The sequence below is a fragment of the Drosophila biarmipes genome, chromosome 3R (assembly GCF_025231255.1).
Source record: "Drosophila biarmipes strain raj3 chromosome 3R, RU_DBia_V1.1, whole genome shotgun sequence".
Lineage (NCBI taxonomy): Eukaryota > Metazoa > Arthropoda > Insecta > Diptera > Drosophilidae > Drosophila > Drosophila biarmipes.
Window position 1 is genome coordinate 27,631,866 of NC_066616.1, and position 935,192 is coordinate 28,567,057.

At 44.4% G+C, this 935,192-nt stretch overlaps 123 protein-coding genes, 1 long non-coding RNA gene and 4 other non-coding genes across 215 annotated transcripts; 54 read left to right on the forward strand and 74 right to left on the reverse strand.

Annotated features, from left to right (window-relative positions):
* The first annotated feature begins 11,675 nt into the window (after positions 1 to 11,675).
* On the forward strand, positions 11,676 to 12,742 carry LOC108024460 (tabinhibitin 7-like). Its single transcript, XM_017094378.3, has 3 exons — positions 11,676 to 11,832; positions 11,886 to 12,283; positions 12,341 to 12,742. The coding sequence occupies exons 1-3, from the start codon at positions 11,701 to 11,703 to the stop codon at positions 12,609 to 12,611; spliced, it is 801 nt and encodes a 266-aa protein (XP_016949867.1). The 5' UTR covers positions 11,676 to 11,700; the 3' UTR covers positions 12,612 to 12,742.
* An 81-nt stretch (positions 12,743 to 12,823) lies between these two features.
* LOC108024331 (uncharacterized) lies at positions 12,824 to 15,255 on the forward strand. The gene is made up of 2 exons (XM_044092457.2): positions 12,824 to 13,252; positions 13,896 to 15,255. The coding sequence occupies exons 1-2, from the start codon at positions 12,824 to 12,826 to the stop codon at positions 15,240 to 15,242; spliced, it is 1,776 nt and encodes a 591-aa protein (XP_043948392.2). The 3' UTR covers positions 15,243 to 15,255.
* Positions 15,256 to 15,648: 393 nt separating this feature from the next.
* On the forward strand, positions 15,649 to 17,537 carry LOC108024332 (uncharacterized). The gene is made up of 2 exons (XM_017094234.3): positions 15,649 to 16,122; positions 16,176 to 17,537. Exons 1-2 carry the CDS (start codon positions 15,649 to 15,651, stop codon positions 17,535 to 17,537), a joined length of 1,836 nt encoding a protein of 611 aa, XP_016949723.1.
* A 1,361-nt stretch (positions 17,538 to 18,898) lies between these two features.
* On the reverse strand, positions 18,899 to 113,405 carry LOC108024817 (TPR-containing protein DDB_G0280363). 6 transcript variants are annotated; one of them, XM_017094943.3, is made up of 4 exons: positions 86,768 to 88,166; positions 67,796 to 67,874; positions 22,528 to 23,033; positions 18,899 to 22,241 (listed from the first exon to the last, which is right to left on the reverse strand). In XM_017094943.3, exons 3-4 carry the CDS (start codon positions 22,960 to 22,962, stop codon positions 20,367 to 20,369), a joined length of 2,310 nt encoding a protein of 769 aa, XP_016950432.1. In that variant the 5' UTR covers positions 22,963 to 23,033; positions 67,796 to 67,874; positions 86,768 to 88,166; the 3' UTR covers positions 18,899 to 20,366. The 6 variants fall into 6 exon arrangements, with proteins under 6 accessions (XP_016950432.1, XP_050744739.1, XP_016950431.1 ...); XM_050888782.1 differs by lacking the exons at positions 67,796 to 67,874; positions 86,768 to 88,166 and adding an exon at positions 113,396 to 113,405; XM_017094942.3 differs by lacking the exons at positions 67,796 to 67,874; positions 86,768 to 88,166 and adding an exon at positions 42,220 to 42,878.
* On the reverse strand, positions 37,005 to 37,158 carry LOC108024818 (uncharacterized). The gene is given in 2 exon segments (XM_017094945.1): positions 37,005 to 37,079; positions 37,114 to 37,158. Coding segments are annotated over 2 exon segments (120 nt in total).
* Positions 100,008 to 101,681, forward strand: LOC108024491 (uncharacterized). The gene has a single exon (XM_017094416.1). The coding sequence runs from the start codon at positions 100,008 to 100,010 to the stop codon at positions 101,679 to 101,681; it is 1,674 nt and encodes a 557-aa protein (XP_016949905.1).
* Positions 101,990 to 103,627, forward strand: LOC108024495 (uncharacterized). Its single transcript, XM_017094430.1, has one exon. It carries the CDS (start codon positions 101,990 to 101,992, stop codon positions 103,625 to 103,627), a length of 1,638 nt encoding a protein of 545 aa, XP_016949919.1.
* Positions 105,616 to 107,292, forward strand: LOC108024494 (uncharacterized). Its single transcript, XM_017094428.1, has one exon. The coding sequence runs from the start codon at positions 105,616 to 105,618 to the stop codon at positions 107,290 to 107,292; it is 1,677 nt and encodes a 558-aa protein (XP_016949917.1).
* Positions 113,406 to 125,593: 12,188 nt separating the features above from the next.
* Positions 125,594 to 126,063, reverse strand: LOC108024471 (E3 ubiquitin-protein ligase TRIM50). The gene has a single exon (XM_017094391.3). The coding sequence runs from the start codon at positions 126,028 to 126,030 to the stop codon at positions 125,722 to 125,724; it is 309 nt and encodes a 102-aa protein (XP_016949880.1). The 5' UTR covers positions 126,031 to 126,063; the 3' UTR covers positions 125,594 to 125,721.
* Positions 126,064 to 133,080: 7,017 nt separating this feature from the next.
* Positions 133,081 to 137,921, reverse strand: LOC108024650 (G protein-activated inward rectifier potassium channel 3). 5 transcript variants are annotated; one of them, XR_001768173.2, is made up of 6 exons: positions 137,574 to 137,921; positions 136,878 to 137,125; positions 134,331 to 134,605; positions 133,492 to 134,274; positions 133,321 to 133,435; positions 133,081 to 133,262 (listed from the first exon to the last, which is right to left on the reverse strand). XR_001768173.2 is itself a non-coding variant. In XM_017094708.3 (5 exons), the coding sequence occupies exons 2-5, from the start codon at positions 137,123 to 137,125 to the stop codon at positions 133,165 to 133,167; spliced, it is 1,404 nt and encodes a 467-aa protein (XP_016950197.1). In that variant the 5' UTR covers positions 137,574 to 137,921; the 3' UTR covers positions 133,081 to 133,164. The 5 variants fall into 5 exon arrangements, 2 of the variants coding, with proteins under 2 accessions (XP_016950197.1, XP_016950198.1); XR_001768174.2 differs by having other exon boundaries at positions 133,321 to 133,432; positions 137,574 to 137,919; XR_001768175.3 differs by lacking the exons at positions 136,878 to 137,125; positions 137,574 to 137,921 and adding an exon at positions 136,477 to 136,705 and having other exon boundaries at positions 133,321 to 133,432.
* Positions 137,922 to 138,595: 674 nt separating this feature from the next.
* On the reverse strand, positions 138,596 to 139,835 carry LOC108024334 (serine/threonine-protein kinase GG21441). The gene has a single exon (XM_017094235.3). The coding sequence runs from the start codon at positions 139,731 to 139,733 to the stop codon at positions 138,618 to 138,620; it is 1,116 nt and encodes a 371-aa protein (XP_016949724.2). The 5' UTR covers positions 139,734 to 139,835; the 3' UTR covers positions 138,596 to 138,617.
* Positions 139,836 to 140,815: 980 nt separating this feature from the next.
* On the reverse strand, positions 140,816 to 149,237 carry LOC108024649 (juvenile hormone esterase). Of its 6 annotated transcripts, none has more exons than XM_044091135.2 (9): positions 148,960 to 149,200; positions 147,153 to 147,402; positions 146,919 to 147,089; positions 143,625 to 143,729; positions 142,983 to 143,119; positions 142,021 to 142,919; positions 141,782 to 141,951; positions 141,439 to 141,719; positions 140,816 to 141,382 (listed from the first exon to the last, which is right to left on the reverse strand). In XM_044091135.2, exons 3-9 carry the CDS (start codon positions 147,069 to 147,071, stop codon positions 141,193 to 141,195), a joined length of 1,935 nt encoding a protein of 644 aa, XP_043947070.1. In that variant the 5' UTR covers positions 147,072 to 147,089; positions 147,153 to 147,402; positions 148,960 to 149,200; the 3' UTR covers positions 140,816 to 141,192. The 6 variants fall into 6 exon arrangements, with proteins under 6 accessions (XP_043947070.1, XP_050744400.1, XP_016950195.1 ...); XM_050888443.1 differs by having other exon boundaries at positions 147,153 to 147,497; XM_017094706.3 differs by lacking the exon at positions 147,153 to 147,402 and having other exon boundaries at positions 149,145 to 149,237.
* Positions 149,238 to 151,872: 2,635 nt separating this feature from the next.
* On the reverse strand, positions 151,873 to 154,288 carry LOC108024408 (UDP-glucosyltransferase 2-like). Its single transcript, XM_017094323.3, has 2 exons — positions 153,886 to 154,288; positions 151,873 to 153,816 (listed from the first exon to the last, which is right to left on the reverse strand). Exons 1-2 carry the CDS (start codon positions 154,145 to 154,147, stop codon positions 152,462 to 152,464), a joined length of 1,617 nt encoding a protein of 538 aa, XP_016949812.1. The 5' UTR covers positions 154,148 to 154,288; the 3' UTR covers positions 151,873 to 152,461.
* Positions 154,289 to 154,381: 93 nt separating this feature from the next.
* LOC108024382 (UDP-glucosyltransferase 2-like) lies at positions 154,382 to 156,169 on the reverse strand. Its single transcript, XM_017094286.3, has 2 exons — positions 155,879 to 156,169; positions 154,382 to 155,743 (listed from the first exon to the last, which is right to left on the reverse strand). Exons 1-2 carry the CDS (start codon positions 156,138 to 156,140, stop codon positions 154,413 to 154,415), a joined length of 1,593 nt encoding a protein of 530 aa, XP_016949775.1. The 5' UTR covers positions 156,141 to 156,169; the 3' UTR covers positions 154,382 to 154,412.
* Positions 156,170 to 156,425: 256 nt separating this feature from the next.
* LOC108024335 (uncharacterized) lies at positions 156,426 to 160,263 on the reverse strand. The gene is made up of 4 exons (XM_050888760.1): positions 160,008 to 160,263; positions 158,576 to 159,945; positions 157,816 to 158,095; positions 156,426 to 157,760 (listed from the first exon to the last, which is right to left on the reverse strand). Exons 1-4 carry the CDS (start codon positions 160,261 to 160,263, stop codon positions 156,454 to 156,456), a joined length of 3,213 nt encoding a protein of 1,070 aa, XP_050744717.1. The 3' UTR covers positions 156,426 to 156,453.
* A 16,898-nt stretch (positions 160,264 to 177,161) lies between these two features.
* LOC108024395 (uncharacterized) lies at positions 177,162 to 179,483 on the reverse strand. Of its 2 annotated transcripts, XM_050889010.1 has the most exons (3): positions 178,678 to 179,483; positions 177,735 to 178,372; positions 177,162 to 177,665 (listed from the first exon to the last, which is right to left on the reverse strand). In XM_050889010.1, exons 2-3 carry the CDS (start codon positions 178,365 to 178,367, stop codon positions 177,240 to 177,242), a joined length of 1,059 nt encoding a protein of 352 aa, XP_050744967.1. In that variant the 5' UTR covers positions 178,368 to 178,372; positions 178,678 to 179,483; the 3' UTR covers positions 177,162 to 177,239. The 2 variants fall into 2 exon arrangements, with proteins under 2 accessions (XP_050744967.1, XP_016949795.1); XM_017094306.3 differs by having other exon boundaries at positions 177,162 to 178,372; positions 178,678 to 179,482.
* Positions 179,484 to 188,907: 9,424 nt separating this feature from the next.
* Positions 188,908 to 201,489, forward strand: LOC108024847 (uncharacterized). Its single transcript, XM_017094985.3, has 6 exons — positions 188,908 to 189,377; positions 194,721 to 195,412; positions 195,795 to 195,930; positions 197,477 to 197,610; positions 199,987 to 200,215; positions 200,313 to 201,489. Exons 1-6 carry the CDS (start codon positions 189,323 to 189,325, stop codon positions 200,417 to 200,419), a joined length of 1,353 nt encoding a protein of 450 aa, XP_016950474.1. The 5' UTR covers positions 188,908 to 189,322; the 3' UTR covers positions 200,420 to 201,489.
* Positions 201,490 to 208,570: 7,081 nt separating this feature from the next.
* On the reverse strand, positions 208,571 to 211,224 carry LOC108024879 (nose resistant to fluoxetine protein 6). The gene is made up of 9 exons (XM_017095023.2): positions 210,954 to 211,224; positions 210,526 to 210,892; positions 210,401 to 210,474; positions 210,138 to 210,340; positions 209,968 to 210,080; positions 209,696 to 209,906; positions 209,454 to 209,635; positions 208,928 to 209,393; positions 208,571 to 208,867 (listed from the first exon to the last, which is right to left on the reverse strand). Exons 1-9 carry the CDS (start codon positions 211,222 to 211,224, stop codon positions 208,655 to 208,657), a joined length of 2,100 nt encoding a protein of 699 aa, XP_016950512.1. The 3' UTR covers positions 208,571 to 208,654.
* A 362-nt stretch (positions 211,225 to 211,586) lies between these two features.
* LOC108024872 (nose resistant to fluoxetine protein 6) lies at positions 211,587 to 214,189 on the reverse strand. Its single transcript, XM_017095017.2, is given in 11 exon segments — positions 211,587 to 211,871; positions 211,934 to 212,118; positions 212,121 to 212,392; positions 212,456 to 212,575; positions 212,577 to 212,596; positions 212,653 to 212,863; positions 212,933 to 213,045; positions 213,102 to 213,304; positions 213,365 to 213,438; positions 213,500 to 213,857; positions 213,919 to 214,189. Coding segments are annotated over 11 exon segments (2,070 nt in total). The 3' UTR covers positions 211,587 to 211,628.
* A 3,253-nt stretch (positions 214,190 to 217,442) lies between these two features.
* LOC108024336 (nose resistant to fluoxetine protein 6) lies at positions 217,443 to 220,110 on the reverse strand. The gene is made up of 9 exons (XM_017094237.1): positions 219,870 to 220,110; positions 219,489 to 219,813; positions 219,352 to 219,425; positions 219,092 to 219,294; positions 218,919 to 219,031; positions 218,651 to 218,864; positions 218,276 to 218,457; positions 217,742 to 218,216; positions 217,443 to 217,676 (listed from the first exon to the last, which is right to left on the reverse strand). Exons 1-9 carry the CDS (start codon positions 220,108 to 220,110, stop codon positions 217,443 to 217,445), a joined length of 2,061 nt encoding a protein of 686 aa, XP_016949726.1.
* Positions 220,111 to 220,266: 156 nt separating this feature from the next.
* LOC108024337 (nose resistant to fluoxetine protein 6) lies at positions 220,267 to 222,980 on the reverse strand. Of its 2 annotated transcripts, XM_050888650.1 has the most exons (9): positions 222,740 to 222,980; positions 222,311 to 222,680; positions 222,177 to 222,250; positions 221,916 to 222,118; positions 221,742 to 221,854; positions 221,471 to 221,684; positions 221,232 to 221,413; positions 220,702 to 221,173; positions 220,267 to 220,639 (listed from the first exon to the last, which is right to left on the reverse strand). In XM_050888650.1, the coding sequence occupies exons 1-9, from the start codon at positions 222,978 to 222,980 to the stop codon at positions 220,433 to 220,435; spliced, it is 2,076 nt and encodes a 691-aa protein (XP_050744607.1). In that variant the 3' UTR covers positions 220,267 to 220,432. The 2 variants fall into 2 exon arrangements, with proteins under 2 accessions (XP_050744607.1, XP_050744608.1); XM_050888651.1 differs by lacking the exons at positions 221,916 to 222,118; positions 222,311 to 222,680; positions 222,740 to 222,980 and having other exon boundaries at positions 222,177 to 222,233.
* A 2,632-nt stretch (positions 222,981 to 225,612) lies between these two features.
* Positions 225,613 to 225,731, reverse strand: Trnal-caa (transfer RNA leucine (anticodon CAA)). Its single transcript has 2 exons — positions 225,694 to 225,731; positions 225,613 to 225,657 (listed from the first exon to the last, which is right to left on the reverse strand). It is a non-coding gene; the product is annotated as a tRNA-Leu (tRNA).
* Positions 225,732 to 226,800: 1,069 nt separating this feature from the next.
* Positions 226,801 to 229,832, reverse strand: LOC108024364 (uncharacterized). The gene is made up of 6 exons (XM_017094267.3): positions 229,745 to 229,832; positions 229,120 to 229,333; positions 228,090 to 228,164; positions 227,612 to 228,020; positions 227,227 to 227,363; positions 226,801 to 227,168 (listed from the first exon to the last, which is right to left on the reverse strand). Exons 2-6 carry the CDS (start codon positions 229,328 to 229,330, stop codon positions 226,849 to 226,851), a joined length of 1,152 nt encoding a protein of 383 aa, XP_016949756.1. The 5' UTR covers positions 229,331 to 229,333; positions 229,745 to 229,832; the 3' UTR covers positions 226,801 to 226,848.
* Positions 229,833 to 230,038: 206 nt separating this feature from the next.
* LOC108024611 (extracellular serine/threonine protein CG31145) lies at positions 230,039 to 301,535 on the reverse strand. Of its 3 annotated transcripts, none has more exons than XM_017094637.3 (16): positions 301,447 to 301,535; positions 299,976 to 300,098; positions 285,122 to 285,153; positions 264,430 to 264,473; positions 261,586 to 261,765; positions 260,561 to 261,264; positions 255,490 to 256,308; positions 248,763 to 249,041; positions 241,008 to 241,132; positions 240,002 to 240,080; positions 239,235 to 239,327; positions 236,472 to 236,715; positions 233,117 to 233,197; positions 232,780 to 232,892; positions 231,944 to 232,084; positions 230,039 to 231,314 (listed from the first exon to the last, which is right to left on the reverse strand). In XM_017094637.3, the coding sequence occupies exons 5-16, from the start codon at positions 261,607 to 261,609 to the stop codon at positions 231,116 to 231,118; spliced, it is 2,901 nt and encodes a 966-aa protein (XP_016950126.1). In that variant the 5' UTR covers positions 261,610 to 261,765; positions 264,430 to 264,473; positions 285,122 to 285,153; positions 299,976 to 300,098; positions 301,447 to 301,535; the 3' UTR covers positions 230,039 to 231,115. The 3 variants fall into 3 exon arrangements, with proteins under 3 accessions (XP_016950126.1, XP_050744365.1, XP_043947043.1); XM_050888408.1 differs by having other exon boundaries at positions 301,480 to 301,518; XM_044091108.2 differs by lacking the exons at positions 230,039 to 231,314; positions 231,944 to 232,084; positions 232,780 to 232,892; ... (4 more) ...; positions 241,008 to 241,132; positions 248,763 to 249,041 and adding an exon at positions 254,948 to 255,433.
* Positions 301,536 to 310,381: 8,846 nt separating this feature from the next.
* On the forward strand, positions 310,382 to 311,569 carry LOC108024390 (GILT-like protein 3). Its single transcript, XM_017094301.3, has 3 exons — positions 310,382 to 310,687; positions 311,040 to 311,342; positions 311,405 to 311,569. Exons 1-3 carry the CDS (start codon positions 310,442 to 310,444, stop codon positions 311,516 to 311,518), a joined length of 663 nt encoding a protein of 220 aa, XP_016949790.1. The 5' UTR covers positions 310,382 to 310,441; the 3' UTR covers positions 311,519 to 311,569.
* A 664-nt stretch (positions 311,570 to 312,233) lies between these two features.
* LOC108024400 (GILT-like protein 2) lies at positions 312,234 to 313,466 on the forward strand. The gene is made up of 4 exons (XM_017094312.3): positions 312,234 to 312,482; positions 312,544 to 312,708; positions 312,910 to 313,203; positions 313,260 to 313,466. Exons 1-4 carry the CDS (start codon positions 312,420 to 312,422, stop codon positions 313,362 to 313,364), a joined length of 627 nt encoding a protein of 208 aa, XP_016949801.1. The 5' UTR covers positions 312,234 to 312,419; the 3' UTR covers positions 313,365 to 313,466.
* A 506-nt stretch (positions 313,467 to 313,972) lies between these two features.
* LOC108024799 (eukaryotic translation initiation factor 3 subunit D-1) lies at positions 313,973 to 316,529 on the forward strand. The gene is made up of 4 exons (XM_017094919.3): positions 313,973 to 314,308; positions 314,429 to 315,064; positions 315,415 to 315,707; positions 315,796 to 316,529. Exons 1-4 carry the CDS (start codon positions 314,110 to 314,112, stop codon positions 316,348 to 316,350), a joined length of 1,683 nt encoding a protein of 560 aa, XP_016950408.1. The 5' UTR covers positions 313,973 to 314,109; the 3' UTR covers positions 316,351 to 316,529.
* A 117-nt stretch (positions 316,530 to 316,646) lies between these two features.
* Positions 316,647 to 319,042, forward strand: LOC108024338 (spaetzle-processing enzyme-like). The gene is made up of 3 exons (XM_017094240.3): positions 316,647 to 317,290; positions 317,963 to 318,569; positions 318,628 to 319,042. The coding sequence occupies exons 1-3, from the start codon at positions 317,218 to 317,220 to the stop codon at positions 319,040 to 319,042; spliced, it is 1,095 nt and encodes a 364-aa protein (XP_016949729.3). The 5' UTR covers positions 316,647 to 317,217.
* A 951-nt stretch (positions 319,043 to 319,993) lies between these two features.
* On the reverse strand, positions 319,994 to 321,257 carry LOC108024339 (spaetzle-processing enzyme-like). The gene is made up of 3 exons (XM_017094241.3): positions 321,168 to 321,257; positions 320,468 to 321,065; positions 319,994 to 320,408 (listed from the first exon to the last, which is right to left on the reverse strand). Exons 1-3 carry the CDS (start codon positions 321,232 to 321,234, stop codon positions 319,994 to 319,996), a joined length of 1,080 nt encoding a protein of 359 aa, XP_016949730.1. The 5' UTR covers positions 321,235 to 321,257.
* A 922-nt stretch (positions 321,258 to 322,179) lies between these two features.
* LOC108024657 (spaetzle-processing enzyme) lies at positions 322,180 to 324,688 on the forward strand. The gene is made up of 4 exons (XM_017094718.2): positions 322,180 to 322,303; positions 322,667 to 323,062; positions 323,872 to 324,181; positions 324,242 to 324,688. Exons 1-4 carry the CDS (start codon positions 322,228 to 322,230, stop codon positions 324,666 to 324,668), a joined length of 1,209 nt encoding a protein of 402 aa, XP_016950207.1. The 5' UTR covers positions 322,180 to 322,227; the 3' UTR covers positions 324,669 to 324,688.
* Positions 324,657 to 330,962, reverse strand: LOC108024656 ((E3-independent) E2 ubiquitin-conjugating enzyme). 3 transcript variants are annotated; one of them, XM_017094717.3, is made up of 10 exons: positions 330,819 to 330,962; positions 329,719 to 330,186; positions 329,261 to 329,523; positions 328,998 to 329,202; positions 328,556 to 328,808; positions 327,760 to 328,492; positions 326,753 to 327,701; positions 325,737 to 326,697; positions 325,456 to 325,674; positions 324,657 to 325,399 (listed from the first exon to the last, which is right to left on the reverse strand). In XM_017094717.3, exons 2-10 carry the CDS (start codon positions 330,169 to 330,171, stop codon positions 325,191 to 325,193), a joined length of 4,245 nt encoding a protein of 1,414 aa, XP_016950206.1. In that variant the 5' UTR covers positions 330,172 to 330,186; positions 330,819 to 330,962; the 3' UTR covers positions 324,657 to 325,190. The 3 variants fall into 3 exon arrangements, with proteins under 3 accessions (XP_016950206.1, XP_050744349.1, XP_016950204.1); XM_050888392.1 differs by having other exon boundaries at positions 329,719 to 330,356; positions 330,819 to 330,950; XM_017094715.3 differs by lacking the exon at positions 330,819 to 330,962 and having other exon boundaries at positions 329,719 to 330,442.
* A 417-nt stretch (positions 330,963 to 331,379) lies between these two features.
* On the reverse strand, positions 331,380 to 332,469 carry LOC108024441 (outer dense fiber protein 3-like protein 2). Its single transcript, XM_017094359.3, has 4 exons — positions 332,307 to 332,469; positions 332,030 to 332,248; positions 331,780 to 331,966; positions 331,380 to 331,715 (listed from the first exon to the last, which is right to left on the reverse strand). Exons 1-4 carry the CDS (start codon positions 332,323 to 332,325, stop codon positions 331,451 to 331,453), a joined length of 690 nt encoding a protein of 229 aa, XP_016949848.1. The 5' UTR covers positions 332,326 to 332,469; the 3' UTR covers positions 331,380 to 331,450.
* A 156-nt stretch (positions 332,470 to 332,625) lies between these two features.
* Positions 332,626 to 335,162, reverse strand: LOC108024340 (synaptic vesicular amine transporter; the record flags this gene model as incomplete). The annotated part of the gene is given in 8 exon segments (XM_017094242.3): positions 332,626 to 332,828; positions 332,883 to 333,007; positions 333,063 to 333,279; positions 333,337 to 333,938; positions 334,250 to 334,768; positions 334,830 to 335,056; positions 335,058 to 335,110; positions 335,112 to 335,162. Coding segments are annotated over 8 exon segments (1,887 nt in total), but the record flags the coding sequence as incomplete, so codon positions are not given.
* A 1,124-nt stretch (positions 335,163 to 336,286) lies between these two features.
* On the reverse strand, positions 336,287 to 336,875 carry LOC108024468 (outer dense fiber protein 3-B). The gene is made up of 2 exons (XM_017094387.3): positions 336,712 to 336,875; positions 336,287 to 336,548 (listed from the first exon to the last, which is right to left on the reverse strand). Exons 1-2 carry the CDS (start codon positions 336,731 to 336,733, stop codon positions 336,328 to 336,330), a joined length of 243 nt encoding a protein of 80 aa, XP_016949876.1. The 5' UTR covers positions 336,734 to 336,875; the 3' UTR covers positions 336,287 to 336,327.
* A 147-nt stretch (positions 336,876 to 337,022) lies between these two features.
* LOC108024864 (lysosomal acid glucosylceramidase) lies at positions 337,023 to 339,066 on the forward strand. The gene is made up of 4 exons (XM_017095006.3): positions 337,023 to 337,179; positions 337,238 to 338,250; positions 338,333 to 338,675; positions 338,744 to 339,066. The coding sequence occupies exons 1-4, from the start codon at positions 337,125 to 337,127 to the stop codon at positions 339,007 to 339,009; spliced, it is 1,677 nt and encodes a 558-aa protein (XP_016950495.1). The 5' UTR covers positions 337,023 to 337,124; the 3' UTR covers positions 339,010 to 339,066.
* Positions 339,067 to 339,449: 383 nt separating this feature from the next.
* Positions 339,450 to 341,166, forward strand: LOC108024423 (sulfhydryl oxidase 2). The gene has a single exon (XM_017094340.3). The coding sequence runs from the start codon at positions 339,469 to 339,471 to the stop codon at positions 341,152 to 341,154; it is 1,686 nt and encodes a 561-aa protein (XP_016949829.1). The 5' UTR covers positions 339,450 to 339,468; the 3' UTR covers positions 341,155 to 341,166.
* Positions 341,167 to 341,670: 504 nt separating this feature from the next.
* Positions 341,671 to 344,895, forward strand: LOC108024825 (lysosomal acid glucosylceramidase). Its single transcript, XM_017094955.3, has 9 exons — positions 341,671 to 341,764; positions 341,833 to 341,975; positions 342,089 to 342,248; positions 342,309 to 342,456; positions 342,511 to 342,831; positions 342,889 to 343,018; positions 343,097 to 343,210; positions 343,276 to 343,799; positions 344,511 to 344,895. The coding sequence occupies exons 1-9, from the start codon at positions 341,713 to 341,715 to the stop codon at positions 344,608 to 344,610; spliced, it is 1,692 nt and encodes a 563-aa protein (XP_016950444.1). The 5' UTR covers positions 341,671 to 341,712; the 3' UTR covers positions 344,611 to 344,895.
* A 2,130-nt stretch (positions 344,896 to 347,025) lies between these two features.
* On the forward strand, positions 347,026 to 348,161 carry LOC108024458 (alpha-tocopherol transfer protein-like). Its single transcript, XM_017094376.3, has 3 exons — positions 347,026 to 347,318; positions 347,467 to 347,839; positions 347,907 to 348,161. Exons 1-3 carry the CDS (start codon positions 347,026 to 347,028, stop codon positions 348,159 to 348,161), a joined length of 921 nt encoding a protein of 306 aa, XP_016949865.1.
* A 277-nt stretch (positions 348,162 to 348,438) lies between these two features.
* LOC108024860 (alpha-tocopherol transfer protein-like) lies at positions 348,439 to 349,832 on the forward strand. Its single transcript, XM_017095001.3, has 3 exons — positions 348,439 to 348,761; positions 348,970 to 349,342; positions 349,453 to 349,832. The coding sequence occupies exons 1-3, from the start codon at positions 348,460 to 348,462 to the stop codon at positions 349,711 to 349,713; spliced, it is 936 nt and encodes a 311-aa protein (XP_016950490.1). The 5' UTR covers positions 348,439 to 348,459; the 3' UTR covers positions 349,714 to 349,832.
* LOC108024859 (myogenic-determination protein) lies at positions 349,728 to 355,814 on the reverse strand. Its single transcript, XM_017095000.3, has 5 exons — positions 354,797 to 355,814; positions 353,261 to 353,383; positions 353,108 to 353,182; positions 350,120 to 350,198; positions 349,728 to 350,054 (listed from the first exon to the last, which is right to left on the reverse strand). The coding sequence occupies exons 1-5, from the start codon at positions 355,319 to 355,321 to the stop codon at positions 349,861 to 349,863; spliced, it is 996 nt and encodes a 331-aa protein (XP_016950489.1). The 5' UTR covers positions 355,322 to 355,814; the 3' UTR covers positions 349,728 to 349,860.
* A 942-nt stretch (positions 355,815 to 356,756) lies between these two features.
* On the reverse strand, positions 356,757 to 361,821 carry LOC108024341 (phenoloxidase-activating factor 1). 10 transcript variants are annotated; one of them, XM_044091633.2, is made up of 12 exons: positions 361,622 to 361,765; positions 361,249 to 361,363; positions 361,039 to 361,169; positions 360,946 to 360,981; positions 359,835 to 360,033; positions 359,207 to 359,374; positions 358,996 to 359,151; positions 358,774 to 358,938; positions 358,389 to 358,544; positions 358,167 to 358,331; positions 357,395 to 358,115; positions 356,757 to 357,329 (listed from the first exon to the last, which is right to left on the reverse strand). In XM_044091633.2, the coding sequence occupies exons 5-12, from the start codon at positions 359,983 to 359,985 to the stop codon at positions 356,921 to 356,923; spliced, it is 2,091 nt and encodes a 696-aa protein (XP_043947568.1). In that variant the 5' UTR covers positions 359,986 to 360,033; positions 360,946 to 360,981; positions 361,039 to 361,169; positions 361,249 to 361,363; positions 361,622 to 361,765; the 3' UTR covers positions 356,757 to 356,920. The 10 variants fall into 10 exon arrangements, with proteins under 10 accessions (XP_043947568.1, XP_050744337.1, XP_050744336.1 ...); XM_050888380.1 differs by lacking the exons at positions 358,774 to 358,938; positions 358,996 to 359,151 and having other exon boundaries at positions 359,207 to 359,389; positions 361,622 to 361,768; XM_050888379.1 differs by lacking the exons at positions 358,389 to 358,544; positions 358,774 to 358,938 and having other exon boundaries at positions 359,207 to 359,389; positions 361,622 to 361,768.
* Positions 361,822 to 362,113: 292 nt separating this feature from the next.
* LOC127011501 (uncharacterized) lies at positions 362,114 to 363,797 on the reverse strand. The gene is made up of 3 exons (XR_007764487.1): positions 363,662 to 363,797; positions 362,483 to 362,834; positions 362,114 to 362,427 (listed from the first exon to the last, which is right to left on the reverse strand). It is a non-coding gene; the product is annotated as an uncharacterized LOC127011501 (long non-coding RNA).
* Positions 363,798 to 366,105: 2,308 nt separating this feature from the next.
* Positions 366,106 to 374,755, forward strand: LOC108024721 (glutathione-specific gamma-glutamylcyclotransferase 1). Of its 4 annotated transcripts, none has more exons than XM_017094813.2 (5): positions 366,106 to 366,367; positions 371,661 to 372,172; positions 373,195 to 373,230; positions 373,865 to 373,943; positions 374,016 to 374,755. In XM_017094813.2, the coding sequence occupies exons 2-5, from the start codon at positions 371,864 to 371,866 to the stop codon at positions 374,450 to 374,452; spliced, it is 861 nt and encodes a 286-aa protein (XP_016950302.1). In that variant the 5' UTR covers positions 366,106 to 366,367; positions 371,661 to 371,863; the 3' UTR covers positions 374,453 to 374,755. The 4 variants fall into 4 exon arrangements, with proteins under 4 accessions (XP_016950302.1, XP_016950303.1, XP_050744341.1 ...); XM_017094814.3 differs by lacking the exon at positions 366,106 to 366,367 and adding an exon at positions 371,367 to 371,530; XM_050888384.1 differs by lacking the exon at positions 366,106 to 366,367 and adding an exon at positions 371,578 to 371,594.
* LOC108024720 (26S proteasome non-ATPase regulatory subunit 13) lies at positions 374,752 to 376,272 on the reverse strand. Its single transcript, XM_017094811.3, has 4 exons — positions 376,046 to 376,272; positions 375,877 to 375,990; positions 375,290 to 375,820; positions 374,752 to 375,230 (listed from the first exon to the last, which is right to left on the reverse strand). Exons 1-4 carry the CDS (start codon positions 376,153 to 376,155, stop codon positions 374,837 to 374,839), a joined length of 1,149 nt encoding a protein of 382 aa, XP_016950300.1. The 5' UTR covers positions 376,156 to 376,272; the 3' UTR covers positions 374,752 to 374,836.
* A 745-nt stretch (positions 376,273 to 377,017) lies between these two features.
* LOC108024527 (3-hydroxy-3-methylglutaryl-coenzyme A reductase) lies at positions 377,018 to 396,406 on the forward strand. 2 transcript variants are annotated; one of them, XM_017094492.3, is made up of 6 exons: positions 377,018 to 377,620; positions 392,306 to 392,756; positions 393,070 to 393,157; positions 393,457 to 394,032; positions 394,093 to 395,715; positions 396,169 to 396,406. In XM_017094492.3, exons 2-6 carry the CDS (start codon positions 392,354 to 392,356, stop codon positions 396,239 to 396,241), a joined length of 2,763 nt encoding a protein of 920 aa, XP_016949981.1. In that variant the 5' UTR covers positions 377,018 to 377,620; positions 392,306 to 392,353; the 3' UTR covers positions 396,242 to 396,406. The 2 variants fall into 2 exon arrangements, with proteins under 2 accessions (XP_016949981.1, XP_050745052.1); XM_050889095.1 differs by lacking the exon at positions 377,018 to 377,620 and adding an exon at positions 391,894 to 392,212.
* Positions 396,407 to 396,778: 372 nt separating this feature from the next.
* LOC108024529 (ran-binding protein 3) lies at positions 396,779 to 398,586 on the reverse strand. Its single transcript, XM_017094495.3, has 2 exons — positions 398,478 to 398,586; positions 396,779 to 398,348 (listed from the first exon to the last, which is right to left on the reverse strand). Exons 1-2 carry the CDS (start codon positions 398,491 to 398,493, stop codon positions 397,000 to 397,002), a joined length of 1,365 nt encoding a protein of 454 aa, XP_016949984.1. The 5' UTR covers positions 398,494 to 398,586; the 3' UTR covers positions 396,779 to 396,999.
* A 65-nt stretch (positions 398,587 to 398,651) lies between these two features.
* Positions 398,652 to 400,275, forward strand: LOC108024530 (26S proteasome regulatory subunit 6A-B). Its single transcript, XM_017094497.3, has 3 exons — positions 398,652 to 399,012; positions 399,077 to 399,497; positions 399,556 to 400,275. Exons 1-3 carry the CDS (start codon positions 398,803 to 398,805, stop codon positions 400,209 to 400,211), a joined length of 1,287 nt encoding a protein of 428 aa, XP_016949986.1. The 5' UTR covers positions 398,652 to 398,802; the 3' UTR covers positions 400,212 to 400,275.
* A 114-nt stretch (positions 400,276 to 400,389) lies between these two features.
* On the reverse strand, positions 400,390 to 403,413 carry LOC108024528 (protein sel-1 homolog 1). Its single transcript, XM_017094494.3, has 7 exons — positions 402,972 to 403,413; positions 402,173 to 402,918; positions 401,933 to 402,107; positions 401,719 to 401,867; positions 401,319 to 401,653; positions 401,054 to 401,258; positions 400,390 to 400,994 (listed from the first exon to the last, which is right to left on the reverse strand). Exons 1-7 carry the CDS (start codon positions 403,411 to 403,413, stop codon positions 400,575 to 400,577), a joined length of 2,472 nt encoding a protein of 823 aa, XP_016949983.1. The 3' UTR covers positions 400,390 to 400,574.
* A 106-nt stretch (positions 403,414 to 403,519) lies between these two features.
* LOC108024532 (phosphatidylglycerophosphatase and protein-tyrosine phosphatase 1) lies at positions 403,520 to 405,435 on the forward strand. Its single transcript, XM_017094498.3, has 5 exons — positions 403,520 to 403,663; positions 404,186 to 404,355; positions 404,600 to 404,743; positions 404,803 to 405,120; positions 405,180 to 405,435. Exons 2-5 carry the CDS (start codon positions 404,344 to 404,346, stop codon positions 405,306 to 405,308), a joined length of 603 nt encoding a protein of 200 aa, XP_016949987.1. The 5' UTR covers positions 403,520 to 403,663; positions 404,186 to 404,343; the 3' UTR covers positions 405,309 to 405,435.
* Positions 405,436 to 405,451: 16 nt separating this feature from the next.
* LOC108024533 (succinate dehydrogenase [ubiquinone] cytochrome b small subunit, mitochondrial) lies at positions 405,452 to 406,551 on the reverse strand. Its single transcript, XM_017094499.3, has 4 exons — positions 406,394 to 406,551; positions 406,186 to 406,301; positions 405,931 to 406,118; positions 405,452 to 405,748 (listed from the first exon to the last, which is right to left on the reverse strand). The coding sequence occupies exons 1-4, from the start codon at positions 406,434 to 406,436 to the stop codon at positions 405,544 to 405,546; spliced, it is 552 nt and encodes a 183-aa protein (XP_016949988.1). The 5' UTR covers positions 406,437 to 406,551; the 3' UTR covers positions 405,452 to 405,543.
* Positions 406,552 to 406,687: 136 nt separating this feature from the next.
* LOC108024807 (uncharacterized) lies at positions 406,688 to 409,272 on the reverse strand. The gene is made up of 4 exons (XM_017094929.3): positions 409,078 to 409,272; positions 408,552 to 408,979; positions 407,564 to 408,375; positions 406,688 to 407,503 (listed from the first exon to the last, which is right to left on the reverse strand). The coding sequence occupies exons 1-4, from the start codon at positions 409,124 to 409,126 to the stop codon at positions 406,921 to 406,923; spliced, it is 1,872 nt and encodes a 623-aa protein (XP_016950418.1). The 5' UTR covers positions 409,127 to 409,272; the 3' UTR covers positions 406,688 to 406,920.
* A 1,141-nt stretch (positions 409,273 to 410,413) lies between these two features.
* LOC108024789 (lipid storage droplets surface-binding protein 1) lies at positions 410,414 to 413,027 on the forward strand. 2 transcript variants are annotated; one of them, XM_017094907.2, is made up of 8 exons: positions 410,414 to 410,577; positions 410,645 to 410,943; positions 411,009 to 411,219; positions 411,371 to 411,448; positions 411,811 to 412,001; positions 412,251 to 412,441; positions 412,496 to 412,673; positions 412,733 to 413,027. In XM_017094907.2, exons 1-8 carry the CDS (start codon positions 410,469 to 410,471, stop codon positions 412,880 to 412,882), a joined length of 1,407 nt encoding a protein of 468 aa, XP_016950396.1. In that variant the 5' UTR covers positions 410,414 to 410,468; the 3' UTR covers positions 412,883 to 413,027. The 2 variants fall into 2 exon arrangements, with proteins under 2 accessions (XP_016950396.1, XP_016950397.1); XM_017094908.3 differs by lacking the exon at positions 411,371 to 411,448 and having other exon boundaries at positions 410,415 to 410,577.
* LOC108024790 (probable oligoribonuclease) lies at positions 412,877 to 414,138 on the reverse strand. Its single transcript, XM_017094909.3, has one exon. It carries the CDS (start codon positions 414,049 to 414,051, stop codon positions 413,392 to 413,394), a length of 660 nt encoding a protein of 219 aa, XP_016950398.1. The 5' UTR covers positions 414,052 to 414,138; the 3' UTR covers positions 412,877 to 413,391.
* A 117-nt stretch (positions 414,139 to 414,255) lies between these two features.
* Positions 414,256 to 415,618, forward strand: LOC108024724 (dnaJ homolog subfamily C member 8). 2 transcript variants are annotated; one of them, XM_017094817.3, is made up of 3 exons: positions 414,256 to 414,424; positions 414,559 to 414,879; positions 415,092 to 415,618. In XM_017094817.3, exons 1-3 carry the CDS (start codon positions 414,356 to 414,358, stop codon positions 415,464 to 415,466), a joined length of 765 nt encoding a protein of 254 aa, XP_016950306.1. In that variant the 5' UTR covers positions 414,256 to 414,355; the 3' UTR covers positions 415,467 to 415,618. The 2 variants fall into 2 exon arrangements, with proteins under 2 accessions (XP_016950306.1, XP_016950307.1); XM_017094818.3 differs by having other exon boundaries at positions 414,271 to 414,424; positions 414,629 to 414,879.
* On the reverse strand, positions 415,542 to 419,451 carry LOC108024723 (helicase SKI2W). The gene is made up of 3 exons (XM_017094816.3): positions 417,054 to 419,451; positions 415,927 to 416,994; positions 415,542 to 415,862 (listed from the first exon to the last, which is right to left on the reverse strand). The coding sequence occupies exons 1-3, from the start codon at positions 419,373 to 419,375 to the stop codon at positions 415,659 to 415,661; spliced, it is 3,594 nt and encodes a 1,197-aa protein (XP_016950305.1). The 5' UTR covers positions 419,376 to 419,451; the 3' UTR covers positions 415,542 to 415,658.
* Positions 419,452 to 419,718: 267 nt separating this feature from the next.
* LOC108024643 (uncharacterized) lies at positions 419,719 to 420,962 on the reverse strand. The gene is made up of 2 exons (XM_017094693.3): positions 420,741 to 420,962; positions 419,719 to 420,557 (listed from the first exon to the last, which is right to left on the reverse strand). The coding sequence occupies exons 1-2, from the start codon at positions 420,873 to 420,875 to the stop codon at positions 419,874 to 419,876; spliced, it is 819 nt and encodes a 272-aa protein (XP_016950182.1). The 5' UTR covers positions 420,876 to 420,962; the 3' UTR covers positions 419,719 to 419,873.
* Positions 420,963 to 421,066: 104 nt separating this feature from the next.
* LOC108024642 (nuclear pore complex protein Nup98-Nup96) lies at positions 421,067 to 428,329 on the reverse strand. The gene is made up of 9 exons (XM_017094691.3): positions 427,769 to 428,329; positions 425,171 to 427,708; positions 424,591 to 425,109; positions 424,344 to 424,526; positions 423,791 to 423,966; positions 423,448 to 423,730; positions 422,383 to 423,394; positions 421,916 to 422,325; positions 421,067 to 421,852 (listed from the first exon to the last, which is right to left on the reverse strand). The coding sequence occupies exons 1-9, from the start codon at positions 428,046 to 428,048 to the stop codon at positions 421,371 to 421,373; spliced, it is 5,883 nt and encodes a 1,960-aa protein (XP_016950180.1). The 5' UTR covers positions 428,049 to 428,329; the 3' UTR covers positions 421,067 to 421,370.
* Positions 428,330 to 429,494: 1,165 nt separating this feature from the next.
* LOC108024386 (dedicator of cytokinesis protein 1) lies at positions 429,495 to 449,785 on the forward strand. Of its 4 annotated transcripts, XM_017094293.3 has the most exons (16): positions 429,498 to 430,065; positions 438,019 to 438,130; positions 440,114 to 440,270; positions 440,337 to 440,606; positions 440,952 to 442,254; positions 442,316 to 442,604; positions 442,664 to 443,014; positions 443,070 to 443,244; positions 444,396 to 444,509; positions 445,124 to 447,290; positions 447,352 to 447,583; positions 447,651 to 447,737; positions 447,961 to 448,051; positions 448,111 to 448,281; positions 448,345 to 448,489; positions 448,552 to 449,785. In XM_017094293.3, the coding sequence occupies exons 1-16, from the start codon at positions 430,017 to 430,019 to the stop codon at positions 448,869 to 448,871; spliced, it is 6,033 nt and encodes a 2,010-aa protein (XP_016949782.1). In that variant the 5' UTR covers positions 429,498 to 430,016; the 3' UTR covers positions 448,872 to 449,785. The 4 variants fall into 4 exon arrangements, with proteins under 4 accessions (XP_043946884.1, XP_016949783.1, XP_016949782.1 ...); XM_017094294.3 differs by lacking the exon at positions 447,651 to 447,737 and having other exon boundaries at positions 429,497 to 430,065; XM_017094295.3 differs by lacking the exon at positions 444,396 to 444,509.
* Positions 449,786 to 449,840: 55 nt separating this feature from the next.
* Positions 449,841 to 467,235, reverse strand: LOC108024389 (shootin-1). 4 transcript variants are annotated; one of them, XM_044090950.2, is made up of 8 exons: positions 456,396 to 456,540; positions 456,126 to 456,331; positions 455,870 to 456,056; positions 455,488 to 455,806; positions 455,058 to 455,170; positions 454,804 to 454,999; positions 453,903 to 454,275; positions 449,841 to 450,380 (listed from the first exon to the last, which is right to left on the reverse strand). In XM_044090950.2, exons 2-8 carry the CDS (start codon positions 456,310 to 456,312, stop codon positions 450,196 to 450,198), a joined length of 1,560 nt encoding a protein of 519 aa, XP_043946885.1. In that variant the 5' UTR covers positions 456,313 to 456,331; positions 456,396 to 456,540; the 3' UTR covers positions 449,841 to 450,195. The 4 variants fall into 4 exon arrangements, 3 of the variants coding, with proteins under 3 accessions (XP_043946885.1, XP_016949789.1, XP_043946886.1); XM_017094300.3 differs by lacking the exon at positions 456,396 to 456,540 and adding an exon at positions 467,098 to 467,235 and having other exon boundaries at positions 449,842 to 450,380; XR_006367352.2 differs by lacking the exons at positions 453,903 to 454,275; positions 456,396 to 456,540 and adding exons at positions 454,469 to 454,704; positions 467,098 to 467,235 and having other exon boundaries at positions 450,241 to 450,380.
* LOC108024385 (eukaryotic translation initiation factor 4 gamma 1) lies at positions 456,617 to 467,239 on the reverse strand. 2 transcript variants are annotated; one of them, XM_017094289.3, is made up of 6 exons: positions 467,098 to 467,239; positions 463,745 to 465,561; positions 463,233 to 463,376; positions 462,302 to 463,177; positions 461,069 to 462,207; positions 456,617 to 460,968 (listed from the first exon to the last, which is right to left on the reverse strand). In XM_017094289.3, exons 2-6 carry the CDS (start codon positions 465,540 to 465,542, stop codon positions 458,662 to 458,664), a joined length of 6,264 nt encoding a protein of 2,087 aa, XP_016949778.1. In that variant the 5' UTR covers positions 465,543 to 465,561; positions 467,098 to 467,239; the 3' UTR covers positions 456,617 to 458,661. The 2 variants fall into 2 exon arrangements, with proteins under 2 accessions (XP_016949778.1, XP_050745059.1); XM_050889102.1 differs by lacking the exons at positions 463,745 to 465,561; positions 467,098 to 467,239 and adding an exon at positions 463,448 to 463,574.
* A 2,516-nt stretch (positions 467,240 to 469,755) lies between these two features.
* LOC108024388 (protein Skeletor, isoforms B/C) lies at positions 469,756 to 495,118 on the forward strand. Its single transcript, XM_017094298.3, has 13 exons — positions 469,756 to 470,885; positions 480,209 to 480,285; positions 480,937 to 481,088; positions 488,833 to 488,944; positions 490,522 to 490,655; positions 490,719 to 490,803; positions 490,881 to 491,081; positions 491,322 to 491,646; positions 491,720 to 491,934; positions 491,990 to 492,261; positions 492,364 to 492,494; positions 492,556 to 492,719; positions 492,777 to 495,118. The coding sequence occupies exons 1-13, from the start codon at positions 470,678 to 470,680 to the stop codon at positions 492,936 to 492,938; spliced, it is 2,238 nt and encodes a 745-aa protein (XP_016949787.1). The 5' UTR covers positions 469,756 to 470,677; the 3' UTR covers positions 492,939 to 495,118.
* On the forward strand, positions 476,720 to 476,884 carry LOC122817834 (U1 spliceosomal RNA). The gene has a single exon (XR_006367405.1). It is a non-coding gene; the product is annotated as a U1 spliceosomal RNA (small nuclear RNA).
* LOC122817813 (U1 spliceosomal RNA) lies at positions 478,159 to 478,323 on the forward strand. The gene has a single exon (XR_006367384.1). It is a non-coding gene; the product is annotated as a U1 spliceosomal RNA (small nuclear RNA).
* Positions 495,119 to 495,398: 280 nt separating the features above from the next.
* Positions 495,399 to 495,563, reverse strand: LOC122817812 (U1 spliceosomal RNA). Its single transcript, XR_006367383.1, has one exon. It is a non-coding gene; the product is annotated as a U1 spliceosomal RNA (small nuclear RNA).
* Positions 495,564 to 496,168: 605 nt separating this feature from the next.
* LOC108024387 (protein pellino) lies at positions 496,169 to 528,648 on the reverse strand. Its single transcript, XM_017094296.2, has 10 exons — positions 528,641 to 528,648; positions 528,021 to 528,155; positions 501,772 to 501,864; positions 499,187 to 499,418; positions 498,638 to 498,829; positions 498,384 to 498,572; positions 498,229 to 498,327; positions 497,904 to 498,057; positions 497,656 to 497,833; positions 496,169 to 497,583 (listed from the first exon to the last, which is right to left on the reverse strand). The coding sequence occupies exons 2-10, from the start codon at positions 528,029 to 528,031 to the stop codon at positions 497,457 to 497,459; spliced, it is 1,275 nt and encodes a 424-aa protein (XP_016949785.1). The 5' UTR covers positions 528,032 to 528,155; positions 528,641 to 528,648; the 3' UTR covers positions 496,169 to 497,456.
* Positions 528,649 to 530,031: 1,383 nt separating this feature from the next.
* On the reverse strand, positions 530,032 to 530,712 carry LOC108024413 (transcription initiation factor IIA subunit 2). The gene is made up of 2 exons (XM_017094328.3): positions 530,519 to 530,712; positions 530,032 to 530,448 (listed from the first exon to the last, which is right to left on the reverse strand). The coding sequence occupies exons 1-2, from the start codon at positions 530,588 to 530,590 to the stop codon at positions 530,200 to 530,202; spliced, it is 321 nt and encodes a 106-aa protein (XP_016949817.1). The 5' UTR covers positions 530,591 to 530,712; the 3' UTR covers positions 530,032 to 530,199.
* A 450-nt stretch (positions 530,713 to 531,162) lies between these two features.
* Positions 531,163 to 532,859, reverse strand: LOC108024401 (bromodomain-containing protein 3). 3 transcript variants are annotated; one of them, XM_017094313.1, is made up of 2 exons: positions 532,762 to 532,859; positions 531,163 to 532,693 (listed from the first exon to the last, which is right to left on the reverse strand). In XM_017094313.1, the coding sequence occupies exon 2, from the start codon at positions 532,655 to 532,657 to the stop codon at positions 531,233 to 531,235; it is 1,425 nt and encodes a 474-aa protein (XP_016949802.1). In that variant the 5' UTR covers positions 532,658 to 532,693; positions 532,762 to 532,859; the 3' UTR covers positions 531,163 to 531,232. The 3 variants fall into 3 exon arrangements, with proteins under 3 accessions (XP_016949802.1, XP_043946890.1, XP_043946891.1); XM_044090955.1 differs by having other exon boundaries at positions 531,163 to 532,690; positions 532,762 to 532,816; XM_044090956.1 differs by having other exon boundaries at positions 531,163 to 532,690; positions 532,790 to 532,801.
* A 192-nt stretch (positions 532,860 to 533,051) lies between these two features.
* Positions 533,052 to 534,631, forward strand: LOC108024629 (venom protease). Its single transcript, XM_044094933.2, has 4 exons — positions 533,052 to 533,272; positions 533,353 to 533,573; positions 533,627 to 533,807; positions 533,879 to 534,631. Exons 2-4 carry the CDS (start codon positions 533,504 to 533,506, stop codon positions 534,471 to 534,473), a joined length of 846 nt encoding a protein of 281 aa, XP_043950868.1. The 5' UTR covers positions 533,052 to 533,272; positions 533,353 to 533,503; the 3' UTR covers positions 534,474 to 534,631.
* On the reverse strand, positions 534,502 to 566,936 carry LOC108024630 (uncharacterized). 12 transcript variants are annotated; one of them, XM_050888502.1, is made up of 10 exons: positions 566,809 to 566,936; positions 565,074 to 565,256; positions 563,344 to 564,178; positions 556,042 to 556,165; positions 544,013 to 544,373; positions 537,864 to 540,283; positions 537,710 to 537,803; positions 537,300 to 537,650; positions 536,644 to 537,064; positions 534,502 to 535,870 (listed from the first exon to the last, which is right to left on the reverse strand). In XM_050888502.1, exons 3-10 carry the CDS (start codon positions 564,132 to 564,134, stop codon positions 535,378 to 535,380), a joined length of 5,055 nt encoding a protein of 1,684 aa, XP_050744459.1. In that variant the 5' UTR covers positions 564,135 to 564,178; positions 565,074 to 565,256; positions 566,809 to 566,936; the 3' UTR covers positions 534,502 to 535,377. The 12 variants fall into 12 exon arrangements, with proteins under 12 accessions (XP_050744459.1, XP_043950824.1, XP_043950803.1 ...); XM_044094889.2 differs by having other exon boundaries at positions 565,074 to 565,289; XM_044094868.2 differs by having other exon boundaries at positions 565,074 to 565,324.
* A 430-nt stretch (positions 566,937 to 567,366) lies between these two features.
* On the forward strand, positions 567,367 to 568,294 carry LOC108024786 (elongation of very long chain fatty acids protein F). The gene is made up of 2 exons (XM_017094901.2): positions 567,367 to 567,640; positions 567,703 to 568,294. Exons 1-2 carry the CDS (start codon positions 567,425 to 567,427, stop codon positions 568,246 to 568,248), a joined length of 762 nt encoding a protein of 253 aa, XP_016950390.1. The 5' UTR covers positions 567,367 to 567,424; the 3' UTR covers positions 568,249 to 568,294.
* A 102-nt stretch (positions 568,295 to 568,396) lies between these two features.
* Positions 568,397 to 570,461, forward strand: LOC108024785 (nucleoporin Ndc1). The gene is made up of 2 exons (XM_017094900.2): positions 568,397 to 568,929; positions 568,991 to 570,461. Exons 1-2 carry the CDS (start codon positions 568,532 to 568,534, stop codon positions 570,330 to 570,332), a joined length of 1,740 nt encoding a protein of 579 aa, XP_016950389.1. The 5' UTR covers positions 568,397 to 568,531; the 3' UTR covers positions 570,333 to 570,461.
* On the reverse strand, positions 570,364 to 571,649 carry LOC108024787 (putative OPA3-like protein CG13603). Its single transcript, XM_017094904.3, has 4 exons — positions 571,431 to 571,649; positions 571,206 to 571,374; positions 571,007 to 571,149; positions 570,364 to 570,948 (listed from the first exon to the last, which is right to left on the reverse strand). The coding sequence occupies exons 1-4, from the start codon at positions 571,570 to 571,572 to the stop codon at positions 570,638 to 570,640; spliced, it is 765 nt and encodes a 254-aa protein (XP_016950393.1). The 5' UTR covers positions 571,573 to 571,649; the 3' UTR covers positions 570,364 to 570,637.
* Positions 571,650 to 571,812: 163 nt separating this feature from the next.
* LOC108024450 (putative OPA3-like protein CG43998) lies at positions 571,813 to 572,532 on the reverse strand. The gene is made up of 2 exons (XM_017094367.3): positions 572,130 to 572,532; positions 571,813 to 572,070 (listed from the first exon to the last, which is right to left on the reverse strand). Exons 1-2 carry the CDS (start codon positions 572,438 to 572,440, stop codon positions 571,929 to 571,931), a joined length of 453 nt encoding a protein of 150 aa, XP_016949856.1. The 5' UTR covers positions 572,441 to 572,532; the 3' UTR covers positions 571,813 to 571,928.
* On the reverse strand, positions 572,503 to 573,336 carry LOC108024449 (putative OPA3-like protein CG13603). Of its 2 annotated transcripts, none has more exons than XM_017094366.3 (3): positions 572,969 to 573,331; positions 572,749 to 572,917; positions 572,503 to 572,695 (listed from the first exon to the last, which is right to left on the reverse strand). In XM_017094366.3, exons 1-3 carry the CDS (start codon positions 573,108 to 573,110, stop codon positions 572,503 to 572,505), a joined length of 504 nt encoding a protein of 167 aa, XP_016949855.1. In that variant the 5' UTR covers positions 573,111 to 573,331. The 2 variants fall into 2 exon arrangements, with proteins under 2 accessions (XP_016949855.1, XP_050744541.1); XM_050888584.1 differs by having other exon boundaries at positions 572,596 to 572,691; positions 572,969 to 573,336.
* An 11-nt stretch (positions 573,337 to 573,347) lies between these two features.
* On the forward strand, positions 573,348 to 574,071 carry LOC108024772 (uncharacterized). Its single transcript, XM_017094885.3, has 2 exons — positions 573,348 to 573,520; positions 573,625 to 574,071. The coding sequence occupies exons 1-2, from the start codon at positions 573,431 to 573,433 to the stop codon at positions 574,006 to 574,008; spliced, it is 474 nt and encodes a 157-aa protein (XP_016950374.1). The 5' UTR covers positions 573,348 to 573,430; the 3' UTR covers positions 574,009 to 574,071.
* Positions 573,908 to 575,598, reverse strand: LOC108024769 (26S proteasome regulatory subunit 4). Its single transcript, XM_017094882.2, has 2 exons — positions 575,439 to 575,598; positions 573,908 to 575,377 (listed from the first exon to the last, which is right to left on the reverse strand). The coding sequence occupies exons 1-2, from the start codon at positions 575,439 to 575,441 to the stop codon at positions 574,061 to 574,063; spliced, it is 1,320 nt and encodes a 439-aa protein (XP_016950371.1). The 5' UTR covers positions 575,442 to 575,598; the 3' UTR covers positions 573,908 to 574,060.
* A 90-nt stretch (positions 575,599 to 575,688) lies between these two features.
* LOC108024770 (uncharacterized) lies at positions 575,689 to 577,008 on the forward strand. Its single transcript, XM_017094884.3, has 2 exons — positions 575,689 to 576,265; positions 576,327 to 577,008. The coding sequence occupies exons 1-2, from the start codon at positions 575,984 to 575,986 to the stop codon at positions 576,921 to 576,923; spliced, it is 879 nt and encodes a 292-aa protein (XP_016950373.1). The 5' UTR covers positions 575,689 to 575,983; the 3' UTR covers positions 576,924 to 577,008.
* LOC108024427 (40S ribosomal protein S19b) lies at positions 577,005 to 578,018 on the reverse strand. Its single transcript, XM_017094345.3, has 3 exons — positions 577,888 to 578,018; positions 577,519 to 577,832; positions 577,005 to 577,456 (listed from the first exon to the last, which is right to left on the reverse strand). Exons 2-3 carry the CDS (start codon positions 577,822 to 577,824, stop codon positions 577,295 to 577,297), a joined length of 468 nt encoding a protein of 155 aa, XP_016949834.1. The 5' UTR covers positions 577,825 to 577,832; positions 577,888 to 578,018; the 3' UTR covers positions 577,005 to 577,294.
* A 435-nt stretch (positions 578,019 to 578,453) lies between these two features.
* On the forward strand, positions 578,454 to 579,777 carry LOC108024800 (28S ribosomal protein S22, mitochondrial). The gene has a single exon (XM_017094920.3). It carries the CDS (start codon positions 578,534 to 578,536, stop codon positions 579,713 to 579,715), a length of 1,182 nt encoding a protein of 393 aa, XP_016950409.1. The 5' UTR covers positions 578,454 to 578,533; the 3' UTR covers positions 579,716 to 579,777.
* LOC108024801 (zinc finger imprinted 3) lies at positions 579,674 to 580,984 on the reverse strand. The gene has a single exon (XM_017094921.3). The coding sequence runs from the start codon at positions 580,821 to 580,823 to the stop codon at positions 579,792 to 579,794; it is 1,032 nt and encodes a 343-aa protein (XP_016950410.1). The 5' UTR covers positions 580,824 to 580,984; the 3' UTR covers positions 579,674 to 579,791.
* A 271-nt stretch (positions 580,985 to 581,255) lies between these two features.
* LOC108024359 (protein FAM50 homolog) lies at positions 581,256 to 582,535 on the reverse strand. Its single transcript, XM_017094263.3, has one exon. It carries the CDS (start codon positions 582,453 to 582,455, stop codon positions 581,382 to 581,384), a length of 1,074 nt encoding a protein of 357 aa, XP_016949752.1. The 5' UTR covers positions 582,456 to 582,535; the 3' UTR covers positions 581,256 to 581,381.
* A 117-nt stretch (positions 582,536 to 582,652) lies between these two features.
* Positions 582,653 to 583,790, reverse strand: LOC108024372 (pre-mRNA-splicing factor SPF27). Its single transcript, XM_017094275.3, has 2 exons — positions 583,611 to 583,790; positions 582,653 to 583,527 (listed from the first exon to the last, which is right to left on the reverse strand). Exons 1-2 carry the CDS (start codon positions 583,683 to 583,685, stop codon positions 582,757 to 582,759), a joined length of 846 nt encoding a protein of 281 aa, XP_016949764.1. The 5' UTR covers positions 583,686 to 583,790; the 3' UTR covers positions 582,653 to 582,756.
* A 439-nt stretch (positions 583,791 to 584,229) lies between these two features.
* On the forward strand, positions 584,230 to 586,664 carry LOC108024565 (60S ribosomal protein L4). The gene is made up of 4 exons (XM_017094560.2): positions 584,230 to 584,378; positions 584,571 to 584,751; positions 584,818 to 585,188; positions 585,916 to 586,664. Exons 1-4 carry the CDS (start codon positions 584,376 to 584,378, stop codon positions 586,564 to 586,566), a joined length of 1,206 nt encoding a protein of 401 aa, XP_016950049.1. The 5' UTR covers positions 584,230 to 584,375; the 3' UTR covers positions 586,567 to 586,664.
* A 274-nt stretch (positions 586,665 to 586,938) lies between these two features.
* Positions 586,939 to 595,133, forward strand: LOC108024564 (glycerol-3-phosphate acyltransferase 1, mitochondrial). Of its 2 annotated transcripts, XM_017094558.3 has the most exons (8): positions 586,939 to 587,797; positions 591,353 to 591,470; positions 592,083 to 592,247; positions 592,305 to 593,299; positions 593,512 to 593,816; positions 593,874 to 594,211; positions 594,269 to 594,581; positions 594,639 to 595,133. In XM_017094558.3, exons 1-8 carry the CDS (start codon positions 587,685 to 587,687, stop codon positions 594,845 to 594,847), a joined length of 2,556 nt encoding a protein of 851 aa, XP_016950047.1. In that variant the 5' UTR covers positions 586,939 to 587,684; the 3' UTR covers positions 594,848 to 595,133. The 2 variants fall into 2 exon arrangements, with proteins under 2 accessions (XP_016950047.1, XP_016950048.1); XM_017094559.3 differs by lacking the exons at positions 586,939 to 587,797; positions 591,353 to 591,470 and adding an exon at positions 591,866 to 591,998.
* Positions 589,255 to 590,828, reverse strand: LOC108024566 (RING finger protein nenya). Its single transcript, XM_017094561.3, has one exon. It carries the CDS (start codon positions 590,423 to 590,425, stop codon positions 589,766 to 589,768), a length of 660 nt encoding a protein of 219 aa, XP_016950050.1. The 5' UTR covers positions 590,426 to 590,828; the 3' UTR covers positions 589,255 to 589,765.
* A 40-nt stretch (positions 595,134 to 595,173) lies between the features above and the next one.
* Positions 595,174 to 600,090, reverse strand: LOC108024563 (probable histone-lysine N-methyltransferase Mes-4). Its single transcript, XM_017094557.3, has 5 exons — positions 599,689 to 600,090; positions 598,337 to 599,594; positions 595,808 to 598,262; positions 595,616 to 595,744; positions 595,174 to 595,546 (listed from the first exon to the last, which is right to left on the reverse strand). Exons 1-5 carry the CDS (start codon positions 599,987 to 599,989, stop codon positions 595,376 to 595,378), a joined length of 4,314 nt encoding a protein of 1,437 aa, XP_016950046.1. The 5' UTR covers positions 599,990 to 600,090; the 3' UTR covers positions 595,174 to 595,375.
* Positions 600,091 to 600,516: 426 nt separating this feature from the next.
* Positions 600,517 to 604,644, forward strand: LOC108024665 (histone-lysine N-methyltransferase SETD1B). Of its 2 annotated transcripts, XM_017094733.3 has the most exons (5): positions 600,517 to 600,867; positions 600,923 to 601,605; positions 601,667 to 603,874; positions 604,176 to 604,221; positions 604,321 to 604,524. In XM_017094733.3, the coding sequence occupies exons 1-4, from the start codon at positions 600,644 to 600,646 to the stop codon at positions 604,181 to 604,183; spliced, it is 3,123 nt and encodes a 1,040-aa protein (XP_016950222.1). In that variant the 5' UTR covers positions 600,517 to 600,643; the 3' UTR covers positions 604,184 to 604,221; positions 604,321 to 604,524. The 2 variants fall into 2 exon arrangements, with proteins under 2 accessions (XP_016950222.1, XP_016950221.1); XM_017094732.3 differs by lacking the exon at positions 604,176 to 604,221 and having other exon boundaries at positions 600,518 to 600,867; positions 604,321 to 604,644.
* On the reverse strand, positions 604,536 to 610,117 carry LOC108024666 (mitoferrin). 2 transcript variants are annotated; one of them, XM_017094735.3, is made up of 7 exons: positions 610,023 to 610,117; positions 609,236 to 609,931; positions 607,261 to 607,349; positions 607,071 to 607,195; positions 606,774 to 607,009; positions 606,547 to 606,708; positions 604,536 to 606,197 (listed from the first exon to the last, which is right to left on the reverse strand). In XM_017094735.3, exons 2-7 carry the CDS (start codon positions 609,350 to 609,352, stop codon positions 605,784 to 605,786), a joined length of 1,143 nt encoding a protein of 380 aa, XP_016950224.1. In that variant the 5' UTR covers positions 609,353 to 609,931; positions 610,023 to 610,117; the 3' UTR covers positions 604,536 to 605,783. The 2 variants fall into 2 exon arrangements, with proteins under 2 accessions (XP_016950224.1, XP_016950223.1); XM_017094734.3 differs by lacking the exon at positions 610,023 to 610,117 and having other exon boundaries at positions 609,236 to 610,016.
* A 461-nt stretch (positions 610,118 to 610,578) lies between these two features.
* LOC108024804 (ras-like protein 1) lies at positions 610,579 to 613,086 on the reverse strand. The gene is made up of 4 exons (XM_017094926.3): positions 612,814 to 613,086; positions 612,159 to 612,494; positions 611,748 to 612,004; positions 610,579 to 611,687 (listed from the first exon to the last, which is right to left on the reverse strand). The coding sequence occupies exons 2-4, from the start codon at positions 612,295 to 612,297 to the stop codon at positions 611,514 to 611,516; spliced, it is 570 nt and encodes a 189-aa protein (XP_016950415.1). The 5' UTR covers positions 612,298 to 612,494; positions 612,814 to 613,086; the 3' UTR covers positions 610,579 to 611,513.
* A 197-nt stretch (positions 613,087 to 613,283) lies between these two features.
* Positions 613,284 to 614,938, forward strand: LOC108024578 (triadin). Its single transcript, XM_017094577.3, has 2 exons — positions 613,284 to 613,424; positions 613,482 to 614,938. Exons 1-2 carry the CDS (start codon positions 613,398 to 613,400, stop codon positions 614,922 to 614,924), a joined length of 1,470 nt encoding a protein of 489 aa, XP_016950066.1. The 5' UTR covers positions 613,284 to 613,397; the 3' UTR covers positions 614,925 to 614,938.
* Positions 614,930 to 616,036, reverse strand: LOC108024579 (39S ribosomal protein L47, mitochondrial). The gene is made up of 4 exons (XM_017094578.3): positions 615,883 to 616,036; positions 615,519 to 615,804; positions 615,188 to 615,465; positions 614,930 to 615,131 (listed from the first exon to the last, which is right to left on the reverse strand). The coding sequence occupies exons 1-4, from the start codon at positions 615,984 to 615,986 to the stop codon at positions 614,981 to 614,983; spliced, it is 819 nt and encodes a 272-aa protein (XP_016950067.1). The 5' UTR covers positions 615,987 to 616,036; the 3' UTR covers positions 614,930 to 614,980.
* An 89-nt stretch (positions 616,037 to 616,125) lies between these two features.
* Positions 616,126 to 627,371, forward strand: LOC108024576 (F-BAR domain only protein 2). Of its 4 annotated transcripts, XR_007764683.1 has the most exons (14): positions 616,126 to 616,261; positions 621,185 to 621,479; positions 621,539 to 622,099; positions 622,155 to 622,350; positions 622,422 to 623,036; positions 623,714 to 623,983; positions 624,389 to 624,494; positions 624,555 to 624,895; positions 624,959 to 625,131; positions 625,192 to 625,928; positions 625,994 to 626,329; positions 626,393 to 626,622; positions 626,684 to 626,865; positions 626,925 to 627,371. XR_007764683.1 is itself a non-coding variant. In XM_017094572.3 (13 exons), the coding sequence occupies exons 2-13, from the start codon at positions 621,450 to 621,452 to the stop codon at positions 626,779 to 626,781; spliced, it is 3,693 nt and encodes a 1,230-aa protein (XP_016950061.1). In that variant the 5' UTR covers positions 616,126 to 616,261; positions 621,185 to 621,449; the 3' UTR covers positions 626,782 to 627,371. The 4 variants fall into 4 exon arrangements, 3 of the variants coding, with proteins under 3 accessions (XP_016950061.1, XP_016950062.1, XP_016950063.1); XM_017094572.3 differs by having other exon boundaries at positions 626,684 to 627,371; XM_017094573.3 differs by having other exon boundaries at positions 622,422 to 622,841; positions 626,684 to 627,371.
* LOC108024577 (lysine-specific demethylase 3B) lies at positions 616,139 to 621,071 on the forward strand. Its single transcript, XM_017094576.3, has 2 exons — positions 616,139 to 616,261; positions 618,368 to 621,071. Exon 2 carries the CDS (start codon positions 618,385 to 618,387, stop codon positions 620,947 to 620,949), a length of 2,565 nt encoding a protein of 854 aa, XP_016950065.1. The 5' UTR covers positions 616,139 to 616,261; positions 618,368 to 618,384; the 3' UTR covers positions 620,950 to 621,071.
* Positions 627,372 to 628,204: 833 nt separating the features above from the next.
* LOC108024735 (tensin) lies at positions 628,205 to 632,925 on the reverse strand. The gene is made up of 2 exons (XM_017094831.3): positions 630,641 to 632,925; positions 628,205 to 628,845 (listed from the first exon to the last, which is right to left on the reverse strand). Exon 1 carries the CDS (start codon positions 632,915 to 632,917, stop codon positions 630,719 to 630,721), a length of 2,199 nt encoding a protein of 732 aa, XP_016950320.1. The 5' UTR covers positions 632,918 to 632,925; the 3' UTR covers positions 628,205 to 628,845; positions 630,641 to 630,718.
* A 2,842-nt stretch (positions 632,926 to 635,767) lies between these two features.
* LOC108024546 (E3 ubiquitin-protein ligase RNF38) lies at positions 635,768 to 652,797 on the reverse strand. 8 transcript variants are annotated; one of them, XM_044090912.2, is made up of 10 exons: positions 652,752 to 652,797; positions 650,114 to 650,693; positions 647,431 to 647,944; positions 642,203 to 643,595; positions 641,577 to 641,930; positions 640,927 to 641,518; positions 640,398 to 640,863; positions 640,149 to 640,333; positions 639,543 to 639,655; positions 635,768 to 639,482 (listed from the first exon to the last, which is right to left on the reverse strand). In XM_044090912.2, the coding sequence occupies exons 3-10, from the start codon at positions 647,811 to 647,813 to the stop codon at positions 639,282 to 639,284; spliced, it is 3,687 nt and encodes a 1,228-aa protein (XP_043946847.1). In that variant the 5' UTR covers positions 647,814 to 647,944; positions 650,114 to 650,693; positions 652,752 to 652,797; the 3' UTR covers positions 635,768 to 639,281. The 8 variants fall into 8 exon arrangements, with proteins under 8 accessions (XP_043946847.1, XP_043946845.1, XP_043946846.1 ...); XM_044090910.2 differs by having other exon boundaries at positions 652,639 to 652,768; XM_044090911.2 differs by lacking the exon at positions 652,752 to 652,797 and adding an exon at positions 652,268 to 652,425.
* An 86-nt stretch (positions 652,798 to 652,883) lies between these two features.
* On the forward strand, positions 652,884 to 654,775 carry LOC108024549 (RNA-binding protein with serine-rich domain 1). Its single transcript, XM_017094528.2, has 3 exons — positions 652,884 to 653,051; positions 653,120 to 653,281; positions 653,703 to 654,775. Coding segments are annotated over exons 1-3 (1,122 nt in total). The 5' UTR covers positions 652,884 to 653,049; the 3' UTR covers positions 654,661 to 654,775.
* Positions 654,707 to 656,972, reverse strand: LOC108024548 (probable tRNA (uracil-O(2)-)-methyltransferase). Its single transcript, XM_017094526.3, has 3 exons — positions 656,865 to 656,972; positions 656,133 to 656,420; positions 654,707 to 656,075 (listed from the first exon to the last, which is right to left on the reverse strand). Exons 1-3 carry the CDS (start codon positions 656,896 to 656,898, stop codon positions 654,778 to 654,780), a joined length of 1,620 nt encoding a protein of 539 aa, XP_016950015.2. The 5' UTR covers positions 656,899 to 656,972; the 3' UTR covers positions 654,707 to 654,777.
* LOC108024748 (2-oxoisovalerate dehydrogenase subunit alpha, mitochondrial) lies at positions 656,822 to 658,877 on the forward strand. The gene is made up of 4 exons (XM_017094855.3): positions 656,822 to 656,970; positions 657,031 to 657,565; positions 657,635 to 657,800; positions 658,041 to 658,877. Exons 1-4 carry the CDS (start codon positions 656,902 to 656,904, stop codon positions 658,588 to 658,590), a joined length of 1,320 nt encoding a protein of 439 aa, XP_016950344.1. The 5' UTR covers positions 656,822 to 656,901; the 3' UTR covers positions 658,591 to 658,877.
* On the reverse strand, positions 658,812 to 660,644 carry LOC108024750 (AP-1 complex subunit mu-1). The gene is made up of 2 exons (XM_017094856.3): positions 659,543 to 660,644; positions 658,812 to 659,470 (listed from the first exon to the last, which is right to left on the reverse strand). The coding sequence occupies exons 1-2, from the start codon at positions 660,362 to 660,364 to the stop codon at positions 659,012 to 659,014; spliced, it is 1,281 nt and encodes a 426-aa protein (XP_016950345.1). The 5' UTR covers positions 660,365 to 660,644; the 3' UTR covers positions 658,812 to 659,011.
* Positions 660,645 to 660,885: 241 nt separating this feature from the next.
* Positions 660,886 to 662,681, forward strand: LOC108024604 (methyl-CpG-binding domain protein 3). 2 transcript variants are annotated; one of them, XM_017094619.3, is made up of 3 exons: positions 660,886 to 661,160; positions 661,413 to 661,769; positions 662,066 to 662,681. In XM_017094619.3, the coding sequence occupies exons 1-3, from the start codon at positions 660,955 to 660,957 to the stop codon at positions 662,553 to 662,555; spliced, it is 1,053 nt and encodes a 350-aa protein (XP_016950108.1). In that variant the 5' UTR covers positions 660,886 to 660,954; the 3' UTR covers positions 662,556 to 662,681. The 2 variants fall into 2 exon arrangements, with proteins under 2 accessions (XP_016950108.1, XP_016950109.1); XM_017094620.3 differs by lacking the exon at positions 661,413 to 661,769.
* Positions 662,682 to 662,714: 33 nt separating this feature from the next.
* On the reverse strand, positions 662,715 to 664,841 carry LOC108024606 (metaxin-1 homolog). Of its 2 annotated transcripts, none has more exons than XM_017094621.3 (5): positions 664,604 to 664,841; positions 664,358 to 664,504; positions 663,976 to 664,254; positions 663,333 to 663,728; positions 662,715 to 663,158 (listed from the first exon to the last, which is right to left on the reverse strand). In XM_017094621.3, the coding sequence occupies exons 1-5, from the start codon at positions 664,688 to 664,690 to the stop codon at positions 663,084 to 663,086; spliced, it is 984 nt and encodes a 327-aa protein (XP_016950110.1). In that variant the 5' UTR covers positions 664,691 to 664,841; the 3' UTR covers positions 662,715 to 663,083. The 2 variants fall into 2 exon arrangements, with proteins under 2 accessions (XP_016950110.1, XP_016950111.1); XM_017094622.3 differs by having other exon boundaries at positions 662,715 to 663,269.
* Positions 664,842 to 664,969: 128 nt separating this feature from the next.
* On the forward strand, positions 664,970 to 667,168 carry LOC108024603 (vacuolar protein sorting-associated protein 45). The gene is made up of 3 exons (XM_017094618.2): positions 664,970 to 665,162; positions 665,235 to 665,433; positions 665,483 to 667,168. Exons 1-3 carry the CDS (start codon positions 665,070 to 665,072, stop codon positions 666,913 to 666,915), a joined length of 1,725 nt encoding a protein of 574 aa, XP_016950107.1. The 5' UTR covers positions 664,970 to 665,069; the 3' UTR covers positions 666,916 to 667,168.
* A 133-nt stretch (positions 667,169 to 667,301) lies between these two features.
* Positions 667,302 to 670,179, forward strand: LOC108024602 (IQ and AAA domain-containing protein 1-like). Of its 2 annotated transcripts, none has more exons than XM_017094616.2 (5): positions 667,302 to 667,541; positions 667,599 to 668,599; positions 668,660 to 669,568; positions 669,626 to 669,796; positions 669,860 to 670,179. In XM_017094616.2, the coding sequence occupies exons 1-5, from the start codon at positions 667,302 to 667,304 to the stop codon at positions 670,032 to 670,034; spliced, it is 2,496 nt and encodes an 831-aa protein (XP_016950105.1). In that variant the 3' UTR covers positions 670,035 to 670,179. The 2 variants fall into 2 exon arrangements, with proteins under 2 accessions (XP_016950105.1, XP_016950106.1); XM_017094617.2 differs by having other exon boundaries at positions 667,475 to 667,545.
* LOC108024607 (U6 snRNA phosphodiesterase 1) lies at positions 670,091 to 671,540 on the reverse strand. 3 transcript variants are annotated; one of them, XM_050889145.1, is made up of 4 exons: positions 671,084 to 671,419; positions 670,691 to 671,032; positions 670,508 to 670,634; positions 670,091 to 670,451 (listed from the first exon to the last, which is right to left on the reverse strand). In XM_050889145.1, the coding sequence occupies exons 1-4, from the start codon at positions 671,179 to 671,181 to the stop codon at positions 670,242 to 670,244; spliced, it is 777 nt and encodes a 258-aa protein (XP_050745102.1). In that variant the 5' UTR covers positions 671,182 to 671,419; the 3' UTR covers positions 670,091 to 670,241. The 3 variants fall into 3 exon arrangements, with proteins under 3 accessions (XP_050745102.1, XP_016950112.1, XP_016950113.1); XM_017094623.3 differs by having other exon boundaries at positions 670,091 to 670,634; positions 671,084 to 671,406; XM_017094624.3 differs by lacking the exons at positions 670,091 to 670,451; positions 670,508 to 670,634 and having other exon boundaries at positions 670,802 to 671,015; positions 671,084 to 671,540.
* Positions 671,541 to 671,647: 107 nt separating this feature from the next.
* On the reverse strand, positions 671,648 to 672,817 carry LOC108024608 (uncharacterized). Its single transcript, XM_017094627.3, has 4 exons — positions 672,656 to 672,817; positions 672,404 to 672,574; positions 672,308 to 672,348; positions 671,648 to 671,966 (listed from the first exon to the last, which is right to left on the reverse strand). The coding sequence occupies exons 2-4, from the start codon at positions 672,546 to 672,548 to the stop codon at positions 671,712 to 671,714; spliced, it is 441 nt and encodes a 146-aa protein (XP_016950116.1). The 5' UTR covers positions 672,549 to 672,574; positions 672,656 to 672,817; the 3' UTR covers positions 671,648 to 671,711.
* A 506-nt stretch (positions 672,818 to 673,323) lies between these two features.
* Positions 673,324 to 675,663, reverse strand: LOC108024609 (mitochondrial pyruvate carrier 2). The gene is made up of 4 exons (XM_017094628.3): positions 675,556 to 675,663; positions 674,780 to 675,503; positions 674,680 to 674,720; positions 673,324 to 673,891 (listed from the first exon to the last, which is right to left on the reverse strand). Exons 2-4 carry the CDS (start codon positions 674,946 to 674,948, stop codon positions 673,637 to 673,639), a joined length of 465 nt encoding a protein of 154 aa, XP_016950117.1. The 5' UTR covers positions 674,949 to 675,503; positions 675,556 to 675,663; the 3' UTR covers positions 673,324 to 673,636.
* A 760-nt stretch (positions 675,664 to 676,423) lies between these two features.
* Positions 676,424 to 679,492, reverse strand: LOC108024763 (importin subunit alpha-4). The gene is made up of 6 exons (XM_017094876.3): positions 679,319 to 679,492; positions 678,884 to 679,064; positions 678,274 to 678,654; positions 677,383 to 678,213; positions 677,141 to 677,317; positions 676,424 to 677,077 (listed from the first exon to the last, which is right to left on the reverse strand). The coding sequence occupies exons 2-6, from the start codon at positions 678,941 to 678,943 to the stop codon at positions 676,982 to 676,984; spliced, it is 1,545 nt and encodes a 514-aa protein (XP_016950365.1). The 5' UTR covers positions 678,944 to 679,064; positions 679,319 to 679,492; the 3' UTR covers positions 676,424 to 676,981.
* Positions 679,493 to 679,728: 236 nt separating this feature from the next.
* Positions 679,729 to 682,946, forward strand: LOC108024779 (protein Son). Its single transcript, XM_017094895.3, has 2 exons — positions 679,729 to 681,936; positions 682,002 to 682,946. Exons 1-2 carry the CDS (start codon positions 680,017 to 680,019, stop codon positions 682,716 to 682,718), a joined length of 2,637 nt encoding a protein of 878 aa, XP_016950384.2. The 5' UTR covers positions 679,729 to 680,016; the 3' UTR covers positions 682,719 to 682,946.
* A 567-nt stretch (positions 682,947 to 683,513) lies between these two features.
* LOC108024535 (zinc finger protein ZFP2) lies at positions 683,514 to 688,897 on the forward strand. Its single transcript, XM_017094503.3, has 6 exons — positions 683,514 to 684,166; positions 685,866 to 686,703; positions 686,759 to 686,845; positions 687,474 to 687,944; positions 688,084 to 688,233; positions 688,292 to 688,897. The coding sequence occupies exons 1-6, from the start codon at positions 684,029 to 684,031 to the stop codon at positions 688,375 to 688,377; spliced, it is 1,770 nt and encodes a 589-aa protein (XP_016949992.1). The 5' UTR covers positions 683,514 to 684,028; the 3' UTR covers positions 688,378 to 688,897.
* LOC108024280 (uncharacterized) lies at positions 684,905 to 685,563 on the reverse strand. The gene is made up of 4 exons (XM_017094178.1): positions 685,552 to 685,563; positions 685,344 to 685,499; positions 685,115 to 685,282; positions 684,905 to 685,060 (listed from the first exon to the last, which is right to left on the reverse strand). Exons 1-4 carry the CDS (start codon positions 685,561 to 685,563, stop codon positions 684,905 to 684,907), a joined length of 492 nt encoding a protein of 163 aa, XP_016949667.1.
* A 207-nt stretch (positions 688,898 to 689,104) lies between the features above and the next one.
* Positions 689,105 to 692,013, forward strand: LOC108024536 (dnaJ homolog subfamily C member 3). Its single transcript, XM_017094504.3, has 3 exons — positions 689,105 to 689,600; positions 689,670 to 689,783; positions 690,407 to 692,013. The coding sequence occupies exons 1-3, from the start codon at positions 689,504 to 689,506 to the stop codon at positions 691,693 to 691,695; spliced, it is 1,500 nt and encodes a 499-aa protein (XP_016949993.1). The 5' UTR covers positions 689,105 to 689,503; the 3' UTR covers positions 691,696 to 692,013.
* LOC108024537 (LEM domain-containing protein Bocksbeutel) lies at positions 691,896 to 693,433 on the reverse strand. The gene has a single exon (XM_017094505.3). The coding sequence runs from the start codon at positions 693,355 to 693,357 to the stop codon at positions 692,155 to 692,157; it is 1,203 nt and encodes a 400-aa protein (XP_016949994.1). The 5' UTR covers positions 693,358 to 693,433; the 3' UTR covers positions 691,896 to 692,154.
* Positions 693,434 to 693,889: 456 nt separating this feature from the next.
* LOC108024534 (uncharacterized) lies at positions 693,890 to 729,263 on the forward strand. Of its 2 annotated transcripts, none has more exons than XM_017094500.3 (5): positions 693,890 to 694,722; positions 711,519 to 711,572; positions 725,756 to 726,689; positions 726,744 to 727,048; positions 727,445 to 729,263. In XM_017094500.3, exons 3-5 carry the CDS (start codon positions 725,819 to 725,821, stop codon positions 728,900 to 728,902), a joined length of 2,634 nt encoding a protein of 877 aa, XP_016949989.1. In that variant the 5' UTR covers positions 693,890 to 694,722; positions 711,519 to 711,572; positions 725,756 to 725,818; the 3' UTR covers positions 728,903 to 729,263. The 2 variants fall into 2 exon arrangements, with proteins under 2 accessions (XP_016949989.1, XP_016949990.1); XM_017094501.3 differs by having other exon boundaries at positions 726,747 to 727,048.
* A 139-nt stretch (positions 729,264 to 729,402) lies between these two features.
* On the reverse strand, positions 729,403 to 730,724 carry LOC108024538 (gamma-interferon-inducible lysosomal thiol reductase). Its single transcript, XM_017094506.3, has 4 exons — positions 730,465 to 730,724; positions 729,904 to 730,194; positions 729,699 to 729,836; positions 729,403 to 729,594 (listed from the first exon to the last, which is right to left on the reverse strand). The coding sequence occupies exons 1-4, from the start codon at positions 730,564 to 730,566 to the stop codon at positions 729,484 to 729,486; spliced, it is 642 nt and encodes a 213-aa protein (XP_016949995.1). The 5' UTR covers positions 730,567 to 730,724; the 3' UTR covers positions 729,403 to 729,483.
* A 970-nt stretch (positions 730,725 to 731,694) lies between these two features.
* On the forward strand, positions 731,695 to 733,561 carry LOC108024710 (zinc finger protein 664). The gene is made up of 2 exons (XM_017094803.3): positions 731,695 to 732,467; positions 732,525 to 733,561. The coding sequence occupies exons 1-2, from the start codon at positions 731,872 to 731,874 to the stop codon at positions 733,159 to 733,161; spliced, it is 1,233 nt and encodes a 410-aa protein (XP_016950292.1). The 5' UTR covers positions 731,695 to 731,871; the 3' UTR covers positions 733,162 to 733,561.
* LOC108024711 (calreticulin) lies at positions 733,466 to 735,428 on the reverse strand. The gene is made up of 4 exons (XM_017094804.3): positions 735,232 to 735,428; positions 735,037 to 735,141; positions 734,280 to 734,752; positions 733,466 to 734,144 (listed from the first exon to the last, which is right to left on the reverse strand). The coding sequence occupies exons 1-4, from the start codon at positions 735,317 to 735,319 to the stop codon at positions 733,593 to 733,595; spliced, it is 1,218 nt and encodes a 405-aa protein (XP_016950293.1). The 5' UTR covers positions 735,320 to 735,428; the 3' UTR covers positions 733,466 to 733,592.
* Positions 735,429 to 736,115: 687 nt separating this feature from the next.
* LOC108024675 (spermidine synthase) lies at positions 736,116 to 737,572 on the forward strand. Its single transcript, XM_017094745.2, has 2 exons — positions 736,116 to 736,312; positions 736,778 to 737,572. The coding sequence occupies exons 1-2, from the start codon at positions 736,179 to 736,181 to the stop codon at positions 737,505 to 737,507; spliced, it is 864 nt and encodes a 287-aa protein (XP_016950234.1). The 5' UTR covers positions 736,116 to 736,178; the 3' UTR covers positions 737,508 to 737,572.
* Positions 737,573 to 737,873: 301 nt separating this feature from the next.
* On the reverse strand, positions 737,874 to 742,146 carry LOC108024674 (polycomb protein Scm). The gene is made up of 4 exons (XM_017094744.3): positions 741,133 to 742,146; positions 740,157 to 741,074; positions 739,051 to 740,070; positions 737,874 to 738,989 (listed from the first exon to the last, which is right to left on the reverse strand). Exons 1-4 carry the CDS (start codon positions 741,658 to 741,660, stop codon positions 738,852 to 738,854), a joined length of 2,604 nt encoding a protein of 867 aa, XP_016950233.1. The 5' UTR covers positions 741,661 to 742,146; the 3' UTR covers positions 737,874 to 738,851.
* Positions 742,147 to 742,615: 469 nt separating this feature from the next.
* LOC108024601 (histone-lysine N-methyltransferase PR-Set7) lies at positions 742,616 to 746,830 on the forward strand. Its single transcript, XM_017094615.3, has 3 exons — positions 742,616 to 742,771; positions 743,037 to 743,446; positions 743,523 to 746,830. Exons 2-3 carry the CDS (start codon positions 743,170 to 743,172, stop codon positions 745,322 to 745,324), a joined length of 2,079 nt encoding a protein of 692 aa, XP_016950104.1. The 5' UTR covers positions 742,616 to 742,771; positions 743,037 to 743,169; the 3' UTR covers positions 745,325 to 746,830.
* On the reverse strand, positions 746,746 to 753,299 carry LOC108024600 (uncharacterized). 2 transcript variants are annotated; one of them, XM_044090808.2, is made up of 5 exons: positions 752,741 to 753,299; positions 751,358 to 752,679; positions 751,142 to 751,280; positions 750,442 to 750,831; positions 746,746 to 749,757 (listed from the first exon to the last, which is right to left on the reverse strand). In XM_044090808.2, the coding sequence occupies exons 1-5, from the start codon at positions 752,883 to 752,885 to the stop codon at positions 748,256 to 748,258; spliced, it is 3,498 nt and encodes a 1,165-aa protein (XP_043946743.1). In that variant the 5' UTR covers positions 752,886 to 753,299; the 3' UTR covers positions 746,746 to 748,255. The 2 variants fall into 2 exon arrangements, with proteins under 2 accessions (XP_043946743.1, XP_016950102.1); XM_017094613.3 differs by lacking the exon at positions 750,442 to 750,831 and having other exon boundaries at positions 752,741 to 753,298.
* Positions 753,300 to 753,523: 224 nt separating this feature from the next.
* On the forward strand, positions 753,524 to 754,331 carry LOC108024599 (ATP synthase subunit e, mitochondrial). 2 transcript variants are annotated; one of them, XM_017094610.3, is made up of 2 exons: positions 753,524 to 753,690; positions 753,818 to 754,331. In XM_017094610.3, the coding sequence occupies exon 2, from the start codon at positions 753,855 to 753,857 to the stop codon at positions 754,098 to 754,100; it is 246 nt and encodes an 81-aa protein (XP_016950099.1). In that variant the 5' UTR covers positions 753,524 to 753,690; positions 753,818 to 753,854; the 3' UTR covers positions 754,101 to 754,331. The 2 variants fall into 2 exon arrangements, with proteins under 2 accessions (XP_016950099.1, XP_016950100.1); XM_017094611.3 differs by having other exon boundaries at positions 753,625 to 753,751.
* Positions 754,332 to 754,435: 104 nt separating this feature from the next.
* Positions 754,436 to 756,795, forward strand: LOC108024598 (DNA repair protein XRCC3). The gene is made up of 4 exons (XM_017094609.3): positions 754,436 to 754,897; positions 754,957 to 755,118; positions 755,246 to 755,589; positions 755,707 to 756,795. The coding sequence occupies exons 1-4, from the start codon at positions 754,843 to 754,845 to the stop codon at positions 756,169 to 756,171; spliced, it is 1,026 nt and encodes a 341-aa protein (XP_016950098.1). The 5' UTR covers positions 754,436 to 754,842; the 3' UTR covers positions 756,172 to 756,795.
* LOC108024596 (homeobox protein B-H2) lies at positions 756,167 to 799,013 on the reverse strand. 4 transcript variants are annotated; one of them, XM_017094605.3, is made up of 4 exons: positions 798,876 to 799,013; positions 774,042 to 774,992; positions 769,536 to 769,915; positions 756,167 to 757,804 (listed from the first exon to the last, which is right to left on the reverse strand). In XM_017094605.3, the coding sequence occupies exons 2-4, from the start codon at positions 774,973 to 774,975 to the stop codon at positions 756,926 to 756,928; spliced, it is 2,193 nt and encodes a 730-aa protein (XP_016950094.1). In that variant the 5' UTR covers positions 774,976 to 774,992; positions 798,876 to 799,013; the 3' UTR covers positions 756,167 to 756,925. The 4 variants fall into 4 exon arrangements, with proteins under 4 accessions (XP_016950094.1, XP_016950095.1, XP_050745031.1 ...); XM_017094606.3 differs by having other exon boundaries at positions 774,042 to 774,989; positions 798,876 to 799,011; XM_050889074.1 differs by lacking the exon at positions 798,876 to 799,013 and adding an exon at positions 780,649 to 780,859 and having other exon boundaries at positions 774,042 to 774,989.
* On the reverse strand, positions 790,012 to 799,008 carry LOC108024595 (dynein axonemal assembly factor 5). 2 transcript variants are annotated; one of them, XM_017094603.3, is made up of 2 exons: positions 798,876 to 799,008; positions 790,012 to 793,255 (listed from the first exon to the last, which is right to left on the reverse strand). In XM_017094603.3, the coding sequence occupies exon 2, from the start codon at positions 792,683 to 792,685 to the stop codon at positions 790,145 to 790,147; it is 2,541 nt and encodes an 846-aa protein (XP_016950092.1). In that variant the 5' UTR covers positions 792,686 to 793,255; positions 798,876 to 799,008; the 3' UTR covers positions 790,012 to 790,144. The 2 variants fall into 2 exon arrangements, with proteins under 2 accessions (XP_016950092.1, XP_016950093.1); XM_017094604.3 differs by lacking the exon at positions 798,876 to 799,008 and adding an exon at positions 793,333 to 793,355.
* Positions 799,014 to 812,363: 13,350 nt separating the features above from the next.
* LOC108024433 (male-specific protein scotti) lies at positions 812,364 to 813,419 on the reverse strand. The gene has a single exon (XM_017094350.3). It carries the CDS (start codon positions 813,267 to 813,269, stop codon positions 812,823 to 812,825), a length of 447 nt encoding a protein of 148 aa, XP_016949839.1. The 5' UTR covers positions 813,270 to 813,419; the 3' UTR covers positions 812,364 to 812,822.
* Positions 813,420 to 819,359: 5,940 nt separating this feature from the next.
* LOC108024342 (uncharacterized) lies at positions 819,360 to 820,005 on the reverse strand. Its single transcript, XM_017094244.3, has 3 exons — positions 819,811 to 820,005; positions 819,592 to 819,756; positions 819,360 to 819,530 (listed from the first exon to the last, which is right to left on the reverse strand). The coding sequence occupies exons 1-3, from the start codon at positions 820,003 to 820,005 to the stop codon at positions 819,360 to 819,362; spliced, it is 531 nt and encodes a 176-aa protein (XP_016949733.3).
* A 7,703-nt stretch (positions 820,006 to 827,708) lies between these two features.
* LOC108024520 (rho GTPase-activating protein 7) lies at positions 827,709 to 921,660 on the reverse strand. Of its 7 annotated transcripts, none has more exons than XM_017094471.3 (17): positions 921,588 to 921,660; positions 920,669 to 920,942; positions 891,452 to 891,500; positions 870,937 to 871,451; positions 869,995 to 870,687; positions 864,805 to 865,460; positions 853,481 to 854,101; positions 846,576 to 847,237; positions 845,358 to 846,234; positions 844,828 to 844,870; positions 835,966 to 836,037; positions 831,803 to 831,954; positions 829,985 to 831,632; positions 829,434 to 829,920; positions 829,093 to 829,365; positions 828,850 to 829,029; positions 827,709 to 828,789 (listed from the first exon to the last, which is right to left on the reverse strand). In XM_017094471.3, exons 4-17 carry the CDS (start codon positions 871,424 to 871,426, stop codon positions 828,675 to 828,677), a joined length of 6,969 nt encoding a protein of 2,322 aa, XP_016949960.1. In that variant the 5' UTR covers positions 871,427 to 871,451; positions 891,452 to 891,500; positions 920,669 to 920,942; positions 921,588 to 921,660; the 3' UTR covers positions 827,709 to 828,674. The 7 variants fall into 7 exon arrangements, with proteins under 7 accessions (XP_016949960.1, XP_050745243.1, XP_043949308.1 ...); XM_050889286.1 differs by lacking the exon at positions 891,452 to 891,500 and adding exons at positions 877,911 to 877,985; positions 915,126 to 915,152 and having other exon boundaries at positions 920,629 to 921,654; XM_044093373.2 differs by adding an exon at positions 915,126 to 915,152 and having other exon boundaries at positions 920,629 to 921,654.
* On the forward strand, positions 855,649 to 859,361 carry LOC108024522 (uncharacterized). Its single transcript, XM_017094477.3, has 3 exons — positions 855,649 to 856,718; positions 857,998 to 858,362; positions 858,451 to 859,361. Exons 1-3 carry the CDS (start codon positions 856,192 to 856,194, stop codon positions 859,212 to 859,214), a joined length of 1,656 nt encoding a protein of 551 aa, XP_016949966.1. The 5' UTR covers positions 855,649 to 856,191; the 3' UTR covers positions 859,215 to 859,361.
* Positions 921,661 to 935,192: the final 13,532 nt, after the last annotated feature.

Genomic DNA, 935,192 nt, shown 5'->3' on the forward strand with positions numbered 1-935,192 from the left:
TCGGCCATAGCGCAAAAACAAAAAGCCCCGGCCAGCAGCAGCACACCAGCAATGAAATTTTTTCGTACATGTTATTGTCCATGTCCCAGGTTCAGGTCCGCCGTTGTTGGCAGAGCTAAGGCTAGAGCCAAAGCCAAAACCACCGCCACCCATGGCGGGTTCAATCGGGTTTCGTTACAGTTTTACTATAAGCTCTACATTGTTGATCCGCTGCACTGAGAAAAATGTTGTGGGATAACTTATAACACTAAACTCAACTTAAACTAATATTAATAAGATTAAATTAATTTTTTTATGATTTTATGAGAACTTTTTATAACTAAACAAATGTCTCTTAAAGTGGTATATGAGCAAATTTTATGAGTTACATAAAATAAATTTTATAAAGTAAAATACAAAAAAGTTGTACGTTTAGCGGTTGTATTTGAACTATGATTTTTATTCTATGTTTTAAGTAATTTATGTATTTTTTAACATTTACATTCAATTTTTATTCGTCAACAATATATTCATTTATCTGCGATTATATTAAATTGTTTTTTATGCAGCAGTGGGTAACGAACCTTGCATTAAAAAAAATCTCTTTTGATAGTTAATATTTCCTTACTTTTCTTTTGTAAAATATTTTTCATCCCTTATTTTGTAAGCAATTTAAAGAATGCTCATATCTCCATGATAATTTGAAAAATTTGATAAAATTTGTCGTATTTTTTCTTACAGTGTGGAGGCGGAGAAGGGTTGGGTACGGTCTGTCTAGTTGTCTTTTAGCGTTTGGCATTTTCAATTTCATGTTTTGTGGCCGCTGCTGTTGCCGTTGCCGTTCGTATTGCTGGATTTCTTTGAAGCACGATAAGCATTTCTCTTGAATTCGCTTCGTTGAGGGCGTGTGCGACCAAAAAATAAAAAAACCAAAAAACAAAAAACCCAAAAAGACAAACGAAAAAATCACAGTTACATCAAATTGTTAATTCGTTTCATTTTGCACTGTCTGCGAATCGGAATCGGCATCGCCGGCTCCATCCAGCATCTGGGCAACTCCTATGGCGGCTACCGTGGCTCCGAGCCCCAAAACAGCAACATCAACTGGCGGTGAGGTCAATTGAAATAGTGCAGAAAATCAATTGACAACGTTTTCTGTCGCCGTTGTGTTTGTTGCTGCTGGTGCCCCTTGTTGCTCGGACTATTTCCCCAACTTGTTGCCACCGAATTCGTTCTGGTTTAGATTGAAATAGAAAAAAACCGAAAGCATTTCAATTGTCGCATTAACGATGGTCGATCTATTAGCCAGCATCTGACAAGATGATTGGAAGGGAAAAGTACGCGAATCACGCCCACATCTGCTCCATTTATAAAGTGGCTCGAATGCACTTGACAATGTTGCATGTCATTAAATGACTTCCTGGAATGCTTGGCTTTAGTTCGACAAATATATGATAATTTAATGTGATCCATAGCCAATTTCAATGAGGAATTTTAAGATATTCAAGGTGGCTACTTTTGTTCTTATACAACTGGCGGTTTTCCGTCATCTACAATGATTGATTAACCATTGCTAAAAAATGGAGGTGAAAATAAATTTTCTTAAGCTCATATTATTTAAAAAAAAATTCTTTAGGATCTTGTAATTACAAAACTAGTACATATAGCCCATTGCATAACTTTAAGTAGTATTGATTTATGAACCTTGTGAGCCTAGAAAAACCGACAAAGATATCTAATCCTCGAATCTCCCGTCGTTTCATGTCACCACATCCATCGGCGCTCCAAGAGATCCGATAGCATAGGCAAATTAAATGCAGAAGATACACACATGCGAATTCAATTAATTTCCTCGAAGCCATTAACATTCTGATCGGTTGCAGCTGATAAAATAGACTTTCAGCATCGTCTATTGGTGTGCTCAATCAGTCAGGCTGGGTCTGCGATTTGGCTGAAGATTCCGCTTTTCCCATGGCCAAAACCGAACAAACCCAGTCTGCCCGGGCCCGCCCACTGTTGCCACCGTTTTGGCCATGAAAGCCAGCCGTGTGGCGGAGCTTATTGTTTTTGCCGTGTTTTCCTCCTTGCCATTGACTAAATTATGAGCGAGTAAATTTTGCCGCCGACTAAATGGAAGCCGGCAGATGTGCCACGAATTTTTCTCATAAATAAGGTTTGTGTGTGGTGTACGCGAAAGAAAGAGAGAAATTTCGCCAAAGAAAGCGAGGCAATAGCTGATGGCCAAAACCACCAACGAACCCACCGAGCCAACCCATCACCCACCCACAGACCGTTTTAATTAAGCCGCCATGCAAATGAGCTGCAACTGGTTTTCTGGCCAGGATGGCACACACATAGATGCCACAAGATAGGTGGCAAGTGGCAAGTGGGAAGTGGGAGGCAGGTGGCAGCTGGCGAGGTCTAGGATGCAGTTTGTTGGGGGCGTCTCTAGATCAGACTCGGCTGTGCGATTAATTGCGCTGAAATTGGCGCGGAATTTCCATGCAAATGCGGGACAAGTGAAAGCCACAGCCGGTGGCTTCTTTATTTTACCCATACCCTCCCCGTTTTCGATGATAACGATCGGTTGGGAAGGCCTACACGTCCTCACCCCCATCGCCATCACCATATCCATATCCATCTATCTCTGCGTTGGCAGGGCCCCATTGGAGACCCATCAGTAAACAATCAATAGCACAACGGGAACAACAACCACCATCTGCGACACTTTGCCAAACAAGTTCCACAACAAGATGTTGGGAGTGCACTGCAAATAAAACCCTTTCAATTAAAATAATGTGGCAAAATAAATAAAATAATAAATCTTTTAGGCAAATGAATTGTTCAATTTAGAAATTACTAACTCATGAAAAAATCTAAATATTATTATTTATCTGTGATAAGCAATTTTTAATCTATTATCATCATTAAAGTGTTAAAGAACGAAATCATAAAATGAAAAGAGTAAACCTTCCTTTAGATGAATACCTCCAAAATATTGAGATATATTTGATTTGCAAATTTCATAGCTATTCTCCCGTATTAGTATCTAATTAAAAACTAATAATTGTTATCCTCAGTGCTCCATATGTGACTGGGCTAGTCAACGCTCTTCTGTTCGCCAGCCGAACGCGTTAGATTAATTTCCAAAGGCTGTCATTAAAATTCCAGCGCAATGCAATTTATATGCCACACACATGCCAATGCGGCTTAGGCCAGGTCTCGGGCATCAGGCAATTTTTAATAAAAACAGCTTCATATTTATGATATCAGAATATGGCCGAGAAAACGGGCACGGAGACAGAGTCTTTGGGCCAGACCACGCGCCGCTCGTTAGCGGTATGTAATGGGATGGGGATCTGGGTATATGGGTATCCGAGGAGCTGAAGAAAAAGCATGGCGATCGGCGGGGAGTTGGCGACTCCGGGAGACAACATCATCATCAGCGGACCGCCACTCGTGGGCTGTTGAAATTTGCATGACAAACTCAAACTCATCCATCAATCATGCAGCCAAACTCCAGTTCGAGTGCGGCTCAAATTTTTTCGTTCGTCTGTGTGGCCAACTTGCAGTTGCATTTAGCAGCTGCAGCAAACTCGTTAGGACCCCACAATTTCACTTTTAATTACACATACTACGGCCCGGCTAATCCCTCAAGCCGATTTTATGTAACGCATACAGTATGTCCCATTGACAGCGGGAGATGCTTGAGGTTGCACAGAGAAAAATATTACATTAGTTTAATAAATGCACAGTTAAATTCTGAAATTATTTTTTTTATATGCCTTTAAATTATAAGAAAAAATTAACCAAGATTTAATGACATATAGAAAGTGATTTAACTTATATAAACAATTTCTCAATGATTTTAAACCTTTTTGGGAAAATTATAAGATCCCAAAATTATTTTACACATTTTCGATTGAATGATTGTTAAACTTTTCTTATTGCTGTTTTGAAGAATTGTAGTATCTGAAAATTAATATATAATTTATTGAATAAACAAGTAATTAAATTTCTTCAACTGAAAATGATTCACTTAAAATAAGTAAAGGTTATAAATCAGAAGTTCTAGTTAAAAGTGTCAGTTAGCTAGACGAAACTGGGAGCAAAAAGTTCCTTTTATCGGGTAGATAGACCGAATTTCGTGTGAGCAAACGAATAACCCAAACAATTTAACAGATATCCAACTATAATAACCTGACATTGAGAAATCGTCCCCTATACGAAATGCTGTCTAGTATGCCTAATTTCCGGTGTGTTCGAGCTTCAAAATAAAATACAAAATTAATTTTAAAGCTGTTCCTAATTATGTTTGTTTTTATAATTATTTGTTGAGCTTGTTTTTCCGCGTGGAGGCGATAGCTCCGCTTAGCGCAAATTTTCACTTGTCTTTTGCATAATTTAGACAAGCTGACTGGGCGCTGGAGAGATGGGGCTACGGATCGCTGGATCGCTGGATCGCTGGATCGCTGGACTGGTGGATCGTCGGATCGCTGGGGAGACGGGGCTGTGGAGTGACTGCCTGGGGCTTCAACACGGGCGGCGCCGTAAAATCAATTTGCAGCCACGCACTGCGTTATCACAGGCTGCGAGCGGGATGGGCTGGCACCGGAGTGCGTAGCGCCACCTGTCGTCGCTCGTTAGCGTCATCGTAAATAATTTGAATCCTCCGATTTTTTAACCATTTTTTTTTTTTTTTGTTGTGGGGATATACAACATGGTCTTTAGTTTCTTGAGGCCGTTGCAAAACCTATGCAAATTTATGACTGTCAGCGGATCACGGACGGCGGCGTCTGCGTTTCCTCGTTGGTCTGGGGAAGTGATAACGAAATGACCATAATGGCCATTAGGGGCACTTGCAGTTGCCTTTTGTTGGCGGGCACGGGCACGGGCACATGGACATATCCCCATATTCATATCCCACTGTGCCACGAAATGCATTTGTGGCTTTTCTATTTTCCTACGAGGCCGAAAACAAAACAAGGCAGAAAATAATTGTAAATCGCTAGATTTATGACCAAAAACATAGCCACGAATTATGACGCCGGCCACAGGTGGAAATCGCATGCTGATTTCAACTTGATTTGCTTGCCATATAATTGCAAATTGTATTTGTTTAAACACGTACGTCGTACACACATGTTGGCCGTTGGCTGAATTTTCGCCTGTTTTCTTGGGCCCCAAGAAATCGGCGTACAGGCGACGAGTGTTGCATGTTGCAAGTTGCTGGTGTGCCCGCAAATCTTTTGTTGCCCCACGCCCACACGGCCAGCACAATCCAAAATGCTCCGAGACAACTTTGAACGATTGCTTAACGTGTTTTCCTTTGGCCAAGAGCATTTGAGGCACATCTCCAAGTGCCTGCTGTTAAAAAATTATATTTTATTCATTTCGGATCTGTCTGCTTTGCAATGAAATAATCAACTCGTGGGGTTAAGTGTGTAATTTTGGACATTTGGCCATGGGTGCTTAGCTCTGTCCTTATAAAGTGATTAAAGGAAATCGCCGAAAGGTATTGCTGGCATTTGCTTGATTGCATTGCCAACTTTTGGAAAAAGACCTTTGGTTATAATGGTTAATCAATATGCAACTGATTTTTATAATCTTGGAAAATGTAATCGTAAGGCTTAAGCAATTTCTAAAATACAATAGACTTTCTGATCTTGTGAGTTGCTGTAAAATATATTTTAAAAATTCTAAACTTTTTTAATCTCTTATAAAACTAAGTTAAGATCTTTCGTGACTGCAAATTAAACCCTAACCCCTGGTTATTATTAAGATTGAAAATAATATTGCACTTTCTAGCAATCCCAGGGGAATCTAAATCACCTAAACTATCCCATTACACATTAACCGCCACTTGGGATTGCTCCCGAAAGTAATCATAACTCGAGGTGGCCGAAAAGAGTCTTCAAATTATGATTGGATTCAGCTTCCGCATAGCCGAACTGCAGCTGCGACCCCAAATGGAGGAGTCCAAGATCTCCAGATCGCCGGACCAAGAACTGCATCCAATTTCGCCCCGGGGCATTTGCCACGTGCGTGCTCCATTTCTTCTGCTTTCGGCCAAAAGGTGCCAATGTGGCAAATGTTTTGTGCTTAACATTTTTATGGCTGCCATAAGTTGGCCGCAGTGTGGTAAACGCTGCTCCCAAACGCTGCCACTGCCACTGGCCAGAAGCCACTGACCGCAGGCCAAACCTATGGCAACGCGAACCGGATCGTGTCTTGACACTTGAGGTATCGGTTTCATTAGCGAAATGTTTCCGTAAGAATGCCAAAAGGTCGCAATCGATGCCATTTACAAGGCGATTGCCATGGCCACACCATATATGTATTATATGCCATCTCGGAGGAGTAGCGGATTGCCTGGCATCGGTTATTACTCTTGTATTAGGTTTCCCCCGAAGGCCTCATCCTTATCCGCGGCAGGCATCGCCGGGCGATTTGTTAACCCGCCGCGACTCAATAAATTTATCAAATTGAAAAATGCGCAATCGAAATCAAATCAAAGCGAACAGCGAACGGCGCTCCGAAAGGAGTGTGTTGATTTTTATGGAATTGTGGGGGAAACAATTCGGCAAATCGCTTTGCAATCAGCAGCCCCGGACTTAGCCCAGCCCAGCACTAGTCCGCTAACCCTGGTGCTCAGCTACACTTTCAGAAAATTAATTAATTATTATCTGATGTTACGAAGAATTTCAAGAAATTTAAAAGAATAATTTGTTAAAAAATTTGGATGGGAAAAATAGTTTGTTTTCTTAGACTACATTTTGTACTGTTATTTTTATTTATACTACTATAGATGCATTTAAAAACTTCAAAGAAAAGTGGAACCTATTTTAAAAAATATTTATTATATTCAGAAACGGATATTATACAATTTATTTTTAAGGGAAGCGGCGTTAAGGACCTAATTTATAAGTTAAAAGTTGAAGAATGAATTGCAGTCAAATGGAAGCTTTTTAGAAAAGAATATTGCTTGCTATTATATTGAATAAATATTTTTAAAGGTAATCTTTTGTTTTGTATAATTCTAAGTGTATTTCTTTCAGTACAAACGACTTGTGACAAAATGACGAAATTTATGTTACTTTTTTGCATCGGCAAAGTGCAAACCGTTGCCGCTTTCCGCGGGGCGGCCAGGTGGGCAGTCTGTCAGCAACAAATGCAAAGCGCCAAAAACTGCGACACTTTGTATAAATTGTGTTGAAAACAGCAGCAGCACAAGCAGCAGCAGCAGCAGCAGCGGGAGCAGCTCAGCTTAGAGCCAACCTGGTCGTCTGTCCAAGGCAATTGCCAACTGGACTGAGTCGAGCTGAACTGGCCAGTGCCACACCCCCTCGGGCAAATGCAACAAATTATTGTCATCAATTTTTAGATGCAAAGCTTGAGGAGTGACATTTATTGAAGTTTGCTCGGAGTCCGGCGGTCCAGAGAGCAGGGGCCGCTGGCCAGGCTCAGTTCGGCTTTGGTCCAGGACGTGATTGCTCCACATTGCAGGCGGCTGGTAATGTTGATGATGATTATAGGCACGGTCCGGCATGGTTTGCTCCAGTCTACACTGCAGAATATTATGAGATGCAGCTAAAATAATCCAGGTAATCCTTTTTAATGTAAGTATTTGTCAGATACAAATCGTAAATCACTTTGGAATTCATAAAAATAATTTTAACTATTGCTATAAAAATATTTAAAAATGTATCATTCTTCCCCTGAAAAGAGAGGATAAGAATCTAGAAAGCGCGAATTCTTCAGAACTCTTCTGTTGTAAAAAATATCTCATAATTTCAACAATTTTAAAATCAAAGTACTTTCTTTGTAATATTTATCGGCTGTTTGAAGCTTAACATGTTTTAAATTTATCTATCCACAAATTTAGTCCTGTGTACCTCGATTTTCTCAGTTCCTGGCCAGTTAGGAGTGACACGTTCGCCGCTGATTGCTAGGAAATGATGGCAACAAGTGGCCATCGGCAGGCCATCCACTTAAATGTGTTTCAGACCAAGAGTTTTCTGCCTGCTTTTGTTTCGCTTCGACTAAACCTTTTTATTTAGTCAGATTTTGGTTTTCAGTTTCTGGCGGCAACGGGCGATGCTGCTTCATTAGCAGCTCCCTGGCCCCAAAAAGTAAAAGCCAAAAAGTTATGACCATATTTGTGCTAAATTATGAGGCCCTTTCATAAATCAGGCACTCGGGCAGCGGCGACCTAGCGAAAAATGCCAAGATTATGGCTGTGGCAATGTTTAGTGTGGCACCATTAGCCGCAGCTTCGGGAGAAACTGGCGCAAATGGTCAGCGGTGGAAATTTACATTGTGTGCGCCGGCTGGACGTGGACAATTGCAAGTGCTCGACTTACTTTAAACTGTGCCATTTATCATATGCGAAAATATTTTGTCAGTCCGCTTTTGGCCTTTTGCCATTTTCACCATTTCCATTTGGCCATCTTTCGCTTTTCAATGGACTGAATCTCTGTGCTGGTGGTTATGTCGGGACCCGTCCCCCAAAAAGGCTACCGTTTTGGTTAGGCTTTCGTTTCGGTTTATGAGGGAGTTCGGGGCACTTTGGGGGAGCAGTTACAGTTGGCTCGTGCATGTCTCGTGGCCAGCCACAATAACCGAAAACAACTGGACAACAAAAGGCCCCAAAGAGTCGGATGTACGATCACTTGCATTACGGTTACGGTTCCAGTTGGTGCATTTCAGCCACATACCCGAATATGAGTTACTTTCCTGGGGGCAGTGTCGCTGCCTCTATTCGAATGGAACGGGGCCATGATCTGTGGCTGAGCGGGCCAGGAAGTTTCGGGGCTGAGAAACAATTACCAGGGTGCCGGTGTCAGGAGTAAGGACACTCCAGGCGATCTGCGACGGAAAGTGGGTCGTCGCCTCGCTATGCAAATGAGTTATCGCTTTTACGATAGCCACTAATCATAAAAAAGTTTTTCTCCCGGCTTTATGGCATTTTCAACAAGGGAAATTAAAAGAAGTGTGTTAAAAAATCTTTTTCATTTTAATTATTCATTTGTTGTTGCCAAGGGATTTAAGGAACCTCTGACAACATTTTATCAACATAACTGAGCAATCTTTGATAACAATAAAATACCATTCTTAAAAATTTCAATTTCCATTTTACAAAATTTATCCGTGTAAATCCGTTTTTTAAAACCCTTAAAAATATTTAAATTAAACCTAAACCGCCTTTGTAATGTTTTTGATATGAAACCTTTTAAGATGTACTTGATGATGTACTTTTATATTATTTTTTGTAAGTTCCAAAATCCACATTTTTACAAGTAACCTCCAGTTGTCGCCATTTTCTGCAACTGGGTTAAGTGAAGTTTCTGCATTGCAAAAGATTGCTATATAAGAATGCGCTTGGGCACTTATGAACTTTGGGGCTCTTCTCGCTAAATTGACATCGCATACGCAGCCCAGGCCAGCCAATTAAAGACTCTACGTGACCTCCAGATGAATACAAAAATACAGAAAAATAAAAAACATAAAGACCGATGACAAAAAAATAAGAAACCAGCCCTGCCATGTTGAGCTTTCCACGCTGCCACTCTTTTTGTGCGAGATACGCGGTATGTGCAGCTAATTGACCAGCCCCAGACGATGATGCACTTCATCAAAAAAATACCAAAAAGGCAGAAGCAGCAACCAGAAATGATAAAAGCCAAAAAAAGAGCCAGTGAGTGAGACTTACTCAAGTGGCGGGGCATTACGTCAACGTCAACTCAATTTGGCGGACAACAGCATGGGACACAGTCTACTATTGGGAATCGGAGGATGGTGATCCGGGGGATCCACCACATGGGGCCGAGTGCGGGTCAAGTGCTGACGCATCAGCCAAATCCAGTGAAGTGCACCAAAACATATAATATGCTTGAAAAATATAATGAGCGGAGTGGATGCCGTTGTTGGCAGCATCATTAAAAGCGATCATCTGTCAGGCGGATTGCATATGAATGAGATTTGTGTCTCGGTTCAGCCTCGCTATTGTTTCGCATTCATTGAAACTTACAACTTATGGACTTGTTATAACTTAAATGTCATAAAAGTAATTAAATTAAAGAATTTATATTCCATGATTCATAGGAATTTCTCATGTAACATTCAAAACCAAAAAAGCAATATAAGTCAATAGTATCCCCAAACTTACCGAGCAAATAACAGGATTTCATACCGTATTAGTTATGGAATATAAGACTTCCTTTTTTGCGGGGGTCAAAATTTTACCCATTTTCATGTCCGAGACTTCCGAAATCCCAATGGCTCTCAGACTGGGTACCCAAAGCTGAACTTCTAGATTCCATAGTTTGACTTGTTTTAATCCGATTTAGACGTAAGATACCTCTATGAATTGGTGCTTTAATTCCCTAAATTTCTATATTTAAGATTTTCTTTTCTGCGGGGGTCAAAATTTTGGCCCATTTTCATGTCCGAGATTTCCGAAATCCCAATGGCTTTCAGACTGGGTACCCAAAACTGAACTTCTAGATTCCATAGTTTGACTTGTTTTAATCCGATTTAGACGTAAGATACCTCTATGAATTGGTGCTTTAATTCCCTAAATTTCTATATTTAAGATTTTCTTTTCTGCGGGGGTCAAAATTTTGGCCCATTTTCATGTCCGAGATTTCCGAAATCCCAATGGCTTTCAGACTGGGTACCCAAAACTGAACTTCTAGATTCCATAGTTTGGGTTGTTTTAATCCAATTTAGACGTGGGATACCTCTATGAATTGGTGCTTTTATTCCCAACATTTCCACATTTAAGGTTTTCTTTTTGACGGGGGTAAAAATTTTAACCCATTTTCATGTGCGAGATTTCCGAAATCCCAATGGCTCTCAGACTGGGTACCCAAACCGGAACTTCTAGATTCCATAGTTTGAGTTGTTTTAATCCGATTTAGACGTAAGATACCTCTATGAATTGGTGCTTTTATTCCCTAAATTTTTACATTTAAGATTTTCTTTTCTGCGGGGGTCAAAATTTTGACCCATTTTCATGTCCGAGATTTCCGAAATCCCAATGGCTTTCAGACTGGGTACCCAAAGCTGAACTCATAGATTCCATAACCTGAGCTATTTGATTACGATTTAGACGTGGGATACCTCTATGAATTGGTGCTTTAATTCCCTAAATTTCTACATTTAAGATTTTTTTTTTCAGGCGGGGGTCAAAATTTTGACCCATTTTCATGTCCGAGATTTCCGAAATTCCAATGGTTTTCAGACTGGGTACCCAAAACTGAAATAGATTCCACAGCTTGAGTTGTTTAAATCCGATAAAGACGTGGGGTACCTTTATGAGTTTGTGGTTTATTTCTCTCAATCTGTACACTTAAGAATTTCTTTTAATTGGGGCTCAAATTTGAAATTGTTGGTTCCATATCTTAAGTTATTTAAGTCCATATCTTAAAAGCCCACAAAGTCGCGGGATAATTTTCTGTGGCCAGAAATTTATGGCTTAAAATACTAGCAGCATTACATTCAGCGAAAAGTTTCGAGTCATTTGACTACCAGATTTTCCCCCGTACTCATTACTCGCCACTGAAATAACTTTAGTTTATTGCAGATATCAAATAACCAATAAGCGAACGTTTTTATGCAGATATCGGCTTCGAGGAACTTAATACCCACTTAGGCAGACTTTAAAAAGCCAAACGACTGTGTGGGCGTATTTAGTTGGTTTTAGAGGCCCAAACGAAGATGTCTTCATCAATGTGGTCGATGGTGGTGTTGATGGGATCTATAGTGGGTTTTGTGGCTTTACAAATTGACCACAAAGCCTACTGTAATCTGCCCTATTGCGGGATGAACAATATTGTGTGCCAGAAAGCTGTAATAAAAAGTTGTATAAGAAAAAATAATGTAGTAACGTCTCCCTTTCTCAGAACTACAGTTTCATTTGCCGCCGCAGCACAAGACTGGTAGATTTGACCAGTAGCCAAAAGGATAATTTGCTTCACATGGTGAATGACTTTAGAAATAGAGCGGCCAAGGGACTGACCCGCACCCTTCATCCCGCCGGGAGAATGGTCAGGATTTCCTGGTCCGATGAACTGGAGCACTTTGCCAAAATGGACGTGATGAGCTGCATGCCCACCCCACGTCCCTGCATGACTTCCCCGAATTTTCCCAACATTGGCAGCATCTTCGATACCGATGGTTACATGGGACCCAAGCAGAAGAGCTTTAGCCGCATAGTAAACATGGTCTCAAAGTGGACAAAGGAGGGACGGTATGTGACCCGCCAACAAACTATATTCTTAACAGATCGCAGTGATCAGAGGTAAGTAGACTTGACCATAAGATTGGTTAGATGATGATAAGGTATCAATTTCTATAGATCCGTTTTCCGACCTGCACTTTTGATGGCCGATCGTAATACCCACATGGGATGTGCTGCAGTCAAGTTTTCCTATCAGCGGTTTAACTACTTGTATCTAAGTTGCACCTTCGCGACAGTAAACATACTGGAAGCTCCCATCTATAGGGTCGCTGAGAGCCCAGGTATATTCTGCAAGGAACGCGATGAGGTTTACACAAATCTGTGTTCCGTTAGAGAGGAATATCCCGAGAACAGAAAATACGTTGAGTTAACCCGGTATATGACTTAGCTAATAGGAAGTTCACTTTGATTTCAATTGAATTACATTGTTTGTCAGTTAAATGCCATGGTAATCGCATTGTTAGCGAATGACAAAAACCTCTCGTGTTGAGTGAAATAAATCAAAAGTGTGACCCGTCACCTCATTCCCTCGGGAGTAGTTAGTCGAAACTATGGAACCACCATATAAGGTGGAAATGGAAAATCTTTGCCTCATTCAACATGGGTCAGTTGCACCTTCTGCTAGTCGCCTGGCTTTTCTTAAGTCCCGGCACGGATTGCTTTATTCATAATTTACTTAATCAACTAAGAAGTGAGCTTCAATTTGAATATGCTCTGCTATTGGGCAACTTGGAACCTATTTGGTTGGACACTTTGTGGCATTTTCCAGTTCCCGTTCTCCAAATAAAAGAGCATAATCAGGTAGACTTTAATTTGGGAAACTATCATTCCCGCAACCTTCTCACAATAGCTTTCGTTAATGATTCCCCGGAGGAAGTACTCGGTGTCTTACACATAAATCTAAGAATGTTGAATACTCGACCAGTTCTCCTGGTTCTTCAGAAAAAGAAAATGAGAGTATATTCCATGTTGGAATGGTGTTGGAACCATCAATTACTTAATGTTGTGGCAATTCGACCAGATTTCAAGGTGAGTAATATTTACTTTAACTAATTAAATAGCTTAAAATTGAAAAGGGTAAAGGTTTCTATTGGTTCGATAACGTTTTCTTTCAATGTTGAGGTCTCTATAGGTTTTCCCATATTCGGCTTGACTGATATTTCTGATGATGATGGAGTCACACTTGTTTCTGATATTGTACTATTTGTATTTGGATTCTCTGTCACAATTTTCAATTTTTCCGTTGGCATATTATCCTCATCTTCTTCACCTAATAGAGCATTACAAACTATTTGACACTCTTCTTTTGTTTTAAAGCGATTTGGATTTCCACCGCAACCGCCGTAGGTGAATTGCTCACAAAGATCGTTTGTAATGTCATAGGCAAACATTTCAAAGCTTCCTTCGCAAGGGCCAGGATTTGCCATAAATGTACATTTTTCTTATAATACATTAGATTGTAATACAAATTATATTTTAAAGAAGGGAAAATATTACCTTGGCGGCGTGTTTGAGAAGTTCCAATGCCTGTCAAGCAAATTAATACTTGGAAAAGATTATTCAAATACATTATTGTAAAACTATTAATTTTTCAATGTGTTTAGAAAACATACGTACATGCTTTTGACATATTAATCACACGCTCTGTTGCCTTTTTCTAACACTTTTTCAGGAGTCATTGATTGTCTACAGCTACACACCGTTTCCCATCTTGCAATTCATTGAAAGACGATTGGATGGAAGTACGAAAATATTCGAATCACGTTTGGAAAACCTTCAAGGCTATCGAATGCCCTTTGTTTTGGGAGGATCTACCCCACGTTTGATTGTCTATCGTGACAAGAATGGAGAATTGATATTCTCAGGTCCTGTGGGCAATTTCATGCTCAGCTTTGAGCAGCGGTATAATTGCAGACTGGTTCAGCCGTATCCTTTTGATGAGACAGTAACTACACCATCTCGGGAACTCATTGGAGCCGTGAGAAATGGTAGTGCCCAAATGGCACTGGCAGCTACCTATGCTCTACTTCCGTTTACCGGATATTCGTACCCTTTCGAACTGATGAGCTGGTGCCTAATAATGCCATTGCCAGCGGAGGTTCCTCACAGTCAGCTCTATAGCAAGGTATTTAGTCCCGGGACATTTTGGATCACTCTCCTTGCCATGGTGACGATTTCATTGACTTTATCCATGGCTCTTCGGATCCATGGCTATAGAGTTACCTTCAGTGAGTACTTGCTGCATGACAGTTGCCTAAGAGGAGTCCTGTCGCAGAGCTTTTACGAGGTCCTACGAGCACCACCCTTGGTGAGGGGTATATACCTTGTGATCTGTGTACTTGGCCTTCTGATTACCTCCTGGTACAACTCGTACTTCTCAACCTTCGTGACCAGTGCTCCAAGACTACCGGCCTTCAGCAGTTTTGAAAGCATCATGCGATCGAGTACAAAAGTTGTGATCTGGAAACCGGAATACGAAATGCTGCTCCTTTTGACGGATAATATGAAGAAGTATTCGGCCATCTTTCAGTTGCAAAAGGACTTTGAGGCGTTTTTGCATCTGCGAGATTCCTTCGACACCAGATATGGTTACATAATGCCACTGGAGAAGTGGTCACTGATGAAGGAGCAGCAGAGGGTGTTCAGTTCGCCATTGTTTAGTCAGCAGGAGGATCTGTGCGTCTTTCATATGGTGCCTATAGTGTTTCCCATTGCCAATAACACGATATTCAAGGAACCCTTGGATCGCCTTATTTTGGATGTGACTGCAACCGGACTTCTCAGCCACTGGCGTGAGATGGTATTTACGGAAATGATCAAAGCAGGACGCTTGGGACTTGTTGATCTAGGTCATCCCAAGGAATTTAGGGCTATGAAGGTAAAGGACCTGGAACAGATTTGGCGATGTTGGGGCTATATGCTTGGCCTGGCCACATTCATATTTCTGCTTGAGTGGATTTGCTTTAGCCGACAAAAGATCTGGTTACACATTAAAAATATTTTTTTACGTTATAAGTGAAAACAAAAATTAAAAATGCTTAATCAATAAAGATATTTATGTCCTTTAATGTTTCTAAAAATAAAAATGGCTTTGTGATTTAAAAAAATGTTTTTTTCTTTGACTATAAACAACATTTTTAATTTTAGGGACTGACACCATACCCTTTTATTATTATTATAATTACCAAAACCCTGTACTTGGTGTTAATTTCCCAGCCAAACCTGTCCCATTGAGGTGAATTTACATGGTTTTTCCGTAATCCCAAGGGAATTGTTTTTCGGTTTTCTGTTTTCGCCCGCGGCTTGTTAACGTGTGCCGCTAATTGGAATTAACCATTAGCCACGTCGTCGACGGATTCATTAGCAACCCTTTAAATGTGCAGCGGCATCAATCAGTGTCATGCAGTTGTCCCTCGACCATCGTGATGGATTGCCCAGTGTGGATCCTGAGCGGCCTTTGCCTGATTAGCCTGGTCGGTGGCGCAACGGTAATTGAATTAGTGGCTAGGATAAAGCTGGAATCGGACTTCGAGTACGTGCTGCTCATGAAGAACAGAAACTTTAGTCTGCCCGATGAGGTTTGGAATGCCAGTACAATGGCGATGGATATTATGGAAACAATAGAAGTGCCTGTCCTCCAACTGGACGAAAATGTGAGCTACTTCTTACACAAAAGCATCAGCAGACATTTGGTGTCCTTGGTGTTCTTGAGTAATGAAAATCTGGACGAGCACAGAGGTCTGCTCAAAGCTCTGGTCGGGAATCTAAGGCATATGACCACTTCAAGAGTGATTTTTCTCATACAATCAGTGGCCTCAAACGATGTGCTTTATATACTGTTTAGAGATTGTTGGCGGAAGAAGCTATTAAATGTTGTGGTTATTTTCCAGGATTATGAGGTGGGTGAGCAGATATAAATTATATTTCTAATAATACTCCTTTTTAATACCAGGCTACCTCAACCTTCTACAGCTACTCCCATTTTCCCATACTACAAATAGAAGAGCGGATCTACGAGTCCAGTCTGTCATCTTCTTTAATTTTTCCGGATCGCCTGAGGGACTTCCATGGCTATGAGATGCCCGTGATTCTTGGAGGAACCGCTCCTCGTATGATTGCATACCGTAATAAGAAGGGTAATGTGGTCTACGAGGGAACTGTGGGTCATTTCATGATGGCCTTTCAACAGAAGTACAATGTAAAATTTGTCCAGCCATTGGGGGCCAAAAATCAATTGGAATTTGCGCCCTCGATGCAAACAGTTGCTGCAGTGCGAAACGATACCGTGGAGATTTCCATATCACTAACTTTTCCAACAATTCCTCCATATGGATTTAGTTACCCTTATGAGCAGATGAACTGGTGTGTCATGCTGCCCGTGGAGGCGGACGTGCCACCTCTCGAGTATTATACCAGGGTGTTTGAGCTGGCTGCCTTTCTGCTGACCTTGGGAGCCCTAGTGATAATATCCTTTCTCCTGACCAGTGCTTTGCGCCTCCATGGTTATGCAACCAGGATAAGTGAGTTCCTGCTCCACGACAGCTGCCTGAGAGGAGTGCTGGGGCAGTCCTTTGTGGAGGTTTTCCGAGCACCCACGCTGGTGCGCGGTATTTATCTGGAGATCTGCGTGCTGGGCATCCTGATCACCGCCTGGTATAACTCATATTTCTCCAGCTACGTGACCACTGCTCCAAAGCAGCCTGCCTTCAGAAGTTACGATGATATCTTGGCCTCCAAAGTGAAAATTGTGGCCTGGAAGCCGGAGTACGCGGAGCTGTTTGGTCGCCTATTGGAGTTCCGGAAGTACGAACCCATGTTCCTAGTAGAACCCGACTTTAATCGGTATCTTGCTCGTCGAGACGCGTTGGACACGCGATACGGTTACATGATCACCACTAATAGGTGGGTGTTGATCAACGAGCAGCAAAAAGTTTTCTCGCGACCTCTTTTCCAAAAGCGCGATGACTTTTGCTTTTTTAACAACATACCTTTCGGTTTTCCTCTGCACGAAAACTCTGTTTTTATGGAACCCGTGCTTAAGTTGATCATGGAGTTGGCCGAAACTGGACTAACTTTTCACTGGATGGCCACGGGTTTCTCGGAACTCATTGAGGCGGGCGAAATGCACTTTGTGGACCTAAGTCCTCATAGGGAATTTAGGGCTATGCAGGTTCAGGATCTGCAGTACGTATGGTATGGTTTTGCCTTCATGGTGGTATTTTCCTGCCTGGTTTGGCTGCTGGAAATCCTGGTCTATAGACTCAAAACAAAATCCCTTTTCCCACGACGTTTAATCTTTCGAGAGCGAAAATAAAAGAGAACCGACTGTTTAAAACTACGACTTTATGACCGTAAAATTATAGTTGGTAATAGTAAACATAAATCGATTTTAGCTAGTTGTAAAGGGTTGGCCCACCGAACGCAAAGGGAGCCTTTGCTTCTTTTTAATGACTAGAGTAAGGCTGGAGTAGTTTCGCAGTACCAGCTGCTTTATGGTTATTTGTGTAGCCATCAAATATGACTTTCCTTTCGGTTCGCTTAGCCCACTCGGGGATCGGATGTTCCCAATTTCCATTGTGCAAATATTTGCACAGCAGCTCGCCGGCTCAAAGTTCAACATCAAAAGCAATTAAGACGCGTGCTTGCCGCAGTGGCAGCTGAACACTGAAAACTGAAGACCGAACACTGAACACTGAACACCGAATACCCACTGTTTGAGCTCCCCCAAAGGTGCGCTGATGTTAGCCACCTGTGCGACGGCAACTGGCGCCTCTTGAAATTCCCTAATCGACATGTTTCGATCTCAAACGACTTGGCCGGCAGTGGAGGCATCACCATCAGCGGTGCACAGAGAAAAATAATTAGTTCATAGTTGCTTTAAGAGCAAAATCTTGGTTACTTCTTCGTTTCCTAGGAAGCTAAAAAATTGTGGGTCTTATAAATCTGGTACATGAAATCAGACCATGTTCATAGAGGATTTTATCGGAAATCTAAAGAATTCGCTTTTTTTTTACATGATAGGAAACCTTTGAATGTTGGATTACTCATGCAAGAAATAATACAACTTTTAATGTGTTAGTTAACGTTTATATCTGGTTAAAATGTTTTTTTTTTCAAAGCTCTAAAGAATTCGCGTTTTTATTTTTGAATTATTTAAAGAGGAGTACATGCGTTGGGTTGCTTAAATGTGGATTTTAATAAATCGGAATTGTACCCCCAATTTGTAGCAGTGCACAAGTCGTGTTTCACCGATCGTGGAGTGAAAAATTTTCTCTAATCTGCGCTGATGGCACGCATTTGTAGCCCCCCGCCAAACGATGCCGGCAGTCTGGGGCCGGGTACTTTGATTTTGACTGACAAGTGCCGCCTGCCTGCTGATGCCGCTGCTGTTGCTGCCGCTGCTGCTGGAGTTGTTGTTGCTGCTGCAGTTGTTGTTGCTGCTGCAGTTGTTGCTGCTGTTGCTGCTGCAGTGTTGCTCCTGCAGTTGCAATACGTTGTTGACATGCACAGCTGCATGCGCTTTCATGTGAGCTCAGCTCCTTTATTGGAGAAAATTATTTCAGACCTCGGCCAAGACCCATCTGCCAGCCCCATCTCCATCTCCATTTCCATCGCCGTAACGAGCTAAAACTAATTAACCCACGACAGACCCAAGCAGTGGACACGGGGCGCATCTTAATTGTCAATAAAACGTTTTAGATTTCTTTATTTTTAATGCTTGCAATCCTAAAAAAATTAATGCAAAACTTAACCGCAGATGGATGTGTGTGTGTTGTGTGTGTGTGTGGCTTCTTGTTTGTGTGTGTGCATAAATAATAACTAACAAAGATTTAACTAAGATTTCAATGTGTGGCTTAGCCTAGGCTTGGATATAAACAAGGTTCGTTCTCTATGTACATAAACTATGGAGTTCAATAAATTAGCAGAAAATACTCGTATTGCAAAGTGTACACAGTTTATAACAAATCGTTAAAACGTTACATAACCCAAACACCATTGAAGATATTTTTTGCGTAATCTAAACTATTGTCCATTAAAAACTATCACAAAATAATTGGCAGTTTAATTAACCACTAACTACGGCTGATTTATCAGTTAGCTTAGCCTAGGCACTACACTAGTTGGGGGGAATGTGGTGTGTGGTGTTTAATCTTGAATTATAGGGAATTCGCCTTGTGTTTATCGAATACAAAAATAATGGCAAGTGCAAGTTGAGTTTGCTGAACATATGCTGTGTAAACGTACTTAAAGATGGTAATGCTCCCCCTTTTGTTTTCTTGAATGCCTTCGAAGTTGGCTAACACTCGGCCCAAGAGATCAAAGAGATCCTTGAAGGAGAAAGGAGCGGGAATTTTGCATAGGATAAGCTCCGTTTCTGGAGGATGCGTTGCGAATTTTTAGCGCCTCAGGTCAGTGTTCCTCCCTCAAATATTTGGCATTCCCTCTGCTTTTGTATATCATTAAAAACATAACTAATTTTATTTAGGCAAACATTTATATATATATACATTAACACTAGCAAACAAATTTATGCTAATTTGGGCAGAGCAACTAAGAAAACGAATACTTTTTAATTTACAGGAAACATTCTGAAGAACTGCGGGTGATCAGGAGACTCGGAATAAAGATCATTTTATTCTAGTTTTGGGGGACTTTAAAAACAAAATTCTCTCTTTTTAGCAAGGAAGCGTTTGGCCTCTTTTTGATATCACCACTCGTGGAATTGCTTCGTTAGCATCGTTACACTTCTATTTCTACACGCCTAGCATACATATTCATATAGTTTAGTAGTAGGTATTTAACTTTAGTAATTAAAATCTTCAAAATTTGGCACATTTAAATTTAATTTGTTTGTGTAAATGTACATTTAGTTGAGTATTGTATTTGGAAGTGCTTCGAGTGTTTGTCCGTCTGTCTGTGTTTGTGTTTGGGCATATAGGAATTGCACAGAAAGCTGAAATAGGAATTCATCAATGACGTAAATTCGAGTTGGGTGTACGAGTATTTAGGTATTTCGAGTAGTATTAAATAGTTTCTCTACATTTGTTCATATTTTGAGTTGTGGTATTTTGTATTTTTTTTTGTGAGTAAGGAACAAGAAATAGTTTAGTCGGGGGGATAACCCCGCTGTCAGTGGTGGTCACTACCGATTGGCGAGCAGTCCATTGGCAGGTGGCAGTACCACTCCTCCAGGTGGCGTATTGGGATTGCTGATCATCACGGGCAGCGACGGCGGCACCACTCCTCCGCCGCTGAGCTGTTGCTGTCGCTGGTTGAGTGAGGCACTGGCCGATCCCGCCGAGGAGCCACTGGATCGCGGGTGCTTGCCGGAACCCCCTTTGATGAGGTTCCCATTGTTCTTCTGGGTCATGTGCGTCTGGTAGTGCTTGGCCAGATGGGCCTTCTGGCGGAAACTCTTGCCGCACAGCGAACAGGCGAAGGGCTTCTCCCCCGTATGAGTTCTTATGTGCACATTCACGGAGTACTTGTCCTTGAATCCCTTCGAGCAGATGGAGCAGTAGTGCAGTGATCGCTCCTTTCGCTGGGCACTGCCCGACGAGGAGGACGAACTGCCGCCGGAATTGGCCGGCGGACTATTGCTGCTGCTACTGGCACTTCCGCTGGACGAGGAGCTGCCACTTCCACTCCCCCCGATCAAGGGATTACTCCCACTACTCTGGTTATTATTGGCCACATTGGGATTATTGTTATTGCTACTGCTGCGCTTGTAGGCCTTCTTGGGCTTGGTGACTCCACCTGCTCCCCCGCCGGATCTCACATGGCTGCTGGCGGCGGAGACCACCACCGCTGAGGGTGGAGATGTAGAGGTACTGACCTCCGGCTTCAGTGGTTGCGGTGGTTGCAGTTGACCCGCTGTTGTCACAGCCGTGCTGGGTGAGATTTGCATGAGGACATCACTGGGTGGGCAATAGTCCCCTGGAGTGGGTGTTCCTGCCGAGCCGGCACTGCAAAACTGCTGCACTTCGTTGGCTATCCGCTTGATCTTCTCGAAGTCATCGCTGAAGGCATTTTCCAGCGACAGGAACATGTCGTCCACCAGGGTGTTGGCATTGCCATTGTGCTGCTGCTGCTGTTGCTGCTGCTGCTGGGAGCTGAGGTGGATGCCCTGGGCCTCGTCGAACATCTGGGCGGCACTCAAGGTGGAGTCAGCAAAGCCCAAGGCGGCTGCCTCATCCGCAAAGAGCAGTCTCCGCATATCCTCATCCTTGACCACCGGCATGGTCAGCCCGTTCTGCATATGCAGTCCCTTCGCATAGCCCTTGCCCTGCAGCGCACTCCGCAGCAGCGACTCCGCCGTACTCTGCTCCGTTTCCGTATTGTGATCCGCCATATGCCAGTCGTTGTTGTTGTTCTGGAACTGGGCCAACTGCTGGCCCAGATCATTGCCACCCGCCAGGGAAATGGCCGTGACCAGCGAGGGCAGCGTCTGTTGCGTCTGCTGACCCTGCTGATTCTGGGCCTGGGAAATACTGCTGAGACCATCCGTGCCATTGCCGATCACATCCTTGCCATCCGTACTGAAGCCACTGTCGTCGTAGGGATACTCCGACTTGATGTAGCCCGGAAAACTGCCCAGCAAACTGTCCAGGTCCAGCGAGGTGGGCAGCTGCTCCGCCTCCGAGCGCTTCAGCCAGGGCTCGCCGCCGTTTAATACTGTCAGGGTGTAGATCTGGCCATCGGTGGTGTCCAGGCTGCTGATCGTGTCGCTGCTGCTGCCCGCTCCACTGGAGGCAGCCGAGGAGCTGCTGGCATTGGGTTGCTGCTGCTGCTGTTGCAACTGCTGATGTTGCTGCTGCTGCTGCTGGTGTTGCTGGTGCTGCTGCTGCTGCTGCTGGAGGTGGCCCTGCGGCGATGTGGGACTGGGCTGGTTGGTGCTGGCGGATCCACCATTGCTGGCGCTGGCGGTGACCGGCTGCTGTTGCCAGCAGTAGCGGTCGAGGTCCTCGAAGATGGAGCTGGAGTCCAGGCGACTGCTGTCCTTGTCCTGGTGCCAAAACTGTAAATTAAATTAAGAGAGTTTTATAGAAGAGTTATTATAATTTCCAAATTTTATTATAGATATTATTTTATTTTTTAAAGATGTATTGGTATCTATTCTGATAAAGACATTTAAATGTAAATTTGTTTCAACATGATTTTTTTTAAATTTTGATTTTTAAATATTTTTCTAAAAATATTTTATTAGGATTAATTATTTTTTTTATTTTAATATATTTATATAATCATTCTATCATCCAATTTTCGAACCCAATATTTGCAACTCCCAAACTGCAGTCTCTCACCTCGTAGCCCTGTAACGTGGGATCGCCGCCGTTGGTGGTTCCATTACGATTGCCCACGGGCACCACGACACCACCGCCGCCGCCTGCACCGCCGCCCCCGCCGTCGTGGATCATGCTGCTGTTGGTTCGCGCACCGCCACCGCAGAGGCTCTGCTGCTGGGACTGCGACGTGATGGGCTGGTGAACCACCTGGATGTGGCTGTTGTTGTTGTGACTGTGGGGCGACTGTTGGTGGCTCTGGTGGTGCTGCTGCTGTTGCTGATGCAGACTGACGCCCAGGGCCTCCACGCCCACGCCCACACCCACGCCGATGCCAATGCCCATGTCGGGACCGGTTACAAAGTCGAAGAAGTCCGCCTTCGAGAGATCCTCGGCACGAAAGGACTCGCTGATGTCCATGCCAGCCGCTGCGGACATATCCTCAGTGCCGATCATTTGCTGAGCTTGAAGCGCCAGAGTAGCGCCTTGAAAAACCAGGTACTGGTTATGTTTTAGTTATGGATGAGCTGGGAAGGAGAAAAAAAATAAGATAAGTTAATTAATGTTTGGCATACAAATATTTTAATAAATTTGTAAACTTTTTAAATGGTTTTTATAAGTAGAGAAAGTCAAGGCGAACTTAATGCTAACGCGAATTCTTCAGGAACACATTTACATAGGCGTCTTATTTTCAATCTATTGATAGCGCGAATTCTTTAGAACCACAATTCTTGAGCCGCACATAAGAGCTAAAGGCTGAGTTTTTTCGAACAACCGTAAACCAAATTACGGGTAAAAATGTAAATTTAAAAGTTAGGTAACACAATTTACAAGGCCCGCTGCGAGTGCAAAATTCTTAAGATACCCACAGCCTGTTTATAAAAGTTTCGATTTCGCCTCGGGTTTCGCTTTCGGTTTCTCAATTTCTCCGGCGCACTCACACACGCGCAGACGCCTGCATTAAAAGTCACACCAATTGATTAAAGCCACTTGTCAGTTGGCCACTTAAGTCAATCAGTCATTCGCATTCGCATTGGCTCATTCTAGCCACATGGCCCGGGCCTGCATTCCGGCCATACTTGCATTTTAATTTGAGGCAGTCTCGGCCGGCTCTGCCTCTTAGCCGGCTATCTGCAAATAAATAAATCAAACTGACAGAAGGGTGACAAAGTGTAAACACATTTGGCGTGCTCGACTCGTAAATCTCTCGGACTTTGGCTAATGCCAAATTCTGCCAACCTGTCGCTGCGACAGTTTGGCTCTTTTTTTCTTGGTTGTCTACTCTGTGGCCAGCACTTTTTGTTTCACTCCGGGCTTGTTTCATTTGCATAGATTCGGCAAGTGCCCGGCATTTAGAATAGTTGCAAAAAATAAGTGAAATAAGTGCGGCTACCGTGTAGCCCATATCGCGCATACCCCTGAGGTGATCGAACTGCCAGTCTTTGGCCAGTTCAGTTAGCATATCGCTAACGTACCCCCGAGTCGTGTTCTGGCTAAATGTGCCAAATGTTCAAATTGTCAAATTGATTCTACTCTTTTGGTGTTTTATTTGTTTGATTTTTTTGTTTGTCTCCCGCCACACTGACACCGACATCGAAACCGACTTGGGCTTATGTGTGTATGAAAAATGGACCTTACGGCCTGGCAGCGTGAGAACCACAAACAAAAATGACTTAACAAATTTGCATGGCCCGCTCGTACGTAGAGCTGGCTGGGGCTTGCATACTTTAGATAAGGGCAGAGCGTAGAGAAAATGCCGCTGCTGGAAAATATTTCAGATGCTGCTGCTGTGGAAACTTTAAGTGCAATATCTGGGGGGAAATCAAGTTGGCAGGGGATCTGGAAATGGACAAGACGGCAGCAGGCACTCGGAAAAATGATTAGCTATTCTTAGATTAAAAACAAATATATATTTTGTATCAATAAAAGAGTGCACAGCATAAAGAACCTTATGAATTTATATTTTACATCATAAACATTTATATTTTTATAACATCTGAAGGTCTTTGTTAAGGCTTAAATATTGCTAAATATAGTTTAAACATTTTGAAAATATTTCTAGGAAACACACTTATTATTACTTTATATAATGCACGAATATATTATATGGATTTATGTACCTTAAATACACAAGTCTAAAGTACACACTTATTATTACTTTAGAAAACGCTTTTTAGCTAATTTAAGTAAGGCCAAACATGTATTCATTCACCAAGAATTTGAATATATTTTTGTATCTCCAATATAAGAACATCTCTATTTTGCTCAGTGCCAGTCAGCAGCATCAACACTTGATCGCCAAAGCCACTCAAAGGAGGCAAAGGCTGCCAACAAGTGCAGGCCATTTGGCAAGCGGTCAGTTAACATTTTTAAGGCTCTCGAGGTGAGCTCGTTTCCCGGCATTTCCCTCGCCTTTATCGCAGCTGCATCGGCAAAGGCAAAAAAGAAAAAAAAAATGGAAATTTCACCAAAACCGAAACGCTGCGTAATCATTTGTGGTCATTTGCCTGCCAACTGACAGCCGCACCGACCTCTGCCTAGTAGTTTACTTAATAATCATGTTTAAAATGCAGAAATTACTTTATATATACCTTATGGCCAGCAGCGGGGAAAAGCGCCAACAGAACGGGGCAAGCAACCGAAAAGGAAAAAAATATGAAATAAAATAATAAGCCTTTGTTTGAGCATTTTGGCGCTCAAATATTGACTAATTTGAGCACGATTATTGTGATTTGGATGCGGGACCGAGTCGGGAAAGAAAGTTGGCCATCCAGTCGTTCGGGCAAAGGAGACGTGCTCATATAACTGGCGGCCAGCCAATCATGGACGTGGTCGCCATGGATATATCTCTCGGTATCTGCTGGATGTGGATGTATCTGCTGGATGTGCATGTGCATGTGCATGTGGCGGGCACATGCATCTTCCCAGCGGTGCCGTGATGAAGATGCATGCGAATGCGAATTCGAATAGCAGTGGTATGGGGGCTCGAGATGGCATAGGATGCTGCATGGTAATCGCAATCGTAATCGTAGAAATTGTTAGCGCATTTTGGCCAATGCAAACAGCCCGAGGCGGCATCATTTAAAAAACATGATAGCATGATGGGTTTTATGTTTCGCGGTGACTGCCACAGGGGAGGGGGCACACTCGATTATGGGCCATAAATAAAAACGATTCAATAATTTAAATGTTTTTAATTAAGCTCTGCTCTTTGGCATATTTATTTACACATTTTGGTAGTCAGGCCGTCAGGCAGCCAGGCAGCCAATGATTTATTCGACTATGCAAATTGCGGCAGACAAAGGAAAATGCTTAGGAAATATGTATGTGCAAAAATGTGGCAATTTTCGGCACAATTTCTTTGGTCTAACCTGAGCATTATTAGCGTCTTTGTTGCGGGCGTCAAGAGGAGAAAACAATATATAGAGAGAAAAACCAGCACCACGGTAGTCAAAAGGCAGCCATCGTCTGGGATTAGTTTTTGTGCAGGAATTTTTATATTGCGGTTACACAATTTTCTTCAACTTTGTTGGCCAGCAGCCCCCTCGTTCCACGTCCTCCCCAGACAATCAATGAAAATCACATGCTTTAGCTGCTTCTGCTTTGGCCGCTTTTTCCTAGCGAGTTTTGTCGCTTTGACTGCACGATTTTCCACGCATTTTTAACCCAAATACCGTGCTAAACGATTTTTTAATGTCTTCACTAACAAGTTTCAATTACCAATCGTCAAATGCGTGCGCATAAAAACCGAAACCAGTTGCACTTAAAACCACAGCACCCCCTCTCTATCGCTGGCTCAATCAATTAAAATAATTCGCCTGATTTAATGAAATAAAAAAAAGAAGACCAAAGCGCAAGGAAGACAATGCGGTCGAGGAGCGGGCTAAAAAACCTGATGGTTGAGGACTTTGAGCCAAGTTGTTTCACGTACCGCAATCAAATTGCACTTCGATTGGCCAAAATGGAGCCATCAGTGGAAAGCGGCAGTCGTCTCATCAGCTCATCGACTCATCGTAATCACATTTATTGAGATAAACGATGGGGCGTTCCGCGTTGCGTATACGCAGTGTGTGTGCGTGCCCAATGTGATAATTGTGTGCGCTGGCGAAAATGGGTTAATCATCTTTTGGCACATATACTTCATGCTGACAAAAGAAAGCAGCTGCTGCATACTTTCGGGATCCAGCTGTTGGGTAATCGTCAGTTTTCTCAGTATTAAGGCGGCAATATTTACAACTCTGAATATGGAAATTGCCAAATTCCTCGCCGACGCATAAATTACGATAGTCATTCGCTGGCCGCTCGTAAAACGCACAGAAAACGCATCAAAAACGCACGGGAGCTCGCAGCTGCACATTTCATATTTCTGCACTGCAAATTGTCATCGTTAGCCAAGTGAGACCGCCGGCCATTCGGCAGTCGATCATTTCTCACAGCCAGATAATTATCGCCCACCAGTTGAGAGGCTGCCCCCAAAAAGCCAACCAGCCGGATATGCCAGTAGTTGCTAGTTGCTAGATGGTAGTTGGTCAGTTGGCAGTCAGTTGCTGACCAATTGACCAATAGCTCAGCGCACTGGCAGCTGATAAGGAAAATATATGCTGCAGCTGCTGCTGGGATGCCCGAATGCCGAAACGCCGAAATGCCGAAATGCCTCAATTGCATGCAAATGCATAATTGAATCAAATGGTCCTCCCGGTCGCAGCAACTTTCGAGCCCCGCCTAATGAAGTAATCAACGGCCGGCATCTCAGGCTTTTTGCTGCCATTGTCAATCAAAAGTCGCGTTTTTATTGCGCCTGCGTTACAAACCAAATCGCATCAAGATGTATTAATCATTTCGGCCGCTGCCTGCGTTGGCGTTAGCCACATCGAAGTTGGCAGTGGGACACTGGGGAAAATACTACACTCCTTTTAGTGTAGTTACCTAAAAAAAATGTATATTTTCCTAACTTATACTAAATTATATATTATTCAAAAATTTAAAACATGATTTTTAAAAAAGGAAGCACTATCATCTTTTATCATCATTTTTTTAAACGAGTATTTTCAATTTATCATTGTTTTATATTTGTAAATGCCTTATACACTCTAAATTTAAAAAATTGTACGGTAAAGATATTTTATGCTATAATAAAATATTACTTAATTTGTTTCTTAACGAAATCATTTACATTTTTATAAACTGAAATATAGGAAATGATAAATATGTCATTATACACGATTTCAATGTGAGTTGAATCTTAGTCTTAATAGGTTGAAACCCTTTTTCAAAAAGTGTTTTCTAGTTTAAAAAAAAAATAAAAATTCTTAAAATTTTTAAGTTTAAATTTTCTTAAAAAATAATATATCAATGAGAAAAAAAATTATTTCTTAAATCACTGTTATTTTTGTTTTAAATTTTCTAGTTGGTAGAGGGAAGTGCGGAAAACCTTCAGAGACAGGCAAAGAGGGTACCTTTTAACTCGGCCAATTTGAATGAAACTTTTTTCTCAGTGCAGGGGCAGCCGGCCACAGTTAGCAGCAACAACCGACGAGCAACAACCGGCAACAACGGCAATGCCATTGCTTTATCAGCTGGCGCAGATCTCTTTGGCATAGCCTGGCGTATGAAAAAACGCCAAATAACTACAGGCGAGACGGGCATGATTAAAATGCGCAAAAATGGCAAACTCCAAATGGGCGCTGCTCGGCGGTAACGGCAACAACAACAACTACAGCCACTACAGCAACGGCGTGTGATGTACACGCGGCGCATTTCAATTCCATTTGATTAATGACAAAGCCGTAAAAGCAACTGCATGAAGGGGGCAAGCAGCTAACGAAGATGTTGCTGATTGGCCCGTTGTCCGTCTTGGCCACAATCCCATTTGGCTTTGAATTCGAAGTGTTCCGTTGCCTGTTGTCAACTGTCGGATGCAACGATGCTGCTCAGGATCGCACTTCTTTTTTATATGCTCAGCCATAAACATTATGCGAACATTAGGCCAGGCAGGCAACCAGAGCCACGGATCAATAGGGCCAGTGACTGAAGCTGTTTCGAATGCAAAGCGGGCAAGTGCAGGCGTCTGCGAGAGTAGAAAGTGTTTGCCACCCACGCGGCGAATCTGCATAAATACTGTCCACCAAATAAGGCCAAGAGAGTGCCTAACGGCCTTGCGCCAGTGGGTGCTGCTCCCGCTGTTGCAAGTTGCAAGTTGCCAGTTGCGCCTGCTGCTGCTGCTGCTGTCGTGCCTTGCACCGTAGCAACATGGCACAATAAATTTCAAATTTGCTATGAAACTTGTATCAGAACATGTCCATCTTGGCGGCCCACACTCTCCCAGCAGCCCCCTGCTGTTGTTTTGGGTGAAAATTTTCGTGTGCCTGCGACTTTCACAGCATTTGAGACATTAGTGAAACGGAAACACCAACAGTCAGAAAAAAAAATATACTAAAGTGAAAAATTTGAATTTTGTAAAAGATTCCTTAAAAACTGTTAAGGCAAAATACAATTCAAATTTTATTAAAAATATTTCAAAATTTGCCCTTTTATTTTGTTTTCTATCAATGGAATTTTTTTGATATTTTACCAATAAAGATTTGTTGGTAATAAGGTATGATCTATTTAATCAAATATTTTCTAATGGTCATTCTCGAAATATTCCAGAATTTGGGTTTTATTTTATAAATATTAATATTTACTTTCTGATCATCTTCCCATTTTTAACGAATTTATTTTTAAGTTATAAAATATTCTTGTTAAGGTGAAATGCTCTGATCCATTATTTTTCCCAGTCCACTTTTGGCCTACAGCCAGCTCGTCATACATTCTCCTGGGCCACGTGATTAATGCCTTAATTAGTGCAGCGCTCAATCAATTTTGGGCCAGTTAGTCAGAACCCAACCCAGAAAGCTAAGAAAATATGATTGGCAATTGTTCGGCGCGGGGTCATTTATCAAAATCAATACGGGAACGGTGCCTGCGCCTCAATGCCGATGCCATGCCAGGGTAATAACAAGGCTAAATGCCGAACGGAGCGGACAGCCCCCCGAGTCACAAAAATTTGCATTTTAACAAGTTAATTTTTTCAGCTGCCGCACTGCTGTTCTAAGTCATTGCAAACACAAAAAACAGTAGCGCACGAATTTTGGCAGCCTTTACTTTCAGTTGCCGTTTTTTTCCCCCCTTTTTGACTGGCGACATAATAATAATGACAAACCAGAAACAAAAAACTTTAACACAAAATCTGGAAAGAAACACGGTCGGTCACAGGCTAAACAACGACTGCATTTGGTTGCCCAAGCGTGACATGTTAATTGAGTTTATTTTCCTGAATTTTTGATTATGTTGGGTGGGCGTTCACCCCCGGCTCGAGATTTTGACAGTCAAATTGGATTGATATGAAAATATATATGTGTCCGCCTGCTATATAGAAATTAAAGTATTAAGGCATTTACGTGGAGAGACGCCTCTGCCCGGAATCATGATAACTTTATTGATTTTGCCAAACGAGCAACACAGCCGCCGTCGCCGCAGCCGCCGAAGACATTGAAACCAAATCGTGAGCTCTGGGCTAACAATCAAATCGGCGAAAGAAACCAACAATTGTGGATGTTTTTTCTCCTTTTTTTTTTGTCTGAGAGTCTGTGACGTGATCGCTGCAGGCGCCACTTGGCAGCCAAACAAAGGGGACCAGGAACGGCCAGAAATTCTGGCTAATCAGCACAGACAAAGGGGGTGACGCTCCCATGTATTTAGTTTTGAAGGCTGACTGCTCGCTGCCATTCATTAAAGCCATTTAACATACAAGGTGTGTAGGAACCTTAGGAAATGCATTCATACACATCCTACCCAGCAATTTGGCTGGCTGTCATGTCAGAGTGCAATGAAAATATTTTCACTTGCCCATCAAACGACACACGGCACTTGACATGAGACAGGCAACGTCAAACATTCCGCAATGCCACCCAAAAGGCATCTTCATAAAGATTTTCCAAGCGGCAACAGCAGCATCCAACACTCCCACATCCCAAAAAACCAGACAAGAAATGCCTTCAACAAACATCGTGTGCTGTCTGTGGGCTCCTTGAAGTTTCTTTTTTCCCTGCCTCGATCAAAATGATTTTTCCCTCTGTGGCGTCTTTTTCATCATCATCATTAAATTCGTCAAGATGCAAATTTCTAGCCCGTTGTTTGTTGTTTGCTGTTTGCTGTTTGCCAGTCGTGCTCATCTTCCCGGTGGCAAAACAAAAAAAAAACAAATGGTAAAAAGGGGAGGAGTGGGTGTGGGAGTGGGCGCAAAAGGGTGGGAGGCCATCAGCCATCAGCTATCAGTCTGGCATTTCTTGGCTCTGACATTATTTGCCTGGCTAAGCACAATTTATTGTTATGGCCCGGCTCTTAGGGCCACCTGTGGGCGTTGATCTGGCCATATATAGCGATCCCATGAGATCCGAAGCGATATAAATATAAATATAGCCGACATGTGGATATATATAACTCATAGCTGAACGAGGTACATAAATTGCTCGTGACTGCAATTAGACAATTGTCGCCGTCATCCGAACTCACTCAGCTCAGAAGCTAATGAATTTTTATTTGTATATGTCTTACAAGAGGCAAACAGTAGGGCAACAACACAGAGTCTTTGTTGTGTTGGTGGCTGTGCCGCGGCTGCTGTGGCTGTGGCTTGTATAAATTACCATAATAACAAATTACGGATCATTAAGATTGTCAGCTACTTCGTTTCAATTAATTAACCATTAATTACAAACCGCCTGGGCTGCAGAATGTGTGGTAACAACGACAAATGCTGCACATGCTGAGCAACAAAGGAGGCACTGCTGCAGCAGCAGCAGCAGCAGCGGCAGCAACAACCATATTAGCCACGACAACGATGACAACAAGAAGAGGCCGAAATTAATGCAACAGAAGACAACCGCCGCGGCAAGTGAAGAAAAGCGCCGGAGAAATAGAAAAAAGCAGCTGTGCGCAAATATGCAAATTTCACAGAGTAAAACAGCAGCGGCACAGCGAATGCAGCAAATATGCTAAGAGACTTCACTTTCAATATATAGCAAAGGATGCTTAGCCTGTTGTTGTTTGTCGCTTTTGCCAGTTGCACAAATTGCATTTTACCATATAAAACAATTTCAGCTGCTAGACAAAAGAAACTCAACTCGATGCGAGCCAAACAAACACATTGTCATATACCCACATAGCCAAAACCAAACCATACAATGCACCAGCCGAAACTGTGACAAAAGCACCGAAAGCCATACAAATACAAATTGAAAGTGAAACTCCAGGAAAAAATCCAAATGGAAACAAGAAATTTGCATAGAAATGAATTTGCAAGAGTTTGTCGCGTCTGGCGAGTGTGTATGGTTATGGCTGGATTATGTTGGATTAGTTGCTTGGGAATGGGAAAGGGAGGCCTACGAAAATTATTGGGTTTGCCGGAGCAATTAATTGAGGGAAATATCCCACTGACAACATTGTGTGCTCCTCGGGTTCTTGGGAAATCCATTTGAGTAATATGATTAATTACTAACAAATACGGTACGAAACAAAGACTCGGGTCTTACAACTAGTATGGCTTTTATGATAGAAATTATTATAGTTTTAAAATCCACTGCCACATTATTCCCTCAGCTGGCCTAATTAAATTTACGGCTTTATAGGTCTAGTTTTGTCATAAATTTCCGAAGAACATTTAGCCACTTCTATAAAGTGCCAAAGTCTATTGAAAGTCAGTTAAATAATTTGCTCAGACCACTATCGAACACCTTATAAATCCATTCATCAAGTTAAACATATCGTTAATTTTACAGATTTAACCATTTGTTTTATTAGATTTGCCCAACACCGTGTAAATCGGCCATAACTCTGTGGCCCCGGCAGCCCAACTCATTGATCGCATGTACTTGATCTATAAAGAACATCGGCTTAGTGCCCCACGCCGCTCGCGCCCCTCCTGCAGGCGCATGACTCTTTATGACAAACGCTCTAGGTAGCCAAGTTCGTTGCCTAAGTCTTTTGTATTGCGACTGGGCATGCAAATATTTGCATATAGATTTACACACCCACGGGCCGCCGTCGCCGTCGCCGTCGCCGTAGCAGTTGGCAACAATGGCCTGGCCCAGAGCCTCCTTTACTTGTTTAATATATGTAGCTTTATAGATACGATGCCAAACTTTAAATATATTACACTCTAATGCCTTTTAAGCCGAAACTATAAATTTCTTATCGCCGATCGAAAATCAAGCGTGCTCACCACAAGTCACTGTGGCAGAAAGCAAAGCCACTGGGTCTCTGGCGGTGGATAGTTGGTTAGTTGGATAGCCGGGGATAGCTGGATCGGAGGCACACACCCTAGTTGGCTCACTCGTGCGTCATATTCAAATGCGGCCAGATCCAGCTTTTCAGCTCCGGCTCCAGGTCGCAGATTGCGTCCGCCAGATAAGCCAACGCCAGCGCCACTGTTTCGATGACTACGGGAGTACGGGACTACCAAGACTACGACTACTTCATATGGCATATGGTCTGTGGTCTATGGTCTTTGGTCTATGGTCTATGGCATTCTTTCAAAGGCCGTTCGCTAACGGATCGGGCTGGCAGGAACCGAGGCAGCCATAAATGGCCAAAATGCATGCGCTGCCTTAAACAGTCAAATGTGTGGATAATAATTTTGATTTATTGCCACAGCATCGCGGCCAACGAGCCACCGCAATCGGCAATCTGGGCTAGATAGCTCTTTGGCCAGGGTATTACAGCCATTATCAGGAAAGGCTCACAACCTGCCGTTTGAACTGCGTTTTTTTTTCGTTTCTAGCTTTTTTGGGGCGTGTATTTTGCGGTGTGGGGCGTGTGCCAAACATGCTAATGAGCCCAGAGCCAACTCTCAGTGGACCAATCGGCGAGCGGCTAGGCGGCTGGGCGTCTAACAATGCCCACGTTTGCTAACAATATGAATTTTAAGGTCTCTGTTTCGAATACCTTTTTTGCATAATTTATACATTTTGCGGTAGCTCCCGGACTGACCGCAACGCTTTCCCGTTTTGCCTGCATTTTAATTATGAAACCAACTCGTGCCAGACGCCAAAATCGAAGCGAATCGAATCGATAATTTGCATGAGCAAACGCCCAAATTTTGCACAATCAACACAATAATTACAATTTTGTTTTGTTTTCTTGATTTGTAGCTAGCTAAAGAAGTTTTCTTTCGGCTGAAAAGAAAAGAAAGTCGCCCCATGCCTTACTTTCTCGATCGGCAGTTTATCAGCCCGCTCGGCAGCTGCAGAGTCATTCATCTTGTGGCCGGCAAATGAATCCGCAAGTCCGCAAATCTGAATATCTGAGTATCTGCAAATAAAGATGTTGCCCCGGTGATCTGTCAGTTGTGCTGCCGCAGCCTCTTTTAATTGCAGGCCAAATTGAAGCTGACATTTATGCCTGCACTCCATTTCCATTTCCATTGCCATTTCCATGGCGAGTCCCCTCCCCTTGGCCTGGCTAATTGCCCAGATGCTGAAATCTGAAATCCTCCCGAAGTGAGGTCCTCCTCTAACGGGAGACGATCACATGCAAATTGAGCTGTTCGGGGGATTTGTAGCTGCAACGCCGGAGTTGTACGCACAATTAGTGTTAGTCGTTTGCCCGGGACAACACTCAATGGCAATTAGGGTCGCCTGGCGTACGAATCCATTGCAAAATGCCAACAGTTGTCAGTGTGTTTGCTGGCCACAAGTGCTGTTGGCCACTCGACAGGGGCACGCAAATTGTAATTTATGTGACAAATTTTTATGTACCACTAGCGGAAATTTATTGGCCAATGTTTGCCGAGATTCTCTCGCGAGGAACCTGCAGTTTATGATGAGCCGGCCGCTAAAAGCTCCTCGTATTGCTCGTTAAATGATGGAATCGTTTCGGAAGTGAAGCGATTCGATTGAGATCGCCTCTTTATCTGGGCCTTCATCAGGGGATTTCTTGCGGAGCTTGAATTTTATGGCTAGTTAAATTCCGTTCGGTTCTTTTAGTGCTCCTCTAGGACAACAAAATAACTACGTCAATGAAAACGAATTAGAGTTGAATAAGTTAATGAGTGTAGAGGTACTATACGCAAGTAGGAGAACTTAGCGGTGTAATTAGTAGGAATAAGTGAGGTAAGTACTTTGAAGAGGCTTATATGACTTACAGGTAAAAAGTATATAAAACTTTTATAAATATTGTAGGGTAAAATGTCCTTAAATTAATTTGATTAAGTATGATTTTTATGTATTTCTCCCTACCATAAAACCTTTTTCTCATCTGTAATGAGTTCTTAGCCTAAAAATAATAATAAATTTCTATTCTGATGCTCATCTTCCTGGAGCAAACACCTTCGATTGCACTCGAGAACGAGCGATAGAGATGGACCAGCACTCGAGGCTGGCGAAGATTCCGAGATTCCGAGATTCCAAGCCATTCATGCCGGAAGCGATTCATTCACAACGTGTTGACTCCAAACAGGTGTACGCAGACCATAAGCCAAGTCACATTCGACTATCATTTATCACTTGAGCCGCGGCAGCGACTTAAGCCAAATCTACGAGTATTTAAGCTGCTAAAGTGTTCGAAGCGTCTTTGTCCAGCGATTTGTCAATGATGCAAGCTTATGGCTTCGGCCGATAGAATTTCCCAAGCGAACCCATTCATTAACTTTGCTGTCCGTCGCAGCGGGACGGCTACCAAATAGAAATCAATATAAATAGTTCGAATTTCGCTTTTCGTGCTTAAGACAAAACATACAAATAAAAAAAAAAACAAAACGAATTAGACGCATTTAAATACACCGATCGAAATCGATTTGCATTTAAAATCGAATCAGAGATTTCTAATTTCGTGCTACCACTGGCCAAGACAATAAAACGCCCACGCTTGGGCAATAGATGCGAACCAGTTTATAGAGCTGGCTCATCAGTCATTTTGATTACCACAAATAACCGGAGCTGGGCAGGCTTTTATTGGCCTCTGCCATTGATGTCAAATAAATTGATCGCGTCCGAATGCCTTTTTAAATTCCACAACTTACAATTTGTTTTATTTTGTGGCCGCTACTGTGGCTCTCGGGCTTATGCCATACGATGGTCCAGTTCGAGGCACTGACTCTGACATATTGCCTGACAATCTCAGTGAAACAATAAACACAAGACGACTCTAGAATCATGCATAGCATTAAGACCAGCAAAAGGTCAGCGCGGAGAACTCGTTTTGTCATTTGCCAAAAAATACAGACACATCAAGCGAGGCAGAAATAAATTGCTTCAATATCGAATTAATAAAATTCAAATTATTAAACCTGGCCATTTCCTGATCAAACTAAAAACGAAATCAAGCAAAAATAATAAAAGCAAGGAGACATACAACGAATTCCAGCAATATGTGACCCAATTTTTTCTTTGAAAAGAGGAAAATAAAATAAAATCCAAAGTAATTTATTGCATGTTTTGCTCATTAAATTGATTTTTCCCCTTTGATTTTTGGTGCCAGTGCCAGTGTCATTGTCAGAAAAGGGGAAACATGGACTTGGACCCGGTGAAACTGGGAAGCCAAGGAGTCCAGAGGAGCACGAATGTTTGCTGGCTTGTTTGTTTGTACGCCGAATGCGACTGCTGCACTTTTCGGCACGCTCGGGTTTCATAAAAAATGCCAATTAAGCGTGAATATAAGTGCCAGATAATTTTTCAGACAGCGGCCAATGTAACCCAAATTGCCAAAAAACGCGAAAGAGTTACAACAAAGCCAAAACAAGCAACAGGAGCCGAAGGTAAAAAGTAAAACCGAAAAGTAAAACTCATTTTTCAGGGGTAAAGTTCTCTAACCGAAACGGAGTTAATATTCTTTCGCATATCTGGTGATTGAGTTTAAAATTTAATTTTGAGATTTTCAGTTCGATTACCACTGACATTTCTATTAAGTGAAATTCAGTTTTCCTAGAATACTCAAGACAACCTAGTTTTATTCGTCGATAGACTTGCCTTTGAAGTGACCTGCTGACAGCCGGCAATGATGACTTCAAAAGCCCGCCGCTGACCTCATAATAAGCCAGGCTCATCGCCACTTCGGCTTTTGGGGGGTTCATCTGCCTTCAGGGAGGGCATTCGAGATTCGTTTCGGCCTCAAGATCCCTCTGCCAGGCAGCCTTAAAAAATATTTACAGCACTCAAGTGCAATTCAAGTGCTGGGCCAAATCGAGCGATATGCCATGTCCCCATCCACAGCCACATCCACATCCACATCCACATCCACGTCCACGTCCAAGTCCGAATTCGAATCAGGCAAAAACGAGACCGACCCCCGAAAAAAGTAAAACCCAGGCCAAGAATAACGAGCCAAAGTGTTTATCCGCTTTTTTTTCTCTGTTGTGTCGGATTTTGAGCATTTTTCATTTCGGAACGACAGGCGAACTGATGTTGACGTCCACGTCTGTATCTTGGAATTGAAATTGGAATTTGTGGCATCGTTTTCGGTTTCGTTTACGATTTTGGCCAAGAGTCTCTCAGCGCGGCATTCGTACTTTGACTAGTACAATGACAAGAGTTAAGCCTTCAGTACCCAACAAAACAAAAAAAAAATAAAAACAATCCCCAAAACAATGGCGGTCATGCTCATAAAATGCCCAAATGTCATCGGGCTTTATTTTATTCCGTAATATATAAACCGATCTTCGCTGTTATCGCCGGACCCTGGGAGGCGGCGTTGATTTTGATAAATGTTTAATTAATTTTGTGCCTCGCTCGAACATTAAACCTGGCTATTTTCTGACTTAATGAACAGAAATTAACAACACACTGAGATCACTCTCCGGGGAGGGAGATGATATGTGGGTATATATATAGTATATTTCTTGGATCCAAGGGGCGGCCGAGAGACAGAAGCCAGCCATGCGGAAGATCATCAAAGTCTGCGCTTTTTTGGTCAAGTCTCCTCTCGTCTCGCCGGGCTTTTCTCATTTACATTACATTATGCTGGCTCTGGGGCTCCGTATTATGAATGAATGTTTACCTACACACATGTGAAAAATGTTGTAATTAGTTTTCAGCTCTTTTTCCCTTCCTCGCGCAGTGAGTGATTTTCAACAACGACTGCAAATTACAAGTTATTATTAATGTTAACAAGCGAAATCTCCGTGTACTTATGTGTGTTTATGTATATTGTATGGTGAAAACTAATTTAGCAGGGGGTCGCTCCTCACCCGGAATCCCCTTGATTTCGGTTTCTCGTATTTTGTTGTATTTTCAACCAAAAAACTTATGCACATGCCACGTATGTGTATTGTAAAATTAATGACTGTTCTTGATTTATGCGAGGCGATCAGTGGGGAGCAGGAGGCACCTTCCGCGGCAAGTGGGTCACATGTCCCGTGGGTATTTGTACTTACAGATGCGGCTACACGAGGCACTAAATGCGGTCATAAAAAAGAGAGAGAGAAAAAAAAGGCAAGACAAACTCCCCAGTAGCGCTGACATTACATAGAATCCGAATCAAACACAAAATACGAACCACAATAATTATGCAAAGAGCTGCAGCGAAGAACAAAAAGCTCGTTGCACAAACGACATCGACACGAACTCATAAAATATGCAAAATGTGTGCCAGGCAGCCAGCAAAGCAGCAAACCGGCAAACCAGCAGAAGTCGCCACTCAGCCAGCAACTTGTGTCAATAAAAATCAAGCCAAGCACTGCAAATGCATCCTCCAACTCTCTGAGCCCAATCCTCTGCACTTGTTCCGTCGGCTCGATCCTAGGCAGCTGGAAAACTGTGAGTGTGTCTCGAGTCTAGACAGCAGACAGCCAAAGTCACTTCACATTGCACATTGCGCTTCCTGACTCCGGGATTCAATGAGCCATGGCCGCGAAGGATGGAGATGGTGGTGCACTGGATGCTGGTTTTTATGGCCCACCGATGCACCGATTCCAGTGTATATCTGGGTTGAGTGTGTGGGACTTAGTGGCCGTACTATAGATATGTTCGGGGGGTACAATAAAAAATTCATCTCTGCCATGAAAACGGCCGAGCCGAGAGCTAATCAGGGGTTAAATTTATTGTAAATCCTCGGGGGAATTTGCATACACCCGCGGTGATCGGACGATCACATGGCATCATCGGCTGGGATCAATGGACAAATCGGTTTATGTACTGGCCCCGCAGAACGACAGGAGCAGGAAGCGGCAAAATTCCGGCCAGCTTTATGGGGATCGTTAAAATGGGGAGGTGTTTTGGGGCAACATTGCTCAAATTAGAGTAGAGCTAAGGCCAAAGCACTTAAAGTGCCTGCTGCACTAATAAAAATTTAAGGAAATTTTTAAAAATTCGTTAGTAGCTTAAAAAGCAAAATTAAAATTGAGAGCCTCCAGATATACTTCCCCAAAAAACTTCTTTAGATAAAATACAAATTGTAATATTTTTTAAAAATCCCCCCTTCAAGTTACCCTTTTCTCCGCATGCCGGAAAACTCTCTGGCATTTATGGCTGGCAGTAAATAAATAAATAAGTAAAGCAAACGAAAATCAAACGGGAAAATGTCAGAGGCAAAAGTTCTCAGCCCGGGCAGCAGACAAATAAATTTATGACACATGACGTTGTGGAGTACGAGTACGGAGCAGCCAGCCACATCGACATCGAACGAGAGTCGTCGACTGAAGTGTAACTTCCCACTGACCCAATTTACAAGCACTTAATGCCAAAAAGGAGAAGTCGTAGAAGAAATAAACAAAGACGAAAGCCAGGCCGGGGTAATGCATATCAAATAAAGTTCAAGCGACAGCGGCAACAGAAACACCAACAAGACGACAAAAATTATGACCAAAATAGACAGCACTGCCAACAGCAGGAGCAACAACAAAGAAATTTAAATTAAAATCCAAAAACTCCCACACATAAAAAGTCGAGAAAGAAACACGCCAAAGAAAAAATGTACGCACATGCACAGGGCAAAGGGGGTGACCAGAGAGAAAAAAAGGTCTGTCAAAATTAAATCATTTCGGTGGCAAACAACATAAACCGATGGTTAAAAGTTGATAATGATGATGCTTGGATAACGCTCGTTATTACTAAGGTTGGTGTTGTTTCTGCGGGATTTGCTGCTGCCTGTTTTTTTTCTTGTTGTTGTGTGTGGCTTTTTGGCCGTCCAGTGCGTTGGTGGCTGGCACTGACAGCGTAACAAATGCTATTTTGACAAAGTGTCTGACATGAGGAGCGTGGAAGCGCAGACCCAGAAAGATACAAGCGAAACGGCGAGGGCACTACCATCTCACCATCACAATTATGCGAAAGTGAGAAGAAATACACTGCGAAACGGTCTTGTATGCCATAGCATGCCATACCATACATGGCCCAAAGAAGAAGAAATTTATGAAAATTTTCTACCGCTGATAAACACCCGCTAAGAGTTAAGCGGACAAACGACCCAGAGTCCATTCCACTTCACGGCCAAGCTTCCGGTTTCTTTTTTGGGTGAAATTTTCTAGGCGCCTGTGGCAGATTTATGTGAGAAAAGGCAACAACGAGCGGCACAACATTTTTCATAGAAAATTATAAACACCGAAGCGCTGAAACACCGATGGCGCGAACTCCACTAGAAAATTTGCATATTCCTCCCTTTTGGCGCTTTGACACGTATGGCATGACACGGGCAACAGTGTTTTAATTATTAATATTAGACATTAGAAAATTAATACCAACGAATAAGATAAACAAAATCAATCGGTCGGTGGTTTCACAACCCATGGGGCTTCACAGACAAATTAACAGCTTTTATTTCACTCATTTGTCACCGTGTTTCTGGGCAAACAAACTAGATTTGCCGTTAATTGAAGAAAATCCTAGTCTGTGATTTTGGGCATGTTAAGTGGTCAAATGAGTGACTAATTTAACGTCAAATAAACAAACACAATGCGTAGAGAAAATTATATAAGTTTAACAACAGTTAGCGGCAGAGAAATTTGTATTTCTTAAAGAAAAACTTCTATGCCCTGACGGGTTATTAAATGAATCTGCCTGAAACTAGTTTTCTTTTCATGTATTTATAGTTCTGAATTCTATTTTTAGTGGACGTAAGCTTCCACCAAACGATTATGACGTTTTAACTTATTCTTAGAACTCCATCATATTTTTTAATCATTTATCTCTTTTTTGTCGCACACCATAATCAGTTTTTCGTTCATTCATAATTTTTGCCTGAGAGCGTTAACAAGTTCGTTGCCTAAGTCTTTTGTTCCTGCTCACCAAAAAAAAAGCAGTGATCAAGAGTTAATACAAAGTTATTCACGAGTGTAGTTAAGTAAAGCTTATCTCCGCCATGAGTTCGTTGCTTGAGTCTTTTGTTTGCATTGCTGAATGCGGCGTTGATTTGGAATTGCTTTTTTAGTTTTATTTTCCGTTTTTGTCGTTTTTAATTTCAAGTGACGACGTTTCACTTTAATAATTTTAATACCTTGAGTTTTTTATTGCCTTCATTTTAATGAAATGCCATTAAGGTGTTTCTCTTTCCCTGAGCTTGGAGCCAATTGTATTTTTTTTCTGTAATAGCCATTGGATTTTTCCTGTGTGATAGGCGGTTTTGGTTAAAAATTGTGTTGCTCCCATTCAGGATCTTATCTGAAATTGATTTCGTTTTAATTTACTGCCTGCACACACTTAAACTTGGCTTTATGGTTTTTTTGCTCTCTTCTATCGTCTGCGCCCGCTTGTTATTGATTTCATTTTTATACAACTTAAATAAATAAAACTGATTAATATTCATTGATGGCTAATTTATAAGCGTTGTATGTGTCAGCGGATCTGGGTGCCTTGGTTTTTTGGTGCTAAAGCCACTGCTACCGCCAAGTTCGACTAACTTTCTTCCAGCAACTGGCAAAATTATCAATTATGAAGTCATTATTATTTACAGCAAGCCAAACATGCGGCCAGCCGCTTTTGATTAATAGCTTTTCAAGCCACGGCCTTGTCAAGGGTTCGCCGTTTTCTATTTTCGCAAGCTAAAATTTTGCGCATTTTTCTTTATTTTTTTGCACGGAAGGTGTTGCCGGAACATTTTTTTGTGCGTTTGAGTTTTTGGCTTTTGCGGCAGTCGCTGCGCAGTTCTAATTAGCTAATTATACGCTAAATTAGTATATAATTATTGCTGGCTTGCACACGCCGAGTGACTAATTTAGGCAAGCCAAAAGTGGCGCTTTGGCGAACCTATTGGCGCTATTTAAATTTGAGGAAGAGAAATACTCAAATGGCAGATAAGGCTTAAATGCCGTTGAGATGCGCTACCAGCGCTTTGTGAAATTTGTAATCAATTTGCCAATTTCGGCACAAAAGACCAAAGACAAAGAATTTTGTATTAATAGTTACTGGCTTGGTCAAAATCCTTTATATTTTTGCTTTAATTCTGCTTTGTTTTGCGGTTTTCTAGTCGTGATAACTAGCTGGGAATTTCTAAGACCTGTGCGTCATGACTTTCCAAATACAAAACAGCAGCGATAAAACTTGAATTTATATGCCAGCGATAAGGCTGGCACGGCTTTGAAGACTCGGACAAAACTATTAAAAAATATACAAATTTGTATATATATATGAACTACCAAGATTTGATTTTAATATGGTTCTGCTTTGCATAGATGTGCGACAGGCAAGAAATATAGAAATAGCTACAAAATAAACTTAAGTCTAAAGACTTGGCAACCAAACTTGCACTTACCGGTTTGAAATTGGTCAAAGTGGTCGGAAAGTTTATCCAATTTTAACAGCTTAATAAATCCACATAAATATGTACGTTTATAGTATATGGATTCTTTTTTTTTTGTATGCGTATTAAATTTGTTGGGCAACACAATATGATTTTTAGCAGTTTTTCCCAGGCCTCAGCCCATAATGACCATTATTTATGGCTAACGATTGTTGAAGACACACTCTCACACACATTTATCATGGCATCGTCTTATCAGACGAAGCATAATTCTCGGCCTGCATTCATAAATTTGCCAGCCACAACTATTTCATTTGCATTTGTCGGAGGTGCGGGAAATATTCTTTTAACAAAACTAATTTGCCGGGCTTAATTAAAAAACTCCGAGCTCCGTAACGCAGTTTCCGTTGGCGGTTTCCGTTTTCTATGGGTTGGGTGTTTTGTGTTTTTCCTCTTTGCTGGGCGACAGGAATCGGAATCGCGACGATAGATGGAGGTTTTTAACGCTGGCCGACGGCAAATGAACTTATACGGAAGTCGGCTGAGGTGAGAAAAGCAGAAACAGACGAATTCCGAATCGTATTCGAAATCTCCGCTCGAAGCTCCGAAACGCACGCAACGCTCAAACACTTGAAACTGAACTGAACTGAACTAAATCTGGCTCTTGGCCAGCTTGTCCAAGAAGTTGTTGGCCAAAAGCAGCGACGCCGGCGTCGACTTCAGCCGATCCGCCGAGAGCGTGACGACAACGCCGACAGAGCAGATCTTTCCGATTTTTGTTTGATTTTTTGGGGGTTTTCGATTTTTGTTTCAGCTATTATAAGATCTGTTTGTTGTGGCCGGAGCGGGCCCAGCGGTAAATGATAATAAAAGTTAGCCCGCCTTTTGGCCTGGCCAAAAAGCAAAGCGCTCTTCGCGCTCTATTAGCGATTCTGATGCTGATTTATGCTCTTAATATATTTGTCAATTATTTTTAGGATCGCCCAATGCTTAATTCTTTTGTCCGCTGGGGTTTTCTATAGATTTCTATGGGCGGTTTTGGGATTATTTTTAGAATTTGCATAGGATGGCAAAGCATTGAGCATTAAACTGTCAGCATTTTGATATCGTTTCGGCCCATAAATTGCACGCTTTACGACCGTCTCTTTGGCCATCTTAATCAATGGAGAATTGTGCAAAAATTAAAACCTTTTGACCTCTGTCCGGTAGAATCTGGTTAGCTTATTATCTGGGGAAAGGCTGTGACGGACACGCCCGGTCTATTGAACTTTTCCCATAAATAATCTAGATGTTTTCTCACAACAATTATGCGGCTGCGACGGCGACGGCGACGGCGACGGCGACTTCTGCTAGCCATTGATAGAAACGCTCTCATTCACATCGCCTGGCCCCCCTTGTTTGATAATTTATCAAAAGCTTTTAGTCAATGATTTCGAATTTACGATTTCGATTCGCCTCAATGGCCCCAAACTGCGACTGTGTTTTCTTAAAAGCCTTTCCACTGTCTCGCAGTAAACAGTCCATTGAGTGGAGTGCCGCAACGACCTGACCCCCATAAGCGTTTCACTAATTCATGCCACTTATTAGCCACAAAAACACAAAACAGCCAGGCCGGGCCAACTTGCACCTGCCTCGTGGAGCCGTGCTCCATTTGGGTCATTTCAACGTCAATCAATATGCATTTGAACTCCATCAATCGTTTCTTCGGCTGTGGGATTTGGCCTGGCTTTGGCTTCGAGCATTTCTCTTGGCTCTTTCTCTTTCGATACGATTTTATGGCTTAATGCCGTTTTCTGGCCATTGAGCACTTAACGCTACATTTTCGGGCGGGACGGGTTGGCGAGGGGGCAGATATTACCCGGACTTATTGGCTGTCTGGTATCGTGTATCTGGTATCGCTATCGATGTTCATCTGCTTTGCATTTTATGGCGTCCCTGCTGACTTTTCTCACATTTCTACGGCCGAATTTCAATTTGGTGAACATCTATTTTCGGAACCAATATACATAGCATATGTATATGCTGGCGTTTTATGAATTTTTAATAATTTCTTTTTATGTTTGATTTGACACCCGGGCAAACGATGAGAGCGGTTCCAATATATTAACGGTTTTTTAATTACCCACTGTCGGTGCCCCAAAACAAGTTCGCTGCCCAAGTCTTTTGTTCTCCGCTCGGACAGCATGACGGCCTGACAACACCAGGCTCCGCATCCAGGTCGGAAAAGTGAAATTGAAGTTGTAGTTGCCGTTGTTGGCGGGGGAAAAACGGGAGGCGGGCACCTACATACGTATAATAATGTATAAAAAAAAACCTAGTAATCAGGGGAGCCACAAAGATCGGGGGCAGCTCATTAACTTGCCGCTTTCGTCAACCAGCCCCAGATGCCGAAAATAAAAAAATAGCGCCACGTCATGTGAGGCAGTCTGGGCTTTTTTTCGTCTATACTTCGAGTCCCTCTCAAGGTGTTGCAGCTACCAGAGCTACCTGACTCCCCGTCTGGAGCTCCGGATTCCGGAATGCAGCGCCCACTCGGCCAGCGTTTATTATTACATCTTCTTGGGAGCCTGGGCTCGCCGCCTAGCCTGACCCATTTTCTTTATGGATCGTTTGGATCATGCATATATCTGTACGTACATAAATCTGTTCGCGGCTCCACTGTCCCCTGGTCTCATTGTTAAGTGTAACTATTAGTTTGCTACGTTTCCAGGTCAACGGGGCAATCAATCATATTATGTACAGAAGGAAATTTGTATAGTCGCCGCACAAGGAGTGGAATTTGATTTCTCTTTTTTTTTGGCACTTTACATGCCCTTGCGGCTGACTTTGTATTGTTAAACGGTCGGTCAATGGCGGAAATACCTCAAGCGGCATAGTTTCTTGTCAACTATAACGAATCGCCGAGTGTTGGGTCAGGAAAAATATAATATTTCATTCTATTTGGCGATAAATTGATATTTATTCGTAGGCCTTTTTGTTTATTGTGGGTAGAGAAAAACAATTCTAATTTAAGGCTCATACCTTATTCAAATAATATTTATTAATAGATTTAAATCCATTTTATTCCAATACTATTTTTTGATTGATCATTTATAGTTATTTATAGTTTTTCTACAGATGCTTTTTAAATAAAGATAATTATAATTTCAAGAAATATTTAAAAAAAAAATTCAAATAATAACTAAATATTCTAGTATGTTTACTTAATTTTCCTTAAATGTTTTAATATCAGCATTGTGATATTTCTTAATTATAACTATACCTATATTATTGAAACAAAATAACACACATTTAAAATTCTCAAGAGATTACTAACTATTTTAGTATCACTCACTAAAAGCATGCTTCGAAAAACAAAAAACCCACTAATCATCTGTGGTCTTCGACGACATTCGCGTCAAGAAAACCAACAAACGGAAGTCCGCACACAAGAATTGAAGATGACTAAAGCCAAACAACAATCGGCAAATAAATTATGGTTATGCACTAAGCAAATATGACTTAGAAATTATGGCTCTGGTGTTTGTTTTGCCAGCGGTATCTCGTCTTCCTTATTTACGTATCTACGAGTGCCTATTTGCACCAGATTTGTTATACATTTTTGCTCGAAATTCCTTGCGGACAATGGCTTCTGCGAGTATTTTCTCCACTTGCCGCCAGATTTCCCAGCATATTTCTACACAGAAATGGGCGCAGGAAGCGCATACCGAAGACTCTGGTGTTGAAAGATAAATAAAAAGCTGCACATTCACGATGCTGACCGGTGGCGCGGCGGGCTGTTATGAAAATGAGTTTAAGTTTTTGTTTGTTTATTTTCTAAATGAACTTTTCACCAAGCGGATGTCGAGTGTTTAGCGGAAAGTGAAAAGTGCTGCTTAAAATGACTTAGTTTGCAGGTTTGCGGGTTTTTTTGTTTTTGGCCGGGGCCCCGGTTACGGAAGTCGGCAAAGTCGGTAACTAACAAGTTGTCTATCATGGAAAAGCAATTTCCATGCCAATGATTTATGAGCCGCTTAACCGGCCCATTACAATCTTATCTCTGGGCTATTATGTACACCGTTTGAGCTGACAAAATATATTGTGCTCGAAATCTAAAGCTGCCACGCTAAACTTCAAGTTGAATCTGAATCTCGAGCCTGGGCTGACGCTGACATGTCGCGCTTATCGCTGTTAAACTATCAAGAGACCAGCCAGCAGACAAAAGCCGCATAGACCTGGCCAAAAATCGGCGAAAAAAAAACACAGTCAAGAAACCAAAACAAAACCCAGGTCCCGGCCACAGTACCATACAATATATACGTGTGTACACAGTGTGTCTCAATTGTTTGCCACCACGCACGCGCGCAATTACTTAAACATGTCCAAGTCCGCGTCCACGAGTGGAGCCCACATTTGCCAGCCAGGTGCACTGTGGCCAACTGTGTGTGTGGGTATCTATCCTAGGCTATGCAAATGCGAATGCAGTCTCAACTCGTACTCATTGAATGACCCTCGTTAGGCGCCCCCTGCCCACCTTGCAACCCCGTTCCCCGTTCCCCGTTACCCATTCCCCATACCCCGGCCCTCGTGCCCCTAATCTCCTCCTGACTCCGTCACGCTTTGTTTGGCCTGTCAAGATGACAAGTGTTTGCTTTGCTTTTGCCTGCTCCTCGACGCAGCTGGCGCTCCGGCCATGTAAACTTGACATTTGATAGCATTTTAATTAAAAAGAAGTCGATGTCGGAGTTGCAGGAAAATTTATGACGGCGCACTAAATCCCAGCGCATGTGCGTGGTCTCTGGAAATGCCTTACTTTTTTCCTCTTTTTTGGTCCACTCTAGCGCCAGATCTGTCTATAGATCTTAGAAATTATATCACGCAGCGTTTCGGATCTGTGGAGGTGGCTAGCCGTATCTATATACTCGGGGAAAAAAAAACGTATCTGAGGTGAGGCGTTGTCCGTGACCGTGTGGCTAGCCCAGCGAAATGAGGTCGAAATTATTTGCAATTTATTGAAGGCAATCACAATGCCTATGAACTATATTTCCAAGCCATGGCATGTTGGGCTCTTGTGGTTGTTGTTTATTAGTTCTTCAGCTGGCCTTTTCATTGAGCCATGAAATTCCGTTTTCTCGCCCTCCTCCCAGGCACCTCGTCTCTATTTTTCCAACTTAATTTTTATGTTTACTCTTTTTTCCGCAAGACATTTCTGCAGATCGTGTTGGCTGGCTTCGGTTCGGTTTGCTTTTGGTTTTGGTTTGGGGAGCTGTGGCAGAAGTGCCGCGGAGATTGATAGGAATGCAGCTGGATGTTCGGTTGATTGGAATAATGGCATGGCCGAGAGTTATGTGGGCACATTTATCTGCTTTGATTGCCTTTATAAAATATTTTACGGGAAAATGTGTAAAGTAATCTTAATGCAGTTGCCAGGAATCAAGCGTTCTTCGGGGAAATCTATTTGGGGATTGGAAAAGAGATATTTTCCCCTAATACATAGATACTTGAATGAGTTAGGGCAATTTTTTAAAACTCCCATATTTTTTAATTACATGTTTATGACCCCCGTAAGAGTATTCAAAATTAGGTTATACCGCCAAATATTCGCTACTCACGACTCCAAAGTCAATTCATTTCTCTTCTTGTTTTGGCATATTTTTTTTTTGACTGACTTTGTGAATTGAGTTAATTTCGCTGGTAGCGGGTGGTTGATTAAAACGGAAATGTCGTGCGTTTAGCTTAATGATCTCCAACGCCTCGCCTTTAACTCGTTCGTTTTCAAGTGCAAAACAATTTGCATCCCCTGAGGGGCAAAGTCTCCAGGCCAACTAAGAAGCCTCACCCATATTCCGTCCGAACCCTTGAATTTTTTTTTTTTTCCATTATTTTTATGGGATTTGAAAACTACGAAACGCTTTTCATGCTTTTCATGTTCAACGTGATCTGCGCTGATCTCTTCGCATCTCCATTTTCATTTCAATTTTCCAGCTCTGAGATATTTCCCGTTTATTTTTTTGCGCAGGTGTTGGCTGCATTTGAAAATAGTGCAAAATCGTGCTGGAGATATTTGTACGTGATGCCATGTTGTAGGTGTCGGATAAGGATTTCGTCTGGGTTTTGGTTTCAGTTCGGCAGACTCCAATTTGGCAAAGAAACCCAGTGAGAGCCCAGAACCCAAGGATAAAGTCTGAAGCCGAAAAAAATGCGTGGTTGTGCCCTAAGCCCATTCAAATTGCCCAATTCTGGCTCAAGCTCACACTGAAACAATTGCAAACTCATTGACGTCATTAAAAAACGTTTAAAATAAAGTTTTGCGCCTTTATTAAGACTGACATTCGAACAAAGGCTCTTGTCAGCTTTTTGTGGCTGTTGTCTATTGTTATGATTAAAATATCCCAAAGAGTGGTTTATTTTTGTTCGACTTGATGCCGCTATTTTTCATTATCCACACCGCCCCCCAACCCTTGGCACCACTTCAGTCCAGAGATCTCTGTTTATTTAAGTAGCCACCTCAGTAGAAAAAATTATTGTTGATCTTTTTTAGGCCGTTTCATTGTTGTCTTTACGAAGCGGGGCGTTTCACAAAATCAAACTGCTCCACATACACGGCATTTAACGCATAGCCCCAAGAGCGGGGGTATACATAGGTATATGTCTCTGTCTCAGTCTCTGTTCATTGTTGTTTATTTTTATAAGGTCTCGGGCCGGGACACACCTTAAACGAGCCACCGAATGCCACCGATAGATAGCCACTGTAAGTCATTGGGCAATGCCCCGCGTTCCACTACTACCGAGGGAAACTATGGATTTACCAAACTTCCAACATCCAGCTTACCAACTTCAAACAGCTATAGGCGGCATTTAAACAATTTCGATTTGTTTTAAATAAAAGCAATGACATGCCGCAAAAGTATTAACAACAATCAATGCAGCCCATAATCACAAAGGCGCAGCAGTGCCTGATCGATATTGGTTTTTGGCTTAGGAGGTGTCTGGTATTGGTATTGGCTTGGCATTAAAATCGGTAAATAATTCACGCCATTAAGCGTGCGACGATCTGTAAGATACCAGGCGATGTCATACGATTCGATGCGATCCATTACCCCAAATCGGTATCCGAATCTTGTTTGCATCTTGGGCTGAGGCTGAATTGACGGTTATAATTTTTACATTTCGACTGGCTTATTTATGGTGCAATTTCGTTTTGATAATTTGCTGCCTTAAATGTGTCCACACTCGATCTGGCTACGTCATGGCAATAATCAAATGTAAATTATATATATCACCATATTTATGCGTGGTAATAAACTAGAGGTTATTTACATATGTTTATATTGATTGGCAGCCCATAAAGATAGCCAACAAACTAATTTCCCTGCACAGCAGGTGCTTGTCTTTGCATTGTTATCAAATCAACATTTTCGATGGTTATCTGGAGTTCGAGTTGGAGTATATATATGTGAGATGGTATTTTAAAGAAATTTCTTTGGAAATGCTTAGAGATCGACTGGCCTTCGAAAGGTTACACCAACGTAAATCTGGCAAGTGCAAAGGAATTAATCAATGTGACATTTATGGGCAGTATGCTAAGTTTTTCCCCCATCCTCGGAATGATTTCCCAAATAACTCAGATAAAGTCGTTAGGGCTCGTTAATTGAATTAGCTATCTGAGCATGCATATTCATTCTCAATCAAAAGCAACACCGAACTAGTTTTGGATCGCCATTAGCAATGCCGTATGGCCAAAGCGGAAAAATATAATTTCTTGTTTCAGTTTTAAGGCTTCTCTAGGAATGAGATTCAAATTTGGCCTGCAAGTGGCCATAAAATCTGAGAAACAACAACGAGCATGCCCGAATTTAAAATCAATTAAGACAAATTTATGCTGACATGAGACAAATCTAAGGCAGCAGCGGATTTTGCGTAGGCGATCATAAAACGAAACGGACTACAGAGTACGGGGGGAAATGGGTCTTTGATGCTGTAACCCAACCGTTTTTGGTAGCCCATTTTTTCAGGGTCCAAAACAAATCATTAGGTGATGTAGTTTTTTGGCTGCCCGTCTTTGCCCGATACTGATGCCAGATTTATGCGACATTAGCACGCGATATAGAACAGCCACCAAGAGGGCATTATATATTGGATGGTGATGAGGCCACCTACGGTGCGATGAATAACAATTAGTGGCATAAATCAGTGACAATCCTCCATCGAGGGGTTGAGTGTATGTTTGTCTGTCTGCCGGGGAAGGCAAACAGGCGCATAAATAAAGCAGATACATTGGTAATACAACTTGGCTGGCTAGATAGCTCTCGGCTCCTCGCCGGCCAGAAGACTCTCTTCCACTTGCCAGCCTGTCTCGTCTCGGGGGCTCTAATTGCTCCGCGTCAATGTTTACCCAACTGTGGGTGTTCCACACGCACTCGCTCGTTGACCGCTATACGATTTATACGATACTTCTCGCTGGCCGCCAATGTTTGCTTATTCTAATGAACCCACACGATACCGCTGAAGTAGTGTGCAGAGGAAAAAAACCAACCTAAAATATACATTTCAGTTTTGCATTTGCAGCCGCCTTAGTTTTGTGTAAAATCATATAATCATAGCGGGGATTTTTTCGTTAAATATAGAAATTCTTGTGCGTCAATTAATAAGAGAGAAAATTTCTGCTGAAATTTTTGCTGAAATTTTTTTCTGGTTTATCTGCAAAAATTTTAAAGAAAACCCTATGGAGAAGTCAAAACAAGATCAATATTTATTATAATATTAATGAGCCGCCCAACCGGTTTGCTGGTTAAATCAAAGTGTTTTAGAAACCCACATTTGTTTAAACTATGTTGATCAATTTAGTTAATAAATTACTAATGCAAAGTTATTCAAAAAACGTATACCTTCATTAAAATTAATATCTGTTTAGGCATTTTTCCGCCATATCTGGCTTTATTAAGTGGTGAATAAACGGTGTTAAAGGGTTTGTAATATGTGGTTATGGATATATTTAAATTTTTTGAACATCTATATAAAGTCTTTGATACCATTTATGCTGTGCAAATTATAACGAGACGGTGAGAGTTGTGAAGCTGCTCCATTAGCGAGGAAAATTGCGGATTCCCGAGTGATGTCATGATGATCATGTAACTCAATTTCAATTTACATGATCGATGCTCGCATGCCAACGGGCAGCTGTGAGAAAAATTGATTGAATTAAAAGATACACTGCTTCGGAGGGAAGTGGTGCACGGATGCGGTGGTTTAGAGCGGCTCCGAGTGGTGCAGATTGGCGGGGCAGGTGCCGCGGGGCCAAATGTGTAACTGTGCAGGCGTTCGATTTTAATCGCTTCATTTAAAATGCCGCCGATACGCATCAGTTGGCTCCTTGGCAGCAGCAGCGGCAGCAACATTTACTGCAGTAGCCACTGCATTGCGTGCCACTTGCTGCGATCTCGTTTTGACCAAAAACCGACTGCAAAAAGCGCCGAGCGCTTGTGGCCAAAATCGAAACACAAATGGCCGCCGCTTGGCAGCAACTGCCACTGCCGCAGATTGGCTGACCATTTTCATGCTGGGGGAAAATCAAACGAAATTTTTAATTAAATTGTTTGCCGCACTTGGCCATTCGGCCGAAGGCGCATAAAAAATCTTTTCAATTTTAATTAAATGGCCTGCGAGCTGCCCGCAGCATTTGGTTATCGCTGACGTATGCATCGCATATGTGCGAATCCCCCGCTCGATGGACCGCTTTCCAGCCCACTTCCGCGCCCCCTGACACACGTGTGCCGTAAATCAAGCCGCCTAATGATGCATTTAGCGCATGAAATATGCCAATGCAGCCACGCCGGGTCACTAACTGCGGCTAATTTACGGGCACATGGACATTCTAGCCGGCAGAAACACACCCGCAGCCCATGGCCTATCAAAGTCAAGGTGGGCATTAGATGCGGCGGAGTATCCGAGCACATGTGCACTTTGCAACATCTTTGCAAATAGAGATCTACCGGCACTCCCCTCGCCTGTATTTACATGCGCATTTAGCGATTCTCACAGTCTGCCACACTCACACCGCCCGGCGAATCAGAAATCAACACCCATACAGCCGCGCACATCATACTAATGATGCGAAATTACTTTAACGGCTCTTTCCTCTGCAGGTGCGATCAGGTGTGGGTATATGCAACTGCATAAAAAGATCTTTAAGAGGAAGTAGCTACTAAAAAGGTTGGAATGAATTTCAGACTCAATAAAAATCGTTCTGCAACTTATGGTGTAATCAAGAGTGGTTGAAGGAAAGTAGAGGCTACAAATTTTACATTCTTAAGCCACTTACAATAATCTTAAACATTTTTAAATGTATCTAAAGTTTCTGATTCTTTTCCTTTAAAAAAAATATTTGACAAGAATTGCTTGTACAAATTTATACAACATTTTGAGTAATGTAAAATAACTTAAAGTTTATGTTTAAATTAAAAATAATAAACAAAATCCAGTTAATAATATTTTTAAATCGTTTTTTTAATTGTTTTTTTTTTTTTTTGTTTTCGAATACTACATTTTTAAATAAGTGAACCTGTAAACTACTATGCAATTAAATGAATTAACCGGAAATAGATGTACGAGTATGTGTAAAAGGAAGGAAAGTTGAGATAAATACTTTTTAGATAAAGTTCTTCGTTGTTAATAAAATCTTGATATTGAGAACAGCTAAGAATTTTCTTGGTTAGGATTTGTTTTAGCTACTCATCAAGTTTACAAAAAATATTTTGTCTTTAATAGATAATATAAGCCCATTATAAAAAAGTACTTTTAGGTCAAAATAATTACGTAGACTTATCTGAAGATAAATTTACTTTTATAACTTAGGATACCAGTTCAGAAATAAGCTTTTTTAATACTTATCCAGGATTACAGGGTACCCCCTTGTGAACTCTTTTTAATACCATACTAACACCATATTTACCAGCAACTACAACAAGGCCGGCAAGACAGGCAATGGCCTGATCGCCGAGCCGGTGTTGGTATCAATGGTCTGGGGCTCTTGGCAACATGGCTTAAGGGGTACTTAGGGGGCGGAGGGCGGGAATGATCAATGGCCAACTGGTTCTGTGCTCTCTCCCGCAATTGCAGACGGCAAATGCAGACATCGACGCTTTTTTCTATGAAATAAAGGTCAAATGAGCCAACAAGACGGTCGACGGCCACAAAAACAGCAACAAGTGTTTTTTCCTAATTCTTTTTTTTTCACAGAGCCCCACTTGCAATGTCTGGCCGTAAAAATAAAGATTTATTGTATAAAGATTCTCAAGTGTTTTTACCCCTTTTGTATGGCTGCCGCTTTGGCCTGACATTTGTTCAACTTATTTGGTATTTTTGACTGTTCGTGGCAAAAACGATTTCGTCGCCTTAATTACGTGTGTGTAAAATGTTTCTCTTTTAATTAAGTAGTTTCAAAGGCAAAGGTGAAATGGGTGAACCAATATGGCCACTCATTACAAGAGTGTAGGAATGCAAAAACACACCCAATAGAAAGCTGGCCGAAGACCATTTCCTTGGTGGACAGCACATTCCATTGCCCTGGCCATTTCTCGATTTCATTCACAGAAGTACCACAGAGTCTTAATTCGAATCGTTTAGCAACGGAAGCATCGGCTTTGCCGTCGAAATCTTTTCTGCTCCACTTAAACATTTGCCGCAGCAAAAAAGGAGAAATACGAAAAAAATTAATCAAAACAAACAATGAAGAAATGGTCAAAAGCAAATAAAAAGTGCCGGTCCAGAAATTGGGTCCAAGATTTATGCGCCGCAGGCGATTTTCGCCGATTTGAATGATTCAAAAGAGGAGCAGCAGCAGCCGCAGCACATTTCGCCATGTAATCTTGGGGTGGCCCAGAAAGTAGAACGAACCATTGAACCCGCTTAGGGCCCGAGAGCCAAAGAAACCGAGCCGAAATATTCATAGAGCAATGAAAAGGCCAATTAATACGAAACTCGTTTCGATGGAATGCCGGGGTCTCATTATTATTACACTTATTTGTTGTCTTCCTCGGCTCAATGTATTTGCACTCGAGCACATTACTCATACGCCCGGTTAGCCGGGTTAAACTTGGTCAGGTAGAAGCCACCGTGGCCACCGCAAATGCCACACGTTACGCATACGCCGGGCAGGCCCGACGCGGCTCGATTCGCCTTACATTTTGTCGTGGCTCGTGATTGATATGCGCTCGCACAATATGATCGATCTCTTTTCTTCATCATCAATTACAGTTTGGCCAGCTTTTGGCCCGCGCCGATACCCATTGTCCGCCGGCTCTTGGCCGTTGTTGGTTTTATAATCACTTGTTTTTTGCTTTTGTTTTCTGCCTTGGCAATAATAGCTGGTGTTGTCTTGGCCGTTTTTCTCTTGGCTCGGCATTTTGTGGGTTAACTGCATATTAGACGCTGCTCGGCGGGCCACACACAGTCATGTGATTAGCCGGCAGTGCTCCCTCCTGGTAGTGAGTCATTAGCAGTCTCGATCTGGGCTGCCCAAGAAAATTCTGCAATTTACTGCTGGCCTGGCCAAGAGTAAAAATCATGCCAACGCTTTTGCCTTTTTATGCAAATGGTGTGGAAATTTTCGATCCCCGAAACTATGGGGCCCGCCCCTCGAAACGCTCGCTTCGATTTTGTCAAAGCTGTCAGGGAAATTTGCATAAATGATAACTTTATCGCGCCGGGCCAATGAGTTGGATAGTCTGGGACCGCAGGGGGCGTGGCCAGTGAGCCGCTGAGTGACTGGCCTACGTGCGTGTCACCTGCGTGTCTGTCGCCGTCCCGCTCTGTCTCTGGGCCTGCGAAATTAACATGTCACTCCGCTCCGCACAGGTGGAGACTCGACTTGGCCTGGCTAAAATGCCTCGATTGGCATGCCATCCAAGTGGGTTTCCAGCCGGCAGAGGCGTGGCACAGATGTGATGCAATTCGGCAGATGGAGAGGTACTCTAAAGGCAGGCTATTGAAATATGGGTGTCTTTTTTCGATAGATCATTTTTCAGTCTAATAAAACTTTGGTTGGCTTTAATGATATAATGAAAATACTTTAAAGCAGCTCCTAACTTTATTATCTAGTCAATTCCATATTTAACTTAGAAAATAAAAATAAAATACTGATACGCCTTTTATTGCTGTGGCCCTTAATTTAATCTTGATTAAATTGCAAAAAAAAATAAAACTTTAAAACAATAAAAAATAAATAAAAACTATTAAAACAATAATTACTTAATAACTTCCATAGGTACCATAACCTTTTAAAAAACAATCAAATTGTCAAATTTGGGTGACTTATTTGTGGCATTTAAAATAAAAAATGTTTAAAATATTTACAGTACTTTAAGGTCAGATTGATTAAACTACATAAAAACTTAAACATTACTAATCCTAATTAAAAGAATTGTATCCTCCGCTAAACCCATTAGCTTTTAATAAACATAATTGAATTAATTTCCACCCATCCCAGCTCAAGCCTTATCAGCTTGGTAGCCTGGTTATTATATAATACAATTATTCTTAGTACAAGTCGCCGGCTGGCAATCGAAGGCAGCGATCTACAAGTGAACCCAGCCTTTTCCTGTCGTTTGTCATCCTCCCCCCGCTCGATATTGTTTCGAGTCAAGGCAATGTTCGTGGCCTAAACAAGCGCTTAAACAACGACGGCAATGGCTAAAACAGCCCGTGGACGCTGGACGGTGGACTACATGAAGTGCCAAATTTATATAACCATTAGATACGGCGGTGGCTAAGCCGCTCAGCCTCTAGAGTATACCCTAACCCCATTTGCATGCGCCGCCTTCGTCGACGACTGACATCGCAACATTTTGTTGCAGCGGCTACCAATTCCGCAGTCTGCCTGCCGTCCGTCCACTTAGTCGCAGCTCGTTTGGGCCACGTCTTTGGCTCGGGCTCAATTTTGTGGCAGCCACTAGCTGCTAGTTACTAGTTGCTGGCTGCTAGTTGCTAGCTGCTAGCTGCTAGTGCTGCAGGTTGCAGGTTGTTCTTGTTGCCCGTTGTCGGTCGGTTGTTGGTTGTCGGCTGTTGGCCGATGGTTGTTGGTTGTCATGTACGAAAATTGTAGCGCGCATTGCTGCAGGAAATAGTTCAAACATATCAATTTTATTTTTATTTATGCTAATAAACCGTTAGGCCGCCCGAGTGAATTATTGCCCATATACATAAACTTTACAAAAAATCAAAAACAAAATAAAATGAATAAAAAAAAGAACCCACGACCCGGCGGCACATGTCGAATCTCTGTTGTGGGCACCTCGATCTCGCGGGTGAAATCTGTGCATGCACTTTGATTAATCAAATCAAATTAACGCCGCATTCCCACACAAATCAATGCAATTTGCGGTGCAGCCTGCCAAAGAGCCAATTGACATCGGGGATCCGACTCTGGCGTATGGAGTATGGTTTTCGGTCTTTGGAGCATGGTCTTTGGTGCTGGCGAAAGTGTTGAGAGCACAACACCCACCCAAAATGGCAGCCGTGCCCATTTCAACGCCTGGTGGGCGTGTGGGCGGGTGGTGCCGGTGGTGCTGGTGGTTTTTGGTGGTTATTGGTGGTTTCTGCCGGTAATGGGCGAGGCCTCTATGCAAAACAAGTGCGACCAAAAGCAAATATTCCATCTACACTTGCCTTTCGAGGAGCTCAAACTATTTTCGGTTTTATTGAAATTGATATATTATTATACATAATGACACTGTTTATTTCAAACTTGCTCTTCAAATCAAAATTACTATGATTTTATTTTAATAAAATTTGTAAGCCGTACATATATAAAGAAATAAATTATTTTTAGCATCGTTAAAGTGTACACTATGATCAAAGTAAAGCCAAAATCAGTTCATCAGATTTTTTTTTTTTAATTATTAATAAAAAATATTATACCCCTATATCTTAAGGGATATTTCTGTACCCTCTAAAAATATTAAGCAGAATGGTTTGCATAAATCATAAATATCTTATAATACTTTTTAGAGACATCAATTTCCACCCAGTAGTAAAACCACCGCAGCATGACAAATCGTATCGTACTGGGTTTTACCTGGCATTTTGGGTTTTCCAGCTGCAGACTCTTAAGGCGATTTGACAAACGATAGACAGTCCTGGTCGACGGCAAAAAATAAATAAAAAGCTAAAAAGCCGGGCCATGTTGTCTGTGCCATTTTTGGGCAACCCCCGACGTCATTATTTGCCGGCCTGCGAGTCCACATAATTAAAATTGACTCAAGTGTCGCCGCTGTCGTCACACCCAGTTGGAAATGTTCTGGCTCAGATGGATGGGAATGTTGGCCAAAACGGGGAGTGAAGCGGCGCTGGCTGCATAAATTTCAATTGGCAATTGACAGCGGTTTGTTGTTGCCACAAATCTCTGTCAGCTGCATAGTAAAATGAATGTTTATTGTTCGGTAAGTGCCGCAGCCCCGCTGGTAGGCCCAAAAAAAAAATAGTCACATTTAATGCATGGGCCGCAATTTATAGGAGCCATTTTCGGCCATTTGATTGAAAGACCCGCAATGGGCGTTCACCCATTGCCAAAGTGCTCCGTGTGTGTTTTTCGAGATTTCGCGTATTTTCGCCTATTAATTTACAACTTTTGAAGCAATCGCCTTAGCAGTCGGTAGCGGACAACAACTGGGCAAACAATTTGCCATGGCCAAAAATGGCAAGCAGCTGAAAAATTTCGCATTTCGCATTTAGCTTTTTTTTGTGTATCTTTTGCATAATTTCCTTCTCTTGTTTGGAATGGCGCATGCCATGGACAAAAACTAAAAACAAAACTCCTCTGGCAAAAAGTGAAACTTTCATAATTACTTGAGAATTTCTGGCAAGCCACTAACTCTCTTTTCAGCTTATTTGCTGCTTTCTGGCCAATTAGCAGAGGCCCCCGGGCCGGTGGCTAACGGTAGCCCCTGGCTTTGGCCCCAACTTCAGTCCCGACTTTGGCTGCAACTTCAGCTTCGGATTCGGATTCGAATCCGAATACGAAGCCAGCTCCTGAGCAGCTGCCGGTGGTCCCCCCGAGTGTTTGCCGTACGCATTAACGCCGTTTAGGCCCAAAAGACAAACGGCAAACAAGCAGCGGGCAAACAAAGCGACAAACTGGCCAAGAGGCCGGGGGACAGCTGTCCACAGCTGGTGACCAGCTATTAGCCAGGGGCTATCTCGCGGATCGCCTCTTGTTGACTCTCTGGTCAAAGATCTATTGCCTGCACACACAAGCCACAAAAAAATGTCGTCAAATGTGTGCTGTTCTTACATTGTATTGAGGGACTGGGTATCATAAGCTATTTTTATTAGACTTACATAGTTTTTAAAAATACATTTTTTCAAAAACTTAATACATTTTTATTTAACTTTAAAATGGGTTAAAAAAAATTTCACCATTTTTGATATTTTGTGAAATTGATTTTTATTAAATTGTTTATTTTTTAATATTATTTAACACACATTATATATTTGCTACACTTAAAGGCCGCCTTATAATTTACTGACTTTTATTTGATTCGAACTTGAGATTTTTAAAAATACTTAAGGTGCTTCAGATCTTCTTAATCAAAACCCTTATTAATCAAAGGCAATAAATGTATTAATAAATATTTATTTACTTACTAGTATCGAAAATTATACATTTCCAGAAAACATGTATATATAACTATTTCTCTGCTATTTTTCAACCACTAATTTGTGACTTGCTTTCACAGGGTATCTGAGCTTCGACTTGACCCGCCTCAATGCTGTTTGCCCAATGCCAATGTGGCATTTAAAACTAATACGAGCGAGACAACAGCGCCCGTGTTGGCTGCCACCAAATTGGTATTGAAAACAGTCAACAGACTGCTTGGCGGCAGTCGCTGCTGGCTGTTGGCTCTTAGCAAGCTAGCAACTTGGCTCAGACTCGGGAGCCAGGCTCAAAGTCAAAGTTAGTTGTTTGCGCTGGGCAAACAATCCGCTGACTGAGCGACTCGGAAGCGACTTGAGGAACATTCTTGAATGTGTCAGGGGCGCAACTAAACAGCAAATGGGCTGCCACGGCGACTGGCAGGCATTTATTTATGCAGACTGCACTCCAGCTCCTCCTCCGCCCAAAATGCAATTGCCAACACGACACTCGAGCTCATCGCTCAGCCCACATGTGGTCCAGTTTGGCACAAAAAAAACGCTTTGGCTTTCCCAACTGTTTATCTGCATGAGCGCGTTACCATTTTGCTAAAATAAAAATCAACTCCCCTTACCATTGAAAGAGCTTGCCAGCACCTGTCCGCGAACGAAAAACACTGGCTTATTTATGCGAGTTTTCCTAGACCATATTTTCGTTTTGCAAATTAATTTCTGCGCCTTTTGCCTTCATTAGTTGGCGCGCTGGTGAAAATCGCTGGGAAAATCTGCCGTATCTGCAATCCTCGCAACATGATCTCCTTGTCAGATGACGACTCGTTTTCGTTTTCGCTTTTGGTTTAGGCTTTGCGCACTCCGCGGAGTTTGCCAAATGTGACGTCTAATGAAGCATGAGGCTCTGAGCCAGTTGTCGTCGACTTGGGGCTCCGAGATCTCGGAGAGTCGGCAACCGGTTGGGGGATTTGAAAATCTGGTAGTCATAAGGCGATGCAGCCTTGATAGCCGGCCAGCGGATACAAATGTGAGATAACTGGCCGCAGATCCGATGACAGCGAGAGAAAACACAGGTAGCCACTGGGAGGCGAACGCAATGGCACCGATGACAGCCAAATGCCCGAGAATCGCCATGAAGATCCATGGGATCCATTTGGAATCAGAAGAAAAGAAAATATTTCTTTCCGTAGACTGAGCGAAGAAGGGTGGAACTATGAGTTGGGATAAGAATTGTAAGATAGGAGTAGTTAATTCGATAAAGAATAGGTAATTTTATATTCAGCTGAGGCGAACTCCATCAAGAGACAGAATTATATGATGTATTTCCAATACTTTTCAAAAAAAGTGTTCATTTTGATCTGAAAACAAATTCTACTTAGTTTTGATTAAATCCATATGACTGAAAGACTGAATTTCCTATACAAATTAAGGTATGTGAAATATGGTACGATCATATGATATGATGTATAGAAATTTGATAGGATGTTTTTCCCTAGTGCCATAGAGCTCTAATTTTTCTCTGTGTAAGAAAAACTGGAAAATTACAGATGCTCCGTTCTCGAATGTGGATTCAATTTGGGTTTTCTCACTCTCCCGAGTCGCCAGTCGTCTGCACTTGCCGTTGAGCATCTAATTCTCATTCGCAATCGCTAACAACCAATTATACGTACTTAATAGCTGAATCCTAACGATTTCCTCCATTACCGGGAATCGCATTCGGGCAGCCTGCCTTAATTTACAGCATGCAAAATGAAATGGAAGTGGAAACAGAACGCGAACCGCGGCACCGCCGCACCACCGCCAGGAGAACCACCATCAAACACAACCACCGAAGCCTGGTCGCCCGCTGTGCGCAGGCAATTTATTGTGTGTTTGTTTTGGGCTCCACATATGAGTACGAGAACGAGTATCTCACAGATGCAGCACAACGGCGGTGCCTAACTGCAAATGTGAGAAAAACACAATTAGCTTTTGGCGGCGGTGCAGCGGCGGGGACCACCTGCTGGTGCCCAGCTCGCCACGAAATCCGAAAATAAGAAAAGCCCCCGACTTTCCACGCAGACCAAGCTGACTGAACTGAGGAAAGCCAAAAGGCAGAGAGACAGATACGCGGGAAAACTAATTGCGCATAGAAGTTGACCGCTGTAAGGTTTATTTAAGTTCTCCACAACAAAAGCGGCCCGGCAAGTTTAAGGTCAGCTTATTTCTCGAGTGTGTGCGATATGCAAGTGCCGACTGCTCGGTCTCTATAAGCATGGGGGTTCCATAAAAACAGCATGCAGATGTATAAAATATATACTCGTACACACAGCGACCGGGCCAACAACAATGGCCATAAAGCAAAAGCACCGCACACAAACGGCAAATTGAAACTAATCGAGTTTCGGCCAAAAGGCAGCTGCCATAAACATGAAAAATAAAATAAAACTGCGGCCAGAATCTAAGCAACGTTTGCAGAGCTGGCCGATTGTAATAAAAATCACTTTGAATATGGCATAGGTGTGGTCCTAATTACCGATATTAAAGCGGATCTATTTCATCTGGTCGGGGACTGGCTGCCATACGATTCGATTTGATTTGCCACGCGCGGACGGGGAAATCAATATGATTGAGCCGTGGGCTTAGCAATTGCAGATGCCTAAATTTCCGCTAATGGCATCAAATATCGGTAATTTCACCGCTGCACTGCGAAAGGAACGCCCTGGCCAGAGGTCTGGCCGGTTTTCGAGCTGGGTAACCAGATAACCAAGCCCTTGTTTTAATTAAAATGGGTGCACATTAAACCCAATACACTTAAGCGGGACTTAAAGAAAAAAAATCGAAAAAGAAGCTGTGCGAAGCAGGAAGTGGTGGCCATCAAAGCAGTTGGCTTAGTTAGCGCTTGCCTACTTTCGTTATATCAATTTCACTGGGCCAAAAGCACGGCCACAGACCATCAGTGTCAGGCTGTCAGTCAGTCGGCAAGACTGGGCAAACCATTCGGTCTCGGGCAGCCAGTCAATCTGACTGTCAAAACGCACGCCCATTCACGAGGCCACCAGCCTGAGCATTAAAGGCTCAATTATGGCACACTTAATGAACTCATCACTTGGACAGCGCATCAAACAATAACTGCAGACTGTCAAAACAGTCCAAATCAAATTGGAGCACCGCAGAGATCTCTAGCGGGGGCGTGGGCGGTGCTTGAGCCCGAAACACTGGCCTTAAAGAAAGCAATTAACAATTACAATGAGCACTAGCATCTGGCCGACATAAGTGAACCACAAGCCATTAGCTAAGGCGACACTAATCCAGATACATCCATCGAAAGCGCTTTCGAATGGCCATTTGGGGACTAAATCGTTTATATTTCTTGGAAAATTGTTAATTGACCAAAGGTATTTAATCTGGCCTTTATAATACTGGCCTGGTTTCTGCAAATTGTTTTTGAGTACTAAGTAAATTGAAGCGGATTTGGAAATTTCAATAAATTGCTCAGTTTTCTTTATAACCTCTAATAAACTTAAGTACAACTTCGCATAAAAGCAAATCACTTAATAAAAATATAATAGGTGTAATTACGGCAAAGCATATGTTTAAATAAAGTATTTTTCATGAGCTATGTATGAAGTATCGATGAATGGTTATTAGCCAATGCGTCACACACAGCTAGCATTATGATTGCTTGTTAATAAAATATTAAAGTTGTTTATTCACAAAATAAAGGAGTAACTTTCCAGGGCTTTTGAGTGAAATACAAAACCCTAGTTCGAATACAATTTCCTCAGCACACCCGGTTCCCAGTTCAATCCAGTCCAGTGTCACCTTGATCTTGGAGTGCGAATGCACCGGCACACCCATGTATTCGTATTCCTGATCGACAGCCATGCGAGTTTGCATGGCATTATCCACTGGCCGTGTTATCTGGTGCACAGTGCACATATGGATTTTACCGTTTTAGGCATTCAGTCTAATTGATTGTTTGCAGTCGCTGGCCGCCACCTACTGACCTTCACATTGAGCGGTGGCAGTATCCGCAAGTCGATCGATCCAATCCGGACAAACGTCTCGGCGTCTAGCTCGTGCGCCATAGCTTTGGCTATATAACGCTTGGATCGTATGGGGGTACAAAAGTTAAACAAAAAAATAGAAAACATAGAAAAACAAGAGATCCGATACGACCACACAATGGGCGCGTTAGATCGCTAATCGATTTGCTGCTCATTCGATTTTATTACGTATTCAAATTGGTGCAATTACCACTTGGAACTCGGACGGCATAAAGTGGGTGTGGCAGCCCCAACATTGTTTTTTCTTTTTTCTGCTAAATTGTCTTGTGATAATTTTAAACTCTGCTTCAATGTATACACGACCAGGGTGTTTTTCTCATCCACTCGACTATGGGCAAAAAGCTAATCTCTATCTTAAGTATTCTTTTTTCTTATTGTTAATTGGAACAAGCTACTTTAAATGAATAACAAATATTTTAACCAACTAAAAAAAATACTGCTGTGTAACTTAGTTATCCAAGTGTATTTTATATTGATTTTTAAGCAAGTGTACTTTAAGATTTATTTTTTATACTTTGTTATAAGTGGCTTTAAAACTTGTTTTGACTTTAATAAAATATTTTATCAATCTGTCTGTCTAAATAAGACAATAATTTTAATGTAATATTGAAGAAAAACCCATAGATACATCTTTCTGAATGGTTTAAAAATATACCAATGTGGTGTAAGACACAGAAAGCATTATCCCAAAAAGTTAATACCAAATTCTTAGCCAAAGGTTCTTAAATAAAATATTTTTTCTTCGGTACTTATAGGACTTTTTGCCCACAGTGGCCTGCCACTGTTGTCATGTGCAATGGAAATTTCTCCCGGGCTTGAATTACGTGCCGGATTTGGAGTGCGACAGCAACCTGCAGCGGATCGCTGTCGAGGGTAACTCGAGACCTTCTTTCACAACGATTTTCATTCAGTTATTCGTGGCCCAGTGCAATGGCAGAGACGGCGACAGAGCCCCTGGTATGCAGATATTTGCAACCGTGGTATACCATCCACCATCGGATCGGCATGGAATACTGCCCATAGAGCGACCGCAGTGGGCAAACACTTGCTGCCTGGTTGGCTACCGGGTCCAAAAAGCGACCCAGTCCGCCGAGGACCGAAGACCACGTCTTGTTGCCAATCACTCAATCAAAACGTCACTTGGCGTGGCAGTTTTGCGTGGCGTTTGTTGGAAAATTGAAATAGAAACGTCAGAATTTCTGCTCTAATTATAAGGCGGTATGTTTTACGTACTAGCCAAGTTTCTTGACTCCTCGGTTTGTCTGTCTGCCTGTACGACTGTCTGTCTGTTGGCTGGCTTTTTTCTTCAATGAATATTTTTCTGTGTTTTGTTTTACAGTCTGCGCTTTGGCTTCCATCCGTATCTGTATCTGTATCTATATATCTTTGTATCTATAGCTTTGCATCCGTATCTGTGTCTCTGTTGCAAGAGAGATTATGCTTTGATGCACTCACGTTAAGCTCACTTTACAGTTACAATTATTGTTTAATATCGTGTGGCCGGCTAAGACGAAGACCCTAGAGACTTTGTGGCCGGCAATCGCATTTGCAGTCGCATTCGCAACACTTGCCGCGATTTGTGGCAACTCGATTCGCTGGCTCGACTCGGTTTTCGTTTGCAATTATTATGCATTAATTGCGGGTGGGACAACCTGGCTCAGATGTCTCCCAGTCCAGGCAGAAAAAAATGAAGAAAAAACCGCTGCACTGCACCCACTGGACAGCGAAGTTGCCCAATCGCACAGCACGCAAAATGCTGAGACCCAAACTGCAATCGTTTCTCGTAGTTTTTCGGTGTTTTTCGGTCTTTTTCCCTGTCCGATACACAAAACGCAAATTGTTTTAGATTGCCCAAAGCGGCGAATTATTTGCCGTATGTTGCCACGTTTTGTGTCGCTGCTGATTATATAAATCGGTTCAGTTCCCCGCCCCTCTCCTTCGTATAATCTCAACTCTAATGCACGACACGTCGGTGGCAGCCGCTGGTCAATTGTCTGCCGCACATTTGCTGGGCACGTGATTGTTGTCAGGTGGAAGCTGCGATATCCCCTTCCTGTATTCAGCGCCGCGGGCCAGTTAACATGTGCACATGCGCTTTTCAGCAGATTTTGCTTCTTGGCAGCCGAAACTCTTGGTTCTGTTTTGTTGCACTGCAAACAAAAATTCAGTCTGAAAGCCACTGAATTTACGGAAAAATTGGACATGAAAATGGGCTCAAATTTTGACCCTCCTTTAATTGAAAGTTGTTAATGTAGAACATCAGAAAATGCGACCACAAACTCATAGAGGTATCCCACGTCTAAATCGGAATGGAATAGCTCAAGTTATGGCATTTGGAAGTTCATATTTGGGCTCCCAGTCTGAAAGCCACTGGAATTACGGAAAAATGGGACACGAAAATGGGCTAAAATTTTGACCCTCCTTTAATTGAAAGATGTTTATGTAGAACATCAGAGAATTCGACCACAAACTCATAGAGGTATCCCTCGTACAAATCGAATTGGAATAGCTCAAGTTATGGCATCTGGAAGTTCATATTTGGGGTCCCAGTTTGAAAGTCACTGGAATTACGGAAAAATGGGACATGAAAATGGGCTAAAATTTTGAACCTCCTTTAATTGAAAGATGTTAATGTAGAACATCAGAAAATGCGACCACAAACTCATAGAGGTATCCCACGTCTAAATCGGAATGGAATAGCTCAAGTTATGGCATTTGGAAGTTCATATTTGGGCTCCCAGTTTGAAAGTCACTGGAATTACGGAAAAATGGGACATGAAAATGGGCTTAAATTTTGACCTTCCTTTAAGTGAAAGATGTTAATGTAGAACATCAGAAAATGCGACCACAAACTCATAGAGGTATCCCACGTCTAAATCGGAATGGAATAGCTCAAGTTATGGCATTTGGAAGTTCATATTTGGGCTCCCAGTTTGAAAGCCTCTGGAATTATGGAAAAATGGGACATGAAAATGGGCTAAAATTTTGACCCTCCTTTTATTAAAAGATTTTGGTGTAGAACATCAGAGAATTCGAACACAAACTAATAGAGGTATCCCACGTCTAAATCGGAATGGAATAGCTCAAGTTATGGCATTTGGAAGTTCATATTTGGGCTCCCAGTTTGAAAGCCTCTGGAATTACGGAAAAATAGGACATGAAAATGGGCTAAAATTTTGACCCTCCTTTAATTGAAAGATGTTAATGTAGAACATCAGAGAATTCGAACACAAACTAATAGAGGTATCCCACGTCTAAATCGGAATGGAATAGCTCAAGTTATGGCATTTGGAAGTTCATATTTGGGCTCCCAGTTTGAAAGCCTCTGGAATTATGGAAAAATGGGACATGAAAATGAGCTAAAATTTTAACCCTCCTTTTATTGAAAGATGTTAATGTAGAACATCACAAAATGCGACCACAAACTCAAAGAGAAATCGGAATGGAACAGCCCAAGTTATGGCATCTGGAAGTTCAGTTTTGGGCTCCCAGTTTGAAAGCCATTGGAATTACCAAAAATTGGTTTGAAATTTTGACCATAGAAACATTTAAGTGTAAAAAATTAAAGAATGCAAGCACATACTCAAAGATATCTCCCACGTCTTAATCGGAATTCAATAACTAAAGTTGTTGTATCTAGAAGTTCATTTTTGGGTTCCTAGTTCTCCAACATGTAAATGTGTTTTACGCTTTTAAAAATGGTAAAATTTAAAAATAAAACGAAACATAAAATGTTCCCTTCCTTCAAATCAGTAAAGCCAAGTTTTAACAGAACATGTAAAACTAAAATCGCCGGGGCAACAATTCCGTTCGTTATGCTTAAAATTGTAAACCAAAAAAAAAACCAAGTTAAATTTCCTTTTATTCTGCAGCCAAAACTGATTAAACATGCATCAACTGGCGGCCAGACACAAATCAGCGTTTTGCGCCGCTAAAGTTGCTGTTGCACTTGCTGCAGCAATATTGCTGCTGGCAGTTGTTGTTGCAGGTTGCTGTTGTTGCAGGTTGCCGCTGGTTAAATCAAAAAAATTTTGCGCGCTTTGCAAGCGTGTCAAAAAATTGGTCATTGTTTGTAATTATGAAAATTGCTTAATTGTTGCCTAACCCCAGTGGCAGCAGCAACAGCAGCAGCAGCAGTAGCAGCAGCAGCAACAATTGCAGTTGCTAATGCGGCAGACAAAAAATTTGGACAGACATTTTTTGCCATTGCTGTTGCAGTTTTTTTACCTTTTTTTGCTGTTGGCATCTGCCTAAGTGGCAAGGCTTAATTGTTAATCGCCGCTGTTATAATTCCAGCGCCTGGTGCTAAATTTAATTGCTAAATTATTAATTGCAATAATATTTAGCTGCAATCTGTTTCTCGGATCTATATGTTTTTTATTTTCTGTCTCGCTTGGTGGCAAAGTGCTGCGCCCAGTATAGTATTGTGATTATTATTATTTCATTTTTTTGGGGCGCCGTTTATGGCCGCTTGACTAAGCAAATTCATATAGTCGGGCACCTACACACATATGGGGCATATGTTTATAGCCCAGTTAGTTGTTGTTTTTACGGCCCAGCCGGACCAACAAACGAGGCGAAAAATGAAGAAAAAATCGGTTTTTAATTATTATTATTGTTATTGTTATGGCGGCCAGCTACTGGCAGCTATTTCCGAGGAATGGCCCGATCGTAATGAGCAATTCCAGCTGAAATTCTTTTCGAGCTGCCAGTTGCGACTCCGCTGGCCTGCTGCCTTTGTTTTGGCCTGCAATTAAACGTTACTCATGCGACCCTGTGGCCGCCCGCAAATTAAGCCAAATTAAGGCGGCTTATTAAGCTAGCTGGTTCAGTGTGGCAAAACAGGTAATTAAAAGCGCCCCCCGTTCGCAGTTTGTCATATGATTTATAATAAGTTTTGCATAGATTTATTGACTTACTTTGGCCCGCTGCTCCGGCGGAGCAGGAAGAATGTGTTAGCGCAGGAAATGCCAGCCGCTTGCGATCTCTGTGTGTGCACTGCAAATAGTTTCAAGCGAAGCGACATTAAAGCGTTATAATTAATACAAATCAGCACACTTAACATATAAGTACATATAAGTACGCCCCGTTTGCCGGAGACAAAAAGCAGCACCAGTTTAGCAGTCTAGCGTTTGGCACGCCCGGCACGCAGATCAATTTTAATTAGACATAAACGACGATCCACATTTTCTGAAAATGGCAGGGGAAATGGTGGAAAAGGGGGGGGCCGGCAATTGCGATTGCGGCCGAAAGTGTTTAGTTGGCAATTACATAAAATAAGGAGCAGCTTCCAGCTTCCAGCCAACGGTCTGCCATGTAGCGTTACTCGGTTTTCCCTCTTTATGCAACGTTCGAATTAACATGTTCCACAGGCGAAGCCAACGCACAAGTCGCTGTCATCACATGGATACAAGTCGGTGGAGTGTGTATGCACACTATACCGGGGCTCTGGCTCTGCGGAGCCAACTCACAGATACAAAGATACACCTTGCCTTGCTCTGATTTCAGCGGGCGACAAGAGCAAGTGCTGCCTTTGCAGCAGGTGCCTGGCGACGCCCATTGCGTGTGTTGTGGCGGCTGGAAAATGGCCAAGTCCCCCAGATAAGCAATAGAGGATAGTGAATAGAGGCTGGGGGACGGAGGCTGGATGGCCAAAAGAAGCTGGCCAGTGCGTGAGCAGGCCCAAAGCAGGGACGTGCCGGAGAGGGGGTTCGTGGGAACACTCACTAGATGGCCACAATTGCATCGCCGGGTGAATATATCATTGGTAGTATCTGATACCAGACACTTTAGTCATATATTCAACAAAAAATGGCAAATAAATAATGGTTTTAATATATTTAGTAGTTAATCAATAATAAATAAATAAAATGCCCAAAATATCCGTATAATAGCTGATTAAATTTACCATTCCCCTGGATTCCCAGGAAATTACTTGGGCATCCCCGAATTTTACGATGACTTTTGAAATCATAAGAGAGATATACGGAACATAAAAAAACCGTGGCCTTAAATATTTTACCATTTTTCTATTACAATAAAATGGTTTTTGTGAATTTGATGTGAGATGTGATGGTAATAGGAATTTAATATTTAGAAATGCCAAGAAAATGAAAACGAACTTTGTTTAATACTTATTAAAGTAAAGTGGTAAAGGTTTTCCAAATATCATACTTAAGATTTTAAAGGCACTTAAAACTGATGCGGTACTGCCCCTGGGGCCTCACCTACGCTCTTATCTCAGCCATGGTAGCACTCAAGACCCCCCTGGGCCACACCCCTGACTCGAACAACCGCTTCTGGTGGCGCCAAAAAGAAGCGTCAACGACAGCGATGCCGGCGCTAAATGGCTTTTGCCATATAAATGTCTTCATTGCGTATGAGTGATGAGGCAGCCATGGCCACGGCCACGACTCTCTGCAAAAAACCCCCTCGAAAATCCCACGAAACTCTGCCACACGCAGCTCGCGAGACGCCTGTTGACGCATTTGGGTGTTGATTTTTAATTTATGCGCTTTTAATGTGCGAGAAAACATGCATTTAAAGTGAATTTATTATGAATAAAAGTGCGGCATTAATTACGCAGGCCGCGGAGAGGGAGTAGCGGGGTCGCTTCCGATCAGAAGTGCTTGGGCATATTGCTCAACATGATCTGTATCCCCAGCCGACATCCTGCCTCTTCGAAGGGAGTGGGGCACGTTGGCTGACTTAGCTGACTTGGCTGACTGACGTTGCAACACTTTGGCACGCATGCGCGGCATTTTAATGCGCAAAGTGCGCTGCCAACAACGAAACACGCAGCACGCCCACTTTTTGTGAATACCTGCGAATATCTGCGCACAAGTGCACTCACACTCACAATCGCACTCACACTCGCACTCACATATCGACTTGGCTGCGACTGGGTCTCTCGAAGATTTATTATTGTATAATGCGCCGTACGCAGTTTTATTTATTGCTCTGCACGCCAAAAACTTTAAAATCAATTGAAAAGCTATAAAAACGTTCGTTTATTTTTTATTGTTGTCGTTACTTGTGGATTTTGTTAAGTATTTCAACATTTCTTGCAGCCTGCTCTGCTCCAAATTGCCAAAATGGTTGAGCGTTTATTTCTGTGTTTTTTTACCTGTGTTTTTGTACATTTTCCTTATGGGTTTCCCAATGGGTGGGGTCCCTGCCTTCGAAATGCGGGCAACTAAGTTGCTTGGATCGCATTTTAGGGGCAAAAAGTAGAGAGAAATCTCAAAGGGTTCACTGAATGAATGGTGAATAGTAAAAGCATTTCATTCATGGCTACTGTTCATTCACGATTTCTCCGCCAGCCCACTCACATCACCAGATCCTAATAATCGTATGCAGATCTTTCGAATACAAGCCGAGAACAAGTCTCAACTAATGCCTAATCCCCTGACAATAGTTAAGTCGGCTCACGAGCTTGGAACCCTTTTGTGGACCGTCTTCGCACAGCATTATCGAGATGCCAGCTCTTAGATTCCTTTAGACGAGAAACGGAAATGAACGTTTTATATATTTTGGCAACTTCTTTGAGGGGCTTACGTTTTACGAGCATTTATTGATATTTTGGCCTATAGATGAGGTCTCCAGAGTAAAGTGTCAACACTTTTTCAAAGCTAACAGCCATTAGCCGGGCCTAAACGATGGGCCATAAAACGCTGACCGCCGGATCGTAAACCACCCAAAAGGTGGCACAAAGTGTAAAGTCATAATTGTATGGGATGGTACCAGTCGTCGGGCCCGCTGATGTATGGCTCAGCATAAAAACCATTCACTTTTTTTGTGGCCAGTCTTTTTATTTTATTCGGGAGGGCCGAACGCACGGGCACTCAGTGACCATAAATAGATATAAATAAAGGTGATTAACGCATCTCCGAAGCAATGCAAGCCAGGATTGTTTCTTTTCTACTTTTATTGTGTCCCATTGTTGCTGTTTATGTGATTTTGCGCTTGTTAAGTGGCCTGCTGCTGGCCCATAAATTGTGGCCAACTGTCAGGTGTATGACGAATAACTTGTCCATCGGCTGATTGATTTGCATGCGCCGCTGATTGACACAAGCCATCGATATCCACATCTCGGCATCGACTTCAAGTGGCTTAATTTATGCAAATGCGCCACTCACACACTCAGTCATTCGTCGTGCGCGAGACTGCATTTAGCCCCGATTTCAGCATGACAATGGAACATATAAGCCATATAGTATAACCCAGCAAGATATCGGGGCAATTAGGCCCCACTATATACGCCCTCTGACATCCACTGCGACATGTTGGGCGTGCTCGGTTTTTTGTGGCATTTGACGTGGCTCATTTGCATAAACGACACCTCCAAAATGTTGGGGCAGATCCGAACAATCCACGCATGAATGAAATGAATGCCGCCCCTCCGGGTCCAATTGTGTGTGGGGTCTCCTTTGAGCCGGCTGATTTATGCCTGGGAGCCTAGTATTTGCTCTGCTTTGCATATGGGAAATTTATGAAGGTGGGAAACCCCAGGCTGGACCAATCTCAAAGCCCAGACGCATAATTCAATTAAGGAGTAAATGCAGATGGCTATGGGAACCGGAAAGGTGGCCATAATAATGTAAAAGGAAATGGGAGTTACGAATATGTCATCCATTTAGGAACTCTTTAAGTAATCAACAATAAATATATATTAAAAGGATAGTTACGAATTAAAAATTAATAAAACTGTAAGAACAGAAAAGATAATTTAGTTGCCTATTCGAAGAAAAATATTTTAATATTATATATTATCACCTCGTACTTATTGAAGTCTCAGCTAAATATAAGAATAAAACTGATAACCCACTCAGCGCAAGCATCAAAAATTTCTTGCTTGTTTTGATTTTTCATTCTTAAGTTATGTAAAGGGGTTATTATGATTTTTGTTTTAAATTAATGCACATATTTTTTAAGCACCTCTTAGCCATAAAATATTTTTTAATGTCTTTTGCCGAATCTCCGAGCTCACTAGAAATCGATTTTGCATTAATGGGCTTTATTAAGTGCTCCTTTGCAGCTGCATACAAAGATATTGAAATTCATTTTTACCAAACCCAATATTTACTCTAGAAACCATTAATAATTCGGCTGTTATTTCTTTGTTTTTGCGTTGCGGAAGCCATATTTTTTCGGTCCAAGGACATGGCTCGCACGGCGAATTAACGGTTAATAAAGCAATCAGCAATTGGCCTGCAAATCAAATTGGCAGCAGCAGTGCTAAAATCCAGCAAAATGCGCTAAATTAACTAATTTTTGTTTGGGCAATGGCAGCGGCAGCAGCGGCAAAAAAACCAGGCTCCAGCCGAGAGTGGGAAAATAAATTTGTTGCGCTAACAATGGCAAGACCTATAGAAAAAAGCACTGCCAACTTGGCCTGCAATGACTGCAGATTGTGGTACTGAGCGGCGCTTTTGGCCGGGCTTTGTGGGCGCAGCCGGGTATTCAGCTTTAGGTTTTCTATTTCTTGCAGCCCGGCTGACCGTGTATGCCATAACTATTTATGAACAGTTAGTTAACTTAAATGCTAGGTGGCAATTAAATGGGCGTGGCTGCCGCTGGAGGAGCACAGCCAGGGAAGCGAACGAGAAATCATAACCTTGCCCAGCGTCGAGAATCAATAAGAGCCTCGTACTCGCATGGAGGGAAACGTACTCTCGGTAGCCATATAATTAGCATTTGTTTCTTGGCAGAGCCAGGGACTCGCCCTGGTCCACACCCCAAAAAAATAAAATATAGGAGAATAAAACCAAAAAATACAAAAAATAAAACACAAGACAATGAGAGCCCGGTCAATTTGTGGTTTCTTTGTTTCCTGACTGCCTCCCAAATGGCCATGCCAGTTGGCCGCTAATTCGGCCAGCATTTAAGCCAGTCAGTCTTTAATTAACAAAGGCCACACTCTAATTGATAAATTAAACAGGGAATTCAATTAAATGAGGAACACCCTCCGCCAGCACCCGCGGCCATCCAAAAGGTGCCAAGTTGTTAACATAAACATTGAACTTCGCCGCGCCGCGGCTGCTGCCAAAATGCTGAATGAATCCATTAATTTGCACCAGCGCCCCCAAAAATACGGGCCGCAATTGAAGTGCAAAGTTGAACCGCAGATCGGGCACTCAGAAAAATAAATCTACCATTGGGTCCGAGGAAATAAGTAACATCCATACCTAAGAAATTATTTATATACAGAAAAATCAACTACTTCCTGAGATTAAAATAGTTTTTCAAGTCAAAATTGTTCAAATCAACTTGAACTTAACAAATTTAAAATATAAATGTAACCCAGATTTAAAAAAATATTTTTTTAATACTATTCTTGAAATGATTGTTCTATTTTTTGCATTTTTATGAGTGCACATGTGGGCAGTAGTTTTGGCCGAGTACTTGGAAAAGCCAGCCGGGGCCCATGGGTTGGACCTGGTCCTGGCTGCTATCTTGATCGCATTTTTTACTGCACATAAATATATGCCAAAACACCACAATGAAAATATTGTGCTATACCAAAATGTGGCCGCCACAACCACAACAACAGCAATCGGGTCTGGGCAACGACGAGAAAACTGTGGCAAAAATATGAAAACGTTTTCAATGAAAATTAATGGGCAAACGCTGCAAAATTTTGGGGTGCGCACTGCGCATGCTCAAAAATGTTAAAATCGTGACCAGAGCTCTAGCTTTGGACCCAGTACCCAGTACCCACTACCCAGTATGCTGCACTCCCCCCCTGCCGGATTACTTGGAATACGCCAAAGATTGCTCTCCGCCAAACTGGACGACGGCATTGTCTTTGGGGGACCGTGTGGCGTGTGATTTGGCAAATACTTAGACCCTATATGGAGCGGCAGCGGTGGAAACTATTTCCTGCGTTGCGAAAAGCCGCCGAAAAAGACCAAAAGCGGCTAACGGCCAGTAACAGTTCACATTGTGTGTCATCCGCGGGGCGGCGGCTCCATATTGATAATTCATAAAGTGCTCGAAAATAAAAAAGTAAACGCCTGCCTGGCCAAAAATGGTGAGCTATTTGAAATTAACGCGGCGGAGTTGGAGCTGTTCAAATGTCAATTTTAATTTGCCGCGCCGCAAGCGATTTGACAGAGAGGTAGATTGCCTCAAAAAAACACAGCAGAGCAAAAAAAAAATAACAAAAAAATGATAGAAAAAATACGAGGCTGCCAATCTTCGCTGCAACATGTTGGGGCAATTAAAAATGCGCATACGCCGCGTTGCCGCCGCATTTGCACGCAGTTAGCGACGCGTCGGCGGCACTGGCGGCACAGTTGAAAGCCAGCAATTTGGCAATAAGGAAATCGAAATCAGTCATCAGCTGGCGGTGCAGAAATATATGGCATCGCTCACACCACGAGATGCACTCGAAAAGAGGTGAACAGCTAGATAAAAGCCGAAAATCTGTGTGGAAATTGCAGTTGCTGCGGATTAACCGGGGGTTTGGGTTCGGATTCATTGAACGGTTTGATTATGCTGGCTCTTTAATTGCTTAATCTCGATTTTGACTTGTGTTAGATAGAACAAGTTTGGGGTTTCGAATGAATAGATGCCGATTAGTTAAGTTGATGCATCAACAAAAAATATATATTTATATTCAAATAAACTTAGTTAAATAAACTAACTCATAGACTGTGAGTGGTCGAAATGATAGACCGCTTTGAAAAGATTTTATTAAAATTTGTTGTTTAACTTTTATGGTTACTAAAAAATACTAGGTAAATAAAAGAAGTAATAAACTGTACAGCCAAGTTGTTTAAAGATTTTAACGATTTTCTTGGCCATTTTAACTTTTGTGAAAATGCCCCTATGCAGTTGATTTTAATTTCTGCAGCTCTAAACCAAATGCACTCCAGTTGGCACCACACAACGCCCACTGCTCAAGGAGTTGAAGAATTAGCCAATAGTTCGGTGAGAAAAAAAACCAAGACTTTTGGCAAGTCACGCAAATCTTTTCGGCCCGCTCATTAGACTAATGCACCTCAAACTCAAACTGAATCCTATTCGCATTCATAATCGCGCTCGGAGCAGGGAGCCGTGAGTTTTATTATTCAACTCGCGTTCCGCTAGAGCAGATCCCGGCCGAATCACGCACTTTATTAAGCCATTATATAAAAATATTTATTAGCAACACTTTTGCTTTTAATTAGCCACCGACGGCTGGTTTCCTTTGATTCAATCAATGTCGCTTGCGTGCCGAATGCGACCCCAGACACACATATCGATATTCAAATGTATTTCTGTTAATTAGAGTGCGGTTAATTTCGATGTTTATTAATGCCCTGGCCAGGTGTGAACAGACTTTTTGGGTTGGGTATTCGGCTTGTATTGGCTTGGATTGGTTAGGAAACGGCCAGAAACATGGCAAACGCCAGTTGGCCAGTGAGCATAATCAATCAGTGCGGCAGCATTCCCACACACACGCCCCACAGAAATAAAAGTGAAGCAAGAAAATAAAAATAAAAAATAGATTTAGTGTGCGGACTCCCTCGAAAAGTCAAAACGACCCCAGCCGATGGCGTTAATAATGCCAATTGCATGTTTTATGTGCCGCAACGATGCCAATAACAATAATAAACTGCATATTATTAAGCGCTTTAAAATATTTGTAACAAGCATCGCCCAGTCGCGAAGTCTGGCCTGGTCTGGGCCAAAGCCCGAGCCGGATCTCCAGCGCAGCACTCTGGACGACCTCTCGCGGGGGCACACACTCTGGCCGGCAACGCGGAGCCACAACTTATGGCCAAGTCAGGCCAGACACGACGACGTGGTCAAGACTGCGAGACTTTGCGGCTTTGCGACTTTGAGACGCTAGGACTGGGCCTCGAGTGGAGTCGCTGTCGCAGCTAGCAGTCTCTAATCATTGCTCTCTTTTATATGGTTTATGGCATTTCCGTTGCCGTTTCTTTTGGGTGTCCAGCTATTGCCAAATTCATTGCGATTGCGATTGCATTCGCAGTTTAGTCTCTGGACTGGGCGTATTTTTTTCCATTTTTTGTTAGCCCAACTTTTGGCCACGCAATCGGAGAAATACATCGCGGCGTGGCTAATTGATTGATGAAGCTGTTGGCACCTTTTGCGAGCCTTGGCTAATCACTAATCACCAATCAATTCATAAAACGGAATAATAACAAACGCCTGCAACAAATCAATTAGCCGCTTAATTATGACACTAAGCCCAGCTGGCCAGAAACGGAATGAACAAATTACCACCGCCGCGATTAGCATAATAAAGCGATGCAACCACGGGCTGTGTCTCATAAATTATGCATAGACTATTTTGGGGACAAAAGACCCGAAAACCGTTCCGTTGATGTTCGCTATAAGAAAGAGGAATGTCGTGACATCAGGGGGGCGACATCAGACGAAGGGGAACTTCGAGAAATATACAGGCGGCTGATAACGGGGCAAAGTCTTTAGTTTGATTTTTTGCATATATGTATTTCATTAGTTGGCGAAAACTGCACGCCAGCTTGGGGTGTTCAGAGGGGGCTATGGAGATCCCATCTGAGCTGCCGCAAACTGGTTCGCATTCCACTTTCAGTGGTAGACACACGATCCCGAATCCAATCCGGGGACAGGATGATGCAGCAGCAGCGGCAGCAGCAGCGGCAGCGGCAGCAGCTGATGATGATGATGATGGAAATCGTTATTGACAACGGAAGACGACGAGGCGATTTCCATGCAAATGGCCATGAAATGGAATTTGCCCGACGTCAACGAAGGAAACGTACTTGAACCAGAAAACCAGGCCGACACATTAATGCAGCCTGACACCGCAGCCTTGGCTGCGATCGGTCCCCCAAGATAGGGGAAGAGCCAGGCGGACACGGAGCTCCGGCTGAAGCATTTTTGGGCGATTGCTCCGGTTTCAATTAAACTGCAGCTAATTGCAATGGACAGCGCCGGCAAACACAAGCCAAAATAAATCATTTATTACCCAAGCCGAAAGAAGTACAAAGAAAAAAGTTCGTTGCCTAAGTCTTTTGTTGGGGCGACGGCAATTTTCGTAAGAAAAAACCTATATATATATAATAATCATAAAATAAAAACCAGACAGGCGGCGAACAAACAACCAAACAGCTCTCGAGCGATAAAAAAGAAATCTTTTATTTGATTTCGCAAGCGAAAAACGTTGAGAAAAAGTAGTCGAAGCCAGAGCGAAATCAAAGCAGCCAAAACCGTAAAACTCCCCAGAGATTTTAATGACATTTTCGCAGGCTGGAGGAGCAGAGAACCACCACCGAACCACCATCGCCAAGCCACGGAACCACCGAACCACTGAGCCACCTTTTGGGTGTGGGAGCGGGCAGAGGGTGCCTCGACTACATGGCAGCCGTCTGACAGACGCGTCACTACGTGAGCGACGTGTTTAAAACTTTAATGAGCCGCAAAATAATTGCAAATGCGACTCATGTCGCCCAAACAAACGTATCGCGGTGAGAAAATACAGATCCAGCGGGGGTCTGCCGGCTCTGTTGGCCAAGAGGGACTGAAGCCAACACCCCTCTGGTTCCATTTTATCGAAAGGAGCAGCACCTGTCCGCCGGCCAGGAGGCCACACTGCCTGCACTCGCTCGGTGTTGGGGCACTTAATTGCCAAAAGCGTGACTTAAATTTTTAAAAATCATAAAAGCCACGAGTCGAGCTATGCGGCGATAAGCCAGCGGGCACTCGCAGAAAATGCGGAAAAACTAAGGTATCTGCAAGATTCTCAAACGGGCTCGGCAAGAACCCTTTTTGCCAGTGTACATCCCCGGCAATTTGGCAAATTAACGAGAAACCCGAAGGCTTAGGACGAGCTCCTCGTTCGGTGGCACATGGCATGTGGCCAATTAGGAGCAGTTGCAGTCACTTAGTCACGGCTCTAAGGCCGCCGGATGAGTCGGCAGGTGGCTGGATGAGTTCGGCTGCCTGTATTTTTATTGACTTTTAATTAGCAGAGCTTTAAACGGAGACAAAAAGCCGCAGCCATAAAACTCTGCGAATTTCTTTGAGTCAGTGAGACAAAAATGTGGGAATTTCCGCACGAAATGCGCTGCCAATATCATCAAAATTGAAAATCAAAAATCAAATATCGGCTTGTGGGCGTAATTGCCTCCGAGAAAAAAGGGGCACCCACACGCTTACATGCGTTAAATGCCTGCCAACGACAACAAAAAGTATCTAAATACGCATAAATCACTGGAGCCGAGTGTCGCCCGGCTGACAACGCGGCAATCGATTGCCAGATCTGGACTCGGATTCGGAATCCGACTCAGATTCATATCCAGATCTGGAGCAGCAGATAGGCGATGCGAGCCAGTATTGCGGCAGTGTGTGCGAGGCATGACTCCAGCCCACAAATATTCAATAAGCACTCACTTATCGGGGGCGGTGGCAAAAAGGGGGGCTTACACAGTGAGATGGCGCGTTGATTGAACTCGGCTCAGATCGATTTATCAACGTTTTCGGTCTCTAAACGCTTTAGCGCGTGCCCAGCGCCGTGTCAGCTTAGCGCTCTCTCCATCGCCAGCCAACTATCTGCCTATCGATCCATCTATCTATCTGTATCTATCGTAATCCCATGGCAAACATTTTCATTACACTCAAGCTGAGTGAATAATACGCAAGCCAGGCCACTGCGTAGATGTCTGTAGCAAACTAAAAGATGTTCTTCCCCTGTTATGCTCTATATAAATTCGTGGTAAAAGTGACAAGACAAATTTTGGTACTCAATTACAGTTTAAGTCGGAGCAATTTGAAAATAATTGGGTTTTTATCTTAGTGTATTTAAGATTTAATAGGATGTTAAGGGTTAAATGGGAAGTTACAAATTTTATTTTTAGGCCTTAAAAGAGCTGTAAATTATTTCCTCTAAACTTATCTTATAAATTAAAGCGTAGATGGCACGTATGAAGCTTAAAATTGTTTAAAAAAAATAAAATGTTACTTTGTTATATTATGTTATTATATTATATATTATATTATATATATTATATGATATATATTATATTATAATCTTTATTAAAAACGCTATTTAATAAGCTTTTGTTTAACTAAAAATAGATCCTACAAAACACAAAACTCCTTTGGTTATTTCGACCTAAAGGGTGTCTTATCTTCGCTGCTCGGGTAAGCTATGATAACTCTATCCGAACCGTATGTATTTTTGGGGATTAGCGCATTATTGACATCTTTGTGGCTGCCCTGGCCCAGCAGGTGATGTGCGCTAACGAAGCGGGCGGAATTCGCTTGGCCCGATCGATCGGGCGTAATCAAGTGGTCTGAGCGCTGAGAGCTAGTTTTTGATTTATTTGCTGGGCATTTTAATGACTCCCCCGCCGCCTGGAGGCCCCTGATACGGACGGAAAACACGATTGAGCCGCTTTTTCATTAAACAATCATTGACTTCTAGACGCGACTTTTATATGACCGTCATATAAACATGCATAAAAATTCATCAGCGGTGGACTGTTGTTTTTTCCATCGCTATCAGCTCGACTTTATGGCCTTACATTTCTGGTCTCTGGTCTCGGAACGCTGGTGTCTTGGTGTTCATTTTATTGGCCCAATTTGTAAATATAGCGCAAAAGTGTTGAGCATAACAATGAGCCTTGGATCGCAGGGCATGGGCCAAGGAACGAACGGTGTGCGGGGGCGGAGGGGCTGTGCAGACGGCAATTCTGGACTTCTCGATCATGCCATCAAGTTCGTTGCCTAAGTCATTCGTTTCGTGCCGCATGATTTGTTGTTTATTTGTCATTCCTAATCGGAGGCAAATCAAACACGCACCTTCGAGTCAAAAGTGTGCAGAAATGTTTATGAATTACAGCGAATCTGAAATGCACCCAAAAATGATAGGAAAATGGAAAAACAAACGCAATCAAAGTGTATGCATCAATAGCGCTTGGTACTTTTTCCAGCGTTTTCCAGCTGATTTCTGCCTCCTGCCTGAAACACGCATTATTTATGATTGCAAGGCATGTAATTCGTATGCTAATTGATAAGTATCGCGAAATTTATTAACCAGCCGGGCTGGACAACAACAAATAAATGCGTGCTAGCCGTGCGGCGTCAATTTTCAAGTACACAAAAAGCACACAGACACACACTGGCTCGAAACCTCTAATGCAAAAATCTCGAATCTTGATATATATAAGGCAGTTTTTGTAGTGTTCGTTTGCTGTGTGTTTTTTCCCCAGCTAGTTCTCACGCACAGGCGCAGCTGCATTTGGTCAGCGGGTTGTACTTGACCCCGCGCCCCCGCCCCCGTCCCTCTGCAGGCCATGGCCCGTGACTTTTGTCATGCCGCCGCAAAATCAAGTTCAAAAGCCCGAGCGCACACATATTGAAAATGCGATTTGCAAGGCAAATTTGTGTGGCTGCTGCTCCGTTTTTAATAGCGTATAACAAAAATATTTGTGTGTAACATAAAACCGCCAACAAGTGCGGCCAACGCCGAAATCGAGCAACTTTGTAGCATCGAATCGCAGCAATATCCACAAACAGCCGACAACATTTCGCCTATCAGCAACATTAATTATAACAGCCACAACAACATCGGCGGCAGCGGCCACAGCAATATAAGGCGGTGAAAAAATGCGTTTATTTTAAATTGAAAATAAATTTACGGTGCACTGGCAAAAAGCCAGCTACCTTGTGGCCTATGAAAAACCATCGAGCGATAAAAAATTATAACATGGAAAATGCCAGAGGGAAAATGCCAAGATCAATAAAAAAAATGGTGAAAGTCAATTGAGATTAGGAGTTTCTTGTTTTTACATTCTGGCATAGGGCATAAAATTTAAGGTGCCACTAAAAAATAGATGTGAGCTGCGTGTACTTGCGAAGGATGATTGATGTGTGGCCATTCAATTTGCCTTCGTTGTTGCAGCTGTCGGCTGTGGCGGTGATGTAATAATTCTCGTTAACGTCGTGCTGTCTGCGGCGATAGATCCGCACAATCCGCGATTCGGTTTCGGACTCGGAAAATTCCCGGTCCCCCATATCTACAGAGCGCGCGCGCGTCGATCAATAACAACACGCACGCGTGTGCGACATTTTTGTCGATTTTCGCCTTGATCTAGAATTTTGTTCCTATTAATTGATCTCATAATGACAGACACTTCAAAAGCGACATCACGACGTTTATTAATTAATGCAAGACCGAGATCGAGTCAGCCTCCTGCGTATGTAAAGTGCGTAGAAAAAAGCACACACAAGGTATGCTAAACAAATGCCGGCAGCTTAATTAGCATTCTAGATTACACACAAACAAGTGCGTAACAAGAACTGAGGCAATAATGGATTTATGGGGTTACAGCGAAGGTTGTCCGACTGAGTTATAGATAGATACTTCTACGGCCAAATGATTGTATGAGCTGGCCAGGGGCTAATAATGGGTTCGGGGCAGAGCCCAGTCGGTCATTAGCGAGCAATGCTAAACGGAGGCAAATTGCTGTCAGAGCATTTCCCGCTTGCCAATATCTCAATCAGTGGCCAAAGTTGGTTGGCATCAAGTGCATAAATTAATGAAATTATCAATTAGCCAAGAAACGCTCCCAGCTGCCGTTGGTGTTTTTGTTTTTTTTGGCCTTTGCCACTGGTGCTTCCCATGGATGTTGCTGACTATCGGGAAAATCATTGCGCAAATGCACGCAGTTCATGTCGAAACTCAATTGCAATTAAAACCTTAAAACTAAAGCCAACAAACGGCGGGCCAAGGAAGTCCCCGGACTGTCCCGACTCGTTAGGCGAGTGGAAAATGCTTTAATAGAAATTGCCGGGCTGGCAAAATGTTTGCAATTGTTGTCTGCCTGCCGACTGCCCAAATTGACATTATCAATGGCTCCGCAAATGCGTTATTTATTTAATGCCACATCCAGCAACTTCTCGATTGTGCAATCCGATTGCTACCCTGCATGTTTGTGGGACTGAACAGGTATTTTTATAGGGAAATTGATTATTGAATTGGAGAAGATAGAGGGTCTCTGAACTCTTGAATCATTAAGTACTTATCTGATTTAGTTTGTTCTTAGTTTTGGTGGATAGAACTTTCAGTAAAAATTAATTAAAAATATTGAAGATCCATTTACCTCAAATGAAGATTACAAATATATTTAAATGTTTATACATAAAAAAGCCTACCGCACCATTATTTTGTTTTGTTGGCAGCAGGTATTAAACCTGATTTTGGTTAGGTATAATAAAATTGTGTAAAACCAGAATAATAAAAGTTAATATGAATCTGCTTTTAATACAACATAAAAGAACAATATAAATATATATAAAATGAGATTAAACGGATTCAGACAAAAAATGGCTTTACAGTTTATATTTTGTGAACATTAAATTTCTTTTTAACGTTTTCCAGCTAATTCTCAAGTGTTAAATGCTGCTATTGTTCGAAATCTTTGCAAATACAGTCATAAAATCCTTCCTACTCTGCATAATATTTATATAAATAGGGTATTTTCCGTTTGATTGGCCATCTCGCCTTTGTATGATTTTGGCTTTGTTTTGGCGTCGTTTCGTTTCTGATTTCATGCAAATGTTTGCAAATTTCTCAAATTAACGCGTAGGCGAGCCAAATCAAGCCGAAAGCGCTGGAAGTGTCGCCGTCTCAGCACCACCGCACCACCAGCACCACCAGCACCACCAGCTCCACCGCAGCCGCCCCATCTAACGACGCCCCCACCGGCACGCTGCTCCCCCGCGGACCCACAGCAAGTTCATTGAACCACCTACGAGAAATATGCAAATCGCAGCAGCGATGGATGCAGGGGAAAATAAATCAAATGAAATGGTCTGGACTTGGCGAAAAAAACAAAAGGAAATCTAATTTCGATTCGATCTTTTGTGGCCTTTGTCTGGCGCTGAGCTTGTAGGACCTAATAAACAGGAAAACAAAGCAATAATTGTATCATTTTTCTTATTTTTATTGCGATTTTTGCTGCAAGCCCATTAAGGCGATATTAATGGCTGTCGCCTGCTGCGGAATTTTGGCCAAAAGCCTGTGTGTCGAGAAGATTAATGCGACGAAAACTTCCTCACAGCGGAGATTTGATATTGGACATTGAGTGCCGAGCTGCGTTTCTTCTTAATTAATAGCTCACAGATTTTTATTGCCGCACATCTTTGTCAAATCAATATTTATAAATTATTTATAAACGAGCGGGGCTCGAACATGCGACTAATTAAAATGATGAATGCGTAGCGTTTCAGCTCGAAAATTAATTAAGCAAATTATCCATTTAAATAAACATAGAATGTGGCCGCTCGCCTGCTCGATGGCTTTGCGCTGATAAAGTCGAAAAAATAGTCGATTTGGGAAGCCAGCGGAATTCGTGGGGACAAGTTCGCGGCTGCCAATTAGGGGAAGTTGAAAAAAGCGCATTTTTAATTGCAATTAATTAGCGCTGTCAGTTTTCCCCATTGTTTCCAGACGTGTGACAAAACACTTGCCAAAACTGAATTTCTGATGACCTCCTTTTCGTCGGCATCATTAGCGCTTTAATATGTAACTAAATTCGATTTTCCCTTGGATTCACGCCCAGTTTTCTGCTCGATTAAAAATATTCATTAGGCCTTTTGGGAATTTCTCACTTGATTACAGACCAAAACCGATTTCAAAGGGCTGCCCCTGCCACATGCGGCGTAATTAAATTTCCTTTGTTGCCTGGGAATTCGCTACGATTTTAATTGTGGCGGCCCACGGCGTTTTTCTGCCTATATTTCTAAGTATACATCTGTTAATATTTCTGTTTTTGTAGGCTCGGCCTGGGCCCTTCATTCGCACAATTAGCAATTTCATGGGTCTTTGTGTCTGCGGCCCGAAGTTCGAATTTCCGTGGCCTTTATTCGATTTCGTTTCGATCTGTTTCTGTTGTAATGTGTGAAATTGATTTTCGTTTGGCAATTGGGCTTGTAATGGCCAAAAGCTGAGTTTTTCTCACCCGGCGGAGGTCTCAGATCGGAAGACAATTAACCGAAATAGATGGGAATGTTGCTTCCTACTGTTCAAGTTGAACTTGTGAAGGTTAGCTGGTTTAGCTGGGTGTAAACTGGGTCAGTTTCCGATGGGTTATCCTCTACCAAAATGCCTTGTCGGCTCTATCAAAAGCCTGTATATGTGTTTTTCTGGCGGCGATTTATGGAAGTGGGGACACCTTCCTTGACAGCATCATCGCCAGGCACTCGTAACATTTGCAACACTCGCATTCGAATGACACTAACGGCTTTGTCATCTACTGGGCCACATGGAACTCTACGGTTTGTCTCCTCTTCTGGAGAGCCAGTAATCATGCTCTAACGACACAGGCACACAACACGTATGTGTACATAATTTGTACAAGGCGCTAGATGGCTGCTGCTATGCTAGGCGGCGAATCGTCAGCGGGCTCATATAGAAATCTTGTAATCTGATAGGCATGACAAGAAATATTTTGCTTGTCATTAAATTTACTTTTATTTATGCAGCACTGTCTATCATTGTTGATGTTGTTGCTGCCGCTGTTCGGTTCGATTCGCGTGTTTTGTTTCGGCGGCGGCTTGAAATTAGTGAAAACTCTTCACATCGAGAAGACTGTCTAACTGACTGACTGACTGCATGGTTGGTATGGCGATGGCGATGGCTATGGCTATGGGTATGGATGGTTTGGTATGGGGGAAACTTGAAAAAGTATGCATGCATAAGTTGGCGCCTGCTAACGTCTTATAGTCATCGATTTTCGACCATTGTTGGGTGCCGTGTTTGCTTGGCTGGTTTGGGGTTGAGTAATAGGCAAAATATTTGCGCATGCCTCATTACGGTTGCTTTTTGGGTTGCGGTAATCGGTGTGCAAGTGTAGGCCAGAAATGCGAGGGAGTGGCGAAACAAAAGACTTAGGCAACGAACTTGCTGCAGCTAGAACGCTGCCGCTCGGTGATTCCATGCGATCGGGATGCGTGACATTTGCGATGATGACATCACAGCTCGGCCAGCGAATCAAATGTCAGTCAAGTGCGTCATCGATGGCAATCAATCGTGTGGACAAAGGGCAGCCGGTGGTGGCTAATCGGCAGCCAGCTAGATTGACAGCTCCACTGACTAAACGACTGTCGAACAGACAGACAGACATATAGACAGACATTCGGTCTAGACAACATGTGTAATGACGCGATCGACGTGGAAAAAAATGGAAAAAAGCCAGAATAGCAACAACAATGGCCCGGCATAATGAGCACAATTACTGGCCAAGCAAATCAAATGCAACGCGCTACCAACGCTTTGAATCAGTCACATTAATTGCAGCCAACAGCGGCAGGCGCAGGCGCAGCCGCAGCCAGGCAGGCCGCAAAAAATGATCATAAATTATAGCAGCGGCGGCGGAAAAAAGTATTAATTAAAAAAAGGAGGAAAAAGCTGCAACGGTAACAACAGCTATTAAGAAAATTTCTTGTTGACTCATCCGAGTCCACAATTAACAACTCGCAGACTACCAAGAATCGCTGAGGCTGCAGCATTTCTTGCACTCATTTGTCGCATTTTGTCCCAGCCACTTGGCGATTTCTTTGTCAGAGCTCGGCAATTAAACAATTGTTGTTATCGTAGCCGCGTTTTTGCTGCCGCCGTGCTGTTGTCGTCATCATTGCTGGCCATAAATTTTATTTAATTCCTGCTGGCCCCCGTCCCCCTAAAAGCACACGCCCTGCTGGCTGGGGATCTCGTGACTTGCGTTTCGCAATTGTGAGAATCGAGAATTAAATAATTCTTTGCATATTTATTTATGAACATTATTCCTGCCTCTTCTTCACTCTCCAATTGCGATTTCCTCAAAGCTGATTAGGCTTTTTAATTTGCGTGCTGTTTCGGTGTAGGGTTGCAAGTATTCAAATGAATACACTGCAATGCATAGAAGTGTTCTAATAAAGTACCAAAAATTTGTAGATATTCCACACCCTCCTTACTGAAAATATGTTCAATAGTAAGCCGTGTTGAAACCTCATTGGAGAGCAAACAAATTAATAGCCTTAATAATTTTGTACATCGTTAGCATACTTGAGAATTTCAAAATCATTTTTTATGCCCCCATAAAAGTACAAATGAATACCAGTAATTACTAGCATTAAGCATCGTTTAGTCAAAGCGAGACATATACCGCCATTTGATAAATCATTAAAAGCCCCATTATTTGCCAAACATCAGCAATGACCAACATCCCCAGTTCCTCTCTATTCGACACCAGACCAATGCCTCATGCAATTGTAATTATCCATGTAAAATGAAACAGAAAACAGAAAAACTCCGTTTGCTCACAGCTGTATTTCCTCTTAATTGAACAGGAGGAAAGAAAAAAAATAAATAAATCGCTTTTCCAATAAATTGCATCACAAGACTCTCAACAAATCCCACCGCCGACAATGTGGACGACGCGTCAATTGTTAAAGTGTTGAAGTGTTTTTATTTAAATTGCTCAACTGAACTTGTAATTATGGCGCACTCTGATTATTGTTATTGCTGTTTTTGCACTTTGGCTTTAGCATAAGCCAGTCCCGACAGGCTGGAGATAAATTATTTTTTAGAGCCATGCTGGAATTTTCACTCGCACTGTTTCTCACTCGAAACCATAGCAATTAATTGTAGTTAAAAATGCTTTAACTAACGGCTTTATGGCCGAACAACAAAAGCGGCAGCTGACTTGTCAGTTAATTGTATTTGAAATCGCTGCCTCTGCTAATTGATAAATCTTCGTTGGCTTTTGGCCAAAAGCTAAAAGCCAGCGCTAGATGGGCGGCAGTTGCACATAAAATGCAATTACAAACGCGTAAAACCGAGGAAAACGCTTCGACTTTGGTTCAACTGACTCAACTTAACTCGACTCGACTCGAGTCTCAGCCTGACTCACCTGCGGCAGGGCAAATACGCTTTTGACGGCTCTTTGCTCGGGATTGGATGCGGAATCTCCCCCAGAATCTCCTTGGGATCGCTGAACGCAGAAGTAAGGCAACGAAAACACACACGCGATACCAGCACACTCACACACTCGGCTATCTGCTGGCCAGGCTCAATCTATATCTATGAAACGCGGATGTGGCTGGCAGCAAAAAACTGGCAAGTGAAATATTTATGTAAATTTATTTCAGCTTCTTTTTTCGTTGTTGTGCGGCAGCAGCAGCCAGGCTGTTGGGTTGTTGGTGAAATGCATTTGAAGATATTAAGCGGCACACTTGGCAATTGTCGTCGTTTGGGGCAGCGCAGCGATTTGATTGAAGTGCGGCTGCCGACCAGGTCCACAAGCCGACAAACTGACAAACTGACAAACCGACAGTCCGAGTGGCAGGCGAAACGTTGTTTAACAATTGTTTTTTGGCTTTTTTTCTGCTATTTCGCCTTTGCGGTCCGGCAGGATTTGAGTTGTCAATTAGTTTGTTACGGCTGCTATCACTGCTCGGCGATTCGGAGGCGCCCGAAGCGCCGTTATCTGCCGCAAACAAATGACACCACAAACTGGCAGCGCGTTCGTTGCCTAAGTCTTTTGTTTTCCAGCCCGTCGCGAAGATTGAACTGAAACCGAATCTCGTCGGTTAGAGTTAGAGCCTCTGTTTTTTTTGTGTTATTTTATTTGTGTGTCTTTAAAAGACCGCTTTATTGCAACATGTTTTTCTATATACAATATAATTAATTTACTGATACCAATATTTTATTGCACGCTCTTTATGTGATTTTTTGGCCAGCGAGTAATTAAAAACGAATTTAATTTAATTTACCTTTTTTTTTTAATTTATTTATACTCTCGTTTGTTTTTGGTTTATTTGTTTGTGGCCGATCGAAACGAGTTTGGTCTTTTGTTAATATTACTTTATATGTATGCTGGTCTTGTCTTGGCTTAGGGCATAGATGTGGCTACAAACTGGCATATATGTTTTGATTTGGTTTTATGGCCGCACTGAATGGCTTTTTACTGTTGGCCAGACTTTTTACGAGCACTATTTTTCTGTAGGTAGCCGCACAGTAACAGATTAAGTTTGAGTGCCAGCTGCAGGCGGGATTTTCGTTTTCATTCGCCCCCCGCAAACGAAAAAAGCATTTCCATTTCGTTATAGAAAAGCCGCGCAGTTCATTGGCCACAGGCCCCAAAACGCGATAGCGACGAAAATCGCACACAAAACGCCCTGGAAACGCGCGCACGCGACAACGTACGTAAAAACGCGCACGCGATTCGCCAGCGAGAAAACGAGAAAATCCAAGTTTTTTAGCGAACGTTTTGCGCAGTCGCAACCAGCTCAAACAGTCCCGTAAGAAAGTCGCACAGAAACTGCAAGAGGATGAAAATTGCAATCGGCTCGCAGCCCGCCTGCAGCAGCAGCGACGCGGCAGCAACAGCAACAGCAGCAACAGCAGCAGCAGCGACAGCAGCAACACATTGCAATTGCCGGTGCAGCAGCAACATCGGCAGGAGAAGCAGCAACAGCCACAGCAACAGCAACAGCGGCAACGGCAGCGTTGCAAAACGTTCGAATCTCTCGGCAAAAACAGGCAACAACCTCTCGAAGACCGACTGACCGAGTAATACAGTCCAGCACCCCAGCAGCAGCAACAACAACCTGGCCCGAACTCTCTGGCTGGCGCGGCAACAACAAGAAAAAGCCGCTAAAAGCGCTTAGCCAAGAAAACCTGTTGCCCACCACCGATCGCTGCCAGCGTCGTTCGTTGCTTCGTGTTTATCGCGAATCTCTCTCGCTCGGTCTCTCTTAGCCACAAGCTCTCCGGGCCTTCCAGTGGAGAGCCCACTGGCTTAGCGGTTCATTTCCAGTTGGCTGCAATATCAGTTGCCGATCAGCTTTTGACCAATAAAAAAGGGGTTCCAAGTCGGGCGTCTGGAACGACGTCGGCTGCGCAGTCGGCAGCGTTTTGGCCACCAAAGAGAATTTGAGTTAAGAGAAAGAGAGAGCCAAGCTGCTCTTTCGGGCCACTTGCTTAGGGCCAAAACGTACTGATAAGAAATTGAATAAAATTATATGAATTTCATTAGGCCGCCTCAAAAGGCGCGCACACATTTCCTGGCCAGCCACGCCTGGACATTAAAGCTATCGCTGCTCATTTATCTGGCCGAAAAGGAAGCGAAAAGTGCTTGTGAGAATATACTTTTATTTCAAATTTCAGATATAAATCATAATTGAAAGGAGCTCAAACTGCGAAAAGAGAGAGGGGCAGGATGAGCTGTGGCCAGCGGACAGGCGACACTTGCCACACGTCCAAAGGTTGCGACTTTGACAATTTAATTGTCACACGCCCGCCACTTTTGGTCAGCCGCCAAGGCAGCGCGGCACGAACTTGCCGCCTCGAACTCTATTAACGAAGCCAATTGACGGACACTTGAATGGCCAGCCGCTGTCATTGGCCAAAAGGGGGGAATGGGGATGCCCCCCAAAAAGGGGCTCGGGTGAGGGGGGGAGACCCCAACGGACCACCGAACGGCATTAACATAAACAAGTGTTGCAGGAGTCGCGAGCTGCAAAAGGGTAACAGAAACATCCCGAACATTGTCATAAATAACGCGACAATGACAACTTGTTTGCGCGGAATCGGAATTGGAGCTGCCATTGGCAGGGGTGATGGTGCACTGGCAGAAAAACTATAAAGCTCAGTAGGTCAAAAATAGGAATATTTAAAATACTTCCTTAAGATATCTATAAAAACCCATAAAATATTTATACATAGGGAATAGTAAATAAACGTTTAAGATTATTTTAAGCATGCAACGTTTTTCTATTTTATTGTAGGATTCTTTACTTGAACGCATTTATATAATAAATCGAATGGTCCTTTACATTTATATATCTTCAAAATATGGTAATGTGTTTTCACAATGATTCTAAATTAGTTTTACTTGAGGTATGATACATTTGCCATTGAGGGATGAGTGTACCTCTAAAATATTTTATAAATTTTAATTCACCATATTTTCTTAGCAATAAACTTAGCTTTAGAAGAAACTATATCTAATAAATTTTATTTCTTTACCCATGAAATAATTTTAATTATTTCTTTATAGTATTTTATAATTACTTAATGAATATATTTATTAAGAATTAAATTAAATTAAGAGTAATTCAAGTTCTAAGTCTTATATATTTTTAAATATTTTTAAAAGTATTTTGAAATCGTTTCTTCGGATTTTATATTTAAATGTATGTGATTGATTTTTTTCAGTGCAGCGGTACTGCTATCGCACTCGGAATCGGAATCGCGGCCTAATGCAGCAATTGACGTGCGGCGTTTGCACCTAGCCAGTATTTGATGCGTCCGCAGGTCCCAGAGGCGGAGGCCACATAAAAGTGGCGCGGCAATTGCCAACTTTGGTCACTGCCGGCGACAAGTGTAAAACGACTGTCTCCAGGAGTTGGCGCTGGGATCTCGGATATTGTAGTTGGATCATGGAGTTGGGAGCTTGGATCTCTGGCCAAGTGCTCCTCCTGGCACAGAATCGCGATTCGCGACTCGGCGATCGCGACAGTGTGTTTGTGTGTTTATGGCAGCTGCCGTTTGATACTCATTCAAGTGCCGCCTAACATGATTTCGGTGTCATCTGCTTTTCAGCTTTAATATTGCCTGTTTAATGTGACATTTGCTGTAGCCGTTGCCGCTGTTGGGCTCCTGCATTATTTATGAGCTTTGGATCGGATAGGATCGAATCGAATCGAATTCGGAATCGGATTCAATCCCCACATTCACCTCCCATCCCATTCGCTCTCACCATAGAGGCCTGTGGCCCCTGGATGGCATCTTAAACGTTTCCCATTTTTAATTTAGTGATGATTGATGTCTTGTCCACGTCGCCTTGACAACGACACACTTGACTCTCCACTGGACCCGTCTGCCCCACGTCGGACTCGCATTTGGCTCTCTGGTCCGCCTGTGGGGATACGCAGCTGTGTCTTTGGCACAAAAGTCAATTAAGCCGCGATTTAAATGCTGCCAGGGTCATGCCTTGGGAAAGGCATGCCCGTGCCAGTATCCGAGCCCATCCATGGGAAGCTGGTATTAGCCTGCTCTCAACTGGCCAGCAAATGGTCCTCGGCTACGTGCGGCTGACTGGCCACAAAAATGGGGCCCAGAGAGCGCCATTTGACCTGATTTTATTTGCACTATTTTACTTTTATTGCTCACTGTTCCGCGTGCACTGAGAGAAATCGGGTGATGGTGCTTAGATACAAGAATTCTGGAATTTCATCAGGATATTATAGTCTTGTTCTATAATCTACTGATCAAAATTAAATAAATAAATCATTATTGATGGCCTACTGAAATGTATTTTATTTAAACTATACAGGTGTCTTGATAAATATGTTTATGATAAGTACTATAAAAGGATTTGTATAAAATGAATTGTAAACTGTTGTTCAATTACTAACATTCATATTAAATAAATGGGAAACTTAACTCGAACTTCCCACGGTGAACTTGATTCTATACATAAGCCTATTCAATTCCTATGATAGAAAGGGAATTTTAAAAATTTTCTCCAGGTGTTTGATTGTATTTTGAATGAATGGGAAGCCATTGCGGACTTCTCCCGGTGCATGGCAATGATGCGGAACCGAATACGAAATGAAATTGCATCCACAAATGGCCAGGGCGACGGCCATCGACAATTTCATTTCTTAACCGCCGAGTGCCGCTGCTCCTGCTCCTGCCGGCTGCTGGCTGCTTCCATTTGGAAGCCGAAGTGCGGTTCAAAAGGTTTGCCAAATTATAAATTAAAAGTAAATCGAATCGAATGCTTAGCCATTTGTCTATGAACTTGAAAGTGCCTGGCGATGTGAAAGCCGCGGCTCAGGGGTCAGCTCCAAATACAAATACCCATCGAGTACGATGCCAAAACGAAATCCCCAACCGGAGCATTGCAGGTGCATGTCAAATCCGTTTGTCAGCGTCAGCATCTCGGTCGTGTGTTTTTCCAGCTTGTTCTAATTTGCATGCAAACGGATCTGCGGACCGGACTAGAGTCTAGAGTGGACTTTACAGCGGCGACCTGCCACAAGCCATGACGAATTACTTGACACCCGGACGGGCCATAAAAACGGCGATCGCTTTTTGGCGGGGGCGTTCCATCTGGCCCCGGCTCTTTGGTCATGGCCAAAATCTGGTTCTGCCGGCCATTTCAATTGCTATTGATGGGGCTTTCGGAAAGGCAGGTTCAGTTTCCCCCTGCTAATTGCAATTGTCGCTTGATGGCTCGATGGCGAAGACATCTCTCTTTCGGCTGATTTACGGCCAAACATCGACGCTTGATGAGCTGGTCGTCAGCTTTTAGTGCGTGCATCACTCATTGTTACAGTTAGAGAGCTGGCAGCTCTAATTTAATTTAAATGCGGCCCGCCAAAGCGACACCCGCCGCTGTCGCTCGTTTGTCTGCCCGGAGCTTCGGTTACCAACTCCATCTCCCAGTCCCAGTCCCAGTCCCAGTCCCAGTCGAAGCGGATCTTGCTCCACATCCACTGTAACATCCACATCCACTTGGCTGCAGGTTTTCGAGTGTGTTTGCCTTGGTGGCGGTGAAATTTCGCCCGCCTCGCGTGGGCGTTTTGGCTCAAATGCCTTCAGCCGGTCTTTACGGCCGCCGTTTCAATGCGCTTTAATTTCTATGGCCCCGGACAAGATTGCAATTCATTTCCCTGCCATTTGGGGGCCAGCGCTGACACACAATTAAATTCTCACACGCAACAAAAAACTAACTATGATATTATAAAATTCGCATCAAAATTCGACCATCGGCCAAATCACCAGTTTTGGGCTCCCAGTCTGAAAGCCACTGGAATTACGAAAAAATGGGACATGAAAATGGGCTAAAATTTTGACTATCGCCTAAAAGAAAGTTTTTAATATATAACATCAGAGAATTTAATTATAAACTCATAGAGGTATCCCACGTCTTAATCGGAATGAAATAGCTCATGTTATGGAATCTGGAAGTTCAGTTTTGGGCTCCCAGTCTGAAAGCCACTGGAACTACGAAAAAATGGGACATGAAAATGGTCTAAGATTTTGACCCTCGCTTAAGAGAAAGATTTTAATGTAGAACATCAGAGAATTCGGCCACAAACTCATAGAGGTATCCCACGTCTAAATCGGAATAAAATAGCTCAAGTTATGGAATTTAGAAGTTCAGTTTTGGTCTCCCGGTCTGAAAGCCACTGGAATTGCGGAAAAATGGGACATGAAAATGGGCTAAAATTTTGACCCTCACTTAAGAGAAAGATTTTAACATAGAACGTCAGGGAATTTAACCACAAACTCATAGAGGTATCCCACGTCTTAATCGGAATAAAATAGCTCAAGTTATGGAATCCGGAAGTTCACTTTTGGGCTCCCAGTCTGAAAGCCACTGGAATTACGAAAAAATGGGACATGAAAATGGGCTAAAATTTTGACCCTCGCTTAAGAGAAAGATTTTAATGTAGAACATCAGAGAATTCGACCACAAACTCATAGAGGTATCCCACGTCTTAATCGGAATAAAATAGCTCATGTTATAGAATCTGGAAGTTCAGTTTTGGGCTCCCAGTCTGAAAGCCACTGGAGTTGGGGAAAAATGGGACATGAAAGTGGGCTAAAATTTTGACCCTCGCTTAAGAGAAAGATTTTAATGTAGAACATCAGAGAATATTACCACAAATTCATAGAGGTATCCCACGTCTAAATCGGAATGGAATAGCTCAAGTTATGGAATCCGGAAGTTCAGTTTTGGGCTCCCAGTCTGAAAGCCACTGGAATTACGAAAAAATGGGACATGAAGATGGACTAAAATTTAGAACCTCTCTTAAGAGAAAGATTTTAATGTAGAACATCAGAAAATTCAATTACAAACTCATAGAGGTATCGCATATCTAAATCGGAATGGAATAGCTCAAGTTATGGAATCCGGAAGTTCAGTTTTGGGCTCCCAGTCTGAAAGCCACTGGAATTACGAAAAAGTGGGACATGAAAATGGGCTAAAATTTTGACCCTCGCCTAAGAGAAAGATTTTAATGTAGAACATCAGAGAATATTACCTCAAACTCATAGAGGTATCCCACGTCTAAATCGGAATAAAATAACTCATGTTATAGAATCTGGAAGTTCAGTTTTGGGCTCCCAGTCTGAAAGCCACTGGAACTACGTAAAAATGGGACACGAAAATGGAAATAAAGTTCAAATGGGCACTACAAGAAATGTTTTGGGAATTTTTTTCGAGTGCTGAATATTTTTGGGGACTTTAGCCTTTGACAAGCGGGCAGAGAAACGCCGATCATCATCATAACTCGTGCGGGGGCATTATCAATTGTCATCGCCGGATCGGATCGCGGTTGTCATCGGGCCGGGCTTATGGCTGTTAATCCATTCTGCCCGCTCTTATCAACATCGCCATCAGCGCAAAAGCGAACATTTGTTAAACACTAAATGCACTTATTTGTTTTGCGGCAGCGGCAGCCCCAAGAATGCAATCAACGTTGGCCACACAGCAACTGCAACTGCAACTGCTGGAAGTGCAGCAAAGGCAGCGACGGCAACTGCGGCTCCCTGGCTGACTTGACTGACTGACAGTGGTTTTTGGCCTGGCTGGGAAGCTACTAAAATGAGGCAGTCTCGGGAGCTCCAGAGTTGGGTTTTTTCCTATTTTTATTTTTTTCCATTTGACTCCCACGTTTGCGATGGCGCATTGCACAAATTGCATTATTTGCACGCCGCGCAGTTGCAGTCTGGCTGACTGTTGTTGTTAGTATTATCATCAACATTGTTCTTGTTTTTCGGCCTCTTCCTGCGGCACTTGACGCCACGAGAACATAAAAATGCTTTTCAGCACTCGAAATGATGACTGTCCTCCGCCCCCTTGTTCGGCTAAACTACTCCAGTCAAAATAGCGTTTTAATAGACGCAACAGCAACGGCAAAGAAGCGGAAAAAGAGAAGCCCAACACGACCCAGAGCCAAAGTCTGAGCCAAGTCAGTGAACATGTGAAAATACTTTGACCAAAACCGCCGCGGAAAGGGGAAGTCACAGGAATTGCCAGCACACGCTTTTCTAATTTAAGAACCTTTCGCTGCATGTCCAGAAATTTGACATCAACTTGCCGCTTGCCGGCCAAATTTGTTGTTATCTAAGCCACAAACGGAATCCAGTTAGCTGCGTCAGTCGGAAGAGCAAACAAAGGGGGCTTCAAGGGGGCCACAGGGGGCAAGCGGCTAGACGCCCTGTTGGCTTAAACACTTGACTTGCCTCATTTGCTGCCGGGGTGGTGGGTGTTGCTATTGCCGTTGATGTTGCTGCTGCTGCTGCTGCTGCTGGTGCTGGTGCTCTTGATGTTGCTGGTGTAATGAGCAACCACTGCAACTGTTGAGCTGGCAAGTGAAGTGCTCATCATGACAGCTGCAAAATGCAAGGCGAAGATGATTTATAATTGTCATAGACTTCCTGGTTTTGTTGTTTAAGCGGGCGATGAGTGAAAAGCCGAGCACTGCCATCACGAATCATATCCATGGCAGATACATTTCAGCACCTGCTGCTCATGATGGCACTGCCCCTCGAAGAAGGGGAAATCTTTCGGGGATTCAACTAGACAGGCAGATGGTGACTCAGAATTTCATCAGTTTAGTTATTCTTATATTAAAGTTGATTTGGATTCTTTTTGATATTTTACAAAGTATACATTATTTATTTTCATATTAAACATTCAAGTATTTAATAGTATTATTTTTAGTAATACCTATATACAAGAAGTATCTAAATTTGTTTTACCCCAGAAAATATTTAAATAAGATTTACCGGAACAAAATTAGCTTTGTTCACTTTAGCCTTTTACGAGTTCAAGTTATGGCGAAATCAAGTTTTCTCTTAATGCTTATATTCATCAAAAGCAGCTTTGATTTGTTATGTTTATGTCAAAATAAACATTTTATGGATGCTGTTATGAATGCTTTTATATTGAGTTTAAGGTTAAAAACACTAGTCTCTTGAAAGATCTTTATTAGAGCCATATAAAACGATTAAGGAGACACGCGTATGGTCATAAATGATAAATCAATATGTAGTTCGAACTGTTTTCTCTGTTTCGTTCGCTAATAAGAATAATTATGCTGCAAAAATTGTAATTTCAGTGTCTCATTCCCGGATTTATTACGCCACTGGAGCAGTGGCTCGAATTCCGTTTCCTTTGCTCGAGAGCAGTTCCGCATCCAACAATAGCCACCGCAAATGGCCAAGAGGCAACCGAGTTATGCAACTCCAGTCGGCCGACGACGGCTAGGCAATGGCGGGCAATTAATTTAATTGCAAACGGCATGAGAGCTCGCCACGCCCTGAATTTATTTTAATTAGCCCGATATTCGCTTCATTATATTTACATACATCAACTGCAGCCCCGGCGACCCGGCGAAGCGAAGCGCAGCGCTGCCCAGAAATAGTGCGGTCTAATAAGTGGCATTTATAATTTTATTGACTGCCAGGCCAGCCCAATCGACAGCCACAAAAGATTGCGGGGCGATCGATTGATGGCGAGTTCTGAGATTCAGTTTTGAAATCCGCTGCAGCAGAAGCGCCGGCGGCTCTGAAAAACTTGGACATATGCCAGGCTGTGTTTTTTTTGTGTTATTTTTTGGCCAGGTCGATACTAAATTTTTCGACATTAGTTGGCAATTTTTGCCGTGGCCCAAAGCTGTCACGCCGACAGAACGTCAAGGAGAGATCACAGAAATGGGAGAAACTTTAGTTTTTAATGGGGAAGTTCAAGTGCTCTTACATAAGATTCCAAAAAGATATCCATAAATTGTAATTAAAAACGTGTTTTATTTTTTACAAATATTAAGCACTTATGTTGTAAAAAATACTTAATGAGACAAAATGTTCTACCAATATTATTTAGTTTGGTCATCGTCGTTTACTCAAGATTTTCAAATCTAATCTTTTTTCCTAAACCTAATTTATATGGTAAAAATATTTATAATAATATTCAAGGGACCTATGGTCAAACTGTTTTATAAATTTTTTTAGTTACTTGCAGTTTTCGCCTATGTTATACGAATTTTCGAAGGAATTTTGTGAAGACTTCAAGAAACTGGAACTGGAACCCCCTAGAAAGGGTACAAACCCCCAAGAGCCACAACACATTTGCCACATTTTGACTTCTCGTCAGAGGGCGATGTTGTTCCGCTGGCCGGGGCAGTGTTTGCTAAACAGGCACACTTCGAGCCGGATCGGATCTGGTCGAAACGGAACGGATCTTAGAGGAATGGAATAAGCCTGGCTGGCTGACTTGCTGGATTGGCCCCAGACCCTGACATATTCCTCGTTGACGGTGCACGACTTGGTCGGAGGAGGCGGAGGAGCTGAGGGAGGGGCTCCAACGCCCTGGAGCTGATCCAAGGCGGATCGGGGGCATCATTATGATGTGACTGTGACGGGCGGGCAACCTTTCGGGAGGGGCTGTGCTCGCCCTGCATTTGCAACATTTTCATTTTCGTTTGGTGGCCCGGCTCGTTTCGCTGTCATGTGGCACATTTATCAGAAAATGCCCACTGACATTTGGCCAGCCACTTGAACTGGGTTAGCAGTGCAGCCCGGCTCGGCGCTCATTAATTTTATTTGTTGCCAAAAAAAAAAAAATGGTAGGAAAACCCAAAGAAAAAGATTGCTTTGCTCGACCCCGGGGCATCACTACAATCCGGATTTCTCAATACGCAATTTCTGTACGAGATTTGGAGATTTACAAAATTGAATGGGCCAAAACACATCGGTTTTGATCGGATCGATCAGAATGTGTAATTAAAGGGCGATCGCGAGTCGAAGGGCGGTCCGGGCCCTAATGAATGCCGGCCGCTAATTAAGTTTTTAATGATCCACATTTGACGCATACAAGCTGGCAAATCAATTAGCGCCCGCAGCCGCCTAACAATGTGGCCAACAAATGGCTTTTGGCCCACACCGAAATGGCTCTTGACAATTGCAGCCGAACTACGCCCAAACGCGGAGCGCAATCTCTGATGTAATCTGCGGCCAATTGGCGTCGTTGGCCTGAAATATGTTTTATCGCATTTATTATCAGCTGCACCAAATCGTCTATAATTGAAAAACTGTTAACTAGATTAGCTGCCATTAGGTGGAGCGATCGGGGGGCCAGCCAGGCCAAGTGGGCCTCCAGTCTCCGGCTTCCAGATCCATATCCAGTTTGTGGTCCGCCGCCGCTGTGGGAGATAAGTCTGTAATCGAGTGCATAGTCTTGGCCAAAATGGCGCTGACCAGGTACATAAATAAAGTGCGGCTGCCCCAAAGGGACATGCCATCCATTCTCCGTTTTACTCAAATTTTCTTTATTTATTTAAGTGCCACCAAATCAGACTGCTCTTTGAGATCTAATTAAGTTGTTTAAGTGGAATTTGTGGCCATAAAATTATGCAAATCGTCCGCTGGTGCTACCCCACTCGCATAGGACGCATATTTGCATTGGTAATTTGCACGCCAAAAGCCCACAAAGCCTCGGGGGCCTCGGCTCTTGGGATCGTAAATCATAGGTGGGTGAGTTACGGTTACGGTTACGGTTCGAATTTGTATGTTTTCTGCCTCCCAAGCGCCACTAAAATACTGGCCAGGAAATAATTGCATTTTATTGCAGAACTTAAGGGTGTGATCTGCGGAGCGGAAAAGTTCTCAGGCCCCGTAGAAAGCCATTAGTTTTCGTCGTAAAATTCGACTTTTACGAGTGTTTATCATTTCACATGATTTCTTATAGAGAATACCCATGTGCCCATGCCCACACAGGTGCATAAAGATGTCAACGCTTAACTTATCAAGCCAGAAAAACACAAACAGCGAAAACGCCAACGACGATGATGCGACAACGTTGTTAATACAATAAAACCGCTGTAATTTCTGCTTTCGGTTTATTTGCGTGTCGCTGCTGGTCACAAAATTTAAAAAAGAGGGGAAAAAGAATCGAAAAAATACAAGTAGCGCCCACCGCTGACCGTTTATCAAACAACAATAAACTGTAATTTATGAAAAATGCCTGTAAAATGACGATAAAACAAGTGCCACGACCACGACGACACCACCGAAAGCCAAAGCAACAAAATGCTGCTGTGCAGACGATGATGATGACATGGACATGGCTGCCAGTCTTGGTCTGCTGCGCATCCAGTGGGTGGTGTGGATGCATGGAGGCGCGCTGGAGTCATGGTGCACCCATGGCGGAGTGGCCAGGAAGACAACAATTCATTTGGCTGGTATGCACCTCGGGGGGAGGCCGAGCGGCGAGAGGCGGGGGTCGTGGGTTAGCGGGTTCGCCGATCCCCAGCTGCATCTTCACATTTGGCCCGGCCATTTGACCATTGTCAACACGCTGGTTTCTTGTTCGGCTCGCCGGCAATTGTCTTTGTGGCCAGTTGGTGAAGGTGTGCTGGGGTATATCCCATTATGACTTATAAAGTATACGTTATTTATAATTTTCTGTTATTAAATTTAACTATGACAATCTTAAAACCTTCTAATTTATGAAACCTTAGTATTTTTTGTCAAAGTATTATTTATTTTAATAATGACATTTTTAGAACCTTCTAATTTATTAAACCTCAGTATTTTTATTCAAAATGTATGGTTTATAAAAACAATTTAATATATTTTAGTTTTGTCTTTTATATGTTATTAATATTTTTAAAAAATGTTAAACCAAAAACACTTTTAAAAAGTCTTGTATTTTATAAAATCCGTGAGCAAATTCTTCTGCTTCCTTCCATAAGAATTAAGCTCATTATTTTCTTGTAGCTCTTACCTGAGATTCACGGCCTTAGGGTATCTGCTCTTCGAGTACCCCCACCTGCAACACTCTCCTCTGCTTATTTGGGTCACTCTGGCGACAGGTCAGACAAGCCACAATTTTGTGCGTCGCAACTTTTGCTTTCGAGCGTTGGCGCGAGCTTCTTTGCACTCGCCGTACTGTACTGCATTGTATTCAGAAACGCTCCTGCACTTGCATTCGAAATGAGTGGTCGAAAGGGTTCTGCAAGTCAGCCCTTAAAAACGCTGACTCCTGAAAATTGGACACATAACAATGGTAGTTGGGTCTTAAAAGCCAGGTCCAACCCTCCAGTAAGTCACTAGTTTAACACTCAAGCATGTGGCAACAAGTGGAGTTCCTAAGGACACCTAATCGGACTCGAGCTGAGGTTCTTCAGCGCTTCTGGACACATTTAAGGGTGGAGACACGATTCCGAACCCTTCTGTACTATCGCCTGAGTTTCTGTGACTGCTGGTTCGAGGATGTTCTGGGTTCCGATAACTCAACAACTTTGCTGTGGAATGATCGCACATATGCACATTATCTAAGACATCGACAGGATATGGACATTTTGGCAGTGACCTGCCTCAGATTTACCCAATATAAGGAAGCTTTGCGCTCATTAAGCTTAATGTTGGATCAAATACTTAGTACGCCTGTGGTATTGCAGCTGTGTGGGGAGGAGGATCCTATTCAAGAACAGAAAACAGCCTGGTTAATATTGAAAATAAGTAGGGAGCTAAAGATGTCCAATGTGCTGCTGCTTTCATGGAACTTTTTCAACTCCAGGACTTACTACTCCTTTGATTTATTTCCGGAATTTAAAGTTACCAAACTAATATATCAAGGGATACTTACCCTTTTTCCCTATAAACTGGGAAACCTTCAAGGACATCCCATACGCACCTTGCCAGATAATTCTCAACCACATACCATAGTGCAAAAAAGGGCAAATGGTTCCTTTGACATTTCCGGTCCCGTGTGGCAATTCATGGTCAATTTCGCTCGACATATTAATGCCACTCTGCAGCTGCCCATGGAGCCAGTTGCTGGCAAAACCCTAAGATACGTTGAGGTCCTGGACTTGGTGATGAACCAAACCGTGGACATAGCGGCCAGTTTGAGGCCCTTCCGTCATGTGCAGCGTTCCAACAATCACATCTATGGCTATCCCATGATGGTGGGCAACTGGTGCATGATGTTGCCCACGGAAAGGGTAATAACCAGCCATGAGGCATGGCTCAGGTTGATGGAGTCCCCTTGGCTATGGATCTTCTTGCTGCTGCTCTACATCCTGCACAACTGGATGATCCACCGGATACGTGCAACCTATCCCATCCTTCAGCTGATAAGACCTCTAACATTCCTGGCGATTATCTGCTTTCTGCAAGCCCAACTTTCGGCCTACTTCATTGAGCCCCAGCAGGTTAGTCACATAAGCAATATGGATGACGTAGTGCAAGCAGGTCTGAAAATTAGGGGAATGCGTGGGGAGTTCATGGATTACCCCATCGATATGAAGAGCAGGTACGCCTCCTCCTTTCTGCTGCATGATTTCTTCTTCGACTTGACCAAATACCGGGATAGGTTCAACACTTCGTATGGCTACACAGTAACCTCTGTTAAGTGGAACTTGTACAAGGAGGCTCAGCGGAACTTCCGGCGACCCTTGTTCCGCTACTCGCAGGACCTTTGTGTGCAGAAGCTTTCACTTTTCGCGCTAATAATGCAGAGCAACTGCCTATATCGCTATCAAATGAAACAGTTCATCCACCGATTGGACGAAGCAGGACTCATTCGCCTGTGGTATCGACAATCCTACTATGTCATGGTGAAAACAGGACACTTCCGTTTCGGGGACATCGACACTTTCCACCAAACACACTCCATTCGATGGTCGGAATGGCTTTATGTGGTGGCAGTATTTGGTGTTGGGCTTTTGTTTTCAACGCTTGTGTTCGTCACTGAGCTCACTGTTCACTATGTAAATGTTTACTTGCAGAACTTGTAACTTCGTCGTCGTATGAGCAAATAAAAATCGTACCTATGACAGGGTAAAAGAGGTATAATGTTTTCAGGAAAATTTTACTCATTTATTAGCTATACCAAATTAAACCAAAATAAATGATTTATTAGGCAATGGGTATCTCAGAAAAGAGTTGGTAGTCTCCGGAACTTAGTTATTTTTACTATTAGTTCAAATGTAGTCCATAAATAAAAGTCAGTTCTGACGCCTCAATAACGTTCATAGTAATTAGGTAAATACCGTAAACCCTATATCAAATAGTACCATCTCTAGGCCAAAGTCAGTGCTCGGAGATGTCTGCAACTAGTAATACTATTCACAGCAAGCTCGTCTCGCTGATAAGTCGAGGTCAAGACTTCACCAGCATTTTCTTCTACGCTCCTGCTAAAGAAAAGTGTCACTTGGAGGATACCCTTTCTTCAGCCACTAGGGGACTGCCTCTAGTGATATGGCGTTCGGATAGGACAGTGATCCTGAATGGATTCCTCGGCGAGGGACTGTTGGTGCTGGCCTGTCTTCCAGAATTCCATTGGAGAGCTTTTCTGGGCAGTCTGTCTAGGAGTTTAAAGTATCTGAGGCAGGCCAGAGTACTCATTGAATTTATGGAGGACAGGGACGAATATCTAGCCCACCAGGTGCTATCGTTTTGTCAAAGTCAGGATATGATTAATGTCAATGCTATTTTTAACGATTTCGAGGAGACCCAAGTGGTGAGCAGCTTCGAGGCCTATCCGGAGTTCGAAATGGTGAACAAAACTTTTGGAGAAGGCACCCAAGTTACCGAGCTATACCCGAATAAGATGGCGGACCTAAGGGGCGGTAATATCCGTACCATTCCAGACTACTCAGTTCCAAATACCATTTTCTACCAAGACAAGCAGGGCAACAAACATATCCTGGGCTACTTGTGGGACATCATGAAGGCCTACGCCCGAAAACACAATGCCAAGCTGCAAGTGGTTAATAAGTACGCGGAAGGCAGGCCACTCAACTATATCGAACTTCTGGACCTGGCCCAGAACGGACTTATAGATATTGCCGCCAGCATTCAGCCCATGTCGATGGGTGGCCTAGATCGGGTTCACGAGATGTCCTACCCGCTGAATCAGGCCAGCTGGTGTACCATGCTGCCGATGGAAAGGCAACTCAATGTGTCGGAGCTGCTATCCCGAGCGATGCCCTATGCAACCTTTGCTCTATTGATTTTTCTCTGGATTTTTTATGAGCTCTTGAAGGGCAGATGGCGACGTTATCAGCGGCTCCAGAGGATTAGCTGGCTGATACTGGCCACATTGATTACCTCGAATTACCTGGGCAAGCTACTCACTCTCTTCGCAGATCCTCCTTCCTTGCCACCCATTGACAGCCTGGCTGCTTTGATAGAGTCTCCAGTGCGCATTATATCCATTAGATCTGAGTACTCCGCCATTGAGTTCACCCAGCGCACCAAGTACTCTGCGGCATTTCGCTTGGCTCTGAAGGCCTCCACACTGATTGGCTTGCGAAATGCCCTGAACACCTCCTATGGCTACACACTGACCAGTGAAAAGTGGAAAATGTACAAGGAGCAGCAGAAGCGCAGCTCCAGGCCCCTGTTTCGGTACTCCAAGGATCTGTGCTTCTACGAGATGATTCCCTTTGGCCTGGTCATTCCTGAGAACTCGGCGCATCGAGCTCCTTTGCATGACTTTACCCTGCTGCTTTGGCAGTCTGGGCTGCATGATTTTTGGGTGGCTAGGGGCTTCTACTACATGGTAAAGGCGGGTAAGATCCACTTGGCGGACTTCAAGGAACGTTATCGGCCTGAAAAACTAACTATCTCGGATCTGAGACATGTCCTTGTCCTCTACGCTTCTGGGGTGCTAATTAGCATGGTTCTGTTTGCGTGCGAGCTATTTGTCAGCTGGGTAAACTACTGGCTGGGGTTTTAATTATTCACGGGGCAATTTCGGCGATGGCGTTCGATAAAACCACCCGGTTCCGGTAAAGCTTCAGTTCAAATAATGGAAACAAGGCAGGATAAAAGAAAAAGAAACAAGAACTTTGTGTTTTACTTCGTGACGGTGACAAGGGTTCCAGGAGCTGGAGTTTCGGGCCAGGAGACAGTAGTTAACAATGCTGTTGAACGGTTTCCTACCGTCTTACACCTTCGAGCCGGGGCTGGAAAATAAATGCAAATTGCCTCCTACGAAGTCACCGCAGCGACACGACGAGCACCACGAAATGAGACCCCAATCGAGGGGAGATGAACCACCGAACCACCGAACCACCGAGCCACTGAGCCATCAGACAACCGCAGCAGATCCAACAAATTATGTAAAAAACCTTGGCAGCAAACACCAGCAAATTGTGGCCTAGTGTCTGAGTTGTCTCTGTTTTTCTCTATCCATTTCGGTGGGACAACTGGCCCGTTTTGATTAACATAAAGCGAATAATAGACATCGACTGGCAGCAACGTGTACAAATTTGAGTTCACGATTTTGCACTATTTAGCCAAAAGAGGTTGAAGCCAAAGACAACCAACACCTGCAGCATCGGGCTTTTTCGCTTTTTTGGTAATTTTGACAGCTGAAGATGCATTCGCGCTTCGTTGCCATGGCTGTCAATGATGTGTTGCAACATGCATATCTCAATTCCCAATGACGTCTAGTTAGGCAAATGAATCCGCTCTTTTGGGGAGAATATGAATTGGCCCAGTTCGATTGTTTACTTTTAGAATTTAGAATCTGGCCTCTTGGAAAATCGTTGTTTGGACTGAGTTTTCGGGCACGCCGGCGCAATTTATGACACACAAGAAGCGCCACGATTCGGTTGACAAATTTCCCCAAACACGAAGCCTGGGAAATGAATTATGTGGCCGTGATCGGCGGGAAAATCAAGCCGAAAAGCGCCGATCGAGCGGGCCAAGACCCTCACGACATGTGAGACAATTTCCAGTCGTCGTGGCCAATCGACCATCGAGATTCGAGATTTGCTGCAAATTATTAAACGATCTGTCCCGGCGAAGGTCAGCGGAGGGAAACACGCGTGTGCAGACCGCAAAACTTTCTCCGCAAGACGGATGCGAGGGTGTTGTCAGCTGCCAAGAAGGATCAGGCTTAAGTCAGCCCGGCCATAAAACCGAAAAACCTCTGGCCGGCCAAAGAGACGCCGCCTGAACTTTGAATGGCAGCCGAAACAAGTCGGGAGCTGCGATGGGTAGAACCGAAGTCTAGAGACCCTTTTATACTAACCTTTGAACAGAAAATACTCTCGAACCTGTGCTTCTTGAAACTAAAAAAGAGAGTTGTACAACAAAAATAAGAACTTCCTCCATATTTTAAATCAAGTTCAAAGTAATTTAAGAAAAACTTTCTGTAAAAAAAGGTCAGGTTATTTTACCTAAGGCGAGTTCTTTGGTATTTAATGCTTTTATGTTTTAAAATATTATTTAATGTAATTTAAGCTTTTCAAAAACCCTAAGAGCCCTTTGTGAGGGTACCCACGTGAAGCCAAAAAATATTTTGGCTTAAAAATTCTACAGCTGCAGCTGGCCCTCTGGGCTCGGCCTGTCGTATTTTCTCTCTGGTTTCTTGTTTTGTTTCGCTGCATTTTGTTTTGTTTTCGCCTGCGTTGCGGTTGCCTTGCCCACAAGTTGAAAGGTCAGGAATTTATGGATTTTACATGGCTGCAGAGACATATTTCCAGTTACGAGCAATCGTAACTTCAGCAAACTGGGCGCCCGCCTTGAACTCTCACTATTCCCGTGGTGAAGTCACCGTGATTATCGCTGGGCAAACTCTGGATTCCCGTATTGCAATTGTGCCCCGAACAATTACGTGCGATAAGCATTTGATTTCCAAAGCAAACACTGGGGAGCCAACAAACGCTTCCAGTCGAAGGTGTTGTCCTTCAGTTGATGTCGGTTGCAGTGTGGGCCATGTTGTCCAACCTTAGTTTTAGTCCTGCTCCTGAGCTGGTCGATCTATATGGCCTAGTTCTGCCTTTTTTAATACCCACGGAGACCACAATGTTTTACTTCAATCCCACGGCACAGAACTGCAGTTGGGAATCGCTTCAGAGGACTTTGCCACAAAATCCCCAGATCATCTGGCATCGCGAGGAGGCTTATCCAGAATTGTACAAACGACACAGCAGCAATGTCTTTGCGATGGCCTGTCTTGAGAGAACCTCCTTTGAGTGGCAGTTGAAGCTTTTGGCCACCAGTTTGACCAGATTTAGGTCGGTTAGAGTCCTCATCGAGGTGCAGGCCAAGGAAAGCTCCTTCCTGGCCTCCCAAATCCTGCAACTCTGCCTGCAACACAGCATGCTGAATGTGGTGCTGTACTTCCAGCCTTGGAATCGCACTATAAATATCTATAATTACCAGGCCTTTCCCTATTTTACGCTTGTCAAACAGCGCCTAATGGGAATATCTCCACCCAGAATTTTCACCAACCAGCTAAAGGATCTCATGGGATATAAACTGCGCGTTCAACCCGATTTGTCGCCTCCCAACTCCTTTCCCTATAGGAATAGCCAAGGTGACTATCGTATAGCCGGCTTTTTGTGGGAGATTATAGAGCACTTTTCGGAAAGCTTAGGAGCCGGCATTCAAGTTTTATACCCCACTTGGCCCAAAGCCAAGGTGGCGGCTACGGAATACATGCTGGAGTTTACAAGGAATGGTAGCTCGGACTTCGGACTGACCACCACCATGATTATCTTCAAGCACGAGGAGAGGTATCGCGACTATAGCTACCCCATGTTCTACACCAGTTGGTGCACCATGTTGCCCGTGGAGAAGCCCTTGAGTACGCGTACCTTATTCAATCACGTACTGAGTCCCGGATCAGCGCTTCTCCTGACTTTGGGCTCCATCCTGTGCTTTCTGGTTATACCTCATATTATAAAATACTTGGGTATTACTTGTAGAGGTAGTATAATGGGAATGGCTGCGAGGATCTTTGCTTTGGTGATGCTCTGCGCCAGTTCTGCTCAACTACTTTCCTTACTAATATCACCACCGCTCCACAATCGAATTGAAAGTTTTGATGACCTCTTGGCTTCGGATTTGAAAATCTTCGGAATGCGCAGTGAGTTCTACTTTCTGGATGGCGACTTCCGGGCCAAGTATGCGGCAGCTTTCCACCTGACGGACAACCCCAATGAGCTGTATGATAATAGGAACTATTTTAACACTAGCTGGGCCTATACCATCACCTCAGTGAAGTGGACCGTGATCGATGCCCAGCAGCGGCACTTTGCCCATCCAGTTTTCAGATTCTCAGAGGACTTGTGCTTCAACTGGGCCTCACCCTGTGGACTTTTGATAGCTCCAGAGTCCTTTTATAGAGATTCCCTGCAGCAGTTTACCCTGCGAATAGAACAGGCTGGCCTGGTTAACCACTGGATGACGAGAAGTTTCTATGACATGGTGAAAGCTGGACGAATGACCATCAAGGACTATAGTCTTACGACTGTGTTGAGTCCCCTGCGGATCCAGGACCTTCGAATGTGGTGGTCTAACTTCGTAGTGGGTCTGGGCACCTCCTCCGTCGTATTCACCATCGAACTGCTTCTGTTCTACACCAACGTGTTTCTCAATAGCTTGTAGTGCCTTTGGCTTTGTCATTTTCGCCAGCAAATAAAATAAATGCAAATTGCTCACCAGGAAGACACCGCAAAGACACGACCGGAGCCACGAAATAAGACTCCGAGTGCGAAGCGCGGAACAAGCCAACCACAACAGATCCACCAAATTATGTAAGGCCCCAACACCAAAGAAGCTGTCTAAGACCAACAATTTGTGGCCTACTGACGGAAAAAGGGGGTGTACACTTTAAAAAATATGTAAATAATTTGAAAACTTAAGAAAATATTTCACTTAGCAATCGGAAAGTTTAATAGATGATGCTCACTTTAAGAACTTATTAAGTTGATATTTTTGGTAACGAAATAGTTACCATAAAAAATTTTAAAAATATAATTTAAATAAATGTAATTTATTAAACCCAATTTCGAAAACAAAAGGGATAATTTTATAACGATTTTCTTCTAGTGTAGATGACTGTTTTTTTCCTATTTTGTTAGGACAAACGCAAAATCTGGCTGAGTCTGAGTTGCTGGCCCGTTTTGATTAACATAAAGCGAATAATAGACATCGACTGCCAACAACGTGAACAAATTTGATTTCACGATTTTGCACTATTTACCCAAAGAAGCCAAAACCAAAGCGAAAAGCAACCAACACCTGCAGCATTGGCAACAGCGACAAGCGGCTTTTGGTAATTTTTGACAGCTGAAGATGCATTTTCGCTTCGTTTCGGCTGTTGTCAATGATGTGTTGCAATATTGCACATCTCAATTACAAATGAGGTTTAACACTTTTTTGTATAAAGTCTTCATGGGTATTTTTTGAGAAGGAATTGAGAGCATTGGAGTTAGCTTTTGATTTTCTTCACATGTCGACTGACAAGCAGGCTCTCTATTTGACTTGGGTTATTGGTTGTTAGTTCGGAATCAAATAAAAAGTATTTTTCAGTTCTTGAGAAATGCATTTGGCTTCCCTGTGTGTATTTGTTTTTCCCACTGACTCGATTTACTCTGAAGTGGATATCATTCTGGGCTTACCTTGGGTCCGTCTTATGACTCACCCGGCAGACCTGCTGACCCACCATCGCCACCACGGTGGTTTCGACTGTCCAGGTGTTCAATTAAGCACTGACGTTGACCTTAATACTCGGCGCGCTGAAAAACGGATTGAAAAAGTGCCAGAATTTCTGACAAATTGTCGCCGAATGTGCGCAGAAATCAAGTTTATGGTCAATGGAAGGCAGCAATAAATACGGCACAGCAGCAGTATGGATGTCAACCGATTCTGCGCGAACGCTTAGAAAGTAGCTGGCATTAAAATGCCAGGGAAATACCGATGCCGAGGTGCTAAAATATGCATTAAAATTGCTGATGAAGCGGCTTGTTCGCTGGCAGGATTACCAAATATTTGCGGCTGCCAAAAGTCAAAAGAAATCAATCAAAATGCCACAATCGACGACGACCAACCGCAAGGCGCCAAAAGGCAACAAAAGGCAATAAAAGGCAGGCAGATCGGCCGACGGAAGCGACAGACTGACGTGTGCCCAAGACGCTTAGTGGCTGCTGCTGCTGCTGCTGCTGCTGCTGCTGCAAGCCAGGTTTGTGCCTCTTTTTCCTCTGTTTCCCTGCAACATTTGCAGCATGCAGCGACAGACGGACGGCCCCATGTCTCTAAGTGGACAACAAAACGCCTCCAACACTTTTGGGGCGCGAAAAATGTGTTTGCCAAGCTAAGCCGTGGAAAGCCAAGTCGGAGTTGGAGTCGGAGTTGCTGTTTCCCTGGCCAAGAGTGCTTGCCATTCGGGCCAAGAGTGCTTGGCTGAATGCCTAATGCAATTGCAGTTGCACTTGCAGGGGGCGTACTAGAATACTGAGGATCTCGGGAACACCGATGTATTCGCAAGTGTACATAAAAATAAAATAAATAAGCCCGTGCTGATCTTCATTTGTTGTTGTCGCTCAGTTGACATCGCCTTTGGCATGGCATCGTCATCGTCATCTCCATTTCCATCTCCATTTCCCTGACATATATTTGCATAGTTTGGTCGAGAACAAAATGGCAGCAGCGAAACAAAAAGAAATTCGTTGACAAGTGTCTGTCAGGGACATCGTGCTGGGCAAATTTGCATGTGGTCGCATCTCACGCTTCAGACACAGCCCAAAAAATACTAAAAAAGAGAATTCTTAAGAAAAGGTGACATTACAAGGACTCCGACAGGTAAGTACTCTCATGGAAGTAACATTAGTATCAACAAAATATTTTTAATACGGGAAATACATAACAAGCAGTCCTAAATCCTTGAAAGTTTCTCTTTTTTTTTTTTATCAAAATTGTAAGTACTTTCTCAGCTCGTAAAACAATTAAACTTATTTTTAGTAAGTAACCGCATTTATTAATAGCTTGAGTGAAATCCCACAAGGGGATGTGGTCTGCAAGTAATGATTGATAAAAATAACATCCATCACAGTGCTGAATAAGCCGGAAATTAACCCGAATATGGAACACCAAGCGGGCACATCATCATAAGTGTTTGTACCATTTTCGAATACCTTCTTCAAGGGTATAAACCGAAAGCTGAGATCCGACTTGGCTTATATATTGTGGTGAAATTGTTGTTTTTTTTTTTGCTTTGCTCTGCTGTTTCCTTGTCTTTATTTCTGCCGTCTTGTGTTTTGTGTGTCGATCTCAAGCGCACCTTTATGGTCTATTATACTAACGGGAATGCCCCGAGAGCAACGACAATAATAAGCAAATTGATTGAAATACGCGATATCATGGTAACCGCAACTCAAACGGAAACGGCCGCTCCCACCGCCCAACTCCCCCACTACTGCCACTTTTTACCAGTACTACTACAATTGTGTGGTAGCGCATTAAATGTCGATTTCGTTTTGCACCCGCGGCGCAGATACGCAGCCAGTGATACGGGAAGTACGCAGTGGTGCTATATTGTGGAGCTGGTGGTGCCTCGGTGCTGCCGGTGGTGCAATCCCGGGTCACTGCCAATGCCACGGAGCAGTCGAAGCTGGGGTGCGGCCCCAAAAAAATCCCAGCGATGACGCCCACCCAGCCGGCCCAGTGGGCAATCTTGGCCAGCTTTCCGCCGCTTTTTCGGCTGCCAAGCTGCTGAATGCCGAATTCCGATACCGATACCGATGTTAATGTGCTTTAAATAAATCATTAGCGCATTGTTTGGGGCCATAAAGAGCACGAAGGACTGTGGCCAGTGTTTAATGGCCCCAACGGAACCTGGAATTGCCGTCTAGAAAGGGGAAGTGAAGGCTGAAACGCAAAATATCATATGATCTTACTTTCTTCAGGTATTCGGCTTATAAGGTGGCAATTATCACCTGGCGACACGCGGCTAATTAGCATGCGGTAAGCTCAAAAACTGGGTGCAACCTCATCTCAAACGATCTCGTAAAAAAAACACGTTGCCTTTGCTGGCCGAAAAGTTTAAGACTCGCTCGTAATGATAACTCTTTTGGCTCGTGTGCGTTCGTCTGTCGAATTTTATTGACTTTTCATCGATTGCCAATACAAAGACACGCACACCAGAGAAAAAAAAGAGAAAAACCAAGGCAGAATTCTTTTTGAGCTCGCCGTCTGTTTTTGGGCGTCGAGTGTAATTAAAACGCTGTAAAAACTTGCAAAATGTGTTAACCAGTTTAGGCCGAGTTTAGCCTTTTTTCGCTCCCTTGTGCCATGCGTTACAATTCACGGATTTCTTGCTTCTTTAGTCGGTCTCCCCGGTGATGCAATGCCTTTTAATGTCCCCACCGAGTTTTATATATCCATATATCTCCCGCCTGAATGCCGTCTAATAGATACTTTCCATTCGGCACATGCAAATGTATGATTTCCTGCCCAAGTCGAAACGGCCATAAATAGGCAATTTGGCGCTCTGGCCGTTTAACGCCAACTTCATCGGACCAGACTCGCAACGAATCGAATCGAATCGATTATCGTGCACTTAACACCAACAGCTCTTTAACCCGCAACCAGCTAGTATACCCTTAAAGGTTTTTCTGTTGCTTGCAACAATTTGGGGAAAATGTTTTCAATCAGAAACGGGGCGGTAAGTGCCGCAGGAGGAGGGCAACTCCGCCGATTGAGCCTGGCTCGGTGGCTTCCTGCCAACAATCAAGGCCAGCTCGCAGCCAGAGTTTTGAGCCCCGGCATCATTATCAGCCTCCGTGCTGATTATCAACATGTGCCGCATGTGCTTTTGCCCTCGATCCATAGATCAAGATCATAAATAGCAATAAGCCAGCCAGACAATGTCTGCTAACTGTTTCAGGCAATCAATCAATCCATCTGCCGCTGTTTCTTCGGCCAACTTGCAACTTGAGTTTCGCGAGCGGCCGTTTGGAAAGTTCATTCAGCTGCGCTTCGGACTCGGGCTGACTGGACTTGGGGAAAGGGTATAGCGTGGCATCTGGGCGCTTACAGGGTACCAGCCAGTTGATTGCGGCAAGTGCTGGTCTCAAAACGTGATCGATTGATTTGCGCGATCGCTGCCAGAGCCACGGCAAACGGCAAGTTCAACGAGCCCGATTGACTGACTGACTGACTGACTGCTGACTAGATAATTGTGGCGTTCTGCGGCTGATGCCACTATATTTTCTACTCTTTTTCCTGCACTAAACAGCTGGGGCAGACCGCATAGCTACACAGCTGCATTCCAGATCCCGGCATCGGATCTGTGTGCCAAACTGGCTGGCAATCTGTCAGGCTGACAGTTGGCCCAGTCGCACAGCTCTGCCGGCTTTGATGATTGATGATTGTTGAAACGCGAACGAAATTATGATTAAATAAGTAATTGTGGCTAAACAAAAAGCAGCAGCAGCAGCGGCAGCGGCAGCGATGAAGACCACGATCGGCTAAATGCTAAGCGGCATGGTAGCTTGGCTTTTTTTGTTTTTGGCATTGGCCAAGTGCAGTTAGCCGGCAGCATCGGTGATTTGAGCTTGGCTCAATTGCTTGGGCATTGGCAAAAACGTCAATGTCAAAGTCGGCGAGCCAAACTCTCGACAAGGTCTAGTTCAAAGTGGTCTTTTCGAATTCTCCGCCGGCTAAGGTCAAAGGTTGAAAGGCCAATCTCAGTGCGGACCACACACACACACACACCCATCGTTTTTAACGCGTGAAATGTTAGCGCAGGCCAACTCCAACTTGGCACTCGTAATAAATTCAAAAGCGTTCGGCAATTAAATCGTAAATTTTTACAACTACAAATTTACAGTTATTAAAAACATAATTTGTTGTTGTTGTCCGCCGTTATTAATTACTACAACAGTCGGGTGTCACGCTGTAAAACAACAGGTGGGCAGCTAGGGGGCGGGGAGGCGGCGGCGGGAGTCGGCCCAAACGAAAGACTTAGGCAACGAACTTGAGTTCAATCAACATTTTCAATTAAAATGCATTTGTTGTTGCTGCCCCACGGCTGCCGCTGGAGCAAGTCATGGGTGTAGTGGCACGTTTTTGTGCACATTATGCGGCGACCAGGTGCGAGGGTCGCCACACGAGTTGATGGAAAGGCACCCCTCCTGTTTGAGCCGATCCCTCGAGCCACCCACCCGCCGTTTCCCATGGAGATGGAGCACGTGTTCCGGCCAGGTTTTAATTTTTTTTTCCTTTTTTCCAGCAAATGCCACGATCGACTCTCAACCCCGTTGCTAATCGTCCATATTTGCCAATGTCGTTCGATCGCCTGCTCGCTGGCTAAACTCAGCCATTTGGCCAGCCGATGCTTATCGCCCAAATGTGTTGAGTGTGCACTGGCATAGGAAAAACCATAACAATGCCAAAAACCCAGCCGAACAGATGAAGAAAAAATTAATTAGAACAAAATGCACAGCGAAAAGTTATTTACAAACAATGGGCGTGTCGCGTCGGAGCAAACGGAAAAATATAACAAAAAAGAAATAAACATTTACAGCTCGTATTTGTTTTCGGCCGAGACAACAATTGGCCAACAATTTGTGGCAGTCCGCAAGTCACAATTGCAGCCGCAATCGCAGCCACAATGGCAGGGCCTATCGCGATTTGTGTTCCTATGAATTATTTGCTAAATTGGCTGGCCAACGATTGACGAAAAGGTTTTCCATCTGCACGGACGAACCGGTTTGAAACTTTACGACAGACAGTTTCCAACTAATTAGGCGTGGTGGTTTTAATCAAAACGATTAAAATGCTTTCGGACAATATTTTTCCACGCCTAATCAAAGACTTTATGCCATTTTCTGCCTGACAGCTGCAGTGGCCAACGTTTCTGGACTCGGAAATGGGGGAAGGGGCTGCGGGGGCGGGGCGTGGCCATATCAAATTGTGGTACAATTTATTAAAAACGAAATATGTGTGAGCCGGGCTAAGTCGGGCCAAGTCGGCTGGGGCAGCCTGCGGACGATAACAAGTTGTCGAACCAGATGTCAAAGCGATTTGCAAATATTTGACAAGCACAAAACACCAAAACAAGCAGGAGAAGCCGACGGGTTTGCGGAAGATCGCGCGATCTGTAATGAAAAAGGGGGCGCAACCGGGAGATACTTTTGGATTATTGGTGGGAAAAATCGTTGGGACCACCGAACTTGAAAAGTTGTAGTATAGCAACAAGAATAAGGAGAATGGGGGTGCCCATTCCAGAATTATAATTAAGAGAACATAAACTTCGAGGCAATAAAATATGTTCAACGAACAATGAAATAAAATATCATATGCTAATGCCAATAAAGACATAAAATAAATTCCCAACCGAGTGCGCATGTTCCCCCACGTGGGCCATTAAGATCGAAATCCCAGCGTTGAATGCATTTTCGTCCGCTTATCGCGGCCCCAGCATCATCCTTCGAGGGCCACAGCTTCGCAGAGGCAGCGTCATAATAATAATAACATAAAACTTTATTTTATTTTTATTTTCAATTTAATTTTATTGAAAATCATCGCGAAACAAAATCGAGCGAGCGGGCCAGGCGAAAACCGTATTAAATATCCAGTCGCGTGGCCGGAGAGGGGCCCCCAAAAAAACGAAAAGAAAATTTAATACAACAAGCGGCAGCAGCGCACGCATTAAAACCGCAAAAGCCTCCCCCTGTCACTCACCTTCACGACCATTGCCATCGGCTGGAAACGGAGATCTGGATGGGGATGGGGCTTCAAGGGGGACTGGAGCTGGGTCCAGCCACTTTTCGGCCATTGTCAGCTTCGAAAAATCTGATAAGTCGCATTATAAGAACATAAAAACACCCAAAACCAAAAACCAAAAGCCCAAAACCCGAAAACAAAACAAACCCGAAAACGAAACATGCACGAGGGAGAGAAAATAATTTCAGTCGAGCATCGCCCCGATCCCACAGGGAAAAGGAGTGCAGGGCGGGCCAGGATCCCCGTCCCCGTCCCCAAGCCCATCCACACCCCCTCCCCCGAGTTAACAACTGCAGCAACAACAAGACCGGGCCAAAATATGCAACATGCATGTTGCTGCGACCGCTCTTGTTGCTTTTGCTGCCGCTGTGGTCGCCAATGCAAGCCGAAGGGGGAAAATGCATTGCAGATTTGGCCACTTCGCTTTCTGAATATCCTGGCCGTTAACTTTATACATTAAAAAAAATATAATTAAAAAAATATATTTAAGTTCCATTTTTAAGTTTTCAAAATGATACATTTATTAACTGACGAAAATACAGTTGTCAAATTTATATACACATCTTAATGTTGAATTTTAGTCCAGGAAGTTAAAGAAATGTAACATGTAAAAATCAAATTTTCTAAGATACTACCATTTTCCATAATGACTAAAAATATTTTCAAAAACTTAGAGATTAAGGCATAAAATTAAGTATTTTGAATATTTATTTACATATATTTGCTTTGGTATAATTTCACTTAAAGTAACTACCCTCTGCCAGGGTATTCGCAGGCAAAAAGAGAAAGAAAGCGAAAACGAAGCGAAATATTTGGGGGCCATGCAACGAAATGAAGTTGCAACAAGATACTTTACTTTACTTAAGGGCAAGTAGATGCACAACTGATACTCGGACATGGGAGAGACTTGATTCCGAGCCCACTGCACTCCACTCCCCGATTAATTTCTTGTGCAAACTTCGGGCCACTTGATGTGGGGCGTGTTAAGACACTGCCTGGCCTGGCCTGCCGCATCTTGGCCAGCATTTCTCGGTCTCTCCTGGCCGGCATCTGCCCTCATTTGGCCAACATCGCTGGCGAGGACATGGGGTATATTGGCATTGTTTTTACGGCCTCATTGGCGTCGTTAAGCTGCGTTACGTGCGCATCATTTTGAGGTGTTCAATTAAAGTTTTGCCGTCCCCGGCTCGTGCTTCGATTCCAGTGCTTTGCTTTTAATTACTTCAGCTTCGACTCGAACATCAGCGCTGGCATGGTAGATGGAATATGGGTTGGGATGGGATCAGATCAGTTCAGTTCAGTTCGGTTCAGATCGGCTTGGTTAGAGTGGCGTTGCAGGGTCCATCCATCTCGGCCTGGTGTGGCAATCAAGGCCCGGCCCAGTCCAAAAGAGCCGACACAAAATTTAATTGTAAATAACAATTTCGACAAGTACGGACAGCGAGGAAAACACTCTGCCAGGGGGTCCCAGAAATGAAATAAGTACTTCTGGGTAGCTCCGCTTTTAGATATTTTACTGAGTATTACCCTCATATGTGGGTAAAAAGGGCAACTAACATTCGTGGTAGCCATTACCAAAACGACTCGGTTCTCTTGGCCACTCATTTTGTGGCTCATTCACTTGACTCTTCGCCTATTTATAGCCGATTTCATTTGGTGAAACTGTAAAACGCCTTTGGCCTTGCCAACTGATTGATGGCGTTTACATAGCATCGCATTTTGTTAGATTTATTTTCGGCTTATTTATTATTACGCCAGTTGGCTTTGATATCGCTGCGCCAGCATGATGGGGCATTTTGAAGTGCATTTTCGAATCGTTTCGCCTGGCATTTCTCGGCCGAGAGCCGTTTCGGGGGCCTATATCATAGGCCTAATAAGTGGCCAATGCGGAACCGCAAGCCTGCCCAAATTATTCGCCGTCAGACTAATTACTTTGGCACTCGCTCGGCGGGCTTTCATCTCGTGTGGCATGCAACTCATGCAAGTTGAGCCTCTTGGCCAAATGCAGTCAACACTTGGGACTGTGGGACTGGCTGTGCGGCACATTGACCGCGGGCCAGCGAGGATTTTTCTGGCCACCGGTCAACTCAACCTACTTACCACACAGCGTAGAAAAAGCCACAAAAGGTGATGATGGGGTTGATTACTCTGAGCGCGCGCGACTTTCCTTCTAACCCAACAACTGTACAAATAATCAAAAAATTTTTGGCGCATTTAATTTGATCGCCAGCACGTTTCGGTTGCGACTTTAATTGAAAACGATTTTCGGGGCGCCGTTTCGAGAGCAGAGAGCACCGTCATTAGAAACTGACTGACTGCAGTCCCAGATCCTAAGTCCCAAATCCCAATCCAAATCCTAGGGTCCACCATTGCCCATTACCCAGTGTCAAAATCGGTGCACGTTTTCGAGCGGCTTTCACCCATTTCGCTGGGCGTTGGCAAGGGCAAGAGAGTCTCATTTTGCTGCGGCTTTCCGACTTGATGACCAACTCGATCCGGCATTAGATGGAGCAAATTATAATCGTATTTTTGGGGTTGAGTTCGGCTCAATTACTGATTAAATTAAGGGCAAGGCTGGGGCAAAAGTGTTTGACAATGGGCCAATATCGCCGATTGATCATCAGCCTTAAGGAGAGTTTAGAACCTGACTGGCTGGCCGTGAGGAAGTGAAACCCGATCTGCGCTGATGGTAGAATCTATTCCTATCTATTAATATTCCGTTTTTGGCAAGCTTTTTACGAGTAAGACCCCCCATAAAAAACGGTGTGAAATCGCCTGATTTCTGAGCACGCGCCCCGTTCATAAAATAAAGCTCGGCCGACGTCTCAGCCAGCACTTGACCCAATGCACAGACAATAGATTTAATTTCCATTTGTCCGATCCGCAGCTTCGACCGCCATGCGGGTGTGGCGCATCTCCGGCCACGTTTTCTTTTTCGTTTTGATCTCTGCGCCTCGATTAGGGCGACTCATCGCCAAACTCAACCGAATCGGACAACAACGGCCACAAAGGGTAATAATAGAAACAGAAATCGGGCAGGCAAATTGACTGATGCCAGCCCCGCCACCAAATCTGGACCTCCGTCGCTCCCTGTGCCCGTTGCCCCATGCCCGATGCCCTCCCAAGAGATGCCCTTCCAATCCGTTTTGTGATCTTTCAAGAGGTATCATCACTTTCGGAAAATGTCTGCATGATATTGTATCAAGACCATGATATTCTATCTTGTTTATGATCTTAAAAAAGGAATCATAAAGGAGATCGGACCATAAGGTATGAAAAGCAGAAGTTTTGAATCTTATGGATATTACAATATATCTTATGGATAATATTAAAGCATTACATATATTTATATACTTTTTAAAGCACTTCACTCATTTTACTAAACTTAGCCATTGCCCCTAATAAACTCTTAAAGCGTTGTATAATTTCTTAAGTCATTTTGAATACAGCCTAAAAATCATTCCAATCACCGCCTAAATTAAGCCATTTAAATAATGGCACAATATAAAAAAGAGACCCAAGTTAATAGTGGCAATATAATAACTTAAAGGGTAAAACACACTTCGCTGTGCCGCGCCTGTCTCACATGAAATTTGATTATTTTTCCTTTGTTTTCTGCTTACTTTTGATTCAGTTTTCGTTTTCGTTTGGGGAGAGGTCAGCGTTTGGGGCGTCTTGACCCGGCTTAAATGAAAAGCCATATTTCTGCGGATGCCTGGCCCCAGTTTCTGACGTGCGATCGATTGCGCCTGTCCGAGAGCGGGGCCCTCGCAAATTTGTAGCTGTCCGCGGCGACTCCTCCGTTGCCAAGATTTCGGTTTTGGCCTGATTTCGATTTTCGATTTTAGGTTTTCGGGGTTAGGCAGCGGCAGAAGTCATGCACTTGCCGCGCTCGCTGCTCGCCGCCCGATGAGAGCCAGTTTCCAGCTGCCTTAGCCGGAATCGGAATCGGAATTGTCTTCTAATTAAGTGCATTTCGTTTAATTAATTTAAACTAACTGTAAATTGAGAGTTTGACTGCGAGTTTTGGGCGCGGTGGCGTCGTCTGCAAAAAGTTCGCCTCGCTTTTGGTAGTGGCTCCTTGGACTGGGCTTGGGCCCAGCATTTGAGCTTGTTAAGGCTGCCGACCGGGGACGACCAAGTTTATTAGTTCGTGCCTTCATTTCGTAATTACTTCAATTGATTCTGCGCTGCTGATGGCAACGGTACTGCAACTGCGACTCTGAGGACCTAGGACTCTTGGCCAACGGAACTGAGCCGGGCTCAAACCGCCTCGTTGCCTTTGATTGTAAATCAGTTTACTTTGCCATTTAGAAGCCTTTTGTGCGGCTGTGTATAGCTGTTGGTTGGCTGGCTGGCTGACTGGCTGGCTGGCTGACTGGCTCTTTTGGTAGTTTGGCGGTACAAAAGGTGAAATCACGATTTTCAAGTGCATCGCCATCGATACACAGCGACTCCGACTCGCCTGGGCCGTTGCAAATTGTAACTCTAACTGTACAACAGGTTCAAAGTATCTCCTAACAGGTACGCCTGCCCCGAAAAGGAGATCGGATTGGGACTTGGACTTTGCCATGGAGTCTTTAATTATCGCCCAGCTATGCCAGCGATTCGGGGCCCCAGAGCTCACAGAGCTCTAGGCACTGAGCAAATAAACATAGCTTAGGGTAAAAAGTTAATTAGGCTTTTCTTATTTTTCCCCCACATTGGCATTCCGGAAATCACTCAATTAGATCGCAGGCGAGGCGAAAGGCCGCCAAATTGTGGCCATAAACCAGGTCCAGGGCCTTTCCAGATCACGTGATAATAATCATGTGCGGAGTTTGATTTAATAAAGTAGCTGGCAACCCTGGCGGGCAACTATAACCATAACTTTGGGCGCCTTAATCGCGCCTAAACGACGGAGGAGGATCTCTTTTCTTCGGTGGAGGAGGAGGAGGAGGGGGCCCAGCTGGCGGGGTCAGGAGGCTTCAACACCTAGCTGGCTGACCCATGGCCAGCTAATTGACAGTATCGTGACTAAAATCAATTTGTTGTGAGCAGGCACAGCAACAAATTTCATAGGCCCCAAAGCCCCGAGTCGGGAGAGGCAACTAACTGCTCCCTCTATGAATGATTTACGATGCGTCGTTGCCGCGCTGACCCCAGAGTTCGACGTTGTTGAAACATCAAAAACACAGAAACAAAGACCCCGGCGACCATCAGCGACGCCCGCTCATAATCAGCAGCACATAAACAACATTTCGCCGACCACCGATCGCAGATCGTCGGCGATTTCCTTCCAAAAAATAAGCAAAAGTCCCCCCTGCCCAGGCCCATGCATCGCCATCCATCCTATACAGACATTGGCCAGACGAACATAATCAGCCGGGGCAGTGGGTGTCCAACGGAGAGACGTCCCGAACCGATCAGCATCTTCAACATGATCATTACGTTTGTTTATTGGCGAAAATTTAGAAATTTATTGCTCATTCGTTACGAGCCCGAAATGTGCGTTATGGCACCATGGAAAAAGCCAGCTCTGTTCTCACACTTTGGGCCACTGACAGGTAAATAGTTATAACTAGCCGCACTTTTTCCCCCTTTGTTAAATGTGCATTTAGACAACATTATCGTCAATCAACGGCTGGCTATGGCTATCTCTCCGGGTGAGATTAGGCCGAATTACGGGGCCCCCACAACGTAGGGTTAACAGGGGGCTTCCACCTCGCCGTTGCGGCTGATTGCAGCCAAAAATAGACGCATTAATTACCCCGAAACACAGATAAATAATGGAGACCTTTGCATTGTATAATCGGAGTTTATTTTTGGCCTAAAAGAGAAATATTAAAGCTTTATGGGTCAAGTGCCCTAACGGTATGGGTGATTAAACTTGCTCATTAGCCAATTAGAGAGTCATGAACATAGGCATTCCTTGGACAGAGTTCAGAACATGGTCTAGATAAATTTGAATGGCCCACAAGGGGACTTCCGTGCGGTGGGCCATAAATCGGAGATTAATCGCCTCGCAACCGCTGGGCCTTCAAAACGCTCCTGCAATGACGTGATAAAGCCGCGTAATTAAAATATGAACAGCGTTCATCTGTTGGCCCAAACAACGCGGCCTGGCTGGCGGTGGAGAAACGCCGCTTGCTCCATTTTAAATAAATGTTTTATGGCAACCGAAGGCACACAAAGCCAAGAAAAATGCCAGTATGCCAGTCGCATTAGCCGAGGCTCAAGGATAGAAAACCGGGCACGAAGAGCGGCTCTCACGCGGATGTGGTTATATCTGTGTGTGTTGGTTGTGCACTGCCAAAAGGCCAAAACACATGGCCAAGATGTGAAGCTAAGGCTGTGCGGCTATATGGGTAAAAATGAAGCCAAAGCTGCGGGAGCTAATAAATTTTCCAATGTCTGTTGTCTGCCTGCCTGCCGTTTGACGCTATTGATCGTTAAGTAAATTGTCTGCAATTATGCCAAAAGGGAAAATAATAGAAATTATAACGAAACCGCTCTGCTGGCTGTTGACTTTGCTGTGCAGCTTGGTGGGAATTCGGATTCGGATTTGACTTTACCCAGTGACAGCCGCATTTGCGCATAAGTCAGGCCGCCTTATGCTGGCGATCATAATTCTCGGCTAGGTGGCAAATTGCTGGCAGTTGCCAATTGCATGTGGGTCAGGCCACTCACGAGTGCCAGGGCTCCAGACGTCCTGACATTTGTATATATTTATTTATAACTCGTGCGCCAGCCGTTAATTGTTGTCGCTCTTGATAAGTGAAATTTACCGACTGCCTGCGGCCGTATAGGCCATCGTATAAGCCATCTCATGCTCCAAGTTCTCTGGGATTTAGACCACTGCCAGGCCGAGCAGGCCGCTGAATGACAACTGACTGACTGGCCAACTAACTGGGCCCGTGTCAGCCGGAGCCGACGGCTATCGCAATGTTACATCCGTGCGTGCTGTCAATTAACATGGCCAACAACCGAATCAATTAAGCACTGGCCGGCGATGCTAATAATGGCCACGCCCCAAAACCAGAAGCCTGTCATAAGCCAACGGACAATCTGCATTCCGAGGGCAATTCGATTCGAATAGTATGGCTGTCCAGACCAAAAGCGAAACCCATGCCGAGACCAAGCCAAAAAGCTTGTCCTCCTGGCCATTTGATTGATGCTTGTTGCCGGCCAGCAGACAAACTGTTTAATTGGTAAAAACAAAAAAAAAAACAGAACTCTACGAATCTGCATTGTCGATTATATAAGCGCCGCTGGGTTGACAAATGTTTAGGCAGGACTCCGATCCTGTTTTCACACATTGTGCAACACGTTAGCTGGGCTTAGCGTTTTTTGTTTATTTATTTTTATAGCATAGCATTTGTGTGCCCCGCCCGCGCATTGTCACTTTCCGCTGAAATGTTCGATTTCAATTGGAAATCGCTGGTACGTGTAAAAATATTTGTGCAACTGACTGCGTTTTTCTTTTGGGCAGTTTCTGTGTCTGTAACTGTTACTGTTTCTGTTTCTGATTGCTGCCTTTGATGCATTTCAAATGAGTTGATTTATGGCAAGTTTTTGGCCGACTGAATGGCTGGCCAGCTGACTGGCTGACTGACTGACTGACAGAATGCCAAACTGACTAACTGACGGAGCTCTGCTAACTGGCTGGCTTGTGGCTGTCGCAGAGCATGAATGAAGGCTTGCTGATGTTGTGACAGCTCCAAAAACTGGCCAAAACTCACGGCCCAGGCACAGACATGTTAAACTGCTTTAATTACTCCAGCCAGCATGTGTACGTACCTATCTACATATGTACATATGGCTGATTTTTGGGCCATAGATTTATGAGAATTTAAGCCGCACCCAAATGGCAGTCACAGTTGCAGTCCCAGTTGCAGTCACAGCAATGTATCTGTGCCACTTTTGAGGAGAACTGCCCTTAGCCAAAAGGAAAGTTGGACAGGGACACACAGGGAACTTATCTGAACTGACCTGCAAATAGTTTTATTTCGACCATGGGGAAAACAGCACTTGACGCCCACGCGAACATGGGCCTACAAGAAAAAAAAAAAAGGTAGTAAGCAAGACAACTGGCCCACATGCTAACCTTAGCCTTTATTTTCCCTACTTTTTGCGGGAGGACTTTGATAAATTCCGCACAAACACACACGAGTACTTTGAATAATGAGGCGGGGGCCTTAACTGAGTTAGGGGGCATCAATCTGTCAACGCCGCGACGTCGTCGCATTCTGTTGCATGCGCATGCGCACAGTTTGAGTTCGATGGGCTGTATGCCACCGGCGGTCGGCCGCCAAAGAGGCGAACAGTCAAGACATCGCGTGCCGCCGGTTTCGCTCCTCCAGATCCGCAGCAGCAGCTCCGCAGCGGCAGCCTCACAGCCTCCCAGATCCGCAGCAGATCCGCGTGGGTCGTCGCAGTCATCGTCGTCTATCAATTAAACAAAGCGGCGCGGCGGCAGCAGCTTCCACATCAAATGCAAGGCCGGCACGGCTGCCAGGTACTACAGTATGTTGAGTAGGACTCGAAGCAGCAGACTCCAGACCCCAGTCTCGAGACCCCGGGTCCTAGTCTTGGACCCGATCCGTCCGGCCACCCAAAACGCTGCTCCAGTTGCCATTTGAGCAGCGCTTCCGCGCTCTCGGCCAACCAGTTTCCAGTTTATTTGCTGTTGTTTGCCGGCACTGCAAAAACTAATGCTAAGCATCGTTTTTTATGGCTGGTTAACATAAAGTGGGCATTATTCGTAAATGGATTTATAAGAAATTTGAAAAACAGGTGCCACTAAAAATGATGAGTGTTTCTTGATTGAAGAAGATGGGATTATTATCAACTAATGGTTTATGATTATTTTCACGAGTTTTTAATGCTTCAATATTAAATGTGCTTATTCATAGGACCTTAAAATTGTACAACATTTTTTGTGAATTATAATTGGATAGAAATTTATAATAAATTACGTGAATTTCATTGTAAAATGGGATTTAAATACTAAAATATGTGACATTCAATATGAAAATGGGAAAAAGTACTTTTGGATAACTTATGTAATTGAAGATAAGACATTTTATTTGAACGTTAAAATGTAAGTAAATAAAGGGAAAATTAAATACTGTCAAATATTTTAGTGCAACTTATGTAGTTTTAGAATCTTTTTTTTTAATTTTTTAAATTTATTGGATCCCTAAAACTTTGAGTCCTCTTTCTAATCCCCGATATTTTCCCCAGTGCACCCGTTTTGTTTGACTTGGTTTGGTTTCGTTTCGTTTTGTGTGTTTCGCGGGTCTCGTGCAGGACAAACATGGAGCATTATTTAACGACACAATTCGTGCAACTCCCACGCATGCAAACAGCAACTCCAAACAAAACAAAGCCCCCCCTGCCCCGCTTTTAGCCGAAAAAAACGAAGCGAAAAGCTACAAAACTGAAAGCGAAAAATGCGAATTGAGGGTCTGAGGTCCCCGGGCCGATGGCTGATGGCTGGGCTCTTAACTGGGCTCTTAACTGATGGCCCAGCGACCGAAATTGGCGCAAAAATGTCACCAGGCTGCACTCCCAGTTGGATTTTGGGTGGATCGGGGGAATCTCGCACAGCCATCGATCATCGCAGCCGGCCGAAATGTCAAATTGGTTTATCAGCCCACAGGAAAGGCGGCTTTAATGTCAGTTTAGCAATTTGACAAATGACTTGCGATAATAAAAATGCTAAAAATGTGGCACGTTGCATGTGCCTCACGCTGATCCGCTGAAAGCAGCAGCGTTCGATGAACCCTGGCCTAGACTATGCCATGCTGCTACCATATGCAATCGCGAGCAGCTAATCGGCGATAAAGCCGCAGCTTGTTAGCTTGTTAAATCACATGTAAGCGTGGCTAAGTTCGAAGATTGACGATCGCACATCGCGGCCATCGCTGGACATTCATAAATGAGCAATCGCCGGCCTGTATCTGTATCGCATTTCAGTGACTGCAGAGACTGCAGTTCGGCAGCTCAGCGGCTCGGCGGCTCGGCAGCTCAGCGGCTCGAACCACTGCCACAAATTACACGCAGCCCGGCGACAAGGGGCATTAATAATTGGCCAACTAAATGCCATATCGAAGTCGCCTGGCAAGTCTTATCAATAAAACTGTTTTAGCCGGCCACGCCCGCACACACGCACTCGCAGAAAAGCACCTCCCTGGACCTGCAGTCCCACACCCCAGCCTCCAAAGACTGCGATTCCGATTCAGATTCCGATTCCAGGATGACAAATTGCGCAAATCCATGAGATAGTTTTTGGCTCCTAGCATTTGCACGATCGCCCGGCCGTTGCATAATGTGCCGCTTAGATTCGTATCTGCTGCATGCGCCATGTTGTTGACTCAAAACGCTGTCAAAATGGCCAGCCAGAAATGATTCGTGCGATAAAGCGCCCAAAAAGACAACGGCAAACAAACAAATGCAGCAAATGCAGCCAATGTTGCAAGTTGGGCTAGGCCTGGGCCCCACTGCTCCACTGACCGGCGGTCAGGCATGGACATTTAATAAACATTTTTGCACCATTTTTCAGCCGCCCGTTTGGCTGCTGCGACTGCCGCTGTCACTTCTGCTAATGGCCATCGTTAGCTGGTCATCGCCGGCCGGGCTTATCAATTTATCAGCCCCGACTCGGCGGCAATTAGCCGGTCTAAGCGTCTAATTATGTTGCGCCTGCACAAGCAGATACAAATGCTGATCGATGGCGGGGCTCCAGCCCCTGCAGATGGATGGGCAGTCGCCGCAAAGGAGCAGATGGCGATAGCCGAGAACATGGCAATGCTCTTGGCCGGGCTAAGCACCTGACTTGGCCCGAGATCTGGCCCGGAAGACCCCGTTTTTCGGTAGATGCGCGGCAGTTGAGGTGTTCTTTTGTAGGTTTCTGTGGGAGGTAGAACAAGATGCTATTCTTATATGTATATATATCTATGTTTTTAGAGCCTGTAAAAAATAACTGAAATAAAAAGTATTAGAATCGCCAGTTTTTAATTTAATTTAATCAGATATTTAAAAAATGTAATTTGTGGATTTCTGCAGGCATTGAAAAAAGTCTCTGAAAATTAATATATTGTAAACGTTTTTTTATGTAAAATGCAATTTATTTTAAAGTTCCTAAGCCTTCAGTTTGTGTTCCCCATCGATATACAAAGGTAACCACCGGAAACCATCTATCTTTGGCAAAGCACATTGCACTCTTTCGAGGTTTTTTCGCATAGAGAGTATAAATATAAACAAATAGGTATCTACAAAAAATAACAAGTATCATATATCATTAACAGGGTCTTCCTGCCCCATCTATTCCCAACCGCTGGTCAAACGTAGGTCCCTGTAGAGCTGCTCGAAGAACCGGCACTCCTGCTCCGAAAGGGTCAGCACCAGCGTGTCCAACTCATTCTCAGGGACTGGATCCTCTGAAGAGCTCTCACTCGGCGGAGGAGAAGGCTGGAGGTCCGCCCTGAAGTCGCGTCTGCAGAGTGGACACCGCGAGTCCTGACCCAGCTGCAAGTACCTCTGGAAGCAGTCCGTGCAGAAGGAGTGGCCGCAGGATATGCGGTGCGGAAGCCTCTGCTCATCTAAACAGAATATGCACGGGTTAGCGGTCATGGTCACAAGGTTTGAATCGGATTAGTAGGTTAGCTCGCGTACTGGATGCACTTGTATCACTGGCTTGGACTACAAAATATAAGGACACACATTAAAGGGACGTCGCTCAGCTCGCAAAGGCAGAATTTCCTTTAAGGGTTACCAGCTAGATTAATTGACAACTCATGGCCTTCTGAAACTTTTTATATATTAAATCATTTCGCTAAGATTTTGTTTATCATATAAAATAAAGACGCCATAGAAGGATTTTTAAGTTAGTTGATTTATTTAGCATGAACACAGAGCATGACAATGAAAGACCCCCAAAAAAAGCTGGGGCTGTCACGTGGTCGTGTTGCGATATCTGACTTACTGCCGACTTGTATCGATAACATTGTTAGCCAAGGCAACACCTCGGCACTTCATCCCAGCTGCACCCAGTTCTTGATGAAGTTCTCATTGAGATCGTGTTCGGATCGCCGCAGCCCGTTCCCAGGCAGCTCTTTTGCATAATTCCATTTAATCTCGGCCAGAGTTGAGGGCAATTTTCAATTTGCCTTGCCGACGACGCTCCTGTGGCTGTGTTATTGTTAATACTTGCCAGTGCTGCCATTGTTGTTGCCGTGTTGGGCTGTATGTTGTTGCCATTCAAATTGCATTCAAATCAATTACATTCGAACTAAACATAATTCATGTGGTATGGGTTAATACAACAAATTACAACTGACATTTAAGCAGAAACATGAAACGGACAATTTAACATGAGCGCCGCAAAAGGGGGCAGCGGCGGCCGGAAAAAGCAAAATAAAATGAGACAAAGGCAACTTTTTGGGGCTGACTGCCTGGCTGGCTGGCTGGCTGGCTGGCATCATATGCAGCCGAAAAAAGGCCAAAAAGATACGAAAACAGAATTCAACTTGAGCCTCGAGTTGGCCCAGCCGCGGCCGGCAATCAAGGCATAAAGCTGAGTGACCTTCAGTATCCGCAAAATTAAAATAAACAAAAAGACTGTAAAAGGCACGAAAAAAGTGCAGCCCCACACACAGGCTGAACAACAATAAAATTCTTTTCTCACGATTGTTGACTTTAACACTTGCAGGGGAAAAATGGCCAAAAAGCCACGCAAAAAGTTTCGAGCGCGAGGGTGCTCCAAGAAATGTTGTGAGAATTCAAAAGCTCTTTTTAAAATGGTTACCAATTTACATAAATTTCGAAGATGCCAATTTATTTGATGATTTAGTCAGAACCAATCTTTATTTTACTGAATTTATGAAATTATTTTATGAAATCCTTGTGCTGTAATGTAAGATAGATACTGTCCCTCTTTTTTCCTGGAATTTAAAGTTGAAAAACAATTTTTTTCTGTAGTTAAAATATAGTAAAATTTCTCCGAGTGTACTCGTATTCACTGTCATTGCCTGCGAGTGAGAAATAAGCCCCGGCACAATGAAAATGAGCCACTGCTACTGGGAAGTGGTTTTCGCTGATCTTGCGACAAATTTGCAAGCGGCGATCTTCAGGCGGAAGACGTTGAACTGCTCCACATGCATTTCAATGGAAGGCTCAATCGAAGTGGAGATAAATGTTCTGGCCAGCTTTTGTTTTACTTAATTTTATGTGCTTTGCATACTTTTGCAGGCGAATGGCATTAAGCATTTTGCCAGCGTGCCGGGCTCATTTATTCGCTGCACTCGGTTTATCGATTGAATGCATTCTGGCTTTTGCCTGCTGCAATTAAGTGAAATTTATGTTACTGCTGGTTCGTCGCTTAAGTCTTTTGTTTGCGGGTCGCGCGCCGAGGCACGTAAATTGCCAAAAATCCAAAAAAAAGCGTCGCAAAAAATGTGTTTCCTACTTAGCGTGGGCAGACAGTAAGCCGGCTCTGGCTCACATTGGCCATCCTGGACTGGTCCCCAGCCCCATCAGCTCCTCCAGCTCCATCGGCTCCTCATTCCTCATTTAATCCGCCGCGTTGGTGGCGTGCATACATAATGCATAATTACCGGTTTCACTTTTCTCTCTCTCGTCTGCGATTATCTTGGCATGCCTTGGCGTTTTTATTCCACCGTACAGATACTATATTTTACTTACAGGCATTGCGGTTTTATTGCCTCGTTCGTATGGTTTCTTAATTTTTAATTTTTATGATGTGTTAATGGATATTTTTGTGACATGACCTCCTGGCGTGCCGTTGTCGTTCGTCAAGCTCTGTCTGCCAGTATTAAGTTCAAAGCCTCCGAGGGGGGAGGGAATGGGAAAAGGGGCGACCAGGAGCAGGAATCCCAGCTGGGCATTATGCAATCTCGGCCTCTGTAATTGAAGCTATTTAAAGCTCGTTACATGGGCAAGGACAGCGCTGCAGACGACAAGGGCGTTCATCCCTGAAGAGGGGCTGTCAATCAGGCCGAGTGACGTGGTTCGGCCAGCGGGCGCTAGGTGGCGCCGCCACTAGCCATCTCCCATTTGGCCAATCATCGCGGTTAAGTGAGCTCCACGCAACCGAATGTGACCCAATTCCTTGGCTTCCCGGCTGGCGGGGATCGCCTTGTCGCTCAAATTGCACGCACAGGGCCCTCGGACCTGGACTGATTACAGGGCCCAGGGCATGCAATTTGCATCAATAAAACTGCGGTCCGGCGAGCTGGTATCTGCGATCTGCCTTTTCTGCTGTAGGTCAGTTTGGAAAATGCAAGAAAAAAGAGCAAGAGCAGTGCAAGCGTTGATTTGTTGCCTGCTCCTGCATTCTGGGCCTTCAATCAAGTGACGATGGGCGCAAACGAGCAGCAGATGGACTCCCGGCATCCTGGGCTCCTAAAACCTGCCCCACCCCCTGGCCACTTTCATCTTGGCCGCGTCTCAGCCGAAAGCTCCTCTTATCGGATAAGAGCCGGGCCGCTGATTTGACGGGTGTCGGAGCCACTTGATCGGCCAATAATTACTTTCTCTGCGGTCTGTTATTGATTTCGGCTGATTGCCGCCATAATTTTATTATGCATCATTAAGATAACTCTGCCTCGGTCGTTTGCAAATTGTTTACAGCCTATGGAATCATCTTGAAAATGCCCAAATCCCCACCCATCGCATTTCGATCCGAATCTGAGATCATTTTCACAGGCCGCCAAAGTAAGACTTTCCAAAAAGCCAAAGCCCAAAACATTATTATGTGCAAATGTGAAAGGGCCCGTTGAAAAAGCCATCAAGAAGTTGGGCTGGAAATAAAATTACACATTTGCTTATTGGTCATTTGAATAGAAGGCTCGTATAAATGTGCTTTTTTATGGTCTTAATTTCGGCACAGCTATATTGCCTAGTTAGTACAAGCCGATTTTTAGGCCTTTGAACTCTCTGGTCAGGCATCCAGCTTCGTCAGAAAACAATCAAGCATGAAGGTTATAATTTTGAAAAATTAAGACGGCTTTTTTTATGTGGAACTCGTTAAAGCTACCATGAAGGATAAGCATGCAAAAATTGAACTTCAACTGAAAGTGACTTTATGCATTTAAGTTTCTAAAGCTTCTTTGATGAATGATCTATAATTTTCTAAACGGTTACAAAATCGATGACAAACGTTGATCTTTTCGTAAGAGCCCTTGCCATTTTAAAGCACTTACTTACAAAACACTTGTGTATCAAGTGGAAGCTTAAACCTTATTGTTGAATTTCTTTTGTGTCAGTCGAAGCCCGTTAAATTAACTTCACTTCACATCAGAAATCCAGCAAAATAATATAAATTTACGGACGCGAGAGAAGAAACTGCATCTTCTCCGCAGACTTGAAGTGTTATTTTTTGACAGTTCGGACGTCAACTTTAAAGTGAGATCTGTCATAAAAGAGCCTGTGCCGCTTTTGACTTTGATATTTTTTTGGCGGGTCTCCGCGATATGGCGCAGAAAAAAGGCAGCGAGACTTGCAACTGCCCAAAAATGTATGCAGATTTTTAATTAAAGCGCGTTATCAACAAAGCCGGGCCACAGAGAAATGACCAAAATATACAAAAAAAATCGCAAAACCGGTTGACCCGATAGCCAATTTGGTGGGGACCTCAGAGCCGACATTTTGAACGTCTTGGAGTGGCACTTCCTTAATTGGAGCAAGCATAACAACAAGTGCAAGCGCTAATTTATTATGTTATTTAATAAATACAATTAATTAGGGGGCAGGGGCAAGAGGCAAGCCGCTCAACGAGCTAAGGCCACCTAAAAATTACTTAATAATTCCCATCAAAAATAATTAATTTCAATATTATTCAAGCAGAGAGTGGAGCTGAGTGGAGCGGTTTAAGGCCCGCGGCTGGGCAGCGCAGTCATCAAGTTGGGCATGTCAGCGGCAACGGCGTGTTAAGCATTATTTTCGGCCTGCCCTTAACCCCTCCCTGGCCAATTGCGACATAAAAATGCTTATTACTTACAACAGAACATGCAGCACGCCCAGAGGCGACTCACAATTATATGTACATTCTGGTTATATACGATATTGTGGGGCCTCCTTGCCCCCCTTTAACCCCTCGGTGGCCATTCCGAGTAACTTAAATCAATTGCGGCATATAGCGGCAAGGCTCAAGCTGCGACCTGGCCCAAAGAAGATCCCGCTCCGTTCGCTACGCCTGAGTAATTTCGCCTTTTTGGCGGCTTTTGTCCTTAGTGGCAAATGACTTCGAGATGCGACTCCTGGCCGGCGGTTTATGGCATTTTATGCTACTTATGCAGCGCTGCTGCGTCCCCGAATGACCGTAATTAATCAATTTGGCCAAAATGGCAGTGCGGCGGCAGCGGAGGGGGCTTACAGATTGGTCAACGGCAACAACGTCCGTGTAATAACAATGAAAACAGCGTGTGTTGCTGCCCGACCGGCTTGTACTGTACTCATGCATATCCGCACACCATAAATTATGTTCGCACAGGGTTAAGCGCATTATTTAAGCATTCATCACGCGCTCTCCCCGATCCCATTGCTCGGCCTCAGCTTCGGTTTCAGGTCCAGCTCGAAGTCCCAGTCCCAGTCTGAGCCTGAACCTGAGCCTGAGTCCCAGTTCCGCAGCGAGCTGGAATCCCCATTGGCCACCGTTGCCGTGTAATAATTTTTGAAATTTATGTAAACAGTGTTGATTATGGATGAGTTATGTAGCATGTTCTACCTTTTGTTTTGTTCGCACTGCCGGCCGCAGTTAATTTTAAGCTTGTTTTGCAACTTCGTTTATCAGCTCCCGGCCTCCGGATCTCCGGGCCAAAAGCCACCTGAGTCATCCTCGCAATTGATGTCTTTATTAGGCAGTCACTGTCGCCACTTGGCTGTCAAATTTTGGGTTTGAGGAGTTATGATTGCGGTTAAAAAAGGATTATTTGGGGAGCCTCAAACCACTTGTGTTTCTAATTTCTCAATGTCTGGTTAGGGTTCCAGTTTGTTGTCTGTCTGAGAAAGTTAACTTGAAGTTAAATCGTTCAGCAGGACAATTTTGTTTTCTGAATGTAAAATATATGTCACAAGCCAGGAACCTAATGTTTATCAAACAGCAATTAAACTAAAAGTTAACATGACATTGAGAAATCGATCCTATCTTAAACCACCACTTCCCTTCCCTTCATCTTCCCTTTATAAAATCATCAAAAGTACTTCATTGACCACCAAGACTTGCTCCAGTTTCCGGGGCCCATTTGCAGATGGGTCCACCATGTCTCTCCATGTTGGCATGTCAATCCTGAGGAGCATTCGACATGGTTAGCCTGACAAACGGACCACGTTCATGCATTGTTCGCGTGTTTGTGCAGCACATTAAAAATTACACGAGAAATTGTTTGGCACAACTGGCAAACGTTTTTCGGGGGTTTGCCGAGGGAATTATGACCCGCGGGGCCAAGTGGCTGCAGTGGAGTGGAGTGTAGTGGAGTGCAGCCATTTGGGTGGCGCCTTTTGTCTTCGAAACGTGCCACAGTCGGAGGCAAAGTCGCGGTGGAAGTCGCAAACAGTGTGCCACATGCGGTGCTCGTTGCCTGCAACGGTTCATGCGCGAATAATATTTTAATTCTGTCGATCAGCCGGCACGTTTCGTCGAAGCCAATCACACAAAAAGCCCGGGCGGCCATAGACATTTATGTCTCGTTTGCCCCTCTGCGAATGTGCCCCCCAGAGTCAAAAGGCCCAAAATGCCCGAGAGCGACGCATGTCACCAGGGGTAGTGGGTGCTCGACTGCGGCTAATGGGGCTCTTAAGCCTGTGAGCTGATAAAAGCGACAAAACATTTAACAAGTAATTAAACATAAAGCGCGCCCCACATGACTGCCTGGCTGCTTGGTTCTACTCAGCGGCCGCGGTGCCCCGAAAACTGGGTTAAGGACGCTGCTGCTCAGCACTCAGCACCACTGCACCACCGAGCCAGTGAGCCAGCGAGCCACCAAGCCACTGAACCACCATTCTGCGCTCCACCCCTTGGGACAGCCCCCGCCTTTGGCAGCCAACATTCATTTCGATTTCGTTTGCACTCCTATTTATTTTTTCGTTCCGATTTTTATTTTTGCTATTTTGCTTTAATTTTTTTCGGGTGAGTTGTAATAGAGTTGCTGAAATTTGGCATTGTATTTATGGCCCGGGCACAGGCACAGGCACAGGCACAGGCATACCAGGCATCTGACCCACACCCACATTTCATTAGGTATCCACCCTGGGAGCGGTGATAAATGCGATAATAAATATTCAAGTTGTTTTTCTGTGAGTGTTATAATTTAGTGTTGATTAGTTTGCGCAAATAAGAGTTATTGATTCAATTTCAATTAAAAGGATATGAATGTTTTTCTAGCTAGCGCCATGGCCCCATGAACACCCTCGATGTGAAATACTCACCCTAGTCGCCCACGAACAAAAGACTCAAGCAACGAACTTGTTTTTCGCAGATTATTTGTGTGTGTGCGTGCTTGTGTTGGGCAGTTTTTGGCACCTCTCGCATTGATATGGCCGGGTTATTAATGATGCCTAATGAGTGGGTTGGTCCCCAGTGCAACTGCTACCTGGCAGCGAGCGGGGCAATTATGTGTCATTTGTATGCACTCCCAGAGACCCAGGGACATGCAATTTTGGGTGTAGACTCAAACTAAAGCGTTTATTAACTTATTTTCGTAGGGGAACTTGGCTGCTCCCAGGTGTGTGGATAGTCGGGGCGAAGTACTACAAGGGCACCGAGTGCTGCCAGCGCAGGCGGCTCTGCCTTCCAGGTGTCTGATAGCCGGAACTGCAGAAGCACTTGGATTGGATCGAGCAGGAAACTGTAGGGGAAAGTTTTATTAGTCCAGACTCCAGTGATGAATGATTAAACGAACTCACAAGGGACAAAAACGATTACAAACTACAGCAACAGGGGGACGAAACACTGGACACGCCTAAGAGGCCTGATCGGAATGATTGTGGGACAGTTGACGCATGGTGAAGGTGGTTTCTGCTGGACGGAGGTCAATAAACAACATAATCTGAGAAGTATTTCCCCCTATCTCTTACCCGGTGTGCGGAATCCCTCCTGGATCTTGTAGATCTCATTTAACTCCCTGGCACTGCACAGTGGCGTGTCCACCTGAGTGGTTTCGTTAAAACGAGCATAGTCTATCTCGTAGGCCTGCAGATCCTTGTTGTACAGCACCACCGGATCGAAGCGGTGGCCCCAAAGGATCTCGGTGTTAATGTAGCTGGACCTGGCCTGAGTGCTCTGGCCAGTGGACTCCACGGTGCCCTCGAGGATCACCACGATTTCGAATTTATCCTGCAGCATATCGGTGGCGTTCAGGTTGTACAGCGGCGAGTTCTCGTCGATCTTGTGCTCGATGACCATAGGCCAGATGAAGAACAAATCGGAGCCGGAGTCATCGGTGCCGATCTCCAGTTCCGTGAAGTACTGCGTCATCACCTCGCCCTCCTTGGTGCTCTTCGTTCTTATCAACTGGGCCCGCACTCCGGCTCCTATGATGTGGGACTTGCGCATGTCTCCCACCCGGAACATCAGGGAAAGACAGCCATCCCGCTGGCAAATGACAGCATGCTTGGAGAACAACAGAGTCTGAGCCCTTTGCTTGGCCCTCGTCATCTTGGCGAAGACAATGCCGGCCATAAAGGCGGATGACATCACGCCGTAGATGGACTGGAAGCACATCATGAAGATGGCCTCTGGACACTCGGGCGAAGTGGTCCTCACGCCATAGCCAATTGTGTGCTGCGTTTCGATGGAGAACAGGAAGCAGGAAGTGAAGCCGTCAATGGCAGACACACAGGGCGCCCAGCCAGATTCCTCTGGGAGATAAAGAAAATGTTGAAAATTTAAAGGGATTTTCGGAGACCTAACCCACCTTGGTTATCGGGCAAGTGGGGCTCCTCCAAATCTCCGTGTGTGTAGACAATTAGCCACCAGATGAGCGCGAAGAAGAGCCACGAGAGGATGAAGCTGAGGGCAAAGGCCAGGAGGGTCCACCGCCACTGCCAGTCCACCATGGTGGTGTACATGTCCTGCAGGAAGCGAACCCGCCGCCTTTGGAGGTGCTTCTGCACCACATTGCAGTCGCCGTTCTTGAACACCGCTCGCCGGCGAACTCTCCTCATGCTGCCAGGCCGGAAATTGCGAGATCTGCGGGTAGGAAAATAAAGTATTTTTATAGAAAGCCTAAAAGTGTGCAATCTTTTGAGTCATAATTCAATAATATCATCATGTCACCAATGAAATTTACCTAGAGAATAACAGTATCAAATTCTGTTAGGCAATAATTATTTTACATGAATAAAAATGGTATTGCAATTATATAATTAAGGGTATTAATAATAACTAATAGGGTTACGCCTGTGGAAAAGAGCAAGTTTATTGAAGTTCTTCACGAATATCGAAAAAGAAGTTATATCTTTTTCGGGGTGTTGTTATACTGTTAAGGAATTTTGGCAATACAAATTGGTAAGTCTATAAATTTGAAACTAAATATCCACTTTTCATCATGTTTTATTTAACCTATACTCTACCTTATCTACATTTGCCTGAACATCTTCAACCATCTTCCTCTTAACAAATGGCATTGAATATGATTTCTATGATTTATGCAAGTGTCAGATGAAATTGGATGTCTGGACATCGTGTTGTTTAATTTGTGCAAATTAAGTGTGCGCATTTGCAGTCGTTTGTTTTTGGCCTGGGCACACGAGAAGTGCATCTAATTAACGCCGCCAGCCGCGAATGCCAATGTCGCGATGTCGCAAGGCGGAAAAATCCGACAGATTGAGATCGTACTGCAGATTCAAAGCAATCCGATCCGCTCCTGCTTATGGCACTTAATTGCAGCTCACCCACAAATTGTTTGATTTATTACCTCAGCCTGTCACAGCAACGAATCTTTCAGAGGGCTGGATGCAACGGCCGACGGCAAACACCCACATGACCCGGCATTTCTCGGCTGCCAATTGCCTTAACCCCACGTTGACACTGGCACATGTCGATTAATTGGCATTGTGCCGATTGCATTAATGCCCGCTAATCAAATTTAGAGCTCAGCTGGCTAAATTTGTGCCAGATGATTCATGCGTACGCTTTGAAGAGTGGCGGCCTCTATTAAGTTCATTATTGAGCGGCCCACGCAATAGACAAAAAACAAGAAAGATACAAAAAAAAAAAAAAAACTGGGAAAGAGGAAGCTGGGCCTATCCAATGGAAAATCTTTTTGGCCAAGCGTTTAGCAGGTGACAGGTGTGAGAATAAGATGCCATCGAGATTCGGAGGAGACAAAAAGATCGAGTGCCCGGCCTAATGGATCGCATTCGTAACGCGCCCTTAAATCATTTGCCCTGCAATCTGCAGTCCACAAAACAAACTGGAACCCGTGGGCGTAGCCGTATAAATTACAACCGCAAACGGCGGGCGGCATTCTGCTAATCAGCTAGACAAAAAGCCCAAAAGATGCGCAACGTGACACGGACGCACTGCGATGATGATACGGGCGGTAATGTGATGGAGCGACTGTCGGCAAGTTCAAGTTGAATGTCAGGCCCCTTGACGAGCTAATTACTGGGCGGAAAGCCGGCGGAACTCTGAGTAATTGGGTAATTGTTGCCCCAAGCTCCTATTTTTGCTTTCGCGGGTTTCCTTGGTTTGTGTTTGGGATATAGGAAATCCGGTTGCAAAAGGAATGAAGGGGAGAAGTATTAAACTAAAGTGCATTTCTGTTTGCTAGAAACAATTATGAATTAGTTTTTCAAAGCCTCTCTTCCTATGAAAATTTTAAACTAATCTTTCAACACTTGCTAAGAGAGCTACTTTCCGTTTTAAATAGATTTTCTTTAAAGAAAAGTACTTTCATTAATTGTATCTTGGCAATGGCAATAATTGTTCTACACACGTTGAACCTAAATCACTTCAAAAATTGCTCGCACTTCGTCAAGTATTGCTCTTTTTCCAAACCCTGAATCGATTTCAAATCTTTTCGGATACACTTCAACACTAGCTTGGCTAACTCGCACCCTTTGGCCAGCGAGTGGCTGGATCCCTTGAGCGCCTCATAGTAGACGCCCGCCTGCGAGGGCGTGTGCGAGATGCCGCGCATGTACTGGCGCTTCCACTCCTTCATGTGGGCGAAGGTCTCCTCCTCCTTGTCGCCGCCCACCAGGGTCTCGGCATCGGCGGGGTCCTGCAGGACCTGGACATCGCTGAGCGGCACCTGCATCTCGCTGAAAAGACGTTCTAACTTCGCGGTGCTGAACGAAACTGAAGCTCCTCGCCACACGAAGCCGCCCAGGCCGACACGACGTTAAAGTGGTCTGAGTTGGCCCAAGCAATTAGAGCCGCTCTAACTAACCGGCACTTATTGACCCAATCACTTAGGCCGGGTAAATAGCTTAGAAAATGGTAGTTGGCCACTCACCTGCAGCTCGGCTGGGAGCGCGGAAAGGCGCTCGCCTTGCCATTGGGGGACAGGCCATAGAAGCTGGCCGGCCGGTTGGGCACTATGGTGATGGGATAGGATTGCGGATTGCTGATCACACTGTCCAGGGAATCGGGATCCGCCTCGATGGCCTTCTTCAGGGGTTGGGCGGCCTTGTCGCCGCCATTGGCCTGGGTGGTTGTAGTTGTGGTGGGCGCCGCCGAGTGGGTGGAGAAATTGAATCGCATCTGTGGGAGGTCGGGCGGAGGAGTTGCCTTTTCAATTAATCTATTTGGCAGCCGTAACTCAAGCGTCGAGTGGGCAAACAGAAACTTGTGATAAGTGCAACCCAGGTGCGAGAAATCTATTTTCCTTTTTTGCCAGTGCTGTCAGCTGATTCTCACAGATCTTTGCGGTTTGCTGGCAAAGTAAACTCTTAGATATTTTATCAGTTTAATTTATTTGTGGCTTAAATAGCAAACATTTGCCATCTCATTCAAGCATATAAATAGCTTGAAATCTCTATAATTGTTGGGGTCTTTTAAGGGCCAATGAATAAACTACAGAATATTGGTATCTAGAATTCTAACCACTTCCGTAAGCTGTTTGAATTTTCACACCTTTCTGCACTTTTCACAAGATCTGAGGCAAACACTTTTCGTACATGAAAGTTATATGAAAATTCAGAGCACGCACCGTGGATTTTAATCTGAATTTCGAGCGATTGGCACGTTTTGGCTTAAGTAATTTTAGCACCTCCTAAGAGTTCATTTAATTGACACCTTTCAACCGATTAAACGTTAGCTGACCATTGATTCGCTAAAGAGCTTCAATATGTTTTGGAAACAATATAGTATAATAATAATTTAAGAGCTCTGCGGAATTGTTTCTGGTTTCTAGTCGCGTGTCGTTTCAGGAATGAGACAATCTGAGGCTGTGCGATCACAGTCCGCCGAAGCCGCAGCCACAAAGCGACTGTCACAGCGAGATCTACGGATCCGCAAGTCCGACCAATGGATTAAATGACGGCCGACTGAAAGAACATTTTTCCAACTAAACAAAAGTTGTGAACAGAAAGCGTCGAGCTGTAAATGAACACACACACACATGGGGTAGAGAGAAAATTACACACTGCAAATACCCGGCGATTCTCTCACAGATACTGTTACTAAAAGATACAGCTTGTGGCTTTGCCGCGGAATAAGTTCAATTGGAATGATTCGTAAATTGAAAGCGAAGCGGAAGATAAGTGCGATAAGCTCATCTTATCAACGAAATCAGAAGGCAAGACACTTCTCAATGCAGTCGACCTTGAGGCTGTGACGAGGAAGGAAGGGGTGGCATTTGCCTGATATTTTGTATGCCCCTCATGAAGTGTCGCCATATCGATGGGTTGGTCCGGAAAGTTCTGATTTATCAGACGTACTGGGCTCTCCGCTTAAATAGACAGCGCAAACAATGGCCCTCGTTTGTATTTTGTATCTTGACTCGGATTCGAGCACAAGGTGTCGTATACGTAATATCCGAGTGTTTACCCCCGGACTCACGCGCATTTCGGCTGCATTGTGCAAACACAAATAATAAATAAATTGTGACGTTAATGGCCGAGATATATCCAAACACATATCACTGTGCAGTCATCGGTAAAGTCATGCGTAGTTGACTTTCAACGGCATCAAGCCAATTAAAACCATTCACCAGGCCATAAATCTTGTCCCTTTGTGAGGTGCCTAAACTATTTTAATTTATTGATAACCTAAACAAATCTGAAGGTACTGTGAATTTCACAAATGTTAATAACAAAGTTATTGGGCTAGAAAGGAAAGGAAGCATTTGGAAGAGGGTCACGCCCAGTGACCAAAGATCCACCTGGTAATCGTAGCCCGACCCTGCCACCAATTCAGGGGCCATGTAGCATGGGGTTCCGCAGTAGGAATGGAGTTTGCTGCCCCGGTAGTATGCTGATAATCCAAAATCAGCTATCTTGACCAATTGAAGCCTAATCCCGGAGCTCGGTGAAAAGCGTATCAGCAGGTTCTCGGGCTTAATATCCCGATGGATGATTTGCAACTGCTGCATGCGATTCAGTCCCGCCGCTGTGCTCCTCACCACAAATCTGGCATTTGCCTCCGACATGGAACCGTACTTCTGCAGCACCTCCTCCACATCCCAGTCCAGGTACTCCAACACCATGTAAATATACCTTTCCTCCTCCACGGAGTACATGAGCTCCACAATATTCGGGTGCGACTGCAGGCGCCGCAGGACATCCGCCTCTATATAGGGATCCTCGCAGGTGTAGTTCATGTACTGCTTGTTCACCATCTTCACGATGCAATTCATCCGGCTAGCCCTCGTCCTGCCACGACAGATCAGCGTCCTCGCAGTTTGCACCACGGGTTTCAGGTTACAGATGTAAAGCTGAATGGCCTCTGGCATATCCTGAGCCGTGATCTTCTCCAGGGTCCCTTCTCGTATCTTACGTTGATGCCAACGGCTTTGCAAGTCCATCTGCCTTTGGAAGTCCTTGTTAACGCAGTACTCGACCCAAGCCAACTCTTTGTACTGGCAGCAGCAGATCACAATGTCGCCCTCGCTGAAGCAGCCCAGCGATGTGAGGGGCAAGCCATCAATCCGCAGGATATTCTTGATGGCCGACCGCAGGACCACGTGGCGTCTTAGGGCCTCGGTGACTGCCTGCAGCAGGGCCTGGAAGTCCTTGAAGTGGCTCCTGGATATAGCCATGTTGACGCCCGGGAAGTAGCGGTCTCCATTCCGCAGGAAGCACACCCGCAAAGCCTTGGGGGGGCGGGGCTGCAGCCTCTTGGGCTGGAAAAACTTCTCTTTCTCCGACATTACGCGCCAAATTGTGGAAAAATATCAAAATTAAAGAGTTCAAAATAAAAAAAAAAAACTGTTTTACTATCCCTGCTGTCTAGGGGACCCTTCCTAGTTTTTAAAGCCTTTTGCTTGGCCCGCTGGGTTTCCATGCGGTAGACACACGGGGCTTTTCGCTCAATGCTCTTCCGTCATTCCCCAACCCCGAGTAATATATGCACGATCCACTAAATTGTGAATGGCAGCGGCTGGACGCGAATGAAGAGCGCCAAAGCCGCTGGTATAATTGAATAATCAGCTTTGTCGCCCAGTGTGTGTGTCCGCCCCCCCGATTCTTGGGCACTTGGATTGGATGAACTCGCAGATGCCCCCTGGTAATCCGTTGGGGGCCGTGGCCACTTAACTCGCGCCAAGTGCAAATTTGTAGTCCATCATAGTGACACTTTGGAGATCCTGGGGTGTAATTTGCTTTTCAGCCGACGCAACGCAACGGCTATTCTGTAATCGTCGACAAATCGATTCGGTTGACTTTCTCAATTAACCCCCTCTTGAGAGATTTATATATTTATTGCTAAAATGATGCGAAATATTAAGTTGGACGGCAGGGCACCGGTTTTAATCTGGTTCACGTTTGCCCCAGCCCCACCAGTCTGCTTCACACCACATAAATTTAAATAGTTTATAGGGAGTTTAGGCATTACGTTTATAAAATTAGGCAAAAACAACTCTTAGTGACGATCGCACTTACAATATACAAAAAGAAATGTATTATGCGATAAACTAAGTAAATATAATTTCTGAATTTTTCTTACAATACGATTTTTGGTGCGCTTCGTCACTACGTGAGCTACCCTCCATATTGGTTTGAGTCCATACTAACCTTTTCACACACCTACCGACATTTTGGAATGTCGTTAGCAATGACTCAAACCACATGTAGAATTCGCGTGTAAGATACATCACGTATACGCAGCGTGCTCATCAACCTTTATGTAGATACAAATACTTTGGGTTTTTTAACCAATTTAAATAATATATTGAAAGAAAGGCAAACTACCTTTCTCTAATTAAAGTTTCCCCGCAATCCAATGTTAAAAAACTTTTATAATAATAACATAATTTTTAATTTACAAACATATCGTTTTGTAGATGTCGGCATTATGCATAAGATAGACTCTGACTATTTACACCTGGTTATTGTGGATACACGTGTAGTAAGGAAAGACATCTTGACTTTGGGTTATGAGAGTGAATAGGTGTTGGGGTGGATAAATGCTGGAACACTTAGGAGCTAGTTGCTAATTATATAGCTAAAAGTATAAGCTAACAATTCCTACAAACTACGAAAATTGTACAATGAATTTTGCAATTAAATATTCTGGGTTTCGCGCGATCTTTCACAAAATGGCAATACGAAAGTGTGAGGGTGAGTGTGAGGTGTGTGTTTTGTGTTCGGTGAGGGTAAGTGGATGACCTTTCACATGGCAGCACCATTGTAGTGCTGGTACATCTCGTCCCAGAACCTCTGACGCTCCGGCTCGGGATTCGTTTTCATGGCCAGATTGGCCGAGATGTCCATGTAGTTGAGGCTGTTCATCACATTGGTGGGATCGATGGGAGTCCACTTGGTGGTCAGATTGGGGTCCTCGTTGTCCGGCGTGGGGGAGCTGCAATAAACCGTAGTTATATCTTTGATAGAGATTCCTTTATCTCAGTTACCCACCCGTATTTGGCGAAGTTAGTCCACATGCGCACCATGCGGTTCTTGACCTGCACCTCCATCGACTTGGGATCCAGGCTCAAGTTGAAGAACCCGAACTTGAACAGGTATCCCAACTCATCGCCGTGGCAAACTCCAGGTCGGGGAATTCCCAACATCCGCTTGTACAGACCCAAAGCTCCGTCAAAGGAGAATCGGTACATATAAACGGGGGCATTTCCATACTTGGCATGGTTACGGGCCGTTTTTCGGATTCCCTGGAGGAACATGAGATCCGTGAGCAGCTGTCGGGGATATAAAATGAATAAATATCGGTGTATATATTCAAACACGAACTCAGACTTACGGCTATCATCTCATCCACCGATTCTATGCCCACATGCTTGTTTCCCAGATAAAAAGTTCTTATCTCACGGGTCACTCTATCGTGGGATTGGCTGACATTCAAGTCTTGAGGCACCAGGCGGCCAAAGTCGTTCTCAATGATGTTCAGCAATTGGGGATTCTTACGAAGTCCTTAAAAAAGAGGTATATTTTAGGATGGTATGGTACTTTCTCCTTTGTTGTCCAAAGTTATAAACTCACTTCTTATGAACAGCATGGCCTCATGGGTATTGTAGCCCGTCATGTAGGCCACGTCACTGTTGAAATTCTGCGAGTGGTACATATCGGTAGGATGCTCAGTTAAGAAGGGCTGTTCGAGGAACTGCTCCTCCTGGGAGTCCTGATTCCAGTAACCCTCCACCACGGGCACAAAGGGCAGGCCAATGTTGTTCCTTTGATCCTCTGCTGTTATGGTGGTTGGAGCTGCCTCCACCAGTTTCATGGCCGGAACCCTGCGCAGGAAGTCTAGGATGTCCTCGGTGTTGTTGGCACCCACATAGCCCAGATTGGCGGCCAGACGGGCTGCTCTCTGACTCGAACTGGCAGCCATGGACCAGGGATTCAGGGCGGAACCACTTTGTGAAATCGCTCGCTGGAAAAGACCCTTGGCCTGTGGCGAAAGCAGGAGCAACTGGACGGAAGAGGCTCCAGCGGACTCTCCGAAAACGGTCACCTGGCTGGGATCGCCACCAAAAGCAGCAATGTTATCCCGGACCCACTTCAGAGCCAGCACCTGATCCTTGAGTCCCTGATTACCAGGGGCATCGGGTCCAGCTGTAAGGAAGCCCAGGGGACCCAATCGGTAGTTGAGGGTGACCAGAACGATGTCCTCGGCCACCAGATAGTCGGGTCCGTAGAGGAAGGAGTTGCCGGAGCCGAAGGAGAAGCCTCCACCATGAAGCCAAACCATCACAGGCAGCTTGGGCTGCTCCCCGGACTCCTCCTCCTTGGGCATTCGAGTGGTGAAGACATTGACGAACAGGCAATCCTCGTCTCCCTTGAAGGTGTCCAGGATCATGTTCTTGTGCGGACAACTCTGACCCTCCCGAGAGGCATCTCGGATGCCTGACCAAGGCTTCTCCGGCTCAGCAGCTCGGAATCTGCAATATTAGGTTTAGGTTATTAGGTTTAGGTTTATCTTATTTAAGACTAGTATTTCACACCTTCTGGCTCCTGTGGGAGCTGCTCCATAGCGCATTCCCTTGAAGCTGTAGTAGCCTCCCCTTTCTCCGGATCGATATTTCTGATAGCGACCCCTGACTTTTCCCAGCGAAGTGGTGGCCACGATCTCACGCTCTTTCTGTGAATGAGTTTAGCAAACAATGTCAGTCTATATATAACACCAATGATAAGAGTCAATTTTTACTCAAGAAATCTAGTCAAGGCCCACAAATTTTGGCTGCCACTTGCGAATGCAGAAAAAAATCTGAGTTGCGCAACCAATTTGCATCGGAGTGCGAACTCGCCTAGAACCGGCGCAGGGAAGTATGCCATGTGCCTGGCCAGAGTTGCGCAACCGCCTCGGTCAATGGCCAAAAAGCCAGTTCCCGCCTCCGTTCACCTGTCGGGTTCTTGACTCAGCGGCCATCTAGGGGGTGTGTGCAAATGTCAGCTCTTTCTTTGCTATTGAGTCGGCCTCAGCCCCAATCTGCAGGTGCAGGTCCATGTTTGGCCAGCTGGCCACGTTCAAGTTGAGATTTGATTGGGCCACCACTTGACCACAATTCAGCTGACCCAAGAGGCTGTGTTTACAGCTTGGCATTTACTTTGGCCAAGGTTCAAGGCCGCCGGAGATGGAGACTCACCCGCAAAGATCGCACCACCTCCTGAACCACTCGCATGGCCCTCGATGGCAGCAGTTGCACCAGCGAGTTCGGATGCGATGTCAGGGTCTTCCAGGCCGTCGTCTCCTGCAACCGCAAATTCCAAAGAGTTTTAGTAGGCACAGGGAGAAAATTTGGTAAAAGAATTATGAGATTATTAAAAGCTATATACTCGAAACTAGGAATCAATGCAAGAGGGACATCCACCATAACTGGGCTAACAAAGTTTCTTCTAAGTCAAAAATAAAATGTAAAAATCTATTATAATAATAATTTTACTATTGTACTAAAAATATTAATTTAAAAAATATATTTTGTTTCTGTGATCAGCAATAAATAAAGATCACATTGACCCCTATTTCAAATGTATTTTTTCCTTTTTAAATTCAAACTTAGCATACAATCCATCCATCCATATAAAGCATACAAAGATCTTTTTCGCCGTGCAGTTAACAGCAATTTGCAAAACATGCAGCAGCGCCTGTGCAAAAGACCAGGCCCAGTCCAAGTTCATCGGGCTCGATGACAATTTTTGGGGCTCTCCGATTTGTAAAGCGGCGTTAACTGTCCACGTTCAACCTTCACCGACTGCTCGCTTAATTGAAATGCCATTTGCATAACTCAAATGCTCGGCTTGCGGCAATTAGGCGGCGGCATTAGCAACACCAACAGACAGAGTCACGTGCTGCCGGAGGAAACGCCAATCCAATCTCAGTTCCCAGGCCGGAATAAAATGGGCGTGTGTCCCATTAAAAATGGGCTTAGATGTATTTCATAGTGATTCATGACACAACTAGACGTCAGTCGGTGGCTGTGGAGCACCGAGATTCAAGTTCACCTTAGGCACACTGTTGTTATGCTAATTATGTGCCCTGCTGTATACCCTATCTAGGCGAATATCAGCCATATTATAAGACCCACCATATGGAATCGAGATCAACTGCTTGAAAGGCACTCGCACTTCGGTTTTGTTTATTTGTTCCGCCTTTTGTGTGTGGTCCGGGCCTATGCTAATGTGGGTGTAGCTGGTTTATAACAGTTTCCTATCAAGATCCCATCGAAGTTGGCTTTAATTATAACTGTTTAATGCGCTTGTTGGCTCTGGCTGTTTTTTTTTTCTCGTATTCGATAACAAAACAAATGTTGGCTTAAAAGGCGCTCAAGAAGTGGGTCATTGTTCAACGCATAGAGCTCGAGAGGGCTGGGAAAACAATTAAAGTCTGCCAATCAATCTTAAGCTGCGATTTTGATTCGGCTTTCGGGTTTCTGGCTCTTGGGCTGCTCTAATATGCAAATGAGCGAGAGTCTGCCTTGTTGCATTGCGAATTTCGCATAATATTTTAGCCGCTTACAATGCAAACATTATGCAATGGGCGCCGCTTTCACGCAACCTCGCTCGGCAATCGGCAGTCGAAAATAAAAGCGAATAAAATGCAGGTAGAAAGCGATGCAATTGTTGCATAAGAACCATATTCAATACGAACCGTGGTAGAACCGGCCATTTGGGGGATTTGGCGCATGTCCAGTGACCCGGAAGAGTTTTTTCCCTCTGTTTTTTCTGCATTTTCCGGCGATATTGTTGTGGTGGCGATTAAAAAAAACGCTTTGGCCCGCAAATCTTGCAAATCACCGCCATCCAAGCCCGAAACCCAATCCTCCTCCTCCTCCGCCACCGCCGCGGATGACTTTCTCTGCTCGGTGACTATGATTCGATGGCCGGGTTCGGATTTGCTCGGTCGCTGCACACAAATTGCCAAGACAATTAGACCGGTAGCCAGCAAAAGAGCCGCGATCACCGCTCCATGGGCCCGATTCCGGGGATAGGCGCAGGGCATGATGTCGAAAGGAAGGGGGCCTGAAAAGCCAGGGGATTCCGTCTGCGACTTGGAGTTGTCTTTTGTTTTATGCAACCGTTTGACAGCTGCAGTTGTTCCGACAATTGCAATTGCACTGGGACGAGGGGCCGTAAACTTTGATTTATTGAACTCGCACTGGCGGAGTGACACTGACTGCCAAACGAACACAGTCACCGCAAAAAGTCTGAGCACCCGGGATCAACGCTTCGCTCTTCCGACAGCCACTGTTGCGCTTTCGACCGACTGAAGGCTTTTGAATTAAATTTTCCTCGATTTTTCGCTTACAAACGGCAGTCATTAAAGTACCGTGTAAGATGGGAAAATGCAGATTTGCTAGGCTGACATGCAAGCTTACTTATTTTACCGATCATGGAATTTTGAATAGAATTTTGTAAGTTGTTATCATACAACTCCTAACAGCAGCTGAATATATAGTAAGCCTTTTACTTATTTCGAAACTGAATTAAGAACATTAAATGTATATATTTCTTTTTGAGCTAAATTAAAAACTGCCCCATTTTGTAATGGGTATTCCCCTCTTCGAATCTCTAATATTAAACCATTTTTGCCATCTTGTTAGAGCTGCACTTGTTACTGTCTGTCCGTCGGCTGTTTGGTGTTTTAAATACATTTTTTGGTTTGTTTTGCTCAGTTTTTAGTGCTTGTAATCATTGTTTTTTATGGCTGTATTATGTAAGGCACGCAATGACACAGAGCAGAAATTTCGGCCATTGTTCACTCGTGAATTCTGTGGCAGTTGTACCGGCTTGTCGTTGATGTTGGCCTTTTATCAGTCAATGTTATCCGACCAGCAAACGGAAATGTTTCTATAGTTTAATTGGCGTACTTATCCCCATGATGGGCATTAATTGGTGATTGAGGGCGAGATAATTAATTAAAAATCTCTATTAAAAGGGCATCGGATTGCACTAAAGTTGAGTTAGCTGTTGGCCTGCCAAGTAGCTGCATATATTCTAAAAGGCTTCCATACAATTCGCATTCAGAAGGCCAAGCCTCATTTGTATGCCCCACTCGACCTCCCACATGGTTGCCTAATTAGCAGGTGCCAAGCAGTGTTTTTCACGCGCTTCACTTCCCTTCCACTTAAAACAATAGAACCGAGCAATTGACCAGTCTTATATGCTGTTTGGTCAGCCATAAAGCACATTAGCGGGCACATGTAAATGCAGTGACCGGCAGCCGGACAACTTGGCCAAAACAACGTCTGTTCGGGGGCTGAATTACTTTTGGAGCTTTAACAAATTTGCGACACGATGTCAAAGTCACAAAAGTGGCCGAGTCAGCCAGAAATGACCAAAACTGGCACGCTTTGTAAAGCTTCTTTTGTCTCTGGCTAAGTTATACAATCTGTTCTAAGATCTCGCAGGTATGTCGGGCAACGAAGGGTTCTTGAACTCACCTTAAGCTGGTTGGAGATCTTCCCGGCACGTGCTATGGCCGTGCCGAATGTGGACGGGGCTATGGCTATAGAAGAGCTGACATCGCAGAAGAGTATTAGGCCCAGGCCCAAGAGCAGGAGGCTCAGAAGTGGCCGAGGTCCAGTGGTTGTCATCGTGCGTTTGCTTTTCGACTGGGTAAACAAATCGGAATAATGCATTAGTCGATGGCCCGTGTTTGCCAAACGAAAACGAACCGAATATCGAATCGAAGTGCGCTGCGCTTCTGAGCCAACTTCTTGGTCAGGGCCAAGACAAAGACGCGAATGTCAACAGCTCGCGCTCGAATCTGCGGACGCTCTTGCGCTTGACTCCGCTCAACTTGGCTCGCAGTCGGTTAACTTGGCTCAGTTTTCAGCTTTTCCACCACAAGTCTGTCGGCGGTGGTCTCAATTTAAATTGCTTGCGATTATTTTCGAATTTGTTCACTGCGCTGTGTGTCTTGAACTAATACAGACATTATACCATTTTGTTTTGCTGCCGCTGTTTTTATTGCCGTGTTATTTTTTTCCTTAACGGGAGGTCACTAAATATTTTGCATGCTCACAGGGCGTATGATTAATTAGGAATTCATATGGCTCTAGGTTTATTCCACACATTATGGTCTGGCGTGTATGCATATGAATTTGTTTTATATATGTTTTTTACATTAAAATACAGACTCAATGACAATGGACTAATTGAATGGCAAGACCGGAAACCGGGCCGAGAAGGTCTCAAAGAAGCTAACGAACTTTTTTTTTTGGCGCTGTCACCATAATTCTGCTAATCAAACTAAAAATGGAAAACTTTTGGCCACGCCAATAGGGGTGTTAATTATTCGGTTCCGCTTCCTTAACAGTTTCGTTTAACTGGGCCATAACGCATATGGCTAATAAACACAATAAACACGCCCCCAGTAAACCAGTAACCCAGAGCCACTTCCTTCTTTTACTCTGAGCCACGACATTGCTGCTGGTTTTTTTACTCTACGGGATCTCTGAGCCATTTGTAGTTGCGACAATGCCATGGCAACACTTGCACTTTCCTTGAAAGTTGTCCAACCAGCTGCAGAAGTGCAGAGAAACCCGAAGAGAGAGATCCGTCGATCAGCTGTGGGCTTTCCTCTTGGCCATAAATCGGGGCTATTAAAATATGCATTTATGATTACAAGAAACATATGCAAATTGGACTTGGAATTTACGAAATGCTGCATACAAATTGGTAACGATTGAGCTGAAACCCAGTAGTCCAATACCAGAATGTGGCTATTTTGTAATGAGCAGGCCAATTGAAGAGTTGGCAATTGAAATAAGAGAGAGTCTGCCAGAGTGTGGTGGCTGAAAACGTGTAAACGGTTTGGGAAAACTGAGAAAAGCTCGCTAGCAGCTGACCACCGGGAGCTGGAAAGGCAACTGGATTCGGGATTCGGGCCTACTTGGAGATGGTGTGGATGCAGACCTGGCCCAAAGCCGGCCAGACGGGCTTAAACGCCTTACGTAAGCGGCGAGCAAAACAAAAAAGGTAAATATTGAGTGAGAAAATAACATGAAAAAATTAAGCCAACTAGCTGGAGAGAAGTGAAATGAAGAGATAAACCCCGAGAAAGAGAGGTACGAGGCACAGATACAGAGGTGTGAGAAAGCGAGAGTTGGCCAAAAGATGATGGCCCAGTGGTATTTGGCGTGCGCCGTTTAACAGTAAATTTCGCTTGACCCATTATATAAGTAGCCGGGACGGCCAGCAAAACGGAACTAATTCAAAACTGTTTTCAAATTCGCCATGCCCATTCGAATCGCATCTGCTTGGCTATGCCCACAGAGGCCCCAGGTTTCATTAACAAAAGCTGGGGCTGTGCAAATATTTCACCAGCAAACAGACAAATATTTGACACACATATTTTTCTTGAACCCTGCTGAATGAATGACTCAACGAAAAGAGGCAACTGCAGTGCGCAACAGGCAAATATGTCAACTTGATGGCCCTAAATCGTTTTCATTTCTTTGATTAATTCTGGGGAATTACTTTGAGCACCATTTCAAGCACTTGAACACTTTTCGCTGCACTGGGTAATTGGCTGTGTAATTCGTGTGTTGGGCAAGTTCAAGTTTGTGGCCCGAGTCTTTGGCCCGCCACTTTGATTCGACTTCAACTCAATTCGATTCGATTTCGGCTTCAGTTTCGATCCCAAGCTCGGACTCCTCGCGTACCGGAATATTTCGTGCTCCACGTTCGACTGTCGCCGACAAACTGAGGCTGCGACTGTGCAGCGGTGCGCTTAAGCGTCAAATTGGCCCGGCTTATACCTTAACCCGCGGCGGCATGCAAAACATGGGCAGCAGCCTGGCTGATCTGTAAAAATGGTTTTACGACCTGAGCAGAATTTGAAGAATGCTCAGCTTTTACCGCAAAAATTCTGGACTCACCTTGGGGGATTTCTGTTTCCTTAATTTGAATGTGAGAAGAAAATATGTTGCCAAAAAGAGGCCAACACCTTATAAAGTATTTTGTCGGTGTCTGATTTACTATAATATTATGGGCTTAAAAAACTTAAGCGTCTTAAGTATTAAACTTTATATTTTCCCTAAAAAAAGTCTATTAAAAAGGAAAATAGATATATATAGATCGATAGATAGATCTATAGATAGAAAGATAGATAGATACAAAGAGAGAAAGATAGGAAGATAGAAAGTTAAAAAAATATAAAGGTAGAAACAGATAGATAGATAGATATAAATAGATATATAGATAGATAGATAGATAAATAGATAGATAGATAGATAGATAGATAGATAGATATATAGATAGATAGATAGATAGATAGATAGATAGATACATGATAGATAGATAGATAGATAGATAGATAGATAGATAGATAGATAGATAGATAGATAGATAGATACATGATAGATACATGATACATAGATAGATAGATAGATAGATAGATAGATAGATAGATAGATATATAGATGTATAGATAGATACATGACAGATACATAGATAGATAGATAGATAGATAGATAGATAGATAGATAGATAGATAGATAGATAGATAGATAGATAGATAGATAGACAGATAGATAGATAGATAGATAGATAGATAGATAGATATATAGATAGATAAATAGATAGATAGATAGATATATAGATAGATAAATAGATAGATAGATAGATAGATAGATAGATAGATAGATAGATATATAGATATATAGATATATAGATAGATAGATAGATAGATAGATAGATAGATAGATAGATAGATAGATAGATAGATAGATAGATAGATAGATAGATAGATAGATAGATAGATAGATAGATATATATATGACAGATACATAGATAGATACATAGATAGATACATAGATAGATAGATAGATACATAGATAGATACATAAATAGATACATAAATAGATACATAGATAGATAGATAAATAGATAGATAGATGGATAGATAGATAGATAGATAGATAGATAGATAGATAGATAGATAGATAGATAGATAGATAGATAGATAGATAGATAGATAGATAGATAGATAGATAGATAGATAGATAGATAGATAGATAGATAGATAGATAGATAGATAGATAGATAGATAGATAGATAGATAGATACATAGATAGATAGATAGATACATGGATAGATAGATAGATAGATAGTGAAATAGACAGATATATAGTTAGATAGACAGATAGATATATAGATATTTGTATTTTATAGATTTACTATTTAATGATGTCATTGAGAAATCTAAGAGACATTACCTTATTTTTTAGCCTTGGATTCATATTTGTACGTGTAAAACTTGTTTTAGGTTCAAATAAAATTAGGATAGAATGATAGACCTTTGGTATTTTTATTAAAAATATTCACCGAATGATTAATTGTTACTCAGAATCAATTAACTCTAATAGAACTACAAGGCTAATGGATGAAAGGGTATTCCCTGGGCGGGCTATTACATATTCGTTTTCGGCAGATTAACAGTTTGTTTGAATAGCTCGGCATCTGTGGTCTTAAATTATGGCCGCACTCGATTTGGGAACGCAGTCACGCCGGCTCACGCATAATTATGCAAAATTATATTTCTATTTCAATTTTGGCAATTGCCGACAGGCCCAAAACAGACGTATTCTTATGCCAGTCCCCCTTTTTGGTAATTTCGGACGAGCTCTTCCAAAAACTTGGCTCATTTGCCCGCTGGCCACAAGTATGGGCACGTGAAATTCAACCCGTTTATGAGGCCCGCGGAAAAGCAGTTGACACTGGGGTCAGAGATGGCCAGTCTCGTTTACCGTTTGAGATCAAGGATGCAACTAATAATCTGTGGCACAATAAGCCAAGGCAATGCGATTTCGATGTGGAAAATAAGCTGGCCATTGGCAATGAAATGACAACTGTAAAGGCGACGCGGCGAGCGCAATTTGAAGTTAACAATTAATGCCAGACTCCGGATGGAAATGGGTTTTCAAGAAAACGCCACTAATTAACTAAGCGCTTGCCCAAGTCGATTTAGTTGACGTATTAGCGGAACAATTAAGCGGGGAATCTTCTGTAATGTTTTGAAGTATCAGTACCACTAATTAATCGTTCTCGGAGTCTGGCGACCTCGTTGCCGATTGTTCTCACTCGGGTGCGCGGCAGCCGGATTTAATATTTAGCCAAGCGCAGATCGTAAACAAAAGAATGCCACCGCACTGTGCAAATAAACCTCGAAACGGAAAATTAAAAACACACCGAAAAGCACCACAATATTATTCACTTCTGTTGATGAATTCATATTTTGTGCATTCTGCCAGCGGTGCTGGTGTGTCTGTTGTTCTGCCCCGAAAAAGTGTGTCACGAATTGTCGTTACTGTTTGCCCCAAATATTTGCCAAAGCGACAATTACCATGGCACACGAAAGTTACACCACTAAGAACTTAAAAACTTAGGCTGCAAACCAGATCTAAAAGGTAGGAAGATGGACAGTAAGCGTGGCTGGTGAAAGGCAGAACCTGTAGTCGATCCCCTGAGGAAGCCCCAGATCAAGGACAACCAGCCGATCCTCCTGTGCTGACGTCAATAAGTTCTTTATTTATACAATGCGTCATTCTTTTTTACATTTATAAAATCAGACATAAACACCTCTTAACCAGGAAAAAAAGCTAGTAACGATTGGACCTTAAACATACAATTGATTCCAACTTTTGTAACGAAAATGTATTATTCGATCCACTAAATAAATATTCATATCGATTATTTAGTATTCGGTACCCTTGAATACAAAATGATATTTTTAGAGAAATAAAGATTAAAAATAGTTTTTTTAATAGTTAAATTAAAATTCTGATAAACTAAAAACATACTCGAAGCAATAGTAACCTTATTCCATATGATTTTATTTAACGACTAAACTTATGCTTTAAAACTACCACTAATGAATGGTTTTTGAAGCACACTTTTGAGATCCACTTGTATTTAACCGAATTTAGATTAACAGAGAGGAAAAAAATAACATGAACGTTTACTACAAAACTAATATTATTTAAGATCTTGATTGAAGCAGTTTGATCTGCAAGGTACCACTCCATCTTTCCCGCTGTTGTTGCTGTCTTTTCCGACTTCTTTGGAATATTTTGTAGCACAAATAGATCACAGATAGGAAGACGATTCCGAAACGAAGACCAAATGGGAGCAGCAAGTCCAATCCGTAGTACCGCAATGGGGAAACTTCGTCTATATTTAGGCGCATGTGATTGGCATCCCGATTCCGCAAGACGTACTCCGTCCACCAAACTGCCGTGTCCAAAGGACTCATGGGTCTGTCCCTGAAGGACTGCGACATTTTCTTGGCCATGAGACTATACTTAGGGTTTTCCAGCAGCTCCCTAATGCTTTTGGTTAGTATTTCAGCATTCAATGCGTTGGCGTCCAAGACCTCGGCCATGCCGCCTTGCTTAACGTATCGCAAGATTAGAAACTGGTCAAAGAACATTGGTAGTCCCAGCATCGGAACCCCACTGTCCACCGCCTCCATCACACTCAGTAATCCTCCGTTTGTGATGAAGAGCCGGACGTTGGGATGTGCCAAAATGTGTCTTTGGGGTGCTTTCTCAGTCACATATATGTTCTCCGACTTGTTGGGTATATTGAATAGCTCGTTTTTCCACACAATCCTCTGCTGTAGTTGGGCAAATGATTGCATCAGCGGATGATGCATATCCTCAGGCAGAAACTGCACCATGATATCCATTCCCATCGAGAAGTAGATAACGCCGTGCTCGGCCTCGTCCAGAAATCTCTGCAGCTCTTCATCACATGGTTCCGGGGGTTCGCTGAGATGCAGTCCTCCCACCTCTATTATATTCGGAACATTTGCTCGCACTCTGCCCATGCTGAAATGGTTGTTGATCAGGATCAGCGAGAACTTGCGACGCAGTTCATTGAACTTCTGGTCCGAATATCCAAAGATCTTCTTAAAGATGAGCATCTGTGCCGGCCGAATGATCAGACGCTCGAGTAGCTTCTCCTCGGTGATATGGATCCAGTTGTAAACCTTGCTCAAGAACGAGGGGTCCCATGAAAAGCCAATCGGGGAGATGGGTTCATAGATGCTCGGGGCTGGGTTTCCGGCAAGTGCTTCGGTTTTCCAGCTAACAGTTCCCCCGGACAATCCTATCAGAGTGGCATTGTAGTACTCCACCAGGCCATAAAGGGCCTCTAGACCAGCTGGTTCCATCATAATCATATCAAAATGTTCACTTCTGTCCCGTAGCATACGTTGAACAGCATTGTCACTCAGGATGTCGTGGGACATGTTGGAAAGCATTGAAACGGCCATCAAGCTCTCCATCCACTTGTTATCAAAGTAGTCCAAAAGCCGGTCAGACTCGATCATGTCTACACAATTCAATGATTTCAAATAGATTAACAAAATTGTTTTGATTTATTCCACACATGCTGACTCACCCTGAACGCGTCTGTTGAGCTTGGGAACGCGAATATGTCGAACTCCATCGATATTGGGCGGCATTCCCTCTGGTGTTATCAGCGTTACGTTGTGCCCTCGTTTAACTAGACCTCTTGAAAACGATTGTAGAACTAGAAAATGTGAGCTAAGATGGTAGGAAAATATTCCCAGAATGTTAGCTGCCTGTGCCACAGGCTGATGTATGTCCTGTTGGAGGAAAAGGTACAGGATGACCACGAGCCATGAAAATCCGAGGAGCATTTTTAAAATTGTAGTCCGCTCATGTCGGAGTTCTGTTCACGAATGAGCGCAATCTAATCTAAGGTTTCGTGGAAACCAAAAATGTATCGTTGAATTCGAGAGCATTAACTGATAACTTAAATGTTTTGAAAGAGAGTCCCAATAAATGTTATTGTCAGTATCAGCTGTTTTACTTTACACAGTGAAAAATCGAAATCAAATCTTTCTTTTAAATTAAAGAAAATATGAAGAAGGTTAGAATATTAACAATTGTTCTTGCACAATATCACTTTATTGAAAAGTTCAAATACATTCGATTAATTAAATCGGCTGGCACGCAAGTTCTGAGGAAAATCAAGCCCAAAAAGATTAACGAAGCAGCAACCATTCCAAATCGAAGGAAAAATGTGAGAATGCCATCTATTCTGTAGTAAACGAATAGTGGAATCTCCTCCGCGTTGAGACGAATGTGTGATATATCCCGATTTCTCAGAGCGTACTCCATCCACCAAACAGCCGTATCCAGAGGACTCATGGGTCGATCCTTAAAAATGTCCGACATTTTCTTAGCCCTCATCGTGTATTTAGGGTTATCAATCAGCTCGCGAATGGTGTTGGTCAGATTTTCCTCCCTAAGCTTGTTTATGTCCAAGACCTCGGCCATGCCTGCTGACTGGCCCCATCGCAAATTACCGAATTGGTCAAAGAAGATTGGAAGTCCTAGCATGGGAACTCCACTGTCCACCGCCTCCATAACACTCAGGAGACCTCCGTTTGTAATGAAGAGCTTCATTTTGGGATGTGCCAGAATATGTCGTTGAGGGGCTTTTTCAATCACATATATGTTTTCGGATACGTTGGGCATACTAAAGAACTCGTTCTTCCAAACAATCCGCTGCTCAAGCTTGGCAAAGGACTTCACCAGTGTTTGCTGAAGATTTTCCGGAAGAAATTTCACCATTATGTCCTGGCCCATGGAGAAGTAGATGACTCCGTTCTGCGCCTCCTCCATAAATTTCTGCAACTCCTCATCACAAGGCTCTGGGGGTTCACTGAGATGTAAGCCACCCACCTCGATGAGGTTGGGCACATTGGATCGCACCCTGCCCACACTGAAGTGATTATTGACCAAAATCACGGAGAACCTGTTCCGCAGTTCATAGAATTTCTGCTCCGAGTAGCCAAAGAACTTCTTGAAGACCTGCAGTTGAGCTGGTAGAACGAGCAGCTGTTCCAGCAGCTTCTCCTCAATAATGTGCATCCAGTTGAAAATTCTACTCAGTATGGAGTGGTCTCTGGAGTAGCCTATTTGGGAGATGGGTTCATAGATGCTTGGCGCAGGATTCCCCGCCAGTTCTTCGGTGTACCAGTTGACACTTATACTGGTAAGGCCAATCAGAGTGGCGTTGTAGTACTCGACCAGGCCGTAAAGTGCATCCAGGTTGCTGGCATCCATCAGGATAAGATCAAAGTGCTCCCTCTCATCTTTGAGCATTCTTTGAACGCCATCGTCGCTGAGGATGTCTTGGCACATATTGAAGAACATTGTGGCAGCCAGAGTGCTCTCCATCCATTTGTTAACCAAAAAACGAAACATTTCATCAGACTCAATCATTTCTGTGGTGAAGAAACAAAGGGTACAAGGTTTGGTAAATCACGATATTAAGTTATATTTTAATAAAAACTTGGTTAAAAATCCTTTATTATAAAATCTTTTCAATATAACATCTACGAATTACCGAGCTTTCTTACCAAGCATCCTTTTATTAAGTTTGTGAATGCGAATGTGACGAACTCCTTCGATATCGTGTGGCATGCCCTCTGGCGTGATGAAGGTTACATTGTGTCCCCGTTCTAATAGGGTCTTTATTAGAGGTCTAACCACCAAGAAAGAAGAGCCGTAGTGGAAGGGAAATATGGCCAGGATGTTGGCAGCCTGCGCCAAGTCAAGGTTCACATTTGGGTGCACAACCAGGCAAACGCCGACTGCTAGCCAAGAAAATCTGAAGCGCATTTTCACGCGTTCAGTCCGTCCATTTCGGAGCTCTGTTCACAAATGAGCACAATCTAATCTAAAGTATCATGGAACCCATAGAAGCTTTGTTTGATTTGCGAGTAAGTTGATAACTAAAACATTTTCGATTAAAAGAGAGCGGTCATGGTTTGCTATTAATAACACATTGTTATTAAATTTTATATAGCAGGTAATAATTTTCTTATCGCTGCTATATCAACATTGAAAATGTTCCAATGTTTAAATGGTTTTTAATACAAGGAAAAAATTATTTTTAAGGGAGTGATAAGTAAGACTTAATTTATTAAAGAAATCATCTCATAAATCTCCGCCTGACTCGATGTTTTTGAAACACACTAAAGCCCAAAAAGAGCAGTGACACAGCAATTGCTCCAAATCGAAAGCAAAAAGTAAGGATACTCTCAATTCCGTAGTACTGAATCAGGGGAATCTCCTCCACATTGAGTCGCATTCGGGATATATTCCTGTTTCGCAAGGCGTACTCCGTCCACCAGACAGCCGTATCCAAAGGACTCATGGGTCGATCCCTGAAGAGGTGCGATATTTCCTTGGCCCTCAAGGTATATCTGGGGTTTTCGATCATTTTCTGAACAGTCATGGTCAAAGCTTCTTCATTGAGAGCGTTGGTATCCAATACCTCGACCATGCCAGCTACTTCTCCCCAATGCAAGTTACCGAATTGGTCGAAAAACATCGGTAGTCCTAGCATGGGAACTCCACTGTCCACCGCCTCCATCACACTTAATAAGCCCCCATTTGTGATGAAAAGTCGGACGTTGGGATGGCTTAAAATGCTGCGTTGCGGGGCCTGATGAATAACATATACGTTGTCCGATTTGTTGGGCATATGGATAAGCTCGCTCTTCCAAATCACCCGTTGCTTTAGTTTGGCAAATGACTGCAATAGAGGTTGTTGAATGTCCATCGGAAGAAACTTCACCAGTATGTCCAGGCCCATTGAGAAGTAGATGACGCCGTTCTCAGCCTCGTCCATAAACTTCTGTAATTCTTCGTTACAGGGCTCTGGAGGTTCACTGAGATGCAGACCTGCCACTTCGATGATGTTGGGCACATTGGCCCGAACTTTTCCCATGCTGTAGTGGTTGTTGCTTAGGATCACTGAGAACCTGGCGCGTAGCTCATCCAGTTTCTCCGCTGAATAACCGAAGACTTTCTGGAAAATGCGCAGTTGAGCTGGTCGAATTATGAGGTGATCCAGCAGTTTCTCCTCTGTGATATGTATCCAGTTGTAAATCCTGCTTAGCAAGGAGCTATCTAGTGAATAGCCAATTGGCGAGATGGGCTCGAAGACAGCAGGCGCTAGATTTCCCGCCAGTTCTTCGGTGTACCAGTTGATCCGGACACTGGACAAGCCCATCAAAGTGGCATTGTAGTACTCCACCAGGCCGTAGAGAGCATCCAGATTAGTCGGCTCCATTATGATCAAATCGAACCTCTCATTCCCGTCATGTAGCATCCTTTGCACACCTGGATCCCTCAAAATATCATGGGAGGCATTGAAAAGCACTTTGGCTGTAAGGGCACTCTCCGTCCATTTGTTAATCATAAAGTCAAGAACTTGATCTGATTCAATCATTTCTGTAATAAAATAAATTAGAAAGAGTAAAATATAATTTTGTGGAATATGACTCACCCTTTATGCGTCTGTTCAGCTTGGGAACTCGTATATGGCGAACTCCCTCGAGATCGGTTGGCATTAACTCTGGCGTGATTAGCGTCACATTGTGGCCTCTTTTCACCAAAGTTCGAACAAGTGGTTGCATTACCAAGTAGGGCGAAATGTGGCGATAGGGAAATATTCCCAGGATGTTGGCTGCCTGTGCTAAATCCTGTTGCAGGAGAAGGCAGAGTGCCAGCGAAAAGTACCCGAGGCGCATTTTCACGTTTTCAGTCCGCTCATGTCGGAGTTCTGTCTGCAAATGAGCACAATCTAATCTAAATTCTGCGATACCCGTGAATGTTCCATAATATTTATTGGCAGAAACAATAAAGTAGGTCGTTAAATTTCGTTTGATAAATTTTAGATTGGAACAAGAGAGCTCTTTGATTTTGCTCTCTTTGGTAAATATAGCGAAATTGCTGCTTGCGTTACGGAAAAAAATAACAAAAGCAATTACAAAAACATTTTAGAAAAAAATGATTGTTTAATAAAAATATTTGTAAGGTAAAAGTATTATAATGATCACATATTATAAACAAACATTTGTTTGCCACAACTGGAGGACTGGTTGGCGCCGTACTATTTCAAACAATTGATTAGATAAGATAAGATATAAAATGTGTTTATGATAAAGTAAACAACGATCACAGACATATATCGGTCAATGATCGGAAATACTACGAGATCCAAGAACAAATTACCTGATTTTACGATTACAAATGTAAAATATCTAAGAGGTGCTTTCACATTCATTCTTCATTAGCCTCATCTGCATCTGCATGAAGGCTCTTTTCCTCTCAAGAAGACGTCTTTGCCTATTCCTATGTTTCTCATACAATTTCCAGCACAGAAAGGTGATTGTTCCTATAACGCAACCAAAGCGAACTCCAAAGGTGAGCAAGCTATCCAGTCTATAGTACCGCATCAGGGGAATCTCCTCCACATTGAGTCGCATGTGGTTGGTATCCCGATTGCGTAGGACATACTCAGTCCACCAGAGAGCTGTGTCCAGAGGACTCATGGGTCTGTCCCTGAAGGATATTGACATTTCTTTTGCTCTTTTTGCATAGATGGGGTTTTCGAGTAGCTCTCTGATAGTTTTGCTAAGAATATCTGCGGTCAAAGCATTGGTGTCCAGGACCTCGGCCATTCCGGCCAACTGCACCCGGTGCAAATTGTTGAACTGATCGAAGAACAGTGGCAATCCCAGCATCGGAACTCCACTATCTATCGCCTCTATCACGCTCTGTAGTCCGCCGTGATTGATAAAAAGTCGGACATTGGGATGGGCCAGCAGCATCCGCTGAGGGGCTCTATCGATCACATATAAGTTGTCCGATTGGTTCGGCATCATGGAGAGCTCGTTCTTCCAAACCACACGCTGCTTCAGTCCAGCGAAGACCTGCAGCAGAGTTTGCTGCATATTGTGGGGCAGATATTTTACCAGGATGTCCAGGCCCATCGAAAAATATATCACACCGTGCTCCGCCTCATCCAAAAATCGTTGTAGTTCTTTATCACATGGTTCTGGGGGTTCACTGAGGTGCAGGCCTCCAACCTCTATTATATTAGGTACATTAGCTCGCACCTTTCCCATACTAAAGTGACTATTGACCAAGATTATGGAGAATCGTTCCCTTAGCTCAGCCAGCTTTTCTGCCGAGTAACCAAAGAACTTCTTGAAGACCCTCAGCTGAGCGGGTCTGAAGACGAGGCGCTCCAGAAGCCTTTCCTCCGTTATATAAATCCAATTATGCCACCGGCTTAAGAGTGAGTTATCCATCGCGAATCCCATTGGCGAAACGGGTTCATAAACACTTGGCGCGGGATTGCCCGCCAAAGAGTCTATGTTCCAGTTAATGTTCAAACAAGAAACTCCGACAAGGGATGCGTTGTAAAACTCGGCCAATCCGTAAAGTGCATCCAGGTGACTGGCCTCCAAGATGATCATATCGAATCGCTCGCTTTTGTCGCGCAACATTCTCTGGACACCCTCATTGGCGAGAATGGCATGCGAGACATTGTAAAAGATTCTAGCAGCCAGACAGCCCTCCCGCCATTTATTGCCCAACAAGTCCAGAAATTGGTCGGTTTCCATTAGATCTGTTGGGAAATAGAAATTGATTATTGCACATAATATTCTGAGAACATTTCAAGTGACTCACCCTCCATGAGTTTATTCAGCGCGGGCACTCTTATGTGACGAACTCCGTCAATGTCGGGCAAGTAAGCCAAGGGAGTGACCATTGTGACATTGTGACCCCGATCCACTAGAGCCCTCACCAGGGGCCTCACCATCTGGAAGGGGGAGGGCAGGCGGTAGGGAAAGACGCCTAGGATATTGGCCGCCAGACCCACGTCCAGGTGAAGATTCAGGTGGAAAAGCAGGCCGAGCGCCAGCCAAGCACAGCCAAGGCGCATTTTCACGCAGTAAGTCCGCTCATGCCGGAGCTCTGTCCCAAACTGAGCGCAATCTAATCTGAAATTGTTCGATTACTACCGAAAGTGCGTTCCTGTTCAGTGAGAACCAAAAAATTAGCTGATAGCTGAAATGTTTAGATAATTCGGCGATTGATAGCTTAGTTGAGAAAATATTCTTGCCCTGGCGCCAACAGGGAAATTATTTTCAAAAAACATCCCTCTATGCTATAGAGTGCTCTCTTTTTATAGTTATAGTCGTCTCTGTTTTTAACCACCCTTAAAACGCATGCGTTGATTTTGCCATCTATTGGGGTTTTCATTCGCTAAACTGCCATCTGGGGGTGGCCTTCATTGCCATCTAGAGGGGTTTTTAATTTAATCTTTTTTATTCTGAACAGAGGGCGATACATATAGAGGTACACGTTCTGTACCGCTTTTTCCATAATTTAAAGGACCCCTACCATAATTATAGGCTTGTTAGATTTCCTTTCTAAATAAAAATACGGCGAATTTGACTAAAAAAGTTATTGCAAAGCAATCCTGAAGTTGTTATCATTTTTATTAGTAATTTTTAAGTGGCTTTCAAGATTATTTATTTACAAAATAAAAATGCATAGAAACTTATAGCGCTGCGATATAAAACAAATAAGTGAAAGAAAAATAAAAAGGAAGTAACCATGGTTGTCTGTCTGTGTGATAAAATATTTATTAATTTCTAAAAAGAAACCCATTTCAAATGGAAATTGTTACAGCTTCCTAAGCAAAATGGGTAAACATATTATTTTTTATATCACACTCACAGTCTGCAGATGAACATTTTATGGCTTTTTTGAAAATAAATAGCTTAAAGCACACGGATAAATATAAATGAATGACTTTACCATTGACACGGTGATATTTGGAGTACATAGTAGTGGGCCTCGCATGGCCCCGCAAGAATGTCGGATAATTCAGCATTTAACCTTTTACTGCCCCCGCAGGTGAAGGTGTAAAATGCCATCGCTCTCCATTTGCCCGGGCGCAGTCTATGGCCTCGTAAATGCAACTGTGCGTTTTATATTTTGACTATAACTCAAAGTGCATTTCAACGGAGCCTCTATTTGCATCCTGCAGCCTGCAGTTCGGGTGGCTTCGATTGGGTGGCTGTGGGTGGTGCTGGCTGGCCTGGCGGGCGGTGGTGCGGGAGTTTATGTGGGCGGTGGTGCCGTTCAAACATGCATGAGTTGCATGAACTGCTGCCTAGAATGATGAAGTAGTGGGACCTGGATGCACTGCGGCCGGGGGATGCGGCCCAAGTGCAGGAATTCGGAGTGGGCGCGGGGGGGATGGCAGCCCAAATTAACTTAACACTCATAAATCAGCGTTAACGGCGACCGCAAAAAGCGTTGCATAAAAAATGGTTATGGCTCCGCTTTTCGGGTCTCTTTTTTCGGAGTTGTTGTCCCTTTGACGGTTGCCCCATGAACATGGCAAAATGGGATCAGTGTGGCAACAATGCATCGTTGCACTCCAAATAAACAATTCTCGTAAAATGCAAGCGTTTGCATTGCTGAGTTGATGGCGGTAACAGATTTTCGGACTGGCATATCAGGCTGCAGATATGACAGGTCTCAACCAAATAAAACAAAGGTATATCAAAAAAAATGGTATTCAATAAGGCTGTAGTTCCTGAAAAAGTATCTTTTAGCATATGTTTTTGCACCCTTAGTTTTTTCTTTATGTTCTCCCTGAACGATATCATCGATTCGAACCCCTAACAAAGCTTTTGCCATTTGGGCATTTCGCTTGTAACGGTCGGGCAATTTACTCCAGTTTGGCCGAAATTGCCGCCGTCAATTTTGGTAATTAAATTGTAGTGCTCAATTTGCCATCTTTTTAATCGACATCCAATCATCGTTCCAAAGTAATTTAGATGGATTCCAGTTAGCGTTTTTGCCCTCCAAGCATTGTGCATTCGCAATTGAGTGGAGTGTGTGCAAAAAATAAAAATGGGGCCTTCAATGGCAGCGGAATGCATAATAAATAAGAGCAGTGACAGTCGTGTAAACGCTTCCGACGGAAATGTAAATGATATCAATGCGGCAACTCGAGCCGGCAATATTTATGCACTTTTGGTTCGGACCGCGGGGCGCTGAAAAGAAATGCGCCGCACTAAATCACAATTTGCCGCCAACTGGCGATGACAAAAGCCGGCTTGCCGACTCGCCGACTTCTCCTTGTCCTTGGGAAAACAGACCGCAGCAGCAGCTGGGCTACTCTGATTTTTTAAGGACCTCTCAACTGAAGGCTGTCGTCTTTTTTTCCCCGCCTCGGGCCAATGACAATGTAATTTATGCGAGCTGGCGCCACCGGAAGCGGAAACGAAAGCGGAAGCTGTCTAATTATTCAGCGGCAGTTGGTTAATAGAGCGTCTTGGCCGTTCCCTAGGATACTTCCTCGCCTTGCTGACTTGTTGCCGCATTTGGCCCGCTTTATCGACCTAATCCTTTGGCCAACTGCAGCGTGACTCGACGGCTTTTAATTATCTTAATGGAGCCACGCGGCGTATGCGCAATATTGACTGTTGGCTGTTAGCTGTGTGCAAACGCCTGATGTCCTCGCACGCGAGGAAGCAAATGGCGAAGAAATAAGGGCAGGCTGTCACATTGCATCAGGCGCAAAACAATAAAACGCTCGCCCAGCCCGCCCGGCAGGTGTCGCTGCCGTGATAATGTCAACAGCGGAAACAATAAAAGCCGCAGTTGTCTTTCGCCTTGGCTGCGGGCTCTGTTTCACGGCAGAAGACATCTGGAGGATGTGCCTCCTGCGCGGAGCAAAAAGAGGAGTGCCTTCGCCAGACGAAGATAGCGGCTGACGGGGCCGGAAAGGTGGGGCGCCTTTAATGTGTCCTTCTCCCTTTCCGGTTCCGTTTTCCACGGAATGTGATACAGAGAAAAAATAATGCAACACAATAAGTTTCCTTCTGCCTTCTTTGTATAACTTAAGGCAATTTCCCAGTTTGCAATTCATATGCCATTCTTATAGGAAGTGAAGTATCGATAGGCATTCAAAATAAACTTGTTTATCGTATAATAAAATTGTTTCAAATAGTTTTTAATTCTACTATAGCCATGTTAGAATCAAGAAAACCCAGGAAAATTGTGTTACACAAAAAGCCATGAGGTCCTATTTTCACCCTGCTTTTTATCATAAAAAATAACTAATGGTCTAAATATGGAATGTCATACCATGTTCAACTTGTAATTAAATTTTCTATCAATCTGCATTAAAATAAAAAAAATTTCAATTTGGGCCAATTTCTTTAAAAAATTACGTGACAAAACCCCCCTATCAAAAAGAAAAAAACCTAAAAAAATATTTTACTGATGTCCAAATACGGAATGTCATACCTTGTAGAACTCGTAATGAAATTTCCTATCGATCTGCATTAAAATCAGAAAATTATTATTTTGGACCCATTTCTTCAAAAAATGAAGTGACAAAACCCCCCTATCAAAAAGAAAAAAACCTAAAAAAATATTTTACTGATGTCCAAATACGGAATGTCATACCTTGTTGAGCTCGTAATCTGCATTAAAATCTAAAAATTGTTATTTTGGACCCATCGTTACAAGATATTTTTTAAATTAAACATTGTGTTGATTGATTAATTGCGTGGATTTTTCTCTGTGGAATTAGCCGCTTGGGAGGCCAACTGTTAACTTGGTAATCCCATCAAGGCATTGCCACTTTTGACGGCCCCACCTATAGTTTCGGCAAATGTTTGCCATCGCCTTTCATTTCCGCTCGGGCCCAAAAGTTGTCAAAGGGTTCGGTGCGGCAGCCTAAGCGTAAACTTGGCCCAAAAGACGGGGTCTGGCCCCCAGAAATTGGCAGCTGCTGCTGGCAGCCACTTCACACGCCGCTGACAAGCGTCAGACTCAATAAATTACGTTTCGCTGGCGGGCTGTCTGTCTGTCGGTGGGGTTTTTGGCTTGGGTTTTCAGTTGCCAGTTTGTTGTTGGTGGGTCCACTGCCATCCCAGTGGTGTTGCCTCATAAATTGATGCTGGCTGGTGGGGCTTCGCAGCTTCTGAGCTCGGACCCCGGCCTTGAACCGCCGACCGGGCTTTTTTCCAGAGCCAGCTGCTCTCCTCTCGAGTGTGGCCAATGCAACTTTAGTTTCGGCTTCTGATTGTGTGTTTGCCTTTGGCTTCTGTTGTGTGCTGTGTGTTGTGTTTTGTGTTCTGCGGCTGGCCGCAAAGTTCCGCTGGCACTTTCCACTCGAGCCGAGAAATTAAAATTTATATGTCAAGCAGGCACGGCTGAAAGTTCTGCTCTGCACCAACTTTGTGGCAGGCAACTTTTGTGCCACATTGAGCGCAATAATGCCAGCAATAACAGTATTACGGCTGGGGGCAGCTCCTCCCCCGCCCGGGGATAATACAAACTAATGCCAAACTAAGGCCGCTGGAAGGTCGCAGGATGAGCTGGCCGCCCCACTGGCTCCTGGCTCTTATGGTTGCCATTATTGTTATTGGACCGGCGAAATGCAAACGCAAATGCAATCCTCAATGGCCTTAAAGTGTCAGCTGCCTGCCGCCTGCTGCCTGCTGCCTGCTGCTCGTGTTTGGCCTGCGAGGTCTCTAATTGCCGGCTACAAATTCCAATTAGCCGCCCCAAATCTCTGGCGTGCGAATCGGATGCACTCAGTCCATTCGGCTGGCCGACTTTTATGAGCATAAGCGGGGCCAATAAAGCGCTCAACCTCATGCGATTATCGCCTCTGCCTCCCCGCCACGGTTCCCCTTGAAAACGGAAAAGCCGGCGAAAACAGGGAAATTGGCCAAAACATCCAAAGCAGCAGGGAGAGCCAGGCCAAAACCAGGCAAAAACAGCCAGAGGAGCCGTGAGCTCTCGGCTGTAATTGCAACTCTCCTGCTTTTCCAACGGGTTTGGGGTCCTTGCCAGCTTTTAAGCGATCAAATATTTATAAAGCGAAAAATGTTATGTTGACGCGCTGGCGGCCACTTTGAGCATTTTGGGGGTCAGGTTCTGGGGCGGAACTGGCTGAATGGGGTTCAAGTTAAGTGGCGAGAATTAAATGAAATGCTCGGGAGGAGCAGGCCGTAAACAGAAGTCCACACCATTTTGAAACCAGCTCACCTATAGGTGGTTTCTACTGACACAAAATCAAGCAGCTCATGGTTTTCAATAAAGTGGGTTATAGCTGGCTTTCGACAGCCACTAGCATAAGTTTTATAAAAAAAGGATAAACGAGGATCTTCAAGATTGGGTTAAATTTACAAAATAGTGGTAGAGGGTGATTTGATATTGAAAACTTATAGTAAAATTGTTATCTTGTTAATATGGGTGTTTTCTTAGGCAGATAAAGCATTTATGTTTGCTGAAATAAATCAGAACTGAAATCTCGTACCACTTTTGTTAAACAAACATTAAAAAATTAATTAAATTTATATCACTTCCCATCTCGCTCATAGAACTTCTACGCACTGCAGCTGCCATTCGACAGAAACAAATTAAGTGATTGGGCCAGGCCCATAAATCTTTAATGCACTCGCCTGCTCCCAAATGGAATGCATTGCCCGATGTTGCACATAATTATTTATTTCAATTCATTAGTGCGTCCCCATACCCCCCATAAAACCATGGAATGTCATGTCTAGACGCAGGGATTGTTATAAATTTTAATCAACGCTACCATATACACATGATTCCTAGCTGCAGCCGCAAGAGCCCTTCGAAAGTGCTCCTTGAAGTGCCAACAAAGCGGGCTTGCATTCTAAATATTGCGCATACGCCGCGTTGTGCTGGCACACACAAATGCCATGGGAAAGGGGTTGGGAACTGGTTTCTGGTAACTGAAAGCTGGCAACAGAAAGCCAAAGGAATATGTGGACTTTAACTACTGACTATGACTGCAGGCAGTGTCAGCGTTGCGTTGCGGCATTAAGACCTCAGCTGAAATGATTACATGCCTGTTTAGATTTGTCTGAGGGTCTTGTGGAATGGGTTCCCTGGGAAGGGGTTCCCTGGGAAGGGGTAGGGCAGCCAGAATGTGGAATCGCCGCTGGCAGCCAGCTCATGCATCTCGCAGTTGATAAATGATCAAATTAAGCCCGGCATACAGCCGACCTACATGGCAGGACGTCTGAGGAAGGAGGAAGCAGCTGCTTTAAACTTCTGCTCGACATTGTCTTGCCACAACACTTTCGCCGGGGCCAACAAAAAAGAAATGTGTATAAAGGACTTGGACGGGCTTTTCCCGCTCTCCCGCTTTCCTGCTTGGCATGCCACGCTCGTCTGCTGCCGTTGCAACCTGCTTTACTTTTGCGGCATCTTGCTGCCGCTGCTGCTCACTACTTTATGCGGCTGCTTGGCTCAAGCACACACAGAAACTCTCTGGTGGAGATAAAATAACACGCTTCATGCTGCCTGGCACTAAACTATTTGGAAAAATCGGGCACGTTTTCATTTAGCTGAGTGCACGCGGCTGCCACAGTTTGCCAGTCGTCCAAGTGGAAGGCCGCTCGGCAGCCGGCAGATGCAAATGCAAGTTATCGAGATTTATGGTGAATACTTTCGGCCCGAATATGCAATAGCAGTAGCTACGGCCACACATAAATTCCCATTTTAGGAGTGTGTTTAGCAGGCCCATTAGCCGGGATAATAAACGGCAGAGCCTTGACCCTGACTAAGTAGACTTTGTCTCCGATTTAATTGTCCCACTTGGCAACACAATCTGGGTCAGCAGCTTGCCTCGCAGCGCCGCCTGGCAAACTAATTGCAATAATTGAGCCAGTGCTGGCAATTTTAATCACCGACATTGTGTACCTGGCTAAGCAAGGACCTCCGGAAGTGACAAGTCACAGGCAAATAATTGTGCAGTGGCATCCACTCGCTGCCTCCACATATATTATGGCATTATCTATTTATCGAGACTCCATCGATTTGCTCATTTGTGCCCCATAGACACTAATTGAAGTTGTGGCCTCTGCTCGAGATTGAATGGCCTGGCCAGAATTCCTTAGCCGTGATTAATGCAATCAAGTCCTTCCATTTGTCATTTAGGGCTGGCGAAAAATTTAAATAAATAATTTCAGCCATTTTTGTATGCCGTTTGTTGGCGAAAATGTTTTATTTTTCACTGAATGAAATCAGGGAGCCATCTAACACTCCTGCTGAATGGATGGGCATGTGTGTAAGTTGGTCGGTTGGCTGGGAAAGTGTGTATCCTGCGGTCCCCGGAAAATATGAGCTAACTGCCTGCTGCTGAATTTATTTGCGGTCTTGCAGCAGAAGCTGCATGTGTTGCACGGGGGGAGTAGCTCCTTTTTGGCCGCTGCCGTTGACAGTTTGTTGCCGTTTGTGCCGCTGCCGAGGCAGCTGAGAAATGCACTGAATTTAATTTGCCACACTTGCTGGGGGCCGGAGTTTAATTTTTCCATCCACACCCCTCTCCGCGCCATTTCACGCCCTATTAGCCTAGTCGAGGGGGCGTGGCAAGCGGCGCATTATAAAAGCAATTTTGGCAAGTTTCGAGTTGCTTCAATTTCTGTTAACGAAACTTTGCCAGATGCTGGGAAAAGTTTACGCGCCACCGCCTAGCAAGCAGCTAATTGCATTTCCCCAAAGCTAGAAGATGCCATAGATACCTAGATACCAGGACACGTATAGGCATCAATCATTCTGATGTACTGACTCTCCTATGCATTCGATTTTACGGTTTGGCCGGACTCTTTTGTTTGCTTTTTAATTATGCACACGATGAACCCCAAAGCACATACGCACCTTTAAGCGCATTATGCGTGTTCCGCCCTTTGAGGGGGTGGCATTTAAAATGCATATTCGCATAATGGCGCATATCATAAACACACCTAACCGCACGTTGACATGTGTAAACATTTCGACCGCAGGTTCAGCCCCCTTCCCAGAATGGTCAAATATTCCGAAACTGCGACACCTGGCTGCCACACATATTCCATTCCGTTCGCCGGCTGCATTGCAAATTCGAAATCCCTTCACGGGGCGTATACGTAACATCAACACCATATTCCATCACAAACCGGCCCATGGCATAATTAGGATATGCAGTCGGGGCCAAATATACATCGATCGAAGATTGATGAGTCGTGTAAGCCCTGGGAAAAGTTCCCCCATTAAAACAGCTTTAATCCTGTGTCGCAGGACATCCCCATTAAAGATTTATGGCCCGGCCATGTATCTGCCATTAGGCATTGCCTTTGTTCTCGGACACAAGGAAACAAAGAATCTGGTCTGTGGGCGTCTTATCTGCCCGTTGGTCTGTTGATTCAGGCTTCTTTTGTGCCTCGGGGCTGCGAGTGTAAGAGCCGCATAATCCTTTCTGGCAATTAGCTGGCAAATCAATGCCGCCTGTCAGCGGCTATCGGTCGAATCTGCCGGGCACGCCGGCACGAGCGGAGTTAATTTGATTTATGCCCAGTTAATTGGACGCCCGCACCCAATTGGGCAAAGTGCGAGGCCCGGGCCAAGTGTGTCGGTCCAAGGAGCCGACATTAATCCACTAATAAAAGCATGGAAGTATTATGTGTAAACACGCACGTAAACACGTTCGCACTCACAAGGCTGCCAGAGGGCGGGGAGACGCCTTACCAACTGCTCCTGATCCTCACGGTCTTTCTGCTCCTGCTCCTGCTCCTCCAGCAACATCCGCACGTCCTTGACTGAAAAACATTAAATATAATTAGAGTTGTGTTGCATCCCCTTAGCACGCAAACACACACAGGCAAGGCTAAGCTCACACAGGATGCTATCCCTAACAACAGTTCAACATTAGCTGGTGCTTATGACAAGCCAGCATCCCTAAATGCTTTTGTTGCACTTTCGGGATGCAGTGCACTGGGAAAAATATTTAGGCAGTCGGAAAAGATATCTTTTGAAGAACGGTAAGCGGGAAAAGGTAATAAGTGCACACTTTGCAAGACTCACTTACTTTGGAAATTAAAATTACATAGAAAGCTTGAATGTGGACATTCGTACAGCCGAGAACCAATATAATTTAATCCATTTTTCCCCAGTGCTTTCTATTTAATTTACTGCGAGAGCTCACAATTTTTCTTCCCTACCCGGGATGCACTGGCAGGGCGACGTCGGGGAATTATAAGCAGCCAGCTTGTTAGTCACACTCGCTTGGCTGCCAGCTCAATATACCATCAAATAGCTGGCCATCAACAAGTCAGCACATGGGGATTGGTTGGCATGGAAAAAGGGGAGCTGCTGAAACGAAATCAATGAAAACAATTGCTGTTTCACCCAGGAGGAAAGCGTGCGACGACAAGGACTCGGCAACTAGGACTTGGACTGCTCCAAAAACCGAGGGGGTGGGACGCAGATTGAATGACTGACAAATGCACTTATCTCCCAGCCAGTTGGCCGATGCTCTTGGGGATTTGCATACGCAAAAGCCAGCAAGGAAATACACAATAACATGCATGCACAACAGCAACAAAATCGACAAGGAAACAATAAGACAACAAAATCCCGACAAGAACAACAAGTAATCAAACAAAATGAAATCGCAAAAAAGCCAAGTCCCCGGAGTCCTTCGCACAAGTCCTTTAAATGCATGTTGAATAATAAAGGCACTGTAAATCATCCCAAACTCCCCTCTCGGCGACTGCTGGAAAGTATGCAATGAATTTCGAGTGATTGAATTTTGTTTGATTAGAGAATAAGCAAACGTTTGTAGTCGAGCGGACAATGTGTGGACCCCCGGCCATATTGTGCATTCCTCATTGTGCGTAAAGGGCCCGGAACACAGCACACACATAAATAAATGTATGGGCAAAATAATAATAATAATTCTCCCTGCCAGCACAGAAATCTTGCACATAATAAACAACTGCAGCAAAAGCCGCACTCGAGGGTCCTTGCGTGCTTTTTAATAAAAGCAAAATGACCGCAAATGCTCTGAGGAATTGTTGGTTGTATTAAAGGGGCAGCCTTTTCCCAAGTACACATCGAGGCAGCCCGCGGGCGGCTGGGGGTTTGGCTTGGCCCAGCAGAAAAACCAGCCAAGAAAAACCGAGAAAAAATACAATAAAAATTACTCAACCGAATGCATCATAATGTTTATGTCAAAAATGAACAACAGCATGAAAGGGCCGTGGCCAAGACCAAGGATCTCGGCCAGCTGGCCGGGCCAAGATGCACTTCCTGTCCCCAGGCGGGGCTCTTTGTTCCACGAGGCTGCCTCCTCGGATACACTGGCGTATAAATTGATTACGGTTAAGGTATGTGCGGGGAATAAAATCCGGAAGGACTCCTCCTCCTGCTTCTCCTCCTCCTCCTGGCTACCCGGCAACGGCGGTTCTCGCTGCCCGAATCAAAGCCACCTTAAGGCGTTTTGTGGCAGCCACAATTAAAGCTCGACCACAGCTGACAGTCTATCCAGCTGTATCCCCTGGCTTCGCCCGGTATTCAAGCCACCTTGAATATTATGTTGCACCCGGCTGCTCTTGACTGCCAGCGGCAGAGCCTTCATCTTCTGGGGCCGGGGTAACGCACAGCTCTTAGCTGCTAAAAACGGCATCACATAATTATGAGGTGTCAGTTTCTGGGCGCCTAGTGCTTGGTGGTGTTTTATGGAGTCAGGGGTTGATGGTGAGGTATTAAGGAATATTTATAAGCACTTAAAGAGGGGGAAGAAGTATATACCAATTAATAAGGCGAGTTAAGGATTATGAAGAATGTCTAGAACAAAAAACCTCGAGAGTTTCTTCCAAATTTCATTATTTCACTTAGGATATGTTAGGATCACATATATATTTTTTAATTCATGACTGCTTAAGATATTAAAATGATACCTATTTCTTGGGTATTACATGATCACGGGGTATCCCTTGGCCTCATATAGCATCAAGCACCCGCCGTTTGCCATTAGGAGACCTGCTCGACGAGCATCCTCCACAGCACCACCCTGCCGGCCACCAAGTGTCATAGAGAAGTGTGCTAAAAACAGAGAAAAAACACATTTGGAGCGGCATTTCAGTGCTGTGTGTATTATTCCAGTGTTTTTCATTTCCTACTCCGGCAAAACGCCGCAAAGCGCCCAAGAGCGCACTTCATTCACACTCGATGCGTACTGCCACTGGCTGGGGCGACAGTTGCCTTTACAGGTGGGGTGTACAACAAAAAGACAGGCAAAAAAAAAGGCCGGGAAATGGTAAAAAAAATGCCTGAAATGAAACGACTTCACTACACTCCAGGCCGACAGCCAGCGGTGCTGTTTTCATGGCAAAATATTTACGATTTGGCATGTAAAGTGGCGTTTCTTGTGCACTTTTCCGGCAAATTCACACCCGCCGCCTGGAGGGCCACGGATTTAAAAGCCACCCGCCCACTCGCCGCGCCCGTCCTTTGTTTGTTTGCACGGCAATCCTTTTAATGCCCCCGTCAAGTGTTTGCCTTTGTGGCAATGCCGGCGATATTTGTGGTCCGACCCCCGGCGCTGATTGAAATACTCGATTTGGTCCATTTGCCTGATTGAACAGATCACCCGGCAATCATATTTATTTCCATGAAAAATGGACTGGCCCCATCGGCGGCGATATCTTGGCGGGGCCTCCAATGGGGGGAGTCATTGCTGCTGCTGCTCCTCCTCTGCCATGTCCTTGAGCTTTCGCTGTCGAGTGTCCCGGGCATTTCTCCTCGGACTTTCTCCCCCTGCGCCGGCCTGTCAATTTGTCTCTGCATTTTTCTTTTGCCGCTTATTTCCTGGCGCTGCCGTTGAATGCATTTTTAATTGGCTTCAAATTTCCGGCCGAGCCCCCGAGTAAGAGGAGCACAAAGGGGCGCAGAATGAAATTGAGTTTTATTATTAAGCGCCCGGGGGCAGCGGGCAATCAGCTCAGGAATCGATTGTAGTCTCAAGCGCAGCGGAAGCAGTGTCCCATAAAATGTTTAACTTGATGCCCGAGATGTATTCAAAATCCTTTTCTATTACCCTGATCTTCTCTTTTTTAAACACTTCCCGGAGATTTTCTAATTTATTTTAATTCGAGTGCCAGCGAAATTGCCACGGGGCTATCAAGTCCGTCCCTCCGCACCTTTCCTGTCAGGGGTTCATAATTCAGACCACTCCCGCCCGGCAAGCTCGCCGACCTGGTCAGACAAACTTTGCCGGACTGGGGAGAAATCTTTCAACTTTCTCTGGGCTTGGTGCGGGGAAAGTGCCTGGCCATTTCTCTTTTTCACCCCCTGCCCCACCTTAAAATCGCACTTTGAACCACTTTGGTGGCGTTTATTGATTCCAATGATGACCCCAAATTGCAGCAATGAAAGTTGACCACGCAGCTGGGGCCTTGGCAGGCGGAAGTGGAAAATGGGAAATGGAAAATGAGGCAGGGCTGCCTCGCCGGCAAGGTGAAAGCGGGCCGGAGGCCTTGACATTTTGTGTCCTTTGGCGATTTTACGAGAGCCCGGCAAAGTATTTAATTAAAATGAAACGCAATCATAGCCACACACTGTGTGTGTGTAGGGAGCTCACTTAATCCATCTGCACTTCGGGGGAATACCTTCGCTGCTGCATTTTGCGGCAATAAATTCAAAACCAACTGCGTGTGATGCTCAACAAACTGGCAACTAACACAGGCACACACTCACACACTGGCAAGGCGGTGTAGGGGTCTGGGTGTAGACACACACACACACACAGGCACTAGCCCGGAAACGGAAACACTCATACGCAGTGTGGCCCAGTGCAGTGCTGATCTCTCCTGTGGGCTCCTCTGCACATTTTTGTTACCAAGATTTTAGCTGTCAGGAAGTTGGGCGACTTAATTTGAATTTACGGCACCGCCAGGGGCGTTCTGCCCCCTTTCCGCGCCTTCTCACTCTCTGGGGGGCCTAGCTATTATTTTGCACAAACAGTATTAAATACTGGGTTCGGGTTCTGGTTCTGGTTCTGGTTCTGGTCCTGCTTCTTTCTCCTTGCTGCTCTCCAGGTCGATGTCTGTCCAAGTAAACCTGTGTTCGTGCCTGCTCCATGGCTCCACGGCTCCATGGCTCCATGGCTCCACGGCCCAGTGGGTGAGTGTGCCGCTTGGTGGTGCGTTGTGTGTGGGTGACAATAATATTCAAATTCCACTCTGTTGCAGTTCCACAGCCGTCGGCAGCGGGCAGTGGGCGTTGGGCGGGTAATGGCCGCTGGGCGTGGCAATGACACTTTTACACTCCATATATCTGCCTAGGAAGTCGCCACTATCCCGGCACCCCTTTCAAAAGCACAGAGAAAAGTTACTAAAACGAAAAAAACACCTATTTTAAAATTACTTGAAGTGGAAATATTTTAAAATTAAATAAGGAAAATGTCCACTGTGTGCAATTATATTACATTTGTATGATGGATTTTGTAGTGCCTCCTAAGAATATATGAGTATTATATGAGGGTTTATATATTCAAAACAAATTGTAAAGCATTTTTAGGTACTTACATAATACTAAAATATCCCATGTTGTTTTCTTACTATTAACAGCATTATTAATTAAAATTTTATTACTATTTCTAAACTGCTTATGTAAATTATAGTTTCGGTCAAGTGTACGACCTCAGTAACCACTCGAGCTGACCCATTTAAATGTAAACTTATTTTCGAGTCTAGCCAAGGCATCTACTGCCTCCTTACCAGTGAGTGGAACATTTTATTTGCCCACGAATAAATATAAATATGTTGGTGGTGTATTTATGGGCCGGCACTACTTTCTGCGAGTGCACTTCTCAAGCCCCGCCTTCGTTCCCATATTTATGTGTCTCCTGATAGCGCCGCTGCAGTCAAAAGTTTTTCTTCTAGCTCTCGGTTGTGTGTGCGAGTATATGCTAATACTTTAGCGCACATGGCAGGGCGCTATTATCGCGACTGCCACTTGGGCGTCGAACTTCCGCTCCGTTCGGCTCCTGCGGCGCTCCTCTTTCTGGCCAGGATGCAGATGGGAACGGAGCTCGGATTGCCGGCACTGAGCTCTCGGCACTGGGCCCTCAGCTCGCTGGCAGCCCAGAAGCATTTGCAATTTCGGTTTGCATTCGAGCGCTCCAGTTTCCCCGCCGCCTGCCTCGGCTCACTCTGCTCGCGCTGAATGTTGTAAAATGAATTTTACTTCATTTTGATATGTTCTCCCAGCTGGTTTTAGCACCAGGCACATAAATACTTGTGGGATGTGTGGGGCGTTCAGTTTGTTTTGCCACTATCGCAATGATAATAAATTTTATTAATCTCGTCGTCGCCCACACGCGGGCCAGAGCAGAAGCAGGAACTGCAATGGATGGGGGAAGCTCTGGCCCTGGCTCTGGCTCTGGCTCTGGCTCTGGCTCTGGCTGATCAAGTGCTCAACTAGTCGAAGGCATTTGTAAACGCGGTCGCCAACAAGGAGCAGCAGGGCCGAAGGCGTCCTGCCACTTATTTCCATTTACATTTCGTGGCAGCTGCCGCCGGAAGACACTGCATGCCGCTGCTGCAGCTGCCACCACGCTCCCGAATTTATTATGTAATTATTGTTGTGCATTCTAATTGCGTGGCACATTTATTTGGCTTTCATTTCGCCCACTCGCGGCGGGCTTTTCCCAATTAGCCGAGCGGCAATTAGCGATGCTGGAACTGGCGAAAAACATGTTCCGATTATCACTTTGAGCGCCAGTTCTGCATTTTATTTAATTAAAAATTTTTAAAAAATACTAAGCACTATTTTTTTTTAAATTTTTTATCTTAAAATATTTAGCCGAATATGTATGTATCACAACGATTTTTAAGCAAATTTTCTTTCTTTTATTAAAATGTTTTCAAAAGTTTCATCAAGACAGTGAAAGTTTTTCTTTATACATAAGTTTCCTGGTTATGCTAACAGCTTTTTTAGACAACTTTCTTTGAGATTTCACTAGACATCTTCTCATGATTTAATGATGACCTCGTTCGCCTGCCTTTACTGCCGATTTGACCCACTGCAAGTGCAGCTACCAAGCTAATCAGCCCACTTTCAAAGCGGCGACCAGAAAATAAAGCCACCGCCCTGAGCGCAAGCAAATCCCTGGGAAATCTCCGCCGTTCCAAAAACCAGGCTTAGTTACTATATATATGTGGCTGCGCGCAACTCGTGCAGAAGCGGACCCAACTGGCTAATCAAAAATTTATTTAATTTCTTGGCCGCTCAAAGGCTGGCGGTCCGCAGTGAAAGTGCGTCCTGGCATCCTGGCAACCCGACATCCTTTCCGAAACCCCCGAAGACAGGGGGCGGCGGTCAGTAAATGCCGGGCATCAAATTTGATGATGTCAACCATGAGCCGCCGCGCTGTCCATGTCCTGTGCTGCAGATCCTGCGACTGCCGGGAAATGCAGTCTAAAAACCAACAAATGCCGGAAATGCGCCGCTGCAGATGCCGCAGCTATTGCGATTAAACTTTCCGCATTAAATATTTCGCCCGGACTCGTCCACCAAGTGGGTTGTCCTGTGTTGCTAGTGGAACTGGGCGCTGGGTACTGGGCACTGGGCGCTGGGCGCTGGGAACTGGAAACTGGGACGCCGGGCGGATGTTGCGGCTGCCTTTTCGCCAAATCTAATTGCAAATTTCATGTACATGCCCTGCCGATGGGCGGCGCCCACTCGACAACTATATAAACACTGTGGCCACGGGCAACTGTCATTTTTTGTGCTTTTTTTCGGCTGCCGCTGTCTTGTTCGCGTTTCCCGTATGGCTGCAGTAAATCATGAAATTTATTTAGCAACATGCGCGCGCGTCCAGAAGTTCCGCAAAAAGCCGGCCAAATAAATTGCACAAATGTTGTCCGCACTTCGAGTGGCAGTGGATGTTGGCAACCAACTTCCTTTCGACCAGCTCCGCCTCCCCGGGGCGAAGTGTCATTAATTTTGATGTGTTTTTAATTCGGTTTTGTTGGGGCTAACTCATTGACAAAGCCTCGGAAGAACACAGTGCCGCATGGAAATGCTGCTTGGGATTTAATTAAAACTAATGAAAACTTTGCCCCTCCTCGCCGCCCCATTTTGGCCCCCTGCAGCCAGCAGTCAATCTTGCAATTTCTGCCCAACGACAAATGACAAGAGGCAGGACTGGTTTTAAGGTCCTGCAGCAGGACAGTCTGCCAACTGGCACAGGCCAGGCCGAGCACTTGGCCGACATTTCACCAAAATCCAGCCCAAGAGTGGCTGCTTTTTTGGTGCTGGGCGAAGGAAAACTTCAGATTCGACCTTCGGGCGAGATGACAGAGGAAAGTTGAAAACACTTTGGCCACAATTGCGCAAACCGAACAAAATGAGCGGCAACCACGCACTCGAGGCCAGCTCGGAAATGAGCAATGACAGTGCGTGGCCCTGCAATTAGACAACTCCGCCAGGAAGTGGCCAAGATGCAACTTTTATGGCAGGAAACCCGGGGAAAAGGTGCATGACTTTGGGTTAGTGGTTGGCCATTTGCCTGAAACTAAAATATTTTAATCTGAATAACGGATGCCAGCCTAATTGAACTTGTGAATGTTGATAACATCTCCGAAATAATGCATTTAAATTGCATATAATCAATTAAAAGCACTTGTTTATTTGCTTGTCCAATGCAAAAATTTATTGGGATGTGTAAGATAATGTTTAATGGTAAAAAATGTATTTTTATTTCATCTATCATTTTTAAAATCAAAGTCCCATCTACAATTATTTGTTGAATTTAAATTAAGAATTTATTAAAATATAATGGCAGTTTGTGTATCACAGAGCTTTGCTTCATTTGATTAATTTGTTAATGTTCACTTGTTTGCCATACTTCAAATGGTGGCCATTCATTGGCATGAAAAAGTGCTTTAAATACCTCGTTAATTAACATTTCAATTCCCTTGGATTATACACATTCCTTCAATCGTGTCCTTTGGTAATTAAAAATATATTTATACCGAAAGCCTTCCAATATTAACAACAGAAATTCTAGGGAATTCTTTCGTTTTAATCTCTTTTTTTGCCGTGACAGAATCTGGCAGGAGTAGGAACCTTCAGGTAGGAGCAAGCTCTTCTGCGCAAGAATGGTGACTTGACCCGCGAAGATGAGGTTTCGGGCAGGGACATTGGGCCAAAGGAGCTCTCATCCAAGCCATGGTTGGTCATGGTCATCGAGGACTGCCTTTCTCCTAGGCTAGCAGGGGAGAATATGTTGATCAATGGAGCCTTGGAGGTTTTCAATTTTTTGGCCTCAATGGCAATCTTCGAATCGCGGGATTTGAGCTTAGTAATTGCACGAACTGTACAATTGGAGGCACCTCCAGCAGGCTTTATAGTCACCATGTAGGAGTAAGAGGATCCCTCAGTCAGTAACTTCCTATCCTCCTGCTTTAGCTGTAATTTCATTAGGAGTTCGCCAATCTGGCTGATGATCTGCTCAGTCGTTGGAATGGACTTCTGTACTTTACTTAATACTTTTGTGGATATTTCAGGATGATTTACCTTCTTCTCATCATCACGCTCAATGTCGAAGGTGCCCTCCCTGCGAAGACCCGGTCTTTCAGGAGCTTCAGCTGATGCAGTTAGCTCCAGAACCGATTCCTCCGATTCCAACATTATCTCCTCCTGCAGTTTCTTCAGCTGTTCGAGCTTCAGGCGAATCTGCTCCAGGTTTGCTGTGGTCTGCAGCAGTAGGTTCCTCTCACTGAGGGTCATTCTCTCCTCCTCTTCTGCATCGACCCCGTCAACTCTGAAATTCTTCAAATCCTCCTGGAAGCGGCGCTCATCCTCTGCATTTTTGAGCTCAGCTAGTGCCCGGGAACTGAGGTTAATGGGCAGGTCCAACTCCGGTGGTGGACTCACATCCTCCAACTGAGGTGTGTCCCCTATATGTGCTTGCACCTTCTCCATCCTCTCCTTCTCCACTTGGCTGAGGACTGCCTCCAGGTCGGAGCGAACTGTATAGGCTGCGCAGTCCACTAGAATAAAGGGCACAGCCTGGTCATCTTCATCGGGGGAAAGCGGCTGGTTTTCCATGTCCGATGGGTTGTCCTCTGGGTTAACCGCATTCGATGATCCAGGTTGTTCGCGATCTGGACCTGAGGTGGACTTGCGGTTCCTCCTTTTCTCTTTCATGACGGCTGAGTAGGAGTTAAATATAATTTAACATTGGAGTCTAGAGAAAATTTCAATAAATAAAATACAAAATGAAAATAATTTCAAGAACAATTTGGTCTCAATTTCAAGAACACTTGTTCTTAAAAATGTAAGAGTTTTGGTAATTTTTTGTCCTGTTCATTGGCACAAATTTTTCCAGTGTACATTAATATGTGTATCCCAACCAAGCTCGCAAGTCAAATCGGCCGCGACCATCGCATTGTGCTGCATTTGATTGTGGCCTGACCAAGTCGGCAAAGCCGCGATTAGGCCACCACAAGGAACTCACCTGGTCGCCAGCAAGTCGATGCCGCTGCTCCCACGGTTGTTTCGCTGCTGGCCCGGCAGCAAACAGAAATTTAAATCCCTCAAAAGTACTCGCCAAGAAGGGCGAAATTGAAAAGGATAAAAGTTCTGCGTGCCCCGGAATCAACAGGGACGAGCCTTCAGTCTTCAGCCCTCAGCTTTCAGCTCCTGATCCAGCTCCTGCTCCTCCAATTTGCTGCCGCCCCGGCTCCTGGGCACTTGTGGCTGCCACTGGGCCAAATAATGGATGCGGATAAGGGGGCGGTGGACGGGGGCCGGGGGCCGGGAACAGGAACACAATCCGTAAACCAAAACTTTATTTTGTGCTGATAAAAACTTAAATGTTGCTGCCGCTGCCACGCAATCGTAAATGTTTGATATCCCCAAAGGTTAACAATTTCCGTTGCCGCTTGGCTCTGCTTTCGCTTTGCTTTGGCCCAAGTTAGTTCTCCTCCTTGTTTTCTTTATTTTGTTTGGCAAGAATTTTGCGGTTGGCCAAGCGAACCGCACACATATAAATGCGAACCTCCAGCAGGAGCGGGAGTGTCTTTGGGCTGTCTGTTCGACAGCTGGGGATGGGGATGGGTATGGGGATGGCTTTCGGTTGTGCCCGGGCTGGGATTGGGGTCTTGAATACGGTAGGTGGATACGGCGACTGCTAGGGAAAGGCGTACTCAGTTCAATTTAGACATCGGTGGGCAGCCGGCGGATGGGGCGGTCCGGGAGCAGGTGTTTCCAAATTTTGATGTTCCAATGTGGTTTTTCAAAAGACACTGGGCCTGACAAATCAAGCGATGGTTCTTTGTGACTCAAAAGTCGTTTGAAAATATAACAAGAGAGGGATGGCTTCTCAAAACATTATTTTTGTGGCAGTAAAGTAGTAAAGCTGTCTGATTTGGCAAACTTGTTTTTACTAAACCTTTTTACTGGCCTCTAAAAATATCTTTGATATTTTAATTTTCAGGAATTATACAAACTGAGGGACTTTATAATATTATAAACAATTAAAAAAAAATCATTTAGGAATTTTAATTGTATTTTTAGTTATTTGAAAACAACAGAGATGATCAAAAAATATCCTTCATTTTTAAATCCTACTAATTAACAAAGTATTTAATATCTTTAATGCGCTATTTTATATTTTTAAACCATACTGTAATTGTGAGTCTATTTTTTTATTATTTAAGAAAAGTAAAATAATGTTAATGCTGAAAATCCATAATTTAAAATAGTGTCAAGGATAGGGCTACAATTTAAGAATGAAGTAGTATCAAACCAAGAATTCAATTCCTTTTTATTTTTATCGTGGGCAGCAGAGAGTCGAGGTCCTTTCTCTTAGCATACGATATTCGCGAGCCCGCTCAGTGGACTAAAAAGCTCTCTCCGCTGCCCAGTTCTTTGAGCTCCGAGGACTCGGCCCGAAGGACACACGACGGTTCATAAACAAATCGAACTGCTCCTGTCGGTGGCCACTCAGTTGAAATCGTTGCGAGCTGGCGAAAGGACGTGTTCAACGGTCGTCGGTCGGCAGATTCGAGTCCTTATATCGAGTGGCATTCGGAGCGCCCAGGTCGAAGTTCGTGTGTCAGAGTCAGAGTTGGGCCAAGACTGCAAAAAGGCGAAGGAGAAGGCGCCAAAAACCATTTGCGGCGAGTGCGATTTTTCCGTGTTTTTCCCCGTGTTTTCCGGGTGTTTGGCTTCCCCCGAGCCCCCTAAACGTGCGCGGTCAATTAAAGTTCCGGGCGCCCCACAAACTGATGGTCGCGCAAATGGCCATTGCAAATAGCATGTTTTCGTGGCCCCGAGTGCATGTCGCCGTATGACACCGAGCTGCAAATGCATGCGAGCCAGCCGAAGAGGGCTTGAAGTGTTTTTTGGCCAAGTGGAATTAACAGCCAGCAAGACAAACTAGGGGCACGCAAAGCCAGGCTAATGAAAACCCCATCAAAGGCAAGTGCAAATTTGTACCAGGACGGGGCAGGGGCTGGGGCAGGAAATCTAATTAAAGACAAAATGGCAAATGGGAAGCATAAAATAATTGCAAATGGAGATGAAACCTTGTGGCGTCGTATGAGTACCTTTCGCTTGACAAAAACAGGACCCCGACCACAAAGCCGAAAGGAATTCGCATACATATCAAATTTATGAAAGGCAGGCTCACACACAAACACTCCCATGTGTGAGCGAGTGTCCAGGCCAGGCCCGAAACTTATTTATTTGTTTTCTTTGCCAACGAAGCATAAACTACAGGAAAAAGTACAACTACACCGGGAGCTGAGGGGGAAACTATAACAAAAACATATGCAAAACACTGAGTTCGAGGCACTTTAAATTGCTGAAGTATCATGTTTAAACTTATAGGAGCTCAACTAAAAAATTCCAAATAATTAATTAAAGCTTTACTTTTTTTTACTTTATTTTATTCTATTGGCCAAACGTAATATTATGCTGTCGGCATAAAGTATTTCTTTTCAAATATTTGCACAAGCTACTTTTGTAATATATTCTAAAGGGATTAAAACATTGTTTTACAATTGAAATTGGCAGTTTATTTATTTTTGTTTAATTCCTAATTTATTTGTTTTTTCAAAGTATCCTGACAATACAAGTCTTTCATTTCACATATATTTACCAACTTCTTTTGTACATTTAAATTCCTTCGTCTCCTATTTATTTACAAAGTTCGAATAATTTTTTTAAATTTTAATAGTTTTAACAGAAAGCGGGGTACCTGGTACCCTTTTGTTTCCGTGCCAAATTTAAGTGATGGCTATTAGTGAACATCCTGGCCAGCCTTGAACAGGATTCGAGCACGGGTCCCTGGGCACAGAGACCCCTGGGTGGTCGCACATTGCGTGCGCCGGAGTGGGGCGCAAACAATGCATATTCTAATATGCTAAATGGTTGCCATTGTGGGAGTGGCCCCCGCCCTTTAGAGCAACTCCCCCACGAAAACCCACGGCGCCCTGTGACCGCAAGCTGAAATTATTGCCCGGCCGCGCAAACAAAGCACTACGGTTAGGAAAACAATGGCTCAGTGCGGCCCGGTTGAGTCTGGCTCAGTGGAGCTGCGGCTCGGAGTCGTCATAATTTCAATTAAAATTCAATTGAAATTATATGCAAAAACAAACAATGGTGTAAATTGTGGGGCTTGCTGGCGGAGCGCCCATAAAAGTCAATTAAATTATGCATTCGGCGATATTTATCAATCTGTGTGACCTGCTCCGCCTGTTTTACCCTTTTCCGCGCCATTTTTTCTCCCCTTTCGATTGTTGTATTGATTGGCCCGGGAAAGGTAATCGACATTTCAATAATTCCATAAATAGTTAGGTAACTACCCTCTCCCAGCTGACCCTATTTTTCTCAGTTTTTCCTTTACCAGGCTATTATTTTTTTCGGCTTTGGTTTTTTTTCAATTTAGTTCACGCCACTTGAACGAACTTAAATATTTCTTCACACTTTGCCTTGTCGCCATCGCCTTTTACCGAAAGTTTTCCAATTATATGTCGCCTTTTTTTCGCCAAACTGTTTTTCCGAGCTTCATATTTGCTCTGCCGCCCCCCTCCGCTATTTTCCCTATTTTCCGCTCTCTCTCTATGGCCGGAGAAAGTTTTTATCGTCGAGCTGGAAAAAATTATGCTGGCATTGCCTGCTCTCATATGATTGGCATCGCGGCGGCCCGAAAGTTTTCCCCTCCGGCAAATTGTTATCATAAGCGAAATCGCAGCGCGAGTGACGTGAATTTTCCCGAAACGGAAAATTCAGGCCAAACTAGGTATTTTGAATAAATGTCACTGTCTGGAGTTGGATCGAATGAGAAAGCGATTGCAGTGCGGGCCAAGTTAAAAGTCAGCTGAAATTTGCATGGAACTTGTTGATATTTTTTTTGCGCCGGTGTCAGGCTTACGGCATTTGCATTCGGAACCGTATTTCTAGCTGTATCTCCAGGTATCTAAATCTGTATCTGTATCTGCAACGGTGTCTCCTTGTATTTATATCTGTGTTCAGTGCCATCCGCATGTTCAAGATATGGCATACACGTTATTTCACTTTAGTACATTAGGGCAGACTTCCTCCTGCCGGTGCGCTTAATTTCCGGCGCAGTCAACAATACGAATCGGTATCCCCGGAGAGGGAGTTGGAAGGTCCTGGGATTAGGGATTGGCCTGGCCTGGCTCCTCGCTCCGGCTCCCCACTTTATTTTCTTGTCATGTCTTTACGGGAGGCGGTGGAGAAAGGGACAGGATTCAAAGTGGGATACCTTCTCCACTTTAATTTAAATCAAGAAAACTTCTAGAAAACAACCACATTCATTTGCCACCCCTCACATGTCGACCCTTTTCGCCTTTGTCCAATTAAGGAGCTTAAGTGGTTTTCTCATAATTAGGTTAGCCGGCGTGGCAGGCGCACTTTTGTCTCCTCAAATATTTATGCCCTCTTCCATTTAATTTATTAAAATGCAATTTAATTATTTCAATATTTATAATTCCCCCCTCCGGGCACACACACACACGCACACACTCTCCCCAATCAATTTGGAGTTCATTCGCTTCTTATGTAACATTTATTTTTCGCTTTACGCAGACAGCGTTGGTGTGTGTGGGTGTCCTTGTGGGTATCACTCATACGCACCGGTGCCCGGAGCCTGCAGGTTAATGCCAAGACCTCTGGGGTCCCACATTCCACCTTCGCAGCCAACAAATCTTGCGTATAGCATTTAATTTTTTGACTTCTCTCGCGGCTCACGCGCCAGCATTTGTGGGGGCTCTGGGCTGGCAGCTTTGGGGTGGCGGATTGTGGGGGTGGCAACCACTCAAGGAGGGGGTTGCCCAAGGAGGGGGCGTGGGCTTGGTCGCGTCGGGCTGCGGTTACCATTCCCAGGGCCTCGAGGTGCTCACAGGCTGTAGCCACAATGTTGCCTTGGCAACGGAATGCGAGCACTGGGAGAAAACTATTGCTAAAATGGGATTTTAGGGTATCATTTATTGATCAACATTAAGATTAATCTGTAAGGTAAAGCTGTTAAAACATGTTGCACAGGAGCCTAACTCACTCCATTAGTGTAATACCCTTCTTGTCACCTCCACTTAGTGTTTCTCCCACCTTATGATAATTTTCCCTGGTGTATAGCTGTAAGGAGGTGGGCTGACCAAATGGGGCAACTATTTATAGGAGTAGCGCACTGATGAGCCCCCGGCTTATTCGGAACTTGGCACTCGGCTGGGTAACCCGCAAGCCCTTTGGGGAATTCCATTGAATTTGAATTCTGGTTGCCGGCTACTTCTCAAATATTCGCCCCTCAATTTCCATTAGTCTGTCATATTCCACTCGCTTTCGCTTCACTCTGTAAATTGCCTTTCACTCCGCTTTTGTGAAATATTAAGTACGTTTTCATTTCCTTTTCCGCGGAGCATGCGAATCGCAAAGCTTTTCCTTTGGCTCCTGTGGCCCTGCCCCTCGGCTCGATTTCTGTTTGTGGCGCTGAGCTGAGCGCGAAACAAAAACAAAAATTTGTTTGCCATAAAAAATTGTCGCGAGTTACGCGGCTGGGTGACAAAATGTGAAAATGTGGATGTGGCAATGGCCGCCCCTTTGGGGCACCAACCGCCCGCCACCCACCGCCCGGCGACTTTATCCCTTACCCGCTCAATTGTGGCACGCCGTGGCTTTCCACTTATTTTCCACGCCGTGCAGCTTTGTATTTTGTATTTTTGTTTGGCTTTCCCTTCTCGCCGCTTTTCTTGTACTGTGCTCATTTATTTTTTATGTGTCTTGCACCTGAAACGACACACATTCAGCGCGTTGGAAAAGCACGGGGAGGTGGCATTAAAAATTTAAGTTTTATGTCAATGAATGTCCTCCGTTCCGGGGCTTTGTTTGCCGCTTCGACTTGCTTTATGGCCATTTTTTGTTGTGTTTTCCCGGCACTGTTGATTTAATTTAAGCCCCAAGTTAAAGCCGAAATTAACATGCGACCAGGCGGTAGGCAAATGGCTGCCCAAAAAAATAATGTGTCTTCGTGCCGGCTTAGGCAAATGATAATTTATTTATAATAGTTTGAGCCTCAGGCCGGGTTGCCGCTAGAACCATAAAAAAGTGGGGACCATAAACACTTTTTAGTTGCCCCCGCACTGCCACCACCATTTCATCTTTTTGTATTCGCTCATAAACTCATTTTATTCCCAGCACGTGATATTTGTCCACATATGCGAAACTTTATTAGTTGAGCACTCAATGAAAAGGCCATCAAAGAAAACACTCGCCAGGGGCTGCCAGCTGCACGGTTTAGCGGGTGGGGGCGAAAATAAAATTTACAACATCGGCAGACATTTCCCCAATGAATTTGCATTGTCAATCATGCGCGCAGCTATTTATTCGCCCTGTTTGGTGTTATTTTTTTCAGCGGTCGACAGCTGCACTTTATGAAACATTTTTACGACTCACTTTCACAGTTTGATCGGAACAAATTCCAGCAGAGTTGGAAAATAAAATGGGCCGCCATCAATTGTCATCGATATCCTAGCTCCTAATCTGTCAAGTGGCCTGGGATTTTCCGAGTGCCTGTGTGTGTTTATCCTGCCACCGGCTTAGCCGCAGAAAAGCCACATGAATTTATGGCACGAGATGGCATTTAATATATTTTTCAAAAAGAAGACAGATGCTGAAGGGTCCCCGGGGAGGAGACCCGCCTGAGTTAGTTTATCTGCAGAGATCGTTATTTACCGACTGGCAGATTTTATTCTTTGGTATATAAATATATATTAACCAATAGATAGAAATCAAAAAATATAAAGCTACATTTTTAAGTTAACAAACCAATTATTAACTGGATTTGCAAAAATGTAAGGTAATGAAAAATCAAATAAATGTAGAGCCCTAATTTTAATTGAGTTGCCAAATTGAATTTCAACAGTTGAAATCCTTAATGTCAAATTATAATTTTATGATATTTGACTTAAGCCTCATATAATTTTCGCGTTGAACAAAATACTTCCAACCACCAACACCCAATTAAAGTATCTGATAGATAAAATCCTTTGAGGTCTGCCCATACTGCCAGCTCGACCACCTAGTTCGTACCTAATTAACTGCCAGGCCCAACTTATCCGCTGTGGATTTGGCTTGCAGCGCTAATGCAAAATGTATTTAAAATTGGATTAAGTGTCAAACATTTTGACTTTGTGCCAACAATAATTTAGCCTGTTGAATTTTAATGCGATTTTTGGTAATGTAACTTTATCCGCCCGTCCACCGCCAGCACACCTGACCTGTCCACCCACTATTTACACAGCAACATGGTATGGTATATATATACATTAGATGTGTGCGCTGTGATAAGTGCGACCCATGTGTCAAATGAAAAATCAATACTATCACAGACACAATGCACATATGGGCACAAACATGTGTACAGAGATGTAAATAGCTGGTTGACATTCTGACATCGACGAAACGAACGGGGAGCCTTCGAATGTGCCCCCGACATTATTAGGTCACTTGTGGCTACATTTTGCCATTTTGCCCATACAACCGGGCCTGCATATATGCACTTGGGGATATGGAAATCTGGCCGGAGGAACAAATTTAATTTGCCAGCCCATCGCCAGCGCCATCGCCATCGCCATCGCAGTTTCGAAATTATAATAATTGCTAAAATAATCGATTTGGGCCGGGGACCTGACATTGGCTAATGCATATTAAATTACCATAATACAAATGATATCCCGGCCACTCACACACACACACTGGCGGAGTGTATATCTATGGTAGGGGTCCTCGAAATATCCTGCAAAAGTTGTGTCAACAATGTGAAAGATAAACAATGCCAGCTCGCACATGTCTGTGTGCCAGGATACACACTCGAAGCAGGGAAAACTTGCGACCCGGCTCCTTGCTGTTGTTGTTTCGGGTTTTGTTTCACAATAATAAAGTGCGGCTGCAGCTTTAATAACTTCTGCAGTCAACAAGAGCGACAACAATAACAAACACACTTCCCGATAGAGACAAAAAATAAGGAAAACACAAAGGAAATGCTGGGCGGAGGGGCGGCCAAGGGGTCGGATGATGAAGAAAAGCTGGGAAAGCACACAGAAACTGCGGAGCTGCAGTGGCGAAAGTTCAGCACAGAATGGAGCTGCATTCTAATATGATGGGACCGCAACTAGAAAAGTTGCCAACCCAGTGGCAGCGATGTTAGATGAGTGGTTGCAGGGCGGCCCCAGGGGGTCTCAGGGGGTTAAGGGTCGGGACACAATGCCAGGAGACGAATTACATTTGTCGCGCAATGTTTGCACATATTTAAGCAACTTAAGAATTAGCCAACTTGGCTGGAAAATGCAGCGCAAAAATGCTGGCAGCCAACGGTTCATCAGCCACACAGGAAGAAAGACAAGTGTGGATTTTAAGGACTTTGGGGACTTCAAAAAATATAAGTGTTACTTTAGATGTTATATATTTTTAATATCATAGTCGGAAACGTCGATTAGATATAAATAATATTTCTAGTTTCATTAAATGCATTTATCCAAAATTTAGTAAACGAAATAAATATATTATATATAACCAAATCATATTTTAAATGGAATCGTGCTTACATTTTAAATAAACTTTATTATCAAGGTAATCCTTTTCAGATAAACAGCCGCTTCATATAATAATATCAAATTTAAAGAAATTAACATTGAGGAGAAACATTGTTCGAGGAATGTTTAAATTGAATAAAATATTTTTATACTAAATACATATCTAAAAACCCTGCACTAGCACAATACCGTTTAGATCCAATAACACCGCACTTAAAGGATATTTTCTGAGTGCAGCCAGTTGCTCAGTCAGGATAACTCTGGAGCAACCCAATTTGAGTTGCCCGCGCTTTGCAATGCAAAATGGCGGCGCTTCGAAACTTTTTGCTGCATAATCGCAGGCGCAGCACTTTGGGCCAGGCCAAGCAAAACAAAAGTCCTTTCGGCGGAGGAGCCGGGCGAAAGGAGCCCGGGGAAAGGGGAAGGGGAAAGTGGGCCGAGGGGTGGACAAACTTTGCTGGCACTGCGCATAATGAAGCAACGCAACAGACAAATCCATCTCCGAGTGTGGACAAAAAGTCCGGGCCTGGAATACGGGTTTTTGGGTGTCCGGGTCCGGGTACGGGAAAAGTTTCTGTTGCCAAATGCGAAAAGAATAAGACGCGACGAGCGTCACAGTTTACTTGGCATTTACATTTCCGCTCTGCCGGCTGCCGGCTGCCACCCGAAAGTTGTTTTCCTACCATCTTTTTTTATGATTATTTCAGCTTCATTTTTCATTAAGAGCCAAAGCCACAGGACGAGCTGGCCTCCCCTTGATTTATGCGCATTTCATGAGCACTTCGGCTGGGGGGGGAGGGGATTTTCCGGAAGGCACGTGTCCTTGAGCATTGTTTTTTGCTAGACAAATGTCCATTAGCCGAGAGGGAATATTTGACAAGGGAGCAGGCCAAATGTTTTTGCTCCTTGAGCTCCCTGACTAGGGCATCGTTGAGTCGATATAATGTGTGTGAGCCCTGAGAAAGTTTTGCCTTTTTTGATTTAGCTCTGATTCGCTTTGCCTATGAATTCTTAATTTCGTTCGATTTTATAAAGCTTTGCGGCACACACGACCTGACCTATGACCTCAGCTGCGGCATTTGGCTAGCACAGCTGTCAACGCCCACGCCCACGCATTAACCTTCGTCCTTTCTGGATACCGAGTTCGATTTGTAACGTGTATTTATAAGTTTCGCTTTTGGGCAAAAATCTATTTCCATGCGAACATCTGACGCGAGCTCTTGTGGCCAAAAAATAAATGACAGTCAAATGCGGATGGGAGTGTTATGTAATGAGTTCCCATTTCCGTTGCCATTTCCATTTCTATTTCCATGGCTAACCGGGAAACAATGGGCACAATCAATAAATTGTCTCTAGATTCCGGTCACCGAAATCATTTGCTGATGGCCAAATTGAGGTTACTGCCATTTGCAAAAAGAGAGGAAAACAGATAGCGAAACAATGTCATTTGATTGAGAATTATTCTTTGGGCCTGACCTGATGAGAAACGATAGACTAGAAACCGAAAGCAGGACAAATTGAAAAGGGAACTTTGTGTGGGAAATGGGGAGCAGGCTGGGAATAACTTTACCTTCAACAGGGGCCATCAAACTTTATTAAATCCCATTTATTGTGCTCTTCTTTGCAGGCTGCACAAGTGAGACAAAAGCGAGTTTAATGAGCTGGCTGCAGCCGGAACACATGAGACTGCCGCAGCACTTGTCCCTGGCGAACGACGGATCGCGGCAACTATTAATGGCAACAGGCTGGAAGTTTATGCGAAAAGTTTCTGAAAGTAATACGCAGAGAAAACACAAACCGAGCTAAGTCCTCGCCATCAAGCAACAATAAAATCGCTGGGGAAAAACGCTTAAATCAGCACAAGAAACCGAAAGCAGCCGGAGGAGCAGGAGGAGCAGGAAGAAGAAATCCGCAGAAAAGTTTTCCGGCAACGAATTTCCATTCTCCCGAGCACCGGCAACGACAACGGCATCACCATCATCATCATCGTCGTCCCACAGCTCGGTTGTTATTGTTTCGCCAAGGATTACATATTATGCGATAAACATGAAATACACAAACGATACACGACTCATTGTGTTCATTTGCTGTTTGCTGCAAGGTGAGTGCAAAAGTGTTCAATGCCATTCGTGAAGGGGGTGGCTGAGTGGGCTGATGATTCTCCCCAGCATTTCCAGTTCAATGCCTGCGCGTGTCGACACCTTGCCAGTCAATAAAAAGCAAATTGTAACTGCTCGACAAAGTCACTTGTGGCGTTTTAACACCCAAACGCACATATGTAGCGTTGTGTGCGTGTCGGTGGGCCAACAGCTAACTGCCAACAGCCCACAGCCCGAAAAAAGGGCATAACCGCCCACTAATCCCCATGTAACCCACCACCACCCACCTGAAACCCCGCTGACGACCCGCTCGTTTCACTTATTTCAGTTATTTTTCTTGTGGGCCGCATGCGGAGCGCATACAAATGAGAACGCACAACCCGAGAAATCCAGGGAATGGCCCCGGCAATTTTCGCTTTATTTTAAATAAACATGATAATTTTTTTAATAGAATTTTCCAGGGCTTAATGCGAAGGTTTTCAGCACTGAGCTGTCAATTTGCGGGGCAGCCCCAAGTTGGCTCTATCACCATGTGTTCCCCGCACTTTCATATGCATCTGTCAAGTGCAGCCGCCTGAACATGATGTGACAGACGCAGTTCCTCGGCTCTGCAGTTTTCCTACGCTTTTCCTCCGCTTTTCCACTGCTTTCCGTCCGAACAGCTGCATGTCTACCCCCCCGGGGGAAATCACTCACACGTATTAAACGCCAATGACGCACGGCTGGTGCGGTTCCCGCCGCCTCGCCCCCCATAAATTCCATTTCATTTTGCAAATATGTAATCGCACCTAGAGTGCAAAACACGGCAATCGATTTCCGAAGGGCAAACTGCAGACGTTCGCGAAATAATAAGGTGGAAAACTTTTGGCAAATTGTTTGCGCAACGTGAGGAGCACTTCTTGCGGCAGCTTCCTTGCGTTTTATTCCTCCTCATTTTGTGCCACCTTAAGTGGTCACAAATGAGTCCTGGCCATGTGATCAAATATTGCGCATACGCCATGCGGGACGGCGACAGTAAACGTGCTGTCTTTGCCTGCGCTCCATTGTTGTTCCTCTTTTCAATTACACGCCAGCTCAGCAACTGTTCCCCCCCCCCCCTTTTCCATTTTCCTGGCCCGCTTTTCCGCCTTACCAGCACCCCGTTCTCCTCCCTTTTGGCTCATCACCTGCGGTTATTTTGATTTTAATTTGCTCGTTTCTCGCTCGTCAGTTGCTGTCGCTGTGGCGCTCGTGTTGTTTCTATTTTATTCATAAATGTTTTGTTGCCTGTCTCACCATTACATGTGTGTGTCTGTTAGTTCGCCTTGTCAGTGTCGCTTAGGGTGGAGTGGCCATTTTCCCTGGCAAACTGTATGTGTGTGTGCGAGGATTTGCGCCAGATTTGTGTCAACTTGAATACATCAGAAGCGCTTGAACAGATTTGCATGCTGTTTCTGTTTTTTGTTTGCCTGTGGTGGCTGCTGCTGCCGCTGCTACAGAAAAAAAAAACAAACAAACAACAGAAAAAATTGCACACGCAATCGCGCAGCGGCAACGGGGCGTATGAGTACTTTCGCCTTCCCTCCGCAAGCCTTTCAAAAACTGTTGCATACTTTTTTGCGCCGCATTGTTCTCGCCTCGCCCGCTGCAAGGATAGCCTTTGTTGTTGCTCGCTTACTGCGCAAACTAAGCTAAAACTATCCCAAAGGCTTTTTCATTACAATTTCGTCTAGGTCCTTAGTTCTGTTTTCTGTTTTTTGCATTTCGCTCTCTCTGTGCCCCCGCTGTTTTTTTAATATAATTGTTTGCGTATTTAGCACAAGGCCAAGCGCTCGCCCAAACACCCACCATTCGCGGCCGCGGTAATTGTTTTTTAAACGCATTTAATGAACAACATTAAGCGGAGTTTAAGCTGTCAATGCCACAATAAATATTCATCAGCACGCAGGGCGGCAACAAAAAAGAGGGAAACCAAAGCGAACGTCAGAGTTTTTAATGAAGTCTAGACGCCGCAAATAAGAAATACGGCCTTAATGAGCCGCCCGCTCCGAGAACATCCCCACTATCAATGGCAGGCCGCCCGTCGCTGTTGTGTCTTCCAGCTTTTTTGACACTTTTCGGCAACTTTGTGGCTCAGGTTTGGGGCGAAATGATTCACCAGATAGCAAAGTTTCGCCAGCCTCTGCCGTGGGCCGCATAATTGCTGCAAAGGCGCAAACTCATTAGTGGTATAAAGTTAAAGGATCCGGAGCCCACTCCTCCGATTCGGCCGGGCCATCATTGATAGCAACTAAGCTGCTACAACCGATTTTTGTTGCCAGCTTTATCTCCTAATGGCGGCCTTCATTATCCGCTATTTGGCATTGCCCGGTGGGTCAGTTTACCTTGGGGAGGCGCCACCACTTGCCTTCCCCCTTTCCGGCTCCTGCTCCTGCTCCAGCTCCTTTGTTTGTCTTTCTACTTTCCTGTCCTTTGGTTCGGTTCGTTTCGTTACGTTTCCACCCTCCCCTCCCTGCTGTTTGCCAATTTTATCGAATTATGCTAAACACCAGAAAAGTTCGGGGGACCAGAGGTCTTATTTAACCTGCAGGTGAGCGCTGGCAGGCAGCCCGGGAGGACTCCCACTTGAGTGGGGGTCTCGCCCTGTTTAAATATGCGTTAATGAACCAAATTATCATGCATACTGAATGCCATCCCCTCTGCCCCAACCCCGATCTCCTGCAGCTTATGCATATTCAATTTACATCAAGTGCGCCGCGTTGCTTTGCGGATACTTTACATACTAATTTAAATATGGAACTTTATTTTAGCAAGTGCGGGGGGAGCAACCGATAGTCAAGTGTTTGGAGTGCCGGGAGTTTGGGAAGGGCGAGCTGATAGGCAGACAGTTGGAACTTTTGCTCTCTGTTGTCTTGGCCTCGGGCACAGTGGTTGTGGAGTGTGAAGTGGGTGCTTAAATTTAAAAGGAAAAGTTTAGAAAAGAGGCTTAGGCTGGAAAATAAATTATAAGAAAAATCTAAAAAATGGAATGTCTTCGAAATTATGCATTAACAACTATGTAACTTATAGCTCTTTGAAATGTCAACCTATGACACATACTAATTTTATCAAACAAGTATATAAAGAATCGATCGATGTCTTTCTTCATAGGAAGTAAAATGTTAATTTCAATTTCAATTCTAGTAATTATATATTTTTGTAATCTCAATAGTTTCCAATGCTAGAAAATACATAAATATATATTACCAATTTTAGTATCTACATATATTTTCTAAAATTACCCTTCAAGACCCCAGAAACCACACAATACTTATATTTCCCATACAAAGGCACTCATAATCCTTGCTCACAGCCAGTGCACTTGCGGGGATCCCCCTCTTTTGTGCAAGAAGGCCACTTCCGTTCGCTGGCATGCATTTAGACAAAGCTGAGATGCTGCGCTTCTGGCATGTTTACGGCTTGTGTGTGTGTTTTCCACAGAGCCATAGAAATGGAATCCCATTCGGGGCACATCAACTTGTAATTTAATTTTGGATCCGAATGTAAGCTCTCAGCGCTCGACTCGAGTTGGCTGCTGCTATCAATGCCATTTCCCCTTGGCTAAAATTCTTTGGAACCAGCTTCCCGCCCTGCAGGCAATTTTAATCAGCTCTCATGCAACTTTCACCCATTGTTTGCTCCTTTCAGCCGAATCCTGCCAGCGTTTTTGGGCCTCCGCCTGCGCCTGCGACCGTGCCATGTTGTTGTTTGTCGGCTGGGACTTTGCTGTTTTTTAATTAACATTAAGAGACTTTGTAGCGCTGCCCGAATGACATGTGTTGCCTGCTCCTCGTCGGCTGCTTTGTCTTGGCTTGCACGAGTATCTTGTGTGGCGAATCGCATCTGCAGCTTTTTTGTTGGCAAGCAGCTTAATTTCATTAAGCCCATTTCCCCGCTGACATCAGCAGGTGGGCGTGCTGGCTCGTCCATCAGAGTGGCTGTCATAAAAATTGGCCAATTAAATTGCCCACGCCTGGTCCTTGACATTCCGGCGCTAATTAATGGCCAAATCTAATTAGTATAGAAGCGAATGCAAAGCTCTGGCATTCCCGGCACGAAATTAAAAGCAATCTAATTCCGTAATTAAATAAGAGTTAGGCAAATCAAAACTGTTTGCTCCACTCCGCCATCGAGTGTCCGCAACCACATGCTGCAGTGCTGCCAATTCAATCAGTTCCCCCGGTCCCTGGGCGCCGGCAAAGTTGTGCAGCTCTGCAGTGGAAAAGTTTTGTTCGCCAAGTCCCAGATCAGAGACTGTCAATCTGGCTTAATCCCATTCAATTGCTGACGTCTTTAAGCGGCCGACGAAGTTTGCCAGCTGCCAATGGCACTGCCAATGGCCAATTAGCCGGCGGACCAACTCCTAATGGCCCGATATTCAAAATATTTATGACGACTGCCATTCTAATTTAACGCTCGCTGAGCAGCCTGGCCGAAATGAACCGCTAAGCGGAGGCAGGCTGGCTTGGCCATAAATGACAGCCAGGAAGTGTACAAACGGACAATATCCTGTTGGCCGCCGTCCTTCGGCCATTCGGCCTTCATAATTTGCGGCCCTGGCCGGGCGGCGCTGTAATTTTACAAAGGATTAAGCCCGATTACGCACTCATTTATTAATATTTACGAGCCGGCCGACACGGCATAACAGATAGCCACCTGCCGCAATTTATCCGGCGAAGCAGTGAGTCTGCATATTTCGGAATTGCTACTCATAAATAAGCAATGGCCGATCGGGCCGAGGGTCCTTTTTAATTAAAACAATAATTGTTTGTCCTGGCAGCGGGCCAGTTGGGCTAGTTGCTCTAGTCCACGGGACAAATCAATTATGCAAATACTCGGCCAACGCAGGCTGGCAGGCGGAAAATTTGCGTAGTCATCGGCAACAGGAAGTTGACTCGTCCTGACGTCTTGGCCCCGGAAAATGCAGGAAATATTTTAATTTTCCTCTGCGCCTGTGTTGCGACCAGCGTAATCCTTGGCGAATCCTTGGCGAATGCCCGCCGGGTCCTGTGAACTCTGACAACGCTTCCCTGCCATCATCCTGGCCATCCTGCGCCCTTTTCTTATGCAAATGGGCGCTCCATGTCCCCGGGCGAGTTGCCAGTTTATTGATTTCCGAGACTCGCTGATTTCAATATTTGTCGTTTGCATCTTTGGCGTTAGAGGGAAAATTATTTTGATATTTTTTTGGGATAACATTTTCGCTTGATTGCTGGCTGACACGATTATTAGATAAGTTTTTCTCTGACGCAGGCCTTTGAAACTCAAAATGAATACCATACGATCAAGTTATTATAAGGATTAAAGTTTTTAATTTCTGTTTACAGGTTTTGCCGTGGGCCTGCGCATGATTAAGGTCTCCATTCCCGCCTACAAGCTGCGCGGCGAGTCCGCCTTCCTGGAGTGCCAGTATGAGCTGAACCGGACACATCACACGGTCACAGGTGTGCAGAGTCACTCGGAGCATGACCACGGGCATGGGCATCAGTCCCACGGCGTGGAGTTCCACTATCCGGACGGTAACGATGGGCTAGAGGAGGAGCGCTACCGCTCCCGCATGCGCCAGAACCAGCGGCAACACGGGCAGCGCCAGAGGCAGCGGGAGCCCATCGCCATGCGGCAGTACCAGAGTCAACAGAGCCATCAGCTGCCGCCAGCTCCGCCGGAGAAGTCGCCCTACGGCCACAGTGTATACCGGGGCAGCGCCGCCTCCGGATACCTGGGCGCCGCCCACGTGGGCGCCAGCACCCACAGCGGTTCGGTGTCCGTGAGCAGCAACGGCGTCGGCGGCGGTGGAGGCGGTCCGGCGGCCTACATGCCCGAGTTCGACCGGGCGGACAGCTTCGACGACAGCGTCGACCGCGAGGAGGAGGAGGAGGACGAGGAGGAGGAGCAGCGCGAGGAGGGCGAGGCCCTGTACGCCATCAAGTGGTACAAGGACAACGAGGAGTTCTACCGCTACGTGCCAAAGGCCAGACCGCCGAAGACCAGCTACCGCGTGGACGGGGTGCGAGTCATTGTGAGTAGTCTCGATTTATTACAGCATCAATATCTTACAGATATATTATTGTTTGAATATTTGTCTTCAAAATATTCAAGATACAGAAATACAAAATAACAGGCCATTGCAAACCTGAATTTTTGGGTGTATGCTATAGCTTTTGGAATATAATTATTTATTTACTAGTATTTTTTTATTCTTAAAAATACAACGAACTAGTTTTTGCATACACCCGAATTTTCAGCATCGATTGAATTTAATTGAAATCAACACGTTTTAAAATCAATGGTATTTTTTTAATTTACATCTAGTTTTCCAATTTACATTTGTAAAATTTGCTTCACTGTTGATGCTTACATATGCTAATTTGTTATTCTACCATTTGCCATTTCCATTCCAGGAGGAGCTCTCGGACGCGAGTCGCGTGCTGCTCCGCGGACTGACCCTCAACTCCACCGGCCTGTACCGCTGCGAGGTGTCCGCCGAGGCGCCCAACTTCTCCTCCGTGCAGGGCGAGGGGCGGATGGACATTGTGTGTAAGTACCGGCACCCAGCCGACTTCCAATCCAATCTATTCAAAGTCACGTTCCGCACTTGCCTGCCCGATTTTATTATATTTGTTGCACCCCGCAAGCACACAACCGAGCAAATGTTTGCTCGAAAAATTTCACATCAATTACAGGCAAATATTGGGAATGCAAATACAGGACAAATTCCGGGGCGGGAGTGTGCGGTGGCTTGTTTTAAATCTGGATCTCCGTCCTTATTGGCATCAAACAGCAGGAACTTGTTTGCTTATTTGCTCTCGATGCAGAGGGAACACCATCAATGTGAATAGTATTCATGGTTTTTGTACACAGATTTTTAATTCAATCTGCTAGGAATTTCAATAAGCGGCTAAGGATTCACAGACTGCAATGCTCGGGTGAAATTGATACGAGATTTTAAGGGCAATGGTTGAAGTAAGCAAGACAAATAGAATTTTAATATGCCAATGAATGAAATTCAAATTAAAACCTGTCGTCCCAAAAATGTTGCAGCAAAGGCAACCCCTGCATGACCTTCCTCTATTATTCTATTATTTTTGGTAAAAGCTTTAGCTGTTTTAAATTGAATACTTAAAAGCCTTCACGTGGCTCTGTTTACCATTTCTGCGGTCCATTTTCCGCCGCAAGCCCACCCACATGTGCGCCCATACACTACATATATTCCGATTCGGATTGAGTTCATTTTTGCAGCTTCTGCCGGTTTTCGCTTTTGGTCCACTAATGCGACTGGCGCCGTTGTTTGTTTGGGTTTCTTCGGCGGGGTGGAGGCGGGGCGGAAATGCTTTTAAAAAGTCATTCATAAGCTTTAGTTTCATAACAGCATATTTTCGTAATCCAAGCCGGGTCTCTGCATTTTTTAACGCTTTACACACGCGCTAAACTTTGCCGCCTCCACTCCCCACTCTGCGTTTTCCCTTTTTTACCATTTTTATTTACTTAAAACCAAATGGCCAGCGGCCAAAGGGAATACATAAAAAGCCCTGCTAGGTGGACCCTCGGCAGAGGGGATTACGGGGGGGCCACGCCAGCGATTTATAAGTTAAAATGCCATTTTAATGGATATTTCCGCAGTCTGGTCGCTTACAACATATTTTGTGTAGCGCCCCTCCCCAATCCGCTTTGCGATTGCAGTTGTTGCTGCCGGTTTATCTGTGTGTTTTATGTTCTATTTGAGCAGCGAAAAAATATTTATTTGTATATCCCATTGAAATTGTCTGTGCAAAAGGGGGGAAACTGGCCCCCGAAAAAGCGGAGCGGAGTGTGTGTGTGTGCCGGGCAAATATTTGCCGGGCAAAGCAACACAAAAAATTGTTAATAAATTACTCGACCAAGGGGCGAAAGCCGCAGCAAATATTTATTGGCAACTGGCGGGCGGGGGGAGCGGTCCGTGCTTTTGGCCATATGAATGGGGCTCAAAGCTGCGGCAGATAACATCAGGAGGGATAATATCGAACATTAATCCCCCCCAATTTTATTTATGCAAATCTTGTATCCATAATTGATGTATACTTTATGCCCCGCCTCTTCGTTTCAGTTCTGCCCCGCGATGGACCACACATAAGGGGCCAGCAGTATCAGTACCAGATCGGCGAGTACTTGTATTTGAACTGCACGTCGGGCAAATCACATCCGGCCTCGCATTTGCAGTGGTTTGTCAACGAGCAGCCGGTGAGTGTTGTAACAACGAAAATACCCGCCCCTATTTTCCCAGCCCCAACACTTAACCCTTTATTTGGGTCCGCGCTAATCAAGAGAGACGGCAGGAGCAGAGCAAAAAAAAAAATGTAGAAATTATGCATACAGTAAATATTTAAGCCTCTAACAACGCGGCAGACAACGAGGAGCCCCGAGGAAGGTGGACGCAGCTGGGCAGGTTGCTGGAATAATTTCATGAACAAAAATCATGTAGACGGGCGGCTGGCTTCGCTTCGAGTGTGTACACTTTTTGGGTTTTCTTCCCTTTTGGCTTTGGCATGTTTTATGGCCCGATGTCGGGGGCTTAGGCGAAGGTGTGCAGGTGTGGGAGTGCTAAAAAGCAGGGAACGGGGGCCTCGGACTGAAACTGAAACTGGGACCATCCATCTGGCCGAAAGCTCGTTACATGTCTGCCCCGGCCGGAACACAAAAATCGAGGGGAGGCGCACTGCATTTTATCGTCGACGTCGACTACATGGCACTCAAATTGTGTGAATCGAGGCGTTAAGGTACGAGTTAGTTCATTGTACCATGCTGACTTCCTGGAACCCCTCCTTGGGTCCGGAGGAGGGTTCGTGCCTCTCGTTCGCTTTGTATAAATACGAGAAAAATCAATAAGTGCGATTAGGCACGATTCCCGGTTTATTTGCCTTGCAACAATGGCAGCCGGCCGGGCGTCATCCCTCCTTCGGCCACCCTTCCTGAATAATGAAGACTACCCCCATATAGGCTACATCATCTGTCAAACGGACGAGAGCAGCCCGGGGAACAATGGCAACGTTTATTTAATAACATTTGTCTGGCCGGCGAGGCATTCGTGCAATTTACAATAAAAGTGTCCATCAGCATAGGGAAAATATTTGTGCAATTCAACGAAAAAACTTATTATACAACAGCTCTTGGGCGGCCAGGCCGCAAAATGTGTGGAAATAAATTTTGGCGGCATCTTGGGTGAAAGTTTGCCGGAATGCGTTGGGCATTCTAAGTGCCCTCATTTTATGGCCGCCCTCCTCATTTCCAACTGTGGCGTGGCGTGGCACTGGTCAGGACAGCTGGCGGCATTTTCCGCCTGTTTGTTGTGTCAGCAGGGAATCGGGTCCTGGAATTCGAAATGCCGAAATCGGACCTCGCAGTTTTAATTTATGCCTTTAAAGTTTAAAGTGCGGGTTGGGGGGCATCGTGGAGAACGGGCGAACCAATCGCCTAACAAATGGCAACAATTTCGCTGGCAAAGTGCTAACCAATTCCGGATCCCCCGCCCAACGCCAGAGAGCCCGAGGACAGACCGAATTCGAATTCCCATTCCGATTACCCATCGCAGAACCCAATTTCGAGGCAAATCGAAAAAAAGCAGCAGGGAAAAGTTCAAGTTATTTATTTGAGCGTTTCACATTTTTTATCAGGTCTGCACATTTCTCTTATTTATGGCAAATGATTTTATTTCTTTGCGAGCCAAGCTTAAGTGCGACCCCCCACGCCATTTCCGCCCCTCGAGAAGGCAGTGCACTCTGCTGACAGCAGCAAACACTGAAAGGGAGGAATTATCCGGCTCTTGTAATTGTAACCTTCATTGGAGTTGGACGCGGCGAGGGAGTCGGGGAGGGAGACTGCGACTTTGACTCCGACTCCGAATCTGGCTGGGAACACAAAGGCGTCCCCTCAAGCATTCGCCAGACATGTTCCAGACACGCCCATTGCCGGTCCCGATTCCGTTTCCGTTCTGTTGCTCATACTCCGCGTGTGTCAACCCCCAGCACTTGATAGGAGGAAACTCCCGATGCAGACTTTTAATTCCCTTTCTACACGGCGAGTAATCTCCACCCTTATAAAATACATGGCTAAATGTTAGGACTAGTCATTACAAAATATATTTCATATAGAATTCTACTTCATTCTTCTTAAGAAAGCAGAAGAACCAATTAATTTGGAATTTTCATAATTCATAAATTGGATTATATTTCAGCTAATACGTTTTTAAATCATTTAATGGCTGACACAAATTAAACAAGCTCAAACGTAAGCCTGCAATTTACGAATTTATAGCTGGCAATCATCTTATTTATTATATTCACACCGAAATATATAGACTTTGATAAACGAATTTAAAACATTTAAATACACACGAGAGCAATCTTATTGGCTGCATTTGGCTTTCAAGTTTGATTTATATTTAAATGGGCTCTGAATAGATTATTAGACAGAAACTAATTATTGCCTTAGTATGGCAATTAAATTTATTTTAAGAGCTTCTTATGACCAAGATTTATGAGTAGCAATAAAGAGTGAAATGTTTGGTAGAGATTTTTTGCAGTGCAGCATTTAAGCTCTCGCCCTCGACTTCTTTTCCAGATCCTGGACGAGCACTACCTGCACAAATACAACGACATCGTGCACAAACACGGGCTAATCACCTCGACTTTGGGCCTGCAGCTGCCGCTGGAGCCGCGCCACTTCCACGAGGGCGACATGCGCGTCAAGTGCCTGGCCAGCATATCGCCGGTGCTGTGGAAGGGCGGCAAGGAGAGCGTCCTGCAGCGGCGGCCGGGGATCATCGACAACCGCGAGGCCATGCTGCTGGGTGAGTGACCCCGCTAGCCACGGCCACAGTGGCAGCCGACAACTAACGACTCCTAACTAATTTGATTTCCCGCCTTTCTTTCCCCATTTCTTTTCAGTGAAAGGTGCAGCCGGGCACTCGGAGAGCAGCCTGCTCCGCACCCTGACCATCGCCATCATTCTGGCCAGAACCGGGCAGTGGCTACTGGGCTCGGAGCTGACCTAAGCCAGTTCCAGAAGATGGCCGGCAGCACCCCATTCGACTCGTTTCAATTAACAAGCATTCATTTCAATTCAATTCAATTGCAATTGCAGAGCATAAATGGTGATTTTGTATACTTTAAGTGTAATATCCTTAGTTCTTAAGCGACAAGAGAAACGCAGAGAGAGCTAGCGAGAAGGGAAAACAAAAAACAGACAAATTGGGTAAATGTGTTATAGCATGTAAAAATCATATAGCAACGCGAGAGGAAACGAGTTAAATAGTATTAAAGGCAGACAAAAAGTAGAGAAACTCCTGTGCGCAGAGACGCAGACAGAATTCAATTAGCAAAATTGTTAAGTAACTAAATTCCAATCCCATATATATGACATATCCCCCGCCCATCGTCCCCCGCAAATCCAGCCCAGCTGAGGGTTCGTTGTGCGTAATTTCTGTGTAAATACTCGAATGGTAACGACAAACTTTGGACTTTTGTCAAATAATGTCTGAGTGGCATCAATTTCGAATGGTAGCTGCAAACTTTGCCATAACAGATGATAAAACTACATAATTGCAAAAGGCAAAAGCAAACGAAAAACAAAAAACCAAGGGGGCAATGAGAGCTGGCAAAGTGCCCTTTTCCCCCGTTTTAGTTACGATTCCGGCAAGTATTTGCTTCCTGACTCCGAAAAGTATTTCCAATTGTATTTAGTTTTGTAAATGAAGTCCGTGAGCGGGGAAGTAGCTCGAAATGGAATTAAATTGTTGATGGATCAACTACTGGAGTTTAGCTGTCGCACATCCTAGCCGTACGAACTGTATAAAAGAGAACCCCGGATATGTGTCATATCCGTATTGATAAGAACCTTTGCTAAACTAGAACTGTAAGCTAGGTGTTTAAGTTGTAGCCGAACTGTCGTCCCTAAAAGGATTCCCCTCCCCCCTAAGTGTATGTAGCGATGACCCCAGGATAAGAGCTCCCGAAGACATAACTACTATATATGATGATATGTATATGTATACAATAAACGAGTACGACAAGATCCCCATTCCTTTCTCCCCAACCCCAAAGAGTGTTTAAACAAATATAAATGTGAAAGCAAACCCGAGTTGTCTTCTTATTTTGCACACTGCCTGCAGATTCCCACCATACAGATGCAGATACGCAACCGGATACGGAAACGTTATCTGCTACACGCACACACACACGGGCCGTACAGCGCAGACATTAACACCTGAAGGACCAAAGTTGCTGCCACCCCCCTTTTCGCAGAGGTGTTAAAACCGTGGTTGCCTCTGCCGGGCCAACAAAGAAGATACAAAAAATTATATATATAGAACATAAAAGCGGCAAAGTTAAAATAACACGTACAAATTTTGTATGCAAACAAACCGCAACGCACACAGACGCACACAGAGGCACCGACACACGGACACACATACACGCACACAGAGGAGCGCGCGGAATGGCGGCGAATGGAAAAATTGCGTGCAGCCTTTTAGGCGCTGCCGGCTAACACAGCGCGGTTCGCTTTTATATGCCATTGTAGCCGGCTCCTCCGCTCCTCCTGGCCAGCATTTTGATGGCGCACTAAACTTTATGCGCGGCACATAAATAGAAATGCACGCAAAAAACTTTCACAAAGCTAGAACCGAAATAAAAACAGTGCTGAAACGGCAGAGTGGGCTCCCATTTTTTTCGGCGGATTTCAGGGCGGTCACACGCAAATGGTTCGGGTCAGAGTGGAATTCATGCGTGGCCCGCGGCAATTCAAGCGCGATCTGTTTACCTTGGGTAAGCCTTCTCTGAACCAACACTAACACCCACCGAACCCAAGCCCACCTGGTCGCCACCACCCACGGGGTCAATCTAATCTGCCTCTGCACTTGGCCAGTTTGGTCAAGATTTATGTGTGCCTTGCATTGCATAGGCGGCGCCATTTAAATGTCTGGGTTCTACTGGCTACACCGAGAGAAGAATATGTTTAAGTACCCAATAAAAATTCTATGAAACACTTACAAAATATCTAAAGTTTGTTTTTTTCTGTTTTTTCGTTTTACATAAAACAAAATGTTTTCGGTTCAAGTATGAAATTATGGAACTTGTTTGATACAACATCATACCTTTTTCGGAATAGATTTATTATATTTTATAGAGGTAAAGCAATAAAAACGTAATAGAAATAGAAATTGTGTTTGGTTCAACTACACCCCATTCCATTTTTTTAATTATTTCGTATGAATATACATGCCATCTTCGAAGCCTTAAGAGTATTTTAAAGCTTTCTGACAATGCCTGAATTTTCCGTGTAACCAAATACAGCAAATCAGCCATCATATGTTCGGGCTTGTCGGGAAAGTGGGCGTGTTCAGTTGGCACAGGGTGGTGAAACGGCAGGGGGAGCAAAAAATTTATTGCCAGCGATTGCATAGCTGATAAATTTAGTTTGCACTCAACTGGGCGCGGTCATAGCCTCGCAGCGATGGTGTTGGAAATTATGACGCGTCAATTGGCGGGGGCGAAGAGGACCTCCCAGCCCCTGAACCTCCCAACCACTGAGCTACCCAACCACCCAGTTCAGCAACCCTGGCCAAGAGGTGCGTGCGGAAGTGGCTGACTAAATTGCAGCGGGCTAAAACAACAATTGCTTTTGATTTAAGTTGCATTAAATTAGTTTCCACACGGCGGCTGATTAATGAGTGCAGCGAACTTTCTGACAGCGCCAAGTTGCCGCCCAGGAAGTGGGCGTGGCACTCGGGCAAGGTGGGGTCCTGGCCACATACACTTAATCAAAAAAGAGGGCAAACGCTGAAAGAAGGTGATCATTGGGCACTTGGCAGATGGCAATTTATGACCACCGACCAAGGCAAAAATTTAAAGTAAATATTTGAAGGGAAAGTTCTCCGTATTCTTTGCTGAGTTTTGAACAAAAAAATGATGGGTTAAAACCCTGTTCATGCATTGCCATGCATAATTTATTACGCCACTCCCGATGCCTGTTAAAGGCAAATCAAAATGCACTTTATTGCACAACGAAATGGCATGGAATGCAGCAAAATAATATGCCATCAGCGTCATTTTCTCGTCGATTGAAATGCAGAAATGAAATGGCTGGAACGTCCGTGGGTGGGCTGACCACTTTGGCCATTTGCATAATATTGATTCCATTTGCCCGGCCTCGAAGCCAGTCGAACAGTCGAACACGGCTCGTAATGTCATTTCGAGTGTTTCCAGCCCACCCACGAGCCACGGGCCACGAGCCATGGCATCGCATCAGCATCCTTGACATGGCCTATACAAATAAATTCTGCCCCAACAAATTGGGTAAATGGATGCCGATGCCGTTGCCCCCTGAACCGAAATGAACCGAGCATATGAAAGTCATGAGCCACCACAATCAGAGCCGCACTTGAGCTGCCGGGGCCAGGGAAATTATGCAAATGGAGACGCAGCGCAGCCTGATGAACTGCCGCCTCGAACGGCCGCCGATAGAAAAACGCATTTCGTCGATGTTTGGTAATTAAGAGAGCATGTTGGCCAGCTGTCCTGCTGTCCTGCTGGCCTGGCCATCGAAAAACGGAACGATAAATGCTAAAATGGGAGCTGCCAGTTGCAGAGCTGCTCAGTTGTGGATGGCTCCTAATGAGGTTTAGCTCTGGCATTGCCCAAAACCGGAATCGAGTGGGTTCGTCTTCGCATAGGTCACATGTGCCATGATGATCTTGCTGCCCAAGCCAAGCCAACCACCCACAAGTGGTAGCATTTGCATGCGAAACTGGCTCGTTACGTTATGAATACCAGAGTTTCCAAAGGCAGCGGGCGTTATGTGAGCCATCAGGAGGTCAGCTGGAAACTGCAGTGGGCCTCCTATTTACGGCCCAAATTAGCGGTCGAATGATGCACTTTGTGCCGCCGTCTCTCTGCCTCTCTGGCTCTGACATGCCCACTGCGAGTCGCGGATATTAAGCCTTTGATTGATGGCCGCGAAATGTGGTAATAGTTTTCGCTGGCAGGGGGAGGGATTTGTGGGACTGGCCCGTGTCCTGTCCTGTGCACGGTTTCAATTAGCCAGACACCCAGTGGAAGAGGGCCACCCCTGCCTCTCAGGGCGGCTGCACAAAGGCATCCACATAAAGTGGCTACAAGTATGCGGCAATTAGCATTTAACGAGCACCACATGCCAGCCACAATGGCAGGACACGGCCCAGGACAAGGCAGCGGCAGTGGCAGTGGTGTCCTCAGACACTGGGGGAGTCCTGTCGACATAATAATATACACACTACTACACAACTAGCACACCCCGCCGACACCAGCAACATCAGTTAGGGTGGAGTAGGACAATGTCATCGACAAAATACAAGGGCCACCCTCTTCCCAGCCCGGCAGAAAACTCTTTTGTTGCCCGAGTCAACAATTTGAACCCCTTCCAGCTGGGGAAAACCTGCCTGCAGCACCCCCTAAAATCCTGATTACTTAACTAAATATGGCAGCTTATGGCGGGACACGGCCAGTCGCCAGTGGCCAGTGGGCAGTGGCACTAAACTCTCTGATTTACACGATTTGCATACGCTCAGCCGGAGGCGCAACATTCGAGCGGACTGCGAGTGCGAGGCCTTAATTAGCAGTCGCGGGCTTTGCCTTATCAGCCAGCAGCTGTCCACCTGACCCCGCGAATAACCAATGAACAATCCGGACAATGGGTCAGCCGAAGGCTTAAAGTTTCATTAGCAGCACAAAGGCGGGTTTTCCGGGGAAAGCCAGCCCATTTTCGGAAAACGATAGCGATAGTATACCATACTATTTCATCATTTGAACTACGAGTAAGCTAGATTCCTCCTACCTATTTATTGTTTAGCCTAAAATAAAAACCATAAACCTTTCCCTATTTTCCAACCTAATTCTAGCCAAATATACTCGTAAGTTGGAAAGTGAAAACGCCAGCTCGCCTAATTATGTTTTTCTTGGCCCAAAACAAAACTTTCTTTTGTGTCCCAGCCGGAGCCCATTCCTTGGGCCGAGTTCATTAGCATGTCGCGTCTTCAATAATAACTCAGGGCAAAGACAGCCCAAGGCCCCGGGATCCGTGGTCTTATCAGTGGACTCTTATCTGGGATACATAAATTCCAGCCTCGACCTGGCGTCGGCAAAGTTTCTGGCGGTTCTATTGTGCAGCACGATGGGATTCGGGGATGAGTCCGCCGATTCGGGAGGTGGTGGGGCGCTAATTAAGACACGCAAAGTGCGGCCCTAAGACAAATGGTTCCGTGGCACGTAAGCGGCGCGTCAATCTTGGCCAAGGGCTAAGGGACTCGCTTTTTCCGAACCACAAACAAAAAAAAAACACCACCCGCAGGCTCAGACATTTTCTCAGACTTTGGACATGTTCTGTTCTCGGAAAGTTTGCCAAGAAACTCAACTCCCCGACCGCCGATTTGACGCCTCGTAAAAAATGTCAATGAAGTGATTTATAAAAGAGGCGCAGAGCAAATATGCTAATGCGATTCTGTTAATGAAAGTTTTTAAGGCCCCCAAATTGTACAGGCCTGCTTATCGAGGGTCAGCGGCTTATTAGGCAGCCTATAATCTGGACTTCAGCATAATGTCTTCATTTTTTTGCCCATTTCGGTTTTGCGTGCCCGGAGTTGCACATTAAGTTTTAATGCCATATTTTATGCTGCCAAAATTTACATAAATTTATTGTATTTGTGAGTGTGTATTTATGTGGGTACTAATCAAATCAAAAGAGTGACGGGCCTTCCCAGCCCAATTTTTCTATGAATTACTAAGCAGACATGCAAGCTTCTCGGGAGGTTTGGACTCAAGGCAGGCTTTTGGCTTAAAGTGTGCTCAAAATATTAGGTAACATAATATTTCTAACGGAAACACGGCTTTTTGTTTAATAAATCATGTTTTTAAGTTCAGAACATTTTAAAAAAATTATTCTTTAAATAAAAATACCTTATTTTCTTTCAAAAAATAACAATACTATTTTTTTGGGCCCGACTGTGTGTGCTTAGATGTGGTTAGAAAAATAGCAGGCCACGTTGCGCATACGACGCGTTGCCTCTTGGCAGAGGGCCAACAGAGCGGGCCAGCAACAATGCACTCGCTGCTGCAACAGCAACAAAGGCCACGGCAACAATAACAGCAAGGGGAACCACTGCTCTTTGGGCTCCATTGTTGTGCCACCCTGGCTATATTGTATTTTTTCCTTTGCCCGAATAGCGGAAGGCGTTCCAAGGAAGGCGCATGTATAATTAGAGCTATGAAGCATGTCCGGTGAAGTTTGGCATTTAAATGTGGCAACAACAACGAGGCAGCAGGCAGCAGGCAGCAGGCAGCCGGCAGCAGAGGTAGCCAGATCGCCATTTTGCCATTACCAAGTTTTTAAATTGGGCAGGGCCCAGAAGAGCCGGGCCATTGTTGTTGGCCAGATATATTTTATAATGCCACAAACATGCACTTCGACTCCAGGAGGAGAGAGTGTGTGTGTGTGTCTGCACTCCGCTTAGTTTACGTACTGCGCCTCCACATGCAAACAGGACACGGAGGACATGGACATGGAGGAGCACCCGGAGGACAGCCCAGACCTAACCAACCGAATCCCGGGCTTACCCGACGGAGAGCAGGAGGAGGAGGAGGAGGAGAAAGGAGAGCCTGAAACAGGGCACAGGAACTTTGTGTGCAACTTTATCTTTTGATTTATACAATAATAAACACAAATGTGCACAAAAGTTCTTTGTACTTTGTTCTTTGCTCTGGCAGAGCGGCAGAATGCCGAAAGTTAAATCGGGAAATGTTTACATGAGCAGTTGACTCCTGCTAATTGGAAGTCCTGTCAGAAGTCGCCTCTCCAAGGGCCATTACTACAGCTTATTACGAAGACTTAAAGCCGGCCAAAAGTGCGCACTGCCAGTGGGTCGAAAAAAGACAGTACAGCTGCCACACGAAGGCGGATCGATTTTCAATTGCGCCCCCCTGGAGTCGGGGGCCAATTCAATGAATCGTAAGTGGACCGGTCCTCCCACAGAAGTGTGCCTTAACCCATTAAATGCCAGCAACTGCAATCGAACACGCAACCCTTGGCGCAGTCACAAAACGTTAATGCAACTGAGCCGCCAGGCCAACAGTGCTGCCAAGTTGGTTGTTCTCTTTAAGGTTCTTGGTTTTATAGTTTATTATTATGGGATTTAAAGAGTGCGCAGAGGAATTTGTAGACCTGAAGGTTTTATTTCGGAATTTTAAAAATATAAGTGTTTTATTCATAAGATTTTTTATAATCCATTATTTTTAATAGTCATTTGAAATACAAAAAAAGGTTGGGCTTCAAGGGTGGGTACATGATGTTTTATTGATGAGGATTAAATATTGCATTTTTTTTAGGAGCACTTAAAATAAATATTTTATAGTCTTGAGAAAGTACGGAGGTAAGCACAAAATTCAACAACATATTTGGATTTTTTGCATGGATTTCCCCTCCTTTAAGGATCACCACTGACGTCGAAAAGCCGGCGTTGGAGCTCCATGTTCCGGGTTGCCATGTGCCGGCGGTGTCAATGTGGTGCACATTAAGCTTAACACCGCTTAAGCGCGAATGCCGGCGAAACGCCACTTTAAGGCGCTGCCAGTAATGGCCAACTCGTTCCATTCTCATTCGGCATTCGGCGGAGGCGCCGCGTAATAATGTTAAATGTCAGGTGCAATGCAGCTGTCCCTGCCGCAATCGAAGTGGAAATGGTGGGGCTGGTGGAGCTGGAGGTGGAGCGGGAAGTGGAAGGCGAGCCCGGAGTCGAAGCGCACCAGCAGGCACTAATTAAGTTGCCCGCCAGCCGCGTAACTGCCATAAAATATGCGCAGTGGGAATTCGAATTCGGATCCGGATCCAGATCGCTTTGTCGGCCCGGCCAGACACTCTTGCCCACATTGCAGTTGCAGTTGCACTCGCAGTTGCACTGCCAATGACCGCGGCAGTTGCACGTAGTTTATGGCATCGGGCTAAGCGAAGTCGACGCGAGTCAAGAAGTTCTCCATTTGTTTCCAGGCTTAAATTTACACAGGACATGCAACCAGCAAGTGATGGGGGTGGTGCACCGACAGTCGGAAGCGGAGGAGTCGCAGATAAATGTCTTACTCAGCCGGGAGTAAGCCACAAGCTGGCCATAAAAACAGGCAACTTAAATAGCAGCAATTTATTTATTTACCTAAATTTAACTTATATAATTTACTAAGACTAATAGGATGGCGGGGTCGTCTTAAAGCTAATATGCAGGCGGTGCAGGTGGGTTCACCTTAAGCTCCTCCACGTTCTTAGGTTCATTCTCGTCTATCTGCGATTTCTGTTTGACGAGCGGAGGGCTCTTCTTTTTTGGCACCAGGAAATTCCCAAGTCCACCAAAGGGCGCCTCAATGAGTAGGTGCATCAGATAGGCAAATAAAAAGGTGATGCCGAAGGTTGACCAGAAGTTGAGCATCTGCAGGGATTATAGATTAAAGTAAAAGGTGTAAACTATAAAAATAATATGGAAACCCACCGTTCTGTAATCCGAGAAGTAGGAATTCGTCCTCATACTTCGGGTATTCACTTCCTGGATGAACATGTGCCACATGTAGACGGAGTAGGAGAGCCTGGACAGGGGCTGCCACAGGGGCGAGGAGAGGAAGCTGTTGGCCAGTCCTCCGTATCCCTGCATGCAGGCAAAGATCACCCAGCAGAGGGCCATCGGGAAACCCACTCGGGTGAGGGTGTAGTAGAAGGACTCCGACAATATGGGAAAGGTAGGAGGACTCCACTGGGCCGCCGGGTAGAGGGCAAAGATCGAGGTGAAGATCATGGCCAGACAGAGGAACCATCCTGACCACACGGCTAACCAGCTCATCTGGAACTTCCTTCCCCTATTCAAGTGCAGGAAGTAGCCGAAGAGGAAACCAACCAGCCAGGGCATAGCATGTGTATGGGTAGGGAAGTACAAATGCTTCATCGAATCCAAAGAGAATTGCCTGAATAATATATAGTATTATAAATATTTCACAATAACATGAAAAGCAAAAATCACTTACTTCAACACCACCGAGTAGTTATTAACCATCATGGTGGCAAAAAGACAGCCAGACAGCAGTACTATGAGTACGAAGATACCGGCAGCTGCCTTCTTGCCCCATTTATAGAGAGCTATGAGCAGGATCGGTGAGATAAGGAACATTTGCATGTCTACCGCCAGATACCACGAATGACCAAGACACTAAAGTCCACAGAAAATCAATGTCATGTCGATTAAGAACAAAAAGTGACTCGAACCTACCTTATCATTGGTGTAGTTATTCACGAAGAGCAAGGTTAAATACCAACTCCTCTCACACTCTGCCTTTTGTGAATACCCATTGTATAAGAGAGGACCGCGTGTTATAAGGGGCATCGATCTCAAAGAGACTACCATGGCAATTGCCAAAAGCGGAACGATGCGGATTATGCGGTGTAGATACATCAGAGGAACATTGAGTTTGCCCTTGGTCCTGCAAATAAAATTCGAATTAAAAGTGGTGAACTTAGGTACGAAGTGAAGTACCATCTTACCTGTCCATCATTCGCAGTGTAATCAGAGCTACCAACAAACCGCCGAGAACGAAGAACGAATCCACCGAGAAAAAGCCATGCAGAATAAAGCTGGCATATGGTGTCTCCGCCCACTAAAAATGATTGTTTATCAAACGTTCTCTTCGGAAAATCACCAGCAATTTTCTTACCGAGTAAGCATGAAACAAGTTAAGATTTGGCGCATACAGAGTATTCACGTATTGATGGCAAAAAACCACCCAAGCGAGTGACAAACAGCGGATTCCATTGAGGCAGTCGATAACATTCGGATTCGAATTGGGTTGGACGACGCGGAAAAGAGCCCGGGAGTTGGCCCTGGCCGAGAACACCTTGACAATGGTTGGAAGCTGATCTGGAAGTATATAAATCATTGTGGAATGTCCATCGCCACGATTATTTTTTGCAAACTCACCCTGATTCTTTACCAGACAGTAGTCCCACAAGGTAAACAAAGCCACCAAAGAGCCCATAAACGATAAGATCACTCTGTAATCAGAAGCATTAGCCGGTGGCTGATTAAAAAGTCTGCGCGCTTACATCATGAAAATGGTGAGTCCATCCCAGGGTTCACTTTCACTGGTCTGGCAGGTGCTATCGCTGATACTCATTACGGAGCTGGGAATGCTGACGTTGAGCAGCTGCCTCAGGGTCTGACCCACAAACGTGTTCATCTGGGCCGCCGAGCAGGAGGCCGGCAGACAGGTGGCGGTCTGGAAGCGGCCCAAGATCCCAGTGTTAAGGCCCAGAGCCTTGGCGGGAGACACTGAGAGGAAACAGTACTTCCCCCGGATGGTTCTGCCCAGGCTGGTCTCTTTCTTGATGTTCAAGCACTCATCAAAGTTGCCAAGATCGTACATATTGCCGGTCAGCAGACCCGAGGGTATGGAGCCCCAGGCATCGAACACTGGGGTAATACAGATACGATGGTCATAAAAAAAGCACTCGGCTTTCCAAGGTTAACTTACTTTTCAGTGCCCAGTATTGACCGCTTTGAAGCCCCGCCATCAAGGCAGACAAATCACTGAGGCACACCAGATCATCCTGAGTTGGCACTCCTGTGTCCAGCACGCTTATATCATCCTGTTTAAGATCCGGTATGTAACCAGCAATCTGAAGTCCCAAGGATCTGAGTTTCCTGACGCCCTGGATCTCCGGCAGGACATCCTCTTCCTTCAATTGTACGGCGCTAGTAAGCGCAATTCCACAGAGGAAAACTACTCCGACTATGTTGACCATGATGGCTCAACTCTTATTGATACTTCTTACGAACTCGGAACCCTTTTTATACGCGAATTAGCCCGAGATAAGTGCTGTCTGCGAGCGCAAAGTGCGATATTAGTCATATAATAGTCAATTCCATTGAAAATTCCCGATAAGCCAATCTCTCAAGTTATCAGTATATCAAGAAAGATTTGTTCGTCAATGCTTTGAAATATAGGACTAACAGATACTTGAAAAGATTAGCATATCGGCACTCGGATTAGTTAATATTTAAAGCAGCTTTATCTCATTCACGTGATATTTGTTTCTGTGGGGCAATGGAAAACAACTTGTAAGCACCCCTAATAAATTGGCTAATAAGGTTATCAATACACGTGTACTGTTTTTTTTTTTTATTAAAATTTTTCAAATTTTGGAAGCTAATCGGTTGATGTTTGAGCAGTAAACTCGGGCGCTTCCAGTTCTCTCTGCTTATTGATGTCAATATCATCAATAGTGCTCTCCGCCGGCTGTTTGGAGTCCGATACTGACTTCCCCACTGTAGTTGCCTTCTTTTGGGGCCTAAGGAAAATATCAAGTCCGCCAAAGGGAGCCTCAATAAGCAGGTACAGCACATAGGAAAACAGCACGGTGAAACCCAATGAAGACCAGAAGTCAAGCATCTGAAAAATGGTAAAAAAGTCAGAACAACACACCCTGAATTACTTGAATCCAAAAAACCTACCACTTGATAGTTGGAGAAGTAAGTGTTGGTCCTAACAATTCGTTGGTTTATCTCCTGGATGAAGCTGTGCCACATGTAGACGGAATAGGAGAGTTTTGAAATCGGCTGCCAGACTGGCGAGGAAAGGAAACTGTTGGCCAGTCCTCCGTATCCTTGCATGCAGGCAAAGACCACCCAAGCAAGTGCCAACCCACACGAGTGAGAGTATAATAGGAGGACAGTTCCAAGGTGGTTGCCAACCAAGGAGTTCCGGCGCCCATTATCGGGAACAGGGCGAAGATCGAGGTGAAGAGCATGGCCAGGCACAGAATCCAGCCAGACCAAACGGCCACCCAGTGCAGTTTTAACTGCCGTCCCTTGTTCAAGTACAGAAAGTAGCCAAACAAAAATCCAATCAGCCAGGGGGCAGCGTGGGTGTGGGTGTAGAAGTACATCTTCTTCTGCAAAGATAGGTCAAGACTGAGGAGGAAAAGTTACAAATATTTCGATTGATAAAATGTAATTGTGTCCTCCATTGCATACCTTGTTATCCGGTAGTGGTTGACCATCATGGTGGCAAACAGGCATCCCGACAGCAATATTGTAAGTACCAGTATACCAGCAGCAGCCTTCTTGCCCCATTCGTAGAGAGCGAATAAAAGGATACCAAGTGTGATCAAGGCACTAAATCATAAACGTTATATCTATTTTGCAGTCTGGAAAAACCGTATATCACTCACCATTTCATTTGCATAATTGTTTACAAAGAGCATGGTCAAATACCAGGACTTTTCACAGGACGCTTTGCCATTGTAGCCGCCCGTTAAAAGAGGTCCATCGCCCAAAACACCCACAAGTTGTGTGTAGACTAGAATTGCCATGGCCAAGATAGGAACTATGCGTATCAGGCGGTGCAAGTACATTAAAAGGACATTAAGACTGCCTTTGTTTCTGCAAAACGATTGAAAATAAATGTAAATATAATTTTATTCTTTCAGTGGAAAAAAGTTATTAACTCACCTTTCCATTGATCGAAGTGAAATCAGAGACACCAAGAGGCCGCCAATAAAGAAAAATGAATCAACTGAGAAGGTTCCGTGTAGAAAGAAACTCGTGAAAGGCGTTTGTAGCCACTGAAATATATAAGTGATAAAGTAAATATTCTCAAAAAGGGAAATAATTCACTTACTCGAATAATACTGAAGCGATTGATATTTGGCGAATAAAATTTGCTGGCATATTGATGGAGAAAAACCACCCAGAAAAGAGACATTCCCCTGATTCCGTGGAGGCATTCGATAACATTCGGGTTCGATTTGTTCAGTGAGATGTGGAAAATATAACGTGAGTTGGCCCTGGCCGAAAGCAACTTCACAATAGCAGGAAGTTGATCTGAAAAATTCGATGATCGTAAAAGGTTCATTTAGAATATTAATTAATTTCCAAACTCACCTTGATTTGTGCAGAAAAAAAAGTCGTATATCGTGAAGAACGCTACGATAGCGCCCATTACAGATAAGAAAACTCTAAATATTTCAATAGGTTAAATTAAATTGAAATCAATATAAGCAATATGGGGCCACCTACATAACGAAAATAGTGAGACCAGACCAGGGTTCGCTTTCGTTCGTCTGGCAAGTGTTATCGCTGATACTCATGGCCGTGCTGGGAATATTCACGTTCAGTAGCCTCTGTATTATCTGATCCAGGAACTTGTTCATGTGAGTGGCCGAGCAGGAAGCCGGAAAACAGGTGGCTATTTTCATTTTCACCACTCCAGCTAGGGCACCCTCAACGCCGAGCATTTTACCGGGCGACACCTCTAAAAAGCAGTACTTTCCCTTGATGGTATCCTTCTGAATGTTTATGCACTCGTCGAAGTTACCCAAGTCATAAACATTGCCCGTAAATAGACCAGAGGGTATGGAACCCCAAGCGTCAATCACTGTCGATTTAAGGATCATTGATATTACTTTACAGATCCTAAAAAAAAACAGGTTTCTCACTTTTCAATGCCCAATACTGGCCGCCTTGAAGAGCCAACATAAACTTGGACATATCATTGAGGCACAAAAGATCCTGCTGAGTTGGCAATCGGGCGTCGAAAACACTTAATTCGTTTAGCGTTACATTTTGAAAGTAGTCGGCAAACTCAATGCCCAGGGGTTTGAGTTGCTTAAAATGCTGAAATTTCTGCAGGACATTTTTGTCCTCAATATGTACTGCGCTGCTGAGGACAAGCCCACTAAGCAAAATGTAGCTCAATATTTTGACCATGCTAACCGAACGAGAATTGACTACCTTTGTACAAATCGGCAGAACTTATATACTAGCGATAACGACCAATCGCGATTATAAGCAAGGTTGAGTGCTAAGGACGGCTCCCGACTATGATGTACCACGTAATCCCTTCCCTGTTGCAATACGTATATGCTTAACTACTTGAACTTGAACTACTTGACTACCAAAAATTAATCTACCCAATTTCCCCATTTCTTCACAATTCGAGGTATATATATACATACATGATGGTGATGCCATTTCAGTCTTTTTCCATGTTACAAACATTATAAAAATACTAAGGAATCTGCAATAACTCAGTACAATAGTAGTCGATCCGTCAAATAATATTGTCATAAAAGGTTTAATTCCGATGAACAGTCTATCAGTTCTATTGTATTGAGATTTCCCCCAACCCTTGGTAAACAAACATTTCGTTTGAGTGTTTTAGATTGTTTATCTTTTTTCAGACAGCTAGCTACCCGTTAATGGTGAGCGAAAGCGCTTTTAATTTATATTACATTTAAAAACAAAAAAATGTATTACATGGTTTTCTAAAATAGTTAAAAAAAACCTTGACCATCAGAATTAAAAGTTTTAACATTATATTTGACGGTTCAGATACCTATTTTTTAACACAAGGCTAATTTTTAATCTTTCAAATATACGTAATTAAGTATTTTACATTAGTCTTACAAATAAAAAATCATCGATATAAAAAAAAACTTTGGTCAATAGCCAAGAATCAAATAGATTACTTTAACGACTTGTAAATTTCCAGTTAACACAGCTGATACTACTTATCTGGTGAATTCGTAGTATTCCAAATGCTGATCAGTATATGATTTAGTGCCTTATCTTAAAAAATGATAAAAAGCTAACGAGTTGGTCAGTCTAAATTACCAATTCGTAATCACTAACGGTTTTTAAGAATCATATTTATAGCCTAATTTCCTTAGAAATGTATTCAAATACATGATAAGATCAGTAAATGGGCATAGCCCACTGTTATCAGCACTTGGGATTTAGAAGTTATCCTATGTTATTCTCCGAGAAATAAAATAATACCGGTTTATATTGTTTAAAAATCATTTATTTCACAACATTTTCTGCTCCTCTTTGTGGGTTTGAATCTAAGCATCTGTGAGAATATTAAAAATATCAGAGCAATGACGGAAACAATTTCTATAGAAAATTTATTTAAATTATTAATGATACTCAAGAGTAGCACATACTTTTATCAGTGATCAGTACTTGGAAGTAACTTATTTTTAATTGAGTGAATACTAATCAGATTTGCTAATTACTACCAATATCTGATTACAGTTGTTTTCAGGTTGAGTTTCGGTGGGTTCTATATTGGAGGAAGCAATCTGGCTTTGCACAGTAGATTTCTTTTTCGGTTTCAGCAGCATGACGGTAAAGCCAAAATCTGACCAGAATTTTAGCATCTATAAGAAAACAAAGGATATTCGTTATAAATAATTTCAAGTAATTGTTTATAAAACTAAACATGCCGCTGTGTAGTCTGAGAAATAGGTACTGGTTCTGACTCCTCCAAAGGGGACAAGGCAGGAGCACTCCACTTGGAGACAGGATAAAGGGCAAAAAGCGAGGTTCCAAGCAGGGCTAGGCAGATGCCCCATCCTGACCACACTGACAGGGACTTCAAATGGAACTTTCTGCCCCTATTCAGGTGCAAAAAGTAGCCAAACAGGAATCCAATCAGCCAAGGAGCTGCATGCCTATGGGTGGCCTGATATAGCATGTGATTAGCCATATTGTTGCCACTTGTATGTATTTCTGAAAAAAAAAATATATGTAGTCATCAAAAGGCTTTAATGATAAATCTGGGATACCTACTTGAGAAATGGTTGATCATCATAGTGGCAAAAAGGCAACCCGAAAGCAGGAAAATAAGTAAGACAATCATAACAGCTGCCTTTTTGCCCCATTTGAAAAGAGCAATCAGTAGAAGCGGGGAGATGATATACAGCTGCATGTCCACTGCCAAATACCAAGTGTGGCTCAGGCATTGAAAAAATATCGTTCTTGATTAAATTCCTATTAAAACATACAATATCCGTGGTGGCATAGTTCTGGATAAAGAGCAGGGTCCAAAACCAGCCCTTCTCGCAGTTGTCGTTTCCACTGAAGCCATCATAAAATAGGGGACCACCAGACACAGTGGCATGATCTTCATATAAATAAGAATGGCCATGGTCAAAACGGGCAGGTTGCGAATCAAGCGTAGGTACATCAACGGAGCATTTAGTTTACTCTGGCTTCTATTAAACAACTAAGTTTAATAAATACATATATACTTCAATTAAAATCACTTACTTATCCATGGACCGCAGAGCAATCATGGCCACCAACAAGCCACCATGTAGGACAATATTGGAATGAGGTTTTTCAGCCCACTGAGAAATTAAAAGCTTTTATGGAGTTTAATGCAGTAAATATATAAAAAGTAAGCTTACCGGAATAACATGCACCACGTTTATATTTGACATGGTGACAAAGTATAGATTGACATGGGAAAAGGCCACCCAAATGATGGACATGCAATGGATGCCGTTAAGGCAATCGATCACATTTGGATTCGATTTACTCTCTATAATGCGAAAGAGGGATCGGCTATTGGATCTAGATGAGAAGGCTTTTATCAGAGCTGAGGGTTCATCTGTAATGTATGAAAACATATTCCTTCAATTAGGAGAAAATCAAAGAGCTACTCTACCCACCTTAGTTTTTGTACAGAAAGTAGTCGTAGAGGGTTACGAAAGTTAGAACCAGTCCGCTGAGCAGAAGAATGGTAACCACTTTGGCCATGCTCGCCAGAATTCGATTGACTGGTCTTGTGTTTGGTTTTATTTCGCTAAGAGCCGCTATTAAATTTTGGGATAAGCGTAAAAGTGATAAGCCCACGGTTCAGTTGGCCTACCGATTAGAAATATAACAGGAGCCATCTAGACGGTTAATTCCGCATATCAAGCCCGCCGACTTCCCCGATAGTGAGCAATCAATCAGAATTCACGGTATTCACTATCAGACTGAGCTAATCGCTAAGTTGTTGTACTATCAGCCGCCTGATATTGAACTTCTACGAAGTGTTTAATGAACCCATACTAACAATTATGAAGAGATATTTTTGCTTTATTGCTGGCATAATAAGTGAAACATATGTCGTTATACTTTATTTCTTGAGATATCACTATTATTAACTATATATATTTAAGACAATATATTATTTTTTCACATCGGAAGCAATTATTGGGACTGAATCAGTACCATTCACTTCTTCCGACCTTCTAGTCTCTAGATTATTGTCATGACAAACTAGCTTTGGTTGATCAGTAGCAGCAGGATTCCCCTGAGGCCTTAGAAGACTATCAAATCCACCCAAAGGAGCTTCGATGATGAGGTACAACAGGTAAGCCATCAGTGCAGTAAATCCAAAATCATGCCAGAAATGTTTCATCTGAAAAAAAAAGAAGGGAAATGCTAGAATAAACTAGTTTGCCTATTATTTAAAATATAACATACCATGGAGTAGTTGGAGAAATATGTGTTTGTCCTGACACTGCGGCTGTTCACCTCTTGAACGAACATGTGCCAGATGTACATGGAGTAGGAGAGTCTTGAAAGTGGCTGCCACAAAGGCGAGGAGAGGAAACTATTGGCCGGACCTCCATAGCCCTGCATGCAGGCGAAGATGATCCAACAAATGGCCAAGGGCCAAGCCACTCGGGTGAGGGTGTAGTACAGAGACTCCTCCAGAGTGGACAGCGGTGGAGCACTCCATTTACCCGCCGGATAAAGGGCGAAGATCGAGGTGAAGAGCATGGCCAGGCTGAGGATCCATCCTGACCACGCCACCAGCCGACTGATGTGGAACTTCTTGCCTCTATTCAGATGCAGAAAATAGCCAAATAGAAAACCTATCAGCCACGGAGCAGCGTGAACATGCGTGGCCAAGTACAATTTCTTATTGGGAACTCCACCATCCTCTCCACTATTTCTGTGAAAAAAAGATACATGTATGAATAAAAGTTACCAAAAGAAGTGCAGATTCCTTACCTAATAAGCAAGGAGTATTTGTTGACCATCTGAGTGGCAAAAAGGCAACCCGATAGCAAAACCACGAGCACAGCAATTCCAGCAGCCGCCTTTTTTCCCCATTTATATAAGGCAGTCAAGAGGATTGGTGAGATGATAAACAGCTGCATGTCCACCGCCAAATACCAAGTGTGATCCAGACACTAAAATATATCAAATTGTATTAATCAAATCCATATTAAAAAAAAAAGGAAAATTCCCCAACTAATCAAAAATGCATGTTCTGGAAAAGCTGTTACAAGCACTTTCAGTCAAACATTTTGATAACTCCATTTATCAGTTAATTCTGAGTAGTCTGTCTGTCTGATTGTGGATTAGATAAATTAAATTACTCACAATGTGCAGTACTGCATAGTTCTGAATAAAGAGCAAGGTCACGAACCAACCTCTCTCGCAACTTTCTTTGGCATGGTAACCACTTTTAAACATGGGTCCACCACTGACCACTGGCATCATTCTCAAGTAGATTAGAATGGCCATTGCTACGACGGGCCAAATGCGTAGCATGCGATGCAGATACATCAGAAGGGGGTTCAGCTTTCCACCAGATCTATTACGAACTTGAAAATTATATTACAAAGCTTACACCTTCTTATATACCTACTTCTCCATAGATCGTAGAGCAATCATGGATACCAATAAACCTCCAAGGACGAAAAATGTGTCCACTGAGAAGTATCCATGTAGCACAAAGCTGGCAAAGGGTTCCGCGGCCCACTGAAAAGTTTATGTTTTTATTACAAAAATGTATATCCTTGTACCTTAGAATATACTTACTGTATGTAAATTAGCATTGTTTAGATTAGGGGAACTCAGAGCAAATAAAAACTCGTGGGAGAATATAACCCAAATAAGTGTGATGCAGCGGATGCCATGAAGGCACTCGATTATATTAGGGTTTGATTTGCTCGGAACTATGCGGAAAAGAGTGCGGGAGTTGGCCCGAGCTGAGAAAGCCTTCACCACAGCTGGAATTGTATCTGCAAAATAAATCTTAGGGGGTAACTTATAAGGATAAGAAGCGATTAAGAACTTACTTTGATCTTTGCACAGGAAATAATCATATATTGTAAACAAAGTGACAAGGACAGCCATCACAGAGAGAATTGCACTAAATTCAAAGTTTCGTAAAATAATAAAATAATATTATAACATTATAAATGAATACTCTTACATGGTGACTATAGTCAGTCCATCCCAAGGTTCCCTTTCACTTGTTTGGCAGCTCGTCTCACTGATCTTCATAGTTATATTGGCACTGTTAAGATAAGGAACTCTACTGAAAACTTCCTTCACAAAGGGTTCTATTTGGGTGGAAGTGCATGAAGCCGGAAAACAAGTTGCAATTCTCAAGTTGTTGGCGATGAGGAAGCAGTACTTTCCCCTTATATTTTGACTACCGATCACTTCATTAATTGACAGGCATTCATCAAAGTTTCCTAGGTCGAACATGTTCTCGGTCAGCAATCCAGAGGGAATGGAACCCCACGAATCCATCACTGGGAAGTAGCAGATTATAAGAATTTTTGGGGTTTTTTAATTCTGAGTGACTCACTTTTTAATGCCCAATACTCGCTGGATGATAATCCATTTATAAGTGCTCCTAGTTCCTTTAGACATAATTCGTCATCGTTACTGGACAGAGATACATTTTGGAAGTACTCTGTGAATTCCATACGCAGGGGCCGCAGATGCCTTAGATATCCATACCTTTTCAGGACATCGGAATCGACAGACTCTGAGGCACTAAATGCGACTAGACCAGAGAGCAATAAAAAACTAATAACGTTTACCATTATATTTCGCTTACGATTGAGAGCTTTTAGTGAGTAGACCGTGATTTTATATGGCAAACCGAAATCTATCGATAAGCGCTATCACAATTATAACAACCGATTAGGAAATACTAATTGTGGTGTAACCGCTTATATATGGGACATTAGATAGCCCAGTCTTTGTATTTCAAATACCTTGAATTTAGATTTTAATCCATTTGACATTATGTGATTGAGAGGTTGTTTAAGGAAAGGAAAAGAAAATATTTCTTTCCAAATATGCTTTTGTGTTTATAATCAGTTAAATTAAGAGATAAATATCAATAATTTAGTACTAATCAGTTCAGGCAGCTAGTTTATTTTCGGACTCATCGCCATTGTTTTTGTGCTCCACAACAGAAGATAGTATGGGTTGAGTGGCAGCTGGAGGCTTCACGTTTCCCGAGGGTCTCCAAAGAGCGTCAAGCCCACCAATTGGTGCCTCGATAATGAGATACAAGACATAGGACATGACCAGACTTATGCCAAAGTCTGACCAAAAGTTGAGCATCTAACAATAACGAAATAATAACTAATAAAGAAAATACATTTCTAAAAAACCCAATAACTTACCACTCTGTAATTTGAGAAGTAAGTGCTGGTCCTCACATTCCGGCTGTTCACCTCCTGGACGAACATGTGCCAGATAAAGACGGAGTAGGAGAGCCTGGACAGGGGCTGCCACAAGGGAGTGGAGAGTAAACTATTGGCCAAGCCGCCATAACCCTGCATACAGGCGAAAACCACCCAGCACATGGCCAGGGGCCAACCCACTCGGGTGAGGGTGTAGTACACAGACTCCTCCACAGTTGGCAGAGGCGGAGCACTCCACTTGCCGGACGGATAGAGGGCGAAGATCGAGGTGAAGATCATGGCCAGGCAGAGGATCCATCCTGACCAAACAACGAGCCGACTCAACTCGAATTTCTTGCCACGATTCAGGTGCAGGAAGTAGCCAAACAGGAAGCCAATCAGCCAGGGAGCAGCATGGGTATGAGTGGCCAGGTAAAGCTTCGCATTGGCCTCATCATCGCCACCACCATTTCTGTGAAATAAAATGTTTAAGTAAGGTAACACAACATTTGAACATCAATAGGACTTACTTAATACTCATTGTGTAATGATTGACCATCTGGGTGGCAAACAGGCAGGCGGAGAGCAAAATCACAAGTGTCACAATGCCAAAGGCCGCCCTCTTGCCCCATTTGTAGAGACCAATCAGCAGAAGTGGTGACAGGATATACAGCTGCATGTCCACCGCTAAATACCAGGACTGATCCAGGCACTGAACGACACAAATAGTTAGAGTCATAATAAAAAGGACCTTATGAGAGGAACTTACGACACTCTGTGTGGCATAGTTCTGGATGAAGAGAAGGTCCCAGTACCAGCCATTCACACACTCCTCCTTGCCATGGAACCCACTCTTGAAAAGGGGTCCCCCACTGACAACCGGCATTAGCTTCACATAGATCAAGATGGCCATGGCCAAAACGGGTAGGATGCGAATTATGCGATGCACATACATCATTGGGACGTTTAGTTTTCCCTTTGTCCTAAAATAAGTTCATAAATTAAGGTACCCATTAAAATTATTAATGATGTTTGCTCACTTTTCCATAGTGCGCAGGGCAGTCATGGATACCAGCAGGCCACCGATAAAGAGGAACGAATCCACTGAAAAATAGCCATGGACGAAAAAGCTTGCCATTGGCTTCTCCAGCCACTGAAAATATAATATAATAAATTTAAATAAGTTGTAAAAAATTTAAAATAAATATATTTACCAATAAAGCATAAGTAAAGTTAATATTTGGCGAAATCAGGGAGTACATGTGCTCATGAAGGTAGACCACCCAGATGAGGGACAGGCAGCGAATGCCATGAAGACATTCAATTACATTCGGGTTGGAACTGCCGTCTATAAGACGGAAAAGGGCTCGGGAATTAGCCCTAGCCGATATAATCTTGACCAGGGCTGGAAGTTGTTCTAAAATGGATAAGCAATTTGCTATCATAGCTTAAGAAATTCCTTAAAAATTACTCACTTTGATTTTCACACAGAAAGTAGTCGTAAAAAGTGCAACAAGTCACTATTAAAGTCAGCAGTGATAAGATCACACTGTAAACAAAATTGTAAGTGTGCAACTTTTAAAATATTTGGTAATTAATGTTTACTTACATTGCAAAAATGGTGAGGCCATCCCAAGGCTCAGGATCGCTTGTTTGGCAACCCGTTTCATCTATGGTTATATCTATACTTTTGTTTGTCTTAAATACACTTTGATAAAATTGTCCTGCAAACTTTTCCATTTCAGTGGAAGAACAGGAGGCCGGAAAACAAGATGCCATCTTGATCTGCATGCCTTCCAAGGACGTAATGCCAGTGTCTATAACGTCTTTCAGGGGCACAGCCAGGAAGCAATATTTGCCGTGGATCGTTTGGCTACCGCTGATTTGTTGATGTATGGTTAGGCACTCATCGAAGTTTCCCAGGTCGTAAAAGGTGCCGTACAACAGGCCCGAGGGTAAGGAACCCCAAGAATCAAGCACTAAAGGATTTTAAATTTCATAAGTTTGGGATATTACAAACTCCATTTTTTTTACTTACTTCTTAGAGCCCAGTAGCTGCTCGCTTTTAAACCTGCTAAGAGCTCCGTCATATCCGCCTGACACTTTGTTTCATCCGTGCCAAAAACCCGAGTGTCTATGTTATCATAGTCTATATTCCGGTTCAGAGTGTCCTTGAGTAAGTTAAGATGGTAATGTACCCTTAATAGGTCGTCCTTTAATTGTTCCGCACTGATTAGTCCCAGTCCGCAAAGGAACAAAATGGCAATACTGTTGACCATGTTAACCGGATTCTATTTGATTGGCTTGGTCGAGTTTCAAATGCTTTTATATGCCAACGCTCATGGCGCAATCTCTCGATAAGCCTTATCAACGGGTATCCCAATGGGGGTAATGGAGGAAAAACCCTTGGGGGTTGGGTCCGTCCAAACTCATGGGAACATCCCTGATAAAGCACAATCGTTTTCACTTCCAGATAGCCAGAAATCCGAATGATGCGGTGTGTTTCTGGTTTGGTTCCAAAATAAGTGTTGGATTTCCCTAAAGCTCGCAGACACGTTAACTTGCCAAGTACTTTATATATTCTAAGTGGGGCAAGTTAAATGGTACTGGAGACTCCAGCTTTAATGGGAATTTTCATCCTACTTATTAACCGCACTTTCTCCACTCACCTCTTTTGTTCCCAGCTTGAGCCCGACGTAAACCTATTAAATATTTTTTCCCAATCATTTTCAAAGCATTAGCTCATCATCAAATTGCTGCTTTGTGGAATTGGCAGCAATCACGTTATGCTCACCCAGCCACGCCCCCAAAAACCCACATACCTACACATAAAGCGGGAAAAGAGGAAAAATAGGGAAAAGCAAACACACACACTGGGCCATACGTATATATACACACCCACCTATACTTAAGCACATTTGCTTAATTTTCGAAATGAGTTCGCATGACTTACAACCACCCACCGCCCCACATCTATCATCCAGTATCCTTTATGGCCGACTCTTCTTTCGCCTTTGACGCTGGGCTCTGAGTCATTCGTTTGCTTTCTCGTTGATTAAATACGGAAATTGTTTGACTTTAGTTAGGCGCATGCAATTAATTAAATTAGAGCACCCGAAAAACCATCAAGCAGGCGGGACATTCGATGAAAAGAGTTCAAAGTGAGGGATATCAAAGAACAAGTGACAATAAATGGGATAAAACAGAAATGAAATGTTTTAAATTCAATGTCACTTCAAATTAATAAAACCCCAATGTGAATAGCAATCGATATAAGGATATTTATCCATTAATTTATGCCTTCCGGTGTTAAAAGTACGAGAATCGGAGATCTTTGGGTTGGATTTCGAGGCGTTATTTGAAATTGAATAATCATTCCGTTGCGAGGGGCTGGACTTCATGCAAATTTCAATTTAGCCAGGGAACCAGGGAACGAAGAACAATCCCAGCCAGCTCCTTGGGCTCCGCGGGTTTACGACTTTATTTCGTGACAGATTGTCATTCCGGGCGCCGAAAAGTGTAACACGCCAATCCCCGGCTGGCATAATGAGGGAATGGCGTTTTTCCATCATATTTTATTGGGCCAAGGAGCTGCGCTATCCATCATGTATCCGCGCATATGAAACCCATTTTTCGCCCAACTCGTCGCCATCGCCCTTGCCATCGCCATCCAATCCTGGCAGACGCGGCACGTGCCTTAAAGCGGCGTGGCCAATAAACTCGGTGCCGTCGGTTGGTTCGTTCGTTCGGGGCGATAATAAACATGCTAATGCCCATTAAGAGGCGAGTTTGAATTGAAAATCCCCAGAAATTAATGCCAGCGCCGACGTAACGTGGCTTTAGTTAATTGAACATGTCGACCGTGTAAATGCATAATTAAATTACTTCAACTTTAACTAAATCGCACACACGGTTGGTCCGAAAGGTGCGCTTAAATACTTCATTAGAAGCAATTCATTTGTTTAAACGGCTGCGAAAAGAGCGTGTGCCACATAATTGAATGCACTACATGCTGCACATCTGTCTACCGGTCCATGTAATTACGTTAATTGGCCTCAAATGCTATTAAATGTTTACAAAACAGAAAGGCGTGCAATTATGTCGAGAGCACATACTAAAAATTGTTTAAATACTATGCGAAATTCGTGAACAAAAGTTTTACATTTGCCATAAATGAGGGCAAGACTATAAGTTTTTATTTGGGTAGACAATTATTTTAAATTGTGCAAATATAATTGCATTAACAAATCTGATTTTGGTTATGAAAGGCTTTCACAAATAATACGATTTGTCTGCTATGCGAAGGATTTTTAATAAATAATGTTATGTACAAGCCCCAAAAGAATAAGAATAAAATGTTATGTTTTAGTAAGTTTAAATAAAATGTAACGGTTACAATATAGAATTAAAATAATACAAAAAAAAAAGAAATAAAATCCTTTTCAAAAGGGGGATTTGAACCCACGCCCTATAAGGGAACCATAACTCTTATTTTCTTCCCTGCATTAGAAAAAGTATAGAAGCTATAAAAAATCGTTGTCAGAAGTGGGATTCGAACCCACGCCCTCAAAGAGGACCAGAATGCCTATTAGGTTTCCTGTATAAGAAAGAGTAAAGAAACTATAACGTTTAAAATATGTAATTTAAAAAGTACATGTTAAAAAAAAAATCTTTATAAGAAGTGGGATTCGAACCCACGCCCTATTAGGTTTCTTGTATTAGAAAGAGTAAAGAAACTATAACGTTTACAATATGTAATTTAAAAAGTACATGTTAAAAAAAAAATCTTTGTCAGAAGTGGGATTTGAACCCACGCCCTATTAGGTTTCCTGTATTAGAAAGAGTAAAGAAACTATAACGTTTACAATATATAATTTAAAAAATACATATAAAAAAAAATAAAAAAATCTTTGTCAGAAGTGGGATTCGAACCCACGCCCTCAGAGAGGACCAGAACGCTCCCACGCCCTCCTGAGAAGGGCAAGATTGTATCTTGAGTCTGGCGCCTTAGACCGCTCGGCCATCCTGACACGTTGCGAGCTGCAGCTCAAAAACCCGTACTTAGGCTTCGGCACTCTGTTCCCTGTGGAAATCGGGGAGTTTTGTCCTTCTCGGGGATGGTTATTAACTTCTGGTGCTACGGCGATGATGATTGTGATGATGATGGAGCGGTGGGCTAAAAAGCAATACCGCAAACACACATTTTCACACCCCACGTCGCATGTCTAGGAGCTATTTATAGACTGCCCCACTCTCTCTCACCATTTCTCTCTGCCGTAGAGCTCGCGTGTGTGTGCTTTTGGGGGGCAAGAGTGAAAAGTGGCTCTTTAATGGGGCGCATTGCATACTTTCGGGCACAAATCGAGTTCATTGTTGTGCCCCAGTGCAGGCCAAGTCGATCTGAGAATCCATAACCTTCCATAATTACTTGCCATTTGGGCAGATGACTTTCGTTACACATTAATCCCGGCCAGAATCCGAGGCCGGGTCCAGGCTCAAGGGCAGACAAAGAGCAACTTTGGCCGAGTCAATTCAATTTCAATTTATCAAATGCTTCAGCAATTTCTCTAATTGAATTTCGTTTCATTTGGCATAGCATAATTTATAAAATATAACATTTCAATGCCGGAGCACCCCGCCCCCGTCGCATCGATGCCATTCACTCAGCCGGGCGCTCTCTAATCCATTGTAAGGATCCGAGGAGCCAGCATCCCGACATCCAATCATTTTGAGCGCATTCCGCCTTCGCCGGCGATAAGTTTGCTTATAAATCACAACTGTCCGATGGCCGAGTCGAGGGAGGAGCATCCTGCAGGCTTTTAAATCGATGAGCACATCGCCGGATTGACAATAATATTTTAAAAATAATTTTATTATTTCATTCAGCCGGGCACTCATGCAGACACACAAGGGAAAAGTTCTTTAGGGGCAGGAGCTGGAGGATGGGATGAAGAATGGGGAGTCCGGCAGGATGTCCATCAGTTTCGATGGAGCCCCCGGTGCGCGGTCATGCGTGAATGTAAACGCAGCTCGGACCCACTCAACGGGCAGTAATACAAATTTGAGCTGCCCCGCCATCTCTTTAATTAAACGACGAAATCTAATTGTGTTTGTCTTTTCGGTAATATTCAAAAGAATTACAATAGTCTAGGCCCTGGGCCACCGCTGGTCGTACTGCCCGATGACGTACTTCAGCTTCCTGATGGCCAGCTCCACCTGCTCGTCGTCCACCTGGTGGTAGAGCACCAGCCGGGCAAAAGCCCAATCCCGGGCACTGGCCTTCACCACGATGCCGGCTCCGTTTTTATCCGTGACTCCGGCTTCCACTTCGCCGGACTCCACGGTTGCCAGGCGAGTGGCGAACTCGCTGGCCGTCAGCTTGGGTTGGGTAATCTCCACCAGAAGAATATTGGTCTGCACAGTCTCGAGTTGCACGGTGATATTGGGACTTTTCAAGTCGTAAATAGCTGTGAGGAATAATAATGTTATTAGTAAAATATCAAGTTGGGTGTCCTTGGCTCTTACCCTTGGCCAGTTTCTTGGTGCGCTCATGATCCTTGCCCAAAAGTGGCACCACTTCTTCCAGGGCCACGAGTCCAGCTGCTGCTATGATGCCCGCCTGCCTCATGCCACCTCCCAGGGCTTTGCGCAGTCGATGTGCTCTAAAAATGGAAGGTATATATTGTAATTACCTTACAAAATACTCTAAGATTAACCTTCATAAATGATAAGAGATATACTAAATTCGTTACTGGCTAGTTATTAAACAAAATTGGAAAATGGATTAGGCCAAACGAACCATTTCCGCCACTATATAGAAGAAGACTCCTAAACCGGAACCGGAGGCCAATAAGAACCGCTTTAAAAGCAGCGATTTTGATACTCATGCCGTGGGCGGACTCAAACTCACTTCGAAATAAAGGCCTTGGAGCCCACCAACACGGATCCCACGGGGGCCGATAATCCCTTGCTGAGGCTGACGGAAATCGAGTCGAAGTCGCGGCAGATGCGCTCCACACCCACGCCCAAGGCGACGGCGGCGTTGAAGACCCGAGCTCCGTCCATGTGGAGGGCGATGCGAGCGCCACCGGTTCCCACGCCCGGCTGGCGGACCAGGGCGGCCAGCTCGTCCAGGAAGGCCAGCGGCACCACCTTGCCACCGCAAATGTTGTGGGTCTGCTCCACCACCACCAGCGCGGTGGCGGGCTCGTGGCAGTCGTCGTCCCGGATCCTGCGGCGCAGCTCCTGCAGGCTGAAGGTGCCATCCTGAGCGTTCTTCACCGTGGCTAATTGGACCCCGGCCAAATGCGAGGCGCCACCTAAACGTGATTAATGGAGACTCGACGGTGTCAGCGGTGGTTCGAAGTGCGGTTGTTTGCTGTTCTCACCTTGCTCGTACAGAAAGACGTGCGATAAATCGCCGACCAGGGCCTCAGTTCCCCGACGATGGCAGTGGACCATAACTGGGGGGATTATCAAGGGAAACTTTAAGGAATACAGCTGGCTACGGAGCAGGATAATCAAGGATTCAACCACAGTTCATCCCAACCATTTGCACCTAACCAAAGTGATACATCTTAAGTGATGAACAAAAACCTGAATATTTAAAAAAGGACCAACAAACAATAAATACTCGAAAAGGAACTACTGGAAATTTGATAAGCAAAAATCTTAAAAAAATTTCCATAAGTCCCATAAAGGTTTAACACCTGGTCGTGTACCTAATTGATTTTCGATTAGCTCTGAAGTGTGCTTCAACTACTTAAGATTACACAATACCATTACCAATTGCCAAGAAAAGCATCTCCTAAGGGGTTTTCTAATAACGATTCCCTATTTTTCGCTACAAATTCATTAACTTATGAATTATGAATACTAAATGAAAAAGAATTTAATTACAATATCTTGATTCAGAAGTCCACTCATGAATTTCACCTTTTACAGCTGCATATTTAATGAGCAACCCTCGTCTGAGTGCAGTTGCTTTTCTGAATGAAATGCAAACTTCAAATTCCATTAGAAATATTAATTTGAGCGAATGCATAAATTACTCGAGATTGCGATGCCCGTAGTGGCAGCTCCTTGGGCCTTCGTCCTTTATCCCGCTGTTTCTCGGTTCCCTGGGCTTCCCCATGGCACACGTCCACGTCTAATATTAAAGTCTATAAAAATTAATGTTATGTTTATGGGCGCCCTTAGCCTTTACGATAATGTACCTGATGCATGATATGAGCTCTGCTTTCTTGTTTCCTTCACCTTTTTCGGTTTCTGGCCCCACCTTGGCTTTTGTGTAATCCGAGACTGGCCTCGGGTTTTAAACTAATAAACATAAGCGATTCCCCACTACGGATATCCACTAACTGGGAGACCGAAAATGAGTCCTGGAGCGATTTACGACTCCTGGCAGTTGCCACTCACTTGCCAGTAGATTTCCCATGGTGCCGCTGGGCACAAAGAGGCCCGCCTCCTTGCCGAAAATGGCCGCTGTCCGCGCCTCCAGCTCGCTGACGGTGGGATCCTCGCCGTACACGTCATCCCCCACGACGGCGGAGGCCATCCTGGCCCGCATCTGCTCCGTGGGCTGGCTGACGGTGTCCGAGCGCAGGTCAACGATGGAGTGGGTCGCCATTTCCTGCAAGTTGATTAGCTCGGATATTTGTATTTGCTTTGCATGAGGTGGGCTATGCGGATTTTCCATCTTTGTGGTCAGCCATTTCCCCATGGAAATCGAGCTCTCATTTATGTACATTGAGACACGTCAGTTGCACTGCCTTAATAAATTGATATGGGCACTGGGCGATGGGTGATGGGCAGTGGGCAGTGGGCGATAGCCGTCTGGGGACCTTACACCGCATAAGCAATCGCTGGGAGACACTCGACATTGGAATGCGGTCCGCCCAGAGATTGCATAATCAACACATTATTTTTAACACTTGATCTCCGCGGTGAACTTTAATTGTCAATTTCATTTTTATACTCTTAATTGAATTTGCCAAAACAAAAGGAATAGTATAAGTAAACAAGCATTCATCTGTGAACTCACTTGGTGTCACTTGACTGATAAAGCTGAACGGCAAAAAAAAATCACACAACGTGTTCGGTGTAGAGCCAACAGAAAACTGACCCAACAGCTGGCATAATAATTCTTTATAGAGAGGCCTCCAGCGGTGAAAAATACCAGAGAGAGCTGATAATACTGGGCCCCATTGAGCAGCGATCGACGGATTTATCGGAAGAGCCAGAAATCCTCTCTTAAGCACTGAGTTTTCCTATGAGAAGAATTCCAATACTTACTTTGGCATCTATGAACTCCACAAATAAATCCCAAAACCCTTAATTTCTTTGGTACTTTTTTATTAATTACATCTGAAATTTTCACTAAAATTTTTCTAATTCTAACACATTTTGTTGTTGTCTCTTCTTAGTTTTCACACTCTGTTCACCTGTCTCTTGGCCAATCAATGCTCTCTCTTTACATCTCAACCACTCAAGGTACAATTGAAAAACGTTACAATAATAAAAACAAATGTAACTTAGCTATGTACGCAATAATAGTAATAATTAGTTTGTTAACAGTAGTGTTGCATCTCCTTCGCTTTGCTTCCCACATGATGAAGTACATGATTCTCGCTGGAACTGATTGGACTAACTAATAAGACGATCCTGGAATCGGATAAAGCTACGCCTGATATCGATCATAAAGTTAGGTCAACTTACAAACTAAACTTGCAACAACTTTTCTTGAGAATGGGCGGTGGAGTGGGGGGGGGGGGGTTGTTGGGTAATTTGCATACGGGCACAGTGTATGCACATAAAAGTCATAAAATGTATGAAAAAATTATAAATAAATATTTAGAAAATAGTTTCAATATTTCCTTTATAGTTTTCCTCTCAGTTTTAGTAGTTATTCTTGTTTATGTTTCATAGTCTTTTGAACAAGTTTCCTTCTGGCGCAGAAGTCTGCATTAGTTTTTACTTTCTCGTTCGGGTTGTTTGCACACCGTGTCGTTGTTTACTTTTGGCACCCACTGTAAGCGTACGATAGTGCTCTCGGTAAGATTAGGGTGTGCGATTGGGTGGGAGGTACTTGATTTTCATTGCCAATCAATGCTTTCCCAGCTGCCCGACAAACAATCTAGGTGAAAGTATAAACATTAGAGTGAATTCATTTCCGTCCTCGGCTCCTGGCCTCCTTCGCCTCAGTTTCCTCATTTTTGGTATGTGCAGACAGAGCGACAGGGACTCCTTCACTTAGGACGTGGATCTTTTTCAAAGACCGATTGCCACCAACATTAACGCTAATTGTTTTGTTTTCTCAGTTTCAACACACAGGACACGCGACTAACAGCTAGGGGTGTAAGCTAATGCTCTAGGATGATTTGTGGGTCCATGGGGACGGGCTGCCTCCTCAGCGCTACGAGGAGACGTCCGTCTCGGATCCGTCCACCTCGCCCGGTGGATTCCGCTTCACGCAGTCCCGTATGCTCTGCAGGATGATGCCGGTCCGCCGGTCCAGGGCCTCCAGGTGCGGCTGCCAGAGCACCGGACTCACCGGATCCTGGCTCAGGGACTCGCTCATCAGCTGCGACAGCGGCTTGGGCCCGTTGTGGAACCTGTGGGGGTTAATTAAATGATTTTTCATTTAGTTTTTTGGTATTAACCAAAGTTTTAAGTTGTGTTATTTTGTGTAATCAATACTACGGCTATAGATATCACTGAAAACTTTTTATAAATGGCGTTTTCTTTTACACATATTATTAATTAAAACCACTCTTGATCCGAATGTTTACATATATATATTGCCTGACTGATTATTATCAGTAAGTAAATCATAAAAGGTAATTATGTAGCCTTTTCTTTGTATTTAATTTTAATGAAATATAATAATCTCTGCTCTATTTGAATGTTTAAACTGTTTGAACGATTAAAGACTGCTTATAGGCGGTTTATATATCACACTCAGTTGAAATGAAAGCTAAGAAATTAATTATATATATTAATATATACAAATTAAGCTGCTATTAGACAACCTTTAAAACTGTTTAATACTTCATTTTATTTTAATTAAATAAAATTGATGGTGATATTTAGATGCAAATTAGTAGAAATAAGTTCATCAGCTATTAAAGTGCATCCTGAACCGCTTAACATTCTAAAGAGCTCCTACATTTTCCCTTCTGTTTATGGCAATTCAAAGTCAGCCTGATGGAATTATGTATATAAATTGCTGACTTATACTCACTCTAGCAGCTTGACAAGCGTCGACTTGCGTATCAGGCAGCACTGGAGCACGGGCGCCAGGATGGAGAGCTCGTCGTGGAAGGGCCGCCCGAAGCCACGGCCGTGGTCCAAGTGCAGGGGGAACGTCTCATTGCCGTAGACCCTGGAATGCAAACGAAAAGCCGGCCCAAATTAGAGTGAATTCGGCAATCAGCCAGGCCAAGACCGGCTCCCTGCTTCCTGCTCTCTGCTCCCTTTCCCTTGCCGAAATTGGCGCGGCATAATTGCCTGGCGAAAGTGGGTGGGTTGGCCAGGAAACACCCCCACTTCATCGGGCAGGTGTTTGCCAGGGTGCCAGCGATGACATCGCCGTAAGCCCAACAAACGCTTTTGCATAACAAACAATTTAGCAGCAGCCCAGCCAAGTCACCTGGCACCTGGTCTTCGAGTCCCCCCACATCCGAAGTCCCTCCCTCCACATCGATGATGTGGAGTGGCGGCTTACGGGGCTGTAGATGTTTTGCAACCTTTTGCAGGCGGTCTGGAAATATCTTTCCAGCTGCTGCATCTGCCTCATCGGCGGCTCTGGGGCTGCCGGGTCTGCTTGACATTCAGGTGCTGGCATATCCCTGGCAAATGCAGGCGCTTAGGCGCACACGGGGCGCATACGTAACGTGCCAAAGGCAGACCGAAGGATACGGCGGCAGGAAGCTAACAAAGCCATGTGTGCGGAAATAAACCGATCGCATTAGTTACCATGCCGAGGACCCAGATACACGGCATACACAGACATACGTATCGAGAACCACCCACCCACATCCGGCTTAACCCCCCTCTGAGTGCCCGCCCAATACTCACTTGAATGTCTCGTAATGATGGCGATCCATGTTGCCGGTGAGAAAATCAAAGACGGCCATGTCCATGAGGTCATACAGACGCCTTCCCTCGTCGTAGGGCGGAATATCCCGGACCTAAGTGGGCGAAGGGGGAAATCAAATGCAAAATTAAGCTGCAGCTCTTGGCCGGCGATGTCTTAATTAAGTCAGCTACAGCTACGGCTACAGCTTTGGCCCCACCCCGCCACGACCACAATAAAAACATTTGCATTTCAATCGAGTTTAAATGCAAATTAAATAAAAGAAACCGCAGAGGGGTTCGCAGGGCGATGGGGTAGCGGCATCTGGAGGATACATACCAGGGCACAATAATTGGCATCTGTCTCCCATTGGGCCTTCTTCCTTTTGTGGTAGGAGCGTCGCCAGGGATGCCGCCACAGCTGTTGGGGAGAAGGAGCAGAGGGGACCGGAAATCAATTCGCATTCTTGCAGGCAAACAGCGAGCGGCCAGCAGGATTGCCTGTCTTAGCGGCTGCCATTCGGTTGTGTATTTACACTTAGGAATAGGGGTTTCTTACTCCACTATGAGCTCGTGGATACTTAAAGAAATATCTAAGTTAACATAACTATTCCCCTTGATAGGAAATAAGGAAAAGAGTCCTTTCTAAAGTACACAAACCCAGAATATAATTTATTAAATATATTTTAGATTTATAATAATCCTAATATTTTATGGTTATTTCTTAGTTCTTAACCCACTTTATGTTAGATTTAAAAAAATCAATTAAAATATATACAAGCCGGATATATACAAACCGGATATACCTTAGATATAGTACACCCTCCTCTCAGATTTCCTAGTAGTTCCCAAAAACTATTTAATCACCACCAAGCCTCCCCATTTTCTTCATTATACTGTGCTCTTGATTTCATCACCTCAGCCCCTTTTTTCGCCCAGTGTAATAATATTAATTTTGCTTTATGGCTGCTCTCTCTTCCCGACTTTCTTGCGAATTCTTCCAACTGCAGGCCAAATTAATTTTGCTTAAATTAAATTATTTGCCCAGCGCCCTCCAAGGCGGGCAATAAAACTTTTGCGCGAGCCCCAGCGCCTTCCTCCCCTCTTCCCACGACCAGGCCACCGCAACTTACCTTCCGTCCCTGGGTTGCGGGGTCAGGGGGTCAACAATAGCGACAACAACAAGGACAACAACGAGGGCGGGATCAGAAACAGGAACAAGAAACAGGAACGGGAACAGGAACGGCAAACGGGAGCGGTAGCGGTAGCAGCAACGCAAAAAAAAATATATATATGAAATACTATATATACAAAAGAATTAAAAATAAGGGGTGCCCGGCGCACAAAAATGCATAATAAAAGCTCGGCGCGTTGGGCGTTTTATGCTGAGTGGGCGTGGCGTCGTCGCAGGCGGAGGCGGAGGCGGAGTGTGTAATGACCGGAAGCAGGGGCGGCGTGGCCCAGGGGGTGGGTTAACCGTCCGAAGAATGCAGCAGGCGGTGCAAAGCAAAGCAAGGCAAACAGAAAGCGGAAAATGCAAACTGGGGGAAAAGCAACAAACTACTAGCATGAAAAAAAATGTGGAAAAAAGCAAACATAAAGCAGAAAACTCAGGTAAGTTAACGCTGCCATGGTGACAGAGGGGGCGGATTTGTGGGGGGCTCTCATAGCGCTCTTTAGCCCCACTGTTCACCTTAGCTTAGCCGAAAAAAATATGCATAAATCAAGCAAAATTAAATTTTATAAGAGCAGCGGGAAATGGAAAACGCGGCAAAAAAGATAGAATGTGAGGCAAGCAATTTGCAATTTTTGTTAGCTGCGCGTTAAATGGACTTGATAAGTTCGCGGAACGCAGTGGAGAAGCTTTAAGATGCAATCACTTTCAAGAAATGGACCCCTAAGCCAGCAGATAATCACAAAATGCAGTACTCAAAGGGTTAAATTAAAGAAATTCTAATGGTATTACAGCAAATATGTCTTAGTTGTTAAGGTGATATGATTTTAAAAGTAAATTATACGTGCACATTTAAGATTTGAACTAAGTTATGATCCATAAACATTTCTCAAGATGCCTTAAAGTATGCCACAGTAAATTGCGTCGAGGAATTCGAATATGAGCTTGTTTAATGTTAAAACAAAATATTTCGAGTTTAATAAACCATTTCAATTGAACCTATAAATACACATTTTTCAACCACAATTCGCTTTTGAATCCCAGTAAAAATAATAAAACTCCACTTTATCCCGCTTAATCTAATCAATTGTTTAGTTATCATGATTGCTCTCCCCCTTTTCATTTCAGTCATTGCAATTTAGTTACCCAGAGAACCCCCTTAACTGAATTCCCAAAGCATTTAACAAGCGTGCAAATCAAATTTGCAACTTAATTAAAATTCTGTTCAGTTACAAAAAATTTGCTCGTTGTTTACAGCGCTGGGGAAAACAAAACTTAGTCAGGCCGGAAAAGGAAAAGGAAAGTAAGGCAGCCTGAAGGGCAAAAAGCGGGGGGTTTTCCCAGGAAAAAAGGGGGGGTGGCGCCGGAAAAGGAGAAAGAAAAATGATCTCTTGTGCATAATTTACAGTTTTGCCTTACGCCAAATCTCAAGTATACACTTAACCATTTTCTACTTGCAAACTGTTTGGAGAGCGAGCCGCAAAAAGAAAGGGGGCAAATAAAGAGAATTATTCCTTTGAGGCTTCGGGGCAGGGTTACTAAAAAAAATATATCTTCTATGTATAAATAGACTAAAAATAAAATGCCTCTGCCGGAGTAAATCTGAGGGATGAGCGGGCCGAACCCTTTTTATGGCCACACAGCTCGCCCACTGAGACAGTCCCAAAGTCCTGAAGTGGACAGGACTGGGCTTTAATTTTTCGGTAATTTGCATTTAAAAGCTGTTGCCGTTGGTCCCTTTTTTACCCCCTCAGTTTTCCTGTTTTCATCATTTTTTCCTGCCCGCCAGAGCTTGTGTTTTTTTCGGTTGATGGAGTGGACTCTAGAATTTATTAACGCCAGCGACTGAGCCCTGGGTTTCCTGCATTTTATATTCCATTTTACGCTTTACCAGCCGCTGAAGAACTGATACAATATTTCTGCTCTTAATTCAACGGCCAAACGAATGAATGAAATGGCAATGGGAATGGGAATGGGAATGGGAATGGGAATGGCATTGGAGTGGCCCGCTGGGGAGGGTGAAAGGTAAACGAGTCCGTGGCACAAACAAAGGATAAAAGGCATACGAACAACAGAAATTATGCAAATTAAAAGTGAGTTCTTTTCGCTTTTTTGGGCCTGGCTAGCCGGCGCTAGCGCCATTTAAAATTCCCTCTAAGCCCTGAGTGAGTTGTTCTGGGGCTCATGTAATTCCAAGAACTGACCATATATCTCACCTGTTGCGAGCCACACCCACAGCTTACAATCTAAGGACTAGGCTACAGACTAAGTAAATAAAGTGATTTGTTATTTGGCCCGGCCAGGCGCACGAAATTGGTAATGAAAGCGGGCGGAGCATAAATTGTAATCTGGCGCGGTGTTGAAGCTGGTCGTGCATTAATCAAAAACCACTTAGCCAGGCCCACAGACATGATCCCCAAATACCCATGCCCAGACCCATGCGTGCTCTTGGATGCTGTGAGGATGTTGGATGAAGTGTCTGAGGCACGACCTGGGATGGGGATAGCTCTCGCATACATACCTTGCGATTGCCGGACTCGAAGTTGGGCAGAAAGGCGGCGAAGGAGCCCTCCAGCATATCGGGGTTGCCGCAAATGGCATGCGAGGTGTCACAATAGTACGAGCACTTGCCATGGAAGCATAAATTCAGCGATGGCGAAACAAAGAACGTCTTCAATAAATTCTCCTCGGCCAGTTGATAAATTTCGGTCGTAATGTTCAGTGTTCGGCCGGCCACGGGCATGGCGCGCCGGAATCCCAGGATCCTGAAATGAGGGAGTGGTGCAGAAAAGCGGTTAACAAAATGCCAAAAAAAAATTGAGGGGGGAATACACAGTTGAGGTAAACGGCCAAGCGATTCCCTGTTCAAAATTTAATTTAAGCCATTTTCTCAATGTCAAGTTAACTTTAACCTTCAGTTAAAATTTTCATTTGAAATCAGTCAGTTTCCCAATATCATGTTACTGTTTAACTGATTGAAAAATTGTAACTAAAAACAATTTATAGTTGAACGAACATTTTACTAACTAATTGGAACCTTAACCTGACATTGGGAAATGGGCCGTAAATAGACATTGCATACTCCAAAAAATTCCAAATAAAATCAAAGAACTTCTCATTGGTCATTCAGACACCAATATACCCCAATCACCCATCCTAGTACCCCGTATAAACAGTAACATCCCACGAAATAACAGCCTGCGCCAAGTAAACTTTTCCTTAATGGTTCGGGGAGGCAATGGAAAAAGACTGCGTGCGAGGCGGAATGCGTGATCAAGAATAAGAAAAATATTTGTGGACTGTTGTCAGGGTGACGATAAGAAATAATACAATAAGGAAAATAATTCCATGTTTATTTAAGGAAACCCAACCGCACAACAATTGAGCTAATTGAGTGAAACCCAATCCCGGCTGTCTCGTCTTTTTCTTGCTTTATTTTCATCAATCAAACGGCGAAGGCGAGGTAAAAAATAGACTCCAAATCAAATCAATGAATGAAAATTTCAGCCTTCTTTCCGCCGAGTCACGGTTAGTCTCTGCTCGCATCTGAAAGGGTTCACGTGAGATTTATGGTTGGCCGGGCAACGGAGGCGGTGGACTGACCAGAAAATATTATCGAAATTATTTGGCAACACGGAGCATGTTCCATTGTCTGGGGGTCGACGGCAGCCTGGGGTCAGTGGGAAAATGCCGTAAATTTCCATCACCCAGCCAGGGCCACTCCATCACACACTCCGACCACTCCATTAGATGGCCTGTCAGCCCAAGTTTGCCCCGGCAATCCTCCGGAGTTTTGGCCAGCCAATCGACAGGAGACTTGGCCAACTCGATGGGATGTGGCAGTGGCTGTGGCAGTGGCTGTGCGGCATGTGCGTGCGTCTGGCAGCCACAACAATTACACAAGTTATGACGCCTTATCTAAATTCAAAAATCCCCCTGCAATTAACCTGCCCGTCAAAGTTTTGTCAAAGGCTAGCAGCAGCTGCTTGCCAACTATGCAGACAATTCCAGTCCAAATGGCGGCTGGACATGTCAGGCCACTTGGCCGAGTTAATTAGCCATGAAAGGGCGGACAGATAGCAGTTGGCCACGGGTCATGTGGCCACATCATTTACATGAGCTTTTTGCCTTTTGAAAAATATATTCTTAAACATCATTTGATGGCGCCATTTGGCCTTGGCCTCCCTCCGAACGGCCGGGTGTATGTATGGACATTTTTTATTTTATTTGCCCCGGTCATCATAAATAATGAACACGAATTGACTGCGGTCTGACCTCAGTATGTGTGGGCTGGTGTGTCAGGATTATTGGGGATTCTAATCGCAGAGGGTCAGGCATCCCGGCCAAAAGTGTTATAAATTTGAATGCCGAATGTTGGCCAAGGGACCGGTTCACATGGCGGACAAATTGGTTAATTTGATTGCTTCGTCATGCACTAAAAAAGCGAATAACTTTCGAGGGGCCATAAATGTGAAATGTGGCAGCGAAAATAAATTGAACTTTGCTACCGGGAAGTGTAGCCATTATTGGGCAAAGGAATGCTCAGTGTTAGTATGCAGTATTATAAATATTTATACCCTTTTGATGATAGTTCAATGAAACTAAGCACTTGCATTTTTATGGTGAAATTTTGCGGTTAAAGGGGTGGAAATAAAAAAGCTATTATTTTGAAAACATAAAAACGAACTAGGTTTCGATGTTGTATTAAAAGTAATGGAGGGTTACTTAAGGCAAAATCAGTTCGTACCGCTAGCCTTTGCTTTACTAGTTATATAGGGTATAACTTCGAATGCTTTAGCTTTAATTTTCTTTCCCAAAGCTCAGTAAAACTATTAAAAATGCTGATAAAAACCTAAAACATAATCCTTTTTAGGAACCAACAGGGGTATTCCATAATTGAATTCCCGAAAAAGACTTGTCTGCCTTTTCCAAATTAAATCAGACTATGTCCCGCCATTCCAGGCTGCAGTCTCGTTTGCCTAACTGAATATTTCAAATTGATTTTGCACAATATTTCCCTGATTTCCCGCGCCTTTGTGTTGCGGTAGCACAATCCATTCAGCGCTCACCATAAATATTTACGTATAATTGAAAATTAAATGAAAAATAAATAAGAGTATGCCAGGCATTTACATGGCGATGCCGGGGCAGATTTAATTCGATCGAACGATTTTCGCAGCGGAATTCTTATGCACTCGACTGCCCCCGGTGGAGTTTCCCTCCAGTAAAAGGAAATGCAGGGCGGAAAATGGGGGAGGGGGTGGGAAAAGTAGTGGTAACTCACCTGTCCAGGTGGAAGGCGGCAATCTCGGCGTTGTGGCGCTCGTAGTCCGTGAAGTAGAAGTGGTTGGGCAGCGTTTGCTGCTCCCGCGGAAACCTGGGGAAATGCAAATGAGAGTCCGGGATCAGAGGTGTGGCAATGGGGCTGCGGCGTAATGAAATGAATAGAAACTGCGGGCTTCTGTCACCGGCTTAATGCATTCGCGTTGGGGGCCACTTTGAATTTTCCCACGCTGGACCTGCATCGGGGCTACGTGCTACCTGCCAGCTTAATTACTTACACGAAAGGGAGTGCTATTTAAAAAAAAAGAAGTACACACATATTTATTTAAAAATACAGAAAAAAAGAAACGCTTTCATTTAAATTGCAAATGAATGGCATTATAAGGACACTTTGCACTTTGGCAGCTGCTGGGGCGCAAAAGGAATGGGAAAACCAGCACGTTGACCAAGCCAACGCGTTTAAATCTCATTAAAAAGTGCATGAATGTTTTAAATTCGCAAGCAGCTCCAAGTGCCACCGCAAAACGACGGCAATGGACGTGGAATTTTCATCGACAGGCCGCAGGAAAGTCAGCGAATAAAAAGCGCAATTTTATTTACTCGGCTGCGCGAAAAGTGTTGTCGACAAGTGGGCGAGAGTTGCATTCATTACAGCGCAAAAATCCAGAGGCGTGGTGGGAAAATCGTAGGGACAAATGCATTAAGCGGCGACAGACCGGGAAATCTTCGCTCCGTCCAGCCATCCATCCATCCGTTGGCCAAACTCACCGCATCGGCTTCATTAAGGCCTTGATATCGTTCGGGTACTCGATGATCAATTTCAGCTGGGTGCCGCCCTCCTTTTGCACTGCAAAAGCGATGGAGAAATGAATGTAAATTAATCAAGCACTCGCAAATTAATTGAAGCAAAAACCGAAATTCATGCAATTCTCACTTCACCGCTCACCGACTGCGTCGGCAGTAGGCCTTTGCAAAAATGACTGCATAAACAAATTACACTCGACTAAATACCAATTAAAATGCGTTCAAAAAGCACACAAAAATTGCGTATACGCAACCGCACAAAGGAACCCCAAATGAAAGCCGCCTTGGTCCGCCTGTGTCTGTGTGTGAAGTGAACCGAATAGTTTGATCTCTGCAGCCATGTTTCTGGCCGACCATAAGGGAAATTACATGCATAAAGCGAGAAACTCCTGCCGCCCTGCAGACCGCATTTTATGAGAATTTATTCTAAAACAAACAAATGAAAATGGGCCCCACACCCCACCCCCCATTCTATGCGCTTGCATTATGAATTATGTCTTAAAAGTTGCTCTCTAAAAACCAAAGTCCTGCGTGTTTGGCTGCGCCAGAAAGCGCCTGTGTACGCGGCGTATACGTGATAAATGCCAGGCAGCACAAAGCCAAAGTTGCAGCAATTATGCTGCCACAGTGTCATTGTTGCACTCTGTCCCCTCGCTCTCGGCTTTTCCCTTAACTGCAAATGAGTTTTCTTTTCGCAGCTCCGAGCTGGCGCTGTTAAAAGTTTATTATTAATAAATTATGAGTTTAATGAATGCGCTGGAAAAACTTTGCTATGAAAATAGTTTCGCAGCGGCACCTCAATAATGCCAGCCGCCAAGCTCTACATAATTGAGTTAAATGTGCAGCTGAGTCTTTGCACCCTACCCCGTACCCCTAAACACTCAGAGAGGTCGGCAGGCGGGCAACAAACTTGGCCAGTATTTATGACTTTACAATCCCACAATCGCCGAACGGAAGCAGACTGTCTTACCAACATGCTGTATTGGCAGCTTGATCATGTCACGTAGCACCGCATCCACCAGAGTGTCCTGCTCGCCGTACAGCTCCTTCTTCGTGATGCGCAATTGGAAGCGCTCCAAATTGCTGGCATTTGCACTGCAAAGGGACGGTGGTAGACTGGGTTTAGATGGAGTCGGCAAAAGGGAAACAAAATGATAGAAATGTAAGTAAAAATCGAGCGGAGCAGCCAAGAGCCAGCTGTCGTTTGCAGGCAAGGAAGCCATAAGGACAATCAGGCTGGAGTTTGTGCACTCGAAAGAAAATGTACCTAAAATGCGAATTAATATTAAAATACTTATGTAATAGACTAACTTATCAACCGCCTAAATATCAACAAAAGTATACACTTTGGACTTGTTTTAAAAAAAGGGAAGGCCCTATGACAATAGTTAATGTTGTAAGTAACTACGTAACAACGCAAAACATATGTATAAGCTTGTTTTATTTTATCAAATATAGTAAATTAATATTTAAAAAAATATACATGTCTTTTCAATGCCTTAACTTGGTTCTAATTTGAGTTCGTATCATATTAAGTAAGAAAACTTACAACATCGAGCGAACGATTCGTTGTTCAAACATACTAAAATATATAAATTTTAAAATTATTATTTTTTTATTTACTTAAAATATAAAAAATTAAAAAAAAACTTTTTATATCAGCACTATAATTGTTAGATATATTCTAAATATTGTATTATTTTTATACCGTAAAAGTCCCTTTTTTGCTAAAATATAGGCATTTTTCTTGGCATAGCACAAGCACCCCGCACTTTTTCCCCAGTGCATTCACTTCTCGGGGCTCCCTCATAAGTATGCCATGTTTTCGGGCTGCATATCAAGATTTCTCACATTGATTTGTCAAAGCAATGCCCTGCTCCTTTGCCATTCTTTGCCGCTTTGCCTCTTTGCCGCTGCTGTCATGACAATTTGGTTTGCAAATGCCAAGACACCCCCACATCAGGCAGCCGTAATCTTCGGTGGTCGATTTTTCCTGTTGCTGGTATGGCATGGCATAGTTGGCACTGGCAATTGTCGGAAAATATCTTTTCCTTACCGATTATGCCTTCCACACTCTGCCATGTCTTTTGACATGTGCCGCTCACATGGCGAATGCTTTTGTCTTAAGCTCTTGCAGCTACGCTTTCAGATTTAGTCCAATTTGTGCTGGTTAAGCACTCAGAGCCCTGCCAGAATTCAGAACTTAAGCTGCAAAGTGCTCTGCCACGGCATTAGCTTGCCCGTTGCAATATTGCATGGGCCACAATGCACAACAATTTATACCGGCAGTCAGCCAGACAGCCGGTCAGGCAGTCACAGTGACGACAAATTGAAATGCAAAACCCAGAGCTCTCCACTCGGTTGGTCAGTCAAAAGTGAGGAATGAGCTGCGATGTCAGCTCCATTGTGCAGCAAGTTTATCACGATAATGAAGTCATATCCGTTGCTCCGCCGAATGCTGCTCTCAATGGCGTCTACATATCTCATTGTCCCTAGGCAAGAAGAGTTTCTTACACTTTCCACCATCCAACCACCCACAGCCCCCGGCACACTCATAATTTGCCCGTCGACTTCTGTTATACTTCAACGCCTAACCCTTTTTTGCGCCGTTGGTCTTTGTCCGCCGGAAGGAAACAAATGTCTGGCAGACAACCTTCTCGTGCCCCGAATGACTTTCAATATATCAGCGTTTTATGGAAATGGTGACAACTTCCCGGCGACCAAAGAGCTCACAGGCCCTGCTACTCCCCCTGCTCCACCTGGTGGCGCAAAAGTGCTCGCAATCCGGTGACAATGACCAGGATTCGCAGGCCAGAGAAGGGTTAAGAGAGATGACGACGGTTCTATGGGGGGCTTAGATTCGTGGAAAAGAGATACATCAAGAATCCAAGGCAGGCTTAAAGCCGCAAGATTAAAGTCCAACCAAAGGTCTGAAAAATGAATACCCAACTGCCCCTGTCATCTGTCTGGCAGAAAAAGGGACATTTCCTGGCGATGGCGTTTAAATGAAAGCCTGCTAAAATAAAGCTTGATCCTGGGAACAAACATTAGATATGCGCTTTTAGGAAAAGTATAATGGGTTTTTTAAAGCAGCGTTAATGCACAGATAAAAAAAAATACATTTTTTTACTATGATTCTAAGTATATTCAATTCATACGTTTTAATTTTGTAATAATACAATAGTTTTGTGTCTTTATATTTACTGAATTTTTTAACTTTTTTTAAAGCATTTGTAATTTTCTTAAAGTAAATATTTTCCTAATAAATCCAATACAAAACACCAAATTCTGATAAAATGAATTTTGTTTTAAAAAATGCTCTTAAATGTTCCAAAAATATCTTTTAACAGTGTCCTGCGAAGTATAAGGAACGTGTTAGCTTGGCCCGGTCGAATTTCTGCTCGTGCTTCATTTGTCAACTGTGGCGAAGCTGCTGCCGCCGAGGAGGAGTAGCCGTAGACCATTGGAATCCTGGGCGGGAGCTGCGTAATTGATGAAGCCCCCCATTTGGACACTGACTAAGCACTGGCCGCCGTCCGCAGAGTGGCCATATGTTGTGTGAGTCTGCGGCTTGGCCGAAACGGCCAGCTGTTGCACTTTTTGGGCCAGAAACCGTGGAGCAGTGGCACACTGAGACAAAAGAAGAGTGCCAGCCGAAGCGAAGTCAAATCCCTTTTGGTAATTGAGTCACGTAAATCAGTTGCAGCGGCCGGCAGTCAACAAAAGCCAAAATCGCATTACAGGAGAAAGTGAAAAGGGGGTGGTGGGTGGGTGGCACGCCAAAAGCGCACGTGACACGTGGCCCACAAGCACATACACTCGAACAAACGCTGACAAGCGCAGCGACAGTCGTCCAAAACCCCCCCAAACTGGCCTTCTTTTCGCCCGTCCTTCAACCCACCGCCCCCCCTTTCACTGGTCTAAGCCCGCGCAAAACTTTGTTATGCAAAGCGTTGACAGCTCAACAACGATGACAACAACGTACCGCAGCGCAAAAACAGAAACGCGCGAACAAAAAAATAATTGAAAAAGAGATTTTCATATAATTGGTAGTACCCCGCGTGCCCCCCCTGGGCAGTTGCACGTTCCTGGCGGTTACTTGCGTCAAAAGTTTACTTTGAGTTATGTTTAGCGGAAATTAAATTTATTTATGTCAGCGGCGGCGACGGACGACGGACGACGAGCTCCTCGCTGAATGACGCTCACTAATCAGCTTAATTGCGCTCGGTTTGACGATTTGACGGGGCTGACGGAATCCGGAAAACGGAGTCCGGAATGCCGAGGATCCCGGCGAATCCCGCAGTCCTGCAGCACAAGTCCTGCGGAAAGCCGCTGCCATGGCAATGGCCAGGAGTAAACTTTGCTCACAGCTGAACATTATTTCGCGTACTTTGGCCAAGGATAAAAGAGAGAAGCGCTGAAAGGATACTTTAAGCCAGATTTTTGTTTACCGAAAACTATATTACAGTTACGCCATCAAGATTACAAGTATTAATTAGTGAGGGGTGCTTTTAGCCTCCAAAAATACTGCAAGCATGGAATTGAAATATTTCGACAAACTGTTTTATATAAACTTTCATCCCAACACTTTAACTTTGGCTTAAGTTGAGAATGAAGTACGATGGAGAGATACTTTGAACCAGACTTTACCTAAGAAACACTGGAACTAACGTAAATCTAACGAATCTAACGCTGGGAAATTGTTATCTACACAATTAAGCTGACCTTATGTTTAAGAAAAAGTGGCTAAAATACATTTTATTTTCCCTTCGATACTTTTTAGTTACGTTGACCTCAAAGTTTTCAGCCAATAGTTCTTAAGTCTTGGTTTATTTCCTTATCTCAGTGTAGAACTTGTTTAAAACTATTTTAACTGACTGCTCAAGATAAATTTATAAAGATGATATACCTGTTCGATACCAACTACGCCCTTGACTTTCTTCTTTCCCGATAGGACTTACTAATTAATATAATATCAAATTTCGCTTGCCACAGGATTGAAGCTTGGCCCACAGAAATCTGCACTTCTGGGGGAAACTTTCCAACCAGGATTATGAGTGGCCGAGTGACTGGCTTTCACTTGTTGTTCCCACCGCCCGTTGCTGTTGTTCCTGGCCGGCTGGGTGGGTGTTATCCGCGGTGTTATAGCGCCGCGCCGCGCCCGGCGAAGTGGGTACTATAATAACAGCTGTCAGCCGGCATGTCCTGGCCTTTGCTTAAGACCCACCAGGACTCCAAGCCACCGGACCAGCCAGCCCCATCCAACCATTCCGCAATTATTTCGCCATAAGAAAATGTCAGTAAAGTTTTCCCCATTTTCCCCGAGCAGCTGCGTCCGCAGAGCCGCAGCCGCAGAGCCGCAAAAGTGCTGCTTAGATGGAGAGGAGCAAAAAGTTTGTGCGTGTGAAATTTTGCGGCCGCCAGGAGCAGCGGAGGAACCATCGAAATGGACGGAGCCGGGACTGCAGTCCGGACACTTTTGAGCCCAGTTAGTGGGGCGGCGATGGAGCCAGCCATTCCGGGCAAAAAGGAAAGTGAAATTAAACTTATATTGTAGCCGGGGATAAAACTTGGGCTTCGGCGGCAAGAGCGCGAACATTAAAACCAATGACAGCAGACCAACTGCAGCTGGGATCGGCGGCAAGGGCGGGAAAAGCGGGAAAAGCTGATGGGGGCGGGGTCGGAAAACTTCTTCCACATCCACTGTTACCACTACTTTGCCATCCGAAATGTCAGCAAGCTCTGCGAGTTTTACACACTCTCGTCGACATTGAGCATAGTCTTTTATTACCCGGCGTTCGCAGGATTCCTGCCCAGGATTCGCATCCTGACCGACAGCTGGTAAAACTTCAGCTGTTTCTCCTTTTTAGCCGGGTGTAATTCGCTCTCGAAATAAGATTTCTGTCACCGCTCGTTGCCCGCGTTGCTGGGGTCGCAATTGCAGGCTAATTAAAAATTTGTCATACTAATTAAACGCAAGCCGCGCTCGGAGGACACTGTCACGACCCCGGGATTTGGAACTTGGCGAAAATGGAGCTGAATCAGCGGCAACTTGGCCCTAATTATATACCCAACTAATGCCGGACAGGCTTTTGTAGTCGCTAGTTTGGCGTCTACATGTACCTGACTCTTCAGCAGCTGCTGGTAATAACTCATCCAGTAATTTTAGGCGCATTTGCATTTTGTCACATTTTTTCTTCACCTGCAGCAGCAGTCTCTTTTCTTTCGGCATTCTGCATTGTTACCCGAGCAGGGGGGCCAAAAAGTGCTGACTAAGCCGCTGGCTAAAAGGGGGGCTAGAAAGGGGGGTAGATTTTGGCTGGAAGACAAGGGAGCCGAGCACGTGGAGCACGTGTGGGGAGCTCGGCGACAGAATTTTAATGAGATATCGCCGGGAACGAGCGACAGGCGACAGCAGGAGTGGAACCAGAACCAGGAGGAGATGGCAGCTGGGCTACGCCTTGATCCTGTTTCAGCCAACTCAGATCTATCTTTCTATCTTTTTGGGTTGATTAGTTGTAAGGGGATACGTTTAAGGGCTGCGGGAACTTAACTGCAAATGGGACTAATGAACTGGATGTCGACTTTTAAATAATAGGTATACTCTTATAGTATTAGTATTATTTTCTAAATAATACAAATAAAATAGGGTTTCCTAAGATTGCAGAATATTTTATAGGATTGAACCAGAGATTCCAATTTATAAGCTTATCCTTATAGCAACAAAATAGTTCTGTAATGGTTCCAAAAAAAGTGTAATTTAATTTCTTAAGATCAAGGAAAGAAACCTAGCATTGAAAACATTTTTTGTGAATTAAATCTACCTTTGTACAAAATTATAGCCTACTTTTCTTTACATACTATTTCGAAACAAATTTTAGAAGGCCAAAGCTGAAAGTTCCTAAAAACTAAGTATCACTACAACAAGTAATATCAAATGATCTCCAAACAAATAGGGGCTATAAAATTCGCACTTAAGCTGCAAGAGCATCCCCACGTCTAGTGCCGGCTAACCAGGTAAACCCAAACCCTCTGCCACCTTTTTTCCCCCTGCACATTTACTGCCGGCAATTTCGCTTGTTAATGAAATTTGCATTTTGCTACGTGCGACACACCAAAGGCAAAAAAAAGTAGCAAACTTTCCGGCTTGCTTTTCGGTGATGTGCTATAAATTAGAAAATCAAGCATTTTATGCTAATGCCGACGCCCACACTTAGCCAACTCAGACTCAGACAACACCCACCCACGGCTAGCAACACAACAACAGCGACAACAACTTGAGTTTGACAAGTTTTTGCCACTTTGCATTTTAGCCATTTTCGATTTACTCCACTTTCCCGCCACCACTACTCCCCCAATTTTTGTGCAACTTCAGCTGGGGCAATGTTCGGCAACTATTGAGGCAAATGAAATTACTCATACGCTACGTATTCAATTTTGATAAAAACTGCCAAGACGATTCGCAAAACGCATTGTAAAAGCGAAGGGGGAAAAGGGCGGAAGATGGAGAAAACTAAGCTGATTACCGAGGAAGAAAATCAAATGAAAACTCGTCGAAATAAATTTCATTGCTGTCTCAGGGGGGAAAAGCGGAAGCCCCCGAAAGGAGGAAAATTGGAAAGAGATTCCGCCGGCGGTGGCGCAGATACGCTGCAAATCCACATTGATTTCTTTATTGCACTTTTATTTGATTGTGCTCGCATGAAATTACGCATACGCCATGTTGAGACAAGGCAAACTCTCATCAACGTTATCGGCGGTCGGCATCCGGGAGATGGAACCGATGGAGCAGTTGCCACCGGCAACAACAATCAGGCAACACTTACCAGCGACAGATAGAGACATGCCCGTAAAGATGTGGGCATAGAGCGATTTCTGGGGGCTTACACTGAAAAAAAATGCCTACCTACAGTAGAAACATTGCTTCAAAGCTATATGGGAAATTCGTATAGAGAATATTATGTGCAAAAACATATTATTCATTTAATGACAGAACTAAAAACTTTATAAAGTGCTTTTAAATTTTTTAATTAATTATAATTTACTTCAGAAACAATTGATCATATTTTATAAAATATAGTTTTTGGAATACTTAGTAGCGAATACTTAATTTAGTTTGTATTAAAAGGTTATTTTCATTGTCAATATATTTTATGTACCTAATCTAAAGATTAATTTCCGGACCCAAGGAAAATTCTTGACCACTTAAAGGTAACTTAATTTTATAACTATGAATTAAAATAAAAAATAAATAACCTTGTACGCATCTTCAATGTATTTCAATGATATTTTCAATATTATTATTTATATAAATATCTTATTCTTCTTACAGATTGAAAAAAAATGTTTTACTGCATCCTAGGAAGACTCTTAATCCCATAATATATCAAAAGCAAATCTTTTTGCCAACTGTAAGGACTAAATGTCTAAAACGTAAATGTGTCACGTAAATGGAGCGTAAATTTCAATAAAAATCATTTCAATTCCGTTGAAGCCCGAAAAGTGTCGTAACTGCTTGCCGTGCTCCTCTCGTTTTACTATCCTTTTCCTCTGCAGAACCGTAAATTTACCACCCCCAGCACCCACCTCCACTATCAATTACCACGTACCGGGGGTAAAGTGGCTCGGGCTCGGGGGTAAAAAACTGTAAGCATTATGTCCTTCCGCTTAGGGGAAATTGAATTTTTTCGCTACTGGTTTTTATGTGCCACCACCACTCACTCACCTGGCCTTGCGATGCAGCATCTCCGCCAGCGTGGGATTGTCCCTGGCCACATCCGGCGCATTGTCCACAATCACATGCGAGTACTCGTCACTGACCAGGTGCTTCTGCAGATCCACATAGCGATCGTGTGGTATGGGCTTCCTGGTGGACATAGTGCCCGATGTCCCGGGTCCGGCGGCTCCGCCCGAAGCTCCGGCAGCCGCATCCTGGCCACTGGTCGCCCCGCCACTCTGGCTGGCCGCCGCCTGCGTGGAGGCCTCCTTGGAGCCCGAGGAATTGCTGGAATAAAAGCAAAAGTAGCCGAGAGTAATTGTGTTAGAGGGAGCCGCATTAAAAATGGAAAGCAAAAAAAAATGTGCCATAATTAGCGGAGGCCCCAAAGACTGGTGCACTTGACAATGGGCTCTAACTCTCTCTCTCTCTCGCTGGGGGTGGCTCTCGTTGCTAATTGCAACTGCCAAGTGGCCCACTGGCTTTTAGTGGCAGCCATCGAGCTGAACTGAAGCAACCTAGACGGCTAAGTGCCCCCTGGCCAGGCTCCCAAAGACACGCACTTGCAGGTAAGCTGAAACTTTGTCAGCTTGGGTTTTAGTTGCGTTTATTTAAGACGAACCAGCAGTCCCGACCCACACCCACCAGCCCAGACACACATGGGACTCTTCACTCGACTGCAATAAACTGAAATTGCAGGCACTTCAAGGGGCCTAACCACATGCCATACGAGGCTAAACTGTGGCTGCATCTATGGGGAATGTTTCTATAATAGCTGGAAAATATTTTAATATAATTTATAATTTTGATGAGGAGCTTACTAGACAATCTAAGCAAATTACAAACTTAACACCACTTATTAAATGCTGAAAACTAATTGAAATATACCTCTGTTTAAGAAATGTAAACTGGTTTTTGGTATTTTATATTTTGTAGTATTTTATATATTTTAGTTTTTATATGTTATTTTATAAATATGTGGTGGTAGAATTTATAGTAAATAACTGACATATCCAATCCATATTACAGCTCTCAAGAAAATTTAAAAAAAAACTTGCCTTCGGTATATTTTTAATTTCAGTATTTTCTAGATTTTTGCCGCATATTTTCCTAACCCAACCCACTGTCCTTGTGCTGTGGTAATCAGCAGCCGTTTAGACAGCGCCTGCTTCAGACAAAAAGAGTGCTTGAAAAATGAATTAAAGTTTTTGAATTTGTTGCATCCATTTTGCTAGCCTTGACTCATAGAAGTGCTCGGCGAAATGCTCGAGATATAACCAGGTTCTGGTTCTGGTCTGGTCCTGGTCCCCGATCCCCACTACCCTACTCCTCCCCCAGCTCGTTAGCATGCATATGTCCCCCGGGTGGCAAACGTAGAATTATGTGGCAGTTGTGTGACCATTAGGCCGAATGACAGAACCACCTGCCAACGAGGCACTCGTGAGCTGAACAGGCTGAACGGAGTGCACATCATTAGGCCAAAATCCCGAAATTTGAGTTTTTCGTGAAATGTCATTTTCTGGGAATTTCGTTTTTTTTTTTAATTGTATCCCAAGTTTTCGGGGCGAAAGTCCTGCCTGTCTGTCGGTGTGTCTGCGTCTTGTCTTATCCGTCAGGCAGACAGGTGTGTCTGTGCACATGTGTGTGATGCCTTGGGAGAATGCAAAACTTTTTCAATTAACAGTTGCCAGAGAATGTCTGGGCCAAGACAGCAGATAGGCCAACAGAATGAAGAGTGGTAGAATGGGTAAAATGGCAAAATGGCAACAGCAAGCCGAGAAGCTGTCAACATTCTGTCCCACAGGTTGGTTGAGACAATATATCTCCGGGTATCCGGGGTATCTGGGCGCCAAAGCGGCTTTTCCAGTGCTCGGGGGCTTATTAAAGAATTTTCCGCCGTAACGAGCCTGGGCGGATTTCGCACTCGCGTTTTATTGGCAGCCGCATAATGCCACTTTATGTGCTAATAAGTATTTAAATCCCCCCTTTTGTGCACCCACTTGCCGGAGTAGCTGCTCGCCTCGCGCTTTGTGCCCGCCTTTATTTATGGGGCTCGTGCAAAATTGATTCTGCTACAGAGAATATGGCCCTATATGGCGGTGCTGCTACTGTCTGGCACTATATTGCTGCACTGATCGATGTGCAACGCACTTAATTACACTTTGGCGAAACTTTGCTCATTAAAGTGTCACGTGGTGTGCGTAACGCTGGCCACAAAAGCTGCCCCATGTGCTGCGGTTAATTAACCAGTCAACTGCAACTGTAATGGCAATAGACGGGCCTGCAGCAACTGCAGCGACAATAGGGCGGCCACAGGATCATAGGTGAAAGTTTATGCAAGTCGAAAGCGATGACACCGCCATGGGGTTAATGGACGGGTTTAACGGAGTCCTAATTGGATTTCAGTGAAGTGCTTTTACGAACCATGTATGCTAGGTCAAGTCATGGGACATGAAAATGGGCTAAAATTTTGACCATCTCCTAAACGAAAGATTTAAATGTAGATATTAAGAGAATTCAACCACAAACTCATAGAGTTATACCACGTCTCAATCGGAATAAAATAGCTCAAGTTATGGAATTTAGAAATTCGGTTTTGGGCTCCAAGCGGCTCTCCAACTGGAATTACGGAAAAATGGGACATGAAAATGGGCTAAAATTTTGATCATCTCCTAAACGAAAGATTTAAATGTAGATCGTAAGAGAATTCAACCACAAACTCATAGAGGTATACCACGTCTCAATCGGAATAAAATAGCTCAAGTTATGGAATTTAGAAATTCGGTTTTGGGCTCCAAGCGGCTCTCCAACTGGAATTACGGAAAAATGGGACATGAAAATGGGTTAAAATTTTGACCATCTCCTAAACGAAAGATTTAAATATAGAACGTAAGAGAATTCAACCACAAACTCATAGAGGTATCCCACGTCTTAATCGGAATGGAATAGCTCAAGTTGTGGAATTTAGAAGTTCAGTTTTGGGCCCCCAGTCTGTAAGCCACTGAATTTGCAAAAAAATGGGACATAAAAATGGGCTAAAATTTTGACCATCGCCTAAACGAAAGATTTAAATGTAGATCGTAAGAGAATTCAACCACAAACTCATAGAGGTATCCCACGTCTTAATCGGAATAAAATAGCTCAAGTTATGGAATTTAGAAATTCGGTTTTGGGCTCCAAGCGGCTCTCAAACTGGAATTACGGAAAAATGGGACATGAAAATGGGCTAAAATTTTAATCATCTCCTAAACGAAAGATTTAAATGTAGATCGTAAGAGAATTCAACCACAAACTCATAGAGGTATCCCACGTCTTAATCGGAATGGAATAGCTCAAGTTGTGGAATTTAGAAGTTCCGTTTTGGGCTCCAAGCGGCTCTCCAACTGGAATTACGGAAAAATGGGACATGAAAATGGGCTAAAATTTTGATCATCTCCTAAACGAAAGATTTAAATGTAGATCGTAAGAGAATTCAACCACAAACTCATAGAGGTATACCACGTCTCAATCGGAATAAAATAGCTCAAGTTACGGAATTTAGAAATTCGGTTTTGGGCTCCAAGTGGCTCTCGCACTGGAATTACGGAAAAATGGGACATGAAAATGGGCTAAAATTTTGACCATCTCCTAAACGAAAGATTTAAATATAGAACGTAAGAGAATTCAACCACAAACTCATAGAGGTATCCCACGTCTTAATCGGAATGGAATAGCTCAAGTTGTGGAATTTAGAAGTTCAGTTTTGGGCCCCCAGTCTGTAAGCCACTGAATTTGCAAAAAAATGGGACATAAAAATGGGCTAAAATTTTGACCATCGCCTAAACGAAAGATTTAAATGTAGATCATAAGAGAATTCAACCACAAACTCATAGAGGTATCCCACGTCTTAATCGGAATAAAATAGCTCAAGTTACGGAATTTAGAAATTCGGTTTTGGGCTCCAAGTGGCTCTCACACTGGAATTACGGAAAAATGGGACATGAAAATGGGCTAAAATTTTGACCATCTCCTAAACGAAAGATTTAAATATAGAACGTAAGAGAATTCAACCACAAACTCATAGAGGTATCCCACGTCTTAATCGGAATGGAATAGCTCAAGTTGTGGAATTTAGAAGTTCAGTTTTGGGCCCCCAGTCTGTAAGCCACTGAATTTGCAAAAAAATGGGACATAAAAATGGGCTAAAATTTTGACCATCGCCTAAACGAAAGATTTAAATGTAGAACGTAAGAGAATTCAACCACAAACTCATAGAGGTATCCCACGTCTTAATCGGAATGGAATAGCTCAAGTTGTGGAATTTAGAAGTTCAGTTTTGGGCCCCCAGTCTGTAAGCCACTGAATTTGCAAAAAAATGGGACATAAAAATGGGCTAAAATTTTGACCATCGCCTAAACGAAAGATTTAAATGTAGATCGTAAGAGAATTCAACCACAAACTCATAGAGGTATACCACGTCTCAATCGGAATAAAATAGCTCAAGTTACGGAATTTAGAAATTCGGTTTTGGGCTCCAAGTGGCTCTCACACTGGAATTACGGAAAAATGGGACATGAAAATGGGCTAAAATTTTGACCATCGCCTAGAGGAAAGATTTAAATGTAGAACTTAAGAGAATTTAACCACAATGTCATAGAGGTACCCCACGTCTTAATCGGAATAAAATAGCTCAAGTTACGGAATTTAGAAATTCAATTTTAGGCTCCCATTCTGAAGCCTCAAAGTTTAGGACAACGACCTTATATAGTCACAGTTTAATAACAAATAAGAAAGCATTAAAAATGTAAGCCCTAAAACCTCAGTCAGCTGCAGCCACTTTAATTAAAAAAGGGCTAAGAAACACTCTGGAAAAAGCACAGGCAACAAAAAATGAAGATTGATAACAGCCCAAAAATGAGAATCATCACTGAAAATGAATTTTCCCTTGGCTGCCTGGTCGGTGAACATTTTACACCATTTGCAGTATTGCCAAGTTGCTGCCTCAGTTTTCAGTTTTTAATGAAATAATTAAAAAATTATAAGGCGCAGGAGAGGAGTGGAGCCGAGGAGCCGAGGAGACAAGACATGAAATCAGGGGCGTCTGAAGATGGAGACGGGCAAACATTTGATGCTTAAATAGAATTTATTACGCTTCACAGCCGCGTTGCACGACTCAGTGCATGGAGGCATCATAATTTTGCATTTGCCAGGGCGCATAAGTAGATAGCAGGGGGTTTTCGGTGCTCCTGGTGGTGGAAAGATGGTATGGGGTATCCCTTAGACGCAGCAAATACGAAGGAGCGGTTTCCGAAGGCATTCATTTTACGGGGCTGCTGGCAGGCGGCTTATGAATTAATTAAATATTTACTGGCTAAACATTGGCGTTTTATGTTGCCGGAATGGAGCGGCAAACGGAACCGAACCAGCCGGGATGAAGGGATCCCCCGCTGCCGGGATGCGATGGAACCGGAGTCGTTTGCTGCACCTGGGAGGAAGTGGAGCAGTCCTGCGAGGACCTGGAGGACCTGGCGGGAAGGATGGTCTTAACAGTTTCCCTTGCGCCTTGCTGCGTCATTTTGATGTTTTATTACTCGACTTCCGCCAGCCGCAGCAAAATGGCGGCCGAGACCATCACCGCCCCCAAGGACTTCGCCCATGCTTTCACCCAGGCTCTCGCCCACTTTCACCCACCGCACGCAACACAAAAAGTGGCCAACACAAAAAAATGAAGTGTTCCAAAGGTAAAACGTCTGTATATATTCTCTATGGCAAAAGGCATTAACATGACGCTCCCGTGCTGTGTTCCTCCTTTTTTCCTTGTACTTCCCAAGAAGTTCGCCCTGCTGGGCCTGGGTTTATGTTTTGTAGCAAATTACGTTTTAATGCCGGGGCCAACCAAGTTTTATTGCAACTTTTGTTGCATTTCAGCTAAATTGAATTATGTACCCTGCCGTGTTCAAGTCGCCCGTGGGGCACCAAGGCAAGAAGGGCTGCTTGCCGGAGTCAATGGCCCGACCCCGTTTGCGATTTGTGCATAATTTTTAATCCCCCGGAATGGCCAGTGGTGCTACGGTTGCTTTGGTCAGACTTGGGAGTAGTAAATTTCAACACGCCGTTCTCCACTCCTTGGGGGCCCAAAGCAAAACGGGGAAAACGCATTGAAATAGTGCTATATGGTTTATGGTCCCCCTCTGAGTTGGTATAATTTCTAAAAATTGTGTGGTGCCCAGCACTCTGCTATAAAATGTTTATTGTAATAATCAATTGGTCTGGAAATGTATATCAAAATTGGACTTTAAGTTACAATATTGGTAGTGGCTTATAGGGATGCCAAGCCCCTCCTAAAATCCTCCTTATTTTAACAAAATATCTTATGCCTTATGGCTCGCGTTTCATAATTTTTAAGGCCAAGGCAACCTAAAGGATGGATTTATTGTAAATTTTCTATACTAAAACTGGTTGAGGATATTTTCGGAATAGCTCTATATTTCAAATTCCAAAAAAAGTCAAGTTTGCACCTTTAGCAACCATCTTTACATCACCTTAATGATGACTTTTAAAAAACTTAGCTGAATTCCAGTTACCTTATGCTTGCACTAATGCCTCATTAATTTAATGAGGGTCCGTTTTCATTACAATACTCCTGCTTAACCCCATGAAGGAACCCCCATGCCAAAGGGATCCGCTGATTAATGGCGGGACTGGAGCAATAGATGGGTCAGATTTTGCGTAGAATAGCACGAGAATGTGGACTTACCTCTTCTGCAGGAATTTGCGCTTGAACTCGTGCAACATTCCACCGCCGCCCGTGGCATCGTAGTCGTTGCCCAGGCGGATCTTGTGGTGCTGCTGCTGGAGCAGGTGGCGATTGGCCACCCCGAAGTCCATTTGCACATCGACGATGAGCAGGAGGGTGAGCAGGACGAGGGTGGCGCCCAGGCTGATGACCAGGCGCTCCTTCAGTTTCATAGTGCGCAGGACGGCCATGATGGGATTTGTGTTGCAGCTGGGGTTGCTTGCAGCGGAAAGTGCTCTATGATTGCCGTTTGCCAACGGCGCGGGGGCAATCTTCTCCTGGTTTCGCCGATTGCTCGATCCAAAGCTGCGCAGCCTGGTAAGCCAGCCGAGATTGCGTCCGTTGGCCGCCCCAGCAGTTGGCTGGGTATCGCTGCTGGTTTGCTTGGCCACCTCCTGAGTTTGGGGATTAGTGCGAGTGGTGCGCACTATGCGTCGCCTGACGACTACCCGGCGCTTGGGTGCTGCCTCCTCCGGCTCCGAGTCTGGGTATAGCACTCGATCCGGGGGCAGCTCCTCCTCCGGCTGCTGCTGCTGCTGCTCCGCTGAGTGCTCAGCTTCAACTGGAGCTCTCCCGCCGAAGGGGTTGCCTTCGAGGTCTCCCTGTACCCTTGCCCCTGGCCAATTGGCTACGCCTATTTGTTCAGCTGATAGAGGGTCGATATCAGTGCTCGATAGTTGTTCTTGTTGCAGTTGCAATCGCTGGCGGTATCGGAAGCGCTGCAGGCGCTCTGCCAGCGGCGATGTCGACTGAGCTGCCGCTGCCGCCGCCGGTCGATAGCTGCAAAAAAAGCGGGAAATTTCATTAAAAAACCAATGAAAATTCAAGGGTGCCGGTTAGTGCGATGGGCAAGTTCTCTCGTGATAGGCAATCAAAATTCAATTAAGTTTTCATGACTTGAAGGGTCTGAAATGAAGAGAAAGGGTCGCAAAACAAAGTTGAGTAATCCTCAAAAACTTAAGCCCAGTAAAAATATTAAAAACAGAGACAATCTTTCAATGAAAATAATTTTTGTTACTAAAAATATAAATTCTGTTAAACAGAAAATTCAGCCTCAAGGAAAAGAAGAAAAACTCTCTTTCAAAGCATAACATAATGCATTTGAAAATCCTTAATAAGTAATACTATTATGGTATTTAATATTCAATGGAAATAATTTCTCTTGGCACGGCTAAAAGTAAATCAAAATTTATTTAAATCTCACAACGGTCTAATTAGCAGCAATTTATAGCAAAGCTTAAATCATCATAGAATCAATCCAAAAACATTTTGCTAGACAAAAACCAATTAATAACGAATAATATTTTATACTAGCACTGCCAATTTGGTATGTCACAAATTGATTTTTCATTTTAAATATTTATTTTTTCATTTTCAATGCATAAATTTCGAATATTTCAAGGTTCGCGTCGGCGTGTTGATAGTGTCATTTTTTGCGATAAGCTTTTCGTGTTTATTTTTCAATTGGCTGATTCTATTCTCGCTCGCTCCACATTTTGCATACTCCTAAACCTAAGCCATAACGAGCTTCAAAAATATGAACCCTTGGCCATTTTGTAGTTCGTATTTTGTGTCTGGCTCTGGTTATTCATAAAGCGGCGTCGGCAGCGGCGTCATGGCATCCGCCATGTTGACTGGCACCGGAAATGCGACAGCAGCCATTTTTTTTCGCCGGCCACCGTTATCGCTGGTTGTTGTCCTAGTGCCATCAAGTTGCCCGTTGTAGTTGTATTTTATTGTCTCCATTTTTATTGTTCATGTTTTTTGCCGGCCCACGTAGCATGAAGCATATTTTGCCGGGCTCGTTGCGAGCTCCAGTCGGAATTTGAATTGTAACTACAACAGGAAGAGCTGGTTGGTGCCAGGAGCTGGAATGGCGTACAGCCATCCGCTATCCATGGCGGATAGTGGAACTGTGGAGCAGGACCTGCAAAGTGGCCGTTGTCTATTTGGACGGCTGGCAAGCTAACGAAGCTTGCTGCTGCCCTGTTTTCTGCCCACATGCAGAGTCAACACTCCGCACGGCCCACTCTCTCGCTCGACAACTCGACGAGTCCACGACCGAAAATTGTGGGCAAAATATCTGTTGAATTGCCCGGGGCAACGAGTGCCGTAACTGCATTAAATGTGACCAAAAATGTTCGAGTTTGTAAGTGCACTCGGAAAAATATGGGGGCCGAATGAGAGAATAGTTTCCAAATTCATAGGATCAGTTATGGGTTTTCAAAAACGTACTATTTGTCAAGTTCCAAAGGAAAAATCATCAATCAAATCATAAATAATGTTTGAAAGGATTTTTTTTAGAATGGTTTCTTTATGGAACACATTCTAAACACATTCTATAAGACATTCTTTAAAGCACCATCAATAAAATAGGAAATATTAGAATTTTGTACGTTAATACGAATCAATTAACTTTGATTAACATATAAAAGGTATTCCTAAGAGAATCAACCCTAAAACTCTGCCTCAACCAATAACCCTTTCATATCCCATCTTTAAAAACATTTTCCTATAGAATCCAACAGAACTGCCTTACCGCTTAGTGCTCTTACTCAAGGTTAAGCAATTATTCTAAGTGCATGTGCCGTATGAACTGCAAATTGAATGCGAAGCCCTTAGATTGACAGGCCTAGCGATATGTTGCTGACGTAACTCGGCTCTACAAATTAAACGTCAAAATCGTAGGTAAAAATGCTGATTACAAGCGGATCTGATGTGTAGGAATAAAATGACAGGGGCGGCACTAAATTGGCAAACAAAGGGCGCCCCCAAAATATATCAAGCCGAGCAGCAGGAGGATCAGGATCAGGAGCTGGAGCTGGAGCAGGAGCAGGAGCAGCAGCAGCAGGAGCTCGGCTGCCATGTCAATCAAATCACATATCATGCCAATTTTCTATGCAGGTCCTGCCCCAGCCCCTCCCCGCCGTTCGCTTCTGTTCTGTTCTGCAGGATGAAACCCTGGCAATTGCTCATATCCATGACGAGATGATTTGACAGCCGCAGAGTGGGCGTGGCCAAAAGGGGTTAAGGCCAGACAACAGGGGCTGGGGTTGGGGTCTACGTTGGTGTTACATAAAGTACGTGTGCAAGGAACTCGAGTGAAGAGACTTGGCCCGGCCAACACACAATGCCAGCTCCCGCGTTGGCAACATCAATGGGCAGTCAAATGCAAAGCACATACGTAATCCAAAGGGGGGTGGTGAGTGGGTGGATAGGTGGGCGTGGGAGGCGGCAGGCGGGAGGCGGGAGGCGGGACAAGCGTCAGCCGCACACAAGTTTTCCCTATCAGCCGGTGAGGGCGATAAGCTCTGTGGCAGTGACAACTGAAAGTATGAGTACACGAAGGGCGAGCGCAGTTAACAGCAATTGCTGTCGTCGCACTTTGTTGTTGCTTGATAAAAGTGCTGCGTTGCATTAAATTAAACTCATGCGGTGTATTTAAACGCCGCATCGTCGAGGGTCTAGGGTCTACGGTCTACAGTCTGATGGCTTTGGCCTGGAGTCAACTGGGGAGGAGAGTCGGGGGAAAACAGCATCGTTTTAATGCAATTGCTGACAGCGGCAACAACACCGCCAGTGAGTGACAGCAATTTCCTTTCCAATTTGCGCTTTGTTTTTATTAATCAGACATAAAAATAAGACAAAAGACAGCGCTGGTAAAGAAAGCGAAATGAGGCGAGATGTACTTAAACGAGCTCTGGGGGCAATAAAGTGCAAAACAATTTAGAGCACAAGATCGCAACAAGTTGGGGGTCTATAAAGAGGATGCATTAATATTCCCACAAGTTAATAAGTCAAGTTCAAAAGTCTCTGAAAAGAATGGTTGTGAGAAGCGATGAAAGCAAGGAACTATATTTATAAGATGCAGAAAGTCGAAAGATACGATCACTTTACTTTGTATTCCTAAGGAACTTGAGACTAAGATGCATCTCAGTATCTTTTTCCTTTCATTTTTTGTTGATCCTGAGATCTATTATGTATTTAAAAGAACTCTAATATGTCATAGTGCTCAGTAGACCTTAGATATGTCATTAAGCAATGCAGTGACCATCACCCAAAATCATTTATAATCCAAACTAAGCGCCCTAAACCAAACTGGGCCATCGACTACCGGTTATCGTGCATTTCGCTGGGCCATAAATCAAACTCCCTTTCAATCAAACTTGACAAATGCCTTTCCGCTACCTTTCTCCAGCTCAATTAGCCTTCATCGGTCAACGAACTGCACACTTGTTATTATATAGTTGTGCCGCACTTGAATCGGAGCTGTGGGACCCCCTCTATCAATCGCTCTGCCTGATTGCACCAGGGGGGCTCCCCCTGTGCCCTTGTGAATTTGTTGTTAACAAATGCAATGCGTAACCCGCTGGAAACCCAGCTCGATGCGAATCAAATCGGCGATTGTGCAACAGCTTGAAATGACACGCTCAGTGCATCCGCCCCCTGGCCCGCTGGCCCGCTGGCCCGCTGGCCCGCGTGACCTGGCCACGCATCGATGGCACTCGAGAATTCCGCTGGTCGGGGGCTTCGACTCCGCCAGCGATTCCGCTGGCAATTCCACAAAAGACCCGACTTATTGATCGATTTGTTGCCACACTATTAGAGCGGTTTGCACTTGAGCTGCTTACAAACTGTTGCCACTGCGCTGCCGCCCGCCTTATCGACCCAATCGAACGGGCCAATCAATCGCGATGCGATGCGATGCGATGCCAATTGGCATTTGCCATTCGATATGCAAATGTTGGCCAGAACTGTTGCAGCCGGTTCGGAATCGAGGGTGTCAAGGTTAGTTTGGCTTACACGTTTGGCTCATTTACATGGTTCCATCCAGCTAAACTTCAGCAAATTGCAGAAGGAGTGCGCTTTCGGGAGAAAGGGAAAACGGGAAACGGGAAACGGGAAACGGTAAACGGGAAAATGGTAAATGGAAAATAGAAAAGCTAAACGCAGTTTTGGGTTAGTTGCCTTTCTGGCTTTTCCTTTGCCTGGCTGGCGGTCGTGGTTGCTTCTCGCCCCTTTGTCAATTTACCTTTGGCTGTGCAAACTTTCGCGCAGCTCCAAATCCCACTGGTCGTCTCGGGAAAATCCTCCTTCTTGCCGCTGCACTTGCAGCAGGTGATTCAATGGCAGCGATTTCTCAGCAGATTTGCCCCAGGTCATTTCATTACCAAAGTCAACAGAAGTGTCCTGGTTGTGGTACGGCTCCTGGTACTCCAGTTCCTGCTGCTCCTGCTTCTGCTCCTGCTCCAGCTCCTGCTCCCGCCGCTCCTTGCTGTTAATAAAATTTTCCAGCTGGCTCGTCGACTTCCAGTTTTTGTTCTCCATCGGAGTCCGGCTCATTGCCAATTCAAATGCACTCTGATGCCAGCCATTGTGCGACGTCCTGGGAATTACCTGGGCTGCATAGGGACTGCTGGGCTCGTTATGGTCCTGCTGATCCTGGCCATTGTATTGTCTCGCTGCCGATTGATTCGCAGTCATTGGCAATTGATTTATGCCCATGGCGTAATCATCGAAGCTATTGGAGCTGGGCAGCAGCCCCATGCCCATCCTGCCAGCCATCCTGGCACCACCCATTCCAGGACCCTCAACATCCTGGCTGCCAATCCGCTGGAGCGAGAAGCTGCTCTGGCTGCGGCTCCTTTGACCGGCTTCCTTCTTTTTGGGCGCAAAGAGATTCCGGATGCTGGCATTCCGCTGCCTTAAATCCACTTCGCTGCCGCCCGACTTAACCTGTGTTTTTTTAGACGCGGTAATTGTAAATGGAAAGCTCTTGCCCAGTTTTCTGTGCTCATGCTGGGTTAGTAGAATCGAACGGGGAACTTTGAACGGGGCAGAACAATTGTTATCTTACGGCTAGGATGGTGCCAAGCCAACAATAATTTAAGCCATCAACGCAACGCAACTCAACTCAATGGAACTCAAGTAAAAACCAAACCGAACTCGGGGGTTGGGGGGTGGGGAGGCCGGAAAACTCATGGCTCAGAGGACAATGCTGGGTCAACTCGGCGCCCTTTCATAATCGGATGAAAACATTTGTGGAGTGCTACTTACACTCGTCCTCGAGGCAAGTGACATTGAATGAGGCGGACTCGAGTTGGCCAACTAGGAGACTTTTCCTCTTCCTGCCGAGAGGGTCATCAAGTGGATGTGGAGCAGCGTTTTGGTCCTGCCGATTTTTCCTCGCTTTTCCTTTCCTCAAGTCTCTCTGCAAAGCTGGATGAGTCTATTCGGCTGTATGGGAGTGTGTGTAAAGTGCAGGCAGGAAAACCCACAGGGGGGGCATGAAAATTTCAAAAACGTTAGACAGATTAGCATAAGCGGATAATTCCGGAAAAAACACAGCAGTGGCAGCAACGACAACAACAGAAGCGAGCAGGCAGAAAAAACCGTTCCGAATCCCAAAAAGAGAAAGCGGACAGCATGTGTGAAGCGTTTAAGTGCTGATGCTGCCGGGCGGGGTTTGGGCTTGGGTTTTTCCTGATTCTCAGAGAAATTGGGTGGGAAAACTAAGGCCAAAAACGAAAGCTCTTTCCCAGCACTTCTTCCAGCTGAGTGGCAACTGAGGCGCACAAAAAAAATGTGAATGCAAAGGGAAAATCCGGCAATATCTTGAAGCTCAGATATTTCGTGTTTACCAAATACCAACAGCCAGTCACAGATGGAAAATGCGTGGAAATATGGCTTTGAAACAATTTTCGGCTATGTTCCAGGCATATTTTCCTATTTACGCTAAGGAAAAGTCAAACAGGGCGGATCGGCCATGTCGCTGAAAGTTGATCTTGGTAAATTTGCCACTTTCCTGGGCAAGTAAATAATGAATATTTGTCACTTTTCAGTTTATTAAAATCCTTACTTTCGTTTAACTTAAAGGGAAATGGATATTTTATTTTCTCTCTTCTTAAGCAATCAAGGATATACGTTTCAAGACCTCTTTGGCCCATATGTGGCATGCCAAAGAGAAGCTTTAATGATGAATGCTACCAAAAATGCATTTTAGATTCGGTGCGCCAGGCTGTTGTCCATGGGGGGTTTTTTCCCTGGCCAAGGGAAAACTGTTTTCCCACAGCTTACCTTCCCGCATCGTGTCTCTTTTTACTCGCTCCTTGGCATTGACATTTTTCAGCTGCAAGACAGGAATACTTTCCATTTTTTTGCCCACCTCCTCCTTGCAGCCTGTGTGTGTATGTGTGGTTTTTCAGCCAAAATAATCAAAAGTGGTTGGGGACCGATGGCGAAAGGAAGAAGATTCCTATCCGATGCAGCGTTACATCTGTTTTGTTTGTCCTGGAGTGGCGAAGGGACGGGGTCAGGGACGGGGAGGGGGGCCAAGGAGTGGGGATATGCCCACAAAAAATTGCATGTCAAGTGAAATTACTTGTTTGCCAAAGAGAAACGGGCTAGGAATGGGGAATGGATGCGAAGGATGCGAAGGATACGGCTTGGGATGACAACTGCAGCTCACGTACACTCACGCACCGGCACACACACAAACACTGTGCACGGCCATACACACACTCGCTCACATGTGTGCAACAACAATGGCCCTGTGAGTCCTGCGAGTCCTGCGAGTCCTGGCTGAGACTTTGATATATACGCAGACGACACTTCGATCTGCCGGGATATGCGGCTAAGCACGATAAATTGAGATGAATGTCTGGCATGCAGCTAAGTCTCTACAGCTATCTGTCTATATATCTATCTATCTATCTATCTGTTCGTCTATATATCCGTCCGGGCAGCTCAATGCAAGTCATCTTATGCTCTCCGCACTTGACACATTCCGGGAAAAGTGCATTTGCCTGTTGGCTGTCTATCTTTCTCTCGCTCCTGGCCAAGCCATTTTTCCGGGAGTACCCTGTCTGCGTGGGATGCGGGGGTATTTTGGCACAAAATGATTTGGTAAAGAAGAAAAAATTGGATTTTACCTACTTTATTTTAAATTTATTAATCCAATTTCTCAATGTCACGTCAACTTTTGACATGTGGTTAAAGTGGTGTTTTGGGAAATTGTTTAGTCATGGGGTGCCAGACTTTTATACGAGCTTAACCATCCGACAAATTTAATCTATACTAACAACGTGTGGAAAATAAGTTTAACATGACATGGGGAAATCGGACTTAGCTATCTATATTCGATCCTAGGAAGCGTTATATATAAAAATCTTTATTAACATGAAAATCAGTTTAAGCCTTTCAAATCTGTTATTGGAAAGTCTCCCCATCACAGGGTATCTGTTGAATAAAACATTCTCATTTTTTTTGGCTTAGTTTTTAACGCACGGTCGTCTAGACACATCGTTTCGCCAGCGAGGGGGCGGCAGCTATAAATATTCGGAAATGTATTCCACTACATATGGGCCATAAAAATCCACTCCCGACAATTTTAACTTTTATACCCATTCGCAATCCCGTCGAGAATGCCGTCTTCGACTCTCGGCGTGGAGCCATTAAAATGCGACACGCATTGGGCCTGCTGTAGTGCATTGCATTGCATTGCATTGCATAATTTAAGGCGTGCGGGAGTGAGCTGGAAAGTTGGCATAAAATATTCATTTAAAATGCAGCACGCAACACTCTGGCATGACGCATTGGTATAGCCATCCGTCCAGCCGAAGCCACCCACCGCCCACGCATTTAATTGCGGGCGTTGCAAATGCAAATGTCACAGAACCGAGGCGACATTTGCATGCCGATGACAGGACGCCACTGGACGTCCAGCGGGCCAGGCAAATCCTAATCCCACGCTGAGCTCGGCTGGGGGACAAAGTGACAAAATGACTGGCTGACTGACAGACTGACAGACTGACAGAAGCGACAGACTCGACACGTGCCCGTGTGTTTTGGGAGGCGTAACAATTTGAACTGGCAAACAATGAACCAATAACAAGAACTTACCCAATTCAAGGGGCACGCCGGAGGAGTCCTGGCACATTCATCAACTGTAAAATAATGAAGAAACGTCTTCGATTAGCATTCGGAATTGATAAACGAGCACTTATAATGCTAGCTACAGCATCAAATGGCAGCTGGAAATCGAATAACTTTGCATAATCAATGCTCCGCCAGCAGTAAATGAAATGTTAGCCAAAGACAACAAGCCATTAGGTTTAGGAATTAGATTGAAAGTCAACAACGGCAGTGGAGCAGTGAGGCAATGGAGCGAATTCCAATTAAATGGCCCAGTCGAAGAGGTGAAATCACAGTCCTTGTGCATCATTAGTTGGGCTGGGATGCCCCGCGTATTGATGGTATCATCATCTGCTGCCACCATGACGTGGCATGCCCCAAAGGCGCCGGCCTCCTGATAATGCACAAAGGTTGTAGGCGAAACAAAAGCATGCAGAGATGGAGGCGATACGATGATACGATGACGCTGCAGCTGGCGGCACGATAATAAGCCACACATTAACACACAACGCGATTTAAGGGGAAATCCAAGTAAGGCCGCCCATCCCTCGCAGACATCGATTGCAGTTCGATCCATTAAAATTATACGCAATTATCCAATTCCCTCAACTGTTGCATCGTCGTTGTCATGATTGCCCCGGCCATATCATCCCCACCATTACACGGTCTTTTTGCAGGCTACACTTAAGATTATCGATTGTCGTTCCAAGAAAAAATATTAAAAATGTACATAAAGATTGTACTTTTAAATCAGGTTCTAGGTATACTTTTAAATATGATAGGATGATATGATATAAGAGTGCTTAGACAGTCTCATATTTTACTTCCTCTTGAGGTAATTTGTTCGAGTGCATTCAGGCAAAGAAAATATTATGGCTCGGAGGGCTGGGCTATGCTATCCAGCCGAGCCATTTAGTTGGCCCGGCCAAAACTCACGTTTTCCAGAGATTATGAGGCCCAGGCCGCAAGTCTCTCGAGTGGCGCACGTTTTGCAATGGGAAAACTCGGTAGGAAAAGCCAGAGAAACAACAACCGAAAAGGGAAATTTTCACGGTGCTCACGTAATTGAATTGCAGTCGGCTAAATTGGCATTTATTATAATAAAAGCAAATATGCAATTTCGCTTTCCACCGGCTGGCAAATAAATAAACGCAGGCCAAGCAGCCGGCCCCAAAGAGATCTCGAAAAGCCTTTGGGGACACAAATAAGTGAGACGAATAGGAAACTTATTAAATAATAGGAGGACTTCTCGAGGAGCCACTGAGCCGCACAAAGAAAACTCTCGAGCTCTCAAGTCTTTAATGCCGTCATAAACGAAATTGCAACTCGGTTGGAGGACAGCCCCCAGTTGACCCACATTGCTGGCTTGTTTATATTTATTCGTTCTATTGAGCTGCACTTGGACCACAAATCAACCGCAAAGAAATTCAATTTAAATAAATTATTTTACAATATCAAACCGCAAAGCAAAAAATAAAAAATCCAAACCTGATGGTTTATATCGAGATAAAAATGTGCAAGAGGAAAGGGCAAGGCTGTGAGGGCTTTGTAAATGAGCAAATTAATCGCATAAATATTTGAAAACTCCCATAGAAATGAAACCGAAAACGCTACAAAAGCCGGATCTTTGTGCGAAATAATTAATTCACATATTAATATTAGTTTGCTGTTTTATAAATACATCTCCGGCCATTGTACGGAATTTAATTTCATTATGGAGCAGTGACTCGTTTAATAGGATATGCATTGCCAACGCCGCTTTGGTTTATATAGTTAAATTTGCATTATGCCTGCTATAGTATAAAAGGAAGATAAATGCGTGCCATGATCATTCTAAGCGATACCATCAAAATTAAACTTAATCCACTTTACCCCGTTTGGTTCGCAGCTCTTTCTGATTTTCCAGCTGAATTTCTAGCATTCAATTTGTAATTTTCTAATTATGTGGTTGAACATTTTGGTGTATTGAAAGCAATTACGCTAAATAATTGCACATTCCCGTTGCGTGTATTTGCGAATGGCAGACAACCTCGCCCAGCTCTTCCCAATTTTGCACTTCCTGTCCCTAAATAAGTGATGAGCTGCACGGGCCTCTTATATGCTCTCCTGCATACCCTGTGATTTTAAATGCATTTTTCGGGAAATAAAAGATCTCAATATGCGCATTAGTTTATCCTCTTATAAATTCTCTCATATCCAAGCGCAATTAAAATTTTATTTGATTTAATTTATTGTTCCACAAAGGATTTTCTTTGGCCTTGCTAAAATTTGGTAAGCCTAAAATTTAATTTGACAGATTATGAACAACATTTTTACCAATCATTGATGAGCTAAAATTAATTTTATTTTATTTTCTAAGCTAACTTTTTCACAAGATGGCATGAAGGTTAAATAGATTTGGATTAAAATGTGATAAACTTTATTTTTGTGCTATTATTTGGCCAGAGAAAATTTGCTGGCAATGAAATGCTTATGTGGGTTAAATTAAACCCATAAAAATTAAATTTAAGTAACGAAAATTCGAGTATTCGTCGAAGTAGTTTTGGTCTTAAGTCTTTTATTTAAATATATAATAATACGTATATTATAATACTTTTTAATGTAGATTTTATGTGATAGAAATTCTTTTTTTTGGCTCTACAGATTTTTTGTTACAATCCTTTTTTAAGGGTGTTTACTTGTAGCATAGTCCCCATTCAAACTCGTTTGGCTGTCTAATGACAACGTCGCCGGTTTCGAGCTCAGCACTGGAGATGTGGCCAAAATAGCGCAGTTTGGGGCTGGGTCTGTTGATGGGGCCTCAATGGAAGCGTTAACGTCAAGCTGCAAATCAGTTTTGCACTGCGCCAAACAATTTCCGCATTTAATTACATTGATTATGCGCCAAGGAGCGAATTTGGCTGTCACTCCGCCGTCTCCCTCATGGTTTCACCTCTGTTTTTCCATTTTCCAGAAACTTTCGCTGCAGCATTGAACTTGATTTTTTGCCGAGTTACCAGCGGGTGCTACTAGGCTGGGGCTGGATGGTGCTGGGGCACTTGCCCAACGAGCGTGTCATTGTTGTTGAATGCTTTTTGCGGTGACAACACTCGACACTTTCATGCTCTGTCAGTGCGGAGGCAAACAAAGTGCCAGGAGTGGGCAAACAGGTGGCTGTCAAAACTTTTCGGCTTGTTGCAAATCGTAATAATGCAGCAAACAATACGAAATACAAAATACGAATGCGGAGAGCGGCAAAAACAGAAAAATATATTAAACAAAATCCATTAACTCATAATTTTCTGCTATGCTGAACACAATCCAGAACCCGCGCTTCAGCCCGAAGTGTTCAGTTTGTTGTCGTTAAGCCAACATACTCGTACTCGCACAAACAAAAAACCCAATTGCGCGCAATTTTACGGCAGAGCGCATTTCGCCACCCAGCGAAGCGCCCAGCAGCACCCACCCACTAAACCACCCGGCACCACCCACTGCCGCTGCTATGAGGAGGCACGTATGCGTGAAATATTGTGCAAACAACAACGGCTACAATAGTTACAGCAGCAACAGCTCATCGCACTAAGAAAAACTAGATCAATATGCCATTTCATTTATTTCCGTTCCTTATTGATACAAATATTAATAAGAAATGAGTTAGGAACCTCTTAATTTTTTAGTATTTAAGTATATTTTAATCTCTAGAAAAATGAACAACACAATTTGGTATTTTTTAAAATATTATATTAAATATATAAAATAAATAAAGAATAATTTATTTCTTAAAAATGAGTTAAGAACCTGTATTTATACTTTTATTTTTTATATGAAAAGTTTAGATTTTATATGAGCAAACTACCTAATATTATATTGGGTTTTTTGAAATATCACTTCATGAAAGTATCTTTTATCCTACAAATCCGTAAGCACCCTATAAATATAAATAGGGTTCTTATGTATCTTCTAACTTTTTAAATATTTAACAAGATCATTTCATTTTTTAGAAGTGCTGTTAACAGTTAACACAGTGCATCACAACTGCAATCCCAAAATTGGAGGAGCAAAAAAAGTACTGCACTCTTAAGACGGAACTCGTTTGTAACCGAAAAATGAAATTCACACGACGTCGCCGCCGTTGATTATGGGAAACGCTCAAAACGAGTTTGATTGTTGGCGTGTGTTTGTTTGTTGTTGTCATTGCTGCGACGGTAATTCACGTGTTGCATGTGACAGTGTCGGGCTTTGTTGTGGGTATACCCACTGCATGTTCCACAGACACGTAATAATCAAAGTGTATCCATAAACCCACGACATAAGTGGCGCGGGGCAATAAATCACTTACCAGCTATAGATAGCTAACTGAATCTAATAGATCGTTGGGAGACCCGGGAACAGGGGCTTAACCCGAGAGCAATTTGCCATGATTAAAGTCGGAATGGTTAATACAGAATTCAATTATATGGCGCATAAAATAGCCGGCATTCCAGGAAAACACCTCGCTTGGCTATCGATCGATTAGGCAGGTGATTAGATTAATGTGTAATAAATTGGAAACGCCACATATAACTAAAGACTATTGTAGGTTAAATACTAAACATAGGGTATTTGGCTAGTTGCGCTGCCTTAATAGCTGAGAAGCGCCGACATATTTGCATAAAACCTCCCTCTAATGGACACCTTGCGTTTTGTATTTTTTTCCAAGGCAACTAACATTTTGTCTGCAGCTTTATGAACTGCAAATTGCTTGAATTATAAGCAATTATATACGATATAATGCCATTGGCAGCAGGCTCACACGATTCGCGCCGTCGTGGAACGCATTTTGCCAGACAATTTCATTAGCAGCAATTGCCGGCGGGTGTGCTGTGTGTGTGTCGGCATAACCGCTTCATTTCCATTAGCCATACAATTTGATTAAGTTCCGAGTGCGACAGGGTCGCCGCAGAGCTCAAATTCAAGCCAGATTACAATAATTTCTTTATCAAGCCAAACAACCAACGCACCGACACGCAACAAAAATAACAATAACAGCACGAAGGTCGTTGCATGTCCAACAATGTGCGGAGGGGAGGGTGGAAAACCTTAATTTGGCAGGAAAATGGGAAGTGGGTGGGGGCTATTTGGGGGCGGGGTTCCTTCTGCATACGCCGCTGGAGATGTGGACAATGACAACGAAACGGAAACTAGCGGAAATCATTAGAGTCTGCACAAATGACTTCAAGATACTTTTGCCCAGCCAGCCCCGAGCACTTTTTCCCCCACATCGGCACAGTGGTTCGGAAAAGCAGGAAAACCCAAATCAACGCCGCAGGGAAAAGGCTGTCAGAAGTGGGTGACTTTTGACTTCACATGCTCACGCTGAGAGGAAACTATTTGGCAAAAGTGCTGGTCATCATTACAATGTGTATATTTTGTATGAATATATTTATTTATAAGCGTTCGCCATTACTTAGGTGGATTTAATTCTGCACACATTTTAATATTTAGAAATTCATTGTTACAGGCTTAGACTTAAGTATGAAAAATACTGCAATTAAAATACGTTTTCACTCAGTCAAGTAAACTGGCTCAGCCTTGTAAAATTTGGCCATAAAACAAATGCAATACAACAATTTGAATTGTAAATTCCTGCCAAATTTCATTTTATTACCCAGTGAAGCGAACAAAAATCAACAATTTGGTAATTAAAACTTGCAATTCAAATCAATTGAAATACACATCAAATAGTTTTAGGGCAGTAAAAGAGGATAATAAACGAGGGAGAGCCTTGTTTTGTTCCATTTTAATTGCCAAATAAACAGGGGTATTTAATGCCAACATTTTAATTGATGATAAAGCAGGCCACTAAAATGTTTTGAAGACAATGAATGGGGTAATCAAAATATTGTCATTTGAAATGTAGAATGCCATTATGATCATTAGGAAGCCTTCGTTATACAATTATATCCAACTGAATTTATTTTTGTACCCTAAATATCTCATTTTAAATGTTTATATTTTATGTAAATATATTTTGTATTATAAGAGAACATTTCTGGCCATTTTTTGACACAGTGCGGCTCCACTGCGTCCTCTTTCTATAGCCTTTGTTCTGCGGGGATATGTATATATTTTTCCTTTTTTTGGCTGCCACAAAAGTGGGCAAGATGGACGGGGGCAGATTGTAGTAGTTCTTCTTGTTGTGATTTTCCTAGTTGCCAGCAGCTTGTGCCGGCATCTACTTAAATATCCGGTATCATTATTATAAAAATCAAGTTGGGAGCCAAGCGGACGCACTGGGCCAGGAAGCAATTAGGGCTGCAGAGCATAATTGGTCGAATTTTTTGCAGCTTTAGCTGGGCACCCAGGGACCCGGGCACCCGGGCGTCCAGGCCCCAATTAACAGAGATTAAAGGTGTGAAAAGCTTTGGCTTTTGTCTTGTGATTAGCCAGGAAAATGTATATATATATATACGCGAAGCGTGGGGGAAATCGCAACAACACTTGCTTGCACATTTAAGCTGGGCGAAAAAAATGGGGGTAGGTGGTTGGAGAAAATGAAGGACCCTAAATAAAAATCAAGCAGCCGTCAACGGGGCGTATGCGCCACGTGCAAATGAGATGCCAGGTGCTGCGCCGGGCTGACCGGGGGTGGCAAGTAAATAAAAAGCAGATAAAAATCAAATTAACAGAACGAAGTGAAGGGAAACTGCGCTCAAGTAAATAAAACTGCCCCACTTTTTGGCCAAAGGCGAGGCCGATAAAAAATGTTTTTCCCCCGCCGCCCCGCTCGCGCACAGAGATGCAGAGACCCAATTTATATATTTCAGCATTTGTTATGGCTCTGCTCCTGCTCGTTGGCTGATTGCAAGCGAAATGAAAGTTTAGCAAGGACATTGTGGATGCGTGGACGGGAATAAAAAATAAATACAATAATACAATGGGCCGCTGGGACATTTACAAAAATACATTTAATGACTTTCGCCCATCGCCGCGGAGATAAAAATGGGGGGGAACCCCGAAAAAAAAAGGTCCTTCGAAATGAGCAAGGCCGAAAAAGTGTCCTTAATCTGCTTAAAAGCGAAGCTCTACCTATCAGGCGAAACGGACGTGTGCCGCGAGCATCAAAATTAACGGCAAGAAATTTAAAATGTAATTGACAGGCCAACTGACAGCGGCATTGGGCAGCCGCCCAGCCTCCAGCCTCCACAGCCGATCCACAGCCAACGGGGCAGTTATTAAAATACGCGCAGCGACACACGCGGCGTATACGCAATGAGGCAATGAGGCATTGAGGAAGCGGAAATGCAGCATTAAATGGGAATAAAACAGGCTGCCAGGCAAAATGCGGCACAGCGCTTAAGGACACTTTGGCCGAGCCGCGCGCCGCTCGTTGTGGTTCGTTCGGCGTAATTGCTCTCAGCGGAGGGCTTAACGCCGCACCACCCGCACCACCCACCCACCACCATCTCCACCATCTGAACCACGAATGTCCTTGGTCCTCGGGTCCGTTTGTCAATGCTTTATTTGCGTTTATCGCAATCATTTCGACGGCCGCTCTTGGCCCCGTTAATATGGCAATTTACATTTACATTACTTTTATTACGCCACCGCTCCACGAATTAAATCCGTTTAAAAGGGATACGTAAATATGCATAAATACACGCACATTCTGTCATAATCGAGTTGTGCACTTGTCAGGCACTCCAGCTCGCGGTTATCGCATTTAATTGCTGCCCCGAATGAAACCGAGAAAGAAAAAAAAAGGTTAAATATTTTAAACGAGCAACAAATGCCAGGAGCCCCTAATGCTGATGCCCCGGGGCTATGGCAATTAGAAGCAATTGCTACTCTGCCAGCTGGCAAACTGGCGAGCCAGCAAGCGGCAACCGGCAACTACCAACTTGCAACTGCTGACTGCCACTGGGCTGCAATTTCACTTATTTCACGTGCAACTTGGCAACCGACGAGCGGCGACGACGGGCGACGTCAGCGATGACTGCTGCCACTGCACTTGGCTCCCAAATAGCAGCCCTACCACTAAACGCTGACGTCCCAGTGAAAGGTGAAGGGAAATGGAAAGGGGCAGGGGCAGGGGCAGGGAAATGGTCGGAGAAATGGTCGGGGAACGGGGGCAGAGGTTACGTTGCAGATGGAATGCTGCATGTGGCAGAGGTAACAATAAACGTAAACCCATGACTGCCAGTCGGCGGAAGCAGCGAGGCAGCATGCGAAGATTTCACTTTCATGTTTAACTTGGACCAACACACTTGTTAAAACAGTCCGACTTACTTAAGTTCAAACTTCTCGAAAATGTTGCAGCAACAACTGTTGGCTTACTTGTGCAACGAGGTAGTTGAGCTTCGCATATAACAGGAGACTTTCCTTATTACTTCGCTTCAGATCTTAACTTGGTGAACCCACTTTAAAGATGATAATATTCAATGTTTTCATCTTCCTCCTCTATTGTTAATAGTTCAGGCTACACAAATATTTAGTACCAATATGAAAGCAAAATATTAAAAGTACTATTTAACCATGGTGGTATAAATCACATAAGATAGAATCGATTCCAGTCCATTTATGTCCTAACTGGGAAAACTAATTTCAAAGATACCATTTACAGATTAACAGATTATAATACAAAGATGTATTATTTTCTAAAAATGAGTTCAGCTTTTATTCATATAAATTCTTGGTTATTGTGGCTGCCCAAATAAAGTAAATACATTTCAAAAAATATTTCTTTTGCATAAGATATAGATAAAGAAAAGCATTTAAAATTCAATTAGATATACTAATATTCCAGTAACCCTATAATACATTTTCCTCAATATAACCTCCTAATTGCACCTTTCGGTTTGGGTTAGGCAGGCTCTACTGTGAGTCCACATATCTCTCGTCACCATCTGGCGTCTCCACCTCTTGAGTTGCCGCCTCGCACGTGCATTTGTAAATTTGTTCGGCCGGGGCAACAATGCGTCGGTGGCTCTTCTTCCACCTTTGGCGACACACTTTGAGTCTCGAATTACCCCCAGGCATGCGTGGCGTATTCGGTTGCTGTTTGACAATTTTCTCGTCTTTTTTTCTCAAAACCCTGGCAAGCTGGCATTATGTGACACGGGGAGGTAACAGGGGAGAGGAGCGCTTGTCATAAGCAACGGAAAGAAAACGGCGAAATAAAACAGGAAGAGTGTAGTACTGAGTACTGAGTACTGAGAGCCATGCAACGTTGTTAAAGAAAAGTGCAAGCGACACAGTGTGTCCACTTAAAGCAGGCAACAATGTGTGCCACCGATGGGAGCCCCATGACCAACCGGCAGCCAGCAAGCAGTAACTTTGGCAACAGCAACAGCAACTGCAGCATGCAGCAGCGGCAGCATCAGCTGCAACATCAACTAACAATTTTGAGGCATTGCATAAGAGGGCTGCAAGGCAGCGATGGGTCCGCCATCCACGATCCACGAGATCGAGCGTGGGAGAGGAGCTTAATTATCAAAAAATGCAAAACAAAGTCGGGAAGAGCAAAAAGGTTCGTTGATATGCGATAACTTTTAATGGGCCCATAGAGTTAACCGATTGTCTCGATTGGCAAACTCTGATGCAATCTAATGTGGGGAAAATTCCACAGGACAATGGTTAGGAAAACATATAAGGTTAATATTATTTTATATAAATTTCTTGGCTATGATTTCCACATATATTTTATTGTATTTCCAACAAAACTTGAACTTCACGCATCTGCAATCACTGATCTAATAACCAATATTAATGCACACCAATTTGCCCAAAGCTGATAATTAACAAATTGAAAACAATAAATAAATATTCTCGATTTGAATAAATTGTTTATTCAAAACTTACATGGCCACAAACAAAAGCAATTTGTAAGCCACAAGTTGTGTGTACTATATGTTTCAAGTCCTCCGCCACCACCGCCCATTTCCCACTCGATATCTGAGCTGGCGAGGAGTTCATCGAGAAAACCATATGATAAGCAACATAATCAATAACTCGAGTGAACTTTTTGCCCACTTTTCATGTGGGGGAGACGCTGCTGAATGGAATTGTATTGCTGGGAAGCCCTGGAACCCAGCAACATGCCGGCCAGCAAACAAACAAACAACTGCAACTGCAATCAATTGCACCTTCTGCCGCATGAATGCGTGACTGAATAGCAGCACATATGCGCTGGACTCATCGTCCGAGGGGTTAGCAGCCGCACTGTCTCCCCTCCTCACCCTCCGGGGAGCCGGATAACCCCCAACCGAAACCCCCATCCGAGCCCCTCCAGTACCCCTCTTAGCTGACCAGTGCGGTGGCTGAAATGGCAGCATCGGGTGGGGTTTTATTTTTTCCTCTCGCCGCACTCAATTCTTCCTGCAGCTGCAACTGCAATTCAAGTGCATTGCAATGCACAACCGACTGACTCTGGTGCAGTGAAATTATTTCGGAATTCTCCTAAGACCGCTTCTATTGTCTATATATACAAAGCTGTCCACTTGGAACTAACAGTAAGGACCCAGGGAAATTCCCTCAGAGTAGGGATATTATATTAAAAGATTTGGAATAACAAAAAAGTATTTTTATATGTAGAAATGGAGGCTGAATTTCTGAACCTAAAAAATCTCATAAGTTAGGCGCCATAGATTAGATACAATTCTTTAAAAAGTTTTTAAAAATTATTTAAACAATTATTTTTACACAATGATTATTAAAATTAATTAAATATATTTTTGAAAATATATTTGGAAAGCACTCATATATTTTAAAGTGCATCTATAATATCTGTGAAGTGTAATACTATCTGTGAAGTGTACAAAGGTGCAAAAATGTATCTTTATTGTTTCATAACCCTTTAATTTCCCACCTGTTATAACCAAGAATTTCATTATTAAACAAGATTGGAGAATATAATTTAAATAATTTAAATGCTAAAATACTGAATGACATCCCATATTCTTTCTGTGTGCTCGTAAAACTGGAAAAGGGAGGCCGTTGTGAATGTAAGTGAATGAATATGGGGGCGTGGCAGGGGAGCGTATCCGAAGGGCGTAAACGTAAGTGCGCGTTATGTTTGCCAACGCCAAATGAAAAGGACCGGAATCGTGAAAAGCAGAAACCCAGGAAAAAACAGAAAAACCCGGCAAATGCAAATCACACACATTCGCACATAGTGTCCCTGCCCGAAAGGTGGAACAGAGAGGGGGAATCGCGGGGCAAAGGGACGGAAGGCCTCACAATAGAGACTCTTACTTTGTGGCTGGTGTTGCTGGGCCCTCGGGGAACCTTGACAATGATATTGATTTGCTGTCATTATTGTTAGTTTTTGCCACCCGGCGGCCATGCCACGCCGGCCCCCGCTGCTCGGAGTGGAGCGTGTGCGAAAACTGTTTGTGCTCACTGTCGCCAGCCATCGATCCAGTGCGATCCTTTGGGCGGCCTTCGTCCTGCGGCACCCGAAGTTACAAAATTTGAATTTACGCTGCGCGCCCGATACGCGAAATTGAAATTGTTATTTGTTGAGGCAACTGTTGGAGCGGGTGGCGAATGGGTGGTGAATGGGTGGTGAATGGGCCTGCGGAAAAATAGAAAACTTCGCTGCCAGAGTTGCCATCCCCATCATTGAGTTGCCCTGGGGGATGACCACTCAGCGTGGCCACGACTGGTGTATCTCGTAGCGTACCGAAGACTTTTAGTGGAATATTTTTGCACGGGAAAACTGACGTTCCCACCCCGGTTTCCCTTCATCACCGCCAAGCGAACAATTTCCCCCTGTTAGTTTTCACTGGCAGTTATTGACTTTTTCCAGCGGCAAACAAATGCAATTTGCATTTTGATAACATTTCCCAGCAGCTGTATTTTAATTGCATTCGTTCAATGCAAGTTTGCTCCACCTCCGAATGGCGGTGGTCCTCCTCCGGATGCCCGGTCCTCCAGAGTCCCGGACACTCTGCACGGCGTCGCGACGGGGGCAAGACGTAACGAAATCAATTGTCAGGTCATCTGTCAATTTATTTGTTATTTCCCGCCAACTGTCAGCTGTCAGGGCTGCACGAAGCCCGGCCGAAAGGCAAGGCAAGCAGCCAGCAAACAAAACAAACACAAAACTTAATGCATTTAATGTGCCGAGCAACTTGCAACAAAATTACAGTCACGGACAGGCGGACAAGAAGTCGGTAGCTCCAGAGAAACAAACTCACCGGTGAACAGTGTAGCAAATTGGGGAAAAATTGGTATCAAAAGGGGTTATATTTCGTATTTACTCACGATTTTAGGTGTATATTTCTGGGGGTTAGGACTGACTTCCCAATATCATGTTAACTTTTTTCTTTACGTTAAAGTGCTGTTTTGCCAAAATGTAGTTTCTGATATCACATGATAAATAAACATTACATTGTGAAGATGAACAATTTAACTTAATGTTTACTACCTTTATGAGATAACAAACTGGTACCTTAACCTCACATTGAGAAATAGGTTTGGGTTCCTATTTAAACGTAAAGGATCTTCAACTATTTTATTATCTGGTTTTGTAATTCTTATAAGATTGTTTTTTTGGCAAAATGTAGTTCCTAATATCAATAGCTTAAGTGACCATCACATTGTGAAGATGAACAATTAAACTAGAGTTTAGCTTTATCTGACTGATAAGAAACTAAACCTTAACCTGACATTGAGATTATTATATATATTTAAAGTATCCTTGACTCTTTTACCAACAGGTTTTAAACTTCAAACTATTTATTTTAATTTTCTTTGAAATTTTGCATATGGTGTACATATTTTTTTGACCCACTGTCCCCAAGCTTCGGAAAAGTTCAAGAGTTCGCTTTGTCGCGCTTGTGCAAACAAATGATTTGTTTTAGCCGCTCTTTCAGCTCCGCCCGCCCCCTTTTGCCACCCAGGTGTAATTGCCACACGACCAAAAGGCGTAGCGAAATTAGGCAAACGTTTTGGCCAGGTTTGTTTTCCCTTCTGGCCGGTTTGTTTGCCTTTTGCCATTTGGAAATTATCGAGTTGTCGCCCAGCTGTGTTCGACGTTCATTGGAAATGCAAATTTCCCGCCGAGCAGGAGAATCTCAAGTGCCTGGCGCCAAAACAAATGATTGGCATTATGTAGTTTGACCTTAATTAGTTAACAATGGAGGCCCGAGCCATTTCTTTCTCTGTTAGGCAATGGCCTGTGGGCGGCTTGTAAGAATTAACCGCACCAATTACACGCACAAAATGCCAAACAATTAATATGAAAAAAGCGCCCGAAGGGTGGGGAAAATCTGAATTGTGAAAATCTATTTGAGGGCGCCGGCATTTTCAGTTTGCCATAAATCAAATTAATTGAAATTAATGGTTCACCTCGCTTCAAGTGCGCTCACGCAAATATTTGCCCAGCAGATTTGGTGTTTTTTTTTCTTTGGTTTCTTGTTTTGGGTTCGGTTCTTTGGGGGTGGTATTTGCGTTGGCCAGAAATTGGAAGACTGAATGGTGACCATTAAGCATCGGGGGCTGGCCCACTAATTATTTTGGCTTACACTCTCGGCCCGAGCGTTAATCCCTTTGAAGCGAAGCGGGAAAAAAGGGATAAAGCCAAGGATTGGACGGGGTTTATGCGGCTAATTAATGTGACATCTGATAGGACTTGTAATGGCAAGTGCGATTGTTTATGCAAATTTTCGACAATGGATTGGATGGATTTGCCTTTGCTCTATGCAAATGCCCATTCAACAATTGGCTGTAAATTAAAGGGACATTTTAATGAGACATTTAACAATTAAATTGCTGATTTATTGGGGGTTGATGGCAACCTATTAAATATGCTAATTTGAATAGCGTTTTTTTTTCGATTGCGGTTTTATGGCTAGCAGTTTTTGAATACAATTTAATTTTTATTAATTTATGTTAATGTAAAATAGTTTTTTTTTAATTTTTTCCATGAACATGGGCCACCCATAAACGATCTATGCCATGGCACATCCTTTTCATTAAGCTCTGTCCCGGCTTTATTTGAACTTCAAAGGAACGTTTGTCAAGAGCTGGCGGTGGCGAATTAATGAAATGTTTGTCAAGTGCGGTTTTCTGGCTGTCTGCCCCACTCTCTCTCCGGCTTTAGTTGACTCATTAAAATGATTTAATAAGGGCCGGCCGAAAGTCCGTAAACCGATTTCCCCGTTCGATGGAAGTAAGCCAAGTTAAAAACAAACAGCCAAACAGACAGACAGGCAGACAGACAGACGGGGGGCAATGTAATTCATCAGAAATAAACGTGGTCATTATGTAGTTTATAGTGGAGGAGGGCCAGACCTCACCCATGAATAATGAATAAAACAGATTTTTGCCGCTTTGCCAAATAATTCCTGGGCCTATTTACCATATTCAAAATTCATGGAACCGCCAGCCAAATCGCATTCAAATTCAAATTCATATGCCATAATGGCAAGACATATGGAAAACTTGTGGGTGAGGTCGTGCCTACACGATTCCCATACCCATATATGTATGGGTATACTTTGAAAACATCGCATTTTCCAATCAATTGAATTTCAATTTGCATAATTTTCTGTATGTCAATGTAATGTGTACGAAATTCGATTATTTTCCATTGAATTGAGCTGAAGACATTACGAGTGGACTAAAAGTGGACAAAGCGGAGACCCGAGCAGCTCCTCATCCTCGGCCAGACAAAGGGAGGTGGCCAGGATCGAGGATATTCAGGATACACAGGACATGGGACGGAGGACACGTGAATATGCCAACACCCAAATGGGTGTGCCATGGAGTGGACAAACATTATTGCAGAATTTATTTGTATTTCAGCTTGTGCGTGGTGGGTGGCTGTGTGGGTCAAAGGGCCGGCAACCTGCCCACCCGCCCATCCATACATTGTGACCTCAAAGTAACCCAAAACTCGCAAACGTATAAAATGCAGAAAAAAGGAATTGTTGGATTTGCGTGAAAATGTTAGGGAGCAAAGCGAAAAGGATCCAAAAAGCGAAACAACCAATAAAAGGCACGGCCGGTTCCATGCGGCTCGTTTCAGCTCTGAAAAACTATAACAAATGCCATAAACAAACAGAGACGGTCGAAAAATCTAAATATAAAATGCAAAAATATCGAACTGCGGATGCGCTGCAAAGAAAAAACAATACAAAGTTGAATTTGAAATAAGAACTGTAAGTTTAAAGCTTACCAAAATGGAAATATTCAGTCTTTATAAATTTCAAAAATATTTTTCAACCGTGAAAAATAAAATAAAAACTTATATTTAAAAAATGAATACAACTTTTTTGATTAAGTGAAATTTTCGAAGCAAAAGTGTATTATTCCCATTTGTATTATAATAAAGTATTTTCCAACAATTTCTCAAGAAAACTTTTCGTCGTTTAACTTTAACTTTGCTGATCCTCAAGAGCCCTCACTTTCCAAGAAGCCCTGTTTGCACACATTCCCAACCCTTTCGTCACGAATTTCCAATGATTTCATCACCGACAGAGCCACTTCGTAGTGAAAATGCTCCAAGGACTCCACAGCAAAATCAAACAATGTGCGTGTCCCTTTTTTCGAGCATTTCACACGCCCACATAACCCAGGCAGTGCCTTTAAAAGAACCCAAAAAGAATTAAATTGGAAAAGCGTTGGCAGAGAAAAACCAAAAAGAAGCAGTAGACTAGTGAAAAAGGGTTCAAATGTATTTACAGTCGTTCGGCGAAAGGGGAACCCCCCTTGCGAAGCACGAAAATTGTTTTGCGCCAATGTGCAGGGAAATGCAGAAAACACGCCAAGCAGCCCGCAGCGACCAGACAGGCAAAACACTCTCGCCCAGACCCAAAAAAAAAATACCATAAAAAAGCAAAAAAATACAGGGAACCATAACAAAAAAGAGAAAAAAGAAAATACAGCCAGAAGTTTTGTGGGACAGCCGCAAGATTCGAGTTTTGACCGCTCCCCATTCGGGACTTCTTTTCTCGCTTTTTTTTTCTGCGGGGCACGCGTGTCGTAAAAATTTAATTAAAAAATAATTTTGCTAACAATAAAAATCAGCACCGGGGCACTAACAGTGGATGATAATGATGATGTTACAAAAGAAGTTGCCGAACCGCAGGCCAAATAATGATTAAGCATACGCAGTGGTGGCCGAGGCAGGCGCGATTGCCACGCCCATTAGCCGTGTCAAAATGTGCGAATTATGTGGCCCGAAACAGTGGGCATTTACGGCCAGGCTTTTACTTTCGGTTTAGTTGGCTTTCGGCCGGATTTCAAGCCGAATCTCGCCACTTTAGTGTCTCGGGCTGGGGGAAATTATGATGACGACTCTTTATTGGGCCCAGAGCCATTGTCTGCTGCTGCTCGGGACCCTGCCAACTGCCCCCTGCCTTCTGCCTCCTTGTCCTTGTTGTCCTGACAGCTGAAGTGGCCCGCCCGGATGCCTGGATGCCTGGATGCCTTGATGTCTGAATGCCTGGCTGCCTTTCCTCACAGCCTTCCCCTAGCTTTCCCTTTTCCTTGCCCGCCTGTCGAGTCAATAAAAATTCAGTAAAACGCTCTCGACATAGGCTCAAGGATTATTATTGCTACTTTATGACAGTTTATGTATTTTTCCCTTTGTGTGTGTGTCCCTGGGCTAGTGACAGCGCAGATTTAAAAGGTTATATACACAGGGATAAGGTCGGTAGTGTGAAGTTGGATAGAATGGTGAGGATGGTTGGGATGGGCAGAGACAGCCCAACTTGTAAAGTGTTCGGAACGCAAATTGCTTCCCTGGGACGACTGCCAGCCGGGGAGGAGCCGAGCGGAACGTTTTGTAGTCAATTTCACAGATAATTGGAATGCCTAGAGGATATGGGGCGATGAAATATTTACCAAATCATCCAATACTTGCGCTCTACAAATTTTACTTCAACCGAGAGAGTATTCGGGATTAGCTGGTTCTTAGCTCTCAAGAGTAATTACCAAGCAAATGTGTAAATATTTGCCTGAAAGTACTTAAGTACTTTATTCTAATTTTAATCTTTTATAATTTTTTGATAAAAATACAAATATAATATTATCGGATTTATTGTAGCAACGCATATGTTAAATAAATTTCGTAAAATTCTGTGAAGAAATGTGTCTCTGAGGATAAATTAATGGCTCACTTGGGTTTCTTGCTTATCGGGTTATTTCTCCAACAGCTCTGCTAAACGTAAATCATTTCCCAGAAATCTAAGATAAATAAAGGAGTGTGTGCTCTTATAATTATAGGACTTTTTCAAAAATAATTAATTTCAACACCAACTTGACATGTGAATGTAAAAACCATACGGCCACAAAACTTAAGACTTACTTAAGTTTGCAAAGGATTGTTTGCCAGCTTTTTTGCAGCAAACTCAAACAAAATACTCCTTGAAAAGGCCAAAGCAATAAACTTCTAGCCGACCCAAAAAACTCAGTGACAACAAAGGCATAACCCGCACAAAAAATTAACCAAACTCTGCGCAAACTTTGCCAACAAGCAGCAATAAATGCAACCAACGTGGCCAAGCTAATTATGCGCTTCCTGCAGGGGTTTTGGTTTTCGGTTTGGGCGGAAAAACAAGAGAACAGGCCAAATCTGGTCGGAAAGACAAAAGCTCTAACCTCAAACTTTGACTCTGACTTTTGGCCCAATTATGGCCACGTTTCAATGTCGGAGTCATAAAATTTGCATATTTCCCCGGCTCAAGCTTTTTAATGCTTTTTGCCGTTCATTTAGAGCGATTTTTTCGTGTTTTCCTTTTTGTTTTATTTTATTTGCGAGGCAAAATTTAAGCCGGTCAAATACGTTGACACCTTCGTTTTGATTCGGCAAATAAGAGGGGGTTCCCGGGAGGTTGGCCAGCAGAAGAAAACTCGCTGCTAATTGCAGTGTCGAGGCTCAAGCAAATGGCTTAATTACCTTGTATTCCCCGGTTGCTGCCGTTGTTGTTGCTCGACCTTTGGGGAGCCAGTTCATTTGCATAATTTGGCTGGGTTTTTAATTTTCGGCATAGCATTTCCCTCGCCATTTTGCACGTAACATTTGCATAAAAAGAATCTGCACGCGAGGCAATCAGCATAATTCCCCCTGCAAACATATTGAGCCGAAAATCACTGCCAAACTGCGCCACCGCCAGAGTGAAAACAAATATCTGTTAGCCGAACTAAAGAAGTAAAAGCTGGTGGAAAAAATATGTAACGAATTTACTACAAGCAAAGTTGGTGCCCTAGCCGGGGCGATATTTGCTCATCAAATTAGTTTTCTTGCACACGTTTTCAATTTTCGGCAAACGCTAAAAGTTTCCGGCTCCACTCAATTTTTCGAAGGGAAGTTCGGGTTATATTTGCCAAATATTCGTGCGTGTGAGATAGCGTACATACCATGCATCGTAAGAAAAATTATACTAAATTAAATATAGATTAATCTGTTATAGGCAAGAAAATTAACTGGAAGCGATGCTTGAGCAAGGAAAATTACCATAACAAGGACCGATTTCTCAATGTCGTGTTAATTTGAGTCACTAATTTGGATTTCTCAATATTAAGTTATATTTCTTCTTACTCTTACTCTTAACTAACTCTTAACTATCTCCAAATTGTATAGATTTGTGATACTACATTTGATGTTCCTAAAACTGTAACTTCATGTTAATTTTATCTGACAAATATTTAACCGAAACATTAACATGACATTGAGAAATCGACCGCAACTTAATAATCTAAACAATTTCGAGAAAATCAAATCGATTTCTATCCTTTTTTCTCCAAGTGCAAGCACGCACAGCCGATTGTGGCAAAGGTTTTAGCATTTCAAATTTGAGTAAACTGGTATGAACCCCTGGGAATTTCATTTGAATTCCGGTAATCCCACACACCCCCTACACCACCGCACCATGCCCATCGAAAGCCAAACAACAATAATGAGAGTGTACAATGGCATGCATAAATCAGCTGGCTGGACAATGCCACATGGCAAATGTTGCCAAAAACTCTATTGTAAGCTCATAATTGCCAACTTCCTTTTTGACATTTCCCCGAAAACCCAACCCACCACCCACCACCCTTCGATCAGTGCTGCCAAAAAGTGGGTCAAATGTGCATAATAATTAACAACATTTACAGCTTTCAAATGTAATTCCACCTTGCTGGGTATCAAAAATAGATTTTTCCCATATTTACATTTGGCCAACATTGCGTATACGCCATGGCAGCCATTTCAAAAGGCAAATAACGTGAGCAAATGTTTACTCATTTCCCCGAATAATTCGGAATTGTTTACCATTGATTGCGATGGACTAGCTTCTAGCCAGGAGAGCAATAATTAATTGTATCGCATTTAAATCGAATAGGTTTTATTCGCTTTTTTTCACTCCTAGCAATTGGTTCATTTGTGGCATTAATTAGGGGTTTTGTGATAAGCAATTTGCATTTGATAGCTTATAGTTTTGTTTGATTGATATATTGATATGCAGGCAATTAGGATGGTCACCCACCAACGCCCCCGCCAAATTTCTGGGAATATTGGTGGCCATATCATATTTTATCAGCCTTTTGAAGTCCCTGAACCCCCTGAGCATTGGCCGGATTAGATAACAAAGATGCAGAGTGCTCGGGCTGGTCGCCCAGTATCCGGTGGGCTGTGAGCCATGGGCAAACATTTACTTAGCTCTTGCCCCCTGCTGAAATATGCAAAGCCAAACAGAGACGGCAAATTCAACAATGTTTATTTGCGACTCTTGTTCGCACAAATGTTGTCATTGATTATGCACGATCCATATGCGCAGGAGAATTTTCGGGAGACGGCATTCGTCAAATTTTGAACCAATTTACAAGCGCTTTATTTGGCCCAGCCCAAGCTTTGTATATAAATAAAATTTTTATAAACAAACATTTGCCAATTGACAAAACAGCCACCGAAATCTGGGCAAATGTGCTAAGTAAAAGTGAATTTATTTGCTCTCAAATTAAGCAAATTTGTTGATAAAGGTTATTTTTGGTGGCGAGTGTTACAGTCAGGCACGAATTCAAGGAAGACAGCTTGCCCAATATTGGCTTAAAATAATTTATCAATAAATTTAACAATAGAAATGAAGCAAACCAAATTTCAGGGACTCTTCCGAATAATTTGTTTCTAAAAATACAACAAGTGTGAAGAATCTTTCAAGTTAAAATACTGCATCTAAAGGTTGCCCGCAATAAACTTGACTGTTTTAATTGCCAGCTACTTCACCTTGTTTTATTATTAATTTACACAATTTGCACATATTACGTTATGTTTGCTTTGCATTCATCAACAATTTGTTGCCAAAGCCGCAGAGCCACTTCGCAGTGTTTTTTTCTTCACTTTTTAAATCAATATTTAGCAAAGGTGTTTACATTTGCATGTGCGAGGTGTGGAAACAAAAGGTTTTCCCTTATTTCCCTTTTGTATGCCTATATACTTACAGTTTGGTATACTTTTGTAGTGCTCTTTGTACGACTGTGACATGTTAAAGCCCCGCCTGACACACACAGAACAGCCATGAAGCCCACACAAAAACCATGTAGGGTTAACAAATTATTTTTTATTAGAACGCCGGCACATGACCAGGCCTTAACGAGACTTTTGGCCAATTATCAGGGGCTTGTTGATGAAATGCTTGATGGAATTGTGTGAAAATGTGCCGTAAATAATGGGGGGCATAGTGTTTGTGTTTTATTTTGATAAGGGGTAGCAGAAAACCACTAAACTCACCTTTAAAGCTCAGTGTTTCTTCTGGGAAATGTCTGCAAAGAGAGAGAGAACAGGGAAATTGTAAACTTGATTAATATGCAAATGCCGAGCGGGCTTTGATTAACTGCTTAACCCAGTTTTGGTTTCGGTTTGTTTTCGTTGCCAACTTCCGCCTACAATTGGACTGGGGAGAAACCGCAAAACCAGTTTAATGCACTTGATGTGACACATTGGTTGACAGGCTGAGATTCGGCTTTGGTTTTCGGGGTGTTTGAATGTTTTCATTTAGCAAACCGGTTTGGCATCGGGAATTGCACAAGAGACATTTGGCGAAAAAAAGAAGCTTCAAGTACCCGGCATACCTGGCTAATTTAGATAATGTGTATTAATTTCAACCAGTTGTGGGCCACTCTTTAAGGCGGCTTAAGCGTGGGTGGGTGGCAGTGAGGTTCTGCTTCTCCGGGGACTGAGCACTGAGCTCTGAGACTGGGTCACTTGATGATGTTAAGCGGCTTAGACGTTAATTGAATTAGTTTACAAGTAGCGCCCAACGTGCTGTTTGTGTTTGTGCTTGCGCTGCTCGATGCATTGGGGCAGAAGGCCCCTTTAACCCCCCACTGCCCCAGCGCTTAACCCACTTGTACAATTGCACTTGCACTTGATATACAATTAGATTCTTTGTAGCCGCAAAAGGCAAAAGCAACTTCAGCTGCCGCCGCTGCTTATGCAGCTTTTCTCGGCTTTTCCCCAGCGCCACGCCACTCCACTCTAATGAACTTTTAATTGTTGGCATCTTGGCAAACTGCTTACATAATTGAACTATCGTGGTCCGCCTGGTTAATTGTTTAATTAAGCCATTAAAACGCCATAAAAATAATAAGAAGGCCTAAGCGAAACCAGAGAGAGGCTGCTCTTTGAGCTGAAATTACCTCAGTTGGCCAGCGGAATTTCAAGTGGCCTTTTGACATGCGACACTGGCACCCCGAACAGGGTCTGGTAATTAAAGTCAGTTATATAACGCTAGTTACTAAGAAAAGAGAAATGTTTAGGCAAGTGAGCTTATCAACTTACAAATGAGTTAGAAATATTTTAGTTGAAAATATACCATAATAGAGTTACTAAAATACCTATAAAATGCAATTTAATTGATTTTAGTTTCCCATCGATTTTAATTGCCTTTCCTTTGCCTAACCATAAAAACACCTTCATTACGCAATTACTTAACCACCCTGAAAGTAATTTCCCTAATCCTTAAAACATCGCCTAGAGGTCTCAATTAACCTTTGTCAACTTTGGCATCATTTCCTGCACCTTTGGCAGCATTTCCCGCCTTATGGCTATGCAAAAACCATTAGCCGCCTGCTCATAGGTGAATATTAACCCATATTCAAAGTGCTGTAAGCCATCTCGCATTCGCGTGACTTGTCAAATTTTTGACAGACAATGGCAAAGAAGCTTCAAACGCCGCAAACATCGCCCAACAATTAGATTGCCCGGAGAAAATGCTATCAGCAGAGGGTGGCTGGGCGGCAGGGCTGGGGAAATGGAATGGAAATGGCAACAATTGCTGTCACCATGACGATAAACGATAACAAATTCATTAATTAAAATTTAAGTGCACAACAACAAAGGAAAGATTGCCATGCAAATGGCTTTATCGCCTTTCTGCGCACAACAGAATTGATTTGCATGGCCGCAGCACACAAAAAGAGTGGGTTTTAATATGTATCAAAAAAGAAACAATAACATGTCATGTAAATTACTCACAAATGTTCATCAATAAAATCGAAAAGCGCTAAAGGGGTAAAAAGAAAATGATATACTACATATGAAGAGTTGACTGAAGCACTTGAAAGTTATCCAGCAATAATGGCGAATTTCAATAATTTTCCAATTTGTTTTACCGGTAATTTTTGTGTCATTTTAACATTTTTCTCGCACTTTTTTCATCAAGCAGTTTATCGTAATCACTTTATGGGCTGACTTTGTTTTCACTTTAATTAAATTTTATTAACATCAGCAATTTATGACGCTTTTTTCTACATCAGCAAAGGTAACCACAAACACGGCAAAACCATAAATTGATTACATTCGAAAAATCATCCAGAGGGTGAAAAACAAAGGAGAAAAGAAGCGATTTGTACAACAGTTTTTGGTAATAAACAGACTTACGTTGGCTAAAAAATATTAAGCTACTGGCGAAGGAAAAAATGCATATACCTAAAATTCTTTAATATGCTTAAGCCCCAAACTAGATTTCTGTATAAATCGTTCTTCTGTTCGCATAAGCCGTTTGCATCAAAAATTTGCATATGTGTTTTAAGACTTAAAGCTAGGAACTTAAAAATATTCTTGTGTTTATGTTTTATAACTATACAAAGGCAAGTATTCAAACCCAGAACAATGGAAAATAGGCTTATTTTTCTGATTGTATAAAAATAGGAAAGCCTCTTAGGAAGGAGAAAGGCTGCTTGTTTAGCCAAGCGGAAGAACCCTTTATTGCCTAACTAAACACATAACATGGCAATTATTGCATTTACCTGTGTAATGGCTCTATCTCTAACCTCTATTCAAAAATTCATTTGCATATCAACCGTGTGCATACGCCCCGTGTGACAATTTCATACAACTTACTTAGATCTGACAAAATAAACCAGACAAAGAAGACCATTTGTACACCCAATCCCAGCAAAGGGAGAAAATGAAATACAAAAAAGTGAAATAAAAATTTGAACAATAACAACGGATAAACCAATTTAAAAAATACAATCTGCAAACCAAATCTGCACACACAGACGACATGGCATTTTGTATGGAGCGAGGCAGCCAGACAGACAGACAGGCAAGAGATGGCTACATTTTAAATACATTCATGCCATATAGTTTTTGTGCATTTTTTGTGCTCGCCAGCGAAATTGCAATGTGTGCCAGGGGCGCCGATCAGGGGCAGGACGCGCCCACACCCCCCTCAGAAATCCCATTTTAATTGTTTAAGTGTCAGCAAAGCCAAAAATAAAAGTGCAACAAAAAGTGGGGAGGGGGGAAAAGGGAAAACACAGAACAAAAAATTAAATAAAAATCAAGTGGAAAGTGTGCAATGCTTTTAATGAATTCAATAAAACTCGGATTGAACTTGCACTATTTGGCGGATGTGGGGTCACATCCTCTTTTTATTTTATTCTCCAGCTGGCATGCCGCAAGGCCAAATAAATGTTAATGAGGAGCCCAAAGAATCCGCTTATGTTCGATTCGCCGGGATAAAGAGCAGGAAAATGAGCAGTTAAAAGCGGAGAAATTCAGATGACCGGGTGGGACGAAGGCCCTTAAGTGCTACCAAATATATTTACCTCTCCGCTTCTCTGGTATTTTGTTCTTTTTGCCGCTTTCTTTGCGCTGCCTTTGGCTGAAACTTTCGCTCTGTGCACACACTAATTGAACTTTCATTGAAACGCAAGTCATTAGAAAGCGAGAGCAGAACTGATTTTCCACGGCGTCGATAAAAAGGAAATGGAAACAAATAGCCGGCCGACAAATGGCTGGGCTGGCTAATTCAAAACTTGACAATGGCGCTGGATGAAACTTAATTAAATGCTATTATTTTATCGCCTTTTGTGCGGCTAATTGGGTTAAGTGCACTGCGCTTATCGACTTCAAACTTCCTGTGACTAATCAATCAGTGAAAATATCTACGCATTACTGCGCTGAGCGAGTAATGCAGTTGTGCGAATTCCCACATGTGCACATATCTACAGATATATTCAGACATTGCACATTGCAGTGCAATTTAATTAGAGCAGGGCGCACACAGAGATATGGCGAGCGGAAGGAAGGGAGTCTGCAGACCGTCTAGAAACCGAAATCGACGCTCCAATTCAATTGACAACATGACAGCAGTTTATTTTTGGCATAAGCTAAACAAAAATAGCAAAAACGATAAAGCCCAGAGCTGCAAGATACTTGAGGGGAACTCCGTTGAATTTGGCTCTTTTATCAAGCTGAAATTATGTTCTATAATGACTTAGAATTTTTCTTCAAATAATAAATACCCTTCTATTGTAATAGTTGTTCCTTACAAAGTTCTTTTCACTTACATAATAAATACCATGGTATTTTTGGCATTCTTTTTTTAAATCTTATTGATTTTCAATATTTTATAATGAATAACAAATAAAATATAGTTCAGTAAAAATAATAATATGAAGCTCTCCTCATATATTGACTAAGTTCCTTTCCTTAAATATATATTATTCTATTGTAAAAAATACCAATCAATAAAATTGGAGTCTTAGTATTTTTCTTAAAAAAATAAGAAAATTCTATAACTTTTTAAAATATTGTTTAATAATTGTAGAAATTTTTTAAATATGCTTTAGCTCAAAAGCAAATTAAAACTTATTATTTAAGTACCCTAAAAATATAAAATACCTTCCAGTGAGGCCTTACTGTACCCACTACCTAGTCCAATCAACACGAACCCCCTATTAATAGCTGCTAAATGAAAAAAGAGCAGGGAGAGTGTCAGAGAAGCCCCGAAAAATGTCACCTTGCATAGCGCAAATATTTGTGGGTTTTTCTTCCCATCGCCCCCACTACCGTTCTAGTCCCCCGGGTGCCCGCCAGGTGGCTTTCTCGGAGGTGTGAATAGTACGAGTATGAGCGACCGCAAAGGCAAACACAACGCAATCGCTGGCCCGGCGCTGCTGTGTGTATATTTAATGTAGCTCAACTAAAACCAAAATAAAAAAGAACCCAAAAAAAGAGCAGAGCAACAGCAAAAACAAAGACAAAACAGGCAAAGGTCAATATTGGAAATTGATAAACAGCAGAAGCGCCAGTGGAAATCACCAGTGGCAACCGGTCGACGGCAATGGCAAACAAAACCGAAATAAGAAACCTGAGCTCTATCAGCTCCGCTCAGTCCTTGGTGGCGGTTTCATAATTAAAAGCAAACAATTGCGTTTTTTATTCTATGCCAAGCCATACCATTTTCCGGCATTTTCCATTGACCACAAAACCGAAAACGAAAATTCAATTTTGAATTAATTTGTTTTGCAGCAACTTTGTGGCAACAAATACGATATCATCGTCAGCGGCAGCAAGTTCTTCGGGGGTAATAATAACGCGGGCTGGGCTGGCTGCCTTATAAATAGGGCGGCTATTTTTAAATTGGAACAGACCCAAGGCAAAAAAAAAGAATGCTCTAATTCGGTTATTTTAAAATAATTCACCAAGAAGGCAGGGCGCGCAGTTAATCAGCATAATGAACATAATCAACTTGGCTTTGTTGCCTTAATAATCTCCATTTTAATTAATGCAATTTCGCAGCACCCAAAAAAACAAATTGCGCAAACTTTCAATTACTTTTGGATACGATACCCTATAGAAAGGGTTTCGTTTTCCCATCAACATCGGCCCCTCACCCGCAACTCAATCACTCAATGAACTTTTCGAGCTTCTTCGGCAGAAAATAAAATCAACTATAATGTTCAGTTGGTCATGATTCGAGGCCGTGCGTAAAATTAATTTTACGGCATGTTTCTGGCCAACACATGTGGATGTGCGGATATGTGGCTATGTGAATTGGCCAAGAGGCCAGATCCGAAATGAAACTCGACTCAACTCAACGCAACTCAGCTGGGCTCAACAAAAGTTGGCTGCTGCTCGCCTCTCGAGTGCTTTCCATGTGTTCAGTGGGTTTCGAGCAGCAGTTAAGTGCATTTATTTCACTTTATTTTCAACATTTATCGACATTCTGCACTTTATACTTATTTTTTTTGCTTTGTTTTTGCAAACCAAATCCGCAACGGAAGTTGCAGGCAATCAGCATTTTTTTGTTGTAACTATAAATGGAAAAAATATTTTATAAGAAAATTTGCCCAGCTTTAGATGGAATTGCAGTAACGCAAATTTAATTTTTAGCTCGGTCGCTTCACGCTCCAGCAAGGCCAAACAAAAAGCAGCAATAATACAATGCAAAACAATCTGTATATATATAGGTTTTTTGCCGGGCATATCATGCGATATTACGAATAACATATAGCGTATATAGCCTATAGTATCTGCCATATCGGCATGTCAGTGTCGCTGGCCGGACACATTTATAGCTACTAGCTGCCGTTCTATCTCTCAATAAAATTTTATTGTTTCATAGTTTCTGTTGCGTCGAGTATCGGGCATTCAAAACTCAAAGGTTCGGCGTTGAATTAAATTTGTATCTGCTAGAATTTCCCTAAAGCACTTGCCTTCGCCCGAGGAATGTTTGTAAATAAAGATTTAATGGCCAACAACAGGCGTAATTACATCAACGCAGGGGGAAGCTTCTGAGAGCTAAACAAATTATTAGCCAAGTGCATTTCTATCTGTGAATTGCAGTGAAAAAAGCTAACAGAACAAATAGTTTTCTAAATGCTGATATACTAAAATATTGTACACATTTCATTTAAAAATACATTGTTATGTCAAAGCTGTATTTTTTATATTTATTAAATAGTTTACTAAATATATAGCCCACTAGAATTAAGTTGTATTTTTGTGCAGTGCTTTGGGGAAAGGTAATTCGAATCGGATTTTGACTTTGAAACTCAATGCTCTTAATGGCCCAATAAATTTGCTTACCTAAAGGCCTTCAACACTGAATGTCAGTTCGCAAATGCATCTATTAGCCGCAGCTGGTTGGAAATTCAAAGGGAAAAGTGAAATAAATAGGCACAAGTCAGCGAAAAGTGCTTGGACCCAGACTAAAGTGCAGTACATAGACAAAAACAGGTATTTTACAGCCATGATATCCGTAGTTTAATTATAGCCCAGACATAGATCAACCAATCAAGGGAATTCTCCTGCCCGCTGTCGATCTTCATTTAACCAATTTGGCTTGACTTCCACTGAGTTCTCCAAAAATAAAACACTTTGACGGCAAACTCGTCAGTTGGACAAACCACGCAATTTCATTACAATTCAATCTGGCTGGGGGTTAATGGTCAAATGCAATGAAGTTCGAGAAGTACACACTAGGAAAAACTAGTTTTGGGACATATATAGGGTTTTAAATACCCTATGATTAAATATAACATAACTTTAAAGGAAGTTGAAGGTTTACTTTGAAGGTTTTTCTTAGATTTAAAATGATATATTTCATAGTGAGCATACCTTAAGTTAAAACACAAAAATCTCATTAGCTAAAACCAGTTATCTATGAGTGACTTCCTGAGCTAAAAATAATAAATGTGCTTTTACTTAACCACAATCGTATATCACTTTTGACACCTTGACACCTAATTGGTCTCAAAATGTATAACCTAATGCAGATTTATGAGGCCAAATATTTTTCAAAAAATACCAAATGCATATTTCCCAAATATTTTTCCTTCGACAACTTTGTTAATATTTCCAGCTTTAAAGTAAAGCATTCATCTATTTTCTATGCTCTAACTTAAAGTTGCATAAGCTTGGGTATGCAAAGACACCTCCAACCATTACTCATTAGGCAAACCCAACTGGAATTGGTTCCAACCGAAGGTGGCACCTCAAGGTGGCCGCCTGTCTGCCCTTTGTTGCCACACACTCTAGGCAAAAAAAAGAAGCAAGCCCCGGGGCTGTGGGGGTCATGAGTGGGTGGACGGATGGCAGGGGTTAAAGCTCCGGCCACGCCCATTTAGGGCTGAGCTGCAGCTGCGCTGGTTAAGTGTGGATATTTTAAGGCTGGGCTTTGGCTGTGATGCGGTTGGGCTGTTGCCTTTTTAAGTACGGGTATTTGAGAACCCGAAAAAAATAGCAGAAAGCCAGAAACCGAAACCCAAACCCAAAGCCGAAAATAGAAAAAATAAAGGAGAGTTATAATAAAGAGTACTGTGGGGGCAACTCAAGCATGGCCAAAACGATGTTGCTGCAATCGCACGTAAAACGCACGCTGGGAGAAAGGTGCAGAATCACAACAGTGTTGTGTTTTGTTGGCTTATTTCTCGTCCGCCCAGACATTCTATAAGATTTAATTACAACCTGCAAAAAAATACGAAAAAAAATAGGGAGAAAAAACAAGAAAGAAGCTAAAGAATCTGGCTGCACATTTACGCTTTTGTGTTTGCAACCTTTTGACTGCCTAAATGCTGCCCCGTTTGTTGGCCCCCATTTCTCGGTGGCATTGTTCTGTTTCAGTTCTGATTCTGCTGCCTCTGCCCCGACTTCTGCACTTCTGGCCAAAAAGGTTTGACACAGTTTCGGGGGCCATTTCGCTCGGCTCTTTAAATGGCATTTAAGCCGGGTCTACTAGATGTCTTCATTCATCAGTTAAGAGAGAAAGAATTAGACAAGAACGAAAGCTGTGCCGAAAATTCCGAGTCATGTTCTGGAAAGCGTAACAAAAGCCGCAAGAAAGCAGCGGCCAGAAAGACAAACTGTATGTGAGTATCTGTATCTGTATCTCGGTAGCGGTAGTCTACTAAAGCCAAATTATAACTGACACAGGAAAATTACACACAGAGAGAGAGACCCACAGACACATAAAGGCATTTTAATAATGCGTATCGTTTACACTAAACAAAGTAAGTGCCATAAGTTTTATAACTCATTAACCTTTCCGAGCGGACCAGAACCGAACTTTCCTCCCCAGATGTTCTGGGCCTGCGTGTGTGTGTGTGTGTTTGCCCGAGTATCTGTGTTTGCCCCATCGTGTGGCGTTCTGTGTCACTGGCTCAGAAAACACAGAGAGACAACAAGAGCTGACAAGACCAACAATGGCAGCAGCCAAAGTCTGGCCAAGTATCTATGTATCCACAAGATACCACTCGCATCTGCTCCGTTTAATGCGCTTCATTAGCTTAAGCTGCGAACACATCGCACAATGATTTTCACTTTTCCATCCAGGCGGCCTGTTCAAATTATATTTCTGATTAATCATGCACTCAAATGATATTGCTTGTGTGTACTTTGTATGGCCAGTTAATGAAAGAATCTTGACAATGTGCGATGGAATTCCGATGCCCCGTTAACGATCAATGCAGCTCACAATAATGGGTGAAATGGAATCAGGGCAATGACCGATTAGAAAACCCTAAGTGATGTGGCACTTCTTAAGACCCGGTCGGAAAATGGGTGCAGCAAGTGGAGTTTTATGGTCATGATTTGGGATTAAGTTTCGGTATTAGACAGCTGTGGGAAAAATGAACTTAGCCCAAGAGAATGTTATTGGAAATTTTATAATAATGAAACGTTGAAACCAAAGTGTGCTTTTACATTAAAATTTCAAATTACTCATTGAAACAAACACTTGCATAGCCATGCAAATGAATATTTATGCATAACAATTAACAAGAAATTGTGTTTCTTAGGAGCTTTGTTAAAACAGAAACTAATCTAAAAAATATATCTCGGCGAAAATAGAAGATAGAGTTCACATAGTCATGGTAACCTAAACAATATAGGGTTTATGAAAATCATTCAACCAACATAAATTGCTTTGCTGCATTGCATTTTACAACTGGCGGCAATCAAAACAAACATAAATAACCACTGGAAGTACTCTCTCCCCGACTGCCATGTATGATCCAACAACTTTAACCTGGGCACAGCCCATCCATACCAAGCAGCACCTCCAGAACTGGAAGCCCGGCCGTGTGGCATGTGCCATGTGAGGATGGGATGCTTCCTGGTCGTCGACGAAACAGAACCCACGACTTGGGACGACGCTCTGCATACTAATGCCCACTAGAACCGGCGAGCTATTCGAAATATTTAACACCGTTTTCGGAGGAATTCACTTTGGGGTGTGTGACTGCTCTAAGCTCAATCAAATGGGCGACAAAGTCAAAGCCAAAGCCACGGGGACAAGGCGACAAGTTTAACTTGTTTCCAGCTGAATATCTCAGCATAATTAATGAGGAGGCAGCGAACAAACTAATTATTGAAAAGATACTCGCAGCTCGGCCAAGTCGAACTGCGAAACGAGTTCGTGAATCACTCGGAACTCGGCGTCAGAGGAGGCTAGTTACCTTTTTATGAACAACAATTGCAGTTTAGCCCAAGAAAATTTCATTGACACACTTTTTACTTTATATCAGCTCTTTGTTTATTTTATCTTGAACTCTGCGCCTGCACGTCAAGAGTCGGAAAATAATTGTCTTTTGAGTTTTGGCCATTGAAAGAAACTGGTTTGAAGACCAGGCATGCAGGGAAATCCCCTGGAATTACTGATTAAATTTATTGATATTAATTTGTAGACATGACAATCGGTTCATCTCTTTGATTTTTGTTATCCCTTAAATTGTTATTCCATAATACCTTTAATTGATATAATAACATTATTATTTCAACTGCTTTATTGCAATTGTTTGCCATTCTGTTAACTCATTTAAATTCAATGCAAATCTTCGATCGCACGTTTCTATGTGGTTTACATACTATTTGCGTTCTTTCATGTTTATTAAAGCCTTTTGTTTTATACGTTTGATTTCGGTATTTGCATTGTTTTTATACCGCCGACATTTATTTTGACGGGGCTTATGTACGCAGCGCGTTTTTTTAAAACTTCAAAATTTAATTTCCTGCTGCCGGTAAAGTCATTTTAAAGTCGATTTTTTACGAGGTGCAATTGTCATTTGCCTTTGTACTCGGTATATTTTAATTTTTTTTTTTTTGCTCGGCCGGGGACCTGATGCAATTTATTTATTAATACAGCACAAATTTATTTCGTTTGAGCAAAAGGGAGCAGTTGAAACAAAACTAAATCCAACGAATGTTACATAAAACGTGACATTTGTGAAACTCACAATTTTATTCCATTTCGTTTTTTTTTTTAATTTTTGGACCTCTGTCTGGTGATTTGTGCACTCGTGATTGTATTTACCATTATTGTTGTTACTTGTGATTGTTTGTGCCGTGCACGTTTTGTCCCACGCGACATATTTTCCATACTACATTTGCACGAAAAGGTAAATCACTTAAAATCCTGATATAAAAATAAACTTTATTTCATTTTACAATGCTTTTACCTCGAATTGTTTTATATTTATTTTTACAATTTAGCTTTAATAAATTTATATAAACAACAAATCCCAGTCGAGGCACACAATGCATATATTTTCTTATTAATCAAGATTGTATATTACTTCTTATTAAAAATTTCTTATCAATATACTGTTTCTTATCAATAAAAACAAAGCTTCGCGATTGCTGGAAATTCCTTATAAAGTCATACAACTTTTGGCGATTCCAAGAAGTTCCATAAAACAGAGCAACAAGTGAGCTTTTCGAAGGACTCTACCTCCTAAATAGGACAAAGCTCCTTGAAACATTAGCGCCACCTGGACAAAGCTCCTGGAGGCAAAAAATGAAAGACAAAGTCACTTTCTCCACCACTTGTAGAAAGTTCAGATGCCATAAAAATCCCATTTGGCACATAGAAATAAATATAATAAATAATTTTTCAATTATTTACAGTTTACTCATAACAAAAATAAGCTGACCTCTTGAAGAGCGAAAACAATTACGTTTACACACTTTTTACGACTTTTATAGTTTTGTGCGTTGGCCAAACACGTTTCGCTGGCTCACATTTATTCAAATATATCATTTTATTTACTTTTAACCAAGCAATATATTTTTTACGTTAATAATGCAATAAAAAACAGCAGTCATTCCAAACAGAAACAGAACTCGAAAAAAGAGGAAAACCGTATAGCCGAAAAAATATGCTAATAAACCGGTCTGCGGGTGGGTCAAACTAACTGTAAATCGGTCTTCAAACGACGACGTTTAATAAATATTTAATAATTGCCCACGATGCATGCGTCATGAGTTTGTGTTTTTCCTTTTGTTTTTAAATATATACATGGCGTGCTGTTAACAATGCCGAGCTTCCCCTTTTTATTTACAAAATTTCCAGCCCTTACATAAATCGTGGCCAACAACTCATCAAACTGAATGCAATTAAACGCTGGCCAACAGCATTAACTATGATTGATCAAATGATATATATATCTTTCTTTTGATGGAATATGACAGATGCCCCGCCGATGATGTGATAAAAACTTGCGTGATTCCATGTTATTTATGGACTTCAAATAGATAATGAGTTGGCCAAAACGGCAACAAAGGCATAATCACTTAAATGGAAATGATGTCCTACATGCAATTATCAGAGGAAGTGATTGAAGTGCAGCACGAATCAGTTGAAATTAGTTTATATTAAAGGCATACACTATTTCGTAATAAGTTTTTGATGTATCTCAGGGATCCCTTCTGTAACTCTATATCATGAGTCGAATCAAAAGGCGTGACAAACTCAGATTTCCCACACGATCACGGCCCCTGCACTGTATAAGTATAGAAAATAATATTTTTTCTTCCCTTTTTTTGTGGCATATTAAAAAACTATTAGACGAGAAAACAAATGGCAAAACAAAAGCTACAAGCAATGCGAACTCTCAATGGGTCGAATTGAAATCGAAATCTGAAATCCAAAACAATGCGGCAGTTTCACGCGATTTTTATGGGCAAACTGTCTTCCAGTGTGAGTACGGGTTTTGAGCACCCGACGAATGTTTGTGTTTGCCATACGACTTTGGGTTTCCAGACTGCCTGAGGCACTGGGCATTCGACTGGAGTTGTGCATGAATGCCACCAGTGTGTGTAAACAAAAACCCCGAACGGCTCGAAATCGTGCTGATTAATGTTCCTCCACTGGCGGCGTCGGCGGAGAAAATTGCAAAACAGCAAATGGCATAGGTCAGTTACACTAATTGAAATAGAATGTGGTCGGTCGGTGGTTTTTCGTGGGTGCTTTTGCTCTATATCCGCAGAATACTAGATGGTTTATCTCAGCCAGCGTGGGCCACTGTGAGGGGCAAGTGCTGGGAGCTAAGTGATCATCATTTAGAAAGCATCGCCGCATCAACTCCAACACACTTCCTTTCACTTAAGAACGCGTAGTTTACAGAGATTGAAGTGAAAGTAAGGGGAAATGAGTTGGAGCAAAGCTCATATAGGAGAAATAAGTAAAACAATTGTCATGATCATATGTAGGTAATTCGTATTCCAGGGAATGATATCATAACATCTTTATATATTAAGTTACCTATCACATCTAAATTGATTTATTTTAGTAATAAAACCTATACAAAGCACATAAATCAAGTTAATATGCCATCTCATTGCCCTGAATATTTTTTCCCACTGTGGCAAAAGATCTAGTTAGCCCGAAATGATAGAACCACTCACCTCATGAGAAGATCATTTTTATGGTTTCTTTTTGTCCTATCAATCCCAGATCTTTTTATAGCTACAAGCTAACATCTAGAATTTGCATACATTCTTAGGGCGAACAGAAACTTTCTAAAGAAGTGAAGAACCTCAAACATGACATCAACAGGTGTCTAGCCCATAAGTTTTAAGAACCATAGAGCTTTAGGATATGGAAAAGCTATAGGATGGAGCTTTATGCCTTCGGCGCCTGCGGGAGTTTAACGAAAGTCAAAGTACAGCTGATGACAGCTGAGCGGAATCACGTGGTGGAGCTTTTTGGGAGAGTATTTTGGGGGTATAAACTGCCAAAGAGAGAGAGAAATTCTGCACAAGAGAGAAAGCTAAGGATACGCATGTCCTGGAAACGTCAAAACAAGCAAAAGCTGATTATAAGACGGCTCGGGTGGTGTGGGTTTGTTATTGAGGCCCGACTCCTTCACTTTTGCCCTGATTAGAGATGACTGTCTGCCACTCCCCTTTTGGCCCCCTTTTAAGCAGCCCCTCCCCCTCCTGCGATTGCACCCGGGGACTTCAGCTTTGATTGACACGATGGAGTGGCGAATGCATCACTTGAGACAATCAACGGGGTGCGGAAGTGGGTGGCGTGTCCCCTGGCTGAGACTCTGGCAAACAAACGGCGACCGGGAGACAAACTAATGAGGCGCCAGGAAGCCAGGGCAGCGAAAGAAAAACACCAACAAACCGCTCGAGCGGAGAAAGCAAGTCCTCACCCAAGGCTACAGTGGGGTCTCCGAGAATTTGAACTCAACAACCTAGTTTTATAAAAGGGATGTTTTTAGGATACCAAGATATATATTTTGATAATAATCTCTATTTTAGGCTAACTTAAAACATTTTTGGTCACAGAGATGTTACTTTAATTTAAAAATGTATTTAATGGAAGCACGATAGATAGTTTTTTGAGTTATAAGCTGTTTCTTTAAATAAAATACCGGAAAATAACTTCATCAAGTCGTTCATTTGTTGATGGGCTTTTTAAATCAGGTTTATACTTATAATATATTATATTTATGACTGCTCATATAATAGTAAAAGAAGGGCTAATGTTATTTAAATATTGGGTATAGCCTTTAAGATTGTTAGCCGGTAATGAATGTAATGACTTAAGTCACCTTCGAAGGGCCACTATTGTAAGATAACTATATAGTTATTACGACTATAATAGTCTAATAAAACTTCACTGAAGCACCGGAAAAGGTACCGGCTTAGGCAAACCAAATCTTTAAATCGAGGTTTTTGAATAGAGTTTCCCAGCTTTTGTTCTACGCGAGGTGTGTTCACTATGAGTGCGAAGGCGTGCCAAGGTTAAGCGTTCGCTCAATGAAGGTGCGGCGGGGGGCGGAGGTGTGGGGTGGCACTGGTCAGGGGCGGCGGGCGCAAAGGAGGTGGGTGCAGCTTGTGCAATCAGCTGTTGCTAATGAAAAACGTCGGCGAGTTCAGCCAGGAATAAGCAAGTGTCAAAGCTTATTGATTTTCAACTGCGTAAGTTGGCCAGGAAAAATTAGTGGTAAAAAGTGTGTGTGGGTGGGGCTCCCTTGGTGGGGGGTCAACTCGATTTCATGGGAAATACAGCCAGATAACAGACAACTTAATTAATTTGCTCAACTAAATGGAAACTTACCCTGGCCTTTTATTGTATGTAAATTCAATAATTGCGTAGTTTGTTTTTACTTTCTTATAGTGGCTTGATGTTTTCTCCTTATTATGTGAAAATCTCTTGTTTCTGTGGCCGTAAGTGTTTCCGCTTCGGATTAAATGCAATTATAATAGATACAATTATAAAGATGGCAATTATCAATGCACTCGCGAGTTTTCTTTTGCCTTTTAATTACGACCGCTTTTGCATATTATGATAGAGACGTACACACAAAGCGATTTTCCCGACGTTCAGCGAGGGAATCTAATTTATTTATATTTATGAGATACGTATTTCGCTGGGACAAATTAAACGCGCAAAATGGAGGCAACAAAAAATTTGATTTGATGATGTCTAAGGTCGCCGGCAAAGACAGACAAATGTAAAAAATGGCAAAGAAAAAACGCTGACAAAGCGGTGAATAAAAAATAAAAACAGAAATTTAACGCTTGAATTCGACGCCCTGAGAGAGCGAAAAGTCGGCGCGAGATAGGAAGGCGCATTAGATGGCTTATCAGCGCTTATCAACGCGACCGCTGATGACGCCACGAGATACAGATACATTTACAGATACCGATGGACAGGTCGAGATAGACGGGCCAAATTGAACAACTTGGCAATCGGCGGAACACCGGGACCTTAACTCCTGTTTATCTGCCTATATAGCAACAGCTTGTTCGACATTGGGATACACGCCGCAGTATCTGTATCTCATAGTTTGCCGTGTTTGGCGCGCTGTAGAACATCCCTCTCGAGATTGATAAAAAACGAAGATTGATTTGAGGGCGAGGAATTTCCCCTGAAGTTCTTTAATTACTGTATGATTATCATTAAAGATAGTAGAGTTTTTATTGGCTAGGTAGATATTTTTATGAATTTTATTTGAATGTTTTTAGGGTTCTATAAAGTTATATGGGAAATTTTACAGTATTTCTTTATCAATTGATTTATAACTTGGACGTAAAGCCACATCCCAAAGTGCTGATTGATAGCCTAAGCAGGGGGATTTCCCCCTGTCTGCGTTGTTTTCATTAGTTGTATTGGGGAGTATCTGCGGTAGCTTCGGTAAGTTTTCGCTTCTTTCGAGTGAGAGATAGTTTATTTGCACTTCAATTTGAGTAAGGAATTTCCCTGGCCATTTCGTGTGTTTGTTGTTTATGTTATTGTTGTTGTTGTTGACAACCAAACAAACACCATGAACTTGAGCACACACACGCACACGGAAAGCTTCTTGATTGCAGCACAGTATCTTTAGGATAGCTCGCTTGTTGTTTGTATTTATTACTGCACTGCACCGCGATTATTTCGCTGAACTTTTGCATTTCCTTCGATATCTTTTTGCGAATCGCCAATTAACGATTTATTCTGAGGGGAGAGCGCGCGTGGGAGCCCCCAAAAAACCGAGAGGAGAGAGTGCTCCCCCCGAAGAGAGAGCCAGGCAAGAACAACAACCCACCAGGCAGCGCGAGAGAGAGCGACCGCGTCGTACCAACTTGACTACTCGCCAGCCCCAAGTTCCGATAACGACTGAACAGCAGGCGGAAAACTGAAAACCGAAAGCAACTGAGATCTCAAGCGGCGGCAGAGCGCCGGGCAGCGAAATACTCTCGTTCACAGTTAAAATACCTTTAGTTGTTGCTGCCGCTGCCGCTGCTGCTGCTGCGCTCTCACGTTGCCGTGTTGTTTGTTGTTGTCAATCAATTGACAAAAAAGAAGGTAAGGCATCGCCTTTACAGTTACATCCGCTCACCCACTAATCTCTCCCGCTCTCTCTCTCTCCCTCTGTCTCTCTCCCTCTGCCGCGGCCTCTCTGCTTAGGCGCTCTCACTAAGCTAAAACAGCTGATTACGCCAGGAAAAGGTAAACAGTCAGCAAAGCTTGCTCTCCCCCTCCGCCTGCCGCTCCTCTCACTTTTAGCTTTTCGCTTTTCGCAGCGGGGGCGCTCGCCTAATGAGCTTGCATTAAAATAGTAATTGACTAAGAAGCTGAAGAGCTAATAAGAAACCAAGCCAAGGTGGACGGAAACGAGTTCCAATAAGACCCTGTTGCACTTCGGCCGGAAAAGTGCTGGTCGGGGGGAGGGGGAGGGGCAGGAAGGGCGGAAAATGCAGGGTACGTAGTTAACAGATTTGTTTGTCCCCAATTTCAGACCATTTTGGCTGACACCTTTTCAGATACCCTAAGTATTATGAGGTTAATCCATTTTTGAAGAGGGTTTGAGAAAAGTTTGATCGGGATCACCATATGTTTAATCAAGTTTAGAATATTGCATTGCTCATTAGTAATACTATACTGAGAAAAACTAAAGGTCCATTTGATAAATTCTTAAAAAAATGGGCTTAGAGAAGTTCGATCGGGGTCACCAAATGAAAAAGTAGTTCTAAATACAATGTTATATATACTTTGTATAGCATTACCTATTAGTAATATTAACTTAATATTGTTTTCTCTTACAATTTATAAACTAAACTTTCAAGAAAGTAAAAAAAACACTATCTGGTTGAGGTCACCAAATGGTATTAAAAAATTTTAATTGTGGTGTTTTACAGTATTTACTTGCAGTATACCAGTTCATAGGGTATTTTATTTTGAGGTTTGCCAAAAGTACATAATTCATTATAATTGATTACCTAGAGTTTAGGCCCTAAAGCAAAAATTCTCAACTCTCAACCCAAGTTAATTAGAATGAAAAATGACTAAATAAAAACGTGTTATTTATCCACCATAGTATTCACTAGTTTATTTCGTAGAAATTATCCAAAACTCATCATAAATCATCATTACTAACAAAATTATAGGGTGTAATTACCATTGTTTTTGACTCATAAAAAGTGGGTATCTATATTTAAACTACAGTTCAGGGGAAAAACTAAAACTAAACTATAAATAGTAGGCCCTAAGCCCAATTACAAACGGAAAATGTAAACATATCCGTCAAATAATTAATTGCCTGCTTTTAATCGCCTAAAATCATTCCAAACTGTCGAAGTTGAAACTCTTTTCACTTTATGCAACTCAATCTTATTCGAAACAACCCATTAGTTGCTCTACTTCCCTGACATAAACAAAGTGTTTGGAGGCTATAAGTTATAGCTCCCCGTCAAAGTTTAAATACCCCAAGATCAACAAGGGTATTTAGTTTTCGTCTAGTTCTAGTTCATTTCTCTACTTCCCGCCACTCTGGGCAGAGGCGTCAGACAAATTGCAATGGGCTCTGTGCTAGAAGGCACGCCGAGCCCAAAAAAGTACGAGAATATATATAGAGTCGATTATATATATACTGGTACGACACACAAACCGCAAAAGGCAGCAGAAATAGATGGCAAAGAATTTCTAGTTGACTGAGCACCGAATGTGGCCGGCGAGCCATCAGTTTGACAGTCAGGCAGTCGGACGACCTAGACCTAGATGTCAGCCGTAAGACTCTAGATGCCAGATACCAAATCGGAGGCAGAACCCGAGGCTGAGCTTGGATATACGGCTAACGGAAGCTGAGATGTTCGCTCGGAGGCGTCATAAATCTTGCACAACGCCCCATTGGCACCGCCCGGGGGCTGGGAACCCCCGTGGCACTGCGATTCTGCCTTGGGCTCTGATCCCTAAGACTTGGACTCTGATTCCGGCCAAGACAATGGCCGGAATGCATGGGTCGCATAATTATGCACCATCACTCTGGTGCTAATGTGATTGGAGACGATGTGCTGAAGTGCCAATGGTTGTCGAGCTCTGGAGTTCTGCTCTTCCAAGTGGACGTGTTCTTGGCCACTTGTTGTTCAAGGCTTCGAGAGCCAGGAGGAAGTGTCGAGCGTCGTAAATTATCCGCTCTCTGTTTCCGCTTCTTGTTATCAGATGTGTGGGAACAAATAGAATACGGAGATGCACTCCGAGAAATTACCATTTTTTCTAAAAATAAGCAAAGAATTTATCTATCTGTCTATCTATCTATCTATCTATATATCTATCTATCTATATATCTATCTATCTATATATCTATCTATCTATCCATCTATCCATCTATCTATCCATCTATCTATCCATCTATCTATCCATCTATCTATCTATATATCTATCGATCTATCTATCCATCTATCTATCCATCTATCTATCCATCTATCTATCTATATATCTATCGATCTATCTATCTATCTATCTACCTATCTATCTATCTATCTATCTATCTATCTATCTATCTATCTATCTATCTATCTATCTATCTATCTATCTATCTATCTATCTATCTATCCATCTATCTACCTATCTATCTATCTATAACGTGTTTGCTGACATGGAATTTGAATCTTCAAATCTAGTTTTTGGCAAATTGCTTGCCAAATATTTGGTATTATTGGAATTGAAATTTATTAAAGTCCAACCTAACATAATTCTTTATGAATAGAATGACATTTACTTTTTGGTAAGACTGGTTTCCTCAATATATATGGCATTTAGCTTATTAAGACTTAGTTCATCGAAACAATTTTTGGTAAAATACTAAAGCCAAAATGAAGATCTTATTAATACATTTTGGTTATAAAAAATAAGAAAAAAAAACATAGAAAAGCCTTTAATTTAGGCTAAATATAAGAAAGGTTTTCAAGGCGCAAAACTGGGTTAAATTATCTCAGCCGTTGCCCAACTTGTAAGGGTTTACGTCAGTACATTGCTCCAAGTGTGGGCCATGTTTTCCACTTGCTGTTTGCTTTTCCACTTGCTATCCACGTTTGTATCTGGCAGAACGCTTTGCCCACCACTCAATCCAATTAAAAGCCGAAACCATCTGTCGTCGGCGGCCTAAAAAAATAAAATAGGTTCGGTGCCAAGCTCCCGGCAGAAGTGCCCCCGATTTGAGTCAAGTGTTATTTTGGGCGCTTTGTGTGCGCCACAATCATAGGACAATTATAAATAAACGCCTAATACCTTTATCTAGCCGCTAGGGCGACGTAAGTCAGCCCGGTTTAGAAGGTGTCGTGGTGCCGCTGTAGCGGATATCTTTTTTGTTCAGGCACCTGAGTATCTGTATCTGGACAGCGGCCAAGATTTACGAGTTCCGAGGCGGAGTGCGTCATTTGCCGGGTTATTGGCATCGGAACTAACTGTTTTCGGAGCGATCATTGCCTCTCACCTTTCGGCCGGCTATTGCACTCAATTACCAGGTGGCATAAGACACATAAAGCGGGGAAATGGAAATGAAAATGGAACTTTACCGCACACATGAGAACCCGTTTGCACCGCCCAGCTAGCCCTCAACTCATCTGTTGACGGCACTTGGTCTAGATACATGCGAAAAAGCGCAGAAAGATACAAGATAATGTTCTCTCACCGCCAAGTACACAGATACGCGGACCTGTATCTGTATCTGTAAGTGGGCAAAAAGTTGTGAAATTCTTTTTTTATGATTCCCCAAATCTGTCCGGCGGGCAATTTGGAATGTCAAAGTTGACATCTGCATGGTAAGTGGAAAACTATGAGATTTATTTGCCTGCAACAGCATGTGAAAATGTGCATTTTCGGCATTCGCGGTATTGTGGCGTCATTTTTAAGGTCCATGCTTGGTTGCATGTGGAGCAGAGCTTTGTCGACGATACCCTATGTTTAGGTTAAAGGTATTTCGATTAAGCTGTATTTAGCTATAATGAAATTGTAGAAAAAATCCCAGATTATTAAGTGGTCATTATGTAAAGGAAGACTTTTAGTTTACGGCTAAAACTGAAAGGGAGCTGAACTGGTTGGTTGACCAAGCTAGTTGAACCACTTGCTAAGCCGATTACTCAAGTCAAAGTCAAAGAGTTGGATGGTCAGGTTGAAAGTTGAACCGGACTTATAAACAGGAAGGTTGAACAGGAAAATATACCGGGGCAGCTTACAGAAATGTTGAAATTTTTACAGATTTACAGAGGATTTTCGTGTAGAAAAACAAGATGGGGAATTTTGTTTTTTAAATTGGAGAAATGGATGAGAAGGCAGAAATAAGTTTTGTATGAGGAAGTAAGGATGGTAAACCTGGTTAAGGAATGGGAAAATTGGTATTTTAATGTAAGACAAAGAAAAGTGAAAAGCCCCAAGATAAAGACCGAGTTTAAATGGCTTCCAAAAGCCTTTTATTACCTTCGAGGTGATTCAACAAAAGGGCCCATAAAAAGCCATGCCAAGTATCCAATAACAATTGAAAATTCGTTTCCCTAATCTCAGGGCAACCATCTCGCTGCGATTCTCATCGCAGACCGCAGAGCATCTGGCATTCGATGGCCCCAACCATCCGCACTCTTTATAAGGCCTTTGCACGCGAGCCAAGATGAATATCATCATCATGTAATACCCGAGAAATGTGTAACGATGAGGCAATGCCAGTCCGTAGTGCGATTATGATGATATGCCAGGGAGTCGGGACCCCGAACCCGACTTGTAAAAATTGACAATGCTAATGGGGCGGCGGAAATCGGGCATTAGCCGTCCCCTGCGTAATTTGCATAGCAAATCGCCTGGGATTCGGGATGCACAATTAGATGCCCAGCCACGTTCCACGCTCCCCGGACGTGGTTCTCGAGCACTCCGGGCAGCTTAAGTAGCAGCCAGAGGTAGAACCGATCCGCTGACCGCTGGCAGCCCATAACGGGGGACCCATTGGAACCACTTTGGCGAGACCCGATCCCCAGTTGCATGACAGCCGCAGACGGAGAAAGGCTGCGGGAAAAGAGAAAAGAAATAATATGCAACGAAATTTCTTCCTGGCCGGTCTGGCCGAAAAATAAAAAGACTGCAAAACTGGTCCACCGTGACCCACTAAGGCCTCTCCTTACTTTTCACTCGAAATGCAGCCACCGAAAGCAGACGTTAACACCACCATGGGCCACCAGGTGCAGGCGGACCCGCTCTCTTTTTAAGGTGGAACTGCCGTGAGTCACGTTTGCTTCTTACCTCCGTTAATTGATTTTAAAATACCCCGAGAACTCATCGCACGTATTTTTAGACCATGTGCAAAAGCCTTCATTCGCAACTTTCACTTGGCTGAAAAAGTGTAATCGACGGTGGGAGATAAGACTCTTGAAAAATTAATTTGACAGGGTGATTTCATCGATGGCATATGAATAGATGATGGTATTTTAAGTGATGGGAAAGGTTTTTCTTGCTGTATTCATTCAAGGGGGTAAAGTTTTTCAGACACAAGGGTTAAGAGCTGTGGCCCAATGCGTTTTCGGCAACTGAACAAGATCAACAAAAAGACCACAATAAAATACAGCTAGCACGGCTTCATTGGCTTTGCGGTTAAAATGTTGCAACAAGAACAGGCAATGCCACAAAACTTGGACAGCAAAGAAACACAGTTGAATTTAAGACTTCAAAGTCGAGGCTTAAATACCCTTGATTTTGGTTTAACAACTTTGAACTACTTCTTGAATAATTTTATTAAAATATTACAACCAATAAATACACTGATTTTGGTTTACAAATTTTGAACTACGTCTTGCGTAATTATAATTATATAATATACTATTAGACGTGTTAATAAAAATGTACTAAGTATTTTAGGATCTTAAATCTGATCTTATTATGACACAAATTTAGTTTCTTGAATAGGTTTGGATAATATTATCCAGCTTTATATTTTTTTCTAGACTAGCTGTAAAATCTGCTGCTCCAATTTCCCAAGATTCCTCCGTAGAACCTACCAAAATCTCATAATCATAATAGCTTTACCCACTTTTGGCCAGACTAATAATACCTTCTTTCAACCATCATCAAAACCCCAACAAAGCCACCGAAAACTTGCGAATCTATAAAAATGCAAATTAGAAGAAGCGAAAAAGTAACACAATAAACGACTCCAGAAACTGGAACGGACTGAGGCTGTGATTCAGAGACTAAGACGGCGACTAAGACTGCGACTAAGACGGCGACTAAGACTGCGACTAAGACTCCGATTCGGAATCAGATCGCGGGGCCGCAGGTAAACGTTACTCGTGCTACTGCCTCTGGGCAGCCCAAGAAGTTGGTAGAGCTGGCCAGGCTCTGTGATCTATGGGCTGGCCAGCCCAATTGGTCAAGAAGCGATTTGGGTTAACTGCAGCTGCAACACGCCGACGATCGGGAAAAACTGCGGCCAATTAATTGTGCGGAAATCTGCGAGGCGCGTCATAAAATACTGTCGCTTTTTCATCTCTCTTTCAGCACCGGTCTTTGATGGGAAGTGGCTCCTCTTGGATGGACGGTGCTTTTACTAGCTTTGCACCTGCACAATAAACAATGCAATGCACAGGAAAATAAATAGCAAGATCTCTCTAATAGCTTTATTTTAAAATGAAGAACATTTAAAGTTTTAGTTAAGTATCTAAGGGGAAATGTTGTCAACAGAACATGGACTACTTCTTAGTTTTTAGAAATAATTATCAAAGAACTAGTATTATTAGGGCGATTGTATTAATAAAATATTATTGGAGATTTATAACAGTCTATTAAAAATATTTTTTATTAAAGCTTTTGATATGATTTATTTTCAAATATTTTATTATCACTAAGTTGAGTGCTTAAAAGTGAGTTTAAATTAAAAATTAGCTAGAATATATATTAGTTACTAAGCGGTTATTTTACTATCAAGAATTAGAATGCTATATTATCAGTAAAATGAAAAAGCTGTGGTAATTGCTTGAAAAAATTAGTTAATATTATGGATTCACTGGGACTATCTTTAGGCAATTCAAATCAAAATTGACAGGCTTATAGGTTCAAACTGAATATTCATAGATGTAACTTTGATGTCTCGAAATCTAGTTGGACCTGATCCCCTTCCATTTTTCGCCGTGCAGGTGGCCGGAGGCATTCTTGCGTGCAAACCTTGACCATGAAACACGCTCCGCGAGGAGATGACGTGCCCATAAAAGCGGTGGGCAACAATCCCAAACATTTTCCTGGCAATTAAGAGCCACAGAAAATTAGTAAGAAATTGAAATTGCTCAACTCACGTTTGAGTTGGTGGACGCGGAGCTGCGATGGCGATGGTCAATGGCATTCGCCAGCCGGCGGGTTGTGCAAGCCGCCTTGTGCGACAGTTACATCTATATATGCGCCACAGACAACTGGTTTGCCGGCCAAAATACGGCCAACAACAAAAAGAGCCAGGTAAAATAATAATAAACAAAGCCAAACACCGTTTTGGACCGGCCTCCAAGGCATGCCACCGCGCCAGCCAAATGGAGCCATTGCCGGGCTGCCAATTAGCAGGCCACATGACAGTGCACTGAACTTGCTACGCTTTAATTGTTGATAAGCCCCGCGCTTATGATTTGTTAATGCCCACTCAAATGTGGCAATCGCACGGTCTTGGCCATTAACCCATTTCCCGGGCAGGTTCTACGTGGTCCTGCTTGTTTTCCATTTATTTATATTTTAATTTTCCTTTTCAGTTGCAGCCTCTGTCCCATAATCAATTACAAATTGATAGCTGAATTCAAAGGCTAACTGGTTTAATTTAGTTAGTTCATTGGTTGACCTAATTATATTAGTAACTTTATTTATTAATGTGCTGCGCTTGATTTTTCATGCAGCCCACAAATAACATCATTTCATTTCCGGTACATTTTATGTTTTTTTTTGTTTTGATACAGAGGTACAAGTAGGTACAAAGGTAGGTAATTCGTAAATCAAATATTTTCTATCTAAGCTGTTTGTTTATCTGGTTAGAAACCAAGTACGTTCAATGTAGACCTATTTATTTGTCCACACGTAAAGTTTTAAAAAGGTTATGGCCTAGGAAAAATACAGATAAGTCGTGGGGCTTTTTCAAAGCAGTTGTATTGTACGGAATAAACAATGTTCTATAGCTTTTACATGTAATAAAAAATTCTACTTCTATTTGAAGACCCAAGTTAAGCAATTCAGTATGCTTGGTCAGTCCGTTTACATATAAGAGGATTACATTCCTCGATATTTGCGAAAAGAGAGTAATTATTGTATTATACATTGTAAACAATTTACTATACTTCATCCAAAATTCTATTCCTTTCTAAAGACGCTTGTTCAGTGGGTTAAAAGAGAGTAATTATTGTATTATACAGTACAAACTGTTTACTATACCTATTATACTTCATCCAAAATTCCAATCCTATCCAAGCCCCCAAGTTCAGTGGGTTAAGCCACATATCACGCTTGGTCAGTCTGTTTACAGATAAGGTGATTACAGACATGCGATAATTCCTCGATACTGGCGAAAAGAGCGTTATTGCCCTGCGGATGGCGGGAGAAATGGGAGAGAAAGAGCCCGAGTGGTGGGAGAAATGGGAGAGAAAGAACCCCCATGTTCCACACAGTATAGGCTGCCTCTATATGTACTTTCCGAGTGGATGGGACAGATGTGCGTGATTGCTGGTATAAGAGCGGCGCATGTGAAGTGGGCGAATCGGAAAGAGCAGTTGTGCTTGGCCTGCGAGGCTGCCCAGAGCGGAAAGCGAACGCGGACGATGACTAAAATATTTGGATTTTGGTGCTCCCTGGGCCTGCTGCTTATGTGGCCCGCGCCCGGAAGTGCACAATCGCCGGAGGGTGGACACTCGCCGGCCAACTCCAAGCTCCTGGTGGCCGTCCACTACGAGGCCCTGTGCCCGGACAGCATGAACTTCATCCGGCGCCGACTCTACGACACTCTGACCAACAACAACTGGCTGTGCCTCACCGATCTGAAGCTATATCCATTCGGCAAGGCGGGGGTAAGTCAATCACAATAAAAATCATGTTGTATACGTACTTTTCCTCATATACTTTTCCCCCATGAAGGCAATCTAACCTTGAGCGAGCCATTTTAATTCATTCCCAAAACATTTGTACCAACACAGTCTGTAGTGTTATAAACAAAGCACTAAACTTGAACGAGTATTTGCATATTTATATAGTCCATTGTATATTATCATTATGTGATATCACTCCATCTTGAGTGTTTAAAACTGTTTACCTTCATATTCGTAGTAAAACAGTTTATATTTTTAGTTCTTAGATAAGTGCTGAGTAATACCATAGAAATATTTTTAATAATCCACCCTTTTCTGACCTTTGATCTTCCAGTTCTACAACAGTTCCGGTACAACGCAGGTGTACTGCCAGCATGGTGAAGAGGAGTGCGAGCTGAATGCCCTGCACGCCTGTGTTCTCGAGACCCTGGACATTCGAAGCGCCTTCGACCTCATCCATTGCATGCTGCGATCCTACGCCAACGAGCTGGACAGATGTTCCAATAGCTTGGGTGTGGATGCCAGGAAGATCTGGGCTTGCAAAAGATCGCGCTCGAACGCCGAAATTTTGGCTCCATACGGCAGGGAAACCCTCAAGCTGGAAATCTCCTTTGTGCCCAGCATTGTGTTCGAGAATGTCAGCAACTCACTTAACAAATTATTAACAATTTCCCTAACGATTTTCCCATTCATTTGCAGAAATTCGATCCCTACGGACAGCGTGGCATTCGCAACAACTTTGAGAGGCACTTTTGCCAAGAGTACAAGAAGAAGTTCAACACCACTGTGGCCCCCTGTTCCAAGATTTTGTAATGTAACCCTTTTTTTGTAGTGCCAAGACCAATAAATATTAAAAACACTTCACTGCCTTGTTTACCTTTCGCTGACTCACTTTGGTTAAATATAAATTTAAATATGTATCCGCTTATCAGGCGCATTTTTGTGCACAGATTCTAATCAGGAACAGCTGTCTGGTGGGCTACGAATGAGATTAAAAGCCTGCTGCTCGGTAATTGCCCACTGGATTTCCGTAATCAGCTGAGGTTTTCGTGGGCTTTGTTTTGGACACTCACTCGGCTTGAGTCCCGCGGGGAAGAGCTCTCCGCCCAGCAGGGGCACCGACCACGGGGGGGCCTGAAAAAGGGGGAAATCTTTGCCAGAGGAAGCAAGTCGTTAATATATTCCTGTATCTCAAGTCGCCTTTGCCTTGGCTAACCGCGAAAAATTAATTGGGAACCGCTAATGGCCCCTCTAAGCATTAATTCCATCAGCAAATATTTGATTTGCCGAAGAAAATGCATTGATTTATTACCGAAAAAGCAAGAGTTATTGTCAAATAAAAAACAAAGGAAGTAATAAGAATGGGCTACTTTTAAGCAATAAAACGCGTTTATACAGGCTTTAAATAGTTATTCTTGTCATCATAAAGCCACATAATATTTTTAAATAAATAAATAAATACAAATTAAAAGTAGAAAGTAGTCTCTGGGATAGTATCATATACTATCACAATTTTCTATAAATTACCATATTTAAGCACCTTTTTAGAAACCCCCCTTAGACCTTCTGGCTACGCCTCTGCCCGCTTAGAATTTGACGAAACGCAGTGACAACGCTGTGCATATCAAATCCGGACTCACTTCAGTGTCGCGCGGTCGCTGGCTTTGAGCGGCTGAATACTTCAAGATCAGCTCGGAATTAAACTGAATCTGCCATGAGGGCGTGCGCCTTTGTGTGCCTGCTGCTGCTGGGCTGGGTGGGCGTGGCCCTGCCAAGGGTAAGTGAACCCGTTGCACAACGATTCCGAATGGCGACGATCGCTGATCATGACTTTGCAGCGGCTGCGAGGGCCGCAGGCTGACCGACTGGCGGTTACCCTGTACTACGAGGCTCTGTGTCCCTACTGCATGGAGTTCGTCACCGCGCAACTGGGTCCCTCGATGATTCGCCTGGATCGACTGCCCTTCACGGATCTCACGCTGGTTCCCTATGGAAATGCCAGGGTAGGTTTACCATAAGTTACATCTATATTTATATATTTCTTATGCCATATAACAAAATCTCAAAATCCAAAATTATAGTTTTGAATATTAAACAGTGCAAACTCGTTGATAAGTCGCTAAGATTGGTTGCCCAGTTTGGAATGTGATAGTATCTCTCCATCAAACTTAATCCCCTTTTTAAACCCACTTAATCCCCTCCAGATTGACGACTCCGGAAATGTGGCCTGCCAGCATGGGGCGCCTGAGTGCGAACTGAACTCCTGGCACGCCTGCATCCTGGAGCACCATGACATCGCCGCCTCCCTGAAGCTCATTGCCTGCATGATGCGGTTCAAGAAGAACAGGCTGGAGAAGTGCGCTGACCGCCTGAAAATCGACGTTACCGATGTCAAGAACTGCAAAAACTCGCGGCAGGTGAACGACATTCTCAAGAAGTACGGCGAGGAAACGGCGAAGATCTCATTTGTGGGAGTGCCAGCCATAGCTTTGGACAACGTAAGTGCTTTTTATAAAACAATATTTACTATATATGAAGACTCTTTGTTTTCCAGATTTATGATTCTAACCTATCGGCAAACTTAACTGATAATTTTGATTCCATTTTTTGCGCCACTTATAAGGAGAAGTTTAACAAGAAGCTCGCCAATTGTCAGTAAATATATAGACATTTTGTACTTTTCCAGCTGTGTTCATATTCGATCGAAATGGAAAGGTTGTGTCATGTAGAAAATAAAATAAATATACTTTTTTGAATCACAGCTTGGCGTATATTTTAAGAAATTACGTTTCACCTTTTTCGTGGTTATAAAAGATGGATAAATCTAAGGCTATGAGAAATAAAAAAATTGTCTTAAAAGATTTTGACTTAATGAAAACATGATGTTAATATCTTAAACTATTAAAGTGACCATAAGAATAAAGCTAAAATTGAACACTTTCCAATTGATAAATAACAAATTTGAAACAGCTTTTGCTTCTAACTAGTATATTACAGTCCATCTTTAAATAAAACGCATAAGTTAAATTAAAATTTAATATTCCGAAAAGTAAATATTTCGCGCCAATTTGTGGCGCCATCTATGTCAGCCGTTTATCTTTAACAGAGCCACTGTTAAGACTTAACAGTGCCCATTAGCAGAGACAGCCACCTAACATAGCGAGTACACACACCAAATATAACCAATACATCCACCTGGAAACATACTCTTAATCGATAATCGCCGTAAAATATCGATGCTTCTACAAATTTTAGAAACATCGATTCATCGATAGTTTTCTTCCTCTACAACACGCGACGGTAGATTTTTGCACGGATTCTGTTTGGTTTCTGGAAAATCGCTGAATTCTACCCGAATAGCCTGACTGCAGACCCAGCACGAGCACCAGGAAAACGCCCTCAGGATGAGCGAGACCATAAACACCGCGGCGCAGTTCCCGACCTTCGAGAAGCCGACCGTGCAGTTCAACGAGAAGGGCTGGGGGCCATGCGAGCTGCCCGACACGTTCAAGGATGTGCCCTACCAGCCGTTCAGCAAGAACGATCGCCTGGGCAAGATCTGCGACTGGACGAGCACCTCGAACAACGACAAGAAGTACCAGAGTGAGTAGACCGACTTGGACCGCACAGCCCTCCCAACTTTCCGCCGAAAGTGAGGTTAGGTGCGTGTGTCGTGGCAACACGGGTAATACATGGCCTCTTTCCACTCCCCCGATCCCGCAGACAAGTACGCCTCCAGCTTCGGCACGGGCAACCAGTACTCGTACTACCATGAGGAGGACGAGACCACCTTCCACCTGGTGGACACGGCCCGTGTCCAGAAGCCGCCCCATCAGCGCGGCCGTTTCAGGAACATGAGGAACTCGCGATCGGGTCGCGGCCGGAATGCCCGCGGTGGCCTCAACACCCACGGCATGACCACGCTCAGCGGCAAGAACGTGAAGGCCCGCGATCCGCGTCATGGCCGCGGCATGGGCAAGAAGTTCGGACACCGCGGACCACCGCCCAAGATGCGCGAATCCTCGGTGGCCGTGCGCGCCGACTGGGCATCCATCGAGGAGATGGACTTCCCGCGCCTCATGAAGCTGTCGCTGCCGAACATCAAGGAGGGCGTCGATATCGTCACCTGCGGCACGCTGGAGTACTACGACAAGACCTACGACCGTATCAACGTGAAGAACGAGAAGCCGCTGCAGAAGATCGACCGCATCGTGCACACGGTGACCACCACGGACGATCCCGTCATCCGGCGCCTGTCCAAGACCGTCGGCAACGTCTTTGCCACGGACGCCATCCTGGCCACCATCATGTGCTCCACGCGTTCGAACTACTCCTGGGACATTGTCATCGAGAAAGTCGGTAGGTTCATTGAAAAGCAAGAATGTCGGATAAAGTAGGAGAAATGTAGGGCTCTTAAGTATTTAAAAGGAAAAATTAAATATTATTTCACTAAGGAATAAGAGATTATTTAAGATTTATTCAACAACAAAGAAATTCCGTATACAAGTAATGACCAGCAGACCAGCATAGATCTTAAAAGCATAAAAATATATCATAAATATTATTACTAAAAACCTTTCAAATCAACGCTAATAATATTTCTATCTTTAGATAAGAGATAACAAACCTCAAATAGTATTAGAAAGTAAATACAAGACTTTGGTATTAAATAAAGTAAACTATAAAAATGACCCCCTTTTTTGTTGCAGGCGACAAGATCTTCATGGACAAGCGTGACCACACCGAGTTTGACCTGCTGACCGTGAACGAGAGCAGCGTGGAACCCCCGACCGACGACGACAGCTCCTGCAACTCGCCCCGCAACCTGGCCATCGAGGCCACCTTCATCAACCACAACTTCAGCCAGCAAGTTCTGAAGACTGGCGACCAGGAGGCCAAGTACAAGTTCGAGGAGGGCAACCCGTTCATCAGCGAGGACGAGGATATCCAAGTGGCTAGCGTGGGCTACCGCTACAAGAAGTGGGAGCTGGGAAGTGACATTGTAAGTATTTGCTTAGTAACTCCATGCTCTAAATGTATATCTTAGCAGACATAAGTAACTAAACAACAATGTTGTCTATGTCCTTTAGGTTCTAGTGGCGCGTTGCGAGCATGATGGTGTCCTGCAGACGCCCAGTGGCGAGCCGCAGTTCATGTCCATCAAGGCGCTCAACGAGTGGGACTCGAAGCTGGCCAACGGCGTGGAGTGGCGACAGAAGTTGGACACGCAGCGCGGAGCTGTGCTGGCCAACGAGCTGAGGAACAACGCGTGCAAGCTGGCCAAGTGGACTGTGCAGGCCGTGCTGGCCGGCTCCGATCAGCTGAAGCTCGGCTACGTTTCGCGTATCAATCCGAGGGACCACTCGCGCCATGTCATCCTTGGCACGCAGCAGTTCAAGCCGCACGAGTTCGCCACCCAGATCAACCTGAGCATGGACAACGCCTGGGGAATCCTGCGGTGCATCATCGATCTGGTGATGAAGCAGAAGGACGGCAAATACCTAATCATGAAGGACCCCAACAAGCCGATCATCCGTCTGTACGACATCCCAGACAACACATTCGACTCCGATGACTCCGACGATGGCGAGGGCGACGACGAAGGATTCCAGCAGGTCTACAACTACGCGCACAACAAGATTTAGACGCCACGCCCCCATACCCCAGAATCCCTTCCAGTCTTGGGCTTGAGCCACAACCCGCTAAACATAACCACAACCGATGTCCTCTGAAGGAAAAGGCCTTGTTCTGGGCCCTAGCTTAAGCATTTGTATTCGAGTTAAATTCAGCTATTTCCTAGTAAATCACAGAGGGCAAAACAAAATACGAGATTTGATTGGTCTCTGTCTGATGGTGGGAATTGTTATCTTGATACATTTTATCCCAGTACTTCTATACATTCGACACTTCGTGATGAATTTTGGTGCTAAGCTTCCCCCGACTCTTCAGATAAATTCCTAAAAGTTGGGAAATTTTGACTTTGGCTATAAATTCCAATTACATGGCTAATGGTTCAAGATTGAAACTATTTTTAAGCAAAAGCGTAATGTTGAGATTGTGTTCTGGCGATATACGAAAAGTCCCATTTTTTTGGCAGATTAAATGTGCTTCCGTCTGTTTTTATACCCTTGCAGGGGGTATAATGATTTCAGTCAGAAGTTTGCAACGCAGTGAAGGAGACGTTTCCGACCCCATAAAGTATATTCTTAATCAACGTCACAAGACGAGTCGATCTAGCCATGTCCGTTCCTACGCAAACTAGTCTCTCAATTTTAAAGCTATGGGGCTGAAACTTTTCCAAAACTCTTTTTTCTATTGCAGGCAGTATATAAGTCGGAGCCAGCCGGATCGGACAACTATCTTTTGTAGCTCGGGGGAAAAAAAAATGATTAGCAATGTCGAATTCCAAGTATTTTGGGTCATATACTTTTTTGATTTCAGCACGGGTATAAAAGGCAAAGTGATTGAAAGCTCAAAATCATGTATATTTCAACATTTGACGAATAATAAACATGTTTCGTGGACCGAAAGTTTATATTTGCTTCCTGCTTCAGCCCCTTTTCTTGGCTCACTTTGCTGAATCTGGTAACTATAACAAGTATTTGTAAAAAGTCAAACCAAACTTAGTTATGACAATCAAACAAAAACACCTGTTAACGAAGAAGGGTTCGTCGCGATCGCGCACCATTAACGTAAAAAAGTTCTGACATCGACATTTGTGACGAATAATGCTGTTTTTCGACTAAATAAATACACTTTTTTAAATGTTCTCATTCTGCCCGCTTCAATTAAATATTTTAGGTTCTCGGATTAAAGGAATATTTTATTAAATAGTGCCGAATGAGAGCAATTTTTTTTTTATTCGTCACAAAGTCACGAAGAAATTAAAATCTACAGTAATCGCCCGATTGTTTCGAAAGGTATTTCAAAAAGTAAAATAATTGCATACTAAGACCTAAAAAAAATCAATTTGTTTGGGAGAAAAAGAGGTGAAAGAGGTTTAAAGTTTAAATTAAGAAAATAATTATGAACCACTAAAGCTACAGGATTGTGGCATACGTCGGTAGAAATGTATTTCGAAATACTATGTACGCCTTTTAAACAAGAATTTACCTTTTCAGAGACATCTGGTACGTCTTCGTAGCATTAGTTGTTTAGAAATTATTAGCGTTATGTGGTAAAGTTGTTGTTTACTTTTAAAAATTAACAAGTTTTTAATTTGAGAAAATAATATATAATATACGCTTGGGGGAGCAGCATTTGCGCCATGCCAACCGGATGAGGAATGTATCGGATTGAGTACTTGTTACCCACTCATGAGGATTCTAAGGCCCCGGGGAATGACGGCAGCTGAGATGGAAGTATTTCGAAACCGACAGTGCGGCCTAGACAGCAAGGGACCTGCATTGTTGCACAGAGTTTCAGTCTGCTGCCCGAAGAGAGGTGATGTCCTGCCAAATAGCCAGATCTGCGGCCAAACGCCGCCCGCTTTCCATGTTACAGCTGGAGAGGAGGCACCTCTGAATGGGTTCCCCTGGTTGGCCGCGCTATTATATGCGAACCCTCGCAGTCCTGCGCAGGACACTGTCTGCAAGTGCGCGGGATCCTTGATCACCAATCGCTACGTGCTCACCGCAGCCCAATGTGTGAACATAAATGGCTTACAGCTTCGAGGGGTCCGCCTTGGAGAACATGACACGACCTCAAATCCAGACTGCATCACGCTTATGAGTGGAAGGAAGAAATGCGCTTCTCCGCACCTGGAGATCAACGTGGAGCAGGCCGTGAAGCACGAACATTACCTTGTCACAGGGGGGAAGCACTACAACGACATCGCCCTGCTGCGACTCCAATTTCCGGTGAGGTGAGCATGTACCTGCTTAAATGTGTTTTGTGGCCACACCACGTTTTTGCTTCCTCAGGTACACGAATCAAATCCTACCCATTTGTATTTTGCCCACCGATCACTTCTCGAATCCCTCCTTCGAAAACTACAATTTGCAAGTCGCTGGCTGGGGAAATTCCCATTTGCACACTTCTAGCAATGTTCTATTGCAAGCTTACGTCCAAGGAAGCAATCCGGATGAGTGTTCAAGAAGGTTCCCATCCCTAGGGATCGACAAGGAGACCCACATATGCGCAGGTGGCCAGGACGGAGTGGACACCTGCAAGGGCGACTCTGGCAGCCCGCTGATGGCCACAATGGGATGGGGCGTGGACGAGTTCGTATATTTGGCTGGGATCACCTCCTACGGCTTTGGCCAGTGCGGGGATGGGCCAGCAGCTTACACAAAAACTTCAAGCTATGTCAGCTGGATACGGAGGAACATGTGGTGATGGCTTAGCATCAACGTTATTTTGATATTATTTTCTTGAATTAATTTTTATGTAAATGTACTTAAATTCCAGCAATCATTTAAATAGAGAATAGTCTCCATTTCTTTACATAAAATATGTGGTACTTTTTGGGTGCTTATTCGTACACTTGCAGATAATGAGCTACTTAAGCCTAGCTTAGCTTCGACAGGGGAACTCTATCATCAGAGGGAGCAGCACCATAACTTTTTTCTTTTCTTTCTTATAACTTTTTAAGGGATATCCGATTTAAACATGGATATTGATATTCACCACAAAATCCTCTTTTTACAACCTAGAATTCCATTGAAAAGGCAAGTTACATTTTTTAGTGCGCTTATTGGAATGCCTTCCAAGGAACGACAATAATTTTGTCTATGGTTACTGGTTGTGTGGGATGTCTCTACATACCCCTTAGCTGATAGCGGCTCAGTAGTGATAATCGTCGTTCATTTGTTTCTAATTTTATTTTATTTTGGCAATGACCTCGGAAAGAAAGAACATGTATTTCAGTGCAAGTACACTGAGGGGAAAACACCGTGCTAGGAACAAGTACAAACAGCGTTGATTAAAGAAAAATGACATGCTTATTATTTAAGAACGTTCGTGCTCAAAAGATGTTCACATTGAGCACTTCTTGCAATTTGAGTGGCTGCAAATCCTAATAAGTTTTTCTGAGTGTAGTCGGTCCCCTCTTGGCAAATAATTTTAAATTAAGTAGAAGTACTATAAACATACAACGGATCGCTAAAATTTCGATAAAAACAACAAATAATTTTAAAAAATTAATTGGAAAATGAAGGGATTGATTGAAAAATATTTATAAATGTTTATAAAATTTAAGTTTATTATAGTTTAATTTACAGAAATGTTTAATTTTTTACAGATATTACTTAGTTGTGTCATTCATGACAGCGCTTTTTTTTGCTTATATCACCACATGTTCCTCCGTATCCAACTGACATAGCTTGAAGTTTTTGTGTAAGCTGCTGGCCCATCCCCGCACTGGTCAAAGCCGTAGGAGGTGATCCCAGCCAAATATACGAACTCGTCCACGCCCCATCCCATTGTGGCCATCAGCGGGCTGCCAGAGTCGCCCTTGCAGGTGTCCACTCCGTCCTGGCCACCTGCGCATATGTGGGTCTCCTTGTCGATCCCTAGGGATGGGAACCTTCTTGAACACTCATCCGGATTGCTTCCTTGGACGTAAGCTTGCAATAGAACATTGCTAGAAGTGTGCAAATGGGAATTTCCCCAGCCAGCGACTTGCAAATTGTAGTTTTCGAAGGAGGGATTCGAGAAGTGATCGGTGGGCAAAATACAAATGGGTAGGATTTGATTCGTGTACCTGAGGAAGCAAAAACGTGGTGTGGCCACAAAACACATTTAAGCAGGTACATTGCTCACCTAACCGGAAATTGGAGTCGCAGCAGGGCGATGTCGTTGTAGTGCTTCCCCCCTGTGACAAAGTAGTGTTCGTGCTTCACGGCCTGCTCCACGTTGATCTCCAGGTGCGGAGGAGCGCATTTCATCCTTCCACTCATAAGCGTGATGCAGTCTGGATTTGAGGTCGTGTCATGCTCTCCGAGGCGCACCCTGCGAAGCACCCAATTATTTACTTCCACACAATGGGCTGCGGTGAGCACGTAGCGATTGGTGATCAAGGATCCCGCGCACTTGGAGACAGTGTCCTGCGTCGGACTGCGAGGGTTCGCATATAATAGCGCGGCCATCCAGGGGAACCCATTCAGAGGTGCCTCCTCTCCAGCTGTAATATGGAAAGCGGGCGGCGTTTGGCCACAGATCTGGCTATTTGGCAGGACATCACCTCTCTTCGGGCAGCAGACTGAAACTCTGTGCAACAATGCAGGTCCCTTGCTGTCTTGGCCGCACTGTCGGGTTTGAAATACTTCCATCTCAGCCGTCGTCATTCCCCGGGGCCTTAGAATCCTCATGAGTGGGTAACAAGTACTCAATCCGATACATTCCTCATCCGCTGGACAGGCTATTTTAATAATAAAATATATTTTGTCACTACAGAAAAATCTCGTTGAGGATAAGAGACGAAAGTCAAATTATTTTTGAACTTTGGTTCAAGATATATTACCGAATACTAGAGCCGAGAGAAAAGCCTGAATCAGAAATGTAAAACAAACTTTTAGATCGAAAAACATGTTGAACCTTTGCGGGCTACAATTTAAATGAGTCGAGTTTTAAAAGTTTTAGGAATATATATGTACTCGTAGAGTAAAAGGGTATACTAGATTCGTTGGAAAGTATGTAACAGGTAGAAGGAAACGTTTCCGACCCGATAAAGTATACATATTCTTGATCAGGATCACTAACCGCGAGTCCGTCTGTCCGTATAAACGCTGAGATCTCGAAAACTATAAGGGCTAGAACAGTTAGACTTGGCATGCGGATTCCTGGGCTTCCTGCCAAGCGGTGTGCCACGCCCACTCTAACGCCTACAATCCATGAAAATGTATAGAGCCTACAGTTTTTATGACAAAACAAAATTTAACTGAAATTTGTTTGTCTCATTAATACCTCCCGCCCACATAATATGTATATATGTCCAATTTCCTTTTGCGACCTTAAGCTGAGTAACGGGTATCTGATAGTCGAGGCACATGACTATAGCGATCTGCCTTGTTTTAATAATGCGTCATGGATTACAATTGTGGTTCGCTAAATGATAAAAACAAAAATTTTCAGCCTTATCAAGACGCGGACAAGCTTCAAAAAATTACTCTCCATGACATGAAATGTTTTTTGTTATGATAAAAACATGGGTATATCTCATTTACTACATTTTCATTAACGACGTCACCAGCAGAGCTCAGATGGTGTGAATGCATCACGTGCTTCTTGATGCATCGTACATCATTTTCATGTCTTGGGAGAGTAACCAGTTGAGAGAATATTGAACCGAGACCAGTGGTGGGGTTGCCCATGTAGTCCCCACTATGCTAATGCAAATATCTGGGAAAGTCCACCCCGTTCAATGGATCTTTGTTGCAATCCAGATCGTTTTCAAGCCGCTGCCACTGAAATCGGGAGATAACCCCCGCTTATCGCAACCACTGCAGCGGAGCGACTTGGGCTTGAGCCACCCGACAGCCGGAGAGCTGGATTAGTACCTGATTGGAGCCCGTAGCGACGAGATGGCAACCACGGAACGGAATTACCTACTGCTGTCGCTGGTGGTCAGCGCATTATCCGGAGTGGTCCTACGAGCAGGTGGGTGAGCTGTCCTCGGGAGGCATATTTTGGGACTGATATTATTTAAGTTTTGAATTCTACATGGATTCTTTCCGAATTCTCTACTTTTTCTTTGATGGGTTTATCATTATATTGATTCATATTATTAAACTCGACCTTTTGGCCTACGAACATTGAACATTGTACTTAAGTTTTATATCTTTTCATCAGAGATTGTAGCTTAAAATATTCTGTGTAAGAGAAGGGGGTTTTTCCAATTAAAAACAAGCTGTTTGTTTTTAGGAATTTATGCGTGTTAGATATCATTAGGAATATCTAACATTTTTTGCACTGTCCGAGAACCGGTTAGACTGCATCGTAAGCCGCGCTCTTCTCTTCCAGACGCGGCGGCCCAGATCAGCTTCGGCACCTGCACCCCACAGCAGAGCGACGAGCGCGGCCAGTGCGTCCACATCACCAACTGCCCCTATCTGGCCGACCTGCTGAAGGTGGAGCCGAAGACTCCTGCCCAGATCCTCCTGCTCTCCAAGAGCCAGTGCGGCCTGGACAACCGAGTCGAGGGCCTGGTCAACCGCATCCTGGTCTGCTGTCCGCAGAGCAAGAGGGGCGACGTCGCGGACCCACAGCCCCCGGCTCCCAAGGGGGATGACCAGCAGCCGGGCAATGTGCTGCCCGGGAACGATGTGTGCGGCTTCCTGTTCGCCGATCGCATATTTGGTGGCACCAACACGAGCCTCTGGGAATTCCCCTGGATGGTGTTGCTGCAGTACAAGAAACGTGAGTATTTCATCTTTAGGGGTACCTTTTCAGGATCCATGTGTTCGCTACTGAGCAGATTACTTATCGGGGTCAATTCTTATCACTGAAATATAGTAGATAATGTGCATTAGGGTGGAGCAAAAATGGAACGTGATTTTCACGGCTACAGATTTGCATTAGGGTAGTTAAAAATTGAAATATAAAATAAAATGTATAATAGTTCGTTTTTAAAATCTAACAAATTTGTTTTAAATAATTGTACAAATCTTATGCAAGTTAGACCAAAAGTTTCTCCCATTTCGAATTCTTATAAATTTTAATAAATGGGTTGAAATCGACTATACCAAGGTTAAAAAAAAATGTTGATCGAAGGCAACCATACGTATGAGTGATAAACTTGGAAGCCAATGCTCTGACCCTGTTTTTCTAATTGAAACATGAGTAATCCACTTACTAATCTATTTTTGCTATCTATGAAAATAAACAATTTATTGAACTGGTTGGAATAATTTAACTTAAAATACATATTTTTAAAATATTTGAAAATTGTTTCTCAAACTTAGTAACCTCACTTAAAAGTTTTGCATTGCATATTTGAAATCAACTCGAATAAAACTCGTCAATATAAATGTTCGACCTGATAACGAGTATATAAATACCCGCCAAGCAATAATTGGCTCGTAAAAATACATATTTAAATACTTTAATGGAACCTAATGGTTATCGTTATAATATTAAAAAACTATGTATTTTTATTTATTCTCAGGTAGAATATTTTAATGATAATCATTAGATTAGATCAATAGAGATTTTCCACTTTCTGACAGTGTTTTCCGAAACCTATTCCTTCAATTGCGGCGGCGCCCTGATCAACTCCCGCTACGTCCTGACCGCCGGACACTGCCTGGCCAGCCGTGACCTGGACCAGGCCGGCGTCGTGCTGCACAGCGTTCGCCTGGGAGAGTGGGACACCAAGACCGATCCCGACTGCACCACCCAGATGAACGGGCAGCGCATCTGCGCGCCCAAGCACATCGACATCGAGGTGGAGAAGGGCATCATCCATGAGCAGTTCGCCCCGGCCTCGGTGGACCAGAAGAACGATATAGCGCTGGTGCGCCTCAAGCGCAGCGTCAGGTGTGTGGATCCTTAGACTTCGGCTTATCGCGGTATGAACATAGTGACTTTCTCCCACAGCTACACCGACTATGTGCGCCCCATTTGCCTGCCCACCGGCGACATGATACGGAACAACTTCGTCGACTACGGCATGGATGTGGCCGGCTGGGGACTCACGGAGAACATGCAGCCCAGCCCCACCAAGCTGAAGATCACCGTCAACGTGTGGAACCTGACGCGCTGCCAGGAGCAGTACAACACCTTCTTCAAGGTGAAAATGGACGACACCCAGCTGTGCGCCGGTGGCCAGGCGGGCAAGGACACCTGTGGCGGCGATTCCGGCGGCCCGCTGATGGTCTTCATCAACTCCGGTGGCCGGGATGTCTTCTACATAGCTGGCGTTACCTCGTACGGTACAAAGCCCTGCGGCCTCAAGGGCTGGCCCGGCGTTTATACCCGCACGGGGGCTTTCATCGATTGGATAAAACAGAAATTAGAGGCATAATAAATAAAATTGCTAATTTATTCACATTTCTCGGATTGGGCTAGCTTACAATATTACGTACACGGGGCGCTGATCGGGGGACGGGGTTGGACTAACTAAGCTAAGCTCTAAGCTCTAGTGGAATGCCTACAGAGATTCGTGTAGGCCAGCATCCACATTTATCGGAACAACACATTAAACACAACTTGTTTGCTGCTGGCCTGACAACAAAAAAATTAAATAAATAAAACTTGAATAACCGACATTATACGAGGCGGATCCATTACCATTTTGCTTAGTTGCGCGCTATATATATAGATAATTCAGCTTTATGATATTATTTTTTATGTGAAAAACTAACAAACAATAACTTTAGGAAATTTCGTTTAACTAAAAGGCTGATTGCCAGCAATATGAGTTAAGAAAAATTCGAAATTCGACATAGTGGCTATAAAACGCCCGGTCAGACTCGCAAGTGCAGGCGGCGAAAGTCTTGTGGTTCTTCTGATAGGCACCAATTTTTCACAGGCACGAGCTGGGCACTTAGATCTCCTCCGGAGCAGCACGCGGCGCAGTTCCCACTCCTGCCGCAGTGCCATTGCGTTCGTCCGTTACCAGATTGGCTCCCAAGGCAGTTAGCTCGCTCTCCAGTTGGCCCAAAACGCCCTTGACCGCTATGCAAAAGCCACGACTGCAAGGCAGCAGCGGGAACTCGGGCAGCTCGCAGGGCGCCTTGTAATCCACGGGCATATCTATTGAATACAATTATGAGTCATCCGGCAAGACAGTGTTATTGATTCGGACTCACCCTTAATGCTGGTTATGCGCTGGCGCTGCGCCTCAAGGGAGAATTCCGACCAGGCCAGCATGCGGCCGTGCAGCTCGCTGCCAAACTCCTTGAAGTGCTCAATCAGTTCATTGCGGAAAACGAGCGGAGGATTCTTCAGCTGCTTCACCGTAGAGTGGGCAATTTTTATGATGGCCATCTCGTTGTAGACACGAGAGTTCTCATTGCCCAGTTGAGTGCCTGAAAATAACACCATTACTTTTAACTGATGTTTCTAGGATTGACTCTAAATAGTAATCTACCTCGTTGTTTCTCGTAGCCCGCCTCGTTATAGTAGGGCTCATCGACCAGTATGAGTCCCTGTATGGAAACGAGCACCTGCAGCATGGTGCTGGTGGGTAGCCACACCTCGTTGTCGCGTCCGGACCAGGTGCCCAGCAGCGATACACACACCTTGCCCTCCTCGTACAAGTTCGGATTAAGGCGCTCCGTGCAGTAGCTGATGTAGTGGCACACTGGCGGACTCTTCGGATAGTCGCGCCCCATTTGAAAGTCGAAGAAGAACAGGGCGTTCTGGTAGGGCGTTCGCTGCGGACCCACCATCATCACGGACATCAGGTCCATGCGATCCTCGTAGGCACGCACCACAACTCCGGGGGGCAGAGAGGCCTTAAGCAAGCGGTATTCCCGCTGCACAGCCCGCTGGTATTGCGATTTGTTGGCCGGAGTCACCTTATTGCTGATAAAGTAATGGGCAGCTGGTGCATTGGGCAGCACTTGGAAGCAATCCTCGCAGACGGGAGTGGCGTCCGGTATTGCAAAACGAGAGGGCGAGGAGCAGGCCATGGGACTGTCAATGGGCGGCAGCGACTCAGACAGGGCATTGAGATTCAAGGGCTGCTCCATGGCCTCGTCTTCCGCCATTTTAGCGTCCTTTGTAGCTGGCTTTTCCGCTCGTTCCGCGTCATTATCGGGCACCTCGAAGTCTTCCTCGGCATCGCTTACATCCTCCTTTTTGTACTCTCTTGCTCCAATGAACCCCTTTTTCTCCAGCGTTTTGCGGCACCTGTACATTTGGTCGCTGATCAAAAAAGAGAAAACCTCGAAGACATCAACAGTGCGTTGACCAATGAACTCTATTTTTTCCACGGAATTTGTTTTGGTCTGCTTCGTATCTGAATCCTCCGCCAATTTGTTTTCGCTGTCTGGATTATTGGACTCGTCCGATGTATTTTCACCGCGCGAGTGAACGCCAGAATCATTCTAGAAAGCAATGCAAATTAAGGTTACTGCTGTTTTTCAAAATCAAATTACTTACTTTAGTGGTACTCTCGAACCCTTTGGCTATGTTTTCCCGTGCGGAGGCGAGCAGTTCCCTGAATTCGCTACGATACTTTTTCACTAACTTATTGTAGGGGATTTTTCGTTCCTCTTCAGTGAGATGTGCGTTAAGGAAATCCTCTGAAGGCTCTGAATACTCTTCCTCCTCCGCCTGGACCTTTTCATTCTCCTCTTTCTCAGCGATCTCATCAGTGCTCTTTTTGCACTGAACTTCATCGACTTCCGTAGAGGACTTTCGCTTGGTGGGTGTCGATGCAGACTGGCCAGACGAAAGCAGTGAAAATGTGTCCAGTTCAATCTTGAGCGTTGGTGAAACCTTGGTCATGACAGCCAGCGCCTCTGGACTCGTATCCACATGGTCGTGGGCAGGGCTGTTGGGGGCAACTTCTGATGGTGACGGCTTGGTACCCACTATGTCATGGAAGTGGTCTACGTGGAAAAAGTTCGTACAAAGCTTACGGTCCAGACCGCGGCCGTTCTTAAACATTTCCATGAGGTCGTTGATAAGATCCGGTTTGTGCTTGGGAGTCAGAATGCGGAAGAGTTTATCCAGCCGAACCATTGCTTCCTCGGCCTGATCCATTCCAATTACAATGTGGTCTTCCCCCTGAGCGCTGAGATTGTTATCAGATTGCGTCTCCCACGAGTCGCCATCCGAGCCATCCGTCTCGTAGCCATCATGCTCCTGATCGTTGTGGTTGATCTCGAACAGATCCTGTGGGTAGCACATGGTGATGTGCCCCTTGGCCCACCAAACACGCACCCGTCCATCGGGGTAGTTGTCGATCACCTGGCCAGCAGTTGAGTCGACATCCTCGCCCGTAAAGTTTGACACTCGAATGACCATTGTGCCGGGTCGATACTGGTAGTCGGAGTGATCCTTCAGGTCGTAAACGCTCAGCTCCTCTGTATCTTTGCACACAGGACTGCCAAGAAAAAAAAAATTACGTTTCGTTTTAACATAAACGAGTATAGGTTACTCACACTGGATTCTCTACAAGGGAGTAGAACCACATGACCTTGGCAATGCGTTCGTCGTGGTCCACGCACTGGATGACCCCGTAGTCTGTTGCTCCGGTGCTGTTTTCATTCGCCTTGCTTACAAAGTCGCCGGGAAAGAATTCATGGTTGTCCAAATGATGAATGGGATAGAGCTGCGTGGAGGGAATGCCAGTCTCAACGGTTCCATCCTGCCAGACGACCGTCACCGAGCTGTACACGACCAGCGTCTCCACCACGATTTCGTCGCCATCCTTGGGAGTCGCCTCCTTCTTGGTAAAGGGCAGCGTTACTATTTTCTTCACAGACCGCATTTTCTTCTTAAAATGTCGCCGCTTGGCAGTTCGAATGGTCGTCCTGGGGGCCTGGGCACCGGCCTCTGCAGCTGCTGTGGAAGCTGCTGGCGGAGACTCTGTGTCCTCGGCGCCCACAGCCTCCTTTTCGGCAACCGCCGACGGTTCTGGAGGCGGGATAGGCTCTTCGTCATCCTCCTCATCAGTCCCCGATGACAACACATCCTCTTTGATGCGCTTGAACGACTTGCAGACATTGGAAGAATGGTCTATCACCGGACGAGGCAGATGCATGAACTTGCCGGCTAAGCGCCGGAGCTTGGGCACAGCGCGAGAATTTCCACTACTGGAGGCAGATGAGTTTAATTTGCTAGCCTGGCGCTCCAGCTTCTTCTGGGTTTGAAAAATGGGAGCGTATTTCTCCGCTGCAATAGATTAAATATACTTTTATTCGTATACCAAAAACCCTTTTAAAAGGAATACGCTACCTTGCTCCTGTTCCCAATCTCCGTATTTAACTAATAGATCACATTTTGAATATTTGAGGTAGAATCGATCGTGAATCTGCAGCACGTAGGATTCATATATGTTAAGGCGCTTGACGTTGTTCAGGTCCTCGCCCGTGATGGCGGTCTTTGGATGCTTGAGGGGATCGAGGTCAATGCCATTGTCGAATTGCGAGATGGCCCGGCAGGTCCAGGCCACATTGATGGCTGTGGTGCGAATGGATTCAACGGTGTACTGGAAAAATAAAGTTGGTATGAGTATCTTATTTAAAGAACTATCTCCTCAAGAGACAAAGAAATATAGTGTACAAATTAATCCGTTTTAAAGGCACTAAGCGACTATCAAATAAATCAATATCCTGTGTATAGCCACCAAATATGTATAGCTACTAAATTCCCTGAAAATCTATGGATATCATCTTACCACAGCACGACCCTTCCGATTTACAACCGGGGTTATCTCCGGTGTGAGATTCTTGACGCGATCCGGGGGCGGCAGCCGACCCACAACAACGTTGCCCGGAAAGTAGACATTGGGATTGAAGACCTCGCGGGCGCACTGGGCCACAGCATCCTTGAACTTGTGGAAGTCGTCGGAGGTGATTTCCAAGCGGGCGCCATTACTGGATCTGAAGGGATAGGGCTATTTAATATGGGGTTTCACGAACAGGATAAGGTAAACCATACTTGAGCACGGCACACTCGTCTACGGAGAGGGTGGTGCCTATCCAGGTGTCCAGGCAGACGGGCACATCCCGGGTCCACGCGGAAATCGGACGCAGTCGCTCGGCTGGCACATTCTTGATGACCATCTTGGAGCCCAGCACGGTGACATCGGCCCGGACATTGACATCGCGCACATAGCCCGCCTGGCCAACCAGGTCCTTCTCTCCCGGCAGACGTCTCCGCACCACATCGCCCGGCATCAGGGTTCGGTCCGCCAGGCCAATCTGTCAGGGCCACATGATGGTGCATGGATGGCATGGTTATCATTATTATATCATAGAACAAGAATCGATGCGAAGGGAGGCAAACAAACACGTGTCGCAAGAACGTGAAGAGCAAACGCAAAACAGTTGTGAAAACAGTTATTTCGTTTTCGGGGGGACCTTGGCGGTTACATAACCTCAATGGAGTTTACTCACCGAGCGCTCCGTGTGCACCATCTCCTTGCCATCCGGATAGAAGGCCACGCGCACCTCGCCCTTGGACAGCACCTCGTCGATTTCCTCGTCCTCGTCGGAGGAGTACGACTCGGCCGTCTCGGTTACCACACCGAAGTGGACGCGTCCCCGCCGATCGATGCGGAACACCTCGTCCTCGAAGAAGAACTGGCACTCGTTGTTGCCCATCTGGCCCACCTGGTTGCGCGATGGCACCTGGCCACCACCCGATCGCCGGGGATGTGAGTGCGAGTTTGTGGGATGCCGGGGCTCCTGGGGCGGGGTCCTTGCCCGGTCATGTGAGGATGAGGGACGCCTGGGCAACGGCGGTGTCCGCAGAGCTCGCTTCTCCGAATCCTGCTGCTGTTGTTGCTGTTGCTGCTGCTGCTGCTGCTCCTGTTCTGGGGCGGCAGCACCCGCCACATCGCTCAACATGTTACCAATCTTGAGCTGGGAACATGGAAGGCCTAAAATCAGTGTCCCGGATTTTTGCTTCGCTTTTTGGTCACCAGCAAACAGTTCACTATAGTTTCTATTCTATATCCGCCGACCCTCCGACACACGAACACACCTAATTTACGGGCTGGACAAAGCTACAGTTCGGCTGGCAATTCAACCAACTTCTTCGGAAAAAAAACTATAAATAAAACAGTCGAAATCTACAAACAAAACGAGAAAACTCGGAGAAAACAATTTTGTGACTGAAAAATACCGGAGTTGGTCTTGGATAGCATAAGCAAGCGGGGGAGTTTTCCCTCAACGCGTATGGTAACACTGGTTCTGTTAACTAACAGAGAAACCCAAGCGTATGCGCAATTGCAGGACGCCGCTGTAAACTCAAATTAAATCGATAACAAGCGATGATTCACACGATAGACGGGACAAAAGCCCGCGTAATTTTAAACTTGCTTATACTTGAGGCGTATTGCGGTTTTAAAAACATTTTATAGTTTACTTAAAAAGTCTTCAATTTTAGTGCGCACTTAAGCTGGCCAAGATCAACAAAATTAAAGAAACTAGCATTATCAGTATGAAAGGCTGCAGGTATTCATTTTAAAAGTAAAGTTCGATTTGAAACTCACCGCCTTTGCGTGGAACACCACGTCAATATAATAAAAGTATATGTACGTATCTTGATTTAGGTTATGTTATTCTCCGCCAAAATTGTTGTTTTGTCCTAATTTAATTTGCTTCCACTTTATCTGACAGCAAAGTCAAGGCATGGTGCGACTTTATTTTATTGGATCAAGATAGTTTCGTTAACCTATGACTATAGTTGCTAAACTGGCAGATTTATAGAGTTTAATTTTAATTTATTTTTTCCTACATTTTATAATGCTATTTTAAGTCGTATTTTTACTAGATAGACATCTTAGACAGCTTTTTCCTTTGAAAGCAGATAGACGGAGAGGTTAATATTTGTGACTAAAACTTATTTCCTTCAGCGAGGATACATAGATAAATTCTCTGGTAACAGCCAACTCCTACAATTAAAGTGAGATTTAAGTCGAAACCTTACTTTAAATGTTTTCTTTTTGATTAAGGCAGATAGAAACGCATTTAGATGGATTTGAATTCGCTTTAATTCCTTAGAAGGCGTAAATATCCCTCCCCACAATGCAATCAACCCCACATCACATGGATTACCGAAAGCATTGTTTATTTTTATTCACTAAAATTTGGAACATTTCTTCTAATATTGCACTCGACCTGTCTACATGTTGTCACATTTAACTATCATGGGCGGGGCGAACTGATGGTGGCGCACGCCGAAGGAGTAGCCCGGCCCACTCCTGCCGGGACGATAGTACATCAGATCGTAGTAGTTGGGTCCGGGTCCCACGTTCTCGCCGGGAATTGCGGTGCGCGGCTGCATCGAGTAAATCGGGGCACGGTTCAGTTTCACATTGATATCCCCGCCTCCATAGGCAGCCGGACCAGGCGAGTTGGCCTTGTTGAGAATCTTGGTTTGCAGGCCCCTTAGTAGGAGGAGATTTGGACAAGTTAGGAAAGGATAATACCGATAAGACTAAATCAACTCACATGCTGTAGCTTGGGACGCCAGGGCGCACGGCATTCACCTCGTACTTGTAGGCATTGGGACCGGGACCCTCCTTCTTAAAGTTAAAGTCCGTTCGCAAGCCCATTGAATAGGACGGGGCGTTGACACCCGTGAAGAAGGGCTTCTTGTGGACATCGTGGGCTCCGGGACCGGGACTGCTTCGCTTGTCTAAAAGCATTCCCTCGCCTCTCTAGCAAACTGCAAATTTCTGAGTTTTATCAACAGACTCACCTATAGTATTGGTCCTGGGCGCTATAGAGAACTCCAGTCCCTTACTGTTGCCGTAGCGCGTCAGCTTGTCCACCTTGTAGGCCCCTGGACCAGGGCCCAAATCCTCTCCAGGAGCACGCGTGCGCATGCCGAAGGAGTACTGGGGCATCCGCTGTTTTCGGTTGTCATGCTTATCATAGCCCACAGTGGGCGGCAGCATATAGACGCCGGGTCCGGGGCCTATGAATATCACAGAGTATTATACTTTACCCCATAAAAAAATAAAATTTTCACCCACCAAAAGGTCGCACCGCCATTTCTAGTTAGTTTTGTGCAATATTAGAAAAAATACGAACGTTAAATTTTGACCTCAATGAGGTGTTTGCCGAAAGGATCCCACGAACAGAATGAGGTTTCCATAGACCCCTACATATGAGCTAAGGGCGAAGTCAAATCCAAAGCCCACTTGTTTAGGAAAAATCAAAAATCAAAATATAATATTTTCATACTAGTTTTTAATCGGAAAATTGTATTATATTAACCTAAATTAGTTCGAAACACAGTAAAATGATTTTAAGTATAGGAGATTCGCATATTATGTTGAATCAAAGGGGTAAATGGTTTACAAAAAATCAGCTCCAAGTTTATTGCTTTTACTAGCCAAAGGAACGCCTAATTCGGAGACTTAAGATTGCTTGAGACTAGCTGGAGAACTGGGCAGTGCAGCCTATTCCACATCCATGGAGTTGTACAGCTGTTTATATCGGGATCCACGTCCGCTGCTTTGGAGCAGCATATCATTATGCTGTTCCCTCAGGGCCTTTAGGGTAATAGGGATTTATTATATTTTCTTAATATTAATAAAATCTTTTACCTTCGGATCGTATTTCTGGTACAAGTAGACCAGTATTGGACCATAGATCATGTTGAAAATGCCCACGATGCGCATTAGCCAAGCAAAACCAAAGGTCTGCGCCAACTCACCGCCAATAAGGGGAGCTAGAAAAATGAATATTATTTATTTAGATCTTTAAAAAATCCTTTAGGGACTCACCTAAGCAGTAGGCCAGGCTAACGGAGGTCTGTTGAATGGCATAGACTGTTCCGTAACTGGACATGGAGCTACTGCTCTCACTGTGATCCTCTTGGGAAAGTGTGGCATCCACAAAAGTGGCCAGGAGCGGCACCAGTGCCGCATCAATCACTCCTATGCCAAGGCCCAAGGCGAAATGGGGCATCAATAGTTGGGCAACCGTTGTTGCACTGGGTATCTTGGGAAAATAATATAATAAGGTAACTGCTTTTAAAAATTGATAAAAATTACTTACCAGAATAGAGGCCACGCCCACTAGCAGCAAACTGATGCAGGACACCTTGACCTGGCCATACTTATAGGCAATGCTGCCAAAGAAGTTAGTGCCCACAAAGTAACCCACAGAGTCTGGGATGAAAACCGTGCCCAGCTGCCACTTATTGGGCTTCAGATACTGGATCAGCCAGATGGGCAGGCACGGCTCCAGCATGGCCATGGTGGAGGTGGAGAACCAAATGGCCAGCACAATGGCCAGGATCATTTTGCACTCCAGCAGGGGTCGCCACTTGGGTGTCTCCTCCACCACCACCTCCGGCTGCACAGACAGATCCAGGGTCAGCAGCTGGAGACCCAGGCTGAGGAACATCAGCGTGGAGAGAATGATGAAGGGGGCCGATTTGCCCATCAGGTCATACAGAATGCCACCGAAGGGATAGCCCAGCAGCACGCCCAGTGCAATGCTGCCCAGGATGATGCCCATCACCTTGGAACGACGGGCCTCCTCCGGATAGTGCTGGGCCACCAGACTCATGCCACAGATGTTGATGCAAGCGGATCCCACGCCCTGCACAGCTCGGGCCACCAAGAGAGCCCAATAGGATTCGCCAACAGAGAAGACTGAAAGGATGTATTATAAGATAGAAAGATATATAAATTGGTAGTATGCTTTAGGATATTATTTTTATCTTTAAGTATGTAGGAGATTTTTATAACACACCAAATAAAATATTATAAAATCTATTTTTATCAACTAATAATCTTAGAATAGTATGATATTATCATATATTTCTATGTTTTACTTAGATTTTTTATGGTTTTTATAAAGGTGTTGGAACTCCTATTTTTATGAGTATATATATATTTTAGTTAATTCTCCCCCAACAGGCGGCTGTTAAAAAATCAATTTCCCCCGAAAATAGATCACTCACCCAGCGAGGAGAGGAGCAGGAAGAAGGTGCCCACCACAATGGGCAGGCGGTAGCCAAACTTGCTGGATGCGTTGCCCACAATCGGATTGAAAATTAATTGGACGAGGGCCTTCATGGCGAGGAGAAGGCCAATGGAGCCGTTCTCCTGCGCCAAGGTCAGCTCTTTAATGCTGCTGCTGTTGGTGGGTGGAGTGCCGGGGCCCTGCTTTCTGTGCCTGCTCCTGTTCCCGTTGCCAGTTCCAGTGACATTAGTGCCACTCGACTGGACATCAGTGGAATTGGGCGTCAGTGTGGTCGACGTGGTGGTGGCTTCTGTGGCCAGCTGGAACAGGGTGAAGTTCACCATCGATTTGCCCGGAATGGGATGCTTGGAGATGTAGAGCTGCGGATGGCCGCCTGGGTGTTCCCCACCCGCCCGATAGGCCAGCTTCGAGGATGGTGAGGTATCCTCCAGACTCAGGACCACCGGCGACGAGGCATCCAGCTCCAGGCTGGCCAGGTAATCCGGCAGAATGGGCACTGCAAAGGCGATAATTATCGTTTATTACGGCTCTTATCTGTAATTGATTTCCCCATTTACCAATTACGGTCAGCAGCATGTTATCTAGCAGCAGGGCCAGGTAGACAATCACGGCAATTAGGCAGCGATTGGAGGAGCCATGGGCTCCGGACGGAGTGGAGCTGCGCCTGCCGGAGGCATTTAGCTGGGCGGCCGCCTGGTTCTGCGATTGCGACTCCGATCGGGAGTGGTTCTGGCCGCGATTCGCCGACATGGCTAACGCGCGCTGGGCTAATTGGACAACACAGATACCGTTAATTTAGGCTGCCATATGGCCACGGATTCGCGCCTCAAAGAATGCTCGCCCCCAAATGTATCTACACACAGAGCCAACAACAGGTGGTGTTGCTGCCCCAACGACGTATGTGCGGATATTGAAAGGCGGCGACAAGTTGCCGTTCCATTTTATGGACACCAGGCGAACCGAGCCGAGCGAGTGGCCCGAATGGATGGCCCACAGGCCGAAGGCAGCCAGGCAACCAGCCAGCCAACCCAGATGGATCCCACTCCCAGTCAATCTATCCTGTTTGTGTTGAACATGGCCCTAATGGAAAGGGTATGGGACTTTTAAAATCATTTTTAAGCCAATTTGGGTTTAGTGAATCAGGAAAATGATATGTTTATGAACTTGGTTAAAACAATATGATAGCTTGGTTATAATTAGGATATCAAAAATCTAATAAAAATACTCTATTGAAATTCAAAATTATAAAACTTAAGAAAGAATTAAGTTTTATGATTACACTTCCAATATGTTCTATACGAAAAATGTAACAACTTTATTTTAAAGTTCTTTGAAATTTTAAAATCAAAAACAGATTTTTCCAAAAAAATCTTTCCTCAAAAGTAAGAGCATTGCAGTTTCTTAACAACCAAACACTTTTCCTCAATTTTTCCATTGAACTGGTGATAGTTTTTGTTAACACCGAACTCTGCCGCACACACATGGCTTTAAAGGCTTAGCCATGACATGGTGTTCAATATTATTAGCAGCCCCTCAATATGGATGGGATGGTGAGATGGTGGTGCTGGAGATTAAAGCTCTGGCTTAAAGAGCCGGCAGAGCGAGTGTTTTTCCCTCTGCCCCGATAAGCAGGCTATGGACTCTTAGCCTTTAGTCACATTTTCCGTTTCATTGCACTTTCTGCTGTTTAAATTTAGTCCCCACAAATTCGTGATGCATTTCCTTTATGCTGAAAATTGATCCATTTATGGATGGATTTATGAATTTAATACAGGTTTAGGAAAATTTGCTTAGGAAAATTTGCAAAACCATGACCAAATAGGTGATAAGCAGTGGTAAAGATTAATGGGCAGACTAGATAAGCCAAAAGCACACCTGTTCCTCGAATTTACCAAAACCAGTCTATAATCTATACAGCCACTTAAGCTTAGTACAACGATTTGACTAATCTGTCATTTCCAGCTATTTGATAAGATAGCCGTTAAAAGTTCAATTGGTGAATAATAAAAATAACTTATGTTAGAAGGTATAGACTAGACAATTTATTGTAACCAATTAACGACGACTGTATATAGAGTGCTCTTCGGCTGGAGGCCGTCCAAAGCGCGTGGCCTTGCCCGGATGATAGGCAGCCGGTCCGGGTCCCTCGACTTTCCTCGGACTATTGCAGGATCTCGAGGATGTTCCAAAGGAGAACTGGGGGCTTCGTTGCATCCGCTTGTCGCAGTTGTGGTAGCCGAAAGTGCTGGGCAGGTTGTAGGCGCCAGGTCCGGGTCCTAAAAATACAGGAATTTTGTATTCTTAAGGATTTTAAAGGTACCTTTTCCAAAAAGTCATTTATTTTATAAATAAAGTGTAATTTTGGAAATAAATAACACCAAATTAGACTAGTCGTAATACTTTTTCTAAATCACTGAAAAAACCTTGAGAATTATTTACCGATAGATCTATTGCTCGACATGTTTTATTGGTTTTTTTTTGCTAAAATTGCAGAAAATTTTGAAAAATTTTGAAACTCTGTAAAGAGTTGTTTGCCGAATGAGATTCAACTAGACACTGAGCAAACTCCTTCCATCTCCCTAGCATAAAAGTGAAATGGTAAATCAAGGCCTAGCTGATGATGATACTTCTGATACAAATCTCTGCCTTATAATCCCAATAAAGATTGTGGTCATGTTCCTTTAGCCAGCAAAACATAATCACCAAGTGGTCTTATCAGTTAAGTTTCCTGTACTGGCCTCTTGACTTGGGGCACACCCCAAGTGGTCAGATAATCGGCTAAGACCATCAGTTGGAACCTCTAATACTTTCAGTCGGCTTGCGGCCTTTGGAGCGAGCTGTCAACTAGGAGAATGTTTGCCAGCAGAGGAACTCTGGTCCTGGCACTGCTGCTGGTATCAGCAATTGGTAAGTAGCCATTAAGAGCGAACCATAAACCAAAATTAGAACCGAACCTTACCGGCAGGTGGCCAATCTGAATCGAACCCCTGCAAACTGAAGGAGTCGGAGCACGGCAAGGTGTGCGTCTGCACGGCTGACTACTGTGATTACTTGGAAAATCCCGTGCTGACGGATGAAAGCGAATGGTTCCTGGTCTCCAGTTCCAAGCAGGGACTCCGATTCTCGACAACCAGTAATAAATTAGGCGCAGAAGAGAAGTTCACCGTGCAGGATTATGTGGAGCCTGCCACTGAGACGAAGAATGAGACTATCCTCTCCCGTCTGCTGGATGAGGTGGTGGCCAGCGCCTTCACTTTGGAGACCCGCGAGAGCGCCATCACGCGCTCGGTGACCCTGCGCTTGGACAGAAGCAAGACCCACCAGAAGATGGTGGGCTTTGGAGGCAGCTACACCGGCGCCGTGGAATACTTGGTGGACAACTTCAAGCAGTCGGAACTCGTCGATCATCTCTACAAGTCCTTTTATGCCGAGGATGGTCTGGGCTTCAATCTCATGCGAGTCTCCATTGGCGGCTGTGACTTTGACCTGGAGCCTTGGTCCTATGCCGAGGAGGTGGGTGACACCCTGCTCTCGGACATGGATAAACTGAACGCCCATGATGTGAAGAGAGTGGAACAGATCAAGCGCCTCATCGAAGTGTCCGGCGTGAAAAATCTTTTGGTCAAGGGAGCCGCTTGGAGTCCTCCGCCATGGATGAAGACCAACAATAAGTGGACAGGATTCGGGAGGCTCAAGAGGGCTTACTATCAGACCTGGGCAGACTACCATCTGCGTTGGTTAAAGCTGATGGAGGCCAATGGCATTCCCATCTGGGCCATCTCCACGGGCAATGAGCCCCTCAACGGCATCTTCTTCATGTACTTCGTGAAATTCATGAGCTTGGGATGGACACCGCAGACCCAGGCCATCTGGCTGAATGATTATCTGGGTCCCACCCTCCGTAACTCTGAGTTCAAGGACATCATTCTGTTTGGCAACGACGATCAGCGTTACTCCTTCCCCCATTGGTTTAAAATGGTAAGTTAGAGATCTGAAAATACGATTCAATTAGCCTCAATTAAACTTCAAAGTTCATACTTCTTATCGCTTGTATTTCCAGATGAACTATACCCGGCCCAATTCGATTGATTATCTGGACGGATTATCGCTGCACTGGTATTGGGATGAGATATTCGGCAACAGCTTTATCGAGCAGACCACTGAGTACGCCCCCGACAAGATCTTGATAGTTTCGGAGTCGTGCATTGGGGACAAGCCCTGGCAGGCGGCTGCCCCACTCCTGGGAAGTTGGGAGCGGGCCGAGAAGTACGCCCGTGACTATCTGCAGAACATTAAGTTGGGCTTCCACGCCTGGATCGACTGGAACATCTGCCTGGACGAGGAGGGTGGTCCCAACTACGTGCAGAACACGGTGGACGCCCCAGTTATAGTGAACACTACAAGTAGGGAGTCCCTTTATATCAATCTATTATATCTACCCATATCAACTTACAATATTTGTATCTTACAGCCTTTGAGGAGTTCTATAAGCAGCCCATGTTCTATGCCATCGGTCACTTCTCCAAGCTGGTTCCCGAGGGATCCGTTCGTATAGATGCCGTGCCCAGCAATATCAATCTGGATTCGGTGGCCTTCCAGCGACCGGACAACAAAATCGCCGCCGTTCTTTTCAATAGTGGGCGCGCTGATCTGGACATCACCTTGGTGGATAGTGTCCGGGGCCAGTTCGTCGTAAATGTTCCGGCCAAATCCATTCACACCTTGCTGTACAGCTAGAAATATTTCATACTTAACAGTATAACTGGAAAAAAATAAAAAAAAATATTTAAAACATATAGTTTTATTATAGGTTTCTTTCTTTAACTTTTTAATTGGGATAATGCCAATATCTTGCTCGTACGAAATTCATAAAATTATATTAAAGTGTTATAAATAATTTAAAAATTAAGTTGAGATACATTATATTTTAAAGGCTGCTACATTCTTTTAAACGATGATGTGTAGTTGAGACCTATAAAAAATGGTATAAGTACAGCCTACTTTTGTGCTTTTTTAAGTTTAAGTTAGGGTAGGTTAAATAAAAACCAATATCAAATACAAAAAATAATGATTAGCCCTTATGAAGAATTGAAATTTTCACACATTTTATTCGGTTTTCAAACTGAAGCAAGGCCAATCTATTAAAATAAGCCAACAGTTGCAGTAGACTAGTGGACTGACAAGCATCGTTTAGAAATGAATCCATATTTATATTATACCCCAGCTTTACCACTCTTAATGTGCCTTCTGCTCTTCTCCTCCGGACTTTCACAGCTCCTTTACAATACGGATGACAATGTGGAGCAGCTGGACTTCGCCTCCTTTGAAACTGGACTCAGTGAGCCGACAAGAGGGAAGCTAGTGAAGTTTTTCAACGGATTCTGCAAAGACAGCCAAGACTTTATGCCCGCATTCAGGAAGCTATCCCGGAAGCTTTACAAGTGGAAACGTATACTGAAAGTACACGTATTCGACTGCTCGAAGGACGAAAACCACGAGATCTGCCGTAGTTTCATCATCCGTAGTACCCCAACTCTGCGCTACTTTCCTATGGCCTACCGTCGAGACCCAGAAGATCTGGGCACCGAGATCTCAAGTCGGAAGGTGAAGGAAATTGAGTCGGAGTTGGCCCTATATCTGGCGGAACTGAAGTACTTCAAGCTGTTTTCGAGGGAGGACAATGTGACGGATATTTTTCGGGACTACGAACACGTTAAGTACATTGCCATGGTCTTCCAGATGTGCCTCTTTAATTTTATGCCCCACTTTGAGACGGGGAACTCAATGGAGGAGAAGCAGGCTTCCCTGGACAACTGCAATAAGGATAATCCCATAGTTGCGGCCATTGGCAGGAACACCCTTCTGGAGTTGCTGCCCTACAATCAAATCGCTGTGCGCGTCTTCGATGATCATCATGTTTACGCCAAGTTTAACGTATCACCAGTGCCAAATTTAATAGTTGTCCTAAATCGTAAGCTAAAACCGCTGTTCCTAACGCCCGAGGTGGACACCAGTGAGGCTTATGTGGCTGCTGTTAGACAGTTTCTAGAGTTTAACGATCTCAAAGCGCATAAACCGTTACAAAAAACCCAACCAACAAACATATCTGAGGCCTTGCGTTATGAGATTTTAAAACAAATCAAAAAGCAACCTCAACGGATCTATAGAGCCGATCTGGAAAGGGCTGTTGACCAAATACTCAACCTGGAACTACCCAAAACATCAAATTTTGTAGGAAAAAGACTTAAAGTTGTTAACAATTTCCTAAGACTGATGTACAACTCAAATCCCCTAAGACCAGAGGCCAAGGGAATGCTTAACCACCTTTACAATTCGATGAAAATTAAGAGTAGGGTATCTGGAGTTGGATTCAGGGAATTGGTCATCAAGGCATTAAAGAACTACACTTTTGAGGGAAAAAATTATATTGGCTGCATTGCCTCTCGCCCTCATCTGCGCGATTTCAACTGCTCCCTTTGGACACTGTTTCACTACCTCACTGTGGAGTCGAAATCCTTAAATGCGGGTTCCGTCGTGCAGCTCTTAAAGGACTATGTAAAGTTCTTCATGTACTGCAACGATTGTCAAAACCATTTACAGGAGTTTGAGAAGAGGCGACCACTGTCTGATGTGATTGAGCATGATCAAGAGATACTTTGGCTGTGGCAAGCCCACAATTATGTCAACAAACAGTTGGCTGGTGCTTCTACCGAGGATCCGGAGTTCCCGAAGATTCAGTTCCCAAGCGAAAGAGATTGTCCCAGCTGCCGGGATAAACGGTCCAAGTGGAGAACTGGCGAAGTGCTGAAATATCTAAAGAGCATCTATGCCTTGAAAAACCTAAGTTGGTTCGGAATGGCAACTTGCAATACATACATCTAAGCAAATTTCTAAAGATACATCTTTTTTTAATTCAAAATTTATCTGAATTTTACAATAATACTAAAAACTTTTAGAGATACACTACCCAGAAATTTGATTTATGTGGAACTGTGGTAAAGGTAGCTTTTAAAAACTTTTAGAGGGCTATACAAAATCATCAAAAAATTGATATAAATCAGACTAACATAAGGTAAAGTGGTTTGAAATTAGGAAATTAGCTAATTATTTTCACAATCCAAATTGACGCCGCTCTTTTTGTTTTTAAACCCCTTTGTAGTAACGCACTCCGCCCCTGGCTTTGCATAACTTTTACTTTTGATTGCGTGAGTGGATTTCCAAGTGGGTTCGCTCCGACCGGCGACGATAGCTATTTGCCGGTCCGGCTGCTTTATCAATCAACAGCTGAGCCCGGGTCAAGTGGCATCCGAAAACATAAACATCAAATTGAGCGAAATTCAGTTGCTCGATCATTCGAAACCAAAGTATCTCTGGCTTTGAGCTCAGTTGTGGACGGGCCTTCGATCGGGACGCATTGCCTCTGGGCTGGAGTGCGAAAAAATGAAGACACTTTGCATTGGCTTTCTTTTCGCAGCTATCGCAGTCTGTGCAGGTGAGCGGGAGAAAACAAACTCATGCCTACCTGGAGAGCCAAAAAAATATGTATATTACCGGTTGCAGGTGCTCCGGAAAGCCAGTTGCCCTGCGATTTGCGTGAAACGAGCCATGGAAGTGTGTGCGTTTGCAACAGCAGCTACTGCGATTATCTGGAACAGCCCCAGCTCACTGATAGCTCCCAGATTGTGGTGATTAGCTCCAGCAAGGTGAGTGAGCAGGAGGATCAGCACTCGCGGTCACAGCACTAGCGCCTCAACAAAGTCTATGTTCAGATCTTCAGTTCATTTAAGTTATTAAACAAATTTCAATTCAATCTCAGGATGGCTTGCGCTTCAAGAAGACCACAGGCTCTGTTACAGATGGCAAACCTCTAACTGTGGAGGACAGGCCCTTTACTGATGAGAACTTCAATGCAGAGGCTATTGTGGTGGATCAGGAAAGAGCCTGGTTGCAGTTGGCCAACATTTCGCAGCGCCTATGTAGCTAAGAAAACCCCACATATACCAAACAAAAATCCAATATTATACCTAACATTTCAGTTATTAATGCCAGCACTAGAAGCTTTCGCATAACCGTGGCACGAGAGCATAAATTTCAGAACGTCTCCATTTTTGGAGGCGCTTTTACGGGATCAGTCTCACATTTAATCGAAAAATTGCCTCAAGAGCTACAGGATCATGTCTATAAGTAAGACTATAGTAAGCTAAAAGAAGAAACACTTTTAAAATATTTTCATAACAGATCCTTTTACCATCCCCATGGAATTGCCTACAACGCCGTACGAATGTCGATCGGTGGCTCGGACTTTGACTTGGAGCCCTGGGCCTATAACGAGTGGCCTCGTAACGATTCCCAGTTGAGTAACTTCACATCCCTCGATCCGCGGGATCTGCTGAAAATCGAGCAACTGAATCGCTTGAAAGCAGTTGGTCAACTGGATGAGCTGAAGATCATGGCCGCCGCCTGGAGTGCTCCTAGGTGGATGAAGAGCAACGACCGCTGGACAGGATTTGGCCACCTGAAATCGGAATACTACCAAACCTGGGCACTCTACCACCTCAAGTGAGCAAGTTCTGGGCAATGCATGTGCCATTTATGAGGGACTCGATGTTCTTGCAGATTTCTCGAACTCATGCGGGCTAAAAATATGCCGATTTGGGCCATATCCACCGGCAATGAGCCGCTGAACGGCGTCATCGGCTTCTTCTTTGTGCACTTCATGAGCATGGGCTGGACGCCCTGGCAGCAGGTATGAGCCATTTGCCATCGGCCACTGGCCATCGATCATGATTCTGGCTATTAAGCATGTCGACATTTTTTCGGCCAGGCTATTTGGCTGAGCGACAATCTGGGACCGGCCATCAGGAACTCGGCGGAGAGCAAGGTGCTCATCTTTGGCAACGACGACCAGCGCTACACGTTTCCCTCATGGTTCCGAAAGGTATCTAAAGTATTTGGGAGGAAATATAAAAAATACTTTTTAAATAATCATCTTTACCTCCTTAGATGCGTTCTGCCCGCAACGATTCTCTAACCTATTTGGATGGTTTGGCGGTCCATTGGTACTGGGATGACCTGGTGGCTCCACAAGTCATTGAACAGGCTCACGCGGAGATGCCGAACAAGATGATATTGAATACGGAATCCTGCATTGGAGATAAGCCCTGGCAGACCCACGGCCCGGAGCTGGGAAGCTGGCAGAGGGGAGAAAGCTACATGAGGGCCTACACCCAGGACCTGAGGCACTACTTCAATGGCTGGCTGGACTGGAATCTGGTGCTGGACGAACAGGGCGGTCCCAACTATGTGAAGAACTATGTGGATGCGCCCATCATAGTGAATGCCACTAGTCGTGCCGAGATATACAAGCAGCCCATCTTCTATGCCATAGGCCACTTCTCCAAGTTCCTGCCGCCGCAATCTGTGCGCATCGAGACGCGAATCCAGGGCCAGCTAAATGCCTTCACCCAGCTGAGTGTTGTGGGCTTCCAGCGACCAGACGGCAGTGTGGCGCTGATCATCTACAATGGGTAAGTGCTAATAAAATGGGGGCAATAACTTAACTAAATTACAAAGCAAAGGTACTTTGGGAAGGGCTAAGAAACACACAAAAATAAATCCATTGGTGCACTTTAATGCCTAAATTGAACAAGAAAATAGTGAATTTCTCATTAAAAAAGGGGTTTTATAGTAGTTTTTAAAATAAAATATATATATTATTATTTTTAATGATACTAAGATAAATATTCCAATAGGGGTAAAGGTGTAGCCTATCAGATTAATAGTTTATGGTTTAAAAAATAGTTAAAATCATACCATGAATGAACTAAATTCTGTAAATTGTTTTTTGAGATTTTTAAACGAAAAGGCCTATTTTGTATTTTCCTTTTAGTTAGATTTATCATAGTGTAGTTACTATCAATTCAATCCATTTAAAATTGAGAAAATTGCCATTCAATATATAGGAAAACTGTCTTTACCATAAAGGAGTACAATTAAGGTAATATTTATATTTTTAAACAAGAAACTCTGGAAGAGTAATTTCCTATTTTTCCGAGTGATTCTTCCAAGTGCCTCGTGCGCATCTATTTCGGGTTGCATCTGCGACGGTGCCGCTTAAGTGCGTCAACTTAATTGCCGACAACGTTGCGATTCCACTTTATGAATGTCTCAAATGGAGACCCTACAAACCAAATCTTTTATTCCACACTTTCTAAGACCCCGCTCTTGCGATCTTGCAGCCAGAACCTGCCGGTGGATGTGGCCCTCGATGATAGCCAGCGCGGAACGATCCACCTCCGCCTGCCGCCGCGCTCCTGGCACACGGTGCTCTACAAATGAGTCTTCCCGGAACCCAACTATATAGTAATTTAAACTAGGCTAGGAGGAGGGGGCACGGAGTCCAGCTGCCGCTGCCCAGAGGACCAATTGAGGCTCAAGTGACGGCGGCGCAACGGAAGCCAATAAATCGCCCCTCAACAGGATGAGCAGGATAATGGGCCCGAGGAGGTGGGGATTCGAGTGCTAGGATGTAATGCCAGATATGCGGAGACAGCGGAAATTTGTTTAAGCCGCTCAATTTGCCGGAACGCGTCTGTTTACAATGAAATTTCATTTGCCGTTTAATTTTCGTCGTTTTCTTACTCGGGGGGGGGGCAACGGGGGACGGCATAGTACAAACGTGGGGCATGTTCTATATGGTACATAGGCACATTTCTCGGATCAAGTTGAGTGACAACTGCCAGTCGAGCGGCAACGACGGGTAACCAAAAAAACGGATGCCTCTCGCTCTCGAATATTATCTTTGGCCTAGCGCTTCGGGTTCTCGGATTCGTATTCGTATTCCTTCTAGTATATTTGTTCAATATGCTCTATAAATATGATTGTCAATTGAGCGCCAAGCAAATGCATTTTCCCCATTTCCCCGCCCCTTTTCCGCTCTCCCTCGCACTTGGCGCACAAAATGGGGCGTTTTATGTAAGTCTATAAATTAAAACATGAAACGTTTATAAACCCATACGACTGCCTGTTGCGGCAGACTCAACTGCAGCGATGCGCTTCCATTTTGTTCTGAATTGAATATAAGTAAGCTATATACAAATATTATTTGGAGATGTATTTGAATTTTGAATTTAAATGACTCCTCGGGTTTTTTTTTAGATGTTTAAGATAACAACTTTATCGCTAGGCAAATGTATTTTTAAATATTATGTTGAAGAACGCAGATAAATATTTTTAAATTGAAACATGTATGACTGCTTCCAAAAAGAGTTCAAATAAATAGAAAGCAATAAAAAATATTAAATCGCGTACTCAGAGTTTATAAAAGTAGCTTGGCTTCTGAAAATAAAAATACCCAGAAACCAAACAAAAAAAATAGGAATTTACCACTACTTTAGAAATTAAGACTTAAATACAAATCAAAAATAATGATTATAACCTCTCACAAAGTTCCTTGGAAAGTAAGAAATATCACAGATTGATTGAGCCGTCAGTAGGCCACTCTCGGGGGCATTATTTCCATACCCCTTTGAGTCAAGGTTCCCAGCGGTTCCCCATCGCATCCATCACTTTCGCCGAGTGCAGCATGTGCAGTCCGAGCATATCTGAAGTGCTTACAACAAAACACACTTATCAGCAATGAGTGTGTCAATTACGTGCCCACACCATGCATAACTCACCCTTTTTGCTCTTTAAGAAAGTGCCAACGTCGGGCAATGTGTCGAGTGCGATGGTGCACTGCAGCGGGCTGTTAATGAGGCTCATTATTAATATGGCAACGATATGTTTGTGTCATGAGCACTGGGCTGGCTGCGAAGGGAATTTACACGCGCTGCCCTGTCAGCACCGAGATCAAAGCGCAGCCTCCAGTGGCTTCGAGAACGGATCCCAAGTCCCATTGGCCATAATGTGTTATGAGTTATTGGCGGGCTGGGCATATGATCCGCTTCCTGGGCTGCCAGAACTACAGATCTCCGGCTTGTCAGCAGCTGACAGCGCCATGTCACAGCAATTTGCCCAGCCGTAGGTGTTCCATGTCAACTGCAACAGCGCATCGCCACCTAGCCGAGATGTCGGTGCGTAATGCCCTCCGACAGGCACTCAAATTGAATGCTCACAACACGGACAACCCGAGAAGTGGATACTATTTAGCCTTAGATTTATTTCGGGCATTAAACGCAGATCGCATTTCAAAAGCGAGTACTTGTACACTGGGAGAAAGTGGGGGAAGTGTTTTCCAGCTCTTAAAAATAAATTGATAATGGTTACACAGATTTTTAAGTCTCTCATTAATATTTACATTTAAAATATTCCAAAAACAACAGATATCAATTATAATAGCTCTTAAAATATAAGAGTATTCAACTAAGTTCCCTTCAATTTCGAAAAAACATCTGAAAATAACTCAATCTCAGTGCACGAGCATCCATTTCCCAAATGAGCGCTAGAAGGGCACTTAAGGGATCTCCTCAGACAGGCGCCGGATGTGCGCTATCACTCTGATATATCCCCTATACTCGTACAGTACATAGCCCATATACTCTCCCACCAACATCCGAATTCCAATCCCCTAGCCGGAGAAAAGTGCAAGTTAGATAGCTAGCATGAAGCGGGTGTATTTTCCCAATCCGTTTCGGCCCGATCGATAAGATTAGATAGGGGGCCAGCCATCAGCAGATGGAGAGGGAAATGGCCAAATTAGATATATCATAACTGGGGCCAAATGCCATCAAACAGCGCATAGCCGTTACCAAAATGCGACGTCCACTCTCGCCGACGTTGGCCAAACTGGCCGAGAAGGAGGTGAATGAGACGCCCGATCGGATTCAGCAGGACATCATTATACTGCGGGTGTGGATTCGCCAGCAGCCGCATCTGCGAGCCAGAACAGATGTGGATTTTTTGATCGCCTTCCTGAGGCGCTGCAGATACAGTTTGGAGGAGACCAAGCGCCGGATCGACCGCTACTTCACGCACTACAACCTTTTTCCGGAGATTATGAACAATCGCTGTGTTACCCAGCGGCTTTTGGATATCAATCGAATGGGGTGAGCTAAGAATGTGTATTAAACTTAGAGAAATCATCATCTAAAAAGCCAATTCAGAACCGCCTAAAGCTGACTTAGGGAACAGCTTTAATTGTATTTTGCCGCCACACGTACAGTGTGTTCCTTAAATTCCCGGCTTACCTTTCAGTATCTGCCTTTATCCGGACATGCCTAAGGGAGATAATCGTACCGCCTTGTTCATAGCCAGATTTGGCCACTTCGATCCCAATCTGTACATGCTGCGCGAGATCTACCACTTTTCCTCGATGGCCATGGAGGTGATAGCGCTGGAGAACGACTATGCCTCGCTGGCTGGGATCTGCGAGATCATAGACCTGGAGGGCGTTAACTCGGATAAGATGCGGCGATTCGATAGGGTTCTGTTCCGCAAATGGTGGAACTGGCTCTACAATTGCAGTCCGCTGAAGGTCAAGGAAATGTACATTATCAACATGCCCAAGGATATTCAGGGTACCGTCATGTTTCTGTACAATGTGCTCAGCATGCAGGTTAACTATCCAGTGGGTATTGGGAATTTTTAATAACATCTCTTCAAAAATATATCTATAAAAACCTAATCCCTTTAAGATACGGGTTCTGAAAAACAGCGAGGAGCTGATCGAGCACATTGGCAAGGACTCCTTGCCGGAGGAGTACGGCGGCACCAATGGCCATATGGGCGAGTGCGTGGCCTACATGGAGGACCTGCTGAATAGCTACCGCGGTTACTTCGAGCAGGACTGCAACTACGGGACCATTGAGGAACTGCGTCACGGCGAGATAGCCACCTACGAGGCGGAATTCGGAGCCAGTGGCTCTTTTCGTCGACTAAACTGGGATTAACACCCTGACCCGGAAGCGGGAAATCCGTCTGCCCTGTTCCCGCCAAACGCATATCCATATCCAAACACATTCCAAACTCCGCTGTAGTCGATCAATTAAAGATAACGCCCACCTACCATCTATCTATGCACTCGTGTATCTATATCTATCTGCCGGCCGACGGGTTTCGGGTTGCCGTTCCAGCTAGTTTACAAGGTGTTGGCCGCGATTAGATAGCGCCATAGCCACCGCCACCACTTCGACCACGGCGGTGCGTCAGTGGTTTTGGCATTCAGTTAGCATTGGAACGAGCGCCGGAATGGCGACCAAACTGAGACCTCTCGATCCCCAACTGGCGGCGCTGGCCAAGAGCGAGTGCAACGAGGAGCAGGCCCAGCGCTCGGAGATCATAGCCACCATTCAGACGTGGATCACCAAGTCGCCGCACTTGAAGGCCCCCACCGATGAGCAGCTGATCCTGGCCTTCCTACGGCGCTGCCGCTTCAGCCAGGAGGAGACCAAGCGGCGGTTCGACAACTACTACTCCCTGCGCAGCGTGTTCCCCGAGGTCCTGGGCTCGCGGCAGGTGGACGAGGCCCTGCTCACCCAGCTCCAGAGAGGGTGGGTTGAAGGGACTGTCCCTAAAACTATTTCGCAAATTATTTAAATTTCATTTTTCTAATCGATGATGTCAAAAGTAGCGAATTGTTTAAAGTCTTATCATACTCGTAGAATTGGTAAAAATAATTAACTCACTCACATTACTTTACGAAAAATTAATATCGTGCGGGCTGCATTCAAATTGCTAAATACCTTTTCATATCTACAGGATCCATGTGATACCTACTCGACCGGTGAGTCCCGAGGGACCGAGGGTTATCATCTCGCAGTTCCGTAATATCGATCCCAAGAAGTCGAATCCCCGCGAGGCCTTCAAACTGGTCTTCATCATGCTGGAACTGCTGGCCCTGGAGTGCGATAATGCCTCGATTTCCGGCTTGGTTTGGGTTGTGGACGCCCGGGATGTGACCATGGAGCAGATGCTGCAGTACGATCCCTTCCTGCTGAAGAAGGCATTTGCCTTGGTGGACCAGTGTATTCCTCTGCGATTTGTGGAGATCCACATGATAAATATGCGCAAGGAGGGTCAAACCATTTTCAATTTCGTTACCAAGTTCTTACCCTCCAAGCTGCCCTTTAAGGTGAGTCATTTATGGGTCATCTAATAATAAATCGGATTGCCCTATTCCATTTCAAATACATAAATAAATATATACTCGTATATTATTAACCACTCTGCCCTTCCCCACAGTTCGTGGTGCACAAGAAGTCGGAGGACCTGTACCAGCACCTGCCCAGAGACGCGATGACCATCGAGTACGGAGGAACCAATGGCTACCACGCCGAGGCCATCGACCACTGGCGCCAGAAGCTGCTGGACAACAAGGACTACCTGGCCAAGGATGCCCAGTACGGGACCAATGAGAAACTCCGCGTGGGATTGGCCAGTGCCTGGGCCAATGGAGAGCTGGACGGGATGAGCGGTTCCTTCCGCAAGCTGGAGCTGGACTAAGTGAAAGACTCTAATTGCTGTTTTCAATTACCGTTTAATTAAGTGCTAAAGCTATAAAAATAATTTAAGGCCTATGCGGGTCACTGGGTATCTCGTGTATCCTCTTAACAAATAGCTTTTCCTAGTTGGTCCCCTAAAATCCTAGGGCTAAGTGCTGCATTTCCGCTTGAAGTTCGCATGCAGAGAAGTGGGTGCACTGGCTCCAGATGTGGGCGGCGTCTTGGAATCGGCGGGCGAGGGCGTGGCCTTGGTTTGAATGGGACTCGTGGTGCTCTTGTTAATGCTCTGGACAATGAGGTTTAGACAGTCCAAACTGGAGCCATTGGCATTGCCCTCAAAGTCTGTTTGAAGGCCAGATTTCGTATTCATTATTTAAAGATTTTTAAAGTTTATTTAGCAAACTGACCTGTAAACTGGCCATATTTCTCCATGTGCTTGTTGTAGAAACTCAGTTTATCTTCTAGATAGGCACCGGCATAGGAGCTCTGAAAAACATATAAGCAAAAGAAATAAACATTTAGTTGTGGCCTCAAGCGAAATGGGGGGAAACAATAAATTACAGAAAAAGTGTCTCGCGAGGCGAAATGACAACGTCAAAAATGCTCCGGGCCTGTCAACTTGGCCAACAAGTGCCATTCGAAATGCAGTCTAATGATGAGATTAAGCCAAAAATTTGTGCAAGTAAAGATTCCACTGGCCAATTAAAATGCATTGAACCACCGCATTGTCTGCCCCATTGTGGGGCATTGTGTGCTGCACACTTATTAGCAATTAAATTAATTTGAGGCTATATTTCTGGTGCGCATACGCAGACGACAAGGCATCCGGAGATTCGCTCGGGATTTCATTAGAAAAATTCGCATTAACGCCGATGCTAGGCAAATTATAATTGCCACTTCTGGGTGGGTTTCCCTTAACCCCCACCATCCATCTTGCCCCATCCGAAGTGCCGTCACTTCGTCTGCAAGGATCGGGAAAAACAGAGCATCCCATGGTTATATTTAGCGAACAACAAAGTACCGGGGGGCAGAACAACAGAATTCAACCCGAGTGAACTGAAACTAAACTGAACGCGAACAGACGAACTCACACTGCACTTTTATAAAGCGATTTATCATTTTCCAAGCGACAGCCCACAGACTGGTACACGGCGAAAAATTACCCGAAATGGGGCTGCATTTTCTATATTTTAATTTTAGCTAAAAACTAAATAAACCTTATTGGAAAAAAATAAACTTAAGAGCAATCAAAGGATATCAAGATCATAATAGATCTTTAGTTACAGTTTAGTTAGAAACTTTTTCCTGTGCACTTGTTTCTTTGACTATATGGCGTATTTCGTTGTATTTCATTTCTTCGAGCATATATCATGCGTTGTATCTGAATGAAATGCCACTTATCACTTGGGCATTCCGTTCCTTGGATTGCGTAAAGATCTTAAGCCGCTTTTTGGCGCGCTCCTCTTAGAAGTTCTCCTCCGGTCTTTGAGAGCACAAAGCGGATACGCGGCCTTATGAGATTTGTTAACCACAAGCAGCCTGTGTTTTTACCATGAAATATGTTTTTAATATACACAAACCACTGGTGATTGCTATGTGTTTATGAGTAAAACCGTATAATCCATTCGCGAACAAGCTCTATTGATGGCCATGTTTGCCATGATTTCTTATTATAAATAAAATATGGAAACTTTTAATTCATGGTAGGGGTTATAGTGTTGCCTCCTTCCGAGAAACATAGACCCCAAGACCAACTTTATCACAAGACCTTAACAAAAAAGGTACCCATCCCTTACCTACACTATTAAATGTTTAAAATTCCTTAGAAATATTTGATTGAGCCATAAGGTCAGTCCAAGATAACAAAAACGTACGCGGGCATATCTATAGCAAACACTTTTTGTGCGAATCGGGAAAAAGGAAGCCTATCAAGCACTGACTCACCTTGTCAACGTTTATCAATGGATTGTTTGAACACACTTTACATGCATCTTTCCATGAGTCATTTGCACCCAGAATTTCTATCTAACCACTTAAATGATTGCGGCTTCAATTACGTCGAATTTTGACTGATAGACGGCGCGGCATTTTGATTTCGGCCACACTTAACGCCCTGTGTACCTGGAGTACTTCAATTTATTGGCCAAGATAGGCGAATTTATGGGAACCTCGAGATACACACATCGACTTGGAAACAGTTCAAAAGGAAATCTTGTACTTAAATCGCGCGCAGGTTTATAAATACACGCAGGCTCCAAATGAATGGATATGGATGGGATGGATGGATTGCCAGGGTCTGAAATGCATCTGAATGTCTGCACGTTTGGCGGTATGCCAGTTTTTAATCAAACTATGGCCGCACATTAATATCTGCCATGGGGAGGGAGGCGGGCGCAGTCAACATACAAATACGCCGAGTTTTATGGTAAATTAACAAATTTGTACATTAAAAATGTGAAAAACTTAAACAAACTGCATGGAAATTATTCAACGCAGGCCAAGCCGAAATGCAAAGGGGGCGATTGCGCTGGCGATGGCAAAAATGTTTGCATAATTGTTGACAATTTGTTGGCCTGTCATTTGGGAGCCCCGATATACCGCTCCCGCTGCCCCACTTTACGGATACGAACCCCCACACTCTGAAGCCATGTCTTGCAACACCTTTCGAGGAAGAACACCCCGAGATCTTGTCATGTTTTTCCTGTGCAATTTGTCAACTGCCACATCGGGTGTTTCTTTCTGCTGGTTTCTCCCCGGCGCAGTGGAACTATTATGAAACAGAAACAGAAAAGCGATCATGGGGTGGACGAATCCAACTCCAATGAATTTGTTGTAATTAATTTACAACACGATTTCCATTTTCATTTTCTACGGTCTACGGGGCGGGCTTATAAAAAGAAAATTTATTTATTGCCTTTCACTAAATGCAAAGACAGCGACGACCCTTTCCCTGCCGCCGTAAATTCTCCGGCTATTTGTCCTCTTTTGCTTTCCACATTTTTGGTAGAAAAGTTGTGGGGTAAACTTCCCCGAGATCATAACTCATAATGTGAGTCTCCAAGGAGGCTGGAGGATGGCCGGCGGAGCTTATTAAGTCGCACGTCAGCGAGCGCATAAATTCCGGTCAGCAGATACAGATAAAGATGCAGATACAGATAGAGATACAGATGCGGATACAGCAGATATCGGATGGGGATGTTTCGTTGGGGGATATTCCGTATATTCTATTTTCATGTTTTCGGGCATCGCGGCCAGACCCTGAGATTTTGATGAATGTGCGCGTCGCCAAAGAAAAATGTACGAAAGCGCTGCTCATGCATGAGAATTTTACGAGAAAATAATTGCGGAACGTTATTCGGGGCTTAATATTAATTGGCGTTCAGCGGCAAACTTACCAGATAATCGGACTGGCAGCTTTTGCCGCTCAGACTGGGCGCCAGGCTGTCGCCATCGCGTGTTGGATTCGATTCCTAAAATGCCAAAAAAATAAAACAACAATTTGGATTACCTTTGGTTTGAATACCTATAGAGGAGGGTTTGGAACATACCTGCAGCAGGTCCTCCAGGCTCTCGATATACTCGATGGCGTTGCGCAATATCTCGACCTTGGGCAGCCGCTGGTTGGGATTGGACGATGTGCGTCGCTTGAGGATCTCAAAGGCCTCGTTAACCTAGAATGCGGGAGGAACAATCAATTAATGGCCGTCGTTGAAATCATGGAAATCCATTAGGCGCGCCATAAAAACACAGGCCCGGCCGTGTTCCCCTTTAAGTGGCTGTTTAATAAAACATATTTTAAATTAAATAGAGCATAAAATGTTCAACAATTAAACCGTTCGCCCGTCGTCTGTCTCTTTATGACAGCCAGCCCCTTTTCCGCCTTCGAGTCCCCCCTGAATTCCCCCTCACTAATGGCTCTATGTGGAGCTATAAATACGTGCGGTTCATCCAAAACTTTTACGATTGTCAAACTCATAAATGCCGCTGTTTAACTCTTGGTCTTGGCAAATCTTTATGTTCCACACTCGCTGGGTGGCTTCGCCTCGGCGTTTTATGTCAATGAATCCTCCCTGGTGGGAGGACTGCGACTGTGCCATCCCAAGGCAAGTGGCGATGTGTTAATTTGTGGCGTGCTGGCGGCCCTAATGACATTGCAACAAAGTTGCAGTCCTTAAACGTGAGGGAATTTCCAGCATAACAATAAACTATTTCGAGATGCAACCGAGGATTAGGTACAAAAATACAGCTAGTTGGTGTTATTTAGTTGACAAATAGCTTATATCCTAAATTATCACTACTTATAATATTAAGATCTATTTGTTATAGATTTAAATGTGCATTTTATAATTTTGAAGAATTCAATATTTTTAGCTAAAAAAATAAATGAGATACTTATTTTAAAGTACTCATGAAATTACTTTTTACCTTGCATATAAATATATGAAACATATTTGTATAATATTTTTTGGATCAAAAATAGTCTAAAAAATAAATTTTCCCTATTTATAATAATAAGATCTATATGTTATAGATTTAAATGTGCATTCTATAATTTTGAAGAATTCAATATTTTTAGCTAAAAAAAATAAATGAGTACGCTTCAGATACTCATTTTAAAGAACTCATGAAAGTACTTTTTACCTTGCATATAAATATATGAAACATATTTGTATAAAGTTATTAAAATATACAAATTATAAAACGTATAGAGTATTACTTGTTGGATCAAAAATTGTCTAAAAAATAAATTTTTCCTACTCATAATAATAAGATCTATATGTAATAGATTTAAATGTGCATTTCAGAGTTTTTTAGAATTCAATATTTTAGCTAAAAAAATAAATGAGTACGCTTGAGATACTTATTTTAATGTACTCAATAAAGTACTTTTTACGTACAAGTTTTTTTTTCTTCCTTTCATTTGTATTTTTAAAAAAGAATGGATCATATTTAGAATAAAATGGTGTGGAAAGTATTTACAACTGAATCCTTTTTAACACCAAATCCCCAAAATTTGGTATGTATACATACCTTAAATATCTTGAATAATAAGATCGTAAAATAAAGAGAATACCGATCCTTACCTTCCGCAGTCGCCGACGTTCCCGCATGGTGGCCGCCTTCCGTCGGTCCACGGTGACGCTCTTCTTCTTGCACGCCTTGCAGGCCCAGGTGAGGCAGGGCCTCGAGGACTGGGCGGATGAGCAGACGAGGGGCGCCAGGACGTGCTCCTCGGAGCTGAGACTGCTGTTCTCGTCGTCGTAGTCGGTGGTGTAGATGGGCGATGGCGTCATGTTCATGCCCAGCTGCTTGTCCAGCTCCGCCGGATGATTTCCATGGCTGTAATTGCAGGAGGATCCCGATCCGGAGGCCGAGATCGAAGCGGTGCCATTGCTCCCCGCACTCGCATCTCCGACGGCATTGAAGCGGCTGAAGAAGTTCTGCAGGGTCTGGTGCGGATTCTGGCTGGGATGGGGCAGCTGATGCTGTTGGCCATAACTGCTGAATCCATAGCCGGGATGACTTTGCTGGCCATAGCCGTTGTTGTACTCCTGTTTTATATTCTGATTGGCGGGCATTTCACTGCTGACACTATTGTACTTGGTCATTTTGAAACAATTTTTTTTTTGAAAACTTGTATATTTTTTTGATGTGATATTTTTTTGTAGCACAAGGAAAAGTATGTTTAGAAATTTTAACTTCTAAAGTTATTTTTATTTTGTAAATTATTCCAGATTTTGTCGTTTGAATTTAATAGGAGAGTTTAAATACATTTCAAAAAATTTGTTTTTGAAATTTTAATAAGCTTATATGAGGTACATTTAATTTTGATGCCCTACTTCAAGGATTTTGTGATAAGTAATAATAAAGTTGCATTTTCGAAATTGTTAGCTAGCTTTTAAAATCGAAACTTAGAGTCCTCGGAAAAAGAAGCTTTGTATATATTGCATTTCCGGATTGGGATATTTTTCACGTGCACTTCATGTTCGGGTGAAACCAAAATTTTGAGTATCTTTGGAAGTAGAACTTTCACTTTATCCTCTGACTCCCGATTCAGGCCGATGTGCGAGCCGCAGAGAGTACGTACCGCCGTCCGCCGCAAACGCAACACATTTGGTGACAGTCGAAGAACGGATCTCTATCTGGATCTCGGGGCCCCCAGATGTGCTCCCGATCCTCTCGGATGCTCTCGCGCGGAGGCTGCTGCGTTTTGAGTGGCCAGCGGGCGGTGCTCTCGAGTGGTTCCTATTTTTAGACGCGCCCCGCCATTAGACGACATTGGGCGGCCTGAGAGGCTGCCTCAGGCAGAAGGACGCCGCCGCTGGCCACGCCCCCCCTTTTCGGTGAGTTTTCCGCCGATTTTCCGCTCAATGAAAAGCGTGTTTGTGAAAGGCTTAGTGCCGCTCATAGATGGACAAATCAAATAAATTCTATTCTACCTGGGCAGCGATTAGTGCGGCGCATAAATTAACTGCGGAGGAGCCGAACAATTCGTTAATGTGACACTTTTAGTGGAAAGTCCCTCCACACCCACAGATTGCCTCGATGGCAGCCACTTTTCCATTGAGTTATTGTTATAACGCGGCCAAGAAAAACCGAATTGAGCAAAAAAATAAAATAAGAGACACCGAAATAAAAATAGTCAAAAAGTGGTGTTTATTTATCGCTGCTCAGGCACAATATATATCTTTGGAAATCACCTTTAAATCTTCCCCAGCGATATTGTAAATCTTTTGTCTTAGGCCCGCGGTTTCCTCGAGCATTTCCCATTTTCATTTTTCCACTTTCGCCTCCCCGTTTTATTTAATTTCCTCGCCTTTTGTTTTCTCGCCGTGCCTTGATGGATGTTTTGTTTTGATTCGGTCTGATGGTATTTTGGTGGCAAAGCCTATTTGTTGTGCAGCACACATAATCCCCATGGTAAATTTAATCATTATCGCCTGTCTGTTTTTTTTCATCACCCAGGATTGTATTGGATAAAAATTGAACTATTTTCTGAAATTGTTTAATAATTAAGAAACCATATTTCAGTTAGATAGCACGTATTAAATTAAGATCTTTATTTGAGGTAGATTGTTCACAAACTTTAGTTTGTTCTGAGATTCAAACTGCTTTATATATAATAGTCTGCTGAACAATATGCTTGTATTGTAGTCCTGTTTCGAAACGCTCCGTTCCACCAGTTACAAGCGTCCTTGCGGGCATAATTATGGTTTTAAGTGCTCCTGAATCCAGTTAAAATATGCTCCAGTTCTTGTATATAAACCTGGTATGCCCAACTTTCCGCATGAATCATATGCAAAGGAAGTGATGCCTGCCACGAACACATGATCCATGTAGTTGCCAATATCCTGTGTGGCCATTAGAGGACCTCCGGAATCGCCTTTACAGGTGTCCCTTTTACTCTGGCCACCGGCGCAGATTTGCATGTTGAAGTTGAACACTGCTACATAATTATTAATACAGTACTGCGCATTTTCCCTAACAGTGCTGTACAATAATACATGACTTTTTGTTCCGTTCTCCGTCAAGCCCCAACCTGCTATTTTCAATTCCGACTCTCCTAAGCGAAAATTATCTCTCGGGACGCATATCGGCTTGATTTCTCTCGTATACCTAAGGCAGTAGACACATTTGATCAGGATGGGCAATATAAATGTTTTTATGAAATCATCACTCACCGGACAGGTATTTCAAGTCGCACCAAAGCGATGTCGTTAGAGTATTCCGTGTAGTGATTGTAAAGTACGTGGAAAATGACCTCCTTCACGTCGATTTCCAGAGGCGGTGGAGCGCAGCTTTTATTATATATATCACAGAGTTTCGTAGCCTTGGTGTTATGCTCTCCCAAACGAACCCTTTTTAGAATCCTTCCAATGAGATTTGTTACACAATGGGCTGCCGTCAGGACATACCAGTTGTTGATTAAGGATCCGCCGCATTTGGATTCAAGAGTAAGATCCCAAACATTTGTAGTATTTTCATATAGAAGCATGGCTATCCAGGGGAATTGATTGGGAGTCGCTTCATTACCATGTGCGATTCGGAAAGAACCTGGACTTTGTCCACACTGTTGTTTAAAGGGATCCGGTAGGAAGTCACCTGGTTTCGGGCAACAGGTGTAGACGCGATCTTTATAGTTCTTCTGTCGGTCATCGACTTTGCACAATCTGACCTTATCTATTTCATGAAAGGCTTGAAAGGTTGCATTTCCGTGTTTAATGATATCGTGCATGTGAGGACATTTTCCAAGTGGAACGCAACTCTCATCGGCTTTACACTTTTTATTCGACGAATTGTTAGACAGCATTTGGCAGCAGTAAGCATTGTTCCCACACTGCCTTCTCCTTTGTTCAGACTGACAGTTATCACTACTTAGGCACCGCTCATTGGCTTGACAAACTGAAAATTTAAATTATAGGGTAAGCTTAAATTTTACGATTATCCTGTTACCTGGCCTGGGGCAGAAGACGTAGATCCTCTTTCCTGAAAACCTCTCATTGCCATTCAAATCACAATGTCGGCTTATTAACTTTTGGACATTATCCTTTGTCGGGTGTATATGCAGTTGTTGGCACATATCTAGCCGGGTGCAAACCTCATTGGGCTGTTGATCAGCTGGTGGATTTTTAAATAAGAGCTTTGTTTAGAAACTTTAATTTAGTACTTCGGTACCTGACTTGGGACAGCAGTACAACTCTCTCCCACATTTCTTTTCCCGTAGTATTTGATTTTTGAACTTTTTCAGGTCCTCGGACTCGAGAGTACCCTTCAATGCGGGGCAGTTGTTTAGACTCGCACATTGCTCATTGGGCTGACAGTTCACAAATGCTGATAGAGATTAAAATTAGTAAACAGATCAGCATTCAAGCAAAGAAGAACGCAAGAGTTGAGTTTGGAGTATCGCCTATCAGATACCCGATTCTCAGCTAAGGTAAGCTCAAGAGAAATAGATATAAGCAAGTAGGAAAGTGGATTTTTGTAATAACTTTTTAACTGTGTTGACAGACTGAAAATTTAAATTATAGGGTAAGCTTAAATTTTACGATTATCCTGTTACCTGGCCTGGGGCAGAACACGTAGATCCTCTGTCCTGAAAACCTCTCATTGCCATTGAAAGCACAATGTCGGCTTATTAACTTTTGTACATTATCCTTTGTCGGGTGTATATGCAGTTGTTGGCACTTATCTAGCCGGGTGCAAACCTCATTGGGCTGTTGATCAGCTGGTAGATTTTTAAATAAGAGCTTTGTTTAGAAACTTTAATTTAGTACTTCGGTACCTGACTTGGGACAGCAGTACAACTCTCTCCCACATTTCTTTTCCCGTAGTATTTGATTTTTGAACTTTTTCAGGTCCTCGGACTCGAGAGTACCCTTCAATGCGGGGCAGTTGTTTAGACTCGCACATTGCTCATTGGGCTGACAGTTCACAAATGCTGATAGAGATTAAAATTAGTAAACAAAGCAGGGATCAATTTAATTTTTACTTACCCGGCTTTGTTACCGTGGGGCAGCAGACAAAGGTCATTCCGTTGATCAGTTTGCGATATGTATTACATTGTGTGGTTTTTAATATGAAATGATTGTCCTGATAGAAATAAGAGTTTTTGCACTTATGGATGGGTATGCATTGTTCATGGGGTCGACATTCCGGAGAAGCTGTTGGAAATTTAACTAAAGAAATATGTTTATTGCATGATTATGGCCTTCACCTAACATTTAGAAATTCTCTTTTTTCGTTGAGTGTAGAGTATCGCCTATCAGATACGCGATACTCAGCTAAGGAAAGCTAAAGACGCAAGTAGAAAAGCGGTCTTTTGGTAATATCTTTTTAAGGAATAGTTCGATTTAAAGGTATTAATAAACAAAAACAAATTATCATTTGCACTTTTACAAAATCTATAAAGGCCTTTGTGGATATTAAAGTAGACGCTACGAAACCAATACCTTGGCATTTTGCTGAAACAAATATAGGCTGCGCGAGAATCTCTGGAATCAGCATGCTTCATCCCAAATGGGTTGCTATTTAAGTTTAATGCAGACGGATATACAATACAAAATAAGCTTGTTCTCTGCGAAGGATATTCAAATGCAATGACTAGTGACCTTCTGATCATACCTCGATCACTCTTCCTTATACGCCATCCTTCTGAATGTGCCAGCGGAAGCAGGAGTAATGTAAGCACCTGCAGTCCCAGGAGCATGTTGATCCGTAGGACTCTAAAAGATGACTGATGTTTGGCTGCCCCGTTGAAAAATATTATCAACATTTGTAAAATGGTTATTTAGGAAGTAGTCGTAGTGACTGAATAATTAAACTGAAATGATAAACAACATATTTTTTTTTTATTATTTTGTTGTTAGTCAAGCAAAAATTTTACTGTGTAGATAACGGCTTTGCTTTCTGTTATATCGTCGCAGTAATGAGAAATGAAATGCGAGAAAAAACAAAGTGTTTTCGCCAGTAACTAAGTTTTTCACATTATTCCCTGGAACCACATTTCCACTTACAATTACTGTTGGGGTAAATCCTTGATAAGGGTTTGTGGCGATCATGCTTTCTGGTATCACTGAAAACTCCTCAGAATAGATTTATATCAAAAAATCCTGTCTGGTCACACCCCTTTAAACACCAAGCTAAAAAGCCCTCTAAAAAGATCTGAATTTGACAATCGCTCAGATATAACAAAGAACAAAATATACATATTCTATTATCTAAGCATATCAGTTCTGTGTTTTAATTAAGTGCAGAACTCGCAGGGATTTAAAGACAAAGCACAGGTTATACCGGTTTAGGGTTATGGGGCTTAAAAGTCCGTGTTTTAGCCCACGCAAGCCACAGTCATTGTAGTGGTCGAGTGGATTGGTTGATAAAAACACCTTTTATCACTGATCAGCTTATTTTAGATCTTTTTTGCATAACTTGAGCTTCTTGCTCTTTAACTTTAACTCATAGTCATCATCTCAGCAATAGTGATGGGTGGAAAAATAGAGATGTACAGATGTTTTTTAGAATCGACAGCTAACCCAGTGTTGATTAGAGCAGCTAATTATACACCTTTCTAAGCTTGGATATAACATTTTTAAATTAGTTCTGAATTTCGACCTGGGGCAGAACACGTAGATCCTCTGTCCTGAAAACCTCTCATTGCCATTGAAAGCACAATGTCGGCTTATTAACTTTTGTACATTATCCTTTGTCTGCTGTATAAGCAATTGGTAGCACTTACCCAGCCTGGTGCAAACCTCATTGGGCTGTTGATCAGCTGGTGGATTTTTAAATGAGAGCTTTGTTTACAAACTTTAATTTAGTACATCGGTACCTGACTTGGGACAGCAGTACAACTCTCTCCCACATTTCTTTTCCCGTAGTATTTGATTTTTGAACCTTTTCAGCAGGCGGGGCAGTTGTTTAGACTCGCACATTGCTCGTTGGGCTGACAGTTCACAAATGCTGATAGAGATTAAAATTAGTAAACGGAGCAACGATAAATTTAATTTTAACATAAGATAACATAAGTAACTGATCATACCTCGATCACTCTTCCTTCTATGAAACCCTTCTGAATGTGCCGGCAGAAGCAGGAGTAATGTTAGCACCTGCAGCCCCAAGAACATGTTGACCCGCTGGCGTTTGAACTATGACTGCTGTTTGGATGAGCCGTAGAAAAATATTATCGAAATTTGGAATATAGTTTTTTAAGTATTTCAGAACTGTATATTTAAACGGAAATGATGAATGTTGTGAGTGTGAATGTTGTTTTTAATAAATAAATATTTTATTGGGTAGATAAGGGTTAAGCTTTTTGTTATATCCCCGGATTTGCACCAAGCCAATGAGAAATCACATTCGAGATAAAAACAAAAAGGGATTTTAGTAGTAACTAAGCTTCTCATATTACTCACTCTCACTCAGTCTAACTTTGACTTTGATCTAGGCTTCGTCATTAAGTCTACACTTCCGGGGCGTAGCCTCACACTTTGTTATAGGAATAAAGTCTATACGAGTATGTACGTAACTAGAATTACCTTATTTTTTTTTTTTCCTCTTATATTTTATAGAAACGCGTGCGTAAATATATATTGTAAATTAGTTTACGAAGTTAACTTGAACTCCCGCATCGTCAACGTCTTTGGAAGAGTATAAGTGATTGATAGAAAATATCGATGTACCGATTTTGTTTAACATTTACAAAAACATCGATGTTTTCTAAGACCGTCGATGTTGTTTTCACATAATCAATTTTAGAGACACGGTGTGCACGGTATGTAAGTAATCAAGAAGCTAACATCGGCAAGAAAAAGTTTGTAAATTCAGGTTGCAGGTCCTTTCTATGGGTGCTAAGTATATACCGTGCTCTTCGACTTTTATCACAATAAAGAAAAAACAAAGAAATATTTATATACAAAGTTTACAATTCATTTACTATCGTATTTGTTTTACCGAAGATATATTGTATTATTTGACATTAATGGTTTGTTTTGATGGTATTATGATGGCAAAGCTTATTTGCTGTGCCGCCCTAAAATCCCAAAATCCGTTATCAGCTTTATAGGCAATTGGTAGCACATATCCTCATTGGGTTGTTGATTACCTGGTAGATTTTAAAGTACTTTGCTTACATACTTTTATATAAAATGACTTGACTTTTGGGAACATCAGAAACCTGTTCCACATTCCCATTCTCCTTTCAGGCCCTCGGATTCGAATGCTAAAAGGGATTAAAATTGGTAAAAAGGAGCAACATTCAATTTGTATTTTCTTACCCAACTTTGTTGCTTTGGGGCAGCAGGCAACGATCTTTCTGCGCTTTGTATAGCGATTTCGATTGGTATTACAGTATCTGGTATTTAATATTGTACGAATTTGACTCTGGATATACAATACATAGTAAACTTGTACTGTGCCAGTAAAGGGTATTCAAATAACATAACCAGTAACCATCTGATCATACCTCTTTGATTCTTATCAAATCATTCTTATCAATCCGTCAGAATGTGCCAGAAGAAGCAGAAGGAATGCTACCGCCTGCATTCCCAAGAACATGTTGATCCGTAGGCATCTGAAGTATGACTGATTTTGGGCTGCCCCGTCGCAAGATGTTATCGAAAAATATTCCTGACGGAAGTTAAGTTGAGAAATGATACATGTTGAGAGCTCAAAATTATTTGTTATTACTTTGTATTTTAATTTTTTTTATTATTTTATTTTATTCAATCATTTTATATAAATTCAATCTTTATAGTTTACACATCTGGGGCGGAGCCTCATTAATTACTTTTATAAACGCACAACACAACTTTGAAAAAACCTTAAAATTAAATTTATAAATATATGTATACATATGCGTGATATTCTGATTATGAATCACTTCAAAATTAGACCTTCCACATACACTGAAAGCTAAAACTAAAGCTTTCGCTTTCGTTTTTGTTTTTATTTCATAAATATATATATCTCATATTTATATATCAAGGTGTTAAATAAAGAACAGTTATTAGTGATTCACATGTTATAGGCTTGAAGCCCAGACTTTCATAGCAAATAATAAATGCAGAGGTGGAAATAGTTTCTATTATATTTTCCACGAGTGTATTATATAAATTTGATAAATTTTGAGCCGAACAGATGGCATGTAAGTGGCAGCACCACAATAGTTTTCAGTGTTTTTTGAAAGGGCACAATTTATTTAAAATTTCAAGTCACATCTTCTCTAGCTCCCAATCAAATAAAATTAATCATAAGTAACCATGAAATATTCAACACCTGAACCCAGAATTGAAGAAAAACCTTTGAAAATGCAAAAGTGAATAGTAACGAGCTACTGGTGTCGGTAAGGCCCCTGGGTTTTAAACTAGTTTAAGTTTTGTAAAAAAAATGTTTTGTTCGTTGGAAAACGAAAACGATGGGATATAGCCATGTTTAAGAATTATTTCCTGCCTTACTTTCTTTACACATATACCGTTTTCGCAGAGTAAAAGGGAAACAACGATCACGGATTTATATTCACATGTAACCATAAAAGCACCTATACACAATTATTATGCACTAACAATTTTTGGACATTCTATTTTCTGTAGTTCCAGATTGAATTTCACAAGCTCACTGTGAGGAAGGGGTCTAATACTATCGTATATATAATAATAATTTCGATTAAAATAAAATCGATACCTTGTAGCGCCGCTGTTACTGACTTAAAAAAAAAAAAAGGAAAGGCAAGCCGAAGTTTGTTTACCCTTGCAGTTATAAGAAATAATCAACTTTGGTAACACCTTGTGAAATTTTTAAGGATTGTTGCTGACTTCATTGATGTTAAAGAAAAATTAATTCATTCTTTTTTTTATAAGATTTTTTTGACATCCATTTGTTAGAGTAGTCCGATTTTTATTAAATTGAATTCGAAATTCTTAAAAATATAAATATTATATTCCCAATATTATAAGATAATATGTCAAAACCACCACCAATTTTCCTAACGTTCCTATAACAGCTACAATATATAGTCGTCAGATTTTGATAAAATTTAATCCGAAATTCAGAAATCATGAAGAATCAGCTTAAAGGAGCAAAGGATACTGGAGATATATAAGCAGCAAAGCGATATTTTAGGGCGCCACCCAGCGGCTTTTTTTGTATATGCTATGTGGGCGGTAGACAGACAGCTTTTTGGATATTTGTGGGCGTTAGAGTGGGCGTGGCACCTTTTTTTGATGAGTCGATAGGTGTTGATGAAACAATTACATTTCAGTTAAAATTTTGTTTCTATCATAAAGACTGTAGGAGTGGCACCCCGCTGAAGCAAACTTGCGCTGCGCAGGAAGCACACGAATCTGCACGCCAAGTCTGCCTGTTCTAGCTCGAGATCTCAGCGTTTATACGGACAGACAGACGAACGGACAGACGGACATGGCTGGATCGGCTCGGCTAGTGATCCTGATCAACAACATATATACTTTATGGGGACGGAAACGCTTCCTTCTACCTGTTACATACTTTCCGACAAATCTACTGTACCCTTTTGCTCTACGAGTTACGGGTATAATAACAACTTAATTTAATTTATTCATTATACATTTTTCATAAGACATGTTCAGATTGACAAAGTAGAAGCTCCAAATTAAAAAGGGGCCAGTACGAGACAGGCCCAACAGGTGGCGTGCAGAATTAACTTTTTACATTTGTATGGCAGTCCACAATGGTTTTCTGAGTATCTGGCAACGCCAGTTCATTCAAAATTTTTAAACTCCGCCCATACTCGCAGCTGTAACCGTTTTTGTCTGTATTTTTAAACATAATGCTAACTAAAATAAAAACAATAGATGGGTATACCCTATTTTAGAATTAAAATTTTGGTATTTTAGTTGCATTCTATCTTAATAATAATTAATAAGATATTAATGTACAAAACATGTGGCTGACGCAATTGTGCAGATTTTTGGTTCAGCCGCTTATCATTCGTATGATACCTTTGCCAAGGTGATATCTAAACTGAAGGTTGGGCATTGTTTTGTTGGATCAGCAATCTTCGAATTGAACACACGGAACATCACTTTCCAATTGGGGCAATTGGGAAGCGGCAATGTCTGTCAATTCTCGTTCTAAGTCTGCAAACAGCACCTGTTGTTCATTTCGCCTGTTGCCAGGTGGCTATTGAGGTTGTTGCTTTTGCATTTTCAGCTTTCCATTCATAAAATCACGCTGCATGCGGCAACAGTGCGTATGGATTACGTCAGCCAATGGATGCAAGGTGAGAGAGAGTTGGAGAGAGTGAGTGGGTTGGAGAGGTGCGTCAATTCTCTGTGCGCAGAGAGCACTCGCTGAGAGGGGGTGGAGAGCCAGAGAGACAGCATCAAAGTCCTTGGAGAAGTACACTGGGGAAAATAAAATACATTTCGAATTTCCACTTTGCCTTGACTGAAAAAAAGTGTGTGAATAATTCCAACAAATAAAACATCAATAACATTTTTTATATCTTTTTTTTTACTATTGCAACTGATGCCATTTTTAATTTACTTTCAAGGATACACAGACGCAGAAAAATGAAATCATTTTTATTTATAATTATACATTCCTTAAACTTTTTTCCAGTGCAGCCCATAGCACTTCAATGTCCTTTGTGATGGACAAAGAACTTAGGTAAACCTGTATTAAATACTCTCTCTCTCGTGGCATAAATACGAATATGTATGAACGCTGGTTCATCACAGGCCGGTACAGGTTTTTGTAATGAATCCATCATATTTTTACCGTTTATGCTCGCTCAGCGAAATTCGCAGAAGAAGAGGCAGCCAGGGGGTGGTGGTGGGCGGAGAGTGGGTAGATGGGAGCTGGGAGCATTATTTGAGAGCGGAAACACGGCGCAATGCTCGCATTTACATTGAAGTCGTCGGTGGAGACGGTCGCCGTGCTCCATCAGTCAGCGGAAAAGAGACGCCAAGCCAGAGTGTGCTGGTGTGCGTCGGAGTTGTTATTGTTATTGTTCTTATTACAAGGCGCGAAGAGTGCGAAATGCTGATAAAACGGATCACAAATCGAGTAAACAAAAGCGGAGTGTAGTGCAAAAGTCGAACGGAAATTGATAGGCGTCAAATAAACGACATACGCTCGTAATTGCTACCGTTGTACCTGTGAAAGTGGTATTAAATGGACAGGTGGGTAATGCTGCATCAAATTGTTGCATGTGGAGAGATCGTATGCATGGGCATATGTGGCGTATGTGTGTCAGTGTGCCAAGTTGAGAGCTTTCAGTGTCAACACGTGCATATAGACATATATGCACACAATCTTATTTACCTTGCTGTCGACTTACAGCACTTTGTTGCTGTAATTGCGCTGGCTTATCAGTGTGTGTATGTTTGTGCGTGTGTTTTTGTTTCTTCCGCGCAAGCTCTCCCTCTCCCGCTCCCGCTCCTCTCCGTTATCTTCGGCCCCCACATGCTCCCCACTCTCGCGCTCTCTCTCTCCCTCTCTCTCTGCTCTCTCTTGTTTAATACACTTTTAATTCAAAACAGATTTGAATTTATTTTCGCTTTTGTTTACTTTATTTACTGCGTGCTTGTAGGTATTTTAAATAGTTTAACTTATTGCCCAGTCACTGTACATGCAGCCCCTTGATGCAATTCGCCAGACCCTGAAAATAAACAGTGCAAATGCATTAAGAAATCACTGAAACAAGTGAAATTCCTAGATACATGCGTACATATATGGCAGATTAAACATATATAAGGTCTAAATTTAACAGTAATACTATAGTAAAAGCTTTGATACAAAATTTATAATTTATTTTATTTTTTAGTTGATTTGTAATGTTTTTCTAGCTTCCAAAGAAGCTTCTTTGTTTCTTTTTTTTTTTATAGAAAAATAAATAAAAATAGAACGCAATTTTTTTTACCCGAGTAAGAAATGTCAATTCATCAGTTTTTTAAGAGCACATTCGAAAGAACTTGTCACTCGACACTCAAGCTCATTTTGCTGTTTAATGACTATTTTACTACGATCTATAAAGTTTTTTCAATCTTTTTGTTTTATTTTGAAGGGATTTTGCTTTTTCTTTTGAATAATATTTACAGCTTTTAAAAGTATCTGCCTTTTTGACTTCAAAAACTTCTGCCAGCTGGCACTTCCTGTTCTTCATGACGTGTCCAGCATCTTTGTTATGGTGTGACATTCCCAAGGTCAACTGACTTACACAATTGATGACAGCTATTGCTGTAATAACTTCAGAATATTAATTAGCCCTATCAGCAAGTCACCTCAAGTCTCATTTTTTGGCACGTGCCTTAGGCATATTTTCACATTTTGAATTTGTTTCGCCCACAGATAGAGGTAATTGTTGCAAAATTACTTAATTTGCTTAATATATGTATGAATAAATATAAAACAAGCTCTCCGAAGAAGCCAAATATTTAATGCAAACGAAAATAATTCACCATCAAACATTTGACTTTCCACTTGAGAGCAAACTTCCTGCCAAAGTTTGCTTCTTTCGACTGAATAAATCTTTGAGTGCAAGCAGCAAACAACGTTAAAGTTAAATATACGTTTTTAGGTTAATAATAGTCTTTGGTTTCGAACAAACAAGCGTCAGAAAAGTCGGCGAATGAGAGAGCCACACGTGTGTGCCAACTAAGCCGAAACGAACGCCAACTAAAAATGCGCAAAAGACAATATTCGGGGTTGCTTGGACTAGGTATATACAAATCAAATGCTTTATATAGCGAAAAATTAGGCCAGATGTGCTAATAGATACATGCATGTGTCCAGAAGAGTTGTTTACCTTTTTGCGCCACTGCCCGACCGGACTGTCTGGCAAACTCTTTTATCTGCCGGTGCTGTATCTGCACTTCGCACATCTTATCTTCCCGTTCGAGGGGGTACAACAAATACAAGCCCCTTATCAGAGGCCTTTCTCCGTCTCCGAACTGAGCTCTTATCAGCTGAGCAAAATTAGACGGCGATAGCAGCGCGGGACTGTAAATTACACAATCCAGTCTTGTCGGTCTGGTGTTATTTATCAATAATTTGTAGTCTGGGACGATCGAACATGCCCTCGTCGCATAATCTTGATGGGGCTGAAGAGCGGAATGGCAACAGATGGCGAACTAATAGCCACGTATTATGCACAATAAAATAAAATATATTTTTAATGGCTTAATTAGAAGTGCTCGCCTGGTTTATTATATTATACTCAAGTGCTTGAATAATACCTAAGGAATTAATATTTCATATTTCAGAAGTAATGAACACTTGAGAGTCTTGTTTGATTACAAAGGAGTGTGGTTCTTACTTCTTAGATAACTGAAAGGCTTGTTTACTTTGGATGAGCACATTGTTGAACTCTCAATGAATTTCACTTATTCGCTGGAAACGTGTGTATTTATAGTTGACAACTCAGCAATTAATTCTGTTTTGATTGTACTCTTTAGGGGCGTGTTATTGTACAACAAGCTGTATGTATAGGACCCGACTATTAGGACATTTAGATCACCTAATTCAAGCCATTTAAGACACTGTCAATCTCAATTGTGAGATCATACGCCGAGCGATGAAAGTTAAACGAGTTAGGCCAGACTTAATTTGGACAGCTGCACGTAGTTCCCCCAGCCGAGAGCCAAAAAACTAAGCCCTGAGCCAAATGCCTGGCTGGCCCATCTGGTTGGAGTGGCGAACTCGTGTCTGTGGGTTCGTGTGCATTGCTGTTTTCCAAGAATTTCAGCCGCCAGCCACCAAGATACACTTTTATGCCCCCCTAAAAAAGTCAACTTGTGTGCCGTATATGCCGTGTACATGTGATATCAAGGGGCTTAAGGCTCTTTTGTTGTGTATACCATGGCAAAGCGGAGCCCAGCATTTTTGTGAGTTCTGCGCCTGTTACCCAAGCACAAAAACAAGTTGATAGAGCCCTCTTGTGCCCCAGCTATTAAAAAAAAAAAAACTATAGATTGCTATATAAACAATTTTGAGAAAAATTGGCTAACCTTGAACTGTGGGCAAAAAACTTTCACAATGAAAAAAGTTCAGTATCAAGGACCCAGAAATGTGTAGCGAGTCGACTTGGGAGCGTTTTTCACTTGGCACACGCTGCGTATACGTAACTTGTACGGCAGAAGAAAACTCGCCTGTCAGTTTGTGTGTTTGCTTTTCGGGGATGTGGGGGTGGCGGTGTTTGGGGTGTAAGAACATTGTACAACATCGTAGTATCTCAGTGTGCGTGCGGATGTGCGTTTAAGGTTTTTGAACTTGTTTTTTTTCGGTAATTTTCCACCATCCAGCCTGTTTTTGGGTCATTTTATTTATGCAAAATTATCGAGATCCCAAGAAGAAGAGAGAAACAGATTAAAAGCCCAAAAATAAATAAAAGACTGGTATTTAGAAACAGCGTACGAAAACAGAAAGCTCACAAATACTCAGAAAATGCCTCGGCATTTCGGGAAGGCGGCAATCAAAACAAAGTGTGCGAAATGTTTAGGTTCATTCATATATGCATGTGTGGGTTTAAGTGCTACACGCGAAATAAAATAGCTAAAAATACAAACAAATATGCAGAGGGGGGCACATACATTTCTACGCCCATATATCGAGCATGCCTCGTTAATGGCGCCCATCACGGTACGATGGTGTGGCAGCTACACACAGAAAAAGGGGTCTTCACATGTCAACAACAAATTGAAAAGGTAAATTAAACCCTTTTTGTATTTAGATTTTTTTTAATGTTTTTATAGGCTATTAAACAGGTGCAGAGACATTTATAATAGTATCTAAACATATTTTAGCATTTATTTTTCTTTCTTAAATATCCAAAATATAAGCTATAATATGAAGTACATTTGGATTTTTCGTAGTGTACTTGGGTGCAAGCATAAACAACAAGTATACGTACAGTCGGCCATTTGAAATTATGTATTTGGTCATGGGCAGCAGCGTAGTTAGCACGGCGAAAAGATCGGTCACACATATTTAACATACCGATGCCCTGCCTTCCTTTCCCTCTTTGCACTTGCGAAAGTAAAACTTAAATGGGAATAGCTTTCAGCATGGCGAATTATCTATGCTCTTCACCTTAAATATATACACGGTACTTTAAGATACCCAAAGTACCATCAGGGGAAAGGGCAATACAGCTCAAATTTTAATAAAATAAATTTATATTTATAAAGATAAGCCAACAAATTAAATAATAGGTCTGATAAGCTAATCTAAAACATAAACAATACTGAAGTATTTTCCTTGCAAAGTGGAAAGGCATATAAAGGCTATGTATAAGTAAATAGAGATAAATATTCTTAGCGATAATATCACCAAGAACAGTAGAACTTAGACTTTGAACCTAAGAGAAAACCTTCAAAAATAATTATGTTAATAAAGTAAATAAAAATGTATCTTAATTTTCCAATAAAGCCAACCCAAAAGGTTCATAAATCAAGACACAATCTTATCAAAAGCTGACTTTGATCTAATCACTGTAATAGTTACAATTCGTTTCTGTATCAGTGGCCTGTTACCAAGCAGAATTGATTTATTCCTTGGCATCAGGAAAATCCCGAAAAACCCATAATAATAAGTATCATAACAATAAATATCGGCTGAAGTGATTTGTTTTGCGACATTTTTTCTTCGTCTGGCCGGTAATATTAATAAATATTAAGCCGACAAGGATCTTTATGGCCCGTGATTGGCAATTTCCAAAATCATTTCTTAATTTGAGGCATTTATATATTTATAATTATTAAATGCCCGAATTTATGGCGGATCCTTCAGCTCAAGGGTCTTTTTTCATCACGCAGCCTTTTTTCCAGCTTGGTCATTATATGATCGCTTATTATTTAGCGTTTATAAGGCATTCGAGTATAAATATATGGCTTTATTTAATTGCCGGATTATTTATGGAGGTGTTTGGGCAGCAAGTCACCTTTACCTCAATGCGGGGCCCCAAGATTTTGCCATAATTCTCGGTTGATAGTGAAACTAGACTGAGAGGGCGAGAAAGAGAGCTTCGGCGAGCGGCGATTTAAATACTTGTTTGCCATATTCTAACCTATAGATAAGTCTTGAGAGTCGTCAGACAGAGCGTCATAAATATTTATTTTACATTTTTATTTTTCACTTTTCGCCGCCGCTCTGTGCGCCGCGGTCTTCCTCTTCGCGCTCGTCGTCGGGGCGTTGGAAATGTTTTCGGTTTTCGCGCTGGGCGGTTTAGTTCCCGACCGCTCGCGGAACTATTTGGTCGCAGTCGGCGCGAAATAAATACAACCCACTGAAAAGATAGAAAACTCTCACCCTCCACATCGCTCGACAGCCGAACGAACCACCTACAAGTAAGCCAGGGATCAGGTTTCGGCTTCAAACTCAAATTATTCATGCGGCCTATTAGCTTTATTAGTAAATAGTTAAGAAAAAACATTTCGAGCTTTATGTAACACCACTCTGTGCCCTGCTTATCCACAGAATCTCAACTGCATTTGGAGGCGTCCGCGGCCGGCGAGCAATGTAACTCTAGGAGCCGGAGTCCACAGCCACCAGAATGTCCAGATAGCAGCCCCCGGAAGGCAACCCCCATCCCGATCTCAACAGGAGCAGGAGCAGCAGTCAGATCACATCGAGAGCCCAGGAAATTCAGGGATTATTAGGAATACCTGTGGCTAGCAGACATGGCCCACTTCAGTGGTCACCGCCAGCCGGCGGAGGTGCCGGCTCACTTCAAAAACCTCTTCACCAATGGTCAGTTGGGTGCCGCGGAGGAGAACAACAACAACGACGACCAGAATGAGCAGGAGAATCGGCCGAATAACAGCAATAACAACGAGGGACCCCCGGATCCCGCCTGCTGGGTCTTTGGATACGGATCTTTGTGCTGGCATCCCGGCTTCACCTATACCAAGTGCATTACGGGCTACATAAGGGGCTATGTCCGCCGCTTCTGGCAGGGCAACGTCACCCACCGCGGCTGTGAGGAAAAGGTGAGTGGGATTACCCAAATCCGGGTCTTAGACAGGTCTAGCCCTCGCCAGCTTTCACGTGTGTTTACCTGCTACCTGCTAACCAGCTAACACCAGGCATCTGGTAATTATTTTATTGCCTCTGCTGTTTGTTTTCGTCTTTAAACAAGGGACGTCGCCAGTTTCTAGAGTCTTTTATGTGATCAGGCACGCGTTATCTATTCGTCGGGGCTTATCAGTTGTGTTTGGCTAATGGCAAACAACAAGTGAAATTAGCATTTGCCAACGTCTAGAGCGGCGGCCAATTAAGATACCGATTGCGTTTCAATTAACATAAGTGATTTGCCTGCTAAACAAGTCGGGACAAGCCCCTTGGAATGGATATCAACCAGTTTCGGATCGGAATTTGCGTATTTTTGCTTTTTTAGAGGCACAGAAGATCATATTTTGTCCCATTTTTGGAAACCAATTGAGGTCATCAATGAAATAAAATAGTACCTGTTAGAGTAGATATTAAAATATCGGGATATTAATAGAAGGGAGAAATAATTAAGTATCAAATCCATAAAATGTTTTCTGATATTTTATATATCTTCTGCGCTTACATATTATTGAAGTATTACTAGAAGGGAGAAATAATTGACATACCAAATTAAATATTAAAGCTATAAAATACTTTCTGGTATTTAAAATATCTTCAGAGCTTCTCAGCTTACATATTACGTATTACTAGAAGAGAAAAACAATTGAGATACCAAATTAAATATAAAATCTATTAAAATATTTTCTGGTATTTTAAATATCATCTGAGCTTCTGAAGCGATCACAAAAGAAAGCCATTTCGAAATAAGTCAAGGTCCAAGTGTAACCCCCAGTCATATGTGTAAATGTCGTAAATAAAGCCAATATACAGAAGGTAAACAGCGGCTGTGAGCAGGCGGGACCTGGCCCTCAGTCTTTGTGCGGGCGATATGAATGCATGAGCTCCACAGATCTACAAAGTACAACCCGGTGCTAATGAGTACTTCCCTTCTTTGTTACAGCCTGGACGTGTTGCAACGCTCGTCGAGGACAAAGAGGTGAGTAAATAGACCCGATATATCATATAAAACGGGGCGGGGGCCCAGTAAAAAAGTGATTGCGCCGTTCGAGTTTCTCAATGTAAGCCCCATTCTGTGTAGGCGGTTTCTCGCCGAGTGAATAAACCCCCGGGAGTCCTGCCAACTTGTCCATATCTAAGGGTGACTCTGGCAGATTTCCGCAGACAACCCGGCGCAAAGATTCGGGCTCCTTGCGGAACCCTCTTCATCGTACGCCAGGCGAAATTCCGCGGAATATAGGCGAATGCAACGTTGCACTTTTTACACCTTGATACTTTCTATCCTAGGCCCGGGGACTTTCGCCCAGGGCGTGATCAGTGGAGTTACCAGGAACTCGTTTGTGGCCCCGAGAGACAAGCATGAAAGACTCAAAGCGGCAAGTCGTACGCCCCGAACACAGCTATTTATACGTGCCATCTGCGGAATAACGAGTTGGGAATCATAAGCGAGCGACCATGCGCGATAAGAATAGCACACCCCAATCCAAAAAAAAGAAAATAAACACGCGGGTTCAAACCCCAGCCAGGGCGGGGTCAAAAAAATATTTTTAGATTTATGCTGGCCACCTGTTTTATTATTATTTTTAAAATATACTCCTTATTTTTGATTGCAGGGAATCACTTGGGGCTGCGCCTATAGAATAACAGGCAGCACGGCACTGGATTATCTCAAGCAGCGCGAGTGCACACTGGGTAGGCGAATCAATCTACATATAGGAGAGCCCATGATTAGAGCTAACCCCTGACCTCCATTGATCCCCACAGGTGGCTATGCAACGATTGATACCAAGTTCTTCCCGCGCGTCGCCTCCCAGGACACGCCCTTCAGCGGCGAGGCGGTGGAGGTGCTAGTGTATGTGGCCACGCCGGAGAACATCCATTGGCTGGGCGACGACCCGGTGGAGGAGATCGCCCAGCAGATTGTATCCTGCCGCGGACCCAGTGGCCACAATGCCGAGTACCTGCTGCGCCTGGCGCTTTTCATGCACGAGGAGATACCCGGCGTCAGGGACGATCACCTGTTCGAGCTGGAGCGCCTGGTCCTGGAGGAGCTGTACCGCCGCCAAATACCTCTGTCGTCTGTGATGGGCCGCAATCCGGATAGGATACGGCGCGACTCGCATGAGGACATCCGCCGCCCGCCCTCCTTCGAGTTCACATCCCGTGTGCCGGATACCAAGCTGCGCTGCCTGAACATTTGATCGCGGATGCACTGGTGGCCGAGAACGGCGGGCACAGCTAGTAATAGGCCGGCCGCGTTAATTGCTACAGCAAAATTCCAAATTATTGATCGACATTTTAGCTTGCTAGGTAACCAGAGTCTATCGCCAAATTCGACGTATTCTTTAAATTTTAAATAAGCCTAGGCCTAACCGTAAGCACCAACTCCTCGATAAGTGATCTGATTTAGCCCATAAGCTAGGACTAAGACTACGGACTAAGCACAAACAACTTTTTACACGCAAAACCGTCAGGGAGTTAAATTAAAACCGAAAAGAAATGAATTTTTGGGTTTTAATTAAATACAAAAGCATTTGCGCAAATGGAAATCAGAGTGGGACCATCAAGATCGGGCGAAACTTAAACTAATTGGTGAGGATTTCGGCGGCACGATTCTCCATCAGCTTCTCCATATTCGTGATGGCGCCCATCCAGGTGTCGAGAGTGCTGGCCATGTTGACGATCTGGTTGCGGTTGAGGACGCGTGGCTGCACCCACGACATGTTCACCACACCGGCCACTTGGTCAATCTCGCCGCGCACTAGGTCCAGGGCCAGAGCCTTCATGATGAGCAGCTCCACTTCCTTGGCGGGCAGTTTGGTCTCTTGGGCGATGTCGGTGAAGGAGATGGCGCGCTCAAAGGCGGTGCGCTTGAAGGTCATCTCCATGAGGCACAGCAGGGAGATCTTCTGGCGCAACTTGACCTCCTGGGCAGCCAGGTCGGGTATCTTGGACCAGATTTTCTTCATGTCATTGAATCTGACGAGAAAAATCGATTGTTAATAATAGCAAATAAAAGATTTGTAAGCTCCACACACTTGTTGATGTCGCCCGTGTTGAAGGCCTTTAGGAGCTCCATTAGCCACTCGTTTTCCGTGCCCTTCAGGGACTCCAGGATGGGATGCGCCAGCAGTTCGCCTATATTGTAGACTCCATCGCCCAGGAGGGCAGCCAGACCCAGGAAGAAGGCCTGCTGGGCCCACTGATCCCGGGGATAGTCATCCAGAGAGCAACCCAGAAACTGCAGGCCGCATCGGTAGTAGTCGCTGTGCTTGCCCACCCGGCGATAATACTGGGAGGCCAGCATGTAGTACTTTCCGTGCACGGGGGTCACGTTGCCCGCCTCCTCCAGGACGTCGCGCAGCTCCTCGATGATCTTCTTGGTGGCGTTCAGATCGTTGAGGTTGCTCAGGTACAGATTGCCCTGCATCACCTGCAGATACCACACGGCCTCATCGCAGATCTTCACCTTGTCCTTCATCTTCTCCAGGAAGTCGATGGCCTCCTTCTTGTCGCCAATGTTGTCCACCACCACCTCGAGGATCTGGATCAGTCCGTAGGGGTTAATCCTGCAAAGACAACATGTGAGATACTGCCGAGTCATCCGGGGAAGCCGAAAACTCACTTGGTCTCGAAGGTGGACAGGAAGTTCTGGTAGAGCTGCAGCAGCGCCGTTTCGTCCTGCAGGGACTCGTGGCGCACGAAGGTTACCAGCTTGATGGTCAGCTCGTTCCAGAGTCTGCAAAATATGTTAATTAACTTGGGTGAAATTGATTTTCGGCAATAAATCTCACTTTTCATTGTAGAGCTCCTCGATCAGCGTCCACTCGGCTGCGAGTTCTTTGTTGGTGGTCTTCTTCTGGACCGCCAGGTAAGCGGTGACATTCGCCTGAGGGTTGGACATAGCAGCTGCCTTTCAATCTGCGCTCTGTGCCGGGCTAATTCCAAATTTGTTGTTTAATGTATTTAATGTAAAAATTGCAAATCACAATCGCCGACTAGAGGTGGGGAAACGACGATAACATTTTTGCCTTTATCGGTGTTTGACTGAGCATTATCGATACTTATTCCTTTTATAAAATAGTTATTTTTGTAAAGGCCAATTGGGTAGAGCATTTTATCCTTAATGAGTCTTTGAATTGGCTCTTTCTTCAGCAAAGTAAAAACAAATTAGATTTGGTAGTCATTATCGATATCGATTAACACAACAATGGCAAAACCCAATTGGCGCCAACATACATAGCTGTCAAATTGACAGCCCGGTTGTGTGACCGTTCGCTTAAATGTTTCCGGCTCATGAATGAAATTTATATTTTCATATTTTAGTTAGCGCAGCTTTAAAGTGGTAAATCTATTATATTAAAAACTGATGTTCTCAATAATTATTTTTAAACTTTTTCTTCTTGTTTAAAAAATTTTTTCGTTTTAAGGAATGTTGTTAAAACACTTTATTCAGTCGGTTACTGTTTTTAAACATGGCATTTTGTTTTTTAATAAGGCAAGTTATATTACATTTTCTGTTCTCTACTAATATGTTTTGCCATATGTTGGTAATAATTTATAACAAAATCAATCACATACCAGAAGCCAATAGTACAGAGTAAGCCATCCATTGTTAGCAATACACAAATATATTTACAATTAATTTAAAAATTAGAAATAAACAGAAAATTTCAAATTGGAGCGGAAGGCTTGCTCCGTCAGTGTTTCCACACCTATTTTGGACCCTGGATTTTTATCGCAACCCCTGGCTGGTCACTCCGCCGTCTGGTCACACTCACCGAACAGCTGTTCAGCCCGTGAAGTTGTGTACGCGGAAGAAAAGATAGATTCAATTGGTCTCGAGGCCCGCAGCGAAATAGTTTATAACTCCGGACGCCAGGACTGCACTTGGCAGAGAGTCGTCGCGCAGCCAGCCAGCCAGTTGTTCCGAACCGCGAGAACGTCGAACGCCACACCGGGCCACAACACCAACGCACTGCCAATAGTCCGACTACAACAACTCGAGTGTGCGCCCTGCAGCAACAACAACAACAATACAGAGAGTTTCCGTGTGTTTTTCGCATTTTTAGCAATTTGTTGGCCAAATAAAGTAGAAATCGGAATTCGCCCACGAAAGTGCCGCAATTAGTGGTTATATAAATGTAAGCCAAACAACGCGGCGTGCAAGAAACTATGTGGATTTGCTCGCAGAAAGTCGACAGCTCGCGCAGAACTAGTTAATGCCCACGACCTCTCCAACTGGAACTCCGAGACAGTAGCGATCCCCATTAGCATTTCTTTTGTGGATTAGGCCGCGCGTGTCAACCGTTTGCCAGCCAGCCAGTCACCAAGCGATCGACACACCGATCCCTCGCCGCCAAAGCAAGGTTAGTTTCTGGTTGCTATTTTCGATGCTCGGGGGCTAACCGATTGCGTTGTGCCCCTCTTCGCAGCAGCTTGGCCTTCTGATTGGCAGGCCCAGGCGTTGGATCCGATCGTGGTGTAGACCATGGCCCATGGGCGATCGCAATCAAGCCACCCACTATTTGGTTAGTGCGCCAGTTATGCAATTGGGTCTCCGTCTCCCCAATCTTATCATTTCACTGGCACCACGTCGCCGTCTATTAAAAGTTCTTGGCCTGCAGTGGGACAACTTTCTCTTTGAAAAGCAAAAGCCACTCGAGCACGGGAGTTGGGTGTAGTAAAGGAAACATTATCACTTTCGGGTTGATAACAGAGTGGGTAAATAGCTGGGAGCAACAGAAAGGTTATGAGATAATACAATGTTATGATAACTTAAACATTCTTGAATTTTAAGATTTCCAAAAAAATACAAACTTAAAAATCTATTAAAATTGTTTAGGATATTTACCATGGCTTTAGATTGTTCTCTACAATAACTTTAGAAAAATGAAATTATAAACCTCCATCTTTCCAAATGAAATCCCTTTCGCTCTTAACTGAATTACTTACAGATGACATATTATTTGCCAAGAAAAAACCACTTGAGCCCAGTCAGCAGGAGTTTTCGGGCACATCCTGTTGCGCTGTCAACGTGTTTCTCATTTCCTGACGCGTCTGTGCGTTTTGGTAGAAAGAAAGTACCACTACTTTCTCGCCGCCAGTTGATTTCCTTGGCCTGTTTCCCAGTTTACCAATTCACCAAAATCGAAATGGGCGACATCTGGCAGCGACAGGCGCCCAGATACACAATCCGTGCGCTACAGATACAGCTACTGATGGATAAATGTGCGTGCCCGAAAACCGGCTGAAGGCGTATTACGGTTACGGTGAAGAGCGGCAATTTCAAAAATCCCAAACAAATTCCGAAAAAACGCTGTCGGATGACGACTTCATCTTCAGCTCCGTCGTCTCAGGCGGCAGACAGCATCTGGCTATTAAAAGCAAAAGTGAAAAATGCCACACAGTCGCCGCCGATGCAGTGGCTACAGCAATCCAAAAAAAATATATATGAAGAAAAAACAAAAAGGCATAAACCATAAAACCGCCGCAACAACAAGTGAAGCAGCTTTGTCAAGTGCATTGCCGCTTCCTTATTTTTGTGTTTCTGCACTTTTTTCCCCTAGCCGCGCCCGCCGCTCGTTATGTGGCCAGTCGAGTAGAAATATTATTCAATTACAAGCCAATCCAGTTGCCGCGGGCGCCAAGAGTTGCGAAAGAGTTGAGGCGGCTGCGGCTTCGGTTTCGGTTTCGGTTTCTTGTATATTCATATTCGATTTTGGTGCCAAGCCAACATCGAGCTCTGGCGCAGACAGCCGAGATCGAAATTATAGCATTCCGCTGCGCGGTGCACTCTCCTCAATGTCAATATTTAATTGGGTCTTCATTCAGAGGGGTTCATTCATGTATTTCATCTGGTACTCCAACGCTGATGGCTTGGAATTCTCCTATGCCCCTTTGTAGTATACCAAAACATAAGTATATTATATTATATTTTTTATGATATCATATAGGTACACATATAGTATTATTGAGAAGTATACATTTCTTCATTAGATATTGATATAGGATTCCTTCATTGGAGATTGTTAAAATGATTGATCTGGTTAGGCGAAAAAGTTTTTAATCAAAAAGTTAGGGATCCTAAAAAAGTTTTTTTTTAATAAGTATGCTTTCTTTTTTGGATCTACTCCTTATAGAGACTATTCATAAAGCTATAAAATCCTAGTTCATCACACCATATATTTTTTTATTAAATCTTCAGAGAATGACACCCTAACCCCTTTAAGCCCTGCTATTTTTTTGACCGCCACTGTTGCCTCATTGATACGAATTCGACTTGGGATTCCATTGGTGGCGATTTCATAACTTTTGCTCTCACCGCTGCGGGCCTGTGGCTTGGCCCAACTTCGTTTTGGTTTTCGAACAATAATTTATTTTCATTTAACGCTGGGCGCGCTTCTTCTTTGGCTCTGCGGCCTGGCGTTTTACTCTCTCGGGTTTCTTTTCTTTTTTATATTTTTTTAAGCATGAATGTATGTAAGGCAATGTAGTTTGGGCAGCGGCAGCGGCAACAATGGGCGGGCAGCGGCGGACCGAAAAAAAGTGGTTTCAATGCTGGTAACTTTCTCCGCCACCTGCAAAAGCGCGCGACTTGCACGCGTTTAAAACCGCACGCATGCGCAGTACGCTAGGTGGGCCTGTATATCTGCCTCTTGCTTCCTCTTGTGGCCTCTCTCTGCCCCGTCTCCCTTCCTCCTGTCGCTCTGCGCGTTGCCAACAGAAATTGGTCATGTGCCGCCTCCGTACGTGCGTCCGTCCGCCCGTCCAAAGATTGCGCGATTAGCCAAACGCGCGCCAAGTCGCATGCAAAACGCGTGCGCGATTTTCAGCCTGCAATTTCATCATCATCATGATGGCAAGCATAATTGTTGTGTTTCTGGCAAATTGCGATGCCAAATAGTTGGGCGATGAGTGAAGTCGGAGAAATAGTTTTCTGGGGTTTTTTAAAATATTTTTTTATAATAATAGAAATGCAGAAAAAATAGGTTTCTAAGGTTTATTGGGAAAATACAATCTTTTGATAAAATACCTCTATAAATCATAAAGTATCTAGTATCAAGAAAACTTATTGCAGCCTATATAAGGCGACCCCTTTATATAAAAAATGGCAACAAAATCATCAAAAAAAATCATAAATTTATAAGAAATATTTAATATTATTGTGTTAAAAATTTAAACAGTTTTACATGGTTTCATTCGTGGCTTTATAATACAATGGCTAAAATAAAAACTAAGATATCTTGACATAATTAGATACATTTTCCAAAGAAAACTACATATATTTTATGTAATTTATAATAAAATAGTAGTAAATATTTCTCATGATTTATTTATTGTGTTTCGATTACTTCGTTGCCATTCCTTCAAAGATATCACATTTTTCCCCTGGTGTAGTCTTTGCTTTTTGAGGTATTTCTATTTCACATCTGCCAACCCTTTGATATCTGGAATTGAGAGCATGACTTTGGAAACCGTCGTTGCCTTTTTTCTGGTTCCGATCACCTTCAAGCGCTATTGCAAAGCCACCGCCATCGCCATCCAATCCGCATTGCATTGATGGCTACACATTTCCGCCGCTTTAGGCCAACTTCCAGCGAAGGCCAGATGCGAACCCTTTGTTGCGGCTGGGCCTGGTCGTAGCGAAGAAAAAACTGGGGCCACAGCTATAAAATCGATGTTCAATCGGCTCGAATTAGTCCGGGGCTCAGGGCCCCCGAGCTTCGCCATGGACTCACTTTGAAATGCAAATATCTCCGGCTCAAGCACAAATGCAAACAATGCCGACCGACCGACGGACCAACCGCATGCAAATACAAACAAGCCAGCCAGCAGCATCTCAGGGGCCAGCAGCACGCACTTCTGGCATAAACATATCAAAGTTTATGTTTATTGGGCCCGCATTAGAGCCCAAAAGAAGCAAACAAACGCGGGGCCAAAGATGTTGCAGCAAGCCAGGCTAATGAGAGGCCGAGGCACCAGCCTGGCTCTTCGGTTAACAAACCAATTAAAAGTTGAACTTTAAAAGAACTTAGATATATGGTTGGTGCTCCAAACGTTCCATTACCCCGCCACATTGATTGCAGCAAATTGGCTTTTGAACAATCTCAAATAGATCTTGCTTACGGCATTTATTAATTGGCCATTCATTAGGGAGATTTCATCATAACGAAACTGGGTTCAAGTTTATGGCTATTGGCCAAAGAGCGGTCTTACACGAGGAAGAAGCTGGAACCCAGCTGAGTTTTGCATAACTCTTCGATCAAACTGACGGGGGGGCCACAACTTTTCTTTTTATTTCTGGGTTTGTTGTTGTTGCAAAATGGGGTCGCCAAAGAAGAAAAACCTGTCAACATTTTCATGTTCAGGGTTCAGGAGTGCCAGCAAGTAAACCGTTTTGATCTTTTAGCCAGTCCTCCAGCTGCAATTGAAGCTGAGGCTTCGGCTTTTGTGGGTTTTCGCCTTCTTGGCCTGGCCCCTCAACTCGTTTCGACGGGCACGTAAAACTGGCCAAGCCGAGCGAGCACCAGGCAATTGGCACTCCGAAATCGCAGTTGACCGCCTTGAATGCTGATGACTCTTAATGGCAGCGAGTGCCAGACGACGACGACGACGACGACGCAATACTCGAACTACCAATACCATTCGAAACGAAGCGTAACGCCAGAAAAACGCGCTGCCTCTGCGTATTTTGGTTTATGGCATAATCGAGTTACCAACCGGCCAAGTTCGGGGCGGATGCAATTGCAACCAACTTGTCTATGTCACATGCTGTTTGCCTTATGCTTATGTGGCCACTGCACTGCCAAAAATGAGGGGGTACAGCCCATAAATGGGTGATAAAATGTCTCTAAAGTAAGATAGTACTACGTATATTTCGATATGGTATTTGAGATATGTTTATAATGATACCTAATATAGATTTATAATAATAAATGATAAAATGGGATATGATATTTGAGATAGGCATAAGAATAATAGATGAAGAAATGTCTCTAAGCCGAAAATTGAACCTTAAAATGGTATTATAACAACACCTAAATCTATGAAAACGGTGCTATTCCGATAAATAAACAGATTTTAGTTCCCTTTTTAAAATAATATTCTTCCGTCTTACCCTTATTACCAAGATGTACACTCCATACCGATAAAGAAACAGTTCTTAAGTCAAACCAGGTTGATAAGAACGTCAAAAGGAGCACTTCTTTTATGCATGACAGCCTGTTCCCACCGTAAATAATCGATTATTAACCATCTGTGGTGTTAAAACCTATGATGTAGTATCATAATTATACACTTTCAAATTAATAACAGCAATTATTATTAATTTCTTGCTGTGTCGAGCCCGCAGCTTAGTTGTTTTGCCGCTGTTGTTTGTGTCGTGATTTTTATTGTCGCCACCCATGGCTGGGCACGCTGTTTGCCTACGCCGGCCAAACAAACCTTAGGCAACGACGTTGCAGGCGGACCAAATATTTGAGCAATGCAGAAGCACTTCGAGCCCCGGGCCCATCCAATAAAACGCCCGTAATTACACTAACCGAAGCGACTTATTCTATGCTCGCCCGCCCCTTGTTTGACAAACTCTCGGCTCTGAGGCAACTACTACTGGGCGGCGGGCGAATGAATGGCCTCTTACCAAAAGGTCTGGCAAATATTGCAGTGTTTAATCTACACTCGCCGCTTGTTTGTTGATTGTCAGTTGTTCGCTGTTCGTTCTGCGGCTAGCGAAAGACATTCGATGACCCTCACACGGGGTATATAATCAAACTTCAAAGTCAGCATCGGCCATTATTGGCGAGGGCACAGCGAGCAGGAAAATATTTGTGCAATTTGTAACATTCTTTTCGAGCGCCTTGGTTTAATTAATTCCTCCCCATAATGCGCCACATTCGCTGGCAAATCGCTGGACATATTGACAGGTGGGGGAAGCTCCGGCCGAGGCGCATTTTCCGCAGATAAGGTTGTAAAAACAAAAATGTTTGCCAGTACACATGCGGCTGGCTGGGCCATTAATCAGATTATAAATGGTTTATCGGCCACAAGACGGGACTTATAGATTAATGATGTGTGCTAAGCTAAAATTAAACAAGATTGGTCTCTTTTCCTTGCAAATCTGACAAATTGTATTAATTCCCTTTGGTTGTCTTATTATCTGTCTTATTATGGGAATGGAATATTCGCTTCACCCATGTTGATATTGTGCTAATCCTGGGCATTTATTTGTTTGATTGGTTCCCAGTGAGGAAATAGTTCTGAGGAGTGCACAAGAATTTAATCATATATATTGAATATAAATAGAAACGTGCAAGTACTTAAATATTTTCTAAATTTTTGGCCAAAGTGTTTGTTTTGGATATTAAAAACACTGTTTTTTTCATTATATTTCGCTTCACGTATTGCAACCACATTTATTATTGAATGAATATTTTTCGGGCAATTAGTGGGATCGTAAATAAAATTGAAATAGCAAGAAATTGTTTTCCCATGGGCCAATAAATACTACACATGTTTCTCGTCACGAAACAATAAATTATTACACGTTTGGGTTTCCGTTAACCTTACTTATTTATTCCCCAAAAAACCAATTTCTCACACTTTCCCTGCTAAGATGACTGGCTCTTAAGAGATCTATTTGCTGTTTATCAGATCATCAATGTCAGTTCGTGGGAAATGATCTTAATTTATAGTAGTGAATCACTTAGGGGAACTTTTGATTTCGCCTAAATCAAAGTGACTTCATCAGGGAAAAACTTTGGAAAATTAATTTAGATACTGAAGGACTGATAATAAAGTAGGGTGCACCGGGAATGGGCTTTATAGGATCGATAGGACCGGGAACTCCTCGAGCTACCCGCATGGCACGGCGCACACAGCGAACTCAAATCAATTTCTGTTTAAGCCAGAAAAAGGCATCAGGAGGCGGGAAATGAAGGGGAAATGAGTGGGAGGCTGTGTGCTCCCCACCCCCCCACCAGCCCAGCATGTAATCCATGAAGCCGTGTAATATGACTGTGATTGGAAATTGAAATTGCATCCGGCAAACATCAGAGAACCGGCGGAGCGGCGATAAAAATGCCTTTTTCCTTTTTTTTTCGCCCTTCCCCCGATTAAAATTCAAATTTGCAACAAGCTGCCAGAACTCGGAGGCAGCCAACCAAAGTTGGCCACTTTACGAGCGCTTATGTGGCAGATGACAGGCGCCAACAGGCGTGATAAGCACACCGTGATGATGATAATACCGATTCGGATACGGACTCCGATTCCGATTCAGATAGGACCTAATGCTAATGACGATGTGTGTGCAGTCGCGACACGATGATGATGCGGGTTGCCCTGTGCTGCGCTTAGAACTGCCATGTTTTCAGCCACTTTTGTTGGTTTTGGCCAAATGGCAAACCGAGCATGAAGGCAGCCTTACTTAGCGTGATTGCGAATCGCAGTCTCAGACGGACAGCCACTGATTCACCGGGGATGCGACGCATCGGCAGCGCAGGTTGAAAAACAAACAAAACCTTGGCCAAAACTTAGCCTACGGCGGCGCATTTCAATTATGGTTTATTTAATAATAGCTCGGATTGCTTAATTTGTTAACAAAGGTTGGTGTTTTTTTTTTCTTTTTTGTGCCTTAAGTTGCGGAGGCAGGCGCAGTCATGTTAATGGGCAATTAACCGGATCGCGACTACGACGGCGGCGGCGGGCTTCACCAATTAGCTGGCCGCCGGCACTGAAATACTTAGTATTATTTATAATATATGCAACCGATTTAACGCATTGCAATGCCAAGTAGTTGGCCTGCACGTGCCGACACCGAAAATGCCGATTAACCAACCGAGAGATGCAGATGAGATACTCGGAACGAGGCTGTCTAAGGTTTCCAGGAATACGAAATTTGCATGAATTGAATATGAATAAGGAATACATTTCCCCTTTTATTGGAAGCCAACAGGCAGCGAGTTCCCAGAACAGAATTTTTGTATTCAGGGCTGGGAATGGAGTGTTATTTAACGACTTCAGCCTAAGGACGAGGCAATCAGGCGGCTTAATTGCCTCAATTTTAATACAATAGTGAATATGAACTTATATGTTTTTATAAATAATTTTGGAATAGTTTTCATAAGGTTGCCTTGCTACTCTATAGAATTTAAAGTATGTATCTATTAAAAATACCTAAGTCTGTTTAGATGGGTATACTTTAAATTTACAAGTTGATAAAAAAATATTATCTCTGCGCTTATCTTACATTAATATTAACATAAAGTATTTAAAATAAGTAGTATAACGACTCCATTCATAAGCTAGTGCATTATTATATATTTTATTTATAAATAGATTCTCTACACTTTAAAGTTTTTGATAAATTAACTATAAAGACAGTTTCTCCATTAAATTCTATCAAGCTTTTTATTAAGATTTCTAAACTTTATGAGACCAACTTCAAGCCCGCGTTTTCTTCCTCTGTTAAACCAATGACGGCTATAAAACCCAAAAAAAAAACTTTCTATTTCATTGCGAATGGTTCCGGTTTTTTCCTCAAAGCGTTTTCGGTTTTTTGGTAGCTCTTTGGTCTCTTTGGTCGACGCGAATCGATGGACCAAGCGTTAAGTGGGTCAATGTCAGGCGATGGCCAAGAGGACGGGGTGATGATATCGCGGTGCTGGAGCACCTGATTAACATAATCTATTGACACATGTCAGTCGGAGCATCGTAAAAACCCAAATGCCCAAGAAGATGTATTTGCCTTGGTGTTCAAGCCTAAACTTTTATTTGGTGTACCAACTTTTAATTTAAAATCCGGCAGTTTGAAAAAGTTTTCCCTGGCAGTACAAAAAATCTTTTGATGTGCAGGGCCTGTGGGTTTTACTTTGTTCAACTTCCCCGTTGTTTAGCCCAAAAAACACAACTGTTTTTCAGCTTCTTTTGGAATTTTTGTTGTTGTTTTAGCCCTCCTCGCTTGCATACAAATTAGCAACATTCGCATTTTTGGTAGAAAGTAAAACTGTTTTTTCTTCTCATCGCCGTTCGAGTGAGTCGTTTTATTAATTTATTTATTTGTGCCTCACGCGACAACTTTTACTTTTTGTTTGGCAACTTGTAAATTACACAAAACTGCAGCAAAGCGAGAAAAAGCTTTGAAAATTGTTTCAGATTTATTTCTTTTCTCTTTTTTCTCCACCAAAATTGTATGTAAAATGTTTTTGGCCCCGCTTATCGTCTAATGTCTGCATTAATCTACGTGGCAAGTGTTTGTGATGGCTTTCGACTTGATTTGGCTTTTAGTGAATATCTGGGGGCGGCCATTCCATAGATTGGCCAGAGCTGATAAGAATTTGGCAGGAAAGAGCCACCATCAACAGCGAATAAAATGGCTGAAATAACAACGTCAATATCAAAGTGCGATCTCGGTCATATTGTATCCATTTTAATATTGGCTTTGACCTTGTTTTCCCTATCTAATCGAGGCGAATGGGGCCACCTTCCCCAACGCTGGCCCATCAATCCCGCTTAGCCCCTTTTTCGGATCTATTTGTGCCCTATCAATCTTGCAACATCAGCAGCAGGTAATGAGTTGCCCCCAATCCCACGCCAAATGTATAGTTTGGCCCAGCCGGATGAGTCACTATCTTTGCCAACTGCCATTAGCACTGCCTTCTAGTTCTGATCGAAAAAGAAGTAGAACAAGTGGCCACATGACTCACAGTCTTTATGGCACTGCGGCCGAAGATTTGTGGAGAAAGGAGGCGGCAAACAAGTTGCAAGATTGAAGATTTGCAGACACGACGGCTACGCAGAAAAGATACATCCATCCGGTTCCTGAGGCAATCAATTCTAGACTCTACAGTGGGAACTTGCTAAGTCTTTATTTAGAACTAAAGGCTTTTAAAGATATATAAAGTTTCATATATTTAACTAAAAATATTTGTAAATCCAATAAAATTTACATAAATATTAAAAAAAATATTATTAGAAAATGAATGTATAATTTTCTTTGGCTGTGATTTTTCAGACACGTGTCACACAAGTATTTTTAAATCCAAAATGACAAAACGATTTCTGGCCAACCAAAATCCATAAAAATGGCCAATACTTATTCTCTTCCACGGCTGGCTGTAAAAAATTATTAGTTTCAAGGCGTATTTATGCCAATAAAAAAAGCACCGCTGTTATATAAGTGAAAGCAAATAACTTAATCCATAAAATGCCGTCGAAGCTCCTAAATATTAATTGGATAAATTAATGCAGGGCCATGCCGAGCGTCCCCCTCCCAAAAAAAACAAAGTAGGGGATGGAACCTGCCCGGCAATGTGTAATTTTCTGCCTCGTTGTCTCATTTGTTATCACATTCATTATCATACATCATATTGTCCCCGATGGTTTTGGCTTTCCACTTCGCTGGAAATTATACTCGGGAAGTTTGCCGAATTTTCTGTGTTTTCCTGGGCAGATTTTAATTGCCCTTTTGCTTCAACACAAATAATAAACAAATTGTGGGAATTTATTATCCAATATCGCGGCCGACTGAATGCCTTGGGAAAGTACGAGATTTTTGGGGTAGGTATACATTCCCACACACGGCAGTGTCGAAACTGAATTTCTATAAATCAAAGTCCAAATTTCTACTCATGTCGAACAAATCAAAAAACCAAAATAACAACAAACAATCACAAATCAGAGGCGCTAATTGCAATAATTTGCATGGGGCCAGCTTCAAGGCGCAGCGGTCGTAAATAAATCGAAGAAAATCTGAATGGCTATCGGAAATATATTTTTTCAAATTTCATGCAACAAAATAAGAGTTTACCGTGCAACAATTCGGAAATACTTAGAAGTACTTTCTTTAAAGTATTTCTTTGCGGTGAAACTCTTAAGCTCAAACTTAATTCGATCAGGACTTTCTAGTGATTTAAATTTTAGCAGTGTTGTGCTAAATTCTGGTGTGCTAATTACCAGAAAATTAGTGCAAAAACAATGCCAAATTATATGGAAAATTTCCGTGGCCATAAATAAACATGCTGGGTGCCAAAGATTCCCGGAAAACCCATTCACCCACTCCCCAAAAAAAGGAGGACCAAGACAGATAGTGACGCATCGCGATCTGGCCATTTCTCAGATTTCTGGATACCCGACAATTGAACGCACACCCATTGGGAATATTAATTGGCATGGGCGGTGGAGGGGCCGCCATTTCAATTTGGGAAATGCAAATGCTGCACGCGTCGCCCGATATTTTCGCAGAATTTTTGGTTTTATTAGGTCCCCGGATAAAAAATGCCACTTGGGTTTTACCCCCGTCATTTCGATGGGGGCCCCTGAAGAATTTCTCCCGAGGCTGATGTCTCTTGAAAGCTAATTATAAAGAATTACCCCACTCCACAGTTGGACAACTTTATTCGCAATTGGAATAAATTGTGCTTGTATAAGACTCGTAAATTATGACTTAGTAGAACCCATTTAGTGATAAAACAAAGACGTAATTTCACTATATGCTTAGTAATAATTAAAATGTGGGAGAATGATACTTGGATTATATTCAAAAATATGTTATATTACTTGTAACATAAATCATCATTGAAGACATCATTTTAAATATCAAATCAAATATAGTATGGGTTCACTCTCTTATCTGAAATATAATATTTGGTAGTTGTACATTTTTTCCATATTGCATATATCATTATAGGTATTCCCTTATTCAAGTTCAGAACTCGGAGAGATATAGGTGTTAAAATTTGAAGAGATTGTTATTATGTTGGTGTTTCTTTCTGGGACCCAAAAATTATGAATACAGAACATATATTTTATGTGACTAATCAGAAATATATTATTTTTTATTTTTAAGGAACACATGACATCATATTATTCCTAGATTACTGATGTCACCCACCGTTCTTGGGGAGATTAATATTATCTTAAGATGACTTTCTGGAAGCCTTTGCTGCTTTCTTTTTTCGCTACTTCGGTTCTACTTTATGTGTTTACCTAAGCTGCTTTGTTGAACCGCCTGCTCCTCGCTGGGACCCACAAGTTTTCTTGCCGCTTTGAAATACATGTACTTATTTTTATAGTTATTCCTCGGGCGAAATCTCTTCCCCCACGATTGTGTTGTGCGGCCATAAGGTTGAGGTCGGCCGCAACATCCGTTCGCCGAGTGCTTTCAAATGTAAACGAAAAGTATGCAAAACAATGCAGCCGCACAGATACTTTTGCGCACACACTCTCGCCGGGGCGTTTGTTGCCGAATGAAAAGGTCTACCGTCCTTGTTTCCACCCCGCCCAAAACAAAAATATACAAAAACAAATCGGTTTTCTTCTACTTCTCCAGATTTTTAGTGGCTTTTTCCTGCTGCTCTGGAGGCTAAATTTAAACATTTCGCCATTCAACAGATATTAGCGGCGCCCTCGTTAATTGTTGTTGCCCGCTCCTTCTGTTGTAAAACAGCGACCGAAAATAAACATTTGAATGAAAATGAAAAATTTGTCTAATTTCTGGCTGGACTTTGGCAATTCCAGCTCTGAATTTACGTCACACCCGCCCTATATATGGGATTTCTCGCAGAGATCAGAGGTGGAGTCGGTTCCTCTCGTGTTTTTCACACCCGTTTGATGGACCTTTGATAGCAAACAAGCGCAATGGGGGAATACCACAACATCTTTTGAGGGCTTTGTTCTAGTGCGAATTCCATTTTGACTTCAACTCTGCCGTAATCATCGCTTCAATTGTGTTCAATGAGATTGAAGGCAGGAAATTGGAGAAATTGGAACAGAAAAACAGGAAAGTCTTATAGATATCAAGCCAGAGAGGTCTAAATATTTATCAATGGCTTCCTTTTATAAGTAGTATTTATGGTTTTTGTTAAAAGATTGTTTTTACGAAAGATTTTGACACTTTAAATGTAAGTGCTTTCTGGAATTTGAGCCCATAGGCTTATTAGGCTTAAGAAAGCCTTCTTTACGACTTCAGTATACCCGAAAGAAAACCCAAAATGTCACACTTGAGACAATATTTGAATATTTAATTTATTTCTTTGAACGTCAATCGCAAGCTCACAAATTTTTCGCAGTAAATGGAGACCCTTCCCTGGAATTGGCGCTCACTTAAAATCCCCTTGCGATTTTCGCTTAGACAAACAAACGAAGATAGCTTTGTACTCCACATCTGCGCCGAACACATGTACCCGAACATGATCTTGATCTACTCCCACTCTCAGCCCTGGCCTTTGGCCACTGGGAGGAGGCCCCTCCTTCGGTTTTGGCCATAAAACACCTACCAAAAATAACCCCGACAATTGCCGGGCATTCGCAGGCCTTCCATTTTAGCCACAGGCAAATGAGTAAAAGAAACATAAACTTTTTGTTTTGTATATTGAGGGAACTGTTTATGCCTCGCACTTTTAACGATCGCGCTTCAGTAGCTCCCAATGCCCATTGGACGTGTACATTTTGAGTCAATAAAAATGATGGCGATGATCTTTCAGCTAAGGCCGAATGCCTTGACTTTAGAGGAGAATTTTGGGGAAAAAGGAAAGCAATTGATGCACTTTCTAATGGAAATTTCTAGGCAATGGATGTTGTCGGTTCTTTGGAAAGTTTTTCAAGTAAAATTGAGGCCTTCGTACGAACAATATATTATTGAAATTCTAGTTTCTTCTTCGTTAATTTTAAAACATAATATTTTTGAGGAATGAATATATCAGTCAACTAAAATTCTCTTTAATTACCCAAATATTAGATCTTAAGATCTGTTTTCCCTCAAAAATAAGTTTCTAAAAATCAATCTTAGTTCATAAAAAAATTATATTATTAAATAGTTGAATTTGATCTATAAATCAATAAATTTCTAGATTAAATGCACTGATCATAACTCAAAATATGCCAAATAGGCCTTTGATTCAGCTTTAATAGTATAATGCAAAATATATTAAATTTCTGACTTTCAAGACCCAGTTTCCCTTATAAAAGAATCTTTTTTCATATATAATTAAAACCCTCTCAAAATCCCCCTTTTTTGAGACCCAATGAATGCCTCTTGAGTTCCTTTAGGGAAACGAATTCCTGCCAGTGCATCCCATAAAGATCTTAAAGGATGCCTGTTGCCTGAGTGCTGGGGATGGTTTATGACCCCCAAGGCCTCGGATTACACAATGCTCAGCCACTTTGAAGCTGGTCCTCTCGGTGTCGCAGTCGCACTCGCACTCGTAAATCCCCGGAATCCGACATCGCCGCTTGGCGTGCCAAAGTGGCATTTGATTTATTTAGCATATTTATTTGTTTATTTTATCTTCCCTTTTTTTATTTTTTACTTTACAACAAAATGGAAAACATTGTTTATGGCAGCCAGATAAAAAGCGAGACTGTGCGCCGGCGCAGCGTTGAGGCGGGACTCTTTGAATATTTATGGCGCGTTGTCTAACTGGGGGATAGCAGTAGCATCAGGATGGATGGATAGCTCGGAGCTGGCCATTTCTTATGCCGGGCACGTGGTGGGCGAGCGATCGTCCGGTGAGACTGGCCAATGGCTTAATTAAACCGGCCGCGAACTCTGCCGGCATGCGGAACTTGGCCCGGCTTAAACTATCAATCATGGATTTGCAACGCCTGGTCAGGAGGAGCATGGGGGACTTATCATGGAGGGTGGGGGACTGAGGCGTGCCGGGGCTCAAGGACACGCAGCCCGTTCAAATCCGCTTAGTGTAATAACGTGTTTCTCCGTTTCCTTCTTTTTTCCCCTTTATCGCCTGAGCCTGCGGGCCTGTGAATGTGTCAACAGCTAAATCGATATGTTTTTCCCCTGTTGATATAGTTAACTCGTAATTTCCCTTCATTCCATTCCCTTCAGCTGCCTCCTTGATTATGTAGCCCACAAAAGTTGACTGCCCTAGCCCGCATCCTGGCCCTAAGTGTCCTTGGGGGTGCAAAAAAAAGAAGAAAAAGAACATTAAAGGGTGACCGCTCTCTCGGTAATTGATGAAAACCCTTTGAGAACTGAGCAGTGTGCTATCTGACAGGCAGAAATGTGTATATATTGACCAGATTTTCCTTCTTCTCCACAGCCAGCCAAGATTGGCCAGATCTGGACGGGATTCGGACGCGCCGCAGCCATGATTGGACGTTTGTTTCGCGCCCACGGCGAGTTCTGCGCCTCGCATCCCTGGGAGGTCATCGTGGCCCTGCTGACCATCACGGCCTGCATGCTGACGGTGGACAAGAACAACACCCTGGATGCGAGCAGTGGCCTGGGAACGGCCACAGCCTCAGCGGCGGCCACGGCAGGAGCTAGTGGATCTGGAGGAGCAGCAATGCCACCACCCACTGTGGGCGGAGGATCGGCCACCTCCAGCCGGCACAGGCCCTGCCACGGGTGGAGCCAATCCTGCGATGGCCTGGAGGCCGAGTACAATGCCGCCGACGTCATCCTGATGACCATCGTCCGCTGCACCGCCGTGCTGTACTGCTACTACCAGTTCTGCAGCCTCCATCGCCTGGGCTCTAAATATGTGCTGGGTGAGTACGGATGATGGAATTACATCACTCCGGCGGGGCACGTGTGTTGACCAAAGTGGTTAGAACCTACGATGCCATTGTTTGTCCCCACCCCGAACTAGGGGCTTCTGCTCCCCAAAAAACAAAAAAAGCTGGGAAAAACGCAAACCACACAAGACTGGAATGTTTGGCCAATATTTTAGAGGTGGGGCAGGCAGCAGGTAGCCGCAGAAGCTAGTGGCTACCCAAAGCTCCCTGGCATTTCTCACGTGCGCTCTAAACGATTCGACCTCCGTCCACTAAAGCCGCCGACTCATCGCTCCCTCTCTTTCAGGCATCGCCGGCCTCTTCACGGTCTTCTCCAGCTTCATCTTCACGACGGCCATCATCAAGTTCCTGGGCAGCGACATCTCCGAACTAAAGTGAGTAACTTACGAGTGATATTTTCGATTTGTAGGCTTTGCAAAAGTGTCTTAGAACTTAGTTTATAAAATACTTTCTTATGGAAGTTGAACTTAAGAAGAACTTCTTTTAACCTAAATTAATTTATTTGTATTATTTACTGCTAAGCACATTTTAAATTTAGGTTGTTTATTGATGTCATTCACTTCAATTTCATTCAATGGAAAATATATTTATAGGTTTTTTACGCAAATAGTGTAGTTCATAAAGTATATGCTAATTAGATTTACAATTAACCTCGCTTTTTTCCTACTTTCAGGGACGCCCTGTTCTTCCTGCTGCTGGTCATCGACCTGTCCAACTCTGGCCGACTGGCCCAGCTAGCCCTTTCGGGTAGCAACCAGGCGGAGGTGACTCAGAACATTGCCCGGGGGCTAGAGCTCTTGGGACCCGCCATTTCGCTGGACACCATTGTGGAGGTACTGCTGGTGGGAGTGGGCACTCTGTCAGGAGTCCAACGCCTAGAGGTGCTCTGCATGTTCGCCGTGCTCTCGGTGCTGGTCAACTATGTGGTCTTCATGACCTTCTACCCCGCCTGCCTGTCGCTGATCTTTGACCTTTCCCGTTCCGGCGTCGACATGTCCGTGGTGCGGGAGAAGGCGAAGGGTTCGCTGCTCCTCAAATCCCTCACCGAGGAGGAGCAGAAGGCCAATCCGGTGCTGCAGCGCGTCAAGCTGATCATGACCACCGGCCTGATGGCCGTGCACATCTACAGCCGCGTGGCCTTCTCCGGCAGCGATTACGACTCCGTGGACAAGACTCTGTCACCCACTCTCAGCCTGAATGTGAGCAACAATCGTACTGAATCCGGTGAGATCACCGACATCATCATCAAGTAGGTTTCAAAATATGATACCCCATGAGTATACCAATTAACATGCCTTCTTTTCTCCAGGTGGCTCACCATGAGTGCCGATCACATAGTAATCTCCATCGTTCTCATCGCCTTGGTGGTGAAGTTTATTTGCTTCGACAATCGCGATCCCCTGCCGGATCAGCTGCGTCCATCGGGTCCAGTGGCCATCGCCGCCAAGGCCTCACAAACCACGCCCATTGAGGAGGAGCAGGATGGGCAGAAAAAGCTGGCGGAGGTCAGTGCAGCTCCAGCTGCAGTCCGTACACCACTGTTCACCATTGAGGAGCAGAGTTCAGTCAATGCTTCGACACAAACGGAGCTACTTCCGCTGCGCCATCGACTGGTGGGTCCTGTCAGGCCACCTCGTCCTCTCCAGGAATGCCTAGATATCCTGAACTCCACTGAGGATGGCAGTGGACCCTCGTCTTTGAGTGACGAGGAGATCGTGTCCATTGTCCACGCTGGAGGCCCTCACTGTCCGCTCTACAAGATCGAGTCCGTGCTGGACGACCCCGAGAGGGGCGTGCGAATCCGCCGACAGATCATTGCCAGTCGCGCCAAGATGCCGGTGGGCCGGCTGGATGTCTTGCCTTATGAACACTTTGACTACCGCCGTGTGCTCAACGCCTGCTGCGAAAACGTCCTGGGTTACGTGCCCATTCCTGTGGGATATGCCGGCCCACTGCTGCTGGACGGAGAGACGTACTATGTGCCTATGGCCACCACCGAGGGAGCTCTGGTGGCATCCACGAATCGTGGCTGCAAGGCGCTCTCCGTTCGTGGTGTTCGATCTGTCGTGGAGGATGTGGGCATGACCCGGGCACCGTGTGTAAGATTCCCCAGTGTTGCCCGTGCAGCTGAGGCGAAGTCCTGGATAGAAAACGAAGTTAACTACCAGCTGGTGAAGACGGAGTTCGATTCCACGTCACGATTTGGTCGCCTGAAGGATTGCCACATTGCCATGGATGGACCGCAGCTGTACATTCGCTTTGTGGCCATCACTGGCGACGCCATGGGCATGAACATGGTGTCCAAGGGCGCCGAGATGGCCCTGCGCCGCATCAAGCGCCAGTTCCCGGATATGCAGATCATCTCGCTGAGTGGGAACTTCTGCTGTGACAAGAAACCGGCTGCCATCAACTGGATCAAGGGACGTGGCAAGCGGGTGGTCACCGAGTGCACCATTTCGGCGGCCACACTGCGCTCCGTGCTGAAGACGGATGCGAAGACACTGGTGGAGTGCAACAAGCTGAAGAATATGGGAGGCAGCGCCATGGCCGGCAGTATTGGTGGCAACAATGCCCATGCCGCCAACATGGTCACCGCCGTCTTCCTGGCCACGGGGCAGGATCCCGCCCAGAACGTCACCTCGAGCAACTGCTCCACGGCCATGGAGTGTTGGGTGGAGAACAGCGAAGACCTGTACATGACCTGCACAATGCCCTCGCTGGAGGTGGGCACCGTGGGCGGAGGCACCGGTCTGCCCGGCCAGAGCGCCTGCCTGGAAATGCTCGGCGTTCGCGGAGCACATGCCACCCGGCCAGGAGACAATGCCAAGAAGCTGGCCCAGATCGTCTGCGCCACGGTCATGGCCGGTGAACTGAGCCTGATGGCGGCGCTGGTCAACAGCGATCTAGTCAAGAGTCACATGCGTCACAATCGGTGAGTTTAAATTCTTGGGGATACACAAAATTGCGATATTAATATCTTTTGAAGATGTTAAAATTAAAACAGTGGGGTTTGCGGCAACTATTTTGTTTCAAGTTTTTATATTTGTTAAATAAAAAAGATTTCATACATTTTCGGAACTATTCTAAAACATCTACTGTTTTATACATATTCCGGTATGCTTTTCAAAACATTTATAACAATATTCATTTTTAAACAAAAAAGTACTGAAATTTAAATTTATTTTTTATTAAAAGAGGCTGTTTTGTATTCATAAATTTCATATATGTAGCTTTCCAGTTACTAGTAATTCAAAAGATTTTGAGAAAAAATACAACAATACGATATGAAATGGGTGCAAATGTAGTTATTCTTCAGACTAACCTTACTAATGATAATAATAACCATTGAAACTAAAAAATGTAAAACTCTGTTCTTTCCTTGCAGCTCCTCTATCGCCGTGAGCAGCGCCAACAATCCCCTCAACGTGACCGTGTCCAGCTGCAGCACCATCAGCTAAGATCGGGCGCTGCAGGGGCGCCGCCTTCTACCCTTTTGTACATAGAGAGTCTCTTACCGGGCAGGCCAGGCGTTGCAACTCATTTCTTTAGGTGTTACCTTGTAGTTGAATGTTTCACGAATTGCTTGATAAATAACCTGATTGGCCTGGCCAAGGAACCGAACAGCAGCCTCCTCCAGATCGGCGATTCCTTCCAAGCCGCATGCTGTGAGCGTGGGACGACGGGATGTGATCTGCATCCGCTGTTGCTGATACTTCCACTTAGATTGTACGTTTCGTCATAACGCTATTTTTTTCTACCTATATAACTGAATACTGAGTTAGGAGCCGCTGGAATCCCCTCCAGGTGCCAGTCAGTGGAGCTATGACCAGGACTAGTGCAAGCGCTGAACTTGTAAAAAGTATTTCCTAAGCGAAAAGTAGTACATAGGGTTTGTATAGTGACTAAATTAAAACGTTTAATTAGAGCGAGTACGATCGATATCGATATCTTAATTTCTGTTTTCGTTTTTAACAAAAAAATATAAACACAAAGCGTAATGGATAAATGTCTTTTGTAGACGCTGCTCACGGGTTTACAAATCAGCACTTCATTTATTTTACTTTTAATAATAATAATTATTAATAAATTATTATAATTAATTTATAATAATTCACGGCGCGTTTTATTAATTAGTGGTTGTTGTGTGTGTTTGTTGTTGTTGTTGTTGTTTTCCTCCATGTATGAATCGTATAAAAAGAACAAGAGCGAGCGGCGGTTAATTCTGATCGGTGGACTCCTTGGCCTCGGCCTCGGCATCCTCGCCGCCCTCATCAACGGGCGGCACACTCACATCGGCGCTGCTGTCGGGCTGGACGAGCACCTTCTTGGGACTCGGCCCATAGCTATCTGCCTCTGCGGAAACGGCGCCCGACGGCCCCGGAGCAGCATCCTCGTCCTCGTCGTCGTGGGTCGTCGACTCGGGCTGCAGGCTGGCCGCTGCCTCGGAGGCCACGCCGTTTTTCGTCTCCTCCACGGAGCACTCCTCGGGATGTGAGACCTTGCGCTTGGCAATCCGCTCGCTGAGCGCCTTGTGCAGCTGGGCAATGTCCGCCGGTCGGCCCATAGCCAGGAAGATCTTGACAACGCCAGAGTTGTCGATGGCCGTCAACCGGAGTGACTTCTGGCTGGCCCGCTCCGCCACCATGGCGGCCCAGACTTTGGTGTTCAGCAACAGGCGCAGATTACCGGACGTGCGGAAGACCACGCGCGAGTTGCCCTTGCCATCCTTGGCGTCGTTCAGGCGCAGGCTGCCGCGACCACGCTCCTCCCAGTTGCTGTTGAGGAAGGCGAACAGCTTGCAGCTTACGTCGATGATATTGATCTCGTCCTCCTCGCCGGTGAAGGTCTCGACCTCCTCGTATTTGCGCTTCTGGGCGCGGCTCTCCTCGTACTCACGGGCCACATCCGTCAGGCTCTTGGCCTCGGCGGACTCCTTGTTGTTGTTGCTGCTGCTGCTGCAGGTGGACGAGGAGGCAGCGGCCTCGCTGGTCTCTGTGGTCTGGGCAGCGTTCTGGATGACGCTGGAGAAGAGCAATGGCGCCGACGAAGTCGACGACGAGGCGGCGGTGGAGGAGGAAGCGGCCTCCTGGGCCGAGCCCGAACCCGAGCTGCCGGCCGCCTCGGCATCGGGCTCGGCGATGACCTGCTCTGGATTGGGCGCAACCACGCGCTCATGCACATTCTGGCCGAAAACGAAGCCGCTGCTCTGGACATGGGGCATGTTGTTCTTGGCGGCGGCAAACATGCTGGAGCGCTCAATGCCATTGCTGCGCAGCTTAGTCAGCGGATCCGGCCGCTCGTCCACCTCGTCGTCGTCGTTCTTGTCGCTGGAGGGCCCAGCAGCCGGTGCCGCCGCCACCTCCTCGTCATCCTCCTCGTCCTTGGTCTCGCGCAGAAAGGGATTGTTCAGCAGGGCGCCGTCCTCGCCGGCGGCCGACGACGGTGTGGAGCTACTGTTGGAGCCGCTGCTGTTGGCCAGCACCGCCGGACGCAGTACGGCACCGCCCAGGCGCGAAGCCTTCAGGGTGAAGCCACCTCGGAAACAGTTAGTTTCGACTGACGCTTCTGGGAGCAAGAGAAAAAAAAACAAGATTCGGTTGTCAGCTTGCGAGGCACTCTTTTCAGGCGCGATTTCCACGCCCCTTGGCCAGTTTAAGTAACAATTAGGCGCGCAGCCTAGTCACCAACACTTACCATTATTTTCGGACATTGCAAACCTGGCTATTTGCAATTTGTAAGTGAAAATCGCCAAATCTTTTCCAGAAAAGAGCGTTCTGTGTGTGAAGCCTGCCGAACTGTTATCGCTGGGCCGCAGCAACTATCGATAGGCGCTAGAGCCCACGCGTGCTTTCCAACACTGGCGCGGCAACAGTGTTGCCAACTTGCCGCTGAAAAAACAAGAAATTTACAAGTCATCGACAGAGAGTGTTTTGCCAGAAAGCGATCAGATCGGCAATAATTGCATTTAAACAAAGAGCTACATTCACCGAGAGCAGCAGGCAAGCGCAGGATAGTCGACATGGCTCAGACTCTGGAGGACAAATCGATCTGGGAGGATGGCGAGGAGTCGCTGGGCGAAGAGGTGATGCGTATGTCCACCGATGAGATTGTGAGCAGGACTCGCCTGATGGACAACGAGATCAAGATCATGAAGAGCGAGGTGATGCGCATCACGCACGAGATCCAGGCGCAGAACGAGAAGATCAAGGACAACACCGAGAAGATCAAGGTAGGGATCCGTCTGAGACACCTTCACCGGCAACCTCCTCTTCACCCGTAACTCCTCTCTTTAGGTTAACAAGACACTGCCCTATCTGGTGTCCAATGTCATAGAGCTGCTGGACGTGGATCCCCAGGAGGAGGAGGACGACGGCTCCGTCACCGTGCTGGACAACCAGCGGAAGGGCAAGTGCGCCGTTATCAAAACCTCCACACGACAGGCCTACTTCCTGCCCGTCATCGGCCTGGTGGATGCCGAGAAACTGAAGCCAGGTGATCTGGTTGGCGTGAACAAGGACTCCTACTTGATTCTGGAGACCCTGCCGGCAGAGTACGATGCCCGCGTCAAGGCAATGGAGGTGGACGAGCGACCCACAGAGCAGTACTCCGACATCGGTGGTCTGGACAAGCAGATCCAGGAGCTTATCGAGGCAGTGGTCCTGCCCATGACGCACAAGGAGAAGTTCAAGAACCTAGGCATTCACCCACCAAAAGGTGGGATCTATACTCTGCTTGTAAAATGGGTTGCCAAGCTAATCCCTGCTCTTTTCAGGTGTTCTTCTGTACGGCCCACCTGGAACTGGTAAAACATTGCTGGCCCGTGCCTGCGCCGCCCAGACCAAGTCCACCTTCCTCAAGCTGGCCGGACCCCAGCTGGTGCAGATGTTCATTGGTGATGGCGCCAAGCTGGTGCGAGATGCCTTTGCCCTGGCCAAGGAAAAGGCGCCCGCCATTATCTTCATCGACGAACTGGACGCCATTGGTACCAAGCGTTTTGATTCCGAGAAGGCCGGTGACCGCGAGGTGCAGCGAACCATGTTGGAGCTCCTCAATCAGCTGGATGGCTTCAGTTCCACGGCAGACATCAAAGTCATTGCCGCCACCAATCGTGTGGACATCCTGGATCCTGCTCTGCTGCGTTCTGGTCGTCTGGATCGTAAGATCGAGTTCCCACATCCCAACGAAGAGGCGCGTGCCCGCATCATGCAGATTCACTCGCGTAAAATGAACGTTAGCAACGATGTGAACTTCGAGGAGCTGTCCCGATCGACGGATGACTTCAACGGCGCCCAGTGCAAGGCGGTTTGTGTGGAAGCCGGTATGATCGCCCTGCGTCGCTCCGCCAACTCGGTCACGCACGAGGACTTCATGGACGCCATCATGGAAGTGCAGGCGAAGAAGAAGGCTAATCTTAACTACTACGCTTAGGCTAGAAATTTGCAGTTAAACTCTACATTGTCCGCTCCCACTACAATAAAACATGGAAATTTAACATTCTTCAGTTTGTCAATCTGAGTTTTGTGCTGAAGACTTCTAGGGATTTAAAGCGATAGAATAACCGAAAATATTTAATGACCGCCTTTTCCAAATAAAACAAATTTATATATCAAATGTCGATCGATTCATTGGTTTATCAGTACAACATTCACATTCTGAGTACGATATTTTTTAAATATCTAAAAAGGTCGGTTTTAGAATTAATAAAAAATATTAAATCGGGCGAAATTAGATGATAAATATTTACACGCACACTAATTAACCTAGAGGGATGATTAAACCAATTCACTAAGACTAACCAGTGGGATCGAGTGTGTTAGCGCCATCCGGCGCCGCGGGTGTTGAGCTGCTTGCCTCTTGCGACGTTGATTCGCCGTTTGATGTAGTCCTTGCTGAGGTTTCCGCAGATGATGAGGAGGAGGTGGTGGCCCCAGCAGCCTGAGAATTAACTGCAGTGGCAGTTGGGGCTCTCACTGCAGCCTCGCCGTCCACAACTCCAGCTACAACGGCTGCTTCCGCTCCCACCGGCGCCAAGTTGACTGGCGCGGCAGCAATCTCATCTGCAGCTGGCTGCTGTGCCGGCTGATCCTGCTGCGGGAATGGTCTCCTCATGTACATGATGATGCCCAACAGAAGAGTCAACACGGTAATCATGTACAAATCCCAATTGGCAGCAATGTTTTCATCCATGTAGAAGATAAACCTGTAAGGTGACTGTAGGAGAAAAAGAATAAAATGTTAGTCCACTGGGCACACATATGGATTTAACTCACCTCCTTGATTGATTCAATCTTGGCCAGCATTTGCAGCTTGAAAAGGGCAATGGCCACTGGCACTTTCGCATCCGAGTTGGTCTCGGCAGCCAAATCGTATAATCTCTTAGCCAAATGCCAGTCCTTCTTCATGCCCAGCCCCTGCTCGTGCATGTAGCCCAGATTAAACATGGCCTGGGCATTGTATTGCTGCTCCGACGCTTTCCTGAGGGATTAGTAAGGGTGAGGAAGGTTTTCCACAGCCGTAAAGGGGTATAAAACCAACCTGTAAAGAGCTGCTGCAGTCTCAAAGTCCGTGGAAGTGCCCCAGCCGTAGTAATAGTAGTCGCCCAGCTTGACTTGGGCCGCCGAATAGCCCTGGCCGGCTGCCCGCTTCCAGTAGTAGAAGGCGCGAATCAGTTCTTCATGCCGATCGTTAAACACATGAACCTCCTCGCGGTCAAGTAGGAAGGCGGCATTACTCTGGGCCACCTCATAGCCCACCTCGGCCATTAGCGAGTACTGCATGTAAGCCTCGTCGATGCGGTTTTGCTTGTAGTCGCTGTAGGCATGCATCAGTCGGCTGCTCCAGCGTCCACGCTCCGAGACGGTCTTGAAGAACTGGAATAAGCAAATAGTAAACCAGTTGGAAACTAATTAACAATTTAAATGTGCAATCAACTTACCTCTACCGCTGCCGGACAAGAGCGCAGCATTCCCATGCCGTAGGCATTCATCACTCCCAGATTATAGTAAGCTAAAACATGGCCTGACTGGGTGGCCAGATTGAAATACTTGAGGGCCAGCTTGTAGTCCGTTTTAACGCCATTGCCAGCTGGAATTAGAGTTATTTTGGGGTTTTAGCTAATGATCTTATCAATTTCGATTCCTTTAACTTACTGAAATACATATTGCCCAACTGCAGTTGTCCATCCACCCATCCCTGGTCGGCTGCCTGCGTGAAGTAGGACAATGCCTTGATCGAATCCTTGGGCACGCCCAGACCCTTGAGGTACATGAGACCCAGCCCGCTTTGGCCCACTGGATCTCCCATCTCAGAGGCCTTGGAGAAGTACTAAGAACACAAAAAATACAGCAGTTAGCTAAGACATAAATCAGTGTTATCAATGTTATTTCCACCTTAAATGCAGTGTCATTGTCGGCCTTGATTTGCTCGCTTCCCTCCAGATAAAGCTTGCCCAAAAATGCGAAGCCAATTGCATTGCCGGCATTGGCAGCCTGGGTGAAATACTCCAGTGCCTTTTGGTGATCCTGTTGAGTGGCCTTGCCGCCCTGGTAGTACAGCTGGCCTAGTCCCACCTGCGACTGGACATCGCCCTTGTCGGCCAGCAGTTGGTAATAGTCCACAATCTCGGTCTCATGGCTGCCGGGGTTCTCCAGTTCGTCCAGCAGGCGCACTCGATGCACAACGGGTCCGTTGGCAAAGGTGATCTTGGAAGCCACTTTCTTGGCCACGCGCTTGTACTGGATCAGCGCCTTCTCACAGCTGATGGGCACATTAATGCCATACAGATAACGATAGCCCATGGCCATTTGAGCCAGAGTGTTGTCACCCAGGGCGGCCAGGTTGTAGTGGATCAGGGCCAGGGGCTGGCTGACATTCTTGCCGCCCACACCGGCCGAATAGAGGAATCCCAGGCCCATGTGAGCCTCGGGGACACCCTCGTTGGCCAGGCTCTCGAATTCATCTGCAGCATGGTTGAAATCAAAGTCCATCCAGTGACCCAGGAGGACGGCCCAGGCCAGTTCCGCCCTGGCCTTGAGGTGATTAAAGGCGGCCGCCTTCTTGAGCAGAGTGAAGGCCACCCTCTTATCCGTGCGCGGCTTGGCCAGCATGTCCATGGCGTTGTCGTACATGGTTTGAGCTTAAAGCAATAGGATTAGAAGCTGCATAAAGATGTTTAGCATGCCCACTTACCTTCTATCTGCTCCGGTGTTAGCTCCACCACCTCAGTGGGCTGGCGTTTGGCTTCGAGTCGCTCGATCTCGGCCTTTAGCTTTTGCTGCCTCATTAGACTGTCGTTCCAGAGGCGTTCGAGCAGGGCGGCCGGCATGACCTTCGTCCTGGAGGCAAACTCCGTGGAGTCCTTGAGTTTGGCAGCCTTGCGGTCATTGCTCTCCGCGGGAACCCTCGACTCCGACTCCGCCGTGGTCACCTCCTCCGCCTCCGCCTGGGTGGAGGGCTCGTTGGGCAGAGTGGGCGTGGCAGTTCCCGTTCCAGAGCCCAGAGTCGTGCCAGTTCCTGTGCCCAGGGTCGTACCCGTACCCGTTGCTTCTGTGTCGGGCCCCTGCAGCTCCTCGGCCCGCAGCTGCCAGGCGAGGAGCAGCGCCAGCAGGCACATCCAACTGTTTGCTTTCATGGTCGCCTATCTACGTGGTCGGGGGCAATGGTATTAACGCCGATAATTGGATCTTTGCCTCTGCCTCGTCTATCTGATGCTCATCCACTTCTGACGTGTTGTGTTATTTACTTCTTGTTCGGGTCGCAGCGCCAGCGGAGGGATTTACGGCTTTTTCTCGATGCGGTTGTTGGATTTAGAATTAGCTCATTTTAGCCACCCTGGCTTGGTGGTTGGAATGCCTTGGCTGTCTTTCCTTAATTTTTCACACGTAAGATTCTTTTTTAATCGGATTTTTTGTTGCAATGTTTATAGTGCTGCGAGCGGGCCGAGGTTTGTGGGCCAGTGTTGCAAAGCGCTGCATTGAAAACAGTCGTGGTCAAGGGCGGTGGTAAAAATCACAACCGGGGGTTCGCCAAAGAAGAAAAAACACTGTAAAAAATTAACGTTTAATAGCAGGCACATTTTTGTTTTTTAGGTGCAATTACAGTTGACATTAAGTTGAATAATCCAACTTAGGTTACTGTTTTTTAAATTTAAAGATATTGTGGAATTTTTAAGACAATGCACTTAAAATTTAATTATAATAATTGTTTTTGTTTTTTTTTATTTATTTTTCGAGATTTTATAAAATGTTTCTGTAAACAGAAATACAAACTATGCAAATTAATTCCCTGCTAACTGCGATTAGCTTGTGCCCCAAATACCCCTTTTTGGGGGGTTTTGGGCGACAGCTTCCGGTACCCCTTGCCTGCGCCCATGCCTTATCAGCCTGTTTTTGTGTTATGCAAAGGAACACTTGGACACAGAAGGGAATCTTTGGTGGAGCTGACGTGCGATCCGAGGTGTTAACTCCGAGCGGGACTAATTAGAATACGAGGAAGGTTTGCGGCCGTGAATCACTCACTTTTGTCTTGATCCATCCCGCCAGTCAGCCACTGAGCAGCCGGCATGGAGATGAGTGTAAGTAGAGCCAGCGACCTGCGTGCCAGACACCTAGCCCAGACCCAGACCCACATCCCAAGCCGAAAGCGAAACCAGTTCCAATCCGCGCTTCAAGCGAGTCAGTCGAACGGCGAATCAGTACTTAAGCTCGAGCGCCAGCGCTGGTGAAAGTTACAGCTGTTGCGTTTGCTCCCCTGACCGACTACTCACCTGCCCCCCGTTTCCTGACCCCAAACCGACCACCACCTGTGTGTGCTTCCAGGCTGCCATGTTCGCACGCGTCTCCTTCTACCCCACCCTGCTGTACAATGTCCTGATGGAGAAGGCCTCGGCCAGGAACTGGTACGACCGCATCGACGACCATGTGATACTCGGAGCCCTGCCCTTTCGCAGCCAGGCCAATGACGTAAGTAGCTAAGGTATCAAAGGACAGGAATCCTTCTAAAGCCTTGGTCCAACCCCCAGCTCATTGCCAAGGAGAACATGAAGGCGGTGGTATCCATGAATGAGGACTACGAGCTGACCGCCTTCTCCAACAACACCGAGAAGTGGAGCAAGCTGGGCATCGAGTTCCTGCAGCTGGCCACCACCGACATCTTCGAGTCGCCCAACCAGGAGAAGCTGTTCCGCGGCGTGGAGTTCATGAACAAGTTCCTGCCCCTCAAGCAGAGGATTGGCGGTCTGAGTACCTCCCAGCTGCCCGAAAACGTGGGCTCCGTCTATGTGCACTGCAAGGCGGGCAGGACGCGCAGTGCCACCCTGGTGGGCTGCTACTTAATGATGGTGGGTTGATCATTAACATCGATAAGGTGCCCTTAAAGCTCATGATGCATACTTTGCAGAAGAACGGCTGGAATCCGGAGCAGGCGGTGGAGCACATGCGTCAGTGTCGGCCTCACATTCTGCTGCACACCAAACAATGGGATGCCCTCCGGTTATTCTACACAAACAATGTGCAGGCCAAGTCATGACCGGAACCGGACAATAGCCCAAATTTATTGCTTACAGTAGATTACCATACGTAACAAAGGTGCTGCCTGTCGCCCGACTATTTTAGTGCTGATTTTCTTGTTGAATATACAATTTTCTACAGACCAACATCACTGTGCCGCTGTTACTTTATACAATTGTTTATTTACTGCTTATCGCGAAACTATGAATAAATAACTGGTGTTTCGTGGTTCGTCAACTGGTTGCTCTGCACGCTTAGGCCTTCTTCTCGGCATCCTTGCCCTTGATGGCCCAGAAGCGCTTGATGCCATTGGCCAGGCCCACGTCGTTCTGGATGAAGTAGAAGAGACCGCCCAGCGTGGCCACTGAGATGACGATCAGCGCAATGTGGGCCACCTTGGGCAGCACGTTGCCCACGACGGAGGGACGCATATAGTCCACCACCATGGCCTCAACGCCCCTGTTTTATGGAATAAAGGGAAAATATCAATGGATATTTGCAGGATTGGTGTCAAATGTTAACGATGTTTTTTTATAGTCTCATAATTGATTACTCATAAAATTCAATTATTTAACAGACCATTGAAAAACTTTACAATTTGAAACTAAAATTAAAGTTACACTTCAGGAGTGCCAACTTACCAGTGGGTGTGGATCACAACGGAAATGGCCAGGAGGGCGTCCAATACCTGGGATGGGGCAATGAAGGCAGCTGGGATGACAGCCAGGAGACCGGCGGACACAACGCGCTCGATGGTCCACAGCAGGGTGTGACTCGATCCTGCGGCGGCCTTGCGCGGCGCACTCACGGAGATCTCGCGAGCAATGGGCTGGAAAAGCAGGAGGGGATTAGCATTAGCTGGGATTACCCTGAGATTACCAATTCCAAACACTCACCGCAGCAATCTTGGTCAGAGCCAGGGGCTGGACCACCGCCTTCCGCTGGGCATTGGCCACCAGGGTGGAGTAGCTCTTCAGGGGAGTGATGCGGGCCGCCTTAACGAGATTTGCGGCTAATAGCGGATACCAACAAACGGTTTGGTTATATAATAAAAGCTGTTTTGCCGCAAATACGGGGGCCATTGACCACACGGCGGAACCTTACCATTGCAACGGACAGCGCCACGCAGGACCAGCGAAAGGGACATGTTGGGATGTGTAGAAATTGAGAATTTTCAGCTCAAAATAATAAATCCTATTGCTCCGTGAGACGTTCGGGCCGACTTGACTAAGAAATTGTACAACACTGGAAGTAGAGTTGCCAGCCCACTTCGATTGGTCAGTGTAATCGATATACAGTAGCGGACAAAATATTGGCACGGCATACAATTTCAAAACATCAAACGCGCTGAAAAAAAGGATTATTATTTTAATTCAAATAAAAGTATTAAACAAAATATTTCATTGGTTCGAGGCATTTATTTAACTGCTTTAATTGTTTGAACAAAACATTTGAGATTCATTTGGGACGGAATGGCTGCTGTCTGAATTGTCTTGATTAGCTTAAAATCTAAGTTTAAAATTTGCTTAAAAATCGCATTCTAAGGCACGCAATTATCCTAAACTTCACTCGATATTGGTTGTAAATTTGTAAATTTCGTTGGATGGAATAGTTAAAAAATACTTTTGATCTTAGAGAGCTACCAAACTCCCGACTAGCGCACAGGCCACGACAGCGAGGCCAGTCAGTTGTAAATCGAGTGACGCTGCGCCTGCTCGGTAAAAGTCCCAGTCGAAGACAATGTTGGAGGCATCTGATGGCTTCCAGGGGTTCAATCCATCATCGAAGTACATGGGACAGTCGTCGCGCTCTCTCTCGTACTCCACGGCATCGATGGCCACCGCTGCTCCCTCCGTGTGGTTCCACGAGGTCACGTCCTGCTCCAGTTTGCAGAAAGCACCCACAGCCTGCGACATGAGGACGCGGTTGAGGTCGGCACGCTGATACACCCAGCAGCGGTACTTGGACAGCGGATCCAGATCGTCGTAAGTGATCAGGTAGGACTTCAGGTTCTCCTTCCAGAAGCCAATGCACTTCATGCGGTAATCCGGATCACTGTAGATATCAACAGGACGACCCAAGTGGTCCACGGACAGACAGTAGTTTTCATCCACCGCCAGTTCCTTTTGGTCGGTATCGCAGACCGACAAATCCGATATGTTTTGCTTGCAGTGGATATCCGGACGTGGACTCAGGGTGACACCACCAAGAATTCTAAAAAAAAGATAAACATTATGGCAAAGTTCGAGAAGTACTTAAGCATCTACAACAAACCTCGTTCTGAAGGGATGTTCTCCCCTCTGGGTAAAGTTGAATTTTCCCGCCACGGGACAACGGACGGGCACAGGATTCCGCGCCAAAAAGAGGTCATATTTCCAAGCCTCCGAATTAGGGAACTGAACCCACGAGCATACCGTGCTGAAATCGTCCTTGATCACAGCCAAACCCTTGCGGTAGCGAATAATGTTGTGGTGACGAGGCATAAAGTCGAAGCACACGTAATCCTTCTGGCAACCATCGACGGTCAGACGGGCCATCATCACTCGATTGCCACGGCGCTCTCGGCAAACATAGATCGTCTTGCGGTATCGAGCCTTGTCCGGATAGTAGGTCTCGTTGATGTGGGTCTCACTGATCGAGACATCGGCGTCAATGTTGGCTGTGTTCACCCACTCGCCGCTGAAGTTCTGGGGCAGCGTGCAGCCGGGCTCCACAAATTCAGCTTTCACAGGCGTCAGCTTGAGACGTTCGGGCGAGGTTTCCGGGGTCTTCAGCGTGTTACATTCGGCCGTAATGGATACACCCACATACAGATCGTCATCACGATTCTTGAGGAAGCAGCGGTACTTCTCATCCTTACGCGACTCCTTGGTATTGGCCACGGCAAAGTAGTGGTTCTTGCCCACAAACCAATCGCCCAGGCAACTGAACTCGACGGTGCCGGTGAATGTGCCCTCCATGCCCTCGCACTGCTGGTAGGTGACGTTGAACTTCTGGTTCTGGATGAGGAACTGGGTGCCGGCCGTTTGGCAGGACTGAATGCGGGCATCGGGCTTGTCGCACACGCCAGTGAAGCGAAAACGGTTCTGGAAAGAGAAGATTTTTTGAAATTAGTTAATTATAGGATTTCGGTCTTATTAAAATATAAAAAAACCTTTGATAAAACTTGTTTTGATACAAAAAATAACCAAAATATAAGTGAATCCGCTAAAAAAGCCTTTAGTTTTAGCTGATTTTACAGGATTTCTGGAGCCCAACTCACCTGATATGTGAAATGCCAGACGCCTTCCAGCGAGGAGCGGCAGTTGATGGGCACAAAGTTCTCGTTGAAAAGCGTGATCAGCTGCTGGTCGTCCTTAACGCCGCGGCAGACATAGTCCACGGTGGGCTCCTGGCCATCGGGGATGCCCACACAGGGTCCCTCGAACTTCTCGAACACATTGAGGGTGCGGATGATGGTCCTGACGCAATGGTAGCAGTCCTTGGAGCGCTCCTTGAAGACGAAGGAGTACTCGTCGCCCTTGTGGCGCTGGTAGTTGATGCAGTAGCCTCGGCTGGACATCGAGGTGGCGTCGATCACCGTCAGCGTGGGCAGGCCCGTTTCCCACGAGAACCACGATCCCTGCAGGATCTTCGGTATGACGCAGTTGTCCCTCTGGATTTGGTTGTACTGGTTGTATTGGCCGAGGGCTGTAAGAAGGATGGGTGCGTTAGTTTTGGGCTGGTCCATTCACATGATTCACTTGGAGTCCAAGCCTTGGGTGTGGCTTGGCAATCAGATCACTGACCTGAGCCTAGGAAGCCCGCCAGGCAGATAACACCCAAAATATATTGCATTGTGGGTTCGGTGTCTCCAGCACTAACAGCTAAACATATTTTGTATGGTTTTACTTGTGAGTGGAAGCTATAAAAATCGGTTTTACTACTAAACAATTGCAAACCACAACACGCAACAAACACAAGCTACCAATAAACCAAGCCGACCTTTACAACACTGACTTAATGAGAGCGCAATTTGTTCAACACTGTTAAATCAGCAACAATCGATTAATCGACCGTTACTCTTTGAATTGAAAACTATAAATAATCAATAACAAAAATTAATGCATATGTCACCAGAAAATATGTTTTTCCTAACAATTAGTTAGTCTAGATCCTCTTTGATAAAATATAATACAAGAAAAAATATAAAAATTGTATAACTTAAAAATAGTTTTTTTTTTAATATGAAAAGAAGTATTCTCTTTAAATATTTACAAAGAAAGTATTGATTGGGATATTTTTAACTGATTCTGTTTCTTCAATTTAAAACGATTGTCGTACAGTTCTGCCGGACTAAAATCCAATATATTTATAACGCTTTTCAGTCTTCTTCTACCATCTTAACGACTCATCCCCAGACAACAAAGAGCTGTAAATGATTAACCCGACAATATAATATAGTACCAGATTCCGAATATTATTGATTTTTAAAAGAGGAATCAAACATTCCAGATTTAAAAACAATGGAATATTTTCATTCAGTCATACTGGAAATATTTATTATACGTTTTGAGTGATTTAAATTTAAATTTATTAACATGCTGATTAGATAGATAGAGAGTAGAAGGTAGATAAAAAAGTAAAACAACTTTAATATTATTTTTGTACAAAGAACACTCACATCTACACAACTTCAGTCATAACCATAACCATTTTTAAGTTAAGGACTCCACTTAAAGGTTTTAGTATTTATATTTCAGATAGTCTTACACCCTCTCTTGCTTTGGAGGGTTAACATAGATGCTGTCTGGAGCAGCAGAATCGAGAACATCGAACCCGAGCCCGAACGCCCCCGCAATTATTCAACAGACCGACTGCATTTTGGACTTTTTCGTCACTTGTTCCCAATTAGCTCACCTATTTTCGCAAGTACGGCTGCTAATCGGGTGATTTGTGGTGCGATTATGATGACCGCTGAGATATCTTGGGATTGTGATTCACATGCACGGGGTTCCTAAGCTGCAGCCACTTATATGGCCCGTTCGACTTTGGAACCCCATACTAATTCTAGTGGCGTGGTGGCTGATAAGTCCGGCGTAGCGTCTAGGTGCACGGTGTTTGTGCGCCTTATCAGTTGGCAAAAGGTCATCCGGGCGGCCAGCATGATCAGCCCGGCCGATTTCGGAACCAAGTCTATATGGGAGCAGCTCGATCGGAGGCCTGCCAGTTTCAATTGAACCGGCGACAGCAACAGTTCCCTCATCGACTTCGTATCAATCCCCTTGAGAAATCCCAAATACCAATGGGTTAGTGACACGCGCTCGCTGGGAAGATTATCCCCCTCTAATAACACGATCCTTTGAATCCACCCAGCAACTGCAACCAGCGGCAGTGGACTCCATCTGGAGGCCATCGATCGCATTGGCTCCATTCCCCTGGTGGAATCTAGTGTGAAGCGCGTGGAGACCATCTACGACAAGGTCAAGAACAACAACAGGCTCTTCTCCTGGTACTTTGAGACGGCCGAGGCCACCATCTCGGCCGCCTACGAGACCATTCAGCCGGCGGTGAAGCTCTTTGAGCCCTCCATTCAGCGCCTGGACAATGTGATGTGCAAGAGCCTGGACATCCTGGAGCAGCGCATCCCCCTGGTCTATCTGCCGCCCGAAATGGTAAGTAAGCCACCCGGTAGCTCATCCCCATTCGCTGACAAAAGGGCATCCTTCTTGGCTTAAAGATGTACTGGAACACCAAGGAGTACATGTCGGATCACCTGGTGCGTCCGGTCCTGAAGCGAGCCGACTCCGTCAAGCTGATTGGAAACGCGGTTCTGGAGAGCCCACTGACCACCTACGCCGCCGACCGCATTGATGGAGCCTTCACGGCCGGCGACAAGTTCGTGGACAAGTACCTGGTGCCCATCCAAACGGATCAGGATCAGACCGATGGTGAGTCCTTGCCTAAAAGTGATGTCAGGGCGGGTTGGCCTGATAATTTTGAATTCTACAATGCATGTAGATAAGTTCCTTTTCAATCTCCTAAATAATATTTCTTAAAGTCACACTTATGTTACATGTTTATTATTCAAAATTATTGTAGTTCAAAAATTGCTTTCGACCCTGGATGGTCATATTGCGCCGATTCGACTGCAATTAACACGAATGCTTGGCCAAAAAAGTTAGTATAACTACTCACATTTCTAAATTAATAAAACACATTTTATATAAGTTGTTTGACGGTTCAAAGAACTCCATATAGTGTTAAATAAGATGCTTAAATCCTATGTCTAAAATGAAGCATTGGAAAAGCAGCAAATCACCTTAGGGTGCACTCATCTCATAGTTTATTTTTAAATGCCGACGTTGTCGGGGAGGTTATCTCTGGGGAATGGCGAATTCATTGAAATCCGAAGCTAGAGAAAGTGGCGATAAGCCCTGGTCGGGATCCAGCGTGATCCGCGCTTGCGGTTACACAAAAAGCACAAAAATCGACTTGGCATGGAGATGGGCACTCACTTAATCCCCATATCCGCTTTGCAGGCCCGCAGGAGGATGATAACGACACGGTGCCGGACGAGCGGGAGCGGGGCGCCATCAAGGCGATCCATCACGGTCAACGCTTCTCCCGCAAGCTCAAGCGCCGCCTCACCCAAAGAACCATCGCAGAGGCGCGCGCCCTCAAGAAACAGAGCAAGGAGGCTATCCACGTGCTCATCTATGCCGCGGAGCTGGTGAGTAAAAGTTGAAAAGTAGGATAGGGTTTTTAGAAATATTTTTTATATCATATGATTTACATAATATTGAACCACGGTTTTTTTTGTAAGTACCTATATCCAAACTTGGATTCCTGCCCTCAAATGTTTTTGGGGTTTCGTGATATTTATAATTTTTTTATAACAATATAACTTGTTTATAGAAACCACAAGGCTTGAGAAACCGAAATAAAGATACCATTAACCATAACTAACTTGGTCCCGCAGATTGCCACCGACCCCAAGCAGGCCGTTCAAAAGGCCAAGGAACTTTGGGTCTACCTCAGTGCAGATGAGCCCGAGAATCAGGCCAGGCCCGCCACGCTGGAGCAGTTGATAGTGCTCCTGACCCGCGAGTCGGCCAGGCGAGTGGTGCACCTGGTGAACTTCAGCGCCCATGTGGCAGCCAACATACCCAGGTTAGTGAAAACAAATAAAAATCTCTCTCCTCCAACTGAAACCCATCCCCACAGAAACCTGGCACACACGACCACAGAGGTGGCCCACCAAATCGTATACATCAACCACCGCATTATCTCAATCTCCCGACTGGACAAGGTGAAGACCATATCCAAGGAGGAAGCTGAATCTCTCTTCAAGCGAATGCTGGCGTTCTACGGCAACCTGCAGGGTCTGACCAATGCCTACCTGGTAAGAGTGCGCGATATGTCTAGTTTTGAATGGAAGATCTCACAAAGAACATCCGGCAGGAACGCGTGGCCAGCTTTCTATCCGGACGCATGGAGGCGGAGAAGGTGACGGGCAGCGACAGCGCCAACTCCAACCACAGGTCCTCGCGGAGGAGGCAGGAGCCGAACCATTATTCAGCCGCCCACAATAACATCAACGGCGTCTACTAGCATTGAATTCTTTATTGCCATCGTATTCTTATTTCTTATGATAGAGTTCTGCTTCTCCGTGCATATACGGAAAATTCAGTAAACGCTATTGTGTATCTTTTTTTTACATAATGCTCTTGCCAATAAATATAAGCCCATTCTCATATTTCACACTGTTCTTATTTGGTCGAAACGAATGTACTTTGTTTTCCTCACTGAGGTTTACATTTGTAGCGATTAGATAACAAGTGGTCGTATAGAAGAATTTTTCGATATTCTAAATGAATATTAAATTGATATTAAAAATATATGATTGTTTGATACTGCCATCATTTTAAGCATTTAAATATATAAAAGTGATTTAAAAGAATAAGTTTTGAGATGTATAATTTTAAATCACTATTGTGAACTTTACTCCTATCAACAGAGGTCTTTAAATCATACATTTTTGAAACTAGCTAAGTGAAAATTTAATTTTAAGTTAAAATTTTACATAACGATGGATGAACTACGGAGGACAGTCTACCTTTTTACTTGAAGAAGTTCGCTTTGTAGTACTTGAGCTCATTTATGCTCTCCAGGATGTCGTCCCGGCTGCGATGGGCGAAGACTTTCTTGGGAGCGGAATTGGCCACCTCAGGACACCACCGCTTAGCCAGTTCCTTGATGGTGGACACATCCACGATGCGATAATGCAGGTATTCGTCCACCTGAGGCATGAATTTCTGGATGAACAGTCGGTCCATGTAGACGGAGTTTCCGCCGAGGGGACAGGCGCGCTTTGGTATGTTCCTCTCGAGAAAGGAGAGCACAAGACCGGAGGCCTGCTCGGGCTTTACATCCGAGCCCTTGCACCGATCTATTAGCCCAGATTCGTAGTGGTGCTTCATGCACCACTCGTTCATCGTGTCGTACACCTCCTGCGGATGGTTGATGGCGAAGCAGGGGCCCTCGGACCTTACGTTTAGGTCCTTGTCCGTTATGATGCAGGATACCTCCAGGATCTTGTCCTTTTCGATGTCCAGCCCGGTCATTTCCAGGTCCATCCACACGATGTCCGTGTCCAAGCCAGGAACGTCTGGAGTGCTGCTCATTCTGGCAGTTGAATTGGAGCTGATGAAGCTCTTAGTTCCCAGGATCCTTCGGCTCACAAACAATCCCAAACGTTGCAGTTGAGGAAGCATAAGCATTTATTGCTTTTACCCAGGGAGTTATGCTATTTATTTACAAGTAAAAAAAAGCGGGCACCATGTGTTCGATAAGTATTCGATAGTCTGCGCAACAACTATTCGATAGGAGGTAGCACTTTCCAGCACTGAAGTAGGTCGACCCTAGCCTATGTGTTCAGCCTATCGTTACTTAATTTGCGATAGTTTTCCAAATCCCCGTACATCTATCGATAACATCGCTTGGCACTCACTCACCTCTACCGACTTGCATTTTTGTCAGAAATTGTTGTAGGAAAACGCAAAAAGCGTTGCTATAATCGCAGCCATGTCCTCCTCTTCGACCAGAGACCAGCCGGGAACCTCCCAGGAGACATTCGAGGACTTCTACTCAGAAGTAAGTGTGGCGGGCGAAACCGCGGGCTCGCCCTTTTCACTGAGTCTGGCTCCTCCCAAGGCAGCCGCTCGAAACTAAAATAAACCATTATTATTATGTACACTTGAGTAAATGATTTTGTGCCTATATTGCAGGTGAAAGAAATTGAAAAACGTGATTCAGTTTTAACTCCTTCTCAACAAATTGATCGTTTACTTCGTCCAGGTTCAACGTACTTCAATCTCAATCCGTTTGAGGTGCTCCAAATCGAGCCCGAGGTCGAGGTGGCGGACATAAAAAAGCGCTACCGCACCTTGTCGATCCTCGTCCATCCAGACAAGAATCCCGACAACCAGGAGCGCGCTCAAATGGCATTCGATATTGTGTCGCGTTCCTGGAAGATCCTGGAGAACGAACTCACGCGCAAGAGGTGTCTGGAGGTGTACGAGGAGGCCAAGGGGCGAACGGATCAAATGGTGAGTCTCGGTTCTTCGGCGATGTCGAAAACCAAGCAGCCTTATTGAGGAACCATAGATGTGTATAGTGCTCTCCCGGGCATAGAGAAATCTCTGTGGGAGGTTCCTTGACCTGTCTTCTATATATACACATCAAAATAAAAGAAAATTCAACAACAGAGCTGCTTTTTTATGGACAACCATATTTTATTAATCATTTACTTGCCTTTCAGATTGCAGAAAAGCGAAAAAAGCTCAAAAAGGAGGGTCGGCCCACAGAGCCCATACCCGAGGATGATCCCACCAAGTACAAGCATGCCATATACGTGATGGTCATGAAGCTGTTCGCCGACATGGAACGCCGGCGGCAGAAGCTCGACCAGCGCGACCAGGAGGAGCGCAAGAGGAAGCGCGAAACCGAGATCGAGGAGGAGGAGCGCATCAAGGCGGACCGCGAGTGGCAGCAGAACTTCGAGGAGTCGCGTCAGAGCCGCGTCAATAGCTGGCATGACTTTCAGTCGGGCGCCAAAAAGTCCAAGAAGGCCAAGAAACAAAAGCATATGACCGGCATGATGGTGCCACCCAAGTTTAAGCCCGAGTCGCGATAATATTGCTTCCCAGCGCGGCGTCGATCCTGCTCTATGCCAGACCACCTCCTCCTTCCCGCGTCGCGTTGCACATAATTATTTTTACATTTTTTATAAGTATCCTTTGGAATTGTAATTGACACGTGCATAATGAATAGATGTAAGAAATCACATTTCTGTCTCGCCTTTCCTCTCACGTTGGGACTCATCCGACTATAGTTCCGTGTACAGGGAGGCGGTGAACACAATGTCGCGCTTGATGGCCGCCGACGCCTCTTCCATCTTGGATTGCAGGCCAGGATTGCCAATCCGTATGGCGGCCGTTTTGACATCGCGCAGGGTTTCGTCCAGCTGCTGGATGCATCGCACAATGATGCCCTCCTGCACCTCAGTCAGCTTCATAATCTCAGCAAAGGGCTGTGGATCAAATCAAGTGGATATAAAAGGGACACTCATTATAGTATAAGACAGAAAAAACTACCTTGTTCCTGGCCCACTCGTAGACCACCTCGAGCAGGCCGAAGTTGAGGCGATTTTCGGCCTCGATCGCGGCCTGGAAGCGCTGCTCCTCGGCAAGAATAGTGTCGTTGATCTTCTCAAAGTCCGCCACGCACTTCTTTAAGGGCTCCGGTATGACCGGTTCCCCTTGGATCTTCGCCTGGAAGACGAGGCCCGAGAGCAGGGCGGCTATCTCAGCGGGCTCGAGATCGTTAAACATATTGCACAGAATGAGCTCCGTAATCAGCAGCTCGTTCTGGCCCATCTCGCAGGCCACCTTTCCCTTAAGTGTGACCTCGTCCAGTTCATCTATGTACTTGAGAGCCCTAAGCACCTGCAATTTGTTGCAGTAGTCCGGATAGAGAGTTAGGTTTTTCGCGGAGTTCTTGAAGCGCAACTCCTCGATATGGATTTCCAGCATCCGCCGCTCGTAGACCTTTGCGAACTCCTGCTCGAAGCCGGCTATGTTGGTGTGAGGCAACAAGTCGCCCACCTGGCGGCCCAAGTGATCCACGTAGTTGAGCATTGCCACCTCGCTGTCTGCGTTCACGTTGATCTCCTTGGACAGATTGACGTACTTGATGCTCTCCGGGTTGGCGATGTAACTCTCATTCAGCTGATGCAGCTCGGTCACAGCCTTGACCACGGTGCCACCAGGCGGCGTGTCCTTGAAGCGTTCCAGCTGTCGCTGCTCCCAGTTCCGGATAATGACATCGGCATCCACTTTAAATGTGTTCTTGGTAATGCTTATAATGTCCATGGCCTTGATGTCCAGAACAGAGTGTCCTCCAATGCCCTCTGGCTGGAAGAATTTGTTCTTGGGCGTCAGGGAGAGTATTTTGTAGTAGAGTTCGCCCCGCTGGAGGCTATCGCTATCCTTTGCCTTGAACTGATGGTCCAGCACCAGCACTTTGTAGACGGTATCCTTGCCTGGGACGGATTTGGTGTTGAGTAGAATGGCCAGTTTGTTGTAATGCTTGCCCTGGGTGATGACGATGACGCGGCCGACCTTCAGCTCCTTCTGGATCTTGGCCTGGGTTACAATGAATTTCTAAAAGGTATGAAAAGGTTAGATCCATTATTTGTTGCTGTTTTCAAATCTAGACCCACCATGATGCGGTGCTTCTCCTTCCAGTACTCCACGGCCCTATCGTAAAAGTTGACAAGGGGCTGCAGGTGGTCGCCGAGCGTTTGGAGCATGGCGAACTTGTCCTCGGCCAGGCGCAGTTGCTTCTGCTGCGTGGGCAACTGCAGCTTCTGGTTAAACTCCTTGAAACTGAATTGCATGATATCCTCCACCTTGATGCTCTCGATGCGCAGGCATGTGAGGATCACGGCATAGCGCAGGATGAACTGCGACTGCAGCTTCTCGGGCAAGCCGAGGATCATGGGCCGCAGCTCCATTGATGGTGGCACATTACCCTTGCACAAAATGATAACCGTCCCCGTCTCATCGTGTCCTCGCCGTCCTGCCCTGCCGGCCATCTGGATGTACTCCCCCGGCTTTAGGTTGCGCATCTCCAGGCCGTCGAATTTCTTGCAGGAGTCAAAGACTACCGTGCGGGCGGGCATGTTGACACCCATGGCGAAAGTTTCAGTCGCAAAGAGCAGCTTCACCAAGCCATTCTGAAAGAGCATCTCCACGATCTCCTTGAGAATGGGCAGGATGCCGCTGTGATGCACCCCAATGCCACGCTCCAAGGCGTCTTTGAGTACTAGCACCTGAGGAATAGTACGGTCCGGCGGCTTCAGTTTGGCCAGGCACTGCAGGAAGAACTTCTGCACGGCACCCTTCTCCTTTTCCGTATTCAGATCCACCGACTGCAGGGCGGCCACATTGGAGTCACACCGATTGCGGGACAGGGTGAAGGCCACCACGGGCATCTTGTTGTTGCGCCTCAAAAAGTCAATCAGTCCGATCCAGGTGTACTGCTCCTGCTTGGCATTCACGTAGTTCTTCGGGCCGCCTCCACCACCCTTAGCCTTGCCCTGCATCTCCTTCTTGCGCTCCACGGCCTTCTCATAGTTACCCTGCAGATACTTGCCCTGGGCGTCCACCAGCAGGAAGATGTCGTCACGGCTCTTGCCGCCGGCACCAGTGTAGAGGAAGTGCGTCAAGGGCACTGGCCTTTTAAGGGTACTAATCACATACACCTTTCTCTTCTTGGTGCTGCCCACCCAGTCCGCCAGTTCCAAGGTATTCGGCACAGTCGCACTCAGCATTATGATGTTGACATGGTCCGGCAGGAGGATTATGACCTCCTCCCACACGTGACCTCTCTCCGGGTTGTTGATGTAGTGCACCTCATCGAAGATCACCCACTCCAGATCTCGGGTGACCTCGCTGCCGCAGTACAGCATGGAGCGCAGGATCTCGGTGGTCATGATCAGGCAGGAGGCGGTGGGCTCTATCTGCAGGTCTCCTGTTATGAGCCCCACGTCCTTGAAGGTCTTGCGGAAATCTCTGTACTTTTGATTCGAAAGCGCCTTGATCGGCGACGTGTAGATGGTGCGGGTGAGATCCCGCTTGGACAGGGCGATGGCGTACTCAGCCACCACAGTCTTTCCGGCCGAGGTGTGGGCTGCAACAAAGACATACTGTCGCTGCTCCAGCTTGAGAATGGCCTGCTTCTGGAAGACGTCCAGCTCGAAGGGGAAATCCATGGCCGGGCAGGGAATCTGCTCCTTGAAGTCGTTGATCGGGTGGCTAATGTCCACCATCTCGGCCCAGTCGCTCTTGAAGTTCTTCGTGGCGGTGGAGATGTTGAGCACTGGCTTTAGGTCTGCCTTCATGATCTGATCGTCCACATCCTGAAACTCTTCAGAGGGAAATTGAACGTTCCGTTGGCTGGGACTTGAAGCGGGACCAGAGGAGCTTGTCTCCTCGGTGCGCGTAAGCTTCATCCACTCCTGCACGTCCAGGTCCTGCTCTAGGTTCTCCAGCAGATCCACATTACTGGGATCGGGCACAACAGGTGGCAGGGAAACAGGCTGTGACTGGGAGAAGTCGTGGCCAGAGCTGAAGCCCGGCGGCACCGTCAGCAGCTTGTCCCCGAACTGGAAGCTGTCCACGTCCAGGGCGGCGATCTGCTGGCGCTGCTCGTCGAATCCGCCCGGCCAGAAGGGAAAGTTGGAGTGGGAGCCGCGAGTCGCTTCCTCCAGCAGACCCGGCTCCCGCTGCATGGACATCGAGTTGTTGGCATTGGCGCCCACATCCTCCAGGTCCACCTCCACGAACTCGAGTATTTGGCCACTCTGATCCCGACGAGGAGCCAGCTTGGTGCTCCCCGGGCAGCGGGGCACATGCAACAGGCGCATCGGGTCGAATTGGCGGGGCAAAACATCCGGCAGCGGATTGTGGAGCGACAGCTCCGGGCGCAGGATGTAGTTGCGCAGCCGCTCCAGGTTCTCCTCGCCCCTAATCTCACTCATTTTAATCGTTTGTTCCTCGCGAAAATCGGTTTGTTTAGCATTTGCCAAAAAGTCGAACAAAAAGACAACAAAAGAGTCGGCGGAACAATGCGTTTGACTGGTCACCCTAAAAATTGGGATTAGGTGGCGTTCCGAATTCCACCTCTTTGAGGTGAATTAAATCGTTTAAATGGAAAGTAATTTAATAATTTTAAATATTCTTTAATTAATCAATTTAGCTTTTTAATGCTTTATAAAATTGTACCCTTTAATCATGATTTTTTATTGTAACAAGCCATAACCCTTAACCAATTTTTTTTATCAAATATTATTATATAAACTTATTAAATAAAAACTCAATATATATTGCAATAATTCAATGTTTAATAATAAATTTATAAACAGGTCTTTGATTAGGTGAAGAAAATCCGTCACTATGTGGCAGCTTGCTCATCACTAATCGCATAGACTGTTTACATAAATGGCACTGGGTTAGAATCAGGTTTCAAACGAGTCGAGTTACTTTCGACGGAACACCTCCACCTTGAGGGGGTGGCACTTGTCGTCCGGCACCTCGGCGCCCACCTGGATGGAGACATCGCCCTGGGGACAGGCGCTCAGGGCCACCAGTAGGTTCATGTCGGCCACGAACTCAATGAAATCCCCCTTGCGCGCGGGACTCGGCTTGCAGAAGTACTGGTGCGTCTCCCGGGTGAAGCCGGTGCACATGAAGATGTTCCACACGTCGTGCACATCCTGCTCCGTCAGTCCGCGTTCCTCCACCACCGCCTTGACCAGGGAGCTGTGGCAACTGCCCACCCGATCCTTGCCCGTGATCAGCTTGTATGTGTAGTCGTCGCACCGAGTGCCAATCACGTCGTGCAGGGCACCGCCATCCTCGTCGATGCCATAGGCGGCCAGGGAGTCGAACACAAAGGTGGCCATGGGACGGAGGTAGGGCAGGCAGCTCCACAGGCGATCGTAGACGCGCAGGTGCGAAGAGTGCAGCTGGCGCGTCTTGCCCGAGTAGAAGCGCTCGGCGGTGTTCTCCAGGTTCCAGAAGTTCATGTCGCCCACCTGGCTGCCTTCGTGGACGGTGACGCGGCACAAGTCGCCCGCCTGCATAGTCCAGGTGCGTGCCTCCCGCTTGGGCACCACCAGCGTCTCCACCAGGTCCCCAGTCAGAGCCTGATAGCGTTTATCCTGGAACAGGATTAGTTTTCTATTATTGCACGAGTTCATTTGCCAGGGGTACATCTGTTCTTAACTTCAAGATGGTCAAAATTATTGAAAACAGACCCCTCAAAAAAGTGCTTGTAATTCTCTAAAGATAACTTATCACACAGGTGATTTATGGAGAAACCCCTTTAAACCCGCTCAACTTACATCGTACTCCTCCTTTGAAACAATCGAAGCCTCCGGTTTATCATAGCAAACCACAGGGGAGTGCTTCTCAAAGGTGCGGGGCTTGGAGTCCCGTCCACACCAGGGAGCGGGAGCAGCAGGAGCAACAGTAGCCATGATTACCTATAATAGTTAATAGATACAACAGGTGGGCACAGCTTTTTCCAGAGAGTAAATACGTTGTAGTCTTATCAGAGACCGAAAGCGAACTGATCTAGCTTTACAGCTGGACGGATCAGGTTGGTTTGCCACAGAGCTTTCGATAGACACAGCTTTGCTCTATCGGATTTGAAATGATTCCAATCCGCTTATCGTTGTTAAAAACACAGTTTATTTACTCTTATGACACTAAATTTAAGAAATTCGACCGAGAGCGATCAAAAAGAAATCAATTAAACAAATCAACAAAAATATTATTCTTCTGGTCTTTTCTGACGAAACGTTTTTAACTACGAAGCAGTCACGAATGAATGATGCGAGCACTCGAACCTATCCTACAGCTGGCCTTCGCCTTCTAGCCTTTGCGAGGGAAATGCTAATCCACGGATTATACCTAAATTAATTCGAACCTAAGCTAAACATTGTATCTGCAAGATTTGTATTTCTCTGCTCCTATGTCTCCATCATGGTGGGCTGCTGCTTCTCGCTGAATGGTGGCTCGTTCTCGATCTTCTCCAGCAGTTCCTCCAACAAGATGCGCAGCTCCTTCGAGGAGAACTCCTGCGGCAGCGGCAGTCGCTCCAGGGCCACCTTCAGCACCGACGACGGCTCCATCTCGGGGCAGACAATGCACATGCCGTGCACCAGGCAGCTGAGGCTCTGCGAGATCTCGCTCTGGCACAGACGGTGTTTCGAGGTGGGACACGGCAGCAGGCTGATGCGCGAGCAGAGTTCGCTGAGCTGCGGCTTCAGGTTCTCCCATCGCGCATTAATGTCCGCAATGTTTGTCACATTGCGGATCTGCTTGAACTTGGCACTGATGTCGATGAAGTCCAGGAAGATCTGGCCCTGGTTTGCCCAGTTGGGCACTCGGATGCTGCTGCCCTTGGTGTCCTCGAACTGAATGAGCAGGCTGTGCAGGTACTCCATTTTTCCTGTAACGTGAAATTTAACAAATTAAATATCTTGGGGCGAAGTGCATTTAACAATGATCTAACCATTTATGATGGCATCGGGAGCGATATGTTGGAAGATGACATCGTGCGCCGGTGCAAAATGTTTAGCCTTTAGCAGATACTTGGCTTGAAGATGATGCTTTCCTGAGGCTCCCGCCTTTACCGCCTTCGCATAGTCCACCCACGACATCGGAACACCCAACTCTTCAACGACAAAGCTCTCTTCCGCATTCAATGGCACCTTTGCGGACACGCTGACATTGCGCTGAAGCATCTGCTGGACAGCTCTTTCTCTCTGGGGTCGTCGCTTGATGTGCAACAGAACAAAGATGCTCCACTGCCAGAGGCCTTCGTTCTCCAGCTGGCTAGCGAAGTCCACCGAAAGACGCGCCTCTGTCAAAGGCGAACAGTGGCGGTAGCCAAGAGCTCGCAGAGTTTGTAATAGCAACCAGCTAAAATTAAAGGGTACAAATTAATATGTAACTTTCCTTTAAATATCATAAACCCACCTTAAGCGGAAGTCCATGGGATCGGCGGTATGTGTGATCGGATTGAGGGTTTCCTCCAGGGAATGCGTTCGCTTGGAATACAGCTGCAGCACGTGGTAGCGCAGATCGTAAACGGGTTTCTTAGTATCGCTGGGTGCATCCTTGTAGCTGGGTTTCGGGGGCTCCGCATAACACTCCTCCGCTTGGAAGGCGTTGTTGTAGGCATTGAGGGCATCCGTGATGGTGGAGGTCGGGGCAGTAAAGTACCACAGTTGCATGGCCAGCACTGTCAGCCAGTCGTTGTCCTCCAGCAAATTTATAGCGCCCTGGGAGGACTGCATCATGGGCACTCCGGCTGCCAGCATGTACATCTTGAGACGCTCCAGGTCGATGTATTTATCCGACTTGCTCTGCTGCCAGGCATAAAGCTGCTCCTCCATCAGCAGTCGGAAAACAGCTCCGGAACTGAGTTGGGCGAGCACGAGAGCCAGGTTGGCGTCATCGTAATTGATGGCCAGCTCACAAGCCTCGTTTACACGGTGGCAGCTAAGCAACTCCAACATGTGATCCAGGTAGCTGTGGCTGCTAACCTTCTTGGAGAGCAAATCCTTGCCCATCAGCGTGTTCTCAAGCCACTCGGAAAGCAAGTTGCGACGGCACATAACCATGTAATGGGAGTTCTTCTCCAGGTCTACCAGCTCGTCGTGATCGCCCCAGAGAGCGAACAGAAGCGACCACACGGACACGGCGTAGTCCTCTTTAAGGCCAGCATTCCTCTGCTTTAGCGCCTCGGAGAAGTGCTTCGAAACCAGTTTTGTGCCGCTGTCTGGATGTATGTACGGACACTCACTGTCCTCCACCTTTACGGAGAGGCAGTCGCTCAGCTGAACCTCCAGATGGGGCACAATGCTCTCCCGGATACCCTCGTTGCCCTTAACCATGTTAAACTGCACGAGTTGCATTACATTGGGCGACATATCGGTGGCTAGGCGAGGAGCGAACACCATGGAGGCGGGAAGGGATGGTCCGGTAACTAAAGCAATCGAAATTATTATAAGTTCACTCTTCGTATTTCGACAGGCTTACATTCTTTTAGGTTCCGCATGTTGTTAAACGTGTTGGGCAGCACCAAGGAGTTCTGCGGCCCAAAGCTGAGCTTGAAGCCGCGTCCCTTGTAGAATCCCAGATCGGCGACCCACTTGTGGCGCATCTCATAAGCAATGGATCTGGGCAGGGGAACCGTGGTGGCGTGCACCTTAACTGGAGCCACTTTTGGCTTGCACACAAACTTGAAGGCTTTGGCCACTGGCAACTCGGACTTCTTTTCCTTGACTGCAGTCACAATGCTTCCAGTTGCCATGGACGAAGTCTGAAATTTGTGAGGATGATTAGTGGGGTTTGATGAGTAATATGGGTTATTACAATGTACCTCCTCGTAATGTGCATCGCCCATCAGGCTGGCCTCGGAGACAGAGGAAGAGACCGGCAGGGCAGGTGATGGGTGTCCAAAGTCGTACTGACTCGAGCTCTCAGAAGCGCCATCTTTCCAAGCATTGGGTTCCACATTGAAAAACTTGCGGTGCCGAAGGAGTCGTCCAGTTGGCTCTGAAGAAATTTATGAGTAATTTTGAAATGTGAAATGATTTTTAAATGATGTGTAACGGTATAATTTTATTTATGATGATTTATCATTGAACTAATCAAAATTCCTTTATTAAGAGCAAAGCTTTTTAGACTTTATTTTGTTATTTAATAAACCTGTAATACTTTTATGAAGTTAACATTTGAATAAATATTGATATTGACAAAGTTTAAAAACCATTAAATCTCGTTGAAGGATAACAATAGGTACATGTTTAGCTCAAAATGTAACCATTAACATAAAAATATCTAGATACTACACAAAATATACACATTCTGAATAATACACTTTAAATATTTGCATTCCTTGATTGAAAGGCATCAAGAGATTGACCACCTACCCATGGGCTCATCCTCGCTGGCATTGTCCTCCACAAAAAAGGACGACTTCATCAGCTGCATTTTGTGCGGCTCGTTGCCCACCATATCCTGGGCCAAAGTAACAATGGGACTGGTGATACTTGGACGATGACGTGGTGCATCAAACATGGAGAAGTCTGAGTTGCCGCCAGCTTGGAAGAATTCTGCGGAACCACATAATAATTCATTAAAATAACTTGCAGATCTTTATAGAAAGTATCTACTTACGTGTTTTGTCCATCAACAGGAACTCAGCGGTGTCGTCCATCGGCCGAAATCCGCTGGCTACTCCAGCGACCAAGGCCTTGGGATCCAAGTTGCGGGCTGCATCCTCCGAAATCTTCTGCGCCTGGCGCAACGAGTTTAGGGTCATCTTTTCTGCGTTTGCACGCTGCTGTGCTTCTAGAGCCGACATTTTAGCCTTTTTTGGGTCGGTGGGCACCTCGTCCTCCTCGTCACTGTCGCCCAGGCCGTATTTCGAGAAGTGCTTGACGCGGAAGACCCAACTGCCCGTTTCCGGACGGTATTCTATAAAGCGTGTATCGTTCTTATCGCACACACGGCGCAGCTTGCCCTCCCAGTCCATCTCGAGCAGGCGCTGTGGCTCCTTGATAGCCTCGTGCTTGGTCTTGTCCAGTGGCCACACTTGGTCCAAAGTGACCTGGGCATCTCGGTTCAGGCCGTGCCCAATGGGCGGCTTGTTGTCGTCGTCCGGATAAATTATGATCTCCTTATTGCGGAAGTGGACTGCAAAGATGCAAATTTAAATTAGTTAACAAATCAGGATTAAAATGCACTCAGCTCTTACCAATCTCATCGAGGTTCAGGCCAGCCACATCCATCTCCTTTCCGAAGAAAACATTTCCGTATCCTTCGCGACCCACTGTGAAATTTGGAACCACACAGGATCCGTCTTCGGCTAGGTAGGAGCGCAGGTCGTCCAGCGATGGAATGGTATAGTAACCCACACGTCGCAGCACAATGCCTGTGGGGTGAGACTCGTAGTCGCCTGCCTCGCCAGCAGCTGCCTCAATGGCAAGGCGGGATCGGTTGGCGGTAGAATCCTCCGCCTCATGAGATCTGCTCGAGAGCACGCTCTCGTTGGCCTGCTCCGATGTGAATGTTTCCCGTCGTGCAATGGCGCTAGCCTGATCCTCGAACGGATTTTCCGGGATGGTGGACACCGAAAGGCGAACGGTCGACGAGGGTCGGTAAGTGTCCAGCGGCTTGCGGGGAACAAGCTCGTTCAGAGTGCTGTTATGGGGCGATCCCTGGTCCATTCCGGTCTGAATATTATGCTGGCGCACCTTCTCAAGGTTGTTGGGATGCAGCCACGACTCACGGCCTCTGATGTCCTGGCTATCCCTTCCGTTTACTGCGCCAGGCGAGTTTCCTGCTGGTGGTGGTGGTTCACTAGGAATGACTCCGCTGAACGATTCGCGCTCCTTGCCGGGCGTTGCCACTTTGGGACGAGACTGCGGTGTGTTGGGACCACTGCCAATCGAGTTGGACGGATTCGAGCTCTCCACGTTCTTTACTTTGGGCTTGATAACCAAACGCTTGGCATTGGGCTTGAGATTAAAGCCCTCCACAGTCGCATCGAACTCCTCGAGACCATCGAAGAGGGATTTTTTGTTCAAAGTGCTGCCCAGCGCCTTCACTTTCACTGGAGCTGGGCTGTTCTTGGTGGCTATCTTGTACTGGTTGCTGCTCATGTCGAGCACTGCCTGCTGCGCAGCCGGATTGGTGGCCCTGGTTGCGTCTGCCTCGTCGCTGTGTTTCAGATCCTTGAAAATTGGCGAGTCTCCATAGGGGGAGGTGACTCTAGCCAGGATCTGTTGGTGTATGGGCTGGTGCGAGGGCGTCATGATACCTATTGTAGGCTGAGCGCCCATGAGACCTCCGGTTAAGGAGTTGTTGGTTCCCATTCCAAAGCCACCGCCGCCCAAGGAACCTCCGACGCCTCCAAAACTGCTGGTGCCGCCTCCAAATAATCCACCTGTTGGTGCAGCTCCTGTGCCACCCAAGGTAGTGGTTCCTCCGCCGAAAAGACCTCCTGCCGGCTTGGCTGTATTTCCGAACAGCGATCCCCCGGTGTTGCCTGCGTTGAAGTTAAGAGGTGCTGCACTGGTGGTTCCAAAGCCTCCGAATCCCGAGGTGGCTGGCTTGTTTATTCCCGAGTTGAAGAGTCCTCCTCCCGTTGCGGCTGTGCTGGTGTTAAGGCCAAAGTTAGAGAACGGGGTGCTTGCCGTGGAGGTGGCTCCGAAAGCGGGCGCAGCGAAGCTCGTGGCTGCCTTGTTTCCGAAGAGCCCTCCGCCTGCGGTGCTCGTGGCCGGAGCTCCAAAACCAAATCCTGTTGTGGCTGCGGGTTGGGAGGTGCCAAGCCCAAAGGCTGACTTGTTCGGATCGGCTGCGGGTGTAGCTCCGAATAGTGAAGTCTGCTGCGTTGCGCCAGCAGTGGTGCCGAAGCCTCCGAATCCGGTGTTGGTCTGCCCGAAAGCTGGAGCAGCACTGGTTGCAGGTGCCTGCCCAAACAGGCTTCCTCCCTGGCCAAAGGCGGGCTTGGCTCCGAAAGGATTTGAGGCGTCAGCTGCGGGAGCGGCAAATGGCGTGGTGGTGGCGGTTCCAAAGGGCTTCTGCAGGAAGTTGTTCTGCTGGGCCGGTGCCCCGAAGGCGCTGTTAGTTGCCGGTTGTTGCCCAAAGGCGGTGGTCCCGAACATGCTCTTATTCTCGGTCACCGTCTGGCCAAACAGACCCGTACTCGGCTGGGCAGTGCTGCCAAACAATCCACCGGCCGCCGGCTGGGCGGGCTGGGTCACCTGAGTGCCGAATCCGAAGGCTCCCGGAGTACTGCCCGCCTGCGGGCCCTTGCGCCCGCACATGTAGTCTTCCAGGCGCAGCTCCTCCAGCGACTTGCCCTCGTACTCCTTCATGGCCGTGATGCAGTGCTGCTTGGTGTTCACACTATTCGGCTGTCCGCTCTTCATCAGCGTATCGGTGCCCAGGGTGGGCTGGTACTTGACCACGGCGGTGCCCGTGTTGACTCCGGCTGCCCCCACAGCGGTGGCCTGAGGCTGGGCAAAGGCCGAGGCGGTGCCGCTGCCGAACACACTTGTGGTCGTGGGCGCCGTGGTCCCAAAGGAGCCAAATCCCGTCGTGCTAGTCGCGGCAGCTGGCTGGCCAAACAATGAGCCAGTGGGCTGCGCCGCAGCCGTCTGTCCAAAGGCCGTCATCGTGGGCTTGGCTGCCCCAAAGGCGGGAAGTGTCGACTGGCCGAAGAGGGAGGTGCTCGCGGCCGTCTGGGTGGATCCAAATATGTTCGAGGTCTGCTGCGGTTGCGAGAAGGCTGCAAAGAAAGGCAAGGACCATGAGTAACAAGAAACCCCTTTAACTGATCGTCTCTAACCTCCAAATGCCGTGGGCTGCGCTGTGGCCGTGCTCCCGAAGGCCGTGGACGTGTTGGCCCCGAATAGTCCTCCGGCGGGCTGCGCCGGCGTGGCTGCCGCCCCGAAGAGCGACTGCTGCGCCGGCTGGGCGGCAAAGGTTGAGGTGTTCCCGAAGGCCGGGGCCGCCGGCTTGCCAAACGCCGACTGGCCAAACGGAGCTGCCGTCGAGGTGCCGCTGAAGCCGCCGAAGCTGGTGGCCGCCGGAGTGGCGCCGAAGGTGGGTTTGGTGCCGCCAAACATGTTGCTCACTGCCGCTGCTCAGATAATAAACACATACACTTGGGAGCTCCTCTCCTTTGTCCTTCGGCGGAGTGCGATGCTGATTTCACCACGTTGCTCAATCTGAGGAGGCGGGGCCTATGCGGATGTCGTGGGGGCGGGCCAGGCTCCGCTAGAAACAAGTAAACACTCGCGAATTTGTCAAGTCTGCAAAAACAGAGCGGGGCGGACGCAAACGGTGGACAGAAATGGCGCGCCGATTTTTTCACGATGTTGGGAAAATGCAGCGGTTTCAGTGTGGCCAGAGCGGGTGAGCAGTACACTGCTACAAGAAGGGGGATTTAGTTCAAACGTGTATTTACAAGTAAATTAAACTAAATTATTAACACTATATAAAAAAAAATGTTGTGTCCTTAAGTAATAATTTATTTTCCAATTAAATGTACTTTTAATTAAATTTAAGCAACTTAAAAAAGTTTTTACTTCACAGTGTTTGTTATTGGCGTACAATTAGTATGGCCACATTAACCTCCAATAACAGACTTTTCACACTAATTTTTTCGCGATACAAACGCCTGTACCTAAACTTGTGCGTAAAGAGTACAGTCCAATAATAAGGTAATTCTTGCAGAAAATAATATAATAAAAATAATGAAATTATGAAAATTAAATTTTTTTTATTAACAATTAGTTTAATTATTGTAGAGTCTCGACCTTCATGTTCCAGGCCTTTTCCCGGAAAAACTCTTGCCCATTAATATATAATCCATTATAAATAATAATTATGGTTTTTATGTTAATTAAACCTCTTTTTTTTTGCAGGGGAGTGCCTGTCTCAGATTGAATTCCAAAGAAAGCAGTTATAATGATAAGTATTATCCTGATTAGAAGCTTGACTTCAATTGATATTCCTTATTTTGTTTTTTTTTTGTTTTTTTTTATTATTTTATTTTGTTTTTGTTTTTATTTTGTTAGTTTCGTGTATTATATATATTTTACACATATAAAAAATTATAAAATAATATAAAGTTGGGGGAATAAAATAAATTAAATTCGAATCTCGACCTCAAATGCAGAATCCGCGCGGACCACCAAGGAAAGATACATTTCTCATGTTGTTCAAAATGCCTTTTTCCGAAATACGTGAACCTTTTTTAATTTCTTTTTACCTTTCTAGCGGGAGTCGTGGGTGGGGGTCCGGCGCAGCACTGTGCTTCCATGTAATTTTTCAATATCTATCTTCGAATTTTTAAACTATCGAAATAGTCTTAAAAACACTTACGTTGGCTTAAATTTGCTTACGTTCGATTACGTTAGTACGAGTTTCCCGATCCCTCTGAAAGTAGTGATGGGTAAAAAGGTAACATCGAACATCGATGTTTCCCGAGTTGTGGAAAATATCGATATGTCGATACCTCGCCGATGTTATTTCCAGCTCTATTCTCCATCCCTCTGCCATCCTCTGCCTCTGCCACGCTCATTCACAACAAAACAAACGCTCGGAACGAAACGGAACGGAGCTCCTCTGCTGCCAGCGAACTGAGTGTGTGTGAGTGTCGAGTGCGTGTCCGTGTGTCCATGTGCGGGAGTGTGAGCGGAGATAATTAGCCGAGCCAACTCCCAAATCGAGAACAAACGGGCGAAAACAAAATGCACTAGCGACAATTGCGCGGAATGCAGGCTTTGTGCAATAGTTGTTTGTTATAGCGAATTGTTGGCAGTTCCAGCGCCGGTGTTCGTCGAAATCCGCAGCGAAATCCGAGCCGGGCGAAATGCTGGTGTTGGCGGCATTGTGAAAACGAAATCGAAATTTCAACTACGTGTTGCTCTTTTCGGTTGCCTAATTTGATGTCTTGTTGTTTTATTTTCGCGAACGAAAGTCCGCCGCCCTGCATGTGTGAGTGGTGATCGCGCTGCGCTAGTGTTGGTGGTAAGAGTAGGCGCTGAAGCAACAACAACACAGCCCCTCGGAGGAGAAAAGCCTTCAAGATGAGTGTGTGGAGCGACTGCAATGCCAAGCAGGCGGAATTCGGCATTGGTAAGTTGGCAATTAAGGCGATAAATTAGCTGGAATAGAATGTTTAGACCAAGGGCTTTGTAAACAACCATAAAGGAAAAGTTTATGAACTGTTGGGCGCTCCTTTCCAGAACCCCCGCTCTCTTTCTCTCTCTCCCTCTCAGTTCACCGCATGTGTGTGCCCCCCGCTGCGTTGCTACGGTAAAACTTGTTGCACCTTCTCGCTTGCACACGCGGCTGCTGCGTTGATCCTCCTCCTCTCTCCCTCAGTAATTTCGTTTTTCTTTCCATTTCATCCTGCTCATTCAACACTAGCACAAAATGCTGAGATTTGCTCTTGAAACTAAAACCTGTTTTCTATCGTTCTGTCCCTCTCCTCGGCCCGTACCTCTCTCACGTGCAACTGCAACACACTGGCAGAAAAAGGTGATCGTGCAGGGGAAGAGTTTATTATATGTAATATGATATGTTATAGTTTATTTACACAATTTTTTTTTTGAAAACTGTTGTTCTTGAAATTGAAAATCGTAGTAACTAGCTTAAAATTCACATGTACTATTCTGCAAACCCGTTTTATTCTCCGTGTACACTGTGAGACAAATCCCAACTCACTGGCAGTGACCATGAAATATCTAATCGCGACCCGCTTCGAATACGTGTGAATTTTTTATGGCTCCCGCTTTGTTGACCTTTTCACCGCCGATCAATAGATACGACAGGTACAGGGCAGGGTACAGGTACCTCGGATCCAGGTAGACAGAGTGGAACTCGGAATCTGTCACTCGTTAACACTCGAATGGAGCCGCCCCGTGTTTGCACTTGTTATATACACATGTTTGCCTCGTCTCTGCCCTTTCTGTGTTTGCGCGCATACTAACTGTCGAAATCGCTACGATAATACCGGTGGGGCGTGGCCAAGTGGGCGGCGGGTGGTGGTAAAATGTAATCAACTGCGATAATATTCGGAATATGGGGCGGTAGATAAGTTAGTCGTTGGCATTGAGTATTGAATTTGGCCTTTGTAATGCGAAAATGCCTTACAACTGACTGTGATGAGCCCAAAAGAAACGCCTTATCAAGGATGCGGGCTTGTCTTATCTGGGTTTTCCTTTCTGTTTGCCTTCCCTGGGTTCTTACAAATTTTTCAGTTCTAAGCAAACAGCGGGACTGCTCCACATTTTGTAAAATATGATAAACTTGGGGATTTCCTTGGCAGCTCATCCATTTTGCGTATTAGTTTTTAAATTCAGCTCGTCAAAGGCGATAGCCATTGAGTAATCGCTTTATCACTTCAAGGGGCTCAGTTCTGTTATCGTTTATCGGTGCATGCGTGTGTGTTTGTGGGTGGCACTTGGCTGAGTTTACTTCTGTGGAAGTGCGAGCGAGTGAGCGAGAGTTAAGTCCTCTGCCTCCTGCATAGCGGTAGTTGGGGCACACTCACGCGCGCACAAAAGATCTGCTGCATGTGTATGTGTGCTCCACTCACTCCTGTGGAGTGGGCCTACTGCACACTGCAGCTCCCCTGCTCACTCACCTCCACGCACAGTGGGCTTAAATCAGAACCACATTTCGTAAAGTGTGGGTTTAAGGGAAGAGGAAACTATGTCAGAGAACAATAGTTGTAGTTTCAACCGTGGCAAAATACAATAAAATATCATAAATTTATTCATGATTCATTAAATTTTATTTTGAGAAAAACAATGAAATTAACATTTTTATTTATTTATTATTCATTTCAAATATACAAAGAGAGAATTGTGACGTTCTCATTTGAGGTGAAATTGTTCTTAAAGTTGTACTGGCTGTATTTTCAATGCCTAACTCAACAACCAAACCAAACTAATTAGCTGAGTTTAACTTTTCCCTGCTTCTAAAATTGAGAAAATGTATACCAACCTGTATTCATAGGTTCCAAAGAACAAATGTTCTCAATTCAAGAGCAGTACTTGTCCCACTGTGCTCCTCCTGGCTTTGATGACTTGACTGTTTGTCGACCAAGTTAAAAGTCTGCCTGCGGTGACATCTTCACTTCCTTGCTGCACTACTCCAGTTTTCATTGCCTCTAGTTGGCGTGCACCTGCAGGGCCCCCCTCCCCCAGACCTCGTTTTTGTTTACTCACTCCCTGCAGATGCATTCTACGGCTAAATTTGAATAGCAAAAACAACAAGGGCGTTAATAATAAATACATACAACAACTTCAAGTGGGGGGAAGAGCCAGCTCCAAACGTAAGCGTAAAACTTAATGAGGCCTGAGAGCAGTGAAAAGTGAAGTCGAAACTCATGCAGGAAGAATCAAAAGCGAGGGGGCCGGAGGGGGCCTTGATGATTTGGTTTCTGATTTCAGAGTCTGGGTTTTCTCAATTTAATTAAAATTTTCCAGCCCGTTGGAGTTCGAGATGCATGAAATGCCTTTTGATTTGCATAATTTCAAAGGAAAGCCTTTTTCCGCTGCCTTTTCCACACACCAAGTGAAAACTTAAATCGAATTTGGCAGCAAGCCGAAACTTAATGAGGGAGTGCTTCACCAGGTTTACAGAAAATTCTATAACTTTATTATTAAATTTGTTAAGTTTATTTATAAGCCAAAACTATTTTTTTAAAATAAACCTTAGAACTCGAGAACTTACCCTGTAATAAGATTACTTCTTTTGGAGTTTGGACCTCTATAATTTCGAAGATAAACAAGATATTGTTATGCAACCGAATAAGGCTCCCCCGATTCTTGTTATCATCGGGCATATGCCCTTCCTCCGGGGGCCGGCTGCATAATTGTTTGTGCTGCTGACTCAGCTCAGGGAACACTCATCCCCCGGACTTTGCCCTCGGCGGCCATCCTCCGACTCCGAATAGTTGAGCAACCGCCCAAGTGAGTTGCTCATCCACTTGGGACTCTGATTCCACTTGGATCGCCACCCCAGGAAGCACTCTCCCTCCCTGCTGCCGCCGCTCGAATCTCCGCTTTCCATTTCGCAATCAAAATGGAAACTCAATCGCAGTCCCCACCCCAGCTTGCAACTATCCCACCCCCGGCCGAAGATTGCCAATGTCGGAGATTGTCGCATCTCTGGTTTCCCTTCCATGCTAATTGACCGAACTGCAATCTTCGATTGCTCTCGGAAATTGCTTAATTAAACATAAATTGCCTGCCGCAAAGAGCAGCTATGGGGATCGAACTCGATCGGGGAAAGTGGCCGGGGGAACGAGCAGCGGGCGGGGGGCGGTGGCCGCGTCATTGGGGCACAGTGCGTCATCCGGTGTCAGTGGAAACTGGTTTCAGCTGCCCAAGAAAAGTGAGCCAACGTTACAAAGGTTACCGGGCTCCATTCGAAGGAGGACTTTGATCGAGTTTTAACAACATTAACATACAAGTTTTTAGTCTTAAATAGAAAATATTATTACGACGATGGTTTTTCCATTTGCCAAACTTTATTTTCAGATAGGTGGGTGTATAGATTATTTTTTAACGATGGTCTTTTACTGCTCTATTTATTTCAGAAATATCTAAGCACACGAAAGCAGGCCCATATTGGTATAATTATTTTGAGGAACATTCTTCTCTATCCAAGCATTTGACCTTACTTGTTCAAAAAGTCGTAAAACCAATTTTAGATTGTTTTTAAGTGATTTTCTCAGATGTCCCAAATGGGTCAAGTTTGTGTTTACATTTCCTCTTTTTGTCTTTGGTTGCTCCGCAATTTTTTATGGCTCTGCTCCGTAATAATAACGTTCTTTTTTTTTTATCAACATTCCTTTTGTTTGGATTCTAATTCTAATTTGTTTCTGGATACTTTTTACGACCGCAACGACATTAACCGTAACTGTCAGCGGGCAAGACGCTCAAAGCGGTTGCGCAAGTATTTTATGAATTTATGTTCCATCAAATGTTATCTAGGAGTCCAAGATGGAGGGGCTGAGCTAGGGTTCGCTTGTCCGCAAAGGTCTTCAGTACACTTTCGGTATCAGGTTTACCCAGTTGTTGAATAATTCCCTTTTGGCAAGCCCAAAAATGTCGGAAATAGCAAGAAGGGGAAATGTTTACCTTGAGATCATTTCGGGTTCGGTTTATAATATATTATTAACATTAAACTTATTTGACTTATATTTAAATCTAAATATAATGATGAAAGAAATACTCAATAAATAAATTATAAGATAGAAGATTGACAATATAAATGTTTAACTACTCCCCGACTTATAGTTATTGAAAAATAAAGACTCTCAATCTCGCACTAAACAAACCCGTAATTGAATTTATTTAGCATGTACTGCAATGTATCCCAATACAATTAATTTACAATGCCTAATTATAAATTCCTCCCGCATATGTATCTCTCGAGCACTTGAAAATATTCAAAATAAACAATAGAACTCCCATCGCGCACTCCCCCGTTCTGTACACACAAGTGTTGAAGTTTTGTATCTATAAGTCGGATTCCATATTAATCTCACCTCACCCCGTTTTAGAGATCTTCTCCAGCAAGTGTAATTAGTCAATGCCAGAGCATCTTAACCGACGAGAATCATTATAATTAACCCTCCCAACCGTTCCCCAGGCTTTGGGCAATTAAAAACGTATATAATGTGTACTATGTATAGAAAACGCTTTGGGGGCTTAGCTCATAATACCCGAATACCCCGAGCGGCGGAGAGCGTCAAACAAACCCGCTTCTATGTAGGAAAACAAAACAAAAAGCCAAATGCCTCGATGTGTGTAGAGAATTTGCATATGTGTATGATCGTATATAGCCATAAAGAATCTTCTCTGAGCCGCGTGCTATGCGAGCCACAGATTTTGGTATAAGCCAAGTTGCGGCCCTCGTTGTCACGTTGTTGTTTTACTTTTTTCGCCGTCCAGTCACCAGTCACGACGCCCAACTTCGACGCCAATTGATGACGAAGCGCCGCAACTGCGGTTTATTTTATATATTCACGTTGCCTATGGACTGCGATTTATTATTGTTTTGCCTCTTGCTTTTATCTGGCTTTTAGCAAACTATAAACCGAATAGGGGTTTTGCTGGGACGGAGCAACAGGCACACTTTGTTCACGTGCTGGGGGCACTGGGCAGTTTCCCTTGTCCAGGTGCAGCTGCATCCGCTGGGGCCATGCACGGTGAGAAAGTGGATATATAGTTGGGGTGATCATAGCATTAGGGTTATGGTTATACGGTTTAATCTGCATTCTAAACAAACTAATAGCTGTGCCCCCCAAAGTCTATATAACACTGAACCTGAACTGATTGCAAACCCCATTGGAATTGTTTTTCCCTGTGCATTTTCTAAAAATAATTCCTGGCATTGTCCGTTTTCTGTTTGGTTTACCTGGCTGCCTGTTGAGTGCCCACCGCTTTGAGTTTTCTACACGGGTCCGAACCCTTTTCCTCCTCACCACCATTCAGCCGTGACTCCCCCTTGCGCGATCTCTGGTATTTATAGCTGGAACAACTTGTGCATTTCATTATTTATGATTGTTTCCGTTAGTCAACAAGTTTGTCGCCGCAGCAAAGCCAAAAGGGTCTTGGGATAGGCTTTGTTTCGCTTATCGGCCAACTGGAGGAAAGGAAATGGGCTCGATTTAATGACGTTTTCGATCGTTCTTGAACTCGAACCCCTTCGCAGGTTCCAGGTTCTGTGCGGGGCCTTATAGGTGTGCCGTTCCCAGTGACTGATTGCTTGACCGCAGCTGCGGCGCTGGCGTAGGCGTCGCCGCCGGATGATTCACTGCCAGTTCCGAGTATTGGCTTAACTTGCGCATAAGTAGCTGCCAGCAGTGGAATTATGTGGATTCCCTTTAATCACGCATTGGTTATAATAAATAAAACCAATAAATTCGATATGTCCGCATTGAGTTCTTTAGTTTTACGCACTTCCCAAGAAACTTTCGCAGCTGGGAAAGCTCTGCTAAAGAGGCCCGCTCAACTGGTTTTCGCAATTGACCCAGTCCCACTCCAAGCTAACTTTCTACGCAATTGGACAGACAAAATAAAATGCTAAGCGCGAAAAAAGTAACAGATAAAAGCATTTTACAGGTACGATTGGGGGCAAATTATTAGGAGTGGGTATAATAATTATTAAAATATACCTTGGGATGTTTTTTTTTATAAGTATCCGGAATTTTCAGAGGCTTATCTACTTGAAAAACATAAAATAGAAAAAAAATACGCGAATTCTTGAGCATTCTCATGGGATTTATACAAAAACAGTATTTCCGCGCATTTTTTTAGGTTTATATAAATGAACTGAATATATTTTGGTATTTGGTATTATTTGGTTATATAATTGCAAAAAATTCATACGCGAATTCTTGAGCAACCTCTTGGGAATTATCTCAAAACAGTATTTCCACGCATTTTTATAGAATTATATAAATTTACTTAACATATTTTGGTATTTCCGTAATTTGTAGTACTAAGAGATAAACCTCATCTACTTCTAAAGTTTTAAACTACAATAAAAAAATGTATACGCGAATTCTTGAGCATCCTCATGGGAATTTTGGCACATTTTCAATGGGTTTGTATAGTTGACTTTACAGTTTCAATTTGTACCCCTAATGGACATTTTTGGGCTGGTGGTCAGGGGATCGGAAGCCACTATTTTGACCTCTGTCGTGGGGGCACTGCGGCAGCGGCAATGAATACCTTTTGCGAATTGTTGCCGCTGTCGCTCTTAATGGCCTGTGGAGGTCGTTCTCGCTTGTTATGCCTTCCATCGAGATCGGGCAGCGCGAACATCGCGAGCATCGGTCATTGGACCGTATCTCACGCGGCCGCCGCTCCGGTGCTCCCCTTCTGTTACGCAGTCGCCATCGGCACTTCCAATTCCTCCACCTCCAGTCCCAGTCGCAGCCCCAGCCCCAGCACCACTGTTACCACCACCACCATCATCGCCATCACCACCCGGAGCGTGCCACGCGAAGGCGGCTCGGCTCAACTTGGATTTGGTATCTTTTGTGCTTGACTGCGGCGTTGGTTTCTGTATTTTTTATGGGGGGTGCACATTTGTGTGCCTCCAACTATATGAATTACACATTTGCTGTTGCTTATATCTGTAGCTTGCACTATCAAGGCAAGAAGGAAGTTTGTCGAGACGCGCCGGCTTCATTATGTCCCATTATGTCTCATGTGGGGAAAACATGGAGCACTCCTCCCAAGGGAGCGATAGTAGCGGGTTTTATAAGATGATTTGATTAAATTTTAAGCAACATTGCCCACTGGAGTGTTACTCCATGTCTTAATTACCTATTTGCTAAATACTTATTACTTGCAGCCATGAGCTCGAAATTTCAATAGCTCATCAAGAAATAGTGATGACGACTTACAACTTTAAGGCAAACATTTTCCTTGGCTGACTGACTAAGCAAAGTTGCAAATTAATAACATATATTTTAAAATCCCAAGTATTTGGAATAACAAACACATCATTTAGTTAGTTACTTTTCTTGACCTACTCATGCCATTATTTTTGCGACTTATAAAAAACTAGTTCACTTATCGAAGCATTAGAAACGGATTCCGGGATGCCAAGTTGTATTTCCGACTTCTTGCTGCGATATCACAATTCATTTCCAATGCAAGTGCGCCATTTGCATCCAATTCTTATCGACAGTCGCGCTTCGAGGAAGTTGCCCAAAGCCAAAGCGCGATTTAGCTTTCATGTTAGACCTCACGTATAAAAAGCGGTCAGAAGAGGGGGAGGCGGACTCTGGTGGACCGTTGGGGGTGGGCTGCTGGGTTTATCAAATATCCCATCCGCTCGGGGGCACAGATGGCGGCAACCCAGTTTCCGATGATCAGCGCCGTCCCCCTCGTGGCGGAATGGGCTAATTGATAACCTTCCGCTCCCGTTGGTTCGCGTTGATTTCGCTGTGATTTCGCTCAGTTCGCAGCGGCTGACAACTGGCAAAGGTGCTCTGGGCTAAGCTCCCTACACAACCGAGTTGTATACTAATTCTCGAATTCCTCCTCCTTGCAGCCAAGTGCAATTTCGACCAGGAGACGAAGCCACATCGCCTCAACCTGGATGTGGGCGACGCTGTCATCATACTCAAGGAGACCACCCACTGGTACTACGGCTACAGGCAAAAGTGAGTTATGTAAAATGCACAAAATATTAAACAATAAAACTAAATGGCATATATTAGTGAAGATGGAATAGTCTTCCCAAAGACATATCCCAATTGTCATAAACTTTGCAACACCTAACCAAAACCCACTAGATTCCACTAGTTTCCTAGGCTATTACTTCGATCGGTGTAGCTTGTCTAATCAAGCAATCTGCTAGATCTCTTCCCCTGACTTTCACTGCAATCTCGTTTGTCTAATGCATATGCATGAGGTTGGCGGTTGGGGCCACATCCCAGGCATTAGCGGACAAAAAAGCAGCCAGACAATCGACAGACTGGGGAAAATCCAGCAGCGGGCAAAGTTCAGAAGCGGAAATGCTTGAAACAGATATTTCACAGGCAGCGTGAGGCAATCGTAAATCAGGTACACAGGCGCCGCCCATTTGGTTCCCCGGCCTTTGTTTACCCCTCCAGATGCTCGGGAATTCCGGGGAATCTGTGCCAGCCGAAAGAGTTTCTTGCCCAACGCTCCTTCATCCTTTACTCCGAAGCAGATGCCACCATGTGGCGGCGGGCGGCCAAAGTTGCATGCCACATCCGCCGAAGAAGAGATAAAGTTTGCTTTTCCCATCCCACCATTCAATATTTATACATGGTTTGACCCTTTCGCTGCTGGGTTTCCTTTTATTTTTCTTGTGCATATCTCTCTTTTGGTTTTTATCTCGAGACGGCTGACCATGTCTTATCAAGTGGGAAAAAGAACGGGGGAAAACCAGAAGAGAACGCCAACCGAATTGTCGGAGCTGACCTTTTCCCATATTTCTGCTGACCCAAACAACCCCAACCCAAGTGGCAGCCAAGATTCCGTGGCCAGACGGCTCGGATGGCGGAGTAAATACAACGGGTAGCAAAGAAAGTAAATAAATAAAAGCACGAATTCCCCGATCACAGTGAGGCGCCCCTAAGAAAACCAGCTCAAGACCAGAACGGGTGACGTTAATTTGGCTTAATTGCGTGGAATATTTCCCGCACTTCACTGTGCGTTTATCTGCAGGCAATAAATAAGAAACTCAATATGCTGATAACCTCTTCGAGCCGAAATTCTATTTGTTTTCGCCTCTCCCCATCTTTGTTTATATTAAAATATCAATTTTAATTGTGCATTTTCTCACGATTTTAAAGCGTAAATACTAAATTTAACGAGCCCTCTGCCTGGCCTCTGAGAATCAATTGGAAATGGTTAATCAATTTGAAGGTTGCGCAGCCAGTGAGATACCTGACCAAAAACATCGATGTAGAACTATGACCGGGGTTCAGGGACCTCCAAAGGGGGTACCAGGCGGTGGCTGGGGAAGTGGGCTGCTGATTCTATAAGTGATGAATGCCTCGAGCAATTAAAGCGGCCACCCCGCATGTCAAGCGGCGAATTGAGCCAAATTAAAGCATTCCATTTCATCCGACAGTGTCACACTTTGAGCGCACTTCCTCTGCAGACTGCAGACACTGGGAAAAATAATCTATACAAAACATTTAGGGATGATTTAGGGATCCATTTGGATCGTTTTGTAACCTAGTTTAATATTATATTACTAATATATTACACAATATTTCTTCAAAAAACTCATTCTAAATTAAGTTTTTTAATATTATACTTAGTAATTCTTGGAATTCTTCCTAAAAAAAATGAGGCTAAGTCTCACTTCCCTTTTCCCAAGTGCACGGCTTCACAGTGCCTGAAGTTCCCCTATCGCCCGGCTTGGGTTGGGCAATTCATCAGCCGCAATGGCTGTTGAATTGTGTCATATATGTAAATACGAAGTGTCCACAGTGAAGCTTGGTTTTTGAGGCCTCTCACTTGACTGAGCAGATGGGGAAGCCACAAACTGAACCTTCACTGTGGCGTTTGTACCGCACGGAGTGGCAATTTGTTCTTTTAAGTTGCATCCCATGTGCATGGCACATTTTAATCACTCACCCTCGTCTCTTTTTCCCATATTATTCCAGAGCAAAGGAAACACGCGGCATATTTCCCAAGAGCTATATACATTTGTGCGAATATAAAATCGTGAATGGGGAGTACTGCATCCAGCGTACGGATATTGTGGAGGAGATCACAAAAGTGCTCCTCGAGTGGGGTTCCATAGCCAAGAATTACTTTCTGGTGAGCTCGGCACTTATTCATAATTATGATTCAGTTTTTAATCCGCTTCATATGTTCTAATTTTAGACCACAAATCCCAAATTTTCGAAAATTCGGGGAAAAATGAACGAACTAAACAATAACAGGGCGGCCCTGATCTCCGGCAATCTGCCACTGGACGAAGTGCGTAAGGTGAAGCTGCTGGCCACCAACCAGATCGACACCGGCAACAGGCTCCTCGGCCTGGACATGGTGGTGCGGGACGAGAGCGGCGACATCTTGGACACCAATGCCATTTGCACCACCGAGCTGTACGAGCAGCATATGCAAGCTGTTCACCGCATCGACAAGGCCAATGTGAGTGTTCAAGACTGCAGCGGAAAAACTATATCTGTCAGCTATAAATTCAAGTTCAGGTCATCAAGTATATGCACAAGTTTGTTTGTTTCTTTAGGTTTATAGGAATTGCAAGACTTATTTATAGACTTATCAAAAACGTATAGAACCGTGTGTGTCACTTTATATTGTACACTATTCATCCGTTAGTGAGTTTCTCATAAGCTTTTATAAATGTTGTTTACTATTTTTGAGTGATGATTCATAATGGAATTGATTCTCATTCTTGTTTTATAATATGTACTCAGTATATACATTTAAGAGGGAGTAAATTACTAATCCCATTTCCATTGATCCACCCTTTAGCGCCTGTCCAGCGAGCGGGGAACACCACGCACCCCCAACAAGTACTCGCACAACATCCTGCTGCACGTGAACGCCTTCGTGTGCAAGTTCCAGGAGGATTCGGACCTGCTCTTCACGCTTTTCGACGGCGAGACGCACAAACCCATCAGCGAGAACTATGTGGTCAAGTGGTCAAGGATGGGCATCGCCCGTGATATCGATCAGATCGATAACAACCGCGTGCTCTTCACGGATCTCAGCAAAAGCGATCTGAACATCGCCAAAATGTACCTGGTGTGCTATGCCATCCGCATCGGTTCCATGGAGTTCAAGGACTCGGCCGAGTCCAAGCGAACCAGCATGAGCATTGCCAACAGCATGCTGAATGCCTCGAGTCGCAAGGCCTCGCAGCTGTCGGTGAGCTCCAGTGGATCCTCCAGCAGCAATGGGGAGTACATCATCCGACGGCCGTTTGGAGTGGCCTGCAAGGACCTGACGCCCTTCATCAACAAGTCGGATGACTTTCGCGGCAACATAGACTTGCCCTTTATCATGTGCGAGAAGGATACATTGGATGGCACACTGCGTAAGCTTATAGCCAACAAGGATATCGGCAAGATAGACTCCAAGATGGCGGTGACCATCGAGGTGCTGCGGGGTGACATCAAGCAGATCAAAGAGGAATTCCCACGACTGATGCACACAAATGTGCCGGTGGCCCGCAAGATGGGATTCCCGGAGGTTATATTGCCCGGCGATGTGCGAAATGATCTGTACCTTACCATTTGCAGCGGAGAGTTCTCGCGCATTGCCAAGACATCGGAGAAGAACGTGGAGGTGTCGGTGTGCGTGGCCAATGAGCAGGGATACCTCATGCCCGGCGTGCTGAGCATCGGAGCCGGTCATCAGCCCATTGACGAGTACAAATCGGTGGTGTACTACCACGATGACAAGCCCAAGTGGCAGGAGACCTTCAAGATTCATGTGCCCATCGAGGACTTTAAGCAATGTCATCTACGTTTTGTGCTGAAGCATCGCAGCAGCAACGAGCAGAAGGATCGCACCGAGAAGCCCTTTGGGCTGGCTTATGTGCGTCTCATGCAGGCCAACGGCACGACCATCACACAAGGCCAACATATCCTTGCTGTTTACAAGATCGACCACAAGAAGTACGACAAGACGGTGGCCAATTGTTATTTGGAGCTTCCGTCTACGGTGGCTGAGCTGCAGGGCGCCAAGCCCTCCATCAGCGGACTCACGCTCCTACCCAAGGATCAGCTCTCCATTGGGGTCAACCTATGCAGCACCAAGCTCACGCAGAGCGGTAAGTTGGATCAATGAGTTACATTTTGAACAATTAATCTTATGAATACATTTGCTTGTAGTGAGCTTGCTGGGACTCCTCAATTGGTCCGCCCATAAGGAGACGCTGGAACAGTCCCTTAACGCCTTGTCAACGGTGCCCGGAGAGGAGGTGGTAAAATTCCTGCAGGACATATTGGATGCTCTGTTCAATATACTGGTGGAGAATGATCAACCCGAGAAATACGACCAGCTCGTCTTTATGAGCATTATACATTTGATTGAAACCGTGTCTGATCTCAAGTACCAACACTTCCTCACTGTTCTCGATGTGTACATCAATGAGAGCTTCTCATTTACGCTGGCCTACACGTAAGTATTAAATATTTGTTGGCTTGCAAGTTAGTAAATCTGATTTTTTTTATGATTAGAAAACTGATGGATGTGCTGCAAAAGAACATCAGCGATGCCATCACACCCAAAGAGAAGTCTGCGGATGGCAATGATCTGGAGGAGAGCGTGGAGGTGCGGCGTCTTTACAAGACCACTCGTTACCTGCACTACGTGATGAAGTTTGTGATTCGATCGAGGGTGCTCTATGCCGAGATGAACTGCAACACGGACTATGTGGACTTTGCCACCCGACTGCAGGAGCTCCTGCGCATGTTCATCGACATGATTGGCTGCCCGAGCAACCTGCTCAAGTCGGAGGGAGCGCTGCTCAAGAATCTGCACATCATAGCCACGGATCTGATGCAGGTCTTCGATCAAGTGCGGTTGAGGTGGGATCAAAGCATAGATCACTTTATTCCAGAGACTAATTAGTATTTTCAACAGTGTTTCCATTGTGGAGATCCTTGAGAAGTTCCCACCACGCCGTTTGACTCAGTCGAAGATGGGCTGCATCAAGGACTTTGTGGAGACCAAGCTCTTCACACTGCCCAAGTGCCGGGCCATCTTACTCCCCGTGTTCTGCAAGCACATCAAGGATCATCTCGACAGCAAGGAGGAGGTAAGTGTTTGGGCAGTAACAACATTGCGTGTGCCACTAATTTATCATTTGGGAACTGCATTTTGTTCTTAATCCAATGCATCGTCCTTGAAAACTGTCTTGTGAATGCACCGACGAGACGCAAAATTAAAACATAACCCAACACATGATCAAGTCAAGTCAGCTCCGGAAGTAACTAACTAAAAACAAACTCTTAAAATAATATTCCACACTTAATGGCTTTATAAGACATAAACATAAACAGATCTAATGTTGCTTACAATAAGAATCATTCTATAATTAACTGAAGCAAATATTGTATACCATCAATTACATTATCAATACCTCGGGGTATTAAACACTTTGGCCGCCTTCGGTAAAAGAGTAGTTGTTCTTGACATGTGACTTGTCTTAATTTTGCTCAGTTCCAGTTTTAATTAGATAGTAACTAGTTAAGAGTCTAATCTTTGCAAGCTATGTTTAGTTAGTGTTAAGCATGTTGCATTCGCTTTTTATTTCTATTATACAAAATGTTAGCATGTGAATTGGCAATTACAGTACTGCCATGTGTCTTGTGTCCTAGACATAGATCAATGTTTTGTCCACGTCCTAGTGTTAAGCACCTTAAAAACGATTGTACAACGTAGTGAATTAGCCGTGATATGTACACATTAGCTCCGTGTTAGTTAGCGATCTTCCTGTGTGTGTCTATAGCGAGACTACCTTGGTACCCACCATGGGGCGTAGCGAACTCATGTAAATGTTATGTAAACATTTCACCGACGTGTTTAGTTTGGCCATTAGTATTGCACCCGCTCACCATCAACGTCATCGACATAGCTAGAAAGCAATTTGCATTTGGCAGCCCATCAAAGCACTATTCAAATCACATCCACCACCTGGGATCAGTAAACACACACCTCAAACACACGAAACACACCCACCCAAATCCATATCCGAAATATGAATGTGTGATTTCTCCTCACCGGCACCTAGTTATCAGCTCTATCTATCTGTCTGTACCTCTTCTCTAATTCCATTATCATTAAATGTTTTTCGTATAATAATTCAAACAAAAATCAAATCGAATTCTTATTCACGCACAACCCAACCTATGTGTTGTTACCGTTTCTCTGTCGTTGCCACCGCAATTGCCTTGTACAAAAAACTAGGGAGACTCGAAAACCGATATCTGGCAGCAAGAAAAGAATCTTTCGAAAGCCGCTAAAGTGCTCGGACAGAAAAAATCCCAACTGCACACATGTGATACGACTGCCAACAAAAAGGTAAAGGAAATAAGTCTCTCATCTCGAAATCTCTCACTCAGTCAGGTCAGCCCAAGTCCCTGTGCGGATCACTGATCAGCATCGTAACCCTTGATTTGTAACCCTTGCCCCCAAATGTTATGTATTTTTATCATGTACCGCCTAAGATCTTTTTGTTCTGCCGTTCAGCTTGCAGCTAACTGGTCAGGGTTATCGGCTCCAAAGGCTTTACAGGCTTTATGCTGTCGATGGCGGGAAATTTTAAGCAGCTCCTAACTTTTCCCGCCTTCGATGCCCGCTAAGTTAGGCTTAAGTGTTTCAGCTTTTTGCAATGCAATGTTCAATGGTTTCGTGTTTTTTTTATACCTGCAACGTTTCTATGTTAATTTTAATTAAATTAAACACTAACGTTAACTTTATCATATGAAGCCCAGTCAGAAAGTAACGAGAGCCTAAGAAAGAGCTCTCAAAAGAAGTAGATCTACTCAGCAAGTCCAGTCTGGGTTTTGAATCCTAGGATAAAAACATCCCAAGTTTACTTGGATTGAAAACAAATACTGGTCTTGACGATCCTTAAGTAAACCTCCCTCCATTCCCATCACGACCATCTTTAATATGTCATTTTTAATCGTTAGATTGCCGAGTGCATCAACATCATGAACAACATACTGAAACTGCTGTTCCGGTCGGATGTGGGCGCCACGCACAACGACATTCGGGACATTATGATCATCCTGTTCCGCACCGTGATGAAGGCAGCCCACTCCCTGGACAGGGACACGGGGTTGGTGGGCAAGTTCTTTGCCATCATGCTGGGCATCCTGCAGCGCATGGACGCCCAGCATTACGAGTACTTTGTCAAGGACCTGCATCAGCGAGGGGAGCTCAAGCACTTTGTGGTTGAGATCCTTTTGGTATTCGAGGAACTGGTATCGCCGCACCAGAAGGCGGTGTTTCCGCGCGATTGGATGGACATGATTATGCACCAGAACACCGTGATCCTGGGAGCCCTGAAGCACCTGACCGTGGTGATCACGGACTACTTCCTCTGTCCATTCGAGAAGCAGATCTGGTCGAATTTCTTTCAGTGTTCCATCGCCTTCCTGGTGCAATCTCCGCTGCAGTTGAATGATTTCAATGATAACAAGCGGCAAATTGTTTTCGCGCGATACCGCGACATACGCAAGGATACGGCCATGGAGATCAGGAAAATGTGGTTCCAGCTGGGACAGCACAAGCCCAAGTTTGTGCCGCAGCTGGTGGAGCCCATTCTGGAGATGAGCATGATACCGGAGAAGGAGCTACGCCAGGAGACCATCCCCATCTTCTTCGACATGATGCAGTGCGAGTATTACAGCTCCCGACTGGAGCACGAAAGCTATGGCGACACCAAGTACAATAACACGCATCACAAGGGAAACTTTTCCGACTTCAAGACGGCGATGATTGAGAAGCTGGACATCCTAATTGGAGCCGGCAAGGGCGATGCCGAGTACAAGGTTCTCTTCGAGAAAATCATGATGGAGCGCTGTGCTGCCCACAACACACTCAATGTGGATGGCACCGCGTTTGTGCAGATGGTAACCCGGCTGATGGACAAGCTGCTGGAGTACCGCTTTATTATCCAGGACGAGAGCAAGGAGAACCGCATGGCCTGCACCTTCTCGCTGCTGCAGTTCTACTCGGAGGTCGATCTCAAGGAGATGTACATCCGGTATGTCTACAAGCTGTGCGCCCTCCACATGGAGTTCGAGGACTACACCGAGGCCGCCTTCACGCTCAAGCTGCACACGGAGCTGCTGCGCTGGACGGACACGGATTTGTCGCACCAGCTGCGCAGCTACAGGCACAGCAACTGCCGCACCCACCGCCAGTTGAAGGAAGCGCTCTACTTCGAGATCATGGAGTACTTCGACAAGGGCAAACAGTGGGAGTGCGCCATCGACATGTGCAGGGTGCTGGCACGCCAGTACGAGGAGGAGGTCTTTGACTATCTCAAGCTGGCGGAGCTGCTGAATAGGATGGCCCTGTTCTACGAGAAGATCATCAAGGAGCTGCGCCACAACTCCGAGTATTTCCGGGTGTGCTTCTATGGACGGGGTTTTCCGCGTTTCCTGCAGAATCGTGTCTTTATTTTCCGAGGCAAGGAGTACGAGCGGCACAGTGACTTCTGCGCCCGTATGCTGGTGCAGCATCCGCAGGCCGAGCTCATGCAAACGCTGGAGGCTCCGGGCGAGGACATCACCAATAGCGATGGCCAGTACATCCAGGTGAACAAGGTGGAGCCAATAATGGGTTCGGCGTTCAATAAATTCAACGACAAGATTATCAACAACGAAATTGTCAAGTACTTTACCGCCAACAATGTGCAGAAGTTCCAGTTTTCGCGTCCGTTCCGGGACAGCATCAATGGCGGCGACAGGGATGATGTTCGCAATCTGTGGTTGGAGCGCACCGAGCTGCTCATCCGTTTCCCCCTGCCGGGCATACTACGCTGGTTCCCCGTCATCGAGACCAACACCTTTAAGATCTCACCGCTGGAGCGGGCGGTGGAGATCATGAAGGACACAAACCGGGACATTCGGCAGCTGGTGATCCTGCACAAGAGTGATGAGAATCTGCACATCAATCCGCTGAGCATGAAATTAAATGGAATTGTGGATCCGGCGGTAATGGGTGGCTTTGCCAAGTACGAGGAGGCCTTCCTTACAGAGGAGTATCTAGAGCAGAACCCGGACGACAAGGATTTGGTGGAAGAGCTCAAGGAACTGATTTCCAATCAGATTCCACTGCTGGAGATAGGTAAGTCTAGCACTGCAGGAGTAGAGTCCCAGGACTAAAGACTTTTTTTTATCCCACACAGCTATTCAGCTCCATCGTTTGCGTGCTCCGGAGAGTCTGAAAGCTCTGCAAGAGCACCTGGAAGGCTGCTTCGCCGACATGCAGCAACACGTGGAGCTGCGCTACGGTCGCAAGTCCTGTGACCTGAAATTCGAGCGAGATTCGGTGGTGATGCGTCGCCCGAACTTCTTCCTGCCGCCTCTCTTCGACGGCAGCAACAATCGCCACTCGGAAACCAGCATGGGATCCTCAGAGTAAGTCAAGATACCTTTCTGCTTGTGGTGGTGTCTCATGCCGCATCATTTTCATTCCCATTTGCAGTAGCGGCCTGTCGAAGTCAACATTTTTGCCGCGGCCACAGACCAATTCCATTAAGAATCCATTCTCCGGCTTGAGTTTCAACACTAGGTGAGTGCCATCGATGAGCCCGAGTTGTTTGGAATGCCCTTCCTAACCATAACCTTTTTAACTCTTTCTTCACACTAACTGCTGGCATTTAGTTTGAGACTCTAACATTATTTTGATTTTGGTTGATTTTTAAATTGCATCTTCCTTTACTTTCGTTTTGTTCCATTAATTTCGTTCTGTTGCTTATCATCTGCGCTTACTTTATCCACGCCACCATGTGCAGACCCAGTTTGGGACACTCGCCGAGCATCAAGAGCAACAAGAGCAAGGATAAGACTCCCAGCAAGCGGCGTAACAAGGATGGAAAGGTGAAGGTAAGCTGTTGAATGACTTTTTAGCGACCCTTACTAACAAACCTACTTAAAACCTACAGGAGCGTGAGGCCCACAGCCTGTCCAGCAGTCAGTGGTACACACCACCATTGTCCACCATAACATCAACGCCTGAGAAGGAGACCAACACATCCATAGCTTCGCTGGCCAGTACATCCAACAGTTCTCTGAGTGGTCCCAAGACTCCAGATCCACATGTACTCACAGAGGAGGTTGGCTTATATTATATTAATTTCTATGTTATATAGTCTAACCTCTGGCTTTCTATCTACCAGCTTACACCCAAGCGACCTCTGCGTTCGGAAATGGAGAAGGAACGTCGACTTTCTCGTCCTGCCAGCATTGCCACGCCCACGGCCAGTATCAAGAATTTCCCCGACACACGCTCGCTGTCGGAGAGCAGCAATCGCAACTCTGTTGGTAAGTGTTTTTACCTTACTTATGTAATAAATAATGTTTAATATATTTAACTTAACCCGCAGAAACTACAGATTCCACGTCCGAGGAGGACGTGCGGCCCCCACCATTGCCGGCCAAGGCACGCGACTCCACGGACTTCACCAGCCTGTCGCAGAACTTGGATTGGACGCCAAATGGTTATGCGATGCTCAGCACCATTAGCAACACCAGCAGCAGCAGCATGAGCACCACCTCGACCCTGACGAAGACCAGTATTACGAACACCACGTACGAGTATTTGGAGACCACGAACTTCAGTTTGGTGGGTGCCGTCGATGGGAACAAACCGCGTCCGCCGACGCCGCCACCGAAGCCATCGCGCCACAGCAAACACATTCCATAGGGTAGCAAGGGGCGAGACTGAATCCCCCAAGAGCTTCCAGTGCAGCGCCATAAATGTTCAAACGTTGTCGAGTGCCAAATATCCCTGTTACTACATGTGTAGGCGGCCATCGACCCGCCTGTAGACAACAGCCACAAAAACAGCAACGACCTTTGCCTCAACCTATCGACCGCCTGTCTACCAAATCAAGTGTCTTACAAAACGATCGCATTAGCTTGTAACATTCAGATTTCCGATGACTATATGTTTAAGTGTTTGGTTACGTTTAAATGATATTATGTTGAACATGTCATTTTCGTTTAGTTAAGAGATTTGTCGTGTAATTTGTTTCCCTTGTCGGGAACCCAACTGCTTGTCTTCCACAAGTACTAATTAATGTTGTACACATGTGTGTTGTACCCTAGATATTAACGACTAGATGTAAGTTTTAATCAGCAATTCAAAGAACTTTGTACGTCTCTTATGCAAACAAGTGCCACAGTCTATATGCAATAGCAAATAACATACACGAGCCCCACGACCATAACTTCGATTTTACGAACAGTGGTTTTAGCACAAATTTACTAACGAGTCAATTACGAAACAAATAATGTGAAACGAAATCTTGCATGCTACAATTTTAAACATTTTTTAAAGAACGCATTACTATTTACACTGTTTTTATACGATTCAGTATAGCCATAATGTAGAGCATACAAATGTTGAGATTTATTCGTTAAGCTTATATAAATACTATATATGAACGAACTACTTGCACTGAAACTATACGGCGCAATTATTTTAACGAACCTGAGTTTAAATATCTAATTTTAGCCAAAACCATTGTTTAATTTTGTTTTTAATGGATTCTGTGTAATTTCGATCTGTGTATCGGCCAAAGATTAAGCAATAATAAAATACATTTAAGAATGTGACAGTAATGATCTTATGGTATCATCTGAAAAACGTTTTGGGAAACAAGGAACACAACTGATTTTTTGGTTAAAAAAGTTTATTCAAGATAATTTGTGGGGGTTTCTTTGATTAGTAAAACGCGAAACCTGTTACAATGAACACATTAATCAGGGCTGGTAAAAGTTAGTTATAAATTAATATTGTCGAGTAAATATTTGGTGGACATATCAGCTTTGTACGAGCAGATCCGTCCTGAAAGTGGGGCTTAAGTTTAGTAAATTTTAAAATGGCTTCAGTTTCTTCCTTGAAAAGGCACACAATAATACGTTTTGAAAATGCACGGAATGTTTGTTGTTCAGGGACAGCTGGGTCCTGAGATTTGAGACCAAAGTAGGTAAGAGAGTGGGTGAGAAGGATGGCAGGAACGGGATTAGATATCAACTCCGCGGGCCGAATGGAGGTCCACGCATATCTTGGAGTTGCGGTTCTGCTTCTGACTTATCTCTAGTACTTGGAACATCTCCTTGAGGGCCTCGCTGGTGCCCGTCTTGCGGCGATTGCGCCTCCGCAGGGTCACTCCTCCCGACTTGAACTCTCGCATCAGAGCGTCAAGACCTGGAACGAAGAAAAGGTGAGGGTGAACAATGTGCACTAGGCCTTGTGGTGGTGGAATTACAATAAGCAACTACTGAAGCTTAACGAACATGCGGTTAGCTGTTAGAGGGAAGAGGTGACAAAACCCAATACTCACCCACGACGAAATCAAGTAATCCCCTGGACTTTAAAGAACGTTTGTGTAGGTGGCAATTGGACATAAATCACGGACAAGGCCAAAACGGGTTGATGCGAGCACCATGTCGGGCACTCAGCCACTGTCACCGTCGACAAATGAAGTTGGGCCACGGGACAAGTCAATGGAAATATACGTTCTACTCCCACTCCTGCCCTCGAACAGTGTGTGTGCCTTCAGTGGGGGTGGGTGGGTACTCCAAGGCAGGGACCAGGAGAAGTGGCGCAATAAAACACGGAAATATAAAACGCACAAATAATAATAATAAGCCATGGCCGGCCGCCCGGCAACAACAAGAGCAACAATGCGGCCTGCGGTTGTGGAACGCTGCTATGGCTTGTGGCCCCTTCTCGTAAAAATAATAAATTGCGTCCTCCTCGTCGTCGAATTTGATACGGTCCGTGGCTTGACAGTTTGGGGCGCAGAAGTGGGCCAGAAACCAACACACATAAAGCTATGCGCCAGCCAAGGCAAGCGTAAAATATAGGAAAAATGCGAGAGCTTCGCTTAAAGCCAAAATTCAGACAGGCTTCCTTCTTCGGCTGCCGTTGGGAGGGCGGGGGTTTTTGGGCCTGGAAGCCAGGCAAAAGCCTTGTGCTCCAGTTCTTCGGCTCGGCAGGGGCCAAACTTAAATCAAATTTAAGTTTTCAATGTATCGCATGAAACCGGAAATGGCACTCAGAGACGCAGAGAGCTTTAGTGTCGGCCAGGATATTGGCAAATGTGTGCTGGAATATCCGCTGCCACTCCACTCCACCGCTCCCAAAGACAATTCAGTTAAACCGTGCCATGGTGCACAGACATAAGCCCGCAGATTCGGCAACACAGGGCAGGTCATGGAGGTCGGGCTGCCGTAGAAAGTGAAGCTGGTAGATGGTAGCTCGTAGCTGGAAGCGGGTATCTGGTGGCCATGGCAGCCACACCAACAATGGCTGGCAGCAGCAGCAGCAGCAACTTGTTGTTATGTATACACACGACACAGCCTGGCTTGGACAATATCAGCATTGCCTTTCCATTCGCCCCGCTTCGCTCCATCTCTCGTTCCGGTGGGGAACGCTTCATTTGTTTTTGCCTCCCCGCCGAGCAGGAGCAGGACGACGAGCTTGACTTGACGAGTGCGGCCAGGACACGAGCAACGGCTGATGCCTAGCCGTAAAGCTGATGTACGGCTGGCTGGCAGCTCAAACGCTTCACGTGCCCCAAGGCAAGCGCGCGCGTTCTCCGCTCCACTCCGCTCGCCAGGTGCTTCTCACTTGCATATAGACAGGATATATATCCGAATAATATACCTACAAATATCTCTATATATATAAATATATATACGTATATATAAATCGTCACATTCGTGGCTGCTGTGCGTTTTTCTGGCTTCCAACAATAAGCGCGTTGATTGATTTTGATTTGAATGTGCGCTCGTTACGCATACGACTCGTGGTGCGCGCCAAAAAGTGGGCAACAGAAATGAAACCAGAGCCAAAACAAAACGGAAACGGAAGTGCTTAGTGCCAGTGCCAGTGACAGTGTGCAGTGTCAGTGAAAGTGTGAGTGCGAGAGTGTGTGCCAGGCATGGCCCTGACATTGCTCTCGTGATATGGAGTTTTAACGCCAAGTAAGTGGATCAGCGGAGGACCATAGTCGTAAGATAAATCACCTCATTGTAGTAACCTGTAGCTGAGCATTCAAGACCAGCTGCCGGATCAATATCTATATGTGGATACATATTTCCCGTAGGTTTACATAATGTAATCATGCACTTCCTACCCAGCTGCACGCACGCACAAAGGGTTCAGCAACAATAATGTACACGGATATATTTACAATCTGATGCGGGCGTATGGGTTGATTTCATTTTCATTGAGCTTATCAGGCAGCCCGCCCCGACATGTGCAGGCGGATGATTTCGCTATTCACAACGGGTTGATTTAAAGTCGGTATTTGTATAGTATGTACATTCCGGCAATCAAAATGGATTCGTTTAATGCGAGAATTCCTCGAAAAGGGGAAATTAAACGGCCATGATGACCCACAAGTGCGTTGCCCAAATAAACACCTCGGCTTCGCTTTGTGTGCGATATATGCTCATATATATTACGAAATAATGACAATCAGTAAATCCATCGCTTCGGTGGCTAAAGTTGCTAACCTAATTAAGTTGCCACTAGCTTTTAACTCGCACTGAAGTCATGACAGAATCGAGTATTCGAAAAGCAATTGAATTTATTTACAATGATGACGGCTAATTAGAGCTTTTGTGGCAGCCATATCTTATGCAAGAGAACTTCCTTATTATTACAGAATAGTCATTTAGGCAATTAGGGAGTACTAGAGGCTGCTTTAAAGTTGCTACACTTTAAACTAATATAATTCCCAGCTGTCCAGGGCATCACTTATGTATCTTACACAAGAGAACGTTCCCATTATTATTACAGAACCATATAGACGATAAAGAAGGACGCCTTCTTTCAAACCGATAACTCTGAGCAACCTGCTCCTTGTGCCAATAATTCCTATTGATACCATGCCTGTCCAGGGCATCACTAACCGCTCCCCCTAGCCCTGACCCCCGCAAAAAGCTGCTCGCAAACTTAATTAAGAAGTTGCTGCTGCAGCCGTCGACACTGAATGGATGGTGGGAGGCGGAAAGCCAGCCAGTGAAAGCCTGCATTGAGCCGTAAAAGAAGCCGACGTGTAGGTAAAATCAATTACAATCGCAGACGGGTTGCAGATGGGGATGGGGATGCAGGGCAGCAGGGGGCTCCAGCGGAAGGATGAGTGGCGTGGGCGTAACTGACAATTGACAGCAACAAGTTGGGCCCTTCAACCAGTGGCAGATCTCCAGCACACAGCGACAATGGCAGGCACTTGTCAACGCACGGCTGGTGAGGATTAACAGTGGGGAGTGGGGAAAGCCTCCTGCTGACAGCCCTCTTGAGGCCAATTTCCCGATTTCAGACAGACAATGCAGGCAAACTAATCTGTTCAAATCGATTTAGGCCAATGAAAAGCTTCGTAAATTCAAGTATTCTGAAGTCTATTCAACTTGGGCATAGTTTCTCATCCCACGGAGTTCATCTGCCAGCCACTCGAGAGCTCCTTGAGAGGCCAGATACTTCTTCCAACAATGGTCAAAAGTTGCTGGCCAACTTTATTAAATTTCAAGCCCTTACGAAAGGTCCCTAGAGTCAAAGAAAAAAGAAGGACGGGGTTATGAAGGGCGAGCGAAACGTGTTTTTGGGGTCATCTATGTGGCAGTGATTCTTGAACTTACCCCACTGAAAGACACACACACACAACCTGTTTATCCTGGCCTGCTGGAAAGGAGCTGGATTCTGGCTGGGATTACATACCTGTTGCTGCCTCGGCCTGTACCTGATGCTTCACATTCTCGATGATCTTGTCGCCGCTGCCCTTGCGCAAGCTATGTCCGGCAATGTGGTCACTCAAGCTGCCACCGCCTTGGGCGCCACCAGCTGCCACCAATCCGCCGGCAGGGAAAAGTTTACCAGGCTTTGGAGGAGGAGGAGGAGGAGGCGGTGGCGGAGGAGGAGGTGGCGGTGGAGCAGCCAGCGCTTTTTGCTGGTAGAGCGCCAATTGCTCCTCGGCACGATCGGCACGCGTCACTGCCTCGCGCAACTGCTCCTCGAGTATCTCCAACTTAAGTTGTAATTTTTTTAGTTCATCGTTAGTAGTTTTGGCTATAGCCGCATCCATTAGATTTTGCTACAAATGCAAGAAACAAGAACAAGGATAGAACGGGGCGGGCGAGCAGGAGCAGGAAGAGAGCGGGTTGGTTGGGGGTGAGAAAATTAGTGGATCTATCAAAGCATATCTGGGGGGCAGGTTAGTGCAACGAAAGCCGGGGGATTGTGAGTGGGTAAACAGCTGAATAGCGCACGGCAAGCGAGCTGCTTACGTGTCTCGAGTGGTCATTTTATTTGGTGGAGGAGGAGAGAATAGAGGTGAGCCGACCCAGCACCAAGATTGGGAACAACAACATGCCCAGCTGGCCACATTCCGTGCATTTCTCAGATCGTATTACAAATAGGCATTCGGGGAATCGCCTTCACCAGCTGATCTTGTTGTCGCTGTTCAGTTGCTCTTGAAGATATTCGAGAACGGCTTGAAAATATCAAACACGCTGCGTGTTTGCTAATGGATTGACAGAGGGACAGAACAGACAGTTTGATAGAGATAGCCAGAGACCAAGTGCAACGTAGTATTGTAGAGTAACAAGAACTGGGGACTAACCATTTCCACAATGCGCTCGTTGTGCTCCCTGGCCTGCTGCTGCACCTGGTCCTGGATCTGCTCGAACTCCACCTGCTCGTTCAGCACGCTGGACGAGGTGCTCGTTCTAGATCCCGGCTGTCCATCGGTCAGATCCCGTGTCTTCGCCGTCAGCTCATCGTTGCGCTGCTTCAGCTTGATGAGAGCCGCCTCCATTCTGTAGGTTTATATTGTAAGTTTAATTCCTGACTTCATGTGTATTAAATGGAGCTCACTTCTGGCTAGTTTCCACACTCTCCTTCATGTTTTCGGTCAGCAACTTGGCCACTTTGGTCAAGTTGCTGTTTTCCGTACGCAGCGCTTCGTTTTCCTCCTCCATAGCGTGTTGCTGTATCAGAAATAAAAAGAGAACAAAATGAATTACAAATGTGATTCGTGTGAATTAAATTCATAAACGTGGGTCATTCAATTTAGTCATCTATTGACCGCAAGGGCAGGGTCTACGATAAAGATAATCACCAGGCCAGAGCAATCAACAATCGTTTCAAATCTAATGCCCTGCTATACTTATATAATCTTTCCGAAAAAATTTATTAAGTATAAATAATTGGTTGGCTACCCATTATTTTATATATTCTAAAATCGAGTGGTATCCAGTGTTTATATGTTCCCTGTTTGTATCGATCTTCCGTCGTCCCATCTCACCTGCTCCAAAAGCTCAGCCATCTTTTCGTTGGCCTCGTACAACTGCAGCTCCACAGCACTAGTCATATTCTTGAGAGTCAGGAACTCGTCGGCCAGGCGCTCCACCAGGCTGCTGGTGATGGGCACTCCTTCCGAATTCACATCGACCAGACTGTCCAGCTCTTGCGTGCCGAGACTGTCGGCGCTATCCGCACTGCCCGATTGCAGGATCTTGAAAAGCTTTCGTTTAAGGTCCACAGAGCCGAGAACCGGACGTGGGCTTATTTGTGGCACCTGATCCTGCTGTTTCTCGCGTATGTGCTCCAGCTCGCTGGTAAGACTACGAAAAGCAAGAAAAACTATAAGAAATTGGGCCGTTGCTTATGATGTACTTTTAGCATACTTGTGTATCTGATCCACCTTCATTTTGTGCAGCTTGTCCAAAGCATTTCGTTCGTTGAGAGCCTTGTTGAACTTTGCGCTCAGCTCTTTGATTTGTGCCTCGAAATTGGTCTGCTGCTGTTGCAGGGTCTCCAGCGCCAGGCACACCTTCTCATGCTGGGCCTGCTGCTCCTCCTGTGTGGTTTTGTCTGAATAGCATAAAGGCAGATTAGTTATGTGAGCCTAGAGACAATAATATCCTAAAAAGATAAACCTACGAGCTTCGATCTCCAGCTTTAGGGCCTTGTTCTCCTCCCTGAGGGCAATGTTATCCTCCAGCAAGGTGAACATATCGTGCTCCGGGTCCTGCTCATTGTAGTCCGGCTCTCTCACGCGGCTCCGGCTGCGCGTCTTGGCCTCCTGTGTTCGGAACTTGGCCACTGGAATCCTTCCGCGTCGCTCCATCTTCCAAAGGGTTTATTGTCTGGGGAAATAGAACAAACATATCTTTAGTGACTGACCATGGGAATAACTTGAAATTTGCTTACGTTTCGCCTGCGCACAAGCCTTAAAGCCAAATCCTTAACCTCTTATGCTAAGCAATGCAAATGGAACTTAATGCTGCCATCACCAAATGATGAGTGTGTTTTGTTGATGTTTTGGGTGTGTGGTAGTGGGTATGTGGAATGAAGGTGTTGTGTGCTGCATGCCTTGAATGGTGACGAATGGTTCCTGGGGGGATGGGGGCCCGCATTGAAACGCCTTGGAGTTTTACTTTTCGATTTTATTATTTGCTGTTTACAATTTCTTCTTGGTTTCTGTTTAATCTTGCCTTGCCCGCCCCCTTTCTGCTTTCTCCCCATATTCTGCCCTGGGTGCCACATGTGTGTGCTTCTGCTGGGTTTTGTGTTACATTCGCCTGGATTCTGCTGTTCGCCCTCCTCAATCTTCTGCTTCGACTGCTAAAAATGCAGGACACCAGTTTGCCTTGGTTAAATTTATACCAGAAGTTGGCCGAAAGCATTTGGAATGCCTGCCGAAAATTGCTACGAAACTAGTTAAAGTGCCACGCCCACTGCTCGATTTAAGCATATAAAATGGTTTAGCTTGGCTTTAGAAATATTTGCCTGTTAGTGCAGAAGCGCATCATTTACCTTACTTGCTTGGGTTTTTCATTGTTATTTTTTTCATTTGTCAATTCTTAACTATTTTAATTTAACTTGATTTTTGCATTTGTTTTTGTGAGTTTTCTTTTGTTTCCTTTGCTAATTACTTATGCGTACAATTTCCTTTGCTTTTGCCGTAAATCAATTTCATATTTTGTCACTTGTAGTGTAAAAATAAAAAAACCTAAAGTTTATACACAAAATTCTCGAGTTTAGTTAAACTCTTTTTTTGCTACTTCTGTTAGTGGCCTCGCTTTAAATATTATATATAATTTTTGAGATTGAGTTGCTTTTCTTTTTCAATTTAGTTTTTAGCTTTTTTTCATTCAATTTTATAAAAATAACTAATTGAAGGCGGCTTAGAGCTCTTTGTTTTTGCTTTTTTCTCTCGTTATATTGTTGTGTATGCTTCTATGCTTGATTAGTTTTTTAAATATTTTTTTTAATTTGGTTTAAATAGCTATATATTGTGTTTTTTATGTTTTCGAAATTAAGATTAGTGTATTTTTTCTTTCCTTTTTACAGCTAATTTTAAGATTTATCTTTGGATAATCATGCTTTGTGTGCTAAATACTTTACATGTCTTTACGAATTTTATAATTTACATTTTTTAGTATACGTACGTATAATTTTTATAAATTAATATTGTTATAATTTATTTATATATATTTGTTTAATATACGTGAAATTTCTGAGTCGAACAAGAAGCCTCAGTCGAGATTGGAAATACGGATCTGTTAGGAAGAGAGGGGTTAATTTGTCGTATATGTTTTGAGCCGTTTGCATTGAAGATACATAAATAATTTATGGTGGTCGTTTAAAATAATCGAATAAACAAACAAAACGAATTCATAAGGCTTTGTACTGAAAGGTAAAATAAACAAAAATTCGTTTAAAGTCTAGAAAAGTATGCTAAGCTACGCAGCTAGTTCTATAAAGGATGTCCGCGCTAATTTTAATGTTAAACGAAATACTGTGGGTTTACAAAGGTGAATAGTCCATGTGTAAATATAAATAATGTATTTATATACCCAGCCTTAATTGGGTAACGCATTGTCAGGATTTAAATTCTTGAAAATAGTTTTCGACACCGGAGATTCCGTTATATATAGTTTTTCAATTTTTTTTTTTGTTAATTTTCTTTTTTATTTTTTTTGGATACGAGTAATGTGTAAATATGTTTATCTTTGTGTTGAATTATGACCAAGTCATCGAAAGGGAATCATCTTAGCTTTCTTTTAAGGAACGTGTTGTGATACAAATGAAATGGATAATGTGTCTTGGGGGTATTTTTTCAAAGGAAATCTGTGTGTAAAAACAAAGAATTTTCGTTTTGACAGATGTATTCATCGTACAACATATAGGTGTATGGAATACTCGTTTTCACAGATCTACTTGTCGTACAAGAAATATGTGTGTTCGGGCGACACTTGGCCTATGTCACCCACTGTGGGTTGCAAGATTCACAAGCAAAATTTAAGACTGATCGTTTGAGTTATGTTCTTGACTGGACACCTACGACCGCGCCAAGTCTAAGGATGGGGTTCAAACGATGTTGCTGTATGCTTCAGTTGGTGGTTGGTAGTTTGCTTCGTTGTGGTGTTTGGTTTGGTTGCAATCGGATAGCCGCTGGTTGGTACTACTTTAACTACATCTCCTCGATGAAGCCGCGCAGCTTGTCGATTAAAGGGCGTCGGTAGAGGGTCGAGTGCGCCATCTCTAGCTTGTACCACTTGTCGAACGACTCCTTGGGGATCACCTCGCTCTCGTACAGCACGCTAAACGTACTGCAAATGGTCTCACTGGCGGCCATGTCGTCCTCACCTTCGGTCATGAAGTGCTGCTGCAGGGAATCCACGGCCTCGTCTATGCAAGCGATCTCCAGCGCCTCCTGGGCGTCGATGCAGAGGCGCAGCAGTGGTGTGCACCGGCTGCGAAAGCTCTCCGTGTTCAGCTGCGGCGGCCTCGAGTTGCCACCGCTCTTGTTCTTATGGGTATTTGTCATCACAGTCAGCGCAAAATCACAGCACAGGAACCTAGTGAGCTGTCTCACAAAGTTGTCGTTGATGGCCACGTTGGTGTTTATGTAGTCGATGGCCATGTCGCAAGACAGGGCGAGCAGGTATCTAATCCGCTCAATGTGCTCCACCGGCGTCCGTGGCGTGGTGGGCGCCTTGGCCTTGGCATGTCCCTGACCCTGGCCGGGCCCGTTGTCCAGGAAGTAAAAGCTGTGCGACTGCACAAACTCTCTATACTTGCGGGCATCGTTCCAGAACAGCTGTCCCCGGTCCAGTTTGTAGTCGTTGTGCCACAGCTTGCGGGCATAGGCGGCACCGAATTCCTGCACAAAATAGCTAACGAAGGCGTACACAAAGCGCTCCGTGAAGAACAAGTCGTCCAACCAGCGCCGCTGCCAAACATCCTTCAGGTCCAGTTTGCCCGAGTGAATAATGGGACCCAGAAACTCAAACACATAGCCCCAGCCGTTTGGCACGTCCACCAGCAGATCGGGAAAGTCGTCGCCGAAACGAGAGTACGCCTTTCCAAAGACCTCCTTGTCCACGGCTTCCTTGTCCATGAGGTACGCAAAGACATTGGCGCAGGCCTGACGATGCTGCCGCTTCACCTGCGACTTATGTAGATACTCCGTGAGAAGGTAGTGCAGAGTTTTCGTTTGCTGCGGGCCGCTGTGGGAACGCCAAATGGCCAGCACCTCCGGTTGCCAGTCGCGCGTGTTCAGTGACTCTTCGACCATCTTAGTAATGAGCTCCTGGCATTGCTTGCTATCAAAGCTGGCATCTGATGTCTGTTCCACCTGACTCCTGTTTCCACTGGCAGCCGTCATCGGTGTGCCCAAGGTCGGCGATGGCTGCTGATACGGGGAAAATCTGTTGTTTTGGCCAGGTCGCTTAAGCAACGATGTGGGCGGAGGAACGTTGGAAGAGTTGACTGTCGTCGAGCTAACCGGACGGTTGCTTGCACTGCGCCACTGGTAATGCGAAAAGTTGCCAAGTTTATCATCGCTGGCGCTGGTGCTGCTGAAGCGCAGTTTGCTGGGATCAATGCTGAGTGTCTGGTTCTCGTGGTGCTGTTTGTTGGGCATCTTCTGCATGAAGTAGTTTCCGCCGTCGTGACCGTGCTGGTGGTGATGCTTTTGCTGCTGGTGATGCATTGATTGCTGGTGCTGGTTCATTCCACCACCACCGCCGACACCACGCCCTCCGCCACTGCTGTGGTGCGACTGATCCTTGGAATCGTCGTGCGGCTTGTGCCGCTGCTGTCCGCGTCCGCCTTGCTGTCCTGTCTGGTGAGCGGTGACTGGCTGATCCCAGTTGCGCAACCTCAGGTCGAGCACATCCTGCATCATGAACCGCACTCGACTGCTGATCTTAATCTGCACCTGCCCGCGGTGCGACGTTCCTCGAGAACGGTTTATGATGTCCTGGATGCGACGGAATATCTTCTCAATGCGATCCCTCAGCTGATACTGCTCCGGCAGGCTAGCCTCCAGCAGATGGCCCACTGTAGTCAAAAGTTTGCACATATACTCCAGCTTCTCCTCGCAGCCGTGTTCGAGCAGTGATTCCACGCAGTTGAGTACTCGGTCGCTGGTCAACGACTGCAGCTTGAAGAGCTCGCCAATGAAGCGAACTGTGCCCCAGGCACGGCGTCGGAACTGGTACTCCAGGTCCTCCATCTCGGCGCGCAACTCCGTTTTTCTTGCCGGGTCCGAGCACTGGCTGATGCGATCCATCGTGGGCTGCAGTTTCTTGGCCTTCGCATTGGCATCGTTAACATTTGACTCAAACTCGTGCTGAATCCGCGTGATCAGTGAGCTGGTGAATAGGGACTTGTTTTCAGCCTTGATTTCGTGAAATAGCACCTTGCAGAAGCGGGCGTAGGTTGGCGCAAAGTTCGGCTCACTAATGGTCTTCTCAAAGATCAGCAACATGACCTGCAAGAAATTTATAGATGTAGCATTAGTTTTATTTTATTTCATTAAGTGATTAATTATCCTAACATGTATAAGAAAATCCATTTGAAAGGCAACTTACGTTGGTCATTTTGGCTTCATTGTCCATCTTGATGCTGGACATCTCCTTGAGCAGCACATCAAAGTTGTCGGGCGTAAGCTTGTTGAGTATACCGCGCACCTTTTTCAGTACTCCCTCCACGTCGTCTTCTTCATCCTGACCACCGGCCATGGACACGCGGCGCAGCGTACCTGGCTGCCAGGCATTCTCGCACTCAGACAGCTTGATCTCCTCCTTAAGCGAGAGCTGCACCCGGATGATGTCCATGTGGCGCTGATTCGAGTTGATTCCACCGCCTCCGCCGCCCATGTTGCCCATGCCCATGCCACCGGAACCTCCCATCTGCTGATGTCCATCGTGATGCTTCTTATTGGGTCCGTGGCCACGACCACGCTTGCCTGGCACATAGTCCATCGATTCGTTGAAGCTCATATGTTGGTACTGCTGGATGTGCTGGCTGTGCCCGTGAGCATGGTGCTGCTGCGGTTGCTGCTGTCGGGAGACGAATAGCTGGGAAATGCAGTCGCCCTTCTGGCAGGGGACCAGCGGTGGCTTGCGCGAGTCCGTTCGCTTGGAAAGCTCTCGCAGTGTTTCGATGCTGTAGCGATAGTTCTTCGGTACTTGGGGAGCGGGACTGGGGCTGGGACTCTTCGATTTGGGTAACTTTTGCTGAGTGGCTTTAGGGGATCCCGGTGCTTTGCCTGTTGCCTGATGCAGTGGAGAGCTCTTCTTGCTACCTTCGCTCTTCTCCACAGCAATCGGTGTATTAACCTTGGGAGCACAGTCCACATTATCCGCACTCCTGCTGCTCTGCGAGGAGTCATCCTCGGCTGCCTTGCTGATCGTCGAACTTGACCATGTGGAGCTGCATATGAAACCTGTGTCGTGACGAGTCTCCTCTTGGAAATCCCCAAATTTGATTTCCACCTCGGCATTCTCCTCGGCCTTGCCCCTGCCCCCAGATCGTTCTGGAACTGGGTCATCTTCTTCGCAAACCGAGCTGCTGCTGTTCAGGAACTGCAGCTGTTGTGTCTCCGAAGGGGCGGCGGATGTGTTCGGGCTGCCCCTTTGCAGGAACTTGGCCACAATCTCTTCGTTGGCTAAATGCTTGCCCATCTTTTCTTCGGACATATTTGTAATGATGTCCTCTTTGCCGTCAGCTGGGGAAGAAACAATTTATGATAGTAATTAAAAATTATATTGGGTATCGCTTTGTATAACTTAATAAAGTAGTTAGGTATATTCGCTACTCACATTCAGGTTCACTGTCTGCCTCCGCGTCGATGTCATCCTCATCATTGTTGTTGTTGTTGCTTGACAACTGCTCCTTGGGATTGAGCATGGGGTCTCTTAGAGTAGAACTTACGTTAGGATTATTACTAGTTGCACTAAGCTTATCAGTCGTCGGTTGCGCAGTCGCCTTGTCATCGACAGCGGTCGTTCCTTGTTTGGTTGTTGCTGCTGCCGTGGTTGTTGTCAGAGTGGTTGTTGATGTTGTGGTCACTGTGGCAGCATTGTTGTTATTTGTGATCTCTGGCGCGCCGTTCCCGTTGCCCTTGCCATTGCCATTGTTGTTCTGCCCCTGGCTGCTTGTGGTGCTTGTTATCGAGGATTTCTGTTTCTTCTTCTCCAGCTCCTTGGCCCGTTTTTGGGCCTTTTTGTGCTTTTTGCTTGTGCTGGTGGAATTGGTGATGGTAGTGTTGCCGGCGAGCAGGGTAACGGCGGCAGAGATGCGTGAAGCAGCCGGTACAGCTGTAGTTGAGTGTCTTCCTTGAATCTGCTTGCCCTGCTGCAGGCTGTTTACTGGCTGATTTTGCAGCTGTCTAGAGGCGTGGGTCGGCGTAGAGGCTGCCGACGAGGAGGCCCCCGAACTGGTCGTGGTCGAGGTGGCCGGCGGAACGTTCGATTTCCTGCTGGGTGAGCCCGCTGTCGACTTGGCCGGCGCCGGAATAGCTGTGGTCGCTATCGACTTGGTTGGCTTCTGCTGGGCCACACGTGAAGCTGGCGGCGGTGTCGAAGGTCTTGCTGGTGTAAGCATCGGCTGGCTTCTGGAGAGGATGGAGATTCCCGGGCAACCACTGGCCGCTGCCTCGGCTACGTCATTCGCTATGGATGTGGGCGTAGCTGTACCTGCAAGCAATGTCATCAGTTGGTGCTGTATGATTTCGTTGTCTCGTTGACTCACTTTGCTTGTTGGCCGATTTGGGCCGCTGCTTCTTGGCCTGCTCTTGGAACAGCACGGGCTGCTGGCCCTCTTCAAGGGCTTCGGACACTTTCAAATCCGAGTGTACTTGCTGTAGGCTATCGTGGGTTTCCGTGGCATTGTCCACTGCAAGAGGAATCATTAGATTTGTACACTTAAAGCACGGCCAACTTCGGCTCGCCGAACGCCCTACATACCCCGGCATGGGTTTGTGTTTGTGTCGATTTGTTTACAATTTCAAAAAGTTTATTGTTTTGGTTACAATTCTAGCTCAATTTATGTACGTTTAAATTTCAATGTCAATTTCTAACTGCTAGCTAACAACAATCTGATAGAATCAGGTTGCTGGGATACTTTTTCTTTTATTAGTATGAGTTTTAGTATTCTGGGAAAAACAAAGTCGAAATATAAGGCAAACAAAATACAAAATAGTATAACCGATGGGATTGACTATTAACCGTTGGCTTTGCGGAGAGAATCGCTTTTGAACTCACCGTCACTGTACTGCCAGAAGCTAAGATGCTCCTCGGTGTTGCCCGAGTGGGCCAGTATGTCCTTGACAATAACGCTGATCTGATCCTTATCCGTGGCTCCAGGGGGAGGGGATGGGCGGACTTCCGCGCCCACAGGTTCATCACCAGCAAAAACCATGCCAGGCACCTTGTCCAGAGAAGCAGACTGACTAAGAGAAGTCGCGGACTTCACAGTCTGCATATGCTGATCCACCACCGAGCCCGACAGAATGGACGACGCCGAGGCGGAGTCCATGAGGATGGGCGCCTGGAACAGGCACATGGTGCTATCCGAGTCCAAAGCCGTGCTCGGTGTCAGGGTCGAGTTCGAGTCCTTCTTTATGAACACCGAGCTCTTCGGATCCATCACGTTCTCCTTGGTGTCCGGGTGGATAATTGGAATGGCATATTTGCGCTTGCTGACCTTGTCGCTATTGGCCCCCAGTTGTGGTTGGGCTGCAGCCACAGGCGGTGTAGGCAGCGAGGTGGTCGAGTAACCACTGGCCACAGCCGGAACTCCTGTCACACTCGGCACAGTGGGTAAAGTGGTGGCGCTACTGCTTTGCAAGTGCGGAGCATAGGTGTGCAATCCGCCTGGCGGCTGGGGAGGCGGAGCCGGTGCCAGCATGGGAGCCGCGGTCATCCCGGCTGCATGTCCCAGAGCCAGACCGGGCATAAAGTTGGGCAGATGAAAAGTAGCCGCTCCGTTTAGGGCGCCATTGCGCGAGTTCATCATGGGTGCCACCGCTGCCGGAGCGGGACGTGGTGGATTTCCCGGCGCCACGGCGTATGTGGCAAAGTAGTTGGGATGCTGGGCGGTAGCAGCAGTCCTCTGCCCTCCGCGGATGTTGCCCCGATGCGAGTTGCCGGCATTGACCACATTGTTACCAGCAGCGTTCTGAGCCGTGGGCCCCAGGTAGTAAGCTATCGCCTGCGTTTGACCAGCTCCCGCTGCCCCTCCAGGTCCATGCTGCTGACCATTTGGCGGAAGCTGCTTCTGCTGCGGCGGCGGTGGACCAGGCGCATAGAAAGCGGCCGCCGGAGTTCCGGCAGTTCCGTTCGTGGGAAAGGTCACAGCCGACTGCATACCCATCAGTTGTCCGGTCGGGTTAAAGGGTATATAGGTCGCGGAAACATACGTGGCACCCGCTCCAGCCGCATTTCCTCCAGCGGGAGCGATCAGGCCAGCTGACTGCTGATAGTGGGGCGGCAGGGTTGGATTGCTCAGCGCACGGGTAAGGTTGGGGCTGGCCGCCACGCCATTGGCTCCGACATGGCCTACGTTGTGGGGATGTCCCAGGGAGTTGTTGTTGGCGGCGGCGCTCAGTTGGAGGGCAGCGCCGCCGCCGCCGTTGGCATTGTTGCTGACCGCCGCGGTGTGGGCGGTGTAGGGCGGCGGCGGCGGTTGTGTATTGTAAAAGATGACCGGCTGGTGGTGCGCCTGGGCCTGGGCTTGCACCTGCTGCTGCTGCTGTTGTTGCTGCTGCTGGTGCTGCTGCTGGATGTGTTGCTGGATTTGCTGCTGTTGCTGCTGCAGCAACTGTTGCTGCTGATGGTGGTGTAGACCGCTGTGGTTCGGGACGAACAGCGCGTGCGACTGCTGCTGCTGCTGTTGTTGTTGCGCTGTCTGCTGTTGTTGCTGCTGCTGCTGCTGTTGCTGGAGGTGATGGTGATGCGAGTGCGCCGCCGCCTGGTGGTGCTGGGCTTGGTGGTTGTGGTTCTGCTGATGTGTCGACTGTGGCCTGGTTCCCTTCCCACCCCCTCCCTGTTGTGGGTACATAGGAGGACCTTCGGAGGATCTGCACACGCACTCAATCGCACGGTCACACGCAAAGGCACAGGCACACACGGAGAGTTAAGAATACCGCGGCCGGAACAAAACAGATGTACAAATTGTCATGTTAGTAAGATGGAAATGGAAGTGAAAATGGAGATGAGTCGATGTGGATGTCGGCGTATTATGGTTCGGGTAAAAGCCGTGGAATGCATGCGTATGAGAATCGTTTCGAATGGGTGAGGAGGCAAAAGCAACCCAAAAGCAGCATGCAAATCGTGTGTACTTAGATCTTATGACTAAATACTTCAATACTACACGAGTGCACTCCCTATTTGTCCCCCTTTTTTCAGCCAGTTTCTCACTTAATTGAGCTCTTTAATTGGTATGTGGAGTATGATGTCACTCGTGGGGCGTGTTATACATCCAAAATGCCTGCGAAGATGGCCCGCCACACACCTTATCGGCTTTTATGGGTGTTATCAATAGACTAGTCACTTTCGGTACCCGAGCAGTACTAGCGGCGGATGGGTGACACACAGTAACAAGTGGCGCTATTAGTCAGTGCCCAGTGCTGGCCTTAAAGCACAAAGGCGGCCACAAAGAGGCGGCGGCGGCAGCAGCCAGCGGGCGTGGGAGGTGAGCGATGGCCCGCTGTCGCCTGTTTGGCCACAACCAGTTTGGCATTCCGTCAGCACTTTCCTCGGCACAGTGGAGACCACCAGAACTGGACCACTTTAAACTGTCGACCAGGGGATTTCGTTTTAATTCGATCAAACTTAATTTCTTTGTTGTTTTGTTAGGCAACTTTCATTAAGCTGATTGATAAGAATATGACAGTTGCATCATCATAAACGTAGGTAGCTGAAGTAGCAGCGAACGGGGCAAAAAGTGTTTACTCGGAAAATGGAGACGAAGCGCCAGAAATATTGTTGACGTTCTTGTTACCAAATTTAATGCAAACAAACCTCTTTATTGGGAGTCAAGTGGCTTATGAGACATGTGGACCGTAGGTGTTTCAATTGTAGTTAATGAATGAATAGTGATAAGGTATTATCAAGACCGAATTGATGTCATTAGAGGGAAACTTAATGATTGAAGATGTGTCGAACAGGGAGGCTCGTCTTGAGCTCCAGCAGAGCTCCTTGGCCAGTTCCCACTGTACTGTGTGCCCATGGCAGCGCTGTGCTGGCCTAGAAAAGCCAACTCCGCTGCAGTTTGAGGCCAAGCACCTCCAAGCAGCAAGGGGAAAACCTGTTTTCCAGCCAGCGAAGAGGCTGCCGCTGCAACCAGAGTTTGGGACCCCTCTGGGCACTCGATAGCGAGGAAAATGAAAACCTGGCTGGCAGAGATGGCTCACTGGTTTCTCGTTTGTTTGTAAACAAAACCAGTTGGACCCATGTGTGGGTGCAGATCCAATTGGGAGTGCACTTGTGTTCGTATCGGATGGTGTGTGGGGGTGAGGTGCATTAAGCTAAGAGACCAATAACTAAGGCGAACTATTTACACGAAGAATAAATTTCGAGTGTGACTGAGAGGTAGACAAGTGTGGAGCACATACCGCTTCCTGTGCTGCTGCTGCTGCTGCTGTCCCCGGGGACTCCACTCGCTGGGTAGATGAGGTGATCCTACGGGTATGCGGTGTATCCTGATGCTAGATCCGCTGCCCGACAGGCTGTGGGTTACGTTACGTTGAGATCCTAGTGGGGTCAAGTCCTACGCCTCCTCCTCCTCCTCGCGCAACTCCTTGCTGGGACACTCGTCCTCGTGGTGTGCGTTCGCTGTATCCGGAATACTCCTATGGCTCAGATATTCCATGTAGGAAAATACGCGAGCTCTACGATGCACGGACACATCCGCATTTGTGCAGACGGACGAGGGGCACGCACACGTACATACGTACAAAAATATACAAAACAACGGTACGGCCAGTGCTAAATTTTCACGGTAATTTTCTCTGTAATTGGACGTCGGATAGGAGGATAAAACGTGTGCTTAAATTTTGCATTTACAAGAAATTACAATTTGATTGAAATTCTACGAATTCCCGAGCAGCGCCTGCTACGATTTTCCTTCTCCGCTTTTCCCACTCTCTACTCTCGCTCACTCTCTGTCTCTCCGCTTGTCCAGCTGAGAGCCTCAGCCCCGGATTGGGAATGGAAAATGGCCGGGTGATTTGTATTTTGACACTTCTGGCCGGGCAATTTCGATTTTCTGATTTTCTGACTTTCTGGTCTTCCCCCTTTTTCTTTAAAGCTTTTTCGCTTTTCCTGCGAAGGCGAGGCGTTGGTTGTTGTTTTTCTGCCGTTTGCCGTTCGCCGTTTTTGCGCTATCTCTCTGTCCCTGTCTGGCCGTCGGTACTTACCCTTCCGCTCGCTCTCCTCACGCTCTCGCCCTCTCGCTCGCACACGCAACACACAAAACTGAGGAAGGAAACAAAAAAAAATGCAGTTCCACGCGGGGAACACGCCGAAAAGTTGCTCTGGCACTGCGCCTTTACATCAGTGCATCGTCTGCCACACCCACACCTCGATTTGCATACGCGGCTCACTGTCTGTACAAACAATTTTGTGAATGTAAATATAGTCGCAGAAACACGTCCGTTCCGTTCGATAGGTGAGAAACATCGAAACATCGATGACTCGTGGATAGAGGGGGCACTATCGGTGTTTCCGTCAATTATTTTGTTTCCCACAACCGTGTACGCTGCCTTTCTCCGGCGCCCGTTGATGGTCACATTGGTTCTGTCAACTAACAGGGGAATACCCGGCGCTGTTGTAAAAGTATCTGTCTGTAAAATAAAATTCAATAGAGGTGAAAAATCGAGATCTTGTTTTCTTGTTTCCCTCGACAACCTTGGGGCTTTCAATTTTGAAATTATTGTAAAGTTTCAAATTATTAAGCAAACTTAAATTTGTCGATTATTTCGTTACCTAGCTTGCGATAAAATTATTAACATTCCCACATTAGCCTTTGTCGGCCGTATTGGCAATTGGTAGCAATTACCTGATGCAAACCTCATTGGGCTGTTGATGAGCTGGTAGACTTTTAAATAAGTACATTGCTTACGGATTTTTATGTAAGAGGTCGATACCAGACTTGGGGCAGCAGTAGACATGTTTTCCACATTTCCTTTCGCGTACTATTTTAATTTAATGCCACCTGATTTTGTCCTTATGCTAACCTTAAAAAACACGATCGGGCCTATCTAGACATAAACCATGGTGCAAACAAAAATACCAGCGATTCAGTTTGGATACACTGTTATTTATTTCTCGACAACATTTAAACCCAAGTTCGGAACCAAATCACCACCTTTACCACATTAGTAACTTACTCATCTATGGTGAGTTCTAGGAGGCCACCAGGTGTCGCACCAAGCCGCACCGGCTTTTTAAATTATTAATTGCAAATAATTCCATTTTAAGCTTAAATAAGCCACCTCCCCCTCTCCCAGTACAAATTTCTCTCCTTCAACTACTCTCTTTTTGAGTCTATATTTTCAATGTTATGGCCCTGCCTACCATTTCTCAATATACGGCACCCCATGAGAAAACTTAAAAATTAAATGAGTAACCGAATAAAGTCCCTGCCTTCTGGCCGCAGTTTAATAAAATATACACGGAGCCCCCCTCAAACAGGAACTGAAAGGATTATTTTGTGGCTGGAGAGGCAAAAAGAGAGACCGCAAATGCAAATGTTTTAAGTTGGCACAACAAAACCGCACACAGACGTCAGTTTTTCCATGCAGTTGTGAAGTCATTTGCATTGCTTGTTTTCCTGTGCGTTCTGTTCGTGTTTTTGTGGCCTCTGCGGTTGGGCCAAAGACAGGGCACAACAGATAAATAAAAGACGCAGGGTCAAACTTTATTTTAATGATGTTGGCATGTGCAGGGCAAACTTACGCCCAACGGTCGCTTGGGGCGACACCTAGGCGGCTGGCTGTGGCAGCTGAAATGGTGCTGATAATATTGTTATGCTGATTATATTGTTATCGAAATTCTATGTAAATGATAAGCAATTGAAAGGCTTAGGCTTAAGAGTGGTTTAAGTTGGTAATAATTTTGTTAGTTTGTTATTAATAATGGTGCGATACACCCCCCTTGCAAGCGCCACTGCCTTGCGGTATATTTCGCAACTAAAAACCTTTTTGGTATTTTTTCCAGCGGCCAACGGTATCTTTCGGGGCCCCGCCTGCAGCCACATCGCCGCCGAGCGGTCACACTAAGTCCGAAGCTCGACTCGATTCGCCCTGACGCGCGTAACGCTTTTCCCGCATCACTTTCCTCCACTTTGGCGCTGAACAAATCTGCACAGCGAAAAAGGATGCACCAAGCCGAACACTCGACCAAGTCCCACAACTGCACCTGATCCCGTGCTCCGAGCAACAACTATTCGTTTACCAATTCAAGTTTTCCCTCCATGTAAAAACAAATAAAAACAGTGCGCGCACTGAAAACGCGTTAAAACCAGCATGGGCCTAGCCCGAAATAAAACATTTTCGTTTCTTTTTACACCGTTTATTTAACGCAATCAATTAAATCGAAGCGATTAGCAGGATTTGCTCAAAGTGAATCGCGTTTTAAGCCACTACAATAAATGCTAATGTGAAAATTGTGCAATAATTTAGAGAAATTTCTATAAGAAATTCGTAAGTGAGTTAAGCGAAGATAATAATTATTGGAATTGCAAAGGAAGCAAATGTTATGCAACTTAAAGTTACCAGTTAAAACACAAAAAATAACCAACCGAAAGGCAGTACATACTGAAGGAATGTGTGTATATAGGGGAGTTTGAGACCTCGAAACGAGGACTTCTGCCAGGACTGCGGCTTACTACACCAAGTTTTCGTCGACTTTAAGGAAAACCCACCAGAAATAAAGGAGATTTTAATCTGAAACAGAATCACAAAGCGCGGACTTCTGAACGCCCACCTGAGCCCCGCCCCCGCCGGAAAGCACCTGTCCCCGGAATCCGGGCCTCTTCGCCCACGCACGCAAGCGCAGGCTCCCGGGAAGCAGCACTACAGCACCCGTGGCAGCAGCACCACCCGGAAAAGCCAGGGAGAGCCGGGAAATTAAGAAGTTGGTGAAATTCTATTTGCTTTGATTCCGCCTATTGTTTCAATCGCTCAGCCGAAAATGTGGAGGAAAGCGAGCAGGTTGGTCAGGGAAACCACCTCGTGGAAAACGCGTCGTCAGGGACAAGCTGAAGCCCCAGCAGCAGCGGCGGCGGCGACCAGGACCAGGACGAGGCCGCCGACTGCACGAGGATTAACCATCGCCACATGGTCGCAGTTGGCGGTGGTGGCCGCTGTTGCAGCGCTCCTGCAGTGCCGCGTCTGTCAAGGTGAGTGAGTGCCCCGTCCGTGTGTCCTGTGGGCGTCCTTCGGTGTGCGTGTGTATGCGTGTGCGGGTGCCACCAGACAGCAGCGGTCAAAATACTAGGGACTGAAGCTTAAAGCCTTAAAGAAACAGGGATTGGACATATAATACCTATGCATGCGATTTTCTAATTCTATTAATATTTTAAGACAACAAACTCATAAGAAAAGGTACTTGTTTTCGTACCTATCACTATGAGATACATTTTTATTAGGTATCTACTTTAAATTATTCAAAATGAGACGTACATTTTTTCATGAATATCAAGTAGCTTCAAAACTCATTTTTTCATAAAGAGCTATTTGTGTATTGAGTATTGTCCAATTTATACATACATTTTGGTATCTTCTTTAAATCTATCTACTTTATCTACTTTATTTTATCTACTTTAAATTATTCATAATAAGACGTGTACATTTATTCATGAATATCAAGTAGCTTCAAAGCTTTATACTCCGTAGATCAGAAAGACCTATTTTTGTGTAAGGAAGTGTGTATTGGGTATTGTGCAATTTATTGACGAGGCTGCGTGCAACATACTTTCGCTTTTTCTGCTGCCTTCGGTTAAGAATGCCGAGATAAATGCTGACTTGTGGTTTGTCTGCCAGTCAATCCGATGTCTCAATAAATGCCAACGCCAAGTCACAAGTAGGACGAATTTGGCCTTAGGCAACTGGGCTGGGAGTGAGTACCTAACGAAACCTCAATTAATTCAAGAGCCCTTTTTTCACGGCTCCTCAAAGGCCTCGAAAGTTGCCCCATCTCAATTGAGGCTGGGCGAATGTATCGCACATGATTAGAGCCTGCGGCTATGATGTACATTTAATGACTTTCGAAGCAAAAATAATATCTAAATTGATGCGTCATTTTCATACCTCATGAGTTGTTAAGGGCCATTAAAAACCCTAACGTATAGCTGAAAAACAAATGCCTGTACAAGCTATTAGCACCCATCACGAGACCAGCAATTAAATTTGAAGAAAAATGTTTGAATGATTTATTATACGGGGTACTTAGCAGGAGGTTTCAATAGTAAGCCTCTGCTCAAGGCCATGACTTTAGTTATTTATTTGCTATTATCTTCGTTGCTATATGATCAAAGAGATAAATGTGACACACGTTTTTCAGAGCACAAAGACTACCATTACAGCAATTGTCGCCGTTCAAGATAATTAATTTCTGGAATATATGTACATTTCACGCCTTCACGATCTAGGCCAACAATCGTCACACTCAAGATCATAAAGGCCCCTTGCAAATTCCACATAAACATAAAGTCATAGGCATACTTTTCCAGCTCTTCACACCAACTTTGTTGTCTTCCCCCCCAATTTATAGTCGTGTGAATACATTAGGTAAATGAGGGACTTTAAATCAAGGCATGCCCTTTGTTTTGCATATTATTTTACACACTTTGGCTATGACTACTTAATTGCCATAGTTAGATGGTCGAGCTTTGCCGGGCGGTGACGCAATGTCAGTGGGGTTCAATGAACCTGTCACGCAAAAAAAAAAATATGGAAACTCGGCTACTAGTTACTACCTTTTTGAGTGTGGGAATGGAGTTCGGTGGGAGGTGCTACCAAGACTTAAGCCATTGTGAGCTGGAACTACCAATTACCCCGAAACCGTTTAAATTTCTGCTCTTTGGCCTTATCTCGCTGACTAATGGGCAACTTTCCTTTCGATTCATTTGGCGCGCTTGACACCCGCTTATAAATTCGGCCAACTGTCGCCGGCCCAGGAAATTCTAATTTATGGCCAAAAATTACTCTTCGCATTATGCAAAACATCGCGATAAGGCATTAGAGGGGCCAATGAACCGCAAGCGAACTAAATCATTCATATCGCTGGGACCGAGAGGAACTGCCAAAAATCGAGCATGGCCTGGTGTAATGTGGCTGTGGATGGAAACCGGTTGACGGACCCGAGGAGCCTCATAGCTCTGTACTTGGCCTGCACGGTGCCCAGATACAGCCGCCGACTTGGCCGCAAAAGTAACACACAAACAGAAGTGAGTCGGCGGCAATCTTGTCGCCCCAGTCTCACACTTGCGGCCCTCTTGCGCAACCGAGTTCCAGCTCACAAAAACCGAGAGGGAAAAATCGAAAATAAAAATGAAAAATGAAAATGATGCAGCAATGGAACGCTCGACTTGCCGTCAATGTAAATTAACTCGGCCGGCTGAAAAACGAAAGTGTGTCGCCGTCGAATGGCAGTTAAAAAGCGCGTGTCTTGACTTACGCATGCGATTCCAGTTACCACTAACTAAACTAAAAAAAAAACGAGTTTTTCCACAGAAATTGGATGCGTGATAAATTCAGAGGACTGTTTAAGTGCAGGAAGCTGGGTTAGTGGGTTAACGTTGCACAAAGGAGCGGGCTTTTAAAAGCCTAAGGCACGTATTTATTTAACAAAATAATCAGTTAAGCAAACAGGGTTAAATTTGTTGGGTAAATCATACATCATTTCAGGTCAAGAGGTTTTTTAAAAGAGTATTTATTTTAATTATGTTCCAATGAACTGTCATTATGTTAACCTACAAAGAACTCAAAGTGTTAAACATATACCAGAGCTCCCAAAAAGTATCCCCATTTTTCTTGGTGTCAAAAAAAGGTAATTTTTTCCTGTTTTGATCTGAGCTTGGGCATATTATGGAAGATCTTTTATTTGGTATTTAAGTATACAAGTATCTACGATTTAATTTGCTGTTTAGAAACTAAATTAATTGTATTTTAGTTAGTCAAAAAAGCTTTGTATGTAGTATCTACATTTTATTGATCATTAAAAGAGGGGAGCTTATGAGTAAGCATCCGGTTGATAATGATGCCAAGCTCTGGGAAGCAAAAAAGTACTATTATTTTTATAGTCATTGCGTTTAACACTTTTCATTCTACTAGAAAAACGATCATTTACTTAGAGTGTCATGGGACTTGAGCACATAGAATAAGTGTACAAAGCACCATCATTAAATTCCATTTAACGACGGCTTTGGTTTTCACTTTGTTTTTGAGCCAGTTCCGGCTCCAAATGGTTATACCTTCTTGGTACCAAAGGTTTCCAAAATTGGCGGTTGGATATAGAAGATATCTGTCATATCTGAGGCCCTAACTCGGTTTTCTATGCCACTCTGCCTGCGAGGTGAATAGCCAACCTCCCACGCTGCCAGTTTTCTATGCGAATCGGCCCCGTTTTCGATGGGGATCTTCGTAATCCCCCATATGGGGCATGCGGTGGCCAATTAAACGTCGTTGGCCTGCACTTTTGCCTTGCCATTTTGGTAACTTTCCGCTGGCTTATTGAAGTTGGCGGTTGGAGCGGCGGTGGTGCGGTTCATTGAGTCCAATTGTCCGCTGTGGGCGGTGGCGGTGGGTGGTGGGTGGAGGCGGTGCAGTGGGCCAACCACGAACAGCGACAGACCACAGCCATAACAGCGAAAATATCAAACTGATTTGGTTGTGCAATGCTGCGCTTACATCACCCCACTTCCTTTCCCTTTCCCTTTCCGCTTTCGAATGTCATTGCGTATTGAACATGATGAGTGGAGTGGGGAATTAGGATTGAACTACAGCAGGGAGTGGGATTAATGCACAGGGAAAATAATATACCTTAACATAAAAGCTCGTTTTAAAACTTTACAATAAAATAACTATCTTTTAAAAAATTTGTTATATTATTTTCAAAAACCTTCTACTACTACTTTCGGGTTTATTTTTTAAATGGACAAATCACGATTTTGAGAAATAACTTATCTTGACATATCAGTTTTATAATTTAAAAAGAATCTATAGTTAATATGAGGTTTCATTCTTAGAGAAACACAGTGATTTTTGAAATTTTTATATGTAGTTTTTGAAGTTCCAAAACAATTTGCAGTGAGTAGGATATAGTATATTACATTCTGACAAATTAGCTTAATAATCAATACATTTTTTTCAAGTAAGCAATATAAATTTTAAAAATAATATTTTTTTCTAGTAAAAATCACAAAATTAAAATCAAACACTTTACAAATAAATTGCAAAACTCAGAAAATCTTGGTCTGTTCACCAGTCACAGCGAAATACCGTCTTGCTTTGAATTGGCTGACCAATTTGTGTTTACTAAACTTCGTTCTGTGCGATAGAGATTTGTGCGGAACTGGAAAAGTGCAGTTTTTGACAAGCTTATCGCTTGTTTGCAGTCCACAAACTTCTTTTTTGGGGTCCCGCTGCCATGGCAATGTAATCTAATTCACACCAGCTACTCTCACACCCTCGCACCCCCCATAACACCCGACGTGTATATGATATAGTATACCATCCCGCAGCCGCGGGGGTGCTCGAGTCTCACGTGAGTGGAGCCGCTCTAATGCCGGGCAGATTGTCGAGCAATTTGCAGCGATTAAATTAGCTCAAGCGTGCCGCCGAAGAAGCGATTCCTCCTGTTGCTGCACTGCCTCCTCCTGTTGTTATTGCCGGCAAAGCACTGCGGACTGAGGTATTAAGTGGGCACAAGTGGGGGAGCGGCCTCTGTGGTTCCCCATATGAAACCACCACCGGGACGAAACAGATGGATGGATAGAGCGAGAGGGGGCGAGGTCCTTGTGGGTGTGGGTGGGCTGCCACGCCCACCTTCGCAGCCGCCGCCCCAAAACACCCACTGTGAGCCGCATAATTCTCTGTGATGTTGCCGCGCAAAATGTTCTAATCTCCGCGCTGGATTTACACATTGCTTGCCAGGCAGCGCCACAATCACAATCCTGCAAATCCTCCAGCTCCGCAGCCACATTGAAACTTTGTGTACATATTTGAGTTTCATTTCGTTTGTGGCTAGGTTTCGGCTAACATGAAGTCATAAAATTGAAATAAATACAAATGCGAGTTGCGCTGATTTCCAGCTGAGCGGCCACGCCTCCTTCTAAGACGGGGGCGGTGGCTGTCGCAGCGGGTGGCACCCGAATCCCCCGGGAGTGGTGGCCTCAGCCGGGAGCAGATAGCGCGCCACGGGACGCCGGGATTAAAGTCTTTAAACAAATTACTGGGGAGGATGACCGGACCCATGCCAATATCAAGGGCTTCAGGTGGAAGAATCTATATACACACCGCTGGCTGTATACCTTCCTGCGGAACACCTTCTAGAACCCTTCCGGAAGCGGTGTGGAAGGCATACTCAACCGTGATTACGAGGCGGTTCCTCTGAAGAGAGACCGACATAAGCCATGAATTGTGATAGTTATAATAGCAGTTTAAGAATTATTCTATACCTTCTAACTTACTAAACGCTACTTAAGTCCTTTGACTTGTCTTAGAATAGAAAGAGTGAAGAGAGAGCTAAAGGAGCAGCCTGGGCTAACATTTGTGTTCACATATCTGTATCATTTACTTATTAAACATTAACTTTAAAGATACATTTTTTAATGCGAAAATTTGTTAAGAATTTGTATTTTAAACTAGTCCCATTCTGGCATAGAAGAATGCCTTTTTTAAAAGAAAAAGGTTGAATTTGATTATTACTTTGGTGCTGTGTGGCACAGGTAAGGCATCCCTTCCCAAATATTTCAGTCTGATTCCAAAAAACTGTTAAGTTCCCTTTTTATCTGGGTCAAGCATAATAAATTTCAGTTGGTAATACCAAGAACTGGAGAGATATATGTATACATGTTAAAAATAAGCCAGCTACCTGGGTGTTTATAATCCCTGGTTATGAGCATAGCCTACTAAAGACCAAAAAAAGGTTCCCCGTCTCGATGCCACTTATAATTCCGAACTGGTTCTAGCTTCTCCGGCATGGAAACCCTGCTGCAGAGCGGAGGAAGGCATACTTACCTGGCGTAGAGGTCAACCGTGATCACGAAGGCGGTTCCTCCGGAGCGAGGCTTGGCCATTGCACCTCGGCTGAGCTGACCTCTGCGATTATTCCTAATGTGAATAACTCGTGCGTGTAATTTTTGGTAGCCGGGAATGGCGTTCGCGCCGTCCCGACATGGTTAATAAATATTAGATAGATATACTACAGTAGTGATAAGTTGCTAATTGAATTGTTGGATATCTATCATGGCCTAGAAGCGGAGGTAATTTAAACAAATGTTGTCCGACTTCCAAGGCCCTTTTGGCTTCTCCTCCATCATCGATCATTGGCAGAGGAGGTGTGTGCGTGTGGGTTCTCCTTGGAATGGGTTTCGGCACTCCCATCCATTAACAGCCTTCGTTCGGTTTGAGCTCCTTGGCCGCCACCGTCCAGCCTCCTTTTCGCGCTTCTTATTTATTTATCATCATTTATTAAACGCTCTCGCTGCCCTGCCAAGTTTCCGCTGCCAAGAAAGGAGTCGCTCCGTCCGAGTTCCGAGCTCGGCAAAAAATTGTCGCTGTCAGATTACGTTGCAATATTGCTTCCAGTTGCCATATCCTGCCGACTTTCCGCCCAGATTCACGCGGCGAAGGACGATGGAAACGGGAAGCCGAGGGTCGGGCGTCGTCCCCCCACTCCCTGGGCTTTGACACAAGCAACAATTTACTCGGTTTCAGGTTAAAGTCATATCGTTAGCATTAACGCTTTTTGATTTTTATTGAGTCAGCTAAATTTTATTCGATTTGCCATCCACATACCCGAACTCGGGGGATGCACACCCTGGCAAAGACAAATACAGATGTACCAGCAGCATCCCCTGTCGGCGGAGCAGGGCACAACATTCCAGGGGCGGAATATTTCCGAGCTTTAATGAGGTTGGCCCGCCAACCAATGAGTCCTTCGGCGGCGGCAGGACGACCTGCCTGCCGTCCTTCCCTCTCCCTCTCCCTCTCCCTCGCCCCCGGAGAAGACTCCATTTCGGAAGTAAATGAAAATTTGATTTGGAATTTCGTGTGTCCTGGTCGTGCGTGCGTGGTGCAGGATCTCAGACCCAAAATGAACCCCCGAACGGGGACGAGTATGAGGATGGGGCTGATGAGGTCGCTCCTGATGCTGATGACGACGTCAAAGTCGAAGATGGGCATGTGATAAAATAAATTACGGGCAGATTAGTGTGAATTTAATTATCGTTTGTTCCTTTGATGTCGCGCTGGGTAAATAAGGGAATGAATATGATGATTATTCAGCCGGCAGTTCTAATAACATTATTTCCGTATCCGGTTCACCTGAATTTGTCAGCTAGTGGTTGGAAGAGCCTACTTTTCCCCTAGAGCTCAAAGCGAGCCTGTGATTCCCAAACAGTTCTGGCACTTTGCCCAGGGAACCCTTGGGTGAGAGCTGGCGAAGGCATACTTACCTGGCGTAGAGGTCAACTGTGATCACCAAGGCAGTTCCTCCGGAGCGAGGCTTGACCATTGCACCCCGGCCGAGCTGAACTCTGCGATTATTCCTAATGTGAATAGCTCGTGCGTGTTATTTTTGGTAGCCGGGAATGGCGTTCGCGCCGTCCCGACATTATCAATACATGTGGATATCTTTTGATCTTAAAGAGAACCCTATCTTATGTGAAACAATATAATCCCCTTTGCTGATTTTGTTGTTCCATCAGCAGCAACTGCTTAGTGCAAATATTTGGCCTGAACTGAAAGTCAATCATTTGGCCATCCTCTCGGTCGCTCGGGCACTCGCTACCTCCAAAATCAGATACAGAATGCACTGGTTGCCTGTGGTTACGCTCTCAGTGGTGACCCACCCACCAAAGGCACTTGTCGAGCGGCTTGGAGATGGGATTAGGCATGCAGCCGCGGGGGTGGGATTGGCGGACACAACCCTTTCCGATTTCACGGTTATATGCAGATTCGGGTTTTGGGCAGGGGCGCTGAGAGCCAGAGGGGGATGTCCTGCTAAGTATCCCTGGCAACCCGTTAATTTATAGGGCTTATGTGTCTGCGATCCTTTCCGGCCGGGCATTAGTGGATTAAAGGCGTTTATTGTCTCCGGCATCCCTTGGCTTGGTCTGTGCGTCATGAATTCAATTGACAAAGTGACTGGAAGTACGGGAGAAAAAAGAACGCTATGTGGGTCGATGAGGCTGTGCCGTGCGTTGCCAATCAATTTTATCGGCTAGAACCTGGCAACAAGTCAAAAATAAAGCCATCTGCTTGGCAACCTCTACGTTTCGCCTCGTTTCGTTTCCTTTTTTATCGCCTGCGAGAAATCTTATCGGCTCTGCAGTGACGAAGAAATCAGGAGACGGACGCCCCAGACACAACCACTCAGCCAGCCAGAAAGATAGACATGGGCATTGAGTATTATTTGTTCCCTCCTTCCCCGCGAGGAACCCGAAACCCCCAGCCCCTGTGCCAAACATTATTAACAACAACCAACGGCGGTCGTGTGCCGGCCAGCCTCAGGCGGTGGCCATCTCTGGGCTGTGGGCTCTTGCCGGGATGGGGGATGTCAACGTGCTCGTCATCACTTTGTATAAATATCCTCGAGCACGTATAGTCGATGGGGCCACGTGCTTGCAAGGGGTCCAGGACTTCAGAGATTAATGCACGCATTAGTTGATTTAATTCATATTACGCTTTTGTTGCCGCCGTCGTCCTGGCTACCATGTATACCATGGACCATCCTCATCATCTCCGCCAGCAATTGAGACATTCTGGGGGAATCCCCTGGCCCCCTGGCAACGATTGTGGGGGTGGAGAGCAGCAGCAGCTTACGGCACTGGGATTTAATATCGCATCGACAAGCCAGAAACAAACTGAAATTGCAACCACCTCTGACACCTATCCTAGCGGGAGGCTGTCTGTTTCTGTGCTTTTTAAACATTTTGGCATACATTTGCATTGTTTAGCCGGCTGGCAAGTCGGGCTTAGCATTGAATTTCAATATATTTCATGGTTTTCAATCAATTTCATGGCGCAATCCCAGAGGGAAAGGCATGCCAGGCAACAACTCCCCCGGGGACTTGTCAAGAGTTTGGCAAACAGAGCCCCAGTTCGTCATAGTCATCATCGTAATCATCATCCTCCACTGGCAGAGGCACATCCATCCGCATCCTTTTCCACATCCCCAGTTGGCTGGTTGGAGGCGCCGCATTGGGCGGCAACTTTTTGTATGGCAAAGTTCTTTCGTCTGAGAATTAATTTGCAAGGCAGGCTTCGCTCTTTGTCCGTGTCCAGCGATTTTCTTGAGCCTCTGGATTATGAATCCCAGGCAGAGATTGCAGCAAAAGCAAAAGTAAAAGCAAAAGCACCTGAAAAGTGCACCGCATTGAAGGCTCCCTCCCTGTGTGTGTCTGTGAAAGAAGTGGAAAACTTAGTTTTTGGCCGCCCGTTTCAATTAAATCTGCTCTGGACTAACCATCTGCCGACCCGCTCCTTTCATCCACAGCCGCCGGACGAGCCCCACCGGAGCCCTACTACGGCCGCTACATCGGGGACTTTACCAACTTTGCCCACGGCATCAAGGTGAGTTTAGTCAAACCAAACTTAGATATACATGAAATACGCATTTTAACATTTTAATATATTTTATTCATAAATTTATTTATTAATTTAATATGTAGTTTTTTGTAGAAGGGGCATTTTAATCTCACATTCAGTAATAGATCATATTGTTTAATGAGTAATAATAAGTATCTTTACAACATTTTAAGGGTAGGTTTTTTTATAAGTTTGTCAGAAGGTTTTTTTTAACCCATATTTAAATGTAAGAAATGGGTGTACAAAAAAAAGAGTACTAAGTTCTGAAACAACATAATTAGGAAATGAATATATTATGAAAACAAAAATGTATTTCTGATTTACTATACTTTTCTTAAAGCGAAATTATAGTCTACAAATATTTCGTATTTTGTGTGTATTGTGTTCTTGACCCTTATTAAAATATAAGAATGTTCTTAAACGATTTTTAATGCACTTACTCATCATAAGAAAAGTAAAAATGTGGTTTTAATCATAATTTTTACTTTTAAGAATATTTTTTCAATATAAATTGAGAGAGAGTTGCTTTTTCAAGAAGAAGAACCATTTAAGAACCTATAATCATTTGATAATTTACTGTTAGTTCAGGTAAAGCCAGTTCCCTTTAACTAAAACCCATTAAAATGTACTCCCCAGGGTCAAATCTACGCGGTGGACGAGTCGACGCTGTTCGTGAAGTCCTTTGCGTACGACGGCACAGGACCGGACGCCTTCTTCTGGGTGGGCAAGACGCAGCGGCCCAGTCCCGAGGGCTACATCATTCCCTATCCGGAGGAGTACACGGGCCTGTGAGTATCGCAGCTCCTTGAGCATGCATTTCCACACATTTTTGGGGCTGGCCATTGATGGTCAGGGTGGACCTTGTTCGCGTCTGAGATGGAAATGGAGATGGCGATGGTGATGGCGATGGTGATGGAGATGTCCTGGCTACTCGAGCGCAGCAGGCCATTTCCTCGGAACGTGAGCGAATGTTTTGGGTGGATGTGGATGTGTTGTATGTGGGGATCCCCGCATCCTTGCAGACTTTACGTTACGCACGGCTGACAATGAAACCACTTTCAAAAATTAAAAAACATTTTTCATCTCGCCTGCCATTTGTGCTCGTTGTCGTTCTCCTTTGCCTTCCCGGCGCCTTTGTGGCTATGCAAGTTGCCAAGTTGGTGGTGTCGCTTGGTTGCCTCCTAATGTGAAAAACTCATTTATTTCTTCACGTTAGATTTGCGGTCATATGTGGAGGGGGTGGGCGGACCACCGCACCGCCCACCGAAAAACAACAGCAAACAAAGAAGGCCGGAGGGCGGCGGATAAAGTGGGAGGGGGGGCGTTTTAAGAGATAGCGAAGTTCCAGCCTTTAGCTACTATTTACTTTGAGTCGCCACAAGGTTAAGCCGCTCAACTATTTACCTTGTCAGTCTCCCCGCGCTGCCACTTGAACGCACTAAGCGGGTATTAGCCAGGTCCCGCCCCTGTGATCCCTGAAATCCGCCCCACCACCCACTAGCCTCCCCCCTTTTGGCCTAATCCCCACGTTGCAGCCGAGGCACGCACACAATTTGACGTCATTTGAATGCTCACAAATCGGGCATTGCATATTTCATTATCGCAAACTAATCCCGCGCCTCATCCTAATTCCCTGATCCCTAAACCGAAGACAAGGTGAAGTGGCCTTCCACTTGGCACTGACATTATGGCAGGCATCACAAATGCGCCTTGGGGGAATGTCGTGTTTGGTTTTCATGGGTTAACTGCTGAATGGGGTGGACCTTTCTTTAAGTTCCCGAATGCCAAGGATCCTAAGCCTCATGCTTTTAAGAAAAAAAAAAAACATTTCAAGTGTAAAGTGGGCTTCTTTTCTTCTGTTTTAGGCAGCATTTTACTTATACTTATGTCCCCATCACTTTATGGGAATGACTGGAAAAAAGTATTCAGATTTTAGTCAAAAACACCTATATTTTTTAGGGTTATTCAAGCATAATTTACCCAAATTTTGACGTACAGCTAAAAGAGTAAGTGATTTGATCAGCTTGCCGCCTCTGCTATCAATCGCAATCACTTTATTGGAAATTTATTTTTTGACCCATTTTTGCTTTTTTTATAAGACATCACAAATTTTTGAAGAAAATGTTAAAAATCAAACATTGTTAGGTTTGCATGCCAATGGATTTTAAATTAAAATACAAACTCAACGAGGTATGTCACGCCGTATTCTGACCATTAATTGGAATATGCCAGCCAAAACACTGTTTTTTAGGGTGGAAAAAAGACTTAGATTTTTTCTCAAAAATGCTATAAATTTGATCGGTTTTTCAATCGTAGTTAAGGCAAAACAAGGCGTACAGCTAAAAGAGTGAGTGTTTTGATCAGCTGACAACCACTGCTATTAATTGCAATCAATTTCTGGAAAATTTATATTTTGACCAATTTTTGCATTTTTTATAAGGGGTGACATCACGAATTTTTCCAAAAAATGGTCAAAATACAAAATTTCTAGGTTTTAGTGCAAATTTATTGGAAATTAAACTACGAGAAAAACAAGGTATGACATTGCAAGTTCCGACCTTTGGTTGCATTTTGCCAGCTAAAAAACTGTTTTTTTAAGTCGAAAAAAAGATACAGATACAGTACAAAAGTCCTTATATACGTCAATTTTATTAAATCAATAAAAAAAATATATCAAACTTATGTAAAAGGTTCTTAAATTAAATGTTGTTAAAAACTTCAGTATTCTTATATGACAAAACCTTATAAAGTATTTTTTTGAGTGAACTAAAACACTTTACCCTCCCTAATGTTGGCTGGATTTCTGCATATCCAATCTTTGGCAAAATATTTCCGCAGGCCCAAAAATAACAGCGCGCATCGTGCGGGGCATAAGCGATTCCGCTTCCCGAGAAGCGGATACCACTCCCCACTGCGCAGTCTCCGGGCTCCACAGCCCCCGGAGAGCCCCACAATCCGGCGACCCCAAAAGCGCCCCTTAACCACTTCCAATGCCAAATCACGCGGCCAAAAAGAAAACCTGAGGATGTTTACGCACTGGATTTCCCCATTCGAAACTCTCAAATGCTCGGCGCGGTTTCGCGCTCGAGAAATCGTTTGATGATGATGTGTGGTGTTATGGTAAAGTACGTTCCGCGTTGGCTGGCGGACTGAAAACCATGGCAGAAGAACACCAACCAGGGCGAATCCATGGCCCAAAACCCGGGCATTCATATTGTAATCGACTTTAATGCGTTTCATTGTTGATGCCACGTGCCGGGCTTTATTAGTTCAATGTACAACGATGCCATCGCCTCCATTTCCATTTCCCCCGCCGCCGCCGCCGCTCGTCGTCGTCCTTGGTCCTCCGTCGTCCTTCCTGTCCTTCCTCCGACAAAGAGCAACACTGTGCCGCGAGTATGGGGTTCCTGCGAAGGAGGCGGAGGAGCTGGAAGCCCGGAACGCCGTAGCGATTGCACGCTTTTACGCTTTCAGACACATTACCCATACCACCGGGTGTCCCATGCACCTTCTGAGGGGTGGACTGGGTGGGATGGGCGGTGGTTGCTGGGTGCCTGAAGGTCGGCGGCGGGTGGGCGGACTGGTGTCAGCACGATGATGATTGCTGTATTATGTGGCACACCGCTGCTATCGCAATCGCATGCATTTGAGCCAACAAATTGCGCGCGTTTATTATGTCTAATGATTTTTATGGATGTATGTGCGCGGTGTGGCCTGACGTCGCCGAGCGATAATTGATAAATGCAACTGATTGGCATTGGCAGAGGCTCTGCCGCAGCTCGTCCCGCCACCGGGCTCATCCTCCGGGGGGAAAAGGCGGCGCGGCATGGCAAGTGACAGCCCTAAAACTGGCTTCTTGCTAAGCTCCTCGGGCAGGCCAATCAGCGTTAATTATCCCAACTGCTTCTGGCAGGCGAAGTTGAAGGGCTGCCAATCCTGCTGCATCAGTGTGGGGCTTGGCACTCAGAAAAAGTACTCAAAAGTATGTTCCTAAAAGTGTAGAACTGCTTTTAGTTGTCCTTAAAAAATAGAAAAGCCAGCTACGGATACAATTTTCCTGTCAAACTTGCACGAATATTTATTTTAAGGGGGCTTTAAAGTAATTCTAAGATTGGAAAGTATTAAATTAACAATTATATCTTAGGATGGTATACCATTATTGTTTAAAAAACAGAAAGATCAGAACATCAACATAATACTATTTCATTAACATAATAATATAACTTAAAAAAAAAAACCTTTTATAACAATTTTCTCTTCTAAAATCATAAAAATGTTATATTTTCTTAAGCTTTACTTTATTTCTATTACTTTTTTGATGCAATTTATAATATTTTTCCTTTGACCCATAAGGGTTTACATATTATGTAAAGAGACCATCGTTTTGTTTATTCTTTCAGTGCCCCTCAGTTTTTTGTGCTGCTCACTTCTTTTTGTGTTCACGCTCGCTTTACCTCCCCCCGCGGTGGGTTGATGGGCGGAGTGGGTGGCTTGGGGTGGAGAATGTGTCACAATGGATGCATCGAGCATAAGTAATTAAATTAGAATTTTTTGAGAAGCATAAAGGCGACGCCGCGCTGATTAACGCCCGTTGCCATGACAATGAGGATGACGCCGTTGCCTTGTCCTGTACACAACACCCACCACCCACAATCCAGCCCACCTCCTCCCCCCCTGCCGTGGCTGTTGCTCATTTGCATCTGCAGCAGAGAACCCCCTTTTCGCTCCACCTTGGCGCTTGCCTTTTCGCTTAACGCTGATTTATGCAGATTTCATTAAAATTTGCTGCATGCAAAGTAGCAAAATGAAGTTTTAGTTTCGTCCTTCGTTGTTTAACCCACCAGTGCCCATTCACCACTCCACCCACCGTCCCGGATCATCCTCCGTTGGGTTAATCAACGCTGACAGCGCAGCCGCAACACGAACAACTGTTTTGGCTGTCGACTGATTTCGCCCGCTGCCTTTAACTCGATTAAGCGGCGGAAAGTTGGCGGACTCATTCGGCACCCAACTTAACCCTCGGTTGCCCTTGTTCCCTGGCTCTCCCTCTTACAAAGCACGTTTCCAGCCTCAGCCCTCAGCCCTCAAGTAGTTGCGCCTGTTGCTGTCACTTCACCCTCGGTGCGCTCACAAGTAGGCAACGCTTTTCACACCTTGCTGGCTCGCTGTTCATGGGGATTGTTTGGGATACTTTCAAATACACTCACTTCAATCCATTTAAAGAGAATCGAAGTTGAAGTTTGAAAGAAGGCTTCGAGGGGCTAGGATATATGATAAAAACCCAACTCTAGTTTAGTAAGATGTTACAGAACTCCTTTTATTGCAAGTATGACTAAAAATAAATATTTGAAAATTATTTAAAAATATTAAACAGACTTGTATGATAAAATATATAACTTATAAGATTCCAAACTAGGGAACAGGAACTTTCTGAACTAATTTTCTCTTTTAAATTTCATAAATATCATAAAGATACAAGCAAAAAATATTAACATACATAGGTTGAAATCTAACGCTTTTACTTACAAAAAAATTACAAATAATATAATACATAATCTAAATATTCACACAAAAATATAAGTACAGTAGTTCACAATAAAATGGTTTAAGTAAATAAAATAGCTTTTTAGGGAACTTAACACTTTATAAAAGAAACTTTCTGGTTTATTTTCTAATTTGAATGCTTACAAATGCTTATAAAAAAATATAATATTAAAAATACTTCAGCTTAATTTCAGATTTCTCTTTCAAATACCTAAGCACACTCCTTACCTATAAAGGTTTTTAGTTTTTTGCTGAGCTAACAGAAAACTCCTTTATTATTATAGCATTTTATGCTGTAATATTCCCCTCCACTACTGCTAACTAGATTTCCAGCAGCTCGTTAGGGGACATCTTTCCGCACCCATCTCTCCGCGCGTACTAATTATTATTGTTGTTGGCGTGATTAATGCCCCCGACCACCGGGCTTTAATATAAATTTAATTGAGTAGTCGAGCCGGGGACCGGGACTCATCAGTCTAAGGGGCGGCCTGTCACCCGCAAAGCACAAAGCGGGGGCGTTGGCTTGGCGTCGGCGCTTCGTCACGGAAACATGAAATATTCATAATAATTTTAGAATATTTTCGGTGGTGGTTGCCCTGTGTGCAGGGGTTTCTGGAACCGCCGGAGATGGGGTTGCTGGATGGTTGGATGCTCGGGTGATTGGGTGGCTTTCTGCTGAGTTGGCGCGTTTTATTGTCTGCGAAATGCCCCCGATTGTCGTGCGTTTTGTTTATCGAGCGGGAATGCAAAGTGCCAGTCAGCAGCGAGCAACAAGTTGGCCAGCTTGGTCTTAGTCAATGGGAGAGCACTCATGAAAAGACGCCCGAATCGGACTTTGAATCTGAATTTGAATCAGAATCTATATTCTAACTAATTGGGTGAAAGTGCACAGGGGCTTAGGTACATATGCCCCTGTATGTGTGGTGCTGTTCAACCAGCCGAACGAGGGCAAATAAAATAAAATCGATGAGTGGAAAAGGGCCCAGCACAAAGGCAATACCATATACCCGAAACCGAAACTAAACCCAGCCTGAGTGCATCAATAAATGTCGAGCGGAGAGGTCCTGGCCGAGTGGGAGGACAAGCAAATCAAATAGAGCAACAAACATATTTGCCAGGCGGAAGCTGTAATGGAACTGGGAATCGAAGGCAAACAGAGTTCGAGGAAAACTGGAGACAAATTCCAGCAGATACATTTGATGCACTGTTGACACAGAGCCATTCAATTTGTTTTGGCTCATTAGAGGGCTGCAACTGTTGCTGCTTATGGCTCTGATTTTCTGGTTCTGAAGCAGCTTCTTGGACCTCTGTCAATGTGTCATTTCAAGGGTGCCAGGGCTAAGTGCTTAGCCGTGTCCAATGCGCATTGCGTGGCCTCCGCTCGACATTCATTAGACGTCGACCTTTCCGCCCGAGTGGCTGGCTAACCGCCCCACTGACTGATTGACTCGCCGCCTCTGACACTTGTCCCACTTTCGGGATATATCGATCCTGCACCGCCCTCAAGGAGCCCCAGTGTATCTCTCGCGCCACCCATCCCCGCCAAGGATATCGAATATATGACTCTGCCAGCAGCGACAACAGATACAGATTCATCTGGGCAAACACTCGCTGACTGTTCAGCCCCCTTGGGATTGGCATACTTAGACTTCAAGTCGATTATTAATATGCCCCGGGGCTTCGGCTTCGTTCGCAAGTGAAATGAGATGCAGTAACTGCAGTAATGGATGTGTAATCATCGCTAAGACCACATGGTTATGGAAGCCCAGGAAAGCCCGGCTACGGATTTATCCTAATTCCAATGCCATTCTGGAAAGAGATATTAAATTATACAGGGGATTATACAAATAACAATCTTTTTAGATTGCAAAACTATACCATATTCGATAAAAATAAATTGAACGGTGTTGTTTTTTTCACAAAAACTAATGAAGCTCTGAGAACGAAGCCTAAAAAAGTCGCTAATTGGCTGGGGCTTAAAGTCGCTGGAAAAACGTGGCCACATATGCAATGAACTATGGATATTGCCACCCAACAATGCAGCTCCCATCGGAGGAAGGAGCAAACGGGGGCACGAGGCGTGTGTAATGCCTCGGTTCGCTGCATTAGCCATAAATCTTCATCAGCACTCGCCTCATAAATAATGCGAGTATGCGAAAATGAGAAATGTTTTTGGTTTTGTCGTCGCTTGTTTGGTTTTTGCTTTAATTTTAATGACACGAAGTCGCGCTGCGTGCATTCAAACAACATATTTTATGTTCCGGCATCGGGGCCAGGGTCCGATCTGTTGCATTTTCCGCCTGGTTTTGCTTTAAGCCCTATGTTCGCACAGGCGGGTAATAAAGGTGGAACTCGGAGGCGTTACCTCTTTGGACGAGCTGCTGACATTTTGTGGGCCGGCCAGGAAATCCGTTGGATTTCGTTTAATTAAGTATCTAATAAGGTAATGCCTGATGATTATACTAAGGGGAGACTTAAAAGTTGGCATACAGTTACAAATTTTAAGCTAAAAAAATACTTTTAGTTTAACAAGCGGAGAGAAAACGGTTCGGAGTGTAGAGTACTTTAAATTAAGTTTTAAAAATGGTTAATTAATGTATTCAGCTACCTTCAGTATTTTATAAAGTCAATAAAAATGTTATTTTAAATCTTTGAATCGTAAATAAAGGTTTTTATTTAATCTTTCAAATGTGAATCTTTTGGATGTGATACTTTTATTTAAATGCTTACAGCTGAAAGGTATTTTACGGTGTAGCGTATCTTTTCAATCTTTGTTAATAAGTGTTTTAAAAAGTTCTTTATCTTGACCGTTTTCAAAAGTATAGTTGAGATTACATATAATTTTAAAGATTGGTGATATCTTGTTTTGTTCTGCCTTTGGCTCGAGAACCAAACACCATCTCCACTCCACAGTCCCATAGTTCAGTATGCTCTGGGCCCCATTTAACTCTGTATCTCAACATCCTTCTCTTTTGGAACCACCCGCAGGGATCCCCCCATCCTGCAGGCGCACAACCGAACGGACATCATACTGCGCTTACCCATGGGCAAAAGGATTAAGGACATTCGATGGCTGTCAGTGTGGTGCAGACGCTTCACGGTGAGTCCGAGTCCTGGCTCTTCCTCCACTTCCTTTCCATCCATCCCAATCCCAGGCCATAGTATAATAACCATTTTTTCCCTGCGGCTGGCACGCGCCATCCTCCCAGATTTATTATGTGTGTGTACTTAGCCTTTTTTGTAATTACATTTTTGTAATTCAACTGCAGCTGCACAAGGATCTCAAGCCTTTCAAGCCATCGATTATGGTCTTAATAGCTTTTCGAAAGATAAAAAGGAAGGCGCTCGTTTGCCTAAGAGTAAATTAAGGATGTGCCGAGTAAAAGGCAAATAATCCCTTTGTGCAGTGTGCAGTCCGTAATGTGGGTCAGCCGACTGGAACTTTGTTTTCATTAGAGTTTTAGATTTTAATTACAGTGCTGGATATGCAAATGCCATCGTCCAGCGGCCACCGTCCACCGTCCACCGACAATTATGTTTTCCTTGGTCGGGCGAAAATTACTTTTGTTTAAGTTTTCCCCCTTTTTCTGCAGGCAGCGGAGTACAAGTGCATTTCCAGATAAATTCCCCAAATTGGAATCGGGCTTGGCGACGGGGGCCAGGGCAGGGTCGAATAAAAGATGGCGGCCGTAGTAAAATAAATTACAGCAGACATTTTTGATTAACTCAAGTGGTTGCATATAAACACACACACACACACACACAGGGGCAGACCAGCCCCCACCGCACACAGATACTCACAGCGATGGGGCTCGTGTGTATCTGTGTGGCGTACAGGGTGCTGCTGCCTCCCGCGGCGGTGTGTGTGTGTGGGTGTACGCTGCCTTCCATTGACTGACAGCCAAAAAACTTCTTGGGGGCTGCCTGCCGCACACCCACACAGCGGCACCCGGATTGGGGTTAGTTTGTATCTGTGTGCGAGCGTTGTTTGTGGAGTTTTGAGCGCGCATGCCCGATTTTTTGCCCTGGGTGGGGGCCGGGCGCTCGGGTAGGGGTGGCCCCCACATGGAGGCATACATAAACACACATTATGTACAAATGTTTTGGGTATACAACAACAAAGCGCTTGTTTGCTTACTTAGAGCCGCGTCGAATGTAGACACGCAACGCGTAGAATGCACATGTAGAATCTGAGATACACCCTTCCAAGCTGTCTATAAATTAAGGATAGGCGAGGTATTAGTATGAGAATTTAATTTACTTAATAAGGGTAATAAAGGCTGTGAAGATTGTGTTATAAGTGGACAACACCATATAGATTTAGTAGCTAGAAAATATAATTATAGATGAATTTAAAGCATATTAAAGGCTAAGATTTTTAAATATTTAACTAGAACAGTGAGTGAAAATCCTTTTGCTTGAAAATACTTTATCTGTGCTTAAAGAGTACTCAATATTCGTTTGCTTTCTTGGGCAACAACTGCTCTTAAATTGCAACAATGTAAAGTGTGTTCACCCCAGCTGATATGTGATGTAGAAAGTTCATATATTATGTAGAGATTGGAAAAAAACACCGCAGCCACGCCTAAACTATCAGAGGAAAAACGCAAGCTGTGCCTGAAACCTTTAATCATATGCCCAAGTAGTCTCGCTCATTGACCTTAACCCACGTTTCAGGTTGATTTTGGAGAGGTGTTCATACCAAACAATCTGGATGTGCCCAAGCCACGGGTGCTGCCCGAGTTCAAGCGACTGGCCCACGGGCTGCGTTCCAGCAACATCAGTGTTCTGGATGCCAAGACCTTCTACATGTGAGATTAGCTTGGGCTTTAGCTTTTGAAATATATTACTTATGATTATTCTTCATTTCTTAGACCCAACCTGCACTACGATGGAGCTGGACCCGATGCCTACTTCTGGGTGGGCAATGGCAGCGAACCCAACATCATGGGCATCAAGGTAGGTTACCTGAGATAGAGGTTCTTTAATATCATATTAAATATTAATAATAAATGCATTTTTTACTCCGCCCCTAGGTGCCCAATGAGAGCGGTTCCCTGGAGCCCTTGCGCGGCTATCAAGGAGAGGACATCGAGATCCAGCTGCCTGGAAGCCTGACCGTCTACGACATCGACTGGCTGGCCGTGTGGTGTGTGGAGTACCGGCACAACTTCGGGCATGTCTACATCCCCAGGGATCTGGACGTGCCGCCAGCCTTGGGCCAGACCAAGATCACGGTAAGTGCGATGCCCCCCATCGGATATACTGCCCAGTTAGTTCCGGAACATTGCCCCCTTACATAAGCTAGCATTTGCTCATTTGCACACAACTCATAATGTATATCTCTTTGACTTATGCGCGCCGCATTAGCCTTCATGGTGGTATTCACCCGTGAGTACTAGACTTAGCCTCATGCATGCCCCAGCTGCAACGAAAAGAACACATCCCACTGATTGTGCCCCCTTGATCCCTTTCAGACCACCACGACTCCACGGCCAGTGTACAGCAATTGCCGCGAGATCCTGCCGAACAAGCTGCAGGTGAAGTGGGAGCTCCAGGGCGAGTATCTGCAGGTGGAACTCTTCGGACGCATCACCGAGGATCAGTACATGGCCTTCGGACTGTCCGGAGCGAATGGCCGACCGCAGATGTCCCAGTCCGATGTGGTGGTGGCCTTCTACGACACCACTGCCCGTGTGTTCCGGGCGGAGGACTACTTCATCTCGGATCTGTCCCAGTGCGATGGTCAGCGGGGCGCTTGTCCGGATGAAAGGATTGGAGGTCGCAACGATGTTATTGTGTGTAAGTAAAATATATGGGGGATTTTAGTTTTTAGAATTGGCTTTCTGAACCGCATTAATCGAATTTCCTTTAGTGAGCGGAGATAGAAAGAATGGCGTGACCAGCATTCGCTATAAGCGTCTCCTGCAGCCCAATGAAGCCATCTATGATGCTCCCATTCCCATCGATCGCGAGGTCTCGGTGATAGCCGCCATAGGACCACTGAATGCCCGGAAGGAGGCCAATGCCCACTCGCACACCGCCAGTGACCACAACCAGGACGACATTCGCATCAACTTCTCAGCGAGGGTAGGGTTTACTACCGGATAAATAGATATAGGTATTACAAGAATGGATATTCCAGAACGACCACGCCTGCAAGAGTTCACTGTACGATGTGAAGGACGAGAGCGGACCCAAGCCATGGCCCACGCGCAAAATCGAAGGCGTCAGGAAGTTCCGTGCCAGCATTGGACCCACGGGCGGCAAGCGGGGATACACCGCCATTACCAAGGTGCCCTCGTGGGGCATTGCCTGGTATGTGAACGATCTGCTGATCCCTGAGATTACCGTGGAGCGTGGCCAGACTTACGAGTTCATCGTCGAGGGCGGCAACGATCCGGGTCAGCCAGCCAGGTAAAAATATTAGATGATAATACGTAGATACATTTATAGCATTAACACTTATTTGTAATTTCTTATTAATGTTAATTAATTATCTAATCTGTTTTAATCTAGATTCCATCCGTTCTACATCACGGACTCTCCGGAGGGTGGACTGGGTCAGAAGCTGGGTCTAGAGGCGCGAAAGCAAAAGGCCTATGCTGGGGTGGAATACGATGAGGATGGCAATGCTGTTCCGACAGCAGGTAAGAATTTATAATATCCCTATAAGGTCTATATCAAACAGTATATTCCTCGTTGCAAAAGCCGGTCGTTATTGCGAATGGGAGCACCAGACCATTGACAGATCAGCGGAAATCGAAACATTCGAGGAGTACATGAAAACCCTTGTCTTTAAGTGCGACGATGGCGAGCCTGGTTACCTCAATTGGACAGTTCCCATGAATGCGCCAGATGAACTTTACTATCAGGTGAGTGGTGAAACATAAGTACATTTATAAGTAGCTAATCCCAACATCCTCTTCCAGTGCTTTACACATAATAATCTGGGCTGGAAAATAAACGTCGTGGACATGGGCGCCTCCAGGGCATCGATGCCCGGCAGTCTTCACCTTCTTTTATATGGAATTTCCATAGTTTTTAGCCTGGTAGCGACAAGCCTGCTTTCTGGAGGCCACGTACTTGCCTGATAGTGCCAATAAATCTAGATTTCTAGACAAAGTGTTCGACAGACGAGGTCCCGGGATCTGAGCGCATATCCAGACCTATACATATCCCCATTACCATCAACATATCCCGCCCAAGTTTACAGCATTTCCATCTTCTCGATACGAATTTATGATTTCACACTGACACCAAGCTGCCTGGGACCCGTCTGTCGGAGGTTTTGGGCCACTTGGCGACTTTCACAACCAGGCTAATATCATCTGAAAAACATATCTTGACAATAATTCGTAAGATGTAAAACTGTTGAAATTGTGTGTGCATGCGTGGGGGCGTAGAACGGGTGGTTGAGCCATATATATAGCCGGAACTTGATCGGTTGTTGGCAGTAGATTTTTGTGGCTAGGCAGCGAGAACTTTTTGTACATTTACGAGTATGGAATTCTACTTTTTTACATGTATACTTATTAAATTTACTTATACATCTACATCTCTAGTACAGTAAAATTGTAATTTTTCTAGCAACTACTACGAAACCTACACACAGGCATGTAGATACAGCATCATGTTTAATATGCGGTTCGATGAAAACGTAAGCCGACAATAATAACGCGACACTGCGACAATAAAGATAAATAATACATTAATTATGTAAATGGGCTGCAACTGAAGCCCAGAGACAATGTACAATAAGAATTATATGGACGTAGGAAGGGCAGGCAGAGTACGGAGGCAATTTGTATGACAATAATATCTACCGATTTGTGAGTTTTGAGAATGTTTCGCAGACAATACCATACTTTTACACACTTTGAATGTACTAAGGAACTAAAGACAAATAAGAGAACTATGTTATTTAATGCTACTGACTACTGTGGTGCTTCTTGTAACGATATTAGATGAAATGTAAATCACACGCCGCACACAATTAGAATGGCATGCGAGAATCCCCCTCTGGACGGGGTGAAGTTTTTGTTATCAGATGGTTTTCTTGTAACTTTTTTAACTATATTTGCATAATTGGTGTTTTTATATAAGCATGATATATATATATTCGTGCATGTTTACAATAAGCGATGTGTTTATAATGGTAAGCGAGGCCGAGCGACACACAACTAAGATGTACGACAATAAGAGGCGGACAAATAAATATGCTAGATACTTGAGAAATATTTGACAAGATATTGAATATGTAATATTATAAACTGATAAATATGCATGTATGGTAAATCTTTTTGATAGTTGTTTGCATTCATTTTGGACAATGGCCTGGTGCAAGCTAAAACCAATTCAGAACAATTAACTTTATAGCCAGGGCTAAGAGATCCACATTAAATGAGCTAATTTACATAAGAGAAATAACTTTTCCTAAAAGTATAAATGTATAAAAACTATTGGACACTAATGTTTGTTAAGTTTCTGTTGTTTTGAATCCTGCGTTTCCTTTTCCTCTATAAGTTTACGTATTAAGGGCCACTTTGCTGTAGTAATGTACATTTTCGAGAAGAGACGCAGAAAAGTGTAGGGATCCATAACATATAACTATGGTGAGTTTTGATATTGAAATTTGACAGGGTCTGGAGCAGGCTTATAGGTCAAATTGATTTTTGTATAGTTAATGCAGCTAAGCGCACAAGAGTCCAAAAAACAAAAGAAACCGAAATCGAAACAAATGAAAATGGTAACCAAACGAAACGATTTATAAATAAATTCACACCTTTATATTCAATTGAAGTACATACATATACATATTTACATTAAACAAAAGGCAAGAATATTACTTTCAAAGAATATCCCAACATAAAAATTTCCATGTCGATTATAACTTAACATCTCGTACTTAGATAGCAACATTTTTCTGCATTACCTAAACGAAGTACTTTCATTAAAAATAATAAAAACAAAACGAAAATCAAAAGCAACTTGCATTCAAATCTCCAATTTAATAAATAGATATGCATGAGTCGCAGGCTAAGAGGGCGAGAAGAGAAAACTAATCCACTTTTAAATGTTAATAGATCGCCACAGATCCCGCAGAAACAAAACCGATTGACAATAGCTTGCCATGAAATATGGGCCAGTACAAGTAAATGGTAGAGAATTGAAAGATTGATGTCAATAATAAGAAGCTTCTCAAGCAGAAAATAGGCGAAGGGCGTAAGAAAGATCAAAAACAAATATTCTACAAATAAATTTCCGAAATGAATTGGTTGTTTTGTGTTTCTATGTGGGGGATGACTATATTTTTACATAATTGCGTTGGGAATGGGATACAATACATCTTACCTATTTACGGATATAGCCTATCTTTTACATATGGTATTTTTTAAATGGTAGTTTCACGATCATCAATACTGGCTACCAAATAAATTGAGATACTTTACCACTACATTACTGCAAGATACCTCCAAAGAATGCCTACTTACAGATAGTTTATCTTGAATCTATAATTAACTCTTAAAGATAGCTTCATATTTATTATCAATGTCGGGACGGCGCGAACGCCATTCCCGGCTACCAAAAATTACACGCACGAGTTATTCACATTAGGAATAATCGCAGAGGTCAACTCAGCCGAGGTGCAATGGCCAAGCCTCACTCCGGAGGAACCGCCTTCGTGATCACGGTTAACCTCTACGCCAGGTAAGTATGCTTTGCTCCGCTCTGCTGCAGGGTTTCCATTCCGGGCAAGCTAGAAGCAGTTGGGAATTATAGGGAGCGCGTGGCGAGACATTGCACCCCTGTAAGTATGCTTCATAAAATATACTGGCATGCGCAGTGGAACCCGCCGTTCAGAACCAGCTGAGGCGATTCCGATGGTAAACAAATGTTCTGTGTCTATTTTTAGCCATAAATAAATGACTTTGCTTTACGATTTTTTGTTTTAAGCTTTAAAGTTTTATGCCAAGGTATTTCAAACCATATACAACTTTAAACTGTCTTTGCTTTACATTGCCAAAGAGATCTATTGTGGGGGCCAAAATGAAAAAAAATTTAAAAATTCAAAATGAATTATGTTGCCGGCAATAGCTATTGTACTATGATGGGTATTTAATTATCCAGGCTTCAGTTAAAATATTTTTAAAGTTGGTAGTATATTTGATACTATATTATCATAAGCTGGACATTTTTTTAAAGAGAAATTCAGTGACCTTTTAAATTTTATAACATCTATGTACAAAAGTACTCCCAAAACCCAGTAACATAATCAATAAAAGCAATACCCCTAAATCCATAAGTAAACACTCCGATAACATTTTATGTGTATTGCTAGAAAGTTTTTATTTTACATTTTGTATTTATTATGAACTATTTTGTTTTTTGTTGTTTTGTTTCTGTTTTGCAATGCTGTAATTTGCTAACACACCGCGGCGCAACATTTAATGAACACACAGACGTGTTTAATGCATACAAAATAATAATACAAATAATCGTAATGTATAATCATAGGGTGTAAGATTAACTAACTTAGCAATGTATAATGCAATTTGGGCAGAAAATGAATATCAACATACATAGATCGCTGCAGATATATTTTAACCTAGATAGATCTAGACATATGTACGTATAATGCTATCATATCAACGCGTTCGATTTCACGAATTCGCGTTTATACGTATTTGTTGACAGAGTTTTGAAACTGTACATGTTGTTCATACGGTTTTTATTTTTGTGTTTGTATTTCCTTTTGTTTTTCATTATTATTTGTTATTTAGAATAATGCTTTACCATGTTTTCACTTGCTGGAGTTTAATTGTGGTTTATTATTGTGTTAGGTTCTCCTCGACGATTCTTCGTTCTAAATGTAAGCTCTAGATTTGGTGAGAAATACGTAAATGTTGTTTGCTGCGGTTCGCAGCAATGTTGGGTAGTTGCAAGTGATTGCGAATAATTAGGTTCAACGATTACAGATTACAGATTACATTTCAAATCTTGTTTGTTTTTACACAATTATACACAATTTATGCGGCTGGCCCGTGGCGGGCTATAAATATATCTGCGATTTACATTCGGTCTCAACTTTTACAATTATGCAATTTCCATTCGCATTTGCATTAATTCGTATGCCTGATGGCTGCTGATCATTACGTTTGTTATGCCTTGCTTTCATTAATTCAAATCATTTTTACATTTTACAGTCGGGGGAAACCAAACATGAAACATTAACATGCAATTTCGATCGGGGAATGGGGTGTGTAATGGCCGGTTGAGGAGCGGCTCTGTTAACTTCGCAATTAATCGCATTGATTTGCCAAACATAATGCTGCAATTATATGCTAGCCATCGAATGGTGCAAAACTCTAGCAGCCAGGGACACAACAAATAAAAAATTTCACTTCGACTCCTTTCATTCTGCTTTCTTGTGTGTGTTTTCCGTTTAATTCAGTATTCAGAAATTGCTTCCGCCTTCTGTTGCATTTAAATGTTAATTAATGATAATAAATAAAGCCTAGTTTTAATGCCTGCTTCAAACTTGGACATCTCTCAATTACTACAGTATCTATATAGACGTAAATACACGCGTTTATGTATTATATTTATATTTAATCTAGATTATCCTGGAATATTAACTTTATGTAGCCAGTCGCTCCGTCGAGGGGCGTCGCACAGAAGGGACAGACGGCCTGAAATCCGTTGGTGCCGTGCGGTATTTCCACGTTGGCCCAGTATCTGCAAGTATCGAAGGTGAACCATGAGTTAGTGGGGTCAAATCTCGGATATAACTTGTATGCAGTTGCTCACTTGACAGTTTTCTCAGTCGCCATGTGTCCGCATGGATTGAACGCGTACGTTGGGGCGCCCACGTCCACGTAGAAGGCCGGTTCCAGGCCCATGCACAGGGTGACCACCGGACCGAGTTCCAGGCACATGGGGCAGCGGCGGGCGCCAGTGTTCTCGTCCTGACCCCAATCGTGATGGCCTGTCGTGGCAATCGAGTTATATTATAGATTTTTTGTTTGCCATTTGTGGTGGAAGGCATTCGAACTCACCCTGGACATGGCCGCAGTTTAAGTACACGTAAGGCTGGTTCACCTGATCCCCAATGTTAACTTTGCGTGGTATGACCAGCGTGTTCAGGCCCACCGGGCACTGGGGACGACCGGCGTTGATGGCATCGATAAGTTTCTCCAAATCGTGTTTGGTCTGTAATTAATTAGAGGTTAGTTTTGGTAGGCTCGGAGGTGGCTTTCTATGATTTGAATGTTTCAGTTGTCGAAAATCCATAGCAGCAGCGCAGGACGGATAAGAAATATCTCTGTACAAGAGTGGTTTCTGTTGACCACCTCTGCTATATAGATTTCTCCAGATACCCACCGGCGAATGCTGCAAGCCCTCGGCGGAACGCCAGAGCAATGTTGCGCCGCAGAGATCAATAAGTGTGCCATCCTGCAGAATGTTGCATTCGTCATAGATCTGGAAAAAGCCAAATCGTTAATCAACTGTTTGAAAGGATAACAAATTGAACCTACCGGCTGACCCTTCTGCTGGGCCGAGCGCGATTCCCGCAGGCTGAAGACATCGCCGCCCACGGAGCACTCACGCCAGAGGCCGCACTTGGCACTGCCGCCACAGAAGGATCCCTTGGGGTGCATAATCAGCACACCGTTGGTGGTCAGGCCATCGATTTCCACATTGTCCTGCCACTTGGTGGCCTTCTCCTGCACAAAGTCAAGTTCATAGCTCATTAGTATCAGCAGGAGTGGGCAAACAGGATAGGACTTACCCCCAGGAATATGTTTCTGCTCGAATCGAAGCCGGCGGCGAATATTCTCGCCTTGGCGGGCTCACAGCGGTTGACCAGAATGCGGCAGGCGAAGCGAGAAATTGTGCTCTGCATCACCTTGGCATCCTTCTTGTCGCCGGGCAGCGTGTCCATCACCACAAAGTCAATCGGCGACTCCGAGGAGCGTCCCACCTGGCGGAGCAGAGCAATCATCGTGATTAGTCGAGGGTGGGCAGCAGCGACGGGAATAGGGATTGAGACGGGGACGGGGACAACTGATTAGGCAATTTATCAGACGGCAAATAAATGACGAATCATGCAATATTGGCATTACACTTCAGGAAAAGATACTTCGGTTGCCAGGCGGATATAAATATTGAATGACAGGCCGGCAAAGTCAACAGAGCAGACCCCTGACCTTCTCGGCCGGCGGTGCACTATTTCTGGCCCTTGGCCACGGCTAATTAGCCAAGTAACATTCATCAAAGTCAGGCCATGAAACCGAAGCTCTCGGGGATTGGAAGGGCAGTAGTTTTTAGGGTGTCTCACCTGAAACATGTCCGTTTCCGCGTCCTCCTTGTACTCCACGATGACCGCCTGGTTGCGTGAGAGCGTGTACGAGATTGAATGCTGGTTGGCATCCAGGATGGCCTTCGAGGTCTGTGGCGACTGGACGATGTAGTGCTTGGACCGCTTGACGCCGCTGGCCTCCGTCCGCTTGTGGAGCACAAACTTGGAGCGTCGCCGACCGCGATCGCCCTGTGGCAAGTAACCATTGTAGCTGCAATGAGACAGACACAGATACAGATACAGTGTGAGACACATTACGCATTTGGTGACAGATGTGGGGCGAGTTGATAAGAGCGCTCTGGGCCGGCTGGCGGGATTATTGCTCAACCAATATAATTCGTTTTGGTTTATAGGTCAAGTTCTGGCGCGACGTCGGCAATATGTTTACACAATTAGTGGGCAGCCACACTTCCCTGCCTCCCGCAGATGATGGCCGCTAATAACTCAAAAGAATTGCGGGCTAGCCTTTGTTTTCCCCGGGTTATTTTCGGTATTTTTGCTACATTAGCTAGGCCATAAAACATGTAATTACCGATGGCTGTCGGTTCTGGCCAATGGGAATATTATTGACTCTGGGCCGATTGGGCTTATGCCCACAAAATGTTCTTTAGTATCTCAAGGGACACACACTTATAGCAGATGTTTAATACTCCGAAGTGGGGGAACAGCGGATATGCGCTTTATTATAATCTTTTATGAGCAATTAATCGACAAATGTCGCAACAAGTTCTTAGAAAATGAAACATTTCAGTGTGGAAAGAACTTTTTAATGCTTTCTTTCCCATATTTATGGTATAAGATTTACCAAAATACTTTTATGAAGCCATAAAGTTAGTTCATTCTGATACAATAAAGTCTAGAATTCTCAACTCTCCGGACACTTCTATTTATTCCTCTTAACGATCACGATCAGCCCTCAAATGTCAATAATATTTTATGTGATTTCATTGATGTACTCCTCAAGAATAGCACCGGAAAATTCCAATCTCCCGTGAGGGTCGTAAAAAAATAATTTCGGAAATTCTTGAAAATCTTTTCCAATGAAATCCAGTTGGAGCACAATAAGCTCGCCGTGCGCGATGTAAAATTCTGGGAACCCAGATAATGAAAAACATAAATCCAATCCATGTTTACAGGCACTTGGCAACCCCCGGGACATGCTGACCTTTAACTTTATATCCGTGAGGCTCTGCTTATATATTATTATGTATTCATGCCCACATTTGGCCAGAGCTGTTTTGCTTTTTTTGCTTTGTTAATTGGTTATGTCTCATTTGGATGACAACAATTAAGAGTTTGAGATTTGCTGACAACGCTTCGAGTGTTCAAGAGCTTCTTTCCCTGTGGCTTGTTGTCCGGCCATCATCGTCCGGTTGTCTATCATATATCACACACACTCTGCGACCCGCTCTGGGGACGGGGGAATCCTCAATGAGTGACCACATGTTGCTCGGGGGACCAGCATGGTCCGCTCGCCATGATAAATGGGGAATTGATGGAGAACTACATAGGGTTCGGGCTCCGCTCCCTTAATTTTTACCCCCGACCCGAAGCCTTTGTCCTATGGGCAATTAAAAAGTGTTAAGATAACAAATGCCAGCAACAACTGGGACAACGTACAGAACACAGACTGCATCGCTTTCGGCTAATGACTCAAGAAGTCTGGCGATGGAGCTGGAGCTGGAGCTCTGGAGCCTGTGAGTCAGCGGCAAAGCGCTGCCAATCAGCACAATGTCAAGCGCTGTTGGCCCGGCCCAGTCCAGTCCAGACCAGTGCCGTCAAGAGCATCAAGATTTACAGTCATCCATCCCAGCTGCTGGCCAGAATCATCAATCTCCGCCGGCGTAGCGCTGCGTGGCTCAAATTTATGCGGCCAGCCTAGCCGAATGTTTACAGAGAGCCGGCACTTAAACTTCTGTAAGCTGCGCTTGACTGATTGGGTTTATGGCTGGAGTCGGTGGGTTCGCTTGAAGATGCGAGACGATCCCATAAAAGTGCAGCGATTCTTAATTTATGAATCCGTGGGGCACAACGATAGTAGACTTCGCTTGGCCTGGTGTCGAATGCAACTGGTTAGGCAGCAATCTTTGATCTTTGAATCGTTAAGTAGGTAATCCGTTTAAGCCGCTTAGATGTTAATCAGCAAAGTGACATAATTCGAAGATGTTACAACTGATTTGGAGCCTTAAACATAGGTGCATTATGGGATTTACAGGGGATTAAAAGATAGCTTAAAATCTTCCTAGCCAAAGGTATTCCTTTGCCACCCAAGTTTATTATCATATTCTCCATGTCCCTTCTATCAATCCTTTCAAGTGCATAAGTGAAAGTAATTTCCTGAACCACATGCCAGCTGTTCAAACACAGAATTATCTTAATTGAAAACAATGTTTTATTGACCCTGTCTCTTGTTTTGTTCTAAAGGTCCTCGAGTAAAACACTCGAACCCAAAGAACAAAGAACTCCAAGACTCTGACTTGAAGTGCTCATTTCAGCACTTGACAAGCCCAAACAAAGTACTCTAGGTACGGCCTTAGTAGTATTATTATTTCCCATGGACTTACCCGAGTATCACTAGTTCGCCGTATCGCAATCGCGGTTTGTCATGACCATCGCCACCGTCTTCCGCCAGTATGGGAGATTCAGTGCCGTCGGTGCTGCAAGTAAAGATGGGATTAAGTATTAAATTTTAAATGGAAATGGAAATGCACATGATGGTTATGGTCTTTATTTTTTGGTAATTTACACAAAGCCTGGAAACCCTTCAAGAACCCCCGCTCAGCCATTATGTTATGCAAGAAAGGAAAACAATAAAGGAAAGTTTTCTCAGTAGCAAAATGGGAACAAAACAAAAAGGAAAATGGCTGCAGAAAACTAAAGCAAAACAATTTCAAAGTAAATGCCAAAGAAATTGCTCATTTCCAACATCTCAGTGGCACCCTTTTTCATTCTAAATATATATGTGGATGTGCATATATATTACTCTGCCACTTCTTGGCTTTCTAGAATTTCAAATGAGGAAATAGCTCCGCTCTGTCTCCGCTGCACTGCACTAGGAGAAACTGGATTATCTTGAAGATTTTTTAAGGAAAGATTTACTACTCTAAAAATAGAATTAACTATAAAACTCTTCCATTTTATAAAGATGTTTCTTAGACAGAATATTAATTGTGTTTATGAACTATTTTAAGGGCTTTTTCTCCCAGTGTGATTAGTTTTCCCTTGGAAGTCTTAGGAATGTGCCACCTTCTATCCTTCTATCAAGTCACTTTGGCACCATCGACAACTTGTAGGTGATCGCATAATTAGAGGGTTAATTATACCAAATTAGTGGAAAATTGCATCCAATGGCGAATTTCTCATTAGCCTGGCTGTTGGGGGCGCTATTTGATTTTTATTACATCAAAATACACGTTTCGCTGGCTTTTTCGGAGACATCATAAACTTATTTACGGCAATCTAATAAACCAGCATGGCGCCGGTCCACGCCCACTCACAAACAGGGCAAATGGACTTTTTTAATGTGCTTTACAGGGGAGAAGAGGTGCCGGAGGGGTTCCGAATGGGTTCCAAAAGGGGTTCCGAAGGGGTTGCATGGGGCTGCTTTGGGGTTGCATTGATTTTTGCTCGTTGCATTTAAACTTGCTCCCCTTTTGCGTGGGCTGAATGGGCGGGAAAAAGGGGGCTGGGAGCGGGGGGTGTGGCTCTTGAAATTGTGCACTGCAGACAGAATTTCAGGGGGAGGTGGTGGGGCAGCGTGGGCGGCGGTTGCACAAGGTGAAATGGCAAATGCTCATCACTCTCGCCCTGTCTGACTCTCTGTTTGCTGGCTTCAAATTAGCGCTGCAACTTTGTTTAGATATGTACAGACATGGCTGACATGACGTACAGTCCTGTCAATAAGCTCTGGACAGCAGGCCGTCAACATTTGGGGCCTTAATGGGGCCAATAGTTAGCAAGAAATTAAACGAACTTACATAGAACGTTTGTTAAGGTTGTTATTGATATGTATATTAACTCATTATTAAAATTTCCAAAAAGTCAAAATCCTTCAGAAAAATTCCTTTAAAGAAGTGAGGATATTATTTTGTAATTATGACTCCTTGAACAATCTAATTTAGTCCCATGTCATTTAGCAATCAACAGGTTCATTGTTAAAGAAGCTTCATCTGCCATCCTATCTTTTTTTACAGAAAAGATAATATTTCACAACCAGCATTAATTATTCCCCCCGAACAATAGGACCCACCCGGCCTCCCAGCATAAACTGGGTTAAATTGATTAAGCCTAGCATGATCAATAATAATGAAAGTTTGTCATTTGACTGCTGTCCAAATTGAATTCAATTAACAAGAAAAAAAAACTCGAGGGAAAACAAAATGTTGAGATGCGATCAAAATTGAAATCGGAGTAAATATTTACACAATATGCGTGTAGCCATAGGGCTTGTCACAGAATCAACAGCACCCATTATCCATCTTCGTATTACACAACATTCAATTGAAACATTTTCCATTCAAAAGTACCATTCCCCTGGGGGTCTTTCTGCAGAGAGAATTCATTAACAAATCGCATAAATCTTGATTATTTGATATAAGAGTTTTGAGGGTTCCTACAACCCTCATGGTGTCCCATTCTTCGCGTGACTTTTACACATGCAATCAGCTGTGCTCGCTGCCATCAAAGAATTTATCGATTTTCAAAGGCAACATGCCACTATTTGCATACATTTCAATTTCAAAACTAAACCAAGCACATTACGACAGACCAGCCAAAAAAAAAGTTGGCAAAAAAAGAGAAATACATTGAAAACATGGTGCGCTATAAAAAAAATAGAATTCACGTACACATGGAGTTACTCACAGATACTGAAAAGGGGCATCCATGAGATACGATATCTTTGATGGCGCGACCCCAGTGTTTGTGCTGGTATGCGTGTTTGCATTTGTATCTGTGGTGCCGGCTTCAGTTTAGTACTTTGGCTGTTGTTTAGGGAAATCAATTTTCGTGTCTGTGTGTTTGGGTTTACGCAGCACTGAGAAACAAAACTACCCTTATTAAAGATAAAATTTAATTATAAAAAAAATAATTTCAAGCAATATACCCATGGTAACCTTAGATTTACCATTCAAAATTCGTAAAAAAATATTTAAAACTTGGTATAAAATATTTTATAATATTAATAATAGTTAAAATTTTAAATTTGGTAAGAAATCTTTGTGATAAAAATGTAGCTTTTTGTTCTGAGTGCAGAACTGCCTCTGGTACTTGTGGGGGAAATGGGCGTAAAAGTGTATTTCATTATACGCAAGTACAGGTACCGCCCCGTTGCATGACAGTGCTCTCGTAGCATCGATTTTCGCTCGTTTGCCTTGCATGCCACCAAATGCAACCGGCCCAGAACGAGACCCACAACAGACCACCGCTCCATGGTTGTTGGTCGACACAATCGCATTACAATAAATTTCCAACCTAACGCAAAGGGCAAACATCGCCCGCCGCTCGATTGCATGCTGAAAATGCTAAATACTAAAAACTGCAGCAGGACCCACCAACAACCATCAGTTACCAACCATCCAACCAACCATCCGCCATCGGCCACCAAGGGTAGGGCTCTGAAATCAGGGCAACCGACCTGACCTGACCATAGGCACTGGCACAGGCTCTGCCACCGGGGGACGGCCACAAATGGTTTAATGTCACGGGGTCGCAGCTTATGCAAATTAATTTGATTATTACACCAAAGTAACCCACGTATTCGCTGCATTCATTTGATTAGCTCGCCCACCTAAGCGCCGCCCGCAAAATGAGGTCTCGCAAGGCTTTTAGCGTCTCGCTGCACCTCTAATTGACTTTATATGGGGGGTCTGCGGATGACAGGTCTAATGTGTGAGGAGCAACAAGCGACAGGGGCGCCAGGAGACCAAAGGTCAGCTGGCATGGAAACACAGAAATCAATTGTGCCGGGGGAGAATCAAAGTTCTTGATTTTGTTGGGAAAAACATTAGCTTTAAGTCAGTTAGCCCTATGTACAGCCCTATGAAACCATTAGAACAGCCATTGAATTTATAGTGATCTTGAAATAACTAAGTATTTCTTCTCAATAAAAAATTGCTTAAAAAAAGTTCTTGATTTTGTTGGGGAAAACATTACTTTAAAGTATACATTAAAACCGGTTCTTTAGAACAGCCCATGTGGTTATAGTTATAATAAACAATAATACCCTATCATACTGATCTTAAACAACTAAGTACTTCTTCTCAATAAAAAACTCCTTAAAAATACTAAAAATATACCAAACGTATAGGAAAACGAATATACCAAACATAGGATTATTATCTTCTTAAGTACCGTGTGCTTCCCAAACCGAGTCACTTCCCATGATGTAACTTATTGTAGTCGCTAACGACGACATTACCATAGTACATCCCCCCATTACGTGTAGTATTCCTTGGTAGAGCAGGGAAGTGAAGCCATAACTCAATGCGACAACGATAGCAAAACTTTAAAAATAACATTTTGCGGGCAAAGTTTTCGATCAAATTCGGCTGGCTGTGCTCAGCATAAAGTGGCAGCTGCATCTGCTGCTTCTTCGTTTGCTCCAGATTCGCTGTGGCAACGGGAGACTTGGTACGCTATATTTATAACTTTCATAAATCTCTGAGTTTGCCTGTCAACAGCAGAGGTTGAGGTGGGAGGTGCAGTGAGTGTTCAGAGGACTGTGGCTTTATTTACACGCGGCGACAGTGGAGAAATATAGTTGAAGAGCAGAAAAGAGCACGAGTAGAAGATAGTTCCACTTCTTGTTTATTCCATACCATTTGAAATTTGAGCAGGGTGAAGTGCAAGTAGTTGTAGAATATTCAAACTGCAGTGTCGCCCCTCGGCTGTCATGCCAAATAAATGCAAAGACCAGCAGAGTGCAATGGCAGATTAAACAATAAACAAGAGGGGGGAAAACACAATGGCAGCGTACAGATACAGATACTCAGGCGAGAAGGGCGGACAGACGACACTTTTTGCAGGTAAGAGCAGGTGTTTCGTTACCATATTTTATGGTTAAATTTGCGGTCTGTGCCTGGGTTAGCTGATGGGCGAAATGCCGGGCTCTTCTCATGCTTCCCATACCCATTCACATTCACATGCCGTGGATGTGTCTGTATCCGTATCTGTGTATCCATATCGGCATCTGTATCTGTGCACATGTCTCTGCCACACAGCTGTTTGCATTTCAAGAATGAAACTCTCATTGAGACAACTTCAAAAAACATTCACGAAAAAAACTCGTTTTGCCAGCGAAATTCAAGCACAAAAGAATGGCCAGAGGAGAACATCAAAATTGCGGAGCTCGAAAAAAAGAGCAAGGCAAGGAAAATGTACACATAAACATGGGCATGCTATAAACACGTTCTTTATCACGGATAGTTTATGAAAAGTATCTTTGAGATACAAAGTACTGCAAGTACAGAAAGATTGCTTGTTTTAATCAAAGCCAAATAAACCATAAAATATATTCTAAACTAAAACTCCAATGTTTTGAACCTTTGAGATACAATGAAAACTATCTCTATCTATATTCTAGATTGTAGATTTCTGGCTTTCGTATCTTCGAGATACCAATAATTACCATTCGGGTGACAGGGTCAAAGAGTTTGTCGGTCTGGGCTGTGTTTTTTAGGCCTTGTTAGCGGTGGCTCACTAATTCCATGTATGCAAATCGCCGCCTGGCAGTTTCTTAACCACTTTTCTTTAAACAGCCCAGCTGAACAGCCACAAAGATAGCTCTTTCTTTGGCGCTCACTCAATTTTAGTTGGTTACATAATCAGCAGAAATTTCATTTAAAGCTTGTTTGGTGTCACTGGTATAGTTTTGTTTTCCTTTTTTCTTTTTTGTATTGTATTTTTACAAAAGGTACAAAACATTTGTCTAAGCTGAACAATGGAAGTTATACTTTTTTTCGGTACGGCGCTGCTCCCTGATCTTGGCAGTTTTTTGTTTGCCTGTGCAGCGGCACGTCTCGAACAATATTTCTCTGCTCTTTGGTTTGCCTTTCCCAGCTGCTTTTTTGGCAAACAAATTTGCACTACTTCAGCACCGAGGCGACCAAAACCAAGCTGGCTAAAACTAAACAAACAAACCGACGGCCGTCCAGGAGAGGAAAAAGCGTATTTAGTTTACTTGCCAAAAGCAAACGTCTGAGCTGCTCTTGAGCACGTTTTTTTCAAAAGAAGAGGATATGTTGAATATATCTTAAATTTTTGTTGCCCAGGAAAATGTATAAAATATTTTATCAAAGTCTTTGCTTCTTAGCATAAGCCTATTAAAGTCAGGTTGCTCGAAACTAGTTTGATATAAATATAATATTTAATCTCTTTATAAATTCCATACGTTTTAACTTCGAACTACAAGCTGGAAATATCTTATCTTTATTTTAAGTTGATTAATAAATAAAAAAAAGATATATTTTTATTGATAGTCCATAGATCCATTAGCTGGGCAGAGTATTTTCGGAACACTTTGATCATTGCGTGGTTGCATTTCCTTAAGCTTCGGCCACATTATGTGCCCAAGTTTATGGATTTTCCTTCTCCAACTGACGGTTTAGTTTTTACCCTCCGTTCTTCTTTTTGCCCCGTTTTTTGGCTAAAAATAAATAACCACGCCGAGCCAAGATGGAGAAACATTTCCCATTTCCGTGCTAATAGTTTCGCTTTTCATTCGTCGTGGAGTGCTTCTATTTCTGTACCTCGCTGTCTGGTCTGGATTTGGAGCAATGCCTTGGGATCAGAGCTGCCTGGGATGCACTAGTAACATAAAAACCCGCGCTGAACTGCAGTTTGTCATCCTAATGAAAGCATGAATATGCTAATCTCTAGCTTTTTACGAGCAAACGTCATTATCGCGTTGCTTTCAGCAATTTTAATAAGCAAGTGCTGGGCTGAGCTGGGCACGACTTTTTGCCTGTCTGTATGCGTGATTAAAGCACTAATGACAGGCTTATGGGATAGAAGAAATAATAAACAGCGCAGAATGAGAGGTCCAATAGAAGTGATACTTGCCCACAACCCATTCGCCCAGCATCATCATCACCATCATCTCCGCCGTTTCCTCAATAGATGGCATTTAATTATTCTGCCCCCTAAATGGATCTGGGAACGGTCGGCGAAAAAGAACCCTGAAGTACTGCATATGCCATAACTACAATTTCATCATCTACTCTTTTAGCTTAGTTATATGATGTCATGGTTTCAAGCGTTTCTAATGCAATACTTTTTTTTATGATAACAAAGTTTGAGTTTGATAAGAAGCACAGTATACACTCTGAAAAGTTTCCCCTTGAAAGGATACAAAAAAATAATATACAATTCAAAAGAAATAACATTGAGTGTCTTTGAGACGTAAAACTGATTCATCTTCTTTGCGGTGACTAAACCATAGCTCGGTATTCCCGGTACATTTCCAACCTCCATTTTCAAATTTCTCGTCATAAATGGCCGCAGGTTGTTAAACTCATTAGCACCCAAAAAATAATAGAAGGGAAGAATAAATCAACCGCAGAAAACAAGTAAATACAATAGAAAAAGTACAAGACTAGAAGGTACCCTAAATATGCTGAGTATAACGTTAGTGGAGTTAGGAGGTAAGCTTTAAGAAATAGGAATTCAGTTACTGAAATGCCTTTGTGAATATTTTAAAAAATCAATCTACTAATAATAAAAATATGTTTTAAATATAGTAACTTAAAAAGTAGTTTTTGTTAAAGTAGAATACATTTTACATATTTTTGTGGGTGTATAAAATACCTATTTTAGTTTAACTCCTCCCCTGCCACATATTCATCACACCCTTTGTTTTCGCCCAACCTCCAGGGTATTTGCATGTGCAGGCCCAAATGCGAACCGAAATCGCAGCTAGTTTGATGGGGCATTAAGCTATTTCTGCCGCTGCGTGTGGGCGGTGCCTCTGCCAGCCCGTAGTTGGTCGGAAAGCGCTTAATTATGTAGGCCCCACTCCGCCGCATTCCCCTCTAAAACACTTCGAAACGGCCCAAAGCCAACAGCACGCCCGGGCCTAATGAGCAAACGGAAATTGAAACTTTTTGGCGCTGTTTAAATAAACATTTAAACAAAAAGTGACATAATTTGGCCAAGTGGAAAGCAAGAAAAAAGTGAAGGAAAACCAAAGCGTTAAATTGCAGGTGCGAAAGCTAAAGAAAACAAAGCCAGGCAGTAAAGGAAAAGTTATGAAAACTGTCGACATAGATGCGTGACTAAAATCGTTATGACATAATAAACACATCCACTAAAAGCAGGGAAATAAAAAAAAACTAAGCCAAACTAACGCGTATTTTGTAACAATAAATAAAAGTATATGAAAGGTTGCTTCATATTCGTAAGATAGCGATGAAATCCAATCGAAGAACCCTATTATAAATTCGATTTATGACGGAGGGACAAGCAAAGTGACTGCAAGTAAATTGGAGAAGGGTGAAACTGGCACAGCAATTATCTGGCAGGGCATTATCAATCGATCGTCAGTCTATTGACCCATATAAATGGCTCAGTTCGGTGCGGTTCCAACCCGAATCCCCACTCCAGAGGGCATTTGAAGAACCCACCATTTGTTCAACTAATCGGAGATCAATCATTAGAGCGGCGAAACCCCTGCGATACCCTTACTTTGTGGTATTATAAATACCAGAGAACTGCGATAAGGTAATCCTGCAAAAGGCGGCAATGAAAGAGCCCCCTTTACTAAACCTAAAATGTTCACATGTGAGGTGAACTATAAAAGGATTACTGAGTTATTTTCAAGCGATAATAGGAAGACTATAGCAACTATACTTTAAAATATCTCGATAAAGGTGCCCTAAAAGTATCTGGAAGCTATATTTCCCTTCTGCCTAAGACATCAATCACCTCTAATGAACTCCTGACATTTTCCAGAGTATTTCCGTATCGGTGCTACGAAAGTAGTGTTCCTTTTCGCTGGGGTGCAGTGCCTCCCCCTTGTTCGAGGCCGATTTCTTTGTTGTCTGCTGCATGTGTGTGGCGCTGGCTTTATTTCTGGTCTTTATCGTTCTTTCGTTCCTGCTCTGCTGTCGAACTAGCCCAGGCGGTCATGCATTCACCCAACCATCCATCCATCGCATCGAATCGAAACGATGCCACACCATTCCATTCGGATACGATCCCCTGGAAGAATGACTCTATTTTTGGCAGCACTCTAAGATTTATGATCAAACGTCTGCGCTCTGCCACTCTGACAGTCGATTTAGGATCGCTTTTGGCCAGCTCAGTGGCCTCAGTCGGCCATGTTTACACACTTTAATTGCCGGTCAGCCAGGGGAGAGGAAGAGCAGCGGCACGACAGGAAATACTCGGGCGGTTTCAAATTGGCTATTTCACTCTGGCCAAGACCAGGCCCCAAGCTCCGCGCCACCATAATCAAGGCAATTTAATAATATGTTACGCTGCGCACAATTTCACCTGCAAGCGCAACAGCCAACCAACCAACCAACCAGTCAGTTGGTTCGAAAAAGTTGGGGAGTTGCCTCGGCGATCTTCTTCTGGCAGCCACGAAAATTGCAATTTGATACAAAAATTATGCCTTGTGCGTACCAAAAAAAAAAAAAAAGGTATACCCACTACAGGAGTAGCAGCTGAGAATGAAACGCAGAAAAGGCTTTAAGATCAATAAAAGTTTCGACATGATGTTGTACGTGACACTGGCAAGTGGTGATCCAGACTTTGACGAGAGCTCAAAGAGAATACGTATGTTTTGCGCATTAGAAAAGAGTCTTTGAGTCGCAAACCAGAATCGCAAAATCACACAATCAAATAAAAATAAAAATAAAAATAAATATAATAAAAAGCAGTGAGACGTCATGGCAACGGCAACGGCAACAGCAGCTGCACAAAGGGCAGCACTTGGATCGCTTGGATGTGGCGGTTGGGTAGCAATTTTGCACGTAATTCGTCACGTAGCGAGATGTTGCTGCCATTGCTGTTGTTGTTGATTATGCATTGAAAATGTTCCAGCCAGCAACAATCTGCATGGCCAAAACGCCGACACAGGCGACCCGGTGGAGCATGGGGGAAAAGGAAAATAAGGTATATACCTGGTGAAAAATTACCAACCGAAAGGTACAGCTAAAGAATTAAATAGTACTTTAAATTCCGTTAAAAAATTAAGAGTAGGCTTAGGGGTAGTGTTGAATAACAATATTATAAAGTAGCATCCAGTGTTGGTCAACGAAATATAATGTTGGTCACCGAAATATAAAAAAAAAAAATTTTATAAAATAGGTATTTGGAAATGAAAATAAATTTGTAAATGTAATTGAAGTAAATATAAAAATTTTTATAATAGAAAAAAAAAACAATAATAAAAACAAAAAATGTTTAAAATTAAAATAGTCGTTCAAACATTGTTTTGCAATAAAATTAGGGAGTAATAATCCGAACATATATATTAGTTTCTAATAAATTTAACAAAGGAAGAAAGGAGAACTTGTTAAGTTCACTTTTGTTACTAAAATTCCCAACTAGTTTAATCAATGCAATTTTTTGGCTTTCAAGAAACCATTTTTGGATTAAAACCATACATAGTTATAGTATAGTTTGACAGTCTTTAAACTAAGTTTTTCTCCCAGTGCACCCCGAGGAAGAGAGCGGGATAGATGCCAGCTGCTGGTTGATTGCCGGCCGCAGGCGAAACTATGAAAATGCAGGCGCAACAACAGCAACAGCAACAATGAACATTCACCAATTAATGCCAAATTGAAATGAAGCCATAAAATGGCCAAGGCAAAAGCCCGGCCACGCCCACAGGCCAGGCTTACGCCCCCCGATCGGCGACAGCGGTTCAATGACATTTAGCAAAGTTCGATTGACATTTAGACGAAATCGATATGCGACAGAAATCCGAATCCATATCCAAAATTCGAAACCAAATCAAGGCGGTCGGAATGAATTATGTCAATCAACCCGGCTCAACTAGAGGTGGCACCGGCTAGCAGTCAGATGTCAAAGGTCACAGACCAAAAAGCAAACACACAACGAGGCACAAGAGGAAAACGTGCAGTTTTGGGTCAGACACGGCATGACCTCCAATCTCCGTTTTCGATTCCAGCGAAAACCCCCAAGAAAAGTGGAGGGAACGCAGGAGAGTGTGCGTGCATATTGATTGGTAGATGGCTGGCTAGTTGGCTTACACCTCTATGGTTACCATTGTAGCTTCCGCTACCTCCGCCGGATTATACAAGCCAATCAGCCAAGGGCCATCGATTGCCCGGGAAAAGCATCATTACGCTGATTGCCCCTATCGTTAAAGGCTCCTCTACTGCAAACACAAACAACAAATTAACCGACGGCTGTCGCTGGTGGAATTCCACCGTAATGCGCTATGCAAATAATTAATTGGAAATCGTTGCCAGGCAACTCCTGGCCGACAAAGGTACAAATTCCTCGAAAATCCAGACGAGGAGAACTGAGAAAATGCCCCATTCGTCATCGGAAGTCCGCAAACGCATTTCGGTATACATAAGTATATGATTATTTTAATGTCAAGTGCTCCTTTCACCTTTCCCCCATCCCCATCCCCATCCCCAGCACCGAAAACCCCCCTCGAGAAGCCCCTCCAGCTGGCTGTTTTGTAACAGCAAGCGCCTGGCAAAACAGTTGTTGCCAGGCCAACTGTGCCGATTATGTCACCGAGCTGTATGGGTTAAGGAACAGCCCCTGCCCCCTGCCCCCTGCCCCCAACCACCCACCGCCCACTCCCCCACATTCTATCCATTCTGGGTTGCAGTGGTTCCACCCTCCTCCCACACCACCCACTCGGCCACTTCTTGCATCCCGCGTTTATCATCATTACGTGTTCTGTGGCATTTGTCGTCTGGTTTCTTGCCTCTTAGACACTCTGCTTTCAACTTGCCTCTGTGTCGCGGCTCGTAAGCTGGCTTATTTCTGTTTCCATGTCGAGAGATCTCGAGCTCGGCAACGCCACTGTGCAGTCAACTGTCGGCTAACAGATCGAGATTTGAATTATTTTGACATCTTGAGTTTCGGTTTTATAGGTAGAAAGGTTTTATATACCTATATCAATTTCTTATAATAATATAAGACATATTTTGACATAAAACTAAAGTAAAATATTAAATAAATTAAATTGTAAATTTCATAACTTCAGTAATTCAATTCCGATTTGAAAGTGGCATACCTCTATGAGTTTGGGGCGAAATTCTCTAATAATCTACATTTAAATTGTTATTCTAAGCGAGGATGAGATTTTTAACCCATTTTCATGTTCGATTTTGTATTAAATCCCATTACTCCCCAAATAAGAGCCCAAAACTGTACTTTTAAATTTCATAACTTGGGCAATTCGATTCGGATTTGCAAGTGGGATACCTCCATGAGTTGGTGGGAAAATTCTCTATTAATCTACGTTAAAATTATTCTTCTACGCGAGGATGAGATTTTTAACCCATTTTCTTGTTCGATTTTTTAGTAAATCCCCTGACTATCCAAATAAGAGCCAACAACTGTATTTCCAAATTTCATAACTTCAGTAATTCAATTCCGATTTGAAAGTGGGATACCTCTATGAGTTTGTGAGAAAATTTTCTAATAATCTAGCTTAAAATAATTCTTTTAAGCGAGGGTCAGATTTTTAACTCATTTTCATGTTCGATTTTTTCGTAATTCCCATGACCTTCCGATTAAGAGCACGAAATTTTACTTCTAAATGTCATAACTTTGGTATTTCGATTCCGATTAAATAGTGGCATACCTCTATGAGTTTGTGGTGAAAATCTCTGATAAGCTGCATTAAAATTATTCTTCTAAGTGAGGGTGAGATTTTAAACCCATTTTCATATTCGATTTTTTATAGATTTCCATGGCAGATCATATTAAAAAATTTTCAAACTTTATTTCGTTTTATAACAAGGTAATAATGAGATTGAATATTCTTCTTCAATTACAAAATTCGGTTTAATGCGGAATTTAAAATTCTTTTGATGGTACTTTTAACCGGGCTTATAGGGCCAACCGAAATAACTGCACACAAGCCTTCAACTTACAGACGGGCTTATAAGTGACATGTGAGAAATGGCTTTTGGAGCTGTCGGAACCGTTAATCGTAAAATGCTCGGGTTAATGCCAAAATAGCAGCGAGGTCCTCCCCACTTTGACATCTCCACAGATCCCAAGCCAAGTGCAAAATGTCAAAGGCCAGCTCGCTAAGCGGCAGAGCAGAAATTTAATTGTTGAGAAATGTTCGTTGGCTCCCTTTTTGATGGGCCGACCACGACCCCAATTCGGGGGATGCCCTTGTTTGGCACACATATATGCATACCAAAGCATATACCACACCATATACCCACTATGTGTAAGCTGGCTGTTGTTATTTCAATTTTGCTAATGCAACAAACGCTGCTCGGTTCCGTTCTAGTTTCCAAGTTTCCACCGAGGGGGTGGCTGAGGCCCCCACACAAAACTCCAACTGATTTACGAAATGCCAAGAATTTGTCGATTCGATTACGTTGAGTGAGTGCCCAAAGGTTATCCATCAGAGTGTGCATTACAGGCCGGAATGAAAGAAAAACCCCATTAGTCAAATTTACCATGGCGCACTTTCAATTTTAGTTTTTCCCCGCTTTCCTTTCGCTCACTCTTGGCCCAAGCAATTTGGAACGGATATTGGCGCACAAACTTTTATAGCCTCAAGTCGTGCTTACATGTTAAAAGTAGATACATATATATTTATGAACGCTAAGCACACACTCTGATAAGTTGAGCTCACAAAGTTTTAAAATTTGGGCGGGTTTCTATTCCGTTTCCGTTCTTCTACAGCACGTTTGTATGTAGGATCTTATCAACGGAAGTGAGATATTAGAAAACAAAAATTCCCCAGCAAAGTCATAAGATTTCGACCTTCGCACATTACAGTCAAGGCCAACTGGTTAACCCAAATAATGTCACAAATGGTAATGGTAATTTCCACCTCCATGAAAATGGTAATACTGTCTTCAGCAGCTTAGGCGTCTTTAATTGCCCATTGTTGTACTACATATCATCATAAAAAACGCAATATTTGCAAACATTAAGAAATCAACAAATAGTATTACTTTTTCTAAAAATAGCACCAAACTTCGTATTATTTTTTAAGCATTAAGAACAAAGGAATGATAATTCGCCAGGAATAATCACTTGTTTGCTTTATTTATCGTTTGTTTACGTTATAATAACATCTATAAGTACTAATAGCCCACGATATCGTAAATAAAACCTGAAAATTATCACACAAAAGCGCTTGAGAAACTGTCATAAACGCTGCACCTAGTTATCGGCTCTGAATCAAAGTCAATTGGTCATCATTATAAGCACAAATCAATTTAACGCGCCCGGACAAATCGCAGACAGCCGCAAATAAACCGAATGCAATGCCATCCATATTCCGAATTCCCACTCCCCACTGGGATATATCTTGATGTTTGTTCAATGAATTCTCAAATCGCCAAAGCGTGCAGATAATTTTTATTTAATTGCAGCAGCCACAGTCCCAACACGAAATCGAAAACAAAAAGCAAAAAAACAATATAAAACGAGGAAAAGCCGAACCAAAAATCAATTTCTCATGGATTTTTAATGCAAATGCTATGGCTCCCCATATGGACAAGCCCGGTTCAGGCCACACACGGTCGCAATGGACACGCACACGGGCAATATATACATGCATGCATCCCATAGATACAGATATGTGCGCACGGATATATTCATGACAAGTAGCCAGCAGACGGCTCCTCCACAAGGAGGGGGCCCGAGGGCGGAGTGGCAAGATATAGAAACAAAACCACAAATTGCGTTGACAAGTGCAGTGCACACAGAGCGCACCACGAGCACCTTGGCGCAGCCTGGAATTTATGGATACGGATCGGAGGAGCTGGCGGTGCTGGAGGAGCTGGGGAAGATGGGGATCGCCGCCGGGGGATGGCGGACATGTCAACAACACTGTGACAACGACAACGACTACGACGACGTCGACTTCGTCAATAATCAGACGCTGAACCCAAAAGACGCAGCAGACGATGTCGTCTCAAGGCGACAGCTGCAGAAAAATCAACATCAAAAGGAAGCCTATCTGGGGCTAAGCGAATCTAGGATACCCTAGCTCAGATTTTTTATGGGATATTCTGGAAAGAAACCTTATTTATAAGCAAAGGTTCCTTAAAGTTCAAAGCAGTCATAGAAACATCTGAAATTGATTCCTTGATCTAGGTTTCCTAAGGTATCCTACTCTGATTTTTTATCTGAGATATATAGGATGAAGACCTCACTTATAAAATTAAGTTCCCTAAAGTTCAAAGAATCATAATTTATATGATTATTTTATACAAACTGTATTTTATTTATATTCAGAACTCCTTAAAGATACAAGGATTCTCATAAATAATAATGGTTTCTATCAAGCAAATATACCTAACTCCATTCTAGGGAGCTCTATAAAAAGACCTTTGAAATATTTCTTAAGACACCTCTTTTAAATTGGTTTCCCATTTTCTTAACCCCATATCTTCCGCCTATTAAACACATTTCATTCATATAATAAAACCCCTGGGCGAGAGTATATCAGAGCTCGACGAGCTGCATTTCTTTTCATTACTTTTGTTTGGCTTTGGCTATTGCGCCGAGCTTTTATTTTCTTTGACTTTTTGCTTTTTATGCCGCATTGTTTGCAGCGACAACTGCAATTGCAATTGCCATAATCAGTGCAAACTCAGAGGCCGACCGCCGGCCAAAGACAAAGGCCAAGCTTACTCACTTTCACGCGGAGAAAGGCCGCGGGGAAAGGCGAGGTGCTGGAGTGCGGCAAAGCAAAGTAATATAAAGCAAAGGTGCAATGAAAAGCTGGCCAGCGACATGGTCACATTGCCTCATCGATGGGGGCCCCAGTCGAACCAGTTTTACTTCCATCTGTGACGCAGCCATCAGGTTTTCATTTTTCTTTCGCTTTTTGCACGGCTTTTATCGATGATTTAATCGCTTTGAACTTCAGTTTTCACAGCAAACAATTGCCGATCTTCAGTTTTAGTAGAGGAGAAGAAAAACCCGAGATGATCGCCTTTGCGGGGACCATGTTTGCCTGCCCTTGAAGTTCTTATCGCTGGTGCTTACATTTCTTTACTAAGTTTGCTTTTATATAGAAAAAACTGATTGTTGTATGAAGTCCATATAAGAAAATATTTCTAGATTCTATAGAGCGTTGTGCGCTTCAGGGGCAAGTGCTGGGTTTGTGTAAGAAAATGGGGTTATTATTTTCATCTTCAGAATATTGTATTTGCATTAAACAATAGGCGTAGCCATTTATCTTACTCGATAACTGACCTCAGACGACAGTCTTAATTGATCTCTCTGTCTGATTCAATAACTGATCCCATCTTACATATTATATGTACAGAATAATTGAACTTTTTCGATGATCAATCTTAATCCATAAGTACGTCTGCCTTTCTCTAATTTAATAATTACTCCACACCATTTAATGCATTATTACATTATACAACTTTTAACGCCAAACTTTTTTATGCAAATAAAAACCACGAAATTATTTAAGTTAATTGGCTGCTGGCTCGAAAACAATTTTAACTTTGATTTTTTTGCCGGTTTCTTTTTGTTTTTTTTTCGCTTAATAAAAGCATTTTCGTGTTTTAATCACTGATCTGCCCCAACAATTTGTTAGTTAATTGCAGCAATTTCATGGATGTTTTACTTTTTTTTAGCCTCCCATTAATTGGCAGCAGATGTCGATGGGCTGTGGTTTATCCCAATTGCGGGCGTAAGGGGGCGTGGCAGTAAGAGGTAGTATATTACGTGCAAATGAGTAACAATCGAAACAAAGCGTTGTAAGAAAATGAATCAGAGTGTTAATTACGTTGAGGTCATCAAACAGGTGTTGTCGAATAGATCGAATGTGGGTCAGGCGAACGACATTTACAAGATAGGGCAACAAGTACAATGTACTGAGCATCCTAAAGATAAACTAATCCCCGATCTCTGCACCCATTAAATCTGAATAGGCCCCTAAAAGTGAGCGAAAACAAGCAGAAGAGGTTGGTATCTCTCTGCTAATCTTATCAGCCTGCTCTTGAGAAAACCCCCTCCTAAGTCCAATAATCCATCTAGGTAATTGAACCAGAAGTAACTTGTTTTGCAGTTGATAAAAGAAAGCATCTGCAGGTAAGTGACCCGTGATTAAGAAGATTGAGGCAGAGGTAGATTAGAAAAGATAAAATGGTTAGGTGGTTCGTAGTCTTGATTATTGTTATGGTACTTGAATGCATAACCCTTGTTTAAATTTAATATTCGTGAAGAGATTCCGAATCTCTTTTTGTGCCAATGCGCGCAAAGTCACGACCGCATCTGGGAAAACGCAAAGTGTGCTTATCGGCAGAAGTGGTATTGTCATTCCTGGCCTGTATCTCGTTTTAGAGGTGGGATGAAGGCACCAAGACAAAAGCAATTACCATTGCATTTTCCAGAGATTTTCTGCAGGGCACAAAGGTCTGTCATTAACATTCACTTTATACCTCACTTCACAACTCAATTTTTATGCTAAATTTACCCAAAGTCTTGCCATTTTCAAGCTTACTTCTAACTTTCTGCATAGTTCGGTCAGCTGGCCATGAATATTTAAATGTTTACGTTTGGCCACAAGGGATAAGGGCAATTAGTTATGTGAAATGTAATACTTTTAAGTGCAGACGAGATACAGATACATTTCTTGTTTGTGCGGATATTAGCTGTTCTCTCTTTTCATCTGACAGATTTATTTTGCTCCAGTTTTCCCACGAATCGATACGGCTCACAGCGGCGGCATGCATAAATAATAATCGTCATGACACCTTTGGTGTAACTTCCTCCCGATCGGTCGGTGGGTATCCGAGTATCTGTATCTCTAAGCCTATCCCAGACGCCGGCGACTTGTTAGCAGCATAAAATGGGTGCAAAAAAACTGCGCAACATATTGGCATAAATGTGGGTCAACTGCGAAACCGCAACAATAACACCCAATAAATGCCACACAGCAATTGTGTGCCAAGAATGAGAGGGTATTCGTGTGTGTGCTGCAATTGCAGTCACAAATCAGAGTGCCAGACCTAGATCCAGACCCAACCCATCTATAGAGAACCGAAACGAAGGCGCGCCTTAATCATCATCACCATCATGATCATCGCAAACGCCATAATCGCGCGGCAGTTTGTTCATCAATTTTAGTCAGTTTGCCATTTGAAAATTGCACGAAAAGGTATGCATGGTCTATTAACACTCCAACTAATGCAATTACGCACTAACTAACGTGGAAATTATGCAAGTAAACAGTTTAATTGGGTCGCGAAATGGGCTCAGTGAGGCGCAGGGAAGAGGCCCCAGGAAATGGAGAGTGGCCAAGTTAATCTTAGCCGCAAAAACGGGAACGAGTGCGGCTTTATATTTAGCCCAGAATGCTTATACATGGTCGGGGGACAATGCACATCCCTACTTTCCCCTTGCGGCTCATTAGCCTGCATTAAAAGTTTACTTTCGCTGGAAGAGTTAAATGTTATTGGAACAAACTATAATGGCTTCAAGATAAAGTTTTATTACTTCCTAGGCTTCGGTTTCGAAAAACCATTAGTTAAAATGTATTCTAGAGCACATTTATTCTCAGTTCCATTACAATTTTACTTTCACTAGAAGTATTAAAGATAAAAGTATTCTTAGATCCTAAATTGTGTAAGATTATTAGATAGTTTTCTATAACCTAAAAAAACGTATTCATTTCCAACCTCATTAAAACTTCTGACATTAATACATAAGATCCAGGAATACAAGGAATGCTGAATGTTTTATTATTTGCCAGAATATTACCATCCAACCTCAATAGATCTTCTCACATAAATAACTACCAGGAATACATCAAATACCTGTGATAAATACGCCTCATTTCAGCCAAGTGGGAAGCTTTTCAGGTTCTAATGCTGCTAAATTCAATGGGCCAACTTAATTTCTTGCCAGTTAACGCTGGCACATCTGAGACGAATTCCCAGAACGGATTTGCCAACCTACAAGGCCCAAATATAACTGTGCAAGACAACGCCTAAGCCGGCGTTAACAAGGCTAACGAGCCTCCGCCGGTCTGAAAAACTCCAACTCCAGCTTGGCCAAGTCGGCCCACGCGATTTTCAACTGTTAACTAAGATACATATTTATGCGGAGATCCAACAATAAGTAAGGAATTTCCCATTTCTGGTCTTTGTGATTTTTGCAATTTCTGTGTCTCCGTGTGTGGGAAATCAATTGTTCACGAAAATAAACGCAGACTCCAGCGAGACATTGAGTTGGAGCCGTGTAATTATTTCAAATGAGTTCACAAAACCGCATGGAAAAATAAGTAAATAATAAACAGGCCAAGAAAGCTAGCCAAAGCAAACCGAAACCAATTCAATCCACCTCCAGGTCTTGGCCAAAGTCAAGTGGTGCGATGTGCGGGGGCAGCCATTGCCTTAAACTCCACCGAAAGTTTTCAACCGAAACTTACCTGCAAAGAAAGAGGGAAAAAATGTTTAGTAAAGAAAATATATTGGGCAAAGGATGTTGGGGAACAGGATGAAGATGGCAAGCCAATGACCTAACACACACCAGGGGAAGACACTCACCGGGTGGGAGAGCAATATCCTCTGTCCTTTGTGGCGAAAACAGTCTGGCACACACTCACTTTCCTGCGGGCACATTGTGCCGGGCAAACTCGAACTAAGCCAACTGGCAGACAAAGGATACGAAAGACCCTCCTCCGAAAGCCCCTCTTCCTGCCACATTCCCGACTTGAGGACCTGGCCCACCAACGTCTTTCGCCGGGACAAGCTTAGCCCATCTCTCATCTTCGCCTTATTCACCCGTCTTCACACACAGCAAACCGGAAATGCCCGACAAAACCAAAAACAAGCTGGCAAACAGAGTTCAAAATGCGCTTAAAGGAGCAGTTTCCTACACAGCCAGCCTGCGTTTAAAGTGCAATGTGCCAGGGAATTAAGGTCAAATCATACACAAAAGCCCGTTCACGTCTGGCGAAATGGCTAAGGCAACAGAAACAGGAACAGAAACAGGAACAACAACTGCAGCTGGAACTGCAAGGGTCTAAGCCCGCATTCAGCTCTTAGCCAGCTTGTGTCTGTGGTCTGGGAATCAGGGATACGGGAACTGAGATCTGGGCCTTGGGTTCTGGGTTCCGAGCTGGGCATATTAATGACACCAACATCGAACTTTGTTTTTGCTCATACTACTCATTAACTGAGGAAGCGTATTAGCTCAAAGCTAGCTATAAATAAAAACTAGAACTATTTCTTTTATTTCTTATTTAAGAAAGTCAAGAAGATTGTATCCCTAAGATACTCCTTTTTTCAGATCATATTTTTTTAGAAAATTAATTATGTATTATACTGAAAATAAAAGAATTTTGTTTCTCACTCTTTGCACTCTTTGATATTTAAATCTATCTATCATATTTTCATTTTTATAAGTAAGTTATATTATTCTTAAAGTTCTTAAAGGAGCTCAGCATATAAATGCTTTCAGTTTAATTTTGGTTCAACTAGTTTTAAAACATGTCTAAATGCATTATTTTCGAACTTCTCACGAAACTTGTCTAAATTCTTTATTTTCTAACTTATCTTGAACTTTTACAAATTTTGCCTTAAGTCCCGAAAATTTATTTAGACTATTCAGAATGAGAACTTTTCCTTAAAAACTTGAGGTGCCTTTTTCGGTTAGCTCACCCAAACTTTCAACAGTTTTAGCGGCGTACTTCTTCTGAATAACCCACCTTGCACAAAAGTTTAATCGAATCGTGTGTCACTCAGTCCGTCTACTGGCTGTCCCTGTGGTCGTTCACCCTTGACTTCCTCCCCGACGCTTCGTGCGACAATGTTGGCACTTTTGTGCTGCTGTTTTTTATTAAACATTGTTTCATTTTCCCCGCAGGATGTTGGCAAGTTTTCATTGCAGCTGCAGCCCGGCGAGGCGCATATCCTGTCTGGACCTGCGGACAGTGGTGCCATATCCATGTCAAAGTCCCCGCCAGTCCGTCATCCAGTTGGTACAAAAAAAGCGCATAACACTTCACCAACTTTTCCCATCAAGCAGCTGCACACTTGCAAATCAAAGTTAAATGCGTTCATTAAGCAATTTTCATTTTCACTTTCATATTTTTCACACCACAGCCCGAAAATTTCAACAGGCCCAATGCAAATTTGTCGTAAATTGTTGTAAATTACTTAGGCCAAGCCGGGCAAAAAGAGAAAACTTTCACTTGGCCGGCGGAAAAAGGGGGGCGGCGAATCGGGGCAAATGCCTTTGCTTCCTTATGTGGGTCAAACCCGCCCGAGAGCATCAAACTCGCCTCCCATTTTGGGTAATCTCAAACGGTTCGTGCTTTTGACACTTTGAGTTCAAATGCCAATGCACGCCACGGCAATTTGGCTCCAATCTCAGGCGCTGTCCGGGAGATGTGCGCATTGATAAGCGCCGTGAACTTTGAACCCAGGGCCTCCGGCTATCAAATTCGATCTCCCCTCTTTTCCCCCCTAGTACAGTGGTTTCCCGCGAAGTGGAAGCCTTGAAATTTGGTATACATATCTTTAAATGTGTGAGGGAAACGCATTACATTGGCTTTTTACATATTATATCAAATATTTTAAAAGCATTATTATAATGGGTAATAGTTATAGTGGAGCCTTAAGATTTGGGATACATATGTCTAAATGTGTAAAGGAAGCGAATTCCCAAGCTTTTAAAGATATATATTGAAATATTTTAAAAAATCTATCTGAAATCCGAATTTAGGAGTAACCACTGTACCACCATTCAGATCGGTCAGCAGTAAATATTACAGCTGAATCGCTTTTCGGTCAGCAAATAGACAGAGTCGTGGGAAAGACGGGGGTAATGCCATGAGGCTGGAAGATGGGACCGCGATGAGGTTGTTGATACCGATGATTCCGCCTCTTTGTGCTCCGAATCGGATGGCGGCTCTCAATGGAAGGGGAGCACAGCAGCAGCAGCACTCGTGATTAGTACGAAAGTTACTTTATTTTTATTTAGTTTATTTATCCAGCCATCTGTTTGCATTTTACGCTTGACATTTTCCGCCGGAGAGCTTATCAGAGCCCAGCACACGAACAAATACGGTCCTAATTAAGGTTCACTCTCTTTAGATTTCCGTAGCCAGATCCAGGTCACGTGTATTTACTTGTCTGATTAATTTTCGTTTTTGTGGCGGCAGCTGCAGTCAGCTAATCAGAGATTTTCCTGCACCTTATCAGTGCAGTCTGCGTTGAAACAAAAGTGAAATGATAAGCAAGGGCAAATGCAAAGTGGAAAAAGCTGACACAAGTTTAAAGCCCCGCTGAAAAGGCAACTTAAAATGTTAGCCAAAGTGTCAGTTTGCGCAGGAGCAAGACAGCGAAAAGGGGGGCATATTCAGTAGACAGCCTGAAATGTTAATCGCAGTTAATTAAACTTTCAGCTGAAGAACTGTCAGGGTGAGCATGAAATTCTGAGGCGGATGCTACCAATTTCCCATTCAAATAGCACTGACAATCCTAAGCCTCTCCGCACTTGGAATTCCCCACATATTCCAGTGTGTCGCTCTATAAGTCTATACATTTCATTCATTAAATTGAATTAAAATCAAATAGGGAAATTCCAATTTCTAAAATGGGACACTTATCGTTTGCATGATAAAGAGGTTGTAAATTATCTGAATCATAAGCCAAGCTGTCGCCCCGATAAGACTCTTTCTAGGGTTTTAAATGCAAATATGAGAAACGTAAATCCAGAAATTAGTTATATTTAGATAAGATTTTAGATAACAAATGTTAATTATAACATTCCATAATATAATAAAATTATTCTGATGATAAAACATCTTTATTTCTCTAAATAAAATTTGTTTTGAAATGTACCTCCTGAAATTTCTACCTCAAAGTGAGAATCTCTCAACCCTTGGGTAAAAAGTAATTCCTGCGTTATTCACTGGAGTCATGGGCATGAATAATATCAGTTAATTAGGCTTATACAAGGGTTCATGTGTGAATCAGCCGGCAAATGTGTGTGTATGTAGTGGGATTTTCATAAATAAATTTGCACTTAACAAATGAGCAACATAAGCAAAATGTTGCTAAGCGCAGCAACAGGCGGTGGCGAAATTGCAGTTTTTATGGGATGGGGGAAAAAAAGGGGTAGATAGGGGATAAGTGGGAGTGGAATACAACAAGGAAGTCCGTAAAACAAAGCCAAGCTCAATGAAAAACAGAGCAATGGCAGCCGCCAGACAACATCAACAAAAGATACATTCATACATACAATTTAACAGCCAGCAGAACGGCGGAATTAAATTTTAATTTTAATCGCCAAAAAAGAGTAAACAGATGGAACAGAAGACGGGCTGGCGGAGCAGCACAAGGAAGCGACTTATTCACACAAACCATACTCCACACTCCACACACTCACTACGCCCATGAACATAATGGGGATCGGCGTGCAGACAAATAAATTTCCAAGCAGAAGGCAAACGGCCGCTGTGCAGCCACTGAAAACCGAAAACAGAAAATGCAAGCGCACAGCTGGGGCCAAGATAATAGGCCTCGAAATAAGCTGACAGGGAGCAGATTAATTAATCTACATTATTAAAGAACAGAAATTGATTGTCGATGCTCTAAAGTCTTTGTTAAAAAAAGTTATAAAACTTAAATTTAATTCCTATACATTTTTTTTATTTCTTCTTTGTTAACAAAAAAATTAAATTAAAATTAAGTTCGGATTGAAAACCATTACAAAATGGTTTTCAATATGTAATAATATATGTAAAATGCACAGAAAGTAAATCAATAAACACCATAGCCTTTACACATGAAAAGCTTATTAGTTTAGGCAACTTAAATTAAACCATACGTTAACAAAAATTTTAAGAGCTTATTTTTCTTTTAGTTACTGAACGTTTAAGAATGATAAATCAACCATAAATCAGTAATTAAAAAGATCTTAAAATAAAAGAATTTTATCTGATTCAAAAAGTGAGTAATCAACGAACTCAGCCTTGAACACACTAAATTCCTGGCCGCGCCTGTACACGCATCGTGGAATTTAATAAACACCGGACCGAACAAAACAGAACAGACACGGCCATATGCATGAAGGCTGAGGATTTGTACATAAATCCCTGCGAGACGATCGCCAGAACCACAGCAACAACAACAACAGCAGCAGCAAATGATCTACAACAACAGCTATGGCACCAAAACAACCGCAGAACAACAACAACAACAACAACGCGGGGAACAGGTCGCGGACTCAGGTAAACGGCAGGAAGTGTGCGAGTGCGAGCGAGATGGCCAGTGGCAGGCCCACTGACGCTGATAAATTTATCGATAAAAGTGGCAAGCAGGTAGTGTAGTGCGGGAAAAGGCCTGAAAATTGTGGAAAAGCGGGCGGGGAAATGATGCTGAGGGGGCGCGACAACGAAAACAACAAACCGAAAATCCAGAAAAACCGAAAATCAACAACAAAACCCTAACAACTGTAAAAAATGCAACAAGAAGAACCTGCTTGGAAAGCAGCCAGCAGCAACAACAACAACGAATGAGGGAGAAGGCAACAAGAACACGAAAAACAACGCGACAAAGTAATGGAAAACGAGAAGGGAAGTGGAGTGGGCACAGGAAGTCGAAGTTTAGATACCCTGTAAGTGATAACGAGTGGTCACCAACTATGATTTTAAAAATCTTAGAATAACTTAACAAAGGGAAATATATTCATATTCATAAAATTAAATTTTAAGTGCTTAAGTTACTGCCCCATAAACCTGTATCCTAAATCATAGTACCCTCTCATAGGGTATTAAAAATGTTAGAGGCAAAGTCTAAAATTAAACAAGCCAGAGCGAGATGCACTAAAGGAGCCAGAGAGTGAGAGAGCGAGAGCGGGAGCGCTGGAGAGAATGCAACGTATGCAGTTATTTATGTAGGCGCAGGCCTTGCTTTTGTTGCTGCTATTTTGGAGGCCCGCAGATGAAAAGCCTGAAAATCGTGTAGAACATCAAATTGCAAAGGCAAACTCCACTTGGACATTATGTTGTTCTTTGTTGTTGCTGCCGCTGGTGCTGCTGCAGTCGTGACGTCAGGGCGCATGCGTTAAGCCGAATGCCGCTTTCCTATTTTTCTGTCATCTCAATGATGTTATGGCGCTGTATCCTTTCCGCCTCCAGTCAAGGGGTATTCCCATTCCGTCGCCGTGTTGGTAACACTACATTTTTGGAGAGCTTTCCACTCAAGTTTTCATTCCCTAAACACTTTCAACTAGTTGGCGGGGGATAGAAAGCAGCTATCGGTAACTGGTCATCTGTTAACCCAACTGGAAAAAGGGTATCTCAGAAATAGAACTAAGTGGGCTAAAGCTTGGTATACCCTTCTCTTGGAAGGTACTTTCAAACTGATGTGGGAAATGCACTTAAAAAAATAATACCCCAACCAAAAACCACAACTTTGATAGGCAAATTTACTTTCAAGTTGGAATATTTATTATATTATTTGCTTTTTTATGTGTACACTGTACAGGAACCTAAAACCCGAAGAGAATCTGTCTTTATTATCCATTCCGGAACCACAAAAGATAATAAACCGAAAACAAGGGTATTTCTAAAGCAAGTGTGTGAAGACAAAACCAAGATCAGATCTATAAAAGTAATTAAATTTGATTAGAGCAGCTAAATAGAATTTTGACTGATAATAAAAATATCTCACTCGAAAGAACTAGAGCAGTAATTAAAGTACTTCACTGGTTTAGAAAACGAAATGATTAGATCTTGGTTTGCAATTAATCAGTTTTTAGTACCTCATGTTCTGATACATTCTTATACTGACTAAATACATGAATAGTTCTAGGCAAGGGTACCAAAGGTCCGGTTTCGAACCCTAATGGCCTTCTGGTAGCCTTTGTTTTTTAACCATTTTCTGTTGTTTGGGGAAAAACGCACACAAAATTTATGCGGCGTTGCGTTCTGGTGTTCTGAGTTCTCTGGGATCTGAAACATGGAGATTTCGGTGGTGCGGCGGTGGTGTTGGTGCAGCCAGAAGGGGGTGTTTTTCCCAGCTGGGGGTTGGTTGTTGTTGGAGCCGCTGTTCGAAGGGAAATCAGGGGTGTGGGGGGCAGGAGGGCAAGGCAGTGACAAAATGCGCACACAAATAAAAACGGCAATCTTGCATTGCGACGTAGTAGCGATTAACAGAACCGAAAAAAGAAAACACCCGAGGAAAACAATTATAAATTGCGTTATAATTTGTGATATGGCAGCGGTGAGAATGTTTATCAGTCGTCTTGGGGTTCAATAGACCCGACAGGCGCGGCAAATGCAACGCAAATCCAAATTCTAAAACGAAATACAGGGGAATTTCGCAAGACAAACGAAATTGGGGATCTAGCCTTTGAAAAATAGCAATATTTTGAGTTATTATAAAGAATTAGGATAGGATATTTTACCCAAAAATGAACAATACTTTACAGTAAACCCTATAAATACAGTGGATAGCTTTGTTCCACTAGATCCCCTTTAGGGGGCGTGAACTGTAGAACAATAAACACAGCCTGTGACGAACATAGACGCTAATTGAGCTGTCGAAATGGGTTAACGACACTGCCAGATATCTACAGATACAAAGGTCCGACTGATAGCGGCGATCTGAAATGCATTCTCGATTACCGGATGAGTACTCACCGTTTCACCATTTTGTTGGTTACCCCCGAGTTGTTTTCCTGCTGAGTGCCAATATCAACGGATCTGTTATAATCCAGTTTTGATGTAAAGATTTTAATGCGACGGAAATTAATTTTGCCGATCTTTTTGTACAACCTTTAAATAATCGATACGGATATAATGGATTAATTTGGATTGCCTTGCAGCGCGCGACTTTTACTTCCTAGAGGGCCAAGAAGTGGTATTTTTTTTTGGAGGCGATGGCGGCGCAGCAGGAGTCCAATTGGGAAAACAAGAAAGAGACTTGGAGGGCAGATAACTTTATTTATACTTTTGATTTATTTTTTTTCTGCTGCCGCCTCTGCTGCGACGCCAACGCAGGGTTTTATTTGAATTTTGTGGGCTGCACACGAAAAATCACTTTATTGATCCGCTTTCGCCGTAATTATATTCACGTTTCTGCTGCAGTGGAAAACGGCGGAGATTAGCACGCAATACGAATGCACTTTAGATTTTTCCCTTGCCCACTCGGCGAGCGGCCCCCCGCTTTTCCGCTTTTCCACTTTCTTTGCGGCGCTTAGTCACTGGCACACACACGCACACACACTCCTGGAAAATCACACTCCGATTTGCATTTTTACCTCTCGAATGCGATTCACTCAGCAATCTGCCTCGCTTATTATTTGTATTGCTTTCGCACTGGCTCATCCGCACACAGAATCTTAGGGATTTTCCTGTGTTATTTTCCGATACACATAAACAAAGCTCGCGGCGTTTGGCCTTTCCGCATCTCGCGCGCGCTTCGCGGTTTGAATTCGCTGCGATCTGGATCGCCAGGCGCCTCTGCAGTCGCGACTCTTTCAGATCGAAGATCGAAGTGCCTGCCTTTCCTTTTGTTTTGTTGTTAATTGTCAGCGTTGAACGGCGCAGACAACAACAAATAACGATGCGTGCTGATGCGGGCGGTGGTTTTTGTTCGGTTCGTTGTGAGAGTGTGACTGCAGGTCGAGAGGCGAAAGATGCCGAACGAGGTGGAAACTTGCGGGTGGGCGCGGGGCGGCCGTAACAGCACGCCGTCTGGGTAACAGCGGGGGAGTTTTCCCTAACCCTGGATGGTAACATTGGCTCTGTGCTGCTGCTGTAAACGTAAATCCAAGGAGGGTGGCGAAATGAGTTTAAGAAAGAAACGAGAGCAACTGTATTTCAATTGGGACTCAGAAATATGAATATAAATTGAATATAAGTCCATGGCTTGAAGTCCCGCTCAAAGCTAGCAGATACTTGAACCATTTAGTGTGACTAACTAGCTCTGTTAAATAGGGCGCTGTTAGAAGCAAAAATGTAGCAGTGCTGCCAGAGTGGAAAAATGTGTCTACTAGTCAATTTTCATGGAAGAGGAAGAAGGCATGGCGCTTTTTTGAAAAATTTAGAATTATTTTATCTTTATACAAAGGACAGAAGGGAAAACGACAAAAAGGGATAATATATTGAAAAAGAGGAAAGAGGGGAGAGAGGGTAACAAACTTCTAGTTCATCCAGCTCTACCTTATTGCCTGTATCCCATTCCTTCACTTCACAAGAAAATTAGAAGACGTGGCTGGAAATAAACCTTTCGAAATCATGGTAAAACGTTAAACTTGACTTAAAGGTGCCAAATATGACCATTGTGATATGCAAAAAGAAGATATAACTACCAAGCCTTCGAGAAACCCCTAAAAAAAACTATTCAGGATCGAAGACTAGGACCCAATCCATTATAAACATGCCGCCCCATCGATACAGATGAGATCCTGTTCCAGATTATTTACGATTTTAGTATTCGTTCGAATGTATACAATTTACGAGTTGGTCTTTAAATAACTAGTTTTCTCTATGGTTTTAAAAATAACCCCTAAACAAATTCCAAATTATGAATGCCTTAAAGGTCAATGTACTCTATAAAAACATCAAAATAGCATGCAATATTCACTCCTCACCATGACTAAGACTTGTATAACCAAATTAGCATTTCACAAAATAAAAAACAAACATCTTCGACTTGTTGAACTACGATTTAACAGTGTATTTCTTGCAATGCCTAGTGCATCACACGGTCGGTGTTTGGGGCCAACCCAGCTTATCGGCTATTGATCTTACAGCTATTTGTTACGATTATAGTGGTGTATACGGGGACAGGGGGCTCAGATCGGATCGGTGGTGCTCAGAACTCGCCGCTCTTGCCGTCGCAGGCCACGATCTTGACCTTGTCCACCTTGACGAACTCGTGCACCTCGCGGAACTCCACATCGTTGAGCATGAGGGTCCAGACATTGTCGCAGAAGCGGTAGGTGTTCAGTTTGCCAGCCTTGAAGGTGACGCGGGCCTTGACCCGCTGGTTGAGGGCATTGTTGATGCTCTTGTCGAACTGCAGCAGCACCTTGAACGCCAATCCGGGCGTGATCTGGCCGTACTGCAATATGGAATCGGGAAAATTACAATACGTTCTGTTTGGACAGCCATATTGGTGGAGCGTTGCCCACCTGAATCAGCTCATCGAGGCTCTCCTGCAGGGTGTTGCCCAGCGTGGTGTTGCGGTAGAGTTGATAGGACATGGCTGCTTCGTTTATTCCGGCTTATCTTTGTTTTCTTTCCGGGAATTTTCCGATCAAGTCGAGTATGAAATTTTAATGCGAAGCAACAGCGCAGTGTTGGTAAGGGTGTGACGGGCTGGCCCTTTACAGCACTGCTGCTGACGGGGCTGCCAGATAGGGTGAGTGCTGGTCACCCTAACAGCTGCTTAAATTTTTAACTTTCAACTTTTGCTTTTATTTTAAAATATATGTGTAAATAAAAGTGTAAATTTTTACTTGAATTAAATAGTAATACTAATTTGAATAACATATATGATAGTAATATAGAGCGCAGCAACACAATATGCCGCTAGGGGGCGCCACTTCCCAACCAGTATATTTAAAAATGTGTACTATGAAGAACGCGTTATTATAGAAGTAAATGAAAGGAAATATTTTTATATGTAAGACTTGGTTATTTAAATTTTATATTTCTTAATTAAGGATACTACTATAATATTATTAATCAGAACTTATTTCTGGAAGCTGCATTTTAGTAAAGCCTGGACTACGAATAAACCATTATTTGATACATAAACAAATTAAAGAACAGATGCTCATTAACACAAATATTTATTTAATTGGAATATTTGATTATTAAACTAGCAGAATTCCTTGGTATTTTTAGTCGGAATCATCATCTATAGGATGCATTTTGATAAAGCCTTGGCGGTTTTCCAATTCGTACTCTTTCAACTGGCCGCCCTTGGTTTCTGCTGCTTCCCTATCATCCTTCTTGCCTTCCACCAGAGCCCGGGCCTTTTCCTTGGCCGTGGCTATCAGTTCCCTGTACTTGAGCAGCCTGCTCTCGAAGACCTCGCTGGACCTCTTCACCGCTGTCTTCACCAAGTCACCTTCCGGAAAGCAGCGCAAAGCATTCTGGAACATCCTTCGCACCGAGCTCAGGAAGCCATCGAAGCTCTCGAAATCACCACGGTCCAGACGTTGCCTGAGTACGTTCCAATCCAGCTTCTCCTCCTTATCGTGGTTGTAGTTGGGATTCTGCGAGTATTTCTTCCAGTAGTCCGCATGGTTGCACGGCCATGTGAACTCCTTGCGCTTCCGCTTCACCATGGACTTCAGGAGATGGACGCAGTGGCTCATCTCAATCAATCGGTCCAGTGACTTGTAGCATATAACAACCGGAGGTTTCGGTTTTGGTGGCGAAGGTTCACGTAGAGCCGGCGGTGGAGATGGCGCCTTCATAATGGGTTCGAGTGGAGCCGTAGTCAGGGGCGGCGGCAGCACAATTGGGCGGTGGGTAATCGGGGGGCGATGAACACTTGGCGGACTATCCCCCTCTGTCAGCTCCATTTGTAAATGACTCTCCACGGATACTTGATGGAAATCCTTAAATTGAGGTGGAAACGGAAGAGTGGCAGTCAGGGGATTGATCAAGGTATCTTGCATAAGCTTTGGCATCACGAAATTTGAAAAAGGCTGTTCCGGATTGGGGGTAGAGCACCCTTTTAGCCGACTACCAGGCAAGGGTGCTGGAAAATGGCTTGAACCCCTGGGGGCAAGTGCCGTAGAAGCCGGAAACGGTTCGCATGCGTCGGCAGCCTTTCTCTTGCGCTTCTCCACCTTGGGCGGCAGCTCAGACTCATTGCTCCGATCGATCAAGGCCAGTCGACTGTAGAAGATGCTCTTCAGCTCCTTGCACGCCTGATAGACCTCGGACGCCTCATTGTTGTAAAAGAAACAGTTCTCGAAGATCAGCTCGAAATCGTGCAGCGCCTCATCCGCCTGCCAGTAGTAGTTGTTGCACAAACGCTTCTTGATCGTATTCAAGTCCATCGGGTGCTTGATCATCTTATGATAGTCCGGAATGGCGAAGGACACGGTATCCACGGGATTGCGAAAGAACACCGAGCACCGATGGCGAAAGATCCAGTTCACCAGCGACTTGAGATCCTCCAGCACATTGGTCTGGCGGCCAGGACGATTCGGCGGCGGAATGACCGGCGGCTGGACGATCCCATTGACCGGCTGGATTTCCGGCTCGTAGCGCGGCGGAGGTTGCGGCTTCTGCAACTTCGAGCGGTCCATAATGGGTAAGCTCTGCTCAGCAGATCAGAATACCTGCTTCAGGCAAAGCAAAGGCACTTGTTTAGCATTTTTAGCAATTAAACTAAATAAGTCCGAAGTCTTACTGTTGGTACGGGGTATAGTTCTCCGCACCTTTCAGCTCGGAGTCCCGGAGTAAACTGAACTCCTTTGATATATTGTTAAATATTTTGAAGTCTTTCTGACACAAGTTTCTATGGTTGCAGCGTTGCTCATTTTAATATAATACAGGATAGTCACAGTCACTAACTATCAACACTAAAACTTGTTTTCTAATTTTAAAATGTTCTACAGATTAGATGAACCTGTAATGCCTGAAATAAAATCATTGATTAATGCGATTTTACTCAGTCTCAGCTAAATCTTCTCGTGAAGCAGTTGCAATCGAAAAAATATAAAATGATTAGATTGATTTGTATACTGCTTTTCATGTGTAACTAAACGTTAATGAATTATCTGCAGATACGGTCCAAAAAATATTTAATTTTTTTTTAAAACACTTTTTTTAAAACCAATTTGTTTTATTAATTTAGGTTTAATTTCTGGATCCGCAATTCGGATAATATTTTTTATGGACTTCCACGTTATTTAAGTCACGTTTGTATTCACTGATAGTATTTATTTTTGCAGCTCAAACCTGATTTCTATAGGAAGTGTAAATTCCCTCTTATCAGCAGGTCTCAGAAAGCCGATTAGTGGATCCCTTAGACATTGGGATTAGTGGATTCCCCCCGGTATCAACTTGAAATCACTGATTGAAATCATTACCCATATTTTAGTCTGTGCGCAATCTTCCACCCATGCAGTTGCAGTTTTTAGAAATATAAAATGAGCAGATACATTTTATCACTGCTTACGCTATGTGGCTTTAGCTTTCTTATAATATCTGCAGAACTAAGTGAGTCTGTGTACTTTTCAAAAAGTTTTAATATTTTAAAATAATGTTTTAAGATCCTGCGGATTCCAAGTACTGGATCGTTGGCGGCGTTCCCGCGGGTCCAGGAGAGTACACCCCGGCAGCTCGCCTTGGTCATCGGAGCTATAAGCTGAACCAAACCAATTGGTTCTGTGGTGGCACAATAATTAGTGATCGCGTGATTCTGACAGCTGCCCACTGCTTTTACTCAGATGCGTGAGTTCCCAGTCTTACATCTTTTTTAACTCTTAATTTAATAGCTATAATACATAATTATATATCTGCAGGGGATCCGTGAACATAGTGCGCTTGGGAGAGCTAGTTTTCGACAGCGACAAGGATGACGCCCAGCCGGAGGACTTTGAGGTCCTCGAAACTAAGGCCCATCCTGATTTTAAGTACCCTGTGCTCTACAACGATATTGGGATTGTGCGCTTGGATGGAGAAATAAGATACAACCGATACAAGTTGCCTGCATGTCTGCCCTTAAGCAACGGAGACTTGGTAGCCTCCTTCACCGCCATCGGCTGGGGTCAGATCACATTTTCCAGATTCGAACAGTCCAAGGAACTGCGGAAGGTGGTGCTCAGCAACTTTGGTAGCGTGTGTGGGAGCACAACAGATGCAAACGAAGATATTCCCCAAGGATATAGGGCGGACTCCCAGTTGTGTGTTGGATCGCCGGATCATAAGGACACTTGCAATGGCGACTCGGGAGGAGCTCTGCTGATTCCCTTCAAGGGAGACGGGTGCGAGTTTCAAATTATGGGCATCACCTCAGTGGGCATTGCCTGCGATACTCCAAACACTCCCAGTTTGTACACCAGGGTTCATTTCTTTCAGGATTGGATTAAAAAAGAATTGTACAATGTTGATTCCTAGATAACAAACTAAAGAAAGCAGCTTTAAGTTCTCTTGTTTTTACGTTTTATTTGTTTTGTGTGGTTCCGCTATGTGTGATTTCGTTTTTGCATTTTGTTTTACAATTATAATTTTACAATAGTCTCAACTAAATAAATAATAACAATTTATAAATATAATTTCTCTCATTCAAGTTTTTTCATCTGTGTTCGACATAAATAATTTGTTCTTCTAGAGTTTACAAAACATTTTGGGCAAATACGCAATAAATGAAAATCAGTAGCTGCTTTTGATTTGATGTTTTCTTTTGCTTGATAAAGCAAATATAATTGTATATCTGCCTTCTTGATGATTACTCGGATTTAAACTTAGTGGCTAAGTATCAGCTTAGGCTACCTATATATAAAAATAATGGGTAAGTCTAAAGATTGCAACGAAAACAAAACCTATAAAAAACCAAGGGTCCTATATGCAATAAATAAATACTTAAGTCTAACATCTGTGTAGCTTGGGGGTGTTTACTATATACAAAACAACGCAAAATGGCGCCTAGGCGCCTGTGTACGAAGCCAAAACGATCGCTTATTGTTTAGAACTCTTCTTTGTAACTTTGTTTTCCATTAACATCTTCATCTTGTAGCTGTATTATTGTCTATTTCGAAAGTGTGGCGCGCGCCGCCCAGCGACGCAACTAAGCGGGGAGAGTCTGGTAAAGAATACAAAACAACAAACTCCAAAGCTGAGAGGCCTGACATCTAACACTAAACTCTATACTCGTCGTCTACACTCGTCGTACATGGGATAGCTATATAACGTGTGGCCCGCTGGGGGCATCTCCGCCTCCTGACCTCCTCCACTACTTGTGCCCGATGACGAGCGTGTAGTTGGCTGTGCTTACTGTCGACGACAACGTCGACAGCGCTGGTCATTTGGCCAGCTTCAGGATCTCGGAACGGGCCAGCGTAGTGGTGGTTCCTGCTCCAGTTGCGGCCACAGCAGCTCCAGCTCCTGGCAGCGTTCCCATGTTCCCGGCGCCCGCGTTGGCCACCACTGGGGGAGCCGGAGCAATGCGTATGGGCTTGGCTCGCTGCTGATTGAAGAGGCCACTCAGTGTGGCCGCCGTGCTGGTGGTCAGCACCATGCTGGCCCCACTCGTGTTGCTGGCCTGGCGCTTGCTCCGCGCGAGTCCATTTATTTTGCTGTTCGTTGAAGAGGGCGACTGCTGCTGCTGCTGCTGATATTGCTGTTGTCCGCCAATTATAGCTGGTCCTGGTGAGGCCGAAGGAACAGCAGCTATGGTGGCGGATGTGGATGATGAGGAGGATGTGGCTGCGGGTGCTGAGGAGGCTGAAATGTTATCCAACTCAGTCATTGCTTCTTGTATGGCCCGCTCGAGTTGTGAGTTCAGTTTGCGGCTCCTTTGTGGTCGCATGGTGGGTGTGTATGTATGTGGTTGAATTTTTGGTTGGGTTCAGGTTCGGGTTTGGTATTTTTCATTTTCAAGTGGGGTTGTTGTTGTTGTAGTTGTTGTTGTTGGTCATGATGATGATGATGATTATGCATACACACACACACGGGGTTATACACGTTGGGGTTGGCAGGGCAGGGTTTAATTTTTGGATTTGGTTCAGCGCATTTAAAAAAAGAAACAAGAATATTAATTAGCAAATTAAAAGTCAAATGGTAAACAATAATTAAATTAATTAATAATGCATTTTAATGCCAATTTATCGCTAAATAAATTGCACAGCTAACAATATCAAACGTCCAATTATCAAGATTTAGCTACATTTGTACGACTTAATAAAGGCTGCAAAAATAGACTACAAAATTATCTAAAAAACAAAAAATCTACAAATGAAAATACAAAATATTTTGTAATAACAAAGTAAACTACTAAAATGGCAAAAATTTATTTAATTATTAAGGTTTCATAAATCAGCAAAAACAGACTTAAAACAAAAGAGAATTATGCATTACTTAAATAAAGGCTAAATTCTAGACAAAATAAATTGAGGAAATATTTGAAAATGTATATAAAATCTATGCAAAATACAGGATTAGCTCTAGCTACAGTGCAGGTCTGGTCTTCACCTATGGACGAGGGTTTCCTTGAAATTCTGCCTGTTGGATTAACTTTGACCCCCCTGATCTTCCCCTACAAATTCCCACTCCCTTTACCGATGCTCACTTTCTCGTATCCTTCTGGGCCTTGTGATGTGCCTCCAGACCTTCGGAGAGGCTCTGCAACGAGTTGACCGGAATCAGCTCGGAGGTGGAGCGCCCGCCGCCGCCGAACCACTGCACCCAGACGTGGTCGAACTGCTGCGACGGCGTGCACACTCCGTCAGGCATCTTGACGATCTTCCCGGGCCAGGCGGGATGGCCCCGGGCCGGACCCCATATAAGTTCCCCAATGGCAAAGGAGCGTGGCGGCATCAGGAAGTTTCTCCCGCCCGCTGAGGGTGTCTCCCGAGCCACTCCTCGCTGTGGTCGCCTAGAACGTTTGGTGGGCGTCTTGACCGTCGCCTTCTCCACTGCTGCTGAAGGAGCATTATCCAGGATAGGAGCACTTGGAGCCGACGTTATCAGCTGCGTGGTTGTGGGCGACTCTAAGAAAGGCACACACACATAGTGACTACAACTAGGACTTTGGTTACTCGCGGGGCAGAGGTGATCCCAGCACCGAGCGGAGGACAAACACAGAGGGCAGAGATTACAAACTAAACAAAGATGGTGCAGGTGGTGGTGCAGGCGATCATGCAGTGGCCAAATGGTTGGTGGTGTGGTGGTGTTGGGTTAGCTTGGTGTGGATGCAGTTAGTGCTGGTCAGCGATGGGGCCTTACCCTGGTAGTCAACGTTAACTACTTTGTGGCTATGAAGAAATGTGTTTGAATGGCTGTTGTTGGCAATGTTTGCAGGGTGCTGGTGGTGCTGCACGACCGGCTGGCGGTGCAAGAACTGGCGGTGACCCGCCATCGCATTGGTTGTTAGTGGTGCCGACGATGACGATGTTATGGACATGGATGCGGATGTGGAGTTGGTGTTAGATGTGGCCAGTCGCATACCTTGTCCCTGCATCAGGCTCATCCCATTCTCCGCCGCCGCTTGCGAGGTGATGTGGATGCGACGGATCTTTGGCTCCGAGTGCTTGTATATCCCACTTGGCTGGGTGAACAAGTTGGTATTGCAGATGCCTGGTTAGGAGAAAAGTGAATGAGTAAGGGTTTAACAAACGAGGTTTGGCTGCACTTACTCCTCTCACAGTCCGTGGAAGACGGCGACTGCCGACTCTCAGCGCTTTGGGGTGAAACAGCCGCATCTGGTTCCGAACTGGATACGCATTGTACCTACCAAAACAAAAGTGATTACAGAAAACCGAAAAAGGTAAGCTATTCTTGAAAACTTACCATGTCGCTGCCACTGCTGCGATGGCTCGGAGGCCGCTCCGGGCTCCGTGGACTGCAGGTGGTGGTGTCCGGCGGACTGGCCGCCGTTCCCTGGCGACTCATCACCGTCTCCGTCAAGTAGGTGGCCTGTGCCGGCTGCAAACTTATCTGCGTGGGCTGCGGCGCTGGCTGCTGCTGGATCTGGATGGTGGTAGTCGTGGGACTGGCCTGCACAAAGGATGCACCTCCCTGCTGACCGGTCGGCATCACCAGACCCATGGGCGTGGAGTAGATCTGCCCGATGGGACTCAACTGCCCATTGGCACCCACTAAGTACTGCTGTCCCCCGGCGCTCGGCGAGATGAAGGAGGGCTTGTTCTGCGGCGATGGTGTACGCAGCATCACGGGTCCCTGCGGCGTCATCAGACTGGTGGTGGGCATATTCTGGATTTGTAGCAGAGTAGCATCCGGTCCCATCACCAAGCCGGCCGGCATTAGAAGCTGCTGTCCAATGAGATTCACCTGCTGCAGGATCTGTCCGTTCTGGAGCAGGAGTTGCTGCGTCTGCTGAGCCTGCGGGGGATTGGGTTTGTTCACCACGATTCCCTGGATGCCGGGACTCAGCTGGAACTGCTGTTGAAATTGTGGAGCAGATGCAGCTGCCGCCGCTGCCGCCTGCTGGTGGAGCAAAGCTGGTGCCTGGCTGGGGATGCTGGGCGAGATCTGGGGTGAAATGGTTTTGGCGGGCGATCCACTTGGCGGAGGTGTATGGCATATGGAGCTCTTGCGCTTTCGCGCCCTTCTCTTGGTGTCCGGCGAACTGATAATAAGAGTTTGCGCCGGAGGCGGCTGTGGCATGGCCAGGATCTGCTCGGCCTGCTGTGGCGTCTGCGATTGCTGCTGCTGCTGGACGATATAACCTCCATTGGGTAGCGTATTGAGTAGCACCGTCTGTGGTTGGTTTCCCGTTCCTCCTGCATTCGCCTGATTAATCTGACCAGCCTGCGAGGTGATGATCTGATGGTGCAATAGCTTGGCTCCACCGGAATTCAGAATCACAGTACTGCTGCTGCTGCTGGAACTGGCCGATGCCACTGGAGAGGGCTGGCTGACGATATAACCTCCTCCTGGTTGTGGATGCAGCTCGGCCGGCTGCTGTTGCTGGATGATCACACCTTGTCCAGGTTGACGCTGCGGTGCCTGTTTGTTGGCCGCCGGTATGACCAGCAGTTGCCCCGAGGAGGTCATTATCAATTGGCCACCACCACCTGCTCCACCCATGGCATTCGCCATGGAATGCAGCTGCGCCACCGTGGGATTCGAGTTGCTCAACGTGGTGGTTACCGGCCGACCTGTTATCGTATTCGTACCCGCCGAGGAGGTCACTATGCTCCGGGTCATCGTGGCCATGGCGGCGCTACTGCTGGCCACCGGCAATCGCTGGCCGGGAATGATCTGCGTCTGCTGCTGACGCATCACACGAACGTGGGCGGGCAGGGTGACCGGCGCTGGAACTGGAAGATTCGCCTGGTGCTGCGAACGCATCTGCAGCAACTGCGGCTGCAGCTGCACATGCATCTGGGGCTTGGGTGAAGCGGAGGGCGTGCTCTTGGCCGAATCTATGGAGTCCGTGGGCGAGGACAGGCTTTGCCGCGGACTCTCGTGGCTGGTGGATATGGCTCCCACTTGCTCGGGTCGCTTCTCCAGCGTCTCTGCGGCACTACTCGACACGGGTGACTCCTGTGGAGTTGGCACCAGGGTAACGCTTGTGATCTGCGGCTTCTGGGGTCGAGCAAAGGCGGCCGTGTCCACTTGAAGGGTTCGGGTTCCCGCAGCTGGTTGGGTATTGATGGCGGGCTCTGGATCTGTTTCCCATTTTCCAAAGATCGACAGGCGACGGATCTTCTGCCGCTGCAACTGCTGCGAGTGGAGTTGCTGCTGTTGGAGTGGCTGCTGCTGAAGTTGCTGCTGCTGCTGGAGTTGCTGTTGCTGCTGCTGCTGGGAGCTGTGCACAATGGGTTCCTGGGGCAGTGCTCTCGCTGTGGAAGTTCCCGCCGCCGTCTTGGCCACGTCTAGGCCAACTCCCAGGCTGTTGTGCAGCAAGGCTGTCTGCTGTTGGAGATAGCCAGCCGGGTCGTCCTTGAAGTTGGGATGTTGCTGCTGCTGCTGCTGGATCCCACTGGTGGCTCCCCCAGGAGTCGTGGCTGGTGGCGCAAGAGCATTCGCCGGCTGCTTTATCACATGTCCCCCAGTTGGGCGCTTGGGGAGATTGCCGCCGACTGGAACTCCGCCCAAGGCTAATGCTTGACTAGGTGGCATCGCACTGGGGAGCTGAAGCGGCAGCGGGGGCGTTGGAGCCGACGTGGGCGTGGGCGTGGGCGTGGTCGTGCTCCGGACCGAGGCAGGTAATTTGTTATTGCCGTATTTGTGGCAATCAGCGTCTGCAAATGGAGCAACAAATTGAAAAGGCAAAGTCAGTGAAAGGTCAAGACAAACTTGGGTTTTTCGTTTTGCTTATGCAAAGCGCGTCGCGTCCTTAAAGTGCCCGCAACGCGTCCACCCGAAGACACAACCACCCCAACCACACCAACCACCCACCCACAAAAGGTCCACTAAACTGTGCGCTTGCTGGGGTAGTAAAAAGGGGGCAGCACTTGGGAATCCCAAAAATCAGAACACACAAACGTGCGTCGAGTGCTTCCAGCAAAAAAGAGGTTTAGTGGGTGTTTTTTCTTTATTATTTTCAAGCGTAAGCATATAATGGCAGACTTATAATTAAAAAGCTTTACCCAACAAAAAAAAGGGATGCATCCCTAAAAAAAAGCAAACAAAAAAACAAATACGCACAGAACCAGCCACAGAAAATTTGAATTCATTTAGGTAGGGCCAAAGATTTCGCGATTTTTGTTGTTTTTGCAAATACTTGCCACACCCACAGAGACCGCAGCCTGACCAACTTCTGCACCACCTTATAGGCAGCACTTCCCGCCCCCAGAAAACCCCCCATTATCTGCGATGGCTCGCGAAAATTCCTAAATCGTGGAAAACTTTTGCTTTGTGCGGGGTTTTTAATGCGACGCTGATTGGACTTTCCACCCGCTGGAGCAGTGCAAGTGGTTGCTCCTGTCTGCCTACGGCGGCCGAGGATGGGGGCGGTGGTGCCAAATGGCCGGGGGCGTGGCTGGTGGGCGGCACGCAGTGGACGCGCTCGGTTAAACTTTTGCCATCAAGTCCCTTTTGTTTCAATTAACCTTTTCATTTTAAAGTTTTTAACAATGTTTGCCAAATGTTTGCCCAACTGCTGAGCTCCCTTGGCCACCACGTCCTCGCCCCGGCCCTGTGCCACGCCTACTCCATCTCCATGAATGAATAAATGAATGAGTGAGTGAATGAATGAATGAGGCGAGGAATGAATGAGTGTGCGAGCTGCGAAAACCCTTTTGGCTTTTTTCCCCAAATTGGCAACAGTTTTGCAGTTGTTTTCCCTTTTCCTTGCACTCGGCGAGCAAATATCTCAAATGGAAATCAAATTGCTTTGAATTGCTGGAAGAAAAACCCTTTCAAAAACTCCGCCAGCCTGCGGCAGTGGCAGATACGAAAGGGCAGGTCGGAAAAGCGGGAAATGCGGGAAAAGCGGGCCAGTGCGGATGCTGAATTGGTGCGGTGTCAATAGAATAAAAGTTTTGCAAGTGCTTCCCGGATGATTGCAGAGGGAATCCAATACAAATATACGTGAGCGAGCAGCAGGAATTATTCATACCCTAACTCAAATACAGAAGATAGTAAAGAAACCTAAACTGGAACTAACATACTTTACTTTCAATCAAGACTGATACTTCTCAAAGTCAGAATAAAAGGTTTTCATATGTATTATTACATTTGCAGTCTAAAAATGTGTTGAAAATTCTATACAATAATTATTATTAAAAAAAAAAACAAATTATAATATCATAACAGATATACCCCAGCAGATCCGAGGCAAACTTGAATGCAAAATCACACTTGCAGAGGGAAAAGTTTTGTATATCTTGCTAATTGGCTTCCTGAGTCGCACAAATCAGCGCTGAACTTTTGCACTTTTCCCTTTTTGTGTCACCTTCAAGCAGCTGTAGTTGTGTATAGAATAACCAAAACCCCAAGCCAGTCGAGTGAAATCCCCATCGAAAAGCCATTCCCAAAAGCGAGCTGTCCAAGTGGCTCGGGGCGTTCTCAAGTGTAAATGTTTCCCAGCAGTCGGGGGTCTTTAATAAACATAACATTTATTTATCATGCTGCTCTGCCTCCGACTTAAAGCGCCTGCAGCTGTTGGTTGTTGGGAAAAACCAGTGGAGCGGTGGGTGGGGTTTGGTGGATTGTGGGTGGGGGAATATGTCTTTGAGTAACGCTCTGGGTTTTTGTGTGGGACGCGTTAACTTCCTTTGACTGGTCACACAAAAGACAAAATCAAAACAAGCTGAAGAACTTGGCAGGGGGACAAACAGACGACAAACGGGTGGAGAGCATCCGAAATGCACTTCCTGCCAATGCTCAAACATCCCACCTCCCATTTCCCATTTCCCACCCGAAACCAGCTCTATATATACATGGTATGCTGTTTTAAGCTTGTTGAACTCGCTGCTTTCGCTGTGTTTGTTTGCCAGCGATTTTATCCTTTTATTTCCTTGAACTCCCCCTGCATCCCTGCGTACATCTATCTGTGAGTGAGCCCCACTCTTCAGCCCTCCCCCCGTGTGTGTGCAGTTTCACTTTATCATTGTCTAGGCATCGTTTTTCACTTGGCAGCAGCCACAGTCAACATCGAGCACCTTTTCCATTGCATCTGTTTGCTCCACCGTCACTCGCACGTCCATGTGTGCCAACAGGTGAGGTCAAGATATTAGCATTACCAGGAGTAGGTTTTACAAGGATTAGGTCTATTAAATTATGATTTATAGGTATACCGTTTATAGGTCATGAAGGGTTAGGATTGGGTATACTTAAGACTTTGTCTTATAAAGAACTAGGTTCATGCTTGTTTTTTAAGAACTCGTATCATAAGTTGGGTGTTACTTAGGTAAAAATCAGTTCTTAGCACAGAACTATGCGATAGTAGTAAAGTTAAGTAAAAACTTAAATTATGTAGCTTTACTAATTTTGACTGTAAGTTGATTCTTCAGATAGATAGATAGATAGTTAGATAGATAGATAGATAGATATATTGATAAATATAGTATTTTATAAGTATTAAGTAATTTCCATTAATTAATGAACGAAACCCCTAATTAGGATAAAGGCAATAGGTAAATATATCTTACAACAAGTTTTAAAAAACAATCTCATTAAACCCTTTTCACTATCCTTCTTCGACCTAACCGAAGACCCGGCACATACCCTGATAATCCTGTAACTTTTTGCAAAATCCTTAAAGACATTCAGCTGACCCCCACTGTGTGTGCACAAATGTGCGCGGATGTGCTGGTGCCTGGGTGCTTGTGTGCAGTTCCTGCTGTGCTCCATTTTGGCATGGCACTGCTTTTGCTTTGCTTTGCTTAGGATTTTCCTTGGCCCAGCCTGCACTTTTCGCACGTATCTACACTAGTTTTCCTTTTGGCCTGACCTCACCTCCGGCTATATCCTGCCGCCCCCCGTCCTCTCTCACCCTTTTCCCCGGCTTGTGCATCCGTCGTCGTCGTCTTCGTCTTGCTCGTCGTCAGTCGTTGTCGTTCTCGTCGTCCTTTTTCTATATATTTCTTCCAGCCTTTCCTTTCCATTTTTGCAGTTGCGCAAAAATGCAGGCATCACATTTTTCCATAGCATACTTTTGAGCGCTGCAAATGTTCACCCGCAGGGGCGCTTCGACAGCCAGGGTTGCCATGACGCCGATAAAACATGGAAACATCCGTCATTCCCAGAGCTCTCAAATGAAATGGCAAATTATTAAAAAAGTCATTTCTTTGTGGGGCAAAGAAAGACGTTTGACTCATTAGGAAGTTGTTCATCTGTAACTTTACTTTTTTTTATCGAACACTGTCTGCTTTCCTCTTCAATGGCATATTTTTCAACACTGTTGAATACGTAGCATGCTTTTAAAGCATTTTGACAACCCTATCTAGAGATAACCTCTGATGTGGCTTCCGCTTATCTTTGATCCTAAGCGTCTTGGGCATTGTCCCATATGTTTTACCACTCACCTTTGTTGGCTAATTCAAGTGTGGTTGTTGTTGCCGCCTGGGCTGGTGATGTTGCTGCTGCTACTGCTGCTGCTGTTGGTGTTGCCGTTGTCGCCGTTCTTGCTGTCGATGTCATCAGCGTGGAGAACACATCGCTGACAGTCGCTGGCCCAGATACGGATACGGTTACCGATACGTCTTTGACAGCCTGTTGTTGAAGTTGCTGCTGTAGATGTTGCTGTTGCAGCTGGGCTTGCTGCTGCTGCTGCGGTTGCTGTGGCAACTGTAGCTGCTGAGATTCAAGAAATCGTCGCTGGTGCAGGCAAGGTGTTGGCATCGAGGTTGGCGCCTCCGCTGGCAACTTGAGCGGCATGTTGGGCACCTGCAATTAGCATAAGGCAACAAATTGGCATAATTAGTGTAAATGCTATGCAACAATCAAATTAGGCGCCGCCGCTCGACAGCATCGTCGATAACGACAGCCGCAGAACACCCGTGAACCAACCACGCTGGCTGTCAAATACGAAATCGAATTTAATCAGCGCACTTGGCATGCCAAGCGGCACACATTAAGGTCCACTCTAAACACACCGACGCCGAGAACCACACACATTCACCCCCTTATTCGCGATGGGTGTGCGCATTTCATTTGCATGGGAAACGTGAGTAGCATTCGCTAAAAATTAGATAAGCGCCCGTGGCGCCATTTGGGGTTCACATTTCTATACCCTTTAATTAGGCGGTGTTCCTGAGGTAATCTTCAAAAATGCTCTTGAATTTAAAATACTGCATTGCTACCTCATAGACTTTTAAAGATTTTTTTAGTATTATTATTAAGAACTTAAGCCCTAAAGTTTCTATCCTTCAAGGCTTTTACAATTTTTTTATTTAAACATTTCTACTTAAATACATTTCTTTTTACTGTAGTTAGGACATTGTGTCAAATAATAAAAAGAGCCTTTAATTTATAAAAGATTTACATACATACTTACACACGGATTTCTTTCCCCACAGAACTTTAAACAACAAACAGAGTTAAATAATTAAAAACCTATAATATCCCCAGATTAGTACGCTTAAAAGGTCACCCTTCAATCAGTATACCCTCTTTTCGCCAAACCAAATCAACATTCGGTAACAATATTCAAATTATTTCCACAAATTTCCATCTGTCCGCATTGTGCAAATTGACGAGATGAGTCAAAACACTGGGTTGATGGTTGATTACTTAGGAACACGACCTTGGCCCGAGGCTTAGGCAGCGTCCAATTAGCATTTTGTAAATGAATATCCAACGAAGCCCCGGCCGAATGAATACTCATGTAATCCAATCAAATGCAACGCATTCATCATTATCGAGTTGGAGCGGATCAAAAGACTGGCAAAAGTTGCCATGGCGATGGCCTCCGCCCTCCTCCGCCCCGTCGCCGACTTTTCTGGGCAGCAGGTGTGCCTGGAATTTATGCAAATGAATCGACGGCAAAGGTTTCGATTTGCAGGCCCACCCCCGCCAGAGAATCCCCAGTGCCGGCCCCTTTATTAACCATGACGATGACGGCCAGGCAGGAGGATGAGGCTGCCGGACTGACTGGCTGGTGATGATGATGGACGACCCTTTTGGGACCGTGCACTTTTTGCCATTTCAATCAGTGGATGGCAATTGCTTCATTGGCCGGCAAAGCGCTGGAAACGTGTCGCAACCATTTTGGGTCAGCAATTTGTACAAAACACTCGGAACGGACCTTTTAGGAGCCACCGCCATCCGTGGGCCACTGGCTGCTTTAAGTGAACATTCCGCAGACCAAAGTTGGTTATTAAACATTAAAATGTTCCACTGCCCCCCGGCCTCATCCGCTGCCCGGCCTCCTTTTTATAGCACTGACCGACAGACCGGGAAAAAGGAGCAATTGGAGAAGGCAATAAAGTGGCCCGAGTAACCCGAAGACCCGAGGGATCCGGAGCAGGGGATTCTTGCAGAGAGTAAGTTCTGAAATTAAACGAATCATTGGCAAATAAGCGAGGGATAATGAAACGCGAAACTGGAGGCCGTCTTTGGGGCAATTGCTTGATTGCTGTGCAGGACTTGCTACGCTTGAAGCCACTCCTTAAAGCCCAATTAAAGCAAAGTGTTAAAACAACGAAAGCTTATTAATGCAAGACGTCAAAACCAATTTATTCATGGTGTAAGTACAGGGAAAGTTTATTAATTGACCACGCCCAGCTAGACGAAATAAATCCATTAAAGGACACCACACCAAACCCACTTTCCTGCTGCAATGTCTGGGTTTTTGACTGCAACTTGTGTTGCTGCTGCTGCTGCTGCTGCTGCTGCCACAAAGGCAACTTCAAGTGCTGTTTTGTTGCAGCTTTGCTTGCCACTTAGTCAAAAGGCAGTCGGCGGCGTCCGCCTTGCCGCAGAAAGCAAACATAATTTCAACTTTTGAAATGCAATAAAACCGCAGCAGCTCATCCCCCTGACAACCCGGGCTCATCCGCTCCACTCTTCGGCATTCGGCATTTGGCATAGAGAAAGCAAACAAACAAACAAATGGATGTAGAACATTTTGCAATTGCCAACTGGGTCGTCGTCGTCGTCGTCTGGCCATCATCATCATCATATAGTTGGGGGCATGGGGCTTTTCCAGTGGCGTTCTCTATAGAGATATACTATCCGTACACATAATAAAATGGTAAAACAAAAAATTACGAAACGGCAACTGCACTCAAACGTTGCCCTGGCAACCCTGGCTGCAGCGCAGGGAATTCAATGCGAGCTTAAAACATAATATCCAAATTTAATTGGCATTTAATGGAAAAATAATTAAGCAAAAGCTGGCCCACGTTGCTGCTGCTGCTGCTGCTTTTGCTGCTTCTGTTGTTGACAGCAGTAGCAAAGTGCAGTGCAACTGCAGTTGCCACACAAATGGGATAAACGACTATTTGATTACTCGCTAACAAGCAATTAATCAATATTACACAAGATTTTTATAGTTAAATGGATCTCGGATAGTGTAGATAGATAAAAAAAAAAACTAATGAATTCATCAGTTATTAAATGTTTAATAAGCAAGATATAAGATTTCATCTTTACATTTTTTAGTATTTTTTTTTCTGAACTAAAGACGGTAAAACTTCATTTTAATGTTTAATAACTAGTAAATATATTTATATTATATTTTAATATTTTTACATATTTTTTTTCTGAACTTAAATAAGTGAAAATTCACTTATATCAAAGGTGAGTCGTTTATTCTAATAAAAGCAATTCAATTTAATTGGCAATTAATTACTCATTACTCATTGCTATATAAGCAAGTGTCTAGAGATTATAACACAAGACATTAAGTAGATATTTTCATTACATAATAATATAAACACATAAAAGTTAGATGCTATTTATAATCTTAAGTAATTTATCTTTTTAATAAAAGTTGTCCCATTATACGACATTTATCTCCATCTCCTCTCCCATACTGTCGCTGTAAAGTCCTCAAAAAGCACACATTTCACTCTGGCCATCGTTACGGGCCCTTTTCTTGCGCCAACTGTGGCCCAAACCGAGCATATCCCATTGGGCCAGCATAATGGCCACCAAAATGGTTATTAGCAGGAGCAGCACCAAATCCAGCCAAGCGTTGAGGCGACGCGTTGACACTCCACTCCACTTCACATCTCTCCTATCCTATCCTATCCCATTCAATCCAATCCCAGCCCATCCCAGCCATCCCATCCCATCCTATCCAGCAAAGCGTGCGGCTAATGAATACAGGGCATTTTACATACACGAGCGGAGCCATACGGATACATAATTGAAAATACGTACGGGCCATGTATGTATATATAAATTTGCATTATTTACACAAACCGAAAAGTGTCCAATCCATGCTGGGGAAACATGCATTTTGCATTTTTGACGTATTAACTGAGCTTAAATTTCAGGGCGGGGGGAGGAAAATAGGGGGCGTGGTGTGTGTGTGTGTAACACGCAACAAAATGCCAAACGAAAATGCCAGCGAAATACCAACAAACATTGCACTTTTGCATGCATAATTGTGAAAATTAAAGCGAACTCTGTGTGTGCTGTGTGTGTGCCAGACAGCCGGAGCGTTTTTTGGGGGCGGTTCCGGGCGGCAAACCGGAAGGGGGTGGATATGCAGCGGGTGTCCAGGCCAGGCTGGCCGACATGCAAACGAGCTGGGCGAGACTTATGCTGGTGCAGGTGCGAAGCATGCACAGGTGCAACGCCGTCGTCGTCGTCGTCGTCGCCGTCGTCGGTGTTGGTTTTCATTAACGTCATAATGACTGTCGAGCGGGCAGCTTTAATCCTTGGCGCGGGGGAGGAGGGGGGTCTGTCTAGGGTGCTCCGGGCTTCCAAACTCGGACTTGGACATGGACATGGCCATGGACACGGACCTCCTTCGGGCAATTGTGCGCGCACTCACAACAGGAACTTGCGGCGCTGCCGGATATGAGTAATCGCTCAGTCACGTCGCCAGGGCCAGCGCCACTGCCCAGGTCCTGCAGGACTGCAGAAAGATTTTCCCGACAGCCCCTTTTCCAACCCATCCGCCCCCCGTGCATGACGTAACCCACAACGGAAATCGCTCAACGGTCGCCGTGCGCGCGTGCAATTCTCCGGTTAATGCTCGACTCTCCGGTCGGTTCCTGGTGGCCAGTGGAATGCGGAAGGGGAGGGACAGCCAGCAGCAGGATGCACATTTAAACTAAATTGAAAAGCTGAAGCCCTGCGAGTACATGCCCACACAAAATGGGTGAAAGCAACTCGCTTTTAGCGGAAATTAAATCAAATCAAAACGGCGTTATAATGCCACTGTCTGCCTTAAAAAACGTATATTGCTTAAGATTCTGTATCTTGCGGTTAACTTTTCATATGCAGTTTCTCAATATCATGTTAGTTCTAAATAAACTTATCGGACGACCAATCCTAATTGACCACCTGTTAAACAAAATTAACTTTAGAAAACGAAATTGCCTTCCATTTTAACTACACACACAAATTTAACTTGACATTGAGAAAATGGCGGTTAGTAGTTTAAAAGTAGGCTACATTTTTTTAAAGGGTTTATTTTTCACGTCTTTTCATGATAAAGTTAAATCGAATAAACGAATTTGTCTTCTATTTTAACTATAAGTTAACTTTCCCTGGCAGATAAGAAACTATAACTTTAACTTGACATTGAGAAATTGGCGGTAAGTAGTTTGAAAGAAAGCAACATTGGCTGTAAAGAGGTTATTTTTCTGGTCTTTTGGTTTAACCACAATTTTAGTAATGCAAAATAATTCATAGCCTAACCATATTTCCCAAATTTAATATCTTAGACTGATTTTCATACTCCAACTGCAATAAACGAAACCCACAAAGTGCTGCGCTATCGATTTATAGAAAATCCGTTTTTTCGGGGCAGTTAAAAAATTAAACTGGCAACTCAATTTTCCCTGGTCATGAGATGGAAAACTCTCCGCCATGGCCATTCCCCCGGCCCCCTTCAATTGCTGTGGTTCCAAAACTTTGGCCAGTCAACTCGGTGCCCAACTGGCTGTATATCTGCACTTCAGCCCACCTGGCCAACCGCTCCTCAGCGGTGCAGTGAAGCAAGGCTCTCGACCTGTCTGCCTACCTATCCTTTGCTGTCCCGTCCTGTTGCACTTCGCAAACTCGAGGTCCTGGCCTTGCCACGCTGTCTACTCACGGCGCGTACAACATTAAATTTGAACTAATGAAGTTTCTATAAAAACGCGCGGCCAAAAAGAAGCGGGAATTCAATTTCTGCCACCAAAACAGCCAAAGTGCCCAGACACCAAGAAGTGAGGTGAGGTCTTCTTCCAGGTCGCAGTCGAAGTGGAGTCAAGTCAAGGCAAGTCAGGTCTTCCTGCTCACATTCGAGTGACGTGCAAATTACCCCCGAAAACAGGAAAAAACACAAGCAAGATGAAGATGCGGCGCGAATCGGTGGAAACAACAGCCCCATGCCATCCAAGCCATCCATACTATCCCATCCCATCCCATCCCATCCCACCTGCCACCTGCCGCCTAATTGTTTTAGTTGTTGTTCCATGAATATGCTAAATTGTCTGCTACAATTTGCCCTCGCACTCCGTGTACTCCCGGTATCCGTGGCCTCGCTCAGCAAATGTTTATAAATGCAAATTGGCCGAAAAGTGCAGCGGCAGTTGTCGAGAATTCAGAGGAGAATCCCGAGGAGCACCGGGAGGAGGAGGTGGAGGAGTGCTCCGAATGACGGACGTGCTTGGTTGCATTCGGTGTGCGTCAGGAGGGTCTCTGCTGATTGAGGACTTGCCCTGGCTCCGAAACATGGTGTCTGGGCTCTGGAGTCCGGGGAGAGCCCTGAATGAATGAGTGACACCGAAACAATGTGCCGCGATAGCCGCCGTTCGCGGCTCACTTTCGTTTTCTGGCCCTGACACCGCCATACGCTCCATATATGGTTCATATAGTATGGTATAGCACCACATATGTCTATACCATATAATAAACAGCCCGGAGCTCCCGCGGATTGCCGCTGATTGGCGGGCAACCTTCACGCACACTCAGCTCAAGTCAGCTGGGCGTAATCGAGCCACAAGTCGTTCTCAGGGCTGGGAATCGTAATATCAGGGGTACTAAAGAAACCTCTTTTAATCTTTGGCCCCATTAAAATGGAGGTTAAACACCATTCGGCGGGCCAAAAAGTTCTCTATGGTGACCCATTTATGAAGCCTTGTTTGGTAGCTACACAAAGCCAACTTTATTTACATTTGCCAGATAAACATCAGGCTTTTTATTATAATTTTTACTTTTGTGTGCTAATGGAAATCGATTTACTTCAACCTAAGCTTGAAGTACAAAGAAAAAAACTTTTGTGCCATATTTACTTAATAAACAATAAGATTTTATCATCATTGTCCTAGGTATTGTAAAATAGAAATCGATAAACAAATAACAGACATTTAAAAACAAGTTTAAATAGTCTGAAAAAAAATTGTAGCTTAAATCTTAAACGCCTGACTTTAAACTTAAGCCTTAAGTTGAGGCACAAAAAGGAAAGTAAGTTATTTATTCTATTATAATTTATACATTTACCCCTATATGATATAATCGAAATCGATACACAAATAGGGGACAGCTCAAAACAAGTTTAAGGTCTCTTAAAAAGTAGTGTTTAACTTGAAAATCCCAGTGTTGAGTCCTAAAAGCCCGTCTTCATGAAATATGGAGGTAGTAAGTGAGGGCAATCACGAAAAAGGTCAATAAACATTTTTTCCGAGAGCCCCTGGATTGAATACTTTATGCAAGCGCCTCTGACATTCTGAGTGCGTGTGCTCGTGCTTTGTGCAAACAGAAGCTACAGCAAAAGCAACAACGACAACAATTAATATTGCTTTTATTTTTATTGTAAGCTGTAAATTTTTGAAACAACGTTGCTGCTGACATCGTTCGACGCTGACCTTCTCAAGTTTGTTTGTTTGCCTTGTTGGCGCTCAGCTTTGGCTCTTGCTTTTTTCAGATGCCTTTGCTTTTGCTGTTGCTTTGTGCTTTTGCTGCATGCGAGCGAATGGAAAACGAACTGGGGCCAAAGTTTTATTTGTTTGCCTGGGACTGCGTGCAATGCTCTCGAAATAGAAATCCATTGGGGACGCCTGGTGGAAAATCAATTTCAATTGTCTCGCACTTATCGAAAAAGAATGAAAAAAATCGCTTTTCGGTTTTTCATTTTCATTTGCACTTAGCAATTGAAAATTTCAATTGTAAATAATTGTTTAATTATCGACAATTGCAGCTGACTGACTGAGAACCGTTCGTGGCACAGACAACAAAGCGTTCGTTTAGCCCGCCTGCGTCATGGTCGCCCCCTGCTGCCGCCCACCGAAGCACCCATTAAAAGGCCATAAACCGAAATCTGAGTCACGGACTGCGGTTATGGAGAAATATGTGCACGGCCTTTTATATATGGGATAATTAAAGACCCGCAGCCAAATGCCAAATGCGATGTAATTACCATGTAGTTCGCTCGATGCGTATGTCTAATTAACCACACGGCGTATACGCAATCCATATTACGTACACGCCGTGTTGTCTACAGGTCCATTTTGTACATAAATTATGCATCAATCAGTAGTGGATGTATATGGCTGGCCTATTCCGACTGCATTTGCCTGCCCATTGAAAGCACTTCTTTCTCTGGCTTCGGATTTCTGGAATTGGCCTAGCTGTTCAGTGCACTGAAAAATATACTTTTCTAGTGATTATGGCCTTATTGCTTACTAGCTTGGTTTTGTAGTAACTATTGTATACAAAAAAATAAATAGCCAGCGTAAAACCAGTTAATAATATATTATCATGGGTAGATTGTATTGACTTTTAAAAAAAGTTCAGAAATTGTTACAAATCTAGTATCATAAGGGTCTAACAAATAAATGGTAACAATAAATAATAATTAACAAAATTAGCAAATGTCTAAAATCTAGTGCCACTTGGTCTTATATAAAATACGTTGTATTAGTTAAAAATAGTTTAAAACATCTGGTATAATAAGTATATAAGTAATTCGAAATAGTTTAAAATCTAGTGTCATATGGCCTTAACAAAAATTCTGCAGTATGATTTAGAAATAGTTAAGAAACAAGTGTAATAAAAGTTAAAAATTTAAAAAAAAAAACAGTCGTATTAGGAATATTTAAAATTCTAGTGTGATAAGGACTTCAACAACAGTAAATTCAGTCGGAGCAAACGAAAACTAATAACCAAGTGTCATAGGGGCTTAAAAATGCAAAATGTATCTATAACCAAAAAATGTTTATTATTTCTCAATGCCTGCCTCTGTCTCAGAGACCTGGGCAATCTCTGCCGGGCCACTCAAAACTAGTTATGTCTGCAACTGCAGCTGCAATTGTCTGCCGTCCGTCATCTTCTCTGCTCCACTTGGCATTATTTTCCAGCTCCAACTTTCCAATCGCAGCCACTAAAACACTCAGAGTTTGTCGCTTGCCCCCGCCTCTCCTCAGCCAACCAAGATACCATTTCATGAATATACTACCAGAGACGACATCATAATTTGCTGGCCCGACCTCTGAGCGCATGACAAGTTGCGCCTGCCAGGCGATCCGATGGCCATGTGCAATCCAACTCCATTGACTGACAGCCGCTTTGTCTAGCTGCTGGGGCCAAGACTTTCACCGAAAAGCAGGCACAGAGTGGCGAAACGGAGAAAGACAAATGGCGATGGAGGGAAAACCCTAACCTACCACACCTCAAAAGCTGGCATCGCGCAGGAAAGGCAGTTAAGGCGACAGCATAAAATGGCCGTAATCAAAACAAATCAGCGAACGTAGTCTCCATCAAGCTGGGCCATCAATCATGGCCAAAACGAAATGGTCGTCGGCGGAGTTGAATGCGCCAAAACGCGTCGCAGACAAAGCTAAGCGAAAAAAAGACAATCCAGCAAATAAAGAAATCCAAAACATGCCCTCTCCTCCACTCCTCCGCATTAGCCCCAAAGTTATGGCCAAAACACACACATTCAGGCAACGACTTGTGGTCAGAAGGTGCGGGCAAGGGAATGGCAATGGCCAGGCGAAAGAGTGAGGCTATCGGTGGCACAATGAAGTGTTTAGTAAACAAATTGCGGTTGCCTTTTGATAATACGCAGCTCAGCTTAGCACTCGAATGGAAGCTGTGAGGAGCTGGCTCCTTTGTGGTGCCAGCCAGTGGGCGTGGCTGGTGGGTGGTGGGGGGTGGTGGGCTGATATTAAGGCAAGGATGAGCAACTTTATAAGTGCATTGCACCGAAATATCGATTGACGGAGCGCAGCAGCTGGAGCAGCAGGCAGGCAACAAAAGACGACAATCAACGCTGGCGGGTTCAGGCGTTCAACTTAAAATGCGTGTGTGTGCACTGAGATTAAGTTTATTATGCTAAAGATAAATAATAAAATTAATTAATTAATGCATAAGTGCTTAAACCAATCAAGGTATCCCAAGGGGGCTTTATAGTAAATCAAAAATTGATTCGGTTGGCTAATATTGCTGACAATTACCTTGGTCATTCTTGGCTGAGGTTCAATTTCGATGATATAAAAATAGAAGTCATTACGAAAAGGTCTGAAATAGACGTCTCTAGAATTTATGGGTCACTAAAGGCTTATACATTTCAAAATAAGGAAGACCAGTTCTGTTTGTGCGAAGAAAAAAGCTTTTTAAATTGATATTTAGCCATAAATATTATAACCTAACTCAAGAGATCTAAATAAATATAGCACATAACTTTCTTTTTTTAATATTTGTGGGTATAGTTTAATATTTTAAATATATTCTACTTTGAGTTCTTAAAAATCCCCCTTTTTCCCTCCGTGCAACCGCTCAAAGTTTGCCCGAGCATATTAAAAGGACATTGAATGTGCGCGGGTGGGATGATGGTGACCCCCTCCGGAGGTGAGGAGTTGGGGCTCCAGCGCGGTCGCTCGGCTGGGCGTTGGCGTTGGCGCTTGACGGCATCAACGTCACGCAAAAAACCAAAGGGAAACCATAAACTCAAATTAATGACCTCGCCGGGGGGAGTCAGCGAAGGGGCTCCGAGTTCGGAGACAACGGACAAATGCCGAAAGGCGAGACAGAAGCCAATAAGACCTGCAAGAAGAACAACCAGAGCCAAGACGGGGGGGGCCAAAAAATATAGTAACAACAAAAAGAAGGCCAAGACAGGGCGAAAAAAATCAGCCAGCAGAAGTCCAAGTCTGGGCGTGATTTACCGTTAACAGTTTTTTGTTGTTGAAAATTAATCTCATTGCAGGCGATTTCACTGCGATTTTCCCTGCACCGCCACTGCCACTCACTCATACAGGCCCCGAAAAACATATAGATGGTAGATATATACAAATTGGAGCTGCCCCAGAGCAAAAGCGGCAGATGGTCATGGGGAATCGGCTCAGTTGGCTCAGTTTGCTCCGTGATTATGCAGTCGACGTCGCTGCCACATCGTCGTCGTCGTCGTCGTCGTCACAGTCGATTTGTTGTCAAACTGGTTTTACAAATATTTTGCGTTAATCTGGAAGCCCCAGCGATGAGGCGGCCATAGAAGGGGGCGCAGCAGCAGCGGCAGTTACATTGCAGTCGAGTAAAGCTCAGTGAAAGTCGACAGTCTCCCCTCGGCGAAAAAGTACCCCGCCAATCCAACAGTTTCCCCCTTTTGCCAGCCAGCTAGTCAGCTCGCAGCGCATTCAATTGGATTTAGTATAGGTATAGCTATAGATATAGCCATAGAGCCGTAGCTTCCCCCGTCTGTGGGATTTCAGCTCATTCATGGCTCGGTATTTACAGCCAATTATGAGACAAACAAGTCCAAGACGTCGTTTGGCGATGTCATCGTGACACGAACAGAATTCTTGGGATTATAATCAATATTGGGAAAATGATAGCCAATTACGGGCTTTGAAGAGGTGAAATCAAGCACTAGGCGTGGGATCATATTTATGGGAAATTATATCTGAAGTACCCCCAATTCCATTTTATCAAGTACCATTGGAATATCATATCATATTGTCTGCATATCAAGAAACCAATTAAGTATCATTGCAATATCATATCATATCATGTTATATCATATATCATATCGTATCCTATCACATCATACATCATATCACATCACATTATACATCATATCATATCATATATAAAGTTAAGCATTTAAAACAAATCAAGTATCATTGGGATATCATATTATACATTTATAAAGTTAAAAAAAAATCAATAAAGTATCATTGGAACGTTATATCATATCATAAATATATTTATATATTCAAAGGTTTATCCTTTTTTTAAATATTTTAAAAAAGTACTGTAAGAGGTTCCAAAGGGTACTATATAAAATGTCTTTATTTCTTTTTCAAATAAAATAAGAAGTGTGAAATAACACCTTTTTAAAGTCCGAATTTTAAGACATTATAACACCCTTTTTAATAATCTTTATCCCCAGTTTATCTTAGGTATTGTGTGTATTTGTAAGCACCTCTTTAAGCTGCTGCACTAGACTCACCTGGGCATTGAAGTCGAATAGGTATTCGGGGCGCAGCGGACACGGCAGGCCGCACTTGCAGGTACCCTGGGTGAGCAGATAGTCCTTGATCTGGAACTGCGTGCGCAGCGTTTTGCCCGAGGGGCTGTGAAAAGGGTGAAAAAGATAAATGCATTAGTGGAGGGGCGAGATTAATTAATTGAAGGCGGGACAAGCCGGGCCAGTCAAGCCGTTATTCACCGGCTAAACGCACAATTTGTTTTATGGAAATTATGCAATTACCAAGGCCAGAGGCACCCACCCACTCTAGTACAGCGACTATTCCACTATCCCAGGGGCAATTAGCCGCAGCTAAGTGACTAGCTAGCGCAGGCCAATGGATAATGGTCGAGTGCTTGATTAACAGCTCATTAGCATAATGGGCATTAACATGACAATGTAAAGTGATTCGCGCATAAATTAATTTCAATCAGAGGCGATCGCCAGGCAAATAAGTGCGCGTCGATCTGCGCATAATTCAAACTGGTTTCGCCCCTGCGCTACATAGAGTTATTTGCGACCCTTTCGTAATGATACAGTTGGCATTCCTTGAGGAACTCGGATTCTGCGACTGGAATTTAGGGCTGCTGCGTGTCTTGAGAAAATGCGCAACAGATATAAAGTATCTGCGACAAGGGGAAACTGAACATCTGCGAGAACAAAGACGATCTCATCCATATGCACATATTTAGCGATTCGAAACAAAAAACGCGCCTATGCGCCATAAAAATTATGAAAAGGCAAAAAATTGATTTAAATTTCGGTCATTTAATGCCTAAAAAGGAAGGCAAGAGACGCGGCGAATCCAGTTTTAATAATGCCAAGCCCCTTTTGCGAAATGGAACGGGCGGTTTTCCCTTCACAACACACAAGTTAACCCTTCAAAAAACCGCTTCCCTTCCCACCAATCAGGCCACGCATGACCGCAAATCTGCCGACATAAATGTGTTGTCGCATGAGCTGGGGTTACTCCGATATACGTATTACCACAAAAACACAACACTCGTACGCAAAATAAAGAACAAAAAACAGAAACCAGAGGGGCACAAAAAATCGGAGCTGCTTATTAATTGTAAAGTGTGAGCACGTTGAAGGAATCAAGGGCGCTGATGATGACGCCGTCCAAGGAAAGCGGGAAAGGGAGCTGACGCACTCGAACTCGTACTCGAGAGACTGATGCCGGGGCTCAAGTTCGCCACAGCCCCTCGCTTCCTCTGACCCTGGAGAGCTGAAGGTCCACACAGGGAGAAATGTTATGCTAAGAACTGCGAAAAGTATTACAAAATACTGCTTTTCCCCATACAGCTTTTAAAATAGGAAAAGTGATTTTGGTATTTTAAGGTATTTTTGGTATTTTATAAAAATCAAAAAAATAGATTTTTATATTTCTGAAAACCCCGCAGAGGAAAATAACTACGAGAAGTAATACGAAACACTGTATTTTCCCATAAAACGCTTAAAATAGGTTTCCAAACACACCATATTATTTATATAATTTAGGAAAACGTTTTTTGGTATTTTAAGTTATTTTTAGTATTTGTGATATTTCGAAAAACCCCTATTAAAAACTGAACCTTAATTTTTTTTAGAGATTTTTCTTAGCATGTATTTCTTTTTTAATTGGTATGTTATTGAACATGAAATATTTTAAAACGTATTTTTTCCTAAATACCCTTTACACCCCCAAACCTAGCATTTTTCTCAGCGTGCTGACGTTTCAAGAGCGTATGGGAAATCTGAATAATGCATGAAGTGTGAAAGCGGCAAGGGCATTAAATGAAACGACGACGACAGCAACAGGAGCTGTGAGCTGTGAGCTCTGAGCTCCGAGTTGGGAGCTGGAAGATGGTAGATGGTACGAGGTATATGGGAGCCGGAGGAACCGAGCAGCAGAGACAAGAATATAATTGAGCGACAGCAACATCAACAGCAGCAACACAGGGACGACAGCAGCAGCAACGAGAATCGTGTTACGGGTTAAACGAGTATGCGAATTGTCAATTGAGTAGCCCTTTTAGCTGGCCAAACAGGAGATGCCTCCGCATCTCATCTGTTATCATCCCAGCTCCAAGTTCCCAGTCCCAGTCCCAGTCCCAGTTCCCAGTTCCCAGTTGCAGGCTCGCAGCATAATCATCATCAATGGGGTGAAGGAGACCGGTTCTGGTTTGTTTTATTAATTATTTTTAACTACTTACGAGGGCCCAGAGCTTGATGGGCGACTGAGCCACGTTCGAGATTGGAAAAATCGATGGCAAGTCGATTGCCAGACATCACGAAGGACTCCGAGTGAGAAAGGGAGCGGGCGAATCGATTGAGCGGGACGGCGAATCATCAACGCCAAAAGCTTATGGCTCAATTTGTATGCAGCTGGCGTGGCGAGAGGCTTAAGAGCATACCGCTTACTGCTTACTGCCTGCCACTTACCACCGCAGTTGAGGCGGCTGGGGCAGCAGGGCAAACACGCAGCAGGCATCATGCACGGCGAGAAATTAATAGGGCTCAAGGGGCACCTCAAATCACCTCGTTGCCAGGGCAAACATAATTGCAATCCATTTAGGCCAACAAAAGTTCAAGTCTTGCATCATAAACATCTTATGATAGACTAGTTCTATAAGAATTGAGTTTTAGACCAGTTTGTGTCGTATATTTTATACACTTTAGTTGTGATAATAAGTATTAGTAGTTTCTAACATTTCAACCTTATAAAGCAAGTAGGTTCTGAATTCCCAACAGAACGTGTTATTTTTGTGTGCACTTCAAATTACCTCGTTGCATCTAGTTTAGGCCATTAAATATGCCTTATAAATATTTCATTATGAAAATAATTCTAAAAGTATTACGGTTTATACCAGTTTGTGTGATATATTTTATAGGTTTTCCACTTTCGTAATTATTATAGGTATTAGTATACTTCATTTCTAACATTTCAAACTTTTATATGTATTTTCTACATTTATTATACGATCATTTTGGCCAAGCAGCTTTAATTTGTGTAGACTTGTTATTGACATCAAAGGTGCAACAGTAGTAAGCCAAGATTTCAGTTCTCTCTGTGGCAGACGAATAAGTCGGCAACTCATTAAATTCTTTCTTCAGCCCGTGCTTCCCTTTTTTTGTGGTATTTGCACAAAATGCGCTAATAATGTGAGTGGTTGCATGGTAGCCCTGCCCTGCAATCCCTGCCAGTCCACTCCACTTTCCCGCTCTGTGGCAACATGAAAGGCGTTGGGCTAACGAGTTAAAATAATTTAATAAATTGCTCACACAAAAAGCCAAGTGCCAGAGAGTTGCTGTGGAGTGGCCATCGCCCATCGCCAGTCAGCCATCAGCCATCCGCCAGTCGCCATCAGGCAGTCGTCTTGAAAGGGCCCTGTGTAACTGTGTGAAAAGGTGGAAAAGTTTTACGCCCTGTGACCTTGAGTGCACCCTCGAGCGCGGAGGAAAAAGAGTTGAGAGTGCAGACAGCTGAGACTGCAAATGGGATTGCGAGTGGATTGGTGCTGGGTGTTGGCCTCCGGCAGGGCCCGAGCCTATTACTAAATTAATAATCCCAAACAGCGCAAACACAAAAGCAACAGCACGGCAACAGCGACTTAACTGGGCCCAAAGGCAGTGGGCCACAGCTAGGCCGTGGCGCATGAAACTGTAAAAAATTATCGCACAAAGCCAGCCAGACAGGGGCGGAGGCCACTGCCCGAAAGGAGGGGTCGACAGACAGACAGGCAGGCCATCCTCTGGGCCTGGACTTTATCCGTTGTCCTTGTGCCGTCATGTCCTTGACAACGCGAAAAGAAGCGAGGAGCAGGCGGCCCACAAAAACGAAAAACGAACGAACGCGGCCAATCGCAATATGAATCATGCCCACGCTGGAAAAAGATGATGCCAAAGGCGTTTCCTTTATAGGAACTAACGCTCTAAGTACCCTACTCCAAAGTTTTGATCTGTTATATATTATTATCTGTTAGGATATCAAAAGGATTATTCCATGTTTACACATAGATTTCACTCTCACATAATAGCTTTAGTCCCCAAAACAATATATTTTTTATTAAATGATTATACATAAGGCAATTAATATCAATTTTCCAAATGTTCGATTCACTAATCTAGTAAATACATTTTAATAAGCCCTATGTGGATCTATTATCTAAGATATTCTTTGATAATACCCCTTATTTCGTAGAGCAAATACTTTATAAAATACTAAAAATAAATCACTTTCCAAAGTCCATATTCCTAGCAACTTTAGCAACTTTATTTATAGAAATTGAGGAAACATTTCATAAAGACAGCTGTTAGTCAGCCAAACTTAATCTGACGTTTAATTCTCAACTCTCAAGCTCATTATCACCAACTCCCATGAGTCAAAGGCGGCTTTTGGGCTAAAAACTTTCCTAGGGGTTTTCCCACGATATCAGCGACGACAAATTCGCATGGTGGGCGTTGACCAAAGTCAACAAGTCGGAGAGCCAGCGCTAAGCTGGCGGATTCGCAACAAATGCCTAAATGTGAGTAAAATAAACACATTTCAAAGGTCCCCGTCCGTCCGTCCTTCCGTCCGTGCGTCCGTCGGACTCTTTATCTGTCTGCCACTCCGGCTGAATGACTGACGGACAATGGAGCGGAGGCAGAGGTGGCCTAGGCAAACAGAGGAGGGACCAACTGCTGATGCAACCTACGCGTCCGCTGAAAGGTTCATCCCGAGGTAGGAGGGAGTATGAAAAACGGGGAAAAAAACAGGCCTCGTGGCAGGGTGCACATGCATATAGAAGTAGGTATACCCAAGCGCTAGTTGGGAAAATTGAAAACTGCTTGAATCGCTGGCAAAACTATTCCGCATTCTTTGCAGCTCTTTACAGCATTTTGCTGGCTGGCGGGGCGCTTCGACCCGTTTTCGTTTCCACTCGATTCGATCGGCGATCTCCAGCTGCCGTTTTGGATTTATGATTTATGCGCCCGTTGCCGCACAGTGGGCGTCCTCCCCTGACTTCATTTGGCTTTGACCCGGTCACAGTCCTTACTTCGCCCTCCGCCGATGTCACGTTGCGCCGAGCCATTTAGCACTTGAGCAAACAACAACGACTGCGGCACGGGCAACAGCAACAGCAGCAAGATTTAAATGCTTGCGCAACAATTATTGATTTAGTACACAATTTGTGCAACATTCTTTCCAAGAAAAAGCCGAAACGAAGCCAACTTGCAAGGACGGAAGCTAAACAAGAAGCGGTATTCATGGGGCCAGCGCTGCCGGTTAAGCTGTTTTGGGGTCTAGAAAAATGTAGCTATTAAATGGGATTTTTACTGTTCATATTAGACCACTTAAGGACTGTTTTCCTGACCTCATGTTAAAACAAAAGTAATATATATGTAGGTATGAGTTGGGACCGTTTTCTCTTCTTTGACTAGGGGAAATTGCAGTTTAACTTGCGGACATTATAACGGACATTGGACTTTTAAACCTTCTTTTAATTTAATATGAGGTCTAGAGGCCTTTTAACATTTTCAAATTATTTCAGAACATTAAAATCATCTTGCATCTTTGCGAAATTAAAAGAGAATCTTAAGGAAAACGAAGTTTAAAATACGGACAAAATAACGGAAATTAGACTTCAAAATTTTATTTGGTTTAACATGAGGACGAGAAAATGGCCTCTTTGACATTTTAGTTTTATTCCAGAAGATTTTAATCAGCTTGCGGACATCCCTTGGCACTTTTTAGGACTTATTTGACATTTCATTGAGTTCTTATAGCTAAAAGACCCCATATCTTATTTCAAATAACTGGTTGAGCTACAACAAAAGAAGTAGCTACCCTTGTTTCACCCTTTTATTCTGCAGTTCCTTCTAAAATATATATTTTTTGCAAAATTTCAGCAATTGCTGTCACCCAAAGTCGGACAACACGGCTGGCGCACCGACGGGTTATCTGGCTTACTGAAACACGAAAAAGAATGCTCGCCTCGAAAATTTGCAAGGGGGCCATGGCGACCATCCGCTTGGGCAAACAGCAAATGGCAACCGGCAACCCAGCGAAACCCGGCAGCAACACGCAACGTGGAAATGAGCAGCAGCTGCTGTAGTTGGCTGTAGTTGCCGCTGGTGGTGGACAATGACAACGCTTGACACACGATGTCATGTCGTCGCTGGGCACAAGTAAATACCAGTGGGCAGAGGACGTGGCAGCCAGCGGTGCCCTCAAAGTGTGTCCTTCCATGGCGGGGTAATGGCCCAGAGAGTGACTGCCTAGCTGCCTGGCTGACTGGCTGAGTGAAATGTGACATTGCCGGTAAATGGACTGCGTCGGATAAGCTTCTTGACGCTCCTCACCAGCTACGTGAGTCGAGTTCTAAAACCCAATAATCATAACGATGGCCTGTCATAATGAGAATCTCGGCTTGGAACTCGAAAAGCAAACACAATGTGCCCCCTGGAAGCTTTCAATCTGCCAATTCGCCACCATAATCCATGCAAGTGGTTCGAAAAGCAGTTAGCCCAGTCAACCCTTTTTCTGCTTTCCTGGGCAATTGAGCCCCGGGGCAACAGCTGCGAGGGAAACTATCCCAGAACGAGACTACGACACCGAGGAGTCAAGCACTCAGAAGTGCCAGCCACTTATAAAATCAACAATTACCCAACATCGGCAACACGGCCACAAAACTCGCAAACTGTTTGCACAGAGCCCAAAAAAAAAGAGACTGAGCCCCCCTTTTTGGCCCTGAGGCAAATTGGACAGCGAGAACAATTACAAGTACCCAGGCAGACCAAGCAGATATATCCACATACTCGATGCCTTTCAGCATATCTGAGTAAACATTTTATTTGAGTTTGTAATTATGTGTGCTTGATGATAACTCGCAGATAATGCCAGGTAAATATTTACCCCCGAGTCGTTGATGGTTGCTAGTTGTTGTCTGGTTGCAAAAACATTTCTGACACGACTACTGCAACCCCCCAGACGCCCACTAAACAACAACATGCGAGGCCCCCTTTTTCACCACCACCATCTCTGACCCCTTGGACAGTGGCATTTCCTGTGCCGCAGAGGGGGGATCGCTGAACATTTTTATGGCTTCTCGAATGCGTTTGCCTTTGCCACAGACAATAACCAGATTGACTTTTAGCCCGGGCCCCCAAAGTGCTGTAAATGTCATGTCCGTAGTACAGAACACAGCCCCCGGCCGCAGAATCAACAAGCTTTTCGGCCCCGTGAAGAGTGCTCAACGGGGAGATATCCTGTAACCGCAGATGCTCCCCGATATTTGCAGATATTCCTCGGCTGCTCACCTGATGTAGGCCACCTCATTGTTGCTGGTCAAGCGACGCCAGCCAGGGGCCAAATTTCCATTGTACGTGGTCGTAGTTGCAGGCTTCCTGTTGCCATTGCTACTGGCATTGTTGGCTTTGGCAACATTCTTGGCATAGAGCTGATTGTTCTGACTCATTTGACGCGATGCAATGGTTGTCGGCATGCAATGCGTTGCCCCAGCAGCAGCAGCAACAGTTGCCGCCGTTACTGCAGCCGTTGCCGTTGACTTTATTGGCAACTTTATTTGCGCCTGGCGCTGTTTGGTTTGTTGCTGTTGCTGCTGTTGTTGCTGCTGCTGCTGCTGCTGCTGTTGGTGTTGCAGCAGGAGTTGTTGCTGGTTGCTGGTGGGGCAGACAAATATATGCTGCTGCTGCTGCTGCTGCTGCTGACTGGCTCGCTGCTGCTGCTGTTGCTGCTGCAGTTGATTGGTTACTTGCATCATGTTGCCGCTGCCATTGCCATTTACCAAGCCAGCTGGTAATATCTGTTGCGTATGCTGCTGCTGCTGCTGCTGCTGATGATGTTGCTGCTGCACCGTTGCACTTGTAACGACCCGCGATACAAATTTCGTCTGTTGCTGCTGGAAAAACTGATGATGCTGCTGCTGCTGGAGCTGTTGTTGCTGCTGATGTTGGTGCAACGGCAACATTTGCTGCTGCTGCTGTTGGTGATGCATCTCGCTGACCACTGTCTCAGCGCTGCCAGCAATATTCAGTTTGTGCTGGTGCTGATGTTGCTGCTGTTGCTGGCCAGCAGATGCGGCGGCCATGGCGATAACAGCAGCCGTTTAGGAGCTCCTTCGCGATTCAGGGCCTGCAAGGAGAACAGGGAAATTTTACCATTAATCACAGTCAATGATAGGATCTTTAGTTTGGAGAGTAATCATTTATATAGAATTTGGTTGCATGAATGTACTATTAAAGGTTTCAAAAAGTTGTATCCTGCATAATCACTATTCCTTTTACAATGTGCCTTTTTTTTTGACTAAGTCAGTGAAGGAATCTAAAAATTCAAATAATATATTGTATAATATGTGATTTTAAAGAAGTTTATTATGTGTATCTTGAAGGAAGTGGTCTGAATTTAATTATTTAAGGAATAATTATGGATTCTCATTGCATTGTATTGATATAATATGAGGTTTTGAAGAGATTTAATGAATATATCTTGAAGGAAGTGGTCTGAATTTCAATGACATGCATATTATTCTCAAAGATATATCCATTCCTAATGACCTAAGCAAATGTATAGTAGATTAGCCCTTCCTAGCCTTTGTTGGCTTTGGTCAGTGGAAATCTCCTGGGCATGACACCATCATCAGAGGGCTTTGTCTCTGGGCTTTCGGTTGACTCAGGGCCTCGAGTTCAATCGAATGGTATTGCGTTGCGGCCTTTGTTTCCCGCCAGCAAGTTGACCACTTACAAAGGTAGCAAAAATAGAATTGAAGGCCCAATCAGCGTTTATGCGCTGCGCGTGTAATGAACATGGAAGTGGTCTAAATCTGGTTTAACCGCCGTCTCACGCACATCCAAGCCGTGAAGCGGAGGCAAGCCCACAAGGTCGTAAACCCGTATGCGCACTCGAATAGATAGGGCTAACTGGACGATCGCATAAACGACAAATTGTGGGCCGCACCTTTCGGTATTTCGTTATTTATGCGTTGTTAAGTTTCTGCCCCCTATTTCCCCCTGTTCTGCCAGCCACTCACCTTTTAGCGTGCTTTTCGCTTTGCTCATTTGCCAGCATATTAAATTAATTTTGAGTTATTGTGTAAACGAGACGCGGCCATGTCATGTTCGTGTTTTTATGGTTTCTCTTCTTTTAAAACACTTAATTTCACTTTTTTTCTTTATTATTATTATTTTGTATGCCACTCGGCTGCTTATTTTTGCTGTAATAATGCGACAACGACTTTTGTGCTGTGCTGCGTGCGTTGTGGTGTTTGTACACGGCTATAAACTGTTAGAACTTAAGTTATTTTTAATTATTGTGATAATTGAAAAATAGTAAAAAAAAATCAATCATCAGATATACATGGAACTGAAGAATTCGCGGTTTCTTCTGCGACTTTTGTGCTTTGCTGCGTGTGTTTGGATGTTTGTACACGGCGACCTTTAGTTATTTTTAATAAATGTCAAAAGAATTTTAAAATATTAGAAAAAGAAACAATCATCATTTCAAATGAACTTAGGAATGAAGAGCTGGCGTTTTCTTTGTGGAATAAAATTCTGCCTTTCTTATACAAATTGCTCTTAAATGTTTATAGATAAACAACTATGGAATCGTTTTGGCTGAAGTATAGGTATATATTCGATTAGGTTACAATAATCTGGAGACCCTATATCAAGGTTAAAGTGGTCTATACTTCCGTAGAAAACGAGATTAAACCATATTGCCATATTGCATATGTTATTTTGAGCAACCGTTAAGCGATTTTGAATCGATTTCAATGTTTGTTTTGATTATTTCTCCTGGTGTACAATCTGCTCATGACTTCATTTGGAATTCAGAAAACGAACGTCAGCAGTGGCGAATGAAGAGTGGAGAGCAGAGAGCGCAGAGCGCGTAAAAGTAGGTGAATGGAGCATGAAGACACCAGGACAGAGAGCGGGGAGAGCGCGCGAGGGGGAGGTTGTGGGGGTGAGGGGAGAGGTGGTGGCACTTCACCCACACCACGGCTACCCCACTCTCTCTTTGTACCTCTCCGCTCCCCCTTCCACTCCCTCTCCCTCTTTCTCTCTCACCTTCCCGCCTGTGTTTTTAGTTTGGCACAATTTGCAGACTGCTTTTTAAGTAGTATAATTAATGCGTGCTTATTTGTTTGTTTGTGTTGCGCGGTGGACAATACACCACCACCACCTGCCCTGTGGTTCTGCTCCGGCGATCAGCGCGCCAGCCAGAGGGCAAGGGAGGAGGGGGGAGAGCAGCTGTTCGCCTTGGGCAGTGGGATGAAAACGAATATTGGTGGCTATCTCGGTGCACTGGTATGGGTATTGGGCAATCGCACAAACACACACACAACACGCGTGCCTATGCTGCGGTTTACTGCTGCCGCTGCTGCTGCTGCTGCTATAATATGTACAAAGTGACCTCAATACGCATTACGCTACAAAACACACGCACAACAAACGTACACACAACTGACGGCCGACGAATGCACTTCGTTTTGGGCTTTATTATGCACAGACTCGGATTACGCCAAATGCCAATTAAATATGAATTAATTACAACAATTTTGTGTCGCTCGATTCGATTCACGCAATATTATGGCCCTCTCCCGCTCTCTTTCTGGCCTGGCCCGCTCTCACTCTCTCTTTCTCCCTCTCTCGCTCTCTCTCCCTCTATCACTCGCATTGGCAAACGCGCACACGAAAATTGCTTTTAACTTTACGAATTTGGACTTTTATTCACTTTTTGCCCGGCCAATTGGACCTTTTACACACCTTATTGCGCTGCGCTTTCGGCGTCGGCGAGTGCGCGCATTTGTTTTGGAATTTTTTATGCTGTATTTAACGGAAAATCGACGCAACCGACGACCGCAACTCCGTGCACTTTCCCGACCGCGGCAACAACAAATTGTGATGTGACCTAGAGATGGGACAACACCGATGTTAGCATCTCTGTTATCGATGTTTTCCTACTGAAATCGAAGAGGAAGAGATGTCGATGTGTTATCGGAACTTCACATCAACTTTCGGCGTAATCGGGTCTAGAGTTTTAAAGCCCTGGTCGATATATAAATATCGATGCTTCCTTTTAAACATCGATGTTGGCGGGAAACTAAAGGTTTTCTAAAAATTGGAAAAAAATATCTTATTATATCTTAGGAGGAAGTCGTCCACCTGGGAAAAGGCCTCGCCGCTCCTTTATTTTAATTATTTTAATTAATTATAAAACATTTTCTTATTAAATGAAACCTGAGATTTCCTATCACTATACCTGGGAGTATATTGATCCAAAAATTTTTAACGCTTAGAAAAGTAAATCAAAGTAAAGGTGTAAGCCGAGCTGAACTAAGCGTTTGTTCGTCTGTCACGTCAATTAAAAAAAAAATCAAAAATGCTGGACATTTTCAAGAAACCCTATGCGGACTCCAAGCAACTGCCGTTGGCCAGTGGACCGCTTCCCATCCTGATTATCATCGCTGGTTATCTGCTGGTCGTCTTCAAGGCGGGCAGAAAGTTCATGGAGCACCGCGAGCCGTACAATCTTCGGGGAGTGCTTAAGTGCTACAACGTGTTCCAGATCTGCTACAACATGATGATGCTCTTGCCCGTGAGTCCATGATCCTGGGGCTATTCACACATATAATTCTACTTCAAGAAGTCCTTTCTTAGGGATACTACTTCATGCTAGTCTTCCAGCCGTACAACTTTCGCTGCATGACCATCCTGCCGCAGGACCATCCCCTGAAGAGTTGGGAGCGCACCATCAGCTATGCCTACTACATTAATAAGATTGTGGACCTGCTGGACACCGTGTTCTGTGTGCTGCGCAAGAAGTACATGCAAATAACGTTCCTGCACGTGTTCCACCACGTGCTGATGCCCTCTGCAGGATACTTGATAATCCGCTTCCAGGGCTATGGAGGTCATCTCTTCTTCCTCTGCTCCTTCAATGTCATCGTCCACATCTTCATGTATGGCTACTACTATTCGGCGATCGAGGGCAACGCTGTGCGCTGGAAACGCTACCTGACGCTCCTGCAAATGATGCAGTTCATCCTCATGTTCGGCCACTGTGCCTTCACCGCCATGCAGCGCGAGTGCAAGGCCTCGCAGGGCACCCTCTTCCTGGTCAGCTGCGCCACCGCGGTCATGTTCATCATGTTTGCCAATTTCTACTTCCAGTGCTACATGAAATCGAAGGAAAAGAGGAATTGACTGAAATTGAAACTACTTTAAATAAAATCTTTATTTGCCTGTGAAATTAATTTTGAATTTTAACGGCTCCGATCATTACCGAACATTAGGGTTACTCCCTGCATGGTCTTTTAGCACACTTTAAGTTATCGATTACTTACCATCTCTAGTCAAGTGCAACAAAAGGCGCGCGTTGCCGGCAACCGTCGAATTTTGCAATTATTTGCGAAATACAACTTGAAATAGTAAAATAAAACTAAATTATAGGTAACCAATCGATGATTCTGCGGCACTGACTGGCATCATGTCATCCAGTTCCACCAGCAATGCCTGCAAGCTGCTGCTCCTCGGCCGCTGCCTGCGCGCCGTGCTCCTCAGCGTGGCCATTCAGTTCCTGCTGCTCACCGTCTTCCTGCTGTCGGTGAACTTCACGCTGCTCCACCCGCTCCAATGGGTGACGGGAACGCTGCGTCTGGTGGCCAGCTGGTACACCTGGTTCGCCAGCATCCCACTGGTGGTCTCCGTGGTCCTGTACGGCGTGTCCCTGTGCCAGCAGCACCTGTCGGAGCGCCCCTACTGTCCTACTCGCTACCGCTGGCTCCTGCACTACGGTCCCCGCAAGCTGCTCTTCCTGGGCGCCCACATCCTGGTCGGACTCCTCACCGCTTGGCTATACACCGGCTATCTGCACATGGACTATCAGTAAGACGGCCGGAATAGAAGAAGAAGGTATCATTACTGATAAATTTATCCTTATTTCCAGGCATCTGCGATACCAGTGCTCTGCTGAGGAATGCGTGAGTGCCTACCATGTCTATCTGCTGGGCATGGGCATTGCGGCCGGCTGCTACTACTTTGTCTCCGTTCACATGCGACATGAGATTTCAATTGAATTTCCCGTCGTTGAGCAATCCCGGGCAGAAAAGTTGCGTGAACTACTCTATGCCAGCTTGCCCCGGTCTCTGGTTAGATCCTTGATGCCCACGCTCAGCTACACGCTCGCTTTTTGGCTTTTCGGACCTCTGATTTGCCGCAAACTCAGTTACATTCTTTCCGTGGACGTGGACCAGCGACTGGAGGGATTCTTCGGCGTGGCCATCAATTTGCGACTGCTTTTCTACGGCTATTTGCTGACCGCTCAGATACTGAGCAACATGCACCTCATGCGCTGCTTCTATGGCATTCTGCTCTCGGAGGATCTGCCCCTGGTGGTGACCAAACAGCGAGCGGCCTTTGCCCATGAGCAAGAGATCACCATGGTGGCGGGTCTTGGAGTCTTCAACGTTTACGTGGTCCAGTGCCTGGCTGCTCACTATTTCTACAAGTTGGCGTTGCGAAAGGGTTCGACCCAGCGGGCGGAGATTTTCCAGCTCACAGAGCCGGGCAATCGGCCAGCAAATTGGCGCTCCCTCTGCGACCAGTGCCTGAGTATTCTCGGCAGCTTCACCGAGGACCTCACCGAGTCCATGCAGAAGATAAGTGTGCTCAAGGGAGCTCAGAGCCTGCCCATACCGAAAATCAGCGAAACCGTTTCAACTAGCTTGATGGCCGAGAAGCTGCTGCTGCGACAGTACAACCAAACGCACGGTATTCGACCCATTCTGTTGCCTAAACCCGAGGAAGCCGCGAATCGCCCAGCTGCTGATGGCGTCCGCCATGTGCCCAACTGGTGCGAGCGAGTTTCCACGCAGCTGGAACAGGGGCTGCAGCGTTTGATCCAGCGGATTCCCGGCATTGTGTACCTCTTCAACGAGCCCGAAGGTTCCAAGACCACGTTTCTGCTGGCCAACTCGCTGCCTGTGGTTTATATGACGCAGGCTCTGGCGCAGATCTGTGTGGCCTCGCTCAAAGAGGATCCATACGGTGTGGTGCAGAACGACTTGCCGGCCATCATCAAGGCGATAAACAAGCTGCGGAACGAGCTGGAGAAGCTGAGTAGCGTGATTGGCAATCTCAAAGCACCTAGCTCCAGTTTCAAAGTCCTCCGCTGCGCTGTGCGCCGCAGCCTGTACGCCATCTGCAACTCCTTCTGCGACTACCTCGGCGATATCCTGCCCCCCGGCGAGGAACTGCGGCAGCTGCAGGACCTAGTCTGCCAGGATTAGAACCCAACGTCCATCACATTACACACTCATCTTGTACACTGTTTTGCATCTCTTTTTTCTTTAGTTGTTGTCTGCGGTAACAATAAAAATTAATAAATATAACTACAAACGTACAATAGTTATACAAAACTATTGACTTTCTCACTTAGAGTACGAAATGGTAACACGCGATTTGATCATAACTAGCACTGATGAAATGGTCTGCAGGGTGAATGTGTACAAGCGCGGGCAGTCCAGCCTCACTGCTCCTCCATGGCCACGGCCATCATGAGCAGGGCCACATCCTCTTCCAGCTGGCGATTGGGTCAAAGGGTTGCTTTCGCTGGCAGTGGGCTGGCGACAGTGACGGCAGTGGCCTCTCCCAACGACTGTTCCAGCTGCTCGGCCACCTCATCCAGGTGCCGGAGTGCCTCCTTGGCCTTGCGGTTGCGTCCGTCCACGAAGATCTGCGTGTCCAGGAAATGCAGGGCTCGGAAGGCCATGCCGCCCTGCGGGTCATATAAACTGTCGATGGACTTGGGGTTCCTGGCGCTGGCGCTCTGATCCGGCGTGCTGGGATCGAAGGGAACATACTCCTGAATAGGCTCCTTGTGCCAGCGGAAGATGTTGCGCGAATCTGGAAGGAAATATTTATATGATTATCTAGTACTTATATGGGTTAGTCGGTTTAGAACCTAGATCAGCCAGCACTCGCGTCATTTCCCTTATCTGGGCATCCTGGCGCTCCAGCCGGAAGCTCATCTCCGTCAGCGTGTTGGTCAGTTCCATCTTTTCCGCCTGCGCCAACTCATTCTTCTTGTTCTCCTTGATGGTTTGTCTGTAAGGTGGGTATTATTATAGCTCTGGGATGGCTAGAAAGTCCAGTCCACTAACCTCGAGTACTCGAAGATCAGGAGACCGGCTCCGATCGAGAAGATGATGAATTCGCCCAGCAGATTGGCTCCTAGCTCAATGGCCATCGCCTCGTTCAGCGGCGGGACATTCACCCGGCCTCCCATGTTCAGGGCCCACATCTTGGTCTTGACCTCCACCCAATTGTAGACTGGAAAAGCGGAATTTTAGCCATAATCTCATATAATCATAAATAATATCCCTTACACTGCGCCGGCGGCATGCAAATGTACTTTCTGAAGAAGGGACTCGACTTGGCGTTGGACTTAATTACATTGGCTATCGGCTTGCTGATCTGCTTGATGGCCAAGACACCAAGCTTGGCCGCCGGGAAGACGCCAATAACCATTATTTCAGTTTTTACTAATAACTATTACAAAATATTCCTGCAAAATTAGAGATGTGTACGAGACAGCGGTGTGCGCATCGGTCGATAGGCAGACTTTTAGTGATGGCAAATCGAAAGTTTAAAAGTAACCGTCATGTTGCTAATAACGGGTCACGCTCGGTACAGTGAACCTTAAAAGCAATTAATTAAAAACTTAATATAAGTATATATAAATTTAATATAATGGGGATCGGATTAAAATTAAGATGGAAAGACTATGTAATATTTTTATTTCTTGCCAAGACACATCCATATTATCCATGGGGATATTTGATTTTTTACATTCGTTACAAAGTTAATAAAAACTGCCTTATTTTTCATACATTCAGGGCTGCCCTAATCCAGTTGATATCCTTTTGCTGCCGCTCCACATCCTTACTGATACAGTCAACACATTCATCTAGAGCTCTTTTCTGATCCTCAATTTCCTGGTCTTGCTTTTGATTTTTAGTATAAGTTCTGAAGGAAAACCCTGTATTAAAGCCGTGGATTACTAAATTACATTACTCAAACCCTACTTAGAAATCTCGTAGTATAGAAGACCGAGACCAATGGAGAAAACAAAAGCCTCGCTCAGCATATCCGCGCCCAACCTGGTGGCAATTGGAGGCGTGAGACGTGGAATCCGCCTGGGCTGTTTCAGACGAAGCATCCTCAGCTTGGAACGCACCTCGAAGGTATTGTAGAGCTGGGCTGGCGGAATGATGACGTAGTTCCGGATGAAGGGATGGTGCTTGCCCATCCACATCAGGAGATCGCCAAACGGCTTGCTAACCCGTTTCATGCCAAAAACTAAAAGTTTTCCCACTGGGAACCTGCCGATCACCATGGTTCTTAACTTTGAATTTTGTACGAATTAAAAGGCGTCTTGAGTGGCTTCCCCAAGCCGGCTCAGTTACATTCCAAATCCCTGCTATCGCTGTGTTTGAAATTGTTAACCCTGCGCCCCACCACCATCGACTTGAGGTGACTGATTTCCTTGGCCTGGCGGGAGACCTTGTCGTTGAGCTCCCCAATTCTTTCCTCCAGTTTCTCCCTATGAACCTTGTGCTTTTCGTGTTTTATTTTGTCATTCCTCGACTGCCTAAGGGCAGGTAAAGGTAAATTAAATATATTTTTATATGTCAAAGTACAAACCTTGAAAACTCTGCTATCACCAGCGAAGCACCAATTATAAAGATCACCATCTCGCCCAGAATATCGCCTCCCATTTGAATTGTCATGGCCTCATTTAAGGGAGGAATAAAACGAGGTTGTCCCAGCCCCAGCATCCACATTCTCGAGCGCACATCGATAACGTGATATACTAGAAATGATGATCCTAAAATCGCTGGGAAGGTTTTTCTATACAACTTACATCTTGCTGGCGGAGAGACAACCACGGTTTTGAATGACGGATTCTTTTGCGCCGTTCGTTTGATCAGATTCCCAATAGGCTTACTTATGTGCTTGATGGCAAGCAAGGCGAGTTTTCCCAGTGGAAAAGCGCCCACAACCATTTCGACTTTATTAACTGCGCTCACTTAATTAAAAATTTTTAAATTCAAAATAAACCAGTGTTGTAAAGTACTTTTTTTATAAACCTTAATAAGTGGTAAAATTTGATTTGGGATGATTTCTAATTTTTGCAAAACCTCAACTTTATTATTTATATTAAAATATTTAATAGGTATTTCTTAGTTTTTAAATTTCTTAAAAGTTATTTTAAATTGTTGGGATAAATTGGTAAAATTTGGCATTTAAAACCCGGTCACACCTGTTCTTATTTCATTTCTTATTAACCGCTTTTTGGTTTGTTATAATAGTTTATCCTAAAACGATGTCGGCTTTCGAGGATTCTGATGGGGAAACCGATTTCAAGGAGATCAGCTCAACGAATTACCAACGCGTCCAGGAAAAAGTGGCCAAGGTGGGTTTAAATTCGCCTTCGGCGTGGCCAGCTTTCATGATGAAATCAGCTGTTTTAAGAAGCCATGGCTTATACGACTTATAAGTACCCTTTATCCCTTAAAGATAAGCTACGCAGATGGCATTGCCGATGGAAGGGAAAAGGTTTTCCAGGACAGCTTCGACGAGGGCTTTGAAAATGGTTTCAAAACTGGCTTTGAGCTGGCCAAACTAAGTGCCTTTTACGAGATTATGAAAAATGCGCAGGCGGAGACGGAAAACATAGAACTTAGAGCAGAACAAGAGGCTTATTACCAACATAAACTAGCAGATGCCACCGATAAAGCACACTTTAAGTATTTGGAGCATCAGGGTGAATCCCTCAATGTTATCTCGAACAAACAAAGGATCTATGTAGACGACCTGCTGGGAACTCTTGCGCAGCAACTCCCAGCCACAACAAATTTATTCACTTCGAGCAGCAGCGGTTCTAGTGTTAATGTGGTTTAATGCATGTGTTTGGGAATTATCAAAATTAACTGAAAATATATCTGTTTGCGACTTATAAGTAAAGACCCTCGGGCGTGCCCTCCTTCTTTCGGTACAGGACGCTCTCCTTTGATTTCTTGAAGTCCTCGTTGGTCACCTTCATGCGGCGCTCGCGCAGCGCCATCAAACCGGCTTCCGTGCAGATGGCCTTGATGTCGGCGCCGGAGAGGTCATCCTTGGCCATGATCAGTTCGCTGAGGTTTACGTCCTCGGCCAGCGTCATGCGCGACGTGTGGATGGTAAAGATGCGTCGTTTGGTCTTCTCATCCGGCAGCGGGAACTCGATCTTACGGTCAATACGACCGGGACGAATTAGCGCCGGATCTAGGGTCTCAATACGATTGGTTGCCATGATCACCTTGACATCTCCGCGCGAATCGAAACCATCCAGCTGGTTAAGCAGCTCCAACATGGTACGCTGGATCTCGCGCTCGCCACCAGAATTGGAATCGTAACGTTTTGTGCCCACAGCATCGATTTCGTCGATGAACACAATGGATGGCGCATGCTCCTCGGCCACGCGGAAAAGCTCACGCACCAGCTTGGGTCCATCGCCCAGGTACTTCTGGATGAGCTCTGAGCCCACAACACGCAGGAAAGTCGCCGAGGTCTGGTTGGCCACAGCCTTGGCCAGCAGGGTCTTGCCCGTTCCAGGTGGGCCATACAGGATGACTCCCTTCGGCGGCTTGATGCCCATCTCCTCGTAGTACTCGGGATGGGTCAGGGGCAGCTCAACGGACTCCTTGATCTCCTGGATCTGAGTGTCCAAGCCACCGATATCGGCGTAGGTCTCCTGCGGGGCCTTCTCCAGCTTCATCACAGTGACCATGGGATCGGTGTCGTCGCTGAGGACTCCGACCACAGCGTGGACTTTGTGATTAAGCAGGACGGAGCAGCCCGGTTCCAGCTGGTCCTTGTCCACAAAGGACAGGATGCTTACATAGTGTTCGGAGCCCACCGAGGTAGACACGATGGCATGGTTGTCGTCGATGATCTCCTCCAGGTTGCCCACGGACATGGGGGTGCCGCGCAGGTCGTCCACCTTGGAACGCTCCTCCTCGTTCTTCTCGTCCTGGGGCTTCAGGCGCTCCTGGTTGCGGATGAACTCGTCCTCCATCATCAGGTAATCCTTGATGCGTTCCAGCTTCAGCAACTTAAGGCGGCAGCGGGTGTGGGGCGTGACCTGGGGCAGCTTCATGGCCGCATCCGGACCCTTTGCGCGCCGCTTCTTCTTGCCAACGCGCGTCGGGATTGGGGGCTCGTACTTCTTCTTCTTGTCCTTGTCATCCTTCTTGTCGCCAGCGCCCCCTTGGGCCGATTGGTTTTGTCCCTGCAAATACGTATTTCTCGATCACAAAACAGTTGCAGCTGCTTTGCGGGTTGAATTTTACCATTTTGCTTATGTGCTGCTTCTGTACTCAACGTTTAATGAACTTTTTCACTCTTTATTTGTCGGCAACACAATTTCCACTAGTCACTGCGACAGGGCTGCCGGACTCACGAAACACGGCAGTCTGGCAACTTTGTGCGGTGAACAAATATTTTTAAAATTTTGGTCTCAAGTTCGAAAGGCAAGTATCGCTTGAACATTCACATCAAATAATCTTAAAGTGTGATCACAGATTCTTCTCTCTGTTCTCAAATCACAGTTGTTTTTAATCACAGTTGAATACGTTCTTAAAATGTTAAAGTCAAAAAAAGGAAGCCTATAAGTTTATTTTTAATTCTAAAAAAAACTATAGGTTATATATTCCAAATTTAATAACAACAATATTCCAAAAAGAATAAGATAATTTAATAGTCACGGCTTGTATACTAATCGATAACAGCGAATAATGATCGAAAAACAGTCTGGCAACATCCAAAATTTGTTTATTTTTTGGTTTCTACCGCGCTTGGTCGAAATTGTTTAAATTTTATTTGTTACGGCCTCTTAATGGATCAAAATGTCAAGAATATCGATCTCAAACTGGACAATATTGAGGTTCTGACCACCGGCACGGCGGCGGAGTTTGTTAATGGCATCCTGGACTTCCTGCTCTATCAACGCCGCCAAATACCTTTCGTGTACAAAACGTACAAATATTATGTGGATAAATGGTCTGATGCGGAGGAATCTAAGGAAACCAAGGAAAGGGAGTCCTTTGCTAACTACCAACTTAACCAGCAGCGCTCCAAGGCAAAGGCCACCAAACAGTCCATTAGTGACATGCGAGAGGTGCGTTTCCTCCATATACAGGACCTTTTCTTGGAATTTTAATAACCTTTTACATCTACAGCTCATAAGACAAGCCTTCAGAACATCGGAAGTGAAGAGCCTGCGATTTCTATTTGGCAATACCACCTTTATGCCCACGGAGGCTTATACCTTGCACATACCACATGACTCCATATCCAGGGATCACTTTTACGAGCATCATGCTCTACCCGAAGGTCGTATAAACCAGGCGCTACTCCGTCTGCTAACCTGCGAGGAGTTATACACCTTGTTCTCCACGGAACTGAATGCCACCAATGTGTTTCTGGAAATGGAACTCCTTGCGGACGTGGAGAATGCAAAAGGTTTCCATAGTGACTCAGTTAATTTGATTCCCAAGGACGTCGTGAGCCAACTGCCGCGTAGTTGCAAGAACATACACCTGAACCTCCTGCATTGCACAGACAATATAACGACTGAACTACGGTGCTGCAAGGATTTGGCCATTTACCAGGATCTTGGCTTGCTGAAATTGGACAAGTCTGAAGAAGACGATAGCAGGACTAGCGACTCTTTGGAGGCAACCAAGGAATCCAGTGGCTGGTGGCAAGCCGAGGTCATAGTTCGCGGATTCAGGGCTCCTGCCAACCAAAAGTCAGGATCTTTGTGGTCTAGCTAACATTTTTGTACTTTAAAATAAAACCATACGGCTATTAAATACTTTTGTGCAAGTGCCAAGAATAAAATTTCAATAATTATCTATATTTCCCAGCATATTTTCTTTCTTTATTATAATTTATAATAGTGTTTACATTTCAAATTAAGCAAGCGTATGCTGAATTTTTGGGAAGTGTAGGATTATTATTTTTTGTTGAGCTTGTTGATAGTTTGAGCAGTTTAACAGTGTTCGAGTGTGTTAAGTATAAATATTATTATTATGAAAGTATCAAAGTTATCAAAATGCAAAGTTTAAAGAATAGAAAAGTCGTTCTCTACTATGTATGTGAAGTTCTCGAAAAAATAATCTTTAAATTAGGTGTTAAAGTGGTTTTATGTGGTGACAATTATCGAGAGTGGTGTAATGGCCTCTCGTTGCTTAACCGCAATACGGTTGGCAATGCGATCCAAGTCACGTTGGCCAAGTGGAGTCAACTTGCGTCCACCATCCGGATGCTTCTCCACCAGGCGGGCATTTTCTAAGGCTTGAAGGGCCTACAGAAGGATATAAACGCGTGATCATTATAACCCAAAAAGCACACTCTTTAGCCACTCACCTTGCGAATGCAGCCGTCCGAGGAGCGGCAGTACTTGGACGGATGGACCCCGTTGCGCTTGCGTCCCCCATAGATTTTGGTTAAGGCCGCAACTCCGGAAGGATTACGCAGGTACAGGTGTCTCATGATGGAGGCACAGCGAATGTAGAACCAATCGGCATCGGTGGGCCCAGTCTCCTTGAATTTGGCCGTTTTTATGTAGTCGGCCTGCTCGGGGACTGCGATTTTTCCCGATTTTTTCAAAAAAGCACCCAAGTTCATTGTCAGAACTTGCTGGTCTACATCCTTGACTGTTACTCCCGGCATCCTGCTCTCTAAGTTTTTCAAAACTTTGTATATGCCATAGATAATAAGTATTAAAATCCTTACCTTTTGGGAAGTCCAAGTTTTTGCTCCTGTCTCCTCGCCGATTTTCGTCAAAATGGACGAGGGAAATGTGGCACTTGCTGGTTTGAACTAGAAAATGACCCGGAAGTACTGGTTCGGAATAACTTTGCAGTGTAATTTAATGAGCCTGGCAACTCTACTCGATTACATAACTTATTTTTGGAATAAAACTGTGTCCCGTTTGGCGCCAAGTTGGCGTTATTTTTTGTAACTTTAAAATGAAAGTTGTTAGGTAAAATACATTTTTTTAAGCTAATTAATTTAGACAATCTCAAACTATTCTATAATATCATTGGCCAACAATAGATAGCTAATATTGTTTCCATTTTTATTTGGTTATATAATTTACTTAACTCAACTTAAGTATAAAACAAAATGTTACAAGAAACGAAAATTATAAGTAAGGTAGTTCCAGTACATAAAAAACATTTAAATCCAGGACCAATGTATTTTTTAATTTATAATATGAAGTAAATTTACTTTATCGTTCAGTTTTATTTCTAACAACTTTTTCTTTTCACGCTGTAATTACTATCAATCAGTGTTGCAAAACGTCTCGCTGCTCTGCCATCACTAACTTCTGGACGTCCCGTCTCGTGTATTTTTGTTCCTGATTTTTTGACTGAAAATGCACCTGCTGCGGCACCTACGCCAGCTGAATGGCCTCCAGGGAGTGCGGCAGGCCATCCGCCAGGTGTCCTCGGCGCCCACGAAAACCTCCGCCCTGCAGTACGAGCGGGATCCGCAGCCGCTCTTCACGGATGCCGAAACCCAGCGGCTGCTCCAGTCCATGACGCAACTGAACTTGGACAAGGTGTATCGCAAGCGGACGGTGCCGGACAACAGCAGCGAAACGAAGTTCATGACCAACGAGCAGCTGGACAACGAGTTCCAGGACATGGTGGTGCGGGCCCAGCACATGCTGCAAATGCCACCAATTGTGCAGATCAAAAAAGATGTGGAGCGGGTGATAGCCAGAGATCCGGCGCTTAAGGACTTCGACACCACCAAGTATGTGTTCACGGACATCACTTTCGGTCGGCGCCAGTCGGAGCGAAAGGTATTTGTCCGGGAGACAGACGGAACCTTGGCCCACGCCACTCTGGACACCACAAAGCGGATGAACCAATTGTATTTCCCACTGGAGGGTCGCCAGTCGTACACCCCTCGCATGTTTGCCTTGGAGGAGCTGCTGTCCAAGTGCCTGGCTGAGCACAAGTACGAATACGTGCTGGACCGCCTTCTGGTGCAGTACGAACCCCATGAGCCCGAGTTCCATAATATTTCAGCACGCGTGTTTGAACATCTCAACGAGTCCAAGCAGTTCGAACTGCTGCGCTCCACCCGTCACTTCGGACCCATGGCCTTCTTCTACGCCTGGCATCGCTGCATCGACGATCTTCTGTACGACATGATCAAGCGCGATTACCTGCACAATGCCGTGGAGCTGATTGCCTTGAGCTACAAAGTACACAAAATCCCCGTGGAATATCAGGCTACCCTGACTGAGCTGGACAAACTGCATCAAACGCCCGCGGAGCTTGCTCTGGCGGAGCTGAGGAGCGTCTTCCGACGACCGGATGAGAAGCAAAGCATTGAGCAGGAGATCCACAGTGCCATTGGCAAAACGGAGGCTGATTTCGCCGCCGATGAAATCAGTTTAAAGTTCATCGAGCAGTACATTGCCAGCGAACATTCGCTAAAGAAGGTGCAACTGGAACTGGCGGTGCAGACCCTCAAGGAAGTCAACCGAGAGAAACTCTTGCTGTTCCAGGGTTTGAAGAAGGCCCACGGCGTTCAAGCTTCGTAGGACCTGCTCGCTTTATTCTTATCGATTTCTATATACTTAATAAATACCAGATAGGTCAAAGATTTTTGTATGCCGTTCATAACTCCTTGAAGAGGATCTTAGACAGCTGTCGGTGATGGCTTAGGATGCACTTTCTGCGGTGCCGCAAGCAAACTCTCTCGCTGCTGAAGCGCTTCAAGCAAACTGAGCAGCGTCTGGGATCTTTTCTGCCCTTGGGCAGCCCCTTGTGTCTGCGGAAGAGGGTGAGCACTTTTGCCTTGGAACATTTCGGCTCCTTCTTTCGATGGACCAGAATGGAGGTGGTGCTCCTAAAGTATCGTCTGCACTGTAAGCACCTGTAGCACTTCCTGCCGTTGTGCTTTCTTAGGTGATGTAGCAACTGCATCTCCGAGTGGCTCATAGCGTTGCAAAGTGGATGTGGGCACTTAAAGAGCATGGTTGACTTTCTGGGCGCCATGGCGGGGCAACTGAGATTGTGGCGCTTCAAGAGGTTCTCGTGGCCAAGCTTCTGGCCACAATTGAAACAAAGAGCACTCGGCCCAAAGTGCACGGTCATGTGGGACTGATGCTCCAGCAAAGTGTTGCCTATATCGCCGCAGATCTGGCACTCCAGCATACCATTGGGAAACATGCTGGTATTCTCGCTGACATAGGTGAGAAATCCAGCGTAGTCGTTGGTCTCGGGAACCTCCTTGGGCTGCGCTTCGGGCAGGTTCCACTCCACCGAATCCCGGCGACACTGAATGCCCACCTCCTTGGTGGTCGGCTCCTCTGTTTGTATGGCACGCTCTCTGCACGGAACTGCAACTTCGCTCGCAAAGACCCCGGTGGATTCGTTTAGCTTATCCTGCTGTGCGGATTTCGGCGGGGCATCCGAAGCCGCACCATTGGTCAACGGATCGTGGAGCCCATTTACAGGTATGGAGTTCTCGAGTGCATATCTCCTGGTCACCCATTTGGTCTCCACGCACACGTATTCCGGCAGCTCATAGATGGGCACTGAGATGGGGTTATTCAGGCGGCGAGGATTGCCTGCGGTGGTCACCATTCTGCCGGCGTGAGGGCCCTTCACCGGGGTCCCGATATGCATCTTAATCAAGGCTGACATTAAAATAAAGTCAATTGTCCGGTGAGCGATCCTTATTTCTTAAGGGAATAAACATTTCTTCCTGGATCTTTGAATATATCTACAATTGTTGCTAATTCTTCGCTTAGTTTTCAACGACGCGTTGTTTGGGGGCGCAAAAAAGTGATATGTTGTGAGTGGTGCTGACGAGCTAGCCTTTTTCCCGCTATTTACATATACCCGCCAAGATTAGTTACTAATTTTCATTGTTTAAAAATGAATCTTTTTAAAGACTGAGTTACTCCTTTATATTTATTCACTATCACTGCAAAATTAAAGATTTTGCTCAAATGTTTTATTTAGATTCTTAAATTTTTGACTATGAACTCGTGCTGTTATGCGCAACGAAATGTTAACTAACAGTTCTGTTAATTCGAAAATTGAATTCGGAAGGATTTTAAAATATCAGGGGTATTCCTTCTTTATTACTGTTTTTATTTAAAATAAATGTGTTTGAATGAACAAAATAGTTAAATCCATTTTTATATTAACGTAAAGTACAATTAATAAGGTAGAAAGGTTATTAATCCATCCAGAATCCTACTTTTTGCTCTTATCCTTATCCTTGATGGTGTACTTGTCGTAGGACTTGGTGGGATCATAGGGCTCCCACCGGCTGGCGGGGAATATGTGCTTGTTGCGTTCGTACCAGGACCGGAGGAGCACCTTGCCAGCGTGGGACTCCTCCTTCTCCACGGAGGCGTCGCTGATCATGCGCACATCGTCGTGGACGTCGAACTGGAACAGCGGACCGGATTTTCCGCGAGCCTTGGTCACAATGAAGTCGTAGAAGGAGTAGTGGTGCGGCAGGATCAGATCCTCCTTGACGTACATCAGCTGGTCGGCCATCACCGTCTTTAGCTCGATGAACTCCTTGCGCAGTAGCTCCAGGCACTTTTGCAGGAACTGATAGATGGAGTTGCCCTTCTTCATCAGGACATTACGCCGATGGCCGGAGCCATCCCAGTAGCTGAACGTGATTGAGATGTCTTCGTCCTTGAGCTCTGCCTGCTGCATTACCCATTCCTGACGCAGTTGCTCGCGCAGTCGGTTCTCCTGCTCCTCGCGCTCGCGGTCTGGCAGAAAGGAGGTGTCCACATCGGGGTTTTTGCATATCTTCTTTTTCTTTATGGGCACAATCTCGTCCTTCATCTCAGTCCATTTGGCTTTTGGGGGCTTCTCGTCCTCGATCTTTATCTTGGGTTCCTCGTCGCCTTCGTCTTCGTTCTCCTCCTCGTCCTCATCCGGGTTAAAGGACAGCGCTTGAATCTGTCGCTTCTGCTTGTTTTTCTCCGCCTGAATGGCCTCCAGGGCGCGCTGCTTCTCCCGATCCTTTTCGTCCTTCTTCTGGGCAAGTTTCTTTTCCCTTTCCCGCACTATGTCCTCCTGCTTGGCCTTCATCTCGTCCAGGGTGACCAGACCAATGGTCGAAGACTTGAGCTGCTGCTCCACGGCATCATAGTGGGTAGCAAACTTGTTCTCAATCTTGTCCAGCTTCAGCTCCTCCTCGATCTTCTTCTTGCGGAACTCGATCTCCTGCTGCTGGATCTCGCGCTTCTTCATCAGCTGGGCGGCACGGCCCGCCTCGCTGGCGGCACCTTTATAGTGGGCCATCCTGGCTCTGTTCTAAATTATTTAATTATTTTCAATTAATTTGCAAGCACAAAGTTGTAAACATCTAATCAGTGTGACCGTAGGATGGATTGGTAAAAATCTCATTCTGTTAAGAATCTCCTTAAAAAACAGCCTTACTGTTTTGAACTTTAATATTATTATGGTTATTCCATGGTTTTTTAAAAAACAATTCCTAGTTTTTCTTGAAAATCTGGAATACAATTTTATTTTTTTTAAGTCTTTCGTCTGGAGCATCCTGATTATACATTTATTTAGAATTGTAAATGTGAATAAACTAAATTTATGTTTCCGAAGCTTCATCGCGGGCCTCAGCATCAGGTTTATCCTCCTCATTGCCAGCATCTTCATTTGCCCCCTCCCGTTCCACATCATCCTGTTGATCATCGTTGATGGTACAATTGCTGGAACTGCCATTGCTGTCGGCCAGATCGTCCTTGGCAAATCCATTCAAGTGTTCCGGTGTGGGAGCGTTTTCATTAGCACTGGGTGGCGGAATAATGCTCTGCAGCTTCTGGCGGGCAGCATGGACCAGCTTCTCCAGCTCGACGCACTCTGTCTCGATCTCGTAGTTCTTGGACACCAGCAGCACCCAGTGAGCCTCCAGGGAACGCAATCGTTCGCCAGCCTGCGTCTGGGCCTGCTTTCGCTGCCAGTTGACGTCCTGGATGTCCTTCTTCAGCTGCTGGAGCTGCAACTGCGCCTTCGCCTGCATGGCGGTGAAGACCTCTAGGTAGGACTTCCAAGCCTCCGTGCCGTAGTCGAGCATCAGCTCCAGATTGAGGGATCGCACCCACTGGTGCTCCAGCTGGGCCATTGAATTCTCGATGGCCTCCTGCCAGGCGGACACCTCGGACAGCTTGCCGGATGGCGGCGGGGGCAGTTCGTAGCGCTTCATGGAGAGCGTCTCCATGGGCAGGCGGTTCTGGATGCGCTCGAACTCGTTGACCATCAGCGGTGTCTCGAAGGGCGAGGTGGCGGGCAAAGGCAGGTGGTCCAGATAGTTCTTCGTGGGCCGATATCGCCGACACTCCTCCTCCACCATGGCGAGGGCCTAGAAAGGAATACAAGTTTATTTATATTTCAATATGCACGTTCCTTGCAGAACCACATATTATGAACTCTAGAAAAACTTACCGATTCCCTGACGCCCACATCGTCGTAGCCGTGATCTATATAGGGTAAAGCATCCACAATAACCTCGCCAGCCATTTTTAAATTTATTTTTAAAGGTTTTTAAAGGTTTTTTTTACCACAAGTAAACAAAAACAAATTTCATTCGCCGCACTTTCCGGCACCGCAGTGATGCAGCCTTAGCTACTTTTCAGCTTACAAAAATGTTAACGAAAAGCCCAGAAAAATGTTAATGTCTACCAAAAATCAACATGCTTCAATATTTTCATTTAAATAATAAGATCTTTGCATTAAAAAAACATTTAAATTTCTAAATCCTAATAATAAATAGATTTTTTTTTTGAATTACTTAATCCGATTTATTTTGTAGCAGAATGGTTCATCACGAAGTCTAGTTTTTACATTACAAACTTTTGGCCGAGCAAGTAAGTTGTTTTTTATACTAGTAGGTTCACAAATATCTTTTAATTATAAAAGGCGAAACAAATATATGCATTAAATGTTTAATTATTATTAAAATCAAGGAAATAAACAAAAACGTTTGTTTACAGAGCGAATACCGCCAAAACCTAGTGCTGAGAAACGTAAGAGCAGCCCTGTTAACTTGACACATACCGCTGTTAGCGAATGCAACCCTGCTGCTCGAAGGCGTTTGGCAGCCATTTCCGGCAGCTCTCTTTCTTTCTTCGTTCTTCTTAATAAAAAGAGGACGGTATCTGCGTTTGCAGAATATTTAACACCTTTCATTGGGTTTGAAAATCAACGAAAATGGTGAGAAATGGACCCTAAGACACTCCGCGACCGCCGCCGATGCCGAAGCACTGGATTTAACACACGAAACTGCGGGAAAACAGTGCAAAAGTGTCTGCCTAACCTCCACGTGTTTGGAATGTGCGGCGGTGGCGAAATGTGGATGTTGTGCTTTGTGATGTGATAGTATACTGAAACCGAATCCATTTACAGAGCTTAGGCAACGCCAGGCCATTGGTCTCCGTGTACACGGAAAAGAACGAGCCAGCCAAGGACAAGAACATCTGCCTGCCGGCAGTGTTCAAGGCGCCCATCCGTCCGGATGTGGTCAACGAGGTGCACCAGCTGCTCCGCCGTAACAACCGCCAGGCATACGCCGTCAGCGAGCTGGCTGGTGAGTAACCTGCAGATAACCATTCCCTGCTGTGAGTCTAATCCTGTTTTTATTGCAACTCCACAGGTCACCAGACCTCCGCCGAATCCTGGGGAACTGGACGTGCTGTGGCCCGTATTCCCCGTGTGCGTGGTGGCGGTACCCACCGTTCCGGCCAGGGAGCGTTCGGCAACATGTGCCGTGGTGGACGCATGTTCGCCCCCACCAAGACCTTCCGTCGCTGGCACCGCAAGGTGAATGTCAACCAGCGCCGCTACGCCCTGGTGTCGGCCATCGCCGCCTCCGGAGTGCCCGCTCTGGTCCAGTCCAAGGGCCATGTCATCGATGGCGTCTCCGAGTTCCCCCTGGTCGTGTCCGATGAGGTGCAGAAGGTCCAGAAGACCAAGCAGGCCGTCATCTTCCTGCGTCGCCTGAAGATCTGGGCTGACATCCAGAAGGTGGGTTACCCTGATTTTTTGGAGCGGTAGCTTCTAAACGGTGTTAGGCGCAGGATAGAAATAGCAATTGCAGATTTTTACAATTCAACGAGTTATCGGATTTGTAAACCAGTGATAGAATGTCTTACAAACAATTTTTATGATAGAAAGAAAGAAAAAGTACTCGCAAAGTATTTCTTTGTTAGATCGGAATTGGCAGCGTGTAAGCATGTGGCTACTTAAATGGTGGTCAGATGTTTGCAAGGTAATCCAGCGTTGTCAGATAAAATGCTCTACTATAGGCGTTGCGATTGATACTTAATCCACAGTTCCATCGCGGTAACCGGAGAGCTACACTTATTTTCGTTTAAGAAATACAATGGTAGCTTATTACTTCGATATAAACCTATTTAACCATATATAAGGTGTTAGACCTTAGTACTCTAATTGAATCGAAATCGGCAGCGTGTAAGCAACTGACTACTTTACTGGTACTCAGATGTTTGCAAGGCATTCCAGCGTTGTCAGATTAAATGCTCTACTATAGGCGTTGCGATTAATACTTAATCCACAGTTTCATCGCGGTAACCGGAGAGCTATAAGTGTTTGCCTCTAAGAGCTGTCATTCTTCCCAGTTTAAAATATTTATCCATTAGCTGAAAAACTAAAACCTAACTTATTTCTTTTGTTTCTCGAGAGATGCCAGCCAGAGACTAATGTTTTGGAATTATTGTCTGCTATTCTGCAGGTGTACAAGTCGCAGCGTTTCCGTGCTGGCCGTGGTACCATGCGCGACCGTCGCCGCATCGCTCGCCGTGGTCCCCTGGTCGTTTACGACAAGGACGAGGGTCTGCGCAAGGCCTTCCGCAACATCCCCGGCATTGAGACCATCAACGTGGACAAGCTCAATCTGCTGAAGCTCGCCCCCGGCGGTCATGTCGGTCGCTTTGTCATCTGGACCGAGTCGGCGTTCGCCCGCCTGAACGATCTGTTCGGCACCTGGAAGAAGCCATCCACCTTGAAGAAGGGCTACAACCTGCCCCAGCCCAAGATGGCCAACACCGATCTGTCGCGTCTGCTCAAGTCCGAGGAGATCCGCAAGGTGTTGCGCGATCCCCGCAAGCGTGTGTTCCGCAGCGTGCGCCGCCTGAACCCCCTCACCAACGTGCGCCAGCTGATCAAGCTGAACCCGTACGCCGAGGTCCTCAAGCGTCGTGCCGCCCTCGCCGCCGAGAAGCGCACCGTCGCCAGGGTGCTGGCCAAGGCCAAGAAGCAGAACGTCGAGCTGGCCAAGTCGCACTTCGCCAATGTCGCCACCAAGGCTGCGGCCAACCGCGCCAAGCTCCTGGCCGCCCGCAAGAAGAAGGTCGCCACCAAGAAGCCAGCGGCCAAGAAGTAAACTTACTTTCCCCCGAGTAGAGCTGACACACTTTTATATTATAATAAACCACAAACGTTGTATGAATTTTATTCATAATACATAGAGTGCGAAAGTAATGCTCATTAAAACTCTTAGTCTTAGGCACATTTAGTATGGTTACTCTCTTATTCGATCGTCCGTTGTCTCCGCGAGCGATCCACACTATCACCTAGCACTCGGCTCGTTCTCCCGCTGATAACAGCGGAGATGTGGCGGCTGTAGCTTTCGTTATCTTCGTGCTGGCCGCCGATCTTGGTCTTCGCACACGTTCGCACAGCCATATGTGAGCCCATACATATATTTATTGTCACACGTTAATTGGCATTTAATTAAACGTCGAGCGTCGTCGTCGTCACTTTTATTCCACTGTGAACGCTCGACCAGCGCGGTTCTACGTATCGCGCAAAAAACCGAAATAAGCGGAGGGATTCTGCTGGGCAAATAATACTGAAAAGTGCAAAACAAAGGCGCCGCAAGAGTAAAGGATATATTTGCTTCAATTAAACGAAGTATGTAATTTCGAGGCGGGCACTATAGAAAGTAAAACCGGTTCTGTTGCTGGAAGTACAAATATTAACCACTTTATGGCTGCCGCTGGCCGAAAAAAAGTGTAAACAGCAGATAGCAATCTTGCGCAAAATCTCAAAACTCGGATCATACGATATTTTCTATGTGCGGGTCGCGACCGATGTCTGGTTATATTGAGTAGAACGCAATAATATATAGCCACCACCGATCGGGGATCTCGAGAGAGCGGCGAGAGATCGCGAGCAATCAGCATCCGAAGAAGAGAGGACGCTGCTGGAACGTTTCGATGCGCTGTATCGCATCGCCGCCGCCGCCGTCGCCTCCTCCATTTTTCATATTTTTTTTCCATTATTCGCAAGCACTATAGTACTACTAGTGGCTGCCACTAAAAGGGTCGCGCTGCTCTGTGTGTCTGATTAGTCGCGTTTAATCATCAAGGTCGGAAAGTTTCGGCGAGCACTTCCGATCACTTGCCCGCCGGCTGATGCCGGAGCATCGCCTGCTGCCTGCGGCCACCCAAGCAATCCGAACCGAATCCAAACCAATCCCAACATAATCGCCAGGCCATCATGTTGACGACCGTCCTGAACTTTGCCCAGCGCGTCGCCGAGATTTCTTTGCTCGGCGGCATCGAGATTGCATCAGTTGCCCTTATTGTCTACTACATATTCGCGAAGACGAGGTGAGTACGACTAGGCGTGGATGGAAGCCAAATAAATCCCCTAAACCGAGTGCCTATATACTATGTGTGGGCCGCCCCAACCTCCAAGTTCAAGTAACGCTGGCGAGGAAGAAGAGCCGTTATTTTTAGAGGCGCACTCGCAAGTTATCCAATGCATGCAAAATGAGCCACAGTGGTGATTCCCCCGGACGAAAGTCCATGGGCACAAAAGTCAGAACACTTTTGGGGGGGCTTTAACTAAGGTGTTCCAAAAATAGTTCATCAATTGGGGATTATTTCTTATCTAAATGGCTCCCACCTGATGTTTTGCCTCAGGCTTTTAGGGCACAGATTACTTTGATGATAGATTAATTGTAAAAAAGCGGTTAGATGAAAGACAAAAATCTGATTAAACATTTCAAATTTAAAAAAACGATTTATTCTATAAAGGAACATATTCAGTAATCCAGCTTAAATCCAGAATTTAATATTATTTTTTTCACCTCTTGTTTTGTTTCTACGTTTTATAACCTTGATAAGATTATTCAAATTAAAAACAAAACTAAATGTTTAAGTTTTTGGGCTCAGAAGTATTTAAATAAGTAGAACCAAAAAATAATATTATGTCTTGATAATTGTTTATAGATATTTCTAATTATTTACATATGGCTAACAAACTCCAATATTTTCTTATCACTACCTTAACAAAAAATTAAAAAAATAGGAAAGTGATAAGCATAATACCTTTAAATTCTTTGTTTTGTGCCTTCAAAATAATATTATGTAATCAAAACTACACAAAGTATTTCCGCAGATAGTGTTACGACTTATAGAGGTTCGACTGTAGTTATGCTTTCTTTTGTTATTGATCGCACAGGTGGTTGCTCCATTGGCCATGACTCACAATGGCCCATTGTCCATTTGCACTAGGCCCTTTGTGGAATGTAAATTGGTAGAATTCCGCTAATCAGACACGTGCTAATTTCCACTGGGAGGCTGCCTGGGGGTCACTGGGGGTTCAGTGACGTCAATAGTGTTATTGTTTACTCTAGCACAAACACTTTCTCGCCCACTGCCACCCCCTGGCTCCATCCCACCGAGCTCTCTCCTCGCAAGGCGCAATTTCTGATGGTGCACTCACACAGATAGCGACCAAGTACCCCCCGCCCACATTTCGCCCGACAATCATTCCTGGCAACAATTATCGGCATGATTGCCGCTGTTAAATTTGCACCTTATTATCAGATTAAGATTTCATAAAGGCTATTTGCGTAATCTAGCTGGATTTCGACCAGCTTGGGGCCACAAAGAAAGTGTGCCTCTCATAAAGGTACGCACGTATTCCACTTGGCCTAGACCTCTGAATAATACCTTCGATCCCACCAGAAGCCTAAAATACTTTCGAGTGCCTTGTTGCTCTGTGAAATTTTCCATGGCTCAAGATGATTGTGATGCCCACTCTGAGATTAGCAAAGAGATTAAGGCAATATTAAAGTTTAATATTATTATCTCACTAATCTCCAGACTTAGCTCTCTAAGTGGAAATTATATTATTAGAGCATTATTTAGAGTATGCCTATGAATTATAGTTAAGATCTTTCTTAGATGTTAATAACATAGTTAATTAGTTAATGAAACATAAACAATTATATACTACTAAAACAGTTTCTGGTTTCCTTTTCAATAGTTAATAGATTAATGCTTAATTTCGCATTATTTAGACAGCTTAAAGCTTTTGAAGTAGGTAAATGTATCAAGATAAATTTGAAAAGTAAGAACCATTTTAATTGTAATCATTAACATTATTGAAGTCTTATGAAAGATAAATAACACTTATGTTTAACTTAGGTAACGTAAAGAAATCATTAAATATTATTAATATCATATGGATAAGGTAATTAAGTTAAATTAAGACTTGACTAAATAGTAACTTCGATAACGTTTATAAATCGTTAAATACCTTAAATGCCTTGTAGAAGGAGAGAATACCTATAGATTAAATGATTTCTGACCGGATGGGCGGGATTGATCCTCGGCCGGGCCCTCCATATCCGAATCCAGAAAGAAGGTGGTCATGTACTCATCCGACTGGGTGTGTTCGGATGTGTTTACAGAGGGTGTCCTTGGGCGGGGACGATGGAACTGGTTGCCCCAAGTGGCTTTCAACTCCGAGCCATGGGACTTCTTGTCAATGGTGGGCCGCCGCTTCTTTTCGGCCGCATCCTCGTAGTACTTGATGTAGGTGCGCAGCTGCTCTATGCATTTCTTCTCCTTTTGGATCTTCTGGTTGAGCTGCGCCTCTAACTTGCAGTAACCCTTCAGCTGGAGCTTCTGTTTCTCGTGCTTCTGCAGCCGGCGGTAGAAGCCCAGGTTGTCCGAGGTGCGCTGCCTGTTTTGGAACTTGCTGACCTTGCGGTAGAGCTCCAGGAATCGGAGCGGGTCCTCAAAGAAGTCGCCAAAGCTACGTGGCATGTCGCGAGAGATCGGCACCGCCTTCAGCTGCCGCTTGCAGATTGCGCACTTGCTTTCTGCCGAAAGTTCGGTGAAACAGGTGTTGCAAAAGATATGCTGGCATTGAGACATGTGAAAGACCACCGATGGCTCTGCGTCGCGCAGACGAAAGCAATGGTTGCAGTGAATTCGAAACATTATTGAATTACATTGATTATTTCCCAAAAGTTTGTAAGAATCACTCGATTTTTAAGCGTCGCGTCAGGATAAATCTAACGGTTCATATCCTTGACGGTCTGGCTACTTTGTCGGTTTGAGGTACGGCAACATTGCCGCCAAAGAAGAAAAATTAAATTACAGTGAACCCCCTTGATGGAAAATAATCATATTCTCGAGCTATCCAGTTATTGTATAATTATTTTCATGTTTGTAAAAAATAAGTATTAGATATAAAAGGTTCCGCCACAAAACATTTAGCGTAAAATACTCGGTGTGGGATTTAAACTATTTAATGCGAGGAAAACGTGCTTTTTAACGTAATAGCACAACGAACGCTGATGTAATAGCTTTTTTATGAACCTAGGCTGATAAAAGGGGTTTATATAGGTATTTAAGTATATGAGCATATTTCAATATTTTACTTTTGCAAATGTAGTTGAAAAGATTTAAAATTACATTGTAAAATAGTATTTTAATTTGTACATGTGTAAAGTACAAAGTTTGTTTATGTTTTTGTTTTCAAACATAGTGGAGGAAAGACTTTTACCCTCTGAACATGTCAGCTGATTTTCGAACAATGTTGATGATACATCCGCCATACAAAGAGCGTTCAAAGTTCATTTGCGTGCCATATTTCATGAGCAACTAAACACTTATCAATAGCAGGCACTACTTAAAAACGTACACCATTTTCTATATAAAAATATATAAAGTCGATTAATGCGCTGCGGCTAATGAACTCTGGCGAATTGGACTGTAGAACCGCTCGAGTGGCCGAATATTAATCGAAGAGGTGTTGTATATTTAATTGCGTGCTCCTGATTTCAGTACCACCCACGGTGGTTGAATTGCATTTTATTGATACTGTTTGATAATAACGCCTTCCCGATCTGATTCCGATTGCAGGGCACCTGTTATCATCGCTGGCCTGTTTCCCAACCTGAATCTGAGCTACCGGACGAGCTACCTCAGCAAGATCAACACCATTCGAAGCGATCTCCTGGTCACTTTGCGATCATCCAATGTAAGTTTCCCCGCCTATCAGGCATCCATCCTCCATTAACATTAACGTTAACCCCACCACGTAGTACACGCTGTGACGCATTTGCAGGGAGTGACTAGTATTCCAGATAAGCGAATATTTCCACTCAATGAATTCCGAATCCGTATCTGTGATTGCAATTGAGTCAAAGTCCCCAGGGTGTTTACTTATTATTTAAAGATCGGAATCTTTTTAAAACGCTTAAGTGGTTATTACTTAATTATAAAAATTTTTTTATGAGTTTATAAAACACTATTCAAGTTCAGAATACTGTTTTCCAAATTCTTGTCACTTTTTGAATTTGAATATTCGCGGCGTTGCCACCTCGTCCTGCCAATCGATAACAGTCCTGAAAGCTGACCAGGATATCGGCCGTCGATTTCCTGCGAAAAAAGCCGGGCGCATGGAAATGCGGAAAGTCTGAATTTGCAATTAAAAGGGGCCGTAGAATAGTTTAATCTCGTAGTTATAATGACGCTGGAGGAGTTTCACGCTCGCGGCTGGTTCGAGGTATCTTTTCAGCCGCCCACATACCAACTATATGTACGCCAGTTGCATCACAATCACAGCATCGCTCCGATCGTTTCTTTGTAGGAGCCCAAGACCCAGAACGCGGTGGCACATGGCATCGGGACGCAGAATATGTTAGAGCTGACCCCGCAGTCGGGTCAGAAGCCCTTCAGGAAGCTTTTCGACTGGGGAGTGCTGTTTCCGTATGTTGCCCAGGTGGTGCGCAGCGAGAAGTTCGAATACCGACAGGTGGGTAACCCATTTAACCGCATGTAACAAAGACTCACCTCGATTCGCCTCCGCCAGGTCACCGAGATCGTGCACAACGATGTTGTGCTCAAGCACGCCATTAAGCAGGCCGCCGAGCAGACGCTAAGGGAACAGCGGTACGCCAAAAATGGACATCGACTGCTGACGCGCAGCTCCAGCGGAGATCAGGAGGGGCAGGAGGAGGAGGACGAGAAAAAGGGCATCTCCTATCAGTCCATTCTACGCAAGCAGGAACAGCGCGCCATCAGCATCTTGAAGGACATGGGATCCACCCTGAACAACGGCCTGTTGGCGTTTACTTCCTGGATCCTCTACAAGCTGCTCCCGTGCTTCCTCTCCGGCGTCGTTACCAACACCAAGCAGATCGAGATGCTCAAAACTGCCACGGAACGTTCACCGGGTACCCCGTTGATCTTTGTGCCTCTGCATCGCAGCCATTTGGACTACATAATGGTCACGTGGATACTCACCAACAACGATATACGCAGTCCACTGGTGGCGGCCGGCAATAATCTGCAGATACCCGTCTTCGGTGGACTTTTACGTGGTTTGGGCGCATTCTTCATCAAGCGCAAGATCGACCCCGTGGAGGGCAAGAAGGATGTCCTGTATCGGGCTGCTCTCCACCTGTACCTGACCCACGCCCTGAAGCAGGGCCATAATGTGGAGTTCTTCATTGAGGGCGGACGGACGCGCACTGGAAAACCGTGCATGCCCAAGGGCGGCATCCTCTCCGTGATTGTAAACGCCTTCATGGATGGCAGTATACCCGATGCCCTGTTGGTTCCCGTGTCCGTCAACTACGAGCGTCTCGTTGACGGCAACTTTGTGCGTGAGCAGAAGGGCGAGAAAAAGATACCCGAGTCATTCACTAAGGCTATTTCTGGCATTTGGAAGGCCCTGAAATCGAACTACGGCCTCATGCGCATCGACTTTAACGAGCCGTACTCGATCCGGGAGCTGGTCAACTCGTATAACAAGATAGCACGAGAGGATGGAAACAATACAAAGGTCTACAAGCCAGCTGCCAGGTAGGCTACTGAAAATGATTTATTACGGGTCGTCTTGTTTTGCAGAGGGTATTAAATTCCAGGGTTTTCTGATTGCCAGATTTAAATGTTCATTTTTCTGATTGCCTCCTTTCCTTTCCACAATTCATCTTAAATAAAATCATCAAGAATATAGATATATCTGAGTTATATAAACCAACTACTTTTCTTTCCTAATCCTATCTTTATCGTAGAGTCCTGCAGCACAATCAGTCTACATCCTCCCTGTACGGCACCGATGTTGTATGCGAGGAGCACCGTAATCTCATCGAAAGCATCTCGCGCCAGGTGGTCTTTGACTGCGCCGCAGCCACCTCTGTGATGTCCACCAATGCACTGGCCTTTTTGCTACTCACCCGATTCAGGAACGGCGCCGAAGAGCAGATTCTGGCCGAGGCCCTGGATGATTTGCGAAACTCGTTATCTGGCTGCAAGGACATGGGTTTCTCCGGGGAATCCTCACAGATCCTGGCATATGCCTGTGATCTACTTGGCTCAGGTAGCTGAAACGCCTTTTTCAATTGAAATCTTGCCTAATTCACTTCAAATTGTCTAGGTCTTGTGACTCGCACTCGGGATGAGAACGGGCGTTTGGTGATTAAGGCTGTGAATTCAGTGGAAAGCTTTATTGAGCTGGCCTACTACTCGAACATGCTGACCCCGCACTTTGCCCTCAGTTCGATACTGTTGGCAACCTTCCACTCCCTGCTGCCGGAAACGGAGAACAAAAAAGAGGCTGGAGTGTCCCGCAAAAAGCTGATGGACGCCGCCCTGGAAAACTGCCAGATATATCGCTACGAATTTATACTGAACAAGCCAACGCAAGTGCTGGAGAGTTTGCTGTACAAGCAGTTGGATGACCTCTTGATCAGTGGTTGCGTTCGGGCGGAAAAGGTAGGTCTATAGTATTTAATTTGCCAGTGAGTTATTAACTGGGCTTATCTTCAATAGCTGCACAATGATGCGCCCAATGCGGATGAATGCAAGCGCTTGGCCAACAGCCTGGCTGCCGACCTTGACGAGGACGACGACTACCTCCATGTGGGCAACGGCGACTCTGATGAGCCCAAGCTGCTGTTCGCCAGCGATACCCTGCCGCAACAGCGCTACATCTGCGAGGTACTGGCGCCCTTCGCCTGGACGTATGTGACGGTGGCGCAATCCCTGCAAATACTCCACCGGAACTCCATGCTGGAGTCTGAATTTATTAGCTTTGTGATTAACGATCTGAGCAGCAAGGTCAAGCGCGGCAGCTGCATCTATGGTAAAATACTCCCTAGAAATCCAATATTATACTTGATGTAATCGATCCTACTTTCAGCTGAAAGCATATCAACTGACTCCGTGCGCAACTGCCTGAAGCTGTTGGAGAAATGGTCTGTGATCGAGGTGTGCAACCAGCAGGGCATGCGCCTGATCTCACTCAATACGCTCTACGAGATGTCTCGGGAGTCGCTGAACGCGATCGTCAAGAAGATTGACGCCATTGTGCCAAAATTCAACTCTGGTTACTTTAATGTAACGCCCTAACCAACGGGGCTCGCTTTATTTTTGGCACCACTCTTTTTTATCCTTGTATAGTAGTGCATATCCACTTAAGTGTGTACTCCTACTTCTTAGACTTAGATATGTCTAGTTTTATAGTCATACGAGTTTATATATATGCCAAAGTGCTAGCTTTACTGTAACTAAGCGACAAACAGTGAAATATGAACAAATTTCTAATGTATAATTTAAAAATATTTTCTATGTGCCGCCTGAGAGCGGCAAGACAAACGAAAACAATACAATATATCATCTATACTGAACTGATTAATTAATGTTTATAATTTTATAATATAGGCAGTTAGAACAGCTTACAGAATAATCTTCTCACTTTATTTTCACACCATCAAACTGGGGAGTAATATCTTGGTCTACTAAATATAGTTGTAACTTTTAGGAAATAAATACAAGTGGTATACGTTAAAAATAAGAATCCAAAATACAACAATAATGAAATGTTTAAAAAATAGATTGATTGAATTTAAGCGATTATTGCTTGTAACTAATTGGCATTCATTGCTCTTTCTTAACCTCCATTGGCTCGTCGTCCGCACTAATGTGTTTAACTTTTGGAGCCTTTTTAACTTTCTTGGCAGCCGCAATGTGGATGCGAACGGCGCTGGCCTTTCCCCGTTTCGCCTTGGCACTGAGCTTTCCCTTGCTTGTCGACGGTGCACTCGTGTCCTAATTATGGGTAACAATAAGATATTATACTGTTTCCATAAAAAATTTATAGTAAGTTCACTAGCTCACCTTTGCTGGGCCTTGATCTTTGAGCTTGCCACCGATCTCGCCGGAGCAGCGAGTTGCTCCACAGAAACAGACCTTCTTGCTGTTGTTCATCAGATCATCCCACAAGTAGTTAAAGGTGAGCTCCGTGTTCTGAAAAGTAATTCATGTTATGCTATAAATATCCGATAAGCAAACCTTTTCTGTCAAACTTACCGCTGGAATGTCCTTGATGGCAAACAAACCCACTCGATGAATGCAATTAACAGTCCACTTTTGGGTCTCGCAGTTGGGATCGCACGAATGGTTCATGAAGCGGGCCAAGTTGCCCTTCGGTCCTGCATCGATAATAAAGTCCTTTTCCACGCCCAAAAAGTAGTAGTTCTCATCCCGATCCCGCTGCTTCTGCACCAGGCGCTTCTGGAACTCGGCATGGTTGATCACCTCGCCCACATACTCGATGACAAAATCACCCTGGGCAATGGGCTCGCGGTTGACCAGTCCGAAACCTCGCTCGTTCATGTAAACCACTTCCATGCGTGGCGACTTGCGCGACTCAAACATCTGGTTTTCGCAACGACTGCCAGCCTTGCAGTACTCCGGGTTGCACTCATTGAAGAGCATGCGGTTGAGGCAGCCTGATTCCTGCCCGCAGGGATGCTCGTCGGTCGGCTGGCAGTAACAAGCACTCAAATCCTCGAGATTCTGGGAGAAGCGAACTGGCGGAACCGCCTTGTTGGTCTTGATTTTCACATACGGCGGCGGATGTAGCTTATTGCCGCTCTGGCGTCCAATGGCCTGCTCCTGACGGCGTGCTTTGATTATCTTCAGGAAGCGCGACGCCTCCTCCACGCCGGTGGTGTAGTTCCGGAAAAGCTGCGACTTGGTCTTATGGCTATCTCCCGTATCCCCCTCTATGTATAGGTAAACGCGTCGGCGGGAAATCCAGCCATGATCATGGGTTCCAAAGAATCGCACTACAAAGTCGTTCTCCCCGTGGGCCTTCTTCAAGATGTTGCTGGGTATCTCGGTGGGCGGCAGAATGATGGCTGGCCACCAGCGGAAGTTGTTGAACTTAGCCCACACGATCTCGCCATACAGCGGCAGTCTTCCGCTCTCGCACTCCTCGCAGATGTAGCTCTCGTTCTTCTTAATTGGAATATTCCGGCAGTGGGCATGCACAGCAATGGGGCACGTTTCGCAGCACACCAGTTCGCCGCCCTTCACGCAGATGTAGCACCACAGCACATTCACGTGGGCATCCGCCTTGGCGATGTTGTGTCGCGGGCAGATTATATGGGTAGCATTCAGCATCTGGGTGCCGGCTGGAATGCAATGAGAGTCCTGATGATAGGTGGCCGGACACCGAACGCACTTGGCCAGTTTGGAGCTGCCCAGCTGCTGGAACTTGCCGCTGGGATCGTCCGAGACGCAAGTGTGGCACACGTGCCGTGGACACCGGGCCGAGAGTTTGCTGCTGTTCGCCTGCGGCCAATACTTGCAGCAGCTCGTGTGGAACCGCTTGCCACACAGGGGCTGGCTACATGTCAAGAGTTTATCTTCGGTTGGGGTCTGCGGTAGTTCACCCTCCTTGGTTGGTGTGCTTGGTAGAGCACTTGCTGGTGATTCAATTTGGTGGCAAATTACACAGCCCTCCGGCTCGCCTATACTGCACTCGTGGCAAACTAGCGAAGTGCCACCAGTGGCCACCACCTTGGCATCGGCTGTTACATGGTCATCATCGGGACTGGGCGACTTCGATGTGGGCGAGACGACTGTGGCCTTCCGACTGCCGATCTTGGGCATTGGAGCTCCTGTCTCCTTTCGTTCCAGGCAGTCGGCGTGCAGCCAGCTGGAGCAACTGCGCGAACAGCGCACCAGATCGGAGCCAGCCTGGTAGCAGTATTTGCAAACCGGCTCGCGGTTGAGCCCCCGGAAAAGGTACTTGCTATCCAGCTGCAAGATATCTTCGACCACCTCCTCGATGGGCCGGTTAACGGGCTTCTTGGGCTTGGGCGCCTCTGTCAGGCGACGATCCGGTTCTGGAGTTACCGGCGTTGAGCTGGGTGTCACCACAGGGGTCATGCTGCGGCGCACCATCATGGATTTCAGGCGATTCGAGAGCCGTTTAATTGTGCCCACTCCGTTGCTGCGTCCAACCACCGATGAACCCAATGGCTGCTCCAACTCACCGCTGGCAAAGTCACGTTCAAGCTCGCGCAATTGGATCTGCTTAAGAGACCAAATATTGCTGACCACGGCGAGCAGAACCTTTTCCACCTTTTCCTCGGATCGGTGTACCATCACGTACTCCTTGACGGCATCGAACAGTTGACCGAACTCAGGATTTTCATAAATGGAGGACTCCGGGGTGAGGTGCTTCTCCAAGCTGGTTTCGGTCTGAGAAGGTGTCACTGCCATGGTGGTGCTGCCAGTATCCGCCTCGTTGCCGCCGCTTAGTTTGCGTCGCTTGGCCCGCTTATCGTTTGTGCTCTTTAAGGGGGAGAAAGCTGGGCTGAAAGGCGACTCCGAGCGCTCCCGCTTAACGGCCACCAAGTGCGTAACTGGTTTGTTGTGGAGATTATCTGTGGAATCATAAAGACTGCTGCCTACGTCCGAAGTGTCTTGCATCATAGACTTGGTTCGATTGCGCTTTTGCTTATTCAGTGTCCTGAAAAGGAAGAAAGAAGGTGAGCATTGCAACAAAAAAGTAAAGGAGAAACCTGTAGGAGCTAGTTTACTTACAAAACACTCTCATATATCTGGTAGAATTTTTCTAGACGATCAGAGTATGGAACTTGCGACATAAGCTGCGCCTCATCGATGGCTTGCCGCCAGATGACCACCTTGGTCCGCTTGGGTATCATCTGTCTGTATTTGGCGCTCTTCGGTCCATTCTTGATTCGCACCTCTTCGCGCAAATCCTCAAAGGCTTTGAGCCCTGCGAAGGTCAACAGATTCTCCGGCTTGATCCAGTTGCGACGCCCGTTATCCGCAAAGAAGCGGACGTGCACCTGGATGGGCACCGTGGCGTTATCCAGTGACGAGCGTTGCGGATGACTTGGCATGTTGCCCACAATCTGGCCAATCGGATCGGGACAAACCATGCAGGGCCAGAAGCAGTACGAGAAGACCTTGCCCCAGAACAGATCACCCACTTGGTAGGTGGGCCAACCGGGATCGGTGACTATGGACAGGCCTTTGGCGCTATCTATGCTCACGGAGGAGGGGGATTTGATTGATGTGGCTAGCGCAGTGGAGCTCAGGTCTGGTGGCGATTTCAAGTCCACCTCTGTTGAGGCGGCAAATGGTAGGGCGAATGTCAGTGCTTCCGGACTTTTGTCCACGTCCTTCTGTTCTTCACTGTGAACTCGTGGACTGGTTTCCACTGGTTTGTCATCTACATCTAAGCTGGCTGTATCCTCTTGCTTTATAGGAACCTCTATGGCTGCTTCATTCTCAGCCTCAGTCTCTGATTTGATGGAGATCGGTAAAGTTTCTGTGTCTGGTTTTGAGGATGCTTCTGATACGGGTACTTCACCATTGCTTGGCTCTATTTTTATAGACACATCTTCCTTGGCCTCTGTTTCCAGGTCTATGGATACTTTGGACTTGGACATACGCTTCATTTTGCGCTGCTTGCGAACGGTGGGCCGAATGGCCAGGTCTTCCGAGTCCGCCTCAAAGCCCGTGGTGTTGGGCGAACTGGCGCCGTTTTTGATTAGCAGCTTTTCAATCGGGCTCATGTAGGCCCTGCTGCTGAGCAACTGGGCGCCACTGCCTCCTCCTCCTCCTCCCCCGGTGGCCTTGGGTGATGCATTGTCGCGGGACAGGGTCTCGCAGGTACTGCTACTGTTATTAAGGGCAGCCGCCTGGGTAACGCGTCGCCTCGTTGTGCGTATCGTGTCGTCGGAGTCGGAAAGCGGCGTGGGCGAGTTGGCATTGGCATAGCCAATGTATTTGGGGCTCAGGGCCGATTGCAAGTTGATAAGATCGCGTTTCCCTATAGCGGCACAAATACACGCGCGCACAAAAGGCAAATAAATTAGCATATGGACGGCATAAGGCGGGGTATACTGCGCCATTGTTATACTCACGGTTCACCATGGACAGACGCTGCTGCTTGGGTGTTGGCGTTTGCCGCTGCTGGTTCTCTGCCTCGGACTCCTCCAGCGCCACGTCCGCGCCCTGGCCGGGATTCGTCTTCACCAGGCGTCGCGCGGGAGTACTTTTGCCGGCGTCCTTTGGCGTCAGGACTTCACCATCGTCTCCCTCCGTGGCCATCGACTCGTCGTTTCCCGCATCGGTGGCCTGGGAATCGGAGGCGGAATTGCACAATACGTTGCCATGGGAACAATCGCCCTCGATCTCGGAGTGCGCTTCCGTGCTCAGCTTCATTGTGCGGTCCAGTTTAGTGGCGCTAATTTTAAGCAAACACTACCATTAACAATTTCCAGGAACACACAGCGCTTCGCGTGCGCCAAAACTTCGATTGCAACCGTGGGCATCGCGGGAGTTATCGATGACGCAGTCGATGCATCGATAAGAGCGCTAAAACAGCGGAGACTCGAGCCATTAGTCCGATTATCGATTGAATCGTTAGTTTTCATTTCGCTTAGCTAGAAATTGAATAAGTTCATTTTATTAATAAATATTTCTAATTAGAAACATTTTACGTTGCTAAGGCATAAAGTTGTCTAAAATGAATACCTGCCACATGTTTTTCCTAAGTAATTATTTAAAAAAAAAAAAACATTTAGAACATTTTTTTTCCACCCTAAAACTAACTGACAATTATCGAGCACAACAAGTTTCTTTAGAAAATAGCTGAATCTGGCTACCAAGCAGAAGGTGAGCATCACTAGCTGAACCAGTCTGGCCTCACGAGCCAGACCAAGGCCAAACTCACGAGGCACGCCCACCTCTAGCGTAAACATATGTACATATCTGTGTAAACGCATGTAAAGGAAACGCAACGAATATCCTGGATTTCCACGACAGTCGAGGGTGTTGCGGCAACCAAAAGCACACTAATCGCTGGGGCAACCCACCATGGACGACTTTATAAAGACGCTGATTGCCGAGGTCAAGTCGCAGGGCGTCTTCGATGAATTCCGCTTCAACTGCTGCCTGGCGGACGTGGACACAAAGCCCGCGTACCAGAACGTACGCAATCGGGTGGAGGCGGCGGTCAATGATTTCCTGGCCAAGCAGCAGTGGACGCCCGAGACCAACAAGGTCCAGCTGAGGGAGAGGCTGCGCAAGCACCTTCTGGAGTGAGTACACTTCTAGCGGAGATTAGGTAACGTTTAATCATCTCGGCTATTCCAGCTCCGATGTCCTGGACAAGGGAGTCGATCAAATCGTGGACCAGGTGGTCAATCCCAAGGTGGCCACCATATTCGAGCCAAAGATCGAGAGCATCGTCTACAAGTACCTGGGCATCACGCCCCCGCCGCCGCCACCACCGAGACCCGCGATGCTGCCCGCTCCGCCCTTGCCGCCATTTCCTGGCCACATGAACGGCAGCAGCCTGCTCAATGTGGAGACCACCGCTGGCCTGCTGCCCACCGACCTGGAGCAGATCAGTCCGGACTCCGATCGGGCCACCGTCAAGTCGGAAGTGAAGGACGACGAACTGCCTCCTGGCGTGGACGACGAGGACACTTCGCCATCGTACGAACTGGTGAATGAGGAGAAACCCTCTACCAGTAAGGAGGAGCTGAACAGTGGATCGCTGAACAACTCGGACTCGGTGAATGGCGTCTCCCAGGCATCGCAACTCTCGCAGGTGTCCAGCGACAGCCGCCTGACCATCGGCTCCTCCACGGAATCGATGGCCGATGCCCAGCAGCCCGCGACGGCACTGAACAGTGGGAAGCTTGCCAACATATCCGAAGAGGCCCAGATGCCCAAGTTCAGCGAAAACTCCAGCGAAGCAAGTGCCGGAGCGGGGGAGAATGGCAGCAGCCAACTACACTTTGACATCAAGCAGGATGCCATTACCTTCGAGGGTGAGTTTCTTACGTCCCACAACAAAGTCCATATAATCTCTACCATTGAAATCTCTTCCAGGTACTGAGCGAAAGAACTCGGTGTCAAAAGACACTAACGGTGGTCCGCAGATTCTTTCTATTGAAGATGCCATTATGTCGGAGGTGAAAGCCAACATAGATGATGCTAATAATGCCAGCATAGAGTCCATGGTTGAACCGGAAACCATACAACCGCCACCCCTGCCCAGTATTGAGCCGGCTCAGCCAGCACCTCCACTAGAGCCCCCGCCTGCGCCCCAACCAGTTGAGCCCCCTCCGCCACCGCCTCCTGAAAATGTGCCACCGCCACCTCCACTTGATGTTGTACCTCCGCCACCACCAGCTGAAGTTGTGCCACCTCCTCCTCCAGCACCATTACCGGTTGAGCCACCTCCCCCGCCAGCTCCACCAAAACTTGAGCCACCTTCTGCACCGCAGCCAGTAGAGATCAGTAATGGATCGGTTTCTGAGACTGTTTTGGCTGCGACACCCAAGGAGACTGATGATTTAAATAGGAAGCCTAATGCGGTAGATGCGGAGGTCAAAAAAGAAGATAAGCTCAAGGCAACACCTGAAATCAAGGAAGTCAAGCCCCCAAAGCTCGCTCCGCCCCAAGAAGTGGAAACACCCAAAGAGGAAGTTACAAAATCGTCAGAGTCCACAGCGTCGTCCGTATCTGTGTCTTCCCAATCAAGAAGCCATTCAAAGTCCTCGAACAAAGAGAAGGAGCGACGACATCACAGCCACTCAGATGATAAGCACCGTCGCAGGAGCAGGAGCAGAGATCGGGATCGTGATCGAGACCGCGACCGCAGTCGTGACAAGTCTCACACCAAACATTCCTCTAGTTCCAGCTCGAAGCACTCCTCGTCCCACTCCTCGAGTTCCAAACATAGGAGCAGTAGCTCCAAAAACGATAAGAACTCGTCGAGCTCTTCTAGCCGAAGCAATCACGAGTCATCCTCTTCCAAGCGCTCGTCTACCTCATCCTCATCTCGCCACGAATCCTCCTCACACAAAAAACACAAGTCCAGTTCATCTTCATCAAGATCGGATCGAGATAAAGACAAGGAAAGGGAAAAGGATCAAAGTCGCAGCCACCACAGTAGTAGCAGTTCATCCTCGTCGTCGAAAAGGAAAGACCACGATAGGAAAGATCGCGATCGTGATCGTAACAAATCAAGTTCATCAGGAAATGGGGATGCTAAAGCGGTCCAGGACGATCACAACGAGAGCAAAGCGAAGCTAATCAAGCGGCGGAGTTCCGACTCCAATGATGAGGGCAAGCCTCCTAGTTCAGGCGGCCCGGCGAAAATCTCCCAACCCGAGGTTACTGCCGCTGCGGAGAAAGCTGATGCGACTGTGGAGAATGGCAATGGCACGAATGGAAACTCCAATGGCAGCAGCAATGGTGTGAGCAACAGTGTAGTCAGTGCCAGCAATGTGATCATTGTCAGCGACATTCTGCAGCAATCGTCGACCAGTTTCATTCAACTGACGGCTGGTTCCCAGTCTCACAAGGTGTTGGAGGAGAGTAAGCCTGAACCTGAAGATATTGACGGAGGAAAAGCAGATAATCAGCCGGAGAAGCCAGGGTCAGAGGAGTCTGCTTCACATGATGAGGCGCCAAGAGTGGACCCTCCGAAAGCTGACAAAACTGAATCCGTACCTGATTCCCCTGCCGAGGAGAATAAAGAAGGCGCTGGACTAGAACATGAACCAGTGGAGACCTACGAAAAAGAGAAGCCGCCTGCTGAAGAAACCATACCGGAGAATCCTGTAGATATTGTAGAGACCACCAGTCAACTAGCGGATCTACCAAAAGATGATGAAAAACCCGCCACACAACCCGCAGACTCGAATGAGCAAAGCGACGAACTAGTCGCCGACTGTGTAACCCACTTCGAAGAAAACACAGATGAGTTCAAGGAGCGTCTGCAGCTCATCAATCAACTGATAGAGGATCGCAAGAATTTGCTCGACAGACTGAGCGCGGATGGATCACAGGGCGAGGCAGTGGATGTACGTGCTCTGCGCAGGAGCATATCCAAGCGAAGGCGGAGCAGCTTGCAGGAGCAGCCGCCAGAGGTGCGGGAGTCGACGCCGGCGAGGCACTGCAGCCCGAGCAGCAGCACCTCCGGCAGTCCGGCGAAGAGGCTACGACGCGATGAACCCAAGTCATCGCCCACGCCATCCGACGCCAGCATAAACTCCAAGGAGAACGAGGCTTTGGAGAAGCAGGAGCATGGTGCGTACTGTATCATAGCTAACTACCACTTGCTCTAGCAATTTACCCATATGGGGTGGATCGATTTTATCGTTTGTAGCTACTTTTACATTTCGATCAAACATCCAAGCTATTCCTCAATGAAATAGTTAATCAACATTATTAATAAAATAATATATAACCAAATATAAAGATTGTAGTCTTCAAAAATCGATCCGCCCTGTGATTGTGCCTTACATATCTCATGCTCATCCTCATTGTGATCTCTACCGCCTCTGCTTTCTCCCCCACATGCATCCACATTACTTATAAATTAACATAGCTGTATGAAGCCTCCACTAGCCCTATCCAAGTGTAAATTGTGCTGGGTAAGCGGCTTCCGCCAGACTTCCTGTCTCTCTGCCCACTCTTTGTAGAAGCTTCCTTCCCCGGAGTCCGTGTGATTAATGTGCTTGTTTCTTCTGCAGACGCTCTGTCCGCCAGGCGACTCAGCAAGAAGCTCTGCCAGCAGCAGCGGTACACCAACGATGATCTCTACAAGCCCCGTCCAATCCTGTCGCAGCGCTCCCGACGCCGGGGCCTGGATTCAATCCTCTAGCCAACCATCGAACTGTTATCGGAAACAATAAAAAAAGGCAATTGTTGTTAATGCATTTGACGTATGAAACAAACTCAAACTCAATCTCTTCTTTCATCCGTGTTTAATGGGCCTTTTCGCTTGCCAATGGTTTTGCTCAACCGCTTTGTTTTCGTTTGAATTCTTTAACAATAAAATTTTAATTTTAGAGCTACACCTTACAGTGTAATAATCGCCGGTGTAGCATATCCATATATATATATATTATGCATATATATAAACAAAAATAACAGTGAACGTAATAATATGATGCATTATTGTATAATCTGGGGGATTCCGGATGCCCCGATCCCTGAAACCAGACTGCGGTTGCCACTCAAGGGGTGAAAACTCTAGCACTGAGACGTGGGATAATGTGTGATGATTGATTAAAACCCTGGATACAGCTTTTGGCAATCGCAGTCGGGTGACAGGAACAGGGACAACCCGCATAGCTAGGCTACTACTCTACGCTGGGGGCTGGCTAGTTAGTATCGGTCTGGGGGTCTAGTTTGGGCCATCTGGGGGAGACATGGTTCTCTGGGAGCTGTAGCTGCGGTTCGTTATATTTTGTTTTGTAACATCTCAGTTTCGAAGATTTAAGGTGTAATTTGATTACAAATTATTGAATTCTCTTCTCCTCATCGCGCGTGTGTGCTTTACATTTTTGCTCTTGATTACTTTACAACGATCAACATAAATATATGCATATATATATATAGTTTGAAACTTGATTTAAAAAATATATATATAAATGTAGTAAATCAAAGGTTGTAATACATAGGTAATAGTATTTTACAAGAAGGATTTCTCATTTCGAAATAACATAGATACAGTATTATCATTAGCATATACTTTTAACAAGAATTTCGCACTTTGCCTAAAACTGTCTTAGTGTGTGTGTATGTGGGGTGTTGGGTGTAAGGTGTGTGTTTTTGTTGTGTGGGAGTTTTGCGTGTTGTGTGTGAGAGCGAGTTTTGTGCAGAACAACAACTACGATTTAACCTCCGACTATGGAGTGATAAAACTCTCTCACCGACTCCTCGCAGAGTATTCATACAAGCAGCTGGGTTCGGGTGGGCGTGGGCGCCGAAAGTGGGCGTGGTGTGGTGGCCAGGCGGTGGTCAGCGGATCGGCAGGCGTTTCGAACACCGTGTCGTCCACCTGCCTGCCCTTCAGAGCGGCCCCCACAATCGCACCCCCGCTTCCCCGATCCCCACCGCCAACTAATAGCTACGCTTAGGTTTAGCTGTCGCTGCTGCTGCAAACGTTTCGAACGCAGGCCCCGCTCGCGGCCACGCCCACGGGCGCCGCCTACGTGCTGGAGAAGCCCCTCTCGTAGGGACTCTTCACGTCCGTGTGCCGCGTGTGCAGGTTTATTGTTGGCCCGGCGGGTCGCGTTGACAGCTCGCACACCGTCTTGATGGCACCGGAGGCACTCACCGAGGGCGGGGCGGGGTGCAGGGTCGCCGCGGTGTCCTTCTCCTTCACCGCCTCGCGTTCCTGGTCGCCCTGCTCCTCGGCCGCAGTTGTGGGCAGCACGTAGTCCGCTTTGCGGGGCTCCGAGCGGCCCGTAATTGACGATTTGTACTGGTCGGCGTCCAGGCCGCACAGGTAGAACTTAAAGAACTCATAGGTCGACCAGCAGATGGCCGTGGCGGGCATGGAGTACAGCACGCGGGCGGTCATGCCCCTGAAGAAGCCCAATGGACCAGCCATGTGGTAGATCTGAAAGAGGTCAAAGGGCATTAGAATTAAAGAAGCTTTATACATTTCTTGGCTGTTGCCAAGGTTATAGGTTCAGGCAATTAAAAAGTATTAAAAGATAATCTACAGCCATTATAAAAGACAGTTCAGAGAGTGACAAGACTCTAAAAAAAAGGTTCTATCCATTTAACACTTTTTAATAATTAAAATGTTTTTTTTTTCTAACTACCCTTTTTGCTTCTTTTTAATGATTTATGGATAGTTAGGATAATGAACAATTACTTTTTTGAGAAATTTCTCTTTTGAAAAATTTAGATTTAAGGGTCTCCCAACTTTGCTGCCCCTTATATTCATATTGCGCAATATTCACCTTTCGGCTGGCCTCGATCATGCCGCGCGTCAGTCCAGTCTCCTGTGTATTCAGTAGCGTCTTGATCACATCCAGCGGTGTGGTGATGGCCGCTGCACAGGCTCCAGCCGCAGCACCCGCTGCCATGTGCACTGGGGGATTGTATTTGCGTTCAAGGTTCAACTGCAGTACACAAGAATATTATAATATATGCATTTCAAAATATAAAGGAGTTGAGATTAACGTACTGTGTTCTGGAAAAACTCATAAGTGGTAAAATGTATTGTCTGATATGGTAGGTTCATGACCAGTTGCGTGCCGTAGGCTCTGTAGAAGGCTTTGAAGCCCTCCTTCTTGTAGATATCCCGCACGCAGGATACCACCGATGTGTAGGGTGAGTTGTACATCTGCATTCGCTGCTTGATCACATCAGTGGGACTAGAAATGGCGTCGTGTATGAGGGTGGCCACCACTCCCGAAATCACTGCAAAGGATTCGCTGCATTACGAGCCACTCGAGCTGACATATATGTGTCCTAAAGTTACCATAGTTGAGGTTTCTCACTGACGTGAACTTGGCCGTGAGCTCCTTGGTCATTTCGTAGGCAGCAAAGTACAGCGAATGCGCTGGCCCAGCACCCAAAACTACAGCGCTGGCTCCCCGAATGGGCCTGGAAATCATGAGATATATTAGAATAATTTCGCCATTTGGTGAAATAAATGTGGCACTACTTACCTCAGTAAGCCCTCACGGGTTATCATGTTCCGAAAGGTTGAAAGTATGTTCATGTCTTGTGTGGGCGGCGAAAGGCTCTGCATACGCGTCTATAAATGGCAATAATAGAACGCTTAAAATAATTGCTCAAATATTTGCATTGTGCACTTAACAATGGGTGTTCGGCAGTATTTGTTATGTGTTTAGCCCATTGTTTGTCCCAGATTAAACTGGGCAGTTAACCGGTATAAGTGGTGCGTCAGAATTGCTAACTCGTTCCTCTAGCGCATTATCTAAAACTCAAATTAAGTCTGGGGAAGCGAAGTAGACTCTCTTTTTGCTATTCTTCCGCAAGTCATGGTTACTCATGATATAAAATACAGTACACAATTGTCGGGGGTATACAATATTCTGCTTTTCCGTAGACATTGTCAAGACCTCAGAACGTGCTCTCATCATGATTTGTGGTTCACAATTGATTGGGTGATTCCCGAAACTATTTTCATCTGGCACTGCACTCTATCAGAAATGTGAAACATTGTGCAATGTGGCAGCAAAAAGGGCGAGTTACATTAGATCATGCCAAAAAATAAACTAATTTAAACGTTAATTAAAGCTGTCATGGTTTTTGTGTGGGTGGCTCGAGCCACAATCGGTTAACAACTGCAGGGACTAATAACCGATATCAATGGAATATAAAAGTATATACTTGTGTGCTTGCCGGGCGAAAACTTTCGCTGATTTATAAGCAAGTCACTCGGGCCTACGATTACACTTGGTGTACAATTTACATGCATATACAATAACTATATATACTTAATTGCAATTTTTTAAAGGCGTGCCCGTCGGGCAGGCTAACCAGATAGAACGACAGCTAAAAGCGGAGAGCAGCATCCACATTGTAAATCATGGAGCCGCTGGCTTTGCGATGCAGATAAGATTTCCTGGAACTCGGCCCAACTGCATCTATCTATTTATCTGCGGGCTGGCTTCTGCTATCAATAACAAGTCAACTAGGCAATTCAAGGTGAAAAACAGTCTCTCGAGTGCGGGGAAACCTAATTAAAAAGGCGCTACGACAAGCTGATAGCGGTCGCCATTGCATAAATTCTCGATAGGATTGGCTGCCAGGAGATGTGGGGGCCCACATGAATCACTCATCCCGACAATAAGCACCCCTGATAAGGCGCACATTGTGTGAAATCAGAATGACAATATTTATTTATAGTACAAACAGAATGCGAATAAAAACGCCTCAATTGCTGGTCAATTAAAGGTTTTCCGCTCTGGCTTTCGTAACTCCACGAAATTAGCTCGTCAATCGGACCGCGGTGGAGGGACTATAGATTATAACGATGACGCCGGGAATACCGGCCAGGCTTTAGGCTGGCACCCAACTGCCTGCCGGCTGTCATTTGCGCGATTGACACATGTGGCCACGAAAATCAATAAGTACTCGAGCCACCGACCAGCTGAGTGAAATATAACGAAACAAGAAGCGGTCAATAGTAGCTATTCCCCGCAGCGGGTACACATGCCAAGCCTATGTACAATGCACACACTTATTGGACGAACATCATTACGAGGTGCCAATGGCACATTTGCATGTAATTAGGTAGCCGGAATATGTATTTGGTTCTACCGAATTTCCAGGTGAACGATCAGAACCGTGCCGATAAGAGATAGTCCATCCATTTAGTCAGTGAAGCGACCGCGGGCTAATCTTATCGGCACAGCATAAACCAATGGAACGTGCTCCGATAAGCGCACCGAGCGACTGGCTATACACCTAGAGCTCCTAATGGGAAATGGGGAACGGAACTCTTGGCTGCACTCGAGACCCGAGGAATTACATCACGATTATGCCAAAGCAGCGGCGGCACACACAAAAACATTCAGACGGTTAGTGAGGTTAGGTTTATGGCTCTGGGGTCGGCGGGGTGCTGCCCATTATGCTCGTCCTGGTCATGGGAAGCAGGCGGTAAGCCATTCTCACCTTGACGGAGTCCAGCGGATACATGACCACATGCTCCAGCACGCCCGCAATTGCGCCCGCCGTCATATTGACACCCACACTGGTGGTGGGCAGCGATTCGTAGTCGTCTATGTTCATGGTGGATCCGATCCGGCGCTGGTGGTGGTGGTGGTGGTGCAGCTATACTAGAGATGGTGTGCGAATACTGCGGTTGTGCCCTTGCAGTGGCTGCTCCTGTTACGAGTTGACCTGATAGTCAGCCGGACCAGTTCTACCAAGTCAGGTTTCAGTTGTAGAACCGCTTTCTCCGCTGGGATCCGTTGGCTCCGCCAGGCGAAGATGGGCAACGCGTTACGGAGCGACTTTTAGCCGGCGTATGCTGGGCACGGAACAATTTTGTTGTATAACACGGATATCACGACGATTCACGGGTGGGCGGGCGGTCGGTCGGGCGCTCTCGGGGGGTGGCGGTGCTGGTGGTGGTGTTGCAGAGTGTACGCGTGAGGTGGTGTTATGCGAAACTACTAATTGACACTGCGGCTACTGCCCTGCTGGTGCTATTGCTGCACCACGACTAGCATATATTGACTCGACGATATGGACGACACGCTCCCCGATTCACTCGATTTCGGAGCGAAGAAGAGGTTTCCGTTTCTGCCCGCGGCCCCTGCTTCGGATGAACTGCCACTGCTGTTGCTGCTGCGGATCGGATGGTTTCTGCATATAAACGAGTCGGTTGGAGGCTGATTAGGTTATTATGGCCGAAACGGAATTTGGGTACGGGTCGGGTCGGTGTTTGGCAACTCACGCGAGTGTTGAATGATTATGATTACAGGGAATAATCAAATTTCGCCCAATAAACAAGCCTCGTGCTAGAGGCGGAGAAACATCGATGCCGAAATCGGTGTCATCGATACGCTCGAGGCATCGATGTTTGGGCGGGAGCTATCGGTGTTTTACGTTTTGCGTTTACTTATCGATGTTTTTAATTTGTATTCTGTATAATATTGCTTATTTATGAATTTTATAGCGCTCGAATGACAATATCAAACTATTAACCGGAGGTGCATCCATCAGTAAAAACTCGGTTAACCATGGCGTTACCCAAAAACCATTAGCAGTGGAAACAAGTCGATTGCTGTTTAATGTTTATCGATAGGCTTTCGACCTTTTTCGAAGTTCGAAAATTCGAATGAAATTATAGCCATGTTGTTTTTTTGCGCGCCAAATATAAAAATTCAAATTAATTAGAATATTTTTAAATTATTATCAATGATAAGGTTTCATAGTCGGTGGCTTAAAAACAGTTTAAAATACTTTTTGCAATGTTAAATTATTCTGTCAATCATTAAAACACCTTCGACTAAATAGTACACACAATCGTTTATTTCGTTCCTTTTTGTATGGCAAAAATTAATACAAAAAATTAAATATTAAATGTATGTATGTATGTATAAAAAGCTTAAAGCAAACTTTATAATGTAAATTTAATTGGCTGCTTGTTTCCTCTCCGGTTGATCTGTCAGTATGGTAAGTAGAAAGAAAGGCATATTCCGAAGAACTCATGCGGATTTGAATTTTATCGTCTTAGCACCACAGAAATGTGTTGTTTAACCCAACAGAAATCTAGTTTGCGGCTGGCGAATTCTCTCGTTTGTGCGAGCTGTGAGCTTATCGGTTGTTTGTTTGTTGTTTTGCTTCCCTAATGTTGAAATGAATACGAATACTAATGGAATTCTGCTCGTGCATGTGTGCGGTAAAAGATTGTATATGGCGACGGGTAAGAACCAAGTGATAACAGGGCTCGAAAAGTTCACAATATTCGGGTTTAAACACGGACTATCTGGTAAAGTACAAACGACTGGTTGAAAACAAACGGATACAGCAGCTGAACCAAGGGCAGTTACAACAGTATTCATAGTTTTATGTAGAGGTACATATTCATTTTCATTTTCGATTTGCTTCGTTCGTTTTTGTTTGCTTGTTATTGTTAATACTCTTAAAAGGGCGCCTCGCAGCCTTTCAAACGACACAAAACACACACATTCACAAAATCATTTCGACGTACATAAAACTCTAGTTACTTAAATTAATTACAATTTCTGTTTCTCTCTTTTTATCTGACAATTGCACCGACCAACACGCTCCCCACATGTGTGTGTTTTTCGCATTGTGTGTCCGTCCAGAATGGACAAACCATCGATCCCGAGACGATCGGCGGCGACTCGCCGACGCACATACAGACAATCAGGCGACGTTTGATGAAATAAAAAGTGAATAATAACCGATGCGAGGCCGTTTAGAGCATTTTACATTTAAATCTGCGATTCGGCTTGTTCATTTTCCGGCCCCTCCGTCCCTTGTTGTCCTTGTCCTTGCGGATTTCGCGCACCAGTGTGTAAAATGCATCGTCCACGCCCATGCGCGTCTTGGCGGATGTCTCAATGTATGGAATGCCGTACTGTTTGGCCACCTAGGAAGCGAGATAACCCATGGATTAATGAATCATTAAGAGGTCTGCGCCCGAACTCACCTCTCTTGCCTGCTCGTTGTTCACATTCCACGAGGCCAGATCACATTTGTTGCCCACCAGCACCATGGGCACCTCCTCGGCGTCCTTCACGCGCTTGATCTGCTCACGGTAGGTGCCGATGTCCTCGAAGGACTTTGCACTGTTGACGGCGAAGACCAGCAGGAAGCCCTCGCCGGTTCGCATGTACTGATCCCGCATGGCCGAGTACTCCTCTTGGCCGGCGGTGTCCAGGATGTCCAGCAGGCAAGTCTCTCCATCTGCAGGGGAGCAGGAGAGCATTAGAATAAGTCTCACCTGAGTATTTTCAAAAAGATTGTCCAGGTGATAAGCGACTTTGCAAGGGAAACCCAAGTCAGCAGGTTTGAAATCCCCCAATGGTCAGCGCTTATAACCCGATTTCGGAGTACTCACCGATAACCACTTGCTTTCGGTAGGAGTCCTCGATTGTGGGATCGTACTCGTCCACGAAATGGTTCTGAATCAGCTGGATGGTGAGCGCGGACTTGCCCACGCCTCCGGCACCGACGACGACCAGCTTGTATTCCGTCATTTGGAGTCCGTCTTCGATTGCCCGTAGTCGCTGTCGCAGTCGCAGTCACAGTCGCACTCGCGGTCACAGTTGCAGTCACAGTTTCTCTCTCGCGATCGATGCTTTACTCTCTCCCTAGCGAGCGCCCGCAGCTGCAGTCTCTCTCTCCGTGCGCTTGTGTGCGTGTGTGGGTGAGTGTGTGTGTGTGTGTGTATGGGCTGCAAGTGGAGTAAATTATTAATTAAGATTGATTAAAATAAATTAAAGGCATAATTAGGCAGGAATTAATGCACGCCACTGAGTCACTGCGACTGGCGTTCACTAGCTCGCTCGCACACACGCACTGCATGCACACAGCCAGACGGGCAGAAAAAAAGCGAAGAGATCAATGACTCAAACTGAAAATTAAACTCGGCCGCTGCAGGCCCACAATGCAAATTCACATCAAACTCTCACAGCTGCGGGGTTTTGGTTAGTTAGGCAGCATTGTTTTTCGCGTTTTTCGTTAGTTCTTCGGTTTTCCTTTTGCCTGCGGACCTTCTTTGTTGCTGCCTTTTCAGCTAGCTCCTCCTTGTTTTCCGCTCTCTCTCCCTCTCTCGCTCTCGCGCTCGGCGCAGTTGCTGGGGCGCGTTTCACGTCACGTTCGCGTCTTACGGTGCGTCGGGCGGTACTCCTCGATTGGGCGACTTTTGATTTCCGTGCAATGCCGTGTAATTGCAATTAACAGCGCAGGAAAACAATAAATTTGTATATAAAATGTAGATGAAATCTAGGCTGTACGTTAGAGGTGAGGTGCAGAAACATCGATGCATCGATGGCACCAAGCCGATGGCGCTATCGATATCGATGGGTGGGCTTGGGCCGGCACTATCGATTGTTTGGGACAGGGTGCTATTGTATTGTATGCTATGTAATTGTTTCTCGGATTCTTAAAAAAATAGTGTGTTTATTATGGAAATGTAGCTATAAAGCAGAACCAATCTTAATTATAAAGTATTCCATATAAATAAACATCTTCTGGTGCCGATAGAAAGCCAGGTTGGCATCCCCTTACCAAACGGTTCTTAGCCCGGACGCAAACCTGTGCCTTTCGTTTCGCCCACCACTGTTACGAAAACAGCATGGACAGACTGAAATTCAACAACTTGGTAAATAATAACTTTTAATTAAAATTATTGCCTTTTCATCAATGAGAACTCGCCTAGGTTATATCCCACAAGAAGGTGATTCAGAAGGCCCGCGCTCAGACCATCGCCAAGCTCGTCCAGAAGCTGCGGAAGACTAAAGATGCGCTGGCCAAAAAACCGGACAGCGACAAGGAGAAGATTCGTCTGCGCAAAAACAGCGAGTGCCTGGCCCAGCTGAAGGCCCTGAAATGTCTGGACCTAGTGCGCCAGTCGCTCCTCCAAGAGGGCACCAATCCAAACACGGTGATAGCCAGCGAGCGCTCCACTCCCGATGAACTGGGCATCGCCATGCTGCGGCTGAACAAGCTGATGCACGGAGTGGTGGACACCTTCGTGAAGGCCCTCGACCTGAGCACCGACAAGAAGGCCAAGTGGCGGGAGGAGATCCTGGAGACGAGCAAGCGGAGGGTGAAAATAGAACGAACTGAAGAGCGGAAGAGGAAACGCAAGGAGCTGAAGGAGCAGAAGGCTCTGACCAAGAACAGATTGGAGTGGTTGGAGCGGAACAAAGTGGCGGATGCAGGAGTTCCACCAACGGGAGCAGCGGAGGAAGTCAATCAGGTTGAAATGCCAGATATCTCCGAGTCGCCAGCCAATACAGAAGAGACTCCAGCCATAAAGAAGGAACAGAAGGATAAGAAAGTGGCCAAAAAAGAGAAGAACCCAAAGAAAGATAAACCTCCGGGCAAAAAGAATGAAAAGCACAAACCAGAGAAACCTAAGCCAGTCTCCAAAAAGGAACCTCTTGGGAAAACTAAGGAAAATATCACTAATCCCCTGGAGAAGCAACCACAAAAAGACGTCAAGCCGGAAGAAACCAAGACAAAGCTTGTGAAAAGAAAGCAAATCAAGGAAAATAATAATAATCAGGAGGGCAAACAGAAAGAACCTAAGACAAAAGCTTTGGAAAGAAAGCCAGCCAGAGAACAGAAGCCTAAACCTCGACCAGAAAGGCAGCCTAGCATTGAAGAAGATGAACCCAAACCTGACAGCAATCGCCCCACCCACGTGGTGGATCCCTTTTTCATCACGGAATCAGGACAGCCCTACTTGTCCACCGCCGTGGTTCTCTCCGGCGACAACGACAGCGAATCTGAGGAAGAACAGAGACCGCCGCCAGCCAAAAAGTTCCGCAACGAGGATCGACGGACAAATACATATCGTGAACGACCTGAAAGACAGGCAGAGTTCAAGGCGAAAAAGCCCACCGACGACCGTCATCCTTCCTGGCTGGCCAAGCAGCAGCAGAAGCCAATCATCGGTGGTTTCAAGGGCAAGAAGATCACATTCGGCGACGATGGCCAGGCGGCAGAAGTCACGACTCCCAGCATCAATCATTCAAATTCCACTGCTCCTGCTGCATCCACCGATGGCATGCACCCTTCCTGGGTGGCCAAGCAGAAGTTTAAACCCAAAATCGCCGCCTTCCAGGGCACCAAGATTAAGTTTGACGACGAATAAACAAGTTGATGGTATTTTGTTGTTTTAATCACTAAGTAACTGCAATCCTCTCCAGCTCACACGCCAACTTTGGGCACATAGTGACCACGAATCTTGTCCTCGTTGCACAGCTTGTCCACGTTCACATCGGGGTACTGGCGACGCAGCGCATCCAGGTCGAAGTTAGGATTGCGGCGCAGGATCATCATGACTTCGTTGCGGGAGCGGCTGCAAGAGAACGAGGTTGTAGCTGACACTCCTGAATAAAACTAAAGACAACCCACTTCTTGGCCTTGCGCTTGGCATTGTACAACTTCTCGCGGTACTTCAGTAGGAATCTGTTTACGGCCCGTCCGCCAAAGCCCATGTTGCGGGATTTGATCCATTTCATGTTCATGTAGGGCGGCAGGACGTGTTCGCAGCTTTTGTAGTTGACCTGCAGGCCGAATGCGTTCTTCATCGCCTTCTGGGGCCGCTCGCCAGTCTCGCCGGTCTCCAGCAGGTGATAGGCCTTGTTGCGCTCCCTCACCACCGTCTCCAGGTTCTCCATGGAGATTTTCACCTGCAATCAGGGGTTAATCACTTAAAGCTCTTGGCAATCGTTCGATAGCCCACCTTATCGATGCGCTCCGGACTGGGAAAGACCTCCATTTTGTCGTTGCACTCGTGCTCCATGGTCAGCAGCATGTTGCGCTCCTTGAGGAGCACGAACCACAGCTGGTGCAGCTCCTTGTTGGACTTGATGCGCAGCTCGTCGGTGCGCCACGCGCGGCCCACCTTCACCTCGTTCTCGCTCCAGTTCTTCTTGTCGTCGAAGAACTCCATCAGGTCCCGGCGAACCGAGGAGGTGTGCATCTGCATGGCCATTGGAGGAGCATGCGGCGTTTGCAGGGCAGCCGCACTACATATTACATAAAAACAAAGGCGCGTTTCTGTTAGTTATTCTGTGTGAAAGTGGGTTTCGTCTGAGTGGACCCACCTGCAGGCCTGCCAGGGCTGCTTGGGCGCGGCCAGCAAGCTCTTGACCGTCGCATTTCCCACAGTTTTAGCCAAGTTAAAACATTTTATAAAAGCCGAAGACATTTTTTACCACCGATCAGCTGTTAGAGCTGGCACCACAATCGATTGTTGCTATCGATGGTTGGTGTAACCGCTAACCGCTTAGCAGAGTTTCGCACCGCGACCAGGGCTGCAACCATCTAATCGATAGTATCGCCTGGCTATCGACCTCAGTCCCGCTCTAGTTGCGCTTCGCTAATGAAAAATCGAATTTTTCGCCTCAAATCGACTGGAGTTTACACGGGCAAAGTATTACAGAAGTTAAACTCAAGGCGTTACACAACATGCAATAAGTAAATGTAAGTGAAGCGGCCGCCCCCCGCCCCAAGGCGGAGCAATCAGTGGCCGTGCACTTGGCTTGTTTGTTCTGTCCCTAAGCCACTTTGTATGCAGGAACGCCAAGTTTTCCGTGTGGGTGTGTGCGTGCGTGCGTGTGTGAGCGAGTGTGTGCTGGTGTTTGTAGCATTCAGTACACAAATTTAAATTGATAAAACTCGACAAAGGCAGCGGTTGTGAATTGCAGCGAATGCACTCCCCGCAGTGCGCCAAGTGCTTATTAATTGTGCATTTATCACGGCGAATTTGAGGAATTTGCACCTCTAAATAGGCGAGCCAAAGCAGATTCATTGAAAGCGGTCGCGCAGGAGGAGTGGGGGGAGGAGAAAACAAATCTAGAGCGATGTAGTAATGGCCAGTGTTGCCGAGCTGCTCGGAGGGGGTAGTGTGCAGTGTGCAGTGTAGCTACATAAATATTTATCTCCGCCGCCTTATCAGCCAGCATTATTGTCGAAGAAGCCAAGAAAGAGTGTGTACTCGGGCGTTGCAATTGTTTATGGGAGGCGCCGGGGCGGTTATATAAAGAGCAGGCCTTCATTGAATTAAAAGGTCAGCGAGTGAATTGATTGATCAATTCGGCTGGGCGCGAGGGGCGGTCAGAGGTGGCCGCTTCTTGTAGGGTTTTCTTCGCTCGCTTCTTCTGTTTTCCTGCTTTCTTCTCGTTTCTCTCTCTCTCCTCCCGCTTTTCGTAAGGCTTTTCTGCCCGTCGACGGTGAACGCCCAAAAACACAAACAAGTCTGTAAGTTTGTAGTGCAGTGTCGCTATGTGCGCCTACATGTACAGAGTGTTTTCTGCTTTTGGCTGCCGGGGTTAATTTATCGGTGTCGCCTCAATTATCCGGCCTGCTCGCCTTGCTCCCGGCCCGCTCTGCTGGACTCTCGGTGACACTTGTTGCCCCTGCTGCCCAAAACCCGGGTGCCCCATCCGTATCCCCCGGAAACCTTGTCATATCGTGCGATAACCTTTCGTTTGATTATCATGTTCCCTGTAAAAGTAACAACAAATAGCGGAATTTCGGTTCTCCCAACTCATTTGGATAGATTCTGGCGGGGCTTTATCAAGTAGTCCTCCAGTCTTTAGTTCGCGACGCCCATATTATGGCGATAAAGCGTGCATGTGGCCTTTATTTTTTATGGACAGTGTTTATCTTTAGCCCCGAGCACTCATAATTGCACATGTTTAGTTCTCCCCCCGAAAATAAATGATACAAAATGGCCACTATACTATATAATTGTGCTTTAAAACATTTATTTGACACTGTAACTATGACAACACACGTCGTATACGTGATTTTTTGATGAACCGCTCAATTATATTCCAACTTCTGGCCTAATTTATGGATTTCTCGTGATCTACTAGGGAAATAATAGCATGCTGATAAAGCAAGTCGGTAATGATTTGTTTATTTCCAAGTATTTATTTAGAAGCACCCAGTTTGATTGGGCTTTTATTTAAAGTAAACCAAGTTTACTGATAAAAGTATATAAGGGGATGACATCGAACCACAAGCTGTTTAAAAGCTAATTATATGGGCTGGTTATAAGTATTCGCATTAAATCGAACGAACTCAAGGTTTTAAAGGTTTTACTGTCGTATCTTTTAAGTACATTTCTAGATTATATGCAAATTAACTTAAGTACTAACACCTTAAGCCAATCTAAGCTAAGCTAACCTAGTTCTAAGCCTTTTCTGTGTGCCTGGTAATGTGGAGGCAGTGAGTAGTTGTGCTGTATTCTCTTGAAGCTCTGCTCTATTCATTTAAATGTGCGTGTGCATTGAAGAAGAAAGCCAACGAAAGTTGTTCGCCACATTACCGGCAATGTTGCAACACCGGACGCGCCTTGTAACCGTGTGCAAGATGCGCGAAAACCAACCGAACGCGAAAATAAAAACAAGTGGCCAGGCGCAAAGTAAACAAAACGTAGTGGAGAAAGAGCAGGGAGCACGGAGCAGCAGCCACCTCCTCATGGGAAGCATTACCAGGTCGCCAGTTGAAGACTTCGCACACAAAAACTCAAACCCCAACCTCGATCTTTCTTTTCTTTACTCTCTTTTTTCGATACCAAAGACAAAGAAGAACTCAAAATGTCGCAGAAAGAATTGGCAGCACTTGTCGCCTCCAGAACGAGCCGCAAGCGCACCGTGCCCTCTTCCGTCTCCCCAATGACCACTCGCTCGGAACCGAGATCTATTATCGAGATACATATATCCAATGACTCCTCGCCCACGAAGAGAGCTTGCCGGGAGGCGGAGAAGACGACTGCCAGGGCGGAACAGCCGCAGCGGCAGGAAGACGAGAGCCAGGGCCAAGTGCCCCCGCTGACCGAGGAGGAGCAGCAGCGGCACAATGAGTTCCGGACCAGTGGCTCGATATTCCTGCAAGATTTGCCTTGCTTCAAGCTGCAACAGACCCAGCCGCCTGCGGGTTCCTCGCCAATTCCCAAGTGTCGAGAGTGCCGCAGACGAAACCTGGCCACCAAGGAGGGTGAGACCAGCGCCGTAAGCGATGTCTACTGCCGGTTCTACGAATTCCGACGCCTGCAGTTCAACGAGAAGGGAGAGTTGGGCGTGGTCGGTTTCCCCAATCCCTACAGCGAACCCTCGCCGGAGGACATTGCCATTTGGCAGCCGGATAAAGATACGGCCCCGACAAGCGGCTATATGGACATACAGGTCTGCAGGTACATCCTGCTCCATGCAGGCGACCAGTTTTGCTATTTGTGGCGCCAGGAGGCGGAGGCTCTGCGGTTGCACCAGAATCCGGACGGCACCATCGCCTGGAAGAAGGCCGTGAAGGGCACTCGAGAGATATGCGACGTGTGTGACACCACGCTGTTCAACTACCACTGGACCTGTCGCAAGTGCGGCTTTGGCGTGTGCCTCGACTGCTTCAAGGATCGCAAGGAGGGACAGCGTCTGCGTCGTGCCGAGAACGCAGCCCAGAAGGGTTGCGACGAGTACCACTGGCTGCTGTGCACCGATCCCAGTGGGCCCCAGGAGCACGCCCTCACCGAGCTGATGCTGACCCAAATCATAGCCGGCGATGCCCTCAACGTCTTGGGCAGACTGCTGCACGAGGTGCGCACCTTGTGGCAGGTGCCACAGGTGTGCGGCTGTCTGCTGAGCAAGCAGGCGGTGGAGGACGCCCAGCTAAACGAGCTGATCCAGGATATGATTAAGGAGTCGCAGTTGAAGCAGCACACCAGCTTCTCGTCGCTGGCCTCCGAGCAGAAGCTACACCAGCAGCAGCGCCTCGATCAGTTGCATGCCAAGAAGCTGGAGTTCGCCAGGGAGCGCGGCATAGATTACGTGCCAGGCAGAGTTTGGACCAAGGAGACCTTAGGAAAGGACCCCATTACCACGGCCTTTGACAATTTTAAGCACATTAACTTTCTGCGGAAGGGATTGGCCGGTTTGAGGAGGTTCCTTCCACCCAGAGCCATGACTTTGGCCCACTCCACCCAGTTGGCACCAGGAGTCCCTCACGAGTGGCTCTGCGATGGCAAGCTGCTGCGCCTCACTGACGCCATGCATCCGGATAATCGAGTCCTTTACCAGGAGGTTTGGAAATGCGGCCAGCCCGTGATGATCTCGGAGGTGGCTCGCTCTTTGAACTTGGACTTGTGGCATCCACAGGCCTTTTGCCGCGACTTTGGCGACAAGCCCAATGATCTTATTAATTGCTTGAATGGAAATCTGGTGCCCAATCAGCCCATGCGACATTTTTGGGAGGGCTTTCAGTGCATGAACAAGCGTCTGCTGGATGCCCATGGCAAGCCCATGCTCTTGAAGCTCAAGGATTGGCCGCCCGGTGATGACTTTGCCGAAATACTTCCCACCAGGTTTGCTGATCTGATGAAGGGTCTGCCCATGCCGGAGTACACTTTGCGAACGGGCAACCTAAACATAGCCAGCTGTTTGCCCAAGATGTTTGTGCCACCCGATTTGGGACCGAAGATGTATAACGCCTACGGCTCGGCCTTGCACCCGGATAAGGGCACAACCAATCTTCACTTGGACATATCAGACGCAGTCAACATAATGGTTTATGTGGGGATTCCCCAGGATGGGGACACTAAGCCGCAGCTGGCGGCCACACAGAAAGCCATAGCTCTTGGCGGATGTGATTACATTACTAGAGCTCGTTGCCAATCGCCAGATGTGTTGCCAGGCGCCCTATGGCACATCTTTCCCGCTCGTGATGCGGATAAAATAAGGGATTTACTTAACCGCGTGACCCTGGAGAAGGGCTTCCGCCTGGAGCCCGATCATGATCCCATTCACGACCAGAATTGGTATTTGGATGACAAGCTGCGCGCTCGATTGTTCAAGGAATACGGCGTGGAGGGGCATCCCATTGTCCAGTGCTTGGGAGATGCTGTTTTCATACCCGCTGGCGCACCACATCAGGTCCAGAATCTCCACAACTGCATCAAGGTGGCCGAGGACTTTGTCTCGCCGGAGAACATCACCCACTGCTACCATCTCACCCACGAGTTCAGAAGACTTTCGCACTCCCACACGAATCACGAGGACAAGCTGCAGATCAAGAACATTATCTACCATGCCATCAAGGATTGCTGCACCATCCTCACCAGAGCTCTGGACGAGCGAATCGATGCGGAAATGGAAAAGCTTAAAGCCGTTTAGATTTCACTATCATATTTCATGTTTTTAGTTTTTTTTTCTTTACAGCAAATTATTTGCCTTCGTGTTCTAACCTTTAAGATTTTAATTTGTCAAAAATTCAATAAATACGTACTTAAAAACAATGCTGTTTATATAATTAATGGCCTTAGGGTAGTATGATAATCTTAGCCAGCTATTTTATAACTTAAGAATTTATTGTTTATTTGATATTAATCTTTTTAAATGAACTCCTTAGTATCAACATAGCAAACACTAAGCCCACAAGATACTCGCCAGCGACAAATGCCCATGCATGCTGAGGACGGAACTGAAACTGATGATGAGGAGTCCATCCCAGACAGACTGTAGCATCGTAAAGATCGTACTACTAACCGGAGGCCCCTAGAGAAGTCAAGTCAATTACAACGCCAGAAAGCCTTTTACGTATATTGAGAGTGGAGAAGGAAACTAAAAGTTTTGCTAAACTAGCCTAGAGATTGAAAATTAAGAATACAATTAAGATGACGGTGGATTTCAACGATTATTTTTGGGTAATACTAAAAACTTGAAGTTCGTATATTAGATAATTGAACTAACACCTAATTTACAGGGCGAGAAGAACAATGGCTACGATGTCCTGTACCACAACATGAAGTTTGGCCTGGTGGCCAGCAAGGAGCTGTCCGAGTTTCTGCGCGAGAAGTCCAACATAGAGGAGCAGAACTCGAAAATGATGTCCAAGCTGGCCCACAAGGCTGGAACGCTAAACAGTACATTTGCTCCCGTCTGGACCATACTGCGTACGTCGGCGGAGAAGCTATCCACTCTGCACCTGCAGATGGTGCAAAAGCTCACCGAGCTGGTCAAGGATGTCGCCAAGTACGCCGACGAGCTGCATAAGAAGCACAAGTCCGTCAAGGAGGAGGAGAGCCAGACGCTCGAGTGTGTTCAAGCCATCCAAACGTCGACGGTGGCGGTGCAAAAGTTGCGCGACCTTTACGCCAGCAAGGTGCAGGAGTTAGAGAAGTTGCGCAAGGACAACGGATCGCACAAGGATGCCGAAAAGCTGGAGAGCAAGCTAAAGAAACTGCAGGAGGAGTACAAGGCCTTGTTGGATAAACATAACCCGATCAAGAACGAATTCGAGAGACGCATGACACAGACCTGCAAGGTAAAAACAATTGAAATTAATTATAAGATAAACTAAATTGTGTATTTTTTTCCAGCGCTTTCAAGAGATTGAGGAGGTGCATCTTCGTCAGATGAAGGAGTTTCTGTCCACCTACCTGGAAATGCTGCAGAACAATCACGACATGGTGGGTCAAGTACATTCCGACTTTAAGAGGCAGTTTGTTGACATGTCTGTGGATAAACTGCTGGAGCAGTTTGTGCTGAACAAGTACACGGGTCTGGAGAAGCCAGGTATGTTGCTTAAGAGAAAAGCTTTATTATTAGGGGTTGTATAGCCAACGCTTACTGTATTCTTTTTGCAGAAATGCCTGAACTGGAGTATGTGACTCTGTCAAGTGGCTCTCGGCTCCAGCAGCCCCAGGTCTCGGCCACCGCATCCAACTCGAATTCGGCCACCAGCATTCAGGCAGCTCTGCGGGCCGGAAATGCAGCGGCTACAGCCTCCGGAAGCGTGGTGTCCATGGACCAGCGGGGCGATGCCTTGGCGGCCATCTCTCTTGGCAGCGGCAGTGCAGCCAGCGGTAGTATTCCCTACGCCGAGGATCCGATACTGGGAGCCATGGGTTCGCCGCGTCCCACATCACCGGACATGCTGGCGGGAGCGAATGCCTCGGTGGGACCATCGCAGCCGGCTGGTGGAGCCACGTCCACGGTGAAGAGCCTGCGATCCTGGTTTTTGCCCACTGCCAAGCCACAGACTTCGACTGGAGCCGGAAACTTTGGTATGAGCGGATACGGAAGTGGCAGCACCAACAACAATACAACCACCACGACAACAACAACAGCAAGCAACAGTAGCCACAACTTGAACACCAACAACACCACAGCAACAACTACAACAGCAACAACTGGCACGAACAATCTCACCACCAATATCACCAAAAATTCCCCTAATTCTGAGGATACTAGCAATCAAGGTTCATTCTCTTTGATTTTAATTGGTTTTAGTTTTTATTTCCTTATTTTTGGGTTACCACATTTTATGGTTCAAGTTTCTTCTGTGTATTTGTAATGTCTATCTATCTATCTATTATGTTTTATAGTTTTTGTATATATTAATGTGCGTGTCACAGGTTTACCTTCGGTCTAAAATTGCATCTGATTTTGTGGTTTAAAATGTTGTTACTTACAATTTTTTAACACATACAAAAATCGCTAAACAATGTTTTGTGAAGTAGTAGGAAGTGAAAACTGAATTCTGCTTTTATGATCAGTTTCTGTTTTGTGTTTTACATGTATATAATTTTATACAGTTCTATTTATTTTTATTTGAAACCTATATAGTTTTTAGTTGATTACTATCTGAAATTGTACACTCAAACACCAGCCAATCAATCAGACATTTCGCGGGACTTTTCACCTAAATACTGCACATCAACTCGCACACACAAACGCCATAAAGCCATCGAACTAACAGCACTAACTACTAGCATTCTAATCTCTATGCTTTTCTCCGTCTTATTTCCGTCTTCCACGCTTTGTACACAACCATCGCATCCACCAATGCTCATCCCAATCATCCAACATCCATCATCCATTGTCCATCATCCACTCATCCGTGCACCGATCGACTAATCGAAATCAAAAACTTTAGATCAGGCACAGCAGCAGCAGCCGGCAGAGTCCTTAACCCCAACCGCAAGTGCCACTGCGATTGCAACGACGGCGGGTGCGCCTGGCAAAAAGCAATTGAACGCAACGACAAGCGAGCAGCAGCTATCGAAATCATTAAATGAGCAAGAGCACCTACAACAGACTGCAGCGGCTACGGCAGCAACATCTGCGGCAGCAGCAACAACCGCCACAACGACAACGTCCAGACGTGCAACGTCACTTTTAAATATATTCACATCAAACTCTCAGGGTAAATGATACAAGAATGTCAATGAAATGAAAGTGATTGGCCCCCATTTCACCATCCCCCCTCCCCCGACTACTAAAACACCTGTACAACTCCACCACCCAAGAAAAAATTGCATGTTTCTAGGCTTAATGTGTATATTTAAAGGCTTTTCTGTGTGCTCAACTTCTTGTCCTCGTTTAACCTTCAACCATTTTAAAAGCACTTTACGGCGGTGTTTGAGTTCTGAGTTCTGAGGAAGGCATTACATTTAAGTTTCAACTGTGAACTGTTCTATTCCATCACCAAAGTCTTGACACTGAAGTGTTGAGGCTTCACCTTCTTCATGTGTGATCTATTAGACTTTAGCTCGCTTAATAAGTCAGCTAGGATGTGTTTTTATTAATCTCATTTACATTTCGCCGGCAGTCTCTGGCATTTTACGCAGTCGCCGCGACAAGACAAAAACCAAAAAGGCTAAGAAAAAGAAAGACAACGAGGCCGCCGAGCACATACAGGAGGAAGGTCTCACCAGGTGGGTTTAAAAACCAACCATAACTTCAAACTTCTTTAACTTCTACACCTCATTTTCCAGCTTGGAGCGTGCCAACAACACGCTGCTGGACTATGACGACCATGGGCGCAGCATGAAGACCCAGAATTCCAGTGGCAGTAGCGCAGGTGGTGGCCTGGCCGCCCTGTCAGTAACCTCGGCTCAAGGAAGCGTGGACTCGGCGGGAGCCAGCAGCATGGGCGGCAGCGGAGTGGCCACCGGTGCCAGTGGCAGCCTGCCCAATGCAAGTGCTCTCACCAACTCGGCCTCCACCACAGCTCCGGGCGCCACAAGTGGCACTGGAACGGGCTACGAGGTGGATGAGGAGGGCTTCAGCATACAGCCGGCCAAGGAAATAGCGTGGGAAGAGGGCCAGGATAAATGTGAGCCCCTAAATTGAAACATCTCTATGTATTTTGTACAACATAAATGGCAAACTATTTCAGCAGGCAGTTTCTACTCCGACTCGGATACGGATTCGGACAATGACAAGCAGGAGCGGCGAATCCATGTGAGCATCAAGCCCTTGAAGAATGGCCAGGCGCCCATGTCGGCCAGCGTGGATGAGCTGCGGGCCACCGTGGAGAATATTTCGCTGTCTCCAACTGGAGTATTTTCGGTAAGTACACCTACTTTTTAAAAGAACTTAGAGTTAATCAAAGATCTTCACCGGAAACAGCATCACAGCCAACAGTTGCAGGCAGCCCGAGGAGCTCCGGCGTCGCGTCAGCAGTCCCCGGAGATATCGAATGCCTCCACACCCACGGCCAGTGTGCATCCCTATGCGCCGCTGCAGAGTCCCACGCTGTCCAACAATAACAACGCCAACAACACGGCCAACAGTCGGTATGCGGATCTGGGCGACATCTTCTCGGAGCTGGGCGATATGAGCATGTCGGCGCCGTCATCGGCAACGTTGGGAAAACCTCCTGGCAGACAGATACCCACACCTACGTCAGCGTCTGCAGGTGGCAGCATAGCCATACCAAGGCCGCCCTCACGGCGCTCTGATATGATTGCCATCGGACCGGCGGCCACTGGGACTGCACCGGGTCGCGGCAGAATGTCCCCGGCTCCGGTGTCGACGGCAATGAATAGAGCCGAGAGCATTGGCAGCCTGGAGTTTCGCACGGCCATCGGGGGAGTGGGCTCCTCGCGCGGACCATCTCCACTCACAATTGGTATTTCGGACACCATACCGCTGGCGGTGGCATTCCACGAGATCATACACGCCTATTTCCGGGGCAGCGACGAGTCGCGCTGCCAGGTGAAGGTGTCCGGTGATATGATGCTATCATTCCCAGCTGGCATTGCCGGCCTGTTAGCCAATAACCCCAATCCAGCCAAGCTGGGTTTTCGCATTAAGCACGTTCAGAATCTGGAGAACCTGGTGCCCAATGGAAAGCTGGTGCAGATGTAAGTTGTGGGATGTTCTTTATTCTTGTATGGCAATCTAAAATCTTCTTACCGACTATTTACAGCGATCGCCAGCAGTCGAGCACGGTGAGCACCATGCTGGAATTCAATATGGGCGCCTTGACGGCCCTGCTGCGAAGGCAGGCGGAGAACAACCCGACCGCCTCCTACTTCAACGTGGATATACTCAAGTACCAGGTGCGCACCAAGCCGGGGGCCAGCTCGTGTCCCTTCCAGCTGGTCAGCTACTGGAAGTGCGAGTCCAGCTACACGGCCCTCAAGGTGGACTACAAGTACAATAACCACGCCATGGCCAATGCCTCGCCTTTGCTAAATGTCACGCTCTCGGTGCCCGTCAATGGCTCCGTGCGCAATGTCCAGTCCAAGCCGCATTCCGCCTGGTAGGGAAATATCGTTTGGAAATTCAATTTAGATAGATAACATATCCATTAATCCACTTCCAGGCTGGGTGAATCGAATCGTTTGGTGTGGAACTTCACGGACATCTCTCAGAACTCGCAGGACGGCGGCGTGGGCACTCTGCGGGCGCGCCTGGAGCTCAACGATGGCCCCTCCACGCCGGCGCTCCTGGCCACCCAGTTCAACTGCGAGGGCACCACCCTCTCGGGCATCGAGTTCGAGCTCCAGGGCAGTGGCTATCGCTTATCGCTGGTCAAGCGGCGATTCGTTTCCGGTGCGTTTGAGCAGATATACAGTGCCTGTGAGAGGTGTAATAACGCTTTTTGCCATTTCAGGAAAGTATGTGTGCGAGGGCGATGGCATTCGCAGTGGCGCCACGCCCACGCCTCCGTCGGTGGGCTCCACCAGTCCGTATTCGGCAAAGTCAAATTAGTTGCTCCCCCATTCCAGTGGACGGCAAATGGGAACGGAAAATGGCAATATGGCAATAGGCTCGTGAAAAACTAGAGAAAATTTTGTAACTAATCTTAAATATGGGACAACACACGTACACACAACTAAAGCATATTTAATTAGGCACAGGAACAGAGGAGCCCTCTTGGTTTTCTTCGAGCTTTTTATTATCACCCCCTAATGCTGAATTCAGTTTTGATAGCATGGAGCGGAAGGGGAATTGATAAACGCAAGTTCTATCATTCGCATTCCACCTAATGAAATCGAAAGCGAATCGAAATTGCGGCCTATTATGTATTTTTATACACACAAAATTGTGTTTCTCACGCGAAACGTGTTGAATCTGCCTGCTGTCTGCGAAATCTGGATGTATTATTTGTTATATATATACGTGCGCGAGTATATATTATTAAAGTGTATTTATTATGTTTAACTGAATACGATGTAAACGAATGATTGTATGTAGCTATGTAGATATCTGAAAACCACACACACCGAACGTTGATTTTATGTTCACTTTTGTACACACAACCAAATCCAAATGTATTAAATGTAAGATACAAACCTGCATTGCGTCTCGCCTCGAATCTCAATGGATGTGGCTGTTTCTTTCGTCACCGGGCGTCTGGATAAGGAGTTTTTCGCCGCTTGTCGTTTCTCCGGCGATCAATTAATTATCGAATTTAGGCAAAGAACATGACAAACTGGTTTCGCTCTCGACAAGGTGCCATACATATGTATGGGAAATTAGCAGTCCGTCGAAAATAGAATGAACACGGAATGCTGAAATCAAAATCATTAAAATGTGGGTGCCCAGTTCGCGCTGGGGAGCATTAGCCTAAAATTTAGTTTGTAAGCCTCTCGGCTGTAAGAATCTTTCGATGAAAAGCGTGGGGCAGCTGTCGTTGTGCTAATGCTACTGAAAGGCGGTGACGTCAGGCCGCCCCACAAATTGATCTCAAGGTCGAGTCGACGGACGCGTTTTCATTTCACTTGGCACACTTGACTGCGGGCTGCCTCAAAATATGTTATTGCATTTGCCCATTAAGCGAGATACTTGTGGCCTGTATCTTGTATCTTCTGGATCGGCCCCAAGTGAATCCAATTGATGGAAAGGGTGACTGACTGGAGCAGTGCAAAAGGCGCTGCTCACTTTCCACAGTGGTTAGCTGGCCATAGAGATCGCGTCGCGGGCAGACGATAAGATTAAATTTCTAAACAATTGTTGTGTATTGTGTGTATTGCCCGTGGGTACATATGTAAACTATTAATTGTTCAACAAAAGCCAGCCAGCCAGCACACGGGCCCGTTGATATATGACATTTACAGCCCTGAAATGTAGAACGCAGTGTCTGTGTTGCTAGTTGGATAACCAATTATTACCAGATGCAGATTAAAAAGCCTTCTATCCATTTAACAACATTGCACTTTATTCATATTGACTGCATTAGTAGAGCTTAAGCGTACACACATATTCATATGGATATTACTGGTATAAATTAGGGAGCAGCTGCCTGGTATGGCCTGCCCTTTTGGGTTTTATTCAACAACTTTCTAGACTAACATTAATGGGTTCAGGCTTATGCGCTAGATTAGTTTAGTTATCAAAACACACAATATATACACCGCCAAAGTGCTTTCGCCTATGAACCCTCAACTCAGTGGCTCAACCTCTAAACAGTGGCTCGAGATTCCTTGCAGTGGTTCCCTCTGAGAGTTATATAATCTTCATGGGCTTTGTTAATACCCAGGGCGTATAGACAACAATGAATGGGTGTTATCAGACTCGAGGGCCCACTTGTCCCACTGTTCGTTTGGCAAATTCGAGTTGATAATTCACATGTGTGCCGGGTACATATGTTTAGCTTTGCCATAAATATCGCCGCCTTCCGAGTGTGTGCGTGTCTAAATAAACTACGGCTGACATCATTTCTGTTAACTCATTATATCGCAAGACACGGTTTCGTAAAGTGATTAGTTAGTACATCCTACAGCACTGGGCCCGGCATCCACCTCCTCCGCAAAGGCGACTGAATCCATTGGCCTGCAAGAGAGATGAGAGCAGAAATTCGGTTTAAATCGCAGCAAAACAAGCTCGTAAATTCCAATCTGCCATATATGTGGGGTGTACGCGTATAATTGCTTAATTGCGGATCAAATAGATCATTCGATGCGAGCAAACAATGGGGGCCCCTCTTTCCAATATTAATATTATTTTATTTTTAGACCCCTCCGCGGGCTCTATGTACACTAACTCCCATCCGAACCTCGTCGGGAGTGGAATAAATGGAAAAAATAAACCCAGACGTGCCTGGAATAGGGGTTTCTGTGCGGTTTTTCTAAAATGCGCAATTGACGCCCGCCCCCGGCCGCTTCGTTTGAATTTATTTCAACTTTTGCGCTATATACAGACCTAAAATCGATTTCTACGAACCTCTGTTTATTTGCATACGCCGCCCCATAGCCTCTGGCGGAGGAAAAATTCCGAAAATTCAAGGTGGAATCGCTTGAACTTTTGAGAATGTTCTCGGTGAGATCTCTTACTCTAATCAAGTGATTCCAAAATATGTATCTTTAAGGCTAAACAAACAACGCGGCAATAACTATAAACTTGTCTGTGGGCAGATCTTTTTTTAGCCAAATGTTCGCCTCTTTCATTATAGACCAGCGGATCACCTGGCGGCCTGATAGCGAATATGGGGGGCTAGCATGGCACTGCACAGTTAGGAGCTTTGGCCTTATCAGACGACCTCGGCACATGACCGTGGAACCGGGGGAAATTAATCAAATCGAAGGAAAGGCCCAGCAGGGCCGCCGCCTGGGTGCGGTCCTCCAGCATTTGGCAGGTTCTTCGATACCGATTCCCATCCCAGAATCGAATCCCCATCATTTATGGGCGACTGACTCATGACAGAGACTTCCGTTGCGAAAAACGTGTAGCTTCTATGTGGCGCTTGTATATATATACACACAGATGTCTGGCTGTGTGTGCCCGGCAGTATATGGAAACCGTTGGGCAAACAAACAGCCAGGGCGTTATGTAAAATAAACAAAACCAAGACGAACCCCACGGAAGGGCCCCGGAAACCGAAGCGTTTTTAATAGTTTTCCCATTTGCAGCGCAGAACGATGATGGGTTTACAGTGACAACTTGGTAGGGCAAATATTGGACTTTGGGCGGCGAAAGGGGTTCTACGAGGAAAGCCAGCGAAAGATGGCAGAATGTGTAGTTCCGAAAGCACAACTAAGGTCTATTTTAAAACAAACAACAGGGAAAGTCTCTCTAAAAATAAAGATGTCTCAACCAAGTCGCGGAAACATTTTGTTTTAGACAAACACATATAGGATGCTTAAAACAAATTAGTGCGGAAAGCAAATGGTTTCACAGAAGTAACCTATGCATAAAAAGTTAGTATAGTTGATAAGTATCTCAAATAGTTGATAACTTTTTCAAGAGCTTTTTCTAGAAACCTTGGACAACGAATATTCTAATGATAAAACCAGTAGGAATATATTCTATTTGATTTTCAAAAATTAATAATTATACATATTTTCTAATTTCCTAATCTAATAATAAAAATTGTATCTATAAATTAAATAATATTATTTTTCAAATTTGACTTTAGGATTTGCTTGTTCAAAAATACCTTTTTTAGAATTTTTATAACATAACCTTATTATTTATTAAATTTTCAAACATTGGTTTTTGCAACTCTTAGAACTTCCTGTCCTTCTTTCCGAAGGACCACTGTAATCGGCAATTACGCCTCCCAAGGCCGGGCCGCACCCAAAAATGCTCTTTTATGACCCCACAAAACTGCACCCGTCATGCGTCTCACCTGCCTGTGCGCCACTCCACTCCGCGTGGAAAGTGGAACCCTGCCCGCTGACCTGTTGACCCTTGCCGCGCCCCCTGCCTACAGGACGTAGTTGCGCAGCTTTTCGGTGGGCAGCGTTCGATTGGCAAAGGAGACGATGGCCGCCGCCGGCTGGCTGACGGACAAATCGCAGAAGACATGGCACTGGTTGTCCGTGGAGCTGTGCGACCTCCTGGCCACGAACGCGAAGATGGTCTTCTTGTCCAGCTCGCCCTCGCCGGTCCACATCCGGTTCTCCGGATCGATGGCACAGTGCGAGATGACATCCGCCGTGTAGTGCTTGCGGAAGAACTTCTTCCTGGTGTTATCCGTCAGAGTAATCCCCTGCGAGGAGACCTTGAAGTGCACCTCCGTGGGCTGCGGCGCGGGATGCAGGGCGTACATCTGCCGGATGGCCTTGCGGATGGCCTCATTGCCGGTCAGCGATTCCGTGTCGCAGGAGTAAAGCCACAGTACATTGGTGGCCGCCCCGTGGGCGAGCAGATGCTGCTGGGCCGGCGTGGTGGCCCTCACCGGAGGCACTATGTCCCGATCGGGCAGCCGGAGCAGGCAGGGCAGCGCCAGCTGGTTTATGGAATGCTCGAAGACCAGTGCAGACAGTGAAGTGAACACCGGCTCGTCATCGCAGCCCTTCAGATGCACTCCCCCCTTGGTGGGTTCGATGAGGAAGTGACGCACGAGCTCCTGCGAACCAGCCGGTGGCTGGGCCACCCGCACCACCAGGCCATAGGAGTCCTTGTACGTGGTGGAATCCCGCACCAGGAAGGTGCCCGGCTGGGCGGAGGCCAGCAGGGCGATGGCATCCTCGCGCGTCAGATTGGGCTTGTACCAGAACTTGGCCGAACTCCGGGCGAATCTCACGGAGTCGGCGTGCACCTCCAGCGGCTGCGGCGCAAGTGGCACTCCGCGGCGTGGCCCTGTTTGGTAGATGGCCTCCGGGGGCAACTGGGTCGTTGCCGACGGGGACGAGGAGGATGATGACGATGCCCCAAAAGGAGTGCGCGGCGTGACCGGAAAGGCGGGCGTTTCTGGCCTGCTGGTGGGACTAGGCGTCGTCATCTGCGGCTGGCCATTGGTATTTGGGTTGCTCACTCTCTTCGTGCTGGTGGCATAGATGGGCGAAGCTGGTGCTGGAGCTGGAGCCGCAGCTATGGCCGGCAATGGCAGCGGCGAGGTGGACTTGGATGTCGATGTGGATGCGGAGAGATCGCGACGTGTGCGCGTGAGTGTCTCCTCCAGGTGGTTCTGGCCATAAACGGCGCCCAGTTGCTCCAGCGGCTGGCGTTTGTGGGTCGTTTCCAAGCTGTTAATTGTGTGATAATTGCGTTCCATGGTCCGGCGATTGACCACGCCATCTGGCACATCCTGCTCCAGTCGCAGATCCTCGAACTGGATGTTCCGCGTGGTATAGGGAGTGGGCTCCGGCTTGACATCATCCAGGTTCAGGTTGAACTCGAAGTCGTAGTTGTATTTGCTGGACTGACCATTCGAGGGGCTCTTTCGGTACAGGGTGCCATTGCCATTGCTGCCATTCCTCAGCCCGCTGCCATAGGAATCGCTGGGATAGTACTGCCGCTGGGGCGGTGGAGGAGCTACTCTGGCCCGCTCCCGCTCCCCGGACGACGAGGACGACTCCCTGTCCAGGCTCCTATACTCGTTGTAGACCTTCTCCCGTCGCTCCCGCAGCAGCTGCTCGAAGTTGTCCCGCAGCGGGGTCGGAGTCGTCGGCGCCGCGCTGCTCGACCTGTAGTGGTACGTGTTGGCAATGGTGTTGGTGTTCGTCGAGCTGGTGGGACTGCCGCCTTGGCCCAGCGTTTTGCGCACCAGCAAAGGGCTCGTCAGGCGGGCGGGCGGCTTTATCATATCGCCTCCCGAACTCCCATTATTATTGGTAGCACTGGTGGTATTGGTAGTATTGGTGCCAAAATCAAAGTCTAGAAAACTATCCGCCCGCGTCGGCGTTGGCGTTTTGCGCAGCGGCGTCGGTGTTTTGGCTATCCCATAGCTGAACGGCAGAGAGTTCTCGCGCGCGTGATAAGGTATGCCGTTGCCATTACCATTGCCATTGGCGGTTCCAGTGCCACCGCCAGCGCCACTTATATAGCCATTTCCATTCGCCTGCCCATTGCCATTCGCATTATAGTTTTTATAGTAATTATTGTTATTATTGGCCGCGGTGTATTGGTATTGGTACTTGTGGTCGGCGGCAGCAGCGCTTTCTTCGTACGGCGACCGCATTGTTTCGCGAATTCCAAAAGACTGATTGAAAAAATCGAGAAGATACAACTCGAGCCGTAGAGTGGCGCTGCGCTCTCTCGCGCGGCTCTCTATCTGAGTATCCGCGTATCTCGCTCACGGCGTTTGTTGGCCAACAAACAGCGAGGCAACCTCCTCGGTGTGAGTGGGCACAGTGGGCTAGGCTCTACTCCATCTAAGTCATATTCAAAAATATATTTTTTGACTAGGTAACCAACCTGGCGTATGAGCAATTTTTGTTGCTTGCTTAGGATTACAGTGCGTATGAGCAATGTGCGTATTTTTATTTTTTTTTTTTACCCAATTAAAAGTAAAAATTGTCCATCTTAACTAGTAAAATTAATGCAATATTTTTCTTTCATTTGGTAATCCATTTTAAATATTGTTCATTTCCACTAACTAAAGCAAACCCCTTCATATATTACAAAAGTGAGAGAAAAACAAAAAAATAATCCCTGTAAATATTGCAAAAGTGAGAAAACAACATACTCTCAACATACAATCCTCTTAAATATTGAAATTTTACAACGTTAAGAGTATACGCCCACTGTGCCTGCACAAACACACGGCCACAAGGTGTTGGAAGCCAAGAGAGATCGCTCCATTAGAGAGGAGCTTGCGAGAGCGACGCGGCGAGTGGGAGCCAGGCCGGAGCGAGAGGAGCGTCGGTGATGTCATCCCCACTTACTTACGAATACACACACACGAAGGAGGCCCAGCCAAACGAACGAACTAATCAAAACAAGCAATCGAAGCCTATACAGATTAGGGGCCCGTAAAGTTCGATCCACGCACGTTGGACGCGAATTCCGATCAAAGAACCCGCATCTGGCACTTCCAATAAGAGACCAACGTGCGCAGAGTTCTTATTGGACTCCAAATGATAACAGCTGTGAGGGATCCGTCTCTCTTATTAGCATCTCTCTCTCTCTCGCTTACTCCCATACAAATCAACCCCAATTGGTGGCCTTTTGAAATGGTAATTCGCCGACGGCACCCACTGTAGCGGCTGGCACGTTCTGCCACTGCATTCTTCGCGTTTTCATCAATTAAATTGCCCCTGCTTCTCTAAATGGGCTACATTTGCTTTCGGGGCGGTGGGAGTACAACAGACGATCGTTTATGCCATTTAAACGGGATTTTCTTTATCAATCAATGGCGGTCTTATTTCCCAGCAGGTTCGGGTTGCACTTTCCCAATGAACTTTTGCGGCTATTACACATACACAAGCCCACAAGAGGCCAACAAGAGTGCACTGGGAAAAAATGTTCTCGTTTTGCAGACTCCAATAAAAACTTTGTTTATATAAAAAAGAATAAATATACATGATTTGAAAGCTGGATAGGTATTTTCGCCTTTTAAAGCTCTATTGGCAAATCTAAAAAATTTTAATGGAAAAATTTCACTGATAAGTGAACATAGGTTCATACGTATAATTTCAACCGATCTGCTGGGAGCTGTAAAAGTTCGACTTAAGGCGATTTTAAGTATCCATTAATTATTTTTCCCAGTGCCTCCCATAGAGAAGAAGCTGTCGCATCTTTTTTGATTTCTCAACATTTTCTTGTAGAAAGTGTCGTGGTGGGCCACAGCAACAACAACGAAAGTAACAACAATGGCTAAGGCAATGGCAGTACCGCTGAGACCTCAACCGCCGAGTGACGTCAGTGGGGCAAAAGCGACAGCCAAGCCAAACCAAAACAAATCAAACTCGAATACAGCAAAAATATGCGCTTAAAAAAACAGAGTCTGAAAAATAACTGCAAAAATGCTCTGCCAATGCCAGCAGAGGTGATCTTCCTCTTCTTCTTGCTCCAGCAGCCAGTTGTGGGTGGCGGGTAAACAAGTTGCTCTCTCGGTCGCCCGCGCTCTGCCGCTCTCCTTTGCTCTCCGGTGACCTGTGGGCAGGGGCGTAGAAAGGGGGATCCATATGGTAAGTTAGCCCCCTGCTCCTCAAATAAACTTCAGTGTCATACATCAATAAGAATAATTTATTTTAAGTATTTTAAAGGTTTTTCTTTTTTTAAGAGATTAAACTTCCCCTAAACCCTACTCTAACTGCGGCCCTGCCCCCACCGCTCTCTTTCTCCCACACTCGCCCCGTCTCCCTCGCTGGCCTTAGCTCAGTCCCTAGTTGGCAACTCGTTTGCCTTTTTTTCGCTTTGCGGCCCGAACATCTGTTGCTGTTAACTCTTTCTGCCGCAAATCTGTTGAAACAAAGTCATGTGGAATTTCGGTAATGCCAATCACAGCCATATGCTGCGACAGGCGGGGATTGCAGGCCTATGCGGCCATCTAATGCTGGCCAAAACGCTGGAAAGCCATCGTAAAGTTGGTTAAAGACCTGGTGAGCATGGTTTTCGGGCGTGAAAGATAAGCATTCGATTTAATTGATTCAAATGTCCGAATCATGCGATCGTTTCGATTCCCACTCGAACGTTTCCAAGCTTAATCAGGTTTGGGATTAGACTGCTGTCATATGCATCTCAAGGGGATCCTTTCCCAGGTTTTTGCGTATCTGAAAGATACTTTATAAGCTAGCTTTTGCCTTTCAATATTTATCTGATATATTATTCTAATAAAAGAGCTCGTTAGCTTTGAATACTTATACATTTATAGGTGCGTATGTAGGTTGTCTCACTTCCTGTTAGATCATTTTGTTTTTTTATAACTTGTTTGGCAATAAAAATCACAAATTGCTTTTGGATTGCTAGACTATTTATAACCACTTTTCTAAAACAGGTAAATGGGGTACTTATATTATTAAATCGTTATATAATATATTTTTTTTATTTTAACATCCCCCAAAAGAACAGAAAAACACATCACTCGTTTTTATTGACGTTCATTGAATTTTATTGAAATTTTGCGAGTTAATACAAAACCGAAAATCGAAATTATTGCAATTAACATTAAAAACGCCCGCTCACCGTTACAATGCCACTGAAAAACGTTTGTTTAATACTATGGTTAACTGATTTACAATTACTAGAAGAGTGTCTCGGTTCTTGCCTACAAAAATGTAAAATAATAGTCACATTTAAAATTGCATAAATTCTAGACAAGTGTAGATGTTATAGTATGTCGTACATATTGGTTTTATTTGTTTGTTTTTTTTTGTTTTGGAGAAATTCTCATGCATAAAATGTTTTTGTATTTCATAATCATTCTTCTTTTTCATATTTTGTTTTGTCGTAATAATTTGGAATTATGCATTATATGTTTTAAATTTTATTGCATTTTATGTAATTAAATATATATAACGTACATCACAGCAAAACTTTATAATTTTTTTGTTTGTGTTTTTTTTTTTTGTTTTTTCTTTCGTTTTGTTACTATAAATATATTTTTATGATAAGCTTTTGATTTTTGTTAATTGTCTGGAAAATAAAAACCCGAAGAGAGTTGGAGAAAACTATTCGATGGAAACACCTAGTATTAGTGCGTTAGTTCAGGATAGACGGAGAGATATAAAACAAACCAAAGGTAGCGTAAAAGTATCGAAACCGGATCAAAAGAAAAAATCGATTAAAGTTTCCCTTCTGCTTAGTTCGGTTGATTGAATTTTTTACATATACTCGTAAGTAATTATGTCAGTGCACGTATAAAAGGTATTCAATTCATGTATATAATATATTCTATATATATAGTTATTTGCTTTTATCATAACGTTCTGTTATTGTGACAAAAAATAAACTTTATTTGGGTTTTCGTTTATCATTCAGTTGATGTTCCTACTAATAAAATTCTAGAAAAGCACAACACCTTTACAATGGTCTTTTGGAAATACCATTCATAGAGTAAAAACAAGAAAGAACGCTATAATCGGGGGTCCGATTAGGTGATATCCGGCAGTCAATGTCCTGTTCAAAAATAGCTTGCATACCTTAAGGCGTTTGATTGATGAGTTTTAAAAACATCCAAAGGTTTCAACGAAAGTCTGTGATTTATATAGCATTTATCAGAAATTCAAATGATTTTTAAGATACAAACAGGCAAAGGGAGCTTATATAGAACCAATTCGAGAGTATGTGATACGGACAAACGGACATGCCTCCATATATATATGATCTCTTCAAGATCATATTAACTACCTCTCAAAGGTTAGACATATACAGTACATCCCTGAACGCGACGAATGCCGGATATAATAAATACACACACGATTTACACATATACTAGGTATCAAGATTTCAGTAATGCATAGCTTTATAAAGGGTCTTGAGAACGGGGGCGCTGGGACCGAGGGGCTCGGGGGTAGGAAAAGTGCTGCAAACTCTCGCTATAAGCAACGGATGAGCCAATAGATACGCCGGCTTACGGCCTTCCCGAAGAGGCTAAACTAATGTTATGTATATATCCATTCTCACAAAAAATCAATGCTATCCATAGTATATATATGCTATAAAAAGTTGTTGAGTTAGTTTCAATGGTTTTTAATACGAATGGAGGGCAGGAATCATTTCAATTTACTTGTTCTTCTCATTTCTCGTTTGGTTTAGTTCCACGTTAATTGGTTATGTGTATACCGATCGATCGATAGATAGATATAGATAATTATTGTATGGTACTCGTACTTGTACATGTATATTGGTAAAAATTGTTAGCTGTCCTTCTCCTTCGCCTACTCCGGCTTTAAAGGCTAGTGCACGTAGTTCGCTTGAATCGCTTATATCAGAAGGAAACTCTCTATATATCTGGGTGTGTGTACGATACTCGTAATACTCGCATCTGATGCAATTTTAATAGACAAGTCACATTGAAGGAGGTTAAGATGTGTGTGTGTACGTTAATGCTTGTGTTTAGAGCTACAGACGTTACAGTTCGAAAGGCAAAAATACTACGGAAGTGGATGGACTGGTCGGCGGGCGGCGCCGGAGGTCACCGCCCACGCACGCTGGCCCTGGAAAAGTCTAGTTACCATGTTACGATGTTACGATGTTACGATATTACGATGCTTGTGTTCTCATAGCGATTGCCTTGGGTTTTGCTTTAATTACGCACACGTCTACTACAAATACATTAATAAGCCCACCAATATGCATATGTGTTGTCCTAGGCCTGCACTTTAAATTCTTATATGCTTGCTTTCCCTCCTGTCAGTGTGTGTGTGTGTGTGTGTGTTCGAGTGGGTATATGCATCTATATATATAGTATATTTGCTGAAACGCTTATCCTCCTCCGCTCACCTGGCTTAGTCGATTTCAAAGATTGCTTATATGTTTCAAGGTTAGTTGCTTCCGTTTATAGTTACTAATTTTCAAACAGTAGAAACGAAAAAATATATATACGATCTATTTTCCTCTTTAAAGATATCATTTTCTTTGTTTTTTTTTTTTGGTTTTGCTAGTGCAAGAAGAAGAACTTTTTCAGTGGGTTCAGTTCGTACAATTAGTATAAAATGCAATGCACTATATTTATGCTGGTTTTCTGGTATCTCGTATAAGGGTAATATAGTACGTTGTTAAAAAAAATAAAAGTAATGGTAGTAAATACAAAATACGTAGAGGAAGCTGTAGATATGCAAGCCTAACTTAAAACGCAGAAACACAAATCCAAGTCACAAATACTCCGCCTTGCTTAAATATGTATTCTTCCCTTTATAATATAGAGTTATTCTTAGGTATGCGTGTGGACAGCAACAATTTAAGATAAACCACTTGGATTTGGCAGCGGCATCTCAAAGTTCCATCAATCTTTGGGATTAAAAATTCCTGAATACCCCTGACAGAACTTTGATCGATCGCTGCCAAGCACTTTGAATAGTCCTATGTTTGTTCGTTTATATCTGATATTTATGGATTACAGGATGTTCTCGAGAGTGTGAAAGGCAAAGAAAATCTATTACGAATTTTGTGCAAATCTTGGCTTATATACAGACACTTGTTGTACGGCTTTACTACAAATCGTTCTCTATACACACAATACATAATATTTTTAGACGCTGTTTAACTAGTTGATTTCTTGGTGGTATGCATATATGGGTTACTCCTAATTACGGTTACCATTACTCACATACAAACTAATGTCTACGACAAGCTATTGAAGAGGCGTCGAGTTGCGCGAGGGCGTGGCCAGGGGGGCGGATGGGGCGGTCGGGGGGCATGGCCGGCCTTGTGGGCGGGGGCTTTTAGCTGAGGGGGAAGCGTCGACGGTTTGGCAGTTGGATTCGTTGCGCGTTACATCAAGTGATGGCGTGGGTGCTGGCTGATGGGTGGCTCCCCCGCCGCTGGCCCATCCTGGCACCCCCCCAAAAATAACTCCTCCACCCCGTCCCCTCTCACCGCCCGGAAAAGCCAAAGCTGGAGGTTTAGTGTGGTGGTGGTGGAATACGTTGGGCGCGGATCTAGGCCGCCTGGCTCTGCTGGGGATTGGCGGTGGTGGCCGCCGCCGCGGAGGTGCCCGCCACTCCGGCATTGCTGCCGGAAGTGCTGCTCAGGGCGGCCGCTGCCCCCGATGCCGCCTGCGCCTGCGCCTGTTGCTGCTGATCGGCGCCGTCGAAGTAGTCGGACGCATTGCCCCGGCAAATCGGGCAGGTGCGATTCGACTGGTGGGGGAATATATTATATTATTAACTGAATTTCAATAGGTATTTAGTGGTACTCACTCTTAGCCATTTGTCCACGCACTTGGCATGGAACTCGTGGGAGCAGGGCAGGACGCGCAGCAGCTGGCGCAGTTCAAAGTCACACATGCACACCACACAGGATGATTGGTCGCCTGGAGGAGGAATTAAGTGTTTAGAAAAAGGATAAATAATGTTGAAATTAGCCGGAAACTGGCTTTAAGTTGTGTGCTCAAAGGGGCCATATTTTCATATTTTGTAGGTAAACAATAACATTGCATAAATAACAAGTTGATAATATCAATATTATTATTTAACTTATTTCATACACATTCATTCAACGTAAGCAGAATTTATTACGTATACGCAACGTAATACCTAATTTGGGGAAACAAAAATATGTAGCATACTTTTTCGGGCAAATTTAGTTTATTGCGTATACGCAATGTGGTCTTTGCTAAAATATTGTATTTAAATAAGGGATCAGCAGTCTCCCATCAAACGGGCATGGGGAATAGCTGATATTAAATATATTATTATTTAGTATAAAGCAAATCTTTCTTTCTGGACAACTAGTCGAATGAGTAATATTTATAGCTGGCTCCTTGTTAGCTTATCCACCAAGTTCCCCATAAGCTATCCACTCACCATTGTGCACTTCCGGGTTGAACTTGTAGCTGGGCAGCTGATCGATCTCGTTGCGGGTGAGTCCCCTTGGCTTGGCCTCGCCCAGGCGCTCGGCCAGGCTGAGCAGCGCCTCGTAGTTTTCCGTCTCATTGGTGTCCCCGGAGCTCAGGTCATGCTGGTTGTACGGCGACAGCGGGAACATGGCACTGCAAAGGGCATTATAATCATCACACAACGATCGAGGATCTCGACTTAAGCAGATGAACTCACAGGAAGTTTAGCAAGAAGCCGGGGTTGATGATGCCCGAGGCGCCCTGGATCTGCACCGGGGCCTGGTGCGCGGCCAGCGACTGGGGCGGCAGGACGTGCCGGTGGCCATGGTTCGCGGGCCAGAAGCGCGGGATGCGGCGGTGGGGCGGGAAAGTGCGGCGGTCCGACGAGATGATGATCTGCTGCGGGCCGGCGGACATCTGGGCGCTGGCCTGGGCGGCGACGGCCGCTGCAGCCGCCGCCGTGGAATGTAGGTGATGGGTGGCGGCCGCGGCCGCTGCTCCGCTCAGCGGGGTGATGTGGATGGCCGGGGTGATGTGGGCATGCGGATGGGCATGTGGATGGGCGTGCGGATGGCCATGGGCGCCGGATGCTTCGATGGGTCCCAGGTTGGCCGTCGCAATGGCCACCACATCGCGCTGCTGCTGCTGGGCGGTCAACGTGGCCTGGGCAATCATTTGCTGGGCTAAAGGATGAAGTAGATATAAGCTTCTGTTGGCCATATGCCCATGATCGACCTGATACTCACCCTGTATGAGTGGCTGATGTTGTTGCTGGAGCGGCGGGGCAGCCAGTCCAGGAGGCGGGGCGGTGGGGAAGGGCTGTGTGTAGACACCATGCAGGTGGCAGGGCGCCAATCTGGCCTGCGCCGGTATGGGATACGTGCAGAAGGAGGCCCAGAAGGGCTCCGAGGGACGCAGCTGCAGGCTCACGGGCACCTGGTTCAGATTGAGGTCCACCATCAGGGAGGCGGGCTGCGGTGGTGCCGGCGGATAGCCCACCGCCTGCTGGTGACTCGGTGGCTGCGGCGGTGCCTGCACCTGCTGCAGTATGGGACCCACCGAGTTGCTCGAGGTGGCCGGTCCACCACTGCTTCCTCCACTTCCGCCGCCCAAGTCCCAGGGAGAACGCTGCACGTGCGGCGGTGGCACCTGCTGCTGCGGCACATAGTGGGGCTGGGGCTGGTGGTGGTGCATCGGGTGGTAGTTGGAGGGAGGCTGCTGCTGCTGCTGCTGGGGATGGTGCACCTGCTGGCCGTACTGCTGCTGTTGCTGCTGCTGCGTGGAGGTGGCCACATCGCGCAGGCGAGGACGTCGCAGCGGCGGACTGCCCTGCTGCATCTGGAGGGGATTGCCGGTGAACTGGGGAACTGTTTAAGAGGGTTCAAGCTTCACTTACGTGGGCCATCAGGCAGCGGTGCTGGGGCTGCGACCCGTTCTGTGGTCTTCCCGAGATGCGGCGGCGCTTGCGCGACGGACTGTCCGAGTTGAGGCCGCCGGGTCCGCCGGGTCCGTTGTTCAGCGACAGCGAGGAGCCCGACAGGCCCGAGCCCGAGGGCAGCTCACCCATCAGCCCCGGACCGCCGCCGGAGGAGGTGGAGGCACCGTTGTTGTTCCCATAGGCCATGTGCTGGTAGTGCGATCCATTGCGACCATAGCCTCCTCCGCTGCCGCCGTTGCGCATAAAGTTGTACGAGGAGCCCTCAGCTCGATCCCGATGGTCCGGACCGCCCTGGTCGGAGTTTCCAAAGTGCTGGGGAGGATCACAAGCGATTACGAGCCGGGTTAGCTATCAACTAGGGCTAAGAACCTGCATACTTCTGGGCAAAGGACTACGAAAGAATTTAAGACCCCGCGAGAAACGATGCTGGCGACCGAAATGTTTCTACGATCGATGTGAATTTTAGCAAATGAGTGGGAAACGAGCTATCAAAGGTGTTGTGTCTGGGAACACGTTTCCCGCTGGACTACTGCAAAGGGAAGGCCTACTCTCCTCCAAACACAAAACATGGATGATCAGCTTACGTTGTTCAAGTTCCTGTCGTTGTAGTTGCGCTGGTGGTGGCCGGGGTTGATGAGGCCGTTCATGGAGGAGGAGGGGTTGTTCGGATGGTCGGACATGTAGCGGCGACCGTTGTGGCCATGCCCGTTGTTGTTTCCCCCCACGTAGTCGCGCGAGAGGGCGGGACACAGGCCGCGGCGGTAGTTCATGTAGTCGGGTGGTCCGTTGGCATTGCCATTGGGGATTCCATTGCCGAGGCCACGGTTCCCGTTCCCGTTTCCGATCCCGTTTCCGTTGCAGTTGCCGTTGCCGTTGCTCCCGTTGTTGTAGCCACGCTGGTGATTGTGGCCAAGATTGGGCGAGTTGCCTGGACCCTGGCCCTGGCTGTGGCTATTGATGGGTGCGGATGCGTTATTAATTTGGTGTTGTTGTTGTTGTTGTTGATGGTGGTGGTGGTGGGGCAGCATCGACGACGCAGACGCAGACGCAGACGAAGAAGACCCATGGGGAATTAAGTCGGTACAAGAATTTACATTCACAACATCAGTAGGATTACTATTTGTTGTTGGATTGGTTGAGGTTGAATTGAAAGTTGTTGCGTTGCTTGAATTTGAATTCGTTCGTGTTAGCGGGAGGGATTGGCGATTAGTCTGTTGCTGTGGGTTATGCAATGGATGGTACTGGTGAGGCGGATGGTACTGGTACTGGTACTGGTACTGGTTCTGATGCGGGTTGGGGTGATGGTTCTGGCCGAATGGGTGGCTATAACGATGCGGATCACGATCACTGGGGCTTCGGGAATGGGAATTGGAACTGGAGTTGGAGTTGGAGCTGGAGCTGGCGCTGGAAGGGGAGCGGGGATTGAAGGACACTAGCCGCTGGCTGAGCGGAGGCGTGGCAGGACCTAGCGTTAGGCACAAGCGGGCGGGATTCAGTCGCACCAGGGACACGGACATGGAGCCATAGGTGTGGGTCTGGGCACCAGATCCCGCACTGCCCGCACACATCTCGTAGTAGCTGGCATAGGAATTGTGGTTCGGATGGGCTAGGGGATTAGAACTACTGCCGTAGGGCTGCTGCGCAGGACGCTGGCTACTGGGGTTGCTAGTGTTACTGTTGGCATGACCATTGCTGTGTGGTGGGGAGTTGGGGGAATGCGATGGGTATCCGTGGCGGTAACTGTTACTCTGCTGTGGTGGACTCGAATGCGGGTGGTGGGATGGGTGATGGCTGTGCATGGGGGGCGGGTGGTGACTTGGGTGAGTTTGGTGACTTTGGTGTGGGGAATGGGCATGTGGGTGATTAGTGTGACTGTGGCTCTGAGTGTGACCGTTGTTGTTGCTGTTGTTGTAATGATGATGCGCTTTGCTATTGTTATAAATACAAGTTCCGCTAGAATTACTTGTTTGTACATCGCTGGATTTTCGATTTTGAGGATTGCGGTTGCAGTTTGTTTTAGATAATATGTAATACATATATACGTATATATAGAGAGTATAATATTCGGTTGTACGAGATACAGTTGAAAATTGTTCAATCAAATCAATGCAGTAGCAGTGTGTGGTAGTATTAAACACAACCCATATATAGTTATTTGTATGCATATTACATGTACAGGTAGTAGGTAGTAGTAGTAGTGGTGTATATATGCAGAGTGGTAGCCACACACATACGTTATTTATATAGTTTTTTTTATTTTGCAGTAGTTTTCGGTTTTTTTTTTTTGGTTTTATATGAAGAAGAAAGAAAAACGAAAAAGATAAAAATAATATATATGTAAATGGCAAAATGCAATAATTAGATATTAGTTTAATATAGATATATATATATATAATATCGATATGTACACACATTTAGTATAAAACAAATACGTACGTACTAATTAGTTTCACATCGTTTGCAGATTTTTCTATTTCCTTTTTTTTTTAGTTCTGCTCTTTTGTTTTGAATGCATTTTAGGTGGAAATTTGGTTAGTTTGCCATTTTATTTATTTATTTGTTGCTCGCTTTGTTTTTATGCACACTACGCTTACCAAAAAATCGAAATGGAAACGGAAATCAAAACAACGAAACGCCAATCGCACACTGGTCTTCACACTATTCAAATTTAACGTAACGGCAAAAAGGCAACTGTAACGTAATAGGCCGTTCTCACTAGCTAAACACGAGAGAAATACATTGGATACGTAGTATATATATATTTGAGAGATAGAGAGAGAGAGAGTGCTGGTCATGCTCCAAAACTATACAAAAGAGAACGTAAACCGAAAACGTAAATAAACTGGTACAAAAACAACTTTTCTTCAGCCTGTGAAAAAGCTTTTACGAATTACAGTTTTGTTTCTTTTTTTTCTTGGTTTCTTAGCGGGGTGAGAACGGAAACGGAAATGGAACAGAACGGAGATCCAAAAGATCGTGATTGAGCTGGGCACACACACACGATACAGTAGTTATTATGCCTATGTATAGTTACTTATGTACACGCACAGCAAGAGAGTGGGGAAAGGGGCGTGTCTAAGCGCCGAACGGTATAGTTAATCGTAACGTAAGCCGGTGTCTGCGTAACGTAGTAGGTAGTATGCAACTCTTACGGACTAGATGCAAAAGCTGCGATTGCAACTGGCTAGAAATCAAAGAACAACTAGTTATGGCACGCACAGCTGTGATCAAAAATATATCAACATAGAATTGTATTCAAAATTACCAGAAATGTACTTATATTACTTTTCAAAGAGTCTAATTAATTTATTTTTATAAAAATTTAAAATATTTTATTGCTTTAACTACTTTTAAAATCTGTTCAAGAACCATGGTATTTTACTTTTTTTTCTTATAATTTTTTGTTCACTACTATTTTTTTAAACACAGCTGTACGTACTTAGGTAGACGACAAAGTAGAATACTTGATAAACAGAGTGTGACAATGACCATACAATGCTGTACTTGTTGTTGTTATTGTGGCTCGCTTAATGCTACACACACACACAAACAGTCAGTAGTAGAAGAGAGTAGAAAGAGAGAGAGAGAGAGAGAGCGAGGAGTAAATCAAAAGAAGGATATGCTCGAGCTATTTAAAAAGAGTTGATTCAACTGCTATACTTCGGTAACTGGTCGGTTTCATTGCTTAATTGAATATCTTTTGGTTTTGATTGGTTTTGGAATTTCTATGAGGTTGGTTGGTCAAACATTCTAAGCCGCAGTGTGCAAAATGCAAATAAATAAGTAAAACATTAAGCTGAGTTTGTTGATCATTTGCAAAACTCGACTCGGTTCGCCTCGACCTACGCAAAGTTAAGCAAAATACATCAATCAACAGTCGTCAACATACTTAGCTATCAATCAAGAAACTCAACTAAAATGCATCATTCATAAAATGTCGAAATCGAAAGAAAATTACAACTAGTTACGGTACGGTTTGGATAAAGAGGAAATTTTGTAACTAAATTCATACTTGGCTTGCACTTTTCACGGTTGCATTTCACATATTTATCATCGCATTTATGTTTGTTCTTGGTTTTTTGCATTGGTTTTAGTATAAATTCAACGAATAGCGTAAAACGTGAAGCGACACTATGCGTATAACGAAAGTAGGGTAATCGAAATAATAGAAACCGGCAGATTAAATCAAAAATTTTGTGGGTGGGGTTGGGTCTTGAAGTCGGGAGCATGTGGTATCCTAACTGATTTCTTAATAGAACAAAAGGTATAGCTACCTAGCTAAGGATGGGAGATACTATAATATCTTATTGATATTGTAGTGGAACATTCTACACAAGAGAATAGAATAATAATGGAAATATTTCATGATCTTTAAATGTAATTATTTTTATAAATCCTCAAAAACAACTAGGTATTATATCTTTAAGCACTTTTTGAAGAGTTCTATCAATGCTATGCAATGGAACTATAATTGAAAAACGAATAAGATTCGAGTCTCCATTAATATAGTATAATCCCTCTATCGATGCTGCATGAAAAGCACTTACCCCCAACTGGCTTTACATTTGTTAATTGCTTACAATCGTCGTTTGTCGGTGGCTCCGTCGTCGGCGCTTCTTCCTCGACCAATCAATTAGAATTCACTTAAGTCTACGACTGATGCCTGCTCCAAGGAGTCTAAAGGCCCATAAAGGTAAAAGTAGTAAAAGCCAACTACCCAGAGTATAAAGTAAGTGGTAGAGAGAGAAGGGGATGGCGATTAGGGTAGGTCCTTGGGGATGTTCTTGAGAGGCAGAGAGAGACGGAGAGTGGGGTTGGGAGAGAGATAGCATGCTGGTAAGTACTTAAGTCCGTTAGGCGCGCTTACGCAAAATGAAGAAGAAGCGTTTGGGACAAAGAAACGACTACGAAACGAAAGAGAAATTGCTACGTAACAAGTTGGGTTCGCCATTTTCAAGTGCTCTTCATGCATTTTCTTGGGGGACTGTTTGATTGGTCTTAAGTTTATGAAACATTGAACGTTCTTTAAGTTGTTACAATCGAAATCAAGAGGTTTCCGATTCGGTTAATACGTTATCTTCTACGGAACTTCACACTGCCCAAAATGGTTTCGGGTATGGCAATAAAAGCGTTTAGAAAATGTACATACGATAGAACATTAGACAAAATCAAAACGTCGGATAGTATCATGTGGGGTGTGTATGTACGAGTGTGTGGTAGTTGATGTTGATGCTGGGATAGTTACAATGGTAATTAGTATAGTCGGGTTAGGGGGTGCCAATTTCGACGAGGAACGGAACACAAAATGTACGGAACGCAAGAGGATTACAAATGATCGAGGGGTATAAACGGTATAACACTATATCCATTATGTGTCGCCATCAAGTGGGCGCAATGCAAGCGTTTGTTTTTATACGAGTATGTTTAGTGCTTCGAAAATTCAACGGTTAGGGCCAATTAAAATGTTTTGGTTGCACTACTGAACGCGACATTAATTACAAAATTCTCCCTTTAGCCTAAAAGCGATTTTCGTTTCAGTTCAGGTGTAAATAGAGATAGAGATAGAAAGTAGATAAACTGTACTAGTCGTGGGGGAGGTTACAAGGATATGTCTTGTTAATCATGGATGGATTTCAATTGAGGGATTTCGGGAGCGGTTCGGATCGGATTCGGGGGGGCGGGTACGTTTCAAATTCGCTTTTTCATTTCAATGTCACTTAAGGCTAACATAGAACTCCAGCTCGATCTCCGCGAGGATCTCGAGTGAGTGGGTGGATATGGTTCTAAAACGCAAGCGGCTCTCGGCTCTTACCAATTTGGGTTTGCATCTTTGTTATTGACATTGTTGCTGTTGTTGTTGTTGATGTTGCCACCGTTGTTGTTGTTGCTGCTGTTGCCGCCGTTCAAATTGACGTTGCACCAGGGACTGTGTCCGGGTAAAAGGCCGTTGTTGTTGTTGTTGTTGCCGGAGCGCTGCTGCCCCTGCTGTTGCTGCTGCTGCTGCTGGACGTGGGCGTGCGGATGTGGGTGTGGCGAGTAGAGCATGCGACCGCCCAGGCCGCCCCCTCCGCCGCGATGCGAGCGGTTGGACGAGGAGTTGCGGGAGAAGGGTCGCCGGCTGCTGCCCCCATGATTGTTGTTGATGCTGTTGTTGCCGTTGCCCAAGTTGCCACTGCTGGCATTCGAGTTGAGCATGCTGCTGCTGCTGTTGCAGGTGTTGTTGCAGGTGCTGCTGCTGCTGCTGCTGCCGCTGCTGCTGCTGATGTTGCTATTCGACTTTCGACTGGGCGAGAGCTTTCTTTGGGGCTAATCTTTTAATCACACAGCTGCGGGGCGGGAGTAAAAACGAGACGATTTGCTTATAAAGTGACCGCTTGTACACTTAACTAGGCAGCCCCGTTCCGTTTGCAATCTGAACGCACTTGGGGCTTTCGAAAACTGATCAGCTTTAAGTTTTTTGAAAAACATACAAAACAGTTTAATGTTTGTAAAAGATATTCCACAGAAACAACAGTATTTTAATGTATTTTTCTATTTGGCGACTCGAAACTATACATATTAAAATATGCCTTTTCAAAAGTAAGTAACTCAATATACATCCGTTTTATTTTGGGATCATAATCACACTTTACTTTTTCAAGAAACTAACATTTATTTACTTCTGCGAATTCTTGAGGAAATGGGTTATATCGTATTAGAACTCCATTTAACAACATGAAACCTATTTTGAACATATCTTACCCACTAACAACTATTATCTAGTATCTAAGATACTAATAACACTGATATTTTTGAAGAAACTAACATTTATTTACTTTCGCGAATTCTTGAGGAAAAGGGAAATACCATATCAGAACTCCATTAAACAACATGTAACCTATTTTGAACATATCTTACCCAGCATAAAGTGTTTTCTATTCGCAAAGATACTATTAACACGTTTTTTTTTCAACAAAATAACATTTATTTACTTTAGCGAATTCTTGAGGAAATGGCATATATCATAACAGAATTCAATCTTACCCAACAAAAATCTAATTCCATCCTAAGACCCTTATCAACTTCGTGTTTATTTCAAAAAAACAAAACTCCGCTCAATTCCTTGGCCACCAGCTCAGATTATAATCGAAAACGGAAAAGGTTCGTATGCGCTAGATGTTTATGGTGTTTTGGTTTGTGGTATTTATTATTATTACATTTTTGTGTTTGGTTTTTATTATTATTTATTTAGGAAGAAGTACTCTAAGCCGGACCCGCGCTCCAGAACAGAAAGCAAACAACCAACAAGCCAACATGCTCAATAACAAAACATTTATGGTTTCTCTAGTAGGCAAAATACTTACTTAGGCAAGGATAATAAAATATTTATATATGTGTATATATTGAGATGTATATATACGTGTGAGAGTGTTTGTGTGTGGATATATATGTAGATATTTATTGTAATCGTAATAAATAAAACAGCAACAATTTTCAGTTTGTTTTAAACAGTGTAGCTTTAATAGGTTGTCAATTATATGGAACTGAGATGAGATACGTGCGTGGTTAGTTTCTTTTTCAACTATCTGGGCATAAGTACGATATAAATGTATATAAATTCATGTAATTGGGGGTATGTGGAAAAGCTGCCGATACAGATACGGATACGATATATATAGATATAGATATATGTGTATATAAGTTAACAGTTACGGGTACATAGGTATCTTGGATATGTATGTGTATATGTGAGCTCACTCCGCCGACTCCGTCCGCCAATGATAAGTGGTAGCGATAAATTTTACACTTCCAGCGATTCCAGTCTGAGTTGTTAAACACGATAACCCATCGTTAAGCCGCCCCTCGCATATATACATACATATTTATCACTAGATGTGTGTTGCTGTGTGTGTGTGTGTGTGTGTGTGTGTGTGTGTGTGTGTGTGTGTTTTACATGAATGTGTCAACTAAACAAAAACAATATTAGTGGTTCTGTTTGTTTTTGGGGGGGTTTTGGGTTTCTGTTTAGGGTTTCGGGTTTCGCAGGGCTATGGATGGATCGAGGTTGGCGGGGCGGATGACTGATTACAGAACTTATCACTTATCGCCCGGCGGGCAGTTAGTACAATCGAAAGATTCCAGATCAAGAGAGCGACAGATAAAGGGGTTACACTTAACGTACATGGGCCGTGTTCTGGGTGTTCTGGGTGTTGGGTGTGTGTGCTCTATAAGTAGGTAATATAAATACTAGGCGTAAAGTAGGAAACGAACATGTGCAAAGTAAAACAAACAGTGTGACAAAGTCGTGTTGTCGTATCTAGTATATAGTATATAGCATAAATGGATGGGTTAGATCGATCGCATTGGAACCACTGGGAGAACAAAGGACAAGTACAGATACTAATTACAACATGTCTAAATCGCACTTAGTGCGCTCCCTTCGGTTATCAGTCTTCGCTAGTGTATAGTATGTTTAACAGGTAGTAGTAGTGGGCTTACAAAAAAACAAAGCTTACAAACTAAAGCCGTTCGGTTGACCGTTGGTAGGTTGCCTGGTTGATTTCAGGTTCAGGTTGGCTGATACATGGGTTGGCTCATTGCTTTCGTAGGCAGTTCGAGGATTAAACGTTTAGGAGTCGAGCTGAGCTGAGATTCGGGTGGGTGCAGATTGCATTTTGCAGTTTGCAGATTACATTTGCTTTTGCGCTTGCGGCAGTTGGTCAATGAGTTTGAGATACAGATACGGATACAGCCAGATACAAACGTGTCAACGGTTGGCACGGCACGGCAACGCAAAAGGGCAGAGATGGCAGTCTTAAGTGGTACAGACGGGCTTGTATTTAGTATACACTCGGTTTCGGTTTCGGTTTCGGTTTAGTTGCTTTTCGGTATCAGTATCGCTAGTTGTTGTTGGCTTTATTATTTCGGATTTTCGACTTTACATGTGGCTATTATACGAGAGTCAATAGGGGGAAACACTTGATGATCGGTATTCGTTTGAGAGACGTGTGTGTTAAAGAAGCGGGGCACGTCTGGCCGCGGCCGTTAACAATGCAAATTTACCACCAAAACCAGCAATAAAATATTGTATGTATGCTAAAACAAAGAAAATAAAAGTAAAAGAAAACATTGCTATTACATTCAGTTGAGAAACTAATTACTTGGGGTTGGTTTAGTTTGGTTAGCAATAAATGTTTATGTTTATGTGGGATAATATTGAAATATAGCTCTAGATACATATGTATACTATATATAAAGCCCGGTTTTAATAGCGGCCAATGAGTATTAATGCCAATGTAATGCAAATTAGACGTAAAAATAGGCAGGCAGTACAATATACAAATGCTTGACTATCATAACGATAATGGTTGTAGTTGTGGTTCCAATATACAGTTGCAGTTAAAATAATAGTGCTCGAAAACTATCTTTTGGCTTGTAGTCTCTGCGGAATGTGGTTACTTTGTAGTTGTTGAAGTGGAGAGAAATGTCTTTTAAGAGTAAAGTTAGTGGCACTTAAGAAAGTATATTTTAGAATTAAAATTTAAAAAATAGCAGATCTGTTTAAAAAGAGCATTAGCTATGAGCAAAAATGAACTCTATTTTACTTCTAGGGCCTGTAAAAGTATGCTACGATTTATTTCGGGCTGCCAAGGCCCAGTGGCACACGCTTCTAGGTGTATAGAGTGTTTTCAGAGCTCCAGATACTTGTTCTGGATTTGTCACCGCACAAACGCCCCGTTTGATTAGGGCAGTTGGGGCAAATGTTATTATACAGATAAGATAAGTGCATTTCTAAACATAGATTAAGAGGCTAAATGGGGGCGATAACATGTCTGTAGGAGAGGCCTCTTAGGGTCTCAAAATGGTACCAAAAAAGACTACATTTCCTCGATTTAGCTATTATTTTGACCACAATTGTGGGTGTGCACTGCCCAGGGAGGCGAACTCCGATCGAAAGGTTACCACTCATACTTGGGCAGGGTCGGCGTTCGAGTTGGGGTCACACTCCCCGCCCCAGCCCCTCCCCCCTTCAAAATTAAAACAATAAATTATAAAAAATATACGCATATACACACACAAGCAAGCAGACATCAAAATATTCGCTTTTCCCATGGAGTCCGAACACACACACACACACACACGTGTACACCCGTGGAGCACAAAGAAACCCAGAGAGAGCCGAGAGCGGCACTGAGCGGCGAGAGAGGACCCACCTAGCCGAGTGCCTGTGTGCGTGCGTGCGTGTGTGTGGGTGCCCCTCTTGTTGTTGCTATTGCGTAGTCATGGCAGTCAACTTCACAGCGACTGCTCTTTTTTCCTTTCCTTTCGTTTCGTTTTCTTTGAACACATTGATTATATGAATACTCGCATGTGAATATGTATACCCACGAAACGCTGGTTTGGCTGGCTGCCTTTTGGCGATTACGCTGCTCTGTGGCGTTTCAAAACACGATGATGGGGCTAAAATGTGTGCCTTTGGTGGTGTAGACACGGGTTAATTTGCATTGGCTGCTGCCCCAACATAACTGCACTTCTTCGCACTGGCACACCGACACACACACACACACACGCAGGCACTGTTTTTGTGCATAATATTGGCAGGGCGGAGCGGAGTATTGGGTTATAGGCAGTGTAATCGGAATAATCAGAATAATAATAATGCTACACACCAGACGCGGAGCTCCCGACTCGACGGCAGACAAAGACGCAGTGTGGTAAAATGAACCAGACCAGACGGGGCGCTCCTCTCGCTCTCTCTGCCCGTCGCTCTCTCTGGCTTGCTCGCTCTCGTTTTTCGCTGCGAGTGTAGATATATGGATGGAAAATCGAAACTCTGTGGCTGCCGACCCCCCGCCGCCTTCCCCCCACCCACTAGCTGTCTCGCTCCCCCGCACGGACAAAATCAACACAAGTTCACACACATACAGGCGCACACGGACGGGAACTCACAATGACAACCACTTCGTCGTCACCAGCAGATAAAAAAAGTGTGCTGGCCTTAAAAACAACTGCGTTTTATGTAATTCCACTACATACGTACGTTACGAAAACAAGCACTATTCATATTACACGGTGGTTGGAAGTACTTGGTTCTGCGTACGGTTGCTGGGCAGGAAAAGTATCTTTAAGTTTCTACGCTTTATGGGAGTTTACCTTGGATGTGTGTATCGATAGACGTTATGAGGGTTTGGGGTATTTCAGCGTTTTTGCCTGGATTTCTGGTATTTATATACCAGATATATCGAGTGTGTATCGAATAAAACATCGGCTATGGCGATGTTTTGATAACATTGAAGTTGCTATCGATGTCTATCCACCTCTACCGAAAACGCTACTTGGTTTTAATTCCTGTTGAAAAACCCGGGATTTATTAATAAAAACATAAAAGCCAGCTCTTTCAGGAGTCGGCTGACATACACAACTAATCGTCCTCTTAATAGGCACTACGAAAATGTAAGTACTTGAAGCCATTTTGCCCCCTGAAGGGCTGAAACATCTCGCTTTTCTCGGCCCGAAATTAGGGCGCGTGCCCAGAGTCCCGCCGGCGAGGGTGAGAAGGAAAAGGACACCAAGGATAAGGACACCAAAGAGAAGGACGGCAAGACGACCAGCAGCTCCTCCCGCAGGGACCGCGAACGCAAACGCCGCGGATCGGCGTCCTCCAGCAGCGACTCCAGAAGCAGGTAAGGCAGCCGGCAATGGGCGCTCGCCACATCTGTCACTTCGAATAAGGGTTACTTCCGAAAATGCGCTACCTTCTATGGTAAAATGTTCTTAGATACCAGAAAATGTAGAAGTTAGGTATTTGTTACTACAGAATATGTGATTTTCCCAGGGAAAACCCAAGTTAGCCCAATTATTTTACTAAGTACCCCCTTTAAACAAGGTGAAAGTCCATGTTATTATACCATATATACATTCCACTCCTCTTTATCTCTTTATCACTTATTAACATTTTTAATACTATGCTTTTTGGGACAGTTGTAGTAAACAAACAGATAAAATTCATAAAATGTTGAAAAAAGTCAAAAAGCTATTCCCTTTCATCTACCAACTTGTCACACTTTTATGCGAGAAGAGTATCTCAAATGCTGTATCTTCCAGCTCTTCGGACAGCAGCTCCTCCCGCAGCAGTTCCGGATCATCGCGCTCCAGCTCAAGCAGCTCCAGCGACTCCTCGAGCTCGTCCTCAAGCTCGTCCAGCGACTCCGATCGCAGCGAGAAGAACCGGCGACGTGGTGGCGGTGCCTCAGGCAAGGATAAAGACAAAGACAAGCCCAGCGCTCGATCCCGTTCTCGGACCCGTTCGCCCAGGCGCGTCTCCAAATCCCCCAGACCGGGCAGCAAGTCGCGGAAGGAGCCAGAGCGGGATCGCGAGCGTCGCAGTCGCTCCCGGGATCGAGCCCGCCGCGCTGGATCCAACGATAGGCCCGCCGTCGAAAGCAATAATGTGAAGCGCGAGCGTTCGCGCTCGGCCAGCCGCTCGAGGTCGCCACGCCGTCGTGGACGTGGCTCGGTGGACAGAACGCCGCCACCGAAGCGAAGGGAGCGCTCCCGGTCGCGCACACGCACCCGTTCGCCTACGCCCAAGCCGGTGCGCATCCATGTTGGCCGGCTCACCCGCAATGTGACCAAGGACCATGTGTTCGAGATCTTCAGCAGCTTTGGGGACGTGAAGAATGTGGAGTTCCCCGTGGATCGTTACCATCCGAATTTCGGACGCGGCGTGGCTTTTGTGGAGTACGCCACCGCCGAGGACTGTGAGTCGGCCATGAAGCATATGGATGGCGGGCAGATCGATGGCCAGGAGATCACTGTGTCGCCGGTTGTCATACCCAAGCAGCGGCCGCCCATGCGTCGTCCCTCGCCTCCCATGCGCCGTCCGCAGAACAACCGCTGGCGATCCCCGCCCCAGTTCAATCGGTTCAACAACCGCGGCGGAGGAGGTGGCGGCGGCGGGCGTCGTCAGTCGCCCATGAGGAACCGGCGCTCTCCGCGTCGCCGCTCCCGCTCGCCCATCCGCCGCCGACGTCGCAGCAACAGCAGCGATAGCTCTCGCTAGAGGACAACCCAGCTCGATTCCTAGATTATACGATTTGACACCCCGATTATGGACTTCTCTTTATATTATAATCCAAACAATAAACGTGAGCGAGGGCCACACACGTAATACTTAAGGTTAGTGTATAAAGGAGCACACGGCATCTTCGAGAGGACACCCCAGCGGATGATGCTGCTTGAAGAAGCAACTACGCTTTTTGGTGGTCACACGGGCCCGGAGACGCTGATCCATGGGCTTGGGAGTTCGTATTCCTATAAGGTCGCCACCGCAAAACTCGAAAACCTCGTGCTTATTTCTCAGCAGCGTTTTGATGCCGCCGCACTCGGACTTAATGCCACTCAGCTCTTCTTTGGTTAGACTCTGGGCGATCTCCCGCATGGGCAGGCGACCCGACCACTTATCCTCGTTGGCAGCCAGGAGCTGGTTGAAGATCTTCAGCACCAGGGCGTCGATAATGGATTTATCCACCTGCGTGCAGTTGCGAACACGTTCCTCCTTTTCGCGTAGCTTAACTTCGGACTCTCCTGTTCGGTACTTCCTTAACTCCTCCTGGACGAAGTACTCCAGGTCCTCAATAGGTATTGTGGGTCTCCTTTTGATTCCGATCAGACCCAAGCGCTTGGTGCTCGGAATTTTGAGGCGGTCTTGTATGACCAGGGGAAAACCGCATTTCTCTGAGACCAGTTTGATGTACTTACAGAAGTCCTGGTAGGCACTTATTTTGGTATTTCGCCGGCGGAACTTGGCCCCCGAAAGTTCGTAGGGACAGCAGGGTAGCAGAAAATAGCTAAGGTTCAGGCGACCAGCAATAACCGGAATCCAGGCCGACAGCTCATCCGAATGATTGCCAATTAACCAATTTATTTCCGGAAAATCCAAGCGGAAGTTGTTGGGCTCAACGGTCTTCTCGAAGAGACATTGTTGCGTGTCCGCCGGATAGAGGGACCATAGTTTACGCTTCCTTACATCGTAGCCGTAGCCCTTGAAACCCTCGGCATTAAGGACATGCACCAGCAGGCCGTTTCCGCAACCCAAGTCGGCGAAAGCATCGGGAGTCGTTGAACGCCACACACAAATCAGATAAGCGGCGATGGCCAAATCCTCGTAGATGAACTTCAACGGATCCGTGGACTCTTGGGCCGTTTTCCACAGGTCAATCAGATGCTGGGAGTGCTTTCGTTTCAACTCCTTGTACAGATCATTGTACTGTTCCAAGCTTACCAAGCGCATTGATCTGTCCTTCTTTTCATCCTGCTTGGACTGGGACCAGTTAAGGAGTTTGTGCTTGACAACGTACTGCAACCAGTTGGAGTTCTGTTCGGACTCCAGTAGAAGCTGTCCTTCCTGAAGCCGCGCCGAGAAATCTTCTAGCTTGTCGCTGGCAAACTGGCACTCGTAAAGGCATTTTGCAAAGTCTGTAAGTGGGAGGCTTGTGAGTTGCTTATGGAATAGGTATTGAGTGTTCGTTGTACCTATAGTCCCTGTGCCCAGGATGTTCTCCGGCAGCTTCTTGGGCAGCAGCTTGAACCCAATCTTGAAGCCGCTGCACGTGCGCTTGCTTGGTCTGTCCTGGAGGGTCTTCACCAGCTCCTCTTCGCTGGACTCGCACAGTCGCCCATCCTTCTGTTTCTCCACTTGGGTAATGACCACCTCGAAGATCCTTTTGTTCAGGGCATGGTAGTTTCTGATCAGTATTCCAATCGCCTGCCAGAATTGCGCTTCTGTTATTGATGCCATGGCGTCGCAAAGGGAAGGTGACGCTACGAAGTCAGGAAAATCAAGTATACGCCGGGGGTTTCGTTTTTCTATCGATACTTTAGGGCGCGAATTTTCAAAAATGATAAGCGAATCTTAAATATAACAAAATAAATATGTGAGTAAAAAAGTATAGTAACGAATAAATAAAGCATTTTTTTAATCATTTCGATAGTTAGTGATAGTTTAGCAATTCTCAAACCTTCCCATTTAATACAACTATTATTAGGGGCGTAAAATTATTATTTTTTAAAATAGAAAAACCTATCTTATATATTTAACGCAAAACTAGTTTATTTTTAAATTAAAACACCTTCTATAAACAAGATCTCGATGACAAAGGTGCTTCTTCGATTGTAAAAAGTCTATCGATATGGTATCAACATCCATTCTATTGCGTAATCAGCTGGGAAACACGCAGCTGAATCTGAATCTTGGAACCTACTTACCTGTTGCATTTACTAGTTTAGATACAAATCCCATATCATGTCATTCCTGCGAAAATCAGTGCATCTTTTGGGTGCAGTGGCGAGGCGACAACAGCCCCAGCAAGTGGTAAGTAGCCGGAGTTATCACCTGGGCTTGTTGTTATTTGTTTGAACCCCCCACCGACAGATTAGAGGTGCGATCTCCACAGCTGCGCGGGACTTCAGCTCGGAGCTTCCCAGTGATTACGCCAATTTCCCAGGTGCCAAAGCCCCCTTCGTCAGCAAGCTGAAGTTGATTCACCCGGAGGACTATGCCCCGATTCCCATTTACCGAGTGATGGATCGGGATGGCTACATAGCGGATGAGTCCCAGGATCCCCAGCTGAGCCGCGAGGTGGTGGAGAAAATGTTCCGCGACATGGTGCTGCTTAATACGATGGACAAGATCCTGTACGAGTCCCAGCGGCAGGGCAGGATCTCCTTCTACATGACCAACTTTGGCGAGGAGGCGTCCCACATAGGCAGTGCCGCCGCCCTGGAGATGCGCGATCTCATCTATGGGCAGTACCGCGAGGCGGGCGTTCTGGTGTGGCGTGGCTTCCGCATCGACCAGTTCATCGATCAGTGCTACGGCAATGTGGACGATCTGGGTCGCGGCAAGCAGATGCCCGTGCACTACGGCTCCAGGGAGCTGAACTTTGTCACCATCTCCAGTCCTTTGTGTGAGTGGAAACCGTACAGTATTATGATCATAAGTATCTACTAAAGATATCTATCTTCCCGATGTATAGCCACCCAAATGCCCCAGGCCGTGGGAGCAGCGTATGCCATGAAACTGAGGCCGGAGAACGATGCCTGTGTGGTGTGCTACTTTGGCGAAGGAGCTGCCTCCGAGGGAGATGCCCATGCCGCCTTCAACTTTGCTGCCACTCTGGGTTGCCCAGTCATCCTCTTCTGGTGAGTGCCCCGCTTATAATATTGTTTGTTTTTGGCAACTCTGATATTCAAAAGAGACTACTTTGATAAGATAAAATATTATATAGTACTCTTTTATCTTATCAAAAACCTTTTCCAACCCATTCAAATTCGGAACTTAATTGAAATAAAAAAATATATATATTATTTTATGTTCTTTCGTATATTAAGCCTTTCTAAAATGATGCATTGAAATAATTAACAATTTATCTTTCCTTCTAGTCGCAACAATGGATTCGCCATTTCCACCCCATCCCACGAGCAGTACAGGGGCGATGGCATCGCCGGACGTGGTCCGATGGGCTATGGCATCGCCACGATTCGGGTGGACGGCACCGACGTGTTCGCCGTCTACAATGCCATGAAAATGGCCAGGGAGTACACGCTCAGGGAGAACAAGCCGGTGGTGTTCGAGGCCCTGGCTTATCGCGTGGGTCACCACTCCACCTCGGACGACAGTACCGCCTACAGGCCGGCCGAGGAGATCGAGGTGTGGAACTCGGTGGAGCACCCGATATCCAAGCTGAAGCGCTACATGGTGCACAAGGGCTGGTTCGACGAGGACGCCGAGAACGAATTCGTCAAGGATGTCAGGAAGAAGGTCCTGAAGCAGATCGCCGTGTCCGAGAAGAAACTGAAGCCCAACTGGCGCGAGATGTTCGAGGATGTGTACGCTGAGATGCCCGACCATCTGGTGGCGCAGCAGAAGGAGCTGGAGAAACACATCGAGGCCCACAAGGAGCACTATCCCCTGAAGAACTTCAAGCAGTAGAATCCTCGTGCCGGAAAGAAGCTAACAACTCAGAAATCAAAGCGAACCGAGAGACTCGACCGAAAGTGCATTTATTATGATTAAGCAATAGGCAAACAGTTTTGTGTGGGTCCAACCCGTTTTGTTATGACTCATCCGTGCACGCTGGGTGGGTCGATTATGTGGAACTAGACTCCTCGGTCTTCATAGGCACACTCAAATTGACCCACTCTGGTGCAGGGGTTTTGAAAAGGTGTTAAAATTTATTAGATTTGATTTACATACAATATACATATACTGAAACAATACGAATACAAATATATACTTTTGACTTAACGCAACGCATCGCAGACAAAAACGCGGGTGGAGATGAAGCTACCTGTTGCAGGGATGACTCGCTGAAGCTTGGCTGGAATGATGCTGGGGGCGGGAGTGGCTGCACTCAATTGGTGCGCAGCTGATAGTCGCCGTTCTGCGTGATGTACCTCACCCAGGGCAGCGCCTGGTAACCGCTCTTCTCGATGATCTTCAGGTAGCGCACCTGGATGCCCGACGTGGTGAAGTAGGGAATCTCGAAGCGCACCTGAATGGGTGGCTTGCCCTCCGTATTGTCCTCGCTCTCCACACTAGGGAGCCCAAAATGCGCCCTCATCAGATACTCCTTGCCGCCCGGGAACGACTTGATGGTCCAGATGATGGCGTTCTGCTCCGGTGCGTACTTACAGCTGCCAATGGTGGTCTTGAACTTGGGCGAGTCCGCGTCGGCCGGCACCGGTATGACGATCTCAACGTTGTTAGCCGTCGATCTTCGCTTGAACTGTGACTTTGCCTTGATCATGTACTCCACGCGGGAGTGGGCATGACGCTCGATCACGGACTCTATCCAGATCAAGGGTTTGACCTGTCAAAATGGGTTTTATTAGTCGGACATCCTTGATGATTAAATGATAAAATAAGCCTAAGGAATACTCACATGCGTGTTCAGCCGATAGGACATCAGTTCGAACTCGCCGTCTGGCGGAATAAACGAGATTGTGCGATCGTTCTCGAACCGCGACAACCGCACGCACTGGTGGAACTTCACGTCCTCCAGCTCCACGGACTTGGACTTGCCACGGCCTGTGCTCTCGAACAAGACCTTGTCGTTGAGGCCCAGCCGCAGCTCGGGCATGCCCGACAGGTAGACTCGCATCTTGATGGCGCCCACGATCTCGCTGCGCAGCACATTGCCGTTGGCGTTGGCCAGCAGGTTCACCGACTCGATGACGTCGAGGAAGACCTCGTTCTTGCGGTACTTGATGCCCTCAGAGCGCCAGGAGACGGCATTGGTCACGGCCACCGGGATGCGGGGCTGCAGCTCCAGCTTGTGGCCCTCCTGCGTGATGTACTCCTGCAGGATCTTCGAGTCGGTGGTCTGCGGGTAGCCAAAGTCGAGCAGCTCATCCAGCAGCTCGTAGATGATTACGAAGTTGTCCCGTATAGACTCCTCCTCCAGCTCCTTGAAGTACTCCACAAAGACCTGGGCGATCTTGTGCAGAAAGACGAAGACCAGGGCGATATTCACGTTCTTGTTGCGCGGCGTCGTGGACACAATGTACAGATTGTTGGTCTTGATGTAGGCGAACGTGGTCTCCGCCGTCTGGAGGATCGGGGTGATCAGACCCTCCTCCTCGCGTTCCATCAGCAGGGGCATGAATTTGTCGATCACGGCCATGTCGATGTTGTCACCGCGGTAGTTTCGCGATATCAGCACCTTGCCCTTCACGTCCAGCACGAAAATGGCCGACGACGACATGACGACTCTTGTGTCCCAGCAGCTGCCACTTGTCCCAGGTGTGAAATTTCCGACTGGATCGAGTGGGAGGTGGTGGTCCCTTGGCAGGTTCTACTGCTCGCGGCAGGCGTTGCTCGTAGCGGGTGGCGACTGTGGCGGGGCGTCGGTGAGTGGCTCGGTGTGTCGCTGGGCTGGCTTTACATATTCCGTTTCGTGGCCTGGAAAATGCGATGAAAACTCGGAAATTTCTTACGTCGCCCTTTCTGCTGCTGCTTCTTCTTTTACAACTGCAGTGTGACCAGCTCTGGTTTTTTAAGGGCTGCCCATCTAGCCTTTTCTAGCTAAGAGTAAATAACTTTTAGTTCTGTTTTGCTTGTTTGCTTAAAGAAATATAATTACTTTTTGTGACAAAAGCAAAACTACTGCTAATAACTAACAACTAATTAGAATTTCTCATTTAAAAATATGATATTTCGTGGCTTGATAACATGGGGATTGGCTGGATGCCAGCACTGTGGCACTTTGGCATTTGCCGCCTTCCGCAGTACGGCCACACTCCTCCAGCCAGACGCTTTTTTTTGTGGAATTGTTAATTATTTACTTCGGCGAGCATGCAAATGAACCCGAGCGTCACAATCGAGCGCAAACGCGTCGACTGCAGTGTCCTGCCCAAAGGATGGCAGCGCGACGAGGTCCGCAAGTCGGGCAGCAGCTCCAATAGCAACGCCAGCAGCAACAACAACAACACCAGCAGCAGCAGCAGTGCCACAGCCAGCGGCAACAACAACAATAACAAGGTGGATGTTTTCTACTACAGGTAAAGAGGAAGAGCGAGGAGCACTCCATATAGAACTAAGGGAGGGGGATATGTATAGCCAATATCGGAACACTGCACGCCGTTCATTCGGATGTAATTTTAATCACTTTCACTACCTTTCTGTTATTACATCCACATCAACCAACCAACACACACTACCCACACACACACACACGCACACGCCTATGCATACATACACACGAACCACCTAACCCACCAAAAAAATCTCCACCCACCGCGTCCGCTCAACAGTCCCACAGGAAAAAGGGCGGAGGGAAAGCCGCCGCAGGACCTGGTAATCCCCGATTTCCAAACCGGCAAGATGCAGCAGCGGGCCCTGCCCTCGCCATCCATTTCGCTGTACCGCTGCAGCGCCATGCCGCTCCCGCTGACCAGTGGCGGCGGAAATGGGGCCACCACCGGATCGGCGGCCAATGCCCTCAAGCGCAAGTTCGCCCGCAGCCAGGGAGGCACGGCAGCAGCAGCAACAGGGGCAGCAGCAGGAGGAGCTGCTCCTCCGGCAGCGACCGCCTCATCAGCAGCGGCGGCAGCAGCGTCATCTGCATCACCATCTGCGGTCAATCGGCAGCAGCAACAGATTGAACTCAGGTAGAGCCAAGTGGAGGAGCACTTGACTCTTGCATGCCAGCGTGACCTGTCTTGTTTGCCTCTAGCCTTCAACCAGGATGCAAGGTCTACAGCTTGCACACAAAGAAACCCAAAAAAGCAAAAGAAACACAATTGGACAACCATTCGTAGAACGCTGTAGCTCTGTGCCACCTGAGATTTATGTTCACCATCTCTGCATGCTTAGGCTCCAATTTCCATTTTGTCTTGTCTGCTGTTTGGTGTTTTACCTTCTTGCCAACTCGCCATTAATGCTTGCCAATCTTAATCCCTTACAGCCGAGCGCTGCGCACAGATGTCTCCCTGGTGCCGCCCATCCGACAGACTGCCTCGATCTTCAAGCAACCGGTGACGGCGATTCGCAACCACACCCAGGATCCCGCCAAGGTAAAGCACGACGCCAAGCATGGCACGCGGGAGAAGCCCAAGCAGCTGTTCTGGGAGAAGCGGCTGGAACGACTGCGCGCCTGCCATGACAGCGGCGAGGAACTGGACGACATCTCACTGCCCAAGACCATACGCACCGTTGGCCCCAATGTCAACGAACAGACCGTCCTCCAGTCGGTGGCCACGGCGCTGCACATGCTCAATGCCGGTGTCCACGGCCAGAGCTCCACCAAGGCTGACTTGACCAAGAATGCGATGGCGTTCATGAATCCCGAACAGCCGCTCATGCACGCGGTCATCATCTCCGAGGACGACATTCGCAAGCAGGAGGATCGGGTCGGCGTGGCGCGGCGGAAGCTGCAGGATGCACTCAAGACATGAGTGCAATGGTCACCCTCATGCATCTACCAATTCCATTGTAGACTATAACATCTCTATCGTATTGACCCCTATTCGAAATCTACGTTTAAGACTAGTGTGTAATAAACCAAAACCAACTCCAATCGAGGGATTCTGGTTGTTATTGGAGGTCGACTAGGATTTACTCTTTGTCCACAACAAAAGCGCCTCAGTTATTCTTTTTATTACGATCAGATGACTTTAAAATGCTATTTTATACAAGACAGTTTAAAAACGAATTCGAACTATGTTACACATATAGAATATGCATCTTAGAGAAGATCGATTAGTAAGAAAAATCTTTGGAACGGAAAGCAATCTAAGGATAGTTCAATTATTTCCATGCCGAGTAAGCCAAGATTCCTTTTTGGTCCAAAGATTCGTGGCCCAGTAAATCGACCCCCTCTAATGTTCACGCAAACCTTTCAAGCTGGACAGTTTTTGTGCTTCATCCACTCATTTTGTATTTTAAAATATATACTATACATAGACAACGTTGCAGAGGCGCGTTTAATCCAGTCCCTCCTCCAGCTCGTCGTCCTCGTAATCTATGCCATCGTAGTCCGTCGAGGAGCGCGTTGTTAGCTGCAAGGGATGAAGCATTCGGAATTTGCGATTAACTGAGAATTTGGCACCTGCACTGGTCGCGTGCGCCTACAAGAGTGTCTGGAGCCAAACAAAGACATTGACCCAAAACTATCGAATAAGCGCCAGGCAATTTAAGGGTTTAGAACAACTAATTCAGCCAGCGGTGCCCACCTGGTTGTAAATGCCGCGCCATGCGGCAAACGCTCCCATGGCCAGCACTGCTCCCACGCCGGCAACGATTTTGGTGTTCAGCTCAGAATCCAGGAATTTGCGCTCAGAGGCCGTCAGACTGGCCTCCGTGCCACTGGGCGTCTTGGTGAGTTTGACGGAACTGTAGCCCTCGTTGCGGAAGATGTCCTTGGTGATGCGGTTGATGAAGTTCACCAGGTTCTGGCAGCCCTTGATGTGGTTCTGCAGCGGATTGTTGGGCAGTGCGATCTTGAAGATGATGGCCAGATAGCTGTAGACAATGGCATCGAATTCGCTGTACGTGTCGCCGAAGAACCAGACCTTGCGACCCAACTTGCGGGATAACAGGTTCACCACCTTTTTGGCATTGACTACGAGCTGGGAAAAGAAAGGGATGATTAGCAGGTGCATATAGATAGGTAATTATGAAATACTGATGGGCTGCTAATGGAATTGATTAATACCCAGTTAATGGGTTATGATGACATACTACGAAATGTTTGGAAACAGGATAGTAATGATGAAACTTGGTATGATCAAAACGCAACCAGAAGTCTGATTAATCATCAATCCATACATCAGCTCTGGTTTCGTAGCAATAAGAACATTCATCCTAAGCACTCACGTAGTCGCCCTCGTGCTTGTCCAACTTGTCGTTGACATCAAAGCCTGCCATCACCTGGACCACGTCGCAGGCCTCCCGTTGGTAGGACGAGGGGTAGTAGAAGTTGAAGGGGAATGGCGTGCGCTTGGCGTACAGGCCCCGCGTGGTCGAGTCGAAGTTGTGGGGCTCTCCGTACAGGAAGTAGTGGTAGTAGGCGTGCAGATTGGTGAACACCCAGTTGGCGTAGGCGGTGGACAAATGCTTTTGTTTGGTGCTTAAATGCGCATCTATCGGGTAACCCTGGAATGAAAGAGTGATACGACGAATTAAACCCATCAAAAGGAAAGCAGTGCCTATAAATAGACCGTGCAGTTTGTTCACCCGGCATTGTTTTCGCACTCACCTCGAGATCCAGCACGCGCTTGATTTGCCTATAGCCCGCGAACTTCTGGTTGCCGATCTGCAGATAGGGCAGTTTCCCGGCGCCCGAGCGCAGGGGATTGGAGCTGGTCTGCACGTCCATGGGACAGCGGGTGAATCGCAGGAGGCACTGTCAAGGTGGGCAGGGGTTGGTCAGTTTCGTTGGCCACTTGCGATAATGGGCAAAACAGGCGTGCTGGCCGCCGCCGTGTGATGCAACTGAACTTACCAGCGCACGTAAACATTCAAAATCAATGGACGGCAGTCCGTACTCGCCCTTGTAGACATGGAGCATCGCTCCCAGTTGCATCTCCATGGCGTCCTAGTCTTCGCTCGCTCGTACTCTTGTATTTGGCCGGTTTTCAACAGTGCACCTGCATGGTAGCCATCAAAATTTGAATCCAAAAATATATGCCAGAATTTCTGGTCGACTGCTGAGAGTGCTTTCAGACTGATAACTACTACTCGATCTATCGGTCGGGTATATCGGCGCCTTACCGATTGATGGTCAGAGGTTAAAACAGCTCGAAAAAAGCCATATATAGCTTTATTATAAGTATTTAGCTAGACGACCATTTAGCTAAACTGCCACCAGTGTTATCAGTAAGTTATCGAAAGCTGCTCCTCCCTAGCCCATCTGTTTGCGAAAAAATAATTCTTTGGTTTATATTTTTGCCATAAATTAGCTAGCAATAATGAATCTGATAAGCGGCATAAAGTTGTACATCGAGAAGATGTGCTCCGAGTCGGGGCCGGGCATGAAAATCATCCTGCTGGACAAGGAGACGGTAAGTGCGGCCCACAAAAGCGCTGACATACGAGACCTTCCCTACTGAAAGTCCACATCATTCCCTTTGCAGACCAGTATCATTTCGATGGCCTTTAGCCAGTCGGACATGCTGCAGCGGGAGGTCTATCTGTTCGAGCGCCTGGACTCGGGCAGGTCTAACGAGCGGTTAAAGTACCTCAAGTGCATCGTCTTCATCCGCCCCACCAAGCAGAACATCCAGCTGCTGGCCAACGAGCTAAGGAATCCCAAATACAGCGCCTACTACATATGTAAGTGGGCCAAAGAATGCCTTTTTACACTTCCTAAAACCTCAAATAGATTTCAGCAACATCATTCCCCGGACGGACGTCAAGTACTTGGCAGAGTGCGACGAATCCGAGTCTGTGCGGGAGGTGAAGGAACTCTATGCGGACTACCTGTGCGTCAATCCCAATTTGTTCTCCCTGAGTATTCCTAACTGCATGGCCAACCTGAATTGGCTGCCGGATGCCCTGACCCGCAGCATGCAGGGCATCACAGCAGTGCTGCTGTCCCTGAAGCTAAACCCAGTGATCCGCTACCGAGCCGGTTCCCAGGCAGCCCAGCTCCTGGCCAAGCTGATCTACGAGCAGATCACCAAGGAGTCGTCTCTATTCGACTTTCGTTCCAATATCGATGGCTCCGCGCCACCTCTCCTGCTCGTGTTGGACCGCAGAGATGACCCAGTAACGCCGCTGCTTCACCAGTGGACCTACCAGGCCATGGTCCATGAGCTGCTGCATATCAAGAACAATCGATTGGACCTGTCCAATCGCCCCAACGTACCTAAGGACTTCAAGGAGCTGGTTTTATCTGGGGATCAGGATGAGTTCTATGGCAACAACATGTACGCCAACTACGGTGAGATTGGGTCTACCATCAAGCAGTTGATGGAGGAGTTCCAGCGCAAGGCCAACGACCACAAGAAGGTGGAGAGCATATCGGACATGAAGAATTTCATCGAGTCGTATCCGCAGTTTAAGAAAATGTCGGGCACCGTGCAGAAGCATTTGTGTGTGATTGGTGAGCTTTCGGCGCTGAGCAACAAGAGGAATCTTTTTGAGGTCTCTGAGCTGGAACAGGAGATCGCCTGCAAGGCCGAGCACTCCGCGCAGCTGCAGCGCATTAAGAAACTGATTGCGGACGAGCGAGTTTCCATCGAGGATTCTCTCAAGTTGGTGGCCCTATATGCGTTGCGGTACGAGCGACATGCCAATTGCGACACATCCGGACTGCTGCAGATCATCAAGTCGCGCGGCGGACAAGCTGCTGTGGTGCCCTCTCTGATCGAGTATGCTGGAACCCATGTGCGCCAGGGAGATCTGTTCAACATGGTGCGGATCACAGATGCCGTTAAGTTGACCCGCAACCTGATAAAGGGTCTTAAGGGAGTGGAGAATGTGTTTACTCAGCACACCCCATTACTGAAGGAGACCCTCGAGGATGTGTTTAAGGGACGCGAATTGGATCCCCTCTTCCCGGCCATAAATTCGGAGCTCGTGCCATTCCGACGACCACCGCAGGAGGTGGTGGTCTTCATCATTGGTGGAGCCACGTACGAGGAGGCCTTAGCCGTGCACCAGATGAACAACGCAGGATACAGGGTCATCCTTGGCGGCACCACCATCCACAACTCCCAGAGCTTTATCCAAGAGGTCATGGCCGCCACCAGTGGCATCCAATTTAAGCACACCAAATCCATGATCAAGTACTGTTCCACGGATAATATTTAAAACTAATTCTGACTAGGCTGAATTATACTGTTAACTATTTATTAACTACATAAGTATGTGCATTATCCATTTACTAAACAAAACTGTTTAAAAGTACCCGTATTCCATGCATAACACCCATTGAAATCCATTGGACTATATAACCTGTAAGCCTATTCCATGTAATATATATATTTATTATTGTTCTCGAGGGTGTCTCCAGGCAACGCCTGAGACGAAGTGTATTATATTCAACTATATGTGTATAAAAATACTAACCCGGCATTGTTCTTGGAATAATCCCACCCTTGTGCGGCACCTTGGCAACTCCAAGGAGGGCCGCCTGGCAACGTTTCGTTTGATTCAAACAAGGACTTCAGTTTTGCATTGAAGAATCCTTGATCACCATGTCCAGCACGTATTTTAACGATATCTGGCACCAATCCCAGCATGAATGCGAGCTGCTGTCGACCATTGACTATGAGAGACAGCACCAGGATGTGGAGACAACGGTGGCCACCATGAACGCCGCAGTGGGCTCCGTAGCCGCGGATGCGGATGCCAAGGCCCTGCTGCAGTCGAGTCTGTACGAGTTCTATCTGCGTTATATATGCTTGAGCAATCGGCTGGAGGATGTTTACGATAATGTGGGTATGCGACTTATAGTTTCTTTAGTTTTCCATCCAATTCTGAATTTTCCACAGATGATACAGCCTCAGAAGCGTCAGTTGGTGCGCAAGCTACTGGACGCCTGTCTGGGCCGGGTGGTGGAGCTCAAGCACGACCTCGTGAACATAGACCTCATGGAGTTCAGCTACAACGATGAGGTGGTGGAGCGCCTGCGCCTTACGCCCATGGAGACGGAGCTGCGGATTCCCCGCTACTTTCTCCGTGAGCGCCAACAGGAGCTGGAGTTTCGCAAGAAAACCATGCAAGAGATCCTAGTGAAACTGGGCTGGCTGGAGGAGCATGAGATGGAGGAGACGGTGACCACGGAGATCGAAGCCATCCGCATGCTCCAGATGCATGAGCGGGCGCGACAGGGACGACTGCGTGCTCACTTTATGAAGGAGATCCGCATCTTGAAAGAGAAGGGTAAATCGGAAGAACGCAGCGAAAAGGAGCGCAGTGACTCCGGTCTCCTGGCTGCCATGAAGATCCAGAAGATGTGGCGTGGCCACACAGCTCGTCGGATCACCCGGCGCCGCAAGATGGAGGAGATGATCCTGATTGGCATGCTGCCACCCCCGCCGGCTGTGGTTAAGGAGCGGGCAGAGAAGCTGGAGAAGCTCCAGCACAACGAGAAGCGCTACCAGGCTCAGGCTCTTTACGGCCAGCAGTTTGAGGAGCGGCAGCGCGCCCTGCAGGAGGAGATCCGTGCCAAGCACGGGGCCAGCATGAAGGAGGACATCGCCGATGAGATACGCGCCTGGGTAAAGGATTGCTACGAGAAGACGGGCAAGCTGCCGGACTTTCCCTCCGAGGATCAGGGTGGCTCCTTGCACATCTTCAGTAGACCTGGCACGGAGAGCGAGCACAGCCGCTCGTCGGCACGCTCCTCCAAAGAGTCTCGGAAGACCAAGGATAAATCTAAGTCGCCGGCGCGCAGTGGCGATCTGAACGTCAACGAAAACCAGGAGGAGGAGGTCAGCTTTCAGCCGGCACCCTCCGTTTGCCTGCCAGACATTCGAGCGGAAATAGATCTGTAAGAATGTTTCCCCCTTTTCTAAGGGTATTTAATGTATTATTTCTCTTACCTCACCAGCTTCAATGACACCTGGCGCGACAAAGACGAGACCGGAGTGCTTAGCCAGGCGGCCTACGAGGACATGATCTACAGCGATAAGTACCAGGAAGTGGAGCTGGAGTTCCGGCGCGCAGTTGACGATGTAATGCGCCAGGAGATCGAGCTGCTGCAGACGGCCGTGGGCAAGAAAGTCAAGAAGAGCAGCAAGAAGACGCGCCGATCGGGAAAGAAGAGCAAAAAGAAGAAGGAGAAGGATCTCACGCCGGATCGCACCACGGAGTCGCTGTACGAGGAGTTGGTAACAAATGGCATTATACGCAAATACCCGGAACTGAAGATAAAACAGTTCCTTGGAGACAAGGCGTTGACCGCCAGGAATGGCACGAATCCCTCGCCGGGCGACATCCGCCAGATCCTGACGGAGTACTGCATCCTTCCACTCGGTTCGGATGCTATTCACAATTGCACTCCGCTTATACGGTCTATTCTGCTAGCTGGACCCAGGGGTTCCGGAAAAAAAGCTCTGCTCCACGCCATTTGCACGGAGGTTGGAGCCGTGCTTTTCGATCTGACTCCTGCTAACATTGTGGGAAAGTATCCTGGCAAGTCGGGCCTTATAATGCTGATTCATCTGGTCCTGAAGGTCTCCCGATTGCTCCAACCTGCCGTCATCTACATGGGAGATGCCGAGCGACCTTTTATGAAGAAAATTCCCAAGACGGATCGCACAGATCCGAAGCGGTTAAAGAAGGATCTGCCCAAGCTGATCAAGAACATTGCCCCCGAGGATCGTGTGATTTTTGTGGGCACCTCTAATTTGCCCTGGGAGGCGGACCAGAAGTTACTGCAATCCGTCTACAATCGGTTTATCTATATTCCACGACCGGATTATGGCGCCATGTCGCATGCCTGGAAAACTTTGTTGCAGTAGGTGATCCTAAAGAACAATCTTTCCACCATCTACTGATATTTTTATCCCAACAGTGATTACTCTGGTGGCATCTCCAACTTAGACACCAGTGCCATGGCCAAGATATCCGATGGCTATACCATTGGATCAATCGATGCCTGTCTCAAGGAGGTAATGACCTGCAAGCGGAAGCTCCAGCTGCGCACCCAACCACTCACCAATGCCGAGCTTATCAATGTCCTGTGGTGGGTTTATTGTAATCTAGAGATAGATGTTGATATATGTATTAACAATTTATCTGCCTTCAGCTCTCGGGATCCCGTCTATCGCGAGGAGGAGGAGGCCTTCGAGTCCTGGTGGTCGAAAACGCCACTCGGTCGCCGTCGTCAGCGGTTTCTGGAGCTGGAGGAGGAGCGCTTGCTGGAGGAGCAGGCTCAGGCAGCCAAGCAGGGAAATGGCAACAAGAAGAAGGGTCTCAACTAAGAGGTAAACAAAGTATTTTTCATATTTAAGATGGTAACTTGGGACCAACAGTGCACTTAACAATATAACTTTTTTCAAATATATTTGGCGTACTCCTTTCCTTTATAGAAAAATATGAATAAATGGGGTTACATTCTCAAGTAAAGACACGTTTTTAAACCTTAAAAATAGGAACAGCATGCAAAGAGTATAAATGTAACCTTTGATTTAAAAATAATCCTGAATCATATTAAATTCGAACAATATTATCCCACATCCACTGCCTATTTTAGCCTGTAAGTAAAGTCCTTGTTGCCGCATTTTAAGTGCACCTCGTTGACAGCCATTGGCAGAGTGTCCTGATCTTCGAGGAGCTCCTGCAGCTCTTTTAGTTTCTCGTTTAGCACTGCCTCTTGATCGCCCAGGCACCAAAGCAGGCTGACATGGAAGGAGGCAGGATTGTAGAACTGCTGCAAGCGGTAGTCGAGCATCACCTGGTCGATGGGCTGCAGGATGGCAGTCATCTTCTCCACAAAAGCAGGGTCCAAGGGGGCGGCAATGAAGGTCCTGGTTCGCTCCTCATTTGTGTAGATACGCAGGCCTTGCAAGGTGGCGGTGAATCTAAACGGATATGTTGTTAGTACTTGGCTTGATCCTCTCCTGGTTCAAGGACTCACCCCACGGAGCTGTTGAGAGCTGTTTGCAGAGATCGTGAGAACTCATCGATCTGATGGTACTGAAGCACCACCGTTCGACTCAGGCTGAGATGCAGTGAATCATTAGCCTGCAGTTCCACGTGGGGCTTCAAGTGGGCAATGGCTTCGGCCTGGAACTCCTCCAGCTGATCGGCACAGGCTGCTGCCGGCACATACACATAGGTGGCCCAGTTTCCCCGCTCGTGCTTGAAGCTACGGATGCGACCGCCATGCAGAGCGGGATCATCGACCACATCCTCGACGAACTCCTCGGGCTTGGGTTTCTTGGGGCCCAGCAGGGCGGCAGCTGTGGGCAGGGCCGGTCTTCAGCGGTTTAAATGTAGAAGTCTACAGGCATTGGGGAAACCACATTACCTTTTGAGGCTGCTCAATGTTGGAGTCTCATTGATTTCAGGGGAATCTTCATTTTCAGAGGCGGAGGAGCTGCTCCCACCATAGTCAACCAGCGCCATTTTATTAAATATTTATTTGTTTTTATTTAATTTATTGAAGAAATCACCAACAACTAAGAATTCGCCGGTTTTTATTTACATTTATCGATTAAATCAAAAGTGATGATAGTCTGGCTTTTTTATCGGATAATTTGAAAAATCGCTTAGAACCAGGGATTGAAAATAACCGTTACTAAAACTAAAATTCTAGAATTCCATATAGCAAAAAGATATGTTTTTTTAATAATCTTAAAATAAAACAAGCTTTTGAAATCTGAGGTTACGAAAAAATAGGTATTTTTGCATGTATAAATTTGAAAAATCGTTATATTCCATTCTATTTTGAAATCAGTGATCCAAAAAGAATTTGCAATTAGAAAATGTAGAGAAAATTTTGAAAAACAAGATTTGAAAACGATCATATCCCTTTTTTTTTCTGAATTTTGTGTCTTGAAAACACTGACCTTAAACCCCGTACATTATAATCTTGTGTTTATAATAATTTTATTTATTTATTTTTAAGAAATCTAACAAATGCTATAATTGGCCTACTATGAACTGGATTTTTCCTTGCCAGCCTTTTCCAGCTGCGCCTGCCCATACTGGTAGTTGAGGGCCCGTCCCAGTTGGAAGAGCTGCGTCACGCACACGAAGAGATTCACTGCAAACAGGCTGTAGTTCTTCGGGGTGATGACCAGGGAGTAGCGCGTCCAAATGAGGTTCGTGCCCCCCAGAGCCAGACAGGCGTTGGGTGAAATGGTGTCCGCAGGACGCGTCAGGTCTCCAATTCCAGCAACAACCAGGCCCTGTGGTAGAACAATGAATGGGTACAGAGATTAGGGGATCTGGCTGATAATGCAGGGTAAGTCCCCTGGTTTGACTGCAAATCTCTATGGCATGTTGCCAAAGCTCTCTCCCAGAGGTATTACGAAATATTCCATAAGCCACCGAAACCGCACAATCACTTAGTTATCAGAATCTCGCGCGTGGGGACGAAAAACTACGTATAAGTATTCATTTATCGCGAGCTTCATCAGGTTGAGAAATAAACAAATAGCAATAAAACTCGAGATTCGCCCACAGATTTGTTTATCAGCTGGGCAAAGGACGAAGGCTGCCGAGTTATATAAGACGTTGCCAAACTTACCCATTTAACGATGGGACCCCAAAAGAATATGGTCTTGGGACCTAGAGGGGGAAATCCGATAAATAGAGTTTTCAATTGAGAAATCCTTGATAGTACCTGCTGGATGCATCCACAGGGGTCGCAGCTTGGCCGGCACAAACTTGTCGCAGGCATTTATGAGTCCATTGTACGCCCTGGAATGAAGACCCTTTCCGGCGGAAGGAGCCGCAGTGGCAGGAGGAGTTGGGGGATCGGCAGACATTCCGGCCGGAGGACACTTCCTGACTACTGTAGCGTCCAGCCGAGCCAAGATCCCAAGAGAAACTGATGAGGCTCCGCCAAATCGAGAGCAATATTAATATAACCCACCTCCAACAAGTTGTATACAGTATAGGATGATTGATTAGAAGCGTTGGCACAGCTCTCGATGCGGGTTCCGATAAAGTTCCTCCCCTCCAGGTGGCAAGTGGAGTGCCTGTTCAGATCTGGCGGCACAACAGCTCCCAGCAAGCGTCCATCCACAACTGAGCTTTTGCCAAGAGTCCGGGGTCCACGGACATATGTTTATGTTTCTCCAGTACTATATTAGCGTAGAGCTCCTGTTATCACCAGCATTATCAAGAGCTAGCCCCTCTCCGCAGTTCATATTAGCCATAAAACAACTGCGAAACTAAACTTATAAAAGTTATTACTAACACTCGCTAATTGGTATTGACCTAGGGGAGAGTATTACGAAGTGTTTTCATTTGATTTTAATTAATTGGTATTTGAGAGGGTAATTGTGTAAAACTGGTCGTAGAACCGGAGAGCAAATAGGTTTAGTGCTCTCGCCATTCCGGTTTTAGAAAACCCTTTATCTCATATATTACTATTTAAAGAACAAAACCTATCCTGTTTACTCACCTATTAGCGGAACCTAATTAGCATTTTGTAGATAATACAAACTGGACTGGTTAATTCATTGTTTTTGTGTTTTTTTTGCAATTTTGTAGGCAAACCCAAGCCCAGAACTAAAACATATAGGTGTTCCTACTGTCTACAGTCTTACAATATATTGGTTTATTTGTTGACAATCACAAACTGTCCAATCATTTTCGTATTCATAAAACTATACGCAAAGCCTCCACAGTTACAACTTAAGCAATACGAATCACGTCGATAAGGCGATGGACCATAAATAATAATGGCTAACAGATTGTAAAACGCAGATGCCCGATCCGCGAACACAGCTCCTTCCTCTTAATCCTTTCGATTACGTTGTGCGTTGTGGGATTTGTTTGTATGTACATAACATTTCGATTAAAGTCTATGTTGAGGGGACAGCACCGGTAGTCGGGATTCGATATGTCTCTAGTTCTGCGCCGCCGGCTGCTCCAGCTCCTTCAGCTTCTCCTGGCCCTGGTGGTAGTGGTAGGCGCGGGCAAGCTGCACCACCTGCGTGATGCCCACGAAGAGATTCACGGCGAACAGGCTGTAGTTCTTGGGTATGATCACCAGCGAGTAGCGCGACCAGATGATGCCCGTGGCGGCCAGGGCGGCGCAGCCGGAAATGGAAATGGTGTCGGCCGGACGGGCCAGGTCACTCAAGCCGGCGGCAACAAGGCCCTGAAACAGGTAGGAATATTTTTAAGAAACTTTACAAAATTATACTTTGAAAATGGTTATGACCTGGAAGTTGGTCGATTATTCTTTGGCTTATTTGCTAAAAATGATGTTAATATGAGTTAATATTTATCTTGCTTTCTACTATATGTATATTACTAGCAAAATTGCTTTTTTGGTTCAAAAAACTTCAAGTTAATATACAAAAAAATAATTAATAATATCATATAAGTATTATATATATAATATATATGATATATATATCTCGCCAAGTTTAAATTAACCATTTTATAAATGTTTTTCACAAATCTTGAGATTAAAATATGTATGCAGCCGTTATAATTGTTATTTTTGGCCGGTTCGTATAATCGAAAGAACAACAGATCTATTATATGTTACGTATCAAAATAAACATAAACAAATAAATTATTCCACGCAGATGTCTTTAAAATAAGAAATTCTTCAAAATAGGAACTGAATTTGGTATTTGAAAAGGCACTTTCGACGGGTTTCCAGAACCCTTCTTTATAGGCACCCATAATTCAAAGAAACAATAGCTATTGGCGCACAAACACAACGTCAGTCCACTTATCAGGCGCAGGTTGCTCGGAATAATCAAAATAATTCCATTTAATGGCACCTGCGCACAGATTTGTCTACCGTCTACCGTCTACGGCTGTTATTTCGGATTTATGGCGAACGTATGTGTGCGATAATGAAAATCAGCGAAGGTCGTGCGTTGTCCGAGTTATGTAATCCCATCCGTCTGGTGGCCCATCAACCCAACTTACCCACTTGAAGACGGGTGCCCAGAAGAAGACGGTCTTGGGACCTGCGGAAGAAACGGCGGTTGGTAAGGTGTATGGAGAGGAGGAGAGCCATTGGACCTACCTGCTGGGTGCATCCACAGGGGGCGCAGCTTGGCGGGCACCAGTTTGTCGGCGGCGCCAATCATCCCGTTGTACAGCTTGGAGTGCAGCCCCTTTCCCGCCGAGGGGGCGGCCGTCGGCGGCGGCGGCTGGGGCACGGGCGGCGGGGGCTGAACGGCGGCCGATGACATTGTGTGGCTTGTGCGAACGAAAAATTCCACGGGTCGGGGTGATGACAAATTATGCGTCCAAACTCGCTGGCTGGCAATCACAAAATAAAATCTACTACGAGGCGAAATGCCAAACAACAAAAGCCAAAAGAGCTTTGAAAGAGAGCCCAAAGAGGGGGAGAGAGAGAGCGCACCCACACACTGACGGAGCCGAACAGCTGAGAGGGTTATTTACTAACGTGTTTAATGAGTGGCACGTTGGGAAGCACATACACCTATGCAACCCGCTCTTGACTTTCTAAAAATCTGCTAAAGTCATGTATTTAACCGCATATTTAAACTTAACAGGAACAGGTTTTTGCCCCGTGCGAAAGGAAGTTCACTAGCTGCCTCAAAACATCCTTGACCTTGGAGAGAGTGTGCCAATTTCCGCAGCGCTGCTAAATGTTTGCGGAAGCAAAAGTGTCTCAATTAAGTGCAGCACAACCAATACAGGCGCAGAGCATCTATAAATAGCATGAACATGCAAGTTTTTTTAGGAGTCACGCGATTTTAGAGATGCGCCAGCAATCACGCCTGTGGAGATCATAATTAGCAACGCATTTATACACAAATAAAAAACACTCACTCAACACATCTTTTTGTTCATTAAAAGTTAACTTTTAACACAAGAAATTGCACAAACATAAAAAAAGAGAATACCTTTTAACAGCTGACACACGAAAAACAGTTATTGCGACTTTGTCGTCTCTATTTTTAGTGTTGGCAAACGTAAAGCAGTATGTATATAATATGTAGATACAAAAAATACAAGTTTACAAACTTTATATTTAAGCTAACTTTATTATTTATGTTGCAAGTCAGTACATTAAAAAACAAAATTAAAAAAATGATTTAAAGTAAAAAAAAGATTTGTAAAAACCACGTGTATATCAAATGTAAGCGCCGTGTAAAAATATAACTAGTTCCAAAAACAACCGCCAGGGGGACTTCTACCTCTTGGGATTCTTTTTCAATTAAAAAACGTACGAATGAGTTAATAAAATATTTAATACCAAGCTTACAGGCTATATTCGAATTATCAAATAGACCATTCTATGGCCCAACTAAAACTAGCTAATTTAAGGTCCGATTTTCCATTGCACTCACCTTGAGACACAAATATTTGATGTCTGGCAGATGAGTCATTACCCTTAACACGCCCAAACCCAACTCCTGCTGTGTGGGTGATCTGATTGTTTATAAATATTTGGATCTGGATCTGTTTCCATGCGAGAAGTGTTTTCTTAGCTGCCCTACAAAAGGCAGACGGCAATTGCGCATTAATAAGAAACGTGCTCAAGTGACGCACTAGCTCAAATAAATGCTAATTAACACAGCCACTCGGCCGACGACACCTCAAATGCCAGGCGATGAAACGCGAAACGACTAGACACACTTGTGTTTATAGATTTCCGCCTAACTTATCTGCCGGGAAACAAAACCCATGAGTGGCCTTTGCTTTTTATCGTTTTCATGTTAGAAATGTATACATATGTAATTTCAATTACAAATCAGAAGCGTACATATTTAAATAATTCCATATAAATCAAAAAGTTCTACATCGTTTTTGAAATTTTGTTTTCTGTTTCATTCCTGTGTGTTGTATATATTTTCTGAATGATCTATAGCAGAGTCACTCCGATCGGATTAGTCCTTGCATTGCACAGCCACACACCCACAAGTGTGTGTATGTCTGGAGTTTGTAATTTTGATAACACAGAATTGAGAGAAGCTAAAACGGTTGGCGGTTGCAGCTGATTCGCCATGGTTGTGTATCCGCCCGAGTTCAAATCCTCCCTGCTGCTTCCTCCTTCCTCACTAAAAAGAACTCGGCTGTCTAATTGCTGCGGTGTGGTGGACAAATTATAATGCTATTATTATGTGAATTGGTTGGCGGCTCGTCGGGTTTGTCATACACAAGGGATTGTGTACGGGGTAAACGCCAAATTATGTGTGTTGCACGTGTTTGGTATCCACATTACTGCTACTACCGCTGCCTCCGGATTGGATCGTTAAAAGTTGAATGAGTTCATTGGTAGTTTATCGGCATTTGGATCGAAGTTGTATTGTGTGCCGTCGGAGCTAGGTGCCATGTTAGTCTGTTCGCCCTGCAAATACCCCAAAATTGTTTAAAAATATGCCTCTCATCGAGATAGTAGATAGTAGCTCACCTCATCCGTAAAGTATTGATCGATGATTTCATAAGCTAATTTGTAAATTTCAACATTCTCGTGGCTCTGCAGGCGCTCGATCTTGGCCAGACCCTCGCATTCCTCAATCAAGTTGGCCACTGCCTCCACATGTGAGTCGGCCACTTTGAGCATATTGTTTAGACCATCAAGAACAACCTGCCAGAAGGAAATAAGAGTTAATAAACGAATTCAGAAAAACTCAACTAGACGCTACTACTTACATTGATAACTTGCGTATCCTGGCACGAAAGGAGGTCACAGAATGGCGGAATGACGCCCTCCTTGATCAGGGTGAAGACCTGTTCCCGGTTACCACTGATGGTCAGATTGCTGATGGCCCAGGCCGCCTCCTTCTGTGTCTGGAACTCGCCCTTGCTCAGGTTCTCGATGATTTTCGGCAGGAGACCCACGTTGATGACGGCCTGCACCTGCGACTGGTTGCCGGCGGTAATGTTCGAAAGGAACCAGACCGCCTCCTTGCGGATCTTCTCCTTGGGATGGGAGAGCAGGGCCGGGAAGTAGGAGAGCGCGTCGTAGTTGAGCACAACCTGTGTCTGCTCATCCGATCCGGTCACAATATTGCCCACAGCTCGCAGCGCGGCGGTCTGCACCTTGACCTCGTTGTTGCCGAGCAGCGGTATCAGCTTAGGCACCACCCCGCTCTCGATGACCATCTGGATTTGCTCATTGCCGCCGTCAGTCAGATAGCTAATGGCCCAGACCGTGTCCACCAGAATGTTTGTGTCGGTGTGATGGATGAGCACATTGAGTGCGGGCAGGATCTCGTGGATGGTGGCTGCCGGTGGCGGCGGATCCTTGTTGCGGCACAAATTCACAATCACCCAGGTCACATTGCGCAAGAATGAGATGGGGATGTCGGGCTTGATGAAGGACAGCAGTGGCTGCACCACACCGTGCTTGATGACGAAGTCGCGCAGCAAGGGTCCATCGCCGATGATGTTGCCCAAGGCCCAGACGGCTTGTTCGCAGACATTGGGAGCGGGCGAGTTAAGAAGTTGAAGGAAGAGCGGCACGGCACCGGCGGCAACAACCTATAAACGATAAGCTTGTGTATAAAGAAAGAAAAAGCCGAAAGCAGAGATTAAACGCACCTGGTTGGTCTGGTCTGAGGTGCCCGAGGCAATGTTGGTCAGGGCCCAGGCGGCCTCGAACTGGAGCATTGTGTGATTGTGTTGTTTGAGGCACTCCACCAGGATGGGCAGAATGTCGCTAGCGATCAGATCGTTGATGGGTGGATTCTTGTCCGAAGAGAGCAGCTTGCGGGCAGCCTGGACGGCGGCCAGCTGCTGTTCCGGCTTGGTGGCATCGGCGGCTGCCTGGGCCAGCTTCTTCAGATTGATGGACGTGGGCACCTGCTCGTCCTCGTCTGTGTTCGAGTCCAGATTGGGCACATTGCGGCGCTTGAGGATGGTCTCCTCGCGCTTGTTCTTCCGCAGCTCCACGGTGACTTCGTTTCGGCGACGACGCATTTCCTGAGAATTCGGAAACATCATGTTGTTACTCACTCGGCTAGAAGATTGCTTATGAACTGCGACCGGTAATGAAGAGTTATGTTTGACTTTTATTTCAAAAGGACTACTCGATTGGGGAGTTTGTGCTCTTGCTCACAAATAATACTATAGGTATGCCGAGCTACAAGTAGTCCTTTTGGGTAAAACTCGCAAATAACTCTTGTTCAGGTGCCTTCTTCTGATCACTTACATCCTGATCTTTGCCTTTGTTTTTGAAGTTTTGTAAACGATTCTGCTCCAGAGACGTCATTTTCTGTCCGTTCTTCGTACTCTTCTCTTAGCCGCTTCAAAGAGGGGCCGCAGTTGCGTTTGGTTGGTTAAAAATGCGTATGCTAAAATCAATTATGTGCGGAGATGGCGACGTACGCCTCCTGCGAGTTGCGTTGGATGGGGCAATTAACAATTTGTTTCAATTGCACAGCAGCAGCAGCGGCCAAGGGGAAAATTTAATCGCACGCACACCAGTGCGCACGAAAGAAAAAATAGCGTACAATCGACCAACACAGTTGCAGCACAGCACGATGGCGCAGGCGATGAAAAAAGAAATGGCGAAAAAATACACGGAAATTAGCATAGCCATTGGCGAAATTCACGTTCTCGAAGGTCCCCCGCGTCGGGTACTTACGTTTGCAGCTCGAAAATTGCGTTTCTCCCACGACACTGACACCTTCTACGCCCTTAAAAAGTGATCAATTTCTTTCTTTTTTTATAAAAATTGCAATTCGTGACAGCGACGTGCGTGAAGTTGGCTGCGCTGCGGAAATCGGGACTGTCCACTTCTAGGTAGGGTCGATAACGCGACTATCGATATAGCTGTTGCGGCGGTTTAGCTTTTTTTTTGGAGGTTACTGAAAAATATATATTATATAAAGTAAACAAACAGTTTGAATGCTTCAGTTGAATGTTGGGAATACAGAATACGACGTAAAAGTACCTAGTACCTAGTTACCTCGATCGAAACTTGATCTTTTAGTGAACACCGTAGTAGCCATGAACTTGCTTGAAAAGTATTTGACAACTTTAATTTTGACATCTTAATTTGTACTAAACATCTTTAAAACAGTTGATCGAATTTCAACTTTTAGCATTGGGAATACCCGTAATAATGTTTAGCTTTTCTAAAGCTAAGTCATCCATAAGAAACTATCGATGATTTCGGCCACGGCGAACTATCGATACTATCGGGAGGGCCACCACTATCCATCCAGGCGTGCAAAAAAATAACATTTAATTTAAACCCAAAAAGAGAGGATTTTGAGGATCTGTAGCGTATTTCAGCAGCATGCAAGGACACTAGGCCGAGCCACGCCCGGCGAGATTGCTATGACGGAGAACACAGAGAAAGCGGCGGGCGTGGAGCCGCCGCAACTGGCGGAGCCTCAGTCAAATCCTCCAGAACAGGAGTCACTTACTCGGGCCGAGGTTCCGCCAATCAAGGTGAAGAGCGAGCGACCGGACGCCGAGGTGGAGGCCAAGCTCCGGGCCCTGAATGCCAAGATCAAGGCGGATACACTGGCTCAGCAGCGGAGAAGCAACAGCAAGGAGCAGGGAGACGAAACGGACGGCAGCGATAGCTCTTCCTCGGAGGAAAACAAGAAGGACATTGCGCCGGTAAAGTCCTCCAACGAGATTCTCGCCGAGCTCTTCGGCGTGTTCAACGCTGCGCCTCCGGAGGAACTGCTGGACGACAAGAACCTGCTCAAGAAAAAAAAGAAGGTCAAGAAGGAGAAGAAGGAAAAAAAGGCCAAAAAGAAAAAGGCCTCCAAGTCGGATGGCGAGTGCAGCGACTCCGAGGCGGAGGGCAAGCACAAGCATAAGCGCAAGAAGCACAAGCACAAACACAAAGATGGCAAAATCAAAGATAGGGACAAAAGCAAGGAGAAGGATAAGGCGCCACCAGCACTCCCCGAGAAGGAAACAAAAAAGTCTGAAAGCAGAAAGCGCAGCGCTGCAGAGTCGGTTACCCAGGCGGAGGCCCATCCCGTCAAGCGGGAGCGGCATGATCGGCATGATGACAGGGATCGTGAACGAGACCGTGAAAGGGAGCGTGAAAAGGAGCGCGAAAAGGAACGTGAAAGGGAGCGCGAAAGGGAGCGCGAGAAGGAGCGCGAAAGGGAGCGGGAAAAGGAGCGTGTTCGCTCCCACAACAGCTTCTACAACGGCCACCGGGAAGCGGAACGCTCGAAAGAATCTGAAGCTAGCAGGACCAAGTCACGACAGGCAGACTTGTCCGATGTCTCGCTGTCCGACGAGGAGTCCTATCTGCGCGAAAGGGAATCGAATGGTCGCCGACGGCCGCACAACAGCTTTTACGATGGCAAGGAGGAACATCCGAAAGTGTCACCTAAGAGGTCACCTAAGCGAAGCGCGCGTGAATCAACCTCCAGAAGGAATCGCAGGTCCAGATCTCGCTCTCGCGATCTCGGAATCGATAAGAACCGCCTGCTCGAGATTGCCCGAAAGAACGCCATCAGCATGTTTAAGCGAGGCACCCTACCCGGCGTGGCTAACATGACGCCAGAGATTAAAGACAAGGTGCTGGTCAAGATGCGCTACGGCGGGCGAACTGTTCAGGATCTGACTGACTTCTGCAAGAAGATCTCGAACGGGGACGGACTGTCCGATCTGAGTTCCGAGGAGGATTCTGACATGGATAAGAATGGCAACGCGAAAGCTTTCCATCATCCCTTTCAGCTGAAAGAGCGGGAACCAATTGTCATGCACATACGAAACTCGACGGCACTAGTTCCCGCTCCCACCCGTGTCGACGACCAAGCAAAAGCCATAACAATGCAGTTTCCAGTGTCCTCGGGCCAGACGCATCGCAATAATGAGGTGTGGGTGCCGGTGGAACGCAAGGATGCGCTGGTGCCGCTGCCCTCCCTGCCGCCGGCAAAACAGGCTACGAATATGTTCAAGGAAACGCCAAAGAACGTGTTCGCCAAGTCAATGCCTCCGCAGGAGCAGCAGCAACCCGCCTTTAAGTCGGTTGGTGGAGCAGTTCTAGTCCCACCAGCAGCTGCAGTTCCGTCTCTCAATGTTCCTCAACCCGTCCCGCCGCCCATATCAAAAGAGCCTGTTCCCCCAACGCCTGCTACTCCATTTGTACCCGAAGTACCCATCCCTTCGACGACACCAACAACGCCGGCGCCAAGTGCTTCCATCTTTCCGGAGGTGACACCGCCCTCCATGGACGTCTCCAGCATAATCACCCAGCGTCTTAGTGCCATTCGCCGCCTGCAGGTAAGCTCGTCTTAAATCTCGCATGGAACGAATTCGTTATGGTAATTTTGTGTGCTTCCATGCAGGACAATCCGGCCGACTCTGAGGCTCTGAAAATGATGTACAATGCGCAACGCAACATGTCGTCGTGGGCGAACTCAAAGCACCTGCCCGGTCAATTCACGGGGAGCACGGGTGCTCAAGTGATGAAGGCCCACGAGCTGAGCAGCGGTCCGCAGCTGTGGGTGCGCAAGGACCAATTGACCTCTACCAAGCCGGTGACCGGTGGCATGGGAATGGCGCTGCTGCAGAAGATGGGCTGGAAGCCGGGCGAAGGACTGGGAAGATGTAAAACAGGATCTCTGCAACCCCTTCTACTGGACGTGAAGCTGGACAAGCGTGGACTGGTGTCGCGCGAGGACCTAAAGCCGCCACCGTCGCGTCAGTCGGCCGCCCAGCGAAGAAACAAGAATGCATCCGGCCCTGTCGGCGGTGGTGGCCCTCCCGGAACGGGTGCGGTTGGAGGTGGGCCGCCTGTAACTGGAGCGGCAGCGCCACTGGTCACCCAGGACAAACATCCCGTGTGTGTGCTCAACGAACTGACCTCAAAGAACAAGTGGACGCCACCGCAGTACAAGCTGCGCCAGGATATCGGCCCCGCGCACAACCGCTCCTTCCTCTTCTCGGTCGAGATCAACGGGATGACGTACACGCCGGAAAGAGGGTGCAACAACAAGAAGGAGGCAAAGCTGAACGCCGCCGCGTTATGTTTGAGAGCTTTAGGGATCCTTCCGCCTAGTTAGTGACTGAGCTAGGACTAGGCTAATTTCTAGATAGTAAATTAAGTAGAACCACGAAACTGTACATATAGGTAGCCATAAGTGTAAGATGTAGTATAAAGTGTTGAACGTTTGCAGAATGCCTAACTTATTTATAACTGTCTGTAAGAAAGATGGGATCTTTCAGCCGATTTTTCGATCCCTGCCAAGAACAGCAGAAAATAAATTTGTAAATTAACAAAGAGTACTACATTTTTCTAACAAATGCGTAGATTTGCAAAACCTTTTGTTTTCACCAAAACCTTAACCGCTTTTTACAGGCAACATAACTAAAAGCGATTTACAAAATTTTAAATATATTTGTTATCCTACTTTTGAACATTTTTTTTGTATTTGTTTTGTCAGAACTGGTCTATTTGTAATTTTTTTTTTTTGAGTATCATTTTTTATTTTTATTATAAAAAAATAATTTGTATTAGACATTTATAGTTTTCACAGTGTAGTCTCATAAATACCGTATTTTAAAGTTGTGGGGTGAAACGCTGCTGCGAGCAAGAGAGTGAGAGTGGGAGTGGGGAGAGAGCGAGCTTTTGTCAACAGTGGGCCCCATGACAGTGGGGCATGGGGAGTTCGTTAAACCGTGGGACCGGAGCCCGGTGCGCCCCACTGTGCCACCATGGGCTTGCAGTTTTCGCACGCGAGCTTTGATTACTTTCGGGCCAACGGGGCTTTTGCGCAAGTACACAAACAAAGCCAGCTGTTCGGCGGGGGGGCCACCGACAGTGGGGCGTGTGGCGCGTTTGTGGGCCATTAAATCTCTCGGTGCTGCAAGTTGCCAAAGATTGCTCCTCGACGAAGGTCAGTTCACGCGGAAGCTCGAACTTCGTCGGATGGCGAGCACGGATTATTTTCGCACTGGCTAGGCGCAGCAGGCGGGGCTAAGAAGGGAGCAACCAGGAGCGAGGCGGAGCAGAGGTCGTCACCCGGATACAGACAAAACTTTTCCGATTGCCCCAGTCCGGTGGTGCCACAGTCTGGTAGCACCCGTTCCCAGCATCCATCCAAAAGCGAAAAACGTGCAAAAATATTTGTTGTGGAAATACTACGCACAGATGCTTTGGAGCCACCGCCATTGGGGATGTGGCTTTGGGACTTGGCTGCGGCTCTCCAAATCGGCACAGGCCAACGGCCGTCGCATGTGTGTAACCCATGAAGTTGCATAATTACCGCACACGAATATGGCTGGCCTAGCGAATTTGGGCGTTGCAATTGCACGTTGCCATTGCTGATGCACTGCCGCATTTTCGCTGGCCACTTTGTTTGCGGCCGCCGCCATGGAAACGTGTCGCACCTGTGCGATTTCCATGTTTGTGTGCGACTTCGAGAATGGCAGCAGCGACGGCCGCTTCCTGGACCTCCATCATCCCGAGATGGCCCAGGTGCGCCAGCAGTTCGTCAACTGGAATCTGAAGGTGAGGAGGCGGGGGAAAATCTGGGATCAAGTCGGGAGGACTTTTTTTTGGAAGTTCTATAAATATATATTATTCCATTAGTTGTGAAAGTTTCGTGTAACAAAAAATAACACATAAAAAGATATCATATCATTCTGGAAATATCGGGCTATAAGAAATGATCTTATAATATCAAACATTTTTATATCATGAAGGTGTATCTTACCTTTGGATTTCAAATATCATGTAAAATCACTATAATATCATATCATATTATTATACCATCATTTATTTGGATTACAAATAATATATCATATCATACCAATTCAACATGCATAATACCATTGGATTTTAAATATCATATCATATTATTATACCATCATATATTTGGTTTACAAATAACATTATCATATCATGATACCATCATACCTCTAGATTAAAAATAGGTTTAATATTTTACAGATAGGTTACGCTTTTTTTTACTGTGTGGAGTGATTGTTGCTTTGTGGTTACCTCTCTTTGAAAATTGCAACTTTTCGCAAGTGAAAGTTTGTGTGTGGGCTGTGTTTTGCCTTTAAGTTGTGCAGAGGTTTCGCAAAACAAAGCTGGGAGGGCACTTGGGTTAAATTATGCACATGTTGGTAACTCTCTTATAAGGCCAAAAGCGAATCCAAAAATTACCCCTTGCTAGGGCTTAGGGCTGTAATATTAACAATAAAAAATAGTATAATATAGGCTTTGGCTATAAAATAAATTTAGTTAGGATATTGTGCCGTAGATCTTCACCACTGCCCGATTGGTGTCGTAAGCAATCCAATGGGTTTCCAGTAAATAGGCGCCCTCTGGAAAAGGTAGAACCTTCGTAACTCGAAAGTTAACAAGGTCGATGGTAACCTTCTCCACAATAAGATCATGCTAGTGGTAGATAAGTCGTTAAAACATGGCCAAATCATGGTAAGAAATACTTACATTGAAAGGGCAGGTGTGGTTCATATTAGAGTAGGCCTTAAAGAACTCAAAAAAATAATTAACTACCGGGCTTGTCTTTGTGTCGTTCAAGAATCTACAGGCGTCCACTGTGACATCGAACATGAAAGGCCTGTAGCCATTGAATCGCTTGTACAGTATACCTCTAAACTAATAATTGAAAATTAAAACAACATGAATGGCTTCTGTTTAACTTACTAGACCTACGTACCTTGACCTTCGTAATTGGAGTTTTGAATAAATTAACCTTGAGCGATATGTACTTGTAGCTTCGATTCACAGATTTCAAGTAGCAGTACTCGAAGTCGTCGAACTTCTTATCCAGAGAAGTACACACAACGTTGGTAAACTCAAATTTCGAGGAAATCTTTAAGTAAATACATTAGAAAACATTTTTTTTTAACCCTTAGAATAATCACCTTGTTAGTCATAGAAAGAAATACTAGAGTTTGAATAATTTTCCAGCTTGAATGTTTGCACATCTTACAATTATGGAGGAACAACGATAACTGAAATAAATTTAGCTTAACCGTATTTCAATAAAAACATTACTAAAATAAATAAAATTTTTTAAATGACAAAACCAATTATTTAGCGCTTATGGCAGCTCAATTATTATTACTTTGATTTGAGCCAACGACTAATGGATATAAATATTTAATGATTAGAGGGCTTTTAATGGGGATACAGTCTGAAAATGTCGATAATTTAAAATGGAAACCAATATTTTCAGATCTCCCCCAATGACGGCCTGCCCCAGAAGATCTGCAGCGACTGCTTCAGCAAGTTCTGCTCCATAAACGCCTTCCGCGTGGCCTGCCAGGAGGCGCAGCTGAAGCTGTCCAACATCTACGACAAGATCGACGCCAGCAGCCTGGAGGAGGAGCACCAGGGGGACTGGGACCAGGCGGAGGAGCAGCGCGGAACAGAAGCAACTGAACCAACAACGACGGTTTCAGCCGAAACACAACCAAACACTGCCAGTGACACTGACACCTTAGAGATATTCGTGGATGCCGTTGACATCGACGAGGAGGCCGAGCAGCCACCGCATCCACATCCAGCCGGGGAGTCTGCTCCGCCGGAGCTGACCATCAGATACACCTGCAAGTTCTGCCTGCTGCCGCAGGAAAGCTACCAGCTGCAGCAGCTGCTGCTGGAGCACATCAACACCAGCCACGATCCGGAGCAGCCGTACAACTGTCCGGAGTGCGAGGCCCGCTTCCAGGACGCCGCCTCGCGGACCGTGCACCTGAAGAGCTGCCACGTGGAGAAGCAACATGCCTGCGGGGTGTGCGGCAAGAAGTACGGCGATCGGCACAACCTGCGCCACCACGTGGAGAAGTACCACTCGGAGACGGACTTCGAGTGCGCGCTCTGCGAGAAGCGCTTCTACACGCGGAAGAGCCTCAACTACCACATGAAGTGGCACAACCCGGACCGCCAGTTCAAGTGCCGGCACGGCGGCTGCGAGCGGCTCTTCATCAGCCAGCGCCACCTCATGTGCCACGAGGCCACCCACTCGGGCACCAGCGCCAGGAAGAGCGAGCACTGCGGCTTCTGCGGGAAGAGTAAGAGTGACCTGACGATCACCTGAACATAGATCACCTCTTATATCGCCACCAGCTTTCATCCACCTGAAGACCCTTCGCTGGCACATCTACAGGCAGCACGGCGGAGAGAAGCCCTACAAATGCGCCCACTGCACGGAGGGTAAGTCAAGGTGGGCCTGCTGGAGGCTCCTCCGGCTCGGGCCTATCGAGGGTATCGGAAGATCCCTCGACCATCAAAACTTTTCACGAACATGAGCATTAACCATACATCAATCCGTCGCATCATATATCAACATTCTCACATCCAACAAGCGCTTTAAGACCATAGAATCTGAGCCAAGCCGCCTCTTGTAGTGTGTGCGTTAGTCAAGCCTGAGGAAATGGTAAACATAATGGCTAGCCCAGCTCTTTTTGTACACCTTCTTAGCCATCGCATGCGATTAACGAACAGCAACTGTTTTGTACTTTGACTATCCTCCCAGCCACTTGTTAGCGTTTTAACCCATCAAACCAAGAAACCAACCAATGCATAACCAACTCCATCCAACGTTTGAAATCCTGGAGAGCAGCATGCCAGCAATTAGCACTGAGAGTCGTTCTGAAATTGGGAATATTATATGCTATAATTTATTCAAATTAAAATAAGTTTTCAAGAGCTCCAATTTCAGAACGACACTTTTTCCGAGTGCATCATAGTACATATGTTTCTACTTCATGACACCCCACGTCTAGCCACCCCTCAATCCCATAGTGGTCTCTACTAAAACCGAATCTCCCCCAACCCATAGTTTTCGCTTCCTACGCGGAGAAGCGCATCCACATGCTGGAGCGGCACAGGGAGAATCTGACTGCCATCGAGCGGAGCGAGTGCATGCTGTGCCGCCAGCCGTTCACCAGCGAGCAGGACCTGATCCAGCACATGTCCGTGGAGCACCTGCAGCGGCCAGGTGCTCCGGTGATAGCCAACAACAAGCGGGTGCTGCAGCAGAAGCGGGAGCGCCAGTACTCCGGCCTCTTCCAGTGCGGCAGCTGCACCCAGCGGTTCAACATGAAGTCGGCGCTGGAGCGGCACGCCGCCGTGCACTCGGAAAAGGATCGCCCCCATGCCTGTCCACACTGCTCCAAGAGGTTCAAGCGCGCCCAGGACATGAAGTGGCACATCAAGACCCACGAGAAGGAGAAGCCCAATGTGTGCGATGTGTGTGGAAAGGCATTTGCGCTAAAGTATGTGCTTACCCAGCACCGATTGAGTCATGAGGGTGAGTTCATAATGTGAGCAAGTCAAAACATGTCTCCTAATTTTGAAACATAACCTTAAAATTTGGAAAATTTTTATTTTCTTGTTGTAAATAACATTTATCTAATAAAATCTACAATCTTCTATCATATTCTTTTCAGTCCTGGAGAAAAACTTCAAGTGCAACGTTTGCGGTCGAGCCTATCTGTTCGAGAAGTCATTGCGGCTGCATCAGCGGGTTCATACTGGCAAAACCTACTACAAATGCGATCTCTGTCAGGAGAGATTCGTCACGCACATTAAGCTTAAAAGTATTTATTCGAACAGCCATTTGCAAGCTACTTCTAAAAAGATCAACATCACTTCCAGCTCACATGCAAAAGACACACGCCGCCTCTGCGCCGCACTCGGCGGACCACCCCCTGGACGATCTGATCAACATTGTGATTTCCTAACCAAGTGGAACAGCAAAGATTTCTGTCATAGCCAGGCACAGCACGGAAACCGTATTGGGAGCGTAAGCGTAGCTCACTGATCTCAAGCCTACATAGACCACATACCCTCCATCCAATTACTAGACCATATGCACGCGGCCAGGGTGCTTAGAGCTTTACCTAGAATACTCAGTAGCCGAATTTTACTCTATATCCCATTTCTTCTCTTTCTATCTCCGATTCGCATTAATCTCACAGAACAATCCAACAATCCAAGCACACATATATCCACTTGACCATTTAGCGATAAGCAATAAGCAATGAGAACAAAAATGGTGTTATACGAGCAATTTAAGCTTCACGGCAAACTTGTAATGCTCAAGAAATGCATTTATTTCCAGATGAAACCGAGAAGTATTTACAATAATTACCGAAAACGTGTAAGAGTATTTAAAATATCAATATACTATGGATTTTAATATATGTAGTAGCAGATATATTTACCGAATTCAAGTTCCAAATAAACATTCATTTGACCAAGGCTTAGAGTATCTTTATTTCGTATAACTTCTTTATAATTTCATAAAATTTGAATTCAGTTTTGAATTTTTAACGATTTTATTTCAAAAGTAGAACAGTTCTAGCTGGAAAATAGCTACACGTTTCCGGTGACAGCGACCGCGACTTGCGATAGCTGTGACTCGTGACTGCGCCCGATATCCGTGACAGGTTTCACCTGCGGTCCGCAGCTGCCCATCTCTAGGAACACGTCAGTTTTTAGTTTATAATATTTATAAGCGAAAAGTTCAGTGCCCAGCGGTCGCGATTCCCAATCAGCAGTGGCGGCGACGTCCACAAGGACTCCTAGCACACCCCCTATCAGTTGATAAAAACCAACCGAACCAGGCTGACCAAGTCAGAAATAGGCGATTACAAAACGGCAGACGGCGCCGCAAGTTGACCAAAAACGGAGCCAAATCCATAAAAGCCAGAGACGCCGCCAGCGGAGAGGGGGCGCGGTGCAGCCGTAGAGATTAGCAGCTGCCACGCCAAGCAGGTTCGACTTGCGTGTCGCTTCAGCTTCGACTCCAAATCACGCCCACACACGGCTCTGGTGCGGCCATCCAAGTACACGTAGCCCAACAGCATGGCCTTGCCATTGAGCGACCTGCTCATGCCCGGCGGCGGCGAGAAGAAGCTGGCCGCCTGCCTGCTGCTCCTGCTCATGGAGCTCTTCATGGAGGGTAAGTTCGCACAGCTGCTGGCCCTTATCTCCGAAGACTGGCTAACTACACGTCATTGCTTTCGCACAGGCGCCGAGTCGTCGGCCAGTCCCGCGGACATTGAGAACCATCTGGAGCTGGGCAAGGAGTTCCTGGCCCGCGGTCAGCTGTCGGATGCCCTGACGCACTACCATGCGGCTGTTGGTAATTATAACTGGCCAAATCAGCCAAGAGAGACTTGGTGTACCCTTGAAAGCTCAAGTTCTGAGCTAAAACTATGCAGCTATGAAGGTCAATGCTGAATTGCCATAGCAGCTGTCTCTTATTTTGACTACATTTATTTGTTTTGCTTGGAATTATCTATCAAATTTTTTAGCTTTGGCAACATTTAACCTTTTACTCTAATATTTTCTGCATATTTAACATAATTTTTCCCAAAAAATCATGCTTTATCACTTATGTTATTATTGGTTTAGTCTTCTTAAAGCAGTTATCAAGGTCAACAAGCTAATTATGTCCAAATAAGAATCGAAATAGATGAGCAAACTTTAGTTTAGATTTTATAATGAATATAATATGTTATAATTTTATTAGTATTTTTCTTTTTTTCCATTTAAATAATGTCTTTAAGGACATGTGTGCTTAGTGATAATCTTTCTAAAAATATCAAGCAAATTTTGAAAACTAATTTAGTTTATGAAATGTACAGTGACCTCCTAACTTCTACCAGCACTTGGCTAGATTTGTACTACTTCAAGGATACTCCAAGGATATTCTCCTTTATCTAACCACTTTTACCTATAATTAACCATATAATTCCTCCACAGAGGGCGATGCCAACAACTACCTGACGCTCTTCAAGCGTGGCACCGTCTACTTGGCGCTGGGCAAGACCCGCTTTGCCATCCAGGACTTCAGCAGGGTCCTGGAGCTGAAGCCAGACTTCACCGCCGCCCGCATCCAGCGCGGCGTGGTGCACATGAAGAGCGGAGAGTACGAACAAGCCATCGTGGACTTTGAGCAAGTCCTTCAAGAGGAACCCAATAACGGCCTGGTGCTGGAGCACTACTCCCGCCTGGCCCCCGCCCAGGAGCAATGGTCGCTTGTGCAGCAGCTGATTCAGCACAGCGACCACCAAAACGCCATTGGCATGATCACACAGCTGCTGGAGATCTCGCCGTGGGCGGTGCCCTTCCGACAGGCTCGCTCAGATGCCTACATTGCCGTCAACGATCCACTGTCCGCCATCGCAGACCTGCGACAGGTCAACCGACTCACCCAGGACAGCACCGAGGGACACTACAACATCGCCCAGCTGCTGTACACAATTGGCCATGCCACCAATGCGCTGAAAGAGATCCGCGAGTGCCTGAAGTTCGATCCGGAGCACAAGCTGTGCTTCCCCTTCTACAAGAAACTGCGCAAGGTGGAGAAGCAGCTGGTGAACGCAGAGCAGGCGCGCGAGGAGAAACAGTTTGCCGACTGTATAGCCGCCGGAGAGGCTGTACTGCGGCACGAACCAGTGGAGACGATGATCCGGTACGAGGGTCACAAGGCGCTGTGCACTTGCTACACGAGCGACGAGCAGTTCGGCAAGGCCTTGCAGCAGTGCAAGGAGGCCCTGGATATTATGAAGGACGCCCAGACATACTGTGATCGAGCCGAGGCGCTGCTGGGCACTGAGATGTACGACGATGCCATACACTCCTACCAGGCGGCACTCGACCTGGAGGAGAACAACTCCCGCGCGAAAGAGGGCATCCAGCGGGCCAAGAAGCTGCAGAAGCAGTCGGAGCGCAGGGACTACTATAAGATATTAGGCGTTAAGCGCAGCGCCACCAAGCAGGAGATCGTGAAGGCGTACAGGAAGGCGGCGCAAAAGTGGCATCCGGACAACTTCCGGGACGAGGAGAAGAAGGTGGCCGAGAAGAAGTTCATCGACATCGCCGCCGCCAAGGAGGTGCTCACCGATCCCGAGAAGCGCCGGCAGTTCGACAACGGCGAGGATCCCCTGGATCCCGAGGCCGCTCAGCGCGGCGGTGGCTTCCATGGCGAACATCCGTTCGGCCACTTCCAGCACGGGTCGCCGTTCCAGTTCAAGTTCCACTTCAATTAGTCAGCCATCGCTGCCAGCAGCCATTTGCTTTGTGATGTCCTAGCCGCGATCCGCCCCCCGATATCCTTCGACGATTTTACACTGTTTGTTTTGTTCATTTAAATGGCGTGTAAATAGTAGCATAAAGCATAGAAATCCCCACTGGTCCGTTGTCAGAGAGTACCACACACACAAATCGCAACAGCAAACACACTGAGCACTTACATTTAATTAGTTTATTTAATACAATAATTATAATGTAGTACATTTTTCTAATTATGTATAAAAAGAAATCATATGCGAAAACAAGCAATTAAAGACTTGGCAATTTGAACTGAATATACGTGAACTTCTGAACGTGTCTGGGTATTTTTAAGTAGTCTTAATGTGCGAAGTCTTGAAGTCCGGGTTCAAAATGCATGTAGTAACCGAAACCAAATTGTTGAAGGCCATCGCAGTAACACGTAACATTAGGGCCTCCTAGGAGTTGGGCGTCATGACCACATAGATCATGGTGGCCACCATCACGGTCACTACGAGTATGAAGTAGAACTTGAGATTATATTTCTGGTCCAGCGATACCATCAGGGCACGGAACTGCGCCATGGGCGACACCTGATCCTGCTGTCTCACCAGAGGTTTCCTGACCTGAGGCCTGGCCAGTGGTGACGAGCGTCTGGCTGCGAAATGGCTGCTCCTGATCGGGGCCTCCTCCGCCTCGGACTCGCTCTCCGTTTCCATGGGCTCGCCTGCATTGTCTGGCTGATCGTAGAACTGGTTAAGTTGCGGATAAAGACTGTTCACCGCTGTGGTGGGCTGCAGCAGGCGACCACGTGCCAAGTTGTGTCCACTGGCCGCCACGCTCGTTCGCTGGCGCACAGGAGCTGGCGCTGGACCACTAAAAGGCCTGGCGGAGCCGCTGAAAGTGTTCCTCGGCGAAACCGGCGAAAGGGATGGGTTGAATCCCGGTGCCTCCTGGTAGCTGGTGGAGTTCAGATTGGATTGGGTCAGCATGGGTCGCGAGAAACCCAGATCTGTGCGTCTGTAGGTCGAGGGTTCGATGCGAGGCTCATATGTGGGCAGTGTGTGCAAAGGAGCGGCTGGCACTTTTGGTCTCTCGTAGGTGTAGCTGCTGGGTATGTCCTCCTGCTCGTACAGCGGCTGGTCCACCTCGCGGGTGTACGAAGTGGTCAGCACTCCGGATTTGGTCAGCGACACGGAGCGCCTGTTCTTTTGGTCCTGGTGGTACCTGCTTCCGGGGGAATCCACCACGTAGAAGTCATCGTCCTCCGACTGGGAGCCCACATCCGAGACGGTGGTCGTGGTCTGCACCGATCTCCCAGAGGTCGAGGTGTTGTCCAGCCCGTAGGCGATGGTGCGACGACTCTGCTCACTGATCTTGCTGCCGTCGCTGCGGGCCGCACTTCTTCCGGCCCAACGACGCACTGGCTCCGACGTGGGCGTCGACACCTCGCTGCCGTGCACGGTTTCACGTCTGGGCGTGGGCTTCTTACTCGAGGATTTGCTGTTGTTCAGCGGAGTCCCGGTGATTGCTGCCTTCAGCCGGCGAATGATCACGCTGCGAGTGCTGTCCGTCACGGGGACACCGGGAAGGCCGAGCTGCAGGCACTTGGCCAGCAGCTCCTTGTTGCTCAACGAGTCCAGGTAAGCGGTGTCCGACATTTTTTGCAGTGCGATGTGGTGAAACTCAAAACAAAAATAACTATGTCGTCACTGATTGTTTTTGTTGCTGTTGGCGGTGGCTCATAGGCGATAGACAGTTAAGCTAGTGTCTATCGAAAGTACTATCGATACTTTTAGTCAGTGTTGTAAAATGATAGCTTTGGGAGAATAGCCACGAAATTGCTTCAATATTATGAAACTGTCAATATAAAAAAAGTATGTTTTATATAAGCATCTCCTTATGAATTTAAAATGAAATATGATAATATGAAAAAGATTTTAAAACGGTGCCATAAAGCATATTTTAAAATGATTAAAACAAATTAGTTTCTGTTGAAGGAAACATTAAGAAATTTTTATAACTATGTAGTGCACTTGCTCAAGAATTTGAATTTTTATTTTTCATTTCATTCGATTTGATTGGAATACCGCCAACAAAAGACTGATCAGTGTTGTTAAATCTCCGAGTAAGTGTTCTCCCGCCAGAGCTGCCAGATCAGTGCTATGGCATTTTCCATGGTATATTTCACCTGCCCGCCGACGGTCACACAGTTAGTTTTATGAAAATCGAACGCGCAACAGGTGTTCAATCGCAAACAACACGCTCGAATTAAACGAATCGCCGCGCGGAAAGCGCTCGCCAAGCCAAAGAAAACCCAAGTCGCTGCGTGAAAAACTGGGGAGATACCCAGATACGCACACAAACTAACAGAGTAAACACTGGATTTTGGGGAAGCGGCCGAACATCGTTAACACCTGTTCGCCAACACATTCCTGCGTTCCTTTTGCGTTCTGCGCCTGCGCGTGTGTTTCTTATTTTGTTCTTCCGCCTTCTTTACCTCTCTCGCGGGTGTTTTAAAGTTTTCGTTTCTCTGTCGAATTAACAAACAATTTGCTGGCTGCAATTGCAGCATATTTTCATCCCAAACTCAAGCCGTGAGCAAGGGAAACAACAACAACAGCAGCAGCAGCATAAACATAAACCAAAAAACCGGTTAAAGCGGACGAGAGTGAGAAAGAAAGGCGCCCCAAAGAGCAAGCGGGACAAACACATATAAAACGTATAAAAAATCTATCGACAAAAAAAAAAGAAAAGAAAAAACCTAAATAAAAGATCCGCGGATTTTTGGGATTTGTTTTGAAACGCAAACAGAAAGGAATAAGTGTGTTTGTTCTTTGTTTACCCGTGTTGACAGCGCGTTTTCCCTGTAAAGGCCTTATCGGCCGATCGAATCGAAAGTGAACGACTAATTGCCTTGGTATTTCGATATTTGTATTGCCGAAACTCTGCGCGTGGCCCTTTTTTCTTATCGCCAGTGCACTTTGCCAGAAACCACTACCTGTTGCCGCAACGATCATTACCAGGTGAGCCATAAAACCAACCCCTTTTAGCCCTATTTGGGCCTTTTACAGCTCGAACTTTCCCAATATGAATGTTCTGTGAGTAGAGTTTGTTATGCATCAGTGCTTGGTTTCAAAATACCAAAGGAATCCCATAAATTCCAAGGGTTAACTTAATATATGGGAGTTATACAATCTATGTAACAGTCCCTACCACGAGTAAACAACATTTAAATTAACCAAATTTTGGGACTACTATATAAAAACTTATTTAGGATTAAACTATCCAAAAGGTTTTGCTTTTAAATAGAATATTTTTTATTTACTTTGTTTATCAGCGAAATTATACAAATACAAAAATGTTTCGAATGTGAAATATAAATGATCACATTTATCCAATTTCAAAGTCATGTTTGTTGTGCCACTTTAAAAGTTATATAGCTAACAATTTTAAAATGGATTTAAAATTTTTTCAAAATTTTTTAAAGAGTTCAATTCTTTGGAAAAAACAAATATTGTCTGGCAAAATGATATTCCAGTTTTCCTATCAATTTTGAAATGCATCTGGTATATCGAAGCAAGTCTTTAAAAAACGTATTGATTTGACCATTTTTTACTAAGAAAAATACTCATCGTGTTAGGCAACTCCACCTGCAACATCCAAAAGACCCATTTAGCCGGTCACCGCCTATATTTGGGGCAATTTGATAGAAGAGGCACGTGAGAGGCCTTGTATCGATAAGCCAATTGATTGTTAGCCAGAGATTAGCCCCTGCCTAGGCCATTAGCCAATGCCAACCCAAATTCGGGAATTCGACCGCCGTGGTTCATTGACACAACCTTTGCCTGTTGTTTTGAACCCGCTCAACTTTCACTGCAAACGCGGCTGGGCCAAAATCGGCATTAATCAGCACGAAAACACACACGACGAGAAAAATGTTGTAAATGCCAAATTTGAAATGCAGCCGTAACTTAATAAAATCAAATTTGCGGCCTGCCTTTTGTTTTCTCGTTTTATTTAATTTCATTTTATTTATGTAATCCATGGCTAACTTGCAGGCATCATTAGGCCGCGGAGAAAAAGTCGCGTTGGAAACAAATTGAAGCACACGAGCAGATGATTATGAGATAATCAGTAAATTGCACAAGACCAAATGAAGTCATGAGAGTTGAGTGGTTCGCAGACGTCGAGTGGGCTGGGGATGGGGATTGGTATTGAGTCGGCCGAGCTCCAATTTGACACCAAATTGAATGAGATAACAGATTCGGAGATGATTTATCTGCTAAACTACACGAGTGGCGTGTGCGAATATCAAAAGATACAATTGTTTTAGCCATTACATTTCTGTAAGCCCCACTGTTGAAATTTCCCAATATCAAATGGCCAAAACCAATTCCAATCCCATATGACTCACAGCCAAATGCATTTATTCATTCGTATCTTGCATCTACTTATCGCTAGACAAGAAAAAACAAAATTCCTCAAAACGAAATGCCAAATATTCCCACCAAAAAAATATATGCAGAAAATAATCATAAAAAAGAGCTTCAAAAAACAAAACAAAACAAGCGGCAACAACAAGTTTTTTATGAACAACAAAACTATGCACATAAAAAAGTTATATAAAAAACACGTTCAGACTTCAGGCCGCGCGGTGCGAGAGGGACGGCGCCATCAAGTGGGTTAGCCGCCTGCATGTGTGCGTGCGCGTATCTGTGTGAGCCACGCTTCAATTGCAAATGCGCCCAGTAAGCGAACAAAGTATGAAAAAACGTTAAAAAAGCATTGACGCAGATACGTTGTAATTGTAAATTCTACAGGTTTCTTGCCCGCCGTTTGTTTGTCTTTGTGCTTGTGTTTGCCTCTGTTTTTGTGAGTGTGAGTGCGCCTGTGTGTGTGCGTGTGTATCTGTGTCTTAGCCGTTGTTGCCTTAATGGCAGAGAAGCAAAGGCAACAACTGCAACAACTTTAAGATCGCTCTGCAATTTTACGCCAAAGCTAAAAAGGCGAGCGATCGAGCAGAAATCGAAGCGATCAGCGCACAGAAAGAAAAGTCAGCCATCTCATAAAACCTGATCCATAACTTGCAGTCTTCAATGAATATCTTAAAATAATTCAATTTTATATTCTCATTTGAATAAAACTGAAATCAAAACGATCATTGCACATAAAAGGTATGGTAATGAGGATATATCATCTTTTAAAATCTGATTATTATTGCTGGGATGAATTCAAGGGCTTATTTCATTATAGAATTCTAGAATTTCAAACTATCTTATCAAAAGAAAAAACAAAGTCCCTTGAGATCAAGAAAAACTAGAAATTATCCCAATTTAATGACGAAAAATTATATAAATTCTATTTCTTATTTCAATTAAATTGAATATAGCTGCACATTAAAAGATAGCTATTCTCAAACTATTTTAGAATTTTAAACCATATTTTACTATGATCTATGGGGCTAAGGTATAACTCACCTCAATACAATATTATTAACTTGACGGCTTTATTTTCCGTGTATTATTGACTGAAAAGGATGAAAGGGGGGATGTTTGGTGGATGGTGGATAGTCAGTGGGGCGACAAGGAGAGACTACTCCATTCGTAGGCAAACCGGGCCAGTTGTCGATCACTGTGGGCCGCACAGCCCAACAATGGCACTGTTTAGCCACATGCAGATAGGCATGCCCACAAGGCATTTCAAGAAAAACACATGGCAAAGTGCTCACCTTGAAAGATAATAGATTTGTGTTCGGGCCAAGCAGCCAACTGAAAAATCACGACTAATTTACAAGCCATTAAGCGCAAATTACAACGAATATAATTGCTGTATCTATGGTAGATGTTTATGGGTTTAAAAGGTTTGCATCGGGTAACCCATATTATGGAGAATTTTTATACAATTTTTGTAAGAAGTATACGGATTTTGGAATCCCCACACCACTGTGCATCGTTGCAACAGGCCGAGTGGCGGCGGTGGACCCCGCAAGTCGCCCCAAAGTAGCCCCCAGTCGCCTTAACTTGGCCAACAGCTTGGCCAACTTGGCGCTCGCCCCAGCTTGTTTTCGGATCGGATCGGATTGGATCGGTTGTTGTTTTGCACTCGTATTCGTAATTGTTTCATGAAACCGAACTGGCCAACTACGACCGGCGGCGGGGGTGCTGGAGCCGAGGGGTACCCGTGGATTCCATTTGGGGGGCTACGAAAAACTAAAAACAGGTGCGCAGTGCGCAAACGCGCGCGCATTTTTGGTTTTGCTTACTGGTTTTTTCGGTGCCTTCGATTTGGGGCCAACTGTTTTTCGCTTTTAATTATGGTTTATGTGTCGCTTACGAACGCCGATCGCACAGCATGCTAAATGCCTCCGATCGCTGATCGGCATATATCCACTTATCCGCCGAGCGGTATCCATATATATACTGAGCGGTATATACAGTGCAGCCCATGTCCATAGCACAAGGTTGCCACGAGTGACACGAGCGGAGGAGACATGTCGAGCCATTGAGGTTACTGCTAATTGTGAACTGCCTTCTGGGCGGATCGCCGTGGAATTGGCTTGGGGCCGAGAGCCATTGGCCAAAGTTATTGGAGTGGAAAGCCCCGATTCGAAGGTGAAGTCTCTGGCTTTCGCCTCTCACAGAAAAATCAGGCTAGAAATTCCTGCCTGGCTAGGTGCCTTTTATCAGATAAGGGGCTTTGCCTTGCTCTATAAGTTGGTTCGGGAAATTCCTACTTCAATAACTTATTTTATGGGCAATTTTTCAACTAGTGTGAAGACTCTGTTCAAAATTGATAAGGTAAAATGTTTTCTAAGCCTCAAAATGAGTCCTTAAAATTACACTTAAGTAATTAACGTAATTAGGTTGTTTTATCAACCAAGAGGTTTAAGGTTCCATATCAGTCTAAAAATGTTTACCTAGAAAGGCTCTTTTATTTGGCAATTCGGTACTTAGATAAGGACAACCTTGCTTTGAAGTCCAGAAAACACCCTTACACAATATTACCTTCCCATATTGTCCATCTTATCGCTTGAGCCATTTTGGCTGAGGTTACTCACGCTAATTTTCGTGTAATTGATTAAAGTAGCCTGGTGAATCACCAACAAAAGCCTGTAATAAAATAATTTAAAGGCCTCACCTGGCTATCTGCCGCATGGCACTTTACAGCCCACGAGCTGCCTGAAAGGTAAACAAAGTCGGACGACATATCTTCGCACTATCTGGGGTGACCCATTTTGAGTCATCATATAGGGACGACAATTGCATCCAGCTGATTCGGATTCTGATGCCCGGGCTGAAGTCAGGGCATAGGTCACACGGTGTCTTAATAAATATTGGATTGCCACAATCTCGCAGATACACATATGTACGGATATTAACACCTGTATCTTGGGGTAAAAGAAAACCAAGCGATCGTATCTCGCGCACGCGTGTTTCTTGCGCCTTTTGTTTTGTTTACACTCGGTGGCAAGTGCAATTTGTATCTGGCGGATACATTCCACCTGCCCGGTGTGCTTTGCATAAAAATGTCCAAGTACTTAGCTGCTGCTGCAGCCTAACTGTAACTGTGATGACATTTTGTATCTACTAGATACGCAGATACGCGGATAACTCAGGCGTAAATGCAGTGCACGCACACAGATATTCAGTTGAAACCCTGTGGCCTTATTAATATTTATCAATTGGTTATTTAACTCGCTTCGATCTCTTTGTCCGCCGGCTGAGGCAACTTTTTAGCCCGCAATTTGCATAAAGCCCGATTTAAGATACATACGTTTAATTTTTTATAAGCCAACTCGTTTGGGTTGGCTGTTTGTTTTAAGTCGGTTGTTTCTCCGTTGTTTTTCTGTGCTTTGTTCAATTGCCAATTTGACCTTATTAAGTATGATTTGTAAAATACCTTGCGTGCCGACTTAATTAATTGATTTGTTAAAAGTTGAAATTCCGCCGGCCGACATCGCCGCTTCTCAGGCCATAAATATTTAATTGTATTTTCTAGGTCTCCCCCCGTTTATTGATTGGATTTTTCAGAACCGTGCCAAAGCGTTTAAGGCAATTAAGTTGTGACAAATCCAACTGACATTTACGAGCCCTCGGCCAGGGACTAGCATTAACTAAAAACCACACGAGACAGCTGAGTTTCTATCCGAAACAGCAGCCAGCAGCTGGCAGCTGTGCTAAAAACCGCGTTTTCCCAGGAAGATAAGTGCCGAATGCCTTGGCAATATGCTGCATTATGAAGCGTACGAAAGTGCCGATAGTTTCGGCGGTCTTTGATTTGGCACTTGGCGTTTTCTATCCACTAACCAAATAGCACGTGCTAGTAGCCATGTTGCCATGTCAATCTACTCACCAAAGGCTGGCCAAAACCAAGCCCCTGCATTAAATAGCTGTTAGATCTCTCGTGGCAACCAATCAAAAACAATGTTTCATCTGACGTAGCACTATCAAGGCGGATGTGCGTGTCTGGATTAAATGATAAGCCAAAAACCGCGATAAGTTTGCAGCAAATGTGCCATTAGAACCTGCAGTCTCGCAAAGTTGACACTATCGCTAAAATGTCCCAAAACGAGCAAATATCAGTCAAAATATATACACTAACCTAGTCATTTTGACAAAGACGTATTGTATTCCATTTGTTTTTCAAAGATAAAATAACAAATCGGGTATAGTCCAAAAGGAAGTGGCTTTCTAAGGTAAATAATAAAATCACGATCTGATAGGAAGGGTTTGGGATAAAATGCCACTTTTATATAAGGCTACAGATAGTAATTCCCTAAGATTGCATATAATCTTTTAGCCAAAGTTTTCGCTGCAAAGAGGAAGCGGTTGCTGGCTTTATTACGCACAATTATTCCCTGCATACCCACCATTATGGGGGAAAATGCTGGAAGAGAAAAGCCATTCCCAGCAATTTGTCATTGTTTGATTTTCTCTGCACTTGCCATAATTTTTTTTGGTTTTTTCGGTCTTACTACTTATTTTTTTGGGGTTGCCGCGCAACGAGTTCGGAACTGGAGCTGCTGGCTCCCAAACAATTTGAGCATTTGATTGCTTTATTTCACTTTACAACGCAAATTGGTGGCTTTGTGTTGTACGGCCTGTGATACTTCCTGCCTGCCACGGCTAATTATGAACAATCAGAGATCGCAGTAGACAAGGCGAGGGGTTCGGGATCTTGGGATCGGATCTCTCGGGATGTGGCCGCTGCTGCTGTTGCAGCCAGTGTGTTGCACTTAGTTGCATGATTACATTTAATGGGCAACGCCAAAACATAATCATTTCGATTAAATAATCAGCTACTGAAGCAAGCCAGAGTCAGCGGCCACTCTTCGCACATTTGCGCCAAACAACAGTCACTGCGGTGAGTTGAACGGCACTACACGGGGAGAAAATGGGGGCACTTTGGGGTTGACTAGTGTACCAAATAAATTTTCAAAGAACTACCGAATTTCAATTTTTGTTTTTTAGATTTCTATATTAAACCTTTTTTGCTGCCTTTTGATGCTCAAGTTTTTAAAAGGTTTTTGTTCTTAAAACAAATTTGTAGGAAATTTGAAATTTTTTTAGTTTATAACTCTAATTTTAAGCCCGTGTTTAATTTTTCATAGGTTTGTCGATTTAATATCAGAAAAATTAAAGATTATTAGTGATTAGCGGCTAAAATTTTGACTATTTTGCTATACTTACTTAACAAAAAGTGTGGAGCCTACAGAATAAATATCCCTCTTCTTAAACATTTAATACAAAATATTTTTTTGATTTTTAAAATGTCTGTTGTTTTAAAATCTGAGAAATAATATAGCTATGTATATAGCCTCTGGGAAGCCTCTACAACTTTTTAGAAAAAGGGAACCCACGAAAAGGCATAATTTTTCTCAGTGCACTGCAAGGAGCCTGCCTTGTTTGTAATTATGAAAGTTTTTCTCTTTCCATGTCTTCGCCTCCCGAAGCAAGCCAAACCGTTGAACGTTATGAACTCATTTGTGGCAAAGTCGGGTCTAAGCTCTGACTCAGCCTCGGACTCGGACCCATTTCATTCATAGCCGCAGGCCAGAGTCGCTGCACACACTTAAAAAGTGTAGTAGTATATCGGAAGTGTGGCTGCTGCACAAGTTGTTGCCGCGGTGAAATGTTGTTGACCACAAAAGTGGCTTGAACCTGAAAACGCCTTGCAATGCGATACGAAAATGCTATTGCCCCGCTCTGTGCAGCAGCAACATCTGCAGCACGGCAGCAGCAACATCGGCAATCTGAGACTAGTTTTACACCAATTTCCGCCGCAGCAAAGGTTAAAGACATTGCTTTGCAAAAGGGAATTGCTTCTTCTATAACTTTAATCGAGCTTTAATGTGGCAATTGCCGTTTGATGTTGCTCTAATTGAAAAAGGAAAAACGCCGGGAAGAGAGGCACATTATGGCTGGGATCAAGTGGAAAATTATGGATGGCGATTGGCGTTGAGTGAGGTGTTTGAGATTTCCGTGGAATTGCGGGCATATTTGTGGCCCCAGCCCCCAAATATAAATCTCAGCTCGTTTAAGCCTTTTTCCTCTAAACTGGCAGCGAATAAACACCAAAGGCGAACAACATTTCAGTTGTTTTCCGCCAGGTTTTGTTTGGCTTAGTTGTTATTATTATTTTTTATTATTTGTTCGAAGGAATGTTTTTTTTATTATCGGTCTTTGCGGGTGTTCTGTTTATTTTTTACTGCATGTTTTTGTGGGTTAGCAAGGCGAAGCCTTGAACATGTCTGTCATTTTTGCTGTTTTTGTGTTCTGCATAAACCAAACGAGTATTTGAGTTTAATTTATGCCTCGCAATTTGTTTGCTTTTGGCTAATGTCTGAGAATTTTCATTGCCAGCTAAAATAAATCAATTTGGCAAATACATAAATTCCTTTCGAAATTGGTTGTAATATTTTTGGGTAAACAAAATAGGGGGAAAACAATTTTTGGTTCACTTTTAAGCCATTAAGCAACTACCAAAAAAAAACTATGGGAAAGTTAACCTGCCTTTCGACTGAACTCTTGAATATGCATTTATCAATTGGCTCAAGGTCCCCGGGCTGTTTTTTTTTTTGTGGTTTTTTCTTCTCCATAAATGTTTTTGCATCTCCCCAAAAAACATAATTCGATTGCCAGACAACCTGTTTGTTCGTCTACGTTTACCTTTGAGCCAGCTCCCTGGGTGCGACATTTTGATTGATTTAGGACTGGCAAGAGACTTGGAAAACGAAGAAGCCGCCAAATGATTTTAGCCATGATTGCGCTGATTACGTGACTCTGTCAATTGATTTTTGCGCCAAAAGGAGAAATAAAAACAAAACGCTGGCTCGCAACTCTTGGCCCATATGAATGAAAAAGCGGCCCAAAGCGGCCAAAAGCATTTTCGGTTAGTTCGTGCGATGGCGGCCAAACAACAAAAAATATTCGTGGCTAATTTTTCATGAAGGTTTTTCAATTGTTGTTGCCCGCTGCCGTTTGAGGCGGCCAAAGGCCTCAATTTGTTGGTATGTGCATTGAATTTTTAATTCACCTTTTTTCTAGTAGCCATTTTGAATTTGCTTATTTTCCAGCCATTTATGTTATCAACAGAAAAATACAATAAAATAATAACAGCCCTGCTACCCTTTTCGGCATAATTACATTTAAATAAAACAATAAATAAACAGCTCTTTAGGCTCTGTCACCTTTGTTGCTAAATAAATAAATAACCTGTCCAGAACTCACAAGCTGGAACCTTTCTGCTGTTGACTAGGTCCCTCCAGACACAACGTTATTTGTTTTAAACTAGCAAAAAACTCATATAAAAGCCCTAAAGACCATAGACAAATATATTCTGCGATTAGGGTATATAAAAAATAATAATAAATAATGTCCGAATATATTAAAATGTGTTACAGCACGCCGACGAAAAAGATAGCCGATCTCTTTTGGAATTGCGCAATAACTAAAACAATTCAAGTGGCAAACTCGACGGGCATTAGCTGAAATTGCTCAAACAATTACTGGAAATGTATTTAAAGACTTGAAAGTGTAATTACCGAACAAACTATGAAGTTGCCCCTATCTAAAGCCTGATAAAGTCACTGGCCGTGCGCTGAGTTAGTCGAGAACGCAGTTGTTTGCCCAAAAGGGGCCTGCGGAGGAGTGTAGGACAAATAAAGAGCCATATAAAAATCAGTTCAAAAGGTATATAAAAATAAATAAATACAGATATGACCGCTAAAGGTTTTTATTATACCCAGAGCGAATGTATTTATTATAGACTTGGCCTGAAAACCCCTGATAAATGGAGAAGAAAGATGTTCTTAAAAATATTTTATAATTTTTGTATTATATTTGAATAATGTTTTATTATAATCCATATATCTTCTTTACTCAATCTCCGCTATCTTTGTATTATTATACCACTCCCTTTAAGGTATGCTCCTGGAACTGGTGATTTATAATAATGATCTATTATAATCCATGTATCATATAAGGTCTTTGCAATCATAACCCTGACTTTTGTGAGATTCTTTTCTCAACTCTCTCCCCGTATCTTTGTATCTTACCTATCATCCCCCTTGGAGTACGCTCCTGGCACTCGTGGGCTATATCTGATCACGCACTTAACATATGATGGCTGATAAAAATACTCGCCGTCGTGGAAGAGGGAAGAGCTATCGCTGCGGACGTGTCGTGTCCTAGCATTTAATTGGATTTCTGCCATATCCATTGTCAGTTGTCCAAGGCAATTAGAGCTCCGGCGATAGTTATCGTTTATTTTTAGCGACATTTTCGCATACGCGCGACAATTTGTGTGCTCGTGCGCAGCTCAATCACGCCTCAAACGATGTATCTTCGCTATTTTTGGCCCCTCAAGTGGACCATAAAACACAAATCTTGGCTTTTACTTGAGAGTTATAAGAGAGTACGGTTCAAGGGGCAGAAATTCGTTGAAGCGTTAACTGCGGCTAGCTGGTTGAAACAATTGATTTCAATTTTAATTAACACCCCCATAGCAGCCACGCCCCCGGCTTTGCCCCTGCCCCCAGTCTCATACGATTTTAATTGGCACTTGCTCTTTGGTGGTCGAGGTTCGCTGAATCTTAACCCCTCGAAGACGACGGAGTCAGCCAACGGCACAAATTAATGAATGAAATTACAATGGAGGATGGTCCCCAAAGAGGGGGGGATAGATTTCGGGCCAGGGGGTGGGCATGGTAATTATATTGGGTGGGGGCTAGGCTTGGCCTACGCCTCGTTTTCCCATCAAAACATGTGTTTTCTGTACCTTATTTTCGTTAGAACTATTTATTATATCTGATTTTTTTGTATTTACTTGCCTTGTCTTTCTTGAAAAACCAATAGTTTTAGCTATTTACATATTTCATGGGCTTTACATTTCCCCGAATTCTTGATTCACCTCTATAAAAATAATGTCTGATCTCTCCGAGAATCTCAAACCATTCCAAGCATTTCAGGTTTGTTGTTTCCACTTACATAGTCCCAGCATTTCATAAGATATTCATTCATTCACAAGACGCCTCCACAGTTCCTCTGCTTCTTGTTTTCGACTTCCACAACCGCCCACCCACTCTATATTGTTTTTATTCGTTTATTTTCCATTACATCTGTGGATTCTGTTTTTTTTTTGCCTCTCTCGTCATCGCCGTCACTTAAACTTGACCTTTATTTCCATTTATTGCTTATTACTGCACATTGCCTCAGTGTACCCATTGTGTTGTTAGTTGCCGCGTTGTTGATCCAGTTGTTTCTGGTTGTTGCCGCCAAAGTTCTCTAAACGGGCGCCACCCACTTGCACTTTGCATGGGTTGCGTCTGGAATGGGGACAGTGTATGGTATGGGGTTATGTGTTCTGTAACTAAGAATAATCTTGGAATATGTGGTATACAAAGGTATAATATGATGATATGTAATATAAAATGATATGATATAATAAAACATAGAAATATATATATGATATAGTATGATAATATATGATATAATATGATTATATATGATATAATATGATTATATATGATATAATATGATAATATATGATATAATAGTAATACTTTTGCTATGATCTCTCCCATATTTTATGATCTTCAACACTGGCACCCCGTTCCCCTGCTCTTGAAGTCTTTAATCCATAACATGCCACTAGGCTTCTGTTCATTTCGTTGATAAAACCCACATGGATCTGCCTTTGGAATGCAGTTGGCTACTATCTATCTGCATTTGTATCTACGTATCTGCCTCTGCAATGTGTTCTGTTTTGTTCTGGCAATTTCCCCGTAATTGTTGCGCAAACACAGGCTAACCGAAATGCAGAAAAAGTCTGCTATTACTAAGTATTAGCATAGAGGAAAATAATCTCTCTTTCTTTCTAGCTATCTGTGCGGGATGTCTGTTTCTGTGTTCAGTGTTGTTTTTCAGTTATTACTCATTAAGTATGCAGTGGCATATGAAATTGCGCATAAATCAGAGACTTGGGGCTAGGCATTCGGCTTTTCCTTTTCTCTCTGTGATATATGATCACTGGATGATATACGAGCGGGCTATTAGTTTTAGTTCTTTAATGATTCATCTGGGAGTGTTTGAGTGCTGGGAAATTGATTGTTTCGATGCTAATAAAAAATGGAATCGATGAAGTCCGACTCTTTGTTGGCGGCGGAAAAAAAGCAGAAGAACGGGCCACAGAAGAGGTGTCTCAGAACATAGACAATGGAAAACATTCCATAAAAATACCCAAATCCAGCTTAAACTTAACGTCGTCGTCGTCGTCGTCGTCTGTGTTGTTTGTTTCCTAACTAAGCGTTAAAACATTATAAATACCAGTTGTTTCTGGTGCCCAGACGGCGGAGGAGTTCTATAATCTGGGGAACCAGTTTTGGGCTACCAAAATTAACACGACGGTCGGAGGGTTTTGGATTTGGAAACAAAAAACTTGCATTCTTTGATCGGATGGAAAACCGAAAATCGAAAAGCCGAAAGAGAGCGAGCGATGCATGTGCACCAGACTGGTTTTCCCTCGCGGTCTTTCGCACCTTTGATGTTGGTTTTTAATGCTCTCGAAACAGAAAACAGAAGACAGAAGACAGAAGAAGGGGGGTTGTCCATCCAATGAGGTCTATGAGAATTTGATTTCCTATAATCGAATTCATGGAATTTTTTCCCAACTTTAGGCGCGGCCTGGCCCGGCGAATGATCAATCAAGTGCAGCATCAGTGGAGGCAGATGAATACCTAATGAGTACGGGTAGGACTCACGGGCGAGCTGACAAACACACCCATGAATACCTTCCTCTGTGGGTATGTGGGTATGCACGTATACCCACAGTCGTAGGCCAAACTGGTTTAATTGATTCAAATGAAGACGACGATGATGTTGAATGACGTTTGTCCGGCTTAGGCTTTGCCTTTGGCTTTTGTTGCCGTTTCTACCGATTTCAGTAATATGTAAATCGAACTCCCCCCGGTAGCATTCCCCCCTCCGGTTCCCCGGATCTCTCTGACAAAACGTCAAAATAGAAAACTTGCAAATCACATGCAACAATTGATGTCGATTGTTTGCCGCTGGCGTGTCATGCAACGTTTTGTGCTCGCCCTTTTGTGGCTGCACTCGTGTGCTGTGTTTGTGTTTATAATTGTCTCAGATGCAACCAGATCCCCCGGCCCCATCTCAATCCCCTGCCTTTGTGCTCGCCCGCCCGCCGATCACTTGTCAGTCAGGGGCGTTCGGTGCCCCCTCACATTGAACCCACAATAACCTTTGCTGCACTCGCACACCTGACTGGGAGGTGGATTAATCTTTGGGGTAAATGCGATTAGGGATTAAAGATGGGTTTTTGATAGGGATACAAATCTGTAAGGTAGTATGGAAGAGTTTTTCTGTTCTTTGTAAGGTGTGCTTATAGTATAATATATAGTATAGTATGGTAGAACATAGATTAAAAATCTATAAAGTGATACAGTACTTCTGTTTTTTCCAAGTCATAGTTAGATTAACCCTAGATATTTTAAGATAGATCTTTATACAATCTTATAGTTAACATGTAATCATCAAACTACCTCTAGTTAGAGAATAGATTAACCTGGCTCTATTATAAAGAATACAATTTAATTATGACGTTGCAAATTACACTGTTAATTTGTAAACCTAAACGATCAATTTACTTTTTCTGAATACCTTTGAATCTCTAGTTCTCAAGTTGTTATCATTAAAATGTATACAATATATAGAAATCATTAAAATTCATAGTTAAATCCAGTTCACATTACTGATAATTTGCAGTCATTTGGGCTCACTCAATATATACAAGCTTCGTGTAATGTGGTGCAATCATTTTAGGGATTAATCGAACCCATTTCTCCAGTTCTATGAGTAGGGCATTAAGGAATCTGCTTATTGCCCTCGTTTTGTAGCTCAATTCTGCGGTCAGAGTTGACTGACAGTTCCCAGCCGAATGTCAATTATGGCTGGGCCCCCGACTGCCCTTCTGACTGCCAGTTGTTTTCCATTCAATTATTAAAATTAGCCCTGGCTGGCTAATTGTTGAAAGATGTAATTAGAGCAGCTCAGACCCAGTCGGAGACAGATATAGAGATACGTGGGCTAAATATCGATAGAGCAGCGTTCTGGAGAATCACACAACTGGAAAAGACTGTCAACGATCTTTTGTCCAAAATCTGGAGACGACCTGGCAGGTAGCGAGATTCTCTAGTGTTTGTAAAACGCATTAAGATATTACCGAACCACCCTCATATTTCGACGGACGGACGGAAGTCGGTGCGGTCATAAATATCTAATCTTTATGGACAGTGGGAATCAAAGAACTTGACTTGTTTATGCCTCCTCGATCCCCTCCGCGTCCCTATCCCGCCACTAATTACTTGTCTCGGTCTTGGTCTTGGTCTGCTGGGGCATAACAAGCCAGACATTCCATTCCTTAACTCAAGATCAGGATAAGATGTTTTGAGAGTTCGGCGTGTAAATGCCTCGGAGTCCTGGCCAAAGGCATTCAAATGCAAAAGGTAGAGCAGCGCGGCCACTAAATAAAATCATTAAAAATAATGAACGCACTTCCGCTGCAATTGTCGGGGTCTTAGAACTTTACACAACATTAAAATGAGGCAGCCGAGGAGAGAAGCCGTCTTTGTGGCTTACACGGGGAAAAATAAAGGAAATTATGAGCTACTTTACTTCAGGTTTTCCCAACAACATTTATAGATTTAAGGCCAACCTCCAAGGGTCTGTAGATGATACCTTTGAGGTAAAATTTATTTCTATGGTTCAGATCCATTCTTATATCTATGTATATCTGTACTTGCTCCATCAGAACCCTTTTGTAAGTTGGAACTAAATATATTTTCGTACTGTGTAGTGGAATATACTCGTAGTATGCCGCACAAATTAAAAGGTAGAAGTGTTCCCTCCCCGAAACCCAGATCCCAACTCGTTGTCGAACCCGTTGTTGGTTGTTCGCTGGTTCGGCGGTTCGGTTGTTTGGGTTGTTCGACTGTCGTGAGTGGCCCGGCAATTGCAATTACATATGTAAGATTGTTCTCAGATGCCGCCGAGGCCCGAAAGGAAAACGACGTGGGGGCATGGTGAAACGGAAATAAAACTCACTCCTCCCTGGCCGCAAAAACAAAGGCACTGCTGGTTACTCGATTGTGGGGGCTGGACGACACATATAAATTATCAACGACGCAGCCCCAGCAAAGCCCAACCGGGGGCTCCACGGCTCTCTAGTTATGCATAGATACAGATACAGATACAGAATCAGAATCATGAAGGTTGCTGCCTTAAAATGGGCCCCGATACACAGGTACAGCCTACGCCGAATGGAGCTCATCGTTTATGCAATTGGTTTATGGGCCAGATACTTTATAGTTTATTGCAATCGATGTTGAGACGAGCTGAGGTTGTTGAGTCAGTGGGGAAAGTGCGAGCAAGAAACTTAAAAATTTTAGAAGAAGCATTTAGTATACCATATATAACTAGTTTAATTCAAGCAAAACAAACTTGTAATCAGCTAAATCTTGAGGTCTTTATTCGTTATCCAAGGTTAGCAGGCTCGGATTAAATTTGTATAATATGTACCAGCTCATTATTGTGCCATTTATATTTTGTAAAACTAGAAATACAGCCTGGCAATGTAAATAAAATGAAATAAAATTATTTACTTTAGTTTCCCAAGCGGAAAATCAGGTGTGACGCCTTGCGAAGGTCAAGTCGCGATCATTACTCACAAATCGCTTTTCGTCTGGGAAGTTATTTGCTTAATAATAATAAATAAATAAAAATTAAAGGTCGAACTTTAATCAATCTTTACAAAGCCTTTCTATGGTCATAAACGGCTGGGTAATCACCATCAGTCACTCGATATTCTTGACCATAGAAAATGATTGATGGCTCTATGGGCAAAATTCTAGGTGAACTATTATGTTAATTGATTGTAAAATTCAAACTTAATGCCAGAATCAACCTTTAAACCTGTTGAGCGGCCGTAATATCGGCAAGACACATTACCCCAGCGTGCATTTTCCCCGGCAGACTAACAGTCGAATCCCCGCCGGGAATGGCATGTCTGGTGCTGTCGAGTGGCTCCAAATTGATTTACCATTCCGGGTGCCATCATTATATCTGACCCAATTGCTGGCGGGGAAGTGTGACACATTTCTGGTGGCAAAGATCAATTTGGCTCGGCTTCGGCCGGTGGAAATGGACCATGGCCAGTTCCGTCGCATTGGCTTCGCTGCGGAAAGTTAACTGGGAATGGGTATGGGGATTGGAATCGGAATCGGAGTCGTAATAGAAATAGTAATAGTAATGGGAATGGGTCTTTGGAGTGTGGCGCGGTTTAGTTGTTCCGTCTGTTTGTTTACCCAACTGCTGAACTGTTGAGACAGTGGCAAAGTGCGGAATCATGTTGCGGCATTTGTTTTCCCTTCTTTATTTTAAAGTGTAGTTTTTCTCTTATTAGCCCTGCTCTCTGCTGGCTTATTTGCCCAATGACATCTTCGAATGGCGCCTGGGCAGAAGACAAAAACAAGGTCAGGCCCAGAACTTTCGAAAACAAAACAGAAACTGATAAACTGAAAAAATACCAGAGGAGATTCGCCGAAACGGCGGGAGAACAAACAATTTGTCAGGGAGGGGCCCCCATTCGCAATTTGTATCTGTAACCGGGAGATATTCGCGCTTTTTCACACCACTCTTCTGGGTTAACGTCAGCGTTAACCCGTTTGCCCGGCCAATTACCCCGCCCCATGAGCCAACATGAATATCGCTTAAAACAGTATAAAAGTGCCTCGACAATTGCTTGATTCATGACTAAAGCAGCTGGAGAAAGACGAGACCCAAAGAGCAACCTACATAAAGAGTATCTCTCTGCTTTTGAGCCTCTGCATATTGTATCTTGTATCTTCTATCTCGCGATGTGACGCATCCGAATTCCCAGCGCAGAACTGCAGCTTGAAGTTTTCCTCTTGGCGCTTGATTGCTCTTGATTGGCCTTTGTTTTTTCGCCTTCTCTCCCATTGTGCAAGTTTTGATTTCGCCTCGGCTCGCGTTTTGATTTGATTTCTATCTGTGGGTCTGGGGCGAGTGTTTATTTTCATTTTCAATAAATCGCTCTATAATTGCACTCCGGGACGGGGCGGGGTATTACCCAACCCAAAACCCCCTCGATGTGAAAGCTGCCGTCAAATTATCTCATTTCACGAGGCGTGTGAAACACTTTTTGATCTTCGCATTTCCAAATTGATATATCTTTTGTGTTTTCATCAAATATTTTAATGGTTTCTTTTGTTTATCTCTTGCAGGCCATTCCGCAAGGCACTCCCATAAAGCGCTTCGAGATTTGTGGATGTTTTCAGGTAACTATTAGTGTACTATATTTATATAAAATTCCGAAAACCCCAAGAGGAACCATAAAAACAGGTGTATACCACCCATGACTTACACAGCTTGGACCACGTCCCACTCGAGTGCAGCTAAGTGGTTCGAACACACTATTCATAACTCGTGTGCCATTAAGGCCGGAGGCACGCAAACTTTCGCACGGCTCACTGCTCGCATTGAGAACCTTAAATATGGGTCAATTACTCGTAGAGAGTGCGGGTAGGAAAACAAATTTCTTACATAACTGTTGACGTAGTGCAATTTAGTGGTCGTAAAGTATCCTACAAATGCGTTGTGGGGTATGCTAGGCTCATATGTATGGAGATACGCCCTAATTCGGCCAATAAGTTTCTAAAAATGGTTTGATATTTTAAGAATCGTATTAGCTTTATAAGGTATACACAGCTGATATATGGAGATGTTAAACCGAAAGCATAGTAACTTTCTTTTACTTTTCTACCAATATAATACTAGGAGTATCTTGAAATGTTTAGATATTTTAGGAACGGATTAAGCATTATGAAATACACGATTTATTTTTTGGTTCTCACAATATATCTTAAATTTCTTAAAATTTATAAATGTTTTAGTAATGTACTATGATAGTAATTGGTTGGTTTAACAAAGTATCTATCGAAGGAGAGTTATTTTGGTACCCCTAAGTAGTCCCTCGAAAGTATTCTTTGTTTCTAGCTATTTTAGTTACTAAGTAACCCCAAGTCCTTAGCCTTAGTTCAGTTCTAATTGCCGCTAGTCATACCCGCATTCGCACATGGAGCCAGGCGACCAGAGCCTAACTGTTGAGTGGCAGTTAAATGCTAATTTGCCGGGCTGACTGACCGTTGCTGACTGCCGGCTTTGGTTTTTACAGCTCTTGAGTGCTCACTGCCACTGCCTTTCAGCGCAGAATCGCGTCTTAATTGCACCGGCAGACCCATTTCGGAGTTGGCCCTTTTAGCCGGCCTTATTTTTTGCTCCCTCTTAACTTACTTCTGCCGTATCGATTGCGAATCCACGCACATGAATTGAGGTCGCCGGAGATCAACGATCTGTATCTGTATCTCTGTCTGTTCTCGTAACTGCTCTGGGTTTTGCTCAACCGATCGATACTTTTTCTCCGTAACTCTGAGAGCTCAATGCAAATCTACAACGTTATTAAATCAAACATATACTTGTTCTTTTTGACTTCATGCCCGGCTGACTGGCATCGATAAATCCTCGGGTTTCACAACATTAAAACTGCATTCGAGATGGCTGTCGCTGGCAGATCATTGTTTCGTGATCGGGCCTTAACAATGTGAATTTGTCAACGGAAACGATCTGCGACAACGAACAATTGCTCACATGCAATGAATATAATTTGTTTAGATCATAAATTTGCGTCATTTTCGGCGGAACAGTGTGGCTTTTGAAACTTATCCGCTGCAAAAATAGTAGGTAACCCATTCGCAATAACCTTTAGTTGCACAATTTCCCCCACTGATTCCTGGCAATTAACTGGAAATCGCACTTTTCCCATTCCTCCTCAACTTGGCTAACTAAGCTGCTTTGCTTAATCGCCTTAATAAAGCAAATCCCTCTATTGATCACTGGAAATAAAATCAAGTTTAAATATAATCAAGTTTATCAGACGTAAGCCAGCGAACTTTGAACTTCAGCAAACAATAAACAATTCGGTTGGCCAAGCCCGCGAATTTATTGACAGTTTTGAATATTTTTCGCTCATATGTAAATGCGAATTGGTAAACAACCTTAACAATGAAATGCCGAATGACAAAATATGGTGTAATAAATCAATCAAAGATAGGTTGTGACAGTGATTCCCGGCATTACTATTAAATTTCATTTGAGAATGAGCAATTAATGTATAACAGGGTGTTTTTTTTGGATGATTTTGTTTATTATTTATAGATCTATGAATACTCTTACTCTTTTTTTTTGGTATTACTAAGTCTTACTTAATATACACTCTAAAAGTAAGAACTAATCCCCAGAAAAAACAACTGAAATAGAACTTCTAATGTTTAAACCTAGAAAACACAGATGTATCTTTCAGATACTATCTTTTAGTTTCAAAGACTTTCCCCTTTCCTTGTGAATACAATTATTTTCGCTTCACTTTTACTCATCACGAAAAGAATCTGAGAGGCTGTAGTAAAACTGTGCCATCTTATCTTAGTCTCCGCTTAATTTCCACTTGCGTTTTTGCATAAAATTTTATGTCGTCGCGCATGGACATGGTTTTGGAAGATACGTATTTCGGACTCAGCTTGGTTTTCACCTGGCCGCGGCACGTACTCATTTGGATAGACATTTGACACATCGTCACCTGACATGTCAGGCCGTCGGTTTTGGGCACAGTGAGAGTTTTCCCCCTGCCAGCTGGACGCACAGAAATTCTTGCAGTAAAAGTAAATGCGATTTGGGAAGAAAACGAGCTCAAGTTCAGACAGCAGGTGGCAAATTGTTTTGGCACATGCCAAAAGCTAGAAAAAGCGAACCAGCTTCTGCCCAGAGCCAGACCTGTCTGGATTCGCCAACAAGATGGAAATAAAACCATTATAAATTCATTAACCAGCAAAATCTTTGATAATTATGGCCTGGCCAGGTGGGGAAATCGCTATATGTGCGTCAGCAAAAAGAACAACACTTCTTTATCCCCGATCTGCTCGATTCGTTTGATCTGGACAACCAACTAGCCAAACCACAAAAATGGCAAAATGGCCCCAGGTGATAAGTTCATTTATTTATCTCTTATTCCTGCGCTGTTTTTTCTTTTAATATTTTACCCGACGCGTGCTTCTTGGGCTTTGTGTTAATTCGTAATAATTAATTTGAGAATGAGAATGTGCAGAAGCCGCAAATGAAGCGAGGCTAATAAATTATTTATGAATCTTGGACACGACAAGGGAATGCGGGATTTCCCAGATACAAAACTAAAAAACACAGATTGAAAACGTTTCTGGGAAATAAAAGTGCCATTGAAATTATTTTAAAAAACCCTGTTCAAGTTGTGGCTTGGATTTTGGTAACTCAGCTGTAGATAAGTTATAGAAAACGGGTTTTCTCGCTGATATTCTAGTGTTTCCAGCTAACTTTATAAGTACTTGCCTAGTAGATACTTATCTGATTTTGTTGCTAGACCTTAGGATTTTATATTCCCTACTTCTGCTCTACAGATTTTCAAGGTAAATTTAATACTCCTTGTAATATTTGCTTGTTTCTTATAACTTTTACTCATCAGGTTTGCAAAATTGTTGATAATATCATAAAGTTTCGGGTGGATTTCTTTTTATAGGCCTTGTAAATTCCCTGTTTGTTCATTTGAATACGTTCAATATAATTAATAGCCAGTTTTCGTCGAGTTGCCCACATTTTGCGGGGCTGGCTTTCGATCGTTGCGCTGGATGCACAATTACTTAGCCAAACGAGTGAGGCAACTTCGGAATACCTCGAATCGCATTTAGCCAAACACGGAAGATGCCACCCTTCCCACATAGGTTTTACATGGCCGCAAAAGTTGCGTGTGCATTAGACTGGGTTTGTGTGCCTCGAAATCGCATTTGATGCAATTACAGCTGCGGCAAATCGGTTGTCACGGAGCTCCATTTAGGCAGCCTAATAACCGGAACGGGCCTCTAAATATAAGATCCTAAATTAAAATGGCAAAAGCAAGTCGAAAATCCATTTCATCGGTAACCCTTGTCATGTCATTTATTTTTAAGCCATTACTTAACGTTTTTATTATTAGATTTGCCTTTGCATGATGATTGCCTCGAATTCTAGGGGAAATTGCGCACTTACAAGGGTTCTGACGTGGCTTTAAGTGATTCCAGGCTTTAAACTTAATATCTAATTAGGTAATCGTGCAGTGGGGGCTTAAAACGCTTATTTAATAAGTACACGGGTCAAACAGGTACTATAAAAAACTTTCGTATTTATATTTTTCTTGATCAGTTTAGATATCAAAGTTATTATATACATTTTTTTAATTTCGAGGAATTATGTGATAAATTCTTAGTATTTGCTGTACATTACAAATATTTATTCAAGAGCTGTTGATAAGAGAAAACTCCTGCAGTATTGACCTAATTCATTAGAATGTTTAACTCGCAGAAAAATATACTTCAATGGCTAATTAATTCGCCATCATTATCATAAAGCCTTTTGAGAGGGTTCTAAAAGAACTTACTGTTGACTCAAAGTCTCAAGATTTCGACCATATTTGCTTAGTATTGTATCACTTTACTTTACTCGTTAGCTTAATCAATGAAAAAAAATTGATTTGTGTTTTAGCGTAGTGCCAAAAGACACATTATCGACGCATAAATCAAAAGCAAGTCACTTAATTTTAATTTAATTCGTTTTCATTGTGTCACATATTTTATGAAACTTTTTTGTTGCTTAGTGAATTGATTTCGGCATTTGGCAATTTTTCCTTCAAATTAATTTCATGCGCATTTGTTTGCCTGGAGTTTGTTTATTTATTATTTTTCGTTATTGAAATTGGAATGGCAGGTGGAATTTGTAAGCAATTTGAACGTTAATTGAAATTCAATTCAGGTGCCAGAGGAGCAGGCAAGGTTTTAAAAGAGCATCAGGCAACTTTTGAGCCAATTACAATGCAAAATATCGACGTTTATATACTTATATTTTGTGAGATGCATTTAAATTGTCTGAGTAACGTCAAAGCGGACTTAAACAAATATGCTAAAAAAAATTGACTTATTTATTCAGAATATATTTGCGTTTCAACAATGCTAACATTCGTTGGCATATCTGTATAAATACAGCAATTATTCAACGAAAACAATGCCTAAATAAATACCCAAAAAAAAGTTTGCCTCACAAAAATAAGAATTGTAAATATTCTTGTGTTTTTGTAATTTTTTGTTTATTTCATAAAAAGGGATACATTTTTTTTTTACTTTTTATGAGGTCAATCGTTGGCATTTTTTAGCCTTCCTCTCGTATCTCGTTGGACTTGTTTTGCCATCAATCAGTTGCCACAATCAACCGCTGAAACACTGAGACACAAGCCAGATCGCAGACCCGTAGAACCCTTCCCTCGAGATCCCTAAGGTTTCTTCTTAACCCGGTCACATGGTCACCATGCGGTTTGCCAGATGAATGCATTTACCAGCCCGGCCCAGCCAAAAAGATACCACAATCCAAACAAAAAGCCTCAAATGGTACATTTTTAGGCAGCTGCTCGACAAGCCAAAAAGAAAAAAAAACTAAAAAATTAAAATACAACCAAACAAAATGCTAGTTTTTTCCACAAAAATTTTCTCACGTAACAAGTACACCAGCCAGACAAGGAGCGGGAAAAACTTTTTCAGAAAACTGAAAAGTCCGACAAGAGCCGGGCCAAGTAATTTACTTGGGCACTGAAAGAAATATAGTATCTTTTAAGGTAAATAATATTATACTTATAAAGAAAATAGTTCCTTCATAAGAGAAAATCATTAGAGATTAGTTTTCTTAAGAAAATAATACATTGATATTCAGATTTTTGAAAGTATTAAAGATTAGAGAAAGTAATTTACAACTTTTAAATATATAATATTATATTTAAAAAGTAAGTAACTATTTAATCCTTAGATTGATACAAAATGTGATATACCTTTGTTTTTGTATGTTTAATTACAAATCAAATGGTTTATATTTTTATAGAAGAAAGGGTTTACAAATTTATTTCTCCCAGTGCCAAGCAACTTGTTGTTGGCCAATTTTTTGGCGTCTGCGCAATCCATAAGAGGGCATTAAAGCCGCTGCTGCTGTTGGCCGATTCTAAATATCAGGCAAGGCGATTGCAAGTAGCCGGCCAGCAGAAACTACAGCCTTGGCTAATGGCCAGTCAACGGCAACTGACATGGGCGATATCGGCCAGCTCCAACAGAAGTTGGCCAAAAGCCGAGCTTTTAATGGCTCGCTGGCTCAGCGGCTCAGCGGCTCAGTCTCCGTTGGCCTTTCCCTGCATGTGTGCCTGCAATTTGGCGGTATGGGTATGACTAAGCCCTGCCCGCTTATCTTGGCCAAGAATTTGACTGTTGCTCTTTCCAACTGCCCAGGCCCAGGCCGAGCATTTTCAGTGGAAAATTTTCACACGAAATTCAACAAACGCCCGTTAATTGCTTGACAAAATAGACCTTTTCGCGAATAAAACGTCGATAAACAAGCGAGTAAATAGCCGAGAAGAATTGGCATTGGCCGGCCAAATTATCATTTTGCACAATCACCTCGATCACTTCGGTGTCAGACACTTGTCTGTCTGTTATTAAGGGTGTCACCGAGAAACACCCATGGGCGATCTCTCGATCTCCGGCGAACAATCGGCGATGGGTGAGAAGTAACAAATTACAAGAATCCACAAAGTTGCGGCTATTCGTCGGGTTTCTGGGGGCCCTCACAAAGCCAGTTCGCAGCTAGATCTTGAATTTAGATTGTAATGACACAGGTATCGCCCGATTGGCTGCTAAATATTATTTTAACATCTCCATTGTTGGAAAGTAGAAGGTGGTTTTCGGTTGTTATAGAGTCACACACTCCATGTTCTTATAAATTCATTAGATCTATGGTTAAAACATGACTTACCAGCAAATATTTAGAACCAGTTTTTAAAGAAAATATTTGTTCTGTCACTTTTATGACTTTTGTTTTATATCCAGCAGATTTTCCACATATTATTCCATTATTCAGTTTGTTTATTGGCTTAGAATGTACTATTATAGGGCGCTTGAAATTACTAATAATTGCTAATTGCCATGCAGACCGCAAAATCAAACTTTATCTCTAGATATCTACAGATACTAGTGGATTTTTATTGCCAAACACTTTGTTAAGGAAAACGTTTGCTTGGCGGGAATTTTCCTAATCACAGTTTATGGCCGGAATAAAAATGAGCACAAGCTGGGCAATAAAATACCGAACAAAGGTTATTCCGACTATCGGGCATTGTAAAGACCTCCATTCAAAGCCATGGCCAACTGCGAAAGTTTTCCCCCAGCAATAAACAAATTGATTCCGCTAATATGTGTACAATAATAATATTTGCCTGCGTGAGGTAACTCTTAATTTCGAATGCAAGAATTCCGCACCCAAATGCCCATTTATTCACAAACATGTCAAGTGTATAGCCATGGCTGGAAACCAATAATAGTAATGATGTGAGCCCTTCGGCCGGGCATGAAGTCATCTGCGGGTGCCCCAAACAATTGGCTAACGTCGCCATACCTTTGCCACTTAATCGGAAATTGTAAAGCGATTCCTTCTCCAATTGCGGATGAAAGCCGTTTGCCCAGCCGACCATCCCGAACCCTTCTTCATGGCGAACCTCCGCCCCTCGACTGTAAATATTTGCCCATCTGCGGGCGATTAATTTTCACTTTCCGCTTATCGAGGACAACCTGCCCAACCTGTCCCGTGTAATCGTTAGCTCTTTAATGGATTCTGTTAGAATAATAAATTCGATTCAATCAATTCTGCTGATTTTTTTCTCTGTGCCAGTGGCCTTACCTGTTCGACTTGCTGTTGCGCCGTTCAATCGGCATTAGTTATTATTAATCGATGATGCTCACGCTCCTCTCAACCGATAATTGCGCTTAATTTTGTTAATTTAATTTTGGCCACAATCAAGTGTGTGTGCCCTGGCATTCCTATTCGGCGGCATTATCTAGTTTAAATTTGCTTTTCGATTTTTGTTTCGATTTCGTTGCTTAGCATCGAGGTGATAAATAAGCCTGGAATCGTGTCCGAGCGTTCTTGAGCCTTTTATTTATGGCATCCATCATTAGACGCCGTCATGATTTGAATGCATAAATAGACGGCCCGATCGGGATGTGGCTCTCTCTGAATAATAAGGAGTTTGGCCAGAGTGACCGGCTTACCAAGCCGCCAATACCAGTTCCGTGTTTGGAAATACTTAGACTTTGTTTACCAAAGCATTGCCTAACCATTGGGGGATTAGTGGAGGAAACCGAAAATATCTATATGACTTTTCGTCGCCCCAGAGAAACGCTTTCTCACACACAAACGGTCGGTCTATAAGCCCGGCATAAGCCGATAATTGTAATTCCTGGCCAACTTTTACCGCCGCAAGCTCTCCGGACACATAGAGCTCCCATGATAAGATTGAAAAAGTTTAATTAAAAACAGCAAATGAAGCAGGCCACAAAGCCAGCATAAAATCGAATCGAACTGCAATATAAGCTCGAAAGTAATGTGATAATCACTGAAATTTGGACAAAAGTCAGGGGGTCTCATGGGGCTTGTAATGAGGTGCAGTGTTAGGAGGTCTCTAAGATTATTTACTAAAATATTAATCGATTAGTAAGGTTGATTATTTTAATAAAGTTGAAAAAAATGTATAAAACCCATATTACAATATTTTTCTCTCTTACAAAGTAACCACACTATGTAATCCCATCTTAAAAATATTTTAATTAATCCCAGCCTTAAAAAGCACTGTTAATTAATTAGTAATTAGTGAACTCCCCTTGGCGAGGCAATAACTTAGAGAATGTTTTGTGCTTTTCGGCTGGCAGGTGGTCTCGCAAGCTGCAGCGATTGCCAAACCGAATTGTTGCAATTTCTGCAGTGGAAGAGGAAACTTTGCAGTGTTGCATGGTGGCCTGTGTTTGTTGTTTTGTGCTGCATGCGATTGTTATTTTTGCCGGCCAAGTTGCAGTTGTGTAAACGCATACAAAACACACATTAGGCATCATTTTGCATGTTTAGCATGTTTTGCATTTTGTTATTGCTCAGACGGCATTTTTCTGGCCGCCAATAAATTTGGCGAGCCCATGTTGTGGAGTGCACTCAAAGGTTTTTTGCGGGGGCGGGGGTTCCTACCGATGACAAACAATTTACATGGGTTTTTCAGAGCCCCAACCTCTTGGCACGCCCCCTGCAAATGGCCCATTGTATCGTGACTGGCGACAAGTGTTTGGCAACAAGCCGCCGTCGAAGTCGGCAAATTTATATGGGAACTTCTGCGTATTGCCCTCTGTTTGCCCGATAAAAACCTGCACAGTAATTAGCAAAAATATCACAAGAGCTTAACTTTCACCCCAAAGACACACACACACACAAATTGGCCCGGGGCACTTTAATTAAATAATTTTCAGGCATAAATATTTGCCGAGTCTTAGGCAGATTATTCTTTTTAAGCCCCATTGTTTGTCTCCCTAAAAGGTTTTAGATTTTTTCCATTCTGCCAGGCAAATATGCATAAATTATAGTTGAGAATTGGGGGAGAAGAAGACATTGGCAGTGCACTGTGGAATTTTTAATAACATTTTCGACTTGATTTCATTGAACAAAAGAGCGAAAATGTAACCAAAATGATGTCAAGGCATTCACTTTCAAAAACAGCAAGAAATTTTAATAAAACACAAAAAGTAAAGAGGAGAATTACGCAGGCATACAAGATACATATATAATTTGTAAGACAAAAACCTGCTGCGGCTGCTTCAACTCAATTAGCCCAACAAGAAGTGAAAAAACAGCAGCAGCAGTAGCACAACATATAGTATTGTGTTGGTTAAACTTTTGAGCCCCCATTAAAGTCGGGGCCCCTGAACCCCCTCTATGGACCCCATTAAACCGAATCATACTCCCGGCAATCTTGTGAACTTCTGATGTCCGACACTAAAACATGTATATATTATTTTTTCCGACGCAGTATCATTTTTCTCCAGCTTTTTGTTCTTTCTGCACACTTTTTTATGGCATGCTTTACTTTATTAGCTGTCTATAAACGAAATTAAAGCAAATTGTGGGGGTTTTTACACTATTAATTGCCTCCTCAGATGTTTGAGCTTAATGCCAAATTCATGTGAATTTTTCTTTATCGCCGGTGTACCCCCCAAAAAAAAGTAAAAGAAAAGGCCAGCAAAAGTCAATGTCATTTGTTCCTTTGTTTCACTGATGAGATGAGAACTGAATTTTAAGTTTGTTTCCAAAATGAGTTGGCGAAGGAAGGTTGGGGAGTTGGATTTGTAATCCGAGGCGATGGACATGTATGATATTGTGTTTTGCGCACTCAAAGTTCTTAGAAAATCATTAGTAAGCCCGGATATCTAATGATAAATTCGAGGCACATGGTAACTAAAGGAAATACATATTTATAAGCTATATAATTCTATTATAATATGATATTTTTTGCATTTTACAATATGTAAATGATCTTATAAGAGTAAAAAGATTACCTATCTGAGCTCTGATTACCAAGTTATCTTCATTTTTCTACCTGCAAGAATGCCATTTTTCTCGGCCATCTGTCTAACTGAATTATAACAATATCGATGCTGGCTCCAACCCGGTTCTGACTCGTTCTGAGGTGTGTGTTGCCAATCAATTATCGGCAATACAATTCTATACAAATTTATGCCATGCATTATGGTTTATTCATTGGCTCAATTAAATGCATTCCAATGCGTTCGCACGTACTGAGACGTCAGAAAGGCTTCCTGCAACTCACTCTCCTCCGAATTTCCCCCGATCTCCCCGATTTTTTCGCATTTTGGTAGGCGACAGCCGCACATGACACACATGCCCAAAATCCCAAGTAAAAATACAAATAAAAATAAAAATATCCGACGATAACGAATTGCGAAACTGTTTAATTTAGTTGCGAGTCACTTTTTTCGTATTTATTTTGAGACATTCTTGGCTGCTCGAGCCGAGACTCCAAGCCCGAGATCTCGGCGGCAAACTCTGAATTTACGATTTATTTAACCTGACATTGGCGGGGGAGTCGAGAGGAGGAGGCTTGGAGAACCACACACGGAGGACCATGGCTAAATTGATATTTATGTGCGAGGGGGGCCCACACTAAGCAAACATTAGAATCAGCTTTTCAAACTTGCAGTTGACACAGTTTATGCTAGACAAGCCGCCAACAACCAGCAATCGGTGCACCTGAGCCCCCAGGCAAAGGTATTCAATTAAAGTGGAGCCTCTGAATGTAGAACCAAGGTGCAGGAAAACTACTATTCACTTCCATTCTGATAAAGGTTATCCTAATATTTATTTACCATTTTTTAAATAGATCTAGAGATTACCAGAAGTTGTTTTTTAAATAAGAAGGCTGATCTTATTATATTATTATTTATATATCCATTATGATAGAATAAATAAATATCTCTAGAGATTATCCGAAATTAGGTTTTAAATAAAAAGGTTGAAGGTTATTATATTTTATTATTACTTAATGAATAGTACCTTCTATCATAATGAATATATAGAAGATACTATTACATTATGTTTCACATCATCGTAGAAACATTATCCTTTTGATAAATGAAGTCTGGAGGTTAAATGATGTTTGATAAAAGTCTAACTTATAAGATAAGACCTTAAAAAAAATAAAAATATTTAAAATCAAGATACATCTCTTGACTGTAGTAGTAGTATTATTTAATATAACGCTTGTAAAGTAACATTTCACAGATTTGGGCTTTCTATCACTTATTTGTTGTCTAGAAAAAATCCACCTTAGCGCAGCTCGACTGTATCTCCCAGCAGGCCCTCGTCGCCGCGCTCTTAACAATAATAAATTGCATTTTCTGTTCAACTCCGCGGCCTGGCCTATTGAGAACTTTCAAGTGTTTGGTCTCCAAACAAATAGCTCCGATGTTGTTTCTGTGGCTTTTGCATTTCAAGCAGCCTGGGAAACACCGATCCCAGTTCTGGTCTTTGGAACATGAAGGCAAATTTAGCTGTTAACAGTCAACAAATCAAGAAAAACCCGAACACGAATGCTTAAAAATAAATTTTGATAAATGACTGGGCAGTTTCTCTGCCAGACATTGTCTTCCATTCAGGCTGGACAAAAGAACTCGAGTCGAAAACAGAAATAGAAATATCAAATAAATAAATTAAAAGCGTTTACCTAATTATACCATAGGATGATCAATCAAAAGTCCCACATTGTTACCAAGGGAAGTGTGTTGTATTAGGTAAAAGTTTGCATTTTTTATTAATGATGGCCGCAAATTACAGTGTCACTTTCGAGTCATTAGGTATTTATTGAGCCAGCACAAAAAGTTCTTCTTGGCCACTAAAATGGCATCGCTTGTGGAGGAAGTGGTTAAATTTCTCCCTCATCAACCGCTCCTGGCCTCGCATCCGCAGTGGAATGATATTAGCATTTTGCACACCAAACCGAAAACTGTCCACATGGCAACACTTCCTCATTACGCTTTTTGCATTATTTTTTATCGCTCTTTTTTATTTTTATTTCTCTTATATGTAGTCTTTTTTGTTGTATTTAATTTTCGTATTTCATTTAATGTGAGCTGCTGGCCGCTTAAAATGCGCGCTCACGCACAATGCGAGTCTCGAGCCTCGAGCAATTATGGCCAAGGGGGAAAGACCATTCAAAAGTGGGCGCAAGGCATAAATGATAATGGGTGGGGCAGGGCAGGGCACGGCTGGGTACAAAACAATAATTCAGTTTTTTACTCTTTTTTCTTAAATACATTTTTCTGTTTACCCTTTCTTGCAAATTCAGCGCGCTTTCTTTACAAGGCGCGGAGAAAACGAGTGGCAATGACGATGGAGTTGGCCAAGTCATTGCCCCAAGGGATCGCCCGAGTTGGTAGGGGGCGTAGAGGCAACTACTGGGCTTTCTCACATTCATTGGGTTGACATTTGCATTAACAGATGCGAATACGGGCAAAACATTAAGGGGCGTCCGAGTCGAAGACTGGGAAAAAGTGAAAGCCAGCTATTTCATTGACGACTCCCCAAAGACACCTGCAGACAGCCAAGGTCATTGGTTGGACAGAGAAAAAACGTCTAATGATATGGCCATTGTGGGGCTGGGCCCACAGTTTGCTCCGCTATAACAACCATATCGTTTGGTTTATTTGATATTGGCCATATCGACTTCCTATGAATTCGCTGCGCCTGGCAATTGCTTGCCACTTGGCCGTAAATTACCATAAATTCCAGTCCGCAGAACAGCTTAATATTTATATTTCTAAATCACGAGCACGACTCTCTGCGGCGCTTTATGGAGTGGGGCATAAAAATCAGAACCGCAAAATGGCCAACTAGATTAGATAACAGGCAGTTGGCTAAGGCATCTTGGAGGTTACCTGCTTTTCGGGCCTTTAATCGCCGATCGGCCAGGCACTACGTGAGTGATTAGCTGGGAAAATCGACTTGCAGGGCTGTTTGCCCAACTTTATTGTGTTTTAATTACGCCTCTCGCCGCGCGATTAAATGTATAAATAGCCAGGTAAGCGAACGGAATGCTGACTTTGTCGCCCCACAACTGCGACGTCTAAGTGCTGTTCGGGCATTTAATACCCCGTACTTAATGACTCTTGATAGTTGCATCTTTAACTGGCTTTTTAGCACACAATTCGCCGTCTAAATAATGTGAAAATGTTGAATGCACAAAGGCATTTTCCAGCTAACATGGCGCAAAACAACAGAAAACAGAAACTGAAATAGTAATTATAATACGGCAAACATTTGCATATTGTAAGAAAGGAAAAAACACTTTACAGCTGCTGCCGAGTGTTAATCATGGGGTAATTTATTAGTCAGTTGACACTTTTTGGCCGCAGTTGCGGAAAAACACACTCGAAATCGGGTGTGAATTGGCGGCAACGTTGGGAGTGCGAATTTTGTGGCCAATGATGGGTGAAAGTGGGGTTGTAGGGTCCAATTTTAGGCCCTCTAAAACCCATTCATAAAAGGTAAAAAAAAGTGTGTTAATTTCGAAATATAAAACAAAGAATTTCAAAACTTAAGGAATTTGCTAATCAATTATAAAGAATACAACAATATTTCCCTGAAAAAATATGTGTCACTTCGCATAAGCATGCAAAAACACAAAGAGAACTTGGGAGATATGAAATATTGGAACCACTTAGTCATTTTAATAATTTGTAATAAATATAATCTTGTATATTACAATTAAAAATGTTCAAGCGGAAAGTGAGGTTTTAACACAGTAATTTTCCTGTGTTGTTTGGGTTTTTAATCGAGTGCTAATTGGGTGGGCTACCAATTTTCCAAATGTGATTCCCAAAAGGAATTATTGAGCAATTACATTTTTAACAGGCTAATTTACGACTTTTTTGGATTTTTTATATGATAATGCTAATTATATTAATTTAAATTATTTTCTATCTTGCAGATCTTTTGTAACATGCTTTCAACCAACGCTCATTGATTGCTTACATCGCGGAGTTCGGTCAACATGGCAGACAGCAACACCAAATCCCCAATGGAGCACGCTTCCGAGGGTTGTGACGAGGTGGACTTTATAGTGGCCAAGCACAACAATAACAACGATTATGAGGACTTGAGTGCAGTGAGTCAGGCGGTGATGAACACCAAAGGAGCTGCAGTGGAGGCAGCCACAGCCGCAGCAGCAACAGCCGCAGCAGCAGCAACCGCAACAGCAACACCAACACCAAACAACGAACCAAACAGCAACACCCTGAAGAAGGCCAAGGAGCGCCGCACCCTCTTCCACTTTGGCAGCAGCAGCAGCAAGAAGCTGAGCCAGAGCAAGTCACAGGACAGCCAGCCGGAGGCCGGTAAGGAGGCCCCGTCCCCGCCAGCTCCGCTGCCGCCGGTGCCCATTGGAACGCCGCCGCGACAGCACAAGTTCGTGAAGAGCAACAGCCTGGCCCGGCTGCTGGGCAACACCTACAATGCCAAGAAGTTCGAGAAGCAGGAGCAGAAGCGCCTGGCCAGCTCCGAGGGCGGCAAGTTCAACACCTACAGCGGGCGGCGTGGTCGTGGGGGCCCCTATCTGGAGCGCTTCAAGCGCGTGTCCAAGGAGGATGGCGATGTGGCCGGCGAGGATGACTGCGTGAGGGTCACCAATGTGATCACCCTCACGACGGACTCGCGGGACCTGCTCTACGGCAGCCGGCAGGAGCATGTGGGTCGCACTGGTGGTCACGACCAGCAGCACGATCAGCTCAGCTCCAAGGCCATTCGCACGCTCACCCGGAGCCTGGGCAAGCTGTGGCGACGCACCCACAGCGTGGACATCAGCACTCCGGATCCGGAGTTCAAGGTTTCGTATCTGGGCAATGTCCTGACCGGCTGGGCCAAGGGTGAGTCCATCTGAAATCACATAAAGAAACCATACTAATCTTGTACGTTTTCAGCAGGCGAGGGTTGTGTGGAGAAGCAGCTGAACACCTTGTGGCGCAACTACACCCAGCACTCCAAGCCGGACGTGATCATGCGACTGAAGGTGTGTGCCTCGGGGCTGAAGGCCACCACCCGGCAGCACGGGCTCACGGAGTACTGGGCCCACCGAATCACCTACTGCTGCGCGCCGAAGAACTATCCGCGGGTCTTCTGCTGGATCTACCGCCACGAGGGCAGGAAGCTGAAGCACGAGCTGCGCTGCCATGCGGTGCTCTGCAGCAAGGAGAAGATCGCCCAGGACATTTGCGACACCCTGAGGGTGAGTTGGGGCTACCGATTCGAGTCTTAAAAGAGTGGAGTGTGCCTTGGGGTATTGTCTCTTGAGTAACTGGGGTCTCATGTAGTAGGGCTATTTTTAAACCACCAGATTACATTCAAGTGGTTCCGTATTTCAAATCAAGAGCGGGAATAACCATGACAAACTTTTTATTTTTATCAAGGGATTTTTTTTGCTGGTATTGTGCACCAATGTATTGTACAATCTTTAAAAAGCTTGTCAAGATTAAAGTATTTTTTGCTTAAGATCATCTTGGCGGATGAGAAAGTTCTTGAATATTCTTGAATCCCTAAGGCCTTAGGACACTTCCTCCATTTGCCCTACATAAATATATTTTATAACCATTTCTAATCTCCAATTTTCCCTCTTATTCCCTAGGAAAACCTGGAGAGCGCTTTGCGCGAATTTAAGCGCGAGAAAATTCTGAAGCAAAACGCTCGCCTGAGTTTGGCCAACGCCGTCTACGACAACCCGAGCTTGCCGCGCCGCAAGATCATGCTGAGTGTGGGCGGCAACAACTACCGACCGCCGCTGGAGCGCTCCAAGTCGGCGCCCAAGCTGATGGCCATCGAGGAGGCCATTGGCGAGGAGGAGGGCGACGAGATCGAGGACACCAATGAGCCGGAGATGATGCCCTGCTGTCAGAAGGACTCGCTCTACCCGGCCATGACTCTGGGCAGGCGTCGTTGCCGTCGCGGCCATTCGATTCGGCGGACAGGCAAGATCCAGTCCTCCTCGCCCTGCTGCAGCTCGCACATGGCGCAGAAGGAGCTGCCCCAGGAGGAGGCGGTGGCCGCTGTGAGCAGTCCCGGCGCCGATGGATCCGATTCGGATGACTTTGAGAAGCTGTTGAAGTTCGACACGACTCTGAGCAACGAGTTGTTGCCGTACTTCGATATGCAGCTCCACAAGAACAGCAGCCAGAGCATGGTGAGCCTCAGCGATCTGAAGGAGGAGGAGGGCGAGCCCCTGAGCCTGCTGCCCACCATCAACAGCGACCCGAGTGCGGATCCCGAGGCGGACTACAATGCCGAGGATCATGATGTGGCCGCACCGCGACGCAATGGCGTCTGCAGCGACGGCGAGGAGGATTTCCTGGACGATGCGGACGACCACTACTTCCGGCATGCGGCCATGCTGACCATGCTGCACCGCAGCTCGATGCGGAAGATGAGGGCTGGGGAGCAAGCGAGCCTCAAGTACCGCCACCAGGCGCAGTCATCGATCTCCTCCAATGCCTCGAGTTCGACGACGGCCAGCACTTCGGCGGCAGCGGGCGGCGGATCTAACCAGCAGGGTCTGGCCAGTCCGGACAGCGACGAGGGATCGATATCCAGCGGCTGCGAGACGGCCAGCACAGTCACCAATGCCAACCATGAGGAGTTCAACGGCAAGCGGGACAGCGATCCCGGCCAGCTGGAGCAGTCTCCGGACTTGGAGCTGCAGCAGGCGCAGGTGCTGGAGCAGATGATGATCTACCAAAGACTGGAGCAGCAGCTGCGGAGCAACAGCGGCGATGCCACCAACTACAGCAGCTCCAGCAGCATCACGCTGAAGCGCAGCAATTCCGGCAGTGATGAGCTGGATCTGGACAAGCAGGAGAGGAGTGACCACCCGGCCGAGGACTCCGACAGCGATGAGAGTGGGTATGTGGAGTTCCAGGAGAAGGAGCGACCGGGCCAGCAGCCGCTGATCAGCGAGGCGACCGTAACTCTGGCCAAGATTGCGACCGTGAAGCCACAGATTCCCCCAAAGCCGGCTCCCCGGCGCTCGCTGAGCCTCAATGCTGCCACCGGCACCTCATCCGCTGGCAAGGCACCGGGCACCGCCGTCTGAGGGAAATGCTTTAATCACAGCGGAAACCGAAACCCGTCTACAAATTGTTATTTCTGCACACCCGTCAGCAAACACAGCAAAACACAAAGTGCAAGAAATTGAAACCCTAGTTGTAGGTTAGCCATTAGCACTTAGTCGATAAGTCATTTGTTGTTGGTTCATCGCGAGGAAGACCTAACGATATTCCCATCCATTTCCCATCCCATCATCGATATGTGCCCCCAAATCCAAAAATAATGAATTTATATTGTACGCCCCTGTAAATAAACTAGACGCCCTAAGCACAGCATGTACTATATATATCCACACGATTGTAATTGATGAACTGTATCTTACGTACCAATATAAATTATTATCTGAATGATGTATGGATTTATTGAGGAAAATTATGAACAAAAGTCCTGTAAACTAGTCTGAAGACCGATTTTGTAATGGTTTTCCTCCGCGACCTTTTTGTTTCACACAGTTTTTTCCATACCAATCCCCTTTGGAGACAGACATTCTTGTTCGGTTAAGAAACCAGTTTCTGAATTTTAATTTCATTCCAAACTTGAGGCAGTTACATTGAACATTTAGCAGATCTACTGGCAGATTGTGCTGCTGCTGGGCAGCAAGTTTTGTTGACGCAACATGTAGCAAACCGTGCCGCGGAAATCGCGCAGCGAATGGTCCTGCAGCTGCTGATCGAAGACCTGTTGCATGTGGAAATAAATAAATACGAATTCGTAGTATGAGAAAACCAGTTGAATGCATTCGATTACGGCTGCGTTCGATTCGATCGATCGCGGACACTTACGCCATTATACACGATGGTGGGAATGAAGCTCGGGCTGTACTGCTTGGTCACCAGCTCCGCCTGCAGCTGCAGCTTGGTGCCCGTCTCGCTGGACAGGCAGTGGACCACGTCGGTGAGCAGGCCCGCCTCATTGGCACACTGCGGATGGGAGGTGCAAGATGTTGTTGGTGCAAGTACCGCTCGGTCAGTTGGGCAAACAGCATACCTGATCGATGCGGGAGTAGTCCGGAGCCAGCATCTGGCAGACCACGAACTTCACCTGGGCCGCCTGGTTGCCGGTGCTGTTGATGACGCAACTCTGGAGGCGATTGCCCTTGCACTCGGCCGGGCCGTGCTGGCAGTGGAAGATGGCTCCATTGCGCTCCGACTGCGACTTGCCGAAGGGCACCAGCAGGATGTCGATGTAGTCCTGGAACTCCTCGTAGACGGGGCCCAGCTGATGCATGAAGTTACGGCTGTCCGGGCACAAGGACTCGTAGAGCAGCGTTATGTGGAGCTGTGGGAAAACAAATTAACTTGAAATACTCAGATAAAATAAGAAATAATAATCCGATTAGAATCATATTAGAATTAAGTTCTGTTCGCTATAGATGCATTATTCATTTCTGTTTTCTCTATAGATTCGGGTTGAGAAGTCATTTACATAAGAGTTCGGTTTAAATGTTAAACTTTAAACTTTTTATTAAAGGCAATGTCTTGATAAATATCAGATATTATGGTTTTATTTGTTAGCCTTAAGCTTTCTTTAAGAGTCCCCAAATCAAACCTTGTTCGACTGTCGCTTTTCTCGGGGCGCATCCTTGACCTCCGCCCAGCCAAAGGCCAGGATCAGGAGTAGACAGCTCAAAGCAGTGGCTAGCTTCAGCATCTTTCAGATAGTGTTTTGAGCAAATCGATTGGCCTTCGATGAGGTGGGAGAATGAAGGTGCTTTGTGTGTCCGTTGGCTTGCCCTCGCGAATGCCAAGCCCAAGTTTATGCGACCGTCGGTTTCGATTTTAGTTCAACAACTGAGCGCCGTTTTGTCACATTCGGTGCTTAATTTCGGCCAGCAGCGCGCTGAAAAGGGGAGAGCTGTTTTACCACCTCTCTTCGGCGTTCTCACAGGTAAGCCGGTTTCTTGACTCAGCTTATTTCGTAAAAAATAAACGCTTAATTCACGGATCCACATATAGAAATTCACACCATAAGCTAACTACAAATATTAGGGACCAAGATCAATGTTGACTTATTTTGAAGGTTTATAAACTACTCATATTTTGTGATATAAACTTTTAAAGGCGGCAGAAATTATTAAAAATTTTAAAATACATATTCTTTCTTACCTGCTTCATATCCAATTTGAGCTGTTCTTTCACTTCACCGCACAATTGCTCAAGAACCAAATGAAATGTATATATCTGCCATATTATAAAAGTCAAAAAAATACTTAAAAATATATTCACACTTAGTTTGTTCATGATTTTAATAAATATGGCTGCTTGGAACTGAATTTTCCGTTTAAAATTAAATTAACTTTCACGGCACCGTGACAAAGGGCAATTTAATGGTCATCCCGATTATGTTTGCTAATATACAGTATTTTTGGTTGTTACTAAAAAAAATTGCACTAAAACATTTTTTGTATACTTAATTACTAATATTATAATTTGCATTAAAAGGTTTTCAAATTTGCGCGGGCATTTTTTTTTTTATAGATGAGTGGTTCAAGTCTTCACTAACCGTCGGCAAACTGGTTCGAGCCCCCGCTATATTCTCTAAAATTTAAGGTGGTTTTTATGGTACTTCGAAAACGATAGCCCTTCGATATCACGAGGTGCTATAAATCGTATATCGGTCTATTGTTCGATGTATGTATGCAATCGATGCCGATAAGACTAAATTTCAGGAGGCGCCTAATCCTATTCGATTGTTACAAATCACTTCCCGATTTCTTGATATATAATCAACACATGACCGCATTCGTGTTCACCAAAAAATACCACAAAAACAAGCAAATTCAGGATAACCACTCCACCGCTACTGCGGTCATATTTATCAGAAATCAAAAATACAGTTTATTATTATTTATTTATTTTGTATGTAAATAATTGCTTAAATAGACCCTGGCCCAAAGGATTTAATTTTTCTTTTGTTTACTACAAATATGAGCCGGCTCCAAATTGCGATTTAGTTATGGAGAACCTTTGCCGAATATGTGGGGGCCGCTCCAAGACGTTGGTGGGCATTTTCAACAATGAGGATCCCAAGGGAGATGTGCAACCCCAGCTCGCCGAGATGGTCAGGAGTTGTGCCGACGTCCCCTTGGATCCTGATGATAACTTGCCCCAAAATATCTGCATTGCCTGTGTCCACGACGCACGCACTGCCTACGGATTCAAGCGAAGGTGCGAAGAAAGCTACAGGAAGTTCTACCTGGCGATGAGCAATCAGCAGGTTAAGATCAAGGAGGAACCCAACGAGGACTACCTGTTCATTGAGGATCTGTTCGACGGAAATCTGGAGGTGAAGGAGGAGTTCGTCGCGGAAACTCCGAAGGGCTCTCCTGCCTCACAAACTGTTGATTTAAATGCGGAGTTCATTGAGGAAACTCCCCAGCACTCACCTGCCCAAGAAGAAACGCCCAAAAATGCTACCAAAAAGAGTAAACCACAACCAAAAGTCACTAGTAAACCAAGCAGACAGCCAAAAGCTAGACAGAAACCATCCATCAAGTGCGACCTTTGCATCAAGGTGTTTTCGCACCACAGAAACCTCTTGGAACACATGAAGTAGGTACGAACAACAGTGAGTTTACCTGTTATTCAATCATGTCTTCTATTCCACAGGATCCACAGCAATTCCCACGTATGCAAAAACTGCGGCGAGCGTTTCCTGTTCAAGAGCGACCTGGACAAGCACCTGTGTTACCACACCAGCGATTCCACCGTAGAGTGTCCCGTCTGCCTGAAGGTCTTTTCGAACACCCTAAGCCTGGATAAGCACAAGTGCCGGGAGATAGAGGAACGGCCCTTCCAGTGCCCCCACTGCCCGCAGACCTTCAGCCAGGACCAACAGCTCAAGGCTCACCTGTTGCTCCACCCTGATCCCAGCCAGAGCGAAGGGCCCCACAAATGCTCAGTCTGCCGGGCGGCCTTCTTCAATAAGTCCGCCCTCAAGGTGCACATTTACGCCCATAAGGGCGAGCGGCCGTACTCCTGCCGCTACTGCGCGTCCAACTTCCGCTCCAGGCAGGGGCTCTTGGTCCACATTCGCACGCACACGGGCGAGAAGCCCTACAAGTGTCCACACTGCCCTAGAACCTATGCGGACAGCAGCAACCTGTCCAAGCACCGGCGACGCCACACCGACGAACGGCCCTACAAGTGCACCATCTGTCCGCAGGATTTCCGGGAGAAGCACCACCTGAAACGCCACTTTATGGGCAAGCATCGGGACGACGACCAGCCACTGGCGTTGGAGTGATGCGCCTCAGACATAACACTGAAGTTGGTTCACTTTTTATTGGAAATGGCTTCGACACTTAGTATTACCGGCATTCGTATGCGTTTCTAAAACTGGATTTCGTAGAATCAGAAAAAAATCACTTCGATGTGATTCCAAAAGGCGAAGCCAAACCGGTTTCCATTCAAAACGAAAATCGTTATAGACACGATTGCAGCGTTGCCGTCCGTATGCGTTTGGGCCACGTGGCACCTTGGGCATAAACAAACAAGAGACATCCACCCCTAAAACGGCCCGAAAAGGGCATTCGAAATAAAACAACAAGTTGTATGTTTATAAATTATAAGTCTTACAAATTGTAATTGTGGTTTCCGTTTGCTTAGAACATCAAAGCAGCAACCAATATACAAAAAATACCGAATATTTTTCGACGCAATTTTTCCTAAACGTCCTTACAATTCGTCGTGTTCGCTTTGATCTTTGTCTTGCTTAGATTCATCCTTCTCCTCATCGTCATCATCCTCGTCCTCGTCATCCTTGTCGGAGGACTTTTTCGCCTCCTCCTCGTCCTTCTTGCGCTGCACCTCATCCTGGGCCTCCTTCATCTTCTTCTCACCGGCCTGGGTGGTCTTGACCTCGGCGGCAATCTTGGCGGCCAGCTCCACGTCGTCCGTGATGAGGACGTTGTCGAAGATGGTGCCGGACTTGACCTGCCAGAGATCGAAGCCCAGGGTGCAGATCTCCTTGCGCAGATACAGCTTATCGTCGGGCACATACTCGGGGTTGGCGATCTCGGGATGCTCCCAGGCGCCCTTGTAGTTGGGGTTGTCCAGCTGCTTGGGCTGCCACTCTCCCTTGAACTCGGGGTTGTCGATCATCGGTGGCTCCCACTCGCCGTCCATCTCATCGTCCCAATCCTCGGGCTTGGTGGCATCTGGGTCGGGAATGTGCTCTGGCTTGTCCCAGTCCTCGGGCTTCTTGTCATCGGGATCGGGAATGGTGGCCTATGGTGGGCGAGACGTGCGAATACGTGCGTTGTTTAATAACAATGAGGTTAACCGGTTATTGTTGCTGTAGCCGAAAAGCCGGCTGCTTGGCGGAGGAGGCTTGGGCAGGGGCGCAGGGGGAGGTTCACCTACCTTATCGTCCCAGTCCTCGGGCTTGGTGGCCGCGGGGTCCTTGATCTTCTTGGGGGCCAGGAAGTCCCAGTCGTCCTCCAGGTTGCCGGACTCCACCTTCTCGTTGTCGATGAGCACCTCGTAGGTGTTGTCGGGACGCACAATCAGCGTGTAGAAGTGGGTGTACACGTCATCTTTGCAGCGGATGTCTTTGCTGATCAAGTGGTTCTTGCCCTTGTAGCTGAAGATCACGTGGACCTTCTTGGTGCCGGGACCGCAGATATCGGGGCCGAACATGATCTCGTACGGGGACTCGCCGTGCATGTCGGTCTGGTCCAGGGAGCAGTCGAACAGCTTCACATAGCCGCCGCCGCAGTCGATGTTCTGCTCGTGCTTCACGGAGAACTGCACCACGAGGGGCTTGTCCTCGTTGGAGAAGCCATCGAATTTGCGGCTGGCAGCATAGAACCGGGCGTCCTGCGAGGTCTGAATGCCTGCAGGGGGAGAGCAAGCATGGATGTTAGTTCCCCGGGGTTCAGGTCAGGGGTGGGGGTGGGCAGGAAAAGTGTGTATACTGTTACTATAGCTACTCGAAAACGGAATCGAAAACGTACACGTAGTGGTTTTTTCTCTACACAAGCACAAGCGCACATATGTAGATAACGCGGCGAAAAATAAAATGGAGAACGGCGACGACAACGACGATGACGACGGAACGGAATGGAAGATTTGGAGAGAAGAATGACGGAGAGACAGAAAGAAAGGGAGTGACACATACCTTTGTCGGCCTCGGCGTCGTTGTAGAAGGTGCCGGGGGTGAGGACGAATTTTCCGAACTCCTTGCCAGGATGCTTGCTGTAGATCCACGTATCCTCCCAGTTTTCTGCGGAAAAGGTGGCGGTTTTTTCACGGTTCTCTTCGCTGGGGTCTCTCTTTTCCACTGGCGACCACATGGGGGTCCGGGACTACTTACCATTGTCGAAGTTCTCCTTCAGGTAGACTTCGGCACTAATCAGGCCGACCGTCGCCAGCAACACTACAACAGTTTTGCACCACATCATGTGAACGATCCCGCACCACTTTCTGGACTGACTCTTCCAACTCCGGTGGATGGTGGTCCGAACTCGGTTAAAGTTAAATGCTAAATGCCGGCAAGAAAAGTGCTATTTATTTATTGCATCTGAAGCGAGCGTGTCGGAGCGGGACGGCTAATGGCTGCGATTTGCTGGAACGTTTTGATTGGTCCACGTTCCGGGGCCCTCTCCCAGGGCTGATTTCGATACGGCATCGCATGCTGCCCTGGAGTTGGGCTGGAACTGGAAGCCACAAAGTGACCTTTCGCCGTGTAAAAATGTATTACACTTAACTATTTACTATATTTTAGCTATTAAGTCTTTGTGCCGTTGTTCTAAACAAACAGTTTAATTGTTTTTGAAATGAAAATAGTTTCTATCATATATTGGTATTTATTTATCGATGAATCCGGTACTAGAACCCCTCGGTTCCAAGACACCCACCACCATGTAAAATACCAACCTGTGACTTTAAACCTTAGAAAAGCAGGCAAACTCTATGAGTTACGAAAACTTTCACAAAATGCAAAGTATTTAATAGTTCAAACTAATTTATTAATCAGTGTGTTTAAGAAAACTGTATTTGTTTCAAAAATTCACAACCAAAACCATTTCTTATACAGATGAGCTTGGTCATTGGAAACTAAAGGTGCGTTGCAGTATTTTTCCGTTAGCAGGTAAATAAAATTAAGAATAAAACAGTTCAATTAAAAGCAGTTTGGTATTTATACTAAAATAACTGCCTTTAGGTATTTTTTAAGACCTAGCTTTGGGAAGATACGGTAAGTTCGTTCAAAGCCCACGTGTAGATGGTTGAGCCAACCTTATCAAATGCCGCATTAAACAAATGGATTCGCTAAACAACGGATGGTTCAGCGAGCTTCAGGCTGACCTGTGGCCTGGTCAGTCCTTCTCCCTGAAGGTGAAGGAGGTTATCCACAAGGAAAAGTCCAGGTTCCAGGACATCCAGATCGTTGAAACGTGAGTTCCAAATAAATAAATAAACAAGTACTTGTTTAGGCTTAGATAAAGGCATTTGTTTACATCCTAAATTACTCAGTATAGACCTGAGCTTTTTGTTAAATAACTTAAATTAAATTACTAACTATATGAAGAACTTCTATTATCATCAAAAGTTTGATAAGTAGTTTAAGCTGCCATTCCAGTTATGTTTATCCATATCCATCGACAAAGACTTAGGATCCCAGAACTTTCCATTGAGTACACAAACTCAAACCGCCTGGGCAGCACTTTCGACCCTTTCGCAATGTGTGCCTGCTCTCGATCTCCGCCAAGAGCCTTATCGATGTGGTCATCTAGGGCCAAAACCAAAAGTAAAGTGAAACTGATAGCGAGTCAGTTTCCCGATTTGAATTCTTCCAGTCGAACTTTGGGGGGGTACACTTGGCTTGTGAAAAAATCAATAATTTGATAATTCTCCTACAGCGAGACCTATGGACGATGCTTGATTTTGGATGGAATCATCCAGTGCACGGCCAGGGACGAGTTCTCGTACCAGGAAATGATATCCTTCCTGCCGCTCTGCGCCCATCCCAATCCCAGGAAGGTGCTCATCGTGGGCGGCGGTGATGGCGGCGTGGCCCGCGAGGTGGTCAAGCATCCGCTGGTCGAGGAAGTGCATCAGGTGGAAATCGACGACCGCGTTGTGGAGCTCTCCAAGCAGTATCTACCGGAAATGGCCTGCGGATTCGAGAACAAGAAACTCAAGCTCACAATCGGCGACGGCTTCGACTACATGAAGAAGCATAAGAACGAATTTGATGTCATTATCACCGACAGCTCGGATCCCATTGGTCCGGCCGTGAGCTTGTTCCAGGAGAGCTACTACGAGCTGATGAAGCACGCCCTGAAGGACGACGGAATCGTGTGCTCCCAGGGCGGTAGCTTCTGGCTGGACCTGGACTACATCAAGAAGACGATGACGGGCTGCAAGGAGCATTTCGCCAAAGTGGCCTATGCCGTCACCTCCGTTCCTTCCTATCCCTGCGGCCACATCGGCTTCGTCATGGGTTCTCTGAACAAAAACCAGGAATTTGCCACTCCCAAACTTGGAAAGTCTGAAATCGATGCCATAGACCTGAGGTACTACTCTTCCGCGGTCCATTCGGCCGCCTTTGCCCTGCCGCGCTGGGTGCAAAAGCACTTTTACGAATGACCAAACTGTCGAATAATGTATCTGTTTGTTAAAAATAAATATGACAATACAAATTTTGTAACTTATTTGCATTCAGCAAGCGTTCCATATTGCTATCGTAAGCTGCCAATTAGCCGGTTCTCATGGATTGCAGTGGTTCTGGAAAGCCTTATCTATACGGCAGTAGAACAAATAATATTTTCTATCTGCTGAGTGAGATATATCTGAAAAATACAAATGAATAAAAAACGAAACTGATTTCTTTGGCCCTGCCCAAGTACTTAAGCTTACCACCTCCCTCCCGACCTTTATCTTTGAGATACTCTTTTCGGTTGAAAATAGAACAAATTGTAATATGTTTATTACGTAATGATATATACAGTTAGCTCTATTTAAATTCTGTATTTGTAAGTGGTTGTTGGGTAAACATAATGAGACTTATTGCAATACTTTACACGACCGAATGTTACTCATTATATCGCATATATTGCAAAAATTGTAGAGGAAGCGGTTCTTACGTTCAAAAATGACCTTAACTGCTGTTGATTCAACTAAAACTGTATATTCAATTCCAATAACTTAAACGAAATTATATCTTCAATCTGTTTAATGACTAATTAAATATTGTTATAGTTAGGAAACGCAATTGATACATAATTACAAAATTATATGTAAAATATGTACATTCACTTTATATTTGTTTGTTTTCTCGCCCTATGCTAGTGTTAAATATCGTTTTTGTGTTGGATAGATTTTGGTGTCTAATGTGCGTGTTTATGTGTAATAAATATCATGTAAGTGCATTGCGCAGCTCCAGTTTTCGGTTAATTGAATAGGTATCGTACAAAATAGGGGAATATTTCGCTTCTTCAAAAATAGCGCGTTCAACTTAACATTACTTATGAACGTATACTTCTTTGACTGGGTAATTTTGAATATAATACAAATCATGCTTAATTCGAGCACAGTATCCCGCCTACTTCTACAGGAAATGTATAGTAGTGGAATTTTATAAATTTTAGGTACCTAATTACACTTGTTAAGGCGTTTTCCAAAAATGAAACACGATCAGTTAAATAAAAATTAATCATAGCGGTTTTGAAAACCGGAGCATGGCTGTCTATAAATTGTTATGCGACTGTTTTGTATGGGGAACCTTATGTTTTCGCGATTTCATTCAATTTCGCGCGCTTTTTCCTTTTATATTATCAATATAATAAAATAGGGTTAGGGTTCTCTACATGAATGGCCAACACATAACACGTCTGTGAATATCGTTCATGTTTGCTTCGCTTTACGTTAGAGGGAGGTACTAATTTGTTAACAATTTCTATGTAAGTCCAATGCTTGCAAGTTAGTGCTATTTTAGAGTGCCATGTTGTTTCGACGACCATTGACCTTATTGACTAAATTGCAGATTTTTAAGGCTGGTCCCAGCTTGAGGCCCATGTACTTCATCATCATCTCTGAATTTAGCAATAATAAAGCTTTACCATCGATTTCCTGAAAACGAAAATGTCATAAATCGATTGTTGCTAAATAAACCGCGGTCTTGACTACGTACATGCTTTCGGAAGAGATCGCCATGGACTGCGAGGGAGTTGTCGTTGCTCTCGATGTACTGGATCACCTCTTCGATGGTCCAGTCGATGGGCTGCGACCGCAGATGCGAGTTCGCCGAAGCAGACGTGGGTGTGCTCAGGGGTGAGGTAATCGCGGTATAGCTCGTGGAAGCCGCCGCAGTTGCCGCTGCTCCTGCCGGCGCGGTAGCCGCCTTGGCCGCCGTAACTCCGCCTGCAGCCAGTGCAGTGGACGAGGCTGACTGGCAGCCCGTGAAAGGCGTGGACACGGATGTGGGCAACGAGGCGCTGGACGAGAGCGTCGTCGGGCTCTTGTAGTAGCTGTTCGAGGGCTTGACGTTGACCTGCTCTGGATGCACTTCGGCCACCAGAGGCGCCAGGTATTTGCCAATTGAGCTGGCGTTGGCTGATCCTCCGGCCAGGCTTGTGGTGGAGGATGTTGACGAACTGCTGCAATGGCTGCTGGAAACGGGCGTGGTATGGCTCGCGTCCGGGTTTCCGTTGGCCAAAATGCTGTTGCTATTTGCATGGTGCTGGAATCGTACTTTCCGGAGAGCCTGCGTGGTGGTGGACGTCTGAGCAGTTACTCCGTTGGGCTCTGTCTTTATGACCACCTTGGTGCTGCTGGGCTTGCTGGCACTGTTGTTGTTGAGACTGTGGTTGCTCTGATGGTTTGTAGGCTCCTTTCCGTTGTTCGTCGGTGTTTTGGGCTTGGCCTCGCCGGGTGACTTAGCACCCACCTCCTGCTTGATGATCTTTTCAGAGGGCGGAGTCGTTGCCGCGGTCGACTGACGATTTCGCTTGTCGGCAAGCACTGGCGAGGAAGGCGGCGTTGCTGACTGCGTCAGCTGGCGCTTCCGACTGTTGGCGCACTTCTTGCACTCCTCCGTCTCGTGAACCAGGGAGATGAGATTCGCACATGCCCGGCATGTAGTGCACAACGTCTCGATAAATTGGGCCAAGCTCTCGTCATCCTTCATTCGCAGTGGTGAGGGTATTTTGACCTTTAAGAAGTAAACATAATAAGAATGAGTTGCATTTTCAGAAAATAATAATAGTGCTTTATCAGTTTAAAGGTATTTAAACTCACTGTGAAATTTTTCCCAGCTGCCGTAACTATGTGCACGTCTCCTTCCAAGGCAAAAAGCAGCTTAGAGAGCTGTTGCGTGTCTGTGCTAGCTGCCAAAACCTCCTGCAGGCACAGCTTGGCCAACGTTTGGTACGTCGGTCCTGTCACCATGCACGGCAGCTTGGAATTGTTGATGAACGGACCTCCCTTGCAGTTCGGATGGAAGTGGGCGGTTGCCGGAGAAGCGGGAACCATAGCCTCCGATTCGGCCACGACGGTGTAGCGTGGACGCGGACATCGCTGCTTGCTGGAGCTGGAATCCATGCGGGATTTGTGCCCCGGTGGCTGCATGGGGTGACAACTTCGGGCACACCAACCGGCGGGGAAAATGTCACGCGATCGGTAGTTGCACCAATAGTCGAATGCCCCTCGCCAGCCGTCGAATGTCACATGGATCTGGTCATCCTTGATGGCGTCCACCGTGGCACAGCAAATCAGCTGGGGGTTCTTCTTGTCGACAGCCTCCAGTTTCTGGCCCACCTTGAAAAGGTTCTCCTCCGGCGAAGGCGGCTCGGGCTGGAAGATCTCCTCCGGCGCCACCATGGCGTTGTTCAGGATTTTGCACAGATATCCGGGCCAACTGGAGGCGTTCATTCGGAATCCCAGCGGCGGCTGCAGCATGCCACCGTTCTTCTCGCAGTGTCCAATGGCGTGGATCTCCGTGGAATCTACTAGCCGCCAAAAGTCATTCTGTGAGTCACTGCCGTCCAGGCGTAGCCGCAGTCTGGAGCCCAGCACTCCAACCACGGTGGCTATGCAGGTGGAAGTGACGTTGCGCGGATCCAATGCCTCCAGCTTCATGCCGATCTTGAAGTCGTTGTTGGGAGGATTTTGAGCCTGTTTAAAACATTCTGCAGGAGCAGCTTCGCTACCCGTTTCCTAAACAAAGTACGAGAGTTAGACTGAGACTTAAAAAGGATGACTCAAGTTTACTCACCTCCAGATAGGCATCCCAGTCGAAGACGTGAAAGCTCTCGTATTGGAAGGGCCCCGTCGGCGCGGGCGCTCCACTGGCCAGCAACTTGCGCTCGCTCTCCGCCAGGCCCTTGCCGGAAGCCGACCCGCCACTGTGCCTTGTGGAGCAGTTCTTCTTCTGGTGCTTGTTCATGCACATGATGGAGCAGAACTCCTTGTTGGGCGCTCCATCGCGGATGACATTGTCGCACTGGGTGCACGCCCCCTTGCTGTACGCCTTGCGGAACTCGGCGATGCAGGTCTCCGAGCAGAACTCCTTCTTGCCGGTCTGCGTGGGCAGGACGTACTGCAGCGGTAGCTTGCCCTCGCCGCACCAGGTGCATGTGGCCCGTTTGGCCGGTCGTCCGCGTTGCCGCTGCGTGGATGCGGGCGATGTGGCGCTGGCGGCGGATGAGGCATTGGAGGCGGAGGAGGAAGAGGCATTCGTACTGGCGCCCGCTGCGGCCGAGTTGCTACCGCTGCTGGTGCTGCTGTCGCGTCCCCCCGACATGGCTGGGCTCCTCTGTGGGCTCCTTTCGGGGAGGCTGTCCTAGTTGTCGCTCTGGGTGATTCCCGCCGGCAAGCCCCTGGGCATCTCAGGCGATGGCTAACTGGTGGTCTGCCGCTGGGCGGTCAAATTGCATTGCGGCTGCCTAGGAGTCACTTGCCGCCACTAGCAAGTCCCTTTTACACTGCCCGCACGTGAAGGATTACTCGCGTTTGGGCCTGGCTAATTTTTGCGGCGTTGAGGTCACGTAATAACAAATTGGTGGCCAAATAGCATCGCATCACCCACTGAAGTACCAGAGCGCGGCGCACAAATAGTTCCTGGTTCGCAAAGGGTCGGGTTTCTTATTTTACCAGCTGCACAGTGCGCATTACGCGGTTTCAACGCGAAATTATCTCGCTTGGAGTCGGTTAAACAGCGAAATTGTAGAATTTTTTTACTTTTACGCACCGTTCCGCCATATTTGTTTTTCTAGTGATGTGCTATCACACACACGGGCCTATCGATAGTCGCCCTCCAGTGACTTGTCGAGACTATTTAAAAATATTTAATCGGAAGATGCTATCGACGCAAAGGTATTTTGAAAAAACAAAGGTGGTTGCATTTATATAATCAGAATTTCGAACAATTCAAATATTGAAAGGTAATTTAAATGTCGTTCCTTACGTGTTGCGGCAGTGATCGAGCAGATTTATTCCCTCTGCAACTAGAGCTTTGGACCGCTGCTTCCAACTTTTACATATGTGTGCAGAGATATTTTGGAGGACAGCCAAACACCAACTTTAAATTTAAACGTACATTCATAAAATCTATTTCTCAAAAATTACAATTGCTTCAAAAAATTGTTTTATTTTAAATTATTACGCCTTGTTCAACACTGGCAGTGTATAGACCTATTTAGTATAAATTTATCGATAGTATCGACTGCACGGGTATTCCAAGAAAATCCCATCTGGTAACACTGACTGACGCGAAGAAAGAGAGAAAGAACCAAAAAGTTTGCGGAAAAGTGCAACAATTAATTTCCCCCGCCATCGAGATGCTGCCATGCATATAGTCGATCGCATTCGCTTGAAAATGCGCTGCTGCGTGTGACGACAGTTTTCCCAGCGAGGTGCTTTGCGGACATCTTCCGTATTTTCCCTCTTTTTTGGCTCCTTCTTTTGGTCTTCTTCCTCTTCGCTCGCTCGCTTCGCACAACAGCAGCAACAACAACAATAACGACGACGTTTTTTCAGTGGCGAAAACTGTACGCAAGAGGGGCGCGAAGAGGAGAAAAGTGCAAAGAGAGAAAGAGCAAAGAAAAGGGGGGAAAAAAACACACATGTAAATGTAATGTGCAATGTTAATGTTTTATGCGTTTTTTCGGTTGCCCTCAGGTAATTGCAGTCCGATTTTCCGCGTGTGCGTGTGAGTGGGCGAACGCGTGTCCAGGAAAAACGCGCCAACCAGAAAGAAGAACCCAAGTTACTACCGCCCACCCAGCGATCACGCGCCCGCAACCCGTTTTAAATGATAATGGTGCGAAGACGACAACGGACCGCCAAGGAGTCCACATCCTCCTCCGTCGCCGCCGCCGGGGGAGGAGCCTCCTCGGCATCTGGCATTCCGGTGGACCAGGCACTGCCATTGAGCGTGGCGGGAAGTCTGCTGGAGGATCAGTATTTTGCCAGCCCCAAGCGGAAAGACTGCCGACTGATGAAGGTCAGCGAAAATGGTCAACTGCCGGAAACCACATTGATGGCCCACAAAGGCCATCACAAAGACAACAAAGCGGGTCGCACAATAGGTAAGTGCCTCTGCTTCTGGCTGCTTTTGAGGTTAACTTCGATGGCTAACATACCCCTTGTTTATCACACTTGCAGGCGTTCCCTTGGCCACACGCTCGCAAACGCGCACTATTGAGAACTTTTTCAAAGCAAATGCTGCCGCCAAGGATTCCGAAAAGACAATATACCCAGAGGATCAGCTAAATCAAGAGGATAAGCCGCTAAATGGACAGCTGAACGCGGAGGGCGAGGAGCTAGTGTTGGCAAGTGAGCAGCTAACTGAGCACCTGGCCTTCACCGACGACGAAGACGCCAAGGCGGAGCAAAAACTGATGGAGGAGCTGCAACTGCAGCAAGTTGTGGAGGAACTACTGTTCGATGGCAGCTCTAGAGCCTCCTCGGATTCACCCTGCTATCAGCACGGGATGGAGACCATGCAGGAGATCCAAGTGATGCCGGAAATCGTACACATCAAAGAGTTTCCAGAGCTGAATGAGCGTCTTGGCTCCCTGGCCGACTTTCAGACCCATCGATCTACTCTGAGAGACAGCCACAGTTCGACGCACAGCAGCAGCACTGACAACATCTTCCTGCAGGAGCCCGTGCTGACCCTGGACATTGATCGCACGCCCACCAAAGCCTCCAGTATAAAAATCAATCGCAGCTTTGAACTGGCCGGAGCTGTGTTCTCATCTCCTCCATCTGTGCTAAATGCCTGCCTTAATGGGCGCTTCAATCAAATAGTAAGCCTTAATGGTCAAAAGGAGCCGCTGGCCGGGCCAAGTGTCGACTTGGAGCAACATGACAGTAGTTCCTGTGACAGCGGCGTAGCCTGTGCACTCACTGCCAATACTGAATCGCCGGCGGGGCAAGCTCGTCGCAGGAAACCAGCCACTCCGCATCGCATTCTGTGCCCCTCGCCCATCAAGACCAGTTTGAAGGTAACCGGAGGGATTTGCAAGGTTGGATCCACAGATCCTTTGTCGCCGCGCAAGTCGCCAAGGAAATTGCCCGCCACCACTGCGGCCGTGGCCGCCTGCAAGTCGCGTCGAAGACTGAACCAGCCAAAGCCACAAGCGCCTTACCAGCCACAACCACAGTTGCAGAAGCCACCGCCACAACAACAACAGCAGCAGCAGGACGACATCGTTGTGGTGCTGGATGACGAAGATGATGAGGACGAGGACGATGTCCACGCCCTGCTCAAGGCCGCCGAAGAGCGGGAGAACCAGAATAAAGCACCAGCCACAGCCAACTGTAACAAGGCGAGCATGAAAGCCATGCTCAAGCCAGCGCCTGTAAAATCAAAGACCAAAAGCAAGGCCCCAGCGAAGGGACAACCGCCGCTGCCCTTGGCTGCCACCAATGGCAACCGTGAGATGACCGACTTCTTCCCGGTGCGAAGAAGCGTTCGCAAAACCAAGACGGCCGTCAAGGAGGAGTGGATGCGCGGCCTGGAGCAGGCGGTGCTCGAGGAGCGCTGCGAGGGTCTCCAAGTCCGTCACTTCATGGGCAAGGGAAGAGGTGTGGTCGCCGAGCGGCCCTTCAAACGCAACGAGTTTGTTGTGGAGTATGTGGGAGATCTGATCTCTATCACCGAGGCCGCCGAACGGGAGAAGCGCTATGCGTTGGATGAGAATGCCGGGTGCTACATGTACTACTTCAAGCACAAGACCCAGCAGTACTGCATTGATGCCACTGTGGACACCGGCAAGCTGGGACGTCTCATTAATCACTCTCGTGCTGGCAACCTAATGACCAAGGTGGTACTCATCAAGCAGCGCCCGCATCTCGTGCTCCTGGCCAAGGACGACATCGAGCCGGGCGAAGAGCTGACCTACGATTACGGAGACCGATCCAAGGAGTCGCTGCTGCATCATCCCTGGTTGGCCTTCTGAGGAAGAGCTTTCCAGGAGCTCGCAAAAGGGGATGCGGTTCAGCCTTAAAACGAAGACTATTTACCATGTTCGAGGCAGAGAAAGACCAGGGCTAAACTGGTTTTTGGCTCGAGGGATTCTTTATTAGCTTTTATACGTAGATTGCCTCGCCTTGAACTAAGCTAAAGTGTTTTCAGGCCTGTTCCCATTACGGTAAGCTGCCGGAATTATATTTAATTCATAATTTTTGTTAACAAAAACGTATCAAGACCGTAGCGAGTTATATTTTTTGTACGACCAATTCAATCAATCCGAATTCCGGCAATTTAAATCGGCATGGAACAGAGAACAGGGATATTTGAGACTTGTTCAGGGCATCCCCGAGCTTAGATCTTATTTTGAGGGAGAGTATGTAAACTGTTAGTTCAAAATATCATAATAGCAGGATAGCCACACCCACGCACCCCTCACCCAAGGGTGGTTCCAGCCAGGGACGGAAAGTAATCAATGTAAATTCTAACAAGTTTGCCTCAGAAATGGGTCTAACATCAATTTTGGTCTGTGCAGATTCCAACCGAAGTTACAAATCAAGTTGAAATTTCTCTTGGATGAGTGAAATAATCGAAATTATCGTTTAAGAACAAATTTATCAAAAAAGACCTAGACTTTAGGGATTGTAAATTGATATTAGACCAATGTTTCCTCAAGCAAAATGCCTTAAAATTGTGCGATTACCGTTCACCCCAAAGATTCTTTAGCCGAAGATCGATCCACCCCTGCCCCGGCCCCAAACTCATGAGCATATTTTTTGATTTGTTAGCGTTTCATTATGTTAGAGCAAGGCTAAAGTTAAGGAATGATAATAATAATAACTAAAAACAACGCGCTTAAGCATTAAGGCATCATAAGATAATTGAATGAAAATGAAAAATGAAAAACTGTTGACCATATAGAGAGACGACGATGACGATGATTTTCATGAAGATGTCAATGAAGACACACATTCGCATTGACAAAAATCGATCGTACACTATTTATATAGATATTTATATTAGATACATGTGTAATTTCTAACTATTACGTACTATTTACTGCCATAGAGCTATACCCCCTCGCACCTGCCCCGAAACCCCTAGGAACTGACACTGAATCGTTGATTTAAATCATAGACACACACTCATTAACTCACGAGGCTTCTCCAGGAGAGTAGTGGACTGCTGGACACCTAGTGCTTCAACCTATGATAATCTCTCTACTCACACGCAGGTTTCAATCACACTCACTCACTCGTAAACCCACATTTTATATGTATTTAATGGTAGATCGGCCCGCCCCGTCCCAGAAATCCGGCTCTTATAGTTTAGCAAATGAGTTCAAATTCGTGTTGTCCCCCACCATCACCCAGATTTCTGTATTTCAATGAATGCTCCAATATTGAAGGATTTCGTTTTTCAAATAGGTTTATTTTAATCTGCGCATATCTTTTAATTATACAATATGGTAAATATATTTTAATATGTTCTAGTACATAGTTAATTCATTTATTTAAATCAAGCAGCAACCATCTATAATCATGTTCTTGTTTTTACCTTTTTTCATTGACTTGGCAAAATAAAACAAAACCAATGGAAATCTATTTGTAATTTACATTTAAGCCTAAAACATATGATTACATCAAACACTTAGTTTTAGTCGATAATTGTTTATAATTTTCAGACACCCAAACACACACACGCAACACACAGACACATTCAACTTAAAGTGCGTAACCTAAAGTAAAATAAATAAATGAAAACACATTAACACGAGAAAAACAATAATCAAGAACTGGAGCGGATTGGGTTTCGTTTTCCAGCGATTTCTGGAGATCATCATGGCAGCCAGGCACACTCATTCACACCTGGAATGCTGGGAGTTCCTCTATCGACTAACAAATCCTATTACATTTACAACGTTAACTATGTTTTTGCTGGTTAGTTCGGTTTCCTGTTGGTTTAAGTACACAATATAGAAAAATTTGCATCAGGCGGGTTGGGTTTTCATCAATGTGGTGGCCCGCATTCGCTTCAGAGTATTCTTCAAGGGAGTTACAAAAAGGGAAGTGTGTCAGTGGAATGCATTTCTAGGCTCTACTGTAGATCAACTGATAAAAATCCGTACGGATTCTGGGATCGTTAAAGCTAAAATCAATGGAACATTATTATTATTTCATTTTTATAGAACAAAGATGTTCCGAAATTTTTCTTTAGAAATCACTAGTGATATTCCTGAAATCTGTGTAACACCCTAATCTTTTCTTTTGGCCATCTAGTTTACACTTATGCTGTTGCATTGATATGACCGAAGTGCAGTATTGCATGGTAAGAGATGCATAGGCTTAAATTTTAAAATCTCGAGGACTTTCAGGAATACCCCTCGTTCTTTCGAGAATTTCACTGGGTTTTGATTTCTAAGTTATAAATATTTTTTATGCCATTTGAATTTTTAGAAAATCAAAGTAGGATTTCTTATCATAAAGTGGTATCAATATTTATAAAAGATCAAACAATTCCGGTTCAAGCTTATTACAATATTTTTAGTCAAACTTAAGTACATCAATTTAGAACCAAACTATTGCACAAAGGGGTTTACTTTTCTGTGTTTTTGTTTTTTCCCTGATCTACGACTAACAACAACATGCACGCACAACAACAACAACAATTATGCCAACGACAACGCCAACAACAACGACAACAACATGGAACACAGCTTGCATCAAACTACATGTGTGACGGTTCGGTTTATGGTAAATATCAGACGGATTCATAATACTGACTGGCTCCCCAGGGCACGCCCCTTCTTTGCCTACGTGAGGATGGTGGCCTCGCCGCCTCCCAGTGGGCGTGCACCGCCCACATGCTGACGCTGCTGCTGCTGCTGGAGCCGCCCACCTCCCACCCTCAGCTTCTTGTGTCATTTCTTGCCACCGAAACTTGGTTTCGGAAGCGTGCCCATGAAGGCGCCAGCGTTTGTGGGCAAGGCCGGGGCCACAAAGCTAAGATCCGGGATCAGTGAGATGCGTGGAGCCACCTTGGCGTTCCCGATTTGGAACTGCTGGCGCTGATGCTGCTGCTGGTAGGTGGCGCCCACACCCAATCCTCCAGAGACGGGCGCCGTCGAGAAGTCATGCATGATGTGTATTTGCTGCGGAATGGCTGGCACATTGTTGTTATTGCTGCTTGCGCTGCTGCTGCTGCTCTTGGGCACCAGATTGCTGTGGGGATGCTGCTGAGGTTGCTGCGCCTGGTACAGGCTCAAGGGATTGTTGTAGAAGTTAGCGCTCTGCCAGGCACCGGAATTGAATTGTGGCGCCGCTCGAGCGGGTGGAGTGCTGCTCACAAAATCCGACCATTCATCTTCCTTTGGAGCAGTTGGTTTCCTCTGGTTGCTGCTCACATTGTTATTGTTGTTAGCGATTGTGTGTTGCTGATGCTGCTGTTGGGTAACTGGAACAGAGACGAAGTCCGACCATTCATCATCCTCTTGCGGCTGAGACTGCACTGGCGTGGGAGGAGTGGGTTTCTTGGCCACCGAAGCGCTAATGGTGAGTGGTTTGGCTTGAGAGGAGAACAACTCCTCTATTCGGGCCATCTCCTCGGCATTTATGCTGGACAAAGCATTGTCTCCCCATTCTATAGAAGCTGCTGGCTTTTTCGCCAGTGGAATGGCCTGTGGCAACAGAATTGCCGGACTCAGGATCATCTGTTCCCCAAAAGTGGGTGTATCGATTCGCGACCTGGGCGCCGGCATCGATTGAAAGTCACTGAAGTCATCGTCTTCCGCCGGCGGCGGCAACTCGAAGCTGCTGGCAGCTCCATTGCCGCTCACTTTGCTGGGCGAATCTAGACCGAATGGTGGCTTGTACTCTACATCGCGATACTCCTTCTTGACCACCGTCTCATCGATAATAATGCCCGTGGCCGCCATCTCGTAGTCGAAATCAATGGGCGCCAGCGTGGTGGTCTTGGCCACCGCCGTATCCGATTTGGAGGGCGTGTAGATGTGGGTCTCCTTCAGCGGCACCGCATAGCTGGCCATCGAGCTGCCCACGATCTCCTCCTGAGCCGGCGGTGCGGGCGACGAAGTGGTCCTCAAATCAAACTGCTCCTGCTCCGCCCGCTGCTGATGCAGCTGCTCACCGCCGTTGAGCTGGTGGGCAGGGCTGTCTGCTGGTAGAGCAGTCGATAGCGTCGCTGCTGCTGGAGAAGCAATTGCTGCTGGTGGCGCTGTTGCGGATTCAATATGGTTCGATTCGGCGCCGGAGATTGCAGCTGGCTGGTAGCTATGGTTCTGTCGCTCTTCGCCGTCGGAATTGCCGGCGGAACCGAAGATGGAGCCGGAGGTCCCTTCCCCATGAGACGGGCTAGACCGCGTTTCAGCTTGGCTCGCCGTTGCTGCGGTGGCGTTTTCCAGTCCTGTGCGGAGGAAAGGAAACAATTACTTGGCTGTCATGTGGATTTCAATTAAAGATACTTTGATCTTTAGTTAAAGCTTAGTTTTAACTCATCTGTTATGTTGAAGAAATATTTTAAATTTATAAACTACAAACGTTAGCATTATTTCTTCAACCTATCATTAAAACTGATTAAAAATTATGATTTTTAAAAGTATTATTTGTGCTAGATTATATTCATTTTTTTTATAATCTTGTTTAAAATTATTTCGAAAAATACTTTTAGGATCAAAAAAATATGTTATTAAATTGCGATTATTATTATTTACTAAATAATATTTAGTTAAATATTTTTAGCCGGTTTAAATGTATATTTTTAGTAGTATATCTTTCAAGAACACATCAGATGATGGCTTACACTAGGAACAATATATAGGTATTAGTATGAACTGTATCTAGCTAGGAAAAATGTGAAAATGAGGGGGAGTCTGGAGTGGGTTTCAACTACTTGTGCTTGAACTGAGCTGGCTGAGATTCGGATGCTTTGTGCCAAAGTAACGAGAACCGGGGAACTGTGGATCGGGTGGACAGTACGGGTAGATAGGGGGACAGAGCTGAGAAGTATATATAGAGAACCGAACTGAACGAACCCAAAAGAAAGGAGGAGAAACAACTACAACACACGCACAGAGCCAACGAAACTTACTAAAATCCAGCAAGGCGTCGTGAGCAGTGATTTTTGTGTTAATTGGTATTGTCATTGTTGCAGTATTGTTATCATGATTGTTGTTAAGGTTGTTAAGATAGTTATTATCGTTATTATTATTGTTGTTGTTGCAGATGGTGGCAAAATGTGTGAGTGGTGGCAAGTGGTGCAAGTCGATTGTCAAATTGTGATTGTTATGGGTGGCCATCAAGTCCATCACAGGTGGTTTATCATCCAGTTGATCAACGGGAGCAGCAACGTCGTTTTCACCATTATCGTTGTTGTTGTTATTGGTGTGGGAGTTAGAGGTAACAAGATTTATTTTATCAGCATTAGCCACCACCGTTAGTTGGTCTAGTTGTTCCAATTGTAATGTCTGTACATGTGATTCTAAATACAATTTATCGTAAGGATAAACTTTTTGATTGTTTGTTGAGATAGTTAGAAGAAATGTGGTCACAAGGAAAACAAGGCAAACGAAAAAGGAATATATATATATAGAAAGGAGCAGCCAATCGAACGGCAGGCCAATCCGGGAAGCGTGTGTCAATAGGATCGGGAAGTAGGCAACGAAAAGCGTTTGAAAGTAAAGCGAGCGTTAGGCGATAGGGTGGCAATTTCTCGAGTTACGAAACTTGTGTAGCGGTTAATTTGCGGCAACTAAGTGGAGCAATTTCTCAGACATTCGGGGGACACTCACCTTGGTGGCTGCTGGGACTGGAGATGACTTCCAAGGTGCTACCGGTGCCGGTCGATAGGGGCTTCATCGGCTTCAGGGGATCGAAGCTCAGGTTGGCGGCAAAACGCGGCATCGAGGAGTTCCACTTGTCACCAAAGAGCTAAAACAAATACATAAAAGTGTTAGAATATCATTCTCATTCTTAAAACTAATAACTTAAAATGTTTCCAAACTCACTATATTTCTTGAATCGATGCCCAGCGATCGAACTAGGGCATGCCTCATCTCCGAGCTGCTCCACTGATAATCCAGAGCTTGGGCATGCTCGATGGCGCCAAAATTGAATCGCTGACACTGCGCCAGAGGCTTCCGCTTGTCCACGCTTGAGCTGTCCAGCTCCTTTGACTGCGGGAACATCATCTCCAGGACTGGCTTTACCCTTTCATCGATGCTCAGCTGGACAGCAGCTGGCGGCGGCGGCGGAGGTAATGAAACAGCAGCCACAACGGGCTCTGAGAAATCGCCAAAATCATCGTCGTCGCTTTGGCCAGCACTTCCATTCGTGGGAGTGGCAAACTCCTGGAAGTCATCGAAGCCATCATCTGCCTGTTCTGAAGGAGGTATTTTTATGGAAGCCTCCACAGTAGAGGCTTTCTCCGCTTTGATAGGTTCCGTTTCTATGGAAGGTGGTGCCTCAAAGACAGGTTGAAGAGGAGCTGTCGCTGCTGGCGGGTTCTGGGTTTCTGGCTCCGCTGCTGAGAAATCCGCGAAGTCACCAAAGTCATCATCTTCCTCGGGTTCCTGACTATTTGGGACAATATCTTGTTGTACTAGGTCTTCCGGCGGCTCTTCAAAGTTTGCAAATTGAAAAGAATTACTATCCGCTGGTTTCCCCCAGTGGTTGGGGGTTTCCTCTAGAGTTTTGGGATCTGAAGAGCTGTTCTCATGAGTTTCCAACTGGTTTGCCAGGTTAGGTGAACTTTCCTCCTGGTTTTCCAAACCATTAAAGCGTTCTTCCTGTTGGGAGGTGATCTCTTGGCTTACAATTTTCCCCGCATCCTGATCTTCCTCCGGAAAACCTTCTCCATTTGGTATTGTGGGTGAGGCTAACACCTCGATGGCAAAGAAATCCACGGCTCCCTCGCGTATAAATAGTTCTTTGGGCTTCTTTGGCGAGCACTCCTCATCGCTGTCGTCGGACACATCCTCCAGCGTGAATTGATGGCTGAGGACATGGGCTTTGGTTGTTTGCATCACGGCGGCTGGAGGCTCTGGCTCCGTTTCCGCAACGGGTGAGAGTGTGGAGGCGGCAGACACGCTTTCCGTGGAGTAGAGACTCAGACTGTCCAGCTTTAGGGAGGGCACCTGCTCCTCTAGTTCCTCCTCCTCGAGCTCCAAACTCAGGGGAGGCGGCGTGGGCGGTGCTGTTACGCCGAAAACATCGTAATCCATCGCCTGTTTCACTTGGTAATTGAATGCCTCGGCGGTTTGTTTGTTTTCCTGCAGGTCCGGTGGCTTCTCTCGAAACTCCCCAACGGGATCCGGTGGCGGAGGGGGTTCTGAAAAGCGGGGCTTACGGGAGTACCAGATGGGGACACCATATCGTATGTCTAAGCTCACCTTTCGAGCTGCTGACTAAGCCAAAATTAGAGTATTCGTCACCTTCGTCCAAGTGGATCGTTGACTGCAAACCGGAATCGTCGTCTTCCTCGCCGAAGTCAATGGGCGGCGGGGTGCTGCAGAGCAGCGGAGGCACGTTCACCATATTGCCAGCTGCAGCTGCCAGGCTCAGCAAACGATCCCCTAAATTCCACTTCCTGTTTTAAAAACTAAAAAGCAAAAAACAGGGAACGGTCGATCTTCTCTCCCTTTTGCTCCCCTTTATCGGTGTGCGCGAGCGAGTGTGTGTGTGAGACGCAGGTGTGGAGGGGTTGCGTGTGTGTGTGAGCCACTCAAGGTCTGTGTTGGAATTTTCTTGTTTGCATTTAACACGCGTCAATTTTCATCTGTCCTTGGCTTTTGTCAAACTGCCGCCTTCTTGGTGGCCCAAAAAACGTATTGGCCAAATTTGCAAGTCGCGTTCTAGCTGCAATTAGCCATGATTTTTCCGAAAACAATACTTTTTTCCAGGTTGCGAAGTATGACCGTTTGTTATTGGCGATGTGCCAGTGTTGCATAACGCTGCGTGGCAGTGATAACAAGAGGAATTTGAGTGTTGGTCACTTTTTGGGTTTTTTATTCTTTTTTATTTTAACACTAAAGACTATCAATTTGAGTAATAGTTAAGAAGTTCAATTATTTAATTAAATTATTTGTATTTAGGTATTCAAACTGATATACTTTTTGTGGTACTTAGTTTTGGGAAAAATGTCAAATGCTCTGTTATTATAAAAAACATCTCGTTGAAGTAAATCCTACTTTCGAGTTTATTATTATTTTTACAATTGTTTATCTACCTTTTTGTAACCTTCTGGCAGCGCTGCTCTCCTACTATCGATAGCCGCCTGTCAGTTTTGACAGCTGTTTTAAGGTTATACTGCGCTGCCGTTGCAATCGCTCCACCAATTTGGGTAATTTTGCTTATTTAACACCAAAAGTTGCAAAAAAGCTTAAGGACAATAGATCTGTGAAGTACAGGGTGGACAGGGGTGCCCCTTTAACCTTATTGGATTACTAAAGTTCACCCTTTTCTTGCAGTTCACGGTCGGACATTACATAACTCGAAGAAGAAACCATGTCGCAGGCTCCCGTTCGCGTTTCCCCGCTGATCAAGTTCGGCAGATGGTCGCTGCTCCTGGTGGGCATTGCCTATGGTGCCGCCCACCAGAGCCGCCTGTCCAAGAAGGAGGAGAAGGTGCGTGAGATCGAGGCGCAGCAGAAGGCCGTCCGGGATGCCAAGCTCGCCGAGGAGAAGAAGCGCAGCGCGGAGGCCGAGGCCCGTGCCCTGGCCGAGCTTTCAAAGCCCACTCCCAAGAACTAGGATCATCCAGGATGCCACATCCTTAGTTCCTTAGATTAAAACACAGAAAAACCACAACATTTACACTCGAAGTTCGCCTGTGGAGGAAGGGAGCGGTGGATCTGGAGGAGGGAACGATAGAGGAGCCACCGTCTATCGATCACCGCCTATCGATCGTTCTTGTGTTTTCCTCTGATGCTTGTGCAAAACAATGTTCGAAATTAAATGATTGAAACAAAACCATTATGTAAATATGCCCGCCTAAGTGTTTGGTGTTTGTGATTGAGTGGATACCATCAAGAGAAGTAAGGTTTATGTTGTAGTGCACAATCCTATCTACGATCTGGAACAGTGAAGATAGTTTAGGAGGTCAATGTTGCCCTGCTGTAGAAGATTGTCAAGCAATTTTGGATGTATTGGGGCTATATTTATGGTGTCCATATTATTCTTCATGATCTTTATCTTCATCTTGTAGTATAACGCTTTGCTCTGTCCTTTGACCAAGATTGGAAAGATTGTTTCTTTTATCAAATATCCACTGTAGTTGCCAGCTGATTGACCCACTTAGAAATAGGCGCCAACAGCTGATTTCAACCGGCTTTTATTCACCTCCTTGATTCGTTCGCAAATCATCGTTGAATACTCGGCTGTTTGATCAATATTCCCCCGGAAATACTCCAATTGCGGAGGTGTTGAGACACCTTCCGTGTTTGCTGGGCCATCATATCACGCAATCCCATCGAGGACATGCCATCGCATCGCGATGACAGACTTTCTGGAACAGTTGCCCAAGCACATCAGGGAAATCGCCCAGCAGGGTAAGAGTTTTGGGTTTCTGCAACTTAGTTCAAGTACCAACTAATGTCCTGCCCTCCAGTTAATGTCTTCGCGCCGGAGGAGGTGCTCACAACCCCGAAGGTACGGTTCTTGGACACTCGCCAACAATCCCTATATACACTCGTGCGGAAATGCACTCCGGATGATGTAAGGGTGCTCAAGGACGCGGCTGCCAAGTGGCTGGCGGAGATGCCCCAGACAGGTAAAATGCTCTTCAGGATCTATACCCTCAGTTATAGCCTCAAAATAGGCTTTAATAACTAGAACATTGTCCACTCCAAATCTCTACACAAAGTTTTAAGATATTTTATTATTATTATTTATCACAGCTGATTCCCTCTTCAAGCCTCTTGTAAATGTGAGATGGTCTCGGGTGTCCTTTGGCTGTTCTGCCCTGGATCGTTGTACGGGCGGAGGAGTGGTCACTCGGGGAATAACCGAACTTTGTGGAGCCGCCGGCGTGGGCAAGACCCAGTTGCTCCTGCAGTTCTCCTTATGCGTCCAGCTGCCTACTGAGCTGGGTGGATTAGGCAGGGGTGTGGCCTACATTTGCACAGAGGACGCCTTTCCGGCGAGGAGGTTGCTGCAGATGAGCAAGGCCTGCGAGAAGCGACATCCCCAGGAGAAGCTCAACTTCCTGGGCAACATCTTTGTGGAACATCATTATGAGACCGTGAGTAAGAGTAATCCATAAATTATTATTTTATCTTTTTTTTATTGGTATCTTAAAGACCCTAAAACATTTTTATTATATGTATGGGGTTCTAATGAAGATTTCTGTCATCCGCAGGAATCCCTTCTGACTTGCATAAGACATCGTCTGCCGCGCCTGATGCAACAACATGGCATTGGCCTGATCATAATCGACTCTGTGGCCGCCTCATTCCGGCTGTACACCGACTTCATGGAGCGGGCCCGGCAGATGCGACGGCTGGCCGATGCGCTTCTCAGCTATGCGGATAAGTACAACTGCGCCGTGGTCTGTGTGAATCAGGTGGCCTCCAGTGGTGGCCAGGACGAGGTTCCCTGTCTGGGATTACAGTGGGCACACTTGGGACGCACCCGCCTGCGAGTTTCACGGGTGCCCAAGCAGCATCGGATGGCAGATCAACTGATCACGGTCCGCAAACTGGAGATTCTCTACTCGCCAGAGACCCCAAATGATTTCGCCGAGTTCCTCATCACCGAGGACGGCGTGGTGGACGTTCCAGAGCCAGCCATGACCCGCCCCCCTGCAAAAATGCGTCGACTGTGATCGGTTGAATTTAATCTGTTTATTTTGTTTTCATTTAATTTGTTGAATTTAAAATGTGTAACGGCGGAGCGTTCTATCGACCAAACTGTAGTTTAATATTCCTATTAAACTTAGCGGAAGCTTAAGAATATTTATCATATAATATTTTGTTTACTTTTTACGTTTGCTTTTTAAATTGTTAATATACATCCCAAGCATCAAGGTTGGAAAAGATATATATTGCTTCAAAACAATCAAGTTTAAGCATTTTCTCTGATAAAATTCCGCTAAATTTAAATAGGAATTTAAACCACTTCGCGGCTTTTATCATCTAATTTGTTGCCATAGTTCCTTTTTTGTACAAACACTCAATAAATATGTTTCATTCAATTGCAATTTACAGGGTAGCAGAGCTTACAGGCTTACGTACAATATAGTTCATAGTTCAAGTAGTAAAATCAATTTTGTAATCGCCTCGTATACATTATCACATGAAATTCTCGAAAGTTCAGATTACAATATGCCATAGTTTACGCGGACATTTAAATGCGACATTTACAAAAGCCTAGCCTTAGCGTTTAAGTATATTAAATAAATTAAATACAAGCCTAAGGGTGAACGGATTACGCGACAGTTAAATTACAATTAGGTATTACAATTATTGGGCTTTTATTTCTGTTGTTTTTGGGGATTTGGGTTTCTCCTCTTTGTGGATGAGCAATATTCGACTTTTTGGCACAAGTTAATTTGACTGTGTGTTTTTCGGGAGGGGGGTTTAGATCTCCCGCATGGCGACATCCTGATCCTGGGAATCGTGGGCCTCCGTGGAATCACCGTGCTCGCTGGAGGAACCACCCTCCTCCTCGTCCTCCTCATCTTCTTCGACCTCGCCCTCACCCTCCGACGAGGAACTTTCGGTTTTGACCAACTTTTCCGGCTGAATTTGCTTATTGGCCATGGCCAGGGCAATCGATATTTTGCTGGCCGCCAATTTGCTTTCGAAATCCATTTCCGTTTCCGTTAGCTGGCCATTTTGAATGGCCGTCTGCAGTCTCAACTGCAAGTCCCGATGCTGCGGCGACTCCTCGCGTTTGATGTCCAACTTCTCGGTTTGCTCGAGTGGAGCAGCTGGCTCCACGGTTAGGGGTATAGCATGCTGGTGCAACCGCTGGTGCAGCAATTGATTTTCATTACCATTATTTATCCGTTTCTCAACTGCAGGTTTCTGATCTCCGTTTCCGCTTCCGGTCTCCAGTTCCGCACTTCGATTTGCCTGGCTGGCGGTTTTAACTGGCTTCTCCAGCAGCGCATTCAATTGTTTTTTAATCTTGGTGGTACTCGGTTTGCCGGGTGACTTGCCCTCGCCGCTGTTAACATTATTATTCAGCGTACTATTGTTGTTGTTATTACTGCCGCGATTCGGGGACTTTGGAGACTTCTTACTCTCCGCGGTGGGGGCGGCGTTGGGAGAGTTCCCATTGAGGGGCTTCTTCTCGGCAGGCTCTCCACCTGTTGTGGCTGTTGTTGCTGCAGTGTTTGGGGTGGCTGGTGCTCCTGGCTTGGCGTTGGTGGACTTGTGCTCCGCCGCCTCGTTGTTTGTGACATTGTCCTGCTTTTTCCACTTGGTGCGCCGGTTTTGGAACCAAATCTTCACCTGGAAGTAAAGGAAAACCGTATTGATCAATAGAAGTTTCTATCATAAGAAAAGAAATATAAAATTAATTAATAAAAATACTAAGCCCTATGAATAACTTATTATAATTACCACTAGATACTTGATGGTTCTGAAATAATTTTTAAAAAATAATTGTTTTTTTCCAGTTTGAATCATTATACTTATTTAATGAAAAAAAAAAAACAACAACAACAAAATCGTGACAATATCTTTAACATTTAACAACCATATCCTGTAGATGAACCTGATTTTCCACCGATAAAGGGTGGAAATGGCGCCTAATTTGGTGCGGCCCCAAATGGATGAGTCAAAGCCAGCCCACAGCCACATAATTACGAATGTTTATGGCCCATTTGGCCTTATTAGTGGGCGCACAACAAATAACTCGAGAATTGTGTATCCTCCCGGTGGAAATTATTTGAATATACTCGCAACACTTCCGCCCCGTCAGTCAGTCGCTGCTCGTTTTTCCTCAGGCTCCAAACGAGAGCAATGATGAAATGACAGGCGCACGTCAAAAGGCAAAAATCGACCCCCTTTCGGTCGCTGTTTTCCCATTCTCCCCCAGTTTTCCCCCCCTCGTTTTCCACGCAGGCCAATGGCGCAACATAAAACATTTGCATCTCATTTTCGTTTTCATTTCCATTTCATCCAGAAATGATGGGCCGGCTAAATAAATGAAAAATCTATTTAAATCGCGCACATAATTAGTATTTCAGCGGCATGTCTGCAGATACACACACTTGGATTCAGATGGAGATTCAAACGTTAAAGATAGATGCCTGCTATATGACATGCTCATTTCGCCGGAGTGGCGGAAAAGGGGAAAATTATGAAATTAACATGAAAATAACACATTTCAAAGAGGAAATGGCTCAAGTACGTACTGCCCAAACAAATGCCGTAGATTTTCGTATTGAAAACCAATTAATTGATTGCCAAATTTCTGAATTTACCCGCACACACTAGTGCATAGTGCGGCCATTCAAAGTGTTATGAGGTCGTCGATGGATTGATGCCCAGGCAAATTGTTTATTTTACGGATGAAGACGGATTATGAGTGAGTTTTCCTCGCTATTATTTTCGGACCCCCAATTACTCATCCCGCGTGCCAGCCCCGAGAGCGATCATTAGATCTATTCATACGCCAATAAACAATAAAGCATTTCCCGTGTTTACCTTAGCCGCACTCTTAATGGCCAACCCGAGTGGATTCCTTCCTTTCACCTAGATGGTTTTATTTTTATGGCCCTTTCGGGATGCGGGCCCACTCATCATCGTCGTGTTTAATTGTTGATTATTCTCAAGTGCTCGCTGCCCGGCCATTGATGATCTAATTGATTCGCTGGGATTTCGGATTATTAATGTTTCGGGCGCGATGCGATTTGGTAAATATTGCATAAATCTTCATTAATAATTTATGTGTATTCCCCCCTTGAAATTCTTCCGCTTTTGGCTCGAATAGATTGCGTATCGTCAATAAACTGCCTTGTTTGTTGTGTTTTGATCTGAGCACTAAACCTCATTAAGGCGAGATGTGGAAATATTTCTAAAAATATCCAGAACTTGTCAAGCGATTCACGGGCCCCTCGCTTTTCTTTCGACCCGCTCTTATGATTTATTGACATTTAAGAGTGTCTGTGTGAGCGTGTGTGGCAAAAATTACAGAAAAAGAGCGCATAAATAGCCCAAAAGGCACACGGAAAAATCGGAAAATCGATTGAGATTTCCCAGAAATTTAATTGACTCAATGGGTAGCCTCCTCGTGATATACTAGATTTTTAAGCCGAATTAAGAGGAATAGGGGTAAATAAAAAATAAGATTAATTAGTGCTAAATGGTGCAGAAATTGTGAATATATTCCCGGAAGGGCTGAGTGATTTGTCAAAATATATTTAGAAATATACGCACAAAAAATATAAGAACTATTTAAAATGTCTTGCTAATAAACCAATAGTCTTTAGAGGATTAAACTTATGTTTCCCCAATGTTTCTGAATGGATTCTTAGAATTTCTGAGTTATTTATTATAATATCTTAGAGGTATATCTTTTGTTTTAAGTTTAAACTAGCCCCGAAAAATGTAAGGACTATTCAAACTGTTTTGGTAATAAATCGCACTACCTATAGAGGATGATATTTCTTTTTCCCACTACTCTCGCAACTTTTCTGGCTGTGCAATGGCATTTGCCACCTAAATAGGTTTATGACAGATGCGTCCCAGCTATTTGGCTGGTCTTACACATGTATTTCAATCAACGCCACAAGATCAGAGAGTCGTGAAAAATCCTTAAATAGTCGGCCAGTCAGTCTGGTCGCGTCCGCAGTTTTCCTTAGCCCCTAACCCATGCTGTTAACCTCCCTGCCATTCGGGCACCCCCCTCGTTTTGTTTTTCTCCGTCTGTGCGTGTGCTTAGTATAATTAATTTTCACATTCGCCGCGCACTTTTTCGAAAATAAACGAAAGAAATGATGTCTGGCCCAACAATGAGCGGCCAAATTAGGATGGCCAAGTGTTTTCGGGTGTCGGAAAATTCTGGGGGGGGGGGGGAGGGTAGGGGGTGCTGGGAAAACGCTACTTAGTTATGGCGGCTGCTGTACATAATTCTCGGGCGTGCCAAGAAAAATTCAACCATTTTCCCCGAGTTTCCTTTTACAAATAATGTTTTAATGTGTAATTTAGCATATTTTCTGTTTGTTTGTTTGTTTTGTGGTGTTGAAAAAATTATGATAATTGCCCATGGGGGCGTGGAATGCGGAATGCTGTTGTGGACGATGGAAAAACAGGAAAGGAAAGCCATTACTCACACGAAATGGATACTAGTCCAGAATCCCTGTAATTATGCATCCACAAACCCTAAATCATAAGTAAACAAGCTGAAAATACATCATATATGCGGCAATGGCTGCAAAGTACCTTCGATGCCCTGAAATTACCCAACTTGCTGTGTAACGAAACACTTTGCTCGGTGCAAATAAACGCATTGCAATGCCATTACTAATTAATAACATAATCACTGCATTGCATGTCATTTTGGATTATGCTCACCCGCACAAATATCCCCCTTAAAACCGCCCCCAGAAATACGAAACATTCCGGAATGTTAACAGAACCTATTCGGCAGCCAAACATTTGGGAAAGGTTTCAACTTCCTGCTGTGCTGGCAGTCACGGGGAAGTCACTGTGACTGCAGGAAACGACTATTTGAAAGGTTTAATAGGTATAAAAAATGAAGTTTTAACAATAAAATTAAAATAATCTTGTTGTATTTATAGTTTTAGTTACACATATCTCACTTTAAAAATATTATGCTTCTTTCTGATATTTTATTTGATTTTTGCCAAGAAACTTAATTACTTTAATAAACATTTCAGTTTTTAACCTTTATTATAAAGTATTAAATATACGTTTATTTTCAGTCACTGTGATTAGCTTTATCGCCAGCATCCCTTTTTCGTCACCTTTAATATAAAGTAGTAAATATGCATTTTACTAAAGCTGATATTTATTTATTTTCAGTCACTGTGATTAGCTTCATCATCTCTTTCATCGACTGCAGCATTGCTGGGATGCACGTAGATACAGATACATGGCATTTGCTTTAAATGCTTTGCTTATTAATTAAGGCACAAATGCAATCTGAAGCGAGTCTGTGCGGTGGCAATAACAACGAAACAATGCCATTATCACCGGATATCCAATGATTAGCAAACCTTTGGGCGGCTAATGCATTTAATGTGCCAAAGGAGCAGGAGGTGGAATTTATGCAACATCATTATTACACACATGCTAAATGCAATCGAGAGACGTTGGCTATTCGGCACGGAATGCCATAAATCTGAATTCGCAATGCAACTGCAGGGTAATCCGGATGCAATCCTGGCAATTAGTGCATCGAAATAATTCAACTTAAACACGGGCGAATTTCATCAGCAAAGATTACTGACCCCAAGACCGAGGAAAAAACTCATTGGTAGCCATGTGTGAAATTAAAAAATGTTGCGATGCAAATTGGCATTGCATTTTGGCATTTTGTCTGACTCATTGGGGTAGATCAAAATGTAATTTCGCAGTGGCATATCTAGCAGTTCCCTCTAAAATAAAATCCGTTCTGCCACAAATTGAAAGCCAAAGCGTGTGCACAGAAAACCAGAACATAAATCAACAAAATGCAGCGGAAAATGAACCAAAGAACTAGAGAAGCAATTTAGTTGATGCTTTTTTGGTATAGCAACGCTTTTTTCGAGTTCCGCGTTTGTATTTTTAGTTTTTATTTGATTTGCTTTGCGGTTTTAGAATTTTATGACAGCTTGGGGTCCAAAGTGGCATGAAGCGGCATAAATTATGCTTATTAGCTGGACAAAAAGCAGGTAGGGTAGTGAAATGGATTTCTCGCTTTTAGTTTGGGTTTTCGCCCCAGCTTTGACGTTTGAAGTTTTTGGGCAACTTTGCCCTCTTGACTTTTAATTGGCTTATTGTGTTGGGTTGTCTAAAATGTTTTCAGACCCTCAGCTTTGACCGCCCACTCAAGTTTGCTGCGGACTGTATTATTTTGTTTTATTTTTAGCCTCGCTTAGTTCTTGCTTTGCATAAAGTGCTCATTAATTACTTGCCGGCCGCTGAAAGTTAATTGTTCATATTTTATCAAGAGAAAGAGCTGTCAACTTCTGTTGACTTGCTAATTGCCAAGTGTTTAGTTCTAGCAGCGGCTGGCAAAAAATAATTTAGCAACAAAATAGCAACACTTTAGCAACGCCCACCGAAAGCCGACGAAAGCGATCGTTGTCTACGCTCCGGCGATCGCACATCCGAAAGTGATAGCTATAGGCTATATCTATAGCTATATGCGAACTCGACGAACGATCGACAGAGACGGGAGAAGCTATCCGAAAGATCTGTCGACGGAGCCACGCCCTCTGTTTATTTTGAAACATTTTCACTCGTCGCCAATCGAGGCAGATGCTGTCAGGTTTTTATGATTCCACAGCCAACTCAAGTGTTCCGCCATTGAGATACTTTATGCAAATTCCTTTAACCAGTTTCAGATACTTTGGGAAATATATGAAATAGTTGGCTATAAATGTATTCTGATATATTGTTATCATTAACTGAAGTGTCTTTGGACTGATATATAAATATAATTATTTTAACATATTTTTTTTCTGTATTTCGATTTATAATAATAATATTTAAAAAATTGTTATATGGCATATAAGGCATATATATAAGGAAAAATGAATTTCAAACCACTTCAGTTAGGAACAACTAATATATAAGAATATATTAATAATTTTCAGGTAATGCTGTCACAACATGGTTTATTAAAAAATATTCTTTAAAATCCCTTAATAAATTACTTTTAAAATTAAATTTAAAACTAATTTAAAATTTTTAACAGGGTTTCCCGTCAATTTCCAATCGCAATCAAAACCTTAACCCTCCCTGTAGCTGAAATTCAGCACAATTCCCCTGAAAGTGGCTGCCAAAATGCCATTGGGAGCACAACCCTTTTTTGCGGTGGTATCTGGGGCGTATGCGTAACAATTTAATTAAGTTGTGGTGCCCAATAATACTAATAACGGCAAATTGCATTTATTGTTTGAATTATGCACTAACGCACACACTTTGTGGTGTCCATTGTGCTAGTTTATGCTAGCCACTTTGGGCCACGATTCAATATGAGGGTAGAGCAAATATACTCATATACACATGTATCAATTTTGACATATTTATTTATTAATTATCTAAAGAATAAAAGCGGCTGTTTGCTTTGCTTAAAACAATTTCATTTTCATTTAATACGCTGAAAGCCCACGTTGCGTATGCGTGATATTTGTTTAGCCATTTTGCGGGGCGTGCGCTTGTGTGTGTGGGTATTAAATTATTCATGAATTGATTAAATAATTACCGACTAATAAAATGTAAATTAGCTTTAATTAGTTAATTAATTAGCCAAAGGCATTCATTACACAGCTGTGAAAGTGTCGAGTGTGCCTTTATAGATTTATATCGAGTGATTTGATGTGTAATTGGATTAAAACTATAAATTACCGCGCCAAAGCGACAGTTTAGTGGATTTGCCATATGACGAAATCATTTTCTAGGAACGTCATTAAAGCCCTAATGGCCCGAAGGCAATTAAATAAATGGTCTACCATGTACATTAGCTCAGAGCAATAAACAAAGACTTTATTAACAACGGCGGCCTGCCTTCCAGAAAGTATTTTGTCGAAGGCCTTTTAAAAAATTATTTTCAATTTGTTGTATTGCCAGCAAACAACTTTTTCAATGTATCAACGTTTGCAAATGACAGAATTATTTGCGAAATGCATACGGAAATGCCTTTTCAGGCTGCAACTGATTGATATCAATGGCAATATTAACAATAATAATAAAAGACAAGGGCAATAAGCTCCAGCTGCAGTGTCCTTGTTTATTTCGCACACACAAAAATTTAATTTAACGCATCACTATTTTTTACCCCTGTGCCCAATGCCACAAACAGGCCCTGAATATAAATAAGCCTGAAGCTGCAGACTCGAAACTCGAACCACATTGCTCCATGGCCTGGGTCACCATAATGTGGTGCCCTCAAAGATGAATTGCCATTTGATTTGTTTGTGCTGCTTGTGGCAGCAGTTTAATTTAATTACCGCATTTGTCATTTGGCCAACTGCCAGTGAACGCTGCTTGTTTTCTGGCCCAGAATCGTTAGGGCCATCCGCCGGCCAAGCGAGAGATTGACCATTTAAATGCAAACAAACAGGCACAGATACGCTGCACAGTTGGACAAAATCAGAGGTCAAAACTGCATGGCATAGGAGTTGTTTGCGGTCTGCAGTTGCGTGATATAGGGGAGATTTGGAGTTAGGGATGCGAGCTCCTAACTGGCTGTTAATATGTTCGTTTTGCTGATGAAGAGGTGGGTACTAGATGGTATATAAATGTAGTTGAAAAGGATTTGTTCTTAAAAATGGTAACAAATAATGGAATAGGGCAGAATAATTATATTAATCTATTATTTTGGGTGTGGTAAACAATATTGTCCTATTTATCATATAAATGTATCTGTATCTTATTGATACCTGCTTTTATATCCTACGAATGTCTTCTTACGTAAAGGAACAAATTAATAAAGATTGGATTATGTTTCAGTACTCTTTCGACTATACCTGAACATTGGGAATGTGGCTATATCGACCCATTCGAACTGCCCAACATGCCATCGCAACGCATTAATCTCTCGCCTGAAATCAAGCGATGATTCCACTGCAATCAAATTCAATCCCAAAACTTGTTCGACGGCGAGTAAATCAACATTTAGGTCGCACCTGAGTGGCAATTACATTCGGCTTTATGAGCGAGCGATGGCAAACATTTAAAATGAAATGCCTAATGCAAATTGTCGAGACAGCTGCAGTGCAGACCGCAGGCGAACAGTTGCCAGCACACGCCCCTATGCTATCAATGCGGCATAATGCAGCGCCACCCCCTGCCACGCCGCCCCCCGAACCACCCAGGACTCCACATTTTGCTGCACCACCCCCTCCCGCTACCCGCCGCTGGCACTAATATGCAAATGTAATTTGCTGCGTTTGGCGCGTGACGTTCGTTTGGTAATCGCAACACAATTACAATGTTGTCAGTTTGCCCCAGTGTGGGTGAGTGTGTCGCTGTGTGCGTGTGTGCCAGGGGGTGTGGCGGGGGGGTGGTGCAGCGGTTGCAGTTGGGACAGCCGCATCTACGCGTAATTAATTGATTTTTATCTGGCTTAAGGCTATTTTACAGTTTGTTGATGACAGACGATGCAGACACGAGTGCTGCCTGGATGACGAGCACGCCGCGAATGGAGATTGCACCACCGTGGTGCCAGTGGCAGCCACCTCATCCTCATCCATCCCCATCCGCTGCCACCAGTCCAGAGGGCAACCCATATGCGAACCACATTATGGCCGTCTATTTAAAGCCACTTTTATGGCTCTCACTTTGTCTCTGGCTCTTCGTTTGTCTCACTTTTTTGTGTTTATTATGGGGTGAGATACAGTGGTAGCTAAAAGATAGTATTTTTAATGCAACTCAACTTTTGCAATTTGTTTGTAACTGAATCAAAGAATATTTGAAAATCGAAATACTGAGTTTAAGCTTATACTACCTTTCCTTCTTTATGAAACTTTGATTTCATAACTAATTAGAATTCAATATAAATTTGACCCATTTTTTAAGTCTATAAAAATTTTTCTATATATTAAAAGAAATATTTAAACATTAACAAATGTTCATCAAATATCATTCAGTTTAATTTGTGGTATATCATAATTTAAAAGAAATATCTACTGCTGAAAAATATATTAAATTAAGAAAAATAGTCCCTCATTGATTTCAACTATATAATTTTCAGGGAAAATTTTAATAATTATATATGCCATATTTATTTGCAAGGCCCAGACTTTAAAAAGGGAAACAATTCTGTTTGATTTAAAAATATTGAATACCACTTTATAAAACACCAATGATTAAATTAAACCAAAACTTAAGCTTAAGCTCTTGAGTAAATTCAACTGCTCATCTGCCTAATGAACAACGGCTCATATTAAGTACTAGGAAAAACCATTGTGGGGCAATTTCCTAAGAACTGCGAAAAACCTTGATCCGCTTATTCAAAGTATAATTACAAGTTTTCAACTGCAGTCGAATGGGCCGGCTGGCGGGCTGGCAATTAAGGGAGGAGTTGGTAATTTGATTCCAATTAACGTAAATCCCTCGCTGCAAAAGTTGATCCAGTGTGAGCGGTGGCTCGATGGGAAAATTGGCAAGTGCCAATGCAAATGGCCAAGAGGCTTAATGCCCGGCCACAGCAGGACACACACACACACACACACACACTGAGAGCCGTGTCCTGCAGTTAATTTGCTGATATTATTGCTGTGATTAACACATACATGTTTATGTGCCCTGGCCGTGTTTTATATATAAACACACAGGAGCCCGCAACGCACAAGTGTGGGTGGGAAATCTGTGCATTGCACTTGAATTGACGTCGGTTTCTCACGCACACAGGCGCACATGTCCTTTGCCAGGATGATAAATGACTGGTCCGAGCTTATAATATTAATAACATAGACAAAACACTTGAACATGTCGACATGCATAACATTTTGGCTCGCACAGACAGTTGGCCATCAAACATAAGCCACTGAGGGAAAATAATAACTAAGTTGGTTAAGTAATTCTGGCAAAAATGATCAATTTAGTGTTGAGAAATTCATGGAATTATTCCCAGTGCACACACGCACGCGTTGCAGGGTCCTTAGTGTTTATATGTGTACATCAACTTGTAATTAATTGACTTGATGGAGAATGTAATTTAATTAAGCAAGCATTTCGATGTGACTCCGCCGCCATATCCTTGTTGTTGCCATGGCCAATTTGCTCGGCTTCCATCTACATCTACATCTATATACTGCTCATTCCAACCCCCTCACCCCCTCCCCCCCTGGTTGTGTATGTGTGTGTGTTTATCTGACTGGGTCTTTTGCCATGGCAGCCAATTAGTCTTATGGCATTTGAGCTCCCACACGGCGTATGCGTAACGTGAGATTATTAATGCAAATCGGGTTTGCATTGACAGCCCCAAGTTTTGACAGCTTTGTAAGGATTGACAAGGACAAAGTCCAGTAGCGGGCTATATATACGTGAAGGATATGAAGTGGCTAGTGAATGCTTAATTGGGGAGATTGTTTATAAGCATCTTACAACACTGCCAGCTGCTTAATAAAGGGGGTACCAACACTACCAGCTATTTTTTACCAGGTTTTTCATTCTAATCTATCAAAAATCTTTTTTACTATTTAGTTATGTCTTACAATATTTAATATCGTTCTTAAGTATCCATAAGAGTCTCGAAAATATTAACTAAACAATGGAATAATATATTGAAATGAAATAGGTATTTATCATGGAGTGATTAGCAATTATATTTTCATAAGAACAAAAGATATATTACGTTATTATTAAACAGGAATTGACTAACTGGATAAACTTGGGTTACTTTAACTCTGGACTGTCAACTGCAAATGCAGATAACAAACGACCTAAGCGGTTTCCCCAATTATCCTGTTTGGGACACAAACCGCAACGGGTTGCCCAATTCTTAGTAAAATGCTCAAGTTTTGATTAATTTAGCGCCTCTTAAAGAGCAAACACTCGGGTAATCATGTGGGTGTGTTTGTACATAAATTGTGTTGTTGCTCTTAATTGGCTGACAGCATTTGGGCCCCGGGCATGTCCTTGCTGCAAAGTTAATTTATTCTAATTAGTCAATAAATCTCAATTTATTTCACAATCAGGCCGCTCTGTGTGTGAGTGTGTGCTTTCGAGTGTGAGTTTGCTCTTGCTTTAAGGCATTTCTGGCTTCCATGCAAATTGTAAATTTGTCCTGCTTTTCCCCCGCGCCCCCCTGGAAAATGTCCCCTCTCCCCTGCAAAATCGCATGTTCGGGCAGCTGCTGCAAGTGCAGCAACAGCAACAGCAACAGCAACAAAATACAATTCGGCATAATAATTACTGAGGCATTAACCAGCATCACACCTTGCTTCCTCTTGTTATGCGCTTCAATTAAATTACGATATATTTCATGGCTCCCGGGGAGATTTTAGCTGGGTAAATAAATAGCGGATTAAACTAATGCAAACAGCAGGATCGAAAAGTGCATATTTATATCATGAGTGTTCATTTCATGCATTTAATTTGGCCTTTTATTATTTCCCCGACCACAGATACAGTTCTCATCACAGCTTTAAAACTCACAGTTTATTTAAATGGTATTTAATTAATTCTTTTTTTGTAGCATACTCATTAATATAAAAACACGTTATCTTCAATGTTTTAAAATATGTTGCAACTATTTAGTTACTAAATATTTAATTTCAAGTATAATTGTTCCTTTTGTTCAATTTTTTTGTGAGAAACTGTATGCATTAAAATGAAACCATTTGTATTTTTCGCTGTGGATTTCCGTGTGCAAATTAGGCAAATTAAATAAAACAAGCATACGCACAGCCAATCGAATATTTATGGGTAAATATGCGCATTAGAGGGGAATTATTCAGGGAGAGGGAGTTTTAAAAAGTATTTAATTTAATTAAATGGCCACAATTGCGACTGTGCTTTTTGAGCTAGCTTTGGCCAGCAAAATATTGTCACATTAAATAAACCGAATAATCCGCCTAAAAACATAATGTTTTTTTAGTTCTTCAAATGCTAGGCAGTGATGATTCGTAGTTTGAGCATTTGTAGAACTAGAAACCTAAGAAAATTTTAGGAATATTTCCATGAAATTAAAGGATATTATCTTTTTGTAGAAAGTTATATGAGGTTCATTAAGAATTGTTAAATATAAAAGTCTTATAAAGGCGCTTACTTCATCCATAACATAGTTTTTAGCTACTTTTTTGTTGGAGTTATATATCTTGAAAATGCAAATTAATCAGTGCCACTAGAAAATTATAATAAATTAATAAATGGTAATAAAAATTCGCTTTTGTCTGCATAAATTCTATCATTCTATGTTTTATCTTTTTAAGTTTGTTGTCTTATATTTATTCTTTAAAAACTATTTATCTACCTATATATCTTATCTCTTATATTTAATTTTTTATTTTAGGAAATTCCATTTGTTTTGTATTTATTTTTAAAAGTAATACAGTCCTACCTGCGTTTCGGTGACCATCAGCAGCTTGGCCATGTCGGTGCGCTCGCTGGAGCTGAGATACTTCTTCACCTCGAACTGCTTCTCCAGCTCGAAGATCTGGCGGCCCGTGAAGGTGGTGCGGGCCTTCTTCTTGCGCCGGGCATCCGTGGATCCCGAGTCGGAGTCATCCTCGGTGGTCTCCAGCGTGCTGTTGGCGTTGCTCTGCAGCTGCGGATTGGCGTTTCCGCCGGGCGAGCTATTAAGGTTGCCGCCGGCCATCATCTTGTCCCGCATCAGGCTGTCACTGCTGCCCGTGGGACTGATGTCCGGCGGTAGAGCCACCGTTGCCGCTGCGGTGGGCGTCAACTTCTTTTTCTTGGCCGCCGGCTTGCCAGAGCTCTCTGAAAAAAAAAAACGAAACAGAAAACAAGAAAAGTTAACCATATATGAGTATGCATATTTGCTTTGATCGTGTTTGCCTCACTTTTCTATCGAATCGCAGCTGTTTAACCTCAATTGGGTCTCTTGGCTGTCATTTCATAACCGCTTTTGCAATTAGCCCGTCAAATGTAACAGCAATCGACTGGGCCAACTGCCTTTTGTTGTTATGCATTGTTCCATGCCCGTTCCCCGGCTGTACCATATGAGTGCTTTCTTTCTTATTTCTAGTGGCCTCTCTTTCCAATGTGCATTTGCTGTTTGTCAGTTGCCATAAGCTCGGCTTTTGTTTTCGATTTTGTGCCATTGGATTAAGTGGGTTGTTGGTCTTCAAGAGCAACTCGATTGAGAAAATAAATAGAGGCTCTCGTTTTATATAAACAAATTTAGAGAGCCTCTATCAAGCGATAACACCTGATCTTTAAACAAAAAACTTCAAGTGTATTTACCCCCTGGAAATCTCATAATATAATTAAGACAACATCATTTGCATTTTTCAAATCTGGCTTAATTCCTAAGTTATAATAAAAGTTAAATCATAATACTCATATAAGAAATGAATGTGTGTATTATAGATCTGATACATCTATAAAATCTTGAATTATTTAAGAATAATGATCTACACAACAATAAAAAAGCTAGTTGTTTTTAATAGGTTTCTACCTAGTACATAGTTCCCAGAAAATTAATATGCCCAAACTGTTTCAGAACTCTTTCTAAAATATGAAAATATTAAAGAAGTATACCCTGAAATTCGTAATATTTTCTATAATATATGTATAGCCAATATATATATATATTTTTTATTTTAAAGTTTCGTTGTATTGCATTTATTCCAAGGCTTCCATAAAGTCGAATTTTTGAGATGCTTAAGAAGTATGCCGTAAGAACCCTAATAATGACTATAACCTATACCTGCTAGATGGTTTTAATATAATTCGATCTAGGGCATTCATTGGGCTCCCTGCTTGGCCACTGGCCGACTTGTAGTATCGGGCGAAAACAAGTGTTAACTGTGCCATAAGTGCCATATGCTGCGTCCGCGGCTTTTGGGCCTGACGGGGCCGAAACGTGTCTGGCATGAGTCGGGCGCTGGCTGGACAACTTCAATTACCAATGCATAATTGAAATCTAATTGACAGTTAAATGCAAAGCGCTCGGTATCGCAGTAGCGCGGTATCGCAGTGTGCTGTGTCGTTTGTCGCATTGCTAATACGCCGCGTGGGCCCCGGCGGCCTCATATGCATGACACTGTGATTAATTAGGGGGTGGTTGTGGGGGTGGGGGTGGTTCGGGTGCGACACCATTGCCATTGTCGTTGTATTGCGCTGTCGCCATTGGCAATTGGCAATTTTCACCATCGAACACAGCCCCCCCCAGGAGAAATGGGAGACGATGTCAGTGGAGTGTAAAGGGCGCCCCAATGGCGCGAAATCAATAAAACTAAATGGCAAAACAAAAGCGGAAAAACAACAAGCTGGCCAAGCGTTAAAAGCCCGCAACTTGTGCAATTAGAGCAACAACAATAAAAACTTTGCACAAATGTTTGTTTATACAGGGGTAGTAGCTCGGCAGTGGCTCGGCAGCTCTTAACGCCAATTGGCAATTGCCATGTCATTTTCATTAGGCCCAGTCGTCGCCGGGCATTTAAATGTCGTTAGGCCAAGTGGGTACAAAAATCTATATGTATTCGGCTTCAACTTAGTGCCAAACTCCACTCGATTTGACGGCATTTCCATTTATGGCAGCTGCAAACAAGTAATTAAGCGAAACTTAACCGATGACTATGTCACACAATCGGATGTCTGGAAGTTCGTCATTCAATCGTTGCGCTGTTGTTTCTGCCCAAGTCTGGTACGTGATTTTAATAACAATAAAAGCGGAACACAGATACACACACACAACACTGAGCAATTAACGCGCCAAGCGAACGGCGGCTGCAAAATTATTCAAATTGTGTTCTCAACTTTGCTTGTTTTGCCCACCGATTGCCATTTTGTATGGGCTTCATTGTTGCCGTGGCAATTGCTAATTGCATTTTCGTTTATTTTCGTGCCATTCCGCTGGCCTCTCGCGAATTAAATCATTTTAATGCAGCCAAAGCGAATGCATATTCAAATTGGCAACCATTTTCGAATCGCACATAAAATAAAATGAAAATGCAATAAAGAAATAAAAATAACAAAGCACTGAGCCAAAAGTGCATCTAATTAAATTTTGCACATTTTGTTGACCAATTACACTTTCAATAGTTTATTAATTATCAAAAGAGAATGCGGTGAATTTATATGCAAACATTGTGTTTGCTCAACCATTTTTGGCACGATTTGAGTGACTTAAAAGGGGTTTTCGGGCCAGATATATCAAATCGATGTGCAGTATAATATATAAGAAAATTGGGGAAACGATTTGCTGATTTCACTAGATACTACATCTCTTTTAAATATTTTTTTTAACTAAATAAACTGTTTTTTATTAAGTTTATTACATTTTCCAACTGTAATTAAGTATGTGGCATATAAAATTCATAGAAAATTGAGTAGCTGACAGACGAGCCGAAACCTAACTGGAGTGTGGTAAATTCTAATGACCTGACCATTAGCCAGGCCAAAAAACAGGGGCCGATGCGGCGAGCGGGCCAAGAAGATACCGATGGGCATCATTTAAGTTGGCAAAACACGCATACGCCGCGTTGCCCGCCGCACGCTTCGCTGAAGCGTGTTGAGAGCTCGGCGCTCCGCTCAATTGGCAGGCTCGTCGAGCGTTGCCACATGGCGTACACATCCTACCTCTGCCAGGCGCCAATACGCAAGGGATGGGAGAGAGATCGGTTCACAAATAGAATCGCTCAAAGATACAACCGAAATGTATACACTGCAACCAGCTCACCTTCTTGAAAATATTAAAATTTTTATCTATTTTCAATAACAAGTTGTTCTTGAAGTTTAACTGATGTTTTTTGCCAAAAAAGGATATTTTTCGTTGACCTTTTTTGGTATAAAAAATGGTCTGAAACTTATAAGACGTACTGTTTTTAACAGCATACCATCTATATAATTGATCGCAACCATTCTCTGGCTGATTCTAAAAACTTTAAAATTTTGCAAGTTTTGACTTTTTTATAAGGGGTAGCATCGTCTATTTTTACGAAAAATGGTAAAAAATAAAATTTTTTAGCTGCCAATGCCAATCGATTGGAAATTTTATTACGAATTCAGCAAGGTATGACATTCTATTTTTCGACCCTTACTTTTATTGTTTCGCGCAAAATACTGATTATTTTTGGGACAGAAATGAAAATTTTGGTTTTTGACCAAAAACCGATATTTTTCTTTGACCTTTATGGCTGTAAAATGGTCAAAAATGGTCCGAAAACTAAAAGACGCACTGTTTTGCTCAGCTAACAATGTAGATAATTGATCGCAGTCGTTTTTTAACTGATTCTGAAAACTTTAAAATTTTGCAAATTTTGACTTTTTTATAAGGGGTAGCATCGTCTTTTTTTACGAAAAATGGTCAAAAATAAAATTTTTTAGCTGTTAATGCCAATTGATTGGAAATTTTATTACGAGTTCAGCAAGGTATGACATTCTATTTTTCGACCCTTACTTTTATTGTTTCGCGCAAAATACTGATTATTTTTGGGACAGAAATGAAAATTTTGGTTTTTGACCAAAAACCGATATTTTTCTTTGACCTTTATGGCTGTAAAATGGTCAAAAATGGTCCGAAAACTAAAAGACGCACTGTTTTGGTCAGCTATTAAGCTAGACAATTGATCGCAGTCACTTTCTCTCTGATATTGAAAGCAAACAAATTTATCAAATTTTTGATTTTTTTACAAGGGGTAGCATCATTATTTTTTTCAAAAATTGGTCATAAAAATAAATTTTTAGGTGTGAATGCCCATTGATGGGAAATTTTACTACGAGTTCAAAAAGGTATGATTTTCCGTTTTTCGACCATTACTTTTTTTGTTTCGCGCAAAATACTCATTTTTTTAGGTGGAAAGAGAGCATATTATTTTTTTTGCAATATTTTCCCATTTAACCATTTTTTTTCAGTGCACAAGTAATGCCCAATGCTTACCCTTCTTGGTGGCGGACTTGCCGAGGATTTGGCTCTGCTTGGTGGCCGGCATGGGTGAGTTGTTGCTGTCGCGGGACTTCTTGGCCACACACAGATTGAGCGGCTGATCGAGCGGAGAGGCCGCTGCAGCGGCTGCAACAGTTGCTGCGGTGACAGTTGCTGCTGCTGCGGCAGATGTTGCTCCCGCCAAGGCGCCGCTGTCCTCCTCGCTGGCCTCGCTCATCGAAATGGAGGAGCTCCTCATGGGCTGCTGATCCTGGTAGGGCTTCAGTATGCTGTTCGGCGACTTGGCCGGACCATGGTGATCGAAGGCGCCCTCCGAGCGATCCTTCTTCACCAGGGATATGCCCAGGATGTCGGCGATGGAGTGGGGCGTTGGGCGGGGCGGCAGACGATCGTAGACATGGGCATGCCAGTTGGTGGGCGGACCAGGTGTGGTTGTGATTGCAGGTGTGCTGGCTGAGCGCCGTTGTTGTTGCTGCTGTTGCTGCTGGAGGTGCTGCTGCTGCTGCGGATGTGGCTGCTGCTGGGGATGCACTGAACTTGGCCTGGGAGCCACCACCGCCTCCAGCTGCTTTTGCAGGAACGTGGTGGGCGGACTGTCCGCGATCGGGCTGGCCATGTTGTTGTTGTCGCGCACGCGCAACATATTCACCAGCTTCTCCTTGCTGCTGCCAATCGGACTGACCATGGTCATCGAGGTGGGCGGAATGGTCAGGGGACTGCTGTAATTATAGCCATTGCAGGCCATCTTGTACAGATCGGCTGGGGACTGCTGGTGTTGCTGCTGCTGCTGCTGCTGCTGATGGTGTTGCAGGTGGTGGTGATGCTGCTGCTGCTGCTGCTGTTGCTGATCCTTTACAATACCATAAGTATGCCCCAGGGCACCGCTAGCCATTTCCGCTTCAGTTTCGCGTTCAGTTTCGGGCATCATTTAGGCCACGCTGCCTGCTGGTAAGGGAAATAAGAAAACAGTAAATAAAGTTAGCTCGGAAAAATTGAGATAAAGTAGGAAAGGAACTTAGATTAGCCCGAACAGCTGCACATTTGTCGTCAACTTGTTAATGGTTTGCCTGCCAACTGGCGCCTGGTAATGTAATTTGTGCCCGCCCTCGACGTGAAGGCCAAAAGGCTTCGCTTACAGTAGACTCCATCCCCTCCGTCCCCCCATCCCCCTGTAACCAACCCACCTAGCCTCCCCAACTGAGACCCAAAAGTAATGCAATAAAATACAGCGTCAGTCCGTTGCCACTTGCTGCCTGTGCCGCAATTTGCACAGCAAAAAATAATTGTAATTCCAAGATCAATTTAGAAAAAAACTGTGATAATTGCACGACAATTATGAATTATCGTATAAATTTGCTTTAGTTAAGAACTTTATTGATGATAATAATAGGAAAGCAGAGCTAGAAATATGTCATGATATATCATATAAAAAGGTAATAGTTTAATTGGATTCGATCTACAGATTTGTCATGATATATCACATAAAAAAGCTAATAATTCAATTTGATTTCGATCTAGTGTATTATTTAGTCATCTAGGTATAATTAGCACATATTTGTCATGTTCGTAGGAATGCGAAATTGTTTTACGAAGTTGTGAAATCTGTGATTATAAAGTGATAAGTGCTTTGACAGATTGTAGGCCAACCTTTATACTTAGATTATATATTAACCTGAAAGATGAGTCACAATTAAGTAGCACTTCGTTTTTCAGTGTAGTTCTGTATAAGTTATATGTGCTTTAAAGGAAAATATGTTCTTAGATCATTTATTATCTATAAAGATGATTACTCTCCCTCTGAATTCCCTTACTTTTTTTACTCCCATTTGAGCAACAGTTTATTTTTCAGTGCAGTTCAACTTATTTAACCCTCCGGCGGGCCTTGGCTTCGGCTTCGCCTGAATTGGGTTGAGTTGAGATGGGGCTGGGGCGAGTTGGGTGGGTCAGGCGTAGCCTATTTCCTGGCGCACTGCGTTGTGATTTGCATAACAAAATGTTGCACAATCATTGCGAAAGAGGGAGCGAGTGAGACGGGCGGAGATAGAGCGAGAGGAAGGATCTAACTAGGCGGCACATACGTTTTCAAGTGCTGAATTCAGGGGGAGGGCCAAGTGGGCGGTGGGCGGCGGGCGGTGTCGCACAGCCGTGTACATTTGTCATTGTGAGCGTGCGTTTGCGTTTGCAAGTGCTTGCTGAAAATTTATGGCACAACATTTGAGTGTGACACAATTTAACTTAATTCGTTAAGTCAAAAGCGTGTGAAATGTACAAGGGAAATTATTTTTTTTTAAATTGGACCAGTATTTTCGTCGAGCTGCGTCTGGAGCTCCATGGAAACGGCAAATAATTTTATTAAAGTGCTCATTAAAATTGAATAAATTTAGAGAACGTTAAATCTTTATTTGGTTCTTGAGTTCAGTGAGTTTAAAAGTGAATGTGAGTAATTTTTGCTGAATGCCTGTGGCTTTCACGCTTTTAATAATGACTTAAGCCTGCGGCTTATGAAATGTATATTTAACGCTGCGGTTCTTAAATGATTTAACTCTTAATGAAATAATTATAAATCTGCTTAATGCCTTTTTTATGGATTCGTCATAGATGATTTACTATATTCTAAAAATTGCATGACACATGTTAAAGTTTTAAAACGAAGTTTCTTGCAATCATTCGATACAGGACAAATTAGAAAAATTCTTTTAATAATTGGAAAATGGTTTGTAATCCTTACAACTTGTGTGCAGTTTTATTCAAACCAAATATTTGCAGTGGAAATGAATTAAAATTCACTTGTCTACAATTTGTGTAAGCAATCTGCACCTAATTTGTTGGCATTTCCAATGCATCGTTATGCGTTGTAACAACTCATTTCTGGCATTCCCAAAAGCTATTTAAATTAATACAAAGTGCACACTCACCCCGTCACTCACACACACACACACACCCAAACTGGGCAGACAGCCACCCACTTTTCGCAGTCGACGTCGCTGCTGGCGTCGCAGCCCAAATGTCAGATTCAAGCAGCGCGCTCAATAAAATGATGCGTGCTTAAATGTTTTTTATTGCCGCTCGGCAGCAGCAACAACAACAGGAGAAGACACGAAGAAATTTGCCATTCACACAGATACTCCCCAGCCACCCACACAGCCTTGCCAAAGTTCTCTCTCAACATGCGCCAGCGAGAGAGTCCATCGATGTTGCCAGCAACATGTTGCCAAGGCGCCTGGCAAAATCACTTAAAGCGAAATAAAATAAATGGCAAAAAGCAGCAACAACACGCAAAGCCAATTCAAAACGATGATGATGGGTGGGTGGGGGTGGTGCCTGATGGCTAGGGAGTGATAGAGAGGGGGTGTGGGAGGGGGCAGGAATGTGTTGCTGGCTGATTTGGGGGACATATTCAAGCAGCGGAAGCAGCGCAGGCAAGCGGAAGAAGTTATTTCAATTGCCTTGCCTTCCAGGCCCGAGCTCAGAAACAGGAGAGAGAGAGAAAGAGATGGCCAAAGAGGCACTACACTAAAAAAAATTTAAGTAACTCAAAAATAATCCCCTAATTCTATTGGATAAATCAAGTATTGATTTAAGACCATTAACAACAAGTATTTTAGATAGAGTTCTAATTTTAAAATAAGAGATGATTTTGCCTAAAAAAATTTAATTTTTTAACAAGTATATAAAGGGTTTGAAAAGATTTTTAAAAAATATAGAATAAAACAAAACTTAACTACTAAAAAATACAAATTAAAGTAAAACTGTTGAATAAAGTAAGTAAAATTCCTAACTGATCTAATAAATAAAAAGTTATTGCTTAGTGTTATATATTTTTATAGGATTATATTTTTTTTATTTTCAGCTTTGTTATTACTTTATCCAGATTTTTCCTTGTATTTCCAGACCCTTTTCTTTTCAGTGCGCCCTCCGAAAAGAGTGCCCTGCCCCGTGGCACGTTCAGTAGCTTAGTGTGTGTATTAGTTACCTGGCACGCTTCTGTTAGGGCCTCCGAGGCTCCCCCACCACTGATAGACCTTCATTGCCATCCCCATTCCCATCCCCATCATCTGCCCCTCGACCGTGCGCTCTGTGGCAGGACCCAAGTGTCGAGTGCCAGGACGAGGGCTAATGGCATTTAAGTTTTGTTAGCTGGACTTGCCACCACGCTGCCATGGCACATGTGTCAAGTCAGGAGCGGTGGATATGTGGATGCGAATGTGTGACAGAAAATATATTGGATGGAATGTTAAAGATGGCTACGACAGCTAAACTGTACGTCGTGGAGGAGCCATTGTAATCCCAACACTTAAGTGCCCAAACAAATCTCTTTAAACCTAATCGTTGTGGTCATTTGTATACTTGACTTGTTTGGGTGTACCACTAAATATAGGGTAGAAATTAAATACCTTAACAAATATCTGCAAATTCTTAAAGGCCTCTATAACGCCTGTATAACAAAGAGTTTTATAAGATCCGGAGGATGCTTTAGTTCTATGCTTCCCTTAAATTACTTTTAAATTGAAACCCCCTTTCTGAGAATTCGCTCCTGCTGGCCTTGCCTCGCATATGAACGTACATTTCGTTCATCGGAAAGTCTACATTTTTGGTCATTTGGACAACTTTTTGCCAGCCATATTTGGCCTGGAGGCTTGCGAGATGGTTTTTGGTCCTGTCCATCCAACCATCCGTCTGTCCTTCTCTGGCTTGCCAGCATTTTGTCTATTTTATTTCATTTTCATTTTATTGCATTGACAACAACGCAGCACACATTCCACAGGGGGGTCAGAGGCTCGGAGGGCAGGACATGCATGAGGGGGTGGACTTTTTGCTTGTGCCGTTTTGTTGGAATTTTAACAAGCCACTCTCGAATCATCATCATCAGGGTCTGCTTCATTTGGCCCACGGCAGCTTTCTTCAGAGACTCTTGGTCGTCCTCATCCAATACACCCATGTTCACTCAAAAAAAAAAAGGGAAAAAGAGAGAAGAGGACTTCCTATCTTCTTTAAAATAAACATCATAAATTAAACTCATATAAACTTTGCAAAACTAGTTAAAAATCTAGAAATTAAAATATATTCATGTTGATTACTTTATTCATCATCAGAAAACCGAAAGGATACTTTATAAAAACGGATCAAATACTTTAATAATCTTTTGATGGTTAGACTTTAAAATTTCTATAAACGATCTTCAAGTAAGTAAGACTACTTTCACCTAAATTTTATATGAATTTACGGCAGCTTTTTTTAAATTTTCCTTTTTTATCTCAAGTGTCATTGTAGACTCCCATCTCCTGGCCATTCTCCATTTCGTCCTTGTTCATGTTCGTCATCGTCTTTGCTTTTCAGCTTTTGGCTGGCTTTTCTTCGTCTCTGGGCCGTGTGTTAGTTTTGACGTTAACTGTGCGGCTGACTTTGTCCGCCCCGTTTTTTGTATCTTCCCGCCCGTGCCGCCCAGCAGCCGCCCCCTTTCCAACCCACCAGCCCCGCCCCTCCGTCCCTGTCCGTTATGCCTTGTCAGCATAATTTAATGTGCTATTCTGTACTGTTTTCCTGCCCTCGTGAGTGTGTATGTGGGGGTGGGTGGGTGCTGTCAACCTGGCAGCTAAAGTGTGTAATTCGTCATTCATATTTACCCCCTCGAAACGAACCACCGCCTTCCTCGCCGCACCGCCTTTGCATTCCCACAAACTTTGGCTTGTGCGTCATCATTTGCCGCCTTGTAAACCTTATAAATTACGGGTTTTTATAGCCCGCCTTTAAGCAAATAACCATACGAACATTCGGATCTGGGCAATAAAATATGGGATCCAAATTAGCAGGCAAACTTGGCAGACATCTAAGCTAATTAAGGTTGAGGGAAACCTGTGAAATGGCTATTGGAATCAATATGAAATTCTCTTCAATAGAGAATATTTCTATAGAAAGATATTCATAACATAAAATGACTAATTTCCTTTAATATAGAACATTTATATGATATATAAATATATTATGAGTCCATTAAAATGAAGATCCTTTTTCAAAGAAATATAATTTAGCTTTTATAATATGTTGGCTTTCTTTAATATTTACGATTACTATATAAAATGCACTATAGTATTGATACTAGTTAATGTGCTTTGGAAATGCTATTCCAATCAACTCCCAGAGCCAGTATATTTTTTTGTGACCCAGGGAATTCCTTGCGGCGCAGGCCTTTAATATGCCACTAATTGATTTTTATGAGGTGTTCTAATGAATGTCCTGGGCGAACCATAATTGCCGTGGCAAAAATGAACCCAGAAAACACACATACCGCCATCCCAAGCGCCGGGCGGATCGCATAGTTGCCGGGGAAAGTCTCTGAATATTTCATAAAGTTATGCACTCGCTAATTAAATTGCCGCGACACACAGACACATGGCCCTCGGTGTGGATATGGCGATATGACGGCAGGCATTCACTATCGACAGTCGCGGCCAGGTGGATGGCACCACCCCCTCTGCCCGCCTGTGCTGAGCAATTTTAAATGAATTTACATTAACCGTTGCCGCAGAGACTCGTGCAATTCCTTGGAAATTTGCTCGTGTTTCGTGCGCTTTAATTGTTTTAATTTTCCCGGGATACTCACATGTGCACAATCCTTTGCTAGTTCTAGTCCTTTTTTTGCCTGCTAGTCGAAAACTTTTCCCTGGCAAGGGCAAAACAACAATGTAAGTTAATAAAACATACACACACACACACTCGACTCGCACAAATTAAAATGGAATAAAATGAAATAAACTTTTACTTTTTCACTCCAAATTGGGTTAGCACTTTGGCCGAGGGGCCAACAATTGAATCAGAGTCTAAAGTTAAAGTCGCACAAAACTTGACAACTCGAACGAAGGCAAACGGCTGGAATACTAAGAGCAGGGTTTGATTACCCTCTACCAATAATGTTCTCCGTATATATAGAGGTTTATATGGGGCAGTCAAACGATTATTGTTGTCAGCTATTTTGTGGGATTTGCCAGCCAACTTCGATTCGAATTACTTTATTGTGTATTCTACGACAGAGGGGAAGTGCAGCCAACATGGCTGCATAAATAAATCATAAAATGCTGAAAACGATTGTCGGGGCAGAGTGAGTGAGTGTGTGAAAAGTGGCAATTGTGAACTTTTCTTTCGGGGTGGCCGATTTCGATCCGAGCAATTGCAGCGAGAGTTGCAATTTAGGGAATGTTTTATTCAGGTGCTTTCGGTTTGTTTGGCTGTGTTTTCCCACACGGGGTGAAAATAACTAGTTATGACTGTCAAATTGGATCAGTAAACTGGCAACTGAATTTGTTATTATATTTTCATAGCAACGAGTGTGCAACTGAGATGTGGGATTTCAGTGCTTGAAAGTTGCCTTTGACGCAAGATATTTTCTTTGATTAAATGAAATGTAAGGGATGCTTAAGGATGATAATAGAACTACGAAAAAAGTTCTTATATAAGGAATTGAATAAATAATAACGTTGAGTTTTGGTTCCCATTTATGTAACATCATAGCTTCTAGTTAAGTAATTGTCTTTCTTCGCTTTCCAACACTGCCCCTAAATATTTTGACCCATTCCCCAAAAGTAAACCACTTAAGTAAGAGCTAATAAAATAAATGCCGCCAAATGGCGTGGCATAATGGTAACACACACACCCAACTCAAGGTGAATCACAGTCCCTCGTCAGTTAACATTAGAGAGTTACTTCTGCGGGGAAATTCCTTCACATATCCCGCCCCCAAGCCCTGCCACACTCATGGAAAACCAAGGTAAATGGCTGCCATTCTGCGGAGCCAAATCTGCAGAGCACACAAACATTACGTAGCTATTTTGAGCGTAGCATTTAAGCTCTTCAATCTACAATTCCCCCGGCGGAGTCTTAAACTTTTGCACTGCTTTCTGTTTCCGTTCCTGCCACTGGCTGCCTGTTGTTGATGTTATATTTATTTATTTTTATTGACAGCATTATATTTTATTTATTATATTGAATTCATGTCATTGTGCTGCCACGACCAGTTCAGCCGGGCCAAGTGAAGTTTGGGGCCAGTTTGTGGAGCGGATCAGGGAGCTCCCGGCTCTGACTGCCAGTGGCACGTTCTCAGCGGGCCGGGATGTGTGTTTGTGCCATTATTGTCAAGTCAGCATATAAAGCAGCCAGCGAAGGGTGGGCCCAGTCCCAAATACACACACACACAGCCACTGCAGAAAAATCTATCCATCAGGTCTTCGCATTTCTTGAGGTTCCACTTGAAATTGTTATTATACAAAGGCTAAGTTGTTGAGTGTCGGATTAGGGCTTGGGGAGATGTTTTCACCATTTAATGTTCTTGATTCTTAAAATACAATAAAAATACCGACAAGGATTTTAAACTATAACTAGAATTCGGTTTTTTACATTTTTATTTAAAGTAATTTTCCCTTTTTTAGGAACCTCTTTATTAAGAGGTACAATATATCCTCAAAAATAATTAGCAATGGCATTCCTAATTTTAATAGCACATTTATGGTTTCCGTTAATAAATAAGAAACCGAAATTTTTGTTTTATTTATTTTTAGATTGTTGTGATATGTTTTCTCCCAGTGCACCCATTCGTAGTTGGAACGGAAATCGTTATATAAATCAAAGACAGATTATAAATGCTGCGCAATTTTCAAGTTATTTTTGCTAGATGCGTCTGCGAGGGTTGTTTTGCTGACGCCTTTTTAGGGGTAACTGAAAAGGTTAGACGCAGTGAAGTCTGCGCTGAGTGACAGCTAGATGTGGACAACTGTTGAGTGGATGGATACTGGAATGGGTGGTTGGGCTGGCTGGGTGGCTGGGTGGCTGGGGGAGCTAGTGGTGATTGGGCGGTGCTCATTAGCGCGGAAGGGCGCAATTGAAACGACACGAAATGAGTGAAAATGTCAGCTAATTATGTTTGCATTTTGGCCGTATACACACTGCCTGTGAGCCGGAAGTGCCGGCAGGCTCATTTCCGCTGGAAATGTTTCCTGTCATAATTCGCCCTCGCTGCCATATTTCTTCCCATCTCTACCATGTCCACATCGATTTTTGGCTGGAAGTGCTCCAAGAATAAGTCAAAACTTTGAGGCAATTTGCCTTTAAAGCTTTTTCGCCAAGGGTCCTTGAGTTTTTGGGCGAAAGGAATGTTGGCCGAGCAGGGGAGCGAAAGGCGCTTGTCATGGCTTATTTCACTTGAACTTTGGGTCAGCAAAGTTGGCGTGCTCAAGCTTTATTTTTTAATTTGCTGCGGCATTTTATTCGCTAAACGTTTTCGTTTTTTTCTTGCAGTTTTTTGGCCCGACCATTAGCCGCTCCTTTGTCCACAAAAAAAAAGAAGAAAAACAGTTAGGGGAACGAGAACTCGCCGCAATTAACTAACTGCCTATGATTGATGATCTTTTGAATGGGCGCGCGACAATGGCCCCCACTTCTCATTACTGCCATTATTATAATTCCCTTTTGAATCCGTCAGAAAGTAGGCTCAGAGCCCCATTCGTTGGCCATATCGCAAAGTGGGTCAAAGGTCGGCGAACCCGACTAATTGCCCTCCAATTGGACCACATGTTGGATTGGCTCCGATTGGACTGTATTGCTAGTTTGCTCTTAATTGTCAAACGAATGCCTGCGAATGGAATGTTTTAAATTAATGCATTATTCCCCATGTGCCATCGATTATTTACATTGCAGTTACAGCTCCCCAGCATTCGGTTCATCCATCAGTTTGTCAATCAATCAACGAAATGGCACATGAAGTATGCATAAACTTTTAACAAACAACTTCATGGAATTTGAAAACTTTTCACATAATTTCACTTGAAGGGAGAATATTTTATCCACACTTTTACGATGAGTGGAAAATAACAACTTACCAAATCAAATTTTAGGAACTATATTGGGATACTTAGCAACGTTTTGATTTGTATTTGTTGGATTGAATCCTGTTTCGATTGTAGGTTCACTTGGACAAAAAATAATCGATCTTTATTTCATGATATTATAATGGGAAATAACCATCTTTGTAATTTGTAGAAGCGATTTGACTTATAATTATTGTACTAAATCCTTTTTCAAATAACTTTTCAGATTTTAGATAGCGATTAAAATAATTTGTGTAGGGTTTAAAGGTTCTGTATTCAGCGTAGTACTGCCCATCAAAACAGCCTGGATAACAACAATCTCACACCTAATGACAAGGCCCATTCGTGGGAAGGAAATGAATTACTAAAATAATGAGCAAGGGTATTATTCAATGCCCACTTCCGAAGAAGTGCGCATTGTGGAATTAATTCTGTGACTGCGCAATATTAAGTGAGTGGAAATATTCTGCTCAGATTGGTCATTATCTCTTCTGGCCACTGCGAAATATGATAACTCTTCGGTCACCCAATATTTGGCATCTCTTGGCGGGGCGATCTCCTCCCTGCCCGGTGAAATATGAGTCAATTATACTTCCGTACGCATAAATTAATGATTAATTGCAAAATAAATTGACTTGCGTCACTTAATTACGTAGCGCAAGCGACACTGGAGAAAGCTGATAGTGAAGGGGGCGCGCAGTTGTCACGCCCCGTGCAAAGCCTGTCAGTCGTCCGCCTGTCAACGCACTCGCACAATACACTGGGGAAAATATAAATAGGGGTTTCGATATCCCAGGAAGATAATACGAAAACCGGAACCACCGCAATTTCATAATGGTTATTGCCTAGGCCAGAAACATGGGATGAAACCGTTGAGGAACTTGTAATTTCTGAATTATATTGTTATAAGAAAGCAAGTTAAATAATAGAAAATAATGGAGAATATCTATCAAGGATAAAACAAAGATCCATGTCTCTCCATTTTAAATTTCCATAGATAAAAACATAAAATAAATATGTGTTAAGCAAAAGAAAAATATTTATATATTTCGGTTCAAGATCTAACTAGTTTTTATGAAAGAAGTACAATAATTTTTAATAGTTCTATGAATTCATAAGAAGATATTATTAACTGATTTTGACAAAGACTATGCTTTTCTTTTTAGAATTCCCATTAAAGAGATACAAACCAGTATATTTTAGACTTTAGTTTATATACCATTAAAATGTAATGTTAGAGCTTCGACTTTTCCCCGGACTTGCCACCCCATTTCTCCCAGTGTGCACCAAGAGAGCCAAACACATGCACAGAACGGCAATTTCTGCTGTTGACATTCACAGTCAAACATGCTTAATTAATGCCAGCAACGTTGCCATCAGTCGCCGGATCCCCTCGCACATTTCTCGACATTTCCCAGTAAATGAGAGCCGGCGCAGTACGACAACATTAATGCGAACATTAACAAAAACTGCTGGCGCTGCCAACTGTGCTCCCAGTTCCCATTCCCCGATTTCCGATCCCTGCATCCAAAACCCAACTCCCAGATCCCAACTACCAAAAATAAACACTCGCAGGCATCATCATCATAATAATGATACATGGCCAAGTCGAAGTCGGAGCTCTCGAGTGAGTGGCCCGATGGTACTCGACGCTCGTCTGGCAGTTAGCTCCGCTCCTTGATGAGCAGTTTCCGATGATGGTGCCATCCCCAGTCATCATCCCCAGCCATTCCAAATCCAACTCCGAGTTTCCCTCATTGTCTGGCAAGATTCCCATAATTAAGCACAATCGAACACAGTGGTTAAGGGTGTCGTTATTATTTCTTGGATATCCCCAAGGAAATTCATGTTTGCATAGTTACAATATAATATGAGTAATCCTTATAGGGATAATCTTGAAATCTTTAATTACACGGGGTTTAAAATTACACTTATATGCATTATTATTTCTTTATAACTTTGAAAATAAGTAAATTTTATTGTGATAATATTACTTTCTTCCTTAATGTATTCGTAGATATTTCCTTTTTCCTTATTACCCAAAAATGATAGATTAAAGATATCGATACTTTCTAATCAGTCATGGTTAGTACATGAAAATAAACCTTAATTTGGAAAACAAATCAAGAACTTCAATATTAAGGTTCCTTTACCTTAAGGTACCCAATTAACCCTTTGGTTCCAGGGTTCCCGGGGCAGCCTGCCTCTGCACAAAAATCAATAAGAACCTTTGCCCAAACGGCTTTCGCACCATTCCAGTTTATCCGATTTTGCTGGCAGGACGGGATGGGGCGGCGGACTGGAACTGGGGGACTGGCGAGCAATTAACGCTGAATTGATACGCACAGCTCGGAAGGCATTGAACCTGCTTCTTGCCGACCGTCCGGGGCAGAAAGGCGCACAGTCGCCCATTTAAGCGTTGGCATTAAGACGTAATTAAAACAACGCCAAATGGGAGCAGATGAGCTGAGGAGCAGAGGAGCCCGGTCCTCGAACCCCGGACCTCGTTACGCAGGCGGGGCGGGGCAACAAGGAGTCAAAAGATTATTTGTATTTAATTTCAAGTACGCGCTGCCAGGAAGCCACTGCCTTTGCACTGCTCAGAGACAGTTTTGCTCGCGCTCGCCGTACATAAAACTCAATTATAATTAAGCATTTAAGTGGAAATAAGCGAAGCTGGAGCAAATGAAGCGAACTCCGCTCGAAGAGAACTCCGGCGGGGGGCGATGACAGGGATGCCCCCGAGTCCCGCCCATTTTTATTAGTGGTAGCCAGCAGCAGCGCCCTAATTGCTAAGGGCGCCACTCAAAGTTTCGGCAGGATAAGGATGGTAACTCGAGCATGAGGCGGTATTTAATTATCGTTCATCGCTCATCGCTGCCCATTTGTTCGGGGATGTTTTATTAGGTGGCACACTGGGGAAAATAATATCTCAGAAATTTGATGTTCGAAAATCCCCCATCAAGGTTTTTAATAAAGAATAAAATATTAATAAAATATATGGAATTTTTTTTTAGAAAATAATATCCTATGTTTAAATATAAAACCTGAGATAAGCTTATAAGAACATTTTATAGACCCTTTTTATTATGTATCTCACGTAAAGTAATTAAATAAATTAATATTCCCACACTGCATCACCTTTGCCCTTTACCTTTACCATTTCCCAGGATATAGTTACACAATTCCAGTTGCCATGCCAATGGTTTAATTGTTACCTTAACTCAGTTAATTCGCTTGCATAATGCAGGCTGCAACCGGTAGCGAAAAGTATCTCAATTAACGAGATCCATTGATGGGGTCAAAGTACCATGGCCATCTATATATTCCGGGCAAATAGGTCAGATATACCTATAAATCATTCCCCCCTCGCTTTTTATGGGCCAGTCCAGTGTGTAAATAGGTAGGACAACTGACAACTGCCGAATGGAAAATGCGAAACGAAAATGGACGGTTCAGGGATGTGAAATTTTAATGAACTTTTAAACGTAATGAAAGTAATTTTCAAATTGCAAGCTCACCGTCAGGGGGAGAGGCGAGGAGGGCAGAAGGCATGCGGCTTAACTTATTTTTTTGCCCCAGTGAAATTCAATTGCGGCAGAAGTCGAGGGCTGGCAACTTTTGTGCGTCCTTCAGACAGGCAGGCAGGCCCAGGCAGACCGAATATAACCCAGGCCCCAGGCCCCAACCCCAACCCGAACCCCAGACCCCAGCGGAAAATCCACCCGAAAACCCACCGGGCCGGGGCACTCGAAATGATTTCGAAATGGCATTGAATGTAGCATTTAATTTGTGCGCCACAAGCGGCGGCGATGGGCATGAGGATGAAGTGGTCGGTGGTCCTTGGCCAGGTCCGCTGGTCCTGCTCTGCTCATGCCATCTATTTATAACTGTTTATTTGCCGTGTGCCATCCGCGGTGCACTGCGAGAAAGTCTTGAAGGCTGGGCCCAAACTCAGCTAAATGCATCGCGAATTCTTTAGGGGAATACGGATGCGTAAATGATCTTTAACAATTTATCTTTTCATTTCTGTGCCATTCGATTGCTTTAGAAATGGAAATTCTTGTATTTTTTTCTTTTACATTAGATTTAATTAGGAAGCCCGTGTACCCATCTGATCTTTACATAAATGTGCTTTTCAGGAATAATAATAGAATTAAGTAACTCCAGTTTTTAAATTTATATAATTATTTTTTATATCCCCTTCTTAGAAGTAAATACTTTTAAGGATTAAGTAGATACATTTTTTTTTTTTCATTATATAATTAATATTTTTTCCCACTCCCACCCATTTCCCCATTTTCTCCCAGTGCAGCTGCAGTTCGGCATCTGTCTGCCACTGAAAGGGATTAATTAAACTGACAACTGACGTCTGTGGGTGGCCGCCGCCCTCTGCGAGTCCGCTTCGTTTGCAGAGTCCACAGTCGACTGTCTTTGAAGCCCGGAGTTCGGCATAATTAGTTAAATGTGCTTGGCCATAACAATGCGGAGAGCTGGCCAACACCACCCGCAACTCTTTGGGACCTGGCATTTATTTTAATTGAATATGGCCCGCCATAAAGATCAGCGCCGGCGATGAAGAGCAGCTCTAATTGCCAAAATATGTAATAATTAGACCCGGCAAAAATGTTAAATAAAATTAATTAAGTGAGCAGCGACGACGGTGGCGGTGGCGGCGGCAGCAAATCAGCCAAGGATACCCAGGCGGCTGCTTACATTTATTTGCAGTTAGTCATTTTGAATGTGTGTTTGCCCCAAACACACACACTCGGAGGCGTATGTGCCTTATATCATTCTCGGTCCCCCATTTCCAGTTCCATCCATCAGTAACCAGGCAAACTCGCATGCGAAAAAAGCTCCTGACGCTCATTTGCCAGCAATTAAGTGCACAGAAAGAGATGGAGACACTCATTCGAAATGGCGCCATCTGAACTTTGTCGATATGCGAGTGTATCTACAGTGGGGCCTCCAAAAGAGGTTATTGCCTAACAAAAGATATGTATTTTCTTGGGTTTTCATCTCTCATATCATTACTCTGTGACTATATTTCTTGTAACTCTAATATTATCATTTATTATCATAGGTGTATCTCTAATAATTATTTCTGGTAGATTTTTTTTAATTTGGTAATTTTACTGCCCACATATTATATAACTTTTATTATAATGGGACTGGAAAAGCAATTTAGAATTTGCTAACATAAGATACATTCGTATTTAAACTTCAAAGATACCTACAAATCTGAACATAATTAGGCTTTTTTCAATGGCATTTTAGAGTCAGTTTAAATTTTCCTTTAAATTATTTTTTAAAGTTCCCACTTTCGAGTGCCCACTGTGCTTGTGTGCCCTCATCCCTGTAACGAAGCCAGAAACTCGTGTGCGCGCGTGTGGGTATTTTAATTAGAAACTTGTACATTTTGCCTAATTTGACAAATTGTTTTAATATAGTGAGCAAACTTTTCGGCTACATAGCGTCGCAAATTAGTTTTCTGTTGCCCGGGAACTGGGTCGGCCTGCCTGCTGATTGAAAAACCCATCGCGATGCCGCAACGAATGCAGCTTAATGGGCTGCGCTGAATGTTATGCAACACTCTGCACGATACGTTAATCCTGCGGATTATTAAAATGGTAATTTTACTTAACCAAAAAAAGACTTCCAGTGAGCACACAGCTCTTAATTGTTGGTTGAGTGAGAGGTCTGGAAAAAATGCATTTCCCCATATCTAAAGGAATTTGCGTAATTACTTTGCCCTATCATAAAACAATTTGCAGAATGTTTGGCTCCCTTTTTTATAGTTTTTCCAACGATAGGCAATCTGCTCCCATTTCCGGCTATTTATAGACTCGTGTATTTATCAAGTATTTAACCCAATATCGGGCTGTATATTAATTGCAGTTTTTGATGCTTTTTGCTCTGCCCTATTTGCAACCCAATTCATCATCAAACGGATTATTTTTGGCCATGGCAAAATAAACAAGAGATTTGCGAGATTTTGCTTGCCCAGATTTCACTTTATAGTTTGCAGCTTTGTTTACAATAGTTCTTGGTACTTAGTCAATTGAGGCAATTGCCAGAATGTAAACCAGAAATTGTAAAAGGAAATTAAATGGTTTCGCCGAAAATTATAATTTATTTGAGAGAGAAAGATTGGATTTAAAAAAGCTTTGAAATTACAAAGATAAATAATGATGCAAGTAAAGAAAAAACTTTTGAATTTACAAATGTAATGGAGAACCGATTTTAGGAAGTAACAGATGTAGTTGAAGCTTCAGGTTTCGGTTCATCTTTGATGGTCAACTTGTTGTAGAGTTCGTTGAGCTGATCCTTTTTCTGAACCATGCATAGGGCTCTCTTAAAGCGATCCTCCCAGATTTCTGGATGGGATTGGGTCAGCACCTTTAAGGTGACTTCCACAGCGGCCCTCATGTCCTTTTCGGGGCTCTCGTGGTAGAGCAACAGCAGATCCATTCCACGGGTGACAAAAGCAGCCCAGACCTCCTTTTCGTGCTCCGCTTCCTTCTCGTCAACACTGAATTTGGGCTTCAATTTGCCCACAGCCAGAGCAGCCAGAACACGGATACCAGCCGAAGGATCATCCATGCGCTGCATGGTGGCATAAGCCAATGGTTTCAAGTCCTCCACGGACATTTCCCGGAAGTAAATCACCGCCTTGATGGCATAGTGACGCGTGCTGACATTACGATCCTCGAGTAGGCTGGGCATGTGCTTGGCCAGAGCAGGTAAGACATTCACTGCTTCCTCCTCGGCTCCCTGGGCCAAAGCACATAGCGTTGCCATGGCCAGGGATCTCATGGCCTCGGCATTCGAGCCAGCCTTCCAGGTCAAATAGGGCTCCACAATTTGCGATACAAAAGCCTTCAATATGTTTGTGCTACTTTCATGACCCACATTCATTGTTTTCGACCAAAATAGAGTGGCCATCGAGAGACTGCTGAAGATTTTCACCTGAGCACTATCGGAGCAGTGCTCAAAGACCACCTTCACCTTTTCCATCAGATCATTTATGTATGTGGCTCGCAGCAGGCACATGTTGATCAAACCATCCAGCAGCATCACAGGTTCGGAATTATCGTCCAAATTAGCGTCCAGGTTCTCCACATCCTTCAAGGCCAAATGGAACCAACGTTCGTGAATTTGGGCCACCGTTGTGTCTTCGAGCTTCACAATTCTTTCGATCAGCATTTGACCCCGATTGACATCTTCATTTCCTTGGCTGTTGAGGGAGTAGGATAGGGCCATTACCTTAACGCCACTCACATAGACCGACTCGTACAGCTCCTGCAACTCATCCTCTTCCGCATTGACCTTCTGTGACTTGTCCATAATGGTTTCTAGTAACTTGAGTATATAGAGCTGGAAACCTGGTTTCAAGGTGTGCGAGTAGTCGGTGCTGCGCAGCAGCTTGGCCAACTTGATCAGCTGGTCGTAGGTGCCGCCCAGGGAGGCGGTGAACATGTGGTAGAAGCACCTCATATAGGACTCCCGGGCATTGCGCTCCAGGCCATCGAAGCCGTGATCTATCCAGGCATCGTAGGCTAACAAGCGACCCATCAAATCGGCCACCTTGGCAGCTTCCGCATTGACCTCCGCCACAGGATCGATACAGGCATGGGCCAAATCCCCGTAGATCTCGAAGAACTTGGCTGTCATGGCAGCCTCGGCATGCAGGACAAATTGATACAGCAGCTTCAGGGAGTGCAGGCGAACATTATCCTTCCAGTCGCTGGTCTCTCGAGTAATGAGTCGCAACAACCTCAAAGAACGTTGCACCAAACCGCGACATCCTATAGTAGGACGCTTGACATCCTGCGGATAGTTCTCAGCTGGCAGATCGCTGATCTCCTGTTGCGTCAACTCGGCTTCGTTTTCATCGAAGTACAGTTCGCCACACTTGAGCCACTGGGGGTAGATGTGATTCAGAACCTCCGGGGAGTCGTCCTTGAGGCAGCACAAGACCAGGGGCAGGATTCTCTCAAAATAGGAATAGCGATCCAGAAGCTCCAGTAACATGAGGATGCCCATCTGACCGACTTCCCGGCGAACCAAGGGCATGGTGTCCATTAGAAGAGGGGACACCTCGTTGAAGAGCCTCCTCATGCCATCACCACTGGCATCCATGTGCAGACTCAGTCTGGCGATGGCTTCCACTGCCGAAATCCTGGCCTGGGCATGTTTGTGATTCAACATACCATATAGAGGCACCACTAGGGACTCTGTAAAGGGACGCAACTCCTGGGTCTCAGCCACTCGAGCGAGATTCACTATTGTGCTACATCCTTCGCGCTGGACAACCGGATAGTCATCCTTGATGGACTTGATCAGGACCTTGACCACCAGCGGATAGCACTCCCTGAAGACGCCGACGTTGCCCATCTTAGCATATTGGCCTACCATTAAATTCAGCTGGGCGATGTAGAGCAGGCGAATCTCCTCGCTGGGCTCCACGGTCTCGGCCTTTCCCATTCGTTCCGCCAGTGTGGAAACCACATTCATCAGGTGGAAGTCCATGGGCGGCAGTCGGTTGAGGAAGGCATTTACCGCTTGGACGGCATGATGGCGAACACTTTCGAAGCGGTCATCATAGGATTTCAGCAGATGTAAGTATAGTTGATCGAAGATCTCGGCTATTTTCTCTGTGGTTACGTTCTCCGGTGCATTTTGTAACTGGTCACGAAGATCTCCCAGAACGTTGGTCTTCAGACGACGGTCTGTGCTTTGCAGATCCTCGCAAATCTTCTGGGTATCAATCTCAAAGCTCATGGTGGAATGATATATTTTTCTACTTAATTTAAAATAAAACCAAAAATGTGTATTTCCTTATATTCCTTTTGTAGATATAGATGTTCTTTGGATTCCTTAAGGTATGCAGTAATGTATCTTCAGCTCACAAGCAAAATATATATTAATATATATATTTTAAGATACTGTATAGATACTGTTTTAGTTTAGGCTGATTTTTGATTCTTGAAGCAGTGTTTATCCTTCTTATATTTTATTTTAAGACAATATTCCATTAGTTCAAATAACTTTTTATAGGGTATTGATAATTTTTTTGGACGATCTACTTAAAAGTCTTCTGCTGAATTCACATATCTCATAAATTAAGCACTGTATCTTACTCGATTTACATTTATAACTTTCTTGGGGAATTTTGTTCTGCCCAGCTTGAATTTGAAGGTGATTTATCTGCAGATATCAGATATTTTTGGTGCTTTTCGATTGCGGATTTGATTACTTGATCTGCACAAGGCTCTCTCGAGCTCCACAATTCCACAGATACTTTTTGCCAGTTGCTCGAGATGCGTGTGATTTTCGGTTAGCTCTTTTCGGCTGCAAAACGAGAATGTTTAAACGTTAATCAAACAACAAACACGCCGGTTGCTATGACTACACAAAAGATAACGCACTCTCCGGCTTTTTCCTACACTATTTTGTTTATTTCGCCCAAACAAAATTACCCGACAACGTGCCGCTACCAAAATGCCGAAACTAACAGCTGATTTTGTGTGGAAAAGTATTGCAAAATCTGGCAAAAAAGTGCTGGAATGCTTCGATGTGGCGCGAATTTTTAAAAAAGCTCTGGGTTTCTGTTTGCGCTGCTGTCGCCTATTTACCCAGCTAATTAGGCGGAGCCATAAATGAAATTTCCCTGGAAAAAGCAGGGGAGCGCAGGCAGTTTGAGTTGGCCTTTTATGAGTTCGGCTCTGGGCGGCGGCGATCCATAAAAGTTTCTGTTCCGTGCCGCTCGTGGCGCGCACTCGCTTATCTGGGGAGCGGGCTATCTAATTGCGATGTCGTTCCTTATCAACATCAGTGCCACAGAACGACAATATCTAAGATTGATTGCCGGCACAGCGGCTTACTCACCAGGCGACCGACCGAATGACTGGCTGACTGGCTGACTGACTGACTGACTGATTGAGTGTGTTTGATGGAAGGAAATCACATAAAATGTCTATTTTTATCGCAACTTAATTGCATTTGTGGGTCAACGAAATTAGGGTTATAATGAGCACACACCAAGAATGTGGGCCCGGTCGCAGATAAGCAGAAAAATGGCAGCGCCATATCGTATGATATTATAATTAACCGATTTAATGAATCTCGTGGGAAGATCATTCCCTTTGAATTTTTAATTTCATCTAATTTGCATCAGTTTTAATTATAAACACATACCAATAAAGGTATAGATTGAATTTCACGACTAGCATACATTTTGTTTACAATTGTGAGTGATCAGGGGCTTGGAAACAAGGTTTTCTTTGTTTGATGGGGAATTACTAAGATTAAGGATCAAATCTTTTGCCAAGGTGTTCATTGTTTTTCAGAATAAATGATTATCACCAAAAAACAGAAGCATTAATATTTATAGTTACATATTTTTATTTTTTAAATAATTTAAAAAATCTTATTGAGATTCTGTTAGAAATTGTCACCATCTTTTATAACATCTAACTTTGACCGATATAATTAAAAATACCCAACTGAAATAATAGAAATATGGCTACCCATATATCATAAATTACTTTAATGTTATGATAAGGTATAAAATGTATCTGAATCTTATGATGGACTGTGGGAACTTTGAAGATCTGCCGTTTTCAACTCGTTATGAAGGCAGGGAAAAGGGAACCTCGAATAATAATCCATAGATTGTGAAGTATGCCTGCTTGCTATCCGCTGTTGATCTTTCCATTTGAATTTCATTTAATGCCCGTGTGGAATGTTTTTGCCTTGTTTTTATTCAATTTCCCTTTCGTTATCCCATCTGTAGGGTTGTGCCGGCTAGATTGGCGTGCCCAGTTTCGCCGGGCATATTTTATGAGCGTTTCTTTTGCCTTTGCTCCGGCTCCGGCTCCCTACCTACTGTCAAAAATTGTTGTTGTCATTTTTATTGAAAGCCAGCGCACCGGCACAGACACAAAGATACACCGGGGCAAACACACAGCTACAGATACAATGGCGAACTCATAAGTTTTGCTGCTCCCATTTGTGTGCACAATTCGATTCCATACCTTTTTGTGTGCGACGGCGGCAGGCGGCACACGCTCCAAAGCAATTAAGCGCATGAATCAGGTTCGTTCGGTTTTCAGGGCAGGGCAATGTATCTGAGTATCTGGCTGTCTGAGTATCCGTCCGCGTTCCCCTTGCATTTGTATCTGTATTTGTATCTGTATCTGTGTGGCTGTGCAAAAAGCGGCATGCGTTTTTTTACGGCCTGCAGAGACGGCAGACGGGGACGGCGGACACCGGCACAATAAACTTAATTGATATGAAATGAAGTCATTTGGCAAAATCACTGGGAGAGTAATGGACCGCGCTCATTCAGTTTGATTTGATGTCGGCCAGTTCGGCTCGACAACAAAGTTATTCGCACACAGCCAGGCTGTGCGAATTTATTTATATTTATTTTTACGCACACTTTTTTGATCGGCTTTTCGAAAGCAATTGAGCATATGCGGTATTTACATGCATCTGCATATATGCATCGCACACGCATGCGTTTTTTGCGCCGGCCAGAAAGGAGTTTTCAATTAAAAGTAACATTTTTTTCCAAGCGCGCCAGCAAAGTGCGGAAGCCGTCTGAACTTGTTTGGCCGGTGGCTGTCTATCCGCAGATAAAGCCGAAAACCAAGCAACTGGCTCATAATGGTCATAATTATTAATTAGCCATGTATATCTGCCGTTGCGAGGGAAAAAACTCTGGCTGGCAGTGCATTCGGCCCCGCTGTGCGAGCACTTAAACGGACTTGTTACCGCTCCGAGAGCCGAATGCTAAATGCAAATTTGCCAATTGATATTGATTGAATTGCAGGCTGCACTGGCTCGGGCACAGCCCGGGGCTAATTAGTTGTATTTTCCAACTGTCCGTCCGCCCCAGTGAATGACCACCAATCGCCGACCGCCGACTGGCGACTGGCGACTGCGTCACTGGGACTGGATTGATTTCTCGGAATCGCTGATTAGAAGCGCTCCTAATGGCTCGACTTGTGTCGCACTTTTGTGCCACATTGAGATGATGGTGTCGAGCTCTGGAGTAAAACGGGTCCCAGTCCTGTTCCCCACTCCCCATTCCCCATTCCCGCCTTATAAAGTGGGGCTCCGGCATTTCGTATTTCGCATTAATGTGCGCCGTTTAATTGCGTGACTCATCTGCTGTAATCTTCGTCTGCCATCGTCGAGCCGGTTGCCCAGTTGCTTATTTGCCGGAGCTGTCTGCTGGGTACTTGTGAGTCTACTTTGAGGCACCGGGCACTGGGACTGGGCTGGGATCCGGTGGATCGAATGGCTCTTTGAGCTCGTCCCGCTCGCCGACTCTTTCGGTTCGTAATTAATAAACAAGTGAGGTGGCTGCAAACGAGGGACTTGAGTGTCGGATTGATATTAAACACTTAAGAACGATCGATATTAAAGTTCAAGATATGATTTCGATTCAGAAAGCAGAAAAAGCCCCAGGAATAATAGCACAAAATCAATCAATTAGCATCTGTATTGTGATTTTCTAAAGAACTATAGCTACTCCCAACTCAAATGATATAATTATAGACACAGAAGTTTTTAAGACTAATCTAATAAAAATAAAAGCGGATAAATTCTGTAGTAAAAAGTTTGAACACCATCAATGTGAGTAAAATATTTATAGTTACAAAAGTACTATATATATACTTTTTTTAAAAAAATATTTCGGTAATCAAAGGTATCATATGCATTATTAATTAATGCAGAATTCTATACCCTGTCTATACAATTAATTTGAAAATTTAATTAATGGTAATGGTCTCAATTTAGCATAGAAAACCAATTTTATTGGGCAATTATTGCCCCTTGTATAGAATAACCGGTGATTAAGCACATCAAAAATGTGAAGAGCCGATTAATGGGCTTTAGACCCATTTGTTTATGCATTCTGTTTTCAATATGGCCATTGCATTATTTTCATTATTTGTTTACTCTCGTTATTAGCGTGAAAAATGCAGGCGAATGCAGCCCGAGTGTGGTTGTAATGAGAGCTGCAAATGCTTTTTCTGTTTTTGCATATAATTTTCGCTATTTACATTTTTGCGTAATCGCCGCTGGGCCCATTCAAATGCCAAATGGCCGGGCTGAGCCCGTGTTCTGTTTGTGCAGTCGCATAGTTTTCACAGTACATTATGCCTTACTTATAGACGGATCCAGACTGACCAGTTCCAGTGCCAGTGCCCAGTGCCAGGCTATTCCATGCCATGGCAATCCATTCATTCATCGCGTCAAGTGTCAGGCCGTCTGTCAGTCAATCAGAGAACGGTTTGAGTAACAATTTAATTAATTTCAGTACGAAATGCGAACCTGTTGTGCCGCAGATATTAGATATCATAGTGCTCTCGCACACATAATTCTGCGGCTCCGAACGGAATTGCCTTTTAATTATGCCTAATACTCGTGACATGGCTCAATTAAATGCCATATTCGGACGATGACTGTTGGAACTTGGCCGAACTGGCACCCATCCCAAAGATATCAGATTCAGATAGAGATTCAGAACCCGGTTATCTCTCTCGGTATGGTAATTAACACAGGCACATGGCGTATCTGTGAAGTGAATCAGCTTGTGGGGTTAGCTAAAATCGTAACCATGAGATCGTATAAAAACAGGATAGAAAGCTGAATATCTTGGTATTTATACCCATAATTTTTGTTATATCATTGGTTTCCTAAAAACATTTTATGGCTGATATTTTGGGGACCTATTGATTACCTATCTGGCCAGCACCCCTCGACACTCGCTTGTTTATACTTATAAGTGCGCAGTCATTGATAATTGGGTTTCTTTAGCATTATTATGTGTGCGCAATCATTTGTTTACATTTCGTATAGTTGCGGCAATTGTCAGTGCAATGTTTCCCCGATTGCGATTACTAAACTGGTAATAAATGGCAGAGTGCTGAGGCAGGCCATATGTTCGGCGACCAAGGGGGCTTGGGAATGGAAGTGGAAATGGGAATGAGAATGGTTATGGGACAGAATAAATACGAATTTTCAGCACATTTTACCGTAGTCATCAATGTACAGGAAACACCAAAATCAACAGCATTTACAAGAGCTGGCAAAAAGCAGCGGCATCATCATGAAATTGAAATTAATTATATGTCAACAACGTGATTACAGAGAAATTTAACTAATTTGATATCGTTGAATTATGGCGGGAGCTAAATGGGTTGATAAGATAAGATTTTAAGTAATTTATCGTGTTGCGATGGTCAATTAATTTTGAATAGCATGCCTGACTTTCTATTTGCACTGATATATTTGGAGGCGAACAAATAAATTGAAGCAAATAACGTTTGACATTTTTATAGGGGCTTAATTATAAAAAAAATTAGGTCTTATCTGATGTAAAATGTTTTTTGTTTTGTATTTTATGACATTGCTGATGGGCATATCCTCAGTATTTTTAGACTAGGTAAGGTGATATCACATAAGAGGCTAAAACAAATGATTGACAAGGAAAAAACAAATTCTTTAGACCTGTTGCGGTTGAAAAATATTGGAAAAATCTTTTATAAAGCAGGAGATATATATAGTTTTTTGTTTATGTTATTTTAATAAAAATTTAAAAATTATTTTGTTTTTTACATAGTTTTTCTTGCCTTAGAAAAAGATTAAATGTTGCTAGGCTTGCAGTTTGTAATTGAGATTAATTCTAGGGCGGGGGGTCGATAGCTGACTATCTGTGAGAATCTTTGTAAGTCCCCGCCAATCTGTTAAGGTGTAAATATTTTAAAATATTTTCCGCATGTAAGTAATGTAGGTGCTTGTTGTGAGGGCGCGTAAAAAACAAGCCCGATTTGCTGCTTATCTGGGCACAGAGCCTTTGGCCTTGACCTGACACTGGGAATTCCGGGAAATACTCAGTATTTTCGAGAGTTTGTACTTAAATGCTGGCTTGTTGGCCGCTTACAAGGCTGCTTACCTTTTGGGGGGCCACTCGGGCGGTTTTTGACGATTGTATCCGAAAGACTCAAGGCGGTGGGTGGAAATCGGAAATCCAATTAAACGATTTCACTCTCCTCGCCGTGTGTTGTTGGGTAAACGTTTTTTTATGGTTGAACTATTTATAGTTTGGCTTTCAAAGGTCACCTAATGTGGGTGGTGGTATTTTCTCTTTTTGTTATTCAGTTTATTTCTTTTGGTTTCCTTTTGTTTTCACTTCTTTTTGTTATCCTTTTCCAGCTCACTTTTTACTCGCTGACGTTTCACACGGCTCGTTGGCTTCGCTGCTGATTATAATCCTTAATTAGTCTAACGAGTTGCAAATTAATCCACTTTCCCTAATTAAATTGCCTTTGCCGCGACTACAGAAAAAGCACACAAAACGCCACTGCCAATGGCGGTGTCATTTAAAACCAATAAAAAACCAAAAAAAGGAGATACAAAATAAACGATACAAAAAATTGACAAATTAAAGAAAAGGAGGGGCGGAGGGGGATGAAAATGTAATTAATTCATTAGCCTGCCAATTGACAATTATTGATTATTGTTTTGCCTTTGCGAATTAATTTTAATGTATTTCGGCTGGCTGTTTTCGAGTTTAGCTGCACAGTTTGTTATTGCCCGCACGTCGTTCATTTATTTAATTTTTAATTATTTTGAAATGCGTTCTGGTTTCATAATTGGCAGCCCATTGTCTCGGCCATCCCGCTCGCACTCCCACAGCTGCCTACAATGCCTTTGTAATTTAATTAAATTTATTCGTATTCATTTGTTTATCGTGAAACAATGTGCCAGCCAGAGAGCGACCCTGTTTTTGCTTCATTTGTCTTGTGTTCGCCTCCAATTTGGCCATTTGCCTCGTTAAAATATTGAAAATGTGGCGAAATTTTTAATTTCGCAAATGCGCCTAACAATTGTATTAGCCCAGGCAATTAATTGCAACGAGAAAATCTGAATACTTTGTGTATTTTAGTGCAGAGAAACTAAGTCTAAAATGCAGGAAATGCAATGACAATATCTTGGCACATAAATACCGACGGCACTGGCAAATTAGTTGGTGGGGTTCGGGTGAGGGATTAAAGCGGGTCAGATTAACTGATTCACTGCTTGGCTTGGCATTTAACTGCGTTTTTTTCGTTAATTGTTTTCTTTAACTTAAACATTTTTATAAGCGTTTTGACCGCTTCGACCATAACGACGTGAACTTTTCGGCACTTAAATGGCAGCCCTAGCGCTTTATATCCTTTATATAGTTATTTATTTACTCTTACTTATTTGTATTTATTATTAATGCGAACGAGCGGAGCGGCAACGGCAAGCGACAGCGCTTATGGCCGGGGAGCGTAATTAATGGGAAACGAACACACGGCCGGCCATAAAGTGGACTTCAATTGCGATTGAGCGAATGCTTTATTTATAACACCTTTTTGCCCACTGAATTTAATTGAGTAATTGAAATACTCTTTTGAAAATGAAAATTTCCTTTTTTGCACACGCCTCATAATTTATTTATGAGCGAATCCGTACTAGACGTATTTTGGTGCCAGGCCAGATGAAATGAGTTGAAAATCAATTGGCAGCAGTGCGGCTGCGTAACCTGTCAGCTCGGTGCGCGTTGACAAATTGCCCGGCGAGCGTGCGAACCAGCAGTAATAAAGAGAAGTACAAAAAGCAGATACAAAATGTGGCCAAACAGCGGCACGGGAGGTGTGAGCGGCCGAAGTATCTTGCAGATACACCAGCCGGCAATTAGCGTCAATAGGCAGAAGATGCCGTTTTTGCGGTCGCCAACTACCGCTTTCAAACTGCTGACCATATAAACTTGATAAGCGATTGCCGTCGGTGGGAATTGGTGGCGTTGTCGCACAAAATAAACAAATTAATGCTAAATGCCAAGCGAAAATCATAAAAGCCAGAGCCCCAGACCGATATATGTACGAGTATACAGTGTGTATGCGCGAGGGTATATTATAAGATATCGCATAATGGCGCTTGACGCTGCTCTTGCCGCGCTAATTCTTTTGACCAGCAAACGCGACAATAACAAACAGACGAAATGCTAATTAGTTTCATGTGTGACTAATGGACACAAAAGCGGCACAAACACACACGTTTCCCTCGTTTCGTATGGCAGCGCTCACACAGAAAACAGCTCAGATACAAAGATACACATGCGTGACTTCTTTTCGCCGTTGTTATGGTTGTTATTGCCGTTGCGGCTGCTGTTGTTGTTGCCGTGGCACACACTTAATTAAAATAGTACACTCTCGCCGAGGGGGTCGATTGTTCAGTTTTACCATTCAGCAGTGTACCAGTGCCATTCCTTGTATGGCCTCATGCCTCATTATAATTACGTGGCGCGTAAATTGAATTTGACTTTGCGAACCCGCGGGTCAAGCGATTGCTATTGCGATTGTTACCGGCGAACTCTTCGGTTTCGGTTATGGTTCGCGGTCGAGTATCTCGACCAGAAGGCAACCGAAAAGTGGCTGGGAAATAATGGGAAACGGCGGCGACGACGACGACGACGACGACGACAGTCCGATACGGATACCGAAACACCGACCGGGACCACGACGGCAGCGATTCTGAACGACTTCTGAGTGCGAGCGCTATAAAGCACGAAAACGACGTTGTCGACAAACGACGACAACAGCAACGACTGTTGCTGGTGTTGCTGATGTTGCTGCTGTTGCTGTTGCTGCTGCTGCTGTTGCTGCTAATGTTGCTGCTGGGACGTTGCTGGTGATTGTGAGCCGCCTGTGTGAACTGCGCCGTGCAACTATTTAACGACGACTGAATGTGGCAATTATGTATCTAGATACATTTTGGCCAAACGCGTCGCGCGTCTGCCTGTGTGTGCGGGGGTTGCTAAACGAGGGAACCATCATAAAACATATTACTATAATTACAATTACGCTGCGCTCCGAGAGAGCGGGTGCGATAAGGATGGAGCAACAGAAACAGAAACAGATTCGGATTCGGATACACAGATACAAAGATACGTATACGGATACAGATACAGATACAAGCAGCTATCGCGCACGTGAACGTAACGCACGGCAATAAAACACAAATTTTCATATGCATTACGGCTTAATTGTATCTCGTTGTTCAGCGGTGGTATTTCCCTGCGTGTGTTTCTGTGTGTGCGCGGGGCTCATAAATTTCTGACAGTGCTGTTGCTGGCGTGCTGGCAACATGTTGCTAGGCTCCGGCTCGATTATTTCAGTTTATTAAATGCTGAATGTGTTTTATTGCTTTGATTGTTGCTGCCGCTGCCGCTGCCGCAACGTCTCCCCATGCACTTGGAAAAATGGGAAGTAAGTTGAGGGAAAACCAACGAATTAAATAAAATTATTTGAAAAGGATCAGACATTTTAAAATATATTTATAAATGAATAAAGTTCTATCATATCCTTTAAAAATTCTCAATTGTATTCTTAGATACAAAAATGTAAATATATAGAGGATTACCATTTACAATACATTTTAGTAAAAGGTAATCTTCTACATATTTGCTATATGATATGGTATATGGTTATATGATCCCTCATTTTCCAAGTGCATATCTTTGTGCATTGCAAATCGCCGACGTTGCCTGCCTCTGCCTTTGAGTTTGTTTTTAATTCTCCATAATTGAGTTATATGTACATACTTTAATAAGTTGGCGGATGCTGTTGCTCCGGGTAGTTCATGTTGCTGGCGTGGTTGCTTATGTTGCTGCCGTTGCTGCCGCCGTCGTTAGCGCTGTTGTTGCGACGGCGTTTAGCGCTAATTAATGCTGAGCCAACGGCTTTTCAATGCTTTTTATTGCTTTCGGCCTTTCGGTTCGCTGGCTTGTCTTTCTCCTCTTAATTGCTCACCGAGATTTATTATTTGATTAATTATTGAGATTTCGCAGCCGTATTCACCGCTCACATTTCGAATCGCTTCGCTCGCCCCGTCTTCGCCACTCTTTCCAATTTCTTTAAAGCTTTTGCTGTTGCTGGCAATAATTGGTGTATAATTTCATTTCCTGAGAACGTCGCTTTGGGTCACCGCACACAAACAGAGCCATTCATTGTCTTTACAGGAATGTCGTAATTCAATTTGTGTTGTTAGTCAGCAAAACGCGAGGCTGTGTGCGTGCCTTTTTCTTTTCTTTCCCTTTTTTTTTTGTTTAATAATAATTATAAGTTATAAGGGGGGCGACAGCTCAATTAGCTATAAGGGTGCGATTATTAATGGGCGAAGTTATGCTTGTGATAAGGCCAATTACTCACGATTGCCATACGTTTATTTTTAGGTTATCGCGCCCGAGTTCTATATACTCGCGAGTGATTAATGCGGATTCAATTGCGGTGGAACAGCGCGAAATTCCCGCCATTCCAATAATGGTCTCGGCCAACCTAATCTGCTGGCTGTTTGGACATGAACTTTGCCCCAGCTCGCAGCTAAAGAGCAAAAGAACGGAGCCGCACCGAGCAGCTTAAGCTTGCAGCATCATTAGGGAAGTGAAGCCACAATAACAATGGACCGGCTGTGAGTGCCCTGATTGCTCATTTAAATTGTACGGGCTGCAAATTGAATTGAATTGGGAGTTCGCAAAAAGGGATTGAAAGGGCAGCGGCGACGGCGGCGAACTAAAAATAGCTGCGAAAATATGAAACGAGAAATAACATCAGCAAGATGCTGATGTTGCTGCTGCACAAGACGAAGATGAAGCAATTTAGATACACTTGAATAGCAGCACGACGAGCCAAAAGGAGCGGGGAGTCGTGGCAGTCCCATCAAGCAAACACGGCTACACAGAGAACAAGGGGGCTGTACTACATCGTATCAATCAATTGAATCATTGACAGGACAGTAAAAATCAAATCGAAGCAGTTTATTGCTTAATAGGCCACTTAGAATTGTTTCATTTCCTGTGAACCCACAAACTCACAGTGCTCACTTTTTAATTGCAGTGATGATAATATTAATTGGCAATTTAAAAATATTTGTTTCATTTTTATTCAATTGTTTGGCACTTGAGGTATTTCCCGACAAATTTCCGGTATGCTCAAGTTCATTTAAATGTTGGGGTGACCTATTTGGGGTCTTCAATGGGCTGACATTTTGACTAAAATTAATGATTATCAAAATCCGGCAATTAAAATGTTTGTTTATACTTAAATATTATTCGAAGACAGATTTCTTTAGAATTTGCTGTTAAGTCAAGTCGATGTAAATGTAAGGTTGCTGTGAGCTATTGGAATTCAAAATCTGTTTAATCGAATCAAAACTACAAAAAATTTACCAACAATTAATGGGTTTATAAATCGGTTTTTTGTTTTTCTCTGCATTGATGAAGTCATATTCAGGCTGCAGGCAAAACAAATTGTGCGTTGCATGGGGTGCGGACTTCGAGGTTCTGGCGATGATGAAAACGATGATGATGGCGATGATGCCTACGGATTGCGAACTCACAAAAATTGCCTCACTTCGAGCGAAGAGTTCACGAAACACGCGCGCTGGCTGATGGGATTTGGACCGACGACCAAGACGCTCCGGTCGTTAACGCAAAACGTCAATTTACTACTGCGAATGTGACTGTGAATGTGGATATCCAACGGCGGCAAACTAGCTGGGCAACATCGACGCCACGGCCTGCAACATGTTGCCGCTGTTCCTGTTGCCGGTGCATTTGCCTTGGCAGGAAAACAAAGGGGAAAACAAAAGTACAAGCAAATAAACTTATTATAAATATCTCCACTTAAGGAGACGCTGTGGGGGCCCCATTTATGCTCCAGACACGGCAGCAACATCGCTGCAAATGCGCACACGCAAACCTGAAATTGCTCTCATTCAACTCACTCGCAAGTAAACGGAAAACAATTGTGGGGTTGATTTATTGAAGTGGTAGGAACGATCTGTGAACAATATTTACTGACTTCATAACAAGAAAGAGCTACATATTCCTCTATACGCCATTAAGATCAGCGGGAAATTTATTTTACAATTAATATACAAATTATGCATCGGTGGGACTCGAACTCAGACCTTCGTTTGCCATATGAATCAGGGTGCTTTAAAGAATAAAATATACTTCTAACCTTTATTTTTAAATGATTTTGTGTCCAAGAACTAACTGAAAAATGTTTTTTTTATGATTTACTAACTGGTCTGAAATTTACTTTTATCTACTTATAGGAAACTTAATCTTAAACAATTTTTTTCTGAGTTTGTCAGTATATTGATTTTTTTTATAATAAGTTTAACAATGAAGTGTTTGATAGAAGTCTAAAAAAAACTTTTAATCAATGGCAACACTAAAATTCTTAAAGAATACCTTTGAGTTATAAAAAAATACTCTAAAAGGGCAGATTTTTTCCTGTGCACTGAAAGAAAAGAGAGTGGAGCGGGCTGGGGAGCTGTCGAGTCGCATAAGGCAAATGGGCAACAAAAGCATTAAATGATGACAACAACATTGCGCTTAATGGACTGCCGCGTTCGCGTCTCAATTCAAAAGTGCATCTCTCTCTCTCTTCCGCCGTAGTCCCGTCTCTTTCTCACGCCTCTTGCCCTCTCTTTCGCTCGCCATGGGGGATATGCAGTCTTGTATCTCTGTCTAATAGCCTGATTGCTCTTGGCCTGCGTTATAAATCCATTATAATAAAATCATTTCGTTTTTTTTTTCATTGGCCTGGCAATGTTGGCCTCTCTCTCGCTGTCTCTCTCTTCTTGGTGCGGGGGTGGGTGTGGGGGTGGGGACGGGTTCAGAGTCAAGTGGCTTGGCAACATGTTGCTCGGCTCATAAATATTGCAAGTGTTTTCAATTAGCTCATTCTGTGACTTTCATATTAAATGAGAGCGCGCCTGCTCGCTCATGTGCACTCAAAGAAAATGTGAGTAAGTCAAGGAATATTAAGAAATTTAATAGAATATTTATATCTCAAAATTGAAGAGGGATTAAGTTGTTTTTTCTTGAATTACCAACCGCGTAGGTCATAATATCTGTTTAGAAAATGGTTTCCTGAATTAATTTAGTTATTATTCCCAGTGTGTCAGTGGGTGGTGGTGAGCTGGAGTTGATTCCAATTATATATTGCATGGCGCATGTGGTGCAATTAAAAACGATACAAGCCCCAACTATAAACTGCAGCGAAAAAAGGTCAAAGTTTTTGAGGTCAGGCAAATGGCACGAGGAGTAGTTCGCCTCCTCCTGCTCCCAGAAGGCCTGCAATCAACGCACTTCCGCAGCTAGTTTTCCTCGGCCTTCCCTATTTTCCTTCTCCGCTTTTACCCAGACCAAAACCGAAATGTCAATGGGCCTTCGCCACCCCCTCCCACCCAACAGTTGTATCCATTTGGATGCGAATGTGGCTGTGGATGCCCCTACGATGGGAATATGTTTGGCTGTTTGTGAAAGCAATTTCCGCTCGTGTCCGCAATTAAAAAGCAATATCATCTGGAGTCGACGTAAACACAGAATTGAATTGAATTTTTATGATGTGTTTGCTAAATGGTTGCATAAAAGCCAAATATCCCAGACAGGCTCAGAGTCGGGAGTCGGCGTCAGATACAAATGCAGATACTGCACCGATAGAGATATAGATACAGTTATCGTTACACTGCTATTTTCGTGATTGTCGATGCGTTCGAAGAGTCACAGGAGCCCAGGAAAAGTTGTATCCGTTTTTGTGTTTGGCCATAAATGTATATGTAGCGAAATAAAGCAAAAATGGAGAAAAACAACAGTCGATGGGGAGAGAAATTGAAATAAATGGAAATGAAAATGAAAATGCATTTGCCGTGACGACGAGTGGGCGAGGGTGTGGGAAAAGTATCCCCTCTTTTGGCTGCCTGGGTGGCCTGTCCTCTTTTAACTCTTTGCCTGCTTTGGCTGCCAAGCCCTTCCCTTTCGGCTTTTTTCACTTTTTCTCCTGCTGTCTGTGTGTGTCCTCGACCATGTGTTTCATTAGCGTATTTATGGAATTTTTATGCGCTTTGCGACATTTAAAATGTGTGAAAAATGCATGAAGGCTCAAGCGCTGGCTGAACGTATTTGCCAAATTAAATTCCACTCCGGGGGAAAGGGTGTAAATTTGATTGCAGGATGATGGGTTGAATTCCTATTAGACATAATTGGAGTTGATGGAAGAGCGGACTTGCCAGGTACAGTAAAACCTTTATAACCAGGATTTCGACAGATTTATTCTAAACGATTGAAAATATTGTTGGTGAGTTCAAAATCCCTTGAAATCTAGGTGTAATTAAATAAATATATGTTCTATAATTTAAGATAAAATATACTTTAATTTGCTGATACTTTGTTATATGTTTTATTATTTTATCTTGATTGTTTAATATCTTTATGGTTATTATAACCATTGCTTACTGTAGTTCAAAGCACAGATACAAATCCCTGCAAGGGTCAGCTGAACTTGGGCAAATTGTTCTATTCAAGACCCGACTTTGCTAACCCTTAGTTGGCAAACTGTGCCCGTAAACCCCAATAGAATGCAAAAGCGCTTCCACAATGGACTCGTTCAACCCTGTTAACCCGCTCATTAAAAGCCTCTCAGACCCTCGACGGCGACAAAATAAAGGACTTGTCATTTTTGCATAAATGCTCACTCAATAAAATGTCATAATTAAAAAGTATTTCCTCTGTTGTCGCTCCCGTTGCAGTTTGTTTTGCTTTTGCTTGTGCTATGCCGTGCTGTGCTCTGCTTGTGCTTGTGCTGTTTGCTGTTAGCTGTTGCTTTTTCTGCTGCCTTCAATGACCTTAATTGCTGCTGAACGTGTGGCAGCGATTCGAATGTGCCCCATGGAGGAGGCGATGTGGCAGTGGAGATGGAGACTCTGCTGCAACTGTGCAACTGTGGACTGTCAAATGAATAAAATTAAGTGTAGCACTGACTCCGGACTGTGGATTGCGGACTGTGGACCGTGGACTGCCGTGCAAGAGAGCAACATCAACTGCTGGCAGGATATGTTGTTGCACTAATTGAATGTGGCATGCTGCAGCAGCAGCAGCACCGCAGTTTGCATATGTATCTGTATCCCCTATCTGTGTATCTGTATCTCTGCGTCTGTGTCTGCTGGCAGTGGCACACAAGTAGCTTCATTTTGCGTCACAATTCGCATTCGCAGTCGGTTTCAGATTCGGATTCGCATTTTAAGTGCACTGGTGGCACACTCATACACACAGATTGCAATTGCTGCTGCTGCTGCTTCTGCTGCTGCTGAGCTGCTGCGACTGTTGACATGGCAATGCAATAAAAGTTTGTGCCTCAGCTCAGCAATTTCAGTGGCAGCAAAAGCAAAAGCAACAGCAAAAGCAACAGCACAGCAAAAGCAGTCGCCAGATGGCAATTGTTTCCCATTATTGCTTATGCTGATGATTAAGAGCGACTGAGCGCCAGCTTTCGTTGCCGGAGGAGCTTCCGATTCGGACTGCGATTCAGTTTCAGATGCAGATGCAGATGCCCCATCCCAGCCGACCACACAAAAGCCATTCGCCCAGCGGCAGATTAAAATGTGTTAATGGTCCGCTGTCTCCCTCTCGCACAACGAGAGCTGGCAGCACGAATCACAAATTGCCATCAATTAAGATCGCAAAATGCCAAATTAATCACCCAGGGAATTGTCTTGGGGTCACTCACTTTTTTTGATAGCATAACAAAGATTCAATTTATTTACAAATATTTTATTGTTCTTTGAAAGAGACTTATGTTTTAATCTTCAGATTTTATGATAGCCTACAAATTGCTCGATTGTATTTCCAATATTCACTAAAATATGTATAAAAACTAAGAGTCAGCTCAGAAAAAGATACTTTATCTGTGTGTCTCCATGTTTCTGCAATGCTTTGTAGCTGGTGTTCGGCATTCTCCTGGCTGAATGCCTTTCTGATTGTCTGTGGTGGCGTTCGGTCTGTTTGTTTAACCGGCAGGCGAACAACAGAGGGCCATGGAGAACCAGAACCGATGGAGGTTCCCTTACGACGGGCTGCTCATAAGCCTGTTTATGTGTCCGTCTGACTATCCGAACGGGGGGCACTGGTGGCCCCTTCCTTCAGCCCGGGTCTTCACTGTGAGCTTGTGTGTCTATTCGAAGGAAGTGGCTTGTCTGTCCTCTGCGAGCTGCCTGTTTACAGGAAATTCCATCAAATTCCTGTCGGTCGGGTGCAGTGAAATGAATAATATAGTACCATGGAATTAGGTTATTACACTGAAACTGGAGAAGCCAAGTCGGGTAATTTCATTAGTTGCATTTTTTCCAGCCGCTCCGAAGAATACCTACTTATAGCAGAGCTATCCATAGCAAGGCAGGGAACTGCAGGTGAGTATTATTATTATTTTGCATAAGCTCGGTTGGCGGAGCAGATGTTGCCATGCCAACTAGCCAACTAGCAACTAGACGTACAAATCGCTTGTATTTAGACAGCCGGCTTGGATTGTAGGGGGGCTTGCAGCTCTTAGGAGGGGGCTTTGGGATGGGGGACTGCAGCCCACCCACGCTACTTACGTCGAAAAGTATCTCTAACTGATGCTCAGTTTGCCATTCGTTCGGGGCGGATGTTGCTGTTGCCTGTGCTTCTGCTTCTGCTGTTGCTGCTGTTTATGTTGCTGGTGTACTTACTTTATTTTCCAACAATTTGCTACACGAGCTCGCAGTGTGTGTGTGTGCAATTCGCTGCAGGGGCATGGGCATGGGCATAAGAGCCTTGGTAATGGCAGTCACAGACAGCGGCTTCCTCCGCAGAGAACCCCCACCATTTCCCATTTTCCATGGGCAGCAAAAGCAGAAGCAACAACAGAAGCAGCGCCAAAAGTCAAGGTATTTTACTTGTGAATTGTTTGTAAGTGGAAAACTTTCTGCACACGTTTCCCCATAAATACAACAGAATAAAAACAAAATATGTAAAGCGCTTAACTCAATAGTGAAGCTTAGATACTCTAGACAGCCCTAAACGGGTATTACTTGAAAACAATGGCAGTGGTTACTGTTTGCATTTTGAGTAGGAAATGTGAATTACTTATTATTTAGTTATAAGCATACATAATTTAATAGTAAGATCTTTATTTAAAAAATATTTTTAAAAATATTGAAAAATGTAAGACCATTCCTTTAAAGGCCTTTTAAACATAGAATAAAAAGTAAAATATATTGGTAATATTAAGTAAAATTAATAAAAAATATTATACTTATTACACTAGCTAACAACAAATATTATTTCATTAGAGTATTTAAAGCTACCGCCTTGTAATGACCAAAGTTTTCCGCTCTGCCGCGTTTCTGTAATTGTTTGTACGTAACTTTGCTGAGCGGGCGAAATCCCGACCGTTTGAGTTTCGGGGGGGCTTTTCCCCAGAACTCGGTGACAATAATTAATGCGAACTTAAGTGTGTATATAATTAGGGAGAAATTACAAGAAGTTGCCGCGACATTGAATTCATGCCGGCATGCAGATGAACCCAAATTAACTTGGCTGAGTTTTGGGGGGTGCCGTGGGGTGGCTGAAATGGAGTCATGTGAGGTAAAATCAATTACTCAACAGTGCCCAGGTGGCGGAGTGCGGAGGGTGGTGGTCATAGATCAAAGACATCGCGCAACAATGGAGCGAGGCGATAGCGGATGAGCATCAATCACATTTCGTGCGTTCATTTGCCGGTGGGTGAAGTCCGGGACATTCAGGATACCCAGGCAACAACCCCAATAGCACCGCAGGTCCATTTCCATGGCTCAAAATGCTCTGGCAGGGGCCTCGAATCGTCTGTCAAACAATGGATGCCAAGCGGAAAACTCCATGCCACTCGATTGTCAGATTGTTGCAGCATTTTGCAAATTAATCAACCCTTGCAACGCATGCCATAATTGCGCTTTAAACGTTCCTCCTTCAATAATGCGACTTTTGTTTAATTTGATTTCACTGCATATAATCCTTTCAAATGGCCAGTCCGCCCATGTAAATGCAACAATTAGGCGGACAAAGCTAACCGAAAATCAATTCAATTCAATGCAATTCAATTAGAAGGCGCGCGGCGGCCGGAGTGGCAGCTACAACAGCAGCAGAAACATTGTTGCATGTGGCCATTTGCAACGCATTCACAGAGCGACCAAAAAGCAAATGCAAAAGCTCAGCCTAAAAGCAGCCGCAAAAAGTTATGGCAGAGGGAGGAGCCCCACCCACTCTGCGGGAGTCAGGAGTCAGGAGTCAGGGGAGGCACAAAAGGGATGCGAAAGGGGTGGCGAGACCTTGCACTGAGAGAAAAATAGTATGCCCTGTTATCATATGTTTTTACAAAATTAATTTGACCTTAATTCTTTGTTAAGTACATAAGTAATAATATGATGCGATATGCAAAGAAAGGGATTGTCATTAAAAGATTGAATAAAAACATAATTTATTTAATTGTTATCACTTTAAAAGGGTATTTTTTAACATATTTCAAAACATCGAAAAAAGCTTAAAAATGTTTCAAATATTTAAAGCACAGTCCTTAGTTTTGCTAAACCGTTTTAATTATAACATGTTGTATAATGAAGTATTTTATTAGCAGACTTTCACATAAAAGTAGTTTTATTTATATTACAATCAATCTAATTTGATAAGCATCATATTTTTTTCAGTGCCCATGTTGCGGGCGTGGCACATAATATAGCAGGCTGTCTGTTGCAATAATGGCCGTAAATTGCCGTCGCTTCAACTGCTTCTTCTTGTTGTTCTTGTTGTGTGGCGTTGCAGGGGGTGGAGAGGGGTGGTTGTTGTTGCACATGCAATTGCAACGCAACTGCAACACTGCAACTGACTGCAGCGTATTTGTATATGAATGCAAGTATGTATCTTTGTGCCGCCTGTGGTATGTGAAGCACATTTAGGAAATTAAATGCGTTTACCTTCACTCCTGGACTCCACCTCCTCTCCAATCACCACCCACCACCCACAATTTATAAGCCTTTTGGCTACATTTTGTGGCTTTGATTGCAATTATCTTTTGCATTTTGTATTTATTTGCTACACTTTGGGCAATTGTCCGCATTCGGGCTTTGTCTCTGGGTGCCCCTGTTCATTGTGGCCATTGTCAGTGGCCATGGTCCATATGTGTGCGCAATTGTTGGGGCCCTGCAGATCCTTTGTTTTCGAGTTGATGGAGTTGGAGCTGGAATCGGGGTTGGGGGCTACGGCGTGTGTGCGGCTTCCAATTTGAAGTTTATTAATTGTCAATTCCATGAATTTTTCGGTAGCCCTCAGGCAATTTAGCCTCCGCCGGCAAACAAATCGAAATCAAAAACTTTGATTTGTGTGTGCGTGCTGCAAAAGTGCGGCTCCATTTGGACAAATGCGTTATTAACCCGCTGCCCAGGCTATTTTAAAAATACATCGAAAAATAACAAGACTTTCTAAAGTAGGGATCTAAAGGCCTTGAAGAAGTATTACTTTTTGCATGGGATAGGTAGTTCTTGGCTATATATATATTATCTAAAGTAAACACAATTTGTTATATTTGTAGCTAGCATTAATATAATTATAGTCAAGAATATTAAAATATATTTCATACAATGGATCAAAGACGAAAGCAAGGTGTTGTTTAAATTTGTGTTTCAAATATTACAATGCGCTTTTTTTGGGTGACAAACATGCAAGCAAATTTTGAAAATTGTAACTAAAAAACGAAATTCGAAAGCGTAACATTGCTGAGTAGTGTTATTTATTCAACAGCGAATCGCGAATATTTCGAAGCCCTGACTTGGCTGAGAAGTGTTCTTTATTCAACAGCGAATCGCGTCCTAAGAGCTACTAAAGGTCTAGTCGAGGAGAAGGGGTAATGGTAGAATGAAGTGGTGAGTAAATGGTGGTGGATGTGTATATTGGGATCCCGAAAAGCTCTCTCGATCTTCTGAGGTTCCGCAGAGGTTTCGTTGACCTTCTCAATACTAGTCAAGTTATGGCTGATCAGAACTGACCCCAGCGTTGTGGAAGGCCCACACCATTTGGATAGTTCTGACTGGTCATGTTCTCGACCAGGTAATTGGCGAAGTACTCCCCACGCTGCTCCTCCCGCACTTGGTGCATCGCCCTCGTGACGTTGGCCATTAGGAGGCACTGTTCCGGCTCCTGGCTTGGGGATGATGATGATGGCTTGACCATGGTGTAGAAACTCCGTTTCTTGCGCAGACGTGGCTGTTCATCGGGACGTTCTCTCGCCGGAAACCAGTTGGCCATCGGAGGCTCTTGGGGAGCATCTAGCAGAATGGCCATATCACGATTGTTTCCCCGGAACGGATGCTGCTGTCCTTCGTCCGTGTCATCGCCTGCATCGCCAGCCGCCACATCGCCAATTCGATCGATCCGAAGCTCGTCTTGGGGATCCCCGCCCTCAAGGTTGTGTAGTGCGTCCATCCTAAGCAAAAAACAGCCACAAATGAACAAAACCACAACGATATGAACACGGCAGTTTTAGAAGTTTCTGCTATTCGATACGATGTTTTCTTTTTGTAGTTTTGAGTGGGTTAGTAGTAGTTATAGAGTTGGAGATTCGGTAGAAGTGAAGTTAAAATCTAGACCTGTTTAGGTTTTAAGTATTTTCCAATAACTATACTAATATTATCACAATTTTCCAAGCCTCAATATGATATAGAAGAAATAAGAATTTTGCTTTGCTAGAATGACCAATCAGTAAATATTTTCTTTATGAAATGCCTTTAATAAATAATATTATTGTCTTGAAGCCATCACAATTAAAGTGCAATGATATGTGAGCACATTTCGGAATGTAACTTGCCCATTACCCAAATCCCACTTGGCGAAAGTTTTGCCCCTGTTTTCCTGCCTCCCCAAGGGATGGGGGCGATAAGATAGAATTGTGTGTATCCATTAGATGTACCATAGTCATATCCATATCGAGCAGAACGTCTGGCTCCCCGACGACCAGTGGCAAATGGAGAAACGCTGTCTGACATTTGCTTGCCTGTTCCGAATCGAGTACAGAACCCCAATCGCAGCCCCACCCCAATGCCAATCGCCCCCGAGTGATTGGACACATTTAGCCCTATTTAACCCCCACCGCCCCATCCTGCCCGGCAGCCCATCAGCGTCATTACAAGCAATTTAACTCGACGTAATGTTTCCATCAAGTACTTGGACTCAGAAATCAGAACCAGAAACGGGCAATCGGGAAGTCGGCATCGGCAGCTGTTTTTGTGTGCCTGTAATGGGAGAACATTACGTTACGCACTGTAAATGAGCTCATTACGGCCAGCTCAATTAATAACTTTTCGAATTGCGTTTAAGCAATCGCATTTCGGAAATTGTTTGCCAGACGAATCGCTGTGCGTGTGCGGCAGCCAAAAGTTTTCCCGCCGGAGGAAATGATGAGATGGAAATGGGGACGAGCTGCTGCATCCAACAAGTTAGTCCCGAGCAACATGTTGCCGAGGGTGCTGGCAACATTTCGATCTGCGCCTGCGCAGTTGCTCCCTCTCGCTCTGGCTAGCCCGCACTTCCGCGCTCCCCCGCTCTTCGATCTGACCTCTCGCTTGTGGAACAATTTATTATGGCTTTGGGTCCATGACTGTGTGTAATCACATTGTTGCCATTTTCACTTCATTATTTTGCTTTAATACGGGCGAATTTTGTTTTACCGTTGCACTGAGAATAATATTTTACTGGATTGCAAATATCAGACGAATTTATTAATCAATTAACCGTTTAATGATACTTTCATTATAAGGAAATGTTGGTTATCATTCAATAATAAAGTACTTCAGAACAGTGGGAAACCAGGGGTTAACTTGTTTGACGGTTTACTAACCCTTACATAAAAACAATTTTGGTTTTAATAACGAAAGGTAAGAACTTTTTATTTTTAAACCGTAGTACTATTCATGGTTGGCAACATTAAATTGAAATTATAAATAAAAAAACAAGAAATTGTTTATAACTTTTTTAGGTTGTGGTTAAATTAACTCGAAGTGCTATAAAACTTCTCCCAGTTTGCGTTGCATCCTTCGCCTTCTGCTTGTGTCAGCTTGCTCCTTCTCTCTCTACCTGTCTATCCCCGTCTCTTTCTCCGGGGCTCTTGCCTCTCTGTCGCCCAGTTGGACTTTTACAGTTGGTTAAGCAACGAGGCCAGGATGAGCTTCCCTTCCAGTTATCAATGAAGAAATGAACATGTCCCTGCTGCTCCGTCGCTTCGGGCGACCTTGCTCGGTGTGTGTGTGCGAGTGGGTGGCTGGGCGGCTCGAGTGGGTGGTGGACTGCGTCTGCAGGTGTGTGCTTGTGTGCGCAACAGACAGTAATTATTATGCCATGTCCAGCGTTAATTGATTCAATGAAATATCTCCCGCACGGCCATTGTGTCCCTGAAAGCTCCTGGGCAGGGAGGTATCTGTATCTCTAGCCTGTTTGTGCGGCTTATTAAAAGCTCGTTCTAAATAGGATTTGTCAGCCAATAAACAGTTGTGTGGAAATTAGCTATGTTGCTTTTAGATTTTATGAAAGCGAATTAAAAATTTAATTTTATTATGGGGTAAAAATATGTATGTTAAGAATGAATTATATAAAATATAATAAAAATAATTCGTTAAAAGATCTATTTAATTCTTACGACGTTTCCTATTAAATGCTATTTAAATATAGCAATAAAATGTATTAACAATTCACATAGTCCATTAAATTCGTGGAACCTAAAAACAATCACCATCTGTCTGCATACATAAACATCCATCCTGCAGTCAGGGTTTTCACACAATCTCTAAGTACATAATCAACACCCTTGACAGATGTTTGCCAACTAATGACCTCTTTTAAGGCGTTTCAATTAGCCGATGCTGAAGCTGCCGCTGCCGCTGCCGCCTTAAACCAAATCCCCAAACAATGTGAAATCATAAACCAAATATTATGCTAATCAATCCATCAATATTTAAGCACTCCCCTTGGGGCATTTGGCCGACGTGCAGCCAGCCACCAGCTGCCAGCTAATTAAATTGAATTATTATTGCATTTAATTATCGGCCATGCCCGGCATTCTATGGCCACATAAAATGTCAACTGCATTAGCATCATCATTATCGAGGGGCCTGGCCAACACTTTCAGGCACATTATCCCATCGCCATGGAGATGGAGCCCCAGCCTCCTTTGATCTCTGCCTGCATCGACGTTGCGCTTGTTAAATTCAATATAGTCGAGCATAATTTTTATTTTTATTTTTTCCGAGCGAGGGGCTGCTATATGGATGGTATATGGCTGTGCGTGCGTTTGTCTCCTGCCTTTATATTTTCGTTTTTAATTACTTTTGCGCTATTTTTAAGCTGTCTGCGGACCGGCATCATTCGAAACCAGGTCCCAAGTAATGACAGAGCAGGGACAAAGTGGCAGAGAGAAACCAGTCCTCGGTCCTCAGTCCCCAGCGTTCAGGCCCCAGTCCGCTGCATCTTTACTAGGTGTTAATTTATTTTTAATTTTTATTATTTATCAGCGCTATGCGATCGCTGTGGCAGCCGTCTCCATCAAAGAGCACCAGCACCACACACAAAACCCAGACCTAAGTGGATCGATCTGGCGCTATGGGCACTTTCATGGATCTCCATGTGTCAACCGCAGCACTGGGGGAACGTTATGAAGCCTACACTTATGTTTATATTTATATAGATTTACCTAAATATTTTTAATGAATATATTTTAAAGTCTAGGGTATGAAGTTCAAGCAGAAGCCCTTGCAATAGAATTAATGGTGTAGTAAAATACCGTGAATGAACAGTATTTTATAAGAAAAATACAAAAAACATACCCTTCAAAATGTATCTATAAGGTAAACAAATCCCTTATAAACTTACTTTTATCATATGCTCATTCATGCTTAATTCCCTGGTGGTTATAAGGCATAATAGCGTTTTGATGTGTTCATTCCCGGAACTCTATTATTTAATTTTTCACTTCGTGTGATCGCCATCGCTCTTCAAACACTAGAGCCATCTCGATAGCACCACCTCGGAATGGGGTATTCCATCATCATAACGCTGACGTTTCTATTGCATGCCATGTGCCATTGCCACAAACCATCCTCGTTCCCAGTGCCACCACCAATCCCAATCCCATACCCAATCTCCATTCCCTGGACTGCACTCTCGCATGCAATTAATATCGTTTTTATGTTCTAATGACATTCGTTGCGCTGCATTTGGTGTGCGTTTAGGAGGAGTGACGGGGTGTGGGAGTGGCTCCCCCGAAAAAACCATCATCGCTCAAAACGGCGTGTCGGGCACGAATCTTTCAAGTTGTAAAAACGCCATTAAATTGGCAGCGAAGTGCATGCCAGCCAGCCGCGATGATGATGATCGCTTGGAGGAGGAGCGGTCCGGGTTCGGGTCTTGGCCATAAACAACTCGGAAACTTGGAATAAACATATCAGACATTGCGTAGGGCGCTGCGAAGTTGGCCCATTAAAAGGGGTCCGACGACCCTGGCCACATTTAATTTACTTTATTGACTCTAATTAATTTGTATGTTTTTATTTCGATTTCAGTCAAAAATTTCCCGTTCGCTCACTTTTGCGCTCTTTTGTTGTAAATATCATAAATATTTCGATGCTGCTGCTGGCTGCCATAAAATGTTTTTGTGGAAAAGTAATAAAGCCAAAAGTGTATAAATAAGTGTTGTAGAAAGCGCTGGTGGGTGTATGCCATGCTGTGGCCGCTACTGTTCCAGCCACGATTGGAATCTTAATGGTCAATAAAAGCTAATTAAATGTTTTTAATATAGTCGGGCTGCTCCGCTCATTCGCAGGGAGCGTGCTCTCGAAAGGGTTGCTGGGGCTACGAATGGGACTGGGAATGATCGATCAAAACACTGGAAATTGTTGCATAAATCAACACGCAGAGATTATCCGTAAGATACAAGATACCGCTGTGAGTCCGTGCCTGTGTGTGTATGTGTGTGGGCGCCCCGGCAATTGACGCACGCACACCACTAAGCTATTTTAATTGTCTGCAGTTCGAAGCGGGGAGCCCCATCTCATCCTAGAACCACATCCATGTCCCTGGGTTCGTCGTTGACAGCAACCGAAAAGGCGAGGAGCAATTGCTACACGTTTCAAAACGATATGAAAAACAAACAAATTAAAATTTTAAAATTCAATGTAGTTAGAATATTATTAAGAATAATTTTGACTTATCCAATAATGGGTTCATCCATGCAATTAAACATGGTTTTATTATGAAGGTATTAACCATGTTATTTACTAAATAAGTGACAAGGGGAAAAATGCTTTATCTCTTGAGGGGCCGAAATATTTAAAAAGATAGTTCTTATATCTCTAATATTATCCGTTATCTGCTTAATGTTTTACAAAAAAGTATGCAATACTTGAAATTGTTTTTCAGAAGTTTGGTAAAATCATATTAAAAACATTATTATTAAATATTATGTTTAAAACATATCAACATTTTTATTAAATATTATGTTTAAGTAAATTCGTTACTGTGGTAGTTTCACAATTTTATTTTTGAAAAATACTTTTATGTGATTTTTAGGACCCAAAAATAATGGAGATATAAACTTCTTACCATTTTAAAGATTTCAAAAAAATAGTTTATTGCTTTATTTGTCATATTTTTTTTTTCGTTTTTCATTACAGTGTTGGTTGGGTACCATTTCCCGACCCTTGAGTTTCCCTGTGCAGCTTCGAACCGCCTGCATCTCTTTAGCATCGACATCCGAAACGACGACGTCGTTCTGCGTTGACTTCTTGGCTGCCGTTTGAGTGGTGCTCTCTGTCTGGGCTCCACTTGGGCTCCTTTGCCACTTTCCCCCGATTTTCCCCGGATTTTCCACACCCTTTGCCCCGTTGGGCCACCACTCGCCGCCTGGCTCTTCGTCAAACACAACAAATCGTTTTCATTGCCGGGCAAAAGCATTTTCAAAATTGATGCGGTGTCTGCGTTTAGGTGGAAAATTGAATTTTCATTTTCATTTTCATTTCGCTCTGGCCCCGTCGTCTGTCGTAATGCTTGATGCTCGATGCTGATGCTTGGGGTGTGTTAACTTAAATTTGATGAGGTTGAGGTATTTAAATAAATTGTTGCATGCGTTCTGTTTGACATTTTGTTATTTTCGCCGTTGATTGGTGGAGTTGGCCGCCCCGGGGAAATGTCACCCGCAGTCGGCCGCTCATTTTTGGGTCTGTCTATAAGTAAGTGGTCCCATTCTGGTGCACCTGACTTGCTAGACAAATTTCTTCTCTAAACCTATTCTCGGTCTTTTTAGGTATATTGTTGTTGTTCTCAGAGAACTTTTTGTATAATTTATTCAGCCATTAAGTCAGAAAACATGGCCAAAATGGCATTTAATTACATTTTAAATTCATTAGCGAAAGACTTAAAATATAAAATAAACAAATATTTATTATTATAATAAATGTTACAAAAACACATTACATTCTTATGAAGTGAAATTTGAATTTTATTTTATTTTGGTGTCAGAAGTTACGTTGTTTATATTTCCCTATAATTGGCATATTCCACTGTAAATATAAAGGTGACAATTACCTTCTGCCGATGTATAAAACTTATGTGTGCTGCGTACTCTCCCGTTTCGATGGGAAAACGATTTCGAAATTGATTCATGTCCAATTCAAAATTGTTCATTTCTATTACTTCATTTTTCTGCAATTATTATATTTTCCGTAAGTAGTAGAATGTTAGGAATTAGATCAGTTTTACTCACCTTAAAAGGACACGTATAATTTTGTGCGAGATGTGGCCTTGAGTAGGCATAAAAAATACCAATAATTAAATTGTTCTTATTGTTGAGAAAGTCGCATAAATTCGTAGAGATGTTATATAAAAAAGGCTTCCAGCCGTTGGCCCTTTTAAAAAATTCCAAACGAACCTTTAAGTATTAATTTATTAAAATTGGTTCGGATTTCATAGGATCCTAACTCACGGTTGCCTTGTTGATCTCTTGCTTAAGTTTGAAGTGAATACTAGCAGAGTTTTTATACCGATTAATAGCTTTAAGTTTGCACAATGTAACCTCAAGATAGTCCACTTCGTTGACATTGCAGTGAAGGCTCTTGAACTTGGCTTCCCCTTGCAAAGAATTAAGAGCTAAAATACAGAGCATTAGCACAAGGTACATGGTGCTTTGACAGTTACAGAACTACTGTTTTACTAAAAAAAATTACGGGCTCTAATTATTTTATGTTATGTGGATAGTTTCCAAATGAACCTAATTATGCGTCCATGTGGAATCGTTGAATCGAAAAATTACTTCAATTTTCGTATTTATAAAATAATCAGAAATCATAACATAGTTCGAAAAACAAACAATTGTAGTTTCTAATTATAGAACAACTTTATCCGATCCCCTTGACAACATTTTATTTAAGGGAAAACAAAACAGATCTTCTGTGTTCCAGAACCTAAGTTATTATTATGTGGTGGAATTTTCTAGTAATCTACATTTAAATATTTCTTTTATTTGATTGTCGAAATTTTAACACATTTTCATGTTCGATTTTCCCGTAATTACAGTGGCTTCCAAAATAGGTACCCAAAACTGCACTTCTAACTTTCATAACTTCGCTAATTGGATCCCGATTCTTATGTGGGATACCTCTATCAATTTGTGGTGGAATTCTTTAATAATCTACATATAAATAATTTTGATATATGAGGGTCGAAATTTCAGCCCATTTTCATGTTCGATTTTCCCGTAATTCCAGTGACTTCCAAAATAGGTACCCAAAACTGCACTTCTAACTTTCATATCTTGGCTAATTGGATCCCGATTCTTATGTGGGATGCCTTTATGAATTTGTGGTGGAATTCTCTAATAATCTACATTTAAATGATTGTGTTATACGTGGGTCGAAATTTTAACCCATTTTCATGTTCGATTTTTCGGTAATTCCAGTGGCTTCCAAAATAAATACCCAAAACTGCACTTCTAACTTTCATATCTTGGCTAATTGGATCCCGATTCTTATGTGGGATGCCTTTATGAATTTGTGGTGGAATTCTCTAATAATCTACATTTAAATTTTTGTGTTATACGAGGGTCGAAATTTTAACCCATTTTCATGTTCGATTTTTCGGTAATTCCAGTGGCTTCCAAAATAAATACCCAAAACTGCACTTCTAACTTTCATAGCTTGGCTAATTGGATCCCGATTCTTATGTGGGATGCCTTTATGAATTTGTGGTGGAATTCTCTAATAATCTACATTTAAATTTTTGTGTTATACGAGGGTCGAAATTTTAACCCATTTTCATGTTCGATTTTCCCTAAATCGAGTGGCTTCCAAAATAAATACCCAAAACTGCATTTCTAACTTTCATAACTTGACTAATTGTATCCCGATTTCAAAGAATTTGTGGTGGAATTCTCTAAAAATCTACATTTAAATATTTGTGTTATACGAGGGTCTAAATTTTAACCCATTTTCATGTTCGACTTTTCCGTCTTTCCAGTGGCTTCCAAAATAAATACCCAAAACTGCTCTTCTAACTTTCATATCTTGGCTAATTGGATCCCGATTCTTATGTGGGATGCCTTTATGAATTTGTGGTGGAATTCTCTAAAAATCTACATTTAAATATTTGTGTTATACGAGGGTCTAAATTTTAACCCATTTTCATGTTCGACTTTTCCGTCTTTCCAGTGGCTTCCAAAATAAATACCCAAAACTGCACTTCTAACTTTCATAACTTCGCTAATTGGATCCCGATTCTTATGTGGGATGCCTTTATGAATTTGTGGTGGAATTCTCTAATAATCTACATTTAAATGTTTGTGTTATACGAGGGTCGAAATTTTAACCCATTTTCATGTTCGATTTTTCGGTAATTCCAGTGGCTTCCAAAATAAATACCCAAAACTGCACTTCTAACTTTCATAACTTCGCTAATTGGATCCCGATTCTTATGTGGGATGCCTTTATGAATTTGTGGTGGAATTCTCTAATAATCTACATTTAAATGTTTGTGTTATACGAGGGTCGAAATTTTAACCCATTTTCATGTTCGATTTTTCGGTAATTCCAGTGGCTTCCAAAATAAATACCCAAAACTGCACTTCTAACTTTCATAACTTGACTAATTGTATCCCGATTTTAATGTGGGATACCTCTATGAATTTGTGGTGGAATTCTCTAATAATCTACATTTAAATGTTTATGTCATACCAGAGTCGGAGTTTTAACCCATCTAAGTGTTTGATAGCCAGGGGTATCGGTTATTCCCAACCTTTACCATTTAACTGCCCATTAACTCGCTGATAAATCTTAAATCAATTATAAGGCGTTTGATGAATTTACCCGAAGCATCTTGAATCTTGGCTAAATTGTCTGAGCGCCAGACAAGAGCCCATCAGTCGCGATTCACAAGACTCAATCAGAAGGCCAGACATTCCTAATTGCGGATGGGTATGGGCGTGAGGCAATGGGGGCGAGGTTTCTCATTAGGTTATCTATGCCCATGGCTGGGGGGCAGTAAATAGAGTCATCAGCAGTCGATAAACGTTATCGGATCATCACATTTATATTGCTGCTGATTAATGAAAGGCAAGGGCAAAGGCAAAGGCGAAGGCGAAGGCGAAGGCAAACGCAAACGCAAACGCGACTTTTAAAACGTCAACTGCCGTCGGCTGTCGTTCATTTAATTGCTGCCTCTCCACGACAAAGCCGTAAAATAAGTCAAAGGAGCGGGAGCCAGGGGAGCTGGGGCTGGAGCTGGGCCATCCCGTCAGGAGCAGCTGCTCCCCCGATCTCCGCCTGCTTTTTCGGCTCATGTTTCTGCTGCTCCTGTTGCTCTTGGAGCTCCCAACTCATTGTCTCTTCTCGCCCTGCCTGTCGGCACTTAAACGACTGGCTGCAACATTCTTTGCTGACAACGCAGTAATTAAAATTCAATTGCAATTAAAAGTGCGCACGCAAAACGGGCAACGACAAACAAAATGGGGACCAGGGGGCTGCCGAAGACGCCGTGGAGAAGAAGGGCGCTAGGCGAAGAATAAAAGTAAGATCGAGTAACTAGATGGCTTTCGAGTAAGCCGAATGGTTGCTACCCCGTTAAGATTTTTAGAAAATATAAATAATGTAAAATAAAATTGAAATTATAAGCCAAACATTGTTCAGATCGGACCATTCCTTAAAAGGTTACAAGCAATTAGGTTTGAGAACTCGGAAACAGCCGCCTTGCTGCATGCATATCTCCATCTCCCTCGCACCCCTTTTAGCCAATAGGGAAACCCTTTTTTGAAGCATAATTTAAGCGTACCAACTTATATGCCCCTTGAGTTCTCCTCCTGCAGGTTAGAAAAATTTGTCGCAACGCCAACTTTTAGCCCCTTGGAGCCTCGCAGTTGCCCGAGACAATTGTCGATTGCCTCCACTGGTGGCCTGGATTCGGATTGCCTGCCCTGTCATCGTCTTTGGCCATCCTCCGGCTTCATCCCTCCACTCAGCCATATCCAGTTTCGCAACTCGCGATTCGCATTTCGCTTTTTTCCGCGGGCGCATTCTTGCGTAGGCGTTTGACGTGCCGCTGATTAGCCGGCAGTTCGCATGCCCCCAGTTCTGAGCTCTGAGTTCTGGGTTCCCAGTGCTCAGGGTGGGGAAGCGGCCTGGGATCGGCCGAGGAATCGGAATCAGAATGGAATCGCTGGTGCAATCGCCGCCATATGCGGACACTCGAGACCCGGGCTTCAAACACTTTTAGGGCGAATTAGGCGGCGCAACAAACATTTGCTGAGCAGGTCTGGGAATCCGACTGCCGAGTAGACCAAGTGCCTGGCGATTTCGCGTTTTAATTGCCGCTGCCTCTGTTGTCTTTTCTCCAGATACTTTTTTGCTGCCCCTGTGTCGCCAGCAATGTTCGTGGAAATGTGCAGGAATTTGTACTTTTTATTGCTCCGGCGATTGCATGTCAAGAATACGGGCGAAAATGAATGCAAATATAATTTTTAATTAATTAAGGCAAGAGATATTGCTGGCCAACAGCATTTTGCTTCAGTTGGCATTGGCCGTTGGAGTTCTCGGGAACTTCTGTTTCGAGAGTCAGCGTATTATTCTTAAGTGCAAAATTAAAGGGAAATTGCAACCAATTATGCATATATCGAGTGCAAATTCGGTTTTATGCTAAAAATCAATTGGGAGAGTGTCATTTTGTATTTATTTGTCGCAAAATGTAGTTGCAATATGTTGAATATTTCACAAAGAATTCGCAACAGCGTGGAATCGCGAATCAGTTCATGGCAAAAGTGTAGCGAATACGAGTCGCAGCCTGCCGCTGCTATTTATGATAATTGTTTTTCGGTTCATTAATTTATTGTGGGCACTGTTTGGCATGCGATCAACACAGAACTCCGCCGTCGCGGAGAGGCGGCCAATGCAGATAATTAATTACAGGCTGCGTTTAAATACAATTTCTGCTTTATTATTTGCCCATTTTAATATGCCAGGTGCACGCTGAGAAATTGGGTGGCTTTTCGATGTTCGTTAATAGGTACAATGCAGGTGAACAAATTAAAATGAAAAAGAAATATAAATTGATTAAGAATAGAATTTTAAATGTTCTTGCTATTATGCATAAATATTTATTTTCTTATTATTAATATAACATTTAAAATAACCAAATAAATGTGATTTTACCATTTTTAATCACTTGGATACCAATTTACTTCAAAGAAAGTGAAACTATTATACGTCCCAGCAATCTTTTTTTAAGTCGGATTCAGAGTTTGGCCCATAATTTTTATTTTTAAAAATTCAATTATTTTTTATTTTTAATGTACCTTCTCTTACTTTATTTAATATACAACATAAAATTATCCCCAGTAATTCCACCTAAAAAATAGATTTATGGCCTTGCTTAAAACTGTTAAGATTACTATTTTGTCTTCTAAATTGACTTGTTTGTATCATTGGTTTTTAATTAGCTTCCCCAATTTTTCTCTCTGCACCCAGTTCATGATCTGGGCTATAGGCCCGCATAATTGTCACGCCGCATTTGTGAAATAATTCTTAAATAATTTCATCAATTACGTCGCCCAGCTGCACAGTGTCGGTCGCTTTGGCTGCCTTTGCTGATTTTACTTTTTGCTCCGCCGCTTTTTTCCGCTGCTCCTGCTGCCTTCGTTGCCATTTCAATTATGTTGATATTTATTTTCATATTTAATTTAACACGGGCGGCGGCCAGGGGGCCATAGAGGATGAGCAGGAGGAGCAGGAGGAGCATTGGCAAAGGCAGGGCGAGGCGGCAGCATTTGGAAAATCCATTTTAGAGTAAAAACCGCATGCATTATTTAATTTTTAAGTGAAATCAATTACAAGCTCGTTGGCCATATAACCAGGGGGCGGGGGCGTGGCAGGTCGGTGCAGGGAGGGGGAGAAGGGGGTTTGTCTGGTCTGGGCAGGGCTTTTGATGTTAAATGCCAGCCGCCGTCGGCGGTGCCATCGATGCCGTGTTGTTGTTTCAGTGGATGTGCCGCCGCTGCAGCAAAATGCGTGTGTGGGGGCGACGGAAGTGCGCATAAATGCAATTGCAGTCGAATAAATAAATAAAAATATTTTGTGCCATTAAATTTCAATTAATAACAAGGCAGACACACACACGTGCGCCGCATCAGAGGCCGCGGCCCCTCGCTCCACAGTGCAATATTAATACATTTCGGCAGCGGTGCGTGCACGGCGCGCTGATTGCCGCAAGCCCATGAAATTAAGTCACAAATTAATTAATTAATGCAATCAATACGTTGGACATTTGCATTGCCGCCGCGCCGTTGCCGCTGCAATCGATGTCACTGTATGTGGGCAACAGCGCAACAGCGCAACATCGCAATATGCAATTTGCAATTACAATTATGCCTGGCCTGCCCGGCTGCCAGCAGTAGCAGCGGCAGTAGATTCTTGCACTCTAAATATAGTCTCAACTGGGCCATTAAGGTCGCCGGTTTTACACTGAGGGAATTGAGGGTATGCCCTCTGAACTTGGAAGTTAGTAATAATAATATTGCTAGTTACAAGGATGTGTTGCTGCTAACAAAGCTAATTTAATATCCCAAAACAACCCAGTGGAGAATATTTTGAGTGGATTTTCTATCTGTGAAACGGTTTTTAACGATTTTCAAATAATTCCCGAAAAAGGATAAGGTTTTAAAAAGAATTTATCCCAAAAATGCCTTATTCTTTACAAAACTGTAGTATTTTTTGCTGTGTAATCTTAAATGGGTCGAGAAAAGATAATAATATACCTATGCGAATGTGTTTGAAATTAAAAAAATAATATTAAATATATAGCTACAAAATTTCCAACTATAAAAAACGGTTTTTAAATACTAGGGATTAAATGTATAACTCCTGGGAGTGGATTCTTACTTCAGTCTATTCCTCAGCCTTTAATAAGTTGGTATACAACCCATGCTTGGGAAATTATGTTATAGTAAAATATGTGTTAAGAATTAAAGAATGTAATATCATTGAAGGAAAGTAGCCTTATATATATTTTTATAAAATAATTGAAACTAATATCTAAAAAAATATAAAGAAAACTGATCGAACTAGAACAAGCCCATTTGAAACACATCAAAATAGGTCCTAAAAAATGATTTTTGTCTCTGAAAAATGCCCTTTTCCTCTGCCTTGATACTTATCCGCCTTTAAATATGACTTCCAAACATCGCAATCATCATATTTCCGAGTGCACAAATTGCCTGCGCCCAAGTCGGGACTCCCTGCTCACACAGTCAAACGCCCCAACAGGAGTCGAGCACGCCATGGCGAACATAATTTTTTAATGGACTTTTAATGTCTGTCGCTTGAGCGCGGGGGAAATGGGAAATGCACGCGAGTGTGTGAGTGTGTAAGCGCCTTGCTTTCGCAAAGCTTTTTTCGGGGTCAGTTTTTGGGGCTGCCGGGGCACAATTAGCGGCAGTTTGTGCCCGACATGTGTAAACCAGCGAGAGAGGTGGGCTTTCCGGGCCATTCGTGTGCCCGGCCGTCAATTTATTAGTCGACGCCTCGCCTGGGCGGCAGTCAATTAGAGAGCAACAAGGCTCGTTGTTTTTAAACTGCCAATAAGTTTCAATAAGTTGGTATTATGATAGTGGCGGCTAATGGGATCGAGCGGAACGGGTTTTTCTAATGAGGCTTGGGAGACTCGAAACCAGATTGCAAGAAAATTAAACTTTTAAAAGGCGTTTTAAACTTACCCATTAATTTAGTAGCCATTTGGCTTTGTAAGGGATTTAATATAAAATACTTTAGAGAAAATTTAAAATTTATTACTCATACGTACTGTTGTCTAGTTTTCCAAATTCAAGGATCTTAAAGATGAAAAAAATCAGTTTTACCCATATAAGAGCCTAAAATTACAATCTAAAAGTTATTTTGTAGTTATTAAACACGTATTGCAGATGAATTGCCGAATCAACTTGTTGTACACAATATTCTTTCAAATATTTAAATTCTTGTTTAAAATACATTTTGGCGCCGATAAATATTTTATCGGTTGAATTCGCCTTACCGGTTAAGTTGCTGTAGCTGTCCGAATAGGTGGCGCTTTCTTGAAATGCCCGTGCAGGTTGCGCCACCATTTACTTTTCAAGTTTCGGAGTTAATTTGATTCGGAGTGAAGCGAATTCGTTCCCAGCGGGCAAAATTCGAACTAAGTCCGGCGAATTCGAGGAAGTTTGAAGTATTTAATGCATACTTTTGGGGTCCAGTAGGGCGCAAAATTTGAATTCGAAAGAAAATTAATTTTTTAATTCAATAAAAATTGAAATTTGAAAGAATTTCTAACACAGCTTAAAGACCTTTCCCCCCAAAACAAATATATATCATGTTTGGTTTACATTTTCGCATTTCCATAATATGCACTTTTATTGCGATCTGCTTTATGCATCGAATATTTGAGTTACTGCTCCCTTCGCACACTCGATTATAGATTTATGTGGTAGCGTATTTATATAGACACATATAAAACTATAGTATATAGTATGGTATATATATTGATCGGGGATCTTAGGGCACATCCATAACCTAACGATAGTGGTAATAATTCCGATTTCACACCGCTCAAGGGAAACAAACATACTTTCTGCTGAACCAACGGACACGTACTCAGGTAATGCGGTGTCAATCGATCAATCAATCAATCAATATCTGAAGCCAAATCAATGAGTGTATTTGGGGTTAGTACCTTAACTTAAACGTATTAAATTTGACTAGTTGAATTTGCTTTACACATTTTAAGGTTGCTTTTGCTTTTGCTTTGCTGCTTTTCTACTCTTTTCCGAATATACGATTTTTTTTTAACATATTGCCAAGACTACGAACTAATTAACATTAAAGATTTGGAGTGCCGTAAACGTAGACTGTAGACTTTAGCAAGAGAAATCGTTAAAGATATACTTTGTGATATTTACGTGTGTTGAGTATTTTGCGTGTTAGATTGCTATTGTCGTATAAATTAGGGCCACGTATAAATATAATACAGTAAACTAAAGGGTTACATCTATGCCGAAAACTAAACTAAGAAACCTACAAGGTGTATGTACAAGAATATATTCTCTCTGAAACTCGCTTCATCGCTCCTCAGGCGCTTTGAAACTGAAGCTCTTTTTTGTGGTCCATGGGTTTGATTGGGTTTTTTTGCGTAATCGTTGGGTTGTTCGAAGTGGGGGCTGTTCCGATCCTCCAGCTATCATATATTTACGTATAAATGCGTCAGCTTTGCGACAGACAACGAATACGGCAAGTAACCATCGAAGAGATGGCTAGCTCCTTCTGTTTTATGTATAGTATTTGTTTAGACCTTGCTTTCGGGTCCATCGGCCACGTGCTTGAAGGCCAACCGAATGCGGGAAAGGTAGTGCGAGCATATGTGTCCGTAGTTCTTGTTGTACCACTCCGGCGTCTTGCCCCTGGAAATAGGCCATGATTTGATTACAATACTGTTTAAAAATAGTACAATAACAACTCACTTCACATCCACCCTGGCCAGATGCATCACCCTGGATCTGCCGCTGCCACAGGGCTCTATGAGGTACCTGGAGGCCAGGACCACGCCCCTCACCGCCCCGAAAAGAGGCTTGGCCTTGGTGTGGTCTATGGAGGTCTCCACTATGACGCAGGCGCCGCGCGGCAAATCAGTTTGCCAGGAACTGAAAGGGTTTATTAATTATTAAATTAAATTTAAACTAATTTAAAACTAAGTTTCAACATACCGCAACACACAGAAGTCCGTGGCGAGCTGGCCGTCCAGGGCGTACTGATAGATCTCCGTGCGATCGTCCAGCTTCTTGACCGTCTGACACTGCAGCAAATTGGTGTCCCACGTGGCCCTCTGTTTGATCACGAACTCCAGCACCTCCCTGGGGGGTCCCTCGATCTCCGTGGTGCAGCGCCAGAGTCTCAGAGGATGACCATCGCCCACCTTCTTGTAGGCAATGTCCACGCTGCTGTCATTCAGCGAGTTTATGCTGAACCAGCCGCGCGTTCTAAGGGGATTAAGGGAAATTATTAAAAATAAAATAACATTTTTCCAAATAGCTAATTCAAAACTCACTTTTCGCGACCCTCCTTGATGGTGGCGCTGGTGCACTCGTACAGGTAGCCCCGCCAGTTGTGGAACTGCATGCCCTCGCCGAGGGCCTCCAGGGGCAGCGGCTTGGACTCCTCCATGTAGCTGAAGTTGCACTTGCCCAGCTTCTCCTTGGCGGCCGTGTAGATCTGCTTGTAGTGCTCGATCATGAAGGAGAGGCACTCGTGCGAGGCCTTGGCCTCCGCCAGCTCCTTCATGTCCGGCATGCCGGAGCCCTTGCCCTTGCGCCGCGGCGAGGCGGACACGGAGGCGGAGCCCGTCGAGATGGAGGAGTGGAAGATGGACTGGGCCAGGCACACGCCCAGGTTGTTGCTGGTCATCTGGTTTTGCTGCGAGTTGGCCGCCACAATGGTTAGGAATTCGAGGAGCACGTACAGGATCTCCCGGTTCTCGTCGGGCAGCAGGAGCACGGCGCACTGCACCGCATCCAGACGCACTTCGGCGGGGAGATCTGCAAATAAATTATATAAAAATATATTTGTAAAGTGACTTCTAAGATATATTTTTTAGCTTACGTTGAAAGATGGCCACAAAGGTCTCGGACATCTTGGTGGTCAGCAGGGATTCGGGGAGCTCTCGGAAGTACTGCTTCAGCATGTCGGCCACATCGTAGGCCTGCTGCAGGTCGAAGACATCCATGCACTCGGCGGTGGTGTCGGTGACTTCTATTTGCTCACGTAACTTAATGATCCTAGACTTGCCGCCACTCTTCCGGAAGATGCCCACCTGGTCGAGGGCGTTCAGCTGCAGCCAGCGGAAAGCAGCTCGCACTGCCGTGGGCAGGGTTTGGCCACTGCGCTGCAGGATCATCAGGAGCGGCACCCCGAACACCTTCTTGTCCTTGTAGTCCGGCATCTTGATCTTCTTGATGAACTTGGGCAGCTCCCAGTTCCAGCCGGATCGATGCGAGGGGCAGTACCGCTCCATGTGCCCGGTCAAGGTGACCAGTGCCAGTTTCCGGATTATCTGCAGTTGGCCCGCTGACATGGCGGCAAAGGGCATGCCACCCGCATCCTCCTGCAGCGGTTCGATCTTCTTGGAGAAGCACTTGCGGAATATCATGTTGGGGCGCTCCTCCATCTGGAAACTGTGCCAACGCACCACGGGCTGCCGCTTGGAGCCACCATTTGTGGCAGTGCCAGCCTGATCCTCGTCATTCTTGGGCTCCTTTCTCGAGGTGCTTCTGGAGCGGAAAGATGAGGAGCGGAAACCATCGCGTTTCTTGGGATCCTTGCCCAGGTTCAGGGATCCTCCGCGTGTCAACTTCTTGACCTTGACCTCTGTGGTATTCGAATTGGCGTCCTTGATGAGCAGCTTCCTGCCCTGGTGACACTCCGAGTCGGAATGGGCTCCTATGTCATCCACCTTGCCAGTGCGCTGCAGGAATCTTCGGGCCTTGGAGGGTTTCCTCAGGGAGAGTTTACCGCCCGCCGAGGACTCCTGACTGTCGCTGTAGTAGGAGGAGGAGTCATCGGACTTGCCCTCCTTCAGCTGCGACATGGGGCTGGAGAAGAAGTGCAGCGGGCTGGTCCTCATCGAGCGCGGAGTGGTGGGCGTCCTCTTGGGACTGGAGCGGTTGGGACTCAGGAAGTTGTCGCTGTGGCTGGGCACCTTGAGGTCGTTGCCGAAGAACGGCGCCTTGGGGAATGTGTGCATGGGGCTCAGGGCTGACGGTGAGGGCGGGGTGGAATACACGGCGTCCGGCTTGCGCAGACTACTCCGCTGGCCAAACTGCGAGAGGTCTAGTGTGGTGGGTCCACTGATCACCACGTTCTCGCGATTCTGTCGCTTGCGGCGTCGCGACTTGATGGACTCCACTCGCCGCAGCAGGGCCTTGGCCTGATCCTTGATCCGCTCGCTGCCACTTCTCCGCAGGCGACCGCTTTCGGAGCCCTCGCCCAGGGAGGAGCCATCGGTGGCCAGGCCACCACTGGTCTTGCTGCAGCCGGGAATGACCAGCGTGATGCCGGCGCCGTCCTCCTCGAACCGGTCCGGACTCGATTCCTTCGACGAGCTCTCCGTCTTCTCCACGTTCAGGCTGAGCATCCCCGGCGGCGGCAGCTCCAGGCCCATCTCCCCGATCCGCGACCAGCGGCGAATGTGCGGTTGGAATGTCCAGTGCTCGCTCAGGGCGAAGTTCTCATCATCCGATTCCTCCTTTTGCTAGGTAAAACAGGGGAAAGGAAAATATGTATTGGGTTATGGTCTCCAAAATGATGGTTTGTTCATTTGAGCTCAAGGATAAGCCCTTATTGTTATGTACTGTTTATTCGCTATAAGGATCCTTCTTGTTTCATCCCGAGTCCCCACAATATAGTAGTTCGTCCTCTTACCTGTGGTGTTTGCGGCTTGTGGGACTGGTCCAGCCGCATGGTGGCACAGCGATTGAGGACGCAGAGCCGGCGGTAGAGGGACTGCAGCTGATCGTTCTCCAGGTTGGTGTGGTCTTTGGCTACATTGTTCAGGTCGATCGGGAACTGGTGATCTGCAAAGGACACAAGCGAGTGTTTAGAAGGACTCCTCTTGGCGGGCTGGAAGTGTGAGTGGTTTTGCGACTGCACGTCTCGGCGACGCGTGAAATTCTAATTGAGAAACCTGAAAAGTCGAACGCCCATGGCGCCAGCGATCATTAAACGGGTACGAGTCGGGCTGCTTCGGTATACGCGATATATGGAAGTCTGCCATCGGGCAGCTGAATTTTCACAGCGTTTTTCCACATATTTGCGTGGCCAATTCGCACGTAGGAAATCAAGTTCCAAGCGACTGCCGCCTCGTTCACACAAAGTACAAAAAAATACAAAAAATATAGAAAAGAAAAGATTATACCCAGACGTTTACACATGTCGCGACGCGTCGCACAGATACGAATAAAGCGGCGATACTGCAGATACAGATACATTCGCATCTGCAGCTGCAGATAGCACTGCTCGACATCCGTAGGATGCACTGCGTACTGGGTGCTGGATGCCTGGATGCCTGGATGCCTGGCTGCCAGTCTGCCTGGAAAAGCTGCATTGTTTGCACAAATATTGTTAGCATTACAACAATATTTTGTTCTTCTCGGCAAGCCATTCATGGTTTGTTGAACTTTCGGCTCGAAAGTAACGCCCCAACTCGTTCTTTCTCTCCCCTCGACCGATGGAAGCTTTTTATAGTTTTGTTTACACTCCTCCAGCGCCATTCTTTCCCCAATCTCGGCCCTGCTGCGTATTTATAAGACCATTGCGGAGGCTCCTCTTCAAACAGTCGAGTGTGCGGTGTGTTTGGTTTCTAATTGAGGGTGCAAGGCTGGTGTAAACAAATCGGGGAAGTGTGCCAGTGCCACCAAGTGTTCGATAACCCATTGGGAGTTACGATCCAGTACGCAGCGCTGACGTCAGAGGGAGATGATTCGGGAAGTCGTTGTAATTCATAGCTTTTTGTGTTTTTTTTTGGTTGCGTTTTTTCCACCCAGACTTTTCACAGTTTATACGAGCCTGCTCGCAGGGGATGGGGGTGCATTCATTTATGGGGTCAATTATATGATTAATCTTTTTTCTCAGCCAATGACGCAGATTGCAGTGAAATTCGAATGTAATTAGGAGCAATTTATGGCTGTTTTGGGGAAATATAGAAGCAATTAGCCTGGAATCTAAATTAGGATGCGGATTTCACTCGAATATAGATCTTTATGGGGTCTCCACGAAGTAAATATTGCTTGGACACTGGCTGTCTTGGCAAGGGAACAATTTAGATGATCTAAACATTGAAACTCATCCGAAAATATGCGATACCTAATGGGCTTAGCCGGGATTTATTTTCACCACTCCTCGAGTTCCGTTTCTTGGCTCCCAGGATAACCGGTTGTTTTGGACCACAAAATCGATTGCCTGGCCTCATGAGCTCTTATTGCCCTCTTAAGCACTCCCATGTGATCCTGGCCTGGCGCAGGTCACACCCTCGAATTAAGTCTGCCACTTTCAATGAGTAATGTGAGTGCAAGAAGTGAGCAAAAGGCAAACAAAGGCTGGGGGAAATGCTCCATCCTCGGTCCCTCATCTGGGCTTTTTCTTGGTTTTGTCTTGATTTTTTTTTTGGTTTGTCCTGGGTTTCTGGGCAAATTAACAGTCGCTTACAGGCGGAACACCTCCTTTCAGCGGCAGCACAAGTCCCAATACCCCGGGCCAAATCAAATGACAGAGCAGCGAGCTCTTACACACCTACGGCATTTTAATTTGCCCGGCCAAAAGCCAAAAAGAACCCACAAAATGCTGAGGAAATTTGAGCGGCAATCTGCGCATGCGCCGCTGCCTTGTTTACACGAAACTCATTAAAATACGCATTTATCATGTTGTCCCCGGTCAGGAAAGATGGTCATGCAGATGGGTTTTGGGCTCGGGATTGGGTTTGGGATTGGAACTGAAGCCTGGTCTTTGGAACCTGCGATGGGTTGGGCTCCAGTTTAAATGTGCGCACAAATTATTCCATAAGTCGCGAATTTACGTTTTGGTTTTCAGCACTCAAAGAAAAATTTTTAAATAAAAGGAGTAAATTATCTTAAAGTAGGCTGGGGCTTAAGAACTTTTGTTGAGTAAAGAAATAGTTTATAAATATATATTTTTAGAGGCAACTTCAAATTCTTGAATCAAATGTATCTCAGTGGAGCTTAAGATGTAAGGCTCGTGGTTTGAGAGCATTTAAATAAAATCCAAGTTGCACCCCTACTTTTCTCTGAGTGCCTTTGCCAAGTCGCTGGTTCTGTTCTCGAATTTATGCAATACAATTCGCATATTTCAAGGTCGGCGACAGGGCGCCTGCGGACATGCCCAAATTGCAGGCTCTCCATTTCAGATTCACTTTTTGGTCTTTCGCGTTGTCTTCTTGAGCTGGCTTTTTGGCCATAACTCAGCGAACTTTTTGGGCTTAAGAATGTACTGTTCGCGTTTGCTTGCCTGAATCCCTGCAAAACCGCGCGGCTCATCAATCTGCGAGGCCTCCAGGCGTTAAATGCCTTGCGACAAATGCTCTGGAGAAGGGTCGACTTCGCTTGCGATTAAGGAAATCAAATAAATATGCAGCCTGCGCAGGGTTCAATGAACCGATACTAACATTTTGGCTGGCGGTTGTACTTTTGGGCAGCCCCTGCCTCAAAGGCCAAAGCCCTTTCTCAGCGAAAATACAAAAAAAGGGGGATAAAACGTAAACCATTTTAATTTTCGGTTCTGTGCGGAGTTTTTTATACGAAGGTGGTCCCCATAAATTCTTTTGGCCTGCGTGTCCTTTAGCCTTTTATTATATTTTATCGCAGTTTGGCTGCCTCTCAAGCGTTGCTTTGCGTTGAATTCTTGAGATTGCCCCGATCTGGTAGGTAGGCGTTACTGGGCTTTCGTTTTCGCCTGAAAGGACTTGGATAGAAGGGGATCTGATCTGGATTGGGATTCGGGATCCAGGGGATGCGAGGCATCCCATCAGCCTAATTGTTGTCGCGGTCTGTGCCGCGTGTTTGGGATATCAAATTCACTGCGAGTATCATGTCGGGGGCAGCCTTTGTCCGCCGATGGTGTTGAAACCCCTAGACGTCGTGAGGCGGCACTTAAATTGTTCTCCAATGTTGCCACGTCATAAATGTTTTGTCTTTAACCTCCTTTTTTGTGCTCCTACTCGGACTGGGGGCAGTGGCAGGGGCGAAAGTGAAAGTTCGTGTAATACAATTAATAAACTGCCACTTGGAGAGCGTTAAACACACAAGACTAAATGGCGGGCATGTTGGTCAAGTGCCTCGGTCGCCGCTGCTGCCGCTGCTGCCGCTGCTGCTGCGTCACTGCCGATGACGAGACCATCAATTACCGACCACCAGCCTGCCACGCCCCCAGGGCAAAGGCATGCTGACACGACATGCACTGGGGGAAAAAAGGGACTGAGAAAATCACGATCAAAGAAAATATATTATGGCCTTACGACACTGGCTTAAATTTCACCTCAATGAAAAAAGGATTTAAAAAACTCATCACAACTTATAGCATACTTATAAATACAATAGCAAGTCTTAACATATATATTTATCCATTATTTTCTCAAGATTGCAAAGATATTTTTAGGTAAATCAAGTAGGTAACTTTTATAACTTAGATGCAATATTTCTGAGTCTTCCAAATAATTTTCAGTGTTTACCTAAAAGTTTTTCTCCTATTTATAACGATATAATGTTCATATGATAAGAAATCTCTAAAAACATTTTTATAATCATCATAATTTCTTTATATATTTAGTTTACCTTCATTTTTAAGGTTCTTCTATTGCCCTAACGATTTCTGTTCAGTGTAGTGATATTTATGTCATAAGGCCATAACATTTTTAATTTAAATTATTTAATGGTGTGATTTTCTTATAAATTGAATTACCATTTTAACCATTTTCCCCAAGTTCTTCTACCATTTCTAACGTTTTTTTTTTCACAGTGCAGCGCAAAACGGAAGTGGCTAGTGGGGAGCTGGATGAGGATGTGGTTCGCACTTACCTTCGTACATCTGTGCGTATTGCGGAAAACCTGCAGCACGCAGCCATTTGCAAGCCTCCACAGCTTCGATTTCTGCAAGAGAGAGGGGAAAATCCAGGATGAATATGCGTTCGCAGCGAATCAAATTAATTGTAATTAAGTTTTCCGAACGCATCCTTTTTGCCCAGCCAAATTCAATCCAGCGCCGCCTGCGAAAACAATTAAACACCGGCGTGGTCAAGAAGCCGTCACCAAAGTCTGGCCATTGTCCGCGGGTTTTGGCCGCTTGATGGATTACGTTGTAAACCCACCGAATGGAGTTGACGGCTTTAAATTATGTGGCTGCGGTCGTACAGGGCTTTAAATTGTATTTTTTAAAAGACTCCACCTCGAGTTAAAGTGCCTTGAAAGTAAAAGTCTTGGAGTAATGGAACTTTAAGAGCTGGAGAGACGGATTTGAGGGATAAAATGGCTTATTTATGCCGGGCTAATTTGAGACAAGGACAGGACAAAGAACGCATTGAACCGCAGCTAACAAATGTAAGTCATACTGCTTTATGAGCCCGAGACCGCAATGAATTCAAATCGAATTCCAGCCAGTTGGTCTGAAACAAAGGCGGCCAAAGGCACTTGGCCCCAGCTATTTTAAATGCTAATCTGGTTTTTCTTTTTTCTCTGCTCTCCAGCTTGGCTCAATTCGAGTAACAGGATCTGGCGACAGGGCTATTGATTTTTAATCAGGCTGAGCGACAACATGAAACAGTTTCCGGCTGCTTACTGCCAGCAGGAAAATATGAACCTATGTGGAAAGGCGGGCAAGCGGGGGTTGTGGCTGAGTGAATTATTATTGAGTTTTGCAAGCGATTAACTTGCACGAGGATGGCAATACCCGCAGCTACAGCTATACCCAAACCCATACCCACACCCCTAGCAATGGGTTCACCTGTCCCGGCTTCCTTTTGCCAGTGTCTCCGCAGTTATTTATAAACGAGAGCAACCCCTCGGACATCGATTTATGCTGCTGGCATTCTGACAGCTGCTGGCCGGACGCATGACCCGCTTCCAGGGTATCCGGCTCTTGGCAGCGGGCCAGGCACCCAACACCCATAGATACTCATAGATACTCATGTTGGGGCGACAGGCCGGTTGACCTGACCCAAGGAACTGAAGGCAAGTGGGCTTGGGTATTAGATTATGCATGCAAATTGCGGGCTAAAATAGCGCAACATATGGGATTGCATGTCTATGATTAGGACGATTACCCAATCAACTTGGAGTTCTTTATTTCAAATATCAAATAGTCTTATTACTTTAATCTCTTCTCTTAAAATCATCCTGCTTAAGAAATCCTCGTGAGCTAACCCAAATTCTCTTAATAAATAAACATATTGGATCTAACTTTAACTTAAAAAGAGTTGAAGATTTGCTTCAGAGCCTTTAAAAATGGTTTAATTATTCTAAAATAAGCAGTAATTATTTAAGAATTTACTAAATATTAAGTTATTTTGTGATAATATTTGTTTAAATATTTTTTACATTTGTTTTAAGGAAAGTTTTTGATTTAACGTGGCATTTTAAGCTTCCTGACTGGCTGGTAATCGAGATGTGAGTGGCTATAATTACTACACCGCTTTAATTAACCCGCAATTGCAACTTTTGCGTTGGCAGTGGTATTCCTCTGTAAATGCCACTTGTGAGTGGTATAAATTGCGCATACGCCACGTTGACGTTGCGAACTCATCTAAAAGCCATTTAAAGCGAGTAAAACAATGTGGAGGTGTGTTCGTGTGTGCCAAAGGCTCACTCACAGCTTATTGCGTCAGGTTCAATATTTGTTCCTGTGTACCCACACAGACACACAGGCCATAGTACCGCCCAGTTGTTGTCCTTATTGTCCTTTGCTGCCCCGGTCATCCCCCTCTCGCCTTTTAAAAACACTGCCAAACAAGCAACGCGTAAATTCATGAACTTCACCTGCGCCCAGGATAATAATTATTCTGATGGACCCGAACATTGTGTGTGCGTGGGGGAGTTTGGGGGCGTTTCGGAACATGAGACGATGCTGATCATCATTGTCGGGACCTCCGCGATGCGCCGTTCTGACCTTAAGGCTAATTAAAAATATATAAAATGCCAAGCAGCCCGCCTTCCGCGGGGGTGTTTGAAACAAAAACAAGCTCTTTTCCGCCTCGCGCTTTCGCTGAACTCTGCTCTTTAAAATGGCCGATGATTATCTAAGTGGTATTGAATTTCATAGATTTATTGGGAGCATTTCCTGGAACCAGAAATAATGAGAGGCTCAAGGAACTATACACTCATATTTTACTTTTCAAGGATTTTTAAAGGTTTCTTTAAGGAAAACCTATAATACTTGAGATTTTACATGTTTTTTAATGGATAACGATGAAGCTTAAATCTGATTTCAAAGAAATGTATCTGTGAGATACATTTATGTGACCGCTATCTTTGCTTTTAAAGTGCTTGCTTCTCTTGAAGATTAAGTGCTTATAGTTTCTGCTTTTCCTAGCCTTATCCTGTTCAATTTTCCTGCCATTTATAAATGAATCAAACAAAGCTTGTGTTTGTTCTCCCTGGCTCCAGCATTTTGCATACATAATATTGTGTTTGCCCGAGCCCGGGATTAATTGAATCCCCCTCTGCCCGGGCGTAGTTTAAGCTTGTTGTTCTCGAAATTTGTTTAAATTTTCAATTAAAATTTGCATTGATTTCAAGAGCCGCCCACAGATGCCGCAATGGGGTAAAAGTCAAGCCAGCTGGCTGTTTCTGGTCTCTGGTTTCTGTGGGGAAAAGCAAAGCAAAGCAAAGCAGGGCAAGGCAAAGGAAAGTGTCAATGAAAGCAAAGTTCCTAACACAATTGCCGTAGATTTTATCCTTCGGTTGGAAAATTCTGGCCCATTGTGTGGGTGTGTGTGTCAGTGACACGCATTTCCACTCGACGGGCGAGTGTGTGTGCTCCAGAAAAATGCAGCCAAGCTGAAAGAGATGACATTGTATGCGGCTGACAGACAGCAGCGTTCGCCGACTTATGCAAAGGATTTGAACGTATCCATGGGATGCGTTTCCATGGCTACACAAGCCCCCATTACGCACGGCTCTAACTTTTGGACTAATATAATTAAATGGCCCTAGAAACACATGATGTAAAAGCTTTGACCTCAGTGCGAAACAACATTCTACCTGCCATATAAATCGATACCGGTTGACACTAATTGATGGCTAATTCAATTGCCACAGGCTCCCGAAAACATTATTCAGCAATTTCATTAATTCCCCGCTAAACGGTTTCATTTGCCAATTATGCTGCCGTATAAACAGTAAATTGCACAGCCCCAGGAGCCAGAAACAATGCAGTTTTACGCCAGAAATTCAAATGAACCGAGCCTGTTCGTTGGATAAATAATTGTCGTAGGTGTCGTGGCTTTAATTAATGGCCAAGTGCTGGCCAAATGGCCAAAGGCAAGCTGCGCGAATGCTTTATTGTCAGCCGTTGCATTCGAATGTCAGGCGGAACATAAATTTCAGTCACCTTGCTGCTGCTTCCCATCAAAGAAGTGGATTATTAATTATAAATGGCCAACCAGAAATAGATACATATATGTGTATAGAGGGTATGGCCAACTTGCGATTTTCAGATGTGTTTTCGAAATAGAGTTGCTGGGCCCACAGAAATAGACATGTGCACACTCCTTTCCTCTTCGCTGGGCACACAAAAGCCTGCTGCCTGTTGCCTGGCCAAAGGATACAGCTATTTATACCTTTTCTGGGCCATAAGTGTGTGCCAGATGCTTGCCAGCCGCACAGAAGTGCTGCTTCCTCCTAGCCAACTCCCATTTTGGGCCCTGCAACAAGTGGTGGCAAGGTGGCAAGGCGGCTTGGTGGTGGAACGCCAGTTTAATTTGCTGTGAACTCAACGATGGGTGGAGCTGCTCACTTTCGCCTGGGGTGCACCGCCGCTTTGAGCCCCCAGTGTAATTAGGGGCCAAGTGGCCGGGAGCCCCTCGGGAATTCTTCAGCCAAATATAACAGATCATTGAGCTTTTAATGTGTTTTTAATGCCAGCCCATTATATGCGGCATATTTCCTGCTGGGCGCACACTCGCACACAATAAAAATAACCGAAATTCGCATTCGCGAAAGCAAAAATAATCAAACAATAACAGAATAAAGCCAAGCAAAACAAAGCAATGGAAAGTTTATACATTGTTCTAACCCAAAAATGGCTAGGGAAAATGAAATGGAAGAAAATGCTAGTGGCTTACAGGTGGTTCGTTATGAATTTCCCCAAGGGTTTAGCCGAATGAAGAACAAGGAAATTCGGCATACACTGCCATAAAAATGCCTTTCCAATGGCCCATTCGATGCTGTGTGTCATATTTGTGTATATCTTCTGGGAGGCACGAACCGTGGAGGCAGGTACGAGTTATAATAAAATAAAATATAATATAATAAAATAAAAACAATTTCCCGCATTTTTTACCCGTCCACGGGTATACATATTAATTGTATAATAATTTTTTGCCATTTATTACAGCACGCAAGCGATTTTCTTTATTTAAATGAATGGCTCTGCTTGACTGGCGCGCAATTTCACTAGAGTGTAAAGAAAACGGCGAAACCGGTGAGGAGGCTGATGATGATTGTGATGGTCATGAGGCGGGGACACTGACTGACTGACTGGTTGACTGACTGACTGGATGACCGAATGATTGACTTGCTGACAGAATGCTAGTGACAGAGGGGGTGTATTGGATCACTTGTTGCACTCCCCCGCGCCTTATTGATACACATATTCCCGAACTAGCGGCGCGAATAATTCGATTTAAATGCGAGGCGTCGACTGATAAGTACAAGCTGTGCACTGGAAATAGCCGTGCCCCGCATTCCCATTACCAAAAATAAACGGCCAGAATGGGGAATGGGTTCTAAGGGGGGCTGGGGGGATAAATATCCCCTTGTGGGGTGCCGAAAAACCATAAACAGCCAATTGCTGGCGGTGCGAGTGGCGCGCGCGCATTCCAAACCACCAGCAACACCATGATCCAGACTCGCATATTTCCATAATTGTAAACAAAGTATTTAATAATTTGCCGGCAGCTAGTGGGCAAAACAAATTTGCCCTTGAAGCAGGGCTGCACTGGGGAAAAGGGTTTAACAGATGATAAATTTGGCAATCTATAAGGGTGCTCTCTCACCTAAATCTATAATAATCTAAATCAAAAATGTATCAATCTTTAAAGGGCAATCCTTTAAATATTATTATACAAAATCTATGTAGCTTGGGAAAAGGTCTTCTGAAGTCAAAATTTTCTACTGGAATTGTAGATTGTATCTAATATCTATAAAGACCTTTCCCTTATCTTCTCATTTATTGTATATTTGTACTCTAGGAAAGGGGATCTACATTTTGTAACTAGATTATTTTAATTCTTAGTTCTTCGGTACTTAAAGTTTTTCAACCTTTGTCATCAAATTGTAATCTTTTGTCTTACAAATTATGGTCTGGTGTTTCAAATTCCAACATATTATTTTCCAAAATAAAGTAAAGTATTAATTTGACTTCTTGTTGAGAAGTTAACACGGATTTTTTCCAGTGAGCTGCCTTGGCGGTTGGCGAATGCCACTTAGTGCTCACCTGCAATCTTGCGTTCGCGCATTTTCCGCCACAGTGCCTCGGCCTTGCGCTTGGGCCAGTTCTCGAACTTCTGCGAGAAGCTCCTAAAGAACTTGTACTCGCGTATGGTGATGGACATGCGGCGTTGCATATTGGCCAGTTTGGGCAGCGCCGTCTTGAAGAGCACTCACAAAAGTGGCTATAGCGATGGCAAAGAACTTACTAATGACCGCCCAGAGCGGATTTCTTGGATTGTTTACAGAGCAACTACACCAAAATACACGCCATTTCGGGCACACAATGCACTTTCTTCCTTTCAAAGCTATTTATTTGGGTTTGATATTTATTTTGCTTGGCTATTTATTTTGATTGGGCTTTAAGTCGGCGGCGTCGACGCGCTCCACCCGAGTTTTCCACTCGCTGCGGCCACGAAAATCGACAACCGTGCACGGCGCCTGTAAGAGCACTAATGAATTTGCAACGCGTTCGTTTTCCCCTCGGAAAATGGCGAGCCGAGCGCACGAGGCCTCGGAAAGCCGAGCAGGGAGCTGGGCGCACGGGGCGTATGAGCAACGCCGAACAACGGGGCGTATGGGCAACATGGATGTTCTGTTGCTTCCACTTCTTTGAGGGCCACAAGGTATTGTTCTTTGGAATGGGCCGCAGAAAGGGCCACTTCCTGGCCCATGTTTCACATAAGGGAAAAGAGAGAGTTATCGGCTCTACAATCGCTTATTATTATTATTTCTGTGGTTAGTTGGCCAGGGCCAGGGGCGAACAAATAAATAAATAAATGAATTACTGTCAGGTAGACGATGCTTATTTAATTTCCATGTTCGCCAAAAGGACTCTCGGCTCATGTATTTTAGTTGTACTTCTCGTTTTGCTTCACGAGCGGGGCATTCATTAAAATTTATACCCCGGCATGCGAAAGTTTCAAGACGGAAAACACCGAGATACAACCGCACCTGTTGCTCTGCTGAAAGGTGTGGGCGTTGGGCGGTGGGCGGTGGGCGATGTGCGGCTGTGGGCGTGGCTGTGTGCCTTGTGCACAGTTGGTTTGGCACAGTTTTTTTCATGTTTTTATTTCATTTGATATGTGTGTGCTGGAGTGTGCTCAAGGTTAGGCTTTGGCTCGGTTTTATGATTTATGGAGAGTTGAATAAATGGCATTATTGCGTCTGGAGGGGCTTTGATGACACAGCCGCACATCTGTTTGATATCACCATTGAGTCCCAGTTATTCAGAACAATTCTAATCGCTGAAGTGCAAGTCCATTGTTTTCACACAGCTGCAGTTCGTTTGTTTAAGGATCACGTTTTTGTCTTGGCCACTTGGCACAGGCAAAATATTGCCATTTCGCACTTATTGGTTGCGTTTAATTGGATAAACAGGAAAATTATGAGCACAAATCATTGGCAAGTCACTCGGGCGCATTAATTCTCATTAATCTGCGCCCACTTTTGCGTTATTTGTGCTTTTCGGGGTGTGTCTTGGGGCGGAAGACGGAAAACACATATTCCATAAGTCTGTATAACATAAAATATAAATGCGGGTAATTTGTACTTGTGCAATCGCAGAGATATAAATCTCCGTATCTATATGAAAGCGTCTTAATCTTTTCAATAAGATAAACAAAAGCAGCGCCGGCCACTTGGGAGGTTGGCTTCCGTTGGGAGATAACAATGAGCTCTCCTTAAAGCCCGTCATTATTGACACACGGGGCGTATGGGCAATGCAACGCCGAATGGCACACATTAAATTGGCCATATAAGTACGCGTAAGTACACCAGATAAACCCAGCGAAGGCCACGACCTTTTCAGAGGTTATGCTTTCAGTGTCCAGGGAAAACGTCATCGTAATGACGTCAGTGTGCGCGAGGAAATGGCAGGCAAACATCCAGATAATGGTCATGAAATGACCATCTCTCGTTCTCTCTTATTTTGCCTGCCATTTTCCCGCATTTCCCAATTTCCCCGCCCCATGACGTCATTGGCCGAGATGGCTGCGAACCGCTTTGTATGTGCATAATTCGTTGGGGGCAGCCAGGCTGCAAAAGCGAAATTGAATGAGCGCTCCGACGGCCACTGGAGGACACTTGGCGTCCAGTTGGTGATTCAATTTTTTCGCCTCCCGTTCATTTATACGCCATTTTTAGCACAATGAGTGCCATCACACCACCATCATCATCGCCAGTCCCATAGAGTTCTGGTCAAGAGGCAATATGTGGATAGATGTGCCTATGTACACGTGGGAAAATCTTCGAAGGAACCGCCTTATTCATAAAGCTCTTAGGGGGAATGGACAAGTACATTAAATAATGTAGTTACCGTGGAGTAGGAACACCATATTGAATATTATTATTATCTAACGAACTAAGTTTTTTAAGAAATTACTTCGAAGTCATTTATCTTAGCTTACCTTAGGACTGCAATAAAAATTTCAGAATATTTGGAATTGAATCATAGATATTTTTAAATGGAATCTTGAAAGTCATAGAATCTAATGAATATATCTCACATTAAGTTGGGTAATACGTTCAGAATATCCACAAGTTCTATCATTTCAAGCTGATAACCTTGGACCCCCTCTTAATATTTCATATTCTTGAGATACTTTTTCTCAGTGCCCATATGCCACTGAATGTTTGGACTATATGGTCTGCGGAATTGACAGATTGACAGCCATTTTCGTTGGGGGCTTGGGTTTGAGTTTGGTATTGGGATTGTGCCATTTGTATTGAAGTGTTGACGGAAGTGTTGGAAATTCGCAAAAAGAGCCGTTTGCTGTGCTGCCCTCGATGTTCCCCGATTTCTGGCCAGCGAACATGAAAGTAATTTAAATGACGGCCGCCCTTCAATTGTTTGGTCGAAATGAAAGCAAAAGTTCGAAATTGATTTGCTGGCCCAAACAATGTCCTATTATATGCTTGTTCCCCCGGGCCAGAGGAGTGCTCTACCCATCACATATAGATCAGGACCGCGAATAATTATAGAAATTATGAATCATGCCCCGACAGACTGTTATTATAAACCACTCAGGCTTAATAACAGACCGCTAATTGGCTGGCAGGACCACCGGCGCATCAAATCAGGCATTCAGCCGCTCAGCCGCTCAGCCGTTCAGCCTTGATGTCCCGGCCCGGTTCAGGCCATTTAAATAACTCATTTAGCCCGGCTGGTTTCGTGGCTAAAAGCAACTCGTTGGCGGCTCTGCGGCCAGCATTCACTACTACTCACTACTCACTCACCTGCTAAATAGCGATCACTCTGCGAACGAGAATAGCGCAGCGTCTGTGGGAAAAAAGAGGGATCGGAGTTATAGGGAATGTCCATTAATGTCTGGTAATCAAGTTGATGCGAGGGCGGGTAGATAAGTGCTGCGAGGGGGAACCCATAAGCGGATTGGGCTGCCCTTTGCCGGTGGTATTGTAAGCCTACTCAGAACTTGGCAAGACAGCGCAGAAAAATAAATCAAGATAAATTATGTAAATGCCTTGAACTGAATTTAGAGTTAAGTGGAGCAGCGAAGTTTAAAGAAATCTAAATATAAAAAGAATAATTTCGAGGCTCAGAATGGAATATGGGTAGTCAATGCAATTATTTTTAAACAGGAAACATTAAAGTTCAACTGCATTTACTGAATAACATATCATTAATATTTACATAATTCTGTTATAAGTGCAGGAATACAGTAATTCCAATTCTATATTTTCTTGTGGCTGAGAAAATCCAATCAATCTACCCTCGCGTGATAATTTTTCCACTCCAAATCACTCACCAATTGCTGGGCATCGTAGTTATCGAATCGCCGGCTTAACTCGCGCTCCTTGAGCAGCATCGGCGCCGAGTTGGACTTGGTGCAGAGCTCCTGGATGCCACCAGAGTCGCCCAATCCGCTGTGCAGAGAGGCGCTGCTGGGCGAGGGCAACTCCACGAAGTGGTGCAACTGATTGGCGGCATTGGCCGAGGGACTCAGGAGCGCCTGGAAGGGCTCCTGCCGCAGGACCAACGAGAGCTGAGCCCTTTCCTTGCTCTTGATGGCCGGGTGCTGGATGGGCAGCACCTTCCTGGGATGCAGAAGGGCCTGCGGGGAATGGTAGTGGTCGAGGGAGTGGCTCCTCTGGGTCCTGGGCACGAGGATCGGCGGCGGTGGGGCAGTGTACTTCCTACGCAGCACCACCGGGGTGGCTGAGACTCCACCTCCGCCACTGGCACTGCTGGCATCCCCATCCGTGCAGTCGCAGTCCCAGATCCCGAACTCGGTCTGGCACTCATCGTAGTCCTGCAACTTGCCCGCCTTGTCCTTCTCCTCGTCCAGCATATCGTCGTGGGACTCATTGGCCGCCTCGCCGCCACTGCCACACTGGCTGAGCACCTCGAGGAGATCGGGATCATCGGAGGAGCCTCCGGGAGCCTCCAGGCGTCTCAGCCACTCATTGTCCTGGGTATGGCCACGTCCGGTGCACTTCTTGTGATGAAGGTACTGCAGCTGGCGGCTCTTCCAGTAGTGGGACATGTCCTTCGGCGGCGTGGCCGTGCCGATGCCGCTCTCGTTATTGTCGTTGTCCAGTCCAGAGGAGTCCAGTGAAATGCCCGATTTGCCGGAGCTCAGGACACCAGTGGCCTCCTCGCAGGCCGAGGAAGACGAAGTGGAGCTGGAACGTGATGAGGCATTAAGACATTGACAAATCAATTCGAAGGGGCGGGGATTACACTCGGAGAAAATAAAGAGAGCTTGACTTGGTTTTTAAATAATTCGATTTTTAAATTAATTTTAGGTTCCGAAAGGCATGCAACGATATATTTTAAAATTCATAAGTACAATGAATTTATTCAGTAAAACAACTTTGATATATCATTGCATACTTTTAGACACCCATGGAAACATTTTTATTAAATTTTAAGGTGGTTGAGAAGAGGGTTTTATTTTTGATTATTCAGAGCTCTTTATTTTCCTACGTTTCTCCGAGTGTAATGTCTCAATGCTGGCACTCACTTATTGTCTTCATCGACGGCGCCAACGCTGCGCAGAATGGACTCCTCCGAGGTCCAAATGGTCGAGGTGGATCCTTTTTTGGTCACATCCACCAGGTAGCCGGGAGTGCTGCTGGCCGCAGAGGAGGCGGAGGAGGAGCCTTTGGCCGAGGCTGACTGGGATGCGGATGAGGCGGACGCCGGCGGCGGGGTTATGGCATTTCTGCTCGTCAGCGCCGCATGATTAATGCCCACCCGTTTTGGCATCGACATCGGCTGGGAGGCCAGCATTGTCTCCATGTCGCCGCCGCTCAATTGTCGCTGTCGCCTAGATTTCAAATCCTCCAAGGTGGTCGTCGTGGATTCACCTGCTGCCGTTGCCTTTGCCGCCGCCATCTCCTCGATTTTCAATGCGCTTTGGAAATTTGTCAGCTTATGAGTTGCCGGTGTCGGAGTTATTGTGTCCGCTTGGCCATTAACTGGGGGACAGGCCAGACTCTTGCGCTGGCTCTGCGGGGGGAGGGCTGCTCCGCCGGATCCTCCAGTTGCCGCACCCGCCAATCCTCCCCCGAATCCTCCGTTCGGCGCCGACAGGGTGCGCATGTAGGCAACATTCGATTTGGTTGCCGGCGATGCCTCGTTGCGTCCGCAGCCAAGGGAAAACGATTGCAATGGAATGGTGGCCTGGAGGAGGTAAGGAATACACTTAGAAAAATTGTTGGACTCAGAATTTAACAGAAAAATATTGGCACATTTAATACAAAATAAAAGTATCTTTACTTAAAATACTCTTAAGATTATTTAACATCAATTTATGAGGATAAATATCTGTATATTTTCCTTCAGTTAAATGCTCACATTTAGGGATAGTTTTTCCCCAGTGCAGCAGGAAGAAGAACAAGTTAACTTATTAAAATATAGTCAGTCAGGTTTAATAAAGAAAAGTCGACACTGAGTGCCGCTGACAGTTTCGAGGGCCGCAACCTCAACCTCCGCGGACAAGGACCTTGAATGCATAATGAGCGCGGTGGACCTGGCTGCCCCCAGTCTCCACAGCCTGCACAGCCTCCACATCCTCTAGAAGCACCAATCCAATCTGGAGGCTACCTTGTTGGGTAGCCCAGCCCAGAGACAATGCGAAAAAGGAAACATCAGCGGAATTTTTAGACATTGTCAAGTGGAACGCGCAAGCAGCGCAGGAATTTTCGTATTTTATGCAAATCTTTGACCAAGACGGGTTAGTTCTTTCCTCGATTTTTTGTTCGTATCTTTTAGTTATTTCCGCGGAAAGGCATCTCAATGAAGCCGACTTAGCACAGACATTTCCCCTATTGTTTTGGCTTATGATTTATAAGCCGCGTGTGATAACAGCCGCTCCATTCCAAGAACCCAAGGCCCAGCTGAATGTCTATATTCACGGCCGTGTCCCATCGGGGCGTAAGTGCGTTATGTCAATTCGATTTACAAGCCTTTGGCAAGCGTTTGACAATTTGGTTTTCTCATTTGGTGGAAAAAATCCGGGCTGCCGCTGCAGCAGGCGGAAATTGATTTAAATGATTTATCGGCAGAAAAAAATGCTGCATTTATGCCTCGAGCCGCGGCCTGAAACCGGGAATGGGAACCGTGTTGCAGCAGGTTGCTGTTGCTGCTGTTGCATCGGCGATGTTGCTGCTGTGGCAGCGATATTGCTGCCGTGCCTGCTGCTGATTCTGTTAGCGTAATTCCTTGGAGGCCTTGGGCGAAGCGCTGGCCAGCGAAATTGCCGGCACAAAAAAGTGTATCACGGCCTGATTGGAGTTGCCAGTCGAGTTCCCCAAAAGCAATCAATATGAAATGCCCGGGCTTTGTACTAAATTATAAACACATGAATATAATACCCAGCATTTAGGCATTTCCAGTTAACATTGAAATTACAAGCGCTTAAAATAAATATTGAATGGGTACTTAAGCATTCACTGGGAACAATTTTGATTGCAAACTACATAGCTTAAAAACAGGGATGGAATATTTAAAATGTTTTTAAAATCAGAATTTTTGGAACCCATATATGATAGAAAATCTCTATTATATTGAAGAGAGAGAATTATAATGATATGAAACTTTAGAAAAAGTACGACAATTAATAAACGAATTAAAAACTAACAATATTTTCCACTTGCCAGCTGCACATATCCCCCTAAACGAGGGCAATCTGCGGCTCCGGACCAGACGACGCCCGTCTAAAAATGGTCACAGGATGCGGATGCGGTCCCCCAGTCGGGGGGGTCCTTTGGGAGAGCCAGAGCACACATCTGCCGCTGCTTTGGAATCAAATTTGTAATGCATTATGGAGCAGTCTCGAGCGTCTATGAATTATTAATAAAGACCAAGGCGATGCCATCTGAGCGAACTGCGTGTTAATGAGCCGCCAACTCTCGCCGGCGACGCATTAATTGGGCGTCCAGATCAATGGCGTTTATGGGCATGGCCAAGAATCGAACATATGGCCATTTATAGGCAGCCGGGCGCCGAGTCCGATCGATTTCGACTGCCCCGGGGCCCGGGGCAATGAAAACTTTTCACCATTTTACGGCTAGTTATCGGCCCAAAGATCATCTATGTATCTCGCCGCGCACACTCGATTAATTTAGCGATTTTATCAGGGCAGCCAAAAATGTAATGAAAAGAAAAATTCTTAATGCCCCCAATCTGTTTTACATATGTAAGCAATTCCCAACGATCCCCTCTCTCTGTTTTGATTGAAATTGAAGCATTTTACGGCTGGGTAAAGAAAATTCAAATCAGTTTTATGGCCGGCGGTAGAATCCGATATCTGAAACGCTGACAGAGACTTATTTAAATGTCATAAAAATGTGAACATTTCTCACAACATCGCCGAAGAACGAAACGAATGGAAAATAAATGAAATGTTTTCTTCGGTTAGTTAATGAAAAATGCAATAAAATGAACACAAAATGACACATAAAAATTGCTTTTTCCTAGCTCAGACCTGGGGTTATCAAGCATTTCCCGGGGGGTAGGAACTGTAAATGCTCCTAATTGATCATAAAAACGGGTCGCCAGAAATCTACAAAATTAAGTATACATATATGTATATAGAGGCGTTTGTTTACTGTTTCGGTTTCGATATCAGAATGACAAATGCGCTGGGCAACGCCTCGGCGCTCCACTTTTATTGATATGTGACCCAGAAAGTGCCGGTCCTCGAGTGCACAACATGAGTATTAAAGTACGCCCGATCGGGCTCGGCCAGGCTATCGCAAATCGATTGGACATGCCCCTGACTGCCCCGGCAGATGAGCGACTGACTCGGCCGGCCGAGCAGCCCGCGGTCACGCATGCGCACTGATAATAATTATCAAATCAAAACACTTAAACGCCTGCCCGGCCCATCGGCCTCCTCCGGACATTGTTCCCTGCTCCCCGATCACCGATGACTGCTTACCAAGCCCCATACCGCTTCCCTGATCTCTGCTGGTTTGCCGTCGTGTTTGTTTGCCTTGCAGTGATTTGCAAGTTCTACTTAAGTCAAAGTGTCTGGGGCTCGTTGAGCTGCGTGAAAAGCTTTTTGTGTGTCGCGGCCTTTTGTCTGGACAGCCTTGCCAAGGCCTACACTGGGAAAAATACGCCATCTTAAGTTAACTAGCTTAATCAGGAGTATGCAAAAACATTTGCATCATGATCATTTTGCGTAATGATCAATTTTGAGTTTAAGTATCTTTCAGATATATGGATTATCTTATCTAAAAGTCAGATTCCTAAGGTTTTGTTACATTCGTTCTGAATATCTAAAACTGGAATAATTCTTTTCTGCTAAAAGATATTCTAATATTTCACTCTTTTAACTACTTTTGATAGAGTTTTATGAGCCTTCCAAAGTTAAGCTCATCATAACTTTAACATCATGCAAAGTAAATTAAAAACTATAAAAACCTAAGCAATCCCTGATCATCATCAGGTAAAATCTATTCAAAACTCACATAAGCAGAATAATCTTGTGATATATTATTAAATTTAACTTCTTTAAATTCGAATTTCGCTGCTATTTTTCCTCAGTGCTGGCCAGCACTTTCTGCGTCTTCCTCATCTGCTGCATCTGCATGGTTCATCATCATTAAGCGCATTGCGTTGGCCGATGATGCCCCCTGCCACACGCATGCAGCGGGCATGCTGCACAAGATTCACTTTCGCAGGGAGAAACACTGGGCCTGCACCCGGGCCCCCATGCGATCCCCATAAACATGGCAGCCAACTAAATTGGGGCGTTTTGGGTTCCGCTCGGTCTGCTGCCGTGTTGACAGGCCCGGCAAAAAGTGAGGTGAAGTGTTCTGCCGAGGTCTCTGGCTCCTCCGATCTTGCTGCAGGGCGGCATGTTGACCCAGTTCACCCAGACCCACTCCTGCGCCGCCTTTCCAGCGAAACCAAACCAATCCAAACGAAACGGAGAGCTGAAAAAGTGGCAGAAACCGAGGAACTTCTACTGCCGTTTTACTTTCATTGACAGTTTGTCCAGCCGATTTTTGGCAAGCCGGGCACGCACTTGTGCCCTCGATACAAGAGGCCGATGCGATTGCGATGCAGCCTTTGATTTATGCTGCCGTTGGTAGCTCATAAATCATGGCCCTCAGTCCCACTGTCTCACTGACTGATTGACCGAGTGAGTGTATCGCAGGTCGACCACATTCTTTGCCTTAATTAGTGCAGTGGGGCTTAAGCGCTTTTAATTGGCACTTTTACCGGAGCGATTAAGGCAAAATATGACAGCTCCGGGGACCGGCACTTTTTCCCCGACAGCAGCCAAAAATTCGAAAACTATTTGCAGGCGGATGCCAAAGGTGTAAGCACAGTTCCGGTTAACGAAATATGAAGTCCAGACTTTCTTTTTAAAAAATAGGTATATATTGTATTGACTGTTAAAGGTATTGCAACTTTAAGTACAGGTATAGAGCCTATAAATATTTTTTATAGAATATTGCCTATAGAAGGTCATAGTATCTGTAAAATAAGGTCCTAAGATGATCTCTAAAATATATAACCATTATTTTTTTACAATTTCTCTTTCACTGAGCTCTGTTGTTATGCCCCTAGCTGTATTTGGCGAAAACAGATCCAGGCAACATTATTTCCTGTTGCCTTTCATTTTGCAACTAGAACGGGCGAAAAGGAAATGGCCCAGGCGAATTTTTCCTGCTGCAACCAAGGCTTGTATCGATTGGTAGCCAAGATTCCGACTTGTCAACGGCCATGCCAAGCGAACAATGGAGCCCTTTTCCCCCACCCAAGACCATCCACTCCCCGGGTTTTTTGTGGGTTTTCGTTTTCGGTGTTGATGTCGTGTTTTTCCACTGGCCCGGCACGCGTTTTGAAAATTAATATTTGTCTTGTTGCTGCAAGTCGGCTGCTGCCTTTTTGAGGTTTTTCCCCCGATAATCGGAGACCCGAGAGGTGAGCGCAATGTATGCTAACCATATGCAACCGCAGGCCCAGTGCCGTTTATGAGCCGTTTTGGCTTATAAATGTTTTAATTAGATACATTCGGTTTGATAAGCCGGAGACAGCTAACAAGTTGGTTAGTCTGCTGTTTGGGGGCTTATGCTTTATGGGCCACGACGGCTCAAAGTGGGTCAGCTGGGGGAGCCGGCCAAAGATTGCAGCCACTTTTCCTGAGACTAAATGCCAGGCACTTGGAAAAATAGTAACTGTGAAGCAAAGGAATCCAAAGAAATAAAGCGGAATTTATATTTTTAAAATAGAGTGAGAGGAAACCCTCTTTCCAGTGCAATTCAACGGGTTAAACTCCTCAGAAGCTCTGTGAACTTTGCTCTTTCCTCCGCAGCACGCTGATTGCAATTAGAAAATCTTTTACGACCCTCTGCCCGGCAATCAATCTCTAATTGTCTTTCAATCTAGGCCCGAGGAACTGCACTAATTAGAGTATTTTATTACACATTTTATGGCGATGCAAGGCCCCCGAAAAATGCAACTCCCATAAAACTTGGCCCTCTATCTTACTCAAACAGTTCAAAGTTTAACTCGTTCAAGTGCCAGCCACCGAGTGACGACTGTCTATCAACGCAGCCATTCCCTGGCCCCCATTTCATCTTCCTGCCCCACTCCAAACTCCTCCGTTCTGGAGCCCATAAATTTCACGCGCCTCAGTTGCGCATCCGGCAAATGGATGGATGGACGGATGGTTGGATAGAACATATGGCAGTTCTTGAGAGAACATTCCTTGCTCACCGAATTTTCGGCGGGGGTGAGGCCCCTTTTTTGGGGGTGGCGAGAGGCGAACTGTGTGTGTGGGCCCCCAAATTTGTTTGGCTGCCCGTGTGTGTTGACAACATTGTTGTGATTCAGATTAGATGCCGTTGTCTCGGGCGCATTTTATCTAACCCACATTCATAAAGTATGCTTCGCTGTTTGCTCGCTCGGATGTCGAAATTGAGGCAGCCGGAGATTACACGGGAATTTCAGAGATTCGAGATTAGGAAATCTCAGCTAAGCTGCAGAACGTGGGCACATAGGGGTTAACCTTCTATAAGAATGTGAAGGAGTTTTTAGTCGAAATATATGATAAAACAGTTTTGCGACTAGATTAAGAGTGTCAATATATTTATTGGTTGGGGAAACTGCCTAAAATATATTATATTATTTGTATCAATGTTTTATATTTTTGCTTATTAAGAACCGTATTTCAATATCCTAACAGATATATGCTGTCCTATGAATTATACGCTTTTGTAAAAGAGTTTTATAATTCGATAATATTATATTATTATATTTGTCATTCCTAAGCATTAAATGTTGAGAATTAATTTTTAAATATTTAACTAAAGATTATGGAATTTTACTCTCTTGACCTACTTTTAAATATTTGAATAAATTATATCCTTTTGATAAAAACAGATTTTCTTTCTGTGTACTCACGTGTTTCTCCGGCTTCAGGACGAGTCCGTTCTGCTGCTGCTGCTGGAGCTGATGCTCCGTGATGGATGAGCCCTTGCCGTAGCGACTCTGGATGGCCGCCGAGGCGGCGGCGGACAGGAGGAGGGGCGCCGTCCTGGAGGTGGGCGAGCTGCTGGCCGAATCGGAACCGGATGCTTCGGCCAGGACTGCCAAGTGCGGGGGCAGCTTATCGCCCGAGGCCATCAGGCTGTCCAGATCACGTAGGAACTTGCAGGCCCAAATGTTAACATCGTCCGTCTGGACAGGTGGAGTGGGTGGGGTGGACTTCGTCGGGCTCTTGGTCGGACTGAGGGGCGGCGGAGGCAGGGCCCTAAGTATAGTTGTCACTGGTTTGCCCGTTGTGAGTGCTCCTGCTGCCCCAGCTCCCCCAGTTCCAGCTCCAGCTACAGCTCCGGCTCCAGCTGGTGTGCCCATTGTGGCTGTGGTGCTGCTGCTGTCAAAGCCGCTATCTGATTCCGTGGAACGAGACAATTCATCAAGCTGCTGGACTCCCGACTGCGATAGCCGCTCCTCCAGCTGCTCACGGAGCTGCTGCTCCAAGCGCTGGACCTTGCGCAGCTCGAAGACCTCGTTGATTTCCCGCTGCAATTAGAATGGCAGTTGTTGGTTAGGTGCACTCGGAAAAATATTTCAAAAATGTATTTTATATTTAATACGACCCTGAAATGTCTTTAATCTTAAGACAAAGAAATAAATGCCTTTAAAAGGGGATAAACCTTTCCATTATGATCGTATTGATATAATATCATTCTCATTTGAACCCATTTTTCTTTCCCTACATAGAAGACCCATAAATTCCTTCCCGCCTTGCAGATTAGGTTTTGATTAGCGCTCTAATTGCGCACATATATCAAGGCCAGGGTCTATTAATCGCGCCCAGAGCGCCACATTCGCATCCGCCAAGAGCCTCTTCTAATGGCCCCCGACTATGATGTATGTTTGCTTAATTTGCCCCGCCAAGCAGGGACAAAAAGAAAGCCCGGGACCAGGACACGACGAAAAAGAGCTGGAGACATGGGCACAATCAAAGACAAATAAATTAGAACACGACCGCGGAGGCAGAAAGGTTTTCCTTTCCACACTCGCTCCGGGATCGGGATCGGGATCGGGAAACAGAAAACTGCAGCCACGAACTCCCAGCGGAACACGACTCGAATGCAAATAAATTGAAATGAAGCAATTTGTTAGCCAGATTAAACACAACAAAAAGAGAGGAGACCGAACACAGAAAACCGAAAACACGGCCAGAGAACTCCGGATGGTCGCCAGGGAAGATCTGAGACAGATGGAGCCCACAGGGCTAACAAAGTCAGCGAATTACTTAATTAAAAATCGTGGTTCGGGACCCAGAACTGGTCCTCGGCCCCCAGAAACCCTGGAACCCTTCGTTCCAGGCCCTTCTGCCCGATTCCCCAGTGACATTAATAACGTGCAGTGCTCATTACTCAACAATTGTGTTTTCTTTTCTTGCTTTGGGGGCCCTTGTTCTTTTTTTCTGGGTTTTCTGTGCAGAAGGGCTGTCCTCAGACAAATGCGATCGAACATTAGCAGGCAATAAATTCTCAGAGGTAGTCTATTGCTTCTGGCGGCTTGAAAGAAAGCCGCGAATTCCGTGATGTTATCGCCGGTTCTCTCAGGTAGTGCCAGAAGTTGCCGGGCTAATTTGTGAGGGCGGCTCTGGGGTCACAGGTTAGGCAAACAAAGCCGGACACCAGTAGAGTTTGGCCCACTGGTTTGCTATTCTCGAGGTGAACTCATGACGTACGAGAGATTTCCCGGGGCCATCTCAAGTGGGCCACCTTATTTCCCAGTTCGGCGTCATACAGTACAATGCAATTTCTTTTTATTAATTTCATGCTACGACGCGCTGGACAAACAATTGGCATTGCTTTGCGATCAAACAAGCACTGAGAAAAAATTTTATTAAGGTTCTACCATTAATTTTACCATCTTAAAACATTTTTGCCAATCCCAACATATTATTTTTAATATTTTAAAAAAACTTTTTGTTCTTTTTCCCTTAAATTTACTCAATATATAAACGATAATCTTAAATCATTCGTCTTCCCACGATCTTTGATTGTTTATACATTTTCTGACATATGATCATAGATGAATAAGATGAGAGATTATTTATTATTTTATTTCAATATTATATTTATTATTCATCATATTTCAGATTTATATTCATTATGAAGTAGGTAAATATAATAAAAAGGCTTCTACAAAGACTAAGTTCTTTCTCAAAATTCTCCATTCAAGTTTACCTCCAAGGTGGTTGAAGTGACCCTTTATGACTGTCTGCCCATTTCTCCGAGTGTCCTCATATGTGACCAAGGGTCTCTGGACCGCGACCAGCAGGCGTATTCCCAAAACTCCGCGGGCCGCTCCTTTGGCCGCATCTCGAGCTATAAAAAGCTGGACCGCTGGCCGGCAACTTTCAGTTTCAGTCTCTCCGTTTTTCTAAGAGCCAAGACGCAGCGGTTGCCGCTGGCTGGCAACTGGCTAACAGGCTGACTTGGCTGACTTGGCTGACTTGGCTTCTTCAAAGTGGCCGACGAGGCAGGAGTGAACTAAAAATTGGAACAACTTCGAGGCTCGCGACTGGAGTCTGGCCTGCGGAGTCTGGAGTCCGAAGTCTGGAGTGGAGTTTGTGAAGCCAAGCAGACAGCATGAGACTCACGTTGGCCTGGCTCAGCGTCTGCCTGGCGATTTATTGCGGCGGTGGCCATGGCCATGGCAACGTGGTCCTATCTTTGCCACCATCGCTTATCGCCACGGCCACGAAGGCGGCCTTGAGCCACCAGCAGTACCAACGGCAGCAGCAGAAAAAGGATGCACGCGTCCTGTTTGACAGCCCCGGCGATGCCCTGCGCGATATGCTGCACAACAGCCCCATGAACGCGGATTCGGATGCGGCAAAACTGAGCCTGCCCGATGTGGAGCAGCCGGCACCGCGGCAGTCTGAGGATTTTAATCGAAACGCAGATGATTTAGGGGCCAGGCAATCAGAGCCGCAGGAAATTGCCATGAGAATGGGTCTGGGCATGGGCATGGGCATGGGCCTTGGCCTGGGACCCAACCACTATCGGGCCACGCCCCCTCACCGGTACTGGAGCAACCGCTGCCAGGGACGAGCCGGAGCCGGTGCATCCGCCAAGTGTCCGCAGGAGTACTATCGCACCATGCTGGCGGCCAGGTAAGCAGTCCAGGATGTGGGTGGCAAAGTGGCAGTCTGAGAGTGGTCGGCAGGTTCAAGGTTGCACAGAAGGAAAGTCGAGAAAGTTGGGCTCCTCGCTTCCGCCTCACATGTAAGCCAATTTGGCAGCTAAAGTGCCGGCTTAACCCTCTGAGGCCAGGAAGGCGAAAACGTCAAGATTTATGTGTTAATTTTTCAATTAATAATTTTCAAATGGCCATATCGTTTGTGGACCAGACACTCTTGTCCTAAGTATTATATAATCATATTAACATAATTTTCTTTGATTTCTTGGGAGCCTTTTTCTTCTTTTATCTGATTTTATTCACAATGTGAATGCCTTGGCTGCCAGAGGGTTAAAGCCAACCCTTTCCAGGGCGCCAGGCTGTGCCGAAAAAAAAGGTTAACGTTAACCCACAAGAGCGGCAACAAATCGTCGACAATTTGGCTGTCGACTGGGAACACGCAAAACCAATTAATGGGCGTGAAAAAATCAGTACCGACGATTGCAGTTTTGTTTCAAGTCAGAGCCTGGAGACCGCCGCGCCGTATGTTGATTTATTTTATAAAATAACAACTGTCAGCAAATTCATTGCCCCGAAACGAAATCGAAACGAAAACTGCATTACGAGTTTCACTTTTCATTGCGGCGAGTGAGAAATATTTTTCTTTCGCCCAGCTTTTGTTTTATTTAAAACATTTCCCTGCGCTCATTTTTTCTGCGCTCTGTAATTTACGCGGAATATTATCTTGTGTTGAAAAATTATTGGGCGCTGCTATTAAATTCGAATTAATCATCTCAGGGCTGGGACTTTGTCATAATTATTTTCCGTTCGCCGATGTTTGCCTTTGTTGATTTGTTAAATGTTTGATTAATTAACCACGGGGCCCGCATAACTTTCGATGCTTGCTTGTGCCGTTTTGCCTAATTTGTAATTTTACACAGTAATTTCTGTGGAATTGCCTCAAATTGACTTTTGATTGAATTGGATCAGCCCTGACAGCCTCGGATAAGCGAAGAGTTAGGGCGTTTTCGGGTCACATGTGTGAGTGGGAACAAGAAGTTCATCAATTTGGTGTCGTCTGTTGTGTTTTGCTTTTGGGTTTTTTGAAAAGAGAAACTCTGGCCCAGAAGGGTAATTGAAACCCATGGCCGCAACCCACGCTCATGAGCAAAGAGAAAAATGTGAAAATGTGCTGCTCCTTAAAGCGAACAAATGATGGGGCATTAATCAGACTATAGAAACCGTAAACCTTTATGTGCAACCCCCTTCATCAGGAACAAAGAGGCCCTGTCCCGCCTCCACTTGCAGCTGATGCAGGACTCCGACTCCGAGGTGAGCTCCTCGGATTCCGAGGAGGAGGTGGACGACGACGAGGAGCAGCGCAACAATGAGGTCTTCATGCTGCTGACTGGCGAGCAGGATCTCATTAAGTTTCTGCACTGGGCCATGCAGCTCCTCTATCCCCTGCAGCGGCCCCTGGGCAACCTGAGTGATGGGGCCGCCGATACCTACTATCCGGGGATGTTTCTCTGGAAGAAGCTGAACCTGTCGGGTCATCTGGAACCCCCGCTTATTGTGGACGAGCCTCAGTATGTGCTGGTGCGCAGGGAGAAGCTATTGGATGGCTATCAGCTCGGAGGTGAGTGGGTTGCTTCTAGGAAGTACATCTTCTTAACAGATTTCCAGTGCAATTTTTAACCCATTCGCATTTCCCCTGCACTTCGCAGACAACCTGAGCAAGGAGAACGACCCCTTCATACCGCCGCGAGGTCGCAAGCACAACTCCCCCGACCTCGAGGTCCTGATGAACCGGTACGAGCCCTTCGTGCCCAACCGCGGCAAGCGCGACAAGGTCAAGGATCTGTTCAAGTATGACGACCTGTTCTATCCGCACCGCGGCAAGAAGCATCGCAGCCTCTTCCCAGTGGCCGACGATCCCTTCTTCGCCACCCGGGGCAAGAAGCTGCAGCTCCGGGATCTCTACAGCAACGACGATCCATTCGTTCCGAATCGCGGCAAGCGGCACTTGGCCTCCAGTGGCGGGAAATTCGGAGAGCGGGTGGCGGCGGCGGCAGCGGCGGCGGGAAAATGGCCAGATGACAGCGACAACAACTGGCCGCAAAGAATGTCAACGCATAAAATTAATGGTTACGATCAATCAGTCAGGCCATCACTGTCAGTCGAGGATGCTGCCGCCGCTGCAGTGGCTCCTTGGCGACTGCCCGCTAATAGATTGCACTCGACAAGATCAATGTCAGCCGATGTGCAGCAGAAGCTGCTGCTGCAGCCCCACGTCCGCTTCATTGGCAGTCCGAGCATGCGCCACCAGCAGGTGAAAACCCCATCCTGGCTGGGGGGAGAACGCCTGAGGAGATCCATCCCCACCCCAGGCAAAGATATCCAGCCAAACGATGCCCCAGAGGCACAATTAACGCAATCGCACCCGGCTAATCGGCATTTGGACACTGATTCGGACACTTGGAACATTTAAATGCGGCGAGCGATTTTCGGTTTTGGCTTCGGTTTCGGTGTTTTCTGCTTTTCAGTTTTCGGCTTGGGGCACCTTTTTCCTCGACTCTTGTAGACAGAACTATATGGCACACAATAAAGTACAGCATGCAATTGATTTGGAGAGAAATCGCATCGAAACGAAGCGAATTGAAGGTTACTCCACTCCGAGTTGCCCTTGGGGACGCCTTTCGGGGAGTGCACTGGGAGAAAATCCTGTCGATGTATGATAGATTCAAGGTCCTTTGTTGGGAAGCTGGTTTAAGAGCTGTTGATATGCAACTCGAAAATTTGAAGGGAAATCATATCAATATATGATTGATTTGGGGCTTCTTCTTTATTTTTTTTTATAGCAATGCGACTAAGATATTTGTTGGGATATTACTTTATTTTTAAAGATTTTCATTAGAATTAAAGTGTTATCCTCTCATGAAAAGAATAGACAGAACTTCTCGATTTGGCAAAGATACAATAATGCTTTTGCTTTGATTTTTAGTTATACCTCATGAAAGGCTACTGAACCCCGATGACATCTACGAGTATATATTTTTTCCTGTGTCTTCTGCGAAGGTCTCGCCTCGTTGCCCTTGGCGAACGGCTTGCAGTGCGAGTATTTCCTATTTTAATTGTATTCATTGGTTAATTTATCGCTAAATGCAATCAGCATTGTGCTGGGGATCGGGTCTAGACTCCGCTGGGGCAGCGAGGGCCGGAGCCCAGCTGCAGACAGGCGGGCGTGGCACGCAGTTGATGCCACATCTGAGATATGCAGGCAGAGATACGCGTATTGTAGAACAACGGCAACCAGTTGAGGCCGAAGAAACAGCTGCTGAGCCACTGCAAAGGTCAGGCGGGCAAGGGCCATGTAATCCCCAAAACGCACATCAATCACGCGAGTTTGGCTTATTAGCCAGGCCCTGGAAACGGGGCGAAACAGTGAATTTGTAAGCCACTGTAAACTGAAATTTTCCACTTCAGTCGATTTCTGACATTGACATTGACCACATCGACATCAACGTCAAAATATTTTCGGTAAGCCAGCGGAGCAGCTCGCTTTGTTTCTGAACAAATGACCATTGAAGGTCATAGCCAGGTCCAAAAGCGGGCAACAACAAATTGGTTAAATAATACCCATATGCTCTGCCATCTCGTTTTGGCCTTTTTTTTTTTTGTTTTCCCATTTTTTCTGGTAGCCTGACGTCCGAGCGATCGCTCCAAAATCCCCTGAAGATCATTATAATTTCAATGGCACTTCATATGGAGTGTGTGTATGCATATATATTCGTTTGTACCTATGTTGGGTTAGAAGAATGCAGGCAGCAGGCTCCACGAATACTACACATTTCCATTGCTGGGCAATGACACTTGAAGTGGCCAACTCACGTGCAGCTTTTTCGAGACACAAAGTTGGGGGAACGCGTTTGAGTTAGGTAAGCTTAGTGCTAAACAGCTGTGACAGCTTCAGAAGAAATCCCACAGAAGCACTCCACAGAGGATTCTTACATAACTCAAAACAAAAATGTTTAAGTACTACATTTGGGTATTCATGAGTGGGCAGCAGAAGTTTTGTAATTTCTAGATTTATAAATGCCCAAGTATGTCATTTAAAATGCTTGATTTGGAGACGTATTATGGATTATATTACAATAAATATTAAATAGAATATAAATATATTAAAAGATACATAAATATCATCATTTAATATGAAAAGATATCATTGAAAATGTTTGATTAGTGAACATTCTGAAGATTGAATCGTATTTAAAAATAGATATTCTAAAAGTTGAACTGTAGTAGCTACTAAAAGATATCTTGTAAATAATAAATCCCAAATCCTTTGAGTTAGATGTGTTAGGATTACGGATTGAACAAATTAAATTCCATTGGCTTTCAAGACTGCAACTTCCGAGCAGCAGGCTACTTTGTGTCACTTTTGGCAAGCGGCCGAAGGAAAAGAAAGTCCGGGCTCAGAAGAGCACTCACAACTGGCAACACAAAGTGCGATTCCCAGTGGTGAGCTTCGATTCGGCATCAGCAAATTGGCTCAATTTTTGTGGCAAGGCCTTTGGTTTCTTGCCTTTTGCTATTTCGCTGGCTGCTGATTTGCTTGTCGGAAAATATCAACGCATTGTCAGCGCGCCGAACTTGACAACTGGCAACATGCAACGCGCAACACTGCAACTTGCAACATTGCAGCTTGCAACGCTGCCACAGTGCAATTGTAACGCGATCAGCATGAGTAGCTGGCAGCCTGTGACAGCGGCTTAATTGCTGTCTGCAATTATGATAGCTGCCGGTGAAATTGTAGAAGTCCCCCAGCCTCACTTTCCAGCTTCTCAGCTTCTCAGTTTTTTCCTGTTTTTCTATATCTCTTTTTATATTTTTTAGTGATTTCTGACTCCATTTGGCATCATCGGGCCTGTGGGATTTTCATTGTTTTTGCCAGATCAACTCCTGGTTGACAAAAATAGTAACGTGCAGGCAGGCGCTGCCTTTTATTGCCATTTGTTTTGGCCCGTTCGCCGTTTGACGTTGACAAAAAAACGTCATTTGCAAATTGGGCAAAGACAACTTTCTCTAGGCAGCTGCAGTCGCATTTTCATTCGCCAAGTGACAGAGCCCCATTGCATAAAGCCATATAGATAAACCGAAGGCAAGTCGTCGCCCACATTCATTAACAGCACTCGCATAATTGGCCAAAGCAGATACTTTTGGCGGGTTCATCGAACCAGTCGCGAAAATGAACCCAAAATCTATGGCCAAAAAACAATCCCTGGGCGCAGCAGTCGCAGCGGCAGCGGCGGCCTTACGTCTCAATTTCCCATCGCCACTCTGTCAATATCTATAATTAAAATCATTTGAGAACACACGCAAACTGTGCGCCAGATTTATCAGATTTTCGAATGGCAGAAAGGCATATTTATACACGTTGTCATGCTGAAAGCTTGATTGATGCATTAAGCTTACTTAGCCGCAGTCGATGTTGACGAGCGCCAATTAATGGCTGCTTAAACGGGAAAACTCAGCCAGCCACCTAGCCAGCTAGCCAGTCAGCCAGCCAGCTTGTCCATGTAAAATTATGGAAAATCTGTGCAAAAGCCAGCGCTAATTGAGGCAGGAAGCGCGTTGGGAAAACGAGTTGCCATCGCCAGCGCCTGCCTTGGATTGGATTCGCCTCGCTTCGGTTGCTTTCGGTGCGTCTTAAATGGGTCAGGCGGTGATTACCGCCTCCACTAACGCATTTTATAACTACACTTGGGAAACAGATTAATGTATTCAAGTAACAGATGTAAAATAATCTAACTTACTCCCAAATCCATTGCGTATTTTAAGTTTTGGGTTCCTTTACTATTTTATTTCTTTAACAACAACACTTTCTTAATATATGAGAGCAAGGTGTTACATTTTGAAAACGGTTTTTTAAGTTTCGGAACATTAAAATGTTTTAGGTCATCCACAACAACATTTTTTTTTAATTTTTTAGGATAAGGGATAATATTCTTTTTTTTTTAATTTTTCCCATTAAGAATTAAATTTTTCTAATATATTTCTTTACTAGATTTTGTTTATTTTGCATACCATACTTTTATATTACTCTGGCTTCGGGATTTTCCGCTCAGTGTAGTCAAATTAAGCCTAAGGCCACGCCAACAACAAGCGTCTTAGCAGTCTTAGCGTGTAACGGCAATTTCCAGCCAAAACGCTGCACTATTTGTCATAATAAATGTGCACAAAGGAGACGTTGCCCCCATCTCCCGCCATTTTGCCTCTTTGGCTCGAAAGAAAGCTTTTCGGCCTGCGTGGGCAGCGCTGTGACACATTTTGTCATCATTAGGCACAGTTGCCGGCTAATAATTTCAATTTAGCCAAAAAATTAGTTGCATTCGGCTGGGGCAAAAGAGGGGATGTGTAAAAAGGCGTTAATAACCGGGGAGTAAGGCCATAAGCCGACAGCCCACGCCATTCAGAGAAAAACTAAGCCAAACTAGGCTTTTTTCTGAGTGCTCCAAAGAAAGGGGCGAAAGAGGCGATGGGGGCGTGGCCGGGCACTCGATGGGTGTTGAGGTGATGACACTGATTATAAAATGCAGCATAAGGCGAGTGGCGTGCTGCATTTACTGCCATAAACCCATCCCAGTTGATCAGCGGCGATAAAAGCCGCCTTGCTCTGATTTGGCGCGGTAAAAAACGCAGTTAAGTCGCAGGCGTTTTGCGCGCGATTTGTGGGTGCTTCGCTTGGCAGAAATGGCGCAAAACCACTTTAGCCCCGAAGTTTATATTTTTCCTAGAGCCTAGCACATGCAGAGGAGAAATTTCATTCCTTGTGCATTTATAGAGTAGAACCCTAATGGCAAAAATAAATGTCACATAAACTAGAGCTAACGTCTTGCTCTGAATATGGCACTATTAAAAACGCCATAAAGTTGGAGGCGATTTGTGAGAACTTCAGTTGATTGAGAAGTAAGAAAGATGGTAAAAAACTATAAGGCAATACTTTTTTAGGAAAACATGCATCTTAAGATAGTAAACCTATTTTTATTGAATTTTTTGTCAATATAGTTTTAATGCTTCTTCCTGGTCAGTCTGGAATTCAATTGAAATAATCCCATTGTGACCAAAAGAACGGTTCATAAACTCAACGCTCAGGGAAATCAGCGTGCGTGCGTTTATGTTTCCGCCATGAGCGGCTAATAAACATAATAATAACAACAAAATCCAGGGGCTATGAGGAAAATTCATGCGAAACAGTTATAAAAAAAGACAAAACGGGCGAATGGAAAAGGCGATGAGGAAAAAATAAAAGAAAACTAAAGCCTCGGCCGTTGACGTTGCCGTCATCGTTGATGTGTATGTGTAATATTGAGCTTTCCGGTACAGAAACATAAAATTTTATGTACACGACCGCCGACGACAGGCCAAACGACGGCGGAAAGTCGGGCGTGCAACGCGGCGTATGCGTTACATATTACGGCAGTGTGTGAGCTTGCCTTAACACATTTTTCTGTCACGCAAAATAATCATTTGCAAAATCACGCCGTGTTGACAGCGGGAGAGGGGCCGGGGGCTCGGGGTGCTGAATGAAAGACTGGCTCTAGGCAATTGTGTGATTACACGGAGAAAATCGGGGATCAAACAAAAATCAAAATCGGAAAAAGAAAAAAAAATGTAAACATGAGTTGCAACTTATAATATAATTGATAGTTTTATTTTGAAAGTTTGAAGCAATATTAAAACAATTGTAGAATAATGTTTGAGATCATAAAATTTGTTCTCTTCCTTAAAAATGTATATTTCCTATTTTGTTCTGTTCTTCTGAATATGAAAGTTCGAGCAAACGTTTCTCCCTGTGCATTTCTATGTGCGTTTGCTTGATGGGGACAGAAATTGTCGGTTATTATCATGTGAAAATGCCTGAAATTGAATAATGTCATCCAGCAGCCAAGAGGCAAGTGGAGCGCCCAGTTCCCAGTCCCCTTCCTCCTCCACCCCAAAAAGTGTCGCCTATCTAAAGCGAAAATTGCACAACCTGGGAACAGAGGCAGCAGCACTCGTTGTCAAACAGAAACACTCACCTTGACACGCTCCAGGTAATCCTGCAGAGCTCCGTACGGATCCTCGCCGTCGACGTCCAGCAAATCGAGGCTGTGGGCCAGGTCCAGACCGTCCAGTGCGGCCAATTCGGACTCGGCCTTATCGGCAAACTGCAGCTTATGATGATGATGCCCCTGAACGGGCGTCGCCTGGCTCAAGAATTTCTTATCAGCTGTCATGCTGCTGCTGGCAGACGTTGCTCCTGTTGCCGCTGCTGTTGGCGATGTTGCTCCTGTCGCCGCTGCAGCAGCAACATTGCTTCCGTATTGGCGAGTTCGCGGCATGGTTGCACAACCGGTGCTAAAAACGCTCGGAGCTGAAACGGCAGATGTGGCCTCAGATGAAGTTGGCCGAGAAAGACCATCAACGTCTCCGCCGGCCGCCACATCACTTAATCCCGATTTGTGGCGCGTCGTGTCAGCGGCGATAGCTGAAGTGCTGCCAGCGCTGCCTGTGCTGCAAGTGCTGCCAGTGCTGCCAGTGCTCCCAGTGCCGCCAATGCTGCCTGCGTTGCCGTTGCTAATTGCACTTTTCACATCCTCGCCCGTCATGTTGTTTTGATTTGTATTGCTATTGCACTGCATTTTAGTTAACTTCTTGACTTTGTCATGTTGCCGCGTCGCCGGCTGCTGTGGCTCTGTAAGTGAAAAAAGATCATAAGCTTGGTTAATCTCGGCAATGTATCTGCACATACAGCCGTCATTGTGTGGCCGGCGCACCCTGAACACAATTTCCCAATGAAAACGAAAAAACCATATGGCCTAAGCCGAATTCGCGAAAATTTCTGCGCTAATCGCCGCGAATTGTCCACCAAATGTGTGCCATTTAAATTGTCATAAATTTTGAGAGACTGCAATGTGCCCCGCACATGTGTGTGGACTTAACTCCATTTTTATTTGGCATATATGTTTGCCTGCGCGAATGTTTTAATTAATTTCGTACGGGCGCAAAAAAATTGCCGGCAATTATTTACATACTTGAATTTATTGCTCACACCGCGCTCAACCATTTCCCGAGTGGCTTGCATTATTTATCTTCGGTGGGGTTCTATTATGGAGCTGGAGAGTCACGCCTTTAAATTTATGTCGCCGCTGAGCTCGAAAATGGGTCATCGCAATCAGCCTTATATGTGTACTTTGTACGGACAACCATGACTAATTTTGGCTTTATTTATTAAGTGTCGAGGTAAAATAGTACTTTGAGATCCTCTTTGTGGAATAGAAAATATACATTATCCGAGTCAAATCTTTGCTCAAGCTGTTCCCAAACCTCCAGCCCACATAAATGCTAATAAATTCCCAGCGAATCGCATTGAAATTCGCATAGGGGCTAAGGTTATGTGAACTTTTGTCAAACGGAAGAATCCCGCTCAATCGGCCGGCATCCGTCTATATCTATTTATGTATTTATTTTTTCTGTCTTTTATGGCTAAGTGAAACGGTTAAAGAGCGCTGTGCCTGTTGCTGTGGTTGATTTTATGGGTTTGATTTGATTTTTGTTTTTATTGCGCATGCGTGCGTTCGATTGAGTTTTTTGATTAAAATGTCGCCGCCACCGTCGCGACTCGGCGACAGCCGTACAGCAGTACCAGAAATAACAAAAATAACAGGAAAATAAAGTAAAACCCAGAGCAACAGGGGTCTCTGGGTCTTTCTGCTGGTCAAAGTGAGCCTGGCATTTAAGAATTCTGAATCGCATGCGTTACACAACGGCCCGTGGCGAGCTCGTAAATCAGCGGCTGCAAACGAGAGTCAGTCAGCGGACAGGGACAGTTGGCCACATTTTATGGGGGTCTCTCTGCCAATTGATCGTTTTGGGCCGATTGGCAGGCCGCCAGTTCAGGCCGATACGGGGTTCGGCGAAAAACCAGGCCCACACTCGGCAGCGCTTTTCTTCTGCAACTCCTTTTTTTCGTAAGTCTTTTTCTGATATTTTATTTCTGCATTTCAATTGTGCAACGCTAACGGTATCCGCGGCCCAAAAGGACGGCTCTTTGCCGCCGTGTGGGTGACGCGACGCGTCGCGAGTTCATGGGAGGTCTTCCCCAAATTCGACTGCAGTTGCCATTCACAAAGACTTTTTGGAGACAACAAGCTTGACTTAAAATATCAAAGTACTTGAAAAAATATTTTTAAATATCTTAACAATTAAATAAAATATGGTTTTACTTCTTATAATTTTTGATACATTTAAATATAATAAAGACCAAATATCCTCTCTCCTAAAAAAAATTATTCATATCATAAAGGTCACGAGGGAAAATAAATCCTTAAAAATATAATTTAAAGATCCCCAAAAGGTAAGCTATTGCTTTATTATTATCGATTATTATCGTTTCTAATATATTATACTTTGTTATTATAGCTGTATAAATCTAAAATGATAATATTTTTTGCAATAAAGAATAGATTGATTTTTCTTACCCCATTGCATGTGTTTAACCCCTGTTTAATTTACCTTTCCGTTAACCTACAAGTAAATCCCAAAATAGCTTTAATTTGCCTTTCCAATTAGCAGTCTCAAAAGAGGATATTGACAAGGCACATACACCGGCCAGAAATAAGATTCGCAACCATTGTTCTATTTGATGATTGGTCATAAATTCCTTTTTTTTTCGGAACTCGGAACCGTGTACTCGTTCGCTTTTTGTGGCTCTGCAAACACGGACAAAGAGCTCGAAAACAAAACATTTGTACGCATTTAGCTTATTTGCTTATTTACCTATTTACTTGAAATAAAATTGTTTGCCGGGGTGTGTCCGCTAAATGGCCACCGTCCATTCATTGATGGGCGTGTGTGTGGATTTTTATTTTATTTTGCGGCTGCTGATTGATTCGCTGGCTGAGGTCACTTCAACGTGATTAATTGCCGCCGGTTGATTGTAGGCTGTCGATTGCCCAAGGGGCGAGGCTTTTGCGGAGGTGTCACTCGCTGCCCAATTGAAAACAATGCAAAAGTACAAGCCCGTTGCTGGTGAAACACACTCGTGGAGAGTCCATCGGACTGGTCAATATTTGCCTGCAGTGCAGTTGATTTTCCCCTCGAAAGCAGGGACCTACCTCAATGCATCTCGACTGGCGCAGAATGAGTAAATAAATAAAATGAAATGAGCACAGCAGCAGCTGTCAGCCCGGCAAAAATGCACCAGCGAGCACTCGGACACTTGGACACGCGATTAGCGGGCGATGAGCAAGAAGCGACTGCAGCTCCCAACCCCACCTCACCAGAACCCAGGATGGGTCATCCACAAGCCCGAATCCAGCGTCCAGCATCCAGATGCGAACGACTCTGAACTGACGTGTGTCGGGTTGGGACAACGTCTTCGTCATGCCGATCAGCACAGATCACAGGCGCCCTCAGACGCCGCCGGTCTGCGGATTATTCCATGGATCCATTGCCATACCCTTTCTGGGGGCTTTCACATTAGAAGGTTCCAGAAAAGTATACTTTCCTGAGGCATGTTCATAGGAAATACCTACATTATACTCTTTTGTTGGATTTATCTTTGGGATCATAAGTATAAAGTAGGTATTTCTAATGTATATATAAAAAATGGTCTAAAGATAGTCCTAGCAAAAATGTATTATTTTATTTGATATTATAAAAATCACTCACATATCATAGGTCTTTTCAATTTATAATGTGGTTATACACCTTACTATACCTTGAGTAACTCCTTTATTAGAAAGTTCTTAAAAAAAGCTGCAGATCTTAAATATTTTTATCACGTTTTATGATTTCTAAGGATTATCCGAAAAGGGTATTATAATTTTCGGCTTCCTACTTCAAAAGTCGACTAAGGGCAGGGCTTGGAGTTGGGAGCCTGGGGGCTCGGGTCTTTGGGATCGACTGGCTCTGGCGGCTTTCAAGCCTCATTTGCCTATCAAAATGATATAATACGCACTCATGACGTCGATTGCCGTATGTACGTGTTTCCTGTTGCGCCTTTTGTCGCTGTCGTTGATTTTTATACATTTTTTTTATATTTTATTTAGACTCTTGGTGTGCAAAACTGCAGGCGATGGGGCGTGGCCAACATCAAATGGAGTGCACTTTACGGCTGGTGACAAAAAGCTGACCGGGGAGTGTTTTTCTTTCTGCTTTTTTTTTTTGTGGGCCGCCTGCAAGTGCGTTTTCGAGCTGCACCCAAACGGCAATCGTTCGGCTTTTACGGCTTTCCCAATTGCCGGTCCTATGCAGACGCATTCATAATAAAAGTTTTGTGCATTATTAACAGACAGTTTCTGGCCAAGTTTTTAATGCCGCCTTAAGTGGCTTTTTATTAAACATTGCGGCATTTAATTGATTTGTAATAGATTCGACTGCGACTTCGACTCTTTATATTAAATGCCAAAGGTGTGTGCCCATGTGAGTGTGGCATGTTAACGGAAATCCAAAGGCTCCATGTCATGCATAATTCATGCACTTTTTACAGTCGGAACAATATAAAGAAAAAGCGAGGAAAAAGTTATGCACACGCCCTCGAGTTTCTATAAATTTCCCTTACGTGTTGTACTTTTTCTGCTGTTTATCAAGTATTTAATCAGGCGGTTAATTGCCTTTAATTGGTTTTACTGAATTTCGCAAATAATTGGATGTGATTCAGATGCTCGAGATTCATTCCCTGAAATGTAATTCAGTTCTCGGGCATTTATTTCTTATCGATGCCATCGGCAAACACGTATGTATATCTGGTGAGCATTCCAAAAACAGGAAATGACGAGGATCTGAGCTGGCTCTCGGTTCTCGTTGACCTTCGTTGACTGGGCTGCCCCGAAGGGATCAATAAAGCACTTAAAATACTTGTACAAAATAAAACAATAATTTTTTAAATATTTAAGAAGCGGCTTAAATATTATTTACATAATTTGATAGATCCCCTATGTAATTTTATATAAGTAGCCATTAATGTAAACGTAATATGGTTCACATATTTTATGGCCTCTTAAGCTCCTTCTACGATCTCTTTCCCCCTGAAGAACCCTGCTTCGGATCAATTAATAACAATAACTGCGGCTATTAACTAGTTTAATGAGTGTGAGCCTAGCCCCCTGCGGTATTTCCCACAGTGCCTAGATATGTGTATGTGCAACATTTCCGCCCTGGCGACACTGCAACACTCGGTTGCCAAAGCTGATTATCCTGATCCGAGCTGAACTGAAGAAACTCACCATTTCCTGCCGCAAAGGCGGCGATGCGCTCCCTAACCGAACGTCTGGGCTCGTCATGGGCTCCGATGTTGCTGGTGTTGCTGGTGTTGCTGGTGTTGCTGATGTTGCTGCTGTTGCCGTTGCTGTTGCAGCTGTTTGGCAGCAACACATGTGCTGCCGCCGCTGTTGCCGTTGAGTCATGGCTGGGACTCCGCTTCACCATTGTTGTTTTGATCACAGTCTTAAGGCGGCTGGGCGTGGTCGGACGGGCTGCAATGCGGGGCTTAGGTGTTGCTGTTGTGTCTGGTGTTGCTGCTGTTGGTGTTGCTGCTGTCGCTGTTGCCGCCGTTGCCGTTGCTGTTTCTGTGGCTGTTGCTGTTGCTGTTGCTGCTGTCGTAATTGTCATTTTATTCTGCGACGACTTCGGTGAATCAATTTTCGAGTCGCTATTGCTATTCGTTTGGGGCTCGGCGGTGTCGGGTAATTTACAATAATTACAGTGCGGCTTGTTGTTGTTGTCGTAGCTTAGTGTATTTTCCTTATTGCTATGTTGCTGTTGCTGTTGCAATTGTTGGTGTTGCAGTTGCTGTTGCAAGCTATTGCTTAGTCTTTGGGTTGGTTGTCGTTGCTGCTGCTGCTGTTGCTGCTGCTGCTGGTGTTGCTGTTGCTCATTGCCACTTGGCGGGCTCTTTGTGACAGCGCAAGTTTTAGTTGCTGCACCCAAAAAAAATTAAAAATTTTAAGGATTAATACGCGTTGTTTTGAATGAAGAAATATGGTATTTTCTGTGGTATATTTTTAAACATAGTATATTCTTAAAAAAGTTCCTTCTTGAACACTGAATTGTATATTTTCTACACAATTTAATAAGAGATGTTTTAATAAAATTTAAATGGTAAAAATAAAAATTTTTCAATTTCAAATATTTTATGTTGGGACTTAGAAATTAATAGTAAAACTAACCTGCTGCTGTTGCTGCTGTTGCTACCTTGTTGCTGCTGCTGTTGCCTTTGTGGTCCTGCCGCCATTGTTCGGCCAGATTTTGTTGATTCATTAATATCAGCGCCACATTTCCGTCGTCTCGCGGATCGGCGGCGGTATCATTGGCATCATCGGCTTCTGCTTTATCGCCGCCACAGTCGTAGTCGCAATCGTCGTAATCGTTGTGGCAATCTTGGCGTCGCCGCGGCACATCATCAATATAGCTGAAATCGCTATCGACGAATATATTTCTGGCATGTAGCGTGTTGACCGACGACTTGTTGTTGCTGCTGCTGTTGCTCTTGGCCTGCTTGAGATTGTAGCGCCTGCGCTGGGGGCAGCAGCAGAACTTCACGATGGATCGGTGGAGCGCTGTTGGCGATGTTGGCGATAAGGTCGGCCGATTCGGCGTCGCCGGCGTAGCAATGTCAGCCCATTTCTCGATCAATGCCAGCTCGCGAGCATTGGACATTGTCGTATAGCCATGCAGGGTGATTCTGGAATAGGATCGAAAGCGAATCGATTAATTAAATTGATAGTTTTGGTGCTATTAATATATGTACTTAGATGGACGGATACGTATATCTGAAAAATCTATTGGAGTCAGTACTTACAGAATCCAATAAAGTTCTGGTTTTTCGTTATGTTGAGATGCATTTTAATCAAGAGATGAAATACCTCTGCGAGTCGCACAAATAAATAATATTTAATCAATTGGAAAAACCATCTTTACAACTTCGTACACCTTTATATATATGGACAAATAAAACCTTCAATAAAAACAACTGTTACCCAGTGAGACGACACCTGAATTAAAACAATAAACGCGGCGATTCTGCAAGTGAATCGAAAAGGAAACCATAAATTAATTACACACAAAAGCAAAAATCAATTAACCACATTTCTCAACGCGTCTCGGCTTTTCACCAAAACGTTTCCTCATTCCTGCCGCGGAATGGAGTGGATTGGAGCTGGAGCTGCAGCCACGTTGAAAGCCGATTCGCTGCGCACATCACTTGGACTCTTGGCCAGCGGACTCGACGCCATCTGTGCGTCATGGCAGCAGGAGCCACATCCACATCCCCATCCTTATGGCCATATACCCGGCTAGCAGCAACAGCAAAAGCAAAGCCACAGCCACAGCCACAACGTGTTTTAATTGCCAGCCGCTTTTTGCGCAACACTTTCCACGGGCACCACTTCTAAGTGACCGCCAAAATGTTGAGCTGCTGTTTTGCCGGCAGAAAGCCGGCTGTCGATGCATGATTAACTGCCCGTGCAACCTGCGAGCTGCAAGCATCAAACTGCATTTAATTGCATTCGCCGCATTCGCGATATTCGGCCGCAGGGCAGCTCGACAGCAGGTAGCCGAAATCTTGCAGATCTCACAGATCCCAGGGTTCCCGAGTGCCGTTTGCCGCCCACCGAAGTGCAGCTAGCCAGCCACTCGCTGATTAATTTGTTTTGGCAGCCAGCGCACAGAGAGAAACGATCACAAGAAGTGACTAAATAGTATCTGAGTATCTTATAGATGCTATACTATGCTCTAAAGAAACCAGGGAAAGAGGGTATAAAATATATATCTAGGAAGAGAGCAGCAACTTTAATATAATATCTATTCTATAAAAATTTGTAAATCCCCTTTTAAATTCCTTGCCAAATGATTTTCTTTCCGTGAGCCTTGCAAAGGCATTTGCATTTGGGCCGGTTGCGAACTCGACTAACTGCTACCTTATTGGCCGGCGGTGTTGACCTTTGCGCTGGCCCCGGCTAAAAGCTTTTCGCCGTGAAAGTTTGCCTCGGAAATTCCTTTCCTTTCACCACATTGCCGCAAAAGCGTCGCCCCTGCGAGGGGGGCGTGGCCGGCGCTGTCGGGCGATTGACAAATTAATTTCAATTGTCTAATGCACACACATGCCGCTTATCTTTCACTTTATCTATTGTTGCGGCCGAGTGAAAATAAATTAACAATAAATAATTTTAATTATTTCATGAAGATGTCAAATTACACACGCCCTCGCCAAAAAGCCAGGCTCTCCAGTTGGTTTTTTCTCTTCTATTTTTTCTTTTTCAAGCCTGGGACCGCAGCTTCGGCTTGATCTTTGCCACTTACGGACGGCTTTTGTGGCGGCTTGTGGCACAGCTGCGCGCTCTTTGTATTTATGATTATTTTCCATTTTATTTTATTTATTAAATCTGTGTGTTTGCCAAAGCCCCGGGCCGCGGGCACTTTTCGGGCAGCTCTAATAGGATTTGTTGCCAAATCGTAGGAGCTGACGTCCGACGTCATACAATTAAGCCCCCAAAGGGGCCGGGCCCCTTGTTAAATTTCTCCCCCTTCTCGGCCCTATTTTTTGTATGTCGGGAGAAAGATAAGATGGTTTTACAAATATTTATACTATGGGATTTTCCTTATCTAAATATTTAATTAAATCTCTGAAACAACACCCATACTTTTCCATTAATTTTAGGGAAAGCACAAAAGAAGAAGCTGCCAGCAGCTGGACTACCAACGATTTGTCAAATATTTCTGGGCTATTAAATCAGTGGGATGTGTTGCATTGGAAGTAAATCATAAGGCCTGAAGATCAGGTGTAGTTTGGTCCAAAAATACCCTTTAACTTAGGAGAAGACACCCAAACGTTGTGACATTTGGATCAGACAGATAGCCCATTGATCCCCATTTTTGGGGCTCCCTCATCTCCCAGCAAATATACCCTGGCTGCAGTAATCCCTGCCTTTTGTGTATAAAAAACGATCGTAAAACCACAAACGACATCGGAAACATAAATTTAAAGTATGCCCAGCGATGACTCTGGCTGCTGCCCCTTTTTTTCCCATCTGCGTAATAAATCCGAGTGCCGTATGGTTATAAACCATGCTTTATTTGTGTTATTGTGATTTATGGGCCTGCACATGCCGTGCTCTTTTCGGAGTATGAAATTAATATTGAAAAGCTACTAAATCCAGACTTACGCATAAATTAAAAGTTAAGTAGGTAGGCTGGGCAGCGCCGACTATTTTTGTAATCCACAACAAAGACTGCGAATGGAAACAAAACAGCCAACATTTCTCGGCTTCTGGGGCGATTTTCTCGCATGTTTAACTCGTGATTTATGGGCTTCGACAGCCAGCGAATAAACACAACATTTTTGCACATTTGCATTGCAATTTCAATGCATTTGACATCGTAAATATTTGCCATTTGCGCTCCCCGCGATGTACTGCATGTATATAAATAAAACCATGTGCGCATGCGCGGCACGTAGACGGTTCGATTGGCGATTTATTTATGAAGTCTAGACCCCTGATTTGGCGTACTTATAATTAGCATTTGTGTGCGGCCAAATCGAGCTATATATAGGTAGTGCCAGCGCATAACGGTAGACCGAGTTCTATGAACCGGCCATATAGATACGAATATATATTGACCGCCGGCGACTGGCAGCTTAGCTAATTGAGGCCCGGCCGAGGCTTAGTGTCAGCCAGTCCGTCACTTTAGCTGGGGCCACTGAGCCGGCTGGCAATCGATCAATCAGCCAATCAATAAGTCAATCATATGCACGGCCAATCGGCAGAGTGCATACAAATTGCCGCAATTGTCTCTGCCATGGCCTGTCCTACTCATAAGTGCATTACCATCCCATCCATGGATCGGTGGGGTGGGAAAGTTTCGCTTTTCGTCGCCCATTGCTGGGAAATAACATATTCGATGGATTTAAATACGCATTCGATTTGATGCCCAGATCGGAGGAAAGTTTTGGGCCCTGGGCCAGGCAATCAAGGCGACATTAGCGCTCTGCCGATGGCTTTTCCAGCCGAAGATAGAGGTGCACTGGGAAAAATTTCATATCTTGCTTAGGGCTTGTGTATACTTAAGGTATATTTGAAGAACATATATCAAAGATTTAAATAGTTAAAATAAAAAAAGTAACAACTTTGGTGTCAAAGGAAAGTGCTGGAAACTGATTTATATCATATAGTTTAAGATCCCTAGAAATGTATCTTTTAAATGGGTTTTTTATTTGCTTAAACATTGGAAATGAATATTATTAGCATTAATATTTTTTTTTCATTGTGCATCCGAGGCTAGAGGCAGAGCCAGAGCTAGTGCCAGCCGGTCAGCCCGATTGCCTCGTACGATGTCTATTAATGTTGCCCATTAACCTTTTAACCCCTGATTGCCGGGCTGCAGTGCGTGGTAATGACTCTCTTTCTCCGCTCTGTCTCTCGGCCCTTGGCTCTCTTCACGCAAAAATGCGCAGAAGCCAAACGCTTTGTTTTTCGGCAGTCTTTGCGGCTTTTTGCGGCTTACCACTTGGCCATTTATTATTGGCCAGAGTGCGCAGTGCGCGCACTGCTTCCAGCCGAATTTGCTGCCAATTTGTTGCGCCACGAGGTTTGTCGTCCAATTAATTTCCGCATTTCCCAGACAAACTTGGCAATTAATTTCAGCAGTTTGCATTTCTTCAACCTTGTTGGCCTGACCTTTTGGCTCAAGTGATTCACGCCAACGCCACACGTCAGCTTTTTGGCTCTGCCATCGGTTTCAGTTTTCAGTTTTGGCTCGGCGGTCTCGGCCTAACGAGAATGGCCCGGCATCCTTTTTCCCCTGATTTTTTGGTTTTATTTGTTTGATTCACTCTAAGTCGGCAATTAATCAAAGCGCCTTGGGCCACGACGGACAAATCCTTTTGTATGCACTCGCATTCGCTCGTATGTGGCTTATGTGGCGTATATGGCTAACGACTGACAACGCAAATGGCTAAAATGACAGCGGGCCGTGGTCGCGTCATGAGTCAGCCGATGGGCAACGGTAACATGGCCAATGCGTTTGCATCTTGCCTCGTTTTGGGCGGCATCTCCCACTCCACCACCGCCTGCCGCCACCCCACTAACTTGGCTGACTGACAGACCCCGCTGACAGGCGATGCCAAAGGCCACGAAACGCAAAGCGGAGTGATGTGAAGGCTTTTTATTGAAATTAACTTGGTTGCCTATTTGTATATCCCGCTGAGTGCATAATAAGTTTGTCAAAAACTAAACAAACAAGCTGGAGAAATGCTAGTTCCTTGCTTAGTGTGGAAAGTCACATGATTTTTAAATACTATGTATAGTAAAAGTCAAATTTAAGTAAGGATTTTCTAAATATTTTGGAATATACCCTTTTGATAGTTGGTTAATCATCCCGTTCAATGGGCTTTCTTTTACGTGTGTTATTATTTAATAATCATACAACAATTTATCTATTTTCCTAGACACTCTACTTGATTTTCAAACCCCGAACTGCGCCCGGCAGCGTTTTGATTGCTCGACTCGAGTTCCCGGCTCAGGGCCAAGGACAAGGACGCCTTGTGCAAATACTCGACTTGGCAAAATGTTTGCCCCGCCAATAATTGGCGGCATTATTGACGCTCGCCGATAGCCACTCAATGCGATTAGTTTACGATCGATCGATCGAGTGTGTGCTGGCCCGGCTCACCTGCAGCTGCTTCGATTGAACTTCAAATCGAAAAATTCAATTGTCGGCAGAGCCGTGCGTGGTCGGGGTCTCTTTGGCAAAGGCCAAGTTAATGAAAAGATCATTACAGTTTAGCCCAGAGCGCAACAATGAGCACAGTGAGGCCCGCAAAACCGGGGCTTGGCTGGTTTATTGACACATGAAATATGATCGCTTCTTGTTATAGGGAGTGTGTGTAGCTTGGTTTCCTTTTTTCAATATTTTTTTTTTATCTTTCTGAGGTGCGTGCCAAGCGGGCATTATTCAAGCAGCGCTCAGCGAGTCAAAAAGCTTTGCGCGTGCGCGTCAAAAATGCGCAAGTTCCCTTCTCCCTCTCGACGGCCCAGAGACCAGCAACTCGGCCGAGATTAAGCGCAGAAGTGCGCAATCTCTGCAAACGGCTCTGAGCGGCAAACTGCTGTCAGTTTGACAAATGCGCCGGCCTCAGCGATTGTGACAGTTTTAGCGAACCCGTAATTAAGCATGCGCGCACATGCATAAATAGCATAAATATTGGCCAAAAACAAAGCAAATCCACCCCAGTGCACTCGTCTCTTTTTCTGCTGCCAGCAGGATGACAAATTGCCCGGTTGTTGCGGCGTTGGAATTTGCTTATCGCGCTTGCATTTGGTAATTAAAATAATGCACAGAAAGGTGTCAAGGACTTTCGACGCCAGCTGAATTTTAAAGAGTGGGCTGTTGGCCACACCAAGCAGCAGGTGGTGGCACGTTCAGGCCGAGCATGCGGGCTGCCACGGTGCGTATGCGCGATTTCGAGGTCTACAGAGGTGATTTAAATGCTTAACCAGGATGGTGATGGGACAAGCAAAATGACATGCTTTTACAAATTAAATATCATAATTGTTTGTTAGTTTATAGTCCAAATATTTAATTAATTTAATGGGTAATTTAACTTGTTTAAAACTGCCAGTGTGAACAGCCTTGAATTAATCAGATTCCTGCATAGATCCATTTATATCTTTATCAACAAGTTACTTACTTTTTTGGGGATTATAAAGCCTATACCAATATAAAATTGTCAGTGACTAAAACTGTCAGTGTGAACGGCCTTGAATATATCTGGATCTCAAAATATATCTTTTATCACTAAGTGGCATACTATTTTTTTTAGGCTTCAAATGTTTTTTGTTTTTCTAAAGCCAATGGCAATATCTAAAATGGTTGACCTATACTTTCAAGCAATAAAACTGTCAGTGTAAACAGCCTTGACTCAATCTGGTTCTCTCATTAAGAATATCCGTAATTTTCGCCAACCCGCAATTACCCAACTGCTAATTATTTTTCAAGCCTTGTCGCCGAAATGATCTTGTTAGTCTAACCGTAATGAACCAAAGCCAAGCCCAGCCCTGTTTGAGTGGCTCACCGACCATAAATGTCAACATTTTGGCACGTTCAGCGGGATTCCTATTTGTGTACTATATATATTCATACTCACACCACCGGCCACGTATCTAAGCACGCGATCTGCACCGCGAAAGGCAAAGCGGTTCAACATATTTGCATAATTTACCTGCAAAGAAACAACAGACACATAAATTATTTTCATTTTTCGCTGGCAAAAAGCAAAGGCTTTTTAAAACAAATCGCATGGTAATAATATTTAAAGCCCTGGCCACACCTTTTGCAATAAATTGTATACATTTTGCCGTCGCACACATAATAATTAAATGCACTAAAAAATGAATTAAATGCACCGATTCGATGAACTGCCACGAGATGCGGAATCGAAAACGAAATCGAGAGACGTCTGCACTGCCGGCAACTTCATTGATAAATAAACGGGAAAAATGCTTTTCACCGAATAAAAAAAAGATACAAAATCCGAAAACCAAAAACCCACCCGAAAAAGTGAAAAATATGTACGCCCTATGGCGGGGCAGCTTGCTGCACGATGCTTCCTGCACAATATGCAACAATTTGTTGCACGTCCGGATGTTTACAACAAAATAAACAACATATCGCGCGTGCATTCAATGCCCATCAATATCAAAATCAGATTCGAATTCGAATTGTAATTTGAATTCGCATCTGACTTGCATGCATGTAGTTACAACTCGTTATGGTTTTGTTTTCTCTGGCCGATCAAAGTCGCCAGTGGATTTATTATATAATCGCTGGCAGACCCGGCCATAATTGGGCGCAATCAATCAGCCGGCTGGTGATTGGTGATCCGATCGATTGAGCCCGATGAGCCGCTAATCTGCCCGCTGACCCACATCCCGAGTGGACGACTCCCATCGCATCTCGCGGTGCAGGTGAATGCACCCGCCGTATTTTGTTTACTAATGATCGCCACAATGCAGCACCGCTAGCCGCGTTTTCCCGAGTGCCCCGATCTGTTTGAAGAGCCGTAATTGTTCTCTAAATTATTGGATGCAATGGCCTCCGGAGGGCTTGTCGCCAGTGATATCTGTCTGTCTGCAGGTCTGTCTCTGGGTCTGTCTGTTTGTGGCTTTTTATGCCCGTCTGCGGCTTTGGGGTCGTCATAATGAGGTGCCAAACGTAAATATGAACAAGAGATTTTTCCACATGCCCGACACATATTCGTGCTCCCCCTTTTGACAGCGACAAATGTTGGGTTCTTTAATGAGATTTTGGAAATCTCAATCTCCCAAGGTGTTCGACACACTCGGAGAAAATAAGGGGAAAAAAATGACAATAAGATGCTGTATATATTTCTACATTTTTAAGACTGTTGTTCATATAAGCTTTTGTAATTGCTAATATTAATTTCATATTCAATTATTAAAATAATATTGGGAGAACATAGCAATAATGTTCAATATTTTCTTTAAGTGTTAAGAGCCTATTTTCACTACTAATTCGTTGCCATGTAAGCCCTTGTGTGCCCCTTATGAGCCGCCTAGGTACTGCAATGTGGTTAACCCTCTGAGGCCGTAACTCATTCTTGTCTCCATTGCCCCAAGAAAAAGCAAACACAGCTGCTGGGCCCATTGAAGCTAGCAATTGTTTAGACATAGTTGCCGCCAAAAAAAGAATATCGGAAAAACGAAACTGAAACAATTTACAATAAATATGGGATGGGAAAAACATTCGGCATGACTGAGAATTGGGGACGCCTCGCTGCTCCCAATACCATAGCCAACAACCAATTTGTTTATTCCATTTGATCTTTTTCTGATCGAACTTTGTTGTTTTTGGGCAAAAGCGCAGTGCGCTGATAGAATTGTAACAACTGTCGCGGCATAAATAAAGCTATTATGATTTATGCGGCACAGACGATTACGAAACTCGTTAGAATGTTGCAGCCACGGGCCAAACCGATGGATGGAATGGATCCAAGACCGAGGACGGGGGGCCCGTGGATTATTTGCATGTCTAGCGCCAATAATTCTAAGGCGTGCGCTCTGATGATATTCCAAGTGGTATCCAAGTGGTATCCCGGTGCCCACTGCCCCATCCACCGTCCTCTGCACCGCTCCACCTCTCAGATTTCGACGTTTTGATATGGCGTGAGGCTATATTGGCAATCTGCTGGGGCTTTGGCTGTGAATGTGCGTGGAATTGTGAATATCTGCGATTGCAATTGCAATTAAAAGAAAGCAGGCGCTGGGGGATTTCGGGGGGCTTTTCCTTCTCGGGGGATGCCCACCATCTGCAAATGCAATCTGCGAGCATGGCTCTGGTGCATGTAAGCGGCGCTTTTTATAAGCATCGCTTATCAAGCTGCACCGCCTTGTAGTTGCTGTGGTAACTGCAGCGGTTGTTGCTGTTGTCATTGGCAGATGCAACAGTCGATTGGCCACAGGCACCACGCAAAAATTACAAAAAAAATAGGTATACAAAAGGAAGTGCTGATTTGCTAGCAGAAGCTTGGAATACCCTTTAAAGTAACTCCAGAAAAAGAGTATCTTTGGAAGGAAATAATACTTTAATAATAAAATAGGGTTGTATATCACTTGATGAATATTTAATAAAGATATAATAATACCATACTTTTATACCGCTTTATTAAGATTATCTATAGTACTAAATGGATGTAAATAAACCACTTGATTTCCTTATAAGTCTATCCTGGGAACTGGAAATCCTTTTAGATAATCCAAAAGAAAAGCCCTTAACCAACTAAAGATACCCTTAGTTAGACTCTGAGGAAAAACCAACGCCCAGCAAGTGAAAATCAGAGTGAGTCATGGCTCAGACTGAGACTCAGCAGGCAAACCAGAACGGCCCACAGACAAAAGCCTCATTAGGCGGGCTCTACAGCGTGGTCTCGACGGTCGAGGGTCGGAGCCGGGGGTCTGGGAGCCGGGACTCGGAGCTAGGGTCTTGGGACTGGCGGCCTGCGATCGTTTCAATTTCAGTTTCAGCGTTGGCGTTGAAAGCGCGTCGAGCACTCCTCTTTAAGTACATAGTTACAGTCATTGCAGGATCCGCACGATCATCATTATGGTCATCATCATGTTGCACCCATAAAGCGAATTATGCCATTTGCGTAAATTATTGTCAAGTGGCCCCGGCACACTAAATCATAGAGATGCCAGGCTCCTGATGCCTGCCTGGACGCCTGGATGCCTATATCCACGATGCTGGCGATGTTTTTCACGCCAATCAAATGGTTATGGGCTCTCCACAGAGAAGTGAAATCAAGAGTTCAGCGGAGGTGACCCACAAAATGTGGTTAACGATATCTCCGAGATTCATATTTATTTTTGCCATGGCCTATTAAAACATACAACTTTATAACTTGTTCCACTTTTGGCATGTTTCGTGTTCTCGAGCTGCAGTCTGCAGGCTCCGAACTTTCTTATTAAGAATTATATATGCAGCCATAATGAAAAGCCATAAAAAATGATACTTATAAGAGGAGAGCTCGTCGCTGCGCTCCCTATTGCACATTTGCCACATCGCCTGGGTATATGGCCCATGGAGCTCTGCTCAAGAATTTGACCCAGAAATGGAAGTTGCAGTTGCAGTAACGCGGAAGTGTTCTTTTTTTACGGCTTTTTACTGCCGAATGCTGCGGCTTCTGATCAGCCGAGATGTGGCTGCCTTTCAGCGGGTATAAATAAATTTAATGACTCAATTTGTAATGAGAAATGTGGGCTGTTTGTTTGCTCAGATCGCCCGAAGATTGCACTCCTCGTAAGCTCCACTTGCAGACTTTTGCCATAATTCTGCTTAAATTGAAGGCATCGCGGCTGCTGTGTTGGTTTTAATCAAAGGACCATTCAGAGGAGCCATTCGGTTCCACTTAAACTTAAATAAATTACATAATTTAAGGTTTTTTTTGCTCCCCACCAAAAGAGAGTTCTTTGTTCTGGCTTGAAAAATATCCCCAAAAAAAGTATGCAAATTCATGGCGATTCCCTGGCGTTGACATCACCCTTAAAAACAGGTTCATAAATTACGTAGCATTAATTTCAAACTCCCCTTTGTTTAAGTCTTATTTGCTCGATTCGGTAGGTACAGCGAAATCCACTTGATTGCAAATTGTAATGCAAACACAGGCCGAATTCTTATACTTTTAACAAATATTTATGACAAGAGTGTCAATAGGCCGTAGCACATAAAGGCTGTTAATTAACATTTATTGTTTGCTGATACTACAAAAATACGAAAAATAAAAAACAGAAAAAACCCGAATTAGCTAGGAGAACAACAAAGGGGTCTTTCTGGCCATAAAATGGCATTCAATTTGCTGGCCGTAAAACTTTATGAAGGTTTGTATAGTATAGTTTTGCGCATTGTTTGCTATTGAAATTGGAACTCGAGCGAGTTAGTCGTGGCCGATTTGCTAAGAGCTATGCTAGAGGCTCTCTGCAATACGTATATTTTTTGTAAAATGCCGAGAGGAAACAAAGAAACTATTTTTATTCCCACTGATAAGTGGAGCGACTTTGCCCGCTCTAATCGGGGAAATGAAGTCTGGCGACTGGTAATTAACCCAGTGCATTTTTGACCGCTGCCCGCCAGCGAGTGCATACAAATTTTCATCTTTATGGCTCACAGAACAATTTAAAGGACTGACAAACCAAATTGATATGATTGGGGCAATGGATGGCATGGGCTGGCATGGTAGCTGCCTTTGTCTTTGTCTTGTAAACAAACTAATTAAAACTGACACTGACGGCGGATGACAATTTACGCAGCTGTCTGGGAAGCAAAAAAAAAGGGAGTGCTAAGCTGGCTTTCCTCCCTTTGTGGCACTCAGCTTAATTGAAATGTTGCACGCACAATTGCCGCAGACTCCAGTGGATGCACTTCAAAGATGCAACATTCAAATGGGAGTTGGAATGGCAGTGGAAATAAAAATGGAAATGCAATTCAAGCAATTATTATTTAAATTAGCAGCAACAAATTGGCAAATGAGGCAGCCGCAACATGTTGCCAACAGCTGTTGCTGGCAACACATGTTGGCCACATTTTCCAACCAAAAAAAAGAGGAAAACTCAATATAAGAAAAACCAGCAGCAGCCAAGTTATGACTCTAACATGGCAAATGCAAAAATGCCAGCGATTTGTGTGCACACACACCTAGATGCTGAAACCACGATGATGGTGGTGCGGTGGGTACTGTTTTCAGTGGTGCGGCGGGGCTGCGGTGCCACTATGGAGATGTGGTGCTGCTGACAACGACGACAGTCAGTCTGGCAAGACATGCGAAACGTGGGCAAATAATTATACATGGATACCCGACCAGCTAGATGTGGTCTCTGCTATTTTTTTCCCCCACCTCAGTACCCGCGATCTGGCTGCCATTGTAATTGTTGTCTATTTGGTGTTGGCTTTAAGCGTAAATGCAAAGCCAGGGCAACAATAACAGCAGCCGATCAGGCTTAACCCATTGAAAAACGCGGCATATTTTGTAAACTGCTGAAATGTTCTCGGGAACTTCGAATTTTACAGAGAGAAATGAAAATTCCTTTTAGAAATTCCACCAGAAAATCAGAATAAGGCAGCTCAGCTATTTTCAAAGTTATATGATAAGATCCAACAAAAATTTGTGTGTAAAAAAAAAATATACAACAAAAATTTCACAATTATTTAATTCTTAAAAATTTTAAATTATCCAAAGAGATTTTTAATATATATTTTTATAATTTGGGGTCTTCTGTGAACATCCTGAATAAAAAGTTCTCATTTTAAACTGAGTAAGCCCCTCCCAAAAGAGTTCCATTTTCAAATATCTATTCTATTTTAAGTATATAAAGAAGTTTCCTATGGTACTAATTTTTAAAAACGTTGACTTATCTAAAGAGTTTTTAAATATATATATTTTTTTCAAATCTCGTGTGAACATCCTGAGCACAAATTTCTCATTTAAGGCAGATTAAACCGCTCCCAAAAAAATTCCTTTTTCAAAATAGTACTCTATTTTATTATCGAATTACTTCATTTTTTTATCTAGTTCTTCAAGGACAATCAGAGGGTTAACTGAAAATTGTTACACTTTGTTGTTATTGCTGCCCGCGCTTGTTGTTATTTCTGTCGTTGGCCCCGAGCTGCCTTCCAAGCTGAACCGGTGACAATCATAATTTTTCATAACTCAACCGGTTTTCGACTGACGTCTTAGGTTTTGCCTGCTCTGCGCTAGCGGCAGTTTTCCAGCGGTTTTATGCGGGAAGCAAGTATTTGGCGCAGTGTGCGCGCTGCACATGCGCAGTAATGTGCGCACAAGTGTCGTCGGCGTTGGCGTTTTGGTTCCTCTGTTGCTCGGTTCGGGCCAAGTCCGCCGAGCGGGCTCAAACGACGGGGTCGGGGCTCGGTTCAGGGTTCAGGAACGGCGTCGTGCTCATTGCACAAAAGAATAATGTGGCATGTGCTCGGCCTGTAATTACCTGGCCTCTCCGAGTGCCAAAGCCGGATTGTGTTGGTGTCTCGAAAACTGGCTCTCGTAATTAGCCGTATTTTTATATTTTTCGTTTTTGCTGCTCGCAATGAAGGCCCTAGGGCCAAGGTATTTCCAGTTATGTTTTGCATAAAGCGAGAGATTTATGGCTATAAAAGGAGATTTTTTGAATATCAAGGTTGGTCTATCAAAATATAAATGCGTCGCGCCCCGTAATTAATCTGTAATACCTTACTTCTGCTGGAGATATAAAATATAAGAAATGTTGTTTATTTTTTCCAGTTAAAGCTATCTTAAATGTCTAGTTTCAAGGTATTACCAAACAAAATAAACTTTATAAAAGCATAGCATTTGATAGATTGAAAACCGTCCGAATCGGTTTGACATTTTGAGAGCATGTTTCAGTTACAAAGTAAGAAACCATTTCGATTCGTTTTATCTGCGGCTGCTTTTGAGCATCAGTAATTCTCTTGGCCTGGCATTTAGGCAGTTGTTGTTCCTTTTTTTGTTTTTGGTTTTTTGCTTGAACATCTGTGAAATGTAGACGGCGCAGAGCAGTCTATAATTTTCAAACATTCAAGTGCCCATCACCCGGCTGGCAGACCCATTTTTCTTGGAGGCTGTCTTGTGAAAGGAAGTTTGCGGCTGCTTAGCCATTGCTACATTACATTGCCAAAATGCCGAGCAACTTGACCAGCAAAAGCTGCAACATTGGCAGAAACAACGGGCAGCGGCAGCAACATGAAAAACTATTGCAGCTGCAATTACTCGCACTTCAAAATGCCAACATTTTGCACAAAGAGAATTTTTCGCTGTTGTTTTCCCTGAGCAGCAGCGGCAGCAGCAGGAAAACAGAAACAACAAAAGCCCAATGTGGCAACATCAATCATTTTGCATTTGCATGCAACAGACAGTAGCAACAACACAGTGGGAACGCCAAAAGTGAGGCATAAATTAGCCGGAGGCTTTGTGTTAAGTTTAAATATTGCACTTGCCTCCCCTTCGCCCCTTGCCCATTACCCCATTTTATCCACGGGATGTGCACTTTGTGGTCTGCTTAGCTTCATGGGAGTAAAAGTGTAAAACTGTTTCCCCGAACTCCTTTGTTGCGCTGACTTCATTCTAAAGATACTGAGAGATACTGAAAGATACTTTCGCTGCCACACAGTTGCAAGCCACTTGGCGTATTTTATTACCAACATAGCATGACTCATGACTCACGACTCAAAAGCCCATCCACGATGCGTTGTCATCCCGGCTCTTCATAATTGTTATTGCCTTTTTTACGGAGTTTGCCCCAAGGGTATTTCCCAGTCACCCACTCAGAAACTTAGCAGAGGACCATTTAGGGCAGTTCTCGGAGACTGGAGACTGGCACCCCATAGACTGGCCACCTTTGTTCTGACTCAGTTCCAGAATCGGTTGTAAAAAAGACTGCTCTCGATATTATTTATTTGCCTTTGTGACTAAGAAGGACTACCAAGAAGTGTAAAGGATTAGCCATGGTTTTATTTAAGAGCTACACCATAAAAAATGGAATAATAATACCTCAAATTTAAATAAGTAATTATTAATATCTACCATATGATTTAAGAACTTTTTCACTAAATAATAAATATTTTCTTCAATTAAGAGAATCCTTATTAGATGATTTAGAGCTTAGATACATTTTAAAATAAGTATTTCTTATTTTAAAGTTAGAAAAACATACTGTATCCTATTTATATTTTGCCTAATATTTTAGTTTACTATTCTTCATATTTTTTCCCACCTTCTTTTCCAAGAGTGTAGACCCATAGTTCTGATAGCTCTTCCTCCGCAGCAAGAAATCCTTTTTCCCCGTTCGTGTTAACCGCATAAAAGACGCTGACATAACATTTCGCAGGCGAATGATTTATGCTGAAACCGAACAGAAAATCGCATAAACGGACAGGCTTATCTCAATGAGCTGCTGCCAATGGCCATGGGGGCCAGCCGAGGAGCCACCGCCGGAGTCCGGGACTTTTGGCCATATATGCGTGCAGCCACGCAGAAAAATAAGAAAATAAAAAAAAGCGAGACAAAACAACACAAGCGGCGATATTGATAGGCGCAATTAATTATACGCGCCTCACACTGACAGTAAGCGTTTTGCTTTGGTGGCCCCCATACCCCTAGCCCCCTCTCTCTCTATCTCCCTGCCGCCGTCTCTTTCACTCACCCCTCGCGCCGTCTCGCTCTGGCCCCATCGAACGTCGTTGCCGCGTATCAATGACCAAATGACATATTAGCCTTCGTCTTAGTGTAAAAAGCCGCGATAACTTTGGCAGACGCACACGCAATGTGCCTCCAAGAAGGCAGCAACAACAAAGAGCCATTCGAAAAATAAAAAACTACCACAGCGACCGAGTCAACTTAGAATCTAATCGTTTATTGAACTCCCGAGTCAAACCAGAAACCGAACATAATACGCATACGCAGCGTGCGCCGCCCCATGAAAGCGATTGAAGTCTACGATTTTTCGGTAAACTGGAGCAGACAGTGTCCAACTGTGTCGCACTGCTGGCCCGCTGGCGGCGTTGAGAGCTGGAAATTACGACCTCAGGCCCCCTTTCGAAGCCAGGCGATCCAATATGATACGATCCACCGATTCACCGCCCCCCACAGGGCTCTAGATTTCGATTAGGAGGCCAGCTAGTACAGTGTGGGAAAATCGTGATTAATAGGAAAACTGTATAAATTAGTTGTATTATATCCCAAAAATTCGTATCCCAAACATGTATATGGTATTGTTAAGATACTCATAGTTAGGAACTACTTTTTAGAGCCTATAGATCATCGTGCTAGAACTGGCTTATTAGATCCCATAAATTGGATAATGGATTACTAAGATACACATAGTTAGGAACTACTTTCTAGAACCTATAGATTATAATTTTTAAAGTAGAAGAAATGGAAACAACATAATTAGGTACTTCCAGAAAACAATCATATAATATTGAATAACCATTCTATTCCATAATTTCCAGAACGTTTCATGGCTTTAATTACGACCTTTTTTTCGGTGTAACCGTATATGCATATGGATTATGCTGTGGGAGTAGGAAGTTGATGTGCACGTTTCGTTGAAATATGAGTAGCTAAGTGACTTTATCACGGTGGCCCCCAACCAAACCGTACAAAACCCAGGCGAGTAGAAGAGAAGTGTGGAGACTGGCGCCATTGATTCCATTGCATTCATTCCCATGAACTTGGAGTGAATGCAACTCCCACGCTTTAAAGTAGCTCGTTTGGGATATTTGTCACGTCTTTGTTGCGGCTCTGAATGGTCGCTTTCCTAGAGGAAAGTCGCTTCAATTTCACAGGTCTAATTCAGCCCTATTCTGTTCTGTTCCCTCGAAAGTTTATTTACGAGCCCGGAGCGTGTGGTGTCTGCCTGGAATTCCGAATGCCCAGGAACAACTAACACTAATGGCCCTCGCTGCAAGCCTAAGAGCTTGTTTATTCGGCCAAAGTATTTTCTTTATATACAGTATGGTAACAAAGCAATTCTTCCCTTTACAACATTGTTGAGACTGCAATTGCGAGTTGCACAGCAATTTCGACATTATTTAATAAGCATGAGGGCGTAGCCGGCAGCTTAACCGCTTGGGAAACTAACAAAAATCGAAGGCAAATTGTCAGTTACTACTGTGTAATCAGCCGAACAATAGCAACAATCATGGCTGGGCAATGCTTTCAGCTTTCAACTCTCTTCCATGATTTGCTAAACAATTACGAGTGCACTCGGTGAGTACTGGCCGTATACAACAAATAGGTTCTACAAGCACTTTAGATAAGGATCTTAATAGAATTGCCAGGCGAAATGCAATCCAAACACAGATACAGATACAAAGGCAGGGAGGCGAGTTGCGACCTAATGATATTTATCAGCCATTCGTACGATTTCCATGAGGGCATCATCATATTTACAAGTTAATATTTACGCTAACAAGATTCGCCCGGCCCCACATCTAAGTTGCTGATCTAGCCACAGGCTCAATCTGTGCGGTTGTGTTCTCCTCTCTCTGGGTTCTTTTATTCGGTATCCGGAGTCCGGGATCTTGGGTTCGTAGTCCCCGAGCCGATGGCCCCCCGCACAAAAGGATCGCAATGGCACACGGCTGCGCAGATGGAGACACTTAGATATCGGGGGAGGGCGACATGAGTAGACAAGCAGAATGCTTGTTAAAGCGCACAACATGCAGATTTCATTAAAGATATCGCCGGATGGCACTGCAGCCGCTGAAGGGAGCCACTTTGCATGTGGCAGCCAGAGAGCAAAAACTGAGATGCACTGGGAAAAGGAACTATAACTTGGGGATAAGAATATAGCTCGAGAAGGTCTAGGTACTGGGTAAAGGATAAACTTTAAAAGTGTAACTCTCTAGCTTCAAAAGGTTCTTTGCAGAAAAGGTACTGCACATATGACACTATCTGAATATATTCCAAATATTGCTACCACGCACTGATATATCATGGAACTTTATCGATTTCTCAATCTCATGTTAACTATATCTCAGATCGATTGGTATTTAAAAAAAGGGAATTCCAACATAATGTAAAGTGCTAATCGACTGACAACTGCTAGCTAATGTAATGTTCTGAAGAGACTGTTTTTTAACTTCATGGTAACTTTATTTTAACTTAATCTTAACCTGATGATAACTTCATGTTAACTTTGTAGCATGCTCATTTAAACTGTGTTCTAACATTATGTGAACAGCATTTTGACTTCATGTTAACTTTATTTTAACGCTAACTTAATGATAACTTAATGTTAACTCCGTGTTAACTCCTTCTGACAGATAGCAAACTAGAACCCTAACGTGACATTGAGAAAAGGGCCAATAATCCCCAGCACTGACACCCTTTTTAGCTCAGTGCAGGGAATCAACCGCAAACAGTGATTTCAGCGGATGTTGTTGTTGATGCGAATGTGGTGCAATATGCCCCGCTGCAGACCGCGAATTTCCGACGCGAAAGTGAGGAGCAAGGAGTGCTCCCTTCTCACTGGCAGCTTCTAATGAAAGTCTCACAGAGCCACAACTGACTGACTGTCTGGCTCGGTTGACTGTGGCCTAATAGCCGCGGTAATAAAATGGCAATTGAGTGCCTTTATGGCCGTGTCCCATCATCCTGGCCTGGTCCACAGCCGTGGGGCATCCTTTAATGCCCCGTGGCCGGGGAGCCATAAAAATACTTGTTTACGCATGTACCAACAACTCTATACTCTATGCTCCATACCGACTGAATCCCGGCTTGGTAATGCGCCTGCGGTATCTGCGGTTTTTGTTTTCGGCAGATCGCCTTTAGGACTCATCTCTCGCCCGGAATTGTTTATGTTTATTGGGGGCATAAGTTTGTGCTATTTTATAGTTTTATCGCTTACACATGTCGAATGCAATTTGCCGCTGGGCGGGCCAGTTTACGTTTATTGATTTTAAGTGTGAGTTTATGCGGTGCCCTGCCCGGATAAAAAGGGATATCATAAAGTGATGCCCGGCCCTTTTGGCATTCGTTCGGCATGTCAACTTCATAAGCAGCGCACACGAGTTAACGCTGCGATCTATGGGCCTCTACGGATCCCCGCCGAGATCGGTAATGAAAAGGGGGGCAGGGCCTTCTGAAAGGCGGCATAGTCATAACCCAAACAAATCAGAAGATTAAAGCAGATCTTGGCCATCAAGGCACTTGTTTGGATTGGCTTTATGGTAAACTGGCGAGGAGATGAACAACAGCTCAACAGGCACTTTAGAGGCCCTTTGAGTTGCAATTTAGGCATAATCAGGCTGTTAAAACCAGCTTGATCGTTGATCAGAGAGCACTGGGAGAAAAGGATTGGAAATATTTGAAGAATATTTTTGGATATCGAATTATTCAAGCTAAAAAATTGAAATGTTCTTTAAAAGATATCAATTACTGAGGCAACTTTTTAAGATCCTTGAAGTGAAAGTAAATATTCCTTAGAGATAATCTCCTGTGGTTTTATTTCAAAGTGTGTCTAGATCTGACCGATTTCTGTGAAGACTGCATGTCAAACCAACTCGAATCAGTGGGGCTTTCGAGTGCGGTTTTCGAGGTGTACCGCCGAGTGACTGGCTCTTGTGACTTACTAACCCTGCGTATGCGTAATATTTGTTAGCCGCTTCTGCTGTCTTTTCAGCACTTACTCTCGTTTCTCTTGCCAAACTGACTGATTTTCGTTCTACCTGGGCAGAAAGCCAACTCTTTATCTCTCTTTGTGTACTTTTATGGCTTTTTCCAAAGTATTAGTTATCTCAAATGTCGTGGATGTTCGATTTCTTCGCTACTTTTGACGCAACCCGTTTGGATATATTAATGCGAATTCGATTTGGAAATGTTTGACTTCGATTTGAGTCACAGCGGGTTTAAGAGAATCTTTTATTTTATTGCCCCGAAACGGAATTATGCAGAAATCGTGTGAGCGCTTATTGAAATGCAAACAGTTGGGGAGCAACAGAAGCGACATGACATGGCGGTACATATTTGCATGAGAATTAGAAGCCAGAAACAAGAGACTCTGCAGTTTTGCGCTTGCGCAGAAATCTTGTTCGGCATGGGGCGGCCTTATGGAGGTGGTGCTGGCACTGGTGGGGCATACCGAAAATAACTCGGCGGCAGCAACATCACATCGCCAGCAGCAGCAGCAGCACACGAGCAACCTCAAACTGGCCCAGCAGCAACAGCAACACAAATGGCAACATTAGCGCAAATTTCAACGGGGCACAATTTGAATTTGAATTTTGTTTTTGTGCGACACTCACAAACACGTTTTCTGTATATATTTATTTTGTTTTACTTTTTTGGGCCTTTTATAATATATATATATATGAACGACGTATAGAAAAAGCCAAGCCGGAGACAAAACCGAAAAAAAGAATTCCCCCCGAGCCAATGACTTCGAGAAAACATGTGTTGATTAACATAAATGATTTCTGTGCGGCTCAAAAGCCTGTTCGTCTGCCATTTGTAAAATGTAAAAGCATTTTTGGAAATCTTTATTGCTGCTCGGTGTCAAAACGTAAATAGCAGCTGGCAAATATTTATTGACTTAATTGGCATATTTGCTCGGCGGCTGCGAAAGTTTTGCTTTTGAGTTAATTAAGAAATTTGTTACATACCTTTTTCGGCTGCAATTTTCATGCAAAATGTCCCGGCGAAATGTCCAAGCTGCAAAGAGAAAGCCAAAACGAAAATAAGGTTAGTTTATTTGTCAACTAATCAAGGCAATCGTCTCGATATTTGGGCCTTTGTTTGGCTTACAACAAAATATTGGCACGCACCGCGCTATATGCTAATTTGGCGCTGTATCTTTCGCATGATAAATGCCCCGGCTAAATGCATAAATTTAAGCCAAGTTAAGCAAACAGCTGAGCAGCTGAAATCAGGTAGTTTTTAAAGGTTGCTAGGCCAGTTTCGTTTGCCCAGCTGGACACTGAATTGACAGAAAAAAACAGTGGAAAACACAAAACTCGACTCGAGTATGGGCCATAAACCAAACGCAAATCGATAATGCAATAAGGCATAAATTAGCGGGTGATTAGATCAAGATGCACAGGAAACTAATGTGATTTTGCAATAAATTAGGCATTTCAACCATCTAGAAAACCAAAGAGAGAAAATTCTAATTCAAAAACTTCAAAGCCTCTGATTACAGCTCTATAAACCTATTATACATTTGTATCGTAAAATATTCAAAACATATATTATAATATAGGAGCTTCTAGATTCATTACAAGCCATTATTCATTTGTTTAGCTATAATTCGAATCTATAACGACTTTTCTCTCTGTAACTGGCCAAATCCGTTCAGGAAGTACAAGGCCAAGACGAGTGACGTTGATTGCAAAATGTCTCATATAACTTGCAGAACAGCTTGCACAATTTTCCAGCAAGCAACAAAGCCCCCAGCGCGTCTTCTTCGTTTTCGTTTGTAGATTTTCCATTTTTCCATTTTTTTTCAGCACTCACCATCCTTCCTTTTGCAATTCAATCAGCTGACATAGGTAGCCTGCTGGCCAACGGAACGGAACCAGACGTCATTTGGAATACAAATCGCCCGATGTGGCACATCAGGTTTCGCCATGGCCGTCACTCGAACCAGTAGAATTTCTAAACTGGTTGGGCGACACAAAAGGCCGAGACGGCCAGTGGCTAAGAGCCAGTGCGAACAATGCATCTCGAGTCGTATACTAAATGTATAACGAATTCCGGTAGGTGCGGAGCTGTTTTTACTTTCAAATGCCTGGCATATTTGCCGATTTGCACAGCCCATGAGATGGAAAATAAAACCGCTGAGCTGCGGCCAATTTGCGTGTGTTAATTGAGACTAACTGCCCCAGTAGACGGCGGCCCTAGTGCTTTGATTAATTATAGACAGGCCGTCATAATTTACGACTGTCGGGGCTTGCATGACAGAATGCAATATGGCAAGAGATAAAAAAAGATCCACTGGGGAAATGTTACACAATATCGCACATCTGAAAACGAAAGCCCCATCTCTTGGCTCACAATTTATGTTGTGTTTTTCTAACCCAGAAAGAAAGAAAGCAAGCCACTCGAGGAGTTGACAAATCATCGCCAGATTTACTTTTCAAGAATTAATCCTGCAAATCTGCCGACTCATGGCCTAATCAAAAGTAAGAGTTACCCGAAAAGTGTTCATCAGCAATGAAAATAATACAAAACGTGGCGTCCGAATTAACCCATATTTTGCCAAGAGATGAACGCGAGCTTAACCCAAGGGGGAGGAAAAAGTGGAGAGCTTGCGTGCCTAGAGCCTATTGATCGAACTGATCGAACAGCAAATGGCAGTTGCAACTACTGACACACCTTTGGCCATAAAAAAGAAATATGTATATGGGCAGGTAGGTACGGTGTATATAGAAAACCGAAGCCAACTTGCAACTGTGGCAATAATGAGCAACTGCCAAAAGGGAGATAAGGCTGTGTGGGTGCCACCGAGCCACCAAGCCACCGAGCCACCAAGCCACCGAACCACCTGCATTTTCCATTTTCATTTTCCTATTTGATGCCGCCTGATTCGCAATCCGCGCATTTGAAAGCCTGCCAATCAGCTGGCAAACAATGAACAACTGCCAACTCCGCGGGCCCAGCGTGCGACTGCCAAAATATTGCATTGTGTGCACACGATTTCGTTATGCATTTCAAATGCAAATTGGTTTTGAAAGGTAATTGATCCCCGGGCTGCGCGCCAGTCAATGACAGAATAATTCTCCGATTGCGACTTTCAAATGCGGCGCAGGAAATACAAAATATGTGAAACAAAAAAACCGAAACCGAAAAAATAAAAGAGACCCACAAGAGATTTGTGAACTGATTTCGTATGCTGCCAGCAAACACAACGAAATCATGGAAATTAAATAAACTCCGCACGATCCCTGGCACATTTATTACTTTGAACTTGACAGCCGCTGACTAGATCCCACTAAAATATACGAAGGCACATACAGTGAGACCTCCCTAGTGGTGGAAACTACGGTCACAGAATAAAAGTTGAACTACATTCTGGAAATACTTATTATCTTAGGTTGGTTTTCCTTATCTAGAAATCCATTGTAATAAATAGTTTTTAAAAGAAAATATTTTCAATCTTTTAAAATTCCATTTCAAACGTTATAAATCATTGTATCTTAGGTTGACTTTCTTTATCTATAACTGCTTTTTTAATACAAGAATTAAGTAAAATATTTTGAAATTCCACTTCTAACTTTTAGAATTAAAAATTCCTTGACAAATGCTGAGTTTTATCATAAGCAATAACTGTAAATCTCCTTCATGTCACCGAAACTCTCGATTACCCAAGCCCCACTGTATCTAAAACCCTATATCTAGTTCTACCCGACTTTCTTTGATATGACAGCGTTAATTGAATTTCATTTTCATTCACATTTCCCCTCAGCTTTTTTGGGCGAGCCGAATGTGCCTCTAATCGGGCTGAATGGTTCATTGGCGATGCAGGGAAGCGTTACAAATTAACCCAGTTATTTATGATTATTTCGTTTTAACTTTGGGTATTAAAAATGATTTAGCCGCCTTGACAACTGCTGCGCTCCAATGCGTTTTGGGAGATGCAACTTCTGCTGCCGCTGCCAGATCTTGTAAATTGCATAATCGCCCAGCTGGACTGGGCTGGAATAGTATCCGCATCTGTATCTGTATCTTCTAGCCGGGCCTAAAACGTGTTCCCGGCCAACTGCTCCATTTCCAGCCCCTCCGCCACTCGTAATTGCCATGGCAATTTGCAATTGTGCGGCTCTGGTTCTGGCAGATTGATGCCTTAGTTTGATAATGGCCAATGTCGAGGCATGCAATTTTAACGGTTGCGCGGTGTCAGAAAGAACGAAGAGTTCCTCAGATCTTCAGATGTTCTGCGGTTCGGTCTTCGGTCTTTCGGAGATGATAATTCCCGGTAGCCGAAAACAAAGGGCAACAAACTGGCAACTGCAACTGTGTCAAGTGAGTCACACGCAGACAAAGATGATCCCGATTCCAATCCAGGTTCTTATTCCCATTCTCGTTTTCCCCCATTAAAAAATCATCAGTCACGTGCTCTTTTAGCCATCCTCTTTTTGTCACGGCAACTCTCTATTGTCTGAATTGGGGGCCCGGGTAAAAAATGCATTTAAAAAACGACACAGGTGACAGAAAATTAGCAAAAACAAAGTGTTATGTGCGACAGCTGAAAGAGCGACAATTAGGCGCATTTTGTGTGTGTTTCGTATTTTTTTCTTATTTTCTGTGCGCTGTCTGTCTGCCAGTTTGTGGCTATTGCATTGAATTCCCCAAAACCGAAAATTGTGCAATAACAATTTGCGCTGCACAAAAATGCGCGAGCAGCTTGGCCAGCAAAAAAAAGGAAAACAAAAAAATCCGAAAACTGAGACAAGTTGCGTGGTGGCTTTTGTTTCGTACACTGTTAAAAAATGAAAAAAAATTTTAATTAAAACTGTTCTTAAACAAACTTTTAAATTTGAAATATATTTTAATATACAAATAATGTCATTAAAAAATATAGTAGTTTGAATCAAAAAAGTCTAAGATATCTTATATTTATAGCATAAAGGTATTCCAAAATGAATTGATATATAATAAATGTATTTTTCGATAGATACCCATTCCCCTTTTTGCCAGTGCACTTGCATTGTGGCTGGGGGCGTGGTGCTGCAATTGTTTTGGCCTGGGCATAATATTCGAGGCATCGTAAATGTTTCACACAGTTCATTAAGCGAAACAAATAAATAAATAGAGTTTAATTGTGCAATCGTCGATAGAAATTGTCAACGCTGGCACTGCAATCGAACCATAAATGGACAAAAGCTCTGGTGTGGGGGGTGTTAATAGTCCCCAAAGCCTAATGAAGGTTAATGGACAGCATGGAACGGCATAAAAACGTGAAATTACCGAAAAAAACCACATAAACAGTGGAAAATTGTCAAAAACTTTTTCATTACTTGAGGAGCAGGGGGCATAAATCATGCAAAATGTACAGTTAATAAAACGATCGAATTTCATTAATTGTAAATTAAGCCCGTAACCCAAAACGCACATGAGAAGGAGACAGCTCCACCGATGCGAGAGTGGGTGAGCGATAGAGGGTGGGGGGAGGCATGGTTTTTGAAATGGTTTCCAGTTGTTTTCCCTGGCTTTGGCCTGGTCTGGTGTTTTTCTTCTGGGGACGAGCCACGACAACCACGCGGAAAATGCGCGACAAGGCGACGACGACTCCGCGATGGCGACAACTGCATGCCAAGGAAAAGCTGTATCGGTGGCAAGACAGAAACAGAAACAGACTTGGGCTGGGATTGGGCTGATGATCGCTGTGGCAGGGGTCTCTACAGATAGAAAAAATATGTGTCAAATCAAAAAAAAAATTTTCTGGTGCCAACTATCTATCTATTAATCATTCTATACTTGTATATACCACTATTACTATCACAGTTGATATTTTATTTGCTCCTCATCATTCCTCTAACTTTATATAGAAAGACGATTAAAAACTGCAGAAAAGGGTAACAATATTTGTAAAATATTTTAAATTTAAAATATAACTGAGGACCACCCCCACACGACGAGTCTAGCCGGTATAATGGCATTAGACTATAGTGGATAACTACCCACTTAAAATTTATTAAAACCTTTCAATTTTTCTCAGTGCCTTGGTGGTGCTCGGTGCGTGGTGCGTGGTGTCTTGAGCTGTGGTGCAGCTGAGCCTGAGCCTCAGCCGGCATTGTTGATTGGTGGCTGCAGTCGGCTGGCGACGTTAATTTCACTTTAACAAACATTTCGCTTGTCTGCCGCCGAGACCGCAAATGCCAAAGCAGACTTTTGCGGCCTGTGTGACAGATCATATAGAAATGTGTTGCATTTCTAATCAAACCGATCGATCAAACGGTAGTTTTATGTTTGCCTGAGTTTGAGCTCGAGTTAGAGTTTCAGTTTCGAGCCGTACTCCCCGTATGAGTTATGTATCAGCATTATAGGCGCACATATGGCGCTGGTTTGTTTGTCTAACCGCCTGTCCGTCTATCTATCTGTATCTGTATATCTTTCTGACAGACCCGCCCCTTTCCCCTTTTTTCTCCATGTGCATTCGATTTGTCTGTCTGCCTGTCTGGCTGTGCGAATGCCTCAGTTGACACACGATACTCTGCTTTAATAACGGTGGCCTGCATCTGTGTTTGCGTTTGTCAGTCACTCGATTCCATTTGATCGATCGCTGCTGAAAACATAATTTGGTCGGCGGCGGGTCTTTTAAGGAAATGCATTGCCCAAACAGAAAGTCTCAATTACACAGGCAAAGGGGCCCCTATAACTGCATTATGCCTAATGGCCCAGCTAATAGCCTTCATCCCTGGCCTTATGGCAACGATCGTACCCAAAGCCAGTCCCCCATTCGTAACCCTTAACCTTTCGCAGCAGCCCCTCTGTTCGGCAGTAACAACCTTGAAACCTGTGCTATAAACAATCAAAAACCCATTAACGCCTGCTCCAAAACCTTTTAGAGGGACCTTGCCGACTCAATGTTGTTTTACGAGTATTTACCAACATCATTACGATGAGGCTGCACATTTTCTCGAGAACTATTACAGCCACTAAGAAAAATTAAACAACCTTAAACATAGAGTCGTATTTGAACACTTCGGTTCGGAATAGTAGATATGTAAATTAAAGGGGTGTTCTTAAGATTTAAAAATGATATTATTATTCCAAGAAGACCATATTTGATGAATATTATACTTATCAAGACAGATACAAAAAGGTATCATATGTGTTCCTATATGTGCGACAATAGCTGTGAGTTTAGATATACCAACATCCACTGATGATCCTTCACCCCCACAGCAGCTAGATCTTCCCTTCCCTTGGGCCCATCGAACCGAATAGAGAAACAACGTTTTGTATCTTTACATTTCTAAGAAGCATTTAATGCCCAGGCGGGCATTGCGTGCTGCAGTCTGCGTCGCAGATACAGATGCAGAAAAAGATTCGGATACAGATGCCGATGGGCCGCTGGGGAGCCTTCTCGTAATTCCGACTTTGAATCTGCCTGGGTGCCACAAGTGTGACTATTAAATTGGCGGCGGTAATTCGAAGTTGTTGCAGTTTTCCCTGCAGTTTTCCATGGGCCAAATGTTCGCCATGGGCTGGGTTTTTCCAGTCTGACTGTGCCGGGGGACCACACAGCCGATTCTGTGGGATCGCCGCTTTGCGTTTGTTTGCTTTTTCCCTGCTTTTGCTTCTGCCTTGCTTTTGCTTTTGCCTTTACCTCAATTAACCCTCTCGTGTGTGCGTGCGTGTGTCTTGCTGTCTGTGGGGCATTATGCAACCGCTGCTCAGTCGTTGCGGCACATATGAAAAGCGAGTCTGAGCCCCTCCCCCTCCGTTCTTGTTCAATTGAATTTTTACGACGAATTTTAATGCCCCCAAAAACGGGCAGTGCAACGGTCCCTGCAGAGAGAGAAAATATAGTAGCACCACATTTGTATGTGGGTCATCAATTGGGAAGTTGTCGTGTTCCCAATTCCTCCATGTGTGACATATACTCGAACATTCTTTTCGATAAATAAAATATTTCGAGGGAGTAAAAAGGGAAACTAGTGCCGATATTATGAAAAAATACATCTCATTAGATTACAGACTTAGGAAATAATAAAATAGTTTATTGAATTACATAGTTATATAACGCAAGACACTTAAACCCTTTAACATATAAAAACGTTTAAATATTTTGGTAGTTCCTGTATTTAAATATTATCAATGAAGCCAAAGAGCATGCAATTATTTGATCCTATAGGCCTTGAAAAAAATGTATATAAATTCTTAAATAGGTTCGTACAAGTTCTTCTGATAAGATAAAGATATAATACCACTAACCCACTGGAAACTCATTTTTTTGTGTGCATACTGACTGGGCCACCCAGACTTTAATTGCCGATCCCGATGGGTAATTAAAATCGGCATGGTGGCTATGGCCTCTCGCAATCGCAGAGCATCTGCTGCCGCTGCAGAATCGCGAGGGAAATCTGATTAGCGACCTACGCGCGACATTTGCGGAGTTATGGCGGCATTTTCTGGGCTGTCAGTCCGCTCGGCCCGGCGACTCCAACTGGCCAGTCAGCTGGGCGTTGCCCACACGCTCCGCCGGCGGCTGTCAGAACGGTTTAAGGAGTCCCAGGCAGCCGCCCAACTGGGTGACAGCTGGCCATCGGGTGACAAATCAATAGGCCCCAACGTAGGCAGAGCCCCAGGAGCAGAAGCAGACTCCTCGGGACTCGAGAACCGCAGACTGCAGTCTCCGGATTCCGAACGCCATCGAGTGTAGGCATTAAATATGCTGCTGACACCTGGAAATCTGTCCCCCGGTAATCAGCTATAAAGCACATATCTCTCGCTCACTGCCCAAGCTGGCTGCCAGTTGATATTGCGACATGATCGAGAATCTCCACTGGGGCGTGGGCTTTGCAGCTTTGCAGCTAATTAAACGGCTTTGCTGTCATGGCCCCACACCAAAAAAAAAAAAAAAACGAGGAAAACTGAGAAAAAACTCAACTGAAAACCAGAAAAATATGAGACACCGACAAGCGTTTTGTAATGTACCAAGTTTGATGAGTTCAAAGACCGAACGTAAAAATACAAAGACCTCAAGCAGCGCTCACCGGAGATCGTAAGAAAATACACATTTTACAACCGGCGGCTCTAAGGTCAAGGACTTGGGAAATAGACTGGTGGCCAAAAAGAATCGTGAGCCGAGAAACGGAAATGGGTCGGTCATTAGATCAAGGTTTTCTTGGCGGTAGCGATTATAAAAATCAAGCCACCACCAGATGAGATCTGGAAGTGGAAGTGGATAATGAGATCGGACGGCAGATGAAAAAGCCCTATTAAAAGCCGTTCCAGCTGACATAATTTGTTTGATTGTCCATTGGCTGTGCGATTTGAAAACGCTGGCATTAATTTGCAATTCCCCTTGGCTTTGCCGTCCCCAATTGCCCATTGAGATTTCATCCGGCTCCGAATGCCAATTCTAATGTATGCGCACAAACAAAGCCTCCTCCTCGAATGGCCTGCGAATGCAAATTTCCCCCTTTGAGTTTTTTGTTTTCGATCAGGAGGACTCCGTTTTCGTCTGTCCCAAAGTGTGGGGCACAAGCCAAAAGGGGGGAAAAGCGGGGCTGTAGACTCTTATCTTGTCACTGAAAACTCGGATTTGCTGCCCTGTTTTTGTCTCTGCTCCTCGCAGAAAATAGCTGAGCTAACGTCGAATTGATGTATGTGTACACTGGGAAAGATGGGGGTTTTCTAAGGAAATTCTAGGAAAATTCTGTAGTATTTGGTGGTTTGGAATATTCTAAAAATACTTTTTATTGGCCAGAAAACCATGTGCACATATTATTTTAGTTTTAGAAAAAATCCTTCATAAATAAAAGAATAAATTTCAGGTATAGATCATGCTTTAAATTCATAAAAAATATCTAGTCACTGGAAAGCTCAAGAATTTAGTACTAAGGACTTATTGGATGCATATGCCCGTACTTTGCCAAATCAACTGCAATATAATGCAACTAAAAAGTGTAAGTCTCAGTGTATTTATGCCGGGACTTGAAGCTCAGGGGACAAAAAGAAAATAGCACAATGCGACCGACGATGGCTGGCCGGGAATGGAATGGAACGGCCTGACTGACTTGATACATTGTTGGAGGAAGTGATCTCATCGTAAATTACAAATTACACAAAGTCACGATATCAATTTCAGATATACCCGATGTGTTTGTCGCTGTTGCTGTTTGTTGTTATAATTAAATTGTTGTTTTTTCTTATTTTTCGCTGCGATCAGCGCACCCAACACGAAAAAAGAAATGTTTGGGTTCAAAAAAAACCAGCCATGGAAATTGATTAATGTATTTAAATTGATTGAGCGAGGCGAAACGAGCCGAAGAGGAAGAATCGGATGAGGAAAAAAGCCCACCAAAAGTCGACTAATTGTAGAAGAATATTTTGAAAAGCCGCCTCAGAAATTAACATAAATAAACAACAAAATCGTTAGGGTTGGGGGTCAAACACCTACGCTTGAAAGCCAAAAATAGTTAGCTTTGCCCCAGCACACGAGGTTCATTAGGAGCAGATCTGCATATGGAGATTATACATGGCTATATGACGACTTTATGCCCTATATACCCGTTCCATTTCCTATTTCGGCTGGCGAAAGGTGACGATGCTGACCCATATGCGGTGAAAGCCTCTTTAATCAGCCAGGCGGGATTTCGCCTTGATTTTTCCCCGGAAAATGCGGCAAAGTGTCTAGTCATGGCCCAAAGGCCGGCTATTAACTAACTGTGGCCCATTTCCAAGCCGAACACACTCAGTCTGGATGCCCAGAAACCACACACAAACGCCCCCACAGCCACAGGGGAATTTTAATTGGAATTTCATTTGACGGCAGGTCGAGAAACCGAATCTGATGATCTGGTTACCCCTGTGTTTCATATCTCCCGAGCGATAGTGTCAGAATGTGAATAATTTGAAGGTAAATACCGGCCATTATCGAAGATATTCGTTATATGCTGATAGAAAATAATACTGATTATTTGAAAATATCAGCGCAAAGATAGCCATTCTGATTATGGCTGAGCAGTAATTTTCCTCGCCTTTGGTCAATAAGTTTACAAGTTCGTTTGCCCCTCGGCTTTCTGTTGACACTTTTGGTCGGGCATCAAATGCGTTGCCAAATATTATGGGAAATATTCACCGCACAGGCAAATATTACTGCAGCCAAGTCACCGCCGCAGCTTAATTAATAAAGCAAATACAAATATTTTGCTATTTGCCCGCTGTGCATTAAGGCATTAAAGCCCAAGTGAACTTATGCAATTCGAGTGCACAACAACGACGGCCATAAATTTACACATTGTCATGTGCACCGGGCTCTTTGGTGGGATATTATTTTTTCTCAGCATGTTTTCGCCTTTATGTTATCTGGCCAAGTGTCGGTTGGCGTTGCGCTTTTCTAACAAATTCTGCCAGCGAGCTGGTGAAATATTTGCCAGCACAAGTGTTTCAATTTCGGAATTTCGGACAGGCGGAAAAAAGCGATATGCGATATGGCCCAGATGCCTGCCAGTCCGGATTGTAGGTGGTTATGTCACCTGGCCGCCAGGTTGACATGCTGCACATGCAACTGGGAGCAGGCCACACTTGCTGGGCCTTCCAATCGACCTTCAGCGTTTGGTAACTATGATAATTTAAGCCATCTCAGCGAGGCGATCCTGGCCACAGACAAGGTCAACTGCAGGCGCATAAAATCTGTGGCTGCAGCTCCAGCTTGGCTTTTATGTGCATTACAAATCAATATAAATCGAAGAGTTATAAAAAGCTGAGCAGACCATAAATAAGAGGCCGCTCACAATGAAATCTGAAGTCTGGAAACTGGAATTGCCCGGGTGAATGGCTGCTGCTGTTGCTTTTGCTGCCGTTGCTTTTGCTTTTGCTGTGCTTTTGCAGCATTGATAACCACCGGAGATGTGTGCTCTCGCCTAGCACATAAATCTTTTCACACCCAGAGAGGCTCTGGCCATCCAGCCAACTAGGCAACTGGCCAACCGGCTTTGTATCTGCGCAAAGTGCATGTAGTTTTGAAATTTGAGCTACGCATGCGACGACCGCAGCCCAGGCCCAGACTCCCAGCTAATTACTAGACCAAACCGAGTTCTGGAAAAATAATAAAACAACGCTGTGATTATCGCTAGTCATAATTTACGAAAAAAAGCCGTCGCTCTGGCGTTTTTTTTGCGATTTAATTGGCAAAGCGTAGCGGCATGATATCATATTCTACACTCTAGCAGCAGTAATCATTTATTTTTAGCCAAATTGACAGCCACCGAGCGGGCCGATAAAAGTGGCTAATTAAAGGGCGAGGGGAAGCGCGATAAGACACACGACGTCTGAAAGGCCTAGGAGTGCCTATAAATATATTTTTACAAAACATACAGCTTATCAATCTCGGCTCATTTGTCGCCTGGTGTGAATGATTGCCACTCGGCGGTTCAAGGTTCAGAGTTATAAAATACATCTGAGCAAGGAATCGGAATCGGAATCGGACTCGGTTTCACTTTTCATTCATCCTTAGTGGCCCAAACCATAAATGCCAACTCACTATTCCGATTGTTTGTACAACGCTGCGTATGATTGACGTGCGCAGCCATGGAGAAATTAATGAAAAACTAGACACAATAACACAGCAACTTGCCGTAATATGAAATTCACCTTAAAGCTTGGAAAAACGCACGGAATGCGTAATGAAACAGCAGAAAAAATACGAAAAAAATACAAAATAAATGTGCTTTATGTTCGGGTCTATGCTTTGATTGCGTACCTCGAAAATGTTTACAGCATTTGCTATTTTTGTTCAAGACAACAGTGCGGCACAGTGCGGCACAGTGCATACGCGGCGTATGCGCAATCCGAGCTGCTTTTCCCTCACTTTTCGCCGCTGCTGCTGTTGTATTTGAAAACGCATCGTGTCGTATGGCAATCAACGCGCACAGCTGGAAACTTCTAAGTTTGTTTACACAACAACATCGGCAGCAACACCAGCGGCATCTTGAAATGGGCAAAAAACCTACAGCAGCAGGGGGAGCAACAAAAAATAAATTATTTTCATTTTTTCGACTGCTTTTTTTGGGCAAGTCCAGCGCCTGTTTTAGCTTTTTTTCTGCTGCTGCCGGTGTTGTTTTCGTAGTTGTTAACATTAACGAGTTGCCAGTCCGGGGAACACAAAAAATAAAACTTCCATAGCCATATAATATTCGTTTGGATGAAAGGCGGCAAGGAGATTTTTAGGTAATCCAACTAAAACAAGAGGGGCCTATTAAATTTTCAATTTACGCGATACTTTATTTTGGCCGTAAACTTGGGTTAAATATTTTACATAACTGCAAGGCTGCTGGGGACTATGATTACGCCTTGCATTAGGCTGTTTTTTAGTAAAATTAAAAATAGTTTGGGGCTTGACTGTGATTTTTAAGAGGGATATTTTTTTTGAGGTTTGATTCTTTTCGGATATAAATCAGCAAGCATTTTTTATATATCAGTCGCATTGTAATAATCAATATTATTTTTCAATTTTTTAAAAATATAATATTTATGCGTAAAGTGTAACCTTCTCCTCTACTGTAAGCTTTTGTAATTGTTAGTCACAATGTACATAAAAGCGCGACTCAATGTAACACTATCAGCAGCTGAAAGCCAGTTCATTGAGGTCAGCTTCAGCTGATAGGCTTCTTTTTATGCTTGGCTTATCAGGAGCGTGAGTGTTTCTTTCCATTAGTAGCCACTAGTGCATTGGGATTCTTAGAAGCTATACTTGAACAACACCCAGGGTAATAAATAGGATTTATTGTATTTTTAATATTCCACAGTATTCCCCTGACTAAGCTTCAGATTAAAACTAGGACAGAAGCAATGTTAGCAACCTTTGGGAACTACGTATACAGTCTGAATACAGAACAAACCCTTTATTTTATTTCTTTCTGGCTAAAGTTCTATCATAGTATCTGGGCGCCCTATCTTATCGCGAAATAAAGGCCGCAGGTTTTCCAATACTTTCATTCATACGCGGAATTCCGTATGGCTTCCATGGAAAGTTCGCTTATCTGAGGAGTGGGGGCCTGCGTTCGCCAGATAGTGGTTCGCCGTCAGCTGCCTTGAAATCCGACATCCGAAATCCTACCCTGCATTCCAGTTGCATTCACCCACATTTGCGGATGGTATTCATGCACTCGCCGAATGTAATTCAATACTCCGCGTTGAGTTCATCATGAGTAATGCCAAGCAGCCCACCTTGACTTAATTTGCCGCGTCTCTTTTTACTTTGAAAGTTGCAACGAAAACAGAATTCACACGCTGCCAGCTGGAAGAGAAGAACTCCAGGGGGCAGGGGCAGGGGCAGCCACTTTCAGCGGCGCTTGGCTTTTTCCATTCAATGTCAAACCGAAAGGTGAACTCTGGCCAGAACCCCAATCAAAGGCTATCCTACCATAAATCACTAATGACACCAACTTTATCTGTCTGTTTAAACAGCCATAAATTCCGGCAAGGAAAAAAAAAATAATAAAAAAGAAGCAAACATTTAAAAGGTTCTAACACCTCTCCCCACTCACCACTGCATTCATAATTTATGCGATCTCCAGACAGACGCTCTTTGATTCAAATTATTTTCGCCGCCACATGAGTTATGGCGTTTTGCATCCGCCGGCCAAATTGCCCCAAAAAGGGGCTCTAATCCCAGTCCAGTTTATATGTATACCCATTCGTAGCACTCCAAAATATATCCCAACTTCCTGCCTGAAGTTTAATTAAAGCTTACGTAAAATGTATTTCGTAGTTTGCATAGAAATTATTATAATTACACTCATAAATAATGAGAGACAAAAGTGTATTGCTCGGTGGCACCTAAATCACAGAGATTAGCTCACCGCCGGCCAGATTTACATCTCAAAGCCGCATTCAGCTAACCGAATTGGATTTTATTCGATCGAATGGATGGCTCTTCGGCGATAATCGAAGGCAAATTGAATTAATAATACGCGGGTCCATGGCTGTCAGCATAACTTTGAGTTATTGTATGGGGGAAAATCGTCATAATTTCCACTAATGTGCCACGCGAGTGACCTCTCCACTCGCGTTTTCTATCAGATAGAAATTGCTTTTTTTTCTCACTCAGCTGCTTTCGTATGCCAATCGCGTTGTCAAATAAAATTCGGGGTTTATGAGACAGTTTAGCGATTAAAAAGTGGAGGGAAAAAGCCCATCGAAAACTGCCTTTCGATGTCAACGAAAGAGATTAGAAACTGTGGCTGGGAAAATATTGAAAAAGAAGGGGCAACTCGGAAATTATATTTAAATGTAAATAAGGCGCGTTTGAAATTACTAAATATAAGTTATTTTAGTGTTTTAAGTAGTGAAAGTGTGGCAATGGGAGTGGGTGCGAACAGAGGATTATGGGTTGCAGGGGATTACGTAAGCCGGGCATAATTGGGGTCTCAGAAAGGGGCGGATGTGGGCGTAGCACAGTGGCATTTATCACTTAACCGTGGCAAACAGCTTTTGTTGTCCCTATTGATGTTAGGCATTCTCCTGAAAACAAAGAAAGGCAACCCCGGAGCCAACGATCTATTAAGGCGGATATTTATGCAGGTATCCCTGACTCTAGGGGTGAGTTTTCAGCACTTCTCTCTAGATCCCCTCGGGGAAAATAAAAATAAATTGAAATGGAAGCAATTAAAATGTGAACCCCACTTCAGCCGGCAGCCAACAGCCAACAACCAGCATTCGTTTTCGGGAATTGCCACCATGATCGCGGCTCGTTCGACAATTCCTTTACAGCTGTGTGTACCCAAACATTCATTTCGTGTGCTCGGCGGCCACAAAAACTCATTGCAGGCAAAATGATCGACGATAATGGTAAAACAATGGCAGCAGGAGCTGCAGAAACATTGTCTGGCTGCGAGACAATGTCCCGCATTTAGCGACAATTAAGAAATCAAACGTGGCCTGTGCTGGGCAATTGCAATGAAAACCGCTCACCAGGAGCAACACAACGGCAGCAGCAGCAACATCTACCGCAGCAACATCCACAGTAGCAATCCCTGATGACAGGCCACGAGTCAGACTTTCCACTCTAATGCAAATGTGCAATTAAATTGTTGACGTTGCCCGCCATTTGTTCCCAATCAAAATTGTGCGATCGTAGGACAGCGACTTTGAAAGAGATCAAGTGAGCGTAACGACAAAAGCGCTGGCAATAAATTGTAATTAACCTTTTTTTGTGGGCGGTCTGGGCAAAAAAAAACATCCCAATAACTGGCATTAAAATACCTATAAAATGGCAAAATCCCTAAAAAAGATAACCCCACCGAAAGGCAAAACGATTTGGCCGCCCATAAGTTTAATGCGCAAACAATTGGCCCCACTTATTTGCCAAATTAATTGCTCGTCTGTGGTTTTTTCCTTGCTTTACGAGCATAATCAAATGAATTTTAATGGGGCCCGGGCACACAACGTTCTTCGCATTGCCAAACGAACCCAACTCTGACATAGAGTACTAAACATAAGGCCGCATGAAGCCACATATGGTTACAGTTCGGTAATTTTCATTTCATTTTCGAGTGAAAAAATCTATGGGCTGAAGAGATGTGTATCTGTGGCTCCGGCTGTATCTGTATCTATGTGGCACACACACAGGGATTTCGGATCGGAACGGGTGTGTCATTATTTCAACTGAATTTCATGCCACATGCAATGCATAGACAGAGAGAAATTTTGCCATGAGTTGATTTTATCTATGTATCTATCTGTCAAAGTTGGCTTGGAAGATCCTAAATACCATTCTTTATATGGTTAATGCTAACTCTATAACTGAACTTGTTTCAAAGGGGTTTTTGAGCATTTTAAATAATGTTTTTGGGTAGAAACAATACAAATTGTAGTCCTATGTTTATAGGAACACCCTCTGCTATTTTCTCCCTGTGCACTGATGGCTGTCTCTTAGCAAACCAACGATCCTACGATCCGACGACCAACGTGGGCAGGCCGAAACATTTTGACAGAACAGTTAGTCAGTTTGGCCTTTTGAAGACAAGGTGTTGCAGAAATCAATAGAACACTTATTCGGCCACACTTGGCAAGCAATTTATTGTATCTATCCGGACCACAGACCGTTGCATAAATTAACCGAGCCGTCTGTGGGCCAGCTGGAGCCGTGTATCTGTGTATCTGAGTATCTTTGCATCTCTGTGCCGCGGCGAGGTAGAGAATGTATCTATGCAAAAATCGCTGGCAACTAAAAGTCTACAAAGTAACTAAAAGCTGCTAAGCTTGTGCGCAATTAGAATACGAATACGAATGCCGAGCCCCAAAGCCGGTTGTTGTTGCTGCTGCCGCTGCTGTTGCTGTTGCAGCTGTTGTTGCAATGTTGCTACATGGCTACACATGTTGCTGTGTTGCTGGCGGAATAGTTGTTTGTCCGTTTGTTTGTCCGTTTGTTTGTTTGCCTGCCTGGCATCTAACTAGCTATCTATATTTGAGCAGATTGCGCTGCTAACCCCATTGCAATCTCGGCTCTCTCAGACACACCGACTGGGCCAAAGTGACTAACTTTGCTGGATCTTAGCTGCTGGCTTGGCCGGAATGTGTGTGAGTCTCCAGATTGTTAGCAAGTGTAATTTAGTTGTTAAGAGAGAAGCGAGATAGAGAGAGAGAGAGCGAGAGAGTTCTTGGTGCAGTGACAACGCGCTGACTTGTACAAATTGAAATTTAAATCGCTCCTTTTTGGCCAAATGCCAAACTGGTTGGCCAAAGTGGCCCGACCGCCTGCCACATTTATTTAAATTGCAATTAGAGTGCCAGACGCGACTTATAATTAGCTTGTTGGCGGCTTAATTAGTTGGCACACACACGATCCCCGAGACGGGTTCTTGGATCGCCACAATAGAAGAGAGCTCTGGCTCCATCAGCTGTGTGCGAGGCTGTGCGGCTCTGTAAGTCTGTGTTTATAAAGCTGAAAGTCGTTAACCTTCGTTGTAACACATTCATCATCATCACTCACCTCGCAGCAGCAGCAGCAACAGCGGCAGCAGCAACACGCACTCACCGCAGCAACTACAACTCACACACGGCCGTAAAAAGAAGTCGTCTTAATCTTAAACGACGTCTCCATCCATCTCCAAAAGCTGCAACTGCAGCCACTACAGCCGCAGCAGCCACATCAGCTGCTCTTGGCCAACTCTTCTTGGGCTCTTGGCTTTTTGTTTGCCATCGCCGTGGCATGGCATTTGAAAGCAAGCCAGGAAGTTGACGAATTGACGAGCGCACTGAGCTCCATTGAACTGAGCCCCTCTTAAGTAACTCGGATCAGATGCTAGGCGACTCCAACGCATCTGTGCCACAAATGAGCCAACACACAAAGGAACCAGAACGGGCCAAACAACTTGGCTGCGACGGACGGCGACGGATCTTTGGAAAGCGGCGAGGAAAGTGTCACGTCTAGAACTAAATATGGGGAAAATTGGGAACACTACAAACATTCTCCGCTGCGTAGAAGAGAGTGCAATCATTCGTCTTGACACTTTCTCGTCGGCAGCCGAGGAATGCAAACAGTGAAAAGGTTTGGCGGATGTTTGCCGAGACGGAGACCCCAAAAAACCAAGAAAAACACAAGCCTGGCTAACTGTAAGCTAGCTAACGAAAACGCACAGGGGAGAACTTCTCGAGTGAAATAATTAAAATTCCATGCTCATAACTTCCGCAATTAAGGCAGCCGGCTAGAGGCCCAAGGAGTCCTATAGGAGCTCACTAAAGGACAGCCAAGAGCCCGGAAAGTCGAGGAGCCACATCATCAGCGGCAGCACAAGCTAATTTCCACGCACAGTTGACGCGATCCGAGGCCAACATGGCAACATGTGAGTTGTGAGATGCACTCCACAGTGCCAGGGCCCAGAGCGAGTGCACTGCGAGAATATATGAGTAAGGAACAGAAAGAATAAAACACTTTGTTACGATTAAAACATAAAATTAAACATCGAACTCATATGTATTTCATATATTTTCTGACACACATAGTGTTCTAGGTATCCCTAAGATAAACCTAGAGAATATACATTAATCCCTGGTATTTTTTCAGTGCCTCATGGGCTGACTGGCAGACGTTGGCAAACGCTCAGCGGACCAGTGCAAGCTGAAGCCGACTGTCTGCCGCGGCGGCGAGTAGGAGAGTATCTGTGAGATACAACGCATGCCACACGGAACACGCCTGCACTAATGAAGTAATTCATTGAACCGTGCTACGCCGGCGTGGCTGCCACTTCCATTAGTTTAGTGTTGGCTGCACTCGGCTCCCTTCTTGTTTATTTCAGCCATTGCCGTTTTAATGCCCCTAAGCCCTAAGTTGTTTGCCTGCCAGGACGGGAGTCTGTGTTGCCTTGTTTTTGGCAAACATCTGCGACTGTCCGCACTTCCTGGACAGCACATTAGATCACTCCGCTGACAGGCGGGCCAGTCGGCCGCTTGACCCCGCCTCTAAAATGAAAACATCGGACCGGCCACTCCTGGTTATATGGTGGGCATTATCGGCGGGCCGGCCAAGCCCATTGAGAAAAATGTCTTTTGATAATTAAGCGGGTCGTCGCTGCCGATCAGCGACCATCCCCGATCCGCGGTCCCCGTTCCCTGAAAGCCCCTTTCCAGCACCTCTCCACACCACTCACATTCTAACGATTGCACTTTTACCGAAAAGCGCAAGAACTTTATCTGGCATGCCGCTGGACATTGCCGCCAGTCAGGCAAATAAAGTAGCAGAGAGGAGTGGAGTGGATGCACTGAGAAAAATATATAATAGAAAGTACCCTTAAAATTGGAGAGAAATAAATCCTTATCTCTAGGTCTGTTGGAAAAAGATAGAAAGCCAATAAACTCAGTTTAGAAAACCAATAAGTATATGATCGGGTTAAAAATATTATTCTAAAATAGTTTAAAATAAAGTTAACTTAAAAGCAAAGTTAGAACTTGAAAGCAAATAGATATTTAGTAATAGGTGCTATTTATAAGAAATCCCAGAACTAATGTGACTAATACAAGTCACATGAAGTAAATGTTCCCAAATTTTTGAAAGGTATTTTAGCCTTCCATGATTCTCAGAGAAGTATCTTATTGAGATACTTGTCTTTATATTCGTATTCAAAATATTTGCATATATTTTTCGTCAGTGTAAGATGGCAGAATGGCTTGGAGTGGCCAGTCGCATCATCTTAATAGAAATATGCGTGTGTGCGCAGTGTGTGTGCCGGTGCTGCTGTGTTGTGTATATCAAAATCCATTAGTGGCTTTTGTAGAATTAATCAACAACGACAAAAATAAGAAGAAACCGAAGGAAAAGTAAATGTGAAAATAAAAACAGCAAAACTGCAATCGGCAGACGAGCCAGAGGCCCCTACCCCCCTTTTCTAACTCTTTCACTGCGGTTTTAGTGGTGGCCAATGGCCAATGGCCAATGGCCATATCCATATGGCCATATCGCTGGCCCGACTAAGTGAACATTTGTAATGGTCAGTCAGGCGGCCAGTGGCTCGTCTATCAGCAAACGCGTTTGTTCGACTGTCCGCACAGCGTACTCTCGGATACAGATACACTGTATCTGCAGTCCGACATAGCCCATACCATAGGCCGCAGAACGAAAACAAACCGTACTGAAATTGGCTGGGATCATCTAATCACTTGTTTTCGTTGTTCATTTCAAACAGAGCGTGTCGCGGGCATTTTGTAAAAATAAAAAACGTAATTACATTATGCGGTTGCTGCTCCGGCGCAGGCTCCTCTTTATCACCGATGGTCGCTGGTCGGTGGTCAGTGCCTCCTCCATAGTTGCAAATAATTGCATTTAATTATAAATTCTATAATGAGTGGCGTTGGGCTTTTCTTTTCCATTTTCCATTTTTTTTGTACTTATTCGCCCACTGGCGATTAAATTTATCAGCGTCAAGTGGTGATTGACTTGTCGGCATGCAAATATGTCTGCATATTTGCATTTACTTGGCGGCGCTGTAAATCATAACTAGATAATTTATGGCCCAGCCAGTGCTCCCATGTAAACAGCACTGCAATCTGTGACATCATTTATATGGCATACAAAGCATTCCTTTCATACCTTTCAATATCTGTCTCGGGGCCTGGATTAATCCCGCTCAGCCGGCGTTCGCACGGAAACCCGAAATTCATTCATAAAACTTTGGAAAGTCGTTAAAATCAAGAGCATGTCTCCTTCGATATTTATGCCCGCTTATGCTGGCCCACAGATTTATGCCCGTTTCGACCTTAACCAATTTATTGGGGTATTTATAAATGGCGACATTTGTAGCCTTTGCAACTCAATCGCAATATAAGCTTTTTACGATCCGATGAAAAGAAAATAACAGCGGCCGCATGAAAAACGTGAAAATTAAATCAAACCAGACAACCAGATGAAGAAATGCTGATTGCCACTGATTTGTGATTTTATTGCCCGAGATCAGCAGTGCTTAGGAAATCTACATGTATGTATGTCCAAGCATAATTGTTGCTTTTCCCGTCTTTGAGACGAAATTATAAATCTCTCGTGGCGTCAACGAAAAAGAAAGAAAAACATTTACTAATTCGCGGGCGAATTTGGCAATTGTTCAAGGCTGACGCACGAGTCAACCGGTGGTCAGGGAATGGGATGGATTTTAAAAACATTTTTGAAACTACACAGAGGTAAATTATATTTTCTTAACATTCACCTGTACATTTTTAAAGACTTCGTTTAATAATTCTCTGCCAAACGCTTTTCTTCCAAAATAAAAGTATTTACTTTACTTCTTGGAAACATTTGACAAAACATAATATTTTTCCTCTCTGTACAATGACTAATGCATTGCCTTGTCACATTAGTGTATAATTAGATCTCTTTCCTTTCTGCTGACCCACTAATCAAGAAGAAAGTTCTGCTCAAGACATCGCATAGTTAAAGCCACCGAATTAAAGCAGCCAAGTCGGATTTGGGATCTGGGAATCGACCATATGTTTCCCTATTTGTTTGCCTTTCTGTGTTTATTTATTTATTTGTATTTGCTTATCAGCGGCACGGCGGCGTCTCTAATTAATTTTTTCTTCTCTGAAAATCGGTGGTCGTTCTGTTTGCTGTTGTTTCGATACTTTTCGATGGCCAACACAGATCCGGTCTGCGGGGCATTCGGCTGCCCACCTACTCGTATATGGCCGGCAACTAATTAAGTCACAAATACATAACGCCAGCCTTTATCAGACGAGATAAAAATTACAAAAAAAGAGAAATATATAAATACGAAAGAAAAATGAGAAATAAAATCAAATGGAACTAGCCCGGCGCTATCTGAGTGACTTTTTAAAAAAGATTATCAGCTGGAAGGTCCAACAACAATTGTTTTTTATCAGCAGCTAATGAGTGCCTGTGATAAGGTATAAAAAAGTAAATTGAGCGAAAACGGAGAAAGAGAGAGAGCTGCGCACGTGCGAAACAAAATATTTAAAGGCAATATTTCCGCTCGACCATCGAACGACCATCAATCACCAGACTCGAGTGTCCAGCAACAATATTTATAATAACTTTAAAACGATTTTTTCGCGCGCAGCCAAATGCCTTTCAGCGTTTTCAATTTAATTTGGGGGCCTTTAATTGCCGAAATCAATTCAAAAGCCAGTTGAACGCGTTAAAAGCAACTACACAGGGGCAGCAAATAAACAAAATAAAATAAGAGCCGACCGAAAATTTCAATAATTATTAACAAGACGACGGCGAGTTCATTAGCGCCGCGGGCAAGCGAATACACATTTGTCTGTATATATGCAGAGTCTTAATGAAAATACAAATAAATGTTGGGTAATTAAGACTTGTCTTTCATACATTGTATTGGCCAGTTCTGGGTGTTCGAAATAAAATCACTAAATGTACGTAATGAACGCCTGCACAGAGAGAAAATATGAAAGAATGTGCTTGTTAAAGTTGATCTATATACTTATTTTCAAAGCCCGAATTAAATATTTATTAAATTTCTATTCCATTTCTATTATGTTTTTATAATATTTTTGGGTACTTCATAATTTTTGGAAGAACAGTTTCCAGCTGATAGGGTTTTTTCTCTCTGCAGCAATGCCCAAAGGCGTTTCAAAACTTGTTCGACAACTTGTTTTGGTCTTTACATATCGACTAGAATCGCGAGTCAGCACCATATACACTACCATATGCGATAATGCTGGGAGCACATGATATAATATAATTGGAATGCGCCACACACACACACACACACACACACGAGTGCACATGTGGTGTACCATGCCAACGGTGGAAAACTATCTGCTGGGTTTCCACACATTATCGGGCCCGGCTTGGCCTGGCCTACCGAGAATCATGCTCGGGCCGCAGTAAATTTCCATAAATTTACATGCCATAAATCAAATTGAAAATGTGTTTTCCTCGATGATCGCAACTCTTTGCCTTATCTGCAACGGCTGTCTGTCTTTGGGGGAGAAGACTGCCCCTGCCGCTGCCGCTGCCGCGGCTGCTGTTGCAAACTAAACACTGAGCTGGCTTATCAGTCGAGTTCACTGCAGTTGGCTGGCTGACAAAGTGCAGTCAACTCATCGGGCTGCACTTCCCCCTCGGAGTCTTGGCGATGATGACTAAGTTTCGAGAGCAGAGCCCACGCACTGCGAGTTTGTTTTACTATTTGGTTAAACAACAAGGCAGCTCCGACGGCGCAAATGGCCAATGCTGACACCGAATGCGATGAACTCATTCACTTATTCATTCATGCCACCAGAAGTGGTGGAAACGGTATGCGACTGGGGGGTACCTGCTACTTATGGTGGAGCAAAAGTGAAGCAGGTTTATAGCAGGTTTCCATCTGCATATGGATTAGATTCTAAAGTATCTTTAAAATTATTATTGCTAAAAAACACTTCTACATTCTTGCAAATGTGTATTAAAATCCTATAAGAAATAGTTGTTAAGAACATGAAATTATTAAGATACAATGGGATCCTCAATAGCAGTCTTGTTCTATCTTCAGAAATCGAAAAAACCATTGAAGATCTCTACATTTCAGGTAGGTGCTACTCATCCAACTTATACACCCCTGAATTACCAGGTACTATAAACAGAAAACAGTCGCTGTTCTGACTGGCCGCTAAAATGCTCTGAGCACGCCTAATGGACTTCTCAGCTGTCTGTGGAGGGAAATGCTGCAGCCGCAATAAAAAACGTGCAAAACATCACCAATAACAGCAGGAAATTCGCAACTCCGAGCCCAGGTACATATACTCGTATGTGTTTACGTTCGGGTTCGATCGTATGACTAATTCGCACAGTGCGGTGATAAAGTTCACAAAGTAAATTTGCACGCGCTGCGCTCGAAACTGCTCTGCTCTTCATACCTCGCAATTTAATTTCGCTTTTTACGGCTTTTACCCGGCAATTACGTCATTGGAGAAGCGAACGTCTTTAGCGCTGTCAGCTTGTCAAAAATATGTACAACTTTGAGTTGGAGCGACTTTCTTATTGCATTCGCCAGACGTCTGATGAACCCACAAATGTGTGTCTGTGAGTCAGTCTGGCGATGGCATATGGCGCTACTTATTGGCCACAACACCCGATGGCACTCTCAGCAAAAAGTGCACGTCCACGAGAATATTCAATTCAGTTGGGGGCCAGAAAGTGGGCCTTAAACTTACGATTCTGGGATGGCAAAGTCAACCAACCTGCAAGGACGAGAACAAATCAAATTAGTTGGGGATTTAAACAAGAATAGATAGATGAGATCATCTCAGGGCAGAGAATGTTAAATGAAAGTTAAGAATTGGCCCATAAAAAGGTGAAAATGACTGGAATGATAACCCCAGGCACATGCCAAGCCCCATTGAAAGTTCACCCAACTAGAGCCGATTCTACTATCATCAATGAGATCATCCCAGTGCCGCACTAAGGTCATCGAAAATTATTTTTTATTACGGCGCCATCTCATCACTAAGGCAAAAAACAAAACACAAAAAACGAGGGGACGTGAGTCTATCGTCTATATGCAGTTCAGAATGTGTGTTTTTATGTGCATTAATCGCCTGCCTAGGACGTACGATTTATATACACCATTTATTTACCCGCGACCAACGCCAGTTTATCACGTAGTCATGATTCACACGAATTCTAATCGCCCGGCTTTGGCAAATAGAAAAGGTTTCGCAATAAAAATTAACTGGGAATTAATCAATTATTGACTGGCAATCGAGCAATCGAGCAATCGAGAGGGCGGCCTGCATTCGCACATGTAACTGAAATAAACAATAAACTTAATTAAAAACCAAAAAATGGGGCGCAAAAGTAAACAAACCGCCCACGACACTCAGTCACTCAGGAACTGCAGATTGCAGACTGCCGACTGCACAAATTGAAAAAAGATACAAAGAGGCAGGGACAGAAACAAAGTTTAAAATACGAATTGCACTTCAGCGTACAATGGCCATAAATATGAAATTGTATGGTAAATTAATGCTATTATAGCGTCTAAAATCCAACACACAAGAAATAGAAGAAAAACGCTTAGAAAAGAGCAGCAACAACGGCTAAATAAAGAGCCATATTTGAAGACCTTGTACGTGGGCTGCCTACACAACCAGTTCGCGGATTCAGTTTATTTCAATTTTGTGTGGTGTGCCGGTCTGAGCTGGCCCAAACCGACTGGGCCCGTTCCGGCCAACTCCATCTCCGGCTTTAGCTATAGCTCCAGTGCACAGGGAAAAATAGAAGTAGCAATGAGATTTTTCTATATTTTAAAGATCATTTGAACTGTACTTTTGTTTCTTATGATGAATAAATCTGAACAATTTTGAATGCTCTCCTTACTGCTAACAGAAGATATAATCACTGTGATCATTTAGTAAAGAAACTAATAAAATAAAAGATATTATATTACAAACCTAAAAATGTATCTTTGAGAACGACAAAATTCTAGTAAAACATATTATTTAGCATAGGATTTACCACATGGATCACACCTCCTTATCGAACCTTAGTTCCTTTAAATAACATATTTCATGTTTCGGATACCTTATAGATCCCATCTTTTCGCTCTCTGTATACTACCGACTGACTGAGGCAGCGTTTCGGTTTCTTAGTCCACATGTATGCGAGTGTATCGGCTTCATACATATGGCGGCACTTGATTTGCATAACAAATGCAGCTCACCAGCAGCCGGGGCAACGGCAGAGGCGAAATCCGCTGAAGAAGGCTGTGGCCGCCGTAGAAGCCGACTCAGCGAGCCGTGCCAAAAACAAAAGCCAGCCAAATTGCTGCGAAAATATATAGACTGGCTCCGAATTCATCAAATGCGCACCCAAGAGTCAAAAGCTCGTCTCGCTCAATTACCAGAAATTTCACTCCATTAAGACACACACCTCGCGCGTCCATAAAAAGTGAATGTCTATCATTAAGACAATTTTTTCAACACATTTTCTATTTTTTTTTTGGCTTTTCTTGGCCATTTTTTTGTCTTTTCTGCATCCGCTCGAACCAGCACTTTTCCATTTCCGCTTTTATGCCAAATTAATTGGGCCTAATTACGGCCATTGAGTGCTGCGGATTAGATCATCCCACAGCGAGAGAGAGAGATCACCTGCCGTGCCAGCGGGCGTGAATTAATTGGTGATTTCGGCCAAAAACAGAAATTAATAACGCGGCTGAGAGTTCGTTAAAAAATGCTAATTTCGCTCATTCCGAACGGCGTCATAACGCGACGCCCTTCACATATTTTTCCACCTCAATTTCTAAGGTGACAAAAAAATTGCCACCGAACCTACGCAGCAGACGTGTCAGTTTGAGACAAATTGGCAAAATTTCAAGTATGCCATAAAGGGAAGGCCCGACCGAGAAAGAAACCGACCCATATTTCTACGTGTCCAACGGAACGGAGCCCTTCGGTTATATATTATAAGGCACCTTATAGAGGCGGGGGCAGCCACATAGATTAGCCGGGGGGCCATTAGTCAGCGGACGTCGATTGCGTAGCCCGGTGGTTGTTTTTCACCGATTTGTTTGCATTTTCACATTTATTTATCAACAAATTACGCTGTAAACAAAGGCAAACAGACCGGGCAAACGAACGGACATGGGTGTAGTGCTCCAGCACATACCTCAAAAGCGCGGCCAAAAGGTTAATTATGCAGCCAGCGACTGGGAATTCACAATGCCACAGACTCGAGTACACATTCACATTGTGAGGGGAGAGAAGTTAGTCGGCTTGTCAGAGCGGTTCGTCAATCATTTTCTGGATGGCTTACATGAAAATCGTGTTTGGTTTTTCAGATTGTTTTTCTTTTTCTCGGCTTTTTGGTGGTCTGTGTTAAACGTTTTCACTGCATTTTTTACAGCCAAATTTTTTGACAAGCAACTGACAGAAATTGACAAGCGGCCGAGCAATGGGCCAAAATGCCCGGCTGGACCGAAAAGAACCCCGCAAACGATGATATGATGTGAGAGATGGTTCCAGCTGTGAAAAGGTCAACATCTCAGACAGCCAGACATGCTGGGTCTGTCGTGCAGAGTTATTGCCTCGTTTCGCCTCGTTTGCCTCACTTTCCAACGATCCGGCGATTCAGAGATGGCCGAAAGAAATGAAAAGTGTGGCCTGAGAACCCCAGAAAGAAAGGCCTTTCTTCTCGGACGCAACGGCTCTGACCGGCTAATATTGACAAATTAAAAGCAGGTTAATGTGTCTTTAATGTTTGTGTAGTTTTCCCCGGTGGGGTTAGATGGCCTAGCCTCCATTGATGCAACATATGTGCGCCGGCATGTAAAAATGTTCACAATGATCGGTGCGTATCTTTAAGAACCGACAGGCAGCACAGATACATTTACAGATGCAGATACCAACACGTGTGTGTAAAAACGGGCAGCCAAAGGCAAGGCAATTCAAAAGTCATTGAGGCGCAAAAGTCAAGCATAAATATTTCAAATAATGTTTGCTGGCCCCGCTGGCATTGGGTCTTGGGTCCGGGGTCTTGGATCTTGGATCTTTGTAAACCCAACTAAAACCGCTCGCCCTCTCTTTCCCCCGCTATCGCAGTGTGTGTGTGTGTGGCATAATTTGGTGAGAGTTCGAGTTCAACAGCTGAACAAAAAACAGCACCAAGCACATTAACTTTGAAATAAGAACAACACCATAGAACTCGAAACGTTACACAGGGAAAATTAGGGTAAGTGTTGTAGTAGTACTTCCCAAAATCTTTGTTAGATACAGTTGATTTGATAGTTCTTAAATGAAATATTAAAAATGTAATAAAAAAGTATTATAAATCAATGTTCCTGATTGTAAACAATAAAAAAGATACATTATTACAAAGAAATACAATCCATTGCACTATGAGACTCTAACATATGAACAATAATAGAGAACCAATGATCCGATACTTGAGAACAAAGAACCATATAGATTGGAGTTCCTTTGGATCACATTTTGTTTCTGTGTAAAGATCGGAAAACTGAGAACGGAGAATGGGGCACACAGAGCACTGAGAAGCGGAGAATTGGAGAACCGGAGGGAGCTCCCAGCACGATGAGATGAAGAATTCTAGAGGGCGAGCGAGAGCGGCGGGCGTTTCTGTAATAGACGCTGTCTACGCTGATGACCTCAGTTAAAAATAAATAATGCCTTACATTGTTTGGAATTAGTGGCTGTTTTTGGGCCCCAGTCTGCAGATGGATCTGCCAGATTCGGGGTGGCGCTCAGCGATCTTGAAGATGCCCTGCTCTCATGAGGTTGGCGACAGTAAACACAGAACATGGGGCGGCCAAACAAATCATTTTGTCAACTCAGCTTGTAGCCGGCAGCTGGAGAAGAGACATGCATATTTGTGTAAATTCTTGTACGACATTTATCACACAAGAAATTGATGAACCTGCCCCGCCTGATAAATGTCTGAGAGCACCCAGGCGGAGGGAAAGCGATTCAGTTAAACCGGAGGAAATCTGGGGAAGAGATTAGCTTCTAAGCCGCTGAATTGGGTGTAACATTGCCTTATTTAATTTAGAATCAGGGGAGATTATGGGGAAGAGATTGGCTGCTAGCTCGGAGGATTTATTATTTATTTATTTTTATATTTAAAATTGTAGTTTCAATTAGTCATGTTCCTACTTTTTGTGAATTAAACGAAAAGGGAATACTATTTGTTTACTTAGATATTTTATATTATAAGTCCATGTAACTCAAAGATATTTACTTGATATACCTTTTTTTGGGTCTTTCCCAGCCAGAAGAAGAATGCCAGGCGAGCCGAAATATTGTTTCAGTCTTATTTACCTGAAATTCGCTATTTTATCAACCACCCAGCACAAGTGTTTCGCTGCGAACGTATTTACATACTTATCGGTACATATGTGGAGTATAAACAACAAAGGCAGGCACAATGAAAAACGAGTTTATATATAAGGTGGCTATGCTGTAAAATTATAAAGGGCGGACCATATCAAGAGTGCTGTTATGGCAGACAAAACGGGTCGCCAGCTAAAGAACCCGGGGGTTAAAAGCGATCTACACCGGTGACGCACCATAGAACCGGAAATTCTGTTTCTCCTGCTGTCATTTGGCTGAGTTCTCAATAAGCATGCAAATCGAATTGTTTGTGCACTTTTCGGTGCTTATTCCCATGGAATGGAAAGCAAACTACCGAGGGGACGGAACCAGAACCGCCGCTCGACAAGAGTGTAAACAAACTACACAGCGATTATGATTTATGAATCGAAATAAAACGCTGACAAATCAAACAGCAGCGGAAATGCCAAAGAAAACCGATCAGAACCGAAAAACCCAATAGCAACCTCAGATAACCCGAGAAACTGACTAAAAACGCGTCGCTCAGATAGTGCCAGCGACTAACTAACTGTAAACATATATAATATAGGTTATCACTATCATTTTCAGCTCGCAGCTGACAAGATAAAGTTGAGCCACAAAAAATGGGGGGAGAGCCGGAGACTAGAAACCCCAGAAACTTAGGTAAATTTTGGGGAGTGAAAGTAAGTGGCAAGCCCGGCGACAATCACAAGATGTATCTAAACTCTGACGTTTTGTTCTAGGAAGCCCGAAGCCAGTCATAAACCACCGAGATACAGAGATCCGGGGATCCGGGGATCCGGAGATCTGCAGATCATTATGGTCTTTGAGATAAGCTGGTTTGTTTACCCACCCCGAAGATAAGCGACATGGGGTCCCGAAGCTCTATTTACCTTTTTAGATGCGTTTGCAGCTGGTGCCCGAGAAGAGAGTATCTGTAACTTTGCTTCTTTCGTATTCTTCGGTTTCACAACACCACTGAAAATTCCATAAACACCAAATAGAATTTCGCTTTTGTGTATTTCCTCACAATACTTTTCTTTTCGTATATATTTTCAGATGTATAATTTCTCTTTTATTTTCGTTACTTCGTTTATTTTATAGATTTCTTGTAATCACTTGTATTTATTTCTCGGTTTCAACAACAACATTTCGTCATGTTTTTTTCTATGGGGCGTACAAAAAATTTAGTAAACGTAATCGAAAACAAAAGCACACGCGTTCCCCCTGTTCTCTGGCTGGGGAGTGAAAGAGACGGCGGTGGGGCCAGAGGAAAGAGAAAGAGATAGATAGGGGGAAGCAGAAACGCACGCACACTCTGTAAGAACGCAAGCGAACCGCAAAGAAAACCGATTTTTATGCACTATTTAGCTTTATATATATTTTCCTGTATATAGTTTTTGTATTTTTTCGAAGAAAGGGGTAAGGGAATGTTTATTTTCTCATTTTTGGGGGATATGTGTTGAAACCGTGCGAAATCCAAGCTGACAAACGATGCGTTTGTTTTATTTGCAACTGCAATTTCCACGCTTGTTTCCCATAATTTCTCTTGTTTGTTGTCCGAAAAACAAACGATTTCTTTATTGTTAAATGGAGAGTGTTGCTTTTAATCGCGATCGAGTGAGGGTGCCTCTGTTTATCGCGTTGCTTATTTTTTGTTGACTCGAAGAAATTCGTTCACACCCGCGCTCATTCATAAAACGTATCCCAAAGATACGATCGTCACGCACTCGCAGTTTCGTCGCTGCTTCTGACGCTGAACTAAATAAATATGTGTTCAAAATCCATATTTCTCTCGATTCTCTTACGCACGTTTACAAAGTGTAATGTTTTGAACGGCAAAACGAAAACGATCCGCGAGCAAAACCGCTTTCGTCGAAAATCGTTTTCAAACTAAAACCGCCTTCGAACACAAACTAACAGCCGTTGGGTAACAGGGGCTGCGCTAACATTTAGCGGTTAACAGAGCGGTTTGTACGGGGTGTTAACATGTTCGAGGGCATGTTCGCTTGGAGTTAACATGTGGGAGACCGACGATTACCGGTTAACAGTGCGAGCTAACAGGCAAGAACGGCCAATAACGGGTAAAGAGAGAGCGGAAAATGTTGCGCTCAAACTGCGCTAACAGCTCATTTCGAGCCGATCGAGAAATCCCCCTAGAATTTTTCATTGAAAGTAAAAACTGTTGGGAAAACTCCCCTTTGAATGTGTTCGTAGGTTTCACACACCGATTCGAAAGTGTTTGTAAATTTACACTAACAAGCGGCGATAAAAGTCTTCTATGGCTTATTTAGTGTGTTTGGGTTTCGGGTTTTACGACCCGGTCCCATCTTTGTGCAGCCTCTTTCAGCGTTTATCGGCTCGCATCTCCCTCAGTTCTTATCAGTGGAGCATTGTCTTATCTGCAGATTTATGGCCCAACGGGCATTTAATAGCCCTAAGATCGCCCGATTCCTGGAAGTCGACTTAACACTTTCGTTGTCTCAATTTGATTAGCGCCTGCATTGGCTTAACACTTTTCCATCCATAAAGTTTGTGGACCAAGACGAAAGGGAGAAACTATATGAGTTATATGAACTTATCCAAGACACAATTAGGAATTGACTGAGTTGTTTACTACTTAAACATATAACCTACAATGCGCAAGTATTTTAAAAAAATTAGAACTATTTATGAACTTAAGGCAACAGTATTTTAAAAAAATTAGAACTATTTATGAACTTAAGGCAACAGTTGTTGTTTTTGATTTTAGCTTCGTAGCTTAAGCTTTAATTTCTAATGCTCTTAACTTATTATTATGTTCCGCAAACATAGAATTTATCTTAATGGAGAAGATTTGTAAACCCTAAAATTAAGAGAGCAATGAACCCTGTTTTTAACTCATTCATAACTCAGCTAAACCACCAAATTAAAGATACAAGAGCTCGAACTATAAAAACATATACTTTTGCCAGCTAATTAATGTTTTCGAAAACCAAAGAATTTTGTATGGTCCAAGAATAAACCATTTAAATTAATAAATCATCCCTATAAAGGAGAATGAACTCTCGTCCTGAGCAAATTGCTGAATGAACCAGACAGCTAACAACAATTCGTCAGGATTAGCCGTGTCAACTCCTTCCTGTTTGTGTGGCATCTCCCCTTTTCCCACTCTATTGGCTTTCCTCTTTCGTTTTTCTCCACCTTCCCTTCGCATTTCATAACGTTTTGAGGTGTGTTCGCCGGTCTCATCCTTATCGAAGGTGCGCATCAACGTCACAGAGATACCGCACCGTGTACCCATATAGCCATAACCATTCCCGAGCCGATCTACGTGCCCGGGTTCTCTCGCTGCCTTTGAAATCGAAACTGCCCATTGTGTTGAAATCTAAGCGAGCGTGTGAGGAGATCCCCAGTCCCCCGAATCTCCGAGTCCCCGATCCCCGATCCCCGAGTACCAGTTCCAATCCCGATCCCAAACTCCATGTGATGGGCTGCATGCTTGATCGATAGCGTCTGGTCTCCTTGATTTCCAGCGAAAGGTAAACACAACAAAAGCGAAAATTTCGAGAGACAAAAAGATGCCACGTAGATATTTTCGGGCATATTTTGAATAGTTTTCAATGCCAATGACAGCAGGAGAAACTTGGCTTAGAGAGTGCACAGGGAAAAATGCAATTAGCTTTTATGTAAGCTTAATTAATCCACAAGGAGAAAATGAAAAAAATAGCAAATACTTGAATCTTTTTAGTATTATTTGCTTATCTGCTGCTTAATCCATTTAAGTTTTTATCTATTCTTTATAGCTTAGCACATTTAAAAACTGTTTAAAAAATAGCACAAACACTTCTTGATTTTCTCTCTCTCTAGGTGTACTTTTCACTTTGGCATAAATAATGCCGAATGAAATGCGATAAACAGAGTTATATATTTGCACACAGCGGGAAGCTGGCCAATAAAGTTGTATGGGGTTTTCCATAATACGCCGCACCGAGTTAAAACCAAACCAAAACCAAAACCAAAACCGAACCGAAACCGAAACGAGTGAAAAGTGCCATAAAAAAGGCAATGCTCGCGTCGCTTTTGCACTCACTCAGCGACATCATTCTGTTAATGGTCGCACTGTCTCCAAGCGATATGCAGATTTTGCAGTTTGGTACTCGTATAATATGGTATATATGTGGTGCAGGGGATTCCCCCCTAAATGCATTTGCGCCATTTGTTGGCCTTGCCGTTTGGCTGATAAGTCAAGTTTTTATGGGCGCGCGCGCATTTAACTTGATTATAAACGACGGCAGGCGGCCGGGCCATATAAAATCGCTTTTCATTACGGCCCAGGCATGTGAAATTAATAAGCCGGCCGACAGGCCACCAAGCCGGGCGGGCCAATATTTTGGCCAAAAATCTCAACGCCGCCGTCAAGTTCGTTGCCTAAGTCTTTTGTTTTGCTATCGGGCTTTGTGTATTTTCATTTTTTCGCCCGGCCAAAACTCCCGCTGCGCGTGTTGTGGCCAAACAAACCCGAGAGCCGCCTTAAATGTTCATTAATTCAAATTGATTCTAATCGCGACGCCTTCATTAATCTAAGCGCCACCCCACGCAATGCATTTTCTATTGCCCGCAAATTATTTATTGATGAGCCTGGCCGCGAAATCGGCTGCCGGATTCGGTTGCAGCCACAATTGCATGATTAATGGGCGGATACCCGGAGTGTCCATGGCGTCCAGGGATCGCAGAATAGAGGACCCTTGTTCTATGACAAACGATCGTATTTATGGCTCTATTCACCGGCCACAGGTAGTCACGTCTCTGCGCGTGTTTGCCTTTCGCCTGCGGAATCCTTGGCCAGTCCACTTCCGCCTGCCAGCCACTTGTTACATGGCGGGCAAACAAGAAACACACATTTTAAGTGCTGTTTGTTTTGACCGGGAGGCGGCGAGCGGAGTCGAGGCGCGGAGATAAGTCTTTCGGGTCCTTCGATTACAAATGCCAGACGGCAGGCCAGTCAGCTATAAAGCGACACATCTTTCATGACTTAACGAGTGACTCAGGGGCTGTGTAAATATGGACCATATCTCCCCTAAAAACGGAGCTGCAATTGCACTGAGCGAGAAATCTGGGAATAAAACTGTACAAAAACTCAAGGGAATTTAAGAAATTTACCTAAATTTTCTCCATTTTATTAATATACTTTGTATAAATATTTTGCAAATTTTAATAAGACTTTCTTCTAAGTGTTTCGCACCAAAACAAAGCCAAAGCTGTGTCAACATGGGCCCCAAAGCGGGATCGGGTCAGCTGCTTTTGGCCAAAGGCGACAAAGGAAGCGAAGCGAACTGGAACCGAGCCGCTCAAGGTTACCGACGACTTTGGGTCAAGCGGTCCAAGAGCCGCGTGAAAATCTTGTTAAGCATTTAATGCCAATGAGCAAATATAAATCAACATGACAAATGACCAAAAATTCTCGGCGACAACATCGCTGCCTTTAAAGACACCAAGACACTACACTGAAGCACCAACAAGGGCCACAAGAGTGTTGCTCTTGTTGTACTTGTTGCACTGCACGGTGGCTGCCTTTGTTGCTGTAATTGTTATGCTGCTACAAGCCATTGTTGCGCCAACGAAATCTGCATAAATGGGTCAGCGATCAGCATTCAGCTGCCGCCGGCGGCGGTGGACCTACCTTTGCCTTTGTGTACTTGTTACGCCCGCCGGGGCAAACTCATTGAACCCCATTGAAAGTGTTGCTTTTTACTCCGAACACGTAAAGTTACTCTTGGAAAATATATTCCATGTTGCAGGGACTTGGAAATCAAATGTAAGTACTATTTATTACATTTTAAAATATTGCACTCACATAAAAAAAAAGAAAAAGTAGTACAAATTATTTATAATATTAAAAAATTATTATTTAATTTAATTATTTTTATTCCTCTCTCTTTTGGTTATAGATTTTCTTAGGCCATTGATATCAAAGGAAGGCTTTCTTCTAGACATTAATAAGACACAATTAAAAATTATAAAGCAAGGGTATTTGAATCGATCAAGGCACGTATTTTTTATTTGTGCACTGGCTTTGTTTATAATTTTCTTGAACAAGGAAGACAGAGGCTCCGCCAAGCCCATTGTTTTGCCTCCGATTCGCATTATTTGTGTCTTGTTAAGCTGCAATGCCAGATGTGTGCAAAAATGGCTATCAACACCACGAGCTGCATTCCAGGAAGCTCATATTTCTAGAATTTTTACCATGTGCGAGAGTGCTGGCGGCGGGTGCTAAGTTCAGAGCCGCCATGAATTTGTGGCCAAGACCTTGCTGACAACATTAGACCCTGAAATGGGCGGCCGGAAAACGCGCTGACAGCATGTGGTGAAAACAGCGACCGCCGCAAGGAAAAGCGGAGGGAAAAAGGGAGGCTTCGGCTGGCGATGCCCCACAGTGTGTTCGCTGGCATCCACACTCGATTGTATTTTCGTGCATTTTCTTGGAGCTGCCGCCGCCGCCGCCGTGTCTACGCCGGATCAACTGGCTCTGTAATTATAGAGAACGCTCGCCGTGTCACAGTTGCCACATAAATCAAACCACTGGCGGAAAAGTCAGTCAGCCGGCCGAAACCGCTGCCGTTTGGTCGCCGCTGGATGCACCTGGAAAAATAACTGAGTGCTTTACTGTAAAATGTCTTGGAAAACTTTATTTAAATCTGATTTTAAAAAATCATTCAAAAATTGAATAAATTAAATTCAGCTAGAACTGAGTAATTTAACAATGCTATTTTCTTTTCTCAAAATACTATTCCCTTCCCTCAATTTATTTGGGAAGTACAACATTATTGAAATCCCTTAGTTCATTTTCCACCCTAGAGGTACCATTCTTCCAGTGTACTTGCCACGCGCGACTTGGCTTTCTGGAATCATAATTCAAGACCACTCCGACTGGCTCGGCAGCCAGTTTTTGGCTTTTGTGCTGAACTTTTCGCACGCCACGCCGAATGGCCGTGGCAGAGGCAGTGGCAGTGGAAGTGGCAGTGGCAGCATCTCGGGGCATCCGTCTTTGTAATTAGGCGATCATAATTAGCCGAGCTGAGCGATTTTTTATAACATAGGAAAAGGCGTCGCTGCTCTCACGGGCTTTAGAAAGTTTTTGTTTTTATTTTTATTTTCCCCTGTTTCGCTGGCAAATCCGCTGATTATTAGCACGATAGCATTTAATTAGATTTTGGCCGACGGACACAATGGCATTGTGAAAGGCAGTCCCAAAAAATGGTGAAAAAAATCTAAAGCCAGCGGAGATCTGGGCGCAGTCACAGCTCATTAGACGCCAACGCTGGACTATTGGGGATTTTTTTTGCATATGACCATTTCCGTTGGCCCAAAAAAAATAAGAAAAACTTGTAATTTATAGTACTCAAAAGAGAGCTGCTATGAGCGGCCTTGATCGCCGCCAGCGAAGCGAGTCCAAGCGAAAATGTTGCAACGTTTGTTCTGCTGATTGTTTTGTTTATTTGTTGGTGTTAGGCAAAACATAATCATAAAACTGTAAACACGAAATGCATAAATTGCAAGTCGAGAGGCATCGACTGCCGCGAAAAGCGAAAAACCAGCGGAGGCTGCACTTAACCCAGTTCGCTGGCCGTACCGCCATTTACCATTTACCATTTGCTATTTACCATTTAACAACTGCCGCGTTGCATGTCGCGGGTCCATTGATTGCGTCGTTTTCAGATCCGCTGACTAGGCAAACAAAGGCACAGCCCGCCGCTCTGTTCTCCTACCAACTAACCAACTTACTGCCTTAAAGCTCGGCTCAGGTGCGTCGCCGCAAAAAGATAGACAAGAAAAGGTGACAACAAGTGCAGGGCGCGCTTATTGCCACGCTCACGCAAAAAGATCACGAAATCGCCTTTAAGTTTCGAAATATTTATTATATTTTAGGGTATTTACCAGGAAACCAAAGACTTTGCAGAAAACTGAAGAGGGAAACCGCTTAAAGCTTGTTGAAATATTAGGCTTGTTCTGAATTTCACTTTTTGGCAATAACTTTGGTTGGGTTTCAACAAAGCCGTTGCGAATACGAAGGCTTCAAACGGGGAAATTGGCTATATTTTAAATTGGATTACTAGAGCGTTCATCCACAAATTCATAGAGGTATCCCACATTCAAATAAAAATAAAATCACTTTATTTATGGAATCTAGAAGTTCAAATTGCGCTCGAAATTTCGAACATGAAAATGAGTTAAAATTTCGACCCTTGTGGAAAGTAAATTTTTGAATGTAGATTATTAGAGAATTTCACCACAAATTCAAAGAGATATCCCACATTAAAATTGGGATACAATTAGTCAAGTTATGAAAGTTAGAAGTGCAGTTTCGGGATCCCATTATGAATACCCTTGGAAAGACTGAAAAATCGAACATGAAAATGGGCTAAAATTTCGACCCTCGTAAAACATAAATATTTTAATGCAGATTATTAGAGAATTCTTCCACAAATTCATAAAGGTATCCCACATTAAAATCGGGATAAATTTACTCAAGTTATAAAAGATAAAAGTGCAGTTTCGGGATTCCATTGTGAAAACCCTTGGAAAGGCGGAAAAATCGAACATGAAAATGGGCTAAAAATTCGACCCTCGTAAAACATAAATATTTTAATGCAGATTATTAGAGAATTATTCCACAAATTTAAAAAGGTATCCCACATTAAAATCGGGATACAATTAGTCAAGTTATGAAAGTTAGAAGTGCAGTTTCGGGATCCCATTATGAAAACCCTTGGAAAGGCGGAAAAATCGAACATGAAAATGGGCTAAAATTTCGACCCTCGTAAAACATAAATATTTTAATGCAGATTATTAAAGAATTCTTCTACAAATTCAAAAAGGTATCCCACATTAAAATCGGGATAGAATTAGTCAAGTTATGAAAGTTAGAAGTGCAGTTTCGGGATCCCATTATGAAAACCCTTGGAAAGGCGGAAAAATCGAACATAAAAATGGGCTAAAATTTCGACCCTCGTAAAACATAAATATTTTAATGCAGATTATTAGAGAATTCTTCTACAAATTCAAAAAGGTATCCCACATTAAAATCGGGATAGAATTAGTCAAGTTATGAAAGTTAGAAGTGCAGTTTCGGGATCCCATTATGAAAACCCTTGGAAAGGCGGAAAAATCGAACATAAAAATGGGCTAAAATTTCGACCCTCGTAAAACATAAATATTTTAATGCAGATTATTAGAGAATTCTTCTACAAATTCAAAAAGGTATCCCACATTAAAATCGGGATAAATTTAGTCAAGTTATGAAAGTTAGAAGTGCAGTTTCGGGATCCCACTATGAAAACCCTTGGAAAGGCGGAAAAATCGAACATGAAAATGGGCTAAAATTTCGACCCTCGTAAAACATAAATATTTTAATGCAGATTATTAGAGAATTCTTCCACAAATTCAAAAAGGTATCCCACATTAAAATCGGTATACATTTAGTCAAGTTATGAAAGTTAGAAGTGCAGTTTCGGGATCCCATTATGAAAACCCTTGGAAAGGCGGAAAAATCGAACATAAAAATGGGCTAAAATTTCGACCCTCGTAAAACATAAATATTTTAATGCAGATTATTAGAGAATTCTTCTACAAATTCAAAAAGGTATCCCACATTAAAATCGGGATAGAATTAGTCAAGTTATGAAAGTTAGAAGTGCAGTTTCGGGATCCCATTATGAAAACCCTTGGAAAGGCGGAAAAATCGAACATAAAAATGGGCTAAAATTTCGACCCTCGTAAAACATAAATATTTTAATGCAGATTATTAGAGAATTCTTCTACAAATTCAAAAAGGTATCCCACATTAAAATCGGGATAAATTTAGTCAAGTTATGAAAGTTAGAAGTGCAGTTTCGGGATCCCACTATGAAAACCCTTGGAAAGGCGGAAAAATCGAACATGAAAATGGGCTAAAATTTCGAACCTCGTAAAACATAAATATTTTAATGCAGATCATTAGAGAAATCTACCAAAAATTCATAGATTCAATTTAAATCGGTATCCAACTAGTCAAGTTATGAAGATAGAAGTTTCGGGTTCCCATTCTGAAAACCATTGAAAATATGGAAAAACCGAATATGAAAATGGGTTATAATTTCGACCCTCGAATAACATAAATATTGCAATGTAGAATATTAGAAAATTCCACTTCAAATTCATGGACGTATTCCACATTAAAATCGAAAATAAACATAACTGAGATTCAGGACCCAAACTCTCAAGAAAACTTCTTAGTTATGGGATATTAAAAGCAATTTATTTTTCTTCTCGAATTTAGTTTTGGAGCTGCATGGGGTCGCTGTTGTTGAGCAAAAAGTTAGCTTCCTATCTCTTACGGCTTGGGCTGTGCAATAATACCCTTATACTTCTTGGGATAAGGTCTACCTAAAAGCGTTTCTTCAGGTGGGCAGCAGATAGTGCCCAAGACCCACCTGGAAACGCAGCCTTATCGCGCGGTGGCCCCTATGCTGCGAGGGTGGCCCAAGTGCGGTAGCCGGAATGACAGCAGGATGCAAGAGTGGCGGCCACAGTAGCCGCACAGGAAGCACGGGCACATGCGAATGCAAATGCAAATGCAGTTGGGTGTCCCCCACCAAAACGACAACGGCTTCATCACCTGCGGGCAGGCAACTGGCCAGGGACAGTCTGGCGGGGATCGGGAGCGGGGTCAGACAGTTTGGGGCGTGGTCGGAGTGCCGCCTGGCTAATTTCTAAACACAAATTTACCCATCCGCTGATGTACAGTTAGAGAAAAAATATTTAAAAAAAAGTATATATATATGAAGCTGGGTTATAAAAACGCGCGCGCCAAGATGTCTGCAAGTGTTGCACATCGCACAGATGCCACAGCCGTGATACAAAGCCAAAAGGCCAGCAGCAGCAATATCTGCTGCAGCACAACAGCAACATCGGCAGTATCTGCTGCAGCACAACAGCAACATGGGGCAAAAACAAAAACAATGGTGGCAGCTGCTACCGCCGCCACAAAACATAATCTCCGGCGATATCTCAGCAGCGGCATTCGTGTGGCTTCCTTGGCCGGGCCAGCACCACCACCCCCTGCACCACCTGCCCGGCTGCACCACCCACCCCCCTGCAGCCGCCCCTTACCCCCCTCAGCAACTGTCTAAGTAGCTGGTTTGTTTTTATTATTTTTCCCTCGCTTTCCGTTGCATCGCCGGCGGGCCTATGGCTTAGTTTGCTCTTTTTTCCAGCCGTTTTTCCTCATTTTTTGTATTTTTTTTTTTTGTTTCCCTGGCCGGCGTCCGTAACTAATAAAAATTTCAATTTGTACGCTAAACGGTTATTGACGTATTACCGCTTGGCCAACATCCAGCGAAGAAAACCGGGAGACAGGCTGAGGTAGCAGCAACGCCTTTAGTTATTGTTTCTGCTGGTTCAGAGCACCGCCTTCGTAATGTTTTATTCATTGCGAAACTCCAGCCATAACGAAAATGCATCGCCAACTGTGTGTACAGCTTTTCCCCGTCCCAAAAAATTACTGAAAAAATTAAAAAAAAAATCAAACTCATATCTAAAACCTCATTTGAACCGATGTCCTTGACATTGTTTAGAGAACCGCACTTGGGCAAAGGTACCCCCTGGTGCGGCCACTTCCGGCCACCTCTTAACTACAATCTTTTTATGAGCGGCCAAATTATTGCCTATCTTTATGGTAATTACAGTAACTGGCTTAATTATATAACCCGAGTGTCTCCGTACAATTTGCGGGTTCGTGATGCGGCATGAAATTAACTTGAAGTACGCCTTGATGTCAAAACCGATTTTCGAGGGTCTTGCCCGCGTAAGGTAAATATAGAAAAGAGACTGAACAAAAAAGCTGTCTAAAATTTGTGAAGATAAAAACGAATCTGACGAGGTATGCCATTAAGCTGATTTGCGATTTGCCAATGCTAATTTGGTCAAATAAACTGGGACAAACTGTGGGAAAATGTACGACAACGAAGGTTGAATTAGCCAATAATAAGCAAAATATTTGAGTAAATAATGAATGCCTGTAAATATGATTTTTAGAGATTAATTTAAAAGATTTGAAAGGGCATATGCTCAAGCATTTGCTTTACTTGCTTAATTTAATGTTGAGTAATTATAAAGATAATATAGGGGGATTGGAAGAACCTTTTTATAAGTAAAGTTCTCTTACAAAATAAATCGCATAGGTGAAGGTATTTTTTCTTGCCATAACCCCTCCCCACAAGGACACCGACCAATTTGCATATTTTCTTGGCCAGTCAGGGCCGAATCCCACCAGTCATTCCTCAAGCAATCAAATCTTGAACCCGGAAAGCACTTGATCGCAAACACAAGGCTGCCAGTCCATCAGACAAAGGCTCTGCGGCGCGGTCCTGTTTTCTGTGGCACCCCGAGCACTCGGCAATTAAGGCTGTCCCGGCTCGTTTAATAAACATATATTTTCCATTTAATTAACTTCCTTAAATGTTTAACATGTTTTTACATAATTATTGCGCACTGCCTCCGCAGAGCAGCGGCAGCTGAGGCCAACAGCCGATTGAATGAAACAATGACAGCGAACTGGAGCTGAACTAAAGAGCAAGGGAGCCAAGCAAATTATGTGGGTCACCCACCGCAGGCCAAATGTAAAGGAGATCAGGCGAGCGATGGACATAAAAGGCTAAACACATCCAACTGTACACTCGCATAAAGATCACGATTAAATGAGTGCACAATTGGATCAAATTTGCGCCACAGTCGTCGGGCTGAAAAAGAAACCCTGGCCAAAACCGAGGACCAAGAGCCGAGAGCCCAACTCCCAGGCTCATAAAGGTGCAGGCTCCTCTTTGTCGCCGCTGCAGAGGCAGTAAAATTGAATGCGTGTGGGTTGCAATGTGACACATACTGTCATTATTACCAAGCAACAACCTCTAGCGGCCAAAGGCGGATAAAAACAGCAACAAAACGACCGGGCCAACTCGGTCTCATATTACCAACTGCAGTTTGGCGGCTCGTTACGGGAAAAGCCGCTCTGCTCTGCGGAAAACACAAATACAAATGGCCCGAGAGCCAGGCCATTCGCAGGAGTATTTGGCCTAAGAAATTTATGCATTATGCAATGTCGTCGCTTTTCCAGGCTAATTTCGGCTTTCCTCCTTCGCCGCGGGCAATGGGAGGCCAGCGAAATCCGAGAGCTCCATCAAGCAATTAGCAGATGAGGGAGTTACGAGATCCCACCTGAAGAAGCTCCACTTCCAGCTCCAGTTGGTTAATGGGTGGGTGGTGGATACATCACAAGATGTGGTTTTCAGAACAGAAGAGTTTTTTTTATTTATTTTTTTTAAGCATTCCATAAATCCAGGCAGCTACATTTGAAAGTCTGGTCCTCTGGCTAGATTCCTTTGTGTAGCACAGCCCACAATGCCACCCAGGCTTCGGAGGCCGAACTAATTCAGAGTTATGCCGGGCGAAGAGACACAAAATGTGTTTCTAATTTCTGGTAGTGAAAGCCAAGAAGGCAGTGACAGCGACAAGCACTAAGGTAGCCACATCAGCAGCTCCAGCAACTCCGCCGACTTGGCCAACAACGACAAACAGTGCCACTGATTAGCCACTGGAATGGCCGGGAATCCTGTTGCCCGTGGAAACTCGGCTGGCACTGGCACCTTGGCAAATGGCAATAAATTTTGCACTTGAAATAAAAAGTAATGCCTGGAAATTGTAACATAAAGCAACTGTCACACATAAAACTATCAAACTAGCTTTCGGAGGGAGCCGAAATGGGGCTGAGACACACACACACACACACACACACACACACGGGCACAGAAAGCCAACTGACTGACTGGCAACTGTCACTTTTGGCCAAGTTGCATGTCCACGGCAATTGCTACCATTTTCATTTCGTTTCGCGGCGTTGACAATTTTTCCAGCTCTCTGGCATTTTCAGTATTTCCAGCATTTGCTGCATTTCCAGCATTTGCTGCATTCAGCATTCAACATTCACCCATCGGGCGGCGTCGCTTGCGTGGGCTGGAGCTTAGTGAAAATTGGCAAAAATATTTGGTCAAAATGTAAAAGTTATGGCCAAACGCAAGCCCAAGCGGCAACTGCAACTGCAACGTCTGGCAAATGTTAATTTACGATTTCAATTTGGCGGCCGTTGCAAGAGCGGCACATAATTTATGCGCCTTAATTGAGCGGATCGGTGGGCCCGAAAAGGGGGTGCTGGCTTTTTGGCTCAGCAACTTGAACTTCACAAAAGTTATGACATGAAAGTCGGTTAGTCACGTCTGCAGCCTGCCGCATGTTGCATTTGACACACATTCGAATCGACTGGTAGATGGAGATTGGATGCTGTATATTCGATACAAGATGGAAATCCAGATGGAGGGAGGTAAGGTGGGTGGCTGGGTTTGCCCAAGGTCACCAAGCTGTGCTTGCTGGCTCATTAATTCCCCCGGGCTTTGTTTCGGCCATCCAGCCCCAGCATAAACAAGGCAATTGAAACGAATTTAAGTTAGTTGGCTGCTAATTCAAGGGCATGCTGGCACCGCTGCCGGAGTTGCCGGCAATTTATTTCAATTAGAAACTCATGAGGGTTTCTTACTTTGTTGTGGGCGCGTGCACACATTCAGATGCACGCAGAAAAAAATCAGTGCTAGGTTCGAAAAAATTATGTAACTCTAACCATTTGGTAAAGAAATACATTGAGGTAAAGAATAGATTTTACAAGCATTCCTGGGTATAATGACAATAAACTAGTACGTTTTTTAAGGACTTCTTTTTATGAAGTATTTAATACAAGTCAAGTATCTTGAAGATTTAATTTTTATTTGGATACCTCAGAAATTTATTTAGAAACTATAAAATATATATACATAAGTGGTTTTAAAACTAAAGAGTAACATCTGTATTTTTAAAAGTTTATTAAGATAGTGGAACTAGCAACAATTTTCAATAAAGGAAATAATAAAGTGTTTCTAGTACTTGTTTATTTTTTAATGTTAGATAAAATACTTTAACTTACAATGCATTTATTTCTGTGTATCAATGATGCTAGACATAATAGAAACATATAACCCAGAATTGAGTGATTGCTTTCGCGTTTTCTCAGTGCACGCGGGGCTGGGCAACCGAGCTCAATTTGAAATAAATGAGTTGTGCGCGTGCAATTCGGAGTGCAGAAGTTGGCAGTCATCATTAAGAGGCGGTTAGGCAGTTAGCCGATCAATGGGAGCTGCAGTTGGGTTCGTATGGAGGCAGAGGCCAGTGACCCGCGATGACTCAACCTGGACACATGGGAAATGGGAAGTTATGACCCAACTCCGTGGAAGTGGTCGGTCCGCAACCTTCAAACAACTTTCGTAAAACCCAGCGATCCGAGGCCGAAAATTCGCCAACACCTTTCCCTCTTGGCCACAT

What these genes read in the sequence shown, in the direction of transcription:
- LOC108024807 (XM_017094929.3), bottom strand. Translation starts at nt 409,126, where the DNA reads ATGCAATATATTTTGGGTGTTATCTGCCTGGCGGGCTTCCTAGGCTCA. An exon ending in GGCGGGCTTCCTAGGCTCAG is followed by an intron (nt 408,980 to 409,077) that starts GTCAGTGATCTG and finishes TCCTTCTTACAG; the next exon opens with CCCTCGGCCAATACAACCAG. An exon ending in GAACATCCCTTCAGAACGAG is followed by an intron (nt 407,504 to 407,563) that starts GTTTGTTGTAGA and finishes TCTTTTTTTTAG; the next exon opens with AATTCTTGGTGGTGTCACCC.
- LOC108024441 (XM_017094359.3), bottom strand. An exon ending in GCCCAGGACCAATACTATAG is followed by an intron (nt 331,967 to 332,029) that starts GTGAGTCTGTTG and finishes GAATGCTTTTAG; the next exon opens with ACAAGCGAAGCAGTCCCGGT. An exon ending in GGCGTCCCAAGCTACAGCAT is followed by an intron (nt 331,716 to 331,779) that starts GTGAGTTGATTT and finishes CCTCCTACTAAG; the next exon opens with GGGCCTGCAAACCAAGATTC.
- LOC108024674 (XM_017094744.3), bottom strand. Translation starts at nt 741,660, where the DNA reads ATGTCGGGGGGACGCGACAGCAGCACCAGCAGCGGTAGCAACTCGGCC. An exon ending in CAGCTGGGAAAAATTTCACA is followed by an intron (nt 740,071 to 740,156) that starts GTGAGTTTAAAT and finishes TACTTCTTAAAG; the next exon opens with GTCAAAATACCCTCACCACT. An exon ending in GCGATCTCTTCCGAAAGCAT is followed by an intron (nt 738,990 to 739,050) that starts GTACGTAGTCAA and finishes TTTCGTTTTCAG; the next exon opens with GAAATCGATGGTAAAGCTTT.
- LOC108024817 (XM_050888782.1), bottom strand. Translation starts at nt 22,962, where the DNA reads ATGATCGGCACTGAGGATATGTCCGCAGCGGCTGGCATGGACATCAGC. An exon ending in CCACGTTACAGGGCTACGAG is followed by an intron (nt 22,242 to 22,527) that starts GTGAGAGACTGC and finishes TTTAATTTACAG; the next exon opens with TTTTGGCACCAGGACAAGGA.
- LOC108024423 (XM_017094340.3), top strand. Translation starts at nt 339,469, where the DNA reads ATGAATCCATATTTATATTATACCCCAGCTTTACCACTCTTAATGTGC.
- LOC108024364 (XM_017094267.3), bottom strand. Translation starts at nt 229,330, where the DNA reads ATGGCGACCCACTCCATCGTTGACCTGCGCTCGGACACCGTCAGCCAG. An exon ending in CATGGGAAATCTACTGGCAA is followed by an intron (nt 228,165 to 229,119) that starts GTGAGTGGCAAC and finishes TAATCCCCCCAG; the next exon opens with TTATGGTCCACTGCCATCGT. An exon ending in CACCAAGAAACTGGCCAAGG is followed by an intron (nt 227,169 to 227,226) that starts GTAAGAGCCAAG and finishes TATTCCTCACAG; the next exon opens with CTATTTACGACTTGAAAAGT.
- LOC108024548 (XM_017094526.3), bottom strand. Translation starts at nt 656,898, where the DNA reads ATGGGATTTGTATCTAAACTAGTAAATGCAACAG. An exon ending in TAAACTAGTAAATGCAACAG is followed by an intron (nt 656,421 to 656,864) that starts GTAAGTAGGTTC and finishes CTGACTTCGTAG; the next exon opens with CGTCACCTTCCCTTTGCGAC. An exon ending in CCTGGGCACAGGGACTATAG is followed by an intron (nt 656,076 to 656,132) that starts GTACAACGAACA and finishes TCCCACTTACAG; the next exon opens with ACTTTGCAAAATGCCTTTAC.
- LOC108024598 (XM_017094609.3), top strand. Translation starts at nt 754,843, where the DNA reads ATGACAGACTTTCTGGAACAGTTGCCCAAGCACATCAGGGAAATCGCC. An exon ending in CAGGGAAATCGCCCAGCAGG is followed by an intron (nt 754,898 to 754,956) that starts GTAAGAGTTTTG and finishes CCTGCCCTCCAG; the next exon opens with TTAATGTCTTCGCGCCGGAG. An exon ending in TGGAACATCATTATGAGACC is followed by an intron (nt 755,590 to 755,706) that starts GTGAGTAAGAGT and finishes TGTCATCCGCAG; the next exon opens with GAATCCCTTCTGACTTGCAT.
- LOC108024609 (XM_017094628.3), bottom strand. Translation starts at nt 674,948, where the DNA reads ATGTCATCGGCCGCCGTTCAGCCCCCGCCGCCCGTGCCCCAGCCGCCG. An exon ending in CCTGTGGATGCACCCAGCAG is followed by an intron (nt 674,721 to 674,779) that starts GTAGGTCCAATG and finishes TTTCTTCCGCAG; the next exon opens with GTCCCAAGACCGTCTTCTTC. An exon ending in GGGCACCCGTCTTCAAGTGG is followed by an intron (nt 673,892 to 674,679) that starts GTAAGTTGGGTT and finishes TACCTGTTTCAG; the next exon opens with GGCCTTGTTGCCGCCGGCTT.
- LOC108024600 (XM_044090808.2), bottom strand. Translation starts at nt 752,885, where the DNA reads ATGGTGAACGTGCCTCCGCTGCTCTGCAGCACCCCGCCGCCCATTGAC. An exon ending in GCATCGATTCAAGAAATATA is followed by an intron (nt 751,281 to 751,357) that starts GTGAGTTTGGAA and finishes TATTTGTTTTAG; the next exon opens with CTCTTTGGTGACAAGTGGAA. An exon ending in CGACGCCTTGCTGGATTTTA is followed by an intron (nt 749,758 to 750,441) that starts GTAAGTTTCGTT and finishes TCCTCCGCACAG; the next exon opens with GACTGGAAAACGCCACCGCA.
- LOC108024565 (XM_017094560.2), top strand. An exon ending in CGCCGTCAGCGAGCTGGCTG is followed by an intron (nt 584,752 to 584,817) that starts GTGAGTAACCTG and finishes GCAACTCCACAG; the next exon opens with GTCACCAGACCTCCGCCGAA. An exon ending in TCTGGGCTGACATCCAGAAG is followed by an intron (nt 585,189 to 585,915) that starts GTGGGTTACCCT and finishes GCTATTCTGCAG; the next exon opens with GTGTACAAGTCGCAGCGTTT.
- LOC108024772 (XM_017094885.3), top strand. Translation starts at nt 573,431, where the DNA reads ATGTCGGCTTTCGAGGATTCTGATGGGGAAACCGATTTCAAGGAGATC. An exon ending in TCCAGGAAAAAGTGGCCAAG is followed by an intron (nt 573,521 to 573,624) that starts GTGGGTTTAAAT and finishes TATCCCTTAAAG; the next exon opens with ATAAGCTACGCAGATGGCAT.
- LOC108024458 (XM_017094376.3), top strand. Translation starts at nt 347,026, where the DNA reads ATGCGACGTCCACTCTCGCCGACGTTGGCCAAACTGGCCGAGAAGGAG. An exon ending in TTGGATATCAATCGAATGGG is followed by an intron (nt 347,319 to 347,466) that starts GTGAGCTAAGAA and finishes CTTACCTTTCAG; the next exon opens with TATCTGCCTTTATCCGGACA. An exon ending in GCATGCAGGTTAACTATCCA is followed by an intron (nt 347,840 to 347,906) that starts GTGGGTATTGGG and finishes AATCCCTTTAAG; the next exon opens with ATACGGGTTCTGAAAAACAG.
- LOC108024400 (XM_017094312.3), top strand. Translation starts at nt 312,420, where the DNA reads ATGAGGGCGTGCGCCTTTGTGTGCCTGCTGCTGCTGGGCTGGGTGGGC. An exon ending in TGGGCGTGGCCCTGCCAAGG is followed by an intron (nt 312,483 to 312,543) that starts GTAAGTGAACCC and finishes ATGACTTTGCAG; the next exon opens with CGGCTGCGAGGGCCGCAGGC. An exon ending in TTCCCTATGGAAATGCCAGG is followed by an intron (nt 312,709 to 312,909) that starts GTAGGTTTACCA and finishes AATCCCCTCCAG; the next exon opens with ATTGACGACTCCGGAAATGT.
- LOC108024389 (XM_044090950.2), bottom strand. Translation starts at nt 456,312, where the DNA reads ATGGAGCGACGCGGAAGGATTCCAGTGGCCAAGTTCCGAACACAGGAG. An exon ending in ACGAGCGCATTGTGGAAATG is followed by an intron (nt 454,276 to 454,803) that starts GTTAGTCCCCAG and finishes TTGCATTTGTAG; the next exon opens with CAAAATCTAATGGATGCGGC. An exon ending in ACAGGCCGAGGCAGCAACAG is followed by an intron (nt 450,381 to 453,902) that starts GTATGTAATCCC and finishes TCTTCGTTCCAG; the next exon opens with GTCTTGACGCTCTGATGCGA.
- LOC108024596 (XM_017094605.3), bottom strand. Translation starts at nt 774,975, where the DNA reads ATGATGCCCGAAACTGAACGCGAAACTGAAGCGGAAATGGCTAGCGGT. An exon ending in CAAGTCCGCCACCAAGAAGG is followed by an intron (nt 769,916 to 774,041) that starts GTAAGCATTGGG and finishes TTTTTTTTTCAG; the next exon opens with AGAGCTCTGGCAAGCCGGCG. An exon ending in TGATGGTCACCGAAACGCAG is followed by an intron (nt 757,805 to 769,535) that starts GTAGGACTGTAT and finishes CTTTACTTCCAG; the next exon opens with GTGAAGATTTGGTTCCAAAA.
- LOC108024650 (XM_017094708.3), bottom strand. Translation starts at nt 137,125, where the DNA reads ATGCGATTCAATTTCTCCACCCACTCGGCGGCGCCCACCACAACTACA. An exon ending in CGCTCCCAGCCGAGCTGCAG is followed by an intron (nt 134,606 to 136,877) that starts GTGAGTGGCCAA and finishes TCCTACCCGCAG; the next exon opens with ATCTCGCAATTTCCGGCCTG. An exon ending in CCACTTGCCCGATAACCAAG is followed by an intron (nt 134,275 to 134,330) that starts GTGGGTTAGGTC and finishes TTTATCTCCCAG; the next exon opens with AGGAATCTGGCTGGGCGCCC.
- LOC108024643 (XM_017094693.3), bottom strand. Translation starts at nt 420,875, where the DNA reads ATGGCTACTGTTGCTCCTGCTGCTCCCGCTCCCTGGTGTGGACGGGAC. An exon ending in TTTCAAAGGAGGAGTACGAT is followed by an intron (nt 420,558 to 420,740) that starts GTAAGTTGAGCG and finishes ATCCTGTTCCAG; the next exon opens with GATAAACGCTATCAGGCTCT.
- LOC108024724 (XM_017094817.3), top strand. Translation starts at nt 414,356, where the DNA reads ATGTCCTCCTCTTCGACCAGAGACCAGCCGGGAACCTCCCAGGAGACA. An exon ending in TCGAGGACTTCTACTCAGAA is followed by an intron (nt 414,425 to 414,558) that starts GTAAGTGTGGCG and finishes CCTATATTGCAG; the next exon opens with GTGAAAGAAATTGAAAAACG. An exon ending in AGGGGCGAACGGATCAAATG is followed by an intron (nt 414,880 to 415,091) that starts GTGAGTCTCGGT and finishes CTTGCCTTTCAG; the next exon opens with ATTGCAGAAAAGCGAAAAAA.
- LOC108024385 (XM_017094289.3), bottom strand. Translation starts at nt 465,542, where the DNA reads ATGTACCCACAACAGGGAGGGGGTGGGAAGGGAACCAGGCCACAGTCG. An exon ending in CAAATCGGCCAACAAGCAAA is followed by an intron (nt 463,178 to 463,232) that starts GTGAGTCAACGA and finishes CATTGCTTGCAG; the next exon opens with GTACAGCTACGCCCACATCC. An exon ending in ATGAAGCCAAAATGACCAAC is followed by an intron (nt 460,969 to 461,068) that starts GTAAGTTGCCTT and finishes AATTTCTTGCAG; the next exon opens with GTCATGTTGCTGATCTTTGA.
- LOC108024607 (XM_050889145.1), bottom strand. Translation starts at nt 671,181, where the DNA reads ATGGCGCTGGTTGACTATGGTGGGAGCAGCTCCTCCGCCTCTGAAAAT. An exon ending in ACATTGAGCAGCCTCAAAAG is followed by an intron (nt 671,033 to 671,083) that starts GTAATGTGGTTT and finishes AAACCGCTGAAG; the next exon opens with ACCGGCCCTGCCCACAGCTG. An exon ending in TCCTGCAGCCCATCGACCAG is followed by an intron (nt 670,452 to 670,507) that starts GTGATGCTCGAC and finishes CTTCCATGTCAG; the next exon opens with CCTGCTTTGGTGCCTGGGCG.
- LOC108024280 (XM_017094178.1), bottom strand. An exon ending in CTCCAATTACGAAGGTCAAG is followed by an intron (nt 685,283 to 685,343) that starts GTACGTAGGTCT and finishes TTCAATTATTAG; the next exon opens with TTTAGAGGTATACTGTACAA. An exon ending in ACCACACCTGCCCTTTCAAT is followed by an intron (nt 685,061 to 685,114) that starts GTAAGTATTTCT and finishes ATCTACCACTAG; the next exon opens with CATGATCTTATTGTGGAGAA.
- LOC108024710 (XM_017094803.3), top strand. Translation starts at nt 731,872, where the DNA reads ATGGAGAACCTTTGCCGAATATGTGGGGGCCGCTCCAAGACGTTGGTG. An exon ending in AACCTCTTGGAACACATGAA is followed by an intron (nt 732,468 to 732,524) that starts GTAGGTACGAAC and finishes TCTATTCCACAG; the next exon opens with GATCCACAGCAATTCCCACG.
- LOC108024799 (XM_017094919.3), top strand. Translation starts at nt 314,110, where the DNA reads ATGAGCGAGACCATAAACACCGCGGCGCAGTTCCCGACCTTCGAGAAG. An exon ending in CAACGACAAGAAGTACCAGA is followed by an intron (nt 314,309 to 314,428) that starts GTGAGTAGACCG and finishes CCGATCCCGCAG; the next exon opens with ACAAGTACGCCTCCAGCTTC. An exon ending in CATTGTCATCGAGAAAGTCG is followed by an intron (nt 315,065 to 315,414) that starts GTAGGTTCATTG and finishes TTTTTGTTGCAG; the next exon opens with GCGACAAGATCTTCATGGAC.
- LOC108024649 (XM_017094702.3), bottom strand. Translation starts at nt 145,477, where the DNA reads ATGCCCTGCGCCTATCCCCGGAATCGGGCCCATGGAGCGGTGATCGCG. An exon ending in GGCCATGCTGTTCATAAGAA is followed by an intron (nt 141,952 to 142,020) that starts GTGAGTTTATAA and finishes CTCTTTTTTAAG; the next exon opens with GACTTCGTAAGAATCCCCAA. An exon ending in ACTAACTTCGCCAAATACGG is followed by an intron (nt 141,383 to 141,438) that starts GTGGGTAACTGA and finishes GGTTTATTGCAG; the next exon opens with CTCCCCCACGCCGGACAACG.
- LOC108024468 (XM_017094387.3), bottom strand. Translation starts at nt 336,733, where the DNA reads ATGTCGAGCAATAGATCTATCG. An exon ending in GTCGAGCAATAGATCTATCG is followed by an intron (nt 336,549 to 336,711) that starts GTAAATAATTCT and finishes CTGTATTTTTAG; the next exon opens with GACCCGGACCTGGCGCCTAC.
- LOC108024642 (XM_017094691.3), bottom strand. Translation starts at nt 428,048, where the DNA reads ATGTTTGGCGGCACCAAACCCACCTTCGGCGCCACTCCGGCGGCCACC. An exon ending in CCTGTTGATGGACAAAACAC is followed by an intron (nt 424,527 to 424,590) that starts GTAAGTAGATAC and finishes GTGGTTCCGCAG; the next exon opens with AATTCTTCCAAGCTGGCGGC. An exon ending in TCCCGATGCCATCATAAATG is followed by an intron (nt 421,853 to 421,915) that starts GTTAGATCATTG and finishes TTCACGTTACAG; the next exon opens with GAAAAATGGAGTACCTGCAC.
- LOC108024495 (XM_017094430.1), top strand. Translation starts at nt 101,990, where the DNA reads ATGTCTGCAACTAGTAATACTATTCACAGCAAGCTCGTCTCGCTGATA.
- LOC108024533 (XM_017094499.3), bottom strand. Translation starts at nt 406,436, where the DNA reads ATGTCCCTTTCGCTGGTCCTGCGTGGCGCTGTCCGTTGCAATG. An exon ending in CTCTGACCAAGATTGCTGCG is followed by an intron (nt 406,119 to 406,185) that starts GTGAGTGTTTGG and finishes CTGCTTTTCCAG; the next exon opens with CCCATTGCTCGCGAGATCTC. An exon ending in GTTGTGATCCACACCCACTG is followed by an intron (nt 405,749 to 405,930) that starts GTAAGTTGGCAC and finishes TCCATAAAACAG; the next exon opens with GGGCGTTGAGGCCATGGTGG.
- LOC108024401 (XM_017094313.1), bottom strand. Translation starts at nt 532,657, where the DNA reads ATGGACCGCTCGAAGTTGCAGAAGCCGCAACCTCCGCCGCGCTACGAG.
- LOC108024564 (XM_017094558.3), top strand. Translation starts at nt 587,685, where the DNA reads ATGTTGACGACCGTCCTGAACTTTGCCCAGCGCGTCGCCGAGATTTCT. An exon ending in TACATATTCGCGAAGACGAG is followed by an intron (nt 587,798 to 591,352) that starts GTGAGTACGACT and finishes TTCCGATTGCAG; the next exon opens with GGCACCTGTTATCATCGCTG. An exon ending in AGAAGTTCGAATACCGACAG is followed by an intron (nt 592,248 to 592,304) that starts GTGGGTAACCCA and finishes CGCCTCCGCCAG; the next exon opens with GTCACCGAGATCGTGCACAA.
- LOC108024804 (XM_017094926.3), bottom strand. Translation starts at nt 612,297, where the DNA reads ATGACGGAATACAAGCTGGTCGTCGTCGGTGCCGGAGGCGTGGGCAAG. An exon ending in CCGAAAGCAAGTGGTTATCG is followed by an intron (nt 612,005 to 612,158) that starts GTGAGTACTCCG and finishes GCTCCCCTGCAG; the next exon opens with ATGGAGAGACTTGCCTGCTG. An exon ending in ACAACGAGCAGGCAAGAGAG is followed by an intron (nt 611,688 to 611,747) that starts GTGAGTTCGGGC and finishes CTCGCTTCCTAG; the next exon opens with GTGGCCAAACAGTACGGCAT.
- LOC108024789 (XM_017094907.2), top strand. Translation starts at nt 410,469, where the DNA reads ATGGGAGCAGCTCGATCGGAGGCCTGCCAGTTTCAATTGAACCGGCGA. An exon ending in GAAATCCCAAATACCAATGG is followed by an intron (nt 410,578 to 410,644) that starts GTTAGTGACACG and finishes GAATCCACCCAG; the next exon opens with CAACTGCAACCAGCGGCAGT. An exon ending in TCTATCTGCCGCCCGAAATG is followed by an intron (nt 410,944 to 411,008) that starts GTAAGTAAGCCA and finishes CTTGGCTTAAAG; the next exon opens with ATGTACTGGAACACCAAGGA.
- LOC108024372 (XM_017094275.3), bottom strand. Translation starts at nt 583,685, where the DNA reads ATGGCTGGCGAGGTTATTGTGGATGCTTTACCCTATATAGATCACGGC. An exon ending in ATGTGGGCGTCAGGGAATCG is followed by an intron (nt 583,528 to 583,610) that starts GTAAGTTTTTCT and finishes ATTCCTTTCTAG; the next exon opens with GCCCTCGCCATGGTGGAGGA.
- LOC108024535 (XM_017094503.3), top strand. Translation starts at nt 684,029, where the DNA reads ATGGAAACGTGTCGCACCTGTGCGATTTCCATGTTTGTGTGCGACTTC. An exon ending in TCGTCAACTGGAATCTGAAG is followed by an intron (nt 684,167 to 685,865) that starts GTGAGGAGGCGG and finishes CAATATTTTCAG; the next exon opens with ATCTCCCCCAATGACGGCCT. An exon ending in GCACCGATTGAGTCATGAGG is followed by an intron (nt 687,945 to 688,083) that starts GTGAGTTCATAA and finishes TATTCTTTTCAG; the next exon opens with TCCTGGAGAAAAACTTCAAG.
- LOC108024787 (XM_017094904.3), bottom strand. Translation starts at nt 571,572, where the DNA reads ATGGTTATTGGCGTCTTCCCGGCGGCCAAGCTTGGTGTCTTGGCCATC. An exon ending in CTGATCTTCGAGTACTCGAG is followed by an intron (nt 571,150 to 571,205) that starts GTTAGTGGACTG and finishes CCCACCTTACAG; the next exon opens with ACAAACCATCAAGGAGAACA. An exon ending in GCGAGTGCTGGCTGATCTAG is followed by an intron (nt 570,949 to 571,006) that starts GTTCTAAACCGA and finishes ATTTCCTTCCAG; the next exon opens with ATTCGCGCAACATCTTCCGC.
- LOC108024656 (XM_017094717.3), bottom strand. Translation starts at nt 330,171, where the DNA reads ATGTTGAGCGATGTGGCGGGTGCTGCCGCCCCAGAACAGGAGCAGCAG. An exon ending in TGGTGCACACGGAGCGCTCG is followed by an intron (nt 329,524 to 329,718) that starts GTGAGTAAACTC and finishes TGGCCCTGACAG; the next exon opens with ATTGGCCTGGCGGACCGAAC. An exon ending in GACGAGTGTGCCGTGCTCAA is followed by an intron (nt 329,203 to 329,260) that starts GTATGGTTTACC and finishes CTATCCCTTCAG; the next exon opens with ATCCAGTAATGGCGCCCGCT.
- LOC108024721 (XM_017094813.2), top strand. Translation starts at nt 371,864, where the DNA reads ATGGCCCACTTCAGTGGTCACCGCCAGCCGGCGGAGGTGCCGGCTCAC. An exon ending in CGCTCGTCGAGGACAAAGAG is followed by an intron (nt 373,231 to 373,864) that starts GTGAGTAAATAG and finishes TTTTGATTGCAG; the next exon opens with GGAATCACTTGGGGCTGCGC. An exon ending in GCAGCGCGAGTGCACACTGG is followed by an intron (nt 373,944 to 374,015) that starts GTAGGCGAATCA and finishes TGATCCCCACAG; the next exon opens with GTGGCTATGCAACGATTGAT.
- LOC108024450 (XM_017094367.3), bottom strand. Translation starts at nt 572,440, where the DNA reads ATGGTGATCGGCAGGTTCCCAGTGGGAAAACTTTTAGTTTTTGGCATG. An exon ending in CTATACTACGAGATTTCTAA is followed by an intron (nt 572,071 to 572,129) that starts GTAGGGTTTGAG and finishes GTTTTCCTTCAG; the next exon opens with AACTTATACTAAAAATCAAA.
- LOC108024786 (XM_017094901.2), top strand. Translation starts at nt 567,425, where the DNA reads ATGCTGGACATTTTCAAGAAACCCTATGCGGACTCCAAGCAACTGCCG. An exon ending in ACATGATGATGCTCTTGCCC is followed by an intron (nt 567,641 to 567,702) that starts GTGAGTCCATGA and finishes GTCCTTTCTTAG; the next exon opens with GGATACTACTTCATGCTAGT.
- LOC108024332 (XM_017094234.3), top strand. Translation starts at nt 15,649, where the DNA reads ATGGATTGCCCAGTGTGGATCCTGAGCGGCCTTTGCCTGATTAGCCTG. An exon ending in TTATTTTCCAGGATTATGAG is followed by an intron (nt 16,123 to 16,175) that starts GTGGGTGAGCAG and finishes TTTTAATACCAG; the next exon opens with GCTACCTCAACCTTCTACAG.
- LOC108024395 (XM_017094306.3), bottom strand. Translation starts at nt 178,367, where the DNA reads ATGAAAGAGAAAAGGAGGAACCGCAAGTCCACCTCAGGTCCAGATCGC.
- LOC108024879 (XM_017095023.2), bottom strand. Translation starts at nt 211,224, where the DNA reads ATGGTCAACATAGTCGGAGTAGTTTTCCTCTGTGGAATTGCGCTTACT. An exon ending in CTGTCTGGTAAAGAATCAGG is followed by an intron (nt 210,341 to 210,400) that starts GTGAGTTTGCAA and finishes ATATACTTCCAG; the next exon opens with ATCAGCTTCCAACCATTGTC. An exon ending in ATAACTACACCAATGATAAG is followed by an intron (nt 209,636 to 209,695) that starts GTAGGTTCGAGT and finishes TGTGGACTTTAG; the next exon opens with TGTCTTGGTCATTCGTGGTA.
- LOC108024763 (XM_017094876.3), bottom strand. Translation starts at nt 678,943, where the DNA reads ATGACGTCTCTGGAGCAGAATCGTTTACAAAACTTCAAAAACAAAGGC. An exon ending in ACAAAGGCAAAGATCAGGAT is followed by an intron (nt 678,655 to 678,883) that starts GTAAGTGATCAG and finishes CCGAATTCTCAG; the next exon opens with GAAATGCGTCGTCGCCGAAA. An exon ending in AGGATACGCAAGTTATCAAT is followed by an intron (nt 677,318 to 677,382) that starts GTAAGTAGTAGC and finishes TCCTTCTGGCAG; the next exon opens with GTTGTTCTTGATGGTCTAAA.
- LOC108024847 (XM_017094985.3), top strand. Translation starts at nt 189,323, where the DNA reads ATGAAATACACAAACGATACACGACTCATTGTGTTCATTTGCTGTTTG. An exon ending in GGGGCGGATGGACATTGTGT is followed by an intron (nt 195,931 to 197,476) that starts GTAAGTACCGGC and finishes TCTTCGTTTCAG; the next exon opens with TTCTGCCCCGCGATGGACCA. An exon ending in GGTTTGTCAACGAGCAGCCG is followed by an intron (nt 197,611 to 199,986) that starts GTGAGTGTTGTA and finishes CTTCTTTTCCAG; the next exon opens with ATCCTGGACGAGCACTACCT.
- LOC108024611 (XM_017094637.3), bottom strand. Translation starts at nt 261,609, where the DNA reads ATGTCACTTGCCTCGAGGACGAGT. An exon ending in GCTGCCAATACAGCATGTTG is followed by an intron (nt 240,081 to 241,007) that starts GTAAGACAGTCT and finishes TCGCTTTTGCAG; the next exon opens with TGCAAAAGGAGGGCGGCACC. An exon ending in ACGCTTGTCAAGCTGCTAGA is followed by an intron (nt 231,315 to 231,943) that starts GTGAGTATAAGT and finishes TAACCCCCACAG; the next exon opens with GTTCCACAACGGGCCCAAGC.
- LOC108024528 (XM_017094494.3), bottom strand. Translation starts at nt 403,413, where the DNA reads ATGAAAGCAAACAGTTGGATGTGCCTGCTGGCGCTGCTCCTCGCCTGG. An exon ending in AACACCGGAGCAGATAGAAG is followed by an intron (nt 402,919 to 402,971) that starts GTAAGTGGGCAT and finishes TATTGCTTTAAG; the next exon opens with CTCAAACCATGTACGACAAC. An exon ending in AGATTGAATCAATCAAGGAG is followed by an intron (nt 400,995 to 401,053) that starts GTGAGTTAAATC and finishes TTTCTCCTACAG; the next exon opens with TCACCTTACAGGTTTATCTT.
- LOC108024595 (XM_017094603.3), bottom strand. Translation starts at nt 792,685, where the DNA reads ATGAGCTTTGAGATTGATACCCAGAAGATTTGCGAGGATCTGCAAAGC.
- LOC108024494 (XM_017094428.1), top strand. Translation starts at nt 105,616, where the DNA reads ATGTTGTCCAACCTTAGTTTTAGTCCTGCTCCTGAGCTGGTCGATCTA.
- LOC108024735 (XM_017094831.3), bottom strand. Translation starts at nt 632,917, where the DNA reads ATGCGGTCGCCGTACGAAGAAAGCGCTGCTGCCGCCGACCACAAGTAC.
- LOC108024825 (XM_017094955.3), top strand. Translation starts at nt 341,713, where the DNA reads ATGAAGACACTTTGCATTGGCTTTCTTTTCGCAGCTATCGCAGTCTGT. An exon ending in TGGGCACTCTACCACCTCAA is followed by an intron (nt 342,832 to 342,888) that starts GTGAGCAAGTTC and finishes ATGTTCTTGCAG; the next exon opens with ATTTCTCGAACTCATGCGGG. An exon ending in TTCCCTCATGGTTCCGAAAG is followed by an intron (nt 343,211 to 343,275) that starts GTATCTAAAGTA and finishes TTACCTCCTTAG; the next exon opens with ATGCGTTCTGCCCGCAACGA.
- LOC108024576 (XM_017094572.3), top strand. Translation starts at nt 621,450, where the DNA reads ATGACGGTGGATTTCAACGATTATTTTTGG. An exon ending in CACGGGTCTGGAGAAGCCAG is followed by an intron (nt 622,351 to 622,421) that starts GTATGTTGCTTA and finishes TTCTTTTTGCAG; the next exon opens with AAATGCCTGAACTGGAGTAT. An exon ending in CTCCAACTGGAGTATTTTCG is followed by an intron (nt 625,132 to 625,191) that starts GTAAGTACACCT and finishes CACCGGAAACAG; the next exon opens with CATCACAGCCAACAGTTGCA.
- LOC108024675 (XM_017094745.2), top strand. Translation starts at nt 736,179, where the DNA reads ATGGATTCGCTAAACAACGGATGGTTCAGCGAGCTTCAGGCTGACCTG. An exon ending in GACATCCAGATCGTTGAAAC is followed by an intron (nt 736,313 to 736,777) that starts GTGAGTTCCAAA and finishes ATTCTCCTACAG; the next exon opens with CGAGACCTATGGACGATGCT.
- LOC108024390 (XM_017094301.3), top strand. Translation starts at nt 310,442, where the DNA reads ATGACTAAAATATTTGGATTTTGGTGCTCCCTGGGCCTGCTGCTTATG. An exon ending in ATCCATTCGGCAAGGCGGGG is followed by an intron (nt 310,688 to 311,039) that starts GTAAGTCAATCA and finishes TTGATCTTCCAG; the next exon opens with TTCTACAACAGTTCCGGTAC. An exon ending in CCAGCATTGTGTTCGAGAAT is followed by an intron (nt 311,343 to 311,404) that starts GTCAGCAACTCA and finishes ATTCATTTGCAG; the next exon opens with AAATTCGATCCCTACGGACA.
- LOC108024801 (XM_017094921.3), bottom strand. Translation starts at nt 580,823, where the DNA reads ATGTCAGCCTTGATTAAGATGCATATCGGGACCCCGGTGAAGGGCCCT.
- LOC108024604 (XM_017094619.3), top strand. Translation starts at nt 660,955, where the DNA reads ATGCAAATGAACCCGAGCGTCACAATCGAGCGCAAACGCGTCGACTGC. An exon ending in GTGGATGTTTTCTACTACAG is followed by an intron (nt 661,161 to 661,412) that starts GTAAAGAGGAAG and finishes TCCGCTCAACAG; the next exon opens with TCCCACAGGAAAAAGGGCGG. An exon ending in CAGCAACAGATTGAACTCAG is followed by an intron (nt 661,770 to 662,065) that starts GTAGAGCCAAGT and finishes AATCCCTTACAG; the next exon opens with CCGAGCGCTGCGCACAGATG.
- LOC108024342 (XM_017094244.3), bottom strand. Translation starts at nt 820,005, where the DNA reads ATGTACCTTGTGCTAATGCTCTGTATTTTAGCTCTTAATTCTTTGCAA. An exon ending in AAGAGATCAACAAGGCAACC is followed by an intron (nt 819,757 to 819,810) that starts GTGAGTTAGGAT and finishes TAATACTTAAAG; the next exon opens with GTTCGTTTGGAATTTTTTAA. An exon ending in ATTATACGTGTCCTTTTAAG is followed by an intron (nt 819,531 to 819,591) that starts GTGAGTAAAACT and finishes TAATAATTGCAG; the next exon opens with AAAAATGAAGTAATAGAAAT.
- LOC108024566 (XM_017094561.3), bottom strand. Translation starts at nt 590,425, where the DNA reads ATGTTTCGAATTCACTGCAACCATTGCTTTCGTCTGCGCGACGCAGAG.
- LOC108024606 (XM_017094621.3), bottom strand. Translation starts at nt 664,690, where the DNA reads ATGGAGATGCAACTGGGAGCGATGCTCCATGTCTACAAGGGCGAGTAC. An exon ending in TTGAATGTTTACGTGCGCTG is followed by an intron (nt 664,505 to 664,603) that starts GTAAGTTCAGTT and finishes CCACCTTGACAG; the next exon opens with TGCCTCCTGCGATTCACCCG. An exon ending in GGCGCGGCATTTACAACCAG is followed by an intron (nt 663,159 to 663,332) that starts GTGGGCACCGCT and finishes CATCCCTTGCAG; the next exon opens with CTAACAACGCGCTCCTCGAC.
- LOC108024800 (XM_017094920.3), top strand. Translation starts at nt 578,534, where the DNA reads ATGCACCTGCTGCGGCACCTACGCCAGCTGAATGGCCTCCAGGGAGTG.
- LOC108024578 (XM_017094577.3), top strand. Translation starts at nt 613,398, where the DNA reads ATGGACAGACTGAAATTCAACAACTTG. An exon ending in GACTGAAATTCAACAACTTG is followed by an intron (nt 613,425 to 613,481) that starts GTAAATAATAAC and finishes GAACTCGCCTAG; the next exon opens with GTTATATCCCACAAGAAGGT.
- LOC108024335 (XM_050888760.1), bottom strand. Translation starts at nt 160,263, where the DNA reads ATGCGCCTTGGCTGTGCTTGGCTGGCGCTCGGCCTGCTTTTCCACCTG. An exon ending in GCTGAATAAACTCATGGAGG is followed by an intron (nt 159,946 to 160,007) that starts GTGAGTCACTTG and finishes ATTTCCCAACAG; the next exon opens with ATCTAATGGAAACCGACCAA. An exon ending in GCTGAACAGACGCATAAAGG is followed by an intron (nt 157,761 to 157,815) that starts GTGAGTCATATT and finishes ATTTTATTACAG; the next exon opens with AAATGATTGAATCAGATCAA.
- LOC108024750 (XM_017094856.3), bottom strand. Translation starts at nt 660,364, where the DNA reads ATGTCGTCGTCGGCCATTTTCGTGCTGGACGTGAAGGGCAAGGTGCTG. An exon ending in CCTATCGGCTGAACACGCAT is followed by an intron (nt 659,471 to 659,542) that starts GTGAGTATTCCT and finishes CCATTTTGACAG; the next exon opens with GTCAAACCCTTGATCTGGAT.
- LOC108024341 (XM_044091626.2), bottom strand. Translation starts at nt 359,985, where the DNA reads ATGTTGATAATATTTTTCAACGGGGCAGCCAAACATCAGTCATCTTTT. An exon ending in GTACTGCTGTCCCAAGTCAG is followed by an intron (nt 358,332 to 358,388) that starts GTACCGAAGTAC and finishes AAAATCCACCAG; the next exon opens with CTGATCAACAGCCCAATGAG. An exon ending in CGACTTGAAATACCTGTCCG is followed by an intron (nt 357,330 to 357,394) that starts GTGAGTGATGAT and finishes CTACTGCCTTAG; the next exon opens with GTATACGAGAGAAATCAAGC.
- LOC108024665 (XM_017094732.3), top strand. Translation starts at nt 600,644, where the DNA reads ATGGACGACTTTATAAAGACGCTGATTGCCGAGGTCAAGTCGCAGGGC. An exon ending in CTGCGCAAGCACCTTCTGGA is followed by an intron (nt 600,868 to 600,922) that starts GTGAGTACACTT and finishes CGGCTATTCCAG; the next exon opens with CTCCGATGTCCTGGACAAGG. An exon ending in TTTGGAGAAGCAGGAGCATG is followed by an intron (nt 603,875 to 604,320) that starts GTGCGTACTGTA and finishes TTTCTTCTGCAG; the next exon opens with ACGCTCTGTCCGCCAGGCGA.
- LOC108024537 (XM_017094505.3), bottom strand. Translation starts at nt 693,357, where the DNA reads ATGTCGGACACCGCTTACCTGGACTCGTTGAGCAACAAGGAGCTGCTG.
- LOC108024608 (XM_017094627.3), bottom strand. Translation starts at nt 672,548, where the DNA reads ATGTCTGCCGATCCCCCAACTCCTCCTGCCACTGCGGCTCCTTCCGCC. An exon ending in CCTGTGGATGCATCCAGCAG is followed by an intron (nt 672,349 to 672,403) that starts GTACTATCAAGG and finishes TTCCCCCTCTAG; the next exon opens with GTCCCAAGACCATATTCTTT. An exon ending in GGGGTCCCATCGTTAAATGG is followed by an intron (nt 671,967 to 672,307) that starts GTAAGTTTGGCA and finishes GTTCTACCACAG; the next exon opens with GGCCTGGTTGTTGCTGGAAT.
- LOC108024538 (XM_017094506.3), bottom strand. Translation starts at nt 730,566, where the DNA reads ATGCTGAAGCTAGCCACTGCTTTGAGCTGTCTACTCCTGATCCTGGCC. An exon ending in AAAAGCGACAGTCGAACAAG is followed by an intron (nt 730,195 to 730,464) that starts GTTTGATTTGGG and finishes GTTTTCCCACAG; the next exon opens with CTCCACATAACGCTGCTCTA. An exon ending in ACTACTCCCGCATCGATCAG is followed by an intron (nt 729,837 to 729,903) that starts GTATGCTGTTTG and finishes TCCCATCCGCAG; the next exon opens with TGTGCCAATGAGGCGGGCCT.
- LOC108024779 (XM_017094895.3), top strand. Translation starts at nt 680,017, where the DNA reads ATGACGGAGAACACAGAGAAAGCGGCGGGCGTGGAGCCGCCGCAACTG. An exon ending in GTGCCATTCGCCGCCTGCAG is followed by an intron (nt 681,937 to 682,001) that starts GTAAGCTCGTCT and finishes GCTTCCATGCAG; the next exon opens with GACAATCCGGCCGACTCTGA.
- LOC108024532 (XM_017094498.3), top strand. An exon ending in TTCGCAGCCAGGCCAATGAC is followed by an intron (nt 404,744 to 404,802) that starts GTAAGTAGCTAA and finishes TCCAACCCCCAG; the next exon opens with CTCATTGCCAAGGAGAACAT. An exon ending in TGGGCTGCTACTTAATGATG is followed by an intron (nt 405,121 to 405,179) that starts GTGGGTTGATCA and finishes CATACTTTGCAG; the next exon opens with AAGAACGGCTGGAATCCGGA.
- LOC108024599 (XM_017094610.3), top strand. Translation starts at nt 753,855, where the DNA reads ATGTCGCAGGCTCCCGTTCGCGTTTCCCCGCTGATCAAGTTCGGCAGA.
- LOC108024720 (XM_017094811.3), bottom strand. Translation starts at nt 376,155, where the DNA reads ATGTCCAACCCTCAGGCGAATGTCACCGCTTACCTGGCGGTCCAGAAG. An exon ending in GAGGAGCTCTACAATGAAAA is followed by an intron (nt 375,991 to 376,045) that starts GTGAGATTTATT and finishes CATATTTTGCAG; the next exon opens with ACTCTGGAACGAGCTGACCA. An exon ending in AACACGGGCGACATCAACAA is followed by an intron (nt 375,231 to 375,289) that starts GTGTGTGGAGCT and finishes TTTTCTCGTCAG; the next exon opens with ATTCAATGACATGAAGAAAA.
- LOC108024864 (XM_017095006.3), top strand. Translation starts at nt 337,125, where the DNA reads ATGTTTGCCAGCAGAGGAACTCTGGTCCTGGCACTGCTGCTGGTATCA. An exon ending in GCTGCTGGTATCAGCAATTG is followed by an intron (nt 337,180 to 337,237) that starts GTAAGTAGCCAT and finishes CCTTACCGGCAG; the next exon opens with GTGGCCAATCTGAATCGAAC. An exon ending in TCCCCCATTGGTTTAAAATG is followed by an intron (nt 338,251 to 338,332) that starts GTAAGTTAGAGA and finishes TTGTATTTCCAG; the next exon opens with ATGAACTATACCCGGCCCAA.
- LOC108024388 (XM_017094298.3), top strand. Translation starts at nt 470,678, where the DNA reads ATGTGGAGGAAAGCGAGCAGGTTGGTCAGGGAAACCACCTCGTGGAAA. An exon ending in GATGCCAAGACCTTCTACAT is followed by an intron (nt 490,656 to 490,718) that starts GTGAGATTAGCT and finishes TTCATTTCTTAG; the next exon opens with ACCCAACCTGCACTACGATG. An exon ending in CCAACATCATGGGCATCAAG is followed by an intron (nt 490,804 to 490,880) that starts GTAGGTTACCTG and finishes CTCCGCCCCTAG; the next exon opens with GTGCCCAATGAGAGCGGTTC.
- LOC108024339 (XM_017094241.3), bottom strand. Translation starts at nt 321,234, where the DNA reads ATGTTTTTCGATCTAAAAGTTTGTTTTACATTTCTGATTCAGGCTTTT. An exon ending in TCTCTCGGCTCTAGTATTCG is followed by an intron (nt 321,066 to 321,167) that starts GTAATATATCTT and finishes TTATTAAAATAG; the next exon opens with CCTGTCCAGCGGATGAGGAA. An exon ending in CGACTCCAATTTCCGGTTAG is followed by an intron (nt 320,409 to 320,467) that starts GTGAGCAATGTA and finishes TTGCTTCCTCAG; the next exon opens with GTACACGAATCAAATCCTAC.
- LOC108024785 (XM_017094900.2), top strand. Translation starts at nt 568,532, where the DNA reads ATGTCATCCAGTTCCACCAGCAATGCCTGCAAGCTGCTGCTCCTCGGC. An exon ending in TATCTGCACATGGACTATCA is followed by an intron (nt 568,930 to 568,990) that starts GTAAGACGGCCG and finishes CCTTATTTCCAG; the next exon opens with GCATCTGCGATACCAGTGCT.
- LOC108024527 (XM_017094492.3), top strand. Translation starts at nt 392,354, where the DNA reads ATGATTGGACGTTTGTTTCGCGCCCACGGCGAGTTCTGCGCCTCGCAT. An exon ending in ATCACCGACATCATCATCAA is followed by an intron (nt 394,033 to 394,092) that starts GTAGGTTTCAAA and finishes TCTTTTCTCCAG; the next exon opens with GTGGCTCACCATGAGTGCCG. An exon ending in AGTCACATGCGTCACAATCG is followed by an intron (nt 395,716 to 396,168) that starts GTGAGTTTAAAT and finishes CTTTCCTTGCAG; the next exon opens with CTCCTCTATCGCCGTGAGCA.
- LOC108024711 (XM_017094804.3), bottom strand. Translation starts at nt 735,319, where the DNA reads ATGATGTGGTGCAAAACTGTTGTAGTGTTGCTGGCGACGGTCGGCCTG. An exon ending in CGACGCCGAGGCCGACAAAG is followed by an intron (nt 734,753 to 735,036) that starts GTATGTGTCACT and finishes CTCCCCCTGCAG; the next exon opens with GCATTCAGACCTCGCAGGAC. An exon ending in CCGAGGACTGGGACGATAAG is followed by an intron (nt 734,145 to 734,279) that starts GTAGGTGAACCT and finishes CGCCCACCATAG; the next exon opens with GCCACCATTCCCGATCCCGA.
- LOC108024534 (XM_017094500.3), top strand. Translation starts at nt 725,819, where the DNA reads ATGGCAGACAGCAACACCAAATCCCCAATGGAGCACGCTTCCGAGGGT. An exon ending in CCTGACCGGCTGGGCCAAGG is followed by an intron (nt 726,690 to 726,743) that starts GTGAGTCCATCT and finishes GTACGTTTTCAG; the next exon opens with CAGGCGAGGGTTGTGTGGAG. An exon ending in ACATTTGCGACACCCTGAGG is followed by an intron (nt 727,049 to 727,444) that starts GTGAGTTGGGGC and finishes CTTATTCCCTAG; the next exon opens with GAAAACCTGGAGAGCGCTTT.
- LOC108024408 (XM_017094323.3), bottom strand. Translation starts at nt 154,147, where the DNA reads ATGCTCCTCGGATTTTCATGGCTCGTGGTCATCCTGTACCTTTTCCTC. An exon ending in GCTCAACAGACGCGTTCAGG is followed by an intron (nt 153,817 to 153,885) that starts GTGAGTCAGCAT and finishes TGAATTGTGTAG; the next exon opens with ACATGATCGAGTCTGACCGG.
- LOC108024666 (XM_017094735.3), bottom strand. Translation starts at nt 609,352, where the DNA reads ATGAACATAGACGACTACGAATCGCTGCCCACCACCAGTGTGGGTGTC. An exon ending in AGTGAGAAACCTCAACTATG is followed by an intron (nt 607,010 to 607,070) that starts GTAACTTTAGGA and finishes AATCCTTTGCAG; the next exon opens with TGATTTCGGGAGTGGTGGCC. An exon ending in TGATCGAGGCCAGCCGAAAG is followed by an intron (nt 606,198 to 606,546) that starts GTGAATATTGCG and finishes GACCTCTTTCAG; the next exon opens with ATCTACCACATGGCTGGTCC.
- LOC108024382 (XM_017094286.3), bottom strand. Translation starts at nt 156,140, where the DNA reads ATGCGCTTCAGATTTTCTTGGCTAGCAGTCGGCGTTTGCCTGGTTGTG. An exon ending in ACTTAATAAAAGGATGCTTG is followed by an intron (nt 155,744 to 155,878) that starts GTAAGAAAGCTC and finishes TCTTCACCACAG; the next exon opens with AAATGATTGAGTCTGATGAA.
- LOC108024770 (XM_017094884.3), top strand. Translation starts at nt 575,984, where the DNA reads ATGGATCAAAATGTCAAGAATATCGATCTCAAACTGGACAATATTGAG. An exon ending in CCATTAGTGACATGCGAGAG is followed by an intron (nt 576,266 to 576,326) that starts GTGCGTTTCCTC and finishes TTACATCTACAG; the next exon opens with CTCATAAGACAAGCCTTCAG.
- LOC108024577 (XM_017094576.3), top strand. Translation starts at nt 618,385, where the DNA reads ATGTCGCAGAAAGAATTGGCAGCACTTGTCGCCTCCAGAACGAGCCGC.
- LOC108024629 (XM_044094933.2), top strand. Translation starts at nt 533,504, where the DNA reads ATGAGCAGATACATTTTATCACTGCTTACGCTATGTGGCTTTAGCTTT. An exon ending in TATAATATCTGCAGAACTAA is followed by an intron (nt 533,574 to 533,626) that starts GTGAGTCTGTGT and finishes TAATGTTTTAAG; the next exon opens with ATCCTGCGGATTCCAAGTAC. An exon ending in CACTGCTTTTACTCAGATGC is followed by an intron (nt 533,808 to 533,878) that starts GTGAGTTCCCAG and finishes ATATATCTGCAG; the next exon opens with GGGATCCGTGAACATAGTGC.
- LOC108024471 (XM_017094391.3), bottom strand. Translation starts at nt 126,030, where the DNA reads ATGACCGCTAACCCGTGCATATTCTGTTTAGATGAGCAGAGGCTTCCG.
- LOC108024859 (XM_017095000.3), bottom strand. Translation starts at nt 355,321, where the DNA reads ATGACCAAGTACAATAGTGTCAGCAGTGAAATGCCCGCCAATCAGAAT. An exon ending in GCCTGGAGGACCTGCTGCAG is followed by an intron (nt 353,183 to 353,260) that starts GTATGTTCCAAA and finishes TTGGCATTTTAG; the next exon opens with GAATCGAATCCAACACGCGA. An exon ending in GAAATATGGCCAGTTTACAG is followed by an intron (nt 350,055 to 350,119) that starts GTCAGTTTGCTA and finishes GCCTTCAAACAG; the next exon opens with ACTTTGAGGGCAATGCCAAT.
- LOC108024522 (XM_017094477.3), top strand. Translation starts at nt 856,192, where the DNA reads ATGAGACTCACGTTGGCCTGGCTCAGCGTCTGCCTGGCGATTTATTGC. An exon ending in CGCACCATGCTGGCGGCCAG is followed by an intron (nt 856,719 to 857,997) that starts GTAAGCAGTCCA and finishes CCCCTTCATCAG; the next exon opens with GAACAAAGAGGCCCTGTCCC. An exon ending in GGATGGCTATCAGCTCGGAG is followed by an intron (nt 858,363 to 858,450) that starts GTGAGTGGGTTG and finishes TGCACTTCGCAG; the next exon opens with ACAACCTGAGCAAGGAGAAC.
- LOC108024427 (XM_017094345.3), bottom strand. Translation starts at nt 577,824, where the DNA reads ATGCCGGGAGTAACAGTCAAGGATGTAGACCAGCAAGTTCTGACAATG. An exon ending in CGGACGGCTGCATTCGCAAG is followed by an intron (nt 577,457 to 577,518) that starts GTGAGTGGCTAA and finishes ATCCTTCTGTAG; the next exon opens with GCCCTTCAAGCCTTAGAAAA.
- LOC108024460 (XM_017094378.3), top strand. Translation starts at nt 11,701, where the DNA reads ATGTCTTCATCAATGTGGTCGATGGTGGTGTTGATGGGATCTATAGTG. An exon ending in ATATTGTGTGCCAGAAAGCT is followed by an intron (nt 11,833 to 11,885) that starts GTAATAAAAAGT and finishes TCCCTTTCTCAG; the next exon opens with AACTACAGTTTCATTTGCCG. An exon ending in ACAGATCGCAGTGATCAGAG is followed by an intron (nt 12,284 to 12,340) that starts GTAAGTAGACTT and finishes CAATTTCTATAG; the next exon opens with ATCCGTTTTCCGACCTGCAC.
- LOC108024433 (XM_017094350.3), bottom strand. Translation starts at nt 813,269, where the DNA reads ATGGACGCACTACACAACCTTGAGGGCGGGGATCCCCAAGACGAGCTT.
- LOC108024579 (XM_017094578.3), bottom strand. Translation starts at nt 615,986, where the DNA reads ATGTCTTCGGCTTTTATAAAATGTTTTAACTTGGCTAAAACTGTGGGA. An exon ending in GTCCGGAGCGCATCGATAAG is followed by an intron (nt 615,466 to 615,518) that starts GTGGGCTATCGA and finishes CCCTGATTGCAG; the next exon opens with GTGAAAATCTCCATGGAGAA. An exon ending in GCCAAGCGCAAGGCCAAGAA is followed by an intron (nt 615,132 to 615,187) that starts GTGGGTTGTCTT and finishes GTTCTCTTGCAG; the next exon opens with CCGCTCCCGCAACGAAGTCA.
- LOC108024630 (XM_050888503.1), bottom strand. Translation starts at nt 564,134, where the DNA reads ATGGCCGCCGCATCTGCTGGCCAGCAACAGCAGCAACATCAGCACCAG. An exon ending in GCAGCAGTGGCAGCGACATG is followed by an intron (nt 537,804 to 537,863) that starts GTAAGTTTTCAA and finishes TTGTTTTGGTAG; the next exon opens with GTACAATGCGTATCCAGTTC. An exon ending in GCCCAGAAGGATACGAGAAA is followed by an intron (nt 535,871 to 536,643) that starts GTGAGCATCGGT and finishes GCGACCACAAAG; the next exon opens with GAGCCGCAAACTGAACTCAC.
- LOC108024387 (XM_017094296.2), bottom strand. An exon ending in GGCGAACTAGTGATACTCGG is followed by an intron (nt 499,419 to 501,771) that starts GTAAGTCCATGG and finishes GTCTCATTGCAG; the next exon opens with CTACAATGGTTACTTGCCAC. An exon ending in GCGACTGAGAAAACTGTCAA is followed by an intron (nt 497,584 to 497,655) that starts GTGAGCAACTGC and finishes CGATACTTGCAG; the next exon opens with ATACTGGGCCAACGTGGAAA.
- LOC108024657 (XM_017094718.2), top strand. Translation starts at nt 322,228, where the DNA reads ATGGCAACCACGGAACGGAATTACCTACTGCTGTCGCTGGTGGTCAGC. An exon ending in CGGAGTGGTCCTACGAGCAG is followed by an intron (nt 322,304 to 322,666) that starts GTGGGTGAGCTG and finishes CTTCTCTTCCAG; the next exon opens with ACGCGGCGGCCCAGATCAGC. An exon ending in GTTGCTGCAGTACAAGAAAC is followed by an intron (nt 323,063 to 323,871) that starts GTGAGTATTTCA and finishes ACTTTCTGACAG; the next exon opens with TGTTTTCCGAAACCTATTCC.
- LOC108024860 (XM_017095001.3), top strand. Translation starts at nt 348,460, where the DNA reads ATGGCGACCAAACTGAGACCTCTCGATCCCCAACTGGCGGCGCTGGCC. An exon ending in CTCACCCAGCTCCAGAGAGG is followed by an intron (nt 348,762 to 348,969) that starts GTGGGTTGAAGG and finishes TCATATCTACAG; the next exon opens with GATCCATGTGATACCTACTC. An exon ending in CCTCCAAGCTGCCCTTTAAG is followed by an intron (nt 349,343 to 349,452) that starts GTGAGTCATTTA and finishes CCTTCCCCACAG; the next exon opens with TTCGTGGTGCACAAGAAGTC.
- LOC108024549 (XM_017094528.2), top strand. An exon ending in AGCAGCGACTCCAGAAGCAG is followed by an intron (nt 653,282 to 653,702) that starts GTAAGGCAGCCG and finishes TGTATCTTCCAG; the next exon opens with CTCTTCGGACAGCAGCTCCT.
- LOC108024359 (XM_017094263.3), bottom strand. Translation starts at nt 582,455, where the DNA reads ATGGCCCACTATAAAGGTGCCGCCAGCGAGGCGGGCCGTGCCGCCCAG.
- LOC108024334 (XM_017094235.3), bottom strand. Translation starts at nt 139,733, where the DNA reads ATGTCGGAGAAAGAGAAGTTTTTCCAGCCCAAGAGGCTGCAGCCCCGC.
- LOC108024546 (XM_044090912.2), bottom strand. Translation starts at nt 647,813, where the DNA reads ATGCTCAACTCGAATGCCAGCAGTGGCAACTTGGGCAACGGCAACAAC. An exon ending in GGCTTCTTGCTAAACTTCCT is followed by an intron (nt 640,334 to 640,397) that starts GTGAGTTCATCT and finishes TGCCCTTTGCAG; the next exon opens with TGCCATGTTCCCGCTGTCGC. An exon ending in CAACCCGGAAGTGCACAATG is followed by an intron (nt 639,656 to 640,148) that starts GTGAGTGGATAG and finishes TTCCTCCTCCAG; the next exon opens with GCGACCAATCATCCTGTGTG.
- LOC108024331 (XM_044092457.2), top strand. Translation starts at nt 12,824, where the DNA reads ATGGGTCAGTTGCACCTTCTGCTAGTCGCCTGGCTTTTCTTAAGTCCC. An exon ending in CAATTCGACCAGATTTCAAG is followed by an intron (nt 13,253 to 13,895) that starts GTGAGTAATATT and finishes ACACTTTTTCAG; the next exon opens with GAGTCATTGATTGTCTACAG.
- LOC108024602 (XM_017094616.2), top strand. Translation starts at nt 667,302, where the DNA reads ATGTCCAGCACGTATTTTAACGATATCTGGCACCAATCCCAGCATGAA. An exon ending in GCCTGGAAAACTTTGTTGCA is followed by an intron (nt 669,569 to 669,625) that starts GTAGGTGATCCT and finishes TTATCCCAACAG; the next exon opens with TGATTACTCTGGTGGCATCT. An exon ending in GAGCTTATCAATGTCCTGTG is followed by an intron (nt 669,797 to 669,859) that starts GTGGGTTTATTG and finishes ATCTGCCTTCAG; the next exon opens with CTCTCGGGATCCCGTCTATC.
- LOC108024536 (XM_017094504.3), top strand. Translation starts at nt 689,504, where the DNA reads ATGGCCTTGCCATTGAGCGACCTGCTCATGCCCGGCGGCGGCGAGAAG. An exon ending in CATGGAGCTCTTCATGGAGG is followed by an intron (nt 689,601 to 689,669) that starts GTAAGTTCGCAC and finishes GCTTTCGCACAG; the next exon opens with GCGCCGAGTCGTCGGCCAGT. An exon ending in GCACTACCATGCGGCTGTTG is followed by an intron (nt 689,784 to 690,406) that starts GTAATTATAACT and finishes ATTCCTCCACAG; the next exon opens with AGGGCGATGCCAACAACTAC.
- LOC108024723 (XM_017094816.3), bottom strand. Translation starts at nt 419,375, where the DNA reads ATGAGTGAGATTAGGGGCGAGGAGAACCTGGAGCGGCTGCGCAACTAC. An exon ending in AGGAGAAGCACCGCATCATG is followed by an intron (nt 416,995 to 417,053) that starts GTGGGTCTAGAT and finishes CATACCTTTTAG; the next exon opens with AAATTCATTGTAACCCAGGC. An exon ending in ACGAGTGGGCCAGGAACAAG is followed by an intron (nt 415,863 to 415,926) that starts GTAGTTTTTTCT and finishes TTTGATCCACAG; the next exon opens with CCCTTTGCTGAGATTATGAA.
- LOC108024790 (XM_017094909.3), bottom strand. Translation starts at nt 414,051, where the DNA reads ATGCTTATGCTTCCTCAACTGCAACGTTTGGGATTGTTTGTGAGCCGA.
- LOC108024563 (XM_017094557.3), bottom strand. Translation starts at nt 599,989, where the DNA reads ATGAAGCTGAGCACGGAAGCGCACTCCGAGATCGAGGGCGATTGTTCC. An exon ending in GCGTCTGTCCATGGTGAACC is followed by an intron (nt 599,595 to 599,688) that starts GTGAGTATAACA and finishes GTGCCGCTATAG; the next exon opens with GGAAACGCGATCTTATCAAC. An exon ending in CAGATATATGAGAGTGTTTT is followed by an intron (nt 598,263 to 598,336) that starts GTAAGTAAACTA and finishes CTTCCTTTTCAG; the next exon opens with GACACTGAATAAGCAAAAGC.
- LOC108024449 (XM_017094366.3), bottom strand. Translation starts at nt 573,110, where the DNA reads ATGGTTGTGGGCGCTTTTCCACTGGGAAAACTCGCCTTGCTTGCCATC. An exon ending in TGTCTCTCCGCCAGCAAGAT is followed by an intron (nt 572,918 to 572,968) that starts GTAAGTTGTATA and finishes CATCATTTCTAG; the next exon opens with TATATCACGTTATCGATGTG. An exon ending in GTGATAGCAGAGTTTTCAAG is followed by an intron (nt 572,696 to 572,748) that starts GTTTGTACTTTG and finishes ACCTGCCCTTAG; the next exon opens with GCAGTCGAGGAATGACAAAA.
- LOC108024603 (XM_017094618.2), top strand. Translation starts at nt 665,070, where the DNA reads ATGAATCTGATAAGCGGCATAAAGTTGTACATCGAGAAGATGTGCTCC. An exon ending in TCCTGCTGGACAAGGAGACG is followed by an intron (nt 665,163 to 665,234) that starts GTAAGTGCGGCC and finishes TTCCCTTTGCAG; the next exon opens with ACCAGTATCATTTCGATGGC. An exon ending in ATACAGCGCCTACTACATAT is followed by an intron (nt 665,434 to 665,482) that starts GTAAGTGGGCCA and finishes AACCTCAAATAG; the next exon opens with ATTTCAGCAACATCATTCCC.
- LOC108024491 (XM_017094416.1), top strand. Translation starts at nt 100,008, where the DNA reads ATGTGGCAACAAGTGGAGTTCCTAAGGACACCTAATCGGACTCGAGCT.
- LOC108024338 (XM_017094240.3), top strand. Translation starts at nt 317,218, where the DNA reads ATGTTTCGTGGACCGAAAGTTTATATTTGCTTCCTGCTTCAGCCCCTT. An exon ending in GGCTCACTTTGCTGAATCTG is followed by an intron (nt 317,291 to 317,962) that starts GTAACTATAACA and finishes TTGGGGGAGCAG; the next exon opens with CATTTGCGCCATGCCAACCG. An exon ending in CGACTCCAATTTCCGGTGAG is followed by an intron (nt 318,570 to 318,627) that starts GTGAGCATGTAC and finishes TTGCTTCCTCAG; the next exon opens with GTACACGAATCAAATCCTAC.
- LOC108024520 (XM_017094471.3), bottom strand. Translation starts at nt 871,426, where the DNA reads ATGTCCAATGCTCGCGAGCTGGCATTGATCGAGAAATGGGCTGACATT. An exon ending in GCCGTCGATGAAGACAATAA is followed by an intron (nt 846,235 to 846,575) that starts GTGAGTGCCAGC and finishes ATCACGTTCCAG; the next exon opens with CTCCACTTCGTCTTCCTCGG. An exon ending in ATACGCACAGATGTACGAAG is followed by an intron (nt 831,955 to 835,965) that starts GTAAGTGCGAAC and finishes TGTCCTTTGCAG; the next exon opens with ATCACCAGTTCCCGATCGAC.
- LOC108024386 (XM_017094293.3), top strand. Translation starts at nt 430,017, where the DNA reads ATGAGTGTGTGGAGCGACTGCAATGCCAAGCAGGCGGAATTCGGCATT. An exon ending in TAGCCAAGAATTACTTTCTG is followed by an intron (nt 440,271 to 440,336) that starts GTGAGCTCGGCA and finishes TTCTAATTTTAG; the next exon opens with ACCACAAATCCCAAATTTTC. An exon ending in ATACGACTGCCAACAAAAAG is followed by an intron (nt 444,510 to 445,123) that starts GTAAAGGAAATA and finishes TTTAATCGTTAG; the next exon opens with ATTGCCGAGTGCATCAACAT.
- LOC108024530 (XM_017094497.3), top strand. Translation starts at nt 398,803, where the DNA reads ATGGCTCAGACTCTGGAGGACAAATCGATCTGGGAGGATGGCGAGGAG. An exon ending in ACAACACCGAGAAGATCAAG is followed by an intron (nt 399,013 to 399,076) that starts GTAGGGATCCGT and finishes TCCTCTCTTTAG; the next exon opens with GTTAACAAGACACTGCCCTA. An exon ending in AGGCATTCACCCACCAAAAG is followed by an intron (nt 399,498 to 399,555) that starts GTGGGATCTATA and finishes TGCTCTTTTCAG; the next exon opens with GTGTTCTTCTGTACGGCCCA.
- LOC108024336 (XM_017094237.1), bottom strand. Translation starts at nt 220,110, where the DNA reads ATGGTAAACGTTATTAGTTTTTTATTGCTCTCTGGTCTAGTCGCATTT. An exon ending in ACAATGCTAATTTACATACA is followed by an intron (nt 219,032 to 219,091) that starts GTAAGTATATTC and finishes TAAACTTTTCAG; the next exon opens with TGGGCCGCGGAACCCTTTGC. An exon ending in GCTCTACGATCTATGGAGAA is followed by an intron (nt 218,865 to 218,918) that starts GTAGGTATATAA and finishes AGTTCGTAATAG; the next exon opens with ATCTGGTGGAAAGCTGAACC.
- LOC108024413 (XM_017094328.3), bottom strand. Translation starts at nt 530,590, where the DNA reads ATGTCCTATCAACTCTACCGCAACACCACGCTGGGCAACACCCTGCAG. An exon ending in GCCTCGATGAGCTGATTCAG is followed by an intron (nt 530,449 to 530,518) that starts GTGGGCAACGCT and finishes TCCATATTGCAG; the next exon opens with TACGGCCAGATCACGCCCGG.
- LOC108024748 (XM_017094855.3), top strand. Translation starts at nt 656,902, where the DNA reads ATGTCATTCCTGCGAAAATCAGTGCATCTTTTGGGTGCAGTGGCGAGG. An exon ending in GACAACAGCCCCAGCAAGTG is followed by an intron (nt 656,971 to 657,030) that starts GTAAGTAGCCGG and finishes CCCCACCGACAG; the next exon opens with ATTAGAGGTGCGATCTCCAC. An exon ending in CACCATCTCCAGTCCTTTGT is followed by an intron (nt 657,566 to 657,634) that starts GTGAGTGGAAAC and finishes CCCGATGTATAG; the next exon opens with CCACCCAAATGCCCCAGGCC.
- LOC108024337 (XM_050888650.1), bottom strand. Translation starts at nt 222,980, where the DNA reads ATGGTCAACAGTATTGCCATTTTGTTCCTTTGCGGACTGGGACTAATC. An exon ending in GGCCTCACCATTTTTGCAAT is followed by an intron (nt 222,251 to 222,310) that starts GTAAGTAAACAT and finishes TTTTGTTTACAG; the next exon opens with TGTGATCTTATCACTGCTGA. An exon ending in CATTACACAATGAGTATTAA is followed by an intron (nt 221,174 to 221,231) that starts GTAAGTCCTATT and finishes TTTATTTCACAG; the next exon opens with AAATGGTGGTGGCGATGATG.
- LOC108024601 (XM_017094615.3), top strand. Translation starts at nt 743,170, where the DNA reads ATGATAATGGTGCGAAGACGACAACGGACCGCCAAGGAGTCCACATCC. An exon ending in CAAAGCGGGTCGCACAATAG is followed by an intron (nt 743,447 to 743,522) that starts GTAAGTGCCTCT and finishes TCACACTTGCAG; the next exon opens with GCGTTCCCTTGGCCACACGC.